Here is a 1,153,433-nt window from a genome sequence, read left to right as displayed (position 1 = left end):
CAGGCCTTCATGGCAGATCTGGACTCTCTTTTGGTAGCCCAAAAGACCTGTTTAGATCAGGCTTCCTGTCCCAATGTAAAAAACAGTTTTCTTTAAATGGACTCACTTCGGTAAATGGATTTACTTCTGATTCTTCATTTTTTAAATGGGGACTCCTTTTTTCAAGAGGCATATTTATGCCCTCAAAGAGTACTATTTCAATGTTTACATCTATCTGTTCTGTATTTCATTGCTTCTGCTGGTCAAGAGGAATGATAAACTATGCATCTCTCATAATATGTATTGATCTTCCTGGAGATGATTTAAACACCTATCGATATTCTTCTGGACTCCATATAAGATAAAATGCTGTGTCTTCTCTCCATTTGCAATTCTTATTGTGGCATGAAATCCTATCACATTCATTTTCATTCTATTTAGCAACATTTCAAAAATATCTATTTATTTTTGCAGTTAATCAATTAATAGAAAATAACTGCACTGGATTTAGGCTATTTTTGTGGTGTTAACTTCATTGTTAGTGTCCAAGTTCTCTTTTGAGTAGTTTCTCTACTGCTAATGGGCTTTCCAATAGTAGAACTCAGTCTGTCTCTCTGGTACTGTTAGTCCAATGAAGAGACCACAACAAATTGTTGATAAAATTTACTTTTCTGTGACCAGAATGTCAATTATGATGGATTGACTATGATCTAGATTTTCAATGTAATGATGATCCCTTTTACTGTTTTAAACACTTAGCCTTTAATTTGCCCCCAGTTTTCTCTGCTATTTATTTGAAAATCATGCCTGGATCACTGCATTCATAACTGCATTATGTAAATAGTGTAAACAGCCACAGCAGTAGAGGAGTCCTGACCTTCATCTCTGCCCCAGCAGCTCCACGGATACTTGGTTTCCTTCATTGTTCTCTTCAGGATATTGTTCTCTTGGATAGGTTTTCACTGTTTTCGAATCTTTTTTAATATAATTGATTAAAGTGCCTGTATAAATTGAATTTCCCATGTGGACTTTTTAAAGCCTCTGGAACTTGATAAGCTTTTGTAACAAAAGAAGAAATGTTTCATGTGGCTTGAAATCCTCCTTGCATAAAGGAGCATTTCATCAACCATGGTCTGCTCTACTGAGCTCTGCTGGCACAGTGACACCTGAATCCCATAGTCTAACTAGCTTTTTTTGTCCTTGCCTGAGGGTAAGAGATTCAAGAAGTTTTTTGTTGTTCAGCAAGGAAGATACTGCTGAGCCAATGAACTAAGATAACATAAAAGTCCCTCTCTTCTTGGAGAGAACTTTGCATGGACTCTAAAGGGTTTGATACTCTTTGTTTGTGGGGCTCCTTGGAAATAGTTGTTTTAGAAAACTTAGAGTAACTAGGAAACCTTCAAGAATCTAAGGTGATATAAAAAAGTGTTGTGGGGACAAAGGAGTGTTAAACACATCTCAAGTTTAATTGAAAGTAAAACTCAGAAAGGAAAATGAGCTTAAGCTTCAATCTTCAGGGCACAAAGCCTCAGTCTTCTGAGGCTTAGTGTTTCCAGCAACAGTGACAAGCAACAGTTAAGGATGAAAGCAAAATGTATGGATGGAATGAGAGCATTTTCCACTACTCTCACTTTGAAATGTGCCCATTTCTGTGTCTGATCTGCAGCCATGAAGTGGAAGGTGTGCATATTTTAAGGCAGCAGGAAGGAATTGTAATTATGCCCTTGCAAGGTCTGTGAACATTATGTTTTTATCTCCCCAGGAGTTACATTTTCTTAAACACTCTCAACTGCTATAGCAAAACTCAATCAAAGAAAAGTCTCCCCTCTCCTTTTTTTCAAGACCTGAGACAACAGAGGAAAAGAAATTGAAAAGTCATAGGTGCAGGCTTATCTCGTGTTTCTTTTATTTCAGGAACGCAAGACACACCTGGTGATTCTCTAAAATCAGGCTTGTCATTTAGAGACTGAGAAGCAATGACAGAGCTGTGTGATGTACAAGTATCACTGACAGATTAACCAGGATCTGAACATATTTTGATGAATATCAAAAGTGAAACCATAGCTTAGTACAGAATGATAACATTTTCAGACTTTTGAAAATTTTCTTAATGTTCTTCCACATCTTATACATGAAATAGACTTGAATCAGTTCAATACATGGTGGGCAGTCACATGGCTACATGTAGGTTATCACTGCTTGCCAAGAAACACAGCTCTGTCAGTATTAGCCAGTGTGACAGCTGGCCGAGAGCACAGTTCAGTGCTTGGAGTGTCATGAATAGAGCCACCCATCCATGGAGGACCTGGGGGTGCTGACTGACAGCTGGGTGAACATGAGCCAGCTGTGCCCAGGTGGCCAAAAAGGCCAATGGCATCCTGGCCTGGATCAGCAATGCTCTGGCCAGCAGCACCAAAGCAGGAATATTCTCGTCCCTCTGTACTGTGAAGCATTCCCCCACCCTGTGTGGCACTGGTGAGCCTGCACCTCAAGTCCTCTGCTCAGTTTTTGGCCCCTGGAGTGCTGGAGTGTGTTCAGAGAAGGGCTAAAAAGCTGGTGAAGGGTCTGGAGACAAATCCCATGAGAAGCAGCTAAGGGAGCTGGGGTTGTTTATCCCAGAGGAAAGGAGGCTCAGGGGAGATCATGTCACTCTATACAAAGTACTAGGTGTCTTTATCCAACAAGTGGGAGGATGATTCTTCACTGTGAGGATTATGAGACACTGAAACAGGTTACCTGAGAAGTTGTGGTTCCCTGGAAGTGTCCAAGGTGAGGTTGCATGGGGCTTGAACAAGGGGAAGATATCCCTGCACATGGCAGTGAGGTTAGAAATAGATGATCTTTAATGTGCTTTGCAGCCCAAGTCATTCTATGTGTCTATGATTATATGACAAGAAGAAATGTCCTCAGGCTGTGCCAGAGAAGATTTAGATCAGATATTAGAAAAAATTTCTGCACCAAAAATGTTATCAAACACTTGAATAGGCTGCCCAGTGAAGTGGTTGAGTCACCATCTTTGGTGGTATTAAAAAGTTGTGTAGACATGACACTCAGAGACATGGTTTAGTAATGAACTTGGCAGTAGTAGATTTACATTTGAACTGAACGATTTTAGGGGTCTTTTCTACGTAAATGATTCTATGTTTCTTTATGTATGATCGCGGATTTATTCCGATTTATTGCATACTTGAGATATCAGGAGAAGTTGGAGTGAGTTTTATTGCTCATATTTTTCCATCTGCAATCATGAATAGAACTTAGGTTTATTGTCAAGAAGAAAGGAAGCAATATTCCAGTGGTGCACTGTGGAAAAGGACAACAAAACATGTGCAGATGCTCCTCTGTTCAATTCATTGAAAGATTGCCAAGGGCTTGGGAAAGGCACTTGTTTAAGCTGTCAGCAGAGAGTTTTAAAAGGTTTGCCTGCATCCCCACAGACAAGGGAGAGGGAAAGATCCAGACCAAATATTCAGACAAGTATTTGTCTCACCCATTTTGAGATAGAGCTCTTCAAGCTGGTGGCAACTTGATTCAAATGCTTCATCATGTCAGCTTGAGTCTGCATCCAGCTGCCTAGCCTTTGCTGTAAGGATTTCTTGTAGTGTTAAGAAGTAGCCAAGCATGTTTCCTTTGGGCAACTGGCTTCAAATTGTTGTTTCTTAACAATTCAAATCCATTTGTATCTTTTACAAAAAGGAAAAAAAAAAAAGAAAAACAACAAACCAAAAACAAAACCAAAAAACTTCGGGGCATAAGTTCAACTTGTTTTGGCAACCCATCCTTCCCTGACCCTGAAAAACTGCACAAAGCACAACCCAAAACAAAAGCAAGTAGGGTAAACGTTCAAGGCAGAGAGGGCCTTTTTCAGGGCAGATGATGTTCAGAGGCATTGTGTGTGTTGAAAGGAGGAGAGGATCCAGAGGGTGATTTCCCACCATACAGCAGGCTTCCTCAAAGAACAGCAGCACTATCCTTTTCCTGTTTTAGCACAAGGGACAAAAGCAATTCTTCAATTCCTAGGTCTCACCCTATTGATAATAATTTTAACTGAAACAGATAAAAATGTCTGTTCTGAGAATCAGAGTGGATGCTTCAGGATACTCTTCAGTTTCTGTTGCTATGATTTAAATGCATTCTTCATGCTATGAGTCCTTGCTATTGCTTTTAACCACTCAGTACAAATTCTTGTGCAGAAATTATAGTCAATGATATCTTTGCTCATGAAGCTTCAAAAAGCAAAATCTATTTTTCTAGAGCTGTTCCTATAGGAAGATGAGAAAAAAAAACAAACCATGTACAATATTTTTGTACACATAATGAATATAAACCAAGAGGAAAATGCACATAAGCCAAAAGAAAACGACATCAACTATGTCCCTGGAGTGTCTAAATACAGTGCAGGATGAGAAGAATATTCTCTGCCTGGTCCTGCGAGCAGAATGACATTGTATGATGAAGTTCATTCTCCTGGTCTTGCCACTGTTCAGCAGCAGTGTGTTGCTCCATTGCTTCTGTGGGTTACTCATCTTGTGGGGTGAGTCATCTTTCATGCAAGAAATTGATTTCATATTTTATGCATGCTTTATATATTGCCTTATATAGCCTTCAGTTTGCTTTTGTAAAACTAAATTGTCTTGCCTTTAAATTCACGTGCCTATTCTATCCTGATGGCAGTGAGTTGCTACTTTACCAGACTTTGTCTCACAGCACGACTTAACTCACACCAAAACCATAATTCCATGAACTTTCCCCTGGTGAGAGGCATTCTGAGGTGTGAATCAGGACAGTGCTTGCACATCTCCAGCAGCCAACTGATCAACTGAATACCTTCTGATACCTACTGATTTCACTCCTTGGAAAGCACCACTTTTGAAACTATTATCTCTTTGGTTTTTTTAGTTTTTTTTTTTTTTTTTTTTTGCCCCAGAGAGTGAAAGAATAATCCTGTGTAAGTCTGGTAGCTTGAAGCCTGAGGGGAATTTTTGATTTTTTCCTGATCTCCAGTGAGTTGGAAACCTGTAAGGGCTTTCAAGTTCTGCTAGGAAGACAGGCCAGAATGGTCCTCTGGGCACACTGAAAAGGGTTGTTTTATGGGTCTTGAAACATCTGGGAGTGTTTCTCTTAAAGCCAATTAGTTTAGAAGTTGGAGAAAATGTGAGATTTATAATTATGCTGGAGAAATACAAGCCAATTGCTACCCATGTGTAATGACAGAAAACAGATACCTTAACTTGATGGCACAGCTTTGTGGTCCACATGTCAGAAATTTTAGGCAAGGAAAGCTTGGTAATTTTTTTCTGAAAGGAAAGGACAATTTGTTTGTGGCCTTCCTTCACTCATGTCCTGCTGTTAAGATATAAAAAAATTATGAAGGTGGGCAACTAGTTTGGTCCATTAGGCATACCCACAGCTGGTGGGGAAACTGCTCATGAGGAGGGGGAGCACAGGAAGCACTTGGGGTCTGGGCTGGCAACAAGCCTGGACAGTGAGGGGTTTCCTTGCTAACCACACCTGCAGGTGATGTCAGACACCCTGGCCAGTGACAGGCAGCACAACACATGATTGGATTGAATAGACCTGAGCAGGACCCTTTAACCTGACAGCATGAGCCCAGAATATATTGTTTTTCATGTCATTGACACAGCGTCAGTTCAGCTCATGAGAGCTGGAGATTCAGCAGTGGTTCATGGTTCATTACTAGAGCAGTTACACACAGCTAAAGGAGAGGAGCTCATTAGGGAGTATTCCCCCTGTATTCTGGAAGGTAATTTGCTTTTCAGATAATATTCCTATTTTCCTAAAGGTAACATCATCATGCTTTCTCTTCTGCCCTCCAAAAATATTCTGTTTATTTAAATGTTTTGTTTAGTTGTTTTAGATTATTTTTTGTGAAGATACTGTTTAATGGGTGATCAGACAATGTAATTGCTGTCCTTGGCCTCTTGTGCAGGGATTAGGGCACTAGTTCTAGAAAATCTGGAATACTATCCTGTTTGTAAGTGCCTGGCAGAAAAGTTGTACTTCTAATATATACTTACTTTGTGAAAGAATAAAGAAAAACGAAAGAAAAGACATAGTAATATGGGATTCATCTAATCTAGTGGGCAGTAAAAATTTCTTGAGTGTCACCTATCTTTTGAAAGTAAAATAACTGATAGATTCTTGCCAGTAGGTGAAAAATTCAGTTACTGCAGGTAAGAAGCTGACAACATGCACAATTCAATTCAATCCAGTTCAATTTTAGTATATTGATGGGCAAGTTGCACTTCATAATGAGGAGGTAATATATGCTGCATTACAAGATTTTTTTCTTGCAAATCTCTTAGAGAAGTGCTCATGTATCCTGAGGAGTTTCCAGCTGATATTTTCAAAACTGCTGGTACAAAATATAATCAACATTTCTAGAAAAAGAAGAATGAAATAAATGTTTTATTACCCTCTTTTTCAAATAGAAAAAAATCTATCATATATGTATTTTCTTTTTTTGGCTGATTGTTTTTAAGAACTGTTTTCTATAATTTTATTGTAAGTTCTTGCTTTATTATTGAATAGGAATGATATTTCCATATTATTCACTTCAAAGAATGATTATGTAAAGCACTTTGCCAACACTGTACACATACAGGGAAAGTAAGTGCAAACATGCTGGAATAAATAGGCATGCGTTGTCTGTGCTGATTAACTTAGTAGTTCTCTAGCAATTCTTGTTTTAGAAATGTGTGGTTTTCTCCTGCTTTCCCCAAAGAATCTTAACATATCCTTTAAATTTTAAGTCATCATCAAAATCAATTTGCATTTCTCTGCCATTCTCCCCTCTGTATTGTGTACCACCAATCTAATCACCAGCAAAGTATTGCATGAAGAACTTATAATATTTTCACTGTGCTATTTTGGGTTTCCATTTTTTTATTACTAAACTTTCTAAGGAATAAGGCTCACTCCTGGGGTAGGCATACATGTTAATTATGGGAATCTGCAGGCTGATTCATTGGTTTGTCTTAAAAAATGTATATATATATATATTTTGATTTCAATCCTGAAATATTTGATGCTATCGACATCTTTGACAGTCATAAGTAGTAACCAGGGTCCATTATTTAAGTTTCCACAGAGTTACTTGTTTTAAAGCTACTCTAAATTTAACTTTACTACCAAGGTTGGTCCCCCAGAAACTATGCTAACAGCTTTCAACTAGCTAAAATTTTGAACTATACTTTAAGACTGCTCCACTTCTTAAAAGTTGTCACATAGCAAGGCATAGCATTTCAGGGTAATGAGTAACCCTTTCCCTTCTGTTCCACTTCATTGCATTTCTGTGGAAACCTGCATTTAAGGTACAAATGCCTGAATTCAGGGGGACTCTAAGTTAAGCAGGATGCTGACTTTAGGATTTAGATAATTTGATGATGTGATGGTGAGAATAATGGAAGTAAATAACTTCAGTAGTCACCAATCTTTCTCTAGAATTTTGGGCTGAAGACTAGTGTACTTAGATAAGGTTGTTAAGCATTTTCTTTAAAATCCCATGGAAGATACTGCAGCAGGCAAAGTTAGCAAGAACTGAACTATAGATAGTAACCTCTGTGGAAAAAATAGTTTCATTATCTTTAATGGAGTTCAGAGGAAGAAAGATAAAGGCATTTCCCATTGTTATTTTAAATCCTCTAAGCATCAGGGAGATACATGTCTCTGTGGTATGAATGCAAAAAAAATTAGAAATCACAACTATGAGTTTTTTTAATACATACAAGGTTCTTGACATTAATCTGTTATTGCAAAAATTTTTCAGCTACAAGTACTTGTCGTCTGTAACTGGAAGGCTTGACTGACTTGTTCATGAATGTGATGGGTTTGGGAAAAAAAAAAATATCCCTAAGTGGAAACAAAGGTGAAGCTTTTTTTTTTTTTTTCACAGTCAGAAAGGATGTGACAGATACAGGTAGAAAGTGATTTATAGCAGTTGACATGTGAAGCTGTTAGTCCTGCTTTGATTCTGTATGTCTTTTTGCCTCTGGTGTTAACCCTATGTCTATCAGTAGTTTCTATCAGTTGTCCCAATTTAAGAGCAAGAATCCAAAGTAACATCATCCCACCAAAAATTGATGTGATTTATCATAGCACAGAGATCTCTAGAGGGATGACTGGTGAAAGGCTGTCATTCTGTGGCTCTCAGAAAGATTCATTAAAAAGTCAGAGAATTGCAAAGGTTGGTTCGGCAAAATCAGTGTTACTGAAAGCTGTAGAAGCTTCTCTTGCTTGCGTGCATTTTGTGACTTGCACAGGTCACAAAATTCCTGGTGGAAACTGGCAGTGTCAGATGTAGGTTATTGAGACACACTGAAGTGCATGTTTGTATAAAGATCAAGACAGACATGTTTGCAAATTTGGCCTTAAAGCGGTAATATTGAAAGAGTCCACCATTATTTAAAGGCAAACTATTGAAAAATGGTTAAAAGTGAGTCCTAATCAGGTCTGTCTCCTTTATATAATGAGACTTTGTTGTAGGCAGATGTACTTGTACCCATGATTCCTATTCAACTATATTCAGTGGAAAAAATGCTTAGTTCTCTCTCCCACACAAAATCTAAAGTAGTTCTACACAAAACCTAAAGTAGTTCCTTTTAAAATCAGATAGCAACCACCAGCAAATTTTGGTATGAGGGGCTCATTTTTCATATATTTTCAATTAAAAGTGAATTTAATAATATGAAAGGTTTAAGAAGATTGTCAGCAAGAAAATATTCCCTCTACACCTTTACAGCAAAAGAATATTGGGGTTTTGGAGGGCTTGTTATTTGTTTGGTTTTTTGCCCTCAGAAATAGTTCTTTTGTAGGAATGTAAAACAAAGGTACTTGGTGAGTATCTATGCTCTGTAGAAATAGATGACAATGGTACAACCATGATGTGATCAGTGAGGTTTAAAGTTTTTTGTAAATCGTGAATTTTTCTAGATAAGGATTTTTCTCTAGCACATGGGCAGAGGTTATGTCTGTTCTGCTTGTCTGTGAGATGAATATACCTGTCTTTTCCCTATTGCTTAAGTGATCTCTTATAAGAGATTATACTGTTTAGACAGCAAAGGTTAGATGAGATAAATCTTTCTGCAAACATTTGAAGAGAATAGTCAGCAGATAATGAATTCTTCTGTAGTGCAGCATTTGTAAAATTAAAGAAGTAAAGTCTATTATTTTTAAGGAAAAGAAAAATACTATAAAAAACCAATGCTACTGTTTTTGATTTTTTTTTTTGTTGGCAACCTAGAGAAATTTTACTAAAGCTGTACTCATACCAAGGGAAATTAGCGAGGAAAATTAATGATGTTCCTATGTCGCTTAAGGCCAGCTTTTGTTGCCATAGGGGGCTATCCTCAGAAACACATGGATAAAAGGACTTCTTTTATGTAGCCTCCCTTTTATAGGGATACTTTCTCAGTGTCTAGGCAGTCCAAGTGTAGAGGGATAGAATACAAGAAAATAAAGATAGTGTAGAAAGTAATCTTACCCCTAAGGAGTTGCAGCTCGGCCAATTATCAAAGATTAGGAACAGGCCTGACTTTAACAGGCCACAGCTGTGACCAATGAGAAGAAGAGTTCTATAAAAGAGTGGGGTGGCTGGTTGAGAAGGGAACTAGAGACAGTTGGCTGCTTTGTGAAGAAGAAAGAGGCAGAAGGAGTAGCAGCCCATGAGAAACACCAAGAAGGCATGAAACTTTTGCAAAATGGAGATGACAGTGTGGAACCTTTGTGATAAGATGACAACATCTGAGTGCTGTTGTCCATTTACTATATGATCTGCCTCAAATAACTTGAATGTCACTCGGGTAGATAAGTCTTTTTTAAGTGGCTTTTAGGTGACTACAAAGCATTATGTGCTGGTTTTCATATAGAAGCTCTGGGGCTGAGGTAAGTTGCAGGAGCATGGTATGAGTTAACAGTAAGTGGTGTTGGCCTTGCTAGGAAAGGAAGTAGGTGACATTTTGGCATGTATCTTTGCCTTATGAGTTATTTCACTGAAGAAAGGCTTTAGATTCTATGTTCCTGTTGCCACTATTTCAAAATGGCCTTTCCGTCTCTCACAGCTGGGGATTCTCTGCCCATGGGAGGTGGCAGACTGTGGGTATTCAATATCACCTCCAAAGCTTCCACTCAAGCATAGGGGTACTGGTTCAGTAGCAGTAATAGGCAGCAAATTGCATCCTCAATCATATTGTCACAGACACGTTAAGGTTGGAAAGAAACATTAAGATCATCGTGTTCAACTGTTAATCTTAGTATTTCATTAAACTGTATCCCTAAATGTCACATGTACACATCTTTTCAATGTCTCCATGGATGGTGACTACCCTGGTCAGTCTGTTACAATGCTTCAGAACCCTTTTAGTGCAGAAATTTTTCCCAATATCCAATCAAAACCCCTTTGGTGCAACTGGAGGCCATTTCCTTACCTCTTATTGCTTGTTTCTTGGGAGAACAGATTAACCCTTAGATTGTTACAGCCTCTTTTCAGGTAACTGTAGAGAGTGATAATGTCACCCCTGAACTTCCTTTTCCCCAGGCTAAACAACCTCAGCTGCTCCTCACAGGACCCTCTAGATCCTTCAAAGCTTTGTTGCCCTAGTTGGACTTGCTCTAGAACCCCAATGTCCTGCTTGTACTGAGGAGCCCAGAACTGGACACAGGACTCAAAATGTGATCTCACCAGTGCCCAGTACAGAGGGAAAATCACTGCCGTTGTCCTGCTGGCCACACTGTTTCTGATACTTTCGTTTGTTAATGTATTTAGAGAAACAATTTTTGTTGTCAGTAGTCAGGTTAAGTTTCAATTGGATTTTGTCCTGTTAAGCTTTTTCCCTGCATAACTTCACAGCATCTCTCTGGTCCTCCATAGTTGCCTGCCCTTTTTACAGAGGTGATGCACTCTATTTTTTTCCTAAGTTCCAGCCGAAGCTCTCTGGTCAGCCAGGCCAGTCTTCCCCTCTGGCTCATTGTTCAGCACAGGGGGACAGCCTGCTCCCGTGTCTTTAAGATTCCCCTCTTGAAAAATATCCAGCCTTCTTGAGCCCCTTTGCTATTCAGGACTGCCTCCCAAGGGACTCTCAATCAGGCTCTGAAACAGAAAGCCTGACCAAAGCCTAATCTGTGAGTTCAAGTTGGTAGTTTTGATAAGCTCCCTCCTTACTTCTCCAAGAATTGAAAACTCCATCTATTTAATGATGATTTTGCCCAAAACAACCTCCAACAGTTGCATCACCCACTTGCCCTTCTCTGTTCACAAAGAACATGAAGTAGGTCTCAGATCCTCTGAGTGCTAATCAAGTACTCATCTCACTGAGACCACAAAGATTCTCTGACTATGACTTAATCAAAACCTCATGATTTTGATGGTAATTTCAAGAGTTTTAAACATGGTTAATCGGGTATTTTAGTAACAGGGTGCTTTTTACTGTACTATTGAAACTTCCTAGGCAACTCATTTGGTTGCATTCCAGAAAAATCTTTGATAGAATTAGGAAGACAAATTGGAAAGCCCTTTTTAGTGAATGGGTAAGATAAAAGAATTGTCCAAACCAGTGTAGGAAAGAATCAAACTTCTGAGTTACTGTGGCAAAGAAGCAAACAAAACCAGGCAGAATGTTATATAAGCATTCAAAATTCAAATGCTCGGTCTGTAGTGGTTTTTTGTTTGTTTTTTCTTTTTGTCTCTTAAAAAAAAGTGTAAAAAATAGTAGTTTTTCAGGGCAATTGAATTACCAGCCTATAATGATTTTGTTTTCAAAGCATTAAGGCCAAGCTATTTGCATTCATCTATGATGAAGCGGAAATAGGATTTGTCAACTAGTCATAAAAGCAACAATAAATTAGTCTGTCATCACATAAAACACAAAGTTAAGCTCTACAGTAACAACTTATGCTGGGATAATACAGAGAAAACAATGCACGTGGAGAAGTAAATTCTATGGAATACTAAAAATAAGGATTTTAATATTAGAATGAAAGTAAACTATTAAAAGACATGGAAAAGAGAATTTTGAATGTACTAAGTGACAAGATATCAAAAGAAGCATCTGTAAAAAGAAACTGAATAAAAGAGCTGAGATGTTTACTAAGTATCAACAAAAATGAAAAGCATCCTAAAGACAGAAACAACGCAATTTGAGAAAGCAACTGTGAATAAATTAAAGTAAACAAGCTGGAACAAGGAGGAAAGGTCTTTCTATAAATTGCTTTACTCTGGGAATATGTCCTGATCAAATGAGATGGTTACATAAGACTGTCAAAAGGCACCATTAAAGCTATTACCCACAGACTGCTCAGCTACCATATAATCAAAGTGTGTTAAAGGATTCTTTTTGATAACACTGGCATTAAAAGATATCATCAGATGCAGCTATTACTGTCTTTAATAGAACCACAAGTAATATGAAGTGAAATGTGCTCAGTAAGATCAACATGTTGCTCATCATGGCTGAGGTTTGTTCTGTCATATTGCTTTAAAACAGACTGTTTATTTCATTTAATAGTTATAAAGAAATACCATCCAATAAGAATGTTTTGATTTATCCTTTAAGTAGTTGGTAGAAAAGATGGCATTAAGTCAGACTTTCATCTCACAGTTCTATTTTCATCTTTTTTTTGCTAAGATGTCAGTGAACAAACTAATAAAAAAATCCAAATTCAAATGCAGCTCAAATCCATCATAACATGCCTTAGCAAGCTGTCATTTACTTCCACTGAGCATATAAAGCACTGCATCAGATGAATCTGTGCTTACAATCTCTAGAACAAAATGAAAGTTAAAAAAAACCCTCATTGCAAGGTTTCATTTTTCTTTTGAGTCAATTGTAAGAAATGAATCCATAGCAATTAGCAATGACGCATTAAAGAATTGCAAGAATTTCACTGAAATTACCTTTGCAAACAGATTCAAAGTTGAAAATCTTGAAACTGAAACACAAAAGTCTTTTGAGTGAATTGGTGCAAATAATGTGTTAAGGGAGATCATGGGAGAAAAATGATTGTCAAGAACAGTGGTTGATAAGTAATTGATTTTCAGTTTTGTAATGAAGGAATTAGTCTGATTGGAAGCAAAGAAAGTTTCTTCTCTTTTTTTACTAAAATGTAAAGGTTAACATACTTCAGGTAGGATTTTTTTTTTAAATTCTTATATAATTGTTTGGGATGTATTTTAAAACAATGTAAATTAAGTGTTTGTCTACTTTAATTAGCTCATTATGAAACTACAGGTTCATTTTCTGTCTTGGCTGTGATTTCCTTTGACATAACTGGGAACCCAAATTCCTAGCTTATTTGTTGATATATGTGTTTAGACAATGAAATGTAGGTGAACTGTATCCTGTTTTTCCATCGTACACAGTTAAGTCTATTAGGATCAATAGCATCCCTTTCCTACTTAATGGGTGGAAGGAATTACTCTGTGGAGGTTTCTCTATTTACTTCTATGGCCAAATGTTAAGTGAGATCTTTTAAAAAGTGGCTCTCAGACAAGAAATTCCCCTGTTAGGACGATATTGGCTCCTGGCTACATGTAATTACCATTGACACAGTTTCATGTCGTACGTGTGAGAAAGGGAACACAACCCTTTGCAAAGTATTCCGTAAAGTAAGAATAAAAGAATAAAAGCATTTATGTGCACAGTGGGCCCAGACATCAAGAACCAAGGAAAGTTCTTGAACTTTGATCTTGCATCTACTGGATGAATACTTTAGTTCTTGAATAACTGTGTAAAAGATTGGGATCATCATACCAGTATCTTTTAGTATATAAATTGGGGGGAAAAAAAAAGAACTGTTGACATTTTTCAGTGAATCCAACTTCTGTTCCCCAGAATTTCTATATGATCAAGGAGAATGCTTTTGGTTGAAGCAAACTTAATTATTAAAGAATTATATTTGTCAAAAATATTGCAACACTATATGATAATAGACTCCCTATTGGCTTTTTTTTCCTTCATGTGATCAAAATTTTGCTGAAGGTATCCTGCCACTCAAATAGTCTGTATTTTATTAATTTTGAAAAGGATTCCACTATGCATCAGCAAAACATTTAATGTATTCAGCTCACCAAGAAGCATTACCCTTAATTTTTTGCATGATTTTTATTAATTTGATCCTATTGCACATGAACAGCTTGATCAGAACTGAAACAAAATGAAGTATGCTTGAAAAGTTGTGAATATTTGCATAGGCAGAAAATAATTAGCAAAGCTGATGCTAAGCTAACCCTCTTTGAAAAGGTTCTCAGAAACCAATTTTTGCCTCATATATGATGACAATTTGCAAGCAGGCACCCCTTTTATTACACTGAGTTGCTTGCTCAAAGAAAAATGCCATGCTATGAATTGTTAACATCACTTCCCACAGTAGCTGTGGTCTCCTTGGGGTTCTTTTGGCCAAGTACCAAACTAGCTCTGCTTGTGACATTTTGTTTGATAACACCATAAAGTGGTAAGGCCATGGAATGTATGCACTAATAAAGTGTTTATCCTTTAATGTCTCCCAGATGCTTGCCTATAGCTTTTTCCAGAATTAAAGAGAATGTGTTGGCAGATGATCTTGTGTTTATATTGTCTGCTGGCTCTATGTGATAAGTCACATTCTTTCCTCCTTTGTTTTTGTAGAATCAGTAAAGCAAGTGCTGCCTTAAAGGTCTGTTCCTCCATGTGTAACAAATGCCAGGTCCATTAAATAGCTAGGATCAAATGGTAATAAAACCAGAGGAGAGAAGAACCTCATTGAGGGAAAAGCAGTCAATAATTTCTGTGTTACATGAAATTACAAAATTCTGTGAGGCTCATAATGTTTAACTCCAGGGAGTTTTGCAGTTATTAGAATGAACAGAAGAGTTCCCAAATTTAGGGGATCATTCAAGACACAATGTTTATTCTTCCATTCAGTAAGGAAGGGCATGATGCTTGGAATTCTTTATTACTTACCTTTTGATACTATTATTTATGGTAGTTGATACAGGGTGAACATGGCATGTGTTGTGACTGCCTTTATACTTACAGTTTGCACAGCTATAAATCACCAGCAGGATCAGCGAGTGCTGTGGGGCAGTAGAAAAATAAAAGCCTAGCTTTTCACCCAGGTAGGAGTATCTGTTCAGATAAGGCTGAAAATCAATTAAAAAAAAATCAATTGAAATATTCTTACAAGTCAGTAAAATTAAAATATAATGTAAGAAGTTTTTCACTCTTTAGTCTGTGTGCTGGTTTTGGCTGGCATAGAGTGAAGTGCCTTCACAGTAGCTGGCACGGAGCTGTGTTATGGGTCTGTGATCAAAACCATGTTGATATCACAGCGATACTTTAGGAACTGCTGAGCAGCCTCAAGGCCTTTTCTCTTTGCCACCCCACCTCAGCAGTGAGGAGGCTGGGTGTGCACAAGAACATGGGAGAAGACACAGCCAGGACAGCTTACCCCAAGTGACCAAAAGGAAATTCCAGACCTGATGGCATCATGTTCAGCATATAGAGCTGGGGGTAGAAGAAGGAAGGGGGAGACCTTTGGAGTGATGGCATTTGTCTTCCCAAATCACTGTTACACACGATGGATTCTTGCTTTCCTGGGGATGGCTGAACACCTGTCCCTGTCCATGGGAAGTGGTGAATGAATTCCTTGTTTTGCTTGTGCAAAAAGCAAAACCTTTGCTTTACCTATTGAACTGCCTTTATCTTAACCATTAAGTTTTCTCACTTTTGCTTTTCTCATTTTCTCTCTCATTTTGATGCATGAGGAGTAGGTGAACAGTTGTGTGGTGCTTAGTTGGCAGTTGGAGTTAAACCAAAACACTTTGTAATGAGATACCAGGTAATATTTTTGAAAATGTTTAAATGCTTTTCAAGCCCAAGTACTCTTTCAATTGCAATACAGACATTTAGGCCCAGACTATTTACTCTTGTCAAAGCACTTCACAGTGTATGCAATTTATTCTGTCTCTTATAGCAGCATCTGCCAGCACAGTGATCATCATCAAGGATGTGATCTTTGCTTGACAGCAGAAACTTCCATTATACAAACAGTTGTACTGTCAAAACTGAACTTCTGCTGAATTAGCTAATTTTACTTGAAAGGATTGGAAGAGAAAATGTTAGTGTAGGCACTGACTTGTCAGGATGACACCGAATACCTTCAGGTCTGAATTTCTCCTAGTTCAAAAACAGTTTTAAATGTGTGTGTCCTATTTCACAGAAGTGCAGAACAGCAAAGGCTCACTGTGCAAGATCCAGGACAGGTTTGTGGGCCTTCAAGTTTACCTGTGGAATGTCTAAGTGTTATGGACATGGTCCTCCAGAGTACCACATCTCATATTAACATGCCTCCCTGTGCACTTTCTGAAGCACTTTGGAAAAAAGTCCATACAGTCAGCACTTTGAACAAATTGTAGCTTAAAGTCAGCTTCCTAATGGGAAAGCTTTCCTGAGAGAGCCACTAAACGCCAAGCACAGGGACAATCCCCAGATGCCACCTCCTGCATATCCCAATAACCATGCAAGAACATAACTTCATCTACTGAAGAGCCACAGGTGAATGAGGATAATACAATCTTATAATCTTTATTTAAAACTCCACCTTTTTGAAGTGGAGAAACAGTGGAATTGATTCACTAACAAACTATATATAAAGATAACAAATCTCAAGAGAACAAGAGACACATTTGTCTGTAGTACCTGAGGGGATCAAATCAGCTGTTTCTACCTGTTACATGGGAGGCTATAGGTACTTTCCACGTGTTCCACTCTAGCTGTGCAAAGGATGATAACCCTGTGTTGAAGAACATAGCAACAATCTGATGGTTAGGATTGCCAGCTACAGGGCAGAGAGAAACATCATTAACTATGTTCATTGCCTCCGATTAAGACTTTTCAAGAAGATATGCTGTAGTCATATGCACACTTTTTGTTCAGTTTTGAAAAGAACCAGATGAAATATAACCACTATTCATATGCAGACAATCAGTTAAAATGACCTAACAGGTCCCTTTTGGCCTTTATTTCTGTGGTTCTATATGACAAAACATTAATATTAATTGGAAATTATCAGGTAGAGTGAATAAATTCTGTAAGATTTACTTTGCATTGACCTAATTAGGAATTAAACAGAGGTGAAACATTGAAATATATGAGGAGCTAAAAATAAAGTAAGCAATCTAATATTTGCATTATTACTGTGTTCTCCTCAAAACACTTGGTGTCAACTTATTTTAAAATATATTTAATGTTTTAGGAAACCACTGTCTTAAGAATAAAAAAAAAAGAGGATATTTTCTGTACCTAGGATAAAGTAACAATTATGGTTAGCTGGGTTTTTCTAGAATACCATAGAATCTTAGAATGGTTTGGGTTAAAAGGGAGCTATGAGGTCATCTAGTTCCAGCCCCCCTGCCATGGTCAGGGTACATCTCCCACTAGTTCAGGTTGCTCAAAGCCCCATCCAGCCTGGCCTTGAACACTTCCACAGATGGGGCATCATGAATTCTCCGCACAACCAGTTCCAGTGCCTCCCCATCCCCACAGTAAAAAATTTCCTCCTAATATCTAATTTAAACATACTCTCTTTCAGTTCCTCCTTTTCCTGTCACAGTATTCCCTTGTCCAAATTCCCTCTCAAGCTCTCTTGTAAGCCCCTTTTAGGTACTGAGAGTCTACTCTAACTTCTCACCTCTCACTTCTCCACACTGGTCAGCCCAACTTTCTCATCCTGTCTTCATAGAAGACCTGCTCCATCCCTCTGATCATCTTGGTGCCCCTCCTCTGGACTCATTCCAAAAAGTTGATATCCTTCCTTTTCTGAGGATCCAGAGATGAACGTAGCATTGAAGGCAGGGTGTCCTAAGAATAATATCTTTTTTGCATAATCTGGAGAGTGGAGACAACTGAATTTAGTGATTAATTTTTTGATGTGTATGCTGAGTCTAATAGATGTGCTTTATAATGTTTCTTTATAGGATATGGCCAGTCCTTTGCATGGAACAGGATTAGTAACCACAGTTAGTATGGTGGTTTAAAAAAATAACTTACATGCGGTGTTTTTCAGTCATTATTACTCAAGACTGTGTTTAAACCAATGACCTTGTGTTCATAAGTCAGTTCTATTAAGATCTCTCCAATGATCCCTAGCAATCAGAGGGTTAACTTCCTTTATCAAAATCAGTAAGACCTTCTTAGCCTGGGTAGGAATGGGATTTCAGTAGGTGCATATAACTATTTTAAGTTGGTTTACTTGTTTTCTTCAGAGACACAGCTCTGCCAATATTCTCCACAGCACACATGTTAATTCAGTCATGGATTCCAAGCAGCAAACTGAGCAGTGGAAATCTGGGTATAGAAGAAAGAGTAGTTTTTTGTGGGGGGTAGCATTATGCAAGGAGCCTTGATAAGAGCCAGTTCACTAACCTGTCCTAGTAACCAGGGTTCAATCTGTGCCATCAGTAACAAGGTCAGTAAGAAAATTCACTCAAAAGGGAATATATTATCTATATTTAGGGACTGTAGCTGCAATCAGATCTATGATGAAACAGAGTGTGAGACAAAACAATCACATCAATTTAATTTATAAAAATAAAAAATGGCCATGAACTTCAAATATTTTAAGGTCAGAAGTCACTGTTTGATGTCCTGGTTAATATAGGTCATAGGACTTCCATGAATTAATTAGCATTGACTTCTGTAAGACTAAGACCTTTACTGTTTGTGTTTCCCTGTTACAGGTGACTGTTGAAATCACCAGATCAGAAAGAAATTTAAGATATTTTTCAGTTCATTCACTTCGAACTTTTCAATGTTATTTGCAGTCCACTGCATCAATGTCATCTGCTTCTATGCAGGGAACTCATATGCCCTTTGTCATCTGGGCTCTTGCAGGAGCATGATTCTTATTAGCTCCAGGTAACTATGTAACTATGTGCAAGTAAAAATGATAGCAAGCTGATATTTCACAGAGAAAGGGAGGGGAGACCAAGAAGAATGAGATAGACATGGAATGGCATAAATGTGTTTTCTCTTGTCTCTGGATCAGTTTGCAGACTAATGGGATAAGCAGGTGAGAAAGAAAACATCCTTTTCTGTTTAGAAGGTCAATGAGATGGACATCTCTTCATTACTTTTTACAAATTATTCTCCTTTCACATTTTAAAGGAAACTGAAATCTTCAGTATGCAAAAGTGGAAGGAGTCTTTTATCTAAATGATTAAAAAACGGATACCTTTGTGACAATATATGAATATGTAGATTATATAGGAGTTCTTCCCATGTATGTTCCCTTTGCCTGTGCAGACCTGTAAGCATAGGGAAATCTGTACCTGAAAAAGTAGCAGTTGCATTTACTAACTTCTACTGCACTTGTATTTCTTTTTTTTATTATTATTTATTAATTGCTTTGTAGACAGATGCAGTTTGGAACCCACAGCAACTTGTAGCAACTAATTCAATATGTTAAATACATACTGTATGAAAGCACTCCTCTTTTATTTATTTTGAATTAACTTCTTGATCATTAAACTTGATGATCTAGTTTATTTGATCATTTCTTATACTGGACCTTTTCTTTTTTTTAATTGGATGTGACTGAGCTAGTGATAATTTTTCCCCACAGCAGCATGTATGGTGCTGTGAATTTGTGATCTAAACAGGGCTGATAACACAGAGATGATTCAGGGATGACTGCACTGAGCAGTGCTTGCACAGTCAAAGCCTTTTCTGCCTCTCACCCCATCCTGGCAGTGAGGGGGCTGTGTGTGCACAACAAACTGTGAAGGGGACACAGCCAGGACAGTTGATCCCAGCTGACCAAAGGGATGTTCCATAAATATTGCATCAAGGTCATTGATAAAGCTTGGGAAAGATGAGTTCATAGCTATGGAGTTTTTCTCAAGTAACCATTAAGTGTGCAGAGATTCTCATTCCTGAAGATGGCTGAACACCTCTTTGTAGGTGAATTTCTTATTTTGTGTGTGCAGCTTTGCTTCATCTGTTAAACCGTCCTTATCTTGGTCCATTCTATCTCAGCTTTTGCTGCTCAGATTTTCTCCCTCATCCCACTGGAGGTGTTGGTAAGTGACCTAGTGGGTGCTTAGCTGCTCACCAGGGCAACCCACCACAACTGTCTGACAAAATTTTCAGCTAGAGTTACTATATTCCTTTCTGACATGTGAGAACTAGAACTACATATTATTTGCAAGATGCAAGTGCATCACAGAATTGAATAGTGAAATAACATATTTGTCTGATGTGTTATCTCTTCCTTTCCTAATATTTTTTATCATTTTGCTTTCCTGTGTGATAGCTATGGGCAATTTTCTTAGATTATCCATTGTAGTGGAGAGACTTTTTCCTCAGTGGTAATTAACTAGTTCAGAACTCATCACATTTCATGCAGTTTAAGATTGATTTTCCCCCATGGGCATAATTTTGCATTTATTAAGACAGAATTTCATCTGCTAATTGCAGTATACTTTTAAACCCCCTGTAGGAGTCACAGGGCCAAATAGTACATATAAGATACTCTTGAGAGATACTCTTCTATACCAATCAAGGTGATAAAAACTACAAAGAAAAAAGGCTCCAAGAATTTGAACTAGATTTTCCAGAAATCAATGCCAAGAATCTTTTTGTGCATAATTTTTTCTCTTAGAAAAATGTATGCCACAGTGATTTATACTGACAAAAGAGAGTGATCCACTTTATCTTCAAATTATGTGACTGTTATCTCAAGTTATTAAAAAGGAAGGTTGGTGTTAGGCAATCCTTTTTCTACTTTAATAATCTAAAAATGAGCAGATAGTCTTCTCCCATTAATGAGCAATATTACATGTCTTTCACTTGAGAGGTATGGTCACTTTGAGCTATACTTTTCTGACACTAATACCTGAGTTCAAAGACGTAACTAAATTAGACTGGAAATACACAAGGCATCTATGACTGAATAGTTTGCTCAGGTAAAATCAAAAGGAGATAAATTTCTCCTTGAAAACATTGGGAAATCCCTTATTAGTCTAACATATCAGACCTAAGAAATGTGCTCCTACTAATACATGTGACAATTTTGTAAAAATATTTCAAATTTAAATTTAAACATGTTTCAAAGGAAGTTGTCTCAACCACATGTGATTGCTTTGCTGCTCTTGCAAAAGCAGTTATTTATTCCTTTTCCAGAATGGAGTCAATAATAAAGTAATGGTTAAATATCGGATCATTTCTGAACAAAAGTCAAGCCTGTAGCAGAACAAATGTAACAGTATTTACTGAGGAGACTGCATATTTATAAGACAATGGCCTAGGAATCTTTCAGATCTAATTTCTTGCTTTTGTTCAAAAGCAAAAGGTCAAAGCAGGAAGACGATAAAGTATGCATGGAGTAGTTTTAGAGTAGAATATCAGGGGTAGTTATTTTTATTTTGCTTTATCAAATGTTATATTCTTTACTAATCTATGCCCATTGACACCATTTCAGGTCCCAGAAGTGTTGCTGTTTTGCTAAACAACAAGCAACTCAACAGCTGAAGGGGAGGCGTAAGATGTGGGTTGAAAAATAACACTTATTCACAGATCTTCACGTTCTCTTCCCAAATATCTATCCCTAGCCCAAATTTTTTCCTACCTCTCACAATGCATTAAGTGTTTAAAAACATTATGTGGACAGGCTCACCCTGTAACAAGAATCAAAGACATAAAAGACAGAGACATCAAAGACATAAACATGGCAAAATACAACTTGATCACATGTGTAGTGGGAATCCACTTATCTTGCTGCACTTTTTGAGTAAAAAGCATTAAATGTGCATTTGGAGCCGTGACTGTCCACCATGCATTGTTAATTGTAGTGGCTTTTCTGTCATGCTTCCTCCATTTTGCTTCCCTACCAAAACCCTGAAGTGCTCAACATACGGTGCACATCAAAGATGGAGAAAAAGTAGCAGGCATGTTGTGGAGGCTGGCAATACTCAGCTGGTGGCAGCCTGTTGGGATCATTTTCAACTTGTTGCCAAAATTGCCTCCAGGCTTTGCTGTGATGCACATTTGGGACTTGGCCCAGGAACAGAGTCAGGATGCTGTGAAGTTTGTCTTTGATGCCCGTTATCGGCTGTGCCTACTGCAATGCAGGCACGGCCAAAGGTGGGGTCCGGCAGCTTTCGCACTTCTGGGCAAGTCCCTGATCAGCTTTCCAGATTTTATCTTTCTGGCCTCTCCCTGATGCAGTTATGCCTGCCTGATACTTGCCTTTCTCTCTACACTGTAGCTTTCAAGGAGACCTTTCCCTCTGTGATTTTCTGAAATAAAGCAGCTGTAAGACTTGGAAGCAATGATGTTTTCTGCTGGCACATTTCCCCCCCAGCAGGAATAGCAGTTACATAATGCTTAGAGCTAACAGGCAAGGTGACAGCTCTCACAAAGGACACTTTGGAGAAAGCTCCTGTCAGCCTCCTCAGCAGCTCCAAGGTGCTGAGTTGCCTGCATTAAGATCTGTTGACTGTGAGTTTGCTGTGCTCTCTTTCTAGCTTTTTTTCCTCATGTGGGAGAGTATTCCCCTTTCCTAGTTAGATTTATGCTCCAATACTTGAAAATTAAGGGGTTTAACTTCAAATTGCTTGGCTACTGAACTAAAGGACTGTGTGTGAAAGCTCTTATCAAGGACACAAAACATGTGTAACCATATCTTATTCAGTATTTCACAGTACTGCTCCCCTGGGCTTATGCTTAAACACTAGTAGGAAAGTCCAGACTTGATCCCACGTTGTCTCCGAAGCTAAATCCTCAGGAAGCTGCAGGTTAGCTATGGTCAGCTATGAACCAGACAATGACACCACAATTAGCTCTTTTGCAGGCTGTAAATTGAGGATGTAAGTTCATTACATGACATTGCTCTCCAAGCTTCATTTCTTCTCAGAGAACAGAGGAAATGTTCACAGCATGTCTGTGCCATTTGATGTTTGTGATTAGCAGACTATAGGTGACCAGGTTTGAGGTTTTTATCCTAAACTCTCTTACAAATAATGTAAATAAATGAATATAATTATTCTCATCCCACAATGTCTCTCTAAAACAGGTCAAGGGTATGGTGATATAAGAGTACTAAGAGAGCCTACAGTGAATCTGTCATCTGTTGACATCTAAGTAGCATAAACTTTAAATTGAGGTGAATCCAACTCTAATCTATTGCTTAAATGTCAACTGGATTCCATATGGTAACATTTTTATGTAGGAAAGCACTAACTAATTGTAGTTTGGTTCTTTGAAAAGAATTAATAAGAGAAGAAAAAATGTAGGTTTCAGTTCCAGGTTCAGACTCCTGACTATAAGGTCTCTGCAGGGCAGAAATCTATATGTGAGCTACAGATTATACAGTTAAGGGGCATCTAATTAATACAGGTAGTGCAGCTGAAGCAGCTCTTTATCTGGGGAGATGAGCAGGTCTTCTTTAGACTGAGCTCTGAGAACTCTCTTTTCACTGGCTGTAATAAAAACTAAGGCACCATATAAATAAATAACAGTGATATTTCATCCAGTGATTTAATCTTAGTAGGTGGATGAATGACTGTGCCTTTCACATTTTTACTCACGGTCAGGCTTGGAACTGAGAACATGGGCATGTACTTTTATCTGTTTTTGGCTTAGTAAATAATGTCTCACTCATGCTGGGCCAAAAGGTGTTATAGCCAGTTTAGCATTTGGATGCTTGGAAGGTATAAAGACTACACCATACTTTTGCCCTTTTTGTGATACATATCTATCACTCTAGGAACTGTTATTCCTTGACAAAGGAATTCATATGCTTTTCTATGACTCTTTGGAATGGTCAGCTGTGACACTGTCACAGCTTAGCCAAAATTGCTGTGTTAGAGTTGAAAATGTTGAATAGTGTAGATATACTATAGGGAATTGATGGGCATAAGGGGAACAATATTAGTTCCCAGCTGGAGACCTTCAAAAGTTTTTACAATAAATGCACATCAACGAGAAAGGAAAAAACTCATGCTGGGAGAACATTTATTGTTATTTCCACTATACTGTTGGTTCAGGAGTTGCAATAGCTCATGCTAACTCCTCACAGAAGAACTGCATGGCTCATAAGTGCACAACCTTTGTGAATTTATAACTCAGTCAAGATCTATTGATCTTTATAGTTTCAGGGCTGAGTGGCCTTAGAAATATATAAAAGCTTACAGCTTATGGAGTTCAGAGTATCTTCTGAAAATGAGTATTTGCCTTCTAAAATTTCTAAGCTTGAATTTGTAATTTTTCACATATTCACCCACATATAGAACCTGGGACCTGACTGGGGCCTGGAAAAGCTCAAGAAGTCTTGCCCTGTGTCAGTCAAACACTGGTATCAGTACAGGCTGAGGGATGAGTGGACTGAGAGGAGCCCTGCTGAGGACTTGGTGATACTGGTGGATGAAAAACTGGGCATGAGCTGGCAATGTGGTTTTGCAATCCAAAAAGCCAATGAAATCCTGGCCTGCATAGAAAGAAGCGTGGCCAGCAGATCAAGGGAGGTGATTCTGGCCCTCTACTGTGCTCTGTTGAGACCCAACCCAGAGTGCTGCATCCAGCTGTGGAGTCCCCAGCACAGGAAGGACATTGATCTGTTGGAATGAGTCCAAAGGGGGGGCCACAAAGATGGTCAGAAGGATTGAACACCTCTACTATGGGACCAGACTAAGACAGTTGGGGTTGTTCAGCCTGGAGAAGAGAAGGCTTTGAGAAGACCATTTTGTGGCCTTTCAGTACATGGAGGGTGCTTATGAGAAAGATGGGGACAAGCTTTTTATCGTAGTCTGCAGTAATATGATAAATGGCAATGGTTTTAAATGAAAATAGAGTAGATTTGGACCAGATATAAAGAATCAATTCTTTTAGGGTGAGGGTGGTGAGACACCGGAACAAGTTGCCCAGAGATGTAATACATGTCCTATCCCTAAAACATTCAAGATCAGGATGGATGGAGCTCTGAGGAACCTGATCCTGTTGAAGTTGTCCCTGCTTATTGCAGGGGTGTTAGTCTAGGTGATCTTTAGATGTCCCTTCCAAACAAAATTATTCTATGCTTATATAGCTGCATATTGTACCTCAAGTATTTTCCATGTCTCTCTATACTTCTTAAAATTGAGTATCTCCTTACATGAAGTTTGGCTGCCTAATCATTCTCTTCCAAAGCCCATGGTCTAGGTCATGCTAGTGAGTACATAGCACAAAGTCATCAATATCCATGAGTATATCCATACCTGTGGATAAAATCATGCATACCTTCATCAGTGCCATGGAGGTCTACTGATTTAAACTCATATCTTCTCGTCCATATTTCTACAACCAGAATGGAAAGCTAGTGTTACTGTGTTATTTAGATGCCACTTCCAGCTCAAGAATTTGCAGGAAATTACACCTGAATCTTGAGTCTTGTTAGTAGAGCAAACCAGAGATGACTCAGAGAGGCCTGAGAGTTTTGGTCATGTGCAAGGTGAGGTAAGATACTTGGTTTTTTCCCTCTAACAGTTTTTTTATTTTTTTTTAGCTTATGTTTTGGAGGCAGCTAAATTCTTCACTTTTTTTGAGTTTTATTTATACAGATATGAAAGTCTGGCAATGATGGCAGTGTACAGTAAACTAATGTTCTCATTTATCAATTTTGATGTTTGCTTTCTAACTATGCTACTAAAATTAAGCTGAAATATTCCCTTAAACTTTCTTAAAACCCCATTATTTTTTTAAAGAGCATTAAAATTGTACTTTAGAAAGATCTCTTTTCTGCTTATGAACTCTGCTCATGGCAGTGTAGTTTTCAATTCAAAGCTCTATGAAGTGCTGCCTGGAAATATCCATCTCTGTGGTGAGTTTGGGTGATTATTTGTTTTCTAAGGCAAGTGCAGTTCTGCACCTGACAATTTGAGGAATATAATTGTTTTGTAGAGAAAGACTTGAGGATCCCAGTGGGGAGGAAGTTCAAGAGAAATTAGCGCTGTGCCCTTGCAGCAAAGAGGGGCAACCTCGTGCTGGGCAACAAGAGTGTAGGCAGCAGATCAGGGTAAGTGATTATTGCCATGTATTCAACACTCGCAAAACTATATTTCATTCCAGTTTTTGGCTTTCCAGTTCAAAAAAGACATTGACATACTGAAGTCTTCAAGCCAATGAGGGGACTTGAGCACTTGGAGTACAAGGACGGACTGTGAGGGCTGAATCTATTCAGCCTTGAGAAGAACAAGTCATGGAGATTTTGCTGTTGCCTATAACTTCGTCATAGCAGGGAACAGAGAGTATGGGGCAAGCTCTTCTCAGAGATGTACAGTAGGGGCACTGGGCACAAGCTGGAATACTGAAAAATATTATTAGAGAGAAGGAAAATTTCTTACTGCGAGAATGGTCAAATACTGGAGCAGGCTGTGCAGAGGGGTTGTGGATTCTTCATCTATGGAGATACTCAGATTCTCACTGAATATAGCCCTTAGCCACCTGCTTAATTTGCCTTGCTTTGAGCAGGCCTCAAGGAAATCTGTTCCAATGTAGCATACTTTATGGTTTTGTAATTCTATAGGTTGGGAATATAAAATTGCAAAGGAAGTATATTCTAAAACTTGTGCTGAACTGAGTAAAACAAAATTTTTATTTGAACGAATGCTATGTTTGTTCCTTGGTTAAATAAGCCATTTAACCTGTCCACAGTGGAGAAATTGGTAGATGGCATCTCAGCCACATCTTAACTTACTGAATTGATTACTTGGTGGGTATGGCCACGCAGTTTGTGCTGTGTCGTGCAGGGTTATCAGCAGCATGAAGGGTCATCCTGAGCATCTGAAAGGTCAGACATACATGTAAGATACAGGACAGCTAATCAGCAATTACAAGTTTGCTGTGGGTCCACATCTTGTATGTCTGTGGGTTTAGCCAATAGGGAGTGCACCAGGGAATGCATGAATGAACGAACGAACAAACTAAAAGTACCCACGATTTGTGGGGGCTAAGTGCTTACACTTCAGGCTAGCTAACATGGCAAATTATCATCTTCATATCCCTACCTAGTCTCTTTTTTCTCCTTTTCTTCCTGTTTTCTTTTTGGTGCTCCTACTATTCTCTGTTATCTTTCATCTATAATTCTTTCAGGTGTTTTTCCTTATTTTCCATTCTCTCCAGTAGTTCCTCAGATAATCTGTTACCTTATTTGTATTTGGTTTTTCTCTTGCTTAATCTGATTGTGAGTCCTTTAGTGTAGATATCAAACAGATTATGTTGAATATTATTGAATTTATTAAAGGAGAAAAAAACTTGTTTAAGGTATTTAAGCATGTGTTTGTCAAGTACCATGCAAATGCATAACAATAGCTGTGATTAATACTAATAATATTACTGTTGTCATGGTTAATAATAAGTGTGATCAATACCAATATAAATATAATTTGTCACTAGTGCAGTTCCTCAATGAAGATGGTTTTGATAATAATAAACACTGTCATCAAATATTTTTCTTGATTATAGAGGAGACATCCTAGTAATTTGCCTTGCTCATAATTTACCTGATGTAGGTAAAATATTAGATGTTTCAGTAATTGCTAACGTGCTTCAAGCTACTCCTTTATTGAGAGGAATAATTACTGCTTGCTTCCATTCATCACTCATTTTACACTGCAGCATGGACAAGAACATATCAGAATGTACATATTCAAGAGTGGCTCACTGAACCCTCGGGATTTTATTTTCTAGTGATTTAATGGCTTAGCTCTGTAAAGTATATATTTTTTTAAATTATGTATATTTTTTCTTTAAGAAATCTACAGTCACAAAAGTGATAGCCCTGACTATGATCTATAAGATGATAAATATCTACATTAATTTTATTATGTCAAAAATAGTTGGAGCGGGGAAAGTATTAAAGAAAAGCCTTACACACCTTTTGTGTTACTTTTCTCAAAATATCAGTTCATGGCTAGCATGGCAAGCAGACTTCTGTGTTAGATGGATTTTTGATCTGACTATGCAGCAACTTGTGTGAGCATGAGATCCCTTTGGGTAGACACCCCAGAACTCAGCCAACAGCTGTACCCGAATGGTACATAATGAGAGGGGTGTGGAAAATGCCCTAATTCAGAATAGCTCATGGTCTTATGTGTTGGCCTTTCCTTCTGGTGGAATGGAGCAATGGGTAGGAACATTGTCAAGGAGAAGTGGATTAAGCCTTTATCTCCTTCAACTGAAGGGTGCATTCTTGGCACTGTTTTAAAATGAGGTGGTGACCCACCATGTCCTCAGTTTGGTGCTAACTGCAAATCTGTGTAGGGCGTGTCTTATCTGCCTGACTAGGTTGGAGGAAAATGCAGTTTTTGAATTGTCCTCAAGTACAAGCCTCAGAGTGCTCTTCAGCAGCTCAGCTGTATCCAGACATTTATAACAAATCAGTCTTTGCACACCTGGGAAGAATTAATATTAACCAGCCAAGATCTTGCCAAGAATAGAACCTTGAATTCTACTTTTGTCTCATGAGTTTCTTTTTCAACACTTGTCTCAAGAGTTGTGGCTCAGCCACTGATGTTATTAACTATAGTGAGTAAATTAATTAAATAAAACCAGACTAGATTTATTTTAGAACATATTAAACCAAAATTGCTTTCACATTCTCCTTTATAAAATATTTGATAATAATTAAAATAAAACCCAGCAATTAAAAAAATGATGAAATTATATATATATTTCTAAATAATTCTACCAAGTTATTTAAGTTACTGTTTCATAATGTTTGGTTTGTTATGAAGCAATAGCTTCATACTTCATGTATTTTACAGTGCAAAGTTGTTCTAATTAGAGTAAACAATAACATCACATTTTAAAAATAAATAGAAAAGGTTAAAATTTATTTTGAAATTCTTAGCAAAGGAACAAAATAATCCTGTGGGAGAGGAATTTGAAAATTTGAAAGCACAGCTCTACTCCAAAGATGAGTTGAAGATGAGTATCTGGGACATCCCTAAATTGTGGATTAGCAGAACAAAGAAAGTTTTTCTTTTTCTCTGAGCTTGCCTTTCATTGTGTTCTTAAAAAAACAAACAAAAAAAAACCCTTCCAGAAATCCCAAACCCTTTTGTAGTGTCTTTGGAACTTTTATGTTTGGACAAGAAAAAACGAGGCATATGCACCCAGAGACTTGAAAATGATGGACAGCAACTGGTAGTTACAATTAAACGTTAATTAGATAATCACTCTGCTTTATTTTGAATGTTTGTGCCATCCCAGAAATCTCAATGTGCTATGGTAATTAGATAGACTTTCTGCATAAATTAGGCTGTATTAAGACAGTTTATGTGGATAACAATATCTTCATAGACTTGATTCATGATCACTTCCATTTTAATTAATTAATTTTGATGTGAGTGATAGGAAAGTCATTCAACTGCACCCCCGCATTGTGGACCTGGGGGCCTTACACTAAAGCGTTTTTCAGTAACAGAGGTAAGTTAATGCCTGGGCAGATTGAATTTACATAATAAGTGCCATTTTTATGTACATGTGCAAAAAGAACTCATTTTTTATTGTAATATGACTCACAAACATTCCCAAAGGGAAGAAATCTGTTATTGCCTTGTATACTCGTTCTTATACATGGTAATCATTGCATGAGCAAACATATGCACCAAAAAAATCCTGTCTCTTGGACTATAAGCAGTAATTATCTCTGCTTAATATATCTGTCACACTGTTGGTAACCATCTAATGGGGAATGCTTGTGCTACTTTGCATTCATTCAGGCTTTCAGTAATTTTTTGAATACTTGAGAAAATTCAGTAAAGCTCAGCTGTGCCTGAAATATTAGAGAGTGCTACAAAATCTGCTTGATTATATCAGTCAGTACTGCATCAGGGATTTGCAATTTCTGCACCGCAAATAGATGCTCAAGTGTGCTCCCAAACTGAAACAGGTCATGACTTGTACTCCGCTCTCCTGGAAATTGTTTGGCATTTACATGTTTGTTTTCCCACTGTAATAAATATCATGCAATAAGGATAATTGGTTTTAATTCTGGGATGACTTGTCATGAACTTGATACTGCAAACTTGAAGGGAGGCACAAGATAGAGCTTCTCTCTGGTGGTTTGCCAGGCTGTCTAAGGACAAGTTCTGCTGACATCCAGAGAATCTCCAAAAAGATGTGTCAGGAAACGGGCAGCAGCAGACATTAAGGTTAAGATTCCCAGAGGAACGTGTGGTAGCAAAACCTAGCTTTTAGGTACATTGCATCCCTGCCTGAGGAGTTCTCAGGAATTAGATACACAGACATGGGTGCCTTACTTTTTACCAATGAGAAATTTACAAATTAACCACAGCAAAGAAGAGAAGAAATGCTGGTGGTAGAAATAATTTTTCTTATTTCCAAGAAATGAAAAACCTGTTCTGAGACTACCAAAAGTGCCCATCTTCAACTGGGACCTCAATCTCTTTTAAAGTGGGAGTAGAGACTTGTAGCAAGGTATGATCATAAAATTTCTCTGGGACGAGTATCTCTCCTTTTTTTCCATGTGTTCTGTGGTTACAGTGCATATTTGACATGGGAAGAATTTGTTGAATACCTGTCACTATATGAGAAGTTCTCAGAGTGCTTCAAATGAAGACTGATCATCTGATGAATTTCTATGTGAAAAGCCTTCAGCACAACTTGTTAAGTGTGGACCTTGAAGATCTACCAACTCTTTGAGAATGCAAACACCTCTGGGGACATGAGAAGGGGTTAGTATGCCAGTGCCAGAGCAGGAAAAATATCAGGCACATTAGCCATAGAACGACTTCTAGAGATGGAAAATGTTGACTGTTCACAAATCAGTGGGGTTTTTGGTTATTTGTTATTGTTCCTTTTAACCCACCTATTTTTCTGACATGCTGAGCTCAGTAAGACTGTAGAAGTGATTAGGAAGGGAGGAAAAAGTAGTTCATCTTGAGACAGTCCTTATGTTCAGAAAGCATTTGGGAAGAAAACATGCAAGAAGAACTCGTAAAAATATTCAGCACAGATTTACTCATTCCATATGTCTGAAAGTGTCTGGTTCACAATGTGCACACCTAGGAGCTGTGGTGTACTGAGCATTACAGTGCAGTCTCACTACATCAGAAAAGAAATTTGAAGTCCACTTTTCAGCTTCAATTACTGATTTTGACTATCTAAAGAAATCAGAGATTTTTCATATTTAGTTGCAAAACTGAGAATCTTTCTTTAAAGTCATTCTCTTTCTTGCAAACTTTTGAAAAGGCTGAAACTGATGGGTTTCTGTGCTATGTATATGAAATAGACATCTCAGCAAACATGAGTTCATTGCTTTTCACAGTGTGAAAAGTGCATGGTAAAGTTCTCCTAGCCTCAGAATTTTTATTCTTTCTGTTACAGACTACCACCTATAGAAAGAGGGAAGTTTATCCCTTATGAAAGAGAAGTCATAATCAGTCCAGGACACAGTTTTCCTGCTCTGTTCCATGGGAATTTGTTAGACCAAATCAGTTCAGTTGGTTCCTATCTTCTGAAAGTAATCTCTAGCTGTTATTATAATTAACTGTGCCAGTGAAAGAATGTTCCTATGCACTTAAATCTCTACTGCTTACACTGTACCAGTTTCCAGTATTAAAAAAGACTAGGGGCATTTGAAATAGTTGTTTACTGGGGTCATCTTAATTTCAAGGGTTTCAATATAGACAATATTTCAATATAGAAATTCAATATATGATGTGGGCAGTTCTGTATCAGTTACTTGGACGTCAGAGAACAGTCCTGGACATTTACTTCCGTAGAGAATAGCCTCAATGGACAAAGTTGCTTAATATTCAGGGGCTTAAGAGGAGAAAAGACATTGGGCTGGATCTCTTTCCATTTCTCCAGCTCTTAGGGAGGCTCCCTGTTCAGTAAGTGATCCATTGGTTGTCATGTCAGTTGACTCTTTGTTCCATTACAGCTTAATTATTCTTGCTATGTTGTATGTAAAACAGTTGAATTAGAGAAAAATCCCATAGTGAAGAGCTGAGTGAAAGCTGCTGGTTAGCAAAAGCCTTTTCTTCTTACATTATCTTTTAATCTGTTGTATTAATGTCACAGGCAGGATCCCCTTTAATTAACAGGAAGACAGGTGATGTGATACACTGTTCTTCAGCTAGAAGCAGGAGAAGCAGATATTGATTGATTAGAGTATGGCACTCATCATGGAGACCCAGCATGAGAGCTGTATCAGAAGGATAGGGGGGCAAAGACCTTGGGCCCCTTTGATGAGATGTGACAAAAATGCCAATAGTGAAAGAAGCCAAAACTGGTATCTTTGCCCATTGCTGTGACTGGCTGGGCTCATGTAATATTTCACTAAACACAATAATTAATTCTGAGTTTCAATGTTTTTGGTGTTGACAGAAGTGATAGCAAGAACTCTGAGCATTGCTTGGCTTTATTCAGGGTGAGACTGGCAAGAGTCAGAAATTGCTTCTGCATGAGCTTGGGTTTTATCCTCAGAAGACTCTTCAGCAACACTCCAACACTGTACAAGCAGGTTAGTCTCTCTGTCTCAAACATCCTACCGGTAGGTTCCACTGCAGCTGCTTTTGCTTTCATGATAATATAAACAGCAATTTTACTGCCTTGCTATATTTAAAACCAGATGGTGGGCCCACTTACCCCCCAGGCAAACATTGCAATTCCTCCTTTTTCAGATTTTAGTATTTGGTTGCTGACTGAAGCACCAGGGTTTAGAATCATTGCTGCTATACAGCACCACATTTCCTGTAAAACCCCTTTTATGTCTTGTACACTTATATATTATATCATAGAAGCATATACATTCTGCTGCTAACTAGAAAATATGAATTGTAGTCTAAAATACATGCATGAAACATTAAAAAATAAAAAGCTCTGTAGCAGAAAAATAATTCCCTATTTGCAAGTATAATTTGGTATTATGAATAGAAGCAAAGACTGACAAAATAATGACATTACCTTTTGAAGCAGAAATTACCAATTATGATGAGTTCTGTTGTATTTAGTAATAGAACAATTCCATACTATTTGTTTACAAGATGTATAAGTATTTGCAGCTCTTTTTTCATCCTCGTTGACCTCATCTCTTATTTTTTCTGCCAAGGGAATGATAGCACTCAGTATGACACAGAAATTATATATGATGCTCACTTTGAGGCTAATGGTAGTTCACAACGAAATACCTGCTGGCCAGAGCTTTTTGTAGAGAGGTTTTCATATCTAAGATCTGTTGTGATATTACCATCTTTCATTACAGTCTTTTTGATATCTTCTGTGCTACAAATTTCATCTGGTTTCTATGTAAATATCAAAAAGCAATAGGGTGGACTTCAACTTATATTCTATAGGACATAATAATATAGTTTTAATAAGTTTTAATAAAATTGTAGTTTAAATTAAAAATGTTTTAATTAAAAATAGTTTTAATTAAAATTGTCTCTCATTCTGAGGCTTTGGAAACATTTATTTTATTTTTTCTTGATGTGTTAGTTCTCTGTTTTTTCTGTGACACTTACAAGTTGTCATTTTCTTCTGTGTTTACTTTTTGATTGAGGATCCTATGAGCTCTTCCAGTGTCACCCATCCTTCTAGCCAAAGGCAGCAATCAGCAGCTCAGAGCTGCTTCATAGTAATGGACAGTTTTCCAAACCAGGGGACTATTAACGCTAATAGAGAAAGTCAGCAAAACCTAAACCCTGTAAAATATAAAGTGGAAACCTGTTTCAAGCCTATTAAAAAAGCCAGGAAAACTCAAAAAAGGGGAAAAACCCTCAACCATACAAAAAAACATCTTCCCACAAAAAAATACCAAGTAGCTGTGGCTAATGCACATGCAACCTGAACCTAATAAATTATGCTCCAGTTATTGTTGTAACTTGAGAATGACCATGATTGCTCCTAGTTGTAAATAAGGATAGCAGACTTCATAAAAACTCTTTGTTAGCTAGTCACATTGTATTGGAGCTGGAACAGTCTATGTGACTGGACAACCTTCAAAAAACTAAAACATAACCCTTCAAAAAGAAGATTTAATCACTCTATAGAAGTGAAGTGCTAAGTACAGTCCCTGACAAAATTAGCTCTTTTAGTGAGTACATGCCCGGTCATTGACTACACTCCATGTACATTACATTTGCACTTTGGAAATGCCCAAAACCTTGTTATGGGAAAAGAAAAACACCTTATATGTAAACTCATTAGCATCATTATCATTAGCATCTAAACATTTTCATCAGTGAATTGTTATTAGGCCAAATGTAACTATTAGAAAATAAAAAAGGAGTCATACAGAAATATAAATGTTAAAAATTGTGCACACACTTCCCCTTTTCATAGAATCATAGATTCACAGATGATTGCAGAATCACAGGATGGCTGAGTTTGTAAAGCACCCCTGAAGAGCACCTAGTCCAACTGGCCTGCTCAAAGCAGACTGAGATAGGTTGCTCAGGGCCGTGTTCCACCAGGTTTTGGGCATCTCCAAGGATGGAGACCACAATCTCCCTGTGCAACCTGTGTCTCCCTTATGGTGAAGAATTTTTTGTTATGTTTAATTGCAATTTTCTGTATTTCAATTCTTGCCTGTTGTGTCTTGTCCTGTCCATGAACATCACTGAGAAGGTTTTGTCGCTGTCTTCTTTACTCCCCATAAGTGGTGTTTATAAACCTCTTAAAGATAGGATCCTCCCGAGTCTTTGCCAGGCTGAGCAGTCCCAGCTCTCTCTGCCCTTCCTGGTAGAACAGATGCTCCAGGAGTTATATCATCTTCATGTTCTCTTGACAAACTTAGTCCTGTTTGGTGATCCATGTGTTTGTTGATCCATGTGTTTGTTGTACTGAGGAGCTCAGAATTGGACCCAGCAGTTCAAATATGGTGCTAGTATGTAATTTTGTGGTGTTCTTTGCTTATTTGGCTTTATACTGGTGGTGTGGTTACTCTTCGAATATTCTTCTAGATTCTAAGCTGAATTATTTAATTCCATATGTGTGTGGAATGTGCAGCCTGCTGTCAAAATTCTGAACCCATTGTTGGAAGAAGTATGATCATAATGATAGTTTTTTCTTCTGTTCTGTAGGAGCTGTTTGGGATCTTGTTTACTAGATCTACAGGTTTACAAGTGCTACACTTTTTTGTCTCTGGTCTCCAAGGTCTCATTATATTTGAACTTATTTTAGACGGTGTTTTATCTATGTTGTTTTTTCTTATTTTTTACCCCTAAAACTGCTTTTACCAAGCTTCATGTCTGCAAGTTGATTTTAGCCTTCCAGTTTCTAGATTTTCAGTGGAATAGAAATCTGTGTCCATTTTCTTGTCATTCTAATCTCATGATCACTTTACAGAGGTGTTATTAGCTCAAGGTCCTTGCTGCATACCAGACCCATGTTCTGCTGGTGACAGTTATCTCAGTGACATGAATGTTTCACTTTGCATGAACATCTACATTACTGACTTTATAAAATCATTCTTACACTATACAGAAATTAGTAAAAGGAAAATGAATTAGGTTTATCCACTTGTTCATTAGGAAAAAACCCCAAACATGCTACATTTAAACAAACTAGAGCAAAGCAAAGACTGGTCAAAATTATTTCAAGCAGGGCAAGCCTGACAAACTTCAGTCCTAAGGAGCAGCAAACCCACTTTGAAGCCTGTGTTTTTAGTACTGCTAGCAATACCAATATTACATGAATTCCACTTCAGAGGATCCAGAGGGTATTTCTGGATCTTGGGGAAAGTTATAAAGGGTGAATAAAGGATCTGAACATTGGGAAAGGAATATAAGTACATGATTTTTCTCTAGTCTTGAACCAAATTTTCCAGTGTGTTTTGAAGTGCTGGCTTGTTGAGAGTGTCAAGTAGTTGATGCTGTGACATTTAATGAGCAAGCATCTATAACTGAAAGTTCAAACTTGATTTCTTTTCTTTTAAGGCAGAACTTGAAGGACTGAAAAATCAACAAGACTCAATTAATCAAGTTGGCAACATCAACAGAAAAGACTTGGCCATTGTATTTGATATATGTATGAATCATGAGCAGCAAAATGTACATAGAGTTGCAGAAAGTGCACAAAAGCTATTGTTTTGAAAGTAATACAGCTTGAAGCAGCTATCTCAACAGGGCCTTTGTCAAATAATAGTTTTCTGCAGTGAATTAATTACTTGGCTAAGTATGCCAACATACTTAAAGGAGTGGTCCTTCGTGCATCTGTTCCAGTGCACTCTGGAAAACTTAATAGAAACATCTCCAGAAGCAATCCAAGATTCATATACTTATAAGATTTACATGCTTCAACAGTGCTAGAGCAAGATAAAAGCATCTTGGCCTCACAGGTAAAGGCAATTAAACCTAACAACTCTTGGCTTCACTCTCTTGCAGTCCTCAAAATTCTCACCTCTAAGTTCACACTTGGAAACTAGAATTAAGGATGAATGAAAGGTGTGGGCTTCCACAAGGCCATCAGAGAATTTTTGACTTGCTGGCAGTTCTTAATGGTTAGGCTATGATTTCTTCTTTTGTGAGCAACTTTTCTTTGCAATCACCTGATGAGCCTGTCAGCAGAGGAGGCCTAACAAGATTCTTTGAACTAGGCTGGAGAGTCTCTAATGACTACCATTTGTTCTTAGCTAGTGATCCTTTCAAAAATTCATTTTGTGTGCTGCACCTAATCTACCTTCTTGACAGCTCCAAGCACTTAAATGAGCAGAACTTTTCTCTCCTGAGGCTGAAACGGAACCTTTGTTTACATGTAACCTGAAAAAAGTATTCTTCAGAAAACTTAAAGGGGGTTATTTCCTAGGGAGAAACGGAAAAAATAATCATATTGTATAAGATCTCATTGACAAAACCCCAAAACAGGGTCTGAGAATGTTATGGATCTGATATTCAGTAGCAGATTTTTTTCTTCCCTGATGGAATGGAAAAGAATTTATTATCTGTTGATTTACCTGAGCTGCTGTTGGCTGCAATATTTTCATGGGTCATTTCAAAGTGAATTGTAAATTTCTCCTAAGACTGTGGTTCCTGGGTGACTTTTTATTTCCCAGAAGCTCAGAAATCTTCCCTCTCTCTGAATAAGAACCCAAGTTCATTTATAAAAACATTGTCAATTCTTGTATTTCCTTTTTCTGAATCAGGCCTCTTTTATATCACAGAGCCAAAGAAACTAACTTGTTAATATTTTTGGTTGAAAGTGAATATAGATTAAGCAATCCTGCAGTTTTATCTCTGTGTAGAATATATTTTATTGTCTGGAAAGATTTACCCATCACCACATTCTTACTATATTTTGAAGTGTTTTTCCATTAAAGAAATTTTCCTACTTCCAAAAGGATATATTACATTTTATTGTTATTTCCAGTATTGTAAGAATACCAAGATAATTGCAATAAAACATTCTCTGCTCTGCAAATAGAAACTTCAATTGAAAAAAACTTGAGAAAACTTCTGCTGTGGTTACAGTCACTTTGTCTTCTGCTGGAGTTAATTTAGCATTTAGAGGTCAAGTTCTCAGTCTGTACAAGTACACAGAAAGAAAATCTGACAAGGAATGAAATTCCAGACTCTGGCACAGCTGTACTGAATGCCTCCTCTGTTCTGCCAGACCAGTGTAGCTATCTTCTGTGCACTCTGAGAAGCCTAAATCTAATTAAACAACAGACAAAAACTAGACACGCAATTGATCTGTGAGAGGAGAAAGGGGAATACATTAGCACTGAAAAGTTTAAATTGAAAGTAATTTCAGTATATTTATCAGATTGGCCTTTGAGGAAATCTGTTTGTTTTGGAAGCCATTTTTACATTTAGCCAAGAGAAAATCCAATATTTTCCCCCCACCATGCTTTTTCCTTTCAAAAGCAGAAATCAAATGCTCTTGATATGCCTTCAGCACTTATCCTACAGAGCAACAAAAAATAAACACCTTCCTAACATCCCATTCTTCTTCTACTCTTGTACCTAATATTCTTCCACAAGAAACATATCCTTGTCAAGACATTTTTTATACAGCTACATTTTATGCAGTTTCTCTTTGTGAAGTACCACCTGGTCTCTTAAATTTGGCTTTGGCAGAGCACTTTAAATACTCTGATAAAGTATATCTAACCCATTAAAAGGCCAAGTCTGAGTTTCATGATTCTTAGTGAGAGAGAGAGAATGAGATTAGAAGGAGCTTGAACTACCTTTCATATTATCACATTGTCATTTTAAAAATATATTTAATATCAATCTTATAATGAGCATAGTCTGCAGCATTATCTTTACGATTGCACAAATAGGCATAGAGTGCATTTCACAGTCTATTTTTAAAGGGGCTTGCTGAGTACCTGCTCTGACTCAAAGCACATTAACATGCAAATAAGGACATAAATCTTGAGGAGAATGAAACGCCACAGAAACTTGGCTGTAAATGAACTAAGTTCAACAATCAATCGAATATGTAATATATTGACTCAATTTTTGGTGCATCACGTCTGCTTCTAATCTCTCTAATCTCAGCATGTTCAATGTCCCCAGAGCTTTTATTTGACCTCTTGATGACATGATCAGAGATGTCATGGGAGGCAGCTAGGCAGTACAAATGAGCACTGGGTAGGGATGCTGTTAGGGCTGTGGTAAATCACACTTTTCAAAATGTTTGATAATATGCCCTTGTAGTGTCATAATCTCAGTGTCAAATATTAGCAATTTTTCAAAGCTATGGGGTATGATAGATTACCTCTGTCTTCCCTTGTATCTTTTAGAATAGGATCTCTTGTAGTTCTTGAAGACTTTCTTCAGATGCTTCAGATCCACAGCAGGATCTTTTAGTACCTCCAGTAAGTTACATAGTCATTGTTATTAAATAGCTTTTAAAAATGCACACTTAGTTATTTTTTGGGACTTCCAGTGATTCATATTTCATTTAGAGCACAAATTATCATTCATATGGAGGAAACATAAAAGAATATATTGTTGATCTGCCCTTGAAAGAAAAAAAGATTCTGTTTGTAGTGATAGTTTGAGATAGGTTATGACTGGAAATTGGCTGAAAAAATGGCTGGAAAATGATGTAAAAGGCTGTTATTCTCTCCCTCTAAGGAAAGGAAGATGCAAGGCATCTGCTGCAACATAAGAACAAGACTGAATTACATATACAATTGGTGAATCATGTTGGAAAGTGGTGTAGTCTGTTATTGATCATGAGGGCACTGGAATTTGGAACCAAAGGGGAAAAAAGACCTGAGGATACTGAGCTATAGTGCACAGACAACTTTGATTTGGGCATTTTTCCTTAAGACCACTATTCATTTAATCTCCTGAAGAATGTGAGGAATTTTTCCTGAGAAATTTTATAATGTCTCACGCCAGGCCATATTTTAGTGTACATGATTTTACTTTGAGTGTATCTCTCTCAATTTTTTTTCTTTTGATAAAATTGCAAAACCAGAGACTAGAGCTGATACAGAGACAGAATGGTAAGTGCTAGCAGATTGAGACTATAAATGTCTCCATTCAGAAGAAGGAAAATGTTATTTTTTTCTGGTGATAATCCATACTTTAACATACTACAGGAAGATGAAAAGACTCAATTAGATACAAGTGTGAGTACAGAAGGAGGGTGAGTTCTTACTAAGGAGGCTGTCAAGATGTAGAATACTTGCAGTGGTATCCATGGTAGAATGAAAAGTCAAAATATATAGATAGCTGCATAGAGAAGAGTAGGAGACTCTGGTGGTCCTATAGTTAATCTTTCCACTGTAAGCGATAAAACTATTTCTGCAAATTTTCTCTACTGATAATCAGAGAATAAAAGTATATACCCTAAAATAATGCAACATGATCTAAAAAATTTTGATTAGACTCATGAAAATATATCTTGAAGAGAATGGGATAGCATTCCTCAGACTGTATGTCATACTTCAAAAACACTTTTGATGGTTGAATATTTCCTATTCATTTTTGATATGAATATGTTCTTGACCTACTCACTAGGCTGTTGAATTCTCTGTATTTTGTGTGTCCCACTATGCTTTCCACGGTTTCCAGCCTAACTGGCTTTTGTCTTATACAAGGTATTTCTGTGGTGTAGTCTTTCTGGCTATTTCTTCATTGAAATAGGAACTCAAAATCTACCTGTCTTAGACCTACAGATCAACACTGTACAGATTTTCTATCAAAGAACAGACTTGTCTTGTAGGTTTAAAGGCACTGACACTATTGGGGTTATATGGGTTTGGGAAGACTAGAGATTTGCCTTAGTAGTTTAGATAATAAAGTAATGGCATGAAAATTTGTCAGGGGAGGTTTAGGTTGGATATCAGGAAAAAGCTCTTCACCCAGAGGGCAGCTGGGCACTGGAACAGGCTCCCCAGTGAAGCGGTCACAGCACCAAGCCTGACAGAGTTCAAAAAGGGTTTGGAAAATGCTCTCAGGCATGTGGTATGACTCTTGGGGCTGTCCTGTAAAAGGTCTGGAGTTGGACTTCGATGGGCCTTGTAAGTCCCTTCCAGCTCGGAATGATAACTCTTCCACAGAAAATTTAAAAATAGCAAAATACCTCTAATCTCTAAAATAAAGTGGATGATTTATCTTGAAGTGGTTTATTTAAATCTTCATAGAACCATGGAATAACACAATTTTTAGGTTTGGAAGTGACCTCTGGAGATCATTGAGTCCAACCCCCTTGCCAAGGCCGGGTCATCTTGAGCAGGTTACACAGGAGCACATACAAGTGGGTTTTTAATATCTCCAGAGAGGGAGACTCCACGACCTCCTTGGGCAACCTGCTCCAATGCTCTGCCACCTTCAGCATAAACAAGTTCTTCCTCATGTTGAGGTGGGACTTCTTGTGGTTTAGTTTATGGCCTTCGCCCCTCATTATGTTGCTGGGCACCACTGAAAAGAGTCTGGCACCCTCCTTTTGGCAACAGCCTTTGAGATATTCATGTATTGATGAGATCCTTTCTCAGTCTTCTCTAGATGAAACAGGCTCAACTCTCACAGTCTCTTCTCCTATAAGATCCTCCAGGCCCCTCATCATGGTTTTGGTCTCTGCTGGACCATCTGCAGTGGCTCTTTGTCTTTCACATACTGAGCAGCCCAGAACTGGATGCAGCCCTCCAGATGTGACCTCATCAGGGCCAAGCAGAGGGGCGCTATCACCTCCCTTGACCTGTTGGCCACTCTCTTCCTGATGCACTTTAGGATACCACAGGCCCTCCTGGCCACAGTGGCACTGCTGGCTCATGGTCAGCTTTTCATCCCCCAATGTTCCCAGGTCCTTCCCAGCAGAGCTGCTCTCCAGTAGGTCAGCCCCCAGCCTGTGCTGGTTATTCCTCCCCAGGTGCAGGACCCAACACTTGCCCCAGCTGAACCTCATTAGATTTCTCTCTGCCCAGCTCTCCAGCCTATCAAGGTCCCACTAAATGGCAGCATAGCCTTCAGGTGTGTCAGCCACTCCCCCAGTTTCACATCATCAGCAAACTTGCTGAGGGCACATTCTATCCCTTCATCCAGGTCACTGACAAAAGAGTTGAACAAGGCTGGATTCAGTATTTATCTCTGGGGAATGCCACTGACTACAGGCCTCCAACTAGATTCTACTCTGCTGATCACAACCTTCTGAGCTCTGCCATTCAGCCAGTTCTGGATCCAATTTGGTGTCCATTCACTTATCCACAGTTCCTAAGCTTACCTAAGAGGATATTATGGGAGACATTTTCAAAAGCCTTGCTGAAGTTGAGGTAAACAACCTCCACAGCTGTCCTCTCATTTTCTTGTCCTGCCATGTTATCGTAAAAGACTATCAGATGGGTCAAGCAGGATTTTCCATTCGTGAATCCATGCTGACTACTTCTTATGACCTTTTCTTCTATCTTAGGTAGTGTCAGTGTGGGAATTCAAGATGAACCTCTACAATTAAGCACCAGAAACTCAGACAGAAATGACTACAAGGACACAATTTTTAACAGTTTAGCTGCAATTTTTGGAGATTATGATAATGGAAAGGTAAATTTGTAGTACTGCTAAATCCACGTTGAAAATGAAGGCGGTAATACGAAAACCAATGCAAAAAATTAATAATTTTGGTATTGGTTTCCCTCCTTCTGTGCAATGTTTTATTTATATATTTTTTTAAATTTCCTGGTGTCCTTTCTTGCTTTCCTATGTACTGAATTAGTAGTGATTACTTGTATTACTTGTATTACTTGTACTTGTATTATCATCACACAGAATGAAAAAAAAAAACAATGAAAAAAGGCATCACTGAAGTACTATTTTGGGCTCTACTGCCTGTCACATAATGAGTAACTTGGTTGAAATGAAATGCTTTCATTATGAATGCTTTACAGTCCTAGGATCTCCCTGCTTCATTATCTTATGTAAGACACACTGAGACCAAATAAGTGTGATGAGACCAAACAAATGTGATATGATGTGTGCACCATTTTTTCTTCATTTCATATTTTGAAACATCCTCTTGCTACTGTTGCTAGTACTATTTATTGGGGGATTTATTTAAGCAGGAAAAAGAATTTGAATAAGAGAGAAATTCAGCTGCTTTTATTTCCTGTTTGCCTGTAAGAGCAGTATGCTTTCCTTAGGACAGTATGCTAAAATGGATCAGGACTTTTGTGAACAGCCAATAGACCAAATAGTTCTGGAAAGCAGGAAGTCAAATGGGAAGCTCAGTCTAACAGATCAGGTGCTGAATAGTCCTTATTTTAAGAGTGTGGATTTAATGAGGAGTACAAAAATAACATCCCTTAATTAAATGGACTCTTTCTGAAAATTAGAGGTCAGACATTAAAAGTAAATGGTATCCAGTTATGCATGTGTAATTTGCATACCTATTTCTTTCACCCAGTACAATTTTATGTCCTCTCTAGTGGAGGAATCATTAAAAATCTTTTTGTTTTGTTTTTTCATTTTGAAAATATTTTCTCTCTATTTATATTGATATATTTAGGGTTTATTTTCATTAATTTAGAAAATATGAAAAATCAGGGTGTCATTTTCATATGCATTAGAAAATAATAATAGAGACATAGAATAGTATTTTCTCTTCACAGAGATATCAGAGGAAAAGAATTAGAAAGAAAATTCTTTCATTAAGGCAATTGTAGCATTTCTAATGCAAACTCACTCATTTTCCCTGCCCTTGCCATCATTAAGGTTACCTCTTACCATTAACCTTACCATCATTAAGGTGTTGAGTGGAGGCATAAGTGGTTGCAGGACTATGGTGCAGTTCAGGAAAGTATAAACAGAGAAAAATAATAAATGCAGACAGCACTTCCATAAATATATAATATCATCTTCTGAGATCTTATCAGCCTTTGACCTATGCTTCATTTTGTTTTGGCAAAGGCAATAAGCTTTAATAAACTAACTGATTGGCTTAAATGGCTGACAGGCTTTCAAGCATTTCAGGATTTAAAGAAGATTTTCTGCATTTGTCTTCTCTAACTGTCAAGTGGTTTAATTAAAGAGGTTCTTCCTCTGTATAAACCTGGCTGAAAATTTATTCTTAAAGACAGTTACCATAACACTATTAGATTGTTTCTCTAGCATGATAACAAATTCCTTCATATATTCCAGGTTTTTCTAGGTATTGTGCTGATCTTCCAAGTCAGAGAGACACTGTGTCTTCAAACTATAAATTCAGTTTGGTATGCCTGAAGTGTCCCCCTGTTGCCTTCAACTATTGCATAAGAATACAGAGTATAATCAATTTTTAATTTCTTGTCTATAAAGATCAAATATCTTGTACTTAAGTGGTTGAACATCCAAATTTTTCGAGCAGTAATATTTCAAAATAACAATGTGAAATTGTTTCTCTAACTGGTACCAAGCCCTCATACACATATAAATATAGATATTGTAAGAAGTAATTTTAACAAATCTTATATTTTCATTCAGTTTTTGAAAGGAGGCATATTGTACAGAGTGTATGTCCTTGGCAAATAATACCTACCTGGGAATAAATGGGTTTGAAGAAATCAAACAGAAAGAGGGATCATTAGGAAACCAGCAAGCTGTTAAAAGAACAGTCAGGCAGACACTGTCATAAAGATTTGAAATGCTGCAGCATCTTCTTTTATGGCAGTTCTCATTCAGAAAGGTCATGATCGTATGGAGAATGAAGGGTTATCTTTTATGATCTCTAGCTATTTAAAATAGTGTAAACAAATACATCCAAGGAATTGGAAAATATTTATTAGACTTCAGAGACTTTGCAAGACTTTAGTTGAGATACTGAAGTGCAATGCTCATAAGAGGTGATGAGAAGATCAGTGGCTATTAACCATATCCTGCAGATTTTAATACCTCAGAGAAATGGTAGCACAAATTACACACGATAACTTCCCAAGCAAAATCCTAAAGTCCTTGTTCTCTAAATGTAGCCAATGATTGATCGTGCATTTAACATTACTGACTTGTCTAAGCATCTCATCTGTTGAATATTCTGCTGCCTGCCTGTAAAACTGTGGTGACCAAAACTTTTGCCAAACTACTTGCAGAGAACTGGAGGAAAATTTTAAGACTGTCTTCCTTCCCCCTCATTTACCTCTGCTGTCAACCATCCTTAATCTAGGCAAACTTAAAAATGATTCAGAGTGGAGAATTACTATATTCATTTTAATTTATAAGGATGATGCTATCCTCCACAATTTTGTTTTTGAAAAATTTTGAACTAGGGAATATCTAAACTTCTATGAAACTCAAATGACCATGTTAAGCTTAAGAAATATATTTTGCTACATTGAGTATAACAAGCAAGAAAATAGTCTGAGCTATATATTTCATAACTAGGTTCAAGGATTTATTATAAGTCATGTTTGAAAAGATGGCAAAATGTAGAGGTGTTTGTCTGCATTTTTTTTGTAGTAGTTGGTTATTAACAACAAGGTACTTATGATAGAAAGATTAGCTAAAAATATTGTCTTGAAGAAGTAGAAACTATAGCCTGCAACTGTATCCAAAACACACACTACACTGTTCAGGTTTAATGTATTTTTTTTAAAGAAGAAAAATACCTTGTGGATTTTTAGTAGTGAATTTTTTAATTTTTGAGTTTACAATTTCTATTGATACCAAAATAGCTGTGGTGAGCTGAACATGACTGGCTCCCAGCTGCCCACCAAGCCACTCTACCACCCCCTCTCCATCAACAAAATTGAGGAGAAAATACAACAAAAGATTGTGGATTGAAATAAGGGAGTTAGTTCAGTAATTAATCTCACAGGCAAGACTGATTTATCTAGGGGAAGATATACTTCCCCAATATTGGTCCTTCCCATGGGTTGCAGTTCTTCACAAACTGCCCTAGTGCAGATCCCTACAATGGGGTGCATTTCTTCAGGAACAGGCTGCTCCAGCATCGTCTCCCTACAGGGTCTCAGGTCCTGCCAACAAATCTTCTCCAGCATGGGTTCCTCCCTCCACAGACCCATAGGTCCTGCCAGGATCCCTCTCCAGTGTAGGCTCTGGTGGGCTCTCCTCCACAGGCTGCAGGTGGATCTCTGCTCCCCTGTTGACATCCATGGGCTACAGGGGCACAGCTGCCTCACCATGGTCTGTAGGGGAATCTCTAGTTTGGCACCTGGAGCACATCTTCCCCCACCCTCTCCACTGTAATGGCTGTCTGCATCACATATTCTCATCCTTTGACTGGTATTTGCTTTTGCTTAGGATTCCCCCTCTTCATGAACTTTGTTATCTCAGTGGTGCTACTGCTGTGGCTGATGGGCTTGGTCTATTTTATATATATATATGTAGGGGGATACAGTATAAGTAAATAAAGGTAGTATAGAAAGTAATCTTACCCCCTAAAGAGTTGCAGCTGAGCCAATTACTAAGGATTAGGAGCAGGCCTGATGTTAACAGGCCACACCTGTAGCCAATAAGAGTGTTATAAAAGAATGGATTGGTTGAGGGGAACTGGAGTCAGTTGGCTACGGTGAGGACAAGGAAGAGTCAGTGCCTAGAGGAGCTGCCTACAAGAAACATCAAGGAGGTACGAAACTCTAGCAATATGGAACCCTTGCAATGTGCTGACAATAGAACACTTGTACTATAATGACAGAATGTATGTGTATGTATATATATATATATATATACATATATATGCATATACATACATGTAGCTGGCTTTGACTCTGTTGGACATCTGGAATACTTCTGACAGCTTCTCAGAGAAGCCATACCTGCAGCACCCCCCTCCCTGCCTTGTCTGCCACTTTTCTGAGTTTATCTATGCTAAAAGTTTATTCTTTCATAAAATAGAGCAGCCTAATGTGTGATGCAACTCTTCATTTCAGTAGACAGGATTATGATGTTATACATAGAAGATGATGGTTTAAAATGAGGACACATAAACTCACAGAAATAAAGTTCCTTTTTTTTTTTTCTTCATGCAAATGCCTCTAATAACAAGAGATGTCAGAAAAAGAAAATTACAGAGAGCCTGTGACATACAGGTTATTTTTTGGAAGAAAATATTTCTTGAAGTAACATTTGTTCTCTAGGAAAAATAGTTAAAGCTTTCAAAAAGCATTCTATATTAGCAAAGTATTACTATCATATTAGCATGATTTTATTTTGTGAATTTTGCAATATCCAAAGAAGAAGAACCTAGTTAAATATAGATTTTGGTGTTTTCATTACCTGGGAGTTTGAGAGGGCTTCTTAACAAAGTAAAGCAGTAAAAGAGAAGTGTGAGAAATAGCTTGTTACTGGATAAGATTAAGGGAGAGTAGTTTGTTGTAAGGAATCTGGTCCATATTTAGATCAGCCCTGACAGTGTCTCTTTGAGATGATGTCACATTACTTTAACTAAATGTCTTAGCAGACTCTTCAGTTATACTCATATGTACTATCCCAAATATAAAAGCGCTATAATTTTTTTTTGATGACTACTGCTTTTATTTTCAGTTTAGTGTCATCATAAAATCGTGATGGCAGTGGAACCATGTTCTGAAGAATTTAGAAATTGAATGTTTGAATTTATATTGAATTTTATCAAGCAGAGGGTTTTTTTTTATATAGCCAAGGTATGTGATAATAGTCTGCTCTGACTAGTGTTTTATGTTCCTCCTTAAGGAAGATTGTGATTTAGCCACCATTTACCTCCTGTTTCTTTTCTTTAGAGTATAATGCTGCTGAATGTAAGGTTTGTCTAGTTCAATGGAAATCAGTGGAGACATGGGCCAGTATTTTTTTCTCATGTGCTCTTGGAGACGACTGAACAGAAATCCACTAAAAATCACTGCCTACGCACTTGCATGGTTTTAACTTGGTCAAAATTCGGCAGAATGTTTTTGCTTATTCCACACCACTTCCTTCTTGTTTTCTTACTATGTATTGCTGAAATGTAGTTCTGTGACTTGCATTCATGTATCAGAAATCAATTCTATTTCATTGAAATCAATAGCAACTCTCCTAAAAATGTAAAACTGACATAGCAATGAGTCTACTAAAGAAGAAAAAGGTCATTTCTCATGGCTGTGCTGCTGTGTTCAGCCACTCTTGCAGGGCAGCCTAGTGAGGGTGTGTACACTCACCTACTTCCTTCATGCCTACCCTGCTGTACTGGGTTTGTGAGGACAGGATTTGGTGGCCAGGGCCAGGATGCTACAGAGGTAGATTCTGTGAGAAGCTGCCAGAAATTTCTCCCATGTCTGGCAGAGCCAATGCCAGCCAGGTCCAAGATGAACCCACCACTTGCCAAGGCCATGCCAAGCAGAGATGATAGTGATGCCTCTGTGATATTTAAGGAGCAAAAAAAAATATTGCACAGAGGTAATTGCACTCAGAGAAGAGTGGAGTGAGCACATGTGAAAGGAACAGCTCTGTAGACATGCAGGTCAGTGGAGAAGCAGGGGAGGAGGTGCTCCAGGCACTGGAACTGAGATTCCCCTGTAGCCTGTAGTGAAGGCCCTGCTCCTGGAACTCATGGAGGTCAATGAGGCTGTAGGTACCTACAATGAGGCTGCAGATCCATGGAGAGAGGAGTCCATGCTAGAACTGGTTTCCTGGTAGGACTTGTCACCCCATGGGGGACCCATGCTGGAACAGGTTGTTCTCAAGGGACTGCACCCCGTGGAAAGGCACCTATGCTGTAGCAATTTGGAGAGGACTGTAGCCTGTGGGAAGGACACACACTGGAGAAGTTAATGGAGAATTGTCTCCCATAGGAGGGACCCCATGCTGGATCAGGGGAAGGACATCTCTGCTTGAGCTATGGTAAACCAAGGTATAGTGAATTGACCATAAATACCATTGCCCAAGAGGAGGGAGGAGGTAGAGATCAGGACAGAGCAATGGGTGGGGGGAAGGTGTTTTTAATATTTGTTTTAGTTCTTGTTTTTCTGCTGTGATTTTGATTGGTAATAAGTTCCGTTAATATCCCCAAGCTGAATCTGTTTTGATGGTAATTAGTTTGTGACCTCTCCCTGCCTTGGCTCATGATTCTTTGATTATGTTTTCTCTCCCTTGACCACTTGTGGAGGGGAGTGGTAGAGCAGTGATAGAGGGGCTTTGGTGGGTGCCTGGCGTCCAGCCACCACGCCTGCAATACTGCCTGTCCCAGTATTGCCCACAGGCACGGAGGAATCCTGGACGTAAGACATGGGCCATGAAACCTGAGCAGCAAAAAGCCTTTTAGCAGCAGTCCCACTGTATCCATTTTCCTCAGGGCTGTTGCAGGACTTATATTCTTAGCCCTCCCCATTAAAAGAGGTCTGTGATTTATTTATTGTATTGGGTTTCAAAACCTCACTGGTGACTATGGCTGACTTATGCAGTAATTGTGAACCCCAGTGATGATGGCTAAATGCTTTGGAACGTTACCCTCTGTCTCCAGGGCAAAATTATACTGTGTTCACAGGAAACAGTGCTAACATTCATTGTCTGGAGATCAGAATATTGATATGAAGCTCAAATATTCTTTCTTACAAGTTTTAAATGTATTTTCTGGTAATTCAAGAGCTGTTAGTGCTGCCTATTAGAGCAAGATCATAAAGTCTGCATAACATGGAGCACACCTTTAAAATCTGTTTAGAGATATACTGCTGTTTCCAGCCCTGTGATGGCTGGATGTAGTTCAAATATAAGGAAAGCCATCAACAGGGACATAAATCTATTGGGTCGTCCAGTGCTGTCTGCCAGAGTTTCTCCTAAGATCTTCACCTCTTCCTGTATTTTTGAGAACTGTCCAGGGATTTTTCTTCAGCACATATGTACAAAGCTACCACAACAGAGTGACAATACAGCCCATGTGAGTATGAAATTAGTGCCTGTTACAGAAATGAAAGCACTGTAAGCGTCTCACTATATTTGTTACCGTGTTTGGAGATGAAAAGAATTCTCAATGCTAAAATTTATATGTTTGTATTTAAGAGTTCTGGTTGTCTGGTTCTTTTTTTTCACAACACTTTGTTTACAAAAATAAGATGGATGGCTAAGATTAGCACTTGCAAGTAATGAAATCTGAATAATTTTGAACATGATTCACCAAGAATTATATTTATGGTTTGTAGGCACTTTTAAATAACTCATTCTCTGCACCTCATATATTTATTCTACAAGCAGCTGTTAAAAAGACTTAATGCTGATTTCTGCTTTAATGTATTTCTCCTTGTAGATACAAATTAGTCTAAGTTTTTTAAATAAGTAATCCAGTAAGCTTTGGGGAGCCTCCAAATACTAACGCCAGTTGAGATATTCTTTTAAAAAATAAGAGTTCATAATTAACATAAATTCTGGCCTTTTTTCATTATTATTTTGGGGATGAAGAAACTGATATGGAAAAAAGGGAGAAGTTTTCTGTTCCCTTTTGAAGTCTTCTGCTGGGCTCAAAACACATGTTTAGAAATTTTGAAATGTCCAAATGTGGTCTTTCAGCCTCTATTCTTCCTGGTGCAGAGATGAAAGAAATCCAACTCTCCCATTTCTTCTGGTGAGATCTTGCCTGAAACAACTCTGAAGTAGAAAGAACTTCAAGATCAGATGCTGGAGGGGGGGAAACAGAGATGAGAAAGAGGGAGAATTTGGATAAAGTGCTAGGAGTAAATAGGCAGGCAGAGGGGAGAATGGAAACAATCAAGCTGTATCAGCTGAATCTCCCTGAAGGCAGACAACCCCTGATGGGCCGATTACTTCATCTCAGCAGCAGGAGACAGACATTTTCTGTGGATCCTAGGCTAGTAATACTTTAATGTTGCTGAAACTTCTTGTCAGGTGGCTGCACATAGCACAGCTGTGTTCAGAGATACAATTTCTGCCTAACAGTGATTGAAAACCAATCATCCATGGAAGATGTGGTACAGAAACAGACTAGGCAAGACTTCTTTGACAAGCAAAGTAGTCTGCAACAGATGAGCAAATTTTGATTCCTGTATTTGCTGAGAGGAGAGAGGAATGCTGTGCCTGTGCTAGTAAATAAATGGGTTCAGGGCCTCTGCATCTAGTTCTGAAGCCAAATGGATTTAAATGGCCTGGCACCTTGTTGTGACCACACAGTAAAGGTCACACCAAAGCAAGGTGGCTACACCTAAACCAAACTAAAATAGAGTAGTCCTTGTCTTCAGCTGTCTTTGAACTGTGCCTGATGTTGTCTGGGAAAGAGGGAGGTGCTGTGGCACAGGACCAACCCTCTTAGAGCAGAAGAGCAAGAAGCCAAGCAGTGAGGACGGCTTCAGTGTATGGTCAGCCTGTCTGTGCCCTAGCCATTTCCTGATACACTCACACAGAGATTATCAGTATGTTTTGTGACTGTTGGGATCCTTCTCCTCAGTGATGGTATCAGACCATCACCGTGTGTTGTCTGTGCCTTGATTACATGCCCTAAACTATAGAATTGCCATCAAAAGTGTATTTAAGTGAAATGCAGGGAGAATTCTCCCATGCTTGGGCAGACATGCACAACAAAAAACCCATCATGCTACACAGCCTGTAATACCTAAGATAGTGCTTGTAACCTTTATTAAAAGTGAAAAAAATGCTTATATACAGGATGCATGTGAATAGAAGCATATTTATTTATAGCTATTTTTTTAAGTAAAGGGAGCATTTTGCCTAACTGAAATGAAACTCCCATGCAGTCTCTGATAAAGAAATGTGGAGCTTTAAGGAGAATATATCCTCCTGGCCCAGAAATCCACACTATTGACTCATAGGCCCAACTGCAGTGTCTAGAATGCCTCTTGGAAACCTCTGGTTCAATGAAGACTTTCATGTGATTTATTTTACAAAGTAGTAGAACTGAATATTTGAAAATATTTGGTGTGTAATACTTGATGAGAACATTTTAGTTGGAGTTATGGTAAAGCATTTGTTAATTGCTGCCTTTCAAACTATTTAGTTAGAAAGCAAATTTTCATGAGCAATGGACGATCAATGGCCAGGCAATGACATTATTCCAACAGGATCTCAGAAAAGAGTAACATATATGACAGTTTTCTAAAATACAGAACACTATGAAGAGAAACTTCCTTCTTCTTATCCCTTTTTGTGTGCCCTTCTTTGTTCACAAAGAAAGCTTCTCTTTTGACCTGATGTGGAAAGTTCCAGTAACGTTCTTTTAAAAAGTCATTTTTGCAGATCATTTAGAGTGGTGTTGGAGAATCCATGGAAATAAGTTTTGCTGGAAAATAGTTTGTTTAAAATATTTTGGTGGTTTCATAAATACTTAGCAATAGAAGAGCTTCTAGGGTACATTTATTTGTAATATTTATAGTCTAACAGGCCTCTTCTGTAAATAGTTGGATGGTTTATTTATAAATAAAGTCACCTGATAGTATTTTCAGTTTCTAAAATAAGAAATCTTGGTCAAGACTGTTTATTTAAATTGTGGTATAACTAATTGTACAGCAACATGAAACAGTTTAGCTGAAAAAAAGAAATGTTACTTCTCCAAAAATGGTTAAGAAGAGGAATTTTCCCTTTGTATGTTAAATGTAAAATTTTCAGCAGTCTAAGAGTAAAAAGGGAGCATGTTTGCAACTATGAAACTGAACTATAATTTCATACCCGAGGCTTTTCTCAGAAATGAGCAGAACATAACAAATTACAATTCTGAACTGTAAATACCATGTGACAAGTCACAGCTTGTATATAAATTGTATATTAAGAACCAGAAGGTGGTATTAGCTCTAATCCATCAAGGTCAGACCCACCTGCGCCTCCCTCTTGACTCCTTCCTTGCTTCATTAGCTACACAGCAGCCCAATTTTGAAGGCACAGTGCCATCTCTGCCCTTGAGTCTGTGGTTACAGCTATCCTCTTCCACAAGGGAGCTGGTCTTACAGTACTGTTCCAGTAACCCAAGCTAATGGGTAAAATGTAGAGAATGCTGATTTTACCGTATTTTCAAACAATGTCTATACTCATAATAACATCTTCATATGACTGAACAGACAGATGTGCCCGTATTTTTTTGTTCCTTATACACTATATTTTATTCTTATTGATACCCAACATGTTTTACTCACAGAAGAACAGAGGCAGTCACCTACAAAGATTTACCTATAGAAGGACTCAGCTTCCTGCAGAAGATAACCTACTTATTTGGTCTGAGTTGTCCTTCCTAGGTTTCAAAGGCTGTATCTAAATGATGTGACTAAAGAGTTCTTCCCAATTGTCATGTAAAGGTGTGTAATACAGTCACACCCTGACTATGTTATGGGACAAGACTTGGTGATATTCCCAAGTATTCTGGTCAGAGTCTGTTGGCAGTGCTGCTGATCAAAACCAGGGTTGGCATTCAATCCTATGTTCACCATTTCCACAGCAGCCAAAGGTTTTTTTTATCTGCTTTCATGGCACTGAACCAAGCTCATGATAGGATCAGTGTAGCATGATTTAACTATAAGCCACCTAATCTTTTTTCCCTCCCTTTTAGTGGGCTTGAGATACAACAGTGCCATTAACTGGAAACAATAAAGGAGAGAAAGCTTTTTAGGGTACAAATGAAAAGTGATGTGGTGCAATAAGAAACCTGTCTTTTCATGTCTGTATCCAGAAACACAATACTTTGCTTGGATTTAATTTTTCTTTTATTGCTTAAATATGCATTGTCAGCGTTAACACAATGTTTTTATCATTTTATTTTCACAACAGGGATTTCATGCCTTCTGTATAATTGAAATGTGTAAAATTACTGTGAAATCTTACTGAAGCATATGCTGAATTTAATATGCATAATATTTTAATTTTTCTACTAAGAAAGAAAAACACTTAGTAGTGTTAGTATGAAACTTAGATTTCATATAACCCCCCATAACTTATGCTATCTGTCCCTGATTTGTGGAAGATTCTCAATATTCTTACTTATTATGTGAACGATAAAAAACTTTGCAGTAAATCTTGGCATTCATATTAGGTGTTATCGTGGTTTGCCTTACTTGCACATATGAAGTACCAGTTTTGACTTTCAGACCCAGCATCTCTGATTTGTGAGTGAACATGCTCTTGTTTTTTCATGCTCTAGCCCAGATCATGTATTTCCTGGGTAGGAATCTCAACATCTCTCCAAATATGGCTGTAACTCGCTCTATAACTTGGTTATGACTACCCTCAGATGCTGTCAGCTCCTATTTTTTGTGCATGGCTGCTGTGTCTGCAGTCCTTTCAGGATGCTGCATCTCCTGTTCATTGTGTTCCAAGAAGGGCAGCAGATTTCAGAGGGGAGATGAGGACAGTGATAGATAACATCAGCAGGATTAGCTGCAAGGTATGGCATGTCTAAACAGTTTGAAATACAAGCAAGAAGAAAGTGCTGTGATGAAAATGATGGAGATGACAATGAATGGGAGAAAACATCAATTGTATTATTTGTGGAAGAGGTTAATGTCATGGTTTAGGAATGGTCTTCCTCAATTTAGTAATTCCACTAAAAAGAAAACCACAAACTGCTCCCCTCCTTGCTCTGGTGGGAGATACAAAAGGCAGAGATTATGATTTAATGGGAAAAGCAATGAGATAAGAAGCTGAACAGTAGCAGCAACCACACTGATAATAGAAAAGAGAGGATGATTTACGTGTGCAACCAAGCTGAGACAATGGACAATGGTAGCAACCATTACATAGGCAACCCTACATGCCTCTGCTTTTCCCCCCAACTGCAAGCTCACCTCTTTTTCAGAAGGAGAAATCCCTTACTTCCCCACCCTAGTGATGGCATGAGGTGATAGAGAAGAACAACCTAGACTTACTCACATGGCTGCAAAGTCCACCCCCTCGTGGCTACTGCAAAAATATTGTCTCTGTCCTGCCTACAACAAGGACAGCTGGGAAGCATGAGAAAATAACACGGAAAGTTAGCTGAAGGAAAAGATTGAGAAAAAGAAATTATGTGTGAAAATGGAAAACTGTATACCTCATGTATCACTGAGGATCTGCTGCAAGACATTTTGACATTAATGAATGTGATTTAATTGGGTCTATAATGATAAAATACACAATACAAATAGGCATTTCATTGGACCCTTTACACTTGGTTCTAGAAGGATGGAAAATAGCCATGTATGCTAAAATTTGATAAGAATTGCTGGTAAGACTTGAGATATGAGAAGAAAATATGAAGGTTTTAGGAAGTGCATTTGTTTTGTGATGAATTTCAACCAAGAAAATAAATGGGAAAAAATAAGTTTTACTTAGAAAAAGAATAAGAGAAATATGAAGTAATTTTGGATACAAAAAGGCCAGAGGGTGAATTTTTATCTAATTTCCTTTGATTTAAGGGCAAGAAAATTTACCCAAATAAACAAAAATTATTTTCTATATTCCTGATTCTGGATTTATATAATTTATGTTTCAGTTGTACGCATTGTTTCCAAGTAAATTAGGTTATTTAACTTGGAGATTGCAGACATTTAAGTCATGATTTATTTAGATTGTCCTATGCATGCATAATAAATTTTACATCTTTATTGTGCTAAGATGAGAGCTAGGCTCTGCACTGTGGGCTTTATTTTAATGAAGTTCAATGGCAGAGTTTGGAAAGCATTCAGATCACTGGGGAAAAAGAGAGAAGTCACAAGGTAAAAGCAAGTGAGTTCTCACAGAAGTTTCATTTATAAATAGATATGTGTGACTGATTCCTCTTAAGTTAATCTAGTATTGCTAACTTCACGTTATGCAGCCATATAGGCTGAATGTATGAAGATTCTTTTTGGTAAGATTAATAAGAAAATAAGAAGTAATACTTTTTAATCTCCTTTTTTTTTTTTTATCAGAGAGCATTTAGTTCTGTGGCAACAACTGATGTGACTATATTTATGTAATTTTCAATGCACTTTTTGAACTGTCACTATATAATTGTCGGAAGTATTACACTGTATCCCTAGATGACCACGAACAACAAATATATGGAATAACCATTTAACGTTTTTATTGTAGCAAAGTCATAACAGACACATTGATTGCTCTATTCCAATGTACACAGATCAAGTCTTACATATTTTTGTTGATTATGAGTTTTAAATCTAACAGTTTATAACTAGTGATAGGATGGTTTTGTTTGGAAGGAACCATTAAAAACTACCTAGTTTAACCCTCCCTACCGTGAGTAGCAACTTCTTCAACTGGGCCAGGTTGCTCAGAACCCCATCCAACCTGACCTTGAACACTTCCAATGATGATGGGGCATCCACAACTTCTCTGTGCAACTTGTTCTGTGTCTCATCACCGTCAGCGTCCTACTCCTGCTGGCCACACTATTTCTGATAGAGGGTTTTGTTTTGGAATAATTTATTTCATTTTGGTTAGTGTATCATATGATATGTTTTTTCATACCTACTTTTGATGCTAAAAATGGAAATTTTCAATTCTAGAACTTTTTACTTAGACTTTGTTTTTTTAATTTCACAACAGTTTACAAATAATATTATTTTCTTTAATATATTGGAATTTTTTCTTCTGATAATTTAAGGAAATTCTCAGCTCACAGAAACGTTGTGCCTGAACTGCCATGCTGTATATAATTTTAACGAAGATGAATCTTTTTTGTACCTGAGTAACTGTCTTTTTTTTTGGTACTAGACAGTTGCAGTAAAGGCAGACTACTTGCATACGTATATATATATATGTATGTCTATGTATACTCACTACTCTGGCCCTCTGATAGGCTTATATCTGTTTGTGTGTTCATTTTCAGAGTTTTTTTTTTTCAGCCAATTACCTGTAGGCCATAATCTGATCTTGGGTTAAATTAGATATATATTGATTACTTCTTTATGTTATTCTCTTTCTATCAAGTATTCAACTATAAGGCTTCCATTATGGTATGACAATATATTTTTTTTTTGTTAAGGTAAGAGTGTAGTACAAACAGAAGATCAGGTGTCATAAAATTAATAAAAATAAGATAATAATTTCATACAAAGATCAGTGGTGCAGTATGTTATTTTAAAATATTTTTGCATTTCTTCAAAACATATTTTCCTTTGTCTTAGGTCTCTGGCATGTATTCATAGCTGTAAGACACCGTCCTGATTTCAGCTCAGAGGGAGTTAATTTTATTCCTAGTATTATTCCTAGTATTGTGTTTTGGATATTATTTATTCCTAGTGCTGTGTTTTGGATTAAGTATGAGGATATTTTTGATGACATGCTGATGTTTTGTTTATTGCTAAGTATTACTTTCTCTAAATCAAGGCATTTTTAGTTTCCCATGCTCTGCCAGTGAGCAGATGTGCAAGAAGCTTGGAGTAAGTATAGCCAGGATAGCTGATCCAAACTCATCAAGGAGATACTCAGCATTATAGAATGCCATGCCCATTACACAAACTGGGGGTTAGTTAGTTTGAGGATGCTGCTCACTACCTGGGGATAGGCATAACATTAGTCAGTCTATATTATTATTATTAGTAGCAGTAGTAGTAATGATTATTGTTGTTGTTATGGTTATTGTTATTACTACAATATTTTTACTCTATTTCAATTATTAAACTGTCATCACACTGCAGAGCAGCTGTGTGGTGCTTAGTCGCTGGCTGGAATTAAACCAAGAAGGATTCAAAGTGCAACACTTGCACTCTTCCTGGATATGGCTGTGTCATTATAGGAAACCCATTACAAGACAAAATTGTTGTTTCTTACCTTTGAATGCTTTTGCTTGCAAAACTGTATTTTGCACTCTTTTTCTCATATTCCTTCACATAAAGGTAAAACACTGAATATTTGCTCCTTTTAGCCAGGACCAGCCTCCCATGTTTTGTTTGTAGAATCACAGAGTGGGCCAGGTTGCAAAGGACCACATCTGGTCCAACCTCTCTGCTCAGGCAGGATTATCCTGGAGCATATGGCACAGGATTGTGTCCACATGGTTCTTGAATCTCTCCAGTGAGGAAGATTCCACAACCTCTCTGGACAATCTGTTACACTACTCAGCCATTGCACAGTAAAGAAGTTCTTTTATTCAGGCAGAACTTCCTATGCACCAGTTTCTACCCATTGCCTCTTGTCCTACTTCTGGGCATCACTGAGCCGAGCCTGGTCCATCCTTTTGACATCTCCCTTCAGACTGTAGACATTGATAATGTGCCCTCTGAATCATCTCTTCTGGAGGCTGAACAGGCCTGGCTCTCTGTCTTTCCTCACAAGAGAGATGCTCCACTGAAGGGGTGCCATCTTTCAGGGATTGAGTATGGTTGGCAGAGCATAGGTGGTGACAGAAGGGTGCTTTGACAGCCACTGGGATGACCAGTAGGGCACAGGTCTAGAATGCATCCAGGGGCTCCAGTCTGAAGTTAAAAGGAAGGTGGTCAAGAGACAAATCTGTGGTATAGATCAGGGCCAGAGATAGTGCTGGAGAGCTGAGCTGCTGTGGGCCTTCTGGAGCACAGACTAACAGCTCTGGGAGGAACCAAAATGCAGTCCTGGGCCAGGGTGGGGTGGCCACAGCACTGTAGGTGGTTGAAAGGGATGATGATGTCTATGAATGACCCCAGGATTCTAACACTGTTACAGATAGATCCTGATTTCTTGTTCCAAGGACAATGTGTTCCTCTGCAGCTGTATCCTGAGTTCAGTATGTGAGGCTCAGCTTCCATTACTGGAATCTGCATATAAAATAAAGGACTAGGTTTACTGGTAGAAAGATAAGATAGGATCAGTTATCAGATAATGAAATCTAAAGCTGTCTTAAAATTTGCATTTATAAGATTTCACACCAGGTGTTCCACAGTCTCCTTTGGGACAAAAAACTATTGAATCCTGGCAAAGGGTGCTGCCATTGATTTTATTAAGATTAATCTAAAATTTATAACTTCTTTGTCTCAAACTTTCTTATAGAAAGTTAAAGCTATTATTAATATTTTTTTAATCCTTAACATCTATTTTCAGCTGTCTTTCTTCAGATAATTGTATTAAATTATCCAGATAATTCAATTATTCAGATAAATGTATTAAATTAAGGTATCCAGGCAGCTATCTATCTAACAGACTTTTTTTGTTTCAAATATATATATTTAAACTGCTTTCCCCTGTATGGGTTTCTACATCTGACATTCTCGTATCCATTCCTAATGGACATATTTTTCTATACTGCACCCTTTCCATTTATTTTTTGTTTGCTTCTTTAGAAAAAAAATGTAATTCTATGCATTCTTGTCTTAGGCTTGTAAGAAAAGAATAGTTCATATGCTACAAATATAACTGAGGCTTTAGCTGAATTCTCTTGAATCTTTTAAAATTCTCTTCCTAAATAAATTTTCCACCAGGATAACCTACAAAATTGCAGAAGAACACTCTCAAATCAAAACAGACAAGGCAAATGGAAAAATGATTTTCAGTAACAATAGCTGGACGTATGCTATATTATGAAATATGGTGAAATGGTGCGCATTTTTAAAGAAAGCTGCATTACATTCCTTTATATTCTTCCACTACACTTTATCACCATCACTTTTAAAGTAGGAATCACCCTCTGGTGGTTCTGATCCAAGTATCATGATTTGTTTGTGTTTGCTATAAGCTAGCCCTCAGCTATCAAACTAATGGGCCTAAGGTATATTTAAGTACCTAAATCATCATGCCTAAATGCAGGTTTATTTCATTATATGAGAATTGGTTTCCTAAAAATACATTTATAAAATCTAGACTCAGGTATTATAATATGCTTCAGTTTTACTAAAAATGGTATTTTTAAGTTCTGTCTCTTCAGTGTGGATGTCTCAAATACACTTTGTTATGCATAAATAGGATTTGAAAGTTGTGCATGATAATGCTCTTGAGAGGACAGAATGTTTATGATTCATGGCTATTACAATCGGTTCATATATAAACAAAGTTTTGCACTTACTTGATGGTTAAGAGTTGTAGCTTTTGCATTTAATGACAGCTGAGACAGGTGTTTTTTCAGTCTGTTGTTCTATTCAAAAAAGTATTCACAAGTCAATGCTGAACAGTTGAGATATTTTCCTTTTCACTTTTCGTTTGTTCTGAACATCATGATTCCGAGTACACACAGTTGCAAATATATTTTTTCCTGGGTTGTCAGTAGCTATAAAACAAAGAGCAACCTAGAGAGCTGGCTTCTCCTGCTTTTACAGTTTAATGATGCCACATCAGATCTGTAAAATGCACTCTGTTTTTCATAAGGCAGAGACAGATGCACAAATTAGGATCCGTTGCAGTCTGGACAGTCTTCTACTGCAGCCCAAGTCTCTGAATCTAACATAGAAAAGGAACGTGTGTGGAACCCTGGATTGCTACTAGGTGGTGGAACATTTTGACTTACATTGTGCTAATCCTAAAATGAACAAACTCCAGTGATCTGAGACAAGAATAGAAAGCAAGTTGCATATTATTACACAACAGATTTTCCAGGGGTTTTTCTTAGGATTTTGGTTTGATATGCTTGTCCAAGTAGCACAAATGCTGCCCAAAGACATTCATTCCTGTGTTTGTTTTCAGTCTCTCTCAATGTTTCATTGTTTTGCACCTGTGTGGTATCCCAAACTTAAGGGGAAGGGAGCACACAAGATTTATAGAGTCTCATGATGGAAAGGAACGATAAAAGTCATAGGGTCCACAAAAGCTTACAAAGTTTTGTTAGTAAATTGCACACTTGACATGGAAATTGTTGTGTTTGTCCCTGATCTCTCCTTATGAGAAGGAGGCAGTGGATTTTGAATAGAAGGGTAGGGTGAAAAGGAAGAGAGAGAGGTAGATGGATTAAAGAGGGAGAGAGAGAAAGAAAGGAAGAGTGAAAAAGAGATCAGCAATTCTGGTTCCAATATCATTCCAGCTGAGATGTTAAGGGTCTTGTGGGTGCCACCTGGGCTCTGTGAGGGTACCTTTTTATAGGTAATTTTTCCACACCCTGGAGATATGTTTCTCACTTTCTATGCTAATAAGTTATCATGCATAGTCTGTTCTTTTAGACCTTTATAAAAATGGGTCAGAGGGCTTTGTGGATGTTTGGTGGTCTTGATCATCCCCTGTAGTCCATGCCCACTTCTTGACCTCATTTCTGTGTTTACACTGTGCTGTGTTATGCTTCTCTCCAGGAGCCAGAACAAGGTTGTCTGTCCCAGGAAAGTGCTGCCCTCTGTATGGCCCCCTTCTCCAGCTACATATTGCTCTTTCTCACAGCACATGTTTATCAATCATCCTTGGCTGGTTCTGCAACTATAGGTGTTTGATGCATGCAAAATAGCCTCCTTACCTTCTAGGCTGCTACAACCTCCTTCACCTCCAAGACCTAAGTAGCAATCCTTCCCTTCCATAGAATACTTAACTGCTTGACTGATTGCAAGGTATTTACAGCACTTTGCTTGTTGACCAGCAAGGGAGTTCTGGGCCTCTCACCACCCTCCACATTTATCAGTGTGGCAGTTAATTATTTAGAACCTACTTTTCAGCCACTTGCTGAAGCAACAGTAGCCTTGTGACTTTCATAGGTGCTAGAGTTATATTTTTACTAATAAGCAGTAGATAGGATAGAGTCAGGGAGAAAAGAAATAATTTATGTACTTTGCACTGTGCTGCTTTTTTTTTCTCCCAGGAAATAATTTTTTTTCTTTTCAGACAGTTTGTCCTTTTTCATTTGTGCTAAAAGATGCATGTGTAAAGAAAGAAAGGGAGGCATTGCATAGAGTAAGGCATGTTATTCACTTTAGCAATTCTGCTTCTGTTTTGCACCACAGGATATTACTTTATCTTGGAAAATTAAAATAAAAGTTCATCATAGACAGTGAGGAATACAATAGGAATACTGTAAAGACTTGACAGATTTTATAGTTTGATTAACTTTGAGAAATATCCCAGTCTTCAATAAATATGCCTTAAATGTAGAAATCATTATTGGTGAACAACAGTGAAGTAAGTTATGGCTTCAATGCATCTCTAGACATGCACAGAAAAGAAGGATCTATTGGTAGCTGCAGACCATGCTTGAGTGAGTTATTTAAGTGGACCATATTATAACATCTTTGAAATCCTGTCTTTTCTGCCCAAGATTTACAATTAATTACACACCAAAAGACTTAGAATCATGCTGATTGTTTTAAATGAAGAGTAAGTATTTATGCTCTAACACATTATAAAGAAAAGAAGCTGAGAAAAGGATACTGGCAAAGATAGAAACACAACAGTCAATATTTTTGTAATCTTGCTTTAGGAAATAAAATTATCTTTTTAAAACTAAGTATGGTGCTCAGAAAATCCAAAATCTGCATAATTTTCGCATCAACAAAATCTAATATTTAGTTCCTTTTGTCCTTGTGTGAACACGAATGATGATTTTAGGGTTCATTATGAAGTTTTAAAAAATTTGTTCAACTGTATTCTTCTATGTCTCAGTGATTATATTCTCTCCCACTATATCTACAGAAAAAAAATCTTATTATAGTTACAGGGATGTGTTGGCTTCTGTGTTAATAATCTAATTTGCTTATTCAGTCCTTTATCGGTTAAGAGTAGAAACATTGTAATGGCAGAGTAATTTAAGTGGTTCCATTAGTCTCTTTTGAAGGAACCATTGATTTTTAATGGTCTTACTTCCTAAGCTCATTTTGCCAAGGTTTTATTTACCATTAGCTTCAAATCCATGCATGTTAATGTATTTATTAGCCTCTGGAATCCTGTAAGAGTCTGTTTTAACAAAAGCAATGAGCAAAACAAACTGTTTGGCTTGGAATTTACATGCTCTATGCAAAGACTAATTCATGAACATTCATATTTCTGAAATTAAAGAACCTCTGTGTTTCAGGAACACTGATGCAAAGAGACTGCAGAACACTACAGAGAAAGATTAATTTTGCTATATATTTTCCAGCCCTTCCCATTTCTTTGGCCTGGTCATCAACCAGAGCTGCTAAGAGATATTATTCTTTTTTTACCTCACTGCATTTTATAATAACAATTCATAGTCTGGCCTGCATCCAGACAGAGGGTTCAAAGAGGATTGGTTAAGCAGTAAATTTAGCCCTCCTCCACTCATTGCATTATTTCCAAGACTGTAAGAGGGAAAGGTGTGGAATTAGTAACTGCTTTGAACAGCTGCTTTCCTTGCCCAAATCCTGCCACATATCAGACATTTGTTTCATTCTGCAAACCCACGGAGAAACTGCTTCATGTTCAACTGGCAATGGCTGGGGACAGTTTGCGAACTGTGGAAGAAAATGCATACTCCCTCCACAGTTCTCAGCCCCTGTGCTCTGGAAGTGGATAATATAAATCTGATGCAGAAAAGGAGTAATTTTTGCCAAGCCCTGAACACAAGGGGAGAGATGACATAGCTCTGACTGGACAACCTGAAAGGTGGCAGAATGTATGTGTCTGCAATCCCCATGTTCTTTGAAAATTAAGGTCTTTTCTGCAATGCTGATATAAATGTCCATCTGATAATTAGAATTAACCTTGTATCCATTGCTTTATAAGTATGTGTCATCCTTTTGACCATAATAAATTTATTAAATCTCTTTCTTTGAAATTTTAATTTGAAAATACTCAAACAGTAAACAGTAATACATTTGTCTGGGAAGTAAGAGAATGGAAGATCTTCCCTGCCTCAGCCTTTGCATGTTTTATGCTGTAGCTCTGGTTTAAAATGGACCGATGACCTTTAAAAGTGGAGCTCAAAAGTTTGCTGTCACGGAGCATGACAAAAGTATGTAAACATGGCCTTTTTTGAGTCTGAATCTGGTATTATAAACTCTTTGTTGTTTGCTGGTCTCAATGGCTACATTTCAGTGAGAGGTATTGACAGAATTGGGCCTTGATCTTTATTTTAAACTTTTGGGGGCCTGATAAGTAATTGTATTGTAGCCTTTTTAGATAAAGCTTGTAGCCTTTTTACATAAAGCTAACAGAATCTAGGTCTCAGCTTCAATCACATGTGTCTCCTAAAAGTTATGAACTGGAATTGCCTACTTCACACTTTAGAATGAAAATTGAGCAAATGGACTTTTTGCTAAATTCAGTGACTTGTGTTTTGGTAGATGTGAGCGCACACAGCAGATTAGTCTCTTTAGGAGGTGTCTGAACCTCAATTTTGCATGTTTGTAAGACAATTCCTATGGTGGTCAGCTTATCCAAGATGGGAGCTCCTAGTACATGCATAAAGCTTTCAATACATTAAGTAATACAAGCAAAAATCCTAGGTGATACAGAATCTTATCCTAGTAGAGATGCTTTAAGTTAGATGAACCATACCCTAAGTGTGATTGTTTCTCTTCATTGCCTGGAAAGAGAATGAAGATATTTAGATAGAGATGTCTTTTTGATAGGTAGGATACATCCCACTCCAGGTATCCAGAAGGTGTGCTTCTGAATCTTGCTCTTGATCATGTAAATGAACAGTCCAGGTGCTGAAAGATATTTAAATTGCAATGAGCGCCAACTGGAGGCAGAAATTTGGAAGTAATTGTCATTGCGTCCAAATGACATTTGTTGGATTTGATTAGACATTCCTCATCCTCACAGAGAAGCTGAGCAAAATGGAAAGAATTCATTTACTCAATGCATAGACAGAACATGGCCCAACAGCTCAACATCTGGAACCAAGAAAGGTGCATATAGGGCCAGGGTGTAATGTAGCTTTTTTATGAATGAGACAATTGTCAAAATCTAATTCGAGTAGCCTAAAATGTGAGCGCACTAAATTGGTTTAGTTTAAAAGGAGTCTTGCTCAAAAGTGAATCCTTTAGTTTCAGTGATATCTTCTCTTTAAATGAATCCATGGACATGAGTATACCACTGGCTGACAGTCACAAGCTTCTGTTTACTGATCTGTGACACATGCCTGTTCCTCTTTAAATTAAATGTTCATTATTACCCTGTTCTTCAGGGACCTTTAGGTCATGCTCACAGATTACCCATCATTCACTGCTGCCTAATTCTTGTTGCAGTCTCTGCATTGCTCCAAGAAGCCTTCTCCAAGAGCAAAGAGCTTTAGAAAGGGTTAAGTTCTAAATGATGTAAAGGAAATCAGTGCCTGTTAGCCTTGGCCTCTTCCTTTTCAGCAGCAAAATCCCAGAGTCTGACTCTGTGGATGGTACTGACTGGCTTAACTGTCTCTCAACTTATTTACATTAAATAGGTGTCTGGTTGGACCAAACTGATACTGACTCATTTCTTTTCTTTCAATGAAAGAATAACTGCTGAAATTTAATCTTTCATGACAGTTCAGAAAGCATGTCAAATTTCAACTATTTTTGATTGACTCATTTATTGTTGTTTAAAAGGCTCATTCATAGTGTAAGTTGTCATGTTTCTGCTATTTTGTTATTATCAAGATCTGAGGATTTATTTGATAGTTTTAAAATCCAGTGCCAAATTAAGGTGATTTATTTCAATATATATATGAGCTTCACAGTTTATGAGCTTGTGATTATTCTTTCCAACTCTTCAAAATAACTATTCCTTAAAATTACTAAACTGCATAATATCCAATAAAACTTATATAGCAACAGAAAACATAATCATCTGGATTCACAGTGTCTTGCTGTTTGTGCCAAATTTGCTCACTGCAGGAAGTCACAAAGTCATGAGGTGAAAAACACTTTGAAATACTTTCAAACTCTTAGAGGTATTTCAGAAAGCTTTGATTAAATAGAAAACGTATGATTTCTTGGTTTAATGACAGATTTTCAAGTCTTTTTTAAAATTAAGCTTGATTTAGTATTAGGCACACGGTGCTCTGAGGTATTGTGAATGATCTTGTCAGAAAATGCTCAGGACTATTGGATCAGCTGGTATCATTGCTGAAAACTGTATTACCCTTTAAGAAAGGTACACCAGCATGCTCTGAACAAGCACAGATTGGAGAATAGTAACAGACTTCAGGCTGCACTGTATTTTTGCACCAAACCAATGATGATGTGGAGATAAAACAAGATAGTTTTTTTAAAAAATTGTAATTAGCATTTCTAAATCAGAAAAAAAACATTTTTCTAGGAAGTGAAATTAATTTGATAACAGTATGAAAACCAAATGTTAGATTTTGAAAATGCATTCTACAATGTTTTTACTTTTTAGCATTAAAGGAATTTCACTTGCATTTTTCATTGCTCATTACTGAGAGGTGAGCAGATATTTGGCTCTCAGAAGTACAAAGTCATTCAATTGATGAACATCATCAGACACCAGAATTAATTAGGAAACAAACTGGAAATATTTTTAATTCTAGTTATAATAAACACTATAATAAAGAGGAATAAACAGATTTTTTAAAAAATTCAAACCATTCAAACCAGCAAACCAAAAAATTCAAACTGAAACTTTATCTTGCATAGGAAAACACAAAGAATAGAAATATAGTATATGTTTCATTTTATTTTTAAAATATTGCTATTTGTAAGTAAATTAGACCAAATCCTTAATCTTCAGTTTACATTTTAGTGTTGAAAAGCAGGTACTGCAGTTCTTAAGTTAAATAGTTAAAATACTACGGCAAAAGGTATGCAACAAGGAGATTCTCCCAGCACGTCTTTCATGTCTTGGCAGTTGCATATAAGTCAGTAACAGCAGAACAAGAACACTTCATCTTCTCATTTCTGTAAACTCAGTCACAGAGCAGCAAATATGTCACAGGTCACTGCATGGTCTTGGCACTAGTCCAAAATACAGGTCAATAAGGCATAACCCCAATTTATCAGCAACATGATCTCTGGCTAATATGTTACAAAGTCCAGATGATGACAAAAAATTCAGTATAATTCTAGAAGGGAACTGTGGTGCTGCACCATGTAGTGATCAAGCTCTGCCATTTGTTGAAATGACTTTTCAGGGCAGTAGAACTCAGGCAGAACAAGAAACTTTCCACTATAGATACTTTGCTAGAGGAAATCAGCTATTTATTCAAGGCTATAGTAAAACTATATACAATATGGCTAGAAATGTGGGAGTTTTTTTCTGTGTCTGTGTGCATGAAAGCATTATACTCAATACCTCTTGAGTGAATTTATGACATTGTATTAGGCAAGAAATATATGATACTGTGTAACTTATCTGCCTTATTCCAATTTATCTACTGCAGTTTTTCCAGCCTGGATAAACATAATTGCCTGTTCCCAAGGAGGCTGTGGGCTAGCATGGTGCTACGCTGACATGTTGGAAATGATTAATGACTGTGAGGTAGGAGAAACTGGGCTAAAATGGATACAGAATCAGTCCAATTAGAAAAAAAGTAAAAAAAAAAAAGTAAATAAAGTAAATAAAATTTGGTGCATCAGGGTGCTTCTAATTTTTCTAAGTTTTTCACCTGATGGATGGCCATCAAAAATTCACACAAAATATTTGCACAACAATTATTGGAGTTTCTATGTCCTTTTTGTGCCTTACAAGGCAAATGAGGACATTTATAAGGTCATATAATTTTCACCAAGAAGGTACATCAAGACAGCCAGCTTTGCTCATCCTTGAGAATGTATATCAGTCATAGAATTACAGAATCACAGAATGTGCTGAGTTGGAAGGGACCCATAAGGATGATCAGAGTCCAACTCCTGGCCCTGCGCAGGACCATCCCAAGAGTCACACCGTGTCCTGAGAGGATTGTCCAAACACCTTTTAAGCTCTGTCAGGCTGTGACCACTTCTCTGAGGAACCTGTTCCAGTACTCAGCCATCCTCTGTGTGGAGAATCTTTTCCTAACATCCAACCTAAACCTCTCTTGACTCAGCTTCAGGCCACTCCCTCAGGTCCTGTCACTGGTCACAAGAGTGAATAGATCAGTGCCTGCCCCTCCTCTTCCCCTAATAAGGAAGTTGCATGTTGAGATGAGATCTCTCATTCTTCTCTTCTGCAGGCTGAACAGACCGAGAGACTCCAGCTGCTCCTCATACGGCTTCCCTTCCAGACCCTTCACTGTCATTTGAGCAAACTTAAAAGGTGCAGAACTACACACCTTCTAATTTTCCAAACTGTTTTTTCTAGAAGACCTATTGTATTTGGGTTCCCCTCAGACGAAGGAAGGAATGATGCATCTGACTGCATGTTCTCAGAAGGCTAATTTATTATTTTATGATACTATATTATATTAGAGGATACTAAACTATACTATACTAAAGAATACAGAAAGGATACTTGTAGAAGGCTAAAAAGATTATAATGAAAACTTGCGACTCTTTCCAGAGTCCCGACGCAGCTTGGCCCCAATTGGACATTGAGTCAAAACACACCAGAAATCGAATGAAAGAATCCCCTGTGGTAAACAATCTCCAAACACATTCCACATGAGTAAAACAGAGGAGAAGCAAATGAGATAATTCTTGTTTTCACTTTTCTCTGAGACTTCTCAGCTTTCCAGGAGAAAAATCCTGGGCGAAGGGATTTTTCAGAAAATGTGAATGTGACAGAAGACCTGGGTTTCCCAGGCAGACAGATGCACTCCATTGTACTTGACAATATTAAGTTAAGCTGCCATTTACAATTCAGCTGTACATATGAGGTAGGATGACTATTTCTTCTGCTACTTCAGTTACTTATATAAGTACATACATTTGAGAAAGCAAAATATATTTTCACAAAAATTTTGCAAAAATCAAAGTCATTTTAAAAATTGTGATTAATACCATAATAGGTATAGTAGGTGATAAGCTAGTGATTGCAATGCAAAAATTTCCTTTCTTAAGCTCATATAATGAACAGGAAGCAAGGAGCTTTGTTCAGCCTTGCTTCAGATTAAAATTTCTGTCATTCATGAACAAATGGCATTAAAGAATGTTTGGCACATAAATCACAGTGCATTTATGTTAGTTGTTTCTCAGGGCGCAAGTACTTTGTTCTCAATGTCCTGGATCAAAAGCCTTCCTAAGGCTGTGTGAAGTCTCTTATAGGTCTTCAGAAATTTGTAAATATCCTAAGTTAAGGGCAGCAAGAACTTTTGCTACTTTGTCTTCTGCGATCAAAGCTGCAAAATTCTTTGTGCTTTACATGATGGCGAGCCTTAGTTATATGGCAATTATAATTGTTATAGACATGTTTTATAGTGCTTCTAGCCATCATCTGATACTTAACTCACAATATCTGTCCTTGTAAATTGTAATTAAATGCCTTCCCAGTTTCTAAATTTAAACAGTCATCTATCATGTCTCAGCAGTTATCTCTCTGTGCATGAAATCCCCCTCCCTCCCTCCATGTTAACATGCAGCATGTACCAGCAGTGAATTTAATGCAATGCTCACCTTCACAGGAATTGGCAATACTGGAAAACTGAAGTTATTCTGGCAGCATAATATTCTCTGTGAGGAAAAGCTAGGTCACTGCCTTCCTTCTCTCCCCTGCATACTGCCTAGAATTTTTATGCTCTTACCAATTATCTTGAACATTCTTGATGCTTTGAACAATTAATACAAGGCATAATTTCGGAAAGTAGATGTTGGCCAAGATAATGCAGTTGTGATATGTAGGACCTGAAGTTGCCTGAATATATCAGTATAAAAGGCAATTAAAACATAAATCATGAAATGCACTCATTGTTAAAAGTTTAATTCTCCATAAAATGTATTTATCAGCATTTTTTATAGTGAGTATGTCACAAATTGGGCCTAGAGATAGGAAAAATGAACTTGACAAGGTGAGGATGTAAAAAAAAATGTGAAGAAGGTAATAAGCAGAAAGGTTGAGAGTGAAAAAATATTAATTTAAATCACAGAATCGTAGAATATCCTGAGCTGGAAAGGACCCATCAGGGTAATTGAAGTCCAAATCCTGGCCCTGCAAATGACCACCTCAAGAATCACACCATGTGTCTGAGAGCATTTTTCAAAGGTTTCTTAAACGCTGGCAGACTTAGTGTCATGACCACCTCCTTGGGAAGCCTGCTTCAGTGCCCAGCCAACCTCTGGGTGAAGAACCTTTTCCTTATATCCAACCTAAATCTCCCCTGACACAGCTTCATACCAATTTGGAAAATAAAGAGTCTGAAGGCTGCTCTTTTTACCACTGTATTCACAGCAATAAAAATAAACAGATGTCATGAAAAAAGGTAACAAATATTATTCTTGAATGTAAATTCTTAAACATGTGACAGCAGTAGCCCACTAACTGCCTTCAGTCATGCCACAGCTATAAAAATTGCAATTAATATCATCTTTCTCCAGAAAACATTCGATGATTTCAGTGGAAGTGACTCCAAACTGTAGTTTGCTCTCTTGCATGTTGCTTAATGATTTATTCTGATAGGTGATAATGAGAAGGAACATATAAATGAGTTCTATTTCCACCCACTTGCCCAAATGCTTGTATAACCATGATTGGGTGTGGTTTACTTTTCTGTGAGCCTAATTAATTCCATTTTAAACAATTGGTGTACATATCATGCAATTTTTAGAGCAAGATAATGTTGCAACCTGAACTCTTCAATATCAAATATACTTTCAGTGTTAGGATTGATTAATGTTTGCACAGATGCTTTGCTACCATGCCCAGGCTTGGCAGTCCTCCAGCCATCGCTTGCTTGTATCATGCATCAGTCAATGGCAGATTTCTCTGTGACTTCTTTATTTTTCAGGTTTATATGGACTGTGTACAAGTTTCATATTTCAATACTATCTGACAGCCAGATTTGGAGCATATGTTTGCATGTTCCTTTCATCAATGGCATTGATCCACACCCTTACAGTGTTAAAATATACTAATCTTTCTTGTGTCTCTGCCAAACCTTCTAGGGGAGGGCTTTTTAGTCCACTGGATTTCTTTGCTCATCAGAGTAAAAAATGTTTATTATCAATGGAATGAGGATCATATCAATTAAAAAAAAAAAAGAAGAGATATCTGGAAAATCTAGCAATGGGAAAAAAAAATCTAGCGTGATATATAAACTTCTACTTATGTTATCTGCTGCCCCTGTTAAGGAAAACTGGCATTAGTTTCTTTCTTTGGGTGAAGTCTTGTGTTGTGAATAAAAAGATCATTTTTTCTTTTTATTGTGGGGAGCAATGAGGGAACAAACATCTTAACTCTACCTAGGGCTCTCCTAAAAGTAAGAGAAAACAGTTGTAGGAGACCTATGTTTGTACTGGCATTTGGTGGTCTGTGCAGTTACTGTACATGCTCTGAGGGAAAAATTCAATGCAGGCAAAGCAGTACCCTGGCAGAAGGGGACAGAGAGGTTCTGGGAGGGAGCAGTAGCCAAACAACATTCCCAACTTGTTGGTTTGAGATGCAGATGAGTAGTTTGGTGAGGCAAAATGTTTTAGCTGTATGAACACATGACATGCTGGGATAGCTGACATTGACAGCAGTTTCTGATTTGTTTTATTTTCTGATAGAGGCACAGCAGTATAGTTCATTCTCCTACCCCAAGACAAGTTTTGACAAGGAAGGTATTGTATTACTGATGTGCACTCTCTGGCAAAAGTCTGAAGCAACTCAGAAGATGGTGATATGGGCATCAGGTATCTTTTTGTGAAATATTATGATGAATTTTAAAGACATTCAGCAATATAATTCAGAAAATTTTTGAAGTACTATGAGATGGTTGGGTGCCATTGTTTTATGCAGAAGCAGGAGCAGGCTCAAGTTTTTTTCTTTCAGATTGTATACTTGCAACATGAAGAGGACCAAAGGGATTATTTCCAAAACACATTAGCTTTCAGAATTTTATGCTGTCTACCTGGAGTGAGAGTTAACTTCTTCCAAAACATTTATTTATCTTTATAATTTTATATTTTGTCCTCTTCTTACTATTGTTTGAAACCTTCTCTCTTACCATATGTAAATAGCAACTTACTAGTAACATAATTAGATTTGTTACTGTAAAAAGAAAACACAATCCAAATAAATTTTCTTCAGCACACTGTTGATGCTATGGATGAAATGATAGCAAATTACAGAATTTCTGAGATGCATTTCCCAGATGTTTTTACAATATCCTACCATAACATTTAATCACAGCATTGTATCTGGAATTTTTGCTGTTACAAGGAGTAGTATTGCAGCTCTCTTGGGGGACCATTTTCACAACTTATAGTTGCAAATAGATGAAGGGATACTAAGGCATAGATGAAGATTAACAGGAATACTTAGATACAGAGAAGCAACTGGTAGAGAATGTTTTAAACCCCTATGGTTCTGGGCATAGGTGTGAGAAAAATCTATTAATTTTACTTTAAGGATTGCGCAAGATTTATAATGGTCCCTAAGCACACCTAGTTCTCAGTTTTGGTTACAATTTTTTTTTCTAGATTTTCTTTAACTTGAGCTTAAATATTCAGCTATAGTTTCTTTACTCTGAGCTGGTGCAGCCTCAGCTCCAGTACTTTGTGCAGTTTTGGGCACAACAATATAAGATACCAAACTACTAGAAAGAATCCAAAGGAGAGGAATGAAGAATGTGAAAGGCCTTGAGTGAAAACCATGCTAGGAGGGGTTGAGTTAATTCGACTTGCTCATCCTGGAGAACAGAAAATGGAGGGAACACCTCATAGAAGATTACAGGTCTTCACAAGGTGAAGAGGAAGAGTAGGCACTGATTTCTTCTCTCTCTCTCGTGACCATCAGCAGGACTCAAGGAAATGGCATGAAATTGTGCCAGAGGAGGCTTAGTTTAGGAAAGGTTTAGGAAAGGTTTTGCATCCATAGGGTGGCTGGACACTGGAATAAGCTCTCCAAGTCACAGCACAAAGCCTGCCAGAGTACAAGAGGCATTTGGACAATGCTCTCAGGCATGTTCTGTCACTCTTAGTGTGTCCTGTGCTGCAGGGTCAGGAGTTGAACTCAATGATCCTGTTGGGTTGGGTCCCTTCCAACTGAGGATTGATTCTATGATTTCTGGTCTGAATGGGCTTTTTTTTTTTTTTTTTTTTTTTTTTTTTTTTTTTTTTTTTTGTGGCAACTTGTATCAGTGACCTCTTCTAGCACAAGAAGTTTCTGCAGAGATGCACATATGACTTCTTACCTGGTCTCCACAACCCCACCACAGTTTGCAAAAGTATCATGTCAGTCAAGTTTCTTTGTTAGCTTGGGAGTTCCTACAGTGACTCAGGTTGACTGGCAGGGAGTGACTCCTGTCAATCAATCAACCATTTCTCATGAACCAGCCAAGTGTATACTTCCAAGCACTTTCTAAAAGCAGTGCACAGAGCTTCTATGCATTTTTTGAACAATTTCAAATAGTACACAAAAGGCTTACGGCAGCGTTTTTCCAAAATATAAGTAAGGTGGAAAATATCTTACTGTTTCTACACTATACTAATGCTGGGAAGGAAGAAGAGCTGAATATGTTATTCCAAAACTTAGGGTGATATTTACCATTTTTGATGCAAAATAAAATGTGTAGGGCAAAATTTTTACTTTTTCATCACCACAGGTCTGAAATTGTAACTGGTCTTGTACTCAAAAATAAGTGTGTACTCAAAGATAAGTGTGTTTTCCAACCACTGTGACTAGGTAGCTAGGGGAAGCAAAAACAGTTGGGGTTTTTTCCCTCCTAGGAATTTCAAAGGACATGAGTAAGGTACCTCTGGAATGGAGTTTCTGTGGCTTAGAAGAGTAAGAATAAAGAGCTGATTCAGCAGAGCTCAAGACATTATAAAAGTGCCAAGGACAAATGATATGTGTTGAAGATTGCTTTACATTAAAACAGTTGTAGCTGTCCCCTTTCTGTCTACCAGTGCAAGTTAAGTCAGGCAGCCTATCACTCTGGGTAAATACTACATATTGTATCTCATATTCACCTCAAATCAGACAGTGTGAAAATTACTTCACAACCAAGAGGCACATTTTTCTAAGGTGCATCACACCACAAGTTACTATAAAGTGTCCATATAGAAAGCCTGAAATACACATAGCAGTGATTTATATGGCATGTAGTTGTAGCAAAACTAGTAATAGGTGTGAAAAAGAAAATACACAAAGGAGACATTCTTCCATTCTGCCTAGGAAACTCCATGCCTGGATGCAAGCTGGATTTCCAGACATGTATTTAAACCTTCTCACAGTGTGTATGGTTATGACAGTGATGAATTTACACTGTCAGTTTTTTGTATTTAAATGACGAGCTAAAAGTATCTGAGGAGATTAAAATGTTTATCCGTTGGTTCTTTATTTTTTTTCAGTAATAGATAGCATATTCAAAAAAAGAAAAAAGAAAAAAAACCCCAAAACAAAAAACCTCACTTGCTTAGAAAGTAGTCAATAAGTATTTAACATAACTATCTCTGAAATATCATCATTTTCATAAGAAACTTGGATAGTATTCTGTAAAGACTCATGAAGATTTGATATATTTTTCCTCAAGCATAAGTATGTTCATGAAAAGTCATAGCAATGCTCAGAGGATATTTCCTGAAACACACATGAGAAATCTCTCTGAAATTGTCATGTAATATTTATGATATTTTCATGAAATATTTAACAATGTATAAAGAAAAAAGCACATTGAGCTACAACTACAGTGAAATACCACATGAAATAAAACATCCATTCATGGAAAGTTCCAGAAGATTCATTCATAAGCTCAGAGTAGCTAAGATTGGAAGGGACCTCTGGAGGTGATCTACATCAACACTTCTGCTCAAGCAGTTGGCCAGAACCAAGCTCACATGATTTTGGATTGTTACCACGGTTGGAGAGTCAGCAACCTTCCCAGGCAAGCTGTGCCAGAGGTGATCACCCCCACAGTAAAAAAGGGTTTCTTGATGTTCAGAGGGAACTTCCTGTGACCATTGCCTCTGGTTCTGTCATCAGACACTGCTGAGAAGAGTCTGTTCCATCCTCCTCACACTCTCCTTGTGGTTATCTATGTGAACTGAGATCTTCTCAATGAGCCTTCCCTCCTCTAGGCTAAACATTCCCATCTCTATCTTTCCTCATAGGAGAAACGCTCCAAACCCTTGATCTATTATTGTTGCCCTTCATTGGACTGTCTCCAGGATGTCCATGTGCCTCTTGTACTGGGAAGCCCATAAGAGGACACACTGTTTCAGGTGTGTCCTCAGCAGTGCTGAATAAAGAGGAAGAATCACCTCCCTCCACCTGCTGTCAGTACCCTGCCTAAGGCACCCCAAGACAGCCTGTGCTGCAAGGGCTTGTTTCTGGCTATGTCCAAATTACTGTCCACCAGTAATGCCAGGTTATACTACCTCATCTTCCTGCTCCATCCTTCCAAGGATCTCATATCCTTCCATTACGGCACTCTGGTCATGCAAGCCATCACAGATCTTAAAGATAAATATTTGTCAAAGTTTGTTGAAAAATATTTGTGACATTTCTTACAAATACTTAGGAAATTTTTAATGAGTATCTCATGGAATTTGTATGTATATGTATTTATATTATAAAATGTAATGCAAAGAAAAGTCATAGTCAGTGAATAAAGTGTAAGTTTAAAATTATTCAAATCACCCCAGTACTCAGAATAGGAACACTGGGCACCTCTGAGTCAGTGCCTTTGACATCTGTCGTTTGGAGGAAGAAAAGTTTTTTTTTTACTCCTTACTTCAGCTTAAGAACCTCCCCTCCTCTGCATCCCAGCAGGGTTTGTAGGGGAGCTCTCTTTTTGCCTTGGGTATTTTGGACTGTGTGGTATACAGACATGGCACAAAACAACATTCAGCAAGAGGCAATGGCAGCTTTCCTTTAGTCTCCCAAATGCACCCTTTACAGTCATGTGATGTCAGTTAAGGAAGGAAGTAAATAGTTTCTGTAATCCAAGAGGAGATCCATAAATTTTAACTAGAATTAGCACTGCAGAGAGCAATTCATCCCACTTGATATCTATTTTAGTCTGGGATTTTATTCCTTATATAGGGAGGATAGGTGATAAGTGGTCTACAGAGCTAAAGACAGAGAAATGAATCATAACCAATGACTAACTAATGTCTAATTAAAGATTTCATAGGTCAAGTAAAAAGATGTGGATTATCCAAAATTACAAAGGTATTTCAACAGCAGTAACATCCATAATGTCTGCAAACACTTATACTGTTAAAATTAAATAGAAGTGGTGTCAATTGACATCTTGAATTCTTTCACAATAAAGTTTAAATAACAATGGTGACATTTCCTATGCAGACAACCAACTTTTGAAAGAAGAAGGGCAATAGAAATAAAGACATGGGTTCTGGCTCTTGTCCTGTTCAATGTGGGGCTTAAAAATCACAGCCTCTGAGAATTTTTAAACTTTAAAATCTGTACAGACAATCAGAACTGCAAAAGGTATTCGTTCCTGCTGAGGAATTTTGGCCGTTTATATCTGAAGTTTACAGTGATGTTCATAGTGGTGATGGCCACAGTTTTATAAATATATAGAGAAGATTTTATGCTGACTTTCAGTTCTGAAATGGCATCTGCACAGAGCTCCAGAAAAATGATATTTTTTTCTTGATATTCTCATACATTGCCACAGATCAATCTTTTCCTCCTATAAATGAGCCCATAAAAAGTTTTGAACTGAGGAAATAGTTCTGTGTTCAAATGATTAGAAAAAGTGTTGATATCACATCAATGCTTTTTGGGATGGAATATTTTATCCAGCACTAGGAGTGCTAAAGCTTCATTTAGTTCTGTGGTTGAATCACAACTTTATGCATAGATGTTGATCTATATGTCACTTCACATTTTCTTTTGTGCTGCTACCAGGCAACTCCTTGTCCAAACTGACATACACTAACTAACCTTAAGAGAGGAAATATTTTGTCACTACTCTCAATTTCCATACTGGAAGATACAAATGAGGATCTGTATCAAAAAGTACAGAAAAGGATGTACAGTACAGCAGAAAGCAAAGAATTGTGAGAACTTGAAAACTTAAGCATTCATCTTGCTGCTGGAGGACTATGGTCCCATTAAATACACATAGTGAAAGGTGGAATTCCTCTGAGAAATATGGACATTGCAAGCGCAAATGTCAGTATCAAAATAGTTTACTTTTGTTCCTTTCACAGGAAACCACTCAGGATCATTGATTCATCTCATTCTAACTTAGACATGATTAAAGGTATCATAAGTACTGTGTCCTAAAAGAGCCCATTCCATTTCATTGATCAGGAAGAAAAGAGTAGGATGTCTACCTTAGATGTAGACATTCAGATAACTGATATCTGAACCTCTGTACAATGTCCCCAAAACACCTGTATAGAATATTATGGAGAAGTATATACAGTGCTAAACCTACACTCAGCAATCTAGCTGTAGCCATGACTGTGGAACACTTGTTCCATTATGACTAGGGCACCACAACTCAGCACAAAATGTTCTCCATGTGCTGACAAATTGTAAAATGAATCAAAAGGATAGGCCTTAGTAAGATTTTCAGCTCATACAGTGAATTTCCTGTGCAGATTTTCATCGACTTTATGAATAAAATTTGTCCTTGTAACTCTTGTGGGAGATGGAGAAGAAATATTCCTACTTGCAAAAATGGAGATTAGGGGCAGAGCTAGAATTCAGAACTCTAAAGTTTTGTCTTGAATGATTAGACTGCAGTTGTACTTCCGATATTTGGGAAAATACACTAGGAAAAAAAAAATTGGTAAGGTTACAGTTCTATATATGCACGAAACATGGAGCACCAATTCTCCTCAGTGGTACAGACCATTTTAAATCTTAGGGACAGGGCCATAACCAAACGATACAAACAAATCGGGTGTTAAGATAGTAGCATTCATAAATTTACTCTGTGGAGCTATTAAACAGAGGCAGACTGACAATCAAGCTCTTGATTCAGCTTTGTGTGTATGAAAGGTTGGCTTAATGCTGTAATAAATGGGTCTTAAGTTGCTTTGTAACGGTTGATAGCTGCTGTCATGAGAATATGGCACAGCTGGGAATAGAGCATGCAGTGTTAGGCAGAGAGGTCTTCCCTCTTGTGATGATCCTTTTATGATAAAAGCATTGGACTGGAAAGTCGAAGATTTATTTCTTGTTTTTACACAAACTTCTGGTATGACCTCTGGAGGCCACTTATTCTGTCTTCACCTCATCCCTTTTTTTCTGAAATTCTGCTCTACAATGTATAGTTTCGTATACTGCACTCACATCCAAGTACCTCTCACTGCCAGGTTAAACAAGGTGACTAATGTTAGTCTTATGTTTATTCTTGCCTATCCTGATAAGGAAGAAATATGTGTAACACAGTATTTCAACATGTAGATGCAAACCTGATCTTGGGGTCATTATTTAGAAGAGCTCCAATTATCCTAAGATATAATTAGGGCCAGAAACAAATCCACGATCATAAAGTCAGGGGGCATCACCTGCGTTATGTTTACAGTTCTGAGCAATGCAGCATATTTTTCTTGTAGACAATTAGAAGGTTTCATTCCCTAACTCTGACTTCTTTGTATTGCCCTTGCCCAGAAATTTAATACATAGGGAATGAGCACAAAGCCAGGGAATGACTTTGGAAAAGGATAGATAATGGGTCTGTCTACTGCTCAAATTCATCTGCTGGCCTTCTTTCATTAAGACAGAACTCAAATATTTGTGCTTACGGTTATGGAGTGCTTTCATGATAAAGAACATGTGATAGAGATAGAATCACTGTAGGAGGCCATGTCAAAAGATCCTGCATTGTCTATGTAATATTAACCAAACATGGATATCTAGAAAAGAGTATAGGAATGGAAAAAATGTGGTTAAACTTTCTCAACATAGCCTTACAGTCTTTGGAAACTTGCAACAGAAGAAATTTCTGAAAAAGAAAAGCTGACGTGTTTGAAGATAATAACTACTAATGACAATTTCTCCCATGAACTTGCACAGTCCCCACTTGAACTTAAAAATTCATTTAGCATTTACAATGTCTTGTGGCAGAACATTCCACAGGTTACTTACACCATGTGTAAAGATCCATATTTTGTTCTTTTGAAGGTCACACATAGTTTTTTTGATAGCCTGTGGTGCTTTCTTTCAAAGAATAATGAATAGTCAATCCCTACTTAGCTGTTTGCCCCACTCATTACTTTATTTACTCCTATTATAACCCCATGATTTCTTCCCCACAATTTTTCACATGCTGAAATTCCCAGCGTGTGTACAGAAAGCATTTAGAAGCACTGAACTTGTTTATTAATGCAATGAGGATGCACTGGTTACTTGAGGCCAGATCTGATGGACTGAAGCACCTATGTCTGTTGAGAATAGCAAAGCACTGAGGGTGTCATTCTTTCAGAAATGTCCTTGGCAGTGTCTGTCTTGCCAGTGATAAATAAATGAGTCCAGATAATTTTCCATCAAGACAGGTCAAAGCTTTATATCATGTAACAGAAGAGGTACTGCCAGCCTGAGTAGATTGTAGAAATGTAGCCGAGCTGGTTGGGTTCAGCTTGAGGCACAGCTGAATCTTATCTAACTGCTCCATTCTAGAGGCCACTCTCTCCCAGCACTCTAATATTGCAATCATAATAATCAGATGTAGTGAAGATTAAGTTTCACTGTGTGTCTTCTGCATATAATTGGCACTTTGTATCAGTGGTTGAAATTGGACTGTGCTGCACTTAGATTTCACAAAATGCTTGTTCATCCAGATCAGGAAGACAGCTAGAGAGCACTGTGACTTTCTGCCTACCCACACACAAGTTTCCATCCAATAGAAACCATAACATGGTAAGAAATATAGCCAGAATGCAAATTTGCAATGAAGGGAATCCTGTAATGTAGGGGCAACCATAATTATCTGTCTGTAGGCTGAAAAGGAGTGGGAAAATATTTATATATCCATATCTATATTTAAGAATTAATAAAACAGTTGAACTGAGGTTATATTTCTAAAATATGTTCATGTTGTCTAGCAATTGTATAATGGAGATGGTTCGTACTGAATCAATGATGTATTTTTAGATTTTCACTTAGAATTCAAACCTCAAGAGTAGAGACCAAAATCCATTTTCTCCTGAGATCATGCTGTTCCTCTGCATTGAAGGGGCCACAATACTTACAGGTTTGATAAGTAATACAAAGGACCTAAAAGAACCTGGAAATCATATTTCTACCCAGTACAAGAGAATATCTATCAGACTGGTGAGGAAATATGGCTTCAGCTTTCTTCATGCAGCATGTTTCTTAACATGGATACATGTTCTGCCACAAGGGCTGATAAATTTGAGGCTTTTCATTTATGACAGCAAATATCTCATGGCAAGTAGCGCAGCTTCAGTCTTTTCAGCTGTTTTCTTAGTCAGTTTTGTAAAACCAATTAATTTTTTTCCACATATGTAATAGTTAATCAATCCATATGAGTAAGTCTATGTCCCAACAGGCAATACGGTTCAAAAGCATCTCAGGGAATTGCCCAATTCCTGAAATTCCAATTGAGATTGCACCAGGTTTTTGCATTCTCTGCCCTTCAGTACTACCCCAGAATGCTTTGAACCTTCATTACCTGCCGACTGACAATGTGCTATTTATGCAGCACAGTCACATCTTCCTGAGTTTCAGAAAAAAAGTCCAGTTGGCTACAGTACAGTCCTCAAACTGTTTAAAACACTTGAACTGAGACTAACACCCAGTCTTTCTCTTCCTCATCTGGTTTTGTCCTGTGCCAACCAAAGTGCAGGGTGGGGCTGGGAGACCCAAAGCTGAAACCTATATAAAGTTTTTAAAAAGAGATCTCTCTGAGTATTTGGGAGTCAATCTTGGATAGCTGAGAACTTTAATGAGGGTTGCTCTTACCCAGGGATTTGGGAAAATGTGTAATGCAGTATAATACTGGCAAGAACTGTTACTTCATCAATACCTTTTATAGTTTTTATATGTGGATTTGATGAAAAAACTTCTGTGTAATTCATAGGAATAAACTGCAAACGGCCTGAGAATGACTGGAAAAAGACATGAGAGTTTCCATAATTATAAAGTCTCTGTGATAGCTTTTGTCTTCACAGAAAAGTAATTAAAAGTTCTTAAAGAATGAAAGTAACTTGAGAAAAACTGTATACATCTCAGACTGCAATTTCAGAATCTTGAGAGGGTGCTATTAAAGTCTCTAACATGACAAATTCAGTAATAGCTGTAGACTGTGGTATAAGTTTCATTCTCAGACATTAAAAATTGTTTCCTGATGAATTTAAAATGGTTTTATCTTGGTGCAGTCTGCACTATATTTTTCAAGCTTTCCATTGTAATCTGCAGCATTGTCAACTTCAGTAAGTAATGTTATGATGGTGATAGTGAGGTTTATATACTAACATTAAATCAAACATTAAAAAACAATGGAGCAGTGTATTATAGCTGTAATGTTTACAATAATGAATGCACAAGAAATAACAGAATGAGACTGCCTTTTAAACACTCATTAGTTGTTTTTTTTCCTTTAAACATGTGCAAAATTCTCTTTCCAAAACTCTGTTGGGTAACATATTTGACATGTTCACAGGTTTCTTGAGACAGAAAATTCAACATGATAGTGCAATTTTCTTCAGGAGGTGTAGTGCATTAGTTGGTTTTCTTCAGAAGAACATAAATTAAAGGTTGTATCTTTTATTGTTTCAATAAACTTACACATCATATACAGTGTCTCAAAAAAGAAAAAATAAAAGGGGAATATTCCTGAAAGATATTAAATAATCAAAAGTAACTAACAGTATGATGGTCAGTATGCTTGAACCTGGGTCTTTTTTGGGGGGGTATAAGAGTATTTGATTTACCAAAGTGATTAAACAGAGATTTTAATTTCTGTTTGTCGTGGTTTGACACTGGTACAATGCCAGTGCCCCCCCATGAGGGAAATCCCTGGTTTCTGCTGTGAGATGTGACCAGGAATAAGCAAAGCAGGCTCCCACTTAGAAATAAAGAAAACAAAACTTTATTAACTACACTACAACTATATATAAAAAGGAACACACAGAGGAAAAATGAAAACCTTACAAATACATTTCTTCCTCCCCCCACCAAATTCCAATACAATACATCTATTCCCCAAATCACCAACTCTTGGTTCAGCACCACCTTTTAGACAATCAACCCTCAGTTTATCGAGAGGAGAGGAGTCCTTCTTGTACCATGGGCTTCCCCTGGAAACACAGCTGAAGCCTCGTGTGTTTCTGTGTCACTCGTGGCACTGCCCGGAGTACATCTGCCATCGTGACCTCTTCCTTTCATGTCCAGTGCTCTCACCACTGAACATGGACCAGAGCTGCTTCTAGGGTTGTCTTTTTAAGGATGCTTTGTCCTGCTCCAAAAAGGGCACAGTCTCTCCTTTGGGACACCTGTCCCCCCCCATATTTCACCCCCTGGGGCAGAGGGGCACCAACACTGAACCCTCTTGGTTCTGAGGCATTGCCTCCCCCTAGAATGCAGTCTCTGTGTCACAAGGAACATGGGTCTGTCCATGGCTATACAAAGAGTCCAGCAAAAGCCACTCCATCATCTCTTCCCACTAGGATTCTTCTCTATTCTTCCAACATCTCTCACTTGCCCAGACCTCTCTCACACTTGCCCATTTCCTTCTTCATCTTCCACTCTACCTCTCTTCTAGGAGAGGTGAATGATCTGTAAAGTTCTCATTCTCCAAAAACGGGCTAAAAGCTCCTACAAGCGGCCGGCTGCGCACCCCGCCCCCCTTCATCTCCGTCCCAGCCGTGCTGCCGGCACAGGCCCATGTTTATCCAGTCTCAAGGTTACAGTCTCAGGCAGCGGCTCTCTCTCTCTCTCTCTCTGTCTCTCTCTCTCTCAGGAGGGGCTGCCCGATGGCTTCCAGTGTCTCTCTCTCTCTCTCTTCCACCCTTCCACCCCCGGGCTCAGGCCTACCTCTCCCGGCCACATGGCTTTCCCCTCCCCTGCACCCAGCCAGCAGCTGGGCCGGGGGAGAGACCCGAACTCTTTCCTGCCGGAAACCCAAGAGGACCCTCCCAGAGGAGAGCTCTGCTTTTAACCCCGTGTTCTCAGAGGCGTGTCCAATGTCCCAATGGCCAGGTTAGATGCCAATATTAAAATCTGAACATCCATTGGCCTGACCACAGCATCCCAGAAAACACATTTCCTGTCAAACCACCACACTGTTTATATTCTCATCTAGCTTAAAAAAGAAATCCAGATGCTGCTGTCTGTAGAGCACAATCATTAGATGCTGTTTTTCACCTTAAAATCCGCTGAAGTACCAGAGTTATGTCCTGAGGACGGTGTCCCAAACTTTAGTCAACCTCATTTGGGAAAGGTTTTAAATGACTGCCTAAAGGGTTTCCTGAAAAGTGATTATTTCTTCAGTTGAGACAAAGCTATTTTGCAATCACTTTCTAGACAATCCTTGTGATATTTTGATGCAGTAAGTGAAAATATTATCAGAATGTTATAGTTAATGAAACTGCGGCAGACGTAGTGTGAGTTAAAGCCAGATTTTCAAATGCCACAATTTCTATTAAATGCTTAACATAAATTATTACCTTTTCAAAATGTCTCATGTTTTTTGAGATCACTAGTTCATACTTAGAGTAAATGGCAACACTGAAGAAGTGGTCCCAAATCACCAGACTCTGGTGCTGAAAGGAAGTTAATTTATAGGATATTCAGTGAGGAGCACTGCTTGCAAAAGACAGATTAGAGGAAACTAAGGCCTTTTTTGTCCTGGATAGTGTAGGAAGTGTAAGTGACCCGTTCCAAGTAAGTAGTGTGGATGAGATTGCACCAGGTTTTTGCATTCTCTGCCCTTCACTACTATCCCAGAATGCTTTGAGCCTTCATTACCTGTCTTACTGATACTGTGCTATTTATGCAGCACAGTCACATCTTCCTGTTTTTCAAGGAAAAAAGTCCAGTTGGCTACAGTACAGTCCTCAAACTGTTTAAAACACTTGAACTGAGAATAACACCCAGTCTCTCTCTTCCTCATCTGGTCTTGTCCTGTGGCAACCAAAGTGCAGTGTGGGGCTGGGAGACCCAAAGCTGAAACCTGTGAGGTCTTGATGCAGCCAATCTGATGTAGATGGGGCACCCATGAGGAGAGTGGACACAAGCCTTTGTTACCCCTCTTGACCAGGGACCCCACACGGGACATGTTCAACAACATGTCTGTATCTTTAGTAAACATTTGTGCTGAAGGTGATACACTTTCTTTCTGGTCCAGGACAAAACCAGAATGTATTGTGTTTAAGTATGCTGAATTTCTTGTGGAATTTAAGAAATTTATTTTGAAATTTCGAGGAATTTGATGCTTGATCTGATTAACTATTTTGGCAATAATAATCTTTTTCTTTGTTATCCATTTTTCTGGATATATTTTTAGGGGGAAATTAGTCTATTGGGAGGTTGTTCACATAAGAACACAAGTCTGTAAGATGCAACTGTCTCTGCTTTCAGTGCAGCAGCAGAAGGTTCTTCCTTATCTCTAAAAGTCACCAGAACACTGAGTCCCGATGTTCAGCATCCAATCCTAACATGGCTTTTGCATGCACTTCTATTCCTTGATAGCAAACTAATAAGTTACTGCAAATTACTGAAAACTAAATTAGAATTAATGGAGGAAGAAAACTCATTAAGGATAACATGTTAATGAACCCGTATCTTCTATAGTAATAAAATCATTAAACATTTTATCTCATATTAATAGTGCTTAACATTTTGAATAAATATAAACTAGCAAGTTCTTGAAAAATTTGGGAGAGGTTGTAAAATAAATATCATATACTTCTAAAGTATTTTTTTGAATAAAATGAAAAACTTTTATCCAGGCGATTGTAACTACTCAACAGTGGGATCTCTACTCAATTTTAGCAAAGGTTCAGTATTCTTCTTTAATTTTTCCCCAGTTTATTATTTCTATGCAATAAGCACATTCCCATTTTCTTTGCATGAATCCATTGTCAATTAGGTGCATATCTTGTCACTCGTACAGACAATGTTATTACTTTAAACAGGAAATTTGACATACTTCAGACTGATTATTTTTTGGAAGAAAAAGAAGTCTCTTTCTTGCACCAAGTAAATAATGTGAAGTGTCTACTGCATTGCATGAACTGAATATCAAGTATCTTATTTATACAGTGTTATTTGTATAGTAACAGCTGATTATGGAAAATATAGTCTGAAGGTTTTTTACCAGAACACTTATTGCTATCACACTTATTTATTAACTTTGCTGATTTAGATGAAGATCATGTACAAGAATTCATTGTAAACAATGAAGTATTTCAATTTATGTGTACTAAAATGAAATTTTTAGTCTTTCTTCTTTAATCACTATTAGTTCATAATCTGCCTAATTTAGTGTAAATTTATGGGAAAAAAAACCACAGAGGTTTTAAAGACTATTCTATTGCCTCCTCTAACAGGGCTAATAGTAATTTTCCTATAACACGTATTCACTAGTGGTCAGATTTCCCCACCATCTATTTCCATGAAAGAAGTGAAGTAAATAGAGTCCAAGATCTGACTCATTCATAAAGTTGTGTAATAAAACTCTGTGAAAGACAGACAGAATATAATATTCTAAAAGACAGAACCTGAGGGCTAGAGAAATATGTCCATCAATGAAAGTCCCATTTCAGTCAAAAGGAAGAGACTGTTTCAACCCAAAGGTGACATCTGTAATGGGTTAAACCTTAGTTCAGTGTTTATTTAGATTGAATATAAATCCTTTTCATTTTAGGAATTATATCATGTTGGCACTTACACATATTTCTTATTTGTTAATGTGCAATAGCTTTCCTTTCAGTATATGAATTAGACATATTTCTTATTTGTTGATGTGAAATAGCTTTCCTTTCAACATATGAGTAAGTATGCAGTTCCAAAATTTGTTTTAAATCTTAATGCATTCAGGGTTAGAGAGCCAGTCTTCAGGCCAATTTCTCCACTACTTGCCATGATACAAACATCTAGAGAGAAAAATATTGAAAAAAAAATCAGCATTTAGTGCTAAATGCTAAGCATTTTACTGCACAATGACTATCATCACTGTATAATAACATCTGACAAATAGGCTATTACCATCAGAGGGGAGGCTTTTAAATCAGGCCTTAACTACTTTTATTAAAGGCTTGGAAGGTAATCACTGAAATTATATTTTTTTTCTTGTGTGTTTATGCTTCTCTCTGGAGTCTTTAGAGATTTGCCAGTTACAATCTATCTACTACCTGTTGTGAAACACTGGTAAGGAGATAATACAAGCAATTAGAAAAGCATTGCTCACTCCTGAAGTGTAATTACCTTAAATTAAGGTTTCCAAAGGGAATACACAATAGTGTTTCTGTGACATTTTTTGTTCCTATATTTTCCCAAAGATACCTTTTGTTTCTCACATATTCTGTCTAATCAGTACCTCACAGGTGGCTGCGGAGTAGTGTCAATGCATTAAATATACTCCCTTAGGACTAAGTAACATTAAATCTCAAATCCACCAAAAACAAGGTCAGTCTATGATCCCTTTATACATTATGTCAAAACAAAGTAACTCAAAACCCCTTCTTGGTTAGTTTTAATCTTATGTGTCTTAAATATTTCTAAATCTGTGATCTCTAGACATGCCACAAGGTTACACGAGTAATAGTGAGAATTAAGACATGAATCTTAGCATACTGATGTAAACCCACATATGTCCCACTTGCCATGCTGTGCTGCATGTATTTTCCCAACTTGGGACCCCCTGTGATGGTCCCAGCTGGTCACCCCAGTCTGTGACTCACTGGAAACTTCTCATAAGGGGAGAAAAATCATGGGCTCTCTATATAAGGTGGGGTTATGATGTGAAGCCCATCACTTTGCCTTCATACCTGTCAAGAGCTATTCTGCTGTTTTGCCTCTATCTCTGCCAATATAAACTGATCCTGAACTTTTCCAGAGGGTTGCTAGTCTCTGAGAAATTAGGAAAGGATCTATAAAGTGGTTATTAGAAACAGTAATGAAATGTGTTTAAAAAAACTTCATCACTCTACTACGCATACTTCCAGTACCCTTCCTGTTCAGTGAGTGTCCAGCCCTGCAGGGAAGGTTGATCAGTGGATTCCTACCCTGTTTTCAGAAGGTCTACACTATGAAGTACCTCTACCTTGGACAGTGAGCTCTGGAGCTGAAGCTGGTAGAGATGAGTTCTTCTGTCCACATGCCCAAGGATGTTCCCTTACAGAAGGGCTGGACATATCCACCTTGCATAAGATATGCTTTCACATCTCCCCAAAGCCCGAAGTACAGAATATAGGACTAAAAAACCACTTTTTATATGTGTGTTATTTGTTTTGTTTTGTTTTTAATTCAGAATTAGCGCAGCTCACTAGAATGGTGTATACTTTTTGACATGAAAATGAAGGTATGTGATGGTATTTGAGGACATAAAGCTTTGCTGGCGTGTTGTTGCAAGACCACGTCAGAGGACAGTAAAACTTGTCTTCTGCAGTATTCTATCCACAACAATTAACACAAAAAAGGAGACCAAGGTTCAAGGGCAAGTTTGATTGCAAAGTTATTTCACAGTGTACGTGTATGCTTCAACTGTTTTTAGATAAGTCTATGTCTAAGTAGATAATGGCTCTAGAAAGCTGAAGAGTTCACAAGGGTAGCAAGTTCTTCTTGTATTTTTCTTGTCTCCCTCTTTCCACAGTCTGCAAAAAATATTGGCAAAGTAAGCATATAATGTAACTTCTTTTATTCCTCTAAATGGATAGGTGGTTTTTAGACACAAATATTGAGAAATTCTCTTCAGAAATGAGACTTTCTGGGGCTTTGTCAGTAACTCTTGTCTCTTGGAACTTGAGTTGGAGAAAAAGTGAGTACTCAGCCTTACAGAACATATAGAATCACTGTATCATAAAACCATTTTGTTCAGAGGGGCTTAAAGGGTTGTCTAGCTTCTAGTCCCCTGTCTTTGACAGGGACACCTTCCAGTAGACCAGATTTCTCAGACCTCCATCCAGCCTGGCCTTGAACAGCTCCAGGGATGGGACGCCAACAGCTTCTCTGGCCAACCTCTGTTCCTCACCTCACAGTAAAGAATTTCTTTATGTACCATTTGAATCTACCCTTTTTCAGCTTAAAACCAAACATACTATATTCAGAATGAGATGCAGGAAAAAAAATAATTAATAAGTAACAGCAAAAGGAACTGTGTATATTCAGACCACTTTTGGGTTTATTTTTTCTGACTGTGTTTTGTTTTATGTACTACTTTCCTAGCAACTTGTCTTATGGCTTGTCTTACTGTTTAAAAAAACACTATCATATTTTCAGGCAAGCAAAAATGTACTTCTTGTTTTCCTCTTAATGTGTTTATTTTTTAAAAAAACTTGTTTTTACACATGGTATTGTGGCTCAATTATGACAAAACAACATTCATGCGAGAAAAGGGAGATGTTTTTTAGCTTTTAAAGGATAAAAATTGGTCTTCAAAATCAGGTGTCATGGTCAGCTGAAGTAAAAGTTCTGAAGCACATTTTTTCATCTGTTTTGATAAGATTAATATGGTAAAGTTGATGGCCACCAGAAGCTGTAAAATGAAGCACAAACCTATATGATATATCATAAAAATTATAACTCTTTAATTGTATTGTTGCATAGTTTTTTTTAATAATAAACAAAATATATATTTATTTAAATTAATACTTATATGAAGTCTGATGGAAAAAAGGAAGCAATAGCTGCTTTGCAGTCAGTTAAAACACTTTACATGGTGAGGACTTATTCCCTTTGAGCCAATTGGTTTATTATATATTCAGTGCCTGAGTGGGTAAACCAGCAAGAAAATTTAATGTCTAGGGACTACTTCATTCTGTTTGCTACCCTTGTAGAGAAGATAGCTCCTTAAGCAAGCCTGTGGAAAATATTTGTCACATTAATCTGTCAAATCTATTTCACAACTTATGTAGTTGAAATATACACGAGTTCAGTTGATGAGAAATGCAAAAGAATAAATCATGGAGAGGCTCAGTTAGTAAAGGGCTAAAATAAACTTGCCATATGGTCTGTACATATCTACATATATAGAAAACCTCTTTGCAGTCACTCAGGTCTTAATTGGAATTTGGACATCATAAACTCAGGTCAACTTCACCAGCTGCTTTAGGATGGAAAGTTTTGTCAAAATCATCCTTTGCTTTATATTTATTTCCTTTTATCACCAAAAGGGTATAGACTGGCATTGGTTCAAAAAAGGTTACATTTTTGTATATGTACATTTGGAATCAGATTGTGGAACTGATGGAATAAAGAGTCTTATACTTCATCTATATTTTGAAAGTGAATTAAAGAAATGTCAAGTCAAAATGGACATTTAAGCTAGAATACTGCAGCTGTCAATACATCAGAGACACTAGTCAGTGGCAGTACTATTTAGTAAACAGTAATTTAATTAAGTATATCAGTATGTTTGTGTAAAAATCAGATTATAGTCAATATTTGACTTTTTTTCTGAAAAGAGGAAGCATAAGGCTGATAAGAGAAAGTCATAGACATAATCTGTCCATGCATTAACTTACAACTGAATTTTTAAGTACTACACAGGCTGTTAGCTAAGCAATTTCTATTAGAGAAGGCAAATGAAAGCTTATTTCTTACTTTCAAATTGCAGGTGTATTTGAAATACACCTACAAGTTTGGTGAATACATTACAGTACTGACCTACTGGTTTGGAACTCCAAGAGACAGAAAATGTTTTATATAAATGGTCAGAGGTGGGAATAACTGGTAAAGTAATTCTGTTCACTTTGTAAAGCAATGACCCAGAGGAAGAGATGTGGAGTAGAGATAAAATTTCCTGATACTAAAAACCAGAGTAGCCATTGACAGAAAAAGTATAGTACAAAATTACTCTGATAATTTCAGGCCAATTGCCTGGACTGAAAATTCAGTTAATTGTTGAGAAATTTTCCTGTAGGTGGAGAAAATTTCATCCTAAAACCAAGAAAATATAATCTAAATTTCTGAACACAACAGAATTCTGAGAAGTGTCTGAGAACAATGACTAGAAAGAATAAACAAATATTTTAGTTGTTTATTTCCTCTACAGAATCATGGTGCTCAGTGTCGTGTGATGTACTGAGAATAAACTCCATAGACTTGACTAGTGACTTGGGAATCTTACTGGCTGTTCTGACTTCATCAGTTGGCTTCTCTATTCTGTACCAGCTGTATGCCTTGTCAGGATTTAATCACTGTACTTGGGTCCCAGTGACTGGTAAATCTAGTTGACCTCAGTGTATTGCACTCTGATATGCCCTTCTGGTATATCCTTCCTCTCTTTCCATCCTTCTCACCTGATAATTTTGTTACTTCTTTTACACCATACTAGAAAAACAAATGTTGGGCACTTTTGGTTTTGAGCTGTGACTAGATGCTTGTGGGATCACAGGGCAATTCAGGCTGGAAGGGACCTCAGGATAATATCCATCTTCTTGCTGACAGTGTGGTGAGTATCCAGGCTGGACTAGATTGCTCAGGGCTGATCTAGCCTTCAAAGCATCCAAGGAGAGAGAACACACAGTGTCATTGGGCAAAATCTTTCAAGGCTTTATTGTCTTTATGAGAAGGTTATTCCTAAGCAAGGTGGATATGTATCACTTGTTGAGTTTTGTGGGAGCAAGTTTCAGATTTTTCTGATTAGAAGACATATGGTTTCATTTGGAAACAGATGATCATATAAAGCAGCAGAGAGATTTCTGTGAGGGATACAAATCATTGCTTTCACAGGGAGTTCATGAGGCTCTGATCACATTGCAGTAAATTTTTGCTCCTATGAAGAATTCTAGTCATGTCAGTGGAGCTGTTGCATGGACATTTTAAGTTGGCAGCAGGATCTCAGTATTAGGCCCATAAAAATAATCTGAATTAAATTTAATTAACTCAACATGAAAATGTTAGCTCTATGAGGGAAAAAAAGAGAAGTAATTGTGATTCAGGGAAAAGTAGTAGAGTTAGCTTTTCAGCTCATGTTGAGGTAGATCTCAGGACTGCATGATGCTATGCCAAGCTATATCCTCAGAGGAATTGCTCTGCTTAAGAGAAAGCAGATCCTAAAGGCAAACAAAATCATAATCTGAAATGGGATTCCAACTGATAAGAGGGGTAGGAAGATCTGTTTCTTGGATATGGCTGCATTAAATGATGCAGAAATTTACACATTATTGTATGTCAGTGCCAGGAATAGTCACACTGAATAGTGTCATTAACACTGGCAGAATGTTACATCTGTTTTCATAATTAGAGACCATGTGATTAATTTTACCATCCTACATTCACAGAACAGTGAGCCTGAGTAATTTTGTGGCTTACATGAACTCATAACATGTAAAAAGGCCATAATACCTGTGGTTGATGAGCTGCAAATTTACACATGCCTGTCGCTGTGTGCCAGGCAGTCCAGCTCCCAAGTCACTATTTCATAGCTTTCTATGTAGGAAGGGATTTGCCTGTCTTTAGATATCAGGAATGAAACATCTGTGCCTGGGGCAGTCACACAATCAACATCTTCAAAAGGTGAGTCATTCTAAGATTTGTACTTTAATAACCATCTCTGGGGGAGATGAGTTTTCTTTTACCAATGCCTATCTATTATTGTTTGTTAGAGGAGAAAGAATTTTACCTTTCTCTAATGCATAATTAGACATCTAATTTGGATTAGGAAAGATAATTTCTACCATATTTTTTATCATTGCATTTTTAATGCATTTCATGTAGCCATTTCTAGCTTTTCAAAGGTGATCTGCATTTCTTTACCTTACATACAAATAGTCTTGCCAAGTGATTCAGATCTGTTTCTTTATGGAAATTGATAGATTCAACACAAGATAACCAGGATGATAAAGGGAACACAGAAATATGGAACCTTAAGATGAAAAAACTGAGTATATATAAAATTTTACCTAAAGGTGTTAAGATACTTGAAGAAATTGCTTAAGCCCTGTGCACAGCTAGGCCAGGGAATCTATATTACTGTTCTGCAAAAGAAACTGTAAGAACTGTTTAATTCTGCAGCTAACAATTTACTACCCACAGCCAAAGGTTGTAAACAAATATAAAGAACAGATAAGAAACAAAGCTGAATTTCAGCTGCAGTGTAGCAAAAGTAGTGTTCTTAACTGATGCTTTCCAGTTTCACTTCCTTGTGTTAGTTTTTTTAAAAAATATGAAGAATTACAGTTTATTATTTTTAAGGTTTGGTGTTTGTTTGTTTGCTTGTTTGTGTGTTGGGATTTTTTTGGTTTTCTTTACTTGACTTTTTTTTTTTAATGTTTTTACTGGAGGCCTCATTTGTAGCTTTGTCAGCTCACAGCCATAAAGTAGGAAAGCCAGCACTGAAGAATCCTAAATGAGAGTTAGTTGTAGAATATATTCCCTAGTCAACAAGGAGGGCTGGTCTGTGTCAGTTGGGTTTCACTCCTGACTCAAAATGTCATTAATATTGACGTGCTGGAACTGATGCTGTGTCTATAAAGCTTCACATACTGCAGTATTTCCTACAGCAAGGGTGGACAATATGCTTCTGCAGTCTTCAAGGACTCCCCAGGGCTCACATGAAGCCCTGATTCTGTTTCTTCTCTCCTGTTATTTGCCTGGCCTATTGCCTGACCATCTGCAGAGCTCTGTATTTATGCCACTATTCCATTTTGCTTTTCTGAGGTGAGCTTTAAGGAGAAGGCAGCAAGGTGAATTTAGCTTTGCTGCGTAATGTCTTAAGGTCTGTTGTTCAAATAGGGCAGCCCTAATCTAGCAAGCCAAATGAAATCCTACCTTGTATTAACTCACAGGCTGTGTAGCAAATACATAGCCATGAAAGGAAGGGAAAGTTCAGTGCTTTTAAGAGCCTTCTTGCACTCTGATAATGGCACAGAAAGAAACAGCTGTGGCTGTTATAGCTGTGGTTGTCTGATAGAGGAAAGAAAAAGTTCGCAGGTGAATGGAAGTGGTTTTATTCAACCAGGTGAAAAAACTCAAATTCACAGGCATACAAGATCTTCTAAAGTAAGTATATACACTGGGAATTTACATTTGAAAGAAAGAAAACATCTTGCTATTTCAAGTTATTTCTGTTTACAAAGGACAGAAAACCCTCCAGGTCATTGAGAATTGTGAGCATCAGAAATGTGTTTTAAGGTGCATATTAGAAGATACTTCCTGATACGTTTTAGCTATCAATAGAATTTGCATAAATTTGTCCCACATTACTTCCCTTTTGAAAACATAATATATATTGGGAAAATATTTATGGCTTTATCCCTCACACAAACAATAGTCCGTCTAGAATTCTCTGTCCCCATTTCTGCTCTAGCTATATTACAAAGACTTGTGGAATAAAGTGAATCTTTCTCCTCACTTGTACTCTTTTCCTTTGTCTGTGGCTGCCTCCAGAATACTACTTTGACAACACAGCTATGTTATCATGGAGATTTATAGGCAGTTAAATATGACACTTGACATTTACATGCCTCTTTTCTTTCTTAGATCTCAAAGAGAACTATGAAAAAGTTTAAACATTCTCATCAATTCATGCAGGGAAGAAAGTGAGATACAGTCAGAGGCAGAACTGAGAACAGAACCAATGCTTCTTATCTCTAGACAGGAGCTTGTCATTTTAGGCCAATTATATTATCTAGTTTGGTTTTATGGTGAAAAAACCCATATATCTGAGATTCTAGCATGCAATGTGAGAAAATGCATGTAATCATACCTTTCATTAAGAGTTTCTTCCTTGCAGAAATAGGCCATCTGAAAAGTCTTTTTCTGCCATGTACAGTCTGCTTAGAGCTTTTGCTCAGTGTTCTTCCTGAATAAACAAGATAGGAGTTTATTTTCATGTCTCAGCTTCTCAGTAAATTGCGAGTAGCAGACAGAAATCTTTCAGAAAGAAAAAAAAATGCTGAGGAACACATGAAGGGACTTTGTATCTCCTAATTCTATAACCTCTGGCTGTAGATCTGAAAATGTTTATGAGTGAAGATGTGATTTATGCTTTAAAGTAAGGAAAGGTGATAAAGGTGAATTAGATCATCCAGTCCATGTGATCATCATGTAAGCTGCAGTGGTAATTCTTTAATAAAGAATGAAATAATATTAAAATGATAGGAACAGAATTAACAGGGAACCCAAAAAGAAAGTAAAAATAGTAAATGAGATGGTTTTAGGAGACCAAACAGCAGAAAAAATTAATCCTTGAATTGTGAATAAAAAAAGGCTCATTTTGAAATAGAGGTTCCGAATTTGGTTTTGGGAGCTTAACTATCAAACAGTGCTGCAGAATTACCTCAGAAACAGCAGTTCCACTATCAGTAAACCACAGTTAGGATCAGGAGAAGATAGTCAGGAGACTGTATATGAAGTTCTTCCTTGACATGAAATCACACATTAATGTAATTATTGACACGAGTAGAGCTACTGCAGGTGACATAAGTGTTTCCAGTTATTCCCAATGGTGTCTTGTGTTTTTATAGACCTGTTTCATCATCAGCAGAGTGAGACTGATGTATGGCTCTTCAGGTAGCATTATGAGTTTTGTAAAATAAATATGAAGTTCAATTTTTTGCTATGGTGTTTGTTACATATCTTTTTAGGCGCTGCTCAGAAATGTTTCCATTTGGAGGAAAAAAGGCAACACCTCTCTTCCCAAACAAACTGAAAATTAATTTTAAAATACATTGTGTATAAAGAAGAAAGTATTAAATTAAATATTCTGGTTTTCAAAGCCAGCCTGAAGTGAAAATCACATGGGATTTGAATTCAAACTCTACACACCCAAGTTTCTGAACATTATAAAAGGTAATTAATGATAATCTTTCTTCATTCTATGCTGTTTAAGAGTGAGATGAGTTTCAAGCAGACTTAATTGGTGCAACTAAAGCAATTCATTTAAAATACTTGAACACAATAGTCTGGATTTTGCTCATTACTGAACAAAAGAAAGGTGGTGAGGAACACTCTTCTTTTTATTCCAGCATTAAAGGTCTTCCTTACTTTAGAATTCTCAGAATAACAACAAATCCCAACACCAGACATCTAACAGACCATGGCTTTGTCATAGCAACTAGAAGAATCTAGTCTAGCATTGGGAAAAGAAGTTTACCCTTTCAAATTACTGTTGTGCATTCCTGTATAATGGCTGCCTGACTGTAAAAGCTTCTCCTGCCTGGGCAGAGTGCCCCTGAATACCTATTAGAGCTCTGCCTTTCAAAGACAGGCAGAGTGGTTTATGTTGCTGTGTAAGCTGGAAATTCTGGTTCTTAGGTACATTACTTGACACTTCACTGTGTGAAGCTATTACTAATTAAAGAGCTTTGTTTTAAAAAGTTTGTGAATTTCATAAAAAGTTTAGAAAACAGTGTTTACACTTAATGCAAACAATCCAAGGTTAGAGTCAAAATACTTATTTATTAATGAAGCTTTGGGCTTTCAGGGCTTTTAGTTCCATTTTGTTCCCTCTTGATTACATGTGTGTGTTTAAGATTCTTTGTCTTTTCCTTTTTTCATTTCCATTACAAACATTACTAATTCCTAACACAAAATTAGCAATCTCTGCATGGTGTTTTTCTCTTAATAGATGATGTTGATGCTGCGTGACATGAGTTAATATCATTTCAATAATAAGTTAAAGTGCAGAAAATGCCTTTAAAGGGAGGTGACTGAACTACTTTAATGGAATCTTTTGGTAAAAAAAAAATATAAAGAAAATACAGGGAGGACAAAAAACAAGGAAAAACTAAATGAGAAACAGAAGAGGAAAACGGACATGTTAGAAGACATAAGAGACACATTTAGCACAGCCATCATAAAGAGTTTCTAGCAGAAGTCCATTTTTGCAAGTCTAGTGATACAGTTTGTCATCCTTTATTTGTGGGGAAAGGAGATTCAAAGCAGAATGAGAGGGTGGGCAATTTCACGAGTACCTGCTGACCTAATTAATAGCTTTATTAACATTATACCGTTTGGTAATATATTGTGTAGGTAAATGTGAGTTTATAAAATAGAAATGCAGAGCTAAGTATTTTTTCCACATTAAGCAAGCCAATTTATTTGTATTTACTTTTAAATTTTTTATATTATAGTTATGGAAGAACTTGGAAGGTTTTTATTTATTTTTCTCCTGGAAAAGGGATTGTATGGCATAGAAACCACTTTTTCAATACATTTTATTGCACCTAGATAGCCTTTTCTCCTGGGCTCAGAGGCAGGAATCTGAGAACATTATAACTTTAATAGGAAATATCAGGTATTTATAATAAGAATCTTGAGACCATCACTGTTCATTCAGAGATCCTCACTCACATACATAAACTGGACTGTTCTCTTCAGCAGCTATTGTTTCCTTTTCCAAATTCAATAAGGTTTCTGTGTTGATTATTTCCTAATGTCTTATTTTACTTATTCAGTTTTTCCTACCTTACATAGTCACAGAATAACCAATATCAATGCTGTTCCCTCAAAATCCTCCTTACTGTGTTTGCAAATTGAAGAATTTCATAATTTGCATGTAAGTGCACAATATTTATTTTTTCCCTACTGTAGCAAAAGTAGCTTTGATGAATAAATATCAAGGACAAGTTCTTCAATTTGCAACTATTTCTTCTAACTGAAATTTTTACAGAAATCCTGTGTCATATTGGTCTAAATGAGCTTTAAGTGTAATAACTGCTGTTTTGCATCAACAAAGACTAGGATTTTCCTCAGATTTTGCATGAAGCTTTAACTTGGCTAAAATGAAGTCAACACAGAAAGTAATGCCAGCTCTTGTCACTGTCTGCATTTTAACTTGGGTAGAAAGAAGGATGAGAAATCCAGTCAAGTGGCTTATGACACTGGCTACTGGAGTCAGATATTGTATTGCTTGTCTCCTGCTGCTTCTAGAAATACACATCTTGAACCACAAAAGCTGAGGCATGTTTTCTCTAGGGCCTGGAAGAAGAAGTGAAAAGTTGAAGAAAATGTTTGCCTGGGTTGCAGATGAGCTCAGTAAGCAGGTCATGTATTTTGAAGATGTACTTAACAATGGTAACTTTCTTAGAGATGCTCTAGAGAGTAACACTCTTCTCCCACACCATTTGAAGCATGAGTTAGTCACTTTGTCAATCAGCTCAGCACAACAAAGCACAGTGAAGGGTCACTGTCATTCAGTTTCTTGACACAAGTACAGGGCATGATTTGATGGCTTTCAGTAGTCACATGTGAAGTGAGTTGTAGAGGCAGAGGGCCTTGTAGATTTCCACTTTATCGTTATTCTCTAAAATGTGGTAGATAATTTCCAAAGAAAATATGCCAGTGTGGCTGTAATGCTGTTGATAACTTGTCTTTCATCTGTGAAATTGCTTTTAGACTTGGTACCTGCCTTGAACATAAGCACTGCAGCTTTGCTACTCTGCTGGACTCATTTGAAAGATACCCTGCTGCTGTAGCCTGGAAGAACTACTGTTGAATTTTGAAGAGTATTTTGGACTAAAGCAATGATCACTGAGGACCGGCATCAGAGACATGATATTTGCATAACAGCTTTTAGAAATACTAGTACAAAGCAAAACGTTGTAAAAGTGTGGATAAAAGGAACTTAGCACCAACCTATTTTAAGTACCTTTCAATGTTCAGCTGGCTCTTCTTTAGTGTCTGTTCTAATGATACCTACCCTGATTACACTATTTTTAATAGAAACATGCTCAGCTAATATCTCCAAAGCAAGCAGGTATATATCCCACTTAACAGGTTCATATACAGATAAGAGGGTGGCAAAACAAGAATTCAGATATCTGTCATCTGGGTTCATACTTACTGCTTGAAGTAAAAAGAGAACTCTGTCATCTCAAGCCAGAAAACATGCTTTCAGATTTATCCACTGTTTTTTTATACTATTTTAGAGTAATGTTTATCTTTAAAGAACCACAGGAACTTAATTCAGAGGGACACTTCGCACAGCTTTCAAAGTACACTACAATGTCTAATTGACCTTGTTACTTCCAAGGTGTGAGTGCAGATTAAGGAGAAAAGAAAAAGCTGAGCATGATGATTATTAACTACAATATAGGCATTAACCTGTTTACATGTTTCAGTAAGCAATGAAAACTTTTTGCCTTCTTACTATCATATATTGAAAAAGGTAGACATTTAAAATGTAATGGCTATTTTTTTTCTTATTTACCTCAATTTCTAATAGGGAGAAATTGGATTTTAAATGTTTTTTTCCTTTTTAATTAATCTTAAGAAGCTGAGGTTCTGGTACTTTTTGTTTCTTGTAGGTCATGAGCTGGAATATTTTCTGCAAATTATGAAATAAAAAATATCTGAGCTACACTACTTCCTTGTTTGTGTGTCCCCAAGTTGTCAGCAAAACTCCCTGAAGCATTCTCAGATGCTGAAATGGGAGGCTGGGATGTGAGGGGGAGAAGACAGGGAATCATGGAGAGCGGTAGGATGATATTTATGTGAACCATATCCTTGTGGAGCAGACATCCTTTCAAAAAAATTATCTCTTTGCCTGGATAATTAGTCTGAGTTTGAAACAGCAGGAAAAAAAATAGTACATGCCTAGCTTGCATCTGTCTGTTCACTTTACTCATGCAATGATTTAGGGACATGAGACACTCACTTTGTCTTTCTGGTTACCTGAAAATCAACTCATTATAGTTCAAGGAGGGGCAGCAGTTCTGTGGTTGCACACATAGGGCTTGCAGCAGTGATCTTTCTCTTTGGATATGCAGGGGTATGGATATATAAATCCAGTGCTGTTCTTTGCCATTGGAACAGCCTGCTCTCCTCAGATGACATTTCCCACTGTGTAGAGCAGCTACAGTTTCCCTTCGGGAAACACTTTGAGCTAAGCTACAGATGACCCTGTCTTTTATTTTGGTCTACCCACAGTATGCTGCTGGTCTCAAACAGGCAATAACCAGTGTGAACAAATGTTTTTTTACCTTGATATCAGATTTTTTGCCTAATAGGACTTTTTTAAAAAAATAAACAATAAAAGCTGCTCTTTGGTGGCCAGCTTATTTATTTGAGTTGGAAATAATGTATTTCTTTAATATTTGCTGTATGGTCCTGTAGATCCTGAATTCTAGGATTTGCCAGTCCAGGATGCTTTTAAAAAACAAACAAATAAAACTGAAACAGGTACTGACATCAAAATTATAAATTTGAAATATTCAGAAAAAGACATTAAATTCTCTCATTAAAATCATAAATATGTCTGAAATAAAAAAATACAAATGAAGTCAACTGAATGAATAATTTTTTCCTTTGTCTTTTTTCAAAATAGGTTTTATCAGAATTTTATTGGACTTTTCAGCTCTGGAGTCATCAGATTCACAGTAAAAGAATAAAGATTGGTAACTGTGTGGAACAGCATTTGTACTTCCATAGTGAAGATTTACCCATAGCTGAATCATGACTCCAGTAAGACAAGTCTGATGTGGGAGTGATTGCATTAGAAGTCCTTATACTGCCTTTTGTCTTGGATGTTGCATAACTCTTATACAGTCCAGCAGAGTGCAATCATCTCCAATGTAGCATTTTATATATGTTGCACAGGCATGAATTATTGCTAAAGCAGCATGCTTTCCTTCTGCATCAGTGTTCTTCCCGTTATTCTGAGCACTAGTCTTAGTGTACCCCATAGTGTCTACAATGTTTTGTGAAGTTTGCACTGTGTAAATGTAAATGGACAAAATGGAGAACTTTGCTGCAGAGTTTAAGGCTGGAGTGATGAAACAAACTGGTGTAACTCACAAAGGGAAATGTCTCTTTTAGTACTGGGAAACCTATGTTTCTCTGAAGCTGCCCAGAACAGATGTTTTCATATTGTTGTCCTTGAATCACAATTGATATTAAGGACATTTACTTTTCTTATCCATCAATTATTATAGTCTACTTTCTCTCCTTATTTCTAAATACTACTAAATTTCACTCAAAGATGGCTATATATATTCAGCCCTTTCATAATATCACTTTACTCAGTTGGCCACAGGCATGCTATCTGACAGTTTGTGGCAGAAATACTCCACATAATTGAAAAAGAGAAGGACCTGTACTGCCAGATGTTCTCTGACAGGTATTTCTCCTTAAGAGGGTGATTAATCTCATCCAACCTTTGCCATGCATAAGATAGGTGTCTAAGTTAGTTCTTTATGTTCTATTTTAAAAAGGGAGGAGAGGTAAGAGTCTTAAACTTATCTTGTTTTGGGCTCTATTAGGTTCCAGAAGTGCTTGCTGCTCTGCAATAAGAGGCCTCAATATCTGCTTGACCCTAGACACTGATTTGTTAAGCAGTTGCAGTTCGATAAGATGAAGTTCATAATCAGGCATTAGAGCGCTGTGCACTGAACACAGTCCTTTGTGACATGAATTCACTTTGCTAGTTGTTCAGCCTGGCCAAATAAAGAGCAATTACGATAAGGTACTAGAGCATCAAGACCAAGGGGATACTTTCAGCACTTCTCAGAAGCACTTGAGAACACAGACTCACTTGGTTATCCCCATTCTTCTGGCAGAGATTCTTGGAAATCGCATATAGTAGTTATAACCAGGTGAATCAGAAAGAATGATTTACCTTTGCATTATTATTGCAGTAATTTGCAATTTGAATTTATAGTCTTGGTTTTCATATCCAACTTTTGCTTTTCTTGCTTCTTTTATGTTCAGATTTTCTAAACTAGTCTCATATATATGTTTGGCTATAATGTCACATACAAAATAAAGTTGAAATATTTTTTGGAAGAGTATCCATAAGAGAAACTGTCTTCTGGCTCATATCTACTTTAATGACTCAGGTATCCCTGGTTTGATTTGAAAACATGGACATATTCAAAATAAAACATACTGATTTATTCCAAGTCTCTACTTGGACCTAGGAGTGGTGACTAAGCTCATTTGCATGTCAGAGTCCCTCACACTTTTCAGCATGGATTAATTGCAGGACTGGGTTCATTGCCTGAATTTGCATCTCCAGCTTAATAGATGTATTTAGAATTTCATTATCTATGTGCATTAAAAACCATGCTAAAATCCTTTATTACTAAAAAGAGTTCAAAGCAATGAAATTTTACATACAAATCCCTTGAGCTGTTATGTAAGTGCCATGTATTGCACAAAATTTAAATTAAATTATAGTAACAGTAAAGAGAAGTTAAGCGTGAAACAAAGAAATTTTCCATGCTAATTTAAATTTGTTTTCTTGTGTTTGTATATGCAAAGTTTCTTTGGAAAATGAGTTATTTCCTTCTTTGTCCAATGTTGACTTAATAGGTTTAACTTAACAGTCTTTAAAATTCAGATTTATGTTCTGGGGTTTCAACATCTATCTATTTGGCTCAAGTAACTATGCTTTATTTCCAAGTGTGTATATAACAGTGCACTGCATGAATACTTTACTAGCATGACACATAAATCTCAGATTTTGGATTTCTGTATTTGGTATCTCTTGTTTCTTGTCTAACAGCTGCAAATGTTACAGAAGATTTAGATGGAAAATATTTAACAAGAAGAAAACCTTTCCTTTTGCTTGGCCTTCTCAGAAGATTGCTTAATTTTTGTCTGCACTTCCACATTGTTCCTGTATGTATAAGTTTAGTGCTTTATATATGCATTATATTTGCACATACTCTCTTTTATAACATAACTATTATATATATATGCATACATATATATGTGTGTGTGTATATATGAAAAAATAGGTGTGACAGTTAGTTGCTCCTTAAATAAAATCCAGTAGAATCCTAGCTTGGTAAATGCCACACACTTCTTTATCTGGTTAAGATTAAAGTAATTTTCTCTGCTTTCTATGTGTGTCATAGAAATGGTTGATGAGATCCCTTTGCCTAAGTTAGATTTTTAAATGTTACAAGTCTATGTGCAAATTACAGTCTACCCCTTTATAGCCAATAGAGAGGAAATATATTAAATTAACTGGCTTATGGATGTGCATACTTTTATTAAATTTCAAAGATTCTGGTGTGAATAAATGAATTGCTTTCCATGTAACTGGGTCATAGAACTAAGTCTCTGGGTGGTTTTGATCCTATAGAACTCAGTTTCTGCCTCTTTACAAGATAATTCTGCCTTCTGCCTCAGGTGGGGTGGTATTTGCAGGCAGATTTGCAAGATAAGATTGATTGAAAAAGGAATTCACATAATACCTTCCTATCTTCTTTTCCTAAAACTGTTTACCCAAAATGTTTTTATCCTCATTCCTAGCTCAGATTTGTATCCAGACCATTAAGATATCTGCAGAGCTCTTGAACTCTGGTTCTAGTTAGAGATCTTTTACTGTTGGCAATTATCTGGAACAAACCTTTAAATACACTTTTACTCTGTATAATATGCTTTTGCAATATTGGTAAATACGCATATCTGCAAAACATAACAGTCTATCTTCATTCCATTTTACCCAGAGAAATAAAAGTTTTAAAGCCAAAAATGTTACTACTATCAAGTGACATACCTGTCAGATATTGAGCTATTCCTTAACTCCTGTTTTGTTGTTGTTGGTGGTAGTTTTTTTGGTTGGTTGGTTGGTTGGTTGGTTGGTTGGTTGGTTGGTTTTTAAAAATCTTTAAAATTTTTTTGAGATACCCTTAGATACAATCAGAATTTTGTCATGGAACATTTTTATTCTCTGGAACAAGTTAGTGCATATTATACTTTGAATTGTAAGGTAATTTCTTATCTCTCTGTATTGTAACTATTGCATTTTGGATTGTAATTATTTAATTTTTCATAATAAAATTTAAATTATTGAATACTTCTGCTTTTGCTTTCCATTATTTTTCAAGTATTCAATTTTAATTTTCAGTATTTAAGCTTAGGTGGTTCCTCCAAAATGCACACAGCCTTTTTTCCTGATAACTGTACTCAAAATTTATAGCACTTTCAGCCATGAGGTAGGAAAGAAGTGACATTTAGTATCAGCTTGATTTGAGTACTCATTCCAAAAAGCTTTTAGCTTTGATTGGCATGACAACAACATCAATTCTTATCCTTTACAGAGCTTGCTGTGCACTGAAAATGAAGAATTCCCATGAGTTCCTCTACACTTATGCGAAATTAAAAAGAAATGATAGAGGATGGTCCAATACCAGTAAGGTAAGGGAGTGTGTCCAATATTTTGTTGAATTAAATTCCCATATGCAATAATAATAAAATTATAGGTATTTAGGCTCTTATTTACACAAAACTTTAAATCTTAAACAGCAAACAATCTCAGCATTGGTTACTGACACTGTTATAGGAACTTAGTCCCTTCTGGACTCAGCAGATGAATCATAGAATCATGGAACCATAGAATGGCCTGGATTGGAGGGTACCTTAAAGATCATCTAGTTCCAGCCCTCCTGACACTGGCAGGGGCACCTTCCACTACACCAGATTATTCAAAGACCTATGCAACCTCACCTTGAGCACTTCCAGGGATGGGGCACCCACACTTATCTAACAACCTATTCCAGTGCCCTTTCACCCTCACAATAAAGAATTTGTTACTAATATCTAACATAAATGTGCCCTTTTTTGGTTTAAAGCCATAATCACTTGTCCTATCACTACATGCTCTTGTAGAATTCCCTCTCCAGTTCTCTTGTAGCCCTCTCTCAGTACTGAAAGGCTGCTCTAAGGTCTCCTCAGAACCTTCTCTTCTCCAAGCTGAATAATCCCAGCTCTCTCAGCCTGTCTCCACAGAACAAGATGAATGCCTCTACAGTTTGATAATTTCTTTCTTCTAATAGATTATTTCTGTATTTATTCACAGGGTTGTGAAGATAGTCTATATATAGGGGTCAGTAACAAAGGCTAATATGTCCTTAGAAACATTACAAGGCAGAACTTTTTGGGACTAGAAAGTAAAAATATTTTTGGGAAAGTATTTTCACTGCTGTTAATAGCTGATAGCTTATTTTAGAAATTTTCCAAATATATGAAAAAGGAATTTATGGCTAAGAGATCTAAACATATGTGACAGTTAGATGCTGCTAGGTGCCAGTTGTTAGCAGACACCTGCTTATGAGTGTCCATTGCTGTAACTGAATGTAACTCCAACTGAGTATGTCTTTAAAGCTCTGCAAAAGATTTATGGCACTATTTAATTCTGCCCTCTATCTCTATTTTTTTAATAGCCTGCTGTTTAATCTAAACCAGCTATTATTTTTTCATTAATGTGCTTACTGCTAGGCGACTGAGATTATCATGAGTATCTAGCCTAACTAGACAGGAAGTAATGATTTTGTTTTGTTTGTCTGGGGCAGTTTAATGTTTTGGGGCTTTTTTCCCTTTAGTTAGGATCTCTTATGAGTGGTATCCTGGGGAACCAGAAAGAATAAACATTAAGAAATAGCTTTTATAGAAACAATAACTACAATGTATGCATGCAAATAGTCATAGACTCTTGCTGTTGTGAAGCAACTAATTCCATTATATATCTGCATCTATCTATATCTAATCTATATCTATATCTATATCTATATCTATATCATCTATATCTATATCTATATCTATATCTATATCTATATCTATATCTATATATCATCTATCTATCTATCTATCTATCTATCTATCTATCTATCTATCTATATTTATATCTATCTATATCTATCTCTATCTCTATATCTATATCTATATCTATATCTATATCTATATCTATATCTATATCTATATCTATATCTATCTATATCTATATATCTAATCTTTATTGACATCTTTCTATATCTCTGTCAATATCTCTATCTCTATCTCTATCTCTATCTCTACCTCTATCTCTATCTCTATCTCTTTCTATATCATCTATATCTATATCTATATCTATCTATCTATCTATCTATCTATCTATCTATCTATGTGTCTATCTACCTCTCAACCTTTTTATAATAGCATTGAAACAGAAATCTGCTTAGAATCATACTTACCTGTGCAGGCTGCTAGGTCGTTGCATCATCAGAGTAGATGGGAGTTGATGAATTTGATCACTGACCTTCACCAGTTTTGAGATTTACTAGCTTAGTCCACTATACAGGCTTCCCTCAAATAGTCCAATATTCAGAGCTTCCCTCAAGGCAAATGAGTTGTACAGTAAAATTATTCTGGGATTCCTTCATTATTAATGAAAAATTTACTTTCAAACTGGAACAGAAGGGAAGAATGGATGTTTTTATATGGCTAATGTGGTATGTCCATACCAAAACCAAACCTGATTTATCTTTGCTTCTTAAACAAATGATACTCTTTTAAACAACTTTATTATCCGATTTAGTTCCACTCATTAACCTAATTTTTATTGCAAGGATAGGTACCATCAGTGAGTTCATGTCTTTACACAGGCAGTTCTTAAAAACTGATGGTGCATTCATTGTTTCTCATCAGACGTACCCTGCTCGCTAGGATTTTCATAGGGGTCTCTTGTTTCTATCCAGGATTTTCTGAGGGCAAAAAACCACATGTATTTGTGCTGTGCACTGCATGAACAATGCTTGTACAAATGACAAATTGTGTGTCCTGTCATGGTAGATTTACTGTGTTTATTTGAGCCATGTTCATGCAAGAAGCTCAGAGGCTTCCTCATGGTGCATGCACTGTGCAGGTGATACATTTTCCCTTTCACCCTTAAGTGACAATGGCATTTATCAGAACATCCTCTTTATCTTCATAGACTTTTTGAGACACTGCAACCTTTGCTAGTCAAGGCAAAGAATTAGAAAAATAGAACAAAATGGCAGTATCATGTAATAAACTAAAGGAACATCAATATCTTAATCTTGAATATGACATTGCCTCTCTCTGTGCTTTATTTGCATTACATTTGCCACCAGAAAAATGGTAATCACAGCTCAAGTTATCTTGGAAATGTTAATTATTTAAGACTTGTGTAAGTGCTTTCAAAGATGTCAAAAAGTATATTATATGGGTTAACTTGTTTATTTATCTTTCTCAAATTATAGGATAGGAGGACTGTCAAGAAATAAAGTTTTCCAACAACTGTAAAAGGTCTAGAGAGGCCATGTAAAATATTCAGGGACAATTGTTTAAAGTCTCAAGCAATAGGTATCTTTATTTGTCTCAATAAATCCTTTTGCAGCAGAGGTCAAACACACAGAAAGTGCCTCCTCTGCACTTCTCACTTTGGGGGCACTTGCCTCCTTCTTTATCTTCTCTTTTCATGAGGCCTTTCCCTCTTTTTTGTACTATCTTTGTTGTGTCCTCCTTGTGAATTTCTTACTGTTACAGTTTCAATATTTTCATTTGTTCCAGCAGCTTAAATAGAAAATATTGGGGTCAGCCTGAGGTTGCAATGCTCTTTCTTATACAGAACTTGAGAAACAAGATTGGCCTTTTCAACACTTGCTTCTACATTTTCAAGGGCCATGAAAGGGGATTTGTGCAGACCTAGATGACACTTCCCTGCTTAGTAATCAGTCTTTTTCTTTGCTCTCTGTGAACAAAGCAAACGCCTCGTTGGCTGCAACTTCAAAAATCTGTAGATAGTTAGAACAGGGAACTACAGTTTAAATAATTTTTTCCCCTGAAGATCTAAAATCTTCAAAGATAATTGATGCAGTATTGTTTATTGTTAACTACTTTCTTTTTGAAGTAATAGTAATAATAATAATAATGATTCAAATTTACACTAAAGCAAAACTCACCATACAAACACTCCTAGAGTTTGAAGGAGGGAAGATTGGAGGAAAGAGATTTTTGAATCTTCATAGGAAAATGAGGCTCTACGGTCACCTTAATGACCTGACACCTAAATTTTCTTGATTTGCCTATTCTGACTTAGGACTGAATTTGGTTTCCAGCTTTGTAAGGAACTGGCTTAAACAAGATACAGTAGTGATGAATTCATTCTTTCCTGTTCTTTTATTTATCTTTATAAAAAATATGAAACATTCACTGCAACCAAGACTCCTCAAGGTTCTATCTGCCACAGAAGGTGTGAAGGTCCTGCAAGCCAGCAGTTCATTTCCAAATTTGTCAATATATATTCAGGTAATTAAGAAAGAACAACAAAAACAGGAACTGCTGAAAAAGTCCTGCCTGGGTCTGTCTTTTTGGTTTAGTGTTTCAGGCTCTCATCCTCAGACATAGGCTTGAAATTATCTAGAGACTTCTGGAACGCCTATTTTTGTCTTTAAAAGTTTGGTTTCTCTGCTCTTAATAGTATGTGTTGAGAGATCCTGTTTATAGGTAAGACAAAAGCTTTTCATCTCTCTCAAACAGGAGAATAAAACAAACTGATGTCTACAGGAACGCAGTACAGGCAGGGCTGTCAAATAAAAGGGCAACAGCATTACCAGCTCATGTAAGCAAAAGAATTTTTTTCCTGTTCTGGAGCAAACCAGTAAGAAACAATGTTAAATTTATTTCTTGCTGGCCTAAACCAGATAAAAAAGAAGATTTCCCTTTTTTTTGTTTTTTGTAGAATAAAACACCATTACTTTCTGTGATGATGGTCAAATGAATTTCTTAGGAAAAGCCCTGCCCAGCACTTTTCTGTGGCCATCTGAGTGTCTCTTTTGGAAAAGCTGACAAACTCTACTAATACATCTTGTGTACCACTCCAGTCAATGAGTAGATGCTTAAGAACAAGAAGTCCTGCTATTATAATTAATGGGGAGAATATATTTTCATGGGGACACTGGCATTGCACCAGTGTCAAAACCATGACACCATTATATACAGATTTTTCATCAAGGAGGGTTGAGTTGGAGATTAATTTAGTAAACTGCCCATGTAAAGATGATGCATTCAAAGGTGAGCTGGCTGCTGTCATTAAAAGGCCACTATCATCTTTCAGCAGTTGTGATGTCCAGGGCAGTACTCCAATACCTTGAAAAAATCAAATCTATTCAGTCCCAAGGAAGAAGAATTCTGGCTGCGTACTAGGCTGCATCCAAGAAAGGCAAAAGCTCCAGGAAGGCAATTGTTCTTTTTATGCTCTTTTCAGCATATAGGAGGAGGCCTGTTGGAGTCTTGTGTCCAGCTTATGGCTCACAGCTCAAGGGAGATAATGACAAACTGGTGAGTTCAGTGGAAGGCTTCTAAGGGGAATGGAGCACTTGAAAGGCTGAAGGACTAATGTGGATTTCATGGAGCGATGGAATTTTTAAGTAGATACAGAAATATATTAAAATCATTGCAATCAACTTTGGTGACACTTCAGAATAAATGTTCGTAGAGCTGTAACACTTCTATGTGCTTTGAAGTATGCAGGTGCTACCTAAGTAATTGTACAGAAAATGTATTCACTTGGCTCTTACTCGAGAGCCAGAATCCTGCGGCACATCAGGACAATGACATAACAGGATTAGGACTTTCTCAGGCTACTTCTTATGCAGAAATGTGTGTAGCTGAATTCTTCCTTCTGAACAGAGTTTCAATGATATCTGATGTTACATCTGCTGTTGCCATGGTTTACTGTAAATGCTAGAGTCTGAACCAAGTGGCATGTTTAAAAAAGGAGGAGTGTACTATATTTTTTAGATTTTAATCTCAGATCAGTGAAATTCCATTAGTACAGTTGTTGCTGACATGATAACAGAATGATTTGTGATTCTGAACCAAATTCATTAGTTCTTTTAAACAAACTGCAACAGGTAAAGACCCATCACTAGCATAAACATGTACAGAAAGTTAAAAGCAGTCAGTCTGAAGGTCAATTTTTATTTGGCCTTATTTGGCAAAAAATGTATGATTTCCCCCTTTCTCCAATGATTTTTCTATCTTTGTGAGAATTTTTTCACAAAGATGAATGTGAAAAATTGAAATGTGGAAAATTGTCCTAGAATCTCAGAGAGATATGTGGAAATTTGTCTTAGAATCTCAGAGAGTATAAATTGTCCTTGATTTGCTAGTCTATAGTGATCTATCCCACATTTTTTTTTCCTCAGTAATGACAAGTAATGTTAAAAGAAGAGGAACATGAAATGATAAACATTAATTCCTTAAAAATTCAAGTAAATATTTTAACTGAAAATAGGCACAGTTTTAAGTGAGTTCAGATTCACTACTTTTCAAGGCAGCTGTCTTTTGAGACACTCAAACTTGAAGCTTAAGCCAAAATTTATGAGAAATGGAAATTTTGGGTTCAAAGAAAATAATAATCTAAACAGCCAAATTCTACTTCACTCCACAAAGTGTTTTCACCCCTATATGTCAACTGCATTTTTAATTTCCAGATCATTGCTTGGGTATTTTTAATTGTATTTCAGAAAGTTCTAAGACAGCAATCAGCTATAAAATACAACAACTAAGAGCATTCTTTAACATGAGGTGTTTCCTTACAACATGAAAACTCCTTTTGAGAAGCTATTCAGTGCAGGCTCTTGGATTGAGGGTATGGACATAGTGAATTGATCTGCCATTCATCTTCAATATTCTGTATATGCACTAAAATTTCAATGCATTCGACGTAAATTTTATGTATATAAGACCTTTATTCTTCTCCACTCTCGCTTTCTCTTTGTATAATAAAGAATATACTCTCTCTCTCAACAACTCAGGTTGATATTAGATGTGAGAAACAAGATACTTTTCATATGTGCTCAGAGTACTGCACATGAAACACTGGAGAAATCATGTCTCCTTTTCCCCGACCCCCCTAAATATTTTCAGTTTTATAGGCAGATCAAAAAGTTTTCTGTATGCTTTCATCTCCTAATTTTTGTCTACTGGCTTGTCCTGTTTTCATATTCATTGATAATCACAAATATGAGGTGGTGCAGAAAATAAAAGCACAGTTGTTTCAAAGCAAACTTCAGTAAAAGATATTTTTAATACCTTTTCCCCTCACCCCTGTCCTTTGCTGTACAATGTAATAATAAATGCAGTTATTTATTTTCTGTGAGAAGAGGAAAATGCCTGATCTAATAACAGTCCTTTCCCAAAGGTATCTTTATGGTCTTCTGGTAAACAGTCTGCTGACCCAAGAAAAATAAAGTGAGAATATGACCGCTGTTATAAGCAGTAGAAATATTGGAAATTAAAGTGTAATTGAATGTCAAGCTGCCAACTAGATTTAACTCCATTCACAGCTCTTTGGGATTGTGATCATGACAGTTCTCCCAGCTATGTCCTGGATGGGATGAACCACTATATGTCTTGTTAGCCCTTACCCTAATTCTTACACCTAGACACTTTACCCTATCATCACCATCATTAAACTCTGAAGAATCAAAGGTTACCCTGTTGCCTCTTTGTCCTTGCTTATCCCTTCTGAACCCTTTGTAGCCACAGCAGCCCTCCACTTGTGAGTCAACCACCATGTTTCTGTGGTGACTTCTGTACTTTCCTGTTGCAGAGAAGCTTCCAGCTCCTCTACTTGTTTTGCTCATTCTATGTGCATTGGTGTAGGTGCACTTCTGCTAGGCTATTGATGCCACCACATTTGTGGGGGAGAAGCCTGGATTTCTGTGTGATCAGCCTTGGGCATTTCCATGGTTTCTAACAAATGTATCTATGCTCATCTGTGCTCAGTGGAGAGATGCAGCTGAAGAGGGTAATACACTCTGCTGGGATGACTAAGGAAATCCTAAACAAGCTTGAATTCAGCACTTTCCAATGTCCTGTTTTTCCTGTTTTTGACCTTATCACCAGTTTACTCTTGCTGCCTTTCCATTCCATTTCATCTAAATCCTCAATGTGCAGCCCCCTGGACTTCAGCAGGAGGAAGGGACACTGCTCTCTGCCACTATGGCTTTGTGGTAATATCATGCTCCTACCACAAATATTTGGGATTCCTTTCTCCTGTAGAGGTAAACTTGGAGTTAGTCCTTCATCTTAGCATCTGGCTGATACCTTCCACCCTTTTTCCAGGAAGTGATTTTGGAGGCTAAAATAAGGTGGTAGAAGGATTTGTGTCAGATATTCTTTTAATTTTTCTTTGTTCTGCAACACAGACGGTAAAAAGCTGTAACTTGTGTGTTTGCATTGTTCAGCTGTTGGTACTTTGATTCAACAGAAGCTTCCTGTTGGAGGGAGGGAATCTACCTTCCCAAAAGTCAGCTAAGAGAGGTCTACTGGACAGAAACATCAAGAGTAGATGAAGAAGAGACAGGGTGAGTTGGAGTTTGCAGTATAAGCAGAGACTAGGAGGGCATTGAACAGGGGCCCAGACTTCAGGGGACCCGGAAACAAAATATTTTTCCTGTTGCTTTGAGATGACTGTGTAGAGTTTGGGAACCCAGGCAGCCAGTAGAAGTCACTGGAGGAAGGATAAGGAAAAGATGCACTGTACATAGAAACAGGGAAATTAGAGTACTTAGAAAAATATTTGTCTGATAAAATAAAATATTCCTTTCAGGTAGTTGTAGAGAGCTATAAAGTCCTCCCTCACTCTTATCCAGGTTGAACAGCCCCAGCTCCCTCAGCCATTCTTTACAGGATTCTTGTTCAAAACCCTTCATTGACCTTGTGGCCCTTCCCTGGACACTTATGAGATAATGCAAGACCACTGAGTTCTGTGCAAACTTTGTGTTGTTTGGATACTGCTAAGTAGCAAAGGAAATGGAAATTCTTTAATTTCTTATCCTCATGAGTCAAGATGTATTAAAGATTTGTGATATACAGACATGACATGGAGAAAAAGATTCATGGCCAGTGACTATTATTGAAGCATTGTAAATTTAACCAATACTATATTCTTCAAACAACAGTTTCAAGTGTTAAAATTTATATGCATATGTGAAATTTACATTAGGGTTTATGTGAAAATAAAAATTTCTCTTTAAGTTGAATGTTAAGTTTGCATCGTTTTAGAATTATAGCAAGGAGAAAAATTATTTTATTAGCCCTAGAATTTGTTTTGTTAATATTTTGTTGAGAGTTATTAAGAACTACTCAATATCAGAGAAAGCTGATAAATTCAGAATAGATTGCTTGCTTATTTTCATCAATCTTTTAATAAAGCTTTCTGTTGCACTGAGGCTATTTATTTGACTAATACACTCCAGATCTAGGTGTAAATTTTGTTCCTAGGCAATATGCTTACTTGTCCTTTGCCATTTTCTTTGCCTTAGTTCAAAGGAGCTTATTACTTTTGCGTATGATTTCAGTGCACTGTAAAATCATATTAATCTATTTTTGAGAGTGAGTAAATGCTCTCATCTAAGTTGTGTCATCCACTGTCATGACAAAATTGTAATATAACAAAAGTAAAAGCTAAAACAGTAAGGAAAAAGCAGAGCAAAAAGGAAACTTTCACAGTTGCTCCAAAAATGTTCCTACTGAAGTGGAGTACAGCATATTCCTCGTGTACTTTTTTTCCCCCTTGCATTTTCTTTGTAGCTGAGATGTAATGCCATTCATTTCTCTAAAAATCATTGCTAATCTGATTTAATGATTTTGTGATGTCATTTATGTTACTGTGCCTGACATTGACATTAAAATCTTTTCTGTTTAGAGTTTCGCAAACTGAATTTTGTGTCTTGTTGGTCTCTATAACATAATTAAAAATGTGTAAAATAGGCCAGAACCTTTTAGTCTTTGATGGATGTTTAGAACTAGGAAATGAGATATGACCTGGATGATACAGAGTGGAATTCAATAGAGTTAACAGAGCTGAAGATGGCTATTTGAAAGAAAATTAAAGAACGTTCATTTCACATATTATGTTTTAATAAAAGATGAATCTTGGCTTTGTGTAAGTCAGCATAGATTCATGAATACTAAGAGAGGTCTGTGGAGCTCTGGCTGTTAAATAAGAGCTGTCAGAATTAGCAGCTTCAACCTTTTCTTTGTCTTTCAGATGAAGTGTGTGTGATGGTAAAAAACAACGAAACCTGTTATTTGTATTTCATTTTATGATTGCATTACTATTTTAAGGCAGATACTCCAGTCTGATTTCTTCATAATTTGTTCCAGGTACAATGGTTATAAACTGATTAAGTGATGCAATTTAACACAAATCAAGTTTCTTTGGTTTTGTGTTGTAAGCAGTCTAAACAAATTGCATAACAGTATCAAAGGTGCTTAGGTTCATATTATGCAGCAAGTATCCAGATTCATGATTTAGAGAAGAGGTCCTCTTTCTCATCCTGGATATTCAAGGCCCATTTTGAGCTTATTTATTCAATTCTATACTAGGCTAACTGGCTGAAGTTTGCAATTAGATGATGGAAGCTCTGAGTTATAAGAAATGATAATGTTTAACTAGAAAATATATTCTGATATTAAGCTGTGATTCTGAGTGAGGCATTTAAAAGAAGCAAAAAAAGAAGCATATTTTTCTAATTCTGAAACTGCTATTCTAGACCCTCTTTTTCTTGTTTTCACATTGATTTCCTGCTTTCAAGTTTCTGTATTACTTTAAATGTTTGCAATAGCTATCATCCTCTTTGAGTCTAGAAAAGGTTCTCCAAAAAACTATCAGTAAATCAAAATGGTGGCTTTAAAAGCTACTTTTTTACAGGCATTATAAGATTTAGAACAGAGCAGAAAATAAGATATTTTTCTGGTAAGCCATGATTATGCTAAGATGAAGTCTCTTAGACAATATTTTTGAGTAATCCAGTATTCTAATTCCATTTTTATCCTGTTATCTCAGCACCACTGCAGTTCTTACCTTTATATGTACTATACTCAAGGCCATATCATGATGAGCTAACTAGTTTAAAACAAGAATCTGATTGCTGGACATAAAACTTGTTTCCACTGTTTTCCTTTTCTAGTCTCTGCAACAATTCTTTTTTCTGATTGTTCCATATCTCAATATTAATTCTGGCTGTAATTCTTACAAGTATTTTAAACAACTCTGCAATCTAACTGAAAAACCTATGGCTAATTTTGCCTTGGGCTTTCCTTTTGTTTTGAGAGTGAGTTTATGAAAGTTTTCATATGGTTGAGAAATTAAATGCCAGCTAACTGTGGTTTGTTCTTGTTTTATGTAGTGGTGTGCAGCACTCTCCATCCATCTAGCAGCAACACTGCAGATACATTTTCATTCTGGTTTTTTACTGCTTGGATTCTCTCTCTCATGGCTGTTTGAGTGAGTGGCTGCATGGTGCTGAGTTGCCAGCTGGTGTTAAACCATGACAAATTTTAATTCACCTTCTGGCTGGCTGATGCTGATAATGATATTTAAACCAAGAAATCTTGATTGCAGATTTTCTCCATTTCAGTAAAGGAACTTTTTTTACAGTTTACCCTATCTTTCTGTCTCTTGCTAGAGGTGTGGTCTCAATGGAGTTCTAGCCTTTCCCTTCTGTAACTGCTGCTTGGACTAGTGTGGAGTAACCTATGGAATAATTGCTGCAAAAAATGGAGTGTGGCATTTAACATCTCTGGTTTTGATGTCATGGACCTGCATGTCTTTTGAAAAAAATGCAGGCTGCTAGTCTTTGATCCTACAAACTCTCCCACATGAGTTACTCCTGGGTTTAAAGGCCTTTAAGGGTGACAGGTTGATACAGGATTAGCATATAGATATGAGTTTTCTGTGTTCTGACACTTATCTTTATTATACTGGATCTTACCCTGGCATTTTTCCTTGCTGTACAATATTCCATAGTGCATGGAAAAGTGCCAAGGTAAGATCCAGTCCAGTTAGGACTAAGATGTGGGTGCCAGGATAGAAAATTGTTGTGCCAACTGTCAGAGACATATCAGCTTTAGTGAAAATGTCTGAGAGAAGCATCTTGGGTAGCTTAAAAGCCTTATAATTATAAGGCTTTAGTATTATAAAATGTAAATTTTATTTTTTTTTACATTTTCAGTAGAAAACAAAAACCATAAAAATTTATGCATTCAAATGCTTTAATTAGATGTATAAATGCAATGTGAAGAGTATTACAAAATATTTTGGGACTGCAGCTCTAGGAGGTATCAGTTTAGGTATGTTCCCCCAGTTTGATTACCTATTATCTTGAATTAGCTTTCTCACTCTCTTGCTAAACTCAATATCTAGGTATTAAACAAAAAAAAAATTAAAATGCATTTATTACTGTTTCTTACATTATTGAGTCATGAAGACTTAAGGAAAGAACAGGACAACCATCAGGGATATAATCTAATTCCTTTATTTAAGTAAAAATCACACTTAATTAGAAATCAATTTCTCTCCTGCATCACTTTCTTTAGGAAAAAAAAGGTAAAATATGTTCACTTTCTACTAAAATCATCTGGATTCCTGGGTTTGATTCAGCATTCATTCTATATGCCAGGAATTAAAGATTTCTCTATGTAATCAGTGTCATGCTCTTTTTATTCATAACAAGATAAAAAGACCTAATGCAAAATGAATTTTAATGTGGTTCTTCAAAGGATGTAATATGCTACTAGTTGAAATGTAACTTGCTACATCAATTTGGAATTTATGTGTTAAGACTAGGGAACAATGACACACTACTTGTGCTCACATTATATCAAGCTGTACCACATTCACACTAGATACGTGGTGAATTAATCTGTTGCAGTTTTTCTACCAGCAAATAATGATTACTCTAAAGCCATTATGATTTCAGCCTTTTCCTGACATTTGTTGTAGTCTCAGTGACATGCTATTACCCTTGTCACAATTTGGTGTAAAACATCTCTCATTCAAACACCATTCATTACCCTTGGGCTAGACTCACATTCAGTACATGTCAGTAAAGGGGCAGGAGGTCAAATCTCAGTAAATTAGCTGTCCTCTGTGAAAAAATAACTCATCTCAGAAGATAATTTACCTTTAAACAACTGCAAGATTTCCACTTCTGTAAAGTTAAATTCAGTTTGGGCTGTATGCTGGAAGACCTGCTTGCAAAACATGTTTACACTTTTTAATGTTTCCTGGGTTGTCCCCAGGTGCCAATTTGTGCATACTGATCTCTGTGTGACATGGTCTGAATGCTTAGTCCTATAGTCTCAATAGCACTTCTCAAGTCAACAGCCTGAACTACCTTTTGATTCTCTTCTTCCACTAGTGTTAGAATGTGAATTTTTTTTGGAAAAATATAATCTCTTTATTTTATAAATCATCTCTTTCTGTACCAAATGAAATCAACTGTTCTTTGATTTTCATCTTTGAAGCCACTTTGTGTTAAAAAATACTGTGGTTTTACACTCTGATTTTAATCCTATCAATGTAATATATACAATGGGCTCAAACTGGAATTTTATGCACTTAGTTAAGTAGTCCTCATTAAATATATATACATTTAAATTGTGTATTACTTCTCGGCCTGTAAAGTTGATTTTATAGTGTGGCTGTGCCTAAGATTCTTTCTCTGAAAGACCTGGGTGATGCTTCAAAGAGTCTGTTTCACTGAACTTGAGTCTGTAGCATAATTTCTTGCTTGGTGGCTTGGTTTCACAATGTGTTGGAGTCCTGTTCAATTTCTATATGGGGAGAAGCTCAGAGTGATTATGTTCAGTGATGATATTACATCTGGATCCTAAATTTGGTGCTTCAGTCCCTATGTTGACCCTCAATGCTGTTGATGTTGAGCTTGGAGTGTTTTTGATAACAATTCTCCAGAGACACTTTTCTTTCCACTTGCACAGGCTCACATTCAGTGATCCCAGACAACCCTTTGTGAAGGCATGTAATGTAATAAACATAAGGGGAGGAACTGATGTTCCTGCCAACTCTCTGTTCTCAGACTGGGTCTAGCAGATATGAAAGGAAAACACTGTGACGTCTGAACTCTCCAAACAAGTCTGGTCTTCTGTTAACTGAGCAGGAAATCTTGCTACTTAAGTATTATATTGTAGGCTTGTGGTCTTAACTCCCTTGGGCAAATTTTAAAGGAAGAGAGTTGGTTTTGCTAAGTTTTCTACAAAGATACTAAGGCATTCTCTACGGAAAGTGCCATCTCTGTACTTCTGAATTCTTGGCTGACACAGGGTTCTGCTGGTCTCCTAATGACCTATGCTGTGTCTCAGCTTTGACCACAGAACAAGAGGCCTCAGTCTTAAGCTGGGACAGGGGATGCTTAGGCTAGACATTGGGAAAAATTCTTGACTGAAAGAGTGATTGGGCACTGGAATCATCTCCCAGGGATGGGCAATCACTGTCCCTGGAGGTGTTTAAACAAAAGACTGGACATGGCACTCAGTGCCATGGTTTAGTTGGTGAGGAGGTGTTAGGTCATAGGTTGGACTAGATGATCTTGAAGGTCTTTTCCAAGCTAGTTTGATTCTCTGATTCTGTAAAAGGTACATATCTTTGTTCAGAAACTCCTGCTAACTCTCAGCAGTCTTTTTCCAGATTGCTCTTTTACAGGACTGTTTCTTCCTCTGTCTTGAGGATAAGTGGCTTGCCCAATGAATCTGAGCACCAGAGCCTTTCTTCATACAAGCTGTGACAGCAGTCACTTTTTAAAGCTAATCATAAAAGATCCTTATGCCTTTTTCAGGTTTGAATCTTCAACACTTACAATGTATAATGACTTCTTATAGTCTCATTAAAATCAAAGTAATTTGGGGGAGAGTTGGTGAATTTGAATTCCCTTGATACAAACCACATCCTCATTCCCTGGGTTTTGACTATTCCTATGAGATTAGAGAGGAAAAAATCCAAGCTCTTTATAAAAAAATATTGCATCTCATTAAAAAAAGAAACAACAAATAACAAATTTGACTCCAACTTTTACCATTCTGTAAATTACATTTATATTAAAAAAACAATTGAGTGAGTCACAGAGACTTGAAAATCAAGGTTCACAGTGGAACCTGATAGCTATTCTACAATGTCTTTAATCAGTTTTAATTTTGTCCCCTAAGTGATCTGTGAAGGTCTTACGTTTATGGGAGGCTTGTAGGTATGGGTTTTTGCTGTTGCTGCTAATCTGGAGCCAGAAATTGTTGTGTGTAATTAGGGATCCACAGGTAAGGTGAGATTTTGTGTTCATTGAAAGGGACTTAGCAGGTATTCATGTGGTGTGACATAATTTTGTTCATTAGGATAAGAAGCTTAAATTCTTTCACTGTAATCACCTCCTCATGAAAAAGAGCTAGAGCTCAATACCAATTGACTAGAAATTTACATGGCCCTGCTGTTGAGCACTGAGTGTATTTGGTTCTACATTTTTGTCTAAAAACATTACATTTTCCCACCTCGTGCAAGTTGAATGCATTTATATTTTAAAGAAACCACTCATTTTAGACCAAAATTCCATACACATATTATTTTCTCATATGTGAATTTACACATATTTACTTGTAGCAAGCCAAATACAGTTAGAGGAAATGCTGGCCGAACTGTAAGTAACGATATAATGGAAGCATACTTCCAATAATATAGTGTAAGCATAGAAGAAATGCCGATGTGATGTTTTATAGATTGATTTTTGGAAAAGCATTTCTTAAAACATAAGGAGGGATTAAAAATCTCACAAGTCTGTAGAACTAACAGCCAAAAAAGTCATATAGACTAGCCACTAAGAAACAAAACAAAACACAACAGCCAAGGTGTTTGAAAGTCAGCATCTTGCTTATTGTTTTTTGGTGACTGTCATGTGATAAGAGATGACCAGATCACCATCCCCTTTCCCCAGTGGAAGACAGCAGCAAAGAAGAATGCAGACATAGTGGGACCAAACATGCAGGCAGCTAGGCTGTGCCTGTGAATCCTTTTCCCTTGCCCCTCAAGCACACAGGTGCCTTAGGCACCTTTCTACTCTGATTAAGCCTTGAGTCATTTCTGGCTTCAGGGTGCTGCATGCTGAGCATGCTGATTGTGGTTTCCTCACTTCAGAGGGTACTGACTCTTTTAGATCTTTCTCTGTGGTGTCTACCTCTTTTGTATAGAGAGCCTAAGCAAATTCCACTGGAAGGGTGAATTGCCTGTAAGTTACAGATATATAACTTATGGTACTTTGATACATAACTTTTGGATAGCTAAACTTTTATGGGAACTGGCCTACTTTTCATATTGACCTTGTTAGGAGTTTTTCCAGAAAGTTGTGTATTGTAACCCTGGAAGTGCTGCAAAAACATAAGTTATTACAGCAATAAAAGGTGCATCGTGATTTGTGTGCCAGCAGAAAATCAGGGTTTAAATGGTTGGTGGCTCCTATTCCTATCTGATTTTAATGGTAAGACAGAAATTTCTGGTCTGGAAAAAAAAAAATACCAGAAGGATCATAGAAATGACAAAGGACTTCAAGACAGGACAAAAGACAAGACAAAGCCATGGCTGACTTGTCTTGTGCTGGCAACAGTCCTGCTGTGAGTGGGAGTTTAGGCAAGAAGACACCCAGAAGTATATTCCAGCTCAATATTTTTCCTGTTCCGTATTTTCTGTAGGTCTCCTATAAGGTTTCTTAATATTTTTTTCTGAAACACTAGTAAGACTACAAAAAACTCCATTCATTTCTAGAAGATTAAGTATCAAAGACTATTATATTGTATTATATTATATTATATTATATTATATTATATTATATTATATTATATTATATTATATTATATTATATTATATTATATTATATTATATTCAGTTCCAGACCTGTGAGGGGGAAAAAAAAAGGAGATTCTCAAAGACAGGGTCTTGTTTAAGGAAGAGCAGGAAGGATTGCCTTGGAAGAGGCCTAACAGGAATAGAAGTAGTTGGAATCTGTCCTAAATGGGTTCTTGAACTCCAGCCCAACCAGTAGAGGAGCTTCTAAAAGCTGTGGATGTCAGATCATTCCTGTAGTAATAAATATGGTCATAGAGGAAAAGGTGTTAAGATAGAGGTTTATGTATTTAAACAGCAGCAGAGAGAACTTTTGTAGACTCTGTCAACATTCCAGCCCTTGAATCTCAATGAAATGAGGGTTATCTTTTTCCTTCTTTGCAAATACCAGCTGTCTGAAATTCACTGGCCTATGAAAAACAAGTTACCTGTACAGGAGTATTATAGATACTAACTAGATTAAATCAGTATATAACATTATTCTTTGGAAATACCAGTTGCTGAACTGAGCTCCTTCATTCTCACCATGTCGAAAATCATTGAAGGAAAAGCATGGTGGTCTATTGTACCATGAGGTGTTTGAAACTTTCCCTTTGCAGTGGAAACATCCCCAACATCCCTTTGGGGTGTTCTTGAATACAGGCAAAGCCTGAGACTAAGCTAGTTCTCAGTCATGTATGATGACATATCTGAATTTGAACAGACTTGTGCTTGACTGACAGGATAAACTTACAAAGTGGCTGTAAGCTTAAAAATGCCCCTCATTACCGTCTGTAATCAAATTGCACTATCTCATCCTTAATGAAGTTGTGGCAGGAGAATGAGATATGCTCGTTTAGATGTATTGGGAAAAAATCAGTAACAGTGTAAAGTAGGTCCATTAATAAATGAGATGGAGAATGAAATTACTAATGACTTTGAAATGGCTGAGATAAAGGAATTCCATGCCAAGCTGCCTTTAGTAAGAGAAATAACATTAGGTCAATTAGGAGTGCTGGAAACCCCCCCCCTAAACTGTGAATTCAGTGTGAGAGAGCAGCTAAGGAAATAAACTTTCGAACACGACTGCTACTACACAGTAAAATGAGGCTCTCTCTAGTGCACCTGCAGTTCTAAAACCCCTCTTATCCTCTGCACTGGTTAATACTGGGACTGTATTTTCCAAAACCATCTTAAACTCTTAATGCTATCAAAAGAAATAACAGTACTTTGGCCTCTAGGAGGTTGTCTCATTCATGCTTTTTCTCTTGTCCTGTTGCCCTACTTGTTTTGACAGAAGCATTTGCACTGCCTTATATCTAACTGTATTTTTATAGTTTTCGACTGGGACAAATAACTTCTACAGAGTAATGAGGTTTATTAGCTTGAGTGAAGGTAATTCAACAGTATTGCTTCCATTAAACAAATGTATTTGTCAGCCCAGGTATGTCTTCATGGCACTGGATTCATTGTACTGTTTAGATTTACTCTAATTAGATGTTAAGCTGAAGATTTCTTACTGCCACTGGAGCTGGTACTGACAGGCATTTTTGCTCTTATCAGGTTTTATTCTAGATGTTTCCTCATATTATGCCTTTCATTCTCTCCTTTTCTGCTCAGGTCATTAAATCCTACCTGACTGATTTTTCCAGTCACACTTTTTTGCCTTTCATACAACACTTTGAACTCTTTCTTCTTTTTGAGGAATGTGGTACATTAGGAAGGCTCATTTGGAAATGAAATGCCCATCTTTTTTATCATATTTTTCATGCTCATAAAAGTATGAGGTGCATTAGAGTAATGTAATCTTGAAATAATCACCCTGAGAAGTGTGAAATGTCTCTCTTTATGGAGGGTTTCCTGTTTTAATATCAAGGTGATTAATGATTGGAAGGGTCAGTAATTTAGCAGGACCATTTCAATTATAGGTTGTTTTATAATCCTCAATTTTTGATATGGAAAGACCCAACTATTATTTATGCAAATGCAAATAATTTCAAGCTGCTTTTCTGGTAACGATGCTAGTTCTGTTTTTTTGATGTAAACAAAATAGGTTGAATGATGAAACCAGAAATGCTAAGACCAATAGAGATAATTATACTTTTCTGCAGTAGAACCAGAAATGGAACAAACATTAACTTTATTGCAGTATTTATCAGTATGTTGAACTCAAGGTTTTTAATTTACAAGGCTCTTTCACACTATTCTAATTCTGCCACAGATATGTTCCAGTGAAAGCAGGGCATTATAAATCAGAAGCAGAGAATGATCGTCCCCAGAAGAAGATTTAAAAGAAACAAAACCAGCAAAAAACCCTAAAAAGAAAAAAAAAATAATCCAATGAGAGCCTCATTCTTTTGCCTCTCAGAACATTTCTTTTGTTTCTGAAGCATTTTATGAGCCATATTCATTAGCCATTCCTCATCTGGTGTTCCTGTTCCATTTCATCTTCCCCAAAAGCACTATTATTTCATACCAAGAAATGGTTGCTGGTTAGGGAGGGAAAATCAGAAGATGAGAGACTGCAAACATTGCCTTTCTTCTCAGACATACAGGGAAAGAATGCCAGGTGGTGAGGGAACCTTTCCTTGGAATTTCAGTGGTGGATAAAAGGACAAACATAATATCAAATACTGAGAATTATCTGGAAATATAATGGAAAAAGAAATTTTTCCCAATGGGTTAGAAAGAAGGTATGTGGCTCTCTGCATGTGAATTTCAGTAACTTCCTTGTGAATTTAAAGCTCTGGTGAACTGCATACTTTGTCGAATATTCAGTCAACCTCTAAAAATTGCTTGAATATTTCAAATCAAGACTAGCACCTGGATATGTTATTAATTAAACATTTTTTGTCTGATGCTGAGTCTAATGAAATCTAACAAATTATAGAGAATGATTAGTAAAAGGTCAGACAAAAGCTTTAAAAACGTTAAGCACATTATTTTGGCTTCTCATTTGCATTCTGAGTTCAATGGATTTATGTTCTTTACACTGTTTTACATTAAAGTAATGGCATAAGGTAGTCATAAAATTTTCTAATAAATTAAAAAAATCTTATGTACTCTGTATCTTACTGTTGAAAATATTGCTAATACAATAATGCCAGAGAAAGAAGTTTTAGGAAAATGATAATCAGATTCTTATTGGACCTGACAGAAATCTAAGAAAAGCAGGTTAATAAAAATGAAGCTCCTGAAGTTGATAGAAACAGTTTGATATTCTCCTTGAAGAAGTGAAGATTGGTAAAGTATTTTTAGGAGAAGTCCTTAAACACCAGAACTAGGGTGAGCACTGAGAGTTGTAATCTGAAGCTTCAGTCAATTCACCTTGTTAGAACAATCTTCTTGTGTCGTAAGCATACTCAAGAGTAAATCATGCTAAAACACATTGAAGGTACTGCTTGCACAATCTTACAAGAAATAAATTTACCCTGTAACTCTGATTCTGAAGGAAGATTGCTATGGCCAGCAAAGAAAACTAAAACATTTCCTTGCAACATGTGTTGAAATACTTTGAAGAATGTTTAATTTCACATATATTGTTGAAAATTAATGATTTTTATTTCTTTAGCAGCTTTTATAGCAAGAGGTGGTGAAGCAATGTTTTGTTACATTTTTAAAAATGTCAGAGAAAATATTAATTTTGTTTTTTTCTATGTCTCGACTTCAAAGACAGGAGAGTGGTAGGAATGCACTCATGGAAATTAAGCATATGCATCCACCTTCATACTAATGAAGTTTGTTACTAAAACTGCACTGTTTTTCTGTAAAATTATCTAATGCCTATTAAGGATCTTTAGTATTATTTCAAACACCCAGAGTTTTGTACTGAATGCTCATCCTCCCTAATGTCTCTTTAGAGATATAATGCATGAAAGTATACTAATGTTGAAAACAGGTTTTTTTGAAATGTGAGAAGAAGCTCATGCAAAGTAATTGATTTATGTTAGTATCTATAAAGCCATGGGAAAAAAATTCCTTGCTGAAGTTAATTAATTTTAAAAATTTATTGTTCACGTATTATGTATGCAACTACTGGAGTGTAAAATATATGGGTTTTTAAAAAATTTTATCATTTTCTCAGACAGCAAATTCCAGCTTTGTAATGTGACTTTAATCCTACCCACTGAATGATAAAATATAAAAAACCCCATTGAATCACCATGATGTAAATTGTACAAACAAATAATTTTTGAAATGACAAAAACTTAAATAAAGATTCCTTTTATTATTTAACATATTTGTTTCACAATACTGCATGCATGATACCAGCATATTGCAGTACCACAATCCAAAGCTGAATTAATATTGTTACTTTGTTATTTTGCACATATATTTGAGAAGTCAGTCTTCTAAGCACAGTTTCTCTTGAATTACTGCTCATGCATGCTATTTGCCATTGCAAGGCTGATTTTTGAAGTTCATCCAACAGTGATTTAGAAATTACTTTAGAAAGACTGTAATTGATTGCAATCATAAAGTGCAGCTGTGTACAGGGGAAAAAAACCCAAAAAAGGTCTCTTACAAAAGAAAGTGATTTGAGATTTAATTGAGATCTGGAGCAATTTTAATTATATTATGATTTCTCCACCTGTTTGTTTAATGGAAGACAAGATAAACATTTGCTTATAATTCAAATTCATTAATATTGTGATTCAAATTACTCAATTTTATACTTTATATATTAAAAATGTTCAGTATTAAGTATCATACAGAGCAGGATAGAATTTGCAGTTTGAGACACCTAGATAGAGCTATCCACATGCAAATATCTGTATGTTTAGCTGGGTCAAACAGGCCAGTCCTGTGCATATGCCAAGGGTACTGCTGGGTATTGCAGGTAGCACAAGGTGACTCTTTTCTTGGCAATGGAAGCTCGACCATGTCCAGTTCAATTAATGCATCCTAGGTAATGACTCAGCTGTCCAGTCACCAGACATCTGTTTTAGGGTGAGAGGAATAGCTCTTTGGGGCTCTGTTTGCTTGACTAAAGAAAGGAATCTGGTGTTATTGTCTCATCACAGAGATCCTGAGGCATCATCTTACAGCTGCAGACACAGCTTGGGACATACAGGAGATGGTGTGGGCAGTGAGGACACCTCAGGATGTGTTAAACAGCACTGGATGCCTATGTGTGGGCACTTCCATCAACTGTATTGACAAGAGGTTTGATTTATTTGCCTACACCTAGAAGATTTAGAGGTGGGACTTACTTATTTACCTGAGCATAGGTGACCTGTGTCAGGACATGCCCTAAGATGCGTGTTCAGAGTCCTTGACACTTCTCAACAAGGTATGGCTTCAGTTGTCACCAGGATGATTCGAGTCACACAGAGGCACACCAAGTCGCACTTGATGTTGCATTCAGATAATTTAATTGAGAACTTAATGTCATTTAAGAGACAGAGGAGACTCTTAGGGAACAGCAGCCAGCTGGGATGACTTTTCACTGGTGCTTCTAGATCCTTGATAAAAAATTCCAGATATCCACTGCTTGTAATGAATATTTTCACATTTAAGTCTCAGGTAAAAACCTACTCATAGATGCCTAAACACAGGTGTCTTTGTGTTCTGAATTCTATCAAAAAGGCAATCTAAAAATGTCTATTATAAAAATGGCTGTCAGAGCCAAGAGAGTAGTCATTAATGTTATTTTTAAATTGGCTAATAAAATACTATGCTAGCCTCTTTTAAAATTATTTCTGTCCAATACACAGTGGTTCCATAAACTTGTGTTTATTTAACTCTTTCTTACTACACCATTACTTGTAATTTCTTCATCTGCAAAATAAAGTCAAGATCTCCCTTCCATAGAAACGTATTTGGCTATATCTGAAAGGTAACTCTAAATTAATACATATTAAGTTTCTCTGTCTCCTTTCAGCCTAGTCATTATCCTGTAGGAATAATTGGTCTAGTTCAATGTAGGGGAGTTGTGGGTCTCCTTTTGATGCTCTATGTAAAGAGAAAAGCTGAAGGAAGAGTAAAATGGTATGCATTGTTTCTTACTTCAGGTTCACAAATATAATAATTCTGGTAATTTCTCAAGTATCTTCTGCTTACATTTGGTCAGACCTTATGGTTTTGTCCTCTTTGAATTTACATCCACAGGCAGTAGCAGATATACCTCTTTTGCTAAACTGATGTGCAAAGGCAGGCTGTGACACAGGACACTGATTTGGTCTGTCTGCCTTGGTGTTGGCCCACTCCACAGATCAGTTTTGGTCTGCTTCCACTAGCCATCTCCAGATGAGATTTGCCTTAAAGGAAGCTAGCCCTAAGCAGTGTAGGTGTGTGCCAGTTAGTGTTCCTGTCTCTCTTACATTTAGCTGAGCACCATATAACCACAGTGACTCTAACCCTTTTCTAAATACTCTGTTTTTCCCAGGACACTCTTTCTAAGCTACAATTCATAATTACAATTCCTTTCTTCACCATGCAGCTGTCCAATTAACATGTTTTTATGAGCTTGAGACTGGTACATCAGCTACCATTCATCATGAAGCAGAAGGTGGTTCACAGGTTCTAGCTCTGACAAGGACTGGAAAATCACAGCACACTGATATGAAGACTGCCTTTTGTTTGAGTAACTCTCTTCGAGAAATTCTTGTAATTGCTATTTTTTCTAAGGCTCTGAACAGCCACTATAAAATTCTGTGTCATTTTGTCTCTTGTAATGGCCACCCTGACACTTGATTGAACAAGGATTGCACCTTTCTCTCTTGCATTATTTGATGCAGAGCCTGTGAACTATAGAAATCTAAAAAAAAATGTTATTTTATACTTTTAAAAATACTGCAGGCCCAGCTTTAATTTAGTTTTGTTTGGAATCCAAGATAATTAACCCTGGAATCAATCTATTTTAGAGAAAATGTTTTCAGCTGCAGCTGCAGGGAGATATTTCAGTTTCAGACACAATAGCCATAGTTAATTATCCAGTCAACAATAATTCTGTTTAGTCTGAGAAGAAAAAAGCCACCCAGGTTTTCATTTTCAAGCTTTAAATCAGCAAATGCTGGAACTTAATCAGTCTTTGTCTAATGAGAAATTAAGCGCTGCCCTTAGAAAACAGATTTCACTCCTGTCTTCTAGGGTGAAAATTTAAATTTATATTTGCCTTAAAAAAACCCCAAATTGCATTTTTAGTAGCTACAAGGAAAGTGCAATGAGGTTAAGCTGGGAAAGGTCATGCATTACAAAAGATCACACTTGGCATGGAAACACCTTGAGAGATTTCAGCTGGAAAAGCGGACACAAAAGAACACTAATTCATTTCATCACAAATGCTTTCCAGTTAAAATGCAAGGCAAACAGTAAAATAACCTTTTTTTTCCCTCTAAAGGAAGTTCACTACTAATTCTGAAATATCTAGCAGCATTGAACCTCTAACACAAGAATCGAAAATCTTAGACAGCAGGAACAGAATAAAACCTAAGAATATAATGGGTGCATTGAAAAGAAGCTTTGGTTTTCTTATGAAATGTGCACATGATATGCCTGGTATCATCTTCTTTAAATTCCTTACTTGAGAAGGAAAATGTTACAGCAAAGTGGCAAAACTATTATAAATTTGTAAATATCTGGGAAGGAAGATCCATAACATGAAAGCACAGTACTTCTAGCTTTCATACTCTAGTTTTCTTTTCTTCTGGGAAAAAAACCCAAACAGTGGTTTGTTTCCTGTCCCTCAGACTGACTAAGGTGACCTGCTGACAAATGCATCTGGGGCCTGTTGGGATCTCCTTAGAAGAAATCATTCTCTTGGGTTCAAACTGACATTCATCTGGCCTATGAATTCAGGCATCTGTCCATGAAAACCAGGGCTTGTAGGAAAGGTGGACATATGAGCAGGAAATTGGCCTTATAAAGTGTTTGGTTGTGGAGCAGGTATGCACATTGTCAATATTTTTTAATTTGGTTGGTTCCTGCCTGATGGAGGAATGCGTAAGCAAGAAATTACTGTTGACACTTGGCTAGAAGGAGTGAAAGTGTAGAGGGTGAGGAGTTCCTGCCACCTCAGTGATTATCTACAGTTCCTGGCAGTCTAAAGAAGCTGAAACCATCCAAAGGCCCGTGTTGTTCTTGCCCAGTATAATTAAACCCTTACTATAGTGAATGCATTTTGAAGGTGACAACCTTTCTCTCCATTACATCTTTATGTTTGCTTCACTGCAAGGGTGCTGCCCTTGGCTTGCCCTTTCCTCAAGACAGAAGGGCAGGGCACTTTTGAACATCTTCTCAAAGGATCCACACCCATCCCTTACAAATACATTGACTTCCACTATTTTCAGCTCCTCTGTCCTATTCAGTAGAACTCATACTACCAAACCCAATGGATGTAATTTCTTCCCCCATATCCCAAAAGGTTAACTAATATTACATTAGGCATTTTGTGCCTTCCCCCTTTCAAAAGTGCAAGAATCCTTGTTTCCTTCTATGCTAATCAGAGGAGGGAGGTATTAAGAAACTCTCTTCACAGTGTGGCCTCCTGCAGCTCTCTTTGCTGCTTGTGACATGGCCAATCATGGACTCACTTCAGTGCAGCTTCACAACTACAGGACTGGTTCTAACAATGCTTAGCAATAACCATTTTGTCTATGTGATTCACTGTGTCATGGAAAGGGACTGTAATTCTTTATTAAGGAGAGATATAATCATTGAGACAGTAACTGAAATTAATAGTGTTAGCCTATGTGGAAAATAAGGCATCATGTGTTAGGGACTACTTTTTTGTAGGGTAATCTTGAAAGGGCTGGGGAAAAGTAGACCTAAAGAACTAAGTGATTAGTAGATCTGATAGAAACAAAATAATTTGAAAAAAAAATAGTGATTCTTTTTACTTTTAAAATACATTGATTCTGGATCTAATAAAATCATGTGCTTTTTAGAAGGGAGCACATAAGAACCAGGTGGCCACAGAATACATATTTATGTCCAAAAGCTGGAGAAAAACCATGAAGAGTTAGCTAAGGTAAAATATTATATTTCTTTTTTAATACTACACAAGTGTGTGTCACTAGGTATTTTTGAAATGAAGTTAGACTCAAACTGAAACTCCTTTCACTTTACATGTCACAAAACATGTCATTATGATTTCAGTCATTTGCATATATCACTGCTAATTATAATTACTCTGGTTAAAATATTACTTTGATTGTTTTATGCAATTTTCTGGATTAATAAATCTCTAAAGCAGTCTGCAGATAGAAGAAGTCTGTAATTTGTATGAGTACTGAATTGTTTGAATAAAATGAAATAGTCCATTTGGCTTAAAGGAAAAAATTACAGATATATGCTAGCTATTTTTAAAGCAATTTTAAATATACATACCTGTTGTGCAAATACTGATATATAAATTAAAGGGATTATATCTTGTCTTTTCTTTTTTTCAAGTACAGCAACTATTGACCAGATATATAGCAATAGCTCAAAGTACAAAATGAGTTAGGGTTTACTGTGTTATGATGTGTGGATTACAGACTCCCCAAGTATATAGTCATAAGATAAAGCAAATGACTCCTATGGAATCACACTGGGCTATCATGGCAAAGAATTGCAGATTAAAGATCACTTGGAATAGTTAGGATTGCAGTGGAGCAAACATAATGGGTTTCCTATTGCCAAAGTATTCTCAATTACAGGTTTTATTTTCTGTTTATCCAAAAAATAGCAGAATAGATTGAAGGCATGTGTAAAGGCTCTCTCAGCTTGAATGAAGGTATTGAGGGGACATGAAAGATTTGACTCACATCAAAGTCCCATTCAATGTGGTTGCTACATGTATGAAAAGACTGGAGAGAATGAGAAGGTGTTTCAGGTGTGTTGGCATTCCTGTCTTACATTAAAATACAGTAAGTGATTCAGACCAGTGGGAGAAAAAATTACTTTCAGGGGCTATTTAGTTAGCATGAGGAGAAAAAAATCTTCTCTACCTATGAAAACCTTTACTTCTCATTTTTATAATGCAAATTTCCCAAGCACTGCCACAGCCTGGAGACAGAGAAGAAGCAGAGGCCTGAGAACGAGTCATGGGTAGGCATAACTTTCACTGCGCACAGGGAAGAATGGACACATAATCAACAGGGTAGATCACACTCAGTGAAGAAGGAAAAGCAGTTTACATGTACTAAAAGAATAAACAATATTGTACAAAGGCACATGGGATAATCGTGGGTGGTGTACTAGAAATATAGAGCAGCTTGTTTAAACTATGTAAAAATGCAGGTTTCTTTTTGTAAATTATTTATTTTATGTGAAAATTACATTGACAAATTAAAAAACCTAAAGATCCTTCATTTACAATCAGATGTACATCCTACATTTTTTCATAACAACCATAATATTGTTCCTTGTTAGTTTAGTCATAAGTACAGAAAAAGACTGAACATGACAGTTATTATTTTGCTACATATGATATAGTGGAAAACTCCCCAATAGTTCATATCTTGGATCTTTGCTCTCTGTTTACCATTCTTCCTGTGGATCCATATATCAAACAGTTGCACCTCCTATAGAAAAGCAGAAATCAAAAACCATACAGTATCAAAAGTTAAGTTACAGAATTTTAAGATTTAAGGGGACAACTCACACAGGACTAGATTAGACAGCAGTGATTTATATTAAAATATGTTACACTGAAATCTTTTAATCTGTGTGTTACTGCAGGCAGATATTTAAATCACATTCAACTTAGAGTTGCTTACACTTATCTGTGCTTTCATGATGCACTTATCTGTGCTTTTTTCACCCTACATTAGGTGCAAAGTGATGGAGCACGTCCAATGGAAAATCTACTCTGATAATCATGGAAGTTGAAAAAAGAGTATAAAAGAGTCTTTTCTAAAGGGAACTAGAAGAAGATCCTTGACCACTGACTGTTTCCCTGAGTACAGTAAATATCACTAGTAAAAGAGCACAATGCACACGAAGTGCTTTGGCAACAAAAGTATTAACTCTTATAATACTTGATACTATAGACATAGCAGACTGATAGACTTTCCAGGGACTTATAAAATTTGAAGTCTACTTGAGATTTCTAAATGTTTTTAAGGCAATTTGATGTTGTATGAGAAGAGGGAAAAAAGAAAAAAAAAAAAAAGAAGAAAGGATCCAAAGCCATGATTTATTTTTGCTTGCGGCTAATTAAGGAAAATGAGAGTATGAGTTTTGTAATTTGTGAATATTGGCATGCATGGTCAATCAAGGGGGAAGAAAGCTGAGAGCTCATAAAACACAGGCCATCTGTCTTCTTTACAGAGATAATTAAGTATAATACAACCTGTGGCAAAATGACAAAAGTATAGTTATTCAGTATAGGGATATTAAGGAATCTGATTTATAAGTTAGTAGTTGGTTAATAATTATTTTTCATACAGCATTCGGACCATATTTCTTTTATCTTGAAATCTATTTTCAAGGAAATACTATTGGATGGAAGATAAAAGTCAAGAAAATACTATTTTTGATCATGCTTGCAATTGAACTCTAATGAGAATGTTCAGTTATTTAAAATAAAAACCCATTAAATAAAATTTTTGTAGTTTAACAAAATAATTTAAAAAGTCTTTTTTAATATAGTAATACTATGAGGTCTTCCTAAAATTGTCTGAAATTGAAACACCTTTTCAGAATGGAGAGAAAGTAACAAAGAAAATATATGCATCTATTTGCATGACTATATTACAGGAGTGCCTAGTCACCCTAAAAGACCCTAAAACTTGTCCAAAACATATTATTCGAAATATTATTAAATTGATGTGCAATGACCCCGTGAGGTCATGCTATTCCTCGGGTTTTGGGTGCTTCAGCCCAGCGTCCTTCACAACTCAAATTTATTTGATTTTATTTTCCCCTGTAAGATGTTTGAAGGGCAGATTTAGGCGTCTCTCTGTAGTGAAAGCTCAGGTGCCCTACAAAACTCTTCATTGTTAGAAACACCAAGGACTCCTGTGAAGCCTATGGAGACCCAATAAAGATGTTATCACTACTCTGTGGAAGTTCTGCAAAGTTCTGCTGTAAACGAGTTGGGTCCTGGTTTTACTGAGATTACTTCTGCCAGTGAACTTTTAACCCTCTACATGTTTTAGAAGTTACTATCATCACACATTAAAAATATACGTAGACCAATTGAAGATGAATGTATGAAAGATGCACATAAATGTAACAAAAGCAGAATTTTGGTAGAAGAGAAACTGACTACACTAAATGTGCTTAAGTCTATGACATATAAATCATCACAATAATGCATAAAGTGTAAAGGAAGTACAATTAAATTTGAAGTCAAAAAGTGACCAAAGTGACAGCAGTATCCCTCAAAAGCATTGGATTTGCTACTTAAATTTTAAAATCACAAAGAGAAAGCATTACAGAATGCCTTGGGTGATTGACCTACATTAGTCATTGATGAAATTTCTTCTGCTACTCATTGCTTTTCTAGGCATTGGCTACTGCCTTGCATTTTTCTCCAGAGCTCTGTTGGCTTTGTCATCTTATTTTCTTATCCATTGCATCCCCATTCATCTCTTTTGATTACTTCCTGAATATTATGCAAATCTTAGATTGCATTGGATAAAATAATAGATCATAAACATATTGATGTCACAACTCTTTAAAATCTTGTCTTCTTCTCTGTATCATCTAATAGAATAGAGGCAAACCTTTGAGGTTTGTAATCACTCTCATTTGTGAAGGATATTCTGTTGTGATTGCAAAAAAATTACTTCTTGCTTCCAGAAGAAATAAAACCCCACAGCCCCACTAAATTCATAATTTGAAAGCTCTGAGAAAACTTAAATTCTGGCTTTTCGGAGGAAAGTGTAGTTTATACAATCAGGACAGAAAGGTATTTTGCTGGTAATCTCTTGAAAATCACACAGACAATCAGCCCTTCCTCTGGGGGTGTGGATACACACAGAATTAACTTTGCTGCTGCTTTTCACACTGATGCCAGCTATTGCAGCTCTGTGCAGATGCCAAAAGCAGTCAATATACAGAATGGCAGTAAGTTTACTATCCTTTCTGCAGGGCTATAAATCACTACCTTAGCACATACATGGCAATGGTACGCATTTATTGTGTCCTCTCATCTTGTACTGCTGTGTGTCTGAGTCATTTGCTATTGCAGTAAATTAAGAGATTCTTACTTATTATTAAAAGATTCTTGGCTATTTAGAAAATGCATGTGACTATTTAACATCTTAACACAAGAAAGGGTTCTTCTGAGGAGACCAGTGATTCGTCTAGAAAACTGGCTCTGAGTGTACCATCACTGAGCTGATTCAGATGGAGATGTAAAATCATATGTTCTGACAACTGTAGAATATTTTTTTCTGCAATGAAAGGTGCTTTGAACAATCAGTATTTAATCTGTGGGATTTAATATGTCACAATGTAGTTTTGAGATGGAAATCGGGCTGGTAAGCTTTTGTGGGTTCTACCACTACTATACTCATATCATGTTTAATTTATAAAGTACTGCTCATCCATTTTAGATATCTTCCATTTGAGAAGTAGCTGGACAGTGAGACAGTGCAATTCTTTCCCAGAAGGCTTTACAGAGTGCTGATAAATTTGCAGTCCTCTCAAGTATCTCTTACTGAAGGTTTATAAAAGAAGTTTCTTGCATGGGGAGGAGATCACTAGCTCCTATGGAGCGTATTAACTAAATCACACATCATGCTAAAGAGTTAGCACACTCAGGTCAAATCATCTCTGTCTTTTAAAATAAGATTTATCATCACTGAGTTATTAAAGTTTTGTCTATTATCCTGAATAGTCTTTTATTGACTCAGACAATCCTTTGTACCTTCCCAGCATGAAATTATGATAAAAGGTTGAGTCCTACAGATGTCTAAAATATCCTTGAAATGGAAATGGAAAAGGGCCTAGGTTGCTTTTCAAAAAATGAGTACTGTATCACTCTTCACAGAAAAATGAATTTATTTTGTATTCATTAGATGATATGTGAAATATCTTCAATTAAATGAACAAGAGATTTCTAGTTCCTACAAAGATAAAAATTTAATCTTACATGTTTTTAAATTCCTTTTTTTTCATATATCAAAATTGTGGTTTTGTTAAGACAGTGAACTGAACAAGAATAGAAAAGCAGCCATAAGAGAGCTCTCAAACCACATGGTAACTTATACAGTTTTACAATTGCTTTAGCACTCAGAAGCAATGAAAGGTTTATTTAGCCAGATAATGTAACATAAATCCATATATGTAATATTTCCCTTTTATACCAATTTATACCTTTAGGACTTGACCTAATGAAACTTCCCCATGCACACATCAGGGAAGAATTATGGCAGCAGTTATGGTTTTACTTGCTTTTTGAGTTCAAAAAAGATTATCTAAATTTCTCTTCTGTCTTTACATGTATTATAATGATTGTTTCAATTAAAGAAGTGCCAGTGGACTCAGCCATGAATTAGACTTTTTTTTGTTAAATACCACACAAGTACATAAGAGACCTTTGCCTCCAAAAATCTGACTGGGAAGAAGACTGATGTATGCTACAGCCAGATAGTGGGGAAAAAAGAAACCAACTAGGACAGGGGAAAATGAAGCAGTGTCTATAAACAAATAAAAATCAGAGATTGAAGGCACGTTTTCACTCAAGTGTGAAATGACTGCCTCATAGGAAAGACAAAAATGATTTTTTGGGAGGGACAAAAAACTACTGAGTGTTCAAAGATACGTTGTTTTTGGCTAGGATAGTGTTAATTTTCTTCATGGTACCTGGTACGGGGCTGTGATTTGCTGCTTTTATGCTGAAGACAGTGTTGATAATACAGGGATGTTTTTCCTAGTGCTGAGCGGTTCTCAGAAAGAGTCAAGGCCTTTTCTGCCTCTTGCTCCATTGCAAGGACACAAGAAAGGACACAGCTAGGCCAGCTGACCCCAACTGACCACAGAGGTGTTCCATATGGCATCATGCTCTGCATATAAAGCTCTGGGAAGAAGGAGGAAATGGGGGGAAAATTCAGAGTGATGACATTTGTCTTTCCAAATCACCATTCTGCATGATTGAGCCCTCTTTTCCTGGAGATGGCCAAGCACCCTCTTGCTGATGGGAAGTGGAGAATGAATTCTTTGTTTTGCTCAGCTTGTGTGCACAGACTTTGCTTTAAACTGTTTTTTCTGCATGCATTTTTTCTACTTTTATCCTTCCCATTCTCTCACCCATCCCCAGGATGGGTAAGTGAGTAAGTGGTTCTCTGAGGTTTACTTGTCAGCTAGGATTAAATCACAACAAAAGGGTAGAACTGAAGTCAAAGTATGTCTGTTACTCAAACATGAAACTGGAGCTGCTGGTTTTTTTTCAAGGAGACAAATAGAGGTTTGTTGAAAGAAAAAAAGGAAAAAAAAGAAGAAAATTCAGGGAGTAACTTTTGCACAAGAAACGTGGCCCAAATTCAATTAATGCCCGCCAGGATATTTTTATACTGAAACTGAAATATGGCTGCGAATGCAGGCCATACTTCCTTATAAAAAGATATTATGGAACCATTTTCTGCCCCTGAAGTTCCTTGGGCTTCTTTCCTGAAGTGTTTGCTGAGCACGCTGTTAGTGGGACAAGTGGAGGCCCCCCAGGCCCTGGGATCTCATTCATTGTCCTCTGTTACTAGACCAAAATGAACAGTGAATATTAATGATACTTACATCTTGTCTCTGAGCTTATTAGCTTTTCCCTGTTTCTTCATTCTGTAGTTGCTATAGCATCATTCTTGCTTTAGGAAAAGGAATGAATGTCCAGTGAAACAGGAACCATTTCCTTCAGAAAGTATCAAACCCGTTTCTTGTATTGCTTCCTTCTCAGCTGGCTGCCATAATCTTCCCTTGATTTTTTCCTCCAACATAGTATTTGCCCAAGACCTTGTGCTGAAAAAATGAATGAAAATAAACCTCTCACCTTAATAATATGCTTTTACTCAGTTAGCGCAACAGTTTGAAGACATTATCTGCACAGTGTGCGGATTTCATTTTTGAGACTAAGTGTTCTGCTACTGCCTGACAAATTGCAAACTTTATTTTTACTGCAAAGAAAATCATTGTTTTCCTGCAGTAGCTTAGCCTGAATCTTAACTAAAATTCATAAAGGGTTCTGATCCAGGGCTAACAGAAGTATTACTGGCTTAAAATGTATCACTTAAATGTAATTGCTCTGACAATAAGTTAAATCCCATAGCGGAGAATTGTTTTGTCACCTTGGCAATAAAGTCATTTGGAAAGGATCAGAGAACAGCTTGTAGGGCTGATCAGGGATTCACCAGGCAGAGCAGCTAGAAAGTTATAAAAAAAAAGAAAGCAAGTAAATTGTTTGATCTGCTTTAGTCTTTTTCAGCAGCTAAGGATGAAGGAAAGCTATTTGTCCCAGGGGTAAAATAAAGCAGAGAAGGACAGAGCATAAGTAGGTTCTAAAGAGGATCCAGAGAAGGTCTGAGCCAGAATAAAATACATGAATACATTTTGAAAGAATGTCAAAAACTGTGTATTTTTCTTTAATTCCTTTATAATTAATTTTGCTTTATTTGAAAACTAAAAGCAATAATATGATTAATTTTTTTCTCTGTATTTTCCTCTCCTGCTGGCAACAAGTTTGGAGAAGTATTTTTGGAAACTCCTGTGGCTATCTTTTTTCCTAGCTTACTAAGAAGAAAAGTCATGGCTTTTAGTTTTGGATTCATCACATTGTTGGAAAAGTATCTTTTCTCTCTTATTCACTTCAAAGGCAACAGGACCAAATTTTCACTTTAAAGGTGAGGAAGGACTGACAACGTCTTCTGAAATGCCTGCACTCATCCTGGATCTTGAAAGGTCTGAACTGTTTAGAGGCAGCTACAAAGCCAACCCAAACTAAAACACATCAATGGAAATGCATCCATTCATTTAAATGAATTTAAGGAAGAGTTTTGATTGCAGCTTTTCCTGCATCTGATCCCTCCCATCCATTAATTGATGAGGGCAATTTTGTGATTGTCAACAATGTGCCTTCTCTTCAAAAGTATTGTCATCTGGTAGAAAGAAAACCAGTAGTGTGAATCTTAATATGTAGTTTCTTCTTCCTTGACAGCCATTCCTTTGATAACTATATCTATCTATCTATCTATCTATCTATCTATCTATCTATCTATCTATCTATCTATCTATCTATCTATCTATCTTATTTGGCAAGGTACTTCCACTTCAGGCATTCTGGAGAATATACTTCCAAAGTGCTATTAAAGTTATTAACTTCTGGGGCAAAAACTGGAAAAAGGACTTTCAAGGTATAGTGGAACACCAGAAAAAAAATACATTTGGACTTTGGAAACAATCTTTAAAACAAAAAGAAACAATTTTTAAGTATGTCCCAGACATGACAGAAGAAAAGGCCAAAGAGAAAGGGACAAAATATAAAGCATCATTTATAATTTTCTTTCTATGCTCTAAACAAAGAATCTGTTTTTTCACCTTGGGTTCCACCTGTACTGTGCTGATTTTGTATTTTTCTATCCAGAAAATATAAATAACCACACCAAGTATAGCTTTTGTTTCAGTGGAGGCATTTTAATTTTCTCTAAAAAAGAAAAGCTGCAATTTTTCTTCCTCTTTCTAACATCATGTGCTCATTTATCTGCCATTTATAAGTATTAGATGATAATACAGAAGTCTTGCATCATTTGAATCAAGTGTTTCCAAACCTTGAATGATTACAAAACCTCTTCTCTTTTCCTTCTGCTGTTTTTCACAATGTTTTTATGCAAATCCAAACCAATTTCCCATTGCTGAAACATGACTCTGCAATATGATATATTAATAACTAACACTGAGTCAACAGCACCTGATTGTCATCCATGCTGCTACTGATTTCCCCAGCTAATACCTTGAAATCCTGTCTGAGGGAAGAAAGAGGCAGAAATTCTTCTGATGGTTTTCGAACTGGGTATGTGTGCATGTCTTCAGATGATTTAAATTTAAAACAACAAAAAAAAATCAAGACATAAAATGGAAGAAATTCTTTACTGAGAGGATGGTGAGGACCTGGAACAGGTCACTCAGAGAAATTGTAAAAATTTCTGCAATACAATATTAGAACTTTGCCTTGAAAGGCACAAGATAAATATCCCACATTCCTTCTGGTTTGAATCATTTGACTTAGTTTAGACATCACAGTTTGAAGATAAAAGCTTCAGATATGATTTCACATTTACTTTACAAGGAGCCTAGGGCACACAGCTCTTTGTATACAGCCATGACATCTACATTATTTATGAGGCATATCCAACACTTGAGTTATTACAGTCTGAGGTAGGAGTCCCTACTTTCAAGAGATAGTAGAATTACATGGTCACAGAAAAAGCACTGTGATACACTCAATTTATATTATTTTGCTGATCTTCACATTTTATTCATTTTTGCCCTTTATTTTTTTTCTCATGTTCTTATTTCCTTATGAAGCTCTTATTCTGGTTTTGTTTTGCTTTTTTTTTCTCAATAATTCTCTTTTTTTTTTTTAATTACTAGAAACACCTTAGAACACCTTGGAAATACCATTTTCCTTTTAATAAAGATATACATAAAACCACAAATACAAATGACACACAAACCTTAAAATCCTATTTGGTATTCTCAATGTTGTCCTTTCATCCCAATTACAGAGTGATTCGTTCATCTTAACAGGCAGATAGGATTTTTCAAAAACAAAATAGGTAGCACATTGCCTGCATTGGTATGTTTAACTGGAGTTATTTGCTTTCATTCATAGCAACTACAGAAGTGAATTTTAAGTCATCCCACAAGTCTAGACTTGATATACAAATTTTGTAATGCCCTGAGCAATATCTTGAAGAACCATGGCACTATGTAGGAGGTATCGAGCAAAGGACACCAGGGGAAGAGCAAAGAATTATGAACCATGAGCTATAGGATGAAATATCTGTCTTTGTCATGCTTCTTCAATTAGTTGATTAAACAAATCATTCAGAAGAGCTTGGATGCTGAAGCATATTTTATTCCTACAGGCAAGCTGGCTGTTAGAAGTCCTCTTTTCATTCTGCAGTAATTACTTTTATGAAACTTGTTTATCTGACTTTTTTTTTAATTCATGCTTCTAAAAAATATTTTATATTCTCTAAAAGTACTGAATTTGTAATCACTAGCTCTGTTGATGGCTACTATTTAGGGAAAATATCTCAATACATACAGAATTTCAGTACAGAATCCTGGACCTGTGTGATTAGCAGGAGTTGGATGTTAGCTTATTTATGTATAAAAAAAATCTCAATAAGTTGGCCTATATCCAAAATGTAAAGTACCTCATATAATTTTCCCTGGTGGAGGTTTATCCAACCAATGGAATAATAGCCTGAACTTGGTGACAAATTCAAAGCACAAACAAAAATAACAGCAAAAAACTAATGAACCAAAAAAAACAGTCACTTGATTCATGAGAGGGCTAAAACTACAGGGATGAAATTACACTCACTTCTGCAGATATTGGGTAAAGTAAACCAGTGCTTTCTTTTATGGAGGTAAGTGTGCTAGGAAATAATCTTGCCTAAAATTCATGACTTAATATTTAGTGAGGTGCCCTTAAGTTCTTGCAATGAAAGACCTTCTCTTTCAATAGCACAAATCTTTATTATTTTCTTACTAAGGCTTAGAAGTTTCAATTTTTTGTCCCTAAGAGACACACCTGAGTGCTTATTGAAGAAAGCTTTTGATTTTCCTTCTTTAGAGAAAAATAACAGAGATGAAAATAGTATTTTCTTTGCTAACCAGTGTTTTGCCACATTTTCCTTTCACTAACTTTTACTGTACTTATACAAGTATATAACAATTGTTGTGTTGGATTCCTCTAACCTTAAATCCTGCATCTGACAATGACTGATATTTAGGAGGGAGCACAAGAATAAGGCAATTTTACAGATTCTGGCAGTCTTTCGTTTAGAGAATTCCTCAACTAGAGATTATGCCCATTGCTATCCTTCAGACATATTCTAGTCTATTCATACTTTGAAATCTCACATTAACTTTTAGAATTCACAGATTTTGTAGCAAAACTTTTGCAATTTAACTTTATATCATATCTTTTAGGTAAGATGAATGACATTTTGAATTTAAAGCTTCTGTCTGAAATTTCAGCAGTGTTCCCTCTGATCTTCATATTATGAAAATTCAGTAAATAGCTTCTTCATCAGTTTTGCTGTATCATTGATGAAAGCATTTTTATTCAAGTTATTTAAACCTCACTAACCTTTCTTTGTACAGAAACTGTTCAAGTCTTTTGATTTTACTTACTGCACTTTTTGACACTTTTTAAATCTAATCTACCTTGGTTGAGGTGAGGCAGCATCAGGAATGCACATCTTATTCATGAAATAAAAACATACCAGAATAATACATGAACATAATGCTGTTTTGTTCTCTAGTTTGTATTCCATTAACCCTTTTGCTGATGTTAAGCATTAAGATGCTATTTCATCAAAAAATCCTCAGTGTGCTCAAGTGGAGTTACAAATTTAGTACTGTTGTGTCTTTGTAATTATTTAATGCATTCAAGACATATCATTATGGGAGGATCATGGACACTATGATTAACTCTCACCGACATTTGGAAATTTGCCTTTGGCAGAGTTCTGTTTGCAGAGAAGGCAGAACATTTGGAGCAGACAGAGTGCTAGTGTACCTTATGGTTTTCCTCATGCCCACCCCTACTGTGAGTCATGCACTTGCAGGAGAGATTTCGTGGAGATTTCACCCGAGCCCCCAGGAGGGTTTCAGCTGAGTGTGCCTCAACTTAGCACAAAATGGAGAATATTAATAGGCTGACTATGTAAGCCTGATAACATCATTTTACCTTGGTGTGTTGCACAGTCTACAAACTGGTCTTCCCAGGTGGGTAGCAGAAAGAGCACGTAATTTTCATTACACAGGCTGGCACTGTTGTCAACAGTGGGGTTGGCACTGGGAAAGGAAGGGAAAAGGGTAATTCCATCTGGCTAAATGTAGCACAGAAATATAGCAGAGGTGTGAATTGTACTTGTTTGCTCAAAATTACTCTTACTCTGCTCTGAAAAGAAAAGCTAAACTAGAAAGCCTTGAAAAAAAGAGAGGTGCTACACTATCCTTTAGGAAATGTTTGAGCAGGTAAAGTCAGGGAATATCTGAGAGCTGGGACACTGCATCTTATATAGAGAAGTAGTAGAACTCAGTTCCTTAAATGGGAATGTGCAGTACTCCATTAGATGTAAAACATTCCACCCATCTGCCATCCCCCATTCTGGAAGAGTTTGGATTACCAATAGTTCCTGCATCCTGTGTGCCATTGCTATGAAAATATTTCAGATGGCTTGCTACATCAGAGATGTATCCAATGGCACCAGGCACCTATGTTTAGGCAGCTAACATGAATCCAGAGGGCTGGGTTCAGTTTAGTATTTTAGAGAACTAAATTTAGATAACTATCTGTCAAGATGTTATCTAAACTGCAGGTGTAATGGACACCTAGGACACTAGCCCAGTTAAGTGTGCAGATGCATTCTGTGGTGATGCACTGCTTCCAGTAGGACTCAGGGACATTCTGAGCTTTACTGCAGTGCATGATTAAAACCTTTAATCCCAGGAGAAATATAGGCAGTACAAATTTGCTCAATACTAAATGTTTAAGAGATGTTGAATCATCAGCATCCCAACCTTCTGTCTTGGAGTTTTCCCACTATTTGTGGACCATTAATGCTGAAAAGTGATTAAACAGGATTTGTACACTTTACACAGGCTTTTTGGTATCAACCAAACCTTTACTACATGCTGAGAGCAGGTGCCTATTTTCTCACCTCTTCTGATAGGATGGAATATTTGTGATCAGAAACAGTCATGTGAGGTTGTTACAAACCAACTATCCTTTCTTGGCATGTTTTTCAGGAATGGTCAAAAATTCTTGAAGCTCATTGTCTGCTGGGATGTTTGATTTATTCCTGGGGTATTATATTACTGTCTTCTGAAGTAGGAAGGGAGCTGGGTGAGTGACTTTTTTATTCTTGCTGGCTTTCACTTCAATCAAACTTTGCAAAGTCTCTGAAACCAGCTTGTAGCTTTCAATCATGCTTTGGGTAGTCCCTGGCGTATGGCTGGTAAAAGGAAATATTGATGCCGTGTTGTTTGGTTAGTTTTTTTCCTTTGGTGGGAATGTAAAAAGATTTGTCTTTAGAGACTTAATTTTAAAGCTAGACACAGATCTTGCATGAGATGTTATTTCTACTACTTACTTATATTCTTGAAGTAACACTGATGGTTGTCTTAGGAAAAAGAGACAACAGTTCAGACATGGAACTTTTGATGCTTTTTAAAATTTATTTTAGTTATCACAATTAAAATACTCTTATGATACTGTTTAAGATTCATATTCTTAAAATGGTGTATCATATATATCTATGTAATAAGGATCAAACAGCTGATGCAATTGAACTTGGTTAGGTTTAAATAAATATTCTAGATATTTTGAATTTGTTAAGATGAGACAAACGCCAGCCACATGAAAGGTATTAATAATCAATATAAAGTTTTGTAGTATGGATAAAAATCTTATTGATTTTATGTGTTTACATGGCTACATTAGAGATTTTGGAGAGTTTAATTTTTACATTTCCCCCAAACAATGAGAGCCTTCTTCTGTTCAGTGAGCAGCAGGCTCAAATCTTCTAAGAAGACTGGATTAAAGATATATCCATCACTACATAAGCTTCTTCTAAATCTGAAATTTTATTTAATTACTAGAATAGTTTTCTGAATATTATTCATAGTTATAAAGCAGTACCTGATAGGAAAAGAGTGAAGAGCATTCCTTGAAATATTCTTCCAAGAAGACACCCACCTAAGGAGAGAGTTGTTATTTCCTTTTTTTTCTCCTTGTTGGATTTCATTAACACACAACAGATTAAATTTAAGCAGGGGATTTATTTTCACTTAGTTGGGGATTATTTGCTAAAACATTCTGAGGGCATTCAAGTTTTGAATGTACATAGCCTATATAGCAGCAAATAATCTAGCAGCTCATTTACTTTCAGATCTACCTACACACCTAATATTGCCTTTTTGCTTGTGTGTACAGTTAGCTTTGTTATAAACCCTCATACATTCTTTTGTACTAAGGAGTAAATTGTTTTCTGAAGACAGCATCTTTGAGTTTTGATTCTTACAAATGTTAGTTCTGAGTGAAGGGGTACAAGAAAAAGGAATGTATGGAAGAAATACTTCAAAGAAGATAGTTCCCAATAAACACAGAATAAATGAAGTGCAAAACTTTCTTGAGGAATGTGCTGGTTTGCATTTGATAGTTCTGTAAATCACATGTATTTATATGTACACTTATACACCAATTAACATTTCTACAATTCAGCCTTTCTCTTCTGAAGCATGCATAAATACAACTTTACACAGTTTGCAGTGATTTTATGATTTTTTACTTGGCTGTATATATTTTTAGTGCTTTTTTCCCTGACAAATTTGACTACCAGTTCTCATTTTCCTTACTGCTGTCAGTCTACAAATAAATGATAAAATACCATGAAGATAGAAACTGATAGTTTCCTCAGTTTAGCTTGAAAGATGTTTTTTTTTCATTAACCTCTGTGGAATTTTGTATATTTTTTAGTTTTCAAAGCTGAAATGCTTAATGCTGTGGAGTTCTGTGGTGTAGTGACCTTAGCTGGTCAGGACCCAGCTGTTCTCTCTCTCTACCTCCTCAAAGAGGCAGGGGGAGAAAATAAGATGAAAAGCTCATGGGTCAATCTATAGACAAGGACATCACTCACACTGACTATCACACTGACTACATTCATGGGTAAAACAGACTTGATCCAGGAAAAATGAACTTATTAATCGTTAATTAATGAATTTATTTATTGTTAATTAAAATATATTTGAAAGCTAAATGTGCAAACATTTAACTAAAACCGTTTGAATAAATAAATGATGGAGGCAAATAACTGCAGCTATCAATTAAGCAGTGCTATTTGAAAGTTTCATTCAATCAGCGCAAAAGGGAGGATATTTTGAAATGTGTTTTTAATGATGCTAAAGAGGCAAATTAAATAACAGTTTAGAGACTGCATAAAGCTTTTAAGCATAAAATATAGCATTTGATTTTCCCTAAAAGCACCCACTATATGCAAAGAGTCTGTATAGGCAAAATTAAAGATAAGTAGCCTATATTTTTAAAGAGAAGCCAGTGTTGCCTTTCTGTCTGTATTCTCCTCTTGTTCTGTTGAGAACATGTTTTGAGATGTATTTTTGGAAACTCCTGTGGCTATCCTTATTTCTAGCTTACTAAGAAGGAAATTCATGGCTTTTTAGTTTTGGATTCATCACATTGTTGGAAAAGTATCTTCTCTCTCTTATTCACTTCAAAGGCAACAGGACCAGATTTTCACCTTTAAAGGTGAGGAAGGACTGACAAGGTCTTCTGAAATGTCTGCACTCATTCTGGCTCTTGAAAGGTCTGAACTGTTTAGAGGCAGCTACAAAGCCAACCCAAGCCAAAACACATCAATGGAAATGCATCCATTCATTTAAATGAATTTAAGGAAGAGTTTTGATTGCAGCTTTTCCTGCCTCTGATCCCTCCCATCCATTAATTGATGAGGGCAATTTTGTGATTGTCAACAATGTGCCTTCTCTTCAAAAGTATTGTCATCTGGTGGAAAGAAAACCAGTAGTGTGAATCTTAATATGTATTTGCTTCTTCCTTGACTGCTGCTCATTCAATAAGCATATTGAACAAAACCTTACAGCACTATTCCTAAACCAGTGACTTGAAAGAAGCAGTATCATACACAATCTCACTAGATCTGAACTTGAAGTTATCAAACAAAAATATAACTTTGAAACATATTTTTTAATGTGTTTTCCGATAAGTTATGCTATGATTTGTAAGTTGTAGTTTATTTTTTATTTTTATTATCCACTAGTCATTTATTTTTTATTTTTATTATCCAGTTATGGATTTAGGTTAATAACTTTTCCAATATTGTAAATTATATTTTGAAAATGTAGAAGGTATGGATGCATTAAACTTACAGGATTTACAATTTTCCCCTGCAGAAACAGTCACATGTCCAGTCTGGATAATTCCTCATTTTACAGTGTTCAAAAAGGGCAGAATATGATGACAAGAACACTGGAAATTGAGTTATTCTAAGGGGTTAAGAATGAAGAGGCTCAACAATAATTTAAGCATGTTATGTAGAGCATCTGGGATATGGGAATTTCCTTTATTTAATTACAGCTATCACTAGGTAAATCAGTTTATAGAAAATACATGAGCCTGAAGACTGAGATAAGTTTTTGTGTTTAACCTTTGCTGTCTAAAATGTTGATGTCTTGGGTAGAAGGCTAGCTGAATACTAATTACTCCATGGTGTCTTGCAAAACAGGCTGGTTGATATTTTGGCTTTGATTTGGATGTAATAGCTATCTTATGAGACTGACAACCCATTTATTCTCAGTTGCATCCATGCATGCTGGAGGCCATACATGAATAGTTCTTATCCCCAGATGTTCACCACTGTTTTCAGCAGAGATTCCAAACTTTAAACACTGGAACCTTGCCAGAAATTCAAAATTCTGGACACTATTTGCATACAGTCACACAGATGGCAGGTACCTTCATTGTTGATTTGGAAGGTTACAGCTCTTGGCTTAAAATATTCCATCTTGAGGTCAGCACTTTGAAAAAAACTTTTGTCTATGGCTGAAAGTTGATCTATCTTGGTAATATATCAAATAATATAACAGTGTATATATAATTCATAGAAATAAAAATAAACTCATATAAATCCCTCCATATAGATTGTGCACTTTAATGTATCTATCTTTAGGTGCATACATAAGAAAATACACTTGTTGATAAACAATTGAAAATATTAATTTTTTACAGGAATTAACAAAATAAAAATACCTGGCCACTTTCAAAGTTTACTAGTCTTGATCTAATTGTAAATGACTGAGGCAGGTCTTCATTTTATCTAGAAATTAATTTATTTTTCTGTACCGCTGCAAACTGATTTTGAGCACAAATGGATTTCATTTGTTGCCAGGTAAGGAAGCTTTCATAATTTACACTTCAGTGTGGACTAAACTTTTAAACTTTGCCTGTTGGCAGGAATAATGAGACCATCAGAGCAAAATAATTGTGCTTATAGAACAGAATATCTTCTGTAAAATATAATATATTGGAGAGGCATGATGAAATATATAATACAGCCAACTGATTATGTATTTAGTCATCAGAATACACCCCTGATGCCTGCTAGAGTTATCTTAAATGCTTCATTTAAAATCCTAAGGATAGTGGCATGCATCACTGAAAGTGAAAAATATTAAGAAAAAGTAAGTGGGTTTATTCCTTTCTTTTCTTTTTTCCCCTGTACTGGCCTTCCAATTTTTTGTGTTTTATAGACATCCATTACACAAAATACATGAAGATTTTATCATTATGAAACTCCTTCAATGCAGATGCTTCCAGTAGTAAAACACAAAGTCTATGGCTTTAAACAGTGTTTCCTTCTGATCAGATTCATTGGAGAAGGTGAGATTTCCTGCTTTGACTCTTGCTATAATATTGAAGGACTCACATTCAAGCCCAGGTCTTTGCATGCTTCCCTGATGTACAGTCCTGTGCCAATATTATGAAAAAAATAGTGAAGCACATGGCAAAATCAATGTTATGGTTTGTAGTCATGTGGAAGTCCTGTGGCCACTTTTCTCAAGCTGAGACCAAAAAATGTGGCAAGAAAGTGAGATAAAACACAGAAACACACTGAACTGTGCAATCACACAGACTGAAATTTTATATCATCCCTGCAATACCCATAAAATGAAGCGGGAAAAAGACAGAGTAAAATTTTATCATTGAGGAGTTTCTCATTGAATAGAGGTCGAATATCCACAGGTTACCATTTTAGACAATCACAATCTTTGTTATATTTAGTCTGCAGGTACACTGGCTACAGGATCTATCTGATGGCATTCCAAGAGCAATAAATATGATCATAATACTGTTTGTGACACAGTTGTACCTATACCAAAGACTTGGATAAGAAAAAGGGAAATAAAGGCAGGCTAACTAACAGAAGAGACTTAAAAATAAATCCAGTAAAGTCTGGTGGAAATTTATTCAAATCATGCTACACCTGTAGATATTAAATTTAATGAAGTCAATGGAGATGCATCACTTTACCTGAAATTAATTTCTGTTCCAGTTTCAAGTCTCTTTTCTTGCCTAGCAATACAAATACAGTAAAACTGAGCTGCAGGTTGAAGACTTAGAGCACACCTGTAACATTTTCTGACTAGAAATAAGATTATATAAATCAGGAAATACATGAAAACTCGACAGTAGCTGTTAGGGATTTCAACCTCACTACATGCAGAGCATCTCCATTTAGTCTTTCAGTCCAAAAGGTACTTTTATGATTTGCTTGAACTTTCTGAGTATAAAGCAGGTCATAGAACTTCTCTAAGTCGCTCTATATCAGTTTCTGGATGTATATATTATTTGAACCATAATGGCTCATCCACCATTAATAAAAGGATTTTGCACATTTGAAGTACATATACTGAAAGTGCTTTTATGAGGAACTGACACTTTTATTTGCTGTAATATTTATTTACAGCTTGATTCTATGTGAGTTTTACAGTGTTGTGGGGTTTTTTTTAAGTGCTTTAATATTTTTTGCAAAATACTACTTTAAAGGACACTGTATGTTTGTAGTTCATTAGTCATTCCTAAGCACACAGACCAGTAGAATAAACACAAAATGAAAATCCCCAAACACCTTTAGTTTCTGCAGTATATGAATCTCCATAAACAGAAATCAGTCAAGTAAAGAATTTTATGATTTTAATCCTTCCAGCTAAGCAATCAAAGAAATAGTCATGAAATCTGAAATTGTGAAAACAAAAATATGTCTCGATGTAATGAGCCAGACAGCATACTAATAAAATCCTCAAACACAATAGTCAGTCAATAAAAATACAACATTTTGCAGTACACTTCACAAAACATGAAAACTGAACCATTTTCCCAGTGCATCAAGAGAAGTAACTGAGATTCAATATAACAGGGATTTCAGTATTTTACAAATACCTTGCTCTTTACTTGTTTTTATATCCAATAATAATATATAAAGAAACTTCTACACCAATACATAAGAGACTGTAATTATTCTCAAAATTAGTCGCTTTTCTTATAATTTGCCATTTTCAGTAGCTTTTCCCAATTAACTTTCCTTTTCTGGGGAAGGGATTCTCTTTAGGTGTTGCATGTGATCCAGTCATCCACATCATTTAAAAGGTAATGGAAAGAGACACACATCCCCAAAAGCCAGCAATAAGTTTCTGAGCCTTCTACTTGAGGAACAGAATCATCTTCTACAGGTGTCTTCTTCATCCATTAAGGATGGAAAGAAGCCTGTAAAGGTATGTGGAAGGAGAATGTCTGCTCTTTTAATGGTATCTGATCAGAGAAGGCATGAATAAGATCATACAGAGACAAACATGTGATAAGGGAGGTCTTGATAAGAGCAACCCTGCTCAGAGACACTGATTAAAGAGGATATGGGGAATGTGAGGATGTTTTTTTTTCTCAGTTGGGACGATAAGGAAAAGGAGGGAAAGAAAAAAAGTTATAAGACATGATTAATTAGCACTAACAAAGACCACAACCAGAAACAAAGCTCTCTGTCACACTAACTTATGGGGTAACAAAATACTGCAAAGCAAACCAGGACTTTGAAATGGCTAGTGATGCAAATCTGAGTGTCTAGAACATTGGAAGGGGTTCAGTGGGACTATGCCAACTGATAAGACCATGTGCAGAGGAAAGGAGAGCAGAGAGGAACAAAAAAGAGATAGGCAGAAAGGGATAGAAAAGGCGCTGACATGTAAAATGGGGCCTGTTGCTAAGTTTTTCTGGCTGAGCCCTGCTCCTGATCACCCTGGTCTGTCCTGTCACAATAAATAATTTCTTAACAATCTGTGTGCGTGATCTTGCCCTCTATTCTGTGTGTGTCAGTGCTGCAAGAGTTCAGTGACAGCTACTGGAGGGTGAGCAAGGGCATGAGCAGAGATGAGTGAGGGGCTCAATGCTGTTGGCTGAAGCAGCCCTGTGGGTCACAGCCTGGATGCCAGCTGATGGAAACAAGCATCTGTATCTTCCCAGCTGGTTGTGCACTGGGTGTGCATGTGGATCTGTTGGGAAACTCCAAGCTGGATCAGCCCCAGGTTCAGACAGGTCTATCAGGCAGGGGAAGGGTCTGTGCTGGTGTTTGAGGGGACCTGGGATTGAGGGGTGTCCATGGGATGAGTACATGAATGCAGTGTGTGTGCAGTGAGCACCTAGATGGACCAACTGGTGTCTCAGGGACCCATGGGATGAGTTAAGAAGGCTCTCAGGGATGCCAGGTTGGCAGAGGGGCTGTGTGGGTGCTCGAGGAATCTGTGAATGTCCATGTGTTTGTTAACCCAGGGAGTGTGGGGTGTGTGTTGCACTTGTCACCTTCTGCCTCTGCAGCCCAAGAGGAGGACGGGACGTGTCCCTGTGTGCCAGTGTCTGCTGTGAGTCCTGAATGGGGGGCATGCTGGAGCAGCACCTTGTCTACAGTTATGTCAGTGTCCCATGTGTGTCCCCTGCTCAATGTGTTTGTTTGGGATATGTGCCCAACTTCACTCCTGGCTGAACCTAAAAATGGGAAAGCAGCATCTGCCTCCTTCAGCCTGACCCAAGGTCTCCAGGCACTGGGCTGGGCTCCAGCACATGGGTCTTGGGCTGGCGCTGCTGAAGAAGGCAGGTGCAAATTCTGGGTGAATTTTTTGTCTTGAATCAGAAAATGGTAGAAAAATACTACACCTAGATTTCAACACACATTTCTTAACTGTACGCTAAGGAGTTAAATATTAAACATAGAACTGTGCAGTTACAGGTGGTCAATCTTCAGCAAGATTGCTCAAATTTTTTACTGAACTTACTAACCTTCCCTTCTCCCCTTTTCCTTTTTTTTTCCTGCTGATTGTAGCTTACAGTTTACTGCCAGTACTTAAGATGGCCTTAGAGTCTTGTTATTTTTTCTAGACTTGGAGTAACTTCTGTGCCAGTAGATACTTTTCCACCCAGAGCTATTTTCCATGCAGTCATCCTGGGACAAGATTTGGGCTTGCAAGAAAAAGAATCCAATGCAAGCATACCCATGAGAAACTAAAAATTTATCTTTCGGCTGAGGAGAGGAAATCAATTTTGGCAAACTGTGCATAGCACTCCATCTCCAAGCAGATGCTGATTTCATTTTGCCTGCACACCAAGGCTGTCTATGAGGAGGCTTGGAGTTCTGCAGATGGGCTATGGTCTTTTCTACTGGTTCCAGGGCATGGTCCCAAATAAAAACTTTCTGTCAATTCTGGGATCTCCTGGTACTTTATATGCCCTGAGGCTGCAACTATGAACTCATGTAGGCAACAGTTCCTTATCCTCTGAGGAGGAGTCAAGCTCCCTGAAATGAGCTCTCCACCAGTTGTGAATTAACTTAAAAGGAACTGGGCTTTGGAGGCTCAGCAAAGCATGCCTGCATCAGTGTAAAAATTTCATAGTGCTTCTGTTGGACTGCAGCTACTTCACAGCTTAGTGCTTGGCTGAGGCCAGAGGGAAGTGGACACAGTTTCATAGGGGAAAGGAGGATTATTTGCTAAAAGTGAGGAAGAAAGCAATATTGAGGCTCCTTTATGCGGCACTGTCACAGTAGGGCAGTGCAGATGGGAACAGACAGATGTATTTTGCAGACACAGCAAAAGAAAACCAGTGGTTTTTTTGCAAATGTGGAAGATGAAGAAGCCTGCTGTTGAAAAGAGGTTTTCAGATAGTTAGGACAGAGTTTAGGAGTAAACAGAGGCAGTACACTCCGTCAGTGTGGCCTGTGTAATTGAAGGTAATCAAGTGTTTGATATGACATGTTACTACTCAAAAATAAAATGTTCCAAAGAAGAAAGCACTTTCTGAAAATATTGCTGTCTTACTACCTTGACATATTAGAGCTCTAACTCCCTTTTCTTCTCCTGGCAGAAAAGGAACTGAAGGCCTTGATGGACAAAATATTGACCATGACACAGAAATTTACCATGGTCTTGCGGTAAATAAGTCCAACAGCTTCCTGCCTGCATAAGAAGGGTTTTACAACACGTTGTGGGATTGGATCCTTGCTGTCTGTTCAGTGCTGATGAGACAAATCTGAAGTGATGGGTCCAGTTCTGCAATCACCAGTACAGGAGAGGTATGGACTTGCTGGAATACAGTCTCATTGGAGAACCAAGTTTTGGAGCATCTGTCCTAAGAGGAGAGGCTGACAGAGACTGGAATGTTTATCCCAGGGAAGGATCAAGAGGGTCATATCAGTGCATATAAACATCTGCTGAGGTGGGGACTAAAGTAAGTGGATGTAGGCTGTTCTCACCAATGCCCAGTAAAAACACAGCAGGCAATTGGCACAAGCTGAAATACAGGAAATTACATTTAAACATAAATATACCCCAAAACTCCAATTTTTTTTAAACTCAAGAGGTGTTTGAATACTGAAGAGTGTGCAGTCTCTATCCCTTCAGATACTCAAATCCCAGCTGGACAAAGCTATAAGCAATTTCACAGAATCATAAAATCATTAAAGGTGGAAAAGACCTCCAAGATCAACAAGTTCAACCTCTGACCAAACAAAACTGTAGACTTAAGTGCTATGTCCAGCCATTTCTTGAACATTTCCAGGAATGGTGACTCCACCACTTCCCTGGGCAGTCTGTTCTAATGCTTGACAGCTCTCCTTTTTTTGAGCAGAAAGGCTGTATTTCATGATCTCCAGAGCTGCCCTCCAGGCTCAACTATTCTACAATTCTATGAAAATGCAGTGCCTGCATGGATGCTCTCACCATAGTGGAAGCTCTTTTTTAGTAAACCGCTGCTTAGTGATTGGTTTCAGAAGATTATTCCCAGGTTCTTGGGAAGAATTGAGTGATGCCAAATTTTTTTGTGCAGCTATTGGTTTATAAGAGTAGACACTGGTCTCTGTATAGTCCAAAAATTTGTGCTGAAGCAAATGTAGACTAGAGTAGGTTGTGGCTGGAGAGGCTTCTGTGAAATATTAATAAGGCTTTTCAACACTAAATCTCAGTTTTCTCATTTGGACGCTAAGGAAATATGGTCTGTTAGATGGAGTGGAATTTGGATAGATCCCTGAGCTTAAAGGGTACTTATAAACAACATAAATTCAGATGTCAGATGACAAAGGACTATCTTACTGGGACCTGTACTTCTCAGCATCTTCATCCAAACTTGTGGATGCACACAACATGTATCCTTGGTGAGTTTGTGGATAAGACTAATACAGGAAGAGTGACTGACACAAGGATTGTTGAGTTTCTGTTCAGAGCGAGATGGATAATCTTAAACCAGCCGACCTCACAAATTCCAGTGAGGAAAAGAGATCTGCCTTTCTGGTGTAAGAACCTTACACACTAGTGGAGGCTAGGAAAGGGCTCTCAGCTGCCTGAAAAGTGCTGGTGGACGGCAAGTCAAATGGGAGCCAACATTACACTCATTTCAAAAGAAGTACACTGTGTAGAGTAGCTAGCAAAGGTATCAGTCCTCTGGAACTGGCACTGGTGAGGCTGCAGATGAAATATTGTGTCTGATTTTAGATCCCACAGTCTCCAGCTGAAGCATGTGGAGAAATTGTAGAAAATTCACTGGTAAAATACCAGATAGCCAGAGGTCTTATATACCATATATTGTGAACACTACTCTGAATCATGTCTATGTAGAAAATTTGGATTCCCTATGTTGTGGAAGGCAAGTCCTAACAACAAACTTACTGCCTGTTTGTATTCTCCTGGCAAAAGAAAGACAATTAGCCTGGACAAGATCCTTGCTGATGGACTTTTCTTGGTCTTTGAGGGCAGTGACAAAAGCAAGCAACGTAGTTGTGTTCACAGACAAAAAGTGGAGCCTGGGAGAAGGTACAGCTGATTTTTCCTTCTCTTGAAGAGGTTAGCAGGTAAATTCTGAATGGATGCAGACCTGATGCACTGTTTTGGCAAGATCAAACTCACTAAAAAGGGTTACTTGCTGTTGTGGCACACTACTGCAGTGAAGTTTGGATGGCAAGAACCACCCAGGAAAGACTATTCCCTCCATAGTATAGAGGTAAGCTGGACCCATAAACTCTGCAATGTGTTCAGACATCAAGAGAAAGGAAAAAAACTTCACCAAACCCAAACCCCCTAAAAATCAAAGAAAACAAACAAACAAACAAACAAACAAACAAAAAACACAAGGAAAAAAGCCACAAACCAAAACCTCTTTTGTCTGGGAAACAAAGCTGGAACTAAGCCAAACCATAAAACAAGTGAGGCTATTTCATTCCATAAAAACTTCAAAGGTAAAAAAAAAAAAAATGCTTTGAGGTAATCACAGCAAAATTTAAATATTTAACTAACCTTATCCTGGATATTGGAGGACAAGAGATAAGCTCTTAATTTATCATCACAATATGTAAACTAGAAATTAATTCACTGGAGGCTGCTTAAGTATACAGTCTTAGTTTGCTCAAATGTATTCTGTAAATCCAGCTGGTTGGGAAAAAATGGAGGTAATATCAAGAAACTGAGTTGCAGAAGCCTTGTGTTTCTCTTTATAAGAAAACTAAGGTTGAGAATTGACAGTGTGATAGTAGATACAGATATGAAAAACACAAACAGAAGGGTGAGTTTATTTTGAAGTTGGGTCATTAGCTGCAATGGGTGACACATAGGTTTGCTTATTCTATTATGCACTGATCTTTAAATTTTAGCAGTCCACCCAGGGCAAGGCTCTTGTCAGAACCACACAGTAAAACAACTTACTTGGAATGCACTGTACATAAGCTGACACTGACCATGCCAAATGGGCTACAAGAGCACTTAATTTGCAAATTCTGAAGTAAATGTATTAGATGCAGCACAGTAGAGGATGGAGATCACATTAGTGGCATTGCTAAGTAACACGCACTAAGTAGAGTCAATTGAAGATTCTTATCCTTCTGGATCCTCTAATACTGTTGCTTATGATACAACACTATTGTATTTGGGAGAGATGACAGAGATACAGAAAAAAAAATCATCAAAATTATTCAAACCTTCCCTAAAGTGAGAAGAAACTTACAGTTAGACATTTCAACCCTTTTCTTCATATCCCATCAAGGTAAGTTCTCTTTCTAGATATATTTAACATCTACACTACCCTTTCCAGGCCAGGTAGCAGTTACTGTTGTACATGTTGACTCTTCCCCTAGAAGGCAGAAGCAGCAGAAATCAGCCTGAAATTGCATGATAGATTTATGTATTCGGCCCCACAACTTCAGCTAATTTCTATTATTTCTGTCAAAGACAAAGTAGCCATGAGAACCTGGAAAGATCCTAAACAAGCTACTGCTCCCAGCAGTAGCCACCATAGTCAACTTCCTGATTTACCAGCGCTTGTAACTAGCATCTAGGCTCACAAGTACTAGACAGTACTAGACAGTCCTACCCTGCATTACATTGATTTATTACACTGAAGACAGACAATAGGCAGTTCAAAGGTACGAAACAGATTTTCAGAATTCAAGTCTGAATGACACAAAAGTTCTCTTTGCAAGGCAAAGAAAAAAGCTTAAGTTTTTACCTCTGGTGCAAGCATTGTTATGTGGAAGGTGCACATTCTCAACCAGTCTACTTCTCTAACAGACAAGCAAAGCTAGAGTCTCCACTGACATGACAGTATCTGTCAGTAATGCTTCCTGTCATTTCTGGCTGGCTAGAGGACTCTGTCCTATCATAGTTAGTCTCAGTTATTGGTTGTTTGTCACCTTCCAAGCTATATAACAGTATCATATATATTGCCATGAAACTCTTGGCACTTAGGGAGGACTACAGTACACCTCCTTAAAAACAATGGCTATTATATCAGAAAAGGCTTCCTATCCTCTCCTTCTCTCTCTTAAGCATCAGACTAAACCTGCTTCCTTAATAGGAGGCTTACTAGAAACTCAAAGCAATGCACAGAAGTAATTAAAGGATAAAGAAATTCTCTGCTCAAAAGACTCATTGCAGTTGTGATTTTCTAATAGGAAGCAGCTTTCCTTGTCTGTCCAAGGGCTGCACTCAGGATCCACCTCAGGATGGTGAGAAGCATTTTAAGACCTGAATGAGATCAGCTGGGAGAGTGTTAGACTGAAGATCAAAAGCTTCCTGTTTCATTCCTGGGATCTGGCAGATGTGTTTGACATCTCATCTGTCTAGGTGGTCAAGGCCAGATTAGATGGGGCTTTGAGAAACCTGGAGTAGGGGAAGGTGTCCCTGCCTGTGGCAGGGGGCTTGGAACTAGATGACTTTTAGGGTCCCTTCCAATCCAAACCATTTTATGATGGTGAGAGGGCCAATGCTGCACACCTCCTACTTTAAACACCTTTCTACTCACTGTCTATAACAGCAATTAGCAAGGTATGATTTACCAGATTTAAGAGCTCTAAAACAAGTGTTTCACTGCGTACAATTCTTCAGCACAAGAAGAGTATAAGGGAACAAATGCATTGGAGTTGTTTATCATTGAACAAACACATTTTTCAGAAACTATGATGATGAGCACTCCTCAGCAGTCTGTACTGAAGGGGTTTTTAATAGAATTTTACTCTGACATGCAACCCTTGCCATAGAAATCATAGTCTCTCCACAGTTCCAAGTATGACTTTTGTCAAGGACAAAAAGTTGTTGAGATTGGTTTTGTTTGTTTTTTTTCCCCTGGAAAAAGGCTGAAGAACAAGCTTTAAGATTGCTATGCAAATCAATAAGTTTGTAATCTAAGAAGTTAGTAAAATGCATTTAGATGAGTTTTGAATTAATTCTGTTGAAAAATTCACTGCAATGATGAAAACTGAAAGCATCAAAATATTTCTTAGTCTTTAAAGGGCATTGTTGTTCCATAGCAGAAGGTATTTGATTTGACAGGAATGACTAATAAAACCATTAAAATGAGCTGATTTTTGTATCACTAGAAGGGTTTTACAATATTCCTCAGAAAGTAAGGCTTACATTTTCTTACAATCAATCAATCTTGCTAAAATAATCACAAATTGAAGAGCCAGCAATCTCTGAAAATAAAAAATACATCTCACTGCTGCAAAAGAATTACATACAGTGCTTTACTAGAAAGGGTAGGAGTAAAAGAGCTTGCTTGGCTGTATTCCTGTTTGCCAGCCTACATATGTCATTACAGATGACATTGATTTATTATGTATTAGCTGAAGTGGAGTTCACTATTTAAATCTAAAACTAAAACAAAACCCAGAAATTCAATGCATACGGAATATTAGCTGTACTGTCATTTTTGGTGAATCTTCAGAAATCTGAATTTTTCTCATTACATTTCATTAATTAGTGGCTCACTTGGATTTTTTTTGTTTGGTTTTTTTGTTTTATTTTGTTTTCCTTTTCTCCCACCCCCTCCCACTATCCATTTCAAATCCAGAAGTATAAGATGATTCTATGTCAGGATGAATTTTAGATAATATATAGGCCCTTGAAAAATTTGATGACAAGTATTTTTGCATCAATTTGATAACAAGAGATCTCTTCAAGAAAAAAGAGACAAAGAAAATAGAGAAAAATCTAGAAGTATGTTAATAAAGCTTTTGATGGAGCAAAGTCACTGCAATGAAGAAAGAAGTACAAATGTCTGTAGAGCAGGATGAATTTATACCTGCAGCAGCATTGATAATGGTCTGAGATAAAAATGAAGATAAATGCTTTAGCTGAAAAATTGTTTTGAATACCTTGCAGTTGCTTGTTACAACATACTGTTAAAGCTACATGATGTTTGGGCCAATTGTTTTGCATCAGAGGTCCTCGTCACAGAAATCACTGATTATGTCCTGTCATACAACTGCATTATGTTGGAGAAAGGTGCAGTGTATAGCATGATTCTCATTATCTGAAAGCTAACAAGATTACCACACAGAGGAAATGTTCATAGTACCTTTGAAGACAGCCTGAGGCTAGCCTGAACTGATATGGAAGAGGAATAAATCCCATTTTTCAACTTCTTCAGTTTTGCCCACTGCCTAGACTAAAGTGTCTTTAGGCACAGCAAAAATAAAATTGCTGTGTGGAAAAGCTGAATAGCAGAGCGATCTAAGAGCTGTGTTTGTGTTGACAGTTTCCTTATAACTGAAATCCTGTAAGGTCAGACTGGTCATGACTGAAGTAGCAGAAGCAGCCAGTCCCATTTTCCTGAATACATTGATATGTTAATTCATGTCTGTCCTCACCTCTACATCTCCCTTTTTGATGGCAGAAGGGAGCTGAAAAGTTCTTTCTGGAGCACCAAAACAGCTTCTTAAATGCTCTATGGCACTCTAGTCAGGGTCTGTGCCAAAGGAAAAGAGTAATTAATGGACATGGGTTTGACTTCGTTCCCCTAAATGTGAGTACACCTGCATCTCAGTAGCTCTTGTATAAGACAATTTTTAAAAGTGGTGAAATCTACAAGAACAGTTTCCTTATACCCTCCTCTTCCTTCTGACCTCTTATGAATGCATGGTGAGGCTGTGAAGTCTCTGTTCCTCTTCTCTGGGAAAGGGTGAGAGAATGGGAGTTCTTCAGCCTGAAAAAAGACTTCAAGGAGACCTTACTGTGACCTTTCAATACTTAAAGGGGGCTAATAAGATAGATGGGGTATGTGTGATAGGACAAGAAACTAAAAGAGGGTGTATTCAGGCTAGATATAAGGAAGAAAATTTTTATGGGGAATGTGGAGAAACACTGGAATGCATTGCCCAGAAAGGTGATAGATGCCTCATCCCTGGAAACATTCAAGGTCATGTTGGATGGGGATCTGTGAAGTGCGATACAGTGGAAGGTGTCCCTGTACATTGCAGAGAGGTTGAAGGAGACAACCTTTAAAGGTCTCTTGCAACTCAAACCACTCTACACCTTGTTCCTTTGCAGAGCCCATGTTGTGTACAGGATACTTGTATCTGATAAACAAAACACTTGTGCATTTCCATCTTCACACTGTCATCACTGCAGTGTATATCAGCAGATTCCAATTTGACGTGTGTTTCTCTCCCCATTGTTTGTGGTGGTAACTTCTGGCTTAAAAATTATGCAGTATTCATTCAGTACTTTGGAATACTTTGTGCCATAAATGCTATACTTTTCTGATTATTCATTTCTTATTAATATGCTATACTTAATTTTTATTAATTGACATAATATAGGAAATCTGTTTTGATTAAACACTTAATTGAGCACCATGCAATTCTTTGGCACCAGCTGTTGACTGGAATTTACACTAGTTTTATCCCAATTAAACAATAACACAAAATGGAAACACACAGAGGGTCGAAGTAAGGATGAATAACCTGGGAGAAATACAGAAACATTGGATGAGTGTCCAGGGTTGAAGTTAGAAAAGCTAAGGCCCAAATGGAATAGCTTCTGTCCAGGGATGCCAAAGGAACAAGGAGAAGAACTTTTTTAAGTACATAGATGCCATATAAGAAAAATAAAAGGTCTATGGAAAATGTGGGTCCATTACTCATTTGGATGGGGGACCAGGTTACATAGCTCCAGGGGATGGAAAAGGCTGAATTTTTAAATATTTTGCCAAAGTCTTTACTCACTAGATTGGCTTTCAGGAATCTGAAGTCACAGGGACCAGGGGGACATTGTCCAGGTCAGGAAATACATAAGCAAACTGGACATCCATAAAGACCAATGGATACTGTCTAACTAGTCTTTGGAAAAGACACTGATGAGATTCTCACAGACAGGCTGTGTGTAGCTCTTCATGTTTCTCTATTTTTGCTTTCCCTGGCAGATACAATTTGAGTAAATGCCACGTTATTTGTGTTTTTGCATGAAAGTGTGAATGAAATACAAATATGTACAGTATGTTTTCAGCTATGTACAGAGCTAGCTCTTACAGACATCTTGGGTGGTTTTTCTTCAGAATCTGCAAGCTGATGTGACCTTGAGAGATGGTTAATCTAGGTTACCACTACAATGGCTGAGGATGGACTTCGAGTAAAAATTTCAGTTTTCTATCATAGAAACTAATCATGATTGTTTAAGTTACTAGTTTAAGAAGAAAACTGTTCAAGAAGTCACAGTTGGACTGAGACTGAAAGCTGAAAAGTTATGCTTTTCAAAATTGAGAAAGGAATGCAAAGTTTTCAGGTCTAGTTTGGTGCCTAGGTGAAATACATGGTATTGGGGAAGTAGGGTGTTATTTTTTATCATCTGAAGATCCTTAGCTCCCTTCCTTTTGATATAAAGGACCCTTATGTTGATCATAAATGCAGAGAGCTCCCAGACAGGTCAGATTAAATAAATTTTATGAGTATATAAAAAAAAATCAAAAAAACAACTGTCTAGATTGCATGTTTTCCCCTGCTTCCTGAAACACTGTAATTTTACTGTGATGGTAAGGTCTAATTGTAGCTTTTTGTGTTGAAGACATGGGCACAGTTATTTTCTAAAGCTCTGTTGCTAACTTTCTACAGTTATTAGAATTAGAAAGATGTAATAGGTGTTCCATAAATTCTTTTCTGGAAGTCCCTGAGACTAAATGTCAATTTTATTACATTTCTACATAGCTGTAATTGATTCCACTTTTGCTGCATATGAAATCTTGATTGAAAAGAGAACATGTACATTTTTTTGTTTGAATGACTGCTGAGTCTTGTTTATTACCATTTCTAGGGAAATGAAACCTCCAGGGCAAATACAAAAACCGACCTCTTAATTGCCAACAAGCAGATAAAAATATGAAAGCTAAAATGGTAGCAATAGAAGGTCATGTAAACAGTGTTGATTTGAACAGAACCTGAAGTGGTAGCAGCTTTACTTCTGGCTCTTATGTTTTTCTCCATCCTCTGTACAAAAAAGGCATATAGGATACTCAGTCTCTTTCTTTAAGGTTAACTCTAAAATGGCATCATTGTAGTTAAATGTTTTTCTTTAACATTTAGGTTTACTTCTATAGAAACAGAAGAGAGGAAAAGCATTATTTAAAATAAATTTTTAAAATAAATATAGGAAAACACTTTTGTGAAACTTGCCAAACCAGTTAAAAAACCAAAGAATTTGATTTCTTTTAAGGCTAAAAAAAGGGCTTTCCTAGAATAAATAAATAAAGAATTTTATCATCAAAGCTATTTGCTTTCTTTGCTTCATTATGGAGTCTCTATATAAACAATTTAGTTTTAAAACTTTAATGAAATGGTATTCCAAATTTTGGAAAAAGCTAATCTTTGGCTGCTGATCCTCAGGAAAACAGGAATGCTTGCTCTTATGACTTAAAAACAATAAAAACATGTTTACAGTGAGATTTTAAACTGAAATAAGAAGGCAGGAAAAAAATTAATACCTTTATCTTCTGTTCAAAAATTCAGAACAAAGAGCAGTGGGATTTTCAGATCTATGCAATTGTCTAAAGAAATGAAAAGTCTTAATCCTTTGCAGTTATTTTTCTGCAACTCTGGTTTCCTAAAGACCGTTTATTCTGTCTCCATACACTCAGTTTAAGGAAGGTGAGCTTGAGAACACAAGAAGGTTACAGTAAGTTGATGGTGCATCACAGTCACAGCAAGTTGCTTTCTTAAATGGGTCTGTTTCTCAGCTAAAATTGGGTAAATAGGAAAAATGATTTTCTTCTTGTCAGTATCTCATTGCAAGGTTGAAGGAAGAAAAATAAAATCAGTGTGTCTGTAACTGAGGTAGCATATTGAACTATATTGAAGCACATCATACACAAAATCTTAGGCCTGAAATATATTGCAGACATTTATTCATGTAAAAGATAATGCATTTGTTTCTTTAAAGGGGAATAATTTGCCTTGTATTTGGTGAAGGTTAATAATTCTGTTCAATATTGGGTTTAATACTTTTCATACTGCTTCATTTATTTCTGGGGTTTCAGCAATTATACCCTGCTTTATATAGTCAATACAATGAAACAGTCTGGATTATTGTCATATGGTCATTCACTGTTTTTCTGTCTATATAAATCCTACATAAAACCTTGCCTCTGATTGAGTTGTGTAGAGTTTGATAAAAAACTTTGAAAGAATCTGATCCTGAGTTTACAGAGCCAGATCCTGATCTGTACAGATGGCTTGGGATAGAAAAACTGGGAATAAAAGCAACAGGAAAGAAAGAAATTGTGAATTCTTATAGGGTCACTCTGATCTTATGTAACATGTGCACTTATGTGTTATCTTTTTCTTCCTCGCTTTGTAATAGACACTCTTTTCTGTTTTAGTTTTTTTCTCTCCTTGCTCCCACTGTATGTTTGTATAATAGAAAATATATGTTGTTTGGAAAGAAAAGACTCCATTCCCTGCAGCTACTAACAATTTACTTTTCTCAGAGTTAGAATGCAAACATTCTATTTCTGTTTTTCTTCACCTCAGATCATCCTGACATTGCTTTACTCTGTGGAAGGACATTTTGACAATAGGTGAAAGAAAACATAGCAAAGTATCCTTGTAGATATAACTCAGTTCTGAGCTGATCTGACTGATGTGATTGTGTGACTTGAGCACCAGTCTTTTAGAGCCCGGCTGTTGGTCTCATAGCACTCACATGTATAGACTGAATGTAAAGGACAGTATTTTGCTCACACAACCATACAACCTCCTTGTCTCCTTTAAAATTAAAAAATGCCCATACTTGAAAAATGTCCATAATTCCAATTAAATACTTCAAGCCCATTTGTGCACTGTCTCTCAGTTAAGGTTCTTTTCTCATATATTAAAACAAAAGCTAAGAAATGCAAATACATTAATCTCTTACAAATAAATAAATAACATTTTAATTAATAAAATATAAGGATTAACTTCAGTGCCTCCTTCCAGGTCCTGTAAGATCATCCTCATGAAATAAATACTCAATTAATAACATTTATTTTTGTGTTTGAAAACCTCTTACTGTGAATAGCTGAGGATTGTTCTGAGTCTTCAAGTACCATACAGAAGAAGAGAGGTAATTTTAAATCCTTTCAGAAGTTTCTGATTGAGTGAGAAAAATAAACAAAACAAAACAAAACCCAAAACCAAAGACCCCCAAATCTATTAAAAAGCATGCAATAAAAAAATTAAGAAATAAAGTGATTGGTGCATGTTTTTGAAAAGCACTTGTGTGAATATATTGCTAGAAAAAGTTACATCACCATATTTTTCTTATTTATTTTATAAGAAGGATTAGAAAGCATAAAGTGGCTGCATCATTTGAAAATAATTCAGACCCTTAGAAAAGCCGTGAATCACACAATTTAATTTACAGTCTGCAAATCCTGTCATTCTTTTACTTTATGCCAGATAATCCTATCTCCAGATACATGATTTTGTTTACTGTGTATTTTGATTAAATAATTGAGAACAAGGACAGAAATTTAACAGACACAGCAGATTCATTCGCTTTTCGCATTTAAGTACCTTTTACCTTTAGCCCTTGCTCAGTTTTTTGCTGAAGAACAAATCCACAGAGCAGGAAAACTTAACATTCGTTGACACTTTTAGAATTAAGTAGGGAGAAAGAAATAGTGATAGACTATCTCATCAATTCCCAGGATATTTTTGCACACAGAAGTGTAAATTACTATAATAACCATATCTTAAAATTTGATACATTTGAAGGTATCTTAGGAACCAGATAAGATTCTTCTCAGATGCAGAATTTTATTATGTTAACCTAATTTGGACTCAATCACTATTGTCTCAAAAGTATTTAATGCCATAATAGCTGCTTCAGCAATTATGTTTTTCAAGGCATCTTGCTAGATGTTTCTAGAATCTGAAACAATATGTTAAAACACATTTATTAAGGAAAATAATACAGTTACAGAATTTCTCTAAATTGCCAGAGAGAACATATAACAAGGTAGGTTTGAAAAAAAGCCTTGCAACAGGCATGATTACAAAATGCAGGGGTAACTGGTAAAGCACATTTCTGATTTCTGATTATATCAATTATAAAAAACTTTCTTTGTAATCCACTTAGATTCTGTAGAACACCATTTATTAAAGGAGGGTATGCTGCATTACTAGGAGATTTTCTATCCAAAGGACTTATTTAGTGGAGCTACTTGCACCAACACTCTGAATGAGCAAACAGAGAGTATCCAAAAGGATTGCAGAAAGATCTAGGCATTAATTTGAATTTGAAGTCCATGGCAGTGTTATCATGAGTGAAATACCTTGGGATTGGCTTTAAGATTACTAAAATATGAGCAAAATAGCAGAAGTGTTACTTAGAGATTTATTTCACATATGCACTTCCATTTTGTTCTATTTCTTGTTTATTTTGATTGTTTTTATTACTTCAGCTGAAAGCAACCTGTATCATCACTGAAGCAATTCAGGTTATAAGATAATGGACTTTACTACCCAGTTGATATCTTATCTTTAAGAAAAAGGCAGTAACCTCCTGTATAGGAAAATGGCTTTGGCCTTTCTCCTAGTGACATACTTTTCATGTTAGAGAATTTGGATATCTGGATGGAAGGTTAATTACACTATGTTGAATGAAGAATACTTTATGCTATGTACTAATGAAATGTGGTTCCTTTGAATATTTTGTGCTTGGCTTTCGTAAAGAAGATTTATGGACCACAGCATTGACTACATTGTTAAAAAAAGAAACTTGGAATTTTGAGAAATTAAGACTTGCCTGACTTGGTGAAATGGTGTTCAAAATGTAATATGGAAAAAAAAATCCCATTAAAAGCCCAGGAAATTATTAAATTAACCAGCTTGGTGAGAAACAAGTTTCCAGCACAGAAATTAATTATTTTTAACTTTTGTGGTGCAATTCACTTGCTTAATCATCTATCATTTTTTGCTACTTAGGATTTCACACTTAGGCACAGGCCTGCCCCTATAGGTGCCTTCTCCCATATGTCTGTTCTGCATCTGCCTTCAGCAGCCTAAAGCAAAAACATTGATTAATTGGAGTAAATCCAATGGAAGGCCACGAAGATAACTGGACTCAGAGTGCATTGTATGGAGGTAGTGACTGTGAGGACTGGGTTTATTCTGGAAGACAGAGGGTATCTTAGTGCTGCCTTCAACTTATGGGATGATGTGAAGGATACATTTTGGGATGTACACAGTGATAGACAAAAGACCCAATTACAATTTACCAAGGGAAGTTCTGATTCTGTATTAAGAAAACAGCGTTCAGCATGAGGATATTAAAACACTGGAAATAGTTGTCCACAGCAGTTATGGAGTCTCCATAGGTGGAGATATTCCAAATTCCTCTCAAAGTGAGCAGCCTTAACTGTGTTGAGCCAAATAACCCACACAGATCCCTTCCAATACAAATTACTCTATGATGCTATGTTTGTGCACTTGAAATGTGCCTTCTACATTTACAGAGAAAGAAGCTGTGTGTCATGACTCATTTGATATGTTTCAGTCATCTCTAATAAGAATCAGTCACTCAAAACATTAACTGTACTGTAATGTCTATAAAACATTGCTATTATGAGTGTAGTCTTCTAAAAACTATTCACATTAATCCTGTTGGCAGAATTAGTGTGATTATTGTAAAATGATACAGAATGTGAAAGTAATGGACTTCAAACGTGTCCTTCTATCCTCTGAACATTCCTTAAGCTCTTTTGTCAGCTTTTCTTTGAAATGCTAACAGGGAACCTTCTTCCGTAGTCAAATTTGACTAAAAAATTTGAAACACTCTTTGCTCAACAATTTAGTGATTATAATTGTCATTGTGAGTATGAAAGGCTTCATGACCTCAGCCTCAGGAGTTTCTAACCTTCTTGAAAAATGAAGAGTGTCTAGTTTATAAGACATAGAACCCCTCCCACTGAACTGGTGACACCAAGGTTACACTGTCCATTTTTTACCCTTGATTACAGAAAGATGTAGGGTTTCACTGACTTCTCCCAGTCCATGCCCTGGTTTCACAGGATTCCAAGAGGTGCCCCAATCTGGACAATTGCTAGATGAGTATGTCCTAGTATATCTGCCAAGCCAGTATTTACAAATTTATTTGTCCCTCATTTACAGCAGTCACACTGCTTTTCACTTAGTGAATAGCTAAGATGCTAAGCTACTTATAAGTATAGCACTTGCTTACTGACATTAATCTTTCACAAGCAACAGTGGAGATTTCAGTCATGTGGTTTCTGTTACTGGAAATGGTTATGGACCATGAGACACTACAACACTGAATAGATTCTCATGCTCCAAATTAAAAAAAAAGGCAAAAAAAAAGAGAAAACTCTCTAACGGATGGATGGATATCATCTTGTTTCCTTCTGAGTTTTTTTGCCTTTTCCAATTGGACCAATGTCATCTCAGAAAGCCAGTATTAGACTGTTTCCTCCCACCCACGCAATTAGCAGAGTTTTTTCAATGCGTAAGATGTCAACATGTCCTTAAAGTCTGTCAGTGTGCATGACTGTAAAACTGGTACAGCAAACTCTTTATTCTGTCCCTTATGCTTAGGAAGTTTTAATCTTGCTTCTGGTCTCTGAAGATTTGATGGTGTTGAAAAGGGCTGAAGAAAGGGCTGCTGATGATATTATCAGGTATATAATGCCTTATGATGCTCAGCTTGAAAGCTTCAGTCTCTTATCTCTTACAGGAATGTTTGAAGTTACCTCCAGCATTTTTGAATCCAGTGGAGTTCTTCACAGGCAGCCATTTAATCCAATCCCTTTCACTAAGTTTATAAGATTGTTTAAAAGTAGCTGAAAATCTGCTTCTAATTTAAAAACTGGACTTACAGTATGTGAAAAATTTTTTCAATTTTTTCAACACTGAAATATGTATTCTTGGCTTTCTGAACATCCTACATGAATCCTTCCCTTACCTGATATTTTCCCAAACAGATTTATAGAGCTATCATACCTCCTTTTCTTCATTTTTCTGCAGCCACACTCTTCTGTCTTCTAATCATATGGTAGTAAGATGTATTACTATTCCTAAAGTCGTCTTGATAAAAATTCTTTTACAGACTTGAAATCTGAGTTGATCTTTCTTAAGCAAAGATAACACAAAGGTTAATGAGTGTCTTATGTCATATCTGTCCTCTGAAAACTTTGTAGATTGCATTTGACATTTTTGTGTTTGCACTGCTTTTCCCCCATCCAGTAGATTGTTTGTCCTCGCTTCAATATGCATAACTGAAATTTTATTTTGCTTTTCTTTCTTCCCCTCCCCTCCCCTCCCCTCCCCTCCCCTCCCCTCCCCTCCCCTCCCCTCCCCTCCCCTCCCCTCCCCTCCCCTCCCCTCCCCTCCCCTCCCCTCCCCTCCCCTCCCCCCCTCCTCTCCCCTTTTTTCTTTCATTAAAGAAATATTAAAATACTAAATAAATTTATTTTTAGAAGAGTTCCATGATGTTTTTGCTATAACAAGTCCAATTTTCCAACTTTCAATTCTACCTATGAATTGCTGTCTTCTCAAGTTCATTGAGTAATTTCTCCTGTGGCAACATGTCATCTGCTTCACTGAAATCCAGACATGTTTCATCTACTACATTTCGCTACCCTGAAAAGTAGGTGTCAAAAAAGGATTTATAGCTCACAATCTATGCCTTGTACCATCTACCCCATTTAGCATTTTTCTTCATGTCTCTAATTATTTTTTCATTCCAGATACCTTCTAAAGCTTTGCATACCTTTAAAGCCTGCTTTGTTACTGTCCAGTAACTGTCCATCATTTTATTAGCTGTGTCTGCTATTCCTTGATTACCTGGAAATATCTGTAACTTGATGCATTTATTGAAAGATGTTGCCATTAAAACTGCAATTTCATTTGCAGTTTTCTTCAGGAGACAATGTTTCATTCCTGACTGCATTAAGTTGCTTGATTTTACTGTCATTTCAGATATGAATCTTTTAATTTTCTATCCTCATCTCCTCTTTGAAATTAATCCAATATTGTTGCCCATATTGAAAACTAAAGTTTTCATTTGATTTTTAGAACATTCCATGAACAATTTAAATCTATATTCTACCCTTCAAAGCATAAATGTATTTTTCTCTCCCTTTCTTTTTTTCTTGTTATTCTATTTCCTGAGCAGAAGGCTGGAAGTTATTACTCCTTAAACATGCTATGTACTGTTTGCATAAACTAAGTGGAACAGGAATAACTTTCAAAATGATTCAGAGTACATATTGAAAAATACATATGGGAAATGTGAAGTCAATTTAAAAGTAAGAAAAGCTGTAAAATATAAAGATTATCAGGATGGGATAATTTGGTGTTGATTTCATATTTTCTTTCTTATTTGCTAAATTAAGATTAAAAAAGAAATCATGAATTACCATGCTGAATTTATTATTTTTGGTAATGACTATCTTCATCCATTATCAGTTTAATTCATAACAAATCACAACAGAGTGATTAATCTTCATTAGTGAGTAATTTTATAATTAAAAAATATAATTTTTTAACTGTTTGGAAAAGTGGAATGACATTTTATGTAGAGGCATTAGCTACTATTATTAGCCAATCATATTGGCTTTATCCATTCTAGTAACTCAAGAAATATTTGCAAACAGCCACAGAACCGTGGAATGGCTGAGCTTGAAAGGCGCCTCTTGAGGCCATCCAGTCCTATCCCTATCTTAGAGCAAGGCTAGCTAGAGTAAGCTTGTCAGTGCCATGGCCAATCAATCATGCTTTTAATATCCTATGGAAAGAGACTACACAACTTCTCTGTTCAAGTGTTTGACCACTGTCAGAAAAAAAAAAAAAAGAAAAGTTTATGTTCAAGTGGAATTACTTGTATTTTAATTTGTATCCTTTTCCTCTTCTCTTATCACTTCATACCTTGAAGAGGAGTCTTTTCTTTACTCTCTGCCCCCATCAGATGTTTGTAAAATTTGATAAGAACCACTTGAATCTGCCTTTTTTGAAACTGAGCAGCCTTAGCTCCCTCAGCCTCTCTTCTATGCCCAATACTCCAGCCCATTAGAGAATCTTTTGTGTCCCATTTTTGTGTTGCTTTGCTGAATTTGTCCCATTAATTGTGTATATTTCTTGTCCCAAGGACTTTAGAACTGGACATAGCACTCCAGATTTGTCTCCCCAATGCCGAGCAGAGAGGAAGTATCACCTGTCTCAACCTGCTGGGAACATTTCTCCTAAGGTAGCTTGGAATGCTGTTGGCTTTCTTTGCTGCAAGATACACCTCTGTGTCACTGACAGTTTGTCCACCTTGACTCCCAGGACCATTTCTGCAGAGCTACCCCTGCTGCTGCAGGGTTATTCATCCCCATGCCCTTGTTTAACAGCATTAGCTCTTCTGCCCAGTTCTCCAGTACAATCCTATGGTTGCCAAACACCTCTCCCAGTTTTACATCATCTGCAAATTTGCTGAGTGCGCTGTGTTACTGGAGTCAGTGTCAACCCTTGGAACACAGTGCTTGCCTCTAGAGGATTCACAATGATGACCATAATCTCTTGGTTGTAGCACAAGAGCCAGTTTTCAGTGCACCTCACTATCCATACATCATTCAGTTTGAATCTTACGAGATACAGCCTTGAAAAACACAGATTACACTGAGAGATTTTAAAAAAGATTTAGGAAAAGATTCACCCCTGGACAGACTGGAGTGACTGAGCATAAGGCTCATTTTATACACAACCAACCCCTTTCATACTACTTTTTGTCTACCTCCCTTTAGTTCCTCTCTGATCTTCTTTTGCCTACACATAAGACCATGTCTCTGTACAACTCAACAGATGCCCATAACCCACCCAGCCTGGACCTCCACGGGTTTGCAGCCCTTATCAGTTGCAATATTCAGGCTGATCTTTTTGGAAATAGTGCCTGTACTTTCTGGATAGGTCATCAGTTAGTGTGACTGGTGAGGTTTGTCTCTTTTCATTGTCTCCATGTTTTGTCACCTCTCTGTTTGGTATATTTTGTTTCTGCTTTCTCTATTTTAACTTAGTTTTCCAATTGACAAGATCTTCAACCAGATAACCTTACTGGAATAAACATTCTCACACTCCCACATGTCCTCATCAATTACCTGACTATGTTTAGCTGTTATCACTGCCTCCCCTATCATTTGTCTGTTAGGAATGTGTCCCTGTATGTTGTTGTTTATGGCTTCCTCCTTTTCTTATTATCCCTTTTATTTACAGTGCAAATGTCCTTGACTAGGCACCCAAAAAGGAGCAAAAATATTTCTTTATGGTAATCTTTCAAAATGGACTTTTTCATGTCCGATTTCTCAAACATGCCCTAATCTGATCGTACTCCATCAAGGAATTTTTTCAATCACAGGGGTTTGAGCTTCATGAACGCTGGTTAATACCACTAAAGACTGGTTTAAGGATAGCAATGACTAACTCATCTATTTCCATATCTTTCAACACCCTGCATCCTAAGCTACTTTTTTTCTTTTGTTTTTTGATATATCTGTGAAGGCCTTTTTTGTTGCCTTTCACATGCCTTGCCTGATAAAGTTCAGGTGGGCTTTGTCTTTCCTATCTGCAATCTGTCATGCTTTCAAAGTGTTACTACCTTTCTCCAAAGTCCCTGCTTCCCTCTCTTGTATTGTATGTTTCATTTCCACTTTAGTTTTGTCAGCATCTCCTTGTGCGCTCTAGTTTTAGCCCCTGCTCTCTGAGGTGAACCATTCTTGACTTTTGAGGAGGTGATTCTTGGGCTTTTTATACTCAATAACCCACTCTAGAAGGCAGCAGACTGTTTCTGTGCTAATTTCCTCAACATCTATGATGAGTTGACACATGCCACAGAGCTTTCTGAACAAGAAGTTTGAATGCCACCATCCTGTCTAGTGAGGTAAAACATGTTGGAACAGGTTGAAGGTAATTTCATACTGCTTGGCCTCTTTGGCACAGAACTGTCCCTGGTACATTAAGCTTACTGGAACTGGTATTGAAATGGCATCTGAATCTCCTGCTTTTTGTATTTATGGATTGTTAGTTATCTTCAACCTTAGATTTCTGCACTACTTCTCACTTTTCCATTAATTCTTAGAAATCTGTTTCTGGTTCATTCCATAGATTTCATAAATGAAAAATTAATTTCTCTCTGGAGACATGGACCATGACTAAATGGGTAACTAAAGAAAACTATGGGAATTTATGTTTGCTCCCCTCAAAGGACACCTGTTGGAGACCTTTTGGTACCTCTTGTGCCAAGGGCTGGCTGCTCTGAGCACAGCAGCTGCATCTACACTGCGTCGCACTCAAACCTCTGGGCCTTATGCTGTAACTCCTTGGCCCTATTGTGTGGTTACCAGTCTCTGTGATTTTTCAGCTGAATGTGTCTGAAACAATTTGGTGGCTGAACTTCAGCCAGGCAGAGGAGTGTTTTTACAGCATGACAAATGCTGGAAGTTGCATGAGAGAAAAGCTGAAATCCTTGGGGGTGAAAAGCCCCAGGTGGTAAGGAACTATTCAGAGTGAAAGTAGCCAAACTGTGCATGCAGATCAGTTTCTGTTTTTTTGGGGTGGTGCCCAAAATAATCTTTCAAACCTCTGTTTAGGCATTGTTGTAGAGAGTACTAACTGGAGTGGATTAAACAAATACAGCAAGTGGACTGCCAGGGGCTCAATTTGTGAACTTGCTTCCTGCTCTCTTTTTCTCATTAGTTTCAACATACTCACGAATTCCAGATGATTGCAGGAAGATTATTTGCCATCTGTATTTAGCTTAGTACTACACTTAAATCTTCTTCTGGGACATGAAGTCTAGGCCTGATAGTAAAAAGATAATGATAGAAAAATATAAGATGATACTTTGAAAGAGATAAATTTGATAACGATTTTTTGATGTTGGGCACATAGAAATAGGACAGAGACAACTGTCCTCTAGTTTCTAACCAAAAGTAGCTAAGAGGGTGGCTAGTTTCTTAAAAGGAAATGAAACTTTCTGAACTTTCTGAACTTACTAAAATAGTAAGTTCAGAAAGTTCAGAACTCACAGGTTAGAAAATATGATGTGCAATAAAGAATTTTTTTTCTCTTAAATCTGGGGAGTGGTTTAAAATATCTTCTGAAAAAAGCAGCAGTGAAAATTAACTCCCTCCAGTATTACGTTTACATTTTTTCTAGTTTCTCTGATTTGCTTTTATTTTTACGCCAACTTCCTTTTTTCCTGTCTCTGTTTTACAAGGCCACACGAATTCTATGCTATTTCTTACTCTTTTCTTAGTAAAATAATAGCTTACATATGAAGAGTTGTTGTCCATTCAGTGTAACACTGAGTTTCCTTAATCTGTTCTCACAAATGCCTCTGGAGAAGCACTACAACGCAGATAGTCAACTTTTATATGATCATGGAATAAGCATGCTCTTTCTAGATTTTCTATTTCCTAATATATGTTTATATTACTCTGTTTCTGTCTGTGCATTCAAGAAATTATTAATTCCCTTCAACAGTTATTTCCATAATAACATATTTGATCTGCTCTTCCATTTCTTCCCTTTAATTCCTGCAGTTTTTTCTATACAATCCATTATCTTATTTTTCATTTAATGGGAAAGTATTTTGCTACTTATCTGTGTATATTTTATTTGTTTCAACCTATACTCAACCTATACAGGTTTGATAAAGGTTTATATCAGACCCTTTATTTTATAAAGAAAATATATCTTTCTATGTATTCTATGTATAGGATATGTATATCCTATTTACTCTAATATTTCTATATTTTCACTCATTGCCCAAGTACCAAAAATAGCAATTTTATTAAGATGTGGGCTCCCAATTTATTATGCTACACTGGTTTCAATGAGACGAAAATCTCTTCATTCAAAGAAAACCAAACCAGATTTTCAGAGTAATATTTTTATGAGATAGCTAATGAAAAACATGGAGAGTTATTTTTGTGATTTAAATGGATTTATAAATAAAGCCACCTATCCTTTCAGCTCTGTATCCCATCCCCACTTAGAAGCCTGAAGCAAAAATAGCTTAAAAAATCCTTTCTATGTCTCATCTGTTTCATGTTAAATGACTTCATGCTCTGCACATGAAGTCATTTAACATTTATATTTTTCCTTTTCCTGATAACAGCTCTTAAAGAGTTTCTAATTAATGTTGCTGGCTCCAGGAAAATGTACATAGAACTACCATCCTTGCCCATATCCAGAACTCATGCCACAAAATAAGTAAAGAAAAATAAATAGGGAAGAAAAAGTATATGATAGTTACTGAGGAAAGGATGACTTTCACTCTTTGAAGTCACTCACACTGACACCATTTCCAAACATTCATTAAGGTTTAGTTCATATAGATTTGAATGTGGATCAGAACAAGTTTTATCTATCTGACAGTTTTATCTATCCATCCATGGAACATGGATTTATGCCCTGAAATAGATGACTCTATAATTGTTTCTTGATAATGATTTCTAGTGACTAGAACACCAGTCAGAGTTTAGCCACTTTTAAAATACTTTGATATTGCTTGTTAATCTTAGAAAATGTTCCCCATAAGAACAAAATAATAGTAGATTAATGACAGGAATGTCATGTCAGTGAAGAATGTTTAATCTGTCTGTTTTAGCACTGTGTAGGCAGAGAGTGATAAATCAAAATTGTGTGTATAACTGTCGTGCATAACAACTGTTTATGAACTTCAACAAAGTATATGTTGTAATTCAACACTATATCCTAGAGCAACATCTAAATTTTTCTGGTACTGGTGTCCTGGATATTGGTAACTAGGTTTTTTCCCCCTCAGTCTTTTGTTATTAAACTGAAGCACAAGTAAGAATAAGTGTCTTGTAAATCAGACTTTTTATATAACATGTGCTTTTTTGTCTGTGGTACTTATTTTGATTATATCACCTCTCAGCTGTTCAGGAAAGCCCTGGAACACGTACAAAAGTTTCCTTAACTTCAGTGGAAATTAAGCAGGTGTTTCAGATTAATCATTTACTGCAATGCTTTGTGGAATGGGATTTTAATCAGCAACTATAAGATATATTTTCTTTCTAGAAGTATAGATTTCTTTCAATGTAATTGAGAGGGTGAGCCAGTTAACTAAGCTAATTTAGTGGCATATGTCTGAGCAGTGCTAGTTTTATTAGGTGCCTTTTAGAAGTGATGTCCATTAACTACAAAACTAATAGAGTGATTCTGAAAACAGTTTATAGAGAAGAAATACTTACTCCATGTTCCCACTGACATACAACTCACCAGAGAAAATGCAGTTAGTTGTACATTCAGATTTTTAGTTAGCTCATTGTCATTGGCATCTGTTCACTATTGTTATACATAGTATACTTAGCCTGCAAAGTACTATTTAGTCACATTTTATGAGAGGTTTTTAAAACTATAATTTCTAAGGATTGGTCTTTGAATTCTCTGAGACAACGGTGGCAACACTTCGAGCTTGTGTTTTAGCAAGTGTCAACACTTGGAAGTTGATGTTAATATCTAAGAGCTGCTTACAACCAATAAATACATAGAATGATGATTCATCATCATTCAGCTTCAGTTGCAGTTTAATTCCTCTCAACATGCTTTTAATGCAGATGTATAGGTGTTGATGCCTGATAAGCTTAGTCTGTTATAGGACCTCTGATGCTGGGCAATTGTACCGGGAAGGGAGGCAAGAGTCACCCAGCATTTTCAGCTGGGTTTTTCTATTTCCTGGTCATTATTTGAGAATTATCTCTACAATTTGATGTCAACACAAAAATTTCATTTATATTTCATATTTCCAAAACTGTTAGGGAACAGCTTTCCCTTGAACTGTTATGCTCTCTAGCTATATGTACTCTTACTCTGCAGATGTGTTCCTTGAAGGAGTGCCTTACTTCTTTGCTTTATGTTTTACCTTGGGGAAATTGAGCTAGAATGAGGGTATTGCATGCATTTTAAAAATTGTTTACTCCTGTGAAATTGGAGTAAGTTTCTCATAATTTCCTAAGGGATTTAATAAAAGAGCTATTTCTTCCAAATTTCAGAGTCCTGTTATTAATTCTTTCAGTGACAAAGCTAATAAATTAAAATAAATTATCTGCCCCCCTGGTTTTTTTTCTCTAAGCAGAAAAGTATATTTTTGTATTTGGCAACTACTAAATGTAGTTGTAGGGGTTATGACTTTTTCAAAAGAGAAGACACTGTTCAATTGCAACTCTTCTGAAACTAGATATTACTGTTTGAAATTTTATATTTTACTGGGGGTCAGATGAGATATGCACAGGTCTTTCTTGATTGCCACATTTATGAAGCTTGACAAAAAGATAGGCAAACTCTCTTTGCCCAAAGCTGCACTATATGTATGTAACCTCTGTTCAATTAATATGAAATTTCATAAAGCTGTAAGTACCAAGACCAGGAATTTAGGATGAAAAAACAGTTCACAGTTCTAATTACAGAGATTAAGGTGTCTTAAATAATAATTAAGTTTGCCTTATCTGCTGTTTTTTATTTTAATATAAAACTATTTTTCAATGGTCTAGGCATTACATAATTTTTGCAAGAAACCAGTTAAGCAAATAATACAACCAAATTCATTTAGACTGTTCTTTGCACTCAGGTTAATTTTTGATGCTATCAGGAGATGGAAGAGCAAAAAAGTGCCTGTGGTGAGGGTCCTTAAATCTGTTTTATACAACTGTTTTATACAATGTGTCCTGCCTGGTGTTTGACTCTAATGTCTTATGTTCCTCTTTCATTTTATCACGTGGCTATTTTCCTTTTTCTGCTGTTGATATCTTTCTTGATATACTAGTGCTTGTTTGTGATTAGAGATGGGAGCTGCATCAACTACAGGGAATATTTCCATTCAAAACCTGAGGTTTTCCTCATTCTTTTTTCTCCTTTTTTTTGATAGAAGTCTTTATTCCCAGAAGCTTTCCTCAATGAATCTTATTACAATTAACATCCATGATGGTTCTATTTGTTATTGACTACAGTGAGATGGCCATAAGTGCCTAAGAACATTTTTGACTCAACCAAAATGGACACAGAAGGTGTTATGAAACTCTATTATTTTTAGTAGACTCATCTATTTAAAAATGACTGTTTAATAAAAATTAGTAGTTAGCAAGTCTATGTAGTTAGTTAATCTTTGCAGTTAGTTAAAGAAACATACAAAAACCTTTAGTCCTTGAAAGATAACCAGATAATCCATAACTTTCTTGATTTGGATAATACCCTTGTAAGCACTTTGTTTTGAACTGTATTCTGTGAACTGTTCTTGAATAGAAAAGCCAAAACCAGAACTTGGTATAAACATTTAAATTTGGCAGAAGAGTGTGATTAGATCTAAACCCACGATTTTGTCAGCCAAGACATTTATTGTTTTCTGTCAGTCTATTTGGAGCATGCTAAGAAAAATTAAACCGATGAGCGAATGCTGTTCAAATGGTTTGGCTAGCAAAGGGAGCAGCTGCTGCTTCTGACTTATGATACATCCTTAGTCCACACAGATTTAAAACTGTTCCACATATTATTTCCTAAGATGTTGTGTGGGAAATGGTTTTTTGCTTTAGTAAACCCAAGACAAATTTGTTTAAGTGTATAAGTTAGAGCCAAAATGCCCAAGCATTTAGCCATTTGCTTATGGGTTCTTCCAAACACCAATTGGTCTTTTATTGAGAAAATAAACAACAAAAAAAAAATTACCTCCTCTTGTGAAACCATATAAAAGAAATTACCCCTGGTTACTGTTAAGAAAAACCTAGTCTAATCAGATTTAATCAAGCTTATCATCTTGGAATTTCAGCTCTTGTGGAATTTAAAATTATGAGAAGTCTGTGAAAGAGAATCAAAAGATACAATAAATGTGAACTGCAGTGCTTCAGATACATGGTCTAAATAAATAAAAGAAAAAATAGTTTGAAGGTCAAAAAACTATCCTATTGTTGACACTAATTAAACTGAATAATTATTTCCTCAAGTATGACAACAAATGTTCAAATACTTGAAAATGGAATAGAAATACATGAAATAATATCTTGCATTAGCATTAGGATTTGAAGGATATTTAAATTCTTTGTGGAGCATGCATGCTGTAAATAAATCTATTTTTTATCTGCATAATTATTATCACCTTGTTTCATCAAAGCAGAGGTGTTCTAAAAATATAGTGTGGTTATTATTGCCTCAACTGACCTAATGACTTTTCTTCTCTATTTATATGAGCAATTCATACCACAGACCTCTCATTTTCAAATACTGTAAAATCAGCTAGAGACCACTAATAACAAACATGTTGACTACAACTGCAAGGTAACACAAGACCGGATTTCCTAACCAAGCTGAGAAATTACAATCTCTGCATGTTTTTAGGATTTGGATAAACAAATTAAGGTTTGATCTAGCATTGGGGATAGTTCATGTATTTTTATGGTCCTTATATTCATAAAAGTTGCTCTAAATCAATGTCAGGTTAATGTTCTGATTTTCAGGGAGGGTGAAGAAGGCAATGTTTGCCTTTATGACTCAATTTGAGATGTGGGAGATGTAGACTGAAGTTTATGAGTCTTTCTGCAAAGTGAATGGAGAATGAAATGATTCAGAACACCCTGGTCTGAATTTGGTTTTTACCGTGCTGTGTGAAATCAATACCTTGCCATAGCTCTCTCTATAGGTGGCCAATGAAGCCAGGGCTGCTAATTTAGGCACCTAGGATAGATTTCATCTGACTGAATGCAGATAACCCTATCTGGTCTAGAAATCCTGAGCTCTTTTTGGTAGTTGGTGGAGAAACAAAGTAATTTTAAGGTTGTGTTTTATCCTTTCCTCTTTCATCCATGAAGGCAGGGTAGCATGGCCATCACACCATAATCTGATAAAAGTTTTCTGAGGACTTAATCCCTCACAGATCCATGCCCTAGCACACACTAAGTAGAGAAGCTGGCATATGGCATGAGGCAAACTTGGATCATCTAGGCATCATCTGTAGTCTGTAGTACTTTGAGCTATGGGCCTACAGTAGCTTAAGCACACATTTGTGGACAAAATTTTTTTGTGGAATGCTGAGACTTCATCTCTGAAAAAAGAAATTATGCCATAAAATTAAAAAAAAAAATCAGGTGTTGAAAGGGTCAACCCTGTAGTCATGTAGTCATAGGTATGACATTATCCTGCTATTCTATGTTTTTGAGAGATCACATTTGCTTCATTATCCAGAATAATATACAGAAAATGGCAGTCTAAATTAGCTTCATGCATGTTAGATGTGTCAGTGCAAATTTTCAGAAAGTGACATGAGCAGGTGTGAATTCTTGAATGTAAAAGAGAAAGTCAACAATGTGAGAGATGGTAAGAAGTGCATCGCTGAGAAATATAGTTATTTTACAGTTCTGTGATGTGAGTCTGAAAAAACAAGTGCACAAATCATACTGTGCTGCCTAATGGCTAAAACAGGCAAGAAAGAACTGGCTTACATGCTCAGCTGCAATGCCTTCAGTCAACATAGTTGTATTGCATAGACATGATAGTAGGAAACTAGTCAGGAAAATATTATGGCTTGCAATATCCAGATTTCAATACTAACTTTAACTGTCTTTCTATGCAAAAATATTCTGCTATGCCTTGAGAAGTGATAAATACAAGGAATCAAATGCAATAAAAGTTATCCCTTGTTGGAATGAGAATAGGAGCATCCTGTTAGAACAGCAAATTTTCTCATTTATTTCTTTCTTTTAAAGACTTTTGCAGTCATCATGAATGGTGGTAGCAATTGAACCAAAGCACAGGTAGCCTTAAGAAAGAAAAGTTCAGTGATAGGAAAGTAGAAAGGAACACTACCATCAGTATCTAGGTAATTGGCAGAAGATGATTTGTAGATAGGCAGCCAGTTTTTAAAACATTTAAACTCTTTACATAACTGTGAGGTTGTTATACATTTCCAGTCTGTTCTGCTTCAAGGAATGTGGAGTGAATTTAAAAGAAAACAAAATAAAGATATTCATAACGAGTTCTCTTACTTACAGTGAGTAGAATTTTCCTCTCAAATCCCTTGAAAATATATTGCTATTTAAACTGCAGAAGATAGAACACAGGTATTTTCCTTTTTTCTATTTATATGTGGGTGTGATTTGTAGCATTAACAGCAACACTTCCCCTGTCTTTTTTGATGGAGGACAGCATATATATACTGTGTTTCCAGGCCAGGTTAAGAATGTGTAAGAACTAAATGCTTCCAGTCTGTCACATTATTGCAGTTGGAATAAAAATCCAGTCTCTGCTTGGCTTGGATACTTAATTTATTGTATTTTAACCCCTGTATTTAACCCCTAATGACATTTTGATCTCTGAAATCTGAAGTTATCCTCAGATGAATATTATCTGCTTTATAATCAGAAATAATCAGCTCTTCCACTGCAGGCAATATGTGTTCTATTCAGCAAATCTGTTGCGTGATTCACAGCTCAGCACAAAGAAGCTATTCTCCTACTTATGAATACTATCTTCTCTCCAAAATTTATGTTTCTTATTCAGGCAAAAAATTCTATTGGCCTTAGTGTTAACTTGAGTGAGTTTAAGAGATTAGGATCTCCAGGTGGAGTCATGAAAAAAAGAGAAAGAACTAATTAATAAAATTTTATTCAAAGGAATATTACTGTTTTCTGAGTGAAAATAACTCTTATACTGTTTATACATACCTTTCTAGGACTTCTAAGGAATTATAGGGGCCCTATGGAATTAGGGAACCCAAGATATGCCATCTGCTGTGAGCAGATCTCCATCTTTCTGCACTGCTGCCTCAGATCTCACACAAAATTAATAACCATGGACAAACACTTTTACCAGCTAATAAACACAGTGCAATTACTCTGAAAATCCATCAAATGTTCAGGAGGGGACAGTCAGTCTGTAATTTTCTTTTTCTTTTTTTTTTTTTTTTTACCAGTATGGAGCAGGCTTTCTAAGAAAGTTGTATATAATGTAGTCCTTTTCCATTACAGATTCTTAGAAACTGTGGCCTCTTCATACTCCATGCAGATAAATTTTATCATTCTGCTGGAGATAGGTGCTAACAAGAATGAAGTGGGATTTGTTGCTGAGCATGTGGACTCTCTTGCTGTTGTTAAACAATGGAACTTACTGTAAGAATGCTTGTGATAGGATAAACTTTTCCACCTATGGCTTCCAGAGCTGGATAAAATAATCTGCAATGTCACAACACAGAGAATCAAGCACCAAAGCAGTTATTCTCCTGTCTTGCTGAAAAGAATGCAACCTTTTAATGATAGCTGAAAATAAGGGATTTTTCTGATTGCTACTCTTTGAATCTAGAAGCCAAGCTAATTCCAGGAGAAACTAAAGCCTATTTTATTATGGAAAGCCAAAGAAGAACCTGAGTACCTTCGTCTCTAATTTTGCTGTTGATTAGCGTTGCCTTTAGATTCCACCCCTCTCACTGCAATTTCCTTTCTAACAAAATTTGTACTCTAACTAAACAAATACTTCAGCTAACTTTATGTCCTTCCTCAAGTAAAAAGTTCCTGAGGGAATTCCTTTAAGACATTATCATCACTATCAGAGATATTAGTTGCCTTCACAGCCTTTTCTTTGCCATTAATTATTTCGATGTGTGATTATGATGTAGCTTCTGTTTGAGAAAGACAAGATGTCAAGTAGACAGCTAAATATCAGGTTTAATTTCTGCAGGACTGAATTACATGAGATTGACAAGTAATACCACTTGTTTAGTACTAAATAATCAATACAAATTATTCTAATGTACTTTCCATAGTAAACCCACTGTTATCACTTAGCTTGCCATCATCATTCCATCTTGGCTGGGATTCCATAGTGAAATTCTAGTGGTGGTGATATGTGACATTACTAGAATCTGTATTTCTGCCTATCCCATTGTCTGAATCAATAAGCAGCAAATATCACATATTGTAAAATAATATGATATTATGAATTATTAACAAATTCTCAAAAAAAGAAAACTATTACTTGAGGAACTTTATATGGTTTATATTATATATATATATAGATATATATATCTAGAATATATATATCTAGAATAGATATATATTCTAGATACATATAGAATATATATCTAGAATATATATATTAAATATATGTTTATATTTCAAAAATATAGTCATATTTCCAAATGAGGAGTAAATATCAGAATTCTTGGGCTCTTGATAGATTTACTGGGTAGTCACAGAGTGCTACACATTTTTTAATGTCAGTGAATCATGGCTAATATTTATGGTACCTTAGTGAAATACAGTACAGACTGAAAACATATAGAATATACCTGAATTTATTTAAGGGATTATGATCTGTGTTGGTATTCTTCAAGGGCAATAAAAAACAAGCTGTGAAATATAGTGTCCCACATATTCTGTGATTCCCTTTTCAGACAACTTTCGAAAAATCGTTGGATAAAATGTTGGTACTTGCTGATGTACCTTGACAAGCTGAAAAAAAACCTTCTTCAAATCCAATTAAATAAAACCCCAAACTCACAGAAAAGAAGCAGCAGAGATGATAAATAATGAATTTCAAAGCATCATAGAATGACTTGGTTTGGAAGGAACTTTAAAGACCATCTAGTTCCAAGCTCCCTGCCTTGAGCATGACTTGGTGTAATTGACTACAGCAGGTTTTTGAATCACATGCAATTAATTTCCATATTTTGATCTAGTATCAGGTGAAGCTTGGTCATGGAATCATTTGAGTTTTCACTTAAGATTTGAATTTGTCTTGTATACATTTTCCATGTCTTCCATACTTTTACCAAAACTACCAAGTCATTTAATTTCTGGGATACAGATTTATAAATAAATACATCAATAGATAAGAATGAAGCAACTCTGCATATATATGCAAAGAAATATGCCTTTACATAACAGGAATTTGTTGTGTTAGAATCTGCTTTTAGAAGAGTGTCTGAACAAATATGATTGGATGGGATTGAGACTAAGAAACTGGATTAAGAGATCAGTATTCAACTTCTGGCTGTGTAATGCATTTCCTGATTACCTCAAGCACACCACCTCACCCTTCCAGATCTCATTCCTCTGCCTTTTTTTTTTTTTTTTTAATCATTTTATAAATCCAATTTACTTACAAATAATGCATGGCACAATGATCATAAAATTTGATAGCCAAAAACATGCCACTGAAGCAGTTATTCAAATGAAGCAGTCAAAGGCATATGACCTCACTATTCACAAGCAAAATTATATGTATATGTACATGCAAGTGCAATTTATTTCTGTAAAAGTGATGAAGAAAATGAAAACCTGCTGTACAGAGCCAAGAAACTTTCTTCCAGCTGTTTATTTATGGCACTCCTATTTCTTCAGTCAGAAAATAATCTGGTTATTTTCTATTTAAGAGCCAATTTCATTATCTAAAATCCTTGGGCTGATCATTTCCTGCTGTCACTTAAAGAGGTTCCATCATTTCCTCAAGACTATCATAAGTCCCACAGATCCAAACAAAGAGGTACAAAGTGCGTTAAGCTAGTAGTCCATACAAAATACAAAACATGTATTTTTGATAGTTAATACATGGTGGAAATTAACAGTTTCTCTACCATTATATGAGATACATTTTCAGAGGATCATGGCTCTAAAGCATTGAAAAATAACTCTATAATAACCATTATAAAAATAATAAAAACAACCATTATGAAAATAAGTCTATAATAACCATTAAAAAGAACTTTTCTGGTTGGAACGACTGATGTATGTATCTGCTTTTATATGTATCTCAACATTTTAATGATTTCTGCCACAGTCTTTCTTTAAATCTTTGATACTTCTCTTGGTCAAACAGACTGCTGAAAGCTTGCAGCTAGAAAGGGCAGAAAGTATTTTTTCTTAGTTCATGATATGCCACAATAGGACAATGACTTTTTTTTTAGCCAATCAAAAAGAAGATTTATTTTACTACTTGTACAGTCTTTGCAGGCCAAAGCAGCACATCCTTCATATGAAGCTGGAAAGTTGTTCTTAATCTATTTAAAACGTAAACATATTCAAGATGCAATTAGTAGTCCTGGTGTAATGATACTAGGAGTTTTACTTTAAGGTATCCAATGAATGCATAAAAAATATCAATAATTATTGATATCTTTAACATTGTTATAAAAAAAGTTTTGTATAACTCTGTTTCCCTGGAACTCTGCTTGTACAACCAAGGCTGTTCTGAGGGTGTTATTTGGAACTGTAAACATCCCAACTCCTTCTCCTGGTTATATATCCTGGTGTGGGTATCCAGACATTGGTAATAATGCTTTCTTCCTCACTGCTGAGAGCTGTTTTGACACATGGAGAACCCCTCATTCTCTCTTCATTGCTGTGTAACTTCACACTACATCCACACTTTTACATACTGTGGTTTACATGATCTATCTCTTTCTTGCTCTCTTTGTTAATCCCTGAAGCAAATTCTGTCCATCTTACAAGGCTGCACCCCTTTCATAGTCATTAACCAACAGCTGCCGACCTGTCCTTAGACCTGAAGCTTTTGATGCTGTCATCTGTACCTGCTTACAAGGCTTCTGCTATTATCCTGTGCTTGTGCTCCTCTGCATCCCAACAGTATTTTAGGGTAACAGGTTCTACAAAAATACTTTTTATCAGTGTAACAGAAATCAATCAATGTTTTTGTAACACTAGACATTGCACCTGCTATACAAAATTGTACAAAGCTGAGCAAAACTAAAACAAAAAAGATAATATCCACCTGGCTACTGGACAATGGTTGTTACAGCTAAGAAAGCTAAACAAAGTGCCAGAAAGCCCCAAAATAAGCCCAGACAAAACAAATTTAAGATATTTAGTCATGAGGCTCACACAGTTACTATATCCTGTGGCCTGTTAAATCAGTGGCAATCTCATATTTTCAAATTTACAAAAGGCCAGTGTTCCCTGCAGCAAGACTCTCCAAAGCTCATTGAAATCAACTTCTCAAGAGGTGTGCTGAGAGCTGGCATTCCATACTTCCTGCCAACAGTAGAGTGATGGGGGTGACAGACGGCAGCTTGTGTGTAGGGTTAATTTCCAGTCAAAAAGATTTTGTACAAAAATGCTATATCAAGAGGAAAGCAGTCTGAATGCAGAGACAGCTCTGAAGAAATAGATCTATCCTATGAATTGCAGCTTTATCACCTCTTGCATATAAATAAATTTAATGTATCTAACAAGATTCATATCTTTCTGAGCATCTTCCTCCCCTCTCCAGATCCTTGCTCTTGAAGACGATGATAAAAAATAGAATTTAGATCACAGAAGTAAATTTATATCTGCCATGGCCCACTTATTTAGTTTTTAATTATCAAGAGTTTTGGTTGAATATTCTTCATTTTTACTTGGAGGCCATCTCAAAATTGCTCCCTCATCAACTGCAAGTGATCAAGTTGCTTAAGTGGAAGAAATTTTCAGTGAATATATGGAAACCTTGGGTTTTTTGGAAATTTTAGTTTTCATTTTTTTATTACAAGAAGAGGGAAATCAATTCCACTCTGAAAGAAGAAAATGGGAAGCTATTGTAAAAGCAAACCACCAACACAACTATGTTATTAGCAGAAGTGGTGTTTAAGCTCCTGTGAGTACTTGCTAATTTCTTTTATATAATAAATGGATCTGACTTGTTTTTAGTTCTCCATAGACATCTCTGAGGCTTATGACACCTTGAGATCATCAATTCTGTGAAATATTTTTACACCTCTACACACATCACTTCTATGAAATATTTTTAATGTAACTCTTAAAGAGTCTTGCATATAGTTTAAAAACATATGAGTTTATGAGGCTAATGAAGGACATTGTCAACTTCCTTAAAATTCACTAAGGACAGTTGTGTCAACAAATATTTTTGTGCTAGTGTTTTGTGATGATTTGGAGGGCTCTTCGCTGAAGTATTGTCCTATTTTTCTCCATTCCTCTACTGTTCTAAGGCTGTGAAGAATGAAATCAAAGTATAAAGCTGATACAAAGGAAGCAACATTAATTATGTTGAGACAATCTGCTAGCACTCAGGGTGGATTAGGTATTTTACAACCAGGTTTCATTGGCATCAAGCTCCTGTGCTTGTTCCACTGCATGGCCGAACAGCTAGGTAGGTCATTTGTCACGGAACATAAAAGAATTTAGTCTTTTTGAAGCAGGGAATCCAAGCCTACAAGACCATCAGTAATTCATACTATAATTCCATCTTTGCATAATCAGAGAGATTAGCTGCCAGCAGCCTGTTTACGTGCAAAAGCATAGCAAAATCTTGCAGTTCGTTTTCCTTGCAAGCCTATAAATTTTTATGAGATTTATATATTTCAGTCAGCAAAACATATTTTGAGGAGGAATAAATATTTTTTAAGCTAAATATTTTTAAGCTAAATACTTTTTTTTTCTTTTTTTTTTTCCTTTTTTTTTTTGGTGACATGTGGATACTGGTTTGGCATTCTTTATGAGAAGTAGCCAAAAGCAAATTGTGCTCTCTTTTTGTGATTACCTTTTGAGACAAGGTAGAAAGCTTGAATTTGGAACTGTTAAATGCAGATGACTACTGAATGAATTTGAATTTCAGAGCTTCAATCAACCCAGCTGGAAAACTGGATATTAGCAGGATCTGACTGAAAAACAGATGTTGTAGCACAACAGTTTCCATAAAGAAATCACAGCCTAAAACTGTGTGAAATTACATGTAGTTACTGTAAAGCAGTATAAGGAGAAATAGATCTGTGATATTTTTAATTCAAAAATTCAGGGACAAGTTCAGAGATATCTTGTTATTGTTCCAACCCATCTTTGCAATGAGAGGTTAAATAGCATGACACTGCTAATTATTTTGAGGGGAAGAATTGTACTTGAAATCTGGGAGACCTAATGTAATAGAATAGCATCTAATGAATATATTTGGCAAAATCTAGTCAAAATGATAAAGTGAAACATCAGATACCTTACACATTTTATTGGAATTTGAAATAAATAAAAAAATCCTTTAAAATATCTCATATTTATAATCTTTATGTCATTGCATCTTTGGTAGATCTCACACAAATTCCTACAATACATTTCTTTCTTGAGTCCAGTGCATCATCTTTTGGTTTTTTTTTCAGTCAGTGATGTTGTTTCATGTGGTATAGGAAGAAATATCTGAACAAGTGAAGGAGCCAGACGCTTTCTCTCTGTAGAAGATGTTGTTAATAAGGAATGTCTGATTGAAATGAAGGATGGAAATCTCACTAGTTTTAATGGTGTAAGTGCATCGCAATATATGTACCTCCAAGGGAAGTTTTTTCTTTAAATCCCAGTAGTTTGGATGACTGAAATGTTGTAATTCATGGCTACATGGTTTTTCTAGGAAAAAGATGCCAGTAAAGCAAAGTGGTGCAGCTCCCCTTTATGTCAGAGAACATCTGGAATGTCTCTGGAAAGTCTAGAATTCTGTCCCCAGGAGAATGATGAGTGCCCCTTCCAGCTTAACCCATTCTATTTTTCTGTGATTTTGTGAATGGGTGTGCACATTAATGGTTTCTCCTTCTTCCTTGTAGAATCCAGTTGGGATAATTTCATATATTTTCTAATACATTTCTGTATCATTTACTCAATTATTCTGCATGCAGCACCATAGTATTTCCAAATGCACTGTCCATGGTGCCTTAGGTGAGTTAGTTACTCTTGTCCTGTGTGTTACCCCTAGGTTTGCCCCAGCTCCAGGCCTGCATTACCATAACTGACTGTGGGTGAGATGTGCATACCTGTGGGGTCTCCAGTGCCAGCCTGTGCCTGTGCCACCTCCCTCATCAATCTGCGCCTGCACTTCTGAGCTTTGCCTCCCGTGTCCTCACCTCTCAAGGCCTCTGCTAACACACTGGATTCCAGTTTCTCCACCCTGCATCTCCATGGTGCAGTCATAAATATCTCATTCTCTATAGAAAAACACTGCTATCTATAAAAATCCATGTTTGTACTATGCAAAGATAAAAAAAAAAATTATCTGCCAGCTCCGTTGAAATGCCTCTATCACAGCTAAACTAAATAAAACAGCTGTAGGTAGGTCAACTGCAGAGAGAACACATCAGACAAGCCCCAGCTCTGAGGCTGTGCAAACTCAGTATAAAGCTTATGGCCGGCTAATAGTCATGGCAGTGCAGTACTACAGGGCTACACAGAGTTACACCTCTTTGCTCCTAAACTTAAGGATGCTTAGTAATTTCAAGGGTGAAGCCAAACATGCAAACAGAGGTAGGATGGAGTGACTCAAAACTCTTGATATCATTGCATTGATTGTTTTAATGTGTATGTGCATGTACACAATATATATTTCCATCTATCATTTTCCCCCTATATACTATCTGCCAAGCAAACTTGGAGGATTTTGATCTTGTGATTCAGGCCAAAGATAAAATAGTTGTGTTTCTGCCTGATTGGAAAGCTCTTTTAGGCACACATTTTCTTCTAAGTGGAAAAAAATACCAATAATAAATAATGTAGATTTTTTTTTCCTTATACAGCTTCCCCCCATCCGATATTTTCCTGTGGGACCCAGTACAAAAACTGTCCCCCATATTTGTGTGTTTATTTTTATTTAGACACCATATACACTCAAAATGATGGCTGGTTGTAATGTATATACTGTACACAGATAAGATATTTATATGTAGATAATTGAACTCTTGTTTTGCAACTTGGAAGAATTAAGTTTTGCAAAAACCCTGAAAAAAAATGATTGAATTTATCTTGGCATTATTGTATTCCTTATATGTAATTAGCAATAGTCAGATATCTTAAATGTATTTGAAAGCCCCCGTCTAAAGCTTAGTAGGTCATGGCACTAGAGCAAGGCCTCTGCAACACAGTAGAACATCTGTGGTAAGATTCTGAAAGCTCAGCTATGTTTTCAGATGCATTTATCATAATTGCTTTTGACTAGAGATTATAGGTCTCTGTGGGTAGCTCTTCTGAGACACTTCTAGGCAGTGATAGACATACTGCAAAAGGCACTCAAGACAGTGTTTATGTGCAGCCCTAAAGGTACTTTGAAAAGGCTCAGTTTTTTTGAACAGATGGTGTAATTTGCTTCCTGTTGCTTTTAAGGGATGTCTTCCTTATCCTGAGGTATTCTAGCATACTCTCATGCAAATCCTATTTGTCCATTGCAACTGTTTTTGTTTATTTTTAAAAATTCTCCTCTGACTTATTTTTCACTTTTATTATGTAATAATTTTTTCAGGGGATTACTGGACTAATAAGCCTGATATAGCCATGTATGTCTAGCAACATTAGAAAGAAGGCTTCTCCCTCACTTTTATTATTCTCAAATACTACATTAAAAATTGCTTCTCTGAAATGAAAAAAATTGCTAATATAATGTAATGATGAATACATTATTACAGAGCTTCATGTGAAATCAACCCATAGCAAAGACTCAAAAATGCAGTTTAATATAGCTATTTTTATTCTTAGAAGACATGAAATTTGTGCTTTGAAGAGCTGTCCACTGTCATCACTGATTCCCTTAAAACTGCACAATGCTGAGATAGCAATTCTTGAAATCTTTCTTTTCACAATGTGGTACTTTTCCAAAAAAGAGAACAGCAGTCAGAGAGAACCATGGTGATTCTCTGCTGGAGAACATTGCAACCAATCAGGGCCACCCTTTTGTGAAACCTTCAAAGTGCCCCACGATCACGACAGTGGTGGCTGTCAGAGGAGGATGTTTATGCTATGAAATGAATGAATTCTGTTATGCAGATGCCTTTATTTTTTTCTTTAGAATGATAACTGAACCACTACTTCTGAAACTGAGGAAGCAAGTTCAGGGGCAGCACTACATAACTTACTGAAATTGTTTTACCGTGCTTGCTTGCAGCTGCATGCTTAGGGAAATATAAGTTTGTGTCATGTGTTGGAAGATGTGGGATTCTCACGACATCTCTTTTCCTTGTTTTCTGGAACTCTGGCAGAGAAACTGCACAATGAAGACATGAATTGATTGACTGCGTGTGAATTTGAGAATATTTGCCACAGGCTAAGGGTGCTCATCTGGTTAAACATGCCTATGTACCCAGATACAGGCAGTTGTCTGCTGAGCCTTCCAACACTGAACTGCCCAGTCATGAATCAGCTCCAGCTCAGAAGCTATCTAACTTAATTTGTGAAATGCAGTGTCTCATCTAAAGTAGCAGCTGTAAAGATATAGAAAATGAAGGAAGTACAGATCTGCTTAGATCCCTGTCTTAATTGTGATGGTGAGACATGTAAATAGATTTGGGGTCATGAGCACTTGTGATCATCAAGGACTACTCAGCAGATTGTACTGAGCAAATCTAATTAGGATAATTATTAGCCTCCTACTCAAATGCTTCTTTTCATCATGTAAGACAATTTAGGCTTTTTCATCCTGTATTACTGTTGTGATACATAAAGCAGTAGCAAAGTTCTACCTCAGATGAGGCTTGTATTTTAGGGAAATATAGCAAAGTTCTACCTCAGATGAGGCTTGTATTTTAGGGAAATATTTCAGTGTGGACAATGTATAGTTGTTTGTTAACAACCTTCATGATGAAAGACAAAACTGAAATAATGTTACTTGCTTAACATGTTTTTGAACTGTTGTGGTTGATACTAAAATTTTGTGTTTAACAGCCTATGCTAGAAACCACAATAACCCACAATGAAACACTCAAAACCTCTTCATTTTAGTTTCAGTAACAGCTTTTCGATAACATAGCTGCTTTTAAATGCTCCTGTTCCATCAAGGTTATTTCTATAATAGTGAAATTTTCTTTCAAAAGTGTAGTGTGGTAATCTGCAACTTTCTTTAACATGTGGTATGCAGAGCAAATACACAGCTTTTTTTTTTTTTTTTATAAAAGCTAGGCACTTAACTTCAAATGGAAAAACAAGAAAGGGAGAAGCAGATGATGTTATTTCACATTGCAGTACAAATAACGATAAAAGGAATAAGTGGCAAGCCAATTTAAATGCAACTGAATGTAGCCAGTATGATTCAGTAACTGAGAGAAAGATAAGTCGAGGGCATACTGCACTCATTATTAATACTTAAAGTCCAAGTCTTGCGAATGGTTTGACTAGTTCATCAAACAAAATGAAGAAAACAAACCAAGTCAAAACAACAAAGGATTAATTTTTGTAACACCAAGTTCCTTCAGTAAGACCTAAGAAGCCTAAAAATAATACTGAAGTCTTATAAATGTGTGTCAGTCCAAACATAATATATTATTTTAATGAAAACCACTTAAAAATTAAATATAACTTAAATGAATAATGTACTTATTTAATTCTTGCACCTCAGTGATTTCCAAAAGACACTGTTGTTCTACTTGAGTAAAGTTTCTTCTAAAGCATTTTCTATTAAACATAGCAAGCACCTGGGGAGCACTTGGAACAAAAATAAACTGATCTCAGAGACATCAAAAGGGTTTGGTTTTTTTCAAGTTTATTGTGGATCATAACAAAGAAAAAATTAAAAATGGCTTATATAAGACTATTCTCTTCAAACCTGCATACTAATTATACACGTGTACTTCTGCAGAAAACACATGTTAGTTTCTGGCCAAATTTCTGGACTAAATATTGCTTGGGAAAGATGCTTGTGAAGACAGTACAGATCTCTTTCTTTTCCTCCTACTCCTCAGATGTGAGATAATCTCATACACCAAGGAACAGTGATGGAGAGAGTGAGTTCAAATTAATTGGGTACCCTAATTGCTGTATAAATGTTTCCATTGCTGACCTTGGCAACAAAGGGTGATTTCAATCACTTGTTGAAAATGACAATAAAAGCTGCTCAGCCTTAAAAACATTTTTTAAAAAATATCTAAGATAAGGAAGATGAATCTCTTACTGCACTGGCTCCTGAATTGCATGCTACATGTAGATGGATAAAATGGCTAACACCTGCACTTCTTCCCTGATTTTGCTTCCCTAGAAACACGGCTTTGTTAACACGGCAGAAGTTTCTGATCAGGCACTGTTCCTTAGATTGATCTATTAGAAGGAGACACAAATGGCTGCTTCTCAGTAATTCGACTAAATTATGAACCGTAGTGATTTGGGATGTTGGAGAGGATCAGTGTGGACAGGTCAGGGTGATAAATGCTTTAGCAAACCTGGTTTCAATGGCTAATGTTAGTCAACATGGGAAGTTACAGGCTCATTCCAGCTGGCATGAATACAGCCCCATCATTATGATCCTTCCAAGCTCTATGGATTAGCCCTGCATAAAATAAAAGCTTGTCTGTTAAACTATATTTTTCACAATCCTATTGTGAGCAAAGGCATTTCTAGATATCCTGCTGAATCTCAAAAATGTGTTAATCCTGATAGACAAGTTACGTAGGGTCCTATCAAGAAGAAATCCCTCAAAGCAGGTACGTCAGTCCTGACTGCAGTTACCCCCATTATCCTCTCACAAATGTCATAATGAGTCACTAGGCTACCCTACGTATCATCTGTAAAGTTGGTCTTTCTTTTGGTGAAGAAAGGAAAGACAGATCTTTTTTTAAGCCCTGAGAGCTAGTCCCTTCAAGGACTTATGGATCAAATGATCAGTAGGAATGTTCAGTCCTGCTTCCTTCTGTGACTGACAGAGCACAGAACTGCACCAGCAGTCAGATGGTACCACCTGGAAAATAAAGCTATGTAAAGAAGGGAAGACACATCTGTGATGCAAATGGGAAACAAATTACACCACAAGCCAGTAGGTGACAGGCTGACACCCAGTGCTAACAAAAGAGAGCTTTGCTGCATCTTAGAAAGACCCTGTCTCTGAACACTTCAGCAGGGAAGAAGAGGATAAAGATAGTCATGATCATCTGGTTGCCTCATGCCAATAAAGGAGTGGCATATAAGTTCACTTTCCTTTTTATGTACTCATTGAATGATGCAATTCTTCCACACACTTTTGTATTGTACTGGTCGAATTATTTTCTTCTATTTACATTTATTTTTCATTTTCATATCATTCTATTTGGACATATGTAATCCCCCGCCTCTCTCTTCACTTATACAAACTCAGCTATGCCCTTCAGTATTAAGAGAAACAAAGTCATCTGCTGAATAAATTTTAGTATAACTTATCTTTGCTGAGGGAAGAAATTTACAAGTGCCAAATGTGTACTGTTGGAGAGACTTTGCATTCAGATTTTAGAATTTAAAAGACAGAGAGCATGTGTGTCTGAGCTTGGTCCTACCAGCCCTCCTGGCCACTGTGGTTATTGGCAGGAATACATGGTACAGGTTTCCTGGAGAGGATGGGAGGGGAAAAGGAAATTCCTTATTTCTTCCTTTCTTTTTTCCTGGTAAAAGCATTCCATTTTTTTTTTCCTTTCCCACTCAACTCTATGGACCTTGTCCAAAAACACCAACATCTCAGCAGAGAAGTAAGTAGATAGGTGGTCTGAGATAACAGTGTGGTGAAGCGGAGGCTTCTCCTCTCCTGGTGAGAAAAAGTAATTGAGCAGCTCTTAAAGTTTCTGCCTCAGGATCTGTTTTTCTAAGAGACCCCTACAACATACTCTGTCAAAACTGGAATGCAAAGGAAAGAGTGAGTAAAAAGTCCTGTTCATCTTGCCTAACTTAAGCTGCTTATACCAGGTATCTAGTCTAATACAAAGTTTTCACAGCTGACAGAGGGAAACAAGGGTATACTCCAGAGGCTGTCATCCTATCCAAGGGTATTAAAACACAGGAATAAAATGTTCTCTGATATTGCCTGCTTGCACTAGCTAAAGAAAGAACCTAATGAGAATGTACAAAGTGCTTAGTTTCTAGTTGGTTAAATTTGAGTGGGATTAATGTAATTTCCAGTATTCTTTCAGATTCTCTAATTTGCTTGTCTTTATAATTAGGTATTAAGATGAAATTACTAAATTTTTCAAAAAACTACTTAACTTGCATTAAAAATTTATATCCATATCATAATCTTGATACAGGGGACAACTTTGGAGAAATAAATCTAACCCTGACTATAAAGGAGATAGGACACTGTTGGAACCTGCCCCAGAAGGCAAGAGTAACCCAGCTTCTTGTTAATAAATCCCTTGGGCCAGATTAGAGTGAAACGACACTGAATGATCTTTGCTTGTATAAATACATGTGTAGGGTTTATTTTAGAACAATCTGGTTGTAATGAAAAACAGGTATGTAGCCATTTTGGTTATTATCTATAGTGATATGGCAATATGAAAGAATAAAAATATCACTTCGGAAAATTTACAAGGGGAAGGAAGGAAGGAAGGAAGGAAGGAAGGAAGGAAGGAAGGAAGGAAGGAAGGAAGGAAGGAAGGAAGGAAGGAAGGAAGGAAGGAAGGAAGGAAGGAAGGAAGGAAGGAAGGAAGGAAGGAAGGAAGGAAGGAAGGAAGGAAGGAAGGAAGGAAGGAAGGAAAAGACATATAATCACCCATGTATCTATGACAAGTCTTGATTGTTGCAGTTTGTCTGTTGGTCCAAGTGATGGTCTTGACCTGTTCTGATCCATTGGGTGTGAGGGAAGAAGCCTGTGAAACACAGAGTCTGATGTATTAAAATACACTCAGCCTTGGTGGGAATGCCCAGGTACCTCCCCTGGGGAGGAGCTTTCAGTCCTCTGGTAGAAGGCCTCAGATATTAGTCTGGGGACACTTCAGGGGTCTTTAATGATTTATGACACCTTCTAAGACATGACAGCTGCCCCTCAGTCAGCGTAGTTAAGCCAGTTATGCCCCATCAGACCTTCCCTGGCAGCAGGTGGACAGAAGTTGTACAAAATTGAGTTGTGTAGGGGAGGGCCATTAGCATAAGAGTCCCCATCCTGCCTTGCAGGATTTGCCTCTTCACTGTGGCCTCCAGGTGAAGATGGTTCCCCCCTCTGTTGAAGGCAAACTAGTCCTTAGACATCCAAAAACTCCTCTCCTCCCTGGAGGGATGCAAACCTGGCTCAGCAAAGCACCCAGGAACCTCAACAAATGAACAAATATTTGGAGTCATTAGTCATTAATAGTCCAGTCTCTCCTAGACACCTAACTGGAAATATTCAATTCAATATTTATTTACCCTCAAGTATTTTTGGTGATTAAACCACATTTCTTTTGACATGGTTGCAAATGTAATACCTTGGAAAATAGGAAGGCCCTGAGATGTAATAGCTATGGTTATGGAAGACAACTCTAAAGCAGACTTTTATACGAACATAGCCTTCTGAAGAGAAGGAATTACTATTCTGATGAATCGCCCATCACACTCAAGATGCTCACAAAACTCATCAAGATACTAATTTAGATGTTTAAACGTTAGCATCACAGCTGACCATTAAATTATCCAATTTTATCGTAATATACCAGCTGTCTCATTATTAGCTTTTCTCCTAGATGTTTCTCATGAAAGCATACACTCCAGAAATGAATTTTTTCATGATTTGGTGCCATTAAGAGATGACAAAGACACTACTTGAATTTCTTCCAATTGTTAATCACTCTTAATGTTAAAAAAAAATTTAAAAATTACACAATCTGTTTTACTTCAATATCTAGTTCTTGGGTCATTATAACGGCATTTTTTTTAATGCCATTATAAAGACTACTTCTGTATTCAGTATTTTTCCTCTCCAGAGATACTCCACTTACTAAAATCAAAACACTTCTCTTGTCTTTGATCACCTAAAAATATTATTTCCTTAACTTTTCTCCTTATAGAATAGCTCTCCAGCTTGTGAATCATTTTTAATGCTCATTTTTTCCTTCTTTCCAGCCTTTGACATTTTTTTTCCCAGATGCACTTCTTGCCTAAGTTATCAGCTGAGAGCAGAGTTTTTGATGCATTCTGTCAAGTGAATGAATCTCCCCAAGCATTTTCAGAAGATTTATTATAAGTATTGCCATGTGAACTGCAAATCAGCAAAGCATGCATGGGTAATTAATGCCCATTTCATATGAAATATGAAGAGTAAACATCATTAATTTGCTTTGCATAAAAACCTTTAAAAATCAGCATAAATATTTAATACTCTTTCATGCATATAGAATTTCTTTAAACATATCACCTCTACATTTCAAGGAATATGACATTCAATATCATGCATACTGTGCATAAAAGGGTGACCAAATAATAAAACAGTGGCCACATTTTTTTTTTCTGCAATGTGTAGCAATTGATGATTTTTCTGAAATCCTAACTTCTAGAGGAAGAAACACTGCTGGTTTTCACAGAATTTGTTGATATTAAGAGTATTGAACTTCAGAAACTGTCAACAACTACCTTATAAAATTAAGATAGTATGTAGAAAATTGTAGCAGAAAAAAGTCTCACAGAAAGATGAATGAAAAAACAAAACCATGATTCCTTCAATTTTCCGAAGTCTAAAATTTTTCACTGCTTAGATGTTCTTTAAAAGAAATTCCAAAACTTTGGATATCTGTAGAATTGTTCTGAGGAAACTATTCCCCCACAGAACTACCTACTCCTTTTATGAGTATTAAGTATCACACTGAAACATTACAAATAGAATTGACTTCTACCTGTCTTGAGGGGCTGTGGGATAGGAACTATCTTTCCTTTCTCTCTGTTTACTACTTTTGATGCTCCCGCAGTACAAGCAACATCCTCAAAATGGAGAAACAAACTGGAAAATTAGTCAGAAGGACTTGTGCAAAATAAGAAAGAAAGAGAATTTAGAAATAATAAGAAATAGTAAGAAAGAAAGTACATTTTCTTGTTTTCTCTAAAGTCTAAAATTCAAAGGGATTTTTTGAAGTATGACCAGTTTTTCTACCTTTGGAGACAGCTGGGACAGAGCAGTTGTGCACATATTGAAATCTGCAGATTCTTCAAAACTCTTGGCCACATGTGAATTTTCTGCCTCCCAGGTTGAATAGGTATCCCATATGCTTAAATGCTTGTACTTCAAGCCTTTCTAACTTGATTTGAAGATACTCCTTTTTTTGAGTGTGGTAAAGAAATCACAGAAATCTTGGGCCTTGGTCTAACTGCAGCTATGTAAATAAAAGCTTGGATTGACAATGGACTGATGTATGTGGACTGCTAAGTTGAAAGACTGTAGAAAAGGAAAAAAACAACAAAGTATTAAAATACAGCTAGAAGACTAAGAATGTTTCGTAACCAAAACAAATAAAAATTGTTTTCAGTGATAGAAGCCATATTTTGCAGGAGTCTCTGCCTTCAGCTATTCCCCAGCTACAGGCAGTAGTTCATCAGAGATGTAAATTTCAAGCTTTATGGACACAATATGCAAACATATTAGGCTTGAATTTAATTGGAACCCATAAGAATAAAGTCCAAAATTGAGTAACATTCAGGGGTTTTCCAAGGTGTTAAAATGTTAATTTAATTTTCCAACATGGAAAATTAAATGATTGCACATTCAGACCTGTCTTACCATCTCTTGGCATATGCAAAGGGATCCAGTTCTGAGGAAATAAAACACCTTATACACCTGCTATGCTCACTTGCCATGCTGTATTCTGTGTCATTAATGCAGTTTTGTGAACAAGCCATCAGTACCCTTGTTTGACTATATTATACTGTTCTGCTGGATAGAAATGGGATATAGTGATGTTTACCTTTGGAAAAATCTTACAGAATTGGACAAGAATTTTCTGTATATTATAAATGGCTATAGAGACTCCCATCATATGCACAGCTATACTTCAGCCTCTGAGTTCTGCAGCACTTCAGGAACCACTCAGCTTTCTGGCTTCTAGTTCAGGAAATCTGCTGAGCTCTTTAAGTGCAGCCTTGTATTGGTATGGTGGTCATCTCTTATTCCAAATATTGCATTGCAGGATGATAAACAAAATACTGAGATGTTAAATGTAAATATAGGCCATTCTAGTCCACAGTATGAGACAGCTACAAGTATTTTTATTCAGTCATTTGCAAATGAAATTATTAATAAATGTAAATGTATTTCTAATTCTCTACTACAAGTTAATTTTAATTTTTTATAAGCATGTGTAATTCCTGTAATTGCATTTTTTCTTCTGCTTTTATTTTTGGTAAATGTCTGAGTATACTAACTGAACTGTGGAATTCAGAGATGTTGACTCTGTGCCTGGAGCACAAAACAGAGCCAGTAATTCAGTAATGGATGAAACTACCCTATATGAAAGATTCAATGGGAAAGACAATGTTTAAAATATTTATTTTTTGTTTCCAAAGGCTTTCAAAACAAAAAAAAAAAAAAAAAAAAAAAAGGAAAAGCAGCCATCTGAAGAATAGTATTTGTGAATAACCTGCTTTAGATGATATCCCAAAGGTCACCAATCCATTTTGGTGAGGATATAACAGAATATATGCTAGCTCTAAAAAAAACACTCTCTTCACCTCTCAAATTTCACACATTTTACTAGAGATTTTATTATTTTTTTAGCCCTCTGAAACATCTGGTGTAAGAAGTTGTTGGAGAAAGTATCCTGGTTTTGATAGACCTGTCATCTGCTCTGTTCTGACTCATTTTATGCTCCACCTGTTTTGTCATACTGAATCATATTTAGCATCTCTTTGAAATGTTGTTTAAAACCCATCCAAATACTAATCAAAATTTGCACAGTACACATAAATAAAAAACTGTAAAAATTATTTTTTGCAAGATCTAGAAGCCCTTTTGTCAGAACTGAAAGTTGCTAAATTTTTTCTTTCATATATTTTCAATAAAGATTGTTTTTCAAAGAAGATGTACCCATTCTAGCTGGTATGTGGAGACATTGATATGCTAATATTTTATTCTGAAGTAGGTAGAAACATAGTGTTAAACCAGAGAAAGAATAAAAAAAATCAGAGAGAGGTTTCTGTGCAATTACCTGGTAGAATGATGCTTCCATTTATTCTGAAGAGTTACTAACTCCTCAAGATATTCTAAGTTAATGGATTTCTCTTCAAAGTAGACTTCAACTAAGTCAGAATAAGCATATCAGAATTCAGCTCTGAATGTTTTGATCATTTTTTAAATGGAAGGGCATTCATTGTTGGAGGGTTACATTGAGTCATACAATGGAATAAAATGTCAGATCTGAACATGTGTATTTATAGACATTTTTATCCAGGGTGACACTATTTTTCATGCATCCTGTCTTGTAAATTCTTTCTGGTACTATCAATGTAAGTGCCTGGTATTTATTTTTGTGTCTTGCTATATCCAGTGTCATATGTCTACATTGTTCATACTCTGCACAAAGAAAGAAAGGAACATGAAGAATTTAAGTCAACCCAAAACAACAGGCACAGAAAAGAAAGCCAAGAAGGAATCCCTTAGTGTTTCTTATCATCAAGTAACAAATTATCACTTTGGCTTTTCCCCCTCATTAGTGAGGCTAAATAGCAGTACTTTGTTGCCAATGGGTAAGTAAGAATTTAGTCTCACTTTACATGAAGATGAAAAGTAAAACCACTTTGCCATGACCCAGGAGCTGCATCAGACTGAATAAAGAATGAGATAAATAATGCAAGCCACCTAAACTAGGATTTTTTTATTAACCACATTTAAATATTCTTTGATCTTGCTCTCTGACTCCTGCTCTCAGTACCATTTGAGAGACTGGCTGGGGGCAAAGCTAAAGATATCCCCCTGAACAAATAGATTGTTGTCTGTGATCATGGAATATATTAGGAGATATTCTACTAAAATGAAAACTTGCACATCCTTGCAGTCTCCAAAATGCTACTGGTTATGTGAAGAGCAGAGTGAACTGTAGCAGTTACAGTGCTGGATTGAAAAAAACAAAGTTGCAAATTGTTTGGGCTTCCTTAGACTGTCTAGTCATGAAGTGCTCTTTGCTCTGGTGGCTTAACATTTTCCTGGTATGTGTTGAAAACAGCTCAGTTTCTCACCTCTTTCTTAGTGGTTGTAACTTTGGTTCCTACTGTCAGAAGATCTATGCCATGGATCTCTTGCAGGTCAGACCTTTTCTTATTTGCATCAGTAGAAATGATAGCGGCATGTGATCAAACTCTTCCAGGACCTGGATCACCTCTCCTATTCTTCTATGCAGGAGGTGTGTTGATTTTATTTTATTTCTCTTATTTTCTTAAAGACCTGGAGTGCCTAGATCTAACACCATCTTACAATATCTGGAGGATGCTGTGGTAAATTCTTGATTAGAGCAAAATGTATAGTATAGCAACAGTTTCCTGCCTATCTTTATCCCCTCTGAGGTCATCTCCTATTTTCTGTTTCTGCATAGGATGGATTACCTAACCTGATCTTTTGAGAAATCCTTGTTACTCAGAAAGGAAGTAGCAGAGCAAAGCACCTTACCCAGGTTGTAATACTGTCTGCAAATTTATGAGTCATGACAGTGAAGGGGAGCAGGGAGGTTCTCTCTTATTCTGCACAGTTTTCCTGTACCATATTAGTAAGTATACAGAGATGATTGTCTCAGGAAATACTCTTACAGTGTGAAGGGTCATGTTTTTTTCTCATGTTACTTCTTTTTTAGTAGATATAATTTATATTTAGACTGCTAGACTGTTTCAGAGTTTATTGCATTGAAGTGTTTTATAAGAGAAGTGTTCCAGAGATGGAAAATCAGATAAATATCCATTGAAAGCTACAAGGACATTACCAGGATGTCCAGAAATGTGGTTAGAAGCATTAATGCTCAGTTAGAATTGAAATTGGTCAGAGGTGTCAAAACCAACAGGTTTTGACAGATTGTATCAAAAAGAGCGCCAGCAGCAGAGATAAAGAAGTAATCATCCTGCCCTACTCAGCATTTGTCAGGCTGCATCTGAAATTCTTACCTCACATTTGGTCTCTGCTACACAATAAAAGCTTCAAACAGACTGGAGGGTGTCCAGATAAGGGCCACAAAGATGATGAAAGGCCTCAGAAATCTGATGTAAGAAAAGCTAAGAGAACTGGGTTTGTTAAGTCTTGACAAAAGAGGGCTTAGTGGAGAGCTTCTCACCACGTTCCATTATTTCAGAGATGGCTCCAAAGAAGACAGAGACTCCCTTTTTCACAAGAAGTCACAAAGAAGAGACAAGGAATAATGGAAATAAGGGGGAGATTATTTGTGGGGAGATTCTGATTGGACAGGAGAGAAATTTTTTTCACATTGCAATGCCCAGCCATTGTAACAATTTCCCATGGAAGTGGTGGGCTTCCAAATGTTGTATACTTTTACAGTACAGCTGGACAGGTTTCTGGGCCATCTTTTCTAGACTGTGCTTTTGCCAAGGAAATTTAAACCAGTTGGTCCTTGAAGTCCTTTCCAACCTGGTATTTTATGATTGTAAGATTCTATAATAACAATGGCTCATATGAAATGTTGAAAGAAATGAAGCTGTCATTGTTTAAAATGTTTTATCCTCTTAGGGATAACTAGCTAGATAGAAAATAAGAAAGAGGCACGAGGAAAAAGAAACAAAAAGCAACACCAAAAATAATTTTTTCCTGGTCCTATTCAGTCTATTCATAAATTATCTGGAAAAGGGATAAGTAGTAAAGCAATATTGAATAGCTGGAAGATAAAATATAAGTGGAAATTCAGCGTCAAAAACTACAAAATAATGAATATGTGGGTAAAAACTAAATTATTTTATACAAAAAACTGAGACCTGAATTATCTATTATGATTCAGGAAAGAACTCTTGCTGTCATGGTGAATAGTTCTTTGTAAATGTTAGCTCAGTGCTTGTTGGCACTCAGTAAGGCATGCTAAGAATTATTATGAAAAGATTAAAGAACACAAGAGAAAACAGCATTATATCAGTGGATAATCCCATGATGAGTACACATCTACAACTTTCTGTGAAGGTCTAGTCAGGCTTCCACTTTCTTAACTTCAAAATATATTAAACTTGGGAAAGTGGTTTGGCAAGGATGATAGGAGATATAGAAAATTTTTAAATTACAAACAATTAAACAGGCAGGGAGTGTGTAGCCCAGAAAATAGAAGACTGAACAAACTTTTGTGATGAAGACTTGTAAAATCATGAATGGTATGAAAGCAGTGAATAGCACATGGATTGGGGGCAATTACTATTTCATCACATGAAGTCAACTGACAGGTTTTGAAGAAAGAACAGGAATTACTTTTCCATATGATAAATAATTACACTGTTGAAGTAATTGATACAAAACGTGGATGCCAAAACCCTCAAGGGAGATCAAAAGCAATGTCAGAAAAATTAATGCAAGAAAGAGTTATTCTGCACAAGGAGACAGAAATACATTAATCTTAGGAATCCCTTGCTTGCAGAAACCTACATTGTTAGCAGAGGTGATATATCTGACCAAAAATAAACCCAACAATCTATATTTTTCCTAATCTCATGTTTTTCCACTGATATCTGCTATGTTGCCACTGTGAGACAAAGGCGATTACAAGGCTATTTGGCTTAATCAGTACATACATCCCCATATTTTATAGTCTTAAATGCTCTCTCAATTCTTTCTGACACTGCCTGCATGACAAATCTCTCTCTTGGTGATTCAGTGTTTTTGGAGTGGTATCTGTATATAGTCTTTTCAAAAATGGATTGTGTAGCTCTATGACTATAGAGTAAAGGCTTTGTGAGGCATGCTGAGTTTGCAGAAGAGGTTAATGCATTTTTTCTTGGCTTAGTAAAAACCATTTGTTTTCTTATATCCTCTGCTTCCTTCCACCTACTCTCAGTATCCTGACGTGATTTTGAAATATAAATCTTCCCTAGATCTCTGTTTATTTTGAGCTTACAATATTTTCTATTATAGTTTCTGGCCCTCATATTATGGACAAACTCACTATTTTAGTATATAAGAAGTACCTTACATGACCTTTAATGATGGCCTTTAAGAGCCATTTCTTCTTTTCCTACAGGCTGATATGTTGAAGTTAATATAAATTAATTTTAGAGGGACAGAGGAATGAGAAAGATCTCTTGGACCCTGGGATTGCTTTATGGGTAACTTAGCATCAGTCAGCATTAGTTCTGCTGTCCCACAGGCAGAGCACAGAACCGTTACAGGTAGCCTTGTCTCTAATCCCATCTCTGGCCCCGTATCCAGCTGGTCCAGATTAGTCACCCTGGGTGAACCCGAGATGTGAGTGCTGACATTGATTGTCTGCCTGTGGGGATGGTCCCTGTCACTGTCCCCAGTGATGCCCTGCCCAGATCCTGCAGTTCTGCACCGATCAGTGTAGGCAGCATGCAGCCTGTGCTGGGGAAACCTGGGAACCTTGGGCTCTCAGCTCATCCTGCCTTGAAGACCAGCCCCACTCATGCTGCTCCCTGAAACCCAGGTTCAGTAAGATGAGAATTAACCTTGCCAAAATCCTTTAAATATATAGATATTTATTCTTATGTGAGTTGGAAGTTCAGTGCTCCTAACATTCTATAGTTTTAATACTCACTACTTTGGATATCAGGTGAACAGACTTTCATCTTGTTCAGGGTTTTGCTTAAAAGAATCACACTTACTCCATGAGACTTGTTTATTTAACGGCAATATTAACCCACAGTATTTAAGTTTAATAATTGTTGTCATAAGCTCACCCTCTAGAAATGCAGAATACAATACTTTCTTTTCTGCCTTTTCTGTTTAGTTTATGGTCACCCAGGTCTGAGAATGTATATGGAGAAGAAAAAGTATGATCATTATATGGCCTTTCAGATTTTGCCACAAACTAGAGCTGTAAGATAATAGGAAAGCTTAGTTTATAAAATTTATTTAGAAAGTGATAACTAACTGCTTAAAGATGACAGAGAGGTGATTGATACAGGCTAGAGATAATGTTCAAACCTGCTTTGAACATTAAAAGTAAAGGAAACTTAAGAAATCTGTAAAGAAAGGGATTGTATAAACACAAAGCTCAAAGCCAAATTAAAAAAAAATAAAGAAAAAAGAGGGTAGTAAATTCTACCAAGACTTTAAGAGTGACAAAAAATATAATTATAAAGAAGAAAGGGAAACCAGAAAGGAAGTTTGAAGTAGAACAGAATTCATAGGATTAAGGAAAACACTTTTTTCCCCTATTTTAAAGGAATGTAATGACCCCTATATAGTATACTATATTTAACAACACATACATTTAGAATATGTCCTTACTGGAGATTTCTGTAAGACTTTTTTCTATGTAGGTTACAGTACAATTAAAAATCCCTTTCTGTTCAGATAATTTACCTCTTCCCTTTTTTCCCCTTTCCTTCCCCATTTCTGTACCATTTTTCATTGTTTCCTGCAATTTTACATTCCTGATTTATATTTATTGATTATCAATATGGAAAGTATTGTTGTGAATACTCATGAATGTCAGTATTTTCCTAATAGAAAAAAACAATGCAGTTCAATTAACTTTATTTCCTTTTTATGTAAATAATCACTTTTTCAAAGACTTGAGGGTAATCAGGCAAAGAAAGAAAAAAAAGCAAAAGAAAGAAGAAACATTTTCAATTATACAACATATATGCTTAGATAATTTTCTTCTACATTATAGGGTTCAATTTAGTATTTACAAGCTGTTTTTAATAGAATTGTTTAAATGTCAGAAAGAGAATATTAACAATAGCAAATAAAGACTGTAAAGAGTGCAAAGCCAGAACATACACAGCATACACAGGGAAAGGATTCTTGAATTATTAAAAAGAAGAAAAACAAGAGGGTAAGCTAATTTGTGTCATATCCAGGTCACTGTTCTAATCATGATTTCAATCCCAGGTAACACTACCTCTTACTTTATTGACGTGGTAATTGTTTCTGTTCATGCCACAGAGAGAACAATAATGCCCAGCTAGAAATGTGAGCAGCCTAGAAGCAATGCTAACTACTTGCTGTCCACACAATTAAATAATTAAATGTAATTTCAGATACTCTAGTTTCCAAATGGTTTGGTCAGAGGTAAGACAATATTAACTACTCTACAAAATCAGATGAAGAGAAGAAAATTTTCCACTTTGGAACAATAACAGACAAAGTTGCTTTAATTCTTTTTACACTTACTGTACTTGCAAAGAAACACCAAAAAACTAAAAAACCCCCAAACCACTGTTCAACTGTCAGATATATTATATTTGCTCTAAATTAATAGTGCACTTCTTAATAAAAGATGTCTTTTTAGACATCTTGCAAATAAGCAGCAAATTAGACATGAATACTGGCTTGTCCTGGAGTAATTTGCAAGTGTTAACAGAAAAGCTGAAGTATGGTGAGTGCTAGAATTACACAGTAAAATATAGTAAGGAACATTTATCTGTCCCAAGGTGTACATTTTATTTTCTGCTAGTGAGAGGAATGTAATGTTCTTGTCATTGCCATTGTGAAAGTTTTTGATGGGACAAGTAACAAGAGCACTCCGTTTATTTTCACTGCTGTCTATAAATATATAGTATGATTGCTGGAAGTACACTGATGCAAATGATAATAATTATTCGAGCACTTTTCTCAGCATGCTCTTCAGCACTAGTTATATAATGCAATAATAATGACTTTAATGTCTCTTTGTGATAAGAGACAAGATGACAGATTTTGTGTGTGATAGAACATCCTCCATAATTGCATTGCCTCCTATATAAATCTAAGGCCTAGTTAAAAAAAATGAAATTTTTGAGGTGAATGAAATTGTGCTCCTAAAATGTAATTTTAAGGACAGAAAAAATTCCATGTTACTACTATTTGATAATTGATACAATTATTTTAGAATAATATTTTACATATAGGCAGAGCTGTGCAGGGAAATATTTTCCTGCACAAAGACACATCAGTGAATGAACCATCTCACAACCTTTCTGTGTTTTGTATTATCATCTTCTTCTCTCTGAAGGATAAGGTAAGTTATCAGTAATTTATTCAGGACATATGAGCAATTATGAGAAGAATTAGAATTACAATTAAATCTTTCCTCATCTTTTTTTGAAACATCAGACTATGTTTTTTTATTCTTGTTCTTCAGAAGATACAGTCAGAAACCAGATTTTAAAATGAATTTATGTGCATGTCATGCTAAGTGTATCATTCAATATCAAATTAAATGTTTTCAAATTTATGAAAAATAACTTGAGGCATGCACTGTAAACCAGAGCCAACATTTATTTCAGCAAGGTTTGTTCATGAACAAAGTATTGCTAGAACCACTGATTTCCCTGTTTTTCACTTTGGTGTTTGGGTTTTGGTTTTTTGTTTTTTGGTTGTTTTTTTTTTTTTTTTTTTTGGTTGGTTGGTTGTATTTGTGTGTATGGAAACTTACTAATAAATTTAATCATCTAATAATCAAAATAAGTCTCAGGAGATGGTGACAAATATCCACTAGGAAAATTTTAGTAATGAGATTTTTGTTCTCAGAAAATACCATTTTCCCCAAACCAGGCTTATTGCTGTGATGAATTGGTTTTAATGAAACACTCTAGGAAAGGTTTTGCAAATCTTGGGTAGAATATATTTTAAGGAAGAGACAAGTGATACCCCAGAATAATAAGTGAACAGGTAGTAAAGATATTTAACTGATGTAGAAGACCTGAATTAAATTCCTTCCCTGAGGGATTTAATACTTTCATACTTTATGTGTCCTATCAATTTAGTTATTCAGAGGCCAGAGTCACTGTGCAATGTATCTTTACCACCCAGGAATTTTTCTAAAATTCAAAACGCTCTGGTGAATTGGAAACAGTATTTCCTTCTCATTCCTCCCTGTGAGGAATGAAGGTAAATTTTCTTAGAAGATTAAAAATGACAGTAGACCATATTCTGATGGATTTAATATGTATTTTAAAACACAGAGGAATTTTAAAATTAAATCTGATCATATGAAACTTCTGCTAAGGAACTGATCATGCAGTGGTTTTTTGTGCAAACCACATATTTGTGCCTTGGCCTTAAAAAAGAAAAGAAGAAATCTCACTTTATCTTGTTGCGAGTAGTAGATAACTTTAGAATAAAACCTGTATGTTCCTGAAATCCTGTGACTTGGGTGAGATATGTCGTTTTTATAACCTGAAGTATATTTAATCAAAATAAATTTGTTTTGGCTGCAGGTAGCAGCACTACACTCCATCAATGTAATGAGGTCACAGTTGAACTTAATTAATTTTACATGGATATACTGTTTCCTTTGAAACTTCTGGTTCTACCAGTAAGTAAAAATAGAATTTATGGATGATAGATGCAAACTTTCCAAATGGGCTAAGCAATAAAGTTCAGTTGTAAATTGATCCCTTGGAGAGAAATTAAACTTTTAATTCTCAGACAAGTAGCAAGATTTACTAACAACCCCACCCAAAATAAGAAAAATCACCTTGAATAATAACCACAGGATAAAACCTTTAAAGATGAAGAATTTGCCTGAATTTCTGAAGTTTTAATCCACTGAGTAGAAGGCTTCATTCCCTCTGTATAGAATTAGTTTATTGGAAATGGAAGGCTTTAGTATGTCCTAGTTCAGTATGTCAGTTCCATACCGATTTAATTAAAGTCAGTAGGAATTTCGTTGTTCAAGAGTATCTCCTTTGTTTGGGCTTCTCTGTCATTGCAGTTGCAAAACATTCAGCAAGCAAAAAATAAGAAAAATATGCTCTAAACATGCAGAAAAAACAAAGGGATTTGGGAATTTGATTCAGACTCTCTAATTGTGGAGATCTCATCTGAGTTAGTTGCCGAGTTCCCTCTATAGCAAATAGAAACACACAGAAAATTTGAACAAGTGATTTAAGTGACCTATTCTTGGTATGTTCTTCATCAGGTGAACTGCACCCTATATGCGCCTAATCTCCTTCATTTTAACTCTACTGGAATCTAGACTGCTGTAGTAGATGTTGCCATTGGGAAAACATTTCAGAGAGCTCTCCAATCAGAAGAGATCTACCTGGTTGCTTTTGGAGATGGTCATTGAACCGTAACGTTTTAACTTGCAAGTTTGGATTTAGAGGTGTAAATCTCTAAATCTGGTTAGCATCATGTCCCTCACCTGAATGAAACTCCTGTTAGAATTTTGTCTAACTCAGAATTTCTGAGCAGATGATTTAGAACTAGAGTATGGCTAGACAGGAATGGATTTTTCTATCACCCTTAGTCCTGTCCAACTTTTAGATTCATTCACTTCTAATTAGTCTTAAATAGAGTTTAGAGTGAATGGACTGGCTGTAAGTCATCTGGCTGTTAATGGCTTACAGAAGAAAAGTACTGTTAAGGGTAAGATTCAAAACTCAATTTCCTCTAAAGCTTTTATAATATTACCTCCTCATTGTAATGCCTTATCTTGCACCTTCATTTTTCTCCATTGGATTCCTGCCTCTGCTGATTCAGTAATTGAAGTATGTCATTATCCCATGCCAGAGGGGTTGGAACAAGATGATTTTTAAGGTCCCTTCCAGTCTATGCCACTCATCCAGCGAGTGGCTGGACACTGGAACAGGCTAAACCTGTCTGAGCTCAAGAGTGTTGGAAAATGCTCTCAGGCACATGGTGTGGTTCTCGGAGTGTCCTGTGTAATGCTAGGAGTTGGACTTGATGATCCCAGTGGGTCCTTCCAACTCAGCATATTCTATGATTCTCTTATATTAACAATACATTGAGATTGTTAATCTCAAATTGATTGATTGATAAAAGTTCATTACCAAACAAAAAAATTGCAAAGAAAATGTGATTTTAAAGCATTTTTGCACTCTTTTCAAGCTTGAAAATGGGCATACTTGGGAAATTTCCCCCCCCCTTTTTTTTTTTCTTTTCCTTTTTAAAGATTAATATCATATTTGTGAAAAATCTCAAGATTAACAAGACTAGACATTTTGCCTACCAAAATTACTTCATAGTTTACATCTGTCCTTTTCTTCAAAAATTATCTGTGTTTTAAAATAATTAATTAATAACTTTTAACTCATGTAAAATAGGAAATACATAACTACCTGATACTTTAGCAACTAAGAGTTATGCTGAAAATATTGACTTGAATTACAATTAGGTGAAATATGGTGGTTCATTAAGTAAAATGGTCATTTTAATCAACTGAAAGAATGTATGAAAACACTGTGATATAACTTGGATTATGTGCACAGCTAGTAGATGATGACAGTGATGTCATAGGGCAAATCTTAAATGCCATCAGGTTTATGAGCTATAAATACAAGAAAGGAAAAAAAGATCCTTTAAATAAAAAAAGATCCTTTAAAGAAGAAATCTCACTGTTTTTTTTTCTCGTATGAGTAATGGAAAATTCTATTAGTATCTATAATTTCTGACTTTGATAAACCAGAGTGCCATACTTCTTTGATCCAAGATCCCTGCAGGAGAGGAAGGAAGAGCTCATAAAAAGAGATTACCTCGACTTTATGACTAGATAATTATAGAAGAACAGGAAAATATCTGTTTCTCTTGTATGCTTCACTTGTCCTCTAGTCCATGATCTATTTGGGAGGAAATATGAAATAAATCCACAGAAGGAAATTTAAATCCATTATTTTCACATGGGACAATCCATTGTTTAGCCAGTCTGCTCAATTCCTTGAAACTAGAACATTGCTCTAGGTTTCTAGAATGTGCTGGAAAACCAGGATCTCAATAGTAGCGCATACTAAAATCTAAAGAAAGCATACCATTGTTTGTATCATCTGATCAGAATGATGAGTTTAAAAAAAAAAATCCTCCCCTTGTCTTCATTCATCCCTGGAAGCAGGGCCATGAGAATGGTGAAGGACTGTGAGGGGAAGCCTTGTGAGGAGCAGCTGAAGTCACTTGGTCTGTTCAGCCTGGAGGAGACTGAGGGAGACCTTATCGTGGTGTTCAGCATCTTTCTGAGAAGAAATGGAGGGGCAGGTACCGCTATCTTCGCTCTCATGACCAGTGACAGGACTCAAGAAAATGGCATGAAGCTGAGTCAGGGGAGGTTTTTGTTGGATATTAGGAAAATGTTTTTCACCCAGAGGGTGTTTGAGCACTGGCATGGGCTTCTCAGGGAAGCGGTCACAGCACTGTGCTTGACAGAGTTCACAAAACATTTGGACAATGCTCTGCAGCACTTAGTGTGATTCTTGTGATGTCCTGCACAGGACCAGGATTTGGACTCAATGATTTCTGTGGGTCCTTCCCAAATCAGCATATTCTATGAAAGAATATATGAAAGAGAAAATGTGAGACATTGGCCAGATCGCTCATTTTAAGATGACTGAATATCCACATTCCAAACCAGTTTATTTTCAAATCTAATGGAGGGATATAAGGCAGCACCTTTGAGGCATACATTTTAGATTTTTGTAGCTAAACAGAGACTAAGGGAGTAAAAACATTTGATAAGTATATCTATCAGCTGGAGAAAAGGTACACTTCTTGTTAGCTACTTAAAGGAAAATAAATGCAGAACCAAGCTGCAGCCCACCCAACACTGTAGAGGATGATGGGGCTCAGAAACTATGGCAGATCCTCAGCAGTTCTCTACTTATTTTTCTCTACCCATGTATGATCTTACAGTTTCTGACAAAGAACTCATACATGCAGAACGATAGATGAAGCACTCCACAGTATCTGAGGACAGACGTGTGAGATTGTGGGATTGCTTCCTCCTGACTTTTCAGCATGTGTGGGGTTTACTGATTACACAAGATATTTTTATTTGATGTAAAAGCTAGTTATTACTGTTATTTAGGCCTTAATTATTCATTTCCTCTTATCCTCCTCTCTTTATCTTAACCTTTTAATTAATGTTTTCATTATTCCTTCATTTAGAAAAATCACTTAATATTCCAGTCTGTAATATAGCAACTATAAATATATTCCTTTATTTATCCAACCACAAAGGAAGACTCTAATTTGATACAAAAATCAGCAGCAAATTAGGAGCTTTCACTGTCATCAAAGGAACAGGAATGGAAAGGCAAATAAAGCACCTCATTGTTACTATTCTTTCCCAGCAGATAAGACATCTAAACTCTATTTAATATTTAATAGTTTATTCAAAGTACAGTACCAGTAGAAGAGATTAAGAACACCCAGCTATGCTAAATAAAGTGGGTATTAGGGTATTTTCTTTAGATATGGATTTAAATGTCTTCATGCAAAGAAAGAATGGGAATACTGGTCTTCCACAGAGAAGGAGAATAATAAGTAAATAGGATAAATAATAAAAGAGGATGTTATAACATCTTCTCTTCTATTAGTATTCCCTTGCTTCCTAACTTTTTTGAAAGAAACCAAATCTTCAATCTTTCATGAACTCTGAAATAATTTTATTTTATTAAATATATGTTTGTGTGGAAAATTGCCTTTTAATTCTAGGTCAATGCAAACCAAATTTTATCATTTTTTATCATTTTTCTCAGCTTGTCTTGTAAGATTTCAAGTCAGGCAGATGCACATCTGCTACCACCACAGACATGCAGCTGATTGTCCCTTATCTTCTTTCTCTAAATAGATCCTTTCTGGTTTCTAGCATTTTTCCCCAGCTAATGTGTTCTTTGAGCACGTGATTGTTTTCCTTTGAAAGACCAAGTCTTTGTCTATGATGTGTTGTGGATACACTAACTTTACAGTATTACTGCTTTCAGCAATGCAAAGGCTTGTCTTAGTAAGCCTGTGATTACTGATAACTAGAGTAAAGCAATACCCTCGAATTTGTATTGTTTCATTTTCGGAGGAAAAAGGTTTGACTAAGACAAAAAGATTATTAAAATCTATTGAAACTCTCTATTTAGAGGCTTTATTATTGTTATGGGAACTGGGAAATTCTTGGCATTTACATGGGGATGTACCCATTCCTCCCTCCAAGGTTCTTCTGACAACGTTTTTCAGGCATTCTTAATAGATATACACAATTATTCCAGACAGGGTGTGTGGGAGAAGAGAGACAACTTTCTGGCTGGTTGGTTTGCTGATTTATATTAGTTTTTTGTTGAATTGTTAGATTTATTTTTTTTTTGCAACATCCCATTTTTATTACACCAAAGTAATAATACAGTGAGTAAACCCTGCCATAATCTGAGCAATTTCTAGAATGCATAGCAATTATTGTAAATCACAGAACTGCCTGATGTCCTTCACAGACCCAAGATAAACCAAGATACACACTTCCATTTGAAAGTGCTTATCACCTTACTTCCTCTGGTTCTCAGCACATCTGCTAGGAAAATTAAAGCCCCACTGTTCACCTACAACACAAAGGGAAGCAAATTGCCCGTTACAGAGATCAGCCATGAGGGTGGCACAGCCTGAAATGAAAATAATTAAAAGTTGGCCTTCTACAACGAATTTATTAATTTTTAAATCATTGTTATAATAGCTGAATAAAAAGAAGACCTGGCTATGTTTGATGTCAATTTAAAACTATGATTTTTCTGCAGTGGATAATAGGTGAGTTGGAGCAAAATTTTATTGTATAACTGCAGTCATTTGTTTAATTTGAAACTCTTGAGGATTGTCAAAGTATTTCAGAACAGCTAAAGGGACAATGATAAAGCCAGTATATAACCAGTGGCAGTACTGCTTGTTGGAGAAATGACAGTCCCACAGGTGCAATAGCTGGATATTGGACCTATCACTCCTGAGGTAGTTCAAGCCAACTGGGTCAATTACAGAGCACTGCTTTTGTTCCTCTGCCTAATATATCCATTCATTGTAGTCATCTGCCCAATAATTACTAAATGTTAAGATTCCACTGAACTTTTCAGTGCTATCCACTGTCCAATTAGATGCAGCTGAGTAGAAATTTATTTCCAATCTATCCTGCCTTGTTTTCCATCTAATACACCAGTTTACTTCACCTACAGAGTTGAGAAAGAGAAGCCCTGTATGAGGTGCTTCCACAGAAATGACAGGCAAGAATCCTTGCTCTGATCCTCCCTGCTCTGTATGGGGTCCTCAGTGGCCCTGGTTTGAGTTTCAAAGAGTGGTTCCCCTCAGCTTAACCAAGGTAGATGAAATTACCAGAGAGCCAGGCTGCTCAGAAAATGTGATTAAACTATGGGTTAGCAGTAGGAGGGTCGTTTGTGCAAGAGACAAGGCTTCCAGACAGACTAGAATAAAGTTTTACAACTTAGATGCAGGTTTGAAATGTATGTCTACAATTTAGGCTTCTTGCCATATAATTTTCATGTGTGTCACACATCTGTATGCACATATGTCTGCACAACTAAACATGTATGAACATTAATGCTCACTAGACACCTGTGCTTGTACTTTCCATTGGCTAATTCTGCAGGGTGAGAAGAGAAAGAGATTATTTGTTTAAAAAATTAAAGAAATTGAAAACTTTAATAATGTGCAAAATTAGATTGACACATTTGTATTCAGTTTACTTTTCTAGAAGTAGTTCTACATAAGGAGACTGATTATGGGAAAAAAATCATTTTATACATCCATGACAAAACATGTCCTTCACTATTTTTTTAACTTATCCCGAGGCGTATTCTCAGTGACTGATCTTTTTTTTTGCTCACTGCCTACTTTTTTACTCTAAGTATTCAATAATTACAGTGATAGAGGATTGTTTAGCTAGTAGTCATATCAATGAGGGAATACATAAAGAAAGGTCATTCACTTTTTAAAATCTGCCCCTATAGTCTAAACAACCATAGGCTTTATTGTGACTGCTACAGCTCAAAGTTCCTATCAGGCACTTTGTAATAGAGTGGTTTTCTTTGAAATTCTTTAAAAATATCACTTGTATTTGATTTCAGATGCATTAACAGATAACTTAGTTGTTCATCTAACCATTCCACTAACATGGGGAGGGGAAGAGAGGAAAAGAGGTGAATCACAGTAATATAAAATCAATCTGTATCATAGTTCCAAAAGATCTAGCACTACATCACTACATAAGTCTGCCCCTTTTTCTTCAGAAGTTACAAACACACAATATTTAATGCACTAGGTATTTTTTAATCTCAGTTAATTGTGCCTGTTTCAGGTTACATTTCAGAATGTCATTCAGCTTTGATCTAGAGATACCAAATGCTTACTTTTTTATTTTTTCTACAATAGAAAGTGTGCTGTGTGTAGAACTTATTTTCAATGGAATCAGTCCATTATCTCCTTTAAGAAAAATAAAATAGGCTAACTCTCCAGTCTCTCAAATTAATTAATTTTCTCTTAATTTCAAAATAAATTTGTGACTTATCTACATATCCCGCATTTTTAAATGACCTTTTAAAATATAACAAAAAAATGGATGCAATGTTTCAGCACTATTCTGACTAATGCCTTGTAGAGAATAATATCATTTCTCTATTTCTATTTTTACTTTTCTGTTTGTAGAACAAGAACAGAAAAAAAAACCCAAAACCTAGGGGTATTCCTTGCTTTTTTCTTTTTCTATTTCATATCTTTATGGCATTACATTGGAGTACAAGTGAACTTGTTTATTCAATCAAGTTTTATTAAAGAATATAAAATTAAAAAATATATCCACAGAATCTACCCATAAACCCTAAATTAAAAGACATTTTCCCACTGAAGACATTGTGCCAGACATCTCTCATTAATGGGTAGTAACTGCATTAACTTTAGAAATTTCTAAACTTGTTCTATTGATATCACATAAGGCTAACCTTTGAAGTATTGATTTATTTAGAAGTCAAATATCTTATACTAGTTTGACTTACACCTTGACTTCACAAAACTTATTTAATCAAAGAGCAAATTCAGGTTCACTATGTTGAAAAGATGAGCTTTGCACAGGATCATTTATATTTTGATTCATTGCTATACATTCTTATCTTTTAATTCACAGAATCCTAGAATGGTTTGGGTTGCAAAGCACCCTAAAGATCGTCTAGGCTCCTACCCCCTCTAAAACAGGCAGGGACAAATGTCATTAAACCATGCTGCTAAAGTCCCATCCCACCTGGCCTTGAGTACTTCTGGGGACGGAGAATCCTCAGCTTCATTGGGCAGCCTGTTCCAGTGCCTCGCCAGCCACACAGTGAAGAATTTCTTCCTAATTTTCAATCTAACCCTACCCTCTTTCAGGTTAAAGCCATTCCTTCTTGTCCTGTCACTTCATTTCATTGTAAAACATCCCTCTCTAACTCTCTTGTAGGCCCCATTAAGGTACTGAAAGGTGGTTTTAGGTCTGCCCAAAGGCTCCTCTTCTCTGAGCAGAACACCTCAGCTCTCTCAGCCTTCCTTCACAGGTGAGGTGCTCCAGCCCTGTGACCAGCTTAGTGGTTCTCCTCTGGACTCACTCTAACAGGTCCATATCCTTATACTAGAGGCCCCAGTTTGTTATCCTGTTAGTTGCACAACAGCTTTTTCTTAATTTTACCTAAGTTTTATGTGCTATTTTACTTGTAAATATTTGGGTCCTCACATCTAACCTTTCTAATTGGTATAGCATCTGTATTCTTCTAGTTACTCTGTAATTTAAACAGATTAACCACCAACGAATCTAGGAAAAAAGATTCAGCTCTGATGTCTGTTGTTCTGTATTCTGTTTGGTATGGGAAATAAAGTCTAATCCTTATGAAATAAAGAATATAATTTCTTTCCCACTTACTTATTACCAGGTGAATGAGGATTTCTCTCACCACTTCAATACACTTCAATAGATAAAGTATTCTTTTATGGAAAAGCAGTGGTTAAAATCCCTGATATAGAGACTACATTCAAAGACTGCAGATGAAATTGAGACACATTATTAAAAAGGTACAAGTGTCCCCTGGAGTATCTCTGTGCTCTTAGGTGGAAAGGAGAACCAGTTTGTCCTCCAGAAGTTTTTTTGTATCTGTGCCTTAAAAACTACTTTTCAGACTAATTTGTTTTACAAATTTGAGCTAAATTGAAGTTACCAAGTTTGAACTAATAGTTGAGTGTCCAAACTCACTATTTAGTAGCTGTATTCTCAAAGGAAAATGTATCTTGCTGGACCCAGGAATTTTCTACCATCATGTTGTTGGTTTGTTTTCATTTCATGGCCTACTGCAATTTTATTATTGCCCAACATTAATAATAATTAATTGAATTCTTACAGCAGCATCTTTATTCTATTCTAGTTATATGGCTCAACTCTACCTGTGTTAACTCTCCCATATGTTACCTTCTCTTCTCCTGGGATCTTCAGCTCTTAAGCATATGCCAGAATTTTCACTCTACACATGTTTATCTTTCAATCTTCCCTTCTGTTTGTTGCTGGCAAAAGGTCATAATCATCTCATTAAGAAATGATGAGCAATCACACCACTATATATCAAAGAAAAAGAACCTTTTTGTGAAATCAAAGAAGGGTGAACCTATTAATGAACTAATATATAGAACACTTGGAACTGAGGTGATATTCACTCAGAGTCACAGGCAGCAGTTCTATAAACTAAAGAAAAAAGAACAAATCCATGCACATCTCGTTGTATAATGTTTGGGCTTTTTTCTCTTTTACTTAGATATGAATTCTTAAAAACTTAAGTTTTTTGTTTTTGTGTTTCATTTCACCCACAATTGTTCATCTGATAGGGTTTGGTACCTTCTCTACATTAATTTCATTAATTTCTGTTTATACTTTTTCCTCTATTTTTTTGACCACTATCGTAACTTGTTTCATTGCTCCCAGGTAGACCTAATTTCTTGGTATTCTTTTAATTATTTTCCTTTTTTCCCCCTTTTTTTGAGGGGTGGTGGGAGAGTGAGGAGAGGAGGATGGGGGAAGGTGTATCTGGCTCAATAAAAATTATTGACAGCTCCTTTAAAACATCTGCAAAGTACTCATGCATCCAAATTTCAATTAAGTATGGCCTAATGCATATTATTATTTCTAATAAGTAATTCCAGTTTGAACCTTAGTGGAACTGCTTGAAAGGGCCCTTCCTTTCATTGTTTTTCATAAATTTCAGATAGTTTGAATTGTTTCCCATTTTTTTAAATTTTTTAGTTCATGAAAGTTGATGGAAAGTGCCAAAATCCCCATAACAGTGTGAAAAATTTTCAATTTTACAGTAGCTTATTGTTAATCATTATCTCAAAAGAATCTGTAAAAATTGCATGTCTTTTGTAGACTGGTTTCACATATCAAGTTGGGTTTTTTCACCCAGATTACCTTGCAAAACACTCAATTCAAAAGTAGTCTGAACTCAAATAAATTATTCCTAAAAACTGTTTTGCTATAAAAGAAAAATGGCTCAAAACCAGTTTTGTCTATTGCTTTCTGATACACTCTGAGGAGGCAAGGATGTATAAGCTGTTGTGCTCTATTTGACCCACAGAACAGCTCAAAATCTTACCAGTAATCTGTGCATCTTTATTAGGCTGGAAGGTTTTTTTTTTTACTCCCCTTGAGTAGATTTACACATATTGGTTTTGTAATTCCCACACAGTATTTCTTATCACAGGTACACCTTCCATTGAAGAACTGCATACTCAGCACACTTCCATCTATCACCCACAGACTTGAGAAGATAGAGTAGGAAAGAGACTCCTTTCCTCCTTGCCTCTATGCCTGCTGTATTTAATTCTTTTTATGATTTATGGGTTTTCATTTTTTAAAAATGACTTGGCAAAAACCTGCCAGTTGCATCAAATGCAGCTGTCCCTATGACTTCAAAGAAATTTACTTCCACACCTACAAAAATTAAATAAAAAACCCAAGCAAATGCTAACACAAAAGCTTCCATACTTGGAAAAGGAAGTTGTCTCAGCATAGAGATTTTATATGTGGCACCACTTTAGCATTGTTTCCCATCCCCTGTAACTGGGAAAGGGAAATATGACACTTGGTTCTCTCTTGTTCTAGTACATAACCTAGATTCACTCTGTTTAATTTCAGATATTTAAGCGAGGTGCATTTGAGAGGGCTCTGCTGTAATGTTTTCTACTGTGAACTGAGAGCAGAGATACGTCATAAGCCACCCACATTGCAACAAGAGACTTGTAGAGTTGGCTTGATTAGAGAAGCAATCTGAGATGTGTGTACTTCCAAATTGCCTATACAGATCTATTAAGTTTGGATTACATGAATCTGTGTTGGGAATCACTCATGACTTGGCATTTCCAGATGCTGTTATTACTGAAATCCCAGCCTTTAGCTGTTTTTAATTTCATTATATTACAAGCCAAAGTCTAAAAGCTTATTTGGAAAATGACAAAATACTACCAGGCTCTAAAAAAAATATTAAGAGAAAAATCTTTGAATGCTCTGTAATGGTCTTACAATTCCATATTATAGCTGATAATAACACAAAAATAGGTATCGCTTTTTAAAAATGTAATTTTTATTCCAGAAGATAAAATAGGGAAAAGAAAAAAATTGTGGATTTTGTTTCAATATTTTATAAGTGATAAAAATATTGTTGATTAAACTATTTGTCAAATATATTAATTAAAATAAAATTACTAGTGGATGGATGTTGTTAGTCAATATCAAAGACAATAGCAAATGGAACTTACAACCAGTACAAATATTCCGACGCTGAAATATTTAATTTTTGATGCCTTCAAAGTGGTTGTGATGAGGACAGCAGTATCAGTTGGTTTGATTTTTCCCATATTAAATTATAGTTTAATATGAATACTTGAACACTTTTAAGCCAGATTTACCTTAGTGAGAGATGCAGCTACTCACCTCCTGAAAGGACTTCAGCAAAGGCTCTGAGGGTGTGCCCATGTACACACAGCTGAAGCGACTGAATTGTTTTCATTGTGTCTGAGAAAACTGAAAAATATCCTTGAGGAGATTAATACATTAATTACCTTATGTTGAAATGTCAAGATTGAATGTTACTCCAAAACATTTCTTTTTCCTGCATGCTTCCTTCCTTTATTGCTTTCTTGGATATTTGCATATCTACTTTATAGGTGCCTAACTTTTTATACGATGTTTCAAAATTCAAATTCTAAGATAAGCCAGTTAAAGACAAGCATCCTTGTGGTTTTAGTCCAGCCAAACGTACCTGGGTAAACAGAAACAAATAAAAGAGACCACCAATATAATTTTGTGGCCTTTGCTTTTCTCTTATGACTTATAGCAAAAAAATAAGACACTCTCAAAATGAGGAGATGACTTCTACAACTTCTACAGACATATGCAAGGGAACCATTTGAGAAAACATCTGCACAATGTACCCCTGTGTATTAGCACAGGGTTATATCAAAACCCTCTTGTCCTACTGTAATGAAATGTTTATTCCATTCATAAAGAAGTTTACCCTATCATTATGTACTTTAGGAAAGTGAGGACAGAAGTGCATCTGCTATTTGTGTGTTGTTGCAAATAAAAGTTCTCATTACTTTAACAGCATTCACAGGAAAAATTATGTCACAGTATCAGCTTCTATATTGGCTGAGAAGATGCAAATGTTGGTAATAATAAGGCTTAGTCCTGAGTTGGCAAAAATGAATGCACCCAATATAATAACACTAGAGAAAAGCACCAGGAAAAGGGAATGCTGTTATCATAATAAAACAGACACTTTAAAAATACTCTACTCAAAGCCTTGATTTGTCTATACAATTGTGACCTGCTGACAATGTGAATCAGTTTTTCATATATTTTGTGTTAGAAGATTGTGTCAGGAGGTACTAAAGCTCTGCATCAAGCTCTCATCCTTAGAGGTTAAGAAAAAGGATGAGCTATTGCTGAAAGGGGATGCTTGACACTGCTAATGAAACACAGTAAATCCAGTACATTCAGAAACATTATTTTTATTGTTTCTGACCACTTATTTTTGTTTCTCATGTGCAATCTTAGAAAATGACCCTTTCATTTTGACTGCATTCATTTATTCTTTTCTATTTTCATCTGTCCTGAACACATCCTGAGAAGCAGTTCTGCTTTGTACCCTGTCAGCCAGACCTTTAATAAACACATTCCTCAGAAAATAGAACCTTAGACAGAGGATGACCAACCTTTATCCCATAAATGTCTTGAGAAATACATTCCTCAGAAAATAGAACCTTAGACAGAAGATGACCAACCTTTATCCCATAAATGTCTTGAGGTTGTAATTTTCATTCCATTGCAGCACAAAGAAAGGTAATAGGTTTGAAAAATTCTGAACATTGAGGAGACTATTACATCTGAAAAATATCTAAGGTAACATTTTCAATTTTTTGTGTGTCTGTGTGCATACCAGAGTCTGCTCATCAAGGAGGAAAATGCACAGAACTGTGTTTTCCCTGGTTTTCTCACCCCTCAACTGTCGCTGATTGTTTAAAGAAAAGTTTTGAAAGTGTTTCAAGGCCAAGTATCTCCATTTCCATGGAATGCTCATCTAGTTGACAAAGCATGACTGTGTCTCTTCAGCCTTGGAAGATTTTGACATTTGAGTCTTTATATTAAAAACAATAGCTCAGTTTCCAAAAGAAAGCTAAAGAGTGCTCATGCTAGCATCTGCTCCAAATACACAACGGAAAACACTTGAAAAATAAAATTTTCTTACCTCCTCAGCACTGAGTACTCTGCCATCATATAAATCAAAGGAACACCTTTTACAGTGTCCTGTAGGAGTGACTTGCATGCAATACTACATGGGATGAATTTAGGCTTCAGAAGTTATCAGTCAGTTATGATAGTAGTTACATTTTAGGCTTGCAGGTCTTTACTTTTGGCTCTAATACTAAGTATCAGATGTCTCTGACTTATGTTTTATGTTCCTGTTACAGTCTGTCAAGCTCTGCTCAGTGGAATTGAAAGGGTGATACACTCACTGTGTCACCACCATATGTGGGACATGCATGCCTATCCATAGTTTTCTCACATCATCTTTAGCTGCTTTGCTCTCCTGGCACCTAGCTACTACTCTAGAAAGGCACAAGACTCCCTGACAGCACTGTGCAGAATCTTGAGATGCTCAAGGGCAATCTAGATAGCACTTGATACTAATTTTCAGAGCAGCTAAACCTTGCCTGAATTCCCACTTTAGCACAAACTGAAGCACTCTCTAGTTGTATTGCCTGTGCTGATGAAACTCAGATTATAGAGGAAGCTCAGACTCTGAGCTCAGTGGTCAATACCTGTCTGTAGACATGCCAAGATAGATGTGTAAATATGGAGATGAATCACATCAAAGACTCAATTCAACACACATTAGCATTTACTGAACACCTAAAATAGCCAAAGCATCTGCACTGAGCTGACATATATGATAGCTCATTGAGAGAAAGCCTGCACTCCTCCGAGGAGCAGCTTGAGGCCAGGGGGGATACCTTAAGGCATCTCAGGTAAGCACTAGATGCTGGCACACAGATATAGAAATCAAGCTGTCACTTCTGTTATGCTCAAAGAGATGAGTTCTCATCTCACTGCCTTGCTCAGAGGATGAATACTTCACCCAAACTTTGAAGATGTAAAATAGGACAAAATAGTACACTACATTAAATCAATGTGCCAGGGCTGCTGGGAATAGACAAACTTCTAACTTGGTGCTTAAAATGCAAGTCCTCTTGAACAGTTGAAATAATTCCTTACAGTGTATTTCAGTTAAAGTGTTTGCTACTTAGCAGCAGCGTTAGCTAGCAATATGCAAACCTGCAACTTCAACCTGTAAGCCTCTACTTGTTTTTACAAGCAGCAGAATAAATGACTGAATGCATTATAAATGATTCAACGTTTCTTCATTCAGAACAATGTTTTCTAAGCACCTGTTCAAAGTACTCTCATCAGAAAAAAATTGAGAGTTGAAATTCGGCATTTAAAATTCACTTTGTAATGAAACTAAAATGCAAATATAGCAGAAATCACTGAAACATTCAGATAGAACATATCAGAAAAATTATGCAAGTTAGCAATCTGTTAAGAATAGCAATCTGTATAAGAATAAAAGTATTTTTCTCATCCATAATGTGAAAAACAGAGCTGTATAACTTTATATTTGTTTGTGAGCTGAAATCCTTGAATCTCACCATCTCAGAATGCAGATGACATTTTTATCTTATCTGCTGGTTCAGTCTGGTACAGAGAGGGAAAAGGAAATAGCAATGCTGGCTGCACAAGTACTTTTGCATGTTTTAACTCAGAAAACTGTAAACTATGACATGTTGCAAATAACTATCAAATAGTTTCCTAAAAATATTTCTCACACTATTAAAATAAAGCATAAAACTAATTTCTTCAAATTTTATCTCACTGGGCAACTACTAGTTATATAAAAACTATATGAACCTACTCTAGAGGAAACGAGGGTGCCAAATATGTTTATTTCCACTTTAAGTTTCACTAGACATCTCCTTTAAACTCAAATTATTTCAGTAATGGAGCTAAACATGCTTAGCTCCTCAAACTCCAGCTCTGAAGAAGAGTGGTCTAAATAAAGTTAGTTTCAGCTGGCTAATTAATTTAAAGATTGATTGTTTTGCATTGCTTTTCTCCCTAAATTACACAGAAGAGAGGAATGTACAAAGAAACTAATGTCTGCAAGAAGATGGTGAGAAGCACAGTATAGGGAAGGTGGCAATCAGCTTTCAACATGGCTCTGACAAGGCACATTAATTATGAAAATAAACACTCTGCATATTAAGCTGATGATTTCTTTGTGGCAGAGGTATCTCCACTTATGCCAAACTGCAAGGTATTTTTGTGATGCACGCCACTGCTCCCAGGTTCATTGCTTTGAACCAGGAGGTGAAATGAACCAGAAGGTAAAGTATTAGTCATGGACTAGCCATCAAATTCATGTGTTTGAGTACTTTAATGCAATCTTCCCAAAGCAGCAGTTAGGGGCAGAAAATTTGCAATGAAGCCCCAGCCAGAAATCAAAGGTTTGTCACTGCTGTCAGGAGGCCAAGTTTTGCTCATACTGTACCTCTCCTTGGATGTCCCGCTAAGAGAGTGGCAGCTTTTTACATTCTTCTCAGTGGACTGTGTCCCAGTTGCATCCTGGGACATCCCAGTTTGAACCCTGATACTGAAAAATGGAAATAAATGACCATAAGATTAAGTGTTGTCTCGAGTTTCTGATTAAGTTCTGTCTCGAATTCCCTTTCCACACTTTTACATCTCATCCTTTATTGATATTTAGTCAGGTGTTAGGTTAATTTTGCATCAAAACAGTAACTTCAAATAGTTCTTTAAAAAGAATAAAATGAAGGAGAAAGAGAAGACTGATTTTCTCTGTCCACTGCCACTGGGCTCACTGCCCATTTCTTGTCTTTCATTTTTTAATTTGTTAATTCTAATGAAAAAGTGTTTGCATAGCAAGTTCAGGAGACTTTGGCAACACAAAACTTAGGACAATCGCATTTTTTATAAAAATGAACAAAGGGCACCCACTCTAAGATTGATCAGTGGATACTGTAAATGAATGAGACATTTATTTTTGTGCCAGCTCAACTACCAGTCTCAACAAGATTTGCATATATTTTGGCAAGTGTACTGCACAAGGTGGTAATAAAATAGGCCTTTTATATCTGAGTCTAATTTACTTCAGTTGTACTCATTAAAAATGTGTTTTCATGTGAAAGGAATTTCAGTAAGGGATAGTTTGAAAACAGAAACATCACAGAAATATTTGCTATACAGACAGTATCAAGAATTTTACAGCTGAGAAAGAGTTTTTTTTAAGGAAGAATTCCCAGGTTCTACAATGTAAGACTCCTGTTTTGTTGGTTTTTTAATCATTTTTAGGCTCAACATTGCAGGTTTAACTATTATACTTGATGTTAATAGCTGTATGTTTTTTCAAGTAACACAAAATATGGAGTAAAAAATCCAGTTCACTGTGTATTTTGCCATTTTCAGTGACATACCCACAGAAAAACTACCACAGAAGGCAAAAAATGTGCTCTACAAGGTCCTATGCAGTATAAATTCCTTTGCAATAGTAAGTGTTGGTATGGCTGAAGGTGTAATTTTAAACCCATTTTCTTTAAATGTGTAGAAAATCATGAGTGAAATGCTTCACGAGCAGTACTTTGGCTTTAAGAGGCTCGTAACATTGCATTTTATTGCGCATTAGGAACATGCTTCATCTAAACAAACAAACAAAAAAGAAAAGGCAACAAGAACAGCATGTTTAACCAAAGCTTAATCAAACAGGGTCAAGACTATGTCTTTGTCAAACCTGAATAAAAGCATCTGCCCAGTGTTATATGAACACACACTGAAGGATCAGGATTATTTTTTAATTGCATTTCTTAAGTCTTGGGTTTGCTCCTGTTTAAACTGTCTTAAGAATATATTGGACTGCTAATTGAAATAAGAGAAGAGCAATGAAAAGAATCCTGTCTTTCAGTTACCTTGCCTCCTTACTGAAGAGAAAAATGCAGAGGATCTAGCTTCGTCACCACAGCAATGCACAGTATCTGTAATACTGAAGCTGTTTCCAAAGATATAATGTAATTTTTCTTCAGAGATAAGAAACAAAGTCTTTTTGTGCCTAATGCATTTCAGGGATAAATACCATTTTTATATTTTGATAAGATGAAAAATAAAGGAAAAGAGGTGATTGACCACAAAGCTCTGACAGGCTGAATTAATTTTTATGAAACACAGCTATCAAATCATGCCCACACAGAAAATATTCTAACCTGAAAAAAAAAAAATTCCTATAGCCACGATGGCAAAATGATGGCTATCATGCTAGTATTTTTACTTTGACTAAGTACAGTATCTATTAGAAACCCCAACATTTCAGTTAGGGTTCAAGGTAATGTGCCAGTCACAGAGAGAAAAATCAAAAACTGCCTCAAATTGCATTCCCTACTTTCAAAACAGGTATGAGCTGCCTCACCACTTACAGCAGCCGACATACAGTTGCCTTTGCTGGTAATTTCAAGATGCACAGCACAAACTATCATTAATGATTTAGAAATGTACTAATTTGTGAAAGTATTATGTCACACAAGATAGCCAGCACCTAAGAACTTGTGAAAAATGCATTTCTTACAACTGAAATAACATTATTTAGCTTTATAATTAAAATTCTAGGAGAGAGAGAATAAGTTATTATGAAAATATATAGCTTTAATTTGCAGACATATAAACACTTTTGGTACATTACAGACATATGATGCAAGAAATCAAAATAATAATTTTTAAGCATAACACTAGTTTATCTTGTTCACACAGAGAAATTTGATGCAATCATCATACAAAAGATAGTTCTTAGCTCTTAAAATGAAGTGAAAGTAATACATCACTGATAAAATTGCTGCTTTGTTGCAGAGGATACAGCAAAGAATAAATTATCAAGAAAATATGCCACCAGTCTTACAAGTTAGATTCTGGATCTAATCCAAAATCAAAGCCAATGAAAAGGAGCCAGGAATGGTTGCCAAAAATCAGAAACAAGATCTTTCACATGAAATACCAATCCAGAAAGGAGCAACAGTCAGAATAAAAAAAGTCCTACAATTCCTTAGAATGTGAAGTGATTTTTGTTTTCATCTGGCAGATGAGATTCAGAAGTAACACATAACAAAAATCTACTGCACAACCCAACTGATGGAGTACTATTGACAGATTGCTCAAAGTACAAAAAAATACCACCACTTTTGTGACAACTAAGGATTTAGCCATTCCCTTTCTTCCTTGCATCTGGCATGTTTATGAGGATGAGGATGGGGCTCTGCTTTTATTTGCTTTAGGAAATATTAAATATAATTTTTCCATAAAAATGACCAGCAGATTGCTGGAGCAAATGATAATGAGAGTGGAATCTGGAGAAAAATGAATGATATGTCACAGCAGTTCAGATTCTCAATACAATATCTTGCATTCTTGCTCAACAGGAATTGCACTTCTTGTTAATGCCTCTTCTACCCTACTGTATAAGCTTTACTTGTGAGGTAATAAACATTCTGGTTTTCATTACTAGTGCATTTTAACATATTTATTCTTTTTATTATACATACATTGGGACAGACACTTCTTTTTTTTTTTTTTTTTGTAATGGTTAAATGTCTGTATGCCAATAGGTATTTTATATTAAAATCAATATATTTAAAATATATTCTGTTTATCTCATGGACAGTACCTTGAACAGTTCCCTGCTCAGGAGCATTTGATGCCCTCTCGTGGTTAAAAATACTTTTAAAACTTGAGTTTAAAAGAATCATCTTACCTTCACCCTTTTTATGTTCACTGATCTTATTGATTTATGAAAGCTGGAAATGATGTCCATGTTTTTATAGTCAGGGTGCTAGCTGTTAGTTACTAACGTTTCATAAAAAAGCTGTACACTGAAATTGAATTTAAAAAACTGTAAACAGCTATTTACAATTATAATATTAAGTTATAAATTAGCAGTCCTTCATTGCAACCTCTGTCAATACAACCTACAGCTAGGTGTTTTAGTGTCCTGCAGGGTTTTTCAAATGTTGGACTTATACACAAAGAAACATCAGATGTTAGAAATCTCCACTGGTTTCTTCTCCAACATGTGCAGGTTAATTCTTCCATTTAATGGGATTTGTACTTCCAAGTTTTCATCTGCTCTGTGATGCTTTTTCCCTTTTCTTAGACAAATGTAAATTCCCATCCCCGTTACTAAAGCAATTGAACCCAAGCTTATTATTGAAAGAGCTACCAAGGTAGGCATGCAGGACGCTGACTCCATTTTTTTATGTGTAGGCTCTATGGATATTTGTGGCTGCTTTTCTTCTACACTGATATCAGGCTCCTTCCTTAACAAGCTCTCGATGTAGCTCTCATTGCTGACGGTGTCATTGACAAAAAGGTTCACCATGACGGTGGAATGGAGAGGCTCCGGGTAGCCATGATCACTAACTTTTACAAGCAGCCGATAGAGGCCATAGTCATTCTGCATCAGTGTCTCTTCCAAGGTGATATTACCAGTTTTGGGGTCAATCCTAAACGACTCGGGTCGAGGGCCTCTCCTTCCTATGATACTGTAAGCTATGACTGCATTCATGCCAGTGTCCTTATCGACAGCATAGACCTCAGTGATGGGAGAGCCAGGAAGGGTAGAAGGAAGGACTAACAAGTAAGACATATTAGACTGAGGGAACAAGACCAAAGGAGGGTTGTCATTTATGTCCAGAAGAAGGATAGTTATTTTTGCTGTAGAAGACAGGGCAGGATCACCGCCATCAACTGCTTCAATCCACAGAACGTAGGAGCTTTGTTGCTCCCTGTCTAGGGAGACTTTAGCTCTCAAAACTCCTTTTCCAGTATCTATAACAAAAATATCGCTTCCGTTCAGAACTGAAAGGGCAACCCATCCATTTTGCCCTGCATCAGCATCTGTGACACTTATAACTCCAATTTCACCAAAGCCTGGAAAGTTTTCTGGCACAAAAAAGCTGAAATCCTTATTGATAAATCTTGGACTGTTATCATTTTTATCCAATACAGTGATGGTGACAGTTGCTATTGATTCTCTTGGAGGGAATCCAGAATCTACTGCTTTGACAGTGTATCTGTATTTCTCTTTTTCTTCTCTGTCCAGTTGGGTGGAAACTGTAAGAACTCCTGTGGTTTTATCTAGAGCAAAATAGGAAGGGGCATCAGGACCTAAGAAATAGGACACTTGCCCTCTTTCTCCACTGTCAGCATCAGTAGCATGAAGTTTGGTCAAAAAAGCATTGGGAACATTGTTCTCCTCAATGGACAATTCTATCAGCTGTTCAGAGAAAACTGGTGAATTGTCGTTGTCATCCAGAACCTGTACTTTGACAACTTTCTTGACATGAAATCCTTCAGAGTTCCACGCAACTACGGAGATTTCATACAGCTGCTGTGTCTCAAAGTCCAAAGGCTTCGTGGTCTCCAACAGGTATTCATTGTTGTATGGCTTGTACGGTGAAAGCCTGAAAGGCCCATCACCGTCCAAATAGCAACTGACTTTGTATTTTTCATCGGGGTCTTTGATGGTAAAAAATGCTATGGGTGTGTTGATAGGCTCAAGTTCCTTTAAGTAGACCACCCCTTCCACTTCATTAGCTATGAAACGAGGAACAACTTCAGGGGGCCTCATCATGACTTTGATGATGGTCACCAGCACCGTAATCACAGCAGGAATACAGCCAGGACCGTTGCCCAGTATGATCAGTCTGTGCAGCCTTGGAGTGTCCCCATCAACCTTAGTGGAGAGTGTGATGGCTCCTGTGCTTTCATTCAGATGGAACAAGTCTCTGGATGGCTGGGGGACTTTCTGGCTGTAGGAGTAGGTGATCTGGGCATTGGATCCAAGGTCCACGTCCACAGCGTGGACAGTAGCCACATGTGTTCCTAGGCTGGAATTCCCATAGAGAGTGACGTTGAGCTGCGAGTCATTGAACTGGGGGCAGTTGTCATTGATGTCACTGATGCCGATAGTGAGGGTGGCGCTGCCCACGAGTGGAGGAGTCCCCCCATCCTCAGCGACGATGACTGTCACATACTCATCCTGCGTCTCCCTGTCCAGTGCCCCCATAACAATCAGGTAGGGAGTCCTCTCCCCGTTCTCATTCTCCTCCACATCCAGGGTGAAGACACCATAGTTATCTCGCAGGCGGTAGGTCTGGACACCATTGGTGCCCATGTCAGGGTCAAGGGCGGGGTGCTCGATGGCCAGGCGGGTGTTCACAGGCGCATTCTCAGGCACCGAGAGGCGGATGTGGGGCACAGGGAAGCGGGGCGCATTGTCGTTGACATCACGGATAGCAATTTTTACCTTCACCAGGCGAAAGTACTCCTGTGGCAGTACCAGCACATCCAGCAGCAGTAGGCATGACTCTGGTGAGGGGGAGGAAGAGGAGACAGCAGCCGATGCCCCGAAGATGGTGGCCCCACTGCTTTCCACGCATAGAGCTTCCCGGTCTATCTCCACCGCTGAGGTGTGCAGCTCTCCGGAGCGGTTGTCCAGCTGCACATACTGTCCTCCCAAGCCATGGGAGGCCAGGGTGAAGGAGAGTGGGGGCTGCAGAGACGCAGCTTGCTGGCTGCCAGCCGTTGGGAGCCGCAGGTCACGGGCCAGGCTGCCAATGAGGACCCCAGCAGGCAGCCCCTCGTTGAGGCTGTAGAACAGCTCAGTGGCACGGCTGTAACTGGCAAAGCAGTTGAAAGGCCCAACGAAGAGCAGGAAGAGGAGCAAGTGCTGAGAAGAGAGAAGCACAGGGGTGTGAGGAAGGGCTGGCGCTTCCCCCCGCCCACTCCCTCCCCCACTGCCACTTCGAGCAGCGAGTGCTGCATCTGCAACATGAATCCATCCTCCCTCTCCCCACCGTCCTCCCAGTACAGCAGCTACTTCCAGGGCATCACCATCTGTACCCTCCAGGCAACACCAGCTGCATTCCCCACAGCAAATACGCAGTGCCAGGATGGCCCGGGGGCACCCTGCCTCCCCCCGCCCCCCAGCAGCACTTGCGCCCCGACGTGCCATTTTCCCTCTTGCCCCCGCCCCAAGCTTGCCCGTCTCACCAGGGGCACTTTTCCTCCCAACAACAAGCGCATCCCAAACCGAGGCATCCCCTAGCGCATCCCCTAGCACATCCCCAAACATTTGCTCGCCCCCTTCCCCTTCCACAGCAGAAATACGGAACACGTCCCTCGCAGCTCCTACCCCCAGCCCGTCCCGAAAGCTGTTTTTGCCCGCAGGTTCACGGGTCCCGCGGTGCAGCGGGGAGGCGGCCCGCTCCGCGGAGCCCGCGGGGGTCCCGGCGGAGGTGCCGCGCGCCGGGAGGGGGGGTCTCTGCCTCCCGCGGCCGCGGAGCCGGCGGCTCCAGCCCAGCCGTGACGGGTCCCCGGGCACCCCCACAGAGTCCCTCTGCTGCCGGCGGAGACCGCGAGGTGCGCAGGAGCCGCGGAGCGGAGGGGCTGCGCGGAGCAAGTTGCCCGCGCTGGCGAGCGTGTCGCCCGCTGCACACAGATGCTCCCCGAAAGTAACTTCAAGCATCGTCTCCACGGAGGAAATTTTTTCCCCTTCCCTTCTTTCTAATCACCCATTCGCTTTTCATCGGCTCTTTGCCATAACCCGGCAGCAGCAACAAATATAAACTTTTCGCGGCTGCCCCGATCTTTGGAGAGAAGAAGACCCAACAAACATATCCACGCATACACGGTCTGGTTTGTTTGATTGTTTTCTTGGGTGATTTTTAGCCAATTTATTGCCAATTTCGCTGCTGCGTGCGAAGTCGGGCTCGGGTGGCCGGACGCGGCGCGTCCCCCCCTCCCTCCGCCCGGCCCTCACCTGCAGGCTGCCGCGGGCGCCGGAGCTGCCGCGACCGCCCGGGGGCCCCATGCCCGGCCACCGCTGCCGCCGCCGGCTGCGCCCCGGCAGCCCGCCCGCTCCGCCGCCCGCCCGGCGCTCCGGCTCCCCGCGGCTGCCCATTCCCCCGCCGCCGCTGCCGCCGCCGCCGCCGCCGCGCTGGGCTGGGCTGGGATGTGCGCGCCGCCCAGGACACTCCCCCTCCGCCGCGGGAAGGGCCGGAGCGGGGGAACAGTCACGGGCTCGGCCGGGAGGGGGGCGGGCGGGCGAGACGCGGGGGCGCGTCCGCCGAGGCTGCGGCAGCGCCGCGGGCAGCGGGCAGGGAGCGCCGCGGGCAGGGAGGGAAGCGGGCAGGGAGGGAAGCGGCCGCTGTACCGAGCCCAGCGGAGAGCGGGGATATTGGGAGTGTGTGTGCTCGCCCGGACAGCGCTGGGACCAGGGAAAGAAGGTAGACCCGTCTAGAAACTATAGGCAGGAAAAAGATATTAAAAATGAACATAAACTCGGCTTGTTCTTCGTCTGTAGAAAGCGGACGGAGAGCGACTTTTAACACGGGCCGATAGTCATCGGACAAGTGGAGCAGTTTTGAACTAAAAGAGGACAGATTTAAATGAGGTGTTAAGGCAGAAATTGTTTACTCTGAGAGTGGTGTGGCACTGGAACAAGTTGCCCAGAGAACCTGCAGGTGCCCTATTCCTGGACATGTTCAAGGCCAGATTGGATGGGGCCCTGAGCAACCTAATCTGGTGGGTGGCATCCCTGCTCTTGACCGGGGGGATTGGAACTAAGATGATATTTAAATTTGCTTCCAACCCAAACCATTCTGAGATTCTGTGTTGTGGCGTGAGTGTCAGCAGGCAAATCGAGAATTAACAGCTGCACTGGCATTGCGGAGCCTTGGTAGATTGAGCAGCTTGTTCCTGCACGAAATGAAAGTCATGTTTTTGAAGAGATTGTAAGCATTTGATTGGTGGAAAGAGTGTCCTGCTGAATTAGAGCAGCAACTACGATTTGCTGCTGGCTAAGAACTCAAAGGTCCTCTGAGGCAGAAAATTAATGTTTTCATTTTATAGTCTCTGGTCACTATTGGCTAGACTATAAGCCTGCCATAGAACTTGATGTGAAATCATCAAAACTCAGGAAACTTTAGATAGCTCAAGACCAATTACACATTAATTTAACATGTTGGACTATCAAAAGGATTGCTAACCTCCCCAGCATTACTTACGCTGTCTGTCTGAAACATCTCAAATAGAATTTTACATGTCCATCTTTAGCCTGAAAGTGCTCAATGGTCTGAATCCAGGCTACTGCTGAAAGCTTGAGTGCTGGGACTCTCAAGCACAGTGGAGCTGCCCTTTGCAGAGGTAATGTTTGTGTGGGAGTTGAAACTCACTAAATCACAGTGCCTGAAGACCACCTTAAGTGTCTCCATGCGCAGTGGCAAGCACAGTGTGTAGGCATTTCTTGTCAGCTAGGCACTAAAAACATAGAGCACAGCAAAATATTCTCCTTCAGTTAAAAGAAAAATTACTCTTCCCTTTTCCTTTTCCAATTCCATGAGACAAACTCCATGTCCAATCCAAAGCAAAGAAGCAAAACCCAGTGTAATTGGAATCCCAGTCCAAAACCAACTTAATGCCTGAGTCTTTTGTAAAACTGCATCTTTCAAAAGCAAATAAGTGAAACATACAAAACATATTGTCTAGCAACTCTTGGGATGTTCTTGGGTGTTGTGAGGATGAGAGCTGTGGCACAAACTTCATAGCATATAATAGAATAGAATAGAATAGAATAGAACAGAACAGAATAGAAACAAAAACTTCCAAGACTGACTTTCTCTGGGACTGTAAATAAATCATATTAATTCCTTTGTCCCATATTCTCCATCCTTGAAATATAAATAGTGCAATACTGTTTGTCTGAATTAGAGCTTTACCTCTTACTTGCTAAAGTAAATGGCAGTGGAATCAGGCTCTGCTTTATTCAGTGAAACTCTTGGAAATATACTGTGATTTCAATAACCATTTCATCCCAAAATGACATTAGCACAATAATCATATGTGAGCTAAACAATAAAGCATTATGGTACTAAAAAAAAGGTTTGGATTTATTTATTATTCATTAATCTCTAGGGTTTTGAAACCACTCAGTATGTACCGCCCTTATAAATTGTTTATATCTTTGCCATTCATTTCTAGCACAAATAGAACAGACAATGCAATGTATACAGTTCAGAGTGAACATGTATAATTCAAGAAAGAAACCAAACTACTGAAGCCCTTTACTAAATTCTCATCCATATGCACTGTTCTGAACATTGCTTGGTGTTAAAGGTGCCCATAAACTCAATCCTGTTTAAGGTAGTTTGACTGAACATGCCTGGCAGATGCTTTTAGTTGACTCACATCTGCTTTAATTTTATTCATTTCAACAGAAATATTGACTCATTTGGATTTCAGTCAGATTTTGACACTGATTTATGTGGAGTTAAAATTCGTAGACACTATAATTTTAGTTTTAGTGAATTGGCAGTCTACTCATGAATGAGTCTGAAGTCCCTACAAAATTCTACTGTTAAGTTTTGGTTTTTGTTTCTCTGATGTCACAGTTTCCTCTTATGTTATTTCTTCCCCTTATGCTTTTGGAATTACTGACCTATTCCTACACCATTTTTCATACTATTACAGTCACTGCACTTCCCTTGGGCCACTGATAGGGTAAATGATGACTTTACTATTATAGTATTCAGGTTTTCATTATACTTGATGACTTTTGTTTTATTAAAGCACAGGTGTAACAGAAGAATTAAAAGTTTTGTGGAGCATCTGCTACCTCTATAATATTTTATTTTGTTAGGCACCAGAATCATCAAGTAAGTCTTAAAGGCTCCTTGAAGACTAATGTGTCTAATAAATCTCCTGGTTAAGAGTACTCCAGCCTGTTTAAGGAGAAGTACTCCAGCTGTGTGTGGGATATGGAATGAGGGGTGTGAGAGAAACAGCAGTATTGAAAAGATACCAGAATGGCTCCTTCACTCATTATTTTGGGGGAAAAACCCCTTTCAAAGTTTTAGGAAAACATTGAACTGATTTAATTATATACCGAGGTTTGTTTTCTGGGACAAAGATGTTAGCAATTTATGAGCCTAATTCCATTCAACCACATGTAGATAAACATATCTTTTTAACTTGCATCTTACTACATAAAATCTGGTTATCACTGCATCCAAGATTCATGTTGCAGTTAGTGATTCAGAAGGAGCAAGTGAGAGCATTTCTGTGGGATTCCTGATTTTCTCAAGTATGTCACAAACTGCAAGTCTGAGATCTAGTGACAAGCCCTCCAAGAAGTGTCATAGTTATTGATAAATAGATCAGACAGAAAAAGTACATTATTGGTATGGTAAAAATAGAGTATTTATTTTACTTTATCCTGAATAAAGAACATAGGTATTGATACTCAATTCAAATGCTTTGTGTTTGTGGGCAGAGTTCCAGTGACAGATGGGAGCCTTCCCAGGTGATTCATTCAGGACCATCACTTCTGAAAGAGAATATCAAATAGTATCTTTTGGCATGGCTGGCAACTGTGGCCAACTTTTACAAGAGACAGGGATGCAGGGACATTTTGCCCCTGAATCTAGCAAAAAGCTCTCTGCTACAACCTGTGGTTGCACAGAGAAAGATTGTGACATGAGATTTCCCCATCAGTGAAATTTAACTGATTCAGATGAAAAATTTTTTCAGATTCCAGTCAGTGTGATACTTTGAGACATGTGCTCTTCAGTGGGGAAACAGTCCCATTTTTCAGTGAAAGCCCTGGTGTGAGTATTGATTTCTAGTCACAGGAAATCTAAGAAAGACCCATAACTAACAGACTACCACTTCACTGAAGATTTTAAACTGCAGGAGATACAGGGCAAGTAAAAGAGATCTTTTTAACTTTTAGCAATATACACTTTTTATTGTTTTGCTGCTCAGTAAGGAAAATGCCTTACATGCTGAACTTCCTGTGCAGGGTGGTGGATTACAGTGTGAAAGACTCTTATGAATATTAGATAGTGACCTTTCTTGCAGAAGTACTGAGCATCTGGCACTCGTGCTTTACTGAAAGCTGTGATCATTCTGTGTCACTGTAGATCAGACCTAGCATGATCATTCCGTTCTCGGCACAGAGCAGGAGAGGGACCCTGGCACTGCTTTCCCTTGTGTCACTGTAAGGCAGCACAAACTCTGGGTCCAGCTTGAATAAAGCAACAGTCGAACTGGAAAGTGGATGACTCTTTGGGGTTTGTATCACTCAAATCTCCAGTCACCCTTTCAAAGAGCTGGTTCTCGAAAGCTCTCGCAAGGTGAGCCTGCAAGGTTGTGCGCAACAGCTTTTCATGAACAAAACTCTACTGTGGTCATGACAACCTTACAAGAAAGTAGCTAAAGTGTGAAAGCAGTTTCTAAACTTTATGAAGGAATACCCCATGAGGCAAAGTGGTGTTTGATAGGAAAGCTGACAAAGGTGGATGAGATTTTCCCGTCTGGTTAGCTTAGTGCCTGTTGGGGACTGCTATGTTGAAGTATCACAAATCAGAGCTGATAAACCGAGGCAGAGAAAAGAGACTTGAGGGGAAAAATGCCTCCTGCAGTCTCTAAACCAAGTATTTGACACATTTGACCAACTTCTTCCTCAGGTTCTTTTGAGGTTTCATAGAAGTACGGTTCTTTCGTTATGATGTTTTGCATATGTCTCCATGCATTTTGTGCTTTTCTTATTATCTGGAAAAATGTCAATATAGCCCAGCAGTGAGAAAGATATATATATATATATATATATATATATATATATATATATATATACACATATATATATTTTATATATATATATATATTCAATATATTTTAAGTCTGATCACAACTTTATTTTCAAAAGAAACCTAATTTAAAATTTATTAACTAAGTATAGTTTTCCAAAATATAAGAGGAAGGAAGACTTTAACTCAGATTATATTCCAGCACATCTTTTTACCAGAGTTTTTTATACTGTGTTTCACAGCATGTGAACATTTGCTTTCACTGACTTCTTGTGTAAGGCTTAAAATAATAATGAAACAACTCTTGTTTAGTAAAAGCCAGAGCACAAGCTGAGCTATAGTAATAATATGACACTCCTAAAATTATTAATACCGTAAGTGTTTCATTACAGTCCTTATCACATTAGTTTAGGGACAGCATTTCAGCTTCTGCCAGCTCACTGTGTACATAATGTCTGCAAGTTATGAGAGTGTCATGAATATGTAGATATTCCTTAATTGACTTCTCATTGACATTAAGCCATGGCTTCTGAGCTGAAGTGGTAAGCTTTTAGTGCCAGAAGCCACCTCTGAGGGGAGAGCACTGCTCACAGCAATGGAGGACAATGCACTGAAGAAGCCCTGTGATATGCCAGGTTGCCCACACATCAAGACATGAGTGTCAGATAGTTCTTCTAAGCCAGCTAACAACAGTCTGCAATCCCATTCAGTTTTCTGTGATGAAAATGGTTAGACAGTGGATATAGAGCAGAGCAGTTTTCCTCTGATTGCAGTAGCTCCAATGATATTTCAGCCTTTCTTTGTTTCTATGAAACAGGCAGTTGTATGTTTCCTTGTATGTGTATTTTTCCTTGTCAGTATGCATTTTTTTCCTGAAGTGCTTAGCTCTGCTCTGAAAAACATACCATATATTGTAGCTTAACCTGAGCTCCTTGGCAATAGGCGATGGACATTTTCTTTCCTTGACAATAAATTATTACATGATTTTTCCAAGGGCCAGATTCTGTCAGCTTCCCTCAGTCTATATTCAGGTAAAAATTCTGAATTAGCTGCTAGCTGTAATTCCCTAATTGTTAGCTTATTCCTTGCTCACCAAAATTCATAAATAACACAAAAAGTTTTTTATTGAATTCAGGATAATTACTATCTGTCCTGGGATTTGGTCCAAATTGCATCTTTTATTTCACCAAGTGGATTGACCAACTCCTATTGGGATTTAACACATTTTTATGTCTGTGATGAAATGAAGACAGTAAAACCAAACAACTTAATGCCTAAGCTACTTTTTAGATAAAAGGAAAATATTCTGGCCTTATGCTTCAGAAATCTTGCAACTGATAGAAGCTTTATTATTCATGTTATCATTCTGACCACTCAGGTCCCATACTGAGATAAGAGACAATAATGTTTTCTCTGCAGAGGCCCTGGTTTCCCTTGGCAGAGCTGAACAAATAGTTGGAGCCAAACCTGTTCTGAGTTTCATCCAAATACGGATTTTCCTGAGTGTGTAAAAGCCTTTGGTCAGATCAAAACCATACTTCTGTCTTGTTCAAATTTTGTATGTAGTGAAAAGAGAGTATTCATTAGAAAGAGTGGGATTTGCTTGCTCTAACTTTGCTGTCTCAAAATCAGGCATTCAGTCTAGGGCATTTTTTTCTTCCTGAGATATAGACATTTCCAGGGTATGTAAGTGAAAAGCAGAGGTGTCTAAAACAAGTGAGACAAATTGTTTTCTGCTTCTCTCTCAACTAAAAATTCAGGCTAGAGTGAGAAGCTTTAATGTACATGCTTAAATTTTATCTGTTTAAAAGTAGATTGTGGAGAAAGAGAAAGCTGAGTGTACAGGCACAGTATTATATTGCAGATGTGACTTTAAGCCATACTCTTTAAAATAATCAGCAATATTCTTTGAGACTACTGTTAAGTCTAAAAAGCCTAAATGTAGGACACCAGCACCTCGTTTCTCACAAATTATCAATCAAGACATATTTACAGATGCTACATCTCACACAATAATTACATCTGACAGAGGAAAAAAAAAGGTGATCTATCCCTAACAGAGTTTCAGAAAGTAAAATTCATTATATACATTATTATTTTAAGTACTAGCTTTATTCACCAGACATCACTTTTTCTTCATACTTATACACTGTATCTCAGATAGTGAAGAAAATTATTTGTAGGAAGTTGATGTTTGAAGTTTTTATCCACAATAAGATAGCACTTTCATTTGACAAATTTGAGATTATATTTCTTTTAGCAGCACTGAAATATCAAATATTTGGCAACTTCTCTATTCCTACTTCTGCACATGTCTGCAACTCCATGTAAAAACCATTTGGTTAAAGAAATCAAAAAGTGAGCAAGAAGTTCAATAAAAGTCAAAAGGAATTTCCCTCAGCATATAATAAAATTATCTAGTTTTACTTCTTCATACACTGACTTTCTTCAGGGAAAAAAAAGAATTTATACGTTTTGTTGAAAAATGAAAGTGCATAATTTATGGAAAAATGTGCAGCCTCTATGCAAGGGTAAAACCTTTTTCTCTTTATTTATGGTAATATGGGATTGTGAAGGAAACACCAATTCATGCAAATTTCTATTTCAAATTTTACTGTAGTAATGTACTCTCTAATGTTACAGTGTCAACAGCATAACCAGCATGTTAGTGTTTTCCCTATTCCTTAGGGATATAAAAAGCTCAATTTCAATTGTCTACCCAATGAACAAGAGCATAGAACTGCTAGCTGGAATAGCTTTTACATGGGAGATTGCTTTTCTGGTACATCTCTTCAAAAATTGATATGTGCATAAATAGAACACCTATGTATAGAATATGGATTGTAAGTAAATTGACTGAGAAGATTTTAAAGCAGAGAAAAAAATTAACCATTCAAGGAATCTGACAGTAATGGGAACTGAATACATCCTGATTTGAATTGTGTGCATTGTGATGCAAAGACAGAAAAATTAAAATGTCTCTGCTGTATTTTCTGTATGTTATGCAAGGTATTTGTCTACATAGGGTCTTTGAAAATAAAATACTTTTCCTGAATTAATCCTTTATTTGATAGTAAGTGATTAATATATCTTTTTAAAATATTAAGCAATGCAGGAGGAGATACTTGTAAAGTGAACTATTGAAAAGAAACATTTTTTCCCTCTATCCAATATTAATTCATGTTTTGTTCTGATCAGTCTGAAATTTTAAGGATTATGTTTACTCTTTTAATGAGTGAAAGTAGAAAGATCAGCTTCTGAAAAAACATAGTCACCATTGGGTTAAATACAAATTCTTTAATGTTGAAACCATTGTGTTGAGGTATTAAGACCCTTAAGTGTCTTAATGTCTGATATGTATGCTATATATATATCCAGCATGTATGTTACTAATTTTTAGTGAGCAAATCTCCTCCTCAGACCTGGATTGCCATGCTTGACCTTCTGCAACAGTAACATCCATCTCTCACCTTTCATTCAGCACAATCTGATACTAGTTTTTGTAAATGTACACACAGTTGTTTCCACATAAAATAATGTAATGAATATTGATTTTTTTTGTTGTTTTTTAAAGACATACAATTATACTTGGTTTTACTTCACAATGGTCTATTGATTTGTATTTAGTTATTAGACATTCATCCATTCCCTTCTTGTTTCATGATTATAGCTTTATTGTCACCAAAATCATAACCAGATTAAAACCTGACCTGTCTGACATAGACTGTTATTTGTGTGTGTGTGTTTGTGTGTGTGTGTGGGTCTTGGAAAATGGAACATAAAAAAAAATTGAAAATGTTCTATTGAGTGTTGCTAGTTCCACTGCAGGTCAATCATTACTATGGGTCAATGGAAATAATAATAGTTATTACAGGTCACTGAACTTTGTAACATCAGTGGCTTTGCACTGTTCAGAAACTATTTTTAGAATTTATAAAAGGAGTTCAAGTTCATGAACTTTTTTCTTCAGTAATTTTTACCCATTGCAAGTTTCAAGGTTGTTGTCATTTTAAAGTGAAAGCTGCAGGGAGAACCCTCCAGCATCAAGACCTCCCACCAACTTGGGATGGATGCTTTTTCTCCCTTTAATGTACTTGAGAAGTTCATGCTATAGGGTAGGATTCAAAACAGCTTGTTAGTTGATCAAGGAGTCACTTAAAATTATCATAGTCTCTGTGAAGTATCCAAAGCTCCCTTGAGAGAAATATCATGGAATTTTACTCACCAAATATGTCTTACAACTGGCTTGTTTTCTTAAAGCCACAGATTACCATGACTGGACATTGAAGTATCAAAGACCCTTTGACTCAGCAAGGAGGCTTCACCTTTACCTGAGGGATCAAGGAATAGGAAATATCTTTTTTTTTAAAGACTCCAGTAATGGCAGATGAGCTGCCAATCCATTTTTGTTAAATAGGCTGATATTAGAGCTTTACTGATGATATGCTTTCTGGACTTTCTTCTGAGACAGTAACTTAGACCGAGAGAAATTTCATAGGAGTGTTATGAGGACGATGAGGCAGAGTGCCAAGGAGTTAGCAAAGCCTTAACTGTTATTATTTAGTTATATTTGGCTATTTCCACGTTATATGTAGAATTTAGGTGGGATTATATGTAGAATTTTGCTTCTCAGCGCGCTTGTGAGATTAGATTCCTTTCTGAGTTTCCTAACTTTCTACTGGTAGACCATGTATTCTTCACACATGGTCTGGGCAGACACCTAATTATTCCACTTCTTGATCAAGACCTAAGCAACTATGGTGAATTTATGTTGTCTAGATGCCAGGTGCCTACCAAAATTGCTCTATCTTTCCCCTCCTCAGCTGGACAAGGGAAAATGGATGTAACAAAAGGTTTGAGCATCAAGATAAAGACAGGGAGAGGTCACTCACCAATTGCCATCATATGGTAAACAGATTCAACCTAGGGAAAATTAATTTAATATATTACCAATCAATTCAGATGAAGGTAATGAAAATAAGAACTTAATCTTAAAACATCTTCCCCCCACCCCTTTCTTCTTCCTGGGTTCAACTTCACTCCTGAATTCTCTACCTGTTCCGCTCCAGCAGCCCAGAGCATGGAAAATGGGGGCTGCAGTCAGTTCATCACATGTTGTCTCTGCCACACCTTCCTTCTTAGTAGGAGGACTCCTCACACCCTTCCCCTGCTCCATTGTGGGGTCCCTTCCAGAGGAGACAGTTCTCCATGAACTTCTTCAGTGTGATTCCCTTCCACAGGCTGCAGTTCTTCATGAAATGCTCCAGAGTGGGTCCCTTCCATGGGCTGCAGGGACACAGCCTGGCTCACCATGGTCTGCACCGTGGGTTGCAGGAGAATCTCTGCTCCAGAGCCTGGAGAACCTCCTCCCCCTTCTGCAACAACCTTGGTTTCTTCAGGGCTGTTTCTCCTGCACATTCTCACTCTTTGCTACTGGCTGAAGTTGCTTTTGGGCAGGTTTTTCCCCTTCTTGTTAAATCTGTTATCCCAGAGGTACTATCACCACTATCACTGATGGCCAGCAGTGGGTCCATCTTGGAGCTGGCATTGTCTCTGCTGCATATGGAGGAAGCTTCTGGCAGCTTTTAGTGGAAGTTCCTGCTGTAGATGCACACTGCCAAAATCTTGCCATGCAAACCCAACACAGCACCTCACATGGCTGTGCATTTAGCCTCAGAGCTGGGTGTTACTGGGTTTTCAGGAGGTTCAGTGGGTGAACTTAACACTGCACCCTAAAATCAACATATTGGCTCTGATTTGAACGACTAGAACTGAAAAGATAGCTCTGATGTTGCTGGGGCTAATTAATATAAAGTTGCTGCTACATGATGGGGAATAGGACTTTGATTGTTCCCTTGTCTTTCTGTATTTATCAGCGCAGATGGAGGCACTCAGTTCACTTCCTCTTCAAAAGACTGGGCATGTGGGAGGAGGAGTGGTTCTAAGCTGACTCAAAGCAGCATATGTGCTATTCCACAGACCTCCATATACAGAGATGGAAACTTCATATGTTGGGAAACAGGCAGAGAAACTTCCCTCATTAGAGGCAAGAAGTGGCAAATTAACTTCAACTAAAAAGGCTGCCATCTTTGCCAGTATTCTATGCTGTGTTACAAAGTGCTCTGGCTCTATCTAGAAAGCTTCAGGAGAAAGAATGGGGTTTGGTATCAGGCGAGCTAAAGAATTTGCTATAGTTTTAAAATGCCTGATCTGAAAAGAGCCACCTTAATGCCCTGCTGTAGTATCAGCTGGCTGAAGATGAGCAGCTTCAATATTACGTTATCCATAAAGACAATTGCCAGTATGAAATAAACAGCATAAGTAAAACAGGAGTCAAGCAGAGAAAGACAGGCACTAAAAACTATCTTTACATTACTAATTTCTGACCTTTGGTACACGTAAACAAAAATTAAAAAAAAAAAAAATTAGAAATCCAAAGCCTGCAAATTCTTCATCTTTCTCAAGCTGTTATCTTGCTTTCTGAAATGATAGCACCTTCCCTTGGACTCCTGCTGCTTCATTTAATCTTTTGTGATTTAAATATAACTTCATTGTGTTTGGAAATAGTATTTGTTAGGGTGAAAGTTAAAGGAATTCCTTCACAGGGATAATAGAAAAAAAACCAAAACAAAGCCACTGCACAAAAACAGGATTATTTTTGATCACAGCATGTGATGTCAGAAGAGGCAGAGTAACATTAGAAATTGTCTGATTGAGGAATGTGCCATATTGTCACATGCATAATTCATTTTCCAGATAATGTAAAGCCTCATATACAATGTTTCTTGAAAATAAATATGAAGATAAACAACATATTTATCTGTTCCACTCATGTTGTACAGCAGAAGGAGAAATCTATTCCTCTTTGCACTGAGGGAAAGGATTCTGGTGGATAAACTTATACTACCTGCATACACTAGTAAATTAAACTTCTTTGAAAACTTTGAGTTATATGTAGGAAAAATATTGTGATTTTCAGAGAAAGATCGTGACTTCTTACAATACTGGTGTGTTTATTTATAGGCATCCAAGACAAAAATAGCTTTGGAGGTTATGATTCAAAATGGTTTGACTGCTTGCACTTTACTCAGACAGCTTGGAGCAGAGGATCTATCCATTTAAAAAAAAAATCTCTAAGTTAAAGTGATCATATCTGTGATGACTATAATGTAATAATACATTACATTTACATTTTTCATGCGTCTCTAGGGTTCATCTTATTTTGCTTACAAAAGGTTACAGAAATTGTTCACATGATTCCTGACCTCAGTTTTCACTTGTAAAAAATCGAACAAATATGATTTACATTTATATAACAAGACTGTTCTATGATTCATTCAGTTTCTTAAAGTAAAAGATAATTTTTAATATCCACTGTATTTTTTGTCAGTCCTTATCTGAAAATGCTTATAATTTTTCTTACATTTGTATTCTGCATGTTCATCAAAATCAGTAAATTTAATGTCTCAAATATCAGTGTAAACCATAGCAGAAATTCCAACAAATGAGTTAATTTTAAATCTTTTTACTGACATGCAACATGTGTTTAACAGTGTACTTAATGAGATGATGAGTCAGTGGCTAAGTACTGATATTTTGACTCACCTAGCATCCTATTGTTTTTTGATTGCCTTCCACATCTGCTTTCTTATGGTATTTTTGCAGTGGGTGTAAGGCAGCTAAAAGGCTAAGAGCTTGATAGGTTAAAGAAAGATACACAGTTTTTAATATTTATAAAGACAATTAATAATATTCTACTGTTTACAGCATCTTCATGCTGGAAGAGCTTTAGTGCATGAATTATTCCAACGATGATATTTTATTCTGTTTTAAGTAATGGGAAACTGTGGCGCAGCATTGTTCTGAGATTTTACCAAGATGTCTAACTTCTAGGGGTAGGATTCCTCTCTCAGAACTTTTCAGTTCTGAAGTATGATCGATTTGACCCTTAGGAGCCGTCTAGAAATAGACCCACACATTTGTGTCTGTATCTCTGTTTTGACCATAAAGATGATTTGCCCAGCTCTAAGCATTTGTGGTAATGTGGTATTAGTGTCTGGAAACAAATTAGAAGGCAAACCTTTTCATTATCAATCAGTATATTTTTCTCCATCTTTTCTTTGTGTGAGCTGTGCTTCTTCCCCTGACTTTCTATGTGTTTCTTCTAAGTGATGAATCTATGGCTGTACACTGTTATAAAGGGATTAAATTAATTATCCTCACTCTGGCTTATCAGGTTACCATACTCATGATTATTCATTGCAATTTTGGCTTGATATTTTTGCACCTGTTTAGTTTTCCTTTAGACACATTATGACAGCAGCAGATTTCAATGGTAGAGAACAGCTTGTTCAAAATGAAAAGTTATTATTTATTCAGGATGCTGCAGCAGAAACCAAAATCCAAGTAATAACCTCCCTTACCTAAAGCCTGAAATCTACTCAAAGATGTGACAATTTACATGTTATCAAAGTTCTTCTCTCTTCACCTCCTTCACTTTGCATTTGGGCTGATACAGAGTCTTGACATCTCCATTTGCCCTTTAAACAGTATTGCCTATGGCTTATCTCCCAGCTATTTTCAAACTCTGCAAAATGTTTCACATGAAAAAACATGGAGGTTTCAAGATAAGAACACTATTTCCAAATAGGTCCCTGTGAGTTTAGTCAAGTTCATGAGTCCATAAGTGATAAGAGAATTGATGCCAGTGCCACCCATTTGAAGACTGAGGATTCAGTGGCATAACTAGCAATGCACTGAATATTAAATCAGAACATATATATACATAAAATTACTTTTCTTCCCCAGCATTAAAGCTGAGTTAAAAGAACTAGCTACTGTCCCATGATGCCACTTTTCTCTTAATTAAAGTTATTTGTTTGTTATTTTCATTAGTAGTCTTCTACATGCACTTTGGGGACTGTTTGTGACAAGAAGACCATGAAAACTTCATAATTACTTTGCTGGAAACACTTATAACTCCCTCAGCTACCTCTGTAAAATAGCTAATTTTAACATGTGCTAAAATACTGAAATCAAGTGTGTAGGTAAGCTTTTAAAAAAACACGAAGAATTTCTCAGCATTGCTCTTTATTGAACCATGCTAAGGGATAAATACATCAAATATGAAGCCAGATATATGTGATAGTTTACATGTTTAAATGTACAGAAACAGGACTTTGAAGTTTGATTTCTACCAATATTCAGTGCTCCAGTCATTGCCTTACCAATGCTCTCAGAAAGGAAGAGCAAGAATAAAGATAAGGATGTCATTCCAATTTACTACAGTTAACAATGGTTGGTTATAGTAGCATAGATTTAGTTTGAAACAGTATTTTATTTCTTTTTTTCTTTTCCCAAATGTCGAGTCATATTTCAATGCAGAGATTGAAATTCATACTCTTCCTCTTTTACATTTCTAAATTTTGTATAATGGTTTTAAAAGGTCCAGAAATGCATTGCGTAATGTTTTCCTCATAAATCTTCAGCATAATATCTCAGTTTATACTGCAGAATTATCCCAGCTGTGGCAAAGTAGTTTGGATTTACAGATTTTTCTTGCTGTAGTATTGGCTATTTTGATTAATACAGTGATAAACTCTCTCCCTGAACTCTTCTTCTGGCTAAATATCAATTGAAAGTTTGCTCTAACCCACGTAGAAGCATGAGGCTAAGGCTCTTTCCTGAGCATGTTCTGTACATATCAAGTTATACCAGAGAGGTTATCTATGGGGTGAAAATATTCCTCTTCAGAGAGATGAACTGACACCTTGCTTATTTTTCCTGAAAGGGTATATGGGTGATATTTAATAATCATGCAAACATAAATGTAATTTAAATTAGTAGCAGTTACTTTTGCTGTCAGGGGTGGTTTTGCTATCTAGTCTATTTGCCTTTTTTTTTTTCTGTTTCTTTTAGTTCCTTTTCTTTCTGCTTTTTGCTTCTTTATTCTCTCTTCTATATTTTCCCCCCATTTTTTTTCTGCTTGTCATTTAAGGACACTGATTTTTACAGTACCAGTTTCTAACATGAATAATGTTTTACATTAATATACTTTGATTCTTCAACTGGATACCTATATATTTCTAATTTTCCTTCTCCTAAATATAGTTTCTTTTCAATTTCAGCCTTGTTTTAGGTTACTTATAGAAAATTTCACACTTTTGTTCTTGTATTTTTATTCTTTGCTTCTTAAAGATTGTTTTGGCTGGTGTTGTGGTTTAACTGCAGCCAGCTATCAAGCCCAACACAGCTACTCGCTCACTGCCCCACCAGCAGAACTGGAGAGAGAATCAGAAGTGCAAAAGCTGGAAAAATCATGGCTTGAGATGAAGACAGTTTAATAAGAGAGCCAAAAGCAGCATACACAAGCAAAATAAAACAAGGAATTGGTTCAGTTCTTCCCATGGGCAGGCAGGTGTTTGGCCATCTCCAGGAGAGCAGTCACCATCTCACGTAATGGTGACTTGGAAAGACAGGAAAGACAGCAGCCATTACTCCAAATGTTCCCCTCTTATTCTCTTGGTCAGTTTGGGTCACCTGTCCTGGCTTTGTCCCCTCTCAACCTTCCAGGCACGCCCAACTTCCTTGCCAGCAGGAAAAGCAGAAAGAGACTTTGCTCTGTGTAAGCCCTGCTCAGCAATAACAAAAACATCTTTATATTATCAGCCTTATGTTCAGCAGAAATCTCTACACCAGCCACTGTGTAAAAAGGCAATTCTACCCTGACCAAAACCAGCACAGATAGTCATTCTAGTTCATATTATTCCCCTGTCCTGAAAAGCTTTTTAATTAATTTTTGCTAAGAATTATCATATTTTTTATGTCAGAGTCAGTTTAACTAAGGCAGTGATAAAACATATTAATATTTATGTATATTTTGGGAATGAAAAAAATTGTATACAGTTTTTGTTTACTTTGCTTTCATTATTTTCTAAAAGTATTTTTACTTATGCAGTAGTTTTATAGTTATTATTAGCATTTGCTACAGGAAGAACTCTTTTTTATCCTTTGGGAGTTTTCTCCAACCATTTTCAGCATCAACACTTCAGATGGGAGAGGTTTACATGCAGATAATGCTGAAAATTATGCCTTCCATGTTAGGTGCTACTTGCAAAGCCATGTTCAGTAGTGAACAGTATCATATAATTTACTGAATCCCTCAGGACTCCAGGTACTTTTAACTGGATCACTGAATAGAAAATTCCAGTGCATGGAATACTTTTCTTTTTGTGGCCATTACAGCTCATAATAATAGTTATGAATACCATATGAGTTGTAACAGCCCAGTTTGGTAAAGATACATAAATTAGAAAAAATATGACTGCTGGGTATATTTGTGGACAAAGTTTTATTGTATTTAAACATTTGGTTTTACAAAATGTTTTTTCTTGCTTGATTAATTCCCAGCATCAGGTAATTTGTTGAGAGTACTGTGTTGTCCTGTATTTTTCATCTTTATCATAGTATCACAGTAACTTAATTACCTTTTTTCTTTTTTCCTTCAGTGACAAGGGGCTTGTCTTTATGTATCTCTTCCTTTCCAATGTACTGCAATGTGGACTGTTTCCTGCAGTTCACATTAAACAGCTCTTGATCACAGGCAATTGAGGGCAGCTTCTCATTTTGTCCTGGAGAACCCATGATTTATAGGCTGATGACTCTTCTCTTAGGCAAAAGCTGAATTTCAGTCATCTACATCATTTCAATTTACTTTAAATATATAATACATTATCTTTATTCTATGATTTTCATGTCTGCTTTCCTTCTCAAAGAAAAATGCAGCGTTGACAATATAGGACTGGATCAGTGCTGAGTGCCATGGTACCCTTGAAAAGATGTGGTTCATGCATTTCGTGACCAGGTGGGTTCTACAGCTTGACCTCTGAGTTGTCTAGGCTTTGAAAGGGTACAAAAGATTTTTAGGGGTTCCAGTTGTATTATCCAGTGAGAAGTGCTAGGAAAATACTTACATTATCCCTAGAATAATTGCACAATTCAATGTCTATTTAAAAAGTACCTAGCTTTTTACACTCTCATAAGAAAATTTTTCATTCATCCTTGGCCTCCTTTCTGCCCTTTTCTTTCAGAACATTTCAAGGGACTAATATATTTATTTCTAAGTTATTTTTTTACTTTTCCACCTAGTTTAAAATCTAGTATTAAGACAGAAGAGATATTTGAGAAAGATCAGTCCCATTACACCTTTTCACTCCTTTCCTGCTTTATGCAGTTGAGATAGAGACTTAAAATGTTATTTGATATTAAGATATTTTCTGTTTCTCCTCTGAAAGCTTACCCTCACTGGACAGCATAATGAAGGAGAGAAAGGAGAAGCAGGGGAAAAACTGAGAAATTTTTTTTCTAAAACTGAAACTATGGGATAGAATAAATAATTATAAACTTCATGCTTGCTCAACTCAATGCCCAAACCATGAGATTGTACATAATTTTCTGTCTGATTTGATGACTGTTTGATTAGATCATAAAAAGTTCAGCCTTATGCTAAATACCTATTGTCTTCTGGTTGCAGTAGTACACAAATTCCTAGAAGCAGGAGGAGAAATTTAATATCCTCTTTTTCAGGCAATTAGTCAAACCATTGATTCTTTTATATAAAGATGTTTTCCTTCTATCTATTTTTCATCTGTAGATACTAATCTTGCAGAGTACCAGACCAGGTGGACCAGCAACAGAGAATGATGCACTCAGCTTGCAAAGCTTACATGTGAGATTTCAGTCAGGGGGGAATTGCCCTTGCTTTGCTTTTCCTGGTCCTTGGACATTTTGTGGTTCTGACAAATATGCCTTACTCTGCTTCAAAAATTAGTAAATATTGTAGGAAATTGAGTAAAGGAGGAGGATGCTTAATCTTGTTGCAGTATTAGCCCTTCCTCTAATTTTTTTTTTTTAGAAGTTACTCCAGCTGTCTATAGATTCTTCTCACACTTTCCTTGAAGTGGACCACAGTCTACTGAATGTATCTTCACATAACATTTTTCTATGAAGTTTCAAAGACAAATATTTTGGGTATTTTTCTGGATATACAAGCCTGTCTTCTGGTTTTCCAGAAACCTGTATCATACCTGAAGCAATATGTGTAATTACATAAATGAAACTAAAGTTAAAATTTAAAGTACTTGTGAGCTATAAAGAAGCTTTGATTCTTTAATGCACACCTACTTTTGCTGTTGCAACATAGTGTTTTTTAAACATTAGAGTAAGATGACAGGTAGTTCCTGTGAAAAGCAGTGTAAAAATATGCTAAGCTGTATTTTTCTTTGATCCAAGATTGGTGGTATCCTGGGCTGCATTTTGAAAAGCATTGCCAGCAGGTTGAAGGTGTCTCTCTACTCAGCCCTGGTGAGGCCACATCTTGAGTGCTGTGTCCAGTTCTGGTCTCCTCAGTACAGGAGAGACATGGAGCTCCTGGAACAGGTACAGTAGAGGGCTACAGAGATGATTAAGGGACTGGAGCATTTCTCTTCTACGAGCATTCTCTTCATTGACTAATGAACATTTAAATGATTCAGTCATTTGTAGGATGAAAAAGCAGATGTTATCTTGTCGTGAAAATGGCATAAATTCTGTGGGGAGCAAAAAGAATGTTTTCTGGTCTTTATCATCTTAAATAAAATAGCACATTTAGTTTAGTTTCTGAATTCTGCAGGGACTGCATGCTTTTTACTGGAGACAGTAGCTGAGTAAGTTTGGAGGACTATGTCACATGTAGCGTTCACCAAAAAAAATTGCCTGAATACAAAAGAAGAAATTTATTAGGAGGCCCACTTTATAGACCTTGTAAACAGTGCAATTTATATGAAAACAAAAGTAGCTCTCAAAATCAATAGTGATCATTGTCAACAACATCATCACAATGTGCAATTCTGTAGCCTCTTTTAAATGAGATCACAAAGAATTTTACAAATAATTGCAATTGCACTTCACCAACTCCCTGTATAAAAATGTGCACTTTACCAGTCCCATACATTTTTCTTTTAAAGTTGTGATCTTTACTTTTAGAATTTTAAAAAATTTTGTGTCATAAGAAAAACACAAGCAGAATATTTGAATATAAAGGTTAAAGAATCAGTATTCTAAAGCTGCAGAGGATAGGCATTTATTGCTGAACAACACAACTGACTAGATTGCTAAATAATATTTTCAAAAGTGTTCTATTAATATAGGACGAAGATCCATATTCAGAAGTGAAAATTAGATTCGTAGTACACTATATTCACATACATTCATGCCTCTATTCACTTAGAAATCTCACTAACCAATAAGCCAAAATACAAAATATTTTAATAGCTTCAAAAATATGGCCCTTTAGAACCTCAGACTAATTACAATTCAGTTCAACCTGGGCTTTTAATTATCTAAGTTACTTTTAAAAATTTAATCTCTAATTCATTATTGCCCAGATGCTTACAATTATAAAGACTTTTAAATCCCTCTTAAGTGCTAGCTAAGAGCCCAGATACCTTTCAGACTCTGATGTTCAGTAGTTTTGGCCAATGTCACTTTGGAAATACTTGTGTCTAAGTTGGAGACAATTTTGCAATGCATGACCCTTACAGAGATAATTTATTCGCTATTGGCTGCATTGTGTGAAAATGTACTCCACATCAATATATATCCATGAGATATTTTCAAGCAGAAAAGTGTATAAAAGTGTATAAAGGTGTATATCCTACACCAGCAATTTTTTCCCCATTCTAAAAATATAGAGACCTGCTTCAGGCCTCTTGGTTGTGTGGAAAACTCTACTATGTCTTCCAGATTTAGAAAAATATGAGATTGAGAGCCCTTGTGTATTTAATCATCCATGCAAAGAGGTAATTGGAACCATCTGTTTCTTCAGGACAGAGTTGAGTCTTGCGAATCACCTAGTAGGAATCTCTCTTTCCCTGTTGACTTTCCTGAAACAACTTTTAATATAGTGTCAGACACAGGAAGAGAGTCCTATTTTTATATTTACATCAGCTGTTTTGAGGCAGTCAAGAGCTAAAACAGTTGCAGCAATGTTTGGAAGAAGAAAACACGACAAGGAAAGGATTAGAAAACATATGGGATTTGTTTGGAAGTTTAGAACTTCATGACTTTCAGCATCAACATTTTGTGCAAAGATGGCTAATTGTGCACAGCTTCCAACATCATTGTTCTATGCATCAGCACAAAGAAAGAAAAGTTTTCTTTGTTTCTAAATAAGGAGATGAAAGTTACTTTTGTACTTAGATTGCTTCACGTGGTGCATAACACAGCAGGAACAGGCATGTGCTTTTCACTCATGCAATCTTATATATAATATATCTGTTATATATTGTGTGATTGTTGTTGAAGTAAAAAAAATTTACTCCTTTAAAGAGTGTGGCTGATGCAAGTGGTATCCGTGAATACTTGCCTTGTATTTTGCAGGAAATTCTGAGCCTAGTTTCCAGTACTGTGGCAGTGCTGGAATGATTGATAGTGTGCAGGCATATGCATATATATATGTATACGTATATTTTCATATTAATGTAGTCAGGATTTTGGTGGTTATTTGCTCCTGACTTGTACTTATAGTTTTTATTCTTATTAACAAATTTTGTGATAGTAATATGTTAATTTGTATTAAAAAGGGGAATTTTTGTTCTTTTATATTTCCAGAAATAAACAGACTTTCTTCCTCCACAAGTGAGAACTTATCATAGTCTAAGGAGAAACCTACATATTTTTGTATAGATAATAGGCCATCTCCAGCAGTATCCAAGAAGTGTAATCACTGAAGTTCATAGTCTGAGGCAAATGGTATACAACAATGTTAAATGAGGGTGCTGCCTGAAGACAAGAGTTCTGGAGCTGTCTTCAAAGCTTGTACTGCTCATGTAGATCTTAATTCAAAACTTTAACATACTGCATATGGTGGGGCTGAAGCAATTCACAGCAACAGCAGGAGGTGTTAATGACAACTTCTATGTGTGATGTTTCAGCGTATTTCAGGACATGGAAGATAATAGATGCTTTGGGATCTCACGTACGTGTGACAAAATTGAGCTAATTATTCTTTGTAGCCTGAGATTTAATTCTTCCAGGCAGGAGAATTCATGGAGCTTTGATTATGACTTTAAAAAGGAGATAATTGATTAAGAGATATATATTTTTTTAAATTTTGTCAAATAGAAGAAAGATATGTAGTACTTGATTCCCAGAAAGTAAAGAAAGAGTAACTAACAAATCAGACCCAAAAGTAAATATTTCTATTGGTTTCACAGATGTGATTAAGGCAATTCCAAAAAGCCTACAAAATCCCCTGATCTTGCTAACAGTAATGAAAACAAAATCAGTGGAAGAGACTCTTTTTTAGTGGTGACAATAAATATCCTATCTGTTTTTCACTCACCCAGTAAACCAAATTTGGAGGTTTTTTTGTGAGCAGGGAAAATAAAGAAAATGTTTGCTTCTGTTTGTTTCTGTTTGTTTAATGTCAAATATGCTCATTTTCCAAGCATATTGTTGGTTGTATTAGCTCCAATAGTTTTTCACCTTGAGAACAGAGAATATATAGGATAGTCTTGAATTTCTTTTATCTGAGCCATTGTTTCCACAGATGAAAACAACAAGCAAGACGACATGTATTCATAATGTAAAACTCTATTCTGAACAGCAGGCGTGGTTCTGGCTTGCTTAAAAAGAATGCACATGATGAGGGAAACTAAGGTATGGCTAGGGAATGGGAACATACCATGTCCTATTTAGGTTTGAGGTCTTTGTGTGCTAGCAATGTGATTCCTCAAGAAGAAAGTTGTGGAAGACACCTAAGGGACTCTTGACTCCAATCCCCAGACACCACTAACAACTATATTTTATATACTGTAAGAAGCTATACCACTTACATTAGGCTTTATTATTTTTCCCCAAAATGATTCTGGGATGATAGATTTTGAAATGATAAGCTTATCAACTACGAACTGACAGAGATATGGAAGAGGTTTCACTGGGAGTAAAAAATGTTTTCTACTATAAAATTCAGTTGAAATGGACAGATGACATTGGGCTGATAACCCTTTCTCCATTCTGTCATCATTTAGTTAAAAAAAAAACAACAATCCAAATAGTTGTTGTTTGTTTAGTGACAAGGAGGTGGCTAAATATATGTCCATTGTTCTTTTAACACAGCGTCCAAGTTCACTGAAAAACATTGGAAGTATTTTTTTTGCCTTAGAGACACCACCTTCTAAAGAGGACAGCAGGTAATTTTTAGACCCAGACTCCTCTTTCCTAAGTTAGCTACCTAAAGTGCATTTACATAGATTTTCAAAAGAATTGCTTGCCTTTTTGCAACAGCTCACTTCCCACAGGCCAAATGTAAAGTTATTCTTTACGCTTGAGGGACTGTGTTTGGATGAGCTGATGGTCTGCCTGAGTGTTGCCTTTTAACTTGCCTAGCCTGGGTGGATAGCTGTGGGCTGATAAAATGATCTTATTTCATTCCTGCTGTTGACTCCTCTTCTCCCCATCTCCTTTACCTTTTCTGTGTACAATGTTCTGTTCACTCCCGCCTGTACTTGAGTAGAATCCCCTTCCTCACATTTATTTTAAGGAGAAAAGTAATATGTTTAACATCAGGGACTTTAAAGTGAGCATCTGGCAGTCAATAATTTTTTTCCTGGAAAATCAGGCCAGGAAGGACACCTTGTGTTAAGAGCCTTCCAAACCACTATTCATAGCTTCGTAGGAAGGCTGCTTCTTGCTTCATAGACTCCTGAAGACTCAGTAATCAGACTAAATTTTGAACTTTGTTCTCTGGGAGAACAAAGGGAGTGTCACAGGGTGGGTAGGCATGCCCAATAAGTGAAAATACTTTCTGATATGTGATATAGGAAAGATTTGAAAAGGCCAGTTCCCTTAATTGTGGGGTACAGTTCATGTATATAGATCCTTACACTGTCTACTCTTCACTCTATTCAGAAACAGCCCAAGAGAGAGGGTACAAGGCCCAAGAAACCCACCAGAAATCTCATCACAATATCCTAACCAATATCCTTAATTTATTAAAATTTACCCTTTTAAAATCAAACCCCTTCCTCCCAGATCAACTAGTAGCAAAATAAAATAGATACAATCATGTCCACACAATGCAGTTGGAAAATGTACTGCCAGTGACATTTTTCAGGCTTGAAGAAGTCTCCTAGCAGCAGTCATCTGCAGCGCCACTATGATTCCACTGTCTCTATAGAAAAGCTACTGGTAATATGTATTTCTTCCTCTCACAGAATCCTCAGATTTTTTTCACACTAGCTCCTTGTTGCCATCTAAGTTTCAAATTTTTCCTTATGGTGCAATTTGATTTTTCTTTACTCTGAAGTAATGAGTGTATTATTTGATTCCTCTTTTCTATCTTCTTCTTTCTTCCTCATGGCTATAATATCTGTCATGACTATAGAAAATTAAATTGAGTAAACACAGTATTTAGATTTTTTTTTAGAATCTAAAGGAGGATTAATGTGATGAAAGATAGGTTACATGAACTTCCTTAGAGAACGATAGTAAGACTGAATTTCACTCAGGGTTCTGTGGAAGAAGAGAACAGAGTAGAAGACTCCTGTGATTATTTGCCATACACAACACTGATGATGAAGAAAGCCATTTCACTCTGTGATGATGAGAGATCCATGCTAGTTCTGAAGCCCATTCATGCAGCATGGGGGTCATTAAAGCATGAATCATCAACTGAAATGATGGAACAAAATCTTCTGGACAGCCATGGGGTAATTTTTGCGTTTGATTAGCTACTAGCTGAGAGAAATTTGGGAAAAATGGCAAAAATGCAAATATTTTTTGTTAATTAAATAATATTTATTAGATCTTTTTTTGTCAGAAAATGCTTTTTGTAATCAGTAGAACTCAGTGAATAAATACACGTCTTTCCTGGACTGTGCTTGTCTCAAATTATTTCATTTAATGATTTGGTCTGGGCAACCATGATGTGGCTCATATATTCCTATACCAATATGTTAACCCTTTCCAATGATTTTCTCTATTCTTACATTATTCTTTTACCATACTTTCTTCTTAAGAAAACAATTTAACAAAAAATTTTTGTGTATGTTCTATGTACAAATTAAATATTATTAAAGATCTTGTAAGATCACTTGTGAAACACATATATCAATGAAAAAAGATGGCAAATTTTTCCACTGCTGTTAGGATTCATGAAGTATCCTGTTGGACACAGTGTTTTCAGAGAATCATTGAAACAATATTAGATTGCATGAAGCCAATATTAGTAGTATTTAACAAACTAATTGAAAGAACATTTGGACTGATGAAACTGGATAATAACCAGTTGGCACTTATTCTCAAATATTGGCCGAAGTTTAAAAAAGACTTGGGGGTAGCAGTTTATGTCCATCTCAAAACAATCACTTTGCAGGGGCTCATTAGGTGACTTCAATTGTTAATTTATTTGCCTTAGGACAAAACAGTTTGTTACATTAAAGTAAAAAAGAACAAAGGAGTTATGAATTTTTTTGAAGTGAGAATATGCCTTTCAATGCTGCCGCAGCAGAATATTTTTACTAAGATTCTAGAATTTTGGTTTCAGGCAGGTATTCACCTAATAGCTTGCTATAGTTCCCAGAGGATTGTCCCACCGGGTCTCTGTGGGTCTTTAAAACAAAACTGAAAAACTCATTAGCAAGTTTGAGTTTTGCTTTTGCTTTTCTGGCATATCTGACAACAAAGATGTGTATAAACATCCACCTTTTCAAAATGATAGGCATTTTATTTCCAGTGATATATACCAGTTTCAACATTAGAATTATTCACAACTAAAAGAAAATGTTTGTGCTGATTTTTATTCAGCTAAGTACAGACTGGTGTGATATTGACTGAATGAACACTGAATATAGAAACAGGGAATTTCCTTGGTCTGTAAAATATGTCCACCTGCAGCCTCTTCCTGTGACTGGAATAAACCATATTGTCTATTTCACTGATTTTAAGCCATGCTAGTATCTTTGCAAAACACTAGAAATAAGGGAGATTGTAGACTTCAAATCCAATGAAGCAGAAGGTAATCTTTGAAAAACTAACTGGTTACTTGAACTAGCTGACAGACAATCTTGAAATTTAAAATACCTTGTAGGCATTATTGCATTCACATGCATTCATGTGAATACGAAGAGATGAAGAGGAATATAATAGAACTTGTGTCAATGTTGAACATTTTAGAAACTTTCTGGCATCACCCACTGACAGTAAAGAAGATAAGGACATCAGAAAATTACATTAACTGCCTAAGATTTAGTTTTATAAATGAAATGGAAACACAGAAAATAATTCATAAATGTCTACAAAGAAAATAGAATTGCACGTATAAATTGTCCCAGCAAAGAAATATTTTAAATGTGTCTAATATTTTTTTTTATTTCCTAATGATCCTTTAAATGAAATATAGAAATTATTTAATAAAGCTTTTTCATGCTCTCAAAGTGTAATGATGTCATTTGTTAGATGAATAAGTGCTTTTCTTTGAAAAACTATAAAAAGTTTAATATCAGCATGATGGATCACTACAGAGACCGCTTAGATAAAAGAGACCAGAGTTTGTAGAATAGCAGAGCTATATGACATTACTGTGCCAAGATGTAAGCCCTCTTAAAAGTGTGACCTACATGGTTCCCTTAACATTGCAACAGGATAGTTATCTATATCTGCAATAGTAGTTTTTATGTTATCACAATATCTCTGATTCAATTGGTCTACACTTCTTCTTTTAAACTGAAGACAAAGCCAGCATTGAATTAGCTGTCACAATCAAATGTTTGTGAAATGATAAAAGCACATGTTTTTAATTGCAAATAATGAATGCTGATTAGCATAAAGTAAAAAGCTTCACTGTGAAGCATGACAGACTCATTGAATAGTCACAGTGAGGTCACCACAGTCTCAATAGAGCGGTCATCTTGTAGCAAGACTGAAAAATAAACTTGATGATTCTTTGACATGGTTTTCTTATAGCCTGCATTAATATCAAAGAACAAGTCAAACTTAAGTATTTCTTGGACAGTGTTGTAATGTTAGAAAATAGAAATTTGGTGGGGGACAAATTTAGGATGGGCAATTTTTCAAAACTACTTTGCAGTGTGAATATTTAACATCCATGCAATTACTTTTTCTATAAAAAGGCACACTGGAACATTTTAAATTATAATACTTAATGTTTTCTGTCTTCCATATTTGGTTATCAATGAATTAACAGAGATCTTTCAGCACTGAAGCACTTATATTTGGTTTCTTCTGATATAGGTTCTCTGATGAACTAAACATAGTAAGAACAAATGCATCATTTTCCAGAAAAAGAAAAAAAAGCAACAAAGCTTTATACTGTATCTATAGCATCAGTTCCATCTGTTTATAAGAAGACTTTGTGCCTTCAAGGTAAAAATGAATGAATGACTCTTTTTCTCTCATTTTTTACTCCTTTCTCATGTCTGATTATTTTAATTTGATACTAAGATGGACTTCTTTTTGGTTTTCACTACTCAAATCAATGACAGCTAAGTCCTATAAAGTTTGGCAGCTGTATGTAATAGATGAATCATGAACACTGAAGATGCCACAGATGCTGCTCTGAGGAGTTTATCTGCAGTAAGTGAAAATACTAGGAACAACCATGACAAAAATAGAAGGAAAGAAATAACAAATTAGTGTTAATTAGATCATGCAGTCAGCTAGTTATTGCACAGCACATTGATTCCATGCACTGTCCCCTAAGATAAACTCTGAATAAACAAATTGTAGGAAAGGGAAATCTTTTCCAGATGAATGATAAAATTAGCTCAAAATTATAGTAAAAGTGCTTTGGTATTTACAGGGTGGGGTTGGTGTTTTTAACATTATTTTATATATCTATGAAAACAATATTCCCGAAGTGTGTATGATCTTATGATTTGAGCAATGTTGGCAACTAGTGTCTTTTTCTTTTTTTTTTGGTTTTTTTTTTTTTTTTTGAGGTGTAGACTGTTACTGACATTCAAGAGGCCAGGATAAAAAACCAATCTTAGTACTTTTCTGGTACATTGTACAGCCTTGAGAAACTGGACTGAAATATTATCATAAGGGAAACTTCACCTGTTCTTACATAAGTGATTTTTCCAGAAAACCATTATGATTTACTCAAATATATTTGTTGTTTGGAATGATGTTAGCAATTAGCATGAATAACAGCTGGCCTGGTTTTTGTTCATAAGAATTCATTTGTAGCTGTCTTCTGTGAAGAAGCCTGAATACCTGGAAACATTATGCATTATATTCCTTTTACTTGAACAGTTCGACATGATTCATGGAATGAAATTTCCAGCCTGACGATAAGACTCACATCATGTGAGTACCTGAGTGATTCATTTAAGATGGAATTTTCTAGGTAAAGCTTTCAGATAAGTCAGAGTTTATTGCTTCTATTAGCTGAAGTCAAAGTAAAAAATCCAGGAGACAGACAGACAGATAGATAGATAGATAAAAAAAACTTATGTTTTTCTCTGATCACCATTCCCAATCTATGCTGTATTGAATATATATACTAACTGTTGAGACCACAGTCTACCTTTACAGACTTATAATTCTCCTGAATTATAATCAGCAATTGTCAGAATCACAAATTTACAAGTATTCTTATGTCCCTTTCAAATATTCTTATTGGTATTCTTATGTCCCTTTCAAGTGAGTTTAGTTCAGATTGTAAAGCCCCAGTACGCCTGAAAACTTGGAATAATGTGTTTCTGAAGGCACACTGATTTGAAAGGCACCTGGAGATAGTATCTAATGGGATGTGCAAATGAAACTTTCAGTCCCTGTTTAACAGCAAAGAAACAGAAAAATCAATAGAAAAGGCCAACAATCTACAAACTACTGTGGGAGAAAGTGTTTTAGTTGTAGACTTTTTCCATCAATGCTTATTTTCCTGCACCGTCAGTTTTAAGCACTCCCAGCATTTGGTCTCTGATTTACTGACTATGTCATTAATGCTTTTCAGACATCTTTTCCACACTGCCTCTCATTTTCTGAATCACAAAATCTCAATTTATCTTTGTTAATGATATTTATAAACTTCTAAGAGATTTGATATGTGCACAGCATATTCATATCATTTCTGTGTGCAGGTATTCAATCCTGAGTGAAAAAGATTCTGTTGTCCTGGGCAGGACTTGTATTTTTTTTTAATAATCTAAACAGTCGATAGGATTCATTTTTACCAATTTCCTAAACAGCCAAAATTGTCCAGTTGGGAAGCCAGGTGCAAATAACATGCATATATATTTGTACACACAAGTAATGCATATCCATATCCATATCCATATACACTTGCATTGTTATGCATGCCTCAGGAAAAGATTATTTTTAAAGAAATACAAAAGAAAAATGTTCAGACAGGTTAAACTGCAAAATTAATTGTAAATAATTAGATCATCAGTGGTACTCATTATGAATGGAAACTTCACTTAATAATTTATGTTTATACAATTTTATCTAATCAGTTCAAAAAGTCTGAGAATTATTTTTTCTATGCAGAATAACTTTTCCTTAAACAGCCAATAGTTTACCAAATAAAGGCTCCAGATCTTTAAGGAGGAGACTACCCCCTCTTTTAAATGCTACAGTTCATATTATGGAGTCATTCTACAGTGACTCTGAGGTGATGTGACTCCTGAAAGAGTGAAAAAGTCACTATGAATGAGGGTTTCTATTAATCCATTTATATAGTGATAGTCTGAGAATTTGAAGTCTTCTTTAAATGTCCAGAGGCCAGGATGTTGGTTGTATGCCTGAGATCAGGTTGATTGCACCCACTTTAGATGTCTGCAATGTAAATACCTCTTTTTGAGCAATTTTTTTGTACTTCTTGTATAGTTGGTGGAAATAAACAAGAGCTTTTGTGATAGAAATTGTCTAAAGAAGATTTCTGCATTAGGCCAGGCAAGATCTCTTCTAGATTTCTGAACACACTTGTTTTCTTTCTCTCCTAAACTTCCTGCTGAGGCTTACAGTAGATGTTCTTGATTCTCTAGGTTTAGGCAGAGGATCGAGGGCTTCATATTCAAGCGAGCAATCTGAATTTATTATTTTCCTGTTCATCAGTGCCTGATCTTTGCCATCATTGGTATATCTATGGAAAATTATATCTGTGCATGTTGCTTCAAAAATTATTCTGTTCGCTACCGTCCCAATTACAAAAAAAAAACCAATTTTGGCACAACCAATTACACCGTGTCTTAGTGTAAAATTTTGAAGGTGTCTTTTCAACTTTATTGTATTACTAATGTGAGGCTATAGAGTTAATACATACAGTAATAAATCAAAGCTACTAGGAATTGCTAACCAAATAGAATTTATTCTGCACATCATTATGTGTTGATGTATATAACTGACAAATAAAAATCACAGTTTCAAAAGGCAAGAAGAAGCAATCAAATATTGAAGAAAAAAGTTTACAGTGTCTCTTATTACTATTCAAATGGAAAAAAGTTTTCTCTCCTAGGGAAAGCTGAGTTTCTAGCTTTATTCTTTTCTAAAAATCCTGCTATAAGTTAGGAAAAGTGTATAACAAATATGAGAACAAGATTGTAATTTATGTCACGTACCATAAGCATTGCCTAGGTGGTACTGGTTAGAAAGCACTTCTTGTTTCAAATGAAAATAAGAATATTGGCATCATTTATACAGGTTCTTGATTCACTTGCAGCTTACTGTCAAATCCTGCCTGCAGTGTATATAAATGTAAACAAATAGTCTTTAGACATGAATATTCAAGCAATTAACAGGTGAATTTCAGTCATCTAAATTATTGAGGAAAAAAATTACAATTCCTACCCAAGATGACAGCCATTTTACTTTTCACTGAGGGAACATATGGGGATTATAAAATTAGACAAATAGGGTCTTGATGTGCAAATTTAGGCAGACAAATAAATATCTGCCTAATTATATAAATTAGGTAGTCACTCTCATAAGTGACTTCACATAATTTTTAAGGTTTCTAGGGATATCTGTCGATTATTTACTTAAATGTTCAGTTTTAATACAGTCATTTTGATTCTTGAGGTTTGAATCAAAACACTTGCATTTCTTACTAGAATTTTCTCTCTCTCCCCACTGCCCTGTTTTAAAGGGTTCTTTTGACACTGCCATTTAATGGTTTGCATTTATTTTATTTTAGAAAGCAGTTTAAGTGATCTGAAACTGAGACCTTCATTGTATTGTTGGATAAATGTGACAAGTGTGATTGATGTTATTCATTGCTGTTTATTAAACTCTGAGAGGACTTAAAATGTGGTAGATTTTTTTGCAGCTACCAAAGTAGAGATTAGTCTCAAATTGGACTATGTAAGGGAAGACTGCTTGTTGGAATTTTTTTTTTTTGGTATGGAAAATTCTTGATAAATTTTTATTAGGTTTTATGGATGACTTTATAATAGACATTGTAGAAAAAGGACTTATGAAGGGATGTGAATTAGGGATGGAGATACGCTCACAGACCACTGCCACAGGTGCTACTGATATAGGAACTTCTGGAAGAATCACAGGGATACTTATGGGAAGAGACAAAGAGGGAACCAAGCTCTCAGGCTGGCAGGGGCAGAAGGTCACAAATACAGACCATACTCCCCAGGTGTTGTGGTGTGTTTTACGTTTGTTCAGTTTCCCCCCATTGTTCTCTCAGAAGGTCCTGCCCTGTTACCAGTTTGTGTCAATCCCCAAACCCCTCCCCAGTTGTCTCGGTTACTAAATGTATCTTTCTTGTTCCCCACCCCTGGCTGCCTGCCTGTCACTCGACACCCCTGCCTCTTTTTCTAGAAAGTTCGGGCCAGGGTATCGGGTGATTGGGTTAGGGGCCAGGGTCCCTCCCACAACTGTGTTTGATTGGTTCTCCGATTGTGCCAATCCTTAATGTATCCTTCTCTGATTTGCTATTTTTCACCCCCCCCCCCCCCCCCCCCCACCCTCTTTAAAACTCGGGGTTTTCTTGCCTCGGGGCTCTCAGCTCCTTCTCCACGTTTTTCGCTACCAATAAAACCACTCTTCCTGAAGAAACTGAGGGTCGCCTCTTCATTTCATCCTGCGACTTCGGAGCTCTCTACTGCGGCCACTTGTCCGTAAGCCTGTCATCGCTAGGCACCGGGCCCTGACTTCGTGTTGGGGAAGTGCCTTACTGGCTGGAGGTTGGCTGGACTCTCATCTAGCCTGGGCGTTTTACTTTCCACCGGCCACTGCTCCACCCAGGTTCACCAGCACACACTCAGATTCCCCAAGCACCAGCACAGCCCCTCTGTCTGCCCTGCCCCAGCATTCCTGCCTGGATTCTGGTTTCTCCTTGTCCTCTCCATGGGTCCCTGATTCACTGTCTGGTCCCACTGGGTACTCACTGCAGACTCTGGCAGAGTAGATTTAACCCCTACCAAATTGTATTTTATGTAGGAGTTAAATATACTCTGGTAGAGGAAGTATAAAACTGAGTCCTGATCAGAATTACTTCAGTTACTTCAGAAACTTATATTTTTATGCAGCACTGGATAAAAATCTATTAACAATAGCAAAAACCAGTGAATTACTGAATAACCTTACTTACACACTCTTCCCTTGTCCCTGTGAATTTGAGAGGCATCTACAGAAGTGGAGCTCCATGGCAAGGGAGTACAAGTTGAGACTGTCATGTGGGGTCTGAGCATGGTGGGCAGAGCCCAGGGCTGGTTAGAGGGTCCAGAGGCAGCCCCCAACATGGTAAGTGACGAACCAAGTCCAAGGTGCAATCATGAGATCCAGTGAAGAGCAGGAGGAAATGGTGACACAGCCATAGTTGGAGAAGTTTGGAGAAGGTACATCTCAAAGCATCTGTTGATCAAGATAAGTCCATGCCACAGCAGGTACAACCTGAAGTGTCTATCAGTGGCCATGGATTAATTCACTGCACAGCAGGTACTGAAGATACTGTGGTCCTTGGATAAGGCCACACTGGAGCAGATACACCCCTGAGAGGGAGTGGTCTACAGATGAGGTCATGCTGGAGCAGGAGCAAGGGGAAGAGATCACTGCTGACCCAAAGGGATCAGGATTGAAGACTGTAGTGGATATGCCTTTAAATTGTTGCAAGCCATGATTTGAGATGCATTTTACAGGAAGCACTACAGGAAGAACCACCTGGACAAGCAGAGGATGAGCATCACAGGAAGCAGGACAAGTGCAGTAATGACCCAAGCTGAGTGTGAAGGGTGGTGGGGATTAATGGGGATGTACTGGATATTGCCTTACCTATTAAAGCACCTTTATTTCAACTCATGTGGTTTTTTGCCCTTCTGATTATCTTCTCCAAGACACTGGCAGGAGGTGAGTGTGCTGTGTAGAACTGAGCTGCTTACCAGAGTTAAACTACAAGAACAGGAAAGAACTGAGCTCAGCTCTATATACGCTGCACTGTGAGGAGTGTGCAGTGGCGCAGTCAAGACTTATCCAAGAGAAGGCAGTTATATCATTTATGCATCTGAACAACACCCAATTTCTGTGATTCACAGTATTCTGACGCAGGACATACCTTGCCAACAAATTCCTGAGCAAATATATTGGCAGCTGAACACAAACATTTACAGTTTTGCTGAATTCCCAGTTTGTAACTCTAACTAGTAGAAGAAGAAACATATAGCCAGAGATTAAAGTTTCTTTCCTGTGCAATTGTGTTAAAATACTGCTTTTTCATTGTGCTTTACAAAATTTTTAGCAGTTTTTATTACACAGTACTAATGAATACAGTATTAAATTACTATGAAAAGAAAGATTAATCTGTTATAAACAATTTATGCATTCCCAGCCTTTTAAATGTACTATCAGTAGACTTTTAATTCACATTAATCCTTTCTAAAAGAGCCCTGAGACAATTTCTGCTCATTTGTGAAGACATACACCTACTTAATCATCTGTTGTGACTTCTTTTGAAGTAATGTTAGTGTTTCATTAGCAGCTAATTTCTTTAGACCTAGAATTACTCAAGAGATGATTACATAAAAGTCAGACCCCCTCACAGTTGAAAGATGGTGCAATGGCAATTAAATCTCTACTCTCAGGCCTATTCTTGTATCTTAAAAAGAAAACAATGAGACTATCTCCTACTTCACAGAATACTGCACTCAGTAGAGATATTTCTGGTGCCTCCATGAGCTGATAACACAAGGGGTAGCAGTGTGAAAAAGAAATTCATCTGTCCTCATTCCACTAAACACATACATTGAAAAAAACTGTTTCTGGATATTTGTGTCCCTCATTCCTTTTATAGCAGTCAATGGAGAGAAACAGGCACCTATAGAACATTTTTTCCCTTACAGCTGAATTAAAGAATTTTAAGGAGGAAGACTGAGTACTGATCAGCCCTAAAATTTTAAATCCCTTTCTGTCTTTGCCTTGAACGTCTATCTCTCCTGCACAGCTCTGCTATGTAAGGAGTAAACGCTAAGAAGTATTGATGTGGACTGCTTGATGTCACTTAGGATTAGTGCCCAGACTTTTATTCAACAGTAAAAACATTGACATAGACTGGAGTTAATCTCATCCTACAGCAGATGTTTAACTGCAGGTAAGTGGGTTCAGCATAAGTGTATCTCTGCCCTTTTCTGCACAGCCATACAGGACCACAGGGTGACATGAAACATTTCCAGATGTGAAAAAGTCTGCTAAGGACTTATAAGCATGCTCTTAGGAACATATCCAGTTTTCCTAGGTTTATTGAATTAAATCCTATTTTGTTTCTTTCAATGTCAAACTTCACTTCCTTAGTAAGTGAATAGTAGCTTTTTATCTTGTTTGTTTATCTTGTTTATTTTTATCTTGTTTGCATTGAAGCATCTTTATTTAGGTTGGGAAAAATCTAAACAAAATATTTTTTCCTTTTTTAAAAAAAAATGTTATAAAATTTTTCCATCATATTGGCAACTTTTTATGGACAGTGAGCATTTTTTTTTTTTTTGCTATAGTAACTCATGGTCTTATTTGCAAAAGGTTAAGTATAATTTATAAAATTATAGAATGGCAGAATGCTATGGATTGAAGGGGCCTTATAGATAATCTAGTTCCAAGCCCCCTGGCATGGGCAGGGACACCTTCCACCAGACCAGGCTGCTCAAAGCTCCATCCAAGCAGTCCTTGAACACTTCCAGGGATGGAGAATCCACAGCTTCTCTGGGCATCCTGTGCCAGTTTTTCACCATCCTCACAGTAAGAAATCCCATCCTAATATCTGATATAAATCTATTCTTTTACATTAAAGCCATTCTCTCCTGTTCTATCACTATATGCACTTGTAAAAAGTCCCTTTCCATCTCTCTTGTAGCAGCCCCTGTCAGGCACTGGAAGGTGCTGTAAGGTCTCCATGGAGCCTTCTCTTCCCCAAGCTGAACAGCTCCAACTCTCTCAGTCGGTCTTTGTAAGAAGATCTCCTCCAGCTCTCTAGAGAATTGTCTTCATGGCCCTCTTCCAGGCTCACTTCAACAGGACCATGTTCTTGTTAGCTGGAGAGCCCCAGAGCTGGCAGAATGCTCAGGTGGGGTCTCAGCAGAGCAGAGAGGCCCTTTTGGCCACAGCACTTCTGGAGGTAGCCCAAGACGTGGTTGTATTTCTGGGCAGCAGGTGCCGAGTGCCAGGTCGTGTTGAGAAAATCTTAAAGCTAATACAGGGAGGAACTCTTTGAGTTATTCAGGCATGTATGAACAAAAGTAGGAGAGTGAGGAGGGAAATTCACTATAAAATTCTCAAGACCTATGGCCCATTCATAAATTCAGGAAGTATGTCCCATTTAAAGAGAAAAGTGAATTGCAGTACTTCAGGAATAGAACAGAAATTTTGACTGGGAATTCTTTTCAGAAGTAACCTTCATATCTTTTGCACTGTAGATGCTTAATATTAGCAGCAATAAATCTCACTCATTCTCTTCAGTTCCAAAAGAAGCACTATTTTAAATAAGCCCTCATTTAATATTTGTCTTCAATTCATTCAGGAGTCTGCAGTTCAGCTTGCTTAGTTTTGTCTTCAAAAGATAATTATAAGGATGTGAATCACTATGTTTTCAGCTGAGTCAACCACCCAAACTAATAAGCCTTTTAAGACATCCTCATGAGCAGATTTTTAATATCTGAATATAGCTAATAGATGTGTAGCATTTCAGTCAGATGGAGGAAAACCAAAGCTGCTGCTTTGCACAGACATTGCTTTTGTTTTTGTTTCCACCACCCAGAATATTAAGAAGACAACCTTGGTCATCTGTTCCAGCTATGTTGAGTTACAAAGCAGCATGGAAAGAACAGTATGGACTAATGAGACTTTGAAATCCTTTCATGCTTTTCTGAGTTGTAAATACCCCAGCCAGCTATGACGTATCATGAATTAAATTAACCTTAAGTCTGTCAGATAAATCCTGTCCTGTTGTTTGTCCCTGGAAGAGCACTCTGTGCTAGACACTGAAAGCTGTGAAATAAAAGCTTATGAACAGAGCCAAATTTTCTCTAATTTTGGGCTGCTTTGTCATAATGAAGTAGCAAGAGACAGAGCCCCAGATGAGAATGATTAGAGCTTCACAATGCAGATATTCACATCTGATAATTTTTTTTCCAGTGCAAATACTATTGCTATTTTGAGGTTATTTTAGACAGGTTTCAGAAAATTAACTTCCTTTTGTACTCTGCAAAAGTGGTTTGCTTGCTTGAGTGGTAAAGACAGGCATGTACTATTCACAGTATACTTTTTGTGTGAATTCATGAAGGATGTAATTACAAGGGTTGTCTGTGTTCAGATAGGCAACAGAATCACTATAAAAAACAAACAAAAACAACTTGTGAGCTCGTCATCTTCAGGACCATCCTCACTGCTGAAGTTAGGGAAAACCTACTTAATTTGTCAATATACCTTGAAGGTTAATATGGGATAAACCTCACTGATGGTAAATAATTGTCCACTAGGAAAGTGTCACAAACAGGTCATGGCTGCCACAATACATCCTGGCCTAACAGCAAACCTACGATTTTGTGGGAGAAGAGAAAGCAAAAGGATTTATTCCATATCACTACACAAATGGTGTGTGTCTGGAAAATGTCTGTGAAAAAAATGATCCACCAGTGTGCATTAATTGGATGTGGCTGGCTGGGCCGGGTGGTAAGGCGCTTGCCATGGAAAGATACAATCTGATTTCAGGTTCTTATTCTCACTAATCTAGAGAAAGGATCTGAAACCTTTGGGCATACACTATTCAGAATAGAAATCTGCTCATTTCTTCCAGGGAAGCTCCTCAGCATTCTTTATATAATTAAATATAAACATTGAACCAGGAAGAAATAGAAAGAAAGGGGTTTTTAAAACTTAGTAGTTAGCATGTGCAATCAGACTGTGAGGGGAATAGACTTTCTCTGAGTTCAAATGAGTCTCCAGGGACAAAAATTGGACTGGAGTTTTCTGGGTTTCAGCTCATGTCTGTACTATCAGAAATTTGGTGCTTTTTTCTTTTCTATGTGCTTCATCAAAGGGAAACTTTTTGACAAGATATTTCTTAAATAAATTCCCTACTTGTTTGACACTAAATGACCTTAAGCACTCAAATGTACTAAAGTATGCTTTAGCCCAGTACTTGGGATTCTTCCAAAGATCATTGAATCATAGAATAGTTTGGTTTGGAATGAACCCTAAAGATCATATTTTTCCAATCCCTTTGCTACAGGCAGGGACACCTTCAATGAGACCAGGTTGCTTGGAGCTCCATCCAACCTGGCCTTGAACACTTCCAGGGATGGGGCATCCACACTTCTCTGGGCAACCTGTGCCTGTGCCTCTCTGCCATCAGAGTAAAGAACTTCTTCCTAATATCTCATCTAAACCCACTTTCAGTTTAAAGCCTTTCCTCCTTGTCCTATCATTACATGCTCTTGTAAAAGTCTGTATTCCTCCAAGGCTACCTGCCACTCCTTCCCTTTTGTGTTGGAGTTTGTCCAGGAGCTCCTTGCTGATTCACACAGCCCTTTTGGTGTCTTTGCCTGACTTTAGCTTCACTGGAATGCATCACTGCTGAGCTTGGAGGAGGTGATCCCTGAATATTAACCAGCTTTCTGGTACCACTCTTCCCTCCAGGACTTTATCCCATGGTTCTCTAATAAGCAGAGCAGGTCCCTGAAGATGCCAAGATTTGCTCTCACAAAGGCCAGGGTAGTGAGCCTGCTGTGCATATTCTGTGAGTCCTCTTTAATTTCCCACATTACATGTGCCTGCATAGAGACATTTATGTTGGGCTCCCAATGAAGCCAACTCACTGGCTGGAGTGGCTGGAATTTCTTTGTGAAGCTCTCCAGGTGTTGTCCTGCTGACCTGTGATCCCTCTCCAGGCTCTGGGCATTTCTTGCTGTCCCTGGCATCAAACTGCTATCAGTGGGACGGCCTGCCCAGAGTGTAGAAAATGTGTACTGGACGTGCAATGTGTTTATTTACTGCTGTACAATGAGGGTTTTATGATTTTCTGCCAAATCTATTGTATCAGGAGCACTTCCCCAGACACTGGGAAAGATTTCTGGGCATATTTGAGAATAAATACTCACTGTCAAATGAAAAGAGGATGGAGACAGAGACTGAGTACCAGACCCCTGATCCACAACTGCCTTGAATCCTTTCAAGTGGCTATTTCTTACGAAGATCATGTGTAGGTGGAGCAAGCACTAAGCTGGCCTGAGTCTTCCAATTGCACTTGCATCAGTTTCTGGCTCTCCTTTAGTTAATGCAACAAAGGTAACCCTTGAGCAATGATGGTTATAAAACTGAAATCTCCTTTGAAGACAAGTATTGGTTAAATTGGTGGAGATTTATGAAATCCAATACAAAAAGAATATTTATTAAAGATTAGATCTAAGGTGCCTAAACCCTAGAGAAAAAAGCCAGAAGATTAATCTTATTCAATCATCTCTGTTAGCATATGTTTTCATTACTTCTCAGTGCAGGCTGTGTTTAGAAACTTACTAAGTTCTTTTCAAAGGTCTCTTGTGTGCTTTAGTTCAATAGCTCATTTTTCAGTCAGCCTTTCGATTTTTCTTTTGGGGTGTTTCTCTAATTATAGAATCAGTCTTTGGAATTTTGTGTTCTTTGTCTATGATGAGAACATTTCTCAAGTCATTTTTAGACTTCTCTTGATCATCTTAAAAGACTTCATTAAAATCACTGATCATTGTAAGATGGGTTTAAGTCCAATTTTTCAATAATGTCTATTCAGATGCACTTTCATATCATTGCATGTTATCTGTCAGCTAAATCACAATTTGTGTGAATAAGAAAAAATATTTTCTTAAATTAAAGCACAAACGATTTGTAGCTATCAAGCCATATTGTTTTACAACCCTAAACAGACATTACTGAGATCAGGCTTCTTTTCTCTGAAGTATCTTTGCTAGAAGAGAAGCAAACACTTTCACACTTGGAAGTTGTTAGAGCTGGGTAATTTCCTATTCATATACTACATGCCCATCACTGAGAGGTTATAAAGTTCAGATTATTAGTACTTGTTCTCTATGAAAGATTTAACAGAAGACAGAGATAAAAGTAAAAAACTTTATTTTTCCTTGGCTCAAAAGAAAAGTATAGTCAATTTTGCTTGATATTTCTCTAACACACTTGTAATTTTTAATTTGAGTCTGATTATGAGACAGAGAAAATCACAGTCCTTACTTCATTCTTGTCTTTGGGCAAAACCCCAAGCTATTTGAAATTAATAAACATGCATGCTTTAAATATGTCCAAAAGATTTCCCTGAAGAATACACATCCAGGACCTGTTGGGTTCTTCCATGCCTTTGGACTACTGCAGTAGTTTTTACCTACTTTTTGTGGAATTTCCCCTTGGTGAAAATGTAAAATCAAAATGGCATTTCCTGTGGAACACCTGGCTACCTCTTGTCAGGAATTTTATATGAGGCACACCTGGAGATGTACTGCTATAATCTGACAAGTTCCATAAAAAGGGAAGAATTGGAAGGTGCGTAATTGGTAATACTGACTAAAATAACCCTAAAGCAGCTCTATTTTTATCAGAAGTCAAACCAGACCAAAAGATAATCAGAATTCAAGGGTGACCTTGAACTTTAAAGAGCTGAATTAGCAGTGTTATGATGCACTTCTGGAGCTTTCTTAACTGTTTTTCTTGAAGTTTTTTTTTGTATTTTTCTAAGATAAATCTTTTTTCTCCAATTTGCAAACACTTTTTAAAACCTGTTGAACAGAGTTTATTTGAGCATTTTTTGTGTGTAATCTATTCAATGGCCTATGGAACATTCAAATATTAAATACTAGAACAGTGTATTTCCTTACACTTTCCCAGACTGGAATCTAGGAAAGTATGCATTTGCATTCACCTCAAAAATATGAACTATCTTGAAGACCAAGCTGTTATTTTCATATTTTTTTGTTCATAGCCCCAGAAAACAATTTGAAACAGAAGAGCATTGGGATGACCTGTGTTCTCTAATGTCATATGTTTGTTTGGTTTTATTTTTTTCCTACAGGACTGCATTTTCATGGAAATAAAGTAATAGAATATAATACAGGAAGGGAGTTTTTCAAATCACTGTATATCCACTAGGATACCAAGGCAGGTTAACTTACTCTGTATCCACACATTTTCAGTCCAGGCCGAAGTGTAATATAATTTCAAGAGAAAAGAGCATTCTGACAGAGGAGAGGTTTTGGTGTTTTGGGGCTCTGGTTTTTTGGTTGTTTTTTTTTTTTTTTTTTTTTTGTGGTAAGAACAGAATACTTGGAAGGCAATGTTCTAGGAGGAAATCTCCTTAGGTCCAATAATTCCTAAAATTCAGAGCAAATGCCCTAATTAGAGCATTATTCTGTAGCAGATGGATACCCCAGCTAGGCTGTAAGCTGGTAGGGACACTCTGCATGTATCCAGCCAGTTGAGTTCTTTATGGTGTCGAGGTACAAGGATACCCTTTTCTTTTTTACCTGGATCCCAAAAGGGCTTTGATAAGAATGTGTCTCAACAGTCAGCTCAGACAAACTGACAGTGCTTCCAAAGATGTGCAGTATCTGTACTTCATATCCTGAAGGGAACTTTTGCCAATAGCTTTATCAAATTCAAGCACAAGATCAGAATTATTTTCTGGCATAGTGCTGTACTTACACTTCCAAGCTGAGTTTAAGGTGCATAATAAGCACTTGCCTTTTCTCTCTTGTAATATGGATATTTCTGCAGAAGTCAGAAGGGTCAGAAGGGTATTCAAGGACTAAATGCAATAAAGTTCAGGGAAGGGCTGAAATGCAACCTCTTGCATGTCATCCTTGGAGATTGGCTAAGTTTATTTTGGGGTGGGGCCATAAATAGGGATTTATCCTTTTGGTTTTGTCAGTTCAGTACCTGAATCCTGAAATAACACTGTAACGACAGCCACCTTGTTGCCCTAAGTTTCTGTTGGCTTGAAATTTATCTAATAAGTTTTTGTTGACAATACATTATTGGAGATTTCAGCTTCTTAAATCACAACTAACATTATTTTAAATGTAATGCCAGGAAAAATATTGTAGTATAATAACAGTATGCTTCCAGTTATTTTTCACAGAAAGCCAACATTTTGTTTAGCAATTAGGCTTTGCATGGTTTGCATGAGTTTCTTTAAGCAGTGTTTTAGAGGAAAAATTTGTTTTCTTATTCAGTGATTTTAGAACTTCAATAAAAGTTAATCTATAAGCTATAATGTGTTTAGTCTAAATGTATAAATATTTACAGGTATTCTAGCAGAGATAATAACCATGACATTCATCATTTTATAACATCCTTAGAACTCAAACAATAGTAAATATCAATGTGTTTTACTTTTGCGTGAAACATTTACCAAATATTCATGGTAACATTCAAGCATGTGTCCAAAATGATTGACTTTAGGTTTTTCACTGTGAAAAACTGACAAAGTATCTGAGGAGCTGGAACCTGCGCACTTGCAAATTAATTGAGAAAGAATGGTTAAATGTTTTCTTTAGCATTCTTTAGCATGAAATTTAAGTATGTCAAAACTCCACAATAAATGAGATAATGCAATCTTTTATTTATTAATAAAAACTTAATGGTTTTCCATAACCTACACTTGGGTTTTGGTTGTATGTCTCATTGCATGTGAGAACATAGACTTATGATGGAAATGTTTACATAAGATCCACAGAAGTACACATATTAGGAAGACTTTGTAATTTATAAAAACTTACAGTTATTTGGCAGATTGGGGACCATCCTGGGGTTCATATCTCTAGAACTCAATATTTCTCTTACCTGTCAAAATTAAAGAGCATAATTTGGCTTTGAGATGACGTGCCTTGCAGTTGTGGCTGCTGTGAGATACCTCCCATGGCAGGATCATAATTTATATTTAGAAGAATTAAAATAAATGCTCTGATTGTACTTAACTTTCCCCAAAAGCTAAATATCAGGACTTGAATGGATAACAAACACACTGTCAAGGAAATGCCAGAGCAAAGACATATGGTTTACATCTGGAAAGTTACAACTCCCATATTCTTTTATAACTCCAAATGGGACAATTCAGAATTAAGGGTAAAACATGAAAATTATCTGCCAATGTATGTCAGATTTTTTTATGTGACAGGAATGCAAATCTATCCCCTGACTCAACTGTTGCAAAAGGCACATAACTAATAAATCACATAAAGCATGTAATTAACTAATCAGTGTAATTTCCTCACGAGTTTCTGATCTTTAAAGAAATTAAAAGTTAAACAGTGCATAATAATTACAGTTAACTACAACTTTATATGCAAATAAACAGTTTTTAGGGTAAATAAACTCTAAATGGTCTAGACCAGATTTCAACTAACATTGGACTTAGTATTCATCATGGTATTCAGAACATTGTGATTGATTTAGATTTTTATTTCTCCCATAGAAATGCTGATAGCTAGATTCTGCTAGAGAATTAAAATGCCCTTCAATATTACAATAGATTTCTAACTAAAAGGCAGCCTCACTTTATTAACAATGCTTGTTACAATAAACAAAATCTCAATACATTGCAATAATTTGTCTTTGAAGTTATTTCAAGTGATGACTGGGGTGTGTGAACAACATCCAGCCACAAAGAGATTCACTCAATGTATTAATTACAAGAATAAAGAACATTTTAAACATTCATGAAAGGAGAGAGCAGTAGATAAGGACAACCTCTATTGCTGAAAACATTAACTCAGAGTTTCATGCATATAAAGAAAATGTTAACTTAGAATTTCATGTAAATAGAGAACTAGCTGTGAACTATAAATGAAGCCTGTGCTGAAGGGTAATGCTTTCAGATAGGCACAATGGTACAGAAGAAGAGTCATTAATCACCCCTAGTATATTTAGCATTTAAAGACTTTATGGGTGATCTGGAAAGACACTAAATGTCATGCCATCAAAATAATGGATGATGAAAATGTGCCAACTTTGTTCAAAATAGCAAAGGAGTACTGAAGGATGTAAACAGAAAACACAAACATTGAATAAAAGAGATCTGAGTTGGCTTTTCAGATATTCAGTGTCTCTGAAGCTTTTGGCTGGACTTAACTTTTGAATGGCACTTTTCTTAGCTATATTCTTATACAAATTAGAAGAAATTATTACATGCTCAGTAAAGTGTGACACTGTAAGAGGATGTAATGGACATTATCTAAATTGTCTTCTAAACACTGCATTTTCTCTCTAATGTTCAGAAACATGTATGGGATAGGTATCTTTTTAGTTATTTTGCTTTAAACATTGTCAAATAGGACTGATTATATTAGTACAGACTCTTTGAAAGTGGGCAAACACAAACAAAGGAAAGGAAAAATTAGTAGGAACCAGTTAAACAAAAATTTGTAAAATCATCTTTTATCAGTAGGTAGGTAAATTTACTTTTGAAACTACAGAAAGTTGGAAGTTAACTAAGAATAATAAATATAAAGGAGTTCAATTTCTTCATGAGTTGCTGATCTTTAAGAATAACAATAATTTCAATTTAAGTAGTGCACAATAGTTATATTTAACTACTACTCTATAACAAGCAATTTTTAGGATAAATAAACCAGTTATATATTAAATGCTTGTGATTATTTTTCTAATATTCTTACCATGGAAATTTTTACAGATTTGCCTTAATATCTTATTCAGTGCATTACATGTTTGATCATTTTTTGAGCATCCTCAAAATCAGTAGAATCCTAAAAAGATGCCAAGACCCATCTGCACTGAACTGATTAGAAGGGGAGGCCTTAGCTGACAGGTAATTGGGCATACATGCCAATTCTTTCATTTTATTTTACTTCCATTTCAGTCAACTACACAAGTAGAGGACATTTTGTTACATTTACAGGGTATTTTACACATTTTCTTCTCTGGTTTAAAATATATCTGGATATTAAAATAATTTCACTGTAGCCTCTATCAAAAAAAAATACTAAATCAAGAATCAGGTCTGACAAGGAAATATAATCATAATAGAGCCAAATGCACATGGCTAATAACTGGAATCTGGTGATATTTAGTAATACTTTATTTATGGGTTATGAGAGAATTGTGCCGGATATTTCCACCAGTTGCCTTCCTCAGGTGGTCACCAAAAGAACTCATGGAATAAGTGCCACTGAAAACCTGTAGCCTGCCAGGAAAGCTGGATGAATTAAGACTTTTTAAGGATCAGCACTTTGAATTAGGTTTGTTTGGGAATGTTTTTTTCACATCCAGGAGCTCTTAGGTTTTATATTTACTGGTGAAGTTACCATGCAGTCACTGGTAGCCCACAAACATATTTTCTCTGTTAAATTTTTATGGGGGAAAAAGAGGAAGCTGTATTTACATATAAAACATATCTGTAAACAATACAATTTATGTCTCATTAATTTCCTCCCCTGCCCAAAGTGCAGTGCAAAGTTGTCTGTTATTGTACAGGCTTGAAAAATTCAGCTACAGAAAAAGGCTTTGCTTAGGTATCACAGAATCACAGAATCAAAAGGTTGGAAGAGACCTTTAAGGTCATCGAGTCCAACCCAACCTCAAATAAACCATGGCACCGAGTGCCACATGCAACCTTTTTTGAAACACATCGAGGGATGGTGACTCCATCACCTCCCTGAACAAATGTGCAAATATGCATATGAAAATAATGGACTTCACAGAAGACATACTTTAATTGGTATAACAGTTTTCTTTTATTATCAGTGATAAACTACAGGTTCTTTTTTTTTTCCCCTTCAAATGTATATAGCACAGACTTGTATTAAATTTATAATACAAGCCTTAAGAAGGTTTTTAAATTTTACAATCCTGTGAAAACCTGATTTATAATGAATGGTGATAAACTGTAGCAACATGCCATCTTGTATGCTATTAAACCTAAGTCTAAAGCATCTTTTGAATTACTTTGTTGCATTTTATTTCATAAAAATAAAAGAAGTTTCAAAAATGCCTAATTATTTGGTTATTGCCTAAAGAAAGCAGATTCAAGATGTTGATTCTCTGCAGCCTTTTTTTATCATCTGTTATCATATAAAGCACATCAAGAATATAATTTCTCTGATTATTGTTTTACAAAAGGTGTTAAAATCAAAGTCCCAGAATCTGCTGAGCCAGAACAGATCTTTCACTCACAGGATTTAATGTCACCTTGCACCTCACTTGTCAGCCTGGGAGGTTGCTTGTACTGCTCCTAGATCTGTCTTAAGTCTTGACTCTGCCAGCAAATCAACTGTTTGCTGATGGTGTAAGTGGTTGCCTTTCAATTAAAACAGCTGTTTGATTCAGAAAATATTACTCCTTTCTGGTTTGCTGCAAAGGCAGAGTTTGGCTCAGTTCACCTGAGATTTAACAAGGCAATTTAACTTTCTAGGGAAATGGGAGAGAAGCAGTCATGTAGGCAACAGTGGGTTCAGCTGAGTAGTGATTAACAGATTCATTTCCACTGATATGGTGAAAAATTAAAAAAGGAACTCAGACACCTCAAGTCCTTTCATGAAAGTTGCTTGTAATTCCTTCAGTATCCATGCATCCTGTGAGGTTGGTATTTTAATATATTAGAGACGCTTTTAGAATAAATGAGCTGGTGGAAATAAAAGTGGCATAAGTTATGGTTTTAGCAGCAGGGTGTGAAACATATTGACTTTTTGAAAGGACTAATTTGTACAAAGGGAGTATGTTCTCATGGTTTCTCTGAAATGGCTTGAAGGGAATAAGCTAAACAATTGGAAGTGGCATAAGCCTGGTCCTTTATGTTAGTATTTTCTGTCTTCAGTTCCTTTACCTATAAGCCTTTTCCTTTGCAAAATACTAATTCAGAATTGTTCTCTGCAATGCAACATTGCTGTAGTTTTTTTAGATTCCCAGGACTTGTTCCAGATTTTTTCTGTGGTAAAGCTCTCCACAGTTTTCCTCTTTTCTTTGTTTCTACTGTTGCATACCACATTAGTTCCTCTGCTGCTCAGGGCAAGGATAAATCTCTGTATCACAACAGAGTGCCACAATTAGTTCCATTATGGTCCCTGTCAGGAGCTGAATCTAAATATTTTACAGCATATGGGTGTGCACAGACATAGGAAAGATGTTAGTGGCACATGCTTGCACTCTGGTGCCAGTGCCCAATATAAAAAGAGGATTATCTGAAGAAAAAAAAAAAAAAAGTGCTGCTAAACTAATTGCTCATGTTTTTGCTTTGGCAACTGAGATCTGTCTTATGGCTTTATACAGCCCTTACCTATGGAATTACAATCTGAGAAGCCAATGAAGATCATCAAAGGCACTAAGCTCTCCAAAGCCATAGCAGAGGCTTGAGTACCAGAGAATATTCTTTGCACAAACCCAGGCTGTCTTGGAAAGAGAACAGCTAGAACTTCATTCTAAGTACAGTTTTGTATTAGAAGCATGCATTGAATTTTGGTCAGCCACTGAAAATTGAGTCAATACAGCCAAAATTTTCTGGGCGTCCTTGTCTCTGTATTTCCTTCCAAGTGAGATACCTATGGTGATCAGCTGAAAACTTCTATAAACATCTCAGAATATGTTGATCAGTTTAGTTTATTAAAAAAAAAGCTCCCATTTCCATTTCACACATTCTGGCACCCAGGCTGTACACATGGCACGGTGCACAGAACACAGGGTGCTTGTGAGACCCATGCCCTGCTGAGTACCTTCTGAAGGCTATGTGAGAATAGGGAATTGTGAAGGATAGTGTGCAATATAGAGGAGGTCGCATGTTTGCCATCTTATCCTTTTCATTTCCTGACATTGTGACCTGGAAAATATTTCTAAGTTAAAGACAAAAGAAAAAAAAAAGAGAAAAGAAGTCAAACAAAAAAGCTTTTACAATTTGTCATTCATTGACTGAAGGAGGTGAAAAAAAGAGATTAAAGCTATCTCCTATTAATATCATCCTGTGCCCAGGAATATAATTTAGCTTAAGGAGAACAATGTGTGTAGCAAGAGGCATGAAGAAGTGGAATGTTGCAGAGACAGCAATACATTGTGTGGAACCGTGAGGAAGAAATGAGAGGTGGCTGGAAGAGAGATGGGCACTTAGAAGTAAGTAGGCCTTCATGAGTGATGTTTATTGGCAACATGACCACTGATCTGAACATAAATGGTTTTATTTACTTTAAAAACTTGCTCTTGGATTAAAAGACCTTCTCTCCTGAGTTGCAATAGCAGAAGCATTTTTAATACATCAGGTGTCTCCCTTCCCCATCCGTGTAGTTACCTTGATAAGTCCTCCATCATGAATAGCTAGATTCATTGCCTTCTTTTAGCTTTCCATCTGCCAGTAGAGATTTTCAGTGGCAGATATATTCATAACAGTCTGACAGAAAGAATACATTACAGTATTAGCTTAAAGAAGCATAAAGAGCATTCCATCTAAAGTTATGTAAAGGAGTCTTCATTGTTTATTTTTTTATTGATTTAGTAAATTAATAGGATTATTTGAAAAGTTTATTTGACATAAAACTTTAAATCTTTGAGACTTCAGACAATTTTTCCAGGAGCTTGTAAATGCTGCAGAGAAACATTTCAGTTTGTTAGAGAGGGAGCTTTTTCTTGACGTCAAGTCAGCACTGAAAGTGAAGAATTAGACAGTCATTGATGTATCTGGTTGTACTCCTGTGTTGAGAGGTATTCTAGGGTTGGTTGTGTAAAAGTGTGTTATAATGAAGCTTTATTTTCTTTTTGATCAATATTACAGAGCCTTTCTATTAAAAAAACCGCACAAACCCCAGTTAAAATACATCCATTGCACTTCACAGTACTTTGTAAATGCCAATCTATGAAGTATTGTTACATCATACTCATAGCACACACACCATGCCCCAAATCACTGTTTTTCTCAAGCTGCAGAACAGTGAAGTAGCAACACTGGGATATAAACAAAAGAGGCAACTGTTCATGTCTGTTACCTGTTTGTAAAGTCAATAGGAAGGAAATTTAAGGGAAGTATATGGTGCTCATCCTACTGGCACAAGATTTTATATAAGGCATTTTTCCTTTGAAAACTTTTAGGATGCCATTGCTACCCATGTTTTCCAGTAGATACACTGTAGATGAAAGTCTTAGTTAGATAGGCAGTACATTTTGTAGAGTCTCAAGAAACAGAAATAAACACATATATAAAAGTATTTGGGTCTTTCCTTGCAAGAAGTGTAGATGATCAATATATATGTTCATTTCTGTTCTTATATCTTTTACTCTTAAGATAATTTGAGTGTCATTTTATCCATAGCAGTAGCAGGAAGCATTAGCACGAGGCAGAAGACAGAAGTCTCTTGTGCCTGGCTAAGTACGTGCTGTTCCTTTGCTGTACCAGCGGCATAGCACGATTGTGAGTCATGAATGCAGACCCAAGCCATGTGCTGCATAATGCTTGCTTCTTGTTTTCTGCAGATCTCTGGTTAGAAAGCAACTAAGATTGGTCCTGTCCTCCAGTTCAACAAATGTTTGGTTTAGATACACAACAGAAAATATGCACTCAGATTGGAAATGTTAATGTGAAGCAGCTACTTAATTAATTGTGTAACTGTCAATAAGTGATTGGTAACTGTCTCTGCTGCTAATGGTGTTTTTAGTATTCATCTTGCACATAAAGCAGTAGTACTACTGGGTACAACAGAATGTTTTTAATGGTTTTTGTTATCTGCAGCGAACAGCATTTTCTGCATAGAAATTCAGACTCTTCAAAAGGGAGAATGTAAACTAGTTAGGACATTATTAATGCTCACAGTACAGCAAAAGGAATACAAGGGGAAAAATAATCAAGGGTATAAAAAGTGTGTCCATTAGAAAATTATTTAAGAACTGAGAATCAAAGTTTAGGCAAACTTCAACCTAAATAAAATGTAATATGGCTTCTAATTTTCTGAAAATAAATTAAATAAATTAGTATCAATCTTAATTATTAGAAATGTAAATAATCTCATGAAGTAAAAAACATTAGTATGTCCTTCACAGATTGCACACATGAATGCCAAGTCAATTTAATGTGTGGTTGTAAGAAGAAAAAATTGTATATAAAATAACTGAGATGTATTATTTCCATGAGTTAAGTCTTCCTATCCATAGTGTGGATTATACTTTTCTCACTGCTGTTTAATCATCAGTCTTGGGAAATGGAAGGAAGGAGATGGTTTAATTCTCCAGTCATAGCTATCTCTGTCTGTGTGACTCAGAGACTCCACAACCTTTAATACAGAAAACAGTGTTTTATCTCATGTTGCCGAGAGAGAAATTATAAAACTTAAAGTGTATGACAAACCTTATAAAGCTGTATGAGTGCAAATATTGATGACAATCCACAGTCAATGCTGAGGTTGAACTGCATTTTCACAGTAAAGTGGGATAAGAAGTGCTGAGAAAATGGGGTCTCTTTCCTGAAATAATAGCTAAGAAACATATAAACAATTCAGAAACTCCTATACATTTTTTTGGTGCTCATATCCCTGCCTGTCATAATATTGTTTTTAATTGCAAGTCAATGATGCAAACTACTCCATTAATTGTCTTTACATCCTTTATAAACAGTGCAGTGATTGCATTCTGAGAAGCATAGTGAAGAGCAGCTGAATTAATTTATGATTATTTTTTAATACAGGGTAAAACCAGATAAAACCAGATGAAAATTGTTTTGTGAATGAAAATTGTTTTGTTAGTTGGAGTTTCACCTGAAGAGTCTGTTCAGCCTCAGCAGATGTTCTTGTAAGCTACATGGGAAAATTCAGTATAAGCTTATAGATATTACAAGTACCATTAAAATTAATGAAGAATTGCCATATCACACCTGTTGATGATTTCTTCTATAAACATATTAAAAATTCTCTGTCTGATAATTTGGTTATAATTTATAACCTTATAATTTGGTTTTAGTCTCTCAGACCATCCTATGAAATGTTTTTACTTTTTTCTGTTATGTTTCAAATATATATCCAGTCCCTACTACTTTGTCACCCTCAAAGCAGAGCTGCCTTCTTTTGTCTGAAATAAAATATTAAATCCATAATAAAGCATGTATATGAAGATAAAACTCACCAATACTAATAGAGTACACCTTATCCATATTTTAGCCTTTTCACATTATTTTTCTTTTCCTGATCCTAATAATTCTTAATACTCTTTTGTCAAAACCTAGAAAAGAGTGTTTTTTCTAAGTAGTCATGGAATAAGTGTACTTAGATATCTGCAGAATGAATACATGCCATTTCACCAATGGCATATGGATCACATGTCCTAGACAACCCTAGTCTGGGTTGTCTCACTGCATTGATGCTGCATTAGTTCTTCAATATTCTCAAAGATCTGTAGACACCACTGATTTTTTAATCCTTCATTTTTTATTGAATAGCTGTTTGGCTGTTTGAATTTCTTTGTGTTGGCTTGTGGGTTTGTGTTTTTGTTCCCTCAGGTGAATTAGCTGGTTTTACCAAAGATTGAATTCTCTTATCCTCTACAGATTGATGAGGTCTCTACTTAGTTTATTGAAATAAATTTCCTATTTATCATCTTTGGAATTTCTTAGCTGCACAGGATCTTAATAATTATTACTGTGACACAGAGCTGTACTATTAAATATTCTACGAATTGAGTGTTAACAGATATTTGGGTGTTTATCTGCTTCTTAAAGTTGTAGAAACTTGATGCCCAAATGTCTCTGCAGATTTTGACCTGCACTCTGTTGCATTGTTTCTCTGTGCTGAGTACTTTCAAAGTTGAATAATCTAATTGCTTTTATTGCTGTATTGGAGTTTCCCTTTTACACTTGCAATCTGTAATCCCAGTCATTAGCAATGATAGTAGAAAATCATATGTCATTTCGCTGCTGAATACTTTCTTTAAACCATGTCTTGGTCTAATATTTTATCATTTTATTAGCTTTTAAAAGTTTACGGGCAGTTTCATATGATGGTGTTCTTTCTTACAAGAATAGAAATTATATATTTGTATGCTCACTGGTTAGAATCCTAAAGCAAAGAACAACAGCAATGGCAAAAAGGCTTTTCTAAAGAACAGCTAAACTTTCCAAGGAAGTACCTGATGAGCTGCTGTCATTAGAATGTTCATTAACTCCACCTACTTTGCCACTCTAAATTGAGACACTTTAAGTAAGTTGTCATAGATTCCCCATAAAATCGATGAAGATTTGGGTAGACAGTGAGAGGATGTCAGAGGAGAGCAATCAGAGATCTATGAGAGAGCACTCATAGAGAGTTCATTTTTGACTTCATCAAAGGGCTAATAAATTCAATGGCAACTGGTGAAGCAGCTGAACATACAATTATAGCTGGAATGCTACCCACAGGCTCTTTAATCAGTCTGTCCTTTATCTCCAATATTTTGAGAATCCAGTTGCTAAATATTCTTTCTCTGAAATAGGACTGTGTACATGAATATATGCAAAATTTCCTGTTTATTGGAACTGTCTGTATCTACCAATTTCATAATGAAGGCCCTGTCTGGACAGTGTTGATTTTTTTGTTTAACTCCTTTTTTTTTTTCTGGCATCATCTATATTTAGCAGTGTCCTATCAAAGAATGAGATTCAAGGTGACTTTCAAAAAGAGACAGAAAATATGAGACACATTTAAAACCAAATATTTTCCTATATACTCTTTATAATATAATGTGTGTCCCAAGATAATGTCATATCACTGTCATAAGGCATAGGGATTATTTGATGTGGCATCCATTGAAACAGTGTTTTTAATCAGGTGTTTTTTATTTTTATGTTACACAGGAGAAAAACATGCTATAAATATTGGAAATTCAAAAGATGTTTGAATTTCAAGGCTTAAGAGGAAAAGTAGTATTATCAGCTAAACAATTTGTTTATTCACAGTAGATATTTAAAACTGATAATCTACCTTATAATCTAAATACTATTAAAAAAGCTTTCTTGAAACATTCCATTCCTTTAAAAAGAAAGGCAAAAATGAGCAAATTGAGAAAACAAATCTGTACATACATGCCCATCAGTTCAACAGATACTGGACACCTTTAAATATTGCAATATCTTTATTGCTAAATTATTTCCATGTGGAAATGAAAATCATCATTTTTCTTCCTTTCCCCACACTCCTGTTCATTTCTTTCTGTGCTACCTTAAGAGAAGGAAAAATTGTAATGCATAAGGTGTGTTCCTATGCTCAATCCTCTGTCTCTCATAGGATTACAGAATGAGGAGTTGGAAAGGGCCCCACACCTCACCACTACCCCTGGGATAATGTACTCCTGCAAATACAGGTCCCTGGAGGTGCCTGTACTTGTTTATGTGAAGAGAGGGATGACAGAGGAATGGCAAGCAAAGGATGGATTGTTGTGTGGTTAGGTGTTGGCATCTAGTTATGTCATTCATTTTTTGCAGTACAAGCAGGCTGTGATAACTTCATGTCTTATTATCACTATGTTTCCTCATAAGGAACATTTTACTGACCTTTTTGGAAGCCCTGATTTCCTCTAAACTGAGAACTAGGGTTTGCTGAAGCTTTTTGCACTAAAAAATACCTAGGGGGAAAATGGGAAATAAAAATTCTCTTGCAACCATATGTTTGAATGGTATTTTGATTTCAAAAAAATCAAAGCAACCAAACACAGTTTGAGTTTTCAAATCAAGAGTTCTGAATTCTGATAAACTTACAATGGAAACAGTCATTTCAGTAAGTCCAAGCTCTCTTTGGTCATACCTGCCAAAACTTTATATTTCAAAATTCTGAGTTACAAATTTGTGGAATACTCCAGCATCAAAAACAATTGATATGAAGACTTGTTGTGCTTAAAGGTCAAAATTATTTAAAGTCTTCAGGTAATAGACGATCCAGCTTTTTCAAATAATTTTGAAAAGTTATGTTCACTTTTCAGCAACTCAGTTTCTGAAGATGCTTAAGTTATGTGAATAGGCATCCAAAACCTGCTACTACATCCAACAAAAGAAAAGACTGAGGGGAGACCTCATTTCAGACTCCAGCTTCCTCCTGAGGTGAAGAGGAGGAGCAGGCAGTGATCTCTTCACTCTTGTGACAAGTGACAGGACCGAAGGGAATGGCCTGGAGCTGTGTCAGGGGAGGGTTAGGTTGGATATCAGGAAAAAGTTCTTCACTCAGAGGGTGGTTGGGCACTGGAACAGCCTCCCCAGGGAAGTGGTCACAGCACCAGCCTGACAAAGCTCAAGAAGCATTTGGACAATTCTCTCAGGCACAGGTTGTGACTCTTGGAGATGGTCCTGTGCAGGGCCAGGAGCTGAACTTTGAGGATCCTTGTGGGTCCCTTCCAAATCAGCATATTCTGTGATTCTGTAATTCTGTAAAATTGTGGCTTACAATATCTTCATCTACCTTATTCATAAATGAAAACTTTGTGGATAGACATGGGAAAAAGAGTTTCATGGTTTCAGTGCCATGGAGGCTGAAGTTATGACCCAAAGACTCAGACATGTGCTGCTGTTTAAGTGGGACAAATACATCTGGTAGTGCTTGAGACTTCCCAATAGAAAGTTTAGAGGGAAATAATCTTGGTCTTGAGAAAAACATAACAGTCCATTGAAATACCAGTTATAACAAAAATCAGTTTGCGAAAAAATCTTTTGTAAACAGAAAACCAGCATTGTGGTTAGATGAGCACGTTATGATGCTTTAAAAATAGGAAACAAAGATCCCTAAGTGGCATCTGTCTTCAAAATCCTCCACCTCTGCCTCTGAGTAGATAAAAAATGCAAGTGACAGGTTGGAAACTGAACATTTCCTGCAATCACAAAATCCATACATTTATCATGCTACTTGATCCTATTCTGACCACAGAGAACAGAATAAACACTGTGACTCAAAGAATACATTTTAACTCTGTTCTTTATATATATTTTGAGAATAGCAAGACTATATGTATTGTCAACAGAAATTCCAAAACATTGGGGTAAACAGTCACAGGAAAAAGGAAAAAAAGAAAATTCGCAGGAAAAAGAAAATCTTAGAGAGATATTTCTTCTGTTTCTTTTTATATATACTTATCATAAGAGGCTCATTTAACTTCTGTACATAGGCAGACATGGTAACACACATATGCATGAGGGACGGTATAATTGCATTGTGTTAATTAAAATATGTCTTAAAATAATGACTTTTGCAGTCTTTTCAAAGGAGCAAGCCTGTTTGGGTCAGCTTTACCCTGATTTTTGTTGACTGGAAAGAAATATGTAATGCCATTTCACATTCTAAAAAAAGAAACAGCAGCTGAGTTGTGGCTCAGTCACCACATTTTTTTCAACCACTGAGAACTCAAAAAACCACAGCAATGAAAATTATAGGAAAATGTCAGAGGATTCAGATACCAAAGAAAGCCTAAGACTAAGTGCTATAAAATCTGGGGGTGGCTGCCCAGCTCAAATGGGTATGACAGGGAACCCTACACTGAACAGCGAGGCAGGGAGGAACTACTTTATTAAGCCTAGAGCCAGGAATGACTTCTTGGAGCAGTACATTCAAGAGTGTAGAGGCAGCCAGAGTCTTCAGTCGTGTTGGTTGCCCTGGAACAAAGAGGTTTTTCTTTTCTGGGAATGAGCACACTGTTCAGTTTGGCATATGTGATGTCCCAATATCAAACTCCTGGCAGAAGTTCCTGGAAGAAGTTTTAGTAACCTGCGGAAGACAGATCCTATTCCGTTTGTGCAATAAGACAGGTCTTTATTTCAGTATTAATTATTTCTAAAAGTTGAGACTTCTGTTGGTTTGTATCTCTTGTGAATATATATTATCTCATTATCACATTTTTAAAAGTGACAGCTATTACATTCAACTTTGTATATGTACAATATGCAAAGATTTGCTGTAATCATAAAATATTACCATGAACACGTAAATCAGTGATTATTTTTTCTAGAACCAAATTTTGTCTAATTGAAAAAAAAATACACCCTCTCCTTTTTGCAGGTATTTTTCTTCTGATTCTTTGTTTTTTTAAAGACCTCATGAACATGAGATACTTCAGGGAATAAATTATGATTATGAGCTAATAATGAAATGTCTGTGAGGTTGCCAGCATTTTGTCCTCTTCTTTCTATCTAATAATCACCAGAGTATGTCACTATAATACCACAGTGCACACCCTCTTGTGCCATTCTGTATGAACATTAAGGGTCACAAAAATATTGTGATGACATAAACATCCCCCCTCTGAAAACCAAAACACAATAAACAGTCAGCACCACACCCTCTGAACCTCAGGAAATGCAGATTTCCAAAATATTTAAAACACCAAACAAAAAATAATTATTCCTGTTATTTAGAATAATGACCTCCCTTGTGATTCAAAAAATGAGAGAAACTGGCAAATACTCCTTCTGTCAATTGCAAGGTCTATAGTGGCCCGCCTCAGAGAAATGTTAGCAGAGTGTAGAACTGTAGAAAGTTACTTTATTTCATCCATATCCTGTGGAGCAGGGCAGAAAAAACCGCCTTGATTCCTTAAGACAGTTTGTGCCACAGCAAAATCACAACCCTCTACTTTCCCTCCTTTTCCACCCCAATAATATCTTTCCCACATATTCAATAATTCAATATGTAATAACAATCCAAATATCCAACAGACCAATATTTTTCTACACATTCTTCATTAAGTCTGCAGCACTGCATGGGGTTGTTGTGACCCAAGTGCAGGACCCAGCACCTGATCTTGTCCAAATGGCCCTGACTTGTTGATGCAGCCCATCCAGATCCCTCTGCAGGGCCTTCCTCCCTTCCAGCAGGTCAGCTCGGTGTTGTCAGTGACTTGCTGAGGGTGCTCTCAATCCTCTCACCCAGACCATGGATAAAGGTATTAAACTGAAGTGGTCCCAGTGCAGAGGCCTGGGGAGCTGTGCTTGTGAGTGGCTGCTAACTGGATTTAGTTCCACTCATCACCACTCTTCAGGCCCAGCCACCAGTGAACAGTGCACACATCCAAGCCAAAGAGAAGCCAGTTACTCCAGGAGAATGCTGTGGGAAAGGGTGTCAAAGGCTTTACTAAAATGTGGGTAGACAACATCCACAGGCTTTCCCTCATCCACTAACTGTGTCACATGTACCTAGTATGAGACAGTATGAGTAGTCCTTTAAAGGTGTTCATTCCTCTTTGCTGACTAGGAAGAGAGTTAGGAACATATGACTGAATCTTACTCCAGAATAATTTAAGATATAAAGTCATATGTCTGCCCATATGTCTGAAGATAAAAGTGAGTTTAATCTTCTTCACTAAAAAAAATATGTTTCATTAACACATAGAAGTAAATTAATATTTTATTGGCTTTATAGTGCTAAGAAAATCAATGGCGTATGTGACAGGAAAACAGATAATGTATGCTTCCTGCAAATAATTCTACACATGTGTTGACAGTATTAGCAATTTGTTATAGACAAAAATTTTCTGCTTCCTTTTCAGTACTAGTGAACTGGAAAGTTTTGATTAAGAGCTATTCCATGACCTGTGAGAAAACATTAAAAAACTGCATATACCCATGTACACACCTTTAGATGTGCACACAGATGTGGTTTTCTTAATGAAGCACAAGTCGGAAAAACTAATTCTTAGCCTGTTGTATACCCAGAGCACTGAAAGTAAATGCTTCCATGTAGAAAAAGTTACTTCTAGGTGTATGTAGGGAATTTTCTAATGAATTATGGAAAGAAGACAATATGAAGTACAATTATAACAAGGAAACTGTTCTTGCATATAGATCATGTAGAAATACTGGATAACATTGCAAAGCTGTAATATTTTGACTTTTAAGAGCCCAGAGGATATGGTGGACGTATGGTGATTTCAGGGAATTGTGTAATTGGAATTGTGCAGAAAATTTTAAAGAGCAGCTGACTTTAGCTTTTCTGATAGCTAACAAGATTAGTTGCAGCACCTATCAAGACACAAAGTCTCTCTCAGTTGTTTGAAAGCCAGGCTTCACTAAGAAAAAAAAATATCAAAGAAGGAAAGAAAAAATAAGTTTCTTAACTGGAATGAATTGATGCATAATAATCTGCAGTAGAAAAAAAAATCTGTTTTCAATTTTAATGTCAGCTCATAATGCAGTCTAGGGTCTAATGCTATTTTGACATAATAAAGTGAAAAGTTGAAATGGATGTTCTTTGGAAATAAGGACACCAGTTGCAGTGAAATTGACACCCAGATGAGGTATTGCATATCTAGATCTCTGAAGTGAGTATGAGTAGAAAATATACTGGAACTTTTTAACAATTAAGAACTATCATTGTAGGAGACAGCAAATGAATAGTAGGACATTATTATGTCAATAATTTTTAATGAAAAATAAACACATAAGAAATCAAGATTATATGAATAGATTTATACATATGACTGTGTGTATGTATGTAAATTTGACTTTACATAAATGATAAACCAATTACAAATGTTTTGCTTACAGTTTCAAAAATAATAATTAAAAAACCTCATTGTGTACTAAGATGAATACATAAAATTTATTTATTAAAATCAATAAACAGAAAAACCCTATACTCTTCATGATGCAGCCAAGTGTGACCAGACATGCAGGTGATACTGACCTCTGGGAGGTCAATTCCTTCTACATTAATGACATAATTAAGTCTCCTCCATTTCCCCATTCTCTTCCTGCTCCTGGAAATTAATTGTGGAAATATACATTTTTTTCCACCTTTATAATTATGTACAATGGCTATATAGTACTGTAAAATTAATTGGTATCTATTACTTTCTTGGAAGCAGTATTGAACCTTTCTAAGTTAGTGTTTCTAAGTGTGCTATTAAATTGGGACACCAACAGGATCAGATGATCTCTTCTTTAGAGTCACAACATGTACATTCCATAATTTTAAAAAGTTATTGGTAAGTTACCTGTTATCCACAAATCTTAACCTGAACATATTGATATGTGAAAAATAGTTACTTAGTGGTTAGTACCTTGTTCAAGTCATCTTGAAGAGAGAATTCTATGATTTTTTTGAAATGAAGCTGAAAAACAGTAACTCAAGTGGACACAAAGTTTTCTGTGTGTATTTCTTAGGACGTGTAATGTAAGGCAGATGAATGAAATCTGTCTGTGGGATGTGTCACATACAAGACATGAAGATTTGAGACATTCTAAATATTCAAAAGTTTGTTACTAAAGTGATTAGCCTTGGAAAAATATGACTGTCATGGTTTGACACAGGCACAATGCCAGTGCCCCCATGAGAATACTCTCTCCCTGGTTTCTGCTGTGAGATGTGACCAGGAATAAGCAAAGCAGGCTCCCACTTAGGAAAAAATAATTATTAACTAAACTACAAGGGAAAGGAAAATCAAAAGAAACACACAAGGAAAATGAAAACTTCACAAATACATCTCCTCCTTGCGGCTGCGCGGATGGCTGGAGTCCCGGCACTCCACAGCCCAGCTCGCAGTCCAGGTGCTTGCCCGACTCTGAGTCAGGTCCGCACCCGTGGGTCCGCAGTTCACGGGAGGGCGAAAGCCACGAAGCACGCGAGAAGAAAGGGAGGACTCAGGCAGCTGAGAAAAGTCAGATTTATTGTCTGACTTGGCGGGTACAGGACGGGGAGGGGCAACCTGGAATGGCCTGAGCAACCTGAGACCCAGAAAACTGGAGTGCAGCAACTTATAAAGGCAGGGGGTGGGTAGGGGTGTACACTTACAGCAACGAATAGGAACATCAAAACTTAGATACATGTTGCGAGTGACAAGTCGACTCAACAAATCAGCTAAAAATTGAGGAGGGGCCCTAGCTCCTGTCCAATCACCCGACGCCCAGGAGGGAAGAATCTAGAAGAAAGGGATGGGTTGCTGGGTGATAGACAAGGGGCTTGGGGTGGGGAGAACTTGGATACATCGAGAAACCATGGTAACCTGGGTGGAGTAACTAGATTGACAGCAAACTGCCTAAGGCATGGACAAACCACTGCTGCTCAGGGTAGGGGAAAACTGGGATGAACCAAAAACAGAACACCACACCTCCTCCTCCCCACCAAATTCCCAATACAATACATCCCCCAAATCATCGACTCTCGGTCCGGCACCACCCTTCAGAATACTCAATCCTCAGTTCATCAAGAGGAGAAGGAGTCCTTCTTGTGCCAATGGTGACCTCTTCCTTTCATGTCCAGCGCTCTCACCACTGAACATGGACCAGAGCTGCTTCTAGGGTCGACTTTTAAGGATGCTTCGTCCCACTCCAAAAAGGCACAGTCTCAACTTCGGGACATCTCTCCCCCCCATATTTTTCAACCCCTGGGGCCAAGGGATAGCCACACTGAACCCTCTTGGTTCTGAGGCATTGCCTCCCCCTAGAATGCAGTCTCTGTATCACAAGGAACATGGTTCTGTCCATGGCTGTACAAAAAGAGTCCAGCAAAAGCCACTCCATCATCTCTTCCCACTAAGATTCTTCTCTATTCTTCCACCATCTCTCACTTGCCCAGACCTCTCTCACACTTGCCCATTTCCTTCTTCATCTTCTACTCTATCTCTCTTCTAGGAGAGGTCAATGATCTGTAAAGTTCTCATTCTCCAAAAACGGGTTAAAAGCTCCTACAAGTGGCCGGCTGCACTCCCTCCTTCATCTCCTTCCCAGCCGTGCTGCCGGCACAGGCCCATGTTTATCCAGTTTCAAGGTTACAGTCCCAGGCAGCGGCTCTCTTTCTCTCTCTCTCTCAGGAGGGGCTGCCCGATGGCTCCCGGTGTCTCTCTCTCTTTCTCTCTTCCACCCTTCCACCCCGGGGCTCAGGCCTATCTCTCCCGGCCACATGGCTTTCCCCTCCCCCTGCCCAGCCAGCAGCTGGGCCGGGGGAGAGACCCGAACTCTTTCCCGCCGGAAACCCAAGAGAGCCACCCAGGGGAGAGCTCTGCTTTTAACCCCGTGTTCTCAGAGGAGTGTCCAATGTCCCAATGGCCACATTAGGTGCCAATATTAAAATCTGAGCACCCATTGGCCTGACCACAGCATCCCAGAAAACACATTTCCTGTCAAACCACCACAATGATGAAATAAACAAAAGTTACTAGAGGATTTCAGTGGATTTAGGAATTTTTCTGTCAGTTAGTGGTAGGACTGGGTGACTGTCCTTGTTTGTTGAGTGTCCTTGTTTGTTGACCTGGGCTTACTGATGAGACAGTTTATTTGTGTTCATTTGCCTTTTCTTATTACGCTTCTCTCTGGAAAGATTTTGTTAAAATTTAAGGAACACATCTTTTAGCTGGGATACTCTGTTCAATAAGTAGTGAGCATTCTACTCTTACACATAGTAATCAGTAAATGTCAAAAATGGTATGAAAAATTGAGTAAGAAGACTTCTTATGCTATGGAATATTACCTCCTAACATTACCTCCTAATAGAGAAACTCCAATTTTCACAGTGAATTTTGTTTAAGTGAACATTTATATGAAAGTGAAGTTCTGAATTTTAACTCATTTAGCAGCAAAGTTTTAATTTGAGAGTAAAATTTTGTCTTTTACATAAGGATATTTTTCAAATATTAAGAGGCTTTTGTTGACTTTAAACCAGAATTTTCTGTATATGTATTAAAATGCTGATAAAAAATTATAAACGTCTTCCTAAAATGTTTGGCTGCTACATTTTTACCTTCAGTAATTCAGAGAGCACTTCTTCCTTATACATATTGAACAAAATACTTTAAAATAAATGAATAAGAATGAAAATAGTGCCATCAGCTTTCTCAGCTTGAAACATATTACTGCTTAGCCTACCCAGTAGTGTTCTTATGATTTTACAGTGGTTAATTTATTTCATATGTGCAATAAATTTGCAGTAAAATTTTCCACAGTATCCCCTAAATGAGTTAAAATTACTGAAGGCAAATGCAGAAAGAAAGATGGAAATAGATTCTGGACAGAGAATGGATTTACTCAAGCAAAAAATGCAGAACTCTGGATATGCTTTGTGCCAAACTTCAAATAGTTCCTTATTGGTACTTTTATTTCACATACATAGAATATCTTATGATTATCATGGCTGTTAATTAAAGATTATTCCTTATAACCTGTTTTAACTCTGCACATGTGAAGGAACAGCTAACAAAGGCCACCATAACAATGATTTTGTTTTTCTTTTTTACGTTTAATGCTAAACTTGTGCTCCAATAGATGGAATCCACTGCTGGATTCCATCTATTGGACATCTGCAGGCTGTAATCTCTGGTTATGATGGGCATTGTACTTCAAATTGTCATAGAGCCCTGAAGACATTATTTTGGCTTCTTTTGACTAGGAGACCAGCTGCAGAATTCTTCTGTCATCGCACCTCACCATTACGCTGTAACGGAAGATCAAATCAAGATGAAAAGCCTCACTGCAGTAGCTAGAAAACAGACATGCAATAAAAAGTGTACCCAGAAGTACTCATAGTCTGGTCTTTGACAAGGCTGAACAAGTAGATGAGCCACATGGAGAGAGTTGGAGGCAGGGAGAGACAAAGCTGAAGTGAAACAGCAAAGTCATTTTATGCTAAGTAGCTTTCTAGCCAATTTCAACAGAGGTGCTTAATAGAGAGGGAGTATGAGAGTATTTAAGAGGAATTGGTGGGTGGTCAAATCATTTTCAGTGTGAAAAGCTGTGAAAACTAAGTGACTCTTTTACAGAAATCATACTCCTAAAAATAAGAGTGATCGGGAAACTAAAATGGAGGCAATATGCTTCTGAAATTACAGTTTATAAGTAACAAAACAGACAAGAAAAAACACTAAAAAAAAAAAAAGGAACCAAAAAAACCAACCCTAAATGTCTTAATATTTCAGCATGACCAAGGTAGGTTTATTACTAAAAGGGTAGAGAAGTGGTCTAAGGGATGTTTTATATTTGAGACTGATGACTGTAAAGGAAACTGAAGGGAATCTCCAGGGCATGGGTCTATGAAAGGTTACCTGAATGTGACCCTATAATCCCAGTTTTGTATACATGAGTTACAGGCCACTCCACTGTGGCCAGTGCACTGAGGTGAATCTCATTGTGTATTTTCCTCTAAGAATGCATCCTCTGAAAAAAGGAGCAACCTAACTGAAATGCTCAGTTTTGTTAGGACACAGTTTAGGACAGTGATCTTCTAAGTGAGGAATTTTGCTAGGCAAACAGAGAAAAACTAAAGGACACTGAACATTAAGCCCACCGTGTGTTCTCTGCGCCCTTGACTTCAGTCTTGCTCATATCAGTAGCTTTCAGAACTTCCTGGCTGCCATAAACTGCCATTTGTTTGTCCTGGCTGCCATAAACTGTCATTTGTTTGACAGCTGTTCTATGACATTAATTCTAATACTGTAATACTGTTCATGTCTGTGGAGCACATCAAGGACTCATTTTTATTTGTATTTCATTGTCATCTTACTAAAGATCACATTTGTTTAGAGGTTTGGGTTTTTTTTTTCCCCTTTCAAGGACTCTTTGAACCAGTTGAAATATGCATTATAGCTGTATGATTAGATATGCTTTCTGCAAATAGATGAATAGGGGAAATATGCCTCTCATCACATATTGAGAGTCTGATAATGAAGGAAATTATTAAATTATGATTAGTTGTTTAAAATTCCAGTTGCTCAAAGAGAGATTCTTGCTCTCAGAAACTCAAAAACTCTACAGATCAGAAATATATTTTTTTTAATATTTGGTGCTGCTTCTGTGATTAACCAATTTAGATAATTAAGAAATTGGACTACCAAAGTTCAAAACAATCTGAGTAATTTCACTCCCACAATGAAAAGTTAGACTTATTAAAATTGATTCTTTACTCTCAGATCAATTTGCTGGAAAAAGTTTGGGAATAAAAGAAAAGGTGACATTTTTAAAAGAGGGTCGAAGTCCTGAATAGTTTCTATCTTGACTGGTTAAACTCAAAGGCATTACTCCTTAATATTTGTTCCTTTTAATTTTTTCCTAACTTCCCCTGCCCCAATCTGTAAAACCTTATACAAATTTCTTCCACATTTGATTATACCTCCTCATCAACTGTATGGCTTGCACAGTGGTACAGTGAGGATGGATGATATTTTCTGAGCTGAACACTTTTCCAAAATTTAATTTTCTAGGACTACATATTACTTTTTTGACTGAAAAGTTCACAGAAAAATATTATGATTAATTTTAGGAATTACTCCACTACTACTAACAACTCAGAGCTGAAAATCTGTCAGAATACACTCCAGGTTGTTGTGTTGTGTCTGTATAAGTTGGACTGTTCTGTTCCCCTATCATGTAATGGTTCTGCTCTGGTTCGCCCTTCCCTCCTTTATGCTGCCAGTTATCCCAACTCCTCCCCCGTTGCCTTGGAGATTAATATATTCTTTCTCAAATCCCTCCCCAGTGCCCTGTACATCACTCAATGCTCCCACCCTTCTCTCTAGAACTCTCTAGAAACTTCCAGCTAGAGCGTCGAGTGATTGGCTCAGGGACTGGGGCCCCACCCTCAAGTTATGCCCATTGGTGTTCTCCCTAAGTCAATCTTTTGTATCCCGCTCCCCTCTGAAACCTGATTCGTCCAAGGACTGACTCCTCCCCTGTTTCCCTCCCTCCTTATAAGCTGTTGCAATTTCCCTCTCTTTCTCTCTGGTTGTTGGTTTCCTCTGGGACGCAGTAAACCTGGGTTCACCACAGCTGGAGAGCGCTCTCTTATTTCTGCTGACTGTAGCCATAAGCCAAGCCACGTCCTACCACAAGGTCACACTGCTGTCATAGCACAGAGCGTTTGCCTTCGGGGCTGTCCTGGAACCCCAGAAATTGGGATAGTGCTCCCCTACTGCTAGCGGTGCTGGATTGAGGCCGGGACGTCCGAGAAAGACAGTCAGTCTGTCTCCAGCTGGACTGCTTCACCAGGTTATTTTGCATATGGATGAAAGCAATGTTAAATTAGTTTTAAAAATTAGATTACTGTATTCTTTCTTGATATTCATTTCCATATACTTACCCAAACAACTATTTCTTAACTTTATGGTAATTTTTGTTGCACCAGAAATATAATTTCTACTTCTGCATTATCAAGACTATTTTTCAGCTGAATTAAGAAGAATTTTTTTTCCATGTAATGCATTAGCTTGTCCTATTTCATTTTTTTTAGCAATGTAATTATTAGACATTTTATATGAGGCCATGCCATGTTTCAGGGTTTTGATGCCACATTTCACGCAAGACCTGGGTCTTAAAAAAAGGTTATGTCCTTAATATATTGTGTGCTGTTTTACTAATACTGATTTTAAAAGACTTTGTTAACCTACTGAGATGAAAACAGCAAGACTTACTATAATGTTTATAAGTCTTTAAGTTTTGTGACTTTAAAGGAGCATACTACTCTTCTGATAAGAGTTGCATTAAAATGAAGATCATTCAGTTGCTTTTCTGCCCTCAGGAACAAGCAGTTTAAATTTTACTGTAATACAACATAACATTAACTTTCTGCTCAACAATCAAATAGTGAACATTTGTGTTTTGCAAGCACAGCTGTATTTTCATACTTTTCTTTTAGGTCTCCTGTAAAACACTCATCATAAACTCCGACATATAAAAATTTTTACTTTTCTTCATAGACAAATAAAGTCTTCCAATGTTTTTCTCAGATTGCTTTGTTTTCCAACATTACTTGTAAAGTGAGAGAAAAAAAATTCTTATAAATATGCTTATAAAAAATATGTCAAAAATTAATCGTACTTTGTATGCACATGAAAAAAATGCAAGGATTTTCTCTCAAGGGTAATGCATACAATTTGCACATATACCTACATTTATGTTCAAATATATCTCATTAGGATAATTTTTTTCAGAAAATCAAAGCTTTAAATTCAAGCAATGTCCAACTATGACTGAAAACAACTGCAGAGGACAAAATTTTTGGTCTTTCTAATAGCAGTTCTCTACTGGCTCAGTAGGCTACATATGTGGGCAGTAGTACATCTGCAAAGCAGTGCTATCCTTGCTCTTTAATACAATTCACACCTCACTCAGTAGTTGCATCCCTATTAAGAGCAATAGTTCATAGTCACAGGGCCCTGAACATCCTGAGATGTCTGTTTTCAGTAGGGGGTAGGACAAAATGCTCTCCAGGGAATATTCCCTATGCAGAAATTTTTGTGATTCTGCACTGTCCTTTAGTGGATTTTAAGGAGGAGAAATGCAGTACATTTCTGCTCTACAAAGTATTTTCAAATTGGTAGGAGAGTCTTTATTAAGGACACAGTCCACATCTGACAAAGAAGCCGTTTCTTCATATACAGCCATTTCTTCAAACTCAAATCTGCACAAATTCTGGCTCAAAAAACATTCGGGAATTTTACATTTGGGAATTTTTCTTTCTTTTTTTTTTTTTTTTTTTTTTTTTTTTTTTTTTTTTTTTATTCCCTTGCCTATCTCTCACTATCTACAATTTTCATGGCCAGGAACTTCTTGTGTGGTGAAGTACATTCACTAACTAAAACTCCATCTACACAGGAAATATGTATTTAAGATACTCAAAGATGGAGCTTTCCACTTTACTGCATTTATTCTAATAATCTATTTTAATTCTGTCAAAGAGGATACAAACTTTATTATTGTCCAAACTGAACTGAAACTCTTCTTGACCTTTTTTTCCCACCCCCTAGTCCAATTTCAGGAAATTTCCTAAAATGCTTACGGAAATCAAACTTCAGTAGTCAATTATAGTGAATGAAAATTTGCTTCTGAAGCTTTAAAAGCCTGCAGTTTATCATTAATTCAAACAGCATAAATCAAATTAATTTGTGTAAAAGCTATGTCATGATCCAGTAAAGCACATAAGGCTAGAGGCGATAAGAATCAGAAATCCGAATTCAGGCAAAACTAAGATGACAAAGCTTGAAAACTAAAATAAATAAATACATAAGAAAAGAATGATTTGACATTAGGAATTTACAGGACCACTGTGTTCTTAAGCAAGCACAGGGCAGTACTTCAGACAGATAGCTCTGCCTCTCTCCCTGCTGTGCCTGACCTGCACTGAGGGAGTGGGAGCTCTTCTGGGTAAGTCTCCATATCTTACTGGAAGATGGAACCTGAGTCAACTGGTAGCATTAGGTACGTAGGGTAAGTGGTGGTCTGAGAAGAGACAAGCTACACTGAATTATCCATCAAGCATTCACAACCAGCGCAGGCATACGGAATGGGGAATGAGAGGCTGGAGAGCAGTGCTATGGAAGAGACCAGGGTGTCCTGGTCAGTGGCAAGCTGAACATGAGCCAGCAGTACCCTGGCAGCCAGGAGGGCCACTCCTGTCCTGGGGGGCATCAGGCACAGCATCACCAGCTGGGCAAGGGAGGGGATTGTCCTGCTCTGCTCTGAGCTGGGGCAGCCTCACCTCAAGGGCTGAGGGCAGTTTGGGATGCCACAGTGTAAGAAAGACATTAAACTGTTAGAGAGTGTCCAAAGGAAGGCAATGGAAATGGTAAAGGGCCTTGAGGAGAAGCTATATGAGGAGTGGCTGAGATCACTTGGACTGTTCAGCCTGGAGAAGAGGAGACTGAGCAGAGACCTCATTGCAATTACAATTTTCTTGTGAGGGGAAGAGGAGGGGCAGACACTGATCTCTGTGGTATACAGTGACAGGTGACCCAAGGAAATGACCTGAAACTCTGTCAGGGGAGGTTTGGTTGGATATCAGGAAAAGGTTTTTCACCCTGGCAGTGGTTGGGCACTGGAACAGACTCCCCAGGGAAGTGGTCACAGAACCAAGCCTGACAAAGTTCAAGAAATAGACAATGCTCTCTGACAATATGGTGCAATTCTTGGGGTATCCTGTGCAGGGCAGCAATTGGACTTGGTGATCCTTGTGGGTCTCTTCCAAATCAGCACATTCTGTGATTCTGTAATTTTTATTTATTCTTTTAATAGTCTTGCTGTCAGATATCTTGTGTTATCTCTCTTTCTTCTCATATAGCTGTGCTACCTTTCCAGACTCTGGGCCCAGGACTGCTTCTGTATTTGCACTGAAATTCAAAGTTAATTTACAACTACTTTTGGAGCAATGCTTGGAAGCCAGGTTTCTTTCAGCTAGTGCCCTAATCACTAGAAAGTATAAACTCAGCCTATTCCTTGAATTATTTTCCTCTGTTCTCTCTTGAAGTGGGAACTTCCAGGAATAAGCTGATATTACTGTTTCTGGTTATGGAAGCTCTCAGTCACTAACTATTTCCCTTATTACATTCTGTGGAAGAAAATGGTAATCGTTTATACATATTTGCATATAGAAAAGGCACTGTGCCCATTTCAGTCCTATTAGGTCATGAAATTCTAGTCATGCAGTTTATAGTCAGGCTGTTGGAGAATTATTTCCTTCAATAAATGTAAGAACATGATATGACTTTGTCCTATTACAGAAAATTCTATCTATTTCTATTTCTACTTCTTGTCTCTTACAGTTTATAAGATAGAAAATTAAAATTAAATTCTGCTTGATATGTACAAAGATTTTGAAATGCCTGTCAGGCTGCATTCAATCTCTGGCTGGGGAGAAAATGTAGATTGGTCTCAGGGAAAAGAAAGAAAAAGGCTTCAGAGGCTAGTGGCTTGCATGAATTTGTACAAGAAGCATTGTGAGCTCTGGAGTATATATGCATAGTGACACCCTTCCAGGCTCCTCATTTTAGGAAAAACAACAGCATTAGCTCCTGGCAGATTGATCTTTGCTGCCAACTAGAGAAAATATTCTGGGTACTCTCTGATAGATACTACAGAATATGGAGAATATTTCAAGCAGCAGTGATGTACTTGAGTTTTACCAAACTTTAGCCTAATTGTGTTTGATGAGAATGCAAGATCTTTTTTCCTGGCTCTCCCATGTTCTCTGCTAGTTACGTGATTTCTGACATGCTTGTATTTTCCAGAATGGCTGTGCGCAAACAGGTGGGAGGAATATCTGTTACAGATGTCATTTCCCACAAAATGTCCTCACATAGCCTCTAATATAATTCTTGTCCACTCTTCTACACAGTGGTGTCATATATAAAAAAAAAGAATTTGCATAGACACTTGGTCATTTGTTTTAGGGCATTTCTTTAAATGATTTCTTAGAAAATACATATACTAAAAAGTGTAAAACCTAATCACTTACATTAGATTCAACTGACTTATCTGAGGCAGTCATCACAACATCAGTTCCATTTACTTTGTAGTTCTAGTAGTATTTTGATGTATTTCTCAGTTCAGATGGCCATATTTTGTGGCCAAAGCTCTTAGACTGATTTGATAAAGATACATATATTGCCAGTATATCTTTAGAGTACAGATAAATAATAAAATACTTCTGTAAGTACTTAACTCTCTAGCTTTGGACCCTGTAAGAAATATTTTGGAAAGGAAACTACACAGCTTTGGAATGAACCAGAACACTTTCTTCTCAGAGTCTCTTTTCAGTTTAAATTATATAGTTCATACACTGCACATTTTAATCACAGATAATGTAAGTTTCTATGTATAGTTAGATTATTTTATGCCAGTTTTCTTTTCCTTTTCAAGATTTCACAGCAAACTATAAATCAAAATATAAATGTAAGGTATTAAGTATTACTTCTGGTTCTTGCAGTGTCAATTAATGTCAAGTCACTCACTACTGAATAAAATCAGAGTTTCTGAGAGAAGTCCTTGGCATTAACAAGAGCTCAGCAGCCATTATTTGCTTCATATACTCCAGAGTTGTTTTGATTAGTACTTAGGAAGCAATGTGCTGTGCTATTACTCTAAGCTTAATGTTGATGTAATTTTAAAAAGAAAATGAACATCTGTCTGTCGTCTGATACGAAGATATTTGAAGTGTGTATTTTGTGTCTCTGATATTGATTAAAACAAATGCACTTTTTAATTAAATTAACTTGATGTTGGCATTTTGCCTTTGAGAGAACATAACAATAGAAATAGGTATGCCATATATGCTTTCCATAATTTATTGCAGGTTGAGACATAAAATAAGGAAAGAGCAAATTTAAGAACCAGAACATGAGCTGGTGAAAATTAGGGACATAGATTTGAAAACATCTGTGGACTTGTACAATTAGTTAAGGAACAGCTTGAAAACAGTGAGGAAGAAATGTAAAAAGAAAAGACCCAGGAAATGAAGTTATGCTGTATTAGAACTCTCAATAGTAAACTAAGGCTTCTTTTTTCTAAAAGAAACAATTTTATTTAAAATTGTTTCTCTTATCACATTTATTACAGCAAATTAAATCATTAAACTTTCAATCATTGCTAGCAGAAAACCTGTTGTGAACCAGCACCTTCAAATCGAAAAGAATTTCTTATATGTGTGTGGTGCCTTCCTGGCATGGGGGAGATGGGAAGAGAGGAAGGATTAATTGCTCTGTTGAGTTGTGCTGCTTTAAGACCTTGTGAATCTGTTGAAGAAAGTCCTGCTTCCCTCTTGTAAACCTATTTCCTTCACTGGGATTAGGTGTTTCCCAAAGAAATTTCTTCCTGCTGAAAGAAACAAGTTGTCCTGGTTCTGGCCAGGACAGTTAATTTCAGCAGTAATGAGGAGACAGGAAGGCCAGGACCTGGAGGTTATTTGATACCACATCATGTCATTTTCCAGGGATGAGGAGAGGCTCACTTATGGGTCAGCATGGTAGGGTTGTCTCATTACTGTTCAAGTGAATTGTTCTTATCTCAACCTGTGGTCTTTATGTTTTGTGCTTGCAATTCTTGTCTCAAGCTGCAGGGAAGGCAAAGAGGAGAGGGGGAGCGAGCAAACAGAACATGGTTGGAAGATTTTCAGTGGCTGCACTAAATTCTGGAGTACCAGTTCTAAACCACTACACAGTTTTAGGATGGAACAGACATGAGAAGCACTTTGGGTCTCTTGGAAGCACTCTGTGTACAGTTTTAGACTTGATGAGATTCACAGCCCTTGAGAAAGAAGTAGCAGTTATTGAGGGTTCTGGAGCAGATTTTCTATTCCCAGGAACACACCTAGTGGGACTTCCTGAAGCATGCCAGATACCAAAATGTACACTTTGTGGTCACTAAGTAGTAGTCCTCTCACGCTCCTTGCTTGTGAAGTTGCTTCCAAGGTCAGCTCATCATTAGACCTTTCACCCTATCTTCCTATTACTTGGCATGTGAGACTTCTGACTGTTGCAGTGTGATGCCATTTCCTGTTTCACCTATCCCAACCCCTCAGGTGTGCCAACCTTTCCTTTCCCCTTTTGCCTTCCTGCTAAGAGCTGTCCATCAATATTAACATTCCAGCAGGGTCGTGGTGTGGTTGGCAGAAGTTCAAAAGATGCTCCTCAGGTCTGGGCTCATTGGCCTGTCCAAATGTCTGTATCCCTTGAGCCTTCCGCTCCTCCCACTTGGTTGGCCCTTACCTGTCCCTTCCCCTCCCCCTGTCCCCGGGGCTAAAAAGGAGACGAGACCATGCAGTCGGGATTCTACTGGGAGCTGTTTCAGAGGTCTACTGTCCTGCAATAAAACTCTGAATTAAAAGTCCACGATAGAATCCTCTCCTTTCTCTTCATCGTCACCTGAACCTTTTCCACCAGAGGTAAACTGAGTTTCTACTATGCCTGGATTTGTTCTGAGTGCCCATCCAAAGGTATCTCTGAGGTGAAAACACCACAGCTGCCACCTTTGGTCCAGCAGCAAGGGTCAGATGGGGCCAGGCACATCCCACCTGGAAATATTTGGATTAATATTCCATATCTGACCAGCGTATCAGACAGTTAGAAGTCATCAAGACCAGTGTGTTTTCTGCTCAGTGAAGTGATCAGGAGATCAGGTCGTACCTGTACTTCTTTACATGAGTATTTCAGTTGTTCACCAACATTTCCCTGATCTGTGCTCTGTGTTTTTGTTTTTTAATTCTACAACTTAGAATTCCTAATTATAATGCCTCTTTACTGACCTACTTAATTGATCTGAAAAATGTGTGCTGCCTACTTTTGCTTACAGTTGGATTGTCCCACATCTAACTCTCGATATTGAAGGGAATCTGAATCGGTCTTGGTAATTTCAGTCTGCAATCATTTTGTTTTCTCCTTGCTGAAGCCTAGCGCTAATGTTTAAAGCTAGGTGTCTTACATTGTAGGTAATTCCCTTCCTCTGAGTTAGCAAAAGCATCATGCAATAATTTTAGTATTTATAAGAATAGCGCTTAATATTCATTTACTTCTTAGTCGCTGTTTGTGAAGCAGAACATGAAGTATTATTTTCTACTAATCTTTCCCTGTATTACCAAAGCAATTTTGCTTGCCAGATGACATTCATTCTTTCCCAGAAAGGTGGTTAAAAGATATGGAAGACTATTATTCATCTACACTCTTTACTTTTACTCTAGTTTACATTGTAGTCAGAATAATTTAATCTACTATCTTGTGGCAGAGTAATTCTAAAGAATATAGTACTGTTACTAAATTCTCTTATTTAATTGTTTTCATAGCTCATTGTATGCAGGTTATATCACCTCTCTGCTTTGATATCTAACAGAAATGTCATTATTTTAAGCAATGAAATAATAATGTGAATAATGTAAAGAAAAGTAAAATACAAGATACAATACAATGTGAAATACTGTCCCTCCTCTGCAAGGAATACCTGTTGCATAGATTTTTTTTTTTAATAGGAATACATTTTCCTTTAACATCTGTATTTGCTGCAAAGGGAGAAGAAAAAATTAGCACTTACAGTGGGATAAATATAGTACAACTGACTTTTTTTTTTATTTCAAAAGACTGGTCTCATTGTTATCATTATTTTTAACAGAAGAACCACACACAAAAAGATAGGCACTAAAAGCTTTCTTAATATAGTTTTTTTTTTTTTTTTTTCCCAAACTAGCTTGCTGTATATATTCTTGTTCAGTAGCTTAGAGTAGTTAAAGAAATTAGGGTATGAAAAACAAATTTTCAAGCATACATTTATAACTGCATGGTCTGAATTTCTCGGAATTTTGTAAGGTCCCAGTAGTCGTTATTCTATTTAGTGCAAAAATTTAGCAATCCAAAAATGGCACAGATGAAAAAATAGAGTTTGACTTGGAGAAAGATGAATCTCCCTTGTGCACACTGAACCGATGCCTTAGCAGGGTCTGGCAGTTTTGTCTTGAACTAATGGAAAGAGAAAGCTAGAGTGTATTCCAGAGCTCTGTGCATGGAAGGATTTTCCACAAGTGAATATCTTCTTTCTTTGGTAAAAGATCTTCAGCTATCTTCAAGAGCAAGACCTTTTTATTTTTCCAAAGCAGAATACAGATGTCAGGAAGGCTTTGTCTTACTAGGATTTTCCAAAATAAAGTTTTCACTTTTGTTGAAATGCATCTATTGGAAATATACTTGATTTCTAATGTACATTTTATTTTCTGTTATTTTCTCTCCAATGTTTTAATCGAAGACTATTTCAACATTTCATTAAATGTTTTTCTTTATTTTGGGATTTTACATTATTTTTATTATCTGAAATTATTTTATTACATGGACTTTTATAGCTGATTGCATCTGGAAGTATGGAAACCTTTATATTTTGTTTTATTATTTGAATTTCTGATTTATTATGTAATTTCAGTTATGACAGGCTGTTGCAGTTTTGTTAAGCAGTACTTTCCTTAGTGATTTAAAAAAAAAAAATCATAGCATCATGTTATGGCTTTATATACTAGCAGCAGTTACTCGCTTTTCTCTAATCTGCTGTACATGAGCCAATGGGTAGATAATATGTAACAAAATTCTAACATTCCCAAAACAGACACATAAAGGTGGCCTAAATTTGAGGAAGCCAATATTCCAATGTCAGGTCATTTAGTCTTACTTTGTAGCATATATCTTGGCTTGCATGTAAAATTAAGGGGTTGAGGTTACTTTTCTTCAAACGTTAATGTAATTTCTTTACCATTTTAGGGCACTTCTGCTCTCTTAAAGATTTGCTGTAAATGATCCCAACAAGTAAAAATCTGTTGATCCCTAAAGGCATATATGCATATCCAGGTGTTTCCATGAATTTCAGTTCATATTTTTCAGGAGCAGATTTGATGTCTAAAGACTCTGTCTTTCTGAATTTGAAATTTCTGGTAAAAGAATACACGTTTACAGATCAGAACATCAGCTTTAATCCATGTATTATTTAGCACAAAAATTTTCTGCTGCAGCTGATATGTTAAGAAAATTATTGTGATTGCATATTAGTTGCGACAAAAAAGTCTAGTGTCGCACAGGTCTTTATAAGCTCAAAAATCAGTTTGTTCCTATTACCTAATTCATATTTTTTCATTAAATTATAATTATATCTGGATTTAAAATTCAAGATAAAATTTTTTTTCTTTCGAAGAATGTGGAATTCCAAGTAATTTATAATGAGAACATGGCATTACAACATATAACAAGGAAACAAGTGAGAAAGCAAACAGGAAATACCTTCTCCAAAAGAAAACAGAAGATAATTTGTGTATTTATCATGTAGGAGTAAGAAACACACACACATTTGTTTATCACGTTCTATGTACAGCAGCCTTGACCTATTTAAGTAAAGCTCACATAAGAGCAGTAAGAGTAAAAATACATATTAATGTTTAATAATAATGATAAAATAGTGAGTTTCTAGAATTTACTACTTGGAAGTTCTCAAAATATATTTTTCAAAAATGTTCAACAGAACCTGAGGACAGAACATCAGTACCCTTGGCCCTCTGTGAGTTTTGTGAGAAGCAGCTTACACCATGGACAGGAGGGTTCAGTTTTCCCCAGCTGAGAAGGCATTGAGTACTTTTGTCCTGCCCTAACCTCCTTCTGGTGCAGCAGGAGCTGCTGCATGTGCACAGTTCTTCATGAGTCATGGACCAAATGTGGCTTTCTCCTTTCTCCACTGTCATTAAGAAAGGTAGTAGGGACTAGGTAGTGGAGCAAGATCACAGTCTGCTCAATAGGCAGTGGCAGCTGTCTCTTTACTGCAGCAGAGATGCAGAAGAGGGGAGGACTGGTGAGGGAAAGCTGTGAGATTTGGTTCAGAGACAAAGCTGTCCAGAAAATCCCCTTCTAAGCACTTTTCCACTGAATAACAATGTAGATTAATAGCACATCTCAGTGCAGTTCAGTTCAGTTTCATCAGCACTGCCCAAACTCTCACAAGTGTGTTCACCCATCTCACTGCTCTGCTAGCAAATCTGATCTGCTCTGTACCCCTGGTTCAGAGTGTCTTGCTTTCTCCTGATGTGGGTCTGGACATCCCCAAAAGTCGTGGTTAACTAATGCTGGGAGAATACCACCAGAGGAGCTGGTGATAATCTATCTGGCCATCCAACATTTGTATGGTATCTGTTCAAATTAAATAAAGAGTACCGATGGGTTCAAGCACTGTCTCAAGCAGAACTCTCCATGAGTTCCTTGATTCAGGTGTGGCTTATGAAGGAAATATTCCCCCAGGCCTGAGCCTGGTTGGGGGATGACAAAGGAAGAGCAAGTTAGCTATTTTGGAAGGGAAGACAGTTTGCCAAGTGGAGACTAGATACACCATGGTTTTGTTGAGGGATCTTTCATTATGCCTAATTTACAAGTTATTCTCATATTTTTTCTCTATTAAGTAAGCTGTTCCTTAATTAACTGTACCTGACCATTCCCATTAATCTCCTCTCAGAGGAGGTAGCTGTGACACATGCATGAATATTAAAGTTGCCTTTATCTTGCCAGCTGAAGAATTGAAAAAAAAACATGTATACCTCTGGACGTCATACATGCACACTTCCTTGAATCAGGACAGCTTTGCTGCTATCAGGGTTTGAGGTAGCTTGGTTGCTAATCCCTTTCCTGATAGCAAAAGTGACACACATTTGGAATACAAAAGAGCAAAATTGAGGTTAAATTATGAAATAGAATTATTTTCAAATCTCACTCGAAAAGTGTCTAAAGAGATAAAATAGAGCATTATTTAAATATATAGCCTAGTAGCCTCAGTTCAGAGCAGTAAGTTCATGAGTTTTATCTATCATTGGCTCTGATAGAAATTCCTGCTGGTGTTGCTTAATTCATTCACCCTAGCTGATTTATCATGGAAATGCTACAAGGCATTGAAAACAGGGTTTATTGTAATAACATCACAGGTATTTATGATAAACAATTCACTCCAATTGTTACATTGCCAAGTGGTTTGCAAGCACATATATTAGAACTGTTTAAAATTGCATTAGCTTGTGTCCTGTAATATTTGTGCTTCCTGTTCTCCATGTATTTTCTCTATAGCATGAAATAAATAAAACTTTTGAGGAAATTAGAGGAAAATGAAGCTTATAAATTTAAGCAATCACTTGAAAGCACATGCTATTGCATGTCAATTATGATACGGACATGAGAGCCTTTTAAACATCAGAGGCAAAACCAGCTTTTAGTTTTGGAGAATCCTCCTCAGTTAAATTGCATCAGTCATAGACAGACTGCTGCAGGTACCATAAATAATTACTTCAGATTATTGATATTTACAGTTTCTTTTCTAGTTTTTAATCATAGTGTCTGATCTGACATTTTTCTCTGTTTTCAGCCCAGAAATTTCACGTTCTGTTTTCAGCTTTATAGTTTTAGAGTGATTAAAAAGTCTTTCAGTGGTCAGAAACAGTGTACCTGGAGGCTAAAATTTTGAGTCAGTTTTACCCTCAACCCATCTGTCTCAGAGACTGAGTTAGCTCTGAAGGCAAATGCTGTCTGAAGCACACGGTGAGTACTAAGGCTGAAGGGACAAACTCTGACATGTGTAGGCAAGGTCAGCTGCAGGTGTGTAGTGTGGAATTAAATCGCACAGACTTGTTTTGGGACTGGAGCTACTCATCTCTGAGGGATTAATAATATTAACCAGTAACAGAAGGCAGAAGATAGGCACATGAGTTTCCTTGTAATGCCTGGATACTGCTTGTGAGTGCTTTGGCTGGTAATCAGTCACATTTCCTGCTCCCTCTCCCTAACCTCCAACACTGAACATACATCTCCATGATTCACCTGTCTGGACACATCATTGTTCACCTGTCTTACTCATGGCTGGCTCTTTTTATTTCACTCTTTAAGAAAGAGAGACTTTTGACTTGAACAACTTTGTACAGTTCCTATTACTTGACTTCTCTGTTTTTAAGCCACAATTAGACAAAATTTAATAGATGTGAATATGAAAAGAGGACAACATCTACTGGCGTATATTGACAATTTTGAGGGGTTAGAGAGAGAAAACTCTGAGGTGAGGGGAAAAAAGTTTTTTTAAAAGCTGCGGTTGTGCACTATATATTCGCATTTGAAGATAATTTTTGCAATTTACTTCATTATTGCTTTCTATAAATAAATAAATAGGTCCCCAGAGTTTCAATACAAGTCTCTAAAGATATGCACATTAATCTGAGAAAGACAAGACCTTGAAAGAACTTAAAATGAATAAGTTTCTATATGGCATTTAAGAAGATGAATATGCTTTTTTTTAGCCTATAATAATTTTATGAAGGTGTATGTAGGACAATGCAGAGTTTAAGCATGACCACAACTTTAGCAGCTGTGTGATCAAAGGTGAATAGAATAGAGTAGAGTAGAATAGAGCACAATAGTTACTAGACCAGCTGCCTGACCACTTCAGGGCTGACCAAATGTTAGAGAATAAGTGCATTGTTCAAATTCATCCTAAACATTTGACTGGCTTGGGGCATAGACCACCTCTCGAGGAAGCCTGTTTCAGTGTTTGACCATGCCCTTGGTAAAGAAATGCTTCCAAAAGTCCAGTCCTGATGTGCTTTGAACCATTTCCATGCATCCTGTCACTGGATCTCAGGTAGAACAGTTCAGCACTGCTGAACAGTTCAGCACTCTGCTTGCCCTCTCAGGAAGCTGCAAAGAGCAATGCTGTCACCCTTCATCCTCCTTTTCCCCAAAGCAGACAAGTCTGAAGTCCTCAGCTGCTCCTCATAGAGCATTCCCTCAGGCTCTTTCACTATCATGAAATTCACATTCATCCATGCTTCCTCTGCATGCATGGACCTTCATATCCTTCTTGTATTGTGGAGCCCACACAGTACTCTGGGTGAGACCACACCAGTGCTGAATTGAGCAGGAAATCAACTCATTTATCCAGCTGGTTATGCTATGTTTGATGCACCCAAGGATGGGATTTGTCCTCTTTTCTGCCAGGGCACACTACTGGTTCATACTGAGCACCCCTTAATCACTTTCTGTAGGTCTGTTCTCCAGACACTCCTCTCCAATTTTATTTTTGTTCCTCTTGTTTCTCCAGGTGTAGAGTCCAGCATTTGGTCATTGTCACATTATGTCATGTCACTGATAGTTGTCCAGTGCTCCAAGGTACCAGAACATTGGAGCACTCTCTTATTCCCTGAGAAAATCAACAGCACCTCCCAGTTTAGGATAATCATCAATAGTATCGTTATAATTACTATATAATAATTATAAATAAAAGAAAGAGCATTACATACAATTACTACATAATATTTGTAAAACTATTTCCTTCTCATCCTCTTTCTCCTGCAATAACATAACATCCATACATATGCTGATCAGACTAATTCTACCACCAAGAATTACTAAAATAACATTTTATAAAGAATATCAGAACAAGGTAAGTGTTTTGCAATGTTCTTGTGTTGTACTTTTCTGGACTCTACTGAGTGGTTTGTCTGAGACTGATATGAGTATCTGAACTGTGTTTATTAACTCTTGGTAGCTCTTCCATGAATTCTTATAATTGCTCTTGATCTTATACACAATTTTTCATGCACAATGTCTCATTGAAATGAGCTCCATCGTTTAACTGTGTTTTATGTGGAAGAATGTTTTTCAGATTGACATCTAGAAATTTCATTTGCTACCTCTTATTTTTTTGCTTTCTGAGACACTGAAAAAGAGCAAATGATAAAACCCAAAAAACAACCAACCAAAGAAAAAGCCAGCAAACTTGTTTCATCTTTCTTGGACATTTGTGGTTTGATAAGTCTTTATTGTGTTAAAAATTTTTTAAGTTTTTCTTAAGATGATGAAAATGGCATTATTTTAATCACTAGTTATGGCTCTTCTTCGTTTGGTCATCATGTTACCTTTCCCTCTACTTTTTCCAAGGATTTGCTTTGGTTTTTTTTTTTTTTGTTTGTTTGTTTGTTTTTTTTTATAAGATGATTTGGTTTCTTTTAACCAAATATTCCTGTTCCAGGAACACTGTGTATTCTAAAGTACCACAACATTGCTTTCTGATTAGTTCTCTCTTCCTTACCTAATAAATTGTAATACTCAATTTGCTTGTTTGACTGCTTCTGAACATTAAGATGATTACTCTATTTTCATAGAATAATGTATTATAAGTCTGAAATATCTTTCCTCTGTAGCACAAGCTAGTGCAAAGTCCTTCACTGTGCATACAAAATTAGAATTGATTTTCCCGTTATTTTTCCCCATGAGTATCACTAACAATAATAATTTTCAGCCTGTGAATCTAATCACCATAAAACATCATTAAAGCTAATTGAACATTTATATAGATAATCACAAAGCTTACCCTCTTATATTAGAAAGTAAATAGATAAACCCTCATACTTTTGGACAGAGTTATTTGCAATAAAGAAAAGTTTTATAGTACTTTCCCTCCCTGCCCCCCTTCTAGTTAGTTAGGAATAAAATCCAATAATTTCTCAGTCTTCTGTAACAACGCTAGGAAATGCTGAAATTCTAGGAAATTCTGTCTGTGCAACGCTTCAGTGTGTTCTCACAGATTACTCAGTTTCATTGTCAAGCATTCTCTTGAATGAGTGGATGGAAAACCAGTCAGAATTTGAAGCCAGCCTCTAAGGAAATGCTCCAGTAAAATGCTACATAATATTCAGGGGGATAAATGTTTACATTCTGACTGATTGCTATATTTCAATATGTGACAAATTCCTGTGATACAATTAATAATACATCATGACAACATCCATTGACTTTAATGAAGGTGAAAATGGTATGGAACAATATTTTTGCAGCATGTTTTGAGATAAGACAACATTTGCCTTAACGTTTTCTCTTTACTAACCTGCTTCACAGCAGAGCACCCTTGACTGAAAGAACTTAATTCATTGCTGTCATGAAATGCAGCAAAAGTTGCTATTATGTTATAATGTTAAGCCTGATTATTAAGAACCTTTATATGAGAAACTACCTTAAATTAATGTAAGGAATTGAATCTTAATTGCTATCTGTGATCTAGGCATACAGCATATGAAGTACTGGAACAAATGCCCTCATTAATTTATCTAGAGCTTTGAAAGAAATGTCCGTCATGACAAAATGCAGGAGATACTTTTTACCTTCAATGTCACAAGCAGGGTGTTCTAATCTTGGAGAATATTATTTGAGACAGAGATAAGAATGAAATAGAAGCTATTTTATGGTAGGAAAGCAGAATATAAAAAGAGAACTTTGCTCCTTTTAATGTATTGTATTATATTGGAGGATTTGCAGTTAAACATATAGATTTAATAGGAGGTCAGATTACACTAAACATAATAGATGGGTCACACAAACTGTACCTGCAAAAAAAATAATGAGATAGAGCATAATAATCAGATATTCTTTTGAATATGGAAACAAATTGTCTTTTTCATTATTTCAGAGGCTGATTTAAATAAAAAAATAATGCAAACCATAGAAATAAATTTTAAAAAATTTCTTGATATGCCACTCTCTTTCTTATAAACTTCTGATGACAAGGCTATGACAGATGGCCTTTAGGCCTCTTTGGCCATCCTACTTTATGATCTCTAATTAAGTCCAGATCACATCTTCCATCTGGAAAACACTTTCTGGCAGCAGGAATTCTGGCTACAGAAGGCAAATAAGAGGCTGTACTGCAGGTTTGGAGACTCTGAGCAGCTAGTCTCCTCAAGCTGCCCTTAATAACATGTGAGCTTTAGCAGTTCTAATATTAGTCATATTTGAACACGTATTCCAAAGTAAAATGAATTAAAATACAACACGTACTCATGCAAAATTGACTATTTCAGTACAAGCTGATATTTTTATCTAATAAGCTGGATGATTTTCTAGGTTAATTAAATGAAGGAAACCTCATTGATTTGTATATTGGAAATGCAATCAGTGAAACATCACATAGAGGGTGGCAGCTGTTTTAAAGCTCAAATAATCCATTCCAGGTGTACTTGTCTAGGGGGGGAGCTCAAATGCCTTGTTCTCTTCTGGAATCCATAGGGCATCCAAGACAATCATGTGGACATGGTTGCAATAGTAATGAACCTATGGGAGATCCATTCTTCCTTGGAGTGACAGCTGAAGATGTGGTGGATATGGTAAAGCCTCAAAGTATTGTTCGGCCAAATATAACAAAATCTCAGCTTTCTTGTCTGCCTTAAAGTGTATAGACTCCACCCTTAAGCTCCACTACCTGTATTAACTAGGCCTTAATTCTTCTTCTAGGGGAATGTTAATCTGCTTTATGTAAAACCATCAAAGAAAAGAGAAATCAATAGATTTTCTTTAAAAAAAAAAAGGCCTCCTGAACTAGATTTTACTGGAGAATTGTAGTAATGACCTTTAAATATTTGCTAATAGGAATAGGTAATAAAATAAATTAGGAGGAGATCCTAAGAATCCTACGTGGCCTTTTAGATGACCCTAAGGAGAACTGAAAAAATTAGGGAGTGGAGTAAAATAGTGCAAAATAGCTGGTCATATAATTCACAAACAGTTAGTATAATTTCTGGTACTGGCCTGAAAATCATCATCTGAAGACATCAAAGGAGAAAAAGGATTGTTTGAACACGGGGTGATTTTAAATCACTAACAGGGTATGACAATGGAAAAGCAAATATTCTGGAATGCATGAGAATACATATTTCCAGTAGAAACAAGAAATTGTTCCTGTCATGCTTGCCACTGAACACACATATTTAGAGTCAAAATATGATCCTATCTGTTTAAGAAAAACTAAGTGAGACTTCAAGCCTGCAATAAATAAAGCCTGCATTGTTCAGATAATCAAGATCAGAAGAAAAAAAACAGTAATTATAGAAAAATGTATATTCTTTATATGTATAAAAAATCAAGAGTAATAAAGGAAAATAGTAAAAATATATAATGTGTAATTTCTTTTGTGGAAAGAAATGTAGATTGATAGATAGAAACATGTCTCTAGCCAATAGAGGAATAAAGCTTTGGAAATTTCTGATTGGATTAGTGGACATTTCAATCATAACACAGACATTTCTTTACACTTTTCTGTTTTGAAGTCTGGGTCCCTACCCACTGAATATCCAGTGGTTTTAGCTTCTGCACATGTTTTCCCCTTCAGAAGAACACAAAGAAAAACATCTACAAATACACTGCCTACTACAGGAAATTTTTGGATTTTTTGCCTGGGATAATAAGAAATAAAAAGGAATTCTAAATTGATATTTGTTCATTTTCATGAACAATCTCATCATTCCCATCATTTGTTCTTGTTGAGCAGAATGAGAATATGAAAAGTGCAAAATGCTTTCGGTCTGAAAAGACTGTACAAATTTCACAAAGAAAGAAAATCTGTTGTTCTTTTTAGTATCTTTTTCTTTCCTTTGGTTTAGCCCCAATATAGGATGTTAATAATTTAAATAACTCCACTTCTTTTTAATAGAAAAAAGCATCACAAGTGATTTCTTAGCTATAAGCTCAATAATGTGATCTCTTCAGCACTTTCACTCCCCTGAGTCAATTGCCCACAACACTCTACTTAACAAGTCCCTCCAGCTCAGGGTGGAAGATAATTTAGTCCCATAGCTCAGTTAAGACTCTGGGAAATTTCTGTGCAGTGGTGGCAAACACTTTTCTCAGGTTCTGCATCAATGCTGTTCATAACCAGAAATCCTGTAAAAATTTCAGGATTCAGAAATTTTCACAGATGAAGGTAAACTGAGATTGCTAACCTATCATAAACACAGATTATAAACCAAAATGGTCACCTAAGGCACCAGTGCCTTTCTCTATTTTTTCAGCTCTTTTCTTGTCCAGAAAAAAAATTGACTTTTTTGTTTTTTGAAGTCCTCATTGACTCACTTTTCCCTTTCCACTTAAATCCTCTACTCTCCCATTTTCTTTTCTTGTTTGGTACATACCTTTGTGACAGGTAAATAAGAAGCTTACATGTAAATTTTTAAATGCTTATGGGAAGATCATACAACGAACAGATGAAATTACTCCATATGTATCACTCCGTAAGTACCAAAAGGAAAAAAATCAGAAAAAAACTTTTGCCAACAAATTTTCATTTGAAGAGCTGATTTCAGTTTTAATTAGTGAGCTGATCCTTGGAGTGTTCTTTCTTTTGTGTTGAAAAAAAGGAACACTCAGGTCACTGGACTCTTATCAAGTGGAATTTATTTTTCTAAATGCAGCTATTTTGTTAGTAAATATGTATATGCCCAAGCTACATCTTCTACTTAATAAACTATTCAAAGATCTCAGACTTTTCTTATGACTTATACAAAGATTAAAATTAAGTGGGAACTGAAAAAAATTAAAACTATTTAAATCAGTTACTGCATCAAAAATAGGAAAAAAAAAACTTGAAAAAACCATTTAAAATGTTACCACATGTTCAAGCATGACATTATCTTACAAAGATGAGAAAGAAAAACAAACATTAGCAAACCTGGCCTTCATTTTATACATGCATTATAAAACTTGCAGCAAATAGGTAGAACTAGAGGAGACCTTTTATGTAGCTTTATGTAGCTTTAATACTCAATATACACAGAAATAAGAGGATTTCAGAATATGCCTGGCTATTTCTGTGTAGGAATTTTTTATTTCTTTTTTTTTTTCTGAATAAAATAAGCAGTCTATATAGACATTTTTGCCAATCAACCAACAAAAATTAAGATTTTCTCTAGATCATATTTCCCTATGTCACTGATAGGGCACATAATACGTTATGATTGTAAGGCTTGTGGCACTGGGCCTAGCTTCTGACTACATATTTTTGAAGTGTCAGCCATAAACTTTTGCTAGGGATCCTGTGAGATTCAGGCGGTAATAAAAATAAATATTTTTAAATATATATTGAATAAATATATCTTCTGTAAAAGCTGAACCAACTCTATAGGAAAGAGGTTAAATATAAAATATTTGATTTTAAAACCATACCTATGGTGTAAAATGAAACTGCAAGAAGTGTAATATAGGAATAAAAAACCTCTCTGATGACAGTATATGAGACACAAGGCACAAGCTCTTAGCAGATGAGCAACCTCTTCTCCATCATCCCACTGCATTTCCAAACAGACCATCAGAATATACTTGAGTTATTCCAAATAATCCACTCTCATTCAGCTTCCCTTTCTACTGGTCATATCCAACCTTGCTGCCCCAAAGGCATTTTGCCAAACTTAGACTTCGCTAAGTCTCTGTGTTGTAGTAGGCTTAGGCTTATATCTCCCTCCAGCATGATCTAGTCAAATAGTTCTGAAAAGGTGGAACAGAGCTATCTTGTCACTTTCAAATCCTATTCCTTCAGTACTCTGGAAACTACTATTTTGCTGTTTTTCTGGAAGGCACAAGATATAGCAAGACACATTAATAGTCTCCAGAATTCCTTCTATCTAAGGAAGTCAAAATGTAGCAGTCTATAAGCTGCACTGTTTCCCAAATTCCCTCATTAATTAGGCAAGGCTTACAGGGAGAGGGCAGAAAAAAAAGATGCAGGAGGATGAACTTGGAAAGGACAGGAATACAAATGTGTTTTGGAGATGCACTGCCTTTATGAGCCAAATGCTGCAAATAGCTGCTCTAGCCTTGAAATGAAAACTGATGAACTCCCCATATCCTTCGAAAGCCATGGTAACACAAAACATTTGGGATATTTAGACAGTATCCATCCTGAGGGCAAATTTTCTAGAATGTATGCTCTCCTCAAAGAAAGAAGTGAACAGATTTAGAAACTTTTCCTGCTAGTAGATGTCAAAACCAACAAAATTAAAGTCTTGAAAAGAAGTAGCAAGGGGAAAGATATTTTAGTAATGAAAACATAATTACAGTGTCCCTGATAAAGCAAGACCACAAGAAACTAATTTACATAATAATTTTCTGAAACACATGAAGATTACATTTCTTTCTGGGAAAACCATCTCTTTTGCATTCACATTCCACTTGTGAGATTAAATTTCTAAAGTTTAGTTTCTGAGTAAGAACAGAAGAACATACTTGGATCCTGTGATCTAACCATATCTAGGAATATAACCTGCAGTTGTCAGAAAACATGATTTGGACTTTCTTATATCAAATTCAATTTTATCTGTCACATCTGTTTTTCTTTTTTTTTTCCATGCATAACTCTAAAAAATGCCTTCTAAATGGACTTGCATTGGTATAAATAGCTAGAGAAACCAGAGTATTGTTCTTGAAAAAAGGCAGGGAATAAGGTGTTGGTAAATTTTGCAGGATGTTGTTGTCAAAACTCTTTTATCTGTTAACTGGAAAGGATCTTAAAGCTGAATTCAAGGCATCTCAGCTGTGGCTGATCTTGTGTGCTTCTCGTACACCAATCAGCGGATTCCCTTAGGGTCTGTGACTGAAAAAGGATGCTTGCAACATACACTGCCTAATCTTTTTGTATATTTTTAAATTACTGAGATGGGGGGATTTATTTTTGGCTATTAACATACTGAAGTTCTACACCTTTGGTAATTATTCTTCAAGTTTGTTAAAGAATAGGGTTTTTTTAAACAGTTTTTTGTCCTCACAGAGCAAATTTTGTTCTTGAGAGTCAGAAAATTATTTTCATCTTACTTTCAGTCTAATTAGCAATGTAAAATAGAAATTATCCAATTCCTTTGATTGTTTCTGTACAAAAGAACCATGAAAGATTCTGTACTTAAATAATTTAACTCTATGAAATTAATTTTAAAAATGCAGGCCCTCAGTTGCTACAGGTCAGGAACAATTAATAATGTAAAGCGAATTTCAACATTTGTTTTTCTGTAAATAGCAGTATTATTCAATGGTAAATGACAATTCAACATTACATCTACAGGACCACTCAGAAGGACTAGAAATTGAGTTATTAATAAATGTCTTTCTCTTATTGGTTATTAAATTAGATTATTATACACGTAATTATATCATCATGATGAGCCAAGTGGATGAAATAAAAAGTATTCTCTGATGGCTTAATATCAGAATGAATCATTGCTGATACTTTAATCTTCACAAGTCACTGGGAAAGTGTACCAAAACTTACCTGGCTTCAGGAAGATCAGGAACGTTAAAACCATATCCATAGCAAAATAAAATTTCTAGAATTTGGGATAATTTAGGATATTTAAGACCTTATGGAAACTGTCATATTCCTTGTTTGTTTAAGATGTTTCAAATAGGAATATTTTATAAGATAATATTCACTGTTATTTAGGTAAGATTACAATGTTTCAGTTCTGAGTATTCAAATGGTCTTTAGTAGTAACTGCAAATATCTACTTAGCAGTCACTTTACCCCCATTAGTTATTGTGTCATTTTAAATCAAGTTGAGTGACCAACCTGCACCACTTACAGGAAAGCACAAATGTACAAATTGTAAATGGGTTGGTGACATTTTGTAATGATTGCAGTAATGATTTTTTTGCCCTCACTTTCGCTTTACTTGTGCCAAGCCAATTCTTCACAATATCAAAAGCTGAAAGGTAAAAATAAGTTCTTTTTTATAGTCTCATAAGATGCAGATGTATTTCAATTGAACAGGGAACATAGCTTCCTCTGAGTTATTTATTTATCTAGTCAATGCACTGAATAAAAGAGCAGCATGATCCTTTGCTAGATGTAGTAAAGTGCATATGAAAGGTCATGTACTATGCTGTCCTGGTTTCAGCTAGGGTAGAGTTAATTCCTTCTCAGAGGCTGTTACAATGCCATGTCTTGGTGAGCAATTGCATTGTGCATCACTTGTTTTTTCCTTTTATTATAATTTTCATTATTCTTTACCATTATAATTGTGTTTTAATTTATTATTGTATTTTACTTTATTTTCAATTATTAAACTTCTTATTTCAACATACAGGTTTCTACTTCAATTGTCCTCAGTTCACTTGGTTGGTGAAGAAGAGAAGGGGTTGAGTGAACAGTTATGAGGTGCTTCATCTCCAGCTGGGCTTAAAACCACAAAATAAGCTTATAAAATGGGGCCATCACTTTCAGCCATAACATGTATATAGGTTATCAAATTCTTGAAAAAGGTATTTATCTATTGCTTGTCACTTTCTTACACAAATCATCCTAATCTCCTGTAATCTGAAGGAACACATTTTGATATCTCTTTATTTTGCCCTTCATAAAACTTTCTCAGAAATACCATAATACCAGTATTAGTAACAATGGGTCCAATGCCAGAGTCCATATGGATTTTTTACACAGAGAAACACAGAAAATAATGTTTTTGTCTCAATGGGACTGTACAGCACTTGACAGAATTGCAGCATTTGACACAGATTTGATCAGTCTATTTACTGTGCAAGTGAATATTTTGCAGTGGCAGGGCAAGGAGATAATTTCATACTTGGTGGAGTTCTAGTACACTCAGAAGATTTGCCCTGTGAGTGATTTTAATCCATGTTGTGTCTTCATCAGAGATGCTTCTGAAGTACTCTGAAAATATTTAGCACCTCTGCATACTCACATTTCTATTGGTGTGTATTTCTTACCCACGTGGCCCGTATCTCCTGACTTCCGAGTCAGCACTGAAGAGATAAAAGTATCATGAGGACTGACTTTAGCATGCAAAGCTTTCTTTAACTAAATCTTTTCTCCTCTGTTATCCTCAGGCATTTAGGCTGGTGACAGAAGCATATCTACAACTGCAGATGGAAAAGATTCAAATGCCTCAACCCAGGAAAAAAGATATTTATTCACGGATATTTCTCTATTGCTTATATCAGTCTCTTAACTAGAACAGGCTACAAAAGCAATGAGACTAATATAATTCAAGATAGGAAACTAAGTATAAGAGCTGGCATTACATATTACATGTTGATAAGACACATATCAGCCAAAACTAATTAGGTATACAAATGGAAAAGCAATTTAAACTTAAAAGGGACAAGAAAAGAAGAGAACTGGCCCTTACTGGAGCTTTCAGCCCCTCAGGAAGATGACTATTATTGCCATAAATGCCCATGGATATGAATAACACAATTATCTTTCTGTCAAATTATTTTGAAGATTATGTGCCTCCTTCCTTACTTTTCCTCCACCAACTTGGCATCTGATTTCAAGCTAACTTGTAAATGAAGTGGTAAAACTGTGTAAAAAAGTATAATAACTTCTAGAGGTGACAGGTAAAGTCACTACTTAGTCACACAGCTGGATTTTGCACCAAGATTTCTCAGATTTTTCTTTTTAGAGGCATGCTGGAATTGAATATTTTTCAGAAACACATTTTCTATATCAACTTTGGACTGCAATTTTCAAGAACTAATTTAAAACAGATGATTACTCATAATCAAGGAGACACACATCCTCTGCTGTTTTGTGTCACACCTGTGCAGGTTACTCAATACTCTAATAACAGTTAACACTAAGTGAAACACATACCTCAGTAGCTGACAATTTCTATAACAAAACTAAGGCTCAGAAAATGAAAACCAGTATAGGCACACACATAAAAATTATCTTTTTATGGTACTCTACAAAAAAACTTTTTTTTTGAAAAAGCAAGTATAACGGTGAGTGAATATTTTAGTTACTGCATGCAGATAGGGATAGTTTTTTTCTGCAGAGAAAAAAAATAGGTAATACTGTTGCCACAATGATTTTTTGTTTTCTGAAAAAAACCCCTGTTTCAATAGGTATCTGTGCTAGGAACTGAGCTCATGATTCTTTGATAAAATCTTTTTCTGCATTAAAAAATTGTTAGCTCTGTTGCATATGAATTAACCTCTTTCAAGTAATTCACAAAATGACAGAAGATAATTGCTATGAAAAAAAGCAAATTATTTTGGTTATGAAAATTTATGCAGACTTGTAAGAGAAAAAACTGTATGAATAAGAGGTGTCTGCTATCTTTTCACTTTACTGTTTTCAAAAAAGCATTTTCACACTATAGGTCAAACGGAATTGCTTATTATGATATAAAATGGGTGAACATCCCTAATTCTGTCTTTAGAGTAATAAATTGCTAGTAAAATTGTTTTGAGGTGTAATTTATGCCATCTACTCTAAAAACTCATCAGCTAATGATATCTAAGCTTATTTTCATTACTTCAATTTAAATGAAAAATAAAAGGTACTATACTTTTGATGCATTCAGCATCAAAAACAGTAATAAGAAATGTTCCATGGAGTTTACATAAGCTCATCCATGTAGAGGTGGCCACAGAAGCTAATACTGCCTAGTGAAATTGAAACAAATCGAAAATTTACATATTATTATAAATATCCAAATGAATTCTTTCCATTTGAAATCAGCAGACAGCTGAAAATGCATGAATAGCATGAAAAAGAATCCCAAAGGATTTTTACAGGAATTAAACCTAGTGTTATTGTTTAAAATCGTCCATCTACATAGAGGCAGTGGGAGGCATAGAGAGGACTACGAAAATTCTTGCATCCTAAGGTGTAGGCACTTTTAGGCTCTGGAGTGGCACTTCATGAGTGCAGCATACTGGTGCTTGTTCTGAATACCAAAGAGGTATTTGGCTCCAAGTGAGGTGTATGGTGGCACAGATCCCACTGACTTTAGTATAATTTTGCCGCTGATCTCTGCAGAGAAATTAGACTTCAAATAATTGTATATATGGTAATATGATCTACATCGATTATTTATAGTTTTAGGATTATGCCCATACCTATCAATATTTTGTAGCTGACTTATGTCTTTTAGACTACCATGACCTAAAATTCAGTCTGGTGAGGTTGAATGGTCTTTATGGTACACTTAGTGACACAAGTCTTTTTTAACACAACAAAACCTCAGAATTACAACTTCCCACATTTTTGTCTGGACTGATGTGCCACTGTGTGCAGTGGGAACTGTCTATGAACATGTAATACAAATGCAGCATAGAAGAGTATGGGCATGGGAGGGTGGCAGAGGGCTTTAGAGCACAGGATGATACCAGAGGCCCAGGGCTAAAAATGCTATAGAAATGGTGAATTAGTGGGCACGTCTGGAGTGTAGACTGTACAGATGATTTTACAGATGAAAAAAACCAAAAATAAGTACCCAGCAAATGGAAAATGTACCACATAGAGTAGATCTGACAGAAGGTCGAATCAAAGACCAGTTTAGGAAGTTCTGTTAGAAACACATGAAAATATCCCAAAGAACTCCAAGAGTAAGGAGGAAGACACCCCACAGCTCTCAAAAACCACATTTTAGTCCTCCTGGAAAATGATTTGGACTAATGATTTGCCCAAATGCCTCTTGTTTTTTTATTAAAGAGAATTAGCTGCAGTAGTAATTTAGTTTATAAATGTTAGCAATTACTAGAATACTAAGAATTAAATTCACTAGAATACTACAATTCTTAGAATGTATAGTTTTTGGAAAATAAGTAATTTTATGATTATAATGCTAACAGACTGGTATAAATATAATTTACTGATATAAATTCTTCATTGTGCTTATATTGTGAATTTCTTCAGCACACACAGAACACACAAGGGTTGCTATCACATTTTACGTGTTTGATGAGAGTCAGTCTCTCTTGTGGACAAAATTCTGGCACTAACAGAATCATGTTTAAGAGGCTACTTAGGACACAAAACAGTTGTATTTACCTTTTACTGTTTCCTATACAGCCAGATATTCAAATATTTGTATGGTTTCTTTTACATTAAATATAACTGAGCCTCAAAACTCTTTATGCTGCTCATCACTGAAACAACCTTTTGAATTCGCAAGTTTTACTGTTACCGCTTCACATGTGGCAAACAGATATTTGGATTATTACCACATTCTGTTTCACCAAAATGTCAATTCTCTCTCCAAGCAAACATGTATGACCGGAGTACACAGGATGGACCAGCTGGTAACCCAGCTGTGGTACCTCGTTACTGACTTCCCCCCTCCAAGTGACTGCTAAGCTCATGTGGCTGTAATCCTCCCAGGTATGGGTCTGGATGCCTTACTGCAAAATCTGTATACACCCTGAAAGTCTTGCACTCAAGGTCTTAAAGCTACTTATTCATATATAAAATTTCAGGTAAATGACCAAGGAGGGTTTTAAAATCAATCCTCACACATTTCTCTGAGGAGCTGAAGATCACAAAAAAAAAAAATAATTAACAAAGAAGAAATATAAGCCTCTTATCCTCAGTTAGGGCCTTAATCATTGAACTGTCCTTCCTTATTTACATAAAATAATAATCAGTGATGTACATTTTCACATCAAATTAATTCCTCACAGTTGACATTTATTTCTTTAAAAGGCATCTTCAGGAGTGCAACTGTTCACTCTTTGGAGAAATGTTACACACTTTAGTCATTGTGCATAGGAAAGAAAATAGACAAAACAAAGGTAATTCACCTTCTACTTTTCCTTTCTTAGCCCTATTTTAGGTTAAAAATACAAGATGGCTCTTCAAACACACAGGGAACAGAACACATAATCAAAAAGAGCCAATTTGCTTGCAAGGAACTGTCAAGTTAAAATTCAGATATTCAGATTTTATATAGGAAGTCATTTTCATAGTGAGTTTGAATAAATTCTCAGATTTTCATGCAAGGATTTTGTTCTGCTGTTTTCCTTTCTTTTTTTTTTTTCCCCTTGGTAGATGCTATTATGAAACAAAGCATTCTGTATGTCTTGATCCCAGTTCTATTGGAATAAAAGATAGTTTAGCACAGAGAGACTTTTGCAGTAGTGTTAACTTCATTTGAACTCAAAAGCAGAGTCTGGTATGGCAGGCAGAGCAGGGTCAAATCCTGCAGCTGTAACAATTTGATTCTTGGTTTTGTGACACTGAATATCACCTTGGCTTTTCATAATTAGATTTTGGGATCAATTTTGTCTACAGATGTAATCCATAGCTAGTAGAATTAGGATATACCACAGAAGATGCTTTTAATTTATTCATAAAATCAGTTAATTTTAATGAGATCTTTTTGGCACAAATTAGGAAGGGAGCCAGTGCAAGCTGACTCACTGGAAACTGTTTCAGAGTTGAGTCTGTTTTAGAATAATAATAAAAGGGATTGTCATTCTTTGACAAAAACCATATCCCATGCTTAAACAAATGGTGATAATACCTGAATGGATAGCTAAAACTATATTTTCAAAGAGAAGCTTTTGATCTTAAGGACTCCGGAAAGTTTTTGGCAAGGAGGAACGGGAAAGGTCATGCCTGTGTCTGTACTGTATTTTTCTTTTGTGGGCCTAGCAATCAGTACATGAGATTATGGAAAAAAATTCCAATTTTCTCAAAGAAATTGGATTAGAAGAGAATCAGATAGAATAAGTAATTTGAAAAATTGATGTTTATAATCTTAGTGATGTTTCTTCTGTGGAAAATTATGGAAATTGTGCTGGATGCAAGCAATATGCTGAGCAGAAGATACATTATAAAGCCTTTCATTCACTTACATGTGGTTATCCAAGTGCTACTGCTAAGGTAATATAAAGACAAGCAAAAACAATATAATGACATCCATGGAGTTGATATGCTATGAACAGCCTTTCAGGGAAAAATAAACTGTCAAAGAAGGTTCTAATTTCTTGAAACAGTAGGGATCTGTGCTTAAAAGCCTCTTGTATCCCTGCATTTTGTTTCATACATGGTCTTGAAAAATTTCACAGGTGCTGTTCTAATGTGACTGGGTTAAATCTGTGGCTGTTTCTGGTCTGAAACAAATAGGTGTCACTTGCAAAATTACTTCTGCTCCCATTCTGTCATCCAAACTTTGGCAGCATTGTAAGAGGTTTGATCTAAGAATGCCTGAAGGTGGCAGTTAGTGATGATCTGCACCTCAGGACCTGAGGGGAAAAATTAAAAAAAAGAAAGGGATTGCAAACACAGAGGAATTTGATTCAGGCACCTGAATAGTCATTAGAATAATTTCAGCAGTTGAAAATGTAATAAATAAAGTTCTACTCCACATGTTGCTTTTAGCATCACTCAAATTTATCTTTCTTCTGCCTCGTTCCACAGCTTTCCTTGAAAAGCTTCTCTAAATTACATATTGGAAAAAATAAAAAATAAAACAAAAAAACCCAAAAACTTAAGAGATAATTCAATTTATATTAAGTGTAAAAGTAGTACAAAACTTTTTTTTTCATCTGGATAGTATCGTCAATTTAATCTCACGTAAATTTTGTAGATGTTCAATGATAGAAAGGTAAAATATAAGCTCACTGGAATTCTGTCAAGTCTGATGGTATTCTGTTGGTGACAGTTATGGACATGGTTGGAAATTTTCCAGAAAAATAAATATTATTTTATGCATTTACAGGCACTAAATTTGGCTACATGTGTAATAAATTCCCATTAAAGATAAGAAGAGAACAGCAAAGAAACAGATAGTAGCTGACAGGTTCTGCAACTAACATAGCAGTAATGTGATTGACAAAGTTCAGGTAATCGATTCTCAAAAAAGGTGAAAAATGACAGAAAAAAAGTTCACATATACAGAAAGATTTAACCTTTTTGATAAAAGAGCAACTCAGCTCCTCCAGGGCAGAAACAAGCATATTCAGTTACTGTTAGCTTACTGAAACCATGGCTGCAAACTAATTAATTACTGGCATCTATCAGTAATTAACACTGTCTTCCCCATCTCACTTTTGTGGTAATTGGATTGTTTTTCAGAGCTTAAAACATTATATGAGTGATTTGGCTTGAGCTTGGGTTTAAGAATGAGCTATTAGAGAAGGAAAAATTACTTTCTGGAGGATCATACAAAGACAAATGCATCAAAAGCAGATTTTATTTACAAAAAATTGATGAACAATTTTACAAATCTCTGAACTCTGTAAGGTGGGTGATTAGTTTCCACATAAACTGAGCATTTTCTGAAACAAGTAATGAGCCACTATCTTTTCCAGCTTATAATACCAGGGTATAATGGTCTGGGAAGGGAATTCTGCAGGAGCTCAACACAAAATTTGTGCCTAGGAAAACTGGACCCCAAGCAGATTAAATCAGTTCTCTGCTCTCTTTCTTTCCTGGTAGAACAGCAGACACTCCCATCTCTGGACTTTTGACAGTGAAACTACCCTTAGCAGAGAGGATGGTATAAATTATATAGTTCCTACTATTATGCCCAGTAAATTTCTTCTTCCTGAGAAAAAATAAAGAACATTAAAATTGTTAGATATTTGCTTCCTCACTGATACTTTAAAAATGATAATATAAAGATTTTTTAAGGAAGAACACCTATTAAACTCTTATATGAGTTTTACTTCAGCAAAAAATGCAAATTTGTGTTCTTCTCCAAGTAATAATTATTTTTCTTTGATTTTATGATTCCAAGGTAACTTTGTTTTTATAATATCTCTGTTTTCCTGGAAAACTCCAAATGTGATCACACCCCACATAATAATTATGTGGGGTGTGATCACCCCAAACAACATAAATTATTAATTTAATAAATTTTTTCTGTCTTTATTAAGGCGTAGAAACCTTTGCCTCTTTCACTTCCCTGAATATTTAAGCCTAAAGGAGATGTAGCACACATTGTCTCTGCAAGTCACTACACACTGTCTTCTGGGCTGATTTCTTTTTTTCTGTACAATAATTAAAAGAATAGCTTTTCAAGCTTAATTCATTAATGTAATAAAACCCAGTTTCATCTAATTTCCTGTACTTGAGAAGTTTCCTTCCTTTGGTTTTTCATCTTTTCTTTTTCCCTTTCCTTTCTGCTTCAATGTTAGTTTCACCTAACATTTAGGTACAGAAATGCTATTAAAGTACTGTGAACCAGATGTATCATCAATATTGTGTCTTCCTGTCTGTTCTATGCTGTCAATATTTTGTGAAAGTGAACAAGCTGAGTCTTGATACACAAGTTGAAGATTTGCCTGAAGCTATTTATTCTATTGCCTTAGACCTTATGGAGCTATAAAACAGGAAAGGAATCTCTTTAGAGACTAGGTTTTCCAAATAATTTTGGTTCATATTATTTTTTAAAAGACATACAGCTTTATTAGAAGATTCTGTACTTGGTAATATTAAAACTATTTTCTTACATTCAATGAACTACCCAAAATCTAAATTCTCCCCCCATCTTGTTTTGTGAATCTCCAGTATTCATTTGAAAAATACATGTCAAATTCACCATTTACTATATCACTACATGGAATTAATCCTATTGGCAGTAAAATGACTTTAAAGAGTAGGTATAAAATTATGTAAAACCTTAATATTTGTCTTGCTATTATTTGTTTCTTTGCTGTCTAGCAACTCACAGTGGTTTCTCCACTATATCTCTATATAGCAGCAAATTTTAAAATATCTTGATCTATTTATTGTAAAATATTAGTTTTGATGAAGCACTTTCTTGATCCCGTTTTGTTGACAAGTATTTAGCATTCAATAAGTTTTCCTTCAAATATCAGACGTATGGTAGATTTCATGATTAGTGTTGTGCTCAAAGATTAAGATTGTGCTCAAAGATTAAGATTAAGATCTGCAGCTCAGTTTCTGAGATCATTCCTTAAACAGTCAGGAACAGTTCAAGTCTCAACAAACTTCTTTTAAGTAAACTTATATATTAAAATGCTTCTGAGACATGAACTCAGATGTAAGTATAGTCAAGCAAGTTGATTTATAAAGTAAATGAATATTCATGGTCAGCATTTTTTACGCTTTCAAATCAACCTCCTGCTGCCAAGAGAAGCCAGCAGAGCAAGTGCATCTTGCAATGTGCCCAGAGACTCCCTCTTTGCTCTTCTGTTTAATCAAGAGAGAGTGCAATCATTTAGTGGATCCTAAATGTTCAGTATCTAAAGAAAGAGACTTTTATTTACCTGCAGACATCTTTTCCCAACATTTTTTCCTCCTATTGACAGGGACCTCATTTCACCCATTTTTTTCAGAAGATTGCACCATGAGTTTACAATGAAATTACATGAGGGAAAAAAGGCTTTATGTTGTTATAATCATTACCTCTGTGAAAGTCAAACAAAGCTTCCCTTCCATAAGCAGGATTGGCAAGCTGGTAACAGTGGATGAGAAGGCTGAGGTGCTCAACCCTGCTGAGGACTTTCAGTACTTGAAGCAGGCCTGTGAGAAAGATGGGGAAAACATTTTAGCAGGTCCTGTTATAAAAATACAGGAGGTAGGGGTTTTAGACTGAAGGAGGGTAAATTTAGATTAGAAATAAGGAAGAAGGTTTTTACAGTGTCACTGGAGAAACACTAGAACAAGTTGCCAGAGAGATCATAGATGTTCCATTCCTGGAAATATTCAAGGTCAGGTTGGACAGGCCTCTGAGCAACCTGGTCTGGTGGAATATGTTCATGCTCATTGCAGGGGAGTTGTGCTAGACCATTACCTCTTGTCCTGTCCTGGAGATCAAGTGCCCCCTCTGTCAGCTGGCAGGTGATACCAACTTGAGTGGAAGTGTGTATTTGCTTGAGGGTGGGACACATGGTATGCATTGGATCTCCAGGTTCCATTCCAAGAAAATAATTTTCCCTTCATTTTTATGTAATACCTGCCAGGCCTGGATGTTATGTGAATCTCAGTCAGCATTAGATATCTATCCTAGACAATTGAATCAAACCCCAATATCTTCCTCAATCTCATAACTGTATGGAAAACTTTCAGTTATCCAAGGGACTGGCTTGGTTTTAGCATTACAAGGGGACAATGTTGGGCTAGTTCATAGGCAGACACTGCACATGCAGATGCCTTAATTGTAGTACCTCAATCTTGTAGCAAATTCCATTTTTTATGCATATTTAAGCAGATTTTCTTTATTTTGAAAAGTTTAATTTGAACATTGATAAAATGTTGAAAATAAAAAACCATAAAGCCTATGATGTAAAATATTATAATAAAGTATTTGAGCAGATACCCAAACATGCAAATCCCCCACTACTTGGATACAGTATTGATTTACAGAATAGTGTTTCTGTTTTAAAAAATCACTCACTTCATCTGACATTTTTTTGTTTTGCTTGGTGCTATTTGTGAATTGAAGGTTCTGTGTTCATCACATTTCTAGAACTGGATCAGTAGGCTGAAAAATTGTGTTGCAATGCAATGGTATTAGGATACTAAAAACTGATTTGGTCTATGACTTCTTCAAGAAAAGTACATTCAAACTAAGACTTAATGGGACTAACAAATTAGCCTCACTAAAAATACTTGTTTTTTCACTTTTATGGAAAATATTTGTAAGTCACCTGAAATTAAAAACAAGCAATTGGAAAGGTGGAGGAAAGGTGTGCTCTAAAAGCTTTGGAATTTGTTTTGAAGAAAAGAATCAGATCTTCAGCTACTCAAAGATTGAGTATCAATCATAGTTTATAATTTATTTGGCAAAGCCAAGTATTTATAAAAAAATCTATAAAGTTAAAATGACCTGATACAAATTTATTCTCCTTAAATGGAATGTGCTTCAATATTTATGCATATTCAGATCATATGAAGTTAATTTTATATTATGATTAAGAACAAGATGAGTTATTTATGTGGTGTTTCAGAAGATGCCAGTTTAATTTATGCTTTGAGTTTGTTTTCTTTCCTTTGGCTCTGTGGCATTTGCCGCTGTATGAAATTGGATTCACTTTTAGAAATAGATACATTTTTTTCAATCAACAATTTTTCCATCTTTGGGACAAGATCCTGAAATGATGTAATTTAGTTGTACAAATGAAGTCAACCATGTCACAGAAATAGAGCAGAACAGAGATCCATAGCAGCAGGGTTTCTGTCTTCCTCAAACACAGACAAACTAAAGTACATAAAAATTAGCTTTCACAAAGATTTAAAGTTGTTAAAGACCTAAAATAAGTGCTTGTCCCATCTTTCTGCTTCAAAGAAATAATACCTACATCTTTGTTGGTCAATTCCTAAAGACTTCCACAATAGTACATCCAAACCTTCCCAGACACACTAAAAACTAGATTTTTATTATCTTGCCTTTTTTTTTTTACCAGTGATAATGAAGACTCAAGACTATTTATGATTTATTGCATCCTCACCTCTGCTTCTGCAGAATTTCTAGCTAGCGGGTTGTTTGCTGTTGATAGCAGTTAATTCTGCCTAAACTTAGTGCATTTCACAAAACCTATAGAGTCATGTAAAATTTTATCCTCTTATTCATTCTTTCAGTATCTAAAAATCTCTCTGAATGCTATTTCTGTTCTCTAATATATTTGAAGTTTATCCCGCTTTGATATCGACATGAAAAACTAATAGTCATATTCATGACTTAAGGTCATTAAGTCAAATACTGAAAAACAGCTGTCCTGGGACAGCACCACAAAAATTAAATTTGATGGATGTTTCCACTTGGACAGTGAACCATTAATATTCTCTGACTGCATTTTTCCAATTAGTTTTGCAATCCACTTATAATAAATGCATTTAAACAATTTTCTTTTGCATGCATGTTGACACTAAAAAATTGTAAAAAGCATTACAGAAGCCAAATATGAAACTTTAATATATTGCTTCCTTTTTGTCTGTAAGGCCTGTTGTGTTATCCTGGGAAGAATTAAAATGGTTTGGCATGATTTTCTCTTGAATGATCCATGCTGGCTGTTGCTTACTGAAGGTCTAAAGTGCATGGACTAAAAGGCTGTGACTTGTGAAATCAGAAGAGAGCTTGTCATAGGACGACACTGCCCAACATATCTTGCTATTTCTGTAGTAAGGCTTAGAAAATGTTACCTGTTCCAGGGATTTTGTGACAAAAAATGTCACCTGGTGTTATTCTTTGACAAGTTGATTTCCTCTACTGAACTGATGTAGATGAACACAGAATGGTTTTAAATTACTTGGAAAGCTGAAAGATACCTTTTTTAGTCTCAGTAGACATTTGAAATGAAGAGGGTATTGCTTGACTAACATGTCAGGGACTGACATTCAATCAACATTGTTTTCTTAGGTTACTAATAAATGAGAATGACAGTGGCTTAGGTAAGGAAAAAAAAATTGAAACCCCGTTGTTTGCAGAAATAATTCAGTTATCTCAAAGTATGTTTATTCTTTTCCTTTCTTAGCTGACAAGTTTAATAGTGTCAGACATTTTCATGGTTTCCCCATTTGAGTGAGGGAACTAATAGCCAAGTGACTATTCTAAGCAGAAAAATGTACTAATTTATTAATTTTTGGCTTCTCAAAAATATTTCCTATGCACTGTATATTAACAGGGAAGGAACTATTAGATCTAAAGCAGAGAAACCAGTAAGATGAAATTAAAGGATGAATATACAATGCAATACACAAGAACTTAGATAAGTTCACCCAAGCACAATGACAAAAGTAAGATTCTTTATGCACTTTTATCTGCGTGAGGACAGGGGATAAAGCCTTGGCAGGGGTTTATGGAGAGGTAATATCCATATGTAAGAGCCTGAGGCCATCAACTTAATTGTTATCACTCCTTTTTTAAGCTAAGAATTAAAATATAGGCTTTGATGCTGCTGTCAGCTGTACTAGAATGGCTGGGTACTGAGAATAATGCTTTTGGGAAATGAGATCCAAGATAAATTCTTGTTCTGCCCAATCCAAACTGCATCTGCTGAGAAAATGCTGCAAATATGTTTGAAGGGAGAAAATCTGAATAAAATAATTCCAAACTTTATTTAGAACCTAGAAAATAGAGAAAAAATTACTGGTGCTCAGTGGATTAGCAGTCTATCACATTACTGATTTTTTCTTCATGGGGTGAATCCCCACAATGCCTCTTGCAAGTATTGCATCAATGGCGGTCACCAGTACACAAACAATCAAACCCAAAACAAAACAACAAAAACCAAATCCTCTTTCAGTGCTTCTCTGTGATGCTGTGTCGCTTGACTTCTCCAGTGAGAGATTAATGTCAGCAAGTGCCCTCTAAAAAGCACTAAATCTTTGGGATGTTGGGGTGCAGCTACACTCTCTGGTAGATTGGAGTACCTCCATGGGAAATATTTTCTGCATGAGCAGTGTGGAAATTTGGGGCATAGCATCAGCTTCTGAAAATCAATTTAAGTGCCAGAAACTACATCTTAGGTGATACCACACTTATATATTAAATCTGAAAGATTGTGACATTGAATTTTAAAGGTCATATTGTGGTTATAGCCTTGAATTTTATTGCCAAAAAAAAAATTAATGAAATTAGCTCCATAAATGAAATTATTGCATAAATGAATGGGCACAAAAATATTAAGCAGGAAGAAGACTCTTATCACTGTCCTACCTTTTCTATCCTGTGTGTTTATTTCATGATCAACATGGAAGACTCAGAAGCGAGCCTTGTATTTGTCTTACAAGAAATGCTCTGTAAACACAGGCAACAACTACAAGTGCTCCATGTACACTCTCTCCCTTCTTATGTGTTTGATGTCCTGCAAATAATTCTGCCTGTAGCTCTTGCAGCTTTTATAATTTGTGTGACTTCTAAATTAAATAAGAGATTAAAAAATAAGAACTGTGAGTGAAGGGGCGGCTACAAGTCTCCAGAATGTACCCCTACATTCCACACAAATTTTAACTAGCATAAGTGTGTGGGGAGGAAGAAATGTTCACTTCTGAGGGCTATTGCTTTTTGCTCCTGCATTACTGTTTGCTTTTTGTCTGTGTAGCCTGCTCAGTTTAAATTGGGGTTATATCTGCCTCCTCCTTACACAGAGGAGTATTGTATTGCAGTCTCAGAGTGCAGCACAAAACCTCACTTCGTGGGTCACTTTGTGTGTTTTTGGCACAATAATCAATGAACTGGACACGAATTACAAATATTGCAATCCTATCAAAATTCATTGATATTTTTTCCTATGAAATTTTGCTTTTCTGCCTGTTTGAGAAAGTTAATCTTGGCTACTCAAACATTCATGGAAAATAAACATGAAAAGGTAAAGAATGTGGCTGAGCTTAAATTTGGTCTAGAATCTCAAGAAGTAGTTCCATTTCTTTTCTCTTTACTATTCAGCTAGTTGTAGTAAGAAAGCTAGTGTTCATGTAGCTTTTAGCTGCCAGCATTTCTGCTAAAACAGTAGCTTTTAAAAACCCCAGGGAATGTTACAGATGGGGAGAAAATGCAAGAGTTTTAAACTGTCTTTTGCTTACCATATATCAACTTCTCCTGTTTTTATCTTTCCTCTGTAAAGTAACTAAGAAACAAGGACTCAAAATGTACGTAGAAAGCAGGTTTTAGAAAGTACAAAATTCATCCACAGCAGGACAAACCTCTGATACTTTGGCTACTACCCATATTTAGACTTATTTTGATTTGCTGATTTTATTTTTCAGTTCTCAATGAGGAAAACAAGGTGTGAGATTATTTTTCACTGAATCCTGCTACTTCTCTTTAGGATCATTTTATTGAGTCACCATTTGTACAATGCAAAGAAACTCTGCATGAGATACATTCTCAACTCGAAAAGTAAGAAGCAATTATTTACCAGTTCAGCATGCACAGAACACAGCTAAGATTTGATAATTTAACGAGCTATTAGGCTAAACATTGGTTTCCTCACCAGTACTCTTAAGGCACAGTAGGAGTTTCTATTGGGCTCACAGCTGTCAGTCAGAAGGCTCAAAGCTGCCTCTATCACTCCTTGAAAAGGTTCTCAGTGAGGCCACTCTGAGTCACCAGGTGTCACCTGCTTTGTCATTACTGGTGACACTGATAAGCTCAATTCAAAGCCAGGTGATTCCTAACCTACTCATCTAGCTGTACAAGTTATATTTTTAGTATTTTATATTTTTTAATGTTAGTGCTTTTCTCCTTGGATGCTTGAGCCACTAATTATCTTGTCTCAATAGAGCTAACTCTGGCTTTAATTTTATCTCTCTTATTTTTCTGTCCTCTTTTCTCACATGTTGCTAAATTAAGAACTTTTTCAGAAGTCAAGAACCAGGTTATGCTGCTGGGCCAGATCATAGCTGGGTCTTGAACTCTTGGCTGCTGAGCACAATGGAAAAGAGGTTTACAGCAGTGTTTAAAAAGAAAGAGGTTTATAAGCTTTATATGTAATTTTTGTCTAAGTGAAAAAAAATCAACAGGCAAGTAAAAGATATAAGTAGTCAATCTTATGTAGTCAAAAGGCAATCAAGATATAAGTAGTTTAAGATTTTGTAAAGTGAAAGCAAATCTTTCTCCTGCTGCAATTTGTGAATTCAGAAGAACCTATTGAAACAAAGATGCTTGAAATTTGAGAATTTTCAATTTTTAGTGCTTCCAGCTTCAAAGTAATAAATTCTGACAAATACCTTTGATACGTCACAAGGAATAACATACCTTCAGCTAATGTGATCAAATTTCTGATAGATTATTATGAGCAGGGAAGCTGTTGATTGTGTGCAGGAAAATATTTGAAGTTTTCTTATTCATAAAAAAAGCTTTCATTTGTACAGTAACAAAAGAAGGAAAAAGAACCTCAATTTTTTTTTTCAGAGAAAATAATATCACAGGCACAGGAAAAAAGAAAAAACTAAAGCTGTCACTTTATCTAAGCAGAATAGTTACAGCAAGTTCAAACTGTTCAGATTTGGAAAAACCCAGAAACATTTCTGTTTATACATATTTATAAATACTCAATATATATGTGTTATGTATAATTTATATATATTATTTATACTGCAATTTTGCTATGAATAGCATAAAGTGTTCAAAAATTGTCAAAGACTTTTCTTAAGTTGCTGCTTGTTTCAAGGGTCAGCAATAAAAAATCAAATAGGAGGTAATTTCACTTCATACAAAATGAACTCCTGAACGTTAAAGTAAAACCTTATTTTCTTCAAGTCAAATTTCCTTACTTTGCTAATAGTGTGTATAGATTGGTGAGAAATGCTCATGTTCTTCCATTCAAGCAACAAGAAATAACAATAAAAACATCTCAAAACAATTGTGTAAGCTAACCATCAGCAACCATCACATATAAAGATCCTAGCCTTAAATATAATATTGATATTGATAAATGATAATGTGTCTATTCAGAAAATTCCCAGTGAGATGATTAGCACCCTTTTCCTAGTACACCTCCCTGGGTGATAGATAACTCAACATATGGCTCATTTGTTTGGCTCACTGATTTTATTATCCTCACTTTTGCAAATGTTGCATATTGCATGGAATTACTGTTAATCATCTTCCAGGTACCAGCCAGCACCCTCCCAGTTCATGTTACAGCTCTCATCTCGGCTGCCTCCTTTGGAAAGAAGAATGCTCCAACTCTGAACAATGGGTGTAATGAAATATCATAACTCTTTTTTAGGAAGAATAATGTACAGCACCACCTGTGCTAGTAAAGCCATACTGAGCAAGATTTGTAATATTAAAAGCATGCAGCTGCTTCAGATTGCCCTGAAGCTCAGTGCTTTGACTATTATTCTTTATAATTTTTGTAGTTTTTATTTACTGAGAGCAGTTTGATCTATTAAAATGTAGATACAGATATAAATATCTGTACTTTTTTTTACTCAGAATTTTCTTGTTCCTTGTGGTCAAGTGACTCTCAGCAGTACCTGGAGCATTGATAGCATACAGCTAATGCAATCCTTTTTCCAACTGGGAACACAAGTGAACTCTACTTTTTCTTCAGAGCTGAAAGGGCTGAAAACTCTGAACTAATGACTAATTAGCTGCACAACTATCATCTGCATTGTTTGGAGTAGCTCTAATGAATTTTCACACACTTTATTTAGCGACCTGTATAAGGCTTAAACTTTTTCTTAAACAGGAGCTCCAGACAAAACCAAGGTATATTCATGTTGCCTGTTTGTTTCTGAGTTTAGATGTAAACAAGCAAAGTTCACCAGCTATTCCTATCCCCACATGGGATGAATAAAGGCATATTTTCTGTGGCAGGGAAAATAGAAAAGGGCAGCTGGAGGCTGAGAAGAGTCAGATGGGAGAGGTAGTGAAGGCTATGAATCAAAATCTTCTTTATAGTACAGAGTAAAAAAAAGTTTATAAGAAAGGTGAATTTAATTATGTTAATATTGATACTGTTGCATACACCTGGATCTTACTCTTTAAGCATATATCAATAAGGGCTTGAAATACGTAAATCCCATATTTAAAGGCTCTATGTTTAAACTATTCAGACCTTCAGGCATTCAACCACCAACATTTCTTTACTCCACTTGTTATGAAGACATTAATTTGCTTCCCCTTCTTTATTAGGACTTACTGTTTACTAAATATGAGAAAAAACACACACAGATGTGATTGCTTCCTTGTGTTCCTGCCCTTCCCATAGGCGCTTTAAGGTGAGGTACTCTATACCTATATGGCCAAAACACTTGAGGAATTGTTTAAACCCCCCACCTCATTAAAAAGTTAAACCTAGACTTTAAAGGCATATATGGGCAGGAATAATAAATCACATGAGAAATCACAGAAAGTGATTTCAAAACCTTATTATAGAACACTCTTTTTTCTCTCTCACATACAGCATCCCTCTTGTCAGACACGCAGTGCACCCTAGCCTGGCTGGCACCTTTCCTGCCTTCTGCATCCTTTTTTTAATTGCTGAGCTGTAGTCAACTTTTCTGCTGCCATGTCCATGAGCTAGTCATACTGCCTGGTATTTTATTTCTCAGTATGTCCATGCCTATTAGAGCTGATTACCTAGGAGAAATTGCTCCATCTGTCATGTATATTAGTATGCAGGTTACTATTATTTGGTTCTTGGTTTTGGAGGGTGTTTGTCTTGTTGCTGTTTTTTTTTAATAAATTTTTAAACTTTTTCTTGTTTCATTAAAGAGGAAAAAACCACCACAAATCAATGCTAACACAAAGAAAAATCTCTGTCATCACCAGTAGGAAAATCATTACATGATCACTGCATCATCAGAAAACAATCTAACCTCAAATTTCCTTCCATCACTGTGGTAAACACTAACATGTCAATAGTACAGTGACAGTGAGGATTCTCAAAAAAATTTTTGTGATACTGTTTATTTGTTGCTGTCTGCTTTGCTTGTCAATAGTATAATATAATTCACTTCAGAAAGAACTGTTAACTACTGCTGAAAATGATCTAGTATGTTTTAAAGAAACCCAGAAATATAGAAAGCAATATTTATCGACTTTTAGGTACATCACTTGAAAGTTATGCCTAAATATATTAATTTTAATAAACATTAGACCTTTCATAAGGGGGGACATTCCCATAGTATGTTCTTTGTCTGTATTACCTTGCAATGTCTAGTCCAAACCTTTTATTCCTTTTAAATTTGCTTCCTCCTTCATAAAATTTGACCTTCCATGGGTGAGTTTTTCTTACCTTTCCTCAGTTCCTTTACCTATATCTTCATAATTAATTTGGTATTCTTCTGCCTTCCTATCTTTTTCAGATAGTCATCTATCTCTAAAATAATTCAGTAGTTACCTTTCCTTTATAATGTTTTTCTAGTCTCGTAAGTCTGAGTATAGCAGTTCAGATAAACACAGCTAACAAGGAAGTTGAAACCTTATGCAAAATGGAAATACAAATACTCATTGCCTGGAAAGGAATATCAAACAGTTTCAGCTTCTTTTACTATTTACTTTGCAGCAGAAATCATCAAAGCCCATCAAGGGCATTACAAGGGCAGGTTTGATGCTTTGAGAATATATGTACCACAATATGTATATGAACCTCTGTGATTCTGTGATTGTAAAATCAATAAAAACAAAACCACTAATGATGTTTTTCACTAATGTATTACTATGCAGCATTCATGGACTTTAGAAGAAAATAATTTCATGTAAATGAGATGGCTATAATAGCCAAAAGTACCTCAAAAATACAGATCAATTGTCAAATTATTTTTTCAAAATATATGGGATCATCAATTGGCATATTCCCAGTTGTCCAAAATCTGTTAAAATCAGACCGCCATCAGTCTTACTAAACCCAAGATACAATTTCCCAAATTCTGGAATTCAGCCCTCCCTCCGTACAGGTTTGCCCAGGCAAGCAGCTAAGCATGACATCACACACTCTCTGCCCCAAGCTGACCAATCCTCAGCCAATCTCTGAGCAACAGCAACCTTGGAAGACACACAACACTCCCCCTCCTCCATTTGCCCACACTTTCTTGATCTACCCTTAATTTTACTTGCTAAGCATGACATTTTAGGGTATAGAATATTCCTTTTATCAGTTTGGGTCACCTATGCACACTTCTTGCTTACCCTCAGTCTATTTGCTCAGGGGAGAGAGTGGTAAAAAAGAAAGCCTTGATGCTGTGCAAGCATTGTTCAAAAATGTGCTGCCAATGGCTTTAGGCACAAATCCAAAACACAGCACTATTTGGGCTGCTATGAAATAAATTAACTTTGTCCCAGTCAGACCAGTGTACCTACATTTCTCAAACTTATCTTTAAATTTTGGAATGTCAAATTATATTTACCTAATATACATCTTACCACTTTCTACTGGCAATTCACACTATCTATTATTCTGTGTTTATTTTTGTTCATTTCTGACATAAATTTCAATACCCAAATTATAAGTGAGCTGTGCTGTGTTTGTGAGAATTCTTGCTGTGACAAGGTGAAGAGTTTTTGTGAGCAAGAATTCAGAGAAAATGAAACAAAAATTGAGATTTTAGTTTTTCTTTTTCATAAAAATGAGGCTAAAGAGAAAAACAACTTCCTATTATTATGAAAAATATTCAAATTTATTTGAATACTTTGGACTACAATTCATTTGAATGAAATATTGAGAAGATCAGCAGTGAACTCACTTAAGAACATCTAATATCTATTTTTATGGCAGGAGACAAAATATATCAAACAAAAGCTAAAAGAGCTTCATTTGCCCTCCTGCTCTCTGTGGGCTCTGCAGAAAGATCAGTGGGATTAAACTGATGGCTACATTCTAAACTGTAATAAACCTGCTCATCCTAGCTTTGTAATTATTGGGGGTCACATTGGCTCAAATAACTTTTTCTATTAAGTTGTTTTGGTGCAGTTTTTGGTGATTCTCTGCTTGTTGTCACTAAGACAGAAGGTTTTTGTGCCATCTGCATGACTAATCCATTTCCATACATCAAAATCTCTTAATTCTGCTCTAGACTTCATGAGTCTGGAAATGCCAGTTTCCATCCTCTCAAAAGGCAATTAAATGAATTGGTATTAGTGCATGTCGCAATACTGATAAGAAGGGCAGACTTTGTAAGGTATTGTTTAAAACACCATATATTGGACCTATGAGGAGAGATAAAAATAGGATGGTGTAGACATTTTTATGCCTACTCAGGTGTCAGGGAACCCCAGGTTCTGCAGCATCAGATGCACCTCCTAGCAATGCAGATCATGCTATGCAGACACCATCCATGGGGAGGTTTGTGGGGTACATTGGTTTTTGCAGCTGTGATAAGATTTTCTTAACAGAAAACAATTTTGTCCATCAATTCTAGGGCTGAGCAAAAGGATGTTCTCATGTGAACAGCTTCTGCTTCATTTTAAGTCAAAGGCAAGAGTATGTATGTGACGTAATTGCCAATGTCCATAGGGTGCTGCCTCAGAGTCCTCCATTGTATTCACTGTTTGAGTGATCAGGTATTGGCCCTCTCCAGAGGCTCACGAGAGACCTTGCCACTCTCTGCACCTGCCTGAAAGGAGGCTGTATCCACGTGGGGATTGGTCTCTTCTCCCAGTCAACCAGTGATCAGTCAAGAGAACGCAGCCTCAAGCTGAGCCAGGGCAGGTTGAAGCTAGACGTTAGGAAGAATGACTTTCCAGAAAGAGTGATTAGACATTGGAATGGGCTGTCTAGGGAGCTGGTGAAGATATCATCCCCAGAGGTGTTTAAGGAAAGATTGAATGTGGCACTTGGTACCATGGTCTAGTTGGCAGCTTGGTGTTTCAAAGGTCTTTTCCAACCTAGATGATTACGTGATTCTGTAATTGATCATCCCCCAGGTATCTGTTGCCAGGCTCTTTTCAACCACTGGCTTTCCATTGTGCAAAAATTTAGAAAATGAAACAAGGGCGTGTTTGAGCCATGGTTGTTTCTGTTTGCCCATCTTGCCTTTATCTGCGTGAACACTTGAACCACACTCAAATGCACACATGCACAGAAGAAAACTTCCTACTGGTAAAAGGAAGGATACAAAATACTTCAGTTTGTGACCTTCTATGGCCATTTGGAAGACTTCAACTTGGCCTTGGAATTTGTACAAAGTCACAGGAAAGGAGAAAGTATACACTTGAACTGAAAAATTCATGAAACTTTCTGGTCTTTTCACCATTTCATGAAGTCAGAAAATTTCTGATACTTTATTTTATTTTATTTTATTTTTTTTTTTTAAACATAACTTCAGGATTTTGCCAGGAGGCTTTCATTGCAAAAACAGCTAATCTGATTGAGAGGAGACTGAGATGCAACCCTGCTTTTATGAATTATTTCCATAGAAAGAGCTAGTAAACATGTACTTTTTAGATGCCATATTTGCTTTAGACACTTTTTAAACAAATTAACTCTATCAAGGGTCCTGGAATATCTTCTGATAGATACTGAAATCATTGAGATTATAGTTTGTTAAATAGTTTAAAACAGTTTAAAATTCAAAGCAATCAAAAGGGGGCACTTTTGCTGCCAACCTGTCCCAAAATTGTATATCCTGTTGCCTCCCTGGTGCCATGGATTATTTTCATATCTTGTCACATAGTCCTTGTGAAGATAATGTACCCTTTTAAAGATATGTTAACATTTTATTTTATTTTATATCAATAGGATATGATAAAGTTTCCATAAAGCAGAGAAGCTAGAATGATCTCTGTTTCTTCAAATTGCAATGCAAATATTTTTTACTTTCACTTTTTTCTTTTTTATATTTTTTAAGTGACATAGAAACCATTAGCAGCAGCATTTCTCACAACAATAATGATGGTAGCAATAAATTGCATGTTACATCCTACCATTGTTATGAAACATCTCATTTCTTTGAAGTTAAAACATCCAAAATAAATATTTAAATTAATAGTGGTGGTTTGCCTTTGAAATTGCCATCCATATCTCCTATAAATTCATTAAATGGTACTTAATCAATCTTGCTCTATCCAACTATTTTCCTACTGGTTTTGATGGAAGGAATTAACCATATGCAAAGGATCATCATGTTTGCCTCTCATGCATATTTATTTTTTCATAGGATTCCTCCCTTGAAGATGCACATTTTTTTTCCATGGCTCCCCAGCCCTGCCCATGGCCCAGGGCCCCATTTCAGCTCCCTGGACCAATGACACTGCAGCAGAGCCTGTCCAGCTCCCCACAGCTCTGGCCTGCTTGGCCATAGTCCCTGCAAGTCCCACCTGGGGACTGTGTCCCAGCCCAGCCTTGGCCTGTACCCATCCCCACGGGCATATCTGATGCCTGGAGCTGGGACAGCCCCTGTTGCCTCCAGTTACTCTGCTGTTCCCAAGCTGTACTGGTGTTTCCTGAAGTGAGAAAGGATTTAGGAGACAGATTTGGTAAAACTCCTATGTCTCTCTATAGCTTTCCTGGAGCTCTGCAGAGAACTCTTTAAGAGGCAAAAAAAATAAATAAAAAGATAACTTCCCTCCACTGAATGAGCAATGGGTTCAGATCTGAAGAAAAGAGGATTTGCAGCAGCTCTGAAATTTTTACTAGCCCACTAGCTGTGGGGGCAATTCTGAATCCACAAAACCTTTGCAAATGTACTACCCATAAGAATCATATTTTATTCCCATTTCATTCCTTTCTACCTGCCTTCCTAATTATATGAGCTCAAACTTTTTTTAATTCTGCATTTTCATCAGTTAAGGTAAATAATGAGCTTTGCACTCTTGTTGATGAATGCTTCCTCCCATGTACTTCACTGGATGTTATACTGGGCATGGGAAGACAACAACAAGGGAAAAGATTCCTGCATTCAATGCAAAAACCATGCCTTATGAAGAGGTTTCTGGTGATGATGAAGAGTTTTTATGTAGCATCCATTTTGTCAACTAATTCAAGCTAAGCTACGAATTATCCAAGAATAGCAATTAACCTGAATCTTGACCTATCTGTGAAATGATTGTTGAAGATCCCTTAGGTAGACAAAGACAATTTTAGTCAAATGCAGTGGTGTCAGCCAAGCCAGGAATATTTTTGTAAGATGAGTTCTCTAATTTTCTTTTCCTGATCTCTAAAAGACAAACAAAAATAAGTCTGACACTAAGCCTGGCCAGATCAGAACACAATATATAGCTTTATTTACTCTCTGTCAGAATAAGTTTAGACTGCACAGAGTTGATTTATAATTTTCTGCTTGCAGTAAATACTGTTTATGATAGAAAATATAAATTTTTATCTCATATTATTAGAGATAAATAGATTTTGTGTATTAACTCCAGAGAGATAATGAATGTAAGAAATAAAGTATGGTGATACTTTATAATGCAGCAGGAAAAACCAAAACAGTGAAAAATAGGAAGGAATTCAAACTCCCCTGGCCTCAAGACAACAGATTAATAGCAGCAAGAATAATAACTATTCTAATGGAAGTGCAGGGTGGAGATTTTTTGGTCAAAATTAAAGGAGAAAGAAAGAGAAATGCATCACTATGCAAAAAAGCCCACTACTTAGGTGATATTTCAATAATTGATATCTTATTAAAAGAAAAAAAAATAGAAAATAATTTGAAATGTGATTATGAGATAAAATACCCAAAACTGAGCATATACTCTATATATGTCTAGCATGGGCAGCATTTAAATTAATACTTTATACAAGACCGAGAAGGAAAATTTTATCAGTGGTGTTACTTTTGTATGGAGATAAAATTTTTAAGTGGGTACCATGTATATCTGTTGAACTGGAGTTTCACCTGAAAGGCACAAGATCCAAGAAATGTTTATTTTTTGCACGTGCCATGTTGTTACAGGGGAAAATAGTCTAAAATGCCAAGAAAAACAGGAAACATTATATGAGTTTATTCTTTTATACTGCTTGAATATAGGAGACAGAATATATTCCATTACCATAACTTATTTGTTGTTTCCACTTTTTTATTAAACTAAAGTATGTATCCCTCTTTAATGCTACTTGGGATATAAACATCACATAGTGGAGAGATGGAATCAAATATTGTTGGTCATCTTGAGTCTCATATGGCAGATATGACCTAAACTGTGTTGTGGCATCTTGAGACGGGCTTCTCTGATCACTCCAGATGCCTGTATGTGGAACAATAGCTGAAACAAACCCAAAGACAAGGATTCATTCATATTCCAGACACACAAAGTCAATTTTGTTTAAATGGAAGAGTCTATCAGATACTTAGGTGAGCTACAGTTTTGTAGTAGTAAGAAATACAATATGAGACTCGGTTCCTCCACATGTAGTTATCAGTTCTTATTTGAAATACTCCACCTGATCTGACTTCCAGCTGGAATTTCTGAGAACTCAGCTCTCCAGTAAGCCTGAGCTCATATCTGCCATTCCTGGGTGCATATGCCCCTCCAAAAGTAATAGCCTTCTGCGTTGTCTCTGTCCTAGAATTCTATTCAACTCATGTGACATATATAAAAAACAAATCTGAGACTCTGTGACTGAACAATTTTTTCTCAATTTATTTAAGGGAATGGATTTTACAATAAAGAAGTTCTTGTTTCCTTTGCAGTTATTCCTCCCCCAGATGAACAGAAACCTCTTGTCTTTGAATCAATATGATTTCACTCTAAAGATCTATTTTTCACATCCAAAAAATGAATAATATTACAAAATAAGACTAATCTTAAAACCTGTCCCTGAAAAATTACACTAGTAAGATCCTTGTACAATTACATTTTCTCTTTCAGTACTGTTCACTTCCTCGTTTTAAAAGTCATTTATTATATACCCCTTTGCCCAGTTTGGATAATAGATTTTCACATGGAACCAAATGAAATACTTTGTTAAGTATGGCTAGATTATGCCAATTTATATTCCTGTTGCCTAGGAAATCAATAGTCCTTCTGAAAACTGTTTTCAAATTAGTCTATCACAATCTAAATTTCACACCTTAATTGTTAATCCTATTTGTGACTTTAGTTAACTTTTAAAGCATTTGCTGAACATTTTCAAACCACTGACAGCTGATTACAAATTGTGTGATTACACTGATCACTCTCCCATTCTGTTAAATAAACATATTTTGTTTGCTCTTCTCCATTTGTTTGATTCTGCTGGGATTATTCCATTAACATCATCATTTACTGTGAATAAAATGGACAAGGTAGGCAGGCAACTGCTATTTAGACAGCAGCGAAGTAAACATTATTTAATCTTCTGCTACATGCATTGACTGGTATACATCCTGTTCAACTATTTTAAGGTTATTACTGGAATAAAGCTAGCAACTAACTTGAGTTACTGTCCATTTCAATAAGTAGGAACTATAGAGGTCTCTTTGAAATTTTAATCCTGAAATAGTTGTTTACTTAAGGATTCAACAACACAGTGTGTGCTATACATTTCTTCTTGCACATACATGATTTCAAAATACAAGTCGACATAGTATATTGGTCTTCATAATTTTCAGGTTTATTTTCAGGCATATTCTTAAGTTCATATTCTTTACACACAGTAATCAATTTTATTTTGTATCTGTATCTAATTTCCCTATCTGTTTTCTTGAAGCTATTTCAAGAAACTACATTTAGGAAAAAGATAATTATCTTCAAAGATTCATAGAGGGTAAGGGTTTAGGATTTATAGGATCATTTTGTCAACCCTGTGATATATTTGGGACCATTAAATTTCATCTGGTGTTGATGTATGTTGAAAGTGAGCTGTGATGATCTGTATTTATTATTATTATTACTATTGATTGTATTTGTTGTTGCACTACCCAAAGCCTAAACAAGAAAAGAACTACTGAGATAAGCATTGTATGAACACAGACTACTTGATGATCCATGTTTTGAAGAGCTCATGGTCAAGATATGAATATTCTGGAGTTGAAAAATGGAATGTAAATCATCCTATTTTATGACAAAAGTAGAAAAAACCTTAGCTCTATTATTTGATTATATTTTTTCATAAGTTGGAGGAATGTAGTTGGAATTGAGCTATATGGGAAAGAATACAAACACAAACACAGGCCATTGATACAGGAAGTAATGTAGGGTTGAAATGAAATTATTGTGAAGAGATGTGGTACCCTAATTTTATTTTTACTCAGTAGTTAAATATACTAACTGTTCAGTGAGATCAAAAAGAAGTCACACATGACAACCAATAACGAGTCTCCAACACTAAATTTGGGATGAAGATGAACGAATTATCAAACAAACTACTTGGCTCAGCACAGTAGCAGATAAAACAACCAGGTTGGATCCAGAAATGTTGGTTATGTAGTTCTGCACCAAAATTAATAAATAGATCCTGCTCTACAGGCTTCAGCAGCCATTTCATGTGAACAGTCATACTGACTCCAGTCCAGGGTTGATTTGTCTCCAGCCGTCCTGAGCTACTAGAACCCATGTGATTCATGAATCTGTGACTGGCACAGACAGAAATAGATAATTTGAAAAGTCAGTCTTGGACATCTCTATGAAATTTTGCACTAAAGACAGGAGACAAGGGAGAAAATGTCATGAGCTTTCTGTGTTTTTATACTGAGAAAATCTCCAAGGCTGTGGATGAGATGAGAAAAAGATGAATGACTGTTCCTAGAGTCTGTCTGGGTACTTGTTTGTCCTCTAACCTCTCACTTTGATGTCAAGAAAACTAAGCTAGGTCACAAAAAAAAAAACCCAAAAAAACCCCACTATGGGATAAAACTAGAGAATGAGAAGTGAAAGAAATAGATTTTGCATTTAAATCTCAAAGCTGTTAAATCTGAGCTCAGTTCACAAGCTCATAGCACACGTAAAAGAGAGCTCCTCAGTCTCTGTGCAGCTCTTGCAAAAGTTCTATCTCCTATGCTTGCAAGTCTTTTCTTCTTGACAGAAAACTTCATGGCTTCTTTCAATTATAACAGCTGTCAAGAGAGGTCATGATTTTTAAAAAGAAAAGCTTGGTCCTTTGCTATGGAAGGCTCTGAATATTAAGATAAACTATAATGTGGGGTGATGTATTCAGAGACCTATGTGCCACTAAAAAGATGGGTTGATGAATTTCAAAACTTCTTTTTCAACACCTGCTTGGATTCATTCCCAGGCATAATGAGTTGAAATAATAAGGTCTGGAGGTGAAGAATGTATGGGTTATTCCAGAAAGTTTTATTCCTAATATTCCACAGTTATTCTATGTTTAAATGAGTGTAAAGGAGAATAGAATGTGGACCCATTTTATTTTTTCTTATTATTTTACAAGTCAAATAAGAACACAACCTTTTAATCTAACTCTCCCTACAGCACGTTTGTTAAATCTGGTTTCTGGAAAAAGCTTAAAATCTCATTGTATTTAACTCAGCATTTGCAGCTGCAAATGCCTTTGAGTTAAAGTAAGTGAAGATCTTGTACAGATTAAAAAAACCCAAAAAACCAGTGTTTTTATTACTTACTTTTTTATTACTTGGTGATATGCAAGAGTAAATAATAACATAGAAAAAGAGAATAAATTGTGCACATCCAAGATATCTATTGAAAGTCTGCAGCATTACATTGCACAATGTCGTTATCTCTACAGCAAATACACATTTGTGAAAAAAATTATCTATTTTGGAAAAAAAAGGTGTTCAGTTTCCTTGCTCCAATTTATTTTTCCACACTGAAATAAGACACCTCTGTCTTGACTTATAATTATGATTGCTTTGAAAATTTATGGTATATGTTTATTTGAAAGGACTTATGGTGGAACTAGAAACTGATAGGATTCAACTAATAAACAAAGGGAAAAATGTTTTCTTGAGTAGAATGGAATGGAATGGAATGGAATGAATAGAATAGAATAGAATAGAATAGAATAGAATAGAATAGAATAGAATATTTTAAGTTTTTGAAGAAACCAACAAAGATCATCAACCACCTCTCTAGGAAGCCTGTTCTGATGTTTGATCACCCTCATGGTAAAGAAATGCTTTCTAATGTATGGTCTGGATCCTGACAGAATTTTGAGGCATTCTCATTGATCCTGTGACTGGATCCCAGGGAGAAGATATCAACAATGAGCAGCTGTTTTCAAGCAATGGGTGGTTTCCATTTCTCTTGGGCAAATTTTGCCCTTCCTTAAGCTACTGCAACTAAGACCAATTTCTTCATTGAGACCAACTTAATTTAGAATTATAACCAGACCCACAGATATTTTCATTAACATTTTAGATAAAATCAGACAGACATTGATGTTCTGATTAGTGAAATTAGCACTCTCTTCATTTCTTAATGACAAAGTATGGAAGTGGTGGAAACTGCAAACAAGTTCATATTCTAAGTTCAGGAGACAAATGCAAATCCTTGTATATCAGAAATACTATTTTTTTCCACTGGTATTCTAGAATTATCTAGTGTATTATTTAAGACAGCATGGTTTATGCTTAATGAATTAAATATTTCACAGTTCATGCACCCTGATGGAATCCCTATTTATACAGATTAACACAGTGTTTTGAGGACCAATTATATAGTCCAGGGGCTGAAAAAGAATGAGGAATTGAGTTCTGCTTAACTGAAATGCCAAAATGAATTACTGGTTGTATCACAAGTGTCTTCAGAAACTCTTTCCCCATTTTTGGCCAAAGTTCCAGGAGGACAGAGGAGGACAGCCTCACAATTTTTTTTCAGCTTTAAAAGCAGCCAGATCTCAGCTAATGTTGTATCACGTGATTTATACCTTAAATTTTGGACTGGATGACAGATCTTTCCATTTCTTTGAGGGTATTTGGATTCCAAGTTTTATCTTTGCTCATGATGGTAAACATTACTATTTGTCTTAGTTTAATATTGCTATAAAAGCACTATAGTCACCCTATGTATTCCTAAACTTAAGGCACAAGAGAACATGGTGCATATTAGTCATTGTATGATTTTGCTGACCTCTATGAATAGGTGTAATTGTTCTAGGGGATGCAGTGCTCAGGAATCAATTCTAGCACCATAATGGCATATTATAGTATTAAAATACCAAGTTAGCATTCAGAGAAAGTACCATACAGCCACGAAAACTCGTGTTTTTTAGATTGAATATGACAGATTTCCCCCAACACATTTAGTTTTACAATGGGAATTTAATAGATATATGGCCTGTTAGTGGCACATCAAATCATGAGGGCTACTGCAAGACACCTTCTTAACCATCATTCAGTTTTCCTAACCTTCCTTTGATTACTTGTACTTATACTGCTGCAGAAAGTAAGGAAAACAGAACTCCCATATGGGATTTACCTTTGCCTGTCACAGTCATGAAGAGTTACCCACCAAATTGCTTGCAGAACACTGGCAGAGGGAGCACTTTGGCTGTCTAAAGCTGATAAAAACTCTATTAGTGGACCATTTTCACATCTAATGGCCTCAGGCAAGTCCAACACAGAAATTCACCAATGCTTCAAAATGGATTACTGCAGCGATATTGAGAGAACTGACCCCCCACAAGGCAAGTCACTGCACCAATCTTTGCTGCAGTCTACAAATCTGTAAAATGGGGAGAATAATAGTTCCCTGCTTTATAAAGGGCTTAGACAGCTAACATCACAACCTTATAATTATAAGATGGGTTGTTTACAATAGACATTCTAAAACGGCATTAAGCACATAAAATTTAAGTGAGCGTTAATCATGTAAAATTATTTTCCCTCTAAAAGTCTAATTACATCATCACAATCATTCAGAGGGGTGTTTTTTTCTTTTGTTTTGGTTTTGTGTGTGCATGAGTGTCTGTAGGTGTTACTCTAGAGCAAGCCTGTCTTTTATAGAATTAATGGAACACTAAAGTTCCAGCAGCAGCAGCTGTAGCAATACCAGTTCAGGCTGAAAGAAATGTGACTTACCCTAGTGCTTTTAAGTGAGGTATCAGTCAAACACAAGATCAGCTGACTTTATCAAAATTCAAGATCAAACTGTCTCTTGCCAGTCACCTTTTCAGAAATGCAGAAATATCAAAGACAAGCATTCCTTATCTGAAGTGCACACAACTTCTGAGCCAGGTGAATATAGTGGAATCCTCTATGTATATGCCTCACAGCGCACAAAAAAGTTAATAAACTCTATATAGCTGGAAATTATATGAACAAGTAAAGATTTCTTTTTCACCTAATTTTTATATCTTCTATGAGGTAATATAAAAGACTATGCATACATTTGCCTAGGTGTTCTCAGAGTCAGAGGCTACAATTATAATGAGGGATAATACATTTTCAGTTTCTTTCCCACTTAGGAGAAAATGTGAGTCAGTCAAAACAGGATCCTAAATTTCTGACTCCTGTGCTTTATATCACTGAGTTCTGCACCATTTATACATTAGTTGTGTTTCCAAGATTCAGACACAAAGAACAGATCAGTTGAATTGAATTATGCTGGTTTCATTACCTGAAAACTTCAAATTTCACAGACACACAGAATCACAGAATCACTAGGTTGGAAGAGACCTTCAAGATCATCAAATTCAGCCCAGCCCTAAAACCTCAACTAAACCATCGCACTAAGTGCCACATCCAGTCTTTTTTTAAACACATCCAGGGATGGTGACACCACCACCTCTCTGGGCAGGCCATTCCAGAACTTTATCAGTCTTTTAGTGAAAAACTTTTTCCTAATATCCAACCTATATTTCCCTTCATGCAGCTTGAGACTGTGTCCTCTCCTTCTGTCAATTGCTGCCTGGAGAAAGAGACCAACCCCACCTGGCTACAGACACCTTTCAGGAAGTTGTGTAGAGTGATAAGGTCACCCTTGAGTCTCCTTTTCTCCAGGCTAAACACCCCCAGCTCCCTCAGTTGTTCCTCTCAGGGCTTTTGTTCCAAGCCCCTCACCAGCCTCATTGCCCTCCTCTGGACGTGCTCAAGCATCTCAATGTCCTTCCCAAACTGAGGGGCCAGAACTGGACACAGCACTCAAGGTGTGGCCTCACCTGTGCCGAGTACATGGGGAGAATGACCTCCCTGCTCCTGCTGGCCACACTATTCCTGATACAGGTCAGGATGCTGGTGGCCTTCTTGGCCACCAGAGCACACTGCTGGCTCATGTTCAGCCAGCTGTGGACCAGAACCCCCAGGTCCCTTTCTGCCTGGGCACTGTCCAGCCACACCATCACCAGCCTGTAGCGTTGCAAGGGGTTACTGTAGCCAAAGTGCAGGACTCAGAACATGGACTTATTGACCTTCATCCTACTGGACTCTGCCCATCCATTCAACCATTCTAGGTCTCTCTCCAGAGCCCTTCACCCTTCCGACAGATCGACACACGCTCCCAGCTTAGTGTCAACTACAAACTTACTAATGAAAGACTCAATCCCCCCATCCACATCATCAATAAAGATATTAAACAGAGCTGGCCCCAGCACAGACCCCTGAGGGACACCACTGGTGACTGGCTGCCAGCTGGATGCAGCGCTGTTCACCATCACTCTCTGGGCCCAGCCATCCAGCCAGTTCCTAATCCAGCAAAGAGTGCTCCTGTCCAATTCATTCATGTATATCTGAGGTCTTCTTGACTTTGAATATTTGGAGTGTGATTTCAATGTGAGTCTGAAAAATATTCCTGAAATACTTTGTATGCCACTCACTTGTGCTTTCTACAGATATCAGTAAAAATATTCCCTTAGGGACAGTGGAATAAACATTTTCTGGAGTAAATCATGTGCTAATGGGATACATGACGAACAATTTCAATTTTCTGCTTTGTTTCTATTCATATGGGTGTACAAAACCCACCCTCACTTCCCATGTATTAGTTTTCCATTTATAAACAGACTGAGCCTTGAATTTAATTTACTATGTCAGGGATATAGTTAGGTATGGTATTAGCTTGGGAAACCCATGAGAACAATGCTGCAGTTTCCTAATAGTAGACAGAAAGAATGAGCAGAAGATATATAGGAGTTTAATTCTCTTAAACAGAGGTAGGAGTCTATTATTTGGCCCACCTGTAAGAATGTGTCTCACTTAGGTGCCAGTGCAGAAGAGCAAGGTTAGGATTCAGTTATCGTAATGTAGCTGACTAGACTCAGGTGAAACAGGCCAGGGAGATATTACAAGGCAGGCACCTGCACATTCTACTAATTGTGACACAAGACAAGAGACACATTAACTCTCTGGAGTGGCTGCTAGAGACCAAGTAGAACACTTCAAATTGCTAAAATAACACTAGGCAGCCATGGGGCATTTGAATTTTGCCCCAGGCTTAAAGAAGAATAAACCTCACATTCAATTAAACACCTAGGGTAAGATTCAGCTTTGAAACGTAATTTTTCAATGCTTTTTTCAGCGCCTTACAGTATGACATCCAACATTCATTTGCTGCACAAGTGGTTTTCCCCTAAATGCCTTGACATGCTTGTCAGCCTTTGGAATTTCTAGGAAAATGAGGCAGCCTGGCCACCAGAAAGCTAGACAGAATAATTTAATATGTAAAATGACAATCAATATTTGTCAGGTGCCAAGGAAATAAAGAAAATAAAACTGATTTTTTTTTTGCAGTGATTAAGCCAAAGAATAAAATGCTAATTTAAATGTTTTGCTTTTAAATAGTTCTCAGATACATATACAGCTCCTTCCAGTTGATTCTGTGGCTGTGAGCCAGTACCCTCTGTATTTCATCCTTCCATTTGTTCCTACTATTAGAGATGTTTGAATATCAGTTCTACTAGAACATATAGTTCTCAAAAAGTTTGATGTTGATATATCAACACAGACTATCCCATAGCTAATCTGTTAATTAATAAAAGCTTTATATTTGTTCAAAAACTGCTTAATAAAAGATGCATTTCCTATTTAATTATTAGTCAAAATGTCACCTTTGCCTATTAGTCTTTGAGCTGCAGTATTTCTTTGGAGGCATCTTCTTTCATCTTGTACAGTGTAAAATATATTGGTGAATTTTGAAAATCTGCTTCCTGTTTTTTTTACTCTATGACCACAGCATGTAATTCAGCATGCAATACCTACTAAATCGTTTTCATCTGAATATAAAACTTGAGGTATACATAAAAAATGTCTTCATGATGGCGTGTAAGGGTTTATTAGGAATAATGCAAGGATTTTTTCATTTAACAAGAAAATAGATGCCTGTCCATGGCCAATCACATTTCAGAAGACTAATATTATATTTATCTGATTTATAATGATAAGTGAGATTGTATAATTGAGAAATATAACACATTAAATAATCCTGCTATATTATGATATCCTAAAAATTTCTACTAAAATGTGTTGCTATAATAACCCTTTTGTAATCAAACTTATTGGTATTTTTAATATTTTGTTTGACAAATGGAAGCCAATACCTGAAAACCCAAGGGCATCAAACATAAAATCAGTTTAATAGAATAAAAGGTATGTGTAATATCTTCAGTGTATTCTGGTACCACAAAGCAGCAAGAATGAATGGGAACAGTTCTATAGTGAAAACTGATCTGTTGAGAACAGATTATTAGAAGGTCAATGAGAGAAGAAAAGTTTTCTTTGTTTGAAAGAAGATGGTGGTGCAGAAAAAACCCTTTAAATAAGCATTCAATATGATCATAGCTTCCACAAATCAAAGCTAAAAACATTTTGAGGTTTGTATATTGCTTTTTGACACCCTTAAGCCTTATCCTATGATGTGTGAAAGTGCTGTAGACACTTTACTGTTAATAGAAAAAGGCAAACACAAATCAATAACTTCCTCTTTAGTGAGCCACAGTGTTGGACAAGTCCTGTCTGCCCCTGTTAGTGTGTATTATTGCTTGCTGGCTGAAGATAAGATTGATTTACTTTCCCCTCAAATTCTTGTTATAAATTTCCTCTACAGTACATTCATTTTTGAGAGAAGAGTAAATGAATTGCTAGGTTAGAGATGACACATCCTTGTGGTGCAATATAATAACTGTTAACATCCTTCTGGGAGAACAGGGATATTATTTCCATGTGAATCTCATTGTTCTCTGTCCCTGCCTTAGTAAACAAAGCATTTTCTTCTTCTTTTTGACATGCAGTCATAAACAGTGAGCATGGAACATCAGACCTCAAGGTTACTCTTGTTTTACTCATGGAGAGAAGGCCAGGTGGTGAACTCAAGGACCTGAGCAGGGGTTTTGTTGCAGCACACAAAAGACAGGTTTTTGCCAGAGCAAGGTTTTTTTTAAACAAAATGTGCAAGCCATTTGGGCATAGTTGCCTAGATGATCACCTTATCAGTCAGCAGGTTAAGCATTTTTGTCCTTGTTCTTTCTGTCTATATCTTTCTGTCCCTGAGTGAAAGTCATTATGTCTTTTCTCTAATTACTGCAATACAAACAGATCAAATGATTTTGTGTTTCTGAGTTTATAAAGGCTTTTGCTGAATGCACTTGCTGAAACATTTAGTGATCCAATTGCAGGCCATGACTTAGAATTTTAACAAATGTGATTAATCAGAAACTGTGGAAACTTAATCACTATGTTGTAGCAACATGCATTCATACACATACAACCCTCATTGCTTCCTACGTCCCACAGTAACTGAAAAAGCAGTGTTAAAAGCAGTATCTGTAGTACATATGTGTCATTTTTTCCATAAGCATGGATATCCTCTTTCTTCTTAATTTATTTTCTTTGAAAATCTACGAAGACAGCAGTAATCAGCAGTGAGTTTTCAGCAGGGCAGGCTGAAAATCTTCAGTCAAAGCTATAACAGAAATCAGTACCTGACAGAAAGTTTTGTTCATTCTTCTACCAGTTTTTTTACTGAGTGCTCCATTTTCTTATGATTTTCTAATTCAAATGTGTCTTTTCTCTAACTAAAAGCCTCTTAAAATTCTGTTCAAAATGTAAATATGTTCTTGTATTTATAGTCAATTAAAAAATCCATGAGCAATAATAATTTATATTAATAATTTATTTTTAGTCATAAAAGAGGACAAGATAAAAAATAATTATCCTTCTCAAACTAAATATACTTACTTACACACATGGTTCTGTATATATTGATGTGTGATGATAGTTTTTTTTTTAAGGCATGGCAAAAAATGGGATCATTATCTCTTGATGAAATAAAGGAAATCAATTTAATATATTCTCTTTCTGGAGATAAATTATCTATATTCTTAAATGACCCATACTTAAGAGATAACTCTGAGAATAATGAATATTATGAAAAGTTTCTGGGCATAAAATAACTTTAGTTCTTCCATATCTTGTATGCAGAACTACTCTTTTCCTTTCTTTACATCTATTTTAGCCAAAAGATATTTTTCATGAGGACTAGTGTTCTTGTGTAGTTATGCATGTTGAAGTTTATCTATAATGTTGAAAGAGATGACCCTTATTCTTCTTCAGCACAGTACCTGCTGCCACAGGCCTTCTTATGGTACTGGGAGAAAGAAAATAGCTTAATCTATAGAACACTCTCTTGACTAACTGTAAACACCCCATGATGCCACCTACACAGAGTCAAAAATACTTTAAGTTAGAAAATCTTAGAGTGATTTATATCTGAAGAGAGCTCATCTAATACAGTCATCTAATACAACCCCATGATCAAAGGAGTCAGTACAATGCAGGCAACTGGAGTCCCTGTTTGGTCAAGATCTGAATATCTCCAAAGGTGGAGATAATGCAGCCCCCATAGACAACCTGCTTTTGATGCTTCTTATTGCCAACAACATTATTTTAAATACCTATTTGGAATATTTTTTGATGATTTGCTTTCAGTTTGGTCTCCCATAGGTCCTCTTCTGCAGAGTATTTTAGCCTTTTTACTTATCTGTGACTGAACTGCTATTGGTGCTCGCCATGTGGATTTTCCCAGTCGAGTCTTCAGTCACTGCTGAGATATATCCTCACACCTACAGGACATCTAAAATTATTCAAATGATAAATGTCTTTTGATTATGAATCAATGTTCTGTTTTAAGCAGTTCTGAATGATCTCTGCTCTGTGGATCTCTTTTATATGTTACACAGGGAACAACACAGAATTTATATATATATATGCATGTTGTGAACAAGACAGAAAATAGCAGGAAAATAGTATGGTCTTATCCTTACTGCATGTGAATGCCATTTTGATGAACTGGACTCTTTCTTGCTCTTGGCCACATAGTCCTAATGTAATGTTTGATAATCACTCCAAAGAAACTGCTGACAAATGATTGTTAATGGTGTGATCTTCATTTTTTTATTTGATAAATTAAGTTCTACTTTATAGAACTGTTGAATGCTGCAGCAACACAAACAGCCTTAATTCTGTGCTCATCTTTGCAGCTGTTTGGTACTGTTTTCTGTCTTATCCTTTTTTCCTTCTATGGCTGTCTATGCCCAAAACTCTATACACGTGACATGCAATTGGATTTAATTCAAATGTCTAAGAACTGATGGAGTAGCATTCATATAATTGAAACATTTGAGTCACCATCATTAAGATGAAATATGTCTTCCCTTTTATTCAGTAAGAATACCACATCTAACACTTGTCCATTAAAATTTATTTGGACTTGTATAATTTCATTTTAAAATGTTTGCATTTCCTAAGGGATTCAGTAAGTAAATATACTGATGATAATTAGCAACTCTATTCAATTATATAATGAATACTTTCCAATTTTTTAATGAAAAAAATATTTCTTGTGTTTTATCTCACAAACAAACAGGATGATGGCAAGCAATACAAGTTTAATGATTCAATAGCCTTGGAAAAGTGAACATTTTACATGCATTTTTAAAGGGTATTGCGATAAAATTGCAGTGCCAACAAAACAGAAATGCCTGTGAGTTCAAAAAGATCTGGAACAGGATAAAGAAGATTGCTTTGAAGAAAAATAAATAAGAAGAAAAAAGCTACACAGAGCTATTAATAGCCACAAATGAGATACTTAGAAATTGTTTCTCTGGTGTTTACTGCAATGAATTAGGAGTGAATAATGAGTCTATTTATGTCATGGTGACCAGGCTCCCTGTGTGATAGAGAAGTCTGTTTGCTAAAGGAATTTTTTAGATGGCAAGCCATATACAAACTTTTAAAAAAATCCAGAATTAAGAAATATTTATGTTTTTTGTTACTAACCAACACAAAATTGAATATTTCTCAGAAGGCAATTGCTTCCTTAAAAAAACCCACAAACCTAAACCACAAAAAGCACACAAAACCCCAAACAGATCTGCTTCTGACACAAAAAGCAAATCAGTACTTATAGCTATTGTTTTTCAGAAAACTCTGACTTGTCTGCCTTTTACCAAAGTTAGATTTATGTCTGGTATTATCCTTGAGAAACACAGCATCAACCAAATAGCATGGAGCAGCTTCCATATAATGCCAAGGGAAGAATAAAATCTTTATAGTTTCAAAAGCTCTAGCAGCCTTACTTTAATATGTAGGTAGTGCTTTTTGAAAAGCCATCAAGCCTATGAAATTGCACACTTTATTCTTGGAATAGCTGCGATAACCAGAGAATTTCTCAAGAGGTTCAGGGAACAGTCTTCATGAGGTAGAGTATTTAGTGGGCTTCTCATCATTGCCAAAAAGCAGGTAAGAAAAAATGACACAGTCAAATGTGCCATGGAAAATTTCATCTAGTGGTGATGCAGATGTGGTGTATTTGTTATCTTTCTGAGCTCGGGTAAGGACATCCTCATGGATGAGCAGGATATGTGTTCGATCATGCATGTGCAACACTAAACAGAGCAGAAGGGACAAGCTCCATAAGCAAACCCGACCTTGCAACACTGTTTATGCTGTGATTTTATTCAAGGGAGTAAAATGTATTCTGGATGAGATCTGGCCAGATTCTAGTATTTCGCCAAATTAGAATTCCAGCTGTAACATGGGGCAGTTTTGCAGGAAGGGTTTGCAGGTTTTAAAGGTAATGTCACAAAGATTAAGAGACGAGTCTCAGCCTTATCTCTTGTGGTCCAAAGGTCTTTAGAAAAAAATTATGGATACTTTATGTATGTAAAACTGATGGATAATGAAAATAATTCCTAAAATTGTCTTTAGTTTTGAGAAATATCAGGGAACTGAGTACCTAGCTGCCTTTCCCTTGTGAAAATTTATTGTTTTGGTTTTTTGGCTCCTTTTAAATATCAGAGAAAAATTGGAGCAGTCAGGATGTAATACCTCTTTTGCAACTTAAGGAAAGCAGAAGGAGAAACAGAAACATGAAAGCAAAGAAGCCTATTGAGGTCTTTTTCTTTCCCAATGGTTTTGGATCCTTTTCTTAGTCTCTACTCAGAGTAATGGAAATTATGATATATTGCATTCAGCAGCTACTCAAAGTCAGAAATAGCTCTTTACATCTGGCAAAACAAAAAACCCACAACTATCCTGCGTGCTTTACTAAAATTCTCAAATAATTTTTGCCTCACAGTAGAAATAATAGCTAATTTATATCTAACCTTGTTTTTTAATCCTTTATTCTCAATTTGATATATACTTTTCCTTTTTTTGCCTTTCATATTTATTACCATACAATTTTAAAAAATTCTCTAGTAGTGCAGCTGTGACAATACCTCTTCCTTTAAGCCCAAATATTGAACTCAGATGTTCGTATGAAACTCATTGAATGAGCACAGTCTCCTCTGACAGTCACAGCCACAGGCAGTTGGCCTTAGCTGTCAATTCCTTCACCACCACAGAGCACAAAACAACATTTTGGATCCACTGTATTTTCTGTGTCATTCTATGAAGTGGCACACTAGAATGATACTAAGAATAAACTTAAGTTGTTTTTTCAGCTCAAAAAGGTTTTTTCTGCTGCTGTTTTGTAAGCAAAAATAGAAATAGATCTTTTGTTCTGAGGTGAAATACAAATTGTTCTTTTGGATATGTTTTGTTTTCTTCCTCACCTTGACCTTTGAATGAATAGAACTCATTCAAGTAAATATTTTTTACTTGAAGCTTCCTTCCTGGTACGTAGAGAATTCAGCCAATTAGATCCTTGCATCTTGTGCACCTCTTGCATTTTTTGGTTCCTATCACTGCAAAACATAAACATAGTTCTTAATTGCAAAGTGTCATGCATTTCAAAGACATCAAAACAATTCTTCTAATCCTGCTGCCATATGCAAGGACACTCTCCACTAGATCAGATTGCTTAAAGCCCCATCCAACCTGGCCCTGAACACTTCCAGGGATAGGACACCCATAACTTTTCAACCCTTTTGAGTGCCTCAGTACCCTCAAAGAAGAATTTTCTCCCAATATCTATTCCAAATCTAACTTCTTTCAGGTTAAAGCCATTCCCCCTCATCACTACATATCCTTGTAAAAAGTTATTTTCCAGGTCTCTTATTTGCCCCTGTAGGTACTGAAAGGCTGCTAAAAGGTCTTCCTGTTGATAAGGAAAAGTATAAAATTTGGTTCAAATTATTATGGATGTTCCCTTCATTAAACCACCTGGAGTGAATTTCTTAAATGCCAAGTCCACAAACTGGCTTTCAGAGGCAAAAGATCAGTGAGAAAAAAAGAGACAAATCAATTTTAAAGACCAATTTGAACATTTTATGTTCTTTTCTCTTCTTTTCCCAATGACATATTACAGTAATTTTGTTTCATTGGCAGCTCTTCTATTCTGGTAATTCCAGACTGCAAAATTATCTGGACGATACAATTTCCTTCTACCTTCTCTTTCTTTGGCCTTATTCATTTTAAGTTGTTGAATTTCTATCTGATCTCCTATCTATGTCACGTGAATTATTGGCTGAGGCTGATGTAATTTAAAATTGCATATATGTCATATTATGTTTGAAATCTTTGCCCCCCTGATATGGATGTGTGGGGTGTCCTCTTTTTTCCTTTAAGCATAGGAATAATTTATTGTTTATCTTACTTTACACTGCATTATTCCTACTTAGATTTCTTCAAGTTCAAGATCTTTATAATAATATAATGATTAAAATTTATTAAAATGTGAGATTTATTCCAAGCTAGAATGTCATTGTGTTCCTTTAGAATCACATTTCATTATTCAAGACATATGAGAAGAAATCTCTTGATTTTCTGAGTGCTTCTCTCAACTTTTCTGGACAGCTTTAAAGGTAAAAATATTATTATGCTGAATTCATAAGCAATTCTTCATATTTCAACTTTTCAATTAATTTTATTTTGAGGAATGTTTAGTTTTTTATTTTCTGATATTTTTAATCCATTAAAATGTTTTATGTATTTATGGTTATAAAAATAAGGTGTATCTGAGGTATCAAAATTGCTTTTACTATAAATTGATTTAATTTGTTGTTTCTAATCACATTTCTGTAAATCCAGCATTTGGGATACAAAGTACTTAAACTGAAAAAAAATTTCAAACAGGTTTTGATGACTTTCAGTTCTTCCATATCTTAGATGGAAGAACTTCAAGGTGTTAATGAAAAATAAAAGATCTCACCCAAAACCAAGTCTGGTTTGATTTTGAAATTTCATAGTTCAGAGAGAAGAACCATGTAGTTCTTTGTTAAGTAACAGTACTTCACCTAGCATATTATCCGGGTCCAAAGATTTTCAACACTATTTGTTTGTTTTTTGTTTTGTTGGGATTTTAATATAAATTATAATTTTCAAAATATAATTAATTATTATAAGGTTTTCTTAACTACTGAGTTAAAATATTAGGTTATTATCCATATTGAAACCAGAAACAAAATTTGTTTTGAAAAATTTGGAGTTTAATTACTCTTAAATTGAATTGAATTGAAGTAAATCAAATTTGATTAAATAATTAAAGAAAAAACTGCTTTGGCCTGTTATATTATGTAGACTATCAGAATTTCAGTGCTGATCTAGTCAGAAAACCAGTGTCAGAACTAGCTAACAAGATAGCAGATTAGATTGATAATGCATTGTTTAAAAACTCTATTTAAGTTTTTAAAGATATTTGGCAAATTTATGGGATTTACCTCCATTGCCTCCATTGATCAGGAAATTTATAAGTCCCAGCAATATTGAAAGGAGTCGGAGAAAATTCAGTGGTCTTGAAAATAAACCTATTTTCTGATGCTTGATATATCAAAATAATTTCAAAACACTTCACATTCCTATCTATTCAAAATAAATTCACAAAGGTCAGTCATTGGTTTAAAAATTGTAATATATCATAGTTAGACTACCAAGGATTGACTACCATTTTTGTTCTGTTGAATGACACTTTGAGATATATTTTGTTTGCACTTTTAGATGTGTCTGCAAACAGGTGCACAGAGAAATCTTAAATTTTTTACTTAAAATGAAAAGAGGCATTTTAAAAGCAATTCATATGCTTAAGAGATTATTAAGTTCTCATGCCAGAAATTATAACTAACTTGAAAGTTATGGATTTCTTGGTAAAAACAGAACAGTTAGTGATACAGATATCAATAGGCCAGCTTAAGATGTTCTACCCAAAATTGTTTTTTAATATAAAGTTGGACTACTGGTTCCAGAATTGTAGATCTACTCAAGAGGCTGCTGGTAGAGGCAGAATGAGCTGTACTACTTGGTAGAACCATTAGGTATAATGTTTATTTGTTTGAATTTCTCTAATGTTACTTCTAACCTTCCAGGATGGGGAGTCTGACAGTATTGCCACAGGTTTTTTCACTCGTTTTATTCTCAAAATAAAGCCATTAGATACAGATCTACTTAGGAGTTGTCTGCTTTTTGGAAGGGGTTAGGAATCTGGGTGCACTGGCAGATTTCTATTATTTTGGTTTGGTTCTTATTTTCAGACATATATAATCTCCACCACTGTTTCCTAGGGCACAAATAATTCTACCGAGATGCATAAACCTGCACAGAGCTTCAATGTACCTTACTTGCCCTCTAAGCTGCATCTCTATTTTGTTAACTGGTTCTGAAAATTACTCATGCTTCTAAGAGACCAACACTGTAAAAGGCTAAGATTCATGTATGCTTCCCTCTAGAAATAACTATTTATGATGTCAGGTGATGCTCAGTGTGAGGAAGAGGAATGAAATGGACAGTAGGAGATTTTAAGCACCAAATATGCAATATATTTACAGTGCCTAGGTTTGCATCCCCATTGCAAATATTCAGGGTGTTCTACTCTAGGAAATTTTCATCTATCCTATTCTGCTATGCTGTCAATACATGAAATAGAATGAGCCAGTAAATATAGTAATTTTGAAATAATCCTTGCTATCTCACCAAATTCTGATACTGTATAACTGGAATTATAAAAATGACTTCTCTATTTCACATATAGTTCAGAATAAAAATGTGGCCAGAGTTGTAAAATACACTCTCAAAGTCTTATTTTCTGAAGAGGATATTTACTCATTAATTCAGATGTTGCATAAAATGAACAAATCTCTGAAACAGCATTATTATCATCATGCAGTTTCTGCCCAGCCCTCCTAGTGTACATGATAAACTGCATTTTGTACTTTTTTTTTAAACTGGATGGTTAAATTGTTTCCTTTACTAATCCAGAAGGTATTAAGCACAGTGGATAGCTAGACATAATCTGAATGAATAGTTTCTTTTATGAAATAATGTTAAGCAGTAAGGTTTCATTGTTGGTATAGGCTTCCTGAGGGCTGAAGCAAATAAACCAAGATCAGCATCGTGGTTTATTCTATTTACATAACTGTTAGCACTTTTCACTTTTCAATTTTACCTGATATTATAATATTGTTTTTTCTTTTTACCTCCAAGGCAGCATGAAATGGGAGAGAAAATGTTTCTAGGAAATGGGATTGTTAAATTTCTTGCTTGATGGCAACAGAAAGGACACATTCACTGAAGTACTTATTGATGTTTCGTTAACTTGAAATAAAGAATTAGAACCCACAGTTCTAAGCTGTTAAGTACCATCTATGTCAGAGATCTGTTATTCTAAAGAAAATAAAATATATGCCACTTCTCTACAAAAAAAGATCCCTAACCCCTGAAATGGTAAGAAAAACCTGATAACAATAGTCATCCAGCTTTCTTTTGTTAGAACAGCATGCAGAATGTGACATCCGTTTGAGAGTTCCAAACTCACATCCTATAATGAGGAAACTCCAGATAAATAACTTTTAAATTATTATTTATCTTTACATTAGGTTTGAGAAAAGAAAGTCTTAGAGTTTCTGTTCCTTTCCAGTGTACACAGTCTCTTGTTTGTCAAAATGATTTCCAATGCCTTTTCATTTTACACTTTTGAATTTATGATTGTACTAAAAATTCTCATAAAAATGGTGAGAAATGCAAGAGTTTCCACAGAACGCTGGTTTAAAGGTTTCTGAAATGAAACCAGGACATTATGAGAAATTATTCTGCACAGGTGTGTGGCATTTCTGAAAGCAAGCCCTTTGCTATATATGAATTTTTCCCCCATTCAGACTCCTAGACAGCATCCCTGCCCTACTGCACATTACCATGAATTCATGGTTAGTTCAGTGGTGGGGAACTACCTGTATCAACTCAGACTGAGATGCCTATACAGAGTTGTGCTCTATAGACATTTTGTAAAGATGCTACCACCACAGAGATGAACTACAGTCTATTTAGGTCCTTCCCCAGGCATGTTGGAGATTCCAGGGTCTTCTCTACATGAAGCCAAGCAGAGAAATTAGCATTTTTTACCATCCTTGAGTACTGCAATCATAAAGTTAAAGAAAAAATGCAGTTGCTTCCCACACTGCCCATGTAAGACATACCAAATGTATGAAACACTTCAATACCTTTTAAGGTTTCTGCTTTGGAAGTCTTGGGCAAGTTGCAGTGCGTGTACTGGTTAAATCAAATTTTTTGCGTAGTTGAATTGTGGTTAAAACTTATCAGGCCTTTTCCATGGTCTTGGCAATGAGGAGTATGTGGTAATTACTTGTGTTGCTCCTGTTACCAATAATTGTAGCCTAGAGCACCAGACTATGGATGTGCATTACTGTAATAATAGATCGTTGTTTGCAGGCTGTAGCTGTGTTGCTCTGCAGGGTGACTGACATTAATCAGGTTAAGAAAACTTGAGGGGAATAAACAAAAATATTTATGTAACAGAAGATAACTCCTCATTGAAGATGTAATTTGAACCAGAGAGAGTTTGCTCCACAACTCATTCATTGATATAGAAGTCTCTCATTAATGGAAAGAGAACTAGGCTGCTATTGAGTATGGAGAAAAGTCTCCAGTTAAAAGCAATGCCTCAGAAAAAAAGGCACCCTCAACTCCTATACTTGAACTTAGGATTTTATGCACATCCACTTAGTCTGTGACAGAAATGAAATACAGGAATAAGATCTCATTAGTTCACAGGGATAACCTTTTTTTTTGTACAGAGCAGGGCAGATGGTTTCAGTCAAGACATCAAGACATTCAAGTTTTCTTTATTTTTTTTTTTTGGAGCTCTGGTGCAGCAGACTGGCTGATGTAAGATCTTTTAGGTTTAGAAAGGAGCAGGTAGGAAAAAAAAAACAACCAAAAGAAATCATACTTCATGAGAGAACATGATAAAAAAATTCTTTTCCTTTCCTATATTGACTTCAAAGGAGATCGTCAAAGGCATAGTGATTTTTAAAGACTACTAGTATGTTTTTTTCAGAAGGAAATGCAAGTTTCTATCTCTAGAAAGAGTTTTCAAATGAAACTGGGACTAGAAGTACCTGCAGCTAAAGATTTTTCCTATGTTAAGACAGTCATGACTTTTTATTAGACACAAAACTGCCTCTACCATCTGGAGGTTTTACGTGATACTGCTTAAACATTTACAAATTATTAAAGTGTCTCTTTAAACACAAATACCAAATTAAATTGCCAGAACAAAGTTCCAGATGTACTAATACTCCATGTCCCAAACTGACTGGTGGTATAAACAATCTCAGCACCATCTAGGCTGCTTGTATTCTGAGTCTTAGGGATGCACTGAAATCTCTCAAATTGTATTTACTAACTTCACGTTTTAATTCCTACATTTATTTCCCAGGTGAAAAGGTGAAACTCATTATTGGGAATAGACTTAGCAAAAGGTCCATGACCTTTCAAGCTCTCTAAAGCTTCAGGCAAAGTAATTAGCAGACTGAACTTAAAAACAATATCACTTTTTGATATACTTGTCAGCTCTGCATAAGTTTTCCGAGAGATGGAAGAAGAAACAGAGACAGAGAGGAAGACAGAGAGAGGAATGTCCCTGGATATTTTAATTTTCTGATCAAACTCTTTTTTAAAATTCTTGGTAAGTTTTTTAATAGGAAAATTTTGTGCACTGCACGAGGCAAAAGCATTTTCTTTAATTATATTTGATAGTTTATCCGTCATCCTATGTCTCCCTTAGGGAATAAAAAAATAACTGGTTTCTTAAGGCAATAAAGGCAAACTGTCTAAAGCAAATATTTAAAGCAAATATTGTGTTATAATACCCTCAACTTTTCTAAATGACTTCAATAAAATCCCCAAATTACTGTAATCAAGATGAAGATTGGAGAAGCTTTGCAGGTCAAATAGCAACTTTATTAATGCATAAAGCTAGCAAAAAGAGCAATAAAAATAAGATTTAAAATGCATAAATACATTTAAAAGCAGAAAATACAGAACATGAACTGCCATTTTATACCATCAGTGAGTATGTAGCCCACACGTGAAAAAGCAATTCACCTAGTTTTGTTGATATTGAAGAGTTCATTATTCTCCACTGATATTGTAGGGCAAAATAACAATAACAACAACAAAAAAACAATAACAAAAATAGAATTAGGATTGAAAGTTTTGGGAATTGTTACTTTTAAAATGATATTTTTAAAATTGTTTTTAGCATGTTAATACTAAGAGTAAAAAATACTCAACCCTAAACATATCATTGAAAAAATATACCCTAAAGAAACTTCATTGAAAGCAATTAATTTTGTCAGGAGATTTTGACAACAACAATAACTATGTTTTACCACAGCCATTAGTGATCATTACCAAACTTGCAATGCAGGAATGAGGAAATATTTACCTATATTGCTCTTGCTCATACACACAAATGTTCTGTTTCAGTTGGCACTTTTCATACAATATACTCCTTTATATTATCTGACAATATCCTGCACATCCCCAAGGAGTGCCTAAAAAAACCTATGCATGTGAAGGGGTACTTATTAGTCTTTCCAGTCATCTTTATTTATATTTGCTTTATTTATTCATTTACTTATTTATGTAATATTTCTTTGTATGTGTTCTCCCTTATGAAGTCTCCATTGTTCAGAGAATAGTGCTTCAGCCTACTTGCTCTTCTGTTTCAGTGTTTTGGGGCTGTAATGCTCTCCTGTGGATTTTTAAATACCATCATGTTTTAGTAATCGAAACAAACAATATTTGTATTGGAGGCCTGTAGCTGATGATGTTACTGCTGGGATCAGTGTCAGGTCCACTCCTATTCAACTTGTCAAAGACTTGGATGGAGGGACAGAGTGCACCCTCAGCATGTTTGCAGTTGATTCAGAACTTGGTGGAGTGGCTGACACATCGGGAGCCTGTGTTACTACTATTCAGTGAGATCTGGACAGGCTGGAGACCCTAATGAATTTGACAGAGGCAAGTGTGCAATCCTACACAAGGGGAAGAATAACCCCAATTACCAGTACAGGAAATCAGCTCTGCACAGAAGGACCTGGGGGTCATGATAGTACAAAAAGTCAGCCATGGGCCAGCCATGTGTCCTTGTGGTCGAGAAGGCCAATTGTATCTCAGGTTGTGTTAGGAAGAGCACTGCCAGCCAGTCAAGATGTGATTCTTCTCCTATGCTTAGCCCTGGAGAAGCCACATCTGGAGTGCTGTGTCCAGTTCTGGGCTCCTCAGTTCAGCAAAGACAAGGAACTACCGGAGAGGGCCCAGTGGAAGACTGTGGAAATAATAAGGGGAGTGGAGCACCTCTCTTATGAGGAAACACTGAGAGCTGTGTCTGCTCAGCCTTGAGAAGAGATAAATGAGAGAGGATCTTCTGAATGCCTATAGATGCATTCTATAGAGGATGGGGCCACACAGTCTTCAGTTACAGGACAAGGGGCAACAGGCACAAATCAAACACAGGAAGTTTGACCTGAACAAGAGGAAGAACTTGAGGGTAACCGAGCACTGGAATAGGCTGCCCATAAAGGTTGTAAAATCTTCTGCTCTGGAGATATTCAAAACCCACCTGGCGTGGGTCCCTCTTTTCAGAGTGACATTGAACTACATGATCTTCAGTGGTGCCTTCTGACCCTGACCATTCTGTGATTCTGTGAAAGGTACAGTTCAAAAGTTCTATGTAAGAATACACAAATAAATGGAGCAATAAACCATTAATCTTCTTGTTATATTGATTCTTTTCCTGGAAACAAATGAATAGATATAAACTTAAATCAGTTAAATTATTTAATTAAAATATTTTTTTCTTATATTTGTCTGTGTTTCCTATGTACCAGTAAAGCAAGCCTGGATGAGCTGGAACTTTCCACTGTACATCAGTGGCTCATGTAAATTTGTTATGCTTCTCTTCATGGTGAAATGCATTTGGTCATGAAGTGCATGTGGCAACAAACAGATGAGTTCAGCTGGAATTTGAAAATCAATTTTTTGTTTACAAAGTCTTGCTAAAACTTGTAGACACTTTTGAAAAAGTGCGTTGGATGTAGTCACAATGTCCCTTAATTAGCTGCTAACCTTCTAAAATAGAATCTCATTTTCTAATTTTCTCCTACTTCAATGAATGTCATGATTTTATTTTGCAGTTTTTAAAAATCCCTTCTAATTGTCATGCAGTATGTTAACTTCAAATAAACACTTATAGCTTTAATCCTTTTTATATTGTCTCTATGTTAAAAGCTAAAAAAAAAATTATAATCAATAATGTAGTGGCAACACATCAACATCTGTGTAATAACTATCAATCTTTCATAAGAAAAATAAAAGCAAACATCTTACTTGAATATCTGAAAACAGTGATGAATGCCATTTCCTTCATTTTGGAGTACAAGAACACTCTGCTGGCTGTTAAACTGAATGCAGACCAACAATAGTCTGCATATTTTATTTCCCAAAAGAGAGGATATGGTCACCATCTCATGTCAAAACATTTTAGGTGACACAATAGCAATAGTTCAATGGTGCTAGTCCTGGGTTAAAATCAGTAGTCCTCAGACACTATTCAGCTGCCAAATGCAGTATTTTTCTATTAAAATTGCTTGTAAGCCTGATGAGGGATAGATAATTTTAGTAAGGCATAGGGTTTTATAATTTCTCACAAGTAGATAGAAGCATATTTAGCCAAGAATCTCTAAAGTTTTTTTTAAGAGTACTGTCCATAACAAAAATATACAAATAAAGTGTACTTATTTGAAAATAGTCTCAGTTTTAAATTCTTTTTATTAAATAAAAAAGTTTGGGTTTATTCAGAAACATTATTTTTTATGAGATAAAAAAAAACCAAAATGGAAAAATGCAGAAAAAAGGGTCTGAATTCTTCTGGCTAGGTTTTTCTAATTTTTTTTTATTTTATTTGTAATTTTTTTAGATTTTTGTAGGATTAAAGATCTAAAAGATCTTACAAGGTTTCACAGCTTTCTAGGTGTTTGAACTTGTTTTCAGCTGACCACTCTCTCAAAACCACATGAAAAAAAACTGAGCTTTTTTTCCCTAAGTTTTAGGTAACTCTTTCTTTTGCAAAGGAGTGTCCCTGATAACAACAGAAATTAAATCATGGACTACTTAAAGTGGTTTTTATGGCCCCTTAACTAAGGTTAGCTTTATGAACCAAAATAACCAATGAGGACTGAAAAAGAATTGGGATAGGGCATTTGGGAGATTGGTGGCTTTTTGCCCAGCCTAATGGTTTATGACTTCTTCTTTGTCATTACATATGCTGTAGTCACTGAGTTGAATTCACAGTAGAAAGGATAATAGAAATCAATACAATGGAAAAGAATAAACAATGAAAGCTGTCTATTAATGACAGCTTTCTTCTACACAGATGGAAATTGAGCCCTTCAGTCAGATAGCAAGAACTTCTTGCTGAATTTCAAACTTAGTGCAGTGGCAAACCAAATAATTCAAACAAAAAACAGTAACTCCAAACAAGATAAACAAGCCATTCCATTAAAATTAGAAAGTCCTATAAATACTGATAGTAAGGTCTAAAACTTTAAACCTGACTGCTCTGCACAAGACTTCATGATATCACAGAACCACACAATAAGCTGAACTGGAAGGAGCCCACAAGGACCATTGCTTTCAGCTCCCGGCCATGCACAGCACCATCCCCAAGAGTCACATCCTGTGCCTGGGAGCATTGTCCAAATATTTCCTGAACTTTGTCAGGCTTGGTGCAGTGATCACATCCCGTATCCACTGCCTAACACCGCTTTGGGTGAAGAACTTTTTTCTGTTATCCAACCTTAGCCTACCTGACACAACTGCAGGCTGTTCTCTGGGATTCCATCACTGATCACCACAGAGAAGAGATCAGTGCCTGCCCCTCCTCTTTCCCTCACAAGGAAGTTGCAGATTGCAGTGAGGTCTCCCATAAGTCTCCTCTTCTAGAGGCTGAACAGGCCAACTGAGCTCAGCCTTTCCTGATACAGCTTCCTCTCAAGGCCCTTCCCCATCCTCCCTGCCCTTCTTTGGATGCTCTCCAGCAGTTTAATGTCTTTCTTACATTGTGGCACCCAAAACTGCCCCTAGCACTTGAGATGAGGCAGCCCTAATGCAGAGCAGAGTGAGTTAATCCCCTCACTTGCCTGGCTGGTGATGTTGTGCCTGATACACCCCAGGACACTCCTCTTTGCCTAGTTTTACATAAGCACACAGAACTTCATAAAGTTATTGTTTTATGAAATACGCCTGTTCTGTTATACTACTGCCAGGCAGTAGAAGGCAAAAACAAGAACTTCCTCCAGCAGAACACAATTTTTTCCTTTCCAACCTGTTCTGACAAGGTGTTTTAGTTCTTCCTTGGATTTAGAAAGACTATTTTCTTTCGAAAGGCCATAAGTTTGGGGATTTTTTTGTTCTAATACTTATCTCACTGTGCTTGCCTGAATGTCCATATGCCCAATCTGACCAAGATCTCTGGAAAAGAGCAAGGGTTGCTTCTACTTCTCTTTTTCAACAGAGACACAAACCTTCTATTCAATCAGAACCTTTCAATCAGTAAGAACCCAGGATTTTTCTTGATTGGATTCTTTGCTTTTGTGATTCTATGTAGAGCTGCTCAAATGAAGGCATGTTAAAAAGAGAAAAGATTGTTCATATTTCCAGGGGGCAATGTAGAATATAGCTTTTTTTTGCTAGCCAACTTACTTTAAAAGAAGTTTTATCAGACCACTGTATGCAGTATTCAGTTTTGTTTTCAATTAATTCTCCCTCCCAAGCCCTCATACGTCTCATTGCCTCATGTGGCCTTCCAGCTGTCCTTGAAGATACACCTCACAAGACACTCAGACCCTGTACAAACAGGTTCAAGAAGAGATGGGCACATGGAGCTCTAAAACCAACATTTCCATTCATTTCAACAGTTCTTAAGGCTCCCATGGTGACACTAAGTTTTAATTTTCCACCAGTTTCTAGTGCACTGTTTCCAAATTTGTTTTTATGCAAGCCCTAGTGAACACAATCAAACCTGTAATGCAAAGTGACTTTGTGGGACAAGATGCTACCGGTTTATGAGTTCTAAGGACTTTTTGTAGCCTATTTGGCAGATTTTATCAGCACAGAGAGAAGTTAACTATTGTTTTTATCCTAGGATGTGAATTTGTTCTCTTTTGTAGATGCTTATTTCCATCACTTACACTAAAGCTATTGTTGCATGTGAGAGTTTATCAGTTTAAAGCCAATTCAGCTTTAATTCATCAATTTTGATGGAAATAGGAAAAAAAAAAGGGAAAGAAATATATATTCACTTGCAGATATGTATATCTATTCTTAATGAAGTCCTGCCTATTACACCTCCAGTATAATAATTTACTCTGGCATTAGTAAGGAGAAAATTGTTATTAGCTCAGAAATATTATGCTTAAAAACACAATTAAATTTAGAAGTCTAATTTTCTTGCATAATCAATGTGGAGAAGGGAGAGTTCATAGGAAAGATGGTTATTCTGCCTTAGTCTCCAGAGACAGTATGTCTCTTAGAGTTTGAACCTGACATGCTCTTAAATAAGGGTTGGAAAGTGTAGAGTGTTTTCTTTGTTACTTTTCCTCTCCCTCTTTCTTATGGGAGTGCAGACACAATGCTGCAGTCAGCTAATGATAAACTTATTCCCAGCCAGTTTTGCAAATAAGGGATATCAAATGATTTTGTCCAAAACCTGATTTGGCTGGTGCCAGCAGACTTATAAATTGGGGAAAATACTGAGATTTTCTCCCAATATTTGCTGGTGCAGACATAATATTTTTTTTCTTATTTAAATGTAGCTGTCATTCAACTACATAGATCTGAAGATGAATCATGTTTATTGAATCTTTCTTTCTTTCTTTCTTTCTTTCTTTCTTTCTTTCTTTCTTTCTTTCTTTCTTTCTTTCTTTCTTTCTTTCTTTCTTTCTTTCTTTCTTTCTTTCTTTCTTTCTTTCTTTTTCTTTCTTCCTTTCTTCCTTTCTTCCTTTCTTCCTTCCTTTCTTCCTTTCTTCCTTTCTTCCTTTCTTCCTTTCTTCCTTTCTTCCTTTCTTTCTTTCTTTCTCTCTCTCTCTCTCTCTCTTTCTTTTTCCTTCCTTCCTTCCTTCCTTCCTTCCTTCCTTCCTTCCTTCCTTCCTTCCTTCCTTCCTTCCTTCCTTCCGCCACTTCCGCCACGTCCGCCACTTCCTTCCTTCCTTCCTTCCTTCCTTCCTTCCTTCCTTCCTTCCTTCCTTCCTTCCTTCCTTCCTTCCTTCCTTCCTTCCTTCCTTCCTTCCTTCCTTCCTTCCTTCCTTCCTTCCTTCCTTCCTTCCGCCACTTCCTTCCGCCACTTCCTTCCGCCACTTCCTTCCGCCACTTCCTTCCGCCACTTCCTTCCTTCCGCCACTTCCTTCCTTCCGCCACTTCCTTCCTTCCTTCCGCCACTTCCTTCCTTCCTTCCTTCCTTCCTTCCTTCCTTCCTTCCTTCCTTCCTTCCTTCCTTCCTTCCTTCCTTCCTTCCTTCCTTCCTTCCTTCCTTCCTTCCTTCCTTCCTTCCTTCCTTCCGCCACTTCCTTCCTTCCTTCCGCCACTTCCTTCCTTCCTTCCGCCACTTCCTTCCGCCACTTCCTTCCTTCCGCCACTTCCTTCGTTCCGCCACTTCCTTCCTTCCGCCACTTCCTTCCGCCACTTCCTTCCGCCACTTCCTTCCTTCCGCCACTTCCGCCACTTCCGCCACTTCCGCCACTTCCTTCCGCCACTTCCTTCCGCCACTTCCTTCCTCTTCCCTGTGTTCCTGTTTTTGCATGCCTGTATTTATTTTTTCCAGATATGATCTTGTTCAGATGAAATAAGCAATATGAAATAAAGCTATGTTTTTTATGATTAGTGGAATTGCAGGTGGAGAAGAGTACAACCTTAAAAAGCTGATTGAATACAGTCCATTATTGATCAGTGTACTGCAAAAAAGTGAAGAATAAAAATTAATAGACTGTGATAGTTATTCATTATGATAAACTTGGAGGTGGGTATTACAAAGAAGATGATTTTTTTTCACTACCACAAAAAATCGTAATGCCATTAACTAGATTTATATGAAATGTGATTCTGTGCTGGTGAAATGAAAAACCAAACAAGCACACTAAAATATGCTCTGGTTATAAGTTCTAATTTTATTTCATTGTCTCCATGCTGGTCTCAGAGAGAGAATTTAAGAAATAAATGAATGCTGTTAAGTAAGAAGACAAATAAGTTTCCTGTCAGTTTGAAATCATAGCTTGTGCTGAAGAATTCTGCATACTACAGTAGTGTTTCTCACAGTACATCCAGAAATAAATTAGTACACTGCAAAGACAGGTGAGCAAACCCAGGTTTAGAGTCAGTCTGTAGTTAAATTCAGTGATTAAAGTCATGGAAGTCTCTGGGGCCTAGAAAGAGAGAGTAGACAGAGAATATTTTTAGTCCAAATGAATATGTGAGGATTCAGCATTTCCAGGAGATTTTAGGAAAGTAAAAATAGGAAAATATGTCCTTGAATGCATATAATCTATGCCCATGAGAAATGGGGTATGTTGGAAACAAGAAAAAATAACTGTTTAAAGTGTGGAACAGTTACAAAAACAAATCTAAGATCAGACTAAGCCAAAAAGATTAATAAGACTGATTAGCTTTTCATTTAAATCTAAGAAAAAATTATGTAAAACTGACTTTTGCTTCTCCTTAAAAGACACAAGCCATCTGTGAGGCCAGAAAGCTCTCAGCCACTCTGCAGCATACAGTTTGTCAGTCTTCTGACAAACCATTTTTTGTCAGCACTTGTACATGACAAATGAGTTGATCATATAAGAGTTTCCTTATAATTAAGTAGACTTGTATGTTGAATTAAAGGCTTATTTTTTTCTATGGTGGGGTGCTGATAGTGATACAATCACTCTTATTTCATGTCAGAGTGTATTCTTTGCAGATCCATAGACTCCAATTGCATTACCTTATATAAAGACTTTTTTCCCCATTTGACTTTAATTATGCTCCATCGTCCTGTACTAGTGGAGTACTTAACACTTAATTTTTTCTACTTTAAAAAACCTTGCTGCCATGTAAGTTTTCCCAAACTTTCATGGCTCTTTGTCTTAATTATTATTGCTTCCATAATTGCTTATAGGAAATAAAACATCTCTTGGCATAAGAGTATCAATTAGGTCTTGGTGTGATGTCTTTTTCAATGAAAAATATTTCTGTGCATGAAATCCAGAACAGCAACAACAAAATTACTTAAATGGCTGTGTAAGCAAATCTTTTGTGTGCACAGGGAATATCAAGCCCAGTGTCAAAATTCAAACTAGCACACTGAATGAAAGCCATGCCTTGACTATAGGAAATCTTTAGGGACATGGAAACCATGTGTTTTCATTAAGAAATAAGATGACCTGTGAACGAGGATGTCTGTACAATCCTTCTGGGACTAACAGCAACAAAACAACAAAACAAATCAGTTTTTAAAATAGAAAGATCACACAACAATGTATTTGCTCAGAGATGAAATCTGCAGAGCTGCCAGGCATTTGGGAGATAATTTCCAAATGCTCTTCCAACCTCAGCTAGAAAAAAAAAAAAAAACATTTTGTGGGTTCGTAGAATAGAAAATAAATTTAGCTCCAAAGCGTGCCTAAGGACTGACTACAACACAGAGACTTCTGTCATGTGGCTGTGAAATATGTACTGACTAGTTCTTCCTGGTGACCTCCGGCACAGCTTGGCAGACAGATCCACTCATGGCAAATCCACAGTGACTGCACAAGTTGGCTGTGTGGTAGATCTGCTTCCACATCTCTGCAGTACTCTGGATCTCTCTCTTTTCTCTCCTGTGGCAGAACAACCAGAGAAACTGTGTCAAGCCTACGGCATGTAACACAGCTCAGACAGGAAACTCCAGTGGGAGAAGGAGAGATAGTGAGACAATATTTCTTCAAGCCTATACTTCAATAATTAATAACAAATAATAGGATTCCAGTCCCTTGCTGTATTCTGATGATGACACTTTCTAGTATGAGTGGAGAAGCCAGAGAGGAAGAAGGGGATTTCGCTTTTAGAGCGAGTCTGATGAGTGCACCCTGCCTTGTACTGGGAAATTATTTTATTTATGTGAAACAGAAAGCTGATCTTTCCTGCTACAGAGACCCATTGTGGGATGTCAGAGAGCTCTGGCATGCAGTGAACTGAATAAAACAGTAGCAAAACCCCGCAACACCTATGGAAACAGGTGATGGAGGTAGAGACTCTGAGTTTTAAAAAGCCAGTATCGCTGTTTACTAAAAAATGACACAGAGCCATCAGAAGGCTGAGTAGCAAATCTTTACTCCAAACTGCTTATTTTTATACACTGATCAATACAGGTGGACTTGACTGGTCATTTAATTAAAACACTTCATCTGACTGGCTAATTAACAAGATGCCCTTTTATAAACAATCTTATGAGAATAACAGAAAACACAACAGGATCTTGTAGGTGTTGTAGGAAAAACAACACCTGCAGGTTGTTTTTAATATTGTCTATCATTTTTTATCTTCAACTCCCTTAAGTCTTCCAGGCTGATTCTGGGAAAACTTATCTTTCTCAGCTTTTTCTCTAGCTTTTCTCAGCTTTTGATCAGCTCTCTGACCAGGCTGTCACATCCACAAGGCAGTCCCAAGAGTAAGAGACACTTCCAGGATATGCATATAAGGACCAGAACCAAAGTAGAATATATGGCTTGCACATTACATTTTCACCTAACTCTTCCTGCCTATGCATGGTTCAAGTGCATGAGCCTTGCTCATAAAACTGCTGTTTAAATATGCTTTTTGGAAGGCAGACTTACAGAAGATTTGTCTTTCCCACACAGAAGCACAGTACCTCACCAGACCTAATAATCTCTACATCCAGCAGCAGCATACTGTGAAGACTGACACCCTCTCTCATCCCCTGAACTGGCCTGGGGATGAGAAGGAGCCCACCAGGGATAATCATTTGTTCCAGGATGATTAAGGAAAGGGATTATGTGTCTGTAAAACAGAAGAAAACACCTTAAAGATTTTAGGCCTGCAGTGGCAGGAATTTTATAGAATTCATCATAAGACAGGGATGGTGAATCTTAGGCAGGGATCATGATTGCTAATGGTGTGCAAGTAGGGCTTGAGATATCTTCTGTTTGCTGGCTGCTGTGGAACTTTGGCTACTCATACTGCCTGGAAAGCAGTGGCTGGTTATAGGAAGCATTCAAAGCATAAGCTAAAAGATAAGGATATTACTTAGAGGTTGTAGGGAGCAGAAGGAGATAAAAGAGATTAAAGAAAAAGCAGGGAGAGAAATACTGGCACAAAGTACAAAAAAGATTCATCAACACATCTTAGTCTCTATAGCACTTTTTGCACAAATTAATAGTATTTAAATGTAATATTTAATTATGACAGATATAGCCAAAACAGTATCATTATGGTCTGAATGGTTTATTAGTTTAAAGGATGTCAACTCTTCTTCATGATTTTTTAGTCTGCTTAGACATTAAATTTCCAGGTATGACAAAAAAATCAGGAATAATTTCTAATAATACCTTAATATTAGAATAATTAAATAATATATAACATTAATTTATAATAATAGTTTATTTAACATGTCACCAACTACACTGATTTATAGCTACATCTATGGATTTTACATATGTGCATAATGCCAGTGGCATTACATAGAATGGTTAAAATGCCTCAGCCTTTCAAAATCATTTGAAATAATATTGGCAGCTATCCAACCTGCACATAATGAGGTAAAAATATCTTCCATGAGTTGTGAAATTTATGACAAGTGTACTGGTCTGTTCTTTGCTAGTGAAAGTAGGAATATTTCCAGTGAAATGAAAGGTCTTCTCCCTAAACTGTTAAGCCTTGAGACCTGTGGTGCATTTTTTTTCTCCCTATGGGTCTTTTGTCTGTGAAGTTAGTGGTAATGTGGAATGACAGAATAATTACCGTTAAAATATCTTTTTCCAAATGGAATGTGATTATGTAATGAATCATCTGTACAGAGAATAAGGTATATTAAAGCATTTCATTTCAGTCAGTCAGAATCCAATTGAGAGTTTAAAGCACCGTAAAGTTTACTCTTCTCTTTCTTTCTTTTTTTTTTTTGTTTTTTTTCATTTTTCCATCTTTCTGGGGAAATCTTAAACCTGATTTTTTTCCTTTTTAGCTCTAAAGGAGCTTATGTGTCAAATAATCTCATTGAGGAGATAAAAGCAAAAGCTCTCCAAAAGTCTGCATTAGAAGGAAGGAAAGTTTCTTCAGTTGCTGAGAAAGACAAGGTAGGGTCATTTTCTCTGGTCATCAGCTATTCTAATTTCTGTTTCATGGCTGTGATCCAGGTTCATGACTTCAGGGCTTTCTGTCAGCTTCACATCATCACCTGCAATTTACATAATGTAAAACTACAGGAAAACATGCAGTAGGACAAGCTTAAATTGACCTTGCATAGTCTGAGTTTGATTCATTAATTTCAAGGCACACATGGTTCTGATACCAAATGAATAAAGAATGTCTTCAGCTGTACACATTAACTGTAATAAAAATATGAAAGATTGCAACTTTAGTACTAAAACTGATAAGGATGAGATTTGGTTTTTTGAGTTGGTTCCCATTTCTCATATGAGAAACTTAAATGCTATAATGAAGTCAGTTTTCTATATTAAGGCGTCGTACAAGCAGTGAAAAAATCTGAATCTTAAAGCTAAGCTGAGGAGTAAATATATCTCTGTTTGCTAAAATCCAGTCTCTACTATCCAGCTTTGATAATGTTCTTGGTATTATGTTTTTAATGGAATCACATTAACCACTTTATTTTATCAGATAAGAATTCTTCTCTGTTCTTTAAGCTTGCTGTGCTCTAGCAATTAATATAAATAAATTTCCCTGTTTCTGAAATATAGTTTATGTACATGATCCATGGAAAATTATGCTGGAATAGTATCTTAGTAAATTAGGAGTATAATTCACTATTGCTTTCACCTTTACTGAATTTAAATATTGTCAGGGCTGATTCAGAGATGCTTTAAGGAACAATAAATTCCAGTATGCTAACACTTACTGTGATAATATTAGCACAGTCACATATAATGTGTTTAGTTACATCAATCTGCCATATAAACCAGCTTCAAGTCACTGTCTATGACAGTCACTGATACCCCATGTTTGGCTATTCTGAGTTAAGGATATTTATTGATTTAGTATACAAAATATTAATTTTTTTCTCACTTGTGTCCTGCTGACAAAGCAAAATATTTTAATTACTTAAAATAAACAATCTATTCTCTCAAGCAGTTTCATACTCCTGTAATTACCAGTCTTAATACATTTTCAGAAAACTCATTAAAAGGAAACAATCAAACAAAAAGAAACAAAGCAAGCAAGCCAAGTAACCCTAAAGACATTACATACATGCAAAAGCATATTTCAAAAAATCAAAAAGTCCCAAGTCTCCCAGAAATATTGACTCAGTACTAATATTGCTGTCCCAACTACTCCTTTTGAACTGATCGTTTTGTCCCTTGGACTTCTTTACATTAGTTTTTCATCTGAGATCTTCTCCGTGAAACAGAAGAGATTTTTTAAATAGTATGTTTTCCCCTCTTTCTCTGATTCCGCTTGATATAAATGTTTCAGAATAATATTCCAGCCTAAGGCAAATACATAGCATGGAAAATTTCAGTACAAAGAAGAAAGATTAGCAAAATTAAAAATAACTGAAAGTAGATGTGTTGGCTAATTTTACTAATGATGACAAGTACTGCCTTATCCATGTATTGATAATTACAATGATTAAAAAAAACCAAAACCAAAAAAAGAAATCTCCCATTTAAAATAAATTTCTTCTGTAGTAGAAGCATTTTACTATTAATAGTAAAATGCTATATTTTAAACTGAAATATAAACCTAAAAAGCACAGACATGTCCTGTAATAATGTAATACTTGCCTGAAAAATACTGAAAAAAAAAGACAAAATATCCAAAATTACAATTAGCAAATGTATTGCCCTCATATTGTAATGAAAAAAGTTTACTAGATTAAACCTGAGGTCACTGTCATGGATAAAACTTTCACAGAATCACAGAATGGATCAGATTGGAAGGGACCAGAGGAGGTCACTTGGTCAAATCCCCCTGCTTAGGCAGGGTTATCCTAGAGCATGTGGCACAGGATTGCGACCAGACAGTTCTTGACTTTTCCAGTGAGGGAGACTCCACAACCTCTCTGAACAATCTGCTCCAGTGTGTGGTCACCTGCAGAGTAAGGAAGTTCTTCCTTATGTTCAGGTGGAACTTCCTGTGCATCAGTTTCTGCCCATTGCCTCTTGTCCTATTCCTTGGCACCACTGAGCACAGCCTGGCTCCATCCTCTGGACAGCCACTGACCCTTCCTATGCACATTGGTGAGCCCCTGCCCCAGTCATCTGTCCTCAGCACTGAACAGGCCCTCATAAAATAAATGCTTGCTCCTTAATCTTCTTTGTTGCCTTCTGCTGGACTCACTCCAGGAGCTCCATGTCTCTTGAACTGAGGAGCCCAGAACTGAACACAGGCCTCCATGTGTGGCCTCACCAGGGCAAAGCAGAGGGGCAGGATCACCTCCCTTGACTTGCTGGCCATACTGGACCCACAGTGTGCACATTGTTCCTGAAGGACTGCACCCCATGGGAGGCACTCACACTGGAGAAGGTAATGAAGGACTTTAGCCTGTGGGAAGGGCTCGTGCTGGAGAAGTTAATGAAGGACTTTCTCCCATGGGAGGGACTCCACTCCTTGAGGAGAAAGCAGTGGCAGAAACAGCATCATCTGCTGTGATGGTCTGACCATAGCCCCCATTCCTGTCCCCCTGCACCCTTGGCAGGAGAGAAAATAGAGTCCAGGAAGAATGGAGAAGTGGGGAGAAGGTGTATTTAAGATTTTTTTTTTTAACTTCTCATCATCCTGCCCTGATTTTGAATAGTGATAAATTCAATTAATTTCCCCAAGTCATGTCTGTTTTGCCCATGACAGTAATGAGTGATCTCTCCTTTCCCTTATCTCATGACATTTTCATTATATTTTCTCCTCCTATCCTGTGGTGAAGGAAGAGAGAGAGTGGCTTTTGTGGGTACCTGGAATCCAGCCTGGATCAAACCACCATACATGGCTGCAACCTGACTTGTTGCCTGCCTCCTTCTTACCAGGTACTGAACCCCACAGTCTCATGGGCTCTACAGCCACGTCTCATGGGCTCTACAGCCAAGCCTGCTGTGACCCCATTACAGCTGCCCCAACCTTAACTCCTTTCCAACAAGGCCTTCCTACTTTGTTAGTATAATGTTGGGCAGAACACCATTCCTTGGGGGATCCTCCTTCCTCTGGCATGAAGTTGTCATCAAGGAATTCCATGGAATGGACCATGCTTTCCAGGAATCTCCTGAATTCTTTTTGCTTTGCTGTGTTGTTTCTCTAATAGATGTCAGGATAGTTAAATTCACCCTCAAGAGCCAGTGCCTGTGGCTCTGAGGCTGCTTTGAGGTGTTTATAGAATGTCTCATTCACTTTCTCCTCCTGATCAGGCAGTCTGTAGCAAACATCCACAACTGTGTCACCCTTTCTGGTCTATCCTTTTACCCTTCCGTAACTCTTCATGGCTACATCTCCAAGGAGGATCAGGAGTGATCTTGACCTGCAAACCTTGGTCATAGGCAATTAATTGTCCTTTCTATTCATGGTCTTATTAGTCTGACAATTCTACTCTCTTTACTTCTTCTGCTATAACCTCTTCATTCATCAACTTGTGAATGTCTCAAATGGGGTTTTGACTTAAACTTACTGGTTGAAAGTCTAGGGTGAGACATTTCTGAAATATTTGATATTTGCCTTCAGCAGAATGAGTCATAAACCAATTTTCAGTTCAAAAGAACAATGCTGCAGAGAGACGCTTTAGCTCAATTTAATTGTAAGGAAATTGCTCTCACTGTAGGTTCTTTGTCTTAAGACTTCCTTTCCTGATAATCACCAAAGACTAGATGCCCTGAGATTTGGCTAGTTTAGGGAAAGATTTGAATAAAAGAGACAGAATTCTCTGAATTGAAGATAGTGTATAGTGTATGGATTTGGAGTTTTTTTCAACTTCCATCATGTCTAGTTTAGGAATGTCTGCAGTACATGTGTTGTGAATATATTGATTGGGAACTCCTACTACAAGGTATTTAGAAATTAAAACAAGCATTTCAGAAAGAGGTACTTGTGGCTTATTTTGCTGTAGAGTAAAAGGAACATTGAATGACCACTGTGTCTGGTTTATGGACCATGTGGTTTCCCATTTATCCAGGGTGACACACATTCCAGATGTCACTGTCATTTCAAAGTGTCAGGAGGAGAGTGACAGAAATATCACATTCCTTCCAAACCTTCCCAAAACCAAAATTACATCTTCTGTAAGGTGCTGATGTGTGAAATGGTCCTCTTGATAGTAATAATGCATGTGGTGGAGGAGAATACTTGCAGTAAACAACCTGGGCAGTTGATTAAATGTCCCAGTTTCACAAAGGCCATTTATTGTTTTGTCTATTTCAGCACCATAGAAATTCTCCTTTAAAGAGAAGAAATGTCAGTTCTGAAAAATGTGACACTAAAACCTCAGTCATGAAGCAGAAAGCCTTGACAGGAAATGCTTTTTTTTCCTTTTTTTTTCCCTTTGGATGGCAGATTTCAATACTTTGCCTCGATATTTCAGATTACCTTCCTTTCCAGCTCTCTCTGGACAGAGAAAGTTGAGAGGTTTAGATACAATGACTTTTAACCTATTCAATTTTCCAATCCATTTGTATTTTTGCAGCCTTGGAGACAGCCTATGTTTTTGTTGTGCAGGAAAGGATTTAAATATTATTGAAAACCCATTAGTAACAGTTAGAAATTCTTTTCAGAGCTGTAAAAATTTGAATGGATATATATGGAGTAAAGTTTCAGTGCAATGTGTGTGGACTAAGATCCAAATTGGGTGATTTTAATAACTAATGTCAATAGCAACTGTTGCTGAATGTAGGGATATGTTACACATACTTTTGTTACCAGAAAAAAAAGTTTAGTAATAAAACTGCATATAAACTTAGAAAAATACAGAGAATGCCTGCCAGGTTTTGCTTTTGTTGATTTGGCTGGTTTTCTTTTCTTATACCAAGTTCAAATAATTTTTTCTCAAGATTATTATGTTTATGTATTTATGTATTGTTCCTAAAATTTATATAGTATAATGTTCCAGTGTAGATGCCTGACAATATATATGACATAGGTATGTTTTTTTGTGCTAAGATAGCTGTAGCAGAAGTTCTGGTTTGAATCTTAATTACAGTGGCAGGTGTTTTATAGCTACCTTAATGTACCTGCTTTCTGTAAGTGATCTGAATGTATGTACATCTGAGTTAGGCAGGCACCAGTGGAACACTACATTCCCTAATTTGGGAAAAAGCTCTACATCTCAAGGAACAGTTTATGACTTTTCATTATCCTTTCATTCCTCAAAGGCTTCCATGCAACTACTTTACATGGTGTAGAGAAGCCAATGAATTAGACATATTTGCTTTTTAGTGAAGACATATTTCAATACTAATGCAACTGGACACAAGTAAAAATAAATCAAATAGCTTTAATGACAGAAGGCACAAAAAAAGTGAAGCTCAACATCTAACAGCACTAAATATTTTATCTTGCTTACTCAGTGCTATAAGTGACTCGAGCTTAAAATTTGTCATATTTAGACACATGAAAGCAGCTTGTGAAAAGAACACAATCGTTGTTTTCAGTTTTATAGTTATGAATTTTGGTCTACTGTGTCAGTCAGAATTTTTGTTTTTAATTTGCATAGCAGAAAAGATTGAAGGGAAAAAAACAACTGCCCCAAAACCTGCAGCTGTCATCCTTTGTTCCATGTCTAACAGAATAAATGGTCTGGTTAGATTCCAGCATAGTTAGGAGAGTTGTTTGGTTCAAATATCTGTTAGACATCAGGGTGCCACAGTGAAAATGGCTATTTTTGTGTATTTGGAATAAAGAAAGAAATTAAAGCCGCTCCAAATACTACAGGGAATGCACACAATTAGTCTTAATGAAAAAAATTCCAAAACTATACCAGGGAAAAAATCACATTTTTCATTTCACTATGTGTCCTCTGTCTGGTAGATGTTCATCTACTACATCAAAATACTCCTTAATCTCCTTATATGTATTAAAGTATTAAGAAATCTATCATGATCCCTGCAAGGTAGATGGTGCTATAAAAAGTTTCTGAGCATATGATGCTGACTAGCTTAGAACTCTTCATCTTGGATATACACAAACCCATGGCATATTAATTCAGCAAAGTCCACTGCAATTATGTATATGATCTAAAAAGGGAGATTTCATGCCACAGAAGCAAAGCAGATAAGCAAATATTTCACATAAAATGGGCAAGTTTTAGAGAGGTTTAACCTACATTCACATTGTAAGATACAGAGAAGTAGCTTATTCAACTTTTCATAGTTACAATAAATGTATTTATTTAATACTATCCTTAAAAGTTGCTATATGTATCTACAGAATGACAGGAAAAGCCACAAGACTCTCCAGAATCTCCTCTACTTCTTCTCTGCAAGAAGAAAATCATTCAGACTGGAAGTGTGTGGCTGTTTTTTGTGCATGAAGATTTTAAACACACCATATAAAGAGCAGAAAATATCACGCAAGTCTATTTTCCAAGATTGGCCTGGCTATTAAGAGAAGCAATTGGACTGTAACAGATGACTGAATGTTCTCCAAGATGACTTTAAGTGTCAGATGGTTGTGTCCTAGGGTTTTTTTCACCAATCCTTACATTTATATCATATTCTATATATCTAAACCAGACAAAAATAAACAGTTTCATCAAGTGTTCTTGTACTAAGGGAGATCCTGCATACTCATATGGCCTGCTAAACCATATTCTAGCCATGTGAGACTACTTCAGGGGCAAAGAATGGGCAGACAATGGTAGCTAGACATTGAATATTAATGGGACTTTCTGATAAAATATCAAGTATTAGGTTATGACTTATTAGCAGTAATATGAAAACTTCAAGGAAAGCATCACCAGTGCAGTCATCTTAGCTGCCAGACAAAACATAGATCTTCCCTTAATAATTAAGTAGGTAAGCTGTCACGGTTTTCACTTGAATTAAAGAAAAAATGGGCTCAGAATCTTTATTTTATGGCATATACAAAAGCTTTCAAATGCATGCTACTGCATGTGTGAATTTAACATCCTTGCTGGAATAGTTTCACTTTGTGTAACTAATTAAATATTTATAGGAACAGAGAGTGCAAAAATAACTCCATGTGACAGAGGTTGTGATGTTTATGTGGTAGAAGAAAACTTCAGCATAAATTCTCTTATTTAAAAAGCAGATTTGGATCAGGGCACCCACAGAATAGGCAAGTATTCTCTATTTGAGATATAGGAGATACCCCTTTGGGGCTCTCTCATCATAAATTACTCTAAATTGATGTTTTTTTCTCAGTCTAGAAAGAAAAAAAATAGGCATTTTTTAAACTTTTACATGAAGTGAGACCATTCTTCTCATTTGAATTTTATGGAATGTGTTAAATTCCCCTAGACTATTTCACTGCAGTTAAAAAAGAGATGCAGAGCTGTTATGAATATTATGAATGTTGACCTGTCTAGTCATATCTCTATTAGCATTTCTATTCAGCTATTAAATAACAAAGAATTGTAAAAGTAAAAAGAAAGTTAGGCAGTAAAATTTCAGCTAATATACAACAGGCAGAACTGTGTAATTCTAATGCTGAGGATGAGCCTGAAAAAGAACAGTGACAGACTATATAATTACAGTGTTTGACAGAATACTTTTTTCTGAATCTGAATATAATGATACTTTTCAGTTCTCAGAACTAGAAGACTGAGGATGAGTCAGAAGAGCAAGCACTAGCTTCCATTAAATGTCCCAGAGGAAAAAAAATAAAAGGAAATGGAATTTAGAAAGAGGAGACACAACATCAGAAACAACAGAGTCCCTATAACACCATCAATAAGGATAAAAAAAAAAAAAACTTTAAAAGTTTCTATACTGAGGTTCATTTGTTAACTGTCAACCTCCGCCGGAAATCTTGTGTGAACAGATTTTGTTTTGATCTTTCAAAATTTCCATTCCTTGTCTTAGCAAAGCCCAAATCTGCAGAGATGTATGAAAAGAGGAGAAAATATGTTCAAAAATCAACCATATAAATAATTTTCCAACATTATATAAATCCCCTGAAACAGGTCTGGCTTTAAGTATGGAATGATTTTTTTTTCAAGTGGCTTGTCCCTTTTTCCATTTTATCTAAAATAGTGCAGTGGTAGCAGTAACACATATTCAGCAACATAGAGATTAACTTAACTTTATCAAGGGTCTTCACAGCACCATAGGTGGAGTGATCCAGTATCTGAGATAACATAATTGATACTTTCATGAATCTGCACAGACTTCAAAACAGTATTTCAGGATTACAACAGGTTTGACAATATTCTTTAGTTCAGTATTAGATATGGATGTCAGTGGTGCATGCTCCAGATCCTCCTGTCTATCGCAGATAACAAGGTGTTGTAAAATGGGATAAAGTCCCATCACAAAAGAGCAGGATTTTTTCATCAGGTCGCCAAGGGGTGGGGTGGGGGTCTCTGACTGCAAGCCTGAGCTTAAAAGATGTGTCAGGAAGTGATCTGTGGGTACAAGATGTGCATGAACACACACAGAGTATTTAACTCTAGTCTGTTGGGCTGACTGGTATACTGCTGTATACTGATGTGGGTTTTATCACAAGTTTTCTAAACCAAAGTATCACTTAATTACAAAGCATCAGAATTTCTAGGTGACTCTTTTCTGAGAAAAGAGACAATAGTGAATAAAGGCTGTAAGTGCTATTATTTGTAGAATGTCCAACAGTCCTAGCTGAGGGTGAGGTATTAATTAGAAAAAACTATGTAAAACAGTAGAGGAATCTGCTTGAAAAAAGTTATATTTTCATTTCAAACAAAAGGAGGGAAGTGCAAAGAAATGGACTGATTTTCTAATTCTCATTACCAAGATTTTTTGGAGAAACAATTTTGGAAATCATTCATGTTACTCCAGCTGCAGGTGACAATACAATACCATCAGTAGAGGAGTTACCTACAAATGTATATAAATGCACACTACAGACTATCATTCAAAACAGGTTTTACTCAGTAGGATTATGAAAAAATGTCCAAGGACCCTGAACACTCAATCATGTGAAGTTGAGGCTCCAACCTGTTGTTTGCCCAGTCTGTTTTTGCAGTCATAGATTCTTTGACCAATGTGTGGACTCTTCAATCATATATTTGTGTTTTCTTCTGAGGTATAGTCTTACACATAAGTTACTAAATTGAGGGAAGAGTCCTAAGGATTTACTTCCTCAGAAGGAGAAGGTCTATTTAGAGCTTACAGAGTGGCTGTAAATTTTAAAGTATGTCTGTTGAATACTGTAATTGCACCTCAGACTGGGAACATTTTAAATCAGGGGAGTATGAGCAAAGGAATGGTATTGCTGCAAAGCTGTGGCCATGTATAGAGGAGTGACACACTTGGCATTGCAGATGGAGCATTTTGGAAGTGTTAGTTCACTAACACTGTGGGTATGGACCAATCTGATCCATTTAGCTACCTGGTTAAGGACTATTTACTATAGAAAATATAAAAAGGAACAAGGAAAGTGATAGATTAAACACATAGATACACAGACTAAAGAAGGTGATAGAGCTGTATTTATTATTACCCTGGGTAATTTAATCCAGTGTGCATGTTTTTTATGCTAAATTCAGTAGCAAACCAAGTCAGACTATGGGGTGAATAAGAGAAATCTCCATATGTGAAGTCAGTGGTGGGTATGGAGCCCAAGGTCTGATCGTGGATATTAGCCAGGCAGAGAAACCTGCATTGATGTTCAAGGGATCCGTGGGAGGGGGGAGACTGTGAAGCAGGTGGGTGATTTAATGCACCTGTTTGATAGTAAACATCAAGCTGAACAAGCCAGTGAACAGGAGGAGACTCATTTGGAGGGGAAAGAGGGCTGGCATCCAAACAGCGATGTTGAGTGAATGTAGAGAATGAGAGCATGCATGATTTCAGTAGTGAACTTCAACCACAGTCAGAGAGAAGGAGCAGGGTTTGGCCATCTGTACCTATATCTTATGAGAGATAAGACCTGTTTTATGTGCTGTATCTGGGTGCTTTTAAAGGCAGTGCCTGAATGGCAAACTGGAAAGTAGCAACTGAGTCCATCAGCCTGGGATGGAGACCCCTGAGACATGATGCCTTAATCTATGCGTACCTTGATCTGTACATAGTATTAATGAGATGAAACTATGTGTACTACTAAAGAAATTGAAAAATAAAACAATTATATTTTCACTAAAATTTCTGGTTTTAACATATAGAATTCGGTCATAATGTACCATTGTTTCTAAAATACGCTAATTTTTAGAAAGTTTTGTGTACTTATTTCCATTTTTGGATACTTTTCTAAAGTCATTCCTGTTTGCTTGCCCTCTGCAAAATTTTCCATTTTTAGGGTGACCAGGTTTTTTTCTTGTGTAATATAGTTTATTCTTTAGATAATTCTGATATTATGTTAGAAGTTAAATAAATAAGTTTTGAGTTTAGGCTGGCTTAACATTTAATAATTTTCTTGGCCTACTTTCTTATTCTAAGACCATATTTAGGCAATCTGAAAATAATTCCTTTACTTGTTTTTCTTCTTTAGAAAGACCCATTGGTTTTATTTATTTTTATTTCTACTTTGATGTATTTTAAAGGTAATATCTTTGGTAAGATCTTAAAGAATAAATCAGAATATTGCTTATATTTTCATGTAATCTGTCAGGTATACTTCAGTTTACAAACAAATTGCAAGAAAGAAAAATAAAATTTAAAAAAAACTCAGAAAATTCTTGACCCATCCACAGAAATTTTTAGGGTTATCTTTCTGAATTTTAAATAGTATTTAATCTCAGTTTCTTGAATGGATAACTCAACAAAATAATTATTATAAGTTACTATAATAAACTATTAATATTATTAAGACTTTATCATTCCTAGGACTACTCGCTTTTTATTTGTGATAAATAAAAAAAATCTCTTTTTTTGACTAAGAGAAACTAAAATAAAATAAAGATAGGTGAATGCAAAGATCGTCATTTTTTAATCATTCCATTTTTCTCAGCTGTAAAGTGAGAAAAAAGCAGAAAGATATATTAAAGGGACACATCAGTTTAAATTATATCAGGCATAAAGGCCCGGTGAAAACCTGATGATATGCAGATACATATATATTGTTTTGATTAACTAACCTATAAAAAATTTTTACACAATCTGCAAACAAGAAATATAACTCATAGCACATGAAATTCAAGGGAGAATTAAATACCGTGTTTTATGTGCTTTTCACCTGGATTTTGGAAAGCCATGCTTTGTGAATTACTAGCATCTCTATACCCACTGAGTGTGTTTACTGTGGTGGAATAGAGAGACATAGCCTGTGGTGGAATTCAGAGACACCTGAACCAGCACACATGCCAGATGCAGCGGAGTCCCCACAGTACTGAGTTCAGCACGAGCCTATTCCTTCCACTCATGCCATCACAATTCACTCAGCTCTCTATTACCAATGCTAATTGGAGCCTCACAGAGTTTTGAAAACAGAATTAGTGCTATGGTTTCCACACGGAGCTAACGTGGCCAGGATCAGCCTCATGAACAGTTCTTTTTGCTTTATGAAAGATGCTATGCTGTCCAAATGCATGGAGCCACTTTGGGTCTGAAGCTGTGTCCAGCATCTAAAGCAATAAGCCCACCAGATATGACAGAGAGCATGGTGTGAAGAGAGCTGGAACAGCTCCTGGTCTCTGGCAAGGGCTCAGCACAGCATGGAAACAGTTAAAATCTTCTGAGCCAAGGATAGATGCCATTGCACCCATGGCTCTATACTTGGGCAGCAATCTGCGCAGCATTTGCACTGGCCTGCTTAGATCTTCTGGGAAATTTTTGCACCTCTGGCAGGATTTAGCTACAGCAGAAATATCTGCTTCTCAGATGATGCAAAAGTTACTGAACTTGAGTTACCTCTGACCAGCTGTAGGTGTTAATAATGTATGCATCTGAGCTACTCAGCCCAATTCCCTGTGTGGTCAACTGAGAAAAATAACAGCTTTCAGGTTCTGATCTATTTCTTCAAAATCCTGATGAGAATTGCTCTTCAGTTTGCCTAATTCCCTACACTGAATAAAAGAAGTATCTCTCTCAAATGTGGACGTATGACATCATGACGTATGACATGATGACATGACTAGAGCTAGCTGGAGTCATCTTTAGCATCTACCATGAGTCCTGTGCTTTACTATTTTAAAATGCCTTATCAAAAATCTCCTGTAGAAAGAACAAAAAAAACCCCTGATTTTTTATTTACAAATTGACATAGGAGGGACATGTTTTGCATGTTCGGAGTTCACAGAAGCTGTGGAGAACTGATATTATATGACCCAGTGAGACATCCATTGGCTTTGTCAATTTGGGAATAAGCAGAACAATTTTGTATGGCACCAATGTAAAATACAAGAGTGGCTTCAGGACAATGATTCTGCCAATAATTATGTTCTTAGCATCAAAGCAAAACCACTCATTTTGTGAGTTTCTAAGGCTCTTGTGACACCAGTCTAAAATGCTAGATCATACTGCTGTTCAGATAATTATAGATGCAGAGGGAAATACATAAACTCTCAGTTAATCAAGTGGATAAAAAGTTGTCCTACATCCAAAGGACAGCTTTGGATGAATGAGCCTTAGCTAAAGGGACCATATGGTAGGTTTGTAAGTAAGTGCACATACTGTATTCATCTTGAGACTTGCTAAGTACTCAGCCCTGAACTTAAAGGATGGGTCAAAAGGAATGCTATATAAAACACTTCACACATTTTTGAAACATTTTTGTTGAAAATAAAAATTAATAAATTTGAAGGCAATGAACAAAAGGGTGGAAGGGAAAAGACCAACTTCATCTATTTTTAAACACAAAATATTGGACTGTTGAAATGTGCTGTTTTGACACCTTCAAACTTTCAGATGAGTAACAGAAAATCCTTTCAAGAATAGAAAATCACTTTTTTTCTGGCCCACATCTAAATTTACTACTGTTGTAAGTATCATGCTTAATATTTTAGTCTGAGGGCAATGCTCATTTAAACACACAATTTATCACTGAAACATTTGGAAGTTTTCAGACACCTACAAAACATGTGTTCAACCAGCTTTCACTTATTAATACCACAGCAATAGAATCAATGGAATGTTTTTTACGGTATATTAAATGAATTTTTAAAGAAGACAACACTAAATTTGTTAGCTACAAATTTACTTTATAAGGGATATTGATTCCATGACAATATGTTTTTTGATTACATGTCCTCTGATTTACAAAACTTAATGAGCTGCTCTAATACAGTGGGTCAGAGTGGGAAAAAAGAAAATCTCAATATTTTGTTGACCTGTTAACCAAAGCCAAAATGCTGGTATGTTATCAACACTGGTTTAATGAGAAATTAAAGGCACAGCATGCTGCTGCTGTGAAAAAAAATCACTCCATCTTTTCCAGTTCCAGTACAGTAACTGAGTAGTATTTGGTCAAATAACAGCAAATTAGAAAAAAATTATTTTAGGGCTATACTTTGGCAGATTTACTTGTGTTACTCTGTATAAATAATGGAACTTACGTCAATACCATTGTATAAGTTGTATATGCTTGGGAATTTTTTGTTGGTTTAGCAGGAAAAAATCATACAACTGTTTTACTTTTGAGCTTCAGGTGATTGCAAACAGGTTAAAAGGCTGTGTGGAGGTTAAACGGCTGTGTGTAAAAGTGGACCATGTCCATTAAATGCATACTGGCTAATTATAATTCTGTGAATGGATACCTAGAAAATAGCCCCCAAGGAGTTTGAATGAAGTCTAAAGAAAGCAAACAACCAGATTTACATCCAAAGGAATAAGCCCAGAGTATGTTCTTAACTCACCTTATTGAGGTTGCAGAACAGTCTTTTGCATCTCTAACAGCAGTCAGGAGGAAGGAGTCCTATTCTAGAAAGCAAGTTAAAGGCAAAGTTGATGGAGACTGTGGAGTTTCTAAAAAAATCACATTTCTGTAAGAGTTCCTATTAAAAGAAAAAAGAGCTTTTTAACTGCTTAAGTGTTAAGACTAGATAAATGTCTATGAGTGAAGTATATATTAATTCTTTAGAAATTGACTGAAAAATCAAAACCCCTATCTCTAAAATGAAGTGTCATTCTGTTAGCCAGCATGTTGAATTTAAACTGATTTGGAGCTTAACACCTTTTGAACCTTCATTTTTTGTATTGTTATTGCCTCTGTTCAAATGTGTTTGCTGAGACGTTGCTATAATCTGGTTATGAAAATTATAAGAAAGATTGGGCTGCCTGAATTAAAGTGCAAACGAGACCATATTCCAAAGTCAGTTGTATGGATTTTATATAACAGTAAATGTTACGTAGAGAGATAGAAAGAAATAGAACATGGAAGAGTGGGAGAGAAAGAGAAGGACAGTGAGAGATTAAGTAGAAAATATCACCACTTGGTGGATCCCAATTCACTTTCTCTGGTCTTCTTGGTGATGATGGTCCTGCAAAACATAGAGTTCAATGGATTATTATATGTTTGGGCCAGGTGGGAATGCTCAGGTACCTCCCCATGGGGAGGGCTATATTGGACACAGTCTCTTGCAGCAGACTCTGGATGCGTTGCATCACTTGGCATCATGTTCAGTTCTCTGCTTCAGGGCCTCAGTAATGAGTCTGGTGAGTGCTTTGGGGGTCTTTGACGGATGATGACACCCCCTCAGCTGCCCTCACGTGAATGTCCTGTGGTGTGACCTTCCTGGGCTGGGGGCTTTGCAATTGGGCCAGTTTGTGTGAGGGAGGGTGGATGTTCACTCCCCCTGGCCAGGGGTTACACCACATCCCCAAAACTCTCCTGCTCCCCCTTTCATTCTGGAGGGAGTTTGTGCAAACCTGGCTTCAGCAGATGAGTCTGTGGGCTGTGGCCTCCCCCACATTTAACCATGCTAGAACTGGTTTTCAGGACAGCTGCTGGGTTTGGTTTTCTCGAGGATACATTCTTCTCTCTCAACCTCATTTACTTCTTCCTAGACCTGAGATAATTGGACAACAGTGTCACCTTGACCTTATCTTAAGTTCCTTTAGGCACAGTTCCAGTCAGAAGGCTTTTTGAGGGAGGGGTGGCCTTGGTGGTCATAGCTTCTGCCAGTGGCCTCTTGTCCTATTGCCTGGGACCACCAAGAAGAGAATGGCTCCATGCTTGTCACTCCCTCCCCTCCAGTGGTAAGATCCTCTCTCAGCCTTCTCAATTATACTCTAGATGATCTAACAGAATTATCTTCAAAAGATTATTATTTTATCTAAGGCCTACCAGTTATATTTGATCTTTAATGTTCTAGGAAATTGAATTCAGGGGTGTAAAGCACACAAGAGAAATACAAAGAGTTCACAAGTAGAGCTCTGTGAACTAACTTCATTTGAACTAATGAAATATTCCTACTAAAGAACTTTTTTCCTTTACTCTTAAGGTTTTAGATTCTAGCATGTGGGACTAAACTTCTTCCATCTTTTAAATGGAACTACTGTGTGAAGTAATTGCAATGCTTAATAGCCACCCTCCCCTCAAATCAATATTTTATTTCCCCAGTTACAAAAGGAAGGAAAAAATCTTAAGAGTCACTCGTGCTCAATGTTAATTACATCAAGCAAGAAGCAAATTTTGTCAACGTGCTTTATTCTCTATTGGATAAAAGAAGACCTATAGTTTAGGGGCAGGAATATCTTGCCAAATTTCGTATATGAATCTTCAGATAAAAATTTGTTTCTGTAAGTAAAAACTGTCAGACAAAATATTTGTCATTATGTGATGTAACTACAGTGTTACACTGCAGACTCCCTTTAGATCTGTGTGATATCAAGTTATCTCCATGGAGCTCCTCCATGCAAATCAAGGAATAATGCCCACTTCAAGGCATGCAGACCCTTACCAAACCTAACACATTTTCTGCTTGCACATGGGTCTGTCTCCTTCCCTCCCTCACTTTGAAACAACAGCAGCTTATGCCATTCTTGAGAAGGCTTTAGGCTTTCCATGAGAAGGCTGCTCACTTTCTAGGCTTGTATAATTAATGATGAAACCCATTTTCTGTGGTGTTTTCTGAAGCAGCTAAACAAGTACTTTGCCTCTTAACTATTGGGTATTATATCAGAGTTGGTATATTGAAGTGGTGACATTAAAAGATAGTGTGGGTTGCCTCTAATGTTCACCTTCAAAGAGACAGTCTGCTCTGAACTTATCCTTGAATTTTCAAATATGAGCAGATTTTTTCAATGTGGGGAAAATTTCTCAGTTTGGTCCTGATGTTGAAATTTCAGCCTTGAGCAAGTATTTTATAAGAAAAGACTAGCCTGTGACAAACAAAAATCAGTGATAGGCTGATAATTATAGCAATGTTTGAATGTACCATTGTGACTTGCCTTTGTAGTGAAGCTAGTGAAGCATCCCCTAGAGTAAATTGCATTTTTCATAAATACCAAACATTCGGGAATAATTACTGCAAAGCATTTGAATGCCTGAAGACTCACTCCTTTGTGAATGGAACCAACAATGAGAAACAGACATGGAAAAAAGCCACGCATTTCTTGTGAGTGTCTGTCTTTCTCAAATGCATTCATTCTATCCTGTTCTTCAAATCCACTTGAAAAGGCTTTTTTGCCCTTTATGAATTCAAAACATCATTAAACAATAACTGCTTTTCTTATTTAAACAACATACTCCTCTCAGTTCTACATTTAGTAATAAAGTCTAAAATTTCTGAGATGAGACATTTTCTACCAACTGGGAACATTTTATAGTGTAGCTTTCATCTTTTTGTTTTTCTGTGGGCAGATGTGCCAAGTAAAGATTATCAAGTAACAGCAGGTTAACTGCATATTTCTGTTAATATGGCTGAACACATTTGTTTTCATGATTTATCTTTCAAAAGTATAATTGAACAATCTTTGTAGAAACTGTCTGCTTATATACAAACCTTCACAACCAAAATACTCCCTCTTTCAGGTACTTATTATTATCAGCCCTTAGTTTTTGTACTTTCTCACTTCCTAAAGTTTTGGGGTTTTTTGGTCTTTCTCTATCTCTTAATTACATCAGGTAATCTCACTAATGAAATTGTCATATATTTTACCTCTTTTTTAATCTTTTTTTGAGCTCTTTATTCTGGCTTGTTATTCACTGAAAATATCCCTGTGAAAGATGATTCTTTCAACAGGGACCAGAGACCAGCATTTTTTTTAATCTGCCTGTTGTTTCTGTTAACTGGTGAAGAAGTATGATGCCTTGGACATAAACTCTTGTAGGAATGATGGATTATTCCTACAAAAATAGTTTATTTTGCTATGAATTTTCTGTTACTGGACATATAGTCTTCCAAAATTGCTAATTCTAAAGGAGATGCTGGTGTGGAAAGAATGAAGCCTAATCTATCCTGCATAGGTATTAATATCAGCATTTCTTTAGTTTCATTTTTGCAGTTAGCTTACTTTCATTCTCTGGTTGTATTGATTGTCTTATTTTAGAATAATCCCCAAAAATACTGGCTTTGTGAAACAGAACTGCATTAGTAAATAATTTATACTTTGTGATTGATGTGGGACTCAGGTTCAACTTCATACACACACATACATAGATGTCTATGCACAACTTAGACATCCATACCCTCCCTCCAATCATTGGAACTGATTGTATTTCTGGGTTGGCACTTATAGAATGACTAAAATGGCAATACACAACAGATTTCAAGTTTTATCTATGGAGAGTGGAAATTTTTTTATAATGCCTCTTGTGGCTTAAGTTATTGATGCTCAGAAATGCAGAAAGTCTAGGACAGGCAAAATTCAAAAATAAACCAAATTATTTATTAAGGTTGGTACTTTGTATTGAAGGACTGAAAACTATATGAAGGTTAATTATTACAAAAAAATAAGCTAAAGAGAGGAAACCACATTACGTAAGTGCTTTGAACAACAAAATATGAGAAGATTGTTATAATTGACAGGCAATATGAAATCTAGAAGATGTCTTGTGTGCATAGGATCAGTAAAAACAGAAGGAATTACGTAACACAGCAAGGTACAGAATGAATCAGCATATTGAAACTACAATATGAAAGAAGTCATAAGACATTGGCCCATACAGAAAGCCTAGATACAGATAGGGACCAAAAATCTCATATTGAATATGCAACAGAACTTAGAGAAAACATTTAAATTTGAACTTGAGACTTGAAAAGTTCTACTTTTTCAATATGTGCTTTATTTTAGTAAAGTTGTCTGGTGATTACTACATGTTCTTCTCATTTTCAGTTTTCACAGAGGTGTGAATATAATGTCCGCCTTAGTGTGAAAGAACTCAAAAATATTACTTCAATTTCTAGTGGCATGTAGTAAGAAGTAAAGGGATAAAGAAAAGGGAAGAACATTTTTTTAATGCATTGAAATGCTAAGAAGTGTTAAGATGACTTTACTGGAAGGACAATCTCGAAGATCATTTACTTGATATATCATTTTGCCCAGGCAGACATCAAAAGGAAAACAATAATTTTAAAAATTTTGTGAATATAATTAATTTTGACTTCCTTAGTATTATGAACACTCAAATTTCTCACATTTAAGACATTCCACCTCAATAAATTTAAAATTATTATTATTATTTGCACTGCATATCATTCTGAAATATCTTACTCATGGTTTATTGTCAAAGAACTAAAGAAATAAAACACAAACTAAAAATCTTTTTATATATCCCACAGATAGAGACTGGAGCATGAGATACCTATTGTAATTGGGCAGAAATACTGCTACCATTCTGATTCTATTATTATTTCTCATTGACAAATTGTTTCTAGTTCACTGGGTTTTTTTAATTTTTTTTTTTTTTAATGTACCATGAAAGTTCTCTTTACAGACATTGTCTAACCAGAAAAAAAATAGTGGCACAGAATGCAATATTATGAAGATCACAGTCCCTGGAAAGTATATGTTTTACAAGTCCATGTCTGGACAAGACAGTCTTTACAGACTGTCCATGTTGTAAAATAAGAAAATTAAAGTTTAAATTCTAAGAGATTTATCTTAAGTCAGTTGAGTGTATTTTTCACGTCTAAATGTTGAGTTTTCCATTAAGCAATAATAAAATTATCAAGAGAGGTACTATTCTATGGTGAGATTACAGACAGCAATAATCTTCATTTCATATTAACCTGATACCAATTCCAAGATTCCATCAAAGCTACTGTCAGTCCTTGCTGCCATCACATACATAGTAAATATTGCTAAATATCGCTCTACACTTTATTGGCTATTCAAAGTGTGTGCAATCAGATTGAACTTCTGGATTTGTCATGTTATGCTATGGTGCAAAATTAATCTGAAATCAATGCAATACTCATACTGACTTAAAATAAGTTTAAATCAAGACTTTTCACTGTAATCACGTATCTGAGGATATCTTTTATTTGTGATGCAAAAGGAATCTGTTCTTTACCTATGTAACCATGATTTTCATATGGAAAGAAAAAGTGCATGGTGGGACAACTTCTTATCATGACATAAACTGTGTACCATAACATAAAATCAAGGTTAAGTATGGGAAAGAGGAGCATATCAATGAGAGTTTTTACTATCTCTGATTTAAAAGAAAAGATGATTAAGGACACATTTTTTGTTTGTTATTAGCTGTGGTGTTTCATTTGTGTCTGAAGTGTGGAACTGATCCACAATAGTTTCAAGTAGCTGATTATTTAGCTGGTAACACCTAATTCCAATCTTCATTTGCACCAATAACTACATGTCTGTAAAAGTAGACTGATTTATAAGCATGTAAGCAAGCTTAGAATTGGAGCCATAGACTTTACAACTACAATATCAAAGCAGAGAATAAAAAGAACCAGATTCTCCTAAACCATTTTTTTGCCTCCCTACTCTGCACATTCTGAGCTTTTCATATATATTAATAAATTTATCCTCACAAGTTTTGCTTGAGAAAAGGGAATATTTTTCTTTGAACAATTGTTGCTGTGGAAAAGAATCAGATGTATTAAATGTCAAGCATCAAAAATTTTATTCCCAATATTACTAAAAATTCATAGTCCAGAGAGATGAAAAATGAAAGGCTAAATTCAATAATAGTGTCTCAATATCATTTCAGTGCTCTGTGAGCTGGTGTCCCACAGAAAGTTATTTGCAGATTACTTTAGAGCAGTTGTTCTTACCTTTATTTTTGAGTTACTTACAGTATAATGTTCTTCTCACCATCCACATGCCCCATCTCTCTGCCTCTATAGCAAGGGCTCCACCACTGTTCCCTTCTCATTTATCAGGGTGCACTCCTCTGGCAGGAAATGAGTGGAATAAATGGAACCATGTTAGTGCATCCACTAGAACAGTACAGCTGATCCTATTTTTCCAATTCCCTGGACAGAAAAAAACTCTGTGGAGTGCATTGGCCTATATCTTGAGATGAACCACTTGTTTCTGTGCTCTGACATATCAGAATTGATACCACAACTTATAGACAGCATGGAGAGGCAATGAAGAGCTGATATGCCATAAAAGTTGTACAGGCTGGAATAGCCAGTTATGTGCCTCATATTTCAGATGTATTGAGAATACACTTGTAGTAAAAGGGCAAGAAATGAGACAATCAAAGCTGCAAGGAAATTGAAAAGGGCACTCTGATAGCAGATTCCATACATGATGGGCATCTTTTCAATGGATTTGGCATACTATTTTCTTACGCAGCATGGATTCACTAAAAGTAATCATGTTTGACCAACCTGATTGCCTTCTACAAGGGAAAAACTACCTGGATGGATGAGGGGAGAGAAGTGGGTATAGTTTATCCCTACCTCAGAAAAGCTTTAGTCACTGTCTCTCACAACATCCTTGTAGGCAAACTAAGGAAAGACTGGATGAGTGAAGAGTTAGTGTATTGAGAACTGGATGAACAGCAGATCCAAGAGTGTTGTAATCAGTGGCACAGAGTTTAGTTGGATGCCTGTCAGTAGTGGTGTCCCCCAGCATTCAATACTGGATGCAGAACTGTTGAATCTATTCCTCAGTGGCTTGGATGAAGAGATGCCTCCTCAGTAATTTTGCTGATGACTTAAAGCTGGGAAGAGCGGCCAATATCCCAGAGGGCTGTGCAGCCCTTCAGAACAACCTCAACAGGCTGGAGAGATGGGCAGAGAACTGTCTGGAGTTCAACAAAGGCAAATGCAGGGTTCTGCACTGAGGAAGAATAACCCCATGCTCCAGCACAGGCTGGGGGCTGATCTACTGGAAAACAGCTCTGCAGAAAAGGACCTGGGAATCCTGATGGACCACAGGCTGTCCATGAGCCAACAGTCTGCCCTGGTGTCCAAGAAGGCCAATGCTGTCCTGTGGTATGATAAGAAGAGCATTGCCAGCAGGTAGAGAGAGGTGATCCTGCCTCTCCACTCAGCCCTGGGATGAGTGGAGGCCTCAGAGTCCTGTGTCCAATTCTGGGCTCCTCAGTCAAGGGAGACATGAAGGTGCTGGAGTGGGCCCAGCAGAGGCCACAAAGATGATTAGCAGACTGAAATATCTCTCTGACGAGGAAAGGCTGAGAGATCTGGGCCTGTTCAGCCTCAAGAAGAGACAACTGACAGGGCACATCATCAGTGTCTGTACGTATCTAAAGGGAGAGTGTCAAGAGGAGGGATTCAGGCTCCTCTTGGTTGTGCCAGACAACAGGACAAGGAGCAACAGACAGAAACTGATGCACAGCAAGTCCCACCTGAATCTGAGAGAGAGTTCCTTTTCTGTGTAGGTGAAAGCACTCTGGGACAGATTTTCCAGAGATGTTATGTAGTCTCCCTCAAGGGGAGATGTTAAAAAACCATCTGGACATAATCTCATGCCATGTACTCCAGGATAACCCTGCTTGAGGAGGGAGGTTGTACCAGATGATCCCCAGTGGTCCCTTCCAACATTGCCCATAGATTCCAAGAACAACTCAAGTTCAAGACTGAACTGGGGAACATGTAGCAGTTGGATAATGTAAGCTTCATTTGATACCATAATTTAGATACCTCAAAAACCTTGCATGAAAGATTTTCATACATTTTTGGTGAAGTCATTGCAGACTGGCCAAAAGTGTATCTGTGAAGATGGTAATTTCTTCCATGTTAGGTTCTTGCCTCAGAACAGATGTTTTTTATTTGGGTGAATCATCCATCCATAGGTATCTCATGCCATTTGAAATGCCCTTAATTGTTCAACATATCTTCACAAGGCTGACACACAGAAAGATGTATGCCCTTCCGTAGCATCAATTGAAATATAGCAAAGATATCCTATTGCATCTCAAGTTACACTATTATGCTGTGTCTGGACAACTGGACTGAATTCCTTATTCCTCCATTTTTGCACATAGAAGCATTACATTCCAGCTCACTTCCAGAGTTGCCATGAACTTTTCCAAGATCTTGGACAGAGCCTGGTGCGAATTACAGTCAGGCCATGTGCTGGGTTGATCAAGCAGACAGAAAAATCACAGCAAATATTCTTTTAAATGCTTAGGCAGATGGGTGTAGAGCTGGTAAAGTGTTTTCTTCGTGTGTTGACAATGTCTATGACTATATGAATGCACAGGGTGGAGGTCTAGGAAGGTGCAGAAGAATTGTGTCCCAGGAAAAGACATTGATTGTTGTGACTGTACACATCAGAGATATCAGGCTGAGTTTCTCTGTCCAGACCCCTGGGTATAGCCACCCAGCAGCTCTAAGTTTGATGTGTTTTGTGTCAGGAGGGCATCCAGATTCTTACAAAGGAATGAAAGAAACAGAGAAGAGAAAAACCATAAATGAGAACTCAGACATCTAGACTTTGACTTTTAGTCTGAATAATCACAATGTGTTACATTTTCAAGGTAAATTTTTGTCTTTAAGGTAAATTTTCTTTACAAAGAAATCTTTGTAAAGATGACATATTTTATCATGTAAATCTAGAAAACCTTGCAATTTCAGATAATTCAGATTTCTTTTAAGATGAAATTAGTGTTAAATTTTCTTGGTCATTGACAGTCCTTTTTTTATTTGTAATTTACCTTGGAAAATGTTCTTTATCTTCTGGCTTTATCTAGTGTTCTGAGAATTAATTTCTCAGTCATTAAAAAAAAATCCAAATAGCTGTTTATTTTGCTAACCAATAATTATCTTTGTATTCCATATTGGTACCTAAAAACATCCAGTTTATAAGAGGACTCCACAAATACCTGTGTCATTAGAAAGAAGAGTATTCAGCTACAAGATAGCAATGAAGATAGATAAATTCATTTGGAAAGAGGTTTAAGTTTTATCTGTGCTTCATCATCTCCTAGAGTACCTATCCATTTTTACTAACTAAGAAGCCAAATGCAACCTAAGCATCTCAATAAGACATTTAAAGTTAATGATGTGAATCAATCCATAGGCTTTTTAGACTCACACAATATTTCTCTATAAGACTCCAGAACAATAATTTATACACACTGTGTCATGAAATATATTCTTAGAGGTTGATTGCTTTCCTAACAAGCTGATTTGAAGTTTATGGTACCTACAGGCAACTCATGATGAAAACTGCTCTGAAAAAAAAAAATAACACTTTCAGAAACCTTAAGAGCAATTGAAATACTATAAGCACCACAAATATTAAAAGAACTATGTTCTGTCATAGTTTTGAAACTGAGCCTAAAATAGAATTGTTGAACAGAAGCAGCTCTCAAGAACTATGACCTATCTGTGGACTAACAGGTGGTTGTGTTCATTACAGATTTATGGATGAGAGACGTTACCTCTGAAGAATTTCAGGCTTGTCACTTATTATGAGAAACCAAAGATTTCTTCAGCATTTCTTTAAATAACATGGACTTCATATTAAAAAAGCAACCAAATACAACTACACTCAATTTTCAGTTTAAATATTCTTTAAATGAATGTTTATCACAGTATTTCAAAGGGGAATAGAAGTGAGAATAAAATTGTGAGTTACAAAAATTACGACTTATATGTAATAGCAATTTTTAATCAAAATATATTTATCTAGGATTTAGAAAACAAAAAACCCCAACATTTGTATATATCACCTACATTCTGAACTGCTCTTATGCCATGAGCTCATGTCTGTATTCCAGGGTAAAAGACAATCAACAGCTTTGAGTCTCAAGGTTTCCTGATGTTGAAGCAGAGTCTAAAAGGAAGTCTACTTCTATTCTCATTTTTAATAACAATTTGTATTTTCTTTTAAGATCCAACTTAATCTACCTAACTGCTAGTGTCTTTAATTGCTTTCTTTCTATGGGTAGCTGTCAGATATGACCAGAAAGATTAACCTTGGCATTGCAGACAATTATGTCTCATTATCTTCAAGAAGATACTTGGATTGAGAATTTAGTCAGATTTTAATTGCAGCCTGTCTGACTGTCTTTTTACAAGTTTAATCATTGTATAACTATCTTCAAAAAGAATTGCTGAAATGACCAGATATTTATTAATGTTAAAGTTTTAGAGAATGGTATGATAATGAATTTCCTTGTACATTAACTTCTACACACTTTCAACCAATTTCTATACTGCTTTTTAAAAAATCAACGCAAGGTCTATGAACTGTGTTTTCTTTGTATTCTAATAAAAAATACAAGATGATAACAGCTGTGCTAAGGTATTCTTTGCAAACCACTTTTGTTTTGAGAAAGGTCACTCTGTGCTCTTTTATCATACTTCATTATTTAGTTTTGGCTCGCTTTTGTATACAGGCAATTTTTTTCTCTGTCTACAAGCTGGAAATGAAAAACTCCTTATTAAAAGTTTTCTCTTTATTACTAAAGTTATCTGAGCTTCCAGTTGGTAGATATAGTGATTTTTTTTTTGAAAACTTGTAATATTTTCAAATTTTTAACAAAACTTTCAGACAAAATAAAAACAACAGTTGCTTATTTGTACATAGAAAATGGACTTACAAATATAAATAGGGGTTTGTAATAGGCAAAATTTTAAAAGGTTAGAGGCTTTGGTTTAAATTCACATACATACATAGTGTTTGTAACTCCAAGGTTGTGGGTTTTGGTCCCTGCATGAGCTGTCCACTTAAGAGTTGAACTTGACGATACTTGTGGGTCCCTTCCAACTCATAATATACTTTGATTCTGTGACTAAGCTGAGCTATCTGAGCTGCCTAAATCTCTGAAGTCCACAAAAATTGAGCCTCGAAAATTTGAGAGGCCAGACTTTTCTTCTGGTGCCAGCTGGTTTAAGAAGCAGTGAAAATAGCTTTTCTTATCTTATTTTAGCACTAGTTCTCTTGGACAGATTAGAAAGTGTAGAGGAAAGCCAAATGAATAACATTAGCAACAGCAAAACATAATTTATGGAGCTTGTAAAAAGATTTAGTTTGAGTCTAAAACTTTTGTAATCTTTCAATGATTGATATATCCAGCCACAACTGTATACATCCCTTCTAGGTCTATCTAAGTTTTTTAAAACATGTGAGATTATCCAGTAATTTGTTAATCTGATGTCTGTGAAAACTTTTTCATTGATTTACAGGCATGAAAACTTTTTCATTGATTTACAGGCAGACAGACTGAATTGTCAGAAAGTATGAAATGTAAATGAAAAGTATGAACAGTATGAAAAGTATGAAAGTGTAATTTCATTTACATAATTTCGTGTTTGTGACAGTTTAAGAATGATCTCATTCTATGAAGCAGTCAAGATTTCAATGCACAGGTATCATTGCAAATAAAAAGTATAATCCATGATGTATTCTGTGCCAAAAAACATAAGAAAGGTAACTGCCCCTTTTCAATCACTCCATTGATTTCCTCTGTAAATAGGGAAAAACCCTGAGTATCAGATTTATTTCATTTAATGTTATGTACTTTATCCTTGGTATCTGCTTAGTCAATGATAAGGTGCATGTGTCTTCAAATCTAATTCTCTTCTTCAAATAACTAAAGCATGAGGACAAAAAACACCATTTGGATAATGATAATTGACAAAGTTAGGCTTTAGTTGAAACAAATCCCAATTTTAATTTCTCCATGTCTCAATGCCCTTTCTTTAGGTCCAGCCTGTGCTCTTTTCTTCAGAAGTTCCTGCTGAAAATTTTAAAACTCTTTAGAATACTAGTTTTACCATGACAGTTGTCATCTACTAGTAGCCATTATTACTGATGATTAATTCCAGCTTTTGAATTATACACCTTTCCTAAATGTTTAAAAAATTATAAATATTTGATACAGTAACACAGAAAAGTTGAAGAAGCTGATGCATATAACAGTACCAGGAGAGAGAGAAACTAGAGGATAACAGCTGAGATCTGCTGCTTTGTTCCTCTGTGTGCTCAACTCGGCAAGATTAGGTATCCTATTAATGCCATCTACTTTGGAATCAAACAGCATCCACATCCTCTTTGGTCAGTTTGACAAGCTGTGACTGTTGACTGACGCCCTGTCAGATATCACTTTATTTTCCCAAATGGAAATGCTTCAGATTTCTTCTTATGCATTCCTTTCCCTTTCTTCTCTTGAACATGTTCCAATTTTGACTTCATGCTCAACTGCTTTAAACAGCTTTAACTGTCCATGTCAGTATCAGTAAATTAACTTTTTCTAAAGTCACTTACTTCCTCGTCTCTGACAAGTGATACTGTGAGTAAATATAGCCCAGACCACAAAGATAACATTTCTCTGAAAAAACTTCACTCACTCATAATCTCCCCAGTCTGACTAACCTTCCCCCAAAAACAATAGGTCAAAAGACACTTTGTTATGCACTCTTTGTAGAAAAAACAAATTGCATTCTTGTTGAAGCAGTTCATTGTACAAGTCTGCAAACATACTTTTTCCCCCAATGAGTCACCTGACTTTATTTTTTTAAAATATTGTCAAACATATTAGCATGCCTCTACATTTTCTACTGAAGAAAATTTTATTTTATTTTTAAAAAAAAAATATTATATTCAAAAAACTTCTGAAGGCTTAAGGACAAGAAATTGAGATTATGGTCACAATTATGAAGGTTATAATTAAGCAAAAATGCATTGCTGGCTAAAAAAACCCTACACTTTTAACTCCCAGTTAACAATTTCTAAGACTCCCTTGCTAAGTTAAAACTCATCATATACCTTCATCCTCTGATTTTTTACAAATCTTTTAAGAACACATTATCTTCTTTCCATAAAAAATAAATTGTGCTTATCTAGTGTCTTGGAGATTAGTCTTAAAACCAGGCAGAGAGAAAAAAGATTAAATTATACTTTATGTTTTATTTAGAATTTCCTGCATACTTTGTTCTATGGAGACCATAGAGTAAAATTACAATTGTGTATCAACCTAAAATCACTTTCTATAGGTTTTATCAAGTTTATTAAGCATGGAAATGATCATATGCATTTTAACATTTTTTGCTATGTCATAAGGGGATTCTTATCAGTTTTATGCTTGGCTGGTGAAGAGTAATGATTCTTTTGACTTTCTCAGCTACTTCAGGGGTCTTCTGCCTTCAAAGTCTATCATGATTAAAGTAGTTTCAAACAAATAACAAGCTTGTCATCATGCATGAGCATTTTAAAGCTGATGTTAGAATATTAATAAGATTTAACAGGCCTAATCAGCTTTACCTGAGGCTTCCAGCCACATCTATGTGTCCAAAGCCTCCAGTTCAGGTCCTCAGTGGGCTCATCAGGCCCCTCCAGAGCTATGCCAGAAGAGCATTGAACCTCTGCTCAGACACTGGCATTCCCATGCCTGTCCATGGAGCCCCATAATCAGAACCCTGTTGCCACCATGAGGGACCTGTGCTGAGCCAGAACCTCTCTGTGTGTTGCTGGGGAGGTGCTGGCTGACATCTGATCTACTGATCTACTCTCATTCTCCCACATCCCCCTGCCCACTTAAACCAGAACCAACAGTGGCGGTTATGATGCCTCCATCCAGTTCACTCTGGATTTTGGGGGAAAGATGGCAACAGAGTAGCCAAGGGCTGTCAGGAATGGTGACCCAGATGTCTTGCTAGTATGCTAATATGGCTACAAATCAATCATTCTACTCCATAAATAGCAGACAGGCCAGAGCCCTTGAGCTCTCCGGCACGGCAGTGGGCTGATGCCTGCCAGGATCTCCCCTTGAGTAAGGACATCTTTGAAGGTTACTCCTCGAGGTTGAGATGTTCCTTGCTGCAGCAGATCTTGGTAATGATTGTGTGCTAAACTGGAATATTAGCTGAGTGATGCAAGGATTTATCGTGTGCATATAATAATTTTGAAGTAAACCGTTGACCAAATGTAGGACTGGAACTGGATCCATTTACACCTAAACTCCTCTCTGAGATGGAATTAAGAACAAAAGGAAGTCCTTTCTGAACATCATGACTCAACAGGAAGCTCTTCCTCTTTTATCCAACCCTGTCCCCTATGCAGATATCAATCTAGTCGATCTTGTCATGGAATCCTGTTTAACCAGTATCACATTTACCACTGAATTTAGATAGCTCACTGTTTTATATCAATAAAGTACATTGCTGTTTTTCTATTAGGATTGAAGTGCATCGCTCCATTCATGACACGAGGACCTATTCTGCCAACTGTCTTGGGTACCCTCATCTCCTGGTGCTCTTAAGAAGCATCTAGCCATTTCTACTTCCTAAAAAATTATTTTGGATGAAATATGCATTACTTTTGCCCTAACACACACCTGAGTGTTCAGAATTAATACTGAAATACTGAAACAAGGATGGAGCTGTATCTTCAAACAGTAAAGCAAATTGTTTTTTAGAAGTAGAGTGTCTAAATTAAAAGTTCCTTCTAATTTCTGCATAATACCACTTCTTTCTTGGTTTAAACATATCTGAAATGCAGACTCAGGAAAATATTATAAAGCAACTTAGGCATGTTGTTCTCTTTTTAAATAAAAAAAAAAGAATAAATTGACTGTTTACTTGCATCCTGAAGTACTCCGATTTGGAAGTAAATGCATCTTGCTTATATTGGTAAATATATTTAAAATATTTTAAATATTTTTTCCTCTTTTTTTTTCACCTTAGTGTATTTTAACATCAAATAAATATTGTCCTAAAATAGTCTGTATTTTGGAGAATGTAAATGAAGTTTTGTCACAACCAATACAGAGAACACCATACAGTTTTATTAGAATTTGATACATTAGAAGTTATGCTGGGTTTTTTTTTAGCTATGGTACTGAACCTGTCCTGAACCTTTTCTGGGCTATGAGATGTCAAGAAAGGAATCAGTATTTTATCAGCTCACAAGTACCTTCAGTGCTTGAGAGACACTGCCAACAAGAAAATGTTAATTGTTACAGTACATTCAGATAATCCAAAATACTTTGTTTTTTGAAATTCTACTGTTGATTTCTGTGATCACCCCTCACAGGTCTTTCTTTCCATTCTTGAGCAATATCAATGTACAAGAAATTCTGCCTTTTTATTAGGGAAAAAAGAAATCCAAAGAATAGTATTTTTTCAATTGAAATCTATGCTCTTCCATTATCCCTGTGGAGCTATTTGAGTTTTAAAATTCAATAGGAAAGAAATCATCTATATAAAGATTTTAGGAGTTCTTGGAACATCAAATCATCAGTTTGATGGCTGTTCAGATAGTTTCTTATTCCAGTGCTAATCAAAACAGGATATACTGAACGCTTATTAGATTTGATCATAATCTTTTGAATTAAAATCTTTCCCCTAGGAAATAGTGTTTTGTCAAAATTAAACATTGTATCAGTAATGTTAAATTCTTTTGCTTTAAAAAACAAATAAAATAAGATGAGAAAGCAACAAAATAGATCCTTGACACTTATATGAGACAATTTTACAGTGATTAAACATAGTCTGGGATGAAGCCAACTTCTGGGACTCCTCCTTGCATAATACTGCAGTGATAGCTGGAACGTGGGAAATACTGATTAGATATTTAAGAAAAAAACACCACAAGGATGCTCGAATATTGGAACAGGTTACTCAGAGAAATTTTAGGATGTCTATTCTTAAAGTTATTCAAGATTCAACTTCCACAGACCACAGTATCTTGATTAAATTAGGTGTATTTTGAGAAGAGAGAGGGCTGAGTACCTCCAAATTCTTTGTCTAACCTAAATTATTCGATGATTTTTCAGTTCTAAAAGTGGTGTAATTTCTGGCCAAAGCTAGTGTTACTTATCAATTACAGTAGAACTATCAGCCCTGTATTTAGGACTACTGCCTGGAACACCTATATCAAAGTCTCTTCCCTGACTTTGGTCTTTTTGGAAAACTTGATCTACAATATTTTAGATCTTAATGCTGTGTAGTACCAGAATCTAGTTTTTGTCTGATACCATTTTATTTCATGAAGAATGGAAAATTTTTTCTAAACCTAAATATGAGTGGGATGAGACCACCATTTCTTGCTTCCATTTTTCTTTAATTTAGGAATTGTTAGCAAACGTGAAAACCAAAGTATTCCCCAGGGACTGATGTATTCTCAAGGTCTAAGGAAACAGGAAGCTATTTTTGTAAATCTACTTGTAATAAACCTGTTCCATATAGTATTTTAAAAAATCATATTATACAGTTTCTCCCCTTTTAATCTGGTTGGCTTACATCTATTGTCTAGGGTTTGTTTTATATGTTTTAACTTTATTAAATTTATATTTGTTCTTTCTTTAAGGATTATACCTTATCTTTGCTTCAACCCTCTTTTTCTAATACCCTTTGTCCTTTTTTAATACACAATCTGGAATTCTATCTTTGTCAACCTTCTGGTCTTTCAGCTGGATTTAAATTTAACTTTTTGTTAATGTTCCTGATATATCTGGTAATTCTGCAAAACTATTGATATTTCTAGGTAACATAGGCTGTGTCTTGACTACCAGATGTTTGTTAGAACACGTTCACTGTGAGGAACTTCTCCTTTATATCCAGGACAAATATTATCAACAGTCTGAAACAAAACAAGGTTTAGCAAGAAGTACAGCTCAGCTAGTTTTCACATGCATAGAAGAGCTCATCCTGAGAGAACATGCAATATGGAAACTGCTGCAGTGCTATCCCTGACTGGAAGAGACTCAATGGATGCAAAAAAAGACACCTGGGTTATCGGTTACCCATGAGTTCACTTTACAATACAGATTGGTTTTGAAAGAAAAAAAAAACGAGAACATTTGGCTGTACAATAGAATACAGAGATCACTTTCTGATTGTAACCTTTAAAATAAGGTCAACAAGAAATCAGAAAATACAGTCTTAACCCAGTAAAATCAGAAAATGGCACTGAGGCTTGATACTAATCACTGTACTGCTCATCATTTCTAATACCCTGAGAGAGCCCATCTTACTCAGGTGCATCTTGTCCTGACTGAACTGTTATCCAGTGAGAGCATCTCTCACTCCTATTCTCGTTATACTGAAATTTGAGCTGTATTTTCAGAAAACTATAATTTTATGTCCTAGGACCTCCAGTTTTTGTTTCTCGTGATGTGCTTGTAGTTTTGATTATTTATGGTCTTTTCTGAAAATACAAATAAAAGACTGATGAAATGTGCCTGGAGCTGAAAATCATATTATTATAATAATTTTTATTTCTAGGTTCAGCTTCATTAAATGAGTTATACTGTATGTAATGTGAACTCTCATGTCTTAACAGAAACAGCAAGATTTTTCATAGGAATTTTTCTCTTCTTCAAATAAATTCATAACCTGGTTAGGCTGTTTGTTTGGGGTTATTATTTGTTTGTTTTAATAAGGAAGTATAATTTATCTTACTCTTTATTTTCAAAAGCTGAATTACTATGGTGCAATTCCTTATATGTAGTCTATTAATAACACACATGAGCAGGTTTTCTTCTGGAGTGATTATACAGTAATCCTACAGCCACAGCTTGTAATTGGCTTGGCAATTCATTCTGTGTGCAGCTTTCAAATTCCTCTATTCTCACATCCTCTTCAATTCTAGTAAAATGATAACTTTAAAGATAATAGGTCCATAGGCAAATGGTACACGTAGAGACCTGAAGGCTCTATCAGCTATTTGTTAGGGAGCAGAAAATCAGTGCCAGTCAGTAGAGAAGGTGCTGGGGAAGAGTAATTTCTCCTACCATAATAATTTGAAATTTGTCTTTAATGTTTAAGATCTTGGGTCTTGGTTCACCTTTATTCAATGAAAAGTGAATTCTTAAAGGACAATGCATTTTATCATAAAATATGTGCCCAAGGACATATGAATTTTTATTTTGATACACTTATTTCTCTTTCAAATATTAAAATAAAATTTATGTATCTAATTTTTCAGATGTTTAAATTTAAATTACTCCCACTTACCCATGCAAGTCTATGCTTTCTCTCTGTCATGCAAAATAAAGGAACACAGAAATAAGTCAATAAGTCTGTCTGTAGATAAAATCTTCTCAGAGAAGGATGGGGAAAAATAATCTCTTGGACTAGCTCATTCTTCCTCTTTTATTTTTCCTCCACAGATAAGGAACTACATATGCTGCAGGATTCAAATCATTGCAAGATCATAACTGTGGCATCAGTGGAAGTTTCATAGTGAAATCAGCACAATTTAAAGAAAATTGTATGGCACTATTTGCCTTTGGAGTTTAAGACCTTCCTATACCACTGCAAGAAAATATAAAGCATTTCAAGATCTGTTTAATTGAATCAGTAGACATAACCTATGGCATACCATCATAGCTTGTGGTATACAGGTTACCAGAGCGAGTCTTGTCTACTGAACTGAAATTTCAGAAGTTTATTTAGGGGAAAAAAAAAATACCCTTGTTCACACACAAACACAGATTTGGACAAAAGACTGAAAATATGAATTATTTTTTTTCTTGCAAAGCAAGATTGCATAAACAGTCACACACTTTGATCCATAGTCTATTTGAGACTTATGTGAAGTGAAATGAATTGCCTACTGTTACACAAAGAAGCAAATGTTGCGTATTCTGCCAAACATATCCCAGCAAACATGTTTTCAATCCAAAATGCCTCTCCAAGCGGCCACTCAGTCTGTTTACACAAGTATTACATCACAGTTAACATGGTCTCTTTTCTTTAAAGCACACTTTTATCAGCTGGCATTCCAATAGTCCTTTACAGTTCCATATTCACATGTCCAGCCATCAGCTGGCATGTGAACAAAATATTAACTACAAAATATAGACTAAAAGTTTTAAAGTTGATGTTTTTTGAAGTAACAAAAATACTCCAAGGATTCTAACACAAGCTTCAAACAAGAAACTGAAATGCTTTCCTCCCTTTGACAATCCACAAGTCTCCTTTATATTTTCTGTTCCTAAGGGTAAATTGAGTCACTTTCATGGAAAATGTGTCATCAGGCCCTTAGCTGAAACATCTAAGAACCTAATCAGCCTAAGGTCATTCTAAAAATGAATCAGGAAAAAAGAAAAGTCTGTAATCCCTATGCTTCCACCAACTATACAGGAAGTTGTATGAGTGTTTGGTATAGTTAAATACATTTAATCTCAATGTGTTTTAAAAAGATTTAAAATTTCTGGGAGAAAATCAAGGCACATTTGAAACCAAACTTGAAAACACCCAGTAATTCCACTGCAGCACAATTTTCAGTCCTTTGGTTGCTTACAGAGAAAATATTTGCTAAGAACCATATTTACCAATGACTTAACAATATTACTTGTCCAGCTCCTCTCAGAAAAATCTGCAACCAACAAATAGAAAGAAAAAGAAAAGACAACCCCAAAAGCTCAAGATTGTAATTCTTCATTACTTTTAATATTTTGTTGTTTGAGCACACTTTGTATAATTGCTTGGAAGTAATTGTCAAACTATTACAGTTTACATTAAACATACAAGCAAGAAATCTACACTTTGACTCCATCTCAAATCCACAGGCTTTAAAAATGAAACATGAAAGTAAAACAATGTGCAAAAGATCTTAAAACTACTATTTGTCAAGTTCCTGCGCTTTTCCATTTTTCAGTTCTATCATAAGTATGTAAGACATCTGCACCTTAGAAAATGAAGATAGTTTGCAATTCAAACTCTAAGCTATCAATCAGACTCCCTGTCTTTCAGACCATTTAATATATGAGTATTATAAAATGTCTTTAGAACTGGCTGCATTACAGGTTCCTGACTGGGATCTTTTCTTTGCAACCCTTGTGTAAGACTAAAACTGTAAAAGCAAAATTATAAATCTGTGACAAATCATTGAATGCAACTGAAAAAATCTGGGCCAGCTGCAGTCATGAGTTTAATCAAAGCTATCTGGAAACTACCAAGTCCACACATATTTCAAATTTTGCATGTCCCGTCCTGTATGGCTGTGTGATTTACAATGCACAACAAGCATTCCTTTTATGATGGTCTCAATTTGTAGCAATGTGAATAGTCTTTTACTTGTGCTCTGATACCTTCTGGGTTTGTCTGATGGTCACAGCTAACAGGTCATAATTTCCTGCAACACCTGCTCTCAGGAGTGTTGCTTGGCAGTGACCATTCAAATAAAATTAGTATCACTGAGGGACTGGAGGCTATATCACTCATCTAGGAGGCAATCTATACAGTAATACCAGCTTACTTTGTGGTTTCAGGCAGGTTCTTTTATTTTTCCATCTGTAAAATGAAAATAGCAGTGGTTCATCTCCTTTTCTTGGGTGTCAGAAAAAATAGATCTGCTCCAGTTGAACAAGTAAAGGTAAGGCAATGAATTACATAAAGACAAACTAAGGAATAGAAAAAAAGAGATTACATATAAAACACAAGACAAAAGAGAAATGTTAAACTTGAAAATAGAATAGAAGGGTGAAGTCAAGGGAATCAGTTCCATCAAGAAGAATATCTAGTTGGGCACTGGGAATGGAACTCACAAGCCTCAAGGTATATTGATCAGTATCTCACTGCTTAAATTTTAGCCTCTGATTTGGCTAAAGAATTCAATAAACTTATGATTATCCCATAAAACAAGGTGATTACTGAGAAAAATATGGCATTTTGATCATAACTCTATCCAAATCAAGAGGATAGTGTAAATATGTAAACTACTTAGGTGTATTTTTTCTGAATTGGATTCAATGTGTTTCATGTAATTCTGTCTCATAAATGGTGTTATAGCTGTAAAATTTCTTTCATCACTTTTTGATATTATGCTGAAATTTGGAATATTTTAGTTCAATCTAAATTTGCTTTCCAAACAGGCAGAAATCATTTTTTCTTCCAGGGGCTGGTATGGACAAAAAATAATTAAGTATATTCATATTCTACAAGTAGAATGAGACAACAAATGTTTCATAGAAAAAAAAAGGTCAGCTGGACCAAATAACTCTTCATTTTTGTTGCATTTCAATGGATGTAAAAGTGGAGAGTGCTTTTAAAGGAAAGTGTTTTGCAATGTATGTTTCTAGGTCACAAGTATACAGCTTGATTCTTTTCCAACAGTTTTGTATCTGGATAATATAATAGAATCACAGTGAGGATGTCTGATAAAAGAAATGGGATATTTGTCCATGACAACATATTTATTCTATATTGTAAATATTTTAAAGGCTCAACTATTTTTTGCAAGTTGATACATTTGATAATTACAGCTGTTCCTAAAGGATATAGTAGGAGCAATGGCTTAAACATAAGCAATGGCTTAAATCCTGACATTATTTGTGACAAAAAATAAACATTTAAACTGTGTACAGTGTTCCTGTATATGTATCCCCCTGAAAAATACATATGTCTGCATATCTCTGTGTCATGTCATAAGTAAAAGACTGCATAAAGTGAGTAGATTCCTTTAAAACAGAAAGAGATGACAAAGAAAGGCTAATTATCTTCTGCAGGCCTTTATAATCCTGTGTTTCTTAGTAGACAAAAAAGCTAAACTGCTGTGGTCTGGCGCTCTCTGTCTTCTGTCCCTGCTGTGATAGGTCAGCACCCAGTAGAAAAGAGGATCTGCACACTCCCTGATACCAAATCCTAGAGTGTAAAATTAGTGCCATAAATTTTATGCTATTATACCCCTATCATTCTGGACTTCTTTAGAGGCTTGACATTACTCCAGACACTCTGACTTGAGAAGGAAAGAGGAGAATAACATCTCTTCCAACAAAGATGATGTTTTAGATCTTCAAGGGCATCAAGGCATGATGTCAGTGGAGATCAGGGAAAGGTACAGTGAATGGCAAAACAGGCTGGTTTAGAAGGCAGCATTTCTAGGAAGGGTGGATGAAAAGCACAGTACCTGTCTTAGGTACATTTATGATTTCTTCTTGAAAGCAGATGAATCCTTACAAAATGTTTCAGTTTTCAGGATACAGGCTACATATAAAAAGTATAAAGCCATTGAACATTTGGTGATTAACATGAGGTAGAGCACAATTTTAACAGTCACATTTTTATTGATGTTAATTCTCTTCACAAGGAAGGGGAAATGACTATCACCTGTACAGACTTTGCTGCTGTTAAAGCATTTCTTTATTGAAAACCACTCAAACAAGATCAAATTAGCTGGTGATAAAAATCCCAGAGATCTAGTGTGTGAGATATATATGGTTTAAAGGTAAGCAATATTAAATGCGTTTTTCATTCAAGCCTTTTTTTTTCCTATTAGCCTGTCTTTGCTTTTACTTTTTCACCATGTTTAAAGTACTTTTCTGAGTGCTTGAAACTCTATACACTTTCTCTTGGGTAAATTAGAAGTAAGGGGTTTTGCTGTTGTGCCTGAATCATGATTCAAAGGTAAGTGCCTGATGATTTGCCGTGTAGAGCGATTACATTTCAAATACAAGTTTGTCAGAAATTAGGTCAAGCCAGTTGTGTGAGGTAAATGCAGTGAAACATTACAAAACACTTCATATAATCTATTCAGTATATTCTAGTTTCTAAGCTTCATACAAATATATGAATTGTGGAGTTTTTTTAGATTATATTTACTTATGGCAATCATGTTTAACATGCCTGCTTATAATCCAATAGATTTTATTTGAAGGTGTTTTCTCATCCAAGACATCAAGACTAAGTTTGATATGTTGCCAGGTATTTTAATTTAAGAAATTCAATAACCAAGCTTCAGATGTTCCTCAGAGACAGTAAACACATTATTTTGCTTTGTGCATTGTTGTAATAAGAATTTAAACAATAAATTTTGCAGTAGTTGGTATAAACTACATCCCTGCATTTCGTTGTATTGTTACGTACCAAGCAGCATACCATATAGCTATAATTTCTATTCAAGACAAGTTATCTAATATTGTAAGTTTAATTTCTACTTTTGGAAAGTTGTATTAAATCCTAGTTTTCTTTTAAAATACAATGTTTCAATCCACTTCTACAAAAAAATGAGCACAAACTTGACCATGTAATACAGATACATTTATGATTTTCTCCAGAACTCTTGATTGTTGTATTCCCTTCTGTACCTAGGACCAACTTCAATGGAAGAAGTAGAAATACTCCATAGTTAATCTAGCTGGTGGTCTTACAGTAAATGTACCTGGTTTAATGTTGAAATTTTGGATCTGGAGCTGGTTTCTTTCTTCATGAATGAACATTTCGTTTTCATGTAATTCATTCAAATGCTTCAAACATCTCCAGTATTTACAAAGGATGTGTATGGCCAGATCCCCTGCATCAGGTCCATTGGAGAAGCTAGGTTACACTCTTAGTTTCTGGAAATAGATGCTGAGTTCTTTTGGTTTGACTGGCTTTGTCATGCATAGAAGATCCATGTGCATATTTAAACTCTCACACTGAAATAGTAAGATTCTGCTACTCACTTGCTACACTGATATTTTACACTTTAATTTTGAATTTCGTTTTTTGTCGCAGTTCAAATAACATTTAGTTTATGGAATTTTCATATCTTCTGTTCACTATAATTATGATTTAATAGGAAATCTTTTCTGACTCTTCTATCCAGAAATTCTATAATTAGAATAAATATTTTAAAAATAGTTTTTATTTTAAAAAATCTTCAGCTAAAAATACAGCTTTTTATTTTTTCTCCAGAAATACACTACTGCACAAGTGAAGTTTTGCTTTTTTACTATGCAGGTTTATTTTATTACTTCCCATGTGTCATTGCCATTGATAGTGTAGTTACCAAAACTGACCACAAAAAAATCTCAACAAGAGTCTCTGTAAAAAGTGAACTGTTGAGAGTCATATGAGCCTGAATAATGATAGCAATGTACAAATTTCTTTAGCTGATAGGTGTGAAATAATATATGACAATTTCAAGTGACAAAACATATTAATTTATGAAAGAAAATGGATATTTCCTCCTTATTCATGTTCCATTTCTTTACCATAAAAAGATAACTGAGACGCAGAAGCTCTAGTTTATTTTCAGTGCTAAACTGCAAGTGTGAAGTAAGACTAACTGCAGAACTCTGTCAGAATGCATAATAAGAAAATCTATCCATTCTGAATAGATTTCAGGTCCAGCTAAAAAACTATGTTTCCACCAGGCAACTAGAGTAAAATGTAAAAAAAACCTCAAACAAACCAAACCAACAAACAAACAAACTCCAAACCAAACAAAAAACCCCCCTCATGATTAAGGAATAAAGTTCAAGGTTTCTGAATTGACTACAAGCAAGTTTGTTATAATGAAAATGCTTGTCATTATATGTCTGAGGTGAAACCATCTATTAAAATTGTGATTATATGTTAAGGTTTAAATTCTCATTTTCATACCCTTATGCTCCACACCATGCTCCTTAGAAGAGCCTGAAGTGAAGCCTTGCAACAGGTTAAATAAAACTTCCCTGGGGGCAGCACGTCTTCCAGAAAACAGGCAGAGAGCTAGGGCTTGCTAAATCTCCTGTCTTCAAACCTTGACACAGAGGTGAAGATGCAGCATGTAGTTTGACGCAGAAACTGATTGCCGTGATAGATCACATGGCATTTCAAAGAAACAGCTATGTTTAACAGAACTCCTTTGTTCCCTCCTGTCACTGTCGTATTTTCTGAAAAATCCCTTGCCCGGGATTCTTCTCCCAGGAAGCTGAGAAGCCTCAGAGAAAAAGGAAAACAATATCATCTCATTTGCTTCTCCTGTGTTTTGCTGCTTTGGAATGGAGTTTGGAGATTGTTTATCCAACAGGTGGTTGTTTGATTGGTTTTGCGTGAATTGTTTTAACTTAATGACCAATCACAGTCAGGCTGTGTTGGGACTCTGGAAGGAGTAATGAGTTTTTCATTATTATCTCGTTAAGCCTTTTGTCTGTATCCTTTCTCTATCCTTTAGTATAGTTTTAGTATAGCATAATATCATATATCATATCATATCATATATATCAGCCTTCTAAGAATATGGAGTGAGATTCATCTTTCCTCACCATGATGGGGGACCCCAAAAATACCACACCCTCTATCCAAAACATATGAAAGGAGTGAGATTTAAAAATAAACAGTTGCTTCAACTCACTGATCTTGCAATGATTTTTATGCTGCACTGCTCTGTCTCCACAGGATCTCTGCTAGGTGGTGGGCAAGGATTACACCTTGAATTAACAGTCCATTTCAATATATGATAGGTTTTTTCTTTTTCTTCAAATGCTTGATTTGGGACATGAGAAAACAAAGTTTAATCCTTGTACCCTTACATAAAGGCTAGATAGCCTACAAGTGATGATGGAGATAGGGGGAGTAAGTAGCAGTAGCAGTCACATACAGAGATCCCGGGATCAGGGTCTCACTCTTGGAGGAAGGCAACTCTCTTCTGACCAAAGCACATAGAAGTTTTCTGTGCAAAGCCAATGTCGTGGACTAATCTTTTGGTAATACATATTTGTAAAGAGTTGTTACTTAATTGAAAAACTCTAATTAGCCATGAGTGTATTACACAGACAATATATTTTTTGTTTCCTAAGTCTTGGAGAGAATAGTTTTCTCTTTCTTGGGAGAAGAAAGGAAAAGAGAGCATTATTTAAAGCTGTCACACTAATTTATTTTTCTTTTTTTAAATGTTTTCTCCTCATACAAGCTAATCTGAACTTGACTATGAAATGCAGCTTTGAGTTGGCAGGCCTGAAGCCTGATTGGACTGCTGAAGAAAAAATACAGCCCTTTATACAACAAATAATGAAAGAAAGCTAGTTTAACGTTTCTGCAGTAGACTGGCATAAAGAATTATCTAACTAAACTAGGTTTCTGGATTCATTATTTCTTGACAAAGTCATCACTGCACTCAGAATTCATTGAAATTTCAGTCTCCTGTTTAGTGTATTACACCACCAAATTACCTGCATGCCCTCATTTTCATATCTTCTATCATAATAGATGAAAAAAAGAAAGTGAGTCATTGCAATGGTGTTGTTATTTGTTCCGAAGTTGAGACAAGGCACAGTATTACTCCCTTCAGTAACTTCTAAGGATTTTGACAGATGATTCATGACTTTTAAAAGACCTGTCCCCATTGTATTTCAAAAATTAGGTATGAGCAAACTTGAACAAACTGTATAAACATGTTTAGATCTCCAAAGGAATCTGAGGGTTCTGTAATCCAGTGCTCAGAACTGAAGAAAAGTCTAAACATTTTCTCAGGAAACCTTTACATGTGAACACAAGGAGTCAAATTATCTTGATGCTTAAGGAAAGTGCATACAATGCAGCAAATTATTTTTCTCCCTGGCAAGGCAAGATAAACCTCATTTCAGTCAAGGAAGTAGAGCAGATGGTAACGTTAAGTAACATAAATACAAGAACAGATTCAAAAAATAATTGTAAAATAAGATTTAGATGGCTAAATCAATCTAGTATTTCTTAATGAAGTGTTAGCAAATATTTGAAGTTTTACTTACATATATAAGTAACACTTTTGTAGTTTTTAGGAAATAAAAGACTTGTAAGATTTAGTTACTGTAACTTTTCTTTTTGTGTTACTGGTAGAAGAAAAAACATTAGGATTTGCATTTTACCTAGTTTTTAAAAAAAATTGATTAACCCACATAGGTAAGCAAATTGACTGGGCTAAAATCATTTCAGGAATTCAGGCAGCCAAGGAGCAATGCAAAACCTTCTAGGCATGAAGGGAATAAGCTGCCAAGTAGACTGAAAGCCATGTAAAGGAGAAATGTCTTGTACATGGTGAAATCCATGTCTGTCATATGATTTTCATGCTATGATTCAAAATCTGTCAGCACTGAGAATATGCAAAGGATTTACATTTCATTATGATTCTTCAATGGAGTACAAAGAACTGTCAGAGGAAGGAAATTTGATGTGGAATTTATCTAGGCAAGCATTAACTCTGTGGGATTCAACCAATGAAGGTTGAGCACATCTGTAGCACATATCTCAGTAATGGCACATATCAGAAGAGATGGAGAGTCTTTCAGTGAAGAGCAAGGAAATGTCTAAAGCTATGATTATCTCTGCATGTGATGTCAGCTTGGATTTGAATCCAAACTTGAGTTCAAACCTCTTTGTTCAAGTGCTGATGTTTTTCTGCGGTCTGATGCTGAACAAAGCATCTGGCTCCCAGTTGGGGAAACTCAGATCTGAGGCAGGGGAGGAGCTGGGTTTTGTGTGATGGAATGATGGGACTCTGTGTCTTATATCCAGATTTTGGCATTAGTTTTCCAGACTCTTAGATTTGCTGAGATTAATAATTAATTTAGATAAGATCCTGAATACTGTCCTCAAGCTCATTTCATGTGATGCATGATACTGTGATGCCTCTGTGGGTGAGTTAATTTTGTCTGTGCTTTCTTGCCATGGTTTTTTTTTTTTTAAGGATGTGTATGGCTTTTTATTTTTGCTTTTTTTAATCATCAGGAACATTTCTCAGTAATCATGGATCTTTGAATATAGAGAATAGTCCTGTCATGATTCTATTTACCTCCCTCAGTGTATTTAGATGCTTTGATGTCTTCATACTGACTCTGGTGTGTCAAAATTTGGTGTGTGTGATTTCTAAGTTAGTTTCTCTCTGCTGGGCTTAATTCCTACAGACTGCTGCCAGGTTTAGGGACCTGGTGAGCCTCAGAGCAAACCTTGTCAGTAAAACTGAGACAGAAGTTGCTTTAAGTCTTTTCTGCATCATTTATCACTAGATCCTTTGCCTATTGAAAAGTGAGATTACATTTTTGTCTGCCTTCCTTTTGCTGCATGTGTACCTACAGAAGTCTCACTTGTTGCCTTTTGCATTTATTTCTATTTCCAACTCCAGTTTCAACTTCTGGCTGTCATTTTAAACCTGTATGTTTGAGCAATATTCTCTTTAGTTCTCTCAGGTCACTGCTTCCCACTTCTACCTTCTGTTTATTTCATTTTTACATTTAAGCTCCATCACGTGTTCCCTGTTCTTCTATGCTGGCCATCTCCCATGATTACTAGACTGTCTGCACATTGGAAAAGACTATTGTCCTTGAAGATGAGCTAGCTTTCCTAGGCTATATAGGGCTGGTTTTTCATGTGCCCCCACCAATCAGATTCCAGAAGAAGCTAAATCTGTTATGTTTAAAGTCCAGATCTGTACCTCTGCTATTCAACTGATTTTTAATTTTTAGACGAAGGCTTTGTGAGGCTTTAGGCTTGTGGATCAGGTGGTCTGTAGCAGATGTTCACTTTGACATCACCCATGTTGGTCTGTCCTTGACCAGCTTGCTCTTTGCTCCAAGGTAAAGTTCTATGCATGTTTACTGCTCCATTGCACCAAATTCAGCCCCTCCTGCTTGTCTTCCTGTCCCATCCATACTAAAGGGCCTGTATCCATCTGTTGTACCACTCCATTCATGAATCATACCCCATTATATATCTGTGATTCTAATGAGACTACAGCTCTGGAACTGTTCATAGGCAGTCTCTAATTTCTCCAGCTTGTTTCCCATGCAGTGTGCAGACACTTGCAATGAGTCTCAAGTAATGCAGCTTCCATAGCAGTAATGAGGGGGCCTCCACCTATATGGATTTCTCTGTGCACCACTTCATACCCCTCAGGTATATTTCCCCTTCACTCCTCTTCAGGTATTTTCAGTTTTCCCAACAGCCTTGTTTAAAGCCCACCTCAGTGAAGTAGCAAACCACTTTGCAAAGAGGTGCTTTCCTGGCTTTGTCAAATGGCTTGTGTCACTCCTCAGGCAGTTTATGGCAGCAGCAGTGTGAAGGTGGGGCAGCACCAGCCTCCGAGCTGTGGTAAAGCTGTGCCTTGGATTGTAAGTTTCTCATTAGCTGTGAAAACTATGCTGACATGCATTCCACAGTATCTTAATTTGTCTGCACTGCTTTCTAAGCTTGCTCTAGTCAAGCTAATTAGGGCTGACAAATGAATTTTCTTTGTTTTTACCAAATGGGTACTCAGGGTAGCCCTATTTTGATGCTACAAGAAGAGAAAGAGAGATTTTGTGCATTTATGAAATTGGAGGTTGGAATTCTGAACTCTGCATAGGCTGATGGTTTCTGTCTGGCAGAAGCAAAATGCCAGCTCAGTATCCCTGTGAAGGAGCTTCTCTGTGTAAGAAAACTCAGCTATAACTGTGAGCCAGTGGGCCAACTGTGAGCCCATTCCTTGATAGGGAAACTGAGTACTGTTGTCTCCTAAGGAGTTTAGAATTCAGTAAATGCCATAGAACCCCTGGGTGGTTTTTTAAAAGTCAGCAGCTCATAAGCCATGCTGCTACCTTGTGTCTTCTCTGTAGTGTTCAGTGACAGATCAAGAAGGAAGAGGTGCAAGTTGAAACACAGGAAATTCTCCTTGAATGATAGAAAACATGTTTTTAATGTGAGCATGGACAGATAGTGGAACAGGTTACCCAGAGATGTTGCGAAGTTCCTGTCCTTGGTGCCATTCAAAGTCCAACTGTACACAACCTTGATCAACCTGTTGTAGCCAGCTTTGCTTTGAGTAGGTGGCTTGGAATAAACAATGCCCAGAGGTCGCTCCCAGTTTCAAAGGCTCTGTGATACTCATTATTATCAGCTAAAAAATTGTATTTGTTCAAGATGGTGAACTCTTCTGAATATCTTGCAAGCATTCCAGCCTTTTGATTTAATAAGCTTTGTTATGATAATTTTGGAAAGCATAGATAGGTGAAACATAGTGACACATCCTACTCAGAGTGACTGCTAAGAAGATCTGTTCTGTCTTTCCATAAATCCATCTAAGAAACCACCAATCAGAATTTAAATACTTTTATCTGTTGGTTGCAGTTAAGTTTATATTTATTTATTTATTTATTTATTTATTTCCTTTATCTGAGCTCTGGATTAAGGTCAAAAGAAGAAATGGTTAGTAGGCAGAATCATACTAGAGTGAGTCATCAATGATTTTATGGTGTTGATGCCATTCTTAGTATTTTAGACATAAGCATCAATGTCAATGTTCAAAATTAGTTCAGTTGTTAAAACAGACTCACTTTTTGAGGTAAGCATTTCTTTCATGACATTTCCACCATGAAAATCCTATGGGCCATTTAAAATATCAACATTGTTATGCATACATTTTTCTTGACCCACATTTTATTAAACCCCTGGTTTATCTAATGACTTTTGTTACTGTTTTCCAGCATTTCTGAGCATAACATTTTTATGTAGGAGGAAAGAATACTCTTACTTTGGAGTATTCTTCCACTTTTTTTTTTTTCATCAGCCATGCTGACGTTTTAAACACACATTTCATGGAAGGTAATAACTGAACAAATTGATTATATTATTTTAATTGATGCCTTTTTTTAATATTGAGTACAATACCAATATTGCTTTTCTGCCTGTAAAGCAATTCTTTTGGAGTCTTCGCATTACACAAGATTAGGACTTTTGTCATGTCTATTTATGCTTACCTTTAGTCATCTTAGAATATTTGGTCTGTCTTTTTCATCATCATCATGATCTTTACATTTCAATTCAACATATAGTCATGAATTATTACTATTATTCTTTACCTCCTCCTTCCCTTTTTGGATCTAGGGTATGTAAAAATAAAGATGATACTCTAAAGCCAAATTGAATAGACAAAATAAACAGTATATCAGAGAAGGACATCTATTATCCAACAGAGCAAGTATATTGGTAGTTTGTTAACATTGTGGTAGCACCCTAATTTTCCTTCTCGATCCCCACTGAATGTGTGTGGATGTGGTTTCTTAGTTTCTATTGCCTGTAAGAAAATCAAAAAGCCAACATAAATTCTTCTGGATAGGGAAGTATTGAGTGATGGTTGTGCTTTTGATAAAGGAATTAAGGAGAAGTAAGGAGATAAGCCTGATTACATCTGTGAATTGGCTCAAGTGAAAATTACAAAAAGGACCATGTGAGAAAGCTGAAGGTCAGTGACAAAAATAGGAGAAAAAATTTTCAGAATTGTACTGAGAAAGCAGCCTGACATGATCAGTTGCTGATATTCCTGGCTGAAGCCACTTCTTGTTTTTGTTTCTCTAAGTCTGAATTTCTTTTTGGCATTTATCCAGTACAAATAAAGTCAACAATGAGTCTTTTGAGCTCTCAGTCTGTTTTCATGATTTTTTTTCTGTTCTCTTTGAGTGTTTTCCTCTCCTTTCTATCTCTGTTGAAATGTGTTTCCTTCTAGTTTGCCAGTGCCAGTTAGGTTATCACTGTATATTGTCTTTTGGCTTATTGGGAAAGTAAATCTTGGCAAGTTAACTTGGGAGTTCTGTCAAAAAACTTGGGAGTCATTGAGTCATTTCACCAAAATCCACTGGCCCTGTTACAAAGTTGAATAACTGTGTAACATTATGTAAACAGAAGCAAATGCTTATAAACATGTTATCACTTCAATGAATTAGAGGTGCTGTCAAATACATCAGATTGTCTTTCCAATGGTATTTAAAACTAAATATCTGCAGAAATTTCACTCAGCTGCCTTTACAATGAAACAAGTGATCTGATACTGGAAAAAGGTTGCCTATGAAGCTGGTGCCTTTAAATTCACAATCCTCTGAAGAAATTCAGTGCTATTTTTCAGAGATATATCTAGAAGACTTTATTATACATTGTTAGACTACTGGCTTCTGAAGCAAGTCACAAAGTCCACCAGGTCAGATCAAGATCATAGTATGTACCTTAAAAAAAATTTATCCAAGATATAAGCAGTCAACTTTTGATATTCCTTTTGATCAACGTTCTGTTTAACAAAATCACAAGAAGTTCTTTACATGCATTATTAATTTTTACACTGAAGAAATTGTAATTGCTGTGGAAAGAACCCAAAGCTAATCAGTACAAGATGTTTTCTTCTCCTACAGTTTCCCAAGAACCCATCTAGCTGGAATAAGCACATGGCATTGTGAAATCAGTGTTTATTCATGGGGACAAAAACCAAAGTGAATTACCACTTTCATTGAACAGACTGGAGAAATCCCCTTTAAGGACCTGAAATTCTCAGGGAAAGTCAAGGCACAACATGTCTGCAGAAGCAGGACCTTGCCTCAACAATACTTGTTTAAACTTAGGTGGGCAAAACTTGGTGGCATTCAAAGTGCCCCATCCCTCCCCTCTAATGCAGAAAATATGGGAAGTTGGTGGTTATTCCCTGAGTTCCTAGGTACAGGTGCTTAAGCTAGAGCTCAGCCATAATGAAAGCAGTGAGCCGCAGCGGCCAGTCGGAACTCAGCACAAAGCCACGGCTAAATTGTCAGTGGAGCACTGCACTGTGCCATGCTGAATGAAACACTGTGGTTGTTCTGCAAATGAGGCATTTTTTTAAACTCATATTTATTGTTTATGAACAGCGTTTTCTGACAGTCTTGGAAAAGCCTCCAAGATTTTTATAATGACCTGCTTTTATATTCCTCCCTGTAATGGGTAAACTGGCAAGGATATAAGCATCAGCAAAGGTATGTTGCTAAATGAGTATCAGTAGACATGGTCCTCAGCACATCATCCCTGTACTTTGTGAATATAATTCATCCTTATAATAAAATATTATCTCACAGCAAGCCACAGTGGGGCTGGAGCACCACACACTAATCAGTCTGTGGTGATTGCTTGTATCAGCCTGAGCCTGCTTGTTCTGCAGCAGAAACAACAAATCTTCTATCATCTCTGGCAATTCTGGTTTATGAGTACAATTATATGTAATAGGGCCTAATGGTATTAATATAAATAAAAGTAGAAAGTTTAAACAAATCCATGCAATAAGAACTTTAATTACTCAGCAGTACAAAAATTTGTTAGCCTGTTAATAGTATTGTGAACTGAGAACTACATAAATTGTTCATGGTCTTTTTCTTCCTGCCTTGATTTCTTAAGAATTTGCAAAAGGTTTAAGTAATGTTAAAGGCATAGCAACTTGCAACACAGAATTTATTTTGTTGGAAGATTTATAGATTTACTTATGTTAATTAGAGTTTTGTTAAATTAAATAAATAAATTATGTTAATTTTCACAACAAATTCCTCCACTATGCAGAGTTCTCTAATAACAATGTTGAGGACTTTAGCTTAATTAGTGATCTTTTGGTTTTATGAGTGTTTAATTTTAAATTAGCTATTTTGTGATGCGCACTCATGTTATCCTTTGGTAGACTGACAATATCTGGCTGCCAAACACCCATATGCCACTCTCGTTCCACCTCTTCAGCATGACGAGGGAAAGTATAAGATGAAAAAAATTGGTGAATCAAGTTAAGGACAGGGAGATCACTCACCAGTTACTTTCAGAGGCAAAACAACCTTATCTTGGGGAAGATGAATTTATTGCCAACTCAAAAAATAGAACAGGATAGAAACAAAGAACTAAAACTAAATCTGCCTTGTTTCTTCCTAAGCATAGCTTTAATTTGCCATTCATGATTCATCTGCTTTCTCCCTTCTCCAGGTAATGCAACGAGATGGGGAATATGAGTTGCAGTCAGTTCATAATACTTCCTCTTTGCAACTCATTGCTACTTGCACTCTTCCTCTGCTCCCCTTCCCACAGGCTGCATTTTTCCATGGACTGCTCCATCATGCTTTACCTCTGTGGGATGCAGTCTTTCAGGAACAGATTGCTCTAGTGTGGGTTCCCCAGAGGATCACAGGCTTGACCAGAAAACCTACTGCAGCATGGATCTGCTTCCCACAGATCTACAGGTGCTGTCAGGATCCTGCTTCAGTGCTCTCCATGGCATGCAGCTTCTTTCAGGGCATGTCCACCTGCTCCACTGTGGGGCTCTCCATAAGCTGTAGAATATCTGCTTTGCTGTCCTCCTCCATGGGCTGCAAGGTGACAGCCTGCCTCACCGAGGTCTTCCCTCCATGGGCTGCAGGGGAATCTCTCCTAGTGCCTGGAGCACCTCCTCCCCCTCCTTCTTCACTGACCTTAGTGTCTACAGAGTTGTCACTGATTGACTCAGCTTTGGACAGCAGTGGCCCCATCTTGGAGCCAGCTGGAACTGTCTCTGTCCAGTGTTGGGGCATTCCTTGGCTTCTTTGCACAGAAACCATCCCTGCAGTCTCCACAGCCTCCCATCAAAATCTTGTCACATAAATCCAATACACATCCTCATGAAATTTTTAAAGGATTGAAATATTTGTAGGTTACAATATGTGCAATGACTGAAACAGCAGGTTTGTAACGTGTTCACAATGTGAACACATGAATCCTGTGTCAAATACATGGAGCAATAGTAAGCATGAGAACTTGCATTAGGCACATAACAGATGTGGGGTTTTTTTCTATAGTGAAATACAGTGAGGATAAAGGATGGAAAAAAGTCATTGACACTGATGTGCCTGTGGAGCACAGAGATCCTCGAGCTAATCTTCACTGAGCTGAAAAATCCATGCAGAAGAGCGAAGAGCCATGTGGCTGCACCAGCTGGTGTCCACAAATGTCTTATCCACACATACATGCCCCACATCGAAACAACCAGGATTTGCCAGCTTTCCTGGCTTATGCTGGGCCAGTTTGCTGACAGCATCCCAGGAGGCCTCACAGGCTGAGCACATCCCGTAGTGACTGAGAGTTGATGGTGCAGCTGGGCAAGTGTGACACGATTCATACCCCGCCTTTTGGAGGGAAAATCACGCTGCTCATAGAAAAAATTCATATGGAAAAGACCTTCAATTTCAAGTCCAGCTGCAAACCTAACACTTCCACTTGTCCCAAAGTGCCACATCTACACATCTTTTACATATCTCCAGGGCTGATGGCTCAACCACATCCCTGGACACCCTGTTCCAATACTTGACAAACCTTTTGGTGTAGAAAATTTTCCCGAATATCCAATCTTAACTTCCCCTGGTGCAGTTTGAGGCAACTTCTTCTCACTCCTATTACTTCTGATATTGATTTTTGAAGCTGCAGTGTGCCTGACAGAGTGGTTTTGTTTTTGTTTTTTTTAAGTTGAGGTGTCTACTCTTGAAAACTCCTGGAATTGTGCAGCATATTCAGATACATTTTGGAATTAAAAATATTTTATTGAATTGCATGAGAAAAAGTACACTGTACCCTTGTTAAATTAGTTTGATGAATCCCAAGTTCATTTGATGTTGTGAACTTCCCATAGCTTCAGTTCTCAGAGCGTTTTCACATCCAGCAATACACTTGCCTATTACATTGCCATTACATTGCCCATGTTTCATTGATGAGCTTTTTTTTCAGAGGAACAGCATGCTCTGGCAGATAATCACATATTTGTCTACTCTGTCTTGTTTGCACCAGGATTTCAGATTAATCTCCAGGTGCCTCAAACTATCATTTTAATGTGAGCGTCTTAGAACAGAGTTCTGTGACAAGAGGCAAATTTAGGTAAATTTACAAGGAAATTCTAATACAGAAACTAAATTCTGTAACAGCAAACTCACAAAATCTCCTTACAGAGCTCTGGAGCTCTGTGTAGAATATAGTAGAGATTTTATCCCTTTTTTTTTTTTTTGTAAGGTCACGTCTGGTGAAAGTCTCCTCATGCCTTTAACTGTACATCTGTACTTCCCACAGCATTAAAAAAGTGCTACTTCAGCCTTTTCAGTCAGATGCTTTTGGGAGTAAATGGAGGCAAACATCTCAAAAAAATACCATCTTCAGCAACATACTAACTTTGTATTGGATATTGGATTTTCATAAGGAAGATGCTAAAAGTCAATGAATTAGTCACACAGATATCTTTTCATTTCTTCATTATTATTTGGAATATTTCTAATTCCTTTAATAATCAGCTTTGGGGAGGATAAAAGCCTGCTTTAAAGCAGCAGATGGGAGAACATCAGGGATGGTTTTAGTATACCTACTGCCTTTGTAAACATGATTCTTTGATCTAATTTTAAGTTATATCACATTCCCAGAAAGTCCAATCCCAGTGTTTTATTCTCTTTTCTTTACATTAAATTAAACTGTTTACAGATAAATCTATATTATTCACAGTGTATGAATAGATTGAGAGAAAAAAACCCATCACAATCTTTGTCTGCTGCCTGGCTATCCTTAAATGTAGCTCAGAAATATGAGTTATAGACTATAAAATAGTTGCCGCTTCTTGAAGAAAAGGAAGATTTTGCTAGGATGATCTCTGGAAAATGCATAATCATGGAAAAGTGAGTGTTTCCATTTCCTTCTGGACATGTGTGACACAGTTTAACTTAATCTTCAGACAATGGAAATATTTTTAAAAAATAGAATCATATACAGTGGTTTTTTTTGTTTCATTTACCATTTGAAGACTCATTCAATTTCACCTGCAGTTAGATCACATCTGATTTGATATTACCATCCCTTTGAAAAAAAGACTGATGAAGACATGGTGTTCATAATAGGAAAATTATCAATATTTTGTAGTGTGAAAATGATTCAAAAGGTAAGTTCCTTTTTAAGCCCTCCATTGAAAATATGTAAACTTTAGATTTCAATTTTTTACCCAAAGCACTATTCAGCTTGTTGGTGTGTCTCAGTTTTAAATCAAATTTAAGGGAAGATATTCTGGAATGAGTAGTCTCCTTGGAGGAATTTCAGTATTACCCTTATAAAAATAGGAAAATTGATGCTAATAGAGAAAAGGGAAAAAACCCAACAGTTTAACAATGGAATGCTCACTGGGCTCACCCCCTGCCCCACGTAGACACACACACACACAAAGACCCAAAAATGCCTGGAGAATGGAGCAAGTGTTGAAGAAATACCCCTTCCCGACACGAGCTGTGAAATGGTGCGGACTCTCATGCTGAGGGGAGTGGAGCTTCCATGAAGGAGTTCCAGCAGGACACAAAAGCTCATGGCTCTCTGGTGTCAACCTCTTCTCCACGGCAGACAAAACAGCCAGGTTGGGGCCTCTTGTCTGCTTTCTCTCCTTAGCTTGGCTCCTCAAGGCTTGAGGCTGGAAGAGCGTGATGCTGCTCCTGCTGGTCCTGCTTCTCTGGTCCTGGAACAGCAGCTGTTCAGTTCATCTCAAGGCAGCTCAAAAGTTGCTGCTACAGCTCATTCAAGCCAGAGAAGGCAAAAGCTTTCTTGCCTGGGCCAACAAAACTAAGTTAAGCCAAGCAAAGCTGAACTGCACAGTGCCACGGAATGCTTGGGCAGGGAGGCTTCGAAAAATGCCCATGAAAGAGCTCAAAACTTCCCCCTCCCTGGTGCCACACACACCCAGCCCTGGGCCTTAAAAACACAGCAGCCATTTTTTGGGCATTAAGGGGAGGATCATGGAGGAGATTATCATAATATGTCACTTCAAGACATGGTGCCACTTCGCAAGTGTGAACATGCTGAAGCAGTCAACAGATAAAGCTATCAGAGCAGCAGTTAATGTGGAGGGCTACAAAGATGAGGGTAACACCCCATCCAAGAACACCTGTGGTGGGTTGACCTTGGCTGGATGCCAGGTGCATGCCAAGCCACTATATTATTTTTATCACTTCCCTCCACAGCTGTACAGGGGAAGGGAATAAGATGGAAAACACCAAAACAAAACAAGCAAGCAAAAAATCATTATGGGCTGAGATATAGGCAGTTTACTAAAGGAAAAGTGAAGGTTGTGCACATGAAAGGAAAGGATGAAAAAATCCCCAACAATGAATATTTTATTCCCCACTACCTATCAACAGGTGATGTCCAGCCACTTCCTGGGAAGCAGGGCTTTTGCACACACAGCGATTGCTTGAGAAGGCAAACATTATAAATAATGAATGTCTCCCTTCTCCTCCTTCGTCTTAGCTTTTATGTCTGAACAGATGTAATATTGTATGGAATATCCTTTGTTCTGTTGGGGTCAGCTGCCCTGTGTGTCCCCACCCAAGATCTTGTGCACCTCCGGCCTGCTGGTGAGGGTGTAAGCTGGTTGGAGGGACAGAGCTGAGGCTGTGCCATCCCTGCTCAGCAGGAACCAAAACAGTGGTGTGCTATAAACACCTTTCCAGCTACCAGTGCAGAGCACAGCACTGCGAGGGCTGCTGTGGGGAAAATTAACTTGTCTCAGCCGGACCAAATCTAGCCCCACACACATCCTCAGCTGTGGTGATGACATAAGGCATGATCCCCAGCAGCCAGTGGAGCAACAGCTCCTGAGATGTTGAAGACTTGACCCAGTTGAAGATTCAGAAGGAGGCTGCAGCCCTATAAGGCTCAAGCGGCAGGAAGCTGTGGGGTTTCTCTGAGGCCAGGGAAGATTAATTTGCCTCCAGGATGTCTGCAGCTGTTGAGGAGTTGTGCTGCCTAGTGAAGGAGCTCCAGGTGGAGAGCAGCAGTCTGTGTCTCCTCAGGGAAGATGAGAGAGATATCACTCAGTTCTTCTTAGAGACCCTACTGTTTCAAGAACCCAAACTGCAGACTGTTGCAGAAGAGTCTGTGCCTGTCAGGTTGGAAAGAAGAAATTCCTTTAATAGCAAAGACTGTAAGCTTTGGTGACTTCAGACACTAGGAGGAAGACTCCTACTAGAGCTTAAAATTTGCAGTTACACAGTAGATTGACTGCTCTCTGGGCTGATGAGCAGGGAGTGTTGACCAGTGAAGCACTCTGAGCCATGCAGCAGAACCAAGAGAAAATGGTGAATGACAGCAGTGGGAGACTCCCTGGGGAGAACAGCAGAGGTCCCCATCTGCTGACCTGATCTGTCATCTAGGAAAGTTTACTACTTTCCATATCTGTCTTTCAGACAGATTTGTGGAAGTGCTGCCAAGGTTTGTCTGTCACTCAGGCCTGCTGCTCTTTTGTGTGGGTGCTGACAGAACTGTCAGAGGAAACCTGGATAGTATGGAGCATGACTCCATGGCTCTGGAGAGGGGGATAAAGAGCAGGTCTCCTTCATCCTTTTAGTGGGGGGGAAGGAACCCTCTTTCTGGAGGACTGATGGCTGCTTGGAGGAAACCAAGATAACAAGATTTTCACATGGAAAGGAATAACCCTATGTCTCAGTATAGGCCAGGGCCAGCCACATTGGAAATAGCTTTTCCAAGACATTCTATGGTTTGGTGAATAACACGCTGACCGAATGTCAAAGCACCCTTGCAGCAAAGAAGGTCAACAGCATTTTGGGAATACTGGAATATTTTAAATACCTGTGCCAGCAGGTTGAGGGACACGATCCTTCATCTCTACTTAGCGTTAGTGAAACCACATCCGGAGTGCTGTGCCCAGTTCTGGGCTCACCATTATAAAAAAGATAAAGAGGAGCAAGTCCAGTGAAGGCAGCAAAGATTATTAAAGAACTGGAGCAGCTGTCATATTGGGAGGGGCAGAGAGCTCTTGACTGTTGAGCCTGGAGAATTGCAAAGTTAGAATTATTTTAGCAATGTGTATAAAACCATGATAGAAGAAATAAAATAAAAAAAGAGAGATGGAATCTTCTCACTAGTTCTCAAGAAGAGAATATGAGACAATAGACACTACCTAAATGTGGGAAATTCCATCTGCACATAATTTTTTTTTTCTGTGAATAAATTGTTAAAATTATGAATTTTTCAGAGACTGAGTGAATAATACACTGAGTGAATAAGTTGTGCCAGAATCTGATTTTACTGTAGAATGGACCTATCAAGAGACAATTTAATAAAAAAGTCTTATACCAGAAAAATTTCCTTTCAACAACTAAATTTTGGTACTTTTCTCTTCCCAGTGAGTCCAGTATAAATCTGGAGGGAGCATAATGAAGATAAAGATATTATTTTATATTGATACAGGCATAAGGGAAAATGCAATGCTGTCAGTATGCAGCATTTGATTCTGGCTTCCTTACTTGGTTGCAGAGTGTGGATCTGAAAGGTCCCTGCCTCTGGGTTGTCTGGCTCCTCTAAGCAGAACTTTTTTCCTTTCATCCTTTTACACTATAACTCTTTGCGACAAGAATGAGTTGAGAATGTCAGGGGTGTAAATGGCAACTCAGAAAGAAGTGTAAATATTGATCTGATCCTTGGCATATGAATGTGGCTCAGAGATGCAGAATTTCTTTTATGCTTTCTCACAGTTCTTGTTCACACTGGCCAGATCTGCAAGCAATGCAGTGGAATTTCTCATATAGTATAAGGGCTAAGGATATAGCCTGTCATATCTCATGAAATTTCCTTCAAATTTTGATTATTAGGGCTTTATACAGTTTGTCAAAATTTTTGACATATTTGTCAGTACTGCTAGATGGCATCAACAGTGACACTTGCAACTTAGTCGGACCTGGCTGATTTTAACAACTTTAAAAAAAAAGAAGTATGGTATGTTTTTCCTACCTATGCATATTGAACTCTAGCAACATTCACAGCCAGGTATAAAAAACAATGGTGCACAATAACAGGAAAATAAAAGATGTTGAGTCATTGACTCATTCAGTCACCATATGTGTCCCTTATAGAAAAATAAATTTCTTTGACTCAATTTCTCATTGCACTACCCTCATATCCCTAGTTCATCTGGAGTCTTTTTTCCTGGGAAATTGTTCCACTGGACATTTACATAGATGTACATTCACATTCTATGATGAACTATTTGGTAATAGTGGAGAAAGTTCATTCCATCAGTCTTCAAAAAATAGATTTCTGATGGTAAAACATATAGGACTCGTAATTATTGCAGGTTGGCTGACTGTTTAAGGAGTCATTTTGGTTCCTTGGAGACTCACAAAATGCCAACACTAACTGCATCCAACCATAAAGCAAATAATCATTTGATTCACTCATACACATATGTGAAATCAGCTGTTGTTTTCATTGAAGATTTATTTAGACTGTCAACCAAACAACATGAAGTTCTGAGACTGGCAGAAGGAAAAGTCAGAGAAGAAGAATATAAATGAGCATTTAGGAAAAAAACTGAATGTGATAAAAAATGTTAAAAATAAAAAAATTAGAGCCATTGATAAATATTGCGGTATGATAGCACAACAGAGGGAAGTGAAGATCCATTTATGAGTCAGGATTGGAAATATTAGCAAAACCTGGAAGTTGCAGAACAGTGTTAGAATATATTTTTGAAGACGTCCCTCAGCAAAGCAGAGATGCCTTAGGGACTCTTTTCTGCTGAGGATGTCAATGAAATATCTGATAATAAATTCCCTATTCTTCATCCCATTCTCACTGTAATTAGAAACACATAGGTATGGAAAGGTATGCACACGTAGGTATTCATGTACTTTTATTAATGTTTACACAGAGACACACACACACAGACACACACATGCTAGCAACAACTGTCAAAGAAGCAAACAAGAATTTATTACTTAATTTTAATCACAAGTGGAGGCCTAGCTTCCTTAAATTTCTTTGAATAAAATCTCAAATTGCATTATCATATTGGCAAAATAAAAAATAATTTTCTTTTTGACAAAATAATTGACTGGATTTTTTAATCAAAAAATAAGTTTTGGCAATTCACAGTTCCACTTAACTTATGTAGTTTTTCTATAGGAAATGTGTCAAATTAAATTTAGTTTCTAAAGTCACCAGTGTGTACATTTACCTGCATATTTTCTTGTGTCATTACTTTTAATGAGAGCTCATCTGTTACTTCTGAAAGATAAAACATCATACATGTGACACAATTTAAAATACCAGGTTGGAAGTTATTGTTACATTGATGGGAGGTGGTGTACCTGAGCTGGGGATATGCTTTTTACTGTTTATGAACAAACCTGCTGTGTGAGAACAGCTTTTTGAAGATGCTGTTTCTAATTTGTCATAACTTTTGAGCAGATTCACAGGACAGCATATCCCAGGGGCTGAGAGATAGACTTAATAATAAATCTTACAAGCATTTAGACAAATCTTCTTTCTGAACTGGTTGTCTGTGTAACTCATTGGCAGAAAATTCATGCAATTTGCTATTTACAAGGTAATGTGCTCTTCCATCACTGCTCAGCATCTGCTGTTTTAAGGATCTTTGAAGTCATGATGTGAAGGCTGCATTAGGTGAAAAAACATTTTACAACTGGATGTTGCAAAGAATGATTTTGTCAGACTTCGTTGTGAACTGCTGCCTCGCAGAGTAGGCAGTTATAAATGACATCAGTAAATAAGTGGAGTAAAATGCAACACATGAATAAGTGTTTAGCACTTAGAATTATGATCAGTTTCCTACTACTGAAGAAATAAAACAAGTATTTGACAGATCATTTCTTGAGAAAGAAGAATCATATTATAGAATAGCTCTGTACCACAAATACATTCTGGAATATCTTTTAATTTTTTACTTTTCTTTTTTATGAAAAGTGGCAAGCCTTTCAGTATTTTCTTCTATCCACTGAATGTGTAGTGAATATTGAATATACAATACTGGATGAGATTTCTTACTTTTGTCTGCATATGTTTAAACCTTAGATATCTGAAGTGAGATGGAAAGATCCCTCTATTATCAAATCAGAAGTTATGGACATGCCTAACAAAGATCTGTTTAACTGGAATCCTTGCCCTCCTTCACAAGAATAGAACCATGTTCTAGAGGGGATTTCTATCCATTAACTTAAGGACAGGATAGGATGAAAAGTTCTGACTTTCAATCATCTACAATAAAGGCAGGCAAATCTGACAGGTTATTTCAAAAACTAGCTGATTTAAAAGACCAATTCTTAACAGTATTGTGTGTGATTCAGCAAGAGTCTTAATATATTCTGGAATTCTGAAACTTCTGGAAAAATAAAAAACCTTATGCATAAGAAAGTTCTTAAAGGTTTTTTTTTTTTGTTTGTTTGGTTGGTTGGTTTGGTTTCTTTAGGTTTCTGGGGGTTTGTTTAATGTTTATGTACCAAAGAAATTAATGTTGATGGATTGGATGGAGATGGTGAGTGGATACAAGATCTTGCTTTAATTTGTTGTCTTCAAAAATAAATCCAGAATTTTAACTGAAAACAAAAATAACAATTTTTAAAAATGCATGAGGAGGAAAGATAGTTTCATCAAATAGTTTGAGAGACTTTGTAATTCCTTGTTGCAGGACATGAGGAGATCAGAAAGATGAAATACTAATAGTTACTACTTTTACTCAACTAGAACAGGATCAGGCAGACATTTTTACTAAATAAATTTCAGTTGATATATTTTCCTCAATCCATTCAAGATAAATAATAAAAGTATTGGGGTCCTCTTAGGCTACAGGCTCTACTCACACCAATATTGTTTCAAAAGAAGGTGTTTTGTAAATTAAATTTGCAGGCTATTTGGTCAAGATTCAAGCAAGTGAGATTTCTACATCTCTTTTTGGAGCTATGAATACAAACATGTTTGTGCAGACAGATCTTAGACACTCAAAAGTCCATCATTTTCCATAGAGTGGGATTATTTTGCATAATAGGAACTGATGTTTATTCACTAGAAGTTGTTATTTTGCAATAGAAAATTATTTGAAAGAAAAGAGGGATTTTAGGGCTCTTCAGACAGACAACCATTTCTTTTTTTTGTCCTTATGTCAACTTTTTCTCCTCTTTGCTTTTTTCTGTTTTGGTTTGTTTGTTTGTTTGTATGTATGTTTGGTTTTATTTTTCACCTCTTGTTCAGGATCAGAAAAAAGGGGTGGACAATTCAGCAAAGCACAGCACATTGAATACTTACAGGGCAAGAAGGAGTGGAAGGACCGATGAGGATGTTTAGACAGCATCCTTGACAATGTTAGTTACAAAACCTGAATACTAAATCACTCTGAGAAATTGGAAATGTTTTATCTTCAAAGCATGAACTTTTGATATCTAATTGCTAGCTGCATAATTGCCAAGGTTACAAGACAACATTCTTAAGTTAAAAATATTTCCTTTACTGTATAAGGTGTTTCATTTCTGATCTCAGCGGAATTATACATTATATCCATAGTTAGTTATGATTTTGCTTATGAACCTTAAAGCCTCACAACAGTGCCTCTATTTGGAAGCAGTATCTTTAAGTGGGTTGTGTTAATTGTATCTTGAGGGCTGATAAGCGGATGTGTGTTACATTGCAGCCAGTGAAGAGAATTTTGCATTCTTACCCAACTGTGTTTGGCTCATGCTAAAGCAAAATTACTGAAAGTTGCATTTCCAACAGGTGGATGTCCTACCTGTGCTGGGGGCCCCGGAGCTGGATGCAGTACTCCAGGTGGGGTCCCATGAGAGCAGAGCAGATGGGCAGAACCATGTCCTGTAACCTGTTGGCCGCTCTTTGGATGTGGTCCAGGATGTGATTTGTTTTCTGGGCTGCAAGTGCATATTGCTGGCTCATGTCCAGTTTTTCATGCACTAAACCTCTGAGTCCTTCTCATTAGGGCTACTCTCAATCTGTTTATCTGTTGTATTGATAACAGGGTTCCTCCTCTGACCCAGGTGCATCACCTTGCACCTGGTCATGTTGAATCTCATGAATTTCCCATGGGCCCCATTGTGCAGGCTTTTCCAGGTCCCTCTGGATAGCATTCCATCCTTGAGGTGTGTCAACTGCACTACTCAGCTTGGTGCTGTCTGAAAATTTGCTGAGGGTCCTCCACTGTATGTTGCTCCAAGGAATGTAATAAACAGAGCAGGTCCCAGTCCTGACCTGCTGACACAACTTGTCACTGATTGCCATCTAGACATGGACCATAACCCTTTGCATGTGACCATCCAACCAATTTCTTATCCACCCATCAAAGGCATCTCTCTGCAGTTTGAGAGAAGGCTGGTCTGGGGGACCATATCAAAGGCTCTACAGATGTACAGAAAAATGACTCCTGCAGCCCTTCCCTCATCCACTGATGCAGTCATTCCATCATAGAAGGCCACTGTGTTGGTCAGGCAGGATGTGACCTTGATAAAACCATGCTGGCTCTCTTGAATCATAGCAAAGCTTCTAAAAGGCTGTAAAGAAGGTTCCATGATCTCACCCAGCACAGAGGTGAGACAGAGAGGTCAGTAGTTCTCAGTTGGCCTAAGTATAGAGAAAAAGAAATTTGGATCCCATCTATGCATTTCTAGCTTTCCTTCCTTTTAAAATAGCCCCTGTAAAATCTGGTTTTCAGATTTTTTTTCTGTGTTTAGTATTTTTGTCAATTAATTTAACAGTAGTACTTCTTTATTTGTGTTTATTATCTTTTTACTTTGTCATGCACAGTCAGATTAAGTTAGTTTGTAGGAATATATTGTCCTTCTCTTCGCTTAAAAGCTACACTACAGACTGAATGTAATGATTTCACTTGACTGTAATGCTTGAACTACTTTACGCTCCTGTGCTTAATACAGCTCTTGATTTGTATGATTCCTTTCAGAATTTTGTGGCAGCTTGACTTTGAATGTGGCTGAGAAGTCAGATTTATTTTCACTGCAACAATCTGCCACAGCATTTTGTGTATGTTTTTCTTTTGCCAAGTACACAGCTTTCATGTTCCACTCCCCCCCCCCGCCTTAAAGGAATGGCTTTGAAAACAACTGGCAGTTTGCAGCTCTGCTATTCAGTGTTTCAGTTCTGGAATTTTAAGCTGTTTATATATCAGAATGTTCTCTTTTATGCTTAGAGCTACTGTACAGTTTAAAACATAAGATGTAGCAGTCAGTGAGCTCTATTTTCAGTAAATAAAAAATTAAAAACAGAGGAGAAACAGGAATAATGAAATGTAAATTTCCAGTTTTTTCAGCTACTTTTACTATTAGTTTCACATTCCTGAACCATACTAGGTCTCTTTTTTGAAGACAGTGATCTTTAAGATTTGGAAAATCACACAAACCCTGAAAGGATTTATTTATTTTTAATTCTGAAAGAGGATTACAGGGAAATTGGCCTGTTAATGGAAAAGCAGAGAAGCAGTAGCATGTAACAAGAAATTTTTGCAATGATTTTGAATATGCTTGTTGCTTGTACATGATTTTTTTAAAGCAGCTGGAAGATTGACACCTTCATTCATCATGTGCAAGCATGTGATAGCAGTTATGGGGATGAAAGCATTCCTTATTTAATTCTATCCCACTGTCAGCTCCAGGGATCCTTTCCTTATTTTCTATATTTTTTCTCTTTTTACTTAAAGCAAAGAACAGTAAATATTTCATTCCTAGCTGGTTTTACACAAAATCGATGTGAAAGTCAATATTTCTATATAGTTAAATATGTATATAATTTTCCAGTCAACACTTTTAATGGAGGCCATTTAAATGTTAACACCGAAACATATCTGGGAATAGCATGGGAATGTTTCTGTGATTGAGATTAGTTTTCTGTGCTGCAAATTCTTCCTGCCTCTCTTTTAGCATCAGCATGATAAGCCTCCAAAAGCAAAGGTGTTAATAGAAGCTGTTGCTCAGGGAAGACCTCAGCTCTTGGAAAGGTAATTTTGTACAATCGTATGAATGGTTTTGTTAAACTAATAGGGAAACAGATAATTGAGATATAGAATTCATCAGTTTCAGTTCTAACATGATTAGTTTTCAAGTCTAGTCCTTTTTATCTACTAAATTCTAGACATAATTATATGAGTAGGAATGTGGTCCTAATTTCCAGTCTCTTTCATTTGCTTTGTAAAGGCAAGTGTATGTGTGTGAAACCAGATGATGATGACAGCTGTGAAATATTATCAGTCATCTCATCCTTTGAGTGTACTGTCAGGAAAAAAAAGGGAAAATAAATATTCTCAAGTTTCAAGGGACATGGAACACAGTTTGATGTGAGTCTTGCCACTGAAACTGTAGATGACTTGATATAAAGTATGTTTACTGAATGCAGTAATGAAAATCCTTGTCAACCCAATTCAAAGGATTAAAGATTAATCATCTCACATTAGAATAAGAGTAGCTTTAATTTCCCTCTCACTTTGCTCTTGAGTTTTCAAAGTGTCTGATGTGAACAAAGCCAAATAGTATATGTAATCCAGACTATAACTTCTGTTCTTCCACCTATCAAAAATTTTGCAGAAAACAAAAAAACAAACACAAAGAAATCCAAACAGTAAAATATTTTGTCAGTCAATCAAAAACCTAGTGAAATAAGAATAAAGGACAAGCTTTTTTGGTTTTTTGCTTTTTTTTTTAGGAAAAAAATTCAAAACAGGTTGGGATTTTTTTTTCTTTGAATATTCCTTTTGAAAAAAAAAATGAACTAATTAAGTTTGGATGTGTTATTTAAAAGCAAAATATAGGTAGAAAACATTTTTTTCATTAATATATGGACTTCCTTATGATTGAATTATAGACAGTAATAGATAGGTTCTACTTCTACTTCTTTCAACAACTTACCTCAAATGTGGTATTTGAAGCTTTATCTTACTTGCCTTTTTCAAAAAAACTCAGTTAAAAAAGTTATGAAAAGTTTTCTTCAAGGATCTTTGGCTCCACCTTGTGTCCTTTGTGGTTTCCTAAAGAAGCTGGTATGTCATGAGAAAATGTGAAAGAAAAATATGGATGAAGTTTTCTGCTTAAACTTAGAGGGAAGTTTCATGTTGGATTGTGTCATGTGGATTTGACCTCCTTTTCCACTAAGGAGCAATGAAACTCAGAAAGTAGTGTGTTTTCCATTTTTTAATAATTACAGTATTTAAAAGACAGTAACATTTCAAACTGAGAGATACATAAACCACTCAGAAACACATTATTTACTGGAATAAATCTTCAATTGATGTAAGAGAATTATTGAATTTAAGTGAAGTTTGACTAGGGAGGTAGGAAAAGTAAAGTCTCAATAGCAATGTGCTCTGCTCATTTAGGGTTGTGCTTGAAGAACCCAGTTTTACAAATTACCATTTCAGATTCAGCTTTATAAATCAGCTGAAGTCAGTTTTATGGGTTTTTTAAAAACCCATGTCTGCTTTTTATGTTCTACTGTACAGGGATTCTTTCTCCACAAAAGGATCATATGAAGGAGAAGTGTCTGGCCTGACATTAGACAAATGTTTTTCAGAGAAGTCACGCATAGAATTTCATGTATCCTAACCTGAAATCTGAATCCTAACTTGTTATGTCTTTCTGCTTCTCTTTTAAAGTTACACTGACAATTATGTGCTGAATAATAACTGCTAGAACAGCAAGTAATGAACGGGAATATTTCATAGAGTTATCTTTCTAAAACCAATCAGTGTTTCCCTCTTCCTTTTTAGGTACTGACACTGGGAAGCAGTTTGGGGTGGGAGGATGGGAGGATTACCCTGTTAGAAGTGAGTATTACACTTTGCTCTTTCATTTATGTGCCTTGTCTTATGATGCACATCAGATCATCCAGAGTCCTCCAATGAATATCAGAGATACCAGATAAGAGTTTGGGCTTTTGGAAACTTCTCTCATGAACTTTTTAGAAGCTTCACTAAATGAAATGTGTGTCCCAGAGGAGCCAATAATGACGTCAGGAAAGAGGAGTATCTCAGTTCTTCTAACTTACCCAGTATATTCTAAGTGTAATAGAATACACAGAACAAACATATAGCAAAAAACATTTAAGTTTACACTCTAGGAAGAAATTGAACATGTTTGTAACAAACAAAGTCATCTTTGTGTTTTCTCAGCTTTCTCTATAAATTTCATTTCTCCCAGTATTTACTCAGCTATCTCCATTTATTCAACTTTTGTTCTTCAGTTAGTTCTAAGATATTATTAAGTTTGAGCTGTTGTTTTGGGCTTTTTTGTGGGATTTTTTTGGTTGGTTGATTTGGGGTTTTTCTGCCCTCTTTGTCTTCTCTGAGAATTTTTCTTGGGCAAGAGATACTACTGAGAATTTATATTGGTTTTTCTTCCTAAAAAATTGAAACATCAGATTTGGTTCCATGATTTGTACAAAAATTCACCTGTTTTTTTCTTGCTGGTTTGTTTATTTGGTTTGGGATTTTAATGCATGGTTACTGCTCTACATCACTGAAGAGATGAATTTTCCCATCTGAAATTTTATCAACCAAGCTATGCCATAATTTTTTATGCAAAGGGTTTTTTTACACCCTTGTTAAGGAAGGACATATTGAAAATAATTGCATTGACTAGAGTACTACATAACCATTACAAAATTAAGCTCAACCAGAGATAAAAAAAAAGTGAGTGGTCTGTAAGGCAAGAAAGGAAAGGGTATGCCATTTTCCTCCAAATTACATATTTTTCTTCCCCCAGACGTCCTCCTCCCTGGGATCATAACAACTATTGTCTTCTCTGAAGCAGGGGAAAAAGAAGGACTCAGCAAACTGCTATGCAGTCCAGAACATGGGACCTTGTTATTGACATTGCTGCTTTCTTTGGCTTCTGTTAAAGAGCTGTCATTTCCTGATACACAAACCACAGATTGAATGCTGATCACTGCGGTAGCTACAGACAGATGTCTGTGAGAATAAATCAGTCTGGTGTACAGTTTTCCCAGTAACTTTCAAGGGCTCAAATGTTCAACATTGCTGGTTTAAGAACAATGCAAATTGGTCTAGCTTACACAACTAGTTTTCTATCTTACGCAACTTCAGAATTGCTCTCAGTCATAAGAAGGAAAGATACAATATAGTAAGGTATTTTGAGCTTGATTTTATTTAGCTGATTACTACAAGGTACCTTAGCAAAGAGACTTTGCTAGTAATAGTGCTACTATTTCTCATGGGCATATTGATTACACCAAGACTCTTCACGTCCTGCCTAGAAGTAAAAAGACACAGACACCACACTCAATGCAGCTAGTCCCAGGTCTGTTGTTCAAATGAGGAAGAAGTCAGGAGAAGTCTGAACTAGATAAAGCAACAACCAAAGCAAACCTCATAAAAAATGAAGTACTTCATATGACAGAATCACAGAATATCCTGAATTGGAATGGACCCACAAGGATCATCAAGTCCTACTCTTGACCCTGCACATGACTAACCCCAAGAATCACACCACCTGCCCAATAATCACACCATCTGCCCAAGAGTGTTGTCAAAACAAAACTGAAATTCTGTCAGGCTTGGTGTTGTGACCACTTCCCTGGGGAGCCTGTTCCAGTGCTCAGCCACCCTCTGGCTAAAGAACGAAAGTCTTTTCCTAGTATCCAACCTAAACCTTCCCTGACACAACTTCGGCCACTCCCTGGGGTTCTCTCACTGGTCATCACAGAGAAGAGATCAGTCTCTGTCTCTCTTCTTTCCCTTGGGAAGAATTTGTAACTGCAATGAGATCTCCCCTCAGTCTCCTCTTCTCCAGGCTGAAGAGACCAAGTGACATCAGATGCTCTTCATACAGCATCCCCTCAAGGCCTTTCACCATTTTTATGGCCTTCTTTTGACACTCTCTAATAGCTTTATATCTTTCTTACATTGTGGTGCCCAAAACTGCCCAAATTCTCAAGGGGAGCCTGCCCCAGCTCAGAGCAGAGTGGGACAATCCCCTCCCCTGCCCAGATGGTGATGCTGTGCCTGATGCACCCAGGCCAGAGTTGGCCCTTCTGGCTGCCAGGGCACTGCTGGCTTGTGTTCAACTTGCCACTGACCAGGACCCCCAAGTCCCTTTCCATGATGTTGTTCTCCAGCATCTCATTCCCCAGTCTGTCTGTACATCCAGGGACAAATCAATTCAGACTTGAAGTCCATCTAATTTAAGTTAGGTTGTTTGCAATATTCAAAGCCAACACTTTGAATACTCAGCTTAATTCACTGAAACAGTTTTATTGTGAATGAACGCTATTCAGATAGGAAAATAAATAGATTTTGATTATACTCAGTTAAGGATCAAACTGAGTCATGATCAAAGAGCGTCAATTACCTTACATTTATTTTCCTGGTAAAATTCAAGAAAATCATTACAGTCTACTTCTATGTCTCTTCTAACAAGCTATAGCAAAATTTTTAATTAATCAACAATGTAATATTCATACTCTTCTAGCATGAAATAAAAGCAGAGCTCAAAGGAAGTGATCTCTAAGTGTATGAATACTATGATTGCAAATATTTTATTTGAGATTGTCACTAGTAATCATTTTTTGAGATACTGTTGAAATGGTTAATGTTATCTATATGGCTGTTAGAGATCCCTGAGTCTCCCAAGGGCTTGAAGCAGAATGTTTCCTACCTTTTTCTTGATGTTCCTGAAGGACATTGGCAACTTCTACTCTCTAAAGTAAAGTCCTACTAATACACATACTCACAAAAGAATCTAGAGAACTGTATCTCTAAATAAAGTAATGCAGATTTCGTCCATGAAATACCCCAAATCTAAGCCTTTAAAGTAAATCTCCCTTTTGCCCACCATGTTGTCCCCTCCTCTTAAATACTTCTTTCCAGCCCAGGCACTTTCAGAGGTTTTTCCAGTTGAACAGACATCTAAGGCGTGGTTTCTAGTCCTGTGGGCAGGTCTCTGTCTTCTTAAGGACTTCCAAATTGCTGAACTATAAAGTCTTCATCAGCTCCTGTGTTCAGGTATATCCCTAACAATATCCTAGCACTGAGAAGACCTGGATTCCCACCAAACTGGTTTAAATGGTAGGGCCTTCAGGAAGAAAATCCAGTCATAAGCAGCAAAATGGTGTCTTGATATGCTACAGACACATCCCCCTTCAGCAGAAATGTCTCAGAGTAGAGCAGTGTTTGAAATGTCTCTATACTATTGCTTGTCCTGCCTGTTCCAATCTGTATTCATAAATGTTTTAATGGAGAAAATATTTCAAAGATCAAACTATTTCAAGGTTCTTTCCCAAAAGGCCCTTAAAAACACCAACGAGTAATGGAGACAAGGAAAGGCCATCAAAATAAGGGGAAATTCTTGGGAAGAGAATAAATGAGGGGTAGGAATAAATTCTTATTTTTCACAGTGTCAGGAGGTCACAGCAACAAAGGACTGTGGCCAGGAGTTGTGTCGTGGCCTGTCCTCTAAAAAGTTTCTTAACTAGTAACTTATTCAAGAAAATAAAGGCAGGAGCAAGGACTGCAAAGGGATCTTTCAATATTCATCAAGAAAATAGCATATTAAGTTCAGTTTAGATAAAAATGATGGCATGCACTTGAAAATGGACAGTCCAAACTTTTCATATATAGTGGTGTACTCTGAGCTGATTATAAGAACACAGGAATGAAATCTTTGGGGAATAAAACATACAGCTTATGCTACCTTCTGTTAAACAAATAATTTGTGTTAAAACAGACAAAGTTCCCTATCAAAAAAGCGTAAAATATTTAAGTTTCTGAGGAAGATTTTTTTTTTAAGCTGTTCTGCAGATCCACAATTTTGATTTTAATTATGCCTCATCTCTGGCACCTTTCGAGTGAATAGTTAGCTTCAGAAGGTTAATATCATGTAGGTTACTTGCCAGTCAATGGCAAGGAAAGCTTAGCCATCTTTTGTTCAAGCTCATTTAACTTTTTGGAGCCTAAGATTTCCCTCAGAAAACTGCAAAATAAGCAATGGCAGCCAATTATTCAAGTTAAGTGGGCAGTAAGAATGCATCATTTACTTTTTAGCCTTCATTAAGTCTGGGCCAACTGTCTCTCAGAGGTGGTACAAAGGGTGTTGCCTAGCAAAGTACAGCAAGCAAAGAGGAGAAAGTAAAGACAGACTCAGTCATCCTATGGCCAGCTTGGAAACAGAATCTATTCATATATGGGAAGATTTTAATAATTTCAGAGGATATTTGGGTAACCAATTACTGCTGACTTACTTTCAGAAAGGTTTGGCCTAATTTCAGAGAATGAATATAACATCACTTTTTAGAGGTTTGAATTTAGCCTATATGAACATATTGCTTTATTGCAAGAGACTGGGCAAATTAGAAAAAAAAAAAAGACATTAAACCTGTTGATATGATTTTGTAAATTTTTTTATTTTTATTTTTAAAAATCATTTTTATATTTGTAATGAAAGCAATTTTGGCTGAAAAAAGCAACAAGATTTCAACTTTTGAAATATTGCTTTGAGAAGTAGTCATGTACAGAAATGAAAAAAACTAACCTAATAGAAATTAGTTGCAGTTGGTTTCCAAAATTATTTAAGTACTTTAAAGGCTCACAAATTCTACAAAACCCCCACATTTTATGCTCTTACAAGGAATGAAAAAAACAAGCACAGTATTGTAATCAAATATATAGAAACTATATAACTAATGTTTTGTCTGCAAATATACTTCACTGTGTTAAATTCTTTTGAGTGGTTATCAATGCAGCTTTCAAAGTTCATTTATGGTGGTTATGCTTGATTTGATATATTGATAACGAGATTTCAGAGATGGATCTCTGTTCTGAAATGCCCGTAAATAGGAATGGTACCTGGGGCTTCTGCAGGTTTACATGATCACAAAACTGGAATCAAATCCAGAAAATTATGCCAAAGGAACAAAAATTTGTTTACATTGTCTTGCTGTTTGGCTGACAACAAAATGTTCATCTGTTTTGCCACTTATACATACCATAATTAGTCAATTTTTTTTTTGTAATCATCAAACTAATTTCTTAGAATAGTCAAAATGGTGACTGGAAAATAAGGGATGCCAAATGCTTGAATACTTGTCTTGTGCCTGTAAAAGTTAATATTCTTCCACCTGTTCATAACAGGAAAAATATAATATGGAGAGTAATGTAATTAAGGAGCAAAACAGATGGTATCTTCAGTGAGAAAATTATCCAGAGCTGTTGAATCCTACAGCGTGGATTAACTCTTGTACATACAGAGGACACTATTCCAGCAAACTTGGATGAGTAAAATTAAATATGGCACATTTTGACTCAGCTGCTCAGCCAGAAACAGGGGCAAAAGCTTACTAATGAAACCAGGTCCAGGTCAGGAAATGCTTGCAAAAATAATTTCTAGGCATTTCAGGCAAGAATGTGAATTTGAGACTTTGCTTTGCAGATCTCTGCCCATTCAGTGCAGTGATGACTTTGATGTTTTGCAGGTCCAGGATTTTTTGGGCTTTTGCACTCTTTCCTGCCTGCAGAGGTTGGTCACCGTTTTGGCCCTGCTATGAGTGGAGGCTTGGCACATTCTAATTGTCTTTAGGACAAAATCTGCCATTGGAGGCAGGAAGATATAGAATTCAGTTTATGTATTTGTAGTATAGCCTGGGTACTCTGCAGTATATTTTTTTCTTACAAAGATGACAGCTTGCATTTTTTGCAGTTTTGAGGTCTGAGTCAGGTGGGTTTCAGAGTCTGATCCTGCCCTTGCTTCAACTAAAGACACTTAAAAAAGAAGATTATGTAGTACAATGTAGGGTAGCCAGCAATGTGATAAAGCTAAAAATGAGGCAACATGCAACGTGAGTGAGGAAATAATGTGGATAAAAACACATGACTGATTTTTCTTTTGAAGGGGCACAAAACCACGGCCTAAAGCTCAGCTTTCCCTGTCCCCCTACTGCTACTTCTTTTTGTAAAAAAGCATAGCTACTGCTGCATCCTGTGTATACAAAAATACATTCAGTAATCCAACCCTAATTTTGTTAGGAAATTAAGATTGTAAATTATTAATTAACTGTGTGCTTGGCCTCTTGCAAACTCACTTGATCTCTCCTCACACTCAAGGGGAAGCTGCATAGCTGTGGGTAGAACAGAGATAGGAATGAGCTTGGAGCACAAACAAAGCATCTGTGTCCAAAATTAACTTGTGTTTGCCTGCCAAGGAAATTGTGAACAGTATGATACCACAGAAAAGAAAAAACAGCTTGTTTTTGGCATTAAAAAGACAAAACAAAACAAGATACTTAACAGACCTATTGTACTTTTCAAAGGACGTGATGTTTTTCATGCCAATGACTCCTGTATTTCTACTGGAAATAGATCGGTAGCTGATGCATCAGAGGCTGCTGTTAAACATCTGTACTCTCTGCCATGCTTGACAGTTGTCTACTTACAGTTATAAAAGCCATGCCTTGAGACTAATAAAAATCCTGTTTTCAAATCACACACTTACACCTACAGGCAATGGGCTTCTCTCTTGCTTCCTTGTTATTAATGAAGATGGTGCTGCTGAGATGAAAGGCAGTTCTTTGCTGATATACAGATATTTTGTGCAATTAGTGTCCTGTCCTGATAGCTCTGGAATGAGTACCATCCAAATAATTCATGTTATGAAGAAACAAGAACTTTATTTTCTTGTTTGTCATCATGTGTAATGGTGAGAGTCAACTGATACAATTAACACTGGGTTGCTTTTCATCATGTAAATCCAAGCTAATCCTGTTCCAGAAGTTTGTCTCCAATTAAGAAACAGTGAATCAAAATATGGTAATTTCTACACTGCTGTGATGCCTCTTGGGCTATTTTGTCATTTAATCTGCTTTTTTGATGGATCATAGGCCTCCAGCTCTCATTCATTTTAATGAGCAAATAATACCGCATGGTCAAGGCTTTATCTCTCTTCGTCTGTTACCCACTTTGTGCTTTAGAAGAAGCTTTTCCCCCAACAGGTTCCAGATATATTCTGTGATGACATACAGACTCTGTGCACAAACACTTTCACTATTCTGTTTGATACTGGGGATTATGTGAAACTAAAAATTTTATTATGAGCCTGAGGCTTGATTACTTCCTCTATATTTTTTTCCACTTTCAGCCTCAGGTGCAGTTCCAGGAAAGAGACACACGTGTTCCATAAGGCAGCAGGACTGAACTTTGGCAATCTTCTGTTCAAAATAAATGCTTTGGGTAAAGGATGTCATCAAACCAGGGAAAACAGCCCATCCAGGCAGGCTGTCAGCAAACTAAATCATTGTGGATGTTGGTCATATGCTGAGGCTGATCAAGACTTAACTAACAAAATGATCTACAAAATGAGTAGAAGGACCACTCTAATCCACCATTTTAAAGAGAATGAGAAAGTTCATTTTCTATGGAAGAAGGTAGGTGGAGGGAGGAAGAGATAGATAGAGGGAGGAAGAGGAAATATTCAAGACTGGAGAGAAGACTAGGGCAAGATATGAGACTGTTGTATTATTATTGGCTGAATATGCATATTGGGCTGTACAACAGAATGAGTTTCTTTTAAATTCTGAAAGTTGTCATGAAATCTGTGTATCGTGTCTTGCTCCGCAGAAAAACTCATGGTACCCACTGGTTTAGACATTTGAGAATTTGAATTATTTTTTGTTTAATAAGACATACAGTTGACAAAAAAAAAGTATCAAAGCAAGAGAAACACTGCACGCTGTAGCCTACTGTATTACAAAATCTTTAACCATGCAAGTCCAGCATGAAGGATCAGAATGCTGCAGCCAGAAAAGCCAATGAATCCTTTGGCAAGGGCTTTAAGATTTACCAGTCTGGAAGCAGGAATAGGAAACCTGGAGTATGAGAAGTACTGAATGCTCACCTATAAGGTGAATGGGAGTTAAAATAGCTGCTCATAGTCTTTTAAAACCCTGAATTGTTAAAAAGGGTCTCTAGAAAGTGCTACAAAAGCATGAGTAAATGGGAAAAGAAATTATTAAAACTATGAGAAATCTTTTTATAAGAGCTAAGTGTAGCTCATCCAGCAGTCTTTCACCTCCAGACTTGTTGGGTTATTTTGGTGTAAATCGCTGTGCAGCTCAACTCAACCTAAAGCTTTATACCACATGAAGCAGTCCAATCTTGAAATCAGTGCTTTCTATTTATGTGGATCTTTAAATATAAAGTCCCTCTGCTCATGCTTGCGTTTTCCTTTGGGCAGAGAAATTACACAACTTGTGTGAAAGGCAATTATTCTGCTCTGGTGAGTTCTTTCCTTTCATCACTCTCCTCCCAAAGCACTTACTGTCTGGAAGTAGAAAGCATGCTCCCACCCAATTTCTTACCCCTGAATGAGGAAAGAAATGTGAATATGTTGTAATTCTGTTTCGACCTACCACACATGGTCTAAATTGTCAGTTAACATTTGCCTTGGATGGAGTTTTGCACAAACTTTCAACTGAAAATAAGAAATGCTTCCAATCAGTGATTTCCTTAGAGTGGAGAAGGTGGAAAATTGGTTTTACAAGCATGAAACAAACTGAAATGAGTCTTTTGGTGTTTTCTCTGTTAATTGAGTATGTGAAGAGCCTGCTGCTGATGAAAAATTTTCCCATTATTTTGAATTACTCATACTCTGTTTATATTCATTAGATCACCCTCCACAAAGCCTGAAAATGACTACCAGTAATTTATTGGCCTGTAGGCATTATTAATCAAATGTTCACAATGTGTTTTGGTGTTTTAAGTGTTCCTTTCAGAAGTAGAACCCCATACATACCTGCTTGCATTCAACTTTATCTGAGATATTCACAAGTCCTAAGGGAATGAGGTGGTTTGCAAAAACAGGATGCGAAACTTGACAAGGGCATTCAGAGATAGCATTTTCCTAGACTACTGCCAGAGCTCTTCACACATTTTATTTATTTTAGGATGTAGAAGTTTGTTTATTTTCCTTCCTGGAAAGAACAAAAAACCAAAAAAAAAAGCAAAATACTCAGTAAAGGAAGTAAGAATTGAAACTCCACCAGTTTTAATTTGAAATAAACCACTACTAATTATGGGTAAAATGTGGCTGTTGAGCAGGAAGGAGGGAAAAAAACTTACCACAAAACCATCAGTGATGAGGGTCTGCTCCCAGACCATTCTCATAGAGCAAAAGAAAATGTAGTTTATCATAGTAATAGTATAAAGATTTATTCCAAGTTTGGCAGGCTGATGTAACCCACTGTTAAGCAGGCCAGGCTCAATAGTTATTGAATGTCTAGAAAATTGAGTAGATTTCCTTTTCTCCTGGCAGCTACAGCTGTGTGCATTAATTTTGCGGATGAGCCTTTCAGCAGGCAACTAGATAATGGCTCCATCAAGTGGCACAACTGCTCATTGCCGGCGTTTGGCACCGCCAGCCTGGGAAACTGGCTTCTAAACTTTGGCTAAGAGACGTATTTGGCTCATCTTGTGGACAATGAACTCTGCCAATGGCTTTCATAGGACAGTTGTTCAGAGATAAAAGATTCATTACCGCTAAAAGGCCAACATTCATCACATGAATCCAAAGGATTTAGAGGATCTTGGATGCATCTCGGAGGGTGCCAGATCTGATATTAGAGATAGATGTTCATGACATGTCTCATGCTACTTTTTCCTGGAAATAAGAGAAACAGTTCAGTTTTAGGTTAGCACTGGATTTATATCCTCATGCAATGGAATAACTTCAGAAGTTCTCTTTTGGCTGAAAAATGAGGAAACAATGAATTTTGAGGTATTATGGGGAAAAATGCCTTTATGCTGCCTAGGATTTGGCCTCAAAAGTTTTTACTCTTTTTTTCTTCAGTATCTATAAACCTGTATATAACTGAATATACTGGATATGTTTTTTGGTTACCTTGCATAGTGTTTTCATAATACTTTATTAATTAAATGCCTACCATGTCAAGAAAATACTGCTTTGCATCTGATGGGGAGATAGAGTCAAATATAGCTTATGGAAAACTAGGATTTTTAGACTTCCAGTTAAAAAGCTTCACAGCACTATTATCTCTGTAGACAAATGTGCTGAGGAGTGTGAACAGTCTCTTCAACCAACAAGATAACTATACTTAGAGTATAAACCATCTGGTAAGCTTAGAGTATATTTTTGAGGAAAATAATACAAACAAACCAGCCAATGAAACCCCCCTGTCTCCCCACCCCACCCATCCCCCAAAACAGCCAAACACAAAGGAAACTAAAACTATGACTAAATTAAATGGACTTTCTAGTTGCAAAGGAAGAAAAAATCTTTGAATGTGTTATCCATTCTTTATGATAGAGAAAATCAGAAATTACAGATTTTGCATGTATTTTCATGTAAATTAATCTACACTTTAAGACTTTATTACCTATTTCCATCCCTACTTGATCATGCTAAGATTGGTGGTAAAATTGATTTTTAACCTTGGCATTTTTTCTGTTCTTTTTCAAGGCATTATGTGGCATTATAAAGCAGATGACTACAATCTGTCACATGAATTTTTTTCACTAAATTCTGTAAAGAATATTCTTTAGTAACTAATAAAAATTCACTCAAATATAAAAGTGATAAAACATTTTTAAAACATATAATCACTGCAAAAGAAAAAGAGAAATCCATTCTAGGCTATCTCATAGTTTAAATAACTCAGAAAAGCAGAAATAAATTGATGGAGCAATATTGGAGTGCATATACTCCTTTCTTAGTGGCAGTTTTAAGGATTCAAGCATGCAACTTCATAGTTACTGTGAAATTATCTTGTCAAACTGCTAAATAACAAAGTGAGCTTCATAGCTATTTCATGTTATTTAAGAAAAAGAAATATGCACAGTATTTCTTGGCTTTGGATAGAACCAGTTCTTTTCACACAAACTTTGGACAACACTCCCCAAACAATCTAGCTAAAAGCCACTTCTGTAACTTAGTTAACCTATTAAAAAGATGCCATTGCACATTTTTGATAGGTGGGTGCCATCTCTTTACAGTAAACCACAGACTTAGAAAAGTATCTGAATGGTCATGGAGGCCAAAACCCTGCTGGAAACCAGCTGTGCAGCCAGATGTGATATGTGTGATATATCTGTTTCTGCTTGTCCTTCCTTCTGACTGGAAGGTTGTATTTACTATTTATAGTAGAAAATAACCTGAGGGACTTTCCCCTTTGCTTCATCCCCTATGTTCCTGAAGTCCTTGATTATGTAGGTGCATTTTTTGTTAAATATCTAACTGGACCCAGTGTAATTATAATGAAAATACATTTTTATTAGAACACCAGAAAAAAAAAAATCTGAGGATTTTCTGTGTATTCACATGAATCAGCCCACAACCATTTTTTTTAAATTACAATTATTTTATTGAATATCTAAAGAAAATCTGTTCTGTCAGAATTTCTAAACACTACAGAAAGAGACAATAATGGGTTAAAAAAAAATTAGGAAGCTCCATAAAATAAAATTCTCAGAATCAAACAACCCTTTCTTTCAAAGAAAAAGAACAAAAGGCCAAAAAGATTTCTCAGCATAGTTGCACTACGTTATTATTCTACATATTCTACTATTCTATTACATCAAAGACATGAACCTGAAATACTACCTTTATGAATCACATATGCTTTTTATTATTTTTTTGAAAATAAGAAACAATAGGGATTTTTTTGTCAGACAGTCTTTTCTGTCATTTTGGATGAGAGACAACTAGCTGTCCTCAAAACTGTCTTTGAATATGTCAGCAAGGGGATTCAGTAATCTAAATATAAGTATTTGTTGTAATTTTAGACATTGGATGCATGTCCTCCAGAAGGATGAATGTATCTCATAAATCTTGTGCTGTACCTGCAGGCTTCATGTAGAGGTCATGGATAACTGGGTCGTACTCACACTCAAGTGCTGAAACTTTATGTGCTTGAAGATTTCCCTCTTTAGCTCCATTAATGGGGAAAAAAGAGAACTGAGGAATTAAATCTGCATATGAGATAGAGTTTGAAATAATGTCCTGCTCCTAATTTTAGCCTCTACACATTTTTAAAACAAATCAGACATTTTGCTGTGATCTCTGGCCTTCAATAGATAAACTTTTATAAATAGCATCAATTATCATCGACATTAGCAGCAGCAATACAGGCTGCTTTTCCCTCTGAAACTAGATTATCTCAGTCTAGAGATGTTCACTTTGTTATATTTTCCTGATTGCTTTATGATTTTCATGCTTCAAAATCAGTGAAAACTAAGAATGTAAAAGATATGTTGACATTTGTGTTTTGGGATGTGTGGTAGCATCAGAATTTTTTTAGTTGACTCAGTCATTACCACTACACAAGTCAGCTGTAAAATCAAAAATAGTGTTGTATTCCAGAAGGTGTCAGTAGAGTATTAGAAAATAAAAATGAGGATGCTGTCTAAGCTCTACGGTATTAAGACATTACAATGGTAGAAATGTCTGTTTTGCATAGTGATTTATACAAAGAAAACATTCTCTATAACTATGACATGCTACTCTTTTATGATAATTTTAAAGAAGACTTATTTTTCTGTACTTTCAACTAATGAGTTAGCTATAAGATACTGAAATATATTCTGCTGAGGAAAAAGGCCTCAGATCTAAGTATTAATGTAAAACAAGGAACCAACAGCATCCTCTGCAAAGATGGCAACAACACTTCAACTGGACTGAGCGAGTAACCTGACAAGTTTAGGCTAGAGCATGAGAAACTTCTTGCACAGTTATATGTCACTGACAAGGTCTTTTATTGATCCCAGGGCCTTATCACAGCTTCAAAAGGAGTATAGAAATGGAGAGCTTTTGATTTATGCTCCTCTGTGTCTACCCCTCTGTTAGTGGTAGCGTGGTTCCCTCTCAAGTTAGTGGAAGAACTCTAAAGGATTGGCTCACATGAAGCAGTTCACATGACATAATGCTACAGTTATACACACATTTTAAGAAATTAAATTACAGAGCAGATAAATAGAATGTTCAATAATTGTAACAATTTAGGAGTGAAATGTGTAATTATCACTAGCCAATGCAACAACTACATTAAAAATGAGAGCTAGGGAAAGATGCATCTTAGGGTGACCCTGCAAAATTTTTGAGAGGCTTTTAATCTACATCATTGTGAAAGAAATGAGGCTAAACAGAAGATGAATGTAGCTGTTTGTCACAGTTGGGGTTTTCATGCTGACAAAACCTGTCCATTCTAGTTTGTTTCTTTTCTTTTCTTCTTAGTCGAGAATATGATTAGAGCTTGGTCTCTCATAATCAACAATACTAATGACAACTAATTGCACTTCCCTAAAGTAAAGAGGGAGTGGTTGCACTGTTGTTTTTAGGGATAAAATGACAGAAAATGTACATCTAATGGAAGTACACTCTCATACACTACTGAGATTGTGTAACGTAACATTAACATCAATAATTTGAACTTCAAGTCTACACTGGGGAAAAAGTAGCTTATTGAACCCTTTCAAAGTCTGCCACATATTCACCCCATTGGAACTCACTTGTTCTGCACACCAAGTTCTCATAAGCTCCCCAAAGGAAAACCAATGCAAACACATTGCCACGTGTAATGTATGCTTCATCCCTTCCCAGCCTCTTTCACAGTACTTGAAGAAAAATGGGACTAATAGTATCTTACAGGCAGCCTCCTGGCTCCTCAAGGCTGGTTACAGTGGCTGTCTCTTAAACAGGCTGTACAAGAAGGGAGGGTTCTTATTCCCTTCCAGAACCATTGTGAAGCCAATGGATATTGATGGTCTAATAAGGGATTAGGAAGCACCCCACTAATCCCAGCCAAGGGCATCCTAACTATTGACAATATTTTTTTACCATTTTAGACTGGAGCCAATTTTAGTTGCTAAGGTACCCTATGATTCAATTTTTAAGCTTTTCTTGGTTATGAAGAAGGATTAATCAAATAATGTAAATGCAATGAAAATTAAGTTCTCATCTCAATATGATTTCAGAGGCTCCTAATTAATCATAAAATATAGGGGTTTTTATTTAAATACCTTATATTACTTTTATATTTTGCTAGTGAAAATGGTGGGTGACTATATAGAATAAGCATGAAATAAATTTAAAGTAAATAATGGACTGTAAAAGACACAGCAGTGTGAGGCTACACAATTAGGTCCTTATACTTTTTTATCTTAGAATTAAGCCAAAAATACTTCATCCAGGCATGATGAACCATGTCACTGTTTTGCCTTTCATGCTCATGTTATGATTTTGGCCATTGAAGATAGTGCTTGTATATGATCATGCTGTAAAAAAAAATCACATTAGTCCAAACATGATTCAAAGCATTCAACATGATAAATATCAGCTTATAAGGTTAAATTAAAATGTTATGAGAGTATTTCCATGTTTAAAGTACCTCATGCTCTTCCATACCATTGATCTTAACATGACTTCATTCAAATATTACAGATTTTCTTCATTATTCTTCTCTAGAAAATTTTACAATAAAGAAAGATCACATTATGAGCCATTTTATTGGTTGTCATGTATCTTAAGCAACTTCAGAGCACTTGTTTAAATCATTTGAATGGGTCAAGACTTTGAAGTTTAAATAAGCTCTGAAGGGATGAAAGGATCAAGGACGAATTGCAGTTAATGATGTTTTCAAGTTCCCTCTTTAAGTGACTTTTATGAACAAAAAGAACTACAAAGATTTGCCTTTGAGTGAGTACTTTCAAGGTCCATAATTGAAAAGAAATGTACAAAACACTTTAGAATTAAATTAGGCATGTATGAATATATTAAAGTATGATTTCTCAGAACAGAACATCTGTACTTATCAGGTATATCTACACTGTAAGTAAGTTAATGTTTCTTATTCCATTTCTATTTTGTGTACATATTCTTTATGTGAACCAAGGGGGAATTTTTTTGGGTTCCAAAGCACATTGCTCCTCTTACCAATGAGAAGGGTGCTCATCCCCGGCACTTGTTAATGAAGTCCCTTCCCCAAGAACTCTCTAACAAAAAGGCCTCCTCTCAGAGTGTTTGCAGGGGAAGTCAGTTGGATTAACTAAATATTGCTTTCATGCTGGTTACAAAACATTTTTATATAAACTAAAAGTTTTTAAATTTTGACACTGCAGAGATTATACATTCATACTTGGAACTGTAGTAAGAAAAGAGCTAAATCATGTCGTCAGTATGAATCTGCTTCACGTACAATCCTCAGATTAAGGTGGAGGAGCCTTACTTAGAGGCATTGCTAAATCACATTTTATTACCTTCAGTGCCAAAGTTACAGAATCTTTTCCAAAGAAGAGGCAGTGCACTAAGCTGTCTCATGAGGTGATCTGTCAGAAGAGGATCTGTAAAATAGATCAGTAGTGACAATGGGTTCTGAAATAAAACAGAACTGAAATACTATTGATAGATTGCTGAGAACTTTCCTTACAGCTATTGGGTTATCATCACCTCAGCCACAATATCTAATAAAGCACAACAATATTTTATATTCCTTAATTTGGAGCCATGATATCTCAAGAAATATTTTCCGACTCTGACGATGACTTTTGAATGAGGTAGTGGGGGCTAAGTACTCCAGTAACTTGAGGTTAAAATGTTCATTTTATGGAAGTATGGTTGTGGGTAATTCATTATTTGTCAATGTAGAGTTATATTTAACTCATCACTGGGTGATCAATGGGCATGATTAAGCTTACCATCTTTTCAGAGAAAAACTTGAGCTAGTGTGATCAGATGTTCTTTGAGAGTTTGTTGTCAGTTTGTTCTAAGTATGAATTTTTAGAAACCTCATCTGACTTTTGTGGCTCGCTGAAAGTACTGGGCAGAAGGAATCAATTACTGCTGTGTACACAGAGCTTTCTCAATCTGTAATCGAATTTTGCTGTGCAAAGAGAAGCAGGTGATAGGCAGGATGCAGAGTATTAGAATATCATTTTGTAGAGTACACGGTTTAGCTTTGATCAATTTTAAGAAGCTGCAGCTGTAAGGCTGACATTCTTAGTTTGGCTATTTTAGTAACTGATCATTAAGAAGTTTCAGAAAGAATCTTACACTTCTATGATTTACATTCCTGAATGATAAAATTGACTTATTTTTCTAAATCTTCTGCATTCTTCCTCCTTGTAACAGATTACATCTTACTAGCAAGATGGGCAATTTTGCAATCTGCTTTTTACTTCAGATAGACCTAAAATGAGCAGTAATTTTAGAATTAAGTCAGATGAAGGACAGCTCAAAGCTGAAATTATGTATCAAACCCTAAGCATTTAATATGCCATTATGATACATATATTTTAAAAATTACTCTGCAGAGATGCACATGAAAGAGGAAGTTCAGAAGTTCACCTGAGTGTAAGAGTTCTATGGAACTAGTGAAAATTTATATATATATATATATATATATATATATATATATATATATATATGATGACATATGCAGTTTGAAAACTTCTCTGTCAGACTATATTGGGTCAAAACTTTTCCCACTGCACAAAATACAAGAGGGAATATTTAACTTTTCAGTGCACAAACTTTAATGAAGTAGGAGGCCCTTGTAAATTAACTTTGCAAATTAACAGGCTTAAAAACTGGCTTTCAATATGATTTATTTTCTGGGAATATTTTCTGGAAAAGTTCTGCTGCACATCTGGCAAAACTGTCAGTCAATCCTTGGCATGGGTATAGAGCATAAAATATTTCCATGGGTACAGGGCATAAGATATTTCCAGTTGGCAATACAGGTGAAGCTATCCCATTTTAAGGAGGAGTCAGATTTTGATGACATGGTAGAGAGAGACATTACACCAGATTACTTGTGCTCAGACAAATAACAGAAAGAGCTCATGACCAAGCAACATGGGCCATCTCACACAAGCACTGATTTGAATAAGCTCCCTTCATGTCATAATTTCCTTGGGAAGGACTTGCTGGAATAATCCAAAAGCATGAGAGGTACTGAGGCAATAGTTAAGTAGTTAAGGAGCTCAATCTCTGCTTGGTTTATTACCTTTGTTTAAAGAAAGAGCCCTTTATATAGGTATAGCCCATGATATAAGTGAAGAATACCATCTGTATTACATCCATCATTAAACCAAACTAACAAGAGTGTACATAAATCTTTTGAGAGCTTGGAATCCCACTGGTGCCCAAAAATCATTTGTAAGATGAATGCTATTCACTGTATTAAAATGGAAGCTTGGCAGAAAAATGGATAATTTTCTTCCTTCTTCTTGTAAAAACAACTGACAATTACTTTTTTTTTCAATACCATGAAAAAAACCAAAACAGGCAGATTAATTTTCTCCATTCTCCTGAAGGAGACTTCTGCTTTAGGTGTAAGCAATCAGACTACAAGCACTATGTAAAACTGGATTGCTAAAAAAGCTGCAGGTGGAGGACAAAATGGTCTTATTCTGCTCCACAGGGCTGCTGTCAGTCTAATCTTGGCCCTCTTCAGGCATTAAAACCTCCCCATGATTATCTTCCTGGCTAGAAATGGTTCCAACATTTTGCTGTTATATTTTTTAATTTATTTGCTTCTTCCAACAGATCTGTGGCTAAATTTTCTGTCTTCATTCCTTTGAACAAGCTGAGAGACAATGCTCACTACCAGATAATGTTACTGTTATCATTGATTTGGGTGCAAATGTTATTTTTTAAGCTTTTTCTAAAGTCCTTTGACCAAATAAAACTTCTGTTTCTAATAATGTAACGTAATGAACTCTTTGGTCTGTGGGCTTAATTTGGTATCTGATGCCAAAGAGATGCACAGCCATAGGTACAATTGGAGTTAGTTTAGACTAGATACCTTTCTCAGCTTCAAATATCTGAGATAAAACATTACTTTTACTCTTGTTCAAAGACTGAAAAACACATCAGACATTTGATGTGCACTATTTTACACCATTTATTTGCGTGCTTGTTTCCATTATGTGTTTGACTGTTCAATATTTGTAGCACAATACAAAGTTTTATTGTTTTGGTTTTTTTTAAATTCTTTTGTCTTTGAAAACTCACTGGTTTGCAAGGAAATTATTGTGTGAACTCTGTAATCTATCGCAGAAGTTAAAATATTTTGCTTTTGTTCATTCTCTACTAGCATTCAAAAGAAATCAGAAATAGTTCTTTTATTTCTGTTGGTGCAATGTTTTTCCTCTGTTTTGAAACAGGCATGCAGACATGCTTAATCCATAGATTTGGGGTTTTTTTAAATTTTGGTAGTATCCTATGCAGTCAGATGCCCAGAATCTGCATTGTATGCTTCTTTTGCAAGATGAGATTGAAGGCAGAAGATTCCCTAAGAGTCCTATCAGGATATTAGGGATAAGAATACCAATGTGGAAAATTCATCATTAAAAAATCAGTTCAGCATTCACAATCAAATTGTGTTAAAATGCAAAGCTGGCTATTTAGCATTTCTCCACAGACTACAGGACTTTTGGTCTCTGCTATTGGTGCTTGGGACAAATGTTTCAAAGGTACATGAGCATGAGATTAATTGATATGAGACTGATGTGTACAGAATTAATTATTATGAGAGACTGAGAGATAGTCAATACGAGCATAGAGATATATGAAATAAATTAACTGATATTTTGGGAAAATCCAGAATCTCCTTGTACTATCATCTGCACCACACCATGGAAAATGGTGTGCAGATGATAGTGATACTATTTAAAAAAAAAAAAAGAAAAGAAAAAAAATTACTTTTAACAGCCTTTTAACTTTACTGGGCTAGTTCTACCGGTAAACTGGAAAATATTAAAATGGCAGCTTTCTCCAAGCCTCATAACAGAAGGGATATTTAAAGAGATAAATAAATTTCAATGTTTTACCTGCTACATGAGATAAATTATTTACATTTTGAATTAAAACACTTGGCTTGTGTGTTGAAATAAATATAATTTAAGTAGACAGGATTCATCCCTACTTATAGTTCTTGAAATGAGTATTACAACTAATTAGTATGAGGGCAAATGTTTTGGAGAGAAATGTCTGAAAGCATGTTTGTTAACTTTTCAGACTAATAAAACATCTTTCATACTGGCTGTACAACAAAAACATTCTGATGTCAAAAATCTGCATAATATCTGGTACATAGATGTTTGGTCAGGTTACTGCTCAACAGGATAAAAAGCAAGTCAGATAGTTAAGCTTTGCATTTTTCTATTATTTTGATAAAATTATACATGCTTTAGAAATTAAGATATGTGAAAAATAGCTACTTTTGTTCATATTGATAGATCTGTACTTTTAAGCAGTTCTTTGAAAATACTCAAATAAAACTGCAACAAAAGACTGAAATTAACCTCCCAGATGAGCTTAATGAGATTAATGAGTCTGAGATGCCATAGGTGTCCTGAGTAATGTGTCCAAAGTAATAAAACAGACCCACAGAAGCATGAAATTAATCTATTCTAAGCATGGAAAATGGTAAGATTTTGTTAATACCTAGTATTTTGTCAGGTTGAGAATCATTACAGACTCCTTATTCTCTGTCATAAAGATGGATGGAGCATAGGCATCAAAACTAATACTGTGGTTTTATAAGATTTGAAGCTGGTTTCTTTACACATAGCTTACTGTTACTGAGGGTGGAACACTGGAGTAATAAAATGTCATAGGAAGAATACTATAAAAAAGGAGACAATGTCCCTTCTCTTTCTATGACACATTCTTTAAGCTGCTGACCACTCTACCCTGGCCCAAGAAAGGATCTTGGACATTTTGTTAGCTTTAAGCATGTTTTCCTAAACCAGACACATGAATTTTACATAAGTGGAAGGTCTACTGCATTTAAGTTACTGCCAGCTCCTACCCAGGAAGAATGAGATCAGAGGAGATAATGTGGGGAGTTTTGTGTTTGTGAAGGCTGTGCAGTTTTTCTCACCATGAAGCACTGATTCTCCGCAACATTAATTTAAACTTTAGAGAAAGTCAATTTGCTATTTGCCATTACTGTTTCTTCTTTGCTATATCCCATTTATTTAAGTAAAATCAATGTTGTAACAGGTGTACTCCATATTGTGTGCGAGGGCTGTCTTTGTAAACTCTTTTCTAAGTAAAACTTCCTGCTTATTTTATCCCTCTCATTTAGCCCTCGTCAGTAGAGATATGCAACAAAGCATCTGTCCAAAAAGTTCTCTGTTCCAGAGAATACAGATTACCTGGGGAAAATAAAAAAGAAAAAAAAATTGAAAAAATAAAGAAAACAAACCTACATACCAAATAAAAATAACATTTAAACTCATTCCCAGAAATCTACATTTCAATTATTGCTGTCTCATTTTTAAATGACTACTGCCCAATGAGACTTTACAGATGTCATTCAGTGAAGGAAGTTTCACCAAAACTTGAAAGCTTCTGACTATAAAAGTAGGGGGAAAAAAAAGAACAAATATTACAAATATTATCTGAGGATGACTTGTTCAGCAGTAGTGGGTAATTTCAGTACATTTAAGTTTTATGCACAGAAATGCTAAAATTCAGCACCATTTGTTTAAGACATTCGGCAGTGGACTCACACACAGAGACTGACACAGTTTTTACAGACATTAATAAAGTCAAGCCATATTTTTATATCAGTCTGTGGCCTGGAAATTTAGGTATGGAAAGGACTCCAAGAGATTAGCACCTTCAGGGAAGCATGCACATACAAGTTGTCCCTTAAAGGCAAATGTATAATCTTTTTTCTTTGAATACTCCCAGTAAATGGTATACTTCATGCTGCATATATTTTTCTCTTTAAAGCATCTTTCCCAAATATTAGAATTTGAACAGTCTTCTTTCTTGATGTGTAGGTGTTACATGGAGAACTCTGTTCATCAGTTACCTAAATTTACACTCCTCTGCCCCAGAGCCTGTGATCCCCCTCCACTCTGGCTTCTGTTCCCACTGATTTTGGATGACTCATAGTGACCCTCCTGCCTCTCTAATCCATTCCATGCTTTTCACCACTAGTGGCTTTGCCTTGCTCCATTTACTCCTCTCATCCCCTCACTCTTTGGTCCAGCTTTTTGGTCTTATCAGCTTGGTATGTAATTCCTACCTCAGTCTACCATGCAGATATTTACCAGTGAGTAAATACAAAGGGCATAACATGTATAAGGGAAACTGCAATCGTGGCTAAGATCTAGCATATGCTGCTTTTACAGCCATAAGGGTTTGTTGGAATTCTATGACAGGAATGCTAACTTGGAGAAGAAGTGAGCAATCACAAGAGACATCAAGAAGGGAAGAAATAGAAGATACTAGAAATGGGGTTGTATGTGCCCCAGATGCAAATTATCGCTTTAGAGTGCTGGGAATTACTGAAGATAATAAGAATTTCAGGGAGAGTCTCACTGAGCTTCTGCTGCCCTGTGATAGAGCAGGTCTAGCACAGATGAAACCTGCAGAAAACTGAGGTGATAACTCACAAGATCCTAATTAAGTGTGAACTCTGCTTCTTTTAAAGCTTAATGATTTTTTAGTATATGGATGAATACCCTGATACATATCTAGGGCAATTAAAGGACTACACCATATTTCAAAGATGTTCTTTGTCAGCTTAGGGCAAGTAGATTTTTTTCCATGAACGTCATTAGATTTTATTTTTTTTTATTAGCAAAACTAATTATTTCCCACCTATCTCCCACCAAGAGCTTCCTCATTCTACTCCATTGCAGTTAACTCTAAAGAGATAAATTTTGAAATAGTCACAGGCAGTAGGACAGGATTTTTAAAAATCATGAATACTGGCAATCCTGAAATATAACTACCGCGCATATGAAGTAAATTCTTTTTGCTTTTCCCTTTCTAAAATAAAGGAATCATTTATATTGAGGATCATCTTGAGTATAACTTAATCACAGACTCTTAGAGAAGGTACCTAGAGCATGACTACTAGGCAAATTACCACAGAATAATTATCTAAATTGATTATCAAAACAGCAATTATTCTGATCTTGAATAATTCTGATTTATATGAAAAACCTAAGAGCATATTGCATAGCAGCAAACTATACTATTTCATATGCCTATTCCTCTTGAAGATAATTTTTCATGCAGTGAAGTTAGAATGTGGGAGCAATGTTTTGTAGAAGGCATAATTAAAAATATACTCTATCTGTCATTTGGTATGTGGTTTATATTCTGATGAATTTAGCATCTGAATATATGCCATCATTGTTGGAAATTGCTGACATGGATACAAATGAACTGATTTTTGTTCCTCTATAAGCAAACCAAAGCAGATTTTGATATTAATGTTTTCAGCTTTGAATTTGAAAGTCTGACCTCAAATTAGAAATTTGACCTCAAATCCCTGGCCCATCATAACCATGGTGTATGGTGAAAATCAAGCTGAATGCGTGAGAAAAATCATTGCCTCCCAGATGCTGAACCCTGCTTATTCAGTTGAGAACACCAGGTCAGTTTTCCCTGCTCAGTGCAAGGCAACACCAGCTGAAATACTTTAATTTTCTTTTAACCATGAACAAACTGAACTAATGAGATACTGCAAAATTTTATCTGATTGTTGTTAAGCATGTTCCTCAGATACAAATAAAATGTTCTCAATGGAACATTAGTAGCAGACATTTTACCCACAATACTTTTCATTTTTCCAGTAATGCCTAGAATTTTCCACGTCAGCTAAGTACGGTGAAGAGGTTTTGATGCCATACGGTTTACAGAACCATCTGTGCACTCCAAGGACTGTCTTGATGTGCACTCAAATGCAAACTTGTTTTGTGAAAGGTTAAAGTGGCAGAAATATATATCAGAAACTATCTACTGGTATTCCCAAAATGAATCTTGCAGCTGTTCCTGTCAAATTATTTTTGTTATTATTGGAGAAGACCATTTAACTCTAGAAGAAAGCTATAAGCCCTGTGATAATAATATGCTGCAGGCAACCAGAGAGAATCTGTCTCACTTTGAAACAGAGTAATAATTTTCAGCTAACAGTGTACACTTTTGGGGTTCTTTGCATAAAACAAGATTCATCTTGCAATAGGATGAAAAGTCACAACAACTCAGAGAATAATTGGGAAAAGAAATATTATTTTAAAAATTAAATTCAAGAGGGCTCTGGTTCTAAAAAACAGTTTGCTGTTGTATAATGAACTCATCCTTTCCTCACAGGAACTTTACTGCAACCATGTTCTTTTTATAGACTTGTTGCTGGTTTTCTTTTTAGTCTTGTGAATTTTTTATTTCCTGCACAGAGGCTCATCTGCAGGAGCTGCAGATTCCCTCTTTCATTTGCTCCATACCTGACTATTGATGTAAAACATGAGGATTCAGCTTTCCTGCTTCAGGATGAAAACTTGTAACTCCTGATTCTATCTGAAATGGTAGAAATTAAAATCTAATTCTAGCTCTTTAAAGGAATGATTGAGATTCACTTTATTTAGTCTTGTTTTACTCTCACAGATGTCTTAGTGTGTTTACAGTTCACGGAGAAGCCATTCCAGAAGGCAGTGGTTCCAGGCTACCGTAGAGCACAACTGGATGTGGAGGGAATCCAGAAGGCTGTCCTAGATTAGGCTTAATTTTTAGAGATCTACATTTGGCTATTATGAATCCCACCCTTGTTCCCAGAAAGATAATTACAGGCTGTGAATCTCAGGTAGATGAATAGAATTTTTGAGATGTATTTTGCACAATGGTTTAGGTGCAGCTAGAAATTACTGCCTGTTAATTACTGTTGTCAGGTGTTGTTTGAAATGCATATTTGAGTCATCTATACACAATTGGAACTATGGCACAGGACCTACAAGAAATCCACTTCTGTTTGAAGTGGCAGCTGCAGTCTTGATGAGTTAGATGAGTCATCTCAAATGACACACTAGGTGAGTAATCTTGAATATCTCCTAGTTTATAAATAAACACTTAGGGAGAAGTGATTTTCAGTCTTTTTCATCTCTGTGGGCTAATTCATCTTAATTACAGATGAAGAGGACTTCTACAAAAAGGAATGAGAATGTCAATTTTTATCTTTCCTGTATAGCAGTGCAATCTGAGAGTTCTTGGATCTAAGTTTGAATCTCTTGAAGAAAAAATTGGAGCTATGTCTCTTTTTCTCTATATAAGTGTTGGAATGGCTAACTTAGTCTATCATAAATAGGAAGGAAGAAAAGAAACAACCTTGATTACCATTGTCTCTGAATTTGGAAAGAAATATGCTGTAGTCTCTCCTCTGACTTTGAAATTACTTCATATAAGGTCCTGAAATTACAAATTTCTCAATGCAGAGGGACCTTAAGGACTGAAGTAAGGAAAAATTAGAAAGCAGGATATAATCATCACTTTTTAATGGGAAGCCTTGACAACTTGGCGCTCAGTATACCAGTCTGAAAATTGAAATCTGAGACTTGTATTTTTCCCTGTGCTTTACATAAGGATGTTGAATATGCAATTTAGAGTTTATATTCTGACATAGAGGTCAGATGCCTCAATCTTATTTTGTATCTAACCCTATTTCTTTCTTCTCCAGTGGTTTTCTGCTTTTTGGATGAAAAAAACACCTTTTGCACAACTTTGGCAAAAGTGAAGAAGATACAAACAATTGGATCTGACATCAGAATTGCCTAAATGTAATGTAATTTTTTACATTTAATTATTTTCAGTGAAATTTTGCTAAAGTAAAACAGGAAGGAAAATTTTTCAGTTGTAATTGGCCATTCCTTAAACTTTATACACTTTCAAATTCTTTTTTTAAATTTATTTTTAAAGTTAAAATGCAAGGGTAAAGTGATTTGAATTTAAAGAAGATAGTCTTCTATTCCCACTTTGTCACACATTTTATCCAAGTTGATATCTTGAAATGATGGTATCTTACCCATTTTCCTGGCCATAAGGAATGCTGATACATCTGAATCCATGACCATTCTTCCTCCCTCATGAATAAAAACAGTCAATATTACTAAAAAATTATTTTTCTTCTGTTCATATTATGAAAATTATTTCTTTTTTCTCCCTAATACTGAATGCCTAGCCTCTCTTCCCCACCTTTCAATTTTCTTCCAATTGAAACATGATGAATAAATTGATTTGGATCAATTAAAAGTAATATAGCTGTCCTAAGACTGTGTTGATTTTCTGTCTTCCATTTCTCTTCTCTTAATGTTTCCTTCTATCTTCTGATTTCTTTTTCTTTTATTTCTGTATCTTTCTCTTTTATGGCAGGGAAAAAGCATCTCTCTTTCTTTTATCCCTTTACTTCAGCAGTGATTTTTCATTGCCTTCATAGTTGTTCAGTGAGGATTTGCAGCTGCATTCCCATGACTCCTCTTCACCCTGGCAGCCACTCACAATTTTTGTCTTACAATTCTTGCCTGCTTGTTGTAAGGGTGGGTGTCTCATTACTAGTCTGCTGGTGTTTTTGTTAATTAGTAGAGACAATGTTAATTGAGGAGTCATTTTGTTAATAAGCGTGTTAAACCTCTAAATACATCCCGTATGAAGTCAGCATTTTCTGCAATTAGAGCATTTTCCCTCTGAGCTGGCTCATGCAATTCATAACAGTTTGGTGCCTTCTAGCTTGCACTCTCAGCCTACCAAGCACTACAGTTTGGGTATAGTGGCAAACTTGATGCTAAAAATCAGAGCAATTTCTGAAGCCTGAATGAAGAGTCAAGAAAATCTGAGTGAGCCTGACTCACTCTTAAGTAAAAGTGGTCTGCTTCATGTCTGTTGTTGCAAATCACTTAAAATTCAGTGGTTGTCCAGAGATAGTTCAAACTAAGACAAAAAGCACTCTATTCAGTTTTGTATTGATAACTCTCACCATACTACACTATTAAGGCATTACACTGTTACTACTGCCCTATTAGGGTGTCCTTTAATTTCCACAATTTCCTGTTACCATGGAGAGCATCCTGGCACAGAGGAGCTCAGAATAAAGTTGAATGCTTTTTAGCATTTAAAATAGATAGCCTCAGTTTTAGACTCTGTGCTTAAAATATTGCATAATCTTTGGTTCATTTCTAGAGTGCAGCCAACCACACACTAGAGCTTTTAGGACAGTAAAGGCTGAGAATAGGAGGTTAAAGGATGATAAAGACTTTTGCCCAAGAGAAAAGTGTGTGTGATGAAGGCAGAGCATCTTACCTGGCTGCTTCTTATACTTAACAAAGCAAACAACATCCCCAGAATGTGATTTATCCCACCCCTAGCTAGAGATTCCAATACCCAATAACCCTTAACAAACTAACAATAGAATATGATATATATTCTAACTCTAACTATGGAATATGCCAGATATTAACTGTTAGTGATTAATTAACTAAGAGAGGGACAGGGGCTCATTGGGGACCTTATTGCTTTCTACAACTTCTTAAAAAGGGGTTGTAACAAAGTGTAGGTCGGTATCTTCTCCGTAGTAACAAGAGATAGGACAAGGGGAAATGGCCTTAAGTTGTGCCAGGGGAGGTTAGGTTGGATATTAGGAAAAATTTCTTCACTGAAAGGGTGAATTTGTTCGCAAAAATGTAGCAGGCTCTTCCTATCTGTCTGACACTACACATGGTTCCTCTAAACACCTTCCAAAACAAATTATTTTGGGTCTTTAATGATAAATTTTATAACCTGTTTCTTTATCAAGTGTAATTAAAATACTTATAATGCATGCAAATCTTGAAAGCAAATATAATACTTTTATATTGTTTATATTAAAATAGAAGTGTTTGTGACTCTCACTGGTTAAACATTGGTATATTAAATAGCAATATGACGCAAGTGAATGAACACAGTACCTGACAACACAGAAAAAAAATTAGTTAGGATTTAAGTTATAGTAGAGATAAAGAAAGCATGAGTCTCTCTAGAAAGAAATACTTGCAGAAAATGATTTTCAAAGCTTAAAACACAGAAATTGCTGTAACCAAAAGAAATTTTTCGGCTTCTATCCCACATTTATTATTTGGATGTTAGTTAAAAAAAAAAATTTCCCTAGTGTAATGTTTCTGCCACAACCCTGTTTACTGTTAGCACATTTACATGTTAATATGACTAATTTTGATTTGACCTATGACAGACTGGAAAAATGAAGTTTGAGTTTGATTAATTTACTTAATTGTAGTCTTCAAGATCTGGAAACAATCTGCATATTAACTGTAGGTTATTTTCTTTCCTAAATAGCTTTAAAGAACAGAATAAGTCTCAATTTGAAGGAAGGGACTGTTTTTTTTTTCCACTGACAATTTGGTAATTAACTTTATATTCAGTTGAAATGATAGAAAATCTAAGATAGAAAATCCAGATAGAAAATCTAGATTATTTTGGATTATTTTGAAAACCTACATTTTAATAACATCTCTTGGCATTAATTGACCAGTAAATCCAATTTTTGTAAATAACATTTATATATAGATACATATACATATTTTTGTGTTTATGTCCTGAAAGGGATAGAAAAATGTAAAAAACATAATTACGCTGATTTTAAGTAGCACTTTCATTAAAAGAATAGGTTTAATTTCAGATTAATATCTTGCTATTTTTAATTAGTAGGCTGTTATGGGAAAAAATGTTGCTAAACAGGCTGCTCACTTCAATAGAATGAACTGTAATAATTTTTTAATAAAAGGAAAAATACTATTAAGGGGCTTAAAAATGTTCATATTTCCAGTTACTTATACAGTTTGCTGTTGAATGCTTCAGCAAGGGGCTTTTCAGTTTTGAGGTTTTGTTGTTTGGGTTGTTTTTTGACAGAATAGAGATGTTTGATCTGTATTTTTATTTTAAAATGTCAGGCTATTACTCTGAGTCTCACCTTCTTTTACCATTGCAGATAATACACCTGGTTTTCTGCACCTTGATTCTTTGAATAGGTGATCTCTTTTTAATAAATAACTTGGGAGAATCTCTGCTGTGCTCCTAGGTTGTGCACAGGGTGTGTAGCCCAGAACTTGAGAGTAAAACTTTTACAGAGATGCTCAGGCATTCTTACTGGGTTTGTTGAGGTAGAACCACTATTTGCTTCTTCAAAAACTTGTTTTATATAGAATTCTACTAGTAGGTTTGACTTAATTCTTATTAAAGATGGTATTTTCAAAGTAGGTATTGATAAGTTGCTAAATAATCTAGCTCTCTTCTACTAGATTGGGACCTACTCCTGTGATTTCCTAAGCCATAAACATTTTATTTCACTCCTGGGGTCTCTGTAGGAATCATGAAACTAAAGTATTCCTAAATAATGCATGGGTCAACCTCTGAGTCAAGGGTATAGCCACAAAATGCAATGCAAACTAGGTAACATAAATATGTGATTCGACCCACACATTACAGAGTGCTCCAAAGCTGTCCCAGCAGATTTGGCACACTCATTGCTCCCCAAAACACACCACTGGTATGCAACACATGCAAGAGGCTCATACCATATAAAAAATATTTTGGTGGATGCAGCACTGCCTTTGCAGTGTTTTGTACACATTAAGCTGGAGAGCAAAAACAAGAATTAAAAAAAAGATTAAAAAATACAAAACTATTAGGTCTTACTGTCACAGAAATGGTGGATGAAGCCAGAAGACCCAGTGCTGTAGAGTTCATACATAGTACACAGCATCTAATTTTCTATGGAAGAAAAAGATCACTTTCCATGCTACAGAAAGCCTTGAAGAGTGTCATTGCAAGCTACCCCTCATCACTTGTCCTGACACTAAGCATCACTCCCTGGGACCAATGCACTTAGCAATGTACATTTAGCTAAGGGTGTGGCTTTAATGGTAAAGGAAAAAGGGCAAAAGATCTTGGTCACATAGGCCTAAGTTTATTTTACAGGATGCCAGAGCCTGTTCTCACTCCCTGCAGGCAAGTGCCAATGTCTGCAATGTGTCCATGTCACTGGGCAGGAAATCACATCCACAGGGTCTACTGAGAGCAGCCTATAGCTACTGCTTTTCCATGAACAAAGATCATCTGGGAGACCAAAGATGGTCCAAGTGTAATGGATGTGAGCAGAAAGTGTCACTTGGCTCTAAGAACCAATGCTCAGGGCCAAGAAATACAAGAAGGGCTTGTACTTCTTGTACACAGGTTTCTTTTCATTATAAGGTTTCATGAAAAATGAGTCACACATTTATTGCTTATTCAATTGTTTACTCTAGCATTTTTTCAGATAAAATTTGTTTACTTCAGACTCAGAGGTGGTCTCTCAAATGAAATATCAGAGACACACTGTCATTTCTGTCTTCTGTGATTCAATGCTTCTTTTGTATACTATTATAAATCACACTACATTTGCTTTATGTCATCTTGTGTTATAAGTTGATTTCAGATTTTTGCCTAACATCACTCCCTGATCTGTTTATATTTCATGTTTTAGCCCTCCTGCTGATTGCAAAGTAAGAGTTTCAGACCTTCATTTTTCTTTAGATATGGTGGCTTACTTTTTTTTTTTCTTTCAAAATCTCATTTTGGTTTGTATATCCATTTACTCATTTTTTCCAGTTTGCCTTTGTTATATTTATGTCCTTGGTAGAGTTTAAAAGGTTCTTTGAATAAGTGCAATCTGCAAATACTATTACTATAATGGTTTTTCCCTCCTAAGTGGTCTAATGAAGTTGTTAAAAAAGGACAGTTGTGACACAGTTAGCAAGTTCTCCAGAGGTCCTAACACAATGTATTTTATCTCAAGACATCCAGTTTATAAGATCTATTTATTAAGAATCACTAAGCATGGCAAGTTCTATTTTGCATTGGTTTAGGTATTGCAATTTCTTTTAATTTAATTATTTTAAAAGAATTTAAAAACAATTTTAATAGAAATTTTAAAAGAATCTCTAAATTCTTTTAATTAAATTCACTTGAAAGTCTAAAAATTTAAAAATCATATTAAACTGCACTGTACTATGATTTTAATAAATACATGAATAAAGGAAGAAAGAAAAAGTGAGAGATTTATGAAATTTCCAGGCTTAGAAGAAATTAAATTTATCATTACAGCATTGAGAGCTTTTCCTGAAATTGATTTTGTTCTAATATTTCTAATGTATATAAAAAACAATGAAAACTCATAAAGTTATTTGGTTGCCTTTTCCTTTCTTGGCTGACATTTTGAATTCCAAAATTGGAGTCCAAAATTCAGTCCAGACTTTGAACACCCTTTGTTCATATGTATTTTCTGAATAAGGTTCTAACAAGCGTGTGAAGAAATGCCTTTGTCTGGGAAGCACTCAGAGAGTTTTAGTTCTTTTTTTGTACCTGACATATCCACAAATAATCTCTGCTTCCTGGTCTCATTTCATAGATACTTTCACAGAATATCTACTGGATTTAAGCCAGCACAGGCCTCAGCCCTGCTCCTCTTTGATTGCTCAGTGATTAAGTAATCCATTTAGGATATGGGAAACCAAGACTCAATTTCATTCTTTGCCTCACCATTTCCGATGGGAATGCACTAAGGATGTGTTCTGTAATGGTGTAATTTCAGTCCACCCTGCTCAATCAGTTCCACTGTGCATTGGCTGGGTGAATATTCATTAGGCTGGAGAGAGAGAACGTGCAAAAGCCAGTAGAAGATTTTGGCCCTTGGCTAATAGACTGAAAGCACAGCCTTGGGGCCCCTGATCAGGGGGTTTACAGGATGTGGTACCTCAGAGTGGAGGTCCAGGATGGTGCTACTTAGGTGAGATGCTGCTCTTAGTTTGCCAATGAGAAATACTACAGAGATCTTACCTTCCACAGGTCACCTGTGGCTCATACATAGTCTTAGAAATCATCACCAAACCAATAACAATCATTAATTTAAAGAATAAACTAGAGATTAAGCTTTTTTTAACAGCACTAAATAACAGTTAAGTATGTAAATATAAAAATATAAGCATATTGTTTTTAATGTAGATAGGTATATTCTTGAATCTTCATATTAAAAAAGACATCTTCTCATCAGAAAACTTTTCCAAAGACTATTGATTGAAGATCTAGGGACCACAGATTCGCCTGTATTGTGTCTATTTATTTTAATAATACTTAACATTTTCAGCATTTTATCTACCTCAGTTACTAAAGAAAGGTTTTGTTGAGGGTGTGTGTAAACCCAAATACTAAAATCTGTACCATCACAAGGTGGTGCTGTTGGATAAGAAAAATCTAGAGAAAAACATTGAGAAAGATTTTTATGGTGAGTTAAATAAAATTAAAAGAACGACAGCTTCATTCACCTCTGTCATGTCAAATCTTTCATTTCTTCTTTTGACACAAAGGTTTTAAATTAGGCAGAATTGGTATTCCTGTGGCTTGTATTTTTGATATCTCACACAGTAGATACAGATCTTTAACATGAATTTTATGCCTCTGAAGACTGACAGTTAATGAGGCTATTATTTTCATTTTTAAATTGGCCGTATGTGGGACATAAAATTGGTGGTTCACATCTCTTGCTGTTACCTTTCAGTGCAAATTTTATTCTTCATCTTTTAAAACCTTTTATAATATGAGGTGAATGCCTAAATCATCAGATGATTCAATATGGTATTTTCTATTGCAACAAGTATTTTGCTAAGCCAATAACCTTGTTTACTCAATATAAATGGCATGTTTTGAAAAAAGAATGAATACCAGCTCAAATTGCTTTGGCTGATGTAACATCTTGACATTGAACTGCACATTCAGAAGAACCTTGCTATCATCTAATTTACAATCTTTCTTCAGAAATGTCCTTTTTTCTAAAAAGATTCAATGCAGTAGCTGTAAACAAAGTCTTCAATTTGACAATCATCTGTGCTTATAACAGTTCAAGCTACAGGTATTGAAAATTTCAGCAGAGCTCCATGGGATCTTTCAGTTGCTGTGGAAGAATGTGGAGATGTCCAGTTTTAAAATTACTGAATAGACTAATTATATCTTTCCTGATTGATAAAGCAGCAGGTAATGACATATTTCAGGTGTGATGTGTGCTGAAATTATTTTTTAGTTATGGAAGTAATTGTTATGTTAACTCTTTTGGTGGATTTTGAACTTCTGGTGCTCCCACTAGTATTACATTAGAGCACTGCATGTGAGGCCAGAAAATATGTTAGAACTTTAGCAGGGATTTTCAATGGCAAAATGAAAGTTTTTGAATTGTACTTTGCTTCAAAGAAAGGGTCTCAGCAGCTGCATTCTTTGTGACATTGGTAGGCAGACACATCATTAGCATCTTTGACTTACAAGAATAGGAAGCCTGAGGGTCTAAATTTTACCCCTTCACAGTTAAAGATGAGGCACTCAGACTGTGCCTGTGGCCAACTGCTGTTTTCAATATAAGGGGCAGAGTTTATTTCCACCTCTCACCTTTATGCCCCATGGGTAGCTTTTTGGGGGGCTCTGTTGGGGTTTTTCAATTTTTGTCTTTGAATGCAAATCCTGAGTGAGATCCTGACTAACCTTAACTCCCACTGAGATTAGCAGAATTTGTAAATGCAAATTATGTTATCAGCACATTTTTAAATGCAGACTATGTTATCAGGACCACTTGGGATCTGGTTCAAAGCCTTGATGTGTTTGATTTATTTTAGATGTGTTTGATTTGTATTTTATTAAAAGAAGCCCCTTCAAAGGTAATGGATAACATGCTTCAAAGACAAAATGCACTTGTGATCTCACAGAACCAGCATGGTCTAGTGGGTAAGTATTAACCAGGGAAAACAAGGTTGGAATTTCTGGGTATTTCCATCATCATTCATTACCCTGCTGAATTGCCTGCAGCAAGTAGTTCCCGCACTGTGGTTTTGGTGGTTTGTTTGGTTTTTTTTTGTTTGTTTCTGTCTGTAGAGATGATTGATGACAAGCTGATATCAAAATTTGGCACTGTTACCCTACTCAGAAGAAGATAGTGCTTCTTTCCATTGGGCTAAAGGAACATGAAGAGAAGCTAGAAATAAGCATAAAAATTCTGCATGTTCTGTATTTCTTTATACCCATTTGTATCTAAATACAGCAGTATTTTGTCTCTTTCTTCTTTCTGTGTAACTTCTGTGTTCTTCTTTTGTATTACTAAGTATTTCTAAGCTAACTGTTGTGTAGAAAAACTTTTTCCAGAGAAGGCTAAAAAGAGCAGTAAGTTCAGATACAATACAGAAATATACATTTCTCACTGTACACATATTTTTTGTTCCTCATCCATTATTCAGTCTGCTGTAGGAAAAGCTTGTACGCGTGACATGAGACTAACAAAAACATTGCAGTCATCAGTATTTTCAATTCCTAGCATAGCATCTTATTGTTTGGCATCTAAATCTGTGCGAGCTGTTTTCTTCCTGCTGTGGTAAACAATCCTGTTTTCTTACCATTCTCTTAAACATTGCAGTCATAGAGAATAGCTGCCTCTCTAGGGAGTGTGTACACTACAGTTTGCAACTCGAGTCTCAGGGTAAACATAAACATTTATGCTGTTATGTCAGTAATATAACCTCCCCATTCCAGCTGAGTATTCCCCTGATTATGCAGCCACATTAGCCCTCTCAGCCACAGCACCACACTGGGAGCTGGCAAGATCATGTTCAGCTGTTTTTAACTTGAAGGAACAGATTGTTAGAAAGCAACATGTCCTCAGCTTTGTTGATTTAGAGCTTGGGTAAACCTCTATGAAGTGAGAGTTTGGGGATTTCAGTGAGATCAAATGCAGCCATATTCTTGCCTAAATAGGAAATATTTAATGCAGTATTACAGTTTAGCTTGCCTATTTAACATCATTTTGGGATGCTCATGTCTCCTACCACGCTAGGCAGCTGATATTGTCACTGAAGTGAGCAGGAAGGAATTGATAATTAAACAGAATGAGTAGTAGAAATTCACTAGAGAACATGGGTGATATTTCCATCTCTGTCTTTTTTCTACCCTTAATTTTCTTTTTACTCTGTTGTCTTGATGTAGCTGCTGCAACTGAAAACCTTGATTGCAGAGCTTTAGATTTTTAGAAGATGGAGGGCCAGGTTTTTGTGACGCTGTTCCCGATACCAAGTGCAAACTAGCCCCAAAGCTGCTGTAAACAGCCTGGCAAGTCCATTAGAGTGCAGAGGTGATCCAAAACTAAAAGTGAGCAGGGATTTTTCTCTCTCTTCTCATGCCTGAAGCTGGGAAATACTGGCATTACTCTAAGAAAACACAAATGGCCAATGTGTTGTTTTGCCAGGAGTATTTCATCTTGCAAGAGAAGAGAGTTCAAAATAATTTCCTTTTTGTAGTTTGATGAAATGAAGACTACAGGTGCTTGGGATTCTGTAGAAGTCCTAGTTTAAAAATAGCAACATCAAAACTGAATTGATAATCTAAGTGCCTGTTAGTGGGAATTTTGCTACTAGTGTAAGCCAAAGGGGCATCGTGATGCTCTGATTCAACACAGAGCCTTTTGGCACCCTCTCAAAATGGTTGATATCGCAGTTGATATCCCTCTATCAGCTGATGCCCAGTATCTCACCTCCATTTTTCAGTTTTATGCAGAACTGTAACAGAATAAAAAGAAAAATACCAATGTATTTATACTGTAGTATATTTATCTGAACTCTGCCTTTTTTTTTTAGCCACAGATCTAAAAATGATGTCTCCATTTGCTGCTTCAGCAAGGTAATCTCTGAACTCTATAGCCTGTCACTGGTCCTAATTTTTTCCTAATATTTATCCCTTTTCTGTAACTTCTGCTCTCCCAGGGCTTGGGCACCCACACCAAAAACTGATTCAGGGATTTGATCCAGCTAAGGACTAATAAGTGTTTTCTTCTCTCTCTCTTTTTTTCTTTTTTAACTTCTTTTACTATATGAATTTTCATCCGTTCAGCTCCCATAATGTTTCAATACATGATTACACAAGACATAGTGCCAGTTCAAGGCAGGAGAGTGCACAGCTGGGGATGGAAAAGGCAGCTGAGATCACAGCAGTCTCAATTTAGATTTGTTGAAATGATTATGGATATGCACCTTTCATTTCCTGAATTTTAGCTGCTGCTGAGAGAAGTGATCCCTGGAGACAAAAATATTTTTAACCAGACCAGTTCATCATGCAGTTACAGGAACTTCATGCACTTGGCATTTAGAAGAAGGTAGAAGCTAGAGGCAAGCAACTGAGGGAATGAAGAATATATCTTTAGTGACAGTGATGGTTCATTTATTCTTATAGTGATATTGAAACTTTGAATGTTTTAAATGAAATGTATTTTTATTTTAAAAAATCTGTTTAATTTCTTAATGAGTTTAACAGAGCTACAGTTGTGTTTCTTGAAACCTCATGTGTTTAGGATTTTTCCAGAGGAATTTCAACCTGGCCATTCTTCACAACCTCCCCCCTGCTTCTTCAGTCTCTATTCTTTGCCTTCTCAGCTCCTCTAGATGCACAGAATGAAATAAATTATATAGGAGAATAGAGAATGGGTTTTCATGATGCTATTATCTAGTAGTTTGCAAGATTTCGAAGTTGTTGGTTTTCAGTTCAGAGATAAACAACTCTGATTGTCTCTAATCATATTAGTTACCTTTGAATACTATTCAAACATGTACAACATGCAATAAATTTGAAATGACATATAGTGAAAAGCAAATCTGCGTGAACTTGATACTTAGGAACATGTCACTATTCTTAATATGAGCTTCTATCTGACTTGCAAGCCCCAAGGATTACAGTTCCACACTTATTAATTATCAATGAAAAAAAGTGGCTTGCTGTTTTCTAAGGTATTACACACCACTAAAAGTACTGCTTTTCTGAGTCGTGCCTAGGACATAACTGTAACATGGTTGCAAACTAGATTTATTTTACATCCTTCAGGCTGAGCTCCTAAAATGAAATGTAATTGATCAAATTATGTATTGTGAACAAATCAGACAAACATGGGAATTTTTCCTTAAAGAAAAATTTTCAATTTTGTTTTCATTTTCTTGCTTTAATGGAGTGAAATATGATTATGTCTAAAGTCCTCCATCTCACAATTTTACAAAATAGGCATTAATAAAATTGATTTTAACAAAAGTGAAAATAGGAAAGTGGGAAAGAAAATATTTAACTAACACTGCAAAAGGAATCAAAGTATTTAATATGAACTGTGATACTTATACTAATTCATAAACCTCTTTCTATTTAAAAGTTAGCAATTTTTGATAAAATGGATGATTGTAAAGCCTCAATAAAAGTGATTTTTTTTTTCCCAGAAACATAAAAGTTGTAGTTAAGACACATATAATAGAAATAGAATTAATGGAATTCCACCATATTTTTTAAACCCTAACTAGGCACTTTAATACACTTTTTCTCTCAGTTCAATATCAGGTTTTGCATTCACTGATGAAGCTTTTACTTTTTGAGTAAATTTTTAGTTTCTTCTGTTATTAGAAAGTTTATGGTTTAATTAAATTACCTTATTGATTAGCATAAAATAGTCTTCTAATATACAGCTTCTCATAACTTAAACTTTTGCAGTTCACTTGACTTGCTATTTTTTAGTTACAAAAAAAATCTAGCTTATGGCATCTTCAATTTTCATTAGCATTCCTAGGTGAAAAAAAGAAAAATAACATAAACCCAGAAGTCTATCTTTTATTACAATGTCAACATTGGCATTTCATTAGCTAGCAAAGGTCTCCAGCTGACTTCATCAGTGAATAGATTGGTATAATTGCTCTCTAACCAGAGAATAAAGTCACCGATATTTTACAGTTCTCATGCATACTTTCATGTTGAGAAAATTAAATACATCTTTTGTGCAAAAGCCCAATATAAAAGCTCTTTACAACATCTAATATGAAGGTCCTGGCTTTAGAGATGAAGAAACTGGAGAGCAGAGCCTACACATGAATGCTGGAATGTGAATAAAAGGATGTATGTGTGTAAAACAGCCTCTAGTTCTTTCAGACTGGCAATAATGGGTTTTGCTTCCTCATGCATGCTTCACCTTCAAAGAGCCAAAATAATCAGTTGTTATTTTAAGAATAAAACATCAGAGATCACTGGGATCCCAGCACTTAAATGTTTGTAAGAAGAATTGAATGTTAAAAAACCTTAGAATTTTCTGCCATAAACTTGGAAAGGTGTCATCTGTCAGTACAAGCTCAATTCAGATTGCTGAAAGCACTGCTGAAGAATTTTGATTGGAACCAACCACTAGACCTTACCTAGTCCAACTCCTGCTCAAAGCTTTTTTCAGAGCTAGAGTACTTTGCCCAGAGTTTTCCACAGCTTCTCTGGCACAGCTGGGACACAAAACCCTGCTGATTACTCAGGAACAGCGGCTCATATGGAGGCAAGTGTCTTCTTGGAAGGTGTTTGGTAGTCCTTTAAGGGATCTTCTGGTTAGCAAATGTTTACATATAATCTGATAATCTCTGTCTGCCTAGAGAAGCCACTGCTGACTGGGAGGTGCTCCAAGGCATTACCTTCACTGCTGATGGTGGTGTGTGCTGGAGGCCTTGGAAAGGTTCAGTCCCCTTCTAGTGCTCTGCATGGATCTGTTCTTGTGGTTCAGTAGCACAGTAGACTGTGGCAACACCTTACACCTCAACACATACTTCAGTTTTCTTCAGTTTGGTTTCTTCATTTTACTGTTTTTAATAACTACTTCTCACTCCACACCTATAAGTGCATCATAGAAAAGATACTGACATTAACTTTCACTTACAGGTGCTTTCTGACACTCCCTGCAGCCTCAGGTAGAAAGGTCCCAGAAAGTCCATTTTGGCTGAGGACGCTGCTACGCCTGGAGATTCCTGAATCAGCCAAGACAAGGTACCATTTTTCCTAGCACAATACCACTGTCACCATGATGACATGACCATCTTCAAGTCCTTTTTATATGCTTTTGCCATGGTACTACCTTGTTCCCATGGTACCATACTTCCCATGGTATTGCCTTGTTCCTATCTTTGTGTCCTTCTTCTTGTGCCACTGATTGCTACAACTTCCTCTCAGTTAAATAGGAAATCCATCATAAACCTGTTGGCCTCCAAGACCTTCTGCTGAGTACAGGTTGTTTGTTCCCCTGTCAAGGTTCACAGCCCTGGTGAGTCTGTCTCATATTTCTTTCTCCTTTTCTATGCTCCAAAGGTGCCCTTTTGCATGATTGCACCTTGCCATAGTCATGTGGAACTTTTTAGAATTTACCAGATTTCAAAGTATAGTCTTCTTAAAACTTACTCGTAGAAAATATCCTAACAGATACAAAACAGACCCTTCAATAAAGAAAATGTACATCAGCTATAGAGATGTTTTAGTTTTCTTTTAATCAATTTGCTTGGGTTTTTTGTTTAGTTTTTAAAAAATGCCAGTCTTTTATCTTCTTTTATCTATCAAGTAACCTAGGCTAGCTCTTTTATACCACATTGGTTTTTTTTAGCACACTTTAACCAAAAAACCAATTAAAAAAATCCACAAACCACAAAAAACAAAATTAAAAAAACAAGTAATATATACTTTTCCCTGTCCTGCATTCAAGTATCTCAGTTACATATGCAAACCCCACTGAATTCTGGGCAACAACAGCTGAGCAAATAATTCGAAATAAATGCCTCCCTTAATTAATCTTTTCCATTTGCAAAATGTCTATAGGCAAATCATTATTTCTTCATATGAATTCAGTATTCAGATTTGCTCAAAAGTTTTTCACTTAATTGGTTGAATGAGTGGCTGGGAACCATTCAAAGTATCAGTATTCAGCTTGGCTGGCAATTAAAAAGTTGTTTCTGAACTTTAACTCATCTATAGTTCCTTCTTATCAAACATCTCTTTGTGGCCTCTATATCACAGTATCTGAAGACCTTGCAAACTTAAATGTGCTTACTCTTATAGATTCAGGACTTTTTTCTTCTTTTTTCTCTGTTTTATGGATGACAAGCAGAATATATAAAACCAGGTTTTTAAAGGTGCTTAGGCATAGTTCCACTAAACCAGAGAAGCAACACCTCATCTGCTGCCAGCTTACTTCCTGGAAAATTCAGCAGCCAATAAATGTTTTGGCTCCCAATAAGGCATAAAGAAGAGCCAAGTACCTAAGGAATGGATTTTTCAGAAACCTGCAAGCTAAGCAGAGTCTATGTCAGTTAGATATGAAACAAATCCATACCAAAGGACGTAAATAAAAGCTGTGACTTACAATCCTTCCACTCCAGTCATCCAGAAAGCAATTGATCCAACAAGCTTAGGTTTGAGGAACTAATACTGTTGAAAAAATGAGGACACATCAATCTCTAGTAAGTACTAGAGAAGCATAAAATGCCCACCTTCCCCTTGGGGATCAGTGGCAAGCTACTCATTCTTTCCAGATAGAAAATGTCTTCTGTTTCATACAGGGGCATCAGGGCCCTGGAAACATCAGTACACCTTAGTGTCCCTGAAAAGCTTCACCCAGGGCTTCCCCTCCTGTGGCACCAGGAGTTCATGACCTGCCCTGTGTCAGGCATCCAGTCCCTGCCTGAGCTATGTGTGCTGTGCTGGAGATTTTACCAGAACCCGGCACTGCCTGTTGTGCTCAGGCCCTGGGGGACTGTGGCCTGTTGGTCAGGACATGCCAGGGTCACCCTCCTCTTCCACCTTGTGTCCTTGGCCAAGCATGAGAAAATATCAATACAGCTGCAATCTACAGCTCTGTGATAGAGCCTGACAAGTGCAAAGGCATTGACTGGGCAGAAAAGTTCACAAGCATATCCTTTTCCTTCCTCTTCCAGCTTGCTGTGTTCTTTGACTGTCAATGTTGTCATCATATTAAAAAAGTTCCAAAAGCAACCAGTTTACCAGAACAGCTTTCCAGGAAAAACAAAAGAACAAAAGGAAGAACAAAATCATCCCTAGGACAAACCCATGAACCAAACTACTTGAGAGTTCTACTTAGATGAACTGGACAACTAGCTTGCCTACCATTTTCTACCAGCCACATTCTGGTTGTTTTCACCTAAACTGTTGAAATATATTAATTAAATATTTCATTTTTAATAATTATTAATTAGATAATTATAAATTATCCATATTATAAAACAGAGTTCTGAAAATAGTCACAATGCAGCCAGGAGCGTGTATAGTTTGTAGAAAAGAAAACTGAGGATATACGAAAGATTTCTCGTAGAGGGGATTAATTCTGTTCAATCGCCAACATAGGATTTAAGTACAGCTTAAGACAATGTTGTAATGTTGACATTTAGATGTCTCCTTGTAATTTTAAAAGTTTAATTAACCTAAATGTCAAAAACTTAATTTAAATGATGTAAATCTTCACGTGTTTGGAAGAAGGGTGTTACTTTGTGCTGTCATTATATTGCGAGAGTTCTACTATCATTACATTGCAAGGGTTCCATATTGCTAGAGTTTCGTACCTCCTTGATGTTTCTTGTAGGCAGCTCCTCCAGGCACTGACTCTTCCTTATCCTAGCAGCAGCCAGCTGACTCCAGTTCCCCTCAGCCAACCAATCCACTCTTCTATAACACTCTTCTGATTGGCTACAGCTGTGGCCTGTTAAAATCAAGCCTGCTCCGAATCCTTAATAATTGGCTCAGCTGCACCTCCTTAGGGGGTGAGATTAATTTCTATATTACCTTTATTTACTTATGTTCTATCCCCCTACAATTTTGTTGTTTTTTCTTTGGTTTTCGGTGGATTTTTTTTGTTTGTTTTTATGATATAAAAAAGGCAAAGAGGAGCCAGAATTTTGTACACCATACAGGTGGCATGTAAAATTTTACAAACGCTTTTAGGTTCATAGCTTGACAGCAAAAGACATTCGGAATGGAAATGTTATCTCTGCTAGCTTTTTTATTGTTTTAATTTTAGCTATGCAGTTCATTGTACATCTTTGTTGTTGTTCTCCTTATTTTTAGTGAGATCTGATAAATGCAAGCTGGAAAGACTCCCTTTATGTTCAAAACTTTATCTTGATGGGCTAAAATGAGCAAATATATATAGATACTATCAAAGAACTGCCTTGTTTATATTTGTTTTGATAATTCCACACCTTTTCAAATAAGTATCTTTTACAGTCACAACAAACAAAGCTGAAAGTCTTAAAGTTATTTAATAAAGAAACCAAAAAAAAAATTTTGGTGAAGGTAGGGATGAATTGATAACTCAGTACATAAATTGCAGTGACTCCAAATAAAATATCATCTTATGAATAAAACACAATCTTTTAGAATCCACCAAATCAATAGCTGTTATAATTTTTAGTCAAAGGTTGAGTCTCAAGAATATATAATTAATTGAAAAAAATTGCTTTTGAAACAATCTTTGACATAGAACAAGAATAAAAATATGGTAAACATTTCACTATTTCATATAAGCTTGTACAATTACATAGACACATAGGTTCAAATTCTCACATGACATTCCAGTGAATTGCCCAATTAAATATTTTACAGGGGATGTGAAAGAAAGTAAAAGAAGCCTTTAATAAATCATGATGTTTTGGATAACTGCTGTAAAAACACTACAGTTCTAGCACTTTATCTGCCTGTGGTGATTTTATCCTGTGATTATAAATTTGTACTTCAGAGAGATTACTATCTTACAATTGATTCTTTTTTCTTTCCTGAAAATATTGGGATACTTCTTTGATGCAGTTTTGCAAAGTTCTGTATTGTTCTTGTTCTGTTGCTCAAAAATTAAAAGACCATAGTAAATCACTGTAATGAATCAACAGAAGATTCCCTGTAGTAATTTATTTTCATGGGTGTCCTGAATCCTGTAAAGTTTACACTGTGAATTCTTTCTCATCAGCAAATCTGAAGGAAAAAAAAATTGAATAAGCCTTTGGTACAAGTAGCTTTTGCAAATCAGAGTCCTCAGCAGAACTTTTCCCTTGTTTCTTATATTTCATTTCAGGACTAGGAGTGCCTGTATAAACAGCTGATTTTTGAAGATTATTCCCTCAAAAATCCAATTCTTCATATACACAATGAAGGAAACCTAAAATTAATGATTACTCTGATTTTATAATTTTATGAGTAGAATTAATTAATCTATATATGAATTTTTCTCTATATGCTGATTTCTCAATTAGAAAAATTGTTCTTTTATTACCTCATAAACATATCATGAAATAACTAGATGAAGATAATGCAGTGCTTTCTACAACACCTATATAAAAGTCTGACAGAAAAAAAGAGAAATATTGAGTAGCTATAATCTTGAAATTTAAGGTTCTAGCACTATTTATAGGCATAACAATATTTTAAAGTTTAATACTAATCATGTCTGCTGAAAAAAAATGAGGAAAAATAAGAAAAAAAAGGAAGAAAGCTCTTAAACTTACACAGATGCAAAACATATCTGCTAGATATAAATTATCTGCTCTGTCTATAATTAATATTTTTTTCAAATCTGAGAGTTTTTCAGTACTATTAGAGAATGATTGGTAATTATGAAGATATTTGCTTAAAAATGTATGCTTGTTTGTTTTCTAAGTCCTGTTTTTGTTTCTGTCTGCTCTAGTGATGTAGAGCATATATGATGATTTTGGAGCAGGCCAGGTTGCTACACATTACCTTAAACACCTTATTTTAAATTATCTGAGACATCTTACATCCAGGAACTTCACTTTAAAGAGGTAAATATTGTACTGAACCTATGAGACCCCCCCAGTGCCCTTGGCTGGCACCTTAAACCTGGCTGAGATATTTCTCACATAGTCATTTAAGCAACTGAACTGAGCTCCTCCATCTTCTCACAAAGTCTGTAGAAATATTTGAATCAGAGGGTATAAGAAATTCCTCTATTTTTATAATCAAAAGAAGTTCTCAAAATATTTTCAAAATATTTAAGAAAATAATGAATTTTTAGAAAAACAAATGCAACAAAATTAATGATTTTCTTGTAACAAAATATCTGAAAAATGTATATGGGCCCAAAGCTGCTTAATCTTATAGCCTCCACCTAAGAAGTTGTAGAATCATGTACTTATTGTAGCTGAGGTCTAAAGGATGTCATTATTAGAGAATTCACTATTGTCTTTATCACACAATCTAGGGTGTGGCATCATCTAAGTTTGCATAATAAATTTTTCAGGTAACTGTGGGAATTTTTAAAGTATTCTGTAAGCCATGAAAGATGCCACCAAAAGGATATTTCAGACCATATGGTGTCATGCTCAGCATTTAAAGAGGGGGAAGGAGGAAGTGGGGGGTGCCCAGATTGATGGTGTTTGTCTTCCCAAGTCACTGTCACATGTGGTGGAGCCCTGCCTTCCTGGAGACAGCTGAACACCTGCCAGCCCATGGGAAATGATGAATGAATTCCTTCTTTCTCTTTGTTTACATGAGTGCCTTTTGCTTTACTTATTGAATTGCCTTGATTTCAACCCACGAGTTTTCTCTCTTTTACTCTTCTGATTCTCTCCCCATGCCACGAGGGGTGATTCAGTGTGTGGCTGTGTGGTGCTTTGTTGGCAGCTGGGATTAAACCATGACATGCTGAAAGAAGCAGTATGAGTGCAGCTCCTACTTCTTGGCCTTCACTGGAGTCCTTGTCTTGCAACATCTGTTTAATTGTTTCAGAGCTGGTAATAGAAATTGGACAAAACATACTGGGGATGATCATTTGCTGAATGCCTGCAATGCTCTTTGAAAACAGCAAGTGTCTTGAATACTTTACACTAGACACGTGAAAGAAAAGTACTGCTCTGTACTTCAGTAGCAATTGCTGTGGAGTGAGGCTTTCAAAAGGATCCCACAACACAGTGGGAAAGTGCATTTGCCAGCTTCCTCAGAATTTGTATACTTAGACCCCTGACCAGCTCTTTGCTCAGATAAAAAGAGAATTTGTATTCTTACTGATAATTCTGACAGCACTTGGTGCTGCAGCATTGTCAGATCTTGTAGTCTTGTTCCGTATCTGTTGATACATGGTATAGTTTATAAAGAGTCACATGGCTATCTGATGCTTGGTTTCTGGGAATTGAAAAACTATTCTTTTATCCAGCTGTCAATCTGATTCCATTTTCTAAAACAGCAGCAAATAAACAACAGTAAACAAAAAGCCAACCAAAAACTTTTTATCAATTCTGAAATTAGGAAAAAATAATTATACAAAACTATACCATTTTTTTGTTTTTTAATCTCTGATTTTTAAACCAGTGTAGTTCTTCAAACTTGTGGGCTGTTTTAGCTTAATCCCAATGGACAGTCAAGCACCACACAGCCTGTTGCTCGCTTTTTCCTCATTCCCTCAGTGGAACAAGGTAGTATTAGAAGAAGAGTAAAAGCAAGGAACTGGGAAGTCAAGGAAAAAAAAAAGTGAATGGTAAGTGTAAAAAAAGAGATATAAACAGAAGTGATGCAAAAAATATCATTCACCACCTCCCACAAGTAGACTGATGCCCATCCTGTTTCCTAATAAAAGCTGATTAACCCTCAAAGCCCCTTCTTTCCCCTTTTATTGCTGAGCATGGCACTATATGGTATGGAATATCTCTTTGGTCAGTTCAGGTCACCTGCCAGGTTGTGACTCCTCCCAACAGATTGTGCAACCTCTGGGGGACAGAGAGAGAAGCAGAAAAGGCCTTGATGCTGCACACTGGTCAGCAAACACTAGAACACTGGTATGTTATCAGTACTGTTTTGCTCTCAGATCCAAAACACAGAACCATATGCGATGTGTGGAGAAAACTAACCCTGTCCTAGCAAGGCCAGTACACTGGCACAGTTCTTCATGGATTTTGCTAAGTGGATTTGCCGGTGTCACGATTGGAAATTTCTAGCTCAGTCAAAGCTATTAGGCTCCAAATCTTTTGCTTTGTTTTTAAACCTGTGTACCTGATTTTCTGAGACTTTTTATAATTTTCAACTAACCTGCTATGGCTTAAACACACTGTTATTTAACTGAAATCTTGAATCATCTTAATGAACCTTCAATGACACTTTCAAAGACAGTTGACTGGGACAGGGGGAAACAGAGTAGGAGTGTACTCACACAATCTAATCTTTTCCTTCTGTAGCCAAATGTGAATGACTTAGGATTGATTTAGAGGACCTAGAACTGAGAGACATAATTTTCTCTTTGTTCTCAGTGTAGGAGATGGAGAGATGTAGATAGGCCATCAGTTATGAAGATGTTAACCTCAGTTAGGAACTTGAAGTTTATGCACTTTTTTTAATCATTATAATTGAAATTGCAAATTTACCTCTAAATTTTCTATCAATTATTTTATCTCTACATGAATTAGAATTTATGACTTCTGTCTATTATTTTCTTCTGATATGCTTTCAGAAATAAATACTGTACACTAGTAGGCTGTAATATAGTATGCTTTGACACTACACTTGCCTAGCAAGCTCTTATGGAGGCAATTTATGCTGTCTGCATCTGAAACAATTTAAAGTGTCTATATTGTGCTCTCAGAGTGGCATGACAACAAAAGTAAAAATTGTAGAAGGCATTGGTGACTCAGACTTGTTTTAAAATGCTGACTTTAGCTAATAAGAGTTACTTTAAATAATAATTCATCTCCCTTATTCCTCTTCTACACAACAATCTGAAAAACTTTACAAGAAATGAGCCACATTTAAATGAAAGATGATCCATTTCTACATCAAAACTCATGCTCAGGCTTGATCCTGTTGCTGCACAGTAACATAAATGAAGCAGACACAGCATAAAAGGAAATTTGGCTTTTTCACTTACATCAGTTGAAACACAATGGCAATTTTTTACTGCATGCAAAATCCTTTAATTCAGTATATGTAATTCTATCCGGCTAGTTACAGAAGCAACAACTATTTGTCTTAGAAACTTCAATAAAATTACTAGATGTTTTAGGAATATTTTCAATTATATGGAATTACCTAAATATATGTGATTCATTTGAATGTTGTGTCTATGCATGTTCTGGAGTCTTGTAATGAACAAGAATTTAGTTTCTAACTCCTCTTTGGTCAGTTTATTGTATGAGAGCACTTACTCTGAGTAAGGTGAAGTAAGGGTTCAAAACATAGACTAGAACCAGTTTTTCCTCTGTGATAGCCCAGTGACTATGAATAATGACTGTGATCTCATTTGACGGAGAGGGAGAAAGATTTTGTTACAGAGTTCTCTTGATAATTTAAGTGTCATTGCACTTATATTTTCTTCCTCCTTCAGTTCCACCTACTTGCTAATATAACTATATATAACTTCTTCATATCTCAGGTTTGCTTGTTTTTTTTTTCACAGAATCACAAAATTCTTGAGGCTGGAATGGACATCGGGAGATCATCTAGTCCTCCTGCAGCAGTATGCAACAGCTCTGTGAAAATAATAGAAACAGTTGAATAAAAAAATCAATCTTTTTTTTCTTGGAATAATTTATCTTCAGATTCATAATCAATAGAATAAAATTGAAACCTAAGAGATGAGTTGAGAGATTAATGATGCATTTTTTTAAACCTACTTTTTCTTTCTGTGAGCACATGAAATTGAAAAACTGTCCTGTTACCAATTCTTGCCTTATGCGCATGTCCTTTGTGTACAGTAGTAAAATATCAAAGTTTGTTTTAGTTTAGCTAACCTGGTTGCTGGAATATACATTATTCTTGGCAGCATGTTTGTTTAATCCAGTTTCTATCTGTAAACCATGCTGCAGTAGTTTTACTGTGCACTGCATAATTCAGAAAGACATAGCCAGAGTTCAGGACACCAAAGCATGGGGAGAAGTCATCTCTTTCTTCCAGATTACATTAAAATCATCTGTTCATTCCTCATAGGGCATTGGCCTGATTTTTCCTTGGAAAAGTTTTGTCAGTCCCTGCTCTCTGTGTTTCTGTAGTCGCTTTTGATTTACACCAGTGCCATTGAAGAAGGGTAAGGTTACATAGTTCTCATGAGACATCGAGTCAAAACATGTAATAATAAAGACAAATTGTTACACAATTTTATGGTTGTTACTATGCCACCAGACAAGTGCTTTGAGTCAACTCAGCCAGAGCTATTGTGAGAGGAAGAAAAACTGTGTATCTTGATTCAGCTTTACTTGAAAAGGAAATAAAACTCCTGCATAAATCTCCCTTTTCCAAAACCAGAATTGCAGGAATGGAATCTACAAATCTCTTGTCAGAGTTCACTAGCAAATTGCTGGGAATGACCATGTTAACTTTCTCCAGGAGATGTCACTCAAGACACTGGTAAATGTACATTTCAGAAGTTTGCAGTAGGAACACAGAATGAACTGTGGAATAAAGATCTGTTCACTCCAAAAATACCTTGGCCTATTTCAATATCATTACTGCTATATATACATGTCAGGAGCAAGGAACAAAGTTTTGAGTTCTGTTCCTTTGAAAAATACACTTGTTTGCATCAGTCTGTTAATGAGTCATCATTTATTTACATCCACAAGAGACTGATGCTCTGAAGCAGCTCAAAGATTGAAGAGAGATTTGGGACAAAAGACAATTCTAACAGAGTTATTGCAGCCTGAAGGAAACAGATACTGCTGGCAGTTTGCTACATATACATTTTACATACCAATTTATATTACTGTTGCGTTAAAATAAGTAGCCTGTGACTACTGAGCACTGTTTCATGTTAGTGGACATTCAAATCAGACTGGGAAACCACTTTTAGACAGAAAACAGATCTTTTTTTCTTGTGAACAGAGAAATTTAGAGAAAAAAAGAGAAGGGGAAAGGGAAGGAGAAGAAAAAAATAAGGAAAAAAAAAAGGTTGGGGGAGAAAAAAAGGAGAATGGGGGAAAAAAAGAAGAAAAGGAAAGAGGGAATGGGAGATATTAAATATTGAAGTGCAAGAAGACAAAGATGGGTGTGGATTTTTTTATTTTCTTCTAGTTTTATCAATGGTCTCAGAAAACCTTTGAGCAAGCAGTAGAGAGAAACTTGGTGATTAGTCATTTAGTCATTATTTATTAGACTAAAAGCATTGGAAAGGGACTGTAAGAAGGAACAAAGACAGATTTGTGGTGGGTGGATGGAGGTACCCACCAAAGGAACTCTATCAATCCCCTCCATAACTGGACATGGGAATATATAACAAAATGTTCATGAGTTAAGTGCAGGGAGAGCTCACTCACCAGTTACTGTCATAGAAAAAAAAGACTCAACTTGAGGATAGTAACTAGATTTACTACCAATCAAAATCAGAGCAGGATAATGAGAAGTAAAACAAATATTGTAAACATCTTCTGCCCACCCTTCTTTCCTGAGCTTTACATTCTCTCTGACAGTCATGCAGGGAGACAGGGAGTGAGGGTTATGGTCAGTTCATCATCTGGTCTTTCTGCCACTGCGCAGGAAGAGTCCTTCCCCTGCTCCATCATGGGATCCATCCCATGGGAGATCCTCTTGAAATTCTTCAGTGTGAGTTCTTTCTCAGGCTACTGTTCTGCATGTACAACTCCAACATAGCTGCCTTTCCACGGGATGCTGTCCTTCAGGAACAAGTTGCCCCCATGGGGTCAAAATCCTACCAGGGAACCTGGTCTGGCGTGGGCTCTTCTCTCCATGAGTCAGCTGGTCCTTCCCAGGACCCTGCTCCAGCATGGGCTTCCCACGGTGCTGTAGAGATTTTCATGGCCATAAATAGAGATGCAGAAGAGGACTAAAGTTCTCAGAAGGAGAAAAGAGATTATTGAGAGCCAGCAAATTAGCATAAATGAACTGATGAGGGTTGGCTAAGATAACACGGAGGAAAGACTACCATATATTGGTCTTAGAATCTCTGCTAGCACAAGTGGGAAGAGTTTGGGTATTGATTTATAAGCTACAGTCTTTGTGGAAAACAAACTTTAACATCTAAGTCTCTACTTTTATGACTATCCTGTATAGCCCAGAAGAAGTTATTATCATACAAAAATAAAGAGCTAAAACTGTACTAGCAAACAGAAACATGTCAGGGATCCATTTCCTACTTCTACAGTTAATTGACATGGTTTGGCTGTATTCACAATGTTAAAATACCTAATATTTCAACACAGTGTACTTGAGAGCTGTTTTGAAAATTGTGCTCTGGCTTAAACCTCTGGGAGACTGATACTTGATCCAGATCAAAACATTGGCAAGGATTCTTTTAACTGCCTAGCCATACTGAAAAATTGGTTTGCCACCATTTTTCCCTGTACAGATATAGTAAATATTTACTATATGTAGTAAAATAATGGAGTGTGGACTCAAACAGTGAGAATAAGTTCAATGTCTAAAAATTATAAAAGTATAAAATTATAGTTGTATGTTATATCAGAAATAGTGTGGCCAGCAGGACTAGGGTAGTAATAACTCCCTTGTAATCCACACTGGCATGGCTGCACCTTGAGTCCTGTGTTCAGATTTTGGCCCCTCACTAGAAGAAGAACATTGAGGTGATAGAACTTGTCCAGAGAAAGGCAAGGAAGCTGGTGAAAGGGCTGGAGCGCAACTCTTACAGGCAACATCTGAGGGGGCTGGGCTTGTTAACTCTGGAGCCTCAAGGGAGACCTTAGAATTGTCTACAGCTCCCCGAAAGGAGGGTGTAACCAGATGGAGGTTGGCCTCCTCTCCCAGGTAACAAGTGGCAGGACAAGGAAATTACCTCAGGTTGCTTCAAGGGAGGTTTAGATTGAATATTAGGGAAAATTTCCTCACAGAAAAGTTTGCCTAGATTTGGAATAGGCTGTCTAGGGAAGTTGAGTCCTCACTGCTCAGGTATTTAAATGACATGTAGATGTGGCACTTAGGAATATCATTCAGTTGTGGACTTGACAGTGTTAGGAATTAACAGTTGGACTTGTTCATCTTAAAGGTCTTTTCCAACCTTAAAAAATCTGTGATTCTATACAGTTATATAGTTAAATAGTCATGTAGCCTGGGGGAATTTTAGGTGTTCCCATTAAGATTCAAAAACAAATTCATAAAATTCACAAGATTTCCAAAATATGCTCTGATTCACTGAGAACTTGTATGCCTCTTAATAGACTTTGCATTTGTGGTAAAATTGTACCAAAAAAAAGGTGAAAGAAAAAAATATAAATTTAAAGTTTTGATTAAAATTAATATTTGGCTAGCCCTTTTTTTTTTTTTGTGAAAAGATACACTTGTTCAGCTATAGTATATGTAAGATGTCCACAAAAAATATATTCATGCTCATATCCATATGTGTATGTTGAACAGCCCAGGCGTGTGATAAATGGTTTAGTATAAATTAGAATATGAAACTATCAGTGGTGTCTAATTTTCCCAAGCTGTTGCTGGAAGTGTTTTTAAGCATGTTTCAAGGCACGATAATATATGTTTCAGCTCTCTTGGATTATTTTCTGTGAGACATGGTTATAGTAAGAAACAACCAGGCAGTCTACAGGAACAAATCCTAGTAAAGCTAAAGTAGTCAGACTCTCTAGAGAAATAATTAGCAGGGATTATAGACCAATCTGGCAAGTTGTAGGTGGAAAGTGAAATTTAAACTTCTGGAACAGTTGCGTTGAGAATGGATTGGCTCCAAAAGGCCTGCAAAGGAATCTTCTTTATAAAAATTCAATATGTCCCAAATCTTTGGATGTATTTTAAAAAATATTGTTAAAATAGAACATTTATTAATATTAAGCAACTTAGAAGAAAGATAAATAAACACAGTACCTTTCTTACCCTTACACAGAAAGACTTGTGTACACAATACTGATCTTATCACTCTTCATACTGAAAAAAAACCCACCAAAAATGTATCACAGAAATTGTAATTTCCTTGAATGTATGCTTTGTTTAAATTTATTGTTTATGAGCTCCACAGTTCTGTGAAGGGCTTTTCCCCCCATTCTTTGTTTAGCCTAAAGAGAAGAAAAGTCAGTGTTTAGATTCCAGGAAACTTTACCCATATTGTAAATCATTAATATCTGAATGTTTATGAGTGTTAGAGGTTATAGCTTGTACTATATCCTAAACTAATTTGAATATTTTCTTTGAGTGTGAAAAAAATGAAAACTATCAAGAGAATCAATCTTGTATAGAGTTCTAATTGCTCATAAAGTAGCACAAACATCACGAGCAATATAAATGGTCTTTAAGTGCCACAGGCTAGGTCCATTAGATTAATGAGCCAACAGCTCCAACTTTGATGCCTTTTCTAATTATGCATTATTCGCCATTTCTTTCAAAAGAAAGACATCTAATTAATTAGGTACAAAATGTCATCTATAGGTCATTGACAGCAAGGGAGATCACCACTCACTCAGTTTAGTCTTCAGGCAAAATAATTACTCCTCTGGGATTACCACCAAATGTCATTATTGAATCAAGAAGAGTTTCTGAAGTAGGAAGATTAGGGAAAAGAAAAGAAAAAAACCCCACAAATCCTTTCCTTTTCACCCTGTCTCTTACACAGAATTATCTATTCGACCTTAAGTAGGTAAATACAATACTCCTGAGATGCCACAAATTAAAGACTCCCTTTTAATCACATAAAATAAAAAGATATTACCAAGTCAAAAGTGTTCCATAAAGCTCTTAAACAGTGATGCTAACTGCTGAATTACCCCAGTAAAATTATTTAGCTGAAAGTTCCTATTTTTACTCAAACTTTCAACTCCCAAACTGCCATGTTGAAGTCAGAGTTTCCACTTATTTTACAAAATGTGACACTGCAGCATCCTCTGCAATGTTTTTAAATTTTTGTCTTGATTTAGGGCATAATCCAATTCCCACTGATTTCAAGGCCACAGTTTGGAAAAATGCAGGATTGTTTAATGATTCCATCATTATACAGCTGCAGATCCATTAGATTGCCTTTAACTTGTGGAAAAGTAACCAAACCAGGGTTATTGAAAGTGCACGACTCTTGATACCAAAAAGTAAAACTTGTTTATTCCAGCTGCTCTGTCTACAAATGAGAAAAAATGCTCTCACTTGTAACTTGCAAGGGGATAAAAAACATTGTCAGGTGCTTTCTCAATTTGATTTATTCTCCTTTCTCCAAATATAAAAGCTTATATTCTTGATAGAGCAGTCCTAGTTAGACAATCTATAGGCTTTTAAAAGAAATGCCATGGTTGAGCTGACTGGAATACAAAATTTATATTCAGCCCTACAGTGTGAGGTATTAAGATGCTCTTTCATTTTAAATTGGAATAGAAAGTTAAAAGTATTTCTTTATTATTTTTCTATGAAAGAACTGCAGGTCTCCTTGATAGTAACCTGTCATATTGTGTTTAGAAACTAGACGACTATCCACAAGGCTGTCCTCTGCCCCATTCTGCCCCATTCTTTTCTGTGTGGTAAAATGTGAACCAAAAAAAGAAGAAAAAATGTGCATTTTCCTTTATACACCTAGTAAATGTAGATCATATCTTTGGGGTGATAAGTTAAGAAAAAATAGAATTCTTTCCTCTCTTTCTAATTAACCTATTTTCTGTCAGAAAATATAAGTTCTGATGTTGGTGTCTCAGGTTTCTTAAATGTTTGTAACGAAATCTTGCAAATTTGCACCTCATTACTTGTTCAGATGAGAAAGTGTATGTGAAAGTAGATAAGTAAACTGATACAAGCAGGCATCAACACCATAATTATTATAGTACTGTTATTAATATATGTAGTTGCAAATAATTTGACTGTGTTTTCTAATACTGCACAACAAGAACTTTTTATTGCAGATAATTAAGATGCTCAGAGATCTGTTTCTCTTTAATAGGTATTTCATACAGTTAATTTGTTTTCTGCATTCCTTCGTGGTGATTTAAGTGTTTTACACCTAGGAATATATATTTGAAGTTCTGTTCTTTAACTAGAACTTGGTGGTATTAAGAAATTACTTTTATCTGCAGGGAAAAAAGATGGAAGTGAGAGAAAAAATATTACATGACAAGCTGGGAACCATAGACTGCAAAGATGATATGACCAGCTAGAGAATTTTCATGATCCTAATGAAGGATCATGAAAAAAAAAAACCCAGTTTGCCAACCTGTACATTGACTTCAGCAGAATATCAAAGGATTGCAAATCATTTTAGCATCTGGACTTTTAGAATTTAATCAGGGAATTACAAATGTTGGTAAATTAGGACCTAATCTTTCAGACCTTTAAGTCAATGAGAGTTTTGCTATTGTGTTAATTGAAAGCAGAGCTGAGTCCTTTATACTTCAAGGTGTCATAGAAAACCACATGTTGAAAACAAAATCACAACTACATTTCATCTGTTTTAAAAGACTCTTTACCTGATCAATCACCAATCAATACATTGTTTTGGAGTGGAAACCTTGTCTGAATGCAAATAGTAAGATAACCAAAACCTTCAGCATCCATTTGTCTCCATAAAAGAACAAAGAAATGAAGAGGCACATGCCTGTGCTGATATGAGGCTTATTTGGATTTGTGCTGAAAAGAGAGTTGATAATATAGAGATGTTTTCATTTTTGCCAAGCAGAGCTTACTGAGTGTCAAGAATTAGGGTTAATTAGATCTTCACATTACAATAAGCCAAACTCAGGATACAACCACCTTAGCTCCCAAAATTATTTTGTTGCAGCTTTAAGGAGATACAACTTCTCTACTCTCTTGCAAGACAATTTTTGTTTTTCTGTAATCTAAAGTAAAAGTCCTAGTTGTGGACAGGAGCTGAGATACTGCTGACATTCCTTTTAAATGGAGGATTTTTATAGAAGCCAAATCAATTGAAGCTCAAGTGAATCAGCTGTAAAAATTGCTTCATATTTTGTAATCTTTCAAGCGAATGCACTGACAACTATCTGGGTTTAAAAGAAAGGAGTCAGAAATGATCTTGCATTTGTTTAGAATTGTACACAATGTGTTAGCAAAAGCAATCAATACCTAATTACGAGCCTATCTCTGAGACCACAGTCCTCTCTATTCTAATGTTTTCCACAGAGATAAACCACTTGCTGCATGACCTGACACATTTGTTTTGACAGCTCTGCTTCAAACATGACAGTAAATGTCATAGTCTAAGAATAGCCTCCATCCTCAAAAAAACCCCATAATTCTATAGGTTTTATTATGTCACCTGCAAAAGTTTTCACAATGAACTCTGGTTTGTTTGGTTCCTCTTTTGTCCTTGAACAGAGATTCCAAAGACACATTTACACTAAAAGGTTTTCCATACTACTGCCAAGTTGTTAATAAGCAGTCAAGGGTTTCCAAGGCATTCGCAGAACTGAATTCTCCCTGAGAAAAGCTAGCTGTGGGATGCAGATTAATTCCATCCAGCTTTTGTAAATAAATCTAGACTAAGACAACAGTCTTGTTGAATTTTCTGTCCCAAAGGCATCCAGAGACAGCCATCTCTAAACTCAGGACTGGATTTCAGTTTCCATTTCAGGACCCAAATCACAGCAGTAGAAGCTGCTAATGGCTTAACTGTAATTAGCTCAAGCAAGTCAGCAAAATGTAAAATGTGACAAGAAACCAAGGTATAACCATAAATTACCCTGTGCATACACAGTTGTCATATAGGTGTATAAAGAGTAGTCAGGCTATTACAGTTTTCATTCCAGTTTGCTTGTCAATTTTCCAAGAAGCAACCTGAACACAAGAAATTGTAATGAGACACCCAGGTTAATAGTAAAACCCTCCCAAATTTCATGCATGCTTTACTACTTTTCTCACTTTTCATGTAAAAACAAAATAAAATGAAGCATCAATGCTGGACTTCCCAAGATCAATCATTTTTACCATATTCAGAAGATTGAACATGAAAGACTGCATGTAATGGAACTGACCCAGAAAAATGTGTCATAACAAGTCTTCCACATTCTCTGGTCACCAGAGGGAACTAAAATTTTTTCTTAGCTGAATCCATGAATAGCAGTGTCACACCTGTACAAACCAAGCATGTAATTACCTGATAAGTTGCATGGGCAAATAGCTAATTTGCAACCTACTAGACCTACTAGTTAATATTTAAATGTGAAATCTTTAAACTCTTCTACTTTCCTAACTTAAATCATCATTGTCTGTGAACTCGCTCCATTGAAGATAAAAATTACATTCAGATTTTGGAGTCACAGTAGTTATAAAAGAAGGATACCGATGTCTAAATGTCTAAAGTGACTAAATTCATGTCCAACTTTAAACACTATCAGTATTTTATTAAAAAAACCAACTTATTAAGTAAGTGAATCACTGCAATTTTCTCTAAGTGTTCCAAGCTCATAGCTGAATGACTGAGTTGCTAATTATCATGGATCAGAAGACCCTAAAATAACAATAATAATAATATTAATCTTCATCACCATCACAGAGAATAATAGGACATGAGAAACAGGGTGTTGACATGGATCTTTGATGTAGTTAAGATCTGATCTAGAGTTCAAGAGACCTGAGGATATTAATGTGACTGTGGATCAAGACAGGAAGAGTATGCATTCACCTGCTAGTGAACTTCAGCCTGTATCAACTGGAGAGGACAAACGTATTTGTGCATTGCTGCTCAAATTTTTGTAGTTCTTGTGATTGCTGTTGGTGTTTATGTGGGTAGCAATAAGGATAATGTTCACTGCTTCTCTTGATTTTTTTTCTGTATATTGGTTGTATGTTTGTGTCTGCATGGGTGTTTGTACCTCCTGCTGTAGAATGTATGCTCAACCTTACTACTGTCTGGATGTACAAAAAAGAGCATCAGCAAACACTGGAGAGTAGAAACCTCCTGAGTATTAAAGTCTGCTGGATTCAGGTTCCCTCAACAGATACATTTAAAAAGTATATGAAAGTAAGAAGGTGTTCTTACCCATAATAAATGTATTGTTCCCCAAATATTGAACAACAAATGGATGCTGGTTCTTGCTGATTTGTTGTCTTACAACAGCCTCCTGCAGGAGCCTCTGAAAAAGGAGGAAGTCCCTAATGTCCTCAGAGTCACTTCTTTCTCAGGGCAATTACTTTCTTTCAATTTTTACAAGTTTTTCTTACATGTATTTACTAAAAGAAGTAACATAAGACACCTTATTCTGGGTGTTTTTTACTGAAAAGGCTGAATTCACCTATTCAGCCATTTATATATGCACTCAATGTTCTTGCTGTCCTCTCTTGCATACATCCCCACCATAAAAAGACAAAACACATGCCTTTGACATATTTTAGTCAAAGACAGACTGTTCTTGAAGTAAATTTTTTTCTTCACAGAGGAACTCAAAAGATTATAATTGAGTGATTTATTTTACCAATAATTGCAGCTCATATTTACATGAATGATGGGAGAGATCCAATTTTTAAAGCCCTTCAGCATCATTCCAGACTTTGATCTTTTCTCCCTTATTTACATGCACTCATTAGTAATTATTGCGCATTTTTTATATTAAAAAAACCACTGTCTTGTGGGCTGGTTTACTTTTTTCTAGCCCTCCTGAAAGGCTGTACTATTGAACATGAAGCTCCCTGACACTTCCACTGGAATGTCTTAGAGATTGCAAGATACATTTATAACTGAGCAATCTTATCTACACAAAAGAAAAAATGAGATTTAAGTGTTCTGTTTTTCATGTCTAATATACTATTTTTCCAACTGCACTTTACCCTGGTACAAAATTTATTTGTTACTATATTTACTTCATTTAATCATTTCTAACAGCAATTATGAAAACCACTCCTTGCATCTTATCATCTGATCTTTCTCTTGCGTATTTTCTTTCAGTGTTGGCAGAAAACATGAGAGGTCTTTTTGTCTTACAGATACCTAGAGTATTTACCTCTGCATTTTAACACAATTTTCCATCAACAATCTTATTAAATCTTTTTATCTTTTCTTTGCTGGAAACAAAATACTTCAGAATAGTTTGCTATGTAACTAAATAGAAATCTCCTGTCATCAGCCTCTTCAATGTGAAGTTTCTGCTATTGTTCATTTTGATTGAATCTCTTTTATCTGTCACCAAGTCTTTATATTATCATTTTTAGAATGAATTTTCCTGAAAAAGTTGGATGAGCAAAACATGCCAGTTTGTTTATGCTTTAATTAATTTTTCTGATTTTTAACAGGCAAAGCTATTGCTGTGCATTTTCACAGTAGTAATAAGTTAACCCTGGCCAAAAGACAATGTGGAATATTCCTTTATCCAATTTAGGTCAAATGTCCAAGTACTCTTCCTCCCAACTTCCTCTTCCCAATAGCCTACTTGCTCTGGGGGAAAGAGCGGGAAAAAAAGAGAAAGCCTTGATGCTGTGCAAGCATTGTTGAACCATATTCAAAACCCTGGTGTGTTACCTACACTGTTAGGGCAACAAATCTAAACCACGGGATTGTACAGGCTGCAATGAAGAAAGTTAATCCGTGTCAGCCAGACCCAGCACAGTGATCTGCACACGACCACACAGTGGTGAGACTCTCAGAATCTGAATAAGCTGTGTGGCAAATAATTATGCTTTAAACTGGTAGACACCCTCTGTCTTCTGACCTTCAGAAGACCTCTGACTAACCTCTGTAGTACACTAGAAGGAAATGTACTTGAAGAATTCTTTAACTGCTAAAAGAACTTATGCTTCTGAAAACGTTCTCAATAGTACTTCTTCTCTGATATGTTCTACCCTTGCAGCTGAGGGAGGGAATAAGAAATCTTTATCATTCTCCATCATTGGGAAAGACCTCAAACTCTGAAATGTGTTGGCAGGGGCTGATAAGCTCTCCTGTGACCAATTCTCAAAGGGTTAGGGAATGGAAATGCCAAATCCCCCATCTTTGGTGGACTGGATGAGTGCACTGTGCCCCTTAGGTGTACAACCAAGATTTTATTCTTACTTTTAATCCACAAACTAAGTTTATGCTTGACTGAGCAAAGCAAACAAAATTAAAAGGAACAGTTACACTCTTTCTATTACACCCTTGCCTGTCATGTAGCGTAAAATGACAAACTACTGCCTGCAGCATTAACATTTCTGAAGCCACTACGAATTCAACACAAATTGCTGTAACTTTTTTGACAAAAGGAGTATGTTTTTTCTTTATAGAGTATTACACAGATACTTCAAAATACTTGTACTTTGAGTGACTTACACTGAGAAGAAGGGCCAGTTGTGGTAGAAGCAAAAAAGATAATTTGATAACTGTTGAGTTTTAAGAGAAGTTTGGAATCAAGAGATGAAAAGGGTGACCACCCAGTTCTGGCACTATTTACTGTGCCCTCACAGTTAGCTTTCAGACTGATATTATTTCAAGGACTTTTTGGTGCATTGGTCTCTATAGAGAAGTCTTTCAGTGACTAGAGGAAAGGTAACTCCTTTTTGATTCTGCCTGTGATGTGTAGCTCTCTGTGTCCATGCCATGCTGGTCTTAGTAGCCTTCTTTTGTCTACTAAAGTAGTCTTCTATTGTTTACTACAACATATTGCTTGCAGACCTCTAACTCCTTTGGAACATTTTTCTTTCTCATCCTGAATTATGCCACCTGGTCATTTCTGTACAGTCCAAGTTGCTCCCTGCCCAGGAGTAATTTCCCTCTCTTAGAAAAAGTTTCATACTTTGCTTTGATAAATATGGTACAGTATAAATTGTAGGCATGAGTCTGAGTAAATCAGTACTAGCCCCATACTGAACCTTCATAATCCTGCACCACAGCCAGAAGAACATATATTATTGCTGCTCCTTGTTGAATTCAAATTGAAGCATACAAGGTGTGCTCACCTAGTCTGGTCTCGTGGGAGGGCTATAACCTCTAGTAGAGAGGTGGCAGTGAGTATCTGAAGAAGGTAATGTCTTTGAACTCATCAGTTAGATTCAGAAGAGGGAGACTAAGCAGTGTTGGGTAATGATAGTATTCAGTATGTTGCACAAAAGAGCCTTCTCAATATCCTTAAATAAATGGCTTAATAAATAGCTGAACTTTGATTTCATGAATAGACTCTGCTTTAAGCAGGGAGTGAAATGTTAAGCTCCCACGTTCCCTGATTTTTTCAATATTGTCTTGAGTGCATTCTTTCACCCTTTTTTTCTTCAGCTGCTGTGGTAGAAACCCTGTTATAGCAAGGTCAACAAACAGTTGCATTTATATCTGTGAGTGGGGTGCAGGTGTAGAGATGAGCTGAGGAGGGCATTGCAGGAGCAGGAGTGCCTTTGCCCTAAGATGAAGCCTGCCATTGCTGTAACTTTTGCTAGCTGATTCATGGAGCAGTAATAAAGGTTATGGCAGTCAGTAAATAACCTGTCAAATTCCTACTGCTTCCCTTACCCAATTCAAAGGATTCATCAATCTCTGTACACACTTGTGCCGCACATCTGGGTTGCTTATTGATGACCTGGATCATGTTCATCAGTTCCTTACTCATTTAATGCTTCTATAATCACCTCAAGCCTGTGTAAACCCTTTCAGAACCACTGAGGTGTGAAATATCTTTGCTTTTGGTGTTCAAGGTGCCACTCTCCAATCTGACTATACACTTAACAGCACTATAGACTGGTGTAAACCCACCATCCTTTCCCTCTGGAAGCATCTTTATTAAGCAGCAGTAAGTATCCCTACCTTAAAAGATGCACAGAGACACAGGCAACCACACAGAGTAAAAGTACCCTGTCCCCCTCTCCCTCATCCCCCTGCCCCTTCTTCATTATACTTTAAAGTCTATTTTTATGGTAAAAATACAGGGGTTTTATAACACAATTGGCATTTTAAACATTTCTTTTTAGGAATAGGGAAAAAATTATTACTTTTTGTTTGTTCAATTTTTCTATGAATTGCTAACAAGGAGACAGAAGCAGTGTTGATTGAGTTTTTAGGCCTGCTCACAGAATATTTCCTTCAAAAGACTAACATCCACTAGAATTGAAACATTTTTTCGGTGACAATTTAGTGTAATGGCATATGGGCTATAAAACCAAAACCACACTAATTTTTTTCTGCTTTCTTTCTTTTGTGAAAGAAAAAGTCATACTCCACTAAGAGATGCGATAACCAGACAAGAGAAAAAGATGTGAGCATATTTCCTGGAGAGTACCCTCCCAAGAACTGCATTCATGCCATCAGCTGTTTCTCTCTGGCTTCCCCAGGATATAGTCAACCTCCAGCAGAGATTCCTATAAATCTGGAAAGGCAGAAGAGCCAGGCATTCCATGACGTCTATTAAAATCTTCAGTGTGATCAATCTGTTTTGTGTAGAATGTAGCTGGTGCAAACCCCTTAAGATCTATATACAAGTAAAATGATAGTGTGTACCTAATGTGTTTTTCTCCTCTAGGTTCATTGCAGGAAAATTAGCTTCCTGTAAGGAAACTGCTGTTGGTGAAAAAGACTTAGTAATCTTCCTTTGAGTGTTGCTTTCTAGTTAACAAGAAAAAAAGTAATTGCAACTGCTTCAACTTGAGCTGCCTATTGTTTTTTCATTCTGTTTTAAAAGAAAATCCCAGGGCTTTGTGATATAGATATAGATATTTATTATAAATTGAATTTTAAAAATAGGATATGACTTCTCAATATTCTGTTGAAACTCAGTCAGATATTGAATGCAGTAGCTGTGTCTTTGTTATTAAATCTGAACTTGGAATAAAAATCTATAGAAAGGCAGCCTTTAGCTTTTGCAGAGATTTTAATGGCTTTTGGGGTTTTTTAAAATTCAAAATCTTACTGAAATGTGAAGACTCTTCATGAAGCTATGAATGATACATATTAATTCACTGGAATTACATCAGAACTACATTTTTGGCCTGTGTTTAATTTGAAGAATACTTTTTCAGAACTGAATCTTGATATTAGCATACAGATGGAATTGAACAGTATGTCAATACTGACTGACAAAGCAGATAGATTGCTGGTTGCTTTATTTTAGATTAGTTCTAAATTTTCTCATGGAGAATATAAAAATGTAAAAGAGCATTTCAATTTCCCATTTCATTTAAACTGAGAAGAAAGCAATAATTCAAGGAAAACTAATAAAAGACTGATGTTAGAATATGATTGACATGTGACTAAAATGTGTTTCAGTTGTAAAGACAGCCCAGTGCTAATAAAACAACATTGACTGACTTGTAACCTTCAGGCCTCCCTTGCTCACATATAATTGATTTTAAAACAGCATCCAAAAAAGAAAAGATGCTGTTCTATGTCTGCATAGATTTTTCCTATGTTATTCTGTCTTTGTTAGGAAGCATTTGAAATTAAATTACAATATATCCTAGGGTGAATATAAGTAGTTATTTATTTCTTTGCTATTTTATGAAGGAAAAAAAAAAAGAAGAAAGAAACATTTTGAGCTCCACTGTGAAGTTAAAATGCTTTATTTGTGTACAAATCCTAATAGGTGAAAATGCATGAGAGGAAGTAAGATAATCTGATTGTCTGAGTGAAAAAATTTCCAAAATTTGTACAGACAGAAGGAACATTCAGATGTACCTTGTTATTAGGGTAAGGTATACTAATTATTTTATTTGTTTATATGCATTAAGATCTCTCATTTTCTGAGTCAGAGTACGTGGAAGCAAATCCCAGAAAAGTAAATATTTACATTTATAAATTTGTTTGTCTCATAACAACTTTAACCTCCTTATATCATCAATAAAGAGAAGCAGTCTTCTCATTCTAAACTAAACACCACAGATGCTCACTCACTCTCCCCTGGTGGGACGAGATAGAGAATCAGAAGAGTAAAAGGTAGAAAACTTGTGAGTTGAGATAAAGGCAGTTTTATAGGGAAAGCAAAAGCTGTGCCCACAAGAAAAGCAAAACAAGGAATTCATTCATCATTTCCCATGGGCAGGCAGGTGTTCAGCCATCTCCAGGAGAGCAGGGCTCCATTGCATGTAGTGGTGACCTGGGAAGAAAACACCATCACTTTGAATGTCCCTTCCTGTCCCTTTCCTCCCCTGCTTTGATACCCTGAGCATGCTGTCCTATGGTCTGGGCAGCAGACCATGTCTATGTCCTTTGGTCAGCTGGGGTCAGCCACTCCATCTGTGTCACCTCCCAACTCCTTCTGCACTCCCAGCTTCATCGCTGGCGGGCTGGGCTGAGATGTTCCAGAAAAGTCCTTTACACTGAGCAAGCACTGTTGAGAAATAATGTAAGCATCCCTGTGTTATCAACATTGTGTCCAGCATAAATGCAAAATATGGCCCCATATTATTATGCAGAAATTTTTTCATATTATTATGAAAATAATATTATGCAGAAAATTAGGTTTATCCCAGCCAAAAACGAGTACAAAAGACCAAAGGAACAGCTCTACAGAATTATGTTTTCTGTTTAATGCAAATGAGGTGATTAGTTCAGAGGCAAATGACTGCACCACAGATGTCTGAAGAAGCTATAATAAATCAAGCATATCTGTCACTGTAAACCAAAATAGCCTGTACATACCTCTGCAGTCTCTCAAAAATGAAAGGTTTAAATATGAGACTTTTTTTCTTTACTATGTTTTCTATTGCTCTTTGGGATTTTTAAAACCTAACATCACTGAAATGAACAGTAAAACTCTCATTTCTTCCTTTGTACTTCAATTTAAACCTCAATGTGTGACATAATTAGTATAATTACAGAAATGGCAACCAAAGGATGCATAGGCTTTGTTTCTATTCTATTTCTTTCCCACCATTATGGATATATCTGGTCTATGGAACAACTTAGCTCTTGAGAAGACTGAAATCCCCAGTCTGATGCATAGATTTCAACTCAGCCTTGGGATCCAAACTCAAATCAACTAATGTTTCCTCAAAGTAAAACCATCAGGTTTTACTTTATACCCAGATGCACCGGGTTTGCATCTGGTTAATGACATTTCCTCAGATCTGCATCAAAAGACATTATGAATGGGCTTTCTCTCCCTCCTTTTTTCTTTTCCCTTTTTTTCCAGGCTACATAAGCTGCATTTCCTCAGCCTTTCCTCACAGGCCACATGCTGCACGACAGACCACTGTGGTGAACATGTTCAGCTCACACATCTTCCTTATTTTGAGGATACAAAAGCAGACACAATATTCTACACACAATCTTAAAAAGTGTGAGTAGAGAAAAAAAATCTTTTTGTCAGGTGGCTTTGTTCCCCTTAAACAGCTCAGGAGGCTTTTGGCTTTCCCCAGTGTCATGTTGCAGGCCCCATGTCCTTTCTGCAGAGCTTCTTCCCAGCCGGTCTCCAGCCTACTGCTGCAAGGGATTCCTCCTTTCTAGGTGAAGGACTTTTTATTTGTCCTTGAGGAAGTTCATAAAGTTCCTGCCAACCCACTCCTGCTGCCTGTCAAGTGTCTGGATGACAGCCATGATACTTTGACTGCATTGAATGTGCTTTCCAGGGCAGTATCATTTGCAAATTTCACACAGGTGCATATCCATAACATGATTTTGCCTCTTTGCTCAAATGAATATTTGTACACTATTGTTCTCAATTTGCTGCCTACAAGTCTTGTGCCAAGCTGATAACCAGTGGCATTGCAGTGGCCATTGGCAGGCACTGAGTTTCCCTACCTGCCTGGAGTCAGTCAGCTGGGATAAAGATAGTCTGAGAGGAGCTAGGAGCTTCCTTCACAGTCTACTGCTATGAGCAGGTAGTACCATAGAAAGACCTTAGGAACACTTATAGCCGGTATTTATAGACCCAGTCTACAGCCGAATAAAATCTGAATTATTATAAAAATATTTAATAAATTCTCATTAAGAAATTTGGGGGATAAGCAAGTGGAGGCACAGATATACCCCATTTTAATTAATATCTTTCTCTCTATAACATTATTGTGTTTGAATGCACCCTCACCCTTAGATCTCTAGGCAATTCCTGGTTTTAATCTCTCTTCCACAGCTGTGATTGAGGATTAAAGGAAAATTAATTGTTTGGAGAGAGGTAAATATGGTAGATGAAACTAAATGATTAGTAGGCACTTGCTGGCTACATTGCAGTTAAGGTAATATTATCAGGGACCCATTGACAGGAGAGAAACTAATATTTGAAATGTGAGGTTATTGAGAAAGTGATGATTTTTTTTTTTTTTTTTGTCCTTAAAGAAAATTGAAGCATCCCAAATTCTAAAATCACAGGTTTCCCAATGATCGTTCATGCTCTGAATATATCAGTCAACTTATAGTCTAACCTTAGAAAAGATTAGAAAATGTCAAGGACAGAATCAGGACAATCATAATTTTGCTCTTTTATAAAAAATACACCCGGAGATAGGCAGCATGTATCCCTTTCCCTATAATCATGAAGAGATATGATAGTACCTTGCATAATACTTTATATATGACTGTGCTGTTTCATGATTAGAATTATGCCTTATCCAGCCCCTTGCAAGTACAGAAGCCTAGGGCTGGCTCATTGCACCCAGCTTGCATTGTGTGCTTAGAGAAAATCTTGCCTTTAGATTCTTCTCTTCTCTTCTCTTCTCTTCTCTTCTCTTCTCTTCTCTTCTCTTCTCTTCTCTTCTCTTCTCTTCTCTTCTCTTCTCTTCTCTTCTCTTCTCTTCTCTTCTCTTCTCTTCTCTTCTCTCTTTTTTCCCTTTCTCTTTTTATTTTTGAAACCTCCCTGCAGTTGTTGCTTCCTCATCATTTAGACACAAAAGCCTCTTCCTCCCTTTCCACTTCCTGCCACCAGAGGGGCTGCCACATGTTAAGTCACAGAAATACCAAATACTTCAGAGACATGATTAATGGCAGTAGCTACTTTGCTTGATGGATTTTGATCCCCCAGCAGAAATCTGGCATCAATCATGTGGTTGAATTCCTCTCTGCTGCTAGATGATTTAGTATCCCATGTCCTCTGTTCTACAACTTCCATTTGGAGCTGAACAATTTCTCTGTCACTTTGGAAGTGTAGCAATAATTTCCACTCTGCTTTAGATTCCAAGGTGTTGGCAAGTCACCGCTTTTAGGACACACTACAAAGGGGTTCATTAGAACTATGAGAATAGGGAAGACACTCCATTAATTATCCTTCAGCCAGTAATACACACTCTCCTCCCCCACCCCATTAGAGACAAAACAGAATTGCTGTATAATTTCAGATATATTTGTGTTGTGTTTAGCCCTTGCTTGCAATTTGTGAATAAAATCTTGTGTCATGGTATAGAACTTTTGAACTTCAGAATTACTGCTTAACTTCTACAGATGGTATTTCCACATAAAAATCAAAACTTTTAAGTACTAAAGCATTAAATACTTGAAATCTCAAGAATGAAGAGATCCAAACATTTTACCATTATATTAATATGAATTCTGAGAATGCTAAGTAGGCTTCTATCTAATGTTATTATCATACTAGTAAGTTTAATTAACCAGTTAATAAAATTTTGTAATTAATTGTAAGCAAGTTAATAAATAAAACCCCAACCAAGTGGAAAAAGTTGTGACAGAAAACAAAGCTAAGAAAAAAAATTGCCATCAGACTCCAGATAAGTATCTTGCAAGTATCTTGAAGTATTAGCAGAATTAATTGTTGAAATACCTCTGTGAAACAATGATGCAAATCAAGAGAATTAATTATAAAATGGCTTTGATCAGGCTCAAAGAACACATCTATGGGAAGTCATGTCAGGAACTATGGGACCCTGAGTTCAACAATTTACCGAAACACTTTACTGTCTGCAATTTTCAGAATGCACAAATAATAAGCTGTCCTGACAATGCAACAGTTCATCCAAATCAATTTTTAAATTGTAATTCTTGCAAAAAGTACATTAGTATCCCTTTCTGTCAGGAGAAATATCTTACACTTCAGGCCCTGAACCAAGCTAGGATTATTGGGGTAGCTAGTCTACTCTAGTGTGGGATTCACATTCTCTGAACCTGAGAGAAGCAGCGAGAGAAGCAGAGAAAAGAATGACCAAAACAATTCTTATCTCATTTACTTCTCCTGTGTTTTGCAACATGTAGAATGTGTTAGAAGATTATTTACCTGAAAGAATTTACTTGATTAGATTCTAGTGTGAGTGTTTTGTTTTCTTAACCAATCTCTGCAAACTGTGTCCTGATGGTCGGTCAGGAGACAGTAAGGAGATTTGGTTGAGTGCTTTTGCAGTTTCAGTTTAGATGTAGTGTAATATAATATAGAATAATATAGTATAATAAAGTAATAAATTAGCCTTCTGATATAGAGTCAGATACATCATTTCTCCCTGCCATGGGGGTTGTTTAATTTCTGATATTCTGGTTCTGGTTAAACTATTAAGTTAGAACAAGCCACAGTCAAGATCCCAGGCATAACCATTTATATAACACAAATTATTTGACATTAAAAAAAAAAAAATCAAGGAAATTCGCTATTACACATTTTACTTACATCCCCCTCTCTCTGTTCAATATACACACATAGTATCTGATTTCCCAAGCATGAGCATGCCTATCTACCTCTCCTAGCATGTGTAACTAAGCAGCCCTCTGACTCACCAACACCTGTGAATGCACAGATCACTGCACTGTAATTTGCTATCATTATATAAAGTCCTTCCTCTCTACTCTGAGGAAGCCTGGCAGAAGCTTTTGGGCCAGCGCAAAGTTGTCCTTGAGAGCTACAGCTCTAATTAATCAAATCCTATGCTGTTAAAGGTGACTAGGAGTTCTCTCCATCATTCACTTTGTGCCAGTCCTTTGTCTCAAACCTATCCACTGTCTCATTGTCTCTGTTAGCACTGTGCCTATAGGAGAGACCTATCTCACACTGATGCTCATAAATTAAATTTGGTAGTAGCTGCCATAGGACTAACCTTCTTGCAGTGTGTAAACTGATCTTTGGGCCAGAGTCAGTAGACTTACTGCTGTATCTGCAGGGAGTAATTTTGAGGGGCACACCAAAAATAATAATTAAAATAAAATAAAACTTTTTCCCAACTTAACCACCAAATATTTCTTCTTTGGTAGGCATGTATTAGTCTATTTCTTCTATTCTATCAATATGAAATGCCTTTTAGTGTGAGACTGTGTCATGCTTTGAACAGATGTACCTATGACATCATCCCCTCTAGGTACTGAAACACCTTCAGCAGTAGGGAAATCAGACTGCCAAAGCAAGGCCCTTAGATCTCCCTTACAGCCTCCAAGAAAGTGCTGGGTGCCTCTGAGGAAGAGTGAAGAAAGCTTTTGAAATGTAAAAACTCTTCTGCCTTACAGCAGAAATGTTGGAACTATGGGAAAGCTTATGGAAGCTCATGGATTAAGGTTGTTCTATGCTCGTTGGATCTAGTGTTTGCACTTCCTCAGCTGGATTTTCTCCAAAAAGGAAATCACTCCTATAAAGAAGTTCTTGAGTAACAATGCACAATAATTTAGTTCAGGGATTACAATTTGTGGTCCATAAACTGCTGCAGGCATGTAATTATTCCTAAATAGTCCAAAACAAAATTATTATGAAAAGCAATATTATTGTCAGTGGCTAAAATTCTTAGTGCAAAAGTCTGCACTTGCATGCAAATAGTTTCAGAATCTGTAAACTGCAAAAGTTAGAAAAAATATTTGTTCATTGATTGAGACATTAGCTCAGGAAATGGAAGACTTGTGTTCTGTTCTGACTTCAGAACATTGCACTTACAATTCTTATATCCTGGACATCAGCTATGGTTGTTAATTACTTATGGAATAGGCAGGAAAGCTGATTCTCCTCCTTTTCTGTTCAAAATGTGTCATTCTGTAGTCAGGAAATAAAATGTCAAGAAAGTATAAGAAGAGCTAGAACAAAGGACATGACTCTGTCTTACAGAGTCTGGGATGAAAAAATCTCAAAACTGTTGAGTGGTTTTACAGCAGTAAGACACTGAATAAAAGATGAGAAGAGCTGATATAGCACAAAATAAATTGCATTAGGGCCTCTAAACAGCATTATGCATTTCAAAATATTACACAGTTTCTAAAGCATTTCAAGCCATATAAAGAAAAGGAATCAAAGCATTATATGTTACCTAATAAATTATTTTTGATTAATAAATATGATATAATACTGCAATATCCTGTAATCCTTCCAAACTTGCAAGAATCAGTTAGAAAACTGGAACTCCTGCTAGTACCATTTTACATTTTTTCAAGGAATCTTGAGATGGGATATTCAGGAGAAATGAATAAAAAATTGTATTTATGGTCTTGTGGAATGAACATGCACAACTGGCAGATTGCTTTTTCACTGTAGAAAAAAACTATATATCTCTGTGTCAGTGATTTATCTAGTGATTTGGTGTTTCCTGGCTCACTAAAGTACTACCTGTAATGTAACATCTGTAATGCAACACCTTCTACTACAACAGTATTATTTCCCAGAACATATTATTTTGTAACATAGTCTTTGCAAATATGTCATTTAAGACAAAAATCATTTTTCCAGATTGGTAATAATTTCAATTCAATGACAAACTGTGATCTCTTCTTAGGAGGAATATACATGAATGAAAAGGTATAAATCTGATGACCCTTCACTGAATTTTTACTGTTTTGTTGTATATCCTCCCAGACCAATGCTTTCTGTTTTAAGAGGTAACTTTAAACACTTGATTACCATAATTTTAGTAACTGACACTCGTAGCAAGAGCACCCTCCCTCCAAAATCACTGAAAATCAATGAAAATTTGTTGAAGAAGGATTTGTTTTCCATTAATGACATCAGTCCCTAAACTATTTTCTTTCTGGCAACAAAAGGAAAATACAGATTAAAGGAATTAAGGTAGGATGTGGGTAAAGAGCAAGTTTAATAGCAGGTATCATATAAAAACACAGACTCACAGGCAACAAAATCAGAACCATCTCTGTCTGCATGGAGCACCACTAGCCTATGCAATCTGTTTCACACTGTTTTACTAGCAGGGCTCAATCTTGGCTCAGAAGAACCATCAATAAACCAGATGGAATAAAGCTATTTCTGTGCAGTCCCTGGTCTGTCCAATGAGATTGGTAAGGAGGTTGTCAGTGAGTACTTGGCAATAGGGACACCTGCTTGGAGCTGAATTGATGCCTACTGCACATCTTCATCTTGAGTGTGCTCTGGAACTCAACCAATGCCCTAAAATTGAAATACTCTGATAAAGAAGCATCTGCATCAGAGAGTTAAAAACTATTGGCAGCAAAGGAGGGTAAAGCAAGATGATGTAAAGAGAAAAGCAAAACATGCAAGGTGCATTCTATTATAAAAAAAACTTCCTTAATATGCAATGTAGCCATCCATAGCTCACATGCAAAATATGTATGGGTCCATTATTATTATAAATCATAATTATTATTTCCAATTTTATACTATAAAACAGGCCAATATAGGAAGACAAAAAATATTATATAATTATTCAGAATACCAGATTCTTATTTAAAAAAAAAAAAAAAAACTTGCCGAAACTCAAAGCCATAAAAAGGCAAGGCATGCCATCAAATGAAGGGACATGAGGCAAAGAAACCTAAATTGGTCCTCATAGAAATCACAAGATTCCGATTCGCTTCCCGAAAGAAAATGAAATTCCAGTGTGTTGGTAATTCCTTTTTTCCTGTCTTGGCCTTAAGCAGGGATTAATTTTAGCAAGCCTTCCTGCATCTGCCTGCATTTGATGGCTTTGACTTTGGGCAAGATGTTTTCCTATTTTTTTTTAAAAAGTATCCATGCGATCTTCATCCTATCTTCCCCTCCAAGTTGTGTCTTCCTCCTTAACATTTTCCCCTGCTTTTGCAACATCTGTGAGCTCTTGTTTTACCCTCTTTTGGTCCTTTTCCCTGCACTTGATAAAATCCTGGTCCATCTCCTTGTAGTCACTACATTTCCCAAATTTCCCAAAATTTTTTTTTTTCTCCTCCAAATGCAATTCCTTTCATGGTATCTCCATTCCAGTGTGTTTGTAAGTCCTTCTTATCTGTTTTGGCCTTAAGCAGGGATCCATTTTCCAAGCTTTGCTGCATGGGCCTGCATTTGGTGGCATATGGCCTGCACTTGATGGCTTTGATTTTGGGCAAGAATTTTTTTTTTTTTTTTTAAGTGTCCATGCCATGTCCCTCATATCTTCCCCTCCACGTCGTGTCTTCCTCCTTAACTTTTCCCCCTGCTTTTGCAACATCTCTCTGCTTAGTTTTGGCCTCCTTTGGTCCTTTGCACTGCAGCTCATTTCCTCACAGAGCAGTTTTTGAGGACAACACATCTCCCAATTTTCTGGAGTTTTTGGGATTTTTTTCAATTGCATTTCACTTGATCCTATCTCCTTTCCAGAGTGTTTGTAAGCCTTTCTTTTTGGGTTCGCAAGATTCCGTTTCCCTTCCCGAAAGGAAATTTCATTTCCTTTCGGGAAGGGAAACGGAATCTTGCGATTTCAATGGGGACCGCTAGAGGAATCTTTGCAGCATGTGCCTGCACTTGATGGCATGCCATGCCTTTTGATGGCTTTGACTTTGGGCAAGATTTTTTTCTTTTTTTTTTTTTTTTTAATAAGTATCTATGCCATATTCCTCCCATCTTTCCCTCCAAGTTGTGTCTTCCCCCTTAACATTTTCCCCTGTTTTTGATACATCTGTGAGCTCTTGTTTTACCCTCTTTTGGTCCTTTTCCCTGCACTTGATAGAATCCTGGTCCATCTCCTTGTAGTCACTACATTTCCCGAATTTCCCAAATTTTTTTTTTTCTCCTCCAAATGATATTCCTTTCATGGTATCTCCATTCCAGTGTGTTTGTAAGTCCTTCTTATCTGTTTTGGCCTTAAGCAGGGATCCATTTTCCAAGCTTTGCTGCATGGGCCTGCATTTGGTGGCATATGGCCTGCATTTGATGGCTTTGACTTTGGGCAAGATTTTTTACTTTTTTTTTTTTTTTTTAATAGTGTCCATGCCATGTCTCTCATATCTTCCCCTGCCAGATGTGTCTTCCTCCTTAACTTTTTCCCCTGCTTTTGCAACATCTGTGAGCTCTTGTTTTACCCTCTTTTGGTCCTTTTCCCTGCACCTGATAAAATCCTGGTCCATCTCCTTGTAGTCACTACATTTCCCAAATTTCCCAAAATTTTTTTTTTTCTCCTCCAAATGCAATTCCTTTCATGGTATCTCCATTCCAGTGTGTTTGTAAGTCCTTCTTATCTGTTTTGGCCTTAAGCAGGGATCCATTTTCCAAGCTTTGCTGCATGGGCCTGCATTTGGTGGCATATGGCCTGCACTTGATGGCTTTGATTTTGGGCAAGAATTTTTTTTTTTTTTTTTAAGTGTCCATGCCATGTCCCTCATATCTTCCCCTCCACGTCGTGTCTTCCTCCTTAACTTTTCCCCCTGCTTTTGCAACATCTCTCTGCTTAGTTTTGGCCTCCTTTGGTCCTTTGCACTGCAGCTCATTTCCTCACAGAGCAGTTTTTGAGGACAACACATCTCCCAATTTTCTGGAGTTTTTGGGATTTTTTTCAATTGCATTTCACTTGATCCTATCTCCTTTCCAGAGTGTTTGTAAGCCTTTCTTTTTGGGTTCGCAAGATTCCGTTTCCCTTCCCGAAAGGAAATTTCATTTCCTTTCGGGAAGGGAAACGGAATCTTGCGATTTCAATGGGGACCGCTAGAGGAATCTTTGCAGCATGTGCCTGCACTTGATGGCATGCCATGCCTTTTGATGGCTTTGACTTTGGGCAAGATTTTTTTCTTTTTTTTTTTTTTTTTAATAAGTATCTATGCCATATTCCTCCCATCTTTCCCTCCAAGTTGTGTCTTCCCCCTTAACATTTTCCCCTGTTTTTGATACATCTGTGAGCTCTTGTTTTACCCTCTTTTGGTCCTTTTCCCTGCACTTGATAGAATCCTGGTCCATCTCCTTGTAGTCACTACATTTCCCGAATTTCCCAAATTTTTTTTTTTCTCCTCCAAATGATATTCCTTTCATGGTATCTCCATTCCAGTGTGTTTGTAAGTCCTTCTTATCTGTTTTGGCCTTAAGCAGGGATCCATTTTCCAAGCTTTGCTGCATGGGCCTGCATTTGGTGGCATATGGCCTGCATTTGATGGCTTTGACTTTGGGCAAGATTTTTTACTTTTTTTTTTTTTTTTTAATAGTGTCCATGCCATGTCTCTCATATCTTCCCCTGCCAGATGTGTCTTCCTCCTTAACTTTTTCCCCTGCTTTTGCAACATCTGTGAGCTCTTGTTTTACCCTCTTTTGGTCCTTTTCCCTGCACCTGATAAAATCCTGGTCCATCTCCTTGTAGTCACTACATTTCCCAAATTTCCCAAAATTTTTTTTTTTCTCCTCCAAATGATATTCCTTTCATGGTATCTCCATTCCAGTGTGTTTGTAAGTCCTTCTTATCTGTTTTGGCCTTAAGCAGGGATCCATTTTCCAAGCTTTGCTGCATGGCCTGCATTTGGTGGCATATGGCCTGCACTTGATGGCTTTGATTTTGGGCAAGAATTTTTTTTTTTTTTTTTTAAGTGTCCATGCCATGTCCCTCATATCTTCCCCTCCACGTCGTGTCTTCCTCCTTAACTTTTCCCCCTGCTTTTGCAACATCTCTCTGCTTAGTTTTGGCCTCCTTTGGTCCTTTGCACTGCAGCTCATTTCCTCACAGAGCAGTTTTTGAGGACAACACATCTCCCAATTTTCTGGAGTTTTTGGGGTTTTTTTCAATTGCTTTTCATTTGATCCTATCTCCTTTCCAGAGTGTTTGTAAGCCTTTCTTTTTGGGTTCGCAAGATTCCGTTTCCCTTCCCGAAAGGAAATTTCATTTCCTTTCGGGAAGGGAAACGGAATCTTGCGATTTCAATGGGGACCGCTAGAGGAATCTTTGCAGCATGTGCCTGCACTTGATGGCATGCCATGCCTTTTGATGGCTTTGACTTTGGGCAAGATTTTTTTCTTTTTTTTTTTTTTAATAAGTATCTATGCCATATTCCTCCCATCTTTCCCTCCAAGTTGTGTCTTCCCCCTTAACATTTTCCCCTGTTTTTGCAACATCTGTGAGCTCTTGTTTTACCCTCTTTTGGTCCTTTTCCCTGCACTTGATAAAATCCTGGTCCATCTCCTTGTAGTCACTACATTTCCCAAATTTCCCAAATTTTTTTTTTTTCTCCTCCAAATGCAATTCCTTTCATGTTGTCTCCATTCCAGTGTGTTTGTAAGTCCTTCTTATCTGTTTTGGCCTTAAGCAGGGATCCATTTTCCAAGCTTTGCTGCATGGGCCTGCATTTGGTGGCATATGGCCTGCACTTGATGGCTTTGATTTTGGGCAAGAATTTTTTTTTTTTTTTTTTATAGTGTCCATGCCATGTCCCTCATATCTTCCCCTCCACGTCGTGTCTTCCTCCTTAACTTTTCCCCCTGCTTTTGCAACATCTCTCTGCTTAGTTTTGGCCTCCTTTGGTCCTTTGCACTGCAGCTCATTTCCTCACAGAGCAGTTTTTGAGGACAACACATCTCCCAATTTTCTGGAGTTTTTGGGGTTTTTTTCAATTGCATTTCATTTGATCCTATCTCCTTTCCAGAGTTTTTGTATTCCTGTCTTTTTGGTGCTTTTTTATGACATAATCTCATATATATTAAACAGTGTGTTCTACAGCTCATCTGTCAAGCTCTGAAATATAAGGAGGTATTAAGTTCCAACAAAATACATCACTGATATTGTTGTGATTTTTAGACTAGAATTGTCTTAATATACTGAAAATGAAATCCAGAAGAGCTCGGAACTGTATGGAGTGTTGACAACATTTCTGTTGATTTTTCCGTTGGTATCCATGATTGTTTATATTTTATATGATATATATTGATTGTTTCCCCTTTTCCAGGGGGAGAAAAAAAAAGTCATCTTTCTCAATCATTTTATACACAACCAAGGATATTATCAATGCAAAATCTGGATATTATCTGATGTTCAGTTTTAATCAACTGCTCTGTTGTCTGTCTTTCAACATATTTTCAGAAATCTTTTCAACTCTTTTTTAGTATGATTTTACTCCTTGGCCTTCTTTTAAAACTGTATTTTTTAGCCATTTTTGCATTATACTCTACTTTTTTCAGTTTTGTTTTCAGAAATCAAATTAAAAAACTGTAATGAAATATTGAATTTGAAAGGGGCTTCTAGGTCATGGGTCCCTTCTTCCTCTCTTTACATTTAATCACTTTGTATAGTTCACTTCATAAATTAGCCCTTTTCTTTCCTATCAGTTCCTCGGCTTTTTCTCTCTTTTGGGTGTTTCTTTTCTTTTTTTTAGGAGTCTTTGTTTCCTTCTTGGTTTGGTTTTGTTTCTATTCTTCTTGTTAAACACTTTCTCCAGGATTCATTCCTCAACTCACACACATACATTCTCTCTCAAGGCTCTATTGATTATGCACAGCTATTCTATACCCATTTATGCTTGTGCCAGCACTGTTTTATCTAAATAACTCTTTTGTGTCCCTTGGGTTTACCACTGGTTTATTTGTAGGCAACAATTACATTCCCTCTCATCCTTAGTTTTTCCAGAAAAACAAGTTTTGTTCATTTTGTGTCCTTTATTTTTCTAAAGGTCCCAGTAGTCCTTCTTGTTCTTAAAATAATTGGATAAGGTGAAGATACAGTGATTGTCCCATATTTACTAGATAGTTTGAAGGATGCATAAGCATGTTGGTAGAACACTTTTGTTAATGGGAAATAATGATTGGTACTTTGAATGACTGGGTTATCCAATTATAGTTGTTTGCTGATGGACCAAATAATATGATATAAATAGTAGCAGAATGTAAGAGGTCATCAGTTGGTATTGGAACATGGAAAATCATGACTATATTGTGCTCCTTTCATAGTTTTAATTTTCTGTGATGGACATTCACTCTATATGAAACTTTTAATAGTTACCAGGGACAAAATAATTTTGTTAATTTGACCACTGTGTATATTTATTTCATGCATATTTATTTCATGCAATGTAATTAAATATAATCCTTCTAGAAAGTCGTAAGAGCTGTGTAGGAGCTCTGACATCTGAAAAACTGCTATTTAATTTGAATTATTTCTCAGACCATACTTCTACACTGACAGGTAATTGTTATGGGGAAGAAAATGATATATTACATGGAGTTTTCCTGAGAGTCTTTGTATATATTTTTTTTACCAGCAACAGTTGCAATTTAATAGTGCGTTAAAAGACCATGTGGTGTGCCATTTGTCATGTATTATTTTTATATAATCTAAGTTATAATTTCCTTCTTGGGCCCTAATTAATCTAATAACCACCTCATTAACTTTTAGGAAAGCCTCACTCTAACTTAAGGTTAATTATTAAGCACTTTTAATCATTATTGCTACATTATCTAATATGTGCTTGATTTTTGCTATTTATAAGATCCACTTGTAAGTGAAAATAAACTAATGAATACAAAAGTTTTGTATAGCAGAAGGTGATATTAGATACATGATTTTTTTTAATAATCAGAAGAGAAAGAAGAGACAAAACTATGGCAAGAGGATTTATTTATCCCTACATACAGCCTCAGTGTAACCTTCCCTGGTCTCCTCAGCCTCCTTTATCTGACAAAGGACAGAACAGACACTGTAAAGGGGTAGTCACCCTCCAGTGCATTCATCTGACACATTGAATGAGTCATGCACTTTCTGCAGCTTGTAAAATGATAGTTTGTAAAATCAGATGTATATATCTACAGTCTAAAGTACAGGAAGATCACTCCATCTAAGTTGTCTTTATCCTCACCATATCATATAATTTATGTGTATATTCATACACACAACTATATAATTATACTTGATATACCTAATTACATCTGCAGCTAGTCAAATGTTACAGAAAAATACTTTTTATCAGTAAATGTTACCACTTTAAACAGAGACTTATTTTTAAATTTAATTATATTGATAATTTATTTTGAATCCTTCCTTCCTTCCTTCCTGTCTGCCCTCCTTCCATCCCTTCAGTATCATAGTTTTTAAACATGTCTATTGTATTGAATAACTTTTTATTTTTCCTATTTTGACTTTTCATATGTACAGAAATACCTTTTCATAGATTTTTTTAATGTAATACAGAAACCCCTCCCATAGCATAAGAAACATTTTAAAAGATCAGCATAAATGAAACAAACAAAACCAAGCATTTTTTATATAATAAGATGCAGGGTTTCTTTTGTTGTCCTTTTTTTTCTTTCTGATTTTTAAGAAGAAAGCAACTATTTTTTAGCTCATAAAATTATCAGTGATGTAATACTTGCTAGCCTTAGTATTTTTCCTACTATGTGATCTGTTCTATGTCATTCAATCGTTCATTTAAAGACAAGCCTAAATCTACTACCTAAATCTACCTAAATCTACAGGGCTTATTTGTATATGAAATTTAAATTTCTGGTCTGCAAGCCATAATGATTCCTGTGACTACTCAGGCTAATGGGACTTACAAAGCATTCCTTTTTATGGACATTTTAGCAATTCTGCTTGGCTCTTAAAAATAAATAAAGTCATCTGAATGTTCAGTACATATATATTGTGACTAAGTCAGCAAAAGCAGGGCAGGCATGTGTAGCTGTGCCTCTCTTTCAGATCTGAACCATCTATCAAGTTGGCTTATGATTGATTTTCTCTAAACCTTTCTGCATTGCAGTGCTGTGGCAGCACTCTGTTTTTACAGCATTCTGGGGTTTTTTTTGTGCCCCAGACTCAGAGGGCAATTCAGCAGCTGGTGCAAATTGTCATTCCTCCCCTTGATGGACAGGATGATGAGAATAGACATTGAGGATTTGTCCTTCAGACTTTGCCTCACTATCTGAAGCTCAATTTTGCCATGCTAAAATAGCAAAACACAATAATTCACATTCCTCCATGTCTCCACTCATATATTGAAACTTAACTGAGAGTACTTTCATATGTCTAACTCCTCTTCTCTTTTTGAGTCTCAGGCTCCTAGTAAAAAATCATATTTCCAGGACGCATAAAGCTCATTGTCATATTTTCTGTATGATTTGAAATAGACAAAAATACCTGTTTTGTTTCACACTGGATTAAACTGTTTTTACAGTAATTAAACATAAAGTTTTTTGCTGGTTTGTGATTTGTTTGCTTTTTTTTTCTATATATAACACAAATTCCATCAATATTGATACAAAATCCACAGTACTATATAGCTACTATTACAAAGAAAACTGAGTATATATTCATAGCTGGAGTGCCCCTGAAGGACTCAGAGTAAATCACTTGATGTTTGTGAGATTTTGTGCTGCAAATCACAATATATATAACTGCTTATTTTGCATATTAAAAATTTCAATATCTTATTCCATTTAAAGTTACAAGTAGCAAAATTCTCCCTTAGATGCTGTAAAGTACATTGACCATCTGCATGTGACTGTCAGATCTAAAAGAGGAGCTAGGGAATCCTCTGAAACACCAGCCAGAACTTGGGCAGAAGGTTCTGGAAGAAAATCTAGACCTCAGATACTTATCTCTATGAAGTATTTGTACATGTTCTGCAAGACTGCTGGGCAGAGAATTTTCAGGATACAGGGAAAGAATTTAATGAGTTTAAACATGCCCCTACAATAGGTAGCAAAAGCCCAGCATAGAAAATTTAGGTGGATTGATTTTTTACATGCAGTTATTTGGTGTAATTTCATTATTTAGGAAATTGCAATTAAAGCTGGTTAAGTGGTGTGTATGGAACTGTTCAAACTGCAGGTCAATATATTTCATAATACTTTTAATCTAGCAATGTTTTTCATTTTGGGAATATATGGGGGGGAAAATCCTACTTCTGCTGAATGCAACATAAAGTTGTTTTTGGCTTAAGAAAGATTGTGGGAAATATCTTCAGGAGCATAATCTTTCTGCTTTTCTTTCACAGAAAGATACATTAATTCCTAGAGATATTCACACAACAAAACCCACACTAAATTCACTAAATTGTGTTTTATATCTAGGCACACACACACACACACATTAAACATCAATAAGAAAATAAGAACTCATACTCATAGCTACCTTGGACCTTGTAGTTTGTTTCATTCTCCATTTAGACTGCTTGCTATCACTTTGTGAACAGAAGCACCCATTTCCATTCCTTCCATAAAATTTTTCCCACTGTCAACTTGAAATATTTCCTGCTTTCCTAGGTGTAGACAGGGCATCTATTTGGTTGTCTATATAATCAACAATTTAAAATAGTCTACAGATTTACATCACAATAGAAGACAGATAGCAGAAGCCAAGAATTTCAAGTTCTGCAAGTGAAAGTGTAGCTTTTAACAACAAAAACTTTAATGTTTTGGCATTCTGGAGATAATTAATTTCTTAAGTATAAGTGACAAAAAACTGAAATGCTGGCAGCACATGAATTACCTCCTACTAGTGTCTTGTGATATTCTTTTATTCTAAACAATTTCAGTTTGTGGAGGCTATTTCAAAAAGAATATCAAACAAGTAGTATCTAATGGTTTTCAGAGCCACAAGACTTTTAATAAAAAGAAAATTCTCCTATATGTTACTTGACAGTACAGACCAATATTTACATAGTGCTTGCTTCCATTTAGAGCAAAATGATGACATTCTTTGTAATGAGTCAAGTTTCAGTGCAAATATATGCAGCTTCATCCAGTTTCTGAGTCTGCAGGAGACTCTGATTAGAAACTTGTCTGGTTAACTAGCAGAAAATAAATGAAATTACTAGAAATGGTTATGAATCCAAAATGAATGAATGCCTGGGGTATACATGATATAATACAGGCAACTACTTAAATCAAAATATTACGGTCCAGGACTGATTAAAAATGCAGAAGTGCCAGAGCTGTCCTCAGGCTGCCAGAGGTGTCCTTGCCCAGGGAGAATGGAGAGGATATGTGGCAGGAGCTGTGATTTGCCACAGTGCAGAGGGTGACACTGAAGGTTGCAGCACAGGGGTAACTGTACCCCAGGGGGATTATACATCCTCAGGGATGATTGCCTGACAGCATATGTATTAGTCAATATCATGTTGCTAATAAATTAGTACATCATTTTATTAATATTTTATTTAGACTGTCTAGTTTTTCCCCTGCAACAGTGTTACACTTTATTACTTTACAGTGATAGATGGGAATAGATGATGAGAGTGATTCTATGTTACTGCTATGGTAAATCCCATGTTCCATAAACTGCAAAAGAAGTGTCTTAAACTGATCAAATGATAAGGTTTTCTGAAATCTCTGTGAATAGATTTGCAATAGAAATCTATATCACAGTAGTGTTTGCAAGGTCTCTGCCACCAGCCTACAGCTGCTGCTGGTAGGTGATGTCACTGCTGAGAGTTCAAACAGAAAAACTGGGATTAAGGCCTTTGGGACAGAGAATGAAAACTACTGCATTCCTCTCCAGACATGTGAAAGACAAGAGGATAGTCAGGAGCAATCAATTCATATTACTGAGGTGACACCATGCCTGATTGCCTTTTACAGTGATCTATCAAAGCCATCCAGATGATGGTAGGACAGTGGATGTGATATATCTTAAATCCTAAAATATTTTCACAGTCTTTGCCACAGCATTCTCTCTTGAAAACCAAGGAGTTGTAAGTTATATCAGTGTACTGTCAGATGGAATAAAAATTGTCTGGACTGGCAGGTCCAAGGGGTTAAACTCCAAGGTTTGATATCCAGTTGGTGACTGATAACAAGCAGAGTAGCACAAAATCAAGGCCTGGGCTGATATTGTTCAATATATGGCAGTCGAGCTGACAGCAAACCTATGGATGAAAACAGATATGAGTGTTGTTACACTGATCTGCAGACAACCAGAACACTTTCCTTGTAAGAGAAATCTGATGACAAATACTAGAAGTCTTGGAGGTATTAGGAAGGCCATATGGGAATTTTAAGAACACAATGCTTACTAGAATGGTTTTGGAAGAATCCTTATGGCTCATAAAGTTGAGGGGCCCTCTCGTCCCATGCTTTGAGAATACTTGCTGGACTAAAATTTCCCCAGAATTCATCCTACAGGTTTTTTTTGTTTGGTTTTGTTAATGATACTTATTTGGAATGGGAGGCTAAGGGACCAAAATGCAGGAAATAAGACACTAACTTTTAAGCAATAATGTCTCAATTTCCCTTCTTTCTCCTGCAATTGTGGTAGAATCAATCCTGATTCAAACATAGAAGAGTGAAGAGCACAATTGGGGATGGCAATGGACATAAATATTTCCCCCTTCTCCTTACCTTTCTCCCTTCTGCTTTTCCTTGACCTAATTTATATGACAACAGTCATACTAGAACCCTACAGGGCTCAAAAAGGTTCCCCCCTCCTTTTACAGCTACATAGGGGAAGATTGCCCAGCATGAGCCCTGTTCTCACGCAGTTCTGAATATAATTTTATAAAGGATACTGGCAATTCCCCTCTATCAGGAGCAAACATTCATAACTGCAAAACAGTTTATGTTTTTCCATATGCAATATAAAAAATGTGTCCATTTTATGTCCTTTGTAGCATCTTATTATAATATGCAAATGTAATTTTTTCTCTCTGGCTTCTCAGTGAAATGTATGGAAGTGCACAAAGCAGCACAGCCGTAGTAAAACAAAACACCAATTTAACCAACTGGTTCACCAAGCAGTGCAAAAATTATTCTAATCCATTCCGTGAAGTTATTTTCCCTTAGGAACAAGTACTCTTCAGAAGTTACACTATATTTTCTGACAGTGAATTCCAGAAACTCGCTGCCAATTACTGCAAATACTTTTGTTGACCTACTTGGCAAGCCACTAGAGATCAAACTACACTTATAGCAAACAAGCCATAAAAAAAAGGTTATTCTTCTCTTATCCGTCCTCTCAAGCTCCAATTCCTCTGCTAGCTAAATTGATGTTTACTTGGGTTGCATTAGGTTTACCTGGAGCAAATCCCTTTTTTCCACTTTTTGACAGTCCTCAATTGTACTTGGCATTTCTGTCTTTTTCTCTTCCAAAGTGACTAGAAACATAAACACTTTGCAAGGACATCATCCTCCAGAGCAGACTAAAGCAAGGCACTCACAAGTGCCATTAACTTTATAGTTCCATTTTGTTGTCTTTTGTTGTTGTTTAGACAATATTTGTGTCATTTTAGCAGGAGTCTTAAAGTGACAGGATAGAAACAAATTTCTAACCATTCAATCAGTATTATCTCTTTACTCATCTGGAATAAAATCTGTTTGTATAAGTACATTGTCTTAATATTTTGCTAGAATTTGGGATATTGTTGTGTTTTGTTGGATTTTTTTTTCTGGAGCATTATGGCTTTGAAGAAATTTCTCCTGGAAGAAAGTAATCATAAAATAACCACTATTTTTAAGCACATATTTAACAGCCATAATATTACAAAATATTAAATAGAAGAAAAATGTTTATTCTGTGCCAAAGGCATTGCACAAGTCCTATTTTTAGGATAAGTTGTTTGTTTTTTTAATCTGCCTTTGTTTTAAACAAGTTAAAGATCATAGACAAGAGATATGTTTTATAGTTATTCAAGCTCTGCTGCAAATTTGATCCCAATTACTCATACAGTAGGGATTTTTTTCAGTTGGAAGGCTGACCTAGAATAAAGAAAAAATGCAAAACCCCCAAATGTTGGAAAAAAATAAAAAAATAAACCAAGAAAATATAGAATCAAATTGGTAAAAGTTGCAATATATCCATGTGCTTAGAAAGGTTAAAGCAAATAAAAAAGTAAAAACAATAACTACAGTTTAAAAAGAAATCTTCACCTGTAATATACTTACAAGAATCGAAATATTTTTATTAAGTGCTGCTATGATTTTTACATTCCAGTGATAAATTTTTCATTTGAAAATTCAGGGCTAGCAATTCAGATATGGTAAATATGTTGGAAATTCGAGATTAAGGTAGAAGAGGGAAAGATCTGTTGTGACATTGCTGAGAAAATGTTTTATAAGACAAATGTTTCACTGTTAATATCTCCTACTTGCTATTTTCACAGTAAAACAATAAACCATGGCAAATCTGAAATTCTGGGACAACCACCTCATTCCAATTTGTAAAAAAGGATACAATAATTTAATGCTGCTTATTTTTTGCAGGGTTCAGATTTACTTCCCGTAACTTAGTGTACCCAAAATATAAAAACTAGGATGTGATTTTAATTATATTTTACCTTCAATTTTACAAATTATGAGGCTTCTAATCTAAATTGATCTGCAGATCAGTTTAGATTAGAACATCCTGTTTAAGGATGTAGTTTCCTTAAACAGTCACTAAATGTCACCTCCATAAAGCCATCTGTGTCCTCTGAGGAGACCCCACAAGAAAGGCTGGAATCTAAGTTAGACCAGAGAGGAGTTATTTGCTAGCCTGTACCTGGGTCCTTGTCTGCCTTTTGTGTGTCTGGACTTGAAGGAGTAAGGCAAAAGCTTTACCATTGCTAAACAGCATCTAAAGGCTTGTTAGAAATTCTGTAGTACCTAAAATGCCTCTAAAGGCATAATTCATTTAAATAAACTCTATTCAATATACAACGTGCCATAATGCTGGATAGATAAACATTAATGTCTACTTATGTGGACTTTTTCTACAAAAAGAGAAGAACCACTTCCAAATGGGACCTCATTCTGTCCTAAGATAACTGAAATTACACAATCTAGCACTTTGTGATGGGATAAATAATCTCCTGGGGTGACTAGAAGTAAAGGAACTTGTAGGACTAACTTAAATTAGGCATGCAATTTTGGCTTATTTTGTTGACTGTGATACAAAACTATGATAAAATTACTTTCACTTTTGATATTCTAATCCAAGTCTATAGAGTGGTGTAGGATTAAGAGTAGCTAGTTGCCTGCAGGGAATAGGCTGCATGCAATATTACATGCGTTTTATTTTTGCTGTGCTTTTATCCTCAGGTGATGAGGATGGGGGGGGTCACTGTTTCAAAGTAGGAACTAGCACAAAAATACCCTTTATATTTTATTTATATCTTTGTATTTACATAAAATATATGTAAGATTTAAAAAATATTTAGTATTAGATAAAGGTGTATCTGAGAGGGAGCAGAGACTGAGCTTGCTGAGATAGTAATATGAGCTGAAATGCTGTACTTGAAAGAAAGGAGAATTAGTATTCAAGATCTTTATTACCCTCTTTCTTTCAGAAATACATTTTATTTTTTGAAATGGGAACGCATGGTAAATATCTTTATAGCAATGTTTATAAGCATAATTTGATAATTAAAAAAATAAAATCTACTTTATTGCATTCACTGAAATAATTTGTGGAATACAAACATAAAAACACTGGTATTAAAAACACTTGCTTCGCTATTAACTGAAACCACAGCAATTTTGTAAATCCCTTGGTATATAAAAATCCATTTTTTTCCATTTTGCTGCAACAGAGAAACATTCACTATTAACTTGCAACTATTTAGGACATACCTTAAAAGAAATAAATTACTAAAATGGAGAAATTGTTGGCTTTTTATAGTATTTTCAAATTAGCTAGATACAACATAAATTCCTGCCATTGAAATTATAAAGTTATTTCTTCATTTTCAAAAAGACAATCTTGCCAGCAGTTGAAAACTTTCTCTTCAGATGAACTTAAACCTTCAACAATTAATATATTTATTTGGAAACTGAGGTAAATCCTTTTCTTGTCATAAATAAAATGGGGAAATATTTAAACATTTGCACATGAGCAATTGCTCACTGATGCCTTTGCACATGTAAAATTTACCAAAATGTCTGCCTATCTCTTTTTGAGAGGATTTAGAAAAATATTTTTCTCTTGCAACAATCCTTTTACTTCCTCTTATTCATGGGAGATATTGAATCATAATATATTTCTTTTGTGAAAATAATTGTGGCTAAATTTGGGATGAGAGAAACACTGTTTGGAAACCTCAGCTGATCTGCATGTAACTTCCTGCTAATGGTTTTTCTTCTGCAAGTATTAGCTGCTCTGAGGGGAACACATGCATACAGGTGTGGATTTAATAATAAGATGTCATAATATATTTTTCACAGTCTTTGCATACTTGAATCGTACATATTATATATCATCGAGTCCAAAACTGAGAAAAGAAATCTAACATGCTGAAACAGGTACACATTTTGTTATAAAATGAGAACAAAAAGAGAAAATTATTATATACTTAGTGATAGCATAACAAAGGTGAGACACCCTTGTTCTCAAGGGATACAGATTTTTTTAATACTCTGAAATAATAAAGCCATGTAGTGTGAATAACATGATTCACACATGCTAGGTAGGGTTTGTATAGCCTGGAGGCCCCCCGCGGTCAAAGATTTGGCAGCATCGTCTAAATACCACAGCGATTTGTGAAATGACCAACTTAATTTTCTCTGCCCAAGCTTCTGTTTATTAAGGCAAAGCTTGCTTTCTACAGGAAGCAATGTTAGCAATTATTATTTTCTTTTTTCACCTTATGTTTAATGATTTTATAGATGTGTTAAGAGAGACAGTAATTTCCTTTTCCTGTCTGTCACCCTTTTGTCCTGCTTCATACTGTTATTACTGCCAAATACAACAGTAAGTTCATGTAACATTATTGTTTTGAACAGTATTGATTGCTACAAAAAAGAAGCAATCTTTTAGGAAGATTTAGGAAGAAACTCTTGATTGTTAAATATATGTTCAAATGCACAAAATTTCTAACTACAGAATGTTCAATGAAAGCAAAAGATAAAATGTACCTGGCTAAATGTGATTCTCTTACCTTGGAAAAGAGGAGAAATGGATGAAATCAGGAAAAAAGATGCCATTTTCTTTTTAAAGTATTGCAATTTTGAATTAGAAACTTAAATTGCTGAAGTGAAATTTTGGCAAAATTATTTATCATGCTGCATGTCTGAATCAAACAACTGCAGTATATGTAATGTGTAGGCTTATCAAGGAGCCTGGGATTTTTTCCTCAACCTCTTTTTTCAATAGAAGAAAAATGAAAATAGGGACCAAACTCAGAAATTTCAATTTGCCAAGAAAATTGTAAAAGAACTGCTTAGAATATTTTTTCTAATGCACTCTATTACAATATTTTTACTAAACAAATATTGTAAATAGGTACATAAGCTTGCATTTTGTTCTTAAATATTTATGTGTGGGTTAAAACTTTTATTGGAAGCTATGTGAATTGATATTATATTCTTAAAGTTCTGAAGCATTTGATATAATTACTTTTACTCTGATGATTATAAAGATGAACTACATGTCCTTGAATCTCCACGATTTCTCTATGGAAAGCATCGCTATACTGATGAGTTAACAACTGCTATTGTGGCTAAGTTGTAAGACATGTCTTATTAGACAAGTTTTACAGATATTCCTTCACTAAAAAAAAAATCTTTTATTTCTTTTTTTACTCTTTGAGAACATTCTGTAAACTGCAGTGTAAAGAGAGAGAAAACTTTTGATGTATTATTTTTACAAAGAAAATCATGGCTATTTTAGTTTGGAAACTTTGAAGTAAATATTTAGATCGAATTTTTCACAGGTAGATAATTAATTACCACGGATTAAATGTGTTAGTGGGGAATAAATGGAAAATTATAGCTGTGCAAAATTTGGTATGCAAAATTCTGTAGGGACTACTTTTGAATATTACATAAATGTTTTCAAATCAGGCATATCCAAGTGACTTCAATTTATGATAGTCTCTTAAACCTAACAGCTGCATCGTTTCTAGAATGAGCCTCTCCAGACTCATCAGTCTGAATAAAAAATTCAGATGACCATTAATTATCTTAAATAGAAACCTAGCAGTTCCCTTTTTTGCTGGACAAGTCTTGTGGTGAGACAGAACAGCTATACTCGATTAATGAAAAACTACAAGACACACATAGTATATCATCATAACAAAGATATGCTTCCTAACTATCTATATTAAGTAAATTTTAAAAATTACTAGTGCTTGTGCTGAATCCTTTTTATATAGTCTATCAGGAAGACTTTAAGTCATTCCTTGATGAAGTCTTGAGAAGATCTTTGGGTTTCCAATAGGGTTGTGCTTGAAACTTACATGCAGGTCTCAGAAACACTGTCTTGCAGTCATCATAATGCTGAAAGGAACTTTAAGATCAGAATTAAACATATCCTACCTGAACAGAAGCCTTGGTACTTGTAGCCCACTAAGAAGACACACAGTTCAGCTCCTATTTCAGTGTCATGGTAACTTAAAAAAAAAAAAAAAAGGGAGAGCAATGTCTAATTTTTTTCTGGTTTTACCTGCATTTTTGTATGTTCAACCATATGCCATTCTTCAAGTATATTGTGAGCTTAACATTTGAGTGGCATTTCAATTCAAAAAACTCTTAACAACTATGTTTCTGCTTCTCATCCTTGAAAACATTTCAGTAGTGTTTTCACAGTCTTACTAAGCAATGTTCTAGAGGTTAAGGGATTTTAAGGTGTATAGGGCAAAGAAGGAAACTGCTTGAATTTTTTAACATCGAGAACTTAACTTACTTCTCACTAGTCTCATTAATAGTCACTGTAGCTAATATTGTTCCTCCTTTGTAAGATGTTATGCAACTGCATTTCACCCAAAGTTTACAAAAAACAAAAAAAATTATTGAGATTTGAACAAATAAAAGCCACTAAAAGCTGCAGTATTACAACAGCTTCATAAAAGCCATCACTATTGTCCATGATTATAGACATCTCTGTCTAGCACAAAACTTTCTAGAGGAAAACGACCCAAACTAGTATGAACAAAAGGCAGTCACTGCTTTATGGTCTTGGGGACAAGGTCCCACTTTAGTTTGGTAATATAAACATAATATATGCAGTCATGTGTCTGAAAATTAGAAATTATTGGTAGTGAAGATTATTTAAACTATGTTTTTGTTGTTGGGATGCCTAAATCTCACTTCAAGTCAAAATAAGCCCAAAGACATGCAGGTTTAGTTAACAGAGGGATCTCATGCCGTGTCATGGAAGGCAAATTTGATTTCATCGTAAGAAATATTCCTGTCTGAGGTCAGCCTGAAGTTTATCCTCTTCTACTTGCTTTGTATGACATAACTGTCTCTGTGCTGTCCATATGTCCTGTGAATTTGGCATAGTAAGTGAATTGTTTAGAACCAGAAGTATTCATTAGTTTTCAAAAAGCTGGGTTTTAAAACTGATTCTCCAAATCACTAGCAGACAGAATAAAATAAGTATGAAAATATAGTATATGATAATTCTCTATAACATCTACTAAATAATATTCCTTCCCTAGTAATATAAAGGAAAACAAGAGAGAGATTCAAGTCTTTGTCCTCAGAATAATCTTCCAGATCTAGGTGTTTGGAGTTTTTATATAGTTTTATAGTTTGTTTTTTTTTTCTCTTTTCTGTATTTTTTTTAATTTTTATTTTTCTGAAATAACAACCATTTTTTGAAAATTGAGTTCAGGGATGTCTTAAGATCAAGAAGCTATGTAAAAAAAATGTGGTCAGCTTTTTATAGATGTTAACCAAAAAACAACCCAGAGAACATTGAAAAATATGTCTATTACTTGCATGGTAATACATGCTACTCCCTTAAAAAAGTTATTAAAAGCTTGAAAATCTGCAAACTTTTCTAGATGCCGTACACTCCTTGAGTTTTCTAATATAAATAGGCAAAATACTTGTTTATTTTTGTCAAAGATTTTACTGTAATTTGTGAGCTCTTTTTTTTTTTAAACATGATTAAAAATTTACTTACCTGCTTTATACTAATCCCATAGAATAGGAGAATAATGAAGATTAAGGCTACAGCTGATGAAACTTTCTTAAACAAGTTCAAGTTTATCTGAGACATTTGAAATGACATGCCTTTCCCATTAAGATCTTCATTTAATTTGGTTTCAACAGGCCACTTTTTGGGAAGTTACGTAGGGAAATTTTTTGGTGTATATATTCATCAAAGACATATATGATAAAATAAATGGCCTTAAAATTAATATTCTTAGCCAAAAAAGTCAGCTCATGTTTGTGTTTGTTACAAGGTATATTCAACTAAGACAAAATAGGAAAATTACCATAATTTTTTACTAGGGAAATGTTGAAATCTACAGTAAACTTGGAAAAAAAAAAATCTACAGTTCTTTGAGAGCTACTGTTACCACTGGAAGTTTTTAACTACAGAATGCTAACTTTCCTCTTTTTTTGACAGAAAAAATCCTTGGCAAAACACTGTTAAATGATACTAAATATCAAAAGTAGATTTCTTGTTTATCACATATAATTCTCTTTGTTTTTTTTTCTCTTTTAGATATGATGTAACAAAACACATCTTTGTTCTCAATCAACATAGATTTTACCAAGTATCAAAATTCTGTATTCATAGATTCTATCAGAACTCCTCAGACAGAAGACTGCATGGTGTTTTTGTGTTGACATAAGAGGCAAGAGAATATCTAAAATGTCTAATATTAATTTTATTTATTCATTTAAGTAAATGGCATAACCATCACAGAAACATAAATTCTGGGCCATCATTTTTAGAAGGCACTTTTGTATGTTAGCTTTGATTCCTTTGGTAGATTAGTTCATCAGGGATTCAAATTTTAATGAGTTTTCTATTGTCATCCTCTGTATGTTACTAAGGTTCTTGCTATTTTTAAATGTTCTCAAAACTCATGCATTTCAGTAGCATAGAAGAAGCAGCTAGTGGCTGCGATTTCCAAACAGCTTCTTTTAAGAACTGTCAGTTGCATTCTTTTTTTTTTCCTTATAATCAAGCAGAGATTAACTTTTATTTTTCAAGTGTGTGACCTCTATAGTGAAATGTCTTCTTTTCAGAACCCATCCATGAAAGTTGTCTCTCAGCCAATATTTGCATTTCAACAGCAAATTATCATCTTTGTGTGAGTTCTCATATTAAAAAAAAAAAAATTACAAGAAAAGCTCCTATATTTTCTTGGATGGCTTTAAGAAGTGTTAACAATATGCAGCTACGTTGAAGTGTGAAATCCCAATTCAAGGCCCCAAAGGCTTTACAACAGTAATTGTAACACATAGCATCCAAAGGTCAGGGTATATTTTGTGAAGGTCCATCGGTGACAGCTGTCATTACAACTTCACTGCCAAGAAAACTGTAGTTATGAAGGCACTCGTGGGGAAAAGAAGACATTTAACTACCAAAGGTTTATGGCTGATGCTATTTTTACATGTAAGTTCTGCTTACAAAAAAGGCCAGTGAGCAAGAAAATTTATGAGAATGTCTGTTAATGAGTGACAGCTCATGTTCTTATTTCAGCTTAAAATTAGTCAATTTAATTATTCAAGCACTAGAGGTGACTCATTAAAAGGCAGGCAATAATAGAAGCTAGAAGATACTTTTTTGGCAGAAAGCTGATAAGCTGATCAGTTACCTGAACAACTTCAAAAATATTGTTATATGTTAGCAGAGATTTTGAAAGAAATACTGTGCAGGTTAATGCAGCTTAGTGTTTCAGTAATCCTATACCTCACTGATCAGCATCTGACACTTACTAAAATTCTGTTCCTCTCTTGTTTATAATAATAATAACAACTACAATTCTTGTAATTACTATTGCTATTAAAATTACAATTACTGCACTTTCACTTTGATGGTTCCTAAACACTTAAAAAGAGGGAAAGAGGCAAAAGGGATGCAATCACCAAGGCAAACCTACCTTAGATGGAAGTTTAAGTAATGCTGGAATTTTTCCACTTCACTGTTTTGTAGGTGCATACCAACATGTCTTTCTAAATCCTCTATTGCCTGAATTGCATGGATTCTTCTATAAAAAATGGTCTTTCTGTGATTCAATAGTAAGAGTCTTTTCACTGCAATGACCAGCTATAATTCTTGTTATATTTTTACTATTATTATAATTTCAAATGTTAGCATCCTGCAGTTAGGTAAAAAATAAACCTGCATACTGAATTTCCTTTTATGTCAATTTTCCTGAGCTCATAATCTCAGGAGGAGTCTGCAGTGAAGGATCCACCTTCCCTGTCTCCTGAAGATATCACACATAGTTTTCCTATTTCATACTTCTCATAATAATTTTTTAAATCCTACAGTATCTTTGTGTTCATTTTTTAACTTTGCCTGTGGCAGTGATCCTTTCTCTGACTTGTAGTCTATATTTTTTTGTATAGCAAGTGACAAATAATTCTTACAACTTTTTCGTGATATGATATTTACAGTAATGAGCATAAACTTATCCTGGGCCAATTTAGTACTTCCTCATAATTATACTTCTCTGGCATCTGTCTAGATAGTCTTCATTTGAGGCTTATATTTTTTATCACCTATCTTTTCCTTAATATATCTAGTGCAATATAGCTTTCAGCAATAAAACGGTCAGATTATTTTCTTTTTCTTTTTTAATACTTTTGTAAGGCATTTGTCACTTTCCAAAATTATTGTTTTCCTAAAAAAAATCCAGATGAACTTTGTCCTTTTTAAATCCCTATACAACCCCTTGTGCTCTTTGTATGACGGTTCACTTTTACTAAAACTATATTTTTCATTTAATTTTGCTCCAAATCAATTCTAGATTTTCTAGATTTGGATCCAGTTCTAATTAGTCTGGATAGGAGCCTCTCTGTTAAATTTCTGAAATCTCTGCAGATGAAGTAGTCATCCAGTTTCCCCTATTTATAGACAAAGGGAGTAAAAAATTATTTAGGGAATTAATCAGAACACACATGTGTACTCCTTCAGTGTGCAATGATTTGTTCCCTCCAAAATGCATATTTTTCCATTTTGACTAAGGGAGCTAAGACTGATCTACCAGCTGGGTAGTTATATTTGGTCTGGTGAAGTGCACCCTTATCTTTCACACAGGCTAACATCAAAAATTCTAAATTTTTTTTAAAATTCTCTTAATATTTTTATATCCACCTAATCTGGAAAAATAAACTTTTCCATGAGATTTTACTGTATGTAATAATATCCCTTTCCTCTATTACTTTTGGTTTTTAAAAAAAATATGAAAGACAATGACTCCCTGAAACACAGATAAAAAATGCACACAAACACAAACAAAATGTCACTAACTTTTATCTGAGTTTCATTCTTATATCTTTCTGAAAATTCACACATTTGCAAAATTAATGATTTCAGGTCACGGATATGAAACATATTCGCAAATGGCATCTAAAGCTTAGCACTGCAGATGATGATAAAACAAAGAACAACAAAGAACAAGGTTGACATAAAATTTTTCCAAAAACCCCCATCATGTCTGGTTCTTTATAGTACAGTTTTAACCTGGTAGTTAAGGCATAACATGCACCTTCCTCATGTACTCAATAGAATTTTTTCCAACAGCAGATGGCATTTTATAAATTTAAGTGCACTTGTAATCCAGGAATGTTGCCTGGGGCCTTTTTTTTGTTTCTTTTTTTTTATATCCTTGTCAGTTTACATGCTGAAAATTGTAGTGCAGATATCAGTCATCAGGTAAACCTCCCAGAACAGCAAAATGATTTCTTCTTATGAGAAAGCCCAAAATTATTTTAAATACATTCAATTGACATAATTTCAGAGAGTATATACCAGACTACAGGCAAATCCATGGGTCTATATTTAGGAAGTCATGCTTCTTTTACCTGAAGACAGAAAATCTGCCTTTCACCTTTCAAAGAACAATTAAGGCTGGAAAAGACCTCCAGGACCACCAAGTCTAACCTTCAACAGAATATCATCATATCCACTAACCATATCAAAAATGCCACGTCTACTTGTGTAGGACATGTGCTGATATAGGCCTGTGTTTAGGGTTTGTGCTAAACACAGGCCTGACAAACTAGAGATTTTTGTTATTGCTGAGCAGGGCTTACGCAGAACCAAAGTCTATTCTGCTTTTCAAACTGCCATGCTGGCAAGGAAGCTGGGGGTGCTTGGGAGGCTCGAGGGGACACTGACAGGACAGGTGACCCCAAGTGACCAAAGGGACATTCCACACTTTATGGCTTCATGCTCAGTTGATAAAGGCGGGGGAAAAGGAGGAAGGGGAGGTTGTTTGGGGTGAAAGTGTTTGTCTTCCCAAGTAACTTTTACTTGTTATGTGGCTCTCCTCTCCTGGAGATGGCTGAACACCTGCCTGCCCATGGAAAGCAGTGAATTAATTCCTCATTTTGCTTTGATTCTCTGTCTGGTTTCTGCTTACCCTATAAAACTGTCTTTATCTCAACTCATGTCTTTTCTACCTTTTACCCTTCCAGTTCTCTCCCAGATCCCACTGGTGGGGGAAGAGGCTGTGTGCAGCTGCAAGAAACATGGTTGCTGATTGTTTTCTGAGCACTTCTACTAGAAAGCTCCACCACATCCCTCGAGAGCCTGTACCAATGCTTAACTAATTGTGCATATATAATTATTCTTACCTTTTTTGATGATAAATACATTTAAAACTCAAAATATAACTTATCTCCACTCTCCAAGCAATTATTATGAATTCTATTCCTTTCTTATATTTACCAGTTAACTTATTTTTTTAATCTGCTTTGTAAATTGTAATGACTTTGACTAATACCCTCTTCCTACTCACTAGCTTGTTTTCAGCTTACCTTGATTACACGATGCCTTCTTTTTCCATCAACTTTTTAAAAAAATCAATCGCACTTTGTTTATCTCTTACTATATTGTTTTTATCCCTGTGGACTGATTGCCTGAAGAAATCCCTCTGGTCATTTTCCAACATGCTTTAAAATTAATATTGTTTGTCTGTGCATGTCTCAAGTTCTCTAGACTGTATCAACAGCTTGTGTTTCAACTTTTCATTAAAATCTTTATGTTATTCATATTTTCTCTACAGATCTATTAGTATTAGTACACTTTTCAGTTTCCTCTTTATCTCATCCAGATGGTGTAACATTAGTTAACAATTGGACCTCCAGACTAATTTACTTGTGTTTTATACGATCTGTTCATTTTCCCATAGATCCAATGTCTTTCAGAGCTTTCAAATTAGACAATGATCAAGTTTTCCTAAAGTTACTAGGTCCTTAATGTTACCATTTTAAGGTACTTATAGGCTTTCTGGGTACATTTCTAGACATTTTATTTCTATTCTACAGAAATAAATATCACATTTTCAGTAACATGATCAGTGTTTACAATGGAGTTCCTTTTCGTTTGATGGGGTTTTTTGCCATGTGCATACCAAATAGCTATTTCAGGGTCACATCACACATAAAACTTTCAATAAATCGCATAATAGAGTGTCACAAGGGCACAATCTATTCCACCCTAAAGAGCTACATGAACATCTAAGGCATAACCATATTCTGCATTCTGCTGGGTGGGGGTGAGGGGAGTAATTTAGTAAAGACTTCAGTATTTTTTTGCAGAACAGTCCCTCACCAATAGTATTTTTGACTGAAAGTACCTCTAGAAGAAATTATTTTTAATGAAAAATTTCTTTAAGCAGGGTCAAACAGATACTTGAACTCACATAGTTTATAGGTCTAACTGTTCATTCTACTATTCCCCATTTTTCTAGACAGGATATCTTTATATCCATTTAATGTCACCATTCTTTCCAGATGTTCAAATCTTAAAGAGAATTGTTGAAGAAAGAATTCTGAACTATAGATCATGCCTATATAATAATAGTTTAGGTCTTGCCCTTTGAAGAGACAATATCAGTGATTGTTTGGTTATGACTGAGATCTTAATTTCATTATAATCTTTCACTTTTAGCAACAACCAGGACTTGTAATTCCCAATGCCTATTAAATGTTTCAAACAAGACATAGCTTCCAGTTTAAAGTAAGTTCTCCAAAGTGTCATAAAAAACTAAAGCAGTTTTAAGAATATGAAAAATGTATTAAATAGGTATAAAGGAGTCTTTATGAATAAAAGTGCTTGCTTGTGATCAGGTTAGTTATTTTCTTTGAAATCTTTCACTGGACACTACCCATTGTAATTAAAAATTCATGGTACCCTAGTGAAATTCCTACTGTTTGGAAAAGGGGAAATATTACCTTTATTTTTAAAACAGGAAAAAGGAAGAACAGGGGTACTACAGACTGGTCAGTCTCACACAGTTTCCCAGTAAGGTCATGAGGGAAATCCTCCTGGAAGCAATGCTAAGGCAAATGGAAAACAGAGGAGTGAGTGGTGACAAGCCAACATGGCTGCGCTAAGTGCAAATTTACCTGGCACACCTGGAGTCTTTTTATGATGGAGTTTTAATGCCAATGAATAACAAACATGTGACTGACATCATATACCTGGACTTTTTCAAAACATTTGGCATTGTTCCACAAAACATCCTTATGTCTAAACTGGGGAGACTTAGCTTCAAAATGGACTGTGTGTTTGCTCTCAAACAGATGTGGTCAATGGCTTGGTGTCCAAGCAGAGAGCAGTGATGGGTGGAGTTCCTCAGGGAACTGGTATCAGGACTGACACTAAATTTAACACATTTATTGGGAGTGTGGACAATAAGACTGAGTGTGGCCACAGCAAGTTGTCAGATGACACCAAGCTGTGTGGTGTGACTGACATTCTAGGCAAAAGGAATGTCCTACAGAGGCACTTCACAACTAAAGGATTGGCATGAGAACATCATGAAGTTCAGCAAGCCGAAATGCAAGGTCCTGTATGTGGGTAGTGGTAATCCCAAAAATGAATTCATGCTGGGTGATGAGGGGATTGAGAGAGGTGCTGTGGAGAAGGACTTGGGGAGATTGTTTGACAAGAAGCTCAACCTGGCCCAGAAATCTGTGTTCACTTCCCAGAAAGCCAACAGAATCCTGGGCTGCATCAAAAGAAGTATAACCAGCAGGTTAAGGGAGGTGAGTCTGCCCCTTTGCTCCTGTGAGATCCCCCTTGGAGTGCTGCATCCAGCTCTGAGGCCCCCAACATAAGAAGGACATGTTCCTTTTGGACCTGCTCCATAGGAGGGCCACAAAAATTATCAGAAGGTGGGAACACCTCTGCTATGGGATCAGGCTCAGAGAATTTACAGCATCCTTCCATTGTCTGGGCCCACAGGAAAGATGGTCTCTTTATCATGGAGTGTAGAGATAGGATGAAGGGTAATGATTTTAACCTGAAAGAGAGTAAATTTAGATTAGATATTAGCAACAAATCGTTTACTGAGTGGGTGGTGAATTATGCAAATAGGTTTCCCAGAGAGGCTGTGGATGCCCACTGCCTGGGAATGTTCAAGGCCAGGTTGAATGAGAAACCTGGTCTAGTGGAAGTTGTCCTTGCCCATAGCAGGGGTGTTGGACTAAATGATCTCTAAGGTCTCTTCCAACTCAAACCAGTCTATGATTCTCACATTCTATGATTAGATAGCAAAAAATTATTCTAATTATAACATTTATTAACAAACATAAGTTGACACAATTACTTTTTAAAATAATTGTATGTCTAACAAAAAAATGAAATCATTGTGTGAATTTTGGTAAGAATGTAGACATCTGTAGAGGCCTGGTCCAGTATGCTAAGTCCATTAAAAAAAACCCCAAAAAACTAAAACTAGAAGTCCAATCATGCACAAAGATTGTGTTTTGCATAGTACAAATGTGTTTAACAACATAAATCACCTAATTTGTATCTGTATCACCTAAATTCCTGATAAAAATTAGGCATTTTTATTTTAGCTTTGTGTGTGCATGTATTTTGTATTTTAAGTGTGATGTAAATTTTAATGCTGAATTTAACTAAAAGTAAGGAACAAATGGAAATCACAATTTTCATTTCATATACAAAGGCACATGTATGGAAACATGCACAGACAGAAATAAACTTAGAAATTAGAATCTTTGAATGTTGTGTGGATTAAAATGAAAACCAGGTTGTATAGCATAACCTGGATATCATAATTCTCACTAAAGATGTTAAAAAGCTGGTGTTTTGTTTTCTTTGCTGGTTTTTTTTTCTTTTGTTGTTTTGCTGTTCTTTTTCTTCTCTGAAACTGATAAAGTTGCATTTGCTTCAAGGTTTCATACAAAGATTCTTAATTGCCCCTACTTTGAAATATTGCAAGTGTAAAAATGTTATCATATGCACCTTCTTGTATATTTTTTTTACAAGTTGCTGCAGATGTGCTTTCATTGTATTTTATGGAACCAAGCGCAATGCAGTCTTGGGTAAAAGATAATGACTTTTTGTGTCACCTAAAGAAATTTAAAACTATGATCTCACTTTTCCCTGAGGCATTTTAAGACTTTTTAATAAAAGTGGATTGCAGTTTTTCATTTTGTTATTAAAGCAGCTGCAGATGAAACATCTAACTTTCTTGTGTTGCCTTTGGGAATTGTGTCTGTAACACATTTCCAAAAGTTGGGTTTAATGTATTGAGCTATCTAAATTGTTTTGTAAATATCACACCAGATACTGTGTGACAAGGAGACAGAAGAAACCACATATATACATGTTTTTCACTGAGAAATACTTTAGTGTCTTGACATTTATTCCTTCTATGGGAGCGATACTGAACAAATCCTTGGTCGATATTTACTCTATTCCTCATTATGGCAGTTATTTATGTTTGTGGGTCAATGACTGGATGTCAGTCAACTTAGCTATGATATATCTTCACTGTATTATAAATTGACAGTTCTTTAAATGACAGTGATGAGGCAAACAAATTATAGGTTTTTTGATTAAGATAGAAAAAACTTGATTGTCTTAGTAGCTAATTTAGATATTGGGAGACTTATAATCCCTTTTTAAGAGCATCTAAGTGAACACTGAAAGGCTGGAATTCTCACATCAGACAGTAGCTTTTGATTTGATCATTTTTCATTTGTATGAAAAGTTCCTTGAGGGGCAGTGAACAGGCCAAAACCCTCTAAACTGAGGGGGATTCTTCAATAAACATGGGAATTAGCTGTACCTCTTTAAGGAGAAAAATTTTATAAGACATAAACAAAATATGGGAAAAAGTGAGTCACAGAACTGAACCAGGGAGCAGAATAGTTGTGAATAGGCCAAACATCTTCACTGAGTTACAAGAAGCAGAAAGGCATATTTCAGAGGTGGCATAAACAGAAGGTTTCTGTTTATGAGCACAGGGAGGTCGTGCAGAGTTTGTGACTACTCAGACATCACGGACTACTCAGAATGGAAAAGAGAAACTATATTGCAAAGATGTAGTGGTCATGGGTAGAGTCTTCAGGTTTTCACTATCTGAAAAGTTGAATACCCTCATCTACAATCTAATGAAACTTGACTTCTTGAGTTTTAGGCATATTGATCTTCACTGAGGAAAATACTATAAGGTAGAACCACCTCAAATCTTTGTCTGCCTAGGTTTCCTCCAACAGATCTTTTTCTTGATGCTCTGAGACCAGAGCTTGTGATCAGCCAAGATGTCTTCAGTGTACAATATAATTTCTTCCAATTCTTCCACAATATCTTCTGCAGAAAACTTTGGAAAACTGTAATGGAAGGAAAATGGCTGGTTTACAGTTTAACTTTTCAGGAGGTATAAACATAGACCATTAATGACTGACAGCATCTCTTGGTGTTCAACAATATGAGATGCTTTGAATCTATGTATACCCAGTAAATCAAATTTAGGTTTTCAATCACTTTTTGGACAAATTTTTTGTAACCAATCAAATTTCATTGCAGAAATAAGAAACATTGCAACAGTAAAGATTGTCACAATATTTACAGAAAGAATTCTATGATAAGACTTTCACTGAGAGCTAAAATCAAGGAAGAACGATTATATGTTTTGTTCTTTGGAAGGCAATTTTTGTTAGCTTAGCAAGCCTAAAATATTGACAAAAATATAAATAAAATAAACAGCATATTGCTGATATTTGCGTTGAGTAACGTAAGTTAAAAAAAAATTATTTTCAAGAGCAACTTGAATGTAAAGTTTAAATATATGAGCAATTGATTTGATTTTTTTTTCTCTACTAAAATTCACATTTTCATGTTGATTTTACATGGGAAGACCTGGAAAGTCAAGTAGCTTCTTTTTTTTCCCAGTATGTTTAATTATTAATATATCATAATCTTAAATAAACATTTTTTTAACCAAATACTATTTTCTAATGGTTGGGAGTTTTATACAAATAAGCTTCTAATTGCATAATCATGGTCTTGCAGGATATTTCAATAAAAAGATTTTGGAGTCAGATAGTGTGTTTTCACTTCAAATCTATACTCTATGTGCAAACACTGATGAACCCTGCTGTCCTACCGCCAAGGCCCTATCCTAAGCCCATTTAGGCTAACCCATACCTCCACCTTAGCGTTGATTAACACATCTTTTCTCATAACTCTTTCATCCACACTGTAAACTCACAAAATCTTGGGGTTTACTGCAACCATGGTGAATTTTTTCTGCGTATATACATGGTTTTGAATGTGGTATCATTAGTTTATTGAAATGAAACTGGTTTTGATGGAGAAAACGTTGAAAGCTAAGATGATTTAATTTTTCTGCCCAATATACACGCACATATCTGGAGCACTTTCACTTATTGCAATAAATGGAGAAAAAAAGCAAGACTGGGACAAACCTTAATCTTACTATGCTTTGTCTCGTCTCCTGGTGCTAGCCCCAAAACACAAAAGAATCTTTTTCTTTTTGGCTATATTACAGGTCTTCTAGAAAACTTTGGTCAAGTCAGTTTTCGTCTTCGGCTCCTGTTCCCCCAGCCAATGCAGATAATGATCCTGACCTCTTTTCTAAAATACTTTGACATCTTCAGGTGAAAAGTTCTTCCTAAAGCAGGGTAGTTTTATTATTATATCCATTATATAGTTACACTATTCAAGGTCAATAGACCTATATAGCTGAACAAAAATGAGATCATATGACCATCAGTACAATGCGGTAATTGCACTCAAAAGTACCCAATTGAATGTTTAGTCCAAATGAAGCCATATTTAGTATGGCTTCATATATTGTTATTGAAAGTTTGATACATTGAATCTTGAACTTTCTTTGATTACAATTCTGCAGTGAGACTTCCTCAAATTTTTTAATTCATTGACTGCGGCCCCCAAGGGATTAATACAGATTGGGTAAAAAAAAGAATGACATCAATGGCATATAATGAAATTTTATCCAGGGTGTCCAATATCTTTATACCTTCAACTCTATTATTGTGTTGGATTCTTCGACTGATTTGTCCCAGAACTATGGTAAAAAGGGAGGGCAAAAAGGGGCACCATTGCCTTTTTCTGCTAGAGAAAGCAAAGACTTCTGAGTGATATCCATTATTCCTTACTATAGGCTCCACTACAATGTCTTCAGTTAAGAAAGTTTTCGACCATTATGTGAAACTCCCAAAACTTTCGTCAAATAGCTTATTTTCAGCAAATCAAAATATCCTTCAGCATTCAATGCTAATAAATATAAATCCCCTCTTACTATTTCTATTTTGTAATGATCTGTAAGCTGAAATCTGTGTTTCTCCAACCACTTGCATGGCACCTTACAGGTATATCCTCATTGCTCCTTCATTCTTCCAGTTGCTGACATTTCTCTATTTCAAATTCATACTGTCTATTGTCTTACTTTAGAGAAATTCTTTGGTATTAGCCAAGGTCCAGGAAAGCTCTTAAGTAAACACTTAAAGATAGGTCAGCAGCTGTCTTGTTCCAAGCTGACGTCCTAAGCCAGGGTATAAGGACAATTTTTAGTTCTTGAGATTGAGTTTCCAAGCAATGGCTTCAATTCAACTCAAACATGTGGTTCAGTCATAACGCTATAGGAAAGAGGTAAGGTAACTGCCCTAATGTTCTTCGTCTAAGTTCTCAATGATTCTTCTTCAAATCCTTGTCTGAAATATTTGCCCCTTAAATATTTTTTACAAAAAGAAAATAGTTCACTAAGGTCTGTTTTAAAATCACATTTTTGTTATTTTCCTTTTTTATTTGTTGGATATGGGAGTTTTTTATTTTTCATTTCCATCCTCTGGACCATAAGCATGAGATAAAAGTGAGATGCTGTTCAAACTTATAAACAGTTAGAAACAAGATGAATCAATAATGAACACTAGTATTACACTTTACAAACTTTACAACAATTGCAAGGTCCATTACCTCAGTGCCAGTCTCTCTGAAATGTTCTGTTGATTCTGGCTTGGATAGAGTTAATTTTCTTCACAGATATTGGTATGGCACTGTGTTTTGGATTTGTGCTGAACACGGGGTTGGTAATTTAGAGATATTTTTGTTATTGTTGAGCAGGGCTTATACTTGGCCAAGGCCTATCCTGCTTCTCATACTGCTCCAACAACAGGGGGGCTTAAGGTGCATGGGAAGCTGGGTGGAGACACAGCCAGGACAAGTGACTCCCACTGTCACTGACTAAAGGGATATTCCAGACCACTTGGCATCATGATCAGTATATAAAGTGGAGGGATGAAAGAGGAAGTGTGGGATGTTTGGAGTGATGGTGTTTATCTTCCCAAGTAACTATTACATGGGGCCCTACTCTCCTGGATATGGCTGAGCACCTGCCTGTCCATGGGAAGCAGTGAATGAATTCATTGCCTGCTTTGCTTGCATGCATGGTTTTTGCTTGCCCTATTAAACTGTCTTTATCTCAGGCCCCAGGTTTTCAAGCTTTTACCCTTTTGATTCTCTCTCCAATCCTGTCGTTGGGAGAGTGAGCGAAGGGCTACATGGAGCTTGGCTGCTGGCTGGGGTTAAAACATGACATAGACAAAGTCAGGTTACAGTGAATAAATATGTTTTACAATGGATTTTGTGTACTTTATTATAATGAAAATCAGCATGCTCTTCCATGATGTTAGTGCTAATAGGTAAGAGCAAAATTAAATAGCTGAATAATCATTAGCTTTGCAAAGGAATCACCTATACAGTCTGTAATACTTTCAGTTTATTCTGGTGCTAGAGATTACATGGTGTACTTTAAATATATGTGCTTTTTGAGTAAAATAGGTTTTGGTCATTTTATATGCATAAAGGCATAGTAATGCCTGATAGATTAAGAGCCCAAGCCATCAACTCCTACTCAGAGGAGCTGTTTTGAGATAGTCTTTGGATTCAGACAAATTACTTATTTTAGCAGTCCGTACCAGAATTCAGGCCTTATAAAATACTAGGGGAAAAGAAAAAAAAGAGCCAAAATCAAATCCCATGTTGATTCCATTTCAATATGTATAGTATGATTCTTTAGTCCCTTTTTTCTCTTTCAGGTTTGCTTCCCAAGATACATTTTCAGCAAGTGGAAGTGAAGAGTTTTGCATTAGTATGAACTACAGAACCAGACCATAGGCAGGTAGTGCAAAGAGTAGAGGCAAAATGCTCCTGGTGAATATTTAGGTAACTGCCTTAATTGCCAGCTGAGAATCTATCAGCTATTATTTTGCTCACAGTTTCACTGCAATGGTAAATTACAAAAGGCCTGATGCTACACTGCAAAATATAGGTTACTTGGAAGAAATATAAAAAAAAAAAAATCAAACAAAAAAATCTATACTTTTCCAGTTCAAACAGTAGAGAAACATTTGATAGGGAACAGAGAATACACTTTGACCTTTCTGACTTGTGAGCTACACTCATGTGGGATTTAGTGAATAACTAGCCCAGCAACTTTTACTGCTCTTCAAGAGTATAATTTGACGATTATCAAACAAATTGTATTGAATTGTGTGCCTCTCTTTTAAAGGTTTCAGATGCTGGCTTAAACTGCTACACACTGATTATCAAAGATGATTCTTCCATTTTCTTCCACTATCTTAATTACAACTCTTGTATTAGAATTTTTCAGTTTTTAAAGGCTTGGTCAACTATCTAATCATTTGATTTCAATCTACAATATTGCACAGATGCTGTGAATTAAATGAAAGCAGAACTGTCAGTATTGTTATCAGAACAGCTGGAGAAAAATGCATTACAATCACAAGATCTGTTTCCTACCAGTTTTAGCAATCTATCCATTCTCTCTATCAGTTAGTGGTTTTAATTTATATGTTACTTTGAGAAATAAGTTTTTAGCTCTTGCCAAGAACTGACTTGTGTGTGAAGAATTGCTAAAGCCATAATCATCAAGAAAATCACAAGCTATTTACCAGTTATCATCCCTGTGTTCAGCCATGATATTAAGTTGGAAGAGGTGTTGGAATCACATACAGACAACCAGATAGTGCTGGAAACTTTACTTTGCAGATTCACTTTAGGAGGTGTAATTGTGGCTTCAAGGAATTGCTAAAGCTACCCAAAAAAGTAACAATCATAGTAGTATGACTGGAGGAGTAGCAGCTCTTTTTGTGTCTCCTGGGAGAGCTCCCACTGAAAAGGACTTTTCACTACTCTTTCAATAAATATACTCTGTGATTCCCTTACCTTTGAATTTCATGGTTTCATTGGCAGGGGAGTAAGTAGGGCAGTGCCATTTCCTCAAAGGCATAATTATCACCCAGACCTTTGTTGGCACCAACTGGAAAAGTGTTTCTGAACTCCTTTCCTTGACTTCTGTCTGCAGCTTTCTATAAGTGATTCTCCTCTCCTAATATTTTTCCTCTTCTTTTGGTAAACCATGCACCCCATGAGGGCCTTCTGGGAGCCACTGCAAGAATAAAAATCAGGAGTTTCCCAAATGGTGAGAGGTCTCAAATATTTTTGGCTATCCAACATGGGACCCTTCAACGGTACCTGATATTAGAAGAGTTAGGAACATTCTCTTTGAAAAATTACTGACTCTAAGATTTTTTTATTAAAAGTGTAAATTCAGAAGCTACATCTCCCAATAAATGAAGCACAAATGTTTATTTCTCACTAAGCATTGTAGAAGACCAAAAATGAGCATCAACCTGTTCAATCTTTTTGGAAAGAAGACCTCATAAACTCTGTGTAACAGAGGTACCTTTTCATTTTAGTGGTCTTTTGAACGTTCATTCTGTGATTCCACTTTAAAAATCAATGACCTTATGGAAAACCCTGATCCACTAGTGGCTCAGCTTCATACTACTGCATGATAAACAACAGATCTTCAGCAAAATTGTAGTTTCAGTTCCGTGAAATTGCACAGGAGGATAGTTGCTGTGAGAACTACTTTTTGTATGGTAATATAATGCTTAGTTATAATACTAATAACAGGATACAAAATCTCCTTTAATCATGTCTTTACCACACACACACTTAGGATAATGCTTCTGAATAAAACACCCATTAGTTTCTGAGAGTGAGATTCACTTCACCTGCATAATGACTGCAAATTGCAATGGGAGCCTCTCAAAAATCACTTTCATTGCTCTTAGGACTGCTACTATATTTGACTGAAAGCTGCTTTGTTCTTGACCTGTCTTTCAAGCAAGCTAAATGCTATGTGTTAAACCCAACTGGAGCACGGATTCTGCATTAGCAGGCCCTCTCCTTTGATAGAAGTGCTGAGGAGGTAGACTTGTGTGAATACTTAGGATGGATTGACCTTGACTGGCTGCCAGGCATCCACCAAGGTGCTCTCTCATTCCCTCTCCTCATCAAGACAGGGAGAAAATAGCAATGAAAAGCTTGGGTCAAGATAGGAAGAGCACTCCTCAGTTATGATCACAAGAAAAACAGAGTTGTTGTGGGGAAAATTGATTTAATTTGTCACTAATTAATCACAGACTAGAAAAGTGAGAAATAAAAGGAAACAAAATACATTTTCCTCTCAGCCTCCCTCTTCCGAGACTAAACTTTGCCTCTGAATCGCCCACCTTCTCCCCCTGAGTGGTGCAGGCAGATGGGGAATGGGGAGTGTGTTCAGCTGGTAAGGCTTTACCTCTGCCTCTGATTCCTTTTCACGCTTTTTCCCTGTTCCAGTGGGGGGTCCAGCCCACAGGACACTCCTTAACTAACTGCTCCAGTGTGTGTTATTCCCACAGACCGCAGTCCTTCTGGAGCAGACAGCTCCAGTATGGGCTCCCTGCAGGGTCAACAGGTCCTGTTAAAATTCTTGCTCCTGCATGGGCTCCTCTTCATGGGCCACAGTTCCCACCAGGAGCCTTCTGCCTCATGGGCTCTCTGTAGATTGCAGCACTGTGGGGTACTCCACGGGCTGCAGGGGAACAGCTTGCCTCACCATTATCTTCATCACAGGGTGCAAGAGAATGCCTATGCCAGTTCCTCCTCTCTCCCCTTCCTTGTTTACCATGTTGTCTGCAGAGCTGTTTCTCTTCCATATTCTCATTCCTTTCTCAAATGCTGCTGTGCGGATTTTTTTTTTTAACCTTAAATAGATTTTTGCCCTCACAAATGTCCTACCAATATCACTGATGGACTCAGATTTGGCCAACTGAAGGTCTGTATCAGAGCTGGCTGCAATTGTCTCTGTCAGAAAGAGGGGAGGCTTCTGGAAGCTTCTCACACAAGTCATCCCTGCAGCCCCCCCCACCAAAGCCTTGTCATGTAACTAAATAGAACACACCATGATAAGGCAAATTGCACATTGACATTAGTTTGTATGTAGAGCCCTTATTGTTCTATTGCAGATCAGCCTTTTAAAAAATACATAGTTCTATTTCACGTGCACATGTTCACAAAAGGGATAACTAGCTGAGTCACACATGTTTTTTTCCAAAAGATGCTGGTTTTGATGAGTTTTATAGTCTTTAGGGAATAAGTCTCATATCTGCTCTGGACTCTGGTTGGGCTGCCCAAAAACTCAGTACCTCTGGCATCTTCACATAAAAATAGATTCATGCTACAGCTTTTGCCAAAGTTAGCATTTAATATTCCAAAGTCTCAGTTTGTATAGTAAGTCATGCCAGGGAAGAGCCACTTGCTGCAGTTGGAGCTGTGACAGCAGTGTCTGGAAGCATTAACTAGCTGCAGCAGGACCCTGGATCTGCTGCTGCAGAGCGAAATCAGTGCACATCTTAGTACACATCTCAGAATATAAATCAGTTCAGAAGCACTGTTTGTAGAGATTTCCTTAGAATTTTATTGCACTGAAATTATCAATAAGTTGTCGAATTTTATCTAATTCAAGATTAAACTTTGATTTTTTACATGTTGGAAATCTCTTGCTTTGGACAGGAGCCTACTGAAATGAGTGTTATAGAAAAGATTAGAAAAATTCAATTTTTCCCCAACTCCTTTCACTGTAAGGCATTTGACTTATGCTCTGGTGTATAAATGCTCTTTATTCATTTTGGAATCTGTTTTGTAATCTCTAATATTGGCTGTTATAGTCTATTGATATGATTACTATCTGGAATGTCAGCAAAAGTAAACAATATCAAGAAACAAGCACTGAACACAGCATTCAATGACCTTAGGCTCTAATTAATGCCATGTTGTCAAAATTAGCAACAGACTGGCTTTGAGATAATGATGACTAAATATGTTGAGAACTTCATCCTCTAACTAGCAAATCTCAGCCCCTTCCATGGGGAATATTAGAGCAATTAACAGCAATTTTGACTGACCACTGGGTGTCACTAGTAATTCATGTTTAGCTTTGAACATTACTAGGGGTTTTTTGCCCGTTTCTTTGTTTGAATGATAGAAAGGTTTTTTTCTTTAAGAAAGTTGTTAAGGCCAAGTAAGACACATTAGAAAGAGACTACATTTGCAGTGAAAATCTTCATCAGGATATCTGAACATCATGTCTCCATGATGGTTCACAATGTAGTCAGTGGAGCCGTAACACACCAGTCAGTTCTACATATAGCATTTACAATTTGACATCTAAAGTCAGTGCCTCATATGGTTCAAGAGTGCACTCAATGTTTACTATTATCTTTCTTGTAAATTATTCTCATGAGAAAAGGCTTTTTTTTGCTGTTTTTGTTTTGCGGACTTTAGTATGTAAGCAAACATAAAGTAATGTTGAGACTGAGTATTAAGAAACAATTCAGAAAAATTGTGTATACCATACACAATGCATTATCCTTCTTTAAAATTTAGGAATGTGAATTATGACAATGGTCTCAACTCAAAGAACCAGAAAGAAAAAGAGAAGGATACAAAGACATGTCTCACTCCTTTGACTTTGTTCTTGCTACAATTAAAAAGAGATTAGTAGAGTTATTATTAGTGCTCAAAAGGAAGCAATACCAGACATAATCTTCTCCCTTTGTCCTCTTCTGAAGGAAGAGATTTAGCTCAAATGTCTGGATATGAGGAACTAAGGCCTAACTTAAGGCCAACTCTATAGGCATTATCTCTGTATAATTCCTTGTATAATTTCTTGTATATCAAATGATTCTGAGACAAAATATAAGTTGCTTCCCTTTTTGGATTGCAAGGACAGTGTCCTGCAAATGCATTTTGCAACCTGATATTAAGATTCTGCATGATTATTTGTGATAGATTGGTAATAATAATAGCCAGTCTATTTAGGAAAGTAACTAAAGTAAACAAGAAATATCTGGAATTGTTCAAGATACATGAATGTAAAGATTCCTGTTTCCATTTCTGTGAGTTGCAAGTATCATCTTAATGGGGAAAAAATTATTGTATTCTGGGAACTGTCAGTAATATGTTGGCTTTCTGTTCTCACATGAAAGCAAGCTCCTACCGTGTGTGCTCCTCTTTCACAATGGAAGTTGAACATGGAGAAGTTGTTTTCTGGGGCTATTTTATTATTATTATTACCAAGAGGAACTAGAGTGTTCAAGAAAAAAAAAGTGGATGCTACACTATGACGCTATTATCCCTTTTCATTTGTTTTTTGTTTTTTTCTATTTTTCCACAATGACAGGTTTTTGATAAATAAGAAACTATTTTGAGTTCAGCTATCAGACAATAAGTTTAACATACAGCAAATAATTCATCTAAAGAAGAAGTTTACAGCTCAAAAATTCCATCCAGTTTGTATTGAATTATAGACATTTTCAACAAACAGCATTATTTTAGGATTTTCTGCACTAAAAGCCCTCAGTCCACTTATCACAGCAGATACTCTCTCACAAAAGTATTTCAAGTGTGTGATGCTTTTATATTTTTTGGAAGAAAACATCTTCAAAAGCATGCTGTGCTAACCCAAAAATAGCTCTAAAATATTTCTTATATAAGTTCTTCAGCCTGTCTGCACACCTACTTGTACCAGTCATCTAAGTATTACCTGCTAGAAAATCTTACCCTGTTACACCTGTACCTCTCAAAGCAATGTGTTTACAAAACAAAATATTGAACAAAATGTTTTTTGCAATGAGAAGTGCATTCACACTTGTACCTAACATCCACTATCTTATGGAAGCAAAGGAAACATTGATAATATTCACTTGATGCCTTGCAGTGGCTACCTAGAACAGAGGCTAGACAAGATTAAGAGAATAAAAGTAGGAATTTATTAAAGGCCTTCAATAGATACACCTTGTGCAGTCAAAAGCCTCCAAGGGGGGCTACACCCAAGATGGATGATTGGCATGAGTTTTTCAGACAGACGTAAGTTTGGTTCATTTACATATCAGGGGTTAATCCTCCAGTTACAGCTTCAGGTTATGAAGTCATATAACCCCAGTTTGCTCCCCTCCCAACTCACTTTTGTTTATACTTTTGGGGACCTGAGGCGGTAGGGTGTCCTCAGATCTCAGGCCTAGCTTGTTTTGTCTGACCAAAATGTGAAGAGAGTTATAACTCCACTCTATAAACTCCACTCTATATGGAATTTGGAGTTATGCACTAATGCAGTGCAAGATCTGAAAAATATGAAAGCTAAAATCCTAATGTATCACACTCACAAGAGCAATTCCTGTGTATATGTGCTTAATAATTTAAATAAATATAGAGAAAAATCTTATTCCAAATACTAGGACCACAATGTTAAATCAGGCTTAAGGGTTCTTTCTTTATCAGCTGAAATTCTGAGAAATTCACATGATTGAAATCCACCTTAGATGTATAGCTTATAAACTATCAATGTGAAGCAATATTTCTAATATCAATACAGTTAGTGAAACCAGCAAAACGACCGATCCTCTAAACTATTAACTTAATTCTGAAAGAGATTGTGTGATATCAGTGGTTTTTTATAAGCATATAGTTGATTGCATTGAGCAAAGTGATCATGTTTTCTCAAATTTTCACTTGAAAAATATTTACACAACTCGAATTCATATTTTAATAGTGAGGATCACATATTTTTAGAATAACATATATTTCTCGTTATATGACTGTTCAATTTATAAACTCTTCAGGGCTGAGAATATTTCTTATGTACATATAAGATATTTATATATTATTGTCTGAACACAGAGACCTATTTGATTTTAATAACAGAAACTAATAAATACATGTGAAACTTAAGGAATATGTAATGACTGTGTACATGTAGTATTTAGCTACTACATCCCTTCATCTCTTGGCACAGACATGCATAAGCCTACACACATGCAAATTATCTTTCTTCTCTTCCTCTGTGTTTCATTTACATTAGCAATCTTCATATTTCCTTTGCTTAGGAATGCAATAGAAACATAAAAATACAAACCATGCCAGAACACCAATTTCTATGCATTGAAGTGTACCAAGTCATAATGAAATGGACTCCTCATGCCTTAATAAGAAAAAGCTCATCCTAATGCCCCGGGAGCCCTTTAGGCCATTGAGATGTCGATGTACACTATATTAGCAGATTTATGTCATTCCGATAAGGTGGTCCACTTGAGCCTTTGAGCTAAAGCTAAGACATAAGGTGGAAGAAAACAGCAATTTAAGGCTCCTAATGTAAGGATAATTAGCAACTGGCAGGTATCCAGTGTCATTACCAGGACACTGCTGTAGGGCAAATGCAACAACTGCCTGTTTTTTGCAGTGCCACCAACATGGATCTGCCTTGGCTCTAACTGGTTTTATTTTTAGCTTACATCTGCTTCCTAATATCTTGAGTTTTTCAGAGCTGTTCTTGAACCTGGACTTCTTTAGCTTTCAGTTGTTTAGTCCAAATTCCAAGTGAACTGTTTTCAGAGCTCATGAAATACACTTTTTGAAGAGACAGGAACTGTTGTTTTGGATTAAGTCTTGGTTTTGTTTCTCCATATATTTAGCATCTCAAAATCCTGTTTTCTTCTGCATTCTTAACAGTATCTAGTGACCAAATAGCTATGCCATCAGCTTACAGGTGATTAGCAAGGCTCAAATTTACTGTATTCCTAAAGCCACATGCAAATGTCCATGCTTGAAACTGGATCTGAAACCAAGAGCATCACAACCCTTATGTGGTACTGACTTTCATTTTGTAGATGGGGAAGAAAAATAAAGGAGCATTCTCAGAACTACTTCATGTAATGGGAGTAAGCTACTTGTGGTTGTACCCTGAGAAAAGTGTAAGGAATGCTCTAACATCTTCATCACTCAAGAGAAACAGTACTACATCTGGAGACTGTCAGCTTGTTGTCAAAGCTCACAGGAAATAGAGGCTGAAACCTTGAGGATAGTTTGCAATCTCTTAAGAGTTTAAATTAATGGAAAGACCACAATCTCAGAATGGCTCCTAATGAAACAAAGAAAACTTCAGTAATTTTTGAGCCAAATAGTGTAACTAACTGATTTATGTATATTTATTTTTAAAAGTTTCTTGAAAAAATAATGAAAAATACTATTCAATTTAATAGTGCCAGAGAAGGCTTCCGGGTACAGAATAAAAGTATGCCCCACTACTTAACTGCAACAGTGGTCCTTTGATATGTTTATTGTCCAAGTCAAAATTCAGTTTTCCAGGCAATTCTTGAGCAAGGCTTGGGAGTTAACAGAGGCCATAGAGAACTTGAAAAGGTAGTTTGTGATTTTCCATCCTGTTTTGGAAAATAAGTGAACAAAGATACTGGCAGGGGTTATTCTGTACCAGCTGGCCTCACTTCCAGTAAAATACAGTGGAATTTTCTGGTGTCAACATCACCACTGAACCTGTGTCAGGTCACAAAGTATTCATAAAGTAAAAAATAAGGTGTTACCAAATTAAAAGTTAGCTTTGTGGTATTGTAGTGAAGGAATAGCTAATGAGAGATGAAGCAGAAAGTCTGTGTTTATTTGAGAGAGAAAGCCTATATGATGGGATGCCATATCCCTGCTTTGACCAAGAGTGTGCTATTAAGTTTTTGAGCTGCAACTTCAGGGCATCAAAGAGACCTGGAATTCACCCTAGGGCCACCCTGATTTTCCTTCTATGAGTACCCTCCTCTTAGACAAGAATTTGTGGTAATACTTGACACTCACAATAATTATTTTTTAACTTTTTGACTAAGTGATAAGAAAACTATTTCTGAGTAAAGAAAAAAAACCCTCAATGTTGTAATAATGGAAGTGACTGAAATATGGTATCAATTTCCATTCAAATACATAGTTAAGGTAACAGAAACAGTTTTCCAAAACTAAGTGGAGATCATACCATTCTACTTAACTCTTGACAGTGCTTGACTGTGTTTACTGCAAAAATACCTGCTTTCTACAAGCTACACTGGACTTATTTTTCTGTGCTTTGCCTGATGCAGGGTATTTAAGCGACAAAGGAAACAGAAAAAGGCAGACAAGCACAAGGATGAAATTTCTTCTAGTTCTGTTGGTGAAGAGTGCTAAATGTTGGAAGGGAGTGAGAGGAAACTTTAACTTGCTGTCCAAACTCTAAATCTAGGTGTTCAGAGGCTGTGCCAGATTTCAGCATCCATGGCATACGGTCTAAAAAGCTCTTCTGGGGTAAGGCTGTTCATTTTGTTCTGTGTGCAAATGCATAAGTATATATTTGTATGTATATATATGTATTTACACATGTACAAATGTATACATTTATGTTTACATGTATACATATGTTGTAGACAAACTGGTAAACATACATGGACCACGTACAGAGTCAATAACTTTCTCAGCAAATCCTTATAGCTTGCTAAACAGCTTCTGTTGTGTGGAGTACTGCAAAAAACAGTGTGTCTAAGGCATCTCTTTTGATAGAGAAATTAATCATATTTGGTAAAAATATGGAAGGGGCATTGTGACCTACAGATTTGAATAAAAAATATTTGCCTTTCATTCTATAGATTTTTTTTCTCTCAGCAAATTTGGACTAACTGTATTTGAATTAAAAGCTCCTGCGACTGATGTAAGTAACCCAAGTGTAACTTAAACAAGCTTTACAACCCACTGGGGGAAAAAAAATTAAAGAAGAGCAATGTTTTTTTTAAAGTTAAAAATTTTTATCATCTATTAAATTATGAGGCTTTTTTTCATTATTATTTTATGGGAAATGTCCTTAAATTTTTTTTTTTGTTCAGTTAAAACACTTATAAAACTTTCTTTTCAAATCTTCTACATTCCCCTCTGGAGTAACAGTCAGGAACTCATGGCTCAGAATCAAGAGCAAAGTGCAGACAAATGAGTGATACCAGGGCTTAAACCAAAGTCTTCATGAACAGATTGCCTAACAGACTGGAGTAATAATCTTCAGAGTCATCAGAGTCACCATGCTGGCTTGCAGATTGCTGTTTTAAGTGGCTTTGATTATTATGGTGATTTGGCAGCTTAAATTGGAATTTGGGCTTCTGCACCCAGATATACTACCTGAACTTAATTTAATTCTCCTGGATGGAGAGTATACAAGCAACAGAAGAAATTACTCTGGTTAAGGTTGAAGTTAAGACAAAAACATGACTAGTTTAGTATCAGAATTTGTTTCACAGAAAAAAAATCTTGCATGCCTAACAACTCTCCAAGAGTAAATAACAAATCAGCTGGTCAATTTACATGTAATAATGTGTATTATAAACCCACATTGATTGCTATGTATGAATCAAAGGATGAAAGGGTGTTAATTTCTATAAAACTTCAGTATTAGAGTATTGAGAAATAAGAAGCTGATTAGTGGAGAAATTAGTATCAGTGAGGAATGCAAACACTAAGTGGTAAACATGGTTTTATGGAGAAACAGATCGGAGAACATACCGCATCATAAAAAGAAAAAAAAGAAAACTTTATTAAATGTCTCTGACACTTCAGATTCTCACCTGTGCAAGAATGAGATCAGAATTTTCCCAGTACATGAAATTAGTCCAGTAAGATGAATAATGTTTCTGTTGTTGCTGTCTTAAAAATGTGTATGGAGGTTTATGGGCTGTGTGGGCATCATGAAGGTCAGGAGGACTTGAAAACATCCATTTGATTGCTAAGAGATTTTACACTGAAATAAAACAGAATAATGTTGATCTGATGGGCCCCTCTCAATTTTTCACAGGAAGTGTTGACATGGATATAATACCTTTGGCACAATCAGTCAAAGCAGACCATAACCTGATACATGGAAATAGTTTACCATGTAATTGCTAAAAGGAAAGGTACTGAAGGTATAGTTCACTGGCACAATAGTAATGGCTAAAAAACCCCCAGAAAATGGTAAACAATGATAAAGACATACATTGATGTTTTGTGACTTTTAAAAATAAGCTGCTGTTGTAGTTGGAGATATGAAAGGCAAAAGATAATATTTTTCCTTTTGTAACCCTGAAGTGAATGAAAAGGATTTTTTAATGCAAGCAGGTGGCCTACACATCCTAGTTATTATGCATAATCCATTATACAGAGAGCAACAATCATCCTATAAATTGAAAATCACAAAAATAGAAAAGTTACAGTGAGAGTTAGACAAAAAATATCCTCTATTACCAAGTACCTTTAGTGGGAAGTATCTACTTAACAGCAGACTACTGATATAAATATCAAACTAAAACCATGATGACACATCAGATTGGTTGGCAATTAGCACAAAGACCTTGCCATTGTATGTAAAATGCTATTAATTTGAGCTGCATGGAAATGCCTACTGGCTAAGCGTGATGTATGGTCAACTTGGATTGAAATGGCTTTGCTTAACAATTCACTAGCTCTGAACTTGATATGAGTGTGGCTTTATTGTGGATATGAGCATAAATGTATGTACTTGTTCTTAATCAAACTGTTAGTGTGGTAATGAAGAAAAATTCAAATTCATAGTACTGAAATTACTGAGTTCTTCATCAGGGTGCTATCTTTAAATATGCACACAGTATCTCAGCATAAAGTAAGCATGGATCTAGCTATATGGCAATGGTATTACAAATTACAAGAAGAACAAAAAGAATTGCATGTACTGACAGTGATGAATAGACAAAACCCATCATCTCAGAAAATGAAGCAGTGTGCAATTGTCTGCTATAAAAAACCGACAACTTCTCTTAAAACAAGAAGTTTGCATTTTTTTCCTAATACTTTTCCAAAATAAATGAAAAGTGGATATGAACAAGAAAATAATATGATGCATTAACTTCTATGAATGGGGGAAAACATTACAGGGTTAGCCTAAGGTATGTAAAACTTTCAAATAAATTGTGAAGTTGGATTTCAAATACATGGCAAAATGCATGCATGTCCAGGAAAAAGAAAAAGTTAGATTGAATATAAGGGCTGAATATCCTTTATTATACACAGTACAAAATTAATAGTAATTCCATTGCAGATAGTGGAACTGCATCAAGAAAAAAGCCAGTACAAATAGGATCAGGATCATGCCGATAGCACCTAAAAGCATAAACCAGCCTATAAGCTTGTTTAACATATGACAGGGCTAGAGGCAATTTGGAGTCTGCCAGTGCTGCTCCCCCTGGAATATGCAAAGTAGCTAGATGTTACTGCTCAAAGAACATTTTCCACAGCTTAGCATATGGTTTAAACTTTCCAAAGATAATATGCAGCATAACACATTGCTTTTTTTTAAACTTTCATTATTTAGCATGTGTTCGTTGATATCAACATGTCTCTAACTAGCATAATCACCTAAATCCTAACTTGCTTGTAGTCAATGGGTTACCTTCTGTTTATGTTAGTAGCAGTAGGATTGGACCATGCAGTGCTTTATACAAAGAACACTGTTAGAAATAACAAAGGCATTATCAAGGTAAATATACCTTGGTAATATACCTAATATATCATTATCAAAACTAAAAACATATTTGATTCTAAATGTTTGCTTTTTCTGAAAAAAAAAAATCATAGCTAATCCTTTTCAGGGAAAATATTTTGATGTATTTTTGTCAATGTTGTGAATGTAAAACCCTGTCCTTTCTTCCTGTCTAATCTAAATAACGGACTGATTATTTCATGCAAAGTTACTTGAATATTTTAAAATTGCAATTTTATTTCAGTTGATTATATTTTAGCTGTTTCTCTTATACCCTTTTCTCTTAATTAGATTTTTAAAGTTTCATGTATATACACCCACTCTATAAGTGTTTTAATTAGGAATTTTTCAAATAAATTTTGAAAAAAATCAAACAATACAAAACAAAACAAACAAACAATGACAAAAAACTTCTAATAAAGTTAATATTTGCCATAAATTATTTTAAATAACCTGATTTTTAAAAAAATGTATTTATTGTCCATAAAGGGTCGCAGGCATATTTGCAGGAGCAGAATAATACTCTCAAACTGAATCTTTAGTCATGACAATCTTCATGACTATTTTCAAAGATAAGATCAAAGATATTTTCTGAATTTAAAGTGATGCCTTAAGTTTTAGCTTTCATATTTTCCAGATTCTGTACTGCATTAGTATATAACTTTGAACTTCATATAAAATGTTAGCAAGTTCTCTTCACAGTTCAGTTAGACAAAACAATCCTTTTCCAGCCTGAGAACCAAAGACACTCTTGCATCTTCAGGCCCCAAAGTGTAAACAACATTGAATTGAGGACAGCAATCTGGGATGCTGGGACTTCATAGCCTGAAGCTGTAAATAGACAATCAATCCCAATATGTAAATGGACCAAAACTTATAAAAGTGTGAAAATGTGTGATCCATCATCCATCTTGGGTGTAGCCTCAGCCAGGCTCTTGTACTACCCAAGGTGTACCATTTGAAGGCCTTCTAATAAATACCTACTTTATTCCTTTAACACTGTCTAGCCTCCGTTCTTGGTAGCCTCTCATGGCATCAAAAGCATCCTTTATTCTAGCTCACATCGTTAAAACTTCCAATATTTTGAACTGTCAATATTAGAGAAAGAAGCAGAATGTAAAAGTAAGGAGTCTTTCATCATGTTGCTGAAAGTGCTGTTAATTAAAAAAAGGTAAAAAAATAAGTTAGAGTAATTAATATATTTATTTCTGTGTATTATCATTTTCCTCCAAATTATGCCAAAACAGCATTTCCTGGGATGGCATCTCCACTGCTAAAACATCATATGTACATCCTTTTAATTACACTTCTCAAAGACTGTCCTAATAGTTTGCCATTAGCTCCATGCACAGTTGATGACTGAGAGTACTCTGAGTAACAGATGGTAGTCACCATGTGAGTGTTTTTGGTTTTGTTTTTGTGGTTTTTTTGGTTTTTTGTTTTTTAAGATGAGAACTACAGAAAAAAAATTCTAATGGGAAGAGTCCATGAAATGAAAATCCTGCCTGTTTTGTATTTGCATTGAAATCATCTTAAGGGCCAACACTGCATTCATATTAAATCAAGAGGAGACATAAGCAAGCGGAACTTGGACTTAAAAATACTTCTGTTAAAAATAGCACTGAATATTCTCCTAAAATTGCTTTCTTTTAAATCATTAGAATTTCCATTTCTGAATGTCTTATTTATTCACTGAATAATTGCCTCAGTTATAACAAACTGCACTGAGAGGGAAAAATATTTCTCAACTATCTTTGGAGTTACTCGAGGCATCACCTAACTTTTTTTGGCTATCTTCCTCTGATAAGCATGTTTCTTCATACTAATAAAACTCTTCCGTTAAAAATCTCACTACAGGACAGAATTTTTAACCAGTACTTTCTACATGGTTTTGAAACCTATTTTTTCAAGGCTATCAGAATGACTATGAAAGCCTAGGCCTACAGAGTTTCTCTTAAATAATGTCCCCATGCTCTAAAGCTGTGAAACAGGAAATTCTATTTAAAAAGATATTTTAAAAAATAGAAGATCAATATTAGCTGTGCTCTAGCTAAAGAATAAAAAATGGAACAAATCATGTCACTAAGCCCAGCTTTGTTCTCTTTAAGCTGTGGGAAATTAGTGTTTAGCAATGACACAATCTATACTGCATGACAATCTGTTGTCCCTGTGTAAATGTTAGACTGCCAAGATGATGCCTGCAGAAAACAAACGGTCAAAAATACTGTACAGAAAAAAAAAATGTAGAAGACCTCAAAGGAACTTTCCCCAGAAACTCTTGTAACATTTACATCAGTAATTCTTAATTTCAGAATTGAGAGTGGACACCTTGGTCACGGAATACTACTTCTGTTTGCTAACATAATTTCTAGACCTGTGTAGTATTCTACCCTGCTTTTTTCTGGTTTATTTCATTTTGTTTTGCAAGGAAAGAGTATACTTTATGTAAAATAAATTATTTAAATGAAGCAATAATCATAAGCTAAAGAGAAAACCCAAAACTTCACTTTCCACTCTATCATGAGCACCATCACTGTTGTACCTCAATTACTGTCTAGAGATAGCAGTCAAAACTGCCTGCAGGTCTTGAAGCTCAGTTATGAGTGTAACTCAATCTATGGTGTTTCCAGATTGGTGAATTGCACCTTGAGACATTACTTGATATTATGCACTCCGGGATTTTCTACTCATACAGATGGTTGTGGTTATCATAATGAAAGCCTCTGAGAAATATCTTTTGAATGTTTTTATCACTTCTGCCAGGGAAGAAATTACATCAGGGGTATAGGACGATAAAGCTGAAAGATGGGGAAAGACCTGTCTTTTCTCATAAAGATATATTTTTAAAGAGCATGTAAAACTAGGATGCAACAACAAAAAATGTTTCTAAGTTCAGTGGAGAAGAGTGAGACATATATTCACTGCAATTAAGTAAAAGTAATGTTTGACACAGTCACTCACGTCACTCATTCAGATATGTTAAAATATTATTTTAATCTAAAACAGTAGTCATTTGTATCCAAAAAGTCCCTAAGATTTTAGGGAATCATTCTAAGAATCTTAATCTGCATTTTGATGACTTTTATAAGTATTGCAGTAGGCCTCTTGAGTGCAAATATGTGCATTATATTCCAGCAATAAAAATACTGTTTTCAAAGACATAATTAAGGAAAGTTTTAAGTACTAAAAGCTGCTTGCACTTTACTGACATAATAATGACAGATATTCCAATAAAAATAGAGCAATAGAAATAAAACAATAACAGTTTAGTAGTTTATGATAAAAAAGTAAACTTTTTTTAATTTTATTTTAAAGGTCTTCCTGTCAAATGATTTTCCATCTACACAACCTTTGTGAACAGAATGTTATAAAACTTGTTTAATCTTCTAAAACAGAACTGTAGTTCACTATTATCTTTGAATAATGTCTTTTATGCTTGCAATAATTTCTTTACTCTTAGCATACACATTAGCTTTCAATTTAGAAAGCTCTTACTACAACTACAGGTCTCAGAAAAGAATGGAATTAAAAGGTCCTGAACTAAGAAGAAATACAAATTTAAAAAAAAAATCATAAGATTTTTTTTTAAATTTCACATTTTTCAGTTCTATTTTGGAAAAGAAAATTCAAGGCTAAATTTTTTTCCTGTCTTTTCATAACTCCATGAAGAACACATAAATCTGATGCAAAAGGAAAAGCAATAAAACCAAATGAAAGTTATCAAGTGTTACCATACTGCATTGCACTGAAATGTCATAAACCCTTTTATAAAGACAAATTTCCCCTCAAGTGCAGTAATACAGTCAGAGTGGAAAACAAAATGATCTTTGGTTTATATACTTCTTACCCTCAGAGGAAAAATACCAAAAGGAGTTCTGATGTTGTTCATAAAAGATAAAAACCTTCCAGAGGGGAAATTTCCTCTTTAGTGCTGGGGCAAGGTAGAATTGGAAAGCAATACGAGTAGTAATGGACAGAACAAAATGAAATCAGATTTTAGAAAAGAATACTTTGATGTGAGAGTTTGGGGTTTTTTTCCAGTTACAATGTTATCATTTTATTTCCCAAGTCCTGACTTTTACAGGATCCTCCTCTCTCTAGGGCAAGTGAAGATTTTTTTGTGTTTTTGTTCCTGTGCTGATTCTGCAAGCTGGTATTGATTAGCTTACTAATGAAAAAGGCCTCAGGTGTAATCTGCAGAGGTTTATTTTGTTCTCTTTATCTCTTGTATAATGGTTATGACCCTGGAGTCATTCCAAATTCTGATACTTCTTTTGAAGATCGTATCAATCACATAATTAAAGTGTGTTGCAACCACCTTAATAAGTCTGCCAGACTGAAAGCTGTGATCTTTGAGCACTTACTGAAAATCAGTGCCATACTGCTTCTGCCCTGATTTGACTTGCGAATATTTTTTCTAAATTTTTTTTCTAGAGATTTTTCAGTTATTGCTAGAGCAGTCTGCAGCTACTACAAACCAAAAAACTAGATTACAGATTGTATTGAATTATGGTATTCATACTCAGAAAGTTATTGTAGTTTACATCATGCATGCTAAAGTACAAATTTCTTTCAAGATGACATTCAAGCTGCCACACTATTAATAAATATCCCAACAATTCTGATAAGTGAAGTTCATGACAAATAACAAAGAGAAATATCTACTGAGAACTGATTTTTTATTAACCTTTTAGGAACACGTTCAAACAATTAAGTCATTTTCTTACCTGACCAACAGTGACATTACAGGCCAAGACATTCAAACAGTGATGTGACAAAGGACCAATTGGAGAAGCATGTCCTTCCAAATAGGAAGAAAAAAGATTAGAAGGACACTAAGGAATCTCAGCTCCTAGATGCCCTCCTGCAGGCAGCTACATCAAATTTTTTGCCACTGGCATGTTTCCCATAGTAATAGCTGTTTTAGTAGAGACATTTCTAAAGTAAAAAGTGTTATGGTACTTATTGCTCTTATGCTGACCCAAGCATCAAAATACCAAGCATTACAGCCCTCCTGGCAGATATTTTATTGAGGGGAAAAAAAAAAAGCATGCTTTATTTAGTGTCAGTTTTGCCCTCTAGGCAATGCAACAGTCATTTTTGATAGGCAAATAATTTCTATAAAATTTACTCAAAACACTAAGTTGTCAAAATCACTGTGGATACAAAACAATTAATACCATTTCATGATGGTATTAATGAGGGAAACAAAATGATCATTTGAGTAAGCAGTATTTTTCTTTCTCTCATTTATTCTCTTTTCTCATATCTGTTGTCTCATATTTTTCCATATTAGCTGATGACTGGAGAACTATTTTTCATACAGAAAACCTAAAAAATACTCCAAACGCAGACGAGATCTTGTTTAGATCATAAAACATGTACTCTGTTTAAACAATACATGACACACCTTATAATCATATTAGTGCTTGGAGTGTTTGAGTCAATACCTAGATGTCTGGAATTACAAAAGATGCTTAGGGATAGCAAAGATATCCACTACATAGGAGATATGACAAAAGACATACTTTCTGGGATGAAGATGGGGATGAGTTGAAATATTCTTTGTCATCTCAAAACCCACAAGGCAACAATGTGTGGGCAACTGAAATACACTCCTAATCCCCTGGGTAAAATTTTAGATTTTCTTAAAGTTGGATGTTCAGCACAAGTTTAGGCACTGTTAATTATCTTGCCAGTTCTCCATCTATCTTCAGGCCTAAATCCGTGTGTTTCTGTGGGAGCTAGGTATTTGAGTATCTACTCTAGTCCCTGGAGTAGTTGGTCAAGACAGCTAATGGAAGTGAAAAAGCATGTCAGCTCAGCACCTCAAAACAAGATTTGGCCTGAGCATAGGTATTTACTGTCATTTGAAATGTCTTAGAATACCCAAGAACTCAAATACTGATGAATAAATATGACAGAATCTAAAGTAAGAAAAGTTTATAAAAGTGATTTATGGTCTTAGAGATGTACTAGCTGTCTTACTGCTTATATTGAATGCTACAGAATATTTTTGGGATTGTGCTTTCTCTTCAAATATAGACTATTCTTTCTATCCCTTTGAACAATTAGAATTTTGCATGCATAGAGAGAGAAGTTAGTCTGACGAACTATTTATTCTACATTTTAGGATGTAAGTGATATGGAATTTATTATGTTAATGTGGTTTAAATACATATTGTAAATAGCTTATATTTTTAGAGAATCTTGAATCAAAACCTTCATTTAAGCTATTTAACTGCTAATGCAATATGCCCTCAGGCACTGTTGTGAGATAAAGATAGGACTGGAATGTTAAAGTAAGTATATCATACTTGTGACTCAGTCTGCAGCTATGTAACAATAGCTGAAAGAAAATGTTTAAACTATTTCATTCAAAAGAGCGTGAATATTATTTGTCATTTCTTAACTTACTCAGAATCACAGAGGACAATGCTCAGAATCTAAATCTATGACAGAAATGTTGAAAGAAAATTCCACATTCTTTTTATCTGAGCACTGGACAGAGTACACTATATATATAGTCCAAATGTCCTGTCTTTTCAGAACTCCTTTTTTTTCTGATTTTTTTTTTGATACTTTTAAAATGTTAATTTAGCCCATTTTATCTTAGTTACCGAGGGTTTCCTTAGAGACATATATCACAAAAAAGAAAAACTGGGTTAAAAACTAAGGGGTAGAACACATACATACTTAGATCTATCTTCTAAACACAACCCAAAAGCTTTCTTAGAACAATGTTATGAAAGACAAAAAGGTAAAGAAGGAAGAATGGCAGCATGATTCTAATATGGCACCTTTGATTTAAAATCATCTTTTAGAATACTTTCTGGATAATTTGTTAGACAACCCACAAGAGAAGCTTCCATTATTTGCCATCACATCCAAGCTTTTTAGAACAAGTGTGAATATAATTTCTTTAGTCACTTTGTGATTATAGTAGTGACATTGATAAACTATGTCCTTGGCAGACAACAGTCATGATCAAGCTGCTTTTTTTCTTGACAATTTATCATATTACAATCCTCTCTGGAAGTGACAAGTTATTGTTTTTTGGTTCCCTAAAGTTAGTATTGTCTGTTGCGAACGTTAACTTTTTTAATAAACAGTTGCTTTATACTATTGATTGCTATTGTTCAACAAACATTTATTACACCTGTACCACTGGTTTTCCATTAAAAAGTTGCATGCTGCCCATTCATTTTACTTTAGTGTGTAGAAATAGCATATAGTATATGGCACATAGAATTCATTAAGTTCATAGTCTGCATCCAAGAAAAAGGACCCCACTCTTTACACAATTTTCTTCTACAGAAAAATGAGAACTCAAGCTATCATATTAAATTAATAAAAATTAGACTATTCTTAAAATAATTATGAGTCAAAATTATTTTCAGAATCTAGGCAGCCTTCGTGCAGACAATTCAAGAACCTGTGCTTGCTTCTCATGTACCCAGAAGATTTTAATATATATTGTGATTAAATAGATAATAATTTTGGATGAAATGTGAAGGAAGATTTAATACCTATTAATGAATGCATCATAGATTTAGCATCTTTGACAATAAGTACAATATTCAGGAGACTTACATAAAAGATCCTAATTTTTTGCTTGGATAAAACACAGTTTTTAAAATTTTTATGCATAACTATTAAATTTAGAAAACTATTTTATTTTTTAGGTAGTCTCAGAGAAAATTTTCACTTCATTCTTATAGCAGATGTAGTATATTTGATATTACATCTTTAAAGTCACAAATAAAATACTTTAAATATACTTTAAATAATGTATAGCAAAATACTTCCTCTTTCGACTAAAGTGATTTCTCCTTAACTATGAAGAAAATGTGGCTTTACACACTTTTTACCTTGACAAATGGCCTCAACCACTTATCTGTTCAGTCAACCATCATTCAACGTAAACCTTTCACTTATTGTAGCACAAATAGTGTTTGAGAATTGCTGCATTCACATTTGTTGTCTCATGGTCATGTGTGTTTCATAAACAACTTGTTCCAAACCTTCAGAACTTTCTGAATAATTTATATTTTTCTTTTCCCTGAAGAAATTTCTATAACAAGAAACATATTGTCTCCTTTAGTGTTTTCATATCATCTCCATTTGCTGGGGGGTAGTTTACGGGCAAGTGCTTTGTGACAGCTCTTAAACTACTAGGAAAAGAAAATATTATTTCTCTTTTTATTCCTGCTTACAGCCTTGCTCTCTCCAACTGAAAAAAAAACAACCAAAAAAGAAAAATGAAAGCATGTAAGAAAATAAACAAGCAAAGAAGCCTAAAAAGATGTCATAATATTTCTTGGGTGATTTGTAACAATTTTTTACTTAGAGACGTTTATGTCCCCTGTGATGGTTTAGCACAGTTTCTTGAGACCAAAAAATGTAGGGATTTTTTGCATTTCCAGACTCTCAATATTCTTTTTTTTTTTGCAGTAAGAGATAAAGGTATAAGAAACCAAAATGTAGATCTTCAATGCCCAGGGCTAAAATCTCATGAAAAATCCTTCCTCTCATGCATTGTCTCATTCAAATAACTTTTATATATTTTGGGGTAAAATACTCCTCTAACTAAGGTGCCTAAAAAGAAGCTTTTCTACTACTCATTTTCTCCTTAAGTCTTCAAGTAAGTGCAGCAACATCAAATATAGATGCAAGTACCTAAAGAGGGATCATTTTCTCTCTACATGAGCAATGATTTTCTGTGCATAGGAAAGTTTATAGGACTTGGCCCCTATTAGATTATACTCTGTGCTGGAATAGAAATTGTCATTAGCTTTAACTGTTTAGCCTTAATGCCTTTAATAATTTATCAATTTATTGCCTATTTCTCTGCGGCTCCTAGCTTTCATGAGTAATTGGTATTCTAAATACTCTTGTAATCTTTACTGGATTTACTATATAGTCATGCAGAAATGTCTATTGGTCTGATGGTAATTTGATGTGATGCATTCTAGGGCTGAGTTGTATTTGCTGATTGAAAAATGAAGTTGTCTGAAAATATCACATCAAAACACATATAAGTTTATTTGATTTTTTTAAATTTTTTTTCTGTTTTTTTCTTTTTCCTTTTTTACTTTTCTTTGAGGAATGTTGAGCTTTGTTTTCTCTCTCAATGCATTCAATAAGTGGTTGCTTAAGATAATGAGCATGATAATCTTCATAGGTGAAATTATGCACCAGGTTACTTTTGAAGCAGCAAAAAGATAAGGAAAGAATGAGCTCAAAAATCTCCTCACATGTGAGATTGTGCATAATACTCACAGTAATTTTTCTTGCTTCTAAATTTAGTTCTTTCTTTGTATGTCACATTTTTTAAAACTTAGCATTCAAAAACTTCAACTTTAACAACATGTATTTCTTTACACTGAGATGAATAGGAAGGATGAGGCAGTGAGGAATTCAAGGCTAAGAAGCTAAGAACCAGCACGTTATTGACGGTACGTTGTACAGTGGCTCGTAAGACAATGAGGGTTTGACTTTGACAGAAAAGCCGTGTCATGGCACAAAAAATCTGGAGGCCTGTAAGGAAAAAGTTGTTATTATTTCATGGAATTATGCAAATACTTTTGCTCTAGTAAAACAGAGCTAGTACTAGTGCAAGATAGGGTGTTTTGAGAAGTCGAGCTGGAGGTCAAAAATTGAATCTGCCTTCACAAACCTTTTGAGAGACTTGAAAACTTGAAAGGCCTTGCAGGAAAACTCTTCAACAAGTACATGGAGAAAGCTAAGACACACGACTGATTATAACAAAGAGTGAATTAGGGGATAACATGAACCCTATCTAAATTTTAGGAGGAATCTAAACAGTCTGAAACTAGGAGACTATAGTCTCAGTAGAACCAGTTAACAGAGAAAAAAACAAAAAGGAAAGCAAGTCTTGGAGAAAATACAGTGTTTCTGTTGATGGTAGAGGCAACTTGGGCTGGGAATTTAAAGGCAGTGCAGTTGTCTTACCCTTCTGCATTTCATCAATTCTGTAGCAATAAGAAAACAGTCATACAATATATAGCTTTGAAAAACCCAACTCAACACAAAAATGGCAGCCAAACCCATACTGTTTCCATTCTGGCATAAATTGCCTGGTTTTGTAGATCTGCCTTGAATTCTGCATGCTATTCTTATAATTTAGGTCCTGCAGTGTTTGAATGACAGAAATAAGATCATGAAGACTAAAAGGCATGACATGATTTATTTCAACATCCTTCTCAAAACAGAAATAGACTTTAAGTTAGATCAAGGTACCTGTGAACTTTTCCAAATGAACTTTTTAAATTCCCAAAAATGATCAATGTATCTGAATATGTTATTGTTCCTGTCACTTTGAGTTTTTCCCCACTATGCAATAAGAATTTCTTTTGTGGCAGCATGTTGCTTCCACTATGAAAACCTGAATTAAGTAATCTTTTATTCTCTCTGTAATCACTTTGTTATGCAGGGAAAGGCTGCAATTATATTTTTTCCAAGCTTTCCCTTCTCAAAGTTAAACAAACCAAATTTCTTCAGCCTTTCCTTGTACATAATTTGGTGTGGAGCCCTAACTACATTAATAGCTTACTTTTAGTCTTTCTCAGGTTTGTCAATCTCTACATTGCATAGGGAAGCTGAAACTGGGAGGCATTGTTACAAATACAGCTTCAACAAGGCTGAGGAGAGGTGACTTATCTGTTCTGTCAATGTGTTTGCACTAAATTTTACATTGTCATTTGGCCCTCAGCTCCTTTCTGCAAAAGTTGGTTACTAACCTGCACTGATGTCAGGGGATGCTCTGTCTTGAGCAGAAAGATTTCACATTTGTCTTTGCTTGAATTCATGATGTTTCTGTTAACCCACTCCTCCATCTTTTTGAGGTACCTCTGAATGGCAGCCCTGATAGCCGGCACACTAGCCATTCCCCCTAGTTTGGCTTTGCTCGCAGATGTAATGATAATGCATTATGTCTCATATTCCAAATTGTTGCTGAAGAGATTAAACAGTGTTAGTTCCAGTACTTACTCAAGCATGACATTCATGGCTCACTACCAGTTAAGACTTCAAAACCATGATCTCTGCCCTGTGAGTCAAAGAGTAGTTCTGTGGGTTTTTCATTTGCCTTGTAGTCAACCCACTCAATCCTTATTTCTTCAGTTTTACTAGGTTACTGTGTCAAAGCCTTACTAAAGTCAAGGTAAATGATATACACTGTTCCCTTTAGGTAGTCATTTTATAACAAAAAGAAAGAAGGTTTATCAAGTAGGATTTACCATTCCTCTCTATTTCTCACTTTTCCTTTGCATTTTCTCTAACAATTTACCTCCTAATTTTCCCTATGACTGGCATAAATCTGAATTGTCTGTTAGATCAGATGGTTTAAAAGGTGAAAAGATATTTCTTGTTAGATAAAATTGCAGACTGTACTCCTGTCATAGGTGGAATTGTCAAGCTGTACAAGATGGACATCACAGAAAACCAGGAAATTTAACACAATAATTTTATACTGGCATAAATGGTGACACAATGTTAACATTCCTTTAGCATGAGAGAATATGTCAGTCTTCATAACCAGCTGCCTCAAGTAGCCCTCCTCAAAAACAACCTGGGGAACACCTTCGACACTACAATTGGGATAGTAACAGAATCGTAAGTCAACAAGAAACAGCTAGCACTCCATCTGAAGAATCTCATATTGCATTTGACTTTTGCACAGGCCTTAACATTGACATCAAGAGGAACCCTGGTAACATGTACTCAGTTTGGTTTCACAAGAGGTATTCAGGTACAATTTCACTTTTTCTTTACTGATTTTTTTTAGCATCTTACTCCTCTCCATACTATAGGAACCTGACCTATCCTTCTTTGAAGACAGGAACAACAGGATCAGTATGTAAAAGTATACCTGAATAGCTGCAGAACAAGAAAGAACATCTTCTTTGCTTTTTTAATTGTGATAATCTCCCAAAAGAACTGGAAACACAATCATAAACTCTGCTTCAGAAGCTTACTATTAATAAATGTGAGCTGGTATTATGGTTTTTTTCTGTTTGAGAAGTGTGGCTTCATGTTTTTTGTGAAGGTGGTGTAAGATTTTTACAGTAACAGCTTGCAAAAGGATTTTTTAGAGTCTATTGGTATAATTGCAAGAACTTAAAGTTTTGAGTCACGGGATAATTTTTTGCTAATCCATTGCAAATCTGTTTAAGGACATCCTGTCAGAAATGTATTTCTGAAAAAAACCCCAAAAATTAACTTTAGTGTGGACAAAGACAACAGAAATGCCTGCTAAATTCTAAAAAAAAATTTGTTTGCATTAAGCATTCTTAAAACTATGGCAAAGGACAGAAATTCTGTTCACTACTCTATAAACTGAGGAATGGATTTAACTGACCATGTGGTAGACTCATTGGGAAAAATGCACCTTTGCATAAAAGGTCTTGAAATTGTGGTGGGCAGTGTTTTGAACATATACAAGTAGAGTAGCCTTGCATCAAAGGAGGCTGATGACATATTGGACTGTATTACCAAAAATGCAGCCATCAGGTCCAAGGTAATTATTCTTCCCCTCTATTTGGTGATTGTGAGGTCACATCTGGGCTGCTGTGACCCATTTTGGGTTTCCATTGAACAAAGACTTTGGAAGGGGGATGCAGGTGTGAGGAGAGGGTCAGAAAATTTGCTTCGCTCATCTTTGAAATAATAAGTCTTTTTGCCTACATCTGATTAGAGGATACAAGATGGAGCCAGAATCCCTCGATATGCACAATGAAGATGATGGAAACAAGCTGGGAGGTGGGAAGATCTGAGTCATATAAGGACAAAATAGGTGGTTGCACACTGCAAAATGCTACCCAAAGAGTTTGTGGCGTATCCACTCTTGGAGACATTCAAGAGCTGATTGAAAGAGTTCTTGAGAAATCGAATATAATTAGACCATAGACCTTCATTTCAGAAGAAGAGATGATTATGTGTCCTCTGGATACTCCTTTCAACACATATATTTGTTTGTTAACCTTATGGGGAAAGCATAGCAGCTACTTTTCATGGAATCATAGAATTGTAGAGCAGTCCAGGTTAAAAAGGACCTCAAGAGCTCATCTAGTTCAACCTTTTCTGTGAAATGGAGTCTAGATGAGATTACTTAGACCCCCCCATGCAACTGCATGCTGAAATTCTCCAGCAATGAGAAAACTACAATGCCCCTGGGGAGGTGGTTCCTGGGGACTGATTGTTCTCACTGTAAAAACTTCCTTCCTTGTATCAAAATGAAGTCTCTCCCAGTGCAACTTGAAGCTGCTGTCCCTTGTCTTCTCTATGTGGCTACTTATGAAGAGAGAGAATGGTCTTTCTCTTTGTAGCTGTGTCACTGCCATATTTTCTGAAAAATCCCCTTGACCAGGATTCTTCTCCTGAGAAGACTCAGAGAAAAAGGAAAACAATATTATCTCATTTGCCTCTCCTGCATTTTGCTGCTTTGGAATGTGGTTGGAGATTGTTTATCCAACATGTGACTTGTTTTGACTTAATGACCAATCACGGTCCAGCTGTGTCAGGACTCTGGAAGGAGTCATGACCTTTTCACTAGTATCTTTTAGCCTTCTGTCTGTATCCTTTCTGTATTCTTTAGTATAGCGTAGTATAGCATTCTTTTACATAATGTAGATCATAAAATAATAAATTAGCCTTCTATGAACATGGAGTCAGATTCATCATTCATCCCTTCAATGGGGGTCCCAGAAAATACCACGGTAGCTGCCCTTAAATACTGGAATACTTTGATTAGGTCCTCTTCTGAGTCTTTGCTCCTCCATGGAGAAGATACTCAGCTCTTTCAGATTTTTCCCACAGAGCATGTTCTCCAGACCTCTAATCACTTATGCGGCTCCATTCTCAAACAGCATAGAAGTAATTTCATATAACTCATCCAAGATGATGTGCTATTTGGACTCCCAATTGAGAAGCATTCGGTCTTGAGAAGGTCTGACGTATATCAATATCGCTTAGCGATATAATCGGAGAAAGTTATGGATATTCTTCTCCCCGTGAGTCCGCATACTTGGTGCTTGCTTTTCCGTAAAGGCAGTGTCTAAGCCATGTTAGCAAAGGACATGGTCCAAGTACACTTTGTCTTCTATGTCTACAGGAATAAAATATCCTTTAGTAGTAGCAAAAGTACTAGAATCACTGATTCTACATAGATAGAGATCTCATATAGAAAGTGTATCTTAATTCTTTGTTGCTTATATTTCATCATTGTAAAATGTTACTGGTATGTCTTCCCAGTCTACAATACATTGCAGGTATTTCCCTACAAGTCACTTCTTACTTACTGTTGACTTTGTCATTGATGATTTGTTATTTTCTTACAAATAACCAATGACATAGAGTAAGGCAAGAGTTATGACATGACACGAATATATGTTTTAAATATTTTAATAACTATAGCCTATTTGGAATGACCTTCTGAGATTTGTTTGATGCTTGTTCTTTAATCCAGTTAATATATATTACACAAAATTTTATCAAAATTTATTCATTAAATTAATACTTTTTATCAAGTTAATTGCCTTGTAAAAAAAAAAGTACTTTACTACACGAGTGATATTATAAAAATTAACTTTAAATATCAAAGCAAACAGAAGTTGTTTAATTCACAATGATTAGGTGATGTTTATCTTTGCTTATTCCAATTTCAGTCATTCCACTATTTAATATCAATAATTTATAGAGCACCTTTCCACTCAGAATCTCTCCTCTAACTTATATATGAATTTTAATAGTGTAGCAAAGGAACAAAACAAAAGGGAAACACCAAGGGAAACATGGAGTATAACAATGCGAGCTAAGAGTCCCAAGTGTTATTCCTTCTATGTCTGAATCTGTGACTGAGAGGTGATTCAAACAGTCTTTCTTATTTATAAATAACACTTACTACATACTGAAAATAGTAGGTCTTTTGAGCTTGAAAATTTAGTTTTCTTCAATGATGTTTTTATTTAACAAACAAGCAATTTTTCTGTATTCAATTATTCCCATTGTAACTTGCAGCTGTTATGGTATTTATACCTACTATGAATAGGCTTGTAAAGAAAACCCATCAGCCTTCCCAAAGTTTGATAGAGAATCAAAAACTTTCATAAACTTGACTAAATAGAATGTTTTTAAAATTAAGACACTTTATAGTTAAATGAATGTGTTCTTTTAATTTTGAACACTTTAATTTGTTGTTAAATATAAAAACAAAAAAAATTCAAGTATATTTTTCATGAGTAAATAATTTCGAAAATTGAACAGGTGGAATTAGGAAGAAAAGTAAGATTAGTTTTTCCAAATTAAAAGCATTCCAGCATTTTATGAAACAATAAATAAACCCCTCCAAAGTTGATAAATAAAGTATTTGTGTTTCCTAGATCTGTGTTTTTCATGGGAAAATTGTCTTGACTTGACATACCAAGGAAAAAAATGTATCTTAGAAAACCTTTGTTAGACCCTCAATTATGTCAAAATAAATTTTCATGATGTTGGTGAGGACTTTTAATGAAGCGGAAACAAAACAAACACATTGCTTCAAATGGTAATGTAAAAAAAACAGTTACATGATGCATGGAAAACTGCATGATGGATATTATCAACAGAAGTTGAAAAACATACTGGTGGAGAAAAGTTAATGAGTATCAAGGATATGACAAATATTGTTCTGAGACACATGATGAGAAAACAAAATCATTCAATACATATTGTTTTTAAAACTACATTCTTTTATCAAGAGATTCAAATGATAGCATCATAATTGTATAAATCCTTGAAATATCCTTGAAAACCTTAGGCTTTTCAAAATAAATTTGGGGAAAGTAGCAAAAAAAATGTGGTTACTTCTAAATATTAAAATCTGTCATGGTGACGCAGATGCACTAATAGTGCCTAAAATTATTTAACTAAAGATTATCAGGAATGCATGCACTTGAAGTAGCTATTTTTTGGTTGTTTTTTAAGGAGTAAACATTAGAAATAGCTGAGCATTGAAAAGACATAATTATCTAATGATTTATATAGAATTTTGAAATATCATCTTTTAATTCAGCATAATGGCATTATGAGATATAGATATGAGAGTCTCAGAAAGTATTAATTATATTTTGTGTTGTTTTAGAAACTCCTCTGACTGGCTTTTTTTATCATGTTTTCTCAATTGTTTTATATTTCAAAACAAGTTCAAGATTTTAACAATTAAAATTGAATTATTTTCCTACTTGACTACAGCTAAAAATTGTGGAGAATTTGCTTGGTAGATGTAACATATACACCTTTTACTGTCTTTCTTAGGGTTTTCATAAATTTTATGCCTTAGGGTAGAGAAACCCACGAAATAACCATCCAAAGAAATCCATCAAATCTTCAGTTCTCATGTGTGTATTCTGAATGATGGTGCTATGAATTCACATAGGTTTGATCAGCCTTCAGTAAAATCCACTTAGAAATGTTGGTGAATGTCAGCTAGTGTTAGACGTTATATGTGAATCACAGGCATTGCACAATTAAAAAATTTTTTAGGGTTTCAACAACCCAAATGTTATTTCCCTTCTATGTGTAACAAGTCTTCAGTCAAATGTTAGTATTTCTTTTTTTCTGTGTCATGCTCCTCGCTGAGTGGCAGCTGTGAGCTCTCCTTGGCCTCTTCCATGAAGAGTTTGCCATGACATGTGTAAACAGTGAGATTTTGCACTCATGCCAAACATGCCCACACTCCTTCAAACCTGCAGACTTACAAGTTTGGGTCTGCTATGAGGACTGTAGCTGAGGACTGAAAGTGAGGAGTTTGACAAAGGAAAAGAACAGTAATGTATTGCTGGTCTTGGTGGTTTTATATTTGTTTTAATAAAGACATACATTTAGGGTGAAAAAGAACACTGAAGTAAAGACCCTTGTCCCTGTTAGGTTTTAATCCAAAGTGGTGATGGGATTTGTTGTTGGATTTTGGTTTTCTCCCTTTGTTGGGGACTATTAGTACAAAGTTTTGAACTATATAGAAATTTGGGAAGAGGTTAATATTTATCTAGAGACCATTTTCTCAATCTGGAAGAGAAAAATAAAAGGACACATAACCTTTTGATAATATGTGAATACCTTTTTCATGTAACCCCTTGTAAAAGTTACTGGGAAATCCTCTCCTATTGTATACTAAAATCCCAAATAATAATTTCTTTTGTAGTCCCACTTCTAATGTAATAATTATGGATTTCTTTATAAAAAATACTCCTATATTGTAGCAACCACAGCAGCATCATGCCACAAGGATCCAGCCAAATTCTGTTGTTTTTTGTTAAATGCTTTATAGTGAAAAACTTCCTGCTTGCCATTTTTCTGAAAATAAGCTCTGAGATCAAAATATCAGAGCTTAAATCTACCAGAGTTTGCTTGAGGTTTTCTTTCTCTTTGCTTCCATTTTGCTGCCATGCTCAAAGCACAAAAGTTTGGAACTTTCTTTGACCTGAATTTAAATAACAAAGATCACTGACCTGTAGTCTGCTCTTCTCCCTTTATCAACATTAATGGAAAGTGGGGGAGGGAAAGGGAAAATGCATGCTGTTAGCTATTATCTTTACAAATGACTTGCTAGCCTTTTATTTGTCTTCTTAGGCTTCAAACACTCAAAGGATATTTTCAGAATTTCACTAGATGGAGGTTCAGTCCTGAGATGACTTGACAAGCTGCATCTTCCTTAAGAGATTTTGACATGATATTAAGCCATAGTTACAAGCCAATACTTGAATGTGGAGCCCTGGGGAAATCTTTCCAAAGTGGAACACAACATTTACAGCAGGAGGCAGGTGTCTGCACCACTGAAGCAAACAACAATATGATATATTTAGTATCGAAAATGGAAGCAAAACTACTGTCTCTTTACCACTGGGGAAAATGGAAGAGGTTGAATGAGAAAAAAAGCATCCTTTTCAGCTCCGGAGAATTTTAATTTACTGACAGAATGAAATATAGTCTCATCACAGCAGGTGCAGCAAGTGCCAGGTGCTGTTCACAATATTGTCTTTGAATTTATGTGTTTTTGAAACATTGAGAGGATGTGAAGCAGCTGCAATGGCCATGTGGAGAGAAAGCAAAGAGCTTTTAATTAGCAATAAGAGGGCTGTTAATTTCTTTTAGGAGCCGACTTTTCTTTGCACTCATATCAGAACCTCAGCAGGAACTCTGTGCAGCCCCAAACACACAAAGAAAATCAAGTAAGCCACGTGCTACAGCAGATTTAAAGCAGAAGTGAAATAAGGCTTTGGCTGTCAGCTAAAGAAATTCTTGACAATTTTGATTTTCAAATTGAGAATTATATTCACAGATGAGGTACTACACAAAGATTTTAAAATTTCAGTGCGATCACTAACCCAAGCAGTGAATAATAAAGCACTCAAAGATCAGAGTGAAAAAATGTATCAGTCCTGCTATGAGATTCCTACCAAAACCTAATGCAGTAGTTGTTTGAACTAAAGTAAATGCTGGAGACCAAATACTGAGATAAATCAGAATCTGAGAAATGCTGTATGAGACTACATCTGAGATACTAAACCACTGGCACAATACCAACTTTGACTTGGATGAAGAATTTAAGGTTTTTGAAGTCTGACACCCAGTTCTGCCAAGGTCCAGTCTGTCTGAAAAACATACAGATGACTTGCCATTAGAGAAAGCCAGAACTTGCATTGTTTCAATTCTGTCAACCTCAAAAAGAACAATGAAAATTCTTTTTTACAATATTTATGCTAAGATTACTAGTGTGTGGCAATCATAGCTTTTCATTATTTAAGAGACATCAATGCGACTCATCCTTAATTTAGGGATTTTCTCAAATGAGTTTGAAAGATTTGAAATCTGAAGAGATGTTTCTCCTCCTGCTGAGATAAATGTTAAAAATGTGCAATATGCTATTGAATGACAGGGACAATGAGTTATCGATGTCTAAAATGTCTAAACTCATTGAGATAAGTTTAGGCTTTTCCAGTAAGTTAAGTAAGTTTGCTGGTTTGTAAATCCCAGTATGCTCAATAGTTTCTATTTAATATCCAAGGAAACACAGAACCATTTACTGTATATAGGAGATGTCTCCTTTTTATTTTCTTTGGATAGTATTTTTAAATGCAATTTATTTATATGTTTACCTTTATGTTGCTTAAAGATTGTTGAGGCAAAGAAGGTTAAACATGTTCATGGAGTCTTTACAGAGGAGGCAAATATATATTAAATTCATGCATATAAGAAGGGTATAATAGGTCAGGACCACAGTTTTTAATTTAATCTTTCATTATGCATCATAAATTAGCATGCCTAATTTATGGCGACACAAGAAAATTAAAAGGAGGACAACTGATAATGTGTCATATCCTCAAAGACAGCCTTTCAAGATAAAACAAGACTCATTCTACTTTGTCAAGTCAAATGTCCACCTATCTTCACATTCTTACCTAGTATATAGTAGTAATGTGCTATTTAGACTTAGTTTCTCTTTTCAATATTAGAAAATAGTAAGCAGTTTCATGTATTGATTTTACACCTGTATCAAATACATGTATAAGATAAATTAATCAGAATCAATTAGCTGGCTTCCTGTTGTAATGTAACAAATACTGGAATTTTTCATCAGTGAAATGGAACAGAGGGATACAACATTATGTGCTAAGTGTTTTTCTGCTGTTATGAGATGGTATACAAAATATTATATATTTATAAACAGAATTTATAAATATATATTTATAAACACTTTAATTCTAAATTAATTAGAGATTAGACATTATCTATGTTGGAAAACTCCATTTATTATGCCTACTGTTGTCAATCCTCTGCCTGCTTTGGGAAGTAGAATTCCTGTGTAGAGATAACACACTCTCACATCCATGCTTGAGCCTCCCTGCTCACTAGGATGAGCTGAGCTGAACTGAGTCTGTGTGTCCCTGTGTGTCTCTGGTGCCCAGCATTGTCAGTGAGGTAATGAAATAAATCTACTCCTTTCCTTTTAGCTGGGGTTTGGTGGTTGCCTTTGGTTGACAAATCTGTGTTTGTCAATTCACACACCTATCCAGGTGTGGGTAAGACTTGAGAATACACAACATACCATTTCCTACTTTTTAAATTTTAACAGTATTTGAGCTAAGGTATGCATAAAACAATAGGGCTTATTTTTACAAAAATCAATTTGTTCTATATTTATGTTTTTATCTATTTTTATCTATTTTTATCAGTTTTTATCAGTTTTTCTCATTTCCCAAAATGGCTGAGAAGAATTCAGTAATTTATTCATATCCAAATACATACAGAGATGGAAATTTATGCTAAGTCCTTGTGATTATGTACTTGTTTAAAAATCAGAGAAATAGCATTCTCAGTGGCAACACACTAATTCAAAGCTGATTTTAAATATTATAGACCAATCAATTCCACTGCTGTCTGATTTCTCCATATTAAAATTCCCCCTTGACTCACTTCTTCAAGCTGATCTTTCTAAATGGATCACTGTAACAGTTTAACATCTGCTAATGCTTTCAACATGCGGTCACATGATTATGATTCATCTTTCAATAACTGCTGTCTGTTAAGAGGAAATCACACTATGACTAGTGAAGGAAGTCACATCTTTGCTTCGCTAGGTGAACCACCTCCAGTATGAAAGTATAGGTCAACAGTTTTGGAAGGAATAGAAATTTTGATAACTAAACAAACATTTTCATGTACCTCATCTCTCAGCACATCACTCCTTGTCCAATTTGTATTCGACAGAAATTCTTCTGACATAGCATCTCAGAACATACCCTGATGACCTCTACTCTCATACACTGAAACAAGTGATAAAAAACTCTATCACTTTACTCTTTTTTTCATATCTTTTGTGCTCCTTTGTGTAACAAGGACTTGCATTTGCCAGAACCTATGAAACAGAACCGAAGTGAGATCCTTCAACAATTGTCAGTGACTCTAGGCTCTTCTCAGAAGGTGCAGACTGACAAAATTATAATCTTCAACTATCTGAAGAGTTCATTTCTAAGCATAGAGCTCACTACTGTACTCATTAAATAGGAGGAAATCTTAGATATGGAGCATGGGGAGTTATTCACGCAAGGTAGGTGTATCATTAACTTATAATTTTGTGTTTGGTTCATGGATTGTTTATTTTTAATCCAGAAACAATTTACATCGTGTAGTGATTGTCTCTGCATTCTTTCACTGACAGCCCGGCAAGTGCAGGCAGCCCAGGTTTGCACGCTTTGTTACTCAGCCCACCTGCAAAAGAACAGTTGTGTTCACCAAGTGACTGCTGCAGTTCTGTTTATTCTACTTCAGAAATGCAAGATGAGTGTAGTCACCCCAGGCTCCATTTAATCAGTAGAAGGATGGTCAAGGGAGATGGTGCAAGTGTGTGGCAATTACGGCTTCTACATCACAGATATGTGGTCACCCACTGATTTAATGGCAACTGTACGCAGCCCTAATGCTACAGCTTGTCCTAGTGAAGAGGCTGCATAAATATTAATGTGATTTCTAAGCCATAACCCATATACATTTTTTAAAATTAAATGTATATACTCCATGTGTGCTGATGCTGAAATATATTTATTATATGGTTAGCTGCTGAAATTCTATTGTAATTTTCTGTGGCTCAGTTAATTTCAGACATTTCAGCTCAAGCTGTAGTAATCTAAGGCAGAGGTGAAATTCAGGCCAGAGAATTCTTAGTGAATGATAAAACATCATGTACTGTTCACTTTGCAATTAACACATTTTTCTTTGAGCTGGAAGAGATAAGTTGGCCATGACACTGTGGACAGAAATCACTGACCTGTTTAACAGTGTGAGATGAACTGGAACCACTTGTTGTTCTTGTTTTGTTTTTTAACTGTATTCTCCAGGATTTATGCCTATAGAACCATGCACTTTTGTTTAATTCAGTGTTCTGGCAGCTTCATGATTTCTATGTTTAAACTACATCTTGAAAGAATTAATGTAAGGATTTCCATAGAGGCTGAAAAGGGAAAATAAGAAATTAATTCCTTCAGGCTATGGGGGAACTGTGCTGTTCTTTCTTATCTTTCTTTGCTTAACATATCCTGTGTATGCCTTTGGATGTAAGCTTGTAAGCATTATATTTAACCTGGATCCTAATATGAGATATTAATTATTTAGAAGTAAATACTCTATTATGAAGAAAAGTGAAGAGGGTCTGTGGTAGGAGCAATAGTTTCTGGTTTTGGGAATAATAATGCTAATCATTTTGTGCTGAAGCATGCAAAAATTGATACAAACCTTAGATACAGACGCAGAATGGCTAAAGGATGAAGGACCTGGACCAAAAGTTGAAAAAAAGGATTTTTAATGATACTAAATACTGTTTCCTCTTCATTACACACTTACTTGAATTTGTATCACAGGTCTCTCTAGAGCTTTCACCAAGATTAGTCTAAACCACCCACTAAAGTCCTTTAAAGGTAAATACAGCTCAAGTTGCAGCAGTCTAAAGACACTGGTAGTTGGTAGTTGGTGTAGCTGAGAAGCAATAAAAAGACAGTCTACAAACAGCTCTTAATCATGTCATGGTCTACATCAGTTGATACACCAAACGATTAGATATCTTCTTGTGGGTCACCCAGGAAGAAGTAAGTGCAACTTAAATGAACTGAGGGGAGAGAATTTAAATTTTAATTTGCTTCATAGATACACGATGCTTTTGGTCCATGGGTCTTGTGCTGCATGTGGCTTGCAACTGAGGGCTCTTCTATTATTTTATGGCCAGGAATGGGAGGAGCTTTCCCTCACATGGGATGCTGGATAAACCAAGTTTACAGCTTTGGAAGACAGTGAACTAGCCAGTGCTTCAAAACTTATCAAAAGGTCAAACTGAGCAGAAGTATTTGCCATTTTCCCATGTACTAGACATTGCCGTCTTTTTAACCATTGTCTCTTTCTACTTTTTTTTTCAGAGGATGACACAATTTAATTTATTTTATCTATCATATAATAAATGTGACATAGTCTTCCATCAGTCTGTTAAAGTTATTCTGGCCGGCCTTAAAGTGAATAGCTAATGCAAACTAATTGCAGAAGAATGCAATTAATTGCATTAGCTATTCACTTTAAGAATGAATAAAGGAAGTATGAATAAAGGAAGAATGAATAAAGGGGTATGAAACTTTCATTTCCAAGTTGGTGAACTGAGATCAAGCCAACCAATGGAAAATATTGTATTTTCTGAAACAGACCATAAATGTGGCATTTCAGCCCTAAAACATGTTAATCTTCATTTTTTTGACATTTACTGACACTGCTGATGTGGGAAAGAAAAGAGGCTAAATTACTGAAATATGAAGAATGGGCTAAACAGCAGTCAAGTTTAACATTAATGCTGGTAGGAAAATGTAATTCACTAATATTGCTGGACGTTTTTTTCATGCATACAAAAATTAGGGAAATACGAGAGAGTAATTGAAAATATTTTCAAATTACAAAATTCACTCATGCAACCTCAAGCCCTGCAGTCCCCCCAAAAGTGCAATTTTAACATGTCCTTACTAGAATTGACTTCTGTGCATGTCAAACAAAAATCAAACAATGTCTCTCAAATCAAAAGTCACTTTCTGTAATAGTATATTTCATTATCTGAATTTGTATTTCCATACCAGTGTTACATTTAGGTGTAAAGTAAATCTTGAGGCCTAAGGAGATAAGAAATATGAGAGAAATAACTGTCCTTCTGTCTTCTTTGTTTTTCTTTTCACACGGCTTCCTTGGGATTTTGCCTATCCCCAAAGACAAGCCCCTAGTCTGAGAAATGTAGAAATATCAAGGGATGCCTGTGCAGAATTTCTGATTGATACAAAAATATCTCAGGTAACAAAACTAACAAAGACTTTGATAACCTTTCCTCAAAGGAAAGTCCTGCAATAGAACAACCTTTTAAGGACCTTGCCTTTATCCTGGTCTTGTAATTCCTTAATTAATTTGATAGAGAGAGATGGATGGATGGATGGATGGATGGATGGATGGAAGGAAATGGATAGACAGATAGATAGATAGATAGATAGATAGATAGATAGATAGATAGATAATTTTCTTAAATCAAACATGTCTCAAAATTAGGTACAAATCCTCTAACCAGCTTTCCAGCTTTCCAAAGAGAAGCTTTTTTATGGCTGCAGAGAAGAACACTGCAGTCATTGGGCATTACCCTATTTTGTAACAACCAGAGATTGGATGTTTTAGACTTAAGATCTTATCAAGCAACATCCTCAGTTTCTGGAAGTTACCTAGGTGCTAAATAATGTTTACTAAATGAAATAATATATTCAAATATTGCTCTGATTTGAAGAGTTCTCTTGTGAACCATATAATACTTATGTATCTAATCTCTTCCTCCTTGTGAAAATTAAAACTCCAAGCTGTGTAAGAAGAATGTCTCTCCATCAGTGTTGTCATATGTAAAATTGACTTCTAAGTCTGTAAAGGAATAAATTAAAGGTCTTAATTAATATTTCTTAGCATGTAAGGCCTATTGCTCATTTAAGGATTCGACCTCTCTTAATTCAGGAACTTTTATAAACTAATAATTTAACCAACTACTATAAATCATTTGAGCTACAAAAACTGATGTTGCAAGAAATAGACTAGATCTCAGTGGTAAATATCTAACCTGACACTGGTACATGTGTGTGTCAATCTTGCATCTTCCTTGGAAATGTTCTCAGATGATATTGAGCTCCAGATTAGCTCTTCTGGTGTGGAGGGATAGAATGTCAGAAAACAGTGCAGAAGGTAGTCTCACACCTGAGGAGTTGCAGCTGTACTAATCACCAAAGATTAGGAACAGGCCTGCCCTTAACAGGCCACAGCTGTTTCCAATAAGAAGACGAATGCTACAAAAGAGTGGGTTAGCTGGGTGAGGGTTGAGTTGGAGTTTGATGGCTGTACTGTGAAGAATGAGGAGTCAGTGCTGTGAGGAGATGCCCATGAGAAATCACTGAGAAGGTATGGAACTTCTGAAATAAGTTGGCAACAACCTGGATGTACACATATGTAGGTAAATTCAGGTCATCACACTCAAGGGAAAATTCAGTTTACCCTGAAGGCTCAGTTTAGGTCAGGCAATGGCATAGTTCCATTCAGCTGCTTGGGCAGCTGATGACAGACTCTGTACCTTTTGGGTTAACCAGTGATGCCCCTATCCACCAAATCAAAAAGACATGTCCTCTGTGCAACTTGTATCACATCTGTGAGTCTTATTCAGGAATTCAGAACACCATAAGGCATCATAACTGATACTAGACACCTAGGTTTAAGCAAGTTAGTTTAAATGTTTTGTGAATTATCAGCTGAATCACAGCTCATACAAGCCTGTTTAGAAATCATCACAGAATGTAAGACTTAAATAGGGATATTGTAATGTAAATGCCTCATCAGGTTTCTGGAGGCTGGATCAAAAAAATATCTAAAATAGATGCTATGTATCACTTAAAATCAGATATCCACAATATTGATATATGATGGCAGATATGAAGTCTGGAGTATTTTTAACTGAACTGACTTACACCTTCACTCTCAAACTGAAATGCAATTCTTATGAGTGGCGAAACCTCAAACCGAAATGCAATTCTTATGAGTGGCAAAACTTATATGAATATGTTTAATAAGTAGCTACGCATTTGTATTCTCTGGCATAAGAAAAATTCAGGATGAAATTGCAATTAAGATTAAACATATTTTATGAAGTTGAAAAAGGTTATTAAGTTTGGAAATTTAATTATTATTCCCTTCTGCTAATTTAAACAGACATTCTAGTATCTATTATTTGTATGATGCATTTTTAAAGTTAATTAAAATACATAAAGTTAATGAAAATACATAAAAGGCTGCAATGCAGACTAAAGTCTTGATCTTCCTTGTATGTGATAGAGAATTTTTTTAGGAAGTTCAGAGCCAAAAGTGAGTTTAAAGTAGCAGGTGTAGAATTCTAGAAGTAGGCAGTTCTCCAGTAGCAGTATGTATGATAATTATTCAAATTGCCCAAAGATATTTTGTTAGTGTAATCTGTTTATATATCCCCTCTTTTTAATTACACTAATAAGCACTTCAGAGATGTGTATTATTATTCTCCATGGAAATAATCAAGATAATTAATATACTTATTTGAAAACATGCAAAAATGCATAGAAAAATGATTCACTAATGTTTCTATCATTATTTTACATATCAATAATATATAACAGGCCTTATTCTGCCTACTTTGAAATCTATGAGAATTTTGCCATTAAATTAAATAGAAAGAACATCAGGTCCAATATGAATATTTGAGTATTATGTTGAAAGTTAAACTCTTTAGAACTAAGTTAATAACCTATGGTATTTCTAAAGGGAAAAAAGGAAGGAAAAAAAAAAAGACTGCTTTATCTTCTTTCTTACTCTAATATTTCCTTTTTCAATGTTAAAAGTATTTACCTTGATTTGCTTTGTACATTAAACCTTAAAGTTATTTTCAATTTCTGGAGACTTGAAGGTAAATGAACAGCAGATTTTTTTCTATGGAATTAATATGATGCATTCTTGGAGCGAGAGGAAATGTACCTGCTGAACATCTGAGGCTCAAAACCTAGGCATTTTCTGGGCAAAAAGAAACTTAAAGACAGGTATCTATCAAGTCCTTCTGATTTCTAAACTACCACACAGCATGTTACTTTGAATACTCCTTAATGTGGCACCTTGGTAGGCATTTAATTCAACATATTTTCTCGTTCTTATTGGCTTTTTGCTCCACATTTTCTCTGAGGAGGGGGAATTTATTTTCCAAATTCAAGAGTGGCTGGCTTCAATGTCTCTTTTTTCATCTCTCCTGCTTATTTCTTGCTAATTTTTAGTACATTTTTCTCACTATAATGATCTTGTTTCTGGATATATCACTGATAGCTTTTCACCTATTGCAAACTAAGATTGATCATATATTTCTAAGATGTCCTAATGGCTTGGCTGATTTTATATTTTAAGAGTAATTTTTCTAACATTTATTAGGAAAACAATAAGAGAGGCGTTGATGAACGTGATTGTATTTTTATTGAAACAAAGGAATTGTAGATTTGTTCTTCTTTCCAACATTGTATTTTTGAAGGACTGCTCAGACCCTGAATACAACTTTACAGCTCTAAAAACTCTACGTACATTTGCGTGCATCTGCTATGGGAAAAGAACTAAACTCTGCTCTTATTTCAATGTTTGGGATGGGGTTTGGTTTTTAGGGTGTTGGGGTTTATTTGCTTGGTTATTTGGGATTTTTCATATTTTGGCTTGGGTTTTTTTAGGTCTGGTTGTTTGGGTTTTTTTCTTGATTAAGCATACAATTACTGCAGTATATTAAAACTTACAGAGGATTCCAAGTAAGATAAGAAAATATTCAACTTTTAAGCAGTGTAATTATCTAGCAGAAGTCAATACACTGACTGTTTGCATGAATAAATCTACTCTATGTGTGCTGGAGAGTTGAGAAATTCCAAGAGTAATGTCCTCAGTCCCAGCAGAGACACAGATTTAAAAGCTTGTCTGATCATTCTGATCCTTCCTGCTCTCAGAAAAATGTTCACAAAAGCATGTATGAACACACACTTACCAGGCAACCATATTTGCTCTTTCTCAAAGTAGTATTGATTTTTTCCTTATGAAGACATATACTTCCCAGTATTCTTGTAGCAAAAAGTATTTCTGGATTTGGGTTTTTTTGCACACATTAATTAAAAATGATATGATAATCTAGAATTTTAAAACTCTTTCTTAAAATCAGAAGTATTCTCAGTTATTATGATCAGTGTCTCCATACTCTGATAGGAAACAAAGTCACAATTTTATATGAAGGATCACATTTTACTGAACTTGTCAGAAAATTCTTTTTCGTTGTTTAAGAACTCATGGACATGAGTTCTTGAAAATTACAGCTTTAACTTCCTGTACTTGCCGATTTTGAATGTGATTCATAGAACAGTCTACTGTATTTTCAGGGGGAATTTCAGCATCAAAGCAATGATGAAAAATAGAAAAACAAACCAACAAAACCCAGAAGAAAATAACATAGCACCTCTGTCTTCCTTGAGGTGTTATAGTCCCAGTCCTTCAAATCAAATTATGGTTGCTTATGGTACTGACAAGAAGTCCTCCCAATTTTCTCTTTATATCAACTAAGTGTTTGGGGCAAATGACTGGTATTTTGTTATATATTCTTGCCACTCTATTTAAACTAATATAATGTTCTCTGTATTTTAAAGAAATAGTACAGATTTTTCCTTTGCTATCTATATCTAATCTATATATTTATATCATCTATATCTACTTCATGTATTAAGTGCAGGGATTTGGCTCTTAATCTCAAAAGGTTACTTATATACAGAGTGGTAAACCCACAGATTGAATGCTCACCATTTCTCTTGCAAATTTATAGTTGTGATGTATATTCTTAGGATATCATTGATAATAAGTAAAAACAAAATCCACCTACTGTGTATATCTCTAATATCTTGATTTCAGCTCTCGCTGGATGACAATCCAGAAACAGTATTTTGCATCCTCTTTCTGCTTGTCAACTGTAATAATACCGTAGGTAGAATTTTACAAGGAAAAAAACCAAACAAACAAAAAACAAAAACTAACCAAAAAAACCCCCACAACAAAACAAAAAATAAAAAAAGTCACGATTACATATTCATAACTTCAATACCATCTATAAACTTTATTATATTTGGTGTCTAATCCACTTCATGATAGCTTGTTTTTTTACTTACATGTCATTTTTTTTTACTTAGTTTATCCTTAGCTTTTATTTTTCTGTCCTCTTTGCTTCTAGATTTTTTTGGGGGGGGGTATTGTTTATATAATCTGTCGCCCCTGTTATTGCAACCTTGTCTGGAAACAAGCCAAAAGCAACAAGCTCTAATGTAATGAGATTGGTGTCAGTTATGAAAGATTTGTATGTAAAGCCCCACTCAGATGTCTACATTGCTCCTAGTTCTGTTGTGCACAAGTTATACCATCTGTTGGATCTAGACAAGGTATTTCTGACAAAGTCTGAGTTTGAATAACTTCCCTGATCCAACTGAGCAACAGTAGTTTTGAGCAGATGAGTGCCCATCTTTTCATCCATTTGAGCCATCATTCTAACTAGACTTAATCTGTTTCCCTGTATCATATACTTCTTGAGAAATACTTACAAGAATTTGCACTTACTTAATTTTTTTTGCATGTGTGGTGTATATGCATGTGTTCTAGTGGCATCTATCTACCTTTAAAGTGGTTATGAAGTGAATGACACAAAGAAGTTACTTTTATTTTAAAATTCTTGATGTTTATATTGCCTCTTTATAATCTTGTTGATGTTAAATACTCCAGGTCCAGATTCTTCGTGGAAAAACCCACCTGAAATTGCTTTCCAATACTGTTAGTGATATTGCCTAGTTGCTTTGAGAGGATGCAGTCATGAATCTTTGAACCATTCCTCAACCTTCAAGTTAATGTCAAGTGTAAAGAAAAATTTAATCATTGGCTGAACTAATCTGCTGTGGAGGTTTCTTCTATGAAAAGTATTTCAAAATGTGAGGCTTTGCTTTCTAATCTTAACTGTAGGTAGACTGCTTCTTGTTTTCCTCCCCAACGTCCCTTCACAGCATCTGTTTTTACTGAGACAACAAAAGAAAGGAGGAAAAAAGAAGCAAAAAAAAATTTTGTCCTTCCAGTTAGTAAGAACAGCTTACATATCAAGACAGCCTTTTCTTTAATTGTGTATGAAAAGATTCTGAGAGAATGTACTATCAACATTTGATTTAAACTTCTGACAACCAGACTGATTAAACTGACTTTTGTTGTGTTATTTTTATGATAGAAGTTTTTAATAAATAGTAGATTTTTATGCAGTTGAATTTTTAATGTCAACATTTCTACTTCTTCATTTTTTTTCTTTAATAGCTTTTAATATGGGAAAAGCCTTTGGGGACAAATGATATGAAGAAGAACAGATTCAAAATGAACAGACATAGTAAATATAATGTAGCTTTATACAGCAATATGGACACTTTCAATGTTAATTAAAAAAACCCACAACAACCAAAAGGACTTTTGTTACACAAACAAATATCTAAAGAGCTGTTTTATGCAAATAGAATAGAAAATAAGTTAAAATTTTGTGGATTTTTAACCTTATTTTAACAGGAAAATATATGGATACATTTTCATTTTTTTCATTCTTAATGAAGAAACATGCCAGCTTGATAATACCAAAATTAAGAAGGAATGGATTGGCAAGAAGTAAGCTATAAAAAGCAAGACAACATATCAGGACAGCTGTAATGTAGTGCTTTATTTAAATGGGGAACTTCACAATCTAATAGCGCAATATAGAGAATGCAACCATGAATATTAAGAGGTTAAATCCTCTCCTGGACTACAATGTCTCAAAGGAGTGAAACGAAATAAATGAATACCATGTCGACAAGAGTTACATTTCTCATGGGGGAGAGATGCATGTCTTGAGATAAAGGATAACATAGCACTTAAATATTCCCTAGCACATTTTGAGTTATTTAAGAAATTTTTGGTATTTACACATGAGAATTACTAAACCATAGGGAAAAGAGGAGAAAGGGTGGGAGGGAGATAAGCTCACAAACAGGAGTCCTTTTTAAATAAGTTGTTTATATCTCTTTGCAGATCTGTGTGACACAAAAAATTGTGTAGGACGTGTCTCACCACGTTAACGTAACAGTAAAAACAGGTGATCTAATCATAGATGCGAGGTTCCCATTTATCCATAGAACATATTTCCACACCTGATACAAATATAAAGATCTGCAAATTCTGTGTAGGCCCAAGACTCTTATAGAAGTGGATCAATAAAAGAAGCATTTAAACCAAAAATGTATTTGTGATGAACCTGGCAGAAAGATGAAGATTACCAGCTAAGTTACTTGCTTAATTTCAAGTGGCCTGATAGTCACTGTCAAATATTATTCTATCACTGAATGAATGCAAGGATTTTATGTGTGTGTGAAGAGTTAGCCTGCTCAGTGAACTGCTTCATATCAGAGGGCAACAGATGTAATGAGAGATAAATGGTCTCATCTGATCTTGGGTTAGCAACATCTGGAAGGGAAAATATGAGGCAGAAGCTATGAAGCCCAAGGAAAGTTACTTTAATGTTTTCCTGTTATGACAGAAACAATTCCCTAATCAAAACAAACAACAAAACCAAACAAAAACAAACTCCAAACCTAAAATAAACATGAAGAGAAATAGGTCAGAGGAGAAAAATGGGACTTCTGTGGTAGAAAAGGTAAATTAGGAGTTCCAAGCCATTGCTACATTTTAATTTGAATGTTTTCATAATCAAGATATTTTCTGTAGTCATCGTTTTTTCATGTCAAAAATAAGAGAATAAAAAGCTCAATGCGTTTTCTTCCACATATTTGTGAGAGGCTTGGAGAAAACTGTTCTAAATAGAAACAGTTATTACTCAAGTATGATTGCAAAATTTTAAGGGAAATATAACTCACACACATCAGACATCTGAGTTGACTGGTAAAAATACTGGGAGTGAATATAAACATTCTTCTCCATCTAGCAGAAACACTTCAGAGACATGCTTTCTTTTAGGGAATAACTGAGGGAAAAAGTTGCAGACCATCAATAAAAGATGCCAATACGGATACATTTTCCCTGTCTTTGGTGAGCATGCAAAAAGTAACCCTAAATGGAGATTTTCTTCCCGAGACGTTATTCTGAATATAGAAAAAATTAAATTGTTTTTAAATGAGAAAATAAGTTTTTTTACTCTGTAAATAAATGTTACATTTTGAGATTTCTTGCAGGTTGTGACTGAAGATTGCAGAGTAATATTATATAGATTCAGCATACTGGTAATACACATTGAAAAAGTTTCTTCCTGTGGATTAAGGAGTAATTTTAAAAATAATATAACTATGCGTGCATATGGTGGCACAAAAATACTTGTTAAAATAAAAAAGAATGTTAAAAATAGCCAGCAGTCAGTTTTGTTAGGTATTTTAAATTTGTAATATAGAAATAAAATTAGTAAATCTATGTCTAGAATTTTCTGCTGGAGTGACCCCACGTATGTTCAGGATTTTTGTTAAAATGCTTATATAGACATTTATTGTTCTGTGAATAACTAAGTCCTTGTGGCCTCCTCTGTTAATCTTTATGCACTCATTTACAGACCTCAAAGGTTAGTTGGAAAACTACTATAATGTCTATGGGAAAGAGTAATCGGATAAGTAATTCATCTAGTTGATAGAATTGAGAAGTATAACCAGAACTCATCACTGGTTTCCTTGTTATTGCTGTCTGACAAGGTGTCCTTTCTAGATGAGTTTGGCAAAGAATTGACTGGCATACAGTTTGACTGAATGGAAAGTCAGGCAAGCTGGGAAAATACTAAAAATATTATACCATTTTAATAAGAATGGTCAATTCTTTCTAAGTCCCAATAAGGACAAGAATACATAGTCATGTTGATTTTTTTCCTTCCTTCATCTAAGTGGATTGCAGTACAATACATGGAGTTCTGCGAGAGCCGTCAATTTTATGCTTTATCTGGTGTTACTCTTTCATGAAGCATTGCAAAGGAGACACAACACTTTCTCCATTTCATCTTTTCTGTTCCCAAAGAGAAAAATTCTTATTTTTTGATCTCAGTTGAGTTTAGATACTGTTCTTTTTGGTTTTTTAACACATTAAACTAGTATTTTATTATTTCATAGTGTAAATAGATATTTCATGAATTCACAATTACTATTTTACCTTGTAGTTTAGTAAACAATCTAAGATTGACAAATTCCCATTTTAGCTAATATTTCACTCCCAAGAAAAGTCTTCAAAGCTGAAATGGTCAAGAGATTGTTCAACATCATGTACCACTTCATCCAGTCTCACTGCTTCTGCTGATAGTCTTGCAATTCTTTCTCAACCAATGATGTGAGTTCAGACTATGTCCTGGGCCACACTTTTCTTTTTGTTCTGGGACATTTTTGAACAGAAACTGCATGATCTGTAAAACATTGCCAAATTGTTTGGTTTAGGCTGATTTCAGTCATAGTTACAAGGCTTTGCCAAATTTCCATTTAGTGAGAGAAAAACAGAATGAACGCATTTTCATTATGGCTCAATATCTAAGTTTTAAAATGGAGAAGTAAATTCACTATGCTAACATTTCTTGACTTTTAATTTCCTCCAGTAGAACCTGGTCATATTGGCACAGGTTTTCCCCATAAGTAAAATATTTTGTACAAAACAATTAATTATGTCAGGATGTCGCAGTGAGGGAAACTTGGACGCTCAATATGAGTGTTTAGCAAGCTTCGTTTATTGAAGAGAGCATCAGACTTTTATGCACAACAAGTAATAAGCTCATGCATATTCTGCAAGCTAAGCAATCTATTGGCTTTACTACAATATCAGCTCTTCCTCATACCTTAGGGGTTACATCTTTCTCTTCTCGTGTCTCTCTCACTACTTGTTTCTGTACCACAGCTATGCTCAGGAACACAGTGTTTTGCAGGTGCAGGGACCCAGATTAGCTGCATCCTCCTGATTCTTGGTCCAGAACGTGGCCCCTGTCACATAGCCATTCTTCCACATCAGAGGGCTAGTTGAAATCCATCATTATTTTCAAATGAACCTTGTAAGAAATTATCCTCAAAACTGGATCATCCTGTCTGCTCTAAAGTGCTGTAGAAATCACAGGCCTGTTTTAAGTTAGGAATAACTGTATAATGAGGCATATTTACAAGTGCTGAACTGCTGTGTCTTCGCAATAAACATTAAGACTCCTTCACCTAGAGATGCTGTGAATTATATATTTTATCCTCTGATTTGCTGCTTCTTTTTTTCCTGGGGAAAAAAGGTAGCATTAAAAATAGTGGAAGTAAAAGCTAAACACAAAACAAGGAAAGACAAAGAAGAGTAGCACAGATGATCATATAGCTCAGAGGAGATTAGAGAATTAACTTCTCTTAATATTATACAGAGACATAAACATTATTGCCTAACTGAATATGCATATGCACTTACTTATGCATGCACATACGTATGCACACGTGTGTGTGTGTGCGCCCATTAGACAAAATGTTACTGGTGAAATGAAACAATGAAGAAATATGCATTCCTCTCCCTGGTTCTTGAAATAAGCAGGGTTGAAACCCATTTTCCCAAGAAACCTTTCCAGTGTTTTTTGCTTATATTGAAAAAAAACCCAAACACAAAACAAAAAAAAACATAGGGAGATTTTACACAGACAATGACTCAAACTGCCTCCTTGTTCCCAGCTACTTCATAGAAATGAGTTTGGACTGTTTAGTGATCAGTAACTTCACATGAACAGTGTGGGAGGTTGGGGGTGATGTCCTGTACTTCTGTGACCCAAAACTAATTGTAGATAAATTGAATTTTCTTGAACATATGTAATTTCTGAATTTAACTTTGACTATTCAAAGACTGCAATGAATCATGTTAGCTACTGTGATGAAGAGATAATTTTAGCTTGTTTCTTTTTAAGAAGGACTTTCAGTAACATCTGTTCATCTGTCTATCTCCTGTCTTCAAAAGCTTTTGAACACATAAGTCAAATGTAACCTAATTTGATAAAGAAGTATGAATGAGAATAACTGAATCTGTGCTCTGGTTAAATGAATGATTAGACTAGTGATCAAACAATGGTGTGAAATTAGAAATAATCTATTCTCTTGCACTCCAACCAGCAACACTACCTTGCCCTTGGCCAGTCCATACCCATACTGGAATCTGTTGATGACATAGACAATCTGCTGTCTACAGCACAGATTGATATGTCCACCTTCTATTGCTGTCTTTTAGGGAGGGTTGATGTCCTAACATATATTCAATTTACAAAACAGGAAGTGTTCCATGGCAGAAACCTGGCAGTTCAGCTTCATTAATTCTTCTCACAAACATTGTGTTTGGAAATTGAGATGTGCATCTAGGACCAAACCTAAAAAAAACATGCTGGCATTAGATTTTCAGCCATTAGTGTGGAAGCCAAAAGGCTTCCTCTTACGGTTTGCTTTTCCCTTTACATCATCTATTACATGATAAAAAGGGCTTCTAAACACAAAAAACCCTAATAAACAAAAGAAAAATAATAAAATTAAGGTTTCAACAACAAATTAACATAATTAAAGAGACAAATTCAGTATTTTACTCATTAGTACCTTTTCCCCCCCGTATTTATTTTCTTACCTCCCCTTCTTTTTCTCTTTTAATAACATAGTTTAAGATATTGTTATGTTACATATTTAGGAGTTTCTCAGAGAGAAACATGTAAGTAAAAATGTATTGTTCTTCAGTAATATTCATCATTTCCTATAGAGCATATGTTTTATTTGCTGGTATAGCAAAGAATCTGGATGTCCATTTTTGTCCTTTCTCCTATGAGAAAAACAGAATTAACTCTACATATATATTTTCAGACTTACTCTGAACATTTAAGGTGATATTAGCTGTTCAGATACATAGACATTAAAAATCTAGACTGTGAAAAATATTTGCAGGCTTCTAAATAGCCTCTTAAACTAAGATGCAGATATAAAGTTAGAAGCACATTAAAACCTTGTAAAGATTTATGAAGAGGGAAATGAGGTTGGTCATTAAACTGTGAAACCTTTTCTGACTTACTGCCCATCTTGTTTATGCCTCTCTTCCCAAGAAAAATCTCCAAGACTATTTGAAGAACAAGTAAACGAAAAGAGATATGTGAGCATAACAGGGGAAAAAACCTCCAACCTGTTGGTGGACTTTCCTTTAGAATAAATCTAATGAACCCTTGAAAACTGCAAAGGTTGATACAATTCTAACCCTTTAGAAAAAAAAATATTATTTGTGGTATTTAGATTGTGGGCTCTTATTATGATTCTAGAAGGTTGCTATAGATTTATTAATACATGTATTTACAGATACACCCAAGGAGGTGGTGGCAAAGATCACAGACGGACACACTCATCAGTTACACAATCACTGACTGCATGAATGACCTTCATCCTGCTCCCCTCTCTGTCTAAACAGGATGAAGATAAAATAGTGAAGGGAAAAAAGTGTCTGCATATATATTTATGCATATATATGTATATACAAGTTGGATCTCTTTGTCTACTGAGTTCAAATGCTCAGTCTGCCCAGTGAATATCCCTGGTTTCCAGTCTACCCAGTTTCTCACTTTCCAGGTCTCAACAGCTAGACAACTGTACTGACCAGAAAAGTATTTGCATTCAACTGGCCTTTTTGCCCCCATAGTTCTTCATTTTCCCTCACTTGTTCCTCCCCAAATCATCTAAGCCCCTCCCTTTTCCTGCTATTGGTTCTTCCCCTAAATATCCCATGGTAAGTTCTCTGAAACCATGAACCGCTCTTCCCCTGCATTCCATAATGTGTCCCACACCCTTAGACATGCCATACTTAGTCGGACAGGTGATCCAGACAGTTGCTCCTGATGGCTTATCTTGATGCATCTCAGACCTGGGCAGCAGGGCTGGTGACTCTCATGGGACAGTTCTGGAAGGGGTCTGCACAAGGTGTTCATCCGTTATGAATCCTTAATCCCTAATGTGTTCATCCTTTATGATCCTGCCTACAACTGTGCATTGCTGAGCTCCTCTGAGCTTGTGGGCATGGGCCTTTGATGGCCTTCCCATAATAAAAGACCTGTGTGGAGTCAGGTGAGGGCATTATTTGGGCTCCCACTCCTGCCATTGTTTATCTGAACCCTACTGTGGGTGTGAATTTGAGTTTGTGCCTAACCTGGCACTGTCCCATACCATCCTCTTTCCTTGCACAGCACTTCCCATGGGTCTGTTTCATATCCTGGCAGAGGTCTGCTGCCAGACCAGAAATTCTGGTGCTCTCCCAGATACATCCCTGAGGATTTGTAGGTCTATGTGGCTGTGGTCTGCTGAATCTTATAGATTGTTTATACTTCCCACTTGTGAAAAGAAGAGAATCAGAGACTATAAATAGAGGTTTATCTCTTTCAATGAAACACTGCATAAGAATAGAATCCTATATTTGTGTGAAGCGAATTTAGTCTCTACAAAGCTGTATTTTTAGTATGGTGAATGAGAATTTGACATTAGGTAATACTAATATATGATAGCTGTTTTCTGTATACCGTGGAGAAAATGTTCCTATCAGTGTCCCTAATGACTGTGAAGATTGTCACTCAATCATTAAAGAGTTTCTATTTCCTTTCCTGAGAGATAATGGCCATTTTTGCTTTAATATCACAATAAGCCTCTAGTTTTGCTACAACAAATCATAATGGATTATGTTGTTACAATATCTGTCTGTCCAAGAAAAATGAAGAGTACATTAAATCTTGCTCAAAACTGTGTTGTTCATTCTTTTCACTTTTTCCTTCAATACAAATCCAAATTCTAGATTATAATGCAGGTCAAAAGAAGGAACAAACATATTTTATGATTTTACATGAGAAGAAGTTTCATCAAATTTTGTCCTTAAGGTGCTATTGAAAATTAAACTACAGGAAAAAAAAAAAAAAAAGTGAGCATTGCTGAGTAGAATAACATTCAGTCTTCAGCTATGAATGTATAAATAGAATCTTTCTGTTATTTCAGGATGTTATCCCATTTTTTCATTTTCTCATGATCAAGACCAATCTTAACTTCTTGTGTCTACAAATATGTGAACCTTATGACTTATTTAGCTAGACAGGTTTTTCCTAAGGCAGTTCTGAGCTCTAACATGTTAGAATTAGTTTTTCATCTATTTATGTTTGCTCAAAAGAAACTCCTCAAATGTCTATGGCTGATGTCAATATATCTTCAGAAGACAAATGAAAAATCTTGAATAGGACTTGGCCATATTACACACCCTCCTGATATGATGAAAAGGAAGAGTTTCTGTATCATTTAGCCTCCCAGCCTCTGATACCAGAAAATCAGAAAAAGCAGGAAGATTTTTTACTCTCTCAATAGGCTGCTGAACAAGTTAGGTATCTCAAATGCAACATTTACTACTAAGCAACCCTCCAGATACAATATTAATTATCTGAGAAAATCAAATGCTGTATTTGTTCACAGAAACTGATCAAACCCACCAGGTTGCAACTATGTATAACTTGTATAACATATTTTCTATGACTTGTATTTCTTCCATTTTGTGATTCTGTAATTCTCTCATAGGCTAAAAAGACGTCTGTCAGTTGAGACAGACCTTATGCTGGGAGAGAAAACATTGTAAGCAATAGATAGATAGATATAGATACAGATATAGCTTATAAAAATTTTATCTTATGCCAGCCCAAACCATTAAGCATGCTAAAGCTGCTCTAGCCAAAGGTTTAGCCAAAGCTTTAGCCAAAGCTTCCTTTTAGCCATCTGAATGCTAACAGACAGCCCACGTTTTTATCTTCCTTGACATCTTCTAATTATCTTGGTTGAAAATCAAATTTCAAGGAATTCCAGCACCTATGACCATTACAGAGTTTGTTGAGCTGCTTCGCCAAATTCCTTAAAGATGCAAATACATATGTGGAGAAGTCTAAAATATTTCAGTAAAAACCTTCTTATGACAGAAAAAGCTGTTTTCACTTATGATAAGAATTAAAGTGTATACCATGGCAACTTGTAGAATGTTTAGAATATGTATTTTTCACAAAAAAAGAGAAGCTTTTAAATAAGAGGAGACATTAAACATGAATTTTACTGTCTTTTTGCTAAAGTATTACATTCCAAATCTCCATTGTCATGCTATGTTTGGATTTTTTTAATTAGCAAACAGTCTGGGCAATGTTGGGGACAACCTGATCATGTATGTAAAATGACCGATTTCTGTTGTCTTGGGCTTGGAGATGGGGAAAGTTGACTGTGGGGAGCAACTGCTTGCTTGTCTTTGTCTGGGAAGTCACATGGTGCAGCTGCCACCTTGATTTTGTCCCAGGAGCCATGGGGAACTAAGTCAAGGTGGTGAACATCTTTATGGTGTGCAAAGCACCTTCTGGTTTTGTATACTTTTTTATTAATATTGCTGCTGTTCCGTGCATTTCTCATTCCATTGCTCTTTGCTTTCAGTAAATTGTCCTCTCAGCCCATAGTCTCCACTCTTTGTTCACTCTTGCACAGGACCTGGGGGGAGTTGAGTGGCTTATTTGGAGTTTAATTCCCAGCTGGTGTTAAACCACCACATGCTATAGTGCACTGTGCTCTGGAGACAGTATATATGCAGAGATGCCTTGTGATGTGAGCATGATTGTACATGACTTTGAAACGACTAATACATCACAAATCTGCTGTGTGCAATTGTTGTAGGGCCTTGTTTCAAAGCAGAAAGCAAGAAACCAAGATGGTAAATAACACTTTTAGTGGTGAAAACACTATATTTTTAAATTAAAAGGTCATTTTTTTATAATCTACAAAAACCTACCAAAATATCTCCTCCTGTCAAAGAAGCAGTCAGTGTAATAAAAAAGAGATAAGCTGAATATAATGACCTTATTTAGGTTGTGGAGGATAAGGGTACAAACGCATAAGCAAAAAGAATCATTATGTTTAACGCTTTCACATTTTGTCACAATAAATGCTAAGGAAATATAGAACAATTACACTCTAAGAAAGGGAACAGAGCCATATCTTTTGAAGTGCTGAAAACACAATTGGGTGAAACATTTGCAGATTTGTTTAAAAAATACTAAAGTAGTCTGTCTGACTATAAAATCTAGTAGGATTTCTAAATTTTCTTTTCTATTATGCAGTCATTGGTGCACATATAGTGCTCTAAACAAGGCAAAAATGCAACACAGAGAAAAGCAAAAAGCTCCTTTGGAGAGAAACATGATGGCTATATTATGTATGAAACTCTATTCCAGTATTTATAAAATAGCACCTTTTGATCTGCTATTATACTCTAGCTTTTCTTTGAGTTCAGTTAAAATAGATTAAAACTAGAATAGGATATAATGTAAATTGTTCTAAATAGTTTAATTAAACATGTTTTCTCTTAGTACTGAGTAGTTTCTAAGTGATAAAAGAGACTGCAGAATACCATTAAAATAGGATCCAGGGAAGTTATGTTTTCTTGTCTTTATTTATTCAGATGTGTCTTATATTCACAGGTAAATTTTGTGTGCAAATTTTGATGTTCATTCCAAGTCCATTTAAGATTTCAGAATAATCAAGTTTTTTTGTGTAATTACAGAACCACATACAGCACCAGTCTGCTGAGCATTAACAAAACTGATTATTTTGACATTGTTTCCCTTCTAAATGTTGACTGTGTGAAATAGGTTCTCCTGACCATCTGCAGACAGTGTTTATTCTGTAAATTGGAAATATATTTTACAAATTTACTTTTAGGAAATGTATTAAGGTATTCCACTACAATTATTTAAGACAAAAATAGTTCTTATTAGGATGCATATTTTACTCTGGTTCATACACTTAGGACAGAAACTGGAGCAGATTTTGAGGCAGAAAGACAGATTTTGTCACAATAAGGACAAATGATAATTCCAATTTTTACAATTCAGCAGTCTCCTCTTTAGAGTCTGAAAATTTTCTACTGCTTATCTTTTCCCTGTTTTTCATTAGGAAAATGATAATACTTTTGTTTATTATGTCAAGAATATTATTTTTCCTTCCATATATTCCTGAAACTTTATCATAATTTATTACTAGTTTTTCTTCCCATAAGACTTAATCGCCTATATGGAAACTGCTGATTTTAGAGACATAACTAAAAGGAAAAAGTCATGATACATTTATTCTTTACTTCCAATTAATCTATAAAATTTAAGTAAAAGGGGCAGTGAGGAAAGAATACAAATCTTTGTCAGAGTATGTCACAAAGCTGAAAGCAAGTTTGCAATTCATATGCTTGAAAGGAATATTACACCATCTTTAAAAATTACTCCATACAAGACTACTTTTGTGTTACTTACCAGCAGAGATTTCCAAATCTCATTCAGTTTATGTCAGGTTATTTCTATTTTCAGGTAAAAGTCTGGTTACACTAAAATGGTTCAGCATAAAAGAAAAAAAAAAGTAGGACCTTCACTCCTATTCTTGAAAAGTATTCTGTGCTCCCTGATGTACAGTCTTGATGTTTTTTGTGCTAGAATAATGAAGACATTTTGTGTTGCCTTTTTTTTTAACCCCAGTTATCTTTGTCATGTAATTACATGTGAATAAAAATATAATTCAATCGGTTTGTGCTAGCTATGCTTTGACAAGGCAAAGAAATGCTATTTTATTTAATTTCTGTTCCCTGCAGAATTTAACAGAATTTAGGTGGCTAGCAGCTAGGTCTAGATAGACTTTGTATAGGCTTAGTAGTTTAAGACACTTGACTCAAGTAGTATTCTCAGACTGCGCTTCTAACAAACAATTGTTGTCTAAACAACCTGGCATAAAAGTTAATTTTTTTTTCAAAATCAAAAAATCAGGAGCACCAACTTTTGGCGGGGTTTTTTTTCAAATGTAGTTAGAACATCCCGTACAAATGTTTATATGTGCAGAAACATACAACTATCATAGAAAGTGACTTCTAGCTTCAAATCCTAGGGGTTCCTTCCTTTGTTCAGAAAGTCCACTTAGAATCCATTGTTTTCCAGGTTGTTTCCTGGGTTTTCTTATCTTCTTCCCACTCAAATATTTGCAACAATAAAGCTGTGAAATTATTTTTCTGGGAATAGAGGAAGCATCCTCTCCAGAAAGAATGGATCTGTTGTCATGGCAACAGATAGGGAGGGATTTCAGGAAAACTCTGTGCAAGAGGCTCCCACTGAATTTCTCCTTCATGTCAATAACGTATTGGACTGAAGTCTCTGGGAAAGATCATAAAACAGGTCAATAAAAGGACAACTGAAAGACATAATTTAAAATAGAATAAGGAGGTCTGTGCTATCAATTTATTGTTTTGGTTAATCTTCTTTAGCTGTAGGCTAACTTTATTTGTGTACTTATTATATGATTATTTTCATAATTCTCAGTTTTTCTTAGCTCTAGGCTGCCTATGTATTATAAAAATGCCTACCAAATACCTGTACACATTGCTCAACTGACTGATTTAAAATTGCTAATTTTAAATGGCTAGTAATGAAAGATTTTTCTGCCTGCTTGAAATACTCAGTGACGCAATGAAAAATATTTCTGCATAAAATCTAAAATGGCTTCTGGCGTGAATTTATACTTAGGTTTGGTGCTGGAAGAGAAAAAGAAAAGAATAAGTTTTGTTGACTTAATTTCTGTGGATAATTCAGTGTTACTGGCACCAGCAACTCACCAAGAAAGATATTGTCCCAGCAATTCTCTATAAATAATTTATAAAGCCATACTTAGCAGTATGGCTTTTTAAAAATGGTCCTTGCAAAAAAGTTGAATTGCATCATTAAACAGAATCATTGAGAATGGTCAGGGTGCTTTTTAAGCAGAGAGTTTTCAGGGAGTGCAGAATAAAGCAGTTAATCTGCAAAACTCTCTTAAATCATTGCCTTAGAAAGGTCATGAGCACATAAGTATGATTTAAACATGCTTTTCTAACACCTAGAAGAATTACTATTCTACAGTAGCCTATGCATTACATCCATGCAAGGAAATTATTTTCTGGGTAGACTGACGTCAAATAAAGACATTAAAGAGAGGTCCAATCTGATTTTACAACCAAAATTAAAGAGCAGCTGCAACAAAACCCTTTCATTTAAAATACAAATTGGTACAGTACAAGATCTGATTTAGTTTTACAGAAAGCAGTTTTTACAGTAACTAATAAAACAAAAACTGTTCTTCATGAGGGGAAAAAAAGAAAATCCAGCATTAGTTTTCAGGGAGAGACAGTGAGTTCAGAATGCAAATTAACACCATAAGGTCCATCCAAAAGTAGCTACCCTCAAATCTGCTGAAGGCAGAACACATTAGAAGTGCACTCGCAAAAGGATGATAGCATTTTAATTAATGGAGAACACTTGTGGGCCATTAATTGTTGCTAAAAATTAGGCAAGCTAATTGATCCAGTACAGGTGCATGTAATTGAGAGATATGCCTAAGATTCACAGTTAATTTATTCTGGGAATTTTGCAGATACAGTGAAAATTTAGTTCACAGAAGTCTCTAAAAGGAAAATGGGTAAAAGACAATAACACTAGTTGAAAGAGAAAAAAACCAGTTTGACTAGGAAGAATAAAACTAGGAAGAAGGTATGTAGCAAGTTCTGTTATACAACACCATGCAAACTAGAAATAATCTTTCTTATTTATTTTAATAATTCACGCATAATCTAATTTAGGGATACTGAACTACAAAAATTGTATGGTGGAACCTTGGGGATTCAGCTAAATACCTCCGTAATTTAAAGAATACTAGGATAGGGATACATAATGTATCATTAGCAATTTTAAAATACATTTCCAATTTAAACTTCTTGGCAGCCAATAATATTTTTTTTAGGAAATAAAAAATATATGTTCCCTGGTGATTTTTCCTTTCGTAACTGTTTTCTTTTGTTATGTGTTTCATGATTATACTTTTTTAAAAAGATACAAAAGAGTTTCAAAATTAATGATTTGATTTTAGGTTTCTAAACAGATACCTGCGCTTTTAAAGTCATCAATTCTGCACTTGTTGATTTTATTGTTAGGCATTTCCACTGGATTCCTTCTCACCAGCAGTTCTTTTCTTCAGTAGTTACTTACAGAGAGAGAGTCTATGATTAGGAATTCTTTCTCTCCCCCACACAGGACTAGAATCTAGTGCTTTTATGCAATATCTAAGGAAACTGCTTACAGTATGTTGCAGAGATGAACCTTTATTTATTTTGGCAAATGTTTGTTTTCAAAATAAAATCTGTAGGCTCCTATGTGGTAAAACAGGAACTTTAAACTGCATGAAGAAACATCACAATAGTCAGTGCTTGAACTAGGCAACATAAATGCCAGGAGAGGTGTACATATTAAGCCCCGCAGTTTGGAGGGCTTAGGCTTAGAGCTTAGATTCCCAGAGTTAGTTAAGCCTTTAACTTCAGCAGGGATCAATGCAAGAGAGGGACCTAAATTCTGCAAGGCTTCAAGTATCAACTCTTTTGAAAGATGACTTTCATGTAAGACCATCAGTGCAAGTAATCAGGTCCAGCAGTTAAAACCATTCAGCTGCTATCAACCTCTTTACAAGAAAAAATAACTGATAGCAAGCTCACCTACAAAGATCCCAGAGCCTGATGGTCATATGCAAAGAGAGGTTATAGAATCAGGCTGAGAGGTAAAAAAGGAAAACACGGGAATTAAACATTACTTCAAATTATACTGATATCTAACACTTGGAGAAGTGAGGGGCAGCCCTTTTCACATGGTAGGAGGTGTTTTTTTCCCTGAGAAATAATCTTATAAATTGCACTTAAAAGCCATGGAAAGGAGGATACAAGGTTGAGGATTTTCCAGTTCTTACTGGATGGCAACCATTGCAATAAACTGATGAGGAAAAAAAAAAAAAAAGACAATTCTTTACACCAGTGTAGAACAAATGTAGAAATAAGGCATGTAACACCCTCAAACATAAAATTTAGATGGCTCTGAGCTATAACAGCAAGCTCTCATATCTTCAAAGAAAACTTCCTCTTTTTCTGTTTATTTTCCTGGAAGTTAATTTACTATCCTTATGATACAATTTTGATCAACATGCACTATTTTACACTGCTCTTGGAGTATTCTGAAAGCAGCTTTAAAATTGTGCCAGACCTTTCTCCAGCTTTTCTCTGTTCCTTAGCTCCAGGCACCCCTGTGATGAGAGTGCCTTTAATTAGTTCCCTGCTTAGCAAGTTATATTTTATTTGATTCTGTTCTGTGACACTGTCTTCTTAATTGAATAACAATGCAAGACACTTAACTAAGATCATATTAAATCAGAGCTAAATTTTTGTTGTGCATGTATCATTGCTGCAGTAAGCTCAGCTTTTCTCAATACCAGCAAGTGTTTGTGCTCTTTGTCCATATTATAACTGTCCTGGGGTATACTGAGGTAAAACCAAATCTATCCTATCCCTTGTTTCTTTCCATATGTACCTTGCTTTCCTCAGAAATTTAAGAAGATAAAATGGAAGCAAACCAGTAAAAGGCTCCTTATATATACAATAGCTTATCTAGTTGCAAGCACAAAAACTTTGCTGCAAAACAAGGGTATACATCCTCTCTTGTGCTGTTAAATATATCATTAGTAGTGGTTTTAAATTTAGGTATAAAATGTTGTCTCAGTATGATGCTGATATAGTATCTGAGGCCTTTTTATTTACTTAACAAAATAATCAGAACAGTATGCATGTTACTAGGATTTACTCTAATGTATGGTTTTAAGATTGAGTTTTTGGTACTATTTCTGGTGAGTAAACTTTTCTTTGCTGTTTCATCCTGCTGACTTTCTCTGGTATAATCTCTATATGAAACCATCTGTTGCTGGGAGAAGCAAGCTATTGATGAAAATTTCAAGAAAATCCCTATGCCATTCGCAATGCCTCATAACCCTCAAAGGCATGTGCAGCTCACAATATATAAAAATAACAAACAGAATGCATTTTCTGAAGTATTTCTCCTTGTTTTTTTTAAATTTTCTCCTAGTTTCTTTAAAATAAGAGATACATAGTGGGTAAAATCTTAATGTAGAAGGTATGTCTCCATGGGCTACCAAGATGTAGAAGCCATAAAATTTTAGAAGTACTTTTTCTTTCTTGAGCTCTATTCTATTTTTGATGTATTGCAAGTGCTTTTCGCACTGTTAATGATAATTCAGAATGATATAGGGCATTAGCTCTACTTTTGTTATGATTGAGAACACCTCTCTGTTTAAAGGTCAACGATTCTGAGTGCTCTGAAATTTGCATGTTTACTCAGATTCCTCTAAAACTTTCATCACTTGATTTAGCTGCAGGAAAGAGTTGGCAATCAGATTTGGAGTCATTGAGGTAAAAGTCCTTATGATATAGTGCTCTGAAAAAATTGCTTTCAGTCCTTGTGTTCTATCAGTAATCTTCTAATGAATGCATTGGGCTCAAAGATCACATGACAGCTGATCTCAGATACTCAGAGTTCATCTCCAATAAGGATGCTACTTAGCATCCCTCAAGAAAAAGTAGTATCACAGTAATTTCTGTAGTAATAGTTATATTTGCCAGATCAGCGCATGTCAAACAAGCATACCCAAGACAGATGGCTATGTATTTAAGAAGACAGCCTTCAGAGAATTCCTGGCAATTCAGTTTCCTATGTTTTGGGCAGTGGAATGGATGTTTTGCTGCTGCCATAAATCCTGAACTCAAGTACTATCTATCAATACTCAAGTACCGTATCTATCTATGGAGTCTCTAGCGGCTGTGGCAGTGGGATTCATCTAAGCAATGTTTAAATCTTGCAATCCTGTCATAGTTTTGTCAGTGTTTGTGCAGTAAATTAAATCCTTCAAACTAGATGGTTGGTCACTGCCTGGATGTCAGACAAGGATCTTTAAAATGGCATTGTTAGCTGGTTCATTGAGACTCTCAAAACCACTATTTTGCTGAATTATGATACCTGGTTGGTCAGTGCAATCCAGCACTTGCAATGACCTATTGCTATATATTATCTAAAATTATTTTTAAAATATCTTCTTTCTACCTTACCTGCCTACAAGACTGTCTGATACAATCATATCTACATCTTTGGAGACAGTTTCTACTTTTCCTGAAGACTATTCTTGTTTCTGAAAAGAGCTCATCTTTCTATGGAGGTCAGCTTTGCAAGCCTGGGGATTCTCTGCAATGGCCAGATAAAACTTGCAGAATGCTAATTAACACATGTAAGCATATAGATTAGCCTATGTACATCCAGAACTGCCCAGGGAAATATACTAAACACTCAGAAGTTCCCAAATGGAAAGTTCCTGTAACAATTAGTAAAACATCAACTTGTGAAAATGGTTGGAAATTCAATCAATAACCATTTTTTAGCATCTGTGTTAGTCTTTGTTAACAAGATCCCCCACAAGAGAGAGACTGGGGGGAAATCTGGAGCAATAGGACAGGGTTAAGGTTTTGAACTAAAAGAGGGTGGAGTCAGATGAGATACAAGTAAGGCATTCCAGGCCCCATCCCTGGAAACATTCAGGTCAGGCTGGGCAGAGCTCTGAGAAACTTGATCTAGTTGAAGATTTTCTTGCTTGTTGCAGATGATTTGGTTGAGATGGCCTTTAAAGACCCCTTCCAATGCAAACCTTTCCATGATTCTATGCTACTAAGATGTATACTTGGCAGAGGAGGATCAGGTCAGGGAATACTTAAGCAAACTGGACATCTATAAATCCATGGGCCCTGATGGGATGAATGCTTATAAATTGGCAGATGTTCCAAAATATTCCAGGTGGCCTCATCTTTGGAACATAAATCAAGAGTGAGTATTTCAAACCAATGGAAATGTAGCAAAAGTAAAAAGAGATATAATTAAAAAAATATTTTCTCTTAACATTTCCTCATAACATTTTCTCTTTTACATACTCCCACCTCCTCTTTTATATATGAAAGAAACAGAGGAATGAAACTGTACTATTTACCAAGAGGATGTAAGTTACTTCTCCAAACAGGCTGAACCAGCACAGGGAATGTCATCGTTCATACTGAAAGAGTGTCGGAGAAACAGAGTTACCTCAAGTAGTCTCAGAATTATAATATTTTAAAATTATAATAAAAAAATCAATCCAAAGGTACCATTGCTTCCTCACTGTTTAAGATATTTTATGCATATTTGGAGACATAATTGTTGTTGTCCTGGTCAGGAATGGTAGGCGATATAAGATTATGTGATAAATCACTATGAGAATGTGTTACAGGTGACAGCTATATAGAGCAAAAGAGAAACACATCTCTTTTGCTAGTGAACATCCGGATTTTAAGGTACTTACACAAAATACCTGAGCTGTACAATAACGAATAGTTGTCTCAATACCACAAGTATATTCACAGCAAGCCACAAGCTTTCATCTTCTAAGATCTCGCTGCACAATTCACGGTAACCGCTACCGTGTACTGCAAAGTGCTTGTCGTGCAGATAAATATTCTGCTGTTTCTTTTGGAGCTAAGATTTCAACTGAGCTTCAACATGAGACACTTTTTTCCCATTATCTAGCTTTTTCTGCACTATTTCAAATTAAATAGGATATGTTTTTGTGTAAATTTACAACACCAAAGAGGCTAGCACATAGTACTTTAAATATGATCCATACACAGGATTTCTAAATGCTAAATAGATATAGATGACAATTATATAGATGGGCTAGGAGGAAAGAACAGCATCTTAAAAATCCCTAAAATGTAGCAAAGATATGAGTACAATATTTTATCGATATTTAAGTTTTATTAATATTTAAATTAATAAATTTACATTAAACATTCATGCAAAGCTACCTTGGATGGCATTCCTCTCACTTATCTTTAAGCAAAATTAGTGAGGTGTTTAGTGAAGCTGCTTACTGTGGACACCTCCATCACAGTCTCTTCTTGAAAGTGATTAATCTGGCCTATCATGGATATATAATTAGGTGTGAGAAGAAACATCCTCTGGGTATGTCTACATCTTTCTCCAAGGGGAGCTTTGGCTAGTTAGCTCACATACGAACATTTCTCTTTGAGGTATTTGGGGAAGGTATAATAAATTCCACTAGACTGCATTCTGCATATATGATATCTGAACAGGAATGCATAAGCCTTTTTTTTTCCCAATAATATCTTTCAACAGATACTGGCCATTTCTTTACAACTGTTTCTTCAAAACCATTTTATTTCTTTTTGTCCCCTTATTTCATTTTGTGCAACTTTTCACGACTATCCCAAAACATTTCATGACTTGGTATTTATGTCAAGAAAATATTCCCAGAGGGGTATTCTGTTTAGGGGTTGTTTGATTAGCATGTAAAAGCAATCTCACCATCTTTTCAGTTGTTGAAGTGTGGTGTGTGTGATTTTTTTCTCACCTTTATTTCAACTTCTGTGTCATTTCAGTAGTAAAAGCTCAGAAATTTACCCACTGTTCTTGTAGTGGTTTCAAAAATGCTCACACAGATTATGATATACATTTCCTGTAGGTGCAGCCAAAGCTTAGGTGGTCTATTTGTGCCTTCTTATTACACTGCAGGTTCAATATCTAATTTACTGTGTACTATCTATTAACTTTGGATCTTTTTTTTTTAGCATTACAGCTTCCAAAGGCTTTCCCTCCCTTTGAATTGTATTTGAGAGTATTTTCTCCAAGATGTATTATCATACATCTTCTATTCTGAACCACATTTCTTTACTGCTCAGATGTCTCTAGATAATGCAGATAATGCATCTGCATTATCTTGTTCCTTTCATTCTTGCAAATGTGTGACCTAATGTGTGATCATACACATTTGAAATCAGGAGGTAAATTTAAGTAGAAATGTAAAAATGTCTTTGATTACATCTTCCTGTTGTCATGAATATAAAGCATCATATTGCAAGTTCATAGTGCATCCATATCCATGTCCACAGATTGAGCTGCTATTTTTTACTTAACTAAGTTTTTTTACTTTACATAGGTTCAAGTGTTAAACTGCCATTTTCTTTGGAGAAGATTTACAGTGATTAATTTAGTCAGTGATTTATATACAGAACACCTACAGTTTTGTATCTTAACTCTGATAAATTGAGATTGACCTAAATGACCTTTTTCAAAAGTAAGTATACCTGGGAAAAGAAAACATAAAGGTCTTCAAAGTTACAGATCAAATTCTCAAAAGATATGATTTTTTTTTGTAGTTAATTTCCTTGACTTCTTCAGTCAATGGCATTACTTTAATCCTAAAAAGGACGGACAAGAGTCAATTGTAATTTTGGTTTTGTGAAAAAAACTCCAGACTCACGAGGTAGCATCTCCAACAAAACTGTGGAGCAAAACTGGGGGATTTCAAAGATCCTAAAATATTAGGAGACTGCTCATGTACTGTCTCTTAATAATCACTTTCTGACAGAGGTACTAAGCCTTTTCTTACAAACAAAAGAGCCAGGATGGTTTTATGGTGAGTTATATCAAAGCATATACCATCTTTTCATCAATTAAAGAAAAAAAAAATAAAACTGAGATTAAGAAAGAAAACAAATAGTCTTAACTATTACGGGGTTTACTTGTTTGCCAGGGTAAAGATATAATAATGTTCCTTTTCCTTCTCTTCTAGTTCTCATGCATTCCTTGATCCTCAGGTCACATTATTGTTAAGGGCTCCAGATAAATTTTAGGATTTGAGCAGGTTTGAAGTTTAACGTATTTCTGTTGAGATTGGTAAAAAGAAGACTGTGTTTTGAAGGCAATGGAAGAACATGCCTATTATAACCCAGAGAGCACAGAGCTTAAATGACCTTTGCTATACAAAGTGACAACATCACATCAAGATGAAAGTAATTGCATTAAAACCAAGCCCCCAGACATTTAAGGTTTGCCATGCAGAGTATGTGGGAACATGCAGAGTTCACCTTTTTGATGTTTGCAAGATGCTGTGCAGGGATAATATCTAGAGAAAGGATAAAAATCTACATCTCCAAGATGCTTAAAATAGCTCAGTGTATTATATACTTAATAATGAAAAACTGAGACAAAATGCATCATTGCTGCAGAGGATTGTGCAAACCCACAGATTCAAACTCTGAAACCAAACAGTGAGAGATCTCTTTACCTTAATAACTTCTGGCTGCATAGCATAGAGTTGGGATTTGGACCAGCATAGAGAGTATTTACAATTTGGAATGTTTTCCATCAATCTCCTTATGTAGGTGAGGGGAAAAAAATGCTACTGAACAGCCAGAACTTTAAACAAGCCAGATGTACTTCATTCCATTTAATTCCTTTCAGCTGATCAGGGTTCTATCCAGCCCACGTGACAATGATAGGCCCCCTACCTTATATTTGTTTTCTAAAAAGGATTAGAAAAAGTCACTGCATTCATGATGATCTTCTCCTAAGATAAACAAACTTCAGAAGATAAATATATAATTTTTTCACTTTAAGAAAACAAGGATAAGTGGAAAAATAAAAATATTAAGTACATAACTTCTAAGTTCTTAATTCCTCAGCTATATTTAGTGTCAAAGCAAGAAAGGGTATCATTATGGCTCATAAGCTGTTTCAGCTGTTTGAAAAACCTAATATTTTCTCTTCCTTCTATCTGGCTTAACATTTGCATCTGCCACTGACACTTCAGCATCAGTGAAATACAACTCCTTCTGCCCTTCCAGATGGCCTGGCATACGTTTGGATTTTCTTAGTCTGACCATCAATGGCAGAATCCCAAGTTAAAGTTGGTGTGGACTTACCATAAAAAACCCAGAATGAGTCATGACTAGCATCAACATGCTGGCATTAAAATACTCAACATGCATCACTTAGTAACAGTAAACTATCAAAGAGAAAAAACAGCAACATTTAATCCTATGGGATATGCACTGAGAAATACCCCTTGGGGGTTTCACGTCTATTCAGGGAAGGGATTACCCATATCATGGTTAACAGAGAGCACTGATCCAGCGTACATCTGTAGCAGCAAGTGGGTGGCAACAGCACCCACTAAACTTCTGCAATTCCATATCTGCATGGATGAAGAAACCAGTTAGCATTCATAATGCCAAGTGACAGAAGGTTCCTCTACAAGATGTTTTATATGCTTATGTGGTCAAAGTACATAGAGAGAGCCACCCACAGTGTATAGTCATCAATTAAGCAGAGCTGTTTTGTAGGTTTAAAATAAAAATCTGAAGAGGTAAAAGAAGAGAGGAAAAATAGAAGCAAAGAATAAAGCATCAAGTACCCTTGTGTGTTGGAAAGATAAAACAATGGCATTGAAATCAGAGAATCAATTCTGCTATTTTAAAGCACATTGATTCAGTCAGGGAAGTTATGGCAAAGATCCAAGCAGACAAGAAAAGCAACTGAGGCGCTGTTGTTCTCTTCTGGCTGGAGCCTAGAGGGAAATAATTTTTCTTTAGGGGAATTCTAAGACTTTGGCAATACAGCAGCATCAATAATGACTGAGTGATCTGAAGTAAGAAATTAAGACTGCAACCTTGCAGCTAATTCAGAGCATTTTTATCAATTACCAGGCTATAATTAGCCTGTGAGATAGTGATGATTAAAACTGCAGCCCCAACTCTTAAACCATGAACTGATCCTTTCCAACATATTTTCCTTGCATAACAGCCATTGTAGGGGATTTGCACAATGCATGAATTTAAGCCATTTGTTTTTACTGATTGCTCAAATATTTACAGCATGATCTGCCAGCTTCTTCCCTTCAGATACAGTCATGGAGTTTTCACTGCTTTGTGTGCTATTTGGATATACAACAACAGGAAAGTGAGTGCATGTGTTAACAGCTGTTAGAGGCATATGGCATTTTCAAAGCTGGTGCAAATATTTACACGCATGTGGATGGATGCATGCAGATCTTCAGTTGACAGCAGTCACTGCTATAGCCTACAGTTTAGGTTGTGCAGAGCTTGTGGAAAAAGACAGTTTACAGTACACTTAAGTCAACAAAAGGAAATAAAGGCACTCACTTGTCTTTCCTTTATAAAATTATGTACATGACTCAGGAATGTAGTATACCACGAATGCTGATATATTGATGTCCATTCAAGACCACAGGTTTGAAAGATACAAAATATTAGAAAAATATTAAAGCAAAAATAAACTGAAGCTGAAGCAGTGCTTATGAATATACAGAACAAATTAGATCAGTTAAACAATTTTGAAGCAAGCCCATAGTAACTATGTGCTATTAATAGTGACAACCATATTTACATTGAAATTTTTACTAATGTCCATTTCAATAACTTTTTCAACTTTATACCATTTAAAGAAAAAATTGGATTATTTGTTCATCTTCCTTTTGATGTACCACTGGGATAATTAGTCATGCATGAAGTTTAATAAGCCTTGCTAATTTTCTGTCAATTCAAGGGGCTATTGGTTTTACCCATTCTACATATTTGGCTCAAATTTTAAATAGCTTCATTTGTGAAACTGAAAAGTGTGTCTTTCATTAAAATGGAATGCTAGGCTTTACTCTAAGCAAAACAAAACTTGTCCTAAATTAACAACAATGACCCAAGTGCAACCAGCCTCAGATTATATTATAGAGTTATTCTGAGGCTTACTTAGAAATTGCATCCATTGTCCATGTCTTTAAAACAAAATACCTCTGTAATAGTCAGAAAGACGATAATATAAACTCAGACAGTTTATTTGGGCTTTGGCATTATCCATGACACCAGCTGTGATATGATTAGATATGTTTATCAGTTGTTGGATGTATTCACAGGTCCCAGTGCAGACCTGATTTACTCTATTGCTGTTTTGAGAAGACAGTGTTTCAGTCCTAACTGGGATTGTCAGTATAGGGCCCATAGGTGCAAATGGTCCAACAAAAGGGGAATCTTAATCATAAATAAAATGTTGGTCTTTTTAACACTAAGAGCAGACTAGAAACTATATTCTACTATAACCTTTCTGTTAACTACACCACAGAAAGCAGTCCTGGACATTTCATCTCCAAGATGGGGAAGTAAAAACAGGAGGAGGCCTATTTTCCACTGAAATTTTAAAAGGCATCTCCTTGAGCAAAAGCTTTCACATTACCATTTTCTTTGGGGAAAAAAAAAATCATTTCCTGAAAGAAAAATGCATTAAGACACTTTGTTAGATGATTTGGCTGTAAATGACAAATGCATGCATGTAAATTGCTATTTTTCAAAGTCAAAATTTGCAGTGAAAATTTTCCTGAGTGCTCATTTAAATTAATTTTATTTGGTTTAAATGGAATTTAAATATGTCAGCTTATGTCTACTGTTTTACTATTACTTTTATTTTTGCTTTGAGAAATTGTAGCCAACTGGATATTTACAATATCCATGACCTCAAAGTGAGCCAAATTTTGCCTTCTTTTAATTGTTGAATGTTTTGCTGGACTTTAGAAATCAGTGAAAATGTCATCATTTTCACTGAAAATGGGGTTTCTTTTGTTTTGTTTTTTTTTTTTTTTTTGTTTGGTGGTTTGTTTGTTTTAAGTTTCTCATGAGAGTGGTTCTAACAACTTTCTCCACAAAAAGAGACAAGACTTTTCCAGTGTACTTTATCTGTGATAATGATTACTCGTCTGACTCCAGAAATTCAAATTGTGTTTAAATTCAAAGTCTCTTCATTAATTCTCTGCATTTATCTACTTGTGGGCTATACAGATGAAGGTTGTAAATTGCAGTCTTGAATTTCGTTTGTGTCTAAATAACTCTTTTGGGTTTTTGGTCTTGGAGGGGTTGTTCTCTTTTTCTTTTTGCCTTTTTTGTTTTTTATGGAAATGAAATTTGCTCTCAAGTACACCCTCTGCTACTGTTCTCACAAGGGCATAGATAGAATAGATCAACATTTAGAAAAAGAATTAGAATTGCAGCTTTCTTTTAAAAAATAATCTACCTCACTTGTATTTTCCTCATCTATTATCATAACTTCTGTGAAGAAAGCACTTTCCTTCTTTCCTGCTCTTTGCTTCTGTAACATAAGTGTGTTTTTGGTCTTTTCTGTCCACGTGTTTTGATTTTCTGGTATTTTATATTTTCAAGGTAGAGAAAGACAGAGTCCTTGAGCCAATTAAAAGTCTTGCTTCTTTAAGATATGTTGCTTTACTGCATGTCTTCTACGCAGAATTGTCTAGATTTCTTGTTTTAAGAGCAAGTAGGGGAAGACTTCTAAACAGGACTGGTTTCATACAAAGCTTCCTTTTGAAAGATATATTTGACAGTACAAAGGAGAGACTTTTTTTTTCTTGTTTTTTCCCAGCTAAAAAGACTAGTTTAGATGGATGCATCAATTACAAGGTCCCTTAACACCACAGAGTTAGGTTTTTTTTTTTCAGCAATGAATAAACATCAGGGTGTCTGCAGTTCCTGATGTCATAGAAACAATTATGCAATATGCTTACAGAATATGAATTCTTGCAAACCGTTTTACTTAAAAGGTTGTCACTTTTACTGTGAAAGTATGAAAAATAAAAGACATCTGGACACATATTATCACCTGCTGAGTATAGCTGGTGGTGATATTTATTGCAGTAAGAGCAGAACTAGGTCTTTAATATTCACTACTGAAATGTTTACATAATGATCACCTCTATGAAATGCTTTGCTTCATGACAGAGATCTGCAGTTACTTTTTATGACTTATTTGTAAATCTTTTATAGCCAGATCATAATTTCATAAACCCATGCATAATATAATATAATATCCTATTTTCAAAAAAGTGTTTTAAGAAACCAAATTCACTATTCTTTTCTGGTTCCTAAGTTGATCAGAAATGACACACTGAATACATTCTAAGAAAAATGTAGCTTTCCTTGTCTTTGTTTTGAGTTTCACCCAAAGAAAAAATAGTAAATAAAAAGTTTTTTGACTATTCCATCTATTATGGGTATATATATATATATATATACAGGTATATAATTATTGAAATTCTGCAGGAAAGATGGGTGAGAGAAACATAGTTAACATTTTGAAGTCATTTGTGAGTACTGAAGAATATATTTCTTCTCTCCTTGGGTGTAACTAAGCATCACCTTCATTATAAAGAGAATAGTTGTTGTCTGAATTGCTAACAATAAAGCAGACTAGTTCAGGATATTTTATGATTATTTTCAGACATTATCCCACTCACATTCTCTTGCTTAAATCAGTTGTTCTGGTTTTCACCTCTACCTATGTATTAACATACCTGATTTTGCATATGCTATTGTGAAAAATAAAATACCTAAAAAATTATACAGGAATGACATTTTTCTTATTTGACAAGTTTTGAAAGTGTAAACTTGCAAATGAACCAGCAGAAAACTCTTTTCTCTTTCCTTGTGTTTCTTTTGTCAGATTTTTAAAAGTCTTTCATGCCTGCTTTTGAAAGAAAGTCTGCCAGTAAGCCACGTAGACATCCACAGACACTTTCCAAAATTTTACTTCCTCTAATGATGACAGCAAATGAAGGAAACTTGTGTGATGTTTTGAAATGGTAGTGTCTTGGATACATAAGTAACTGTGCCCAAAGTAAGACAAAAAGACTTCCAACTGAAAAATTGTTTGATTGAGCAGTATACCTTTGAGATTATTAATAAAATTTTGAGTATCTTCTAATAATCAAAATTTACATTAATTTCAGGATAATTTAAGTATGGAGGTCTCCACCTATGCAGGGCTTTGTTTCCACTCTTTCATACTAAACCTGTGTGCTGCTAGATCAGCTAAAAACACATAGTTAATCTTCATCTGACATCCGAACATAAACTTTTGTTCTATCAGCACAGCATACTATCCATTGCAGATGTGATATTTAGATTCTATTATGTGTAATGTGGGAAGATGAAAAAATGGCATTGAATCCAGCTTGGCTGAAGACATATTGCCCAAAATTAGTCAATTAATCAAACCATTCATACCCTGTACTAAGCTGCACTGTCTGCATACCTGCCATCTGTCTCCTCTTTCTCCTGACCAAACCTCCATGGACTCACCTGGACTTGTCCATGTTGACTCCCCTTGCATTGTTGAGGTGTGTGGATGGACCCTGCGACCCTGGCTCTGCCTCATGTGCTTAGACCCTATAGAACCCTACATAGCTCTGCCCTGTTGGGACACTGCTGAGATCACAACTTTGCAACTGGGCGTTACAACAGGTTCAGCTTATTTGAGTCCACCTTGATTAAACCAAGCAAGTTCCTGGTTAAATAGAACATGCTGCTAAATACGTTGCTGTCTTTAACATCCTTAGAGGTACTCTGTAATACCAGCCATAAACTTTTCCGTTTCATAATGATTAAATTAATATTAAGTCTTGTCTTTGTTTTCTTCCAGTTTAAAGATGAGTATTTGGGGAGAAGAGTCAACACTGAATGATAGTGACAACACTTACAATTTTTATGTCTAATCCAGGACAGTTGAAAGGAATAAAAAAGGAGGCCTGGAAACAAACTCATAAATATTATAATCCAATCCTCCAAGTTATACATTTCTTCCAGAAATTCTCAGGTTTGATTGGTTTCAAATGGTTTAGAATGACAAGAGACCATGGACACAGCATGAGGAAAAAGGATTGAATTTAAAACATGAAATGTGGCAAAATATTTTTACTAGTATTAGATAAATCAAAGAATGGCACTAGGAATATACTGAAATGAACTACAGAGAACCAGTAGACATTGAAGTGCAGTTTGATTTTTCTTTGGTAAATCAAAGTCAGACACTACTTTCCTTTTCTTCATTATTCTTCTTCTAACTTATCTCAGTGATGAAGATAAGAACACAAACCTTCAATACAGTGTTGAACATTGCAAACTTGTTTTCACCATTTTCCATATTTAGGTATCTTGATCTACTTTAATCCAGAAGTCATAAAAAATGCATATAGACTAATTTGTTATTTCACGCAGTTCTAGACTGACGTTTTTAGCTCAGTAAAACAGCAAAACGTCTCTTGTATCTAGAAATTCCAATTAATAACTTATTTTTGTTTTTTAACTTCACCAAAAATATAAGACAGAAAAGAAATGGGAATTTATCAGAGGACAGCATTTTAGGAGGAATATATATTTTGTTTTAGTCACATGGGAAAGGTGTTAGTATTAATAAGAAAGTGTGTAAGAATAATGTTATTTGAAATATAATCATGGTAAGTAATAATGCAGGAGATTACAAATAAAGTAAAATAAAATAAAAAGAAATGGTGCAGCTGAGTGTCTGTAAAAGTATTGCACTTCTCACTGACATGTCTAGAAATGACTACAGAATGATATTAGTTTCACCAATCACAGGATATAAGTATTAGGCGACAGTTCGTTCTAGTCTCCTTAGAAATAGTTAACAAATTAACTGAATCCACTTACCCTATTCGTAGTAATGCAGCTGTATTTTAGATACAATAAAAGATGTGTTTTACCCTGAAGGAGTGTTCTTGTGGCATTCTCCTGAATTTGCTGAGATTCTTATTTGCAAGAGCAAAAAGGCTCTTGTAAAATTGTATTCATGTGTCTTTTTCATGTGTCAAAAAAACATAGAAAGATTGAGATAGCAGTGGTCTATTTGTTTGTGTTTTTTGTTTATACATATTAAAAAATATCAGAGGAAATAATTGTCATAGGAAAATATGATGACAACAAACAATTCATATACTATCTTCTTTTTCTTGATCAAAACAAGAAAATAGTAACATTTCCTTTATTTCTGGATTATTCTTTTCTTTTGTAGAATCTGCTGGATGTAATTGGGGAGTTTTGGATGGAAAAATTTGGCAGCCCTTTTCTCGATAATTTTTCTTGTGCTGTTAGGCAAAAAAAAGAGGGAAATTCTCAGAATAGTTACATGGCTCCCAGAATTTCATGTGTACTTGGTGAGTTTGTAAAGTTTTGAAGAGTAGAAAAAGGAAACAGCCTATCTACCTACCTTCTCAGTTAAATTTTATTGAATTTAAATTAGACAGAAGTGAAATAGTACAGTGTTATCCCAGCTTCCAGTTTTCACCATAATCACACCACTGCATAAAGACATAGAGATCTAATATATTTCCCAAATAAGCCCAAACAGACTTGCTTTTGAAGCTCCTGCTGCAAAACAATTTCTTAATTCTAGTGCTTTTCAGTCCTGGCGGTTAACCTAAATCAGTGCATAAGGTTTATATTTCAGTCTTATCTACTGGGGGGTGAACCATTCATCTTCAACCTGTGGAATGTGAATACCCCACCTATTATGACCATTTACTTAATTTTTACCATTATATGTAATAGAAATAAAAGTGTTATGAAATCCAGTATAAGTTTTAGAGCTACATTTTAGTGACTGAAAAATTCAGAAGCAATAATTAGTTATGTATCTACAGGCAACTATCCTGTTGCCTCCTTCTGTTCTACTCTCCCTGTTCACACTATGACCTTTAAAGGTCCTTTCCAATACAAATCATTCTATGACTTTATTGTTTCAGATGCCAATCTTAGAATAAATCCTGTCCTTAAAAGCCTTATTTGTTTCCATGTAAAACACTGGAAACCAATAATGAATATCTCAGCTGAATATATATATATATATATATATATATATATATATTAGATTAGATGAGTTCTGTCTGCGATGTTATAAATCATTAGTTCCCTCTTAATGACTTGAATACTTTATTAGAGCTTGACAATTTTGCCTCAATGTGTTATAAAGGGCCTTGTAGTATATACATATATGCACAACTTAAATGGTTGTGACTGGTTTGTTTGTTTTTTTTAATTTAAAACCAAGCTGTGGAGTGTCATCTAATTAATTTCATGAGATACAATTAAATTGAAATAAATCTGGTCTGATGTTTCCTTTTAATTTTCTTCAAATATACATTTTATCTTTCCCCACACAACAAAATATCACTCATTAACCCTTAATTAGATTCTTTAAAACATTTATGAAGATAAGAAAAAAAAATACTACACTTTGACTAGATGAGTAAGATTTTATTTCACTGGAGAGTGAAACAGGAAAAAAAATCATCATTCTATCCAGAAAGAAAGAAATAAATAATTTGTCTAATGATGCGGAAACAATTACAAATTCCCATAAATAGACAATCTGAATAGACTGTCAAAGTGGTAAATGTGGGGAAAATTGAGTATAATGAAGCCATAGCTTCCAAACCACTATAAAGCATCACTTGTCAAAATTTTTTAAATGTTGAAATTTGAGTGTAACTTGCCTTTGACTTTTCAAGAGATTGTGGAATGGAAGTTATCCAGGCAAGGCATCAATGACTACATTACCTCAATATATTAACTACAGACTATGTGTCACTGACAATACTGGTAGTTTCAGTACAATGTCTTTGTGTTCAAGGGGTGGATAGAAAGAGTTCATGCTGTAAGGCATGAAACTATTAACAAGATCTTATTTTCATAAGCCTGTCTTCAATTATAAGCAATCATTATAATATGTTTTCCTTGAATAATTCTTTAAGTAAGAAAGACTCAATAATAATATGATGGTTTTATCCAGAAGCCTACAATGAAACAAATTGGTGCATATTTGCTCCTGAGCTTCTCACACCATATGATGAATAGCAGCAATTATAGAAAAGAACAATATTAGTTTTACAGTTATTGTTATTATCTTAAAGTGCCAAGAATAAAATCCCATATTTCCCTAGATAGTCCAATCACCTCCAAAATATGTGACAGAGGAACATTTTATAATCTCTGTATTTCACACTGGCTGCACAACTAGAAATTGGCAGAGCGAAGTCATTTATATCTCCTTATTACCAGCTTGCAGAAGGCTTTGAGAATATGGGGCTAGTGATGGATATTTCTATAGCAGATGTTTTTTTATTCTATTTTACCGTAGTACATCTACTTCAGATTAGTTCCACTACAGTTTATTAAAGTAGCAGAAAGAGGTCAACACTAGGAGAACATGACACACAACTTGCTTACTCTTGTTTTGTAGAAGGAAACATATTTATATACAAATCGAATCTATTTAGGCAGAGTCAGAGTTCCTTCATTTACAAATTTAGATCTTGTTGTGCTGTGTAATTAATTTAAACTGATGCAAAACTTGCTTAAATATGGAGCAATTATCTAAATGGAATATTTCTATTGTAAATTAGATTTCTACTAAGTATATTGCACGATATTTTCTCAGAGGGCAAAATGTACCTAAATACAGAAAGTCCAATTGCATTAGGGAATTAAATGAAACTAAAATACCGTAAAGTACTTTTGATAGTTCTTCCAGTAGGGTGAACTACGCTCAAAGCAAACAGGTTTAACTGAATGGACCTTGTATACTTCTGTGTTGCTTTTCAGGGTAGTTGAACTATAATAATGATGTTCATAGTACTGGACTTCTAGATTCAAAATAACCCACATACTTACAAACGTGTTCTTATGAGCAAAGGTTTTTGGAATATGAATTCAGCCTAAATCACAGTCTGTAGCACATCTGTCAGCATAGAAACAGTCAATAGGAATGGTTTTTTTTTTGGTTTTTTTTTTGCGAGGAATGAAATTGAATTTGTTAACATTTCCACATATTTATCAGCTCAAAATGAACATGAATTTTTTAGACTATGCACTGTTACAGCACAGAAGACCAATAGCCTTCTGTAAGAGACTGATGTGGTAATTGGCATAAACATTACCTTGGGTGGACCTTTGTCCACTGTAGCAAACTGCAAAGAAGAAGCTGCTCCTCTGCAACAGCCAAGTCCACCCCTTCCCAAATACGCCTAACTGGAATGGGGATAGGAACTTGAGATAAGAAAAAGGTGGTACTTTGGTATCCCAGTTATCCCAGGTCTGGGGAGAAGAACGTATCCACAGTTGATACTGGAAGAGAGACTGGAATGCTAATGGCACCAACAGAGGACAAGCACACCTGATACTTCAGGCTTCTTCTGGGGTTGAACAAGACAAATAAAGAGGCAAATTATTGAAGGAGGTGGGTACCATCTCTTTACCCCTACTCAAGTGACTCAGTGGTGATAACTCTCCTTTGGGGAAGTAGCAGTACCTTGACACCTGGTAACCTCAAAGTATCTATCCCTGTTGATGGGCCAGGATGGGGCAAAGCTGACTCACCTGTGCTGACTTAATAGGCAGCTGCAATGACTTAGAAGGTGTTAAAGACTTCTGAAATGTCCCATGATCCACAGCATTATATCATTCAGTGTGAAACTCCTGGTCCCATGCTAGCTACCTGAGATTTTTCACTTGAACCTGTGCGTATATAACTTGTGGAATTTGCTGCTTCATAGGCTTCCCTCAGTCCTGATGGATCAAGACAGTGACCATCACTTTGACCAACAGAAGTCAAAATTGCAAGTCCCATCTTGAGGGATCCAAGGGGTGGTGACTATCTACTGTTAAGTGAAAATATGTATTTGATTGAGTTTCACACATGGTATTGTTTGCTCCTTAATTCAAGCAGAGGCATCTCTAAGTATTTTAATAATGGGATCTTAACAAAGTCTCAAGGAGAATATAACCTGTATAAATACCTGATGGGAGGTAGAAAAGAAGATGCACTTGATGCTCCACAATTGTGCCCACTGAGAGGACAGCAACAACGGGCCCAATTTGTAATACAGGAAAATCCACTTAATTAAAACAAATCCTTTCCTTTTTTTCCTTTTCCTTTCATCAAGCAGGTGTGCCAATCTTAAAGGTATCTGAAACCTGACTGGAAATTGTCATTTCCCTGAGTGATCTCTTCTAGCTGACTCTCCTGTGAGCAGGGCAGTTGTATTAGATGATTCCCAGAGATTCCTTCCAACAACAACTATTACGTGAGATTCTGTGATTTCTGAATTGACTTTAGCAGTGGCAATATAGGGGAACTGAACCCTAAATGGCATAAGGCCCTGTATGCAGCATCCATTTTTAAGAGGTTTCCCCAAGTCCTTAATTCTACATTTATATATTTGAACAAATTGAAGCACTTGAAACATATACTCACGCTGCTTGATATAATTTAAGCAAATGCCCTAAGAATGTTATAGTTGGAAAGCTCTACAGGTTCTTTCAGATTATTCAGCATCCACATAATTTTAGCAGATTTATTTGAACAATGTAAATCCAGCATATACTGCTCACTTAATTCATGTTGGTTAGCATTAGTTTACACACAGCCTGAACTACAAATTTGTTAGCAAGCTATAAAAAGTATTTTCACTTTTTTTTTTGTGAAAATATTTCTGTAACCAAAGTTCATGCATTTGAAATAAAAATACAGAATCATAACTGATTGGTTTCTTTTACAAAAATTGCATTATGTGTAGTAACTATTCTAAACAAATAGCAGTTTCAACCAAGTAATTTTCTAGTTTTGTTATTAAATTGGTTACAGAGGTGTTATTTGAGCAGGCTTCATGTTTTTCAGCACCTTTGGTAAAAATATTGGCTAGAAACCTAGAGACTGGACATCCTGCAAAGTTCTCTTTCTGGCCTGTGAAGTAATAATGAGCTCACAGTTATATTCCCCCTGTGCTTCTCACCTCCCTGCCCACAACACATTTTGGTCAAGGCTTGTTAAAGCATTGATTTTTTTTTTTTTTAAATAAACTTATTGTGCAGTAAAAGAGATTCACAGGGTAATCTCTTTTTTCTATAGAGTGGCAATTAAACAAAACACAAAAGTCTTCAAATATTTTTGGTACCTTAAATACAATGGCTTTTGTCTTTTCTGAGGGTGAAAAATATATTGACCTTTTTTTTGTCTGCTCATTCTCTGTTGTCTTTAAATCATATTGTACCTTGCATATAATAAATCACACTTTATTTGGGAAGCTTTATTCCTATTATAACTGCTTTCTAATTGTAATTCCATTTTGAAGACATGCACATTCATATGCCAGCATGTCTTAGCTGCAAATACATTTCTTGTATTTTTACTTGGTATAATTGATTATACTTGTCAGTTTACCCACAGTGTTTACTACTAAATTGGACTATAAATTTATGTCACAACTTAGATAACTTAGGTCCTATTTTTAGAACTTAGATGACTTGAGGTTCTACTTTTGTTTACTTGGTTTATTGTGTGTCTAAGATATTATCATTAAAATAGTCAAAGTATGAGTTAAGAAGAATAAAAAATAATAGTGTTAGCATTTTTTTTAGTTCTGAGGGTTTTTTTAAGCTCATATCTTCATACCTGATCTCTAAAGAACACTGTTCAGTATCATTAACAGCAAATATATGTTTACAGCTAGTTTAAATAAATTCCTAAATATGTCCACAAGGCAAAAATGGAATTCTGTTTCTCACTGAATTTGCACTTTTCCTTTATTCTTGATAGTCACAGGTGTCAGGTTCAAACTACATTAGCTCTGTAATTGCCTAATGCAAACCTCAGAGATATCAACATAAATATAGTAGGAAAATTTGATGGGAAAACAAAATTTCCTTTCAGGAAAGGAAACTAAGTCTTGCAAAACAGAAAAGAAGGACTTAAAACACTCTGGAATGGAGATACGATCAAGAGAAATGCAATTGAAAAAAACCCAAAAAAACCAGAAAATTGGGACATTTAGTGATTATAAGAAAATGATCTGGGAGGAAATGAGCTGCAGTGCAAAGGACCAAAACATGCCAAAACTAAACTTACAGATTCTGCAAAAGCAGGGGAAAAAATCAAGGAGGAAGACACAACTTAGAGGGGAAGATATGAGAGACATGGCATGGAAACTGAAGAAAAAAAAATTGTGGCTGAAATGAAAGCCAGCAAAAGGCATGGGATGCCATCAAGTGCAGGGATATGGACCAAGGCTTGCCCAATTGATCCCCATTGAAATCGCAATTAGGATTTTGGAAAATCTTCACAAAAATCCTAAGGTTTATAAAAAATTTATGCTACCCAATTTCTAGTACTTTTGGAAATCTGCCATGGCATTCAAATCAGTCAGCTTTGAGGTTAGATCAGATTTGAAAATATCCAGTCATATTTTAGTACCTCTGCAACAGCTTTGATGTACCTCTTCCAGGGCTTCTCAACCCTCATTGATTTTCCCCCCCCATTTTTCTCTGCTTTAAACATCCTTCTTGTAAGTTGTGCCAAATGTTGCTTCTTTCGTTGTATAATACAATCAAGAGTCCAGCTGCATTGTCTTTAAAAATTCACCACAGTTAATGGAAGAAAGCAATCAGAGTCTGTCTTGGCCTTTTTTCTTCAGGGTGAACACACTCAGTTCTCCCAATACACCATGTATATTCCATAACATATGTATTGCAGCAGCCATAAAAATTAATATTTATCTCACAACATTTTTATTTCTAATAGTTTAAAAAAACCCCACAAAACAATCTATTCCTGATTCACTTATTATTACTCAGGTTAAATGTAGTTAGTATTGGGACAAAATAATGTTTCTTATTAGAAGTTTGTGGCTGATTACTGTGCACAGACTTGCCACCATTCTTTAGGCAAAGCTCTCATTACTTCCAGCAGGAGTTTTGCAAGCAAATATAATCTATGGTCTAATGAAATGGTCGAGTTTATTCAGGTTATGCATTCCCTGGTTTTTGTTGGTGTTATGAACCAGTTTAAACACAGGAGAGCAAAGAAAATCACGTCTCTGTGAATAAAATGGTTCAAACCCAGCAAGGTTTGAAATATATCCCAAAACTTGACTAAAACCAAGTGATTTTAGATGTTGGTGCCAAAAAACCTTGATATATTTTATTTATTATTAAAGGAGGCGATAGGAAAGAAAGAGAAAAGAAAGATAGAAAGAAATGGAAAAAGAAGTGCTCATGTTGGTTGGGGGGACAGGGGGAGAGTAACAGGGGTAAGGTGGAAGCATACCTTTCATTTGAGAGTCCCAATGATGTCTCATTGCTCCCCTCCATCTTGTCTTGGTGGTGAGAATCCCCCACGGCCATTGCCACACCAAAGAGTAGAATTCCATGCATTAATATACAACTGGGCCAGGTGGGAAAGCCCATGTGTCTCCCTTGCAGGGGCCAGTTTGACATTGTCCCTTGGAACACTGAGGGCGTCTGTTGCATCATCTCTGATGCTCTGGTGCAGGGTCAGGGGACCCCTTTGATGGGCTGGTGTCACCATCTCTGCTGTGGATATGCTTTCCCCAGGTGAAGGGATCCCTCCAGCTTGGGCTCCTTTGCCCTGCAGAGCATGGGCATTCACTGCCTTGGGACAGAGGCTTTTTTACCACATACCCAAAAAGTCTCCTCCATTCCCCAACTCTTTGGTGTAAGGGTCTGTGCGAGCCTGGCAGCTGATATCCCCGGAGCTGTGGTCACCTCCCTGAAGGTGCTAAGCTTGATCCCTCTGTGAATAGATTGTTCTTGCCCCAGCCCAGACCTCAATCATTTTAACTCCATCACTGAGTAGCGTAGGGCTTTGGTCAAGGCCCAATTCAGGGTGTGGCGGTCTTTAGCTTCTGTTACATAGTTTTGTTATAACAGGCAAAATCCTTCATGAAGATGTTCAAGCCATAAATGATAACATTTCTGTCTCTGACAGTTGGGTTGTTTGGGGTTTTTTTCTTTTGTTTTGTGTTTTTTGAAATGAATGAATAAGATTTAAAGCTTATTTAATAAAATAAATACAGGCTGAAACAGTTTTGGGGTGGTGATTTTTCACAAAAAATAAAAAGCATCAGTCACTGTTTGGATTCATGATGGACAAACACAAAGAATATTCATTGCATAAAAACAATTGTCAAATACAGATAATGTTTATTCTACAAGCCAAATACTTATGATATGTCCAAAGACCCATACCTTTTGATTAAACATATAAGTCTAAAAATCACATTATTTGATTACCTCTATAACTTTAAACTTTTTTTTTAATTTTTAGTATATTGTGGTAATCAGTAACTTATATCTGAAATTTTTCTATTGCACAAAAATGGAATTTCAAGACATTTTTTGAAGAAGCACTTTTGTGTGCAGGAGGGCATAAAATGAACCTTTAAGAAAGATGAATTTAAGGCTTGCTGACTTAGACCTGTGTGTAGTAAAACCCTAAACACACTGATTCCAGTGCAATTATCAAGTACATAAATCTTTCTTAGAGACTGCAGGGGATAGTAGCAAAACACTCGGGAAAAAAAAAAAGTCAGAATTTGCATTAAAAATTGCATTTCAAAGGAGTCCATTTCTAGCCTTCTAAACCACTTTTTTCTTGTATAGCCTGTAGATGGCAGTCTTGTACCAGCCATGAAATTTTAAGCATTACATCTGTGAATACACAAGCACACAGAGAGAAATATAAAATATTAGTAAGGTGAAAAGGACACAGAGTTTGTGGGTTTTTTCATTTTATTTTCCACATCATGAGATGGTAATTGTATAAAGTACAAAGTTTCTTTAAATTTGATTTAAATTTTTCTATGATTCTACATTTTGTATATTTACAGAAATGAATTTCACTACCAAAATAACAATAACAGAAATAATTATCTCTTAAATATAGCTGGTATCTGGTAGGAAATAAGTATCTCTGCAAATGATGGATTACTATCATGCTTCAATAGTCCGGATGAGTGTAGGCAATTTCAGAATTGGATATTATGCAGAATTACATGAAAGTATTTTCCCATCTTACAGAGTAGAGAACCACACAACACTTTAACGTATGTTTTGATAAGTAGTTCTGCCATGATAGATATCATAGAATATGCTGAATAGAAAGAACCCACAAAACTCATTGAGTCTAACTCCTGGCCTTCCACAGGACACCCCAAGAATCATGTCATATGCTCAAGAGCATTGTCCAAATGCTTCTTGAACTCTGTCAGGCTGGTGCTCTGACTGCTTCTGTGGAGAGCCTGTTCCAGTGCCCAGCCACCATCTGGGTGAAGAAGCTTTTCCTGATATCTAACATGAACCTCCCTTAACACAGCTTCAGGCCATTCCCATGGGTCCTTTCACACAGAGAAGATCAATACCTACTTCTCCTCTTCCCCTTGTGAGGAAGTTGTCACTGTGATGAGGTCTCACCTCAGTTTCTTCCTCCCCAGGCTGAATAAACCTAGTGACCTCAGATGCTCCTCATACAGTTTTCCTTCAAGGCCCTTGAGGCTGAAGTGTTCTGCATTTAACGAACACGTCCACATTCTGTTCTTTGCTGATCTACCACGTTTGAATCATTACTTTCACTGCCAAGATACAAACAGGGTGGTAACAGATGAATAAAAACTAATTTGCCTCTGCAAAACACAAAGATACCTGATATTCCTTAGCTTTCTATTTGAAAAAAGTAAATCTTAATTTCACTTTTTCATTAGGCTGACACGGGAATATATATTTGTTGTCATTATAGTGCAAGAGTTCTATTGTCATTACATTGCAAGGGTTCCATATTGCTAGAGTTTCGTACCTCCTTGATGGTTCTCGTAGGCAGCTCCTCTAGGCACTGACTCTTCCTTGCCCTCACAGCAGCCAATTGACTCCAGTTCCCCTCAGCCAACCAACCAACCAACCAATCCACTCTTTTATAACACTCTTCTGATTGGCTACAGCTGTGGCCTGTTAACATAAGGCCTGCTCCTAATCCTTAGTAATTAGCTCAGCTGAAACTCTTTAGGGGGTAAGATTACTTTCTATACTACCTATATTTACTTATGTTCTATCCCCCTACATATATTGGCTGATATAAATAACTTGTTAAAGGAGTTATTAAATAAATATATTGTATTGCTCATTCAGACTCTACTTTCTGTTGCCTTTCCTTATCCTAAACTGAAAGTATCCCTAAATTATAAAATCACTGTCTGTGGATCAGGTTTCATTACAGAGTTCTCCAGATTTCCTTCCTCATCTCAGAAGTTAATTTCAGTCAAATTATGCCAATATCCTTATTTGCCCTTATTTTGTCCTTATTTGTTGCATGTTGTCTTTTATGTAGCCACTGGTTACAACACAAAGTACTTAAAACATCTTGCAAATGAGGTTACCTGGTTTTGAAAGCTTTCTTGTATTCTACTATGTCGAGATTTTCCTGACAGAACTTACTTTTATTTATTTTTCAAATCTAGACACATGAACTCCTTCCCTTTGCATATTTTCCTTATGTGCCCTAGGATGTGGTAAGAAATTCCAAGATATGATGATATTTTAAATGCTGTGTATGTTCCTGCCTTACTCTGTGCCACCATTTGGCTTGATTATGTTTTGAACTTGAACCATTAGAAAAGGTACAGCATAGGAAATAGGGAACTGAGGCTGTAATACTATGAATTTAGTATTTTTATGTACAGAAGTGGAACTAAATGCTGAATTTTAAAGCACAATTTGACTGAGAGAAATTTTGCACAGCATGCAGCATAAAAAGCAATATTCCTGGGTTAGAGCAAAAAATAAAACGCAACCAAAAGGTACTTAACGTAAAAGAAGGAAGTAATAGGACGGAAAAACCTGTAACCTTAATCACTGCAACTTGTTACTGAATTTTGAGTTTTGGTAAAATCTTTTCATATCTCAAAATATATTATTACTCTCTCTTCACTGGTCATTACAGATATTCCCCTTTCTGTACAGCTGATCCCCCAACAGTGCTTCCACATTACTAATGGAATCAAAGTAGAATAAAAGCAATATTGATTTATTTAAAAAAAATATTTTCACAAGATTTAAAAAAAAACCTTAAAACTTGGATTTGAACCACTACAACATTATGCTTGTTCAACACAAATATAAAGAAACAAAAGTGAAATCTTAAGTTATTTGAATCAGAGGAAGATCTAAATTTTCTCTCGTACTTAATCTAAAATATGCATCTTGTATCACGTGAGAGTTCATGTCTCAGATTTCTGAGATCTTCAAACTCTTTCTTTTCCACTGTACATTCCACGAGAAAGTACATGCAATTAGAAATGTTACAACTGAGAAGTTAAACCATCTCAATCATTCATAGTAGCAATGGTGTATTTCTTCCCATCAATCCCAAAAATACTGAAATCTCCACCTTGTCTGTCTGAAGTAACAGGGTACAATTTGAATTCTGGGTGTAGCTACTATATGCAGCAAAAATGAATTTGACCTGAAGGCTTTCTTTTTCATCAATGACATAGATTTGCTCACTGCTATTCAAAAGGAATAATGAGTTTTGCATTAATGAATATAAAAACCCTTGTCTTAGGTAAAGATGTAAGACATACCCAAAAGTATGTATTTTATCACCATCTCCATAAGCTGTTAAAACCAGGTGGAGCAGTGTTTCTTATCCCCATGACTCATCCCTGAGAGCTGCAGGGGATATCTTTTGTTAATGGGCCACTGAGTCTCACTGCATGACTGATAAAATTACATCATCCCATTGTGAGATGCTCCACCCTGTGGGAGGAACCAAATATTCCTACCTGGATATAGTCTGAGATCTGGACCACAGTCTGCCTTATCCAGTGAATTCTCAGAGGAAAAGAGCTCCATTACCACCACTGGACCTTCAAAGGAAGACCACACCCTATTACAGGATCACTGCTTCAACAGAACCACATCTGTTGCTTCAAAGGGGACTGAATCCACCATTTAATTAGGCTGCTACCAACACCCTGACCAACAGGGTGTCAGGCTGTATTCTCACTGTTTCTGTATTATAGCATTTAATTTAATTTTCCTATTAAATTGTATTTCTGACTTGGGCTGTCCCACTGGTTTGCTTTCAAACTAGTACAACCTCCCTGTTGAAAATACATTCAGTTTAGTATAAAAAAGGGTCACACAAAAAAATCCCAACAAAAAAAAATGGAATAATATACCTGATTCCTACCAAAGTATGCGTTTTCTAAATTTTGGCTAACATGCACATTTAGGTATTACAGAATATAGTTGTGATGACTAATATTTAATCAGGAAGAGGAAGATAGGTTCCCTCTGAACACCTGAGTGAATATGAATAGGACATCTCTTCCATAGCTGGAAAAAGAATGCTGAAAGAAAGCCTGAAGGCCTTACTCAAACAAAAAGTTTACAACTCTGGATTTCAGCCTGAAAGAAGCTCTTAAAATTCTGGTATGCAGGGTCTGCATACCCATCCATTTCATATTACTTCCTTCTTAGACAACTACCAGTCTGAGATGTTCACAGGTTTTACAATGGTGAATAGTTTATTATTAATAATTCAACGTGATAGTCAGGGAAACAGGTGTAAGGGATGCAGTGGAGCTTCCCTGTCAGTGCTTGGTCTTGCTCTCTATATTGTTTTAGTTAAAAGCTGGAGCCTTGTTTTCCAGGGGATGCCCCAAACAGTGTCACTCTCTGCACATTCAGTACTAGCACCCCAACTTTTGACTTATCCCATTAAGAAATTGTACAGGATTGTTTAGCCTCTCTGACAGAGTATAGAGCATTTCTCCTGGATTTTGTCTGCAGAAGAAGACCTGAATGGCTTGGCCATATGAACACAGAAGGGCTTGAGTTAGACAGTTACTTGACGCATATAAAAACAAAATCTCCCTGTTGATGAAGACAAAACTTTGTACCTCTAGTGGGCCATTTGACCTAATAAAATCCTGACTTACCTTGAAAAGGTCTGAGTTCACCTTTCACTGACCATTGGAAGAATCCTGAAGAGAATGTGTTGCTAACTGGGGTATTTCATTTAAGTGTCTAAAGTTAGATTGTTGAATTCTAGTCCAAAAAATAAGTAGAGCTGGAAGTCAAAAGTATCTCTGTTCCAACACACCTCTGTAATCACAACACCTTTCTAAAATACAACATGTCTGCTCAGGTGGCAATATTTACAGAGCAGTTAAATTGATAGTAAGTATACCTGTTTTGTGATGAAAATTAAATGTTTTACTATTAATTTACCAAATAAAACTGGGGTTTGTCCATCTAAATTAGAGAAAAGAAATTGGTAGCAATGTTGAAAAGAGCATCTTTCATTAAAAAAAAAAAACTTACCTCATAAATTCTGTTTATCTTAAAGCATTTGCATTTAGTTTATTGGATTTGCAAAATAAAGATCCAATTTTTTCCTGTACTGACTGAAATAATTTATGCTTGGTATTTTTTGCTGCATTTATTTTCCTCACAACAACTGGGCTTATGACAACTCACTTGTCACACTGCCGAATGATTATAATCAGCTGATAATTGAGGCTTTGTGCTAGTTAGCCTTTGCAAATTCAATTCCTTTAGCTGGAATGGTATAATTAAAGCCAGATTTATAAATCAGTATTACATGCTAATTACCAATATCAGAAAATAATAGCCAAAATACTATCCTTAATAAACTGAATGTTAAACAGTCACAGAATGCATAAATAAATTGCTCTGGTTTTCCTCTCAATTTTTGAGAAAAGACCTCTGCTATTCAATCACATAATTACTGCATTTGACCAAGTTGCATGTTTTTGTTTTAATTTCTTATTGCAAATGTTGGGGTGCTTCTAGCATATTAAAAGAAGAGATTTTATAGAGGAACAGCCAATAGTGCTGTTTAAAGACAAGAAAGTTCTCAGGTTGGTTGTTTCTGCTTTCTCACAGAAGATAAACACTGACATCTAATCTTGATTGCAATCACATTTTAATGACATTCCTTATCCTTCCCAATCTTTCAGTTTATAATTCTCTAATCTTCTAGTGAATTTAAAGACAGAGAGAGAATGAAAGACAATCAGTTTGGATGTGTGGTAATTGGCAAAAGGAAGAGCCAATTATCACAGATTATTAATGCAGACATGCTACATCCGGTAGTGACTGAGTCTGTTTGTCTAGAAATCCCTATCACACAAATAATTAAAATTAAGTGTTGGCAGATGTGGGTCTTGCCTCTCATGATTGCTTTTTCCTGATGTACAGGATTTGATAAAGTCTTCCAGTTTAATTTCTAGGTTATTGGGTTTTTTAAACAATATCGAAGATCTTCAAAAGAATGTAGGCACAATACATGAAAAGACTACCTAGGAAAATTAGACATATGTCTGTGTTTATCTTGATTTTCCCAATTGTACTGGCTTAAGCTCTGTTAAAAGGATATGGAAAGTAGAAACAATCTGTATTCTTATTGTGCACTTTCAGCCCTATAGGAAAACCTGCTGGGATTGGCTGCAGATGGCTTCATCTCAGAAGAAGAATGTGCTTCCTAACAGTTGCTTGTTCTGTATGCATGATCAAGCAACAGTCAATGGTTTCTTGTGCCTCATTAGCTGTAGTGACAGGAAGAAGTATGATTCTCCAAAAATACCTGCCCTTCCTCCAAACTAAGGTAAATCTGTACAGAACAAACACCAAGAAACTCAAATCTTGTGTTTGGGTTTCTTTTAATAGAACAAATCAAGAAACAACAAGAATTGTAAAAATTATGTTCAAATTCTTGACAAGAATTTCACATTAACTAAGTAAGCTTAAGCTTTTGGTAAGTATATCACTATTTTCTCTCATTAAATGAAAAGAAGGAATTATTTTGGTTTGGCAGAAGCTCTTTTTATTTTTTCAGTTACAAATGTACAACTCAAGAGTATAAAAAATTTTGCTACGGCTGAAGATTCTCAAATCTTGGCATATAACTTAGTGTGCATATAGACCAGGATTCCTTAAATACCTATTTTAATGTTTTGTGGTTTAAACTGCAGGGACAAAGGCAGGGATTTCTTGGATTTCTGTCACAACAGTGAGACCTGTGGAAGTTAAAAGGGGAATCAGCAGGAAAATTTAAAGTTCATAATTTTTTTCCTGAGTTGTTTATGTAGTTGCAATCAAGTCACTCTTTTCCCCTGTAGGTTTGCTACCATTTCAACCATTTTTCTGTTTTTGCTATACCTGCTAAGATTTATATCCTGAAGAATGTATTTAAAACCAGTGAGCTGCTGTGTACCTTGAGAGATCTTCTCTATTGAGTATAAATGAAATATTTTGATTCAGGTGTGACAGCTATGCTAAATTCTTCCCAGGCAGTTTCAGTCCTTGTCCCTAAACCAATATTTCCCAGTTTAAACACTTCTTTCTCCTTCATCTCCCAAAATGAAATATGAAAGTATGGTAATAAAATGACCATAAAAGTTACTGCAGTCTAATGCAGCACATTTTTTTATATGTGTGAATGATACACCTATTTCTAACCTTGAAAGTTTCTGAGATAAAAGGCTTAAGGTACTGACAAGCTCAGTACAGCTTATCTAAGCTGTGATAGTTCCCCCTGGAAATCATACAGCTGGGGACTAACATATTTAGTTCACTGGGGAATTATCACAACAAATTACTTCCCCTAAATTCTTCTTATAAAGACTATAGGATGTATTTGAAGGCATGGCCAGCAGGTTGAGGAAGGTGATCCTGCCCCTCTACTCTGCTCTTGTGAGACCCCACCTGCAAGTGCTGCATCCTGTTCTGGAGTCTTCAGCAAAGGAAAGATGTGGATCTGTTGGAGCAGGTCCAGAGAAGTGCCAGATCAAAGTTGATCTGAGGGCTGAAGCAACTCCTCTCTGGAGACAAGCTGAGAGAGCTGGGATTGCTGGACCCAGGGAGCATGCTTGCAACCTTCTAGTACTTAAAGGAAGCTTGTAGAAAAGATGAAGAATGACTTTTCATATGGACAGACAGTAATAGAACAAGCCAAAAGAGATGTATATTAGATTTTAGGAGGAAATTTTTTACCATGAGGGTGGTGAGGCACTGGAACAGGTTGCCCGGAGAAGTTGTGGGTGCCCCATCGTTGGAATTGTTCAAGGCCAGGCTGGATGGGGCTCTAGGCAACCTGAACTAACTGGTGGTATCTCTGCCCATGGTGGGACCCAAATGATCTTTAAAGTCCCTTCCAACTCAGACCATTCTGTGATCCTATGACTCTGTTTATGCTGATTTTTTAAAATGGGAAATGTGTCCCATGCATCAGTATTGTCATTATATTGCAAGGGTTCCATATTCCTGGAGTTTCGTAGCTGCTTGATGTTTCTTGTAGGCAGCTCCTCTAGGCACTGACCCTTCCTTGTCCTGGCAGTAGCCAACTGACTCCAGCTCCCCCTCAACCAACCAATCCACTCTTCTATAACACTGATTGGCTACAGCTGTGGCCTGTTAAAATCAGACCTATTCCCAATCTCTAATAATTAGCTCAGCTGCAACTCTTTAGGGGTTAAGATTACTTTCTATACTACCTTTATTTACTTATGTTCTATCCCCCTACACAGAAGAGGTGATGATATGGTACTCTGCACAGATTTTGTTGGTATTTACTCAAAATAAACTGTGTAATACATGCAATTTCCACTCACTCTTTCATTTTTATCATTCAGAATTCTGTGTTGCATTCTAATAATGTTACTTCTAAGTAATTTTTATCCTACAATCATATTTACTTTTCTTCATTTTTATGGTGGTGTGTTTTCTCTCACATGCATATTAAAGTACACATTTATTCATAACTATTAATGATTCTGGCAAGGTAGATTAAGCCCTTCTGTCAAATATATGTACCTAACTTAAGCCTCACTTTGAAAGTAAACAACAAAATAGATGTACACACATTTTTGAGAACACTGACAAGCCAGAATTTCTCATTCATTAGGTTTGTAGCCAATGTTTGGGTCTTTAAAATGTTGATTAGGTGCCCCAGTAAGAGTCTTAATGGAAGTCTAGAAGCCCAATATTAAGAACCAATTAAAAAATTCCTTAAAAAAACTTTAAATTTTAATTTCAGTTACATATGTACCAGGGTCTATTTTTTTCATGCACTCGGTCTGTAAAAATGAATAAATGCATATGTTAGATTTATTTAAATGAAAAATAATATGCATCTTGTATTATGAACACCAGAATAATTTTTATTTTTTTAAGGAGCTTCTGTCTGCCACACATGCTATATTGGAAACAATTCTAGCCATTACCATTATTTTTTGACCTTTTACATATTCCTCCACTGGCAAAACAATTCAATGCTCAATTACAGTGGACTGGAAAAAGTCAATAGCCTAAATTTTTTAACCTCATTCTTAGAGATATGTTTCATTAAATGAAGCAGAATAAGTTTACTTGTAAATTAGTAAAAAGCACAAACAAGTAATGGATTTTTTTTGGGAAAAATAAGCAGGAATGGTGGGTTTGCTGAGAGCACTCTGTTTAACTACCTAAGCAATTTCCAGCCGTAAAGTTGTGTTTAGCTGCATAAGCAACAGATGGTATAACTTCATCCTTTCTCAATCCACTGAAGATGTGGGACAGTAACTAGTGGGACAGAAATTAATTCAGCTTCCAAATCTCAGAAGCTTTTATTGTTTTCCCAGATATTACTTATTTTTTTGGGGTATAGGTAAATTATTTACTTATGATATAGTCTAACAAACAATTACAGTTTTGAAGGAAGAATTTTCTTTTTAAATATGTACCTCATAAAAAATTAAAATAATGAATGAAGAAATAAGCACCTATATTACTATGTCATAATGGAATAGAAAATATAGTTTTTTGAAAATAATTTGGGTTTTGTTAGTGTTATAAATGATCAAATCGGCAGCCAAATTTATAAGAAAATTTAACAATGATTTATTAGATCGTTAACAAAAATAGAATTTCGAAAAACCACCACAGCCAAGGCAACGTCAACCCCGGGTGCTGGTGCTGGGTGAACCGAGATCCGACCAACCAAGTGCCAGCGTTTCCCCAGTGGTTCACCCCGACTGCTTCAAGCAGCCAGCTTATATACAGTTTATTCTGCCTGAGGCAGAAATGACCGGAATGTTCCTTTGTGTCTCTTCACATGTAGAACTGGATCCATACATGTGCAGGAATAGACAAAGGTAAGTCCAGGTTTCCAGATGGATGTCTGAGCACTTCGGAGGAGTCTGTATTCACATGTAGCAGAGTGGTCCCGGGTGCTGGTGCTTGAGTATGGTAGATGCAATCTTCCCAGGTGCAGGTCCTCCTGAGTGACTTAGACATTCCAAGGAAGTCAGCACTCATGGTCTGGGAAGGTTTCATTCATACGTTAACAGATTTGATATTTTCTTAATGTTGTCCAGGAACTACTTGAATAAACATAAGACTCTGCTACGAGCCGGGGTGGTCAAAGACATACATACCTTAGATTCTACAATATTTTATACATATATAGCATGAATTATCTCTACCATATATTTCAGTTAGGAAGGAGTCTTTATTAAAATCCTTCTCATATACACTGCCCTTCCCAGCTGTCTTTCCCTCTCTCGCCTTAACTTTAAATTTGTCTGCAAAAGGCATCAGTTACATAGAACAAGATGTCACACTGGGTGGCTTTGTTTTCTCTTTCTCTAGCTCTTCTCCAGCAGAAGGATAAGATGTGGATCTGGATAGTAAAGAGTGCAGAAAGCTGTAGAAAGGCAGCTTCATTTCTAGTTCTGTTAGAGATCTGGAGGGGACTGCTAGGCCAGAGAGCCTGAGAGCTAGACAAGGAGAAAAAAGTGGATAATATTGAAAGAGAGGGAATAGCTTCAGGAACATACACCTACCTATACAGCCTTTTTTTTGGACAGGAGAGGTAGGAGAAAGCTGGCAGGGCCCAGGATCTTTTTTTGTCTTTCTGACTTGCTTGGCTTCAAACACCATTGCCTTTTTCTCCTACCTTTCCTGAAGGTGTTGAGGGTAATGCTGTCAAATATAATGGTAACTTTCTTTACAGACATAGATAAAAGTAGTAGTGTTTCTTCTGTTATAACCTACTGATATGAGAGCAGCACGGATTGTAAGCAACAATAAAATTTCTTATGACACCACTGATGTAGCAAGAACACAAGAGGATTTTTTTTCAGCATGCCTTAAAAGACTCATCTGACCTTTCCATTACACCATAGTCAGGGTAATGGGAATTGTTAAGGGCACTCCTCTCTCTTTGTTCTGCAGAGGTTAACTGCTGGTCATCTCCTTCTGCTGCCACCCCTTTACTCCACAGGTGCTGTCTATTCTTTTCTCTTAAGTGGTCTGGTAGATCACCATAATTATTCCCAGAGCAACTGCAAATGGTGCTTAGTCTGTATATGTTGTTTCTTGTTAGACCTGATGAAAGGACTCTGTATATGTATGTGATTATGCAAGCATATGTGTAAACATTGTCAAACGTGACAGCTAGAAAGTACCAATGGCTAATAGAGATTGGTTTAATTATACTGCCTTCTGTTTACAGTGTTTGCACATTGTGTGTCTACATATCCTTCTTTCTACCTCTTTGATCTCCTATCTGCCATGACAGCATACAATAACCTTCAACATTTATATGCTTTACAGTGTTGTTTGTGACGAATTGTGAAGTGTTGTAAGTTACTTTTTTTCCTTTATACCTTACATAAAGCAGTTGTCTTTGATTCTTCATCTTGTATACTTTTCCCCTTTGATTTCCTCCAGCCACAGAAACAGCACTGGAAAGTCTCTGTTTCAAAGGAATTTTTATTGTATAATAAATATCCATGTGTGTTGGAGTATGGAATATCAGTGCAGTGGAGGGCTTTTTCTTGAGAATATTGCTTGAATGGTACAGCAGGACACAAGAGACATAAATGATCAATTAGTTACATAAAAAATTGACAGTTATAACAAGTCATTTTGAAAAAGTCTCCTGCTTTTTATATACCTAAAAAGAAGAATGATACAATCTGTGCGAGCCATGTTATGAGATGATTACAGATGAGGTCATACTTCCATGTAAAATAGAAATAAGACTGGATGAGGCATTGTTCTTTTTCCCCCTATAGAGAAGGAAATAACTTCTATGAAAATGAATTTTTGTTAAATGAGGAACCAAAGTGAAGAAAATATAGGCATGAAAGCTGATCTAGGCAAGTACACTCCAGAATGTACACACCTGGTTCTTTGCCAAAGTAGAAAATTTGAAAGCATGACTACATAATACTTGCAAGAACTGTAAAGATATCCCCAAGCCAGGACTTAAGAGTACTGGTGCAGTTGAAGTTTTTGCTGTATGCCCAGGCTGATTTGCCAGGCTGAAAGGCAGGCCATGCAGTCTAAAGCCAATGGGCCACAATACAACTCCTGGGATCAGACAACTACATCTACATATTGCTATTCCAGCCATGCTGTACTGTGGTTCCCTGTTTAAAAGAGAAAGAATAAGGAAAAGAAAAATGAAAAAAAAAAAAGCCAATAAAACAAAAGAGTAAACAGAGGCAGCAGGCAAGTTCAGCATTGAATTAGTGATCATTTGCATTGTTTAACTACTCTTGATGTCATGGCATTAGCTACTGTGTATCACCACTTTGAGGAATTATCCTGACCTAGTTCAGAAGAGACCTGTGCCTGCAGGTAAGGTTGATATGGATTTGATGGCTGTACATGAATGCTTAGTAAGTATTTTCCAACCCTGACAATTCTATAGGGTTGTGCCAGGCCTTAAACATGCTTCCAACAAAACAACCTTTGTGTCATCAGACATACATTATTGTCCGAAAGCAAAGTCAAAAATCTCTGTGATTTCATATTATACAAGGACAGAATCACTTTGGTTGCAAAAGATCTCTAAGATCCTCAAGTCCAGCCTGTGATCAATTACTACCTTGACAACCAAACCAGACCCATATATGTCACATCCAGTTTTTTCTTAAACATCACCTTAAAGGTGTTTAAGAGTAGTATTAGTTACTTTTTAGTATAAATATATACTCATTATATAAATACTCATTAAAAAATGACCCTCAATTTCCTAAGCACCATACCTACTTTGTAAGGGCCCTTGGGAAGGGGAGGGAGGCCAGAAGAAAATACAGAGTTTCATATCATGATACAAGCCAAATTAGTTGCAGTGGTGGAAAGCTTCTCTTTAATCTTTAATAAGTATTCAATGAGTTTAAAAGCAATTACTACAGTCAAACTAGATCTCACATTCTAGAAAAGTAGCTTTTATCTGGAATGTACACTATCCTTCCTGAAATAGCAAAAGTTTAACAGTGTTCTAATACATTTTTAAATGAACAATTTAAATTTAGTTTGCAACCTCAACATTGCTGTCAGGGAGAGTACTATCCTAATGGGAGATTTTTTTAGACAGACGGGATCTTATAAATTTCTACTGTTATTCATAAACTGTTCAAGAAAATGCATCTCCTAGAAGCTTTATAGAAAACACTTTTGAGTTATAAAAACAACAGTAGAAAATAGGTATTATAGGATCCCCTCTCCACTGATCCACAGAGAATGGGTTCTTAAAGTCCTCAACTGCAAAGTCATGGATTTTCACTTCAAGGTTTTAACACAGGAGGTCTCCAATTTGATCCTTATGTGTCATCCTAGCCTAAGGCTGTCGTGAAAGCACATTTGTAAAAGGGTACAAAGCAATGCAGCGAAAAATGCAGTTTGAAGAAAAAAACAGTCAATCGTTTCAGAGAAAAAGACAACTGTAATAAGTCATAAAGAATTAATATTAATTTACAACTGTGTGGAAACAAAACAGAGAAATCATGCCAGAGGCAATGACCCTCCAGATGCACTGTTTATTTTCAGACCTGTTTTTCTTCCTGAGCTCTGTCAAGATATTAGAAAAGAATTTATTTATTTATTTTGCTTTTTATACAAGAGATATTTCTAGTGATTTCAGGGAAAATGATTGACATTGTTTCATTCCTTGACTTAAGTTTATGGGCAGTGGGTTTTTCCTGTTCTTCTCTAGGATTTTGTAATTGCTGAAGCACTGAGAAGCCTCAGAGTACCAGATAGTTATTTCTTTGAAAGATACACACACATAAGCAGAACAGTTTCAGCAAAGAGGATCATTTATATTTTATGTTTTCTGGTTCTTCATGGATCTGATTCTGAAGTAATTCTGTCCTGTTTGGCCCTTCTGCCTCTCTTTGGCAATTTCCTGTTTTGACATGTATTATAAGTACATCAGTGTATTGATTTGCAGAATGTCTCCTATTTGGAGGTGCATAGTCATCATATGCTTCTTGCAGCCATGATGATGGCTGGGATTTTATCACACCATCTGTTTGAAACTTAGATCTTCCTTGAAGACCGGAGGAAAAATATACTATCATCAGAGCTGAAATATTTTTCTGGTCAAATGAGTATTATTAAGATGTATGAGGGAGAACCTAACAGATCATCCAGAATCCTTTTTTCAGCAGTAGAAGCTAATTACACTGATCCTTCAAGTGAGCCTCAAGAATCCTAGAGAGAGTACATTTGATTGTTTTTCACTGGACAACTCTCTGTAAGAAACCCTTAAACTTGATATTAAAGTAATGCTTCATAAGATCCATTTTATTGGATAATGAATAAGAGGAAACTTCTGGTGGTCCTAGGAGGTGGGATTTTATTAAGATAATTGTTTGGAGAGATATTGCAGCTGTAGTGAGAATTGCAGCTTTGGGCATAGTGACTAGCTGCTGCTGCTGCTTGATCTATACTTTTGGCTGTTGCTACCTGTTCCACATTTTTTGAGTGTCATTCAATTTGGCTTGCTACTAGAGGAGACCACCTTAGTTAAAGGGAGTCTGTTGCTACAAATTCAGGACCAGTTTCTCATACATTATAATTTTGTAAAATTTAAAAACATTTGGAACTGATTTTTGCAAACTGAAAATTTTGCAACTGATTTCTCAGATTTTTTACTTACAGAAAAAACCAGTTTTATATTCACTTAAAACTATATTAGAAGAATTTTCAGAACTCACTTGATTTTCCATGCCTTTCAATACAAAATTTGGTAAAAAGGTAGATAACATTTACATTGAGATTTTTTTCTGTATTGTCCTCTGCAGTAAATAACCCTAGTACTGATTGCAAGATCCATTCTGTACTCTATGTGAAACATGAAGTCTCTGAAAAAAAAATGAGTTATAAACAAGTGTCGAATGTCTATGTCCACAAAAAAAGTTGTGCAATAAAGTTAAAGAAAAAACTTCAAATCTGTCATTTCTTATCATCTCAATAACTGGTTTTGTGCCATCTTTTTTGTGGTATCGTGGTTTCTGGGGAAGCCTGCACATACTTTTAATATGCACTTGATAGCTACAAAGATTTATATGATATCTGTAATGGGAAATTGGTATATTTCTCATTTCTTTTGAAACCTGGCTATCACTTACCCAGACCCTAGAGAAAGAATTCTTATCACCTACTTTTAAACTTTCACACTGTAAACATTTCTATCTAACAAGTCACTATATGGTCCTTTTGTAGTTGTTGCTTAGTTGAGACAGAGTCACTTACGGATATGTTTCATCTACTTTAGATGCCCATTTTGACATGAAAATTATTTTATTTAGGAAGTGCATACTTTTTCTCTATCAACTTGAAGTTTAGGATGACTGACTTGGGCAAGTAGGTCTGCACTTTGTACAGTTACACTTGATACAAAGTCCACTAAAGAAAATCACTAAGGGAAACGTCTGCACTGTCCTTGCACTTAATAATCTCATTTTACAAACCCACCTTGGAACAAGTTCTATCTTTCTTGCTTGCTTCTGTGATTTAATCCAGAATGATGCAGTTATTTATGCATCCAAGTCTATTATTAGCTTCAATGTTTCTCTCTTTTTTATGTTTGCTGCTGATTGTGAAAGGAGGTAGTAAGCATTCATTTACTAATTGTCTCTTATTAATAGCCAAACCTATTAATGAAGGAAAACAAGCATTTCACTTCCTCAGTTTTTTCATTTTCATTTCCTCCTCATTAATACATTGCTCTTGTCACTCAAGGAAGACCTCCAAATAAGAGTTAAAACCAGAGAACTCCAAGCACGTTTTTCTTGTTTTGTATAAATCTCTTCACATTGCCATATGCACTCCTAGATGTAAATGGTTTGGCAAGGATGAGATTGGTTTTTTCTTTCACTGAGGCTTACTATAAGAAAGCAAAATCTTGAGTAAACAGCAGCCACAAATTCTGTTCTCATTTGAAACTGAGAGAGATTCTGAATTGTTTGGGGTCTGTTATACTTCAAACTTAGCTGCACTCCCTTCTGTATACAGTAGCTAACATAATATATTGTTTTAGGATCTGTGTCTTTAAGGTCTTGAAATCTGTTCTGGCAATCTCATTACAGTAAAGGAGACAATGCAGTACTTTCAAACAGTAGTTCAGTTTCTTTGAAATCACAAGATATTCTTATTTTAAATCTGGAGCTGCGACTGGGTAAGGGAAGATATATCTGAAAAACACAAAAGTGACTTCAGCCTTCTATTTGAAAAGTCTGTATTAGCCCAGAGAGCTATAATTGGGTCATGATAATCAGTCATGGAGTAATTCTCATGCAGGTAGAGTTTCAGTCAGAGAGGGATTTTTGCACCTGAGAAGGCACTGGCAACCACAGTTTTCTTGGAAAGGCCATCTGGGGCTTAGTTGCAATCACATAACAAGCTTTTTCATAGCTGTCACATTTTGCTGCGCCCTCTTGGAAATAGGTAGCAAAAATGTTTTTTCTCACATTTTACAGAATGCTGCTGCAATAGACATCACTCATGCCTTGAGACAAGATAATCTGTGCAAACAGAAGAGAATTTCTAAAAAGAGGAATTTAGAAAGTTCAGATGCAGGTAGTGAAAGACAATTTTGCATGTTCAGCTAGGTTTCTGCAGAAAGGAAATCTATCTAGCAAGGTGCTGATCAGCTGGGTTTGCTTGCTAGGTGGTCACTAAAGCTTGTTTCAGGAAATGAGTCAACAATTATTTTCACTAGTGACTTCTTGCCTCTGGGAAATATTACAGTTTGAACACAAAAACTTTTGCAATGAAGGACATTTTATTTACAGTGTTTAAATCCATTCCACATATTAGTGGATTTTCAATTGCAAGCCATTAAATTTGCAAATGATAACAAAAATGAAAACTCTAATGGATATTATTTTGTTTTCTTTTTTTTTTCTTTTTTTTTGTTAAATGATAGACATACAACTAGATATTGAGGAGATTTTTGTGTACATTCCAGCAAGGGATGGACTCCTCTGAGAGGAAAGGGACTAATCAGGTTAAAAGAGTTGATTTAATGCTACATTATAAATCAATAAAGTGAAGTCATGAGATTTACACAAATTATATTCATGGAGATTTTTTTTTGAGACATTTAGATCCCACATGCTCCCTTTGCATCTGCTACAACGTAATTGGAATGGGGACTTATTTAACACTATATTAATGGAGCTGATTACTATTTCAGCATAGGAGTTCATCACAGTAGGGAGGTCTAACATAGCATGAACTGAGACCATTAAGGTTCCATGATTAGGATACTCATTTTAGGTCTATGGTAATATTTTAATGCAATATTTATCAGAACCTACAGTGAAGGCAAAAAGTATTCACCTGAGGAGTTTATTTACTGTTTTTTTCATATTGTCTAAGTAATATAATAAAGACAGGAATCATTTATTTATCTTTTTATTTCAGTGGAGGTTGTCTAGAGGATTTTTTATTACTTTATGAGAAACGTCAAATATACATATAAATCTGCTACACAGGAAACCTATTAGAGACACATTCTAATATATAGGCTCAGACCACAGGTGTTGAAACAACAAGAAACAGTAAAAATGTAATTCCCCCTATTTTTTCTTAAGCCCATTGTCTTTCACAGAAAACAAATGGATTCTGATTTTGACTGCACATTAAGTCTTTCCTGTTTCTTGATCTGAGTTTCATTCTGTGGGACTGACACAAATCTTCTTTGGTCTTCATTCTGCTGGAAATACATACTGAATACCTGGATAATGATGTTCCTTTGTCTATTTAAAGCCCTAGAAGGTACTCCAATAACTTCAGTGTTCTTGGAGCAGTGGGGCTGATTGCCTGACTGTAAGAGTTATAACATTTCATACTGTTAGGGGAACTTTAAGGGATTCATTTTCTTAGATGCCAACAGATTTTAGCTCTGTCATCTAAACCCTGTGGAAAACAGAAGGGAGTCAGAATACATTTGAATTAAGTCCTGAGATAAACCCTTCTGTGCCTCAATTTCTGATATGAGTAGAAAGCCTGTAAATAAAATACAATGAAGTGAATGTAATCGAATAATAACAATGCATAGCAATCAAAAATATTCCATAGTATAAGCAGCGAGATTCTCCTGGAAATGGACTGAGAAATACATTCCATTTGAGTTATCTGCACAGCTTTCATTAACCTCCATTAAAAAAAGCAGCAAGCACTGCACAAATACCATAAACATCACAATGAGGTACGGATGCCCTTTTCTAATTCTATGAGCTTATTTCAACCTGCTATATTGATTGAAAAAAATATTTGTACAGCAGCAATTTGTCACTATACCCTCTGAAAAAAAAAAATATCACGGTGGTGCAATTTACCAATAAAAGAATAGCCCTTTTTTGTGTCCAGTGGTACATTTTTTTTCTGTTATTACTGAAACTTGCTTGTAAAATTTTCTATCTGTTGTCATCTCTTTCTACAAAATGAGTTTCAGTTAACTGCATAAAATTATATTTCTCCAGTGAATGGTTTCAGAAATCTTTAATTCATTGGTCCTTCCCTTCCCTTCCCTTCCCTTCCCTTCCCTTCCCTTCCCTTCCCTTCCCTTCCCTTCCCTTCCCTTCCCTTCCCTTCCCTTCCCTTCCCTTCCCTTCCCTTCCCTTCCCTTCCCTTCCCTTCCCTTCCCTTCCCTTCCCTCCCCTCTTTCCCTTTCCCTTTTCTTCGGTCTGGTCTCAGCTATGATTTCTGAATGTGTGTAATACATATATCTTCCTTTCTAGACATATTCCAATCTATGTTTTTAGAGTTGCTTCACTCCTGCTTTCTGAATGCTCCTAGTCCATACCATTTTATTGCTTTTCCTGCAATAATTCTACAATTAGAATGTTTTCTTTAAATTGTACTGGGTCCACTATAGTAAGTTTTTAATCATGCCATTATTGTCTGCTCTTTTCACAGTCTCCTCTTTATTCCTTGCATTTTTTACTTTAGTCTACTGTAATCCATCAGTACTGCTGTCTTTCCACATGCTATTTCATTACTTTGAGCCATTTTTCCTTCTCTCTCACAAGCTAAGTGTATAAAACATAATTTGTCTTATCTATCTCTTATCAAAAAATATTTGCAGTCTTTCACTGGAAAAAGATTCCCCATGTCAGGGCATTTTCTTTTGCAATCTTTTTTTTTTTCTCTCCTCACTCAAGAAAGACTCACTAAGGCTCATCCAAGGACTAGATGAGGGAAAATTTCTGTGAGCAAGGTCAGTCAGTCAATGCTTTGTGATATTCTTGGAATTCATCTATATTTGTCAGTTTTAAAATGTCTCTTGCACCTCATTTAATTTTTATATTAATACACTGAAGAAAACATGCCTGGTACTCACGTATTGACAAATTTCACTAGGTATCCTTATGACAATTTATAACAGGGATACAGTGGAAAAGGAAAAGGAAAAGGAAAAGGAGAATTAATGTTGCAGCAGTGAAGACACCAAAAAAGAATCCAATGCAACCTGCAGCAGTTGTGAAAGGAAGAGAGTTATTATTACCCTTCTTTTACTAATGATATGTGGTGTGAAAAAGTTACTTGATTTGCAAGAGGTCACACAGCAGTCTGGTTGACATGCAACCTTGTCTTTCTGATGGGTGTTAGCACCAAAAAAATTACTTTGATAATGAAAGGTCATTTCTAGTGTGCATAAAATTTGTTAATAATAAATTGTAAAATCATTGCTCAGTCAAGCATTGCCAGAAATCCCTGCTTGTAAGTTTGCAACTTAGTATTTAGCACCATTGTCAGATACATTAGTTTTTCACTTTGTAGTAAAAAGAGATGGCATACCACTGTTCTTTTCACATTCAGTGATCAACAGATGACAGATATTAAACTGAAGGAAAACTATATGGAAATTAATATGAATATTTTAAAAACAAACTATAAGATCAAGGTGTTTAACCTGGTTTAAAATCAAAGGACTGAAAATTAATTCTGAAAGTCAAACACTTTGAACCTTTCCTCTGATGTTCTATGTCAGTGTTTATCAATTTTATTAAGTCTAGTAAGCATTCCACTACATTAACATAAGAAGATGTTGTCAAAAGCTGCTCTTTCTTTCATGATTATTTCTCATATGATTGTTTCTAAGTACTGAACTAATAGTTCTGAACTAAGATCTAAGTAGAAGACAACTAATAACCAATCTAATTGCGAAGGAATATTAATAAACCAGCATTTACCCAATAATTGATTTGTTGTAATTTATTTTATTTTTATAAACTATTCTACTTATTTTAAGTGATGTGTAGGCATTCAAAAACATATGTATATGAATTCCTGAAATATATATGCAAACATGTATATAATCATATATATATATATACATATATATATATATGAATTCCTGAGAGGTGTTTGTGGGAAGATTCTAGTTTTTGAACAATGTAAAAATTAGACTAATGGATTTCCTAATCAGTGTCAGGCCATTTGGTAGCAAATGGAAAATTTGGAAGGATAAAGACCTAAAAATAGCCTTCCATGTTGAACTAATTTCATAAACCCAAATGCTTGGATTGCTGAATTTTAAAAAGGTTTTGCAAATCGTATATTATGCTGCTTAAAATCTTTTCAAGATTAAGAGATTAAGTAATAAACTTTTCTTCTTTTCTTTAGATATTCTGCCTTCCATGTGGATATTTTTCTTTTGAAATTCTATTTACATTCAAATTTGAAAACAAATGCCTGAAATACATCTCATCTTTTTGCCATACTCCATGACTCCTCTTGGATTTCAAACAGATTCAAAAGATAGGTGGTAAAATATTACATAGCTACATAACCTTTCAGTAAAGCTTCTGTAATGTAAATTTGACCTTGGATTTATCTGGAATCCACATAATGAAAGCTAGAGGTTCTGTGCAAAAGAATAATGAAAAGTAAAGAAAGTGAATATAATCCAGATATAGTTCATAATGTAATTGCACCAAGGCAAATGTCTTGCCATGGTGTGAGTTTAAAGCCTCAAGTCAAGTGATGGTCATTTAATAGTTCTAGACATTCCCTAAAAATATTGCAACTTCTATAGATGATTAAGTGAAACATACATAATTCTGTGATTTCTTCTCCTATTCAAAGATAGTTTTAGTTCTTGTTAAATGCTAATTGAAATACTCACCACTATAATTTTTATTAAATTCATATGACCTTTAGTTTCTTAACAAACTAGAAGACTATGAAAAATGCACTTAAATTTGTTCCAGAAGCTGTGTAAAATCAATTTCTATTATGTTTCTACAATCACTTTTGCATCATTGTACTTTGCAGAAAAAAGATAAAATATTTTATTCATGCTCTTTTCATATATTCCTGTACATATGGTTTTTTACATAAGTGTGTGCTTTTCTAAAAGTTTAAGTGTTTTGGTTTTGCTAAGAAATAATCAATCTTCATATATGTGCTAGCCATATTAATATAACTTATAGCTATTGATCAAAAAATTGCATTGAAGTGTTTTAAAAAATAAATTGGGTGAATAACATATATTCATTATTATTTATTAACATTATTATTTTTCTGTGCAAAAGATACCATTCAAGGAAAGAAAAAAAATTAAAAAACTGACTCAGATGGAATTTGCACAGGTCACATTGGGTTTTAAGAGAAATCCTGCTTATTTAATGAATAAGCACAAATACATGGGCATCCCAGTATGCCTTAACTGCAGAAATATAAGGAAATTGCTTGAAATGAAAAGTGTGATTTACAAAGAGATGTCACTTACATTTATTCTTGGAGAAATGCAGCTATAGTCTGTGCTATCCCTCAATGTGACTACATAAAAGAAAGAAAGTTTAATACTGAAGTAAGACAGCTTCAGAGCAGGTAACCTTGGTGGTGCTGGTATATCAGAGATACTAGTCTGTCAAGTAATGAAAAGAAACAAAAGGAAGTACTAATGGATGGAACTCAGGAATTTCAGTCCATAAAGTTATATCTGATAATTATAACTTCATTAGCAAAATAAGGCAAGAATGTTGTTGTCAGTTTTATTAGAAAGTTTGATGACAAAAAGAATAGATATATTTTAATTCAATAGTTCTGGAATCAAAACAAAAAACCAAAAAACAAGCACTTAATAGCATGTTGTTTTCAGATTTTTGAAAATAACAATGACCAGGTTGCATGGGGCTTTGAGTCACATGGTCTGAAGGAAGATATCCCGGCCCATTGCAGGGGCCTTGAAACCAGATTATCTTTAAGGTCCCTTCTGAGCCAAATCACTGAAATAATTTAATTTAAATTAATTTAATTTAACTTAATTTCTGAAAATTCACTGAAGCCCAGAAAGCAAATCATATCCGGGGCTGCATCAAAAGCAGCAGGACCAGCAGCTCAAGGGAAGTAATTGTTCTTTCTGCTCTGCCCTCATGTGAGATCCCACCTGGAAAACTGTATCCAGGTCTGGGGCCTCCAACAAAAGAAGGATGTGGACACATCCAGAGCAGGTCCAGAGAAGGGCCGTGAAGATGATCAAAGGGCTAGAGCAACCTCACACAGAAGGCTTCATCAGTGCCCAGTTGCAATAATGGTTTATTGGCATTTTCACTAGCTGTTGAGGAATCACATGAAGATTGAAACAACAAATGTGAGAAGCCCCAGCAGCATTCATGTTTTAATTATTGAAATTGCCCTTTTCCAGAATAAGTGTTTTCCTTTTCCACGTAACATACATTATGATGCAGTGGGAATGTTCATAATTTGGCATGGGTGCTCTTTGAGATGTGTCTATAGTTGCTGCACCAATTGTTACCTGAGAAATGCGTTATTAGGTTTAATATAAGACTTTTTGTAATAGACTAGCTTTTGATATTGATTCTCTTGTGTATTTTTTGATGGAAGGGAGGCTAAGCCTGTGTTTAAACATGACAGCTGTCCCAAAAGACACAAGAAACTGTAAATGACTAAACCCTTGAAAATAATGTGTGACCTGTTAGGAAAGTACAGACATTTGTCTTGTGAAACATTTCAGCATTTTTAGAGTAAAACAAGGTTAGCACGTATATGAGACTTTATATAAATTTGGAAAAATATAAATCCATATGCTTTCTAAAAAGAGACACTTTATTACAGCAAAGAAAAATGTGTTGATCTACTCTGTAGTGATTAAACCATTTGTCAAATGCTGTTACTGTTTGTGATAACATTTACAGGTCACACAAAAAAGTTTTCATCTCCCAACAGAATCAGTTATGTGAAATGGAATTTATTCCCCTGAATTCAGGAGACTGATTGAAATGATTAAAATTGTCAAATTATATTAAACTTTTCCAGATTACTTCCCTTTGTTCCACCTTCCAAAATACCATATTATTGTCAATCCTTCCCCCCCCCCCCCAAAAAAAAAAAAAGAAAGAATACAATAGAAAAATCATAGACCTATGGAATATCCTGAGTTGGAAGGGACCCACAAGGATCATCAAGTCCACCTCCCACCTCCTTGCTCTGCACACAGCCATCCCCAAGAGTCAGGACTGTATGCCTGAGAGCATTGTCCAAATGCTTCTTGTCTCTGTCAGGATGGTGCTGGGACCACTTCTCTGGGGAGCCTGTTCCAGTGTTCAGCCACCCTCTGGGTTAAAACCTTTTCCTGATGTCCAGCCTAACACCACCCCCACCCCATCCCTCCCCACCAATTTCAGACCATTCCCTTGGGTACTGTCTCTGGCCAGAAGAGAGAACAATGCCTCCTCCACCTCCTCCTCCACCTCCTCCTCCTCCTCCTCCTCTTCCCCTTAAGGAAAGCCACTAAACAAGGTATCTGCTCAGTAGAGCTGACTGCATTCTATTCAACATGAATGTTGCTCATGCTCTTCCTCTTTCACTTCCTCTTTGCTTTCTGAGTCAGAAGATGAGCAGCTGTGTTAGAAGTAGGGACCCCTTACCTAAACCACTAAATTAGCTGCATCACACCCACCTTGAACCTCTATATCTACTTTCAGCAGAAGGAATTAGAAAGTCAGGGTGATGAATCTTGGTGCTTAACTTCCTGGCACTGCAGTATCAAGTGTCATGAAATCTGAAATTCATTGCTGGATTTAAACTGTGACCTTTAGAAAGTCAAATGTTCTTACAGTTGCTGCTGCTGAGTGCATGAGTGTAAGCTCTCTGATGAAAATGTGGTTGCCTGTAGTTCAGGGTAAAACTTGACCTCTAGTTTTACAGTGACAAGCTTGATGCTCAGTTCCAAAATTCTCCTGAGAGACTTCTGGATTGATTTTATTGATTATCTTGTTCGCTTTAGCAACAGGCAAATGGACTGCTTCAGAAAAATCAGAAATGGCTTTTTGTCTAACATATTGGAGTAGAAAAATACCAGATATTTTGTAAGAATAAGAAATGTGATTTATATTGAAGCAAACCAAAACAAAGTGTTCTACTAATATACAAAATATATGCCTGATGAAAGTAATTAAGGGATTTGAAACATTACAGAATGCAAAATACTGAAGCACTACAGTGTATTATTAAATACATTTTAGTAAATGTATTATTAAATAGGGGAGTAATTCTTGCTCCCCTATTTATTACTATTTCTCAAAAAAAAAAAAAAGTTCCTTATATGTTTTACCTGTGTTCCATGTTACCTTAGATGGATGACTGAATCTGTAACAGGTTATAACTATGGAAAATTACCTAGCATGTTTGCTAATTATGAGGAATATAAACATGAACATTTATCATTTTAGGCAACAGACAGTACATGACTGTCCAGAACCTGTAAGGCACATAGCTTTTGAAGACTAAGAACAATCAGTACATAATTTCAGTGGAACACCTCTTATGTATCTGGAGCCATTTCAGTGTGATTGTGTTTATCTGATGGATATGCGCTTTTTTTTTTTTTCTTAAGTCAGGAGTAATTTTTAATCCTATTTTGGGATTTCTTGTTGTTGTTTTACTAGGGGGGGAATTTGTTTGTTGGCTTGATTTTTTGTGTTTTTTTTTTTTCCAATTCAATTCAACCAGTGTATTTTAGATGTCTGCTTTAAAGCCATACGTTTTGTGCTTTAGCAGTGCCTATTTTCTCTAATAACTGTAAAAGTAACCTGGGTACTACTCAGATGTCAAAATCAACATATGATCAGTGAATCCCTAACAGAATTTTAGGTAAACAGATACCTTTTATTTGAGGAAATTTGTTTCCTTTTCCTTTCTCTCTTTTACCCTGTGAAAGACCAGAAGTCCTAGATAGTTAAGTATAGTGTGTGAACAGACCAATTCTTTATCCTATTTCCAAACTCTGATTAATAATAGTCAAAGCATACCGACACAGTGATCATTCTGTGCATTCACAGTGAAATCAGTGCATCTTGGACATTCTAGAATTAGTGTCTTTTCACAGATGAATTGCCCATGCACAATAGATCTCCCTGAAGTATCAGGCTTCTACAGCTTTTTAACCACATGGCAGCCTGGATTTCATGACAGAGATTTGTGGAATTTGCTGCCTTGTGGACAAAAGACAATGTCTTTTCTTTGCCTTTTGGAATTAATGTTTTATTATGTCCTTTACTCCAAATGTTAAGACACCCACAAGAATACACTTTTCTTCCAAGTTGTTTCAGTATGAGTTGGAGTTTAATGATGACAAAGATAAGAACCAGTCTGCAAAGGAAAAAAAATGTTACAGCAAGCAAAATTTATGCTTTAATCAGCATCTCCTTCATCTGCTGTGATTCACACATTTTGTTTCTGCAAAGTGCAAAGCAGTTTTACAGTAAAATAAAATGACTGTTTTTCACTAGCTGAAAAACAAGTGTGGACGCATTGCTGAAAAGTGTTCCTCCCTTTCCCCAGCTATTTCATGACACCAGAAAAACAAAACAAAATAAAAGGTGAAAGAAATGCTTGTAAACTTCCCTTTTTTTCTTTCAGATAACAATAATTCTGTGTAGGTATAACTCTGCTTCATGACTGATTCCCTGTGACTTGCAATGCTCTGCTATCTTACAACATATTCAAGGAAGTTAACAGGAAACCAGGCCTTCTGTTTGACATATGAGTTAAAGCAAAAACACAAGACTGAGACAATCTGGTTTTCCACATATTCAGATAGAAAAATTATTATGATACCAATGAGACAATGTGTGTTTATTCATATAGAGTTGTGGTTTTTTCCCCAGGATCTGCATAAAAGCAGCATTTCTAGCACAAGTGAGTTAGAAGTTTTCTGCCTTTCTGTTTTCTTCTCCTTGTATACAGGTAAAATGATTTCTGTGACAATACTCTGATCCAACTTGGTTTGGTAGATCTGTGCCCATTGCAGACAAGGGTGAATGGAGCATGCAAGGAATGAAGGAGTATAATCTCAGTGAGAAACTATGCCCTTTCTTTTAACAACCTGAAAGCTGCTTTGAAAAAATTCAGCTAAAAATCATGGTTTTTTTCAGATTGATTGGGGAAGATTGACAGTATGATGGATTAGTATGTAGAAGATAATTAGGCTTTCTGCAATGTTATTTTTAGTGCTAAAGTCCTGGTTTATTAATCCAGAATTGTAGGTAGGTTCACTCTTGCCTTGAGAGTGTTGCAGTTAAGGAAGGGAGGGAGGAGTCAATAAAGCTTTATAGGTATAAATCCATAAAGATGACAAGATAGTAAAATAATGATAGTATCTAGTGGCTACAGTTAATAGTAATGACATCAATAATAACCCCCATATCTCAAATGAAAAAAGCTATGTGTAGCATAAAGCTTATCTTTGTAATTGTCAGTTAAGTAGGTCAAGACAGGTATTGAGCCAAGTCTTTCTCATTTCCCTTCCAAATGGATAATTATGCATCTAGGAGAAATATATAGGAACTAGGGTTAAGATTTAAAGAGAATGTAAAAATCAGATGTAAATGTAATCATTGTAAATGTTTTTTTTTAATCTAACTGTGGAATAATGGTCTTTCCTATGACAGCAATTGCCATGAGGACTCCTTGTTAATACAAAATACATTGTCAAATGGTAGGCAATTAAGATAGTCAATCTTTTAATAAAATGGACTAAAGCTCAGTTATTATGCAACTGGAATATAACTACTTCAAAGATATAATTCAGAGTATGTTATCTATAATGGGACAGTCAAATTATTATTCTCAAATACTGGATTTCAGTTTTTATGTATATTTCATCTTTAGGAACATGGGAAGTACCCTACTGTGCACTGATCTCTCACAGAGCTGGTTGAGGCATTCAGCAACACTGGTGCATCCAAGGAGGGCAATATTCCAAGATATGTATGAGAAATTGTATTGGTTGCAGGGGAGGGTTGAGAGGATTAATATATAAGAAGTAAAAGGAAAAAGTGGTTTAAGTTCTCTTCAAACAGTTCTTTAACCTGAGGCTTTAAACCCCGAGGCAGAATGCCAGATATTAACACTGGCAAAAATTTAAATCAGATCAAAGAAATTTTGATAAGCTCCTAAAATTGCACCTGTCTCACTTGTATTTTATCTCAATCATAGCACCTCAAACAAATCACCTGGCAACGCAAGCACCTTTTAGCTTTTCTGAGAAACAGCATTTACATGAAGGACACAAATACAATTTTAGACTATCTTAACTACAGGTTTTACCAAAGAACAGAAATATTAAGAAAGTTCTTTCTGTTTACTTCTGTGTTAAATAGACCCACAGGGACACAGAAAAAAACTTACATTTAAACAGTTTTTTGTCTAATTTACGTTTAATCGGAACCAGGGAAAGCAAAGGAAAGGCATTATTTTCCTTTTCTGTGCACAGGTGGTATATTCTGTGATACAGTGGTTTAGAAAGGATGGAAAAACACTTCAAAACTTAGCTTAGTGATGAAGGATTTTCTCAGTAGGTGCGATGTAGGAGACATATAAAAATCACTTCCTCACAGGCATAGAATGTCTTGGGATACAAAGCATTATTGAGATTCTGTACAGCCTTCTGATCCATAGGAAAATTCAGGAAAGGCATTGCAATGCTAATTGTCCTTTACAGCAGTTTGTTTTTGGTGGTCTCAAAGGTACCTTTGAGCTAATCAACCGCTTCCCACTTCTGCTGCATCCGCTGGTTCATTCATGCCTGTTAGAGGTGCAGCACTGAATTTCACATTGTGCTTACAAGGTCAACAGAGTTGTTATCATGCAGCCAGTTCATTAGACACTTGTAAAATCTATTTCAGAATGTAATCCAAAGTAAATTCACTAAATACAAAAGACTGGGGGGAGAGAGGAAGACATATAGACACAGGAAAGATAGCATGATGAAAAATTATGCGCGGTCATGCTGGGGGGCAAAGCTGCTTGCAAGTGCATCTGGCCATCAGCTACGGGTGATAGCCTCTAAAAATGGAGAGGGCAAATTAAGAATAAGAGTACATTTACATAAATTCATTACTAGCCAAGAAATATATTGCAATTATTTTAAAATCTAATGAAGTTTGGTGAAGCCAGAAAAAGCAGCTTATGATTTTCAGTGTGTTTATCTATATTTATTTGACAACCCTGAAATATTTTCTTGTAGCACAAAACACATTTAAGTAGAGTTGTGAAAAATTTTCAGACTCTTTTCTTTGTTTTAAAATCTTTCTCATACAAAAAAAATGTTCTTAATAATTCCAAAATTATTAATTTTAGGAAGATATGTAAAGTTAATTTTTGGGGTAACTTGAAATAAATCACTCAGAATGAAATTTCAGCTTAATATTAAAAAACAGTGGGGAAAAAATGTCTTTTGAAAGGATCACATTGCCTTTGCCAGACTCTGAACAGATTCCTGAATAGATTGCATGAAGTTAAATGTCTCCTTTCTGAACAAAAGCTTTCAGTTGAGTTGGCTTACTGAGAAGACTAAATTACTTTCACTCATGAAAACACTTGATCTTAGAATTTTTCTAAAGGACTACTAATTTTACGTTCTCTAAGAAGTGTATTTAGTGAAAAAAAAACCCAGAGTACTCTTTAAGGAATATTTTTTTGCTACTTACAGACTCAAACAGCTTACTAGCTTACTCAAACATCTTATCAAAAGCTCACAATTCCCTTGTGAGAGGTAAGTATTAGATTCTAATTTACAGATGTAGGTAGTGAGCACAAAAACCTTTGCTTTTGCCCAGAGTCACTGATGCAGTTAAAGAATAAGAACAATAATCACGAGTTTCTAGTCTCTGACCATAAGTTTTTGTTTCTTTTAATAGCGTGCTGACCCAGATGGAAAACAAAAAAAAAAGTACTTTTTAAAAAAATAAAATTGGTGATTTTCTTTCACTTTAGTGATGGTAGAAATTACTTAATCTCATAGGAAACTCATCACTTATAAGACTAGTGTACTTATTTCCTCACAGTTTGTAATGTCACTGAATTGTGACTATTCTTTGTCTTCAACAGGGAGGAAAAATTAACTTTTACTAGCAGAAAACATTGAAACAGAGATTAAATATTCTGAACTGTACATTACCAGTAATCCACTCAGTCTCTCACATCACTCATTGTTCTCTGTGACATTTATACCTCACCTCTATGCCTGAAAATCTGTATGAAAGAGAAGCCAGGAAAAAAGAATATACAAGAAACAGGGAGTAACCGTAGCATACACATCCTTCTAGAGTTTGCTACTATATCCACTTGAATATAACAGAATGTGACAGATCATGAGAAAAGCAGTCCTGGCTCAATTCACAAACTTGCTGGAACTCCAAGAATATTAGGAAGCTGGAAAGATGTCCTTTTAACAGGTTTTAAAGTTCCATTTTGCAGGTTGAATATTTTTGAGAAGCTTGAATAAGTCTTAAAAAACCCTGCATTCAATCTTTTGTATATATCAATAATATACAGATCAAAGCCAAAATTATTTTATCTAGTTGCTAGTCTGGCAAAACAGACCTACACAGTTTTGGTCATCTTTAACTTCAATCTAGGAAAAAGTAGCCTAATCTAAGGCAGGAAAACATAAAATTGAAAGAGAATGTGTCTCCAGATCAGGAGTTATCTTATACCTGCAGATGGCATTGTTGATCTTCCACAATTTTGCAAATTGCCTGAGTAACCCAAAATGAAAATGCACATCCGCACACTAAGAGGCAGCTGGGCAGAGGTACCAATACATAGATTAAAGTAAAGATCTACAAAAATGGTGATAATGGCTAGGAAAAAAAAATGCACTAAAAATCTGATTGGCATGTTAGTTAATTAAAATTAACAAGAAGGAAGAGCTTAAGGTCACATTAGGGATTACTTTCTGTGACAACTTTTCCAGAGTATTTCACTGTGGGAGGAGGTTAACACCCAATTTATTCATAGTCAAATAACTGTATTTAATCTATTGATGACACGAGCTAATGAAGGACAGGGTGACACAGCAAACTGATGAATGGATAAATTAGGTAAATGCATGAGGCTCAAATTTAAAGGCATATAGGTCTTGTATGACACTGAATACCTGCTTTGTGAGTACAGCAGTTAACAGTTTCCTCTTACCCAGTAGCAGTCTGACAAGGTCAAACCTTGATTACTCTGCTTTTACAAGTTTGTGCTGAGGGAGATTTTAGCTTGCAGGAAGTTTAAAAACTGGAATATTGTACATTTAACAGTAATCTTAAAAATTCTGAGTGGATCCATCTGTTCACTATTTTACAGCTTGGCTCACTATCTTACACTATACTGGGCAGTTCTAAACTGCTAACAAATCAGTGCTGCAGCCTCTACATCATCATAAATGACTGCCTATCAGGAGACAAGGTGTGCTGTAAAACATCTCTCATCCTCAAAGTATCTCTTCAAAAACTTCAAAGTTAACAAATTGACTTCTTTTTTTTATTTTATTTTTTTTTTTAAGATAAAATCCCCAACTTTAAGTATTAGTATTTTTTCTTGTAGCAGATGATAAAAGACAAATTACTTTTTCCCCTATACAACAGGAGGAAGAAGTTTCTGGTTTGGATTTACTTTGAGAATTGCTGGTATCTTATGTTTCAGGATTTCTTATTTTCAATATTTTATCCTGGAGGAACTCCCACTAGTCTCTAGAAGTCAGAGGCAATTTCTTGCCTCAAAAACATTTTTACAGTGTATATTTCAGTAATTAGTATTCTACCCACACTGGTACTGAGAAGGAGTTCTTTAAACAATACTGCTAACGACACATAAGACTAAACCCAAAAATAAATATAATTTTATTAGACAGTTCACTACATGAATATCATTTAGAAAATTAAGAAGGAATAATAGTTGACTTTGAAGAGCTAATTTTGCAGAGTGATTTGAAGAGTAAATTTTGAAGGGTTATCTGCCACTGAAAGTCTTTGAAAGCTCCTTTGAAAGCCCCCTAATTCTTACAACTGCTGGCATATACTACAGAACATGCAAGATTTTACTTTTTAGGTAAATAGGAGAAAATGACCACTCTACAAAGAAGAAACTTCACCTGAATTAATTTATCATTTCAAGATAGCTTTTCTCATGATCTAATAATTTTTATAGATGTGTAGAGGCTGAAGACATAGACTAGTACTATTCAAACTCCCTGCATTAGGTACATTCCTAAATATACAAATGGATTTCATAAAGGTGAGTGACTTGAATTTTCAGAGAACTGTGGAGATACTTCCATCTCTCATCGTCTTTATCTTATTTGCTTCCTCCTTAGCAAGAATTCTTCATGAGAAGAGAGACAGAGCTGTTGTGCTGGAAATGTCACTGGTACATGGGGTATTCTTGTAGGAAAGGCTCCCAAAGAACCTTATTGATAGACTCCACTGTAAAACTATAATGGAGAAACTCACCAGATTGGAGAAACTCACCAGATTGTTCAGTCTCTGCTAGTTGCCAAGTAATGATATTCATTTACAGATTTATGCAGAGTCACTAGTGAAATCTGTCTTTTACCTGGTCTTCATTTGTACATGATTACAGTACTAAAATAAATTAGGCTAATGAAGAGAATCATGTTTCAGGTACATTTTGAGAGGATTTAGGCATTTAAATCAACACCTTTGTTGACTCTTAGGTGATATCTTGGAGCGCATATTTTAATTGCAGGGTGAAAACCAAAGAATACAGGTTTGGTAATCCCCACTGCACAAATTCTAGGAGATGTCATTGAGAGAAAACAGTAGATGTCCACATATAATTTGAGACACAACTTCTCTTAAAAGAATCTGGAAATGTTTTAGCTGAATAACTTTATGGAATTTGAAGTACACACTTAAATGCAGTGCAGTACTTTGTAAATTCACTTTTGAAATGTAGCAACAAAAGGGAGAGGGTGAAGAAATTGGAGCAGTTTAGGTTTTGTTTTTTTATCACTTCAGTTAAAACAACAGCACATATGCTGTGCTTTGGACATGAAATAAACCTAAGTTCTGTATTGCTCAGCCATGTGGGGAAGAAACAGAGCTCTAATTTGAGAAGCAGATACTGTAATTTAAGAATGTATGATGTCATTACCAAGGAAAGTAAGCCAAAAACTGCATAAACCAGAAATTGCTGCTGTATCATGCATTGCTAGATTGTTACTCTAAACATAAGGTCAGAAAATAAACAGAAATTCTAAATGTTTCTTCAGTGTTGATTTAGATTTCTAATCAGTCATTTTTGCAATAAAATAGTATCAACATACACAGCACTTTTCAATTAACTGTATGGGTACATTTTACTGATTGTGCAGCTCTGCAACTGTGCCACTCTGTACTGCCAAGAAGTACTGATTCCACTGTAACACTCACTTAAGACATATGTACAAATAGGAAATTTCTGCTGTTCCACTTTATGCTGTATCCCTTTAGTATTAACAGAACATTACTTTGTCCTAAAAAACCTGATAGATTGTCTTGCAAATGAGCAGCAGGACAGAACAGGACTTCCAATGAGGAAATTGAAATCCAGGTTCAGAGCTATATGCAAGTAAGCTTCAGCAGTCTAATTTTGAATGCCCCATTATTCATGATTTACATTTCTGTGTAAATCTTTCCAAGTGTCTCAGGTTTTCTCCAGTTCTTGTCCACACAATTTCAAAACCTCCTGCTTTTTCTCAGGGATATAAACTGTTTATGGCTGATTTCAAGTACTTTCTTGAATGGATTATGTGTTTTGGAGAAATCAGGTACAGAACTTGTCTTCCTGATGCCTTCACATTTGTGACACATGACAATTAATAACCTGACCATGGTTCAGCCTATCAAAGGTGCAGCAAACTATGACATAGCATCAAAACATAAATTAAACTTTATATATGCTCTTTGTTGGTTACAAGCTGGACATAAGTATTGAATTCCAAACAGAGTTGACAGTAATACTTCTTTGTAGTCACTGCAGTACTTTATAAGTTCTTTATTTGGATTATTTAAGAAATTTAGATATGTTTCTGTAGAATCGGTATCTCTTGTTTCCCAAGGCAACAGACAACAGCAGTGTCAATATTTGCTAAGATTTCTTTTAAATACCCTGAATTTTGTGGAACTGCTGAAACAGATTATGAATTTTGAAACGAAAATAATCTGCTGGCCAGTGCATGTGAAACAGTGACAGCCTTTTCAATGATTTTTTGCAATACTCCTTATTGTAAGCAAAATATAGCCAGGAAAATTAAAACCAAAAGAAAACAGTCAACCAACTAAACAAATCCACACAAAATCCGTGCCCAAAACAAACAAAAAAAATTAGCTGAAAAAGAAATCCTCCTATACTTGTGGAGAACCTTACTCATATTCTAAACCTCACAGCTGACTTTTTTTTTTTTTTATTATGACACATGAGGTATAAGCTAATGGCAAAAAAGTTCAGGACTGAAAAAACTATTGTTCTGTAATGAAAGAGATTCTTGCATTGAGAACATTCTGAAGTTACACATTTGGAAATTTCAGTCCTCCTTTGCCCTACTTCCTGTGTACAGAAAATGATCTTGTAAAGCTTAATCTTCCCTTTTTACTTCCATTGTTTCCTACTGCTCCTTAAGTATTTTCCAGAGACTTGGGTCTAAATCTATCTTTAATAAATAGTACAGAGTATTCTTTTTACCGGGTGGTTATGATCTCATGGAAGTTAAGTCAGGATACCTTAAAATATGATATATGTATTTAAACACCAGTACACCATAGATTTAATTTTCCTGTGAAAAAAACCCCAAATGCTATTGGCAAAACCCTTTTTAGGCTCTATTCCCATAAAGTAGCATTTTATCTAGTCTAAATATCTCCATTTTATCCAAATTCCATAACATTGCCCCATTTCTCTAAACATAATGTTTTTGAAAATAATTATCCCATCTCTGCTTATGCCTGATACAAATATTCACTGATATTTACTCCTAAAATGAGCTTGGCCCACATTAATTGTCAAAACTTTAAATTTACAAACTAGCTAGGATATTATTTTCTCTTTTCTCTCTTTTCAAGGTTAGTCTCTTTTTTCCCTTGCAGGCTATTTCCTCAGTGCTGGCACCATATCCCAGTGCTTATTTAATTTGCCATAAATTCACAGAAGTTAAGTCTGTGTCCATTTGGGATTGATCCTTATTGTTCCTTCAAAATGTTTTGATCAGTTTAAGATCAGTTAAAATGTTCCATGTGCTGGGGCTTCTGGCATTTATTACCTCTGGGACAGTTTTTTGTTAGTTTTGGGTTTTTTTTCCTGCAGTCTGATAGATTTTCTTTCAGGAAGTTTTATTAAATGTTCTTGGTTTCAAATTGGCATATTCCCTTTCACTGAAATGTGGTCTTATTTTTCTCTCTAGCTTTAGTAGAGCAAGTTAAATCAAGTCAAAGACTCTGAGTCACCTCATTTCCATTTAAACACTCTGTTTCCTTTGAACACTTAATAGTCTGAATTACAAAGCCTAGATCCATGGGTTTCATTTTTTATTTTGTAATAGAATAGTCTCCTGTACTTTCTTGTATTGTCAGTTGCTCCAGTTATATTCTTTACAAATGTACTGTCCTTTATTTTCATTGATTTTACAACCACTTTATCTCATATACCCTCTGCAACTTTGAGTTACTCAGATTCACAACTCCCAACTGGACTTTGAGAGTAAGCACTTTTGCAGTCACTCTTAAAAGGAAAAAATGGAGTTCAAAATTCCAGAAGGTGTTAATAGGACTTTCCAAAGGTCTTGTGCTGAGCACTGTTCAAAGGCTCTAAGTAGTTTGTAGAGAAAGCTAAAAATCTGGGGAAATTTTAACAGCAGAATACAAATTATATTTATCTTTTGAAAATTAGTCCTTAGTTAAATACCTAAAGATGTTTCAGCTATGTAGCCTTATCTTCCTCTGCTTAGTCTGTGGTCCTTTAAGTGGGTATAATTTAAAAAGGACAATACACTTATTTCTCAAGAAAAATTGATTGACCTCTATAAACATAAGGACCAGGATGAAAGAAAGCTCATACAGTTTCAAAAGGGAACGTGCAGGAGGTTTTGCACCATGCTTCAGAATATGAATCAATAGGCTGAGTACTGCTACTGCTGTTGGTGTTCAGGGGAGGTTTTTTGTGGATGCCAGACTAAATATGAGCCAACATTGTGCTCTCTATAACACAAACCACAGGCTGCATTGCTTTGGTAGGGCTGTGGTTTGCACAGTAGGGCTGTGGCTATCATCCTTCAGTCACTGACACTGATGCTGCAATGGGAATAGTAGTAGGGCACCAGTTGAAGAGAAACAGAAACTGGAAAGAATCACACAGATGAGTAGCAAGATATTTAAGAACTTACAATACACAACTGATGGAGACATGATAGGAGGGCTGGTCATGTTTAGTCTGACAGAGAGGTGAGAGGCTACAGGATGATCCAACAGTTGCTTGCACTTACCTTAAAAGTGTTACAGTAATGATGGATCCAAACTTTTCCCAATAGTATCAGGCAAGAGACAGTAACCACCAATTATTGCTTGGGAGTTACAAAGCAGACATTAGGAAAAAGCTCACCACAAGAGGGTAATGAAATAGAAATTGTTGTCCTGACAGATGGGTCAATCAGCCCCTAGAGATTTTCAAGGCTCATCTAAACAAAGTTGTAGCTCACGTAGTCAGTCATTTGCAATAGGTCTCTTTCAATTAAAAGAGGACATCCTCACGTCATTTTTCATCTAATATTTTTGCAATTCTGAGAAATTCTGAATTCTGTAATTCTGAGAAATTTAGAAATCAGAATGAAGACAGAAACAAGCTCATGTTTCCTGAGATTTTTGTTGGGAAGTATTTTTGATGTGTTGTCAGCGCACCTCTGTCCTGATTCATGTCTATCCTCCTCCTGCCCTAAAGTAATGTCCTGAAGTCTTTGTATTGCTAAAGTGATGGTCTGTCTTGGGCATCAATAGATATGAATTTATTTGTACTTGTTTTGTGCTCAGGGTTTGACTTAAAACAACTCAGCAAAACATTGCTGCCAGTGTGGACCTTAACCTTGAATAAAACCTTCTTGTTCTTGTTGTATCTTTAGCTTTCCACATAATTTTACAAGAAAATGTTGTAATTGTGGATCATAACAAATATTGTTGATCAAAACCAAACTGATTTAAGAGACTACCTGGCTCATCAAAACATTTTAATGAAGAACACTTTGCTCCCTTAGACTTATTATCCATTTCTACTATAGCCATCAAAGGTAATATTCCCATTAACTTGAAAAGTTAGGGATCAAGCTCTTGTAGAGATTCATTAAAAAGTAATATTAACTGATGAAGAATGGATCAACAAAATTTGCCCATTAAATTGCTTATCCTCTGTTTTTTGTCTAGCTATAAATTATATCAAATTTCCTAAACACAACCCCAAATGACAGTGCTATCTTCAAGAAGAGAAATTTGTGGTTTTTTTTTTTTAATCACAGAGGAATGTAAGGAAATTATAGGTGCTTTTCTTATTTGAGGTAGTATGAACTTGCATGGAGCACTACAAAACCAATGTCAAGATTGTCTCACTGATCAGAAGAGAAGTCATATGGTTAATTAATTAAGCCTGACACATTTAGAACTCAGATTCTGGAGAAGGTTCAGTGATGGGTTGCACAGGGATGAAGCATATGGAAGTCATAAACATCTGTTTGTTCTAGAGCAGAATAAAAAGGTTTATGCTTGATAAATGATATTTCTCTAGTGAGTTTGCAGATTTTTAATATGACTTGGAGAGATTAATAGATTAGCTAAACTCCTAATTTCTCTGTTTAGAGGAAATTTTATATTCCTGCTTCATTTCTACAAATGTAAGTTACAAATCTGGGTATCATACGAAAAGGTCATAATGAAAAGGTGGATTTACCAGTGTGGTGGTTTGACAGGAAATGTGTTTTCTGGGATGCTGTGGTTAGGCCAATGGATGCTCAGATTTTAATATTGGCACCTACTGTGGCCATTGGGACATTGGGCCCGCCTCTGAGAACACGGGGTTAAAGCAGGGCTCTCCGCTGGGAGGCTCTCTTGGGTTCCAGTCAGGGAAAGGTTCAGAGCTGCCCTGCCCGGCTGCGGGCTGGGCGGGGCAGGGGCAGCCATGGGGCCGGGTGAGGTAGGCCCAGGGGCAGCCATGCGGCCGGGTGAGGTAGGCCCAGGGGCAGCCATGCGGCCGGGTGAGGTAGGCCCAGGGGCAGCCATGGGGCCGGGTGAGGTAGGCCCAGGGGCAGCCATGGGGCCGGGTGAGGTAGGCCCAGGGGCAGCCATGCGGCCGGGTGAGGTAGGCCGGGGCCTGGACAGAAGGGAGGGGAAGGCCCCTGCAGGATGGAAGGGTGGAGGAGCACTGAGAGGCATCGGGCAGCCACCACCCCCTCCCAGGAGAGACAGAGAGAGAGCCTGTGCCTGTGCTTGTGCCACCTTGAAATTGAATAGTGGCCAGCCAAGAAGGAGAAGGGGGGGATGCGAGAAGGTGCCTGGCAGGGCAGCCGTGGGAGTTCTGGACAGACAGAGCCTCAGATTTTTAACCCTTTTCTTGGATGATGGAAACCTTGCGAATGCTAATCCTCCTGGAGCTGAATGAGAAGAGAGATAGAGATAAGAGGAAATGGGCCACGAGAGAAATAGAGAAGAACTCAGGTGGAAGAGATGATGGAGTAGCTTATGCTGGACTCTTTTTGTGTAGCCATGGACAGAGCCATGTTTCCTGTGATACAGGGACTGCATTCTAGGGGGAGGCAATGCCTCAGAACCAAGAGGGTTCGGTGTGGGTACTCCTCGGCCCCAGGGGGTGAAAATATGGGGGGGACAGATGTCCCAAAGTTGAGACTGTGCCTTTTTGGAGTGGGACGAAGCATCCTTAAAAGTCGACCCTAGAAGCAGCTCTGGTCTGTGTTCAGTGGTGAGAGCGCTGGACATGAAAGGAAGAGGTCACCATTGGCACAAGAAGGACTCCTTCTCCTCTTGATGAACTGAGGATTGAGTATTCTGAAGGGTGGTGCCGGACCGAGAGTCGATGATTTGGGGGATGTATTGTATTGGGAATTTGGTGGGGAGCAGGAGGAGATGTATTTATGAAGTTTTCATTTTCCTTCTGTGTTTCTTTTTTTTTTTTCCTTTCCCTTGTAGTTTAGTTAACAAATTTTTTTTTCTTTCCTAAGTGGGAGCCTGCTTTGCTTATTCCTGGTCACATCTCACAGCAAAAACCAGGGAGAGGGTATTCTCATGGGGGTACTGGCATTGTCCCAGTGTCAAACCATGACGGAAAAATGGCATATTCTATAGTCTCAAAATGTTCTATATGTGTTGGGTAATTAATATGCAGAAGAAACTTGTAAAAAATATAAATCTATCAAGGTAGAGACTCTAAGTGACTTTCCATAAACTGCAGGGAAAGTAACTTTACGAGCCAAGATTAAAAATGTTAAAAATTTGGCTTTTTGCCCTGTAGTCAATGTACAACCTACAGAAGATTTGAATTTCAACTTTTATTGTATAAAGAAATTATATCTTCAAGGTTTATCATAGCAACTGTTTGAAATTACATTGATTTAAAATACAATACAAAATAAGATCCCTATTATATTTATTTTGAGGAAGGTTTTAATAACTATAACAGAAGTTTTAATGTCTTAAGACATCTGCTAAGAAAACACAGAATGCAGGTAAAATTTTAGATAATTTCTTTCCTTTCACTTGTCTCCATCGAACTCTAAAATAACTCCTTCCTTCTGAGAAATTTTTTCTTTTGGCTAACACTGAAAACCCTCAAGAATTGAAATAGTATCTTTGAGTTGTTTAAATTTATTAGACATATATAAAAATATGTCTGATTTAGAGACTATTCATATCAACTTTTCTCTTCACACTTGCTGTGGAAAAGAAGTGGATGAGAAACTACACAACACTGCTCCAGCACGATTCCTTTCCATGGGCTGGTCACACAACAAGCCTGTACACAGTGTGGGCCAACTGTGCCTAGGTGGCCCTATTTAAGAGGGGAAACTTTGAACAGCTGGCCTCCAGGGGTTCCTTTCAACTTCAATCATTCTGTGATTCTGTAGAAGTGAGATTTTTTTATTTAAAACTTAACACCAAAATACCTTTGGCTTTTAGGGGGTGGTTGGGGTGGGATTTGTCAGGGAGTGAACTCTGATAATTCAGAAAAGACCACTATCATCTATGTTTTAAGGCTGATTGCAATGCAGCGGTGAAGATGATTTTGTTCGCTAAAAAATTATTTTATATATGCATAAAGGAGTAAAGATTTGGATTGCTTGGTTGGTTGGTTTTTTTCCCCAGATGGAGTAGATATTTAGAGTACACCATGTGTACCATAGGTGTAATGGGATGAGGTCTTCTAAGGAAAAGGTACATGGTGAAGTTCAAAAGAGAACATAGGAATGATGCCATTCTGGAATGAGTAATGCACAGATCACAGATTCTGTGAAAGAAAGCGGTCACTGATTTTGTGCTCTTAGTGTCCTACTGTCCTGGGAGAAGAGGTGTATGAAACAAAAAAATCAATCCACATCCTTTGGTATAAAGCTCCAGTTAAAAAGTGGAACATGAGAAAATACATTCATCTTTTCTTAAAACCACATGGTAGTAGATTTCCATTGCCATAGAATCAAAATTTAATTGTAAAAACTAATGATCATGTTTTCAAAATTCACCTTTATAAAGGGAATCCATACATGTGACATCAATATTTACAAGTTTTGCCTTTCTTTATGACTTTCATTCCTGTTTACCTGGTTTAATTTAAAGAAGGAAATATGATTTGTTTATTAATGGTTTATGTTCCATTAAAGTTTATGTTCCAAAATTGAAATTATAGTCTTTCCTTTAGAAAAAATTGTCATTGTGGAAGTTCCATTACATATTGGTTTATGTTGCATTCTTCATGGATTTTATATAAACCAAATATATTAAGCCCACTCTATTTGGCTTAATGTGAAATCAAGGACAGTACCGAAAACTGCAGTTAGCACCTTTAATTATTTTGATTTTTTTCAGATCACTTTCCAATTTTGTCAGACAGATTTCTTTCTATACTCCTATTTATGAAGCTACCTGCACCAAAGGTCTACAAGCTCTTCAAATAATAAAGTTTTCTGTCATTTTGATTCTTACTTTATGAGCTTTTGAGACACCATTCCCAGCAAAAGTTACTTGTTGCCTACATGTCATTTGTAGTTTAGATTCTCAGTGTGAAAAGTACCTTCCACTAGCTTTTAAATCAAAATTACCACCAGTGTCAGATTGCTGACAATCACAGCAATTCAATTATTTCCTGATAGCAGAATGACATATTCTCCTGACTATGTTTTCATTAAATACCTAAAAGCTATAAATCCCAGCAATTTGTCATTCTTCTGTGTAATAATCTATAGTGTGTCAGAAAGCTTTTAGTCTTTTGTTATAATAATAACTATATTTATTTTTCAGTACTTCATAGTAACAGTCTATGTACAATGCCCTCCAACACAAAATTGAAACTTGGTACAGTGTAATTGTAGCTGTCTTGTATTACTTAGGCACTTAGGTTCATAATTTATTATCAATTTCTATTCTAAACATCTATGTGTAATAATGTGCCTCAAAGACTCATTTGGTGAACTTCCCAGACTGACCAGACCAGCAGCAAATATTGGCTTGACAGCAAAAGCCTAAGAATTCTTCTTGCATGCAGAATGCCTTCTCTTGCTAGCACTGAACCTAAAAACAAACCATAGACACTCCCCTGTTTGGACTGTCCACACATGTGCTTTGCAGATGTGTGATTATCCTATCTGCCATCTGCTTTTCTATTATGGAAAATTAGATATATTGACAAAATCCTGATTGTAGCCCATACTAGACATTTGAGAATATTTTAAAAATACTATTTTATTTGAGTATTAATTTTGGATACCTCTAGGAATTTGGCCTGTCACTTTTTTTTTCTTGGTTGGTTTTGGTGACAGTTGTAAAAGAGACAAATAATGCTCTTATCTAATAGGTAATTTGTTCTCCAGAAGGTTCTCTTATTACATGTCTTTTTGTATTTATACATAAACATTTCATTTAGCAGTGAATTATTCTCTATATTTTCTCCAGACTTTTCATCTTTGTAGCTGTGCAGAAAAATATTGCTTTTTAAATTTCTTAGATTAATATTCAATAACAACCTACTTCTTTTTTATTATTTATTTATTAATTTCTAAAACCCTCACACTTGTATTTGACAGTGAAGTAATCTTAATTTGTTCGTTTGTTCTACTACTCCCACACTATTGTAATTCAGCTCCTGTGGAGTGTCAGCAGAAATCTATTTATCAGCTGCATCTTGTTCAACATACCATTGCAGGGTTCCTAAACAGCAACAACAAAAATCACATTCCATTACATTCTATCAGACAATCATTGGCTCCCAGATTGCAACAAAAATTGTTTTTGTGGCACTGTCTGTGGCTTTCTCTTCTCTCACTTTTACTACCATATGTTTTTTCTTCACTTTTAATCAACCTCAGCATATTCTGAACAAGCAAAATCCAAATTTCTGTTTACCCCCTACAGACTATTAATGAAGGTCTCATTTTTATGTAGTTTTTTCCTATAGCTTGGCTGTAAAGTAGTAGTTTATATATATAAATGTATTATGCTGTTTATTTGCTTATGAAGGTAGATGATGCAGGAAAGAAGAAGGAAGGGAAGAAAAGCTTCACATTCAGAGAAAAACTCTAAGGATGAAATTGAAAAACAGGAAATATAACAAAGGTACCCTTTATAAGACATTGCATATGAGTCCTAAACACATTAATATGATCTGTGCTGCCATTACTTCTGTCCCCAAAAAATCTTCAGTAAGGAAGGTTTCAAGCAACATCAAACAGAGGCATGATTTCAAGAAGATCAAAACGTTATAATCAGCATATTTAATCAATGCTTCTGAGTATATGTGCAATAGAGGACACTAACTGTTTGGCACAAACAATGAGAATACTTTATCCTAGATGAATGCAGAGTCTGTGTGGCAAAAGGATTAAGTTAATTGGGGACATTCAGAAGAAGCAAATCTCCAGGATCAGGCAGAATTCAATCCAAGTTATTTACAGGACAACAGAACTAATGTCATTCACAATGGAGGGAGATCAAAAATGAAAGTCTCTAAAGACAAAGAAGGTGAAATAAAGAAGCAAAAGCAATACTATTGCTTGCAGACACTGAAATACAAGTCTGATGAGCAAAAACCAGGACTGCAACATTGTGCAATGTGTGAAAGGAATTTTATAAGGGAAAACAAAAAAAACATTGAGGTTGGAGTTATGTTGATTTTCAAGTAATGCACTTACCAAAAATAAAAAGAAAAAAGGTCAGTGCTTATTTTATCCTACCTGCTTATTACTATAAGTCAGATGACTTGTCCTCTTGTGCAGACAACGTTAGTGTGCACACACAGTGCCACTAAAATTCTCTGCATGAGACCTCCCATTCACCAAACATAGCAGTACCTGAAGACTAGCCCTTAACACCATTTTGATATGATGGATATCTCAAACATTATATTTTGTAGGATCAAGATCTATTGTTTTTAGGCCCTCAGTAGTTTTTCACAATAAGTAACATATAAAGTATTTTAAAGCCATTCAATGGAATTATTCCTCAAGGAAATCAGCTTCTGCTACTATGCATCACCATTTTATTTCAAATTCATAAATCTGTATTGATTTTCTGTGGCATATAATATTTGGGTAATAGCTCAAACAAAACCCATCTGGCATATTCAGCTGGGGATGCTGAATTTAGTGAATCAGACTGAAAAGTTACAATATGCTGTGTCAGAAACAACATGTCAGCTATTCAAGAGGTAATAATTAAGGGCACAAAAGGAAAGAGAAATAAAATTATAATTGAAATAGAAAAAGATGAAGCAACAAAACAAAGTAAGAGTTTATTGCACAAACATGTACACAATAAGGGTCTAGGTTTGAGGAAGAAGAGCGCTTAATAATTAATAAATATATGGGGTGGCACTTGATTTACAAAGCCAAATAAGAAATTTATTACAGCATAGAAAGAAGAGAGATATTCCTTGGATTTCCTAACCTGTATTCTAAGTACTAAAGTGAGTGCTGCAGATATGTGATATTCATGAAGTTCCTGCAGTGGAAGGAATCACCACATTTGCTTATAATTTAGTGCTTAGTTCAATGATAAAGGCAACAAAAAAAAAATACATCAAGAGTAGTTAAAGAATCTTCTATTAGAACTCAGAAAATTCCATTTGTCAAGTATCACCCTCTGGCTTCTTTTTAGGCATGAATGAATATGTAATCTTTAATTCCTAGTCAGTTTTTGGCAAAATGAAGTTCAGCAAAATTAATATGTTAGTAATTAATGAGGAACGAAAACTAAAGTACATTTAATTCTTTCCTCTTTTAAAGCAAGTGGCACACGCCCAGTTAATCATATAGTAAGGCTGTTGTCATAACAAAAATTGGTAAATTATGGTTTTGGAAAGGTGTAGTTAGAGGTATGGAACAATGGCAAACATTTGATCAGTCTCTTAAGCTAGGCTGGAACCTGTAAATAAGAACTGCTGGTGTTTTGAAGTGTGGAGTGCACCTCTAGATAACAGCATTTTATGACGATACAGAGAGAAATTAATACTATATGTGAAATAACTTATAGTTTTCTTTTGTATTAGATGAGACCTACTCTGTCAGAAAAATGGTTCTACTACATCCATAAATAACAAGTTTGGGGTTTTTTTTTAAATTTTGGGTTGGTTGGTTGGTTTTTCTTTTTTTTTTCTAAATAGACAATGAAATATAGCAGGAAATCTAGAGAGGATGGGAGCTTTTTGAGAGTAATTATTTAGGCTGTCTTAAACACTGCATAGGAGATAGGCTATATGCCTGAGCTATAAGGCAGTTGAAAACAATGGGAATTTATATTACTGATTAAAGATAAAGAGATTTAAAATTTGGGGAAAAATGAACAATACTTTTGCAGTGACAAGAGTACATATCTTACCATGACTGCACTGAAGTTAGTAATTCAATGGTTAGATAAGATATTCAAACTAAGAAAAGAATACAAGTATCTTCCAACCATAGCTTCTAATCTTAACACTATAAGAACTTGATGTATTGGTGAATTAAGATCTATACTGGCACAATATTTCTGTGCTTTATCCTGGCTCTCAATTTATAATATTTTTTTAGATTACCCATATGGTAAAAGATAAACTTTTCAACTTGGTAGCCCAATTACATTAACTTTCGTTCTTTTTAACAGATATCCTCAAATTTTTATTCAAATATTTCATACAAAAAAGAGTAAACTCAAAACTACTGCATTGCAACATTTAAATCAGAAAAAGATATTTAATAGTATTAATTTCAACATCATGGTCGGAGACTGCAATCTGTCCTCTGTTTCATGGGGTTATCAGGAGCTTTTGAGGAAATATGAAAAGAAGATGGAAACATTAAAGCACTTTCATTCTGAATTAATTTTGCAAGTAAAGAGCCATACTGTTTATGATTTCTGAAAAGTCAGTTTGGTTCATTATAAATAAGTAACAAATAACTGAACAGCAAGATAACAGAGAATAAAAAATCTATTTATGTCAAGAGAGAGCTTTATTACTGACTGTAACAAATATAAGATTCAACCCAGTAGAAACTGGGTTTCTCACACTGAAAATTAGTGTGAGGTTTTTGATGTCCCGATTTTTTTAATAAAATAGTTATGCAAAATTTAAACCAGAGCCTCAACCTTTGAGGATGCATACTTACAAAGAAAATATTGTCAGTTTAAAGATCTAACTATTTTCTTTCCTAGAATGTTTCAATTGAAACAAAATTTATATGGGAGAGTACAGAATTTTTTTTTTCAATTTAAATTAACAGCTGGAATCCTGAGTACACACACAGAGAAATACACATAGCTTATTAAAACCAGTGTGCTAGTTCTCAATTATTGCATTTTACATATACATCTTTGTTTCAAAACATTAGTTCAGAAGTGAATGTTAACTCAAGGACCTGTTCCCCCATGTAATTTAGTCATATGTTTGAACTGTATAAAGAATTTCTGAGCAAGCTGGTATATTCACATTGACTAGCAGTGAAACAGCATTCAGAGGCAAAGATCATTTGCAATTTTGTACCATTGGCTTGCTTACAGCTTTTTAGTACTTCTTTATGCTGCTTTATTGGATAGACATCAAATACAGCCTAAAAAGGTAGATTTTGGAAAATAGGGTTCTAAATAATTTTTGTACTCTTAAGCTAAATTTAAATGTGTTGTTTGAGCACATAATTAATTTACAGTCATATTTAGAACTCATCTCTTTGCATTTTGCACTTTGCATTTCCTTTATTTTGGAACACATTTTCATGTACAGAATTGACACCAGAGTTACAGTGTTAAAAATGAAGCATCAAAAGCACAGTCTAATGTGCTTGCAAATGAGGTTTCCCTCTGCTGAAGCCCAGACAAATTCAGGTGATGGTATGTGTTTATCATATCCTCATGACTGGGTCAGGATTTAACCTAGATGTGGATCCAACTAGAGGGGCTGAGAAACTCTTCTGGACTCACCATTGCCAGGTTGTCAGAGGGTGCTGAACCAAGAGAGCAATGGCAGCTCTGCAGCCTAACATTCTGAGTAATCAGAACCCAAATTTTTGTTAATTTGTCCCTGTTAAGTCACAGCTCTGACTTAGGTACCTGATTTTTAAGGGGAAAAGTTGAAACTTTGGCATTTGCTGTATTAATTCTTTCACTATTAGCTGCTTTATTAATCCATCTATCTGTCTGTCTGTCATCCTCTCTCTCTCTTATCTATTATCTATCTATCTACCTACCTACCTGCCTACCTACTTGCTTATTATTAGTAGCACTTGGTTTGAAATGTTAATGGCACCATGCCTGTAAGGCTCCTATTTTTAAATATTTTTTAATTTTTTAAATGTAGAAGGAATATATGACACATTAAAAAAAAAAACCAAACAAGGATAACAAAATATTAAAACGAAAACTATATATATATATTAAAAACCAGATAATTTTATGTGCTAATGTTAGACCTTGGGAAGGGCTACTATTTTCTGAAATCCATGACCCTCATGAGCTGAAAGGAATTTTTTTTTCTCCTCCTGTAGCTAAGTCAAAGCTGCTTATTTTCCTCTTTTATTTATTTTTAACATTCCTTTTCTAGAGTACATGTAAAATTGCCTCAATGGATCATGGCCAATGAAATCTGAGGTTGAAATGGGAGATTCATAACATTAGCAAAGGGAAATAGATATGTCATGTACTAGGCATAATATTAGAACTCTTATTTAAAGAATTTGAGGCTTGGTTAATGTATTTCTCTACTCTTCCATGAATACAGACAGGGATTTGGTATTTTTTTTCAATTTCTCTCATTTACCTCACTTAAAATCTTCTTTAAGAGAAGAGCAATGGGAAACTACCAAATCGAGCTACTAAATTTATTTGAGAACGTATTTTTGTATCAGAGATATATTATTCAATTCCATTTCTGTTGAAGTGAGCGAGTAATGGCACATGGCAATAGGATAAGTTGCAAAAATTCTACAGCTTCATATGATTATTTTAGGTTTGAAATTTAAGTCAGATTTTTTTGTGGAGAATTATTTTTAAAGAGTTCTCCTTCTTCCTGTTTGCCTCACTCTTAGAATATTCAGGGTCTTATGACTGAAAAAGAGATTTTATCTTTTCTCTGCAGGCAAAGCTAATTAAATAAAACAGAACACAGATTTCAACCATAATAAGTCTGTATTAGGACTGTGTCACTTTTGTCACTCTTTCAATAAAGCCAGGAGGGATTGATCCCAAAGACTTTTTAATCACTGTGCATGACATTAGAAATATTTGTTCAATCCCACACTATCAAACTGATTGCTTAAACATGAAAATCTATGTACCCTGTATTAACGAGTATCAGTTGGTTTGTTAGTGCAAAAGACAACTGATGGACTGTCACATAAGCAGTTTCTAATGAGAAACTGATTTGCACTGCTGCAATATTCAAAAGATTATGAAATACAGTCAATCACATCATGCAACAAAGAAAATGGTGCATCTAAATATCCTAAGGATTTTATGATATGACCATGTTAAATGTATTTATGAACAACATTTTCAGATCCAGGGACTATTTATATATAACTTTATTATGGTACTCTTTATAAGCCTAGTGGTGTCAACATTGTATCTGAAACAAAGCAATGACTACAATTCCATGTTCATTTTGTTTCTTATGAATGTGGCCCATCTGAACATGGCAGGTGCTCCTTGACACAGATCTGAAGATTTTAATCCTTTAAAATCTAGATCCTTTGTCTGAAGCACTGAAGACAGAATTGTAATTTTGCATCAGGTAAAGTTAACTTTTAAGTCTGCAAGCCAGAGTACTGAGGATTCCTTTTTATTTTTTTTTCTTTCCCAAGTGTCGATCAAGTGTTGCTCCATGCATTTGGAAGCTATAGCAGCAAGGAGGTTGGAATTATTCACACTGCTGAATCGATGCTATTAACAGTCCTTGCATTATCCTGCAGGTCACTTACTATAGAGGACAAAGCTGTAAATCTAGTGAGGATCCTTTAGACACCAAGTCAAAGGTTAAAACAGGCTATAGGGAGCAAACAGCTAAACTGTTCCCATGGGAGCTTTCTATGCACAGTATGCTGGTGGGATATGAGTTTCCACAGCAACCACAGGCTCAGTATCAGAGCATAACCCTCCTAAATTATGCAATATACTTATGATTCCATAAGCCTAGCTAGAGTATTTGTATGGCCTCCTCACCTATTATGGTAGCGAATATATTTTTCAGCTCTCCTTGCTTCACTTTAAAACTAGATTCCTAAGGAACTTCATAAACCATAAGAGCTTTTGAAATTATGTGACTGACATGTACACACCAGATAAACCAATACACTCGTGATCTTGGCAATTTCAGGAATTCATCTTTACATAGGAATGAACAGATTGCCACTAATTTTTGCAAGGTGTTGTTTTATAAATAATAGTGAGAAGAACGGGGAAAGGTTTCATTTTCTTTCCTTTGCTCTTATTTATTTTTAAATGAATAAGAAATTTTATGTGTGGTACTATTAAGATGGATTGTTCTGCTAATATATCCTTGCCTATTTTTCCATCAGCATATAGGAGGGTAGCCGTACATAAGCAACTTTAAAAGACAGATTTATGGAAATGCCATTACTTATAATATTAAAAATGTGAAGATCTTCCAAAAAATTGTTGATTCAAGCAGTATATAGTCCCAAAACCTTATATAAATTATAATCTTATAATGCATCAATAATAAGATTAATGACTTATTATTGCCGTACACTATCACCTAAAGTCCTATTGTCAAAGCTGCTTTGACAAAGCTGAGGAGTTGAAGTTTCAACCAGAGAGATTTTATTTTAAATAAATTAAAAAAGAAAGGGGAATAAATAGGTGTGATTATTCTTGGAGCAGAGCTAAGTGAAGGAAATGAAAAGAAAATGATTGTGTCTGTCTTGCTCCAGTTAGCAAAACAAGTATATGCTGAACTTAAACAAAACTGATTTCTTATTAAAATGCATTTCTTAAGATATGACCTCGAGTGTGAAGCTTACTTCAGTTGCACAATTCAGCTTGATGCTCCTCGTATAACATAAATTCTCAAGTCAGGTTGGTGTGAACATTATATGGCTTGAACCATAAAAATCTCAACAGTCCGTAGGAGATTGGCATTGAAAGCCTTACTGGGATCTGTAGATCTTGTACCAGAGCTTTCCTTCACTGCTTCATTTTTGGGGGACAAAGATAGAAATAAGTCCCATTTGGCTAAAATGCTAAAAGGATGACTAGCAAAATATAATTAGAATAGCATGCTAAATAGAAATAAGGATTCATACATCAAAATCTTTCTCTTAAACATATTTTCTTAGAAGTCTAACTAGTAGGCAATGGGGACTAGCAAAAAATTGCTTTTCAAAGTTATACAACACTTCATATGGGCAAATTAAATGGATATACATATTACAAAAAGTGGATGCTTTGCTTTTGATCTGTTTATTTTTTTCCCAAAAAATACTTGTGTTCTACAGTTCAAAAAATCTAGATCATACTTCATGTATGATTTTCCTCCAAATCCTAAAAGTTGACTGGAGATCACTGAAATACATCAACTGTAATCAAGGTACCAGAAGCACTATCTGACAAAAAACCACAACAAAACAAAACACAACAAAAATAATAATGATACTAAAAATAAAATAAAATGAAATACTTTTAGCATGACTATTGGAAAAATTCAAAGAAATAAAGCTTGGAGTTTTTGGTGTACTCAGTGGTTTTTCTGACAGCATACTACAAATAAAAGCAAATTATGATGAATAAGTAAACCTAAACTATCAAAGCCAAAATTCTGTTCTATGCTTCAAGATTGATTTAAAAGGCATATGTCAATAAAACAAATCAGATAAAACCTTAGAGGTAAGAATCAAGGAGATTCCATTTATGATTTCTTCCAGAACTACGGAACTATTTAGTTTGGGAGGTTAAATTGATACCTGATTTAGGTTGCCACTGACTTAACTTCTGAAAGTCAAATCACTGAACTTGGGTGTGTTAGATCAAGTTTGCGGAAAACCCACACAAATGATGCAACAAAAAAGAGCTATCTGTCAATTCTTTGATTTTTATAAATCCCATGCTACATTCTGTATTTTAGAAAGGTAAATATAACACCTAACATTGCAAGCATTAATTTATTAAATACTGCACAAGAACTGCACTGTCTCATTTGCAGTTGATACTGAAAGGAGTCCATCACTAAATAACCCATCACGATAATCCAAAATATGTTTTAGGCTTTAAAGCCATTTTTCAAAATGTCACGCTTGCAAGCGCATTTGTGCATATTTATTAATTCAAAGAAGTTCTTCTCATTTTCCAAAATATTGAAATATCTTTTTATTTTTGGGGGGTTAGTGAAAATTCTGTTTTCCTTGGTTTTTAGGAAGGAAGGAAGGAAGGAAGGAAGGAAGGAAGGAAGGAAGGAAGGAAGGAAGGAAGGAAGGAAGGAAGGAAGGAAGGAAGGAAGGAAGGAAGGAAGGAAGATGAGAGAAAAAAGGGAAGGAAAAAAGAAAGAAAACTTTCTTGCTTTGTACAAATCCTAAATTGAGCTGGAATAAACTTGTATCAGTCACAAATGATAGTAACGCATTCACTGTTCATTGTAATACTTATCACTGTTCAGACTTCCAATCTTCCAAGCAATGTGCTTGGAATCCATATAATATTATTGGACTCTTTAGCTCTCACTTGAATCTCTGGTGCAGCTGACTATGATACACCAACATTGTGAAAATTCACAATCAAAGCTCAAGTAAAAAAGATTTTTTTTGTGTGAAAATTTGTACCCATTTTATTGGATATGCTGTAGAAATAAGTTTCAGGAGTCAAAAGATAAAAATAGATCTTATTGTACCTAAATAAAACTTCTGTCACAGACTTCCTTTGAGACTTGTAAAACCCCCTCCAATGCCCTTGTTCCATACTGTCCTGTTCTGTGTTCTCTGACTTTTCTGTATTCTTTCTTCATTTTTCCAATAAAAAGTGTCATTTCCTTAGGGCAAAGGTTACTTTTTTTCTTCTCTATTCATATTCAGTTCTTTTCACTTACATGGGTTGGCCTGATACAAAAATTCTTAGGGCAAAAAGCAGAAAAAAAAGATATAAACTCCAATTCTTCTTCTTCTTCTTCTTGTTATTTTTTTTAATAAATAAACCTGTTAGTAAAGATCTAGATTTGTTGAACTGTTGAAGCTACTCCAGATGTTCTGCCACATTCATCTCATATATTGCAAAAAAATATTTAACTTCTGAGGTCAATTTTGGGACGAAACAAAGGTTTCAGATGAGACCAGAATATAAAAAGAGATGTAACTTATATACACAAGCTAGGTACTTTTTAATATAGAAATGTTTAATTAGATTGTATGGTGATTTTTTTATACATTATCTATAATGTATTTCTATATATGTTATTATCTTTGATGTATTTTTTTTCATTGTGTGATAATGAAAAATAAAAGTAAGTTTTCCTGTTAACAGGTCCCTAAGCCCTCTGTCTTTAAGATGCTTTATTTACAAAACTGACTTGCACACTTTACCTGGAAAAATCTGGTTAATGATAAAGCTTGGGCATTATTAGTGACAATTTCCTTAGTTGTTATTTACAGATGAATTTTAAGTGCCTTTCCATCTGGCTTTTATTAAAGATCTAAGAATCTGTTTAAAAAAGTGCTGTAAACATTCAGGTAAAAAAGTGCTTTTTTTTTCTTCATTCTGTTTTGTCAAACTTGAATGAAACTTAAAAGCTGGTTGTCCTATTTCTAAAGACACAAAGAACTGATGATTTCTGGAATTGAATAGACCAGTTCTGAAAAAAAAAAAAAATTTAAACCATATGCCTGCATGGTGCTCATTTCCTAATACAGAATTAAATAACATTTTCTTTTGTGGTCAAATTTGAGTAAGAGATAATCTTTGTGTTTGTATCAAGGGTGTGATCAGCTGGTGATGCCCACCCACTTTTGTACAGTTTTGAATGCACTACAAAGTCTGAGCCAGGCAGTGTGCAGTGCATATAACCTGAGTAAGATAAGTCAAGAGAATCAAAACTTCTATTTTTCAAAGTCTTTTAGAACTGGTAAAGATTTCATCAGCTCACATTCATTTTACGGCACTGTGTCCTGTTTCTTAATGACTAAGTCTGGTAGATTTACACTTTTTATCAATCCAGACAGACAAGTGACATTAAAAAATAAAGAGAAAACTTGTTTTTATTCTTCATTACATACTGCAAGAAGTATTACTTTAAAGTTAGAAGAGCAGAAAAAAATCGGTTAAATTTATGATCTCCATTAACAATCAAATTAAAACTAGCATCACTATAAGGCAACATATAGAATCCCAAATGTATTGAAAAGTTTTAACAATTACTGAACTTTCAACTTCTCCCTAGAATTTCCTTTATTTCACTGGGAATAGTAGCTACTGAACAGGCAAATAAAACTTGCTAGGATTTATCTCATAAGATTTATTTATTCACTTTTAACAAATCAGCAGGAATTTAGGCACGGTTATTGCCGAAAGGATTTTAGACTAGAGTCTCCTGTGACAGAATTGAATTTCAAACTTTAATTATCTGTTCTAAAGTGCTATACTATCAACAAATATAACTGTACAGAATAAATCAGTAAGTTTTCTTTGTCAAAGTTATTTTTCTCTAACTTCTGGCTGTTGGGACTTATGACACAATTTTCCATGTCTGACAAAAACCAAAATTCAGTCAGTAAGGCACTGCTGTTTTCATATTTGGCTTCTAGGTGCTCCAAATTATTAAGCAATAGATAATAGTTGTTCTCTGTCAGATGTTCTTGGAATCTCAAATGAGAACTATTCTCCTCATGTCCAGGAGAATTGACATTTATATTTTATTTTTGCATGTTCCTCTGGAAAATTATATTTTGCTTCTTGATTTCCTCACCCAGTTCCCTTCACACTGATTAATTTTGAAGGTCAGCCTCAGAATAAGCATTTCAAACTCTTCAGATGAGATAGAGAAAATCTTGAGAGGGCTTCTTTACACATTTCAGAATAATTTATGCTGTTCAGAGTATGGGATGTCCAAAGGTCTTTTGTGTGGAATAACTCTCAGCTGAGAAAATCTTGAGGAACAGTAGAAATCTGAACTCAATCCCACTTCATGCTCCATAGCATCTAATGCAGTTGAAATACAGTGTTTTCCAGAAATCTTCATTTTCCTGTTGGTGTGGAGTGTTCTATATTCCACTGACACATACCAGATAACCTTCAAAGATCAGCAAAGAACTGTGTCTTTCCCTGCTCAGTTTTCTGGATCTCTGTATATTTTGTGGAGAGCTTGCAGGGTTATAGGAGGTTGAGGAGACAGGATGGAGCAGGGCAGGGAAAGTGATACTGCTCACTCCTGTGTGCCACTGGATGGAACCAAGGAAGAGTAGTGAAGGTGAAAACATGCGTATGCATGAACATGCAGATGACATGTGGTGCATTCTTTAAACAAATTCAGACAAACAAAAGGAAACTGGCTGTTGCTACATCATCCCTGAAGCATTTCTTTGGAGAGCAGCCTCCCTCTACCCATGTACTAAATTCTGAGTTCCTCCCAATGGTGTTTGCATTTCTGGCCTTTTAATTAATTTTGTAGTAGAAACCTGTTCAGTACTTGTTGCTTGCAACATGTATTCTGTTTCATTTGTTCATGTCACATTCATTTAATGGGTTTTACTTTCAGTTAAAACATTGTTTAGGTAGACTATGAATGGAAAAACTGTCCATGTAGCAGCAGCTGTTCTAGTCAAGGAGCAAATATATCTTAATACAATTTCACTGAACACCAAAAAAATTCAGGAGTGGTATACTGGGCATTATACATGAAACCGGTAAAAGTCTCATGAAGGACATAAAAAAGATCGTTCTTTTATTTTTTTATTTTGGAAACAAACGTCACATTCAACTGTGTTAATTTAATTGTTATTACTTCCAATGTTACAGTAATAAGGATGTAGCCTCCAACTTTCTTAATCCTGTGCTGATATGTAAGCTCACCTCCCAAGAGATTTTTTTTAAACAGTGAACATATAAAGAAGATAAATTTTGAAGAGAGTTACTGTAACTAGATACAAAAATGTGTTTGTGTTTATATGTGGCTGTAATAAAAATGGAGGAATTCTGTCCTTTCACCCCCTGAGTGGCCAAATTTTGATAGTATCAAACAGCCTGATTCCTATGCTGAGGAGCATTCTCTCTCTAGATATGTAGAGACTTGATGAGCTCTGTATCCATATCTCTCTGTAGAACACTGAAACTATATTTAATTCAACAAATGAAAGATTCAGTATGAAATTGAGAACAGCCCTCTGGATGAAAGGAAAAATGAATCTGCATCTTCAATGTGGAAGATCTAGCCAGTACAGAAAAACAGGAAAACCACAAAATTCTCTCAATCTATTGTACCAGAACAGTAATTAAGTAGTCTCTTAACCTGGGAATAAGGGTTTTCACATAGACTTTAGCTGAAAACATTTCCATTTCCATGTTTAATCAATGCCTACATATTTTTTTTAGGAAATCACTGTCAGAAAAAACAATTTAACCACCACACTTCAGAATGTCTCTTCCACAAATCAAGCATATATAATTGTTTTATGCAAATTAGTAAAACTATAATTATTGTAATTGTGTCTCACACAGCTGACATTAATTATGGGTGGAAACTCTCTGCAAGCTTTCCAGCAACTGTTGTGTGCACTGAATGACAGAAGATCCCACTGAAGAGTTCAGCAGAACCACATGCTAAGGAGTCCAATTATGTGACCAAAAATAAGACATCAATGTCCTCAGGAACTCAAGTTAAATCCTTTCCGTAACATTGAATCACCAGAAAAATCAAAAAAAAATTGCTAAATGTTAACAGAAAAGATTTTTTTTTTCTAAGGTTTAATGAAGCATTAGTGAGTGAAAGAGTTAGAAGATATTAAAAAACAGTGCATAACTTGCTGTTTCTGAGGGCTTATCAGGTGGAGTGGATGTGGAAAAACATTCCAGTGAAAAAATGAAGTGTAGTCAAAGTCAAGAAAAGTAGCCCTAAAAGAGGTCTCCCTCTCTCTCCCCTTCTCCCCCTTGCTTCCTTTTCCCTACACACTTAAAATGACAAAATAAAGTCTGCATAGTTGAACTGGCATTTGGTTTCATTTGCACCTTGGTTGGGGCAGAGACTTTAACATTGAATCGTAACGCTTGCCTTGCGTTCCTTGTCATCTTCACTCATTACTTAAAATAGATTGGCTGTGGGACTCCATCATTTATGGTTGATTGTTGCCTGATCTTTGATTCCCAACAATTGTGCTGCACCCTTTGAAATTGTTTCTGTCTTGAAATTGAGATATCTGATAACCCTTTTGCTGCATCAGCCTCGTACATACATGGACATGAAGGCTAAAAAACGTTTCACCCTTGCCTCCTACTCTAGCTTTCCTTTATGGCTGATCATCTTATTTAGCTATTGCATAGTTACCTTTTGGTTCAATGACAGACATTATTTTGTAAAATTGCCCTTATTATTTCAAGTCAAATTTGATAAGATAGAGACAATATTTTTTTTAACTTGTATTTTAAATATTTTCAAAAAAATGATGGTTAAATATAAGATGAAAAAAGAAACATTATATTTGGATTTCTCATATTTGTATGGTTATTAATTGTCTTCCCATTTTCAGATACTTTTAAAAAAGCTCTTAGCCTTTCTGAAATTTACATTTAAATTTTCTAGTTTCATCTTCATTGTATTACTTGTTTATTTTTTTGGCTCTTTTATCTTAATATGAGAACAATTTATTGTATTCATTACATGCCACATTGATGAAGACAAGTAATTATTGCATACATATATTGATGATACATATCTTACATAGCTGCATGCAATTGTTATTACATGTTTCAATGAAATTTCAATGACATTTATAGCTAAGTTAACAGTTTATATTAAATTAGTATCTTGAAAATTCTATTTAGAATAAGACTCATTGCAATGAATAATTTTCTGCCATCAAGTGTGGGAAGGTACTAATATATGGAAATATCTTTTGATATGCCCAAGAATATCAATGCCACAGCATGAATGTGGGTGTACTTGATTTACTTCATCTATTTTGTTATGTTTAGTTAATTTATTTTTGTTATATTTAGCAACTTGCCATTCCAGAATTGGTATGGAGAAATTCTGTTGGGAAAAATAGAGTTAGCTCAATTTATACCAAATTTATTTTCTCGTTAGTTACTTCCAGAAGCAACCATAAAAATATAGGCAGGATAAGAAAAAAAATGAATATTCTCTCAGTTTTTATTGGTAGCCTTCTCCCAGCACAGTGGGTTCATGTCCAAGAATGTGCATGCTTAACAGATTGCTTCAGACTCTAAGTCATTAATCACTTCCTAGGAAACCAATATGCTACATAGAATTTAACAGTTTAATACTATAACTGAATTACTTTCAATTTCTTTAACATAAGATGACAGAACCATCAACACTGTTCCAGTTACTGTTATTCCTATTGACTCCTTGACCAGACTCTTTAGGGGATGCTTAATTTCTTAAGGCAACATGCATTACAATCAGTGAAAAGGTGTGCTTTCAATGGAATCAGAACTAGGCAAGGCCTGAATTTGAGGATCTGATCCTAAAATTGTCCAAAAATAATAGAGTATTTTCTGATTATTTGTGTGTTTCTGCATATGATACTATCTAATGTACATATTGGTAGATAAGGAGGATGATAAACAGACCATTCTTCATTTTCTAGTTTTGGTAATTTTTGTGGGGTTTATGACACACTTGCTTATACTTTATTTTTCCACCACCAGCACATAAAAAAAATCACCCTTGGCTGCTGACACTTTGTCAAGGAAAACTTCAGTGAACTTCTCTGAAAAGTCATGTCAACCTGGTCTATTTAGAAAAATCTCTAGTTATCTCTACACTCTACAGTTTTTAGAAAGAAAATGAGGCCAAGCTGGCAGGGAGTAATAATTTCTAACTTTTTTTTTTTTTAACATGCTGTAATTACAAAAAAATTAGTGAGCTTCTCTGGGAGTTGCAAGAATAAAGAAATCTCAAAACCAAGGGTCCTATTTGTAACCCCACTTCTTGAGCTTATGCAGTTATACACCTAAACTGTAACACACTGCAGTGGAATGTTGCTGTGAAAAGTCACAGTTTTGGTTCTGCCTCAGAGAGGTCAGAACTGAAACTTTTGTTCCTTTTTTCAGCTTATGCATGGACACCTGTGGTGTTTTCTCCAACTTTCACCACTGAGAACATGTTGAGACATACGCTGTAAATGTTATTAATGTTATTTCCTTACAGTAAGGCACTTATTTTATGAGCCTGTTTTTGAGAAGTTATTAAAAAAAATAAAAATCAGCCTTTAAGGATAATAACATTAGCTTTATTATTAGACAAAATACACTTTTTATTAAAGAAAAAAAGAAACCCAACAGGCCTTATTATTGTGTTGGCCCAAACATTGAAGAAAACACATGCATCTCAGTTATCACAAGGTTTTTGGTTTTTTTATTTTTCTTTAAATATTTGAGAACTCTGAAAATCTGAAATTTATGATCTGATGACCTTTCTGATCACTAAACATTCTTGACAAGTAAAGAGATCCATCCATCAGAGGATCCCACATCTCTATGGTTACACATTTCTCACTGACTGAAGCTCAGTTGCCAAATAGCAGAAGATTGTGCATCTCTTGCAAATAATGAGAAACATTCAGCAGCATTTCAATGAAAGCAAGGCACGCAATTTTAGCTTGATTTTTGGTTTTTGTTTTTCATTACTAGTTTCTTATTGTGCTGGGCTGAACTGGTTAACATGGAGTGTGAAGGTAAGATATGACAGAAAGATTTTCTTTGGTTGTCTATTTCCCCATTCTAGCCAGAACTCACTTGTGCTTTGCTTTGGCAATTTAGGTCTCAAGGAAGGCAGACAGATCATAGGAATTGCACACTGCAGTCTGCTAACTGACAGAGGAAGAGCCAGAAAGATATTCAAGATTAAGAAAAAAAAAAGAAAAAAATCTCTGGGGTGAGGAGCTTGGGCACTGGGGTCAGCTACAACCATAAATTTAGCTTCTGCAGAGGCTTGCTAAAAACTACAAAGACAAAAAACATTCAGGGGATGATCTCATCCTATTTCAAGCTTTTGCAGATGGTTGATTCTCTAGGTATACCACATTTATGACCACCAGCTGAAGTATTGTCACTCACCCTGAAACAGCCAGCCAAGCTCATTCCACTAAAGGCCTTGATGATGCCCTTTTATGCTCTTTTCCAGCTCCTCTTATATTTTTTTTTCTTTTCTCACATACACAGGTGGGCATTGAATGAATTATTTGAGAGTATTGTTGAGAAAGAATTTCAGATGATTGGGAAGTAAGAAAAAGAACTTGCCCCCAGGATGTATCCTTTCTAACTTCTTCTATTTTAATTTGATATTGGGTTCAATGTCACATGAAATAACAATTCAAAACTGTTACTAACAAAGTTCACTTCTATTATTTTTCTTTGGACAGCTGTTGCAGTGCTGCATGAGGTGGTGAGAGTGCATCATATAGTCTATGTTTTCTATTTCTTTTGAAAACCAAAAACTATCATGAATTTATATTCTTTTTCTTTGTCCTTTGCAGTGGTTAAATAGGTAAAGAAAAGGATTGTAGATCTCCCCTTCTGACCAATATATTACATAATTTATGCTACAATTTGGTTGCTAATATTTTCACAGATATGAGAGATTACTGTAATTACAACATACCATGGTTTGTTTACTTATTTTTTTCTTACTAGTCACACATTTTTCTTTCTGCCTTGGAATGATAGAACATGTGTAATATCCATTTTAGTTCCTTCATATAATTTATTAATTTTGCTATTTATTTTACTGCTGGTTTAATTTTTTTTCTTTTTTTTTTTTTCTTTTATTTTTTCTAATGGCTTCTAAACTTTTGGAAAGAGTTACAGTGATAGAACCAGTTTTCATTTCATCAGATGGCTATATTTAGAAAAGTTATTAGCCCACGTGTCTACATTAAAGAATAGTGGAAGGAAAGGGAGCAGATGGTGGAAGGCAGGCAGATATGCATATGGAAAACATGAGGAAAGGAGTAAAATAAAAAAACTAAAACAAAAAAAAAATCAAAAATTCTACTGCAAAACAGATACTCTAGCCAATCGCAAGGTTTTGGGATGTATTTTTAAATAATGGGAAGTGAAAAGGAAAAAATCACCACTGAACAGGGAAATGAAGAAAAATAAGAAAACTTCTCTCCTTTTCCTTCCAAGAAAAAGGCTTATTCCAGCATTACTTATTGTGCATTTCTTTTAACAACCCTTGATTTGGCAACTGGTCACAAGCGTTCTTATTACAAGGTATGAACTTGAGAATGCAGAGCTTATAAAATTGAACAGAACTGGTTGAAATGAAGAGTTTCAGAGTGGCAATGCTTTAAAAAACATTTTTTAAAATTCCTCTTTAATATGATTCCATTATAAGACTACATGGAAAAGTGATTCTTTATGCGTCATTAATATCTTTGCCTGACAAAGATTATCCATCAGCAGTTGTTGAAGATGTCTGAATGCTATTAATGATACATTACTACAACTTCTCCCACTACTTTTCTAATACCTTCAAGACATTTACATTCATGAGATAGATACCATTTCTGGTCAGACCTCGAAAGAAACTTGTCTTAGACATGTAAAGGTAATAATCAAGCATGCAGACAGCAACAAAGACTCATCAGTCACCTCCCATTAGCACATACCTACAGAACTCTTCTGATTTATTTTCCCAGGCTCATCTCCCAACACATCCAAGCAACCTCACTTCAATTTAATTTCAACCTAGAAGCAGATGCTAGTCTGAAAGATGATATGGGACAGCTATTTGTAACTCTGCCAACACGAACAATGTACATAAGTTTCTTTTTCCTCTTTCTACATAAGTACATGCCTAATCTTTCTGACCTTCCTAAAAGGACCATCAACGCCACTTTACATTGTGGCCCCTCTGAATAAAACAACTTTTCACATTCTCAAAATGCAATGAGATTTCTTCCACTAATTATAGTACATGCTTCATAAGCAGAAAGTGTTAACTGATAGGACAGTTCCTGGCACCTAGTGGGACACAAACAGAGGCTCAGCAGACACTCCTGATGCTTCTCCCCTTATGAATGTTTGAAAGTACCATAATATTTGCTTGCTTTCTCTGGGAAGTTTCCACATTGTCAACAAATTAAGTTCCCTATATCATATCCCAGCAGACAGGACAGTTCTTGAGAAAATAAACCAAGAAAGGTAGGTCAAGAGGACAAAAACAGAGGAAAAAATAGTTCTTTACAATTAATATATTAAATTATAGAGATGAAAAATAAAAGAAAAGAAAATCAGGTATTACAGTATATTGAGTGTTCCCGCTCCTACTGGCCTGGTCATTTTTCCAGTGAGCCAGAGCAGCCTGGTAAAGCACCTGGTGCTTGTTGCCGGGCTCTCCCCAGCCTCCTCAAATGCAGCAGCTCTTTGAGCTGCTCCCAGCTTCTGCAGTGGCAGTCTTCACTGTGATAACCATTGTTTCAAAGGAACTGTGAGATTTGTGCTGGGGGACTTTTAGTCAGCCCAAACATGTTCTAGATGGAAGGATTTCAAATGTCATGTCTATTCACCCAGGAGTTCATGTAGCAACTTCTGCTGCAGGCTTGTGTCCTGAGGGCTGTTATGCCATGAAACTGCCAGCACAACTGAAGGTGGAATCTTAACGTGACCCCAGCTGAACATTCCATAATCTTGGAAGCTTGGTCTTGAGAGCTGGTAGATCCAGGCATTTGCACACTGTAGAATAAAAATCAAAACAAAGCTAGAATTTTCAGTAAACCTAGACAAAATAAATGGAAGGAAGGAAAGGAAGGAAAGGAAGGAAGGAAGGAAGGAAGTGGCGGAAGGAAGTGGCGGAAGGAAGTGGCGGAAGGAAGGAAGGAAGGAAGGAAGGAAGGAAGGAAGGAAGGAAGGAAGGAAGGAAGGAAGGAAGGAAGGAAGGAAGGAAGGAAGGAAGGAAGGAAGGAAGGAAGGAAGGAAGGAAGGAAGGAAGGAAGGAAGGAAGGAAGGAAGGAAGGAAGGAAGTTCTGTAGTGCTTGGAACATGGTTTTTAAGAACATATTTCAATTGGGTTGCTGTCCCATGAGGGGGGTTAGAAGAAATCATGAAAAGCAAGGCAGGATTTCATGGTTTATAGAAGAATAATTTTACTGAAGAAGTTTATGTAACAGCAGTAACTTCCTGTAAGAGTGAATATATCATCCTGGTTTTCTTCTGGAAGTAAATGAAAAATGAAAGTTGTTGATGACATTTCATTACACTGATGCTTTTATCTATGAAGAATTTGCAACAGCTTTCCCAGAGATCTGGGAGCTGAGACTGGCCTTCTTTTTCAGGGAGTGGTTATTTCCCATTAAAATACCTCATGGGCCATATGAACCTTAACACTTGCTCACCTTCAGTCTTTTTGCAGGTGGCCGATTATTTCACTGATAGGTCAGAATCTCTTGGTCAAATTCTCTTTTAGTGTCTCTCCAGAACCAAACTTCTGGATGGGATTGATCTCTCTGCAGTGTATGGGTGGAAATCATTTCCCAATTCCCTTTGTATTTGGCAAAAACAAATGCTACTATTGTATTTGAAATTAGCTGTATGCGTATAAGACAAAGATGTCATATTTTACCATCCTACATTCTTTGAGCAGATATGACCCTGTACAATTTTGAGGATGCTGTTAGTACCACAGGATCATTTGGATATCTTCACCTATCACAGTCCTTGGACTGCAGCAAAAGTAGGACTGCAATTCAGTGAGCTTTAGGGACAGCAGTGAAGGCAGAAAGATGGCTGCTAGCTTCACTCACCCTTGAAAGAACTCACAGTCCTTTTCCTTTTTAACCTGTCAAATGAGAAGGGAAAAGTCCAATCCTTAAAGGTGACACCTGGGAATATGTGGTAAATCATGTTGGAAAGGTAGAGGGAACAAAAGAATTCATTTTGTCATCTGACAAAGTCATGTGCTAACCCAGAAATGTGCCAGCTGGCTTTGATCTTCTTCTATTGTGTTGATATACACATTGAAAAATTGTTTGTCACTGCCGTCTAACTTAATTAACCTGGCATACAGTGCTTTCTGCTGCCTTTCCCTGTGTTTTGTGGGCTTTTTATTTTTTTTCAATTCTCTTTGATCTATGTAAGCAAGTGGAATCCCTGAAGCAGTTGAAGAATACAAATGTATACACATACTTCTTCCTGCAATACCATGAGATCTGTTCCCAATGTCCGTTTATCTCTTCCTGCTTTTTCCTCAGCATAGGAATTCCTCTCTTACAGCCACTATACACATGTTTCGGTAGGTTAAACTTGTGGCTGTGCTGTCTGGCAGGTGAATAGTGGTTGTATTCACAAAAAAACACTTCTATCCTGACTCTGCAATGTGGTGAAGACATGATTGCTGTGCAAATCCCTGAAAATAAGGAAATATTGCCTCCGTTTCTACAGAGGACTCATCTAACAAAGACATGAACAGCTTGTGGATACTTGATACTTGTTAGCTGCTAAAGTTTGAATGCTGCAGTAAGCGAGGTTGCCTAATATCAAAAATTGGGTAAGAACATGGCAATGTAAATGTTTAGATGAAAAGTTTCAGTACACCTGACTAGGAATTTAACATTTATATGTGCATATCCAAGATGAAAGTCCAAGATATCTTGGAAATATGAATTCCCCACCCCAGGTTCTGGGCACCAGAATGCCATCTAAAATATTTTAAATTTCACTCTATTTAGAGGATGATGATCACTGTATTTATGCTGTCTGACTCACTCCTCATCTAAGACTTTCCACTTGTAAATGCTGAATATGCATATCACTATTTTTTTGTTGTTGTTCATTGTGTGGTAATTTATACTTATCAAAACACACTATTTGCAAGTGGTAGTTAAAATTCACACAATGGCCCTCCTATTTACTGAAAGAAAATGTGGTTACATTTCAACATACTCTGTTAATGGAATCAGAAAGCAAGTTCTATTTGCTCATAAGCTTTATGTTTACACCAAATACTCAAATGATTAAACCAGCCTTTTTAAGTGCAAATCCATTCTCTTTGCCCCCTTGTAAAGACAGTGATATTAATGTCATGAAAGGTGCGAGGATAGCTTGTGTTTGTTGACTACTAATTCAGCAGTATAGCTTCTGGAAAATTTTGTCATTTATTGCTGCTCAGGAATTTATAACCTGGAGAAGCTGGTGATAATGGGCTTTAAGCCTTACAAACTCCCCAAACCACTGGATTAAAGAATCTGCTGTATTCTGTGTAGTCCCTGAAGCACACTTTAATGGTTCTGCTGAAAGGGTATCAATCATAGAGGAACCATTCCACTGAGTTACACTGAGGCACTCCAATATGGTTAAATGTTTTCATTTTCTGTAATGCAATACATTTGTGAAACTCTATCTAGGAAGCCTAGCAATTAGAATCTTGGCAGCAAAAATCATGCAATCCCTTTTGCTTTGGTTTTAATTTCTGTAACTTGGAACTCCTAAATTTTATGGAGCTCTCCTTCATTTTCAGACATTTTTGTTTCAGCATTTTTTTCCCCTATGCTTTTCTATTCATAGGTGGGAATTGAAAAGCAGGTATGATTTTCTTTTCATTTATAGGTGTGATATTTTGTTGGGTCTTTTTTTCCAGACATGATGATTCATGCTGGTTATTCCAGCCTGCTGGAAATTTTTCTGCTTTTGGTTACCCATCTGAAAATTTGTATGTTTTCACAGAAAGTACTATATAGTAAGGTATTCTCTTTAATGAACTTCCTTGACTGGAAAGTTAGTATTTTTTATATATCGTTACCAATAATAAAAGTTCAGAAGTCTAAAAAAATTTAATCAGTCATTCAAGTCCAATTTCATTTAAAAAAGGAATGGTGTTTATGTCTTCAGCCCTTCCAAAAAAGCCCTTCCAAAAGCTTTTTCTTCAGTTTTATTCATAGGCTACTCAATTCAAAATTGCTTAATTGTCAACTGATATCACAATCATGGCAGTGAGACTATAGTCAACTATAATATGTGAGGGAAAGAATCATTTACTTCCTGAGGCTTCAACTCTAAACATTTAAAGTCACATATTTTGGAAAAAAAAGTTGGAAGATACCTCATTTTTCTTCTCAAAAGCTTTGCACAATATATTTAAATATTATGAGCAAATATAATAGCTCACTTAGGAAAACTCAGAATTGAGATAACAATTTGCAATCACTAACAATGTATTTTCAGGCAGGTTAGCCTTCTAGTTTGTTTCACAGTCTTAAGGAGGTTTATCCTTTAAATTCTAAATTCTGCAGATTTTTAGAACATGCAACTGTCTGCTACAGTTTCTTCTCTGACTCACATTTCAAGGAATAAATGCAAAAATAATAAGAATTACAGCCAGTGTAATTCTATAAATTGACATTATGCTAATCCTTAAGGCTATGACACCAAACCTTCTGTGGTTTCTCAGGCCAAGAAGTAAATCAAAAAGAGACAAGTTCTCTTATGCTGTATAAAACCAGGAAAAATTATAAATATTGGCAACAATGATTGAGGCTAAGATTTCCTGTATTTATACAAGTTGCAGTGACAAGATTATATCATTAAGACAAAGCCACTGTGCTATGCAATATACTATGCAATATACTAATGTTTTAGTATGGCTTTAGTTGCTCCAAGTTGTTTGGTCATTTTCCATTCAGACACACCACCTTGAAGATGTTAGAAAGTTTCGCTAAAGAATTTTGCAGCAGGATTTTTAAAACAACTCAGTAGCACAGAGTCAACGTTCATACTGGAACTCCTCTCTCTACAAGCTTTTTTGAGGTTGAGTGTGGTTTTGCTTGGTTTCTTTTGGTTTTGTTGGGTTTTTTCCTCTAATGAAGATTTGCCTATCTTATTTCTGTTACAGTAAACTCAGGCTTTAGAGTATAAATCTGAGATAGCTGTAATGTTGTTAAAAATTGACATAATTTCAATACGAGATTTTTATTATTATTATTATTATATACTATTAATTCAATACAGTTTTTCTGATTATTTGAAATCTGCATCTTTCTTCACTTAAACAGAAATATAATATTGATTTATGATTATATCAATATTCTTAAATAATTTAGTATAAATTTATTTGTGCATATTTGAAATTATTGGTTTCTTGTTTAATATTTTGAAAGTGCACCATGGTTAATTTATTTTTCTAAGATATAAAGTGCCTTCATCATCTTAGCTCTCTCAGCTCTAACATTTCTGTTTCTCTCTTTTATTTGTTTACTTCCTGAGGCTTCAACACTATCATGTAAGGAAATGGAAAAATGAGGCAGATATTTTTCAGTTCTTTCTATTTTGAGATGAAGGAAAAAATCTATAATCCAGTGCTCTCAGAAGGCATTTTGGAATAAAACCAGAATTTACTAACTTTTTTTTTTCTAAATGTATTTTATGGACATTTCCCTCATATTTTTAAAAATTACTTATTTGTTGACATTATAAAACACTATTTATAATTGCTTACTTCTGCAATTCCCACTATTTAAAATGTAACCATGAGAACAATGAAGATGAACTTAACTGATTTCAATTGAAGCTGAGAATTGTGCATGCCAAGTGCAGGGTAAATGTCATGATTATTTTTAGATAAGATGCTCACTTTCAATCCTGCCTACCTGTGTGCCTAATATGATGTCTTTCCTTATCAAAGCTGCAATAGCTTGGGACTTACAGGGTACAGGCACGAGTCTCAGCCATTTTTAGGCTCCCTGTTAGAACAAGGCTTGAGTTCAGCAGACACTTTCTGTTCCCTGATTTGCATGGAAAAGGAAACAAGTAAATGTGTTGGAGATCGCCATGACCATGCTGTGCTCCAACACTTATTTCTTGTGGACAGAGAGGGGACCAGATCTCAGAGTACACTGCAGTCACTGCCATCCACTAAATGCAATGTAAGAATCCTAGTCCTGATGGCGTAAAATTCTTCTAAAAGCAAATTTGCAGAAGTTATACACAGGAATACTCCACCTTCAGATAGAAACCTCACACTAACACTTAGAAATAAGTTTCTGCATTTAGTTAACACTGTAAAACAAACAGAAAAAATATACAAAAAAAAGAAATTAAGACTATGCATTTTTTTACTCATGTTATGGACAGTAATTTTACTTATATTCACTTTCCTCATCTGACACATGGGAGTCAGAGGTAAACTATTTTATATCTTACTGAGAAGCAGGTACATTGGGAAGGCCTGGGTTTGTGTTTATTCAATTAATAGCTATATTCATAATTTCACCATAATTAGCAATCTAATTGCCTGTATTAAGGGTGTAAATCTGCAAACACTTGTGCATATGAACTCTACTTCAGTTAATACCCCAAGAAAAATTGCTTCCTTATTTACATATGTTGTGACATTTCTATCTGATCTTCAGCTGCTTTTGCTTTGTTGTATATACATGTTTCCATTTCAATTGACTGTTTTAAATTTGAAATTTTTTCTGTGGTATAAAGTAGGAAGTATATTGAGAAGGTAATGCATTTCTTAATCTCCAAAACGTTCCTTCAAACCAACAAGCAAGCAAAAAACCACAAACAACCCCTATTATCAACTACAGGAAAAGACATCTTATACAACATGGTTGTGGTTTTAAACATATCTTGCTACTCATTACCAGCAATCACTGTAAGAGATTGCATTAACCTGGCAGGATACTAAGCCAATCAACCTCTCTGCATGTTGAAAAGAACCATGCCTTCTGCAATTCTTGTCTTATCTCAATTTTTTTTTAATTAACCATCAATACTACCTCTCACCATAGTCATTAACAGTCTTTAGTGAAAGTACTTGCTAAGGACTTCTTGAAAGTCTAAATACAATATTTTTGCTATTTTTTTTTTTACCTTATACAGGATTACATAGGTCAATTCAGACATTCCAAGAGGACCAGAAATGTGGTTTGTGTTTTGTTTTTGTCCCTATTCTCATTCTGCTTTATACCTATGTATGTTTTTATTGCTTCAGTCAGCTTTATAAATATTGAGTCAGAACTCATTGGTTTGTAATTCCCTGAATCATCCCAAATACCTTGGTAATAAAATAGCTACATTGTTTGAACCTACAGTTTCTTTCTCTACTCTCATAACTGTGACTGATTGCACATCTTTTTTAGTAACTAAGGCATTTCATTTTAAGTTCCCCCAAAGAACTCTCAGGTGAGAACCATCTGCTTCTTTGAATATTTTTTCCTTAATATATCACTTTGAGCTCCATCTGACTTCTCATTATCTGACAACAACTCATCTTCATTACCTGAAGAGAGCAGTTCCAAATCACATATCTTCTCATCTTCCCCATGCTGGATGTTGACACAAATTAATCATTTCACATCCTTGCAAGATGCTTCTCCTTAATTTCGCCTTAATTTTTTTTTAATCCAAGGGATTCAGAGATGTATTTTTTCCCTAAAATGATACAGTCAAATTACTCTAATTTGGGGTTTATAATAATATTCATCTTCCCTCTGAATTCTTTTCATTCCTACTTTATATTCCAGTCTTTAAATGTGTTTTCTTTTTTTTTTTTTGTGATATCAATTTCAAGTCAATATGCATGACAAAACACTCAGAGACTGAACTCCAATCTGAAGAGAAATATCTAATCTCTGATGGCTATATTTTACTTTCTACAAAAATCCCACTGAGGAGCTTTGGCAGAATATCTCTCCAAAGCAATTACAAATCTTTATGTGGTACATATAATATGGTGACAGATCTCTATTAATAAAGAGAAAAAAGGAATAATTTTACTTCTTTGTTCTTTGGGCTCCAGGAACAACACCATAAACAACAAAATTGAACTAGCAAAACTGTAAATGTTGGTTTTTAACATCCATAACTACACTGTGGAAAATCAAGCTTGCCACATACATGTAATTTCTCACTTAAAACAAATATTCTTCTTGTTAACACATATCTAACAAAATTTACACTTTTGGCTAAAGCCTCTGACCCATTATACATTTTCATTGTATGAGTCACAAATATCACAGTGTCAACCTCTTAGCTGAAGAAAAAATATTCCATATAGTGAATTTCATTAATTTCAGTCTCCAGGTCCTTTAGCATGCTGAAGTCTCTCACCAGGTGTTCTGAACATAAATATAACAAGAATATTTGCTAGAAATTTCTTGGGTTTAAATTGTTAACATTTGGCAGAAAAAATAGGATGTTGAGCATAATAGTCTGAAAGGAAAAAATCTTTTTAAATGTCTTTTTAATTTTTTTAATACTTTTAAATTTTAAATCTACTTTTTAAGTAGATTTCTGCCTTCAAAGACTTTATTTAGTGGTTTGAAATATTCATTGATTGATGTTATTTGTGTTTGTATGTTTATTCCAGACCTTCCACTCTACATTTTTTCTTCTGAGTTATTCCAACTACCTGCTTGTAATTCCTAGGTTTTTTTCTGCCACTTTCATGTTCAAGATTTTATTTGCCAAATTTTCTGCATCAGGAACATGAGGACATATCCCTAATTGCATGGAATGCCTTTTATGCGTTGTAAAACACATGCACTGTGACCTTTTTTTTTTTTTTATGAGAACATGGGCAATATTTGGTTTGGGTTGGTTGGTTGATTTTATTAGTTGCCCTCCCATTCCTTTTTCCCCCCAGGGTCAGCTGTTTAGTTGTTAATCCTGAGTGATAAATCATTCCAAAGTTTTCTAGCCACTAGGGAGAGCCTTTCAGGTTGGCTGTTACCTCTAAGAAGGACATTTTTGGATAAAAATAAATGAAAGTCAGTGCAAGACATTTTTCCAATAAAACCAGCCAACTTTTATAAACAATCTTCCTTGCATTACTACTATGAAACTTTTAAGATGCAGCTGTAGATAAATATTGAGGTATTGTACAGCTATTTGAAATATAAAATGAATATTTCAAGGCTTGCAAGATGTAAAGGCAGTTAGCAGACATCTAAGTCACCAAATAAAACTGTGGAGAGCAAAGACTGGAAACTGTGAAGCCTTGAAGAAGTTATGTTACCTTACCACTCTGTAGTGATTCAAATATTTTCCATATATTGGGTATTAATGCTATTTTTTAACTCTGATATGCAATGAACTATTGGATACTAGGGTTCCTTGCTTATGCAAATTAAATTTTGATCACACCTGATCTAAGGCAGCCCTGATGTAAGTGTGAAGAAAATTGTATCAGTTGACCTTCATAGGTCTGTTCTAAATTCAATTACTTTATGACTTCATAATATGTCTTTACCTTTTTCCAAGCCTTTTCAATTCCAGTGTAAAATCTGAAAATACTAATAATATCTCATATTAACTTTTCTTGAGCTTTTCATTACTAATGACTTCCAGTATTTCTCACTAAGTTTGTGGTTTTTTGTTTTCTTTTTTTTTTGTCATCAGCTCAAAAAAGCAAAGCAAAATCAGTGCTTTGTGTCTCTTCAGATAAAAATTACAGAAACATTGAGCTATGTTGGATATACATACACTTTTTGTGTTATTTTGGATACACAAAGTCTATTGCTATGGGTTCAGAACCTTTACTGCAGATGCCCTAAGTCATGCAGGATGTATAATGGAACAGAAGAGAACCAGGTCTGAGAAATCCACCCAGAGCTGAGGGAAATGATGATATCCTTACATGGGAGATGTATCTTTCAGGAGGCCAGGAAAGTATTTTCTAAAACGTTTGAAATCACCACAGACATCTACTTTCAGGCAACTGTATCATATCCATGCTACATAACAAATGCTTGTGACAGGGCTTTTAGCCATTGTTGAAGAGGCTGAAAATCTCTGGCTGAGAAGAACAGTGAGTAACTTGCCTAGCAGGTACTAAAGCTGTTTCCTACAAAGGATTTTTATTTCTGAAGGCAATCACTAAAGGGTGCATGAGAATTCAACAGAATAGTAAAACAAGTGAATAGTTGCAAGTCTGTATACAAGGCAAGGCTACTTTATGCAGTATTTTTAAAAGCAAATAAATAAATTAAGGCAGAAATTGTAAGATACACAATTTCAAAGTGTCCTCATGAAAACATTACCCAGGAAAGATATGATTATCAAGTGCTTCAAATCCATGCATGAACACATGACTAATCCCATTTCAGTAATCACTTTAAATCAGGTGGACCTCATGTGATCAAATTCATTAATGTTGCAAGTGTGATATTCCCTTTCAGCTACATTTTTGGTCAATTTGATGTGTAGAAAAGGCCTGGATAACTCTCTTCTTCTCAGTTTCAGGTAACAGATTTACTCTGTAAAAGCTGTAAAGCTGATGTAATATATTCAATGGAGAATTAGCACTCTTGGGAGAGGAATAATTAATATTCTATGTTTCCTGCAACAGCCTATATATGTAGGAAAGTAGAACATACCAGTTCTCTGTTGCTTTGCATCTTCTAGACTCCAATACAAATAGATAATTTTTCTCCTTTCTTTCATTCTTCACTGTGCCATATATGACGGTTATCCAATTTCTGCGGTACCCTCACACTGCAGGAATTGGAAAAGCAGTACTGGTACTCACTCTGAGGAGCTTATACTGCTTCAATTGCTCTGGTGTATTGTGAGCCTCATTTTGCAGCACGTTCACAAATTTCTTAGTGCCTTTGCTGATTTCGAATGACCTGATCCAAAATCAAAATGCTATCTGAAGATTAGGCTAAATCCATTCTTTTCATGCTTATGTTGTGCTGAAATCACATGTGGTTGCTGTCATTCTAACAGTATTACTCCAGTGAGCTCCAGCACACTTACTTACATTATTTTCTCTCTTTCTAATCAAAAGTAATTAAGTATTGTCTCAGGGTCAGCAAAGATAACATACTTTCATTTAAAAAAGTGTACTGATTACATAAAATCATACTTTCCCACTATTATATGACGTCCTGCAGTCAAAGCCATGCAAGACTAACTGTTAAACAAGCTTGAACAGTAGTAAAGATCATGCATTTTACTTTATGTGAAAGTAATTTTCCAATTATAGTCATATATTTCCTTTCTCATTTCTCTATTGTCTTAGAAAACTTTGCAAAGAAAATGTCACATGTAAAATTCAAAAATATGTAGAATTTTTTTTGTTACTGTTTATTAAATAGCAACAAGACAGGAGGACATAGTCTTAAGTTGCCCTGAGGGAGGTTTAGGTTGGGCATTAGGAAGAATTTCTCCACAGGAAGGGTGATTAGATATTGCAATGGGCTGCCCAAGGAGGTATTGGAGTCATCATCCATGGAGGTGTTCAAGGAAAGACTGGATGTGGTACTCAGCTGGCCACATGCCTTGGTATAGATACTTGACTTCGTGGTGTTAGGCCATAGGTTGAATTTGATGATATCAGAGATCTTTTCCAACCTAAATGATTCTTTCATAATTAAAAATAATTGATTCTAGTAAGCATATATTGCACAGGGTAAGTATTTAACCGTAAGGACTTCACAAGTTACAACTCAGGGAAGTAGTTCTAATAAAAGTTGTATTCTACTATTGCTACTGTAAAATTACAGTGTCAAAATTAACACTATAAAATAATATATGCTGCACAACCTTTTTTTTCCCTTCTTTTTCTTTTTTCTTTGCAGAATATCAGGCTTATATCATATCCATGTAGCTTCCCTATTCCCTCATAGCCAAAATACACTTCATGTCTCTAGCCCCCTTTCCACACAAATCTCTTTCTTCCTCCTTATAATCTTAAATCTTCTATTGCACTCAAATGCAACTTTTGTCTGCATGAGGGTAACAGAGAGAAGCAGTAATGACGTGAACCCAGAAGCAATCAAGTGTACAGCTTACTAACTGAGTCATGCCAACATGTCAAATCTACTTTATCTCTTTCTAACACAAAAGGCTCTTCAATTAATTTGCTTGTTACAGACATTTGGAATTGGATATTGCTATTCCTTGATGTGAATCAGGAGGCAGTCAAATCTCATCTGCACATTTGAGCGATACTTATCTAAACCATCTCATTACTGTGGGCTTTTAAACCAAGCATTTTTCTTTCAAAATTTTGCTTCAAAGCAATGGCTTAATTCAGAACGGGACATAAGTAGTATATCTGTCTGGGGCTAATTCTAAGAAAGGGACATGCTGAAATCCTAAAAATTCAGGTTCACTTGCTGCCTAAGCCTGCAAATAATTAAATATCTAAATTCATGAGTTCTGTTTCCCTTGTGAATATAGTGGTTTCTCCCTCCCCCATAATCTTCCATATTTCTGCTCCAGGACAAAGATCATTATCAGCTGACCAGTTTCCAAAACCCATCAGGACTTAGAAATTCACTATTTTTATTCTAAATCAGTCTGCAATGTAAGTTTTTATGTCTAACTCACAGAAAGGAAAAAGACATGCTTAATAGTCTAGTAAGTAGATGCTGAGAACAGGTATTAAAAAAACCCAAAACAACAGGTTAAAATTCATGTGCTCTAGCTATATGCATCCAGTACTTACTAGATTCTAGTCACTGGGACATATTCTCCTTACATAACCAGCAGAGTTCTCTTCATTTTTAGAAAGCAGTTAATCTGATTCAGTTTATTTGATCATATTTAAATTAATGTAAATTGCTCCTTTGAGATAAATATGAAGCTCACTCCCTAACAAACCTACGAACAGCAGTCCATAGAAAGATCCTTTTGACCCCTCAGTTCCCAGAAGATAAGGGGTTACTGAATATGTCTCAAACACTGATAACCAGATGGCTGAGAAGCCAGCCAAGGGCTGTCAGTAAGAGCAGACAAGAATTCTTGGTGAGAGTCAAGGATTGTTGGTACTAACATGCTGTGAGAAAGAAGTTTTGGCTGGTGAAGCGGGGGCAGGTGGAGATAGGGCAGTATTTTCCATGAGAAAGAAAAACAGCACAGTACCTCCCAAGCTCAGGAATGATTAGTGAAAGTAGACATAGACTATACAGTGGGATTGGGACCACCAAAGACCCCCAAAGCCCTCCAACCCCTTTCCAGAAAGCCCTAAAAGAACAGACTACGCATGAGGGCTAATTAGCATATAGAGCAGGAAACCTGTCTTTGGGGTGGAGAAATGTGTCCCTAAAAAGGTACCCCTCATGGCCCAGGCAGCGGCCCTGGACCCTGAACAGCTGGACCACGTTCATCTCATCAGCTGGACCACGTTAATTTCATTGCAGCTTATCAGCTGGATCAATGCTGAAACCACAACTGGCATCCCCTCAGCTGGGTCAGCTCTGAGATTGGCATCCCATCAGCTGTTTTGATGCTGAAACAAGGGCTAGGGATTTATTTTTTACCGTTTCTTTTTCTCCTCCTTTTCTTCTTTTTGTCTCTTTGCCTTTCTTTAATTCATCTCTCCCTTTTTAATTAACCTCTTTACTTTTTCCTTTTCCTTTCTCCATACCCTTTTGTCTAAAACCCACTGCCATGTGCCCATATAGTAGATCAGGGACTAACAGACCAGTTTCCATGCCATGTGTGTAATTTACTAATTAAACACTCTGAGTGCTTGTGGACCTTCTGACCTTCATAGCTTCTTTTGACTAATGACCATTTTTGAATCTCAAGTGTTTCCTTCCTTTAAGGGGTGGGTCATTACGCTATGATGTGTGATGTTTCTAAAGAGAGGCGCAAAAGTCAAGCCTGTGTTTAGAAATTCAACTGCATAAAAAGGACAAATGAATTTCACTTCTAGGTTTTCTTTCTTCTCTGCCTTATTTGGAGCAACTAAGAACATCTAACCCATGGTGCAGATATCTATTTATCATTAGTTCCTAAGGTACTATGAGCTAAATATCTTAACAATTAAGTTGTGGAACATTTCTCTAAAGAAAGAAATACAAACTGGGTAAAGTTGGAGTGGTCTTGCTGGGGAAAGTGCAAGTGGTCCTACAGTCTGATAGTTTAGATAACTACTGGTTGAACATCTGGACTAACTTCCTTGTTTTGCTATTCTGCATATATTCCAGTGGAACAGCTTCAAGAAAAGCCATAGCTTAAAAAATATTTGGTTAGCACATCTGTTCCAAACACAGCAATGGAAATATACTCTCCTATGTCTGCTATTCCACAAGACTAGATGTTCTAATCAATAGGTTGGGCCTCTGCCCTGTTTCCAGAGGTCTAGGAAAGAAGTCTGACCCACAAAACCAGAGAGATTAATCCCATACTGTCCACAATTAGAAACCTATCACTGAAATGAGGTAGACAATAAGTCCTTCCCTACTCTTTGGCAGTTTGTTTCTACCAACTTCCCATTGTTTAATTTCACAATTACTGTGAAATAGACAGGAAAGTTTTCTAGAATATAAGTTGGCATTGTGCAGAAGTATTAAGTACCCTACTAGAGAGCTGTGTTAAGTCCTGAAGAGATATGAAACTATGTTTTTTCCACCAGGCCCAGTTATCAGTGTACATAAAAAGTGTTAGGAGGTTAATTTCTCCTTCTATAGATGGGCATTGGCAGCTTACTGCTTGAGCAGAGTACAACTTGGGCAATCGATTTCATAAAGTGAAAATATGCCCAAAAATTAGGCTCTGCCATATCTAAAATTATTCATGGATTTAACCTAAGCAATTTGAAACTGCTTGGTTAATTCTTCCTATGAGTAGAAACATCTTGCAGCTTAATGAGGTGTCAGGGGAACCAGGAAGATTAATTTTTTTTTCAAAAAAGTCCAAAGTACATTTGAGAAAAGGGTGGGAGGTCTTTCAACCATATTTTATTTATGGCTTTCGTCAAAAAACAACTATTTATATCAAAGGGTCATGCCTTAAAGCACAAGTAAACATTTCATTTGAGGGGCTTATGTATTAAGGGGCTTATTATGTCTATTAAGATCTGTATTATGCAGAAGAGAAGGAAACAAAATGTTCAAACTGAGGCTAAAGAGAAAAATTACTTTTCTCTAAAATTTCATAAAGATATTATTTTAATAATATTTTTACATTTTTGAAACTTGATTGGATAAATTTCTTTTATGAAAATACACCAATAAAATCTGAACAATTTAGTTTATGACTGCTCAAATAAAACATTCTAATATACCAGCCTGTCCTTGCAAGTTTCAAGGTTATATACAACACATTAGAGCTGTCAAGTCTCATGATGTTTATTATGTATTGTTGCTCTTAAGGTTTCCTATGAAACTATTAGCCTTTTCCTTTGACATTTCTTGTTCTGCATGGCTGAATGTACTTATAAGCCACACATTGCTTTGAAGGTAGTCTAAGTAGTGTTCAGGTTAAGTTAATTGCTAACAAGTTACCCTTATTCAATTGCCTTTGTTTACACCGCAAAAGAATATTGTTATCCTTGGTGGTTTCAATAGTTTCCTTTGAAGTAGCTCATGTATGAGTATATTAATTATTTTCTTCTTAATAGGAAGATTGAGAAATTGTGATCTGGATGCTAATAATGTAATTAAATAATTATTTTTTACACATTAAAAAGGATAAAAATAAATGGAATAGAAGTGGTTTAAATCTTTGTTTCATTGAACAGGGAAAAAATATTTCAGGGTACATTTTTCCTGACCCTTCTGTAAGAAGATATCTATAGGGAGATTAATAAATTTCTACAAATTATTTTGCAAAGAATGGAGTAAAAAAAAGCAATCAGGAAAATAAATGGAGGGAAATAGCTAAGCCTAAACAAAACAATATGACTATTAATGCATACTGCAGATTTAAAAAATTATATCCACTATTATTTTTAAGCACATATTTACAGTTGTCTCATTTTTACTATTTGCTTGGCTAAATATTTTTACAACTTTTCCCCCTTACAGCTAATGAAATCTTTAAAGCCAATAGAATTGTGTAACTGATGTATTAATTTTTTTTAAAAAATAAAAAGTTACATAAGAATTTTCCATAGAATACTATAACTGTAACAGTTAAATTGAATAGCTATGTAAACTACATCTGCAGAATTTATGCTCCTAAGAGAAGACTATCACAGAGCAGATACTCAACTGCCAAACTGAACTGTAAACTGAATTTCTGTAGTTGATAGCTGGATAGCAATTTACTTGAATTGGGTATCAGACCCCTCCTTGGCTAATTTTCCTGATATGAAAGCACAGGATCTGCCTGGCTGTAGAATGAAAATATGGAGATATTTTCGTTAAGCATTTACGTTACTTGGTCTCAATGGCAACAGTGCACTAAACGGATTGTTAATATAGTAAATGAAAAACAGTGTATTTGTTGCTTTCATAAAGCTTTATAGTACATGCAATACTTTTGTATAACTTTTATAACCCTCCACATCTCTGCAAGAGGCCAGTTGGCTGATGTTAAAAGAATGCATAAATTTTCTACGTTGCTTCCCCTAGAGTGTATGGCAAGAGTTCAATATTTGCTGCTGACTCTATTTAGTAGACAATAATTCAGAATGGAAAATTACACAATACATACAGGTTGACACAGTTTAACATAATTGACAGTTTGCTGAGGGACATCCAGGCTGGATTAGCTGGCACAGGGAATAGCTGTCTGTCTGAAGGTGAGACTGAGGGCACCTATGAAACCATGATATGCAAGGGTACAGCAGCTTTGCAGAGAGATTGCCTCTCTCTTGACCTCACTGCAATAAATACCGAGCATCCTATATTCACTCTCTGGGCACTTAAGTAGCATAAAAATACAAACAACCAAATGTAAATGCATCTTTTATTGGGATATAAAATTATCTTGTGAGATATTAAAGCACTCATAACACATTTGTAATGTTTCTAAAATGCTAGAGTATTATTCAGAATTTGACAGCTGCATAGTGCAGCAACAGCAAGAACTGAAAAACACATAGCACCTCTTGTTCTATGTTTATCTTAATAATATATGTACACTCTTCATATATAAGCCTTACTGCAGTAATATTTTTGTGCCTTTTGACAGTGCATAAAAATGGTGAAAAGAAACGAAAGAATCTGAGAAACATAGCAAGTGCTATAATTTTGAAATATGTTGCTGTATTTTGTCTAAGGAAGGAGTGTAGAGAAGAACCTTGGGCCAAGGTTTAACAGCAGTTTAGAAAGAAACCAGCTGTTATAACAAATATGTCAGGAATTATTTAGACTATGTTTTTACAGAAATTCTTAGCCTGAGATTTTTGATAGCTACATAAATAGTAGATCTGGGTGGATGAAAAAGCTAAGTGGTTGTTGCTGCTGTTTTTATTATTTTAACAATATTCTCAATTTCAGAATGTTCAGTATGGAATTCTTTGTTTATTAAAAAAATGAATTCACTTGATATTTCCTGTTATGAGCTGTTTCAAGCCCCTTATTTCATAGTCCCTTTATTTAAAATAAAGAAATAAATCTTAGGGTCTGTCTGCTCTGAATAGAACAGTAATTCAAAAAGGGTGAAAGGTATTGTTGACAATGTCTTACTGTCTCTTACTTTGAAATCCAGAGTTGTCTGAAATGTTTGCACATAACTTGTCTAAATAGAGCCAAGAATAAAAAAAGAAAAATACCTTGATAAAGACAAAGGGAGAGAAAACAAATTCAGGGGAACTTAGGAAATTCCTCACTAACAAAATTCATCAGTAGTTTTAAAGGAGTGTTTTCCTGAATTATGATTTAGGACCAATTTTTTTTTTTTTTTTTTTTTTTTTTAATCACTGGCTTATATGTCATATAGTGTCAGGGATCAGATCCATAATTAAAATTCTTAAACAGGAAAAAAAACCCCACTGTGCTTAAATGAAAGATGGAAATTTTTAAAAAGACAAAAATTTTAAAAATTAAAAAATTAAGTGTTCAATCTCCTGAAGCAAATAGTACAACTTCCAAAGATATAAGTAAGAAGACAAGAACTTCACAGGCTGCACTCTACTGAACAAATTTTGACAAAAATTAAAGCTTTGATGCAATTTCCTGGATGACTCAGTGTAACTGGCACATAAAAAAAAAAGTCCTTGTATTTTCCCTATAATTTTCCCTATACCATAGTATTTAATTCAGTTCTCCTAAATTTTTTCCAAATGCATTTTCATAAAGTGGCAAGAAATGTTTTCTTTCAGTGGCTGAAAAAAAAAAAACCAAACAAAAATGACGCCTGAGGATTGCATATCATCCAAAAGACTCTTCTAATCTAAATAATTTTTCAAATTTTTGTTTCTATGAAAATAAATCATTCAGGTAAAATAAATATTTAATAGGCCCTGTACTACTCAGTTTCATGGAATCCTCATGACTGGTTTTGGAAAATATGACTTTAAATTTAATCAGGCCACAAGAAAAACATGTTTATGTGAGGCATTCCTTCTTAGTTATCAGCCATCTGACTAGGAACTATCTTGGAGCAAGGCCCTTGTGAACTGTTAGGACAAAATCAATAGCTGAGGAATACATTTTCTGTACTGCAAGATTACTCTAAGATGTCTTGAGAGATCCAGGGACTAATTCATTCACCCTCTGCAGTGGGAATATAATCAGCTACTCATAATAGGCAGTCTTATGAAATTTTCCTCTCATACTGAATTCCTGACTCAGCTGTAGTATTTATTCAACAGAAAGATAAGTAGTAAGTTAATCAGCTCTCTCCAGAAATCTCTAAAGCAATTACATAATTGTTTGACATATTTGATTTCTCATGCAAACAGAGGTGCTCAGTTCTAGTCAAGCAAGGCAAACTTTGATATTTCTCCAGGTTATAAGTGCTTTCATTACACATCAACATATTTCCAGTAGAAGAGAACAATAAGGAATAATTAAGAAAAATCCAGAGCAATCAAAAGCAGCTGAATAATTGCAGGGGCATCTGATAAAGAATAATTTTCAGTTAGATTGAATACTTTCCCATTTATTTACCTCTCCTTTTCAATATTAATAGTATAATATCAGTCATAGAGATTCTGCAAAGCAAATGCATTCTCCACCTACACTGCTTCCATTTCTCATAGAATTGCATCTGGATATCTCAAGAAAAGAGCACTACTTGGTGGAAATATCCTTTACTTGGAAAAATAGCTGAACAACACCCCTTTCCAAATATTAAAACATGAGGAAAAGAAATGTTGATAAAGAATAAGACCAGGAGAAGCAAAAGAACAAAAATTATTTTTACCTGTAATACGAAGTTAATTGGAGACTGTGACATTGCAGTGTAAATCAGAGTAGAGCATTCCAAGAACCAAGGTTCTTCAGAAGAAAGTTAGAACCTATACTGGGAAAAGAATTTCAATGACATTTTTCATGTGTCATTTAAGCCCACATGATTGACTTCTTTTTTTGCCTTCAAAATCTTTTCTCAGATTACTAAAATAAGCAGGTAAAACTCTGAATATACTCATAAGGAATCAGAAAAATTAAATTATTTTATAGATCAATTAATCTTTTTTTGAAAAAGTAATTTTTTTTTATAAATTTCCTGAGCACAAAAGAGGAGGCCTCTAAATCATGTCTTTAGTATTTCAGCCTTTCCGCACTGGTCTCCATCGACTCTTCAGATTTTAAGATTAAGTAGGCCTGTCTTTTTCTTGAACAAAAGGTTAGGAATTTGTTTACCTAGCTGAAGCCTTGCCTAAACAATCAGTTGCATTTTTTTAGGAAAGAAATGCTAAATAAAATAAATAATAAGCATTATTACTGGATTGAGTGAATCTTTGACATAGACATGTTGCATTTTTTTATTGCAGGCTCTTTCCAACATCATCAGCATGATAACTATTCCTGAGTACGTGCAGCAAAATATTCCCTGATTTTGACAGGTCTGTTTATGAAATCCTATCCAATAACTTTAAGTATATCTGTTTGAGGACATGTCAATGTGGCCTCCAAAAGTATTTTTTTAACAGGAGTGTCCGGAGCAAAGTCACAACTTTTTACCATGCCTACACAGCAGAACTTGTTGTTTTTATTATCTTTGAGTAGAGTTTTCTATTTATTCTTTCCTTTTTTAAAGTAATTTTAATTTTGATTCCTGTACAAAATGTTCCATCTAGACACCAACTTCTGAACTATTAGAAGATCAATATGATATTGATACACTTTTTCCATAAGCGTATAGATATATGTCTGTGTGTGTGTGTGTGTGTTTCCAAAACATCATAAAAGGTGGTTTAGATTTATCAGTTCCATTTCTCAATGAAGCAAAAGTACTGAAAAACCTAAGGACTTCTATTGTAGTCAGTACTTCTATTTATTTTCTTTGCAGCAGCTTTATATATATTTGAGAGAAAGTGTGAATGAATTATTTAATTCCAACAAATATGAAAAAGAAAGTAGTGTAGGAGTACTAACGTTACAAAGTCAAACTTTAAAAAAACATATAGTATGTGAATGGCTACTTATCTATCTAATAATCTCCCAATTCCTATCCTAATATATCCATTATGATGAATATTTTCTTTGCATGCACCTTTTCCCCCCTAGGAACCCAGTTCCATAAGTATTCTGGATAGTCAGTGCTCACTGATTATGTACAAGTGATTCTTTAAATCCAACTCTACAGCTTCTGTCTACAGAGACAGCTTCTTTCTATGCAGTCTCTGTTTACAGAAAGCTATCTCAAAAGATTCTCAGTTGTTTTACTACCAAATGTTTAAACTCTTCTCTGAATACAGCTTTTCATTTGGTTGCTGTTATTTTCTGCATTGCTCTTTGTACAACTGTGCTGGTATAGAGTTACTTTGCTTCACAGTGGCTGGTATGGGGCTGAGTTTGGATTTGTACTGAACGCAGGCTTGATAGAAAATAGGTGGGGTTTTGTTATTGCTGAGCAGAGCTTACACAGAGCCAAGGCCTTTTCTGCTGTTTGTACTGCCACACTGGCAAGGGGTTGGGAGTGTCTGGGAATTTGGGAGAATACACAGATAATCCCAACTGACCAAACTGACATCAAGCCGTATGATGGGGAGAAAGAAGGAAAAAGGCGTGGACGCTCAGAGTGATGGAGTTTGTCTTTGCAAGTCACCACTGCATGTAATGTGACCCTGCTTTCCTGGAGATTGCTGAACACTTGCCTGCCCATAGGAAGCAGTGAATTAATTCCATGCTTTCATGCACAGATTCTTTGCTTGCATGCACAGATTCTTCTTTCCCTATTAAACTGTCTTGAACTCAACTCACAAGTGTTTTTACTTTTCCAATTCTCTCCCCAGTCCTGCTGGTGGGGGAGTGAATGAATGGCTGTGGGAACTTGGTTGCTGGCTGGGTTCAAACCAAGAGAATGAATGGCTGAGAGTGAATGAATGGCTGTGGGAGCTTGGTTGCTGGCTGGGTTCAAACCATTCTTCCTTAAGAATCAGCTCTCTGGCAAAAGTCAAGGAAGATAGGGACTGATTAATTTTGGGTTGTAAGAAAAAGCATAGCAGGAGGTTTTATTCTCAGCATTGAGTAGCAATTAAGACTGCAAAACAGAACTGGCAATACCTAGCATGGCAATTCCTTCTAAGACACTTTTGAGGTAGATTTTCATCAAGATTCTTTCAGCTTATCTCAACTTCTTTATCTTGCCTCTTGATTAACTTCCAAGCTGGGCTGTTACAATTAGAATCTGGGGAAGAAGGAATTGAATAAAACCACATTTGAGAGTACGAAACTTGTTCTTAGGAATTGTAAATTCTCCTCCTGCAGGAGGATAGCTCTTCCAGGACCAAGAACAGATATTTGTTAGAGGAGCTTCCCACGATCACCTTAGTCAAATGATTTGGAAGTTCTCATGCATTCTGTTGGGACCAGGTAACTAGTTTTTGTTTAACAACTCAGCATCTTAATTATAGTTTCCGTATTAAACATGAGGTACATATATGTGTATGCAAGCACACATATAAACTTAGGTATATATGCATGCATGATGTACCATGAATGGTTTTGTTAAATGAAAAAAAAAAATTAACAATCTAAACATTTATAGAGATTAATCTGTCTCAGTGTACAGCTATATAAAATCAAAAGGTGTAGAGATGTATAAAATAAAGGCATATTAAAGCTGTCTAGTTCTTTAAGAATATCAAGATACTTGAAGTGCAATTATGAGCTATAATGAATTGCTTCCCAGAATCGAAATGGTAAGGAATTGTTTAAATGCTTGGCAACACTGCAACAGGAATGTGACTAAAATGCTATTCTTCCCATAACTCTGGAAAGAGCAATACTGAAGCTGGTGCAAATGTGCCTGCACTACCACACACATCAGAACTTAAAGGCCTCTGGGTGAAAGAAATAGTTATCATCATATTGTTACATTGTACTTTTTTTATATTTACAACTTTGAGAGGAAGCTTTTGATTTTGTTTTTCAAGGTTGCCTGTGTCAGGAAGCTCGGAAAACATACTTGTATCCAACAGCCAAATAGCTGCAGACTGCAAGAGATTTCAAAGTCAGTTATGTAAACCATATCCCAGAGCATTCCTTGCTGTTAAATAATAGTCTCCTAGCTGAATATTTACCTTATTTCTGTAGTTATATTCCAGTGGCCACATTATTCCCATTTTAATTTATTTTATCTGTCCAGACTCCTAACAAGTTAAAGACTCAGCTAACAACCCTTAGGAAAAACACGGTAGTTTGATGTACGTATACACATTGAGCTATCCATTCTAGGAAGTGTGGCTGGATGGCAGTAATATCCTCTTGAGCTGGGATACCTCTCAGGGTTTATCTTTGGGTTAGACAGAACTTCTGCTAATGGCAGATCTTTGCTGCATTGCACACCATGTAACTCTGTCCTTGAGCAAAAACACTAAAGATTTGAGTTTCTGTAACTAACATTTAAAAACATTTATCCAAAGCAGAGATATCCCTTTCTTCCATTTCTTCCATTACATATAAACCATTGTCCATGTCTAAGATAGGACCAGGCACGCCTAAGCTCCATTAGGAATTTAGAAATTGACAGAGTCACTCTGAATCTCACAACTCAACAGGAGTGTGCCCTTTACACTTTCTTGTCTACAGTCTCTACATCAATCATTCTAGCTCAATTCTAATCCAATTTTCCTGTGTATGTTTCTTCCATGCAGTAATAAAGTGAACCTTTGCCAAACTGCACTTTGACATCATATTAAAATGGCTTTTGCTAATACCTTTGATGGCCATCCTTTAAGCAATCTAAATCATTCATTCCTGACAAACTGATGTAGTCAGCAGGATCCTAAATCAGGATTAATGACAACAACTAGGGGAGCAGAGGTATCACAGGTATGTAAATCTGAATTTCAATGGATTGTATTTGCACATGATGCCTTTTCTTTTAAAACTCGGAGTCAGAATCCGTTACCTACCTCACTACACTCCTGCAGTCCACCATAAACTCCTCCATGTCCCCCCAACAGGGCTATAAAATTGCCTTTCATTCACCAACCTTTTGGTTTAGTGAAATGTTTTAACTGAATGTCTTTCTGTAGAACTTAGAGTCAGTATGCTCTCACCTTCAAAAATAATCCATATTTGACAAATGCAGACTCACAAATACAAATTACCACTTTAACTTTAAAAAGATAAAAAGAAATTGTTCTTAGAAAAGAAAAGCTAAAGTAATAGATAATATCCTTACTTTATTTTAATAAAGAACTTCAGTCGCATATATCCTGAAAAAGATGAAGCACTGAATGAAACAGGAGTTCAGTATCAAACTTCAACCTTAGGTCTGAAGTGTGTGAAGTTTATTAGGATATTATAGTCGTACTAGAGCCTGGAAAAAGAAATCTTTTAATACTCACTGAAGTGGCCTGAGGATACAGCTATGTAATAGATGAAGTTTATGGATTATTAACTGAATAGAAGGTGAAAATAAATCAGAAGTCCAGCACCTGTGCACTTTGGATCTCTTATTATCGAACAATGCAAATGCTGTACCAAAAATGACAGCTTAAACTTTACAGTGGTGGTTTTATTTGTTGCTAGATTGAAGACTTTTTTCACTTCTCTTCTGTTAATCCTAGGTTATTACTCTTGAAAACTAATATGACTGGAATATCTTCCAACTATATGTATAGATTGAACTCAAAGTGGAAAACGTATAAAGCAGATTATACATAGTACTTTAATAACACAGCTGATATTGATATTGATACTGCTTCAAGATTTACCTAAGTAGCTGAGTATGAAGAAAAAAAAGGAGGACTGTATATATTTATCAGCTAACTATCTAAGGGTTTTTACTTTCTGCCTTAATGTATTTTTCAATTTTAAAATTCTCTTCTGATGCAAGGTTTTCCATATTTACATAAAAGCTGGATGAATAATTGATATTATATCATCTTATAATTAATTTAACATTTTCTGTGGTTTATCCATTAATCAGATCTTTATACAAGTAACATGCTATGTATTTGTGTCATGACTGACATTGCAATACAAGGAGAAAATCAGAAGTGCAAAAAAGTAATTACAGGTAAATCAAAAGCAGCTATTGAAAATAACCTTGAATTTTAACCAAACTCTGATGTAGAAAAAGAAATATGAAAAGAAATCTTTGACTAAAATTACTTACTATTTATCTTTTTACTTCAGATTTTCTTTTCAAATCATTACAAACTCATGTTAACCCAAAAGTTTAAGATCATTTAGGCACCTCAGTACATCAGACAATTCAATATTTGAATATAGCATCTTATAATTATGTCATCACCACTCAGCTTTCAAAAGCATGCATGGATTTAGCATATATGTGGATGTTTACATCTTCTAAATATGTTCACCTCATGAGACAAAAATGGTTCTTTTACCAGGGAAAGGCAGAGAGGTGATGGGTAGTAGGGAATTTTATCCATGTAAATTTTTATGTAAATATAAAAAAATAACATCTCAAAAAATCCTCTGTATGAACAATTATTTTAAAGTGCAGGAAAACAGGGAATGTTGAATAAACATTTTTTGCACTCTAGTTGTCATAATTATTCACAATGCTCTCTCAAGTTCTATTTACTGATGTTCCTATGCTTTGCATTTAAAATAAACTACTATGCAATATTATGTGGCATATTGATTTGAACTTCGGAAAATTTTCCAGTAAATTGGCAAATAGATACTGTGGAACACCTCCTGACCTAACCTGCCAGGAGTCTGCTCTGTACAGGAAGTTAAGGTTACAATTAATGTCACTGCCTGTGTCATTGAAGTACCGGTCCCAAGACAGAGCCCTGGGCAACACCACTCATGGCCAGCCTCAACAGCTGCGTCCCTCCGGCTAACTTCTTATCCACTGAATAGTCCACCCTTCGAAGCCTTCTTTCCAGTTTGGAGATAAGGATGACCTGTGATGTAGGGAGATAGAATACAAGAAAATAAAGACAGTGTAGAAAGTAATCTGACCCCTAAGGAGTTGCAGCTGGGCCAATTATCAAAGATTAGGAACAGACCTGACTTTAACAGGCCACAGCTGTAACCAATGAGAAGAAGAGGGCTATAAAAGAGTGGGGTGGCGCCTTTGTGAGCATGGAGAAGGAGTTAGTGCTTGGAGGAGATGCCCAAGAGAAACACCAAGAAGGTATGAAACTTTTGTGCTAGGAGACAACAGTATGGAGCCTCTGCAATAAGATGACAACACTGTGGGGCTTGTGTCAAAAGCCAGACAAAAATCTAGGTAGGTTACATCAGTTAGACTTCCTTTGTTGACTATGCAGCATCCTTTTGAGGTCAATTTCCAGAATCCCATGAAGTAGTTCTTACCATTTACATAGAAGGATACAAGCACAGTTTAAAAGGAAATGAGGTATTTTGAACTTCATAGATCTTCAGTTGGTTGCAGTTTGCAGGAAGTATAAAAAAAGAACGTAAACTTGTGATCTCTTCGTTGTTTCCTCTTGTTCAGATGACTGTGCAGAGAGTTTCCCAAGAGAAAATTATTTAAAATCTTCATAGATAACGAGTATCTCTAGTACCTTTTATCTGCCTTTGAGATAGAAGGAAAAAAGGATCCAGAATAAAATGTAACATTCATATAAACAAAAGAGGTTTAGCCATCAACTCCAAAATAATGGATTTAAAAGATAGCTTTTTCCTTTTTAACTGGAATACAAATATCTGTTACATAAGAGGTGGTTGGAGAGTTAGAATATTGAACTTCTCATTGTTGTTGAGCATGTCCTGATTCACTACTTGTGAAAGTGTGATTTCTACACCTTGTCTGCCATATATAAAGTTGTTCACACCTCAAGACAGAGATCTCAATTGAGTTTGGCAGGAAATAATTATGCAGGTAGACAGACATCCATAGCCGAGAGTGATGACCAAGGTTTTCCAAGATCTTAACAGAAAAAGATGTTTCTAGATTGGGGGAAAAGAGAAGGAGCCTAGGTCTTGGTGAAAGAGAAGAGTACACCCAGGATGAATGGTACTTGAACATGGTTTATATTTTGCTGCAGGAGACTGTTTGGTTCCTTAGATGAAACCAAGTTCAGCAATGACTTTCCTAATCAATGTATATCTGAACTGAAGAGAATATAATAGATGTAGTTTCATTTGTCTTCTGACTGAAATCTTAAGCCCAGTCTTAAAAACTTCACAGAGCTGGATAGAAAGCAGTATAGAATATTATGTTTCTTCCACTCTTATGAAACATTGCATGAAAACAATGTCAGGCTATGCTAAGAGTAGAAAGATGTCTTTAGCTTGGAAATTACTTCCTTCTTGCAGAGTAAATTCTAATCTTTAAATTTTAATAAAGGCTAAGCATTTAATTATGTAAAACCATCACAGAGTATGTTGCTTTCCTTTGTGTTTCAGGAAAAGCACATAATATTTAGTTTATATTGTTTGTAGTCAACATCACAGCACCTATTTGGATACTTTTTTCTCAAATTGACAACTGATTTTCTGTTTTTCTATCAAGTATCATAAGATATCTTCTACTGGTAACACCTCCTTTCTGAAGTTAATGGAATCCATAAGAGAATTTATCTTTACATTATAGTATCATTTTCCACAATGCTCATTAATATATTGGAAAGTAGTTTAATTACAATTGTACCTTTAATACAGCTTGAAAAAATGACTGGGATATTCATATCACTAACATACCTATGTATTTGAGTCTCAGTTTCATTATCCCCTTCTGCTTTTTTCACATGTTTGTTTTTTTCTTTTTTTTTTCTTTGTTTGTAGTTTGGGTTTTTTCTAGAGAACACTACATTGCAGGGGACAAAGGAGAACCCCACATTCTATCTATTATCACTATAGAAAATCAAGTTGGTCCATGAGTTTATGATGGCATACTTTTGATGCCTAATGACTAGATTTCTAAAGAAGAAAAAAGCTTAGTTTGGGAAGGGTTCATGAGTTATGATTGGACCCTTTTCCCTTTCCTTACTTTGAAGTAACCGCTATTTCTTTTTACTAATTAATCAGTCACAAATTCATAGATTTTGGAATTAAAATAGATAGTCGCAAGCATCTAATCTACTCATTTTTTAATAAAAAACACATCTTAATTTTAGGTACTTCAATCTCTATTGAAGTAAGGGTCATTGCTGGGATTTTAAGCACTTGCAGTCTTGTGCATAGAATGAAATTCTATTTAAGAGCTTACCTGGTTGGAAACTTGATTAGCTGTTTTAAAAGAAATAAGTAGAAGGCATTTGGGATATCTAGGAGTAGAAAGATATATGATGTTGACAAACACAAAGTAATTTCCTTTTGGGTTTTGTTAGTTGAGGATAAGGCCTCAGGATAAGTTAATCTGCTGAATCAGAGTAATGTTCAGAAAAACACCAATATAATTTGATTTTCAATACTATGAAGAGTATGTATTACCTGCAGTGGTTAAACTGATTGTTTCACAATGAAATTCATAAATACTATTTTTGAGAAATAAAATTGCTCCATGACCTGAAAGCATGTTGTGCTAAAAGTCCATAATGTGAAAAACTTCACTGTTGAATGGAAGCTTAAAAAAAAGCTCATGAAGGATCATCTTGTAAAGAGCTATGTGACATAAATGAGCTTTGTTTTGTAAATTAGTGGATCCTTGGGAAGAGGCAAAGCCAGAGCTTTGCTTTCCTATGCACTGAAATTCAGCTCAAATGTTTTATTGAATTGATGGCTTTGCTGTTGTGTTTTTTTTTCTTTGTCACTAGAATAGAGGGGTATTTAAAGGGTTCTTTGGTAGTGTACATGGTTTCCCAGATGCTTAAAAAATTTATCCATTCACATAGTAATTGAAGCATGCAGCTCATTTTAACCTAAGTTACACTATAATATCTTTATAAAAAGTAAATTACTTGTCATTATTTCCACATGGTAATTAGTAATAGAATCTACAATCACTTTTTTGTTTTGTGTCTCTTCTCTCCTTCCAGAGTAGGTGTGGATAACATTTGAGTATGTTACTCAAATATCTTAATATTACTGAAAGAATTAAGATGGAATGTATCTTCAATATCAAATTAATTATGTCTGCAGTGCTTCATATTGCTATAGAAGCTAAGGCTTACAGAAAAAAACTGTTGTGTAAGCATTTCCATCAAAAGTTAAAATTCCAAAAGTTACTTCAAAAATACTTCTAAGAGAGAATTTCTTTTTCCCAAATAGATGGATATGGTCTCTTAATTTTCAAAACACTGGTTACCAGTTCTAAGTAAGCTGGTGAAAAATTTCAAATATCATGACAGCTGTAAAAACATAATATTCTGGCTAAGTAGCTGGGTCATTAATTCCAAGTGTCTTACACTCCTGCTTCCTGACCTAATACTGACAGAAGAGAAGCTAAGGAATATCCTGATATAGTCAGAATGCCTTTTTAAACAGAGTGCAGTGCAAAATCTCAGCACAAGGTCCTGACATTTTTCTTCTGGTGTATAATATCAAGGACCAAGGAGTAACTTTGCAAGTGAGAGCACTACAGTTTTGGGGTTCTTTTGTGTTTTTTTTCTAATTACGTATTGAGTAATCAATATTATGCACATAGTAAAAGAGTCATCTAGGTTGAAAGATGCTTCCTGAGATGATCTAGTCCAAGCCCCCTGCCCAAGCAGTAACAGCTAGAACAAGTTGATGACCATTCTGCCCTTGGCAAAAATTCTTTGGTGCTCGTTCACTGAAGAGTTACTTAGTTTTATGTAGAAATAAATAGCAACAAGAAAGACACTATAGTTTTTCAAAATGCAAATCCTGATTTAACTATGCAGAATACGATCTTTGTTTTAGTTAGAAAATATTATTTATACAGACAATTTTAATTTGTGCAAATCTCCAAAGAGGAACTTCCTTTCTGGAAATACAGATATCCTTGTGTGAACAACTGTATTTATTCTGGAAATGTCCACCCTGTTGTCCTAGTTAAACAGATGTGTGGCATTTAGGAGCTAGGCAGCAAACAAGAGAGTGTTTTAAATTAATTTACTTTCTTGGATGTGAAGAGCTACATAATCATTTAACAGAACTGGAAGAAAAGAAATGAGGACTAAAAGGACTCCTTAGAGAACAGAGCAAGTCTTATGCCAAGATGCACCTTCTGGCATTTTAAACATGTTCAACTATATGACGTGTGGAAAGCCAATGTCTGGGTAAATATTTCAGGTTCTAAGCAGTACTCCAAATAACTATGTCTAAAGTACTGCAAGACAGGAATTTAAATTTAAAGGAGCTCACAGTAACCTTCACAGCTAGGACAACACAGATGAATTTGATATTTTTTCTTCTGGTGTGTTTTCTTTTGTACTGTTCTTCACTTTGTTTTGTCTCTTTGAGATCACAAGGAACATCTATGTTGTTTATTTTTTCTTTTGTCAAGCTGTGTGTGTATCAGCATGAAAAATTTCACAGACCTCCTTCACCATACAGCAGTTCATGGAAACAGCTGCTCTTTGGGATTTAAACTACAGGTATGTTCACTATACCTTCCAGATCAAGGAACTGATTGACAGCCATAATTTAATATGTCAATTTAAGCATGGCAAAAGTACAACATATGTCAAAAAGTCCATTTTGACTGCTTTGACTAAACTGATCAAAAAAAGTAAGGGTTAAATAGTTCAGCAAAAACAAAAAAGATCTTGCAAAAAATCTTGTGAAATTGTAGGAATGCAATGATTTCTAAAAATATGAATATACATGTGATGATCAACAAATATCCTTACTGATGTGTGGGAAGAATTCTAAAATCACTGTGGTTTTGATAAGATTTGCTTTTAGGAACTACACTCTTTTCTCTGAATTTCATCTTTGCAAAATATTATAGCGTTCACTTCACCTTTTCTTTTATCTCCAAAGGAATCTGTTCTATTCTGTAAATTATAAAACTGTCCAGAGTTCTGCTAATTTAGATATTTAAAACTTCTATTGTTGTGTTTCACAATTCGTAAAAGTTAATTCTTTTATCATTCTGATAAGGTGCTGAAGACTTCACAAGGAATAAAATAAATATGGGAACTCTGAAGATAAGCAGGTTGATAACTTCTGCCTAGGAAAAATACATGTAGCAGCACGTTCTGATGATACTTAAAACAACAAACAAAACAAAAATCCTAAAAACCAACCAAACAAGAATGACAAAAAAAAAAACAACTAAAAAACCCAGTCCTGACTTTCTTTTTTCTGGATTAATTATGTTTTTTTTCCAGAAACTTTCATCATGTCTTGTAACATGATTAACTTTTCCAGTCTTCACAAAGTTATGTTATATATGATGGAGTACTACTGGAAAACACTTTCTCAAAACTTCCATGAGAGGCAAGGAAATTTGTTGAAAAACTATCTCACTCCCAGGTGGTGCATTTAGTTGGTTTAAGTATTTTTTTTTGGTATTGCTGTAATTGTTTTTGCTAAGTGTTGACAGAATATGAATCAATTATAATTTGTTTTAATTTGTCACTGTTCATGGGAACAGAGGTCATGTCAACCAAGATGCTTTGAGCAGGTAATACCCACACAAGGCATGTATTATAAAACCAACAAACTCACCTTCATAATCTCATCATCTCCACTTCTCCCTTGGCTCTCATCCCCTTGTAGCTACCTCTCCCTGGACCTCACCTCTCCACTACTGCTCTGCCTCTGAAGCTCAAAAAGGATGGCTGTGACCTTTAACTCCCCAAAACAGGATTTATCATGACCCCATCCATACCTCTAAGTCTTCCATACAATATCCCTTTCCCAGGCAGCTGTACTTGAGCTGCTTCTGTGTGGCCTGAGAAAGCCCACTGATAGCCCACAACTATTGCTTGAATTCACAGCAGATCCCTCATGAGACTAGACCTCTCTAAGCTGCAGGCCAACACTGCACTGGGAAGAAAGGCCTGGACATGGATCTACAGATGGTGTAAATGCATTTGCATGCACTACCTTGAGGATTGTCTGTTTCAAGTACTGTTACAGTCCTGACTGGTTTTATTTTTTCAGAAATCTCGGTGCCAGTCCATCCTCTCAAGGGGAAAAAATCTTGATGTCTGCAGAAAGAAGTTTCTGTTGTATAAATTACCAGGGTGTGCTTTTCAGAGAAGAAAAAAACATACAAAACAATGCTAATACAAAGTTAATTTATTGGTAGCAAGTAGCTGAAGGTAGATCTCCCTGTGATTATGCAGAACACAGTCTGAATTAGCACCTTATTGATTAGTTGAAAAAAAGAAAGCTGGCAAAAGTAATACAAAGTTCCCTGCAATAATTTAAAAAGTAATTCAAATTAATCTTCAGATTGCCATTCCTTCCCTTTGGGGACTGTCAGAGTTTTCTAGTTGCCCATCCCCTCATGTTGACTACACGTTTTCTGCCCTACATCAGTCAGCAGTCGGTCAAAGTTCCTGAAACACTACATGTGAAAATGTGTCAACGTTTCTCCCCTAATGTTATAATTCCATATACTGAGTTAGTCATCTTCATTTTACCTTATGATCAATAAATACAAATAAATACTTCTGAGGATCAATTAGTGTACACTTTTGCGGGCAGCTACTTTAGGATTAAAAGAATCACTCCCTAAATGTGTCCATATTTATCCCTCAACTGTAAAGGGTAAGTGACTATAATGATACCCTGCAGTGCCTAACTCAGATGTCTGTGTGCATTCTAAGCATCTGGAATTAAGAGGTGGATCCCATTTAAATTCCTAAGAGTTTGCTGAGATAAAACCCGATCTATGAAATTAAAAACTCCAACATCTAATGTGACTGATTTCGTTCAGTTTCCAAGGGAAGTTGCCTCATATCTGGTTAGTAATCACAGAATAGATCTGCCATTTTTGAACCACTGGTTTATCATAGACTTGTAGGATTTTTTAGGTTGGAAATGACCTTAAAAAAATAAGGTCCAGCCCCCCTGCCATAAGCAGGAACATTTTCAACTAGATGTTTGCATTTCCTTAGCAATAATGCTAATTTAAGTAGTCTTTCTACCTCTGTGGAGTGGCTGTTTGTAGATGCTAGGATAGTAGAAGAAATTATTCAAAAAAAACCCAAAACAAAAATACTGGTTTAAATAGATGTTCAAATCATCTGTGAGACAAAATGGTGCTCAGATACAACTAGAAAGCTGAAGTTGTAGGATAAGTTAGAGATGAAGTTTTTGTAATTGATGTGTCACATGAACTTAGATACAGATTTCAGGAATGTTGTCAGGCATCTCTATGAATTCTAAACTGGAATCTAAAACTATTCCCTCTTCTTTTGTAGTGCCATGGTTATTTATTTAATTTTTCCTTACTATAAAATTAATAGTCTACAATAATTCAAATTAAGTTCACCCTAGAAGAGCTGAGTTCTCTCCAATGATTATAAAGAAATTTCTGAAGTATAGAAATCTGCACTATTTTCATCTATAAACCTTTTTGTCATACTTACCAAAGTTCAAATGTGCACAAAAACCTGGGTATAGGACATCATAATCTGTCCAGTTACCTCAAAAGAGATCTTGATCATAACAAACTTTTTTTCATTAATACATGAAATTTTGTAACTTTTTTGCTTGGGAAGATTAACTGTGGGCCTTTCCAGCTGATACGCAGATGAAGATGCAGAAGGTAGTTAAACAAATTTTATCCCTGTATCCATAACTTGATGAAACCCATTTATATTTAAATGTAAAATCACTCTGGACTACATGGGAATAGTAGTTGGGAGAATGTTGTTTCTTCTTCCCTCTTGTTTTAGAAAACTGCATGACAGATATGGAAAGTCTATACTTAGGATGCCTACAGCAGTGATATCACAATACATACCCTATGTTTACTTTCTTTAGAAACAGTATGTATTACCAAATTTCCTGCAAGTAACTCACAGATTTTCTGAAAGAAACTTGTGACTGAACAGTTTAGATTGAATTTGTTTATGGCGTTAAAGAGCCATTTTCTACCAAGCCCTTTCATTTAATATTTTTTGTATCTACTTTGTTCTAATATACTTCCTTTCCTTCTTAGTAATTCTTGTTCTCCTTTTTCCTTTTTCTTTTACTCCCTTTTCCCTTCCCTTCACTGTTATTGGTGTAGTTCACTTGAAAAAAGGTGTGTGACTCATAAGAAGTGCAGATAAACACAGAGCTATGTATCTGAAAGTACAGCAATTTATTTTCCACTCACCCCCCTTTTTTTCTTTCTTTATTCTTATTTATTATTTTAAATTTTATTTTATCATATGCATTTGGCACATAGTAAATGAAGAGAAACAAACTTTACAAAACTCATTCAATTCACATAACTTCTGCGCAAGTTTCATTTCATTGTTAGCAATTATTAAAATTAGGCCATATATCAGAAGCTTATGTACTCAAGTTCAAGCATTTTTTCAACTGTATTAAAAAGATAATTTTCTGGATATACTTTAATAGGTCTAGATGTTTTTCCTCATTAAAATACATTTTAAACTAAATTTATTCTTAGCTCAAGACATTGAAGGATGAGTACAAATTGTACAATCTTTATTCTCATTTCATCGACTTTAGCATTGCTGTTTAAATATAAAAAAGAGACACTTTATATAGTTTATTTTTCTCCTTTTTCTTTCTCTTTGTGCATGTATAATTGTCTTACAATTGTTTCTAATTAAAAAAAACAAAACTGCACACAAATTGAATTCAGTAACATTAGAGATGAACTTCAATTATGTCAGAATCCCTAAGGACTGTGTTTTCATTATATGCTAAAAGATCAAATTAAACTCTGTACTAGCTCACAGATCTCTTATGAGAGCACAATCTTTATTATATGACAATTAAAAGAAATGGCGACATGCATTAACTTTAAATACCACTTGTATTTCAAGTCTATAGGTACTAAAAATGGAAGTATATTTGTCCTATCTGACGTACTGTACTTGGCTTTGTAAATGCAACAGCTGTACCATTTGAAAAAAATCATTCTTAATTTCTTCAGTATTTTCCAGAATCATGTATGTACAACATAACCCTGGAAATTCCATAGTTGGATGAAAATCACAGTAGTGTACAGGACATAAAGGTTAAAAACTATGTATCTTTTGGTAGCCTTCATTCAGTCTTTGTCAATGGTCTCATGTGGCCATGATCAGAAATTAAAATATTTCTGAATATGCCAAAAAGCCCCCAAAACAACAACAACAAAAACCCAACCAAAAAATGAGAAACCAAAAACTAGTATGAGCAGATTAGTTGTTGATACAAATTAAAGGACTTTTAAAAGTAGTCACTTCCTTGTCAAAGCAAAATAGAATGCTGTGTTATCTGTCCTTGGTAGTAAATTCAGACGTGGAAAATATGACCAGGAATATAGAAGTAGATATAAAAACTACACCTGTCAATACTATAAGAGACTTTATTACCATCCAACTTCTGCAAATAGAAAAAAACATTTTTATCCCTTTCAGAGACATTTGCTCTTGATCTCAGTTTTCATTTTAACACAACTCAAGGATCTGAAGAACCTTTTCTTATATCTCTTCTCAATTTGTAAAGAAGTCAAGCCATTGACATTTTAGACTACAATGAGACAGATTATGGGCTGTGGTGGCCTTCAATCCATAGGTATTTTAGAAATACCTACTAATTTTGTATCATATTTTCACGCCCATTCCTTCACTCATTGCCTAATCTCAAAATTAGTGATAGAGGGGGAGTGTAGGAGGGGAATGGGAAAATTCTGTGACTAGCTCAGTTATTTAGAGCATGGTGCAAACACCACCAAAAATGCAGGCTTAACCCTTGTATGGCCCATTCAGTTAAGAGTTGGACTCGATCCTTGAGGATCCCTTCCAACTCAGAATACTCTGCAAAATTTGCCTGCTTAATAACATGCCCTTACTTTAAGTGTTGGTAAGAAGTATTGCATTGTTGAACTAATGCCCTAGTAACAGTTTTTCTCTCTCTCACTGTTTACTCCTTGGTGGCTCATTGTGGTGTGGTGTACTGTACTTTGTGAATACAGGAAGGATGACTCTTTGAGAGTGCTTTTACTTTACACTGCAATTAACTTGAAAATACATGAAATCCTTATTTCTTCTGATATTTCTCTCTGTTCACAACCTAAGCATAAGGATTTCTAGCACTATCAAGATTTATTTTAATTAGATAAAAAATTATTTAATTAGATAGAAAAATTATTTTCCAGCACTGCCACAAACAAATAAAAAACCCACTTTCACTTCCAACACCTCCCAAACCCCACCACACCCCATTATCACTTCAATACCTCTCTAATTTATCCTTTAAATAGAAACAAAGACTGATACTCAAGTCTATACTGATTGTACATTAATTTACATTATTTTCTTTATTTTGCGGTGAAAAATCCCAAATTACAGCTGTGAAGGTTGCTCACGGTGAGAGTCTGAGACCTGTTCAACCTTTATCTCCTTCCAAGCATCACCTAAGAGTTTTTCTGCTTTCTTTCTGGCAACAGGTTTTCTATCTTTCCTCCTTCCAGTGTTTTCCAATGCTGTAGACCTTCAAAATCCCTGTCCAGATGATGTCAGAAGCTGATAGCTTTTGACTGAGATCATTCTCAAAGTTATCCAGTGCAGACTTTGCTTTTTCACTCCTCAGTATAAGAAAGAAGAGTACAAGGGTATGTAGAAGACAGACCTGGCATAACTCTTACATGAAGACAATCCAATTCTTAAGGACTCTACCATTGCATGTAGCGTACCAATCCCAAACAAGATATGAATTGATGATTATTCAACAGTCAAGAATGAAAAGAAAAGGAAAAGGTTTCTTCCTCCTTTCTTTTGACTGCAATGTTCTGGTTTGTTTTATTTTATAATATTACCTTTTCTTAAAAAGTATTTTTATCTTCTGGAGTATACGTATTATGCAACAAAAGTACTGCCTTATTTTCCCTTAAAAAGTACTATTGCAGGAGACTCGAGGAGTGGCTGAATGGCTCAAATCAACCAGTTGGGAAATGGCAGGGAACAGGGCAAGCTCTGTATAGGTGGGATGGTGCATGGTTTCCCCCTGCCCCCTGGAGCCTTCTTGTGAAACACACTGTGAAACACGTGAGCATTTGAAAAGTTAGTAATAGCCTCACTCCAATGAGGGTGGTTGACTGCATGGGCCAGCTGGGAATATTCTGGCTCTGTGTAAAATTCAGGCACAAGACTTTAGTTCTGAAATTAGCATAAACTTGTATACAGTGGACTAGAACAGAACACAGGCCACATAATATGCTCCACTACCCTCAATTTAAAACCCCCAGAAATCATGCTGAATCTCAGAGTGTTGATTATCTACCTCTCTTTCTCTTCTCTTTTTTCTCTTCCTCATACTCTTCCTATTTCTTCTTCATGTCTTCTTCTCCTCAAATTATATTGTAAGTCAGACCAAGAAAAAAATCCAGTCATTGCCTTGTCAAGTGCTTTTTTTGTGTCTGGAGGCAAGTTAAAGTTTGTTAAAGCAAACTTTGCAAAGTGATTTATTCCCTTGCATTCTAAACTTTGCACAAAAGTTGGTTTTGAACCTCCAGAGAATTTTGTAGTTTCTTCTGCTCACCGACCAGGGTAAATCCAACTACTGTTCCCAAGGGCTGCTGGGTAGATTGGGGCATTACAACTCCAGGAAAATCCTCTGTAGTTATATTCATATTGGTCCAAACAATTGGTTCAAAACAACATTTTTCCCCCTTTATTTTAAATGCTATGATAGCAAACAAACAGATATTACTTATGCTATACTATACTAACAAACAAATGCACTACAAAGTGCTAGTAATTTAAAGGGGAAAAACATACACACTTATCTATACTATTCAATTGCTGCACATGCTCTGATAGGTTTTGGTGTGGCCAAAAAATTCTCTGGCAATGCACACAGGTTTAGTTTGGATGTCCTTGCACTCATGCTCAGATGTTACTGTCTTTGGGCTGACACCAATCTTCAGCAAACTTAACCAGTCATTGAATATAGTTTACTACTTAAGTGCCTGGTTATCATTGTATTTTATAGAAATAAATTTGAAACAGCAATTTCATTCTTACAAAAACTCATATGAAGGTGAATGAAATAGTCTAAAGTAATTAGGTCAACCTAGAATTTAAAAAACCTCAATATATATGTGACAGTGTTCACAGGGACTCTTGGATGAGGCAAGAGATGAGAATGTTGACTCCATGTTCAGAAGGCTTGATTTATTATTTTATGATATATATATATTACATTATAACTATACTAAAAAGAAATAGAAGGAAAGGTTTCCTCAGAAGCTAGCTAAGAATAGAAGAGAATGATAACAAAGGCAGCTCTCTCAGACTCTGTCTGAGATAGCTCGGCGTTGATTGGCCATTAAGTATAAACATCCAAGATGGGCCAATCACAGATGGACATGTTGCATTCCACAGCAGCAGATAACCATTGTTTACATTTCATCTCTGAGGCTTCAGCTTCTCAGAAGGGAAAAAATCCTAAAAAAAGGGATTTTCACAAAAGATATCTGTGACATATATATAATCAGACTTGAGGTGGAGATAATATAGATAAAGCAAAAAGGATAAAACAAACAGTGTGGTACATACTAGTATTCAGTAAGTAGGCAAATTTCTCTCTGAAAGATTATAATGTAACAGAACTTAAAATAATGATTTAGTTTCTTGAATTGAAAAAGTTTTTTTTCTTAATACTGAAGAATGGAATACTTTCATTATCTAAATAACAAAACAAACACTTATTAAAGGGAATTGTGAGGTTGAAATTTGTATAACTGCTGAGCATTTACCTCCATGAATACAGCATGTTTGTCTGCATTGCCAGTGACTGCAAAGCACACATTTCTGTAACTTCATTTTAGTTTGGATTGGAGGAAACACATTAACTAACAGATAATGAAAATGTCACATCAAATTCTTCACATGCTCAAATTCATTTCTATATAATGCCATTAATTTGTAGTGAGATATATTTCAGGAAATTCATTATCAGTTTATTTCCAGTATTGAAATTAGGATTAATCAAATGTTATGTTTGCAAAAGTTTTATTTTAAATTCTAATTGTTGTCTAATCTTAAGAATACTAATGGAGCAAGGCTCTAGTAGCAATACGGCCAACTTGACAATGCATACTTCAATAGGGAAAATAGATCATTCCGCAGGCAACAAAATCATCCATGAACTTCTGTTAATTGATGAAGCATTCCCAAAGGAAACTCCCCAGATATGAAAAAAAATATTTCTGAGTTAGTGCAATCAGGGGGATGCATCCTCCTCACTATCCTTCTTACAGAGGTACGTACTTGCATTTATTGCAACAGACAAGAAAGTGCTAAACAAAATAAGAGGTATACAGCTAATATCTTAAAATGGTTTTTATTCCACAGGGGGAAAAAAAACCCAACCTTTTTTGCAGATTATGAAAGAACAACACTAGATTTAGATTTCCTGTTTTGGTAAAAAAAGACATACTATTTTTATTATTCTTTTAGAGCATTCACTTTAAAAAGAGTGGTTTTGGATTTTTGAATTAATTTCTATTTTACTGCTAACCATTCAACAACTAACTGACTTCACTGCTGCAAAAAAAAATCAAAAAACATTGCAGCCAAAAAACAATTAATAACTCACAAATGAAAGAAAACATTGATTAAATATTACGCCTAGAATGAATTCAGGTTTGGGAATGTGCTACCTCTAGTCTAGAACTAGACACCAGACATTTCAGATAAAGGGGCATTTCTGATACAGGGAATTGCTTGCATCAGAAATAGCGGGGCCAGTAGGACTAAGGCAGTGATCATTCCTCTGTACTTGGCATTGTTGTAGCTGCACCTCAAGTCCTGTGTTCAGTTTTGGGCCCCTCATTGCACAAAAAACTTTGAAACACTGAAACATGTCCAGAGAAGAGCAATGAAAGGGTCTGGAACACAAGTCATATAAAGAGTGGTAAGGGAGTTGGGGATGTTCAACCTGAAGAAGAGAAGGCTCAGGGGAAACATTATTCCTCCCTAAAAAGAAGATGTAGTGAGAAGATGGTTAGTATTCTCACCCAATTAACAAATTATAAGACAAGAGAAAATGGCCTCAAGCTGTGCCAGGGGAGGTTTAGATTAGATATCGCGAAAACTTTCTCCACTGAAAGGAATGTCAAGCATTAGAGCAGGCTGTTCATGGAAGTAATGAAGGCCCCAAGCCAAGAGGTACTTAAAAGACTTGTAGATGTGGTGCTTAGAGACATGGTTTAGTGATGGACTTGGCAGTGTTCTCCCACTGAAATTGACCTTAAGGGTGTTTTCCAACTCAAATGAGTCTATTCCCTGATTCATGTGGAGTGGATGCATGAACAGAACCATTTAGTGACATATAGTCTAAAATTTGTTTAATATGCAGGATGTGTATAGTTAGTGGATAGATTTCTGTTCTGCAAGACATGCACCTCCGACATACCAGACAGTCTCACAGTCTCTCCAAATCCAGTTCAGGCCAGCATCATGGATCCAGGTAAGCAGGATTCTCATTGACTGGTTTACTGGGTTTACCCTGGCTGGATGCCAGGGTCAAATCCTCTCCATCCCTCTTTTCTGCAGCTGGACAAGGGAGAGAAAATATAGCAAAGAATTCATGAGTTGAGATAAGGACAAAGAAAGATCACTCTCCAAATACCATTATGGGAAAAATAGATTCAAACTGGAGATATTAATTGAATTCATTGCTAAAAAAATCAGGGCTGGATAAGGAGAAGTGAAATAGGACTTTAAAAATGCCTTTCCCCACCCCTCCCTCCTTCCCAGTTCTGCCTCCTTGTACCCCAGCAGCACAGGGAGACAGTGTATGCTGGTTATGGTCATTTCATCACACACTGCTCCTGCTGCTGCTCAGGGAGAGGAGTCCTCCCCGTGCTCCAGCATGGGGTCCCTCCCACAGGAGACAGCTCTCCATGAACTTCTCCAGTGTGAGTCCATCTCATGGACAACAGTTTTCCATAAACTGTTGCAACAGGGGTCACTCTTCCATGGGGTCCAGTCCTTCAGGAACTCCAGCCTGCTCCAGTGTGGGTCCCCCTCAGGGTCACAAGTCCTACCAGGAAACCTGCTCCAATGTGGGCTTTTCTCTCTCCATAGGTCCACAGGCCCCTGACAGGAGTTTGCTCCAGCACAGGCCTCCCATGGGTTCACAGCATACTCTCAGGCATCCACTTGCTCCAGTGTGGGTCTCCTTCATGGGTGGATCTCTGCATCCCTATGGTCCTTCATTACTCCAGAGTAATTACTTTCTTAGTCACAAAGAGTTAAAAATACTGTCTTTAAGCTATATATGCTAATGTTCTATTAAATGAATTTTCTAGACCTGAACTATCTTTTAAAATTATGAACACCATCCAATTTGGCTCTCGCCATTTCTTATGAATTCTTCTGGGGAAAGTGTGCAGATAACATACAGTAAAGCATGATTTAATTTTATTCTGATCAATGCAGAAGCAAAAAAATGTTGACATCATTTTGAAAGTGAGTGTCATAAGCTTAACCACTCAGAAATATTCAATAACAAAACAAAAAAATCAAACTAAATCAAACTAAACAAATAACTAAATAACACAAAAAAAACTTTTGTTGACTCTTAATATTGACTTAAGAGAATATTCTGGTTGAAATATTCTCCCTATTGCAAGATAAAACTACTCCTCATACTCAATCTTACTTGTTCAGAGACTTTAGGCTGTGATAAGGTTCTTTAAAAGTTGCACTTATGTTACAGAGTATGGGAGAAAAAAATTCTTTAACTCCAGTTGGTATAACACCTTGGTGGTATTCCCAAATGTCACCTGTTGTTTCTACTTATGAGGCTATACATTTTTATGTGCAATACCATTAATAAGGATATCATCAGAAATATGTAGTGTGTATACAGGTGTGCACTCAATCATCTAAAGAAAGTTTTCCAACAGTATAAACTATAATTTGACATTTGATACAGTTAAGCAAATTACACTGTGTGATATTTTATCCTCAGGAATGACCTTGCTTGCAGGAAGGGTTATATTAGCTTTTTGAAATCTAGATATCTGTCCTATTGACTTGCTGGAAATAGAAATGACAGTAAAAAAATCCAAGGGCGAAATACATAAGGAAGGGACAGACAATGAACAAAATGCGCATGGTGAGACATCTCGTTTTTATGTCTCACACATTTTAAAATTATTACATAAGATATTTCTGTGAGTTCTTACTGATAAGAAGAGATAGTCACTTCCATTCTGTGATACTTACTGATAGTTAAGCATCACAGAATGGAAGGATACAAAATAAAGGATACAAAAGGATAAGGATACAAAATAAATATCATCAGAGCTGGGCATTTAATTCTTATTTAGATCACCTTTATGTACACAAACAGGAATTACTAACACTTGTCCTTTGGTATGTGGCCTGCGATATAATGACATTACAAAGGTGCTTCCTCCAAAATGAATTTTAGTTGTAAGATTAAACAAAGATACATTTGCTATATCATTCTCTTTTTAAAATTACAATATTCACAGCAACATTTGTATCCTGTTCTGAAAGCCGAACTGAAACAGAAACTTTTTAATACAAGAGACTATTTTTAATTGGAAACTGAAATTAACTATTTGTGGGCTTTGAATAAATGCTTTCTTCGCATTAAAATGGAAAGTAACAAGTTATGTCTAGATATTGACTACTTTAGCTCTAAACTGTTCTAAATTAATTATTAAATGTGTAATGGTATGTTATGCTGTGCCTTTTTATTTCAATGTATGGTGTAAGTTCTCACACACAAAAAAAAAGGAAATATCAAAGACAGGGAAATCACTGTTATTTCCAGACAAGATACTGAAGGGTCTGCCAGTTCCTTAGAATTGTAATGATTTTCCCACTGAAGAAAATAGTATAAATTTTTAACACTTAAATTTCAAAAAAACTTTGTGAAATAGATAAACAGATTTAAAAGGATTGCTCAAATTAAATTCATACACATTAATAGTGAAACATTACCTTCCATTACAGTGTGACTAATAGGTAGCTGCTGAATAGCATACAAGTGGTTTGTATTTCAGCAAATTTGGGGGTTTTTATTTTCAACATTTTTTATTTTCTTTCTTTTCTCTCCTTCTTTGCAATCATAATACTAAAATATAGCTTCATTTTAAGGAGGAAAATAAGCTACAAACTCTGTGGTAAGTAATGATGATGAGAAAAAGTAGTTTAGGATCCAAATTCTTTCATTTGAAAATTCTGTATGGCTTAATATAAATATACTGGATGTATCTTCAAATTCTTAACACAGTTTAGGCTCACTGATGAGTGAAGAAGTGATTTAGTTTTGATGTGTACAAATGCCCTCAGAGATCTTCTATACCTCCTTGATTCAGGTACTGTATTGATATCTTCATTGTTTGATAGATCTATTATTGATGCACTAATGACTTTTAGAAGATTGGTCATATTCTTGCTACCCACTACACATAAACGTAGCCCAAACAACCATTTCTGAAAAGCAATAAGCCTAAAATGCAAATTCCTAAAGACAAATGGAATAGTTATAATTATTTATAAACACCTCACAAGTAACGAGACTAATTCTGTATAGGACACTCCCAGAAATCTCAATAAAGTAAGTTGAATTATTTATGCCTCTTATATCATAATATTTAAGTGCCTGGCTTTTGAATATATACTTTCTGTGCTCCTAATAAGCAAGATGAAGGTTTTCATTAGCAAATCATTGTACTCCTTCATGTTGTACACATGTTATATTATACATGATGAGGTACTGAAGAATTCAGAAAATACTTCAGATGTTCTTTTTCTGGAAAAAGTAGAAGGATGTTATCCACCTGAATTCTCCTGACAGCAGAAACATCAAAGGTACGAAATAAAATTCTGATAGCCATGAGCCTGATTTTAGTGGTGTATATTTTTCAGTCAGAACTTAAAGCACTGAGGTCAGCTAGCAAATACCCTACAGGTTTGCTACTGTAGATGAAACTGTAAACATCATTATCTTTTCAAAGGAGTTCAAATATGACAATCATTAACTTTGCACACTCAGCACTGCATGTTAATCTAACAAGATCAATATGTTGCCTCAAAATTGCAGTGCTTTTACTGCTTATTTTGAGGAAAGTAAATCTCACAAATATATTAACACTTCTAGAGTGTGCAATGAATAAATGTAATTAAAGTTAACAGTAAATATTTCCTACATCTTAGTAATTTAGTACAGAAAATCAATTTTTTATTCATAATGCAATATACATATCTAGAGTTCATGGAAATTAAAATAAAGGTGTAAGTTAAAGAGGTGCAATTAGGTATACCATACAGTGACATGATAAAATTTTCTGACATTTATATTCAGAAGTCCTTGCATTGTGTAGAGTTGTCTCCCAGCAGAATCCTGACACAAGTTCCACAACATTACAGGTGAGTTTACAAGTTATGCAGAGACTTAGAAATTTCCTCAAGGACTTCAGCATGCCTTGTAATCTTTTATTCATGCATGTAAAGCAAGGGGGAAAACAGACATTTGAGTTGTACACATAAGCCATCTGAATATTTATTATTATTGGAAATTAATCTACTTCTAAAAACCAAATGTATTTTGGTAGGTTATTATTAAAATACCACACACTAAAATTCTACATATGTATCACATTTATCCTGAATTCTTTATCAAAATTTCAGTAATGAAAGTGTCATTGCTTTACCAAAACCGGCGACTTTTTTCAGAAAATTCAAAACAATGTTGCAGTAAATTAGTACAGAAATTGAGAGAATGTTTTCTAATTTAAACTAAGTAGAAAACAATGCTAAATAATACAAAATAATTTTGTTATTCCTGGCAGTTTTTCTGATCATTTATCTTTGTATTTCCATTCTTAAATAGCTTGATGTTCAACTCATTAAAGCTGAATTAGTCCTCTCCTGCTTTGTTTTCACTCATGACTATTTATAACAAGATCAATAAATTCCATTTACTGAGATTCTCAGTATCAGAGTATCAAGGTTATAAAAGACATATTTTGAAATTGCAACCCATATTTCTTTTCATCCAACCTTATTCAAATATAAGAGCTAATTCCTGATCTGCTATTGACCTTGGGACAGATATGATTAATGCTTGTACAAACAGTTCTCCTACACAAATAGTAAAAATTAGACAAAGATGTATATTATTCATTATATTTTTTTCAGTTAAAAACATGGGAAAGATTGCAGATGAAGAGAATTTATTCTTACTGTTTTCCAGCCTCTTTACTGCCACAGTAAAATCAAAAGCTGTTAGAATAAATAAATAAAGTCCATGTTTATGCAGGTGCAGCAACAATTAATTAGGTGAAGAAATATATACTACTTAGAAATGTTGAGAACTACTTTGACATAATATTTTTAGCTCTTAGACTCAGCTGAAGGCCAGAATTCCAGCTGAAGTGACAGGTTGATGATATTTATTATCCTCATATCTAAATACTTTAAAGAAAATAAAACAAACGTCGCACTAATGTTACAAAACTGAAAAATTCATTTCCTTTCTTTGACACTTCAGTATTGAATACTATACAGTTAAATATTCATAGCAATATTGGTGGTTCAAGGGGAAAACTGGAAATCTATACCATAGAATTGTAGAACAGTTTGGGTTGGAAGGGTCATGCAAAGGATATCTAGTCCAACTGCTGCTTCAGTGAGCAAAATATCTTTAGCTAGGTCAGGTTGCTCAGAGTCCTCACTGTCTAACCTTGAATGTTTCCAGAGATGGAAGAAGAATGTCTGGAAAATGGCCCAGAAGAAAAGGACCTGGGATTGCTGGTTGATACAGCTGAACATGACCCAGTGTGTGCCCAGATGGCCAAAGGGGCAAAATGGCCCCATCCTGGCCTGTATCAGCAGTAGCGTGGCCAGGAGGGATTGTCCCTCTGCACTCAGCACTGGTGAGGCCACATCTTGAATACTCTGTCCGGTCTGAGCCCCTCACTGCAAGAAGGACATTGAGGTACTGAAGTGTGCCCAGAGAAGGGCAATCAAACCAGTGAAGGGCTGGAGCAGAGATCCTATGAGGAGTGGCTGAGGGAGCTGGGGTTGTATAACCTGGAGAAAAGGAGGCTTGAGGGAGATGTCATTGACCTCTACAACTATCTAGAAAGGAGACGGTGGTGAGGTGGAAGTCAGCTTCTTCTCCCAGACAACTAGCAACAGGACAAGAGGAAATGGCCTTGAATTGTGCCAGAGGAGGTTCAGGTTGGATATCAGAAAGGATTTCTTCACCTAAAAGGGTTTTCAAGCATTAGAACAGGCTGCCCAGGGAAATGGTGGAATCACCATCCCTAAAAGTGTTCAAGAAACACATGGATGTGGCACTTAGTGCTATATTTTAGTTAACAAGATGACCTTCAGTCATAGATTGAACTTAATGATCCTGGAGGCCTTTTCCAACCTTAATGGTTCATAATTCTATCTGCAACCTGTCTGGGAAACTTGTTTTCCACCACCCTCATCAATAAATACTTCTTCCTTATAACTAGGGTCAACCTGCTCTCCTGTAGGTTAAAACCCCTTGTCCTGACACTACAGGTTGTACTAAAATCTTTCTCCCCATCTTTCATACAAACTCACTTTAGGTAGGAAAGGCTGCAATAAGATGCCCCTAGAGTCTTCTCTTCTCCAGGTTGAACAAATGCAACTCTCTCAGCCTTTCCTCAGAGAAGTGTTTCAGCCCTCTAACTTTTTTCATAGTCCTGATCTGGACCTACTCCCACATGTCAATGTCCTTCCTGTGCTGAAGACTCAAGGATAGGATGCAGTACTCCAAATGGTGTCTCTCCAGAGCAGAGTAGAGGATGCTTGCTTCATTAGTTTGGAGGCTTTAAAAAAAAATAAAAATTACATGCAGTAAAATGGTGGTGAACTTCCATGCTTCACAATCTGGAATCACAGGGAAAGTTTATTAAAAACTAATAACATCACCTATGCTTTAAGAAAAAAAAAAACAACAAAAACACTTGGTATCTTTGTATGGAACAGGTTGCTTTTATGGGATGTAGCATAATTAGGTACAAATCAAAAACATGTGACTAAGCATCTCAAAATATATAAGAAGCCTTTCAGACGTAGTGGGGTTCATTTTGATCCAGGTCTTATAATTTATCTTTAGTAACTAGTCTAAATTAATTTTCTCTCTACATTTTGTGAAGAAAAGTCAGAACCTGGAAATAAAGTTCATCCTGATTATGTCTGACATCTTACCTAGGAAGAGACAAATCACTATTGACAACAAGATTAAATTAGATACTATCTGTTGGATGACCAATGTTAAATTAGATTCATCTCTCTTTTAGTCTGTCATGGCTCAATGAGGAAGAGGCAAGAGTAAAACACTGATTTACTGCTTCTAATTAAACAATACATTTCTATAGATAAGTCAGAATAAATCTTTCATTTGCCTAAGAACAGTAAGATTAAAAAAGAAAAAAGAAAAGAAAAAAAACCCTCTGCTCTAAGTCACCTATTGAAATAGCAGATGAATGTGTTTTCAGGATCAAAATTAGAGTGCCTAAATTCCTTCTTCCTTCTGGTTCTGATAACGAATTTATTCATCCCTTACTGAATCCCACCCTTTTCCTTAAAACATTTATCAGATGACGCTATTTAAGTTATTGTTCATTAACTTCAAACTAACTTAAATCCCATTATCATCCTTTGGGCATCAATTTCTTCTTAGAGTTTAGACGAGAGTTTTATAACACATCAATGGCTAAGTGCTTCCAATTTACTTCTATATCTTAATGTATTTCAAAAACTTCTAGTTTTACTAGAACAAAGAGAAAGTTGAACATGGAAAGACAGAAAGGGAAAAAAATGAAATTTGTCAAATAACAGGCAGGATCTTTTATGTTGAAAAGTTCAAGTATATTTACAAAGTGATTTTGCCTGTGTCCATTTCTTTCCTACTGTCAGCCTGGCAATTTGGCTTCAGATGTGTCATTGTCATTTTTCAGCACAGAAAGTCTAACAGAGGAAGTACAATAAAAAGGGGAAAGAAAAAGAGAGGTCAAGAAAATTCAAGGAAACTAGATTTTTTTGTATCTTGAACAACTTTTAAACATACTTTTATAATAGGTGATAGGCAGAGGTCCATTAAAAGGACATGTCCTTTTAATAATTGAAGCTGAATGAACACAATGTACACCTCACTTTTATTCTAAAGTGATATTTTCAGAGAAGTAATAAATAATTTCTGATAATTCATAAAGGGAACATATTATGGCAACAAAAGCCCTGAAACTATCACAGTCACATGCACATATATTTTGCATGTAATAGAGATTAATAGAGTTTCATATAAATTAGCAATTTTTCATTGGTATAGTTCTTAAACATGGAATAACAAATTCTAGAATACTTTCATGCAACTCTTGCTATCAAGTAAATATAGAGAAACACAGTGAAGGTGTGATATTTTGGGGGTTTGTCTAGACTTTGCACAGCATAACAGAGAATCTGAACTTTTTTGTTGTTACTCCCAATACTTGCAAGCTATCTAAAAGTATCTATTAGCAGCTGAGGGAATTATGACATCCATAATTAACAGAAATGAACGCTACCTATATGAGATCTGTGTTTTTCTGGAGCACTGACAGTAAAGAATGTGAAATACCTTAAGGAATCTTACCTAGCATTAGGCAACTAAGTTTAGGCAAACCAATTAAATGCTCATTTTCAGTGTCACCTATTTTCATACTGGGAGATTGGCATCTCAGTGGCTGTACTTAAAACAATTATTTTCCTTTATGATCAAATAAAAGGTCTTTCAAGGGCAGTAAAACTCATAAATTTGGCTTCCAGGCTAGGAATAAAGCAAATAAAAAAAAAAAACCAAAAACATTTCATGCATTCATGTAAGATGCTGAGAACCAAGGTGAAGGGCTTAATGATGGAAATTGCCAGCTGTAAACAGAGATTTGTAAGCCTTGTAAATAGTTTTTATTTTCTGACTAAACTTACCAATCACAAAATTCACTAGAAAAGACAAGCATGATGGAAAAGCAAATCAAAATCACTCATTTATGGCATTGTATTTATATTTCTCAATTCCAGTATGCTTGCTGGTTAAATGACTGGGACTACAGACCCACCTCATCTTGGCTGGTCATCAGAAGTCTCTTTAAAAGTTGTTAATGTCATAGGTGTTCAACAGTACATGTTTGAACATACCTTATCTTAGATTTTGTTAAAAATGTAATTAAATTCTACTTTATTCTCAAAGTATTATTCATTAGAAATGAAAATTAAGGTTCCAGAGTAGATGATTTCACATGCAGAAAAATGTTTCATTTCATTATAAGACCTCTCCTAGCTATGTAAAGTGCATAAAATTCAGCTTTTTCTTTTCTGTCAAGAAGAAATTTACTAATATCTAAAACTTTTTTACAAGCAAAAAACCATGCAAAAGCAAATAAACCTTGAAGGAAAATGTTGATAAAACATCATGACTCAATTTTTAATTAAGAAAACCTAATAACTGTATCTCAGTGATGTGAACTTACTTTGAGAAAAGTTTTGCATCAGTTTAACTAAGGACATTTTTCAAAAAAAGTAATTTCATTAATTCTGTGTTAGTATAGGTCATATTAATTAGGTATGTAAATAGCAGAAAAAAATAGATAAAACTACTGTAAAGTATCATGGACATTGGTATGAGAGATCACAAGTGGTTTATCAATTTTGGAGTAGATACTCCTTCCTGTAGTTTCAAGGTCTCTGCTGGAAATAAGTAAATGTACACGTATATATATATTTTTTTTAATATATATTTTGCTATGCTCTCAAAGTAAATACATGCTGTCTCAGTTGTTATAAATATGCAGAATATATAATCAATTTTCATTTAAAATTCTGGATGTTACATTTTAATCTTCCTTCTTCAGAGAGAAAATATAGCGAACTGTATTTATAGCCCTGGTTCCAGAAACATTTTTAAACTGTGAATTTCTCAATATATCTCTGAACTGATAATTCAGTTTATTTCTTATCATGCTTTTTATTACAGAGATTCTATTTTAAAATATTTTAAACATTAAGATAAATCTTTACTGAGCTCAAATCTAACACTTTTTTTATCTTGTAAATAAATATTTTGCTAATGTAAGTGATTTTATTTTTTGACAAAGCGTCAAAAAATGCATGCAATGTAATATTTTAGAATGGAATATTTTGAAATATAAACTTTATTAATATAATTTGTACATGGTATAAAGTTGCCTCAGTCATATTTTCTGCTGTAGATAGATCTGCTTAGCAAGTAAAGCCTATTTAATTTCACAAAACTAATATTATGAGGGACACACATATCTAAGAAACTCAGTTCAGCAAAACAAGCAAAGGCCACTAGACACAAAATTACATTAGCAAGACTGAGAAAAGCAAGCAAGAATGCTGAAAGAGGAAACCAGAAAGTGATATTGTAGCTCACTGATTTCAGGTTTGAGTGAGATTCTTCTCATTCGGCTGTTAATATGTTCTACACAGGCATCTGCATCTAGGCTGTCTTCATCATTGTGCTGGTTTTCAATAGTTTGGTTTTTTGGTAGCTGGAGTGACTTCTGTGAGAAGCTGCTGGAAGCTTCCACCATGTCCAGCAGAGCCAATCCCTGATGGTTCTGAAGATGGACATGCTGCTGGCCAAGGCCGGGCCAATTAAAGATTGTGATAACGCTTCTGTAATAACATATTAAAGAAGAAAATCAAAACAAGGGTGGTTGCACAGTTTTAATTCCAGCTAGAGAAGAGGAGGAGGTGAGAACATGTGAGGAGGACACAGAGACAGCAAGGTCCATGGAGAAGGAGGGCAGGACGTGCTCCAGGCAGCGGAGCTGAGATTCCTCTGCAGGCTGTGGTGAGACCATGGTGAAGGAGCTGTGCCCCTGCAGCCCGTGGGTATCCATGGGGGATGCAGAGATCCACCCCCAGCCTGTGGGGGAGATGCCCACTCCAGAGGGGCTGGATGCCTGGAGGAGGCTGTGATCCAGTGGGGAGCCGGTGGAGAGAGAGGGCCCTGCTTCCAGGCTGGAGCAGCCTGTCCTTGGAGGACTGCACCCCGTGGAAGAGTGACCCACACCACAGCAGATTTGGGTGGATTGTCTGCCCATGGGAGGGACTCACACTGTAGCAGTCTTGGGAATACTCTGCTTGTGAGAGTGGACCCATGCTGGGGAGGGCAGGGCGGAAGGAAGTGGCAGAAGGAAGGAAGGAAGTGGTGGAAGGAAGTGGCAGAAGGAAGTGGCAGAAGGAAGGAAGGAAGTGGTGGAAGGAAGTGGCAGAAGGAAGGAAGTGGCAGAAGGAAGGACGGAAGTGGCGGAAGGAAGGCAGTGGCGGAAGGAAGTGGCAGAAGGAAGGGTGGAAGTGGCGGAAGTGGCGGAAGTGGCGGAAGTGGCGGAAGGAAGTGGCGGAAGGAAGGAAGTGGCGGAAGGAAGGAAGTGGCGGAAGGAAGGAAGGAAGTGGCGGAAGTGGCGGAAGGAAGTGGCGGAAGGAAGTGGCGGAAGGAAGTGGCGGAAGGAAGTGGCGGAAGGAAGTGGCGGAAGGAAGTGGCGGAAGGAAGGAAGGAAGTGGCGGAAGGAAGGAAGGAAGGAAGGAAGGAAGGAAGGAAGGAAGGAAGGAAGGAAGGAAGGAAGTGGCGGAAGGAAGGAAGGAAGGACCTGTAAGTCATGTAAGTAAAAATGTAGTAAAACACGAATTTAATAAATATTGTATTAATTTGAAGTCAAGAAGAAAAGAAAACAAGAAAACCTTTGCCAACAGGAAAGGAACCTGATGATTAAAAAAGTAACATAGCTATGAAAAGAAATGAAAGATAACTCTGAAGAAAACAGTACAATAAGAAGTAATTCATTTAAATACAGTTTGAGAAATATAATATGCTATTATATACAATAGCTACCTAAAGATATAAATGACAAGAAGTATAAATCCCTAAGTGTTAGGATAATTTATTTTGATATTTTTATGTCAATAAATCTTCACTGGTGTGAAAAGTATTGAAACCAATGAATGGTGCTAAACAACAAAGCTGAAACCTTGCTTTAAGCCCACCTTCACAGGGAAAAGAAAGCCTTTCAGACAGATGAGTACTAATCTGAGTGAATCACTGCCATCTATTTATTGCTTTCAAAGATCAAGGTTTGTTTTAGAAATCTGCAAAGTATTTGAACTGGAGAGCTACAGGTGACCAATGGCACTTTAATTAGTTCAGGCTCTGGATCAATCAGTTATTTGCTGGTGCCTGACATTTTGCATGCTTTTGACATTATTGATCTTTGTTCATTCATTCATCTTCTCTCCTTCTAAGTTGTTTGGATTCCTTAATTCTTTGTATTTTCTCTGTCATCTTTCTAATCATGTGCATGCCAGTCATTGCAATAGATCTTCATCTGTTCCGTTTGTTCTTTTCCATGACATTCAGTAAATTTTCTTATTAAAAGTTTATTTTAAAGATTATTTATGTGTGGCATTGAGTTATTTTTGTCGATCAGAGATAAAATCTTTGTTGAAACATTTGCCATGACTGCTACATTTCTGAAGGGATGCAAAAAATACATTTCTAACAGCTGGTGCTAGAGAACACTATTAAATGATGTTAAGGAAAAATATCACTCTCTGAGGGATCACTAGATAATCAGTTTGAAATACAGCCCAAAAGTAAAATTTCTTCAGCAAATCCTGTTTCTTCTCTGCTATTTTTGAATTTTACTTGAGTGATCAGAAACTATCCAGCTGTTCTACACATAAGTGCTTGACCACCTCTTGCCTCTCATTAGAGAGCATTCAGTACACATGAGCACTGTTATGAAGGAAGCTGTATGTCAATATAAGAAAACTATGGAAACATATAGTTGAATATTATTTGGAAGAAGACCAGCTAATACTTATTGCTGAAGTCAGAATACTTATTATCTATGCTCAAAAAGAAGTAAAAAATCTAATGCCTATTAAAAAACTTCATAAACTAGTTAAAAACCCCAATTGCAATCCTTGAGTAGTGTACATAATCCTTATAGTTTACATAATGATCTGAAATGGCACTTTATTTTTATGAAGGAGGAAAATTATTAGTATTGATGATGGAAAAAGAGTATCATCTATGACAGCAGATCCCTTTCTGTTCCTGATACAAAAGAGCATTGCCTTAATGTTGCCTTAAGGTTATTCTGATATCACACTTCTTTTTTTTGCAGCTTATATTTTCCCTGTCTGTTCTCTCTTGCTATAAATGATTACATGCTCAACCTTTATAAATAATAATCCAAAGATGGGGAAAACTTCAGTTTGTATCAGAATCAGACAGTACTATTAATAATGAGCCTCATTAGGCTACACTCAAGCTTGCCTTAGCTACAAAGTACTACAGTATAAGTCACTGAAAAGCAAAGAAAATAGGTATGACCTTATCAGTTTCTTCCAGCATGACTCTCATCTCTGCTTTTATTTTTAAAAGAGATGGGAGAGGATTCATGGCATTTAAAACAAATATTGAAGTAAATTTAAAAGAGTTGAACAAACCATTCTATAGTTGAGATGGTGGAGGAATGATAGACACAGGATGGAAATACAGGTATCTACTTCCAGTTTTAATTTGAAAGGATTTTCAGACAACAGCAGCAGTCTTTTCACTTGTTTATTCACTTGATCTTGATTGTGTGTATATAGATATATACACACACAAACACACACATATTTGAAATGTTATTATAAATACTAATACTTACTCTGATAAGCTTGAAAGCTGGGGGAAAGGATAATCAGATTATTTTGACTCTTTTCACAACTGATATGTCAATTTTAATAACAGTGTTAGATTTCTAATATTACAGTGAAGACCTTAAATATTTATTGTCAGATCTTTATGTAAGCCACGTTTGGTACTTGCTTTTATTTAAAACATAGAGAAAGAAAGAGAAAAAAAATTCAACATACACATCTGTTGCTTTATTATAAAAATTTAATGGGCAAGATTTCATGCAGAAAACAATAGGCATCACATTGTAATAAAGTTTAAACTTTGTTTGCATATGTACTGAACTGTTTTACTTTCAAAGGTAACAAAGTTAGTTTGCTAAATTATCTATTGCACCAGAGAGAATAAAAAGTCACAGATCTTTAATGACAGTGGAATTCTCAAAATAAACTACATCTTTTCTGAGAGTATACATTGTCCTGGTGGGCCAAGGCAATATATGCTATCTTTTCTCTGAAGTCAAAAAGCTTGTATGTATTCTAACCATCCTCCATTTTAAAGAATAGAAATATCTTTAAAGCTGAACAGTTTTTAACCAAGGGGAATATTTTTTCAACACAGAATAAACCTGGATCCTTTTTGGTTTTAATAATGTCAGCATGTCCTCAAAATGTCTTTTTGGAAAAATCTGTTAGCGCAGTGAGAATAATTTACTAGTCCATTTTTATAAAGTCATGACAAAGTATTATGGCACCTGACCACTGTGAATAAAAACACAGTTAGACATGAAATAATGAGACTGGCATTAGATCTGCTTTCTACTTACCATTTTCAAATATTCTTTGTAGTCTCCTTTAAGATGGTGCAGGATTGTATCTATTAAAGCAGCATGCCACAAATATTCTGAGAGGAAAAAGAGTTCTGCTGCTACTGGATAATATGAATAATCTAATTGGTTCAAGTTTTTTTGCTGCAAACCCACAAACATATTTTTCTTCTTTAAATTATCTTCATCTTCTTATGAGAACTTCGGATCTACAATGATGTCTATTTTCACAAGTGGAACATTGATTTACTCTAAACCTGCTTGAAGCATTACAAATAAAGCAACTCTAAGATGTGGAAAATAATGAATCAAACTGAATTTTCTTTTTCAGATATGCCATATTATTCACTTCTGTCATGTAGAAGAGAACTCCACTCTGATATCCTGATATAAAACTAATTTATATTTAGCAATATGGGGGAATTGAGCTGCACAAAAAAACCACAAAAAATGGTCATAGCACAATCACATCTCCTAAGGTGTTCCCATCTTTGTAATTATGAGTGTTTATTTCTATGCCCATCCTTTAGTAAGGAATTCTTCAAGTATTATATGAATTAATAAAAGTAAACATAAAAATGTTCTGCATCATTATGCCAACAACATTCTGTTGAAATGTAGCATTGTGAGATATAGAATGGTCAACAATAGACTCAGTAAAGGAAAATTGACCTATTTTAAATCTAACACTATCATTCTGTACAGGACGATTAGAAGAAAAAATCCAAGAGGGACATACAGTACTGTAACTGTCCAGAGTTAACAACATTAAAAACACCTAGCTTTGGTTTTGTACAAGGTTAAAGAAACTAATGGCTAAGATTAAAGATTATCTTTGTGGGTTGGGGTGTTTGTGTTTTTCTCCTTACATCAACCAATCATAAGTTTATATCCATCTCGAACCATTTTTTTTTTTAATTAATATAGGGACGGCTAGACATTGAAAAAAATATCTCAAGACAAAGGGATAAGTAATGGATTTTGCAGCTTTCATGTTTTTACACACTTCATTTCATGGATGTCCATTAACTAAAAAAATTCTTAAAAAATCTGTTGTGAAAGGAATTTCTCTCTATTAGTATTTTTCTTATTGATACAATAAGTCAATGCTTTTATTATCATATGGCACACACCCATTAAGTCTTCATGCTTTCATATAAACAATAAAACCCCCATGAACAGAGTGATTTTAGACTTTGGTTATCCCATGTTTGCATTTTTTAAAAACTTTTGATTCTACCATTTCCAACAGTGGTGTTGTATAAAAAGCCTGTCTCTCTGAAAGAGACAGATAACTATGCTTGAATATTAAGAAAAGTGTGACAGATATTCCTAGGATTTTTTTGTCTCCATCAATAAGAACTTCATACATAGTAAAGTGTGTATTACTGCTGCTCATACACAAACTGGCAAACAAATGTTTATATATTCTGAGGAACATATGAGAAAAATGCTCAGTTTATCTCAGAAAGAGGGTCAGAATATTTTTCTTCCAGACTGCTTTTTCTTTAGGATTTCTAGCACTCTTGTGTACATTCTGTCTAGTTCCATTTGCTTTCTCACTCTCTCTGTCCATCTCTCATTTGCTACACCTTTCATTCTTTAACCATTGCCCTGTTGTTAAAGGAAATGCTTGTGTAGTGGGAACTTGGAAAGGAGAATTTACAGCTGGTAAAATTACCTATAATATTCTTTTTCTGAGGGATAGGTCTTCATCTATGAAAAAAATCTCCAGATTTTTAAGATTTTGGTTACTTTTTTATGTCATGGCTTTATAACTAACTTTAAGATTATTGAAACACAGAATGGTTACATTAGAAGGAACTTTAAAGATATCTGGTTACAGCCCTCCACCATTCGCAGAGACAACTTCAACTAGACCAGATTGCTCTGGACCCCATCCTACATGGCCTTGAACTTTTCCAGAGGTTTTTTGTTTTTTTCCAACTCTTCCAGGCTGGGCAAATTGTTCCAGTGCCTCACCACCCAACTTTAATTCTTCTAAGAAAGTAAAGAATTTCTTTCTAAAATCTAATCTAAATCTACCCTCTTTCAGTCTAAAACCATTCACTACATGTCCTTGTAAAAAGTCACTCTCCAGCTTCCTTCTGGGGACTGGAAAGCCACAAAAAGGACACCCTGGAGCTTCTTTTGTCCTGGATGAACACCCTCCCCCCTCGCCAAACTCTCAGCCTTTTCTAATAAAAGGGGTGCTCCATCCCTCTAATCATCTTTGTGGCTCTCTTGATTTGCTCCAACAGGTCAACATCATTCTTGTGCTGAGGACGCCAGAACTGGATGCAGCACTTCAAGTGGGCTCTCACCAAAGTGGAGTAGAGGAGCAGAATCCTTTCCCTCTCCCTGCTGCCCATGCTGTTTTTGCTGCAGGCCAGGACACATTTGGCTTTCTAGGCTGAGCACACATTTCTGGGTCATGTCCTGCCCATATCCAAAGTCCTTCTTGGCAGGGTTGCTCTCAATTTGTTCATCTCCCAGCCCATATAGTTACACATTGCTGCAGTATTTTGCACTTGGACTTACTAAATTTGGATTCCCATTGGGAATCCAAATTGGACTACTCTTTCAGTCTGTCCAAGTACCTTTATGTGCTTTGTTTTATAAGAGAATGAAATAACAGAGATCTTGCAGCCATGTCACCACTGCACATAGGTGCTGCTCTGAAGTTAATTGGTGCAGCTGTACACTGATGTACAACTGATGAGTTGCATCCAATGATGGCAAAACCAGTTATTTTTCTTAAAAGGCTTCATATACTTTGCTTCAGACTCCTGAGTAGGAGTTCTTGACAACTTGAACACAATACACTCCAAGTACTATATTTTATCAGCTTTTTAATGTACAACAGAAGTGCTTTTATAATGTCCTGACACCTGGAATAACTCATTTGATAACTTTCAAATAAGAACAGTGAAATTAATTTCCCACTGACAAGAGAAACTAGCAGAGTGGGAAATGCATTCATTCTTGAAGGGCAACTTCAGTATGTAGCACACTGTCTCAGATTCATAGGCAGCTGACAGAAGAAAGCAATTCTGCATGTAAACCATACAGAAACTTAGGTTGCTGTTTACATTTCTTTTTCTGTAAGAAGATAAGGGCTTGTAGTCCTACAAATATGATCAAAACAACTCTATTGCAGTGCCAGCATTTACAGGGAAAGCAGTTTTGTGACAAGCAGAGTTTAAAAAAAAATCTTCTGGATCTTGTTCTTAATAACAGTGGAAAAGAGAACATAGGTTTTTTTTTATCCCAAGATTTAGGAAATAGAAGAATGTCAGTACTAACCATCATCTCCAGGAGCCAGAACTATTTGAAATGCATATATTCAGTTACTTCTTAATAAGAATTATCATCTCTGAATTATAAATGCTTATAACTAACTTTTATTCTATTTTAAAATAGAATAAGGTTCTGTTATCATCTGTAATTCAAAGTTAATTTTTTTAAATATGGAGTGCACTCCTGTATCAGAAAGATATCTCTCCTGCATTTCCATGATTTTCTTTACTTTGCAGGGTAGAAAAAAACTTCCCAGTTTGGAATGCTCAGCATGGACTGGAGTCTGAAACTGTATCAAGTGAGATCTGAAGCACCTCCTGTTCATGGATGAGACTTGCAAATCTCAGTGTATGACAGAAAGATGGGTTGTCGTGAAATCCATCAGGTCTTACAGTCTAGTTTGTCTGGGAATCAGAGATGCAAATCCTGCCTGAGAATGTACCTCCTCCCCAATGTGGACACATGGTCACTTCCTCGGAGCTTAACTGCTCTCAGGAAGCAGCCTAACTGCTGTTTTAATTAACATCAATTCAAAATAATTAAAGTGCAATATGTGCAAAGAGTTTTTTCTCATTAAACCCAAATAAGAAAATAATTTCTTTATTAAACATATTGCTTCATTGCAGAGAGAAGCAACTGTTATTTCTTCACCTATTCACCAGTCATTTGTTGCAACATTTAATTTGGACTTGATGGCAAATTGAGCTAATAAAAATAAAATATAATAAAATACAATAAAATAGTAAAAATAATAATAATTAGTAATAGTAGCAGTAGTAGTAGTAGTATTTTTAAAATATAAAGCCTGTGCACAAATGGCCATATTTAGAGTAAGGGCTCTTCTCTTCAGAATATTTTCTCCACAGTAATGTCCCATTATCTGAAAGAAAGTTCCTTTTACTTGACGTCTGTATACTTGTTCTCAAGGAAATTATCACAAAAAGAAAAATGGCCTTTGGTTTCAGTTTTGTATTTTCTCTCACAAGTAGTTGTTTTATAATTCAATTAAATGAAGTACAAGAGGACTTGTTAGCTCCTGATAGTCATACATACTACAACAAATCATAATTATATTTAGCCATTTATTCCTTTTGTGAAAAACCGAGAACAGAAACAAACTGTACACATGTTCAGATATGTCCTTAAGCCCAAGCACAAGTTCTACATTCTCAGACACTAATTAGAAATCAAGATGGATTTAGATAAAAGTAGAAGTACAAAGTCAAAGATTAGTGTCAAACCACATAATCTTTGTTAGGATTTAGCAAAGTAGAATCATGTATTTGATGATTCCCATCAGTTTCTGGCAGGTTTATAAATGAAGCTCTCAGTGCAAGAAGTATTGAATGAGATACAAATAACAGGAAAAAGCAGTCTGTTTGTAATTTGTGCATTCCACATTTACAAACTCCTAAAAAGCCAAACCCTAGACTAGAGTAAAATTATTGCAAATGATAAAGGAGAAAAGCAGTGGTTAACCTAAACATTCAAAGGTCAGACGTATGATTGGAAGCAACACCTCACTGTGTTTGTTTGAGGCAATATTTCCACACAAATTCAGCAGTATAAATGTATTAAAGAGATCTCACATAATGAGGAAAGAGAAGGAGGAGAAAGAAATTTTAGCGTGCAATGCAACATTTCCTTTTTTGCTTCCATGCAACTATATGGTATCACTGAAATGCACTCTTGTTTCTTAGTCTATAGCACATAGGTGAAATTGCAAGAACAAAATTTAACACATATATCTTTAAAGTTTTTATTTATTTATTTTATTTTATTTTATTTTATTTTATTATTCAGTTTTTGGGATTCAAAATTACAATGAACAGCTCAAATGTATTTTTGATACCAAAACAATGTAACCATGATTTTTTAGTTGTTCATCAATAATTTCTACCATAGGAAGATAGTTAAAGCTCACTAATTTTTTAAGATCTGAAATTAATCTTCAGGTAGAAAGAAGATCTTTGTGCAAATTTAATTTCTGACATTCCACTTAAGAGAATTATTATTTTCCTGAATCTTGACAGATCTAAAAATTTTTTTCCATGCTCATGTTTCAGAGTTATAGTTTTTTCAACCTTGATTTCTACAAGAACTATTCAATCTTTTCCCTTAGTTATTTTATATGAATAGATTGTCTAATAATAATTTGATCTTCCCAATTTTAGAACTGTTTTATATTAACAGAAGTTCAAATGTGTTTCATTATTCCCTCGATTGTTGTCATAACATTTCATATATTAGAAATTTGTAACTTTTAAGTTTACAACAATTTTTTTTCTCCCATAGAATGATTAAAGTATTAATTTTAGTAAAGCCTCTAGGGTACAGTAAATAAAATTGTCAGATCTACCTGCATTGCCAAAATATTCTACTGTGTGACTTACACACAACTGGTGTATTCTTTTGTAGTAATTTTTAGTAGAAATTTGTTTTCTACTCATCTTGCAATATTCTGGTAAAATGAAGAATCTACTTAATTTCCAAAACCTTAGTCTACTGCAAATTGGACTAGATGTAATTTCTTGCTTTGCTTTTTGGAATTCTACCCTTACTGATCCTATTTTCCTATTTTTCAAGATCAGTTTTTGGATTTGTGCAAATGTGTTTTCCAATGGAGCTTTTTTTTTAAAACAGATTCTGGCAAGATAGGGAAATAAGAAAAGGAAACTGATAAAATGTCATTATCTGACATTCTTGATTACAAGAAGGGTGATGTCCTACTTGGAGATAATTCAGTCCATCAAATTAATAGAATCTTAGAATAATTTTGATTGGAAACGTCCTCTAGAGGTTGTCCAGTTCATATGTGCTTTAAATGGAGCCAAAATCAAAGTTGCAACCAGCTTCAAAGTTTGATGAAGTTCTCAGGGCCATAACCAAGAGCCTTGAATATCTCAAAGGATAACAATTCTATTACCTTTCAAATCAGCCCATTTCAACAATTGACCTCTCGCACTATGAAACAAAGAAATTTCTATCTAATTCAGATCAAAAGTAGAAAACAGACCACGCTTATATAAGTTAAATTAACTTTAATAAGTAGAGGATGTCATACATTGCAGAATAAAACCAATCCTTCCCTGGTTAAGAAATTTGTCCTTTGCCTTAATTCTTTTCAAAGACACTGAGATTTAAATGTACAAGTACTTAAGTACAGCTGCAAACATTGTTCTGCCACATTTAATTTCATAGTCTCTAGCAATTAAAAGTTTAAGAATTTAGGAAACACAGTTAAACAAATGATTTATGGTAGACAATGAATATTTAGGGGATTTTAGAATTTATTTTTATTTTTGATATAAATATCAGCAGTAACAGGAGAAAAGTAATACATATTAACTAGTGGCTTAGTAGAATGTGGGAGCTAAACTACTGACATTAAATGAGATGCAAATTCCATATTTTTTGTGAACATGAACCTACTGCTGGAAAAGTGCAGTCAACAAAAAAATTAATAAAGGTATAAAGAGAAAAAATATACTTGTGGCTGTACTTAACATGATTTACCAGTTGTTTGTTCTGATACCTATATCAAGGCAATCATTTGAACTACTGAAGTATTTAAAGTCTGAGTGCTTCATGGCTTTCTACTCTTAAGAGCAGGCATTAACAGTCCATTTGCTCATAGAAATGGACCAAAACACAATTTTTTGTTACTCTGAAAAATTTTCAATATTATTATGAGTTTAAGGCAAATATATTCAGAGATTCTTCATCAGGGTGTCACCATGTCTAGTCTTCCTGTGGATCTTCTTAGTTCCTCTATGCTATGGTGAATTTTTGGGCAAAGCAAAGGACACATGACCCCATGTAACCAGTTAGTGCAGTCAGACAGAGTACAAGATGAGCTTTTGAAATTTAAAAGTTACAAAACTCCACATTTCTGATATTGCTGTGATAAAGATCCAGAAAGAAATTCACTTTCTTTCAATCTAATTCACTGACCCCATTAAACCAAAATAAAAGTGCATTGCTTTTAAATATTTGATTTCTTCTCTTTACTGACACCTTTCTACCTAAATGTCAAATTTCCTAGTAACTTTTTAATTTCAGTGTGAATATATTCACAAGTGTTCCTTATTTACACTTCCTCTTCTTTTTACCCTGTCTCACCTTTTCTTTTAATCCATTTAGAAGATACACATTCACCATCATGTATATATTTAACAGATATATTTTTGTGTGTGTTTGTTTGCATGCATGCATACCGCACTGAAGAATTTAGGGTTTGCTTGACTGGTTAATTCAAGAGACAAAAGCAAATTCTTTGGACATATATACTAGTAATGCCAAGAAACTACAAAGGGAATCTATCGAAGTATTGCAGCTGCCTTCGTCCTGAGAATGGCTGTTCCATTACTACACAGGTGACAAGTGTTTGATAAGTGGAATAAAACATTAATGGCTAAGAACATGCTAGGTGATGAATATTACCGTGGAACTCCTTATAAAATTTGATCCATTTGCCCAGCTGTTGGTCTGGTATCAGATGTAAAATTAGTGAAAACATTGAACGTTTCAAGTTTGCTCATGAAGATGTTTAAGTATAAATTTGGAGAAAACACAGATGAAGCTTATTTGCATGCACACATTTCTTTCTTACATAAACATTTCCAGATCTGTCAAAGTTGATACACTTGACCCAGTGTTTTTGGATCATTTTAACTGTTCTATGCATTTAAAGTAGATATCATCCAAAGCTAATGATAATGTTCATATTTATATAGATATAGTTTATACTGTTGAGAGCAATATGGTATCTGAGGTACTGAAAGTGAGTGGAAAAAGGCTGTATATCTTTCACATGTGCGTAGTTTTAGCCTGATTTGATTTTACAAGCAATATAACTTTAGCTAGCTGCTATTTACAGCCTTATGAATCTTATTAAAGAAAATGTAAATGTCTAGCACATTGACTGTGTGCTGATTTTGCATGGCCTGGTTTGTGGTGGTAGGGGGGCATAGGGGTGGCTTCTGTGAGAAGCTGCTGGAAGCTTCCACCATGTCTGGCAGACCTAATCTCTGATGGCTCTGAAGATGAATACACTGCTGGCTGACTCAGGGTCAATTAGAGGTGGTGGTAACACCTCTGTGATAACATATTTAAGAAGAAAATCAAAACAAAATGGTGATGCAATTTGAATTCCAGCAGGAGAGGAGGAGGAGGAAGTGAGAACATGTGAGGGAAACAACAAATCCTTGGGTAATGTACATAAAACCCCCATGCCCTGTCTCCCTGTGCTGTCAGTAAGGAGGGAGGGGAGAAAAAGGAGTTTTTAAGGTCTCACTTTATTTCTCATTAACCTCCTCTGATTTTCTTAGCAATAAATTCACTTTGTACCTTTACTTTGAGCCTATTTTGCCCTTAGAGTGTTTTCTCCTGGTCCTTATCTCAACTAATGAACCCATCGTTAAATTTTTCTCTCCTCTGCCCAGCTGTTGCAGGGGAGGGTGAGTGAGTGGCTTTCATGGGTGCCTGACATTTGGCCAGTGTCAAACTACTACAGACTATAAAAAATAATGTGTTTTGACCACTGAAATTTGTGTGTGCAATGTTTTGATGTTGAAAGATCAATCTCTAATGATTTTCATTAATTTGATGATAACACCTTACGAGGCTTCTGTAGCCACAATGAAGTCCCTGTTGAAATAAATTAAAAAAGCCCAAACTTTCTATCTGAAACCTGAAGAGTAAAAAAATATCCTGACTTTAGAAATTCGTATGGTTTGACCATTAAACAGTTGCAATTAGATTGTTTGAGTTAGTGTTCAAAAGACATAACTGAAGAAATTGTGAACACATGTTAAGTACGTGTTAAAATTATTTGTGGAAATGAAAGTATGTTTTAAAAAGTACCAATCTGGATGTTTTAATAGGTACATTTCTGTTGTATGGGGTTCTGCATATTTACACACAAAGAAAATCATAGCATTTGAATAGTAAGTCCGCTAACTAGATATTTTAAATATCTAAGAGAAAGCATTTTTTCATTACTTCTGTAAAAATAATATAATTATACTGAAGATTTTTTCTTTTAACTAATGATAACAGAATAACATATTACAGAGCAAATGACCAAAACTGAAGTCTGATCTAACCTGAAATTTCAATACCTAATGGATACCTCTGGATTTGGTCCAGTAGGATTTCAAATATCTCCAAGGATAACAACTGAGGCACTTGGCTATCACAGAAGAAAATAATTAAATGGTAAATATATAAATGGAATACTGGGTATTGCAGCTGGATTCCTCTTATCTTTTCACTTTGCACCTGTTAGAACACTCTGGGTCTGTTTGGCATATAGGCTCCCATTTGGTAGATAAAGACTGTAATTAGGCTGGTCTTTAGCCTTTTCCTCAGGCTGAAGAATTTCTGCTCCTGTAGTTTCTTCTTGAATGTCATGTTCTCTAGCCTCCTAATTATCCTGTTGACTCTTTACTAATTTTGGTCAAATATCTCATTGTCTTTATTAAGCTGTGAAACCTAAGCTGGATACAGTAGTCTAGATGCAGGGTTATAATTCACAAACAAAGGGTAGCAATCAATTCTTCAACTAATTGTGGTTATGCTGCCACTAATACGTCCTTCTCTTTGGTTGGCCTTCATTGCTGCAAGAGTCTACTTTTGAATCATGTCCAATTTTTTTGTCTGCCAGGATCATTTGGCCTTTTTTTAATGCAAAGTTCCATCCAAGCCTGTTGGTTTTCAGCCTATGCTGTCATATGAGGTTTGGGGTTTTTTTTTAATTTAAACTTTCTTGAGCTTTCATTCAAGAAAGAACTAGCACATTCTTCCATCCTGTCAAGGTTTGTCTAAGAAGCCATCTGGTCCTCTAGAACTCCTTTACTTATAAAGATTTTTTTTTCCTACCTAACAGAGCCGCAGCAAAGGAATGAATGACATTCAAAGCTTTCTCTCTGTGTCTGTGATAGAGTTTTCATTCCCACTAAAAACAATAGAGACCTTTACAGAAGAAAGAGTCGAAATAGACAGAGGAGGTAGAAGATGTCAGTCCTGTTCTTAGACAAAACCTAGAAACTTTCCTCATGTCTAACTACAGCACACACCACTGTCAACAGAAAATAGAAACAGTTGGCAGCAGGATACAAAAGCATTTCCCAAAGCTACTACTAGCACTTTAAATACATTTATCATGGACAATAATGGACAGCATCTTCAATTTGAATAGACATTTTCTGGGCATTCAAAGAACTCTAAACAAAGATGTTAAATCTACTGAAAAGCCATGAGGTACAGCACTAAAAGAGAAATACTGATGGAGATTATTTCTGTCCTTAATTGTCCGTGTATTTTATGAGGCCCATTCTTTCTATTAGAAAAGGTAAGTACTGTGTTTTCTCTTATAAAAAGGATTAATTTTATAAAAGCCACACTAATTCTTATATTGTCACCAGTTTAAATCTTATTGATAAAATCTAACTTGATACAACTAAGTTCAAGCTAAATTTCGGTCAAAGGTGTGTTTAGTTAAACACATTTTTGAAGAATTTTTCATGACCAACTTTGCTCTTTGATGTCATCCTTGAAGACTACAGGAGACACTAGGAAATTTTCTACTGGCTGATGGGTTTTAGAGCAAGCTGGTAACTCAATTGTACTGATTCAAATTGTCTCTGTTTAGCAACAGAAACATTTGTAATTCAGTTCTTCAATTATAGTATGTTTTGATTTAGCTACAAGGAGAATAGCTGTTTAATATGACTTTTAATAAACAGTTGTAAATGTTCTTTTTCATTTGTGGATATTCTCAATTCTTATTTTAGAATGTTTCTCAATATTCTTTATTTTAGAATGTTTCTCAAAGACACATAATTGTGTATCTATTTCAGTGTCAAAATTGCCTCAATATTTTTGAATCTGAATTTTTTTTTGTTACTTTTTGATTTTGTGGTAGTATATATCTTTTTCTGGAATAAGTAAATTACTGTATAAAGCCAGATGTACATTAAAATGGAAATGCCAAACACTGTAAATTGATGTGTAAATAAAACCAAACACATATCTCAATGTCCTTAAGTATAACTAGATGGTAATAGAACCAGGTCCAAAAAATCTTAGAGCTTAAGTTTTCCACAATATCTAGAATAAATACACTTATTTTTCATGAGCAAAAAATGAATAAATGAAGTTGTTGCGACCATGGAGATATGATTTACTTTTCTGTATGACTTTATATGCAATGGTGGGAGAAGAAAATGCTCTAAGTGAAGAACTGAGACAAAGTAGTTTTCTGTAAAAAATTTGAGTCAAGATGACATTAAAGACCAGATAGCCCATGAGTAGAAAATGTGTTTGTTTTCATAAGCTGATGAAGCAGACCTAGATATGGCTGAGCAATACATGTATTTACAATACTAGAGCCCACTGCATCAGAAACAAACAAGGGGAATTGAAAGTCAATGGGCAGTTGCTGAGCTATCACATCACTAGGATTACAAAATGTTGTGATGGATGGAGAGGGGAGCTTTAGAAAAGATAACTGAGGGGGGTAAGGGGGCAGTGTGTGATGTAAACAGGTGGCTAGAATGCAAGGGGTTTTTGTTAGGGAAAGATATGAGACTTTCAAGAGTTTATAGGAAAGAGTCAGAGGGCAGGCAGGGTGCCAAGACAAGTACCAGCTATGCCTAAGGAAGTAGATGAAGCCTTCTGTAGACAACAGAAAGAAACCCCACATTCACAAGATTTGGTATTCATGGGGGGTTTCAGCCAGCTGGACTGCTGCAGAATGCATAGTATAATTGATTACAAGCAATCTAGGAAATTTCTGGTATGTGTTAGTGGTAATTGATGCAGATGCTTCCTGAGCTGTGTAGAGGGGATTTTCTGCTGGACCTGTTGATGCTCAAAAAAGAGAAAGAATTGTCTGAATAAGTATACCTTTACAGCAGCCTTGATTAACAGAGATTGTGGACAGGAGTGACCAAGATGTGTTAGAGTCATAACCATGGAATTTGAAACAGCGCATTCTGGTTTGTTGAATGATCTGCTTGAGAGGATAGCATAGGAGGCTGCCCTGACAGGCCAGGGGGCCTGAGAGAGCTGGGTAATCTTCGTGGTTGACATCTTCAAACCGTAAGAAGAAAGTGCAGAAACTAAGGCAGGCCAGCTGGTATAAACAGGGAATTCCTAATTGGGCTCAAATTTTAAAAGGAATTCTTGACGAGGGAGAAAAAAGAATGAGTTAGGAATACCAAAGCTCAGCTGGGTTGAAAATTGGAAAGGATGTGAAGGTCAACGGGATAGTTTTCTATTAAGTACCTCAGCTGCAATAGAAATGCAGTTAGGAAGAAAATGAAATTAATTCAATTTGGATTTCTTTTCTAACAAAATTTTCTTCCTAACACATATTTTTTAGTTCAGAAACAAAAAAAGCTATAAGAACTGGGGTTTTTTTTATTCACAGATATCCTGAATGAACTGCATCTATCCCTACCAAAATAGGCAGAGAGTAATGAAAAGGAGGTGCTAAATCCTTTAATAAAATTACATATAAAAGAAATAGTACCTTTTCTTGTTTGTTTTACAGTACAACAGAGTATGGTATTTAAGAGGCATTCTGAGAGAATTTTAAGCACATCTATATATGAAGCCTGGTTTATGCTCTTAATCATCACATACCATTCTTTTCATATCTCAGTTACGATATTTATAAAGAAAGAGTCTATTTTACTTTCTTCTTAAAATGTTTGACATGCTACTTTAAATATGCAGCATAGGTGTGGAACTTTACTAATAAAATGCTGGATTTCTGTTGTAAAAACCTACATGTGTAACGTTAATATACTGGAAAAGCAACAGTTTCTCCTTCAATAACCCAGGTTAAGAAAAGCATGGTTTTAACACACATCAAAAAAACCCAATCTGTAACAAAGATTTGAAGTACTTCCAGAAGAAAAACAGTCTTAACCTTTCTGTAGCCATGACTAATTCTGTCCATTTCCAAGGCTGAAAAACCAAAAACATGTAGAGTTGAAGCAATTATCCTGTAACTAAGAGAATAGTTATGGATTACAACTTACTTCTCACCTCATCACTTCTCCCTTCCACAAAGATAAGAGATTTTCTATTTTTTCAAGATCTTGCATGAAAACAAGGAAAAAGGAACAGCTGTATTTCAACCTATTTGGTGATATCAAACTATGTAAAAGTATCAAAACCCATTTTGTGGTAGGAACATGTAGAGAAAAACAAAGTCTCACACTGAGTTTATCTGCAGCATGATGATAAAGATATAATCATGCAACATAATATCTGACACAACATAATGTTGAGAAAACCAAAAATATTTATGGCCTCAAAGCATTCAGGTAGTAAAAAACCTCTAAGTTTCCTGAGTCCAGTTCTTAAACTCACAGTTGCCCTGTCCACCAATAAACCACGTCTGTAAGTGCTGTATAAACCAGTGCAAAGGTCATCAACCACACCAGTAATAGAAGTGTTAGTCCATAAGAAAATTATCAAACTGCAGTGTAAGCAGTGAGGGAGGGTTTGATATTTTCCTTTTAAGCACTGCTGTAGATATGAATTTTTTCTGTATCCTTCTCTATAAGCAAATCTACCAGGTTTTGAACTTTTCTGTGAAGGTGGGAAAATCATAAAGCTATATTTAAAAAGAAGTATATTCAGTTCCTTTCTAATTCACTGTTTTCTGTGATATCTTTACAAGTATCTGATACTAAGAAACCCCAGACTGTAAGATGTACTCATGCATGGCGTGTTTTGCATGCTTTCCTGAGTCACGCCCAGATTTCTGCCATATACTTTTTAGAAAGCAAAATGGATTTTTGTCTGAGTTCTCTCTTACCTACATTGTCCTCCCACCACTATCTCTGATATCATCCCAGTAAAAAGTTAAGAAGGAAATATGTTGAACTTTTCTGATAAGGAATACAGAACTACTGCATCAGAGTTAGGATGCAAGACTTAAGAATCATAGCACTTTTCTGAATTAGAGATGCAGTAGAAAGTTTTTAGTATGAGATCTTGTAAAGATGAAATGTTCCTTGAATTTTAGCAAATAAAATTATTATGAAAACAGTATGTATGCCTCTATGGTTAGAGTGCTGGTTTAGCACAGACAACATACATTTTGATTTCTTGCTCATAGATGAAGTGTTCCTTTGAACAAAGGGATTTTTGCTTCTCAAAATATTTAGACATGAAGTTGCCAGATCTAAAGCCCATAAAATCACTGAGTTTTTTCATGTACATTGGACCAAACTTTTAATCATATCTTGCCTTATCATCTTAGTTTTTCCTTTTCTATTCGCCTACTATGAAGAAGGTCGAATCTGAATGACACTATATTGCAGAAATTACTCAAAAAGTTAAAGTGAAGACTATGTTAAGCATTGACTTCCTTATTAATCAAATTTCTTTTAATGGAGAAAGGAACAACAGGATAAAATGCAGAAGCTTCTTAGCAGATGGTAAATATTTATATTTCTAATGCATCATTTGTTCACATTTTAGAAAACAACACTGTATGCAGGATTTCTAGGCAGAAATCAAAATAAAACTTTCAACTGGATCTGCTTATGCTAAGCTGACTACATAGCGGTAGTAAATAGATTTTAGTGAGCAAGGTTTTAAACCCGTCTTATCTCATTTCACCTTCCAGGAGAATATCTCATGTACCCAGATGCTTTTGTAGGCACAGGAATACTCAGATGGCAGAAAGAACTTCAGCTTTTGTCTCTCTCCTTATCCATTTGTGTGTCCTAAGAAATATAAAATCCTGTTAGAAGCTGTCTTGGAAACATGGAAAACATTGCAGACTGAGTCAGGGTTCCAAAGAGATATTTGCTCTTATTTTATGCAAGAAATAGCAATATTACTATCTGACCCATAACTTAGCACCCTAGCTGTTGTGTATGCCAATCTGACAACTTAACTGTCTCTAGAAAACCTGCATGCCTGCATGCATAATTTGCTGGTGGTGAGTTGCATGCCTACAGCCAGCTGACTTTTAAGTTTTGCAGTTACAAACATTGCAGTGTCTAAATTACTCTTTTTCGATCTCTGTTAGCTCTTACTTCTCAAAAAAAAAAAGAAACAAACCTGCTTCCCTGACCACTGAGACCAGCTCTCAGACGTTTTAAAATTTGTTTGGTTTATTTTTATTTTTCGTGGATACAAATAAATGTTTTAGCCCATATCCATCTAAAAGCACAAAAGATATTAGGTGGTCTCATCTTCAAATTCCACTAAATTTGTCCCACGGAAAGAAATCTGTGGGTGCTCATCAATGGCAAGCCGAACATGAGTCAGCTGTGCCCTGGCAGCCAGGAGAGTCAACCCTGTCCTGGGGTGCATCAGGCACAGCATGGCCAGCTGGGCAAGGGAGGGGATTGTCCTGCTCTGCTCTGAGCTGGGGCAGCCTCAGCTTGAGTGCTGGGGGCAGTTTTGGACACCACAATGTAAGAAGGATATGAAGCTGTTAGAGAGTCTGAAGGAGGGTAACAAAGATAGTGAAGGGCCTTGAGGAGAAGCTGTATGAGGAGCAGCTCAGGTCACTTGGTCTGTTCAGCTTGGAGAGGAGGAGCTGAGGGGAGACCTCATTGCAAGCTGCAACTTCCTCATGAGGGGAAGGGGAGGCAAAGGCATTGATGTCTTCTCTGTGGTGACCAGTGACAGGACCCATGGCAATGTCTTGAAGCTGTGTAGGGTAGGTTTAGTCTGGATTTTAGAAAATGATTTTTCATCAGAGGGTGATCAGGAACTGGAACAGTTTCCCCATGGAAATGGTTACAACACGAAGCCTGATGGAGCTCAAGAAGTGTTCGGACAATGCTCTCAGACACAGGGTGTGATTCTTGGGGATGGTCTTGTGCAGGGCCAGGAGCTGGACTCGATGATCCTTATGGGTTCATTCCAACTCAGGAGGTTTTATGATTCTATGAAAGAAATGTCCTGTGTATTCCTTAGAGAAAAAAAAAACAAACTATGGCAGGTGAGGAGGAATTGTTGTTTTGTTTTGTTTGTTTGTTTGTTTTTCCCCAAGGAAAGAAGGAGCAGAGAATTATATATTTCAAGATTTTATATCTCTTTCTAGGTAAACACAAAGCAATTCACCAGAAAAATCTAATTCTGCATTTTTAACTTTTTTTCCATCTTTGTCACTCTATCAATTGAATTTCAAATGGTAAGAATGCCTTAAAAAAACTAATTTTTTTCTTATTTTTTTGTTTAACAGTTCTCAATGATGGTACATCAATTGAAATAATAACCTGTATTGTGACATCAAAGCCATTTGCTTCTCATCCACTTGTATTGTTGCAAATAGAGGATTATGACTAGCTGGAGATATAATAATACAAGCAGGAAATCTCTTTAGAAATGAACTCTATGTTTATTCAAATATCTCTTGTATAAAAAGCCAATGATAGAAATAAATAGCCAAAATGCATTCTAAATACTATTCTTATCGAAGTCTTTTGTGAAGCTGTAGGTAGTCTCTAGCAAGATTGTATATTGTGCTCTATGCATAGTTCTCCCTTCCGATTATTTTTGAAATTAGGAGTTAAAAAAAAAATCCAAACCCCATGTTATTTCTATTGACACTTTGAAAAGAAAAACAAACAAACAAAAACCCAAAGTATTTCTCATAAATAAAAGGCGGGGGGGGGGAAGCGACCTCGTTGTAAGAAATACAAAATAAATGTGAACAACAGTAACTCATGTATTTCAAAATTACTACATTGTCCCTAAACACATGATAGCTTTTAGAAACCTTTTCAGGAAATTTAAATGAAATGGTAGGCTTTATTTCTTTAAGGGTAATTTTTGGCAGTGTTAGATGCAAAAAAAAAAAAGCATTTTCTGCATTTACAGTGGTTTCCTTCATTTCATTTTCAATCAGTGTATTTTATCTATCATGCCAAGAAATTGCAACATTTAAGTGAACATGGTATTTTAGTTCCCTGTAGGAAGAGTATGCAGATTACAAATGGTTGATGGTGATGATGGGTTATTTAAATGAATGATGTTTTGGAAACCCTGAATCACAATGGTATAGAAAGAATTGTGTAATTTATCAGTGTTTCCACAATGTATAACTCTGTGTGCAGAAATAAGGCAAAGAATGAAAATAGAGACATTTTTCAGATAAGAATATATTTTTTGGACTCTAAACTATTTCCCAGAAAAATGTGTAAGCTTTTGTGAAAACAAAACAAAAAATAAACCCCAGTCAAAAAAAAAAAAAAAGTACATAATATTTTTTCTGTATTTATTTTGAACTGCTGGAAAATCTTTCAAGTATTCACAGAACTTTACTTTCTGTACTTTTCTAGTATGGTATTTTTACACTTATCTTGCCAGGCTGCATACAGATCACAAGTCTTGGACTAAACAAATGCATTAAACATTGATGTAGCTATATATTTACTAATGTTCTATATTAGAGGGGACCTGTGGGAGATCAGAAAGCTACAAAAGTTGAGCTGGGTAGTGCCACCGACCTCTTGGCCCTGGTACAGTGAAAAGCTGTGGGAGAGAGAAACTCAAGGCAAGAACAGAGGTGAAGACATCATGTCTGGTCACTCTGATCCTCTGACACTGACCACTTTGGCAAGGGAAGGTGCAACAAGGACTTTGCTGGTCTATGAGACAACAAGGATATAACAAGCATATGAAGGATAATCAGAACATTATTATTGTTGTTGTTGTTGTTGTTGTTATTATTATTAATCATCATAATAAACAACCATAACACCTGCTTCAATCACATTTTAACAAATTTAGTTTTTTTCTATGTTTAAAAATGTATATTTCCAAAAATCTTTGCAGAGGTATACCATTGCACATCAATAACTATCGAGGCAACACACAGATTAAACAATTTTTATATGAGTACCGAATTGCTAAAATTGTGAGCAATAAATAAAAATCTTGTCAATTACTTTAATCCTATGCTTATCATTTCTTTCCAGTTCTCATTTTTATTTCTACTTTTAAAATACTAAAAATTCATAGAATTTTTTAATTTTTAAATGGGAAAATTAGAAGCAAATTTGCCTCAATTTTCTCATTATTGAAACAGATATATGACTATGATCATATATCTATGATATATGATTTCTGAAAATAAATTAATTACTCTTTTCAGTCATAAAAACTGAATTTATCAAGGCTTGTGCTTTGAATTTAAAATTGAAATAGTTTGGTATAAATCTGTACTTGAAAAATAATATAACTTTGATAAAGTAAATAATGTTTTTCTTGACTCAATTCCTTTTAATTTACAATAAAATAATCCACACAATTCTCAATTACATTTTTGAAATGTAGACAAACTAATAGCTTAATTTAAACATAAACAATAGTGCTTAAAAATAACTGCCTCTTTGCCCTATACAAAGAATAGGTAAAGAACACTCCACCAATTTTAAATAAAGTAGAAATATTGTTTGTTCCAATCCAGTTGATAGTACTGACCTGTGTAAAGCTTTTTAATGATCACACAAAATTTTCTGTCTGACCAGCAAGGTACAAGTCTTAAAAGTTAATATTTTGACTTTACTACAAAGACAGAAGCGTTCTACACAATGTAATGTCTAATAGGAAGAAAACAGGGTTGCCATATGCTGGTTTCAATCTTGTCATCCACACTTCATTGGTCACTGGGTATTTATTTAATGGCTCTAAAGAGTTCTAACTATCCTTGACCAGTATGTTGAGACACTTGAGTATGTTGTTTGGTATCCTTTTTTTGGGTCTGGATCTCCTCTGTATCCCCAGTGTCACCTCGGCTGATTCATTTTAAGAGGCAATTAAAATGTAAGTCAGAAAGTAACTGGCATCTGGGTAACACATCAGGTATTTACACAACAGGCCTATAATTCATTGTGTTCTAGTGACAAGCACCACAACATTTCTCTTTAATCTGCTCTTAGCAAGCAATATTCTCTCAGTCAATATTGAAAGCAATAGATAAAAGCATTTCTATTAGCAGCTGTACATGCAATTCTTGGAAGAAAAACTAGTGTTACGTATAAAGGTTCTTGGAAAAAGATTCACATAAGCCAACAGGATTTCTATAATTACAGCAGAGAGTTTGAAAAAGAGCACTCTGAAAAAAATAATCCATTTTCATTCTTGGTCCTGTTTTATTAGAAATCTGAAATGAAAATTCAGATCCCAAGTTGTGAGTGTTCCAAATTTCAGTTCTGATATGACTCAAAGATATGACAGAATCATTTATTGAAATTAAAAGGCTGGCTATTCATTTTTTTCAGACAGAATAGAGGAAGTTCTGGTTCAAGTTACTCTAAATAAGGTGGTCAAAATTGATACTGAGTAGCAAGTTTCTAAAAAGCCAATAGGTCAAATTCCTTCTCTGCAATTTAGGCTTGCCATATAACAAGAGTAAGAAAGATTTTTTTTTTGTTCTTTTTCTCTAAATGCAAGCTCTTAATGTTTTCAGAGCACTGCCTTTATTTAAGAGTTTGAGAAATACAGTAAGGAAATGTTAATCCTCAGTGTAACTGAGAATCTGAATGTTAACAACCATGATATTTATAAAAGGTGAAAATTTGCTATAAAAGGACTATGCTGTATGGCCAAAAAGCACACTTCCCATGTGGTAAAATCAGACTGAATTAAGCAAAAGATGGACTTCAATTCTGACACTGAAATACCAGTTCCAGGAATAAAATTGTTGTCCCACACTTTTTCTATTCTCATTTGCTTTAGATCACTTTCAAATGTTAGCCCAAAGAAATTCACTTTTTTTTGGTAATGGTTCTGATGGGATTTCATCACTTTGAACTGACAATATCTAACATGTGTTATGTTTATGTTTTATTTTCATTATTGAAGGGGAACAGCATCAGCATGGAAAAGATAAAAGTAAAAACACCTCAAATTGAACAAACAGTGGTTACATTTCTTGTTTCATGGAATTTATGTTCACCTTCAGGAGCAATAGAACAATTTAATGGAGTCATATTTTTTCTTAAGGGAAACATCAGCTGCAGAAGCTTTGATTTGGTGTCAACACTTGGAGATATAATGAAGACTAATGCTGACTAAATGTCAAACAGAAAACATTTAGAAAAATGAAAAGTGATCAAAAAAAAAAGTCTTCCATTGCTCTGCAAGATACTTGAGAGTTTTACAGGTTCTCTTGTGGATCTTTGATGCTAAGCAGATTGCTCATAATGTATATGACAAGTTCTGCTCTGAGATACACACATGGATGTCTTAAATACCATAGAGTATCTCAGATAGTCTAATAACTATCTCTATGTCTAATAACAACAGATATGGTTAGGCAGCTGAATTGAATAGCTATCAGTTACACTTTCAGAGCTCAAGCACTTATGTGATGATACCTGTGTTTGGACACTCACATTTTGTTGTTTGCATTTTAGGTTTAAATCTGACCCATAAGATTTCATCAGATAAATTTTCATTCTTACTGTCTTCTTAATTAATTTTGACTTGTTACACTGACACTGTAAAAAATTACTTCATTTTTTCTTGATCAATTTCTTTCTTAGAATAAATGCTCAATCTTTTCTCTTTTCTATTTTATCTTAAGGTTTGTAAAACAAGTTTTAAAATGCAATACAAAAAAAATCCCCTGAAATTTAGAGATATAAGGGAAGTCTATAGAATCATAGAATCATAAAATACAATCATACAAGCATCATAAAGTCACCCCAGGACAAATGGTCTGGGTTGGAAGGGATTTTAAGATCATCTAGTTGCAACTCCGCTTCCATTGGCACTGGTTGCTGAGAGCCTCTTCAAACCTGCCTTTGAAAACTTCTAAGGGTGGGACATCCACAGCTTTGAAACAGGAAAACCTGTTTCATTGTCTCACCAACCCCAGTGTAAAGAATTTCTTCCTTGGGTCCAACGTAAACCTAAAATTTCTAAATTTAAAACTGTTACTCCTTGTTCTGTCACTACAAAATTTGGTAAAGAAATGTCCCTTTCTAGCCATCTGATAATTTTTGTGGCCCTTTTCTGGACTCACTCCAACAGGTCCATGTTCTTATATTGGGGCTTCATAGAACTGGATGCAGCACTCCAGGTGACTTCTCATGAGACCACAACAGAGAGGAAGAATCACCTCCTTCAACCTGCTGGTCACGCTGCTTTTGATGCAGCCAAGGATTTGGCTGGCTGCAAGGACATATTAACTGCTCATGTCCAATTTTCATCTACTACTTTTCCCAAACTTTTCTAACAAGTTTCTTCTTAATCCATTCATCTCCCAGCTTGTATTGATTCTGGGGGTTGTCCCAGCTCTGGTGCAACACCTTGCACATGGCCTTGTTGAACTTTAAGAAGATGTGGAGCTTTCAGTTCAAAACCAGGTGAGGTTCACCTGGGCGTTAATGCAATATACAAACCGAGGTTGGTCTTAAGAAATCTTTCCAGATTTTTGGTCTGCTAACATTTCAACACTTTTTCAGTAATACATTTCTGGATTTTGGCCAAATGAGGATGAATAAAAGCACAGCTGTGGGCAGGAAAGGTGCTCAAGAAAAGCTGCTACTTTCCAGTGACCATTATCTCAAAGTTAGATTGCCAAAAGTTATTCTCATATTCTCACCACCTCTCATGGTGAGTGAGTTCTGAGCTATCTAGGGTAATTTTCTTAAGTAAGACACCAATGATCTTTAGATGGATTTCTTTCAAACATTTTAAGTATTTTCTGTGATTTTCTGTGAGCTCTTAGAAGTTGCATAAAGAACTTAATGTCTTTAGTTTTCATTCTGTTCTGTGTGCCTGCAGATTTTGCCATTATTATATGTCAGTTTCTCTCTTTGCCCAATAAGAAATGCCTTGATTAGGATCAGATAACTCTTAGGTGTCCATTTTCTTTACTAAATGTAGCATTGTTTTCAACTTCCCCGGTAAAATTTGAGCTCTAAATTTTGCTGTGTGTTTGGTCTATGCTTCCGTCTATGTTTCTATAGTTCCCTAGTGGTATAATTTTATTTAAAATGTAATCCTCTGCCAGTACATACAATAGTATTGTCCCCAGAGACAGTCTGTCCTTTTCTAATTCTTAGCATCTTCCTGGATCTCACAGCAAATCCTCTCCAGTGCCTTGACTTCAGAAAGAAGACAATGTTCTTCTATTCAGGGTAAATTGGTTTTAGATGTACAAGGTCAATCTGATTGCTTTGAACTTTCAGTTAATGTAATACATTAGAAAAATCAGAAGAAAGATTGGTTCCTCATATCAAGATATAGAATCTTTCCATCACTTTAAACAGCTGAAGAAACATGTCATTATCACCCACCATCAGATGTGCCAGTGATGATAGATGTATCTGTCATATTTGTGTTGATTTCCTATAATCTTTTTGAGATATATAAAGAAAAGAACAGGAATATTTTTTTTATCAATTCTCACTGAAAAATCAGATTTCAAAAAAAAACCTCCAACTCTCATCACTGAAAAACTGAAAGAGAGAGAAAACCCAAAATCCAAAGGGCAGCACTGAAGAGATTAGAAAATGATCATTAGTATAATCTAGGTAGATATGGCTAATCTATTTAGCTCAAAGGTAAAACAAGGGACACTTACATTATTTCAGAGTTATGTACACCAAGCAGTCATCAAACATTAATGATTTTCATCATGAAATAAATAAATCCCAGTCACAGCAAAGAGATCACATTCATAGCTTTAACAGCTGACTGAATCACAAGTGGCTACTTTTCTCTCAGTATGTCTATCATCCACCTGAGACTTTGCAGTAATAGTTCCCAGCTCCCTGTCATTCGTTTCAGCTTTCTGTTTCTTACGTGCTGTAGGCAAGTTTAATAAAACAAGAATTTAGGGATTAGAATTAATTATATTTTAAATATTTAAATATTTGGTTGCATATTAGGTCCATTTAGTATTCCCTACTGTTGTATTAAGAGTGAGCTAATCTCTTTCATTAAACTTAAAAAAAAGCCAAACCAAAACACACACAAAAAAGCCAAACCAAACCAAAAAAATCCCAAAAAACAGAAACAAAAACAAACCAAAAAAACCCATCCAAAGACAAAACAAACAAAAAAAAAACAACAAACCAAACCTAATCCCCAACTTTGTTTTTGATTTATTGCAAAGTCTCAAACAATCCCACATGGATTAGAGGACTGTCTTAGTTAAGAAAAAAATGCGTAGGCTTTTTGCCAATGTCACCTCAATTATGTAGTCATCAATGTTTTCACAGTAGAACACAAAAGCTGATGATAGGTTTGCTTTCCCTAAGGTTCATTTTTCAAGTACAGGGTTGACATGGATACATCTAAAGTGATTGGACTAAGATGGCAGTTCCCTTTTGGGAAGAGAATAAAAAATTTGCTGTTACGAAGTATGACCTCAGTTATCTACTCTCAGTCATAAATACAGAGAATCAAATTCTTTGAGTACATACTTTACTTACCATGTGCATTTAAAAAATATTCCATACTGAAAATTCCACTTCACCATGGTAATCTGCATTACATGTTGTTGTCACTCCGTATTTTCTAAATTATCCTGAGAGAAACAGTCATGATGTGGGGGTGAAAAATGGTATTTAATTTCTTCCAAGTCTCAGGAAAAGAATGCATTTACTTCTCATTGCCCTCTGAATTAAATGCATACAATATACAGGATGTATAGGCCTTCTGGAAAAGAAGAGGAAAGAGTAGTACCCTACCATAACCAACAGTCCAATCTGGGAAAAACACTAAAACACTTTCCTATGTTTCTAAGAATATCCAAAACTCTAGCTTTGAAAAGTCATAGAGGATAGCTCAGATCCTTTAGGTTCCAAACTGTAACTTCTGGAAGATTTCTGCACAGGAATTTAGTATGTAGGCAGGACTAAATTCTGTTACCTAAACAGAAAAAAAAATTATATGTAATCTTGTCTGTGGTATAGTAGAATATACAAAATTTTTATTATCCCTTGGAAAATGTAATACTGAACCCATAGCTGCTTTATATCCTGTAAACTTAAACTGGAAGCTAAACAGAATGAATAAATACTGAGACATTTTATAGAATCAGAGAATTATTTGAACTGGAAAGGACCTTTAAAGATCATTTAGTCAACCCCTCTACCTTGAGCAGGAACATTATCTGTTAGATTAAGCTGCTCAAAGCCCTCATGACTTTGCTCAAAGTCCAACAGGACTTTTAAGACTTCCAGTGATGGGGCACTCACAACTACCTTGGGAAACCTGATTCAGGGTCTCACCATCATTGCTGTAAAAATTTTCTTCCTTATACACAAATCAAAATACTCTGAGAGGGGGAAAGTTACCCATCTTTTGATGCAGTCCAGGATATGGGTTGGCTTTCTGGGCTCCATGCGCATGTCTCCAGCTCACATTCAATTTTTGTCCATCCATATTCCCAAGCCTTTCTCCCCAGGACTGCTTTCAATCCATCAATCCCCCAGTTTTATATTGGTACTTGGAATTATCTAGACCCAGGTGCATGACCTTAAAAATTGACCTTGCTAAACTTCATGAGGTTCAGAAGGACCACTCCTCTAGGGTGTCAAGATACCCTTGGATGGAATCTCATCCCTCTAGTCTGGCAACTGAACCACTCAGCTTGGTGTTATCTGCAGACTTGCTGAGTGTGGACTCAGCTCCACCTTATATTGGCATTGATGAAGATACTAAACAGTATTGGACCCTGTATGGAGCCTTGAGGAACACCATTTTTTAGTTCTTTCTACTTGGTCATTGAGCAATTGACTGCAAGTCGGGGTGTGACCATCCATCCACTTCCTTATCCATCTAAGAGTTCATCCTTCAAATCCATGACTCTGATTCAGTGGCAAGAATATTGTGTGGGATCATGTCAAAAAGTTTACTGAAGTCCAGGTGTATTACTGGTCAGTAGTTCTCATTGTAAATGGCAGGAGAGTTTTCTAGGTTTCAGGCAATTAAATCAAACTGATAGCCTAGATGTTTGTTCAACCAGTCTCAATTAATTTCCACATAGATGGAAAAAATATTTCACTGTTTTTCAAATATTTGGCTCACCATTGTAACAAGAAAAAAGGTAGTGGACTCATATTTGATTTTTTATCTTAAATGCTGAGAAGTGAGTAAGCTAAAACCCAGAATAAAAGAGGTTTTGTTAGAACTGGTAAGCAAATCTCCAAAGAACATTAGTGGATTTTTTAATGTACTTTTACACTCTAAGGATATGCTAAAGCCCCAGAATATATATCAGATTTTATTTTTTCCTCCATTCCACTTTTCCTTTTAGGGTAATTCTAATATGCAACTCTCATTATTCTGCTTTATTTAATAACTACGAGAAGAAGTAACAATGAGACTGTTTGTTTGTTTTTTTTTTTTTCCAAAGAATTAGAACAATTAATGTCAAAAAATGAAGGAATTAAACCTCTGGAAACTTGCAGCAAGTTCACAAGCTTCAGATTTATTCCTAGTGAAACTATTATTATTTAATGTATTTATTTAATTTATTTTTTCATCTATTTTACTGGAGGACCTACAGGGCTACATTCAATCATTCAGGATCTATTTCATTAGTGTTTTTATTTCAAAATTTTCAAGAAACTTTGATTTTTTTTTTTAATTGGAAAGGACTACAAACCAGTACCATAAGATAAATTACTGTATATTAGCTTTCTATCACTGTTCATTTTCTCATTGCTCTAACCTTGAGCTTTAAAAGCTGAAAAGATGAACTAAATGTGACTTGGGGCTGCGGGGAAAAAAAAAAGAATAAACTGTCAGAAAATAGATAACTTGCTAAGTTGTCCATTTCACTTAATCTTCCAAGTATATTCAATGTCACTTTGCTTGACCTGTTAAAAATTAGAAATATAGTAACCACACATGCTTTATGGAGAGAAAAGGAACCAAGAATGATCTACTAATTTTGGAAGAAGCTGTAAGTAAGGAAAAAAATTGAAAATTAATTATTACTTTAGAAGTCCACCTCTTTCAAGATGAAGAGATAATAAGTGATCTTTATGCAGGCAGACAACCGATAGGACATTTAGAACTATGTGCTAAATACCTAACCTATTAAAACATAAACAATCATGGAGAAGGCAAACAGTCCAAACACAGAAGTGAACAGATACCAGTTAAAAGTGAACACAGCTACTAAAGTTGATGATCTGTACTTTTTAAAAATTTATGAAGGAATTATATATTCACAAACCAAATAAAAAACAGGTTGCCTTCTCCTTCAACCTCTCTAAGCAAACTACACTGGCTTTCCAGCCTTATGTGATTAAATATATTTATCTTCCTTCCAACAAAGCTTAAAGGAAAATTTTACTATGCAGTTATTCATCTTCCCTCAAAGGTCCATCCAGTGAGGAGGAAAAATTAAAGAAATAATTTCTCAGAGACACGAAACAAATATAAATGCTTACGCGCAGAGGTTAAAAATGTTTTATGGCTTCACCCTTTATTAATAAACAACCTCAGGTTAATATGGGATACCTATATAGCAGTTATTTCTTTAGTCTTCACAGTCTGGACTTTATTCTTCCAGTAAAGGATTCTCCATATCTGTATAGGAGATCAAGTGCAGTCTTTGATGATTACAATGTACTGGAATGGTTTATTCTAATAATTTATGCAGGTTTAGAAAGTTGTGGAAATGTCTCAGCGACTCTGATGTGTTTGTATGCGGTAATGCACTAAATGTACTCAGCAGAAAAACTACGCCTCCTACTGTAACTTCAGAAGGGGAGAAAACACAACCAAGCAAATAATTAGAAATAAAAAATAACCAAAGTAAACAAAAATTGAAGCAGGGAATCAATTTGTTAAAAAAAACATGGTCCTGAATATTTTTTCTAAATTTTCTCTTATTCCCTAGACATCTTTTTTCACATGGCTTGTATAGTAATGACACTGTCCTACTTTCCTTCCCAAAGATTTTCTTTTCTTTTTTTTTTGTTGGTTTTGAGTCATATCCACATGATTAATGACATGCCTATTTATAAGGTTAAGATAAAATGTAAAAGAACACTTAAAAAAGGTAAAATTCATCAGGAGTTGGTAAACAGTGCAATCTCTCTCAAGGCAGTAGCTAAATAAGGAGCACTTAAAATTAAGAGCTGAAATCCTAGAAATTCCATTAAGCTGATGATACTTTTTATAAAAAATGTTAGTACATGATGGCTCAAAAAGTTTCTTGTACTCTCCTAATACTCCCAATTTTAACTATAGTAAAAGTAAGAAGTATGCATCCAGATATACATGGAAGGGTGAAATTAAGGCTGGGGTTGCCCCAGCCATGCTGCTTCCAGCTGTCTTCAGCTGACACAGTGCGAGCACTGCTGTGCCCTGGACTCCAAAGGGCGACACCTCAAGAAAATGTATTTTAGAGTGGGAATAACACTGCACAAACAGTGAGGAGTAAGAAAAAAAAACGCGAGAAAAGGAACAGCTCTGCAGACACTAAGGTCAGAGATGATCAATGGGGAGGAGGTGCTCCAGGTGTGATAGCAGAGATTCCCCTGCAGCCTGTGCTGAAATAGGTGTCCCCCTGTCTGTGGAAGTCCATGCAGGAGCAGATATCCGCCTGCAGCCCATGTAGTATCCCACAGTGTAGTAAGTGGATGTGCCCTGGAGGAAAGGGTGAGCTCACGGAAAGCCTTCACTGGAGCATACTCTTGAAAGGAGCTATGACTCAAACAGAGGAGTCCAAGCAAGAGAAGGTTTTTTTAAGTGTAATCATGACCTGATGACTTGATGCTCTTGGTGGGTTAGATGGGTTTGTTTACCCTTTTCTTACAGTTTTTTGTCAATTTTGAGGCCAATTTATGAATTTCTCCCTTATTTCATCTTGACATGATATTAAAAAAAAAACAAACCATGAAGCATATATGAATGACAAGTAGATCCCCGACACTCACATTTTTTCCTACTACTTTTCAGATAAGAGAAAAAAAATGGTGTGAAATATTAGTGCATAGAACTCTCATCCATAACATCTCTAAGATATATTTCTTAAAGAAAGAGTTTCTAGTTTCGAAAATAAATAAGAAATGAGAAAAAAATGAAAAAATATTTTCAATGTTGAAGGAAATGAGTGTATAATCACACACAACTAACACTAATTTGTATACCTTAACTCTGAGAAAAAAAAAGAAAAAGAAAAAGAAAAAAAAAGAAAAAGAAAAAGAAAAAGAAAAAGAAAAAGAAAAAGAAAAAGAAAAAGAAAAAGAAAAAGAAAAAGAAAAAGAAAAAAAGAAAAAGAAAAAAAAAAAGAAAAAGAAGACAGGAGAAATAAAATTGAATGAAAGAGGAATATTTTGTCCTGATTTGGTCTTAATGTTTGTTCCACCAAAACCTGCATTAAAATACAAAACAAAAAGCCTGAGAGTCAGATACACTCAGAATACTATAGAGTAACACAGCTTCTGGTATGAGCTGAGATAATAGCATTCTCATCTTACCCTATGAAATCTGAATGTCATGAATTCCTGGTTTGAAACATAATTTAATAAAGGTCACTTACCAAGGTAGAAAACATGGGAGATAAGGAAAAACCCTGCATAGCACATCTGCTTAGAATGAACTGATCTGACACAGTTATTAATTATCACAGATGCCTTAGGGTTGGAACAAAGTTGTCAACTCAGAAGCAAAATGTTTCCCCAAAGTCAGAGTCTCAAAAAAAAAAAATGTCAATAAACCCAGAAATGTTCAATCTACTCTGCCAAATATTTTTTCAGAAGCCATGGCAATACTAAGGTGAAAGACTAAAAATGTGCTAGCAAGGTCTTAATCAAATGGAAAGATTTAGATCTGAGATAAAATGTGTTTGATTCAGATGAACAGTGTTGTATTAGATTTATGAAGGCAATGAAATGAAATACTGGCTAATATTTTAGCACACATTAAAGAAATAAATTAATATAGGACTTGAGATTTCAGAAGCTTTAGCACACACAATGATTCAGCTATGCTATACCTATAGTATTTGCTCAAACATTATCACTCCTCATTTCAAATGGCTGGAACTGTTGTCATGACATCAAGATAAAATGCTTGACAGGAACAGGCCATGCTGCTCAGTTAGTTGTAAGGATTAGCTTACTGTTATTATTAGTACTGACCATATCAACTAAGAAAATATATTTATATAGTTGCTCTTTACTTAGTAATAAAAAGCATTTAAAATATTGATTGATTCTTAATGACAAAGGTTAACAAAGCTGCCCTTACATTGATTCAATTCTGTTTTTTGTTTTTTGTTTTTTTTTTTTTTTTTTTTTAATCTGTATGTCTGAGAATTTTACCTAAAAATTCATTTAGGTGTATCTTATATGTCCACATTCAGCCATGGACATTCTTAAACCCTGAGACCAAACTTTTTTATCCTATCTTACATTTAAGTACATCAACTCTGCCCCTAAAACAGGCAGGACACACCCAGCTCTTGGAATAAATACATATAATCCTCCAGAAAATTTATCTGAAATAGGTAGAGTCAGCTGAAATGAGCCACAGATGTGTGTGGGATCAGGCTAACAGTCAGGGGACATGAGCCAGTGCTTCAGCCCATGATCTGGCACTTTGTGGGGGACATGGGTCAGTGTCATTTGTTTTGAAATGGGATATGATATCTAAACTCTGTATGATATCTAAAACTTGCTGTATACAATTTGAATCATTCTGCTCAGATCAGGCAGCTTTAAAAAACTGTGCTGCTGCAGTTGAGTACTGTTTAGGAAGTACATGTTTAGAAAGCATGAGCTGTGAAGATTCCTAGCAGCTGAGAGATGGAATGCTACCAGAAGGATGTATTGCTTTGGAGCGGTGTGGCCGATGGAAAACACGCCCAGGCTAGAATGACCAGCCCGCCTCCAGCCGAACGGGCGCTTCCCCAACACGAAGCCGGGTACCGCGCCTAAGGCACTAAACTGCCTTCTGGACGTTGGCCGCTGAACTCCGAGCCGCAGGAAGAAGAGGCGTCTCTCAGTCTCTTAGTATGATCGGGTTTATTCGGTCCTGAGGGACCAAACACTCCCAATGGAACCAGGAGATGAGGGCTGGGAGCAAAGAGCTGAGAGCCCCGAGGTGCGGAAAACCTCGGGTTTTAAAGAAGGTGGGAGGGGAAGGGGGTAAACAGGAGAGGGAAGGGAAGGATACATTGGGGATTGACATAACGATACAACCAATCATGTACAACCAAGGGAGGGGCCCCGGCTCCTGAGCCAATCACCCGACACCCTGGCCAGAAGCTTCTGGAAAAGGAGGCAGGGGTGCCGAGTGACAGGCAGGCAGCCGGGGGTGGGGAACAAAAAGATACATGTGATAACCATAGAAACTGGAGAGGGGTTTGGGGATTGACAGATAACTGGGATAGGGGCAGGACCTTTCAACATGAACAATGGGGGGTGAACAGAACAAACGCGAAACGAACCACAACATTGCTTCACACAACAGCTTGTCAAAAACACGCAACTGAAACTGTTGGAGGCTCAAAAAGGAACAAAGCAAACCCATCGAAGAAAAAAAAAATCACAAAAAGCTTTATTATCTATTGTGCAAAAAGTGCCTAAACTACATACTAACCCCTATGCATTCGCCTGGTCTCATCCCCTGTGCTACTGATTAATGCTAAAGAAAAGTTACCAGGCTACACAAGTATTTTGGTGACCTTGTATTGCCATTCTGGCATTCATATTCACCTCCTGACTTCTAAAATGATGTGTTTCAAATTTTCACTTATATCCAATCCTTAAACATTCTATTGCCTGAAGCTTTACCCTGTGAGTATTATTTTGTGTAACTATTATTTTGTGACTTTTTTGCATTTAAGACCTTACAACAAAGAAACATTTGGGATTAGCAGAAGTATAAATGATGAAATAAAATGTGATCAACTTTGCAAACATAAAATGCAAAAAAATACTACTGTGGACAGTAAATGCTGACATAATTCAAAACACCAATTACATTAACTGGTTCTGGTCTTTCAAACAAATACCTAAGAAGATATGTAATACTATAGGTACTGCTGATTTGGTTGTTGCTATAATAATTATTATTGGATTTTAATAGGTTTGTTTACCAAGGGTCTAAAAACACTCTAAAATTAAAGATGTAGTTATCATATGTCATAGGATGTATTTGTAAAGGTAATAACGTCAACATTTTTGAGGCAGTTCTTCATCAAGACCAGCTCACTAGTTCAAACACAAAGTTATTTAATCAATGAGATTTTAGTAGTGGTGTTGTAAGTAATTCCATTGAAATGCATTTATCACCTAGTCAGGCTGTGATGAGATAGTCTTCTTGTCCCTTGTGATCAAACTAGAGAAGATAACTCAAAGCATTTTTAGAAATACTGACAGCATGGGGATTTTTTGCCTGCTTTTATGCATATTAAAACTACCACCAAAAAGTCCAGACTACATAAATGTGCATTTCTATGTCATGTTGGAATATTGAAACTTCCTGCCTTTTCATTTTGATTTTCTTTCTCCTTTAAATTCAGAAGTCATGAAATCATATGAAAGGACATAAAAAACGACAGAAGATGAAGAATACTTACTTCAAAGTTTAGTTATGGCATTCTAAAAATAAACTTATAATGCCATTTTTCATAACTGACTTATTACAAAGAGAAATATTTCTCAGTCTTTATTCTTTTTTGTTGTTGTTGTTTTGTTTGAGTTTTTTTAAAGAAAAAATATTCTATCCCCATTTTCACCATTATAACATTTATAAATTAGTGATCTGTAAGGGCAGGTACATTGAACTTCTATTAGATGAGGACTTTTTTTGCATATGCAGTTTTGTAATACGTGGGTTGATTTTTTACCTATTAAGACATTCCAGCAGAATCTGAGGCAGGACATCTCCAAAAGACTGGACAAAATTTACTCTCCATACAAGTAGAAACACATTTCATTACATTGTAAATAGAAGTGGAAAACTGTTTATGCTTCCTCTTCTTTAACTTAATTGACACACTCAGCCTAGAGATTATGTCTGAAAAGCAATTTTTTTCCCAAAAGTCCTTTGTTGATGACAGTTGGATTTGCAATTCTAGCATAAGGGCACCTCTGCTTTGATAAAGAGAAGTCACGTACAAGACGGAAGCTTCTTGTATTCTTAAACATTATTAACCACATTCCACCTGCTAAACTGCAAACCTTTGGTGCCATGGCCCCACCACTAAAAGCGTAGAAGTCTGTGAAATGATGATAGTGAGATTTAAGTTCTTTTGATCCAACAAACTTCAGGCATAAAGTGAAACACCACTGAAGTGTTCCAGCTGCAGTGGTGGTGCTTTCAAATCCTTTTCCATTCCTCCTGGGGCATATTGCCAATTCTTTTCTCCTTTTTGCAAGCTGTTGGAAAGTCATGTAACATACAGTGTTTAATATTTACTACAAGGTAACATTTAAGTAGTTGAAACTCTTTGAACAGCAAGTTCCATTGTATTTATCACAATTAAATAAATGGAAAGAAGAGAGGGGAACCGTGTAACCTTCATCTGGTTCAAATGAAGTAGGGTGATGTTTTAAAGATTTTCTTACTGTTCTGAAACCCAGATCACATATAATTCAGAGAGAATTAAGGCTCTTAATAACAAATGAGAGATTTTGAAGCTGTGTTTTGGCTACCTGTCAAACCCTGGTTCCCCTCCCCAACCTTTTTCCTTGTAATGCTTAGCACTTTTCATCTTCAAAGTACTTCAAAACACATTCTCTAATTAATCCTTTGAGCATCCCTAAGAGATTAGTAGAAAATGATGTGATCTCTGACAGCCATGCAAGAGCCTTGAGCAAGGCAATGAACCCTGTATCCAATAAGGATTATTGTCAAGGTCTCCTGAAGTCCACAGAACCCTGAATGTATATTCTATTGAAAACTTTGAGAAAATGTTCAAGTATTTAAAGACTAAAAAGCAACATTTAAAAAGGTTAGGTGGAATTGAAGGACAATGTTCAAATATACAACCTAGAAAAAGCATATTACTCTTTTAGCAGTATTTCTTAATCATCATAAAAAAATCTATACTCATATGGTAGTATCTTTAAATATCTATAACTATCTTGCTTAAGAAATTAACAGTTGTAACTTCTGTATAAGCCATGCTGTTTACATTTGCAATAGCAAATTAAACAGGACAAGAATACAAGATTCAGCTCTGGCATATACTTCTCTAACTAAAATCTTTGTGCAATGTTTGCTGGCACTTTTTCTTAAGGCCAACTTACATTCTCATAAAAAAAAAAATTGCAGCTCTTTTAACAGCAATTCCATTTGAATACAGCCATTATATTCTGAGAGGTAAGGAATGATAACTTTGTAGGAAAAAGTATTTCTATGTTGCCAAAGCTAGAGAATGAGCCCTGATCCAATTTAATTATTAAGATGGATGTAGTCATAGGTTGAAAAAGCATAGCATTGCCATAAAAATGGCAAAGAATTTTAATGCCTGGTGCCTACAATAGTCTCAATATACTTCAAGAGAGCTGCTTCACAAGAGGCTGTCATAGCTGGAGGAGTGGTAATTCACCTTATAATGGTCTGTCCACTTGGTTTTGTGGTAATGATTATCCCTACAAGATCTTTTATATTAAAGAAACTTCAATAGAAGGAAAGGATATAAGTAATTTCCCAGAATAATCAATAAGCTCAGACCACTTGTAATGTACATGAGCTTCAAACAAATCTAGGTTTACAATTCCCAGATCCGTCATGAGTGTTCAGCCTTGAAAATATAATTATTTTCTTTCTTGGAATAATTTTGGTAATAATGAGTCTTGAACATGTGTTGCAGAGTAAATTTGTTGAATTTTGTTCTTCAAGAGTTGGTTTTCAAAAGTGAATTCAAGGAAGGAAAAAAAAGAAACTTTTCTTGAACTTTCATTTATTTTGGGTGGTTGTAGCTCCCTTGGACTTCCCTCTGTGCTCAGTATTTCCTGTTAGTTTTCTCTAAAAGTCTCTCATAAAGTTAGCTCAGCCCTCTGAAATTCCTAGCTCCTCTCTTGGGTATTGAGCTAGGTGCTAAAGGACAAGATCTAAAACGTAAAATTGTGTAGCCTGATGACTGTTGCTTGGTCCTCACACACCTCCCGTGTGTGCAGCTGGACTAATGACAATGCTTATTGTGCTTCAGTTTGTTCAAGAGACTAGAAACTGCTAAGGAGGGTGCTCTCTCATACTGCCATGGCTGTGAATATAAGCTGAAGGAATACAAATTCAGAATGTATTAAATTCTACTACAGGATTTTATTTTTATACATGTACTTTTCTCATATTATTTTCTCATTTCTTTTTCTCAAGGTATTGTGTTCATTTATTGGATATAAAATGCCATTCAAAATGGTTTTACATTAACATCATTGCCTTAATTCCTAACAAAAAGCATTCATACCATCCTATCACACCACATCATAACTTTTTTTTTATGGTGATAGTGGTCAGACACTGGAACAATTTGTCTGGAGAGGCTGTAGAATTTCCACCATTAGGGATATTCAAAACCCAACTGAACAACATTCTGAGCAACTTGCTCTACCTGACCTACTTTTGGTAAGACTACAGTATTTCCAGAGAAGCTTTTCAACCTCAGCTATTCTGTGATTCTATTTACAATTTAGAATTCAAACTGGACACTTTCTGAAGAAAAGGAGGGCAAAGGTATGTAGCATATTCTGTCAAAAATCTTGGTTCTAAAGTTTGGGGCTGTTTTTTTTTTTTTAACATACTTGGTTTTGGTCAAGTATGTCAGCTTTCAAAAAAGATAAACTCTATTGACAGCAAATTTAGTTCTTCACTGAGTATAACAAAGATTTAGACAAGTAGCACACACACAGAAATCTAAATTGTTAACAGAAAACCTGGATACTTAATCTGGAGCTGAGATTTATATAAAATGTTGACTTAACCTTCTTTTCTGGTACTACAATAACTACTTCTACTGCATGAAACCATAAACATCACTTTTAGGAACAACAGGTTTTTATTTCAATTATTTTTGTTGTGCATCTAGATTAATGAAGCTGTACTCTGTACCCTACTGTTTCAAGTAAATTTAAGCTATATTCCAAAATTCCATTTCTGAGTTTCCACTGCTAGCCTACTCTACTTTGCAGCAAGACAGGGTGCAAGCATAATGGTTCAACTGATTACCAAAGATTTCTACTGAAGATTTCTCAAATGTAAATAAATAATCAATAATTTTACCCATCTCTATGGCAGACTGCTTGAATTAAGTGGAATTAGAAGAGAAAGCTTTGTCAACTTTGATAACATTTATAGCCTTATACAAGTACAGTGTTGCAATAAGATTACTAGATTATATTATCTTCCTAATTAAGCATAACATTTCTGTGTTTTTTAATAAGGCTCTTTCACTTTTTTTTTTCTCCTCATTCTTCTCCTAGGAAAGAAAGCTAGTGAAATATGTCAGGTCAGTTGTTTGTTTTTCAAAAGGTATTATGTTATTGATTACTAGGAAATTCATTTTCCATTTCAAATTGAGATAATATTTTGGGGTTTATTTATTTTTGAATGGAACAGTTATACAGCTCAATCTCCAAAAGTATTGTACCAAAACTGAACAAATCCCAAAAATACAAGTAAAACTAAACTGCAGTGCAAATTTTAACTTTAGCACTTTGTCTTTTGTTAAAAATAGATTTAGAGTAACATAAAATTTGAAAGAAGTTCATATGTAGCTTTGAAATACTTTTTTAAATTTCTTTTTTATCAGCTGGTGTTTTGAAACACTCCATTTGGAACATAAATTTAATAGGTAGCTGTCTATCATTTCAAACACTGAGTTAAAATCCAAGATACTGAGCTGCTGAATAATAAGAATTATGGGAGTATAAGAGCTCTAGATAAGTCAGAAAATTCCCTTCATCCTCTGGATATAAATCTAATGGGTTTGGTTCTGACACAAAGGATGATATTTCTAATCTTTACAGGAAAATAATTCACTAGGGGAAGGTGAGTGAAAGTAAACTGCCAATGGTCATGACATCCTACTTGGGCCTGCCATTTAAAATCTTGCTTTATTTCTTAATAAAAATAAACATTTCTCAGTTTGCAATTATTTTCTCTCGAGGGAAACATATTTAGCTTTTCCATCTGTTTAATAAAGAAAACACCAAAATGAGCATTAATTATGCTCAGTTCTCTCCTACTGACTAAATAAAAATAATTTCTAGGTTGTCATTTATTCCTACCCTTTTTTTTTGACTATAGTACTCTATCATTCTCACGCTCATTCTGTGCACCTGTTGGCACGTAGACGTGGGTGTTTAAAAACATCTATATATCACAGATTCCTGGGCATATCAAAATGGATTGGGAAGTAGAAGGATAACCAAGAGCAATAAAGAGTAATTGGGAAATCCTTTTTTATTCCCATACATGAGATCAGACATGAAATATTTGATGATGCTGAAAGAACTCATGGTTTATTCCACTGACTGGAAATCTGAAAAAAAAATAAAAACAACCATCTGCAAAAGGTTATGAGATATGGGTCTCTGCAGAAAGAGAGAGCAACCAGGAATCTGTAGATTAGTCAGCCATGGGTCAGAGTCTGAAAAGATAAAGGGCATTTTTTAGAACCTTTTTACAGACACCTGAAGGAAATTTGCATGCAAAAATCAATCCTGTCTTAGGGTAGACGTGGTTCAGTCAGGAGGTAAAACTGGATGACATCCTCCAGATAAAATTTCTGTGATTCCATGACTTCAGGTTTACTTCTCTTCCACTCATAAATAAGTTTATTAACTAAAGCAGGCTAAGACAACTCAAGCTAAAATACAGAACATGAGGTGATCATGGTATTGAAGGTGATCATGGGTTAGAAGTCATGATTTCAACAAATTTCTATAGCATTTATGAAAACATAAAATAACTGTATTAATAAATGCATCTGCAGAAATTCTACCAAAATAAATCCTGGCTTGCAAAAATTACAAATCTAGATCTGTCAGGACCCAGGACATCCCTCTGGCTGTCCCGAGCAGCCAAGACCCCTGCCAGGGGTCTCAGAGACCCTGGCACAGAACCCAAAATGCCTGTGGTTTTGATTATGACCCGTGGAGCAAGTTACCAACCTTAGATGAAGATCTGCAAGCCACAAAAAATTAAGTAGAACGATAGTGAATTTATCATGGGGCAAAAAAGTAGATTTCAGGGTTTTCTAGAATGGAGGTTCAGGGGGCAAGATGGAGGGATCTGGGCATGTCCTGCCTTTCTCTTTCTTAGCCTCCATTTTCTGCTGTGATGTTGGCACTTACAGATTGGTTCAGAGTAGAAGCTCACTGTCTAACATAGGTGATAGGTATTGGAAAGTAATTGTAAACACAGTATATGTAGTTTTTAGCATAAAGACATAATACTGCCCCGGGGGCAGGCAGGGTGCCTGGACTGTCTTGCTGAGCAGACCTCAGCAGGACAGGAGAAAGAATTTTATAGATAAGATACAATATACAACCTTGAGACTGAGAAATTAAGAGCCCTGACTCCTTCTTCAGGCATGAGGCTGGGAAAAGAGACTTTGTGACTTCTCTTGGGGTCACTCTGACCAGCTAGAGACCCCAACATAGACCTGCCTTTAGATATACAGCTTTAGATCTAGATCTAGTCAGAGATAGAGACATATCTTTTCCACATGAATGTAGTGAAAAAAGACCATTTACTCCACTGTTTCCTCTAATAAATTTTATTCTTTGTTTCTTTGTATTTGAAAACTCCGTTATGCCAGATAAGAGCCATAAGACACTACGAGTTATTTGGCTGGGCCTGTGTTGGGAATACAGCATGGAGATTGCATTCAGATGGCTAGAATAGCAGAGGCTGAGCTGTGTCTTAGCTGAGCAACACTCAGCTATTAGGTATGCATAAAATTATGATATTTTAGATAGAACGCATGACTTGTAGCCTTTCAAGTGTTGCAGGCCTAATTTTCCTCAGCTAATATCTCTGGCAGGACATAATGTCTTTTGTTGTTTAGAAGAACTACATATTTTTAGGTCCATTTTCTTTTACTTCACTGTAATAACAGAAACAATAAAAACAATCTTTTGACATTTTAAAGACCACTGGTTCAGGACAGTGGGACATGAGGATGATCTCAAATCAGATGTCTGAGGCTGCGAATGCTAATCCCTTATTCTTTTCCAGGCAGTCTGTAGAATTGTTGAACTCAATTGTTTACAAGGGTTGTTGGTATAGATATCTCTTATGGACTGTGTTAGCTTCTGCTAAATCTGTAAAAGAGATCAGAAATTATATTTGCTCTACTTTTCAAATACTTCAAATATGTCATACTGAATTATTAAATATGGGGTTTTTTAATTTAAGAGAAGTTTAGTTATGGCACTTTCTACCTAGAAAGATGAGAAATGGTCAGAAAAATGAAATTAAATCTTGAATTTATGATGAATTTAAATCTAGTACATGATTTTATGTATGTTTAAAATTCTAAAATTGATTCATTTTGGAAATTTCCTAAACCAAATGCTTATGAAGGCATCCTGTGGGATTTGCACTCAGCAGGTATAAACTTGTCATCTGCAGTAGTTATGAATTACACAAGCTATGAATTTTCTCTATATTTTCAATTTGGTGTAAAAACCAGCTAAACACACATCTGCTGGAAAAGTAATGTGCAATATCCCCGTACTCAAACACACTGAGCAGGCCTTCCCAAGTGAAGTGCAAGACTCATGCTGCTAATGAATGCCTTTCACTTTACCATGCATCCAGTTCATGCAGACCAGCTGAAGGATTTTTTCTGCTTTTTGAATTTTTGCACCAGACACCCTGTCAGGAATTTTGTATCTGAAATAGACAAAACTCAGGAAATATAGAAATAGAGGAGCTGGAGCATTCTACTTCAGCAAGGATGTCCTGGTCAGACAGGACAATCCCTCCTCTTCCCACCCCATTGCTTTGTTCTATGCATCTCCTACCATTCAATCCCATTCTCTCAAGACCGATATCATCAGATGTGCTTGCCATGACTGTGCCAGTACGTCACTCAGGAAGCAGTCACCTGAAAAACTTCATTAAAACATTAAAAAATATAGCAAATAGATTTTAAAAAATATTACACTTTTACCTCACTTTTAAATGCTTACTTCTGAAGACCAAAATGTGAGTTCTGGCTCTGCCTTCAATCCCTTTCCACACATAATGCCGAGGGTTTTGTGTACTGAGCATTTTCAAATTCCAAGTATAGTTAAAGAAAAATCTTTTCAATTGCAAGACTGAGGGTCCTGCCCAAGGACATACAATAACTAGTACACTGGAGATTATCAATTCACATAAGAGGCACTTGGACAACTCTCTCCAATTAGCTATATTGCTAATTTTTAAGTTAAACCACTGTGAGAATCCAAAAATTTCACAAATACATGAACAAAGGTCTGTCAATTTGGCAGCAGAGAAGACATCTAAGAGAGGAAATCATAACAAAGATACCCACTCGCAAACTGCTTTGGTGTTAAAGGCTGGACCTTTCCTTTGCTGTTTTTTCTCTAAAATAGAAAGATCTATTACAAAATTATAAGATCAGAAGCTGATCTTAGTAGAAGAAAAGCCACAAAAGAAAAGAGATAATGGCAGTTATTACAGCTCTGGCCTAGGGATCTGTACTTCAAACTCTACTAAAAGTTTCCTGTCACCATCTTATCACAGGGGTTCCAGAGGGTTGCCTCCTTATCGCAAAAGTTTCATACCTCTTTGGTATTTCTTGTGGGTATCTCCTCAGAGCACTGACTCTCTCTTCTTCACAAAGCAGCCAACTGACTTCAGTTCCCTCCTCAATCAATCAACCAACCACCAACCCACCCACTCTTTTATAGCATTCTTCTTCTCATTGGTTACAGCTGTAGCCTGTTAAAGTCAGGCCTGTTCCTAATCTTTGATAATTGGCCCAGCTGCAACTCCTCACGAGTAAGATTATTTTCTACACTATCTTTATTTTCTTATAATCTACCCCCCTACAATTTCTAGTTTGGGAGTTTTTTTGTTTGGTTTGGTTTAGTATTTTGGGTTGTTGTTTGGGTTTATTTTGGTTGGTTGGTTTTTGTTTTTACTCTGGTTGTTGTTTGGTATAGTTAATTTGGCTTTGTTTGGTTTTGTAATGTAACTTGATAGTGGAAATTTTACTCTCTGTCCATATTTATCTTCACATAGAAGTTCAGACAGAAGTTCTAAATAAAATTCAAAGCCTTTGTGAGTGCAGGGAAAGGCTTAAGCAAACAGTGCAAACATTTTATTCCCTTGCTTTCTGCCAGTCATATTTTCCTTAGAAAGCATAGAATTTTAAATTAATTCTCAAGTCATGTAAAAATAATTTCTGATGATCTATTCATAACTTGAAAAAATCAAAGTCTTCCTTCAGGGAAAACCTGACTGTTTTGTATGTTCCTTGGACAAGGAATAATATAACATATAGCCTATTTCTACAACCCTTATTGAACATGACTTACACCAGGTTAATGCCAAATCCCATGCAACTATAGAGGAACTTTGGAAGTTCGAAGGAACAGGAACAGCAATAATTAAGATGTAGTTTGTTAAGCCAGATAGATCATCTGAAATCTCAGTGTATTATTAAAACTTTGACTCTATTACTCAGCTATGTAAATTTTCACTTCAACTAATCCTTATTTCCTTTATCAAAGTTTTCTACATTTGCAAAGCAGCAATACTGCATCTGCTCTTACACTGTATTTGTTATCTATGTACATCACTTTAATAAGCTAATTTTCATTTTCTTCGTTTTTAAATCTAAGAATCTGTTATTACTATTTTTTTAATTCACTATACTATCAAGCTTGAACTCTTAGTAGCTACCAATGTAATTGAAGTCCATGAAAATGTCAAAAATGTTATCTTACCAATACCAAATCAAATATATATCATGCTTTTAATGGCCATATATTTAAATTGTCTCTGTAGCTCAAAGGTAATATACTGTATTTGATTATGAAGATTTTAAATGCTTTTTTTTTTATGCATTATTATGTTTAGTCAGGATTTTTAGAGGAAAGGAATAAACCATTTAAGAAGGTGCACAGTGGAATACATCCCAGTTTGAATGAAAAGCTTTGCAAAAACAATTAAAAAATTAACATTTTTAGCATCATTCTATCAGACTCTCCCTTTTGCTTAATAAATTATTTCACAATTAAAATAATTTTAACAATGAATTATATCTTTAAAAATACAAAAAGAGATTTCTTGTGACTAAGGTTAACACGTTGAAAGAATAAAGCACTAATATCCTAATAAAACCCACAGACCTTTATTTGTGTATTGTCATCTGTTTTGTAGCCAGACTTTCCAAGAGGTATTTCACTGTGGCAGAAACATTACAATTTATTAATGAATAGAAACTTGAAATTATAATTTTCCAGATCCACAGAATTGTAAAATCAATCAATAAATTAACACATAAAGAAATTTTTTAGGGTCATTAATTTGTCATATTTGGTAATAGTCACCTACGGTCAAAAGACACTGAAAAGGGTTACCGAACTAGAAAGACAGAGATGGATTTTCTCTCAGCATGGACCAACTGCTGAATGTTGCCAGCTACATTTGCAAACCTTAAAGGACATTTTTGAAGGGAAAAAAAAATTAGCATTGATAGTTTCTGATAGGATCAAAAATATCTAATAATCTAGTTGTTAGAAAGCTCCCTTGATATTTTTGGTGCTTGGAAGGAATTCCCTGTTCTGCTTGATTATCTCTGGGACTTAGATATCTGTTCTTTCCATACTGTAAATCAATGCCTTGGGGTAGGTGTCCTTTGAAGTTGTTCCAGTTTGCTAAAGCAATTAAAATTTAGTGAAGTATAAAATACTATCATGTTTTAATAGCATAAATTATTGGGAAACCGTGATAAAAGATATTACTAGACTCAACTCCAGTGAAGCCACAATGTTCTTTCTTCATGTACTTGTGGTGTAATCTGTTTTCCAGTTTCCTCGAAACACTCCAGCTGCAAACCAGTTCAGCCCACAGACCTTCCAGGTCAGGGTTTGTCTCTGTTGCCTTCGTGTTTACTGGCAATAGAGGCAGGCACAGCACAGGAGCTACAGAAAGCCTGGATGGAGACACAGCTGCTTGTCAGTGAAACCCTTTAATCATTTTAAACAGTAAATCTGCTCCAGGTAAGCAGCACAGTTACAGCAATTGCATTGAACCTTTTTTTTTGTAAGCAAACACCTGTATTAGACATTTCCAAATTAAGGCATCTGCAGTTTTGAGAAGAACCTTAGACTTTGTGTTCACACTGCACAGAAAATATTTTCATATGATGGGCAGCAAAATACTGAATGCAAAGGGAGTCACATGACATATTATCAGTTATTTATTATTATCGTTATCATTATTATTATTATTATTTTCCCCAGTAGGAAGCAAGAAGTATACAATAGAATAGCCGTACAACCTTAGAAAAAATTAAAATAATGCAATTCCTTTCAAACAGTCAGAATCTGAGGTACAAAAATGCATGGTGCCTTATGTAAGATTAAAAACAATTACAGATAGTTGGAAATAAAACTCAGAAATTAACTCAGCAGTAAATTCTGGAAAAGTAGCTAAAAATTATCACACTTTTCAAAAATGATAAAAAATGATGTTGGTAAACATCAGCTTCAGGAAACAGTATCAATTCGAACAGTCAAAGGTATGGTGAAAGGATAAGGTGGCTGACTCAAGATTTCAGCTTCTAACTTGTATAAGTTTTCAACAAGTCATAATGCAAGATAAAGAGACAAATCAAATAGAAAAATGTGCTAAACATTCCCTTGAGAGTTCAGAATTTTTTATTCATGGATATCCTATTAATTTCTTAAAATGGGATTTTGGAGAGTCATAGAAACCTTTATTCATTAATTGAAAAAAAATAGTGACACAATAGATGAAAAAAGTTCAATTAGTCAATTCAGGCAATACTTTTTCAATTTTCTACTCAATTTTGGGGTCAGCAGCCTTCCTGGATCAATATCCCCTAGATAAAGACATTTTAAGAGGAAAAAAAAAAGTAATTCTTTCTCTTTGACTAGTGTTCCTGGTTGACTTTTTATTATCTAGTTCACCACAGATTATTTAAATCAGGAAATTCTTCCTTAATAGATGCTGGACAATTTCAGGTATTAGCTAACCAGTCCAGAGACAAAAGAAGAAAATTATAGCTCTTTCTATTCCTTATTAAAAATGAATTTTAGCTCTTCTGAAAGCAAAAAATATTGTTTTCCATTATGATCAGTCTCTGCTATACATGGAAAGGGACTAATCAAAAAACAGTATTATTATCATTCAGCCAAGTCCAGTTACATTAGGCAATCAGAAGCATCTTTAGCATTGCATTTCAGTGTGTTTGCATCTGTGTAATTCTATATCAAGAATCATATTTTAAAAATCCAGTGAGGTTCTGATTAACAACAGTCATCTAACATATGCTTGCTTGAGAAAATATTTTTTGTATCTGACTTACCTTCATTTGTAAAATGATGCTAAAAATCTTTATACACCAAGTATAGTGAGCTAACAGAAGCATACAAAACATTTTGAAATGCATTATTTCTTTTGTAATTTTCTCAGAGATTTCTTGGGGTTTTTGTCAGTTTTGATGTATTGTAGTCCAATACATCAAAAAATTTCCCAATGAATTTTTAAATTCATTGTTATTATAAATACATTACTGCTTGCCATTGCTTGCACAATGCAAACAAAATCCTTTTATTGCAGCAAACATGATTTCTACACATAATTGATATAACATCACAGTGTAATGGGTAATTACACTGAACCAAAGTACTCATTCTCTACCTTCAGAACCCAGTGAAGGAAACTGTTGTCTGTTTTTTGCTGAGGTTAAGTTCCATATTCCTACCATAGTAAAGAAAAGCAGTTTTGTTTAATCACTATATAATATTTCTAAAATAATTAGGTTGAGAATCCCATTTTGACCTGAGTTACATAAGGAACCCAGAATGTCCATACCTTGTTTTCAGAGTTTGAATGTCAGGTGGAGTAAAACACTATGGAAATTGCAGAGACTCCTCATCCATTACACAGGGGTGTATCAAGGACACTGTGATATCTCCCATGCTTCCAAGTGTACCTGTCAGCAACTAGTGTAACAGGCAGTTGAGATGTGATGGCTGTGGCATTTTATTAGAGTAATCCATCAATTTCTCTGTGTTATAGGCCCTTCTTTCTTCTAACCTGGAACTAAGGAAATTAAAGGGGGAAAAATACTACATTTTGTTGTCATAAACAATGAAAAAAGATAACATTCAGTTATTTTGCTCTTTAGTAAAAAAATAAATAAATAAAAGTTTCCTTACCATGAGATATTTTAACACTGGTCTTGAATAATTTCAGACAGCCAGCAAACTAAACTGACACTAAAATAACTTTTAGTCTGCATGTTTTGTTTTTTTTTTTCAATTTCCAGCATTATTTTTTTATGGATGAGATTGGTCTTAGACCCTGGAAAACTGCAATTTCATTGGGATCTATTAGCTTATTAGTATAAGCAATGTTTGATGATGCTGGGTGAGAATCATTACATTCTCAAGGCTCCATTGGTTTAATGGAATTAAGAAAGTGGTGATGTGATGGATGGGAATCTTCTTCTCATGACTGAATTTTTCTTTACCTTATATAAATTTTTATTTACTCCTACATAATTATGTATTTCAAAGTCAAGATGAATCAATGTATTGAACAGATAAATTTCAGACTATAACTGGCAAATGTTTCATAACAAAATAGAGATAGGCTCTTAATTTTAAATTACACTGAGCATTCCACAAGAGCCATCTTCCACATTAGAATCCTGCACCATATTGTATCAATATTCTATAAATATTTTCCTAAAATACACTAAAAAATATCCCCAAAATAATTTTCATCCATAATATACCCTACATGAGGAATAGAATTTTCAATTTATAAAACTATAGGAATGCATAAGGGTCTCAGATAATAAATTTAGGGTGGGAAGGATGAAAGGGCCATATGTGATTTTGTTGTTTGGTACTGTAACAAGAACAGAAAAAAAAATCATAGGAAAGAATGTGACAAAAATAGAATATAGTATTAGAACTTTGATTGTTTGAAATTTGAAATTGAAATCAAAAGATTGATTGAAAAATACATTGAACGACCAGGATTTTGTTTCTCAACACTGGACAAATTTAAGGAAGACCTTTCTTCTAGGATCTGCAAATAAACAGTGAATATTTATTGAAGGAGTTACTTGAATTCAGGGTGAAACTGGAGTTAAGATACCACCTTTATAGATAGATTCTATCTTTTCCAAAGCATCTTTTTCCAAAAATAGTGTTTTTTCTAGTAATCCACCCTATTTTTCAGTTGTAAGTTCTATTGACATAAGCATATACTTAATTTTCTGAGTTCAGGGTCATTTCCTGCCCTTCTCATACAGTAGCAGTAGTAATGCAATCTGGTTTCTGCAACTGTTCTTACTTCTTTTGCCTAACCTCTTGATTATTAAAAAATGGATTTACATTGACCTCACAGACTGGCTCTCAGCACCAGCAGCTAGTTGAATGGGAGAGTTCTAGCTTCTCTTTATTGCTGAAAACCTCTCTCAAAAACTGGAAAAATAGTGCTCTGGATATTCTTCTCTCTATTACCTAGTTTTTTCTAAAATGACATAAAGCAAGAGATTTAAAAACCCCAAAACAATAAGGATAAGGGCTCAGGAGAACAGGAAAGAGACATTGTTCTCATTATGAGGTTCTGTGCTTGCATGCCAAAAATTCTGAATGTGTTTTTTAGCTCATATTTCTGGTACTAATTTCAGTTTTGAGATACTTAATTTTAATTAAATCCTGATTACATTTTTACTGCATAACTGGTGCAGCTAAAGCAGAACTAAGTTTTACTTTTTTTGTGTTAAGAATCTTAAGATATTAACTAGTGTATCTTCCTTGAAAGGAAACCTCATCTTCAACATTTATAGAATTAGCTGGCATGGAAAGATGTCTGGGGGTAAAATTAGAAACAGAGAAGTTATATTCACATCCCACCAAATGTTATAATGGTACAGAAACTGTCGGGTAAAATGCAGCTGCTACGTCCTGGATGGAATGCAGTCACCATGCTTAAAACCTATTCCACCAAGATTCCCCAGACACCAAATCTGTAACCTCAAGCACCTGTTCAGGGGGATGGAATGGAGGGTGGAGCAGAGTGGAAACCCTGTGGCCAAGGCTCTGTGGAAACCCTTGTAGGGAAGTGAATTTGATGGCACTTTCCAGCTGATAAATCCCATAGCAGCTGTCAGTCAGGGGAGAGAGGAGAAGGTGTCTTTGCTCCCAAGCCAGCAGCTCTGGAGAATTCGCTCTCCTCGGATGAACTTGGTTCATTACTGCCTAAATAAGTACAACACACAGCTCCATCCCAAAGTTACCTGCCCCCAAGGTATGACCTCCTCTCACAGAACAAGTGTCTAAATTTTATTGACTATACCATGAAGAGCTAAGTGAGAGAATTTTACATCAATCAGTAACAAAGTTGTGTACAGATTTAGTCATTCAACTCCACCTAAACATAAAGAAATACTATGAAGATAAGCTGGGAATGGGGGGAATTTAGGACACTCCATTCTTCTTGAAACAGTCACAGAGTGGAATGTGAGTTCTTCCCTGCAGGTACACCTACTGGGCAAGAACCACATTCTGTGTGTACTGAACACTTTCATTGGGGATTAGAGTTTGTCTGTGCATTGCTTTGAATATGTTTCTGCAGTCAGATACCATCACAGGCATGTCCTCAAACCTTAACCTGTCACAGTTTTATATTAATAAAGTGCATTATTCTGTAAACTGTTGGTGTGAATCCTTCATGGGTGCTGGCAATCACCAGCAGAGGGAAATAGTCTATGTGGAATAGAGGGAAGACATTCTGTGTGGAATAGAGGGAAGACTCACAGAGGAGTCTCCAATATGGTGTTCATGTGTGTCCCTGAATAAGTCAGCCAAACCACCCTCTGATCCAGCAGGTTGCTCAGTGAAGGGTCCCCATAACAGGACACTGACAGACTGGCTCAGCACAAGGGTCTTGGCTTTCCTGGAGCACTGACAGACAAATCAAACACTAAGAGTCAAGGAAATCTCCCTTTTACATATGACAGTTGGTCAATTAAATAACATTATATGACAAAGTCACTAATGACTTTCTTATCTCCCTCTCCTTGCACTGTTACATTTGTCAAACTTCATTATAACTTGAACAGGAACTTCTATGTATGATCCAGGTTATACAGAAAAATACAGCTTTGCTACAATAATTACCCCTGAGAGAAAAAACCTAACAAATTTTCTTTAGAGCTGTGGTCATTTCCAAGACAAACACAACACAGTTTGTGGCAGTACTGATTAAGTCAGCCTTAATTGTAGAATTCTGGTGACTTGTAAGGACAAAAAAAGGGTAGGTTTTTTATTTTTTTCCTCTGGACAAAATGTTTAGTGCCATTTTAAATGCAATAGGGTGTACAAGTCATCTATCCAGGTCTGAGATGTGTGTGTGTATTTGCATAAGTAGTTGCTGGATCAATGCTAACTGCATAAGTCATCAGTATTTCACTTGATATTCTGGCCTCTGATAGGAACCAATTCTTCAGTATAATAGGAAAAATTGCAGGTCCAATGTTCTTCCTTTGCTGGTACATTAGTACATATTTTTTTAGAATGGATAGTAAAGCATGATTTAGAAAATATTTTTGAACACTTTTTTATTTTTGCTTAATAAAAACACTCAATGTTTGTTTATATTGCAGTGTCTAAGGGTCAGTGTGTCTGCTTCAAACTCTATGTGCAAAAGAGAAAGAAAAACTTGAGCTTTTTCCATTTGCATAAATGGTTATTGTTAACAAAATACATAATTTATTGAATTTTACACAGAAAATATATAAGCCTTGAAATCTATCTTTGGAAAACATTTTGAAATTATAGAAGTCACCTCTAGCATCGTTCCACACTTGAAATGCAATCAAAGCAATCTTTACTTAATAAGATATTTCTACTACAGCACACAGTCAGTTTAATAGGTGGTAATTTGAAGTAACTTTGATAAGGTTAGGTCATAGTTTGAGTGAGTTAATCTGAGTTCAATGATAAATGAACATGCTGTGTTAACTGGTAGGAGCATGGGAGAATCAGAGCTTATAGACATTATTTTAACAAATTGCCATTTTAAATCACCTTCCTCAGGGTCTTTAAGCAGGATTTCATCAATTACGTGCTTACAGCTCACATTAGTGATACACATTAAAAAATTTCCCACATGAATAATTTAGAAAAAAAATTGACTATCAAACCCCTGTGTGAGTTAGCTCCTGTCTATTTAAGCAAAGTTTTACTTAAATGATGCATGACATGCAATATTTCAAAAATGTTCCTTCTGAGATCTTGAAGACAAGATATGGAGGAAAAAACTGTCCTTGCCATGGTTATATATTCTCTCATGTGCCTTTTACTCTTCCTGATGTGTGACATCTTTGCTGGTTCTGTTATTTACTTTTCAGTACTGACTCATTTAAAAAAACCCAACTTACTCTTCAGTAGGATTTCTTTTCTTTGACATTTTCTGCTAAGTTAAAGGAGACGCAATTTGTCTATTAAATCAAGTGCGTAAGAATGAGAAGTGATAAGAATTTTTTGACAAATAATTTGCAACAGGCAAAATGTTATTTCTAAAAGCTCCACATTTGTCTTTCCTCTAATAGCAGCAAATTTCAAAAGCTACCTCAAAGAGGGTATAGAATACATTTGATATCATGTGAAGATATTTTTTCTGTTTCTCTTCAGAAATAAAAATTGGTTTGTTTCACCATTTTACTTGGGGAAAAAAAAAGGAGGGGGAAGTACGGGCTTTGGTTGGGATACAGTTTATTTTCTGCACAGTAACTGATGTGGAACTATGTTTTTTATTTCCACTGAAAACAGTGTTGATTACAAAGGGTACCAGAAAGGTAAAAAGAAATATCCCCTGAACTACAAGAAGGGACAGATGCTGACCAGAAAAGCCATTCTGCAAGAGTAACATGATGAGAGAATACAAAGTTCCATGTGATATTTGCAGAATCTGTAATAAACTCAAAGTTCAAATTTCCTCATGTTTTATTTTAGGTACTTAGCTTTACTTACTACTGTAATGTGTATCATCCTTTGGCTAGGTTATATGATAAAAGGGAATCTTGATGCAAAGAAAAGGAGTACAGAAGAACAATGGCAGGTGGGGTAGCTGAATAATGCCCTCATCTGGCTGCTATGAAATCCTGTGCAGTATGTCATCAACCCATAAAAGACACGTCTCCACACACAAGAAAAAAAGACCTTGCACTTATCCTTCTTGAATTTCATGCAGTCTTCATGGGAGAGGATGAAGTGAGAGAAAGGTGAGGGAGGAGGCAGAGGGGGTCAGGGAGGAATAGTGGGAGGGAGGAAATGGAGCTGCAGGAGGCATCTCACGTCCAGTTCTCAGAAAGTGGGAAGACTGGGAGAGCAGCTAGGCAGACTACTGGGCATACTGAAGATTCTGAACTGGAGAAATCCACACCTTACATATGCACATGCACATATGTGTGTATGTAAATATATTTCCCAGTAATACAGCTACATTCTGCTCAGCTAGAGGGGAGCAGGTTGTGGTCGCTGATGTAATTTTGTTGGTGCAAGGGCTGAGTGGGTCTGTCTGAGCTGATCTGTGCAGCTGGCCATGTATTTGTACCTAAAAACAGGCATGAGGATGCAACAATTTCCCTTGTACTTCTGAATTTTTTAGTCCCCTAACACTTTCCTTTCTAATTGTAAAAGACTTGGGCTCTGGAACTACACCTAACTTATACTGATCCATCATCACCTAAAATTGTATTGGATGAATTTAGGCTAAAACTCATTTGGCTAGATGATGTATGTAAAATCAAAATCCAATTTCTTGTATCTGATGTTATGAGAAGACATTTAAAGCATCAGGAATGGATATTCCCTGACACTAAGAAGCAAAATTCTTGGACCTCTTTAAGTACTTTATATATATCTTATTAATATCCTTAGTTATTGCCACTTCAGTCCTTAAATAGCTTTTTATCATCAAACTAAGGAAATGATACTTATCCTCTTTTTTGAACATAGTGAGGTATAATTGATTTTCTATAGCATCCACTTTGCTAGTACAGCAGATTATATTAGTGGAAAACATTACTATTAAATGGAAATTATAATTCAATTGCCATTGCTTTTGCATGTCTAACTCAAATATGCAGTATTCTTGGAGTTTGGTATTTTATGCACTACACTAAAAGTGTTCAGATCAGATTCTCTTAAGTTCTGAAAATTATCCAACATATCATAGAAACACAGAATTGTAGAACAGTTTGAGCCGGAAGGGACCTTTAAAGGTCACCTAGTATGTGTTTTTAGGAGATAACTGATGCTCTAGGGGAAGTAGGTATTTACACCTAGATTGCAGTGTCACCTTTCTGCTTCAGTGAATTGCATAGCTTTAAATCTTTTAGATCACATCATCTTGTGTAATGTCAACTCACATTGGCTTCTCTGCATGACACAATGTAATGTGATGGGAGGTGACACAGAAAATGTAATGTGGTATGACACATCAGAAATGTAAAGAGTGCTGCAATTGGATAGTTGGTGTCAATTTAGATAGGAGGCTTCAAATCCAAAATGAATCTGGCAGACACTAATGGAGTGAATGTTACAGTAACTACTGTATGTGTGAAACTGTGAATTCTGCACTTCATAGTATATTGAAGAGGTTCAAAAGTAAAGTCTGAAACGTTAGGAAGAATGAATATTTTTAATTGACAGAGGCAAACAAGTTTAAAGTATTAAAAAAAATATATATATTACAAAATATTTTTAATATTTTCTGTTATTATTACTTCTTTATTTTAGTTCCTTTTCAAAGGTATGGACTACCAAACTCAAAATTATTAAAAAAGTACATGTAATTGTTGTATAACATTATATCAAATTTAATTAGCATCAAATAGTAAAATCCAAAAGGTATGGATGGAAAACTAGCATCCAATTATGCCAAAACAGTTTTAAATACTGAAGTAATTCCCAGGTAATTTTTTGAAAATTCCAATGGACTTTCCACCAGATAAATCTGCTGCACAAGAAGAATTTTTTCACAAGAGAACCTATGCCCTTCAGAGTGGGGTCTAATTTTACATAAACAATGCAGTGCAATGCTAGTGTATTGAATTAGACCAATTTTTAGAATTAAAAATCATAGAAAATCCAAATAAAAAGAGAGTAAACAGAAGACTACAAAATAGTAGTTGCAAATATCAGATGACTGTGGAGTGAAATCAGACCTTTCTAAAATATTGGTTTACTTTGTTTCCCAGAGATGATGTGGATGCTCCATCCCTGAAATATTCATGGCCGGGTTTAATGGGACCCTGATCAACCTGGTCTAGTTGAATAATCTCTGCCAATGGCAGGTGTTTGGAACTAGAGAGTCTCTAAGGCCCCTTCTAACTCAAATCATGATTCTAGGATTCCTGCCTTGTCAAATCATTTGTACATCTGAGATTCATTGTCTCTTTCCCCTAGGAAGTTCTCTTTTTTCTTTCTTTTTCTTGCTTCTTTTTTTCTGGTTTTGCTTTATTTCTTTTCATGTACGAACATGTTTTCTACCATTTGCTAGGATTCCTGTGGTTCAGTTCTTTTACAGGTGAGGAAGTCATTAGTTTTCCTTAAAGACTGAAAGTATTTTAATCTAAAGTTTTCTCATAACTACTTTAGAAGAGGAGAACATTCATAAATGTCTATAGATGTTCATTTTCTTCACTGAAAGAAAAATCATATACTTTTAGACTGTATAAAAAGACTAAGAGGGAAATGCAGTGTTTTTAAAAATCTGAAGTATGGAACAGGAAATTTGGCATGTAGGAGAGGAATTCGTTAGGGCCATACCTATTATTTGAAATGAGATAACTAACCATAGCCTCAGAAAGTCTCTTGTACAGGACAGCAACTGAGAGGATATCACAATGTCTACTTTTATGTTAAGAAAATGGGAAGAAAAAAAAGAAAAAAACCTAAACTGTTGTGCTACAGAGTGGAGCTGAAAAACAGGGTGCAACAGACAGGGGTGATGTACTGCAGCTGATAAGGCACAGAGAACTTCAATTTCTTTTTTGTACTATGTGGTTTTAGCCCTTCAGCAAAAGATCTTTTTAGTGATAACTGCTACCCTCCTCTAATGATTCTTTCTTTGCTGAGACACAATTTTTTTGCTGTTTTGTCCCAGTAGTGTAGCAGCATAACTTAAAGAGGCTTTTTTGTTATTTTTTCCTTCAATCCATTAAAGTTTTTTTTTGCCAATATTTCAATGGCTAAGAGAAGTGCATCAGTGTTTGGAAGGAAGAAGAAAATCAACTTTACTGCCAGATACACCAGCAGTGATTTATTCCTCTGTGCAGTTTTTGCAGTTCCCATTGTTTTCCATTGTTAGAGTATCATGTAATTTTTGCAAAACCATGTGCAGTGTTTCCTGGTGAATGCTATTTGCCATCATCATTTTGACAGAATCAATACAATAAGGTGTTATAGATGAGATCAGACAAAATGTGAAAGATAAATTGTAGGGCACAGTCTCACTCAGCAGCAGGCTGTCTGGAGATGGTGATGGTCAGTCAACAGTTTAATACCATTCATCCAAAGAACAGTATTAACAAGCTCATGGTTCCCTGCAGGTGCTGCTTCTGGCATGCCATCAGATTCTTGCCTAAGGCTCTATACTGACTATTTTTGATTCATAACTGCATTAGAAGCCCAATGCATTCTTTTGCAAAGCAGTGACTCATCAATCACCTCCTACCTATTTGTAGAATCAAGTTGTAAGAGAGAAGGTGGTTGTGTGATTTCATGTGCACCTGAGATAGTATCTTATCCTAAGGACATTGGTTATCTTAGATATTATTCACAATAATCTATTCAATTACTTCTGTAGTGGCAATTAATTGGCTATCCCTTACATTAGGTAGGGTAAGAATACAATTCCATAACCTTTTAGTTGTTCCTTCATATTGATTTTTGAACTTGTTTAAACTTCTTTATTAACTTAGGGCTCAGTTCTGTGTTTATTCATACATGACATAACTTTGCTTTTTCAGCTGTATTCAAGTTCTTTGCAATCATTTAAGCACAAAATTAAACATAATGTTCTGCAGGCTTGTGGCCACATTGTCACATTTTTTGTGGGACTTTTTTGTCCATTTGGATATTATCTATCCTTGTGGTTTCTGGCTGTGAAACTTAGACTTGACCTGTCTTTCATATCCAGTTAATATATCCATTCATCTCTTTCAAACAGTATTTCTGACTTTGGAGACTGCTTCAGCAGAGTAAAGCAAAGGGCAAGATGCCTTTATTAGTGTTTCTAACCAATTTCCCAATTCAGATAGCTTTTGTTACAAGTAAGACTAGTTTAAACACATCAGGCTCTTAGTAAAAGGGAAATAAAAGTTATTTTAGGAAACAGGGAAAAATTATCATCCACAGTGTGTTTTTTGATATTCATAGCATAATGTGCCTATTCTCCAATATCTGTAGAACCCTCCAAGCAGTGGGGTCAGTGTCAGTATGTGATTTGGCACTCCAGGCATAGCACTGTGGGACTTTGTCTCTTTCTAAACTTGTTAATAACATGGAAAAGTTACACATCGTAAAAAAAACCCTTCTTTTGTTAAGATGAAAGACAATAATCTTGAACCCAGCATTAAAAAAATCATGATTTGCTGCCTTTACAAATTCTTTGCTACAGAAATTCCTTTCTGTAAAGTGCAAGGATCTTGGACCATTGACTATTGTTTGATTGCCCAGGGTTTGTAGTCAATTATTTTGGTTTCTTAGCTTCTCCTACCCAGCATTTATCTCTTCAAAGCACTTTTGTCTTTTCAGACTCTTGTCCACCCATTCTTCATCTGTGCTCTGACATCATTGTAATGCCCTATTTCCTGTGAGAGTACCAAGTCTCTGCTTCTGAAGGTCATCAGGAGGCAGATTTTGGTTATTGGCGTACTTTTGGCATTGTATTCCATAATACCAGCCCATTATTTCCTAAGAGTTCTGTGGCCTAAATTTTTCTACTCCAAAAGCCCCTGAAATAGAGGTGAAAAAAATGTGATAGATTATCTTATTTGCATGCAACTCTTCCTCTTAGTAGCTCACACATACAAAATGCAAAAAATAGTTACTTTTAATGATGAATTATTTCAGGAAAAAAGGAAACTAAGTTGGATTATATTAATCCTGTAGCAAATACAGTAAAATGACTACATTTTCTATTAGGTGAACCTGTATACTGTTTTCAGCTTAGTTTCCCTTGGAACCAAAGTAATAAAGAGGTAAACTGGGATCATATGTATCAAATTAAAGCTATTAAGCCAGATACCTTCACATGGATCTACATACAGAACTAATCATTGAAGAACAAATCTCCATCTCTCGTTTGTGAAGGCTAAGAGACGATCAGCTGAAGTACTATTTCTTTCACTTCCAAACTTTCAGTGGACACTCCCAAGGTCATGGACCTGTTGCATGACATGGCAAGAGTCAGCTGCCAGTCAGTACAATTGACAAAATATGTATATGTTCAGATATAATTAATCTGTATTTTTACAATGATTCTCATTTCTGATAATTATGACAACTGAGTCAGAGAATGACAAAAGCTTATTGTGAGAAAATGTTGGTCATAGGAATGGGCAATGTTGTTCTTTAAATAAAGAATAAGTGTAATGTTACTATGATCAGGTGTGACACCTGAAAAATGAAAGGTACTTAAGGGTCAGGAAGAAGGATTATTAATCTCATAGATATTTCCTCCACTATTAAACCTTTGAAGAACCTTAGAAAAGATGTTTTCTTTAGTAGAGTTTGCTAAAAACAATCATACTGAAAAATAAAAGAAGTTTCTTGCTTAATTCAATTTAACATATGCTGACATCTGCACGAAAATTTCAGCATTCTTATGAAATGAAATAAAAGAAAGGTCACAGAGGGCCAGTTCAATTCGATTACAATGCTTGACAAATGAGCATTTTCTTTGATTCATATATTTTCGTGTTGATAGAAACTTCAAAACAAAAGTAGTTTTTAAAGTTTTTGGAAATCATATATGTAATGTTATGTAAAAGACTGGTGTGGGTAGATTTATCTTCATTTTCTGAGTCTGCTTTTGATATCCACACCTTTTAATCTAAAATCATTATCTGCTGTGTTGAGATGATTTGGGAGCAGTAATGAATTACCTAGGTAGAAAAAGACTACTCTGAATATTTAATTCCCATAAAATAGTTCCTGTACAACCTGCCTATAAGAGAAAATGGCTGTTTTTCTTTCTCTGGAATTTGGTTTGGATACTTGGACATAGCCCCTGGTTCGGCATAGCCAACAGAAATTTCATATATCCTAATCTGTAAAAGGTAACAAATTTATGCTGATTCTCCTACTTTCAGAGGAATTTCTTGTTGAGAATATAATTTAATTGTTCCTTTGCAGCCTTAGAAAAGGAAAAAATGCTGACCTACTAAAAAAGTCTGAGCTTCATTGCTTTATTCTATTTTAGTGAAGGTAGCAACATTATTGCTATCCCACACTTGAAATGAAAAAATCTAAAAAATGAAAATACATTAGAAAATATTCTTTCCTTCAAGAATATAATTTTATTCCCAGTAGTTAAAGTAAAATTACGAAATAAAGCTTTGATTGTTGCTACATTTGGGAATGATATTTGCTGTATTTTTATTACCTCTGTAATTTTCAAAATGTTAATGTATGCATACAGTTGCAGATGAAATTTATTAAGTTAATTATCTTTCCAGTTATTTTCCAGTAAAATTTGCTTTTTTTTTTTTTTTGATTGGATTCTTCTGTGGCAGTTAATTATTCCATTGTTAGATGTGACCTTGTTCCTTAGCACAGAGGGGGCTATATATTTATCCACAGAAAAAGGCTTTTACATGCTAAATTAGATAATAAAAGTCTTGTTGCATTCTGACAGTATACATTACTACATTTCATTTTAGAGAAGTGGCATTATCTCAGTAATAGCATGCAAATACCAAACAAATTACAAAGTGTTGTAAAGCAGGAGAAAAAATGGAAAAAAATCAGGATAATGTGAAAGAATTTCAGACCCTTTATTGTTCAGCAACTGTTTGATAAATTGTCTACAAGATACTAGATGAAAATACCATTTTAAAAGCTGGCAGCATAATAGTAATATTACTGTTTTCAAGATATAAAATGTTTTAACTGAAGTGTGTTGTGTTTGGTTAACACCTGCTTTTGTAATTTCTTTCCGTAATGATTAGTGAAGACATTCTGACTCTGGGGTTTTTTTATTACATTTGAGTGATGAAACTATGAAAGTATGTTTAGACTATATGCAATGATAGCTAAACTGACTGTAGTTTTAAAATAAATTAGTAGTATTGCAAATGGAAAAAAAAATCTTTGAATCATTATCATTTAAACGCATTACTGAACTATAATTAGTACATGCATGGGGCAAAGTTTTAGATTACTTAAATTTTATGTCACAGGATAATTGTTACACAAATGTAGTTTTATTTGTGTCATTAAGAACTCAGATAAGAGAAACATAGAATGATTTAGGTTGGAAAAGACTTCAAGGATCATCAAGTCCAAACTTTGAACACCACTTTGTCAGCTAAACCATAGCACCGTGTCCAGTTGTTTATTCAATGCTTCCAGGGATGGTGACTCCACCACCTCTCTGTCCAGCCCATTCCAATGCCTGACCACCCTTTCAGAGAAAAAATTCTTGATGTCCAGACTCAACTTCCCCTGGTGCAGCTTGAGTCTATGCCCTCATGACCTGTCACTGGTTGCCTAGGACAAGAGGCCAACATCACCTGGCTACAGCCTCCTTTTAAATAGAGAATTGTATGGTCTCCCCTCAGCCTCCTCTTCTCCAGGCTAAACAACTCCAGCTTCTTCAGCCACTCCTCATAGGTTTTACTCTGTAGACCCTTCACCACCTTCATTGAGCTTCTCTGCAAACTCTTCATCGTTTCACAGGTTTTTTTTTAAGTGAGGAGCCTGGACACAAGACTAAGGTGCAGCCTCACCAGTGCAAACAATAAGCAACAACAGTATGAAAGCCTAATAAAAAATAAATAAATAAAATTTTTAAATGGGCATCAGCCACTTTTTACAAAGCACATACCAACCATTCTCTTGTTTTGGTCCATCAGTCCCTTCAGTCTTTCCATAAGAGGAGTCTGACTTCTTATGACCATCTTCTACTCCCAAACCTCTAACCTCTCTTACATGTTGCCAGGGACCAGAACCATTCACCTCGCTGTATTAACTGACATGTAAAGAGATTTTCTACCTATGGAAGCAATGAATTATGTATGGATACGCTGTCAGCAATTTGCTAAAACCCCCCATATCTTCCATAAAGAACATCATTCAAATTGTTTGCAATTTTGTTCAGCCTTTCTTTTATCCTGCAAGAACTATGCTTGTTGGATAGATAAGATAGCAATGGAAAAAATACTCCATGACAACTAGGAGAGATTAAAAGCACTGGAAAAATGGCAGAGACAGAAAGGCTTTTAGAAGCAACCCACTAGGGTTGTACACATTCATATAAGTTTTTTCCCTGTCAGTTCACAAATTTGCTGCTTAACTTTCATGTTTAGCACATTTCCAAATAATATCCTGAAACAAACCCTCCATTTTCCTTTGAAACAAAATTCAAGTGAACTCCTAAATATTGTTTACCCCAAATACTTCTCTTTTCAGCAATAAGGAGTAGTCTGTACCAGTTTTCTCTCTCTGTTATGAACCTACATTGTTCTCTACGAAATCTCAACGAGAACTGTATCTCAAATCTCTCTTTGTGTTAAGAGCATGTGCTGTCATACATATCCCAAAAAAGCAGATATTCTTAAGGTTTGCTCCAAAATATGTTTCTGAGAGTTGAGTCCTTCTCTCATTTTTAGCAACTAAGAAGTTTAAAAAGAAATAACAGTATACCATGGATCAAGGGGACTCAGTATTTGGTTCTTGGTTTGACTTCTCCACAAACTCAGAGAAGTTATCTGATCTATGCCTGACTGCATTTTTCCAGTACAAACTAAACAAAACTGGTGGAAACTCTCTTAGAAGTGAGGTGGAGGTGCTGCAATTCGTAGAGATGACAGATACACCCCTGATAAAGGGTTGGGAAAACACAGCTTTATCACTGTGGAAGAATAACACCTAGATATCCATCAAGAAGACATCTGAACTAAACAAAAATGCTTCCATTTGCAATAAACTAGTTTGTTCTATTTTCAGGTCCTATCATCTAAATATTTTTGGTCAGGATCAGTTGTTGTAGTCCTTCACACAGAAAAAATAATTTGGTGAAATTAACAAAATTGACAGTGCAAAAATTAGTAATTTTTAATTCCAAAAGACTGCACTTGATTTCTCAAATATTTTTAAAATTTTCATACCAAAAGGTGGTTTTGAAAGATAAGAAATATTCCAGAAAGAAGAATTTACATCTCTGAGATTGTGAAAATAACATGTCAGTTATTCTAATGTTAACTGACAAGTAAAAACATCCTTAATCAGGAGTAGAGAGAAATTATCGACTCATTCCCATGAAGGAACTAATTTTACATCCTTTTAAGCTTATTATTAAAATATAATATATTATTATATAAGATAGATTTGGTATTCATATGTCTTTAAAATTATAGTGGACATAAACTGAGAGGTTTTCATATTATGTAACTTTCATCATAAGCTACACCTATAGCACTGAGGTCACAGTGTCTATTTTAGATATTTGTACTACTGTAAAATAAATTGTACCTAGCAATTATCTGTTTCAATATAATAGAAAGATATGTATTCATCAATAAATATACTTAATATAGTGTTAAATAATTTTACATGGAAACTCTGAAACTTCTAAAAGAGTATGTCTTACATAGTCAGGATTATACTTCCAATTAAGAGTTTATTGTTGAGGACCGGACTGAGACTATGAGTTCTCCGGTTTATAGGAAAAGAAAGTAAAAGAAAGAAAAAAAAAGGAAAGAGAAAGAGAAAGAGAGAAGGAAGTGGCAGAAGTGGCGGAAGGAAGGAAAGGAAAGGAAAGGAAAGGAAAGGAAAGGAAAGGAAAGGAAAGGAAAGGAAAGGAAAGGAAAGGAAAGGAAAGGAAAGGAAAGGAAAGGAAAGGAAAGGAAAGGAAAGGAAAGGAAAGGAAAGGAAAGGAAAGGAAAGGAAAGGAAAGGAAAGGAAAGGAAAGGAAAGGAAAGGAAAGGAAAGGAAAGGAAAGGAAAGGAAAGGAAAGGAAAGGAACCTACAAAATGCTGTCTTATTTCTCTCTCAAAGTTTTAAAATGTCATATAATATATAAAGGCTTTTGATGTTCCCAGAAAACATCAGTTCATGCTCAAAAATATCAACATATCTTCTCAAAAGTTGTTAGGAAAATTTAAACAAAAGTTTGTTTACCATTTGATCATAAATACTTCTTACAGAAAATGATTGCTAGATGCAGTAGTATTATTAAATTTTCATTTCAGAAAATTACTTACAAACAAATTAGGAGCCTTAAGTGGATGATTATGTGAAGCACTCTCCTAAAGCAATACACATGTTTTCTTAAAAAAGTGTATGTGCCTGCTAGACTTTAAGTTTTGAAGTGTACTATAGAGTCCCATGTAATCTGATAAATATAAAGAATTATGTACACAAAACTGCACACAGCAGTATAAGTAATTTCCCTAAGGATACTGGTGACATAATGATGAACCTCAAGAACTCTGCTCAAATGATTTGTTAATGTCACAAGTAGTCCCAAATGGAATTACAGTTTCTTATGTACATACAAGTGTATGCAATTTTTATAAAATAAAGTAAAAGAAATCATTCTTTCTGATCAACACTACTAGTTTAAAATTAAATGTGAGCAATATTTTCTCCTTGCCATTCCCTCACACTGCACTTCTTTCTCCCCTTCTCCAGCCAACTTTTGTCACTTTCTCATTCCACTGTTTCTTCTGCTTCTTTTCCCCTATTCTCTATCCATACTTCTCAATCCTCTTCAGCAAATAATATTTTCAATCAAATCCACTTATTGCCATGAATTTCCCTAGGGGAGGATATGAATCAGTAGCAGATTAATCTTATTCAGAATGTTCAATGCACTACTAATAAAACTATTGAATACTCACAAAAGGGAGATATTTCTCTGCAGAAGGAAACATATTTAACAACATTATCAAGGGACCTACCTGGGATAACTCCCACCCAAGACAAAAAATTGAGTGAATCTCTCTGGTATTGCTTTCCTTTCCATCAATTATTCCTTTTATAAGGCCTTATATATTTCTATAGGTCCCTTTTTTTCCTCAATCTTCCAGAACCTGCAGTTTAATATTTCCTTCCTTAACAGAAAACCAGACATTACTTTAGAGTTTTAAGGGAATAAGCTCAGAATTCACTTCATACATGTTATTTTCCCCTCTCATGATCCATAAGATTATGAAACACCACACCTGAAATGAGTGTTCAATATTTGATTACTTGCTCTAAATTAGGAAGCAAATATACTGCACAGTGTTTGAAATAAAATGCTGTTTGCTAATGAAAAGAATTTTACTGCCTACAAATTGTTTTTCTTAAAATCTCAACCATCTGACTGAATCAGAATGAAATTTAGAACATTATATATGATATATACATTAGTCTTTGTGTTGGTTTTGCATGGCCTGTTTTTTGGCAGCAGGGGTGCCACAAAAATAGCTTCTGTGAGAAGCTGCTGGAAGCTTCCACCATTCCCAGCAGAGCTGGGCTCTGAAGATGGACATGTTGCTGGCCAAGGCTGGGCCAGTGAGAGAGGCTGGTAATGCCTCTGTGATATTTAAGAAGAAAATGAAAACAAAGTGCACACAGTTTTTCCTAGCAAGAGAAGAGAAGGAAGTGAGAACATGTGAGGGGAAACAACTCTGAGACACCAAGGAAAGAGAGTGGGATGTGCTCCAGGCAGCAGAGCTGAGATTCCTCTGCAGGCTGTGGTGAGACCATGGTGAAGGAGCTGTGCCCCTGCAGCCCGTGGGTATCCATGGGGCATGCAGAGATCCACCCCCAGCCTGTGGGGGAGGTGCCCACTCCAGAGGGGCTGGATGCCTGGAGGAGGCTGTGATCTAGTGGGGAGCCGGTGGAGAGAGAGGGCCCTGCTTCCAGGCTGGAGCAGCCTGTCCTTGGAGGACTGCACCCCGTGGAAGAGTGACCCACACCACAGCAGATTTGGGAGGACTTCTGTTTCTGAGTGTGGACCCATGCTGGAGAATTTTCATGGAGATCTCTCTCCCATGGGAGGGAGCCCAAAGTCTCACAGGGGAAGGACTCCTCTCCCAGAGTAGCAGAAGAAAATCTCAGTGTTAAAGTAACCAAAACCTCTATGCCCTGTCTCCCTGCACTGCTGGTGGGAAGGAGGGAGGGGTTAGGGGAAGAAAAGGTGTTTTAAAGGCCTTATTTTATTTCTCATTATCATCCTCTGATTTTGTTAGTAACAAATTCACTTTATACCTCTAAGTTGAGCCCGTTTTGCCCTTGGAGTGCTTTCCCCTTGTCCTTATCTCAAATCCTGAACTCTTCATTAATTTTTTCTCTCCTCTGCCCAGTTGTGGCCGGAGAGGTTGAGCAAGTGGCTTTTCTGGATGCCTGGAGTTTGGCCAGTGTCAAACCACAACAGTCTTCTAAAAAGGTAAAATTGAAACATTAAAACATCCTTATGCAACAAACTTAAACTCTTAATTTACTAATCATATAAAAAACAAGTATTATGGATAGGTTCTCCTTACAGTTCTTTTCTTTTAAAGCTTAAAACTTATTGAATCTCAGGTAAATTGTTTTGACTTTTTTCAAAGATGAAACCCAGAACTTATGTCCTGTTCTGCTTAGCTGAAGTAGCCTTATACTGGTGGCTGGTCATTGAAGACAAAATATTAAAAAAACATAAAATGAAAAGCTCTAACTGAGCTCTGACCAAGAATTTTTTTTAGGTACAGTCATATATCTTAACCTATCTGGAAATGCTGCAAATCTTTAGTTATGTGGAAGGTAGTTAATCTTGGACAATTGCATCTTCTGAAATCTCAGAACTATTACCTCTTTCCAAAATAACTTAAGATGCATCTTTGGAATGAAAAGTTAGAGTTACAATTACTATTGTCCAAAAATAGTTTTAAGGTATGGAAAATGGGATTCTGTAGTGAGTGCTAACCAAACATTTCTTTATGCAACACCACACTCTTAAAAGGTTTGTGGAAACTATGGGCATTCCTAAAGGCTTTTCTTATAGACTTTTCAACATAAGTAAAACATTATTTAATAAAAAACAACAAAAAAAGTTTATATTTATCTCAAAATTAATTAAAAAATAAAGAATTTTAATTAAAACAATAAAGACAACAAAAACCATATATATGAATAATTGAAGTATTTAAAGAAATGCAGGTAGATGTTAAAGAAAAGAATTTAAAATCACACAGAAAAAGTAATTGTCATCTAGGATTGAAAATGAAGATGTAGACTGAATCCTTTAAACGAATTCCAAGAAATCCATCCTATTCTATTTCACAACACTGAAGAAAACTAGTGCAACAAACTCAATCGACAGCAAGTGCAATAATTGCTTACTTAATAAAAAACTGAATTGTTCTGGAAACTGCTTATAAATACTTTACTAGTCATGGAAGTTGTAAAGAATTTGCATTTTACGCAGCCTACATAATAAACTGAAATATAAATTCAAAAATGTAATAAATTATAATAAATTTTGCTTGTAGGCACACACACAATTTTTACCACATTAAAAAAAATAATGCATTTATTTGGGAAATAAATTAATATAAAACATTTCTATGTGTTTAACAGTAGATATTACTAGGTTATGTTTTGTCAGAAAATTAACCACATGAGTAAGATGTTTTTTCTTTAACTGTTTTAAGTTAATTTCTTTAAAATAATTGAGTTCTAAATTTACTAACATTTTCAGTAGCCATGTGAAGTCAAGCATCAAAGTTTTCCCCATCCAATCTGTTATTTATTTTTGAGGAGATTCTTGCAAGTGGTTCGCATGGTATTTTCATTTATGTTGTTGTCCTGACTGGGGGCTGTTATCTAAGAAGGCCAAGAACTACATTAAAAAAAAATGTTGCATACTGAAAAATAATGTTCATGGTAACATATCTTACAAAGTATTCTATGCTATAATGTGAAGCAGCACTAAAAATTTGCTGTCAATTGGAACATTTTTTTAACATTAAATTGACCTTTTTGTTTTTTTTCCAAATCATGATAAAACAGCAGGAGAACTTGGATATATTTTATTTTTTACTTTCTGGTTTGTAGTAATGTAATTTATCTGAATAATCATTCAGTAAAAAATGGCTTACAACAAAACAAACTCCCATGAATTACTTCATTAATGAGTAGAATCACATTTATTTATGTCTTTATTTATTATACTCTTCTAGATCACAGGGAAACTTCATCAACCATCTACATTTTAATGAGAAAATAGTATGGTTTTAACTTTTAAACGAATGTAGTTCTTTCAAATGACTTGATAGCCTAATAAAGCCTCATAAAACTCATGTTTCATAGTGTTTTTATCATAGATTGTTGGTACTTAGAAATTCTTTCTGGATCGAAGAATAGAAGATGGTGCATCTATATGCTTTTTTATTTTTCTTTCTTCTCATTCAGTTTTTAGAATTTGCAAAGTAATTTTCCATCTTCTATTTGTTCTATTCATGCAGCTAATATACATGGGAGGGACTCATTTAATTTCACATAAACATCTGTTCTGACAAAACTCACTAAATGAAAATATTTGTCATTCTGTGATTTGAAGGCACAAACTACTGAGCCACCGGTAGAAATAACAAACACAAAAACCTTTTAAAAGAAAAGACATTTAAAAACCTTTAGAAACTGAAATTTAATTTTTTTTTCATGCTAGATACCTTCAGACTGGGAGTAAGGAGGAAGCAGAATAATTGAAATTGCTCTGGAGGCAAATGCATGAGTATTTAAAATCCACCAGAGAATATCCTCTTCAAAATTCAATTCATCTTCTTGAGTGTTATTGTTTTCTTTGAGAGCTCTACATTATTGGATTGTATGATATATGTTTGGAGCTATATATTTCCCCATCTCCCCAGTGTATTCATATCTGAAGAGTCCGTGCATGAGCTATTCTACCTAAAGGCACATACAACATTTCCCTCAGCTGGTCTGTTAACTGAATGTCACAGTAGAGAAATCCAATTCAAGGATGCATAGAGCTGAGAACACCTATTTTTTTGTTACCTCCTAGTTGTTTTGACAGAGCTAAAGAAGAACATTTTGAAGAGAATAAAAGGATCTTCAGACAATGAAAATTTTTAAGTACTTGAATCCTGACCAAGGAGGTATAAGGTCATATATAAAGAACTTAGTTTAATTGAGCTATCAATCTATTAATTTAACTCATTTGGGAAAGATGTGAAATTATTTTGTATAATGCAGGTAATTATTTTGTTTAAAATCATTTGGTGATAAGTCTAAGCAGCCCAATCCACTTAGGTACAAATTTTATTCTCGATTATAAATATTTTTGTATATAAATTTATATGCACAAATGTTTTAAAATCACAGAAGAACATAAAATTAAGCAGAAATAAGTAGTCACTGAGAAGATACTGTCATTTTATTGACTGGATATCCATGGAACATGAGGAGGGTCGAGCTCATACACTGCAAATCTAAAGATGCAGGACTTTTGATTCCAGGTGTTTGCAATTTGTTCACATTTTCCTTGTCTGGTCACCTTATAAGGTTTTCCATTCCTTGTACAAGACTGGTATCTTCTGTTTATTGCTCTTGAAAGACTTAGTGGGAAATAGGGTGGTATATTGCAGCAATGGTTTTTGTCAGTCTGTTGGTTACTTTTGCTATTTTTTTAAACAAAAAGGAATATATTTATCTGGATGAAGTGGAATATATTTATCTGGATGAAGTGAAAACCTGCATGGTATTAAAAATGACATGAATGTTAATATTGCTATCAAATTAGGTAACATCTGAAAATTTTGTTGTATAATTTATTTATACTTAATTACGTGGAAATTCAGCCAGATTTCAAACCAATTATTTTGATGCTTTTTTAGAGAAATATGTAACAGTTATTCAATTAATGGTTTGCGTTGTTTTTTTTTTAATTTGTAAGCACTTTCCAAACTTCTTTTAATTCACAGATATGTGTTTATACATTAGAGTCAACAGTAGATTAATCCATGCAATGAATTAAGTTGTGTGAACTTAGAAACTCCTGACCTACTCAGCACAGATAGGGAAGGTGAAAGAAATCACTATGCCTAAAGCACTTTGAGAAGTGAATCAATCTTCTCAAATCCCCAAGCAGACTAGCAGAGTCACAATGTCTAACCAGAAAATTGATCTTATGTGAAGATGAAATGAGTGTCTGATTGACAGGAAAGGGTTTATACTGCTTCACAAATGTTCTCAAGAAAGAAAGGCTAATGCACAGATTTTTTTTTTTTTTTCAAGACTGCCTTTTTAAAATGCTAGCAGGGGAAGAGAAATCCATAAAAGCACCAATACCCTCAGTACAATTCTAAACAGTCATAATTTCATCTGTTATAGGAACCTCAATGCCAGATAATGTTTCATTATGAAGGAGCAATAGCTTTATCTAGTATGTATTCTAATTTGAAAATCCTGTTCTAAGTTCCTGTCTGCTGCTGACTTTTGCATGACTCATCATAGACTAAATTCTTAATGAGCAATAGTGACAAAAGCACATATTTGCATCACAGTTTTTGTGCCTAAATATGATCCAGTTTTTTAACCATCTGGACCCTTATCAAACTTTGGATATGAAAAATGAATATATCAATATCAATTGTGGTTGGCAATAATGAACTTTCAGAGAAAATACTGGAACATCATAACTGAATATGTATTTTTTATGAGACTGTCCAGCTTCCATGTGATTCTCAAGATTTCTTGTGTCAAGAATAGAACATAGGAGTTATTTTTGTGACAGTCTTTTCTCAGTATTTAGGTCTGGAGACTACCATTAAAACCAACCATTTTAGACTCTAGACTGTGAAGTATTTTCAGGTAAATGAATGTGCCTCTCTGTTCATGATGTTTGGTGCAAAGTGTGTATTTCACTTTCTCATGACAAAAACAACACCCTATCTATGTACTACAGAACAATTCCCTATCTGGAATTAAAAACAATGTGTCCAGAAAAACTGGCACACTTTCTATCACCATTTAAGAGGTTAAAACTGCATCTTCCTTCTGTAGTGACAGATGTTTTGCACATATTGAACTGCAGTAATCCCATGATATTTGAATAATTAATATATTGAAAAATTTGTTTCATTGCAGCAGAGATAATAATGGGGGCCATAACCAGGAATACCATGATTTTCCTCTTGCTAACTTAAAAAATTTTAAACTTAGAAATCACATAAACATAGATGCTGTTTTGTTAGGTTGGTATTAGTATGACAGTAACAGAAACTAAATGTATTCTTCAAGTTGTTTAATGAGTCAGGACAGAGTTTAAGCCTATCTTGTCCTAGACTGGAGCCACTTTTCTCCATAAATGGGCTGGACAATGGCAAGGTGTTCCACTGAAAATGTCTGAAATGTTTAAATTAATTTGTCTATCTGGGTAAATTTTCCATGGTTATTAGCTATCATGGTTTTTTATTTTTTTATCATGCATACAGCATTTGTAGCTATGAGATCCAAGGAAACTGACCAGACTTTTTCTGTAGTTAGAAGCACTATCTTATACAAGCCCTGGTAGAATGGCTAGAAAGAAGTAGCTAAGATGTCAGAAATGCAATATTTTCTTCGGATCTTTTAAATGAACTACCTTTGTAAGGCTTTCAGAAGTATATTAACCTTTATGTAAAAACTTGCTTAGAAATATTCTAACAGGGAGTAGTTTTCAGCTGTATTTTTGGTCTGCAGACCATTAACATCCATTCTGTTTCTTGAGTCATGTAATGTCCCATACAGACTGTGCTTTCACTTATTTCTAATAAAATAATATATACTTCTTCCTACTGGTTACTTTGTTGTATTAGCTAGGGTTCTTCCCTGCATATATCAAGTATCTCTCAATGTCATGATAAGGAATACAACTTTCTGGGGTTTTGGTTTGGCTTCCTTTTAATTTGTTAAGAGTTAGGTCAAGAAGCTTATGTCATCCATAGTTAAAAATCTAAATGCTGTGGAATTCTGTTCTTCAAATAAGAGTTTATAACTGCATTATTTATATATGGCCCTAAACTTCAATATTTTTAAATATAGAAACCATTGTAATGATTTTAAATAATTAAAACACTTTATCAAGTTAAACTGCTATTTAGATTTTAAAAATTAGTTGTAACCATAGGAATACTAAGAGTCTGTTTTTTGTCTGTTTTTAGGACTACTAAGGGTTAGTTTTTTGCTTTCCTTCTTTGTCTATTCCTATTTGGTGGTGGTTTTTGTTTCGGTTTGTTTTTTGGGCTTTTTTACTTTTTTTTCCCTTTAGTCTGTGTGTGTTTTGACTGCTTTGGTATTCTCAGTACAATATACCACAGACAAGTTTGAGCTCAGTGGCTATTTCTGAAACTCCTACACACAAATCCAGATTTGAATGCAACTCTCTGGGCACTGGATGCATAATTTAGCAGTCATATTTTATATTTGCTGTAGCATGACCTTGACATCTGTGTGCATAAAGTTTGTTATATTTTGCATGTATTTTAATATCTAGCAGTAGATACTTATGAATGAATTTAACTCTGAATTTAACTCTATGTAGCCCTGTCATTTTTTTACTCATAAGCATATTAAAGATGGTTCACTAGAGTACTTTTATTATGGTTAATAATTTCAAATCATAGATATTTGTCTAATGCAGATATTTTTTTGCCTCAATAGAACTTGTTTCTGTTTATTATCACTTATTACCTTATGCAGGTACGTTTCCTATAAGGTTTTCTTTTCAAATAAAGGGAGTATATGCAGGTTAAACATTTGTGTGTGGATTCTTTTTCTTTTATATTCCTTCTTTCAGCTGAAGAATTCACCACAAGACACACATGACTTTAAGATGACAAAGTGCAGCTTGTAGTATATCTTACCTAAATTAAGCTTAAACCCAAGATTCACAAGAAGTGAGGACACAACAGAGACCGCAGTCTTAATCTACAAAGGAGAAATATAGCTCACTTGACATGCAGTATCCTACTTGGGTGTCAACAGATGGTTTCAAACCATAGCAAAGGTTGGATTTCTTTGACATTTGAAGCACAGTGGTCTTTAACATCTGCTGTCCCCTGATGTGTGCTTGACAGCTCATTTCAGCAGGGGATACATAACATCATATTGGCATTTTTTTCCAGCTTGTACAGCTGGGAGTAACCTAGACCACAAAGGACCATACACCTTCCAAAGCATTTTGATACACCATTGTATTTTCTCTATTTTTCTCAACTATTTCTGCAACTTCTAGCATTTTAAATTAGAGATCTACTCTGACATAGAAAACACTTTGTTTATTCAATAACATGTTAATTTCCATTGCTTCAAAATAGTTCAACTAAATACCGATTTTCTTGTATAAATGTCAAGCATTTAATGGAAAAGCACTTAATCAGTAATATTGATGGAAGTAAATAATTCTGTTAGGAAATACTGTTAATACACCATTTGTTGAAATGTACATTTAATTCTGTTTTAGTGTGCAGTAAACGTACCTTTTTTTCCTTATTTTCATAAAAATGACAATCCAAGTAAAAGGGTGTAACAAAGGAGGTGCTAAGTTGCTTAAAGAATCACTATCAAAGGTACTGGCAACAAAGCAGGTTTTAAAATGAATTTGTGAAACTGCAACTTTAACATAGTTTGATGGCTAAAATCACTCTATTACTTACTACATAGGTGAAGTATAATAGGAAAATTGAATAAGAATCAATTTGGAATGCTTTACACAGAGACTGGGACGAAAATAGTAAGACACCAAAAACGTAAAGGGTTTAGCAGCACTTAATAATTGAATAATTTAACATTTATAAGGTGATAAATGCTGCAACATTATCATGTTACTTTCATTAGCTTTCCTGTTTTGAAAAATAAGTGTTACTCATTTTGGCTAAATTAACTGGGGTTTATGAATACTATTATTTGTACCTTAAGTGATCTTTCCCTAAAGTAATTGGTGATTTTTGCAGAAGAAGCTGTACAAAGACAGTTGACATAGAAACCCTTAACATATGAAGACAAATTTCTGGATTTTTTGGACATGAAAAAAAGCATTGATTCTTTAAAAATAGGTATAATCTCTTTGTTCAGCTCAAGAATTAACACCTAGTGCATTAAAATTATTTGTTTCAAGGCAAATTCATTGAAACATTTTCATAAGAAATTGGCCATGGCAGAAAATGTCCTCTGTAGGTCTTTTGTCATACCTCTCACTCCTGTATCATTTGTCTTAGTCACCCTGGGTCATTTCCCATGGCACTAAAGATCAGTGTGAGTGGAAGTCAATTAAGCCAAAGAAACAGCAAAAGGAGGATAAAAGTTAAAGAATCTTCCTGATAAGTGATTACATTTAGTGGACACCTGTGAAATCCAAGAGACATCTAGTAACACAAGGTGCATGAGCAACCTTCCACCCTTAACCATTCCTTGATTTTTCAAAACACACTGATAGCTACTGTATTAAAATATACTGTGTCCTGAAATGAATTCTGAATTCTGGTAAAGTTCATCCAATGTACGTGATTTATTAGAGACATAGCTCAAAGAGCCTATATGTTAAATCTTTAATATTTTGTGGCGTTTTATGGGTACAGACTAACTGGATCTTGTGCACTACATGAAACCCCTTCAGTATCTATTGCCTCTTGATCGTGGGCATCCATTCACTGCCAAGAGTTGCCAGTCACTGCCATGGGCAATGCAGGCCCATGCATTAAGACAAAACTGCTATTCATGCTGACTAACATGCATGAGCATTTTGTTAGTGCATGATTTAAAAAAAAAATCTGATCTTGGAAAGTACTTTTGTAAGGCATAAGAGAAACATTGCTTTTGCCTGTATGGGATAAAAAAATGTAATTTAAACAATGTCATATTCAATTCATGATTTTTTACAGGCTGCTGCTGAACACACTGAGTAGTTCAGTTCCTATGCAGATACTTTGGCAAGTATAAAATATCAGCTTATACATTCCCTCAGAAAGATTTTTAGAAGTAAAGTTAAATCAAGACTCTTATTTAGTCATATCAGGCTTATTAATCTTTATGACTATCACATATAATCTTCAGGCATGCAGTAAATCAGTTGTGCTGTCTTTGAGCTCATTGTATCTGCATCAGAGTTTCTACCCTCAGGCTTTCAGTTTTAGTTTATGCTGTTCTTTACATGGATGAATAAGGTTCATGAACTGATACACAGAGCATATCTCAATTTCCTAATAATTCCCTTTCTAGAAACTATGTTTATAATGATCAGGGGCTTAAAATTTGAATATCACAGAACTGTAAATAAAAGTTTGAGTCCATTATTAATTCGTAGTTTTTTCAGAACAATAGGCCTGCAAATTGTAGCAAAATTTGCTTTAGATGGTAAGTGCCTTAGAAAGAGGAAACAGTACCCATGTTAGTAAAATATTTAAATGATGAGGCAGGACTACTTATTTCATGTAAAGTATTTGGATGTTTTTTTCTCTTAAGAGCTAGAAAGCAAATATTAACTACAAGATCAACTTGAAGAATGTAAAAAAACCTAAAACCTTTATTTCAAAGAATTTAAGAACCTTAAATGCCAAATGAAAGCACTCTAGTTTGGAAGCAGATATATTTTGCCCATGTGATCTTCTGTTTCTGCTGAAGACCAGTATGTGTGTGTATATATATATATAAAGGGAAATATTGATATGTTAATCTACTGTTTATGCCTCAGCTACCTTCCTTGTTAAATCACCTCACATCATTGACAGTATTCAGAGAACAAATGTTTCATCTGCAAAATTAAAAAAACAAATCCAGTCTCTCTTTACTAAAAGAACTTCTTCACTGTACACTGCTTTCTGACAGTCTATGGGGCTGAACTTTCTCCCTAATGCATTTCTTTCCACACCAGTGTTAGAGTGCTAGAATGTTCCTGTATTTCAATAGGAGTGTGGTCAATTCATAGTAAATGTCACTTTGCCAAAATAACATGTTGTCTGACTCATGTAATTTATTGAAGAGACAGGAACCTTTAATATTTCCAAATGTGATTTAAAAAATGCCATCATTATAGGCACCAGGGACATAATACAATAAAGCACATAATGCATCTGGTAGATACATTTAGAGTTGTTTGAAATTGCCAAATGGTTTTGATCACAGACTTAATAGCTGTCTCCTGTGACAGAGCTTTAGACAATTTAAATTTGTATGTCTTGCCATTATCTCTTAGTACCTAACACTTGAATTTCAGAACTGGAATGAAAGAAATTCTTCTAATGCATATATTCAACATTCCAGGATGTGATTTCTCTGAAATATATATGTGTCTTTATCCAAGTAGATTTCTCAGAAATGGTGACATGACTTTATGAATTATTCTATTTTTTAAAGTATTTTATGAATTATTCTTTTTTCTAAAGTATTTTATTATCAAAACAAATTTCCCATTTCCTCTTGTCCTTTTTAACTTAAAAAAATAAAAGTAGCTTTTTCTTTTTACACTTGGTTTCTTGGAAATATTTGAAGTTTTCTGAGATATTGTGAATTAAAAATTTTAAATGTCATCTTCTTCCTCTGAAAATTATGAATAATGCAGAAGTAATAGCAATTCTCTCTCAACAAAAATTTCTTTATATCTGAAAAGAAAGATTACCCATAAGACCTTCTTTTCCTTTAAAAGAAAGAGAGAAAATTATCATCCACTATATCCGCTGGTACTATATTAGCTGCAGTAAGAACTACCCCCTATCTCTAATAAGCAAATGATTGACAAAAATACCTGAGCTCAAAGACAGGCACAGAACTAGTAAAATAAAAAGAGAAATTAATCTGCCTGTAGGTTAGTTGTTCCAAAAGAGCACACCTGTATTCTGCACACAGAATAGATGAGTAACATGAGTAACAGAATAGATGATTAAGGGAATATGCAGTCTAAGATTAGATTAATAGATTTAACTGTCTGAAAATAGCTGATATGATCTTATCTAAGTGCACAAACTGCTAGTTTTAGTTTGCTCATCAAGTTAGCTATGAGGGAAGAAACAAAATATCTGCAATAGCTAATGCCAAGCCCTGTACAACACAAACTTGTAAATTAAGAGCTACGACCTGAACAGGACTGAAGCACAATTATTAAAGAAAAGAAACATCAAAGACAAAGCAGACAGAAACAAAAATATCTCTGATATGCAATAGACAAAAACATACTCTGCATGTAATAAATTGCCCTTTTCCAGTTTTATTATTTGTATTTACAACTTCAAGGAATGAACCAAACAAGACAGAATAAAACTTGAGGATCAAAACTGATAACATCAGCTGGAACTCCAGAGTCACTGTCAATCTCTGTCATTGACGTATATTCCTGTTTATTTTTCATTTCTCAAACCCTGCACACTAGTCACTGAAACAAAGTTGAAAAATTTATGACACTACAGCCAATAGCTCTAGTGACATGTCTGAGTGCTTCCACGGAATTTTGAACTGATCTTTAGACAAAATTTGACTGCAGAAGTAGAAGAGAAGAGAGAGTTTTACTAACAAGTTACATTTGTATTGCCAAAATGGAGCACACAGTCTCATCTGTGGATGAGGCACTTGGCAGCCATTGGTTTTCTGTTGATCTCCTTGTGAGGGAGGGTAGTGTTTAGAACTACCACATCAGACACCTAGCACGTCAGTACTATCTTAAAATTCCAGAATAACAAATTGAAATTGTCACAGGAATTAGTTTAAAAACCTGTAAATATAACTAAACAATGTATATTTATAATATCTAAAATATGGCTTAGAAGTATATTCCTGCAGTGTTAAGTAGCTTAAATCTATTCAATGATGATTTTTACATAAAAAAAATTTTTCTTTTTTTTTTCATCGGATTCCATACAGAACTGAAACAACATGAAAACTCTGAGTAAAAGAAATGAAGGTTTGCTATCTCAAGTTTATCCAAATGTAGCACAACAAAAACTTACATTATCTGAATCTATAATTAGCCAACAGAATTAATTCCACTTAAGACTGAAGGTAAAGTTTTGACAAAGCTGCAAAATTAATTAGCTTAAAAGAGTTTAAGTTTGTCTGTTGAAACCCATTCTACTTCAGTCTCTGTTATCTTTTTCTTTCTGGGGAATTCAGAGAGTTGTACAAGTTAGACAAGTGAAAATGACAAAAATACAACATGATTTAATCTTAACTGGAAGATGAGCCTGCACTTGGAAATCTAAAATGAGATTGCATTTGATGAGGTTTGAGGGTGCAAGACAAGCTGTTGAACACTTTTGCTCTCTGAAATGTAATTTCAGATGATTTCTACTTTTTTCATTTTCAGTAAGACTAATTTTTTTGTTTGTGGCGTGCTAACCTACAAGTGAATTTATGGAAAAAACCCAAACATTTCCCCAAAAGGTTGTGTTTCAGAAACCAGTAGTGAAGGCCCAAGCACTTCCTCCTTCAGTCCTTTACTTCTTCTTCTGGAATGATCTTTTGGGGAGGAGTAAATTTTGAGGAAATTCACTGTGGCTTTAATCACAAAAAAGAAAAACTTCCAAGTGAAGATAGTTCGGGGATATGATACGTCTAGTTAAAATCATTGCATTTAGTTACTCTTCATGAAAAATTCTTCCAAATATTTCCAGCAAAGTATGACCTCTAGCCACCTCAGCAGGACTTAAATTCAGCAATAAAAACTATGCTGCAGGACTTTTTTTCTTAACATTCAGATATTTCTTAAAGTAATGTGAGCTGCTGGATAAAAAAATATGCGCAATAAGAAGCATGTATTCCCTTCAGTTTATTTTACTATTCTGGTGATGTGCCTTTCAGCACAGATACTGGTTTCATAGTTCACCTTTCACATCTATTTCATGTAGTCTTCACCTCAGCTTAGAGTGTTTTCATTCAAGTTTTGACCTGACCTGACCCTTTTGAACTTGTATGATCTCACTATCAGAGCGTAAGAAAAAAATTTTTTGAAACTGTAATAAGGAATTCATTTTCATTTGTGTGCTATAGTTTTGTTGTTTAGCTTCCATTTCCTTTTCTGCTCCTTTCTTGAATGCCATATAGTGATAAAAATGCAGTCATAAGTCAAAATCAGACCATAAAAAATGCACACATGAGTCAAAACCAGGCCATAAGCTCCTAGAGCATTAGAAGATTATGTATTATGAAAACTTTATGCTGTTTATGTCAGTAGAGAAAGTAGGACTGTATTATGATTCATAGATATTGCACATTCCATCCGTTAGTTATTTAGTATTGTTTAATTGATGAGTCTAAGGGGTTAACTCAAACAGAAGCTGACAGCGTATACTGGGAGACAAGGAGCTGACAGCAGCTGTTCCAGCAAATACCTGAGACAATGCAGAAAGTTAAATGCTTTGAAGTCTATCCCTGCCCTCCTGCTGAGCTGTCAAACTGGTTTGATCAAGCTCCAGTCACAGGTGCAAACAGAAAGATTTTCATTAACTTTGTAAAGGGACACACTTCCTAAAGCTGGACTCAAACCTTAACTGAAACCAAACTTCCACACCTGAGATCTTCAGATAATTTTGGCCAGTGGAAGTATTCAAGTAAGACAGACATACAATCAGTGTTTTATTGCTTTCCCTTTTATTGTATTGGAACTTCATTTTTAGTTATTATTTCCATTTTAAATTCAAATTAGGGTTTATTTTGGCAAAGGCTGTTTCAAATGATTGTATTAACCAATTCATTACTGCTTTGAGAAAGCTTATAGGCCTGAAATCCATTTAGATCTATTAATTAATCACAAAAAATTCAGTAAATTGAATACAGATTAAATATAAAAATACAGATACATACAAAAAGATAACATGAAGTTCTCCTGTCATGCAGGTCTTAACTTAGACAGAGGTCAAAAATACAAGATCTGATGTCCTAACAAGGATGACCTACATGTGAATAATGGAGCAGGGAATTATGGCAGTGAATACATTCTTGCTAGTGGGTAAACTAAGAATAGACATATTTGCATATCAACTACACATTCAGAGGAAGAAAATTTCAAGCACTTGGAGACCCCTATTATTAAGACTTCTCACCACATCAAAACATGGTTAAAATGTTATGGGTAGTTTTATTCTAGAAAATAAAAATCTCTGTTGAAGAGTTGAAATTTTTTTAAAATATATCTGTAGTTCTCAGACAGCTGCTTGCGTAGCAATTTTTAGTGCTTAATAGTGCAACACAGAGTTTGTAAATACATGATTTGGTGCATTTTTCTTCCCTCATTCAACCTTGAGAGGGCTACAAGGGCAGAATCTATTTGGTGACAGTGGGATTCATCTAATCAAAACCAGAAATCTAAAGTAGAAATGTTTATGTGTGAAGTAATCATTCCAGATTCCTTTTATAGTCAATAGTGAAAAAAAATCCCACTTGTATGGTGGAATTTATAATTGTAAGGTATATTTTATTTTATTCTAACATAGATATGTAAAATAGGAGAGAAAATTTCTGTGTTATTGCTCAAGACATCTTCCAGTTACTGTAGAGTTCAATGACACTTAGAAAAAAAATTAGCAGTTACTGTAGAGTTCAATGACACTTAGAAAAAAAAATAGCATTTTTTCAGTGTTGAAGTCTGCATCTCTCCTGACTTCAGTGTTGAAGTCAGGAGAGATGCAGACTGCTAAAATGTGTGTAAAAGACTTAAAAAGCATTTTAAGGTCTTGAGAGGCTCTATCTGTGAAGTTATAAAGCCACCTTGTGCCAACCTATTGCAGTTGGAGACCTGGGATCTCTGTCAGATCTCTCAAATACCTTCATAGGTTCTCAGACTAATTCAAAGCAATCCTGGACTGTGGGCACCCTTACCTAGTCAGACTTTCAGTCTTACCAGAAACAGGCTTTCCTTCTTCTCGTCTGCTGGCCCAGCTTGAAATTTGCTACTGTCACACATTTGCACACATTTGCACATACATTGGGTTAAAACCAGTAGGGGAAAAATATATGCTCTGATCCTCCCACTATCTGGGCCATAAACCTTGCATGTCTCACAAATGAGATAAATTACACATAAAGATATTTAAGCAAAAGGATTTCATGAGATGATAGGATAGATCACAGTTGTCAGGTCCAGGGCTCAGTCATGCAAGAGTGCTGACTGGTGCCTGCTCACTTTTGATTGGATGCTTCGATCCTTCCTCCTCCCTTTGTCCCCACACTTCCTCCCTGATCTGCCCTTGTTCTCCCTCTACCCAGCTCTGGTCCTCCCAGTAACAGGTTTTGCGCGCTCTTTTGGCTGCTATTTCTGAAATGGAAACGAGAGATGGACAAGAAGTAAGTTCTGCCATAAACTTCTGCATATTTATCTATTTCAGATCCCATGATCTGGTTTTGGTTCATTCTCAGATGTCATGCCCACTTGTAATTTAGAACCGAGAGGAAAGTCCACACAATCAGCACGCAACACAAAGGTCAGAATAAACAGTCTGGTGCTGACAGGCATCCCAAAGGGGATTACTGTAAAAGAGGTGTCACCCACAAGAAAGCAAACTGTAATTTGAATGGAATAAATTGTTTCTAAAAAAAAATCAGTTCTTGTTGTTACTGTTGAAGTAATTGGACATACTGTTGAAGTGGTTGGACATACTTTTTTGGATGTTTTTGCCCATTCTTGGTTTTTAGTAACCCAAGCCAAATAATCTCTAAAAAACTGCTTCTTTTGTTTGGACTCCTATTTGTTTTTCCTGTTGAGCATTGTATTTAGATCATCTTACATGTCTGATGGGTTTTTTGAGTTCATGACAAAATAATGAATTATTTAGAAGGTAAGTGGAAGGAATTTGTGAGCCATCATTTCAAAACTACAGTTCTTGCATTTTCTCAATTGCACTAGCCAGTCTGGACCTGAATGCTTAATTCAGGCTTTGTTTTCTGATTGCTCATCATTCAGCTTACTAGTAACCCTGTGGGTTTTGGGCAAATTATGATTCTGTTCTGAAGGCCTACTTGATGAGACTCTTGCTTTTGGATGAAAGCAATATTAACATAAGACTGAATGACAGAAAAACAGTCATAGAAAAGTGTAGGTTGAAAGGAAGTGAACAATGCCACAAAAAGGAGAAGTGACAGGTAGCATCTTATGAAAACAAGGAAAATTTCTGGAGAGTTTGTCCCGTTATTCTGACTATTGCTGACAAAGTAAATTTGACTGATAACACAAAAATATTTTCACCCTTGCAGTATTCTGCATTTATTCAAACCTGCTTTGATGGCAATATCAGAAAACCAATATATGTTTCCATAAATCTGTCACGATTTCTTTTTACAGGAAACATAAAAGGCTGTTGCCTCAAGCAACTCTTATTTTAGTAACACAAAACATTATTTCTTGCTCTTTCCTGCAATCTACCTTTTCACAATGATGTCCAGAATATGTTGCTGTACCCGCAGACTATATGCTCAGATCAGAATTAAAATACTTGCAGAATGAAGTCTCTCTCCCTGTTGTACTAGCATAAAAGTTATCTCAGCAATTTTATTTGCAATCTAAAAATTCACAGTCTATATTCCAGTTAATCTAACAAAATTCTTGAAATTTTGGACTGGAGAGGAAAGCCTTGATTGCTGAGTAACTGGTACAGAACTCTTTAATAATTAGCTGACTATCTAAGCTATGGTTAATGTCAGTTAAGGAAAAATATGACCAGAATACTATTGGAAGGTTTTCTAGGACCCCCACTAATGTACTTCAGAAACCATTTAAATTACAGACACAAACTTATTCCTAGTTAATTTATGATCATTCCTTCCGGATAAATATTACCTTTCAATAAGCCTGTATTTCCCCACTTCCTTTTTTAGTTTTTCCCTTTATTTTAATATATGAACACAATTAATGTTCCCTTTTTTGTGTGCTTTGTTCTTTTAGGTCAGTACAGGCTTGTGACATGTTCTTCATTCTTTTTCATTAAATATCCCTTACCTTCATTATTCTCAAAGCCTTTCTCTACTTCTGTCACCCTCATAGCCTCTTGTATCTGTATTGTCATATACAAATCTTCAATTGGTTACTTATGCAATGACATTAAAACTTCCTTGTCTGTATCAAGAATACCTTACTATAGGAACACATTTTCATAAAAAAAAATTGAATAGCTGCATCTTATTTACAGCTCATAAACATTAATAAAGATATGCTTTAATTTCTTCTTTTCTTGTCACAGCTGATGAATCCATGTTTTATGTCTCGTTTCGTTCTCTATATTTATTTTGACCCCATAAACCTCTAATGTATTATTGTTAGCAGCTCTGCAGCCATTATCTTGCCTGCACTAGAAGTTGCAAATCCAAGATATGAAGAATGAGGACAGAAGACAAGGCTTCATATATCCTTGGTTTGAAAAGTCTAAAGGCTCATGTGGGTTCCCTGAATTTGTTCACCTGCAGGAGAAGGGCTTTCCCAAATACCTGGCACTTTTCCTGCCAAAACTGCAGAAATCTTGAGGAAAGAAAAAAAAGGAAGCAGTACTTTTCAACATATGAACTGACTTTGTCTAAGAAAAATGAGTTACACATCACACTGAAGGCTCAAAGAGCTGCTTTGTGTACTGAGAGTTTTTTTCATATGACATTGTACAGTCTCTGAATCAGGGCACACTTAAGTAAACAAATTCAATCAAGCTTTGATGTTTCATATTCAAAACTATTTAAATTATTAAAAATATTAAACATTTACATTATTAAATTTAATTATTAATTTTTTTTGAGAAAATATCACTGTCCAATAAAATCAGTGTCACCCCCAAAGGCACAGGTTGGCAATTTTGCATATGAAATATTGTACATGGTTTCATTTGCAAGCCAAATAAATTACATTTTTTCTTTACTTAAGAATGTTAAAGAACCAGAAAAAATTCAGTAAGAATAAACTTATGAGTTCAGTAAGAGACCAACTTATGCTTTGTCAGGATACTGATATACCTTCTTTTTTCTTTTTCAGATCTGTGGTAAGTAACTGCTGAAAAAAAAAAGGACATTAAATTCCTGATTTTTATATTACAATTACAGGAACTTGTGTGGAACTGAAATATGATCATTTTAGAACAAAAAATAAGTGAGTAAAAAGAAATATGTCTTGGATCACAAGATCTGGACAGACAAATTATGAAAAAAGTCGGTAAGGAATATGTAATACAATTGAAAGAAATAATTTAACGCATAAAAAGATATTTGAGTGAATATAAGTGAGCAAACTTGAATCATTTAATTGAAATTGAAGATGGTTTAAAGTCAAATTCAATGTATATTTCATAGATTTGAAAACATGGTTAAGCAAAAATTTTACACATGAAATCAGACATTTTGCTCTTAAAGGATACAAAATTAATATTGGTAATGCTAGAAATTGTATTTTGAATCCTTTGATGCAGTACAATACCAGAATAGTATTGTTCATCAGGATTAAGAAACATGCAAGGAGATTGGCATAAAAACAGCAAAACTGTAATTGCTATATTAGCGATATCATCAACTGTATATTAATGAGACATTCTCCCATTATTCTTTCATAAATTTAAGAAGGAGTTAGCCAATAAAATTTCTGAATTTTAAAAAATGTTAACTAATTTCCAAGGTATTTTTTTATTAAGCAGGACAGAAATAAAAACACTAAGCAAAACTTTGTCTCAAAAACTTCAATACTTAACTAGGATCTATTTATATATATAAGAAATGAGAAATTAAGTTTTAAAACTAAGTTCTATTAAGGAAAAGCTTAAAAAAGACAACTAAATGTAATCATTTTTTACAGAAATAATGTGGTTTGGTTTAGTCTTTTTCACCCCTAAGTTTAAAATAAATATTAAAATAATTCTTAAAAATCATAAAAAATATTCTTTATCTTTAAAAGGAACTTGATAAACAGTAATTTGGAAATATCCAAAGCACCTTGTGACAAAAAATATAGAAAAAATTAAAGGATTATTGGTGAGAGGCCCATAGATGTTCATTTGAATAAAGGTTAAACAGTATCTAATAGAGTATTTCCAATATGATTTTTATAATTCTGCATACCTTTTCAAATGAAAAAATACTTTTTTTCTGGTGAATTTTCACTACAATATCAAATATAATTCCTAACATTTATTGTCCACAAAATAAAATATAGATAATAACTCACTTTTTAAGCAAAAATGTCTAATATATGGTCAGAAACTAATTAGGAATACAGTATTTCTTCCAGTAGAAACTCTCCATTGTAGTGATTCAGCTTCCTCTTTAATCTGTGTGCTAAATTAGTAAGTCTTGAAAATATTTCATACTGAGATGCCGCTACATAGTTTATATTAATGTAAAAATATAAATGATTTGCAAGGAAATAATTTCAAAAGTTTAATAACCTGTATTTAAAAGGATAGTAATTTTTATTGCTTACATCAATTTTGGAGTTACAGCCCCTACTGCAATTATTTCTATGGTACATATCAGTGGTACTTCAAACACTGTCACCTAGGTCTCTAAAACATTAAAAAATATTTTGTTTGTACATTCAGTATCGGAGTTTTATAATCCTAGTACTCTAAGGTAAAAGGATAAAAAAATCTGCTACTTGTATTTCCGACATACAGGAAATGACCAAGTGATGAATAATTCCTTAGGAAGCTGTGCTGACACAAAATAAAACCAGCTTTGAGTGCAAGGAGCGGAGATTCCCCTGCAGCCCCCGGTGAAGACCATGGTGAGACATTCTGTGCCTGTGGAGGCGCACGGCCAAGCAGAGATCTACCTGAACACATGGAGGAGCCCACCCCAGAGCAGGTGGATGTCCAGTGGATGCTCTGAGACCTTGAGAAGGGACCTCCTCCTGGCAGGACCTGTGAACCCATGGGGAGAAGAGCCCATGCTGAAGCGGGCTTGCTCTCAGAACTTGTAAACCCACATTGGAGCAGCCTGTTCCTGAGGGACTGGACCCCATGGAAGGTGTCCACATTGGAGCAGATTGTGAAGGTCTGCTCTCCGTGGGAATAACATGTTGGAGAAGTTAATGGAGGACTGTCTCTTATGGGAAGGAGTGAAGTGGAGAGTAAGCAAAGTGTCAGGAGTCCTGAGGGGGGAGTGTCAGAGACAATGTATGATGAACTGACCACAGCCCCCACTCCTTGTTCCCATGAGTGGCTGGAGGGGAGAACATAAAAAAAATAAGGACTTAAGTTGAGCATAGGAAGATGGTGGTGTGGGGGAAAGTGTTTTTAAGATTTGTTCCATTTCTCATTATCAGGCTCTAATTTGATTGGTAATAAATGAAAATTTTTTCCGCAAGTCTGCTTTGCTCGTGATGGTAGCCAGTGAGTGATTTTTCCCTGTCTTTATCTCATCCCATGAGCCTTTTGCTATATTTTCTCTCCCCTGTCCAAGCTGAGGAGAGAAAAGAGAGTAGCCTGGTGGTTACCTGGGTCCCAGAGAGGGTCAACCCACCACAGACTTCATGGAACTGCTCATATTTAGCTTGAAAGATGTAAAGGCATCTCCTCACTTTACTCCAAAAGTTCTTTCTGTAATCTGGCTAACTATTTTAAAACTTGCAGAAAATCATTACATGCTGACTTTGTTGCCTTCATCTCGTATAAACTGCCAATGCTGCATTTTATGACTGTGTCTGTATCCTTGTCCTTAAAAAAGTTTTAGAAAGGAAATACATCATGATTTTTTTCTCTACGAAAAAGCACTGTGCCCTGCATCGTTACCTCTTATGATAACCTTTCCTGACTTATAGCTCCTGATCAATTTTAGCACACTGCCAATGAAGTTTTACATCATCACAGTTTAACTTCATAAGCAGAATACAGATACCATAATTCCCAACTAAGCCTCAGGAGTCCTTCAGTATCTCTATTTAAATATTTACCAACAGAAAGTATGTGCTAAGTCAAAGTGTATATTAAGACCTCTATCTCACTGTTTCTATCTTGGCTATTCCTTGCCTGGTGGAATTGAGCAGTATTTGAAAAGCAAGTCTTCCCTTAGAAATATGTAAGTTAACTAATTTTTTCCTTAGTTCCCAAACTTTCAACTGAATTACTTGATTTCTAATTAGAATTCAGACATACAACAGGCAATAACATTAAAATACACATTTATTTTCATAGATATAAAGGATGTCTTTGAAATTGCTATAAATAATAAAAATCTTATTGCTTCTGTCTTCCTGTTCTCTCATCTTGGCATGCTCTTCCCTTAAAAGGTTTGTACCTTTCAGAGTTGCTTTCAAAGTAAATATATGATAGATATCTTTGTCAAAAAAAGCAGCTTGATTTCATGTTCCAGTTATATAGGTCAGCATCTATGGTCCCTGGGTGCCTGGGACCATAAGGGCTCTCTCAGCAGTCCCAGGGAACAGATTGGCTATATAAACAGCACCAAAGCAACACACGCAGAAAAAGAGAAACCCTGCTGCTTCATTATTTTTCCTGCAGCTGTATGGGCTGTCTTGTGTCTCACTTATAGTTTTGTAGGGAGTAATCATATTGAGAACACCTGGGGTGACATGTAATTACAGCATGATTGTGTGGAAAAATGTGGGTCTATTCAAATTTCTCAGGGGCTATAGACAGCTGGTTCCTTTTAATTCTTACAACAGCATGTGTTCTGTAACAGCTGGAGATGCGTTTTTCTATTCAGCCTCATTTGATGGATTGATCATGAGGCAGGTGATCAGCAATTTCTAAACTGTAATCCAAACTCTGCTACTAGCTTGGTGTTAGCCTCGAGCAAACCACTTAGTGTCAGATCCAGATGAACTATTTAAACACCCAAAGAATAACCTAGGTAGAATATGGACGTTTTTGAATGACTACAGTTTTGAAATCCATGCTAATCCTGACCAGCTTCAGAAGCATCCCTGTATACAGGGGATTTCAGTTTTGTTGTAATACTGTCTTAAAGTTCAAGAGATAGTTATTCTTAGTTTATCTGCAATCTTCAATTCATTCCTCATATTGACGGATGACAAAAAAGAAAAAAATTGCTGGACTTGCAGAGATATCAATCTCATTGAACTCTCATATTCTTACACTCCAAAATAAAAAAAAAATTGGTTGAACAATGCAATGATACTATTGGTGACTTTTGAAATATGACTGCAGGAGAAAACTATTTGGAACCAGTTTTATCCACAATCATCTGTCTTTTTTGCCTGGGGGAACAGAGTTGCATATCTTCTTTTCCTCTCTCTTCCCTTCCCTCCTGCCTCCAATAAAGCAAAGTCATGCCCTATCCATCAGATTATAGGCTTACTGAAGATAATTCCAGATTTTCCAACTCACAGAGCAAGAAAAATTGAATATGATTAGAACTTAATAGTTTTTTCTTTTTAATGAGAAGCCCAGATTCTCTTCTTTGACATCAAAAATTGCATATTTATCTCATTCAATGACTATTTAATATCAAAAGCCTGAATACAGTCATCAAAACCTAATATCTCTTCTTCCCAGTGCATGCTTGAATCACTTCAGCTACTAAATCACATTATCTTAGGTCTAACAAAGCATTGATTTTTTTCTAATTTTTAAATGGTGAACAGATTTTATAGAAAGGAAAAATATTGTCTTCCTGTTATTCCACTAGGGAAAATGAGAGCTTGAACTTTTATTGGATAAGGAAGACAATGATTGGATATTTTTCACTACGTATTGTAAAGGAAGTCCAGGAGCACATAGCTGTTGATTTATAAGCCTAGCAGTACAATCCAGAGACCTGTTTCAGAGGATTAAATTTGCATATTGTATTTATTTTCTAAAGAGAAAAGTCATTATTCCGCATGAGCATGCAAAGTGCCATTCAGTTTACACTTACTTGCACATTGCAAAAAAAGAGTTCAGAAAATATTTAAGAAAACAAAGAAATAAAATTAACAAAAGAAAACAACAAAAAAACATTGAAGAGCAGATTCCTTCCAAAGGTCTAAAGGTTTCAGAGAATCAGGTTGCTATATCTTTTTTATAATGCTATTCTACAGATGTGGCCATTTCCACAGGGCTCAAAATGTTGATGTCTCTTTTATTCCTCAATAAGTTAGGATTTAAAAAATTAAGTACAATTATCTTTATATTCTACAGAGACTATAATCCAGTTTTTGTGTTCATGGAATAGGATACACTTAAATCACAGAAAGAAAAAATTCAAGTTTATGTTATAATGCCAAAGACATGTTCTGCATGCAATTCAACTCCAGAGGAACAAGTGACATAACTCCCAAAATGTACTGTTTGCTTTGGTGACTGTTCAGAAAGAAGGCTCAAGTTAAATGGTTATTTTAGTGAAAAAGATTTCAAATATAGGTAAGGGGAGCAAAGATGTGAGTGAGATCTGACTGCTTCTTCCACTGAAGCAGTAGAAGATCTAAAAACCTTAAAGAAAGTGGAATCTTCCCCAAAGACCAGGGGGACAAGGTCTGTGGATAAAATCTTTATCCTTGCCACTGCGCTGCTCTTTTACAAGGGGAATAGTTACTACTGCTGAGTGGTACGTGACACATTACTAACTTAACCTGGTTTTTATTCAGGCTTTTTTTTTCCTTCCTGAACATCAAACATTTAAACACATCAGCCTAACATGGAGAATTCACAAAATAAATGTTCTACCTCGAATCCCAGAGGTTTGTTGGAGATTAATTGTAAGGATGCTTATAAAGTTCTGTACCAACACAGATACATGACAGCTGCATTTCAGAAACAAACAATTGCATTTCAGAAAGCAAAATAACTACCTCTACCCATCTACTTCTAACTGTAATATCATAGCCTTAGGATGCTCTATAGAGTTGACTTTTTTGTCTTTACATCTTTCCAGTTCTTTGATTAGTACAGAAAGTTTTCCTTCATACACACTCTTGAGCATCTAGGTTGATGTGTTTATGTGTGAACAGAATGCTCATGTTGGTGAAAATTCAGTAATGACCATGGTATTTTCCTGAAGTAGTCCTCCAAAGAAAATGGTTTTGAGACAGACTTCTAAATTAAACAAATAAAATGCAAAATACCCTCACCATCACCTCTTCAAATGAAGATTGGTCTTGATTCAGGTTTGTGTTTCCAGTTAAAATATGCATGCCTTTCGAATAACATAGAAAAAATATTCTTCACTTAGATGTTAAGAATCTGTTCCCACAATATTTTTATGTTGGACATTTGAATGGCTAGCCATTTCTAAGAGGACATTATTCCCTACCACTTTACCACTTACCCCTTTAAATAAATAAAAAATATTGTATAGCACTAAACTTGCGCATTAAGCTCTTGTACTTAAATCAATATTAAAAAAATAGAATATGAGTGCAATATTTGTTGATCAGGTTTCAGCTTTTGGTCAAGTTCTACATCAGTGAGGATAATTCATAATATTTGGTAAAATTAATGATAACATAAATGCAAAGTGAAGAATTTTACTTGAAGCCTATTACCACTATTTAGAACATCAATTAATCTTGAAAACATCTCTGTAAGGTACATCTACAGTCCCTGTAAAACTTTCTAAATATTGTTGTCTTAAGATGAAATAAATATTAGAAAAAACAGTGTTTGAATGTCATTTAAGAATAGTTTTCTTCTATTAGGAGTTATGTGTAGACATAAAGAAAGTCATGTTAGGCATTCCTTTAGAGAAAATAATGACCCATTCTAATGTGGAATAGATTCTATTTTGAAGTTAAATTAAGTAATTTTTGTATTAAAACTGTCTTGAACTCTTCCTTTCAATCACTTTATTTTTTGCTTTTTAGATAGATAGATACTACCATTTTACTATATAAAATCAAAAGAAAAAATTGTCAAAATGGAGAAGTTGACTAAGCAGTTTAAAAAGTCAAGCTCTCTATATAGAAAATGTTATTGAATTTACTAAAAAGACTGAATGAAAAAATGAGACGTTTTTCCCCTGAATTTCTGAAGTGCTTGCAATTTTATCTTTAGTTAATACCAGAGAGTAACCAGAAATCAAAATTCTTGGTTTTCAAACTATTGTATTTTAACATAATAAATTCATACACTTTATAACTCTGACTCAAAATCATGAGCAGTCTTGAACAATATTCTCAAGGTTTTAATCTGATAAATATGTAACCAAAAAACATGATGAGGATGTCGCAGGCAAGATAAAATAATTGACAGCCCATAGTAGATTTCAATAATGGGGATGTATTTGAGAACCAACAAGATTAGAGCTTTGATCTCACTTATTTGCATTGCACACTCATTCAGTAGACCACAGCACTGTGTTTATTAGGTCTCAGCTTCCCTTTCCTACAGGAAGGCTGCTCACTACAGATATGTACAGTGCTAGCTACTGGTCACACTGGCCTAGGTCCCTGAGGCCACCCTTTCATATCCATACACATCTCTGATTTCTGGGATCATTCCTCAGAGTTCACTTCATATTTTGGCCTCAAACACCAGGTTTTTCTATTCTAAATAGTCAATATACAGAAGTATAATATGTGATTACCTCCCAAACTGGTGGTTCAGGACATCACATTATTGTTTAATCCAAGTGTATGAATAGTACAGTCAGCCTCTACCCATTTTAGGGAGCAAGTATGAGGTTTCTGCTTTAAAATTCAGAGTTTCAGTGCTGGACACTTACTCACCCGCACATATGCATAATTACTTGCCACAATTTGACATTCACAATTTAAGTTACTTCCTTTCCTCCTAGAAGGAGAACTTCTGTCATGTCTTTAATTATTGAGTAAAAGCATCAAATGGAATATTCCTGAAGCAAAGGTTTGTATCTCATTCTTATTAATTTGAATTTCATTTTTATTAATATTTGCTCAATACATACTGTGCACTTTTTGACAATATTATACTAGTTTAAAACTTTTTTAAAATGAAAATATTAATGTCACTTATGAAAGCAGAAGCTGGACCTTTATAAAGTCATACTTGAAATTTAATGTTTGGGGATTTTTTTAAGATGAAACAGAAAGTCTAAGTCATACCCTACTCTACTGTCAGGTGTTGCCAAAGAAACAGTGGGAAGCTCTCTTACTGCCAAGACAAAAAAAGAGGAAGATATTAAAATTTTTGAACAAATGTCTGATTTTTCAATGTCTATTCAAAGTAAGCAGATTCACCAACTTCTTCACATTGCATACAGCTATAAAAACTGTTTTGTGCAAGAATAACTGATATATTCCTTTAGCTATTGATGAAGAAATTAAACAAAATATTAGTTTTCTTTATATACCACCATTTTCTAGTAAACATAAATTAGGTTATTTTTTTGGGCTTGAAATCTTGGAGTAGTGCAATTGAAGTTTGGAAAGGACATCTTTAATGTAACTTTCTGCTCCAAAGCACAATCAGTTATGAAATCAGACCAGGTTATTCACGGCTGTATCTAGTTAGGTCTTGAAAACTTCTGAGGATGGATAATGGAAAACTTTTCTGGTTTCTGGTCCTTGACTGTCCCCATAGCTAAAACCTTTTTTATTTTTTATATTTAGGTCTCCTCTTTATGGCTGTCATCACTCAACCTCTCTCTCAGATCTGCTGACTCTTTCCTCGAGAACATCCTCATGAAGAGTGGATGCTTCACAATAATACCCTGCTGGTGTTATTTCTGCAGGCTGAATGGACCCAAACTCTCTGCTGGCACAGCAAGTGCTTCAACTCTGGTCATCTTGGTTGCTTCTGCTGAACCACTGCAGTTTGTAGCTGTCCATCTAGTATTGGGCAGCCCAAAACAAGGTGCAGCATTTACAATGGATCCCACAAGTGCTGAGTAGTGAGGTGGATGGTCACTTGCCTTGATCAGCTGGCCGTGTTCCACTTCATACAGACTGGGAGGCTCCTGACCTTTGCTGCTGCCAGAGTGCACTGGGGGCTCACGTTCAGCCACTGTCTCACAAGGCCTTTTCTTCAGGAAGGCTCCCTAACTAAGCAATCTCCTGCCTACTCTGCTGCAAGGACTTCCTTCCCTCAGTCAGGACTTTGCTTTTGACTCAGTTGAAGTTTACAAGGTTCCTGGCAGTCCAAATGAGATCTGACTTCAGGATATTGGTATCTAATTTTCCTTAAATCCACATATGCATAGATCTTCTTTCTTTTATCTATCCTGGATTAAGGAGAATGAAATTAATATCATACAACCTTTCTAATTATTTTTATGCTAATTATTGTTTACTCAATAAATTATCTGATTAAGGCTGGACTACCTTGCAGTATAATCCTTCTTACCATTTATTTAATCCTTCCTACCACTTAATTTAATTCAAAGAATCTAAAGCTTTTGGAAATACCTGTATAATCCAGTGATATATTATTTCTAGCATTAGGGAAGAGAAATCTGAATTTTCTATCAAATATTTCTTTTTGTTGTTAAAGCTTCTGTCTTGGACAGTATCATAATATTTTCTCTTCCTGGATATGTTTGCTCATGTTTAGATATAATCTAACACTCAAAGAGCTACTTACTGGTTCTCATTATTTCCACAGACAAGATGTCAAATTCATCAGTAGGACAGAAGTCATTTTCATGGGCCTGAAGTTTTATATATAAATAGTCACAACAGCACACCCAAGTGAATTTTTCTTTCAAATTCACTGAACGTTGTATTGATATTATTGTATATATAATCTGACTTCAGTTTCAAGTGTTCACAGAAGCTCAAGACTATATTTAGATAATGCTCTTGGAAACATGCAAGTAAAATTTAAAGTAACCATGCTTAAATTTGAATACACATCTAAATTTGAAATAAAGGTAAGTTTTGTAAGATCCCCTGGACATAACACTGTGTCATTGACTCAAAATAAGAAAAGCAAAGAGTAAACTAGATACTAGCATTGTTCTACAAATCACTTTAATATTAGTATTTTAGTATAAGCTATGGTAATATAACAGTTCTCTTAAAAAAAATCTATAATTATATATTTCCTAATTTTAGAATTATTTTATTGTTATTATATTATATTATTATATTATTTTATAATTTCATTCCCAAAAGGACATATTTCATAGAGATAAGAAAAGACATTTTTATGATAATATAGATATTATTAGAGGTGGCATGCTTCCCACAAACCCTGAAAAAATAATTTAAACTATTTAAATTAATCTTTCAGATTTTCTGTATGCTTCAATGATTAAAATTGTTTTAAATCAAAATATTTGAAAGATTTTCATGGTTTTGCACCTTCCTATGATTTTAGCTCTTCTTGTTAAAAGCACTTTTTTATAATTTTGCATGCTGCAATTTAAGCTCTTTGTATGAATTTATTGGTATTTTATAGATACTTATATTTCAGTGTTCAAGATAAAAAGGCCATAAAAAAGAAATTGGAGTTGAAGAATAGAAATTACATTCTAATATATTCAGATTAAAATGATTAAGAAAGTAAAATTATATTCTCTAAAAGTAAATTGACTGAAACAATCATACTGCAAAAGTATTGGAGTTTTAATCAGATTATCAATTGAGTTTCATTGCAGGAAGAACTAAGGTGGACTTGTAGACGAAGATAAGGGTTAGGGTTATTTTTTGTCAAAAATTCATTTACATGTAAGGTTTGTTTGCTTCTATTTTAGCAGATAATTTTGAGGCTAAAAGCTGGTCTGATTTAATCTCTGACCAATAAACTCATGGAATTTTTTTTAAGCATCTTATAAGAAACCTTCCTAGATTATACCTGGTACCAAAATTTCAGACTGTTTTAAAGGTGGATTGCTTTTCTAAAATGTTTATTCTACTGAGTTAATTATTTCTCAGTTGCTTTGGGTGTTTAGTTTAAAATCTGTGATTCTGAGTCCAGGTAACTGAAGAGTCTCCGAAATAAACAGTGCAAACCAAAGAACACCACCTCTTCTCTCTCCTCTATTGATGCCCTATCTATTGTTTCTGCCTTCAAACTGGACTATTGTCATTTGCCATTCATATACTGATTTTTTTATTTTCTTTTTTTTTTTCAGTTTTTTCTATTCCTATAAAATATTTGTTATTTTCTGTTATTTCTGATAATTGACTTTGAAATAATGTAAAGCAGTGTTAGAACAGATTAATGGTTAAACGCTATCAATGACCATATTTAGAAAACTTTCTTTGATCAATATATCCAAGGGAGGTCAAATCAAATGCAGATAAACTTTGTCAGCTGTGACTCAGTTTTCCAGAGATACACAATGTAACAAAACATCTTATGAATTTCAAGCACTCAGTGAGAGAACCCCAGTGAGAAATTTAGAGGTTCTAAGTGCAAATGTCTTTGTTTACATGCAAAATGTATACTCACAACTGTGCTTCAACTGATAAACACAAAAAATAGATTTATTTCAAGGATCAGTAGTCCCCTATATATCCAACACATATTCACATAACAATAAAATAATTATTTAAATAATTTAATAAAATCAAATAAAGTGAAATAATTTTTAATTGCAGACAAAAGACTATTACATCAGAATAAAAAATTGTATATCAGTTAAAATTGCCCAGAAGTGTTTAAACAACTGAATGAGGAATATTAAACAATTCAGTAATATATTAAACTGGAGGTCTGAGAAGATTATCTAAATTGACAATACATTCATTCTGTAGATATGTCATCGTGGAGTTAGTAAGGTAAAGTTCTCATAGTTCATGGGTTGCTTTTGCTTAGTGAGTAATTTAAATCTTTAAACATTAAAATATACTGCTATTTTTCTTCAGAAAGAGTTAATGACACAAGTGCTTTATTCAAAATTGTAGAGGAGTTTGACATGGTTTAACATCATGACAAAAATCAAGCTGGAATGAAGAATGTATCTCATACAATATGAAATATTTACAGCCTCAGAGATAATTATTCTGATTTTAACCTCATTTTATCAGTAATGTTCTTCTAATCAGAAACAGACACATTTGTCACAGTGAGACTCATAATTACATTTAGTGCTTCAAAAAACTCAGTTTGAAAAGAAGAAACTGAAATGAGAGAAGACAGAAAAGAAGTAATGACCGTTTCAAAGTGCTGGTAGAAGTATGACTTGACATTGTAATCTGAAATGCCCAGTATATTTCAAGTGAATGTCCAGATGAGCTTCATTCATCTTTGGAAAGCAGACCAACACAGAAACCTCTGATCTCTTGAACAGCAGTTTTAGTTAGACTAACCATTTTTTTTAAATTTTTTTTTAAGTCAAGAAATGTATCCAGTTCCATAAATGTTTGTCTTTGCAGTTTGCCAATCTACAAATCCTCTTCTGATACTGAGGCATTCTTTTTAATTGTGCTTGTTTTTAGAGGAATGTTTCTACTGCTAAATGTGACTGGAAAAATTGTTTCTTCAATTCAATTATTTACATAAAATAGAATGTCAGCCAGTAAAAGAAAAAATCCATCTATTTTATCCTAAAAACATATATATTTATTATGGAAATTTTTGCAATACATTTTTACTGGAAATTTTTGATACAGTATTACAGTTCTTGATCATAAGACTGAAAGACCTTTGAAGACTCAGTGACAGGACAGTTCTGTGTTAGAGCTCAAATACAGTCTGGCTTTCAGGTGTGTGTTGTGTTGCAAAAATCAGTTGGCCCCAGGATAAACTCAGTCAGTGGACAGTAATGTAGGGCTAGGGAAGGTGCTTCCACTTGGTAGCTACAAAATAGAGGCAATTACACTTTCTGCATGTCTTAGCATTTATCTAAAAGAAGTTCACATATAGAATCATAATCATATAGAATCAGTGGGATGGAAGAGGCATCAAACATCATGGATTTCCAAACACCCTGGCATGGGCAGGGACACCATCCACTAGAATCAGTTGCTCAAAGCCCCATTATACCTTATCTCAAAAAAATTACAGGGATTGGACATCCACAATGGATATCTATAGGTAATCTGTTCCAGTGCTTCACCCCAGTAAAGAGTTCTTCCTAATATCTAAACCTACCAGGTTTCAGTTGGAACCATTCCTCCTTGTCCTACAGAGTCTTGAACTTGTCCTTGTTGAACTTCATGGGGTTCACACAGGCCCACTGGATGCCAAGTCTCCTCTGGATGGCATCCCTTCTCTCCAGTGTGCTGATCGTGCCACACAGTTTTGTGTTGTTGGCAAACTTGCTGAGGGTGCACTCAATGCCACTTTCCATGTTGCTGACAAAGATGTTAAACATCACCAGTGCCAAATACCAACCTCTGACGAACACCACTTGTCACCAGGCTGTTGACCACAACTCTTTGAGTGCAACCATCCAACCAGCTCTTTAAATGCTTACTGGTTGATCCATCTGTCAAACCCATGTCTTCAGTTTAGAGACAAAGATGTCTTGAGGGAGAGTGTCAAATTTTTTGTACAAGTTTAAGTAGATGACCCCAACTGCTTTTCCCTTATCCACCATTGCTGTAATCCCATTGTGGAAGGACACCAAATTTGTCAGGCACAGTTTGCCCTTAGTGATGCTGTGTTTTTGTTGACATAGTTTTCAGGATAATCTGCTACATGATGGAGTCAAGCATGGAGGTGAAACTGACAGTCCTGGAGTTCCTTTTGTCTTCCTTTCATACTTTTTAAAAAGTAGGGTTATATTTCCCTTTCACCAGTCAATGGCAACTTCACTGGACTACTATGATTTTCAAATATCATGGATAGTGCTTTAGCTGCATTGTCCACCAGATGCCTCAGGATCTGTCCATGAATCTCATTGGGTCTCATTCACTTGTATTCCTTCAGGTTCCTAAGATGGTCTTGAACTTGATCTTCTCCTACATATGAATATCCTTTTGGTTGGATAGAATAAATAACATACAGAGCAGTTTTCTTCCAAAAAGATTGTGTAAGAATTTAAATTAACAAAATGGGCAAAGCTTCACATGGACAGGATCTGCTTGGCATGCTGTGTCCTGATCATAAACCCATTTGATGCAGCACAGCTCAAGGTTTCCAGCACCTTAGGGGTCATAAGATTATCTACACTATCCTCTCTTTCTTTATAGTGTTAGCTCTGATATACAGCATTTTAAATGGTGCTTTACAGAGTCTGAGTGCTTTTCTTACCAGGATTACAGCAAATCAACTCCTCCTAAGAATAGCAATGCAGGTAAACTTTAATAAATTCTAATCAAAGGTAAATGAGGAGACTCTCATCATAGACTGCCAATGGTTCAGAGTGAGACAGTTCACAGAGTTCATAGCAAGAGTAACTGTCTATATTTTTAAACCTACCACAAACACATGCTTTGTTTCTGATTTACATACTACAGTAAATTAAAAATTATATAATTTCTTTACTTATTTCTGTTGCTCCAAAGTGCTTTTTTTTATGTTTGCAATTATGCACAAAATGCTTAAGTTATTTAGAGAACTCAAAGTTATAAAAACTAGAAATCTGCAAATGCTACTTGTGAAAGTAACATTTACACCTTCTTAGTAATGTAGAAGTAGCAATTAGTAAAGGAATAACATTCAGAGAGAAACAATGAGAATGTTCACTGAAAATGTCAGCATTTATCTAACAGTTATTTTAAACCCTTCTCCAGTAACATTTGGAACTGAATTGTAGGACAGTCTTGCTGTTAGGTCTCTGAGGCTGGTTATCCAGTGGCAGTTACACATGTACATAATATCCTCTGAGGATCCCTCAGAAAATTAGTTTTCTCCAGCTGAAAATACCTTATCTCAAACTGGATGTCAGGTACACATGGATGGCTTCCAATGTCTTCCTGCCTGGTGACTTCCATTTGCAGCTTCTAAGGCTACAAACCCACATAATCTATGGAAATCTCCACCTGTGAGGACCTGCATGTAATTTAACTTTTTTCTCATATGGAAAAATATGTCATGGATCTGACATATTTGATTTTTCTTTCTAATATACTCAGTATAATCTGCATGAGAAGATCTTTAGTTAGGAAACACCTTTATTTTCTTAATGGATGTCACAACAATGCCTAGTAATGTGATTGAATGCATCTACAAGACTGCAGGTAGGCCTGAAATCACTTTCCAACACTTACTCTATTTTTAAATGATGTCGACATTCTATGATACGATACTTTCCTAATTTCAAAATCAGGGTATATGCATGCAAACACCTCATTAGAACTAGTCCTGGAAATTCCTAACTGTCAAGGCACTGGTTCTGATCATTTGAGAGGGCAGTGTTTAACATAGGTGAAAAGTATATTCTCAGAGTTGATCAACACAGAGGGTCATGTACGAGTGCCCAGAAACTGTCTGTGGTACTGCTGGTTTTTAGTGTTGGCACAGCCTAAGCAGCCATGTGCAGGTTAGCTTTGACCTAAAAGCCAAATAAAACAAGTACATTCTAGCAGGACACTGTATTTCAAGTGCAGTCATTCCAGAATTTAAGCTGTTTGGTCACTTGTATGAATCCTTTCTTTTTCCAGACAGTTGTCTTTTATGTTCCTTCTCAGCACATTTTTATTTATTTATCATATAAACTTGCAGAGGCCTTCCTTCCCTTAAAACATTTCTACAATAGTAAAAGATCTCTGGGATTTAACTTTAATATCAATGATTTTCTGCTGCAAAGAGGTTAGACTTGTTTGCATTTCTAGCCACACATGCATGACTGCTACCATGCTTTTCTTTACACCGCTGACTTTAAACCTGGCTTTCCCAACATTTTCTTACATTTTTCCAAGTTTGTTTTTTTAAGCTTGAGTTCACATTTTTAATATGTACTGTTAATGAATATTCTGACAGTTTGGTGTGGTTATATCCTACATGGTTGTATGCACACCCATAGCTTTTAACCCTAGGAAGCTGGAAGCATGGGTGATATAAGGGAGTCCACTCATTTTTTCATGAACAATATTCCCTTCTTCTTTTCTTGAGTGATTAAGTGATTTTATTTTTCAATAAAACTTACCAACATGTTGTCCTCTAACAAAGGCAGTAGGGAGAAGCAAAGGCAGAAAAAGGGACCTTAACAATTTCAAAAATCAAGAGCAAACACACTACAGATGCATACAGATGTTTCAACAGAACACAACCAAACTGTGGTTTCCACAGTATTTAGGTGTTCAGAGGATTCTGTCACTTTGTGAAACACTTGAAAATCTACTAATGAGCACTGCTATATATTTGACCTTACTGTATATTTTTCTCCTGTTGCTACTAATATTGACATGTGAAACTAGGAAAAACCTTCATATATTTTTTGATCTGACTATACTACAGGTTATAAATATAATAGAAAAAATGCTTTGGTAGTCATAATTAACAGAAAAAGCAAAAAGGAGATTTCTGGAAAATTTTAAGCAACTTCATAGCTTTTAGTAACCTCAGTGAGAATTGAACCTTTTAGAAAACAGGTCACATACTCAAGCACTTTATATTTAGGTCCTTTTTCTCTAACCCCTCAGGATAGTCTGTTTTTGTACTTGTATCTGCAGTACTTACTCTTTTGCAATTTCCATCTCAGTGACTTAGAGAAATGAAGCTGGTTTTGCCTTTTTTTTTTTTTCCTTTTCGTCCTCGTGTTCCCCCTTGCTTGTGATGAGAATAATTGCATTGTAGGAGGTTTGACTGCCTAAACTTATTTTTACCCTAGGTGACCTTCTACCAGTATTTCAGCCACAACACAATTGTTTATTTTCAAATCTATATGGCACTGATAGAAATGGAAATAGTTTCAACTCAATTCTACTGTAGAATAAGAAGCCAAGATAGGAGAACTGTATTACTCAGCAAATCTCAGTTCCATGAAAAGGCTTGTTGAACAGCTAGTGAAGCAGAGACTAGGTAAAATAACTCACTGTCAGGTACCAGCTGTCATAAAAGATTAGACACAGACATTGAGCACATAGAACTGTTAATTTGGTTCAGCATTTGTATTCCTTTCTGGTATAAGACTCAAAGGTTTCCACTTCAGCTGTCAGTGAATGGACAGATTTCTCTCTGAGGCCCACTCTATAACCATTACAAGGAGCAGAATAATACAGACTATTACCTTCTATCAAAGGGGGAAAAAAGCTCCAATAGGCTTCTCTTTGATTGAAGATACTAGTTATTTTGCTTGCTATAATATTTCCTACATTATTGTATAAAATTCCAGTTTCATGTACAGGTAAGAATATGCTATAAACCTTCTATTATAAAGTCTTAGACTACACTCAGATGATTTTAGTGTAGCTGTTAATGGACTATAACTCAAAAGGTGATTACAGCTCATAAATCTCAGAGCCAAAAGTACTTATGCTAAGGAATTTTTTTTTTTTTGCATTTAAGTTTTTTTTGTTTTGGTTTGGTTTGGTTTTTTTGGTTTTTTTTGTTTTGTTTTTTTTTTTTATGTGTATGCTGTTGAAATAATCTACTCAAATAGAATCCTAGAATGGATAAAAGTAATGTTTTCTTGGGCATACTATAATTTCAGAGATCAGTGGGAATTCCTTCACCTGCATTCAGTGGAATTGCTCAATACAAACAGTTTTCTAATGTCAATTGTTTTGCAAAGTCACAGGTACTATGTGACAGAGATAAATTTCAGGTGCTTTTTACTCTATGGAACTACTTTAAGGGAAATGTGAGCAGTATGTGTGTTTGGATCTTTCCTGAGAAGCAGAGCATTAGAAGACAGATAACCTCCAGGATCCATGTTGGTTGTTTTACATATAAAATTGCTTGTTTACTTATTTATGTTTTCGAAATACATTAAAAATGTTTTAAAATAAATATTTATTTATTGCATTCAAATTATTCTTCAAAAGGGAGCTAGGGAAACATTTTTGACCCAGTCCCTGATATCTCACAAGATATCTAATAGTGGTAAAACTTCTATTTCTCAGAACTTGTTAAACTTATGAGCTTTACTCCATTTCTTAGAGAAACTGAGAACAAAGTATTACTCTTACATTTCTGAGATGAAAACCATCTTACTTTTGTAACTTGCCTGTCAGATTATTCTTTTCATATGACCATCATATATCCTTCATGAAAACAGAGGAAGACAAGAGAAGGCAAGAAAATTCTTATTTAAGCTTTAAAATGCTGTCAGTAAACTGTTCCTTGTAATAGAATTTCAAGGTAATAGGAAAATTTAAACTACAAAGTGTACAGACACAAGGAATTGACATCTAGTTTACTTTTTTCAGTGTACAGGTATGAAATTATTTTATTGAGCTTTTCCTTAGGAATTTTTTTATGCTAATAAAGATAGAGCACATAAGTGAAACGAACATGTTAGTTCAGTAATTGTACAACTCAAATTAAATTGACCCTACTGTCAGAATGGCAATGTTAACATGAATAACCCAATGTGAAATTATCACTCTAGTGAAGGAAATGTAGTAAAAGAAATAAAAAGGAGGAAATAAAATTCAGTCAGAGATCTTCAGTAATAGCCTCCTTCTATAGAGGCTGTCGTGATTGATTGCAAGCATTGCTGTTTGAGCTGGAGCTTCTGTTTCCTGTACAGGGATCAGGGTAAAGTGAACATTCCATTGTTAGGTAATTGCAAAGATGTCAGTTTGCATGCATTCCCAGTTCTCCTGTTGACCTGCCTCACCAGAAAAACAAATGTTTTCTCCATCAGTATGAGGGTAAATAAAAATAATTTCCTATTACTAGGAATAAGTAATGGAAGAGGAAGGATACTTCCTTCATTCTTTGAATTTTAAAACAAAGAAATTGACAAAAATTGCCTTTGTATTTAATGAAACTGAAATCTGTAAAGATTTCTGTTACTGTAGGGTAGCTCAGGTATTGGTTACCCACATGCCATCAAAATAGTATCTTTGAAGCTAACTTTTCATTTTATTTGCATAAAATTAATAAGATTTTATTCAACTCTCTGTAATTTTTCTTGTTACTCATCTACATCTAAGTTCTGACAGCTTTTTTACGTATTTCCCTTACATAATAATAGCCACATGAAGTCAGCTTTGATTTTCCATAAGGTAGGTTTATAGAACCTTTCTTTTATTTTACTTTTTTTGGTTCCTTTTCACAAGTCCATGTTCTTCCAATATACACAGAGAAAAATCCTTCTCATAAGTAGCTCTTGCTATTTTTTCTCCTTTGTTTTTTAAAGTGATGGGCTGAGGAGGATTAATATCATCCTCTAACAATAATGCAACTCAACCATATCATTCCCTAATTAAGCTAAACTCAGAATTAAGGCAACACTACATTTTTTGAGATAGAAAAATTACAGTAGAAAAGGTTAGAGGATAAAAATAGAACACAACCTTTAACTGCTTTGAAATTCAGTGGTACATTTTCTTTCAGGTGTGCCGCATATTGCTAAAAGTGGAGTCATCACTAATGATTTAATCCTGTTGTACAGCTCCCTCAGTCTGTTTTGACAAACACATTTCTTGATTGTTTCCAGAACAAAAAATAGGTGCATGGTCCTGAGTTACATGTCACGTGCCCTTTTTTAAGATTTGCAACTGAAGCAAAGCATTGTCAACAGCAAAATCCTTTAATACTAATGTTCTTTCCTCCTCTTTGAAATAGGAGGTGAAATTTCTCTCCCTCATTTCTCATTACATATGTATAGAAACTTCCTAACTTCTTCAAAGTCTTCAGTGAAGCTAAGTTGCATCTCAAATTTATTCTTATCTTTGTCCTTGTCTTAATTTTATTTATAATTTTGTTTATGTTTCCAGAAATAATTTTCTGTGGGTGTACAGAAACATCCTTTTTAAAGTTCTGCCATAGTAGTCCTTCCTATCTGCAGGAACAGCAGAAAACCTTGGCTTGTGAAAATCTTGATATTTAAAAGTAAGCTACCAAATAGAGGATTTTTTTACTGTTTCCAAAATAAAAAGCTGCAAATACATTAAAAATAGAATTCTAGAATTAACTTTGTGTTTAGCATCATGAAAAAATAAAATATCCAGGTCATAAGAAAAGGATGAGCAAGTCAATACATCTTAATAGATACTTTAGAATTTGTGAATATTTACAGACACATGCTGACTGCATCAGGCACTAATAAAATAACTAGTTTAGAACCAGGGACATTAGAAATGCCAATAAAGTAATCAGTAAAATACTGTTTATAATGCATAAAGCTTAAAAAAAATCCTTCTTTATAAAGTATTCTTTTAGAATATTTGTTGGGTGACAGAAAAATTTTGTGATTCTTGAAGATTCTGTATATTTTCATGCAGTCTAGAAATTCATAACATTGTTTTTCCTGGTCCTAAAAGGGAGTAGGAGTAAAGGGACATACCAGGACACAGAACTGACCTTTATGTTAGTCCATTGCCAAGTCTTTCTTGTAGATAAATTTTTTTTCAGGAAGAATTACGATTTCAAATGTTTATTTATTTATTTATGTTTATCTATACTTACCAATCTGACCAAATAGACACTGAACTGAATCAACATATTACAATTTAACTGACTAAACTGAATCCTGGATCAGGAATTTAAATAACTTTTGCTATTTCTAATACCCAAATGGTTGTCTTGCCTGGACAATATACCCTGAAATGTCCTTTTTAGAGCTTAGTTTCCATGTAACCGCAACACAAGGTAACTTCAGATTCAGTAGAACCTGAATAAACCAGCATGTACCCAATGAATGTCCAGCCACTTCCACATATTTTATTACTTTAACCATGTGGGAACAACTTCATGAATTAAGGCAGGAGCTCCAAAATGAGAGTGGTCGCTGTCTCTCATCTCAATCTTAAGCGTTTCCTTCTGCTTGAGAATCCAAAGATTCTCAAGCAGAAGGAAATGCTTAAGATTGAGATGAGACAAAGCTTCAAAAGAAACAGGATTTCTCAGTTCTTCCTTCAAACAGAACCAATTACCTTGAATTAGTGCATGGAATACAGGTGATTATGTACTCCAATATGCATAAATTATATTTTTCCTATGAGCACAGCAATACCCACACCAGCTTATGAATTTATCCAAACATATTGCTGCTCTGTAAGGAAGGATAGATTCATCATTTTTCATTACTTTGATACCTTAGAACTTGCATTATTTGTTTAATTATTTCACACCTGCTGATAACACTTGTTTGGATAATTTGACTGGAAAAGGAAATTATATGATATAGGAGTCATATTATGCCAGAAAACATGTAATAAAACAAATAAGCAATTTTTTTCAGAAATACATTTGGTAAAAACTGCTTCAGAAAGGCAAGTGCTATATTTTAATTTGAGGGCGCAGCTAATAACTGGCAATCTCCAATATTTATTGTTTATGGTATTATTTTAATTTATGGCAATTTCAACTAAATGACCCAAATAATACAAATGTTGGATTCCAAATTAATTTAGCATATGAAAATCCCATTTTCAACATATTCCTCTGAATTTCAGAGAAATTGTCTTCATTCAAATATAATTACTGTCTTGCAATATATTATTTCAGCCAACACCATGATTTCAAAACTTTACCTAAAAAGATATCTGACCAATACCACTAACAGAAGAAAATCAGGATTTGAGACAAAGATTTTTTAAAGTAGGATGCTTTCTACTTACCTGTTAAGTCTATGAGAAAGAATTATTAAAATCAATAAATTTTCAAATGTGCCTATCTCATTTGTTCAATGCAAAATTTGCTGTCAGCTACTTTGAAAAGGAAGAATAAGAACAATTGGACCTTCGTTTAATGTATACTTATCTTAGTAACTCAAAGATAGAAAACTAGGAATAGTAAAAAGAAAAGGAATGCAAAATTTATCTAATATATATACTAAAACAAAGCTTTGCAGGAAAAGGAAAAGAACAAAAGAAAAAGAAAAGAAAAGGAAAGGAAAAGGAAAGAAAAAGGAAAAGAAAAAGAAAGAAAAAGGAAAAGAAAAGGAAAGGGAAATGAAAGGGAAAAAGAAAAGAAAAGAAAGGGAAAAAAGAAAAGAAAAGAAAAAAGAAAAGAAAAGAAAAGAAAAGAAAAGAAAAGAAAAGAAAAGAAAAGAAAAGAAAAGAAAAGAAAAGAAAAGAAAAGAAAAGAAAAGAAAAGAAAAGGAAAAAAGAAAAGAAAAGGACTGAGGTTAGTTCATAAAATCTCAAATATCTGGAAACTCTAGATATTTCCTTAAGGCAATGTTGTCCTGAGTATAGAGCCAGTCAAATCTTTCCAGATTTAAATGATCAGTGTAATCACAAAACTGCCACTTATCACCAAAGTGTTTCTCCCTTCACCTGATTTCTTCAATTTTTGTTCTTTGTCTGTCCTTTCTTGTCATTTTAAATTATCTCTGCCTTATTATTCAATACTCACTATCTTTAAATGATGGAATTAACCCATTATGTAAAAAAAAACTTTCCCTAAATTTTTCTTTATTTCATAATAAAAAACTTGCATATCCAGTAACATTTTGACAAAATTGTTTCTGCCTTTCACTTTCTTACTTAATTCCATAGTATGATGAAAAATTATGTTGGTACATGCCTGACATGGGGTTAATACATTAGCATTTTCATTTGATTTAATCAAGTACATTGTTACTTTAGAAAATGATTCTGTGAAAAAGAAGTAAAGAGAAAAAATACCCTGGGAACACATTCATTTTCTATGGAAGTTTTTTTATCCCACATTCTCCCATTTAAGTAAACATTTGGATATTCTTCTCAGCCTTACACAGTCGGTCTGTGGTTTGAGAATCAAGTTGGCTCCTTTCCATCCCATCTATTATCACCAATAACACAAGTTTTGCAGGCCAAATTAGTCCCCTGTTTGCACCTGTGCCCCCTAATGCCGTCACTGGGTTTGCACAGCTGTAATTGCCTCGAATACAGTAAACAGCTCAGAGGATGCACAAGCTGGAATTGGATCTGCATGTGAATCTCTTTTAGCTGTGAGGACTCTAAGGTCAAACGGGATAAGAAGCAGCAAAACTTATCCTTATGACTAGAGTTGGTAGATGTAATTTTTTCAGGAGCAGCTATGTACTCTGCTTGGAGAAGGAGTACACTGCTGGGATGGATAGAAAACAAAAGAAATATGATTTAGGTTTTCTGCAAAAAACAGATTTTGAATGTACTATCTGAGCAGTGGTTTATAGTTAAAAAAAAGAAGATAAGATTCATGTTCAGTTTTCCAGATGTGGGGAGTTAAAAAAATGTAATAAAGAGAAAGTTGTCAATGATTAGTCTAAGATTTCAAGATAGTTCCTAGCTTAAAAGGGTTATAGTAAGGGGTAAAATTTTACTCTTTAATCAATGGGATTAAGATAGGATTAAAAGTACTTTTATACTCTTTAATCCACCAAATGTAACCTCTTACTGTTATGCATAATTTACTTCTTATTTTTTATTATTTTTAAATTGAAACCATGATCCCCACACTAAATCGAGCCATATAATGCCTAGGTAGAATATTATTTTTTAATTTCTGACTATTTATTAATCACAATTTTTTCCAATTTTTCTCTACTGTGATGAGCATACAGAACATAGGATTATTCCTACTGTAAAACAGAGCGTATAAAAAGTCAAAAGCCCTTAATCTCTCAGGCAAACCTGTCCAGCTTGCAGATAAGGACCTCACAAATAATTCTGAGGTCCCAAAACCAAATTCTTTTTAATGTAGCAAACAAATATCTAAGTTAGCTTTTATAATTGCATCACCTTCTGCAACAGGAAAAGTAGAATCTGATCCCAGCCTTCTATGTTAAATAGAAGCATTCTCATTTATTTCAGCAGAAACAGGTTCAAAAGTTTAAAGAACTGATGATATTTGAATGCCAGCTACATAAAGTTATGTTTGAACAGTCTGATGTTTTCTTCCTCCCTGAGCAAAAAAAAATTACTCTTTTTATAACGGACTTTTGTTCCTTTGAACCTGTTTTCCCTTGATATCAGGTTGTGAAGTGCTATCCAACAAGGCATCTCTTCAATCGTTACAGAAAGACCTTTTGTGATGTTTTTAATTAGTTTTAACCTTCTTCACATCTTCAAGCCTGGTTATGGACACTCATTGATTTTAATTACCATACTGATAGCTTACTGCTTTGCACTTCTTATTAAAATGACCCTCTAGCATTTCTTTTGAAAAAGTCTTCCATGTAGGTGGGTTTTTTTCACTGTTAAAAAATAATTTGAATTTGTTTGGATTTTCTGTGTTAAAATGTCAAGTATTGTGAGAAAATTTTGCATGTTATCAATTTGTATAAACATAAGAGTTTTGAAGACAAAAAATAACTTTATATAATATTTTATTTTGACTACTTAGAGAGTTTTTAGGAGGAGGAGAGTGTTTGCATGTTTGACACATAATGTGAAGCTTGTAAATTCATTACATCCATGAAAAGGAGCAGAAATCTGTTACCAACAGAAGTGTCCAATATTAATTCTCATTTACTCAGCTTCTAGCTAATCTCACTAAGGTGTTTATCACCTAGAAACCAAATTTGTATACAGTAGTACCTCATATATAGCACTACTCATTAAAGAGGAATGCACCTTCTGTTTTAAAGAGAAAGAGCCTTCCAAATGTCTGCCAGAACTAAATCGTATCTTTTTCCAGTTTTCAAATACATGTATTTCAGCTTCATAAGCCTTCAGTCTCCTCTGCTGGTTTTTTACATAAAGATGCATATCATTTAGGCAGCATAACACATTTTAATACCAGTGTGTTATTCTTGCTTCTTATTTTTCTCTCTTTCATGTCTAGGTCATACAAACTCTGTAAATTCCCTAGTTTATTATTTTTAAAACCTGATCCAAAATCTTTCCCGACATGAGAGAAGAATATGGAGAAAAAACATACAAATATTTCTCTCTTTGGGAATTAGTTTTAACAAAATCCTTTACACTCTAAGGATTATGAAAAAGTAGCAAAATTGCAGGTGAAAGTCTTTCTAAAGAGAACAGAAACATTTTGGTTTATCAGTCAACAATTCTGAGCTAAACATAAAGGAAATTTGACAGTGTTTCTTGTTTTATTTCACCTGAAGTAACACCACACAAGTTGTTCCAGCTGAAGTATGTGTTAAGAGTTTGTGTTCCTACTAAGTTCACCTGTACTACTACTACTGTATATTTGTGGAGTAGCTTCAAATTCAAAACTATGATATTTACATAATCTAAAATCTTCAGTTTTTCTCTAACTAATAAGCTACAGACATGCCTCTTTTACTTTGCCTTTGATTTAGTGAATATTTAATTTATTTAGGTACCATTTTAATTGTAGACCTGAGCCTCATTTTAGGTTATTATTTGGGTGTGACCTTTCTTCTTCACTGGACGGCTACTTAAATTTTATTGCTGGTTTTATGTTTTCATTGATCTTTGTCTCATACACCATTCAGAGGAATTTATATAGAGAACAAATACAATATAAATACAGGTATGTATTTACAAAATCAAAACAATTTTTTTAATTAAAGTGGGAAGAACAGTTTTTAAGAAAAATAACTAGTAATGTAACAACCTCAGTGGTATCATCAGAACTGTCAGAATGGGATAATTGTCATTAGTAAAACTCTTTAAAATTTCCAAGTTCTAGTAAAGAAAAAATTATTGCCATTTTTGCTTTCCAATGATAGCATTAAATATTTGTACTAATTTATGTATATTTTTTAGAACTACTGTTCAATAGAAAGGCAGCTGGACTTTTATTTATCGAGAACAGTATTTTTTACAAACTTTAGTTAGTTTTCATATAGTCATTGCAGCAAGCTGGCTATGATGGAACTTTTGAGCCAGGTTTTCCTATCATGCACTTGTCTTTATTCGATAAAATTTTTCATAGGAATAATTTTGAATACTTGGTAATGACAAAAGACTGATAAACTCTTTCAATTTACATAAACACTGATAAAGCAACTTTTGGCCGCAGCTAGGGCATGACAGAGGAGTTTTAAAACAGATAAACACTTCATAGTTTCAGTCTTATTTCAGTCTACATTTTCTTCACCTAATGCCACAGGTTTTGTTAATATCCTGAAAAATATGATACACATAGACAAGATTTTCTTCTCCTGCATCCTTTTATTTCCATGTTCTCTTTATAGTACCATATCCACCACTAGCATTTACTGTGACTCAAAATGCTGAACTAAGGCAACGTGATATTTGTGCCAAGGGAAAAAAATGATTCCTGGAATGTCCTTCACTACAATGAAATAAACAAAGCCCTTTAAAGTTCATACTGAAATTTCAACTAGCACATAGCAAGAAAATAAATCTCTTTTATGCAAATGCAACTTTCATTAAAATGTGAAGCTCTGCATAAAGCTGAACAGCTGACTCTGCATTATTTGATATTGAGAAGAAAATAAAAAGAAAAATTGAACCCAGACATTATTATTTTTGTAGAATGAGGAATATACAGCATGTATTCTAAATTGCAGTAATACAGACAATTCAACAGATGTCTGGATCTCAATCCACCAAGCATTTGTATTACTTTTCTAAGCCATTTCTACTGAAAAGCAGATTAAAGTTTCTAACTCCTCTCACAATGACTCTACAGTTATGACATTAAGTATTTTTTGAGATAATTTTATATGTTTATTTTCATTATATCTGTGCCTGTCTATCCTATGCTAATCTGCTTTTTATGCAAAATGTAAATGTGAATCTAAAAACTTCAATATTTGGAAAGGTCCCAATGTTTTATGCTTTCTGATCTCCCTAGATGATTTTGAAATTACCCACTCTTATGTGTGAGTATTTCCAGATACATGCCAACTGCACCAGGCATAAATGAAGTGCAAATCATGTGCAATTTAGATTAAAAGGACTCATAAATAAATCATCTGAACACTGCAATATCACTTCACTAATAGAAGAACTCCAGGACACAGATATAGCCCCGTTTGATAACTTTCCAGCTCTTTCTGTTCATCAGATTGTCCAATATTACAGAGTTCAAGGAGTTCAAGGCCAGAAAAGACAGTGCTTAATTTTACTTCATATATTTCTCAGTCAATTAGTTTCCATAAAAGAAACTTCTAGCTAATGTAAGACACTTTGAGATACAAGTAACTGTTCTCTGTGCCTCAGATGAGAAGGGATGAGTACAACATGACACCCAACTGTCCTGCAGGGTCAGAAAAATGATCAGGTAGGCACAACAAAATACTTGTAGGAGGAAAATAGCATCCCACATAGAAGAAAAAAAAAAAATTCTGCAATCCCAGGAAAGTCTCTTAAGGGGATTCATTACAGTAAAAACTTCAGTGGACACACAGAACCTCAATAAAGGATTACACTCATCCCAATTTCTCCAGTTTAGAATTATTATAAAATACTTCCACTTCTAAACCAAAGAAATGAACAGACTGTTTAATGAGTAGTTATGAACATTCCATTAAACGAACACAAATTAGAGTTAGCCCAACTAAGGTAAAAATATTATTCAGGTGTCTAGTAAAGTATTATTCAGGTGTCAAAAACTTAATACAGACTAGGTGTGTTTGGAGCTTTTTTAAGTTCATAAAAAAGTACATATAATACAAATGTACGTACAATACCAAGACTACACCATTGTCATCTGCTGGTCTATATCCTCCCCCAAGATTTCTCTTTTTTTTCTGGGCCTCTACTATAATAAAAAGGAACATTTAAATTACGGTCCACCTAGAGAAATGAGTTGTTCAAGAACTTTGAACTGTTCCCAGATTTTTCCCCTATCTCAGCTAAATTTCCTTTATCTAAGTGTAAGATTATGCTAAAGCAAAGAACTGTGCTTTTCAGGTGAAGTTCTAAGTAGTATTGTGTGTAGCTTAAGTGAAAGTAATTAACCCTTAAATCTAGTGTATAATCAGCATCTAATCTTCCAGTTCATCAGAAAACCAAACAATAAGAATAATTTGTTTTGCACATGAGTATATGCAGTAATTATCTCTATAGAGGCAATAATTACATCTATGGATTTACTTGCCCCTTCATCAAATCCCTATTTACTTTTACAACACGGTTAATAGATACTATACTAGTTATCATAAGGCAATCAGGACAGTAGTTGAAGATATCAAAATGCAGACATATTTTTACTTTACAAAAAAATTCTACAATTCAGTACATTTCCTCTGTTATGTGTCGCTGTAGAGTGGATGTTGTGCAATTATAATTGCCACTACGTTGCACCTTCTGTGGACAAAAATCAGTTAGTTCATCAGATTAGCAAATTTTACTGAATGTTTTCTTTCCTTGGTCCTTCTCACTATCTTCTTTTGCTTCTTTTGCTCAAATCTACATGAAAACCGTAATAAAATCAAAGTGAAAGTAATACTTTCTCGATCCTAGAGTAACAAACCCTAGCATAAAAAATAGATTTTTACATTGAAATCTCTGACCATAAGCAATACCTCAAGCAAACAGAAACTGGTTTTCTTGCCTAAGAGAGAGTTGAGGATTGATGCTAAATAAAAAACAATGTCAGAAACTTTAAAGCATATTGATGGAAAAATATTTGTATTTGAGCAGTATTGTACCATAAATGAACCTCAGCTTACATGTTTAGAAAATCATGTCTAGAAATAAAAGCTTTGTTGATATGTATATGCATATTTTAGGTAAACAAAGGTGAAATGCAATGGTATTATTGAACTGTTTACATATATAGCATAAAATAAAATATTTTTAATGTCAAAGCTTATCTGTAAAAGTGGAATTAATCAAGATAGTCACATTATGCAAAAGGCAGAATCTTCACTACCTTCAACACAAGACAGCTTCCTTGCTGGTGGTAGCTACTGCACTGGGTTCAACAGCTGCATTGGCATAAAACTGTGAAGAATGGGGCCAACAATTAACACTTGGTGTAGAAACTCATTTACATTACTTAGCTCACAATTTGTCACCATATAAAGATGCTGGGATTCACTTATGGAAATAAAATTTATTTCACAGCAAGAGTAAAGACACCGAATTAATGGAAAATCATGAATTTTCTTAATCTTTAGATTGTGGAGCACTGTTCAAAGACTGGAGCTATTTTCGACATGTACCAAACAGTTGTTCTTTCTTGCGCAAAAATGAAATATTTATGTGGAGTATAACTTTTCTGGTCTTCAGTGTATTCCATTGTTTCAATTAAAATTACAGTATAGCATAGCCCTAGATGCTTAGTGAGGAAATTTTATTAGAGCTGCAAAAAGGGATGATTCAGAAAGTAATGAATTGTAAAGTAATTGTCTGCTGTGTAGACAATTATTGATGAAACAGCCACTATCATAAAGCCAAAATTTATAATCGTTCTTCTAAAGAAATTATAGTTTCTTCGTTATACCAAACAAAATGTCCTTTCCTTTGTAGTACTAGTTAATGGGCTGCTTTGACTATATTTAATTTCTAATAATCTGTTCAGAGGCATCTAGACAGTCTGGATCAATGAGTCAAGGCCAAAGGTGTGAGGTTTGATAAGGGAAATTCTGGGTCTTGCCCTTGGGCCACAACAGCCCCAGGCAGCCCCACAGGCTGGGGGCAGAGTGGCTGGAAAGCTGCCCAGTGGAAATGGCCCTGGGGCTGTTGGCTGAGAGTGGCTGAACATGATCCAACCGCACCCAGGTGGACAAAAAGTCTTCCTGGCCTGGATCAGAAGTAGTGTGGCCAACAGGGCCAGGACAGTGACTGTCCCCTGTGCTTGGCACTGGTGAAACTGCACCTCAAGACCTGTGCTCAGTTCTGGGCCCCTCAAGTCAAATAATGAACAATATTTTGATAAAAACTGCTTGAAGCAAACTCCTTTCTTTTCTCAAATTGTCCTGACCACAAGTGTCTTAACACTTAATGGAGCCATCACTGACATCAGACTGATTAAGAAAGAAACCACTCCAGTGACAAGTTATCTGTGAAGACTTTTTTTGGTCTTTAAGTATTTCCTTTCTCACGGTTTTGCTATATAAACTAAGAAAGAACTGTTCTCATCAAGCCCAAGGAAAGTTTATTTTCATACTTTTCACAGTCCAATTTATAAAACCAAAACAAAATAAAACTGAAATAAAACAAAGCTAAGCAAAAAAAAAAAAAAAAAAAAGAAAAAAAAAAGAAAAAAAAAGAAAAAAAAACCCACAAGAAAAGAGAATTGTATACTCATTCATCTCTTTGTAAAATACTTCAGGAGAACTTGTGGGTTTTTAAGTGCTTTTCTCAAACATGTATTTTTAACTTATTTTATGACAATTTCTGTCAAGAGATAAAAATTTAAAGTAATATGCCAGTAAAAAACAGAATTAGTTTCCAAATGTGTCATTTAAATTTTAAATTCTTTGAAACAGTTCCTCACTTGACATAAATCAACATAGTTTCTTGTATGAGTTTTTTGCAAATTAGCTCTTTGAGGGGGTAGAAGAAGAAGATAGAAAAAGAAGAATACAAAATCTCAAGATCCATTTCTTTCTGGGTTGACTGGATGTTTCTTGCCTATGTGAATATCAAGTTTATAGGAATGATGTGACATACTTATAGACATGGAAAAGGTTACCAACAATTATTTGTACTAAGTTAGCAAGTTTTAACAAATTATTTTCAATAGATTCAAAATAATCTGCAAAACAGTAATTGATAATATTTGTCAAATTACATATTAAATTAATGATTGACATTAGAAGGATTGGCAGATATTTGCCTTAGCGGCAAAGTTATATTAATGATATTTGCTGTGAACCTTTTGACTCTCTTACATTTATCTTTGGGGAAAAACAATTAGGCATATGAGTTTTGTTAATTTTATCCATGTACCATCATTGTATTTCTTATGATTCCTGTGTCTGCTAAAGTAACCATACAATAATAAAGATAAATGTCTGACAGAGGTCTACAGACACTATACTAAATTACTGAGTCAGACCGAAATTTTTCATTTTGTCTAATGTTTAACAATGAAAGTAATTTGAGGATAGTTGCATTCGGCACAAGTTCTGTATCATTTCCACAGCTTAAAACCACAAGGACGGACTTTAATTGTTTATGTGATATGTCATTTGATTGTCTCCTTCCTCTGTACCAAACAAAGAACACTGTAAATTAATAATAAGCTCAGGCATAGCTGCAAAGTAGCTTCTACAGGATAAGATTGATTTATATCTAAGGTGATGATGCCTGGACTCCAGATAACTAAATAGGGATTATAAATTTCCTGCAATATCGCAGACCATGATCCCAAGTTTGGTATTCCAAATTTCTGTTGATACAACAGACTTTGATATATGGCACTATGGTATACGCTTGTGTGAATTAACATTGAAAGTATAAGAGTAGATAGGACTTGAATGACTTTGCAGAGTATGTTCTTTAGCTTTGTCACATATTTATATGGAGCAGCAGGTACTGAGCTTCTACATGAAAGTAATAATGAAAAGTAATGCAGACAGAAATAGCTTGCCTCTAGCAAGACTAATGGCAAGGTCAGATCACATCAATTAAATGAGAAAGTCTTCAAGATAAAGTTCATTCCACACATTATGAACATTTTTTCTCCTTCCAAACAAGTGCCTTGTTTTACAAGTATAAGGCTGCTTAACTGTAAATTCAAAGATGTACACTAAAAAGCAACTGTGGAAAAAAGCACTTCTAAACTGCAAAAAAGAATGATAGACAATTTAAATTAAAAAAGAAAAAAAAACAACAACAAAAAACAACCAAAATGTAGGTATTCTGATGCTGAGGAAGAACACAACAAAAACCCCTGCAACTGGTAAAATACAGAAAGCATCTTCTTTTAAATATTCCAAAATACACAACTGCTGTCAATGAGTCCTTAACTGCTAAACACTTCAAAAAATTCAGCATTGCCATTTCTTTTATACTTTGTTAAAGATTCTAAACAATGTTTAAAAAACAATGATCAACAAATAAAAATATATAGAACCATCAAGCAGATTCATGTTTTCTCTCTTGCAGTAGGATTATTTTGCAGATGTCTGTGAGAAAACTCTCCTTGCTGAATTTTGGTCCTCAAAGCTGATTAGAGGATCATTACACATCCCTCCCAGGCAAGAACTTGACATTTCAAGTCTCTGCTTGTTCAATTTAAGTTCTAGTCTTAGTTTCATCCCTTCTAAAGTACAAAATTAGAGGTAAATGAACTGCTATCTCACTAAACTCTAATGTGCAATTTGAATCAACACCAGCTTCAACTAATCCTGAGCTCAGCCTAAGTGTGGTGCTGGGTAAAAATTCCCCATTATTTTTTCTCCCTTTTAAGCTGCTGCCTTATGGCTGATGCTTGAGTGTGAATGAAAAAAAATTTGCAGAACTAGATAAGAGCATGATCAAAGAAATTACAGTTTGCAGAGAGCTCTGTGCAATACCATCACTTGAAAAAATGTTGCTTTTTAGTACTCTTACTGAAAATTAAACAAGGCACATGGATGAAAACATAAGGCACTTTGAAGTTACTCAAACCAGAAAAAAGGAAAGGCTAAAACCACTAAAATGTCTTTAATCCATTGATTCGATTTTTCATATTTTTGATTTATCATGTCAAAATGGGAATAATAAATAGCTTTATAATTGAAATTCTATAAATAAAAAAGCAACAATAATAATAAATAATAAATAGTAATTTACATTAAGAGTGCCAAGTCTCTTTCAGAATAGTGAGTCTATTTTGAGTCAATTTCAAAATCTCAGAAGGAATAAGACAAATATTGAAGCTTGATAAAAACCATGATCTTAGAGGCCAGAAATACAGGACACTTGCACAAAAATGACCATAGCCATAGGAAAGAACACAAACTTTCACTAAACGTCTTTTTCTTCCTATGAATAATTTTTAGTAGAATGCAGTGGAGGAAATCAGAATCTCTTGATGGACAAGTTTTAAAAGCAGAGATAAATAAAGCCTATTAAAATATGACCAGAAATTACACATAAAATAGTGTTGATGAAACTAATTATTCTGATACGATGAAAGGAAGGTCCATGCAGAACTACACAGGAGTTCTATTTATAGTATCAATGGAAAGAAAAATACAGAGAAAATTCCAGATAGGTTCTTCACTGGCTACCTTGATGCAATGATGCACTCATGTATTAAGCAACAAAAAGGTTAGAAAAGGTAAAACCTTTTTTTTTACTGCATTTGATGGGACAGAAACAATTCTTGGGATGGTATTAATTTTTATTTTTTACTGGCTTCAATGGGGACAAATTTTTCACCAAAGTTTGTTGAATATATATCTGTCTTAATCAAAAAACAGCATGAGAAGTCTGAATTTCAAAATTACAAAGAAAGAGAAGGTTGTTATTGAGATGCTTGAATTCTACCACTTCATTACTGAGAATACAAATTCAAGTTAATTGCTAAAAACCCCAAATTCATTATTTATATGCATTACCTAAATGGGGGAATTTCAGAAATTATGTTCCCTTTATTTTAGCAGAGTTTGTGAGAATGGTGGTGAGAGTTCAGCTTAGTTAATGTATGACAAGCTCTGTTCAGACAAATAGTAATTCTCTGGTCTTGATTGAAAAAGTCACTGTACAGAAATAATTTTTCAGTGTTGGTTTTATGACTTGTATTTTTTCGTTTCACAGTGAATTTTTTTTATTGATTAGTTTGTTGCCTAAGGACATCAAAGAGAACTAAGTGTATCAGGAACAAGTTATCTGTATTTGCAGCCAGAATGATGATAAAGATACATGCATTCACAGATACCACCTACATGCTGCAAATGTGCTATGTAAAGAAAGGAGGTGTCTTTATCTAAGAGTTCACATAATTTACATATAATTTTTAATGATAATAACAAATGCCATGAGAAATAATGGCATAAACTGCTAAGTATATAATTGTATGTGAGCTAGGTTAGGAATTTTTCACAGCTTTTCTTTGGAAAACCTGAGCTTTAAGCCTATTTAAGGCCTAGACAGAACACAGAGAATCCTAATTCCTTATGTACATGAGCTGGTGCTAAGGACTCCCACTTTCCTTGGTATTTCTTCTAGCTTTACTTTTAAAGTGATAAAACTGTATGTAAATGGTGTGCTAGCCTAATTTAGCAGTAAAGACATAGATGCAAATTTAGCTTCCCTATCTCCAAGGTTTAGAGTAAGGACTTCAGTGCAGGCTTTCTGATGCTGAGGAAGAATACATATACATCTAAGTATACGTATGCATATACATGTACATTTAAAAATATATGTATATATTATTCATGTATATGCAAATGTGTGTGTGTGTGTACACGTGTGCATATGTGTACTAAAGACAAGCACAGGCCCACTGTGAGTGGGTTGCAGAGCCAGTATGTTTTGAACCAATGATCTTTCATTACAACTTGAAGAGAAGAAGCTGAGTAAAAACTGTCAAAACAGGCAATGAGTACTTGTGCTCATTAGCTCTCAATTAGGTAAAAACACTGGTTTGAATTTAGATGTTTTACTTCTCTTGAATGTACCAAATCAGCTATTTTTAAAGTTCCTCTCTCTTCCTTTCATCTTTAATTTTTTCTTCTTTGTTTAAAACCCTGTATGAAGAAAAAAATTGAATTATTGACCTACGTAATAGAAATCTCAGCAAGCTTTATGGGGCAGTAAAATAGTTTCACATACAGTTCTTTTTCCTTGTGATAAAAATAAGAGGAATTGAAGGATTTGTCTTCCTTTCAAAAGAGAATGTAAATTATACTAATAGTTTTTCATCCAAACAGCTAAGCTTTTCAAACACAATGGAAATACTGTCTATGAAAAAGGAGCCACTCCACCACTTTATAATAAATATTTAATTTCCTGTTTTATCTAAAGTTTTAGAGACAAAAAAGAATTTCTACATTTATACAATATGATTATACTCCAGGTCAAGCTATAAAAGAAAACAAAAATCTTTCTACTATTAAATTTAAACAGTGTTTTGACAATAACTGTGATGATACATTTATAATTTAAACAAAAGTACCTAAAAGTCTGACAGGCAAAAGGAGATTTAGGGCACATTGAGTGTTCAGAACAGAAGAGATAAGAGTGATGAATTACCAGTGATAACAAGTAAAGACTATCAAGGTACAATTTTCTTCAAATATTTATCATTTTTATTGTATACATTGAATTATTGAGTCTTCTGTAACATGACTATGTTCATTTTCTTTAGGAAATCTTCAATGAATTTAGACCAGAATAAATTTTAAAGTTTCAATCAATTTCCTAATTGTCTTTGATACATAACAGTCAGGAAATAATTCTGTAATAGCCAGTGCATATCTCAGAAATAAATATGTATTGAAGTATCAAAATTAAATTGAATTTAGATTTCTTTTTAAATGATTCAGTAAAAAAAAGACTATTAGAAAATTAAAAAAACCCCACACTATAAAGCTAAATTCTTGAAAGTATTTTTGAATAATTAATCAAGTTGCTGCAGGATCATCCTAAAAAAGAAGTGAAATTATAAAGGCATATTTGTCTTGCTGGGATGAAGAAGCATTTAAATTATTTGTTCCTGTTTTCTTACATTGTACTTTCTACAGAAGATATTTTGATGGTGTCATTTAATTTTCTTGTTTATGAGAAGAAAAAAGACCACCACAAAATAACACTAACCAACCAACCAACAAACCAACCAACCAATAAATTTTTCATGAAAAGTTCAGAATACTGAAATATATTCAAGGACACTGTTTAAGACTTTATGTTTTTCTATGTTTTTGTTAACATCTATTGAATATTTCCAGTTTAAAATTCCCACTGAATTATTTTTATTGATATTATTTGATTTTCAGTTTCTTGCTCTTATGTTTCTATTAATGTCATAATTTAATCTCTAGATTCTTTAGGATTTTAAGGTTACTCTCCAATATACTTAAGAATATCAATTGAGTTTTATTGTCCTTGAAGATACCTACACTAACTTTTAGAGCTTTGCCTTTGAGGATATCAAAATATTATATAAATAGAAAGATTTTTTTTACATACTACAAATATGTGTAGATTTTTTTAGGATCCATTATCTGTAAGGATTAAATGTAAGAATATAAGGTATTTTTAAGGATCTTTCTTCATTTTCTCTCATTGAGAAAATTCAGAATGAAGATGTCTCTCTTGTCTTAAAGATGGACAAAACATTTGTACATTTAGGATAAATCTTCACTCTGGAAATTATGCCACTGAAACACTTGGACAATCAATGGAGTTAGATCTACACTTGAATTACAGAGATTAAAATTGTCCCACGGATCTGTGTGCATGTAGATATATAGGTTGTTAAAAAGTAAATGTATGTGTGTGTGTATATATATATATATATATAAACAAATTCTAAGCTAATTTCTTGAAACTGTGTTGTTATTTTTTACATCGCTGAAATATTTATCCCTTTTGCTGAGTCACATGAATGTAATAGGGATCAGAATTGAAAAGACCATCTTGTTCAGCTTGTAATGACCAGCTTAGAACTGGAATGGAATACCTTGAGGTTTACTTCACATTTTACATTTTTATTCAGTTTGTGTGGCAAGGTTTTGGTAGCAGAGGGGCTGCAGGTTTGGTTTCTGTGAGGAGACACAAAGTGCTGCTATCCCCTTGTCAGACAGAGACAGTTCCAGACAAGTCTTAAGATGGGCCTGCTACTGGCCAAAACTAAGTCTATCCCTGATGCTGAGACCACCTGCAGATTAACATATTAAAGAAAGGGTAAAAAGTAACGTGCAAGAGCAGCAAGAAGAGAGGAGTGATAATATGTGAGAAATAACTGTGAATGAAGGAGAGGGAGGAGGTGCTTCTGGTGCCAGAGCAGAGATTCCCCTGCAGACAGCCTGTGGCCTGTGCTGAGCCTGGTTGCCCCACTGCAGCCCACAGAGGTCCATGGTAGCAGATAACCCCACCAGAGGGCATGCATGAACAGATGGATATGCTCTCACGGAAGCTCTAGTTCATGGAAAGGCCATGCTGAAGGAGGATCCTAGCAGGAGCTGTGGCCTGTGGGAAGCAAAGCCCATGGTGGAGCATGACTTCTGGCTGGAGCTGTGATGCTGCAGGGAACCCATGCTGGAGTAGTGTGTTCCTGAAGGAATCTGTACCTTGTAGAAAGGACTCACACTCTGGAGCAGTTTGTGAATGGGAGGGGCTCCATGCTGAAGCAGGAGTACAACATGATGAAGAGGCAGCAGTCACAAAACGTTATCAATTGATCACAAGTCCCATTTGCCATCTGTGCAGGGGGTAGGAGGTAGAAGAATTGGAGGTAAGTTGAGCCTCAGAAAAAGAACAGGAGGAGACTAGGGAGTTGGGTTTTGTTTTCACTAGGTTACTCTATATTTAATTGGCAATAACCCAATAAATCTTCCATAGATAGTCTGTTTTTCCTATGACTGTAGTTGGTAAGTGATCTCTGTGTCTTTTTCTCAATGCAAGAGCTGCTTCAATGCAAGAGCTTCTTCATTGTATTTCTTCCCCATGTCCTGCTGTGGACAGACAGTGAGTGCATAATGATGGAGTCTTTGCTGCCAGCCAGTTAACCCACGACACCATGTTATAGTTAAAACCAGAAGATACCAATGATTCTTTTTACCTAACACAGAAGAAATGTTCTCTCAAGTCTCATACCTAGGAGTTTGCTAGTATTATGAAGAGTAAATGCTGAAAACTTTGTATCACTGTACAGTTCCCATTATTCTGACTTGATCCCAAAATGTTTTCAATTGCTTACAAAAACAACATGTAAATTTTAATTGAAACATCTCTCTATTACACATTCAACACCAGTTTTCTTTCACTCAATTTTTATGGATTTAAGTCACAACTTAATGTCTTTCCAGTAATGTTGCTTTCCATTCAAATGTTTTTCATGAGACCTATTTTGTTCTGTTGAATAAGTCCCACCTAAACTCAATGATTTATTGGCTCTCAGTTGCCTGAGCTAACTTACCACTTGTGCCGAGCTGACCCTGAAGCAATCCAAGATAGGAAGTACACAACCAATAATAGATTGCATCATTTAATGTCTTTGGTGAGCTAGGCGTTCTCCTTCTCTTTCTCTCTTCTGAATGATTCCTCAACACTTTAATTGAGCTTAAAATTCTCTTCTACTGGTCCCCAGACTTCTGCTTTGGAATGATTAAATTCCATTTAGTATATTATTTTTTTACTTATTCATCATATATGCCTCTGTTGAATTAATGAAAATACAGAATGCTTTGTCATGTTATGAAGATTGTACTGACATGCATCTGTAGCTACAGTACTGACATGTGGTGAAACTATGATTGAATACTTTTATGTTAACATAAAGATGTCAAAAACTTTTATTAATTCTTAATATTATTTTCTCCTGCTTACTAAATAACTTAAACGAGGAAAAATGCAAACTCTTCCTTAAATAATTACCAATATAAAAGCCCTTTAAAGACATCTGTAAAAAAAAAAAGAAAAGAAAAAAAAAAGAAAATAAAAAAGAAAAAGAATATGAGCCGGTAGAAATGTCATGTAATTAGGAAAAGACAATAGAAAGTCATACACCTTTCCGATGAGGAAAGGCTGACAGAGCTGAGATTCTTTAGCCTGGAGAAGAGAAAGCTCATAAGGATCTCACCAATACCTGACAGGAGAGTGTCAAAGAGATCAAAATAACCTCTTTCCAGTGGCACCCATTGATAAGACAAACTGAAACTAATGGACACAAACTGAAACACGGGAAGCTCTGCCTGAATATAAGGAAATACTTCTATCACTGTGAGAGTAAACAAAGGCGTGAGGGAGTCTCCATCCTTGGAGATACTGTAAAGCTGTCTGAGTGTGGTCTGGGGCAACCAGCTCTTGGTGACTGTGCTTGAGCCAGGGGGTTGGACCAGATGGGCTCCAGAGGCCCTTTAATCTCAGCAATTCTGTGATTCTGCAATTATAATTTGTGCTGTGAAACAAGTACCATCTTTCCCTATGGAACACATAGAATCATTTGGCCTCACATGAAGATTCCAGATACTAAATCCACTATTACAGAACTTTATATAACTTACCTGGATTTTTTTATTAGTGTCTACAGCAAAAATGGCAAGTGAAGGATTGCATCTCTTGCAAGATGTTTAAGACAAACAGGATCAAAGTGAAAACTTTAAATCTATTAGATCTGTGAAAAAGTCTGAAAGAAATAAATGAGTATGCAAAATATGGATGATAAAATTTAAATAAAGTATAACATATGTATTTTTATAGCCTTCAATTTGCTTTTAAATATAGATTATATAGACATGGACATATAAGTTACATACACACTTAAGTTATGGCATTTTAAAAAAAATCACTGGAAGCACCTAAATTTAGATTCATATATATATAGATATTTATAAGCCTGTAGTTAGACTTTTGAATACCCTGCATGTTTATTTAAGTCCTGTGTTCAACCATATTTTCTTGAAGCATGTGTACACCATGTAAGCTGCTGTAGAGAATGAGCACACAAAATATCAACAGTATTTGTAAACAACTTTTTTTTTTGCTTTTTTACATTCTGAGTACTCAATTTAATCTCTGAATGTGACAAACATATCAATTTCAGGAAAATTGAGTTGCTTTTAATTGTCCAAAATTTTGAGTGTATAATTGAATCTTATTTCTCTGATTTATAACCATAAATTTGATACTTTAAACTCAATTAAGTAACTAATACAAGGGTCTCTAGTACAATTTGGAGATTTAAAATTTCTGAAATGTTGCCTGAGGGCTGGCAAATATGATTCATTGCTATTATGCAGTGATGTTTCAGGTTGCAGTTCAGATCGCCTGGGATTCAGTTCCCACAAAAAAGAAAAAAGTGATTCTCTAATAGATTTTACTGTAGACACTGTTGATTTGGTCAGTATTTCTTCTACTTATTGAACATATGCCTAAACTGCATCTACATACATGTAACCTAAGCTGATTCTGTAGGTTATGAAAAATTTCATGTTCCATGTTGCCATTTCAGAGGAAAAAATGAATTCTGGAATGTATGCTGGAAGACTTCACTGCATTACTCTAATAACTTCTTTCTGGAATTTTTTTTTTTTTTTTTGCCTATGGGAACTCTAATTAAAATGAATGAAAGCCGGCATTTGCAATTACCATTGCAGAATAAGAGGCTTGGTTTCAGATCTAACAACTTGGTGCTTACTTTTCCCCAGCTGAGTCATCCTGTTGATAATAATTGGATGATATTTCCTTGAAGAGCAAAGGTATAAATTAGCAAGTGTGTTGCACGCTGACAGAATTGAAGTAATTTAATATGATTGGAAACTAAGAGATTCTCTTCCTATAACCTAGCAAAAAAAGGATTACAAGGAAACTCTGAACTTTTTAATATCCAGAAATGATAACGCACAAGAGATGCATTAATTCTATTCATAAAGTTAATTCATTTTAATACCATAAATTGGTGATTTTTCTCACAAGAAATTTAAAAAATACTCTTTTAAATATACTAAGATTTATAGAACTCTCAACAGTTATTGTGTAGATTGTTCTCATAATAGCTCTCAAACCCATTCTACTTCTGCTGAGATCTTGCTCTTTTGAACAGACCAAATGTCAGTCATCAAGAAAAATATTCTCTCAGAGGCACAAGGGTGTCTGAGACTGCCAGCATAAATTGAATGAGTAGGCTGAAATTCAAAGAAGGGGTCTTATGTGTAAAAAATTATGAAAAATCTTTACCAATTGTCATAGACTGATCCCTTTTCCTTTCAAGACTCTCATTGACAGAAAAGTATAGTGTAGATAAACACAAGAGTATTCTTCAAACATCATTTAGTTGGCAGTTCATTCTATCCACATTCTATAATATCAGAAAACTCCACATTGATTTAAGCTCCAGTTTCTGAGAATGGTTAGATTCAAAGACATTTTAGACTTGAAAATAGAAAGCCTTTATCTTACAATCAAAGGCCTTCCTACAACAGTTTGAGACACCAAGTATCTAAAAGAGTTTCTGTGATATAGTTGGTTATCTATTGGTTTGACAAGAAATATTTTCTCCATTAAATTTGTCCCAATTGTCTGAACACTTCTGCAAACATAGTTCAAATTATTGGTGGGGGAGGTGGCAGTGTTTGTGGTTTGTTTCTTTTATAAACACTCTGGATTCTGTAAATGTCTTAGAGAATTATTCGGTGTATTTACAAAACTGATCTGAAAAAAATGCATGACATAATTTCTGCTAGCTGCTATGAAAGCTAAGAAGTAAATCCCTAGGCAATAGAGGTAAGACAATAAGAAGAACTTGAGCAGAAGACTTAATAGGATAGAAGCAGTCTTAAACTATTCACTATCCATCTAGATATTTTTATTCATCATTTCATCATGCAACAAACAACTTTTCAGACTCCAGTATGGCTAATGTTCCTTCATGATATTTTAAGATGATAAGGGAGTGTTGTTTTCCCCATTTTGCAAATAGAGAATTTAAATACAAATTAAGTAAATCTCAGTGCAAGAAGGGTCTTCATTACTAAAATGAGTTTTGAGTGTGTAAATTTTAGCTAGGCCACAGTTGTAAACCTGAAATAAAATTCTGGGTCACTATTGAACCTTGGAAATATTAAAAATTCATAGGTGGAATGGTCTGGAATGAATGGAATAGTTTTATTTTTGAGAGGCTTCCCTGGACCTGCTTTGAGGTTATATTCAATATCTTGTACTGGGGACCCCAGAGCTGAAGCCAGTATCCAGGTGGGGTCTTGCAAGTACGGAGTAGAGGGGGAGAATCACTTCCCTCAATCTGATGTCCATACTTTTTAAAATGAAACCCAGGATTTGATGAGCTTACTGGGCTGCAAACATTGCTGTCTTGTGACCATATTTTCATTAATCCCATGTCCCTCTCTGTAAGAATACGCTGAATCCATTTGTTCCTCAGTCTGTACTGATACTGAAGGTTTTCTCATTCCAGGTGCTTGTACTTGGCCTTCTTAAATGTTATGATTTTCACTTTGGACTGTTCCTGGAGCTTGCCAAGTACCTTCTGGATGACATCCCTTCCCTCTCTTGTACCATGGTGCCATCTGTAAATTTGCTGAGGATTCACTGAATCCCTTCCATTGTAATTGATGATAGTATTAAATTCCCTGAAGGAAATCTTGAGGGGCACCACTCATTAATGGTGTCATTAATGGCTTTCAACTTGGATAGTAAGCAATGACTGCAACTTTTAGACATGAACATTCCTTATTCATTCAAAAGTCCACCTACCAAACTCAAATCTCTCTAATTCAGACGCCAGCTGTGTAGGACTGTGTCAAAAGCCTTACATAAGTCAGGTAGATGACATCTGTATCCCTTCCCTTGCCCAGTGATGCAGTCAGTACATTGTAGGTCACAAAATTAGTCAAGTACTGTTTGGGTTTGGCAAAGCCAGCTTCTATGATTCCAAATATTCCAATACTATACTTTTAGCTTTTTTATATAAGGTGTGTTTTTCCTCTGTCCACAAACAAGATTTTGAGTGTAGTTTTGCAGTAACTTGGAAACTATTTATTTTTTCCTTTGCTGAGCAGTGTCCGTCTGGCCTTATAAAAATTCTTTCAAAGATCCATAAAGCAATGACAGCCTGCAGATACTATAGATAAGGTCACCTGACTGGATGCTGCAAAGAAGTATGTGGGTTTATTTCATAATCACCAAATGTTCAAATCAATGTCAGATGTGCAAGGATCAGAAAGCCGAAGCATAAGACATGGTAGGCTGGAAGTACTCGCCTCCTCCAAGTAGAAGATTAGGTTTTTTTCTTTTTTGAAATGTAAGAATATTAAAAAAAGAGAGAGAGAGAAAACAGGTGAAATAGCAGAAAATCTGCTTCAAGCAAAACTACTAAAACAGGCAAACAAACTTCTATTCTGAATTAAATGAACTCAATTTTGTGTTGCTGTTGCTGCTGCTGCTGCTATTCTGGGCCCAATCTGTGCCTAGCCATTAAAAAATGTCAAGTTCAAGGCAGGCATTTTTCTGCATTCCCAAATACACATGCAAGTTTTAACCATATATAGAGGAAAAATAAAAACCCACAAACAAACGAACAAAAAAAGCCCCAAACCACTCTATCACCTGTTTTGGGGAGCAAAATTGGTTGCATGAATTTCTGTGGTAATGTGAGGGGAAATATACATTAATGATTGATTTTAAGGATGAGTGATCTAACAAAAATATCTGAAAATATATTTTCCTTTCTTTAGCTATGCTATTGCATTTTTCTCTTTACAAGAGGTCACATGTTTGAGCAGTACCCACATATCCATAAAGATCCAGACTATGGTTACATTTATAAAATAGAATTTTTGAAAATTTCTCTCATTTTAAAGGTACTTAAGTTTTATATAGTCAAGAAAAAAAGAAAGCTCAACAAACATATCTCTAAGGAAATTGCAAATGTTTATGAGAGAATTAATTTCTTGATATTTAATCCAGTTATTCAAAATGTCCCTGTGTCAATCCAGTAATAAATAAATGTGAATTAATTGAGTAAAAATAAGTTAATTATGTATTATTAGATTCTATCATAATTAAATAATACAATTCTAAATTCTTGTCAACTTAGCACTGTGTTTGTTATAAACACACTGAGCTAATTTCCTGACCCACATGAAGTTGCGCAGCAACCTTAAAAATTGTAACAAAGGTCTCCACATGGAAGTGTTTCTTATGATAACTGGTTACCAAAAGTAGAGGAATTTTAGTTTAAAAACAGCAATGTTTAATTAGTTTTGATATTTGCAGCTTTTTTGCTTTTTTTTCCTTAAATGTGCTTCAGTGAAACAATACAAAGGAATCGTCAATAAAAACTAAATAGTGAAAACCTCCCCATCTATTATGTCTTAACTTGACTATTTTTTATATAGAAATGAATCAAAGTAAATTACATACCTTTTGGAATTTAGAAGGTCAAAACCTCTTGTTCATAAATTCCTGTTTCCCATCGCCTATGCTTTACATTGCTGTGAACTCTTGTATATTTATGGTATTTGTAAAACCAATCAAAATTCAGGATATTTACCATTCACATTTAGCACTTTGTCAAGTAAATCTAGCAAGACAATCAGACTAAATCAAAAGGTTTAATTATGCAAAATATGTGTCTGCTATTTACCATACTTTAATTGTCACAGAGTACCACCTCAAGTTAGAGAGAAGAGATACTTAGCTGTCAAGAACCTGGTTAGGTTGGCAGCATAACTCCATAAAGACCTTCTGAAGGATGTTAATTTTCCTTGCTTAAAGACTACAGATGTTTATCTTATTGGCCAATTATTTTAATTCTCACCAGATTCAGATTTGTGTCTGGTTTAGACATCTTCTGTAGTCACACAGAGTAAAGGGTATCATATAGGCCATGAGTTAAACCTGATCATCCAGGAGTTTCCACCTAGTTACACCAATTCATAATCACCCACCTTTCCAGTGGGAAATACAACATGAATACTTTGGTTCTGTACTAGTATTTTGGTACTTTGGCTTGGCTCAGGAGTGCACTTCTGAGGCAAATCTTGCAGGCATTCCCACTATCCATGTGTTTGTACACCTTGTGGGATGGTCTTGGTGACTGAACTGGGTTGCTTCCTAGAGTAAAAAGTAGTGCCAGATGCTAAGAAGCAGTCAGCTCACAAAACCATTCTGGAGCCATTAAACATACATATATGAAAAACATACACTGTCCACATCAGGTCCTCATCATCACCTGTTTCACCACAATTATCTTAATTTCACTTAATTGTTTACTGCTATTCATATGACTACTCTAGTGCAGTTTCTGTTGTTCTAAGGTTAGATAAATTATGCCTATGTAAATTACTGTTTCTGATACTAATGTAGTTGCCTAAAAATTTAAAGTACAATTTCCATCCTTTGTAACCTTCCTTATGGGTTTCCAGATAATGGGTTTGAGTAATGTATCAGTACAGTATTACTGTCAGAGCTTGTGCCACTGTACATTTTCATGACTATCCCACCCAGGGTGAAGGGGATGCAGAAGATCCTTTTCATTGTGCAAGAGAGAGGAGCTGAGGCTCTGTGCTGCGGATATCAAAGCCTCTAGGCAAATAAAGGCCCAGAATAATACTAAATAAGGAAGCAAATTCTAACTGAAAACTTTACAGTTGGAATGATATCTGGATATCAGACAGCCTCTGCATATTTTCTAAAGTTTGGCAGCAAGTTATTATCCACCAAATGCTGCCACAATGTAAATAAAGGAAAGAAAAGTAAATTAAGTAAATCTTACTTAAGTAAATTAAGTAAGATTACATGCCAGTAGACCTACTCCTGTCCTCCTTACTTCTGAAAAACAGTTCTTCCCCATTATTTAGTGTGTGTTTTAATGGAACTGTATAGATCCACTTCTTCCACATTGATGTCATTAATGTATGATTTTTTTTCATGTGTTTTCAGCTTTTGTTTCAACTCATTTTTTTTCCTCTTCTCAAACTATTTTTCTCAGCAGTAATTTTGTGAATGATGTGCCAGTACAAAGCAAAGCATCTTAATAGGATAATGCCGTTATTAACCTTGAAACACAGCAGGCCAATTAAAACATTTTAAATATTATGATCCATCTTATCTGCAACTTGAGAATAGATGGTCAGTACTGGTTTTGTGGCTGCAAGTCTGAGGAAACTTGTATGCAATGTCAATAAACTCTCAAAAACCTTTCTGTGTTTACCTTACTGCAAGGTGAATGTGAAAACCATTGTGCTTAATTCTTGCTGACAAATGCTTTCACATGTATTGGCAAACAGTCAGCTACAGTTGAATAGAACAAAGCAGCTGCTTGCAAAGCTCAGCTAAGAGTCAATAACTTTTAGTCTTCTTTCTCCTCTGCTGCTCACTAAAGGATTGTGTCAAAAAGTCAGACACATATTTCAGATACCCAAAAGAGATGTTCTTGCCTTACCACTCCTTTGTCTGCATATGCTCATGGAAGAACATCAGTTATTCTCCAGACACAGACTGATTATATGATCTGTTCACTGAAGAGTCAGGGAACTCCTGGTGGGATCCTGCTCTGAAATTTTTATACTCTGCATCATGATAATAAACTTATTTTGGGGCCATTGACTTTGCTTCTGGCAGTCAGAGGTTGTCCTTGTCTCATCCTGACTATTTCTTATGCCAAAAAACCTATCAGCAGAGCTGTAATACACCAAATACAATAAATCAATCCTTTGCATAGGCTCCCTATCACTCCTCTGAGAAGCATCTGTGTGTTCTCATGTAAAGAGCAAGTTTTAGAATTGGCACTTAGTTGATTTTGTGAAAGAGAGCGAGCAAGCAGAAACCATGCTTGGAACTTCACAAAGCAGTGAGAAACAATGCCTTCCTTTAATTGCAGATCAAGTATGAAGCACTGCTTAATTTGCAAGTCTATATATGTTTATTATTTTGTAAGCATAGAATTCTAACATAATTCTCTATTGAAAGAGACTGAAAATAAACTAAAACTATATTAGTTTTTGAAAAATACAGTGATTAATAACTATTGTCTAAAGACTATAAGAATTGGATTTGTATTCTTTTTTTCAGAAGAAAAGGGAAAACATTCTTTGGCATAGATTCCTGTATATGAAAGAAATGGGATTAGGATTTGAAAAGTATAATGAAAGTTCTTGTGATATAAGACCTTGTGATATAAGACCTTGTGATTTAAGGTCTTATAAGACCTATAAGACCTTGTGATATAAGAGATACATTTAGGGTGTATCTCCTTGTAACTCTGGTGAGAAACACAGGTTTCTCACCAGAGCAGTTTCTAACCAAGAAATCATAGTTAGGGTGTTTTTTCCCAGCAATGCTACCTATTCAAGTGGTGTTTATTTTGGGATTGAAATTGCCTCATCTATAGAGCTGGGCTTGTTTTCTTCATAGAAATTATTAAAGCACATAATTTTATATTGTTACATGAAGACACGGAGACTGGATCTCAAACATAAACAAGTGCTCTTAAAGCTCTTTCTCATATGGAGAAGACTTCAAATTCTGTACAACTATTTTTATTTTCTGCTATTAAGAAATAAAATAAGGCAGATAATTTAAATACCTGGATCTTTTAGTAAAATGTCAAAAAAATCACAGCCATGTATTAAATGTTTTTAGATTTGAAATGATTGCCATGTGTATTAAAATAAATTGAAACCTGATAGTCACTCTTGATGTTTTCTGAAAAGCAGGTCTCAAAAGGAGGGGGCCAAAATATTGAATCTCATCTTTCTTGCAAGCCACTCATCAACCTTTTCCTGCTTTCGGAAGTTCATCTTGAAGCATTGTTTCCTATCTTTTTTCAAAAGGCCTCAAGTTGTGTTCAGCTGATATGACTGGATTCCAGTAATGTATCTTTATCCAGGTGCTTCAGGTGCTGTCTTATCTCTGCACAGTCAGCCGTGTTCTGTTTGCCAACAAATGATAAGCATTGTACCAGCAGATAAGTTCTAGGTATTCTTTAGATATAAGGGCAGTAGCAAGTTTCTCATGCAGGACTTGATTTCACTTGAACACAGACATACAGTTTATTTCCTGACTTGAATAGATGAAAACTGAGTAAGCACCCACTTCCATTTGACCTTCTATTTTAAATTTGGCAGATAATGGTTTTAGATTTCAGCAAATACAAAGTCCATGAGGATTAAAATCGGAAGGGAAGTCTAGGTGAGAAAAAGTCCTTCTAAGAATAAGAAAGATACCAAAACTAAAACAAAAAAACAAAAAAACCCACACCAAAACTAAAAACAAACAAACAAAAAAACCCACAAAAAACCAACCAAAAAATAAAACACTGAACCAACCCAAAACTAAAGTAAAATTTCCCTGAGAACATTGAGAACTATTCTAATATTTCCCAATATGCTTAATTATATCTTTTCTCCCATCCCAGACATCTTATTGCCCTTTCAGTAATAGCTTAAGATTCAGTGATCCATTTCAATCACTTTTCTTCTGTATAACATTTATTTCTGAAAGCTATGTAACTCTTCAAATGGGGTGAATTTTAAAAGTTTCAGAAAGTTAGCAAAAGCTAGTGGGGATATAATTTTCTCCTTCATCCCTTTTTGCAAGGTCAGTATTGGGCTTTGCTCAGATTTTCCTCTAATTGAAAAAGGCAACTTGAGATTCCTCATAGTCTGAAATAAGTTCTCTATGATCAGTAAGTTAGAATCCATCTATCTCCTTTAGTTTCACTAGCATTAAAACTGGACTAGTAAGCAGACACAGATTCAGAGGAATGTTTATAGCTGTTAATAAATAAGGAAAATATAGCAATTTTTTATTTATAATATTTTTGTTAGAATTGAAGAAATGGGTTTTTCTGTTGTTTTTTTTTTTTTTTTTTAACAGGTTTGATGGTCTGGAAAGCAGGAGTCAGAAGGAGAATGACATAAGAAGAAGAAAATGCCTTTGTTTCTGTGTTTAGATGTCTACATACAGTTATGCACCAGTCAGTTTAGACCACTGCAAATTGCTGTCCCTGTCGTTTCTTTCTGTGTAAACTCAAAGAGCTGGTACCAGACATTTCCCGGTAGCTGTACGTGGATGCCAGGCAGGGTGTGAGGTGCACAGCCGACAGGGGTCAGCGTGAGACCGCGCTGGCTCCTCCGCAGCCCCTTTGAAGCATCTCTGGAACTCAGCCTCCTTCGACTGCTCAAAACACATCCAGCTCACCCTCTTGTAAAATCCTGGGAGCAATTTTCCAGTTTGTTCCAGCTTTTTTGTTGTTTTGTTTTGTTTTGTTTTTATACAAAAGTGCAAAAATAGATCATCTATGAAGAATGCTAAAACTTCACTTTGAGAAAACCCTGCAGTAAACTTCTCCTAATTCAGACTGGTAAGTCCATCAAAGTTGAGAAGTTTATTTCCTGTTGCCAAGTTCACCTTTCTTCACAAGCCTTAAAGGGACTCATGAATCATAGGAGTGGCCTAAAATCCTTTACATAACCTTCACAACTATGCCAGTGGAATATTAAAACACAGTAAGCAATATAATCACAAATAACATCAAACAGTTACAGAATAAAAGAAAGCTATTAATCCAAACTCATTTCCACTATATTAAAAACGAATGGGTAAAAAAAGGCTTTTCATTACTTTTTACAAAATGGTTCTAAAGAAGGCACTGTAAAGAAGAACCTAATCAAGACAAGGCTGTAATCAGACTAATGACTTCTTCAAAGAGGGATTGGAATAGGCAATGTAATGATAAAGTCCACATAAAATGCTTTAAAGGTAATTGCTGTCTCCTCACATATACATAGAAAGGTCAAGTGTAACTAGAGAGAGCAGATTTGATTTTCCATTATCCTATGTTATCTAAATAAGCAGATCTGCTGAAGACACTGAGGAAAGAACTTTAAATCTCAGTGCTAAACCCCACCAAGCAGATTTGAAAAGCAAGTGTTTTTTACTGAATGGAATGTATTGGACAGAATTAACTCCACTGCCCATTTGAAATATGCTGCTGTGTTTGTCCTCCATTCTGAAACTTACTTGAAGAAAAACAGATAATCAGCTTTAAAAATGAATGCAAATGCATGTTATTTGCTTTACATCGGTTTTTCTAACCCAAACCAAAGCTTATTTATGAGAGGAAAAAAACCCAACAAAAGAACTAAAAGGTAGATGGATTGATCAAAAAAAATATTGCTGATGACAAGAAAAAAGATTTAGTGTTGGTGTTTTAACTTTCTGAGTCTTTTAACTTGTACATATTCATAGAACTAAATCCTGGAGGCACACAGAACAATATCCTTGAAGCACCTACTAGCCCACCACTTTCTATATCTCAAACCTTATGATGGTCTGATTATTTTTTATGATTTTTCTAAAAAAATCTCCATGTTACATTCTTTAAATTTATTGCACTGATTTTTCTTTATTTAGACCATTAGGGAACCATTTAGATTGCTGAAAGAAGATGAGAAAATAGGGGGAAGTAGTAGAAGAATTTTTTTTTTTAAAGCTATGTCTTATTGAAGAAATCTGTACAATCTAAGAATATACAGAAACACTTTTTAATGAAATAATTCTTCTTTCCACTTTAAAGCAATAGTGATTTATGGGAACACAATTTGTGACAGGTCTGTTTACTTCCATCTTTTTTTTAACAATTTATAGTTTTGCTTGTTTTTTCAATACTATAAAATGTTGGAAATCATTCACCTGTATTCTCTGACAGAATAGCATGAGAAAATAATTCTGGAAAATTCTTTATGAGAAAATCGACTTCCATTACTAAGTAACTTTTAATTGAAATTGTTACAGAAAATTATTTAAATTCCAAAGAAAGTGCTTCAGGATCATTTATGAGGTATAAATGAATAACTAAATATAAGTCTTTTGAATTCTTTCAGTGAAAGGCAATTACAGGTAAAGATTAGCAACATCCTTCTGATAGAATACCTAAAAAAGCTTATTAAGTTTTAGTGTGTGGCAATACTATTTTTCTCATATGTGATGATAAAGAATGACAGAAATACTTCAACAGACCAAAGTGCATTGAGTTGAAGAGTACATTAATGTATCTCAAGAGACAGAGATTTATAATGCTATTTAATCATTCTAATTTTGATGGTTTCAAAATTCTGCCAGACCAGATGTGAGAGGGAATTTGGATGGTTGAGGGTTGCTTCTGTTGTTGTTTCCATTTCTCTTTTTTATGGGCTGATGCCAACATGGAAGCTCTAAATTAGGAAGCTTTAATAGGAATGTATATGACAGTACTTTAGTTAGCCAATCATACCAGTAAATATCATAAGTAGGAGAGAGTAGGATTATGTCACAGCTGGAGATATAATTACTGTATAAATTACTCTTTAATAGCTTCTGTGCTATGTATTAGGGAACATGTCTCTTAGTTTTACCAATTAACCTACTGAAAATACCTCCCAGCAAATTCAGCAGTGTAACTGAAGAGGCAAAATATTGCTCATGTTATTTTTACACTGTTCTATCTAAACACAGTTTTCATTAATTAAGTTCTATAAATTTCTAGTTGAATAAAAAATTGAATCTTGTATGAGTATAAAATTTTCTGACACACAAAATGAGAACTTATTGTATTCTCTTGACCCTCTACCTTTCAAAATTTTTCAGCATGGAAAGAAAAGCGTATGTACCCCAAAATTCTCCTGGCTAACAGCTGTAGAGTCTCACCTCATTCAATGTTAGGTCAGAGTCTGTAAGCATCAGTGCCTTAAAAGTGTTGGGCTGAATTTCAAGTCAGATGAAACCAAATGTCAGTCCTAGCAAATCATTTAAATGTATCACATTCTTTTTTTTTTTTTTTTTTGACAAATTAAGCAGTGTCCTTGTGTCCTTTCCTTGTTTCTATTTTTTTCTCTACTATCTTTGATGAAATCCAGGTTTTAGTTTCTCTTGAAGCCTTAATCCTGTAAGCGATTCAGTCTATTCACAATCTAGTAAATATCCTCGAGCAATTGTTTAACCTAATTTAAATCATTATGAGCTTAAAAATTAGACACTTGTATACATGTTTTCTTGGTCTAATACTTAGCCCTTCAAAGGATCAACAAGACTTTGGCGCCACAAAGCAGCTCTTAGCCAGGGGTGGGACTTACCTTACTTTAAAGAAGACATCTAAAATAGATGTCTTCTTTAAAGTAAGATCCCGTGAACTTTGATGTGAAGCTGGGTATTTCCTCCTCTGAACATACAGCTGGCTTCTCCTTGTACTAATTCAACATCAAACCTAAGTTGCAAAGTCAGTTTCATGAACTGTCATAATACTTTTTGATTGTCCTTTGCTGCTCTTTCAAACTATAAATGGTTTTAATCATAACCACAATTAACACAAGTGTTTGTACAGTAATTTAGTTCTTGCCTGTGATAAGATTACAAGTGTTAGAAGGAATTACAAACACTCCTGAAACAGCTACAAATTCATGTTTAGGCTTAAAGAATGGACAAAACCATAACTGATTACTACATTTGAAAACTGTGATTATGTGTGAGGCCTCATTTGCCACCAAAACTAAAACATATTCTGATTCCATTAACCTAAAGTAATGCACATGATTACAGTAGCATGTTTTAATGCACATCCACTCACCCTCTGAAAAAACGCCACAACAAATCTAAAAAAAAAATATTTTTCTTATAAAACACATATTTTCAAATATGATTACATTTTTCAAAATTTTCAACCTTTTAGTAATATTATCATAGACCTATGCTCTTTATCTGTAGTATGAAAAGCAGTAATATGTTAATGTACTTGCCCTTGCTTAGACCAAATATGGTGGGTTTTGTATAATAATTAGACTTCATGTCACTGGAAGAGGAAGAGCAGAAGAGCCAGCAAATTTTGGCCTACCTTTTTGCATGTCTAACTTCTTTATACTGACTTGAGCAAGGTTTGATTCAGTCTCCTGAAAGTTTATTATAGAATTTTTTCTTTATTCAGTCACTCATATATTTATGTATTTCTTTCAAGTCAGCATTTCTTAGCTTCCTGGAATATTCACAGTCTTTCCTAGGTGACTAGGAAGTTCCTGTGACTTTGACATTTTCAGAAATATTGATAATCTTATGTTTAGGTCACAGAAGTAAATAAATTAAAACCAAGTGTATGACTAAGGTAGAGGTAAGATTTCATTGCAAACCTTTTCAAATATTTTAGTTGTTTGGGGTTTGTTTGTTTCTTTCTTATAGAAATGGGATCAAAACTTTGAATTTTTTTGTTCAGATTTAACAAATTATAGATATAGATCACTTTGTGATCTAATTGCAAAATTTCAAATTGCAAAATTTTGCAAACTGCAAAATTAAAGCAGGCAAGCTTTAATTGTAATAAACATAATTAATAATCATAAATCAACTTCTGAAGATAAATATATGCCATTTCCTTCTAAAAAACACCATCAGAATTTGTCCACCTCACAAAAGGTATGGTCAGCTCAGAAGTTTTCAGACTTTTCTTTGCAGAGACTTAAATGACATGGTTTGTTTTTTTCTTCTAGTATTGACAGGATAATATTTCTGAAATCATATAAATTGTTTGGATTACTAGATTCCTACATCATATAGCTAATGTTTTTAGTTTTTTTTCTTGAGACAACAGTCACCAGCTTCAGAGTAATTTATATCTATTTGAACATCTTCAATTAAGCTCTTAGTGTTCACAACCAACCAGGAAATGTGACCTTTAGTAATGAAATGCACTGACATCATTGCATCATTTTTTGGTCTCCCTGGCAGTAACAATGGCTCTAGGTAGTAAATGATGTATTTTTATTTTGTAAAATAACAGGTGGTGCAAATATGAATGAGAAATTTCAGTTACTTTGTAGTTTGTTGCACTGCAGAACACTTAAAAGATTACATCAGATTTGTTGGGTTTGTTTTCCCCGAAGGTTTTCCTGCAACAGAATTGTAACTTTGTCCTTGCCAAGGAAAGTCAAACAGAATATTAAAAAGGCAGCAGAGCATATACCTGAACAACTGCAAATGAGAGAGACAGAATGGAAACTCACTGTGCAAGTGACAAAGATTTAGCAGCCTTCCTTGACTTAAAGAAGACTATGAGGTAGGTAAAAGTCAACACACACTCCCCTTCCCCACTCACCTCCCTGAGGGAAGAAATCAACCCCAACAACCCACCACAGTAAGTGACCTTAGAGGTAAGTAACTATTGGAAAGGTAGCAATCTTTTTCAACATTCATCTGCACAGTCTTTTGAAGTAAAGATGTTTTACAAGTCTTTATGTATCCCTCTGCTAATACTTACAGAGGATGAGTTCTGGTCCCGCAGAAATGATATTTCCCTACATAGGAAAACAGAGATATAATTATAGATATTCCACATGTTTAATTTCTTGCATAAAATATATTTCCAAAACTAATCCATATTTCTGTGGCTTTCTTCTGAAATTATGGAAGGAATTGAGGGCAATAGTGAGATCAATTTGAGCTGTGCTCCTGCATAATTTAAATCCTGGTCCCAAGTGCAATAATTACACAGTTTGCAGAGAACTTTGCATTGGTATGTGAAATGAGACATTGTTAAAGTAAAATAATTTTCTTTAACGTTCTACAAATTGATTGCATGTAACATTTTCTTGAGATTTTTCCTTTTCCAAATTGTTGCACTGCAATCCAAATAAGGTTTTCTTTCCCCAAAGGTATAATTATCACTTTCCACATGTCTGATCCAGTATTTTCCCCATTCACTCATTTGATTTTTTTCACTTTCTATTAACATCTCATAGTTTTATTTCTAAGGCTTAGAGACCAGAGTAGAAGCAGGAATCCAGATGTACAGAATTATTTGAGCACTAAAGTGGAAACTAAATGCCAAACCAGAAGTTAGTGTCAGTGTTGCAGTCATAATATTTTAAGGATATCAGATCCCTAAAATATCCATTTACAGATATATAATTTGTTTCAGAAAGTCTTGGGCACACACACACAGACAAAAAAATAAAAAATAGGAGCTCTTTCCATTTGAACACATTTTTGCCAGAAATTAAAAATTATATAAACATACATAAAATACTCTAAGGACAGGAAAAAAACCCTGGGATTTATATTAGACAGAAGTGTTTCAAACACATTCAAGTGTCTCAGGAGAGCTCAGCTATTATCAAGATCAAAAAGGTTGCAATGTTTGTTCTGGCTTCTAGTGGCACATGGGTTACAAATGTGGTATCTGTAGTGATTCAACAGCTACAGTCTGAGGTACAGCAATAGCAAAGTAAGGCTACAAGATGAGCAAAGGTGAAACTATTTCCAAACACAACGGCCTTGTCCAAAGTCACTTCAAATTCTACAAACTGTTTTTAAGTCAAGAATGCTCAATTTCACCAATGCTCAACTTAATATTTGCTTCCAATGCTCAATTGAATATTAGCTTGGAATTGGAAACAGAAAATCATCATTAGCACAGAAGCCAAGCACCATTCCATCATATATTTCCAGTGATTTATTGCATATAGCTGGAAAGGTGAATGAGATTAACTAAATAGGCTATGCACATCATTCAAATATACATAACAAATTTAATTTATGCATGTAAATAAGATAGTTTATCTATGACTGATGTGTACACAGATTTAAAAAGTACCATAATTTTGAAATTGCTGCAATTTTCTGCTCAAGTGAGTGCATGCATGCATGCATGGTTTCATTCCTATCCCTTGGAATTTTATAAATGCCTTTAAAAACTCTTTTAAAACAATATGTTACCTTTGGGAAATGTTTAAGGCTTAATAACACAGTATTCAGCAAAATGCATGTTGCTATTTTAGGTCTCCTAATCCCCTCTTTGTTGTTATAGTCTCACATTTCCTTGCATAATATGTGTGCTTTAGCCATTAAAACAGATAAATATTGAAAAGATCAGTTTAGCCTTTTATATTATTGACTTTACTCATGTAAAATGAGCATGATATTGCTCTGTCATATTAGCAATTCTGTGCAGTGATAGGAACAGAGAATACAAAACCACAGTATTTATTTTTAAATCTGAGTAGAACTCTAAGTTACTCAGATTACAGTTGTGTAAACAGAAAAATTCTCAAGCATTGATATTAATGACACAATATAAATGTGATAATGAACAAATTTGAAACTTGAAGGAATCTCCTGTTAAAACACAATAAGTAGAAACAAGTTTTATCCTCTTAGTCTGTCTTGCTTCATCCAACCATAATTTCTATTCAAATTGCTACCCTGATTTAATTTTTTTTTATTTTTAACAAATCTGTAAATCACCTAAGGTTAAAAAAAATCTAGTTTAGTAAGGAAAATTGCAAAATTTCCTTGTGTTTCGCCATGAGCAGATTACACAAACAAACTTCTTGTTTTCTAAGAGTTTTCTTAGCTTCATCTTTAAAGCACAGCTTTTTTTTTTCAGTGCCCCCCAGATTTGTAATATATCATGCCCATTTGTCTTGGTGTCAGCGGATATACTAAATTAACACTTTTGCCTTTCTTTCTTTCTTTCTATTCATAACACCTTCCTTATTATCTCAGCTAACCTTTTATTTGGTGCTCATCACTGAACCTGTAGTAGCAAGTTCCTCTTGAACCTTAAGAAGCCTTCTGTGGGCAGCTGGCTTGAGATGAACAGCCATACATTTCAAGAGCAGCTATGCAGTTTTCAGTGCATGATTAGTCTTTTAAACCCCACTGTAATTCTGGCAATGAGCCCTTTGAACAGACTCTCTGTTATACAAATATTATTTAACTTTCTGGAAGCATAAAGTTAGTTTATACAATTATTATGGTAATTTGTTAATATAACTGTTGTATGTCATATGGCATAATGTTAGAACATTGTGTGATTATAGACATAATGTTTTCCTCAGAAAATAAAATCTGATTAACAGCATCATCTAAAAGTTAAAACACAAAGCAAATAATAGAAAAAAAAAAAACCAAGCCAAAAAAGGTGTTTTACCTAAATTCATTGATATATTCAAACCCTGTCCTGCAACACTCTGTACACACACTCATGTTTTTCACCCTGACAGAGGAAGACTATTAATAACTTATTAATAACACCAATAAAGCCAAAACTTAGTCCAAAACCTTATGCTGTGTATAGCATATTTCAACTCTGGGTTATATAGAATTAAAACATAATGCCATTATCTTCTCTGTTTCATTTAGTACAATCATAAAGATTCAATCCCATTGAAAAATTATGGCATTTTTCTGACATTCAAATCCAGCAAATTCATAGATGCAAGATGTGTGGTGGACCAGTCTTCCTTGTGGAAAGGTCAACCTAATACAAAAGACCAAATAAAAATACAAAAGCTATGAACCATGAAGCTGCCAAACTATTACATGTGCAGCATCTGACAAAAGCAAACTAGATGTTGAAAGCTAGGCATAATTTTCTACTGAAGTGATAATAATTTAAGCTGAACATTTTTTAAACAATGAAGCAACATGTATATTTTATATGCATCAATGTCTTCATTTTGACTTTCTCTTTTGAATAAATTCCCTGAAATGTAGGCACTCTGACTGCAAAATTTACCAAGCCACAGCTGAGAGTAATGTTGTTAAGCAGCACAGAGAAAAATGCCATTATCTTCAAAGGAGCTAGTGTGAGGATACCTTTCTATGCTTACACTTGGCTGTTTTGCTATGTGAACATATCTTAGCAACAGTTTATACTCAGCAGAATTTATAATTACTAAAACTGAGAAAAGCAATGAAGCATGCATTTTAATTGAGGAGAAATGTAACCCTTGAGAAAAATCATACATGAGAAAATGTAAGACAAATGGATTAATTTTAAAATGGGCAGTCGCATGTGTTGGTCACACTCAAGAGACAGTGAATTTGAAAAACACAGAAATGAAAATTTTCATGAGGAAAAAATCAAAACAATTACTGAATAGTAAGTGTCAGTGAATATGTCTGAAAATACAGGATAAGGGAGTCTGAAAGTGAAGTACAGCCTATATGAATTAGAGAACTCAAAGGAGGCAGGCTACTGAAATGAGATCTAATTCTGCCTGTTTGGCAGTATTTTCATTAATTAATCAATTAATTTATTTGTTCATTAATTTCATCTGCTTTTCATCTCATTTTCAATATTTAAAATTGAAGTCTAATAATTTATTTCATTATTTCACAGAGTACTATGATGATTAATAAATTATCACCTTTAGAATTGTATGACATTTACAGCCTAGAAATATTGCACATTATGCTGATGATTGGTTGTGGCATTTGCAGAGATGTCATGGAAGACTTTTGGAACTTCTGCTTAATAATTATCTTGTGCATATACTTAGAACAGAGATAAACTGTGCAAGAAACCCAGAGGTTATGAGTTCTTAGTTTTGTAGATCAAAGACGAGAAGTAGATGAGAGTGCAAAAGCAAATATCTAATGCATATCTCTTTCTGTAGCAGGAAATTAAAATAAAATTTGGATCCTTGAGCTCCTGTATGGAAGATCATGCTTGTAAGGCTGCTCATTTAACATATAGCTACCTCTGAGAAAAGGGCAAGTGCTTTAACCATATCTTCTTTTAAGGTAAGGTGCAGAATTTAATTTACAAAGGACTGACTTAATTTGAGCAAGCTCCCATTGACTTGAAGACATTATACAAGCAAACTTTGGGAGCTGAAAACATTGCCTGTTTACTCAGTTGGTTAGACAGGATGTGATTTAAATATTGAACAAAATTAAAAGCTCAGTTACAGACTTCAAGAGAAATAGAAATCTTGATAATGGTGACTAGTCAGAGGGAAATGTTACTTTTACTTTTTCAGCTGTATTACATTTTAGAAAAGAAAAAAAAAAGGATAAAAAAACCACAATTCTAAGAAACACTGCTACTTAGCCAAAAATTTCTACTAACTTAAGCCTTCTCTAATGTCTTAGCACTGGCACCCAGCAGAGAAGAGACCTAGAGCAGTCTGTAAGCTCACATCATACTTCCAAGCATCTTCCTTCATCTCACAACTTATGAGCAAAACCTTCTTTGTCTTCCTCTTCATCCTTCCTCTATCTTTTAAATAGTAGCTTTTGACTTTTTCCAGGTCTGGAGTCCACTGTCTTAACTGAGGTTAATCACACACTCATGTTTGAGTGCTGTTTATTAGTTCAGATATTTGTATTTTATTGAAATTAGAATGTCTACATTTCACATTTGGCACCTTTTTCAAGCACACAAAATCAAATAATATAAAATAGGTGTTCTTACTGATTCATTTAATGTAAGCATTCTTCTCTACACCAGATGCTTGCAGAAAGCTCCTTCCCTGAGTATTTCTGAAATCTCCTCTGAATTTTTGTACTTCAGGACAATGGGTAGTGATGCAGAGTTGCTGTTTTTTCCTAATGCCAATCTCACAGCAGACAGAAAATAGCAATGCATATGGGCCTAATCTAGTCACCTCCATGAAAACACCAAGAGGAAGAAAATGGCTGTACTTCCCCCATATGACAGCAACTTTCACAGACTCTAGAACAGCTAAATGAGGTTAAGCTGTAGCATGTTTTATCTGCATTACAATTAACCTCTGTGCTGCAGATGCAGAGCTTTGCGAGGCTTTTCGGATTCCTCTGCCAATAAAATCTATAAAAGTCAGTAAGTATGTAAGGTTATCACCAGACCTATGTCATTGGCATAATTTTGTTATTGGAAAACTCTTAAATAGAAAACACCTAAGAAAAAAGAAATAAAAATGCCCTTTCCTGTTTCCCTTTTCATTATCAGAATTCCATCAAAAAAAGAACAAAGAACAGAAAGAATGGTAAACTATAAACTCTGTCTCTTGTACTTAAAAAAAAAAAAAAAAGAGAAAAATTCTCAGCAGGTTAACAAGCAGCCTTTTTGGTGCTCTTTGCAGCTAAAAGCAGATTTACCTCTTGGCTTGCTGAATGCACTTTAACAGTGTTCTATTTGCACTTCAGGAGTAGCTCCAGAAGCCCCAAAGGAAAAAGACAAAGAACTTTTCTAGCAGTTTTCAAAAGCAACAGCAAGAATTGAGCTATATATGAGGCTTGGGATATTGTTAAAAGGGGTGAAAAGGGAAACTGGGGATGAGGGCAGTAACTGGAGAGCAGAAGGTTAAAGGCTGGCTGCTTATTTGAGGGATTTGTATTGAGAAAGAGATGAGGCTTGTTTAGCTGGTTGACTGATTTCTTCTGGGAGATGTGATTTTCTGCCTGTGCTGGGTAGAAGGAAAGGGAAAATCAAGAATAATTATTTTTGGCAGTGCTAGGTAATTCCCAGTCCCAGCCATCTTAATTTGGTCACCAGCTGTTGCTGCTGAAAAGTATTTTGTGTTACACAATATTAATTCTCCATTTGTGTTCGTCTTCCTGATTGCTATTGCTTTCTCTGTTGCATTTATTCTAAATTTCTAGGGTTTTTTTTTTTAGAAATCCTGCTTTGCAAACTACTGCTGCAGTTCTAGAATATTTACAGCCCTTAATTTATTAATATGTTTACTCATGGCTATAACTCTTTCTGAACATATTTTTGGTCTGAAAAAAATTGGCCTTTTTCAGTTAATATAATTAATGGGTTGCATGTTGGACATATTGCCTGAAGTTCACCCTGCTGCTGAAAGCCAGTCTAAAGTACCTGAATAGGGAAAATCAGGAGGAAAGTTTTAAAAAATGTATGGTGTCCCTAATAATGTGGTCACACATTATCTGGGAAACTTGCAAGAAAACCCAGAACCATAAAATATTCCAAACCTCCATTAAAAAAAACAAATTGTGCCCTTAAAACATTTTATGCTTTAACCAAAAAATCTGACAGCCAGTGACTAAGGTCATGTGATGAAATAAAAGAGAAGCTAAGTCTACAGTCTACCAGGCCAGAACTAAACTATACTTTTTATTCTAAGTACATATTCAAGTTTGACCCTCAATTTTCCATATTGCCTATGTACTGGTTTGACTTCTTACTGAACTTGGCACACATGTGCTGTTTCTCCAATTGGGAAAACTGTTTTGGAGGTGAGCAGTATAGAACAACAGAGACAGTTTTGCCAAAAGTACACTCAGCTGTTTTTTTCAAGGGTTTCTCAGCAAAATGTACTCAAATCCAGTATTTAGCCAGTTTAATAATGAAAAAGATGCTTTGAGTCTTTGTGTCAAAATATCTGACACCAGACTGATACCTAATGGCTGGAGGGGGCACTCTGGTATCAGAAAACCACATGGTTTAACCCTGAGGAGAAAAAGCCCAAACACCCAGCAATGCAGGGCACCTTCTGGAACACCTTCCAGGTTGTTACAGAACAGTCTGCTGATCTAAGGTTAAAATACAGGTGTATCTGATTTTTGACATTACTAGTGAAGGACTGCAGTGTTAGATGAACTTTTAGAGTACAGTTACTGGCACTTGTCTGTTTTTGCTTTGGCCTCACTGCTTTCAGCCTGTAACAGTCCCCTAGAGATCAAGCGGCTATTAACAATCTGTTGTAGTTGAAATCCTGAGAATATTGTACAGAGTGAAGGTTTAACACCATTTAGCTTCCCTTAAACCATGCCCTAGCTCTTTTTTTTTTCCAGCTGAGGCTTTCAAACATTCCAATTTTCAAAATTTATCTGGGAGCCAACAAGAAGAAAATAGTCTTATATAACACATAGCAGAAGGTGTCTAAATGGATTGAAGACTGAGCAGAAAAATCTCTTACCGTGAAAACTGAATCAGTCTTAGTGAGAACATTGGAAAACTGCCCTTTTGTCATAATCCTTCATTCCCTCCCTTAGCCCTTGCTGTAGAAGGTGTGAGCTGCAAGGCAAAGCAAGGCAAGGCAAGGCAAGGAATATTTTCCAAAAGATCATGAGTGGCTGATGTTTAAAGTGAGGAAGTGAATGCATGAACTGCTTCTTTAACTCTAGGTGGGTTTTATCATTCCTTATATTTGAACTGGCAGAGCAAATCAGACATGTATCTTCCATTTCTTGTGAAGGATGCCTAAAGTAGATCTTCCTGTCAACTGAGAATGTAAGATACAGAAGAATCCAACAGCAGTACAACATCTTCATTCAGCTTCTTCTTAAAAAGCAGGGGTATAATATGGGATTTAAAGAGACCGAGCACTGGGTCCTGCACTTTGGCCTGACAACCCCACACAGCACTATGGGCTGGGGACAGAGTGGCTGGACAGTGGCAAGGAAGAAAAGGAACTGGAGGTACTGACAGCAGGCTGAAAATGAGCCAGTATGTGCCCACATAGCAAGAAGACCATTGGCAACTGGGCCTGTATCAAGAGTAATGTGACCAGCAGGACTGGGGAAGTAATTCTTCCCCTGTACTTGGCCCTAGTGAAGCCACACCTTGAGTACCATGTCCAGTTCTGGGCCCTTTCAGTTTAGGAAAGATGCTGAGATGCTGGAGAACATCCAAAGGGTAGCAAGGCTGGTGAAGTGTCTGGAACACAAAACCTATGAGAAGTTTCTGTGGGAGCTGGGATTGTTTAGCCTGGAGAGAAGGAGGCTCTGGATTGCTCTCTACAACTGCCTGAAAGGAGGGTGTAGCCAGGTGTGGGTCAGTCTCTTTTCCCAGGCAATCAGTGACAGGTAAGAGGAGACAGTCTCAAGCTGTGCCAGTGGAGCTTTATGTTGGACATTAGGATGAAGCTTTCCACAGAAAAGGTGATTGGGCTTTTGCAATGGGAGGAGTCACTGTCCCTGGAGGTATTTAAGACTGGATGTGGAACTCATTGCCATGGTGGTGTTGGCATGGTGGTGCTAGGTTGGACTCACGTATCTCAAGGTCTTTTTCAACCTGGCTGATTCTGTTATTCTTTGATTCTGTAATATTCTCTTTTAATATTGCTTCCTGCTTCATTATTCCTTCACAATAAAAAAGCTAAGAACGTAAGGAATCAATGACAGGTTTGGCTTCAAGTATCTGAGAGAGAAGAGTCCTTAGGAAACAGACCATCTCTGTTCCAAAATGGAATGGACAAATAGGACTAAAAATACTAGTCTATGGGTGGAGCAAAACAAAAAGATTCATGCATAGGGTTGCACGTAAATGCCTTTAGTTGCAGAGGCTATCATGCTAATGACTTTGGGATCTGCCTCTCTCCACTTCCCTTCAAAAACACAGTTATTCATTTCTGTTGTCCTCTCAGAATAAATTAAATAAATTGTACTGTGGATTCTATCTTTCTATATACATGCAATTTAAGCACATACTAAATGTTTATGCTGTCAGTCTAAATTACCTTTGCACAAGGTTTATTTTGGGAGGGGAAGAATCAAAGGAAGGCAAGGGGTAATAGCTAGGGCATTTGGGGGGAAACAATGAGGAAATGGAGGGATAAGGTAATAAAGGGGCACAGCTCTCGGTAAACAGTTGGGTGCTGGGTAAAACTGGATATGCCTCCACCTGATCAACAGAAGCTGCTGTATCCTCTAATTAAAATCCATTTCTAATTATTTTCTTGGGTGGGGGGGGCTCCGCTTGGGGAGCATGAGAATGTATGGAGGTTTCAGTGCCAGCAGTGGCAGTCCAGACCTGGGGACAGAGCCGTGTGTTAATGGTGTCAGTGACTGAAGCAGGAGGGGCTGTACAAGGGAGGGTGAGAGCTAGTGAAGGGAAGCCCAGGCTAGCCACAAAGAAGATAAACTGACCTGGGAGATAGGGAGGGGAAAGTGGGCCTCTGAAGGTGAGGCCATGGAAAGAGCTGGTTATCAGAGGGACCAGGGAGTTTTGGGCAGTTGCTGGAGTGATTATGGGTCTGGGAGTTTCAAGGGCCAAGACTTGCTGCTGTGTGCATGAAAGTTAAAGTGACCAGCCTGTGCAATGTGAGCAACAAGGCCATTGCTGGTTTAGAAGAACTATCTAAATTAAACAATAAATAGTGAAAAGATAAACCCCCTTGGGAGAATAGTGATACACAGAGGCCTTGCACTGTGGAGAGGTCAGGCCTGGGGTGGAACCATTGCCTGCGGGTCCAAGCTGTGTGCCAGTATTAGGGCACAGCGGGTGGGCTGGAATTGGTGTCTCTGGTGGGAGAGCAGTTAGACTGGAGCTTGCAGGAGACCTGCAGTGCTGTCAGAGTATCATGTTCAGAATGTGAAAGTATGACCTAAAATAGAACTTCAGGAATAGAAATTGCTTACCCCTTCTTACACACATCATGACTGAGAAATATATTTAAAACAGAGGAAATTAGCTCAGCATATGAACAAATAAATAATTCTCTGTTCAAATGTTCTTAGTAAGGCTGACTATGCTGCTAAAAATATAAGCAACGTCTATCAACAAATTCCCTGCCTTTTTTCACATATATCACAGGAAGTTTATATTTCACTTTGTCTGCCTTGGTGACAAGACCAATGCAGATTAAGTATTCTCTTCTTCCTCTTTAATATTTGAATCTGAGAACTGGCACACATAAAGATAGCAGTTTGATTACTTTTTGGATATTTTTCTACTGTCAGACACCAGGGGATTGCAATGCTGATTTGATTTTACAATCAAAGTCTGAGGATATGTTGAACAAATCAACTTCTAAAATACAGAGTACAGCTATAATTTTGAATATGACATCATGAAAGAAAAATGAAGAAAAAAGTCTGACTTAAAGTCTTGCTGCAGTAGTTGTTTATGCACAGTGATTCTAACTGCATTGCAACCCTGTGTTATTTGCCAAGCATCGACTTCCAGCTAAGAGGTAGTAATCATCAGACAAAAATTAATTTAAAAACCCCCCTGTTATGCAATGGATGTACTGCAATTGCTGCAGTTTTTGTCACCTAAAATCCTTTTCCTTACACCATAACTTAAACATACTGAAACTACAGTGACAACAAAATGAGATCATGATTTTGAAACCTGTCACCATTCCACATTTTTGGTAGAAAATAAAAAAGATCTTTTGATAATCTATTTCATATACTGTAGTAACAGTAAGCATTAAAAGTGTCACCTAAATGTTTTCAAGACAAAATGAGTACAGGGTAGACCTGCAACAAGTTGCATTTATGACATGAGAGAAAAAATTCTCAAAAATGATACTCTATACCCTAGCACTTTCTAGTTTCCAATATGGATATGATAGTTCAATGCAAGTAGCATGGAAATAAGTGTCCCTGAAACTAAACTAGGAACTGGATACCACTGGCTTATTGGGGCACACACCCACCATGGACAAGATTTCAAAGTGTTTTGACTTACAAATGAGCTGTCCCAACTAAGTGCATTGGTCCAGCATGAAGAACAATCATTTAATCAGAGCATATACCTATCAGTTTGGGTGCGAGTCAAATTATTCAAACATTCCTGTTAATTGACAGACAGTTTAATAATTTTAATTTGAAGTGTCCCTTGGTAGTAGATGAAATTAAGGATGAAATTAAAAAGGTATATTGAGTTGAATGATAAACCAGACTTTACCACCCATGAGTGCCCACAATGGGAATTTTCAAAAGGGATTATTAGGGGAAGGTTAATTAGCATTACATCTGGGAAATGGTAACAGATGAGCTAAGGCAAACCTACATAAAATATTGAGGCAATTAGAGAAAATGCTCTAACAGCCCCACCCCAACCCCCCACCAAAAAAAACCCCAAAACAAAACAACAAAAAAAGATTTAGTAAGTAGATAACATGGATAAAAAGTCGTTTATATAAAGATCCTATTATATGAAAAAGAGATGTTTTTTACATAATTCAAGCAACTATAATTTTGAGTTGGAGACTTTGGGGGGAAAAAAGCCATTTATGTATATACTTCCAAGTGGAAGCCATGGAATTAAGCTATTGTGAAGTATCCAAGAGGGAGGCCCCACAACCAATCCTCAGAGTTATAATTATAAAAAATGAGCTTAATTTTTCAATAAGTCTTAATATGTAATTATCATAGCTTCATAAAACTAGATGCATTAGTCATCTGTTTAAAATTAGAATTAACAGCAGCGACGTTAAGATTTAAGTGTTGAAACTGTGCATTTAAAAGATATAGGATTACATAGGAAAATAAGTCCTTATTTTCCTTTCATTTAAGAAAATAATGTATTTTTAGACTCAAAGTCTCATCCACTAAATAGTACCCAATCTACTTCTAGCAGATTGCTAAGATTAAATAGCAGTACAGCATAAATGTCTTAATAAGATTACTCAGAAGGATATCACAGAACAGAGCATGGCAGATCACCTAATGAATAACCAAGGCAGCTAGAATGTTACCCAATTCATTATAGATGAAACATCCTTTTAAAATATTTAATTACAGGCTATCACAGCTCCTTTTTCTCCTTCCTTTCAAGTTATAAAACTCAGGCTCCAAGCATCTTTTGCAAAGTTCAAGGACCAGATAAAGGTATCTTGTCCTGGGCGTAGGGAATACTGCCTATTCCCCCCTGTAAACTCTTCTGAACCTTGCCCATAAACTCAGGAGCAGTAAATGGCCTCCACTCTTATAGCACTGAGGCAAATCAACTGAAGTAGCAAACTCCCTCAAATAAATACATACAGCAAGGTCTTCAAACAGGAACAGCTGTTTCAAGCACTTTGGGAAAACAGCCAAGAGGCAAAGACATATCCAAGAGAATAAGTGCTGAAAGTAGTTTGTCAATGTCAATTTTTTAGAAGCAAGGCTGTCCCTCTCTTGCTGATCTCTTCCTGAAGAATGGAATAATTTTATGATTTATAAGCGTATCAAAATAAAGTAAGGAAAACAAAAAAAAAGACAGAAGAAAAAAAATTAAACTTCTAGGTTATAAACTAGATGGAATGTTTTTCAGAACTTTGGCAAATAAAATAATTTGTAGGTTTCTAGGAATAATTAAAAATCCCACTGTACTATTCTCTCTGCTCCCTTTTTTTCTCTACTGTTTCCAAGTAGAGATCTATGCAAGTCATATTTGAACCAGTCTACCCAAAACTCTAAAAAAAATTAACTTCCACAATTCATTACTGCCTTGGCCTTTGTTGATTTAGGATTTTTTTTTTCCTTTCTCTAAATATTCTTTTGCTTATTATGCATTTAAAATGTTACTAAAGTAATGATGGACCATGTTGTGGCCTCCAAGTGATATTAAAAGTCAGCTAACTAACATGAAGGAATGCTTATCAACATTAAATCAAGTTTCCATATCTTTAGGGTCTATCAGGAAAACATTAAAACGTAGGTGTCTCAGGATTTTGCATCATCATATCTCTTTGTATAACTGATGTTGAGAAAACAACAACTCAATGCTAAAGGAATGAGAAAGAGTAAATATGTCATTTTCTATACAAATGAAGAGATATTTTTACATTTGGAGAGTTCAGATATTCTACTCTCAAGAGATGGAGAGAAGCCAATTGCTCAACCCTGAACCTCCATCACCAATAAATTAATATTACAGTAAGAGAGTACATCCCCATGTGTGTGCCCTCTGTGTTTATTAATCTAGCAATATCAGAGAGTCAGTGGGGATGTATATACCTGTTCTTGTATTAAGATATTAAAATGGATATTAAATCTTTTTCTTGCAGGTGAAGTTTGGAATGAACACTGGTATGCTTCTAGATAAAAGCTAATAGACCATTTAGTTTAGAAAATATTATTTTTGGAACCAAAATTCTGACCCCCAGGTCCCTTTCCACAGTGCTGCTTTCCAGCTTCTCATTCCCCAGTCTGTCCGTACAACCAGGGTTGCCCCATCCCAGGTTCAGGATCAGGCACTTTCTTTTGTTGTACTTCATATGGTCAGGGATTGCCCATCCCTGTAATTTGCCGAGGTCTCTCTGCAGGGCCTCACTGCCCTTGAGGGAGTCAAGAGCTCCTCTCAGTTTTGTATAGTCTGTGAACTCACTTAGTATCTCTAAACGGGAGCCCTGCAAACCCCACAAGTGACAGGTCACTGATCTGATGCCACCTGATTCACTATAATCCTTCGTGCCCTGCCCGTGAGCCAGTTGCTCACCATCTCATGATGTGTTTATCCAGCTAATGCTGGATATTTTGTCCATAAAGATACTGTGAGAGACAGTACTGAAAGTTTTACTGAAATGCAAAAAGGTTGAATCAAGTGGGTGTGTTACCTTCTCCTAAAAGCAAATCGGGTTTGATAAGCAGGAATTTCCTCTCACAGAGGAAAGAGTCATGCCTTCTGTGGCTGATGACTGTACTAATGCAGTACATAGTACATCACACCAGGCCCCTGAAAGCAAATAAACTACTAAAGATATCAGCTCTTAGTTCTAGTATGGCATCCTAAGAGCTAAAAATCCTAAATATTATATTTGCTATATAAGCTTAGCCCATCTTGTCTATTCCTTAGCGTGCCTGATTTTCCACTGTATGGCTCATCTTCTGAAATATTCATCTGTACTGTAATAGGTATATGGCATTTATTTCAATCAAGTTTATGTGGCTTATTGTAATCTACTGATTGAGACTAAATTACTTAGTAGATACTATGATGGCGTTAAAATTAGTTGGGTGTGACAAATTCCCAGTTTCCAACATTTTCTTTTTTTCTTAAACTTACTGCATCAGCTTATCCAAAGGAGGACGACTGAAGTTTGAAACCATATTCACTAAGAAAATGAGGCATTTTTGTTGCAGGGAGTTCTTCCCTTTGGAGTTCTGAGCTTTACAACAGGAGGGACTGAAAACAGTCATTTTTAATGAAAGCATAGTCTCCTCCCTTTAGCATTTAGACTTAGTGATCAGAGCACCCATCTAGAATATAGAAGACCCTCTGCTACTTTTATTCACTACCTAAAGGGAATTAAACTGCAGATATGAGACAGACTAATTTCAGTGTACTGTACAATGACTTGATTTGCTCACTACCAGTTTTCTTGGAAAGGACTGTGATGAGGCAGCAGAGTAGAACAGGGAATGCCTGCCTTGCCCCAGCTGCTGCAGTCTGCTGGGACTTTCTGGAGGAGGGAAAACTGGTTCCTTTTGCAAACACAGCTGAAAATGGCCATCTGGGGAAAAAAAGAGTGGTGTAACAACTGGGAACAGGAAGAAATGAGAAAAACACCAAGCATAAAACTAGCAGTAGAAATGAAAAATGGAAGGCTCCTGAGAGGTAAGGAGCATTCGCCTGAAACAGAGAACTGACTCAAAGCTGAGCTGTTGAAGCGCCAGCAAAGGGATCAACAGAGATTTTGGGCTGGCCAAGGAAGTTATTTAAATCTGTAAAGCAAGACTGAGATAAAGCATTCATGACTGCTTAATATTTCTACTACAGATATGCTAGAAGCTGTTGCTAAGTGTTTTCTGATGAGATTTCAAATCCTTTTCTAAAATTTACAGTAAAGGTCTTTCCTTTTCCCCATCAGAAATGACATATATCAAAGTTCTTAAACCTGCATCTGATGATATGCCATAGCTATGTGCCTTTAAAAGTTTTGCTGGTAAATAAATTTATCTTAAACCATTTCTTCTGTAGGTACTTTGAGATTGTTTCATTGCATTGTATTTAATCACTGAATGTGTCATGCCATAATGGTCTATAAAGAGGTTTATGCTGTGAATCCAGGAGAGCTATACCCCACTTTTGTTTTTCAGAGCTAAGGTGATTTTTTCTTTATTGAAATGTGTTTTTTTAAAGAATATTCAGTTCTGTAAGACTATTGAAGTTCTTAAATTATTTGTAAAAGCATCCTTTCTTAACTTTGACAATGTAGACAAACTATGGATAAACTATAGACAAACTGTAAGGAGGTCTGAGATATAAAAAACATGACTTTTTTCTGCTCACATATCCTGGTTTTATGTTACTTTTAGATCAGATAACTTTCCAATTAATCATATACGCTGTAACATATGTTTTGACCTAGCACAAGACAGTTCAAACTTAGTTAATTTCTTATTAATCTCTCCTTGAAAAAGCTTAAACATTGGTTATAAACATTTTCTGCAACAGCCATTGTAGAGAATGTAGGGAATTTTTTTTGTAATGTTGAGAAAAGAGTGAAAAAACTGGACCTTATTTTGCTTTCTTTGTAAAAATATTAGGTTTACTTCATGATTGAAAGACAACCATTAATCACATTGGTTTTTATTTTATTTTTTTCTTCAGCTCTTCACTTATCTTCTGCAATTTTAAAAGAAAAAAATTAAAAAATCAGTCCCTGTGGAACAAATGATCTTTATCTTCTCACCCCACCCCTCCTCCTGAATAGTCCACGCCAAAATGAAACCTGAAATCCTATCATTCAGCTATAGCAATTTCCTATTTTTAACCCATTCATCCTATTTCATTCATCCAACTCCTAACCCTGGTGGATTAGAGGAATGCTGTTTGTTGTATGCCTAGGCCTTAACATGGTATTTGACACACTCTCCCGTAGTCTTTTCATCAAGTTGGTAAGATATGGGAAATAAAATGACTGACAAAGACTGCCAAACAAAGATTATATTCAAATCACAAAGCATGCAAGTATGATTCTTCTTTTTTATTCACTCTACCCTCCTTTGCAACCAGTTAAAGATAATTTCAATAAAACTTCAGTGTGCCTTTCATGGGCCTGTCAATTCAGTGGACTATGGAAACTGTTCAAACTTACTGTTGTCCACTGTTGTCTACAGTCTCAGATCTTTATTTCACTTACCAGAATAGTATAAAACCTTTATTTCATTATCCTTTTGTACTGTTTCATTAAGTGAAACTGCATAGGAGAATGTACTATATAAATAACAAAAGTCAAACAATCTGCTATCTCTCTTGAAATTTTAATTAGACCTAATCAAAACAAGTCATTTTGCATGATAAACTGAATAAATGATGGGAAAGCCAATTACAGTGATCACTGATAAAATACCTCCATTATTATCAACTATTTCACTTTGATAGTATACCCATGAATATGTAATTGACTGTTCTAAATTGTTTTAGAGAGTTCATTATTATTTTGTCTAGTGGGCGTTATTTTGTGCTAGTACATTGAGTGTGGGTCTATTTTCTGCACACAAAGAAATGCATTAGATTTGTCATTTATATTACATCATCTATACAACCCAAGCAGCTTACTAAGTTTTAATCATGCACTTCAGTGTTCTAAAATGGCAGTGATTTTATGTGTTCCTATATTTTAATTAACTAGATTCAGTAATAGAAGTTCAAATTGTCCTATTTTCAGACTTAATTAGGTTTAAAATTTTATTCCCAAAAGTTTTCCATTTGCCAGTGCCAGAAATTTCACTCCTTAGATATTATCCCTAGGTATGTAGGTAAGTATAATGAAAGATGTTGTCAAGCTAGTTCAGAATTTTGTCTTATCTTTTATTTATTAAAGGTTGTAATTTGTGATAAATCACTATCATTTCATCTCCAAAATGAGAAGACTTTTGAATGAGCAAAATAGATGGAAATAGAAAGATATATTTTTGTCCTGGGATCTGCTAAGTACAGCTGTTTTGGCAGGTATATTCAGCTCAAAAAGCATAATAGATTCCTGTGGGCTGAGTTCAAAACAGTTCAGAAATCTTAACTTATCCTTCTGAAATTAGCTTTGTGAGATGCAAAAGAAGTGGGGGGAAACTGCCAACAAAAGCATCAACATCTCGGAAATAGCTATGTGTTTATTTCTTTCAAAGTTGGGTGATATAAGAAGTTGGAACTTGTAGGTCTGAGAACACTTTTCTCTCTGAATTTTGCCTTACTATGTAAGCACTACTATGTAGTGCTTGATTTAGTTTATTTAATTAATAATGTAACAACATAAGAAGAAAGGGTGCCAAGAACAGTGATTAAAATAATAATACCAGATTTTAATGAAACTTGTTTATGGATTAATAGACAGTGTTAAAATATTTATTTCAATGCAAAAATCATAAAGTGGCAGTAGTAGCTGTGTATTCAAACACATCCAGTTTTATTGAATCTCTCTTTCCTAGAGATCTATGTTTTCCTGGTTGAAATTGTGGTGTACATTGTCAGTAAAGTTAAACTCTAAAGATTAGGTGTATTCAGAATTCTTTTTTCTGTCCATAGAAGAAGTCAGTCAATCAAAGAGGGTTGTATTGGGATATTTATGAATGATCTATTAAATCTGTACATTACCTGTCTCTTCTCTAAAGTCAAATTCCTAATGTTTCTAGGCAGTGTAGCAAAATACCTTTGTATTTTGAGAGCTTTTATAAAAACAGCCTTAATCAGTAAATCATGAAAATTTAAAAAAAAAGTCTTGCTTTGTAAAATTGAAAGCTTACAATATTGCTCAAAGTTCAATAAGATAGGAGTCTAAAAACAATTTTATATATCCAGTATTTCTTCGTGTGTAGTATAATTCCTAGGAAAGATCATTACTGTTTAATTAAATCTACAGGTCTAGTCAATCTTCATTTTATTACTTACAATAAATAAGTCAGAAAATTTGACTCTCAAAAAACAAAATATTTTTTTAACCCTCCCTGCATAACTAGGTGAGAGGTGTGAAATAAAAATGTGATAGCTGTCAGATTTTTGCAAGTGGTCTCTTCTTGACTGGATAATTATGTAAAAAAATAGTTTATACAATGTCGCTAAAATGAGATGTCATTTTATTACAAGATACAATGAAATACACATTTTTACTGTTTCTAGTTGTTAAATCACATCGTAGAAAATATTTTTCAATAGTATTTCTTAGGTCTAGCCTCCTAATGTTTTCCTGTATTTCTTGTGTGTTGAGTAGAATTGTAATTACTATATCTTTTCTCTACCAAGAGTATAGAGTGAGGCATCTCTAGACAGTTACTCAGTTGATTGAGTTCACAAGATTGGAACTGGATCCTTCTGATGCCAGGTTGCAGGTGGAACAGACTAAAATATTTATTAAACCTGCAGTCAAAGCTGAGTGTCCAGAGCTGGAATGAATCTGAGCATTGAGGCATGAAGAACTCTGAATTCAGTGCTAAAGGAATGATCTGTATTATATTAGCAAGTGGAGGATCCTTGTTTCTTGTACGATATTGTATGCATACACATTGGGTTCATGTAGCCGGTGATTGCTAGTTGATGCATACTTATAATATTTGAAGGAGATTTAAAAGGTATCTGCTGCTTAATTCATAGGTTCACAGCCAGATGCGACTGTTAAAATCTGCTATTCCATTCTTTTTATAACACAGGTGAACAAGTAAATATAATCTCTGAAATGAATTTTTGTTTCTACTTCATCTGAAACATTTTTATGAATACGTAATCTTGACTTTAAATTAATAGATAGTTTCCTTAGTTTTGATAATCGATGTACATTTCCAGACTTCAGACAACTCAACCCATTTGTGAATAATTTCTAATTTTTAAGTACTCTTTTTGTGAAACCATCAGATTTGCATACAGTATTTTATGACTGTCCTGCTAATATTATGAATTAAATAAAAAATTATAAAAGGAGAAGGATTACTCCATTTTCCTGCCCCTACTCTCTATAGCTTTTCATTTGTGAGTATTACTTTTATAGATCTTTGTCACTGAAAAATGCTCACTGAATTTGTCACTGAAAAATGACACATTGTAAGTTTGCCTCTTGTCATAAACTGTAGGAAAACAATACAAATTTTGTGCCCATAAGCGATATAATCTAAAGTTAAAACAAGTAAAAGCCCCCACAGAAGAGATTCAGGAAGGAAATTGAAAGAAGCACTGCAATACCATTCAGCGATAGAGAAGTTCAGCAGTGATTTGTTTCCTGAGCTGCTGGTTTCAAAAGAGTATTTTTAGCTATGAGACAAGTGTGAATGTATCAATATTTATTCATAATTTCTGTCTAGATCTTAAAAAGAACATTTTTATTGCTCTGTTGGAAAATATTTTTCAATATCTAAGAGCAAATGCAGAGTCAGCTGAAATATTATATGACATAGACATACAAGATATTGGGTGTGCAAGAAATTTATTTAATAAATATTCATATTGAAGAAGAAGAATTATGAGGGGATAATTAAATTAAATAGTGAAATTAAATATCTAATTCTGATATATATTTAAACGTATTTTTTCTTACATTTGGTTTCTTGATGGGGTTTATTAGGGAAAGACAGTAAGAAAGGGAAATGTCAGAAGTACAAAGCAGGGGAGAAAAAAGTGTAACATCGAGGCACTGTTATTAGATTTTTAAAATTTCTCTTGAAAAGAAACTTACTCTCCCCAGGAGATTAAACTCTTGCAGTCAGCTGCTTTCATTAATTGAAGATATTTGTAACATACATTTTATTTCATGGGCATTTGCTAGCAGAACAGATTTCATAGACCTCTTTTTTGATAACCACTCTGCTTAAATAGACATTCAGTGAAACAAAGGCTAAACTCAGCTCTTCCAGATCCTGAATACACTGCAGTTTTCTATGCTGCATTACCAGGAGTCTATTTTAAACCTAAAGAAAATTTCCTAAGCAAAAAACAAAGGCTACTCTTACAATAACTACTCCCTCTGATACTCTGTCATGTGCTGTTCTGAGGCAGTTGTAGAACAGCTTTGAGTTATTGAATAAAAAGGTGTGCTGCTTTCATCTGGGGTAAAGTTAACTTTCTTCACAGTGGCTGGTATGGGGCTGGGTTTTAGATTTGTGCTGAACACGGGGTTGATAATATAGAGGTGTTTTTGTCATCGCTAGCAGGGCTTGCACAGAGCCAGGGTCTTTTTCTGTTTTTTGAACTGCCATGCTGGCAAGGAACCTGAGTGTGTGGGAGGTTGGGAGGGGACACAGCCAGGACAGGTGGCCCAAACTGACCAAAGGGATATGACAATATGGTGTCACGCTCATTACAGAGAGGAGAAGAAGGAGGTAGAATGTTGTTGTTTGGATATTTAGAGTGATCATGCTGGTCTTCCTAAGTCATTGCTACACACGATGGGACCCTGCTCTCTTGGAGATGGCTGAACCCCTGCTACCCATGGGAAGCAGTGAATTAATTCCTTGTTTTCTTTGCTTGTGCACACAACTTTTGCTTTCCCTATTGAGCTGAAGTTACCTCAACCCATGAGTTTACTGGCTTTTACTCTCCTGGTTCCTTCCTCAAACTCTCAAGTGAGGCAGTGAATGAGTGGCTCTGTGGCTCTCGGTTGCTGGCTGGAGTTAAACCAAGACAGATGTTCAGACATGAGACTAAAGCATTCTCCTTAGTTTCTTCATTTCCAAAAGCAGCATCCGCACAGAGCTTTTCTTGCCTTTGTTTTTCAAAAATGAGAGGTGATGTATTTATCTTAGCAGTAGGTTTAACTTGAGGTGATCAAATTGATCATGTAAATTAAAAATGTTTCCCTATACTTTTTTTGTTCTTTCTCTACAGCAATCATTTTCTCCCTGATCCAATGGGTGGGAGAATGAGTGAGAAGATCGCATCTGGATTCCAGTGCTGCTATAGGAACATGAAGATTTTCTGTAGATCTGGTGTTTTGTTGGTAAACCCTGTGAAGATAATCCAAGACACATCACTTGGCATTATATATTTCTAATTAAAAAACTAAATTCTAAAAAAAAAAAAGAAATTATTTTAGTAAGAACTAATATTCAGTTGAAATATTTTCTTTCCCCTTTGATAAATTTCAATCCAAAATAATAACTGACAAGAGAAGTGAAGCAGTATTCCAATTTTTAAGTGAAGTGAAAAAATGCAAATTTTTTGAAGACAATACTATGCATCATCACTTTCGTCAAACAATGCTAACACTCAAGAAATTATTAAATAAATCCCATTTGCGCTGTGACAATACAGCAGTGAAGCTTCCTAATATGAGCTAGGGATTTCTGCGCTTAAAACTGCAAAGAGTTCAACATCATTTTGAATTGTGCTGATTATCTGCTAGCAATTTCTGATCCTAAAAGCTGCAAATAATTCAGTATAATTTTGAATTGTGTTGATTAGCTAAAGTCTCAATTATGTTTAAATATATTTATTACTCATAATTGCATTTTTCAAATGGTCTTTTTTAAAAATCTTGCATCGAACTGCTGAACTTATTTATTTATGTCGATCCCAGTGTGATGACACACACAAAAATATCACACCAAGAAAGCCTTAAGCTGCAAAGATATTTCTTTATCTGATGAATTAAAAGGAAATTATTTTCCTTCCTATTAGACTATTCATTTAGTTTTATTTATTTTATTTATTTTTTACATTAAAAATATGACAGTTTTAGATTAGACATTCTTTTGAACTCTAAACTTTTCTCTTGGGTCAAAGATTGTTGGAAGAGAGAATAACATCTTCATGATAATTTGGCCAGTTGCTTCACATATGTACATAAAAGGAAAAAATTACAGCAGACACAGTGGAGAGTTTCTACTACTAAATGCAGGCTTTAGTATTATATGATGGGTTTTTTAGAAGTAGCTACTAAATAATTTTTTTTTAAAAGAGAAGTAGAACTGTTTAGATGTACAAAAGAGCCAAATAGCCCCTAAATATTTCCTGTGAGTCTACAAATTTGTTTTTGACATAGTATAAGGTATTAAATTCCCACTCTTGTAAGCTAAGCCTGGTTCATTGCAAAATACACATTCTACAAAAGCAAAAATTACAAGAAATTAATTTAAGTACTTCCATCTTGACCATCCTCACTGTTCAGATATTACTGAATTCCATAGCTGTGGTTTGGATTGCTTATGATGGCTTTGTCTAAAATAAATCTGGTTTGTATCTCATTCCTGAGGTACAACTAATGTCTAGGTGAGGCAGGGCAGGTCATAACCTCAGCTTTGTCACTAGCAGTGTACACAGAAGGCAATTTACATACCCTGGTCTCAGGGACAGAGTTAGTGTCTGACTTTCTTTTGCAGAAGAACACAGTCTTAACTTCCCATATCTGTGTTAAGCATACAGAGTATATTTGACACAGAAGATCAGGATGAGGTGATTTAGAAAATGCAGTTTCTCTATTTTCTAATGCTCAGTATTGGTAGAGTCTTCATCTTTTATACAGCAGAGTCTGTGTTCCAGATTAATTCTGCATTTTCCATTAAAAAATCATTGCATGAATAAAAATGTGTAATGCTGGGAATGAAGGAAAGAAGCCAGAACACCCCCATTCCTATCTGACTTTGGTAAATGCTGAGACTGTTTTTCGGTTTCCTGTTTTTTTTTCAGGTCAAGGCCCCATGAATCTTGCATACTTTTTTGTCCACTACACTGCACCAGATTTAACATGAGGGATGAGGGTACCTCAGACGTACATTTTTTAACCAGAGAACCCCCATGAAAACTACTTACCTTCACAGTTCAAAATGTCAATGATCTTTCAATTCTCTAACAAAAATGATTACCTCAACAATTATTAATGCTTAATTTTAACGTAATAGTCGCTAAAACTCTAATATAAGACTGAAATGATGCATAAAGGCTCAGCTAGAATAATATCCCATATGTTCTACTGATTTGACCGTGCTGAGGCTTACTTTATATTTTTGATCTTTCCCTGGACAGAGCTGGTTTGAGCTTGTATACAGCCCCTAGTGAACAATTGTCTAGTGCGTGACTGTTGTAAATGAAGCCTTGGGAAAACTACACATGGAAAATATCTGATGCCCCCAGGCAGTTGCTTTGTAACAAGCAGTAGCCCTTTCATAAAATGAGGCTGGGGAGGCTGTTATGCAGCTGTAAGACTTTAGCAGGTAACCAAAAAGGAGGGAGCAGATTGGTAAAAGAAAACATAATTAAAAGTGTGTGGTAAAATCTGACATAACCAAATGAATCCTCCTCTGTGAGCATTATATACTTCTAGCAAAAAACCCCCCACAGAATGGTGCTAATTAGTTGTAACTGGGCACCCCCAATCACTCTTAAGGGAAAATAAGTCTGTTAACTCTGGGATTACCATGAACTTTTGCAGGGTGAGAATGGGGCCATAGGATGGGGAGACAAACAAAGATGTCTCATGTAGCAGTTTTAGCCATGGTGTTAGTGGAGCTATCCCACATTAATCAGATAATATTGACTATTACACTGTTCAAATATTAGCTGCCTGAGCAAGGGGGAAGTCTTGTTTTCATGTGTCTAATAAATTCCCTTTTGCCTGTAAAAAGGCCTGGAGTTCAACTCCAGAACCTGTTTACACCAGCACCCTCATGTAAATATAGATTTATTTTCAGTTTCTGGATCCCATTGTGGGTTAATAAGACTTGGCCTCCACATCATTCATATATATCAGTTTCAACAAAAGCAAACCATAAATGTAGATATGAAGACATTCATATTTTGATAATGGAGGCATCTTCTACCATTAGGCTCATCTGAAGGATATGTTCACTGTGTGAGCTCTTTTGTGCTGCAATTTTTTCCTACTTTTGTCTGAGTCCAGAGCTTTAATTTCACTTCCATTTTATTTCATTAACACTGTATAATTGATGGAGGAAGGAAACTTTCAGAGCTGAAGCTGAGAGTGGTTGAAAGTTTGGATTTTACAGCCTGGATAATGTTCAAATTCAATTTTGGGACTGGTCCCAAGCTATGACCTTACTCAGAAGTTGTTTGGGAGAGTTCTATCTTGCTCATCCATATACTGCCCTAGGGCCACTCTGAACAATTTGACTGTATAAACAAGCAGATATTTGGAATGCTCCTTTATACAGACTGGTTCCCTCTGGAAGATGTAACCCCTCTGTATTACCATTTGTCAATCAGCAAGCAATAAGACAGGGGGCTCAGAAAGAAATCAGGGAACAGATTCAGTATTTTTCTCTCACAGCGGAATGTAATATTCATTACATGAAAAAAATGCTTTCATGTCTGTTCTCCTTCTGATCAAATGGATATAAACATTTGATTATAAGATACCTAAGCTTCAGCAAGACATGTAATGTGCACCTTTATAGATTAACTTAGAGCCTGTGCCACATCAATTCTATTTAATTAGCATTCTTAGTAATAGTCTGTGACAATTCAACAAATTCCTCCTACACTGCTGGTTTTAACTGGACTCAGTAAAATCTGAGCATGCTAGGATAATGTGAGCAGATCTCTGGGAATTTAATTACAGAATGAGGAGGATAAAGAGGATTTCAGGAGGTCATCGAGTCCATCCCTCTGCCCTACAGCAGGACTATTTACACTAATGTCATGCCTGACAGATATGAGTCAAACTGCTTCTCAAAGACTTTGAGTGACAGAAATTGCACAGGTTGTCCAGGCAATCTATTTCAACTTTCCAAAGTTCTTTATTACTAAAAGCTGTGGAATTTCTGTGTGGTTTTGCTATTGTTTTTTAAAGGTCTACATACTTCTTGTGAAGTGTAATTTAAACTATTATTTACTGGTTTATTTACTGTTAATACATAATATACCAACATATTTGAATATTTAAATACAATACAGGGAGGTTTCCTCTCTAGAAATTATGCAATGTCAGGTCCCCTGCTATTTCCTACAGCAAATACTACCTTGTATTTTTTGGTCTCAGAAGAATTTTTATTACAACCTTAAGGAAGAATTAATCTGGTTTATTATAGGTCTAAGCATGTAACCTAAGTATGTAAGGTTTTTTCACAGGCTAGAAGACAGTCAACAGCTGTATAGTGGTGCAGATTTCTGTGACACAAAAAATATTTGTAGAAGAAACAGAAAAAATTATGATGAGCTATAAAGTACAGGTTTCAAACTTATCAGGTACTCATATGCACAGACTGGTGATTATTTTAATACCCATGCATTAACCATTTATTTTATGTACATTTTTCTGTATTCATTCATAGCCTTTCCCAGGCAAATTTTGCAGTCTGGTTATGAAAATCAGAAAAGATTAGTAAGAAAACTTTATGAAGATATCAGAAAATAGTTTGGAGAAAAAACAAGCAGAGAACAGTATTGATTGAACCAAATGAAAGACAGACAGAGAGAGGACATAGGGGAAATATGAGGAGTTCAAAACAAAATTAATATTATGCTGACAGTTATATGTATCCTCTTTCTATAAATTTATTGTGAGCAAGAAACAAATGAGAAAACTAACGAACAGTGTGTTGTGTGAATAACAAAGAAAATGCCAGAAGTAATAAAAAGAATGAAAGAAATAGTCTCAATGCATTAAATATAAAGGAAAAGGGAGAGTTAGAATGACTAAAATAATGAGCAAGAAAAGGGAAGACTATAAAAAAATAGAATAACCTTAAAAATAAGAGTAAAATAAAGCAACATTCTGTGAAAAAAAAAGAAACTTCAACAGAGTCTGAGAAAAAAAAATATTTCAAGAAGAAACATTTTTTTTCAGGAAGAAAGGAGGTGACAGGGACTGCAAAGTAAGTTAGAAGCAGCCAATTCATTCGCCTTGTATAACATCCTTGAGGTACAACTAATCTGTAGGTGAGCTAGGGCAAGACTCAATAATTTTCAGGCAAAATTTCCAAACAGTTAAAGGCATTGCATCTCAAAGAGTAATGCTGCTTTTCACACATCTTTCCACCCAGATTCAGTATGGTAAATAACTCTTTTGAACAGCATTTCTCATCTACTTTTTTAAAACATGAAATAACTTGAAGATAGAAGAAATTGTTCCCTCAGATGTTCCTTTTGGTATCTTCAGATTTTTTTTCCCTCTGACGTTCTCTACTAGTGCTTCACATTAGGCACAGGCAAGCTCCCAATATTTTCTTTTTGAAACATACAGGAAGGGTGCATGAAAATAAACTAAATTATGATAGAAAATTTATATCCAGATCACTTCTGGATTAAATGGAATAATTTTCTCTGTTATTTTCATGGTGCTTTCATTTTAATATTAATTTATTAGTGTTAGAGTTCATTGTTAATTTTTGAAAATGTAGATACAGAATGACATCTATAGATATTTCTAGGTATCAGTGTACTTGATAAAGTTGATACTTTATAACTGCATATAGGTAAGTTATTTAGATCATGCCATGATAAAATAGCCATGTATTTATGGAATAAAAAATAGTATGGAAATACTCTCTTATCTTATTTTTAGATTTGCAACTTGATTTTTCAATAATGGGAAATTCTCATTTCTATTTCTATTATTCACAAATATTCAAATTCTCCACAGGTTTTTCAAACCCATAAGAAGTAGCTCAATATATTACCTAAAACAAAGTGCATAAGTCAGAAGGAGAGTTTCCATGAGAAGTATTGCAATGGCTAAGATGGCAGTGCAAGACCAAGAAAGAAATAAAATACCTTATTTAATTCTGGTTGGTTTTAGGTTTTTTTTTTTTGTTTTTGTTTGTTTGGTTGTTGGTTGGTTGGTTGGTTGGTTGGCTTTGGGGTTTTTGTTTGGTTGGTTTTTTGTTTGGTTTTTTTAATCCCAGCGTTTTCCTCAATTATGTTCTAAATGGTCAAGCGTTCGAGAACTATCAAGGCTTTGGGAACTTCTAATTTTAACAGACTGGTTTAGAAAGAAGAACTGAGTGCTTTAAATCTGTCAAAAACAAACAAACAATCTCAAGAAAACCCACACAAAACTAAACCAAATCCTTCTTCCCTAAGTGATTCATTTCAATGGATAGAACAATTAGATTTGGTTTGCCATAGTGTAATACTTCCTTTGTTGATAATCCCAGACATTGCACTTTTCAGTTTTCGAAGTTTTTTTGGCAACAAATTCCTTACTATATCAGAATGTTTTTGTACAAGTGTTAGTAAGCCATTGGATAATTATTAAATAGGGAAAATCATGTTACTTGTCATGTTGTTTGTCTGACTTGATTGGATTATTTACTTATTTACATCAGGTATTTGTTTTCATGCATAGTATAACATCTTGAGTCCATAAAAATAATGACAAATATTATTTTGTGTTTTCTTGGGCTATATGCCCATTAGATTAGTTTTGGAAGCAAAAATCCTGGAGTGGAAAATTAGCTCCTGCAATGATAGGAATTAGTCATCCATGATGTTCATGCACAGTAAAATCACCTGCACAGACATCTGTTCAGTTTTGACTCCCATAGTTTGGAATCTTAGAAATCTTTTTGGGTTTGTTTGTGACTTTTATGAGGTGCAGAATATTTGCACATGCATATATACTTGTATATATTTATCAATTCAGTATTATACTTCCTTTCATTACTTCTTTTTCTTATTTTCTAATTGTAGCACTAAGAAATATTTAATTTCTAAGTTTAAACTTCATTGATAGGTTTTAGAGTGATTTTCCCACCTCTGTGCACCCAAACCTCCATTCATTCAAATAACTTCAAATCCTGGGAATATTTTGCACAGAGGAAGTTGAGAAAACTTTATATTTCTAAGAAAAGAAAAACAACATGAGAAGAGGGGGGAAAAAGCTTTTGTAAAAGGGTAAAAAATAAAATGTTGATGGATGTCAAGGTGTACCCAGAACAAGTTTCAACTCTATTCTTACATAGCAAATGTGAGCTAGAACAGCAACATATATATATTGAACAAAGATAAAGTAAGTATAAATTTTAATGGAAATGATTTATTGAAATTGATTTTTTAGAAGTTCTTCAAAGGTCAATCAATTAACTACATAAAATAAAATTATTCCTCTACAGCAAAGGAAGCGCAAAACATTTACCTTCAAACAATGATTGTGTCAAAAAAAGTTTACTCTTTGTCTGGATTTAAAGAATGAGCAAATTTCAGTAAAACCAAATTTGATAGTGTTTTTTAGTTTTATTCCACCACAAGAAATATCTATTGTGGTATGTTGGTTGCACACAGACCTTGTTAAGCAGCTTTTTAATGCCATTTTAGTCTAAGAGGGAACAAAGTGGGTACATAAATAAACTGTTTAAAAAAATCAGCATTGACAGTGGATCATTCAGCTGTATGTCATTTTGTGTACCTATATTAATAAAATTTAAAATATATTTATAATCCTGTCAATCATTGTTAATAATATAATTTATGAAAATCTCCACCTTCACTCTCTGTAAAGAAAATGTTAAAATTAAACTATAATTATTAAAATCCTGCAGTTGTTGTCTGTCTCTCAGACTGCATGGTATTTTACCATGGCAGTGCCTTGATGCTATTAATCAAGTGACAAATTAAGATAGATTGTGCTGAGCAGATCAGGTGATTTTTAAGATGGTAAACTAGATTGCAGAGATTGTTGCAGAGACAGACTTTCTTTGACAATTCTTTCTTACCTGTATTCTTATAGTCACTTCTGTCTTAGCTGTTGAAATATTTTATATAATAGGAGTGAACATAGAATCATCTGATGTTAAAGCCTCTAAGTTACCATGACTGGTATTTTCCACACTAGTGAAATACTCCTCTTGGAAGTAAAAAAATTACACTAGCTAAAAAAATTGCGCAGTCATCATCAAGGAAAATAACAAAAAAGGAAAAGACAGCAACCCACAAATAACAACTAACTACAGAGTTAGTAGTAACTAACTACTAACTCTGTAAACAGACACACAGAGCAATTTGTGCTGGCCGGGGCTAGGGCAGGGTTAATCTGGTGTGGGGCAGTGTTTTGGATTTGTGCTCTAATCAGTGTTGGTAGCACAGGGGTGCTCCAGCTGTGGCTGAACAGGGCTTGCACAGCCTCAAGGCCTTTTCTGCTTCTGACCACACCCCACCAAGGCGGCTTGGTGTGCACAAGGAGCTGGGAGGGGACACGGCTGGAACAGCTACTCCTAACTGACCAAAGGGATATTCCAAACCAAAAGGACCTCTGTTAACAGTCAAACTCCCAATTATTGTTTCTTGATTAGTGGATTACAGTAGTAATAACTGTAATAACTAAAACATAATTTACAAATCTTAACAGACTTTGATCAACAGTTGCCATTTTTCTTCCTAAAAATAAAATTAAGAAAACTATCTTAATTTACAGGTCATGTGAGCCAGTTAAGAAAAAACTGAAGAGGGAAAATATTTAGCAATACAACAGTTAGAAAAGCCTGCCTTTTGCAGAGCTTTTATAATCTCTGAATTGAATAATACAGTTAATAGGCATGTGATGAAAGAAGCTATTATTATATATTGATAAAATGATAATCAATAATTTATTCATACTGTATCTTTTGTGTACAATATATACTTCAGCTATCAGTAATTGTAAAGTAATAGATATTTTAAAAAATTACATATTATTTCTCATTTATCACCTGTAAAATTCTAATTTTAAATTATTTACTTCAGGGTTTTTTTGAGATATAACTAGTTTGTAAAACCAGAGTTAACAAAATTTTGTAAGAATTAATCAACAGTTAATCAGAAGGCATTGATATTTGAAGTTATTGCAGTGGTTAATAATAATGGTTCTTGGAGTTCCAAAACACTAATAAATATTTATATACCCACATTTAAAATTTTCTTTGTGTTTTCCTTCTGATGTAGTAACTCCTGATAAAAAGTCAAGTTCTGGAATGAGGTGCCTGAAGAAATCCTCTGAAGTTTATTTTACAGTTTAAACAATCTACCTCAATCTCATTTGATAATCTTTCTTTACTTCTGGCAAACTGTATGGATTGTCTTTAGTTAAAGAACAGTATTTACTGTGAGTTAGAATGAAACTACCAAATTCATTATCTATGTGACCTGAGGCTATATTTGAATGTGCATCTCCAGAGGACAAAACTCACTGATACAATGGACCTTAGACATTGATGATATCTCACTTGTGTACTTCTGTCATTATGCTGAAGGACTTTTATAAGTAAGAAAAATTTTCTTTCCCTCAGAACATATGGCTACTTTGTATATTTTAATGAGTATATTTTAATTAATTAATATTTTAATTAATATGAGTAGTTGCATTGGAAAAGAACAATATTTATATCCTTCTAATTTTCAGTCAACTGATTTTGAAATATTATATTCTTTGTACACCATTATTAAAATTCTTATCCTTTTTAAAGGTCCTCTCACAAGCAAAGGAAAAGATCATTTTCCCGGTATAAATTCTTTATTTCTGCCAGGTTTTATGAAATAACAAAAGCTGAGAAAAAGAGTATTCCTTGATACAGACATCAGTATTCAGTTAGGTGTTTTAACTCCATCTCTTTCTCAAATGTTTTCACTGCTAGATGAAAACAAGAAGTAGAAAAAAATAAAGGACAGCCATTATCACAAGACAATACTGTAATACCACTATTAATAAAGATAGCATTAAATTTCACATTATCTAAAAATATTTTGCATATATTTTCCATTGAGAAAAACATATTGGCAATTAAACCTAAGTTTGTCTTATGATATAATTTATTATCATTATGTGGTTCACGAAGACTGACTATGGTGTTCAAGTTGAACAGATACTTCAAGTATGTCCCCTGTCTCTTCCCCTATCCCACTCCATTTGCCTCCCCTTTCTCTTTGCTACCCTTCTTTTCCCTGCCTTTCACATTGTTCTTACTGTGAACTGTGGGTGAATACATGTACCTGCACATGTGCAATTCAGAATAGTAAAATCTATCTTTATATCAGTAATTCTGGAGGGCAAAAGAGGTTTTAATCTAAGATTGAGAAGTGTTAGAATTAGCTGATTCTCTCTATCATATATACTTCCTTAGAATAAGAGCAACAAAAAAGAACGTAAAATATTTTATTAAAATAGTTAATAGTAGGATGAGTTTTAAAATCTTGATGAAACATTGTCTACCCTTCAATGAAGGTAAACATATTGGATACACAGAGCATAAATGTTTTTTCTCATAATATCATAAATCATATAGTTTTGAAAAAATTATAAACCTCTTGGTTTAATTTTTATTTCTCAACAGTTCAAAACTCCACTGGTCCCTATTCTGTCTCAGAAAATAATAAAAAAAACAGGCAGTTTAATGTTATTGGGAATGGTAGTTCACTGAAGTTTGAAATGGCTCACAAGATCTGGTGGACTTTCAGATTCCCTTTTTCCTTACTTGTAAAGCTTCATAAAGTTAAAGTTTAATAAGTGGTAGGCCATTTGATATCTATAAAAGTTTTGTAAACTAATACCTTGTTGAAACAGTTCATCTGGGGAGGGGAGGAGGGGATGGAGAGACAAAACAAGTTCAATCTATAGAACTTCACTAATCTTTTATTGTAGTATGAATCCATTCCACTTATCTAACTTTCATTTTTTTCGACATGTTTTTAGAGGGCAGAAACCCAGAAAATTGCATGTAGATTAATTCTGTCAACAGTGCCATCCTTTCAGTCTTCTAAATATTGAACTGAGAAATATTTTGAAAAAACTAAATAGCTGGTAAAATTTAGATGCCAAAAATAAGCAGTCACATGAGTATTCACATAATATACATGTAAATACTGGTGGCAGAGGCTGGTGGTATCTAATGGTTGACAGGTTTTCCTTCAAGGATTTTTCTTGGAATATTTGTTTTGTCTGCTTTAAGTTTGGTCATATAACTTCAAAACCTCCCATTCAAGTAAAAATGGAAGTGAAATTTTCAGTCCACTTATCTGAAGTACCTTCTTGAAAATATTTTCCCCTCCTGCTGAAAATTCTTCAGTACTATGCTTTATACAGTGGTAAAACATAAACACACAATTATGTCTACAATATGAGATAGAGAGGCTGTTTTGCAGTTAATAACTTTCAGATTTCTTTAGCACAAATTTCAGGGACTAAATATGTTGTCTTTACCTCCTCCTCCTAGTAGAGCAAAATTAATAGGAGAAGAAAATCAGTATTTTCAGAATAAAGAAGTCATCTCTACCAACTCACAGGAGGTTCCCTATCAGAGGAGAGAGTTATTTTCCATAGTTTTTGAAATAAGCCAGTATAATAAAGAAAATACTGTGGAATGATTTCATCATAGTAATTAGAATTTGCATGTGCAGACTTACCTTGTTTCCATTCAAATGCCTACATTAGAATAACAGTGTTCTCCAGATATTCTTTATGAAACCTGGAAAAAGAAATGGTATTTTTTTTCAGATCACTTGCTTTTTAAATGGTTAACACTGCTATGTGTTCATGAGAAAATAAAGTTAAAAAGGTAGATTTACTACAAATTCCTTGTGATAGTGAATTGATATATGATCCCCTGAAGTCAGTAATATACAGATGGATTCTCTTCTGATCTTTTACGAAAAAGGAGAGAAAAATTCTCAAGAGAATTGTACTTCTGACAGAGGGTTTAAGAAAACAGGTTTTGGTAGAATACAGAGTATGATCACATCAATTACAGATTTAAATTGAACATGAATTGTTTGTGCGTGAAAAAGATGAAAGCAACAATAATAATGCCTCAGTGGAAATAACCAGAAAAGGATAGCCTGAGTATTTGTCATACTTATGGATAGCTAGAAAGAAATTAGGATATAATTGCTTTGTTTCTTTTGGTTTGCAGTCTTGCATTTAATACATGTTCTTACCTCTCAGGACTTGAATAGTTCTAGGAGAGCTATCCTTTACTTGAAAACATAAGGATAGCCACACTGGTTACCAAGCCATCCAATTCCTCTTACCTTTGCTTCTTACGACCAAGAGTAACAACTAGCTTTCACTTAGGAAAAGAACATAGTGACAATGGATTGAATAGAAGGCCCATTTCCTTGTTACACTTTCGTAGTTTCTAGCAAGTGGTACATAGTTTTTGTGAGGGTTGGAAGAGTTGGGAGCAGTTTATGCACCTGAATCAGAAGAGTCACTTGGCTGAGCATGTATGGCTGTGAGGAAATGAGAGACATTGGGTGTAAAAAATTATGACACAAAGTGAAGAAGTTTATGCTTAATTGTCAGTTTAATATGTTATTGTGTTCTCATGACCTGAACAGCAATTAAAGACATTAACTAGTCAAACCTTAAAAAACAATCTAAACCAAGACTAATTTTCATGAGGGGTGGGAACATGTCTCTGTCACTCATATGCTGAAAAGGGCCTGAAATCTAGATCTCCCACTTTCTGTGCAAGTCCTCTAAGCAGTAGGCTACTCGATATAAAGTGTGTGCTGTTGGCAACACAAGCTTTAGACAGGAATTTGATATTTTGGTATCTACACTGATGGAAGTACTTACTGAAACTCCTGTACATGAATTTGTGCCTAGGTTTTTTATTAAGTGCCTAGGGTAGAGTTCATTATATGGTCTGTCGGGATCAGTAAGTGATTCTGAAACCTCCCAGAGATTCTTACTCAATTAGGCAGATAGGATCTCCCCTTGAAAGCCTCAATGCTCTTACCTGTCTTCCATGGCTATATAACAAACATAAGCACCTAAATTCCTGTTATGTTTTGTGGGGTTTTTGTTTTATTTTGTTTTGGTTTTCGTATTTTCAATCTGAATACAAAGAAATGGTGAAGTTAACAAAATTTTATGTGACTTCCCTGATTAACAACAAGAAAGCAACAACCAAACCAATATTAACCATCCTCCTCTCTGCTTTTAAGTGAGTGAAGCAAGAATAATACATTTTCTAAGCGCGTCCTGAGTTAGCATTTACCTTTATAAGGGTGCACACCACAAAATATATTGTGTGCATTTGTAACACTTAAGTTTTGGTTTCCTGTCCTGTTCATATACAGAGGCACACCAAGTGTACATCTAAGTACTAGAAAGACCTAGGAGAAGTAGCCCCCTGAGTAACTCTAAAAATGAAGAGATTTTAAACCAGATTTAATAAATGGACTCGATTTATTGAATATCAGTAAAATTCCTCTAGATGAATTGGTTAATTCTCATCTCAGAATCTCCTGACATCTGTAATGTTGTGTTTTCAGTACTCATAGTTCTATTGCTATATTAATCAAAGGACTGTGAGTTTAAAGATTTGTGAGTGAGAGACAGGGTTTTCATTTTGATGATATTGAAGCCCAAAGGTAAAAACTGAATTTATGTCTCCAGTACAGAATAACCAGAACTCTTTTTATTTGGTATATACTGTTGTTTTAATACTAGATCTGTCAAATCCATAAATCAATAGCATTTCCAAGAGTTGGGTTTTTCTGATTTCTTTATTTTTTATTTCTATAATCTAACTTAAAAATGTTTCACTTTTTAAAACTATTTATGAAACTTCTGAGATACTTATAATGATTCCACACAATGGAATCTGTTTCAGCCTTTTATATTTTAATGATGCCACTTCAGATTGAACAAGTAGTTTGTCTCCCCAAGAGGCTACAGATCTTCTCAGCAGTCATTTTTTAAAATTTTATTTTGGTGAAAGGTTTAACTTTTTACATTCTCATCCATATTGAATGATGTTATTGAAAGATGAACATCTGGATTCCTTCTGTGGAATTTATACCTGATTCAAATAAATGTTACTTTTCGTTTTTGTGAACCAAAAAATAGGAACAACAGGAAAAATCAGGAAAAAAACATGCTTGATTGCAACTTGTCAGACTGCGAACAATTGAGCAACCATCCCCAATATGACTTTGTACTTCAGCCCTAAAGTTCTGTCAGCTGTACCACTAGAAGCCTGGACACTGTCCAAGCAAAAAACTGTATCATGCTGCATATCAATAACACTTCCTTCCCATATGGTTATATTGACTCCTGGGGCTTAATTTTCATCACTTTTCCAGAGATCTTCTGTTGTTTCATTGATGTCAGTAGTTTTAGCAGAATTTAGAACATATTGCTGTCCCTCAAAGTACATCTGAAGAGAGAAACTGCCTTTTAGAGTTTGTTTAATCTACCATTGTTTTGAAATACACGTGTTCACTAGGTATTCCTGTAATACATAAATTTTAATTTTTGAAAGTTTATTTTCAACAATAATAATGTTTGAAACCTTAAGAATTTGAAGTCTCTCAGTGTAAATTAGGTATTTTAGATGTAATCAAAATTTCCACAAATCTAACTACTATCAATTTGGTATTTTTTAAGAATCATATATAATTTTCTGTGTATCCTCTTCATGTGAGCTTTTGTGCTGAAATCTGCCCCCGTTGTGAATAGAATATCATGGGTGTGTCAGTAGAGGGACGGGAAAACTGAAATCTAAACATACACAGAAGAACAGTATGAGTTTGAACAAATTCTTCTACTATATACTTCCTAAAAATGGACTTCAGGCCATCAAAGTGTTCAGATATAAGCATGAATATTTAGGAATCTTTCCCATATCTTCCCCTTAATAAATCTAGTCAAGGACTGCTCAGCTCTTAAGAGTTGTCTTTCAGAACAGGAATATACAGTCAGACATCACATGTGCAAAACATTCAGATATATTTCTTTAGGCACAATAATGAGAAATATTGTATGATGAATTAGCTAAAACCGGCAGTGTGGGAGACTCTATTGCCTAGAGGCATCCCACAGTGATTTATGCAAGCACTGTATGTACAGCCAAAGTGTGAGTGGTTAATACTACCACAAATGAATGGTGTGTCCAAATTCACTGTATGCACAGAGAAGTGGCATTGGAAGTTTCTTAAGGAAAATCTTCTGGGCTTCACCTCCTTTTTTAAGTAGTCATGGGCTACTTACAGGGAACACACACATATATATATATATATGTGTGTGTGTATTTGTGTGTGTCCCCTTATGAGGGTCTTCCAGAACCGCTGCAACACCACAAGAGATTTTTCCATATAGAACAGAAATGAGCACATTGAACTTTGATACAAGAACAGAAATGGGCAATGTCATGATAAAATGAACTTTGTTCCTCTCTTTCAAACAAAAAATATACACCTACATTTCAGACAGTGTTATGTGGAAGATGAAAATCACAATGCTGACATGGTATCACAGTACCAGATGGCAACAAGAGTTTCATGACATTTTAAAAAAGTTGCAAATTACCTTCCAACAGTCATCAGAAGCTAAATTCCAAGCTCTTTCTTCATCTGGCTTTGTGGAAAAAAAAGCTACAATCCAAACTAAGAGTATTCAGAATAGCACGAGGACACAAATACCATAAATATGTGTTCTGAATTCTTTTGAAAATATTAGAACTACCTAAACTAAGAGAATCAAGTCCATGTACTTCACTTTCTTATTTTAAGACTTAACAAAGCCTGGTTCTGTTTTGTCTGATTCTGGAGATTAAGAGCAAACAAACATTCTCTTTTTATTTTACTTTAATGATAGATGTTAAATTCATACCAAAGAGACAGAAAAATAGAGAGTAAGGATAAGGAACAGAGAATATTGATTATCAGAAAGTGGCCAAGAAGGCTATGAATTCATGCTATAATAGTAGCACAAATATAAAGGACTGATTCAGCCAAAATCTTCTTTCCAATGACCATTGTGCAATTACCTTGGAACAGTAATTGCCTTTCATATGACATTTGTGGAGGATGATAAGGTAAATAACAACAGCCATGTTCAATAATATGAAGCAGATCGTCATCACTAGAATAAACATGAGAACTTCTATTTTTCTACCATTTAATTTCAAACTAAAGCACATCCCATACTTTTTGAATACATGGGTTAAATGCTGGTCACCTATCTATCGATCTATCTAGTTGCACATTACTATATAAATGTGCAGATATATAGACATATACACACTGATAATTTTTAATGCTCCGTTCATACAAAAATCTGGGACATGATACTATGATCTGTCTTTGCTGGAGCTAAGCAGCAGTGAACTAAGATGACTCTAGAACAGAATAGAATAGAATAGAACCTTTTCTTTTGGAAGGGACCTACAACAGTCATGTAGTCTAACTGCCTATCCACTTCAGGACTGACTAACAACTAAAACATATTAAAGATATTGTCCAAATGCCTTGTAAACATTGACAGTCTTGGGGCATTGGCCACCTCTCTAGGAAGGCTGTTCCAGTGTTTGACCACTCTGTTGGGAAAGAAATACTTCCTAACATTCAGTCTGAAACATTCCTGACAGATTTGCTCTCAAAAAACTGCGCTACTAATTTCTTTTGTTGAATGGGTAGACTGCCTGTAGGTGAGGTACACAGCCCTTATGATGGCATGAACAGATGCTTCTCAAGTTCCTTACATTGCATCTGATCTTGCATAAGACAAATTTTATCTCACACCCATTATTGAAGATAAATGGTGAGCCTGCATAAACATATCAATCATTAAATTCATTACTTTCCTGACTTGCTATTAGGCAGTCCTATTGCCTATAACACCATGTCTGCTGCTGATATAGCTCAACAGCTAAAGATGATCCGATAAGCATAATAGCCCAGTTCATTCAAACTCAAGAAGACACTTGATAAACATAGCATGCCTCATCAGCCAGTGCTACATTTATTGCATTCCAGTCAATTTTCCAGAGTCTCAGCTCTGCTCAGTCAATGCTCTTCTATCTTTCTTTTCTGATCATTTAGCAGAAACTTGCCATTTTTTCAGTGTTTTAAGATAGCCTTGGCTAATACCTAAACATCCCCTTAGGTGGTCACTTCTCAGCAGGACAAGTGGAGTAAACAGGGTTAAAAATCTTCTGGGTCAAGATAAAGACAGAGAAGTCACTACTCAGTCACTGTTGCTAATAGAATGCACTTAACTTTGGGGAAAATCAATATAACTTTGGCAATCCAATAGATTTGGATAGCAAGAAATGAGACAACTATCATAGAATCATAAAATGATTTGGGTTGGAAGTGAACTCTAAAGACCCAGTGCCACCTGCCATGTGTGAGGACACCTTCTTCTGTACCAGCTTGCTCAAATCCTCATCCAGCCTGGCCTTGGTCTTCCAGGGACAGGGCCTCCACAACTTGTCTGAGCAACCCATTCCAGTGCCTCACCACCTTCTCAGTAAAGAATTTCTTCCCAATATCTAATGAAAATCTATCCTCTGTTGATGTTAAGCTATTTCTTCTTATCACTATCCATCCATGTAAAAAGTCTCTCTCCATCATTCTTGTAGGCTCCCTTTAGATACTGGAAGGCTGCAATAAGGTTTCTCCAGAGACTTCGCCAGGCTGAACAATCCAAACTTCCTCAGCCAGCCTTCATGGAGAGGTGTTCCAGCCCTCTGATCATCATTATAGCCTTTCTCTGGAGTTGCTCTCACAGGTCCATGTCCTCCTTATATTGGGAACCCTGGAACTGGATGCAGCACTCCAGGTGGAATTTCACAAGAGTAGAGTAGAGGGGCAGAATCACCTCCCTCAACCTGCTGGTCACACTGCTTAGAATGCAGCCCAGGACAAAAATATTAAAACAATGTCTTGTCTCCTCTCTTTCCCAGGTTCAGCTTCCCTTTTTTATACCCGATTATTCTTCACACCTCTAATCCTCTTCAAGAACAGAGGAAGCTTGGAGTGGAGGAGTTATGGCTAATACATGGCAGTTTTTTCTCTGTCTCTTTCCTTCTCACACTTTTTCCTGGCTCCAATAGGGTGTTTTTATGGGGTGCAGTTCCTTCAGAATATATCCTGCTTTGTCAAGCACCAATAAGAGCTCTGCCATGGTGGATCTCCTTCTCTCCTGCCTCTTCTGACTCTACACTTCTTGGTCACTTTGTTTCTCCTCTCCCACGCCAAGTTTTGTCCTTTCTTGTTAACTTTTACCCAGATGCTCTATCAGCTTTGCTGCTGGGCTCAGCTCTGTGCTGTGTGGGTTTGATGGAGCTGTCTCAAGCCATTTGGTCTGGGGCAGCCTCATCCTCTCCTCACAGAGAGGTCACCCCTGCAGCTCCCACTGACAACACCTGGAAAGCCTGAACCCAGAACACAAAAGAATTCACACTGTCCGTAGCACTGCCTTTAAATTCACAGCAACATGGAGGAAGAGGAATTGATAATCACAGGAGTACCCACAGACCTAGATCATAGCCCAGCTCTTCCAATCTGACCACTTCCCCTTCATTTCAGTTTTTCCAACCTCAGTTGCTATGCAGGAGAGGCACAGAGAAAGTTAGGCTGTATTCAACTAGCTCAATAAGATTCAGAGTTTAATTGTGTTTTGGTAGATAGTCTTAAGGAATGCTGTGAAAAACTAATCTTTGTGTATGGTCTGTATGAATAACATGTGTTATTGTCTGATTGAGTGATGGGTCTGGATATTGAAATCTATATAGATCCAAAAAAAACCTACAGGAGATCTGTGACCTAAATAAAATATTATACCTCTATACTGCATTTTTATGAGAATTGATGGCAAAATAAAAGAAAAAAACAAGTTTATGTCTATTTCTTAGTTTACATACTTTTGAATTTTTGTGTCTTTTTTTTTTCTTTGGTCTAAGGATCTAGAAGTGTAAATCATATGAGAAGTGGATGAGGGAGCTGGGACTGTTTAGCCTGGAGAAAAGAAGGCTCAGGAGAGACCTTATCATTCTCTAAGACTGCCTGAAAGGAGGTGGTAGCCAGGTGGGTGTTGGCATCTTTTACTCAGCAACCAGTAACAGTATGAGAAGACATAGCCCCCAAAGGAAGTTCAGGTTGGATATCAGGAAGAAATTCATCATGGGAAGGGTTGTCTAATGTTGGAATGGACTACCCAGGGTCATGGATTCCACACTATCCCTGCAGATGTTCAAGGAACATGGCACTTAGTGCTATGGTTTAGGCAACAAGGTGGTCATTGGTCTAAGGTTGGACTCAATGACCTTGGAAGCCTTTTCCATTCTTAATGATTTTGTGATACTGTATGTACTGCCAATCCATTTTTGATTACTATTCTTATCACAATTTGTGTACTTGTTATAGATATATACATACATATACATGAATCTTTTTGTATGTTTAAAATATTTCATTAAAAAAAACAGAACACCAAAATAAGGAAATTATATTCATGGTTGAAAATATTCCTACAAGAAAAATGTAAGACATTTAAATTTTAATCCTTAACATTAATGAAAAATTAAATTAAATAAGCATAAAGATATGTTTAATGCGCTTCCATTATGGCAGAAGACGAGGTTTCTCATTTTCTCTGGAATCAGAGTATCAGACTGACAACATGGAGTTTGGCCCAGAGATTGGAAATAATTATTTTTTTTATTATATATGCTTTTAAACTATCCTCAATATTCACAGCCATGTTCAGTAAGGAAAGTCTATTTCATTCTTCAAGGGGGACAGAGCTAAAATACTTTAAGCTAGCATTGCTCTGATGAGCCTCAAGTGCCTAATTGCCAGAGCACTGTAATGTACTCACCTTGAGATTATTCCAGGGTGAACATCAAAGCTCCTTCTGGTCTCAGATAAGTTTATATCCTTAACTGACTGTTACCGTAAGCTCTTGAGCTTGGAAACAGTGCTGAAATCTCAAGGCAACAGACTTGATAAAGCATATATTTGTTTTTTAACTTTGGCTAGGTAGGAAACCTTTCCACTATGCCGCTGCCTTAGCTTTTCTTTTTTTTTAATCTATTTCTAACAGAGAAATATGTAACATTGGGAAAAATTATAATAGCACATGAGAAGTATTTTTGTCCTCGGCACAAGAGAGAAAAGTGAAATAAGGAGCAGAGAGGAGGAACATTGTGAGCAATTGGTACAAACAGTGATTGGCATTCTTACACATAAATTGTATGCAATAGATACAGAATACTGGCACTCCTATTTCAGATTCGAGCCAAAGGTAGTACCACAAGATATTCTTGCATGATATTTTAATATTCAAGTATAAAACTCATGAAGCCTTCCACTAAACCTAAACTGGGCTGATGGAGTTTTTCAAGACGATTTGTGCTATTGTAGTAACCTTATCATTGTACCACAGCAATCTGGAAAAAACTAAGTCACAGTTTAAGTCTATCAGCATAGAAACTAGCCAGTTAATGTACTGTCAGGTTGAAAAACACTGCACTTCAAAATGCAAAGTATTTTTTCCAGAGAGCTAACATTCTTGACTTTGTATTTTTGTGCCTTAAGACCTCCACATTGAAGGTCAATCCAAGAAGGACATGTGACTTTAAAAGTGTAAAACTATGCTTTATTTAAGGAAAATTACCTTTGGTCTAACACTGATGAAGCACCAAAAAGCTGTCTGTATTACCAGGCAGCTGTCTTGTAGAATTATGCTGTCCCTTACTTCTCAGTCTTGCTTTGCTTTCTAATATGTTTTTGAGCATTCTATTTTAGAGCATTGTTAAGAGCTGGTCAATATGCAGGAAATATTCATAATCTTAAGCATGATACAAGAGATGAAAAAGGTCTCCCAACAAATTTGGCCACTGACCTGGAGCATAGGATAAGCAGCAGGATATTCTCGTTGTCCTACTCTCCTACAGGGAGTGTGCAGACAGCAGCCTTCTGACAGCAACCAAATTAGGTGAATGTGCATATGCAGAAGTCTAAGGTTAGGTTAAGCACATAAAAATAAATTCCAGGGCTATATTTTTGTTGTAGTCACAGGAGCAGGGGGTTACTTGCATTTTTCAACTAAATGGACACTTTAGGTCCCTAACAGTGCTTTTTATAACTCACATCCCATTTAAATTCTTCTGACACAGAGGTTGGTGTTGTGCCATGGCAATTAGTGACACAAACTATGCGTATGTATAGGATTTTATTTCTTTTTTTATTAAAAAAAAACAGAGGAGTCTTTTAAGAGTTAACAAATAAAAAGAAATTATCAGAGAAACCATCCTACAACCATGTTTTAGAGTAAAATAAGTTAATATTAAGGCCTGTGTTCACTTTGTAATATCAAGTTTAAACAATAATAATTTTCTTAATTATAAGTCAAAGAATTTCTGAATAATTATACTTTTCATGTATTTGTTTTACTGATAGTATTTTGATTGATATTTATCTGCATAGCAATATCATTTGTAGAATTTTTTCATTCATTTTGTTTGTAGAATTTTTTCATTCTTTGTTTGACATTCCATAGCTATGCTATTTCCTGATTTCAGTGTCACAGACACATTTAATTTTATTAATAATAAGAGCTCCTACATCTCCAGAAATTCTTGTCATGACTATGCTTTAATTTGTGTCTACTTTACTAAATTACTTTTATTTTATCCATTCAATTAAATTAAAACAACTATTTTTTAGTTCTCTTAACAATGACCCTGATAATTTCATCTTCAAGTCACATAGGCCTCTAGAAGAAGACACCTACTGCTCATGATCATCAGTGAAGATATGAGACCCTAGTTCTTGTAGGTGCTTCAAAAATAATTTCATTTTAAGATGCTTTATACAATTGTATTCTTTCAGACTTACAATTTACTTTGCCAAGAAGCATATATAACTTATAGGTGTGGAAATGTACAGAACTAAATGACAAGTAAGATACATACCACTTATAAGAACCCTGATATGCAAAATTTAATGCTTGTTTAACACCACAAAATGTGAAAGGTTTTTAACTTTTAGACTTAAGAATTCCATATATTTTAATATTTTATCTTCTGTGCCACGGAACTTTTTTTTACCAACCAGCCTACTATTGCGATGATTACGTGCTGCTCCATACTTTGGCTTTTTTCCAGACAGCATGAGTCCTGTGGGATGCATCAAAGAAAGCAGTTAGTGCACTCACTGGTGTAAAACTTGCATGATGCCATAAATCTTTTAGCAAGTGGATTTGGAAGATGTTTTTGTGAAGGTTATGTGTGTAAGGTAAGCTACATTACATGAGCCTTCGATGTGAGCCTTCAACATTACACTTTCCGACATTTAATAAAATAGTGATTGTGAAGAGCTGCATCCTCAGAGGCCTTGTTATGCCAGCAAAAGAGCAAAGGAAGTACACTCAGACTTTCTTCTGTGTTTTAGTTGCAAAAAAATTTTTTTTTATTTTCCTGCAGATATCTAATAAAACCTGATTCTTTACAAGATTTTGGGTTTTATCCTTACAGGTTATAATAAAGTTGCATTTTACTACCCACATACAAACAAGAATTTAACTTAGAGAAAATCACACATAAATGCACAGATATTTCAAATAAAATTAAATGTATCTAGCTAATTTATATTAAAAGGATTTTATTGTTCTGCTCCTGTCAGGCTATACAATCTTTATCAGTTATGAAAGTCTGATCTGGATTTTGAAGAATAGAAGAGTATGTTCTTATATCTACTGGAGTCTTGCTCATTTTGTAACTGAAACAAATTATGCCAGGGTAAAATGAAATTATGCCAGTTCTTTTTAATTAACATGATGGTTTATAAGTCTGGAGATAAAAATGTAAGATGAAGACTTTATTAAGTGCCAGCTCAGGGGAATTGAACTGCAATGCTAATATAATGTCCACAGGAAGTTAGTGTATATCGGTAGCACCCCGCAGTTTTCAGAGTGTCTATCTCATACCTCAGGTCTTGCTTTCATTTCTCCCTTTCCCCCTCAGCAAAGTAAAGCTAGGAAAGCAAGGTGGTTTTCCATCTGGATATATTAGGCACCTGTTTCTGTTCTAGTTTACATTACTGTTCTAGTTTGGATCTGAATCAAGTCTCCCAATTACTTTCATGTACTGAACCCTCACTGACTTCACTGTCTTGTAGAAAACTTAAGAGGAAGCTGCACTTCCAAAACATGGCTATGGTGCTCCACCTGCTGATGGGTGTTCAGTCCCCTGTCCCCACCTTGGACTGTTTCCTGGTGAAATCCCTGAAAGTCATGTCTTGTGGACATCTGGGGCTCAGAGTCAAATGTTTTACTCAGCAGATCTGTTGCTGTTCTGTTACCCCACCTGCTGACATTACCTTGGTTCTCAAGGAACCAGAGGATGTCACTAATTTCAAGCTGCACTTCCACTGCCAGGGCATGAGCTACACCTGTGAACCCATCTCTGGGTTTATTAAGCTCATATAATTTATTTTACTGGCTATAAAAAAGGAGGTGGTTAGTTGGCTTAGACTATGAACCTACTGATGCCTAGAGCTGGGTGAGATAGAAACAGACCAGAACATTAAACCAATTTAAACTTAACTACTACTGTACTTTGCAATAATGTATACTTTTTAAACCATGTTTTGAACTGGTGCTGTCCTTAATTCAGGTCTCAAACATACCCAAAATAACTTTTTACTTCTTCAGGCAGAGTCATGTGGGAAGATGCCCGTACATTCTTGTAACATATATTAAAATTAAGGGAGAAGGATGCTCCTTGAAAAGTATTAATTAAAAATTGTATCATCTACAGTTTGACAATACCATCTGTAAATTTCAATTATATAAATATTTATCAATAATTCTTCACAAATTCACTTCTTGGAGGACATGGATCCTTTTAGACACCAAGAATGTATCATATACCATAGAAATATAATTATTTAATTAAAGGGTATAAAGTTACTAAGTTTGTGAATCATTGTGTTTGCCTTCAAGCATGTTTGCTAGTTGCAGGCTGTAATTAGACACATAAGATGAAAAAAAAATAAAAGGACATCCTAGGGCAATTTAATGATTTTAAATGAAGAAAAAAAATCAGTAACATTTTCAGGGCCAGCTGAAGAGATTATTTTAAGAGGATTAACACTGTCAGCATATATAAAATAGCATTTCAGCATTAAACTTTTGAAAGTTTTAACTTCCGAGATCAGAAGAAAAACCAACCCAAGCAAACAAAACCAAAAAAGGAATAAAGAATGATTTAGAGGAAGTATTACTGTGATCAGTTTAAAGATCTGATCTTTATCATTATTACTATCATTAATGGGTTAATAGAAAATGTCTTGTAACACTTAAAAAAAACCTGTGATATGATGGCATCAGTAGAAGTCATCCTGGAAGGATTTATCAAAATACTTCCAGTTTTTCTTTCTAAAAATACATTGTAAATAGTAATCAAAAGAACAAGCACTGTTAATTGGTCAGAAGAGAATGATTTTTTGTCTTGACAAAACAAATAGACTATTTGATCTTCATATGAACTATTGCTCAAGCTGATAACAGTTCAAAATATTATATCATACCTTTAGTAACATATAAAGTGTTCATAAATTTGGGCATACTGTGATCAAGATGAGGCAATTAATTTAAAAGAATCATCAGGGTCCTAAATGACTGCTGCTGGTGAATATTCCAAATAAAAAATCATAAACCCCACACTTCTGAGCTGCAGCTTTCAGTTTAAAAAAATGCAGCTGTTTTAAACAAAATTGATAGTGGTCATAGAAACAGCGATATGCTAACATTTCTTTTTCAGCAACGAAGACACTGTTCCTTGATTTCTTGACCTGCCTTGATATTTACTTAGAGATTCTCACTGAAAATTGCTAAATATTATACTAGTAGGTATAGTTTCATTTTAATCACATTCATTTCCCTGACTTATCAAGATGTAATTATAAATCTTTCCATGTTTGCTTTGTAGAGGAACAGGGCAATGATGACATTTTCTAATTGTTTCTTTTATGCTTGTTTTAGCTGGGAAATGTGTTTTCCCTGTCTTCTCTGTTCAGACTGACATTTTATCTCCTAACCAAATATTAGTTTTTAATACTTGCAGGATCACTTCTGCTCAAAAAAAAAAAAAAAAAAAAAAAAAAGAGAACTTTCTTATTTTCTTTTGCCTTCTATTATATAGCATTTTTATCCGAGAGTCTTTTGCTGACTTTTTCCATACAGTAAAAAAAAAAATCTTTGATGATTTTCACTTCAGTCCAGTCCTGTTCTAGTTGTAACCGTATCATAAAAATTCTTCACCTGCATGTGGTTGCTTAAAAATAACTTTCTGCCTTTGCACATATTTCCAAAGATATTTTATCATGCTTAATAAATGTGTTAACCAGCAAATAGTCAAAGCTGCTCCTGTAGCTGTTCTACTTATTAACAAAGAATTGATCTACCAAATCAGATAATATTACAGAAATAAAAACTACTCATTCAGATTTCTCAATTTTATTTCAGCACAGATTATGCATTCATAAATAAAATATTATACAGAAAATAATATTATCTTAGTATAGATTGACTTGGTAGAAAAATACCAAGGACTGTGGTCTTATTCATGCAATTTTATTTTAGGTGGTCCTGCAAGTATCAGGGAGGTAGATTTAGTGATCTCTATGGGTTTATAACAACTTAATTGTATGAATTTTTGAGTATATAATAATAAAAAGACAATGATTTACTATCTCTTCATGATTTACTATCTCTTCATGTCTCATGTAACACCTTTAACAATGAAAAGAAGTTGTTCATTGTATGAGAACTGCAAATTACTCCTGTGGGACATTTTGGATACAAAAAATATCTTTTTCTTTTTTTTTTTTTGCTTTTTTTTGAGACTATAGACGCATTGCAAATTAATTCTTCAGGCATGACTTCAGCTTGAGAGAAAGTGAGAGAAGGAAGGAAGTGGCGGAAGGAAGGAAGGGTGGGAGAGAAAGAAAAAAGAAAAGAAAGGAAAGGAAAGGAAAGGAAAGGAAAGGAAAGGAAAGGAAAGGAAAGGAAAGGAAAGGAAAGGAAAGGAAAGGAAAGGAAAGGAAAGGAAAGGAAAGGAAAGGAAAAGAAAAGAAAAGAAAAGAAAAGAAAAGAAAAGAAAAGAAAAGAAAAGAAAAGAAAAGAAAAGAAAAGAAAAGAAAAGAAAAGAAAAGAAAAGAAAAGAAAAGAAAAGAAAAGACAAGACAGAATTTGATTTTGTGGGAAAGATGTTTTTAATTCACCAGCTCAAGCAATGAAGCCTTTTAAATAAGCTCTGAAGAAAAAGAAGAAGAATCTAGTTTTACCTTGCTCTTTCTCTTTTTTTTGTGTATTCTCCTTACTTCTCAGTGATTTCTTGAAATTCTTTTCATGCTGTATATTTACAGACTATGAATGCACATGTAGACATACAAAGATATCAATACATGATTCATACAAAAAAAAAGAACTGAACAGAAATATAAAATTGTAAAATATGAAAATTACAAAGTAAAGCAGTGACAAGCTAATAAGTGTCAGTATTAAAAATTCCTTTGCAATCTTAATTTTATGAAATTATTTTCATCTGGTGAAGAGCTTTTGTTAACCAGAGATTTCTTGTAGGAACTGAATACATTTATATATCTATGTGCAAAAAATGCATAAGGATGGAGGAAAAAAATCTTGTGCCATGTCTCTCACTGTCTTGTCTTTCATCAAAGTCTGGTTTTGTTCATACCAGAGACAAACAACTAGAGTGGAATGGTCTGAGTACGTTCGTTTCATTTCAGCCTTATCAAATCTGAGCAATCATCTAAATAATGCAACATCTTTTCTCTTATTTTGGCCAGTGTTGAATAACTCACAGAAGGTCAAAAAGAACCTGCAAATCCAACCATGGGTTACTTGCATGGACAAGGAGCCCAATCGATTTGCTTTCCAATGCAAGAAGTAAAAAATGCAGAACAATGGTATAGAATTCACCAGTTACTGCATATACTTATAAGTACTTGGTGCATATTAAGTATTATTATCTTTCCACTTCTATTGATGTAACCCCTTATAAGTGCATTATCAGAATTTAAATAAGAATTTCCAAAAATATTGACTTTAATAGACATCTACCTAGAGATAAACTGAAACTAGCCAGATTATTATTATTATATGGTGCATTATAGTATGGCAACTGCTTATTCCCACACTGATCATTACTTATTTTCTCCTATACCTAGGAAGGAGACCTTTTGTATAAATGGGACTTAATCTCCCCCTTATGATCCAAGGTCTCCCTCCTTAGGCATTTGGAATGTGGTGATAGTTCAAATTGCTCACCTAAACAAAGTCAAACTGAAGTCCAGAACACAGGACTACTTTTTATCCAAGTGACTGAGATAGATTTCTGTGTTTACATGGGACCCTGAATATGTAGGTGATAAACATCTATGTGAAAAGGGAGAGAGAGGGAGGCAGAGAAATGAAGATATATAACTTGCATAAATTGCTCCAATAACGTCTAACTCCTAAAACCTTAACACAGATCCTTGCATTTTTCTTATTAAGATTAAATGCATAACCACTTTTCCTGTGCTGTTCTTTATACCAAACATCTCTTCAAAATGACTTTTCTGATAGTTTTAGGTAGCTTAACACTGCATTCTTTGAACCACATTGTGAGATGCATATCTCTTCTGTATCCTGTTAAACATGCCTATGGTCTTGATTCCTCTAGCAATTCTGCAAAGGTGAAGTAATTTTGTAGCGTAGAGTTTATTAAGGGAACAATTATTTGGGACAAAGGCATGTGTACAGGTTTCTTTTACTTGGCATGGCATCTTTCCTCTATCATCCTGAATACTGCTTTTTAATTGTTTAAGATGCTAAGGATAGACTTGTATAGATTTGCATTATATAAACTCATTTTTCTTCTTTCCTGACCTTCTTTGAAAAGTTATCCCTTGCAGTATATTTGTCAGTGTCTTCTCTGACTTACTTGTCTGGCAATCTGTCCCTTGGCATCCTTATAACATCTGTCATGAATGTCTATCTGCACCATTCTCCAAGTCTTTCATTTGTTGCCTTGTCTGTTCACACTAATTGCCACATTCATCATAGGTACTTTTTTTGAAGTAGAAACAATTTCATTCTCTGATGTTGCATTTAATGTCTTCTTTGTAGTTCTTTGTGTTTTATTTCTTTTCTGTATTGTGAAATCTCTGCACTCAGCAAACAAGTATACAAGTCGTGCCAAAATCAAATTTTTATCACTTTCTTCTTATGTTGAGGTACTCATCACTGCATAAATAAAGAACTCACATCTCTTATCACAGTTTGCATATGTGCAAGAGATGCTGCCTTGAACCTGCTTCAAAACATCATGAACTGGAAATTGAAGCTGTAATTAACTGCAATGAAAAATATAACTTGGTACTGTACAAAAGTATAACAGAAAGAGCAAAAGGTGCATTCATTCAAAAGTACAAATCTTGATGATATTTCAGTTCCCTTCTCATCTGAGCTTTATGGATGCCAGTGTCCCTGTCTGTAACAGAATGGGGAATAATATGCTGAGGGCAGGGATAATGTTCTGGAATCACATGATTTTAAAAGAATATTTGCCAAATATCAACAAAAATTGACTTTTTCCAATATTTCTTACAAGAGAAAAATATTTTTCTTCAATATGTAACCTTTGTTTACAGCACCCTCTCAGGCACATTTAACTGCCAGGCAGATAAGCCTGTCACACTGTTCTGCCTTGAGATATCTTATTTCCTGCTATAGTAACAGATTCAAGAATCATGCAAAATAGAAACATATAAAGGATGAGCTTGTTCCAGTCTGATTCCTTCCTGATAGCTTCCCTAGTACATCTGACATTGACAGTTGTATAGATGGATGAAACTAGTAGGTACAGAAAGGTACATACCTAGGAATATATTACCTTTTAAAAAGCTAAATCTTTACTGTTAGCATCATGCCATGTTAGACTATGATTATGCATTGACATGATATCAATATATAAAGTTATAGCATTATCTCAGATAATTCTGTTGTCAGAATGGCCACATAACACTTAGGTAATGCCATGATTTGTCAAATGCTACCTGTTCTTGGGAATTTTAACGCTATTTTTGAATACTTTTTGTGTATTTTTATACAAAGTTTCTTTTTTCTTTCTGTTTCATGTTTAATTTCTATGGATTGAAAAAAGAAAGAATAAAATACAGAGATTAAATGGTATTGGTTAATTTTAAGATTTTCCTTAAATATATGTGTTATGGAATTTATTATTTATCCAGATTTTAATTAGTAATAATCTTTTGAATGTGAATAACCTTACTAATACTCAAAATACAAGTTTGAATTTGAATTCACCAATATGTGCAAAGACTTTACATCTAACACAAATGTAACACAGAGATTGCTGCACTGAAATATGCCCTTTGTATGTACTTCATAATTCTTACCCTTAGGATCACAGAGTATATTTTTTGTAGGAACAAAATTCTTACTTTCAATTTTATGTTTCTGTCTAAAAATAATTTAAAAAATAGCTCTCCATCATATATATTTACATTTTCAGTAATACACGCCTGTGAGCAAGTCATTCAGACACTAACTCATTCAAATACTGTAACTAAGGAGTTGGAGGTAGAAAGACATTCACTGCAGACCAGATTCAGTTTTCTGTTTTCTTCTCAGTTTTTATTATTGCTAACCAGTTCCCAAAGTCCTGTGGCACTGCACTAATAATGTTCCAGGATTTGATTAGAGTTTTGACATTTCTCATCCTTAGCCCTCTTAGATTAAAAGGTACACATTTTACCTACGTCTTTACCTAATTGAGTCCTTCTGTAATGTCATTGTGTCTCCAGTCTATTTTAACTGATAGATAGTTCTGGAAACAGAAAATCCCAGTTTTTTAAACAGAGATTGCTACAAACAAACCACATTTCCTTGACTGTATAAAGTTTTCATATAGCTTTTGAAGGTTTAGCTGCAGAGATCACCTTTTCATGTCATAGTATAATTCAGTGGGTGATGTACCATTCTGAATGTTATTTTCTTACTCTTTCAATCACAGATTAAGGCAATACCAAACACACACTAACTCTTTGAGTTGTGGCCATTTGCCTGAGACCACCAATTCATTTTACAGTCTGCTGAACAGCAATCAGATAATAATGGCTTCTTGGTAAGTAGTTAATGATGCAGAGGTTTAGAGGACCCATACCTGATTAAGTGTGCAGGGTGGCTGGTGTGCAGTTAATGTAATGTAAAGTAATGGTAGAGTAAGTAGAATAAGAATAAATAGCTTAGTTGCCACCTTCTCTGCACATGGAATGAGAAAGGCAACTGGCCTGTAGAGTCCCTCTTTATAACAATCAGTTTAAGCTCCATATTATGGTTTATGTTGGATGAATTAAAACCTTTATTAATTTGATATACTGGGGTAGGATTCTACTAGAAGTGAGTTATTCAAATAAACTGTGCCACAAGATAGTATGGATGAAATGAACTATTTTTAATATTTTTATATAATGCTAGTATTGGGGTTGTACATGACTGATAGCACTTGAGTGATTAATTTTTCAATCTATGATTTTTTCAATATGTTTTTGTGATTTATGCTGTGATTTAAATTACCATGTTAGATTGTGTGAAGCATAGGAAAGTTGACTACATAGCAGTATTGCTCAAGTCCTCCTCTTGAAATCAGATATATTACAGTTAGTTTAAGAGGAATATATGAGCATCAATGGATATGAAGTTATTGTCTAGAATTTGTTCATCTTAAGATCTTCATTGCTTATCAATGCAAAGAATAATGCATATTTTTTTAATCAATTTTTTTTCCAATCACAAAGGTAAATCTGTCAGCTGCAATGTCCAGGCATAACTAGTATAAAGTATCATTAGCTGTATTCTTCTGCTGAAGACTCACAAAATTACGAATAATTGTATTTTTATTAATCTCGGAAAAGATCAGCAAATATATATATATATATATATATATATATGCAAATATAATACTAAGGGTCTATAGCAGAATGCATATAATGCGAACCTATGAGGATTTCTTTTCTATTCTAATCCAAGTTATGCTTCCACTTTTACATTCATTTTTTACCTTTTTAAAATGGGTTACCTGTTCTCTTGTCTAGTTCCCAAAGATTGTCTCATTCTTAAAATTCAATTGTTTGGGGTTGTTTATTTCTTTTCTGCTATTGTCCACGTTTCTGGAATTAGGTTAGATAAGACTGTCATTTCTACTCTACCAGTTTAGTCTGAGATCTGAAAGGAAAGGTGATATGACAAACATTCTTTCTGGGAAAAAGGTTCTCCTTTAAGGGTAACAAGTATTTTAACTATCTGTTTCAAAATATAATGTAAGAAACGAAGTACAGAGACAATACGTTCAAAACTGATTTTCCCACAACCATAAACAGTAAATAAACAGAAAAGAAACTCTATTATTAAATGAAATTAAACAAAGCCTTTCATTTCAGTAACTGAGAGAGCAATGAGAAGAAAACACTAGTCTAGTCTCAAAAGAGTTCAAACACTCAAAATAAATTAAACCTACCTAAGTCTTAGAGAAATTACTGAGATCTACTAGAATTGTTGCTTAAACCTTTCTTTTTCTGATTGCTCTGCTCTTGTTTGCAAAAACATTTGCTTCAAAGGAGCTTGTCTGAGTCAGTGCAGCCTTCAAGTGACCATAGATTCCAAAGGAAAGAAGCTCTGTAACACTAGAGGCTTGTGCTCTGGTGTGCAGCGAAGTGAGGAACAGGAGATGCTTCAGTCCCACTTAAAATAGGAAGAGATTTCAGGCTGAGAAAAATACAAACATATGGCATTGACAGAAGTAGCCAAAAGAGTTCAGGATCCAATTCATTTTTTATTGAAAATAAATCTTTAATATCACTTCAGATGTAGCAACCTGTATTAACCTGGTCACGCACGTTAAGACTATAAAAACTTCACACACATTCTAAGTCTTTTGACAGTCACACAATTTTAATCACAAATGAGTTTAGCAGCAAAATACTTCAAATTATTGAATCTGTCCTCACATCCTTCTCCCACCTCAGGTGGGAGATAATAATTTTTACTTATTCAATTATTAAAGCATGCCTACAAATACCACCACACTGAATTTTGTTTAAAGAGAAATTGTTTAAATGATATATTTATCACAAGGGTCTCGTTTTAAAGTAGTGAGGTTTTTTTCTTTTCTTTTTCTTCTTTCTGTTTAAAAGTAGTGAGTGCAGATGTAGTATGGATACAGATTAATAAAATCAAACAAACAAAAATACCTTCCAACACCTTCCATGTAAATTATGCAAGAAAATATTAATGCATGAAAAAGATTCTATATTTTCCCAATGAACAAATAGAGAAATGGGGATGGAGTCCTTTCACTTAGCAAATCCATACTTTGCCCTATTGACAAGCACAGAAAAATAAAATTTATTTTTTTTATGCTCTTGAGAGTATCAAAGAAGTCTGACATAGAGAAAGATAAGGAAACACAACAGCATTTTACCAAGCCTGCAGACAGCTGAACAGATGTCACAGCAGAACCAATCAAGGAGTCAAAGAGAGGAATATACCAAGGGAACAGACCTAGGCCCAGATGCCAATACTAGAAGAATTCATCTCTTAACATCTGGCTGTACCAAGCATTCCCCATATGTGAGGGTATGTATTGGCTTTGGTCCTAGTAGACACAGAAAAAAAAATAAAAGAACAAGGATAATTTCAACACTGCCAGGAATAAGCAAAAATCTGCCAAGTTCGTCCTGAAATTCTGTGAATCTGACAGTTGTTTTTCTATTTGTAAATGTACAATGTGTGCCTGATTTAGAATGTGAACTAGGTTCCAACCTGTTAAAAAGAAAAAAAAAAAAACAAAACAGCTTTCTGAAATTGACCCAGTCTGTTAATGAACTCTGACCTCCCCCCACCAAAAAAACCCCAAATCATAAAACAACAAAAACAAAACCAGAAAAAGATCAAGCAAACAAAAACCCAACAAAATCCCCACAAACCCAAAACCAAGACCACTCATCCACAAAAAAACCCAACAAAAATACAACAACAAAACATTAACCAAAGTAACCTTAGCTAAATTGGACCTTGCTGGATGTGTCACTCATTGTAATTGTGATTGACATGCCAATAACTTGCACCTCCTCTTAACATCCACAAGCAACACAAATTAATAACATTTAAAGAACTTGAAGAAATTGAATGGAAATAACAGTACACAAAAAAGTGACAGGAACCTAGATTCTGCAGATTATGAAGCTAATGATTCCATCTTTGCTTTCTATGTTTTTACCTAAATATTTTGTTGCATAACAGTCTATACCAAAAGAAAACAATACAAAAATCAAAACCCTTGCATAAGTAACTACAAATTAAGCAAACTACTGTTTTGTTACTGGAAAACCTACTGAACACTAAAAATCACATAATTTGGGAAATGTGAACTGCCAGTAGTTAGATAAAAATCATCCTGATCATGAAAAAGTGGCCTCTGGTAGATCTCATTTAGACCTAGTTATCAAAGCAGGTTTTTATTTTAAATTTTTTTTTTAATACATACTGATATTTTTGTCTGAAATAACAGGTGGTTTTGACAAGCAATCTGAGAACAGGCCACTGGAATGGGCTTGCAGAAAAGACTGCAGAAAAAGTCTTTAAGGACAGGTTCTGGACAGATCAAAACTAAAACACTATCTATTGTGAAATAGATAATTTGCCAAACTTTGCTATACAATGGTCAGCCCAGAAGCCTCTTTTAACTGGCTACTAAACAGCCTCACAACTGTTGACTGGAGTTATTTTGGATATCACTTACATATAAAGAGAAATGAATCTATCTTATTATGTTTTATTATGATGTCAAAGACATATCAAGAATCAGATTCTAATGGTAAGTCTACAACTATAATGAACTAGGGTTTTACAGGCAAAAATGTTAGTGGTTGAGGCTCTGAAATCTGCTTTTCCATAGAAATTGTTTCATTCATAATCTTACTATGGTAAAAAGGGGCAATATTCTGCATATGACAACAGAAGCATATTGCTTGTCTAGTTAATGATTTTTAGCCATCTAATAGTCCACATCTAATTAATAAAGAACCTCTAGTAATGGCTATTATAATAAAAATAGAGTTGAAATTGCCTCTGTTCTGTTGTGCAGTGCTCACTCTTTTGATGTTCCCCTGGATCCCAGTCTTGATGGATACAGTTTGTTTCAAGGCTTACAGTGAATGTGTTGTATCTTGACATCATAGCTAGGAGCAAGGCTCCTTAATCGACAGGCCTGGGGCCACTTGCAGCTATTTTTACAGGATTTTTATCTTTGCATTTTCACATCATGTCCCATTTTAAGCTGGAAAATTGCATGAAGCCTGGTGCAAAGGGTGTGGGTTATTCTGCGACAGCTAAGGAGTTTAAGTCCTTCACCATGTGGCACTCCCAGGGCTGCATCTTCATCGGGCAGGGATCAATTGGTTGAGCTCTAGGAGCCTTGAAACCAGCTACAGCTGGCCCAGGCCAAGGCAAGCCTTGCCCTATTAACTACTGCAGCGTGTAGGTCCTTGGAGTCCTGAGCAGGTGAGTTCGTGCTTGGCAATGTGAAGGATCGCAAGGGACAGGGAGATTTACTTCAATGTGCATTCCTGGTTTGAACTGAAATGCTGATGCAAAGGCATTCTAAGTGGGTTGGGAGTTTGTGTGATTTGAAAAGTGGTTTTGGCACTCAGAGTTCAGTCATCTAAATGCTTAGGTCACTTCTGAAAAATACTGAAGTGTATCTTGGAATTCTTATCGCAAGCCTCTATTTCCTCACCTGCGTGTCAGACTACACCCTCTGCACAATTTTTAGAATATTGTCCCAAAGGCACTACTTCTCACCAGCAGACCCAAGGTATTTGCAATTCTCAAGCTGCAAACCCTGGCTGAACTGCAAAATGCTATTGCTGAGCTGAGCTTTTGTAATTTTTTAATAGCTTTTATGGCTGTAGGCAGATATCTGCTCTCAAGCATTTCTGAAGCAGAAAAAGAGAATCCAAGGGCCAGAAACATACACATCACCTCTTCCCCTCCTCATAATGAGATGAGAAAGAGAAGATTGAATCTTCAGTTATCTCTTGCATGTGCAGCACAAAAAGAAAAGCTATATGCCCGCTACAATCACCAGTTCACCCATCCCTGTGGAAACCTTTTGCAACACTATTCTAGCCGTCAACATAAAGTTACATGGTTTACTTTAGAGAATGAAATAATACACAGAACTCAGATTAATACTGTATTTGCTATCAATATAAATATGAGGTACTATGGTAATTGCAGTATTCACTACTGCACTATTTTTTAAAATTAATTTAGGCTGCTATATCTCATTCAGCATGTGCCAAACACTAATTGACACCAAAATGATAAGATCCATGACAAAGATCTTAGGTGAAATGAATCATTGTCAACCCTTGATGCCTTCAGCAATTTGTGAGTAATAACAAATAATTTCAACAGTGAAAATTAAATTTCTCTTCAATTGTGCAAATTAGTATTAATAATAACAGTATATATTCCTTTTAATACGTACATTTTTGTAACTGGGGACAACATTGGATGTGTGTCCCTTCTCATTCTTTATTTGGTTGGCTATTTTCCCATCTGACACAGACAAAGTCTTAGGACTCTATTTCAGGACCAGCACTTTTAAAGACAATGCATTTCAGCAATCATCTTACTGGACTGAACCTGAGAATCACTTTTATTTTTAATTCCATTTCTGTATTCTGTGTGAAAGATAATGGAAGTTACTTTTCACTTTTACCTTGCCTGCACTTTTTTCACTTGGTCCATTAAGTTCAGATTCCTTTAGGAAACTGACATTTTTATGTATGTTTAGAAAGCTGCAGGCACAACCTAAAGTCCATGTTCTACCTTGTAGACAAATGTTCAACTTCTTTTAATTCAGTTCACACAATGTGCTGCCTGGTGCTCTTTTATAGCTATCTTCTGATGTCAAGATCCATCACCTCCCTTCAGCCAAATGATACCAAAAGTTATGTTCTTCCTTTCAGTCAAGTTTTCATATATATTTGCTTTAAAAAACCCTTTGAACCTTACATGCCTTGAAAAAGAAACCTTTGGCCATTATCAATGTCTAACTGTAAGGCCTCTGTCAGGATTTTCGTTATCTAACAGTAGCTATTTTTGCTTATCTAAGTGCAATACAAAGTTAAGGGATGATCTATCTTTCTTCTTAAATAATTTAAAATGTGTTTTGAAACACTTATGAACAGAAAAAGAAATTCACTTTTATCTCTAATTGAAAAGAAGAGAAAAATGAGTATCTATTAACTCAATTTTTGTTCTCTTAGACTGTATTAATTCATGACTCTTAAGACTCTCTCTTAACCAGGGCAGCAACATTTTAATCATATGTAATTTTGACACTCTAGACATGCAATGTAAAATTATCAAAATTTTCACTGATAAATCCCTTAAGTAACAAGTTTCATTATCTACTTTGGCTCTAAGAGATAAAAGAACATTCAACTAACACACAAAACTTGGACTCTTTAGGTTTTATTGGTTTCATTTAAGCTGCTGTTCAGAGTAAGAAGTAATTTTCCTTATTATCACTTGCTTTCAAAGAATTGAAAAGTGTCAAAGCATGAAATTTAATCATAAAGCATGCAGTGCTTCTTCTCTTTAGAAACAGTTATTTTTCCTTCAAGGGTTCTATTATCATCTCTTTCTTTTTGTGTCAAACATTCACTTTTCTAATGGTTTTTCCTTATGCCATTTTAATAACATCAAATCTTAAACTAAGTAAAACTGCATCACAGAGATTACATAAAAGGTATGAAAGAAGAAATTTGGAGTCTCTGGAAAGTGTTAAGGATGGATTGATTGTTCTCTTATGTCTGATACTTTAAAATCCTTTGTGGGGTCATTTTCTGTCTTCTGAATCTTACAAAATTGTAAAAGGAGCCCAAGACTAAACAAAACAACCAACTGAACAATCAAACAAAACATTTCCCTGATATGGGACATAGGAGGAAAAGGTTTTTGAGGGGGATCTCCTAGAATAATAAAATACTGCTAAGTAAAACTTTTAATAACAAAAGAAGCAAGAACCTCGCAGAAACTCTTTATGATATATAGATGATTAAAAAAAACTACTCATGAAACAAAATTGTTTTCATCACTGCCACAATGGAAGAACAAGAGAAAAGAAGTTCACATAGCAGAGGAGAATCAGAGACTTACAGGAGAATATTGGGAGAAGATATTTCAAATAATTAAGTAGATTAATACTATTCAACCCATCTCTTTCAGTTTATTATCATTTGTTTACAGTTCAGGAGCAACAGGTATTATATGCCTATGGATTCTGGAAGAACTTAACCAGAAAACTCTTAATAGGAATGAGAAAGTTACAGAAGCCAATATCCAGCTTTTTTTTTCAACTAAAATGATAACTTTACAAGGACTCTAGGGAAATACAGAGAACTACAAACAACCAGTTTTGGTTTCTCTACTTTGAAAATATTGCAGCCAAAAATAGAATAAGTAGAGATGGTGGTAAATATAATGATTAGAGTTCACAAAGCTTGTAGAAAGAGAAGTCTTAAAAAGAATTAGAGAAATATGCAAGAAGAAATATATAAGCATATAAACAAGTAATCCACAATGTAAATGTGATCCTATTTAAAAGTTTTCTGACAGTTGTTCTTCTTGAAAGGAACAAAGAAGGTAGTCACTTCAAGAGCCTTGTCACAGGCAAGACACGATAAATGACAACCCCTGTATCAACAGGCTGGAGTCTGTCTAATCAACAGAGTCCTTGCTGAGCTTCTGACAGAGAAATGTAATAGTTGAGGGGTAGAAGTCAAAATTCTGAGAATTCATGGCTATTGCAAACTGTCCTGCTGCAAATCCTAATCCCAGCAGAGCAGAAGACAAGTAAGAGCCCCACAAGCATTATTAATAGCCAGAGCGAATATATACAAAATACTTGTGGATCTGGATAAGGGCTAGCTGGATGGCAATTGAGATGCTGATCTGGATAACAACAAATGAGACTGCAGTATTTAGACTGCTTGATTAGCTCACAAGCTTGCTCACTTGCTAGCCCAGAGCAATAGAATTCCCAGCACAAAGGTCTCTCCTGCCCTGGGAAGGCTGGGAACAATTTTATCATCCATGATGTGCTGCTGCTCATGCTTGCCACTCTCCAGCATCACTGGCAAAGCTCCCTCCCTGGACATTCCCTGTGTGTCATTTCCACACAGATCTCTGACTTCTCCCCCCATTTTTCAGATCTTTCCTCCAGCCAGTACTGTTGTCTTCTCTTCAGTGTCCCTTCTTTTCTCCAAAATCTTTTCTTCTTAACAGAAACCAAGTTTAAGCCCCGTTTCTTTTCTGTGGGTCATGTTCTCTGGCTTCCCTATTCTAAGAGTGCACATGCAGAAACATGTTGTCATTTTATTGCAGGGGTTTCATACTGTTGTCGCCTTATCACATAAGTTTCATACCTTCTCAGTGTTTTTCATGGGCATCTCCTTAGAGTACTGACACTTTCTTCTTCACAAAGCAGCCAACTGTCTCCAGGTCCCTTCTCAATCAGCCACCCCACTCTTTTATAGCACTCTTCTTCTCATTGGTCACAGCTGTGGCCTGTAAAGTCAGGCCTGTTCCTAATCTTTGATGATTGGCCCAGCCTGTAACTTCTTAGGGGTAAGATTACTTTTGACACTATTTTCTTATATTCTATCCCCCAACAGAAACAATATGTAATTAGACTATCAGTTGCTGCTTCTGTCCCATGTCTTTGTTTTTATTAAGTGGAGGATTTGGGAAGTGACTATGCTGTTTAAGCATTGCAAAATTTACAACCAACCAGTATGCACTGGTGCTAGCAAGTGGGAATCCTGTGTTTGAGAGTTCAGGTGCTCAGTTCTGGGTACTCAACCTTCTATTCACCCCTGCCCACCCCCAGTTATCTGTAGGCTGGTAATATACACAATCCAATACTCAAAAATCAGTAAAATGGAGCACCTTCTAGTGGTGTCTGTACCTATCCATTTGCTATTAAAAGGGTTCTAGTGGTCTAGATAAAACTCAATACCTACATATGAGATGACTAAACCACTGATGGCACTTTGCAGTATTTTTTCACTAAATGTGAAACCATGAACATTGTGGGTTGAAAAAGGAATTAGGACTCACATTATTAAGCACCCCTTTTAATCATTGTATAATTTCCTAATTATGTCACACTTAATTTTGAAAATATTATAATTTATTTCTGTTTTTTAAATCTGATTTTATGTTTAGATTTTTTAATAGCAAGATCAAAAGAGTGCATGACATGCCAGATTCAAATTTTTTCAATTTCAGATTTTCTTTGATGTGATGATTCTTGATTGCTACTTAAAGCTTACAAATATGGTTTCAGTTAACTTCCAAATGGTTCCACAAATACAATTATTCATACAATATTTATTTTTTAGAAAAGTCTAAGTCCATAGCTTCTACATATTCTATTAATATTTATGTTCTCATATTTTAATAAAATGCTTGACAGCAATTAATTTATTTGTATAGGAACTGGAAGGTAATATGAATGGCAAAAAGCTCCTCAAATCTCTTTGTATGTAATGCTCTTCCCACACACCTACATAGATTCATATAACAAAGGAATTGCTTCAAAAGTACCTATTGAAAATAATTCCTGGAAATACATTCTTTGTGTTTTTTATGTTATGGTTATATCTCTGCCCTCAAGACTTATATGTGTTTACTTTTGTACAAACATAAAAGGAATGAATATCACTGTTTCAATAGGTTTGTAATTGTATAATTGTACCACAAATGACAGGAGGAGAGGGATCTCAGCTAACTCTCTAGTTTACCTATGGCATTATTAGTTTCATTTTGATATATACATTACAAAGTGAAAAAATCCCATCTCAGGGATCCCATCCCAAGGGTTGGATTGCAGACATCTAAATGTAGACATCTAACTACATTCATATTATGGTTTTTAAAAGTGAATAAAAAATTATGCTAGTGGAATTTCAAAAACTCTCATGGATTTGAGGAGTGGATTCTAAACTCTTTGTGTGTGTATGTGTCTTTGGACCTGCTTCTGTGCTCATGACAACATATTACATCTTTTTTTTCTCCTCAGTCAGCTCTCTACTTAGCAATGCAAAGTAATCCCAAAGCTGGCTAAGCATTTTAGGACATCGGCGTTACCAAAGTATCCAATGTAAAGAAACCAGTAAAATTCATTCCTCAGAATCTCCTGGATATAAAGAGCCAGGATATTCTGTGATAGTATACTGTAACCTCTCCCAGAAGTTCTGAGATAAAAACATTAGGGGAATGTTAGAATCATCAGTATAGAAAAGGGGTTTGTAAGAAACACACACCATTTTTACCAGGGCCTGTAGGGACACAAGGGACAAAAGTTTTAATCCATTGATAGAGAATAGACTTAGATTAGAAATTATGGAAAAAATATGATGAGTGTCATGAGATGCAGAAACAGGTTGCCCAGAGAAGTTGTGGGTTCCCCACCACTGGAAGTATTCAAGATTAGGTTGGATGAGGCTTTGAGCAATCTGATGTAGTGGAAGGTGTCCCTGCCCATGGCAGGGGAGGAGGACTAGATGATATGTAAAGGTCCCTTCCAATTCAAACCATTCCATATTTCTATATTTTTTCCTCGTTTTAGTTTCAAAAATGGTAGTTTTCATCACCTATTGAGACTAACTTACTTTATGCTTGTAGGTATATAATTTTTCTTTTTAAAAGAAATCAAGTGTTTGCTGCTCTCATAATGAAGATAAATGACTATGTGACCTAATGATCTGATTTCTTAAGCTAGCCTGTATTTCTCTAAAGGAATATTATTAATATTCATGTAGCACAACACTTAAATTGAAGTCAAACATTTTTTTTTTAATCTGGAAGAATAAATTTAAATTGTAAATCATAATTCCACAAGAAGTCTTCCTAAAACTGTTCCTACTACTTTAAAGATTTTATGTGGTTGACACAGTTATTGTAATGCTAAATTATTGCAAACTGCTAATTTACGTTTCTTTGCCACACTCTTTGTAACTTACCTTTGTTGCTGTTAAATAAGATAAAGTAAGATTGATCTGCCTTTTTCATATAAAGTACTTCACAATCTTCATGCAATTTGAAAGCATATGGATTTATCCCCCTTGTTCCTTTAATATTCTAGTTATTTATGAATTTGTCAGACTGACATTCTGAAATATTAATGGTATGAACATTAATTAAAAAAATTAAACCAGTTTTTTTTGGAAATATCCTAAGTTCCTTTGGAAATGATAATACCGGTAGAAAAATGGGGGGAAGGGAAAGGGAAGTACTAGTTTTGAAAGGTACTTCCTTCAGAAAGGAAGATGCACTTGCTGTGGCTATCCTCCATAGACACAAGTTATTTTTGTTCTAGTCTTTAACTTCTATTATAAACAGAGGAAATTTCTAATAATAAATTTATCTTTTATGTGACAGTGGAAAATACAGCTATGTAAAATATGTCTGATTAGTCATCAGGGTATCATACCCTTTTTACTGGTGCATATTCAAAAGGGACTTTCATGAAAACTTTGAGACATAATTGTCAATTACAAAAAATATTATTAAAATGACGTTTGAAGAATCAGTGGTTTCCTTTTCATTTTTTAGACTGTGTATTTACAAAAATTAAGCTGAATTATTCTGTATTTGGAATGCCTATTCCCACTATCCCTGTCTACCTGGCTTTATTCTTGTCTTGACATATTGAAAGTCACAAGGATGAGTGATTATTCAGTGAAGAGACAGAAAATCCTGAACTCTACTTTCCAGTAATAGTATAGATGGGCAGAGAAATCTAATGGAAGAAAGCAAAACACATATGCCAGCTCCCCAGAAACATAAATTTTACATGTAAAAGGATTGATAAGCTTCCTAAGCTTGTGAGACTTCCTTCTAACACACTGGAGATCAGTTTAACTGGAAACTGATTTTTTAGTCAACCTCATTAAAAAAAGGGAGACTAGCAGCTATTCTGTATTTAAAGACATTTAAGAAGAGATAAAAAATACTTTAGAATTTTTCTGAACCCTTAAATGAAAATAACAAACAGTGTTAGCTAAATAAAAGAGTATAGATTTTCAATAGAAGGGACTTACAGTATCAGACATTAGAAACATGATCTTTCATATATATGATCGATAAAAGCCTGGATAACAAACAAAAACCTCTCTAAGGAGATCTTTTCTTCTTTCCTGAGAAACCACTGCACAACAAGCTAGGTATGAAGATGAAGATGTATTGTTGAGCCAAATTACACAGAGGGGAAACATAAATAAACTCTGTAAGACTGTCAGATTCAGAGAAGCCTTTCAGGCTGGAGGCAGCACAAACACGATGAGTACGACGTCATAGTGCCAGTAGTTATATAACAAGAATTTTAAAATAAAAGCATATCTCAAATTCCATTTGTGCTTTATTTTTTTATCTTCACTTTGTTTTCACATTTTGTGATTATCTGAGCTCAGAGAATTGGAATACTAGGGAATGATTCACATATTACTGAAATTAAGAGTTACTCCAGTACCATAGGTAAATTAAGTATACCAGTAAGCATGAATATTCTTTCTTTCATATGCATACTGCATTTACATTTACTTCAACAGGATATTTAAGAATGTCAGTCTACAACATATATTACTCTCATGCAAAGTGTTTATATTCTTCCAACACAAAATGCTTACAATGACTTTTCATAAATAAATTCAAGGCAAAAATAAAATAATACTTTATTTAGCCAGCTAAAATGCAGGGGAAAAAATGTGGGTTTTTTTTCCTTTTTCCAAAATTATTGCTGGTTTTTTGTTTTTTGGTTTTTTTTCTTCTCCTTAGACTGACAGGAAGACTAATGAAATATTCAATATTATTCACAGCCACGTTTTTTTTTCAATTTTAAGTACATTGATCTCAAGTTTAGGAGTAAAATTGCTGCTATTCAAAGGAACTAGGAAGAAAGCATTAACCTATATAGAGTGATTAGAGCACATTTCTGTAACATCAAATTTAAAAGCTTCTTTATAAATCTGCAGTCCTCTGCTTTAGATCACAGAGTTGAAATTGGGCCCACATCATCACCAAAATTCTGTGGTGTTTGGTATCTAGAAGTAGAATTTGAAACTAATCAGTAGTTGATTGTAATGCACTATATCTCTGTAATATATCCAAAGCATTTAATCTGAACTCTTTTGTTATGATCCAATTTTTAAACACTCTTACAAGACCCTATCTTCTCAGTAGTATCTAATCACATGAATAATTGCAGAATAGTAGCTTTTGGATAGTTTCTTTCAAAAGTGCACTTTTAATTGATTCTATTATTTGCCAGGAAGAAAAGGATCACAAAAAGTCCTAATGATTATCTCACACAAAAAGGACATTCAATTAGTGTTTCATTATTTAGTGGTGTTTAATGTCACTAACATCAGTGAATATTACCATTTTCTTTCAGGTTGGAAGAGATACTCCTGCAGTAGGACTCCTTTAAGCCACTCTATCCATACAAATGCACGTGTATACTGAGAATTATTATAGAAACTTAAACCAGAGAAGCACTGGCATTAGATATTAATGGATCTTTTTTGGAGCTTGAATAGATCCAGTCTCCTGCAATTCATTAGGAAGGAAAGGTACATGTAGAGGAACTCTTTACTTGAAACCTAGCTAGGGTTTCCTGCCCAGGAAATCTGTGGTGTCTGAAAAGTGACAGACACTTTGCAAAGTGACAGGTAATGTCTGTGTCACTTCAACTTTCAAGCCTGAGAAAAGTTGTATTCTCAATTCAGGAAGACTGAACTTTGGGAGAATCAAAGACTTCCAGCATCAGAGCTGATATTCCACACAGTATATTTCTGAAGAAAAAAGTCTAAAAATGCCAAACAAACATCTCCCCCTTGGATTTTTGATAGTGATCATGCAAAGTGTTCATATTGCACAAATTCTTTTCCAAGAAGAACTCCTCTCTTCAATGTCATATTTTAAGTGAGAACAAAAAATAATTCTGTACAGTTTCAAGGATTGTGAGGGGAAAAAAAAGGAAAAAACCCTAAAAAATCTCTGAAACTGATGTTACTTCCAGCAACTGCTTTGTTTGTAGTCTAATTTTCTATCTGTGTGAGTCTGTGGCAAGTTCACACCATCCTCTAATAAAAAAGGTCAAGGCTGAAGGTCGTGTCCACTATGACCCTTAGGCAAAGAAATAAGTGAGAATTCATACTAAAATTTCTACTCATAAAATGAACAACAAGATCTGCTCATTATCCCCTTACTCCTGACGTTCCATTGAATTTTGTCTGAATTTTCCATTCTCTACACATTCTACTTGAATTATAACCTTATGTATTTGAAAATGTTTGTTTAACATTTTCCTACTTTAAAATAAAAATGAACAATAGGGGGGCTGCCCACAGTAATGGGGGATGCTTCATCCGTGCAACATTCAAGGACAGTTTGGATGAGGCTCTGAGCAACTTGATCCAGTTGAAGATGTCCTTGCTCATTGCAGGACTAAATGAATTTTAAATGTCCCTTCCAAACCAAACTAGTCTATGATTCTATTTTTCTATGAATTGCTGATCATCTTTGGATATTTCAGCTAGAAACTTTCTTTTATATAATTTAAACATATATACTGCCAGCATCCCATTTACCCAAATTAATAGTTAAGTCCTCTTTCACCTATGATTTTCTAAGTATTTGACATAAAACAAGCTTCAAATAGAATAAAACAGAAACACAGGAAAAACAAGTAAAAATTATTTTGCAGTCAAAGGCTTTCACAAAAAAAAATCAGTTTTAATTAAAATAGGATTTGTGCTGAAGCATAGAACTGCATTAGAAAAATCTACATCTGAGAACTAAATACAAATTCAAGGTTACAATTTCCAGGTGAACTTATAAATAATCTTCTCCCACATAAACCTAAGCTAAAAATTTAAATAAAGTCATTAAAAGTACAACTAATATGGTTTTAGTTATTTGCTCCCAAAGGATTAAATATAACAAATGTTTTCAGAAGAAATTCAGTTGTATTTGGGACAGGTCAGTGAACCTAAAGAATAATTTGCTTTCCAACATCACTTTTGCAGCTCTAAAGCATAAAGATCTTTTCCTACAAACTGGAATGTGAAAGGTAATGTTAAAGGAGATGTGAAAATTAAACCCTTAACTGAGTTCATACATAGAGTGGTATCTCTGTACAGTGCGAAAACATTACAAAATATATGCCAAAAATCCACAACAACCCCTTTAAAAAATCCTTCCTTAGGATCACATTTCCTGTTATTTCTTGTTATATGCTTTTGAGTACCATCATTTTAACACACTCTGCTAAAGTATATTTTAGTAAACCAGTCTCATATCACTAAGCAAATAGCATACTTGCCATGCCAATATCACCCTTGTTATACTCCTCATTTTTTCTCCTTACATTATTCTCATCATTCATATCCAGTTTTGAAAATTATTAGTTTCTTATAATCTATAGAATAGAAATTGTTTCAGTTATTTGTAGACCTATTTGAATTGCATTTAAATGCAGTGTATCTAATTATTATATCTTGACACCCTATACAGAGCTATAAAAATAATTCCACAGTGTTATACACAAATTTGTTCATGTGTGTGTCTGGTTCCTTTTTTCCTTTTGTTTCTTTTTTACTTTTTTTTTTTCCTTTAAATAGGACAGCTAATCTATGTATAATCCTTTCTTTAAATTAAATTCTGGCATTTTGTGACAGGATCATGTTTGGAATTAATGTAAATCTGAGTAAAGGAAAGACAAATAATTACTGCAGTCTTCTGATCCATCCTAATGTTCACACTTTTTAACAAAGATTTAGGCATGGACACCACTCTCATTCATTTGGTGAGGATTATCACCAAAGATAACACAAAGCAGTGACGGTGGATTGACATTGTCAAGTTTTTAAGATACAGTTCTGCTAACTATTTAAAAGCAGTCTTCCCTATATACCTCCCATCTTGAACATAAATTTAATGAAGTTAGATATTAATATTTGAGTCATGAAATGCATGTGCATGTAATGAGCATCTTTACTCAGTTATCTGCAATGTTTAGTAACATGAAGATGTTGAAAGTAGATCATGTGGTCTTGAATTTTGAAGCTTAATTTATGAGGAAAAACATAGTCTATGTATTATGGCTGTATTATAAGTGCCTTTGTCTTTAGTATGTAACAATCTTATGAGAAATATTCAAAACGTGATGGGTTTGGCAGCTTTTTCAGGTAGGAAAAGAAAAATGTGTTTCCTGAGGACACTTTGAAATTTTAGATTATCAACAATTTTTGTAGGAAGCTGTCTAGAATACAAAGTTCTGGTTTATCCTAATGAAGAACTATGGAAAAATAAACACAGACTTCAAAGGATGGGATGGGTCAGAAATCAGAATACTTAAATCTCAGAAACATAATTTTAAGGTCTACTTTATTGTTGAGTTCTTGAGATCACAGATTATCTGAGATTTTAAAAAAATACTCTGAATAGGATAAAACTAAATAAATAAGGATTTGATTTAATTCCATATATTTTTCTCCATTTGAAGGAAAAAGAAAATAAGATAATAACTCATTAACATGTTCTTCAATATTAACATAAAGGAAACGTCACGATTTCTCTCATAAAAATCTGTGACTCTTTCAGGTAGATAGTGGATTATACTTGGATCATCCTCTTTGTAAATTAACTTGTTTATTGCTTCTGTCTTTTTCTCCCTTAAACACTTACCCACAATCTCACTGATATATGTATTTATGATATTATGCCACCATATGGATGTGGAATCCTAAATCTTTAGCCTTTTCAGGCAAGAAATCGGTTAAAGTTTCAAATTATTTAAATAAAATGTTTTCATTGCATCATAGCGCATACAATCCAGATCCTGAATTTTGCATTTGTCCTTTCAAAATAATCTGTTATTCATTTTGCCATCCTTTTTAGAATGATCTGGGTGGCTCTACCCTTCAATGTATTGACTCACAACCTGCAGCTGTGTACCTGCAAGCTTGATGCCAGTGCACTCCATTGCCTTCTGTGGGTGTTTCATAGTAATATTAATGAGGACAGACACCAGCAAGAGCCCTTTCTTGTTCCACTTGATTTGAAGATCATTAATATTGTACTTCTGTTCCTACTCTGAGTTAAACATTTCATGTAAATTACACTTGTTTTAGCCTTTTGGCAAACTGAATTATTTGCTTGGGAAGAAATTAATTGGGAAAACATGTAGATGTATAATCGCACAATAATAAACCTTTTTTTTTCCTTATTTAAATGTGTGAGCTTTCTTCTGTTGTGGTATTTTAGCCAGAGAAACCCATAGCAGAAAATTGTTATGGTAGGCAATGAGATTCTGAAAATGCAAAATATATACATAATTATCTGAATAATTCTGTTTCCTCTCTGGATTCAAATTTGTAACTGTCTTGGGGGAAAAAATGGAAAAAGAAACCAATGATTTCTCCTTCTTTGCAACTTCTCCATATTTATTACATAAAATCATCATTTCTGTGTTATTTTCTGTTGCTCAAATAGCAGAATTAAGTGTTCTTATTTCTAAACTGAATTGCAAATAATTAAATTGTTTATATTCCTCTTTTTTATATTATGTTGGACAATTCCTGTTACATATCATGTAGATGTTTATATGTATATATAAATACAAATGTGTATAAGAATGAATGTATTCAGATTAAATACACATCACATAATTTGCTTTAGACGCCATAATGAGATGTAATCTTTTTTTATATTGAATTTCCCTGTAGTTGTGGTGTTGTAATTGTAGGCAATAAAACAAAACCCTGTTGTGGTGCAGATGCTACCTGGTTTTATGCTTTTATTGTATGCAAATTAAATTGTATGACTCTGGATTTATCTAAACAACACTTGGACTTCTTCTGTCTTATCTATGTTCATTTCACAGGGAATACTCTGTGAAATTAATATAGAGAAACTCTGAGCAGCTCTGGATGCTCAGTTACTCATGGTTGTACAAAAATTTTGAAGAAGTACATTTATATATAGAATTTTTGAAGTTTGTTCTTCAGATGACAGGTACGATGTCACTGGGTGCTGGTAGTGCTTACCAATACATTATTAGGTTAATGAAAATGTCAAAGTCTCAAAATGTTTATTTTTCTGGATCGCAGATCACTTTGTATCTCGTTTAACCAGGGCTTCCTGATATAATAATATCATACCAATTATAAGTTTTTTTCTTTCCAATTGCAACCTTTTGATGGTAAAAATTTATATTACAGATATCCAAAAAATATATTATAGAAATAGAAAACAAACTGAAAAACTTGAAACATTAAATATTTCCAGTAAAGAAACTAACAGCTCTGTAAAAAATTTTCTATTAGACTATTCTGGAGAAAGACCTGGGTGTTCTGGTGGACAGCAAGCTGTCCATGAGCCAATATTGCCCTTGTGGACAACAGTGTAAATGTCAGGCCCAGGCTGCACTGCGAAGATCATTGCCAGAAAGTCAAGGGAGGAGATCCTGCCCCTCTGCTCATCCCTGGTGAGGCCACATCTGGAGTGCTGTGTCCAGCTTGGGGCTCCTCAGTACACTAGAGACATGGAGCTCCTGGAACAGGTCCAGTGGATGTCCAGGAGCAAATGATTAGGGGACTGGAGCACCAGATTTGTGAGAAAAGGCTGAGGGAGCTGAGCCTGTTTGGCATTTTCTCAGAAAAAAGACAGCTTGAGAGGGAACCTCAGCCATGTATATCAGTATCTGCAAGGAGGGAGCCAGACTCTCCTTGGTGATGCCAAGCAACAAGGCAAGAAGTAACAGGCAGAAACTGGAACACAGGAAATTCCCCTTGAACACGAGGAATAACTTTGCTCTGTGGGTGACCCAGCACTGGAACAAATTTGCCAGATGCAAATCTGTGCCAGCTTCTCTAGGATGACCCTGCTTGAGCAGGCTGGTTGGACCACATGGACCCCAGTGATTCCTTCCAATCTTGCCCATTCTGTGGTTCTGTAATTAGACAAAAATTAACAATATCATGTTAGTTCTGGCAATGGTCCAGCTAGGTGGACAATGGATTGACTGGAAAAGATACAGGGACACAGGAAATCATGCCTTTCTTCTGCTTATCACTAACAGTAGAAATTAATTTAGAACAATAATGGTGCTACAAATTTTAAACTATAACTTTTGGTTAAGAGATGAAGACTCCTCTTGATTCCAAAGAGTTTAGGTAAACTGTTTTGCCACAAAAAATCCAAATATGTTTTAATGTAATTTTATATAAATATACCTTTATTTCATATATATATTTATATATTAAAAAACTCTATATTTTTTGATTTTAAAAATTATAGTTATAGAGTATATAATTATATTCAACTAGATAAATAATTTGAATTTTGAATATTTTCAAAGCCATTTTGATGAGGTAACAACTTTGGTCAAATATTGTGTTAGGTGAATAATTGCTATGTTCAGAAAGTTCACATTTCTGTTCTCGAGGCATCTGAAATTGCTCTTGTGATCAGAAGAATATTTGTGGCAAAGTATTTATCATCATAGAGTTACTATGAATAGTTATTACAGTTCCAGTAGGAGGGAAGGTGGGATCCATTTTGACTCATGCTGACTGCAGAATTTAGTTGTCTGAAATAATCAGCATGAAAGTACAGGGATGCTTTACCCTTCATGGCTGCATTACAAGCTTCAATTCTGACTCTGTAGGGTTATCCTTTCTTCAATATTATTTCTGCCCTATCTGTTCTTGATATGCCAAGGAAGCCATGAGAAACTGAATTATTTAGATTAAAGCAGGCATTCAAATCCTTATTTATTACCTTAAAGTTATGATGTTTTACTGCTACTGAATTATAATATATTCTTTTTCATGATAAACCAACAGTATTGAAACATATCATGTGAAATGGAACAGTGGGTAGGAAAAAGTAATTTTTTTCCTCCTCTCACATCTTGATTCTTGCTGTTTTGAAACTCCTGACTACATAAGCTCAACAGGAAAGATATCTTATGTAGAAAATAATTTTGTTTGCTAAGAATCATGAACAGACAAAAATTGCTGTTGCACATTAGGTTAGGAGAAGGCATTACTAATCTAAGGACAACAACACAAAAGAAGTCCCAGGTGCTTATCAGCAAATTCAATTACACTAACAAAAATGGCTTCTAAATGCAAAGCTAAGAAGGCATTTATATCACTCAGGTGGTTTTTCTTCATTGTTGTTTTTTCATGGATCTTTACCAGAATTTGATGAGATAGAGGTAAAATGAAACATCAAGTATTCATAGGCAGACCACATATATTAAAAATAATGAAATTGCTCTGCATATAGTAGCTTACCCAGCAGATTGTCACAGCATGCACCCTCATTAGAATGTCTGCTTGAAGCTCAGATTCCTGGCATAAGGTAAAAATGGAATATCCAGGTGATGGAGGCTAGACACAGGTATTTATCATTTACAAAACTGTTTTTCAAAGAACTGTGAAGTCTATAGATCTTTTGCAATATATATGTACTGGCAGTTATTTTAGGCTGTTTTCAGGCACAATTTATGAATCTTTTTTAAACTAACCATTGATTTTCACCCTGTGTTAACAGAAATTTGAGTTTTGGGAATAGCAGAAAAAAAACAGAAAGCCAAACATTTCAAGAATTGTTGTGATACCAATTTGTATGCATTTGAGTAAATTTCTAGCCTGCTGGGGCCACAGTGGCTCTTTGTATAATTTCCTTTTAGTTCCTTGGAAAACCCATTTCTAAAACTATACCAGAATTATGCAGTGTGTGGAAAAGTATAAACCTGTAATACATGGATGAAACTGATAGCAATGAGAAAAAGGAAAGAAAGGAGAAGGTAGGAAGATAGCAAGGGATGAGTGGAGGGAGAGAGAAAGACAGAAAGAGAGACAGAGAAAGAGAGAAAAGGTGAATAAAGGAGCCTGACTTTCTCATGCTGAAGCCTAACACACTATGAATTTTGCCTTACTTGGAGCCCATTTTATATAGCAAGATGACATTTCTGTTTTTAGATGCCTTCTACCATTACTGCCAAGAAGCTTCTCCCTGTATCCACTGAAAATGTATTATTGTGTGCAGCCTGATCCTCATTGTGGCAAGTGACAGACATCCTGACAGCAGCAGTAGTTTAGAGAACCCATCAAGAACATCAATGAGAAAAAAGGGATTAAAAAACAATGGCAAAAAAGCCTGCCAAACCAAGCAAACAAAAAACCCTCCAAAAAAAAATGACAAGCAGATGTTTAAAAGAACAAACAAACAAAGAAAGCAAAAGAGCAAAGGCACTTTTTTTTTTTTTTTTTTTTTTTTGCAAAGGATTCAATGCAAATGCAGGAATATCTCTGGATTGGCTGCCATTGCAATATCATGATTGCAATGGAAGCCATCAGTGTTTTGGACAAGATAAACAGACTTATCTCTTTCTGGGAGCTTGTGATTTATTTTTGCTTTGAATATAAAATGGATTAAATTTTTTTCTAATAGCTTGTTCACAATAAATCTATGTTCTCTACTTTTAAAAAGATGTAGATGGACACAAGAGAGGAAAGTTCCTTGATTGTCTTCTCCTGTTGCTTTCCAGGTCAGGTAGAAGTGCATGCAAATAACAGAGCATTATGCCCTCACTAAAGGTGAAGAAGAATTTTGAGGTTGGTACAGAGAGACACATTAGGAATTTATAGTTTTACTACTAGAGGAGATCAGAGGAAATACAGATGCCCTCCTGAAGGAAATTTGATTGTACTGTGCAAAGTATATTGAAAACCAAAGAGCTAGTAAAAGTTGTTTTAGGTCAAGACTAGGAAAAAATATTCCACATGGAAGGACAAATTAGGCAGAGCAAAGACTTGCTAATAAACTCTTTGATCTTAATAATGTCTTATTATTTGGGTCTGAATTTTCTCATTACCATAGTTTGTGTTCAAATAAAACCTGGCATTAGGAGGTTAAAGGTCTTTCTGATGCTTTTGTAGTACATATTAGCTTTTTAGTTCACATCATAGTTGCCTTTGAAGCAAACCTACCACTATTTCCCCTTCCTATATTTGTTTAACATTATAAATCAGTCTTAGAGAACATAAGGATGATCATTTTTGGGAGAAACATAAGGAAAAGAATCTCTCTTGGAGACCTCTTAATATGCTGTAATGTTAATGGCCAGTTGCTCTGTAGTTTTCACCTAGAATTACTCTATTACAAAAAGCATGTTTAACGTGGACATTGGATCATAAAAATCAATTATTTCTCTCTACGTATCTGCTCCTATTGGCACATACTGAGTTTAAGAAAGTAATTTAGGAAGACTACTTACTTTAAGAAAGGTTGTACAAGCCATAAGTTCTCCGAGTTAGGTTCCAATTGTTTCAAATCCTTGTATTCAGAAAATCAGGTTCTAAAAAAAGGAAGAGAAAGTGACTGCTAAAATTTAGTCTGTCTCAGTTCAAAGTCCTATGCCTCAGCTGAAATCCTCCCTCAAACACATTTTTAGCTACAGTGCTACATTTGTCACTAAAGTGGTAAAACTTTAATTATGCATTTATGATTCCATATTCTCTGGGAATAGAATGGCTAAAGTAACTAACTAAGTCGTAACATACTGCAGCATGCTTAAGCAAATCATCAAAGACTTGAATTGGGTACTTGTATAATTTGTAAAATAATTACTGTGATTTCATGAACTAGTCTTTATTGTTACATTGTTAAATAGAAAAAGGCAGAGGATGATTTCTGGCATCAGTTCCCAGTGGCTCTGGATGCTGAGAGGTAGCCCCACCTGTGTCAGATTGCTCTGGAGAAATCTAGCTTGAGTCAGAGCCATGGGATGAGCAGCCATGAAGCAGCAGTTGATTGGGACTTTGCGACTTCATTCAACCTCAGTTCTGGCTTCTCAGTACAAGAGAGACGTGAACATACTGCAAGGACTCCAGTTAGAGGCTACCAGAGATGATGAAGGGGATGGACTATCTCTCCAGTGGGGAAAGGCTGAGACAACTTTTTAGCCTGAGAAATAAAAGGCTCAGGGGAGATCTCACTGTGGCCAAGAAGGCAAATATCATTCTTACTTCTATCAGAAATAGTGTGGTCAGCAGGACCAGGGCAGTGGTTGTACTTGTACTCGGGCCCTGGTGAGGCCACACTGCAAGTCCTGTGCTCAGTTTTGCACACATAACCACAAGAAAGACAGAGAGGTGCTGGAAGGTATCCAGAGAAGCTGGTGAAGGACCAGCTTCTGAGGAGCAGCTGAGGGAGTGCTCAGCCTGGAGAAAAGGAGGCTCAAGGGGGACATTATCACTGTGTAAGACTGCCTGAAGGAAGGTTGTAGCCAGCTGCAGGTTGGTCGCCTCTATCAAATAAAAAGCTATAGAACAAGAGGAAATGGCCTCATATTGCACCAGGGAAGGTGGATTGGATATTAGTCAAAGTAACTTTGCTGTAAAAGTTGCCAAGTGTTTGCACAGGCTGCCAGAGATGTGGTTTGCTCACAACTCCTGGAATTATTTTAAAGATGTGGTACATAGGAACATGATTTAGTGCTAGACTGGGCCATATTAGGTTTATGGTTAGATTCAATTATCTTAAAGGTCTTTTACAATCAAAATGATTTTATGATTCTATAATAAATAATATCTGTAAACTCCTGAGGGGAGGGTATAAAGAGGATGGAGCCAGGCCCTTTTCAGTGGTGCCCTGTGACAGGACCAGATGCAAAATCAGAAGCTTCCATATTGTTCTAACACTGACTTGGATAGAGAGAAAGATGAGACAGGATGGGTGGGGCAGGGTGAGGTGGTGTAGGGCAGGGTGTGAAGGGAAGGGAACAAAAATTATTAAAAATTATCAAACCCCCTTACTAATTTACTGTTTCACTTGCATCTTAGGTATGTTTCATTTGTCATCATTAAGCAGGTATATTCACTAGTGATAAAAGAAGTTCAAACAGTTTCAGATTCTACATGATACTCATCTATTTTCCACGCCCTAACCTGTGATATAAAGACAGTTGTAGGTTTTCGGATTATATATAATGGGAATGATTTTTCTAATTACTTCTAGACATATCTACACATACTTTTGTATGAGCAGTGCAGTGTGATTGACAAGGGGTCAGCTGGAATGAAAAAAAGGACAGAAACTAGTTATACCAAATTTTCCGTTGATAGACTAGTTCAGAAATAATGCTGAAATGGAAGAAAACATTGAGCTACTAAAAAACCAAAGTATCTGGAAGTTCTTATAAATTCAATCCTATATTGCTGTCCACACAAAAATTTAATCAGTATTTTTTCTTGTTGGTTTTATTTTTATCTGCCAGAAAAAATAGTTTTCAGAACTTTAGTTCAGTCTTTCTTCTGAAACCTCTGTTTAATATTACACATGTAAAATCTTCAAGCTATGATTTAAGTAAGAATTTATGCTTCTGTCTAGGGAATATTATTTGAAAAAAAAGATGTTGTATATATCAAATACACTCTATTAAAGTACCATGAACATATATAGCACCAAAGTCTTATGAAGTAAACAAGGATTTTATACCAGACTGTGTAAACTAACTTACTTTTTTTGTCAATATCATTCCATGCAAAAAACCCAACCACGAAGTAAGTAATTTTGATTCAAGAAAATCTGTCACAAGAATTTATGGTGCTTCTATGTTTCAATCAGCTCAGGAGTTAGCAGCTTACAATCTTTTGATCTACTGCAACCATCCTGACACAGATCAAAACAATTAAAGAAGAAATGCAGGGTACAAAAAAAACTTCTTGTAGAAATTCGTTTAATGACAAATGATATCATAGACCTTTATTAAATATTGTAATAAAATCTTTGGATAGGTGAAAGACAGATCCCAGGGGTAGTACAACCTGCAATAGTAGAAAACAAACCAAAACAAATAGTGTTTTATGTTTCCAGCTCAAAACCTTTGCATGCACATAAAGGAAAACTTATTTTAAGATCTGGATCTTCATAAACAGATACTTCAAGGACCATATTTAAATTATAAACTCTGCTAATATAAAAAACTATTATTTATTCGTGAACTATTTATGTACACTAAAGATCTGTAACTGCATTTCTGAGAGTACATTTGCATTATATCCAAAGATGTATGTCTACCTTGCTTTCAGCCTCTCTAGATAGACAGACTGTGTTTTACCACTTGAGATACCCCATAAATTGTTTAATTTACTGCATAAATTAAAGTATTTCTTCTTTTTGTGGGATAAAAAGGTCATTTCAAGCTTCATGGTGCTATCAGGAAAACAGGAGAACACCTTGTGTCATAAAGGATATTTGAACACATCAAGAATGTTTCAACACTGCTTGAGCCCTGAAGAATTGGAAGGAGACAATCTATTCGCAGTTTTACTCATGCTGCTTAATGAGTGAGTGCTTGTGTAAAGATGGGTTTGGGTAAAATTAGAGGAAACTGGGTAGTTATATTCTCATTTTAACTGAAGTTATAACTGCATGGAAATTACAGGATTAAATGCAGTTACTACTCCCTGGATAGAATGTGGTTGACATACCTGAAACCTACGCCACAATGATTCCCCACATACACAACCTGCATCCATAAGCATTATGCTAAGGGGAAGAAATGGAGGGTGAGTGGAGTCCAGGCTCTGGTGGAATCACTGAAAGAAGGGGAACTTGATGGTACTTTTCAGCTGAAAAAACTATTGGCAGAGGCTGGGGGAGAGAGATGTCTTCGCTGAGGGAGAGAGATGTCTTACTGCTGAACCAGCAACTGTGGCAAAAACACTCTCCTCAGATGAATTCATTATAACCCAGTTGTAACTAATGAACACCTCCACCCCAAAGTTATTCACCCCCAAGATATGACCACCCTTCACTGAGGAAGTGTCGGTATTTTATTGACTGTATGTTCAAGAGCAAAACAGGAGAATTTTGCAACATTCAGTAACAAAGGTAGATATTGACAGAGTCACTCAAGCTAAGCATACAGAAATAGTAAGAAATCAAACTAGAAATGAGGACAAGTTAGGGAAGACTCCATCATAACTTCTGGGACTAGTGAACAAGCTGAAGCTGACTTCTTCATAAACAATTCTATTGAGTAAGATCCATACTCTGGATGTACTAATCACTGCACTAATTCTCAAGCTGTCTTTGACTGGTGACTGAAGCTTGTCTGCGCATTGCTTAAAAAGAATTCTGGTAACAAGCTAATAAAAAGGTTTCACTGAGGTATAATTCCCTTAATGCATAACCATATTTATACACAGTATAATTTTCAGCATTAATCCTTTATCCCTGGAGGGAAAATGAGCCTGGATATTTTTAAAATATTTATATTCATTGCATCAAGCACTTCTGCAATAATTTGGCAATTCAAATAATATTCAATAGATTAATTTTTATTTTAAATGATAGCATAAATCTCATCTAGGATAAAAATTATTAGAAACCAGAAAGGAATAAATTATACCAATTTTTTTTCAAAAATTATCATTGCAATTTATTCTGGGGGGAGTTTAGAAAATATTTGTTTTCCTGAGTAGTCTGTTTTTGATAAGGTAACTAATATTACACTGCAGCTATCAACTCAACTGAGTCTCTCAGATGTATGTTAAAATATATTTCTGTTTGACTACAATTTAAATCACCATCTAAACAAGAAACAATTTACCTCTGAAAGTAAACACCACTTCCAGATAAAGACATTGTGCTGGAAGGCCCAACATCATTTGGCATTTTGAAGCACAAAACCCTAGGCTTCCTAATGCTCTGGATTTCATACAAGTTTACATGGTATTCTGTGAAAAGGAAAGATTTAGTTATTTTAAGAGCCTGAAATGCAGTAATTTTTTTTTCCTTTTAAAATAAGGTTTTCTGTCTATTTATCTGAAGCATTATCTGATAAACTTCACAAATTTTGCTAAAGATTCTTGCTGCTCTTCTTGAAAGTACATATGTCAGAGGGTACATCCCTTCATGACAATAACTATGATGAAGACGACCTGAAAAAATATCTGAGGACCAGATATTTAATTTGTCAAGACAAATTAAAGACATCTGATGATGATGTATTCATAAGGTCTAAGCAAATCACATAAAGGATAAAAGTTACTTTAAATAGCAAATGCACAGTTTCCAGTTAACTATTCCTATCTATATACAAATAATCTGGTTCATTCTAGAGACTGATTTAAAAAAAAAAATTAAAAATCTGAAGAGGTGAATCCTTCCCAGATATTTGCTAAATTGTTATGAAATATTTGCTATCCATGAGTCAGAGCTGTTCTTTTCTGGAGAATGACGGCATTCATTTATCAGTGGAGTTCCCATTGTCTTACCCAGTACATCTCAAAAATGTCAGAAACATTGAAGAGTTGCCTTTTTTTTTTTTTTTTTTTGGTAACAATTCTACAGTCCTGGTCTTGAAGGCTATAGGGCTCCATTTTTAAATAGTTCAGTGAGTCATGCCCAGTCTTGTATCCACGAAAGTGATTTTCTCTTATAAAAGTACTTTTTCCTCATGTGCATAATCAGGTCAGGTAAATTCTACAGTTTAGGGCCAATTCCTGACTTAAATATTCTAGTATGACTCCGGTTGATATAATTGAGAGTGGCACACATATCATTCAGCATGGGAGAAATTTCCTTACTTTTTAAATCTGTAGTTGGGAGAATCAAAATTGTAATATCTAGTGATGTGTTCAGACAAACACTGACTCTCTGAATAGAAAATATTTGCTTTATTAAAAAAAAAGGTTTTGTCTTTTGTTGTTGCTGATGTTGTTGTTGATGTTGTTGCTGCTGCTGGTGTGGAATGATTATTTGACTTGAATCTCTGGTATATCATTCTTCCTCACTCCTTTAGAGGCTAACTCCATACATCACAATTTATATAAATATTACATTTTTGCAGCACAAGTACTAAATGATGTTTTTTGAATTGCAGTAATGTATCATATGAACCAATGTGGTTTATTTCTTGTTAATAGAATAGAAACAAGAATAAAGAAAATTGTTTGACTGATTTCTTTGCTTTCCTCATTATAGCTACTAATGTACATATGAAATATCTGATTAAATTTATTCTGAGATTTTTTTATTATACATCTAAAATCATACCCAGATTTGATGTTTTGGATATCAGTTGATGCAAAGTATCAGACGCAAATCACAAATTAATTTATCTTCATATCCAAAAATGTGTTAAAGTTATTATTAGGCAGTGAAGAGATTCACAGACTTAATTATTCAAAGGCATACTCTTCTTCCATAGGTTTACATTTGCTGTGAAAGGGCAGAGCAGTGGCTTTAACTTAAAACCAAATTTTGATCCAACTCTAATGAAGACAATCTTTCTGCCTTTGCTTCTTTCAATGTTTTCTGTACTAGTACGATAGTTTTTCATATTCAGTTACAGAAAAAGAATCAAAAGGCTTTAAGATTCAGGAACTGACACTAGTGGGTGCTCTTAATCCATGGTACTTCAGAAAACAATTACTCTGGGGGAAAAAAAGTAAAAAGAGAGAAATTAATATGACAGGAAAAATACTATGAGTAAATACTAAAGAGTGATGCATGTTTTGTGTTAAAACACAGGAGGCTGAGAACGTGGAATGTTAGTTTCTCTCCACTTTCTTCATAATGGTTCATTATGCACATTCTAATGTGAATATTTTTGTCTGTATATCACTATTAGAAGAAGACTAAATAGAGAGAAGGGAGCAACTGGGTAACTTTTGGGACAGGAAATAAAGGAGATAAAAGACATTGTAACCTGTTATGCCAGGATCCAAAGGTTAGGAAGAAATAGCAGGGTGGAGATCGTTTCTTTGCAGTGGCAAAGTATATTAGCTTCATTTGAGCACCTTGATCAAAGCAATAGTATGACAGCAAGGGGAAGAACCACAAAAAGACTCCACTTCTTATTTTAATGTCCCTCCAAAACTCTTGAATAATCATAGTTTAAAATTAAGAAATTTGTCTACAGAATTTCTTCACTATATTTCTTCTTCTTGCCTTCACAAGACAAATTTTCTTTAATGTCTTCTCCAAGACAGCCTCAGAAACTGTTTATAGATTTGAGAGAGGAAACTAATCTCTACCCTGAAGTATGCTGAAATTCAGCCTTTATCTGTCATCGCGTTTGGACTTTACTTTAGCCTCTGAGATTGTATCTTCCTTTAACAAAATATTTTACTTATTCTAAATAGGAAGAGAGATATGAATCTACTGGACAGCAATAGGCCACTGAGATGAATAAAGAAGTGGAGCACCTCAAATACGAGGAAAGGCTGAGAGAAGTGGGACTGCTTATCCTGGAGAAGAGCAGCCCTAAAGGGATGGTATGCATGTATGTAAATATCTGATGGGAGGACATAAAGAGGACAGAGCTAGACTCTTTTCAGTGATGCCCAGTGACAGGATGAGAAGCAATAGGCACAAACAGAAAACTTGAGGCTCTGCCTGAAATGCAGGGAACACTTTTTTACTGTGGGGATGACTGAGAAGTGAGGCAAGTTGCCTAGGGATATTGTGGAGTTTTCATCCTTGGAGATATTCAAAAGCTGCCTGCAGATGATCCTTGGAAAACAGCTCTACGTGACCTCATTTGAGCCAGGGTGTTGAACAAGATGCCCTCCAGAGGCACCTTCCAACCTCAACCCTTCTGTAATTCTGTGATTCTCAGAATTATTCAGCTACATTCATACAATGGAGATGAGCATCAAATTCACGTTTTGCTACAAGAGTGACTTTGAAAGCATTCACTGCTGCTTTTAAAGAGAGGCATATATTACATAGAACACTTTGAATGAAGGTTAATACTGCAAAAGTACATGCCAGCATATATAACTATTACTGCTATTTTTGTAGAAAATGCTAATCCTATTGAATTTTTTCAACTCGAAAAAATATTGCAGTAGAAAATTAGTTTTGCATGGGTTTTCTTGCTTTCTTGTAACTAGAACATTGCCTTGACTAACTGATCAAAAGTACTATAATAAAAATAAGAATTCTCTGGTTTGCTGTATACCAAGGGAATTTTGGGCTAGTATAAAATAGATTACATTATATAAATGAGCTGCTGTGCAAGTAATGCTGCTTAATTAAATTTGTAGCTATAAAATATAATTGTTTAAATAAACACATCTATAAGTGTTGATTATAAAGTAACACCAATAAAAAAATCACCTCTAAAATTTTGAACACTTTATTCTTTGATAAAGTAGCATTTTTCCTTTTTAGCTAATTTTTTCATAGAACAGAAATTTCTTTGATGGTCATGTGGAAAGGCTTTGCTGAAGTTTTTACTTAAGCTACATTTTGAGGGAAGGCAATAGGTTAGTTTTGAATGAGGTGGGTAGATACACAGTTAAACCTCTGTGAAGTCATATTGGTTCTCTCATGGTGTCACCTAAAGAAATAGAAATGTATTGAACAAATATTAAAAGGTTATTCTGTATACTGGAACAAAGTTAGAATTAATGCATTCTGCATTGTTTCTAATAAAGAACTTCTTTTGTACTTCCCTGAAATTCCATTTTTTTCATTCTGAATAAGTAGAGAAGAAAATTACACATTAATTAAGATATTCCCTGGTTGACTTTCTTGTACTATTGCAGTCTTTTTATAGGCTGCTTCTTCAATTACCTTCTGGGATGTTTCTTATTTAGATGGGATCCTGCAGGGCTCACTGCTGAGATTGTTTGGCTCTGCAGAAATTCACATCATCTTTAAAAACCAACTATTTAGATTCACTTTTTCTAGCGAACAAGGGAAGTAGATGAGGGCTTGTACCTAGCTAGGTCCCATCACAGTATGCTTGAACTCTAGTTTCTCTTGACTAGTCACAGCATTAAATGAGTCTCTAAGTGAAATTTTTGTTGTCCGCTGTTCCTGGTATGGTGTTTCAGAAATCTGGCTTCAAAGAGCTTCCAGGAAGCTCTATCAAAAGTCAGGAGGAATTAACTTCCTTTCTGTTGATTCAGGTTTGACATTATCTCAATTCAGGAAAGAATGTAATTTAACTAGTTATTTAGTATGGTCTGCCTACTGCAATCTGTATCACAAGTTTCAATTACTGGTAACACTGACTTGACTTTCTGGATTTTTCTTTTTTTCTGGGAGAAACAAGGCCTTAACTATTAAAAATTCTTTATCATTGGTATTCGTGCTGTGCAATTGAGTTCTGAACCAACTGTCTATTGGTGTGCAAGAAATAGTTACAAAATCTTTATAACATATAATCGATATTTACATCCATAAAAATTTTTGCTTCTATATTTCTTTAAAATATTAAAAAATGCTTTTAAGCTGTCATATGATTTAGTGATTTATACTCTAGGTGAACCTCAGTGTCAGTACAAAAGACTGTTTTTCAGTACTTCAATTTCTTTTCTTTCACTTGTTGCTTGATTTATCAGAATATTCTAAATTTATATTTGTATCTAACATAGCTTTCTGTATCCCTTTGTTATACAATTGATTTATCCCTTGCAATGTATCATGCAGAGGTTTCAGTCTACTTTGCTATCATTTATTTTGTAAGTTTATGTGGGTGGTTAGGTTTCTTTGATAATACACCATAGTATTTAAAAAATATATTAATTAGCTTACCTTTCAGACACCACATATTTTTGAAATATATTACTTGGGTTATTTTTCCAAATATTCTCAAATATGCTATGTAAGTTTTTGGGTTTATTTTAAACTAAGCTTTGCAAAGCACTTATGAATTGCTAATTTCACATGATGAATTCAAGGAGAGCCAGCTACAAAAATAATTTCAGAAAATTCTGAGCATAAACCTTGGACCTATTAAAATTAACCTAATTTTTATCCTTTTACTTTTCATTTTTAAATTTAAATTTTAATTCAAAGTCATTATGCTCTGGGTGTTTGCCATTGTCATAGTACATTGCATCACGGAGAAAATTATAGCCCCATAAACCAAACTACTAAAAGCCCCCCCCCTCCAAAACATGTTAATGTAATTTGCATAAGTATGAAGAAAAATAATCAAATCAACATCTAAAATTAAATTCAGGCTTGGTTTCCCAAAACATATCATCACATCATCAATTTTTCCTTACTTTGATTATCACTGAGCTCCAGGACGCTATAGAATTGACTTGCATATTTTTGCATACAGGCATTGATTAACTTAACTAATGCCCACACTGAGCATTACTAAAGTGTCTACGCAAGCCATTAGAACTTTTTGCCATTTTCTGAAATTATAGATTCGTTTGCATAAAAATAACAGAAAACTACTCACAGTCCTCCTCAGTAAAACAATTCTAATTGACTTACAGGCCAATTTCTGTATGAGGAATCATTACACTGTCATTTAGACAATTTTTTTCCTTTTTTTTTTTTCCTTTTTTTGAGGCTATCTAGGCTTTGTCCTGTGAAGGTTGTGAAGATATAATACTTAGTTTTTCTTTAAGATGCAAATTTAAGAGAATAGTCCAGTATAGCCAAAAGCTTTAAGTATTCGTTATTTATTACTGCAAATAGAGACTTAATTGATTCTTTGAGGAAATCAATTACCTAATCAGATTAGAAATTTATTACTTAGCCAATTTAATCTTAGATGAAAGTAGCTACAGGTTTTATTCCTTTTTTCAATCCATAACATATGTCTCACTTCAGTACTTGGTTATTTGAGAAGGGTTGGTTTGTTGGGAGTTTTCTGGTTCTGTTTGTTTGGGGTGTTTTGTGTGAGTTTTTTATTTGTTTGAGGGTTTTTAAGGTTTTGTGTTTTTTTTTTTTTTAAGCTTGCCATACTCATCTATGAAGATTTTTGGTTGATTTTATTTGAAAATTGAAGGATGTTTAAAATTACAGCTTTAGGGGAATAATCAGGAAACAATCGGAATTTTCTGTGATCTGTTCTCTATAGTTACTTGGTTCTGTGGTAAAATCCTGTTCTTAAGCTTATATAGAAAAAAAAAGTGATAAATTCCATGATGTTATGTGCTGAGCAAGTTAATGCAAGTCTGAGTTAAATATCTTAATTTCTGTGATACAACTCAGAATAAGCATTTTATATTCTTCCTATGCTTAAAAGATCTACAACAAAAAGTCCTAATAAGACAGATGTCAGCCCCCTGCAGGTACTCAAAGTATGTTAAGGTGGTATTCACTGGGTACACTGTATCCATTAGATTCAATGGAACCACTAGTGATGGGGTGGGTGATTATGTTGGCTTTTGCAGTTTTAGTAGGCATGTGAAAAACAATTGTCTTGCATACAAAAAGAAGAAAATCTTTTAGACAATAATTTGAGAATGAAACTCCATGAATACACAAGAGATCCAATCCCATTCCTGATTCCATTGAAGTCAGGAGAACAGAGAATATCTGACAAATTCAGTACGCAAAACAAAATATAATTTGTTTTTAATATCCAATCAAAGATGATATTAAAGTGAAGAGATGAAAAATTTAAAAAAATTGAGTAAGATTTATTTCTTATTACGCATCATCATTTCAATTGTATCAACATTAGATCCAAATCCAGTTTATCTGTGTCAGTTGACCATTCTCAGATTATTTACTATCCTTTAAGTTTCATGCTCTGTGCCCAAATTTCTGTGACTAAGAGCTTTTCTTCCATTTAATTGGGCTACTTAGACTTCAAAAAAATTACTTGTGTCTGTAATTTTAATTTTTTTTCTTTTTGATTATCCAACGTAACATTCCTGAGAATAGCTACAGTTTTCTAATTGTTCCTTATAGCCACTTAAGTACTGAATTATTGTGTGGAAGACATGGTGCATGGTGATCTAATCTATCTTTTTTTCTTTCCTCTTTTTTAAATACTATCTTTAAGTAGCAATTACTGTAAGTAATTGCTTTTGGTTTTATCATAGTTACTATGTGTCTATGAGGATGGAAGCAGTCTCCTACCTCCTTTCCTCACGTTTTTAACTAGCTAATTTGGATCACTATTGTGTAAACTCAGGAGAAACAAGTGTATTAACTCAGACATTTGTCCTGCCTTTATATCTGAAAAGTGATCTTCACTTTTCCTCATTATTTCTTTGAAAGACAAGGCAGAAAAATTCTCCAGTTCTAGCATCTAAAATGTAGAGGGAAACTATTGATCATTTTTGTGAGGTATTCATAGTATTCAGAAAGAAGAAAAAGTGTTTCAGGGCAGGCAGTTTTAAATAAGGGTTAGTTAAGTATGGTCACAAGAAATTGCCACTATAATTTATGATATGTAGCTAAATGTGTCCTGTGCAAGCAGATGGCATGAAGCTGAGTGCTGCAGTTCATATGCTTAAGGGATGAGACACAATCCAGAGGGAACTTCTTAGGTCTTGGGAGTGTACCCTTGTGAACCTCATGGAGTCAACAAGGCCAAGTGCAAGATCTTGCACCTGGGTCATGGTGACCCCCAAATATCATCCCAGCTTGGGGCATTTACTGATTGAGAGCAACCTTGCTGATAAGAACTTGAAAGTGCTGGTGGATGAAAAACTGTGCATGCGCCAGCAATGAGCTTGCAGCTAAGAAAACCAATTTTATCCTGAGCTGCATGAAGAGATGTGTGGCCAGAAGGCCAAAGGAAGCGATTCTCTCTCTCTGCTCCCATGACACCCCCTCTTAAAAATATGGTGTTGAGCTCTGGGATCTCCAGCAGAAAGACGTGGACATGTTGGAGCAGGTCCAGGGGCGAGCTGCAAAGATGGACAGAGGAATCAAACACCTCTCTTATGACAAAAAGGCTAAGAAAGTTGGGGTTCTTCAGCCTGGAGAAAAGAAGGCTCTGTCTTATTGCAGCCTTTCAGTAATTGAAGTGGTCTTGTAAAAACAGTGGGGAGAGACAAGAATGCAGTCATAGGACAAGGGAAACCAGTTTTGAACTGAAAGAGGGTGTGTCCTGGTTTCAGCTGGGATAGATTTGATTTAAGGAAATAATTCTTTGTAGTCAGGTTGGTAAGATAATGGAACAGGCTGCCCAGAGAAGTTGTGGGCACCTCATGAGGAAGTGTTGAAAGACAGGTTGGAGGGTCATTGAGCAACCTTAGCTAGAGCAAGATACTGTGGGCAGGCGGGCTGAAGTAGGTGTTTTGGAGCTCCCTTTCTAATCAAAGTATTCTATGATTCTATGATCCTATGGGGAGCAGGGAAAAGTTGTTGTAACTGATTGAAAAAAACCCACTTACAAACAATCAAACCAACCCACCCCCATTTAGTACTTCAGATGTTATCCAAAATCTTTGAGCACTGCTATTCAAAATGGTAGAAACAACTATCTATCTGTGTCTGCTTACTATTCATAGTGAATGAAACCTGTTGGCAATAAGGCATGTTCATGCATTTTCTTCTCACACACAAGTCCTTAATCACCTAATTGTTGATGGTATGCCTTCTCAAAGTTTCATGGCACAAATCTGTGAAATCTCTCATGTACCAGCCTAGATAAACAAATTTATTTCTGTTTTAACTCTTATTTCTTAGCTCCTTTCTGGTTTTAAAGCCTACAGAATCTATCAGCTTGGTTCTGCTCTAGTCTTTGGGTTACATTTTCATTTTACAGACATGAAGAGATAGTAATTCAATACCTAGATTATCTTCTGACAAAAAAAAGAACTACAGTCCAAAGTATCTTACAAAACAACCACAGACTGACTTTTGATTTTATTAAGAGCTATACTTATTTATTTGTTGGAAGAGAAATTTAACCTATGATATAACAAAAAAAAAGAATGTAAAATCAACAAGCAATAATGTGAAGAACATTTGCATATGTCTTACTTTTGCTTGGTTATTTTTTATTAAAAAAGTATCTTACAACAAAAGCAAACTGCGTAACGTGCATATTGCTGAAAAGAGGTAATTCTCACTTCCTAATTAGTTATCCAGGCACACATACTCACACACACATACATAGGCCAACTTCAGAAAATGCTTTATCTGCTCAACAGAGCTGGATAAAAGCTCACCTACAATATGAGTCTAGGAGCATGAGTCTGAGGAGTTGAATGTCAGTCCTGGGTCCATAGGCAGGGGTCCCAGGTGAGGGTCATTGCAGACACACATTACAGAGGACAAACAAATAGGTTTTGCTGACTGTCATTTCACCTCTGTACAGCGAACTATAACAATCAAGAATGGAAGCAGTCAGATGTTGCCAGAGGGGTTGGACTTTAGACTTTATATCCAAGGTAATATTTGATGCCTCACAAAATAGGGCATGCTCAGCAGGTTGTACAAAATTACTTTGCAGCTCTAATGATGCAGCCAGTAACACTGAACTTTGATGCTGAAATGTTTTGTTCTGTTTTCAATGCCTTATGCTTTTTCTTCCTAATGTAAACAACCACAACTACTACTACTACTTTTTATATTCACTGTTATGATGAACAAGAGAAAAATAAAATGAGAGGAATTTGGAAAGGCTGCAGTCGAATGAGGTTTGCAAATAAAAATATCTTAATTTGAAATTTTCTAAAATTTCATGTCTCTAACTCTGTTCATGCTTGCTACTTCGCAGTATTTTGTAAAGTGTTCTACTAAGTAATCACCTGAGAATACCCAGTTTTAAGGCTTAGCCCACTTGAAAAGTTTTAATTTTTTAAAGTTTATTATAAAATTGCTCATGACACTTCTGTCATGGGGGCATTTTTCTGCAAAATAACAACATAAAATGGTATCCTACTATGGTGCTGGAGAGAGGGCACATCTAAAAGTAATTGTCTAAATTATCTTTCTTTCCTTTAAGGTTTTTGATCACAGTGCAACTCAGGTGGAAAAAATCTTCTGACCATATAAAAGATACAGGTATTAAAACACTTTTAGTCTGATTGCATAATTTTTTTTAAGTCTCTGTAAGCAAAAAACAGAACAGGACTTAGCTGTCCAGAGCAGATGAGCAGACAACATTTCAGTGACAGGTGGAAATACTTTTGGCAGGCTCATACAATGGTCATTTCTAGCTGGACAATCTCAAATACAAAAATCTATAAGCATGTGAACATTTTTGATGCTGAAGAACTTTGCAACAATGACCTGAACACTCTTACGCTGAGCACTTCTCTTCAGAAATATTTTAAAAAAAAAAAAAAAAAATCAAGTTATCAGTACTCTCAGAATTGGCAAATATGAACCTTTAACAATAATTACAGAATTCCACTGAAAGATGACTGTGTGAGCCAGGGCAGGCCTCTGAGTTTGTTTCTGCAGCAGTTACTCAGTGCTCAATAAAGAGCAATTACTGATAAATCTCCTTCTTCCTAATAACATACACACTTATTGTTCGTGCTGATTTACAGAATTAACAGCCTTTCACAAGTCTCTCAACTAGCTGGCATGTATTTAACTAGAGGCAAATATGAGAATGCAGCAAATAAGTGTGTAAAGGATGCTTATCATCATGTATTTCTTCCTACACTTCATATATTCCTTAGTCAGCACATGTTATTCTTACAGGTCTTAAGGGGTTTTCATGAAAATAGAGAGACAACGGTTCATTTTTCTGAGGTGTTTCGCTGAGTTTTTCTATTAAACAGGTAGGAAAGATGGAGTTAATACAATGCATGTTATTATTAAATGTTGAAATTGTTATGTGTGACTTTTGCACAAGATCATGGAATCATAGAATGGCTGGGTTTGGAAGGGACCTTACAGATCATCTGGTTCCAACCCCCATGCAGTGGGCAGGGATGCATCTCACTACACCAGATTAATCAGAACTGCATCCAGCCTGGTCTTGAACACTTCCAGGGATGGACCATCCTCAATGTTTCCAGGCAATTTATGCCACCACCCTCACAATAATGAATTTTTTCCTAATCGAATCTACACCTGCCCTTTCAGTTTAAACCCATCCCCTCTAGTCCTGTCACTACACACTTTTGTAAATAGTCTCTGTCCATCTTTCCTATAAGGAAAGGTAACAGAAGACTGCAATCAGGTCACCCTCTTTTCCAGGCTAAGAAATGCCATTTCTCTCAGTCTTTCCTCATAGGAGATGTTCTCCATCTCTCTGATCAACTCAGGAGGCCATCATCTGGATCTGCTCCAACAGCTCCATGTCCTTCCTGCACTGGGGACCCTGGAGCTTGGTACTGTGTTGCAGGCGGGGTCTTACCAGAGCAGAGGGGCAGAATCCCCTCCCTGGCCCTGCTGCCCACGCTGCTTTGGATGCAACCCAGGACAAATTTGACTTTCTGGGTTGTGGGTGCACATGGCTGGGTCATGTCCAGCCTCTCATCCAGCAGCACCCCCAAGTCCTTCTCAGCAGGGCTGCTCTCCATCTGTGCATCCCCCAGCCTGTGTTGATACTGGTGCTTGCCCCAGCCCAGGTGCAGCACTTTGCACTTGGTCCTGTTAAACCTGACGAGATTCCGATGCACCCACATCTTGAGCTTGTCCAGATCCCTCTTGATGGCATCCTGTCCTTCACGTGTGTCAACTTCACTGCTCATCTTGGTGTCATCTGCAAATTTGCTGAGGGTGCACTCGATCCCACTGCCCTTGTCACCAATGCAGATGTTAAAATGTGCCAGTCCCACTACCAACACCTGCAAAACATCACTTGTCACTGGTGTTCATTGGGACTCTGAGCCATTGACCACTACCCTCTGGATGTGACTGTCCAACCAATTCTTTGCCTACCAAACAGTCCACCCATCAAATCTGTCTCTCTCCAGTTCCGCAGCTCATGAATAGTGGTTGTAGCATTCTATAAGTTGTTTTTTCAACCCACAACCACATTGTAAATCTGACATTTTAATTCCCAGATATAAAGAGACATTAATATATATTTAACAGAAGGAAAACATTGTCAGTTTCATGTTTTGTAGAGAAAGTAATTTTTATAAGGTTAGGGATTCTTGAGGAGAAAAAAAAACAACAAAAAAACCCCCATACTGCAGATTACTGATGCATGCTGCAGGCGCTTAATTCTTCTTTCTGCCATTTGTGCATCTCTGATAGTACCTGACAATGGATTGATGACATTTCTTCTCATCTATGTAGAAATGTCTCTAATCTTGAAGTAAAATGTATTGTATCAGTTATAATCAACAGTAGGAGTCAGGGATTTTCCCCTGCCTTGTATTATTATTATTTATTTACCTAATATATAAACTAATGGTCTGTGAGAAACAAGCTCTCTGGGAGTATTGCATGAAGCTAAACTAGATTTCTGAACGGCATGGACACTACTAGAAATAAAGAGACAACACTATTTACCACAAGGTTCAATACAAAGATTATATAAGGCTAATTGGGATTTATAAATTGTTGAATGCATTACAGAATTTTTGCCATATTTTCTGAATACTAGAAAAAAACTTTAGGGAGCACATGAAATAAAAAAATGCAGAAAATAACAAGAGTTGTCACAGCATATTATAAGTGAGATCAAGAAGCATATATGGGAGGATATCTATTTCAACATGACTATAATATTGAATGATGCTTAGGAACAATTGCAATTTTAATAATTAGGTTCTATGAGGAAAAGATGGCTCCTTTTTATTACAGTGAATTAGGAAAATAACAAATATCCAAACCAATTATTTAAAAATTGAACATGTAGAACACAAAAACATCACATTTTTGAAAAAGAAAAAAATAATCTGCATAATTAAGAGAGAATTCTGACACCATTTTTCAGACTATCTCAGTAGACATTTTAGAGTTTCACCAGCCATTCAAGAGATGTAGGAAATGTTTGCACTTCTCATAAAATCTCTGTTCTTTCTTGAGCCAGAATCCAGAATGCCAGATTGGCATAAAATTGTCTAAACAACCATAATTCTGAGAGATGTTATGATTAAAATATCCTTATAAATATTTGTGATGATTTTGTCTATTTACAAATTGGAAAGATTTCAACGTATTTATTTTTCAGGCTTCTAAGTCCTAGTAATGGGAGAAATGTTAATTAATAAGCCTCTTTGACCTAGCATCTTTCCAGTCAGCTCTATAAAGTCATGGAAACAAATTTTTCCTTACTTTAATTATCCAAACTGGGATTTTAATGTACTTGTGCTAAGAGAAGAAGCATATATGCTTCAAGAGCCAAAATTGACAGAGATATATGTTGATTTATACTAGAGAGCAGCTATTTTTTTCTTTATTTTTTCCTACAGGAAAAATCCTTGGGCATCTGTCATTTCATCTTGAAAGCTGTGATCATCTAAATACTATTTCAAATATGCTATAATCTATTAATTTATTTTGGAATACTGTTTATTCTGAGAAAAATAGCAAAGCAAACAATTTTTCTCTATAAATAAATTTTGCAATAAAATATAAAAAAATGCTTAATTTTTTTTCAGCATCTTGTTTTGATAATTATTTTTTAATTCCAGTAAACAAGTAAACACAGGGAAAGATAAGAAGTTGGGTTAAGTATAAAGTCAAATAGCTTCTATGAAGCAGAGTTCATTAGTTGCAGTTAGTTCTTCAGAAATACCAATGAAATCTAATTTAAACTTTAACAAAAATTTGTAGTTGAATCTTTCTAAGTACTTACATAATAAAAACCTTTTTAATTAAAAAAACTTTTTAATTATAATTTGTTAATCATGACATAAGTACAAAAACAGAGATGGGGTTATTAATTTCAGTCTTTAAAGATGTGAAGAACTGCAGCAAAAGCACTGGGTAATTTTGCCCTTTCTTATGTGGCTTATGTGAATACTCACTCATTTTTCTACTGCATGCACCTTTTGGTGCTACATGCATCTAATTCCAACTTTCCTAGGAGCTGTTTGTTCAGGTTATACATCAATTTGCTGTGGATAGAGAGAGAGGACAGAAAAAAAGAACACAAAGATTACCCTGATCCAGGCAAAATCTGGTTTGGTTGCTTTCTAGGAGGTCATTTCGACTGTGTTTATATCTTGGTTAAGGTTCCATTTTTTCTAATTATATTTTCCTGGCTTTCTAAAGTATGTTTCCTCTTTTCTCATCAACAAATGTTGAACACAAGTTTATTTATTTCAACCTTAGTTGAAATTATACATAAATATAGAGGCAAAGATACCACAGGTAACAGATCAAAAATTCATCACTGATTGAGGAAGGGTACATTTAGATTTTCTTTATGAGGAATATGTTCACTATCTTTAAACCTCATCTCAGAGCGTTTAGGTATGGCTTACAGTTTATGTTCCCCTATATCATCCCAATATTTCTTCTGCTATTTCAGATCTCCTGAAGATCTGTAAAATCTAATAGGGATCTAAGATATCTGGAGAAAACAAAAAAATTGGAAAGTAGAAGACATGTGAAAATTACACTAAAATGAAATGAACATAATAAAAAGGGAGGAGAAAAATCCAACCAAAAACCCTCTACTTTTCTTCACAAACCATTTATATTATTCAGTTACATGCAATCCAAAGGCAGTCAGATGCCCCACTGCCTCAGCATAATTATTTAGAATCTGGGATTTAAAGAAAATATTTTCACAGGAAATTCAGTGTTTCTCTACTCACAAGACAATTTATTTTACTTTTTCTTTAAAGAATTTATCCTCCTCTGATAAACAGTTTGCCTGCCTTGCCTTTCATCCAGCAGGAATTTTGTAAAATTTTATCATTATTATTAATAATATCAATAATAGTAATAATGTCTTTTAGCTGAGGAGTTTTAGAAATGCACTCAGTCTGAAAACAAAATTGACATCAAGAACACCTTTCAACCTTGAGAAATCCAGATCTCCAGATCTGTTTAACTTTTACATTTGATTTGCACTAACTGCACTACTTTTACATTTTTGTGCTACAGTGAGATCCATTGTCATTACTATACAGCTTAGATACTAAACTTGCACTGCAACTGCTGCAGCTTAAAACCAGAAATGTTCTTTCTCAGAGGGTAAACATTCTTTAGCACTCTTTTAAAGAAGTGCTGTTTAAATTAGACTAGGATGAAACAAACCAAACAGAGAAAAACAAATATGGAATTTTAGTTGAAATTAATTTTGGGAGATGGAGGGGGGGTAGGAACCCTTCCCCCAGTGATAAAAGAGTAGTTCACAGGAAGTTTTGTAGCAGGCCCTACGGGGAACTTTTCAGTCCTGTGAACTTGGCACCTTTGAACCTTAGAAAAAAAAAGGCCAAAAGTGCCGTATGCTGTCTGCTTCTACAGATGAGGAGTCACTGTCCTTTGGGACCTGCCAGTCCCTTATGTAATGACAGCAACTTGAAATCAATGCATAGATTTCTATGCCATTGAAGAGGTATAATTTCCAGAGCATTACTAAAATATGTAAGATACAAATGAACAAGATGAGCTACTACTTGGACTGGGTTCATTTTGACACCGTTTCTCTGTTGTATGATCTGTGGCTTGCACATCAGAAAGATAAAAAGTCTTTCTGATTGCTCCTCAAGCATCAGAACAAATTGAAAATGGAAAGAAGTGGACGTGCTATTGATTCTTTAAAAAGGAATTTTAACTAGGTCAAAGACAGAGAAGAGACTGAAAGCACTGAAAGAAGGCATGCAAGTATTTTTAAGGATCTTCTTTTCTCCTTGATGGGTAAAAATGTAGGTGTTAATTTCCTTTATTAAATTGGGCATTAACATTTATTCCCCTACATGCAGTTATTTACCTGAGAGATTTTAGTGAAATTTATCTGCATGGGTTTTCAGTTCAATGATGCAAAGTGACTGAACAAAATTTTCTCACGAAACACTGTCATAAATCTGCAGTAATTTTAGAGTGTTCTATCCAGTACTTGCAGTTCTATAATGGAAATTCTCTTAAAATTGCCTCAATTAATTTTTCATGTGGAATGAATCAGCACCTCAAAAGATATAAGAATGGTCTTTTTTTTTTATTTAGATTTTCCTTAAATATCTTCATTTCAAGTACTTCAAGTCGAATCACTTGAAACTATGAAATGTGACTAAACTTTAGATCTGTAAAATACATTTACATCTGATTATGATGATGTATGGTATGATTCTCCAAATGTCCAACCGAAAGATGTCAGTAGTCTGTGGGAAAGGAGATAGAAAATTTACAGAGATTATGGGAGCACATGTGAGAGTGGTCATTGCTGTCACTGGGCACCAGTGGAAAGAGGCTTGTTCTGTCTTCATTGCAACTTCCCCTCAGGTATTTATTTACATCGAGAACATGGCCCCTGACCTTCTCCTCTCTGGGCTGCACAGTCCCTGCCCATTAACCTTTCCCCATAGAAGAATGTTCTAGTCCCTTAGTCATCTTGAAGGCTCATTTTTGATGTCCTCATCTCTCTTGCACTGAGGAGCCCAGAACTGGACATAACACCCAGATGGAGTGTCAAGAGTGCTAAGGGAGGAGAAGGATCACCTCACATGCTCTGCTGGCAGGAGTACTCTTAAAGCAGTGCCAGTAACTTTATTTGCAACAAGGCCATATTGCTGACTCTTGTTCAAGTTGTTGTCCAGAGTGGCCCCCAGGTCCTTTTCTGCCAAGCTACTTTCCTGCTGGGTGGTCCTGGTTTGTAGCAATACATGAGATTATTCCTCTCCACATGCAGGACTTTACATTTCCCCTTGTTGAATTTCATGAGATTCCTGCCAGCCTATTTTTTCAGCCTGTGGAGGTCATTCTGAGTGATAGCACAACTCCCTGCATATCAGCCATTCCTCCCAGTTTCCTGTCATTGGAAAACTTGCTGAGGGTGCACTCTGCCCTGTGATTCAGACCATTAATGAAGATCATAAAATCTTAGAATCATTAAGGTTGGAAAATATGCCTAAAATCAAGGTATGGAGTCTATAAACCTAACACTGCCAAGTCCACCACTAAACTGTGTTCCCAAATGCCATCATCCAAAAGTTTTTTGAATGCTTCCAGGGATGGTGATTCCACCACTTCCCCAGACAGCCTGTTCCAATGCCTGACTATCATTTTGGTGAAGAATTTTTTTCCTAATATCCAATTTCAACCAATTAGCAGGTACAATCTGAGGTCATTTCCTCTTGTTCTGCCCCTTATTATGAGGGAGATGGTCACAACAACCTCCTTTCAGACAGATGTAGAGACCAAGAACACCTTCCTTGAATTTCCTTTTCTCCAAGCTAAACAACCCCAGCTCCCTCAGCCAGCTCCTTGTCAGGCTTGTGCTCCAGACCCTCCACCAACTTCATTGCCCTTCCCTGGACATGCTCCAGCTCCACAAAATCTTGCTTTTTGTAAGGGGTCCAAAACAACACAGGACTTGAGGTGCAGCCTCACCAGTGCTGAGTACAGAGGGACAGTCACTGCCCTGGTCCTGCTGGCCTCCCTATTCCTCATAGAGGCCAGGATCCCTTTGGCATGTAAAAGAGGATCAGACTCAGTGCTGGCACCTTGGGTAGGCCTGTATTAACCAGCCTCCAACTAGACTATGTGTCACTGATCAGCAGCTCCTGGGTCCATACTAGGTCTCCATTTTAGGTTTTGAGTATAACAGGCAATCCAGTCTATTATTACAGTTATTTATGTAGATGAATTTATGCAAAAACTTCACATTAATTCTGAACCTATGTCATGGAATGGATAATATAGATATAATTAAAACCATGGATAATAATTTTCTATTGCTAAAAAAACTTAATGAGATTCATCCATTTCATTTTACTGACATTGATTATAGTGGGAGCATGTACTTTCCTCAGTTTTCATGAGATTATTTGTATGCACAGTTATAATTCATCTCTAAGTTACCAAAATCTAAATTAGATAGTATTTTTTTATAATATTTAGCTAAATTTGGTTGGATTTTTCAGAACTATTCATCATCAGTACTATGCATCCACCAAAGCCAATATGATTAAATGGGTTTTTTTGCTTTAAAGAGTGCAACACCTGTTTCAATTAAAGTTTGAGCCCCTGCTATTTCTTGGGGGATTAATGCATTCACAGTTCAAATTTGCTTCTCTGACACAGTACGAATGTTCATTTCTAGTGTTTCTGCTTTATGTTAACAGAGCATGAAATAAACAATCAAACAACAAAAAAAAAAAACCAACATGATTTGTATCACTAATTAACTAGATGTGCTAAAATACCAGATTTTATTTACATCACTCTCACCAGGACAAAAAAGACTATATTTTGTAAGAACCTTTTTTTTTTCCTACCTGAGTAATATGTAACCAAGGAACAAAGAATAAGAAAATAAAAAGAACATTTATAAGTAATTGTATAAAAATTTTGTGCTACATATAAATTGTAGTTAGACACATAAACACAATGAAAAGAATAAATTATATTGATCATATGAAGACACATGCAACTATCCTTCTAGCTATCAATGCAACAGCTATGCAAGTGTTTATTTGTACCAGTATTTATTAATTCACACTTGCAATCATGGTAATTTGATGACTCAAAGACCCCTTAATTCATCCCAAAATGATAGACATACATTTTCCTTTCCTTTCTTCCCTACTGAAAAGCTTCAGTACACAGAGTGAGTAATTGAGATAAGTGGGCATTTCTGTGCTCGATATTCCACAAAACCCATCATCTCACATGGTGATACTATAAAAAGTTGTAATTTGTGATTTTTTTTTTAATCATATTGCTTTAAGAAATTTTGAGTAATCTGTTGGTCTGATAAATTTAAGGAGAAAATTATAATACTTAGAAGGTTTTTATTGGGAAGTTTTTTTAATTTGATCATAGTTTTGTTCTCTGCGGTATAATGTTGAAGAGGATTCTACTTTGTGCTTCATCAGAGAAGCCTGAGATTCCCTGTTGGTTTCAGACAGTATTTTTAAAAATATTTTTCTTTATTTTGAAAATAGTTAGATCTCTTCAGACCAGTTTTACAGAAATTGTGGGTCAAGATGAATCACATATTCTGTGGAATCTCTTCAGATGGAAGACTGAAACCACCTCCGACAAAATTACCTATATAATCTCTGCAAATATATAGCTAATCATAGAGTTATAGAAAACTTCAGAGTAGAAAACATCTTTTAAGATCAAGAAGTCCAAGCATTAACCTTGCACTTTCAAGTCCATGACTAAATCAAATCCCTAGGAACTATATCTGTTCACCTTTTAAATACCTCTGGGGATGGTAGCAACAAGTTTGTGGTCTTCAAAACACAGCCTTCCTGTATTGAGCATCATAACCCTAAGTAAAATTGTACCATTTTATTTTGTACTGCACCAGATAAACTCTAGGAATAGGGCCAAAAATTCTAAGAAAAACCCGTATAGAGAGGAAATCTTACTTCCTCTCACTGTCTTGAACCTGAGTGGTGCAGTTTGACAGAGTGAAAGTACTTAGTGTAGCATTTAGCAATTTAGGTTGCTACTTGCTTAGAATTTAGGAGTTGTGATTATCCCAAGTAACCTGGGAAAAGTCTAGGACTCAGGTATCTTATTCCTTGGGAAACTCAGCTTATTATATATGTCTGGCTTTATTCGCTATTGAAAGAATCCTAAAGATGTAAGCCAAATTTCACAATGCATAATTTCTCATTTGTATCTGAGACTGGATATTTTGGATATTCCCAATATATATCAGAATAACAATAAACTTCAGGAAGGATTTAGACTGCTGCCTGCTATTTCTACTCAAACTATGACCTAGACCATGTACATTTCAACTTTCAGTTTAGATACATAAAATTTTATCACAGGAAGACATCGTGCTTATGTACTTGCCCTCCAACACCATCTGAAATCCATCACGTGTGATATGATTAGATTATATTACTATGATGTGATCGTCACACATGAGTTTCAGGTGGTACTGAGGTAATTTTTCTGAGTAATTCTTTGAGATTTTTTTGTGCAATTTAGGCATTCAGACTTTATAGGTAGAATATAGGTATACATGTGTTCTTATAGCTGTTTCTTTGCATGTCTAATTTGGATATAATCATCAAGACTCACAATGTCCTGTACTATTTTGTAAAATTAATTAGTTTAATATCTGTTGAATGAAAACACACTTTGAATGTAACATTTTTCAGACTCTGTGATAATGTCCAGTAAAAATGTCAGTCTGTGCTGCTACTGCAATACAACCTATGTTTAGAAACAGAGCTGCATTTATTGATTCATTAACTACATAACTATGTATTAGACGTCATGATAAAATATGAACAAAAAATTGTTGATTTTTTTAAGATTTAAAATTACTTAAATTGGTTGATAAAAACATCAAATTGAACATTGTTTCTATAGACACCGTTATTTTACCTACTAAATAGGCTTTTCTAGATTGAAAACTGCTGTACAAGGTGAAAATGAAGTCTACCTTTCACTGAGATATTTCTCATCTTTCTTTCTTTGAAGAGTGTGCACTACCTCCATGTTTTCAAGTAATTTCAAATCACAGACATAGCCATGCTGGTAGGGAGAAATAGATGCATTTTGACCAATTTTTGGCTTAAAACCAGGCTAATGTGACAAATTACCATAATGAACTACTTTATCCACAACTAAACTTCCTAACTAGAAAGTCCACAGGTGCTGGAAAAAGATGAATGGCCAAAAATAATAAAGAACATAAAGTGCCTTGCATTAGATTATCTTTCTAAGGCTGTTTGTATTCCCCTTATTGAGCAGAAAGGTTCGGCTGGTCAAGGTACTTAAGAATTTTTAAGCTCTCCATATTGATTTTTTGTTTGATGTAGAATTGAGTTTTAGCCTATGTATTCTCTTTATTGATAGATAACAAGGAAAAAAAAGTTCTCTTTGAATATGGTACTTTTTTCATATGGCTCTTAGTGGCTGGAGAAACAGACATACATATGCACAAAAGGGAAAATATTTAGTTACTTGCAGGGCACATATTACACAGTTTAAAGGTTGTTCAGAGACAAGTGGAATTTTTTTTTTTTTCCCCCTTTATGGGACATTTAGATAAAGAATAAAGAGTTAAGCAATTGCTGGATTTGCTGCAACAAAAATAGTTGCATTGAAGCTGGGACACAGAGGGAAGGATAGTGAAATTTGCCAATGAAAGAAAACAGGTACTTTGAATTTTTTTAAGTAAAGCAAAACAAACAAAAAAAAATATCTGGAGGTCTTTCATACTTGTAGATATTCTGTGGAAAGACTTCCAAGCGGATTATAAAGATCAAATATCTAAATACCAGTAGCCTTTTATGGTAATCTGTGAGTATTTCTTGTTATTCTCATAGGAAATCCTACTTGCTTTAGTAGGTTGTTTTTTTTTCTTGCCTCAGATGAGAGGTGGGCAAACACATCAATGGTTGTTCAGCATTTGCAAATTGATAAATATAAAGTGAGTGTTTTTCTGGAAGGGAACTGATCTGGACGAAGGGAGAAAGGAGAGGTAGGGAGGATGAGATCTGTATAATGAAGTTGTGATGTTAATGCCAAAAAGTTAAAGGTAAAATGTAACAGTTTGTCACAATTATGTTTCATATTGGCAGGTGTTCTGAACTTTCTGTTTGATAACTAGACATATAAATTTCAGTTCTTAAAGCTTTGCAGCCAATTTAAGGGCTCATTTATTTCCCTGACAGCAAGATATATTTGCTGCCTGGTGTAGTGGATGTCTGGGGCCAAATCCACCACTTTGTTGCTTGTGTGTCTTGTGGGAAGTAAATAGTAGCTATTTTTCAGCACAGGCATACCAGCACAAGGTGTTTAGCAAATAAATGAGCATAAGATGACCTGTGGTGTCCTGAAATTACTAAAATTCATGAATAATAAAATGATCTATAGATTGTTAGCAGAGGGCTATAGCAAAGGCTAATTTGCAGTCACTGAAGCTTTACAGGATAATTTGTAATTTTTGAAAATTTAATGACTTCATCAGTTTTTTACCTATTTTTTTAACCAATATAATTGTCTGAAAGCTACCTTCAGCAGAGATCTTCTATCTAAATAAAATCACAATCACTTATATCATCACATTATGAGTACAGAACTATTTGTATATCCATACATATTTTCTTTCTTTCCTACAGTAGGGCAACTACCAAAAATATCTCTTTATCTTACAAAGATATATTTTTCATTTTTAAAAATCTTATTAGCATATGAAACAACTGTTAACCAGCAAACAAACAAACAAACAAACAAACAAAAACCCAAACAACCAACAATGTAGCAATGCAAAGGGAAGAGTAACTTGCGGAAAAAAAAGAAATTTAGTGAGCAAAATACAGTTCTTTCAAAATAAGTGAAAGGGCCCTAAAACAAAATCAAAGAAATTAGAAATAAAATTAAAAATTTTAGCACTTAATGTCATTTAAATTCTGTGACATTTAGCTAAAGCTTTGAAAATAAAAGAAGTGACCCCTGAGTTTGGATCTTTGATTTTATTAAATTTCACTTATTTGCATTATTCACTGACACATCCATACTGAAATAACCAAGAAAATAGAGACTGAAACCACAGTTATTCTCTTCTTTACCTGAATGGCCAATCACTTACTGCAGATGTTTTCTTCTCCCAATTTAAAATATTTTTATTTCTATTCAGTGTATGACATCTTCATACTTAGCTGTCTCCAACATACTCTCCAGTTGGAGACAGATTTGAATTATCTTGGATGCTATTACAAAAAGTTGGACTCAAGGCCTGGCTATTTTTTAAAATTATGTTAATGTTATTTGAATTCTTTGTTTTACCTGTCTCATATCAATATATATAAATTTAGAAAAACATTCAATTTTTTCTGTATTGTTTTATGTCACCCCTTCTACACATCAATGCCCAGCCTTCAGTTGAATAAAGATAAATATAGGTTGATGACTTTTTGCCTAATGTATGTTTAAGAGAGAAAAGATCCACATATTACTTTTAAAGAAATAGTCCTACATTAGGAATTATTGGGGACTTACACTTTTTAATAACAAATGTAAGTATCAGAAGAATATTCTGTTTGCAGTAATACACATTTCTTTCAGGAAACATTTGGACCATGGTCTAGAAAAGCAAAAGCAGAAAATGGGAGCATCGTCTCTGTAATCGTCTCTGCTTTCTCTAAATCACATTCTTAATTAAGGAAGTTACATTTTGAAACCATTTAAAAAGGAAAGATAATTAAAATAATTCTGTCAGTGTAGAGAAATAGTGACATTTGGTAGATACTTGAGAAGTACTTTAGGGAGATATTTACAGTAACAATATTGAAGAAAGAGAAAGTACAAATGAAATACAGCAATATCTGGAAATTACCATTTAAAGAAAAAAGTATTCAAAGGAGGAAAGGGAAAGATAAAATAAATGAAATGAGCAGTTAGTCTGCTTATTTTACAATTTTAATTGCTTTTTAACCTTTAGAATACTTTTGAAGACAAAAAAATTAAATAAATGCATTTATAAAGTCTTCTTTGGTTTATTTTTTAAACTAGTTATTCTCTGACAATGCAGAACAAATTTCTCCTTTTAAAAAGTTCTTGAATTATGATTGAAAATTTATGACTTTATAAGTACCATTCTATAAAATATTTATATTGCTCTTCAAGTGGTATTTTTGAAGAAAAAGAAAAGAGAAGAGAATTATTAGCTTGCAGCAATAAGTTTCTCTAGACAATGGACTTCCTCGATGAAACTTCACATAGGTAATCACAGTGACCTTGTTCTTTGCAAAAGTTGTGCATAATGTTTATTGTAATCATAACATATGGGCCATCTAATTAGTCCCAGAGCTTCAGAGTTGGTGCTTAAAACACGGTAAGTGGGAATTGTTCCTTAAAAAGGTCAGCACAAATGGAATGTCTGGAAACTTTTTGGTTTTGAGTTTATTCACCTTCCCAGTCAGTAAGGAAATGTACCCTTCTGAGGTTTCTTGAGCAGTGTCTAGAAGGAGAAAAAATAAATAATTAGGTACATATACATACTAGGATTTATGATCATGCCATCTTTACTGGTTTGCTACTAAACCTTTTTTCATCTTATCTTGATCATGCTTCCCCACAAAATAAACTTGACTGAACTGAAAGTAGTAAAAAATAAAGCAGAAATTTAATATTGCTTTTACTTTCTGCTATTGCCAACCTTTTGGTCTATGACCCTTTTTTATTCTTTCATGCTATGAATCGGTTGAGTGTTACATTTTCTTTTTAGTAGGAAAATTATTAATAATTTCTAATGGCATTCTAACTATTTGACAGGTTAAAAGTAAGGGTGAATGCCCCAGAAAAAAGGTTGTCTTCTTGCAGGCACTGTAAGCCTGGCAGGGTGATATCAGTTTTGGTGCCCAAAGAACTTTCAAACAGGAGCATGGTAGTAGTTCACATAGCTCTGCCTCTGCCTGCTTGGCACCCAAGAGGCTGGAACTCAATAAACCTGTGAGCCTACAGAGACTGCCTTTTCAGATCATACTAAGCTCTAACATTGCTCTACTTCTCTGGTTGCATTAAGGGTTTTCTGAATTTGTAAGACCTCTGGCTAACTGCATCCAGTCTAAAATTGCACGGCAAAGCTCAGGCTCTGTAGGTAGAGAAACAGAAATTAATATTATCTACTAGGATGAAGGAGAGTCTTCTGCATCACTGGGGCTGTAGAATAAATAAATTAAAATTTTTTATCATCTTAACACTCTGTGAAGTTCACCTGTTCATTCAGACTCCTTATCATGTTCTAAAATGAAATAATCAGCTTATTAACTGTGAAAGGAGAATGTAGCACAGACTTGACTAAGTGACACAGATGAGATCTAAACCATTAAATCCATTTAGAAACTCCCTGAATTTAACTTCAGACTGTGATTTGGAGTGATTTTTCTATTGGGTACAATGGAATGTGTCTCCACCAGAATTTCTCCAAGGGTTACCTCTATACAGGTTGTCCTTAATTGCATTCTTTGCTCTAAGCACACTTTGCACTAGCACAGCACTTTCTCTGCACTACAGCAGCAGTATGCATGCCAGCACCACAGCTACTCAAGAAGAAATACACTGTGCCTGCTCAATAACCTTTGGGTAGGGAGATGTGTGAACCTTACCAAGCAGATGCATTAGACCTATTAAATCTCTGGTCTGATAATTCTAATAGCCAGCATTCAAGCAAGTTAATTTAATGAGCTTAGTGCAGTAAGAGCAATTTCAGCTATTTTCATGTATTTGAGTGCTATATTTCTTTGCTTCACCTTTTTAGTAAATCTCATTAAAACCACACAGACTCAGTTAACTTTTTCAAATAGGCACTCTTTACAGAACTAGAGGAATTAAGTGAAATTAGTGTAGTGTTCTGAGAATGCTTTGCACTGCCCTTGAACTTAAACTTGAATAACTTTTATATAAACTTTTATATATCTCAGTTGGATCAGACTTTGAATGATGTTGTTGCCATGCTTAAAACTATTATATATGTGCTTTATGCACAGATTAATTTTAAAAGTCTTTCTTTTTATCTGAATCTTTTAAGCAGAAATTTGCTGAAAATGTAATGCAGTTTCTTGAATATCTGAATGCTAGTGGGGTTTTTACAGTCACTTAAGACTCTGACAACCAAATGTTAAAGTTATAAATGCTAGGAACAGAACCAGGAAGTCTGATTAAACATTGCAAATTAAAATTTCCAGCACAACTGTAGGTCCTTGGAGGATTATTCATTTTAACAAGCTAAACTAAATTGTACAGATGAAATGGATGCTTTAAAGTGGCAGCATTTTGTGCAAGCTCCCATATGCAGTGACTGTCAAAATCTTTCTTGTTCAGTATGTACAAATACTTCTGAGTCACAACCTTTGTCTGGGGATTTATAAAGAGTTACAAAACAGAAGGACTGTATGGATGCAATAGTTACATGGTGCAACAAGACATACACACAGATTAAAACAAAATCAGATATAGATTTTAAAATCTATGAAAAATCTTTTTTCAACAAATTGGTTTCTATTTTTATCCTCCATCACACACTTTACAAAAACCAATAATCCACTAAAGGCTTCACCTCAAAAAAGTTATTAAACTTTTCTGGCAAGAGAGAGAAATATTGTCTGGCTAGTCCTAAGGGTCATTCATGTACTGATGATTTTGCCAGCACTTCCCATATACAGAATCTGAAGACATACCTTTCCATCTTATGACTTCAGTCTCAATCTGTGCCATCTAACAGCAACAAGCCAGGTGCATGAGGTGGAAGAAAGAATGGTGACTTAACAGCTGTTGCTATTGCACATTGCCAAAGTTCAGTCAAGGACACATGGGGAAGGGGGAAAAAGAGAGTTCCCTGTTTATTCTCCTTGATGAAATGGAAATAGCAATATAAATATGTAAAAAATTATTATGGGAAACATTAAATTCTTTCTCTTTTCTTTTACCTTCTTTTTTCAGGCATTACATTCATTACCTCCATGTTTAATCTAGAATGCAGTCATTTGTTTTCTGTTTTACTAATAATCTGTATACCTGCACACTGTAGACTTTTAAGTATAGCATTAATATTGCAGAATAATGTTTTGTAAATTAACCAATATGGCAGCCATAGTAGTTTCCTTAGGCTGCAAATCTTCCAAGAATCAGAATAGATGCTTTGAGGATTAGTACAAGTTAAACTCCATGTTGTTTTGTGTAGCATCCTACTACTATCACACTGTAATTGCAAAATGTAAGCAAGGCATACTTCAATAAACACCAGATTTGAATGGCTAAAAGGTTGTCCAGCAGATTATGATCAAATATATAATACTTTGTATTTTTTTTCAAAACTGTGAAAGGATTGTGAGAGATCCCTTGGATTAAAAAAAAATAAATCACAATATCTTTTGTGCTTCAGGATTACAGGTTTGTATTTTGAGTCATGAAGTACACCTTTTGGCTCCATTCATGGACTGCAGTTCATTGTACTATGCAGTCTGCACAATACCTTTGAATCAAACAGACCAAGAAACAAGGAGAAATTACTAAAGAAAAAGTTGCAGTTTTTAATTCTTTTGAGAGGCAGCCAGTTTGGCATCATGACATTGCAATAAGAGCTACGGTGAAAATCAGAGTCTATTTTTGCTCTGATGCTGACTGACTCCTCCTATGATTTCAGCCAAATTAATCAGGGCCTAATTCTGTCAACTTTAGCCACAGTGATTAATTCTTCACTCAGTGAGTAATCCCATATATATCAGAAAGTTGGAAAGTATATAGAACCTTTCATAAATATCAGAGGGCTGAATCCACTCAAAAACTGATCCCTCTCAGTATGAAATATATATGTCAATGACTTCCCTCTAATCAACAAAAATTTTCTGTGTTACAGATCTGCAATGGCAGTTGAAAGAACCAGTTGTTTTTTTCTTTTCTGGGTGGATTAGATTTTTTTTCTTTTTACATCTGCCCAATAATGCTATGCTTGGACTTCAGATATTTATAAATAATATTATTCTACAGCTTGCATGACTGCAGAACAACTTATGTCAAGTTCTGCAGTTATCAAATCCAGTAGCTTGACCGAAGCAAATCTACTATAGCAGCCCCATGCCTCCATGTCCATCAGTAGTGATGCTGGGCATGTATTCCCAGGAGGCACATATGCATAGAGCACAGATATACAGCTCATTATGCACTCAGCTGGCCACACAGATCAATGCAGATGAAAACATTCATCACTCACACAGGCACAAACAGCACCAAAAGCATCACTGTGTTCCTATGTCTCGTTATGTATCTGTGTGTGTGGGTGTGCATAGATGTGTCCATTTGTATCTGGGGGGTCCCTCCAGCAGCTGAGCTCACCCAGTCTGCCCTTGAATCTCAGTCTCTCAATTTGCATCTCAACATACAGCCCCCAAGGGTTGCAGTCACATCCAGGTGCTGGTACAGACCATTACACACAAACACACACACACACACACACACACACACACACACACAAAGACACAGATGCAAACAGATTTTCTAATCAACTCCCAGACCACGTGAGCAGTTCTCTGAAACTCCCTGGACATTCTGAAAACCAACTTCTGCTGTGGTCTCCCCCTCAGAGACACGGACTGACTCCCAGCTGACTTCACCTACTCACCTAGCTCATCTGGCTTATCTTCAAAACAAATCATACCCTCACAACTGCACTTGTCCCAGTTGCTGCTGCTGGCCCCTTGTTTGATTCCATTTGCTGGAACTCAAGCCCTCTTAAACACATGCATAGTGAAGAGAGATACCCTTACACAGGAAAGAGTTAGAAAGGGAATCAGCAAGAAGGTAAGACAGACTAAATTGATCAGGTGCAAAGCATGGCTGAAAACTGTACAAAGCAACAAACTATTAACCGTAAATGTCCCTATTTAGCCTCTTACTCCTTTGTTTCCTCATTCTTGTTCCTCACCAAATCACCCATATCTATCCCTCTATTCTTTTCCTTGCCTTTTGTTCCTCCTCTAAACATTCTGTAATAATTTTTCTGTAATTCCAAATGTTTTTCTTTTGCATCACATAATATGTTGCATATTCTCCAAGTAGAGACTCATTCAGTAAAATAATCTTACAAACTCATGTGGTAGCTGTTACATCTGAACCAGGTTCTCTTGAGGCAGCCCTGGGAATGGCCTGGACAAGACTGTCTCTTTCTCTGAGTCTTTAATTTGGGTTCCCACTTGACATTGTACTCCTGTTATCCTCTGAGCTGCTGGGCAGGGCTGTGATGGGCTAATGAATCCCGTGGTGTGTCTGGGTGTAGCCCAGCAGTTGTGCCTATTATCTCCCTTCCTCTAGGCTCACCTTTGTCTGTGAAAATGGACATTTTTTATCAGACAAGCTAAAAATGGATTCTTGAATGCAACATTTTTCCCCCCATGACAGCGACGCCTTTAATATTTAGGATTTACAGACTGAAACTACTGTTAAAGGAAGAAACAGGACAAAATGTAGAAATGGCATAAATGAGTGAGGGATGCAAACTCTAAATGGAACTGAGGAACCTTGAAAAGTATAGTGTGCAAGTTAAGAGTAGCCTTGAGCAATACAAACTTTTGTATTTAGCATTTATATAGTCAATAACCTCAATTGACATTGACCTTGGGAGCAAAATGGTCCAATATTTTCACTTGGGTGAACTGTTATTGGAGAGTTTCTCTAGTGTATTAGACACAAACATGCTTTCCATCAACATCAAGTATACTTTATTTTTTTCATCAATTTTCTTTTATTTTGTGCTAACAATGTTATTGTGGTAAGGACAGAGAAAAAAATACTTTTTCTGAGAGTTAACTTCATCTTTGACATACTACTATTGAAATCAACTACCTTTGCTGTATTTTTTCTTTGCAGAAAGCTCTGGATTTATTATACCAGTAATAAAATAGACTGTATCAATGAAAAAAAAATAGTTACCCTCTATAGACTTTAATGTCTTTATAATTTGCAGAAGTGCATCTGGAGTAGGAAAACTTTTAAATGCAGTCTAAACTGTTATAGACAAAATGCAACTAAGGTACATATCCAGCAGAACTGTCAATGAGAAAGAAGATTGACAAAATGTCGTAACAAAAATGAGTTTTGCTATAATTCAAATCAAGGGACAGACAGAAGTGGTAGATTACACAGTAATTGGGCTCACTCAATCGACTTTACCATGAAGGACAGAAGTGTGTTTCAAACCCATTATTAAAACCTATTTCTAGAATAAATTGAAGTTGCAGCAGGACCTTTTGGTTGCTCTTAGAACCTAAGATTTTAAGTTTCCATTTCATTGCAGAAGAAAAACTGCTCATGCCCACAGAAAACAGTTTTCTTATGTTGTTGGTTCAGTTACACACAGAAGAGACTGAGAAGAAATGTTATCTTCTCCTTTTCTTCTGGATTTTTCACTGTCTAGCCTCCTTGCTGTTGAAAGACAGAAAAAGGAAATCAGTTTTGCCAAACTCACTGGAATTAAGCAAAAAATAGATGGTGCTGAAGGGAAGAGGGAAGGGACATGTCTTACTGGAGCAGCTACCAATGCTTTACTCCAGCTGGGTTCACTAACTCCATTCTATCTTGCATACAAGCATCTAGTTTGTGTTTATATACAGAGGTGTTGTCACATTTCAAGAAAGACCACTCAAAAAATAAAAATGGGTTAACATTCAATCAAATATTTGTATATCTTGATTTGAAGAGGAAAACAGAAATAGGAAAGAAAAATTGAAGGAAAGAAACCACAGGAAATTGATTTGTAAGATCTTTAAAAAATCTATAATTATCCATTATATACTATTAAATCTAACAGGGAGAAAGTCAAGGTATATGAAGTAACAGTAGGAAATTTATAAAGATTCTATTAATATTGCAAATTACTTTTCATACTTTGGAGATGTCAACAAGCATCAGGCAAAGACCCTTTCCCTGTGTGTATCCTTATATATTGAAGCTGTCTCTTCTACAACTGCCAAATACAATGGTACTCTTTATCTTGATCAGAATGAGCTTTTTACTCAAGGGAATGTTGTCAGCATGGGCTCTTTTTCTGATTTTAAGACTGATAACTGACCATTTATTTTCTGCAACAGTTTCACTACCTCCACAAAGTAATCATCTGTCTTTATATCTCCATGAAAGCTCTATGATATGTTTTACATTTATGAAGCTAACTCAGAAACAGAAATATAAACACTAACACACTTAAGGTCCCATAATGAATACAGGCTATCATAATTTGAAACCATATTCAAATAGGTTTAAGATTTAGGGATGAGAGGAGACAGAAACCATAAAATTCCCAAAAACTGAAAGATATAAGAAGTGTTGGAAAACTGGCAAATTAGTTATTTGCAATTTAAAAGTGTGTGAAATTCTAAATTAAATGATCTCTTTCTGAAAACCCTTATTTTCACAGTACCCTAGTGTACCTGGCTCCTTCATGGAGATGTTTTATTTTTAACTGATGTTATTTGACTAGGCTTTCACATTTTCCCTTTTTCCATTACATCTCTCATTGTTTTATGCACATAAAATGTCTACTAATGTTCAGATCAGTTTGATATTTTCTGGTGATTTAACCTGTTAAAATCCAGATACAAGAGGCATTGTGGCCCTGGTATCCTTTTCAGGCAGGTCACAGTATCTTGAGCATATTAAGTTCCATTGTGTGTGGCTTTGCTGTTAAATACATATTGCTGTTGCACTTTTTCATAAACTCTAAAGAGGAAAGCAGGAAAAAAACCCCAAAATAATAGTCACTCTGTAATTTCCTCAATATCAAGATTTAGAGTATTTTAATAAACATCTGTTCCAAAGCCAAAGCTAATTTACCATCTCTTTGAAACACTTGCCTCCCTACTATTATACTTGGAGTACTGCTTCTCTGAGATCCATCTTCTTTTTATCTGCCATCTCTTTGAAAACCCTCTCTACTCTTTTTTCTTGTCCTTGGTCTTCTCTTCCTGTCCTCTTTTTATTTTACTTCTTCCTTCCCTATATTTGTATCAATTTACTACTCACAAGCTACTGCTTACTACTTCTGGAAAAAAAAAAAAAGAGGAAAAAACCATTAAAAAGTCATTCAGTTGTGGCTGGAATTGTCATCACATGAGAGAATATTGGGGCAAAAAAAGACATTTAGTTTTTCATTCACATTCCTTTCTGCTTTTCTTCATATTAATAGGATTTAATAAATTCTATTAATATATACTCAAAGCACACTGTGTATTTAGTTGAGGTTTTTTTCTAGTTTAGAAAATAAGGACAAAAAAATCATACCAAAAGTTATTAGTAGAAACCTGACAGGATTCAGGCTAAGTCCTCACTTTCAGGTTTGAGAAGGGTTACCACAAGTTGGCAATTCTTATTTTCTTAGGTTATGTTCCAAGGCCAAGAGATTATGCTTATGTACACTGCTTCCCTCCATCCTTCAAATCCTTGTTAAACCTGATGGGAGCTCTTAGCAATCAGTGATTTTCAGTTCTTGGTTTCTCACTCCCTAATCAGCTCAGACACAGCAAAATCTCCTCAAGCAGAGAGGTGGTCTGCCTCAATGAGTTATCAGCAAGGGCTCCTGCAGCACTCATCTCAAGCCAGAAGTTCCTGATGGTTACAGAATGATGATTTCTCACAGCTATCTGTATTTTAGCAGTGATACAACAATCTGCCTCAATTTTTCAGTCATTAGGGTAGGAAAGGTTCTGTGGAGGTCTTAAAAAAATCTGTTTACATATATCTGTTACCATTCCCTTACACTAGACTTTTCACATCTGGGCTTTAGGACACTGATTAAAATAGTGAGCTGTGATTTAGCTGGCAAGGGATTTTTGAAGGTGTCTGTGAGATTTTGTAGTGTACAAATACCAGAGAAAATTATTCATGTTAATATGATGCAAAAGTCACAAAATATTTCTGCCCCTAAAATGCACAGTGTTTTTGAAAATTCCTATTAAACACAAGCAGTAAGAGAGGTAAAGGAGGATTTAATGTTTTGTTAAAACAAGCTCTCATAAATTAAAAATCTACTCTTAAAGAGAGAGCTGAAGAAGAGAGATATTTCAGCTGTTAACTAATTCCACTGCACTGCAGCATCAGTCCTAGCATTGGTTCTTTAGACAAAAAGCATCTTCTTGGCATCAATCTGTGTGTGCACAGACCCCTGCAGAATCTGGGTGCAGTCTCTAACTCAGGCTGCAGTGTCCTGCTTACATCACTTGTAAGAAGTGCTGTGAAATGCTGTAAGTACAAACTGCACAGACTTAACCTGGCAAACAAGTTCCTTTTTTCTAACACTTGACTTGGGATGAAGATACATTTCTAGGACTGTGAACGTATTCCTCGTCACAAGAATTTCAACTATCTTGACAAAAGAAAACAAACTGAAATTTAAATCTCCTTGGTGGAATTATTTTTTGATAATTTTGTAGATCTAGATTGCAAACTTCAAATAACTTTAAATTTGTAGCTGCTGAAGTGAAATAGATACTTTTGATATATCATTTATTGCACCCTGAATTAGACTTTCAAGTCAACTATTCCCAGGTAATATTTACTTCTCTTCATCTTTTGCTGTGGAACATATTACAGCTCCTAAAGCTGGATGAAATAGATCCCTCTGTCTAATTATACTCTTGGACATATAGCAGGGCAAATCACTCAAACAGACATTATTTACTAGCATATGTATACCTTTTTTTTTTGTGCTTTTTCAGGTATCTTAGTCTAGTTTAACTGTAATAATCTTAGTGACTAAAGTAGTCCTTCCTGAATTAATTATGAGCATACTATAGACAAAAAATTCAAACTAATTACTTGTTTTCTATTATTCTGCAAAAATGGATATCCTCTCTATTGATTAATTCTCTTAATGGGAACAAGATCACCAGAGTACTGCAACACTACTTCTTTCGAATTTAATATCTTTGGTACACTATATAAATTATTCTCTATTTCCTCATTGTGATCAACATATGAGGAAAACATTCTTGCAATAGTCTGAAACCATAGTTTTTATAGTCAGTATTAAAACCTTGCTTAGTTTTTATAGTCAGTATTAAAACCTTGCTTAGAGGCATAGATGAATGAAGGATGGAGAACAGTGTAACAGAGGTCTGAACCAACCTTATTAATACACTGAAGTGAGTAATACATGCTCCAGATCATAAGATTAGTGGAGGCCTTGTGGTTGTACAGCCCTGACATCTCAGGCCTCTGCATCCCTGGATGCACTTTTTGCAGATTTCAGTGGGGCTTCAGATATCACATGCTAGTGTTTTACTAAGAAGAGATACATCTCCCAATGCACAGATGGTATTAAAAATGCATTAATATTTTAAGTAATGCACTGGTACTAAAACTAAAGTAGTAAAAAGAAAATCTCTGAAAACAGTTTTATTGCTTTCTTTTCGTAGTGCTTTTATTTTGTGGCAAACATATATTCCAAAGTAATTATAAAAGAGGCAAAGTTTCAAAACTGTTATGAAATATGCTGGAAATAAAGCAAAGTGAATATATGAGAAAACTGAATATTCTGAAAATAAATACTCTGAAAGAACTGCAGATAATGCTTATAGGTGAAAATACTATGTATGCATTTGCCAAGGGAAGGGAATGTATTGAAACTGGTAATCTCACAAAATCTATTTTCAATAATCTGTTTATTTTAAATTTTACTTTCCTTCTGGTTCTTCATGGTTTTGATTTTGGGTTTTTGTTCTTTGCACAGTACGCCGTGGGATAGTAAATTGAGGATTTTGCTGCTGTACGTTATGTATTTTGTATATTACAGTCATTATGTTTCCATGTTAATAGCCTACCTATAAAAATTCTATTCCTTTTAAAACAAATAGAATAAAAAATTAGGTAATAGTGGTATATTTCATCAAGTATACTTAATATCATTATAGCAAGAACTTCTCCATTAAAACAAAAGCAACTCTGCTAGTAGAAACATCTCATATACAAATATAATTTTAGATGCAGGAATATGCAATTGCTTACAATTAAAGCCACTTTTACAATGACGAGGTTGCAAAATCAGCATGCTATACTAGAAGAATGAGGTTTGTCAGAGGATGCTGAAAGAGAAGCAGAGCTATGGCATGCACAGGATAAGGTGTAGTATAAAATTTCATCATGACCATTTGTCTTGTTGCTCTGTTGCACCCTCTCAGAAGCAGCTAACCACAGAAGACATTAGTAAATAACTGTCTCAGCTTCAACAGGAATGTAATTTTTTAAAGAAACTATAGTATCATTCCTTTAAGATCTTGCCTGTGATAGTTCCTTTTCACAAAGCATGCCCTTCCTTGGTCCCTATATAGTCAGAAAAAGGCTGGAGATGCATGGGCGCAGATTGTTTTCAAACTGGAGAGAGAGGAGAGTCTATTCTTGCATCTGGGTGATATAGCTGCAAGGAGACTAGGATAGGAAAAGGGGACTGATCAGGCATTCAGCACTTGTTATCTGCCTCACTGGCATCTTTAGAGGCCTTATCTGAGCACACTGAAGTAATAGCAATTCCAAAGCTCTTCTACTCACACTGTCATTGCATTGGTCATCCGCTATTAAGCTTCCCAGCACTTGTTATCTATTAGTGGATGGGGTGCTCATGAGACTTGGAAAGAGTATATTCTTGTCCTTATTCAGCTTAGCTTTAACCATGCAGTTTCTCTGCTCAAAAGGAGAAAAAAAATCCTATAATTTAGTGCCTGAGCCTTTCAGCATTGCCTTCTGTATAAACTAAATGTAAAATAGTCTTTTCCAGAACAAAATTCTTCTGAAAATCTCAGGAATTATGCACTGAGCATCTGTTTCTTGAATACCTATAGAAATTTTACAACCTCGTGTCAGATCTACTTTTGGAATAATCAAGAATTCCCACTCAGAAAGATTTATTTGTCCTTACTGGCTGGAGTACATTACCTTCAAGGTCACCAGTTCTCTCCTATCCAGTTCTGTAGTAGATGTTGATTCTGATATTGAAAGTGGACTGAAAACAGAGAAGTTAAAAAAGTATGTCCGTGATATGATTATATTATTTACTGCAGAAATAGATTGGATTGGAATTTTGATTATTTTTTCTCGTGTAGTAAATTATTGAGTCTGCTTCATTCAGTCCTTAGAGACCAATAGACAAATGTTCCAGAAATTTTTACCCTACATGGGCCCCTCTTAATCTCTCTCAGATATCAACACCCCCTCCCCCAGTCCCACAGAACACCAAATCTACAAGCCATTGTTATGCTTCAAGTACAGAGAAATCTTCATGGAACCATTAGACTCTAATTAGGAGTAAGCAATAAATGATGCAGAACTAGGGAATTCTCATGCATACTAACCCCTTAGAAAAATTACCAGGATGTCATAAAAAAATAGTTTCTAATTCTGAAGAAAAATAGATATAGTGATACAGAAGAAAACAATGATTTTCAGGAAGGACTCTTTTCTGGGTTTAAATCAAAGAAAAGAAGGAATAAATGTATGTTAAATGACATGACAACAGCAACAAAGAAATACCTCAGAGAGAAAAGAAATAACAGAAAGAAAATAGGTCAATTAATAAACGAAGGTACTGAAATTAATGCTGAATAAAAAATGGTCTGGATGCTGATATTTTTATTTTTCTTAAATAATCTGTCTTCAGCAGGAAAACGAAAAGAGAAATGTTGATATGATTAGGAATACCATGAAGATTTATTACAATGAGGACTGGAGATATGAGCATAGGGAGCAATTGGAAAAGATTAGCATATAAGCATCAATCTGAAAAGAATCATGGATAGGACTTCTGAAGGTACCCACTATTTACAGTTCCCATTTGGATTCCTGGGCATTTAACAGTCTATGACCCTATCAAAGCAGTTATAACAAACTCTCTCAATGTTCAGCATATGTGTGCCACAAGGAGATCAACTGCCTCAGATCACTGAACTCCTCTGAAAGATGAGCACTTCATGTAGGTGAAAAAATTGACTTAGTATTCTTTGGAAATCTGGCTTTTGGAGGATAATTTGAAATTCATGAATTGTTAATTAATACTTTTGTCAAGTAAAACTAGAAAATGAAGAGAGGAAGAGAGGAAAAAAAGCATTTAAAATTTCAGATACCATTTCTTTAGATGCTTGATTCTCTCCTGTATGTGGATTTTAGAAAGTTTTGAAATACAAATACTTTTTTTATAACAGGGATGTACAACATTATGTTGAAATTTAGCCTAATGTTCTTGAATGTCACTGAAAATTTGGGAGCAGAAGTCAAGGGCTGCAAAAAGAGAGGTGAATACACATGCATATTCATACATACATTATGATTGATACATACACTATTAATTGATTGTCCTGGACTAAACATACACGTGATAATTATTTCCCCAAAAATCATTAACATATTTTCCCTCCCCTTTACTCATGCATTCTTCTGTCCTAGGGGTCTCTCTGGTGTCCATAGTTGTCAGGGACCCCAATATTCCAGTTGACCTGGCTGAGTTGGCAAGGCACTGGGGCTGGTAAAAGTCCGGTTTTCCTTCCTACACAGTGGGCATTGTGCAGTTCCATGTACCAGTCCTTTTGGTAGAACAAGTGTTATGTTAGCCCGCCAGGTGCAGACAATTTATTATCTGGAAAAGTACATGATCCATCATTCTTTCATTTTTTATTAGTTCTCTTCATATGGCATTCGTTCCTTAAGTATATATAACCACCATGCAAGTATGCATTCATACATTCATACGTATATGCAACCATTTTCAGTACATCCTTTATTCCTGCCTATGGACTATACCAAGCAAATAAGTTTGCAGCCTGAGAAAGGGCAACAGAATGGACCCCTCAGGTGTCTGATGCTGGGTTTCAAACATTTCCTATCACGAGTCTAAAAGTCTCTGCAAAATGGCTGAAGGACCATAATGAAGCTGTTCTAGTGTTCAAGAAAAACAGTCAGAGGCTTTATTAGCACAGGCATGTCATAGCTCTAACATGGCAGCATCATTTCTATTCTGTGTTTGCTGTCATCAAACCAGTTAAAAACACAGACATAACAAATGCTTAACCTATTGCTTGAGCCTATTTATCTAAATACAGCCTGGTACCTCTGGAGGTTTTGAATCTACAGACTTGAGACAAACTCCTGCAATGTCCTCAACTACTAAGAACATTGACAAAGTAAACCAAACTGCCACTCAAATAAAAGTAAAAAAAGGCTTCTTTTATTAATTTTGGAATCTCTTGTTATCAGGGGGAAATGAAGGCAAATTGGAAAGAATTCATTGAATAACTGAAATGGTTTTCGGAAAGACAGATAAAAACCAATGGCCGAAAGGTGGTTAAATAGCCTCAATAAAACTAAATATGTTTACAACTGCTTCATTGAACAAAAAAACACCAGTGTATAATTACATTATAAATATATATATATATATTATGTTTTTATAGCATTAACAGAAAAATAAATAATATTACTCCAGAGTAATAGAGAGTGTGTCTTAAAGAAATAGACTAACATTAAGTGAAGTAAAAAAAAAAACCTAGAACAATTTCAAGGAAATCTTTTTGTTTCAATAAGGTGTATTAAGCAGTGGAAACCTTTTAAATGGTAAAACTCCCACTGTTTGCTAATACTAGGTAGACAAAAAAAAAAAAGAATGGAACTTGATAAATTTATCTGAGTTTCAGTTCTGTCACACTCAGTCATATTTCTGGTTTAGCAACAGGCAGATAGACTGCACAACTGTAAGAAATTTCAGATGCTTTAATAATTGCCATTTTGACATGTGGTCATACTGTGTGGTATATAGATACCTATATATATTTACCTACCAAAATTAAATAATAATATTCATTTACTATGTAAACGTGAAGGCTCTTTCTGACATTTTTCTGATATTTTTCCCTTTCACAGAATCACAGAATGATTGAGGTTGCAAGGGACCCCTGAAGGTCACCACCTGGTAAAATCTTCTTTCTCAAGCAGACCCACCTATAGCTGCTTGCCTAGGACCTTGCCCAGACAGCTTTTGAATATAACAAAGGATTGAACAAACTCCACAACTTCCCCGCGCAGACTGTACCGGAGTTGCATCATCCCCACAGTAAAAAAAAAAGGTTCCCTGAAGTTTAGAGGGAGCTTTCTGTGTTTCTGGTTGTGCCCATTGCCTCTGGTCCTGTCACTTGACACAACTGAGGAGAGACTGCCTCTGTCTTCTTTGCAGCCTTCCTTCAGGAATTTGAATATATTAATGGCATGCCAGAGCCTTCTCTTCTCGAGGTTAAACAGTCCCAGCTCTCTCAGCCTTTCCTCACAGGAGAGATGCTCCAGACTTTTAATGTTTGTGGCCCTTTGCTGGACTATTTCCAGTATGCTCTTGTTCATGTAAGTCTTTTTTTCAGAAGTGGTCTGCTCCTGCAAGTGTCTTTGAAAGAGCTCATCTCCACATATGATGATGATTATAGAAAACAGATAACTGCTTGGTGAACAGATCTTCTGCAATCAAGGTCTCAACTAACTGGCAAGACTAAAACTCATCTATTTTACTTCATATCATATATCCTGACTCAGTTTTGATACAGTATTCTGTTGTCCATTTCCCCCCCCCCACCCCATATCTCTCCCAACCCAGTTTGTACCACTGCAGAAAAAAAAAAATTTCCTTATTTTTAAAAATCACATCTGTAAAACTACTTAATATCATGATTTGCTTAATTATTGGATGCTTTTGTTTGCTTTTTGGTTTTGATTTTCTTTTTAATTTAGGGAGGTAGTTCAACAAGGAGAGGAAATGGATAAATCTGTGGTTTTGTCAGATCACCCATGAAAGGAAAAGTCCATTCTTCATTGTTCTAAAGTCTATTCTTCATTGTTCTTGAAGGATATTTTGGTTCCGCCCAGTGCAGTCTCAGTTTTTAATTTAATTTGGCAGTACATGATCACTTTATGTCTCTGCTTGTTCTCATGATTGATGCTGTCACATGCTCCCTACAATGTTCTTGTCTCAGCCATGAAGCAGACATGGCTAACATTTTTCTTTTTCTATTTGCTTTTAATTACAGAGGGTGAAAACAGTGAATATTAAAAACAACATGATGCCTTTATAGATAAATTAAATACCACTTAGGTAAATGTTACAGGAAACAAACAACCTAAAAAAAATCACTGTGAATGCTGTACATTTGTTTAAAAGACACAATGAGAAATCTTGCAGTTTAATTTGCCTTTGTAATTTTGGGCAGTCTGCATGTTCTGTACTGAAAATGCATGGGTCTGCAATATAAAGTCAAACAGTATCACCATATTTGAAGGCTAGTGGAGGCAAAAAGAGGGATTCCTTTTTTTTGTTTTGGATGTACTTGCTCACCAAGCTTTTAAAAGCTGCTCCTTCATGCCTGTAAAATAACTGGGATCCTAGATATCAAACCCTATTTTCTCTCATACAGAAAATATTAACAGAGAAATACTGGTTGACTTCTTTATTAGTACAACGTTTTATTCTTAATTTATACATTTTTCATCACTTTGATTTGTATTTTTTTAACGTTTCTCTCACTCTTATTACTGAGACTGATGCTTTGAGACATGTACCTTCTCTTACCACTAGATGGAACTGAAAAACCTTGTAATTCCTTTTTTCCTCCTCTTACACAGATCCATACCAATTTCTTTGTGATAAAAGCTTGGAAATAGTCCAGAACTAGAACTTACTAAGTTAGAGAAGGTTTACTGAAGCACAGTAACTGCTACTTGGTGCAGTACTACCTTTGTTGCTTGAAACTCTAACTGCCAAAAGAGGAAGGTCTTTAAAATGTTAAATGAATGTTGTGCCTTCATAGCAATGAAAATGAAAAAAAAAAAAAAAAAACAAAAAACACACAAAAACACAAGCAAAAGAAACAAACAAACAAACAGTAAAAATCCCAAACAAAAAGCCACCAACCAATATAGCTTTTCAAACTGCAATAACTCCAACATAAAGCCAATATTGATGGATTTTTCAGGAGATACTTTGGAGAAAAACCAGAGCAGAAATTTGTTCACCTTTCATTATATCTGAAAATTAACTGTAAAAACACAAAGCAAAATAACTTTTTAAATTGTTTTTTTATTCTTTGTGTGAAGTACTGGGGTTTGGGTTTTGCTTATCCTACAGAAACAAACAGAAGGGACTGGAAGATGTTATGCTGCTAGAATATTATGTATGACCTTGTTGCCATTACTGAAACTTGGCAGGATGAATCCCGTGATTGGAGTGTGGTTATCAATGGCTACATCCTGTTGAGAAGAGACAGGAAAGGAAAGAGAGGCAGAGGGGTTGCCTTCTACACTTCCATGGGGATTAACTATGAAGAGCTGTTTATGAAGAACAGCTGTGAGCAGGTAGAAAGCCTTTGGGTAAAACTCAGAGATGGAGGCAAGAAAAGGAACTTTGTGGCTGTGGCATGGGGGATAATTTCATAAGGCAAGTGATAGTCCTACGAGAGAGAATGCAGTACTGGATTTGATGGTCACCAACCTAAGAGAACGAATTGGCAATGTCAAGACTGAAGGTAGCCTGGGCTGCAGCAATCATGGATTGCTGGAGTTCACAGTCATGAGAAATACAGGTCAGAAAAGGAATAAAGTCAGGCTCTTGAACTTTAGGAAGACAGACTTCCAGCTAACCAAGGAGATTGTCAGTGGGATCCCCTGGGAGACTGCCCTCATGTATTACACCAAACAAAGTTTACAGTTGAGGGGGTTTTTGCTTTCTCTTTTTCTCTTTTTTTACCTCATTTTCTTATTCAATTTATTTATTTTTTCTGTGTTCTTTCTTTGACACACCTTTAATTCTCTCTGATCCTTTTTTTGTTTTTACAACCTCCACCTAGATCTCCTGTCTCCTAGAAATATATCATATCCTTGGTTTTGTCATCAACATATAACTTAAAGGGCAAAACACTGAGTTAATTAGTATTACAAAAAGGAAACTCTGACATATGATCAATTCCTACCCAGAAAAAATAGCTTTTTTTTGACAAATGAGCATCAACCTCATTTGTATCTTCTTAGTGAACTAGGTTGAGTGTTAAAGTAGAGTTGGGTAAAATACTGTTTACTGGGGAATTCTGAGGAGAAGAGGTAATATTTAATGGGTAAATAATAGCTTTTTTTTTTTTTTTTTTCCTAAAACCCTTACAGCAAGATTTCTTTGACTGTATGCATTTGAGCTATTAACTGCACAAAGCAGCTACCTGTTTATTTTTTATAAAGCAGCCTGCATGCTGCCAGCCTTCTGCAGCATCAGATGACAGTCTGCTAAAGCCTGTAAAAGAGCTGAAGACAGTTTGCATCCTCTGTGAAATCCCTGAAAAATTATTAAGAGAAAGCAACTTCTTGAGGTTTCATAAAAGGAGGCAGGAAAAACGTCTGTATGAGAAAGTGTGTATTCTTGGCTTAGTTCATGAGTGTCCCACAGAGTTGGGAAGAGGCAAGAGAGCCCATGTATTAGAGTTATGAGGATTTCCTTCCTTTTTCTTTAGGATGAGCTCCCAAAAGAGCTTTTGGTACTAGGGAATAGCTGCTTAAAAATAAGTTCCTGTGCTAAAAGTGAATATGTGTATTGCTCTATAGGGTTAAGTTACCCTAGAACAGCTCTTGTTTTCTGCCAAAATGGGTGCTGCTCCTTCAACATGTCTCTATTAGGAATTGCACCGATTTTCTGTAGTATCTCATATTTTAGTACCTTGAGATGCATCCAATTTTAGTGCCTTAAAATACATTCACATCGTGTCCCAGAGGTCCCTGCTTTTGCTTTATATGATTTAATCTTCTCACTTCATATTGTATAATACTATTATATTATTATGACTAAGTGTCAAACTTCTCAGGAAATTAGACATACATTAGCATGAACTGTACAATTTACTACTATGGTTGTACTAGTATGTAATTCAAACACTATATATATATCTACCTCGTGTAAATCAGGAATCTTGAAAGACTTTGGCCTTGATAGTGGGTTTTTACCAGCTGAGGTTTGGACAAAAACCAAAGTACACTCCTTTTCCTGATAAGAGTTTTATTGAAATTGCAATGTTTTAAGTATATTTCCCAAGTGAAAAGCTTAAACACTGCATGTGATTATGCATTATTTTCAACATTGTTTGTTTAACAATATTGCAGCTCATACTCTGAGAACAAACAAACAGATAAGAATGCTGAAGTATATACCTGACTCTGAACACACATTGATATTGCTCTTTACTTATTCATCACGGTTGCTTCAGTAGCTTGGGTGTTGAACTAGATTATTGTTAGAAGCTGAATAAGAAATTTTCTGAACTCTTCCTCAGGAATGACAAACATTTTATGTCATATTTCCCATCCCTTTTTTTCCTATCTAGTTTTTATATTTTGGTAGCTGTCATTCTAGTAGTTGAAATAGTACTTTTAAAAAACGCTTAAAGACCACTTTTCACAAGAATGTACCCTGTGTTTAAGTTACAGGTAAGTTAGCAAAAGAGTTTATATCAGAAATTTTTTTACTGGAAAATTAATGCAGTGATATATTGTCATAGACAATGTTATTTATACACTGCAATTTTACCTGATGTATCCAGCTTAGAGATGATGTACTAGAACTAAAGAGGGACTGATCTTTGCTAAATAACTTTTTGTCAGATGCACACTGTGCTGCGTGGCTTCACAAAAGCTCTTAAAGCAATTAAAGATCAACAGAAAGCTTTGCCCTGGTTTCTCTCTCTTAGGTTGTTTGCACTCACAGTGTAAAAAGGATGATGGAAGCTCTGATTCTGTGAAAGACACTCACGGCTGAGAATAATACAGGAGTTGGAAATCAGCTTTTGATTTACCCTTTGATTTACTTGAATAATTCAAAAGTCATCTGTTGATATGTTTTTTAATTATTGACAATTTTCAGAACTTCTAGTCTGAAACGTACCTCTTATTCCTACACAGTTTGAATCTGAATCTTTTACTTTCAAAGTCAATGGGAATTCCATACTTGACATTGATTAAGGCTCAAGAGAATATTTAAAATTCATTTAAATAGTTATAAAGAAACACAGTTATTCTACGGATAAAGAAAGAACGAACTTACAAAATCAAATGAATAATTTAATGGTTTTAACTCTCTGGTATCTATGCAGTATCTGATGATGGAAACCACAGTTGTCTGTGATCTCTTCTCTAATCACCAAACTAATCTCTCTAAATGGAGCTTAAATCCTTTTACATAGAAACCAAACATTAAAGAAAGAAACCTACCAAAACCAAAATCAGTTACAAAAAAAAAAAAAATCTTCACTGACATCTTAATGAACTCAAACATACAATTGATTAGCGAGCACCGGGAAAGTTATGCAAAGAAAAATATATCCATGATACTATCTACTTATTGAAATTTGAAGTCAAACACTATTTCCTGATCAAGATTATTCTGGGTTTTTTTAATATCATCACAGAAGTGGCACAGAAGTTCATCAGCCTCCTGGGTTGCATTAGCAGTGTTGCCAGCAAGCCAAGGCAGGTGGTCTTTCTCCTGTGCTAAGCACTAGAACTGGAACTCCAGCCCTAGTTCTGGGCTCTTCAGCTGAAGACAAACAGGCTACACTGGGGATAGGCTAGAGCAGGTCTACAGAGATGATTCAGGCACTGGAACATCTGACATACAGAAAAAGGTTCAGAGAGTTGAGATTTGTAGCTGACAACTCCTCCTCCCAGACAAAAGGACTGTCTCACAGGGAACTTGTCAATGTGCATAAATTCCTGATAGGAAGGAGGTAATGAAGAAGATGAAACCAAACTCTTATCAGATGTTCTATCACTGACAGAACATGAATCAGTTGGCACAAGCGAACATCCATTCCATCTAAACACAAGAATACAGGAGTTTTAGTTTTTTGGGTTTTTTTAAACTGTAGGGGCGATCAAACACTTGCAGAGGTTGCACAGAGGCTGTGGAATTCTGCAGCCTTGGAGGTATCACAAACCTGAGTGAATATGGTCCTCTAATACCTGTTCCAGCTGACCCTTCTTTGTACAGGAGCAGACTGGGCTAGACAAACTCCAGGGGTCCTAATGACTCTGTGAATTTTAATGTTTCTGTGAATTTAAAATCAGGTATAAACAATAGATATTTCTGCTTTATTTTAACCCTTGACCACCACAGTAGGACCTTGTATGTATGTAAAAACAAAAAGTTAATGAGAACCTGTCCTTTCTATATTTAAACCTAACAAGAATTATTAGGCTGTTAACATTTTTGATTTAGCTTAATTACAGCAATTAAGAGATTACCTGCACTGAAGCACTTATCTGCAGCAGATCTAGCCTAGAGGTGAGAATCAAAGGGAGAGGAAAAGGGAAATAGTTCATTTATTCTAAGCTCAAGTTGACACCAGATTTCAAGGCATATTTGTCACCTTTCCACTGTTTTTCAAGCAAGTTTGTAAGTGACTGAACTCTGTGGAAGAGAAAAATGCAATTGAAGGTCTCTTGGAACTTTCAGTCAATTTATGAACTTTTCTACTAACACTGGGGAGGAAGAAAATCTGTGACTTTCCTACATCCATCCTTGAATTCTGTTCAGCATTGCCACATTTGAATGTCCTAAAATGATGGAGTTCTTACCAATGCAGAGAGTGATGGTATTATCATTGAAATATGATTTTCTGATATAAACTCATTTGCTAACTTACCTACCATAATCATTCCATTGCAGCATTTTAACCAACCTAGTTTAGGCCATCTAAGCTTTGGCACATACTTGCCAAAAATGATAAGTACTTTTTCAAGTATTACTTCAATTACTAAACTGACAGCCACCACATAAAAGCTGGAATGAAATAAAACCAACCAAACAAAAAAAAGGATGGTAAATATAACATGAAATGGTTTGCTTTTCTGAGGAGGGCTTAGAATATTTCATAGTCAGCTTCTAAAACTAATCCAGCTCAACACCTAAGCTGCTGAAATAACAGTGATGAATAAAGAAAGAACAATATCAGTGTGTCCTCAGAATTCCATATTTGCTTCAGTTTTGCATTCTTGTCCATTTGTTTGTTTTCAAAGTATGAACAGCATCATATGTATTTCAACCCATTTGTGGATGGGATTTTTTTTCTTTATTTAAAGACTGAAGTCTTGAATGACTGATGGAAAAGAGGATAGGTCACCAATTCCTTCAAAGCAACTTAAAATTTCAAGGTTTTCCCACATCAAAATTCTGCTCTAATTTGTCACATATTGCTATTATTACATCTTCCATTTGCATTATCTATTATAACTGCTATTTTATCTGCTCTTAAATATCTTAGGGGCCTAAAAATTTTAAACCAGATGTGGTATTTCACCCTTAAGGGGAAGGGAGCATGGAAGTTTCATAGATGCTCATGGTCAAAAGGAACAACAAAAGTCAGAAGGTCCACAAAAGTTTATAAGACTTTTCTAATAAATAATACACATTGCATGGAAATTCATACATTAGTCCCTATCTCCTCATTGAAGCGCAAGACAGGGGGAGGGTGAAAGGGAAGAGAGAGAGGGAGATGGATTAAAGACAGGGAGAAAATAAAGGAAGAAAGGAAGAGAGAGAAATCACTAATCCTGGCACCAGCATTGAACCAGTTGATGGGGTGTCTGGGGTCCTGGTGCACACACGCCTCCAGGCTTTGTGAGAGTGCCATCTTAAAGATGAGTTTTCCCTGCCCTGGAGATAAGTTTCTCACTTCCTATGTAAATTTGTTATTGTGCACAGATTGTTCTCGTAGACCTTTCTGGAAATGGGTTGAAGGCCTTTGTTGTTCTCTGGTGATCCTGACCCCATCCACAGTTCATGTCCATTTCTCAACCTCATTCCTCTGCTTTCACAGTATTGTGTTGGGTTTATCTCCAGGAGCCAGAACATGATTCCTTGTCCCAGAAAAGTGCTGTTTACCTCTGCATGGCCTCCAGCCACATCCCAGCCCTTTGCCCCCTGAGTTACCTGTTATTCTTGTCTAAATCCACCAAAAACTAACTATCCCCTTAAATCTCAAATCTCATATCACCAATGGGAAGTGTTGTAAGCATTTTCTAATCATTCATCCATAGATGCAATGGACTGTGGTCATTCTGTAGTCATAGAGACAGGTACCATACCTCCAGTGAATGGACAGAAAAACAATTCTAGTGGACAAAATGCCTGAAATGTGCTCTACTGAGGGCACATGCAATATGATACCATTTCATGACCAAGGGGTATTTTGAACTCCAAATGGGAAAGTGTGTTTGACCTAAAGATGAGAAGTGGAAAGGATGACTCTATGGGAACTAAAGTGGAATGAAGAGTAGGGAAAATATATACTGCCTAATTCAGATACCTATTTTTGAGTTTCTGACTAGATTGGGCAGCTAAATCTATGGGTTTGAGGTGTTTATCCTCTCAATTTAGAGGAAAATACAGGTAATAAAACCCTGTGTATTCTCTGGGGGGAATACATACTAATCACAGATCAGTATAGTATTTGAATACAAACAGCTATTTAGCTAATGTACAAAAATAAAGACAGCTTTTCCGATGTTTGAAATAGGAAAAAAAAATATGTATGTGTGCATGTGTGTGTTTCTTTAAGCAATAAGTGATCCATCTGTGTTAGATTACTCTCTAATGCATTTCTTGCTCAAATCTAATGCTTTGGTATTATGCTACATGCTCCTCAACCAGTTCTGAATTCCAGTTCAGAGAGAGCTATAAGCTCTCATAGTGATATAGTGGCATGTCTATGCTGTAGTTTATGCTTCAACATTCACTGTTTACATATGAACATATTCTGTGCATATGTAAACATGAATTTCCAGTGCAAATGAGCTGCAGGGCCTTGAACACTGAAAAAGTAAATGAAGAACAAGAGAATTTTCAGCACCAATGTTTTACTTTTCAGTCTCCAATATCAAAGCCATAGCCATGGCAAGGCTCATAATCCAAGGATATTTGTTTTGAGAGCCTCAATTTCACATGATATATTAAATAGATATTGTGAAAATGTCCACAAGGTTCATCGATACCACATTTCTGCTGGGTGGAGAATTTTATTTTCTACTGGGCAAACCCAGTACCCATCACCTCAGTTTCTTTAATCATTAGAGGATTGGACTGATGGGAGGAATAGATTGTGGATACTCTGGGATTCTAGACAAATAATCTAATCACACTTTACAAGGATACTTCAATCTTGCATGACAAGAACTTAACATTCATGTAAGGAATGGTATGTGGTATGTGTCAGCACACATTTAGATCTTCCTGTAATGCAGCAAGAAACAAGATCATCATTTACAGCATTTAAAGGGAAAAACACAACACACACAATATTCTGTATTAAGGATTATGAAAGTGGGAAGCAAAACTATGTCATAACACAGACTTTACCCCCTCCCCCCCACCCCCCATTTACTGCCTTTAGGTACTTAAATTGTAAGGGTATAAAAGCCCAGGGGTTCCTTTGTTTGGGGTCTCTTCCCAGAGGCACCCAGGTCAAGCTGATATTTTTGGTTTTTTGTAATCTAGTTATTGCATCATAATCTAATTATTTAAAGGATATGGATATCTTAGACTCTTCTGTGGGAAACCTGGGGTCAAGTTGTTAAGGAAGCTTGGTCTGATTGTGTGAGTGTGGGGTGTGTAGTGGCAGAGGGGTTTCAGTCTCAGCTCAGGTGGTGCAAAAGTGACTGCCAGAGTTGCTCCTGGATGGTCAGACAGGGGAGCTTCCTTAATAAAGATGTTTCTTTTGTAATAAGCCTTATAGGTTTGTTGGACTTTTTAAAGTCTAATTTCTCTTCAGCATTAATTTTAAAATTTTTCATAAAATAACAGGACCACAAAAACACAAAGAAGCACCGAATCACTAAGGTTTAAAAGGATTTCTGAAGTCTGCCTAGTCCAACCTGCTCCTGACAAAGCAGAGACAGTTAGAACAGATTTTTGAGGACCACATCCAGACAAATTTGGAACATCTCAAAGGCTGAAGACTCCACAAACTCTCTTTGCAACCTGTGTTAGTGTTTGATCACCCTTCCACTAAAAGCAAAACAAAATAAAAAACCCACAAACAAACAAAACCCCAAAACAAGCAAGCAAACAAACAAACAAAAAAACCAACTCACCCCCCTCAAAAAAAAAAATCAGAAAGGAATGTAGCCAAGGAAGATGATGGACTTGTGACACAAGTTTCCATCACAGTCATTTGACACACAGCTTGTACTGTTGCATGGTGTTATTCCTCCCCAGGTGCATGGCTTTTATCTATTACTTAAATTTATAAAAACTGCCTAATTTGGATTGAAAAATGAAGAATAATTAATTAGGCTTAAAATTCTTAAATGGTAATTGATTGCTACCTTTAATATATATATATATATATATATATATATATATATGTATATATATATATATGTATATATATATATATATATATATGTGGTATCATTAAAGAAGCAGAATGAAATCTGAAGGAGAAAGAAATATTTTTGCCAGAAAGGTAAAAATCAGTTCTTATACAAATCTAACATACTCTGAAACTTTAAGAATAAGGATCTGATTTAATTTTGTTATTTTAAGAACCACTTGTGATGGGTTTGTGTGGCTGGGTTCTGGTAGTAAGGGGGCTATAGGGTGTGTCTCTGAAAAGCTGCCAGAAGCTTCACACAGATCCAACAAGGACAATGCCAGCTGGCTCTAGGATGGATCTGCCACTGGCCAAGGCTGAGGACATCAGAAATAGTGATACTGACTCCGTGAGAACATATTTACGAAGGGGGAAAAAAAAAAGAAATTTTTGCCCAGAAGTAATTGCAGACACAAAAGAGAGGAATGAGAATATATAAGAGAAAAAATTGTGCAAATCCCTAGGACAGCAGAGGAGGGTGCTTTTAGCATTTGTTTTACTTGTTATTGTCCTGTTCTGATTTTGATTGGTTAAATTTCCCCATCTCAAATCTGTTTTGCCCATGACAGTAAGTGAACTCTCCCTGCACTTATCTCATGAGCCTTTTGTTATATTTTCTCTCCCCTGTCCAGCTGAGGAGGGAAATGAGAGTGCAGCTTTGGTTGGCACTTAGCATCCAGCCATGGTCAACCTACCAAACTATTTTATTTTATTTTATTTTATTTTATTTTATTTTATTTTATTTCATTTCATTTCATTTCATTTCATTTCATTTTGTAAATAAAGTCAGGGAAAATATCAATTTTAAAATCAGCATTATTTTCTTGCAATTAAAAAGTAATTGTTTATTGACAGAAGTTTAAAGTAACAGTTTGAGGGTTTTATTTCCTTAAGTGAAAGGCTCAAGGTTTAATGATTCTTTTATTATCTGTCTTATGAGTTTGAGATCTCTGGGATGTTTGTGTAGTGTTCAGACAAATTAAGTCACTACAAAACCTTTGCATATGCTATTCTTATTTTGGATTTTGATGATCACTAATATAATCTTAGGATTTTCAGAACTTGTTATTTATTTTATGAAGGAACTGAGTATTAGTTCTACATAGTATCTGAAGCTTTATACTTGGAAACAGCAAAAGTTATTGGAATTCAAGGATAAGGATTTTATTTTATATTATTTTATTTGACAGTAGAAACATATTTCCCCCCAATTGCCTTTTATTTAAATGCATTTTGTATGACACTTTTAAAAGTACTCTGCATTTGGCTGTCTAGTTGAAGCTGAAATGACATAATTTCATGTTACATTTTCACTGTACGTGTGACTTTTTTGCACCAGAAATGCATCACCCTTGAAAACAAGGTAAGAATACTGAGAAAAAAAAAAGAATTTCACCTTCACACAGGCTTCTTTCTTATAAAAGAAAGGAAAAGAATTTTTACCTACATAAACCTGAGTTCTGTGTGTGGTCTAGAAATAAGTATCCTTTGTATGCAACCTCAATCTACAACACTTTCAAAGTATGAAATTAGAACCAGATAGGTAAAGCTTAGATTACTCTCTTCTTTCTGCAGAAACTTTTTTGTACAATATGTAAGGCTTCTATGCTCACTTTTAAAATGTTAGGGGTTCAGAAACTGCAAACATTTCTAGAAAGCAATGAAATCTAAAAAGAAATGTGAAGAAGGGAAAAGAAGGCACTTAGAATATTGCCTGTAAAGACTGTAAGGACTCAGTACCAGCCCCTACCCAAATATCTGCTCTGTTTGCCTTTCTTTCTTTCTTTCTTTCTTTCTTTCTTTCTTTCTTTCTTTCTTTCTTTCTTTCTTTCTTTCTTTCTTTCTTTCTTTCTTTCTTTCTTTCTTTCTTTCTTTCTTTCTTTCTTTCTTTCTTTCTTTCTTTCTTTCTTTCTTTCTTTCTTTCTTTCTTTCTTTCTTTCTTTCTTTCTTTCTTTCTTTCTTTCTTTCTTTCTTTCTTTCTTTCTTTCTTTCTTTCTTTCTTTCTTTCTTTCTTTCTTTCTTTCTTTCTTTCTTTCTTTCTTTCTTTCTTTCTTTCTTTCTTTCTTTCTTTCTTGGGACCAGTTACAACAAAATTAAAAAAAAAAATCCCATGCCACTAGAAACTACAGCCTCTTTTGTATTCTCGTTCCTATAAACCTGACATTTTTACTACATTGAAATGTTGCCTCCCCTCTTCTGGTTCAGTTTGTCAGGGCATAATTAGCCAGGTGCAAAGAGACCCTGCCAGCAGAACTTAAGGGTATAACAATTATTAGCTGCCTACTATGCACAAAAGACTGATCATTCTTGTGCCCAAAGGTACCTAAAGATCATTCTTGGCCATGCAGACATCAGCTGCTGAAGCTATTCCTACTGCTGCTGAGTTGCCATCATTCCCTATAGAGATTATCAGTGGTGATATTTATGGCACAGGCCTGGAGATGCAGCAACCACACAGTTAGACCCCAACTAGCCACCCCTGTTCTGGTTTGGTTTTCCAGTAGAATTATGCATTTTTCCACGCTTGTGTTTCTGTCTGGAGTCCTTGAGCTAATAACTGTCTTGTCTGTCTCTCTCAACACTCCTAACCTTATCCATAACTTCACCTTTCTTACCCTTCTGCATTGTTTCCCATAGCATTCTCTCACAGGTCTGTAATTTTTTTTCATAATGGGAACAGAAGCCATTTAGCAGAGCTGCATCTGCACTGGTCATTAAACCCCCTGCAGCACCCAGAACACTGAGCCTCAGAGGCTGGGGACTTAGTGCAGGGCTTAGAGAGAGAGAGAGAGAGAGAGGGTGTTACTGTGATGGCAGAACACAGAAAGCATCCACTCCAGTATGTACACCTATGCACATATATGTTTGCATATATGTAGAGTAGATACATTGGTATTTCCTCTGGAAAGGACTAAATGCACTCTGACTGAGATAGACGAGTTTTCCTATTCTTTGTGCTAATGCCGATGGTGATAGCACCAAGCTTCCATCCTACAAAGGCTTCAGGACTGCAGGTGTATACTCTATCACAGTACCTCTTGTGGGCTGTGTACCACTGCTCTGAGGGACACTTCCTCCAGCTGAATCTAGGGAAGTCTAAGGTGAAGGAAACTGTAAAAATTTAGCAGAGCATGATATGAATTTTTCATTCATATCAACTGCTGTCGCATATCCAAGACCTCAAAAAATCATACTAAACACCCAAATCCTATCATACCAGAGTATGATAGGATCCTCAAGTGGATCATTCAGAGCATCTGCCTAAATTAGCACTTAGTAAATATAAATGTGGTGTTTAAATGTTTTTATTGCTTTGAATGGAAGATCTACTGATCGTAAGGCATAAAATACTAAAGCTGCCTATCACCTTTCAACTTCAGATGTTCAAGTTCATATTCAGGTTAGACCATAAATTTTGCTCTTTTATTACCTTTTCTTACTCTGAGATTTAACAACTGCAGTATTTGTAGTTACCTTTCTTGGATTTGGTGAGGGAAGAAGAAGAATAAAATGGAAGAGGATTTTATGCACATCAGCTGCAGTTATGTAGGTTCTAGAAGTAAATCTGGCATGTGGTTTATTACTTCTACTGAAGATATATTAGTAATTATGTAATTTGTGTCTGTTTTTCTGTCATGTGTCTCTCGAGTTACCCTTTTTTCCTTAACACCAGAAATGACAAGTGCCCTTCGCATTGTGTTAAAAACTTTGGCACTGTTTTCCTTCACAATCACCACATGAATGCATGAAAAAATAATAACAGAAGGACATAATTTTAAAAGTTTAAAGAGTTTCCTGACTCTTGAAAATCCATATTTGTTCCAACATAATTTCTTCCTCCTTTGAGATGCAAAGTGTGTTTACTTGCAAAAACACAAGAAACATGAGGCAAAATACGGCTGCTGTGAATGGAAAAGGTATATTTTTGAATATAAATGAGGCAATTTGTTGTTTTCTAATCACAGGCCCTTGTGTAAGAACTAAAATCCTGTATTGCACTGATGATAGACTTTTATGTGTGAAGCTCTGTTCTGATGGATCTAAATTTCTGCCAATCATATATCTCATTAAGGGTATATAATGTATAGGTGGTAACATTTTCCCACAAGTACTAATATTGTTTTACATACTTCTTCCAGTGCTGCTTCCACTGACCCCTTTAGTGAACATCAGTATTGTTTGAATAAGTATTTTAAATATATATAAATATATATGTATTGAATTTTTTTGCTTGGAGTATGGCAATATTTTGTATTACTAAGAAATTTCCCAAGAGGACTAATGTTCTAAGACTGAAAATCACTCTTCACTTCCTCAGCTTCTAGAAGATCAAGAAAAGGGGAAAAGGAGATTCACATAGCTTACAGGTTTCCTCTTCTTTTGACACTTCAGTTCAGATTGTTGTTATACATATTGTATGGATATTTATATGTATATATAGTATATATTTTGATCCTGCAGTATATTCTTCATCTCTGTACCTTCATATACCCTAAGGGATTTAGGCAATCTTTCACATTTCTAGTGCTTTCCCTACCACTCTAATTTTATCCATATGTTCACTAATGTTCTTCACTCCATTTTTATTGGCTACACGTTCCCTCACGTGATCCCTGCTCCTTCATGATACCCCTCTAAGGCATAAATAAAATCAGACATTAAAAGTTGTTTTTCAGTAGTTCATTCAAGTTTTCTAATTTCTTCTATCCTAATATGCCCTCAAGTTGTTGGGAATTTTATAAATAGTTATTTGTAAACTTTTCATTTTTAATTCCTAATTTTATTTAATTTTGATGGATAAAGGAGGACAAGAATTATAGGCTTTTCTACTTTTTTTGTTGTTTTGGGGTTTTTTGGCAATAGTGTAAGTACATCACAAGTAACAAGACAAAGTGTCCAAGGTATTAACTTTTAAGAAGAAGCACAAGGTGCAAAAGTATGATAGATATATTCCACAAGCAGTATTGTTTCTGGTTTCTGAATTTTCACAACAATTTTGTGTCTTCCTATAGTTGAACACTGTCCAGGGGAACAAATATAAACTTCAAACTTTTTTAAAAATGTATTTATAAAGTCCTTTGAAAAAAATAGACAAAGATTATAGTATCTTAGGTTAGGTACAAAACAGATTTGCAAAATAAAATTCTTGCAAAAACATGTAATAAAAATAGTTGAGAATTTTCAGGACTAAGAAACTCTGCAACTGATTCATATTTGGAGGATTTCACCGAACTTAGTAGGAGTTTATTTTCAATTTTATCCCAAATTTGTTGCTACTTCATTTCAATACATTCAAGCAGAATGTTTGCTGCACCTCTTAATAAACACATATCACTAGTACACATGTACAATCAGTTAGAAAACTTGTTGTCTGTGTAATATAATCCTGTTCTGTATTCATTGCAGGAGTATTTATAACCAAAACTAGAACTGGCAAAAAGGATTTCACAGTGCTGCAAAGGGCATCATGAATTATTTACAGTAAATCAAATTTTATCACCCTTCTCAATCTTTCATAAACTGTATCTTTGCCTTTTATTTGATATTTTATCCAGAGACTTAAAGCCTCATAAGTCAAGGAAATCTCTTAAATTCCTGAGAGATTTGTAGGAGTATATGAAGAAACAGTTCTTATGGTACCTTCTGCATTTGATGTAGCTGTAAGACTATTGATATCATGTAAACTTTCAATATTTTAGAGAAAAGGATCAAGATTTTCTGAAATGCTCAACAGCCTCAGCATTCTTTTATTCATTTTATTCATGAATTAGGGCTACTGGAAGTTGTTTGGAACTGTTAAAAACTTTTCTCAAAGTCAGTCTTTGACTTGGGCTTATCATCCTCAGTTTTACAGAGAGCCAAATTTACAATAAATCTTTAAATGTATGAGAGTCAAAAGGTAGGTCATAGATGAAGAATGAGAACGTGTCCTCAAAAGTGCTACTGGACATTGGAAGAAAGTGAAAAGTTCAATGAGGAAATCCAAGAATCAGATCCTTGAGCATCATCTTTGCAAATAAGTGCCTAGAGAGGCTAATTAATGGAGTTAACTTTGGGGAATATCAGTATGTGTCTTCATTGCAACTGCAGATGTAGTTCAGAGGTTAGTGTGTTGGGTTTGGCAGCCAAGGACACAACAAGGAAAATGCAGTCCCTGGAAGGAGAAATTATGTTTAAGAAAGCAGGAAATCATTTGTCTGAACTTATTGTTCTCCTAGGACACAGGTGGCTACTTCAACAACCACAGTTACTGTTGTATTGCACTAAATAGTTTATTTAGTTGTTGTTTGCACTGGGTGATAGGTAATTTGTACTGAGTATGTTATGTCACGGAGATTGTTATTCCCCCTCTCCCATCGCATGGTCTCTCCCCCATGCACTTCCCTGCTATACACCCTGGTGGTTTGGCCCCTGGTTACCCCTCCCCTCACCCCTCCCCAGTGGTATCCCGTTAGCTTTGGTCCTCTTTCCCCGCCCCCATCCTTGGGTATAAAAGTCCACTGCATGTATGTCACGCTCTCTTTTCTACTTGGATGGTCGCTACAACCAGAAACGTCCTGTCCCAAGCTAATAAACAGGACACCCGTCCCCACGTGGAGAAGAGCGCTTCTCTTCTTTAACTCTGTTCATGTAAGACCGTGTGGGCCAGGGTCTGAGCTAGCCGGATTGGACCCGTACAACAGCCCCGGGACACACGGATTCTTGTGGCACTCACCCTGTCAATGTTCAAGGAGCATCTAGACAATGCTTAGTCATACACTTTTGTGTTCAGTACTCCCATGAGAAGCATGGATTCAGAATCAATTGTCCTTATGGGACCCTCTTACCTTGATACATTCAACGACCAAAAATTACCTCTGAGTTATGAATATACTCAAAAAAACCTCCATATATTTACACTGTCATCAGGAAAAGTGAGTATAAAGAAGCCATAGGAAAGCTTAGAGCCAAGTATTTTATTGACAAAAGAGCCTGAAGAAGCAATTGCTTCCTTCTATCTCTGACTGAGAGCTGTAAGAGACTATTTTCAAGATGTGCCCCACAAATGTTTTTATCTTCACATCCCTACAGGTTCCTCTTTGCTCAGAGCCAATTAAGCTTCCCACTTAACACATCACATCATGGAGTTATTGTATCTGTAATGATCCCCACGGTTTACTGAAGAGAATTTAATGCCAAAAATTACGGGGTATTTGTTATTTTACCTTCCTCCACGTTTAAAACCTGCATTATATGTTTTATTTGTTTAAATCAGTTTTCCCACACACATATAAGCATATTCCTTTAGGAAATACAAAATAATGTGAGATTAAAAAGAAATTCAATTATATTGTTTTTCTATGTCTTATTTGCAATTGATGAGACCTATAACCTCTTGATAGCTCCTGAAATTATTAATGCATGAGAAATGTCTTACATGTCACGCACATGACAAAACATTCAGCAAAGACAAATGCTTACATTTAAAGTTACTGAGTTTATGTTGCAATGAAAATCAGATGAGGTTTGCACTCACACTTTCAATATTTAGTTATAAAACAGAGTCAATCTTATACAATTTTCTATGAATGCTTGCATTTCAGTTTTTGCTGAGTGCTTAATTTTACTTTCTCTCATTTTTTGAACAGAATTTGAAGATGACAATTTTACGTACTGTAGCATATAAGATTATGAAATAAAATGGGGCAATTCTAAATTATTTTATAAAAAATATTATTGAACTTACAGATATTGGATGATTAAATGTCCTAACTGCTGACAAAGAAACATTTACTATTCTGGTAATACACTTATTTGGTTAATTATGTTCTTTCTGAAATGTTCTTTTTTGCAGAGATCACAGCATAGGACTGAGCCTTTACCCAAAACCTGTTGGAATTTACTCAACTGCTTATTGTCTCAAAGGTCACCTAAGTACATATGTATATTGCTTTTAATTAATAACTTTACATTCTCATTTTTCCTGAAAAATACAGGAGAAAGGATTCCAGAGCAAATTACAGCATATGTGGCATTGTCAAAATATCTCACACCCACCTTACCACAACTTCCTTTAAAGTGATTGCAGAGAATATTATGGTCCCCCCTGGGCCTCCTGTTCCTCACTTCCCTCAGCCACTCTATGACTTGGACTCCAGACTCTTCACCAGCTTCTTTTGCCCTTCTCTGAACACCCTTCTCTCCAGCACCTCAAAGTCTTTCTTGTAGTGAGGGGTGTGAAAGATTGAAATGTCATTTATTAATGACTCAAATAATTGCCCAGGAGGCAGATACTGGGAGGTGGAATTTTTATCACACCATTTGTCCTCCCTTACACACATGCCCCTCCCCAGGGAGGGTCATATTCACACACAGGCCTGAGGGTTTTCATCCCTTCTGTCAGGATATGCTCTGCTAAGCTCACAAGAGAGGCAATTGTCATGTCTTAGAAGATATCATGAGCCACCAAAGACCCCAGACGTGCCCCCAGACTCATTTCTGAGATCTTCTACCAGAGGACTGAAAGCTACCCAGGGGAAGTACCTGGGTGTTCCCACTCAGCTGGCACATATAAACCCATTGATCTTGGGTTTCATGGACTTTCACCCATCCTCAATGGCTCAAGACTGTGACCATCACTTCAAACAGACATCTAAATAAACAATCAAGCCTCCTAAGGAGATTCATAGATGGTCTTAATACCTTCCTCCTTTCCTTTCCTTTCCTTTCCTTTCCTTTCCTTTCCTTTCCTTTCCTTTCCTTTCCTTTCCTTTCCTTTCCTTTCCTTTCCTTTCCTTTCCTTTCCTTTCCTTTCCTTTCCTTTCCTTTCCTTTCCTTTCCTTCCCTTCCCTTCCCTTCCCTTCCCTTCCCTTCCCTTCCCTTCCCTTCCCTTCCCTTCCCTTCCCTTCCCTTCCCTTCCCTTCCCTTCCCTTCCCTTCCCTTCCCTTCCCTTCCCTTCCCTTCCCTTCCCTTCCCTTCCCTTCCCTTCCCTTCCCTTCCCTTCCCTTCCCTTCCCTTCCCTTCCCTTCCCTTCCCTTCCCTTCCCTTCCCTTCCCTTCCCTTCCCTTCCCTTCCCTTCCCTTCCCTTCCCTTCCCTTCCCTTCCCTTCCCTTCCCTTCCCTTCCCTTCCCTTCCCTTCCCTTCCCTTCCCTTTTTCTTTTATCTTTTCTTTTTTCTTTTCCCTTATACATTTTCTTAAGTAATATTTTTATTCTTTCACATCACTATATTGCTGTAGATAAAAATAATAATCAAAATGCCCACATACCTGCCTTCTGGGGCAGGTCATAACAAGGTGCTCCAAAAACTGAACACACAGGACTTGAGGTGTGGCCTCAATTCACCAGTGCTGAATACAGGGGGACAATCACTGCTCTGGTCCTGCTGGCCATGCTATTACTGTCACAAGCCAGGATGCCATTGGCCTTCTTGGCCACTGGGACACACTCTGGCTCATGTTCAGCCACTGTCAGCCAGCACCCCCAGGCTGTTTTCCAGCCCCTCTTTCCCCAGCCTGCAGCACTGCATGTGGTTCTTGTGACCCACGTGCAGGACTCAGCATTCTGCCTGGTGGAACCTCATACATTTGGGCTCAGCCCACTGATCCAGCCTCTCCAGATCCTTCTGCACATCCTTGCTACCCTTAAGAAGACCAAAATTCCGCAACTTAGTGTTGTCTGCAAACTTACTGTGAGTGGTCTCAAGCTTCTTGCCCAGATAATTTATGATGATATGTAGCCGGACTGGCCCCAGTACTGAGCCTGAAAAGCACCACTTGTGATGAGCTACCAACTGGATTTATTCCATTCACCACTACTCTGTGGGCCTGGACATCTAGGCAGTTTTTATCAAAGGAACAGTGCACCCATCCAAGTCATGGACAGCCAGTTTTTCTAGGAGAATTCTGTGGGGAAACATTGTTAGTCTTTAGTAAAGAAGAAATTTCTTATGAGTTTCACAGGCCACAAATCAATCATATACTAAGAAAAATAGTATGTAACTATTTCTTTGTTGTTTTGCTTCATTTTGGTGATAGAACCCAGTATAAATTAAGAATTGCTCAATAAACAATATTCAAAGAAGACTTTAGATTAAAAAAGTGGTTTGCGATTTTGGTTTTCAATTCAGTTACACTTAGATAACATGGCATAATTAACAGGTTAATGAGAAAAGTTATTTGCTTTGGTTAGTTTTGTCTTTATGCTTAACGACTTAAGAGAGAAAATCTTTGGAGAGACACATTCAATAATAACAGATTTACAATTTCATGTAACAGTAAGAAATTGCTTGAGCCACTCATTTGTGTGATTGAAAAGACTCAAACAGTTTGGCTGCTAGAAGTTTTATGTCATATATATTTCAGCAGTGCAGTGCCAGGGAAATATCTGCTTTAGACTTTGCTCTCATTTGAATGAGAAAGATGGTTGTAATTTGAAGTTGACTGTAAATGAACAGTAATGTTCTTGAGTACCTTACTTGACATATTTTGTTTACAGTGTTCTCTTTAAAAATGCTGATTAGTTGTTATGGAAATAAAGCATAAGCAATTTTCATAAGGAAACAAAAAACTTACTAATTTTATTTTATTCATTGTTTTATATTTCAGTAAACATATTGCATTTTTATGTGTAAAGACACTTTCAGAACATGATGATGGTATGCGACATTCCACTGCTAGGAAGGATTGTCAATTACTGAACTTTCTGTGGTGCTTCTACTTTTGTATCACAGAATGGAGTGCTAGCATTCATAAATTTCACCTATGTGCAACTGGAAACATGTTTTTAAAATTTATTATTCAAGCATCTTAGGAAAAATGGTTAGGCATTGAGTCTACTGAAGAGCATTAAATGCTGCATCAGGCAGAAATATAGAGCAGAGAAAGTAAATTAAGTTAGAAAACTTGAATGGTGTTAAATGAAAAAATTGTCAAAATCTCATAATCTATTGAAATAATAAAAATAAGGGTGGAATATATTTATAACACTATATAAAGTCAAAATGCCAACTCAACTTTTTATTAACAACTAGATTTTGGAATTATTTTATGTGTTCCCATAAGACAGTGAAACAAATAAAGTAAACCTCCAGGGATAAAGATTAGTTCAATATTTCATAAGAGATTCTGCACTTTTACAGAATCTTGCCTGAATCACTGAAGGATTGAGTAGGGAGTGGTGTTAAACAGTTCAGGATAAAGTCTAGTTCTGAAACTAATAACTTCATTTACACAAATACAGATTCTACTACTATATGTACCCATTACTTTTATCCATTTAGTACAGTCAGAGTATTATAAAGCGAAATCAATAGATTTTTTTAAATGCTGAAGTTGTTAGAATATTAAAATACTAAGACTTTAGTAGAGTTTTAAGTCTCCACATCTGCTTAAAAACTTACCTGTACAATACAGTGCACTCTGGGGTCCTGGGTTTTTGGTCAGCCCAGTGATCCCTAATAAACAAACTCTTCATTCAAGAACTTGTTTTCAGGAACTGTAGGAGGTGTAGCTGAAAATCTTGTCTCACTCTGATATCCAGGGACAGAAACAGCAAAGTAGCTCTAATTTCTAGTGATTGAACTGGAAGTTAATTATAAAAGGAAAATAATAAAAGAAAATATTCCACTGCAATTTCTTGCCTCTATCAGTTACAACCCAGTCTTGTATGAATGAAGTGGAATTCCATCTGAGTGGAATACATAAAACCTTCATTGCATCATTTAAACAATATAAAGCATGCTTTCATACCATCACTAAAAAAAATAGGAAAAGAGAGACCATAAAATAGAGATTTGATGAAGAATAACAGTCAGAAAATTCTTAGACAAGCCAAATAAACATTCCGGTCATTGTTAATTTAACTCATACCATAGTTTCCTTCAGAGGGCTTCCCAATTCCCTTTATTTTGACACCTGTTCCTTTGCAGTTCTTTGAATCTGGCAGAGCCAAACAACCATTGGCTGAAAGCAATAATTTTGTGTGGAAAAATTTCTGCCTCTGTCAGATGATTTGTGGTGGCCAGTACTTAATTTTAAATTCTTCCCTGTAAATTTAATTATTGTCTATAACTCATTTTTCCGTTTAATATTTTAAAATATATTTCAGTGCAAGTTCTTAAATTTATTGCATTGAGAACGATGAATTTGTATCAAAATTGCCTGTTTGGGAGAATCAGATTTGGACAAAATCGTACAGTCTGTAAATAAATTCAAAAAGTTAATTTTAAAATGCCCTGAAATTGTTCTGACACATTGTAGCTAATGTTATTATTGGCTTAGGTTTCATATAAGGGAATAGAATCAAATTTTCACTTTACAAAATAACTCACACTGAAAACAACTGATTTAAAAAAAAATAAACATTTTTTATGAATGTATATTGGGTTTATTGTTTCATTTTGTCTAAATTTATTGGAGCATGAGTCTTTCAGAATAAAAAATTCCCCTAGTATAGACTGGACATTATTAAGACATTTTATTGAAGAAATTGTTTGGTTAAGAAATCAAATAATGTCATAGTTTTAGAAAATAAAACATATTAATTCCACAATCAGATTATCTTGGAAGTTCAAATTTTTCTTTATTAATTTCTTAAGAATTTCAAGATACAATTATTTTCTTAATTTTAAATATTCTTTTACATTTTACTCCTCCTATGTTTATTATTTCAACATGGTATTTTATAGTGTATATAACATTTTTATGAATATCTATTTTTAAAATATAACACTAAACACATATTTTCTTTGCATAATAATTTTATTCTATAAACCTTTTTTTATTTTTTTAATAATTCCATGACAAACAAGCCTGTGTCATGTAATTTTTTACAAATTTTTCTGGGGCATCAGCCACCTCTCTAGGAAGCCTTTTCCAGCGTTTGATCACTGTCTTGGTAAGGAAGTGCTTTCTAATGTACAGTTTGAATCACCCCTGGTGCAGTTTTGAACCATTTCCACCCGTCTTATTGCTGGATCCCAGAGGTTCCATTCCCCCATCTCAGGAATGTGTAGGAAGCAGTGAGGTGGCACCTCAGCCTCCATTCCACCAAACTAGACAAGCCTCAAGTTCTCAGCTTCTCCTCACAGGACAGCCCTTTCATCAGTTTTTTCCACCTTCTCTGGACTCATTCAAGGACATTTAAATCCTTGTTATATTTTCATGAAAACTGATTCATTAAATCAGTACTGCATTTCCCATTGTTCTATAATCTTGTTGTGGCCTGCCATCCTCAGTTCCAATCCCCCATCTTTCTCTAAAGCACCTCCTACAGATGCTTAACATGAGACTTCTGACTAAGGGCATGTTCACTATATGCTGGTGAGCTCAAGGCTTTAAACTGCCATTGATTGCTTTCTTAGGTCAGATATCTTCCCATGCAGCTTGCTCCTGTTTTGATTCCATGATGATTTTACAGTAGTCTATAACAGGGTAATCAAGTATGCCAATTAGGTATTTCAAATAATATTTCTGGATGGTCTTAATAGTGAAACATATTCACAATTTTGTTTGTGGCAACTGTAGGATCTGCATAAGTAGCTGACTAAACACTAGTCCAGTTTATTCTCTTTCAGTCCTGCTTTTTCAGCAGTTAGGAATAATCTGTTTTAGTAATAAAACAGACACACAAATTAGCAGCAGATCACAAATTGTATGATAGCCTCACATAGTGATCTCAGCTGGAGCTTTTACATGATAATAAAATTGCTCAACTAATCCAGGGGTGTCAGGTTAAGTTATTCAGTGAGAACGGCAACACACAGATGAGGTCACAGCAAGGTTGAAATTTGATTTTTACTAAACTACATTTATCTCCTTGAGATTCCAGAGCTGCTTATGAATATTCATATCCTTGAAGGCAGCAGCTGCATTAGCAATGCACAAATCTGTATTAAAGATGTAGACCACAAGTAGTAGTGATTTTTAAAGAGTTAGCAAGTATGAGATAAATGAATGACAGAAACATCAAAACAAATGGAAATGAGCAGAGAGTATGCAGAAGACTTAAAAATAATAGTGGGGGAATCCCTTTGTCTTTTTATTTTTAAGAAGTAATATTAATTTCTCTGGAAGACATAAAAAATAAATTAATAAACCCCCAAAATAATAGGACTAACACTGGATTTAACTCTCCTTTTTGAAAGACTGCTATTGTGAATAGCCAATGGAATTTTTTACTCTTTAACCTTTTGGGCTCTGAGGTGGAGGTGCAAAGTTTCCAGTAAATGTTCGCATGGCTCTGATAATGGGCCAAAAGGGTAGAATTGTGGTGTCTAGCTACAAGAGTGCTTTGGGATTGTGACCTAGAATAATAACGTCCAAGTGCACACCTATGCACACAACAGCCAAATAACACACGTTACCTGCAGCTCTATTTTAGAGGACTCCCTAAGATGATTTGAGGAAATCATGAAAGATTTAGATTTGTAAATACCAGGGCACAACCCCGTACTGAAGTAGATCCTATATACAGAAGAAGTGTTTTAGCAAATGGTGGCACATGAATGAGGACTATTTTAACTCATCTTTTCTACAGACTACTACAGCTATATGATAATCTCTGAGTTTTGCCATCACAGAATGCCTACTGCTGGAAATGGCATGAAAACATAACATTTTTTTTCTATTTATTTTTTTTCTGGCATATTTGATGAGCAAGTGTTTTGAAAAGTGTTTGAAAATTGCATAAAAATTTATGAGGTCTATAAATAACCTCAGTCATATGAACAAACCGATCGTGATGGAACAAATTTTAAAAATTTCATTATTAAATTAAACCTGAGTTGGACAGATTTTAAGTAAACCTTCCTCTGACTTTTCCTTGTAGAGTTCATGTCACGTACACATGAAAAACAAACCCAAAAATAAACAAGAAAAATGACAGCTATTTTTCATTTAAAACACAAATGAAGTTAACAGATCAAATTCAGACTAAGAAGAGAACCGACATAAAAGAACTTGTAAAACAAATTTACCTTTTTTGAGTTACACTGGAAGTCCGTCTATGTTTCTGCCCTTAGAAAACAGTTTTGGCAAATGCAAAGACCTTTCTCTTGCTCTTTCCCTTTTTGGTTGGCATCATCTTGTCCTGTAGCATTTTATCTTACTAAGCATACAATTTCTCTGAAGGGCTGCTTACCTTTACCAGAAAATACTGCTACTACTGTTGCAGCAAACCACAAAATAATAAAAGAAACCCTATTTTGTCCTCAAGTCAGTGCCTTTTAAAAGGGAGATAGCAAGCAGTACATATACTTCAAGTACACAGGAACCATCTGTTGCTGCTGTAGACACAGTGGAAATTTTTGCAACTACATATTAGTTTTGGAAGTGAAAATATGACCTACATTTGCATGTGTAGCCTTAGATAAAGCCATGAGAGTACAGAAGTGGTCAGCTCTTTGAACTTATTGAGAAAATATCTGCCACTTTTTATACCAAAATTAACCCAGTAAGATCTTGACATTCACATCTCTGGAAATACCAAGATTTGCATATTTATTGATAATATGCATATTTTCTGTAACATATTCCTGAAGACTATAAAGCAGCTGCAAAGACACTCTTCTACTGAATTTATGGGAAGCTGTGGAAATAGATGCTGGAAATGGGAAGAGACTGCAATAAGAATATGTGCAAGTAATCTATGATGCTTAGCCCTAAGATAAAGGACCATCTTTAACTGGCAAAATAGTTTTACCTGGCCTAAGCAATGAGTGGTGCCTTAAATCTGCACTTTTATGCAAACATGGACAGTTCATCTGACTCCAAATGACTTGTTTTGGCACTAAAGACTAGGAATAGGAAATGCACCCTGGCTGGCTAAATATCAGCCTCATGTAAGTCCCTGGCAGATATATTTTGTTTTGTTGGTGCTTATGAGGTTGTCTATGCTAAGAGGCAGATGAGGGGAAGGGGAGGGGAGGGATGTATTATCCTTTCCTTAAGTTAACAAAACTAAAACCTTTTGTTAAATAAATTTCTGTATCCTGCAGATCAAATGTTGGGTTTTTTATCAAAGCTGTTGTACTTGGTAGATTCAACTCATGCTTCATGTACTGATTAACACAATATAATATTAAAAAAAAAATAACACTAAAATGAAACAAATACAATTCAATTTTTTTGAAGGACTCAGCCATTCTTGGAAAGATCTTTGTTAATGCTTCATTAATATATTAGCTTCTTTAGCAGAATAAATAGTAAAGTTAATTTAGTAAGGGAAGTGTTGACACTGATGATATTATTTCATTAAATCTTAAACAATGCTTTATTGTTTTTCATAAAACATCCAGTTTTGACCTCCTACTTATTCTTTAAAAATTTAGGTGTTAATTAAACAACATGTGGAAAATACTCAAAGACATTATTTCACTGAAGCTTGGAGGAAGCCCAGTAAACCCATTTCAGTCTAAAGCACCATTCAGGGAACTGAAACAAGTGTGTGTCAGGATGTTTAATATTATAGCCTAGGGGGACATAACACTTGCTGTATGTGGGAAGTAAACAGCAGGGCTTTTCACTAAAAATTGAGACAGAGGAAAAAGTTGTGATCACAGAACAGAAAACCATATTGCCAAACCGATACAAATGTAAGAGCTTCTCCACAATCCAAGCTGTGCCTTTCCCAACTAAACTCTCATATTATCTTTTATGAAACTTATTTTTTGTTGCAGAGATAGGAAGAACTGAAAAAACAAAAAAATTATTGTTCTTTTTCCAGAAAGTCTCTTCATGGAAAAACTCTTGGCGTGTTTTTCACTTTAACTGAAACACCAGATGATTATCTGACTTATCCTCTACTTTATTGCTTAAATTAACAAAGCAGAAAATGGAAAGCTTCAAAAGTTCAAGCCCTCTTCACAAATACAAATCAAAAATACAATATTATTTGCAGGGTTTTTCAATGATTCCTACCTTAAGAAAAGAGAAGTTTTTCAGATGTGATTTCTGGGTATCATCAAGTTATATTTATGACTATTCATTACTTTTTGATTTAATTTTTAAATTGCCTTATGATTCAACCCTGCAAAAGTGTGGTATCATCCCACATGCAACTTACATTACAAACTAGGTATAATGTTCCAGAAGTTAATTTTCTAACAAATAACTTCACATTTGTATTTGCATTTTTTCTTTCAGAGAGTTATTAGTCTCTTTATTCAGCAAATATTGCTGACAATAACAATAAATTATGTTGGTATCCTTTAATAAATTAAAACCAGCAATTCATAACTAAAGCTCTTCAGATGAAACAGAACTGCAAATCATTTCAAATTGTTGAAAATGCCACATAAAGGCAGATCAATATTCCTGATTTCAGATATAGTCAAGAAAAAAGGCTTTGCATTTTTGTAATACAACATTTCATTTTTCTTCAGGAGTTTCATTCTCCCATGTTTTAAACACTGTCAGCAGGGAAAAGCTCAGTCTTACTGTCTGAATAGGTTCAAGAGCAGTTCTCAGGCTACTGCTGTTCTCACATTAAATGCAAACAGCTTCAGTGATATAGAGACTACTAGCCAGTCATGGAAGCTAACAGTAATTTATCTGTGTTATACTCTAATAACCACAGTTTCTCAGATCCCTGAAATTACCAAGTTTCATTGTAGTAAGAGACAATAGGGTGAAAGAAGCCCTTTGTCTCTGGTATGCTTGGATTTCTGAGGTAGCTTGATTATTGCAAGTGATAACAAATAGTGAAAATTAATTAGTCACCAAATTCAAGGAGATTTGAGAGGGCTTTCATTGGTGAAATCCTTTTTCGTTAATAATGATAAGTATTTAGGTCTGGGTTTTGTGGTTTTGTTGTTGTTGTTGTTGTTGTTTTATTAGTTTTCTTTTTTTGTTTTTTTTGTTTGTTTGAGGGGCTTGGGTTTTTTGTTTGTTTATTTCTTTCAATTGTACTTAAAGTCAACGAAGTACAAAAGGAAAAAGACTGGGATAGAAACACAGCCTGGACTTAAGTGTGCTTTATATTCTTGAAAAATAATTTCAAAATGTCCTGAATACAATACAGTTGGGTAACTGCCCTTAGTGTAATACTGCTGGGTGACTTTATGTCAGTACAAAGTTAGGGGGTGTCCTGGGGTGACTTTATGATGCTGAAGTGTATCCCCATTCATCTTTTAGCCCAGAAATAATTTTTCCACCTTTAAGATTGGTTCTGAGTGTGAAGGGGCAGAGAAGAAGCGCGCAGTTTGTTTTCAGACGCTGCACTCACTCCTCCACATTCCTGCTCCCAGACTGTGCTGTCTGCAGCATAAACAGAGGGACAGAGCTCTCCTTTGCTCATAGTTAGTTTTTTGCTAGCTGAGGCAGAGAAGTTCCCCAGACTGTGTTTTTTTTCTTTTTCTTGGAACTGTTCAAACCTGCTCTGGACTGAAAACCCAGAAAAACACTGGGAGCTCACACCTGTGTCCCACCAGGGCCCAGGATGTGGCATTTCCAGCACAGGAGGGACTGATAAGAGACTGAGTGAGCCAAGCTACAGCCCACGACAAGGACTTTCTGAATTTGCCATCTCTTCAGAACAGCAAGAGGTTTAATTGTTTCATATTATTCATTTTTTATGCTTGTGAACACTTTGCTTGTTAAATAAACAGGTTTTTTTACACTTTTCTCCAAGGAAACCTTTTCCTGAACCAGCAGGGAGAGGGGCCACATGAATCTGCTTTCTAGAAGGATCCCTTTTGGAGTTTCCTCCCAAATTTGCCCTAAACCAGAAGAGAGGGCTTGTTAAATAATACTTTTAAACTTTTAAATTTGTCACCTACTCTGGATATTGGATTCCTTGTCAAGAGTTCAAAACCTTGTTGTGGTAGTTCCTCATTTGCAGGTAATAGAGTCCCTTTCTGAATCTAGCCTGTTTGCAACGGACATAACAATCCACCTCATAACATACAGGAGCAAATAAAAACCATTACTTTAGTGCTTATTAAATTCCTACTAAAATCTGAGGAGAAAATTTCGGTTCCAGTAAAGGTTACCTTCCCATATGGGTGACAGAAAAATCAAGTCAATAAAAATAAATAGGTAAATTAAAGCAAGTTCCATCATTCATACTTTTCAAGTCATAATTCAATATCTAAACTAACAATACTTGTTGCAGCAGCATCTGACACTACAAAATTTCTAAGTTCTATGACATTTATTTCCATCTAATAATTCAACTGAAAGGTTACATTGACTTGAAGTAGCAGAAAGAGCCCTGCTCATGGTAAAAACATTTGATGGTTCTGGTTTTTTTCCCCAAATATTCATTGACGATCACAACTGGCATTTTCACTTCCCTTGTGAAACTCTTCCAGCTTCCCTTAAAATCATTCATTTTAATGAGCTGGATATATTCTCCTTGTTTACTCTTTGTCTTTATTGTGATGGATGTTTCTTACTCTGTCTTTCAACTAAGCAGTATAGGAAACTATGTTAGTGTGTGGACTCCCCATTCCATTACAACTGCTTTGATCACAAAGTTTTGACTAATGATGCCAAATATGACGCTGTGGATTAGTGTCTGGCTGCACCGAAATTGCTTCATTTAGTGTAGGCAGCATAGAATGCTACCAGAATAAATCTAGGATCATTAGTCCAATTGCTCCATAGTAATAACTTTTCAGGCAAGAAACTGGATATGTCTGCAATCTGAATTAAATGAGCTCCACAGTCTTTAAAACACCAGGCAATACAAGTGAATACACTTTAAAATTGTTATTTTGTTTATATGTCCACACTTATATGTGAAGACTGGAAATAACATTCAAATGTTTTCTTGGTTTTCTTTTTCTAATCACTGTACTGTCAAATTATTTTCCATATTACTTCAATAGCTGCAGACAGATTTTTAATCAGAGCAGGAACCAAACAAGGGACTAAATGCCTTGTAGACTTATTAATGAAAAGAGAAAATGAACAAGCTAAAGGCTTATCACTGTATTATAAAGACCTGCAAAGTTTGTATATTTATATATACAAACATATTTACATATATATATATGTATATATAACATGTATATATACACACATACTTTGTACATTTTATATATATACCTAATTCTCCTTTTTGTGTAACTGGATTGAAAAACAAGAATTTAGCTCCTGTAATGTATTGTGAAATGTCTGACCTCCTAAATGGGTTCAAGTGTAACTTACTGTTTCCCATCACAAGGTCACTGCTGTATTTAAGAGCCTTGAGAAAAAAAGATAATTGATTGAGCTGATCTATGTTCCTTGCTCATCTCACTATGCCTATTTCTCATCTGCCCTGGGTTAATCACCAAGTCCACAGCCTGCTGATGTCCTCCATTACATCATAATTAGAATAAGCAGGCAGAGATGGGGAAAGCTGGTGAAATTATTCATATTTTCTTCTGAAGAGCCAGATGTTGCTGGATAGATTTCATTTAATTCTATGACAGTTGCAATAATAGTCTCCATGTGCAGAGAGCTGATAGTGACATTGATAACAGGGAATGTGAGCTGTGCTTCTTAGCTAGTTAGTTATGGTTATTCATTTTTGGGGATCATGTCCTGCTATTTGCCAATTATAGCAGATTGGGAATGGATTTAACATATACATATGAAAAATACTTAAAATATAATTCCACAGAATCTGAATTATGTTCACTAATGTAAAAGCTTTGCTGTCTGCATCATATGGATAGTAACAGGTTTGATTTTTTTTGGACAAAAATTTCCTACTTGGTAACATTACCTAAGAGACAATATATACTGAATTTCTACATTATATTGGTAAAGCCGAGACATTGTTTCCCTTCAATGCTTGTGTTTTTAAAATTGATACTGACTGCGATGAATGTCAAGATATCTAGAGGAAGAGCAAATATTCTAAAATGCATTTGCATTTTGCACAAGCAAAAGTCAATAGTTAACTTTCAGAGATAATAACATAACAAATATAACAAAACATGGAATGACTGAAAGAATTTTTTACCTTTGGGGGTGTCACAGCAGGTAAAAAACCATTATCTTGCATTTGAATCCAATTATTATATTTCAATTTATTTGAATGTATATTATAAAATACTTTTTGGTTATTTAACCACAGGAAACTCTTTGCCCAATATTCACATATTGCAAAAAGTATTACTTACATTCAAATGGAAATACTGACGCAAAATAAAAACAAACATCCAGCCGAATATCCTTGTCCTGAAAAAATTAATACAAAGCTGCTCTGGGAATACTCCATTGTGGCCTTCCAGTATCTTACAGGGGTTTATAAAGGAGGCAGACAGAATATTTCTGCAGGCAGATAGTGACAGGACAAGAGGCAATGATTTGAAATGGAAAGAGGGCTGGTCTAGATGAGATGTTAGAAGGAAATTCTTTACTGTGAGGGTGGTGAGGTATTGGAACAGGTTGCCCAGTGAAGTTGCAAATGTCTCATCCCTGAAACTGTTTGAGGCCAAGTTGAATGGGACTCTGAGTTATCTGGTCTAGTGGAAGGTGCTGGACTAGATGATCCTTAAGGTCTCTTTCAACACAAGCTTTTCTGAGGTTCTGTGACTAGCTCTGGTACAATTATCTCATGTAATGATATCACTTCTACTACTCCTAGTGACTTTTGCTCAATTATTCACATTAACACTTCAGCATAACCCCTAGGAAATAGAGTTTTCATTAAGTGTCTTTTCACAGGCTTGCTTCACTTTTCACTTCTGTTGCTTCACTTTTTATTAACTAAGATTTCTGTCCAGATGTGTTCTATATTCAACTGTAAATAAAGTTGTGGCCCCTGACTTTCATATCATTCTGTATATTCTTAATTCAGATCATAGTGTTAGCTGCCATCATCTGACCACCTGTGAGGAGGTCCTCTTTTGAGTCCTCAATTATAAATTAATTTTACAATGATATCTTATGGCCTTGGTGAAACATGGCAGACTGTACTAGAGTCCCATAGCATAAGGCAGTGTGGAATATAACAAAAATACATTTTCTAGTCATACTGCTAAAATTAATGACCAGATGATTTCTCAGAATGCACACTGCACAAAATCAATAAGAAAATTTTGCTGAACAAAAAATTTTTTCATGATCAATACAAGACTTCTTCAACTATTTAAATCCTTGGTATACCTATGCAAAGGAATTGCTGATTTTTTTTTTGGAAGATATTAAATATTTTATTCATATTTGTTATTTCCACCACAAGCACAAATGTACAAATCAATTCCATAAAAAAATATAGTTAGTTCATTATATAAATTCTGATATAATTCCCATGTGGTAAGTCCATGGAAACTTGATAGCTGATCAAAAGTTTCTCTTGAAGAATGAGGCCAGAAATCTTCATGAAGATAAAACTTTGATTACCAATTGATGCTATCTTAATGAAGACAGGTAACAGATCACCTTCAGAGATACTGTAGAGTAACAGATCACCTTCAGAGATACTGTAGACACTATCCACAGATGCAAATATTGGAAACAGAAAAAAAAAAAGTATAATTTATTTACATATGGGATGTGTCCTGTCAAACGAACAGGGACAAAAATACAGACTATTGTGTTATCAATATGTGTGCATATAATTCCTCACTGCACCACAGAATGGTATTTCAGTCACTAGTAATCCCTTCAGGGTCAGTTTTCTCCCCTGTTATCACTAAACTTTTGTATATTGTTATTTCAAATATTTCTGTGTTTTATCTGATTATGAAAGAATAAACAGGACTTTTAATTTTGCATTGGTTAGGAAATTGCAACACAATCTCTTTCTAGGGTAGACATTTTGCACACATAAGATCATGACTAGGGGATGTTGAGCCATTTGATGCTCAATCAAGTCAAAAAAACAGCTGAATTGGATACCATATTTAAAAAAAAAGACTTATATGAAGAAGTAGCCATTTATTCAATCTTCAGATGTCCATGTGAATTCTTTATGTTCAGCTGAAATTTTATATGGGTTAATATGATAATAACTAGAAATATATCTATGTTAAAATACTCCTGCTAAAATGTCAAAACTTTGCATGTAGATATGTATTTTGAGGTTATATAATTTTGCATTCATTCAAGCAAAGATAAAAGACAGGTAGTCATTACATGTCAGAAGTACTAAAAAAGCTTAACTACAAAGAAATGATCCACAATAAAAAACATTGGACTACTGTTTTTAAGCACAAATGTACATTAAATATGTTCTCACTCTGAAAACATTACAAGTAGAAGCAAGAATACAAAAGGTAATTTTATATATATATTTTATCTAAATAAAAATTCAAAATGCCTCTTTTTTTGTGCTGTGTGGAACTAAGTGCTGCTAACAATACTTTCTTTTTCAGTTGTTACTGAAATGTAATGCTGGTTAAAGTGCAAATCATAGATTTTATGATTACAATTCAATATTTGCGTGTTTATGCATGTAAAAATAAACTCCTCAAATTGTTTTAATTTTTCATATCACATTTTAACTTACAAAAAAACAGTCAAACTTTAAAAAATTCATAAGGCAAAGCTAAAATTATAAAATTTTGGAAAACTCTTAAGAAAAACTAAGATAGCAAGGTCCATTCAAAGAGAGAGTAAAACTTAACAGGACTAGGAAAGGCTTTTATAGCATCTAAGAAACAAAAATGATCAGTTGCTAGAGATGATAGAAGAAAAGCCAACAAACTCTACAATTAAAATTTATAGGTTTGAATTTCAGGCAAAATTTCAGTGGTCAAACTTTGCAAAATGTTGACTTTAGCACTGAATCCAGTAATTCTATAATGTAAGAAGAAAGATTATGTCTCAATAATTTTATAACAATAAAAATATCTTATTCATATGTATCGAGTATTTGTGACTGATGAAGGTCAACAGTGTTGACAATATTCATAATTTGACTATTAATTTATTTGGGCAAAATAAAATAGATAATAATTACAACTAAGAAAACATAGTAGAAAAATCTACTTAGCCCTTGAAAAAGTTGTTTCTTGTGGAAACCCAGAGCACTGGGAATATTTCTCTGTCTGCTCTGGGGTTTCCTGACTCCCAGGGGAGCACTGACTTTGACCCTCATTCATGGAGAAAGTTTCCTAGATTTCAAGACAGACTAGAATCCACAAAAGTGTGAAATAGATTATAGAGAGTAGTGTAGGTGTATCACTTGGTGAGAAATTTAGGTTTTGGGATTTTTAGTGTGTTGTGGATGGAAGAAAGATGGAGGGCACAGGGTGTTGTCCTGAGTTTCTTCTTCATGCTTCTTCTTCTTTCTTCTTCATGGGTTTAGGTAATTTTGTAATTGGGCATTTTGTAATTGGGCAGAAAAGTCTGCATTGTGGGCTCTTTGGGATCAGTTATTGGGTTAAAAGGGAAAATAATCTATGTGTCAGTTCTTAATTGGATAGTTTAGTCTTAAAAGACCTTGTAACAAGAGATTATTGGCCATTTTGTGCCTTCTAATGAAAAGCTGCGGAACTCACAGTTGTGAGGCTGTTTTACTGATAAGAAATAATAAACAATTGAGTCTGAACATGAACTAACATCTCAAGTGTCTTCAATCCAGACCAGAGAAACTGACAACAGGTACCCCGACAGTTCCTAAATTAAATACCTTAACATCTTTTTCAAAGTTACTATTTGCCTTCTACTTCAGGCAGTGCTCCAGGTACTCATTCCATCCATTCAGTTGCTGTCTCACATAAAGGGAAGCTCCCCTTTCTAGTCTCCTTATCCTGTCATTCCTAAAAGAGCCTTTATCAAATTGCAAGTCTTACCTGTTTTTTGCTGCACATGTAGTGTAGCCCTATGCACAACTAATTTGATTCTCTTAGCTTTGGGATCAACCTGTGCATCTCAATTCTGAGTGCTTATACAGACTGCAGAGTGTAATTTTGTGACAGCTCATAGAAACTTCTTTACTTTTGTCTCAGTTTTTCTTTGAAGACAATTTTAGAGCCCATGCACAGGAAGCAAAATTTTCTGTTGGACCATGCTGTGCCTAAAGAAAACTTTACTTTATCCCCCTAATAATGTGACAATAATTTCTAGGCAAATTGCAGATGTTTTTGGTTTTTTTGATATTTATTTGACAATATTTTATTTTATTTGCGATCTTTTAGAGAAATGGCTCTGTTTCTTTAATCATTTGCAGTCAACAGGCTACAATGTTTGCTCCTTGATCTGCAAAAACAAGAAAGGCTTTGCATCTGCTTACAGCACAATGATTGGCATTGTATTCACAAAAGCAGAACGCTTTCTTACACAGATCCTGCTTTTTCTTGTCTAGAAATTCCCACACCCCATCAATACGTACACAATGTAACTCAATTTAGAATATATTTTATGTCACATCTTTCAGGGTACTGGAAATACATTTATGACTTAACATAACTGGCATTTTTTTCTATCTTCTGTAGTAATAATCTTTCCCAGTGGAGCACAGCAGTGTGACAAAACAGTGGACCTTATTATGGTGATTGTGAGAACTCTCATTCACCTACATTGAGATGTTTTGCTGTGAGTTTTCAATGAACTGTCTTCTTTTTATATAGGTTACACATTGGTTTGGAAGATCCCCAGTAATCATCAAGATAGGGCATCTTTGTCAAAAACTCTGGCATGTACCCTTCTAGTTTTGTAAGATTCATAGTACAGCAAGAGTTAAAGCTAGGAGCAATATTCAAGATCTTGTCAGTCTAAAATGTTGGGCTTGATTGTTTTTTTACTGTCTTCCCCTCTGAACTGTAAAATATAAAATCCTATTTTTGAAAAGGTAGACTTCTAGACACATCTTGTAGATGCAAATCATTACACAAGTTGCTCAATGATGGAGTATTAAACCCTGCTGTCTCACAGAGTCAGTAGTCAGCCTTGGTAAAAGACAGCTAGCTTATATCCCTGTCTGAAATCACTGTGCGGCCATACGAAAGATTTGTGACTATTTCACTTATCCTTCTGTGAAGCAGATAATATTATCTGAATTTGTGAAGCACTGATAGTAAATAACTTATACCTCAGAAGGAAGCAACCAAACAAAAAAAAAAGGCAAAATGTGCATGTGCCACTAAAAAATGTTGAATTATTATATGATAATATTATGAATAGGCACAGTTGCCATTGAAAAGTCTTACCAATGAAAGTCACAATGATTGAAAGCTGGTGATAAACATGGCCATTTAAATGCAGAAATTTGCAAACAAACTTCTTTTGAAAGGAATAAATTGTCACCAGGATTTTTTACCTTAACTTTGCTCCACTGTTATCTTTATTTCTCAGTCTCAAAAACTGCGGTGTTGTGACAGACTTCTCTCTCTTTATCATGTATTGTCTAAATCAGATGGCTCCCAGAAGCAGAACATTCTATAATCAGCTTGAGCTAAAGTGATATAGATGGATATTTCATCTTAAGTTTCATACTTCACACATGCAGTCATTCTATGATAATGGGAAACTGCTAATAAATGACTACTGAATTTTTGTTTTGTCAAACTACAAAGCTGAATAAGACAAATATATCCTAGCCTTGATTCCTCTGATTAAATAAAGTAGATAAAAATCTAATTTTTCAATTACACATATGGTCAAACTCTCAGATCATGTTCTTTTACACATGCAGACCCACATAGGTAGTCTGGTTTTCTGAACAACTTAGGAAACACCCTAACACCTTGGATATTAGTTACTACAGTCTCCTTATATAACAATACTGTGAAAATACAGGTTTATTTTGTCTATAATTTATAGTTTGTCATATTTCTGTATGTACTTCCTTATGTATTGTTTGACACACATGCCAAGAAGAAGAAAGGTAAACAACTCCAGCTTGTCAGATATCTGGGTCACCATATTGTTATGAATAAGAAAGCTGTTGCCGCTACCATATCTCTTTATGAGCTTCCAAAAGTTAATTTCATAATGACATAATTTGTGTGGGGCACAGATGTTCACCTCTAATCACTCTTAAGAAGAACATAATATAAAGTATTTTGTTAGAGAACTCTACAGCAGGCTGTATATAAATCAAATCCAGACATTAAATACAAAATTAACCGCAGGGACAACTTTTCAGCAGGTCCCAGGAAATTTGGGGTTGAAATATGCTCTTGGCTAACTAGGCTGCAATTCCACTTGGTATTTCCCAAGCATCATTCTGCTTTACTGCCTTTAATAAAGAGATTCCTTGACACCTATCTGAAAACATTTATCATAAGTCTTATTCACATGACACGCCTCTTATTTATCAGTGGCGAGCAGAACAGATTTTTTTTTATAATCTGTTGATAGTTTTTATTTTTGTCTCAGAAAACACGTATAAAATTATGTCTTTGGGTTAGAACTTTGGATTAGTCAGTAGATAAGAAAATAGTGGTACAGCAGGAGGTTTACATAACGAGGAATATAAAGGTGTATTTTAAAAAATTCTGAAAGCAACCAGATAAAGGAATGAACAGGTCAAGACCATTAAGAAAAAAACAAACCCAGAAAAGTTATGTGAAAGACTGTGCTTATGGGATAAATACAGGGGATTAGAGTAAATATATGATAAATACCAGTTAGATTAAAAAGAATCTGCTTTCTTTTGAAGTCAAAAATTCCTTTCTTTTGGCCAACAAGTTTGGGGAGTTTATCATGTTGCTACAAGGTGTAAAAGTACACTCCAACCAACAGAACATTTTAATATCATTGAGAGTATCTAATTTTAAAAATCTTGTTAATTTATTACTGATTTATTTTTACATACTCAAAACATAATTCACACATTGAAAGAGGGGGTTTATAACTTGTAGAAATAAATGTTAGCCATGAGATGAGATAAAAGACAGAAAGGGTGTTACACATTAAAAATGTAATTTGCTGAAAAATTAAAATCATGTTTAATTATGGATATAGCCATAAATCCATTTATGTCAATTACATAAATAGTCTAATATAATGATCTAGTGATCCTATTTTTATGCATTTTACCAATTTGTTCCAAATTCATCATTATATTATTTGTATAATTAGTAATGAAGTAGATCTTAGCATTATTTCTAAAAAAAAAACCTCAAAAAAACTACAGAAAGGAAAGAACTGCATCAGTTTCTAAAGTTTTACACATTTTATTTCAAAAGGGCTAAAGATATTTCAAAAGGGCTGAAGACCTGTCCTGAGACAAAAAAGTATTTCAAGAAGAGAACTTCAACCAACTTAAATGGCCATTACCAAATCTTTGGTTTCCAATTCTGAAAAATAAATAAGAATCAAGTAAACAAATGTCTGAAAAACACCTTTCATCCCTAATTCCTGGTGTCCCAGGTTATGTCCAGTTGCTTTGGTGAGGGGCAGTGCAGGAGTTAGAGCTCAGTGCAGGTTCTGCTCTGTTGCTGTGATGTGGGTTCCTCCATCAGCTGTCCCTTTGCAGTCATGCTTCCTCCTCAGCCTCCTCACTGTCTGTTCTGGGGTAGCTGCTTTTCCTCCTGCCCTGATCTGGGTACCTTTTTTGCTCTTCTTCAATGTTTCTTCTTCTCTGGTGTCCTTCTACCCTGACAACTCTCTTGTATCTCTGCCTGTGTGTGTCCCTCTGCAAAATTGTGTCTACGTCTCTTGAAGAATCAATTCTGAATAAATATTATCCTATTTGGTAAGAACAGTTCAGTATTTTTAAATTATAAATAAGAATGGAGCCTCAAAAACACCTGGGCATCTGCCCAAACATACATAACTCTAACTACATATTGAAATTATCTTAAACCTAGGGAATTCCACATCCTAAACCATTTGAAAGGTTACTGTGGCCAGGTGTCATGAATTGGCACAGGAATAAGGAGAAGAGCATGGACAGCCTCCAAGCAGGAATGCTAATGAGGGAAGTGAAAAGAAATCATCCTGGAGGACAAATGTCATGACATTTGTGAAAAGAACATCATACCACAATGATATGCCTAAAATCATGTTTTATGAATATGAAAGAAAAACACAAGGTTAAGAAGTGTAAATAAGAAAACAGTAAGCTGATTCTAAGTGAGTCTTGTTTAAAATTGCTAGTAAGCACACAAGAATTATTTCTGTATTTGCCTTATCTATCTATTTGCCTTACATTTTCATCTCTGAGTGACTTTCAAAACTCTGGTTTTGATGGCCCAAGGTCAGGTACCAAAGAGATGGCCAGATGCAAAACTGAATAGTGAATACTGCTTTGAAATCTGTGACTACTCAAAGTGCCTTGAATAACACTTTCTTTCTGTTTTAATATAACTTACATACCTGCTTTCCTGTAATTAGAATGCTCAAAAACTTTACTCCTTCTTTGTTTCTTTATTTTTTTATTCTAAAATTCTGCAAATACCTTTATTTTCCTGTTCCATGTCAGAATGAAAATACTGAAAGTTTAAAGTTAGTATCTGGTCAACTATTGTACCTCTTTTTGTATTCCATATTTTCCCTGCTATTGCAATCCTGTGCTTTTAGATTAAGTCAATCTCAGAGAAAACTAGAAAAAAAAACCAGAGTGACTTTTTAATTGAAGACTAAAAAAAATAATTTAATTCAAAAATTGCTAGAAATTTTAAACTGTATAGTTTTATGACTATTTTTTTGTCATCTAAAATTGCTTTTTCCGTCTCCTTAAATTCCAGCAATCCTCTAGGAAACTATAGGTCTAGTCAAAAAGACATGTTCCACTATTTTTTAACATTCACTAGCAAAGTTCATATATTTTCAAGAAGAGCTAAGTAAAAAGGCTGACCAATGACCATTTTTGTAGATTCAAGTTGCTAAAAATGTAAGAAGTTCCTGAGTGATTTGTGGATTTTTTTCACTGGGTTTAACAGCCTACTGGCTGAAAACAGCAAGGAAAAACTCAGCCATTAAATTAATGGAATGAATTTTTTCCTAGAATAACAGACATTATGGCATCTTGTGTTATAATTTTATCTTGCTAAAGTAGGTGGAGAGAAACAATTTGCTTCTTGCTCAAAATTTACAGTGACAAATCAGAAAAATGTTTTCTGTGTTGTTAAACTGAACAATACTTTCATTAAAATGTGTTAATTTGTCTCTCCAAAGGTGGATAAACTAGTGTATGAAACTTAGGACATAATGTTCTGCTAACATTGTTTTCCTGTAAACAGAAAGTTACCACTCGAAACCATTCACACTTGTTCTGATTTGATCTTAAAAACAGGGTTACTTCTTTTTTTCAGTGCTTACTGCTACAAATGTACATCAGTGTTGAGGGAGGAAAAAAAAAGGATTACTATTCTGCTTATTCAGGTAGAAAGTAGGGTCATCTTGGACTAGGGCCAGTGACTTCTGTCAATTATCCCTGCTGTTAATGATAGTATTAGAGTGGCAATTATCATATAACAGTTATGGATATTTTTCTCAACATAACAAATATTTTTACACACGTATTTAATTTGAGGATTTTTTGCACAGAGTAAAGATATTAAATATACAGTCCTACTAAGACATGAGCACAGGAGAGAGCCTGCTAGCAGCCGTTACCTCAAGCAAAGTGCTGTCACGAACTCCAGGGCTTTGATGTGCTCAGAAAGGGTGGAAAGCATAAGGCAGAGTGTGAGGGGTGGGCATGGAAGGGAGCAACTGAGTCCCACACTTGTTTCTATGTTAGTCAGCAGAACAGAGAATGACAGGGTGTTAGGGGAATGCGTTCTGTAACCTTTCAAAAGGAGTCACAGCAATTGCTTTCACATATGTTCCTTAGCTCCTCTGAGGGTTTACCCTTGCCTTGGATGTGCAATGATTATTATTCGCTCCCAGCATAGGCCCCTACTTGTAAAAGCCAGGCTAGACTTCAGAGAAAAGAGAGCAGGAAAAGAATAGCACTTCTTTCCTAAGTGCCTTGTACCAGTTTGTTGTAGGCACTCCAAGTCTTTCTCCACAGTTGCCAGTCACATGATTAGAGTTTAAAACAGTTTTTACTGAGAATCCCTGATGTTACTGACTGATGGATTTCAGCTGTTAAAAAAAAAAAAAAAAAAAAAAAGAGAAAAACCCAAAAACCTGCTTTGTTTCCTGCTGTCCTTTGAGTTTTCAAACTACAGATACTGCTTCACCTGCCTCTCTCAAGGACAAAATATTCCCTGCAAGTAATTCAGTCACAGATGGTGGATAGGCTAAGAAACAACACGACACACCACATGATACAGAAAGCTCAGATTAAAATAGCCAGCTTACTCAAAGAAATAGCTCCTACTGACACTAGTAGGACCTGTTTAATATGACAATCATGCCCTTCCACTTCTTTTAGTATTATATTTCCTTTAGAGTTATATATTATTAGCTAGTACTGGAGTAATATTTCAGTTTCCTTGAAGAATGGGAGAAGGTTTAGAGAGAAATAAGGTTTATATTTCTGGAGATTGACCATGCCAGACTTTCCTTCGTTTAAAATTAGTTCAAAATGAGGAATTCTACCATTACTGCAGTTGTTGTCAATAGAGCATGGTAGTTGTGATCAAGAATGCCTAGAAAGTAGGAGAGTTTTTTGGGGATTTTGTTCTTGGAGGTTGCTACCTTGGAATAATGTTTTGACACTCTTAAAATGCAGTTTTGTTCAGAACCAGATACAGACCACACCTAAGCTTTTAATGCCTGCTAAAGTACATTCCTGATTGTTATAACTTAAAAGTGTGTAAGTTAATCATGCGCCTCATGTGCATTATTACGATATCCTCATGAAGGACATGCTGCTCCCAGGCTGTCTGGATGCATGATCTTTTCATATGGCAGCATTTTGATGTATGGTATTTGGGGAATCCAATTCTCTGTGTCTACTGGCATAACACCAGGTGTCTCTCAGCTGTCTCTGAGACATCTCTCGAGGCATCGTTAGATGTAAAACTGCAGTGTGACCTTGGCTTAGGTTTACTGAGAACTTTGTGGAACTGAGAAAGAAGTGTTGGAAATGTGCATAGGTTTCAACAGAACGAGAACTAATACTTCAGAAAGTATAAAACCATAAAAACATGATTCTGCATGGATGCAGATCATTAGTGACTCTAAGAACCTTACGAGTAAATATTTAAATGAAAAGGTTTTAAGACCTAGGAATAAAGAAGGGAACTGGAAGGTAACACCTCAGTAACATCAGGTACCAGATCAGTTTCATGGTTAGTGTTAGACAGTAGTTTGGAATAGCTTAAAGTATTAAGGCCTGGACTTGGATTATTTGGGTGATTTCCTGGATATCCATTTACATCTAACCAAACTTGCACTATTTAAGTCTGGTAAAAATGAAGTAGCACAAAAAAGAGAAAGTCCCTTAATTTTTCAGAGGCCCTTTCCTATTCAATTTTTAATTTGTGAGGACAAGGACAGAATCCTTAATATATTTTAATTTTTTACAAGAATATTAATAAGATCCGATATACTTCTATTTTCTGAGAAATTATTAAAATTGTAACAGACGTCCATCATACTAGGTCTCCTTCAAAAGGAATCATGGGCTGCTTAAAAATAGAAATGATCTTTTGGACAGGAAAATAAAAAAGAAAAGTCTTTTGTAAAATATTCAGGAAGATGTCCCATACTTTTAGCTATATAGACAATCTTATTAGAACTCTGAGCTAGAGATTTGCCTATGACATGTAAATTTTCAGAGAAGTACCATGAAAGAAAAAGAGTTTTCTAAGAATTGAAGAAGTAGAATGCTTTCTGCAAAATAGTGTCTGGTCTTGGCCCTATACACAATTATCAATCAAAGTTTCATCTCACCTTTATGTCTACAAGGTACTTAATTCTTTAGAAAATAAGAATTCTTTAAGCTTATGTAATAAAGTTTTTAGACATCAAGCATTTTCATAAATCAAATTCCATGAATGTATTCAGATTTCTCTAAAACTTTCCTGGCCACTTGGAATTTGGATGTAGGTTGATTTTGTGGTATCCTTTAACCTTGAATTTCTGAACATTTACTTGTCTGCACAGAGGATATTTCAAGTTTTCAAACATCAAGAAAACCTGGGCATACAAAGGGTGCAACTCCATGTAGCATATGGAAAGAGTCTGATGAAGGTGCACTTCAATAAACTTGCCTTGAAGATACCCTATATATTTTTGGCAAATAAGATACAAACACGATGCATTAGGTTTACTGTTTATGTGAAAGCATTCTAAGTAGCATATATACAGGAGATATACAAAACCTGTAAGAGAATGAATTTGCTATCCATGAGTTATATGGTATATTTTATCTGAGAACTGACAGAAATCTATAATCCGTGAACAGAACTTAAAAAGTTATTTTAAAGGACACAAAGATGATGTGTACTATTTTCCTTAAAACAAAATGTTTAAAAAATTTATCTACCTCCATCTTTTGCTAGTGAAATTTACAAAAACAAACAACTTCTCCCCTCACATCTATAGAAACTCTCCCAAACTGTGCAGACTCTTACAGGTCAAAACTAAATCACAGCACATATTAGGCAAAAGAATATACAGAAGAAAATGTGAATCTTCCAAACACCACAGGCTGCAAAGACAAATATTTTATTTTTATGAGTTTTACCATGGATCTTGTGTACAATTTCACAGTCATTCTTCCTAAACTTGTATATTTCTCTAAATTTTCCAAGTTAATCACTGGTCTGTTTCATCCTTCGTCATCCATTTACTGCTGAAAATCAAGTTACCTTTTTTTTTAGAGTGAGTACTTTTAGCAACGCAGAGCAATAAAAATACTTTTTATCATTGGAATAAGAACTTTTTATTGTAACTCTTTAATGTGTGTGGGAAAAAAATAAGATTTTACTCCTTGATTATGATGGCTCATAGGGGAGTAAGTGAACCTTGATTTGCTTGCAATCCAATATGTTTAAGCTGTAAAAATTTGTAATTAAAAATGTATGCATATAAACTCTTTTAGATTTGCTTTGTGTCTTTGGGAAATTATCTACAATGCAAACCAGTGCATTACGTATTTTATCCCATCTATGCTCCTCAGTGACTCATAGGTATTTGGGATATCTATGATGAGCACCATGGGGAAAAAAATCTGAATGTAAGTGTGTTCTCTGAAGCAAATCTCTGGCATAGATGGACCATTTCTCAGCAAGGTAGTGCTACAGACATACTCTATTAGTTCCCTTACTCCTTTGGGCAAAGTTATAATGAATATTGGCACCAGTGGGCAAAAAAACCCAGGAACATCTGTTTGAATCTAAAGATACTTGTTGATAGAGCTAGAAACACATCAATATTTAGTTTGTCTCAAGAATACAGAAGATTATTTGTAGCAACAGAGGCTAGAAATTACCTCTGCATTTTTTCTACCCCATATATACCATTGGATTTGAAATCTAAGATGTTTACAATAGTTTAGTCTGCATTGTATGCATAACCACTTCCTTTATATTATTTTAAAATGTATGAAATTTTTATTAGTTTTTATTTTTATAAGCTTTCTTTTTCTTTCAGGATTTCGCTCTCTCCATCAAAGTGAACTTCTACTTCCTCACAATTTAAGTATTTCTTTTAAATGCTCCTTCACTATGAAATTCACTATTATTCCTCTATTCTCAAAAACAATGTTGCTATTCAGTATGTAAAAAATACAGACTAAGTTTATTTAGTTTTCACCCTGTAGCTCAATAATTTATATTTACAGAACCTCTCCATATTAAGCATCACTTATATCAGAGAAGTAAAGAAAACCTAATTTAAAAGTCATTTTTCTATTTTCCCTCAGATTTTATGTAAAACCAAATAGAACAAACAGGTGCCAAAGGGTACTAAACAGATCTATTTTCTGACTTACTTGATCAATGAAAGAAATACTGTTTTCTGTTAATGGGAGATTATTGGATCTGTTTTCCGTGCTTTTCAGCTAGTAATAAGGCATGACTTCTTTTTTTTCTTTTCCACAAAAATATTTGATAGATGATGTCACACATCAGAGAAAATCAATACCGGTCACAAGCAAAGTATTGTGTACACCTTTATTTCAGAGAAGATACTGAAGTCCATTTCACCCTGATGTATCTTTTTCTTTTGAAAGTTTTTTTTGGATACAACATCTTCAAACATACATTTGAGAACAACAATAGTGGAATGATACTCATTGTTTCTGTTAATAATCAGCTGAGAAAACCTTTATTCAGTGGTACAAAATAAATAAATAAAATTCTTCATTATATCACCATGAAACTGTGCAGAAAATCCTAAGGAACTATGTCTAACACTATATGTCTCTTTTACTTATTTTTATTGTTACAAGTCAATAAAGAAATCAAGAACTACAAAATAAGGGAATTAACTTAATCTTTTACTGATTAAATGTTCATCGTTTAGTTCAAGATATTTGTGTAGCAAGTGAAATGGACATTCATGAAGGGAACCTCACAATAAGGCTCATATCTTAAATTGATATGAGCTACAAATTGCTCCCTAGAACTGTTCAGCCTAATTTAAAAAGAAACTTAAGATAAAAATAAAGTAAGTTTTTGAATAAAAACACTAGAACTGATTGTTTGCTGTCTTTTCTTTGATATTCAGCTCTTCCTGATTGCCTGTTCAGTGTGATTTTTATTGAAGTCTACAAGAAGATACCTTTAGGAATTGCTTTCACAGAATAAGATTAAATGGTTTTGATGAAAAAATAAAGCTGTTCCATTTCTACTTAGTTTCCTTTCCTCCCCTTGTCTCCTCAAGAATTGTTTGAAACTTTTGTTCCAGTTGAAAATACTCAACAATACTATTTAGGAAATGAGAATTTACTTACCATATTCTTTGAAGTTCTGAATTTCTTTGCATATCGGAGAATTGTGAATATTTTCCTCATAGAATCATAGAACCATGGAACAGTTTGGCCTAAAAAGGACCTTTAAAGGTCACATGATCCACCTTCCACCTGCAAAAAGCAGTGACATCTTCAACTGGATAAGGTTGCTCAGAGCCTTGTCCAACCTGACCTTGAATATACCCAGGGATGGGGCACCTACTGCCTCTGCGGACAACATGCTCCTTTGTTTTTACCAACATCATTGTAAAAACTTCTTTCTTATTTCTGCTCTGACTGACCTTCCTTCAGTTTAATAGCATTTCTCTTTGTCCTGTCACAAAAAGACTGTTAAAAAGTCAGCTTTTTTTCACATATGGGTAGTATATGTTGGTGACCTTGAAAATAGGCACAAATTCATTTCCAATAAATATATTTACACTCTAAAGAGGAAAGTGATCTTGTGCTGAGAGTCTGGCCTAAATGCAGCTTCCTGGTTTGTAATTAGGCAAAAAAAAAAGGTCATTGTATGTACATTTTGTACTTTGATTACGTTCCTGAAATCTTGTGGTCTGAAATAGTGGATTCCTTTTGTGGCTTTTTGGTGTTTTTTTTTTTAAGGTGTTGTCTTTTTGTTTCTTTGTTTGTTTTTGTTTGGTCAGTGTTTTGTTTTGTTTTTTGGAGGGAGGACTTGTGTGATATGTTCTTTCCTGATGCTTTGCTAAATTACTTGAAAACTAAAATAGTTTAATTAATGAATTTCTTAAAAGGCAAGAAAGATGTTGTTACCAAACTATTCTTTCTTCAATTAAAAAACTTGTACCTGTTTAGATGAAAAATAGAACAATTCTGATACGTGTTTGGTTCCATCTTGTCCTGGACAGACATAAAATTCTGCCACATTTTGCAACAAGTACAATAAGCTTCCAAAGGTTTCACAGTGCTGCTAAGTTTCCAGCTGCTTCACCAGAATCACAGCTGTACACAGCTCTGCTGATGTCCCTTCTCATCTTTGGCTAGATTTTGAGGCAGTACTGTGATCTGAAGAAAAGTATCAAGGACTTGCTATTTAAATTTCTGACATGAATAATGATAAAGGCTGCTTCTACATCCTGGCCATTAATTCCACTTCTTATATAAAGGTTCATACTGCAGATATCTGCTTGGAGAGTCCAAGGTTGTGCTATTCTCTTTGGTAGTTCATCAGTTACTTTGAAGGCTTTGTGGGAGATCCAGAGAAAGATTTGTTAATTTGTGACTGGAGCTGCAGCACAAAGACAAATGCAATTTTTTAAAAAATGAATGCTAGTTAGCTGCCTCATAGGTGAATAAACCAGCTAATTGGGTGACTTGCTTCAGTTCAATAACCTTGCAAGGAAACATTAAAAAACTATTACAAGGAAGACAGTTTATCTATACTTATGCTTGAAAAAAAATTTTGTGTCATACAGAAGGTTTTCTTCCAGACAGCAGCAACCTTCTACTATATTTATGGTAATTGACATTTCATCCCTAATCCTTTGCAAAATATTAAATAGTAGTGTAGTTCCTGGGGTTTTTTTCTCCTTCTTATTTAAACACAAATGGTATGTCAATGGCAGAAAAAGGATTACATTTCATTTTTTGAAGACTCTTTGGAAATAACTAGATTTATATTTCTTATATTGAATACTAATCCTTCATGTAAAAAAATGAAATTAAACATTATAAGTATCTTTTCAAAGTTTTTGCTTTCTTCCACATCTTGAGCACTTAACTCTTGTGCAGAATATACAGTCAAAATACATTTTATTGGGCAGGACAGAAGAAATGTCAATCACACATACATATAGGATATAAATATACAACATTTAGCTCATACTTTGTGTCCATGTACAAAATTTTTATGTGTCCTGGATGTGAGTCAGGGCAAGCACAAATAAGGTGTGGGAAGAGAATTGATTAAGGGTAGCTCTTAGGTGAAAGCCTTGGGTGTGGTGGTGCACAAAATGCTCAGCATGAGCAGGCAATGTACACTTGCAGCCCAAAAAGCCAATCACATCCTGGGCTACACCAAAAGAAACGTGACCAGCAGGTGGAGGGACGTGATTCTCCCCCTATGCTCTGCCTTCATAGAGCCCACCTGGCTTACTGTGCCCAAGTTTGAGGTCCTCAGTATAAAAAGGACAGGGACTTGCTGGAGCAAGCCCAGAGGAGGGCCACAAATAGCATCAGAGCTCTCCAGAACTATGATGATCTGGGGGGATACAATGTAAGAGAATAGTGCAGAAGGTAATCTCACCTGTGAAGAGTTTCAGCTGTACTAATTACCAAAGATTAGGAACAAGCCTGCTCTTAACAGGCCACAGCTGTGTCCAGCGAGGAGGAGTACTATAAAAGAGTGGGCTAGCTGGAGTTTGTTGCCTGTGCTGTGAGTTAGAATTTGTTGGTTGTGCTGTGACGAAGAAGGAGTCAGTGCTGTAAGGAGATGCCCATGAGAAATCACCAAGAAGGTATGGGACTTTTGAAATAAGTTGACAATATGATAATATGTTGAGAGAGCTGGGTAGCTCAGCCTACAGAAAAAAAGTCCCCAGGGGGACCTTTTAGCAGTCTCCCAGTATGTAAAGGGGGCATTGAGAAACCTGGTCTCGTGGAATATATCCCTGCCCATGGCAGAGAATGTAGAAAAAGACAAGTTTTAAGATCCCTTCCAGCACAAACAATTCTGATTTTGTGATTCTGTGAAACACAAATAAATAAGAACAAAACACATTTAGAATTATCATTGCAAAGAATAGTACAAATTAGATGGGTTTTCATGATGTAATCCTCTTTAGCCTGTGCTCCCCAATGTTAAGACAGTAGTAGCATAAATATGTAATAATGTGTTTTCACCATCTTTCACATCGTGTAGAAATATTATTCAGTAATATTTTAAAATAGTTGTCATTCAGATCAAGAAGACTGCAATGCTTCAGGTGATTGAAAATTTCTTTGCAAACTGTTTGAAATGTCCATTAATCAATCAGCTAGACTTAATTGTAAAGTTTCACTTACACTTGTAATTCTCAGTTGAGGACTTTTTCATAGTCATCAATTCTGCATTGCTGATCTGCTGATGTTTCACTCCAGACTCAACTCTAGATTTGTATTTTCATGATATAGCTGCCCTTGCCTTGTGAAGAGAGATTTTAGTTTCTAAAATAGTTTCTGTTGATCTTAAAGTGTATTTCCTACCCAGAAACCAACAACTCGTGTATGTTTGACTTTGACGCTGTTCAGGGATGTCTTTTCTCCTGCCAGAAGGATGAGACTCCAATATTTTAACTGGACTGTCTCAGAATATGCTTATTTGTTTATTTGCTTCTGTGCTTGTCTGTTTAACATCTCCAATACTCTATAAAGAGTAAATGGATACACAGGAGGGAACCTCAATTAGCGGAGGTAAAAGGTAAAAAACCCACTTGAAATATAAAGTAAGAGATGAATCATTCTGAATGACATTGAATGCTTTCATAGTACAGTCCAAACACTCTAATTTGGAATGCAAGATTCCTATTGACACCGTTTGAAACAAAAAAATCCGCCATTGACAAACTCTTTCAAGTAATAATTATATTAGATTGGTGTGAATTTGGCTGCAGAATAGAGGAAAAAATGCATCAAGGTTTTGGATTACGTGAATAAATTATTTATCCTGAGCAAAAATTAAGCTATAGCATGTGGGACTGACCTAGTATTTTGGTAGAAGCAAGTCTTCTATAAAACATGAATTTATTTGCACTGAAGTACTCTAATCCTCTACTCATCACATTGGAAAACAGAATTCGAGTTAAAAGTTTAAAGAGTTTTATAAAGCGTACAATAAAAGATGCTTGTTACAGAAGAAGAAAAGACTTTTCTCATTTTCTTCCCCCCATAGGACACTCATATTGCTTACACAGACCATTCTGCAGCATCTGTAATTTAATGAGGAATTCTAAGCTTTCCAACTTCTATTTTTCTGTTTCAATTTCTGAATAGTTTGGTCAATTCTGTGTCTGAAGAAAATGCATTGGAATTGATACTGCAATATTGGAGTCTGCAGAGACTGAGCTCAGACTGTTGCTCAGGGACTGAGACATATTTTTTTAGACATTTAATACAATTTGTGATACCTAGTCTTCATGTTTTTTCACAAATATTTATTCTACCAAGAACAAAATTATTGTGAGAGAAGCTGCTCACAGTAGCTTATGTGTGAAGTTTTAAATTCTATGTTGGTAAAACAAGTCATAAGATTGGGAATTCGAATTTCAGTCCTTTATATCTAATTTATGATTGTGGTGAACTGAACAACAGGAGATCTGCAAAATTATAGATACACAAAAAGTACTGACTTTGTAAATCATCCTATTTGCATCTTAAAAGGTAAAAGACCTGCTGTTCCTCAAGATGGTGAGGGAAATAATAAGAGAGCTTGATCATGTCAATGATAAGCTCTACAGTTATTTTCTTAATGTAAATCAGTAGTAAAGCAAAAATAGTAACAAAGCAGCTAGGTATGTATGTACTGGCTATATACTATTGTGTCTTTATTTGTCAACATTTCTAGACTTTAGATCTCAGAACATACTTTAGACTAATCACAATTCTAGCCATTGTATTATATTTTGAGTAAAATTCAACACTCCCAGGATGTTATGAATTTTTTCAATTAAGACTTTTCAATGGATTATATATGGAACTGGCCAATACGCAAGTGTGAACATCAGATAAACACTGGGATGTTTAGTACAGCCTGAAAATGGTGACAGACACTGTCAAAGCCTCTTCCCTCTAAAAACATGCATCTTCAGGAGAAAAGTATCTATCTTTGTACCTCCACCCTCTTAGGTAAATAAACAGGCAAACATAAATGTGAAAACATGTTCAAAAATATGTGCAATTTTTGTCCCCAAAGGCCTATACATGAACTAAACCCTCTGTTAATGTGTCTGTTTGGTGGTGGGCCTGAATGGAGTAGGCTAAATTACCACATATCGTTTGTCCCAGTATAAAACATAAACTAATCTCTTAAATCCCTTATAGACTTTTAAAAAAGAAAATCATATGGAACATTTTACATATAAGGTATAAAGAGACTCCATCAAGCTCTGTAGGGGGACAGAACAGAGAATGTAATCTTACCCCCCTAAAGAGTTGCAGCTGAGCCAATTACTAAGGATTAGGAGCAGGCCTGATGTTAACAGGCCGCACCTGTAGCCAACCAGAAGAGTGTTATAGAAGAGTGGATTGGTTGGCTGAGGGGAACTGGAGTCAGCTGGCTACTGTGAGGGCAAGGAAGAGTCAGTGCCTAGAGGAGCTGCCTACGAGAAACATCAAGGAGGTACGAAACTCTAGCAATATGGAACCCTTGCAATGTAATGACAATAGAACTCTTGCACTATAATGACAACAATGCTTAATTGTTGGATATTTTGTACAGACCAACAAGTGCCAGTCTGCATCAGGTGCCGCACTACTACAGGAAAGTGCAGTTTTGAAGTCAAAAGGAGACTTATAGCCCCTCAATCTTTAACATTTTTCCTTCTTAATAGCACTCAAAGAAAGTCTGTAGTCTGAAAGTTCAATATGATCTTCAGTAGCAAAAGCAAGCTCATTGAAAGCATTTATATTTAATATAGAGATAAAATTTTGTGTCATCTCACTTTCACTGTTGGTTTGCTTTCTCAGTTTTGAAAGCAATTCAGCGTGAATATTCTGTATTCTACAGCATTTTCCCTCCCTCACTTTAATTGCATTAAAATGAGTGCAGGATCTCAGTCATGGCATAGGAGCTGTGAATATTGAGTTTCATTATGCTAGAAATCTTAATTTAAGCTCAGTTTCATTGTTGGTTTACCTCATCAAAATGCTCTCCAGCAAGCTGAGCTGACGAGATAATGCAGAATGGAATATTAGTTATCACCACCAAGTACATAAACACAGAACAAAAGTAAATAACTGTCATCCCAAAATTAACATACTCGTCCCTAAAGAACTGCTGTTCATAAACACCTGATTAATTCAATGAAGGTATGACTAGGTATATTCAATAGAGGAGACTGGTTATTTTGACTTCTTGTGAGAAAGATGTGGAGGGGAAGCAATTGCAATGGTAGATCTTCTAAAAATTCCTAAAATTCATGTTTTGAAATTACTAAAATTTTAGCTCTTATGTAACTTTTATATATGTTGGTGTATGTATGTATATAAAAACCTGAAGCTATTAACACAGTTTCTACTCAATGTGTGCTATCTCAGCATTTCTATATGCTATGTTTTACATCATCTTAACATGATGAATAAGATAACTGCTAAACTGACAATGGCATGTCATTCATTTAAATTACTACATAAATTTGCATCCTTGTTTTCTTTCCCTTGACTGGCCCAAGGAGTCATTCAAGTGATCACTTGTTCAGCTGAGACCCAGTATTTTTTCCTCAAAGTCAACACAATTTTGGCACTGGCCTGTGTGACTGATTCTTACAGTGCTGCTAAAACAAGGATTTCTTCTTTTTACACAGTAAGAATTAAAGGAAATAGTTATATTTCCACTTCTAGAATTTGGGAAAAAAAACCCTAAAAATATTAAATAAGTTTTTGCTTGAATGAACTGTGGCTTCATTGTCAAGATTTTACAGCTGCAGTGAGTTAAATATGTGGACCTAGACTAGACTTTGAATAAATTAGGAAAGTTAGAATGAAATGTCAGTAGTGTTTTCATTATGTCAAAAAAGAGCTTCTGTATTTCTGCCTTTATTCCCAAGGATAATTTTCAAGTTGCTGTAGAGGAAAACAACAAAATATAGGGAAACAAATTGAACACAATCAATTTGATAGCCTTAAGCTAAATTTTCTACTAGAAAAATCTGTGACCTCTCATTTTGAAAAACAAAAGCAAAAAAGCTATGTCTGGGTGCGGGTGTTGGGACTAAAGACACCAAGGAGAATATCTTAGTCTGATGTCTAAGCATCTGTCATGGATTAACTACAACCAGCAACCAAGAACCACATGGCGATTTGCTCACTTCCCCACCAGTGGGATCTGGAGAGAACTGGAAGAGAAAAATCTAGAAAACTTGTGGGATGCGGTAAAGACAATTTAATAGGGAAAGCAAAAGTCAGGCACTCAAATCAAACCAAGGAATTCATTCCCCAGTTCCTATGGGTGAGCAGACAGGGGTTCACCATCTCCAGGAATGCTGGACTCCATCACACATAATGGTAACTCAGGAAGACAAACAACACCATCCAAGAGGTCCTCCCTCTCTTTCCTTCTTACCCCACTTTTTACATTGAACATGATGGCATAAGGTCTGAAATATCCCTTTGGTGAGTCAGAGTCAGCTGTTCCAGCTGTGTCTCCTCCCATCCTCCTTTAAGTACATCCACCTGCTCTAGTGTAGAATCATTTGTGGGTTGCAGGGGTCAACCTGCCTCACCATGGTCTTCACCACAGGCTACAGGGGAATCTCTATTCTGGCATCTCCACTCCCTCCTCCTTCTATCTTGAGTTGTTTCTCTCATGTGTTCTGGTTTCTTTCTTTCCTGTCAGCTGTTGTGCAGCAGTTTTTTACCCTCTTCTTAAATCTTTTATTCTAGAGGAGCTACTGTGACATCCCACCCTTAAGGGGAAGGGAACATTCAAGATTTTTAGATGCTTATGGTCAAAAGAAACAACAAAATTCAGAGGATCTGCAAAAAAAATTAAAAAGGCAGAGTTTTTTTATGAAATGACACACTTGACATGACAATTAGTATGTCAGTCCCTGACCTACTGTATAAGCATACAGTAGTGGGCTTTGATAAAGGAGTTATAAATAAACAAGGAGTGATAGAAAGAGGGAAGGCAGGAAGGAGATAACTTGCACTGTACAGTGTTGTGCTCACCTCCAGGAACTAGAAGAAGGACATTTGTCCAGGAGAAGTGCTGCCCTACGTCCCCTGACCCCATCAATAGCCACATCTTGTTCTTTCTCGTGGCATATTATTACCAGCAACCCTTGGTCTGTTCCACAGATATCCAACTCTTGGTATTTGAGACATGCACATTAGCCCCTTAAATTCTGAAATTTTACAGATTCCACTGAAGGTCTTTTCACCTCCAGCTCTTTTGGACAGCAGTGGGTCTCTGTTAGAGCTGGCTAGAACTGGTTCTATCACACTTAGGAGAGTCTTCTAGCCTCTTCTCACAGAAGACACTCATGCAGACACCTTGATACCAAAACTTTGTGAAGGAAACCTAAGACATTTGCTCATTAACAGGACTGATTAAGAATTTTTCTTTTCCTGAACAGAAAATACATCCCTAGAAAATAATTAAATAATTGAATTGAGATAAACTGATAGCAAAAATGAAAATATATTTCTTTTCATGCTGTATTTGTCCAAAATTGTTTTCAACTAAGGTCAAATAATTTTCTGGTCACAATAAATCCAGATTTTTAATTATGTGTCAGCTTAATATCAATACCAATGCTACATAATCTGAAAGATATACATTTGCATATTATTGTACCTATTCTCCTAAATAGTCTTGCTGGTCAGGATACAACTTCTATTTTAAATTTTTCATGTGCTTCATTGCAGTCAGGTAGCCATGAGATACTATAGGAAGAGTAATCTGTTTAGGAATCCAAATCTAGACATAGGAAATGGTGACAAAAAAACCCAATTATCATGAGACTCAGAGCTGCTTCAAGAGAAAAAGGCTAATGCTGTAATGGACTGATTAATTTTGAAGATATGGTATTGTCAGATCCTTTAGAAAAATACAGCCTTGAAAAGGTGATATTTTGACTTTTCATCCAATGAAAAAAGCTGAAGCTTTCTATGTGAAACTGTACAGAAATGTGGTGTTTTTGTTATCAAGTTTCTGAATCTCTACATCTCGAAAGAGTGATCTTGAGAATTAATGTGAAATAATTGTAGTTTATTTTTATGTTTATATAAATTGCACAGAATTTGTTTCTCTAAGTATGTGGTATCCAGTGATTAAGATAATTAGACAACTAATTTACTTAAATTTGTTGTTTAGATGAGATATCACGAATAGCATCCTTCCTTCACCAAAAAAATCAGTAAAGCAATTAATTTTAACAGGTTGGAAGAATTGAGAAACAGAGCGATTTATGGTAAGTAGTAAACAGCAGCTGCTGCACAGTGTGTATACACTTGCTTTGAAAAGTAAAGCATTAGCTTTCTCTCTCTGCTAGATGAAATAAAACATTTACAACTCTCTTACAAATATATAAGTATTTTTAGTTTAAAAAAAAATAGAAAACCTAAAACTAGTATAGTAGGAGAGGTTAGGTTTATTGTAAATCATTTCTTTTTCACTGCGTATGAGAAATGTGGCATTTTAAGGTAAAATTCTCCTAATGAATGATGGTGGGAATAGGAGAAGGAAAGGTCAGCTAGAATGAAGGGAAATTACTGCTGATGGGAGGAAATGAGGGAGTGCAATAAAATATTCTAAAGCCTTTACAGTGACCTGATTTGGCTTTTTTTTTTTCTGCAAATCTGAACAAATTTAATTAAGGCTGATTTTCTTGATTTGCTTAGTGTATTTAACTGCCATTCTTTTTCACTATGCTCAACTTGTCCTCTGACTGTGGATTGCTATTGAAATATGGAATGTACAAGGTACTAAAGTGATGAACCTCCTTAGGTGTGTTTCTTCATCCACAAGTACCCAGGCATGGTTAACCTATAGATTATAAACTGGAATACAGATAAAACACCAATTATATCTAAAGGTGCACTTGTGTATAAAAATGGCCCTTTAAAATTTCCATTACTTCCAAAAGCATGCTTAGATGATTGCTATTATCTGTTTACTATTTTTTTCGATGAGGTGGCACACAAAGCTTTACTGTGGGGAATCTTTACAATATCTTTCAAGTATTCTGTGAGTCAGAGGTTCTTATTTTCTGCTTCATGGTGTGTGGTAAGAACTACAATAACAATAATGTGGAGGTAATTACTGTCTCTAAATTACTTCAGCTGGGCTTTCTCTGCAGCTTTATACACTAATTTCTCCTAAGTATTTTCTGTGTGTGAAACACATATCTAGTTCTTTTGGATGCAAAAAAACTACGAGAATTCTGTGTAAGTCTTGTGATATTCTATTTGCTTGGGTAATGTTTCTGTTTTATCTGCTCCCAGTTGTGACAAATGCATCTGCAAAGCTTTCTCAGTGAGTGCTAACAATCCTGTTTACACATCTGTTTGAGTTTTCAAATAAGTACTGACATATAAACAACTAGGAGGGAATATTTTTTTGGTAGTGCAAAAACATACAGGAATTAGAGATAGGTCTAAGTAGTGATAGGAAGTGATATTTGCATAATCAGCAGGTATTAGTTATGAGTCTGTTCCTTTTATGGCTAAGTAATAAGCTTTTGAAAAATAGTGAAGAAGCCATTTGCACTTCTTAGTTCATAAAATGAGTGCATCATTAGGAATATTTCATCTGATTTGGCAATAAAGAGCTGACTCCTTTTACACTAGGTGAATTATAGTCTTTAGTGAGGAAATTTCAGTCTATGGTAGAGCTAAGGAAGTTCCTCTAGAGAGAAAAAATGCAGTAATTTGTTGCTGGTATAGCTTTTGGTCAAGATGCAGTTTTACCATGACTGCCTCTAAACCTGCCTTAATGTTTCCATCCCTGCTGGCAGCAAGATCCTAGCAACAGTCTGACATCTTCATTGCTCCACATTTATTTGTGAAGAAGTCTGACTGTAATCATCCCAAAATAAGGAAGATGCAGTAAGACACACTGCTAAAGTTTTCTCAGCATAGCTCCTGGTGTGTTAATAATGTACCAGGTTGAATAATGTCTTTATTCAACCACTTTGCTTGTATTTCACTAATCTGTGTGTATTAAAGAAAATTATTCTACTTAGTTTCACTTAGTACAGCAAATAGTACAGCTGAGGCCCACCTCAATACTGGCTACAACATTTTTTTTAGTTATCATTCTGAGTTGAGTGTCGCAGACATCTTTTCATTAAAAATCCTTTCTTAGGATTTTTCTTCCTGAGAGGCTTCAGGAACAAAATGTAAACAATGGTTATCTGCTGCTGTGGAATGCAACAGGTGCATCTGTGATTGGCCCATCTTGGATGTTTACAATTAATAGTCAATCACAGCCCAGTTAGCTTGAACTCTCTGTCCGAGACACAAACCTTTATGATTCATTCCTTTTTATTCTTAGCTTAGCTAGCCTTCTGAGATGAAACTTTTCCTTCTATTCTTTTAGTGTAGTTGTAATGTAATGTATATCATAAAATAATAAATCAAGCCTTCTGAACATGGAGTCAACATTCTCGTCTCTTCCCTCACCTGAAAACCCCTGTGAACACCGTCACAAGTTGAGGGTCATTTAATCAAAGGAAAGAAATATTTACTTTGTACAGTTTCATTCAATTAAGAAAAGGAGAGTAATAAAAGTGAAGGAAAGAGTAAGAAGGAAATTGTTAACCTTTGTGCCAACCTGTTACCTAGGAAATGCACAAATAATTAATAAGAAAAGGATACAAGGTTTTTATAGATTTTGATGTAAGTTTTAAAGGCAGGGTAAGTAGCATATGATACAACAAAAGTGACACAAAGTGAAAGTATAGGAACACCTTGATTTGCCATAGCCATATCTCATTGAAAGAGTTTACAGTTTTCTCCCTGAACATTTAGCATCACCTTGGAGAATGTTATGTTTTATCATGGGCAAACTTCTTGTCCTTAAGATGGATGGATATTAAGGTGAAAAGAGCTATTTCAAGAACATATAAATCAAGGTCATCAGTTTTTATCACATGCCTCAATGAACAAGAACAATTTAGTGTTCTTTCTCAGTTGAAAGTCTTGAAAAGTTCAGAAGTATTTTTATCTTTTTATATTTTTGCTGTGAACCAACTATAGAATTGCAAATATTGATGTTTTCTGAGGGAAAAAACCCCACAAACCTTCAGTAACCTTAGTAAAAACATTTACTAAAACATTACTAAAATCTACTAAAAGGAAAATGTAAATGTGAAATCAAATTTCTGCAACTCTCAGAGTTGTAAATAAAATATTATAAATATAAGGAAAATTCTGTAGTGGTGCACCAGTCAGTATACTATGTATTCGCATTCTCTCTTCCAACCACATATGCAAATGAAAAATCAATGCCACAGGTAGTGTTTCCACTAAATGTAAAATTATTTTCATGAAATATACCGTCTAAAAAATATTATTACCTCAGCATAGTTGTCTTTCTCCTGAGAATAATTTACATGTGTCATATTAAACATAAGTGGGGTTCCAGCCCTACAGACCTGAAGTTGTAATGTCTAATATTTTTCTCAATCAAATATATAAAGACAAGGGAATGGCAAAAAGAAAAGCTTTTGTGCAGGTATAAAATACTGTTACATTCAGCTGAAAGTAATTTTCAGTGCCGTAGCTGATATCTGACTATGGGGAAAGCACAATGTATTGAAGAATTTATTTTTGTGGGGGAAAGGGTATAAAGCATTTCCTAACTGAGAATATTTCCTTCTGTAAGGTAGAGACTGGATCCATACATTTTTCCTGTACAGGAATTCACACAGTGAAAGAAGAGAATGGGGAATTAGAGGTTCATATACAGCTGAACAGCCATAATCTCACTGGCACTGTAGATACGTGGTGGCATAAGTTGCTTAACTAGGTGCTGTAATAAATTGTAGACAGCTTGGGAAATGAGGAGACGGGGCTGTCTTGACACATCTCAGTGACATGAGTGAGCAGACAGGGGAGATGTTCTGCTTGACGCAACAATTACAAACAAGGAAAAACTTACTGGGGATGTGAAACTAGGGTGATATGACAAATTTTGAAATATTTAGAGAAATTGCCAAACAAATAGCAGAATCCAAAATACTGGACCTCAAGGGAAAGAAATTTGTCCTTTTTTAAGAATTACCTTGACAGACCCCTTTGGAAGGTTCCTGAGCACTTTCCTGAAGGGCAAAGAGGTCGGAGCAGAACAAATTGATCTTTAAAAATAATTTATCTAAAGAACAAGAGCAGTCCTTTGCTGTGTCCAGTGTGAAAAGCAGAAGACTGGCATGGAGAAACAGAAGCAAGCAAGTATGTAGGAAATGGAAATGCGAGTGGATTACCCAGGAAGACTATAGAGACAACACCTGGAAGTATAGAACTGGGGAGTCAAATCTCAATAGGACTTGTAGCTAGCACTGGATACACAAGTCAATAGAAACGGCTTCTGTAACTTTATCAGTTGAAAAGAAAAAGGGAAACAAACAACAAACACCTTAAAAAAAACTTTGGGCCCACTACTCACAGTGTACCCAGTGACAAAAAAGATATAGAAAAAAAGCAAAGATACTTAGTGGAATTTACTTGTTTTGATTGGTTATTCCCTCCCTCAATTTTCACTGATCAGTTCCAGTTTCCAAAGATAATTCCTTTTAAATAAAAAGAATAAAACATCACTTATAATCAAGAATAATACAGCTAAGGAATATTTGAAGCAGCAGGACATTAGGGACCATGGAGATAGGAGGCATGTTCCCAAGGGTACTGGTAGGTGTGGCCAATGCATTTGGACATTTCAAGGCTGTTTTGTGTGGTCTTTGAAAAGCAATAGGAAACAAAATGTTCCTCAGCACTGGAAGGACTCATCATTTCTAAGACTGAATATACGAGGATCTGGACAACTAAATGGAGGGAGACCAGTTTAATGTCAGATCAAACTTGAAAAAACAAGAATATGGTTGGCCAGAGTGGACTACCCAAGGCCGAATCATGTTTGACCAACCAGTTTGCCTTCTGCAATGAAACAACTAGCTCAGCTGGGCAAAAAGAGTATGGACATTAGACATGAGGAAGAGCTGAAAAAATGGATTTGTTTATGAGGGTAAAGAAGGAACCTGCTGCTCTCAAGGGAGGATGGAATGATGATGTGACCTGGTGCTACATACTTGTGTTCAGGGGTAGGACAATAAGCAACAGCTTGTAACATTGGAAGTTCTGACTTAATATATGGAAAAAATGTTGACCATAAGGGATATCAAACACTGGAATAGGATGCAGATTCTAGTGTTTTCTTAAATCCTCAGGGGAAAAAAAAATAGTAATACTACCATGAGAAAAAAATCCTACACTCAAAACCTCAACTAAAAAACCCCCCAAACCTGCTATACATATAGTCATGTAATGAATACCAGTCATTATTTTCCTTACTGCAACAGCACCTCAGTTACACAGTGTGTAACTGATATTTCACATATCAGACTTTCAAACGCTGAAATGAAATATAAAAAGTAATAGTATTTGGTAAGTCAATCACATAAAAAAAATTAAGAGGTTAATCTATTCATTATATTTATCTAAAGGAAAAGACTATTTTAATAACGTAGTTTCTTAAAAATATCTCTGTTTCTTCTTAGAGGAAGAGAGAGAGAGAACTTTTTTATAGCACATTATTAATTAATATGATTTCCCTTTGATCCTCTCTAATTAATCAAATATGTATAGAAAGAAATTCCCTATCCTTCTTATTCAAATCTATTTTTACATTTATTCCATTATGATATTTTTGTGAAAACTGAAAAGGCTTGCATTCTCCTCTCTGCTGGATAGAATGTTACAAAACGTTGCTGAAAATTCACAGCTCCCAAAACATAACAGCATTAATAAAATTTACGTGCAAGATTATCAAGGAATTTTACTTAGACTTTGCTTTTCTCTTTTAGGTATATAGCCACCACATGGCATCTTACTGGCTAATATAAGACTGAAGCAGTGGAAAAAGAGGGGAGAAGTCAATGTATTATTCCACAGTATGATAAATCACACTGGGAAATATTGAATAGTTGTAGTTACTACCAGAGCACAGGAGTACTATGAAATTTCTTGCTTTATTTTATGAAGCATTGAACGGTTCAAAACAACTATTGCTTTGAGATGTCATCTATAAATCAACACAAGCCAATGGCAGCAAAGTGATGGATATCCACCCATCTAAGAGATTTGATCATAAGACACAAACTCAAACAGTGACAAGGCAGAGATAAATGTTTGTGTTCAGATTAACATCCCAAGGTCAGAGTGCCTAGGCATATCAATGAGAAATTTCAACTAACACTCTAAGAATATTAATCTAGAAATGCGTAATAGCAAACTAAAGAAGATACTGAATTTTAATGAAATCTATTTTGATTGTCTAAGAAAATATTTATAGTATACTAATCACAGAGTGATTGGAATTTGTTCTGTCACAGGACTTGTTTCCTGAAAATATCGGCAATATCTTGGGTTTTTAAGACAATTTTATTTTTCATCTGTGTATTTAACAAGTATGTTATTAAAGCATTAAAGTTGTATAAATTGTACTGCATAAATTGTACTGTGAAGTGTTTATTTCTTGAATGAAAAAATAGAAAAATATGTCATGACAGTCATGCACTGCTAATTCTAAGATGTCCATGCATTTATACAAAGTCTTGTTAAGGTTTTACAGGATTATTTAATATTTTCATTTGGTGAAGTTTATGACAGAAGATAGTGGGAGAGGCATTTCAAGAACATAGCTATTAATGTCAAAAGAACCTATCAGCTTCCTAAAGTAGACAGGGTATATTAACTCTATTTTAAATATATACTTAGTACTTAGTTAATTAGTATAGGTAAGTTAGGTACTAACTATAGTATAGTATAGTTACTTAGGTACTTAGTTCAGTTATAGAATACATTGAAAATATAATTTTCACCATTAAAAACACATGAAAAGTGTGGTATACTTCTGATGTTAGATTTTCAATGTGAATAAGTGTAGTAGTAGTTTTACCAAAATGTTCTTCAATTCACACTTTTCTATCTGAGTTTGGGGCCAAGTCTGTAAGAGCTCATTTTTCTGATGTGGTTTCTTGCTCTCTCTCTTTCTTCCCTTCTCTCTTAGATGACCTTTTTTCTCCTTGCTCCCTTTCTTTTTCTCTATTTTTTCTCAGTGCAGTGCTCTTCCAGTTTGTTTCTCTCCATTCTGTGGGCTACAGTAGTGAGAAAAAAAAAAATCTGAAATCACAAATAATTCATCCAGTCTAAAATAACTTTTAGGAAAAACAATTTTGCGAAGTGCACTGTACTAGGTAATTTAAACTGTGTATAGCCATGACTGAAATTTACTGGATTATCAATCTTTGGGCCCTGATGCTTCTGCAAATACAAGCTGAAAATAACGTTATAACCTTAGACAAAAAAAAAAAAAAAAAATTCCAGAGCCTTTTTGTTTAAGTAATAGTTGACAGAGTTGTTTCATATGTATACGTATCTATATATATATATATATATGTTTATATACATAAAGACATACATTCTCCCTTTCCAGCTGAATCATCTATTATGCATTGAACAACTCTAAACTACTAAGCACTTTTTTGGCTTTACAAAATTTAGATGAAGACAAATAAGTGATTTATTTATTGATGTCAGCATTTCATCAATACATTCATACTCAGCAACAGTTTTATTCCCAGTTTTCATAGTTTTGCATGAGCTAAGATATATCTGTGATGCATATATATACACACACAAAAAATCCCTATACAATATATTAAGCTCTTACAGCTATTACAGATGAGTGAATAAGCTAAAGTGAGAAACAGGTGTATTTTGAAATAGACAAATAAGGTAAATTTTAAATCCATTTAAATTATTTTTAATTAAATAGGCAGCTTTTCTCACTTACAACCATTATTTTGCTGGGATACTGCAAGGGAAAGGGTTGCTGCAGGAGAAACCACTGTAGTACTAAGAGACACCTCTCAAATCTTACTTAAATTTACTGAGATTTATATTTCTGTTTAAGAAAAAAAATAAACACCTTAAATAACAATTTTATTCAAATAATTGACCCATATTAATATTTTAAATTTATAAAGCAACTGAGCAGCTCCTATAGCTCCTGAGATTACAACAAAGAGGAAGGACATATGGTTAAGCAAAATTGGTGTGAAAACATTTGATTATTTAATATGCAAGTTGATTATTTAATTTGGCTCCACATTCTTACAGAACTGAACTTGTTGCCAAGAAAATCTCTGGAACCCTCTGCAGGTCAATTTTGATGCATTAAATCAGTGCAAGAAGAATCAGAAAATAATTATTAATCACTATCTGTGAAAAATCCGGTCAAAAATGTTAACATGATTGCAATCTTCATGTCTTCCGTTTCATTGTTATTCTGCAAGTATTTCTGAACATTTGGGAACTGCAAAAGAACACGCTGTTCAAAGTTATAAGGAGGGGAAATTGGGTAGGAAACTTGTTTCTAAAAAAGGATTGGCATGACTTTGTCTGCAGGGAGATCAATGAAATAATGCACTGTATTTAAATGCTTCATCCAAGAAAAAGAGAATAATATTAATTACAGCCTTTAGCTCTTTTCATGGCAATCCTTTGGTAATTATAGTTCAAGAGAAAGAACAGAAGCAATTTCAAGATGTGTTTCTTCATAAGATACCCAATTTTTTTTTTTCATTGGAAAGAGTGCATTTCAAAGGAGAACTTTGTTTTAAGTTAGATATGCACTGTTTGCACAGAAGTAATGAAATGAACTGTAATGATATTCCTGTAGTGTATGTTATCCTTGCAGCTACATCCATCGTGGCAAGCTTGCTTGTTGGTAATATGTTAAATGGCATCAACTTTGATGATACCTGCTGAAGATCTTACAATTATTGTTGGTGAATCTTAATGTGAAATTGTATGAGGTTTGTGGGTTTTGGTTTTTTTTCTGCTTTTTTTTCTTTTTTATTTAATACATGGAGTGCTATCTTAAAATGACACATAAAATTATTATGTAGGAACTTAAGACTCTATTAGAAAGAAGACAATAAAGTCTTAAAGACCAAACTCAAGGCACAAGGAGATGATTTAAGTTAGAAAATGCATTTGAATTAGTACAAGTTTAAAATTTTATGCAGTGTGCCTCATAACATAAACATGTAGACAAACTTTCTAAACCCAATTGGGCATGTTGCTTATACCAAAAAAAAAAAAGCCTCTCTGAATTTCATTTAGATGTCTCTGAGTTGCATTTAAGACCTGAGATACCTTGCTCACCAAATTCACTAAAGTTAGTCATTAAATAAGAATCTTGTCATGAAGAATAAAACAGCTGGATCCTCTGGTAATCTTCAGTTTTTAGAGAGCTGTTTAGAACTATGAACTGTTCTCTATTAGAAATTTGAGCAGCTGAGTGTAGAGTGAAGATACGGCTTCATTCTTGGGGTAGAGTGAAGATACATCTTGTGGCTTAACCCTTGAAGACAGCTCAGCCTCACACAGCCACTTGCTCACTTCCCTTCCAGCAGAACACAGGAGAGGCCCATGGATTAAGATACAGAGAGTTGCACTGGTAAAACAAAGCTGTTCGTGCAGGCAAAGCGAAACAAGGAATTTATTCACTGCTTCCCTTTGTCAGGGAGTTGTTTAGCCATTTCTGAGAAAAACAGGGATTCATCAGGTGTAATGGTTATCTGAGAAGATGTAGGCCATAACTCTGAATGTGTCCCCCCTTTTTATTCTCCTTCTGTGGTTTTATGGCGGAGCATGATGTATGTATGGGTCTACTGGGGTCAGATTTCCTGGCTGTGTCCCTGCTTAACCTCTGGTGCTCCCCAGCCTGCTCAGTGGAGGGGCAGTGTAAGAAGCAGAAAGTGTCTAGATGCTGGGTAACCCCTGCTTAACAATAGCTAAGAACATCCCTGTGTTATTGAGACTGTTGTGGTCAAAAATCCAAAACACAGCATCTTTCAGGCTGCTGTGAATAAATTAATTCCCAGCCAAAACTAGTATACTACCTGAAGGTTAAGTAAATGAGACAGAAAGCAGTGGTAGATGGTCTCCTGACATAGGCATTTGCTATAATAGTTAGACTTGAAATTGTTGTTATGAAGAATGCAAATGCATCCTAGCACCACATGAACTTCTCCAGACATAATTAATTGTCTAGCCCCAGATAGCATTCTGGGCTTTCACAACCAACTCTGAGAAGTACATGCTTTCAAAAGGCTATTTTAGCTGTTGTCTCTAGAGACTATTAACCTTTTTTTTGCTGCTGTTCCACTCATTTTCACAGCTGGGGCCTCACATTTGCTTTTCAACAGAAATCTGCTTTGGGAAAAAAACCCTCAAAATTAAAAAAAAAAAAAAAAATCCTTCCACCCCACTCACTCAGCTGGTTCTGGCATTGCTTTTGTCATCCTGGTCAGAAAAAATTATCTTGGCTTCCAAAGTCTGTATTTTTTCAGGCAGGGGTTCAAGATATCATCTCCTAGAGATGAACTCTAGCCATTAGATTATTAGAACTATGTGTAATATTCAATTAAGATATTAGGTCCATATGTTTATAGATTTACATTGACTGTGCCAGGAGGATTAGATGGCTTGCATCTTTGTTTAGTTTTGACAACATACATGCTTGAATCAAATTAAGATAATCTGGATTTATCCTGTGAGATCATCACATGGATTTTTTTTTTCATCCAGACTAAATTTCTTGCATTAAGTTTTATTTTTGTTGGTTTTTTGCTTTTATTCAAGTAAAATGATTCAGAATTCTGTTTGATTAAAGAATTTTTCTACCTTTGCCTTTTTTTAAATTTTTCCATCTCTTCTTATGCCCTCCAGGAAGAGAAGAAAATAAATAAGAATTGAAAAAAATAAAAAAATATGTAATCAGCCTTTCATCTCCTTGCTTATTTTCACTCAGTGAAAAGGGTAGTCTAACATGTTTTATTTCCATATGAAAGTAATTTTTATGTTTGGATAACTATTGTAAATTTTTAAAGCTCAAAAATCAACACCCTTTTTTAATTCATTAACTGCTTTGATTAAGTGTAAGGACTTAAAGAGCACAGTTGCCTGTCTCAAACACTCCTTAGGCCACAGAAGGATGTTGCCATGAGATAGGTGCAGAAGGGAGCCACAGGCTGTTTCTATCCTGGCAGAGGTGAGATCTGGGTAGCAAATCCTGGTTAATGCATCCAGACAACAATTCCCTCTGTGATATCTGTGTAAAGAAGCAACTGCAAATACAAATATCACTGGTCAAACAAAGATCACCCCGAGTTATGGGATGGCAGATGTTTAAGATCAACAATGACCAAGGAAGCTCCCCCAAATATGTTTCCCTGGATGCCTGAAACTTGGATGGAAGATAAACTACAACAGCTGGGAACTCAAGATAAGATAAAGGTGGTACTGTTGTCAGAGCATTATCTGAGACCTAGGGGAAGGTAACAAAGCTGGAGGAGAAGAATGGATCACTGATAATGGACACAAAGAATGCAGAATTTATGGCTCAAAAGGAAAGCCAACTCAGCCACTGTGCTGAAACCAGCTCTGACTGGGTAAAAGACAATTCTGGCAGGCAGAGATTTTGACCATGGCCTCACAGCCCACTGAACCAAGAAACCCACTGACTCAGAAGAAGAGAAAGACTGAGCAGGGGGCTAATTAGCATTAGAAGGGAGGGAATCATTTAATCAATAGACTAAGAGAACTGTGTGAATAAGCATTAATTATCTGCTAAAATCTATAAATATTGCAAAGTTTTGAATGACCAGCCTCTCTCTCTTTCTCTCCTCCACCCCCTTTTCCTCTCCCCCCCACCTCTTTATTTCTTTCTATGTCTCTACCTCACACTTTATTGTTTAATAAAATGCATAGTATTGACTTTGGCATATGGTCTTGTTTCCACCCTAATTTGGACAGAATTATCTCTCAACAATTGGATCTAAACACTATGTCACACTTCTGAATGTATATTTCCACTTACATAGCAATCCTGAAAATGTCATTTTCAGTGGTAGATAAAAAAGGGTTTTTCTAACAGTTCACGAGGATTCTAAATGTTCTCTTTGATGATCCCAAGCAAGAGTGAAAAAGGCAAATGAAGATGTTCAAAATTTGATGATATTATCAATATAAAAATCAAACTGTATAAATTTCATGAGTTTTAAAAAATGTTATTTATATTATTTTATTTTGATGACAAAATATTTTCATATTTTTACCTTTTAAACTCTGTGAACAGAATCCCATGGCTGTTGTTCTAAGGAAAATGCACATTTCTCTTATTACAATTATAAAATTCACTTTTTATGTTTTTATGGAGTTTGGATGCAGAAGAAAAGTAGGACTCAGAATTGACACAAAAAACAATTTTCTTGGTAGTCCCCACATTGCTGTAACATTTTGTTTCATACAGATAGATTTTTCAGACAAACACATTTCAAAAGTACTTGGAGCACTTAAGTAATTCAAAAAATGTTATTTTGTAATGAAATCATATCTAAAGAATATGTTTTTGAGACGGAAGAGGGTTTTTTTTTCCCAGCTTTTATAGTATCACAGGGTATGATATGAAAGTATACCCCTAAGTGAACAATTGTGTTTTACCTTAGTCTGTGAGATGTTCAGGGGCTTTCTTACAGACAACTTTTCTCTTTCCCCCTGGATTTGTAGTCAACCCATTTTTTCACTAGGTCTGTTTATATTGTTAATGGTTCAAGGAGCATTTGAGTAGGTAAGAAGTTAAGGATGAGACAAACATAAAAGCCTCCGAGCTTCTCTGTTCAGATAAGCATTGATGGAACTCTATTTTATGATGCTATTTTTATACTCACAACTAATCTTTGAAGCCAGTGAGCCTGAAACATGGCTTCCCATCCAGGATATTCCTGAAGATATTGCTACAGCACCTAACGTATCTATTGCAAAGCATGAACTGTTGTAAATAGAGATTGTAGTAGGAATAGTGTGAGATATCTGCAGTCTTTTTATCCACCTCCATCAAGATGGTACTGGTTTGTGTTGCAAGCTCATTATATTTGAAAATATATCTCACTGCTTCCTTCCCTGTGCTTAGAGAAGCTCTCTAGCAGAAGATACAGAAAAGGATAGTAGGGAAAAAGAAAAGGAGTGTAGGAGAAAGTTAGAACTGTAGCTTCTACTACTGTTCTTTTTTAATTTTGTCTTTAATAAGGTGAGACACATCTTCTTTGAATCTATCCTTAGTTTTTCCTTAATCTGTGATTATGATTATTAAGTTTGATTAATAGTTTCTTATTTTGTTTCTGGTTGCTGAAAATAGTCTTTATTTTGAGGCACATTAAAACTATCCCTAAAATTTCCCTTATTTCCTTCAAGGTAAAGATGTACTCTATGGAAATCCTTTTGCCTCAACACTTACATTGCATATATTTATATACAAGCTAGTCACCCTGTTTGTCTTTTAGGCAATGGTTATAAACTGGCATGTCTAGAACCTGACTCATTCTGAGTAGATGCTTCTATCTGGTAAGATTAATCTTGATGTTGTAACCATATTACTCTGTATTATTTATAAAAATAATCTAAAAATGGAGAACAGTTCAAGTGTAGAAATATGTATGTGGGCAAAGGAATTCTGATTCTACATTACTTGAAAACAGGCAAGTATGTTTTGCATTTCATTTTTCCAGCACTCACAAGTGAATACAGTTCTGGAAACAGTTTTAAGTGAAAAAGTATTCCTCAAACAACATAAAAGACAGTAATTTGCCTGAAACTTACTATGCAAAGACTTTATATACAAAGATTTGTATATATATATATGTATATATATATACACAAAGATATACAAAACCACCTTGTATAGAAGTGTATTGAATAATATGGGCAGAGTATTGTGAAAATTAGTTCCTGGATTGTGGTTCCAATATTAGAATTGAAACCAGATCAAATCCAATAAGAAAAAGAGCTTTCTCTTAGTTTAAACTAGGATATTCATGATTTTGCTATCTACCATTTGACAACTGAAGAAATACAGTTTTACCTTTTTGTACAATTGTACATTTGAATTTTCCCCCCTGGAGTTTATATAGCCTTGAGTTCTTCATTCTTTCTGCAAAACTATCTCATTTTGGAATGAGTATATAAAAATATACCCGAATGCATACCTTGGCAAAGAAATTTTCAGTATTATAATAAATTGTTAAGAGGGGTGATTTTATAAAAAGCACTGTGCTTTCAGTGCTGTACTTTCAGTGTACAGAAAAAAAACCTGTTAGGGTGACGAAGAATAGGTGATAGACAGAAAAAGAAAAACTGAGAGAGGCAAATATTTACTTTAATTCACCAGTATTTCACTATTATTTGAATGCTTACAGAGCCGTAGCTAAGGAAGAGGAAATTGTCAAAAAGTATATTACCAATCTTTGCATTTTTTATAGCTGTATTGGAAGGTATAATCTTGGGTATAAACTGACTGTGAAGAGTATGTGAAAATCAGAAAATAAGTTTAACATTGATAAAGGCAACACATAATGTTGGTTTTTTTTCTTTTTTTTTTTTTTAATGTGGACCAATACATTAAACACTCCTTTTTGTACTAAAACTGTGCTACAACTCAAATGAAAATACTACATAGAGCAAGCTAACAATAATGTTTCATAAATAATCTCAATCACTTGAATTTTCATTATTTAACAATTGTTTGGTATTCGGAAAGGCTATGTGTAAACAAGTTTATCTCAGTAAAACAAACAAACAAGAAAATAAACCCCTGTTTTTTGTTGAAAATGTCATCTAACTGGAACAAGCATAATGAGTTTATGCTAGTTTATTTGTTGTTGTTGTCCCCAAGATGTCGTCTGTCATTTCCAAGCAGTTCCTGGAACATTACAGATAGCAGTAGCATGCATTTAAACTTTTGCCAAATTCCACTGACATGGCTCAATGCACTGTAGGAGAGTACTGTTGAACGTCTGATGGTTTTGAGTCCTGTTTTTGTTGTACTGCTAAACCTTACCACTTATCTGGTGTATTATAGTGCAAGAACAGCTACCAGTTTAGAAATGCAATATCATTAGAAAGGACTAGTCTGACTCCCTGTCATCAAAAGGGTAGCTTCTGTGGTGGAAGATATGCATGTTCTTGACTATCTAGTCCCCCCATTTTATTTTTAGCAAAGAGCTGACTTGATTGCCTTGACAGTTTTCTAAACAGGTAGAAACATGTTACTGACTATTTAAGATTTTAAATACCAACCACGTCCTGGGCTGCATCAAAAAAGGCAAGATCAGAAGGTCAAAGGAGGTGATTTTCCACAGCAGGTCAAAGGAGGTGATATTCCACCTCGGTTCTGCCCTCAGGAGACCCTACCTGAAGTACTGCATCCAACTCTGGGGCTCTCAGCCCAGGAAGGACCTGTTGGAGCGAGTCCAGAGGAGGGCCCTAAAGAGGATCAGAAAGCCAGAACATCTTTTACATAAAGACAGGCTGAGAGAGCTGGCATTGTTCAGCCTGGAGAAGAGAAGGTTGAAGGGAGACCTCATTGAGGCCTTTCAGTACTTGAAGGGGCTTATAAAAAAGGTGGAAAGCAACTTGTACCTAGGCAGAGAGTGATAGGACAAGGGGGAAGGGTTTCAAACTAAAATAGGAGAGATTTAGGTTGGATGTTAGCAAGAAATTCTTTACTCAGGCAGTGGTAAAGCAGAAGAATCAGTTGCCCAGAGATGCTGCAGATGCTCCATCCTTGGAGGTGTTCAAGGGCAAGTTGGATGGGGCTCTGAGCAGCCTGGTCTGCTGGCAGGTGTCCCTGGCCATGGCAGGGGGATTGGAACAAAATGATCTTTAGTGTCTCTTTCAATCAGACCATTCTATGATTCTCTGGTAGTTTTAATAGGACAAGGTGCAGCCACTGGAGCATGTCAAGAGATGACAGCCCAAGGTGGTGGCAGGAGAGAAGGGTTAAACAGGGCTGCAGCTGCAGACACTGACATGGGCTGGAGGTTTCAAATATCCTTTTGCTGTAACCTTTATACCCAAAAACAAGGGGACAGAGAAGTAAAGAAGTAAGAAAAAACCATAGCTGTGGAGAGGGAGCACACATCTATTCTTTCTTATCTAATAAGCAAAAGATTGGACAGCTAGGAGTGAGCATAAATTCTGTAGTGTCTGCATCAGCAGCAGTCACAGGTTCAGCAACAGTGGTAAGTCTTTGTGATTGTAATGCTGCTGTGGAAATGGTGGTGATGATCTCCATGACTTCCTGTCTCAAAGACCAAGAAAGAGCCAGGCAGCTCCTTTCTTTTAGTAGGCACAACACAGTCTCAATATAGAAAAAACTGTGCAGGTACAGTCATTATTTCTGTGCTACGTAATGTTGGAGATTAGATTCTAGGTAGTTGTTTCCCTTGAATCAATACAGCTGTACTTATACTCTCCTCTCCTCTCCTCTCCTCTCCTCTCCTCTCCTCTCCTCTCCTCTCCTCTCCTCTCCTCTCCTCTCCGTTTATGAATAATCAATATGCAGTTTTATTTATGTTTAACAGTGCAGGATGATCACCTAAATATTTTTATGCTTATAATTATCTCTGTCTTAAAAAAATATTTTGTCTTCTTCCCTTGGCTATATTCAAAACCACATTTTAGTACACTTGGTAGCCTGTGTGCTGAAGCTTGTCAACAGAGTTGCTGTATACTTCCATAGTTAAACTACTGCTATATCTTATCTAGAGTCTATTTTCATTTCCTGTTGCTACCTTTGCCTTATTCTCTGACTTCAATTTAACTTACAGAACATAATTCCAATATTTTTTTTAAGTTGTGAAGAATATTTAGTTGTTTTTAATTTTCTCAGATACAATTACAAGGTAGTTTACAACTAAGCATAATTTTGATGTACAGTAGCTTTTTTTTTTCCCCTCCAACTATCCCAAGAGATGAAAGCAGACCTTTAAAGATAAAAGTGAATTTAGAAATATAATGAAAGTATTTTTAATATCTTAGCTTTTGCCATAAGCTTTGCTATGTACCATGCAAATTGACTGCTTCTGCATGTTGTAACCATATTGTGCATTTTTCCCTCTTGGATAATGTGCTTTCTCCTACTTCAAAGAAACCTAAAATAATTGGACTTGTGTTATATGTAGGAAACCAGGGTGAAATTAATTGAAATTGATGTTAATTGTATTATTTTCTTAATTGCTGCAAATGTGGGTCAGCACTACCATGGACTTCACATAGATTTTAATAGAACTGTGAATTATAAGATATTTTTGGATTTGCTTCAAGCATTACGTTCTTAAAAAAATTAATGATTGAATCTCATATGTAATGCCATCCCAGTGAGAGTAGATTTTGAGTGGCATTTTACGAGTGGATATTCACTTTGGGAGTGTACAAGACATGCTGGGATTGTTGTTCTAATGAAGGAACTCAAAGTATGCTTTCTAGCAGACTTTCCTAGCTTCAGATGAAGAATCTTGTTACAGATGAAGAACAGGGCACGGCTCAGTTGTTAGCACACAGATGTCTAGTGACATTTCCTTGGGGGGCTCACTGTGGTATCCAGTTGCTGCTCTAGAAGATCAGCCATTGCCCTAAAGACCTATGTCACACCTCTCAACTGCCTGTGAGAGCTTCCATTGCCTTAGGGCATCTGAAATGGCATTATTCATCTGTGTCTAATGGAGATGAGAAGTTGTAAAGGAGATTTCAATTACTCCAAGTAATGTGGGTAAATGTTCATGCAAGATACAAGCAATAAATTAGATGTCATCAATAAAATGCTTCTTGGAAAAATTAATCAGGCTACCACAAGAAAAGAATAACTTTTTCTCCTGTCACAGGACTGAGATGTAATATCATGAAAAACAAAACCAAAAAAAAACCAAAAAAAATTCTCATGGTTTACTCAGAAGTAAAATTCTCATAGGAGAAAAACAGGGCATGTGAAACTCTTAACAGTGAAGTGTAAGGTAGTAGAAAAAGCTGTGAAGGAATTTATGTAGTTATTTCAAAAACTACATTTTTAAAATGTACTACTAATTTACTAATATTTAATTATTTATGTAATTGCTATTTTTAAAATATGAAAAAAGTGGTTAAAAGAATAAAAGAGAAAAAAATTGCATGAAGATTTTTCAGGACACTTTTTAAAATTTTCAGAAAAAAAAAATTCTTCATTTTACTGTCACTTTCTACATGAATCCAAAAATAATTTGAGGAAAATAAATAAAACCCCAATAGCATAAATATGGAAAAGTATCAAAAGTTCATTATCAGAGAAAGATGGCTAAAAGAAAGATATTTCAAAAAGGAAAAGATGTATTCAATTGAAGAGAGCATGAACTCTAGAACTGTAAATGTGTATGTTTAGCAATGTATGCTGTTACCATACTTACACTTCATACATGTATGAAAACATCAGTAAAATAGATGTTAAAAGATTTTGAAAAATATCTGATCCAAAATGCAGATAATTTGTTTGAGAAGGAAGAAAACTCTCAGAGATTTCATGCTGCTTTAAAATGACTAAGGTACAACAGGAAATTTTAAAACTTATATCTCATTGTAAGTTCACGTATGAAATTATTTATTACACTAATAAAAACAACAATTATCACTTTATTTAAGTAGAAGAAGAGTGTAGTCAGTTTGTATATATTTCTAAAGAATTCCAGGCATGGTATAGGGAGGGTACAGGCTGTAGCTCCGACTAACAAAATCTTCAATAAAGAATGTGCTTTGTTCATATTTTTCACCTGTACTTATGGTTTAGCTGCAAAAGGGGAATCTATATCAAATCTTCTGGAGCTGCTTTTAGGACATAAGAGGATGCATAAGACAAAAACATCAAAACTACAGGAATTACGTGACCATTAACCTTACTTTAGCCCCTGAGAAGATAATGGAGCAAATTGTTCTGGAAACCATTTCCAAACATGTTAGGACACGAAGGTGATGGGTACTGGGGAAATTCATCATGAGTGCTGGGTCCACGTTTATGTTCCCTGCTGCAAGAGACATGCACACACTGCAACAAGTCCACAGAAGGGCTCTGGAGGTGATTTGGTGAGTGAAACATCCCTCATACAAGGAAAGTCTGAAAGATCTTGGACTGGTGAGGCTCGAGAAGAGAAAATTCAGGGGGATCAAGGTGTTTGAAGACTGCTGGAAAGGTATAAAAAAGACAGAGTCAGATTCTTAGATGTAACAGGATGAGACAATGGGCAAAAACTGAAATATGGGGCATTTTATGTGAACATAATAAAATATTGTCTTTTTGTCAGGATGGTTAAACAGTGGAATGCAGATATTAATTGTTAGTCTCTAATGCTGAATAATCAAATCAGAATGTCACATTTATTTTTTGGTTCCATTGTGGTAATGCCAGATTTTTCAGTCAACATTTATTTTATATATATATATATATATAGTTAATTTTATAATTTTATATTTATAATTTATAGATACTTTAAATTGTTATGATCTAAAAGTAAATATTTATACCCTCTTTTTGATGCTTTTTTTTGCTTGTTTATGTTCTCTAGGCCCAAAGGCTGGTCACATCTCTTTGAAGCATGGATGTCCTGGAGTACAACAGTGTGTTGTCAGCACCAAGAGTTTTCTGTAGGAGGAGTTTGGTGTTCAGGGGAGTCTGATGCTCGCTTAAAGTCTGAAAGCTGCACACTGCAGCTTCCACCAGCCATTACTAAGCAGAAACATTTTCACTTGGTTTCTGATGTCTGCACTATACGTGGTATTCACAGATTTTTAGCTATAGGCTGCGGCAATGGTCACTGGACCCCTAGGCAATATCTAAAATCAGGTCAGACAACCACAAACACTGACAAGCCCTTAGGCCCACCACTGCCTAACAAGTACAAAATCTATGGCCCTTTATTATTAATGTCAAAAATCATATTTACCAGTTGCTTACTTCACACTATTTCTTTCCATAAACATTTAGTGCTTCCATAGACTTAGATTTTTGGCTCTTAGGATTCATGATCTTTTGAGGTGAGAAAGGTCTTGTACAAGGTAATAGTCTGCTAAGGGTTCATGCAATTTTTCCCTCAGGATTGCCTCCAGAAAATAGTTTTCTAAGCAGGAGGATCTCAAAAACTACTTATTTAACTGGTGCAAAGGTCAAACCAAGGCTTGAAACAAACTGACACAGTCTGAATAACAGAATGATCTATTTTAACAACTATATGCGCCTGAGATTTTAAAGGGTCTGCCCTTCCTCTTGCTCTAGTTATTTCTTCTTTTGTCCTTTTTCTTTAAAGTCCAGAGTCTGTTACACATTGTATCTTGATTCCTAACTTATAACCTATGAACTGATAGTTCTGAAGAAATAAGGCTTGTGATCTCAAGCTGAGGTGTTGCTTTTACACATCTGAACATAGGAAACTTGATCAGAAAAGCTTAGTTCCCACTGTTGGCCTTGGCATTATGAGGTTTGTTCAGGGGTGTTTGTTCTTAGTGTTTAGCACTGGGGGTTTAAATACAAAGAGGAAACATTTGTTTTGGTTGCTTTTTTTCCTCAGAACCTTAATTGTCCTGAGCCTTACTTAAAAGATGTCAGAGCCAAAATTGGTTACAAAGAGTGGGTTCTTTGTCAGAGATCACGATATAGGAGTATAAACCTCAAGAAAGGAAAATAAGATTTCTCTTGAATGAAACAAGTTAAAAAATGGTTGTCTGGAAGATATTTAAGCAATTTTAAAAGTGGCATCACATTTAAATTTAAAATTTTGTATTCTTGGGGTTTGCCTTCTCCTTGTTGTTTTTCTCTTGGTTTTAGATATTTCTTGCTAAGTAGTGGTTTCATGTCTAGGGACTACTTCTACTGAAGGTATTCTGATCAGAAAAGCCATTGTGTTACATGAGCAGAAAATATTCTGTGTCAGCAACTGATCCTGCTCAGGGGACCATTCATAGTGCTAGCCATTGATCTTAGCAGCACCCCCGACCCCTTTTGTATGTCTTTCTATTTCTCTGTCTCAAATTTACTGTTAAATAAAATCCATATTATTGACTTCAGCATGTGTTTTCGCTTGTGCCCTAATTTGGGCAGAGTCACCTCTCACTGGTTGGATCATAACAATAGTACAAGATATTCTTACAATAATTTTAGTGTGTTTTTATTATTTACAGGTATTTAATTGGATTGCAAGTGAGAGTATCAAAGGATTTTTTTAACTGCTATTGCTGATACAATGTCCATTAAGCAACTCAAAAAGATTGCATTTGCTATTTTTTTTGTATTTCATACAAAAAATACAGGTATTTTTTGCCATTTAAAGCAATGGATGCTCCTGTGGTGAAGACTATAAAATTTACTGGTGAGGATAGAAAAGAAAAAGGACTAAAACCAATTGTGTTTGCATACAACAGTGAAAATCTCTGAGGAGTTAGCATTACATGAATACCCTATTTTAACAAGTTGCTTGATGTTCATGTGGTGTAGAAGGAGGTTGGACTCAACCTTTAAGGCCTTTTCCATCTTAAACAATTCTGTTCTGCGATTTGTTTTTGGTTTGTTTAGTTTTTGTTTGGTTGGTTGGTTTTGTTGATGTTGGTTTGTATGTCTGAGTTTTTCATTGTAAAGGCCATTTACCTGGTGTCCTTAGAAGAACAGACAGTTTTTGTTCACATAGCCTTATAATATCTATCTGTAAATAATCACAACAACAGAAAGAAGTAGAGCCACTGACTTGCTCCTCCTGTACCCTGGAGGGATGGGGAGGAGAATCAGAATATCAGTAAAACTTGTGGGTTGAAATAAGGCCAGTTTAATAACTGAAATACAATAAAGTACAATATAATATTGCTAATAATTACAATGAAATGGGAAACAGCAGAGAGAGAAAAAGAGCAAGAGAAAATTCAAGAAAACAAAAACCCCAGTTGATGCCTAATACCGTGGCTCACCCCCTACCAACGAGTCCCACCAGTCCCCAGGCAGTTCACGGCCTGCTTCTCCCAGTCAGCATACTGAGCCTGATGTTTTATGGTGTGAGAAATCCCTCTGACCACTTCAGATCAGCTGTCCTGGTTATGCTCCCTCCCACCTTCTTGTATCCCTGCTCACTGGCAGTGCATGGGCGACGAAGAACTCCTTGATTTATTTTAAGCGCTACTGAGGAACACCAAAAACATTGGTGTGCTATCAACATTGTTCTCATACTGAATCCAAAACACAGCACTATGCTGCCTAGTAGGAGGAAATTTAACTCTATCCAAGCCAAAAGTAGGGCAGCCCTCAATGATACGTGTGTGTATGAGAAAGCTTTTCCCTGACAGTCTACCTTTTGCTGTCTCAGCTCAATAAAGAAACACCACCAGTGTCATTTTTGATCTCAGTGAAGTGTCCAGTGCTCAAACACCCCAAGCAGCCTTATAGCACTATACTAGATTCAATTCCAACATGTCAAAATCTTCCTTGTACTGCAAACCCTTGATTGCAGGGTTCAGTACTTCAGGTGGCATCTGGTAGCAGCTGGCTTCCATCTTGTTAATGCAGTCCAGCAGGTGATTGCCTTTCTCTCTTTGCTGCATGAGATTATTGATGACTCATGTTTAGCTTCCTCTCCTTCACATTCCTATGCTTTTGCAGCAGCCTGCTTTCTAACCAGCAGGAGCCTAGTCTTCATGGTTGCACTGGAATTATTCTATCCAAGGGCAGGTCTTCCCATTTGCTTTTGTTGAATGTGATGACATTCCTCAGCCTATGGATGTCCCTCTAGGTAGCAGCTTTCTGCATCATATCAGCTGCTCCCTACAAATGGCTATTGTCTTTGGACTTATTGAGGCTTTCTGTCCCACCTTTTTGGTCTTTAATTACATTGCAAAGTCAATTCAGAGCACATTTTCTCTCCCTTGAAGGCTATCAGACAGACCTTGCTTCTTCTTTGTCAGCTGTTCCTATTCACTTCCTTGTGCTTCCTGCAACAGGGAATAGCTTACAGAGGAGTGTGGCAGACCGATGAGCCTCTAGTCCTTTAAGATTTTCTTCTTCCCCCTCTTAAAGAAAAGAGTGGAAATTTATCTTGAGATACTTCTCTGTTCATACTTACCATAACATAAAAGAAAACTACGGAAATTACAGCCATGGGATAATTTCCATTAAATATCCTGCCCACAAAAGCAAATGTGATTTACAGGAACAAAAATAATTCAGCTTCTCTAAGATTCCATGTTTCATCATATTGCTTCTCATTTATAAAAACTGTAACAACTTCAAAGACTTGTTATGCTTCTTGTAATCTTCTCTAATCATCAGCAGCCAGAATTCTCAGTGTCCTGATAGGCACATGACTGCTGCACTACACACGGGGAGAGACCTCTGTCCACAACTCTTCTTTCAGGATGTCATTGGTTTCTGCCTTTTTTATTTCCACATTGACAGTAATCAACCTTACCTTTTTCACACACCAGCATCAGCGAGAGCATAACAACCTTCAGATTGTTCCAGAGTGCTGTCATATTCCTGACAGAATGAATTTACAATAAACCATGATCAGCAAAGACAGTGGTCAGAATTCAGCCTCACTTATACTGAAGAAAATCCAAAGCCAGCTGAAATGAGTTAAAATGTGATCAGGTGACATGGAACTACATTCTCACATGGTAATAGAATAATTTTGAACCCTGAAATAGAATTCTTTGAGTTTATGTTTTGAAATATTAAATTTGAAATATTATTGACCTTTGCCAGTCTAGCTGATGCTTGGCAGTATCTACCTGTCCAGGAGCACATACTGCACTGTTTAATAATAAGTGTGAATTTCAATGATAGTATTAAATGATTCTTTCTCCCTCTCTGAAAAAAAAAAAAAAAAAAGAAAAAAAGAAGAAAAGAAAAAAAAAAGGGCAGGTAAAATACACATGGATCTAAAAATCTAAAAAATAAAAACAAGCTAAGGAGAAATTTTCCAGCTTAAGGACTACTGTGAATCTGACCCTATACTAGCTTTATGTTGCTAAATAATTAAGGAGAGTACTTGATTCAGAGCAAATACTTAAAATTAATGAAGTCCAGCACTCATTAATCCTGTTAGAAAGAAGTGGCTTAGTAAGGACTCTAAGGTTTTTTCTTTCTATTAAATCCATAGCAAACATCAATATTAAATCCTATATGCCATTTAAACCCCCAGAATTTGTCTGTGGACATATGTGCCTGTGCCTGTGCCTGATTATCAAAAGTAATTGAGAGTTCTAATCAGTTTTAAGCATGAAAAGGATGCCTACAAAACACAAATACAGAACATAAGTAAAGTTCAGCATTTTTTGGTTCTTATTTCAATTATTATTGTTATTCATTGATTATTATCTATATATTTTTTTATTCTGGATGTGTTTTGTCTAGCTGAAATGGAGTTCATTATCCCCACAGCAGCTCTCACAGGTCTGTGCTTTGCTTTGGTAGCTGGAAAGGTGTTGGTGACACCACAGTGTTTTGGCTCCTGCTGAACAGGGCTGACACAGCCTCAGCACTGTTTCTCCAACACTTCATCCTCAGAGAAGTCTGTGCATGGGCAAGATGTTGGGAAGTCATATAACCAAAACAGCTGAATCAAAGTGGCCAAAGGGGTTTTCCATATTGTATGATGTGTTCAACAATAACAGCTAAGATAAAGGAGGAAAAAGGATGGGGGAGAGTAATTTATCATTTCTTATTTACAGCATTTTTCCTCTGGAGCAACCATGACATGTGCTCAAGTCCTGCTTCCTGGGAAGTGACCAGACATTGCTTCTGATGGGAAGAAGAATAAAATTTTGGTTTTATTTTCCTTTGTTTGTGTACTCATGAAGCTCACTGCTGTGTTAGTAAACTGCCTTTATCTTGACCCGTAAGGTTTTTTTCCCATCGTATTCCCTGTGCTGATGAGGAAAGAGTAATAGAGTGGCTTGTTGGGTGCCTGACATCCAGCCAGGTTCAAACAGCTGCTAGGGGAAAGTAAAATGGTATTTTTTGAATACACAACATGCAGCATGTAGAGTTAGGGACTGATAATATTTCTAGTGGTACTGTAGATTTTCAGGAAAGTCAGTTGGGCAAGAATCTATCATTTTTATCAAATGTACATAAGTCATAAATTTTCACATTCAATTCTATGTTAGAGTTTAATTAATTCTTGTCAAGCTTTAGGTACCGGCGATGCAGGCAGGCAAGCAGAGTTGGTAGAAAGAGGTCAAATAATTGAGATTATCCCAGAGTCAATCCTTTGCAGAAAAGAGAAATTTTAAAATTATGAGAGGTAAAGAATAGCGCTATACCTTTGAACACAGATCCAGGACCTATAGAGTCAGTTGATATATTAAGGAATTTAGTTCACAACTTTTAGGGATGTTTTAGGGGACCTTTTGAGTTTTGACAAATTCAGAAGTTTACAATTCTAAAGATTCTAAAGGAGTGAACATTTTATCCCTTGGAAATGTTTAAGGTCAGGTTGATGGAGTTTTGAACAACCAGATCTAATGAAAGCTATCCCTGCCTATGACATGATGGCTGGAACTGGTTGATCTTTAAGGTACCTTCCAACTCAACCTATTTTATGATTTTTCTACTATTCAGTAAACTCTAAAGTGAGCTAATGTAATTATAAAAAAAAAAAAACCCACAAAAACAAAATAATAAAAAAATTAAAGATATTAAACATAAATAAAATTAAGGAAATTAAACATCTTCTACAAAAATATTTAATTTAGAAAATTCAAGTTTTCAAGTAAGAAAAGAGTTCAAGTATGAGACCATAACAGTACAGCAGAAATTAATAAAATATATTTCTATTCATAATCTAAGTATCTAATAATGGAGGTTTAGTCTCGAAAATATGAAAATTTTCTCCTTAATTAAATTCTGAAAAGGTCAATATAGCTTAGGCTAAATTCGGTTACTATTCATGGGTATCTCCTTAAGTAGAAATATATGGTTAGTCTTTTCCATTTTCTTTGCTTTTCCACTGCTGTTTTTTACTTTGAAAAATCCCACTATGTGCTACTGGTATGCCTTTTTACTCCACTCTATAATAGAGATTACTCTCAGTCAAAAGATGAGAAGGTGGTGATGTTGATTTCAGATTCTCACAATGATAAGATCATTAGGTTTTGACAATAATTTTTCTGATCCTACAAATGGTAGAGAAATAATGCAAAATCTAATTATATATATTTCAGTCAGACTTATAAGTGAAAAAATTGCCAGAGCTAAGTTTTTTGATGAAGACATTTACAGTTTTACCACAGGTATGTATCTGCTCTCATCACTCCATCAATATTTTTATTCTATATACAAACCCTATTCTATAAAAATACAAGTATTTCTTATGATCACAATGATGATAAATATTTTATGCATATGCTCTTTAAGGTACTCAAAATCCCTGATTCGAGGACCTATGGTGAACAAAGCAAACATAAAGTAGAGTAGAAGCTGTGATATAAGTATGCTTCTAGGTTAAATAGTTCTAAAATCTTTTGCTTAGTGAACCCAGTTTCAAACTTTCACTTCCTGCCACAGGAAACAGCAGAAACTGAATGGTATTGTCACACATTTGAGAAAAAAAACTCCTAGAACTTCACCTTCAGAAAGCTAATTCTGGTTAGGATTAATTTCAAAGCAATGCTTAGAGCTTTAAAATTTAGCCTTCAGAATCTGCGCAAGGATCACTTTGTAATCAGTGAGAGGAAAAGAAACATCTACAGAAGAAATTTCAGGTTGTTATAAGACAGACAGCTACCATAAATTAGATGTGGAGGAATTTATTCCTCTCCTTTGGCCATAATGAGAGCACAGGATAACTTAAATGGCAGCTGCTAGAGATCTAAATTTAGATGAAATTGCTCTGTGCCTTTTTACATGCCAGTAAGTTTAAAAGGTTCTTTTCCATTAAACTCAACTAACTTTAAAGCCCATTTCAAGGAATAAAATGCATCTACTCTTTTGTACTTAATCATTTTTGTCAGGACTAATAAATTAAACACATCCAGGACCATTTTGCGACACTGAAGCCAGGTGCCACAGAAAGGTTTGCGCCCATACTATTGAACTCTGTCCCTGGATAAGTGTACCCACAGCCACCCAAGAGCGACTGGACTCTTGCCAGGGTGACAATGCAGAGCTGTGCCTGGGGTTGTTGCCACTGGCTAACCAGGAAAACAGCCTGTCACAGCACCTGCAAACAAGGTGACATTGGCTTATTTTATGAAGTGATTACCTTCTTGTCTCTCAATGCACTTTATTGACGGCGTATAAAATACAAAATTACCAATACATTGACAGACTTCATTAGTAGCAGGGCTTATTTTGGTATTTACCCATGTAACTATTATGTCCAACTTAAGTGAAATGGATGACATGAAATGAAATTAATATGAGTTAGGAAGAATAGCAATAAACAAGTGTTTTCTTAGTACCCCTGCCATTGGTTTTCAGGTGCTTAAATGGATTGCTGAAGCAGTGTGCAGATATATTCATTCAGTATTTCAGAGCTCTATAAAGTATTGACACCCTATTCTTTCTACCCTTCTGCTCTGAGGTTTTAGCTCACTGTGCTGGTTTGGGATGGAGTAATTTTTTTCACAGTGGCTAGTATAGGTCTATAGTTTGGATTTGTGGTGAAGACAGGGTTGATAATATAGAGATGTTTTTGTTGTTGCTGAGCATGGGAGGCTGGAAGGAGATACAGCTGGGACAGGTGACCCAAACTGGACAAAGGGATATTCCAGACCATATGGCATCATGCTCGGTATATAAAGTGAGGGGAAGAAGGAGGAATGGGGGGACATTTGAAATGATGGCATTTGTCTTTCCAAGTCATGTGATGGGGCCCTGCTTTCCTGGAGATGGCTGAATGCCTGCCTGCCCATGGGAAGCAGTGAATTAATTCATTGCTTTACTTTACTTGTGTGCATGTCTTTATCTTAACCCAGGAGTTTCCTAACTTTTACGCTCTGATTCTCTCCCACTTCAGTCTGGTGTGGGGGTAAGCAAGTGGCTGTGTGGGTCTTGGCTGCTGACTGGGATTAAATCATAGCAATCATAAATAAAATAAAATTTCGAAATGGTTAGGTTTTTTGTTTGTTTTTGGTTTTGTTTTTTTTTTTTTTAATTCACAGTGTATGAGTTGTATATGCTAGGTTTAAAATAAAATTTTGAAATCCTGGTTTAGTGGTATGCAGAGATAGTTTTAGGGATAGGAAACAGAAAAATACTGGTTTCTGGCAAAGAAAAACCTCCTGATACACCAGGAAACAATGAAAGTGAGAAGCTAAAGTGACCAATATTACACTCTGCTTATGGATACCCATGAACCAACACTTGTTCCTGTTACTTAGGAGCAACCACCTGATAGTTACTTAATACAAGAAACTCCTGATTTTGCAAATTTAGTTCCATTAAATCCCAAAGTTAAAGACCTTAAATGAACTCTGAACATTCAACCCTAAAGCAAAATTTAGGAATATTTGTTTTCTAGGAGAAGGTTGTTATGCTCAAATGAATATAATATGTAATTTATCTATTTTTCTTTACATTTGAACAAATATATTTCCCTAATATGTTTTTAAGATTTTTAATGGAAAATTTTGTTTGAGCAGCTCTTCTTTATCATATTATAATATCTTAGGAAAAAAAAACCCAAATATATTAACATTGCTTGAAGAACAAGCAAGAGACACTGAGGAAATCACCACTGATGTATGTGTCTGAACCACAGTATGCTGCAGAACTTTGGACCAAATGCTAGCAGGGGGAATAAGAGCTAGCCTTTAAATGCAACTGTCAGAGGATTTTCTTCTGAAAATCAATTATAAACATCAGAACTGGTTCGTTAGTGTTTTCATAATTAAAGGCTAATGGTTTAAACATCAAATATCTTTAGTAAACACTCTTGTTCAGTAAACTCTTTGTTTAAAATACTTCAGTAATTAGACATAAGGCCAAATTGTTCTCAATTGTTCTCTGGTATTCTTCAAATACCAGAAGTTGATGATATTATGTAGGTTAAAGCTAATTCGTAAAGGCTACACATTTTGGGGGGAAACAGAATGTGTTATCAGCTACTTTATACCCTTTCTAAAACTGGGTTTGTTGACTAAGTCCTACAGAATTTATTGAACAAAAAAGCTTTATGCATTAATCAATACCATTTGGTTAATCTTCATTTCCCTGCTCTTCTTTGTCATCATGCCTTTCAATGTTTTTTCCTATCTAACAATGAATTTCCTTGTCTCATTTAAGTTCATGAGATATTCTGGAAATGGAAAAATTTGGGTTTGGATGCTCAAATATTCACTAATGGTGAATGTCATAAGAAAAAAAGGTAAAAGGCAAAAGTAAACCTACCCAAATTATTAGGAGTTAAAAATCCCACAAGACTTTGAGAATTCTACTTTTTTCTATAAGATTGATGTTAAATGATAACAGCTGAAACACATAATTTTATGCATATGAGACTAGATACATATATATTGATATGTTTAAGTTGAAAAGAATTACAAAACTTAAGAAATATCTGATTCTTATGGTTTCTTTCCTTCTTTCAGCATAATGTTAAGACAGAGAGATCCATACTCAGAACCCCATATTTGTGGTAATAATAACATTGCAGCATGCAAATCAGTAAAACACAATTTTAAATTTCAGCAAGACTGATACCAAATTAACAGCAAAACCTGTATTAACCATGGCAACAAGAAGTTTCCATTTTGTGAACAAGAATCAATTATTATAAGAGAAATCCATACAAGAAATATTATAAAAGGTTCTCCCTGTAGTCTTTTCATCAGACTTCAAAGGGACTTTTCTCAAACACATTAATAATATACTGTAATTCAAAGGTTGCACTTATGTTGCAATATTAGCTGTAAGAAGCAAGAGAACTGAAAGATGCACACTCTGAGAGTAGCCTTTGTTTCTTCTGAAGGGAAATAATAATTTCAGCAACAGAAGTTTCCTATAGGCTTTTAAATTTCAAACAGGAAAAGAGACATATCTTGCATTTTCTGGAACTATCTGAAATAAGACAAAGAAGTCTGTACAATCTGAATGAAATACAAATGACTATGTCAATGTGATTTTTGCAAAGATTAGAGATTGGATAAAGACAGTACTACTGAGTAATGAGAAAGCACTTCACTATTCATGGATGTAAATAATAATAGAATGACATGGCCAGTTCTAGTATCTACATTACAAAAAGAAAGTATTTGAAACATAGCACTCAATTATTGAAAATTAACCAAAGAAAGTTACAGAATAATTTGAAATTCATATGTATAGAATATGTATATAGGAATATATATCCATATCAGAAATGAACAAGTAGCAGCAGAAAAGAGTTTAAAGTAGAAGAAAAAAAGAAAAATTACCTTTGTGAGGTGATATATCAACAACAGAAATAAGCAGGTGGACTATTGACAGACAAGCTTGGATATTTTTTCTAAAAATATATCTAGTTGAATTACAAATGAACAAAGAGAAGCTTCACATTTTTTATTTTATTGAAATATTTCTTCTGCTGGGTCTTTTTTCCTAATAGACTATACAGTGGTCACAGTTCTAAACAGTAGTCATAGGAAAATTTTAATGTTGTTAGAATATTCTCATTTTCTTTTTTTTTTTTTTCTCTGAAGATGCATGTGAAAAGGCAGAGCTGTATAAAATATCACTTATTTGTCTTTAAATCAGCTAAGGTACTGCAACAATAGCGGCAGTATGGTCTTTCTTTAGAACCTGGTCCTGTGATACAATCTTTCACTGATTTTTGGAATTTCTTTTATACATTTGAATACCCCACCACAGATAAAGTTGCTGGTAAATTGACAATATTTGTTTTGAAGTCTCTCTCAAGTATTCTCACTCTCTAGACTAATAATAAAAACAGCTTGGTGTGGGTTTTTTATATTTGTTTCTTTGGATTTTTGAAGGGATGAGAAAGGATGGAGGAAGGGATGTGATTCAAAGGTGTATTTAATAAAAAGCTTTCTCAGACTTAAAACACAAATTACTTTATTCTCAGCTTCATAGTGAAAAAAAACCCCAGTGCTGGTCAGATTTGTGCAAGGCAGAGAGGAGGGGAAAAGGAAACAAAAAAGAAAGAGCTGATATCAAGAAACATTCGAATGTGCAGAGACTCATGGACATACAGAATTGCCTATAAAGCATAATTGTTGAGTCAAAAAGCATTGAAAAAGCTGCAAAAATTAGATGGCATCCTGAGAGACAAGCAAAGCTAAAAAAGATTTGATGGGTTGAGTGATCATGGGCCATTTCACCACCAATATCTTCATGTTCTGTGCTGTGGATTTTTTCTTTCTTTTGGCTGTATAGCACAATATTTTGCTTTCCATTATAAATTATTCAGTGTATTGCAGAATAAATTAAGGATTTACAAGTTCATCTAGAAAATTTAATTACAAAGATATTTTGCCTTTTTTTTATTTAAGAAAAGGAAAAAAGTGAGAGAAAAAACCTCCAGCATATTCTGCTTTCCATTATAAATTCTTCAGTGTATTGCAGAATAAATTAAGGATTTACAAATTCATACAGAAAATTTCATTACAAAGATCTTTTGCCTTTATTATTTTTAAAAAAAAGGAAAAATTGGGAGAAAGAACCTCCAGGAAATCAGAATTTCTAAAACTTAATTTAAACAGAAAATTGTATTTTGTTTACTGTGGAAATATAGTATTTTCTCCTTCTCTGTAGGAAAATAAAATTAAGTTATTTGGAAAAGCAATGGGATTTTATTTCAATACACCCATCAGTACTAATCTGTGTGTTGTACAGATATATCTGTGAAAAAGGGAACCACCTTAATTGTCTAACTCATTTATGCCAGTCCCAGAGAAGATAATGAGATGATTAATGTAATTAACATCAATAGAGTTTGGCTTATGTGTTAGAAATATTAGTGGTGCTTGGAAAGCTTAATAAGTACTCAATTATAATTAGTATTTCATAATCCTTACTGCTCTGTTGTTGTAAATCTTTAGTGCTTTGCTAAAAATATTAGTACCATGTTCTTCTTTCATGCAAAACTTTTGAAAAGTAAAAACTAAATTTGATGGACATGTTGCAGAAAGTTGAAATCCTAAAATATATTTTATAAAAAATATATATAAAAATATATTGTTGTTGCTGTTTGAAATAGCAATATTTTTTCTTCAAAATTATTTTTAAAAATTGCAAGAGTTTATTTTTGTTTAAATTCATTTCACATGCTATATAATTTATTCTTTAGTTTTCCTTTCAATTTTAAAGCTATAATTAATGAAGGAGGAGCTGTCTTTTAGTCAGTGAATGTTAACCATTCACCATGTGTATTTTAGCTGTTCTTTCATTCCAAACCAGATACAAGAATTTAAATAAATTCTTAATGAATGAAGAAACATTTGTCAGTTGGTTTTCAGTTTTTGTAATAAGCAGTAAATTATGGGTTTTTTTCTCACACAAACACAGTTACACTATTTACTCTAATGACATAAAACATTTTTACTTGCTCTTCTTGTGTTAACAGCCACATCCCTACAACAGGCGACTTTCTCCTAAGCTGTAGTACAGTTCTTTGTCTTTAAAGGTTAATTTTTAGACTAAAAAGGAAATCAATGAACTCCAGCTGGGATGTAAGTCAAGTCATTTATCTTTTCCACAGCTATATTCTATTCTTAAAATTCAAGAGACAAGCAATATGCAGAGTAATTTTCATTTTTTCTGGGCAACTCAGACATCTTTTATTTTATTTTTTTCCTTTCAAAGAAACCCATTAAAAATTCATCTTGGTGGGAAAAAAAAACCAAAACTATTTCAAAATGTATTTTGTGGTAGTATCTCTCTCCTTAATCAACATGTCCAATATAAAAAGAAAACAAAAATCTCCTAAGCAACAAAAGCCACCTAACAATCAAAACTGTCGATGTTTTTTAGGAAGTTCAGTAAAACATATAAGAAGCTGGGCCTGAGGTGTACAGTTGCATGAGAGAAGGAGCTTTACTGAAAGTAGAGGAGTAAAGAAGTTTTGAAGAGAACAAGATTGCTTCTTTTGGTGACAGTAAACCTCTCTGGGGTCTTGGTGACACCATCGAACATTAGAACTGGATCCAAGCAGGAAAAAGAGTGTCAGGGAATGAGGCCAGGCACTGGATGCAGATCTTCCACACTGATTAATTTCATTGACTCATTTCAGTTGTTTTTCCAAGAAAATAATGGGCATGGCTTGGAGAACAGTTCCCTTCAATTACAGCTTCCAAAAGGCAACAAAATGCCTTTGCAGCAGGAAGTGACCCCTTCATCTCTACATAGTCCTCTATCATTAATGTCAGAATGCTTTGTACCCTTGTGAATTCTTGCATATTCTGGAGTCTTGCCCTAAGACACACAGCATATGTACTCCTCTATAGAAGTACTGCTTAATGCATACAATGGAATCATCACATTTCATGAAAATATTTAAAAATAACAATTGTGACCAGGTACCTCTGGTCAGAAGAGTAAAGGGACCTGACAATACGTATGAAGAAAAATAAATCTTGTTGAGGCAGTAAGAAAGATGATCAACAACATGAGCAACCACAGCTAACAAATACAGGATCATAAATGATGCTAGGGCTCTGGCAGAGTGCCAGGGACACTCAGTATCCTGGTAATCTGGCAGCAACAGCCAAACATACAAATGCTCCTTGATACACATAAGAGTTGCATTGCCTTTTGACTCCACCAGAGTGATTTGAGAGTATCACACCACATGGCTAATGTGGATGGCATCCTGCCCATGCTGCTGCTATCAGCAAAGGGTCAGGATGCCAAGAGGCAGAGTGTTGGCAATTTGTCTATGACAATGATCTTGGTCAAAGGACAATGTATCAAGAGCCAGGGTATCAGTACTGCATGAAGTGAGATGAAATTTGGATTAATGACAGGATACTGTGGATTGTGCCTCCAATTGGTTAAAAGACTTGAGTCCTACCTAGTTTAAACTTGAATTTACCCATGCTACTTATGTCTGGAACCACAGATTAATGCCTGCCTTTGTTTTATTCAGCAATATAAAATACAGCCATAGCCTCAGGTTCAAACTTTGTCTCCATAATCAAAGTACAAACTTTAACCTCAGTCCACATAACCCAGGTATTGCCAAACTCATCAGATTACAGCTATGGGGTACATATGTCTTAGTTTCCCCTTCTAGATATTTTCTATTTTCTATTAATAATTAAACAGTAATTGCCTTTAAGTAAAAAAAAAAAAGCTTCATATACACAAGAAAAGAATCGTAACTGTTATGGTTAGAATTCTGAAAAATTAGTTTTGTTTGTGGGCACGACAACCATCACGTTGTCTTCTTTCACAGGACTCTTTCATTTAATGTAAGTGGGAATTAAACTTGTGAATCATATAGGTAGCTTATGAAAAAATGCAACATCAAACGAGCTGCCTGAGCACAATACAGTGATTAACCTTGTGGTAGCTGCTTGTATGCTTGAAAGTTATATTGAAAATAACATCAGAAAAAAATAAATGACAAACAGCTCCATTACAAGCTGAAGAGAATCTTTTATTCTTATTTGAACTTTGCTGACAGCGTGAGCTATAAAGGAAATAAGAACTGTGTTGTAGAAAGCATTTTTTATTCTCTTCTCATTTTTCATTGAATAGTTTGGAATAAGTTTCCATCTCACGTAGTTTGACCAAAAAAATTCATCTGAATTTAAGAATCACTTCCTTTCTTTTAGGTTAAACCAGTTCTTTTGAAAATCCATCAGAGTATATCAGTCCCACCATCTGCATGAATGTAGCCAGTAATTTTTAAAATATTTTTCTCTACAAGAGGAATGAAAGGTAGCTAAGGACAATAACACTGAATGAATTAATTAGGAATCTATCCTAGAGAGTAGAATAGAGGTCTGTACTGGGAAAAGTAGTACATAGTGACACAGATCTAGCTATTGACTATTAAAAAAATAGCAGAATTCAGTCCAACTGCCTCTTCTCACTGTGTAGAATTAAGGTGCAGATCTCCTTGTCACAAGGCATTATGGTTATTATAATTTTATGGAGGAAATAATTCCCCCGATGGCCATTAAAAAACAAAAATATAACTTCAGGCTTGTGAATTTGCAGATTGCTGGAGGGTTGCAGAATGGCCTGGGAAAATATCACTGCATGTGGGTCCTATTAGTCTGCTGCTTCACAGTAATCTTCTTTCAGCTTCTGTTTAAGGCAGACTGCTAGACTGATGGGCCTCTGGGCTGACATGCTGCGTAGCTTAGTAATTTTTATGATTGTTTGTAATTGCCTTTTTTTTTAATAATAGTAGCTGAGCTGTCTGTAGAAACAAGAAGTTTTCTGAAAATATGTGACTATGGATTCTGAAGACATCAGGGTAGAATAAAGCTATATTCTATTTTTAATTAAAGGATAAGAGCTCCTTCCTCTTGAAGATTTTTCAAGTTGTCAGACTAGCCTTCTGCTTGGAAAAACTCTTCTACATTACATTAATTGCCTACTTTACATTATGAAGGCTTTGCAAATTTTAATCTGAAAAAGGCAGATATATTGTTCCTGAAATCAGTGACATCATTCTATCAACAGCAACAGCTTGTGTGACAACAGCCTGAGGGTGGCTTTTATTTTAGGGTGTATCAATTGCTGCTGTAAATGTTTCTCCCTGAGTTCATTCACTGTTCATTCACACTCAAAAGACTGTGGATGTCTTCCCTACTTAGCCAGACCAACATGGAGGAAGTGTCTGTACACAGGCCAGCCCAACATAGAGGATAAAACCACACAAGTAGGACAAGAACTGTGATGAGAGCAAGGGGCTTAAGGTGGTTTCAAGGCAAGGTGTTCCCCTCTGGTGAGTGGATCTGCCCAGCTCTATGAGAGTGAGCACATCAGGAAGATCAGTAATAGGAATCCCATTGTTACAGTGATTGAACAGTATTTTGCAATTGCTGTATCTTGTTAAGTGTATCGTGTGTTTTGTTGTGTCATTGCATCACTCTCTATCACACACATTATCACACATAAATCAGAAATACTGTGTAATATCAGCGATCTTTAAAATAAGTGAATTTGATTTTAAGTAGTACACCCTCCATGGGTGAAGTACTTTGTCAGAGACTATTGGATTCTGACACTGATGCTGAGGTCTGTTATGATTTTTTGCAATGAACAACATTCCTAGAAAATTACTTTTCTGGGACATGGAAGTAAGTCCCAGAAAAGCAAAATAAAAGCAAAATCATATGTGTACCTGTGTGGGCTGGTGCATGTGTATGTATGCACGTGCATGTATACACAACTTTGTATACAATGTGTAGGATAGAGGGGAAGAACTAATTCTGACAGGTGTGTAAAAAGACTTTGGGTTTCTGACTTCCTTAGTGTCTCTGGGCAAAAAAACCCCCTCTAATATCTACACTTGATGTCTTGTTTACTGTCATTTCTATTCATGACACTTCCCTATCTAATCATGGTGTAGTAAAGAAAAGACAGTGAGTCATTATGAGATAAACAAGTCTGCAAGAGCATCATACAAGTAACAGTATTAACATTAACTTTTAATTTGGTATATTGACATTAAGAGACTAGGTCTACTTTGTGAAACTGGAAAGCTGGCAGGTTAAAATCAGTATTCCCTTGCCAATAAAACAAGGTGACAGTATGTTTCCCACACTTTGTCACTTGCAGAAAGTTTGAGTTTGTTGTCTTTCTTGTTTTTCTTTCTTTTCAGAATAGCAATGTAAACCTTTTTCAGATCACTATACTCAATGACAATTTCTTTTCATAAAAATTGCCCAGCATTTGTAGCTTCTTGTTCAATTAATTATTTTTTTATACTGAACTGCTTTTATCATCTGTTGCCTCAATTGCACAAGCAATTTAAAAGTTTTTTAATATAGTTGAATATTTGCTAATATTTACTACAGCTTCAAATTTCAGGCTAATTTGAAGGCTACTTTCAACACCATTATCCAAGGTCCTTATGGGGCATTCTCTGTAAAGGTACATCCCCTGTCCTTGTCCCCCCCACAAGATACTTTGTGGCACATTACAGGGTTGCAAAGCAAAGACTTCCATGGATATAAAGTCAGGACAATTTTGTTTGGAAAGGACACAAGGACATCTGCTAGTCCAATCCTTGCCCTAATCAGGGTCAGCTAGAGCAAGCTGCTCAGGCTCTGACTGTTTTGATTTTGAGTCTCATCAAGGATAAACTCCACAATGCCTCTGAACCTTTCCTGAGTTATGACAGTGTCATACTGAAAAAACCTTTCCTCTTATCTATATCTTAGCCTATTTTATAGAAAAAAAATGCTCATTTTATGATTTGTTTCTATATATAGGGAAAATTTCTGTTCAATTTTATCATGCTTTTGCCAGAAAGGCTTCTATTTGTGAGAAAAAAACAACAACACATTAGAAGAGAAAAAAAGACATGGAATATGAACAATCAAATTAAGTAAAGCCTAAGAATACAGAAATTTTTAGGTCTTGTACTAAAAGACAAAATGAATCTAGGCCATCTGGCTGGATTCAAGGAATTGTATTATCTTTTGTTAACAGATTAATTCTTTGGTACAAATCATCCTCTAGCATAATTTTGTAATGATCCTTCCTAATGCTGCAGTAAATATGATAGTTTATAGTGGATATTAAAAAAATGGTTATTGGAAAGAATCAGATAGAAGAAAAATAGTAAACTGTTTCCTCAATACTTTTTGGGTAGTTTTGGGTTGGGTTTTTTTTGGTTGGTTGAGGGCTTTTTGGTTGTTTTTTTTTTTTGTTTGTTTGTTTGTTGTGTGGTTTTTGTTTTGGTTTTTGTTTGGTTTTTGGGGTTTTTTTGTTGTTTGGGTGGGTTTTTTTTGCAATATATGCAACAATTACAAAATTACTTTAGAGGTTTGACAAATAAGCCCAGTAAATTTCAGTAGTCCAAATGCTATGTTTCAAATGCTGTGTTTTGTGTGTTGATGATGTACATCAGGCTTCAGAAAACTCAAAACCTAGTAAATTAATGCAAAGGTGATAATATTATGCTTTTAAAAAAATTAATAATTATCATCATCACAAAATTGCAGCAATAAATCAGTGTAGACATGTTTTATACATGTTGTATGACAAACGTTTTTGAACTCAGTTTTAACAGTCATTCATAACTGATATATTTGTTTATAAACCAAAAATTTTGTGAATCATTATAAGTAATTTCTTTTATACTTCATTGCTTTATTTGTTGGAATAAAATAATATGTGTTAACTAACCTAGTTGAAGGAGTAAAGCTCAGACCCTTAGTTTTACCCACACCTTATAATCCTTTTAAATATACAATGTTATGCAAGGGTGGAGACTCCATAAATCCACAGGGTAGTCAATGGAGGAGGACAAGTATCTGTCATCATTTCCCTGGAAGCAACTCATCAATATTTAAGCCAAAATCTATATAACTAGACATTCTTCACTGATTACATTGAGACTTTGTATACCTGGTGATTCACTGAAAATGAAATTTAGCCTCAGAATAAAAGACGTAACTCTAAGAGTCTACGAGCTTTGTGTGCATATATAATTGATACACTAAGTATATGGCTGCTCATAATTATAAATTATATATGAATATATAAAAAAAAAATTCACCAGGATATCTATGTCTAACATATTGATTATGACAGTAAAACTGTATGTTTTGTGCCTAAATAAGTAGTAGAGATAATGTGCAGTAAAAAGTTTTGTTCAGCCTATCAGTATAAACCTATCTGGCAGTCTTGATTCATTTGAGGTAAAAAATAGTATTTTTTGCAAGAACAGGTGGTATTTAAGGTTTTTTTTTTATTTTTTTTTATTGAAACATATAAAATCAGATTTTGTTTGTCTACATCAACATTCTGCCTTCTGTAACAACCCTTCAAGGGGTGGACAAAAATGTTGAAATAGCTCATATAGCAGAGGATGTTTTGAGGGATGAAAATTTTGGAATATTCCTGTGATTTCCTTTTGCTTGTACAGATATTAAACTTTCTGTCTACTCTTCCAATGAATAGAAATAGTTAAAATTATATTCTTCATCTCTGAACAAAATATGCCATTTCTTTTCCATATGCATAATACTCCAGCTATAATGACTGTGGAAATACTTAAGGTAATAAGGCCTTTCTTTTCTAAGATGCCATTTACAAGCTATGCTCATTCAGTTATGTATTTAAAAACAATTTAAACACTTTCTGACTGGAGAAAAGCATGATTATTCACAGGATGAATTCAGACATTCAGATTCAATATTTCTACGGAGACAGAACCTCTCTACAAACAAGCTAGGCAAATCTAATTTCAATAAGTTTTGCAAATCATCTTCTACAGTAAATTCATGGCTCCTTATACCTATTAACATCCTGATTGCTTTAGCTGATTGAGAATACATGAATGCAATAATATATAAATATTTATTTGGAATATATATAAATATTATTTTATTGGTTTGAGTCTCTGGCCATTTTACCTTTGGTATACTTATGGTTTATGTGCAGAAACTGCCTATGTATTTTTATTATTTTAGTTTCTCATATCTAATTTTTCTGTTTGCACCTTTTTTTACTCTATTTCCAACATACACAAACACCTTTATGATAAGTATTTAAATAATTCTGAGATATATTTCTGTGTGTACTACAGGTTTTAAAGTGAATATGATTATGTTGGAGACGTGACTATAATCCTCAAGTCTAATTCTGTCTCTGTGGGAAGCAAAAACTGCAAAACAGAATTCTGTTTTCATATTATGCAGGAAAGACACATGGATCCTTGGTCACCAAGATTTTTGTCATTAAAACATCGTAAAAGGGGCTTTTTATTGAGTGTGCTGTCTAAATCAGCTTTCCCATCAATTTTGCAGCCATTTGTAGTCAAAAGTAATGAGTGTCTCAGCTCATAAGTTTCAAAGTAATATATTAGAAAATCAAAGTAAGAGTGCACTGAATGGAAACTGCATTGAACTTCAGAAAGCAATATTGATAGTTTTTTTCCTGCTGAGGCAATTATGGTGAACAGCAAAACCTGGTTTTGATGCTATTAGCTGTTGACAATTTAATTATTCCAAGGGTTTTCTTAAGAAGTTTCTTCAAAGTATTAATGTGTTGCCCAACACAATATTAAATTGCTCTTTCTTTTTTTTTTTTTTTAACAAGGAATTATAAATTGCTACTAGATTGCATTTAAAATATAATATGTATGAAAGCATTAAAACTAGAAATATATTTTCTCTGAAGGGAGCTGAAATATAATGACAATGCAAGAAGTCCAATATTTAAATATGCATATTATATCCAGAAAATAAAGAAAGAATAGAAAGGGATAAATAGAAAGTAAAATAAAAGATTGTCAGTCTTGACAGAGCTGTTGGAAAATCCTCAGTTTCTTTTTAGACTATGATGCTTGAGATTTCTTAATGTTCTATCAAGAAGGATCTCTATTTTAATGAATGAATTAATTAATTAATTTTAAAGTGTTACCTTGCCATGATACAGCAATTATTACTTTCTGTTGCATTTTGGGTTTTCTTCTTATAGTTATTTTACCTACAGCTGTCAGAAGCAGAAATACTGCATAAATCATTGTCTAGAAAAATAATCTGTACTTGCTCAGAAGTTCATTAATGAAATGAAACAAAAGGTGCTGAAAAGATCTTGAGGAAATTATATGATTTGAAATTTTCATTCACTTCAGATCTGAAATACAGAAGAGTTGGAAGAATCTCCAGATAAATATTTATTGGTTGCATACACTCCTCTGTTGGAGACCTTGCAAAAAATTTCTCCTTAGGTACCTAAGTGTAACTATAGGAATGGTCTCAGAAGCTCACAAAAATTATTAAGCATTCTGTTTAACAGTGAAATATGACTATGTAATTATCTCTACTGCACTCTGTTGTAAACTGGTAACCTCTATGACTCATGTCACCCCAGAACAAAAAGGTTTAAAAAATTGTATCATCAAATGTTGTCTCCTTTGAAGCTACTTCCTCCTTTCTCTCAAACCATACCAATTTTTACTGTGTTTTCTCTTTTTTTTTTTTTTTTTAAGCCTCTTTTTCTAGATCAATGCCATTTGTTCATGGGATTCCTGCTTTCCAGACATGCATGTTTATGAATGATGTGACCCCCAAAATTAGCTCAGTTGGTTAGCATGTGGTTCTAAAGGTGACAGGAACACCAGGGTGGGGGGGTTAATCCCTGTATGGGCCATTTACTTAAGAGCTGAACTTGATGATCATTCTGGGTGCCCTTCCAACTCTTAATTATTGTGATTCTAAGATGATTAGCTAAGCGAAATAGTAAATGCTGGAAGGTCATGCTTCTCTGTACAAAGGTATGACAGCACAATTCTTTGTGAAATGAATAGTATCTTCCACCATGACAAAACAGAAAATCAGTTTTGTCACTATTAAGGAAACAGACTCAAAAAAAAATACTGTAACATTACAGAATACCAGCAATCTGTGTTCCAGGTGAGATATGGTGAAAGGGTTTAATGAAACATACATAAATGCTAGAACTATAAAAGGTATTCTATTATGGGTATTAGGTATTCTAATTTAAGATGTGTTGCTTTATGTAGCAGTTAATATTAAAAAAAAAAAGGGTCAGAGACCTTGAGTCAGCTGTTGTTTAAGTAAAGAAACACAGAAATTCAAAAACACTTACTATGTATGCAGTGTATCCCTGATTCACAAGCCTTAGGAAAAAATTTCCTCTCTTCACAGAGCATTGGAAAAAGCCTCATAGGATCCCAGAATCTATAGATAATAACTCTCTAATCACTAAAAAAAGGGCGCTTACAAATCTAATTTCTTGTCTGATATTTTTTTCCTTTATTTTTTCAGTAGTTATTAAAGGAAAGAGATTAATTTGCTTTAATATGAATTGTTTTCAGGTTGTCTGCTTAATTTGCCACATTGTTCTGGTAAATATAAATAGTAATTTATATGTGTCTTTTGAACTGTAAGTTACAGTAAGTTTTAAATCTGAGGTCTTTTAGCTGGGGGGTTGGCTCATAGTAGCCAAATTTACTTTTAATTTAAAAACATCACTGTCATAAATATAGACTTTTACAGGAGGTGAAGAAAATGTTCTAATTAACCTTTCCTTACAATAAAATCTAGATTTATGAAGGCATTAGTGTCGCTATGTTGGAGGAGATCCACCAGGGAGAGCAAGAGCTAAAATATTGAAAACTGCAGTGGGACTCAGTATTAATTTCAGGCCATACTTGCAACTGTGTTAACAGTGGCAAAGAAACTTTAAAGCATATTGGTCATCTTCTTTAACATTCAAGTTTTTATGGGTAGTAAGTTATTTTTAAAAATTCAGCTAAACGAGCCATCTCTAGGTTGAGCAGTCTCAGCTATCTCTGACTTTCCTCACTGGAGGAAATGCTCCAGTCCCTTTATCACCTTCATGACTCTTTGCTGGACTGTCTTCAGTATGGCCATGTCTCTTTTCTACTGGAAAGTCCAGAACTGTGCACAGGACTCCAGGTGTGGCTTCACTGGTGCCAAAAAGAGAGAAAAGACCATCTCCCTTGACTTGCTCTGCCTATTGTAGTCCAGGATACCATTTGCCTGCTTTGAAAAAAGGGTACATTGATGTTTCATGTTCAACTTGGTGACCAGCTGGAAACCCAGGTCCTTTTCTGTCAAGCAGCACTCGCTCTGGGTGGTGCACAGCACGTACTGGTGCCTTGGGTTGTTCCTCTCCAGGTGCAGGACTCTGAAATTTTTCCTGTTCAACTTCCCCTTGTTGAACTTCCCCCTTTTGAACTTCATTATGTTCTGGTAGGCCACTTCTCCAGCTTGTCAGGGTCACTCTGGATGGTAGCACAACCCTCTGGCATATCAGCCACTCCGCCTTGTATTGTGTCATCCGCAAGTTTGCTGAGGGTGCACTCTGTTCTATCATAAAAATCATTAACAAAGGTGAATGGCATTGAGCCCTTTATTAATCCCTGGCTAGCTGATGACTTGCAAGTAGATTTTGTAACACTGAACACCACCCTCTAGGCCCGGCCTTTCAGCCACTTTTAAATCCAGCTCAATCCTCATCCATCCCATACATCAACACCTTGTCTATGAAAATCTTATGGGAGACAGTGTCAAAATCCTTACTGATGTCAAGGTAGGCAAAATCCACTGTTTTCCCTTCAACTATCAAGCCTGTCATTTTATCATAGATAGCTATCAGGCTGCTCAAGCATCTTGCTTTGGTGAATTCATGCTGAGTATTCCTGTTACCTGTCTTCTTGTGTGTGCAAATATTTTCTAGGATTAATTGTTCCCAGGATTTCCTTGTCCAAAAGGCCTCCTGACTTTTTTTTTTCCAAATTCTTTTTTCTTTTAGATCAAATACTAGTGAGGTGGTGATTACTTTGGAGTAAGGTGAATGTGAATGGCTTTTCTTGGCCCCCTCTCTATTTCAGGGTCTTATCCCATGAGAGTCTTTCATGAAGATTCATGAACAGGAAGTGATCCTTCCTCTTCTGGAGGGATCCTTTATATTCTGAAGTACAGTTATGGTCTTGATGTTTTTCTCTCACAGGATCCAGAGCTCATTACTGAAACCAATGCTGACCTTCATGCCACCAACAAATCTTTGATTTTAAGAGGTACAAATGCTTCTAAACACTAACCATGCAGTTGTCCTTTCTGTTAACTTACTGATCTACTGATAAAAATAATTATCTTGATTACCTTAGAAAAAGGAAGGGAGCAGTTTTGAAATATCTTTTCTACAGACATTAAATAAATCATGCATGGAAATTGTAAATTAGCCATTAACTTTTTCTGATTGACATGACATAAACCTGTAGTTCCAAAACATTACAATTGGGGAAAACAGGTGCATTTTGCCTCACATTTTTATTAATAATATGACAAAGTGTATCCCTGCAGCTTTATTAGTGGTAGCTCTTGAAAGCAAACGTTCATAAAATTATGTTATTCCAATATCTATTCGTGACAACAAGCCTGTGCCATGTTAATTTCAGTGGTGTTGTTGAGCTTGCAAATTTTTTTGGAGAGAAGATAATGACCTGGCTGCTGGTAAAGTATAAGGCTGGAATCTTGGTCTTTGTAAGAGCACAGTTGCCTGTCTCAAACACTCCTTAGGCCACAGAAGGATGTTGCCATGAGATAAGCACAGAGGGAGTGACAGGATGTTTGTAAGCTGGCAGAGGTGACATCTGCACAGCACATCCTGGTTAATGCATCCAGACAACAATTCCCACTGTGGAAATCTATGTAAAGAAGCAACTGCAAATACAAATATCACTGGTCAAACAAAGATCACCCCAAGTTATAGGGCAGGTGACATCTAAGACCAAAAATGACCGAGGAAGCTCCCCCAAATATGTTTCCCTGGATGCCTGAAACTTGGATGGAAGATAAACTACAACAGCTGGGAACTCAAGATAAGATAAAGGTGATACTGTTGTTGGGGTGTTATCTCAGACCTAGGGGAAGGTTACAAAGCTGGAGGAGAAGAATGGATTATTGATAATGGACACAAAGAATGCAGAATTATGGTCCACAAGGAAAGGCAACTCTGCTGAAACCAGCTCTGACTGGGTAAAAGGCAATTCCAGCAGGCAGAGATTCTGAGCTTGGACTCATAACCCAGTGAACCAAGCAACCCACTGACTCAGAAGAAGAAAAATACTGAACATGGGAATAATTAGTGTCAGAAATGAGGAAATCATTTAACCAATAGACTAAGAGAACTGTTTAGCCAATAAGCATTAATTTCTTTGTTTGCTAAAATCAATGTGTAGTGAAAACCTTGGGACCCCACACCACTGAGGAGCCCAGGGGTGAAGGAAGATCTGCAGGCTGGCACTGGATCTGTGGATGCTCTACCTTCTGATTGATCTCTCTGTCTCTCTCATCTCTTTTCTTTTTAACTCTCTATCTCAAATTTGTTGTTAAATAAAATCTGTATTATTGACTTCATCAATATTTCTTATTTGTACCTTAATTCTAGCAGAGACATCTCTAAATAATTGGATCTTAACAGACATCTTAATATTTATCTGAATATTTTTCCTTGAAGAATATCACAGTGGGACAAGGCTTCACCCTACATCTGTGTAAAGATATGTAATAACTGTAGTTTAACAAGAGCCTTTTTGTTTTCATTTAGACAAACCAATGTCCTGTTCTTCTTGGTGGGAATTTGACTGAGAGCAAAATTAGAGAAAACTAAAGTTACATTAGTTAATACATAAGTTAAATAATTCTAACAGAAGCTGTAACGGTAGGGAATCTATAGGATAAAATACAATTGCTACTACCTGGATGGAATGTGATTGGCATGCATGGGGTCTATTCCACAGTGTTTCCCAACACACAGCCTGCACCCTCAAGCACAAGCTAAGAGGGATGAGATGGGGGGTAGAGTGGAGTGAAGCCACCACAGCCAGGCTCTGTGACAGGGAAGGGAAGTTGATCGAACCATGTAATGGATACATGAGCACTGTATCCACTGAGTAAACACTCCAGATTTTATTGACTATACCTGAAGAGCAAAGTGAGAGAATTTTACACCAGTTAGTAACAAAAGCACACATAAATAGAGTCACTCAAGCTCCAAATAAATGTAAAAAAATAGTGTAACAGTGAATCAAGAATAGCTAGAAATTAGAGGAGAGTCCATTATATCTTGTGGGATCAAAAGGGCTGAGCCTGTACTTCTCTCCCATAGGGACACCTAATAGTAAGAATTTTATGAGCATTAAATTATTATCTTGAGCAGAAAACATGTTTGAGCTTGTTTATTCCTTGTTTATTTGAGCTTGCTTCAAATTTGCTTTTGCAGACAGTTACTATCACCAGCAATTTTCAAACCTTATCTATCATAATTTTATATTATCGGTGTGCTTGCTAATAAAGTGTCTTACTCTGTAAACTGTTTAGCATTAGTCCTTCAAGAATGCTAGCAGTTGGATCACATATTTGCCAACTGTGGATCACATATTTGACAAAAGCAGGGAGGTCCAGGTCTCCCTTTTTAAGCTGTAATAAAGGATTTAATTCGATTCTCTTGGCAGATATCCCTGAGGAAGTTAGTTGAATCACCCTCCAATACAGTGGAGTCCCAATAATGGGACACTGACAGACTGGTCAGGTACAAGGCTCTTTGCTTTCCCAGGGCATTGGCAGAGAAAACAAATATAAAGGGTTCAAGGAACCCCTCCACTTTTATATGATATTCATCTGTGTTTCATGTGATATCCCTAATTCATACAGAAAACAATTTAAATTCAGATATCAAAAAGATGCTCTATAGAAATTTCTTCCTTCACACAGCAATTTTCTTTAAGGTGCTTCTACTTAAAAGAAGCTGTGCTGAATGTGCATTATTTATTTTTTATGTTTACACTAGGGATTGTGGGCATGTATGTAAGTCTGTTTGCTTAAAACCTACCTGTCAAATGTGCCTCATTGTGAAGGATGTCCCTTATTTTAGACTCCAACCTGATGTTATGCTAAATTTATTCCTTTAGATTACTTATATCAGAAATGCTGAATCAGTCTATTGAAGTGATTCAAAATGCTGTGCTGAGCCTGCTTTCCCGGTAGGGACCATGACAGTGGGCCCCACTGCTGGGATCACACTCACTGCCAATACCCTTCCTCATATAGCTGACAGCATAAGAACTTTCCCACGGAAGATACATGCAGAGAAATAATACATTTCAGAGCCAAGTAAGAAGAGTTAACTCCATTGTCTTGAATATTTGACAGTTCAATGAATCCTGTATTTCATTGTCCATCCTCTCCTATTTGCCTGTGGGACAAAGCTACATAGGTTAATCTTGAAGAAATTCTAAATGCTTTTCTTAAAAAAATACATAATATTTTTTTTTCTTCTCTGAAAAATGAATATAAGGCTGACCAGATATGCCATCAACACAAGTAATCAGCTATTATATGTTGTATTTTTAATGTAAAAAATTTCTTTTAAAAGGAATTTAAAATCCAATTAATTTAAAGATGCCAAATGCAGTCCTTTACCATCACATCTCTGTAAATAACCTTGCTATACTGTAGATGACTTTGCACAAGGTCTCAGTTTGTTTCCATTGCCTATCATCTTTTCAATGCTCAGAAACCTAAAAGACAGTAGTAATGAAAATACTTTGTACAAAGCCCACAACACATCAAGCATAGTATATAGAGGATTAATTGAATACTTTACTGAGTGTGGGGTTTTTGTTTTGTTTAAGATGCAAGTGCAGTATCATTGCAGTATCTGATACCTGTAGCAGCCTGACCATTTTTTATAGCAGCAGGAAGATTAATGTGGTTGTATAATAGCCTAATTAAGTATAAATTTGGTTTCTCAGGTGTCTGAAAAGTCCTTGAGGTTTCTGAAACAGAAAGATTAAAGCAAGGATTATTCTCTCTGAAACAAGAACTGGAAAATATTTGTTTCACAAAGAAGAATTTTATATTTTTTTTCTTTTTAAGAAGAGTCAAAAATACAAACAAAATGTCTTTAACAGAAAAGCTTTTTTTCCCCCATTTTTAATGCAGAGTATTTAAGATGTCACTGTGATTCATAGACACACTTCTTTGGAAATTTTTCCACCCTATTGCAACAATAGAATATGTAAGGACAAAAATGTTTAATACTGAATAACCATTAGCATGTGCTTATAGTAATTTTTCCGGCTAAGCCGTCATTTTCTGAGACAGACGATGATTTACTGCCCAGAAAATCCAGAGGCATCACTAAATTCTGGAAAAAAAAGTAACAAATCATGTACTGAACTGTAATGATTGGTAAGTAAAGATTCTTTTCATTCTCCAGAGGAAGAAAAATTTGCTAACAAGAAACATTAGTTGCCTTTTAGTTACATACACACAATTCGTTTAAAGCATGAGCTCTTAACTAATGGAATTTCCTTACCAAGTAGGATCTTAAAAGAAATGTGTGTGTTTTTATTATCTCATTTTGTTACGTTTTGATTCCTGTGCTTTGTCTTCTTTTTAAGCCCAGGCTACATATGCTGGACTTACCATGTGATTGGTTTGAGTATTTTCAACACTGAAGAAAGAATCTTTTTCTCCCTTTCAACTTCTCTCTAAGAAAAACTCAAACTGATCTTCACTTCAGTGTGATCCACTGCCAAGTAGCCACAAAGGCAGGTACATCACATAAGGCAATCTCTTATTGGCTGTGTGCCTGCACATTTTCATCCTGCCTTTCTCTTCCCTACTTTCAGAAAGTTCTTTGGGTTTTGTTTTTTGTGGGGTTTTTTTTTGTTTGTTTGTTTGGTTGGTTGGTTTTTAGGGGTGTTTTTGGGATAGGTTGAAGAGGGGTGGTAGCAAATACACAGATTTTTTTGTAGACTTTCTATACTGTGCAGTAGAAACAGCTGAAAATTTAGGTTTGTTTCACCTTTTTCCTCATTTCTTCAGTAAATTCTCCATTCTGATTCTGGATCCTTCTTTTTTTTTTTTTTTTTTAAATCATTACTACACCAGGAAAAACAGGAAATTATGTCCTCAATACAATACTCTTTTGATAACTTTACATTAATAGGACTTGTTTCTCATTGATTGCCTGTTCCATTTTCCCTCTGCCATTATTTCTATTGGCTTTTTGTCCACTATGCATGACTTCTTACCACAGAAATTCTGAAAACTCTTCAGAATCTATCTGCTCATTCTACTACATTTTTGCTCTTGAGTTTTGTCCCCAGAGCATGAAAATTTTCATTCTTCTCTTCCTTGCTTCTCCTTTTGGTGCAAATTTAGTACATAGTTTTAAAATTCATTTCACTTGTAATGACAGTAAATTACTGAAAAAAAATTCTAACAAATAAAAAACCTTTGGTACTTAATGCTATTGCTCATAAAAACCAGCTACTGCAATTCAAAACAAACTAGCTGTTTAATCTGCACTCCAGAAGCAAGCATTTAAAATTATCTTTCATTTACATAGAAGATTTTAATACTTTTCCTGCAAGACTTCTTTTTTCAATAAATCTTAGGATGTGTGGTTTTGAAATGAAAGAGAAACAAAAGCCTTGCAGTTTATCTGCAATATGACATTACCTCTGGCCACATCCAGGTTATTAAAAAAATTGTTCTTTCTGCATCTTCAAAATGATGTACTGCTATCATGATACTTCATTGTTCAAGGAATGTGAACAACCTGTCAGCAAGCATAATTGCATAGGTTAGTTTTTCCTGTGCTTACAAAGTAAAATGTAAAGGAGAACATTCCTTTTTTTCTTGCAGAAGAGCCCCTCTCTCAACAAAAAACAAACAAAAAAACCCCACAATATCCCAAAGGAAAAATAATTTCTTTAAAACTGTTTAGGCAAAATTATTAGAAGTAGGAAACATGGAAGCAATCAAGAAGTCCATGAGCAAATAATATGCATATTTTGTATGCCTGGCTTAGGCAGCCCTTTTCTAATTTTCTGGCAGCTGGCTTCTCAAACTCCGCAGTGACATTTTGTTAACAAGCCATTCATTTTCTGTGATGAACAGGCACAATTGTGATATCCTTTTGACGAAAACATGTCTTATCCCAGCACTGGAAAACCTGTCATCTTCCCCTAACTAGATCTATGACTACCACATGGACAGAAGTTTCACTACTGGAAATTACCCAGATTGACATTTTAAAGAAGATATTGAAGAGAATAATGTACAGAACTTTTATCCTCATACAGGCAACAAAAGGTGTTTGCTTTTGCATTCAGGCTTTCAATTTAACTGTTCCTCAGAGAAATCAGCAGAAGTTGTTCTGATGGTATATAGAACAATAAAAAGTATCCAGAGGAATCTTTCCCCAAAGCTACATGTATTACAGTACCCTTTTATTAACTACACAGTCGGAGCTGCATCTGGTTCCTAAAACTGTACTTTTAAAACTTAACAAAAGAGGTAAAAAGTAAAAAATCTTTTGAAGTTTATTACTTTAGATAGATAATTCTTTCAATCAAATAATAGAAATTTAAATCCTGTTTTGTTTTGCTTTTTCATTAAAACTGTTTGTCTTTTGTCAGTTATCATGAAAACTTACATGGTTTTCAATAAGGGAAATTGACAACTCTGCAGGTCTGCAGTTTTTACAGAGAAAGAACCCCTAACCCCAAACCAAAACCAACAGACTCAACATTGCAAATCTTGTCTTCCTCCTAAATGTCATCTAAAAGTGCTCAAATGAACATATTGTGTTTATGAAATATAACCAACTGGGAAAATATTGCTATTTTATAAGATAATGCAAATTACCCATTTTATAACATAGCATGTCCATGACAAGTTTGTTCAGAGGACTACAATTAACAGAACCCATTGTATATAATATATTATACAATTTATGTGTGCTTGGTCTTTATTACATAAATTTTGTGGTTTATGTTTCTAGAATTTGTCCCATTCATTGCCTCCGATATGGAAAAGTGCCAATATAAGTTTTGGGAAAATCTGAATTATCATGCACTGATTAATTTTTTGTTTATTTGTTTGTTTGTTTTTGGTTTTTATGTATCTGGATGGTTTTAGTTTTTATCTATGTTTGATTCAATTAGTTCACTTTTAAAATTATATGATGACTGCACATAAAAATGTACCTATCTTTTCAAATATCTTAAATATAATAGTGGTTTCTGTATATTGGATTTAAAACAATAATACTTTGCTCTGTATCTTTCATGGAAAGTCAGACACCATAAAAATATAAATTGTCAGCATAAATGGCTTTTAATTTTATGATCTTGTACAGGGGTATATTTTCTATACTGCATTTCCTGATAGCAGTTTCAAAAAATTTCTTACAAAGACACAAGCACTGTGATGTGTAAATTTTTATACCTCTCCCTTCATAAATCTATCCCTTTATTCTCAGGTGCCACTGCCTCATTCAGCATCTATGTCATTACGTTTTGCCATTACCCAGGGGATTTTACTGCTGCTGCAAAATTGTAAGTTGCATCTTTATCACTACACCTGATAAATGTGTATACTGACAAGCCACCTTGCCACACTGCAGATATAATTCCACTACACTCACTCTGGTAAAGACTATAACCTAAAATAAAGCTTAATCATATCAAATCCCCCATAATGGTGAATGTGAGTCAGAAGGGGAACATCAAAGGTACTGACAATAGGCCAGATATTTCAAAACACTGAGCAAGAATATGTTTAGATTTAATGCTCACAGTACTTTAGGTGAAGATACAAAGCTTAAGTTTTCCATTTGAAAGCCTCACTTAGAAGACATACAAAAAGATATCGTTAAGAGACTGTAGTTTCCAGGTAAAGTCAGTTATCCACTTACTTGCAATCTTTCAAATAATTGAGCAAAACTCAGGTTTGTTTGTTTGCTTGTTTTGGTTTTATTGTTTAGGGTTTTTTAATCCAGTGGTGAATCTGCCTGCTTTTTCAAGTGTCTTTGTGTTAAATAAAAATTACATACAAAGAGTGAGATAGAGGTCCAGCTCCTTTCTGTGCATGAGTTGATTAAAAACCATATTTCAATTTTCCACTTAAGTGCCCTAACCATTGTGTAAGCTACTAAGTCTATTAGGCTGGTTCCACTGTGCAGAACATAATTCAAGAATCATTGAGTCATACAAAGAAAACAAGAAAAGAAGCACAGCTTTGTAGCTTTAGTTGTTACAGACCTTACCAACCTGGGTGGAAGCCTAAACCTAGTGCCAACTCACTGGACAGCTTCTGTGTTTTAACCAGTAGAATTTGTCTGTAAACCTGTGCTTTTTCTTCTATTTTCATATCAACTGTTCTAATCCCTACATTTCTTCTTGCTTTTTTCCTTTTTCTTTTTTTTATTTTGCTGGGTCTTGTGCAGTAGCTGCAGTAGAAAAACTCATAGTAACCTTCAGTATCTTATCATAACATGTATGTCCATGGCAAAACCTATTCAGGTAGAAAAAACACAAAAACTATAGTTTGCACCATTTTCTGAATTTCTAACTGCTGATTATTTTTAATAATTAGAGTAGATCAACTCATCTTTGTATATGTTTACACACACATATGTACACTTACAATAGCTGTTTAAAAAAGTATCTCAAATACAAATTTTGTATACTTCAGGCATATCAGGTTATTCACAGGACTGCTGAGCTCTAACCACTTCAGACAAAGCCCTGTTGCATGCAGAAGCAAGAAGCATGTCTCAAAGAAACTAAGGAAGACTATCAGATTTATGATTTTGAATCTATGCACCTATGTTTACTAGAAAATCTAAATTTGGTCTCAAAGCTCCACTGTATCTGGAATTTCTTTGGTTTTTTACAGTTTTGTATTAATCCAAGATCATTATTAGTCTTGCTATGTATCTATAAAATATATTTATATGTATATTTGTGATATCTGTTCGCTGATAGCCAATCATGCATGCATGTGATGAAATTTTACAATATAAACCATTTCAGAATGGACCAAATAATACTGGAAAGATAGAGGTAATTAACTTGAACAAAAGTCAAAAGAACTTTGCATTAAAATACATACCCAAAGAGTGTACCTTCCATATAAAATAGTTAACAGCTGCTATAAAGATTAAACACAAAACCCACAAAACCTAATTGTATATCACTACCTTGTAGGATTCCTATATGTGACACCATTCCTAAGTTATTAAAATCTAAATATATTAGTACCATTAACACAACCAAACAATTCAAATATGTTTTGTACATTAAAAGATCATAGCTCGTGCTGTCTCTATGAATTGTTTATGGAGCAGAGCAGAGGAATGCATGAGGCATATGCAGCTTTAGACGAGAAAAGATCATAAAGGATTTATGAAGCTAGGTATGTTTGGTTTGGGTAGGAATTAAACACTGTGGAGTACCATACTGAAAAATCATCCCTGATTGAACAGAGGATTGTTACTATTGGCACTATTATTACTAATTGTTACTATATGGCAATTTATATAAGGACCTGGAAGACTGGGTTTTGTGATAAGTTTACTAATTCATGTTTTACAAGGACTTTAGCAGTAATTATTAGATGTCTGCATAATAAACTTTTCAAATCCAGAGATACATTTATGCAAATTTTCTTACAGTAGCATGTAGTTAACATATGTAATAGAACTGGGCCCTGTAGACACCCACTCCATAACAACATACAGGATTGAGAAGGTAGTGTGGTACCACTACAAGTTAAAAAACTTTTGCTGCTACATATCTGTGCTTGGTTTCCCCACGCTGTCAGATGATCCATGCTTTTAGGCAAGTGTTGCAAAAACTCATTCTTAGCATCTACCGTGTTGATGGGGAAATGTCAACTAAGTGGTACATAAACTCCACAAAAGTGTAATGTCTAGTATTTCAGCTATGGCAAGTGCAAAATAAGCTGAAAGTGGCTATCAAATTAAATTCTAAAAGTCTAGAAAGTTTACTAAAGCTATTACATATGGAAATTACAGCTCGATTCTAGAATCTAGAACTAGATTCTTAAATACATGTGTTCAGTGCTGCTTAATTATGGGAATGTATAATTGTGTAATCAATCAGCTTTTGACCTTAAACTTTTGTACACATTTAAAGATGTGTTTTTACAAAATGGCAAATGTTTATGTCTATCCTTAGCATAGAATGCAAAAATTTTGTCTTTTTTCTGTTAAACTATGTTTGCATGTTGTAAAAGAGGCCAGGACTTTTTTCCTCTGCCCCAACAGGTGTGTGAAAGGCTGATTCACATTTGTGGGGATAGATTTACTTCCATCTCAGAGCAGGGTGACCCGACCATGTTGCAGCAAGTTTGTTATTTCCCAGACCATGTCTGAGCTCTTCTGTGAGCATGATAGCTGGTGTGGGAAAAACACTCTGAAAAGCATGCAGGCAATCAGACAGGAGTGTGCCAGTGTTCAAGGCCATGACTTGACATTTAGGCTTACTGGAATAGATGCAGTCTGAGAAACACAATTCTGTGAATCTCCTATTCTTAAAGAATAATTTTTAATTTGGGACCTTATTGCCTATAAAATACTGTTGTTTAAGGAAAACAGTTTGGAGTATCTTTGGAGAGAGTAGTTTAACAGTCGCCCAAAAGTCAGAATATTCATCCAAATATCTGAATGCAGAGCCTGAGTTTTCTTATCAGCACCTCTTTTTGTACCAATTTTACATGAAACAGCCTTTGCATGAGTTAGGGTCTGGGACTCATTCTTCTTGGACCAACATTTCACTTTCCTGAAGAGTTACAGTTCTTCTTCACAGATTCAGGGTGTTGGTTTCACCTGCATTTTCTTTGATTCCTATACAATAATTCTGCTTGATAAGGCCATTCTTCAGCAGATTTTGATTTTTTGAAAAATTTCCATGAAAATAAGATTAGCTTTATAGACAAAAAGTGAAATGCTATTAAAAATATTTGGATAAAACGTTGAACATGTATTTAACAGAACATGTATTTCCCCAAAATCCACACAGCAATATTAAAAAGTTTTTTTTGAGATAATTGAAAATTTAATAAAAATTTGGTATCAAAAGAAATAATTATATCTCATTTTCCCTTTCTTTTATGGGTGATAAATCTGAAGAATATTTAAAAAAAGAAAAGTAATTTAAACAAGACTCAGAAAGCTTTAGAATTAAGCACTTCAACTTCTTGCAATACTTTGCATTTATTATTCAATCATGGTCAGGAAGTTGCCGAACATTCAGGTTAAGTTCCATGCTTATGGATCTGCTACTACCATGGATCTACTACAGATCTACTACTGAAATGAATGTTAATCCACAGAAAACCAATTTTTATTATGAGTTACAATACTTATTGGAAATTTCTTTCTTAAAATCTGCAGGGTCAAAGTGCCACTTTATGCTGCGGAAAATTCAGGACAATGGCAACTTCCAGGACTTGCATGAATACTATCATCCCTGGTGTTTCACCTCATATTTCTTGAGAACCTCATGAATTTCTAAGACTTCATTAGTGCCTCACATGGATCCTTTCTTTTTTGACCTATGTTGTCAGGCAGATATGCTTTTAAGGACACTTTTGAAGGAGAGGTTTTGTTTTGCTTCTCTTCATCCTCCTATAAATTAAGTGATCTACTGAAAAAGTACACCTGAAAATGTCTATTCTTTCCATGTATCTTATGGTCATGTATCTTCAGTCTCTTTTCATTGACTCTGAAATAGAATTAATCAACATAGTTTGTCTTGGACTACATATCAAATTTAAAGACAGCAAATGTTTGCCAAGATAAATCTCATTCTGAGTCAATGATAAATGGAAAACCTAGCCATCATATTTCTTAGTAAAAAGTGTGAACATTGATTTAATATGTGCCCATAGCCTATAGAAAGTTACATAGTTTTTATTCATAAATAAATTTTTCATGTGAAATACAGCACATCCTATAGTGGAGTAAAAGGGGGAAAATAATTGATACAATTGCAATTTTTTCTGCTTCTTATTAGGATTTGGAATATTACAAAGGGTACACTGTAGATCTAAAAAAATTACCTATATTTACACTTGAATTATTCAAAGAAGTCAGGGAAAAGAGTCTTCATAAAGTCTGATTAATAACAAAAGATTCAAGCATCAAAAAATCTGTAAAATGACAGTATTTTCTAACAGATTAAAAAATCCTCAGTTGAAGACAAAATTACATATTTCAGTATATATGTATTTCTGATATATAGAAAGAGTCTATAAAGAGTTCTATTATAGATATAGAGATACATCTATAATGTAACTCTCAAAGAACACAGTGGAACTGAATATTTGTATTTATCAAAGACTTTTCATAATAATAATTTGACAATTGTGGTCAAAATTATTTAATCTTTTAAATGTTGAGAATATATATTCTGTTCACCTAATCATTTATTTAATTGTTCATTTTGAAAACTCTTGACTCCACTGTCTTGTCATAGGAATTTTAATTGCTCTATTTTCTTGATACAGAGTGAAAAAGAAAAGAAGTAATTATTAAAAATCTGAAAGATATGACCAGTTTTCGCAACCCCTTTGCTATTTTTCTGAGTAAAAAACCCAACCCAGCATTTTAGTGGGTTTCACTAAAATCATTATATTCAGCATGACCATTTGCTGTCTTACTTCCATGGTAAAGCTATTATATACGCCTATGTGTATTGCAAAAGTTCACAATACTTAGTTCAGTATAGCACCGCTCCTGCTAATTAAATATTTTAAATTTGCAGGAAAGCAAATGCTTATTGAAGCCCTTTAGCTTTGCAATAAATGGGGGGGGGGGAAGATGGACAGACTGATTTTCTGATTGATTCAGGTAATATGAATAAATTATTAATCCTTATGGTAGCAAAGAAAATTAATCTTTTGAGCACAATAAAATTAAAAGGTTTTGGCTTGCCTGATCTCAACAAAGTAAGATGAATTATTAATACAGTAAATTAATTAGGCACATAATGAGGAATAGAATGCATAATAACTCTAATTCTGATAAATAGCAAAATAGTTCAGATCCTCAAGAAATAAATATCATCCATCACAAACACACCTTAAATTCTGTTTGTTAGGGAATATTAATGGTAAGAGAGCTTGCACAGAAGAGTTAGATAAATTCTATTTGCTGATTTTGTTCAGCGCAATTACATTATGTGCTGACCCTCATCTGTAACTTTTTGTGAAAATGATTTTAGGACATTATTCATTTCTGAAGGTGGTAATGTACCATAAAGGATTTGTATTATCATTAAACATACTGTCTACGCCAGGTGTTACATGTTATTTGCTTCTGCCCTCAAGATCATTTAACAGCTTATAAATCTTTATGGCCCCATGATGTTTTGGTACAATAATTTGCATCTTTAAATAGCTTCTGAATTATGCATTCTAAAAATAAGTAAAAACCAACATTTTTGTTATTAAAGAAGATATATCTTCTGTTTTACAATAACCTTAGTTACAAATGTCAAGCAATACTAGTATGGGAAAAATTAAAGTTGATTAGGACAGCAAAACCAATTTATTCCTAACTTTTGACAGTATAAAGGTATTTGAATGCAGATTAAGTAGTTAATCAGTTTAAGATATGTTCTTTTATGAGGACTCTCCAGGAACTTTAAAGAATTATATAACTCCAGGACTATTTCAGTAGAATGTCATGGATGATATCTATAAGTGTGCTTTGAAATCTAAGAAGTAAATATTTATAAATAAAATCTAATATCTTCCATAACATAAAATGGATTTGGAATTTAAAAAGTAACTGATTTGATAAATTTGTCATGACTTCTTGTGACTATGTGTATCTTTATTTTAATGGATAGGTTTATGCACCAGAGGAGGCTACTGCAAAGTCAGGGGCTTGTCTTTTTTAGTGCACACAGTCTGAACCACCATAGGAGAGGCAAACTTTGCAAAAAACTGGGCTCATGTTTTCAAAGAGCATTTCAGAATGGAATGCTTACAGAACAGTAGAAACAACAGGATTTTATATCAGGAAGAAAGATTCCTCAGGGAAGCATGAAGAGAACAGGTAATCATCAGAATTCACAAAAAATTATTCCCTATGAATGAGGAACTGAATTTTACTTTGCTACTTTTTCCTCAGTTCTGGTCAGCTTGTACCTCCTTTTTATTACTTGCGATGTCTTGATGTTTCTGATGTTGCTGTCTTAGTGGTCACTTTGTGGTCTGGGTGATTCATGTGCCTACTTTGAACTGTCTTTTCAGCTCCAGCTGAAATCCGTGGGAGAGTCCCCACTGACTTAATTTTGTACATTTGAGCCCTCCCTTTTCAACAGAAGGTAATGTCAAAATCTATCATGTTTCAGTTGCAATTTTTGAAATTTCTCACACATACAGCATTAGTATGCCTATGGAGATTATACCCATATATTGTATATGATGGCTAATAGATATTTATTAGTAAAATAATTTGAAAATAGATGGTGAAACATACATTGACTTTTAGCATAGTTAATATAAGGTATTGATCATAAACTCCACTGTAAAACTTACATTACTTTCTCCTGCTCTTATTCACTAAGTCATTGTTTTATCTATATTGTCAGTATTATTTATTTTCTTTACAAAAAATATTCTATACACTCACAGTAGTAATATTGATTCTCTTATCTGTAACTTAAAGTTTGTATTTTTTTTGATGAAGCTTTCACAATATTCTGACAGGTTAATTCTTTAACTTTCTATAAAAATTAGAGACCATATACTGCATATAAATTATTTTCTTTAATAATTAAAAAAAAGTAACAAAGGCAAAAACTCTGTGCCCTCAGTACCATTAGAATAGCTTATTTATATAATAAAATATGTATTCTACATAGGAGATGGTCAAAGATGGTGATATGAGCATAGATCTAAAATTCCTGAAAAATAATTTAGATGGGGTTTAAGAAATTTAAGAATTACCAATTTGATCTTCATAACAAATGTGATTCATATCACTCCAGACTATGTGCAGAATGCAGTTTATTAGGAAATAAATTTATCTATATTTAAAAGTATGAAGGTAGGGCTGCAGATACATTTTATGAGAGATAACAGAGGCTATTCCTTGTATATTGTTCTGCATAGTGCTTTATAGGGAGTGAATATAAGCTGTTGGTCATTGTTCATTATTGACAAAATCTCCTAAGAAAACAGTATTAAAAATATTTGGTGTTAAAATAATGAAAAAAAAAGCCTATTGAAAGTCTTATCATGTAGTGTTTAATCCTGTTAGTCATAGTAATAAAAATGCACAAAACAGAAAAATAACTTCAAGCCATTAGAAAAGATCTGTTCTGTAAATCCTAATTCTCTGATAATAACCTACTACAGAAATGGTTTATGCCTTTCATATGCCATCACTCTCAAATGGCATCTATCTGTTCATATTCTAATTATAGTAAAGGATAAATCTAGTAAACGAAAAAACAAAGTTTTTGATCAATCTTCTCTTTTTGAACTAAAAACTAATTAAAAACTCTCACTTTTTAACATTTATATTCTAAATTATATATAAGTTGTGATTATACATTTCCATAGATCTGAAGTCAAGCATTTAGCACTGACAGCTATGTTGTTTAGTTTTATCCTTAGGATCTGGGTGATCAGGCCTGAGAAATGATCAGCCAGAAAGTTGTAACTAAGGTGTGAGTTGTCCTTGCTTGCTCTTGCCTGATGGTTTTATGCTGTTGCAGTCTTCTCTCTACTTATTGAATAGATGTGATCAGGCCCTAAGCCAAGACAGGTGATTTCCAAAAAACAGCAACAAAGCTGGTCAAAGATTTAGAGAATAAATACTGTGAGGAAATGGTGAGAAAACTGGGATTCTGTAGCCTGCAGAAAAGGAGGATCATGGAAACTCTTGCTCTGAAACACCTACCTGAGGTTGTGGAAGGTGAGTGTTGGTCTCTTTTCCAAAGTGACAAGCAATAGGATGAGAGGAAATGGCCTCAAGTTGTGTCAGGGAAGGTTTAACTTGAATGTTAGGAAAAAATTTTGTCACTAAAATGGTGGTCAAGCACTGGGCAAGGCTATCCAGGGAATGATGGAAACACCATTCATGGTGTGATGAATCCAATGACTGGTGTGAGGCTATCTATGACTACAGGCTGTTCAGAAGGCACAGACAAGGAAGAAGGGTAGAGACATGCTCTCTACATCAAGACGTAGATAGTGTAAAGAGCTCTCTGAAAAACAGCCATAAAGAGGTTGAAAGCTTGTGGGTGAGAATCAGAGACTCGGGCAGCAAAGGGAGCCTTGTGACTGGTGTCCACTACAAGCTGCCTGTTGCTGAAGCCTCCTTACTCCAGCTCCAGGAGATAACATGCTTGCAGATACTTGTCCTGCTGACTTCATTCAGCCTGGCACCTGCTGAAAATGTAGCATAGCTAATCTTGGAATGCATGGAGGGTAACATCCTACACCAGCTTACAGACAGCCCTAAAGGAAGGGATGTGATACCGTACCTAATGATGCCCCATGCAACTGAGCTAATTGGTGATGACAGCAGTGGAGGTAGCCTGGGCTGACCATAATCATACACTGTTGGAGTTTACAATCCTGAGGAATGTGGGTCAGGCATAGGGCAAACTCAGGACCTTGAATTTTGGGAAAGAAAACTTCCACATGTTCTATTTTCTAGACTGTTTCTCAAACAAATAAGTGCAGCTATTGGGACAGATTTTTATACTAGTTGTAAATACTCTTTGGAGCTATTTGAACAAATAGAATTAGATACTATAATAAAAATGCTCCCTTTTCCATGACAATTTGAATTACGCTGGTAATTCATTACCAATTGCACTGCCTGCAATCAGAAAACAACACAAAATAACTCTGTCTAGTGATTAGTGTCTAAAAGTCTCATGCAGGATGCAAATTAAAATGACTAGATGAATTACCTCTGGGATTACAAAGCAGACTTGACAAAGCTACCAATTCGGATTTTCCATGGTACTTCTGCTTTCATAATTGCATTTAATCTTTTTTGTCCATTTTTATTTCTGTATTGATGAGGTCTTAAGGATCATTCAGCCACCTGGTTACCTTTTCCTGGAGAGAACGAAAGGGCTAAAATGTCTTCACTCTCTCTTTTCTAACAAGTTACCTCTTCAGCCTTGCTTATTATCAACAGATTAAATCTTGCATACCCCTAGGCTGAACTGCCTGACTATGTCAGGATACCAATCCTCCCTTTCAATACATACTTGCTGCTCAAGTTGCTGCAACTGCCTATATCAACAACCCAGTTCTAAAGACTTAGTCACTGCAAATCTACAGGACTCATGAAAAAGGGTTGTAAACCACAGCAGCTCTGCTGCAGCAAGAGTAGAGAGTGCTCCTACATCCTTCTCAGGCACTGACCTTTCCCACTTAATAAATAAAACCGTAAGTGCGGTGGAGTAGATCCCTCACATTTTCTTAAGCATTTCAATACATATTTTAGGACTTGATTGACATATTCTCCAATTTAGTGAAACTCCAGAAATCTGAAGAAAATACCACCTAAATAAGGGACTGAAATTGGACACATAGTTTCTCATTAATAGTAGTTTCCTATGTCTGACTTTGGCTTTTTTTTCCTGAGTTAAAAATTCTAAATTTATCCATATACTCTAATGAAGGATCCTTCTCTATGGATCTTCAGTGTTTCAGGTTAGAAGTGGTGTGGATGATCTATAAGTTTTAAAATTTAGTCAGTCTGAACAGCAACTCAGTTAATAAAAGGCACTGCTATTATCACATGTAAGTTTAAATTCATAAGGTGTTATGAAGTATTAAAGAACACTTCTCTTTATGCACAATAAGAAAAAAAATCTCCTATGTTAGGAATAATGTTTTTTCTTAAGTATTATCAGGAAGATTCTAACTATCATGAAAATAAATTTGCTTCCTAGGAAGCTGAAGACCTCCTTTACCACACAGAAGTCATTTAATGCTAAAGAGAATTCAGACTCAAAGTTCTACTGATTTTCTGCACAATTTTCATTGGTAGTGTTGCCTTCGCAATTAAAAATAATGATGGACTGATATAAAATATATGCAAAAGTAACAAGAAAATTAGGTATCAAATTACTATTGCTGCAATGGGAGAATAAACTAAGTTGGTAAAGCTTTATTTGAAAATTATTCAAAATTATTCAGTAATCAACAGTCTTTTACACTGAGCACAAGTTGCCAGTGACTGACAATGATAAATGATATTTACTTCTGTTATTCAGTTGATGATAATGTGCTATTCACATATGAATAACTTTATCGAACCATTATATTTTCCAAGTTCGTTGTATTGTTTAAGTATCATTTAGTAATGGACAGTTCCTGAATAGCATGCAAGAGTCTGAACTTAATTTTTCTCCCAAATTCAAAGAATGCAGAAGGTCTTTCACTTTTTTTTTTGTTCAAAGAGTGATATAGAATTTAAGAAATTTTATCCATATATTTCAGTTTAAATCCTCTGGTGAAAATATTACAGATACATGGTAAAGCATTCTCCCTTTTTATGCCCTTTAAGGTATACATGTTTTAGCTGCTGCTAGATGACAATGAAATGTATCTTGAAGGAAAAAAGTATGCTGTGTGACCCAAACTTCCACAGATGTAAGTCAGAGGAATCCTCAGAATTCAAATTATCTGTGTACAGGACCATTCAATCTAAGGATGTGACATCATTTTTACAATAAGTCATTGATACAGCTACATTTTTGCTTAACCTGTATGATATTTGAAATATTTACGTTCAAGTTAATAATAAATTTGAATAAGCTTATTATCTACCAGCAATTCTACTTCCTGTTTATTTAATTATATAATTTCCTCTAATCTTAGCTATCTAGAAATCCTTTGACTTCATGAAGAATCTCAATTTTTTTTCTATGTGAATTCCAGACCCACACTGAAACCAATGGTTACAATATTTTTATGTTCAAACATTATCTTTCTAAAGATAATTTCTCTCTGATTTTCAATCATATGGACACACATATACATTTTTAATTTTCTTTCTAAATGGTATTCATTCTTTGTGTATATCTAAGAAACATGACTCCTTCCTTCTACATTTTCAATTTTGAAATGTTTGTCTTTTCCTCTGAAATTCTACCTTTGTATATATTTCCTTTCCTCCATCCCCCTCCAGTTCACCTACACACACACACTGAGAAATAAAATATATTAGCAGTTTTCAGGCTTTTTTTCTAATTTAGAAACTCTGACAAAACAAATTTTTATTTGTGGAGAAAGTAGAAAGCCTATGAAGTTTATAGGTTCCCCATGATCTTTCAGAAAAATACCTAGATTTTATTTGCTTAGCATCTCCTGCTTCATTTTTTTCCTCTTAGGGCCACAATATGAAGTAGAACGAAGACCTCAAAAAGGCTAATCAGATATTATAAAATAACAGTTTTATGTCTTCACTCAATTTAATTTTAGCCACCTAAAAATTAAGCCTGTGAGACTTTGTCTGAACTACCAAATTAAAGATTATCTGCAAATCCCCACACCTAAAATCAAAAGTCAAATGCTTGGAATCCATGATACTTAAAGCCAGTATTCTTTGTGTCAGATTTGCATGAAGATGGAAAAATGGAACAATCCAAACCAGAGTCAGGAAATTGCTAAAGAGTTAACAATATGAAAAAGAGTTAAACAATATGAAAAATAAGTGTTTAGTATTGGAATGTACTCCCTGTCCTGCTTTTGTTCCGCAGCTAGTATCTACCTTATGTCTACATCTATTACATAAATGCCTTCTGCTACTTAGATAGAGATACAGATTTCTGTTGGTTTGTGGGTTTTGGTGGGGTTGCATTTGAAATAAAAAAGAAAATCTAGGCTTGACTTGAAGGCTCAGGAGATACCACCCTTCCTGGCTGGCTGGAGGAGAGTCTGCTGTGGTTCTCAGATTTGTGTCCTGCCAGCAGTGAGGCTGAGTGTGCATTCACAAAAAGCTTGCCCCAACAAATACACACTATATGGAGCCAGAAGCACATAGGAAAATGTGGACAGAACTTTTACAGGCATACCCACAAACATAAACAGCATATAAATAAACATGAACAACCAAAATTAGGCCAACCCTATTTCTCCTTAGGGCTATCCACTACTAGGTTTGCATACTGGAATGTATGCATACCACCATCGGGTCACATGCCCAGCCACATTCACTCACCCTTCAAACACTGACTTTCAGATCATCCAGTTTCCATGCCAAGAGCTTGGGTGTTTCACCTGGTCTCCAGCTTACAGTCTATGTCCTTCCAGATGCTGGCCTCCATCTTCCTCCCTGTTAATCCTGAAGTTCAATAGTGAACCACTTAATGTGTCCCCAACACAAACAGAATAGAAAGCAGTTAGGAATAGAGTCTGTTAAGAGGATAGGATGGATTGTGACAATCAGTTACACTAGAATATTCATTAAATCATCTTCAGTAAAAAACTTTGTTAAATGTAAGTATTTAACTGACACACTATTCTGTGTCTTTGCAATGGTGACCAGTGTTCATCTGCAATTTCTTGTTTTACACAGTGATTGTACAGTTTTAAGATATCCACTGACTTAATATTTGGTATGGGAATAGTAATGAAGTTCTTGATTCTCTCTAATTAAGATTAATTTCTGTATGACAAAAAGAAAAATCATTGTAAGAATAACCTTCAATTTTATATGTGTGAGTGATTACACTGCAAATACTCTTATGTAGCTGACTTTTCCCTTCTGATTAAATGAGGTTCACTGCCTTATGGATAAGGTGCAGTGCTCATCTGAATGTCAGGGACTTTTAAACATTACCTCTAATATGGATGAACTTAGTCTTGCAAAACTGAATGATGTAATATACAGCTTGACAACATTCACACTTATAGTGGGTTGACCCTGCCTGGATATCAAGCACTAAAGTCACTCTCCCATTTCCCTTCACAACTGGACAGGGAAGAGAAAATATAAAGAGTTCATGGGTTGAGATAATGTCCCAAAAACATATCACTCACCAAATACCACCATGGACAAAACAAGCTTGAATTGGGGATATTGAGTTTATTACTAATTGAGTTTATTACTAATAAAATCAGAGCAGGACATTGCTTCAGCTTCACCCAGCTGTTACAAATGACTGTTTTGAGATCACTGAAAGAATCACCAGGAAAGGTATCAGTAAAAGCAGATTTAGTGTGAGTGACAGCACCACTGACTGCTGTGGACCAGAAGAGCTTAAAGTTTCTCATTTTCTCATTTGGGACTGCTGTTTATAGGCCATAACAGGGTGGACTTTGGTCATAGCCATGTTTCTTCCTGGCCACACTTTGGATCAACAACTCTTTTGAAAAGTGTGAGCACAACAATGTTATTCTATTCAGGCAAAAAAAAAAAAAAAAGAAAAAAAAAAAAAAAAAGAGGTTCCAAGGCTGTTAAAAAAAAAAAAAAAAGAAAAAGAAAAAAAAGAGTAGGAGCTCATTAGACAGCACCAGCTCCTGGAAGCAGCTGTTGTTTCCAATAAGCTAAACAGGAGCTCAGCCCAGGTGCTGTTCATCAAGTGCCAAGGCCTAATGAGCAGTTCTCAGATCATAGTGTGAAAGCCTCAGAAAGGGGAGTGGGGGGAGGATACACCACCACACCTCCTTCCTAGCTCTGTCTTCTTTCCCCAGAGATTCAGGGAGACAGGCAACAGGGGCTACAGCTGGTTCACTACACATAGTTTCTCTGCTGCTCAGGGAGAAGAGTCCTTCCCCTGCTACAACATGAATTCCCTATGGGGTCACAAATTCTGACAGCAAAGCTGCTCTAGGGTGGGCTACTCTTACACACAGGTCTGCAGATCCCTGCCAGAAATCTGCTCTGACAAGTGTCTCCCATGAGTTCACAGCCTCCTCTCAGGCATGCACCTGTTCTAGTGTTGGTCCCCTTCATGGGCTGTAGTTGGATCTCTGTATCCCCATGTTCCTCCATGGGCTGCAGGGGCACAGCTGCCTCACCATGGTCTGCACCACGGTGGCAGGGGAATCTCAGTTCCAGCACCTGGAGCATCTCTTTCCCCCACCTCTTCACTGCCCATGGTGTCTGCAGAGTTGTTCCTTTCACACATTCTCACTCCACTTTTCTCTGAGAGCAATTACTTGTGCACAATAATTTCTTTTTCTTCTTCTTAAATATTTTATCATAGAGGTGTTTTCCTAATTTCTGATTGTCTCCAGCTTTGGAGACAATCAGAAATTAGGAAAACATTGGATATGCCAGGAGCATATCCACCTTGGAGCTGGCTGGCATTTGTTCTGCTGGACATGGAGGAAACTATTAGCACCTTCTGTAGAGCAAAACCTGGCCATGCAAACCCGATGCATACTCAAAGTCTGTCACTAGTTAACATATCTTAAAACCTAAAGAGGCACAGGAGACAGATGCTTCTACCTACCAGTTCTGTCAGTTAATTCTAAATAATATTATCAAGGTGACCATGTGCCAAATTTCTCTAAATGCCTGCTTCAAAGGCAACTCATGTCCTTTAAAAATCAAGAAGTTGAAAAGATGCTTTACAACTTGTAACTCTGAGGTAAGCTACATGATACAAATGACAACACCTGGATTAAACACAAACATGACAATCTTTAGATACATTGTACAGAAATAGAATCACAGGGAAAAATAGCCTGGTTGTTAAAGTCCTTTTCTGTTGATCATTATAAATGTAACTCTCAGAAAATAGGGACTATTTAAAAGTTGAAGCTCACCTGTAAAATCAATATCAAAAACAACAGCAACAACAGAAGATCAACACATTTAAAAAAGGCTTGATTCTTTCTTAAGTATTAGTTGAGGAGCTTTCTGTTTGTATGTGTATATAAATATTAAAAAAACCCCATCTCTTCCAGGAAAGGTAATGAAGGTGGTCAACTAACAATGACTGATGTCTTATCACACAGAATAAATTCATGTATTTTCTAAGAAATCTTTTCTCTTGCATTTCATTATTTTAGATACAGCTCATTCTGAATCTCCTTTGCTGTTGGTGGTTGTCATTTTTGCAGACTTACTTTAAGTTCCATATAAGTGCATCTCAAATACTTTTTCTTCATCAGACAATACTTCACTTCACCCACTATAAATCTTATGATTCAATCATCCTAAAATATAATAAAATCTTTCTTCATTCCCTTCCTACTCTCTATTTTATCGCAACAAGCCCAACTGGCTTCACATATGTAAGCCTTTTCACTCCAGGATATGGTGTCAGTGACTGACAAAAAAGCTTCAAAGAGTAAAAGAACAGTTTCTCACTTCAACTTAAATAGCAACAACTGAAACGAAAAAAAATACTGCTTGAAATGATAAAAAAAAAATCCACTTATGCACATAGCCTCTGGATACTTGCCTTTTACATTTTTTTTCCTCATCTGAGTTTATCACATTTCTGTTTGGAAAAGAAAAAACAGCCCACACTGTTTTTCTGGGACGGTGTCTCATTGACTCAGTCTTTTCTGTCTGTCACATATAGACCTAATTAATTCACATCTACATACATATTAGTTTCTGTACTTCATCTTTCCTAATTCAGAAATGCTGAGGTTCTGCAGTTTCCTTTGATACTAGGTTTAGTCTTGAGAAAAAAAAAAAAAATCCTGTTTTCCAGATTAAACAGAGAGGTACATTCAAATTAACCATTTTTCCATGGATCTATCAAAGACTTTTAATAAGATATCCTTGCTTATGTTGGTTGCTGTTTCATTTTGTGTTAATCTTGACCTAACAGGTTCTGTTTGATTTAATTCTATGCAGTTAGAATAATATAATTGCTTTAAAAAAAGACATATAAAATATAAATTTTCTCTTTTTTTTAATAAAGGAAAATATTTTGCGCATTTTTCCCCCCTTTGGCTGGTTTATGACACTGGAAGGAAGGAAAACATAGCTTGCACTTACTACTTTGAATACCATTTTTCCCCACTTTTGGACATATACTTTCTGATCAAACTGTTATTTCCATATCCTTCTTATCTACTTACTCATTATATTTATTTGAAGCTGAAAGTTAACCTGTCCTGATCTGAACTGAAATATAAAATGTATTGTGATATTTGATTTTTTTCTGAATTTTATATCCAAATTTTGTTAATTTCATCCATTTTTGTGCCTCACAGATACAGAATTAGTCACTTAGTTAATATTACTTCACCGTGGTTACATAATTATACTTTGCAAAGGGTACTTATAATGGTATTGTATATATAAATTTGTCTGGAAAGCTCCTAATTTTTTTGGCCAGGAATAAAGTCTTGAATTTTCCTTAAGACATTGTCATGGTTTGACACTGGCACAATGCCAGTGCCCCCATGAGAATACCCTCTCCCTGGTTTCTGCTGTGAGATGTGACCAGGAATAAGCAAAGCAGGCTCCCATTTAGGAAAAAAAAAAAATAACTAAACTACAAGGGAAAGGGAGAAAAAAAAAGAAACACACAAGGAAAATGAAAACTTCACAAATACATCTCCTCCTCCTCCCCACCAAATTCCCAATACAATACATCCCCCAAATCATCGACTCTCGGTCCGGCACCACCCTTCAGAATACTCAATCCTCAGTTCATCAAGAGGAGAAGGAGTCCTTCTTGTGCCAATGGTGACCTCGTCCTTTCATGTCCAGCGCTCTCACCACTGAACACGGACCAGAGCTGCTTCTAGGGTTGATTTTTAAGGAAGCTTCGTCCCACTCCAAAAAGGCACAGTCTCAACTTTGGGACATCTGTCCCCCCCATATTTTTCACCCCCTGGGGCTGAGGGGTACCCACACCGAACCCTCTTGGTCCTGAGGCATTGCCTCCCCCTAGAATGCAGTCCCTGTATCACAAGGAAACATGGCTCTGTCCATGGCTGTACAAAAAGAGTCCAGCATAAGCTACTCCATCATCTCTTCCACCTGAGTTCTTCTCTATTTCTCTCGTGGCCCATTTCCTCTTATCTCATCTCTATCTCTCTTCTCATTCAGCTCCAGGAGGATTAGCATTTGTAAGGTTTCCATCATCCAAGAAAAGGGTTAAAAATCTGAGGCTCTGTCTGTCCAGAACTCCCACAGCTGCCCTGCCGGGCACCTTCTCGCATCCCCCCCTTCTCCGTCTCAGCCGGCCACTATTAAATTTCAAGGTGGCACAAGCACAGGCACAGGCTCTCTCTCTGTCTCTCCTGGGAGGGGGTGGTGGCTGCCCGATGCCTCTCAGTGCTCCTCCTCCACCCTTCCATCCTGCAGGGGCCTTCCCCTCCCTTCTGTCCAGGCCCCGGCCTACCTCACCCGGCCGCATGGCTGCCCCTGGGCCTACCTCACCCGGCCCCATGGCTGCCCCTGGGCCTACCTCACCCGGCCCCATGGCTGCCCCTGGGCCTACCTCACCCGGCCCCATGGCTGCCCCTGCCCCGCCCAGCCCGCAGCCGGGCAGGGCAGCTCTGAACCCTTCACTGACCGGAACCCAAGAGAGCCTCCCAGGGCAGAGCCCTGCTTTAACCCCGTGTTCTCAGAGGCAGACCCAATGTCCCAGTGGCCACATTAGGTGCCAATATTAAAATCTGAGCATCCATTGGCCTAACCACAGCATCCCAGAAAACACATTTCCTGTCAAACCACCACAGACATATTTAAAATAATCTTAAAATTAACTTCTATCTTTTATTTGTCATTTCTTAAAGGGAAAATACTTCTTATTTATAACTTATTCTGTAGAAAACCAAGGTACATTCCTTACACTTTCATCTGACAGAAAGAAACTTCCATTGCCAAGGTCAAACTGTAGTAAATTGAAAATATGTTATGAACCTTGAAAACCAGAATATTATTAAAATTCAAGTAACCTTCCAAAATGCAGGGGTATTATCACTCATCTCCATTATAAAACATTTTTGATTAACAGGTTAAAGTAAGATGAAATGAGAAGTTCAGAGGTGTAATCATGTAATTATACTATGGTAGATGAGGTTTTGAAAGATTATGACTTTGTCTCACACATTTAGGTAGCTTATGTGTTGCAGAATGCTTCACACTGCTGCAATTTGTGGTCCATATTAAAGATCTTTGTGGGCTATTTCAGAGAGAAACAGCATAAAGCATAATTTATCCAAACTCAGAATTCTGGACTACTTAATTAAAGATGCTGAGTGCAAAGAAATTTTCTTCACTTAATTAGTCCTTTTTCTGAGCTACATATTCAGACATTAGATATGCCCCAAATGAGTTATTTTAGGCTCCAAAATTTTGATCAATGTTCAGACTTCTACATTTAATACTTTAACACACTAGCCTTTAGATTTTGTTTAGCAAAGTATACGGCTAACACAGTAATTAGCTTATATCACTTTATATCCTTATATCACTTTATTCTGTTCACCTACACTCAGATGAGCAAAAGAAGGAAAACACCTAATGTTTTTCTAGCTATTTTTCTCCTTCATATAGGTGCTAAAAATAATAATTTTAAGTTTTAAAACTTTAAAAATATTGTTAAGGGTAACAAAATAAAAGTCGAAGCCCTGTTTTAGTGTCCATATCTCTTCCCACTTGATGCTGTATTGTTTGAATATCTATAATTTTTTAAATATTTCGGAAAATGTAGTAGTGTAACAATTGGAGTATCTTTTGATGCAGCTCTAATTTATTACTTCATACTTGTGAAAGTACATCTACATATTCCAAGAATTACTAATTATATTGATTCAATACTGGATCACAGGATCGGGCAGCTATGACAATGCACATGTCAACACACCAGTAGTCAAGGAAGGACTGGTCTGTGGCCTCTTGCAAGAGCTCAATCCACACAGATTTACGTCCCTGAAAAGAATTCCCACTAGGATTTAAGACAAGTGACTGATATTGTTCCAAGATCACTGCCTATAATATTTGAAACATCCTGGAAATGGGGTACCTTCTCGTGACTGAAAAAGAACAAATGTCATCTACAATAAGAGCCCAAAAGAAGACCTGGGAAATTACAGCCCATTAGTTTTACTTGATTCCCTGTAAAAGTATTGTAAGGAGTCTTCCTGAAAACTATTCCAAATCAAATGATTCAGGTGATAGGGAAAAAGGAGCCCTGTTTTACTAAAGGAAAATTATCTCCTGATTTGTCAGGAGAGTATGGATGTTGTTTACCTGGACTTCAGCAAGATGTTCAACACTGCTTCCCACAGCCATGTCCTGTACAAATTGGCAAGGTACAGATTGGATGACTGGACAGTGATACGGGTGATAGATTGACAAAGTACAAGGTTCTGCAGCTGGGAGGTCATAACCAAGGAGCCCAGTGCAGGCTGGATCTGTGTGCCTGGGGAGCAGCCTTGCTGAGAGGGACCTGGGGCTCCTGGTGAATCAGGCGAACACGAGTCAGCAAGTGTGATGCTGCAGCAACAAAAGGCAAGTCAGATCATGGGCTATATCTACAAGGGTACTACTGGCAGAGAGAGAGAGAGACTCAGTGCTTGTCTGGCCACACCTAAATTACCATCTCCAGTTCTGGTCCCCCCAGTTCAAGAAAGATGGAGACAGCCTTCAGAGGGACCAAAGGAGGGCTGAGAAGATTAACAAACGCCTGGAGAACACTCTGACAAGGAAAGACTGAAGGAACTACAGCCTTTCACCTCACAGAAGAGAAACTTCAAGGGGAACCAGTACTCAAAGCTTTCCTACAAAGAGGATGAAGGCTCTCTTTCACAAGGAGACACATAGAGAGGACAATGGGTGATGGGTATAAGTTGCACTTGGAGAGGTTTCAGCTTGATAAGAAGCTTATAGTAAGAAGACAGTAATTCACTTGGCCTTCCAAGGGATATGGCAGAGTGTCCATCACTGTAGGTTTTCAAAATGCGACTGGATAGGCATCTAGGTGATCTCATGTTGGCTCCTTTTCCAGCAAAATATTGTACAGACAGTCTCTTGAGGTCCCTTCCAACATGAGCCTTGTTCTATGATTCTGTGATTCAATGAAGCAGAAACCAAAGAAATCCAGAAACTTCTACAAGAGAAATTGTTTCATTTAAATGCTTATTTCTTACAATTAATCACATTGAAGACACCTAGAGCCACTCCTCAAATTTGAGGGGTTTGGGGCTTTGTTGTGGTTTTTTTTCTTTTGGTTTTTTTACTTTTTTTTTTGTGTTTGGTTGTTTGTTTTTGTTGTTATTTTGGTTTGGTTTTTTTTTTTTTTCTTTTGTTTCATTTCAGGAGATCTCTACTCTTGTGGTATTAAACTCCTTTACACTTTTTATTTAGTGAACAAATAGGATAATCCTAAAGGAACTTCTTAAGCTGACCATGTGTTTCCTTTTGAAAGGCCAGATTTCTGTCAAGGTTGCATTAATATATGTAACTTGGAAACCCACACCAGGACATCTAATGGGCCTTAGCTCCACCCAGCTGCTGCTTTGAGGAGTATCATCCTACCCCATGTCCCATGTCTCTGGGCCACTCTTGTGCCTGTGTCTGATGCCTTAGGGTTCCCCAGGTGGACCTGCTTTTTTGTGGGCAGATGGAGTCAGCCTGTGCTCTCCTGCAGGAGAAACTGTAGGCATCTGTGTTTGCTCAGTTCTCAGGCTGAATATCACCCACATGAATCTATGCCCCAACCAACCTCAGGTTTATTAAGTCATTTATTTATGTATCTATTGTTTCCTGTCTCTAGGCTTTTGACTGGTAAAATTTCCATTGCCTTGTTTCAATTTTACATGAATAAAAATAGACATGCAAATTTAATATATAGTATATTTTGTAAGAGTAGTACCTGAAGCCCATCATTACTAAGGAATATTTATTAATTACTTCCATTCATATCTTAAGCTTAAAAACCAATAAATATGTTATGGTGATGGTGATGGCTTATATAATTACATGAAGAAGATAGTGTAATAATGAATAGAATTAGAAAGATGATTAAGTTTCTTTTAAAATGCTCTTTTTTTCTTCTGGGTTTACTCTATTTTATATTTTCTACTTTTTTTTCATGATGAAACAAAGGAAAAATCTGAGAAGGTGTATTGAGCAGGTGCTGTGAAAAATGAAATCAAAATATATAATGTTATTTAATAAATATGAAACCGTGTTACTTTGAGATTTGCCAGATGTTCCTGATATATTTAATTTAACAAATTCTATTATACTGATTGCCTGTGGTATTAAGCTTTGGAGAATCACAGTACTTGCCATAGTCCAGTCCCTTAGGTGAATGTTTAAAGGAGAATCAAAGGGGAAAAGAAAATATTAGATCCAATATGACACACAGAACAATAATAAAAGAATAATCAGCAGTAAGATCAAGAAGATGAAGGAAAGAGGATCATAGAATAAGGTAACGAGTGAACAGAAGTTTCAAGAATGTCTTTGGTGACAGCACAAAAGATATATTGCTTAAAAACTATCTAATGGGAACCATGCATCTGTGCATCAGTGCACAAGCACATGCTTGCCGGGGCATGAATAATACCCTATAGTTCTGATTTTCATCCTTTTTATCACTTTGAATACAATTTAAAGATTACTGGTACAATAAATACATTATTACCCAATCATTTTGTCCTTTGTTTTAATGCAATATTGCTAATGTCTGAAATTGTTAATATGCCTGAAATTACAGTATGAAATTTAATTGAATTCATCTTGCAATAGTACTGTTATTTACTATTGCAATAGCTAATTGCACACTAAATACTGTATCAATGTACTTGAAAAAAGGCACAATATTTTATTTTTTTTCCAAAGTATTTATGCAAAGAGTTTCAAGTATTATAGGGAACTATCGAGTTATGAATGCAGATAACAACAAGGGCTTTCACAACAGACCTAGGTCAAACCACTTTCATGCAAGTTTTATCAAGTCAATAGCTAACAAGCAAGCAGAAATAAGTTTCATTCAAAATCTATTGCAATTTGTGTTACATCAGTGTTAGTAATGTTCATTCTCTGTCTAATCAGGTATTTAGCAACAATTCTAGCATCTCCCTTTTGTAATGACAGGTAGGACCTATGACAAACTGTGCTGTGCATATACAGCTTATCTCCTGAACTACTCCTTTAAAATATCTTATACGTATTAGCCCTACTTTTTGTCTTATTCTTCAGTTTAATACCAATTTAAACCACACTTGGAAATGTTCGGTGACATTTACATTATTGCTCCCAGTTTCTTGAAACAGAAAGTTACCTTTCAATAGGATTCATAGAGCAATGATCCAGAATCAAATATTCACATTAAAGTTTAAAGGAGTTAAGAGCAAATTATATGTTCTTTTTGGTACTTTATTTTAAAGGAAAAAATCTTCAGCTAATCAGAAATAACATAAAATGCAGTAGGATATATAGGATATATATTCAGCATGGAAGAAATAAATACAGAAGAAGAATTTTAAAAATCCAAACAGACACCTTCATAAAACTAATCTATTTATCTTACTTTGATGACACTTTAGAAGTGTCTTGTGTTCATGTTTTTTAAGTGTTTTTGTTGCATAAATAGTTTTAATAAATACCTTCCAAAATCCTGCATCAGCTTACATCTTAGTAAAATTAAAAAATGTTATTTAAACGTATCATTAGGTAAAGTATTTTTGTATACATTAATATTGTACTATTGCTCAAAAATGCATTCTTTCTCTAAAAATAAAGTGGACAAAACAGTCTAAAGGCAATTAGTGAAAGGTTAAAAAGTGCTACAATGTGACTATTTATTTGGTTCTTTATTCTGCACAGCTCAAAATTCTGGTCAGAAACAGCTGAAGACAAGCTCCTGATGTGGAAAATCAAGTCAGGTCTGAATGCAATTAGTAATTCAATTGAATGCATTGGATTGACTTTTTTCATTTCAACTACCCTCTTATTCCTGATGGAAAGTTCTTTTCTTGACACAGATGTATTTTCCTTCAAATATCTTTGAAATATAAGACTATTATGTAAATCCAAAGCAATAAAGAATGACAGAAGATGCTAGGAAAACATTTAGCACAAAGCCAGCTATGGAAATGTATGTGAAAATGTATAGATGAATGATTTATGTTTTAATTGGGAGAGGACTTCTAGGAAAGCCTTAGATATTCATCACTTCATGTAATATTTCTAATATCAGCTGGCAAGAGTGATATTGATTTCTGCCACTAAAATCACAACTACAACTGCAAATCACTGCATAAGTAATAAGACAAATGTATTTTGGTGTACATTTTGAAAGTCTTGCAAAGCATAAAAAAATAGTTGTGATAAAAAACGAAAGCAGTCAACTGATTTTTTTTCCTCAAATACATCACTGTATGCATCTTTTAATAATACACAAGGGAAATTTCCAGAGGGCAGGTAATGAAAGTTTGCCTGGATTAGTTTCTTTTAATGCATATGTAACTACTTCAGAAAACCAATAAAGGTTAAATACATGTATATTGCTAGAACTTTGAAGAACTTCAGTCAGATGTTTTGCAGCATTTCTTCATGAAGAGACAGGGAGAAAACATTAAATTTTCAAATTTTTGTGTTTCCCCTTGAAATTCAAAAGAAAACAATAAAAATATTCAAACAAGTAAATTCCAATTATTTTCTGAATATACAGGAGATAGTTTTGAGAATGCAGTATTAGCTTACATTCATATTTCTCCCATCATAGACAATTAATTGTAATGCTTATAAAAAGATCTGAGGATAGAAAGTGCTCTGGAATACATTTATTCCTTATTTAAACAGTTAAAACTGTAAAACCTAAAGAAAAAACTGTTCATCAATAAACATTTTCAAAATACTTCCATCATTTGGATTCTTTTTCTGAAATGCTGCCTTCTTGCATATATTCTTTATTTTCACTGTCTTTTTCTTTTACTTATAAATTCAAGAAAACTTGTTTGACACTAACTATGAAGCAGCAATGTTTTTCAGATGTGGTCAGCTCATCAAGGAAGAGGAATTCCAAGGCAGAACAAGCACTCCTCTGAAGGGACTGTGACCCATGAATAATACCTTGCTTGAGCTGGTACACCTCTGAAATTCCTGCGGCCCGTGGAGAACCAATCCTGAAGAACAGGAAAAATGCGAAAAGGAAGAAGATGAAAAAAAACCTATGTCCTGACCCCACCCACTGTGCTGCAGATACTGAGAGACTTGTTTGCAGTTAAGCAGAACCTGGGAGTGAAGCTAAGCCTGGAAAAGTGGCAAAAAATTGTGGCTTATTGTTTGTCTTCTTTCTTTCCCAATACTCAAATCACTAATTATTTACAGTAATCGACAATAAATTAAATTATTTTTCTCTTTTTCCCATAACAGCAATTGCTAAGTGTTTTCTCTGTTTTATGTCCAGACACATGTTTTTTCATGTCAGTCTCCTGCTGAGGAGGACAAGTGGGAGAGTGGCTGGATGGAACACTTCAGTGGAAATTTGAGCCTGCTATGAGTGAGACTGAAATGATGAGGGAAGTAAGGGAAAGTTAAAATCAGTTCCCCAAAACCCCACAAAAATGTCATTGGAAAAAGACTAAAAGTCAAAACAAATGCAAATCAGGATTTCGCTGTGTAAAAGCAAGAAGGATGAGGCTTATAAAAATTAATAAGAGCATAAGAACACAAGACCTTTGGATATGGAGCTCAAAGAAAAAAAAAAGATACTGAGATACAGAGGTGAAAAAACAGGACAGGGGGTAGGATCAGTCTCTAAATCTTTTCTTTTAGTGGGATTATTCATGTTTTCCATATCAGGGACCTTTTATAAGCATTAAGTTATGTTTGTATTTTACAGAAGGTAAAGATGAGGAGCAGGCTCCAGCCCGGTAAATATCACTTTATTGTTACTGGTAAGAGGCCAGAGACATTACACTGGCTGACACCACAAGTTCTCAGGATTTGTACTGGACTGAACTGGTTCCAGCCTGTAGCAGTTCTCATGTACTGCACACGGTAAGATGGTATGGATGTGGTTGTGTATTTTTTGTATCATATTCTCTCTCTGGTTAATAACAGTGCATTGACAGCCCCAGGTTGATTCTGGAGGAGACTACTTTGTGCCTTTAGATGGATCCCATGGGAAGGAAGATTATTGTTGCAAGAATCATTTAAAAAGAAAAGCAAGCTGATTATAGGACTAGGGAAGAAAATTCTACTACTGTGGGCATAAAATTCTTCCCAGCAAGGAAATGGCAGTGCTGCTGAATCAGAAATTCCTGCATCTATCCCACTTCCTGAGGAGGACCAAAAGTGCTGACTTTAGGACTAAAAGGGACTGGGACAATAAAGATACTACTCAAGAAAAGAGGAAGATACTGGGGAAGTTCTGTCAATAATTTTTGCCTTTTCTTCTCAGGGTTTTTCTATACTAATTAGACAAACGTGGACAATTAGAGAATTCTAGAGCATTAAAACATTAATTTGACTATCCACTTTAAAAACAAACAAACAAACATATGTTTGAGTGGCAAATACCCTTTTCCCCATAATCTTAAGATTCTTACAGTAACAAAATCCACCAGTAGATTGTTTATGGTATGTAAAATCTCTGTTGAACAAAGAAACATAAAAACCAACCCTATAGAAGCATGGCTAATTTTTTGGGAGATCACACCAAGTTTTCTATAAACCATTACATGTGTGTATGTATATGTTTTTATATATATATCTGTAAAAACTGGATTATTTCCTCTAAGGGAAAAAAATTAACTCTTCCGTGTTGTTGTTATGACTAGCTCACATAGTAAACATAGAAAAGCTACTAAGTGTCTTTCTTTTATTCATTTTTGAAATGTAAAATTGATTAATATTAATTCTATTGATTATGTGCACCTATCTACAGCTTTATTTTATGAACTTTATAAACTGCATTCAAGTTACATAAAAATAGTTGTCTAGTAATGGTCTTGTCAATAATTGAATGTTTGGAGCTGTTCATGGGAAATTATTGCTGATTATTGAAAGCACACTTTATTGAATTTTTAGTCTCCCAGTGGATTTCTGAGCCTGTGAAATTTGTTTCTCTTTTATCAAAAAATCAAGATGATTTGGAAATTCCAAAATCTTTTTTTATTTCTTAATGGCTAGGGCTTTTGGGTTTTACATATATAGTCTGTGAAAAATATTTCATCCTTCTGGAAAGAATTGGTTAATTGAGATGAAACTAAAGTTTTTGTAAAAATTTTGAGACTGAATTTTCTGAAGCTGTCATAACCATAATCATTATATCATTATGCTTGATCTTGTATTTATGTATATAGTGTATAATTCAAGATGCAAATTTTTTTCAAGTGCGATAATTACAAAACTTTTTTCTTCTTCTTATCAAATTTTTTCTTTATTCTGGCTTATTTCTGAAATATTTAGATAGAGGATTTAAATCATATAATAATTTTAGGCTTAATTATGTTATCTGAGAGTCAGATGGTTTAATGCTTTTCTATCTGAAAGTAACTGAAATAACAGTCAAAACTATAGGCAAGTGTTCAACAAAAACCAGAAGACCCGGTTATGATTTGGAAGATTTGAAAGACGAGAGGGAATAAAAGGCTTCATAAAGTTTACCACATGCATTGAGCAGCAGTTGAAATAATTAAGAACATTTCAAGCATACTTAAACTAAACAAGATACTTTTTTAAAGTAAGTAGCTTTCCTAACAAGTTCTGGTTTAAACATTAATATTTTCAAAATTTGTTATTACTAATATCTCCTCTGAGAAGAAAAGGGAAAAAGGTTTCAGAGACTATTTGGCTAAATTCAAGATCTTTCTGCACGCTCATGAATTCAATGGGATTTTCAACACATGAAGGCATTCCTGTTCTGTTTCTGTTGCATCAGTGACAATATATTTTATCTGTGTTCATTCCCATGTATTTTATTTACATTATACCATTTAGCATCTGCTGTGCCTGGTACATACTACATTAGTCAGTTTTTTGACTACAGTTAGAAGATTGTGTTGATATATGACTTGTAGCTGATATTTCAAATTTGGATAATTTTAATTCTTCATAATTTTAAATTATAGTTTATGACATCCAAGATCCTATTTTAAATGCTGGTGTTATAAATATTTTCCATAGAGTGTTCTTGCCTCATTCCATTTCCTTCTTTCTCTTTCAGTGACAATGTCACAGGTTTTCTCCTTCAAATTTAATCTCTTTTGTCTTTTAGGCAAAGATAAAACAATCTTTATTGGTGATCAATTACTAATCACAGAATAAAATCTAAAGGGTTGACTTTACAATAGGAACACTGCCAGCTTTTATTGCTTGTGTCTAAAGCAAACCTAAGGAAACAAGGAATAAAAGGCACATTCTGTTACAAGTCCAAAAGAGCAAGCCCATAATGAACAGATCGATAGAATAATCAATAGACTCAGAAAAGGATGAAATAAAGGGTAAGTTGGTCTCACGATTAGTAAGCAGATGACAGTTCGTAACAGCATCTCTAAACTAAACACAGTCAGTTTTCTGTATAGTTTTAAAGGAACAAATCTGACAGCAGAATGAACATAAACACAAAAAGAACAAAAGTAATGGCTTAAGTGACTGAGGACATGGGATGAGAATATTTAAAGTTGACTAAACCCACAGATGATACTTTAGATTATAATCATCTTTTATATGATTGAGGAGAAGTACAGTGGAGAATATTTAATCCAATTTTATCATGTTAAAAATTGTAGGCTTATTTGTAGTGATAAAATTGGTCATTCTAGAAAACTAAGCATACTCAGCAGATCAAAGATGAAAAAGTAGCTCCACAAATTTAATTCCAGCTAATTTTGGGGGGAAAACCTGCTACTTTTAAACACTTACTTTCCTTATGCGCATCTTGCACATTGTTAGAAATTGAATTCCTGAAGTCTTATGTTTTGGTTTGGTTTTTATTAATATACATTTAATACTAAATGTACATATTCATACATCATGCAAGTATTTTCAGAGTGATTTGGCCATTATTGATAGGATTTTAAACTCATGCTGAACTGTATTTCCTTCATTAAAAAAATATATTTTTCTTTTGTGTTATCATAGATCTCTAACTCTTGGAGAATCTCTTTATTCTTAATCATAAAAGGGAAAAGAATTTGTTTTACGTACAGTGAAACTAATACAGCAGAAAAAAATTTTATGTTTTTGTGTTAATATTTCACATGGATCATGGTGGAATAGCAACACACAGCCTATATTCGATGAAGCAGTTTTTTATGAAAGAGCATAATACATCAGAAAGAAATATTTCTGTCAACTGCACGGCTGCTTTCTTTCTATTCCAAAGAGAACTTTCATTTGTATTGCTTGTCCCTCAAATGTAGCGCTCTCATGGCTCACATCTCTGTACATAGTGTGTTAATTCTGCAGATATTGGACTCTTTCATAAACCAGTACTCTCCCTGTTGTGTCCATCTGTATGAATTTGCCTTCTCTCTGGCTTCTTTGCTCTGCCATCATTCTGCTTCTATTGTTTGCTTTCTGTTTTTCTGGCCTTTGCTCTTTCTTATTTGCCTGAAGAGAAAGGTTGGTCAACACTGCAAGTAATTTTAGATTCATTTTTTGAAACCTCAGACCCCATATTCCCAAACTGGTATTACAATTATCTCAAGTCAGCAGTATGTGGCAGAATGTGTAACTTGCTGTATACCTTTTTCAGTGCCTATGGGCAGACAAATTTCCAGTGCTTGCTATGTGCCCCTGTCAATAACTGCAGGCAGGCAGAGTCAGAATGTATGTGCTGATTTTGGCTGGGGGAAGAGTTAATTTTCTTCACAGTGGCTGGTATGGGGCTGTGTTTAGGATTTGTGCTGAACACAAGGTTGATAATATAGAGACGTATTTGTTATTGCTGAGCAGGGCTTACACAGAGCCAAGGCCTTTTCAGCTTTTCCTGCTGCAGCACTGGCAAAGGGTGAGCTGGGAGTACATGGGATGCTGGGAGAAGACACAGCTGGGACAGGTGACCCCATTGACCAAAGGGATAATCCAGACCATGTGACTTCTTGTTCAATATATACAGTGGGGAAAGAAGGAAGCAGGACAGATGTTTGGAGTTATGATGTTTGTTTTGCCAAGTCACCATAACCTGTGATGGGTCTCTGCTTTCCTGGAGATGGCTGAACAGCTTCCTGCCCATGGGAAGTGGTGAATTAATTCCTTTCCTTGCTTTGCTTGTGTGCTGCTTTTGCTTTTCCTACTAAACTGTCTTTATCTCAACCAATGAGTTTTCTGACTTTTACCCTTCAGGTTCTCTCCCCAGTCCACTCCCACTAGTGAGAGAGTGAGCAAGTGGCTGCATACAGCTTGGTTGCTGGCTGGGGTTAAACCATGAGAATATGTTATACTTTTTCCTTTCTGTATTCATGTTGATCTTTAAACTTATATATAACCTAGGGTTTAGTTAACTATGGATCTGCCAAATGTTGAGTGTTTCTCTTTTTGAACAAGGCTGTCAGAAATTCACAGATTTTGGATGGGACCAAACAGTAAGGAAACATTGCTCTCTAAGGCGTGTCGTGGTATTTGAATTCCATCAGAAAACAAACAAACAAAAATGCACAATAAAAAATCAACTCTGTACAGCCTCCAAATTTAGAGAGAGATTCCCAGTAAAACTGAATATATTGTGGAATGGAGACAATTTATGTTGGAGTAGTAGATTAGTGTTGGAGTAGTGTAGAATGGAGACAAGTAATGTAAATATTTTCAATCTGTTTTGAGACCTGCAGATGTACCAAAGGAAACCAATCTGAGAACATGACCAAAACCAGGGAAATATAGGATAAGCTTTCCACAACATAATAGAGAAATGTTGTGAGGGATAATTTCTATTTCCTGACTGGAACTGTATGAAGCTTTTGAAGACACAATTTCTGCACATGCTGATTCTCATCAGACACCATTTGTTCTGCTGCTTTTACTAATGGAAGTGGTCACACAAAAGAATGTGCAGAACTCACCATGGCTTCCTTCCAGCTGTTTCTGGTCACAACCATGTTCCATACTGTTCTACAGTGATGCCTTGCTCTGTGTTGTCATGGAAGCTCCTACTTCACAACAGGTTTATTTCTTCAACACCAAATTCTTTAAAAAAGAACCTGTGTAAAAATTTTAACAAAGGAGAACTTAAACTCACTTTCACCATATGTTATTACACTGTCTAAATATGTACCTAAGAAAAGGCCAAAGTATCTTGAGCAAATATTTGATTTTAAAAAGGATATGCTTTTAATAAGTTTTATTGCAAACATTTTGTGACTCAGATTTCCTATTTTATGTTTCAGTATGCTGTGATTTGACAGTCATTTACATATAAATAGTGAATGCAGTACCTACCACAAGTAGATAAATCTTCCTGTTGAGGCTTTTAACTCATCCTGCCCTGTCCACCCACCTGTATGTAAAAATGAGGTGCCTAATTTAGGAATTTCTGTTCATTACACAGCTGAAATTAAGTTGCAAACTAGAAACCTAAATTAAGAAAAGTAGACCCTTTAGTAGAATTCACAATCCAATACCCCAATTAATGTTCTCAAGTTATGCTTTTTTCTTTAGGAATCTCCTAAAGATTAAATAACTCATCTGGCTGAACATGCACGAGCAGTGTGCCCAGGTGGCCAAGAAGGCCACTGGCATTTGAATCAGCACTGGTGTGGCCAGCAGGACTAAGGCAGTGATTGTCCTCCTGCACTCAGCGCTCGTGAGGCCACACCTCAAGTTCTGTGTCGAGTTCTGGGCCCCTCGCCTCAAGAAAGCCATTGAGGGGCTGGAGCATCCTGAGAAGAAGGGCACTGGAGCTGCTGAAGGGTTTAGAGAGTGGAAACTATGAGGAGCAGCTGAAGGAGCTGGGGGTGTTTAGCCTGGGGAAGAGCAGACTCAGGGGAGACCTTATTGCTCTCTACAACTCCCTGAAGGAAGGAAGGATGTAGTGAGGTGGGGATTGGCCTCTTCTCCCAGTCAACCAGCAACAGGGTGAGAGGGACAGGCCTCAAGCTGCACCGAGGAAAATTCAGGTTGGACATCAGGAAGAATATACTCATTAAAAGGGAATTCTCAGGGAAGTGGTGAAGCCTCCATTCCTGGAGGAGAAAGAAACAATGTTCAAGAAACAATGGAACATGGGACTTAGTGCTGTGGTTCAATTGACATGGTGGTGTTTAGATAAAGGCTGGGCTTTATGATCTTGGAGGCCTTTTCCGACTTTAATGGTTCAATGATTCTATATTTCTACAATTTTGGCTAGCCACACAGGTTAAAATTATAGGTGCTATTAGATTAGCCTTTTCAGTTTATTGTCACATTTTTAGTTTTCTTCTAACTCTAAGAGAGTAAAAATGCATTCAAAATGTCATGACATGTGAAACTATAACAGTGTGTAATTTTGCATCTGAGCAGCTAGATTCAATGTAAAGATCACCTCTTTCCTCCAATCACTTAGTTGCTGTTTTCAAATCTACAGAGAGATAACTTTAAATGAAAGTATTGAAAGTGTTATTTTTCTATTTTGTGCTTCAATTTTACAGACCTTAGATCCAGATTAGGCAATACCTTAAATCATCGGATATTTTTTTATATTCCAATGTTGAATATTACTTCATACATATGCAAAATCAGTAGCCTATGCTTGAACGTACATATATAACTGTATCAATGTGAGTGAGCATATATTTACATTTAGATTTACATTAATATGGTAGAAATTATAGTACTTCCAGAAGCTTTAAAGTCTGTTTCCACCACCTGCCCTTTTCAAACATGTGCCTGCTCCTTGTAGTAGAATAAACCAAGTATTAGCAACAGCAATATTCACATTTGCCTTCATTGCTAAACTAGCTTTTTAATCAGGTCTTAAATGTATACAGACCTTTGGTTTTTCATGGGATGCCTATGAAGTGATTTCCTCTCATTACATCATATCCTGTAGCAGTTTGGCAGGATGGCATTGAATTTGTAAGTGATTGTTAAATTGCTTAAGCAGCCATTGTTCTTATTTTTCTTCCATTATAATTTTTCATGCATTTTTCCTAAAAAGTTTATTTTTTCAAGCAAGGAAATACTGTAGTCCTTCAAGAAACTACTGATTTAGTACAGATAGGCATTTCATGCAGGACAATGCCAACAGCATCATCTAACTATATAATTTAATACAAGGTATCTAGTAAAAAGATACCAGTGTTGTAAAAGTCTCCCAGAGGAAAAACAAACCACCAAAAAAACAAACAAGAACAAAACCAGTATATTTAATTTATGGATATAGAAATAGTACTTTCTAAATTTTCCTGGAAATAATGCAGTTGATTCCTTTGATTAATTTTAGCTTTCATGACAAATTTATTAATATTATACACAGATCAGAATTAATCATAGCCTTGAAATATTTGTTTGTATAAATATATACAAAATTGGAGTTTTAGAACTACAGGATATCACTAACTAGTAAAACATCAAATTATGGATATTCTGGTAAAATTGCAAATAGTTTTGACAACACAATTTTTACACACGAAGATGAAGTATGAATGTGTTTGTCTAAATGAGCAATTTTTTTTCCAGATACAGCTGTCACAGATGCAGCACAGTAGCTTCTGCTTGCTACATAACATCTTGATATTTGAAAGACCCACTACCCCTTGCTCTCAGAAAATTTACTCCACTCCAGCCAAAACCAGCAGAGTTTGCCAATGTCATTCATTCTTTTTAATCTATTGTGCAAATAAGAACATAAAGAAGCTTAAATTGCCAATTATTTTGTTTATTTGTGTTTTCCCTTAAGCACTTTATACCAAGCATGCTTGTGAGAGTAATTGCTAAGTTACATGTACTTTCTTAGTCTTGGAAGATAACTAAGCTGAATGATTCTCTTTATGTGGATAAATTTCAGCTAATGGAACTCCAGCTAAAGGACTCATTATAAGAATTAAGCCACAATATCCTTCTAAGAAAAAATAACCAATCAACCAAGGAAATAAAAAAGAACCTCACCAAGAGCAAGAAGAAATCCAGACTAAAGAAAGAATTATATCATTAATGCCTTGCAATAAAAATGGCTATGCGCCCATTCTGTTTACTACCATCTGATTTCAGAGCAGCTATCAGAAAAGTTCACATCAATGCCAGCAATTTGTATTCAACATCAAGGGCACTGTCAGAAACTGCAGATATGATACCCAGCAGAAGAACAGACTGAGACATAAGTCTATAGAAATAGATCTGCAAAAAAACCTCAGCAATGACTATTCAAAAGTGCAAACAAAAGCTGAGTTGACAGTTACTATTTTGCAAACAAAGCTTCCTTGCAAAGGGGAGTCATTCCATAGGGTAAAAATGGCAGACAGGAAGAATTCTCTTTCTCTCTTTCTTTTCTTTCTTTCTCTATCTCTCTCTCTCTATTTCTCTCTATCTTTCTTTGTCTTTCTTTCTATCTCTCTTTTTTTCCTCTTTCTCTCTTTCTATCTCTCATTCTCTATTACTCTTTCTTTCTCACTCTTTCTTTCTCACTCCTTCTTTCTCTCTTTCTTTCTCACTCCTTCTTTCTCTCTTTCTTTCTCACTCTTTCTTTCTTTCTCACTCCTTCTTTCTTTCTCTTTTTTCTCTCCTTCTTTCTTTCTCACTCCTTCTTTCTCTCTTTCTTTCTCACTCCTTCTTTCTCACTCCTTCTTTCTCTCTTTCTTTCTCACTCCTTCTTTCTCTCTTTCTTTCTCACTCTTTCTTTCTTTCTCACTCCTTCTTTCTTTCTCTTTTTTCTCTCCTTCTTTCTTTCTCACTCCTTTCTCTCTTTCTTTCTCACTCTTTCTTTCTTTCTCACTCCTTCTTTCTTTCTCACTCCTTTCTCTCTTTCTTTCTTTCTCACTCCTTTCTCTCTTTCTTTCTCACTCTCTTTCTTTCTCACTCCTTCTTTCTTTCTCTTTTTTCTCTCCTTCTTTCTTTCTCACTCCTTTCTCTCTTTCTTTCTTTCTCTTTTTCTCTCCTTCTTTCTTTCTCACTCTTTCTTTCTCCCTCTCTCGCTTTCTTTTTCACTCTTTCTCTTTCTCACCCTTTCTTTCTCACTCTTTCTTTCTCTTTTTATCTTTAGCAGCAATCCTTTCTCTCTCTTTAACTTTCTCACTCTTTCTTTCTCTTTCTCTCCTTCTTTCCTACATTCTTTCTCTCTCTTTCTATCTCTCTTTCTTTCCCTCTTTCTTTCCTTTCTCACTCCTTCTTTCTCTCTCACTCATTCTCTCTCTTTCTCACTCCTTCTTTCTCTCTTTCTCTCTTCTCTTCCACTCTCTTTCTCTCATTCTTTCTTACGTTCTTCCTTTCTCACTTTCTTCCTCTCCCTCTCTCTCTTCCTTTCTCACCTTCTTCCTCTCCCTCTCTCTCTTCCTTTCTCACCTTCTTCCTCTCCCTCTCTCTCTTCCTTTCTCACCTTCTTCCTCTCCCTCTCTCTCTTCCTTTCTCACCTTCTTCCTCTCCCTCTCTCTCTTCCTTTCTCACCTTCTTCCTCTCCCTCTCTCTCTTCCTTTCTCACCTTCTTCCTCTCTCTCTTCCTTTCTCACTTTCTTCCTCTCCCTCTCTCTCTTCCTTTCTCACTTTCTTCCTCTCCCTCTCTCTCTTCCTTTCTCACTTTCTTCCTCTCCCTCTCTCTCTTCCTTTCTCACCTTCTTCCTCTCCCTCTCTCTCTTCCTTTCTCACCTTCTTCCTCTCCCTCTCTCTCTTCCTTTCTCACCTTCTTCCTCTCCCTCTCTCTCTTCCTTTCTCATTTTCTTCCTCTCCCTCTCTCTTTCTCTCTCGTCTCTCTCTCCCTCTCTCTTTCTTTTTCTTTCTCTATTTCTTTCTATTTCTCTCTCTCTTTCTTTCATGTCCAGCCATCCATTTTTAACATATATATATTTAAATTTATACACTTACCTTTATATGAATCCATTTTGCTCTATTATCTATTTTTCAAAATTTATATATGACACTAAAATTAAAACCTATTAATCTTGTTTGCATGATTCTATTCATTTGAAGAAATAACAATGACACTATTTTCATGCAATTTATAGGATAGAAAACTTTTCCTAAATTATTTCTGAGATCTATTATAGATTCTAAGATTTCTGTCTAATGCATTGTATAGGAAGGACTCTGAATCCCTTTGATGTTGTTAACTAATGGCAAAAAGATTATAGCAGAATTTAGATTAAATACTGCTTGCATCAAACCCAACAATTTATTCTAAAACGAGTAGAATTCAAGGTTGTAAATACAAAATGTGATAGGAGAAAACAATATTGAGTATTTTGGCTTTTAGCATCTAATATACAGCAATAATTTTTTTTTTTTTGGTCCTAATTCTTGAACAAAGGACCTGGCAAATCTTCAAACCTGTGCATTGGAAAGTCATGGTCTCTTGCTTCTTTTCCTCACCAAACTCAATATTGATTTTTCATTTACAGAACAGCTTCAAAAGATTGAATAGGTTCAAAAACTCAAAACCTACCTACCAATACCATTCAAGAAGAGTAGTCAAGGCAGAGAACTGTTTCATCCTGGGAGAGATGTGGAACAAATCATTTCAGAGAAAAAAACCTGAATGTGGTCTTTCTATAGCTGAGCCAATATCTTCATAAGAGCATATTCAAAGGCTTTCCAGAGTTTTACCTATGATGTAAAGAACATGGGTAGCTAACCAGAGACAATAGTACTATTTTCTACCTCTTTGGTAGGAATGAAATCTATTTATGAGTCAGTAATTCTGTTTTCAGTTACAAAACTGTAAAAAGAGAAGGAATTTCTTGCATGTTTGCAATTTTAGCTATTGCCACAATACAATTATTTTTCTTGGCCTCTAGTAAAACTTTTCTTGACATTAAGGTAGTTTAAAAAATTACATTTCTCAAAGTGTATACTTAGATCTATGTAGGTAGATTAGAAGGCTATTTCCATTTTAAAAAACAATAGTTTGATCAGCAGTTTAATCAGATCAGTTTGATCTCTGTATGACCCAATGTTAATACAAACATAATTGATAGCAAAATGGAGAAGGGAAGTAGAAGGGGAAGGGAAAAGGAAATATGTGGATTTCATCCTTAATATCTTACGTACAAGAACTGAGATATAAGATCATTCAATCTGGGTTTTATTCATGTAATTTTTTTCTAATTACTGTGTCTTTATTAGTCACAGAAGAAGTTAAAGAAGTGACACAGAATAATATTAGAGTTGTTTTTCTCCTCAAAATACTTTCAATTAAAGATTATCTTCTAATGGACAAGGAGCTATCATTTAATATATCTAAGGAGTAACTGCAGATACTTCTGTGTAACATCCATAGAGCATAGCACTTAATATTAAAACCTATAAAAATGTTACTGATTCTAAATTCATTGAAGAGAATATTATATTCTTGCTGGATTTTGTTAGCATAAAGCATTCAATAAATGTACAATATTTCTCACTTTTGAACTATTGTTTATTGAAAACAATTTTCTTGAAAAAAATGTGCTAAATAGATCAATCTTTAGTCTTTCATAGACTAATCACTGCCACTGAGCACATTACACTGATATTTAGTCATGTAACCTAAAGACTGAAATGAAATTCTATTCTGACAGTTGTTGAAAATACTTAAATCAGTCATTGTTCATTCCTCTTATAAATAAGTCATGGGATGCCCTATACCACTTGGGTATTCCTCGAAATAATACAAAAATATTGGCGGCTTCCTAGGAGGCTATCTTCTCTTCCTTCCCCTTCCTCCTCTTAAATGAAAAATCCAGGGGGTTTTGCCTGTTTTCCTTTGTACTGAAAGTTTGACTAATTCAATCTGATAATGGAAATGTAAGCCATGAGAAATTTATGGTACCAATCTCAATTGCTTTATAATGTTGAATAGAATAAAATAAATGTACATAGATTTCTACCAGTAGAAGAATATTGCTGATAATCACCGATGTTAATACAATATTAATGTATCTTTAAATGTCATGTTAAAGTGAGTGAAGATAATTAGCATGCACAGGCCTAAAAGATCAAATCAGTGTTGGTAAACAGCTCATGCCTTTTAAAAACCCCCCTCTAGAAATGGATGGTGTGTGAAGAAGAAGACCTGTTTGTGCTAATACTTTATGCATTATGCACATTGCTCAGAAGTGGCAGTCAGGGTGAATGCTGTGGTACTCCTCTCCGGAATATTATGTGGTACTGTGGATATTTCACACAAGGAGAGTATCAAGGCCATCGAACTGGAAAGAAATGAAATAGTAACACATTCTCAGTCACAGTCTTGTGATCTGCTGTCCAGCTTGGCTGCTCACTGCTGGATCTCTTCTCCATGAGCAGTGGTCCTTGGTTTAGCTCTTTTTACTGACCCACATCTCTAAAAACCAGCTATCCAAGTGAGCTACAAATTTTTGACCCATCTCCTACTCTTCAGAGCACTCTTGTACAATTAAAAGCATCTGGACTAATCTTTTGCCCTAAAAGGATTCAAACATGATTTGTCAGAATGAAAGAAATCAATTATCTGTAGAAGGATTGGTTACACGTCCTGGAAATCTGTAATTGCCTAAATGAATTGAATAAAGAAGAAAATGACACACATTAACTCCCAAATGGTTTTTGAATTAACAAAATTTTAGAATATTAAAAAGTAACCCTAAATTAAAAAAAAAATAAAAATGTACTATTGATGATCCTCCATTTTTATAGAGTTAAAGCTCTCTAGTAAGAAGAGCACTTTATCTCCTTTTAAAACTGAGGAAAGGGGAACTGGAGACCCAAGACAAAAAGTGATACAATTGGGTGAGATTCTAAAAAGTAAAATTGTTCATGAGATAATATAATAACGTATTTGGTAGTTGTGTTATTTTTTCAAGATAGACAGATCTAAATTCTATGTGAATATTCTTCTGCCCTTGTACTCCAGACATTCTATGTTTGGTTCATTTTACATGTGTTTAGCAGTAGTTAAATAGGCTATTAAAAATACTGAGTTACCTCCCCTCCCTCCCTGCCCTCTAAACAATAAATTGAGCTTTGAATAAATAATTCAGATAACTTCTATAAAGCCTTGTTTGTTTGCTTGTGGTCTGACTTAGGCTTTAGTCATTAAAGTTAATGTTAGTGTACCTTCAACACCCTCAGCTGTGCTTTAAGTTTATCAGAAGACACTGTTGATGGAATGTAGTTTTATGGTAGCTATAATACTACTCCATTAAAAGAAGATCTATTCTGACTAACTTCAGCATCTGACTTCCTCTTACATAGTTGGCATCCTGGGTGAAATTTGTTTAATCTCAGGAATGTCACATCAGGATGGCAACTTATCTCAGTCCAAATGAATACCCTAAGTAAGTCAGATAAGTAGCCTCTGGAGAGTGCTATAAAACGTTCTATGTTCATAGTTAAGACCATACATATATATATATATATATATATATATATGGATATCTATATTTTAAAGCTAGTTGTCTTTTAGAGATTTAAGGTTTGTTGATAAAACCTTCTCCTCTGCTATTTTGCTTTCAATAGAGATTTAAAATTGAGTTTTCACTTGAAAGTCTGTAGAAATATTTGTTTTCATTGACTACATAGGGAATGCAGGCACTTACTTTCAGAAGATGCATCTATTCTACCTTATATATTTAAGTTGTGATTCAATAATACAATTTTTCCTCTGTACATGTGTGTGCATAGTTTTCATTTGTGTACCTGAATTGAAAATGACCAAGACTTCCAGCAATTGCTTGTATATTTAACAAGTTGTAAGAAGAATAAACTACAATAAACCAAAAAATTTTCACTAAGTACGAAAGCCCTACATATCAATATTTTAATTAGTTTTCAAAAGCCAAATAAATAAATAAGAGTAAGTGAATTTAACAGTGTGAATTCCTATGACTATATTTTAAAGCTGTGGTGTTTCTGTTCTCCTAATATCTATGGCATGTAGAGCAACTAGCTGCCTGCCTATTCTTTTTCATTAAGGCAAAGAAGAGGCAAGGCTGGAAAGTATATTTTCAGGCACAGGAATAGTTTCAAGAACACTAAAAGATACCATGACCTCTTGAACCTGGAAAAAGAATGTGCAATAGCAGTAGTATAATACTAAGAAGACTTAGTTCAGAGATTATTGCATTCAGGGATAACTTCAATATGTTTGATTAATTAATTGAATTAAATTGCAGTCTTTTCTCCTCTTATAATCTTGAAAGTCCTGCTCTGAAATGTAGCTGTTTTCCTTCCCTAATATTTTCCAATATTCTCTTAAATGGTACCTAATGATTGGTCTAAGTTAAAAGAAACTGAGCACATATATGAGCACAGTTTGCAAAAGTGCGGAGGCAGCCAGTGGGGTGCTCCACCATGATAACTTTGGCACTCCTTTTCTAGTCCAGCTGTCCCTGAAGCCATAGGCTCTGTGGGTGTCTGAATCCTAGCCCTAGCCCTTACCCTAACCCCATGAATTCTTGATGCTGCATCTGAGGTCCCTATCAGCATGGCCCAGATTGGAAGTGTTGAGGCAGTCATGTTACTTTGTCATGACCCACTTGGGATACCCAAGTGTCCCTGGAGCTGCAGGCTCTGTGGCTCTCTGGACCATGACACAAACCCTAAATTTAAAGGGATCTTCTTGCTCTTCATTTGAGTTCCCCATCAATATGGGTGAGCATAATTAGAAAGGTGTGGGAGCAACAATATTAATGTCCTGCAGTGATCCCTTTGGCATGCCTTTTCCAGCCCCAGTATCCCTTGGACTATGGGCTGTCTGGGTCTCTGAACCCTAACCCACAGCACAGTGGAATCTTGGTGCTGCATCTGAGGTCCCCATCACTATGAGTGCTCCAAAATAGAAAATGTGGAAGTAGCAATGCTGATGTCTGTTGCAGATAGGTAAAGTCTTTTAAAAAAGGGCCTTGGTACTCTTGTAAAATCATGGCTCAGGCCTGCTACTTCAGCTAAGTAGAAGAGGACTATTGGAAAGTGACTCGGCTGAATTAGACGTATAAAAACAAGTTCTATAACCATCACATATTCACATTGTGGTATATAGTGGCTGGATAAATTATGTTTCTTATGATTTAAAACTATGTAACTGATAAAGGCCTAACTGCTTAAAAAGGCCTGATTTTTGCAATAAAAGGGCTTTCCTTTGCACCTGCCTGAGGACTCTGTCGCTTTGCTTTGTACAGATGTCCTGCCATGACTCACTTGGCACACCTTTTCCAGCCCCAGTATCCGTGAAGCTGTAGACTTTGTGGCTTTCTGAACACTAACCCTAGGATATTATTGATGCTGCAGTTCAGTTTCCAATCAGAATGGGTGGTACAGACTGGGAAGTAGAGTCAGTCTGTTCAGATGGGGAAGATCTCACCTGAGATGGAGAAGTTACATCCTTTTTAGGTTTCATTGCTATTTCTCAGGTGTTAAGACAAAGAGTGTGCATCTGCCTCTCTCTTCTTATGAAAAAACACATGGCCTAAGTTTTTCATATGGTCACAGGAATGGAGTGGCACAACAGTCACAATTTGAAGTCCACTGTCCTAGTGCATGGCCAAGGCATCCTCTAATTGTCACTTTGATGCCCTCTTCTGCACTCATACTGGCTCTTCCCTGGATCCTCTCTCATTGCCCTGGAGTCTCCTGTGTTCAGCACCACTCCATCCATGTGTCTGCAGTAGTATCTCTCAGAGCTACTTCCCATGTATCTCACCAAGACCCTCTCTAACACATCTCCACAAGAGTCTGATTTTTGTGACTTTCTTTATCCATCTCCTTCAGTCAGACTCTTCAATTAAAACCTTAATTTCACTCTGTTGAGTGGCAATGTTCTGCTTTATTACGGACTATCAGTGTCTGTCCACACTTGCTGGTACATGTCATTCTTTGTGTTATCTTAAATTATCTTCTTGATACAATGCTGGATAGGTAACCTAGGGTCAGGTCAAGCTGAATGCTGCTGTGGCAGACCAGTGTGGTTTAAGATTTCAGTTTCATTTTTCACTTTCAACTTGGTGATAATTTTTCCAGTCTAATTTCAGTTATTTTAGTAATTCAAGGAATCAAAAGGTAGTTAAATATTTCAATTCAGCCAGATAACAGAAGAGGAATAAGCCCTCATTTAGTTGCCATTGCAATTCATATTTCAAAATAAACTTCATAATATAAATGAGAATTGCTTACAATGTCACTTATTCAATAACTGTTGCTGCCTAATTAATCTTTAATTAATATTCTGTATTAAAAAGTGACTTACTGTAAACAAGCAGAAATTTCAGAAGTTTGGGATGGGTTTTTTATACTACCTAAAGTATTTTCTTGGATTTACACCTTAACTTAAAAACTTCTTTATATGTCAGAAGACAGAGGAAGACTTTTGGAAACTGAAATTTTTTTACTATCAAGACAATTATATGAACTGTTGAAAAAGTGTCTTTTAATATAATTTTCTTCTTTTTATATCAAGCTAAAAAAAGCTATTAAGAGCACTGTATACTAGATTATGCTCAGAGAGGACTTCAGAAGAGAGAAGAAATATGAACCTGGCTTTGTCACAAGGTATTTTCTTACACTCCCACACTTTATGATGTCTATTTTGAACAATTCTAACATGATGCTGGGTTATAATTTTGTAATATTTTGACATTAATGTATGTGCTCATCCTTCTTTTGGGAACCCTGGTAGTTTGGGAACACTGGTCTGTTTTCTAGACAAAGTAATAATTGCAGCAATTTGAGGAGTTACCACTTTGACCAACACCTATGAACAGAACTTGGTCTTTTCTATTGCATGGATCAGGCCTACTAAAAAGGTTTCCTTTTTCCAAAAAGAAAGTATCTTTTATTTTTCATTATATCAGTGGAAATATGCTTGGGGTTTTTTTTGGGTTTTTTTTTTTTAATATTAGAGCTATTTTATTAGTAAAAAGGCCTCTAATTCAAAAAATTAAGATCCTGTTGTACTCCTTCAGCCAGTATTTTATCCTAGTAAGGGGAAAAACCTTGAATAAAACCACTTGAATAGTTCTTTTCTCAGGAATAATTTTAGGTTGGTGTCAAAAGAAAACTTATTATCATAGATTTACAGTGCTTACAAATAAAGTATAATTTAAAATTAACCAGTATCCTTAACACTCCATTACTACTTTTTTTTTAAGCTATTTACATAGGCAAAATTTAGATATTCATAATAGTTTCATAATACATTTCATGCTGTAGACATGTTAAACAACCATTAATAGCTGTTAGAAAATGCTGTCAGTGTTATGTGAGATGAGATGGAAAATAACTGTCAGGTGATCTTTGTATATATTTTGTAATTCTTGGACATGTGATTAGCAGCTTCACAATCAAAAATAATTGTTTATATATTTTCAGTTATTCATAAGGAATTTTGCACAGCTTAGTGAACTATATTTTTTGGTTTTTTAGGTTTTTTTACCACTGAAGGGTTTTGAACTGTGGATGTTCTTTATGAATGTGCCTCATATTTTCACATAATATTTTTTATGGTTGTGTATATATAAAAATAGACTTCCAGCACCAAGACCTTAAAAATGTCTTTCAAGTCTTCTTGATTTGCTTTCAGTTCACTGTTGCTCTCAGTAATAACTAGCTCTATTTTTAACATGTAGCAAGGAGGCTGACTGTGAATCCCTGTGTAAAGAAACTTGGTATTTCTGAAAAAAACAAAAAGCTAAACACAAATCTGTGTGGTAAATTACAAAAGAAACATTATAAGTGCTATATTTGTACAGGTACATTAGTAAAATTTTTGTTACAAATCTAGCTATTGATTTTTACTGAAAGTACACCAGCATTTGTGGATGTTTCCTGAGACAATCACATATATTTATATTAAAGACCAGCTTGCTTAGACTTACCAGAAATGGGCCATTTCTTCACCCAACATTAATCAACTTAAAATCAGGCATCTAATTCAGACTACTCATCTAGGTCTGCATCTGTAGACAATGTGCAAATTCTAATGTTTAGTTTCCTCTAAAAAAAGCCTCTGTAATATTTTAAAGGATCTAATTAAGTCACTTTAAACTCTGACTATTGTCAATTTGGATTTCTTTTTCTGATCACAGAGTTTGCTTTTCTTAGTCTTAAGCAAACTGTTTAGTCTGGGCCTAGACTTACATCTCTGCCTGCTAAACACTTTGGGTCACAAACACCACTAGCCTAAACCTCTTCTTTGTCTCTATTAATATGATGAAAATAATTAGTTACAGAACTGAATAATGAGAAATTCTGCTGCGTTGCACTGCAGTTATTTCCTCATAAAGAAACTTTGAGCATCAAAAAAAGAAGGAACTTCACAAAATTATTCAGCAGTGCTCTCACTTTATGAGAGAAATAGAAAGGATAGTCATGACTGAGCCAAACCTACTTAGATATTAAACACATGAAAAATAAATCCTACTCTAGTATGGACTAATCTTTGACAGATATAGCTATTTCTTTTCTTCTCCTTAGTAATAGTAGGTCAACTTTTTTTTGCTAAAATTAAAAAAAAATATAGTAGTCACAAGATCGTTAAAGCACAGTTGGATTTTTAAACTTACTCTCCTAATTGTGCCAAAATTCATATCTAATCTTCTATTAAATGTAAATATTTATACTTCGATCTACAGGTATGGACACAAAAGTTCTAACAACAATGAAGAGAGTTGCCTGGTGAGAGCTGCTAGAAAGTATTTGCTAAAAGAGGGAGTTCTGCTATGTTTAATGTATCTATCAAATAATCTCCCTGAATACTGTTGTGAATACATAATTTAAGACCTCAAGAGAAATTATTTCATGCATTATTAATGCATATGATGGTATTTTCAGTCAGCCTGCATTAATTTCAACATTCTGTATTATGATATATGTATATGTGTGTGTGCATACATTTTTTCCAGCATCCAATATTTCTTCTTTCAGTAATCTTAAAAACCACATACAAAATAGTGCATTCAGAATCAGGCTCAAAAGAGTGTGGTTTCTTTAAAACTCAGAGCTTGTTCTAAACACAACAAAAATTATAGATGAAAAGGATATGTAAATAAAATTTATGTTTCATTCCTGGAGAATGATATGGAAAAACACTGTCAAACTTGCTTATTTACTTGAAGATATTATAAACCCTAAAACTGAAGATTGTGAGCATGCATGTATTTACAGCTACAAATGTCTAGATAAAATACAACAAAATGCAAAAGAGACTTAATGCATTCAGTATGCTTAGAACAAGCTGTACTTAGCATTTCATAACTCTGTGCTTTGTTATTTCAGCTACTTCACTTAAAATCAAAGGCCTCTAAATAAATTTTCAAGGAGAACATCTTCTAGGAGATAAGAAGACCTGGACTGAAATTTCTGCAGTGGCATTCTTCACATCCCAGGGGATTACCACAGTCACCGAACCACCAGATATTATTGTTTAAAACTCTGTGTTTCATATCTGCCACTAAAAGCAGGCACTGTGCAACTGGGAGTTAGAGACACAGCACCAGAGGCAGAACAGGCTAGAGAAAAGCTAATTATAATCAATATTGCCACCAGAAACTGTTGCCTGTATAACATAGGGGTAGCTAAGTGAGATTAAATTAATATTTATTTGTCATACATGTGGACATCAGTAAACCAAACCAGCACATTTAACAGTTCATAGTTCCATAACACAAGATATATAACTCTAGCAGTATATAAAATGTTACTGCAAAGGAGACTTGCAGGATAGGTCCACAAGCAGGGTTCAGGAAAATATAGGCAAGCAGCAAATTCTATGCAAGAATGTAGAGTAAGAAGGGTATTTGGCAAAATGCTAAGAACTACAGGTACTACTAGATCAAATTTGATGTACTTAACTGGTAAGATCACCTCATTTCAGTTGAAGAGAGACCTGTGGAACACAAAACATCAGTTAATAGAAACACAAGATGGGCTAGAATTAATAAACCCACTTTATTTCCAGCTTCCCTGATCAAAGAGTTGTCAGACATGGTGGTCTTGATGCCAGAGAACTAAGAGCTATACATATAAATTCTGACTATGCAGTACCAGCCAGCTACATGCTGCTGCTGGTTTAAGTTCTAAGTCTTAAAGATCTTTTTATATATGTAGTAATAATTGGCAATGTTTATTGCTGATTAACAGCAACACAACAAACTATTATTCTGAAGTTTAAAACTGGCCACATCTCTCCCTCATCTCTATTCAGAGTGATTTCTAATTTCCTTACTGAATGTTTGCATACATTATATATATAAATATATATACACATATAATGTAGCTACAGATGTAAAATGCATACACAGTTGTTACATGCAAAATTTTGCAATACATATTTAATTTTAAGACTTTCCTTATCATTTGAGAAGCCAAGCTAGGTGGAATCCAAGATCTAGGACAGCCCTTTCTGGATATAGCTCTAAAGTAGCAATGTACGAGTGCAGACATCACTTCTACATGTTTCTTCCATATATTTGTATTCAACACTTCATGAACTAGCACCTAGAAACAAAACCAAGGTCGCTTAAAGTAACTGTATTTGTATGGCTTTCTCTGTTCCATGTGGCCGGAGATAATCATCTAAACCCGTTTCAGGAAAGACAGGGATGCTACTATAACATCACACTATATACCACAACCCACAGAGTATCACCAAACAACTTCAAACTTCAGAAGGCTTTAAGCATTTACCCACACAGAGTAACACTATACCTTATCAGAAAACTTCAGGCATTAGCCCTCCTTGTTCTTTAGCCCAACCTTTTATACCCCTCGTGTTCATGCACTGCACCTGTGTGCCCTCTGTTCCCTTTGGTGATTGGTCAGTGCACCTGGGCACTTGAGGTCTCATTACCTTCAATGCTGCTCACCTGCCCTGCACAGCTGTAGCCCATTGAGGATGAGGCTCAGTGCACTCCAGGTCTCATTACCTTCAATGCTGTTCACCTGCTTTTCACAGCTGTAGCCCACTGGGGATGAGGCTCGGCCACAGCCCCACTCCCAATTACCACAAACTGTGTGCCTACAGTATAGTGCTGTTTAGGTATTCAAGTAAACTTCAGACTGAAATCTCAGGTCCTTAGGTGTCTTGTGTATTTCAAAATACCATGTTGAGAAAAGGAAAATGCATTTTTCATATGTGGCATTTACTGTTAGTTCAATTAATCTCATAGCAACATTTTAATCCAAATTATATAATCAATGTAGAAAAACTACACCAATGTGAATCAAGTTAATTTTTTTACAGAAAAGTCTTCTTTGTCCACTCCTCCTCTCTGATGTTATATTCACCTTCTCAGTGTGCCTTTGTTTACTTTCTCAGAGGACAAATTGCTAGCATCCAAAGCTTTTTCCAGGGAGGAATAAGATGGTTGTGGTGAATGAGCTTTTTGTTATCAATAGAGTCTTTAGCTAGTTGCTCTTTGCATGATTTTTGCTTGGTTGTTTGATTTTATTTGCATCATTCTGTTGATCTCTTGTGCTCCTAGCTAAGATCTGAAAGTTGTCTATCACTTTCTGCAACTTATCTAACCTACTGGGCTTCTGTTTATTGCACCTTAGAGTGCCAGGTTTTACCAGATTAGTTATTCCTGGACCTTCAGCTACAATAACTTTATGTTATTGCTTAAGTAAAAGTTCGGCAGTTAACCATGGAAATTTACTGGCCTTTTAGTATATCTTGCAGCATCATTTAACCTTGCCATCCTGTATTTGATTTAGCCAAACGTCCAGATATATTTTGGGAAGTCACATTGACAAAACCAATGGTTTTCAGAATCTCTTAATCACTTCTCTTCCTGGGATTACTTTGGTTTTAAGTCCAGTTGATCCCTGAAAAAGTATGTCTCTATTGCAATCTTACCTTTTAAGAAAAAAAATTGATTTCCAACTCGATAGATATGATTTGATCATAGTTATGATCAGATAATCATGATCTGATTATCATGATTATGATTTAAATCTGGTAATTATATGAACATCAGAACTCTCCCATCTAAAAATGCAAAATTTTAACTTATAATAACTTTCTTTTAGCAGTTTCATTTCCTGAAATACTGTGTTCAGTTTCTACCAAGACAAATGCCAATCTTTGTATGTTTTTTACGTGAACTTTGTATGCTTTTTACAGAAATGGTGAAGGACCTAGTTCAGACAGTGTTAAAGACTTCCAGGTAATAATTACTAATATGAAATCTACACTGTCTTTTAGAAGCTATTTTATTTACATTGGTATATTTTTTTATATTTTAGGGGTGTTATGTGCAATACAGCAAGTTGCTAATTCATTGTTTTGATGAAAGATTTGTTCTTATTTTGAAAAATATATTGATAATTCCCCTCCTATCAGGAAAAAATGCAGCTGAAATGTACACTGAAATATACATTTCTCTGTTTCTGTGTCTGAATGGATAAACAGCCTAAAAAGTCATCAACAATGATCAAACAACCTGAACTCATGTGTGTTACTTAGTCTTGAGAAAAATTTTAATAGACTCTATCCTGAGCTAACTAAAAGCTAAAATAAGCTTAACATTGTAAGAATTAAATTTTGTTTTTGTTGTACTATCTCAGTGGCATTCAGGGAAAACAGATATCATAAAGTCTTTATAATAGGTAGTACTGCATCAGAAAAAATACTCATACCACAGTGAATTCCTTCTAACTGGAGCAGGTTAGCTAATTCATTGAGGAAATGACAAATAAATTTTAAAAATATTTCTCCTAGTTAGTAGAAGCATAAAAAATTATCTCCTCATGTTTTTTTCCCCACATAATTAAAATTTATCTATTTTTTAAAAATATATTTTCCAAATTGTCTGGTAAAATAAAAAGTATTTTCTCTGTCCTGCTTATATATGTTGATAACACATTGCAGGAGCTGATTCATGACGAATTAATAGTGACACTTCTGCACTTTTATTACTATAGAAAATAATGTTCTCTATTGTCTTTTACAATGAATTAAGAAATATAATCTTGTAGAGTACTACATTTTTTCTTATTATCCTTAGAGGGAGTAGCTTACTTGTAATCTTTTTATTTCTACAGGATGGCTGTAACTGTATATGTAATATTCATGTGAATTTTACTGAAGTGGAAGAATATATTTGAGTAATCTCATTTTCTCTGCTATATACTTGTAGGATTACATACATAACATTCCATGACTACACTTGGTGATAAGACACATAATATTGAAACTTGCAAGCTTTTGCTTTTAATGACGTTCGAATTAGACAAAAGATTCAAAGTTGCTCAGCTATTTCTGAACTTGAAATAACTAAAAAAAAATTCAAGAAAATTTATTGCTGTTGCATTGTGATACCCATTTTAGAAAAAAAAAAATTAAAGTCGAATTTCTATTATCAGTCACTAGATAGATTGTGGAGAGCCAGAAGTTCATAATGAATATTAGTTGTTTTTCTTTTTCTCTGATTATGTTTAAATCTCCCATGCATTGCTGTAATGAGAACTTAGAAAACAACAACATAAAACAAACATACAGACCCCACCACTAACAACAAAAATACAGCCAGACCCTAAAGTGATACATCCCATTTCAAAGAGTTCAGCAATTTCACAGATATAGAGATTGTTTACCCAAATGTAATATCCAGTCCTTATAATTTTTTTCCCTTTCCTGCTGGCCCAATAGTAGTAAATTAATCAAGATTTCAATCAATGCATTGCTGTGCATCTTTACAATCAACAAATTTATTTAAAAGATTTAAAATGTCATTCAGAAAGCCACCCAGAACATCCCTTATCTAAAACTCATGAAAAGCCCTGCTTTTTGTTGATCTAGGATAGAATTTTAGTTTGTCAGATCATTGCATATCAAATTATAATGTCCTCCATCTTTCATACTGTTAGATTTTTGTTCACAAGACCTTACATGTACTCAGTTCTCAAAATGAAGAAGAAGAATATCTGAGTTAAGGTCCTCTCCTATGCAAGGATGTAAAAAAATCCAATTAGTGACTGGGAAAGATTATTGGAAATACCGGTAAAGAGATCTCAATAATTTTAATTATTGCAAAGCAATAGTGTATGACATGGGTGTCTTAAAACATTGACTCTAGGCTTTTTTTCACCTTGAGTAGCATATTTAGCAAAACTCTGAATCATAATATGGGGAGTGGGTTAACTACTGTCTAGAAGCCTTTCGGATGTGTTTAGTAAGATGACAAAAATATGCTTTACATAATAAAAAGTAGAAGCTAAATGTCCTGTTTCTATTTCACTGGTTTATTTTATTGACAAAGAAATTTCCAGAACTCCAGAGAAAATTGTTGTAATTCCACATAGTTCGGTAATTTTTTTATTAATAAGCCACTTTCAGAACGTGAAGCAGGCAACCAAGAATGATTACAGATATAGGTGTCCTATAACATCTGTTATACTGCAAATTTGCATTATTTTTCCCTTTTTTTCTTTAGTCAGTCAGAGATTGATTATATTTTTTCTCCAGGAAACATGCCTGTCTTCATTAATTGAAACATAAGACTTGGACTTCTATCTTTGTAGCTTTATTTCAAAGTAGAAACAATCAAAGAGTCTTTGTTCTTGTGGGAACTGATAATGACCCTCAAAATGTAGCAGAATAATTTCTTTTCAATTTAAAAGATTTTTGATAATCTTCCAATAGGAGCTGATCATACTATTGATAGAATCAGTCAACAATAATTCATCCAGGAAAATCTGTCTTTGTTCTTTGAAATTCCTTTCACTGGTTCATAAAACAATTTTTGAAAACTGCCATGTTTTCACTGCAAATATTGTTGAAAGAATATTAAGTTACCTGCATCACCTGATTTCTAAGGAAAAAACCCAAACAAGCCCAAAACACAAACCCCAAATTACAGACTTACAGGAAAATAGGTCAGTGTGTAGTCAAGATTGTGAACACAGTCTGTTGGAACAAGACAAAATTAGAACTGAGATTGAAGTGCTTGAAGTACGGAGTAGCTATAAACTCTACTGAGATTTTCAGTATTTCCTTTTATTTCTGACAATATATTTTAGAAAACTAAAAAATGATGAAGGCTAATCATTTTGTGGTATGCCTGTATTCCTCTGGATATAGTAATTATTTGTAACTGCCCACCCCATTAGTGACATTGCTATGGTGCTTGCTAACTTCACTCCAGGCTTTCAGCTGTGTAATGCACCTTTCTTATTTACTTTTCACTGGGCAAAGCCTGAATCTCATAGCAGTGCTGCAGCTGAGAGTGCCTAAAATAGTGATGGCTGTCACACATTACACATGATCTAGAGCATTCATCAAGAGATGTTTGTCTTGTGGAAGGAGCAGAGGGTCATCTCTGGCTCAGGCATTTTGATCTAGTAGCTATATGTCTGTTATTCTCAGGAGCCCTGTTTCTGAGAACAAACTGAAATACTTCTGTGTAAAAACTAGTCAAAATTTAAACCACTTGTAGAATTGAAATATCAGATGTACTGTAGGCTTAAAATCATGACATCTGGACTGTTTTGTTTTACTGCTTCCTAAGCTCCAATGTAGGTGCCTATGGCCTGTGTAGAAGAACAAGATTTTTTTAAGCAAGGTGTTAAATACAGGCATATTAATATCTATTAACAGGAACATGAAAATATCAAATGATGTTGTATCCTAAAGGTACTGTTTCAGGCAAATTATCATTTTCTTTAAAGCACTTCACTGCATGACCATAATGCCATGTCCATGGGGTTTTCATGAACAGACTTATTCAGTTCTGAAGAAATTCAGGTATCTCTGCATGATCCCAGACCAGTTACTATTTCAGAAAGAGGGAACATTAGGCCAATTATATGGATTTTTTACTTTCAAAATTGATGTAAGACTTTGTGGATAGAAAGACTGATAGTGAGAATATAATTGGGACTCTCATATATAACAGTGATTATCAAGCTCAATAAAGTGCAATTTTAACAAGTGGTAGTGGTGCTGGCCATTAAATATTAATGACAAGGTGTTAAACAGGTATCCCAATTTTTGAGTCCAATTCACAATGTATCTAGAAATCATGTTGTATTATTGTGAATTTTTACAAAAAGGAGACACTAAAACTATGCACTCTGAATAGAAAAGTAACTGAAATCATAGCTGGTAATTTCACTTTATTTTGGATTTGGAAAATTAGTGGAGCAGTACTGAAAAACAAGTAACTTTCTTTTGGATGTAAAAATTTTATAGGCATCTGTCCTAGAAACTAAGATTTGAAAGTTTTGACCTTAGTTTTTATCTGTCTTCAATGGAATTTATATCACACAGTAGCTTCTGGCTATATTTAATCTTTTTAGGGAATTGCTTCTGACTGCAAATCTAATGAGATTATGTTGGGTTGTGATTTTTTTTAAGCACTATGCAAAGTTATCCTTAACTAACAGTGAAAAATTCCAAAGGTCACTCCTTTTTATTCATTTTAAATCATTATGGTGGACTGACAATAAAAGATATCAGAGGGATTTTTTTTTTAATTATAGAACTGAACTTTGGTGTCTTGTATTTGTAGGAGTATAATCCTACATTCACTTGTATCCTGAAACTTGCAGATTCTTCCTCACCTGTCAGTTTAGACTGGTGAGGCTGCATCTTGAATCCCACGCTTGGTCTTCGGCATGAAAAAGACATTGAGGTTCTGAAGGTCATTCAAAGAAGAGCAACTAAGCTGGTGAAATTTCTGGAGCACAAGTCTTATGAGGAGCAGCGAAGGCAGCTGTAGTTGTTTAGCCTGGAGAAAAGAAGGCTCAGGGACCTTATGACTCTCTTCAACAGCCCAAAAAGAGGTTGTGGTGATGTGGGGGTGTGTTTCTTTTTCCCAAATAGAAAGCAACAGAACAGGGAGAAATTACCCCAAGATGCTTCAGAAGAGCTTTAAATCATACATGAGGAGAAATTTCTCAATGGAAGGTTTTTTCATGCATTGGAACAGGCTGCCCTGGGGTGTGGCTGAGTCACCATCCCTGAAGGTATTTAAGAGACATTTATATGAGGTGATGAGATACTTGGTTTAGTGATGGGCTTGGCAGTGCTGGGCTTACATTTGGATGCGATAACCATAAAGGTATTTTCCAGCCTAAAAGATTCCATAATGTTATCCTCATTTAAGAAAATAGTTATAATAATGAGGAAGTAAAATAAGCAGAATCCAATCTGAAGCTATCAGATAGTATTACTGTTACCTGAAAATATTTCTTCTAGTTATTTTGGTGAATTATTATTATTGTTAATCATATATATTAATGCTGGAGAATAAAATATCAGCTTAGAATGGTGTTGCATTGTTCTCACTGTATGTAAGGTTCAGTACACATACTTTAGAAACTTGACCTCAACACAATTTTTAGGTGCATAGCAAGCAAACTATCACTGATGTTTTAATTACTCAGGGAAAGGGAAGACATTGTTGTCTTTGAAAACTATCAGAAAAAAGACCTCATCTATTTAACTTTCAGGCTTGGGTTAATGTATGAAGATTCACTTTCAGGAAAAATATGCAAAAAACTTCTGCCTATCTCAATATACCATTCAGGAATCTTATAATTAGTGAGACCTGCATCATTGTGGGTAGCTGAGTGTGCTGCTCAGCTATTTGTCAGATGTATATGTATAGCTATATGTATAAAGGATTGGTGTTTTTTCTAAGGAGTTTAAAGTTGGTACATATTAGATGACCATGGGATTGGAAAAAGTCTATGATAGATGGTAAATTATATTTTTATAGCAAATTTCATCTCAGTTCAGTTCTCTGGGGAAAATGGGAAGCTTAATTAGAAACAAGTAATCTATACATAGACATGAAGTAAAAAAATATTTTGGAAGGATAGCACAAGAGTATGGACAATGATACTGACTCTGCCACTGGACTAATTATCAGGAAAGGACAGAGGGATAGAGTAAGACATGACAGAAAAAATCCCCCACAGTGTAACCCAAGGCACCTTTAGAGAATGTTCTTGTCTCTGTGTTTCAAGGTGCACCTACCTGATGATGTTACAGTTTGGCTATCTCCGCAGCTCTATCTGAGACAGTTAAGACAAAAAAATCTAGGCCCTAGTATCTCCTTTTGAATACATTGTTTGTCTCTATCTTTTCTCTCTGCCTCATATCTCCTCAAATCATGTCTGATTATGGCTAGTTTCTCTGGTATTTAGCTATTATTGAATGCAGTAATGAAAGAAACCATAGGGATACTTAATTATCTACGCAGCAGGTGTCCAATGAAGAAACTTAATTCTAACCTTTTCCTCTGTGATAAGATAATTAGTTGGGTCTAATTGCTGCTAATACATATATTCACTAATTGTAAACTGTGGTGTAAAGGTTGTTTCTGTGAAAAGAAAAAAACAAAGATAAAAATAAAAACAGAATAAAAAATGCAAACCTCTTCTATAACACTACAGGCATGCTGTTTCTTGCTTCTAAACAAATACAGACATTGCTTAAAGAAATGAAAACAAAACCCAACAAATTCTACCCATTTTTATTGTCTAATAATAATAATAAGTTGCACTACCCAGATTAAAAATCCTAGCTATGAATACACATCTATACACTTTAAATTTATAACTAAGGAAAAGCAGGTTGTTGGTATTCCTACCAAATATTATATTTACGTAGGAAAAAAACAAACAAACCCTCATTAATGCAGGAATTTTGAGAGCAAGTGACCCTATGACCCTACACACTGGTGAAGAGTGGGAAAATTAGAAAAGCATGTGGGGATTACTTGTGATGATGGGATAAATACAAAATCTGGAAATCATCCATCAATTACATTGTTTACGATGCCAGCGTAGCTTCTCATGTTTTGATCTCATTATTAAACTTTAAGACACTGATAGAGTTCACAAAGAAGTTTTGAAAAGATTTGCATTGATTATGTAGGCATTCAGCCAGATTCTATTTGTGATGATAAAGCAAGAGCCAAACATTTCTTTGCAGTGATGTTTGAGATTCTATATGGAAGGGTAGAAAAAATTTGCCCTTGTTTAGTGTTCATATTTATCAGGTTGTATTGTAAAACAGGAAGAAAATGATAGGAAAAACAAAAGAAATTTACTTTTCACAATGCAGTTTTGTGGCTAGAGGATTGATTGTGAATGGAATACCCTGGACACAGATTTGCTATGAGACTCTGAGAATAACAGAGATCAAATACAAGCTGTTTTGGAACAGATGTAATTAAAAAAAAATTATTGAGTTGGTTTGCCAGTAACCTTTAGAAATGCAGTGCCTTCAGCCAAGAACCCTTTTATAGGACCTCTCTTAAATCCACTGTGTTGAATGGCCAAAGGGCCATAGTCCGCACCTTTAGAAGCTGTTCAGACCTCTGCAAGACCAAACCTCTATTTTCTATTGTCTCATTTTCCACCCACATTTAACACAGAGTGGCAGTGCAAAGGTTGGATTCCTTTTTTTTTTCTCCCTTTATCAGAAGGGGCTCCTTTTCCTGCACTCTTTGGCTTCAACAGTCATTGCTGATGCTAGAGCACCTTAAGGTGAAAATTAAATTCTTCTCTATTTTTGTTTTAATATGGTTAATGTTATGAGAAGGCAGCGCTAAGGTTGACAGCATAAAAATTGTAAAGGAATTTAATATTGTTTTATGGCAGAAGTATTTGTTAAGAATGAGGAAGCATACCTAAACCCAGCAATTTTAATACTGATAGGAAAATACTAAAAATGAAATTGTAACTGTAATCAACATCTAAAAAGAGGCATCTATAAAATAATTCTCTCAGAAATAAATCCAGAAGTTTTACTCATCATATGTACAGGTACAAAGTAGGAAGAACATATAATACTGAAATACACTGTCAGAGAGAGATGAGGAGATTTATAGTTAGACTCCAGTCTTCCAAATAGTAGATATGAGCGCAGCTCAGTGTTAGTATGGCTGGCTCTGGGCACAGTGTCAATATTAGATTTCAGTACTTTAACTAATGGTGGCACTGACTCAACAACTGCAGAATTATAGAAGAACCTCATATGGATGTGTACCACCTTTTATAATCTGATAGTTCCTCAGGCAGTTTTCATGCAGTATATCCTGAGACGGTCTTCTCAGTTCCTAGAGATGTTTAGTGGAGATCCAAAAATGGATTGAAGCTGTTGGTTTTGTCATTTTTTTCAAAAATGTGCATGACAGTTTTTAGAAATGGTTGCATATCTTTTTAATTTGTTAATATATAAATATTTATATACCTACAGACTTTTACAGTTCTGAAAGTTAGTTGGTCTCAAGCAGACTAGTTGAGTACCAAATATAAACATTTGCCCTTATTAAAAATATTGATACTGAATACTTTGGGAAAATAAAAAAGGCCATTATAAATAACTAAAAAAGTAACTGTTAAGCCTTATTCTTCATACATTAGCTTTATTTCCCACTGTTATTCTTGACTCAAGAGACATTTAATGTCAATACAGCAAAGTCATACTTTCCACACATATTCTGATTCTCTTTGGATAAATATTAGGTTTGAAATTTCTAGTGCTAGTCATTCTTTCTTGGACAGAAACACAAGAAACTTTTTTAGCTAGAGGCAAAGAATAAAAAAAATATTTTGCTTTAGTTATGTTTTAATAAACTATGTTTATTTCTGGTTAAAATGAATGTAGAGCTAGAATACACCAAGACTGAGCATTATTTAAAAGTACTGCCATAAAAGAATTGCCATTAAGTAGTAATTGACTACGTGACTACTTGAGTAGTTCCTTTATTCATATTCATGTAATATCTGCAATCTAACCAGGCCAAGGTGCAGGTTTATTCCATAAATTGATACACTGCAGTTTAATGCACTAAATGTAAAGCACAGAAACCACCTGAAAGCTGAGTTATGTCCTAGCAGGTATACCCAGGCACATTCAGATATCAAAATCTTTAACACACCTTTGGAAAAATGAAAACATTGAGTCTCTAGGAGCTGGCAGAATGCCAATACCTTCAAAATTACTGCTGGAGCTCAGAACAACACTGGCCTTTTCTGCACTCTATATGACATTGTTGCAGCTTTTGGACTAGTTCTCTCAAAGACAAAGCAAATCACTGCAGTTGTCAACAAAATGTAGGATTAGTTTCAGAAGGTGGAGTCAGCTGCTTTGCCTGCCCTTAGAAGAGTAAGGAAGGTGCAGAAAAGAGGTTGTAATCTTAATTTGCTAAAATCAGTGGAATTACTTATTTAAAATTAAACATATGCTTATGCCTTGCCAAGATGGGGACATATATTCTTGATTTATTACCTTTATTTTATTGCAATCAGTGTTCTCATTAACATTTATCAGAGCATACATCCATTTCCTTTGACCATTGCCCCATTTTTTCAGTGTCTCATCACATTTACTAAATGAGGAAATAGATGTTTAATGCACAATAATGTACTATTAATAAGAGCAGTCATAACTTTTTTTGCATATGGCTATTCACCCAGGCAAACTGAGCCACCCCGTTACTAAATAAAAGAATGATAAAAATAATGTTCATTTATTATTTGTGCAATAATTTTGACCTATCTATATAGTTTGCAGAGACTGACAGAGAAACAAAGGTTTAAAGTGTATTTTTATGTATGAGAGTACAGAAATTATTAGGGCACAGAAGAAGCAAAATTCCTAATTTCTGCTCAAATATTCTTAAAATATCTCTAAATGTTTCTTTTCTAATTTTTTTTTTAATTTCAAACATTATTATTAATAGCTTTTTTGTATAGGTATACAAACATCAAAACACGTATTATTTTTCTTGTAATAAAATGTCTATTGCTCTTTAAAGCTTGAAAGAGAACCTTCATTTATTATATATTATTTGGTAACCCAACCCTATGACAATATTCCCCACTGAGAAGCAAAGGTTGACAGTGGAAGGTAATAAAACTACACTTTTTTATTCATGTGTCTGACCAGATAAATTCTAAACCCACATTTTAATCGAGCTTAATGAGGTTTCACACTGTTTATATGCTCTGGCTATACCACTGTAATTAGCACCAAGGCATTACTCACTCTTGTCTTCATAAGTTTCATTTTAGCCTTTTTAAGAGGTCTTGCTACGTTTTTGCTTCATTGCTTTGCTTTATTGAACATTATACGACATAGTAAGCAATTAAGTTTATTTGTGGGAGAAATTAAATCACAAAAAGGGCATTAATGGTCAGGTTTAAATCCATTAAAGTAGGGAAACTGAAGTTAAGGTATAAATCATACTTGTTTTACCTCCTTGTGACAGTTTGTATAATACTCAGGTGCAATATACTATATAGTATTCAAGTTTATCTATTCGTTTTGTCTCCATAGCTATACACAATGTGGAGGAAAATGATAATATTTACTCTATAATTGAGCATTTCCTTTCTTTGGGAGTCTTTCAAGAGCTCAGTATTTTACTGATTATAGTTTTATCTTTTTAAAGATAACAATAAAAGATTCGATATCTATATATGCAAATGCATCGAAGTAGCTTTGATTTAAACTATGATTCAAATATTTTGATCAGTGTATTTTTATGTGGGCAGTAAAATATTTTAAAGATATTTAGTCACAACAATGCACTTATAATGGGCATAAGCAATGTCCTCAAAAGCACCGCCATGCAGACATTACAAATACATCTTTTTGAAGTATTCCTTAAATTCTACACCAAAAATAGTTTTAAATGTTGTGAAAAATAGAAGTTATTTTCTATTGCACATTAGCAAAAGAATGGCCTTTCAAGAAACTGTGTTAACTTATGCCAAGAAGGTCTGTTTCACTGTATCTAGCCTTGAATAGGAGAATAGCCAACAAAGCTCTATCTTGTTCTAAATTAAATCACTTTTAAAGGTGAAAAAAGGATTGTCTACAGGCTCAAATATACAAAAGCTTTTCATTTAAAGTACCAAGCTATGTTTATTTATAGGCAACTTATATTCAAAAGCATGCTACAGCAAATTGTTTGACAATTGTAGCAAAAATTTTATGCATTAAAATGTCTTGTAAATGCATTTATCTAAGATGAATCTTTATTCCTCTTTGCAGGTAAATTACCAACAATAATAAAACAGTGTGAAAGGGTAATTTAATTGAAGAAATAAATGTTTTTTTTTCTTATTTATGACCTTTATTTAATCCAGAATAAGCACACACCAGTTCAAATATTCTGGGAACCGAATCTTTCAGAATACTGCTATTTGATAGTCTTTAGGACAATTCACTAATCTTACCTAAATAAACTATTTTCAGGGAATATTGATCCCCAAAAATCTGAGAAAGATAAATTGAAAGCCCTAGAGTAACACAGCAAAACCCAGCAACAATAAAATATATTTTGTTGGTGTGTAATAGGGAATCTTTTGATAAGAGTTATTATCACTTTCTCCGACAGAACTTCAAATCAGACCTTGCTTTGAATCTGTCCAGACCCATATCTTGAAGGATTTCAAAAGTTACAAAGGCAAATATATAGGAACTCAACTGTTACTGGAATGTTAATTCAAGCAGTTAATTCTTTGTGGAGAGAAGCCTCAAAAGTTAACAATAAGATAAGAAAACCAAAAGGCTTTCAAATCACTTTACCTATTCCTCTGTACATATTCTTCCCTTATGATACCTAAAAGTTTATTTCTGTCTCCCCAAATCCTGCCAGCAGCCTGCTTTTCATAGAAACATATCTGCTTGACCTACGTGTTTAATTAGGGATTAGATTTTTCTCTGTCTAATATGTTCTTTTACATGGAAACTTCTGTTTCTTAGCACATTCAGTTAATCATAAGGAAAGGACTAATTTGCCACTTCTTCAATGTTATCAAACTCTCCTCTATTCAGTAAGTAAATAGTAAAAGAAGAGCAAACAGTATCTAAGTAATGTCAACAATCCCTTCTGAAAAGGTTTCAGTGCCATGAAAAAGTTCTACTTTCAAATGATGATTCTACTCTATGCTTCCTAGTCCTTCTCCACAGTCAAACAAAAATATAAACACCATTTTCAAAATACTCTTTAACTGTTAGAGAATGTTTGCAGTAGTTCAGTAATGGTTATCAAACTTTTAATTCAGTGCCAAAGGCTCTAGCAAAAGAGCATCTTGACAAAGTACAGTGCTTGGGTTAGGATGTATGTGACAGTGCATATGTGAGCATGTCTTTTATATGGATGGATCAACACCCTTGCTGAAGTGTTACTAAGGAGACTACTTGGTCTATGTACATTATAATCTGGTTTATGGCTGCTATTAATTTTAATTTTCAGGTCTTTACAGCTTTTATTAAAAGAAGAGTTCTTAATAATTCAGAAATCTCTAAATTCCATCTTAGGTAAGTCGTGTCAACATATTTAAAGGGGTGGAAAAATAGCTTTTTGTTATGTGAGCCTGCTATCATTAGAGAAAAGTAGTATTGCCGCAGGGGGGAAAATTAGAAAGAAAGGAATGATTCCTTTGAATTTTCTATGGTAGTTTGCAATTATGTATAATTAGATTGACCATCAATAGTTTTAAATATATTAATAGTTTTTATTTTGTTCTTAAAAGGACAAGAATTTGAGCTTTCCCTCCCTACTGCAATTGTAGATTGGAATGAAGGAACATTTGCTCTGCAACAGACGTATAACTTCTTGCTAGCTAATTGCTCACAATAGAACTTGGGCAGAAAAGAACAATCTCTTTCCAAAAAAGCACATTTCCTATATCACATTTCTTTTATGCAATGACAGAAAAATCTCACCTCACTCTCTGACTATGTCATTCTGTAAAGCAAATAAACTGTCATTGTGACAAGAGAGTCATTGAGTATCAGTGACAGCAGTTTAGAATAAAATATTTATTTCCTAAACCTTCTTCCTAGACATCTCAATATTTCTTAAGCATCAGTGAATCCACATAAGGAAAATCTAAAATTTCATTAAACAACAAAGAAGAGAAAACAGCCATGAAAAAATATATTTAATAAGTTTTTTCTTTTGTTTTTTCTTCATTTAATACTGTTCAGCCAGTTCCAAGACAGGTTATTCAAAGTACTCGATCAAATGAAGGATTGACTAGTAATAGAAATCTTTGTAACCAACAATTAGCATTTACTGTCATACATCAAAACAACATACATGTGTTCACATTACACCTTACGTAGTTAGGGACAAAATGAATTTTGTGAGGTCTATTCAGACAAGCCAGTTCAAAATAGTTAGACTTCTTGTCAATTAAATGCTTCTCCACTTAGAATTCCCCTATGGATCAACGCAGTCAGTATCCTTTTTTTTGACATTTGTATCCCATGTCAAGGCCAACAGTAAAACCACCATGCAGATGGCAGAGAATATTTTGTGGTATTAGGTATTAATTAACCAATCATTCAAAGCCGGGAAATAAACTTTACAATGTGTAGCCTAAATACGTAAAATACTAATTTCACTAAAGATAACATTGAGAATTGCTTGCTCTTCATAGACAAAGTGATGTTATATCAGTGTGGTAGAACATTGCTGACATAAGCGAAACTAGATTAAGTGACTCGAAGTTGAAATGAGAAAAAAAATCCATCTTAGAATAAGGTGCATTTCCTAGCTGTGATGGTTATTAAACAGTGGAAAAACTTCCACAGGAGGCAACCAGTGCCTGCAGTCTAAAATGAGCTGAGCTGTCTTTAAACATATAATGATTTCCTGAAGCCTTTCAGGTATACGTTATGTATGATATGAACTTGAAAAGAAAGCGCTGGAGCTGAGTGTTCAGAATGGCCATCTCTGTCACTGAAATTTGTAATGGTATGTTGCTCGTGTTTTTATTATTCAGTTTCTTATTCAGTTGTTCATGCTTTTCTTATTTGCATTTGATGAGATCAAGATAGTAAGTCTTGCCCTTCATATTTGCAGATCTATGCAAGAGAATGACTACAAGCCAATTTCAAATTATATGTTTTGAGGTTATGTTCTTCCATACTGTCTTCTTCAGACTTGAAGACTGGCACAGTAAATTTTCATATTTTTCAGCACTCTACTATGATGTAGATAGTCACATTATATAACCTATAAGATGTAGGTTATATAATGTGACAGAGAAGGAGCAGACTGTTGCCTCAGTAGTAGACTTCTGACAGACTCTTCTCTGACCACTGGCTACCCTATCTTGCCTATCAGCTCAAGAACAAACACATATATTTTGGGTTGGAAAAACACCTTTTTTTCAGATGAAAATCAAAATGGACTTCAGGAAAAGTGTCCATCTTTTTACTCATGGAGGTATGATTTAACTGGTAGGACAACTCAGGCACTCGTATCATAATCCTGGTATGTTTTACATAATCAAAATTTCTTCTCTTCTTGCAAGTCTCCAACACTGAAACCAAGAGAATGATATTTTTGTTTCTCATGGTCCCTTCCTGAGACACAAAGTCTTCTCCCTTCACAACTGAAAGGCTATTCTACTAATGAAGTACTGTTCTTTTTTAAAATATTTAGCTGAAACTTCATGGAAAGGGCCACAGAAAAATCAAACTGAATTATTATTGTATCACATCAAACTTGGGAAAACATGGAATTTTTTTTGTTCCAGTTCAGCACTTAAAAATGTGTAATCACATAAATTACATGGACTCATTTATGGGCCATTTGCATACATAATAGTGGCTAATCTTACATTTAAATATTTAGGTAGGTAAGAACCAATTAAAAAAAAACCTGTGAAAATTAAGGATTGATGTAGTGGACTGGCAGAATACTAAAAATATTTAAAATAATGTTTTGTGTCATTTAAGTTTGGATTTTTTAATTTGAAATATCTCCAGAAATCCATGGGATCATAAAGCCACTGTTTAAAAGATATAGCAGTAAGAAGACAGTCTGGCAGTGTTATGATCCTTAAGATTTATTAGGCCTGTTTTATGAGAACCTTCCTTTACATGAACAAAAAAGACTGAGGTTAGTCTACATGTTTTCTCTGTAAGAGAGGAAAAGGACCAAAAGGTTCCCTCTGGATTTCTCTTGGAATAAAAAATAATCTGGGCTGCATAATTCAGCAGAGAAATGGCCCATTCTTTTGGGAAGAACTCACTCCTTATCCTCACCACATAGGCATATAATTACATAATTGCAGATACTTTATAAATGTGCATAAATCAATAATCAAAATCAGATAAATAAATAAATGAATAAATAAATGAAAAAATAACCCAAAAATGAACAAAGGAGAGGATTAAAAACAACTCACAATCTTAAGAAAAATAGTTGTTAAAAGATTGCTCTTAAACAGCAGGCATGGTTTGTAAATGTTAATGTCTTCTACAAAAGTTAAAAGCAGAAATATTTTAATAAATCATCCTGCTTTCAGGGACTATAGCAAACAGTTTCTCCAAATTCATTTAGAATATGATTGTGATCATTGTTGGCTGTTAGGCAAAGTATTTTTAATATTTCAGAGCAGAAGTAGCAACAATAGTCATGAAAGCACCCAATGTATCATTTCTTCTCAAGATTAAAAAAAAATAGGAGTAAGTAATAACACAAAAGGTATTGCAGACTCTCAGCACAGGTTTTTATTTTAAAGACAATAAAATTGGATACCTACTATGTTTTCATGCAAGTATTGCCAGCAAAGTTTTTATTTAAACTGAAATGGTTGTCAGCACAAAAATTAGTGCTGCAACAAACACATATTTATAATTGAATATTCTCTAAAATGTTCTTTATATTTTCAATTCATCTGATTACTTTAGTCTTCATTGCCTCCAAATGCTCATAAAATTGAGTTATGCGAGAATATGAATTCATAGAAGGCCATATAAATTCACATATGAGAGCACCTTTTCAGGGAAAAGAAATATAGGAAAAAAAGAAAGACTTGCAATGTCTAGGGTTAATAGGAACATTCATTCAACTCCAATTACGCCAACCCTTTTCATTCCCATCCATTTGCCTCTTGTTGCATGTTCCCAGTGTGCCATGCTCCTGAAGGGGTGTTCTGTGTGTCTTGCACTGACTCCACAGCTGGCTGTGCTTCCCATGTGCCCTCTGGGACAGAGGTGGCAGATGCTCTGACAATGACCTGCAGGTGTGGGAAGTTCCATTTCTACCTCCAGTGCAACTTGAAAGATACATGTTTTTTTTTTCCTGTCTTTACAGAGTTCTTTGCCTTATTTCCTTGAACTAGTTTTGAGCAGAGATCTTGGCAGGAGGGGCGAGAGTGCAGATCTGAGATCTTTTTAAAAGAGGACAGTGACACAGAGAGAGTTACAGCGAAGTGAAATGGAGGTGGGCAGGTGGGTTTGAGTGAGCTGAACTGCTACCTGCTCTAGGGACATTCCCCCTGCTGCCGTTGCTCTAATGTCCGAAGACGATATAGATGATGAGAACTTACTTGTTTTGAATGCCAGTGTGTATAAATATTCAGAATCAATATTGTTTCTTCAGAGGAACACAAATAAGGTCTAAATGGAGAGATCTACTTTTAGGGAAGGGATATATATTTGGAGATATACCTTTTTTACAAAGGAATTGCTACCTAGGTATCCTAAAGAGTGTTCTTCTTATGTAATACAAACTGATAGTAAAGGATTATCACATACATATCTGAAATATCAGGAAAAGTATTAAAATGTTGAAAGTTTTCCACTTGGAAAAGCAGACAAGTGATTCAAAGATTCTTGAACTCCCTACACATTTTCTTCCATGATGAAAGGTTTTTTTGTGGATAATGAAATACATTTATCTCTATCACCTGAGAGCAGAACATCCCATATATTGAAGTGAGAGATGTAAATCACACAGGCCTTTGGAAAAAAAAGAGCCATTTTTTCCCCTGAGAGCAAAGTAATTTGATTCAAATTCTTTCACTAAAATCACAGGAGTGATGAGAGAGGAATTTACTTACTTTAAATACATTTTAAATCTTAGATTTTAATTTTTTTTTTCCCTGGTAAGGAAAAGGAGAGGATGTGTGATCTCTTACTTTGAAAAGCAGATTTAATTTTTGTTTCTCATCAATAAACATTTCATTTGATTTTTTCATTATGCTGTTACCACATCATCTGCTCAGGTAAATGTTAGGTGCTCCAGAAAATTAGGGCCTTCCAGAAAGATAAAAATATCTCACCTAGCACTTTTATCTCACAGAAAATCAGTGTTCATAATAAGGGTTCAGTCTGAATTTTGTTGATCTTCTCCTCTCCACTCTCTGCATGGACTAATGTTTGCATTTTCATTTGCTTTTTCTGAGAGCTTTTTCCTTGAGAATATATTCATATTCTGAACAGTAGTGTTATATTTCAGAGTAAATAGGAATGGCAGAACTGTCTTCATATACAGGTGTCTGCACTTATTTCTTCTGCTTTTCATGCTTTAACAAGAGAATGAAAACAAAATGACATATATTTATATACTTAAGAATTTTCCCCTCTTATTTTGATATATGAAGTGGATTTTTATAACTAGATACAGAATAAGTCATGCCTCAGTTCCTTTTTATTTGTCTGGCAACCTTGATCTCCTTTACTCTGTTGAAGGGCAATGATTTATTTTTATTTTCTTTTCTTGTATTACTTGCAGTGAACTTCATTGGACTGACTACGGTATCCATTTTTTGTATAACTTACTGATTGTAAAATTAGGGAGACAATGTTGGTGGGACTCATCTAATTATAGTCTGATTATCTATAAGATACAAGCCTACAGTTAAAATAATAATTTCGATTATTCTTGTTATAAGTGAAGAGAAACATAGCCCATTTATACAACCTGGCTTAAAAGTTAGCCCACTGAAAATGTGAATATGCCTCTGTAGACATGGAGATAACTTGTCTGAACAGCTCCCAAATAAGCAATATTAAAGAATATTGGCTATCTAACAGAAATGCTTGTGATTTGTTAGATTTCAGCCTAACCAAGTTTTAATCTAGACAGCAGTAAGGAAATTTGAAAACTAGAAACTAGAGGGACCAGCTTAGGAGACATCTATCTTCTATACATCAATAGTTAGGTGAAGTGAGTTCCATCCTGTATCAATCAGTTCATGACAGGTGTTCACAACCCAACTTCCTCACTGCCTAAGATACCTTCATTGCACTTAGGTTATGAGAAGCATTCCTCACTGTAACTTCTTTGAAGATCTCTCACTAGGCTGGAAACCCTGTTTCTAAATATATTTATGCTCCACCTTGTCAGATGCATTGGTCCTTGCCCAACAATCCTTGTCAGACTCAGGGTCCCATAAAAAAGCAGAAGTCCAGTTTGAAACAGGTCTTGTGCAGAATGAATCCACTGGATATGTTAGTTCCTTCTTTCCCCTGTCATAATATTATTGACATATATCACCAGGCCTGCTACTCTTCAGTCCAAAAGCTATGAAATCACTCTTGATAATACCTCATGTCTTCTCTGACAGTGCAATTGGTGCACATCACAGTTATGCAGCAAGGGATATGCTTCAAGAGCTAGACAGAATCTTGAGCCTTCCTGCAACATCCTAGTTCTGAGCTCTCCACAAGCATCTGATCTCCAAAAACATATAGAACGATTTGGTGTCTGGTTTGCTTTGGTCCTGGAGGAGGGTTCCAGTGAGTTTCATCTGGATTTTTCTTTTTATACAGTCACTTGGTTGAGACTTTTCTGACTCTGATGCCTGCTGTGACAGGTTTTGTCTGTAACCATCAATTTCTACTGCACAGTGCAACTCCTGAAGCACAGAGCTGCAACTAAAAAAGGATCATTCATGGTCCTAAAAGTTTCCAGATAACTCTACTTTGGGAGTCTGCATCCACTGCTATCTTTGGAAAAATTACTTTGTGCATCCCTCCTTCCTTGCACCACAGACTCAGGATCCATCAGACTGCCCCATCAGACTCTCTTTGAAGAACCTATAAATTTTTTCTTAGTCCTCCCAGCTGGTTTATGGTGTATGATCTGTCCATCTCTTCCAGCTTCCCTTCATGGCAGTTCAGCAGTGTGGCCAGAGCACATCCTCCTTGTGTGAGGCTGCTCAGCACCAGGAATTCAAGACCTGCAATAACATATTCCCTCTGGAGCTCTATTTGGGTCATGTCCTCTGACCGATCAAGGTAGATTTTTGCCCAGAGATTATGCTCTGAATAACTTTGGCATGACCTTTACATGGCCTCACACAGTCTTGAGCAGAGTCTCTGGACTTCTCTCCACCCCTGTTGAGCTAACTATTGCAAGAATGACAGTGTGCTTTAGCTGCCTTTGCTGTCCTTTGCACTCTTATAAAAAGATTGTGACTGCTGATAGCAATCCCACTGTGCAAAAAAAAAATTGGTTGTCAGACACTATAGCTCTCTGAAACACTTTCCTCCAAGGGAAATTGCAACAACTTCTCCAGTAAGATTGCCACTTCTTGTATTTCAAAATACTTGTGACAGAGAATGGTTCTCCAGCTGTGAGCAATATCATAAGTTTGAATTAAATATTTTATACAAAGCAGACCCTCAAGTGATATTCCCTAAGAGAGAATAATACTATGGATAACAAGCAACAAGATTTATTTTAAAACTCTGTTTCTGGGTGATATGGTTTAGATGTTAAAGTGGTAGTGATAGGTAGACAGTTGGACTTGATTAAGGTCTCTTTCTACCCTGATGACTCTATGATTCTATGAAGAAAAAATGTATCATATTTTGAAATTTTTCTGACATCTTAATATCATGTTTTTGAGATGCTCTTACTGACAATTCAATTAAAATGTATTTTTGATGTGAATGTAAGATTTGTTTACCTAAAAATGAAAAAAATCCAAAACTTACCTTTGCTTGTAGTTTCTTAATGATGCATCAATTAGTGGCTGAAGTGGTTGAGGAGTTTTAGTCATAGTTATTATGTTCTTTATGAGGTTTGCGTCTCTGTGTTTTATTATCTTTTTCTGTGTCACTTTTTATTGCCTTTGAACTAAAATTATTTTAGACCTGATTATTTTACTGAAACAGATGCTTTCACTTTCTGCATGTTTTTGAAGAGATTTTTCAGCTTTAGATACTGTAATTGCCATAAGGTATTAGGGTGCCGTCTAAAACTGTTAACCAGTCAGAAAAACATAAAAACATTTGATGCTATCTGCTAAATATTATTGCATCCAGAGGCCAAAAGGGCTGACAAGTAATGTGATGAAGCAGATGGCAAGTGGTGGTGGTGATGAGGATGAAGAGGTCTAATGGGCTTGGCAAATATTTAGAATACCCATACATTCTTCATGGAAGAAGTAAAAGAATTGCTAAACTAGCAAGTCACAGTTTACACTTCACTTTTCCCAGCTGTAAAGTGTTTTGACAAAATTGTGTCCTCCCACGTGGTAAAAATAGTAGTAATTTCCTTGTAAAAAAAATTATGCTAAATGACATCACCAAATTTTTGCTTGTCTTACTAGTGCTTAAAAATATTTTTTCTGTCAAGTTAATAATATTCACTCCAATGAGTATGAGAAAAAAATCAAAAAAGAAGATGAAGCAATCCAGTATTTAAAGAACAGCATAGCTGCAACATGTAATAAATTATATCAATTATTACTAAAAATAAATTGTGTGTCTTTTAAAAAATCTATTGGTATAATATTTGGCCCTGCTGTTTTGAATTTGTAGTTCCATTTTGCTAACAGAGCACATGGTAACTTACATAGAAAGTTCATGGACCTATAAAGAGAAAAGACAAAAAATATTTATTATGGAAATTTGTTCAGTCAAACCCCAGAAGCTGTCACATCTCATGCTGGAGCTTTTTCACTTACTAAAAAATTACCAAATACATAAAAAGAAATTCCTGGCTATGTTTTCCTGTAGGACATACAAGGATGAATTTCAACTATTCCAATTAAGGGGAAAAGGAATAGCAGGTTAATGCTATAACACACTAATATGAGGTGGAAATGGTCTTTTATTCCTTGTTATCACTAAAAGCAGTAACAACTCCAAGGAAAAAGAGAAAAGCATATTTCAAAAGCTAGTTACTTGTTTTTGAAGAAAAAAAGCTGTGTATCTGCTTTCCTGCTTCACAAATGAAACAGATTTTAATAAATCAGAATATGGCACAGTTTCATGCTGTAGACTGCACCATAAACGTACCAATATGATTAAAAAAACACACAAAGAACAGTATAATAAACAATTTCCTACAAATGTAGGATCCAAAGCTCCAGTCCACAACAGTATTTAGAACATTATGCCCCACTGAAAAAATAGCTGTATAGAATTCTCTACTATCTTTAAAGCTGCCCTAAATTTCATGAGTGATAACAAGTAGAGTGAAAGGTGATATGAAAATCCAAGGACCCTCCTGCTAATTTTCTGTCTCCCAGTTGTATAAGTTTTTTAGGGTCCTGTATGTAGGAGACATACAGATAGGGACAGTAACAGGATGAACTGAAGGGAAATGTGGGTACTGTGTTCTATTCAGCAACAACTAATGTATTTTAGGAAAAAAATAAATAGTCTTTAGAGAATAGCAGAAACCTGAAACAATTCAGTAGATAAAAAATATTGGCAATTTTAAGGAAGCGGGGCCAGAGTGAGACCGTTCTTTTTCAAATTGCTCCACAAACCCAAGGAAAAAGAAGTAAACACTTGAGAATATCAGGTTATTTCTTAAGGATGAACAGAAGCAAGGAACCACACTAACCACAGGAAACATTAAACAAGCATCCATCAACATATCTCCAATTGTTTATGACTGGTCAGAAAATGTGGATGGAATGAATTTAGTAACAGATAAGAGTAGCAATTTAATCAGCCCCAAGGACCACCTCTCCTCTCAAAGAAGTAGAAAGATTAGAATTGTAAGCAATGAATCACTCATTACTTGATGTTTTTAAACTATGCATACAGCAGCAGAAAAGGAATTTGCAATGCTAAGCAAGATATGTGTTGTGATCCACTTCAAGTAACGTGCTGAAACAAGTATTATCACTCAACTTTGCCTCAAAAATATGTATTTGAAATTGATATCTTTCATAGGATATTCCATTTCTGTGAAACTCATTTTAGAGACTGACACTAATTTGAGTCCTTTTCTATTAAATAATTATTCTCTTAAAAACATAGGTGGAGAATAAAGTAGACTTGTGAACTTTCCACAGCTTCTTGATGATCCAGAACATGCAGTCAAATGTTGACATCAGATTTAGTTCCACTTCAGGAAGTTTGAATCCACAGGCCCAAAAATAACAGGAAGAGCTGAAATATCAGCCTGCACTTTGATATTTATAAAAGTTTGTAAGTAAATTAAGTTTCATCTCCACTTCTATAATGAATACAGAACTATCTTTCTTGGTTTAATGTTTTTTGGACACTATTGTAGATAATTACTTTTTTACACTTCTCAGGCTCTTTCAAACTGTTAAAGTTTCCATTACTATTTCTGGCTAGAACTGAAGACTGGCTTTGCTTGGCTTCAACATTGGACACGAATGTGCCTGAGTAATCTGTAAAATGTTTTTTGTATTGACACTGTGAATTTCAGGTTTTCAATACTATAACATTTCTCTTACTTATTAAGAAGTAAAAAAAAGCTTTTCTTTTTTTTTTTTTTTACCTTAGGAAAATTAAAGACTATTCTATCAAAAGTACTTAAAATAGAGCTTCAAGAAAAAAGGTAATTTTCTGATGGACTGAAGAAAACAATTTTTCATGTAAAAAACCAAAACAAACAAGCCTGGAAAAAGCCTGGAAAAAAAGTAACCCTGGATAATCGGCCTGTCTCTGTGTATTCTGGTTTTGTCTGGGGTAAGAGTTAACTTTCTTCACATTAGCTGGTATGGGGCTGTGTTTTGCATCTGTTATAAAAATGTTGTTGATAACACAGTGTTATGGGATTGTTTTCATTACTGCTGAGCAGAACTTACACAGCCTCAAGGTCTTTTCTGTTCCCCATCCCACCCTACCAGTGAGGCTGCACAAGAAATTATGAGGGAAAACAGCTGGGGCAGCTGACCAAACTGACCCAAGGGATACTCCAGACCATATGGTGTCATGCTCAGAATATAAATTTGGGAAAAGAAGAAGGAAGGGGAGCAGGGGGACATTTGGAGGGATAGCATGGGTCTGCCCAAGTCGCTGTTACGTGTGATGGATCCCTGATTTCCTGGACATATGTGAACGCTGACCTGCTGATGGGAATTAGTGCACGAATTCCTTATTTTGCTTGCATGTCCAGCTTTTTCTTTACCTTTTAAACTGTTATTATCTCAAGCCACAAGTTTTCCCATTTTTACTCTTCTGATTCTCTTCTCCATCCCACTGCAGGAATTGAGTGAGTTGTTCTGAGTTGTTCAAGTTACTGGCTAGGATTAAATCATGACATTGTGGGAAACAAAAGAAATAAAAACTGTGAAGCTTACACAAGGCAGAAGAACTAGAGAATGTCAAAAACCTTGTAAGTCAAACTCGACTGAATAATATAGTTTCCAAAAAGGCTGCCTCTATTACTCTTTCATTTCAGTTTTCCCACAGTATAGCAATAACCATCATTCAAGTGCCAAACATAATGTGTCTACTGAAATTATAATGTGGGAATTATGCACAATAGGGATTCACAGCCTATTCTATTATGATATTATACTGCTTCTATGAACATAAAAGACATTAAATTCAGTTGTAGAGAGAATATATCCACCCAAAATTCCTCAAAGGAATTTACACACTGAGAAAGTCATCATTCTAGGAAGAAACTCTTTGAACTAAGGAGGTGACAACTGTTGTAGGTCCAATTTTTCCTGGAGAGATACAGTATCACCAAAATTCTGGGAAAGAATTTTGTATTAAGCCCTACAATTTAGATCACCTTAATGCTCTTGAATTTATTTCTGCTCTATCAAATGTCAGGTGTTAGGTAATTAACTCAATACCCTAAATCTTGAATTGCTAAGCCAAATGAATTCAGAGTATTTATACAAAAATTATATTTAAATAATCCCATCATACATTAGAATTTGCCCATGAAAATAATGGGCTATTCCTGATCTATGCCAAAAGACAGAGGGAAAAAAAAAAAAAAGGTTTAGGTTTTGGTTTTTATTCCTTATGTTACAGACTGTGAATACTATATTTGAATCTACTCAATTCTTCTCCAAACAATAGCCCCCACAATTCTCAAAAAAATTACTAGATCCATGAAAAAGAAGATTAGAAATACTTTGCTTTGGTGGCAGTAAAGGAATTGTTGCTTAGGCATCATGGCACACATAATGATAGTGACAGAGTGCATGTGGATAGAGGTCACCTGTCGAACACAGCAACCAGACCCAAGCACACTCAAAGGCCAGACCTTCTGGTCAGTCTTACAGTATAAGGGGCTGAAGATGAGTGGAGAAATCAATTCATTTTCCAAATCTATAGAGTTTTGTGCTTATTTCCTTCTGCACCTTTCATACCTGTTGTGGTGTGTTTTATGTTTGTTCAGTTTCCCCCCATTGTTCTCTCAGAAGGTCCTGCCCTGTTACCAGTTTGTGTCAATCCCCAAACCCCTCCCCAGTTGTCTTGGTTACTAAATGTATCTTTCTTGTTCCCCACCCCTGGCTGCCTGCCTGTCACTCGACACCCCTGCCTCTTTTTCTAGAAAGTTCGGGCCAGGGTGTCGGGTGATTGGGTTAGGGGCCAGGGTCCCCCCCACAACTGTGTTTGATTGGTTCTCCGATTATGCCAATCCTTAATGTATCCTTCTCTGATTTGCTTTCACCCCTCCCATCCTCTTTAAAACACGAGGCTTTCCGTGCCTCGGGGCTCTCAGCTTCTTCCTCTCTACCCCCTTCGTCCCCTACCAATAAAACCTCCTACCCCGAAGAGACTGAGAGTCGCCTCTTCCTTTCGTCCTGCGACCTTGGAGAATCCCAGCGGCCAATGTCCGCAAGGCTTGGCATCGCCTTGGGCACAAGGCCCTGACTTCGTGTTGGAGAAGTGCCTTACTGGCTGGAGGTTGGCTGGACACTCATCTAGCCTGGGTTTTTTGCTTTTTATTCAGCCACCGCTCCACATACCAGGAATAATTAAAAAATTCAAAAACAAAAACACAGAAGAATTTGCTTACTTATTCTGGAATACAAATATTTCCTCCCTTATTAAAGTCTTACAGTATACTCTGAAAATCTCATCATGATAATTACATAAACCTTACAAACTGTAGATTTCATTCCTTACTTATTTGGAGCAAGAAATATTTTTTACAATTGTTTTTCTAATACGCAATTTGTAAGTTTTTCATTAGTGTTTATAGGCTAAATCCAGAAGAAGAGAGAGAATTTTTATTTTATATATCTCTACTTAAAACTCGAGATTTAGGCTTTTTCTGAATATTTGCAGCCATTTGTACTATAAATGTCAACATTACGTTTTATGGCTCTTAAAAAAGCAAAAAGAGACACATAAAATATATATTCTTACATAGTGATAGACTAGTCTCATTTAAAGCACTAACTGTTAAAGAACATACACATTCTACAAGAAAATAAAAATGCTGTATCTATACCTAATGAAAAAGACACACTTGAATATATATATGCTATTCTTATGGTATTTGTGCTCATAGAGATGTGTACATATTATGTGCAAATAGTGTACAGTAAGCTGTTGTGTATACACATATTTAAGGACAGATAACATGTACCCAGTACACTTTTTTTTGGGTGTCTGGTAACTTCATCATGTTTAAAAGCATATTCTAAACATCCACTTCTTAAAAAATTCTTAGTAG

At 35.6% G+C, this 1,153,433-nt stretch overlaps 1 protein-coding gene across 1 annotated transcript; it reads right to left on the bottom strand.

Moving 5' to 3' along the window:
- Window positions 1-221,344: 221,344 nt before the first annotated feature.
- PCDH20 (protocadherin 20) lies at window positions 221,345-226,611 on the bottom strand. Its single transcript, XM_036391247.2, has 2 exons — window positions 226,537-226,611; window positions 221,345-225,444 (listed from the first exon to the last, which is right to left on the bottom strand). Exons 1-2 carry the CDS (start codon window positions 226,585-226,587, stop codon window positions 222,748-222,750), a joined length of 2,748 nt encoding a protein of 915 aa, XP_036247140.1. The 5' UTR covers window positions 226,588-226,611; the 3' UTR covers window positions 221,345-222,747.
- Between the last annotated feature and the right edge of the window lie 926,822 nt (window positions 226,612-1,153,433).

Source organism: Molothrus ater, chromosome 2 (genome assembly GCF_012460135.2).
Source record: "Molothrus ater isolate BHLD 08-10-18 breed brown headed cowbird chromosome 2, BPBGC_Mater_1.1, whole genome shotgun sequence".
NCBI lineage: Eukaryota > Metazoa > Chordata > Aves > Passeriformes > Icteridae > Molothrus > Molothrus ater.
This window is presented reverse-complemented; position numbering and strand designations above follow the sequence as displayed.

Excerpts from the sequence above, each read along its gene's own strand:
- PCDH20 (XM_036391247.2), bottom strand. The coding sequence starts at position 226,587 with ATGGGGCCCCCGGGCGGTCGCGGCAGCTCCGGCGCCCGCGGCAGCCTG. Across the intron at positions 225,445-226,536 it reads GCGCCCGCGGCAGCCTGCAG|CACTTGCTCCTCTTCCTGCT; the intron begins GTGAGGGCCGGG and ends CTCTCTTCTCAG.